General features: G+C 40.5%; 14 protein-coding genes and 1 long non-coding RNA gene across 48 annotated transcripts; 8 read left to right on the plus strand and 7 right to left on the minus strand.

Moving 5' to 3' along the window:
* Positions 1-33,910: 33,910 nt before the first annotated feature.
* On the minus strand, positions 33,911-45,570 carry LOC135312589 (uncharacterized). Its single transcript, XR_010372194.1, has 3 exons — positions 45,066-45,570; positions 39,300-39,440; positions 33,911-35,981 (listed from the first exon to the last, which is right to left on the minus strand). It is a non-coding gene; the product is annotated as an uncharacterized LOC135312589 (long non-coding RNA).
* A 61,284-nt stretch (positions 45,571-106,854) lies between these two features.
* IFNGR1 (interferon gamma receptor 1) lies at positions 106,855-133,314 on the plus strand. 2 transcript variants are annotated; one of them, XR_010372195.1, is made up of 8 exons: positions 107,023-107,221; positions 117,448-117,562; positions 117,976-118,148; positions 119,619-119,779; positions 120,481-120,658; positions 121,734-121,849; positions 128,302-129,903; positions 130,615-133,314. XR_010372195.1 is itself a non-coding variant. In XM_064447185.1 (7 exons), exons 1-7 carry the CDS (start codon positions 107,143-107,145, stop codon positions 128,794-128,796), a joined length of 1,317 nt encoding a protein of 438 aa, XP_064303255.1. In that variant the 5' UTR covers positions 106,855-107,142; the 3' UTR covers positions 128,797-133,314. The 2 variants fall into 2 exon arrangements, 1 of the variants encoding a protein (XP_064303255.1); XM_064447185.1 differs by having other exon boundaries at positions 106,855-107,221; positions 128,302-133,314.
* Positions 133,315-139,815: 6,501 nt separating this feature from the next.
* On the plus strand, positions 139,816-145,900 carry IL22RA2 (interleukin 22 receptor subunit alpha 2). The gene is made up of 5 exons (XM_064448552.1): positions 139,816-139,861; positions 142,716-142,866; positions 143,683-143,861; positions 145,138-145,307; positions 145,745-145,900. Exons 1-5 carry the CDS (start codon positions 139,816-139,818, stop codon positions 145,898-145,900), a joined length of 702 nt encoding a protein of 233 aa, XP_064304622.1.
* Positions 145,901-173,468: 27,568 nt separating this feature from the next.
* On the plus strand, positions 173,469-200,691 carry IL20RA (interleukin 20 receptor subunit alpha). Of its 3 annotated transcripts, none has more exons than XM_064447186.1 (7): positions 173,469-173,664; positions 188,300-188,429; positions 190,300-190,478; positions 191,159-191,334; positions 192,946-193,090; positions 193,628-193,767; positions 198,334-200,691. In XM_064447186.1, the coding sequence occupies exons 1-7, from the start codon at positions 173,580-173,582 to the stop codon at positions 199,270-199,272; spliced, it is 1,794 nt and encodes a 597-aa protein (XP_064303256.1). In that variant the 5' UTR covers positions 173,469-173,579; the 3' UTR covers positions 199,273-200,691. The 3 variants fall into 3 exon arrangements, with proteins under 3 accessions (XP_064303256.1, XP_064303258.1, XP_064303257.1); XM_064447188.1 differs by having other exon boundaries at positions 173,579-173,664; positions 188,331-188,415; XM_064447187.1 differs by having other exon boundaries at positions 173,585-173,664; positions 188,331-188,429.
* Positions 200,692-230,530: 29,839 nt separating this feature from the next.
* On the minus strand, positions 230,531-235,854 carry SLC35D3 (solute carrier family 35 member D3). The gene is made up of 2 exons (XM_064447189.1): positions 235,381-235,854; positions 230,531-234,127 (listed from the first exon to the last, which is right to left on the minus strand). Exons 1-2 carry the CDS (start codon positions 235,814-235,816, stop codon positions 233,298-233,300), a joined length of 1,266 nt encoding a protein of 421 aa, XP_064303259.1. The 5' UTR covers positions 235,817-235,854; the 3' UTR covers positions 230,531-233,297.
* A 5,021-nt stretch (positions 235,855-240,875) lies between these two features.
* Positions 240,876-295,363, minus strand: PEX7 (peroxisomal biogenesis factor 7). Of its 3 annotated transcripts, none has more exons than XR_010372196.1 (11): positions 295,168-295,363; positions 294,166-294,223; positions 293,044-293,194; positions 289,093-289,170; positions 288,679-288,787; positions 269,441-269,547; positions 268,931-269,044; positions 264,932-264,987; positions 254,830-254,929; positions 252,313-252,375; positions 240,876-243,518 (listed from the first exon to the last, which is right to left on the minus strand). XR_010372196.1 is itself a non-coding variant. In XM_064447191.1 (10 exons), the coding sequence occupies exons 1-10, from the start codon at positions 295,295-295,297 to the stop codon at positions 243,450-243,452; spliced, it is 972 nt and encodes a 323-aa protein (XP_064303261.1). In that variant the 5' UTR covers positions 295,298-295,363; the 3' UTR covers positions 240,876-243,449. The 3 variants fall into 3 exon arrangements, 1 of the variants encoding a protein (XP_064303261.1); XR_010372197.1 differs by lacking the exon at positions 240,876-243,518 and adding an exon at positions 247,590-251,306; XM_064447191.1 differs by lacking the exon at positions 252,313-252,375.
* A 7,722-nt stretch (positions 295,364-303,085) lies between these two features.
* MAP3K5 (mitogen-activated protein kinase kinase kinase 5) lies at positions 303,086-413,870 on the plus strand. Of its 2 annotated transcripts, XM_064447192.1 has the most exons (30): positions 303,089-303,971; positions 339,234-339,373; positions 342,128-342,151; positions 351,232-351,425; positions 351,690-351,858; positions 352,828-352,934; positions 356,322-356,492; positions 361,514-361,626; positions 367,984-368,143; positions 370,271-370,424; positions 373,294-373,401; positions 378,750-378,799; positions 384,170-384,265; positions 385,628-385,709; positions 387,650-387,783; positions 392,168-392,295; positions 393,103-393,239; positions 393,871-393,976; positions 394,960-395,117; positions 395,613-395,790; positions 396,586-396,606; positions 397,705-397,882; positions 397,983-398,151; positions 401,093-401,278; positions 404,662-404,767; positions 407,219-407,459; positions 410,271-410,383; positions 411,249-411,361; positions 412,233-412,309; positions 413,134-413,870. In XM_064447192.1, the coding sequence occupies exons 1-30, from the start codon at positions 303,557-303,559 to the stop codon at positions 413,192-413,194; spliced, it is 4,089 nt and encodes a 1,362-aa protein (XP_064303262.1). In that variant the 5' UTR covers positions 303,089-303,556; the 3' UTR covers positions 413,195-413,870. The 2 variants fall into 2 exon arrangements, with proteins under 2 accessions (XP_064303263.1, XP_064303262.1); XM_064447193.1 differs by lacking the exons at positions 410,271-410,383; positions 411,249-411,361; positions 412,233-412,309; positions 413,134-413,870 and adding an exon at positions 407,643-410,245 and having other exon boundaries at positions 303,086-303,971.
* LOC135312590 (actin nucleation-promoting factor WASL-like) lies at positions 351,419-417,224 on the minus strand. Of its 4 annotated transcripts, XM_064447213.1 has the most exons (6): positions 416,712-417,224; positions 415,982-416,064; positions 397,381-397,501; positions 365,984-366,041; positions 365,496-365,599; positions 351,419-351,522 (listed from the first exon to the last, which is right to left on the minus strand). In XM_064447213.1, the coding sequence occupies exons 1-2, from the start codon at positions 417,127-417,129 to the stop codon at positions 416,036-416,038; spliced, it is 447 nt and encodes a 148-aa protein (XP_064303283.1). In that variant the 5' UTR covers positions 417,130-417,224; the 3' UTR covers positions 351,419-351,522; positions 365,496-365,599; positions 365,984-366,041; positions 397,381-397,501; positions 415,982-416,035. The 4 variants fall into 4 exon arrangements, with proteins under 4 accessions (XP_064303283.1, XP_064303284.1, XP_064303285.1 ...); XM_064447215.1 differs by lacking the exons at positions 351,419-351,522; positions 365,984-366,041 and adding an exon at positions 361,706-362,496; XM_064447214.1 differs by lacking the exons at positions 365,496-365,599; positions 365,984-366,041.
* MAP7 (microtubule associated protein 7) lies at positions 416,730-538,771 on the plus strand. 6 transcript variants are annotated; one of them, XM_064447206.1, is made up of 19 exons: positions 416,731-416,813; positions 455,196-455,294; positions 485,817-485,885; positions 491,429-491,506; positions 501,587-501,750; positions 502,576-502,687; positions 506,101-506,211; positions 511,607-511,720; positions 515,116-515,240; positions 517,981-518,096; positions 518,501-518,781; positions 522,394-522,577; positions 525,108-525,303; positions 526,838-526,939; positions 527,224-527,274; positions 527,364-527,421; positions 529,924-530,062; positions 537,056-537,282; positions 537,964-538,771. In XM_064447206.1, exons 2-19 carry the CDS (start codon positions 455,282-455,284, stop codon positions 537,972-537,974), a joined length of 2,151 nt encoding a protein of 716 aa, XP_064303276.1. In that variant the 5' UTR covers positions 416,731-416,813; positions 455,196-455,281; the 3' UTR covers positions 537,975-538,771. The 6 variants fall into 6 exon arrangements, with proteins under 6 accessions (XP_064303274.1, XP_064303276.1, XP_064303275.1 ...); XM_064447204.1 differs by lacking the exon at positions 455,196-455,294 and having other exon boundaries at positions 416,730-416,813; XM_064447205.1 differs by lacking the exon at positions 455,196-455,294 and having other exon boundaries at positions 416,733-416,813; positions 485,820-485,885.
* A 44-nt stretch (positions 538,772-538,815) lies between these two features.
* LOC104050637 (uncharacterized) lies at positions 538,816-576,339 on the minus strand. 4 transcript variants are annotated; one of them, XM_064447210.1, is made up of 15 exons: positions 571,025-576,339; positions 569,362-570,345; positions 566,098-566,217; positions 565,016-565,135; positions 563,764-563,883; positions 557,965-558,087; positions 556,798-556,880; positions 555,458-555,583; positions 554,552-554,597; positions 553,241-553,374; positions 547,880-548,008; positions 546,071-546,185; positions 545,116-545,250; positions 543,740-543,865; positions 538,816-542,916 (listed from the first exon to the last, which is right to left on the minus strand). In XM_064447210.1, the coding sequence occupies exons 2-15, from the start codon at positions 569,585-569,587 to the stop codon at positions 542,795-542,797; spliced, it is 1,725 nt and encodes a 574-aa protein (XP_064303280.1). In that variant the 5' UTR covers positions 569,588-570,345; positions 571,025-576,339; the 3' UTR covers positions 538,816-542,794. The 4 variants fall into 4 exon arrangements, with proteins under 4 accessions (XP_064303280.1, XP_064303281.1, XP_064303279.1 ...); XM_064447211.1 differs by having other exon boundaries at positions 543,740-543,842; positions 569,362-576,339; XM_064447209.1 differs by having other exon boundaries at positions 569,362-576,339.
* A 7-nt stretch (positions 576,340-576,346) lies between these two features.
* On the plus strand, positions 576,347-601,675 carry BCLAF1 (BCL2 associated transcription factor 1). 8 transcript variants are annotated; one of them, XM_064447195.1, is made up of 14 exons: positions 576,383-576,487; positions 581,930-582,068; positions 583,122-583,195; positions 585,243-585,366; positions 586,244-587,149; positions 588,617-589,288; positions 589,402-589,571; positions 592,214-592,319; positions 593,258-593,342; positions 594,041-594,216; positions 595,365-595,545; positions 599,101-599,247; positions 600,956-601,165; positions 601,304-601,675. In XM_064447195.1, the coding sequence occupies exons 4-14, from the start codon at positions 585,263-585,265 to the stop codon at positions 601,307-601,309; spliced, it is 2,763 nt and encodes a 920-aa protein (XP_064303265.1). In that variant the 5' UTR covers positions 576,383-576,487; positions 581,930-582,068; positions 583,122-583,195; positions 585,243-585,262; the 3' UTR covers positions 601,310-601,675. The 8 variants fall into 8 exon arrangements, 7 of the variants coding, with proteins under 7 accessions (XP_064303269.1, XP_064303264.1, XP_064303271.1 ...); XM_064447196.1 differs by lacking the exon at positions 576,383-576,487 and adding an exon at positions 576,778-576,960; XM_064447194.1 differs by lacking the exon at positions 581,930-582,068 and having other exon boundaries at positions 576,352-576,487.
* Positions 601,676-604,220: 2,545 nt separating this feature from the next.
* Positions 604,221-640,688, plus strand: MTFR2 (mitochondrial fission regulator 2). Of its 4 annotated transcripts, none has more exons than XM_064447222.1 (10): positions 604,221-604,469; positions 605,078-605,209; positions 605,599-605,703; positions 605,961-606,085; positions 606,295-606,330; positions 608,207-608,424; positions 609,543-609,843; positions 612,129-612,315; positions 613,292-613,425; positions 640,603-640,688. In XM_064447222.1, exons 1-9 carry the CDS (start codon positions 604,407-604,409, stop codon positions 613,388-613,390), a joined length of 1,266 nt encoding a protein of 421 aa, XP_064303292.1. In that variant the 5' UTR covers positions 604,221-604,406; the 3' UTR covers positions 613,391-613,425; positions 640,603-640,688. The 4 variants fall into 4 exon arrangements, with proteins under 4 accessions (XP_064303292.1, XP_064303293.1, XP_064303291.1 ...); XM_064447223.1 differs by lacking the exon at positions 640,603-640,688 and adding an exon at positions 625,963-626,403; XM_064447221.1 differs by lacking the exon at positions 640,603-640,688 and having other exon boundaries at positions 613,292-614,105.
* Positions 636,666-812,994, minus strand: PDE7B (phosphodiesterase 7B). 3 transcript variants are annotated; one of them, XM_064447219.1, is made up of 14 exons: positions 812,812-812,994; positions 812,574-812,688; positions 753,648-753,708; positions 674,177-674,260; positions 661,426-661,577; positions 660,095-660,158; positions 658,660-658,755; positions 656,871-656,971; positions 655,224-655,355; positions 649,156-649,247; positions 647,935-648,079; positions 645,832-645,928; positions 641,661-641,741; positions 636,666-641,145 (listed from the first exon to the last, which is right to left on the minus strand). In XM_064447219.1, the coding sequence occupies exons 2-14, from the start codon at positions 812,592-812,594 to the stop codon at positions 640,928-640,930; spliced, it is 1,344 nt and encodes a 447-aa protein (XP_064303289.1). In that variant the 5' UTR covers positions 812,595-812,688; positions 812,812-812,994; the 3' UTR covers positions 636,666-640,927. The 3 variants fall into 3 exon arrangements, with proteins under 3 accessions (XP_064303289.1, XP_064303287.1, XP_064303290.1); XM_064447217.1 differs by lacking the exons at positions 753,648-753,708; positions 812,574-812,688; positions 812,812-812,994 and adding an exon at positions 719,822-720,604; XM_064447220.1 differs by lacking the exons at positions 674,177-674,260; positions 753,648-753,708; positions 812,574-812,688; positions 812,812-812,994 and adding an exon at positions 672,526-672,637.
* Positions 812,995-980,177: 167,183 nt separating this feature from the next.
* Positions 980,178-1,079,170, plus strand: AHI1 (Abelson helper integration site 1). Of its 2 annotated transcripts, none has more exons than XM_064447225.1 (25): positions 980,178-980,259; positions 985,012-985,083; positions 985,912-986,033; positions 992,713-993,323; positions 993,871-994,034; positions 995,102-995,312; positions 996,018-996,210; positions 997,787-997,879; positions 999,370-999,555; positions 1,000,983-1,001,135; positions 1,003,341-1,003,473; positions 1,004,406-1,004,529; positions 1,006,835-1,007,064; positions 1,008,488-1,008,591; positions 1,009,204-1,009,322; positions 1,012,172-1,012,302; positions 1,013,590-1,013,730; positions 1,015,735-1,015,937; positions 1,031,908-1,032,025; positions 1,053,788-1,053,846; positions 1,058,401-1,058,466; positions 1,060,796-1,060,958; positions 1,062,385-1,062,485; positions 1,073,905-1,073,984; positions 1,077,981-1,079,170. In XM_064447225.1, exons 2-25 carry the CDS (start codon positions 985,074-985,076, stop codon positions 1,078,204-1,078,206), a joined length of 3,741 nt encoding a protein of 1,246 aa, XP_064303295.1. In that variant the 5' UTR covers positions 980,178-980,259; positions 985,012-985,073; the 3' UTR covers positions 1,078,207-1,079,170. The 2 variants fall into 2 exon arrangements, with proteins under 2 accessions (XP_064303295.1, XP_064303296.1); XM_064447226.1 differs by having other exon boundaries at positions 1,062,388-1,062,485.
* A 27,350-nt stretch (positions 1,079,171-1,106,520) lies between these two features.
* On the minus strand, positions 1,106,521-1,135,089 carry MYB (MYB proto-oncogene, transcription factor). 4 transcript variants are annotated; one of them, XM_064447228.1, is made up of 16 exons: positions 1,134,933-1,135,089; positions 1,130,920-1,131,037; positions 1,129,234-1,129,305; positions 1,128,485-1,128,577; positions 1,127,852-1,128,072; positions 1,126,126-1,126,360; positions 1,125,207-1,125,287; positions 1,124,702-1,124,806; positions 1,123,120-1,123,377; positions 1,121,694-1,122,059; positions 1,119,964-1,120,106; positions 1,119,450-1,119,564; positions 1,119,238-1,119,363; positions 1,118,453-1,118,563; positions 1,117,706-1,117,813; positions 1,106,521-1,107,964 (listed from the first exon to the last, which is right to left on the minus strand). In XM_064447228.1, the coding sequence occupies exons 1-16, from the start codon at positions 1,134,953-1,134,955 to the stop codon at positions 1,107,848-1,107,850; spliced, it is 2,292 nt and encodes a 763-aa protein (XP_064303298.1). In that variant the 5' UTR covers positions 1,134,956-1,135,089; the 3' UTR covers positions 1,106,521-1,107,847. The 4 variants fall into 4 exon arrangements, with proteins under 4 accessions (XP_064303298.1, XP_064303300.1, XP_064303299.1 ...); XM_064447230.1 differs by lacking the exon at positions 1,121,694-1,122,059; XM_064447229.1 differs by lacking the exons at positions 1,121,694-1,122,059; positions 1,134,933-1,135,089 and adding an exon at positions 1,131,547-1,132,524.
* Between the last annotated feature and the right edge of the window lie 18,344 nt (positions 1,135,090-1,153,433).

Below are 1,153,433 nucleotides of genomic sequence, written 5' to 3' on the forward strand. Positions count from 1 at the left end.
TCCTTCCCTCCAACTATAGCAGATGGTGTTTCATAGTTGGTCACAAATGGCTGTCAGTGAGCGTTTGTCTGCCTGCCAGTAACCTGTAGTTTGGGGACTCCCTCGGAGAGTGTACCAGCACTGACTCTGCTGATAGCAGCATCTGAGAAAATGATCCGTCCTTTCTTGTCAGGCACAGAATTAGCCATCTCACTTTCAAACTGTTGACAAGGGGGATATGAAAGAACTAAGGGCTGTGCCGGCCCAGATGATGTTTCTTCAGCTCTGGTTGGAGGCAGCTAGAGCTGACTACAGAGGAGAAGCTGCCTTTACTGCAGCAAATATTGACCTCTGGTGAAAGATGGAGATACAAGCACGGCCTCCTCCTGATGTCAGGATTTTGCATGGCATTTCCACCACCACCTTTCCCAAGCTCAGTTTAGATTTCTTTTGGCCAGCGCTAGCAACAAGGAGGAGATGACCTTTAGTGACCTTGCCCTGTAGCAGGAAGAAACGTTCGACCGGCTGCAGGTCCCAGCGCACCAGTCAGGTTTGCTGCTGGCTCCATGTGTGTGGGGACAAGGCAGCCAGTCAGCCCAGCGTCCACCGTGACTGCAGCCTTGCCCCGACAACGGGGAACAGGAGGGACAGGAGAAAGAGGAGACAACAGTGACAGAGACCAAATACCCTATCCCTATCACTTGAGACAGAAAACAGCTTTGGAAGCTTTGCAGCGGCTTGTAACAGCAGCCATTACCTTGCTGGTGCGCACTCGCATTTCAAGCACACACAGCTACAACCCCAAATGATTTACTTCAAGAGAAATCTTAAAGATGGGTCCATGGAGCCGAGCCAAAATCTCTCCATAGCAGCTATCTTAGGGTCTTCTGCATGTAGAGCAATTTCTATTAAAAAACCCATGTAGGATCTGAGCTGGTAAGCTCAGCTGGCCTTGCTTTCCACCTGGCTTAGTCAGGGAAGGGGTGCCCTCCAGGTACATCATCTGCCTGGCGGAGGGGATGCACGTTGCTCATGACTGGGTAGCACCACCATCAGAGGGGTCTGGCCACTGCAGGCATTCCCAGGTCTCCAGCTTTCACATACGTCAGAAAGCTGATGTATGTATCAATCCTGTGAAGCAAGAATCCTACATTGGTCAGGGGAAAACCAGATTGTATTAGTACAAGTTACTGCAGATAGTAATTTTGCTGCTCCAGTTCTGTCCTGCTAGAAGAGATTTAGAGGAAATCTGGATTCAGAATTTCCCTTTCACAAAGAGTTTCTAACATTCCAAAATTGCTTTTCATCCTAAATGTACCCTCTGTGAGAGAAAGGTTGATTAAATAAATATTTAAGTCCTGCAAAAGAGAAACTATAACTGCTTTGGAAAACATCAGAATGATTCATCTGAAATGAATATCTTAAAAAGGGCTGAACTGCTTAGCTTCAACTTCCTTACTTTTGTCACTGAACTAATGTTAAAAATAAAAAGTACTAGATAAGGTAATAGTTAAAAGTCAAAACAAAGAGCTTGGACTTTGTTGAAATAAAGCCTTTCAGTCTTCTAAACATGAAATATTGTGGTAATTTGATTTCATTAAGATTGGTACTTTGCCACAAATCCGCTTCTTCCAGTGCAAACTTTATTTCAAATGAACGTTTTGAGGTACTTTCTGGAATATTTGTAAACAAAACCTAACTCACACAATAACTACACAACGTTAATGACACCTACCCAGAACAAAAAAGATAAAATTTTGCTTAGTTGGAATCAGGCTTGTAATGAAATTTCAACTACTTCAACAAAAGAGATTTTTTTTAGAGACTACTGAAGGTGGAATCTTCAAGCAAAGCTGAAAATCAAGTCTCCCATTATGGTCCTGTTGCATAAAATCTATAACTATATAGCAATTTTCTGTCTGAGTAGGACAACACAAAAAATCTAAAGTTAAGTACCTGTATGAATATTCTTGCCACATTTCAGTTGGGAAACTTTATAGAATCTGGCTAAGAATGGTTGACTGCTGCCTTGCATGGGTACGCCTAAGGCCAGCTCAGCTTACTCTGCTACCTGGTAGGCCATTAAGCCCTGTATTTGGTTTGCCCAGTTACGTTATCGTCTTTGTGTGTGTACCAGTCATAAGAATGTGAAGTTCATATCCTTGACCACCTAGGGACAGATTATCAGTTACTTAATGACAGACATGCTTTATAGCTACAACTTCTTTTTTTAGGACCAAAGTGGAAGGCATTACACAGCAAGTAGTAGTTCCTCAGACAGCCCTGCTTCAGGCGAAGATCCAAAAAGAAAAGTCTGTTGAAATCCCCCCTAGAGCCTAGCAACTTCCTAACAGGGGGCGTTGCCTTTTGGGAAATTCCATGGGGACAGAACTTGCTTTGTGGCTGTTTTCAGAACTGCCACTAACATTTTCTATTTCCCCCTCTGGAGGAAGGGAGGGTAAATTAAATGAGTGTCTGAAAGGCTGGAGAATGTGAGTGGCCAGGTGAGTTTACATCCTCCCATACTGCCACTTTCTGCTCCTGTGTGCAAAGCATTCATGCTTAGGGAAAAGTGCTCCCCTGAAGCAGTATCCTCACTCTTTATGTTACCTTGTTGATTTGACTAAGACCATTGGTGTCCGGAGATAACTAGTGGCCGCTTCAGATCTTGTTTAGTCAGAAAAAGAATTGAGCCACTTCAGAGCAGCGTAGTCCATGGTGTGGCCCATCACTGGGCCATCTTCAACAGCGACTGCCATGGTCAACAGGGTTGGTTCCTCTAGCTGAGCAGGAGGTATACACAGAGTTTGGATATCACTGATTTGATCAAGAGAGCTGCCCTGCACCAGGAAGACGACATAACTGTTGAGGCAGTCTACAATGCTCTCATGTGCTACAGGGAGCTCTGCTACCACACACAGTGAATCATGCACTAGTCCAGGACTCTGAAGGCAGGGATGGATCTGTGGGCTTACACGCATCAGGAAGTCCAGTAGTACCGCATCTGAGCATCTGGCTCATTTCGGGCACCTGAGCATTTGAGCATCTGCCTCAAATTGGCAGTGGTGGATGTACAGGATGAAGAAGCGTAAGGCTGCCTCATGGATTTGGTTGGGACAAGAAGATGAGGAAACAGCTAGAGTCAGTTGGGGACACTGTAGTGCATTTCTAAGTTTACCTACCACTCCATAAGCCAAATATTTTAAACTTAGTTTCCTAGCAAGCTAGTATCTACTCTTCTTGAACATGATATTTTTTCCCTGCATTTCTCTTTCTCTCACTTACTTTACTGAGTTCACTATCTTTAGTCAAACTGGAAAAAGTTGTGGGTTTGGTGTTTTTTTTTTTCATGGGAATTTCATTAGCTTTTTGATAAAGTTGTCAAGGAAAAATACTGGTACTCTGCCATATGGAAGCATTTATTCACTACCAAGTATGTAAATTAGATTACATCCTTGATGGCAGCTGTGTTAATTAGCATATCTTGGTCTCCTGCTTGCTAGAACTGGACCCAAAGTTTGCTTTTTTTTTTTTCTTTGTCCCAAGCTACTCTTGGGGCCTTCACAAAACATGTTAAGCTGACCAGATCTGCCACAGATCCCCACAAGAGTCCCTCTGGGGATTAGAAACTCTTCACAGCATTCGCCCTCTGCTAGGGTCTCTCTGGCTGAAGAACTCTGAGGGGCTGAGGAGATTAATGGAAACCCCTTTGGGGACTAAGGAGATCTGCTTCACAACATGGCTTTAAATGTTGACTGGACTCATTACGAGGCACAGAAGCTCTGCAAGAGCCCTCAAGTTAATTAGGGAACTTGCCAAGGCCTGTCAGACACTTGGTGATCGGCATTGGATCCTTCAGACTTTTGGCAACGCTTCGGAGACAGCGACATGCCAGTGAAAGGCTCTGGCTGTGCTAAGTAACCATGAGTGCATTCCCCCAGTTTCCACCATTTCTTGAAAACAGCAAAAGCAACAGTGCAGTTTGTGAGCTTCACAGCAAACCAGGTCTGATGTCTCTTGCCCTCCCTAAAACTTGACCCAAACCCCCCAAAAGTCATCAAGTGGTCAAAATACCCTATTTTTCCAACCTCTTTGTCTCACATTTAATGGGATGGTTTATATTGGTTAAAGTAGCAGGCTTGTGCACCCTGACCTGACACACTTGGAAAGTTTTAGAAAGCAATAATGGTATTTGAATATCCATCTTGAAAATCCTTGGAGTGAAAATTGGTACTTTAGAGCATGGAATAGTGATAATTTACTTCTTGAAAATCCATTAGTCTCAACCTAACACATTGTCAATTGTTTACCAGACAGGGCCTATAGATATTTCTGGGATGGCAGGTATTCACCTTCCTGTAGTGTCATGTTTTCATAAAAAAATATAGATATCGTTATCAGCAAGACAAAATAAACTTAGAAGACTCCAAAGGATGGGGTTGACAGCAGCACTAGTTCTTGTAAAGAATGACACTTTGCAGAGGAGGCATGAATCAAAAATACCAACTGATTGTCATCTTTAGTCATGACACTGTTTACAAAAATGAGGATGCTAATGTTATTATTGCAGCTAAATTTTAACCAACTCCCATATATTCAGCCAGGTTTGGCCTTCTATACAGCAAAGAAAAGTTGCCAATGTTGTTGATAGTGTTAGGTTTAAGGAGCATGTCCCATTATTTGCAGATGTGTTGCCCTCTGCTTTCATCAGCTCAGTTATAGGATGCTGACTAATGATGCTGTGAGCTTTTCATTTGATGTCTCTTCTTTCACTGCAATCTGATACATATGTCTAGCCTCATAATGTAATTGAACAAATATCCTCCCATCCACAGCCTCATTGTACCTTTCATCTGTCCAACCAAGAGCAGCAGTAGGGGAGAAACTTGAAGGAAGTTTAGGAGATCATCAGCCTCATTCTGCAAACATTTCTATGGAAAAGATTCCTGCAGGCATACAGCCCTCAGCAAACACAATGCTCAGCCAGAGTATAAGGGCACTGAGAAAGAAATGTAGCTCGCTCCTTTCCAGTCTCCACTCAAGACAGTATGACTTGGATTAGGATGTAAGTGATAAAAGTGCTTTCCAGCACTTCTGTTTTGCATTTTCTGAATATAGTCATTATTATTGTATGAGTATTTGACCATTATAAAACATGTTCTGGTGCTTTCAATTAATTTTAAAGTGTGTTTCTGGGATATTTTGGGTGATTTGGTATTTTCATGGAAATGTTGTTCTTCGTGTCCTACATTTCACTAAGCTGAAGACAATACTTGTGGGGGCTTTTGCACATGTCTAAGCACACACCTGCAAAAATGAAACTTCACATGTGACCTCAGTATGACACCCCTGATCTTTTCCTTATTTGACAACAGCATAAGGATCAAGACAACAGCCCCAGACTGCTTCTTCTGTTACATATGTGCACACCTGTTGGCTGACCATGCCACAAATGCCTACACATTTCAGTATCTACAACTTGGCTGGCTCAGGATGTTCCTTCTCCATTCACAATAGCAAACATGTTTTAGTAAGATACTTAAGCACAGAGCGTGCTCAGCTTCAGTAGACCAAGGTGTCACTCAATGTGTCGACAGGTTAGGAAGTTGTAAGCAGCAGGTGTTCTTCCCTTGCTGCATGGATCCACCCACAGCCTTGCATTTGTACAGCATTCATGCCAAAGGATTGTGGTCCATGATTCTGGCTCCACAGTACTGCTCTAAAATTGCTCTTACTGTTGATTGATGATGGTGAAGATGATTCTTATGCTACTGTTAATTCTTCAGGGAACTGGAAGTCTTGCTTCAGATGTATGCACAGGGCAGGTCACAGTAGAGGGAGTGAAACATCCATTTTTTAACCTAAAACTTATGTTTCAAACTCAATTCCCCACCACTGTAAGAACCTAAATATTCTTTCCTTCTGAGAAGATACTTTTGCAGCTTCCTCCTTGGTGGCCAGACTCCTTGAACACCCCTGTCTAACCACTCTTCCCTAACTGGTTGTAATTCTTGAGGTGATAGGTACAACTCTCTCATACTCACTGCATGTTTAATTAATACAGTGTCTATGCAGAATGATTCATTAGATTGGTATAAAATTTGTGGTAACACCGAGGAGTGTAAGTATTGATAGTTAATGGCATCACAGAACAGAAGTTAAGGAGTATGGAGAAATCCTAACATACAGCAGAAACAATTACTTCCCTAATTTATTGGTGTAGATGCTGGGGACTGATGAGTTTAAGTCTTAATTAAAAGATTAACTATGACATGTTCACCATATCATTTCTTCAGCTTTCTGCCTTGGGCCCATTTACACACTCAGCTAAATAGTTGCTTAATATCATTGCAGTTCAGGACAGTATTTATGCCTGCATTTAACTTCAAGTATATACCAAAGTACTCTTCTAAATTAGGTTTTCAATTTCTATTCCAAACCATTTTTTTCCCTTGAGTTATTGCTCAAAAATAGTTTTCTTTCTTTAAAGATCTGTACAAATAGGAATTAAAAAAAAAAAAAAAGGATTTCGTGGGTCTTTTTTCCTTCTGTATTAAAAAAAAGTCTCATTTTATTAGCACTGAAAGCCAGATGTTCTTTGCTGTTTTTAAGTACCCTGAGTTGTATCTGTTCACTGAAGTTTAATGCTGGGAAGAGCAGTCAAGTAATTCACAGGGTTTGATCTTGGTGTTAATTTTTTGCATTAACCATAAAACAGTTTGTTGCCTTGAAAATAACTATTTGTACGGTGGTTAGAAGCAATAAAGGGAAAGACATTCTGCAAAGCATTTTGAGGAGTTTTTCACCTATAAACCACTCTCACATAGGCATCTGGGGATTCCTAAAATAAACTTCTTTGAATTATACTACTAAGTGAAACTCAGTTAAAAATAGTGGTACATTGCTTTTCAAGTCTATGCTCTTTTACAGATTTTCATATTGCAACCTACCATTTAAAATTGTTTTCCAAATGCCAGTGCCAGTCAACGGATCCTTGGGAGTTCTGGGCAGCATAATGACAACAGCAATGCTTGTCTACCTGTATTTTGTCTGACAGCGTTTACCACAGGGCAGAACCCAGATCAGAGGTTGCAAAGGCATTTTCTATATACTGCTGTGAGAAAACCAGACCCAAAGATGACTGTTACTGGCTGTTGAGTTAATCACTTAATTTTTTTTTCCTCTTGCCATGTAAGCAATATTAGCAGCTCAGGAAAATTAATTTGAGGAGAGTAGACCTCCTGAAATAATTCCAAGTTGCATCCCACACTTTCTTTAAAACAGAGAAATAGGAAATTGCAATTCTGCTGAAAAATATTAGAAGTCAAACCCTTCCACACTCGAACACACAAAAAGCATGTGAAGGGTGGGGCAGGGTTTGTATGCCGATAAGGTGCAAAAATTGATTTTTGTTCAGGTAAAAATTGTCACTGTGAAATTACGAAAGCTTTCTTTCAATCAGAAGTGTGACCAGTAGTAATACTGTGACCGATATGTTCTAAGAAAAGTTCTAACAGAAGCCAGCCATAACAAAATCTCAAATCTAGAAGGTTTAAAATTTTTGCTGGAAATATTTTCTACAACACTCATGCTAATATGCATGTAAGTATATATATGTGTGTAGTCAGGCATGTGCATGGGAATGCACTCGGTTTCCATGCAGATGGGCATCAAATTTTGTGGTGAAACAACCCATCTGTTGGAGATGAGGCGATACTACTTCATCTCTGGCCATTGCTTGGTCTCTGCCCATGACTGTCTGCTTCTCCCCAGGGATTTGCCAGTGCTGCCTTGAGCAAAACCACAATAGTGGCTTTGAGAGGGATCTTTTTGGTCCATGTCATTTCAGGTGAATCCTGCGGCTGAAAATGGGTTATATTCTCTGAAAGGTGCAGTTAGTCAGGACCTCGCGGACTTGCAAAGGGTTCATCTTTGAATATCTGCGGTCCTTTTTCTCTCTTAAATGACGGTGCACTGGGCAGGTCCTTCTGGTTAAAGTCCATCCCCCATTGTGTACACGTTATTTCACTGTGTGATTGGGTGTTGCCTCTTGTAACAACCGGAGACCTGCTGAAGAGTAGAGCAGGTTGTGCTGCTATGGGGAGCATAACCTATGGGGAGCATGAAGCAGCATGCTGGTGCAGGACACATATCCCACCTCAACAGAGTTGGCTGGCTGCTGCTGGAAAGTTTCTGAGATTAAAAAAAAATCATTGCAAAGGTGCTTGGGAAGCATAGCAAGCATGAGCCTGACTCTTTCTGGTTTCCCTTAAAGGTAGCAGCCCTCAGCTCCAGGGAGGCAGCATCGTTTTTGTCGGTCAGGAAGCATCTTCCCCAGCAAAGATTTGGGTGAGCAGCGTGTGTGTGGGTAGAGTGTGCTGTGGGAGACTACCGCGGGCTGATATGAGAGATGATATCAGAGATTAGTTAACCGTATGGGCTGAGTCCCCAGGGAGGTGTGTGAAATGAATCAGATTAAACAAAATTGATAATGTGAATACTTAATCAAACAGACAAAGGTAGTCTGCACAGCTAATTAGGGGCAAATAGAGCGTCCCTCTTGTACCTCATTTAACTGACAAATTGTGCAGACAGTTTTAATGGGAGTCTGTTTAGCAAAGAGAAGGCTGTACAGTTGACAGCTTGGCAAAATGTGGTTTCTGTAACACCACATGATGCTTATGGAAATTAGCCTGGTGCAGCTGAGCTCCGAGTAGGTGAGAGCTGCCCAAACTCTAGTGAAATGGTAAAATAGACTTTTTGTAGGCCTCTGCTCCTGTCTTCTTAAAGGGACCTAGCTGCTTTTCTACAAGCTGCCAAGGAACATTTCTGAATAAAATAATGGATCGTTATGATACCCGAAAGGACAAGTCTTGTAGCCAAGAAGGCAGACAAAAAATTCAGACTACGTCACCTCAGCTTATTGCAATTTTCTTCTTGGATTCTTTGTAAAAACAAAGTCACTTTCACAGCTTCTCAGGAGGTATGTAAATACGAATTACTGTCAGTGTTTTACATACGAAGAAAACAACAGTGCAAAGCGATCAGTTGAGTCCTGCAATATAGGTGAACTCCAGGGTCAGGCCAAAGACTGAGTCGTCGGCCAATCCTGGGACCACAGCCCATCTTCTGGTGCAGGAGGTCTCTGCTGCACTGTGGAGTGACTTTCTTAACAAATACAGGTCTCCAGTCTCCTAAGCCCTGAATAATACAGACATCAAGCTTTTCTACATTTTCAGATAACCCATTCCCCTGCATTCATCTCCCACCCTTCTCCAAAATAACCACATCCATTCATTGCCTCTCCTTGTGTGTCCCTGAGGTCCACAGGCCTAGCCCTCTTCCAGAGGAAGAGGAAGATGTTTGGATATGTTATAAAGTTTAATGAGAGACTATAAACATGAGTTGGAGACCAAGCCCTTTAGGAAAGTGAGACAAGTGGCCAGCCCTGGTTAGTTCTCAGTGGCCTTCACCAGATCATTCGTGAGCAGTTGCTGTTTCACTGATGTAGGAAAGCACAGTGCCTTGCTGGTAAAGGCAGCACAGCTATAAATATGTCTTAAATTTGTGAAACTGTATTCAGCCTTCTTCTCTAGTTTTGCATCTGCATCTGTTTATAGGTCATAATTTCTAGCATGATAAATGGGAGAGACTTGGCAAGAGGTTTAACCAGCGATTTTGAGGAAATCTCTTTTTGTTGGTTCTGCTCGAAAGACTGCTCTGCCTTGCACTGAGTGTCTTCAGGAGCAAGGGGAGGAGACCTGCTATCCCTGTAAGACCACCTAAGGATAATACAAGTTTTCCTGGGAGTCGTTGTCTGGGTCATGGTACCCTGTGTGGTTAAGCCTCTCTTTAGTTTCACTGGCCTCTAAACATCACAAGAGTCTGTTGAATGTATGTGAGCACATTCATGGGTGTGCACATTTGTGTGCACATACATACTATGTTCACTCAGACAAGCTACACATTTGGATCATAAAATCAACATACTGTAAAGCTTAGAGAGTGAGAAGTCTGCGGCTGTAATTCAGTGACTTTCCACTTGGTGTTGGCCATTTCGCTTAGCTCTTCTGCACCTCAGTTTCTGCAACTACAAAACAGGATTACTCTTGCTACCTCAGAGAGAGCACTGTTAGAAAGAAATGCCACCTTTGCCACGTTCCTTGGTGGTGAAGCACAGGATCTGGCACAGGTCAAATTCTTAGCTAATGAAAACTGGATAGCACAGTCAAAATCGTGTTGAAAGTGTCCAGGAAGAGAGTGCAAAGCTCAGGGAATTTGTGGCTTCTACTTTTGTGACTTATTTGGGAAACACATTAGCTTCATTCCCTTCTAGCTGAGTGGTGCTTATCACCTCAGCATTGCAAGGACTTCAGCAGAAGAAAAATTGAGTGCTGTCATCTCCACAACAGCGTGGAGTGTTGTCACATTTGACATCTGACTTATGCTTAAATATCACCCACTGTTGAAAGGCATGAGTTTATGACAGAACATAAAGATGGTAAACGCATGCCCTGAACTGAACATTTCAGGAGTGAAGTGTATTATATGTGTAATAAAGCTGCAAAGATGAGGCACTGCTTGGAGCTGAATTCAGCTAAATTCGCTTCTGGAGCTCTCTTTGTGGAGCTCTGTCCTTGCAAGGAAATTCCTTAATATAGAAATTATAGAGAAACTAACTAAAAGGTGGGAAAGAATGGAAATTATTTCATCAAACTAATATTACATCCCAGTTAAAAAACTTAAAATTTGATCCCTGTATAGTTGTGGATTATTTTGGCCCATTTGTGCTACGTGTTTTCTTTCATATCTTCTCAAGGAACTTTTATAATATGTAAAGCCGTCTGATTCACTTATTGAATAGTTTAATGTTTTGGGGCAGAAGACTGTGTAAACCAGCAATTCCAGTTCTGGTCCCTAGCGACTTACTCATCTTAGCCTACCCCCACTAATGTGAAATGGGGGTAATGGAAATTTCCTACAGTAATACGAGGTTTTGAGTGTGGCAGTTGGCATTTGTAGAAAAAAAAGAAAGAAAGAAAGAAAGAAGGAAAGGATGAATAAGAGAATGAAGGAATGAATAGGCAAAGGAACAAAAGGGAAAGAAATAGAAAAATCATGGGGAAGCTTCTGTCTGAAGGCCCCAAATCCCTCTCCTACACCTCTGAGGAACAGCCTTTCTGTCAGGTGGACACAATCTAGCTATCACAGTGACTGAAAAACCCTTAGGGAAGCAGGAGGATTTCTTTTTTTAACCTCCTCTCCAACTTGTTAAAGCATGGGTAGTCCCACCAGCTCCCTCACAAAACGCTTGCCTGAGCAAAAGTTTTTTCCAGAGCATTTCATGAGTCTCACATAATTGAAATAGGAGGGGTTTTGAGCTTGCTTCAATAGAGCAGTTTGAGTTAATTGATAAACCTTCCCTTTTTATTATCAGTGCTACCCTTCTGTCTGAAAGGCAGGGAGATTTCCTTATGGGATTTGAGCAAATATTGGAAATTGCAGAGGCAAATTAGCAGGGGCCACAAACCAGAAGTGACAGCTCAAGGAGGCTGGTGGAGGGAGTGGAGCAATCCCTCACCAGTAGCAATTGGCCAGACTTATCATATGGACTAATCACAACAGAGCTGGTAAAATAATGGGCACCAGATGTTAGTGCTTTGTAGACGTTGGCTCTCTGGAGACCAGCTCCGCCAAGCGAGCTCCCCAGGAGCAGGAGCATGGCTCTCTCATCTATTAGTAGGACAGGGGGCTGCTGGTCAGTGCCTATTCCATGTATCTAATTGGTGACGCTACAGGACCTTTCCCCAGCTTAAGGAATATTTGCATTCATGAGGAGCATTTCCATGGCTTGTATGCATTGGATTCATGGCACTGTTTTTTAAAGAGAGATTCTCATGAGCGAGTGAGAATATGCCCTCCCAGTCTTCTACAGATGCAAAGATTTTGCTGGCACAGTGGGTAGGATGGAATGGAGTGGGAATATGTTTCCCCCTGGAGCTTTGCAGAGAAAGCCCTAAACTGCTCCCCAGAGCTCAAGAGCTGCAAATCCAGACAGGGAGCAAAGTAGACTCCTCTCTCACTCTTAGGTGCCGTGCTCCCACACCAGGTCTGGCCATGATCTAGCCTGATAGGATTAGCCTACGCCTCTCTAATTGTTTGTACTAAGCTTGCTTGACAAAACAGAGATTTGCAGCTAAGCCTCTGCTAACACTGCTGCCACCAACGCTGCTGTCAGCTGCAGCACACTGTGCTGCGCCATGGTTCGGAGGGACAACACAGGTGAGGATTAGGTTTTGGGCAGAGGATCAAACCTGGCTAGGTAGTTAACCTGGTGGGTGAGCAAAGAGGGTGGGGACCTTGCCTAAAACAGAAGTGGCACAGAAGACAGCCACAGAGTTAAATATAACTGCTGCTTCAAGTAGGATTAATGTATCTGTGAGTTGTGTTTGCCATGGTTTGTTCTAAGGGAGCCACATCTGCAGCGAGGGCCCCATCACTGCCAGTGCCGGGCACAAAGCATGGAGCTCCTCCTCCCCTGTCTCCAGCATTGCCAAACAGCTCTGCTCTTTCACCCCTCCTTTTCCCCTTACCCTGAGGTGGGCCGATGCTGACTGACTGTGGTTTCAGTCTCACAGATGGGAGCTGTCTCTCCTACATGACCTGTCCATCTCCCAGGACAAGCTTTCTAGGCTTCTTCACAGGCAAAGACCCATCTCTGCAGAGGGAGTATAAGGTAGATAGCCCTCTAGGATGCTGAGCAAATAACAGAAGTTGTTTCCCACAGTTTAACAATCTTCAGCCAAAGCCTCTTACAGGTCCTGACCACTGTGCCAAAATCAGAGGTGCAGGCAGCCCTGTCTCTGCTTACCCATGTCCTCCTTGGCTGAGAAGAAAGGTGCTCTGATGAGGAAGACCTGTAATCATAACTTATATACTCATAACTTACATAATAATTACAGAATTATAGGAACAACCTTAGATATTTTTAATAGAAATATACACCATGTGGTTCAAGAGACTTCAATACATTTGTGTCATCAGGGTGAGTAACACGACAGGGCTTTTGGGTTGGAGAGGGCTTGTGTGTGGCTGGATGGAGTGGAGGTGCCACTGTTCCATTCCTACAGAAAGGACTTGTCATCTCATTTTGCTGAAAGCAAGAGTTCGAGGGTAATGCTCAGAGTTTATCAAGGAGCTTTCAAGGGTGAGTCATGACTGTTAATTCTTCTGGACTTCCAAGTGGGATTACAGAGCTTCTTTCTGTGCTTATTCAATGCTCCTTGGCATTGGCAGGCTTTGCCAGACCTTCAGCTGTTCTGGGCACCTCTCTTTTGGGCACCACGAAGGCACTTTGGTTTCAGAAAACACTAATTGCTTCCTCTCTGAAAGCAAAGGGAACTTCACGTTTTGTTTTCTAAGGAGGCCAGATCAGGCTGGGCACTGGAAACTATCCTTTACTTATGAAATCCCAGCCTTTGGGTTTTAAAGGGAATGGCAGCCCAAAAAGAGCTACTGTCCTGAAAGGGACACTGATGATAGAAATTATTGGTCATGTACTCTGCTCATTCATAGCTGGCAAGGACATGGCATCTCATGAAAATCAGATTTGTTAGCACAGTCATTAGAACCAAATGAATTTGGGTATGCAGCTCACTGTTCCTGAATAATGTGCTTACTTTTTACTGTCACCCTTCACACTAAACTACATTAACTTATCTTTTTTCTTCTGCATTAAGATTTCGGTGGTATTTATTTATAAAAATAAGATATTTTTCCCAGGAAATTTTTTAGCAATTTTTGTGTGTATGAGAGAGCTTAGAAAAGCTGAATTGGTGTAGACAGAAGAACTGACAGTTCCCATTTAAATGCCAAATATCTCTCCTTAACTTCAATTCGCATCTAAAACAAAAAAACCCTGCAAGACACAGACATTCCTTGCAGTCATTAAGGCTATTCCTGTGGTTCCCCCAAGAGCTGTAGGGTTTTTTCTTTTGACACTTGAGATCAAGTGATCAATCACCAAATACTTCCCCCTGAATCTGGATTAGCAATCAGTTGCCATTCTCTGGCATATGCCAGGAACATCTTCCCCTCCCCTCTACAGGATGCCTTTCAACTTGAAACAGCAGCTTAGCTTTTGTGATAGCAATCACCAGCCCAATGATGTCTGGTGGATGTTGGCAGGAATAACCCAACGAGAGAGGTGAGAAGGGAAAAAGTCAGAGGGTTTCTGTCCACTCCCAATAGTGGCAGGAATGTCCCCTTTTCCTGACGAGCAGCCTTTCAAGCCTTGGCAGTGCCATTACCAATTCTATGGCTGCATTTCCCTGCATTTGGGGCCATCTGTCTTTACTCCTTCCATTCTGAAGTCAGAAAAGAAAATTATTTTCACATTAGCAACTCATTAAATGGCCCCAAACTTGTAGCACAGTCACTGCTGGAGCCAACCCCATTGTTTTTACACTTCCAAATACCTACTTGGAGGCATTGTTCAGAGAGCGGGGGCTGGCTTGCAGGACCTTCTGTCATGCACATGGGCAAGTGGGTGGGGTGGAGCCCTGTCACCCTCATCCATCATTCTCCATCAATGTCACTACCACCTGCAGAGACATTACCCCCAGTCAGTCACTCACTCGGTCATTTATTTCTGTCCATCAACATGAGCAGAAGGAGAGGATATGAGTAGTCACCATCAAAGCTGATAAGATTTCTGAGGCTTAAGACAGTGGAGATATTGAAGACCGTTCGATGACTTAGGGAAGTTACATTTTGGGCTTAGTTTCTCAGCACAAAGAAGCCCTCAGGAGGTCAGGTACAGTGTGGATACTCACTGTGCAAATGCTCAAGGCTATTGCTGATTAATCCATGCAAAATACAGTGCCTTTGGCTAAGGAAAGACAGAAAAGCTGTTGTTTCAGCAAAGCTGTGTTTCAGCAGAGTCACATCACCCACTTTTGTGTTTCTTTAGCTCATTCTGAGAGAGGAAACAGAGGTTTCTTTTGAAGGTTTGGCTCAAACTCATATCAAGGTCTCTTCCAAAACCCCTCAGCTTCCCCTCCCTGAAGTGAATTACTGCCTCACTAACTGAAAAGGCCTGACCATCGGGCATGGGGGAGTGGGATCCCCAGGAAATCCTGCATGCAGTGCTGCCCCACCAGCCCCTCAGCAGGCAGCCCTGCTGGAGAGGGCGGTTGCTACCTTGATGGCCCTGCACTGGCAAAAGTACCCTGAAGAGCAGCAATGGGGGAGTTGTTTGCATGGGCCAGGACATGAAGAAGCAAATATATTTCTGTGCTGCTTTGGTAAGCCTATGCTAACATCCAAACAACTTTTAAAACTTCAGCCTCTGAACTGGCTGCTGAAATCATCTTGGGAACCCCCTCGAGCTCCCTCAGCCTGCCCAGCAGCTTGAAGCAGATGGTGGACATGGTACCCTCTATCTGCAAGTTTTCCGAAGTGGTTGTGTTAACTGCAGCTTTCCTGAGAGCTGACATGGGCCTTGGAAGATGCAGCTGCATTTTAGAGGCTGAGCAAAACATTTCCTGCATTGCATATGAAAAGCCTTCTGGGAATCAGAGGGTATTAATCAATTTTAAATGTACCATTCCTTGCCTTTAAAAATCAGAGCTCCTCGCACATTGTCAAAGCCTCCCCGAGCCCTTTCTGTCCCCGGAGTCGATCACTGTGAAATGAGGACATGTCGCAGCATAGCTTATTAGGGGAACTGGGGTGTTTCCGTTTGTTTGGATTTGTACAGAAAAGGGTTTTTCATGGGGGCTGTGCTTTGACAGTCTCGTCCTCCCCCAGGCTGGTTAGCATTTAGCAAGGAGCGGCTGACAAAGCTCCTGGGCCACGGAGATCCACAAGGTGCTTGCAGCTGGCACAGATACCTCATTAGAAATTCATTTTTTCCTGTCATAATAACAAAGTGCAGAGCAGCGGTGGCAACATAGTTTCGTATGGGAAAGCACACAAAAGGGGACAGCTGAAAGAAGCTGTGCTTTTCTCCTGTATTTCCAGCCCGACAGAAGCATCTTCAAAGGGAGCAGCCTTGCCCGTCCGCCGCACCCTCTTGGCCTGAATCGCTTGAATGGCATTATATACACCTACTGCAGCCTGGGGCCAGCCAGCCTCCGGGAAACCCATTCACCCGGCCCGCTCCTTCTCCCGGCGTTTTGTTGTTTCCTACCCCGTGGAAGCAGTGGGCAAACAAAAATGACACCCCCGGCTTGTGAGCGTCAGCTCCCTCGCAGGCATCTCTGAAACCGTGTTTCCGGGCAAGCAGAGCCAACTGGGTTGTTTTGGGGAGGGTGGAAAGCGTCCAGAAGCAGAGGATGATTGCAGTCTAATTCCCCTCTGTTTATTTGTACTGTGAAAGTGAAGTAGATTTCGGAGGGCAGAGGTGAGAGCAGAGCGGCATTGCTACTGTGAATGTCACCGCTGGGATAATGCACAGATGAGTGCTAGTAAGGAGCCTAAAACAGTCAGTCACTGCGGAGATGGCGGGTGGCAATGAGTGACCCTTATCATGCACAAGCACCTTGATCTACCTAGCCAAAGTTAATGAAAGAGGTGGGTGGGTTTCTGAAGGTCAGAAGATTTAAACTTCTTAAAAACAGGAGACCTGACAAAGATCACGTTTCAAAATTTTGGGTTTATTTTTCTCCCCCCCTTTTTCTTTCCTGTCTTTCCTTAATTTTGTTGTTTTTTTTTTTTTCTTTTCTTTACATCATCACATGTATTAGAAGAAATGAGGGGGATGGAGGAGAGAGACAGAAGGCAAACAAGCAATGTGGGAATAGGAAATGTCTAAGACCCAAAAACTGAAAGTTCTCAAACTAAGTATTTATAACTTAGAAACTTCCCTCTCATACACAGACCAAAACTGTATGTACCAATTCCCATTTTCAGATAAGGGTTTTTCTTCTAAAAAAAAAAAAAAAAAGAAAGGCAAAAAACAAAAAAGAATCCTGATACAGAGATTTAGTCTGACATGTATCAGATATTAAACACCAGCACCTCACAGTCACACTACTCCTCCGTAATGCGGCACCAAGGACCTTTGGCAGAAGTACAGCAGATGAACTTGTTTTAATCACTCAGCCTGGAAAGGAAGCTGGCAGGAGAGTCCACGAGGCAGACCACCAATGCAAATGCAGTACTCACAGTTTTCTGCCAGAGAAGTCTGAATCCCTACTTTGCTGTACATGCCAGCCCAGAACCACCAGCATCAGAAATCCCAGGCAGTGGGAGTGTGAAGGGCACTGCAGACCATAAGATAAAGGCCACTTGCCAAAGCTTTAACACATCCCAGGAATACTGTCATCCATGCAAGAATAGCGTAGAAACACCTTTTCTATTCAAGAAACCAACCGCCAGAATAAACCATGGGGCATTTTTGCTATAGACACTGGCAATAAAGTTATGTTCAGCAAATGGTATTCACTGTAGCTTGGATAAATGTTCAAAAGTGTCCAAATGCACTAAGTGTAATTTTAGGCACTCTGAGAACCATTATCTAGTCCTCCAGAGAGCTCTGGCTTTCTCCACTGCCTATATGGGTAGGGACTAGGATGACTATCTTAACTGCAGGCTATTATAAACTTAGCCTCTTCCATCCCTCAACATCACATTTCAGAAGTAATTTAGTCAAGGGTACCGAGCATGCTTCTAAAAAGAGTCACTTATGGCACAACTAGTAATCAACAAGCACAAAGATATTTGGGATATTCTGAAATGAAAGAAAGTTCCTGGGGAGGGCAGGAGTGAGGGTACCGGCCTGAATGTGATGGTGAAACTCAGCGAGGCACAAATCAAAGGCGTCCACCACCTTGGCCTGCGACAGGAATTTAAGAAATGTGGAGGTGGTGTAGAGGAGGGTATCTATCAGGCTGAGCAGGATGCGCACTGAAGGGGGAATGCTGACCTTAATTAACTTGAGCTATGCAGAGGTTTGGTCTGTGCTCTCGGTACATCACTGCAGCCCCATTTGTTCTTTGTCCATCAGGGGACTGCCAAAGGGTCCCTTGTTCTGTTTAGCTGGTGTATATCTCAGGGTGGGGGTGAATTACTGACTGGGGGATATGCATACTGCCTTCCATTTGCAACAAGAATATAGACTAGACAAGAGAAAATGAGATTCATCTGGTAAACTCTAGGTGGAATAATTTTTCTGAGACATTGAATATCTGGGCAATTGCTTTGACTCCCCAGCTTGAAACTGAACTCTAGGTTGTTTACATGCAGCAGACATAGAATATACCCTTATGAGGGCTACAGGTGAAATCTATACTAAATAAAATACACCATCACTGTGTTTTCGGGCTCCAAGGTTAAGTGGCACAATGAGGCTGATGTCCATATGACTAAACTGTCTTTTGCCCCAAACTGCGTGACCTAGTCCACAGCACCCTCCAGGTGCAATGTGCACTTCATACTATCCTCCAAACGGAGACATCGCCTGACTCAAACATAGCCTTGCTGAGGCAGGTACTAACTGCTACCCAGTGGGGGCGACTATGGGCTGGTGCCTGAGCCCACACTTTGACCACAGTTACTAGTTTAGACCTGGCCACCCAGTCTCTGATACAGATAGCATACAGAGGAGAAAAACAAAGGGTACCTTTGTAGAAGCATGAAGGGATAATGACAGATGGATGACCAAGAGAAGTCTTTCTCCTTGTAAAGCACTGTATTAGATCTATAGATGATTCTGCTGCATTCTCCTTTCAGAGATATGCCAAGAATTGCGAGATGGCAAATCGTTCAGTTAAGCTAAAACAAAAATGAGCTCAGGGTTAATATTGGAAAACACAGATCTAGCATGATAACCTTCTCATGAAGGGATTACAGTGACCATGAAAGTTACTTTGTCAGATTGTCAGAAGCGCAGAGGAGCTGGAGCATGAATTGAGCAATAATCCATGTATGAGACCACTTGGCTGCAATGGGAGACACTGATTCAGAGCAGGGATTTAAGCCTCTGTTGACTCCAGTCCCTGACAGGACACTGAGCAGTGAAGTGCTGGATGTTTGAGAGGAATGCCCACTTTTTCCAAGCAAGAGTCGGAAGTGGTGGCCTGCTAGAAGTAGGAGAAATCTCAAAAAGCCTGTATTTCCACAATGGAAAACTGTTACCTGCTAATTCATAGCACCCCTGCAGAAATTCAGAGGTATCGAGTAAAGTCTAAGGTACCTAACACTGGCTTGGATCAAGACCTGCTTCACAGATGAGTGTAAAATTTCCCAAACCAACATGACACAAAATAAAATCCTGCTAGTCCCCAGTATGCCTTAGGAAGGAAGAGTTTCCTCTCATTGCTGGTCTGCATCCCTCCAGCTGATCTGTGCTCTTGCATGCCCTCTCACTGAGGAGGCAGATCCAGTGGTTCCGAATGGGGTAGGAGATCCTTGCTTTGCTCCTACATGCCAAGTACATTGTGCTAAAACTTTACTGAACAGGTTGCACTGGTTATCTGTCAAGTCCATTTGCATCCTAATAACATGTAAATTCAATAATCTGCAGCAATCAATAATGGCTTAGGGATATCACGTCTTACACTAAATGTGGCCACCCAGCCCTATGTGCTTGTTAACTCTTGCAGTGTCTAGGACACAATGGGTAGTGTATGCTTGTCTGGTGGTGCCTGCGTCACATGGGGAGAGCAGCAAGCAGAGACCATGGGGAGGGACCACGTGGGCATGTAGATAGTCATGTCCAGGGGCTGCAGTTCCTAATGGATGTCCAATAAGAGGCATTATGATCTTGTCAGAGGTTTGACTGGTTTATCCTGCTCTCTATGCTAGATGACTCTATTTTTGTGGTTAACTGCTAATATTCCTTTCTGCTGCTTCTTTCCTGCACAGCACTAGACTTGCATGGGGAAAAGGGAAAAAGAAAGAGGTACAAATTGACACAGGCAGAGCTCAAGAGCATTATGCCTCCTGTGGCTAGAGAAGATGTCAAAGTCAGGGAAGGTGCTTTTCCCGTCCTCAGTCCAGGGGCGTGAGTACTCAGCTCACTTGGCATCTCTGACAACCATTGTAAGGTAAACTTTTAAGTAGATTTGGAGACCTGCAGATGGAGGTCACTGACCTGCATAGTACACCTAAGGTAGAACATAAGGATTGTAAAATTCAGCCTTAAGGTAAAAATACATCTGTAACTTAATGGACAACAAGCACAAATCAGTCATGCCTATGAAAGCCTGCCACGCTCTTGCATTTCTTTCCTCCTTCCCCAGCCATCACTTCCCTCTTCGGCAAAGGCACCTGAGAATGTAGGCAACTCATTGCCTGGCGCCCGAAGTGTGAGCGAGCCTGGTGGGTGCTGTTTGCACAAAGTCCCACTCTGTGCTCCATTTCTGGCAGCACAGCCCTGCCGTGCACAAATAAAAGAGTATCAGAAAGCAAGCTGGACTCTTGCCTAGTTGAAATCTGAATTGGCTTAGTCAGCTCAGGAGTGGGAAGAGGCTTTCGGCAACGTTCAAAGGTTTCTGGAGTCTGCAGTGGACTCGGGCACCACTGAATGGAGTGAAGGAGATGGACTAGGAGTGAGACTTGTGGTCCCGTCCCTGGCACCCCCCATCACCAGCAACCATGATGTGTTTATGCCTCCAGGGAAAAGAGCAAATGACCTTACAGTAACCAGCTGTGGGATCATGTGGCCCTTTGACATAGCGGGCTGCCTTTTAATCCTGGCTAATTGCAAGTGGGCGTCAGCCCTGAAGCAAATAAGGTTTATCGGTTTCGTTCCTAACTGACTCCTGGCCTATTTAATTCACAGTGATGTCAAACAAAAAATTCCTCTTGATAAAAACAAGGCAGGATCAGGCCCAGAGGAAGCAGGAATCTGTTGCCTGAATTGCACCACATTCCTCTTCAGCCCCTCTCCGTGCCTGTTTTGGTAATGTTTTGGAAGGGGTAGTCCTTGTCCTGCTGCTGTCAGCTAGGGGGGTTGTTTGTTTTCTTCAGTATTTTAATTTTGTACATTATTATTAATTAATTTTTGTGGCCTTGAGTGTAACCGTTTTAAAAGTAGCAGACCCCGAAATTCATTAAATGTGTGAAATGATGAGAGAAAAAGTGTGAAATTGTAACAGTCTGTTTGGGGTTGATTAATAGAAATTTCTCCTGACAATCCCTGGGCCCTTCTGGGGGTCACTGGAACGGAGCAGCTGTAAAGACAGCAGGAGCAATTTAGAAGCTGCCTGATGGGGGCCATGCAGATTTCGGAACAAGTGGGGAGAGTCCCATGCCCTTGTTCAGGCCAGTGGGAGACGATTGGCCACCACGGTGTCATGTTAACATGCAGATTAACTCAAGAAGTGCTCCCACCAGCCTCGAAAGGGTTATTTTACTGTAAGGAAGGTTATTGTTCTTATTACTATTTTGAGTCCTCCAGCAATGTCACCTATAAAGCTGTTCCTGCTGCATTGCTTCATCTTGCTGTCTGCGCTTCTGGTAAACAGCAACGTGCTAGCAAGGAAAAAGCCCTGCAGTGGAAAGTATATATGTGGCAGTGAGGCCAGGGGAAGACTGCTTCAGTTTCTGTCCTCCTCGGTGGCTGAAGAGTCACCAGCCAGGGTCCGAGCTGGGGCTGGATGCAGTGCTCAGGCTGCTGCTGGGTGAAGTCCTCAGTGGCGAAGGCAGCCAGCACTGAGGACCAGGGAGGTCGGACGCCCACGCCCATGAGGAGGAATATTTCCCTGGCTCCCACCAGGCACCCCAACCTGAACTGCTGACTTTTTTCTTTTTTTTTTTTTTTTTAGCAGCTCTATATAGCCAAATGCTTTCACTCTAAGAAAGATACAAAAGAAAACATCAAAGTAAATGTCCCCACACTGACATAAGGCTAGAATAATGGTGACCTAGTAGCTAAAGACTGGGACGAATACTGAAAGTAATTCACTCGCCTCCATAACAATGGGGCAAGTGTGACAATGATATATACCAGGAGGCGAGGAGAGCCACTTTTGTTGGGTAGCGATACCCCACAAACCCAATTGTAGGGAGATCAGTACTGTCATAGGACAATCATCAAAGACCATCAGCTCATCATATTTTCATACCATAAGCAGCTCAAGGCGCCGGGGCTGCCTCTCCGGCAAAAAGCCCCGCGCAGAAATTTGAAGGGTGTGAAATCGACATGATTAATAATTATAGTTATTAGCACATGTACCAGCTGCTCATGTATGGCTTAGCCTGTGATTTATGGGGCCATAAATGCCCATATCTGCTTCTGACACGGAAAGGAGAAGGGCACGCAGTCATGGGCAGAAAGCATCGTCCCTGGTGCCAGGAGCTTTCCTCCCCCTGCCCCCAACAAAATTGAAACAACAAAAATGGGCCAAAAAGTCACCCCTGCTCCACAGCAATGGAAGGAGCCCTTTTGTTCACATGTCTGCCTTAACGGCGGCTGAAACCTGTCTGCTCAATGTCCCCAAAGCCTTTGAAGTTTGGATCCCAGCTAACAAGGGCTAGAGTTTTCCCTCCCCCATGCAACTTCACACTGTTGCCAGGCTGCAAACAATCACCATACATATTACAGATGAAACCACGAGGACCAACAACAGAAGAAGCAAAAACTAATTGTGTAGGTGCCAGAAGTTAAAGCTTTTGTTTCCAAATGTAATTTGATTCCCCTCTCTCCCACCTCCCCCCCAGCCCCACCATCCATTTACAACATGGTTCATCATAGAAAATCATTTTACTTTGACGAAATCTGAGAAAATGGTTTGAAATGGCCACAAGCATAATATCACTACCCTCCCCCAGTAGATATGACAGTGCACTAACTCTTCCAAGGTTATTCTTAACTTCTGAAGACTTACAATAACATTTTTTCCCCCACCAGAACAAGAAAACCTGGTTAGTGCTGCAGAGAAGAATCACAAGCTGCCCCTGCCTGTAAATGTGCAGAAATGACACAAAGAGAGCTGCAGACCTATTTTTCCATAATGTTCATAGCGATGGACTAGCCGTGTCTTGCTCTTGAGCAGAAGCCGAAGTCAATGCCCCATCCTAGGGGTGTTATTTCCAGCCTGCATTGAAGTCAGTCCCCTCCTCTGGATCAGGTGGTAGCAGAGTGCATGGCAGACAGACTCAATGTGTCCCCACTACCTCTTGTGAAATCTTGTGAGCGACGCTGTCTCATGAAGCCTGCTGATCTCACGAAGCCTGCTGATCTCGCGCTGACCTGGCGGGTTAGGAGCTTCAGTGAGATGAAGGATTTCCTGAATGATGAAGGTGACTACAACTAAGAAATGCACATTTCAGGGGCTAAAATGGTCTCAAGACACTGGAACAGCCTCCCACAAACACTGGAGGTGGGATGCGAGAAGGGAGAGAAAGGGGATTATGCCACCATATTTTCTATCTCTTCCATTCTACAAAATGGAGACAAGATGGTGTAGTAGGATAATGGCAAATGCACTGGGATATCAAAAAGATTACTGAATTATTCTGTTTTTAAATGGACTCCATGTAGTTCCTGTAGTTCAAGGTGGAGGAAAGACCAATGTTAATAAAATTATTTAATATAACTAATTTATTCAGTGAATCTATAGAATAGAATTTATTTCTATTTCTTTTCCTTGGAGAAATTGAGTACTTAGGGCCAAAAAATTAGTCTGTGTTCATGTAAAAGGTTTTGCTAAAAAATGGGGATTTTCTAGGGAAAGAAAATATTTTTCATAAAAGTTTAGTCAAAAACAGTGGTTTTCCGTTGAAAACCTGTTTTAGTGGGAAAAATCAACCAGTCTTTAAATGAAGTTAGTTGACATGCTCATAGCATTCTCACCTATTATACACTTTTCCTTCAGTATTGAAATGCACCCTCCAAAGAGCTTGTGAGTTTTTTCCTCTATATATTTGCTGTCCCCTGTGCGTGCTAAGGGAGGCCTGATTTTGAAGTGCAAGCTACCAGTGCTAATTTGGATACCTAATGTTGTCCGTTTCCCTATTTATTGCTGACCTGTATGCTAAAAAAGGGGATTTTTGTTTCTTAAGTTTTAAGTGTCCCTCCATGACATTGGACAATGACCAGGCTATAGCCAAACATGAGCTGTGCTCGGCTCAGACACAGTCATTTTGTTGAGTACAAGAATAACAGGGTGAAATATGAGGGCCTGGGGGCAGGGGTCAGACTAAACCATTTAATGCTTCTTTTTCATCTTCCATTGCATGAATCTGGGGCCCTCCCCCAGTGAGACCACAGATGTGGGTGCTGCATCAGGTGGAGCTGCCAGGCTGGGTTCAGATGGAGCATCTCCAGTGTCTACAGTGGGCTGTTTCTGTTTGCCGAGCTCACCAGTAAAGCCAGCAAGAGGGTGGCTGGTGCACACCACCGGCAATGCCAGGCTCCAGCACAGCTGCATGCAGTGGGCCCACTGGTTTTGGTGTCTTCAGAGAGAAGCAGCATTTTCTCTGTGGACTCAAAACACCTACAGGTGGTTCTGATCTGATGTGATTTGTTGATTGATTTTTACTCATCCTATTCTCCTAAAATAACCCTAAAAACCCCCTTTCCACAAAGTTCTCTTGTGTGTGTATGTGCATGAGTATGTTTAAAACAAAAAGCTGTGAAGACATAAGGCAGATTCTCAAATGCTTCGTGTAAACCATCTCACTTGTGTTTTGGCAAAGAGATCAGTGCCAGGGATCCTTTATACTGTCACCTTGGACATCCAGGGTAGATGCGGGTCACAGATTCTTACATTTTCATATTACATGAGTGCATTGCAAGCAGCAATCAGATTTTGTTATCCAGATATGGGTATATCTACCCATAAACATGGGTACCTCTATGTGTAGTTTTACCTTTACATTTTAAGTATCAAAAATTTCTTAAATATCAGATTATACTGGTATATTCCATCCCATCAGCCAGTCTTATTATATGGGGTGACAGAAGTCATCAGCAAATATGAGTTTACTGACTTTTTTATGAAGGAGTTTTTGTGTAGAAGCATCTAAATATATGTATAAACATCTGTGTGCATCCACATCTGCATTATATGTGTGTATATGTAACACATACAATTTCTCCACTGAAAAGCTGAGAGAACTAAATACAGTGACCAAGAAATATCCTATTCAGGTAAGGTAAGGTAAGCTAACTTACATATTCACACAGAAACCATGAGTTCTGAACTACAGGTGGTTTTGTTATTTGTTATATTCAGGATGTAACCCAGAGGGAGTTATTCAGAAATGGTTAACTGTTGGTTGTATTCAATCAATTAATTAAAATGTCACAAAGGCTTTTTTCCGTTACATTCATTTGTATATGGCCTGTTTAGATTTAACTCTCAAGCAATATAAAAGTATGTATTACTTCACTGAAGCAACACTGATTTTCATAGCTGAGATTCAAATAGATGGAAAAAATTTTGTTCTTGTGCGAAGTAAGTTATTTTACAACACACTGATAATATCTATTACAGGGCCAAGGGAAGGAAAGTGCCTCATTGCAGTGACGAAGAACAAGATCTCTTTCACTTTCTAACAAACAAGTTAAGAAATAATCCAAGGTCTTACAATAGGCCTGTGCTAAATGGGGAGAGCCACCAATGTAGCAGGATAATGAAGGACAGCTTGCGAAATAGTTTTGGCTTCTGGTTATTTTGCCTGATTCATAACAGTGCTGCATCAGACAAACTGGAGGATATTTTCTGGAGGTATGATTTTAGGTAGTGGTCAGGAAAAAATGAGGAAGTACGTGACTAGCTTAGCAAAAACATCCTGAGTAAAGGAAGGGGATTGGGTGACAGAATGGCCAAGGAAGTCCATGAGGTAATTGTCAAGTAGAAACTGTATATGCTTATATGTAAATATGTATGTGCACAGCATGTGTGTGTGTATGCATATTTGAGTATGTGCCGATCTGTGTGAGCGCATGCAAATGATCTCCCTCATTCAATAAGCTCTTAGGTTACCTTTAAGATGAATGGATGAAAAGTCAACCCTACATGACTTTAGAATATTTCCCCTCTTGACTGTCTTATCTTGAGCCTTTGCTGTGCCCCGTCCAGATGGCTGCACTGTGGAAGCTGTCCCCTCTCACCCCTCGATTCTCCCTCTTCCAAGCATACATGTTCTCAAATTGTTCATTTTTTTTTCTCCTGGACTCATCAGGAGTCCAAAAGGAGATCAGGAAATGAAGCACTTGTTTTAAGGTGGGCCTGACAGGATTCAGAATTTGTAGAGGAAAAGAAATTTAGTAACTGCTTTTAATAAAGATTTTAATTATTAGAAGATAAAGTCAGTAAAAGTTCAGAACAGTGGCCAATGGGACCCTGGTTGCTTATGTGAAGGGATATTACAGAAAATGTATTGCATTTAAAGAAACTGGGGAGAGCCATAGCCATTGCTTCCAGAGAAAGGGCTGGAGAATCACAGGTCCTGGCCTGGCAGGGGGATATGGTTAGATGTAGCTGTAGGCAGAAAAAGTCTAAACATCAACTCTGGAAACCAGAACTCTACAAGGAGCGTTTATAGCAATTCAACACCAATCATAACTATTTAACTAGTTCAATAATATGTTACCCAGCTAGTCTGCAATTTTCCTAAAGAACAGTTATGCAGAAATGGGCATCTGCTCAGATCACCCCATTCAAAACAAACCATTTGCATAATAAATATTTGCAGAGGAGCAAGTGGGTGGGGTTTAGGCAAGTGCACAGATGAACATAAAAATCAGATATGGCTAGAAAGAAGCTAGGCCTAATTACCAGAGGAAAACAAAACAAAACAAAGCCCCCGTATTTCTTCAACTACTTTAAAAATTCAGTGCAAATTTCTCTAATATGTCCATTTGCCTCTTTCCAGGGTCATAATTTTCTTCCTGTTCCTCACTGACTAATAAAGATGAACTTGCAGGCTTGTTCCAGTGCCCTGTACTATTTCATTTGCAAGTGAATAGTTTAAGAATATACATGTGTGCTTCTGTGGGTATGCAGGTAGGTGAGGGTGGATGGCAAAATGCCAGGGTCTACAGCCCAAATAAAGTCTGCCTCACAGTGACACTTTGGTTAAAAAATAGCTACAGCTTTTTTAATATCAGAAGTTCACCCAGACATTGCTCTTGCACTGAGTCCCAGCATGCATTGTGGGAAATTCAGTGGCACTTTCTACCTCCCATGGTCTCCTTCCAGCTGTAATTTGTCCATCACTAATGTGACCAATGTTATTAAGTTACATCCCCCAATGGAAGTTTCAGTTTCTACCCTGTTTCCATAGAGTTAGTGGTAGAGTGTCAATGGATGAAAATTAGTTAAAAATGGTTTGACTAGACTCACTTGTTGATTGTGGATAGCTCAGAAAGGCCTGTGAAAGGGAGAGAATTGAGAGGAGAATGTTAAAATGAGCAAAGAGAGGTCTAGAAAAGAGGCAAAACCCCCAAACAACCAAAAAAAAAAAACCAAAAAAAACCCACCCATCTTTCCTGGATCTCAAGACAAAGAAATTAAGTTGGAAGGATGCAAGAGAGAAAAGGAGGACGAGTAGCATGGCAGCCTAGCCAGGAAAAATCATTGTAGCGAGATCCTTGGCATGTTCCCAGCATGAGGAAACTTGATGAACATTTAATCCAAGCACATTCTTCATGGGGCTTCTGCCTCTCTTAGCAGCACAGAAACTCATCTGCAGTGAGGAAGGTAGAAGAGCAAGGTCTCCCTGTGTGACCTCTGCATGACAATATGTAATGGTGACATATTAAATATGACTAATATTTTCTTCAGAACTGAGTTTACAAAAATACATGATCAGCTGTGGTCAGCAAACAAGACCATAATGTGGTGTCTATCACAGCACAAACAGTGTATTAATGGAGCCATTAATCACCATCAAAACTGTATTAGGAGTGAAGATAGCCAAAGAGAGCTTAACTGACAGCAAGTGGCCATAAACCTGTCCAAAAACTAATTTGATTACCATCATACCAGCATCTGTGCCACTTATGAGGGTTCATTTTTTTGATGAAATTAAGTAGACAAGTCGTTCATGCGTATAATAGACATCTAAATCATGGTAAACATGTTGCTGGCAAGAGAAGTAGTTAAAGAAAGTGGGAGATTGCTTTGCAGGTGAAATTTCAGGCAAAATACACTGCCAGTGTCACAACAGTTGGTTAGAAAACCATTGTCAAACTCATCTTGCCAAGCTATGAGTGAGAAATGTTTTGGATCCACATTCAACAGAATAAACACTGCTGAAACTCAGGGAATGTCCGGAGCCTCTAGCTATTTACAAGAAGGACGGCTTTTGCCAATATAAACTCTTGCTCTTTATCGGCAATAAATATTCCCTACAAACAATCTGTTTTATTCATAGACAGTTGGACCCATTATGTTTTGGTCTTGACAGACGGGACAGTAGGATGCTGCATTTAAATGACACAGACTGTATAGGAATGTATTTCCAGATGATGACTGAGCCTGGAGCTTCCACATAAATCAGGGGAGGGAAATTATTCTGTAAGAAATATGCTCAGATTTCAGCCTCATAAATACAGAGAGAAACCAAATTTTCAGGGCTTCTTAACTTTTATGTGAGCATTTTAATGATCATTTTAGGCAGCTACCAAGAAATTAATGTTTACTATTAGCAATGTTATGCACATGAGAAGTTTCTCAGGAGAGTAAAAGATAAGGTTGTCCCCCTATATGTAACTAAGAGGCTCAAGTCTGAAAAGATCTCCATTTTGGAGGTCAGGGATAATTGGATTTTCTGTCAGAACAAAACTGCTCTATTGCCAAAATGAATATAGACTAAAAATCAGTTTTCCCACTTGCTTTACCATGCAGCCGATATAGGTAAGGGTGAATGTGTAGCTGCATGCAGAGCCACCACTGGAAGAAAGGGATGAGAGCTCGTAGCTCAAACAAGAAAGTATGTGAGAGCCAGGTGGATGTGTGAAAACATGCCTGCTTTAACTTGCCACCTTTAAATAGACTTAGCACGGCTGGCGATCTTAGGCCACTTCAAATGTGTCCCACGTAGGTGCTGTACATATGCTGAATGCATAATATAATTGAATATGGAACAGGAAGGGGATCAGTCCCCAGAGAGGGAGATTGTTTCTTCAAACTAGACGTTAATGATGGAGTGAGTGACATTTATCTCCGGTCCTTTTATGAATCACTGAGACGCAAACAGTGAACACCTTGCCTTTGCTGTGAGCTATGCCTCAAGCCATGGGAAACTGCCTGCCATTCACAAGCCAATGCCTTGTAGGCAGCTCCATCTTACCTGAGTTCGCAGATGGGCCATTCCCCAGGTGGGTCTGGCAAAACACTTCTCATTAATCATTGCTTAAAGCCCTCTCAGTGGGAAGACCTCAGGTTAGACATCATTTGGAAACAAATTGGGTGAAAAATAGCTCTGACAATAAGAAGCCCACACAGAATTCCCCTGTGAGAGCTTCAGCAGTGTGAAAACAGACTCTTCCAGGACACTAAATGATCTGTCAGTTAGCAAATGACATTATAATCCAGTTTTATGCCACAGACAAATCAAAGCCTTTGCTGCACTTCCTCATTTTTCCCTGTTTTCCCCCCTTTACCTACTTTAAAGAGACTGAATATTTGAGTTAGGGGAGGAAAGAAAAGGATCTGCTGCAGCATTTACAAAACATACCCTTTATTTTCAGTAAGGTGAAATAGCATCAGATTTTCCATGTTAAGTGACACACAGGAAACAAAATATCTCAGAAAGAAGCCAGGGGGGTTTGGTCTGTTGCTCAGAAAAGAGAGGCTGAGATTTCTGTTTCTGCTTTGCCCCCTGACTGTGCTCCTAGTCCCCTTTGACTATCCTTTTCACTTTTATGGATAGAGATTCTGATTCTGCACATACCTGATCCTGGAGGTAATGGACGTAGTGCCATGCTTAAACAAAAGCTGTGCTTACACACCTGAATGTTTGAATCAGGGCTGTAATACCAGTGACACACTTGCTCACCTTATAGAACTCCTACCTGTACAGCACCCTGGAGGCTTGAAGAACTGTTTACAGTGATACTAATCTCAGAGAAAAATTAAAGCAGAGGTGAAACAGTTGAAGGAAGTAATCTTGCTTTGCCCAGAACACATTCACCAGGCATAACTGTCCTGAAAGAGAAAGAAGTGGACCCCAAATCCAAACCCACTTCCCAGACAGATAGCCAAGTTGCAAACACTTACAAGAGATAAACGTAAGTCTTGCAGTGTTGTCTTGCTGCCTCTCTTCTCCTTCTTCCACCATTAACAGCAGAAACCCACCCACAATCTACCAGACACGTCACAAGTGACCAGCAGGCTGCCCAAGCTCTCCACTCCTGCCGGTGCCAGCCAAAGGGTGCAGTTGTCTACAGCCCTTCCTGGCATTGGGGCTTCCTCTTCTGCTCCTGTTTAGGTGCATGCACTGAAGTCCTGTTGGACTAATTTTTAAAATAAAGCTTTAAAATGAAGCATAGACTCAAGCGCTTTTCTGAATAGAGGCTACAGTAACTATTTCAAAGCAAAATCCTTGTGCCCTCAAACAGTGGTCCTGGACAGCCTGGTTATTCCATGTTAAAAGACATCATTCATTTCCAAGTGCTGACAATTCATGCCAGTGGTACTACTGGGTTCCCAGAGGCATTAGGAGTTGACCAACTCAAGTAAACTTAAAAACTAAGTTTTCTCCTCTGTCTCCAGCATTACTTCTTTTCTCAAGTACACCCAAAGGTTAAATTGACCCAGGGCATGGACAACATAAAAAGGGAGATGGCAAGTGTGCAGCATTACTCACCCAAACTGAGTAAAGGAGCAAAGTGTAATGTGAGGCAAGTCAGACATCCTTCACTGAAAGATGTGGAGTCAGCTACCATGCATGGGCATGGACACAGGCAAACCCCACTGCCACAAGGGGCTGAAGCATAAATGGAAGTTGTTAGTATTCAGGTTTTGCGTCTTGATAGTGCCTCATACTGGCTTGTCTATGTGAACACCTGCTTGCATATTACACTAGAAAGGGTTAAGAGCTAGTTTTTTAATGGGTTCCAGCTCTGACAACCAGTGTCCTTGCATGTTGTAAGAAGGTTTCTTTGAAGTCTCTCCATCCACAGTCCTAACACAACAGGTCTTGGAGTTTGGTAACAGATGTTTACAGCAGTCTGAATCCAGACAGACCACTGTCAATTGGAGATCATCACCACATGGCAGAGATAACAAATATTTTAAGACTCAGGGCTTGTGCAACAACCTGTTAAGGTTTGATCCCTTGCTTTTGCCTTCCCACTGAAATGTCCCTAAGGTATTTAAGAGTCCTTGCTCTCATGCTTTTGCTCAGAGACATTTCTGTCAGCTTTTTGTTGGGAGTGAGTCAGTGGCTTCTGCCACAGGTCTGTCAATACTTATCATCCCTTTAGCCTGCCTCAGCTTTCTTAGCCAGAGGTTCAACACAGACCTCAAAGATTGGTTGGCGCCAAATACTGAGTGCATTTTTCTTTCCATGTGGTTCATCCAGAACATGGATGAAGGATTCAGTGTGGTCCATGCTGGAGCTTACCCCTGAGGCCTATCTGTTGGTACCCTCTGCCCAGAGCACACCAGTGTCCCCCAGCATGAATATTCGCTAGGAAGTGAGAACATCAATTATTTAGCAAACACACAGCCCATCTGCCCCATTTCTTCCTGCTGTAGGCACCACCTTGCACCACGAACAGCCTCACTGAGATCAAGCTTAAAATTGACAGGGTTTCTGTGGCATATTGCTGTCAAATTTCCAATAATGTCCTCAAGATGTGAAAAAAGGGACACTGATCCAGCACTTGTCCCAACTCAATATTTGCACCTCTCTGCTGGCCTCTAGAAATGACAGGGATGCAGCCAGCCTCACTCATCACACAGAATTAGTGAGCATGTGAGTGTCTTCGCATGGCAGCCCTGCACAGCAGTCAGCAAGTAAGAAGATTTATTGCTTTATTTGACACTCTGTTATTCACTAACTGAGCATGACACATCTGGGACTAGGAACCATCTATTTGACATCAATGAGCCTTTTTTGCATTGATTGAGTTTATCCAGTTCATGCCCAGAATACAACCTGGGTAAGGAAAGACTCCCAAAATGGGCTGGAATGGGAGCTGCTGTTTTTATTTTTTGTTTTCAGGAGAATGAATATGATGGGCAAATAACCTCATATGTCACAGAGCAAGAAGAGGTGATGTCAGTCACTTCAGCACCATCCTTCTTGTCATGAGGCAACATAATGATGAGAAACCATTTCTTTAATGCTGATAGACTGGTGGGGAAGCACAGATCAAAATGCCATAAATAATAACAGTGATGTCTGGGGTCTGAGTAAAATTAAATTACTTTGCCTGGCCCATAGATGAGACCATGCAGAACATGCATTGCTCCACTCAGGACATGATTTTCCGTGTGTGCTCTGCGGAGCTGGGAACAACGATTGCCCATGATTGTGTTTTCCCTTCCCTAACTGGTGGGGCAAGCCAACCTGCATGCACAGGACCTCAGTTTGCTCTGAACTAGAGGTAAAATACGGAAAATCAGGAAAATGTTATCAGTCTTACACAGAGCTTATATCAAACTCTGAATGCACTTTGGTTGCAGAGGCATCTTGGACTATCACTGGACTAAGGAAGAGAGCGACCTTTTATGTGTCAGTGCAACACTGACAAACGAACCCCTCACTTCTTGGGCGTTAAATCAGAAGCCTTCCTAAACACTACAAACACTCCTGTGAATCCCAAAGGGAGAGCTCATGCTTCCTAAAAGGAACATTCTAATTTTTCTCTTGTAATTAGTCCCAAGCCTGTAATTAAACTGCACCCTATGCTGATGAGTTACAAGAACTTTTTGTTGCTGCTATTTTGCAGATTTTAAAAGGGAATTTGCCCAGCAGGTGAATTTAACCTAGAGTTTCAGCTCTTTTTAGCCACTCCATCATGAAGAAGAACATTGCCCCTCCTTTATATGTAGATGTTGATATGGCAATGCACATCCAAGTTATTCTGCAGTGGAGCTATAGGCAGGAAAGGGAGAGAAAGTGAGCTGTTAACAGTAAAATATGTCAGTAATCAATCTCCTGTTTTAAATCTACCAATGCTGCTTTTTGTTTTAGAGCGCACTTAGCACTCATCAAAGCCATCAGGATGGCAGCACTGTCAGGCAGAGCTGGCCTGTGATGGTGCTTCAGGGACTGAAGGAGCTGAGATGCACGGGCGACCAACTCAGCATCTGAAAAAGCCAGCAATGTCCTCCTCTGTCATCTGTATGTTTTTCATTGAGGACCCAATCTCACCTCTTCATAAACCAGTTCTTCCCTCCAGCAGACCTGCCCCCTGTCAGCAGCTTGCAGAAATAACACCAGGGGTTTCTAAAACCCAAATCCTCAAATCCCAGCCATGGTTCAAAGTCATGCTGTCTCTGTAAGGCAGGTCTTACTGAGCTACTTGCTTGGGCTTTGCCACTCTGGAAATACCATGCCAGATCACACACCAGCTCCATCTAGTCTGTTATTGGTTGTGGTTGGCATTTCCTACTTTTCCTTTATCATTTATCCTTCTAAAACAGGCAATCCCAGGCTTCTTTATCTCCTTGTCATTTATTTTGTTATAAAAACAGGTTCCAGTGTTGGTCTTGATACTATTCCTGTCATTTTTTCATTGTATCTTAATTCTTTGACTGCAGCTGCACATTGATATTTGTCCTCTAATACGTATAATTTTTCCTTTAATAAGCTTTTCTTGGCACCACAGCTCTTTTGCCAGCATGGTATGTGTTGTTTTGCATGGGTGTTTAGTTTGAAATTATCTACAAAGGAAAATCATAGAAGAAGAATCATTGGGTTTACCTAAAATACTTCATCTACAGAAATATGACTAAGTTTCCATTTTAGATTTGTTTTTTCTAGTTATGAGGCATAATATGGCACAACATAGCATTTCAAGGCAAATCTTTATTTTTTTTAAAGAAAATCTATTCAAATACAAGGTATTTTATTTCCCAATCATTCAAATGGAACAATGGCAGACCTTTTCTTTCTCCAGATTTTTTCCACGTTTAGTTGATCACATTTTGTGAGACATTTTAGTTTGCGGGGAACTATTTAGTCCCAGCACCACTATTTCTCCAACTAGCTTTACAACGTGAAACATAATGCGCGTAACCTTGGAAAAGACTATCGTTAGCTTGTGTCACAATGACAAAATGTCATTTATTCTTTGTTTCCTGTCTCTCAGCAATATTTTTCATTCCTAATTCTCAGATTCTTTCATAACATTTTATGCCAGGCCATATGGAAAGTCTGACTATATTAGATCAAGGAGCTCTCCATTATTTTTTATGATGTTGACACATTCAAATGATGATATGAGCTGGACCATTTTTGTATCTGTGAATTGCCATCTCATAAAAACTGAAACATTCTGAGAAGGTTTCAATGAGCTTCTTCCATAAGCAGTTAGATTTCCAATAAAGCTTCTCATACGTACTACTTTGTATTTAAGGTCCGTGGATTTCATTTCAGTGGAACACACTGCCCCTTATGCATATTGAATATCTGTGCACTGGACCACTCCCAGGCTGGGATCCTCTAGTTCTTGTACTTTGGGAAAGCTATGAAGATCCATTTTATTCCATGGAGTTCCACATCTGTTTCCAAAGACAATATAAAAGTTCTCATAAGCATGAATCCACCATTGCAAATGTCAAAATCCTCCACATCGTTTCCACCAGTTTACCAGATGCAGATATAAGATATTTTACCGCAGCCATTTCCTAGGTCCAACACCTTCTGCTCTATGGCTTTCAGATTAGTGACTGTTTTAAATGTTTTTCATATGTCTTACTTAAGTTCCACTTTACTTATTGACCCACCCATCTTCTGGAAAGAATTGTTACACCAGCAACATCTAGAACACTGAGTCCTTATGCCACAGTATTTGGGGGTCCCTCATTTATGAACTGAATCTGGTGAACAACCTTTTTTTTAATGATGAGCTGTCTCTGTTACTTCTACCAAGATCCCAGTCTCTGAGATTTCTCATCTTTGCCACTAGAAAACAGCAGACCCAGGGAAGGCCTTGCTGTGATAACTTCAGCACTGAAGTTTGTTGGAAAGACAGCTTTTTTACCAGTTTGGGTCGTCAAGGCAGTCAGTAAGGGCTGAGATATTTCTGAGTTTAGGCTATTTCCAGAAGTCTGAGAAGCATGATAAACTAAATCCCAAATCCAAATCAGAAAGAGGGCATGAGGGGGTCTCTGAAGAGAAAGGAGTTGCAGCTTGGAAGGACACAGATATCCCACGGCAGGGAGCCTGGACACCAAATGAAGGTATCGAGAGCATACGGAGGCTGTTTTGAGATACAGAAACCTGAACAGGACAAACACTGAGATTACTGAGGAGCACAATAAGCTCTCATTGAAGGATTCAAAGTGGAGATAAGAAAAAGGCATTCATGACACGGAGGAACACCTCCCCTGTGTTGAGAGAAACATGGTTTCTGGAGGAAGTTTAAATGTTAGCAAACTCTGACACATATAAGCACATACAACAATGTCACATGTACAATATGCCCCACCCCCAAAGCATGTTTTTTTTAGAGCACAAATGTAAAAGAAGAAGGATTTGTATGGAGGAAACAGATGAGATGACCCTTCTCCATCTTCTAGCTAGAAGAGACTATTTACCCCTAATGTTTTTGTCTGGTTGCACCTGTGATGGGGTGGGCTCTGTTCTACTTTCATTAAGTGCAGAGCAAGTTGTTTCTTGAGGAATTATAGGAGAATTCTCACCTTTTTATACCTCACAACCAAATTCAAGTCACCAAGGATACTACTACTGGTCTTCACAGTCTGTTTCTGTTACCCTTCATGGCCAGTGGAACAAAAACCAAAGCAAGACTGGCACAGCTCTGTGGCTGAGAAGAGGCATTCAGGTGGCATTGTGATGCCTCCGCTGCTTTCATGCTTCTGTTTGTCAGTTCGCGTCAGGAAGCCCAGCAGGACTGGAGCCTGGTAAGTCACCACAGAAATAAAGGTCAAAGAGAATGGGTGTCTTAGGGAAAGGAGATTACTTTTTCTCAGAATGCTTTGCTGTAGTCAACAGAAAGACAGGACTCCCATGAGCTCTGAGGCAGACATCAGGTTAGTAGAAGCTGTAAATCAGCAAAATTGGTGAAATTCTGGGTTTGGACTAAGTCCAGCACAGGCTGAAAGTTGTGCTAGGTGTGTAGCCAAGCTCTGGGGGTTTTTTAAGCCCCTCAGTTAATTTTCACTGCTTCAGTTCATCTTCAAGTTTGCCGACCTTCAGAGGATTCCTACCAGCTGCTTCTTAAACAAAACCAGCATAACTGAGAACACATAAAATGCTTACCACCTCTCACAGTCACATAAAGTTCTTAATGTAGCATCACACCATCAATGTGAGGAGAGTAAAAACCAGAGCTTCACTTTAAGGAACTTCAGAGTTGTAACAGATTAAAAATTAATCTTTATCCATGCAAGCTAAAATAAAGATGTAAATAAATGGAACTATGGTGTTCACTGCCATTCAGCTGATTGCTTGAAACAGGAAGGAACAAACTTGTTTGGAAAATCTGATGAGCATCCCTAGTCCTCTTCCACCAGTCATGGAAGCAGGGGAAACTATTTCAACACAAGACTTAGTCAATTGCTTAGCATATTTTCTTGATTCAGTAGTTTCATTTAGAAATATTGTAAATAAAAGGTTACAACCAAAGGGGCAAGAACGCCCACTTTTAAGACGCTTTTGCATTGTATGATCAAAGTAGGGTTCATAACGTCTAGTGCAAATCAATACAGAGAGTCCAGGTCACCTCTATGCAGAACCTCAAATGCAAATTAGATAAAACATTTCATGGAGCAGAATATACCCTGCAACTTAAGGAAACCCTGGAAAGCCTAATGAAATACTAACAAAACAGCCTCATAAGTATCCCATTAGCACACAACCAGATGCAGAGAGGGTTGTTGATGGGAATCACACTGTGCGAAAGCCATGCAAAAAGTGTATTTATTTGGCGGAGGAGAATGTATCTGGCCCTCTATCAATAAATGTCTGAATGTCTGAGCCTTCTGTGCTCACGCCTGAGACCTCCCTCTCTTACGGTACTCTCTCAAATCTTACCATCAATCTGTCACAACAAAACTAAGTGATCCATTTTTGAGTTCAGGAAGGGATTAAATCAAATTTTAGTTCATACTGATCAAAACCTTAAAGCTGCACTGCTGCTGTCGTTAGGGTGATCCTGGGGTATGTACATCCATATAGACATGCTCACGAGCTAAGGGATTATAAATAGGAAGCCCATGAAAGCAATTTTAGGAGGTAGAAGAGTCTCAGGAGATAAAATTTGAGGAGAGGCGTTTCTTTTTCTTTGGAAAGAAAAGTCATTTCAGCAAAATTAGCTATTCCTATGCTCTCCAGAGATGCTCTCCACATTTCTGTTTTCTTTTCAGATACAGAAAAGGCTTTTGGAAGGCTCATATGTAAGTGGCAGTCACTACGAGTAAAGCAATCATTCCTGTATTAGCTACCAAGCAAAAATATTTTAGGTTATGGCTGGTATGAAGCAAGGCTCACAAAACTACCAGTGGGAGACAAAAGACTCACAGCTGTCCAAGGAACAGATCCTTAAGGTTCCTGTGCTTTATGTATGCTCCTTTAATTCCTTTTAAATTGCATGCATTTATGCTAAAAGTCTTCTACAGACTGTTTTCACTGGACCAAATGTCTGACTCTGGACATGCTACAAACAGTGATTTCAAGAGAGAGCTCAGAGTGTTAACATTATTAGGAATTAACCTTTCTTTTTTCATGATGTTACATGATTAAAACACCAAACTAACTTCAATGCCAGAAATGTGTTAACTGCTGCTTTGTGCCTCCGGCTGTGCTGAGCCCAAATGCACTATGTAGGGTGTAAAGCTCTCCTTTGAGAATAATGATTAAGGGGGAGTTTTAAAGATACTTTTTTTCTTTCCTACCACAGCATGGAAAGTGACAGGCAGCAAACAGCTAGGCAGAAGGGTTAAGTTAGGGTGCCGCTGGGCAGGGAAGGGTGGAAGTATTTGCATAGAATAGCATCTGGAATCTATATGTCCTCAAATACTTTGAGGGGGGAAGCAGTTTTCCACATTCATTACAGCCTGGTAAGGAAGAGGAGAAAAGAAACAAGGGGGATAGAAAAAGGAACAGGGGACTCCTTTTGTATCTGTGTCCAATATGGTTTCTTTTGATTTTTCATTCTCCATAGTCAAGAGCTCCCCATGGGTTCTCATCTGTTACCCAGGCTTTGCCATACCTGCCTGCCTGTGTGAAAATGGCTCAGCTGCCGGCGCTGGATGAGGCTAACAGATCACATCTATCTCTCTGGCATCTACTGAGCACACAGGGCTACAAGGATCAAGCCCTGGACAAGAGCACAAAAGCAGGTCTGTATAGAAGCAGCCAACCTTCTGCATCGTCCGTGGCTCATTGTGTGGACACTGGAGGTCAAAACTCGCCCGCATTCCTGCTTTCCCCACAGGGCTGTATCTGTATGTGTGTGTGTGTGTTTGTGCATGCTCCTCTGTGTCAGAGTGTGAGCAAAAGGCAGTGCAAGGATACACCACAGTGTTGTTTTGATTCCTCATTTTGGGCAGTAATTCATAAGATGAAAGACATTTCAAAAGCACTGGGAATGTGCATATGTGTATTACGTATAGAGACAGATAGATAGATGGAGAGAGATGGAAAAAGAGAGATACACCCTTGCTAGCTTAAAATACAGTGATTCTGGATGGCAAGCGCAGATTAAATGGGCTTTCACATTCTGATAGGTAGGTAGTAAGAGCTGTCTGGCTTTCTGAACTTGCATTCAGAAAGGGAAGGGGAAGAATGAAATTGAAAATGTAAATAAATAGATGTCTGCTGGTTGAACAAGGGTCTCCTGTCAGTAAAAGGGACAGGATGAAAAAATTCTGAGAAACTGGAGGAGAAATCCAAAGTAAGCTCAGAAACCAGATTACTGATGACAAGGATCAGAGAATGCATATTTAAAAGGGAAAGGGAAAACTTTCCGTTCTGTAGAATAGTACCAGAAGAGGGAAAAATAACAGCAAAACATGAGAATATCTATTTTGATGGTTCCCCTTTTATACAAGTTCAGATGAGTTCAGTAAAACAATGCATTTCCATTGACCAGTCAACAATTCCCCTGAGAGTTCACAAGTCATTCATTTGTAATATTTTCCAAACATGAGCAAATCAGCTAAACCGGAAAAATGAGAGAGAATGAATGCCTGTCATTTAAGGGCTGGAATTTATACCTGTAAGTTTTCATGCTACAACACGGGCATCAGGGTTTCCCTCTTCACTCTGGGCAGCTTCTGCTTTCCTTCCAGGGGAGACTTCACGTTTCCTATTCCATCTGGGTTCCTGATTGGAGTATTTTCCTGCAGTCTCTGTTTCTGCAAGAGATCCTTTTCTAGTCATCAGTGAGAAATGCACCAAGTAGTCCAAAGAGTTTGCTTTCTTCGCCTGGTATACTTTTAAACTATCTTTGATAACATCGTATCAGCAAAGAACCTCAGAGCTCTTATCATTTTTTTCCTTCCTTCCTTCCTTCCTTCCTTCCTTCCTTCCTTCCTTCCTTCCTTCCTTCCTTCCTTCCTTCCTTCCTTCCTTCCTTCCTTCCTTCCTTCCTTCCTTCCTTCCTTCCTTCCTTCCTTCCTTCCTTCCTTCCTTCCTTCCTTCCTTCCTTCCTTCCTTCCTTCCTTCCTTCCTTCCTTCCTTCCTTCCTTCCTTCCTTCCTTCCTTCCTTCCTTCCTTCCTTCCTTCCTTCCTTCCTTCCTTCCTTCCTTCCTTCCTTCCTTCCTTCCTTCCTTCCTTCCTTCCTTCCTTCCTTCCTTCCTTCCTTCCTTCCTTCCTTCCTTCCTTCCTTCCTTCCTTCCTTCCTTCCTTCCTTCCTTCCTTCCTTCCTTCCTTCCTTCCTTCCTTCCTTCCTTCCTTCCTTCCTTCCTTCCTTCCTTCCTTCCTTCCTTCCTTCCTTCCTTCCTTCCTTCCTTCCTTCCTTCCTTCCTCCCTCCCTCCCTCCCTCCCTCCCTCCCTCCCTCCCTCCCTCCCTCCCTCCCTCCCTCCCTCCCTCCCTCCCTCCCTTCCTCCCTCCCTCCCTCCCTCCCTCCCTCCCTCCCTCCCTTCCTTCTTTCCTTCCTCCCTCCCTTCCTTCTTTCCTCCCTCCCTCCCTTCTCTCTCTCCTTCTCTCTCTCTCTCCCTCCCTCTCTGCAACCCCTCCTTTTCCCTTCTTTTCCCACTGTCTCTATAGAGCTTTTCAGTCTCTGTAAACGAGCAACCGAAGAAAGATTTGCTGTCCCATTCGTTCCGCACTGCCCCCATAAAAAGCAAATATTTTCAGGTTGACTGAAAGTTTAACTTTGTTATTTTTTTTATTTTTAAAGAAAATCCAGCGTGACATGGCACGCGTTGGTGCCCTTGCCACTTAACAAATTACTTGTTTTTTTGACCTAAGTTAAATGCTGTGCAAATTTCCCTTGTCCATGTTTCCATTGTGTGCAGACTTCACTGATAAAGAATAAAGAGCTAACTTGTTGGGACTTTTTAGCCAGAGCTTCCTTCATTCACAACAGATTTTTTTCTACTATGTCTTTAATGACACAAAAGCCTGGATCCTCAGCTGATGTAAATTGGCCATTGCAGAATTGCCCTCCGCAAAGCCCCTCCGCAAAGCCGTGCTGCTTTACGCCAGCTGTCGGTGGCCTGGGACATTCAGGCAGGGCTCCAAGGTGCGGCAGGGTCTTCTTGCCTGGTACTTTGTTTCCCATCCCAGGGGACAAATGTGTTTTACCAAAGTAAATCACCACCAAATCCTTCCCCACAAGCCACCAAAATGCCAGTTGTGCAGGTATTGATGAAAAACCCAAAGCTTTCATTGTCTTTGCAAACACTGCTTCTTCACTGATTCAGCCTCTTTCACTGGTGAAGCCCAAGGGCTTGTGTCCCCACAGGCAGCTAGCAGCTGAGCCCAGCAAAGATGCTCCGAGGGCCGGAGCATTGGTGGGTGCAGGCTGCCATCCCTACCCGTGCTGCAGGCACCTGGTGGACAGGACGGTCACAAATAGCCTCGGCACGCTGCCTCATAGGTGACTGGCTTCAGGACAGGAGCTCTACCGGAGCCCTGCAAAAACTGAGTGTGCCCTTCTTGGTGCAGCTCTCTCCCTCCACCACAATAACTTAATTGCTGTACTTAAACCATCCGTCCACTCAGCCCTGAAGGCTGAACTGGCTGTGCAGGGGCTCACCCCCTCCCATCAACCCTCTTTTATTTTCTCTAACATGCCATTTAATTTTCAAAAGAGACAAATACTGTATAGCTATAAATCTTGGCTCTCTCCCTCCCCGACCCGCAGGCCCTCTTGCCTTGCATGCCACTCTACCTCTGCCAGTGATTTAGGGTGTCGGGTCAGGCCGCCCCACCACTGCTGGCAGGTGGTCCCACACAGGGAGTAGAGCTGGGCAGCCCAAGGTGAGGTAAAGTCTCCTTCTGTGACGTAGCGGCGGCGTTTCATTGCTGGCCCCTTGGAGACTCCTATGACAGCCTTCCCCGTGACAGATTGCTGGCCCAACAATGAACCCTTTGTGCCCTCCCATTACTCCTGCAACCTCAGCTTCCACCAAAACAGCATCCTCCTCACATTTTTCCTTCCTTGGGAGAAAGCAAAATGCAAAATAAATATGCACTGCTCATCTTTCTTCAGAACTGGATTCCTTCAGCTGGGAAAGCCTGGGACTTTATCAGACATTTTTGGTACTGCTGCATCACAGCAATGTCTCTGCAAAGTTGTTTTGGAGTGGATAAATCAACCTGCTTTGCTTTTTTCCTCATCCTCATGTATGACTTCCTTTCCAGAGACATGTGAAATAATTGTTGCTGTAGAACAGAAACTGCTTTGACATTCTGGTTTGGTCAGAACATCAGCAGCTGAAACAGAATCTTATTTAGCAATGCATCACTGCTTGTTTTTACCAAAAGAGATAAGGGTTTTCCCAGGAGCACCTTCAAAGCATGGGCATACAGCAGTGATATTAGCCATGTGAGAAGTTCCCTCACCATTCTAAATTAAAATTACTTTTGTACATGTCAGGCAAGAAATTATATTTATAGCATTTAAATTCTGCACCCAGTAATATCAGCTTTGGGCATCTCGAGGGAGTCTGTAGTTGCTGGAAGCAAAATGTCACAGGAGCGAGCACACGGCAAGAGGCTCACCTCGGCAGTAACCCCAGGGTCACTTCTGCTGCCCTCTCCCCCAGGTATATGTGCTGTACCCCTTGCCATTGTTTTCCTTCCCTGGGCCCTTTCTTGTGTCAGTTGGGGATGTCAGGAGTCTGCACTGGGAGAGGGAATGGGTTATGGAGGAGGCTGTCCCAGAAAGGTGCTGGGAGCAGTGGTTAGGGCTGGCTGGAACCTGAATGCATGGCTCAGGGAAGGGAAAAAAGTTTTGGTGGTGTTTTTGTGATTTTTTTCACTCCTGTTTCAATCAACTGTGGTTGCTCTGAACTCAGTTGTATAAAGACATAGCCACTTTATTATCCCAGGTAATTGGATTAGCATTTGGGGTAACAATCAGCGCCCTCTTTTCTGTAACCAGTTAACAACGTTCAAAGGGGTGGGAGATGGAGTTAACAAAGGACGAGACAGCAGACGGAGTACATCTGTGCCCTGGCCACTGAGGAGGCAGCACAAGGAACCTTGGTTTGCTCCTACTTGTCTTTTTCCTCTGGTTGCTGCTGCCTTTCTCCATGCATTATCCCACACTCCCCCTTACTGAACAGCAAGAGGAGCCGTGGGGAGTAGTGTGTGTGTATACAGGTCTATCTGCATGTGTGTGCATGTGTGAATAAGTTTGCTAAGCTCAGACTTGAGAGATAGCCTTCCTGGGAGGTTTGCAGGGTGCAATACTCTTGGAGAAGGCTCTGCATTTTCACCAGGATAAGCCACACAGAAGCCCTCCTCTCCCCCGGCTTATCCCTACCTGGTTTTCCACTCATACAGTGAAGGCCAGGCTCATACATGGGGATACCAGGGCTCTGGCCCCAGTAGCTACAGGGATGTGCCTATGCCAGCTCCTGCCCCGCTGCTTCAGGCTCAGTCAGGCACTACCAGGATTTCATATGGCAACTGGGTTTCAGGACTGACATCACTAGCTTTATGTTCATCTTTAAAATGGCCAAGACATTGACCAGGTGCCTTTCCCTCACCTCAGAAGTGGCTTTTCAGTCCTGCCGTGTTAGCAGAGCTGCTGGAGGGGAGTGAAGCTAACTATGAATAAGTGAATGGCTACAGCGAGGCTTTTTCAGGAGGATTTCAGGAGCTCTACTATGAAATTGCACCTGCCTGCTCTGTGACACCTTCATTCACACACTGAGTTTCCCTGCATGCAAAAACAGCACATTTTCTCCTTGATTAGCCTCTACTTTTCCTTATGACTCTGCAAGGCACAATGATGAACAGCTATGGAAACTTTTCTCACTTGCAGATTTCCGAAGAATCCACCTATTTTAAAGCACGGATTTATTTTGTTCAGGCAATTGCTTTTATCCTAAAAGATATTAAAATCTTTTTTAAATCTGTAATTTTAAACAGTATCAGTTTTAACACAGTCTCTACTTAGCTAGTAAGGACAGGAAATAAATAATTACTATAGACAAGTTAGAAATGAGCCTACTTGTCATCTTCCCTGAAGTCATTTTACATGTTGCACTGTGAAATCTGTAATGATCACTGACCAGCCACACTTGGGATCCACATTTTTGTCTCATCCCACACTTGTCACTCATGTTGACAAATAGTCTTATGTATAGGATTAGCACGCACTTAACTTTAGGAGAAGAGTGGCAATCAGATCACCAATCAGATCACAAATTGCTAAAAATATCAGATTGTCTCCCGGAAGAGGATATGCTGTGCATTAGCAGAAAGAAAGCTGCATATAATGGTAAAAGCCTTAAGGTGCCAGGGGAAGGTAGAGCCTCGACAAGACAAGCTTCCTAACCAGGCAATGTTTTGATGGGATATGCATGGTGGTATCACTGTAACACTTAAGGAAACATTCATTACAGTACTTGTGGTTTTTATTCCTTCAAAGCCAACAGAAGGAAAATAAGGCACTTGTTTAAAACCAAACCAACAACAAACAGGCCAAGGAAAACAGCCCTTCACAGGGCAGCCACTCTGGGTGCTGTGTTGAGCTGGAAACAGCCTAAAGCCCCTGGCACAGGCTTCTCTTTGCAACTCAAGCAACCTGCAAAAGGACATTTTCCAAAACCACAAGTCTCAGTTTCTGCCACCTAAGTTTGTTTCCATCCTGGATTGTGTGGAAAAGACTGACAACTTGTACTGGTGCATCCAGACAGGGAGTGAAGCTCTTTAAGTACAGGTTGAAGTCACTTAAACCCACTGAACTGACCTATGCCTAATGACAAAGCACTGTCACATTCAGAGATGTGCCCGCAAAGCCAGTCAGGGTAAGGGAAAAGCCCTGAAACATGGACATGGTGGCAAGCACTGACCTGACAGCATCCCTCTCCTGGGCTGCCTGGGCTTGGTGCTGGTGCCAGGGGAGGCCTCTTGCCTCTCTTGTTAAATGATTCAGGAGTTCATACCTGCGCGACAGCACCACTGGCAGCTCTGCAGCAGCATGCCGGCAGTTCACCTCCAGAGTATGCCCCGAAAGATGGGTAATCTTTCGTTGACCCCACCAATTTTCAGTACTCTGCCCCACTCTTCTTAACCAAAATCACTTCAAAGACCCAAACCAGATTGATTCACATGTGAACACTACCCAAACTGTCTTCTGAGGGGGCAAATACTTGTCTTATGTTCCTTTGAACCCACTGTTGCCCGTTTACTTGTATTTACTTTGCATGGCCTACGGCTGAACCATGGAAATTAGAAAACAAACTCCTATTCAGCAAGGCATGTCAAAGGTGACCGCTATGCCAGAGTCGACTGTGGGACAAACATTCCCCTGATCGGAGGCCTCTTCTGCAGCGCTGCTGTCTCCACAGTTACATACCTGTCTGCAGAAGCCTTTAGTTTATCTTGTCTATGCTGGAAGTCCTAGATGATGCCATCAATCTGAGAGATGAGAGGGATGCTCCTTTGACACTCGCACAATGGCCGTGGTGCAAGAGAAAGAAAATCAGCTCCCCTGCGAACTGCCTGCCTTTGAACCGCGCGGGGCGAGTCAGAGCGGTCGCCATCTTCACGTCCAGGTCTTGTGAACCGAGAGGCAGAGCAGGAGAGGGCACCTCGCGCCTCTGCAGGGGCGCAGGGGGCTGCGGGCACCACAAGGAACCGTGAAAACACAAGCTGGCCCCTGTTTTTCCATCGGTGTGAGCCAGTGAGGCTGGCTGGAGCAGAAGGTGCAAAACTCCCATGGGTGCATGGAGATGATGGAGTTTAAAATCTATGTCTCTAAAACTGCATGTTTCCAGAGGCTGGTTAGGGACCCACACTCACTGTCAAGAGCAACTGAGTGGCAGCAATGGTGAGCAGGGACCTAAGTGGGAGCTCACAGCCCTCTGGACTCTGCCCTCAAGCCCAGCAGAAACAGGGGCAGGCACCTCAGCAGCTCTGCAGATGGTTAAACAGCCAGCTCTGCTCCCCCAGTGATGAAATCTGTAAACTGCCTAATGGCCTTGGGAAACAAATGCTGTGCTTTGTTATAATGGTTCCATCTAGATCTCATTTACCAGAGCTCCAAGACAGAAAAATAATCCAAATACACTTTATCACAGAGCGCTCTAACCCACTTCCAAAGCCCTTAGTTGTGTCTCTTTAGTGAACAAGTAATTTTTGAGACTTGCTGGCAAGACCAAAAGAACACAGCAGTATAGCTTGTCAGCAAAACAGGATTTCCTGGGACTTTCTTACTCTTTTAAGGCCCTTGGAGGAACTTTAAAAGTATTACAGGGCCATAAAAGGGAACTGGATGATTTTCCAGCTAGCAGGCTACTGCTGAGTCAGTGCAGGAGAGTCGAAGGTTGTGATGCTATATGGTATAATGCAATCCCCAAACATCTGAGCCATTGCATCTCAGTGCACCTCAAGCCAATATACTGCATTTGTGCGTCCTCACCACAGCGCTGATGAAAGCTCTCATCTGCTCCAGCTTGCTAATTCCCCCAGCTCACTGTGGCTTGGCTGCCCTGTGCCCTGGAAAAGTGCAGTTCAATAAACCTCACCCAAATCAGTCAAATACCTTTCACTGCTGCAGGACTGTTACAAAAACAGGATGCCTGGTGACCATATGGTCACTCTGTAGTATCCTCACGGAGCATGGTATAGCATCCAGCACCTCAGTCCAGTGAAGTTAATATGAGACTGTGGAGTAAAATGCTAACCAGGAATCAAAAGGCTATCACCAACTACTTTGTACTAATACAGTTCAAAGAGCAATCTGAATAGTAGGACATATTTACATGAAAAAATGCACAAAGCAGATTTGATAGCCCAGTTTGCCTGTTATAGAGGAGTATATTTGGCTGAGGATAAGAATTCCCCCATCTTTGGCTATAATATATAGGTGAGTCCTCATACCAGGAAACTACATATTGAATGCAAAAAGCTTTTAAGAACAGCATCAAATATGTTTGAAATATGTGTAAAGCCAAACACCCTGTGACACAGAGAAGCTGAGGTGTAGATACACTAAATTTGCATCAAGTTCACTAATGCTGAGGCTTTTATGCCCTAGAATCTAAAGCATATCAAAGACCATGGAAGAAATAGTAGCAGGACACAGCACCTTTCCAGCTCTGCTATTGACCCATCTTTATATTGTTTTATGTGTGGAGAGAGAACAAATGGGAGAAAGAAAGAAAGGAAGGGAGAAAGATCAAATGGTAAAATATGAGGAGAGCTTTCAGAAAGAGTAGGTCTTTTTGATTCAGTTTTCTTTTTCTTTTCCCTCTGGAATAGGACAGAGTTGGTACCACAATAACTCTGCAGGCTTCCCTCTGCAGACCAGCCCTGATTTTAGGGAAGTGCTTGACATTCTCCCTTGTGCAAAAACCCAAAGAGCAAACACTTGCCTAGCACTGGTGTGCTTTGCTTTGAGCAAAATATGTTAGCCCCTCTTTGGTCCTACAGCCAGCCTTTGCACTGATGGCCTTAGGATGTTAGAGGTTGGCATGAAATCAGACAGGGAACAAATTCTACTGGGCTTCAGAGCTGCATGTGTCCACTTACTGCTACACTGTGTTCGCTAGAAGTCTTTCCAGGGTACAGGAGCCCAGCCTAGGTCTCGGGTTTCTGCATATCAAGCACATGTATTTGGAATTACAGCCATGAATTCCGTAATTGGTGGATCTCTGGGATTTCTACACAAAAGTGAGAACATCAAAATTTCCAGCCGAATTCGCTTTATGAATTAGGAGCCAGCCCTCCTTGCTCTGATAGTTTCAGGTAGCACTCCTTCCTCTGGACGCTGCCACACAGCCCAGTCATAATTCTAAGTTGGGATGAAATAGTGAGAAAAGGGACCAGGGTCCCAAGCGAGACTGACAGCTTTTGTTGATGTTTTTACCTGCCTGCCAACAGGCTGAGAGGTAAATGGCTAACTTGAGACAGGCAGCCCCGAGATAGGTTTGTAGCAGGCACTTGACCTCTGGTCTCCAGCCTGACATGACAGCTGACAAGGCTTGATGCAGTACAACACTGCATTGCTTCCTTACATTTTGAGGCTGAAAGGAGGCAGAACTGTTGGTTTCCCCCCTCCCCTGCTATTTCCCCATTTCTGGTAGTTTAAGCCTCTTGCTTCACTGCTGCTCTGCCACCAGGAGCATGAAGAATGAAAGGCCAGGATGAAAACCTAGCTGTAACTCTGGTGCTGGGGCTGTCCTTGCTGGCTTGTGGGCATAGCCCCCTTCCTGATAGCAGCCTGTGGTGCAGCAGCCAGGTCCCTCTTCCCTAGACCTCCAAATAATTTCCTGCATCTGAGCCTTGCAAAGCAGCGTTCGGCCACACACAATAAACTCTCGCATCCCCCTCCCTCTGGGGGTCCCAGGGTGATAGCACGGTGCTTCAAAACTGTGGGAGGCTGCCTGTCAGTTACCGGGAACGCTCAGCCCTCGTACGTGCTTCAGCATTTTAGAAATCGTAGGGTTTCATCGCTGCGCTGTGTTTAGCTTAGGGAGCGCAAATAAGTTCCCCGAGACCCATCGTGTGGTTAGTGCGAGCCAATGAGCAGGCTCACGGAGGGCACCACTTGCCAAAAGAGCAGATGTGTCCGAAGCCTGTACCAGTTAATTTCGTGACCTACTGAAATCACTGAGAGATTTATACTGCTAATTACTGACTTTGTTTCTGGTTTAATCATCCTTTCCTTCACCTTTCTGTAAAGCTGAGAAAGGAAAAAATGCTGATAAACATCTCATCTTCAGCAGGATATTGTTTCAGATATAAGCACATGAATTAAAATACGTTTGGGTTTTTTGGAAAAAAACATTTACAAAGAAAATTTTTTAACTAAAGCTTTTAATTCAGCAGTGAGGCATATCTTTACTTCATTTCCCAGCCAGAATCCTTCATGCAGTGAAAGCAAAATGATTTAGAAACACTTTTTCTGTTCTAGACGTGAACAAATGAGCTGCAATAGACTGAAATGTCTCATAAATGCCCAGGAAAATGAATGACAGGGATAAGAGGCTGCCAAAATGTTACAAAATACACTAAGACCTTGGTTCTGCAAAGTTTTACTCCCCTTCATAAATACATTTAGCGCATATTTTCACTGAACCTGGTATGACTACATACATGCATAAAATCACAATGTGCAGGCAGTCTCAGAGAGTGTGTTAACCTAATCCTATTCTCTGTCTAAATAGCTCTTTCTGTGATTTGCTCTGGCTTTATGTGCTTCACTCCACCATGCACTTCTGATGCTGGGTTCACATATTTTCCATTGGTACTGGCGCTAGGCACACCGTGCAAATGCATACGCCAAAGGGCCTGACAAGGAACCCTGGATTAATAGACTGGACAGAAAATCTGTGTGTTTATTTTTGCATAACAGATCCAGCTTTGAAACTTGTTCTTCCTAAAGCCTTGGGCAAATTACTCAAACCTCTCTCCACCCCTCAGGAGGGGCAGCAGTTCTTACAGAGTTGCTCAGCAGCCTGGTAATGCCAACAAGCTGCCACGACCATCACAGAACAAAGCCCCTCAATGCTTATGTTCAGGAGAGGTTTGGCTGCTGGAAAGAATATGTAGTGGGCCAAAGTCAGTATTTTGACCTTCTCACTGCAAACGCTGCAGCTCAGAGAGCAAGTGAGGACACGAAAGGCAATGTGGCACATCCCTCTGCGTGTTTTACTTCAGCAGCTGCATCACTTAGTGCCTTGAGTATTTTAATGCCTCCAGGCTCCGAGGCAGCACTGCTTTCTAAGGGTTAGGCTAAGGAAGGCAGGACTGGAACCTCCAGTTTTGGTTTCTTCCTGACCGATACCAGGTGCTTTACCTCCTGCTCCAATCAGTTTTCTTCTCACTGATTCCCTGGGCTTGCTTGCACCTGGGGTTTGGAAAAACTAAGAACTCTATGAGGAAAGTTGGGCTTAAGCACTTAAAGGCCTCTGTTGCTCCTTCCTGCATATTCAAACCCTCTCTAGCTGATGGCCAGGCCGAAGTACTGAAGCAGTCAGTCTCGGCTGCCTCTCAGACCAGGAGCAGCGGAGCTGTTCACAGCTCCCACGATCTCCTCCCGCAGCGTCCCTGCAGTTAACCGAGGTGCAGAGCACTCAGGCCCCCAAATCAAACCAAACCAGCACCGCTGACATCAGCGCGCGGCGCAACCGGTTGTTTCCCCAATCCAGGAAAATTTGTTGTCAGGGACTTAACTCTGTATGAAAGGAATGTTGTTTCATTTCAGAACCAGAGATTTCCGACAAGACAGAGCATGAGCTTTCTGAAAGGCGAGAGCTTTTTGTTTTTTTCTCACAAACATGCTCAGACATAGCTTTCCTTTCAGCTAATTAAGCTGTTTTAAAGCAAACTGGTCAAACAGTGACATCGTGGTGGGGAGCCTTGGAATCAATTGCATGATATAGAAGGCAGGACATTTAAAGGGTGACTTCTGCCATTGTTTCCCCTGGCTGAATCTTTTCTACTTGGTCAATGCTGCCAGAGTGACCCCATACAATTGGGAGAATTCAAAGCCACTGACCTCAAGAGATGCCATTAAGAAGGCAACTGCAGAATAAGATTTCATGGTTGGGAGCCAAATTTACCTTCTCCTTCCATGTCTTGATGCTTACAATATTTTATATGTATGTTTTCTTCCTGTCATTAGCATATTGCTAAACCAGCTAAATAAAAAGAGAAAGAAGACATAAGGCAGCATTGGCAATAACTGCATCTTGGCTGCATGGGAGAGCTGCACCATTTAAGGTGAAAGCTAGAGCTACAAACAAATCATCTTATGGCATTACTGTGGTTCCTTCAGCTTCGTGACAGTGAGTGATTGGTAGGAGTAAGATTCACTTTGCTAGCACAGAAGATGGACTCTGCCTGGCATATATTTTGTTAAACAGAGTATGACATCCATTGTTTTTCCAAGCTGCTGGATATAAAATCGGTGAGTTTCAACATCTGCCAAATGACCATACAGTTTCCCATGTGCAAAGAATAGACAAATTTGAAACATTCTATTAATAACCAGAAGCGCTGGCAAAAATGGGTTCCTCACTGTTTTCTTTCTGAGGGCGACAGGGAGGCCATTCAGTCAGGCAGCCGACACACAAAGAAACCTTGGGAAACCTGCAAAGGGGGGAGCCGCTGCTGCTACCCCGCGCAAAGCCACTTTAAATACAGCGGCCACAGCTAGAGAAAGTTTCCCGAGCCACCGGAGAGATATTCCATCCAGCTGTTTTCAGCACACCCAAGGAAGCTGGGGCTGTGCCAAGGTTCACAGCACTGGGCCCCCTTTCCACAGACACATCGCGTAGTGAGTTTGCCCCTGTGTGCTCAGCACACACAGATGAAATGGAGGTGGTGCACAACCATGTTGTAACACGTGATGAACATTCCCTACATGTCCATTTCTGCTCCTCAGGAACCCACCCAAAGCCCAGCCAGCCCTCCTGGACACACCCTGTGCCGTTGTACCCTCCTGCATGTACCCCTTGTTGCAGTGTGGAGATCCTGTGTCCCCTTGGGCAGAAGGTCTCCTGCAGGATCAGAGGGATCCAGCACCTCACCATGCTGCATGAGGAGAGCAGTGCCCCTGCCTGCGCTGGAGGATCTCAGGCCAGGGTTGTCCCAGGGCTCCCCATACAGCTATACAGGGCACCTCTGTGGAAGTGGGGCTGTCTTGCACCTGCATTCCATGCCATGTGTGCACATTATTTCAGAGGTTACAAGGGGACTTTCTGTTAAACAGGATCATGGCAGCTAAATGTCCTCAGGTTATGTTGTGGGACAACATGGTCCACATGGGAATGTCATGCAGTGGTTTGCTCCAAAGCCTGGCTGTCTCTGGCACAGACGGTGTCAGCTCTGGACCATGGCTGCTCCCAGCTGGGTGGTGGGGCACATGTCTCTGCCCAGAGAGCCCTCTGAGTCCGGGCATTGCTAGGTCGAGTCAGCCCAGCATGTCCAAATAACAGGGCTACAACCATGGCAGCAGAAGGGTCAGAGGGTGATGGAGGCTGCAGCTTTGCTGGGGGTCGGTGCCCCCATGCACCCCACAGTCAACAGCTTTCCTGGAAAGACATCGCAGCTGGCTTTAAGCCATTAGGATGGGCAGAGGAGCCCATCCATGGGAGCGCATCAGCCTTGATTCACCCCTTTCCCCATGTGTGCACACATGTGTGCTGGCATGTGTGGGCACCCTGCCCCTCTCCCCGGCACCGAGCCCCACTGGCCCCCCGCTCCCCTTCCTGTGATGTCGCATGTTCAACATGATGACTTGCTCTATAGAAGCCATGTGTTGTCATAATGTAACATCATTAAACAAAGTGTTTAGAGCAGTTTTCACAGAGCCAGAACATGAACAACAAAACCCGCCAATTACAGTGTCATTTTGTGTAGTTGTTAAGGTTTCAAATGTCTCCAACTTTCTCTGGTAGGCCATATTGAGCATGTCACAGCGAACATCTGAGATAACGATTTGCTAGGCAATGTGCAATTCTCGCCTTTTTTTTTTTAATATCCAAGAAGAAAGAGTTCTTTATAATAATTTGGCTCAAATGTCTACACACATTGCTCCAGCGTCTGTAGCAGCATGTGTTTCTAGGATTGTTCTGGAAGAGAAAATGCAGAAACAGCAGGGAGCAGAAGATAAACAGGCAATTCGTGACTCATTAAAACAAGCATTGGTAGCCAACATTGTGGAGTGTGTGAAGGCCCCAGATCCAACTCGCCTATAAACTTTTTTTACCAGCTGGACTTAGCATCTGTCAGAGTTTGGAAGGAGAGATAATCTGGTACAAATGATTTCAGTGTGTCGCATTTATTAACCTGCCACCTTACATAACGCTGCTGATTGGGAACTGGGGGACTGGCTTGAGCAGTGACACAGCTTATTGTCCAAACGGTACGACTTCGCTATTAAAGATGCCGTCTTTCCTCCCTCTTTTTAAATTATAATGAAGACAATGAAGCAACTGCAAAAGAGATAATGAAGCGAACTTAAAAAGCAGCACAGTTTCGAGAAACATACGTGCCAAGACAATGTCCTCAGCAGATCTTTTTTGCTTGGCTTTTTTTTCCCCCCCCAGTCCCCAATTCACATGCTCAGAAAACTTTTTAGCCTGCTTGTCACAGGAACCGGGATACACACTTCTGAATAAAACAAACACCGCATCTCACTCCCCAAGTTACCGCCCGCTGAGTGTGATGTTATTTACTGCCTGAACAGCTCCAGGAGTCGAAAACATCACGGATGTCATGGCAGGCTCAACATCCCACATAAAAACGAACATGACTTTTTTCAGAGCATTTTAGAGAATTTCAAATATGTTCTCCCTTTTTAACGCTGTTTCTCTCATTAAGGGCCTGATCCTTCTCTAATGAATGTAGATGGGAAAATTCCTTTTGATTCCAAAAGGAAAAAGGCTGATTCCTGATGCTCTGCAGGAACTGCTGGCTTGGCAAGAAGAAAAAATCCATCAAAAAACCCCCATACATTTATCCTAGTTTGGGGTTCAGCTCTTCCCAGCTCACTGAACACTTACTAGGGACTACTTGACAAATAGAAAACCGCAAAGTGGTATTTTGCTTCTTTTCCAGATCAGATGCCATGAATTTCAAATTAATAGAGATGTTTACTCGCTAATACAAAATTTACATGTATTAGCTTATAAAATATGAATATGCCAGTTTCTTGTTGCAAAATACAGTGTTGCCATTTAAAAAACAAAAACTGCAGAGACTTTGGGAGACAAAAAACAACACTCAGGCTTAGGAATACCTCACATTTCATTTTGGTTAGCCTATTATTTGTAGTTTTGAAACTTTATTGGTCCCCGATCTAATCTTTTCTGAGTATGAAAACATTAACATATGGTTTAACACAGCACAGGGCTGGAAAGTCCATATCCCAAATGCACATTGTATGCAGGGTGACATTCACACTAAATATCATCCCACAGGGTCTGTACTCCATTTTACCTGGGATTGGAGAGCCATGAAATCTCTGGAAAAGTTGTTCATGAGTCTGAACCAAATGGCGCGCAGTGTACTGAGATACTAGCAGCGTGTGCTGCTGCCAAAGGTTGTGGCTCAAATGTCTCTCTAAGTAACATTAAAAATCTGCTGCTTCATGCCTATGAATTTCAATATTTATAGCATTCAATAAAATGGTCCACTGTCAGAGAGAGATGTGCCACTGTGCACTCTCTGAGCAGATGGGCTGCAATATGGCACATTTACATGGACCAGCTGTGGAGTGCAGAAATGAATGCTGGTCAGAGGCAGGCTGGAGGCGCCACATCTGGAATGCAAACAGACCCGCCTCCGCAGCCGCCGGGACGTTTCCTGAGCAGGACGAGCTCTGATTTAGGGCCGCTCACCAGTGTACCTTAAACTGCATCAAGAGTCCTCATTAACACAAGAGACTCTGGTGAGGTTTAGGGCCTGGAGCTTCTCTGCTGGGCATCTGTTAGAGCCCGGGGATGGCACTCTGTAGCCTGGCGTAGAGGCACCCCGGGGAGACATTCTCTCCTGTACCATGTTACGGGCTAAATTTAACTTCTTTTTTTTTTGTTGTTGTTTTTAAATTCTCTCCTGTAAGGTACTGTACACTGAACGCCTTCCGATGCAAGCAGCAAACAAGCTTCTCCCATCTATCCCCCTCTCTCCCAGCCCCCCTGGGCAAGCAGAGAGTCTGCTAACACTCTGAAACTTAACTGATTTTTTTTTTAGCAGAAAACAGTGAATACTCTAGAACCACATAAAAAGAATAAAGCACACCTCCGCTTTGTTTCTGCAGCAAAACAGGATTTTTGAACTTTTAGATCAGAATTTCTGTAAAAAAGGCTGGTGGGAATTCCTATATAAATCATTTTACACTGTGCTTGGGCAAAATCCTGGAGCCTCTGAAGTCAATGGCAGAATTCCCACTGATCTCCAGTACAGTCAGGATTTTGCTCAATTAGAATAAATAGACATAAAGTGGGTATAAAAAATAATTTACTCACATATTAAGGCCCCTCTGTGCTTTCACAGTGATCCAATGTGTCCTTAGTGTATATAAAAATCATATGTTTAAATCAAAAGGACAGTGCAAACCTATATCCTTGATTCAGCATGGAAATAATCAAAACCAAATTAATATATCTGATATTGCAAATCAGACCTTCCAATTTGTCCAGCTCAACATATTTCATCACCACATTTTACTTTTATGGAAGTGTTAAGTGTGTTTGGCGGGGTGGGAAATACAGGTGTGAGAGAGAAATTACTTTTTGAAATCCAATAGGCTTTGGCATTTCAGCCTTCCCAGAGCTAATACCAGAGACACTGTGCCAGCTGAAGTGCAGTGCTGCTCAGTTACTAGCCTGCTGCAGAGCAGCTCCCCCGCTTACCTGGCTTTGGAGTATAGATGAGTTTCACATGTCCCAGAGGAGAAGAATTGGTACTTTTCTCCTTGGGAGTTTTCTACCCCTCCTCTCCCCCTCCTTTTACCTCCCACCCTCTCACCCCTGCCGTTCACAGGTTTTTAGAGTATTTTTAAAGGCTTGGCTGGTTTTAATGAATAGGCACACAAAGGGGGGAAATAGACTGCCCAGTTTATGATCGCTTCTGTCATCTTGCTGGAGGAAGGCATGACAAGAGCTAACGTGAATATGGCTTTAAAAAGAGCATTGCTATGTATCTATCCTATTCTTTTTCATCATTCCTGGGTATCTGTGACACTTTGAAGCCCAAATATCCTGAGGAAATCCATTGCCAACACATACACAGCAAGGATTCCGTAGCATAGAGTGTCAATGTACATTTAAAAATTACAGTGAAAATAGATACATGGACTTTGTGCCTAATTGTGCTCTCAGGGAAGTTAATGGCAGTGACTCCTTCGACTGCTGGGGGCTGCAGCTTGGAACCATTCTTTGTTCTTTGATTAATAATTCAGAGTACATCTGAATTCACACATCCAGCATACTCCAAAGCTGTGCAGGGCACAGCATATTGCACGTCAGCAATAATACCCCAAACCTGGTTGGGGCTGAATAGCTCTGTCCTCATGGGGCAGGTCTCAGGGACTCTCCCTCTGCCAGAGGACAAAACACACATAATATTGTGAGGTGGAGGGCATTGCCTGAGAAGGAGGGGATTAGGATGCCAACCCAGGAGAGGAGAGCCCCTGCTCAGCCACTTAGTGAAAGCTAAGCTGGGGGAACATGGGGATGCATGGGGATTTAATGCACACACATATATTCAAGCCATCGAGGATGTGTGGACAGGCACAGAAATCAGGCAAAAGCCCTGAGCATCTCTTCCAGAGACCTCAGCAACAGGGGAACCTGGGGCTGAGAAGAGGCTCAGCCTTGTAGCTAGCTGATGGTGTAGGCATAGCCCTGGTTTCTCTGCCTGTGAACCAGAAAGAAAAGTCCTACCCCACCACAGGGGAATTGTGAGGAAAGATATGTGGCAAGTGGTGAGGTGCCTCAGGACCGTGGCCACAGGGCCCTGTTTGCACCAAAAATACCTGGAGGGCTTGATGCCTTTTGGGACTGATGGCTGCCTACTAATCAAGGAAAGCTTAGGTAATTGCTTTCCGAAGAAAGGCTCACAGCATCTGTGTTATTGTAGCCTCTCAGATCTGTTAGGGCAATTTCAATCCAGATTTACAGGCATCCTCTTCCTCCTCCGCCAGGCAAAATGGTGGGACCCACCTGAGGGGGAGGAGAGCCCTCAGGCCAAGCAAGCATGGCTGAGCAGCTCCCAGCTGGCGAGAAATAAGTTACAGCGCTTGGAGTCACTATCTGTCTCTTGCTGCCTCAGCTCGAAGGCGACAGACAGAGCCGTTACCATCACAAATCACTCTGATGCTGGATGTCCATCAGGCAAGCACCGTTCCAGTGCAGGGCTGTCTGGCGCAACATGTGCCTGTCATGGACTGCTGCACATGCAAGTTTTCCCATCTTGTAGGAGATATTCTGACCATACCCTTCCTGACAAGAAACAAGTCTATTTATGGCTAGCTTCTTTTCATAAATAACCTAGCCCCTTACTACACTGCACACACATGTGTATTTGGTGTCTAGTGTTATTTATTATCCTGCTTTTTAATTTTCTTTTCCTCCCACTGCAGAAGCAGCTTAGGGAATTCCTAACTTTACTGTAATTGCTGTAAGGAGTTTTACAAGGACTCAGACCTCAAGGTCTATTTGACCTCAACTATTTTCTGCCAATGGTGGCATTTGATTGCTCAGTAACGCACTATATAATCCTGGGTGACTGCACGGTAAAGTGAGATTTTCTACTCTGATCAAATTATATGCAGTGGAAAAAGGCAGGTGTTAGGGAGTTACTGAAATATCTCAGGTGCTCTTGTGCATCCCCAAGACTTGCTGAGTCCCAGCTTTGGGCTAAATTTAGAGCAGCCTGTGGGCTAATCTAACTTACACACTTCTGGCAGTGGTCACTGGAGGGGCTCCTGCCAGCCAACGATGGGCTGGGTGAGATGAAATCATGGGCTATATCCAGCCACAGACTGTACGTTCCCTACCTGACAGAGGATTAAGTACCCCTTTCAAATAAAAAATAGTCTAGATTTTACCATGCAGAAATATCTCCTAATGCTTTACACCCCCACACCCCCCAGTGCAGAACTAACACAGCCCAGGGAAAGGAGGTGGGATTGTGTGCAGCCAACAGAGCTGCTCAGCAAGGGTGACTTGGAGGGACTTTTTTTGTGGTACTGGTGGAAATCTATCAGCAACTGTGAAGTCAGCATGGCTTTCACATTCCTTCTTAGCTTGCAAAGGAAAACGAACATTTTATTTTTTTTTATAAGCTGTGTACATCTCACGTGGTAATCAATGCAAGACAAGTGCAGAACTCCCTCCCTTCACGCCAAGCCCTTTCTGATGGCAAAGAAAGGAGGTATCATGGTGCACCTCAGCATCCGCTGCATGTGGGGGAACATCACAAAAAATGGTTGCAGATGATTAAAACAGATTTGTTGCGCTGGTGTCTGCAATCCCACTTTGCTGCAAACATTAGGGATCAAGTTGCTGCTTGACAAAGCAAAATTATCACGATATATAGCTTGACTAGAGATGCCAAGGAAGGCCAGCATGTGCTGGCCAGCAGCACTCCAGCATGACCAAAGAAGCAGCAGTGAAGCTTGGTCCATATGTTTGTCCTGCTCTTGCTGCTGAGCAGAATCCTGCTGCACCGGTTTCAGAGCTTTGAAGGCCAGAAGGGACCATTATATCACGCAGTCACCAGCCCTGGCTGGGGCTGCCCAGGCAACAGATGGCTGAAATGTAAGTGAAGCTCATGACGAGAAAAAATTTCTGCTTTATAATAATTTTCCAGGAAAAAAAAAAAGGGCAACCCAAACCCAGGAAATCCTAAAACTCTGTATAGAGCTTTAACAGTGAGAGGAAAAAAAACCACAATCCTGCAGAATTTTGTTCTGGAAGCATCAGAACATGATGTTTTTAAAACAAATCAAGCTCCCTTGGGCTCTTAGCAGCTACCAGACTGTTTCATCCCCGCTTTTAACAGTGGGAAGCTTTTCAGACATAGGATAGTGTAGCACTGGCAGCAGGGGGTACTCGAGTGGGTCGGGACTGTGCTGAAGACTCAGACTATGCTGCTGCTAAGCCACATATCCTCAGAGGAGCTGTGGATTGCCATCGCTCACAGAGCTGTGCAGCACAACATGTCCTCTCCAGGAGGTGAAACTGATGTTTAAGCTAGCAGGGAGGCAGCTGGCAGGGGGAAATCACCCAGGACTGGGGGCCAAAGCAGTCCCAGGCACTCCAGGTTACCTGCCTTTCAGGCAAGGTGGCTTCCCAGCATTGTGAGTGGAACATCTCAAGGCCCTCAGGAACATGCTAAGCCCCAGCCATCGCTCCGCTCCATCCGTGCTGCTCAGCAGGGCAGCCAGCCTTTGCTGCCCCATGCCCCACGCAGGCACAGAGACCCTATGTGCAAACGTTGGAAAGGTACCTGTGTCATGGTTTTTTGCTTTTGGCCTTCCAATTCTCATCCCCATCCTACAGGGCAGCTGCGCGGTGTTTAGTTGCCAACTGGGGCTGAACCACCACAACTTGCCAAGTCATAGTTAACACCCAAGTTCAACTCTTGCAAGAGATGTCTCTCTGTAGCACTCATGAGCACTGCAGCCCCCAGAGGCACGGCGGAGGTGGCCCACCCAGGGCAGCAGACCTGGCGTCGAGCCGAGCCTGCATCCCTTGAACTGCTTTGGCAGCAGTCTGGCTGCAGGCTGCATGGCATCCAGGATCTCACCTTGCAATGACGCAGACCTCTGCGCCCACATCTCAGTGAGGCAGCCCTCAACCCTCTCCTTCCTCTGCAGCGTCAGGATATTGCTTCCCCTGAAATCGGGGGCCAGAGTGAGGCATCAACAATGGTCTGAAGCAGTTTTCATTTTGCAGTTGGCTGCATAATCTGAATAGAGCTGGAGAGTGCTGTGGGGACAATGAGGGAAAACTCATTTCTAAAAAGATATGGCAGTGTCGGGTAGAAAACCTGTCCGGGTAGCAGTCTGCTGGGAGGTGGGGGCACGTGGCACTCCCTGCTACCTAACACGTTAAGCCTGCCGTAAGCAAGGTACACGGCTTTGAAACTTAAATAAAAGTCTAGTTAAAGGGCTTCCTAAGGGCAACTGGGCCCCCAGGTTTCTGCAGTGACTCTTCATCTCTTAGTACCTCTACTCTTCACTTCCACATTTGGGTCCTCCCTCTTGACTTCCAGGACAACAAATCTGCTGTGTAACAGCAAATCCCCCCGGTGCTCACAAACCTTCCTGCAGGTAACTCCCTTCGAAGGAGGTGAGGAGCAGACCGGAGCCCCTGCGCTGTAGTGCTTCACATGCCATCAGCAGGGTTCTCTGTACCAGTCTCTGGATTTATCTTAGAGTTGGAAATGAATAACATAACACAGTAAATAGTCACTTGGGAAAATCCAAACAGCCCATCATTCATGTGCTAAATTTTTGCCTAGCATCTATCGTGCTACTACTTACTGTCCAGAAAGACTTTGCATAGCAGTAAAACTGTCTCCCTCTGGTAAAATGAGAAAGGGGGTAGAAGGCATAGAGAATATTTGCATTTAACTTCATCTCATGAAGACAGAACATTAAAATGCTATTTGGCAACTTAGTCATAGAGAAGAATAGTAGAGCCATAGGCCTTTTTTCTTTTTTTTTTAAAGATGTAACTCTTTTAAGAGTCCCCTTAAGAGCGCTCAGTAGGGTGTGTCAATATTGCTCCCCATGGAAATCATATGGTTTGCCTATGCAGACAGTGAATTGTTTTGTGGCTGTGAAATATTGTGTGTTGCCCTGTGAGCAGTGGAGCCAGTGGCTCGAGGAACCGTTGTTGAGACTGACAGTTACATTGTGCCACTGAATAGTGAAACGGCAGAATCAAAAACTCAAGTGGACCCAGACAGAATGTCCTGACCTTTAAGTAAAAGGCTGATTGGATATGGTGGGAGCTCCCCTTCATCTTCCACCATAATCCATTACACCTTTCTTGGCAAACCCTCGTAATTCATGGAGCTGTGCAGATACATTTCCCATAGAATTTTTTTACATGCTTATCATTAAATTTATCTCTTATAACTTACTTGCTTTTGTATAGTCCAGTTGCAATGTGAAGTGTCAGCTCCCTATGTTGAAGCATTCATAGCGTCCTGCCTAAGAAGTAATTCTGTGCCTTGCAGTGTGAAAGCCCAGCAATAATAAATTTGTAGGAACCCAGGCAGAAGGAAAGTTTCTGCAGCAGAAATAAATACACCCAAAGATACTATATAATGACCTGCAGTGGAAAAATAACAGACCCCAGCCACATGAAAGCTGTGAACTTCAGTATATTAGGTGTCATATTTCAAATTTGTCTGAAATAAACTGTAAAATATTTGAGGCAGACACATTTTATGTGTCTGTAATGTGCCATGCACAGTACCTTATAAGGAAGAAAGAAAATAATAGATAGTGACATTATTAATGCGTGCTGCTAACTCTACTTTAGAGAGGATCAAAGTTACATAAACAACAGAGAAAAAAATCGTGTTTTAATTTCAGAATTGTTTTTTACCAGTTTGAGTAGTTTACTTAAATAATTGCTGTATGTGTGGATAATGAAATACAGCAGCGTGGAAAGACACTGATTAATTTTTAATAGAACATTACTAGCATGTGTGGAAAAATGAGTTTCCTTCTTTAAAAACATCGCCTTGATCCTAGAAGTCAGAACTAGTATGGTTTGTACTAAGCGCTCTTTTTACTCGTGAGAGAGTAAAAGTTATCCTCTATATCCCCATGTCCAACTGCATTTTTTCCTTAGAAACACATGATCTTGTGGACATACAGTTTCCCTTAAGTGTTTTAAGGACTGACTGTCCCTTTTTTGCTCTTTAAAATAAGTTAATGACCTTTATTTTTGTGGGTTTGAGTGTGAAATCTTTCATGCAGCCCACCTTGCCAGTTTGAAAGACAGTGTTTGTATTAAAGTCCCACATATCAATTTCATTTATCATACATCTGAAGACATATTCCTCTGTATGAGGCCATATATACAGACATGTTATTTGCCTGGATGCAATCATCTCCTCCGTGGATTATCCTGTTATATGCACACATTCCTCTTGCCTGATGGTATGCGCTTTACCCACTTGCTTTGAATGAAACTGTACGACAGCTCCCGACATGTCTGAATGTGGCACTGGCATTTCTTGCATCCCTCTTCTGCGAGAGGCGAGAATCTTCAAACTCAATTAGCATTTTAAAGAATAGATTCAGTTTTGTGGTCCATTAAAGTCAGCTAAATTGATGCACTGCATGTCTTTATTTCAAAAATAAAGCTGAACAATTAAAGCCCATGTCTCTTTGCTCAGCTTTTGATTCCTCACAAAGCTTTCCCACTTGCTGCCTTTGGATGTAATGTTAACAAAGTCAGTTAACATCAAGAGCAGCGCTAACAGGCATAGCACAATTCCTTGTTTTTGCTCAATCAGTCTGTGTTCAAACTATCAGTTTGATTTATTTGTCCACGCTGACCCTTATTCACCACTTAATTATCCTCGTATAATGTTTCAAGAGCCTCCTGACACAAGGAGAAAGACAATTGCCGATGTTCTGTGGAACAACTGTTGACCTGATGGCCAAAATGATGACTGCGGGTCGAAGGTTGGTCTCCTTTTGAAGAACCCACTCCATTCTTGAGGGCTTTGGCCAGAGCCGCTTAGCCCGGGTGCCACTGGCACCGAGCAGCCTGCTGGCCCCTGGTCCTTGCAGTGCGCCTGGGGTCAGCCCCGCCAGCCTGGCCGAGCACGGCCAGCTGACAGCTTATCTGTCAAATGAACTGGGGTTTTAGACGGGCAGTCGGTGGGCTCGTTCAGATCCCCTCCACCCCTGCTCTGCTCCAGCTTCAGCACACAATTTAACTGGATCTGATCCCAACATTGAATTGCCAAAACTGAGATCAGAACCATGTCCTCTAGCAAAAGCAGATGCTGTAAGTATGACAATATCTGAGCAAGGGGCTGGCCCTTATTCTTACAGCAAATGACATTAGCTTAAGGTTCCCGATGTGTATGCCCAGCCCCATGCCAGAGAGAGTGCACAATGACTTCCATTCATCCGGAAAGCGTCCTTTCTGCCGCTCCGGCTTGCAAACACTGAATGACATTCCTATTCGTTTCCCATTCAAAAGCAAATAATCAACTAATAGGTTAATTTTGACAGGACACTGGCATCTCATGGGGCCAGAGGGCATGATCCACATTTTCAGGGAAGCTGAAACAGTGCTCAGGAGCTGAGGAAAGAAGGGGCTGAAGTGGCACGGTGTGAGACTCCCAGCGTTAGCTGAGCAACGTGTGCAGGAATTTCAGTTGTCGGCTGTCAGGGGCTGTGCAGGCTGAAAGTCTGGCCCTTTTTCTAAAAGCAGTAGTGATCCCAAGTGTAGGCAGTCAAAGCATGTTTAGTTCAGTTTTTTTTTTCAGATAACTGACCTTCCCTGAGCATGTGGGGTTTATAGTTCAGCAAATTTACACCATTTCAGACCACCGCTTGAATTTTACCACTGAAAGATGTGCTCAGCTGTAAAGGTCTAGCATCCTCACCAGCACCAGGTAAAATGTGATTAATCAGCTCCATGATACCTGTGCCAGGAGGACCTTTCAGCAACAGAGAGGCAGTGGGTCAAGTGCTCTGTCATCCCTCCCCTAGTTCTATGGTGTCATCACTGAAAGACTGTGTGAACATATTTATTTCTGGCTCACTGATCCCTGGCCATCTGTACAGCCTCAAGGAGGACTGTCAGGCACCATCACTGGGGGCAGACTTCGGGCTGCGCTAGGTGGGACCAGCACCGTCCACAGCCAGCCCGGGAGCGGAGAAGCATGCAGCCTAACTCGGGACCTCCCCACTCGCTTACCATTGTTTATAGACCCCAGCCACCACCAAGCATCTGAGTCACAGCGAGGGTGAAACCACAAAGAAATAACATGGTAGTCTGGACATCAGGCCGCAGCGTTGCATTCGCCAGCTCACGAGAGTCTGGGGCATGATGCAATTGGTGTTTGGCCTGCCGCTTTCTTTCAAAACTCTTGTTTGAGCAGAAGTGTTCACACATTAGTATTATTGTCATCTGAAAGGCTTTTATGCTTAGTTTTCAGGCAACAACATTTTATGTTTTCATTTTCAGTGAAAACTCAAAAGCTGTCAAAGAAATATTTTGGCAGGACAGAGAAAAATCGTTTTCATTGGTCTTTTCCAGGAGAGAAATAAATAAAGAATTCCCCAGCTGTCCTTGTTAAATCACAGACATCTAATTGTGAAGGCAGGATGCCGTCAGCTCTTCGCTGGTTCTTCTCTTGATGTCCCTGGGAAGTAACTCTCAGTAATCCCCAGTACTTGTACGTCCAAAATCCTGTACGAGCAGGGACTGCTCCTGTACTAACACTGCCCACGTATTTAATCCCTCCAGACAGCAGAAGAGGAATGGTTAGTTGCCATATCCCCCACGTCAAAGAGGTAGATTGGAGCAGAAGTTGAAGTGTTCAGGCTCACAGAGCTCTAGATGGCTCATTTGAAGACCTTCATGTTGCTGCTGGAGAATGAGGGGTTTTAAGTGACTTGCTCCTCAAAGCCTTGTGTGCAGCACGTGGTGGCTGCCGGCTGCCGGCTACTTCTCATGGCAGGGACCACCAGCCCTTCTCCACCTGCTTCCCACGGGTGAGCAGCAAAGGCTAGGTGCAGACCCCCGTCTCAGGTTGCTTCAGAAACAGCCGAACACCACACAGCACAGTTGTTCATCTAGGTCTCCCTGTTGGCTCTGGACGAGGAGCAGGGCAGGAGAGCTGGGCGGGGGCACAGGGCAGCACTGGGCACAGGCAGGCACAGGCTGGGAGCGCGGGCAGGGCTCGGCCATGGTATGTTGTGCTTTCTGCTCCCTGCTCGGCCGTGAGCATGGGGCCACCAGCAGACCATGCCCAACATGCCCCCGTTTCCCTGCTCAGCTGTGCCTCCAAGGAGGAGCTTGCCACCCCCCCGTGCCGCAGCTGTGCTGGCATGAGACTCAGCACCAACCCGTTTCAACATGATAAGCCTGGGTCTGAAACCTGCAACTTTTATCAGTGCTAGGAAGAACAAATTATAGATGTTTCATAGTACCTAGGAGAGGGCCAAGAGTTTCCCTGAGCATCTTTCATTTTGAAAAGAGCATCTAATCACTTAGGGGTAGAATAGCAGGACAGGGAAAGTCTCAAACCTTGTCTGAAAGATGGAAAATTTATGGCTGCAAAGGGCAGCGTATATCAAAGAGCTTTTGGCCAAGGCTCACCAATAAAGCAATTCACCTACTGGGTGATGTGAGGACAGAGCAAGATGAAAGTAAAGTTCGATCATTTCTTCCCATCGCAACAAAAAGGTTGATAAAGAATATACTTGATATCAAACAGAGCTTCCTGCTGTCTCTAGTTACCTGGGAGTTTGGAGCCTGCAGTTTGAATAATGTTTCCTCCATAATAGGGTTGACAGCAGAAGTGTGGAGAGACTGATGGGCCTTCATGCAGGCTCAGCTTTTGTAGTTCAGGCTCATTCTTTATTCTCAGAGTGGAGCAGATAATAAATGTGTAAATAAATAGTTACCAATCTTCTGGCACGGTAAAATAACTAGTTGCTTTCTTGTGCTGCAAAAGAATTCAATCATACCGATAGTAAAACCGCATCACTTGCAATGGTTCACGCACTTTGCAAATAGCTTGGAAAGTCATTTGCATCATTTGAGACAGAATGTGAGTAATGCTAAATGTGTCTGCCAATGGGCCTGAAACAAAACAGCCACCACTGAAATTTGGTAAAGTTAAGTGCTTATAAAAATAAAAATTTTGGACTTTGTTTCTCCATTTTTTTAATAACAACAAGCCCATGTTAAATTCTGACTCAGTCTAATGTTATTAGCATGTTTCTTTGTTTAATATGAGCTCTGAGGAAATGATAACAGAACTGAATTTATATTGAAAGATATGGTCCTTTTTTATAAAAATACTGGGATTTCCACTTAACTGCGATGGCTGTTGGGCTCTGGGTTTATCACACTGAGTTCATACCCCTGGGAGAGGTTTTTGTCCCTTAGTTTCACAGCAAAGCAGAGCCACAGTGAAATATTTTAAATGTTTCTAACTGGTGTGGGTTGTTTTTTTCAGTAAGTTATACAGAATTTAAGCCAATTATTTTAATGGCAGGTATAAAATAAAACAAATGCTTTGGATATGTCTGGGAAAAATAAGTATTTCAACAATTATTTTTCCACTAGAATATGAACAGAAAGTGTGCTGTTCATAATTTATCTGCTACAGCCCAGCCCCGTCTTTAAGCAGGCTGCCACGCACCGCTCTGGTACACCGGGGCAGGTCAGGGCTTTACTAATGAAAAGATGCCATCAGTGAGTGCATTATGATTTTCAGAGAACTGTTAGATGAGATAGTCTGGGTAGTTTTAAGGAGATGCCCAGGAAGATGAGAGGGAACACACTCTGTGAAATTATCCTAAATTAAAGCATAATCTCCAGGGAAGGCCCTTAGAGGTGACTGGAAGTGCTATTATTCCCCTCGGCTTGGTGCTTCAGAGGCACTTCTTTTTTCTTTTTTCCCTTCTGTGAGGAACTTGTTCTCAGGCAGCTTGAAATGAGAGCTGGCTGAATTTTTCCCTTCTGGAAAAGTAATTCAAATGAGAACTGATTCTTAGACATAAAGTTACTGCAAAAGAATCTCTTTTTCAGTATATTTTTTAATGGAAGACAATGCAAACTGTTAAAAGGGAAATAATTTCTATAAGATTTTCCCTTTTTTTGGTCAACGGATTTTTTTTTATCCACAGTCAACATGTTTTCCTGAAACTGCTTTTTTGAAAACTGAGGCATTTACTGTTTCAGTTTTAGTTCTGCGGTGACAACAAATACATAAAACACTGTATATTTTGACAGAAAGAAGAAACGGGGAAAAAAAAAAAGGAAAATACCCGACGTTTTCCACTCATTTTCTTCTGTGCTGGCTAATATCTATCTTAACTCGTTTGTAAAATATAAGCCAAGACAATATGGGTCCAAATTTTCAAAAATGTGAATGCTTCTTGGTCTTTCAAGGGCAGTAGCCTGTGCAAAGCCAGTACTCTGAGGACGCAATGCAGAATTTGTCTCTACAATTTCAGGTGGCAATTCAGCATTAGCAGCATCCTTGTCATCAAATAGCTGAAGTCCATGCTTAAAGCTAAATACAGCTTAAATGTAATGCTAAATAGCTGTATTGACACTTCATTAATTAGTAAATTAATGCCTTTAGCAAATAGCCTGTCTGCACACTCGGTGTCTGTTTCCTCCACAGATCTCTCCAGGCAATATTAGCGGCTAGAGGAGTAAATACAATTACAATGGGTGCAGATTTGACTGCCTGTGTCAGTACTGATTTAGATGATGAGGTAAAAATCTTCTAAAGGTGTCGATGAGTTAATGCTACCCTTCTGTGCCGTACTGTCATAAGCTGCCATTACACTGGTCTTACAAAAGAGCAAAGAGCTTGTGTTTAAGCTACTGTTTTTATTAAAACACACCTCCCTCTGACACCGTGGCCACCAAATCCCTGACTTCCAAAGCAGAGGCTGACGTTAGGTCTTTGTCTCGGCAAGTGCATTCAAGTGCAGCAGCCACTGCGTGCACAGCTCTTCGCTTGCATGGGAACAGCTGCAGCAGAGGGCTGTCGTAGGATCGCACCTTTTTGCAAGTGAGACTTTCACCGAGGGGTTTATAATGTCCATGTTATAAATAAAATTTTAAAACAGAAAAGTGAAAGTGGATAAAACTCTAGTGACTAAATTTTTGCGTTGTTTGGAGCAGAGAAGAGGGAAGAAACCCCCATGCTGGCATAAAAAGAAAGTCTCTTGCAAATCCAAACTGCGAATCCTGATAATAGCTGCAGTAAGACACTAGGATTTACTGGAAAATCTGCTTATAAGCAAACAGCGCTATGATTATTATGGAGACAGGATCACACCCTGTTTGCAGAGGGATTCCCTGTCTCACATAACACATGACTGCGTGCTCAGTCTGCTTCTCTTATCTTCAAAGACTGCCCAAAACCAGAGGTTTGGGTTGCAACAATAGAGTCTTCCCATCAGTTTCCTACACGTTCCTATCCATGGAGCCTGAGAGAGGCAGCCAGATTTGGACTGTTTTAAGTCTGAGGCTCAGATCCAGGACTCCTCTTCACTGTTACGGCCGGTCATTTTCCCCATATCACGATTCCTTCTAAAGAAGTTTCTCCCAGGCTTTGGCTGGTTTCAAAAAGAATTCTTTGACCATAAAAAATAGAAGTTTCACCATAAAAATCACTGTTAAGCACCCCCCAGCTCAGCAGTTGGGAAACCAAGGCTCGCAGGCACAGCATCCCTACAACAGAGAAGAGCTATTTTAGGGATTTGTTCCAAATTCCACTTAATATAGATGTGCTGGCACAACCTTGTGCTGACAGGTGAATGCTGGTGGAAGAGCCTGCAATTAGAGCAGCGGAGCTCTGCTTCCCCTGGGAGGGCCACAGCCGGCCCTGAGGCTCCAGCAGAGACCTGGGCAGGATCCAGCAGCCTTTTCTTGTTCGGCTCTCTACCAGAAAACCTGCCAAGCACGAGCCACTCTCAGGGTCTGCTTCCTAAATCTGCCAGACAGGTTGGTAGCTCCTTCTTTGATTCTGCAAGGCAGCAAGACAATCCTTCACAGAGGTGGGCATTCGGGTGGACAGACTCAGTTTGAGATCTAGTGATGAGAAGTACTAGACCGGATTATCGTGATTATTTTTTGCTGGTCGTGTGATTGTAACGAGGTGGCTCCCCCTTCAGCAGGCTGCTGCCAGGTTGCAGTCTGAAAAGATCCCTCACCCCTGCACTGGCTCAATGCACACCCTGGGCAACGTGGCAGCTCCCCTGGGGCTGCGCCTCTGCTCACATGGGGGTTCTGCTGGCCAGGGGGGCGCGCGGCGCCGTAGGGACAGTTCAGGCAGTGATGCTACCCCAGGTGTGAGGGCTTAGGGGTCTGGCTTTTGTGGGCAAGTAGCTCAGCCCTGCTGCCAGGGCTACCTGGCCAGGGCTTGCCAGCAGGACCGGGCACAGCAGGCGCTTCCCACCAGCTTGGGCGGCCAGCCGAACAGAGTGCCGCGCTACGGTGCCTGCCCGCCTGCCCGCCAGCCTGTCTCAGAGCAAGGGCACTATAACTAAACACAAGATTTAGGGCCGCATGGTATCAGAGCCTCAGTTATTACAAACCTGCATATTTCTTGATTATTGACAATATTTGAAGGATGTTTATGCTGTTTAATCATTGAGCAAGGAAAAAATGCATTAGAGTCAAAACAAAGACAGCTAATGGTTTCCAAGCCTTTACTAATACTTTATATATTTTAACTGGAAGTGACAGGATAAAAATTATTATTTAACAACCCTAACTCCATCACATATCCTAAAACATATGCTTTATACATACTTTTTTACATATTATTTTCATGCTCGCTGCAGCATGAATACTCTGTAAAAATCATATTCTTGTAATTAGAGAACATCATGACTGCTCCAGAGATATGAAAGATGAACTGCCTTATATAGCCTATGAAATATATTTTTCTGCATACTGCTTTAGAGGAACTAAGCAGTTAAAACATGTGAGCTGCTGCCTGCCTTTCCAAAAGTGCACAAAATCAGTTTATTGTCAACACATGTCAATATATTTACTTGCACTGAGGAAATGGCTTCTGTTGATTGTTTTCAACCAGGCTGATGCCTGTATGCCAGATTTGCAAATCAAATATTACCACTACTGTGTTTCTGGCACAAGAAATCAGAGCTATAACTGCAGTACTGAAAAACGTCTGTCTCCCACAGTCACCTGACAGCATTTGCAGACAGGGATATGAGATCGCAGCTTTTTTCTGGAGAAGCAACGGTGAAACTCAGGCTCATCTCCACTGAAGCCATTTCAGGAGGCTGAGGGGCAGCGCTAGAGAAAGCACTCCCAGCTGACTCAGCCTTTTAGCTATAAATTGTCCGTGGATGCTTTTATGTTTAGCTTTTGGCAATAAGGAAAGAAGCGGTAAGAAAGCACCAAACTCAGCAGAGCTTCCAAGTTATTTACAAGTACTATCTGCTGGTTTAAGGAAATTGCACATTGTTGCAAATGTAGACAGCACATACTCCTACCAGGTCAAGTATCATGGACTCGACTCATGGACTGGAGCAACGCTGGTTGAAAGGGATCCCTGGAGGTCATGTTGTCCAGTCCCCCACTCAGAGCAGGACCACCACCAGCACTGGATCAGCTCAGCTGTGGCAGTTGTGTGCTCATCAGCGGATGAGATTTAAGTCTAAATATAGCTCATCTGTAAGGCTCCAACCCACCTGTGTCTTCAGTAATGTTTCCATTTGCCTTGTTTTCATGACATGCAATCCACCAGCATGCAGTTTGGAAGACGAGCAATAACAGTGGCAGGCAGGGGCAACACTGAAGCTTAACTACCTGGAAGCAGTGGGATCCAGCATTTAATATGGGAAGCACAGGTCTCTCTATTACTTGCCCACTGGCAAATCCCAGGAGAATTAACCTTCCAGAAAATCAAAACTTCTCACCTTAAGCTTGAAGTCCAACGGAAGCTCCAAAAGATGTTTCACTTACAGCCACCTGTTTCAGATTTTCCCATGAGTGAAGAGAAGGTTCATGTTTCCTCTGCCATTATCACTCCCATCTCAAACACTCTCTAACTTGCAATTATTTCACCTTAAAACATGGTGCAGCACAGAACATCTTAATTCCATACACATCCATGCATGTTGTATGTAAGCACCAGGAGCAGCGTGTGCAAAGCAGAGTGGAGCAAATACAAATAATTTTGTGTATGTTATATGAAACTCGGTACAAATACTTTGTTTCTTTATGTCTACAGCATTATACATGATGTTCAAAGGCATTCAGCTTTTAACGATCCCAAACAGTTTCAACCCTTTCGATTTTGATGGGACTTTTCCCTGGGAGGACGTTCCGTATTCAGGACTGGAGCTTGTTACAGCAACAGAGTCTGGAAAACAGCATGTGGAATCAGTCAGTACCAGTGTCTAGAAGAAGAATAGGCTCAGCCTTGAATGTTCATGTTGGATATTGTCTGAAAAGTTGCCCGTCATGTTACTGCTTGGAAGCTCTGGCAGTCGGGGATGACACGCTCCGGCTTCCCTATTAGCCCCCCTGTGCCGCTGGGACAAAGGGAACTGCAGGCTCCCAGCCAAGCACATACATTTGCAAACTGCCGCCAGTCAGTTCCCAAGGCCAGGGGCTGGATGCCATTGACAAAGAGATGTGAACCGCAGGCGTAGCCTCCTCCACTCTCCCTGCCGAGCGAGTGGCGCTTCTCATGGAGATCTATAGGGCCTGCTCTCTCCCCCTCACAGCCCGCAAAGGGCTGGCCAGGACTCGCTTCTGATTTTTCAGGTTTTTAACCAGCCCCTTCCACCTGGCATGGGAGCCACTGGAGCATCGTACACTCCTTGCCAGGATCCTCTTCAGCCATAGATCTGTGCAGGGACATTTGTCTGCCAGCACACACAACGTTGCATTCTTTAATCCACAGCGTGAGAGATCAGACCTTGATAACCCCTCTGGAGACTTGGTCTGAGGTTGTGGGTAGATGTGAAGAGCAGAGCACAGCAATGGATATCTCAGGAAAAGATCACAGAGCCATGTGAAAGGCAGACACCTGAGTAACGGCCCAGCTTACTTTTGCTCACTTGACTTTCACTTTGCTGCTTTCCTCCGGTAATGGCCTGTAGGGCTGAAGGGATACGGACAGGAAATCCTCTGTGAACTGTAGCTTCCACTGGGAGATTCCCAGCGTCCATCCTCATCTTCCTGTCATGCTGCTATCCCAAACCATCACAAATCCAAACAGAGGGTTTCAGTTTGGTTTGGTTTTGTTTTGTTTTGTTTTGTTTTTCCAGTGAAATTAGCCCTGAAACTGCCCTGAGCTGATACAGGTCACATTTCAGTTTGTAATGAGTTTAATTACCTGGGCCTTAGCCTAGCCTGCATGGTAAAGCAAACCCTGCCTTTCCCGGGGACATCCAGCCAATACCTCCATCTTTGGAGAGAAGCTGATGGGTGTCCAGCACACAGCACCAGTCCTGCGAAGGGCAGCCACAATCTCACCGTACTTCCCACTCTAGGTTCAGGTGCCCAGTGCAAGCATGGAAAATGACCTGGCAAATGTTGCTACTGGGCCACATGAAAGCAAGATCCAGAGAAAAATGTACATCTCCAAATAGCCTGTGAGACAATGTGTGCAATTCCTGCCCATCCTCTCCTTAGATGAGGCCAGGGCACATGGGAAGGGTGATGTCTTGCATTCAGAGAGTGACCAGTGCACAGGAAACCCTTTTCTCTGGCACTTTGCTGGCAGCACATGCTCTCCCCACCTTCTTCACCCTTTATTCCCACCTCTTCATTTTTCCCATCACTGTGCCTGGGCCCTTCTTCTCTCTAAGGTGCTCCAAAGGCATGATGGGGACACTCATTCTCAGTCCAGCACCAGCACTAATTCCCGGGTGGCTTTTCACTAGCAATTTGCCTGTTAGCTGGGACACGAGTGCTAGGACCTGCCACGTGTGCTCGGTCTTCCCATGCGGGACATGCCACTGAAGCAGAGGAGCCATGACACTGTACCTAACATTGACTGGAGACAGAAAGGGGGTTCCTAATTGGAGGCTGAAAATACTAACCCTGCTTGGAGGTTGTGTTATTCACAGCAGAATTCCATCCTCACCCTGTGACCTTGGCCTGACAGGGCTTTATGTGTGTTAAGTGCGTTTTTTTCTACAGCTAGTTTTGATCACACCTAGCTGAAACAGCAGGAAAAACCATCCCAGACCACAGCTATTCCCAAGCCAAGAACTCTTCTAGGCTGCAGTTCTTGCCATGAATGCCTCCAGCACACTTGCAGCACTCTTGCCTTCCCCTATCTGGTTATGAAAAGGTGGGCGGCAACACTCCTCCCTCCCTGGTTGTCCATCAGGCCAGCCCTGCCTATGCAGCTCACTCTCAATGTACACAGATGATGATCAGTTTGTTGCAGCAGCAATGGATCTTTTTTTTTTTTTTTTTTTTTTTACTTGCTGCAGAAATGGAGTGTCACACTCAAAGCCTTCAAAACTCCCAGGCACAAGGACTGAGGACTCCGCTGGCTTGGGGACATTACATATACCTACAAGATGAAGCAATGTCAGCAATTAAATCCCATGAGGGAAAAATCTGGAAGTTCATTATTGTACGTTTACCTAAGAGAATACGTATATAAAATACATATGAAACAGGCTAATCTTTTTCCAGCAGAATTTCATTCTTCCCATCATGCATCAACCTGAGGACTTGAGCAAGCTTTGAAAAGCACACTGGATCCCAGTGATCCACCAGGCTGAAGGATCAGTGAACTGCTGTGACCTCCTCATATATACCCGACAGATTTTTGCAGAGCAGAGATACAGGCCTCTTGTCATCACCACTCTCAGTTTACTCTCACATTCACGTCTTTAGGCTGGGGCAGAGCAGTGACAGAAATGGAGCAGTTTTCCCTTCATTTGCAAACCCCACTCCCAAGCACTCAGTAGTCAGACTGTGGACACATAGCAAACATTATGTTTTTGCCGTCCTCTTCCTTTTTCCCTCTGCCTAACACTTTTTCCTCTTCAGCAGTAATTTGGACTGTGCAACCTTCTGCTTACAGTAAATATCAAAAGCATTTTTATCATGTGTCTAGCTTTTAGCTAGATTGAGGTCTCCACAATCCCAGTTTAAAGCTGAAACTTAACTCAAAGCAGTGAGAATGGCGTTACTTTTCAACTGGACCCACATCAAACCATAAAAAGCAGCAAAAATGTTCATTGCATTAGGCATTGCATTCAGAGCCCAGAAGAATTAATACCGTTGTCATAACCAGGAGAAAAATCCCACGAGGCTGAATATGCACACGCACATGTGAATGCAACACATGCGCAAACCCAGATTTTTATGAGCAGTGCCGTCAGCAGGGAGATTGTTTATAGTTGCCAGTAATTTATAGCTTTTAAATGTAATGTTGGAATGCAAATAACTTTCCCTATCCTCTTCCCTTAGTGATCTGGTCATGAATAAGGCTGAAAGGAGCCAGAGCAGGAGACACAAATGGGGAGGATGAGGAGACAGGGAGTGACTCAGCCTGCCCTTGCTTTCTCCCGGCCCCTGGACGTGTCACCCCCGGCCATGGGATCTGCTCCCCGCTCAGCGTGAGGACTCGCTCAGTGCACAGCTATGTGGGACATGATACTTAAGAACTGATGTCCCAGGCAATGAAAAAGGAATAATGCTCAGCCTGCCCTGTAGCAAAAAAAAAAAAAAAAAGTATGAAATGGTATTAAGCAAAAACCCCAAGCTTTCTGGGGCTTTTGACAGGAAGCCAAGGTTTTTCCTTTCCCTGCAGGATAAATGGCCATCCTAATGCTCCCCTCTTCTCTTTCTCCTACTTTTTCAGATCAGTAGGGAAGGATAAGATATTGAAAACTGTCTTTCCATGCCTACAGTGCCATTCAACATCTAAACTGCCAAAGTCAGCTTTATCACTGCTTAATGATGCTACAATTCATTGGCACTATTGGGGACGTGCTTTCTCTTCATGCACTTACAGTTTGACTAAAAGCACTTCCCAAGGGTGCTCTCCCAGGCAGCTGCCTTCGTCCAGCCTGCCCAAAAGACCAGACTGAAAACAATTGCTTTGGTTGCTGGTCTCTGCCAGGTTTGATTGCGAAGGCTTACAGGAGGATATATAAAATAGGAAGGTCAGCATGTTACTGTAGTGTTCATACTCACAGTGCTAATAAAAAAGGTTATCTGCAGAGCTTTTAACCTCCCTTCTCTGCAGTTTGCACTGTTTTTCTTTCCCCCCTTCTTTCCCCAATAACAGAACTATTTATTAATATCTATGATAAGTTACAGTTTGGACTCCATAAAATGTTTCTGGGATCTGCAGGTGAAAAGGCAAGGGCTAGCCTGTTAGATATTTATGAATAAACACTGAGAACTGCAAAATATCTGCCTCACCTCTCACACTGGTGAATAACAGAAAGCAATGAAAGAGTTTATGGTGCCAGGCAGATGTGAACGAAGCTGTCGGACTGATCCCAAGCAGAGACAGGAATAGCTCAAGAGCAAACATTTGAGTCCTTAGTGTCTTAGAGAAATAATGAAGAACCCTAGGCCACTAATTGTTAGAAAAAAAAAACAAACCAAAAACCAAAAACCAAAACAAACCATAATGGGTGTTTCCAAATGCTTAAAAAATGAGCAATATTATGAGCTTCATTTAAAGTCCATGAAAATGCTGGGTTTTTGGTGGGCAGAAGTCAGGGGTCATTTTTTTCAGCTTCTTTTCACCACCTTTGCAGACAAGAAAAACCCATCTCATTTTGAAGGGCAGCTGAGGCTTTGCCGTGCTCCCATGGTTGCAGAGTGAGGGTTTTGAAGAGAAGTGTTAACATGACAGCAACTGGCAGCTCTGGGAAAGACTGCGGAGGGAGTGAGTGGCAGCCGGGTGGGGAAGGGCACAGGGAAAGGCTGTTGGGAGACTGAAGAGGGACACAGACTTCATGATCATCATGTGAGTTTGCAATCTCGATGGCAGCCACGTATTTGTAATGCACATCAATGCATACATATATAAGGTAGAAGAATCAATCTCATGCTAGAGCTCGCAAGAGTGACCCTTGGTCTTGAGCTGTGGTTTTGTCACATGGCAATATAAACATTTTGTCCCTTAATTTATTTTTATGTAGAGATAACAAGTCCAGGGGTTCTAGCACTTTTATCAATTTAAGCTACCAAGGATAAACTATTTCTATTGATGCTTCTATTACTTTAGATAGATGAGTAAAAATTAATTTTACTGGTTTTGTTTAACTGAAAATCTCTGCAGGAGTCTTCTTTTTCAGATAAGGTTATCAAGATCATTATCATTATTGTAATTTAAAAACCTGGAAAGCAAATAAAGCAGACACTAAAAACCCCCAACATCCAATGGGTTAGTTTTAATCTGAAAACTGTATATACTTTCCTACCAGCTAAAAATTTCAATCTGTCTGTTAGAGGTAATTTTAAATTTTCTCATGTTTTCTCATTTTCTTTCTTTTTTTTTTTTCCACAGGAGACCCTAAATATGTGAGGAACTATTTTTAAAGTTAAACAGTCAAAGCAAACACATGTCTTTTGGGAGAAATTCTCCCTGACATTGCTCTGTCAGAAGTGTGACTATTCCCACCACTGCCAGGTGGTTGGGACAACACCACTGTTGTCTCTGCGTTCACAGGTTACAGCGGTTGCTTAGTCCCTGGGAGACCAATCTCCAAATCTTCACTTGGTAAACTTAATCCAGTCCTATTGGGGTGAATGGGATTTTTGTCCCTGGCTCCATCGGGTGCAGGATTACACCTTTAGACTGAGTCTTTACCTTACTGAGGTCTCAGGAAGCAGTATCTCTCTTTTTCGGCAAGACAGTTTGCTTTCTGAAGGGCCTTTGGCGCAGTACTAGGCGGTATAAAACTGGATTCTCGGCCCAATGCAAGTATAACAATAACAACGCTGAGGGGCTAAGGCACAAGGACATATTCCCTGGCAAAATGGGGTTTTGCTCTGTTCCTCGATGGGCTCGGGCAACTTTCATTCCGCCATCCTAAAGCCCAGCCTGTCCTTTCTGAGCAGCTCAACATGGAGAAGCACCATGAGACTTCACATGCAAATGAGCCTATCCGCAATATTTTACAAACTGGGGAGGAAGGAAACAATGCAATTCCTGCTTCGTGCATTGTACACCACGAAGCAATAACCAGAGCAGATGTTCTAGCAATGCCATGACAATGTTGGCCTCCTCAGGACACATCTGTCCTCTGCAGAATTCAAGACACGCTTGCTCCTCCAAGTCCCACGGAGGTGCTCTGGGCTTGGGGGACCCTGTCAAGAGGCCACGTTGGATGGCCATGAGTCCTTGCACCCACTCCAGGGTCAGCTCTCCTCTCCCCTCCCCTCCCCGTGGCAATGCCGAGCAGTCTGAAAGTGGCCAGGGAGGACCAGCTGGGAGCCAGTAGCATGTCTCCATGAGCACCCACAGACCTGCCCTTTCCTGGGGCACCCTGGGCTGCATTTCAGTCTCCTCCATTCTCATATGGCCATGAAAAGCCAAAATCAGTGTCCTCACCCTTTTGGGACACTTCTCAACGCTTAATTAATCAATTCTCCTTCTGCTTCCAGGGAGGGCTCACCTGAGATGCTCCTCTCCTTGCAGAGAAGAGATAGCAGCCGCATTACTGCAGAGCAGCTCAGGGGTCGCTCCAGAGGTGCCCTGGGGAAATGTCTTGTGCGGGTGTTGCACATTTAGCTTTAACAGCTCCTGAAAGTTTCTGCCAGGGAGTGGAACACAAGGAATTGGTTGCCCTTTGTTAAATTATTATGACCTCAGACGTCCCCTAAAATCTACTAGCAATTTTCAGGTCAAATTAATGTCTGGTTTAACCCAGGAAATATCACCGAAACAGGAGCAAAACATAATTACCTGGGATTTGGAGCGGTTTCACTGCCACCTACTAGACTCCAGGCTTTTCGCTGAAGATTCCTTCATGGCACACTAGGTATCAGCAGCATAGAGTAAAATTTACCTGACCTAGCTCTTTGCCTTCCAGGTCACAGAGTGCTTCTGACGATGTTAAAGACAAGTTTTTATGTATTTACAGTACTCACAAATTCATTAATTCCTTAAAGTTGTGTTTTATTGAACATCAAGTACTTTCTATCTAGCCAATAAAAAAAATTAGTGCAACAATTACCTTGAAAAATGCTTTGATATTGTTCATTTGGATGATTTTAAGCTGTCACCACTTGCTAAAAAGAGCCAAATGACCACATTTATAGTATAAACAATCCTAAATTACAGTTAATATAGCTTCTGCAACAGCACTTCTCAGAAAAGTGACTGCACATTTATGGAAGTTCATTGAAGGGTTTATCTTCATTTTAAAAATGCTCAGATTGGAAATGTCTGCATTTGCTTGGACCCGTATTTCCTGGGAATATTTCAGATTCTTCAACTACTCTGCATTCCGAGTACAAATACTATATACCTCCTCCATATATGTAACACATCAGAAGAGGGTTTGCTGTAGAAATAGATAGAGTGTAAACGGGCTGCATTGAGCAGAGAGGATGAAGGTAAATAAACCAAACGAAAAGTGTCATTTGCCACCGTGGAAACTCTAAGTGTGCATTTGTTCATTTTTAGTTATACAGATACTAGAAATTATGCCGTTCAGCAGAGACAAACTAGGCTTCAGATGGAAAGCATAATTCAGGTCAAGTAAGTAGCTGAAGGAAAAAATTCATATAATGAAATATTGCCATTTGCAATCTTAAAACTCAGGTCTATGGGAGCTGGATTGAGATCCTACCCAGGCAGGAGTAAAACATAGCATTTTTTCCTGAACAGTTATGTGGGAAAGGTTTTCAGATTTCTCCAGAAGCTGTGGAGGTCTTCTGGAGGCACAGTGCCGCAGGCTATTTTACACTTGGACCACTGCAAAAGACCAGTGTCCTATTGGGTGGTAAGCAAGCACATTTTTAGAAATATTCAAAATAGAATCATCTGGTTTCTTTCAGCATATTCTGCTGACAAGATCAGTGTTACGACGATCATTAAAACTTCAGTGTTGAAAACAATTTCAAATAACTGAATCACTCCTAAACATAAAATAATGTTCATCTGAAAAGTAAATATATGTGAAGATATAAATATGTGATGAATATTGTTTAAAAGTATTTTGGGTTTTGGTGAGTTAAATGAATTTTTTTAATTATTATTTTATACTTGTCATCAGTCTTACACAGAAATACAATATGTTGTCTATTCAGAATTACAAAGGTTGACGTGTATTTTTTAAGTTAGTTTCAAATTATCCCTCACTATTAACAGGCTAATGGCAGTAGCTTCCTTCTTATTCAGCGTTTTACACCACCTCCGCTCTTCCAACAAATGCTATTAAGTACCAGTTCCCACAGCCGCTCTGGAATTGCCCGGAGAATTACAGCCTGGGACCCAGCCTGCTCAGCATCGGTTCTGCATTCTGGTTTGATCCTTTGCTAAACAAACTCAGTATGCATTTGTCTGGTGGCTTAGGATATTGTTTGGAAGCAAATATCTCACTCTCGAAATAAGAATGCTCGAAACAAAAAGAGACGTAGCAACTAGGGCAGCAGCGGTACTGTAAACATCTCCTTCGAGACTTTGGCATGGTCAAAATACCTGGATTGTAAATGATAATGTGGAGGAGGGACAGGGGATAGCAGAGTATTTTGTGACAGGCACAACTATGTTGTTCCTGCCCAGGGAAAATCATCCCGTCTCTGAAATACACAGAAGATTCCTTTACAAAACTGAAGCGGATTCACGTCCATCCAAGTCATTATTAGTCACTAAAACTGTAAGGTAATAATTTAATGGACTTTTAATACTGCTGCTTACAACCAGAATGCTTTTTTACCTCTCTGCCAACATTGTAAATCACTTATTTTAATGTTATATAGTATGTCATCTTATTAATTAGCATGCTAAAAATACTTTGTATCAATTGGGACTAGTATACAAAATGCTTTGTGTTTTAATCTCTCCTAACCATTGCGGTATTTGTGAGACTTTCTGTATACCAGTAGTAGAAAAAAAAACAGGTGGAAGTCTTAAAATTCTTCAAATAAAATACACCATGCCCTGTTTATAGCTTACAACCTGAGGCCAATACTTTCCTCAATAGCTGCGCTCTGTCCATCCCCATCCCCTTGTGCGATCTTCACTCGACACTGAGAGCGCTGCCGCTTCCCCAGCTGCGTTTCCCTTTCCCCGGAAGCCGCCGGCCCCGCGGAAGCACACCGCCGCGGGTGCGTGCCAGCGCGTGAGCGACCCCCGCGCGCCTCACGTGAGCACATACGTCATAAGCGCACAGGCAGATACGGAGGAACTTTTCTTGTTTTTCTAACAAATTAGCACTTTGCTTTCACACCACTTCGCGAAGCATAAAGATGTTCCTCAAATATCTGGCGAAATACACTGCGGTGATATCTGCTTTCGTAACCATATTTAAACGCGAGCGCGTCACCTAACGTAAACGTGAAGTGAAGGGTCAGCTACTTATCAGCAACGCGGACAAGACAGGGCTGGGCCGGGCTGGGCCCCCGGCCCCACCCCGGCCACGCCCCGACCCCGCCCAGGCCCCGCCCCGGCCCCGCCCATGCCCCGCCCCGGCCCCGCCCATGCCCCGCCCCGGCCCCGCCCGGCCGCTGTGTTACAGCGACCCCAAGCGGATTTGCAGAGCTATTGCCGTGCCCGAGGAACGCTTGTTTGGGGGCAGCTTGGTGAGACCGAGCGAAACTTCTCCGTTCACTGCCTCCTTAGGCTCGGGCATGACTTTATCCGGTGAGGAATGGCACTGGTTTTATTGACCACACTCATCTGAAGAAAGATGTTTATGTGCATGTCTGCGTCAGAACCTTTAGATACAGGAGATATATATAGAAAGAGGCATAAAAGGTCTGAAATCTACTCCTGTGAACTTTTAAGCACATCGTTCTCTGTTGCTGGGTGTTCATGCCGGCCACACCAGGACTGGCCATGGGAGGAGGTAGGTGCAGGTTTGCCCAGCTCTAGGGTGAGTGAAATCCCCAAAATACTCTATGGCCTCTGCTGCAACTAACTGCAAATTGTGTAAGAATTTGCCCCTGCAATTCGTCTAGACACTTCCTTTCTTAAAGGAACAGCCCAGGCGCCATCCCTATAGATGTTACTGTGGTATCTCAGGCATTTTACCTGGATAATTTTTGCTCCAGGATCTTACATGAATGACACCTTTACAGAAGATGCCCACATTTTAAAGCAGAAGGGAACGCCTCTCACAGCCACCTCTGAAGGTAAATTTAGGTACTTCTCCATATCACTTGTTGAAGAAGTTTGTCATCATAAACAAGCAGTGAGCCACCTACAGAACTTCAAAAGATTTGCTGTGCTTAAAAAGGCTTCTTTGACCACCATTAATACAGTATCTATAGACAGACTGAATTTTTGGAAGTGCTTATTACCATTTGTGCAGCATGCTTATACTTGCATACCCTCCTACCCCTGGAGAAGGGTATTACCCACTTAGCAAACACTGCCTCTGTCAACATCTGTTATTGAAACTCCACATGTTTGCGTTAGGCAGCTGTGTGCCACCCCCTCAAAGCCCAGCACCCACCTCTAGCTCTGCAAAATAGTTTTCTAGGGACAACTTACTACATCTGGCAGCAGGATATCCCACTAGGGCTGAAGGCAGCACCACCAGCGATGAGCTAGCTGCTCCTGCCCAGCCTGGGGAGCTGGGGAAGCTCTGACAGCAGAGGCAGTGGTTCCCTGGGGGTCTCTGCCCACCCACCAAAAGTCTTTCTGAGGTGCTCAGGTCATACCTTAAGCAGAACTAAGCAGTGCATTGGTTTTCTCTGTCTTTTGCCCTCATGTGAAATAGGTGTGAATGCTTCAAAAGCCTAGAAGCATTCTGATACGGTATCACTTTATATGCCCTCTGCATAGGTGTGAAATACACCCCATACAAGCATCCTGTTATGCTCAGAATAACAGCTGTGCTACACAGTCCCGATTTCTTCAGGTTTTTGCTTATAAACGTGTTTCAGGAAGAATTTCAGGCACAGCCAACGTCCACCTCCAGATCTCCCAAGGTAAGAGCCAGACCACGTCTCCAGTACATTATTGGCTCCTAATAAAAAGTCCAAATCATTCCACGGAGCCCAGCTTGAGTAATTTAAAAAAGAAAACAACTCGCAGAGACACTACTGCTCCATAGCGAGGAGCCATTATTAGGCGAATCCTCAGGGGCAAACTTGGTTGCGGTTGGTCAGTCATTTAAATATTCCTATTCAGCTGCCTCCATGCTGTCCAGGACATGAAGCAAATGAAGCCTGGCTGTTACCCAGATGATCTTCGATGTTGTGACCAGATGGAACTTCACTTACAACATGTGTAGGTGCCTGCTGGACAATAAACAGGCTTTCGCTGTCTTTTGCTCTGATGAACTCAAGGGGGTTACTGGCAGGTTAAAACAATCACAGCCCCCAAAAGATTTATTTTTTTTTTAATTTATGCCAGATGAGCAGAACAACACCAACAACACCAACAAAAGGTTAAATGGATGTTTATTTTTTGTATTAGCACTGTTTCCTGGTTTTGCCACTTAACTCAGCAAAGAAAAACAGCTGTATTGTTGCCTATAACACTTGTGTGTGTTTATTTCTTTCCCTTGAAATTGTTGTGATAGTTGTAAACACAGTTGACAGATAAAACAAAAATTATTTATAGCTTCATTTCCATTCAGGTGATGGTGGGGGGTATGCATGCATATGCATGAGTGACTCCCCCCATGTGTACGTCTGCATGACTGGCCATCCTCCCTTCCAATAACTTTTGAATGAATTGAACAATTTTATTTTAATACCATCTGAAATATCATGAAAATAAAAAGCCAGAGACAGAAGAAAGAGTGAGAGTCTAGCTCCTGCTGAAAGGAAAGCTGCAGTGCAGGCTCCACCTTTGCTACCCATCACATATTGGAGAAAAGGGAAACACACGCACACACAGAGACATACACATTCTGACTGTTCCAGTGCAGGAAAAGACTTATTAGGTACCAGAGAAGATGCAGATCTATGGCCAGCCAGGCTACAATGGCCTGACTGCACTGTTTCTCAGACCATGGACATGTGAAACCCGGTTGTGGAACAGAAGGACTGGGAAAAGGCCAAAGCTTATGCAAAAATTCTCAGTTTCTTCTCTGTACCCTCATCTTTTGTATTTGTTAATGAAACCTCTGGCTGTCTTAACAACAGAATAGCTAGGATCAAACAGCCTTTAAACAAAATTTCCTCATTCATGACAAAGGATGCAAAAGCTGATCCCAACACCCACACTTTAAACAAAACGTTAAAGGAAAGTTGTTTGTTTGCCCCTCAATCCAATGTAATCCCCAGTTCCAGAAGCCGGACACTGATGGGTTGTATGAGCACCCCAATCTGCTCCTGGAGAAATTCAGCTTGTTTAGTTGAAACCACTGTTGAATCTTGCACTAACATGCTATTTTATGATGTAGGGTACACCCATCATACCTGTTCTAGCAGCTCAGCAGTGTGGGGAGCAACATCCAGATGAGAAGTCGTAATGAACAGCTGGCAATTTTTCAAATGCTTCAGCTAGCTCTCCAACAATTTTGTAACAATGTCCCTGCAAGAACAGAAATCTCTGCTTCTTTCACAGGAGAGAAGATCAGGCACCGCTCAGTATGAATCATCATCCTGGTTTTGGCTGAGATAGAGTAAATTTTCCTCCTAGCAGCTGGAACAGTGCTGTGTTTTGGATTTAGGATGAGAGTAATGTTGATAACACACTGATGTTTCAGTTGGTGCTAAGTGGTGCTTACACTAGTCAGGAACTTTTCAGCTCCCCATGCTCTGCCAGGTGCACAAGATGCTGGGAGGGGACACAGCCGGGACAGGTGACCCCAACTGGCCAAAGGGATATTCCACACCATATGACGTCATGCTCAGTGTTTAAACTGGGGGGAGTTGGCTGGGGGGCAGCGATCACTGCTTGGGGACGGGCTGGGCATTGGTCAGTGGGTGGTGAGCAATTGCATCACTTGTTTTTCCTGCATTTTGCCTCTTCTTCCCTCTCCCTCCCTCTCTCCCTCCCCCACTGTTTTAATTTTCATTACTATGTTGATTATTATTATTAAATTATTCAATTATTCAATTGTTCTTATCTCAAGCCATGAGGTTTTATACTTTTTCCCTTCCGATTCTGCCCCCCATCCCACTGGCGGTGGGGATGAGCGAGCAGCTGTGTGGTGTTTAGCTGCCTGACGGCTTAAACCACAACAATGATGTTATTCTGCTGTAGTTCTACATAAAGGGTATGTTGCATTCTGGAAATCCCACATTTGTGCCAGAACGATAAGAAACGAATCACAGTAGTCAGAGCACAGGAACTTGGTAGCCTATGCCTTTTAGTTAAGCTACTCTGATGTTAAATGTGTTGGGTGCCTGCATTAATTTTAGTTCCATGATTTCCCGCTGTTGAACAATACTTATTCTGCTTGTGTTAATTCTTCTGCTCTTTCTCAAAAAAAGATTCTTATTCTCAAGAGCTATCATGTGTTTTTGCAGTTGAGGAAAAACAACTTTCAAAGAGTGACCGGTACATTAAAATTTTCATTTCCTAGAGCCAGAAGGAGAAGCACAGGTCACAGGATACCACAGAAAAGGAGGTGTGCTGTTGTGAGGGGCTGTGCTGGGGTTTCCTAAGGAAAGCAGCTGTGATTGATGCCTGATCATGAAGAAGGGGGGAAAGGATACAGGGGGAAGAGGTATGCAGAGGTGAAATTACCTGTCTCGTGGCTGTGGTGCCATTCCCTCTCTACTGGACATGGTTTTGCAGCACCAGACACTTGAGTCAATGGAAGTTAGGACTGGGCAGTGAGTGGTAAAGCTATTGTGCGTGGCTGTGATAAGCACCATATCCACAGCCCACTCAAGGCAGACCTGCTTTCCGAAGCAATTTCTGACGAGCCTCCAGCACCATCTCATGCCCTCCTAGTCCTGGGTGAGCAAAACTCCACTTTCAGTTTTGTGGGGTAGGAGTTGATGGTAAGGAAGGGTGATGGGAGAGGTCAGGAGGGCTTTGGGGAGCAGATGGGAAACAGTGTGAACTTTAGAGGACTAAGCTTGTAGGCCAGGAGGAGGCATGGAGGTTTCAGTGGGCTGTGGATAAAGATACCTCCTTGTTCCTCCTTGTCGCTCACAAACCCCTCATCCTCCTAATTTGTCTGATCTCAGACTTTCTTTCCTGCCCTATCTCTATAATGATATGGGTTATTCATATTAAAAATTACAGTCGTTGCTTCAAAACTGATCACCCATGAGATAATCAACACCTGAGAAGGTAATCTTCAAGACAAGCTATAATATCCCAAAGACCTGGACCAATACACTGGACGAATTGACTTAAATGGACTTTGAACAGAGAACACTGAGCTGAAGGCTAGTGAAATGTTTCTACTCCTGGTTCTGACCCTGGGTTTGCCAAGAAGCCCAAGACTCCAGCTAAGGTCTGGCAAAGAAAGGGGAGTGTGCACAGATACTATTGCTCCTGATGTCCTCTCCACTTTTTTCTCACACCAGGTATCATCTCCAAAACAAGATCTTGCCTCCTGCCTGCCATCTCTTATTTGTTACCCAGGGCTTGCTTCTGCCGAAGTATTTTCCAACTTTCCTCTGTCTCTTGCTTGGCTGTTCTATTTAAGCTGCCTACTTAAAGAACATAATGCTGACTAAAGTGGTTTACGGCAGAACGAGAAACTGACTGACTAAGTTAATGAATCTTAAATGTTAGCAGGACTGTAAGTCACCATGCATTCATTACTACTCAGACAAGTTTAGCTACAATAATAATTTTGAAACCTTTTTGTTGCAGATATAGCAGATTAGTATGACTAAACAAGTGCACTGCAGAGTGCAGTCAGCATCAGGAAAACAAGATCACAAGTCAGCGTAATTTCTCAGTTGCTAGATATTAGAAAATACTAACTGAAATAGTCCTATAAAATTAGGTACTAGAAAATGACAACTGGCTAAGCAATTGAACAGCAAATTACTTTGTGTAGTTAAAATACAGGGGAAGTTCGTGTTTCTGGACTGCAAGTATTGCATCACTCATTAGCTCCAGCTACTGATGTAGATAATTTCAAAGCACGCAAATGCATTATTCGAATACTACATGCAGGAAAAAATATACAACTGTGGGTTGAATCATACCTCACTGACTATGCCTGTGCTGCATTTGGTAACAACATTGGAAGGAAGGTTGAGTTTCATGATAAAGGTGCTACAAACCAGTTGTAAATGCTGCTGCATTTCAGCATGAGTGTGTTCAGGCTGTGCGGCTATCTATGGTGCTTTGCACTTCATTGCAACAGGTCTTTCTTAACCAACACTGTTTAGTACCGTTGCTAGGCTGTAACTGTCCTGTCCATGCCACAGAACGCTGTATGTTGGAGGCCACAATGCTCCTAGAGCCTGCGCCAGACTGGCAGGGAGCCTTGCCTGCAAGCTGCCTCCTCTGTGCCTGCAGGCAGAGACCTGGGCCCTTGGAGGGGGTGGGCAAAGCAACCCCTTGCTTTCTCACTCAGCCCACGAAGCACCAGGGAGCCTCTCCAGCCTAAGAATCCTCTAGTTCATGGCCCTCTAGAGGGTCGCCACCTGATTTTGGGTAAGGGTGCAACCATGTAGCCTGTAATAGGGTATTGCCATTGCTAGTAAAAGGGCATTTTTCTAAATGTTCTAATTCGCCGTGTGTCTATAGCTAATATTTTTAATTTTTATTTATCTTCGTCTGGTACTGCTGTGGTTTTATAAATCTAACATAACATGTGATGTAGCGAAATACAGACTTGGTATAGTAACAGAGGCCTGAGCAGTGGAGACATAGGGTGTGGTATAGAGGAGTACAGCCATGGGATTATAACAGACTGGGCACAAGCCCGGCACTGGAGACCCCACAGTTAGAAACAATTCACCAGTGGTCAGTTAAATGCAGATCTGGACAAAACCGGTTTTAGGGCAGCAAAGAGAGCAAAGAAATAGTACCTAACATACATAAAAGGCATGAGATATGGTACATTCAGATGTAACATGGATTTGTAGGCCAGCAGAGAAAGAGCAAGGTTTAAAAGGATGTTAGCAAGCATATAAAGAGGACTTAAAGTGGATCCTAAAGTGAGGAAATAAAAAAACCCATCATCATGACCATCATATTCCTCCAGCGAAGGACTCCAGATGCTGACAACTTGCCTTAACACCCACCCCACCACCATCAGAGTGAAACCACCAATCCTAGGAGCCAGAGGAGCAGGGGCAGGGTGAGCAAGACATCAGGAAAAGGGGTAGAAAGTAGTATAATGGTTTTAACTGTGTTATCATTGATACTTTTTCTGCAAGAACATATTCTTTCTCTTTCTGTGATAGTAACTAATAATACTTGGATTAGACTGCTGAGATTTTATTTATACAAATTATTAGCTTTATACAGAAGGTGAGTTTCCCTTCCACCCGTAAACAAGATTTTGTGCAAAACAAGGGAGCCCAGCATGCTTTGGTGGGACCAGGACATTTTGTCATGTATGATAGATTAGCAGCCATGCACAGGAGATGAGAGGCACTTTTGGCACCCAGCACTGGCAACGAGTACCCCACCAGCAGTGATAGGACACATCCTTTAGAACAGTGACCCCCTGGACAGTCACCCCTGAAGGTTGATCACACCCAGCTCCTCTCACTCCGTGAGAAGAGATTTGGAGTGCAAAATCCTGTCAGAGCAGCTGTGTTAGGAGCGAGCTGGGCCATCACCTTCCCTTCAACACAGTTCCCCCAGCTGTGCAAGGGCTGCAAATGACATTCATAGCCCCTCAGATAACTGTGCTAGCAGAAAAAGGGATCTCTAGCCTGCCTTGACCTAACACCGGGTCCAATTTATGGACTTACTATCAACAGCCGTAAGTAAGTACACAGTTCCTGCTCATGCTGTGATTCCAGGGCACCTGAGTAGGGAAAGGGCTGGTGTCAACTTCTGCAGACAGGCATGTCAGCAGCCTCAGGGTAACAGTCTTTGTCATATACAAAAACCCCTCATAATCTGCTGCCTGAGTCATTCCAACCTGCCCAAATAACTCTGGGCCCCACAGCCAAGCTTGTCAGGTGTTAAACTCCTGCTAGGGAGTGACACAGCATAAGTTTGGTTGCCTAACAGCAAAACAGTATCCTAAGGGATAGGCATGATACTAGCATTTCAAATGCCATTAGTGTTTTCCACTGTTTCTGCAGAGCTAGCATGAGTTCAAAGTCTCCGAGGCTACCCTCCCACAGTCCTGGGCAATGAAGCACAGCTCCCACAGCAGAAAAAGAGTACAAAAGGTACACTTATACAGGGTGAAATCAGGTCGCATCATGGCAGTAATCTAATCCTGACTAGCATCTTCAAACATATCTCCATTGCCTTAGCATCCTCCCTTGCCTCAAGCGGCAACTGCAATTTCTCTAAAAACAAATGGAAAAGAAACACACACAAAAACCAAACAACAAACAGGAAGATTATCTCCAGCTCCTTAAAGCCCAAGTTAAAACCAAAACAAACAAGTAATGATACATTATTGCAAATAAACGTGATTTTGTCAGGAAATAACTTGCTCCGTCATCAGTTTTCCTTCCTACTAGAGGCCATTAGCGTTCAGAGTTCAGCAGCTTGGGTGAAGAAGAAGCAGCACAACATGGTCAGCACTACCCGGGGCAAGACAGGTTTTTAATGAAATCTCTAAGGGTTCTTTTGTCTTTTGCATGTCCTTTAGTGTGTGATGTCAGCTTATTTAGGAACAGAGGTTCTCTTCTATTTTTGCAGTTCCGCAGATAATACAGAAAAAGGATTTCAAAACTCTTTCAGGGAAGTGGTAGTTGAAATGTTTTGTGTCGTGTAGCACTCTTGCACAACGTGAGCCTTTTGCATTCTGTTACCAGCCACAGTTGGTAATTTTTGCAGACTTTTATGTACTCTTGGACAATTAAATATCCAAAGAGACCATCATGATCACCTGGTCTGTCTTTGGGCACTGGGCAAGCACTTACTAGTTTCTGTATTACACTTCTTAGTTTCTCCAGTAATCCTAGAAATTTTGTTAAGCTATTCCATATTTTCTGGAGAGGTGCTTGCTCTTGATTTAATATCAAGTGCTAAAAATCCCATTAGTTCCCTGTATAATTTTTTCTGATGGGACATATTGTTAAAAAATATATAGATACTTTTTTTGCATTACATCTGTTTATAGCTTTTCCCCTATATTGATGATCTATCTTCTATCAGAAACTCCTTCTACACCCAGGGAGACCCCAATTTGCCTTCTGCCAAGTAAACTGTACTAACCAACTTGGTTTGGTTTCTCTTTATCGGGAAGAATTTCCAGATCTTAAATTATTCTCTTCTGGATGATCTGCAATTTTTAAGCAATCCAGGCACCATAAATAGTCACTACATTGAAGTACCTATCCCAATTATTTTATCTATGGTTTTAACATAGTACGGCTTCTACACTTGTCTGTTGTTCTTCTGCTTACACATTCCAGAGTTATATTAGCTCCCTGACATACAGCTTCCTATTGGGAGCTCTTAAGAAGTAGCATCCTAAATAAAACCGATGTCCATCCGGTCCTTATCCTCACAGCGGCAGTTAGGATAGGGTGTATAGATGCTTAGAATAGAGTATGTGCACTCAGTGAGGTACAGGGCACATATACAGAGATCCTCTCCTTGATAACACAACCTAGTATCTGGTGAAGTGCCTCACCAGCAAACTCTACAAAGCTCTTCACATCAATCCATTACCGGCACCATGTGACACTAAACAGCTAGAATGTGCGACATCCATGCTTTTTTTTCCCCCAGAAGCAACTTGATATACACATTGCCAACTCTACTTTATTTGAAGGAGAAGCAAGAAAATATTTTATATTGTTACTTTAAACAGTATGCTGGACATCTTCCTCGCAAACATGCTGTCCTTCTGAAGTCAGGGTTTGACAGAGAGGAAGTGCTTTTTTGGTACTTTTTTTCCTAAATTTGAAAAATTTTTTTTTTGCCTAGAAAATAAAGGTCTAAAGACATTTGGGTACAATTTTGCTGGAAGAAGTACAAAGACCTCAATTAAATAAAAATCCCCACCACAAGCATATTCCCCAAACAATAAGTTCAATGATAACACTTGTAGATTTTCCTAAATGCAGGCTGCATCAGTCTGTTCCCATATGAAGTTTCATTTTGACTTTGGATGGAACAGATGTAACTAAATTTAGAGAGAAGCTAGCAAGGCAAGAAGTCAGACCTGCAAAGCTCATTTTCATCTGTAAGTGCTCACTGGCAGGATGGAAGACCTATGAATTTACCCACTGACTGTTTACTGCTTTCTTATAGAATTATCTTTATGTATGTTAATAATATTCTGACTTACACATAACAGAAAGTGATATGAAATAAAAATAAAATAGGCTTGCTGTAATTTCAGCCAAACATACATTTACCTTTGGAAGACCATATAGAGGATCTTATTAGTCTTCCAGTCCCTGTTTTGAGAATAGATACTCTTTCTTGAGAATGTTTATATGCCATTAATGACACTGTACACAGTCAACTTAAATGTGATGTAAGCCTTTTGTGTTAGATTTAGCAGCCCTTCAGGGCTTAACTTGCAAATTTTACAATGTTAAAAATGCACATTAGTGAAGTAGCTACATCCATTTCTCCCTGCGTGTGTGCTTTTAATGCTGACTTCAAGGGCACGTAGCTGTAGACACAAATGTAATTCAGTGGTTTTTTCACTGCCTTTCAAACACAGATGTGTTTTCTTCCATAGTTATTGTATGACATATGTGCTAACAATAGCACCAATTAGTTCCTCTCATTAGAAAGAGGGAAAACTGAGGACGTGCTAGAAGATGTCACTTGTAAAAAATTATTTGACAGGGCCAGCAGCAGGACCAGAAGTGGATCCCTGGCTCCTAAGTCTTAGGCCAGTGCTTTGTTTTTTTCCCTTTTTTTGCTACCTCCTTTACTCTCTAAATCAAGCTATTTCTTTTCTACTCAGATGTATTATCAATGCTACAACACTAGAACTCCAGCTTTTAATACTCCCCCAACCCTACATGAATATCACATCCAGTACAAATAGCTCTCCAGTTCAATCTGACAGATGCCTCTGGGGGCACAGGATGGTAATGGAGAAAACCACATAATGATGCACTCAGAGCACAGTCACTTTCAACACCAGCAGATTTCACAGCAGGGCTTACGAGTTCTTCTCAATACTAAAGGGAATAGACCTCTGTAACACTCATAGTCTTTCATGCTAATGCAGGAGGACGGGGGGGTTAATTGTGGGGTCTGAGTGCTGAGAAGGAAGACTGTTTCTGTTTCCCTGTGCACTTGTATCTGGTTCTCACACCTTGCATGTGGCCGGTTAGCAGAATGATCTCGAACAAATGGCTGTGGCAGCAAAGCAGCCAAACCCAAAGTCACAGGTGGGGGAAAGATGCTTCAGCCGTACAGTTTCACACACCAGCTATGTCTCCCCAACCCTGACATTCCTTAACACAGGTGCATCTAAACAACTACAACAGAAGATTAAAAACAAACATGCTCCAGATGTCACTACCTGAGCCCCTTTGGATGTAAGGAAATAAAAATGGGAGTACTGTGTTTGTCATGATTGCTGAGCTAGAGGCTCCAGTCTCACTCCCGAAGGCCTTTCCAAGTGTACCTTCACACGAGTCAGGCCTCAGGCAACTCCCACAGGCTTACTGTAGCCACTAATGAATTATAAAAGAGGGGCTTAAATTCTCCTTTCCCTTACAACAAGACATACCATGTCAAAGCAATGGGCTTTAGGAGCAGAAGGGGAAAAACACAGAGACTGGATGTGGCAGAAGCTGCTGTGCAAGCTGGCAGCTGTGGAGGAGCTGGAGGAAAGCTGGCAGGGTAGCAGGGCGGTGCTGCGCAGATGAGTTGCCTGTACCACAACGGGAAGAAGATCAAGTCAGATGCAATGATAGCTAAGGAGAAAACGCCATTGTAATCCTTGATAAATCTGTGCCTGTCCTGGGACGTGATCCCAAAGCCTCTGACTTTGAAGGCCCGAGAGTCACCAGCCACCCCTTCACTTTGCAGTCAGACTCACCTAGGGATTTCCACATAAACCCTTGACACAGCTGTCCAGAGGGACTTGCTATCCATTTCTCCAGATTAAAACACTATTTTTTCACCTAAAATTATAAAGCATGCAAGACTGAAGCATGAAACCAACGAAGAGATCTACAGGTCTTCTCCCTTAGATTTTCTTACCACACTGACATTCCTCATCTCTAGGGAAAAAAACACAAACAGAGAAACACAAAAAAAACAACCAACCAACCAAAAGCCCCTTTACTGCCTGCAGCATTATCTCTCTTTTTACAGGTCATACCAGCAAATTAGCTTTTTTCACTGATACTTTTGGGCAGCTCTTGAAATCCCATAAAAATTTCTGTTCTGCACTCTTGCCTCTAGAAGGGTGAAGTGGTTATTCAATACACTGACAGTGGTTTTTATCTTAATTCTTCTGAAACTTTGCACCTGAGGCTGGCTTGGGCATTATTGTATTAGTACTCCTTGTTGGTTCTCTAGCAGTCTTTTTACAGCTTCCTCCAATTTAATTCCATTCTCTCTGAAGATGGTGCATAAGCCTAGCAGCCACCATTGTGAATTAACAGGAAATCTGACTCATTCGTCAAGCTTGTAAGGAAAAGGATGCAGATGTTTTGCCCAGTCATCACAACAGCCATGCAGAGAGACATATGTGAAAATGCAGAGGCCCCCTTTTCCCAGCCACCCAGTTCTGTTTATCCCTCCAGGGACATTCATGTATAAAGGCCTTTGTTATGGTCAGGTTGTGGGGAGCATTTTAGCTGCAAACCAACTCACTCAGGCATGTGTTCAAACAGAAAAAGAAGAGCAGTTACTATGTTTATGTTCATTTTCCGCTGCAAATGCATGCTAGTCTGTACGCTGCCTTTAATCATTAAATTCCTCTTGTTTGCATCCCTTTTCCAACGACAGGTCTTAGGGCATCAATCATAACCACTCATTTAAATGCAGGAGCAATTTAATCATCTACTTTATGATAGATGATTAAATCTAATCATCTACTTTCTATGCTTTGAAACATAACAGTAGCTAGCATTTGATTTTCAGCAGAAAGATTAATATCTTGAAGTGTCAGCACAAAGAATAACATTCAGCTTCTTGACTCCATTTTGCCAGCCAAGTCACTGATCTTTCAGAATAGCAGAAAACTGGACAGGCAAGTGCTTGTCTCATTTCTGTCCCTTGAAGAAAAAATATCTACTTCCTTTTTGGTCAAAAACATTCAAAGACTTGGCAATGAGCACAGTCATCTGGGACTACACCCCTGCCTTTAAAAAAGTGAGTAATTATTTCTGGCTCCTTTTTAGATCCACTCCACATTTCTGTAACCTATGGCTTTATTCATGTGTTACCAGCCAAAGCTAATACCTTCCCAGCCACAGCAGGCACAACAACAAATGCTGCATGCTCCCCTCTTCAAAACTTGGGTGGATATAGTGCATTGACAGCACATCGAGGCAGCACATGGTGAAACAACACAGCCCATGGCAAAACACTTCAGCACATGGCAGGCTGCCAAAAAATAAATCGGAAAAAGCCAGATGCATTTTTGGCCTCCACCCAGAAGCTAAAAAAGTTAACAGAAAGTAGAGTTTTGCAGACTAAAATTCCTGATAAACTTCAGCCTTGGCCCAACGTATCTGCAGGAAACTGAAAAGGAGTCTCCTCTGGGGGACATTTATGTCGTGGTTTAACATCTGAATGGGGTTTCATTACATGTCTTAAAATTTATTAAATTTTGCATTAAGAGAAAAAGGAGGAAATGGAAAAAAGCATTTTTTTCTTCAAACCGTATTATTGGTGTTTGACACCAATGTGAAAACAAAGACTTCATCCTTGATCTGTAAAGTACAAGCAAGTTCACATTTACTTTATAGTAACAAGATCCACTGTGTGTGAAGGGCTATCTTGGGTCTTCATTGTTTATATCATATCTGCTGTTATTCCTTTTGATCCTAACTTGTGGAAACTTACAGTGATTTTGGTTTCCTTTATGAGCAAAAATGAAGATGGAGTCATGGTTTCTTTTCTAACAGAATCTGAATGTTTTAAGAAACAAACAAGAATAATAAATGTTTTTTCTAATATCTTCAAGTTTTCCCCAATGCAGTGTTCTTCCTAAAATGTTCTTTGTTTTGTTCCTTATAAATTCTCTCTCCTGATCATAGTTTGGGTTTTTTCTACTTTTCCTTCCTGTTCTCCACATGCTTCCAAGTATTGTTTCTGCAGAGTTATCTGCTCGTAGCCGCATGTCCCTTGCTACCACATGCAGAAAGCTCAGTGTTTTGAATTGCATAGTGGCCTGCATTTGAGCAGTAGCTCCTGCTGTTTCATCTATAAAAAGCGTGCATGCCCTCAATGCAGGGCTGCAGTCATGTCCACTGGCTGCAGTGAAGTTTCAGTCTCGGTAATTAGGACACCTTGTCTCTAGGTAACTAGAATACCTTGTCTCTCAGTTCTGCCCATCTTCCCTCTGAAGTACCAAAGCATGACATTCTGTGCGGCCCCCAAAAAATTGAAGGGAAAAGAAATAATGACAGATTGCAAATAACGATGTAGAGAGGCCAAAACCCAAAAGAGCATCCAAGCATAGAGATCCTGCCACAGCTAGCCTTTCATTATGCATATTCCTGAGTGAAACTTTTGTTGTTGACCGAGGGGCTCCAATCCAGACAGAAACAGGGCATCTACGCTGGAGGATCTGGGGGGATGGCACTCCCCATTCCCCATTCCCCACACTGAGCTGCATCCAGCCAGGGGGAGAGGCAGCCTGGCTGTGAATGTCAGTGATGAGGCTCCTTTGGGAAAAAGGGAGTCCTGGGCACTGGTTCTTACTGGTAGCAGCGTTACACTTATTATCCAGTTGCTTGCAGACCAGGTGGCAGTGTGGCAGTATGGTAGCAACCTAGTTGGCCACCCCTTTTGGCCAGTGATGATCAATGCTATGCCTTGTGTCTTTTAGGTATCTGGAAACAACATACCCAAAAGGATGCCCTTCAAACTGTCTTGTTCTCCACTCAGTTTGCTACAAATTGCAGACCCTGCCCGAACATTGTCAGCCTCCTTCAGCAGACCAAAATACACCTGTCCAAAGGTAGCCACGTGCCTATATGCCTTCATTAATAAATCCAGGCTGTTCTGGATATCTTTATTTGCATATGGTATCTCAGAAAAGCGAAATTCTCCACAGCTTAACCACACTTCCAGGTTATGCCTCCTCTTCTTTTTTCTTATTTCAGATTCATTTCTGGTTCCTGTTAAAGTCTCGTCCCAGACTGGATAAGCCAGATAGTTTTCTGAGGTTAAACTCTTCTGGATCTCTCCAGCCAACAGCTTGAGCCTCCCTCTTCATTTTCAGCACTCTTTATCTGCACCATGAAGTGGAGTGGAACTGAACAAACCTCACCAGAGGAATCAGATTAATTCTCTCTGTGTTAACAAACCTTTGTATTAATTAAGTATGGGGAAACTGGCCCACCTTTCCTGGGAAACAGGGTGTTCACAGCCAAGAGTCCATGAGAAACTGATCAAATTTTCTGTTGGGCAGCCTTAACTAATGTCTTTGGCTGGCCCAATTTCCTGTAAATACAGGTGGCACCTGCAGTGCTTTCTCCTTCTCTTATCTTTTTCTCCATTTGCCCCCTCTGTAAGTCCTTGCTACAGCAAGCAGTCATTAATCCAAGTTGTTAAAAAGATACAAGGCCCTTGCCTTTCCTGTGTAAGCTCAGCACACGTAGAATTATGCTGAAGAGTGGCTCAAAGTTATGACACAAAGAATATATATTTCTACCACTTATTTGAAATACAAGACAATTGATGGGGAAAATAAAAGCATAGTGAGAAATTGTTACCTTTCACCGAGCTGGACCTAAAGCTTTTCTATGACACTACTTGACTCCTCAGCCCACGCTGGTTTTCCTTCGGTTTGTACTCAAAAAATAGTAATTGTGAAGATCACTCCAGAATAACAACAACAAAGTTTAGTTTGGAAGTGGAAAATGTAATTAATTCCTATCTCCTGGAGTTCTCCCAATGTGTACTCTGATCCTTGTAAAAGGGTAAGTGGGAGCAGAGTGCTTCTTTAAAGGCATCTGGTCAAGGACCTTCTTCAGTGAAGAAAAGGGATAATAAAAGAAGGATGAAGCCATAAACAAAACATACAGTGACACAAACATGGCAAATGGTAAGGGAGGCAGTGATGGGATCCAAACCTGGTCAGTCACACCAATTGATAAGGGCACCTGAGAGCGTGGGAAGTTTTATTCCAGCGAGGTTATCTGATTGGGGACCTTGTCAATTGGGAAACTAAGGGGAAAGGATGGGAACCAGAAATAAATAGACAGGCACACAGACCTGGCAGATAAATGAAAAAACTCAGCCACGCTAATTGATGGGCTATCACGAAACTACTGGCACCACTTCCAGGAAGATCAGCCTAGACTTTGCAATGGCTAGGAGTGCAAGCCAGGGGAGACCTGGGCAGGGAGGGGTGTGGGAACAGGCAGAGCTGTACAAACCCCTGGGGGACACACAGGGGAACGGGAGCAGGAAGGAACAAAGAGAGGTGTAGGCAAAAAAGGGTATAGAGGGGACTGATTGGATGTAAAATGGGTCCAGTCAGTGCATTTGGCTGAGCCCTGAGCATGATTACAAGAGTCTGTCCTTCACAAGGGTGAGGGAGGCAAGTGAGAGGCTCTGCAAGAGGCTGGAGGAAGGACATGGGTCACAGCGGGGTGCCTGGTACCAGCTGCTGGGGGCGAGGGTCTGTATCTCCCCCAAGCCAGGTATGCATGGGGTGTGCATTTGCGCTTAGCAACAAACTTCAAGTTGGACCAGCTGGCAAGTAAGGGGGCCTCAGATCTGGGGTATCAGGCAAGCAGGGGGTCAGTGCTGTTATGCCTGGGGGCACTTGTGAACATGGGATGTCTGTGGGATGAATGTGTGAGGGCTTGGGTGCTTGCAGTGAGCCTTAAGCTGGACCAACCAGCAAGTGGGATGCCAGTGGGGTGGGTAACGGGGGCTGGGATGCAGGCAGGGGTGCTGGGTGGGCAGGGGGGTCATGCTGGTGCTCAGGGGATCCACAAATGCAGGTGTGCTTATGAACCCAGAGGGTGTGATGTGTGTGCCTGCAGTAGTGACCTTCTGTCTTTGTCAGACCAAGAGGGGGGACTTAGCTGTCTGTATTTTATATGAGCCCTACACGTGCATGCTTTTGAAGGCAGCGCATTATCTAGAGGAGATGGCCGCATTCTAAACATCCCTTAACACCTTGCTTCCCTTCCAGACAGCAGGAGGAATTAGCGGTTTGTGCATCTGAGTTGCAATTTTCCCACGTTCATCTTCCCTTTGTATTCAGCAGATGGTTATAGAGAGTAGAAAATAACTACCCTAATTAAGATTATCAGGCCAAGAATGATTGCTTTTCTACTACCTGTTCTGTATGTTTGTGGACTTCCGTGTGTTTTTACAGATGTATGTACCCATATATTGAATGCTTGTACTGAAACAAAGCTCAAAGATGCATTTCTTATCTAAGATACTTGAAGGGTTTGTTGTTTTTTTTTTCTTCCTGATTGACTTCCATAAAACTAAATGCCTTGGATGAGAACAAAGAGCTGTACGTGATTTCCTGATATGATTGTGGGTAGTTCTGTTTCCAGTGTATTCACAGTGTACATTCAAAGATCTGCCCGAACGACAGGATTTTGCTTTGGGAACTGGATGGTTAGGGAACCAATGTGTGAAACAGTCCATGTATGTTGTCAGCTGCTCTTCCACATGGTTTGCAAGTCCATTGTTCTAAGGAACAGGCGGACCTAATTTATCAACACATGGCTCCGTGGCTGGTGTCACCAAAGCAACTTTGGGGTTTTTTGACAATGGGATGGCCTACACAGCACAAAGATTGCTGGCATCAAATGGGAGCCACCGTTCTCAAAGGGTAAAGAGGGTCTTTGCTCAGGAGCTTGTGGCACTCATTGACAGGGCTTTAAACTAGAGGCAAAGGGGGAGGGGAACATATCAGTCTTGTCTGTGACAAGCTGTGTAATGATACACAAGGGTTAGAGGAACAAGCTGCTAGTATGAGCCCTCAATCTGTTGCCCAGAGGCCCGCGGGGGACACTGCAGCATAGTCGAAGCCTTGCGGAGATGAGCTGGGGGCCCCTGAGGTAGTAGGAGCCAACAAGGAAACTCCTGTGAAACACACCAAGGGAATCAAGGGGTGTTCCACTAAGACGGAGACACAGCCCACAGCCTGGATGAAACACCTCTACACTAATGAACACAGCATGGGGAAGAAACAGGAGGAGTTGGAAACTACTGTGCTGTTAGAAAGGTATGACCTGATTGCCATTACTGAAACTTGGTGGGATTAATCCCTTGACTGGAATGTGGCTATCAATGGCTACAGGCTGTTCAGAAGGGACAGTCGAGGAAAGAGAGGCATTGCTCTCTACATCAAGAAATCAACACAGTGTGAAGAGCTGTCACTGAACAATAACCATGTGCAGGTCTAAAGCTTATGGGTAAGAACCAGAGACAACAAAGGGAACCTTGTGGTTGGTGTCTGCTACAGGCCGCCTGATCAAGGGGAGCCTGCTGATAAAGCCTTCTTCCTCCAGCTCCAGGAGGCTTCACACTCGCAGGCTCTTGTCCTGCTGGAGGACTTCAAGCACCCCAGCACCTGCTGGAAAAGTAGCATGGCAAGCTGTAGGCAATCCAGGAGATTCCTAGAGTGTGTTGAGAATAACTTCTTGAGCCAGGTAATAGCCCTACTCAAGGAGATGCAATACTAGACCTGATGGTCACCAATGCAAGTGAGCTTATTGGTGACATCAAGATTGGAGGCAGCCTGCGGTGCAGTGATCATGCATTGGTGGAGTTCACACTCCTGAGGAACATGGGAAAAATGAGGAGTATAGCCAGGACCCCAAATTTTAGGAAAGCTGAATTCCAGCTCTTCAAGAAGTTAGTCAGCAGGACCCCCTGGGAAACGGTCCTCAGGGACAAGGGAGCAGACCAGACCTGGCAGATCTTTAAGGATGCATTCCATACAGCGCAAGAGCTCTTAGTTCCCAGGTGTAAGAAATCAGGCAAGGAAGGCAAGAGTCCATCATGGCTGAGTCGAGACATGCTGGTCAAACGAAGAGCAAGAGGGAACTGCACAGGCAATGGAAGCAGGGACAGGTATCCTGGGAAGAGTATAGGGATGCTGCCTGGTTGTGTAGGCATCGGGTCAGGAGGGCCAAGGCATGGCTGGAGCTGAATTTGTCAAGGGTTGTAAAGAACAACAAGAAAGGCTTCTACAGGTACGTCAGTCAGAAAACGAATGTTAAAGAAAGCATACCCACGTGATGAACAAGAATGGAGGCCTGGTATCAACAGACAAGGAGAAGGCTGAGGTACTCAACAACTTTTATGCCTCAGTCTTCACTGGTAACCTCTCTCCTCACCCCTCCCAAGCCGATGGGCTGCAGGATGGAGACCAGGGGGATAAAGCCCCTCGCACTGTAAGGGAAGATCAGGTTTGTGACAGCTTGAGGAACCTGGTTATACACAAGTCTATGGGACGTGATGAGATGCATCCCAGAGTCCTGAGGGAATTGGCTGATGTAGTCGCTAAGCCACTCTCCATGATATTTAAAAAGTCATGGCAGACAGGTGAAGTCTCCAGGGACTGGAAAAAGGCAAACATTGTGCCCATCTTTAAAAAGAGTAGAAAGAAGGACCCAGGGGACTACCGCCCTGTCAGTCTCACCTTGTGCCTGGGAAGATCATGGAACAGATCCTTCTGGAAGCTATGCCAAGGCACATGGAGAACAGGGATGGTGATTCAAGGCAGCCAGCATGGCTTCACCAAGGGCAAGTCCTGCCTGACCAACCTAGTGGCCTTCTATGATGGAGTGACTACATCAGTGGACAAGGGAAGAGCTACAGATGTCATCTATCTGGACTTCTGTAAGGCCTTTGACACAGTGCCTCACAACATCCTCCTTTCTAAACTGGAGAGATAGGATTTGATGGGTAGAAATGTTTGGTGGATAAGGAACTGGCTGGCTGGTCGCATCCAGAGGGTAGTGGTCAATGGCTCAATGTCCAGATGGAGACCAGTGATGAGTGGTGACCCTCAGGGGTCTGTATTGGGACCAGTACTGTTTAATATCTTCATCAGTGACACAGACAGTGGGATCGAATGCAACCTCAGCAAGTCTGGAGATGATGCCAAGCCAAGTGGTGCAGTTGACACACCAGAAGGATGGGGTGTCATCCAAAGAGACCTGGACAAGCTGGAGAGGTGAGCCTGTGAGAACTTCATGAGGTTTAACAAGGCTAAGCGCAAGGTCCTGCACATGAGTTGGGCCAACCCCCAATATCAATACAGGCTGCGGGATAAAGGGATTGAGAACAGCCCTGCAGAGAAGAACTTGGGTGTACCAGTGGATGAAAAGCTGGACATGAGCCAACAACGTGCGCCTGCAGCCCAGGTGGCCAACCGTATCCTGGGCTGCATCGAAAGAAGTGTGGCCAGCAGGTCAAGGGAGGTGATTCTGCCCCTCTACTCCACACTGGTTGGATCGCATCTGGAATGCTGCGCCCAGCTCTGGAGCCCCCAACACCAGAAGGACGTGGAACTGTTGAAGCAGGTCCAGAGGAGGCCACAAAAATGATCCAAGGGCTGGAGCACCTCTCCTACGAGGACAGGCTGAGAGAGTTGGGGTTGTTCATCCTGGAGAAAAGGTGGGTCCGGGGAGACCTTATTGCTGTCTTTCAGTACTTAAAGGGGGACTATAGGAAAGACAGGGGCAACCTCTTTAGTGAGGCCTGTTGTAACAGGACAAGGGGTAATGGTTTTAAAATAAAGGAGGGTAGATTTAGACTGGATATAAGGAAAATAATTTTTTACAATGAGGGTGGTGAAACACTGGCACAGGTTGCCCAGAGAGGTGGCAGCTGCCCCATCCCTGGAAACATTCAGATTGGACAGGGCTCTGAGCAACCTGATCTAGTTGAAGATGTCCCTGCTCACTGCAGGGGGTTTGGACTAGATGGCCTCTAAAGGTCCTTTCAAACCTAAACCGTTCTATGATTATATTATTCTATGATCTATAGAATTTGTTCTACCAAATAAAATACATTGGAATACAAACATTATGGTTTTGCTGATCACACCCTGGTGTTGTTGAATGGGCAGTACACATAGAGCCCTCCGTGATCTCTGTCTCCCACTGTCTTTCCTGGAAAACTGATTATTAGCTCTGCAGCTAAACATCAGTAGTTTAAAGAAAACATACTAAAACACTCTACCTGTATATTCTGGGCAAACCATTCCTGTATGCTCCTGACAGCTTTATACTTTCGAGCAAGTAATTTTATCTGATTTTGTGTTTACACATCATTTCAGAGGTCCTCCCTGTTTCCTTGTATATGGGTGATTTTGAACTCCTTGGCTGTATATGGTCCTCCTCCCAGTAACAGAAAACCTCAAGTTTCATGCTGTTTCTCAGGGAAAACATAAAGAACTGTAGAAAAGTTTATTTTCAGCAAAAGTTCAGGAAAACAGAATCACACAAACTACTAAATGGTTGGTTAGCTGCCTGTTTGTTGCCTAACATTATGTTATACTTTCGTTCTACAGTATGCTAAGTTTGTTATGGATCAGTCTCATGTACTAGGAAAGTGAATTCATTTTATCTTACAAAATCTAAACATTCTTGACATTTTTGGTTTTAACAATTAATTTCTTAGACTGAAGTTGATACAGTGGATGTATGCATTCATTTACTAATCTTACTATGTGCCAGATCTTTGAACTGCCTAGTCTGTGTGTAGCTCTGCTGCTCATTTTGTTTCAATGAGATTACAGATGAAACCCACGGCCAGCAGAAATCAGAAATATTCCTTATGAAAGTGCTTTTTTTTCCTTTCCCCAGCTCTTATTCTTCTTTTGGCAGTACTATTTCAAAGTATTATCAGGTTTTTCCTCTTATGGGGATATGGTTTGATTTATGTCCTACAAAAACCTTTAAAAAAAAGGTTGAGAAGATATCAATAATATACGTTACAAGAAAATATGTGCTAAAATAAAATATTCACAGCAGCTAAAATTTTTGTGTATTCTTTACTTCACTAGTAATCCATATTACCAGAGTACTTTTCACTGCTATAGCAGGTAGTCTTGCTAAGTAATGCCTCTTTTAAATGATCACATCCTTTACTAAAATTAACCATATTTGTGTTCCCATTAATCTTACCAGGAAACTGTTCCAAGCTCTAACGTTGTGAAAATTAGAAACCTTCTTAAAATTTTCAGCCTTAATTCAGGCAGGACCATTTTCTACATTGTGATTTTGTGTAAACTTTTGGTTTAAAAACCTGAGACTGCTTAAACAGTTAACATATTTACAAAGAAGTCCCCCTGTCAGCCTTTTCTTTTACCAGACTAGACAAGGCAAGCATTTTTAGCCTTTTTCCAGAAGAGAGGATACCCGCTTTCAAGTGCTGATCAGAACAGCTCCTTTCAGCACCTGTTCCTGGCTGTATTTGTCCTCTTGGGATAGAGGTGAGCAGTCCAGTGCAGTGCTGCAGAGGGCATCTGCTTCCTCAAATTATGGAATTGATATTTCCCTCTCTCTGCTGGATTGAACACACTTCCAATTGATCAGCCTGACAACTGATTTAAAAAAAAATCTGATACTGTTGCCCACAGTCTTGTTAATTAGCACGCAGCTCAGTAATAGCAAGTTTCCCAACACAATAAATTATTGTGTAGAATAAAGACCAAGCGTTTGTTCTGGCCTCAGCTCATGTTCCAGCTACCTGGCTCACTGCTAATTTATCAAACGTTCTGTAGTTCTTCTTAAACGGCAGAAGCATAAACCAAACAAATTATATCTAACAAAGGGTTAAGGTAACAAAGGATTGTTGACAAATTTGGCAAGATGGGTGCAAATGTAAAACATTTTTTAAAAATAATTGAAAACCAGTCTCTGTCATCCGGGATTCCTCTAAGATATCTCTCAGCAACACAAGTCCATGGACAAGCCCAACAGTATCCTGGCTCAGGAATACTCACTTTCCTGGTGCGATCCTGAACTGAGCCTACCCCATCTCAACTCTATCTAAAGGTAACAGCATAACATTGTGTACAAACAAGTATCTGGAAATCCTCAGCTTCCTCTTCCTGTTGCTAATCAACTCTAGGAGATCTATTGCAATGGTTGTTCCTCTTTGCAAAAGTGTGTGAAGATTTTTCCACAAACTTAGCAAGTTTGTGAAAAAGAAAGAAAAGCTTGGCTGGTATCAGTACACACACTGGCTTTTTAATATGTCGATTTTCCTATTTGACTCCGCCTCCTTTATCTGGTACTCATTTCCATTACAGTTTCTTCATACTCCTCCCTTTCCAAGTAATAGAACTTGCTTCAGGGAACTCGTATTCACATAACAAAATTTCCTGTGAGCAGCAGAATTAATGAAGCCTGGTTTCCTATGGATTTATGTTGCTGATTCCCAAGTCCCATCCTCGCATCATGTCCCCTACAGTATATTCACTGGGCAAAACCAGCACCTTAGATGGCCAATATGAGTTATACACACGCCACTTGGCTCAGCAGCCCATGTACACTGCACTACCAGTCAGATATCATGTTCTTGTGGCTGTCGCCAAAGAGAATATATTGCATACCTTCCTCTCACTGTGAAATGTTTCTTAGGTTACTTTAAAACTGAAGGGCCTCCAATGAAGTAGGAGTATTGCAACAATGTTTATTTATATTATAAACAAATATCATGAGCATACGCAAATTTCAGTTAGAATACACCCAGTCATGAGGATTAAAAAACACCTTAAAGTTAGGTTCTTACTTTTTTTTGTTCATAAAATATCTTACTCTGTATTATGTGTATTGCTGAAAGTATCTGTGCCCATTCTCAGACCTCCTCATTATTTATAATTCCATTCTGTTTTTCAATAGTCCCTACATAGAGTTATAAGAAATTATATTTAATTTGGATTTAATAAATTAATTCTTATCCTGATTATACATGATGGTCCTGCTATGAATTTTTAGTCCCTGGGTACCATGCAGAATTGCAGTATCTCCTGTTATGATACTTTGTTCATACTATGAAAATGCCTTTTAGAAGTTCATAACATTCAACAAATCAGGCAATTTCCATTCTTCAGTTTGTCCCCAGTAATCTGTCAAACAACAGTGTGATCTGTATAAGACTGATTTGCATAATAGAATAATTATCTGTCTTTAAAGGCACTATATGCAGTATCTCTAAAACATAGCTAATATCTGGCAATTATTTTGCATGGGACTTTCCACATCAGACAGAGACATTGGATTACAGCAAGAGTACAAAGGACCCAACATTTTTTCTTCTGGTGCCAGTCTGTTTTATGAGGTGGGGGTCTTCATCAGAAGACATTTTTGTACCGAGATTAACAGCACTCTTTTCCAGTAAATTACAGAAGATATGACCTTCCTGCTCTACACTTTAACCCTTATGATGTCTAGGCGACATGTAAATATACAGAAGTCCACAACGGCATTGCTCAGAACTTTTGACTGCACCGTGATTTTGTTTATCATGCTTGTCCTTCCCATGCTCAGGGAAGGATGTGCTTAGATATCCCTTATACCTCTTAACCAAGAGAGTTGATTAGTCTCATTTCTGTAAGAGTGCTATTTCTGCCAAGCAAGACTGTTAGCCTTTTACTCAGACCTGTATCTGGGGATGGGACCAGCAACTACACTAACACACAGGAAGGCTTACACTATAACTTCATGTATAAAGCACAAAAGACTACAGTATTAGGAGAAAACAAAACAAAACAAAGAAACCCACCTCCCAAATGCAGTAACTGTCCCAAGCTTTCTCTTTTCCTAAGGGCCTCAGAATGTTCAAACATACCTAAGAAAGTGAGAAGCTCCTGGTTTTCCTTCTTTTACCTCATTCAGAGCTCCAACTAAACTTAGGCCCTCTCCTTTTACTGATGAAGGTTAATGACTCTCCTTTCTATCCCAAACCATCAGGGTGCCTCTCCCTGTCTGAGAGCAGACCGGCTGTCATCCAGAAGCTAGTCTGCATTACTGTCCATTAGGCTAGTTTTGTCTCAGGGTGCATATCAGATCCCACATGCATTAGACAAACACAAGTAACAGAGCATGAGAGGTCATCTGTCAATGCAGCAGCTACAGCAGAGCAGCTGTTACACTGCAAACACTGCAGCCTTTTGGGGGGGAGGGGGTGTGTCTGATTATTTTTGCCTTTTGAAGGTGAACACAGCTAGAGCTTTTAACCACTGGGGAAAAGCTCTGGTTAGAGATAACTTCTTTGTGTCTGTGATTTCTCTTTGTGATAGCTTTTAAAGAAAAGGTGGCACTACCTTTGAAACATGCTTTTCCTAAGAGTATTCTTATACAGCCTCACACAGGGTCCAGATTTGTTCCCACACTGATACTGTATCTAGCTTAGTTTTTCAAAGGACGTTGGGTAGTATTTCAAAGCCAAAACGCTGAAAGTCCAGAACGTAGCCTGGTTTGTGAGAAAGCATTTAAGTAACTGCAATGACTGCCACGATGAATCAGAGGAACAGGCATTTCAGACTAAGTGAGGTGAAGATCCCGTGCCTACTTCTGCAAGGACATCAAAACCCCAAGGAGCACTATTGCACATGTGCGCATTGTCACAGTAACTCTGTGACAAAATTAAGCGATAGCTAAAAACCAGCCAACCAACCAAGGGAGCAAAAGGCTGTGGAAACTCGTCTCATGATGTGAGAAGGTTGTTTATCTTGTCAAGACCTTTCTCACAAAGAGGCATGTGACCACCACTTGGGCTGAGCACGAAGAGGAGTGCAAAGGAGGAAGTTACAAGACGCTTTACATGGCAATGGACTTTTTTTTTTTCTCTTTTCCTGTGTGTAACAATTTAAGACAAGGAAAAATTTTAGTAAGTTTGTAATGTTTTGTTGGGGATGGACTCCGCTGGCCGCACAGTGAGAGCAGCCCCTGCCAGGAGCTGTGTACAGGGGTTCTGGTGACACAGGGTGTGCCATGACAGCTCTGATAACCAGAATTACATTTCCTTAATTCCTCTGTAGGGAGCTGACTTAATTTTTATTCATTGTTTTTCACTTTTCATAATGTTCTGTCAAGTCTGTCCATTACTGTCACAAAAAAACCCAGCCTTATTAAGCTCTGTTGATGTGATACCTACCTTAAGCACACTGTCAGCCCTTGATATGACTGTCAGAATACCTAACCTCTATCCAGGGCTCAATCATAGAATCATTTAACTTATAAAAGACTATTAAGATCGAGTCCAACCACTACCCTAACACTATCAAGTCCACCATTAAGCCATGTCCCTAAGCGCCACGTCTATATGTCTTTTGAATACCTCCAGGGATGGTGACTCAACCACCGCTCTGGGCAGCCTGCTCCAATCCCTGACAACCCTTCAGTGAATAATTTTTTCTGAATATCCAAACCTGCCCTGGCGCAATTTAAGGCCATTTCCTCTTGTCCTGTTGTCATGTGCTAAAAAATGTGTTATGTGCTGGAAAACATCATGCAAGCATGCAACCATTCAGGAAGCTAAAATCCACATGCCAGTGGGCAGCCAATATTTCAATCAAGACAGTTAAGCACTGTTGGTTGTGAAGCTCGTTACTGCACTTGCATTAAGCACAAAGGTCAGCCTGTGTGTGTGGCATTGCTACATAATGTGAGCGTATTTTAACAGTCCATTTTTTTCAGCTTTAGTGCAGCTGGGAGGAGATGTTGGCTCTCTAAGCCGTGCTGACCCTACATCCCACAGCACCACCTCATTACCTGCAGGGACACCATCATTTCTGAGGCCGTACCAGTGAGGTGTTTTCTTCGGCACCCAGTGCTGGCTTGCGATCTCTCCTCACTACTTGTTCCCTCCCGCGCAGCAAATTGTGCTGTCTCCTCAGTTTTGCAAAAGCAGATGGCAAGAAAAATAATTCCTCCACACCTTTCTCCAGGAAGTCAGACAAAGCTTGGGATAGGAAATAAAGGCAAGGGAGCAGCTGTAGTTACTTTCTCCAAGAGGCGTGAGAAAGAGGAAGCATAATGACTCTGGCAAGTATCTCTGTTTCCTTCTTTTCTGTGCCTTTGAAAGCCTGGGAGGAAAGAAGTGTGGGTGTCAGGGATCCTTCAAGCTGTCTCCATTTTAGGTCTAGAGAAAGTGTTATTTGCAGAATCTCTGACAGGAGCTTAAAAAGCTTCGACATCCTCCTTACAGCTGGGGAGGTGTGTAACAGAAGACGTTTCTTCTGTGTCCTCCTCATCTGGCCCAGGGTGGCCTTGGGGTTGAACGGCTAAGGTGCAGAATTATCTGGCATTGGGACACTGGATGAGGGACACAGGATCAGGAGGGTGGGAAAAGCTGCAATCTCTTGGCAGCAATTAATTTAATTTTTTGAAGCACATATAAATTTAGGTTATTTGCAGGAAAGAATAGAATCTCCCGGCATAAATCAGGATTCCTCTGCGTGTATGAATTGAAAGCACTGTTTCTGAAAAACTCCACTGGGTGAATGCTTTGTGTTTTAAGAAAGGGGGAGACAACCTAAGACCCGACGTGACGAGGAGGAGGAGAATGCTTTTTCAGCGGCTGGGGCCAACAGGTGTGACACAACACCGGCACTTAAAACACGCAATTAACAAAGCCGGGCATCGCGGAGACCGACACGACCACCACAGCCAGGACGGCCGCCGCCAGGCCGCAGGCCGCCCCGCCCGCGGCGCCCCTCAGGCCGCCCCGCCCCGGCCCCGGCGAGGTGCGGCGCGGCGCTGCCCGGCAGTCACAGGGCCCCGCCGCCGCCCGCCCCCGCACCGCCCGCCCCTTCCCGGCCGTGCCGGCGGGGAGCGCAGCGCGCAGGCGCCGCCGCGGAGCCCAGCCGAGCCGAGGGAGAACGGGCCGGGCGGCCCCCAGCCACCGCCGCCTCGGGCGCCATGTGGGTGCTGCTGGCCCTCCTGGCGCTGGCGGCGCCCCGCCGGAGCGCGGCCTCCCCCGGGGAGCAGCCGTCCGCAGGTAACGGGCCCCGGGGTGGGGCGGGACGGGACGGTGTGGGCCGGGCGGCAGCGCGGGCCCGGAGCCCTTCGTGACCGAGCGCCGCCGTGGGGCCCCCATTCCCCGCCTCCCTGGCGCGGGGAAGCGGCGGTGCCCGCCCTGTCGTGCCTGGCCGTGCCTGGCCTTGCCGGCCCGAGAGCGAGCGGCCGGGCGGCGGCGGGGAGCGGAGTCCCGCTTTGTTCGGCTTCAGCGACCCCCGTCGCCGGGGACTGGGCCGCGTTGTCCCACCAGGGCGAGCCGATACCGGCTGAGCTCTCTCTTTGGGGCGAGGTTAAGCTTTGCCGTGGAAACGACGTAACGGCATGGAGGTCAGTTCTGGTAACACAGCACCGTCCCTGCGTATTGAAACCTCTCCTCTGCCTCGATGTTGTTGCAGGCTTAGCCTCTGACTTTGTGGTGCCCGTAACAAATGGTTGCAGGCCCCTAGGGTAAGGCGGCTGGTAGCAGCTCTCACTTCAGGTGTTCGTGCCCTTTGTCACGTAAAGCAAGAGTAGGTGCGCGTAGCACAGGCCTGCCTCACCGTGCTTTATAAATGTATGCCTGTCCAAAAAAGTGGAGAGGCTGGGAATTTCACAGCAAAGATAGGGAGTGCGAGACCTGGGAGTCCGAACAAGGCATCAGGATCGCTGCCTTGACCACAGGTGTGGGGACACCTTTCAGCCGAGCGCTGAGGGCGAGGAAGGGTGGCCTGCCAGCAACGAGCGGAGTTTTGTCTTCGTTTGGGCAGAGTCGTTGCAAGTGAATGATGAAAGAAATAATCAGTCTGGTTTAAAAGTGTCACTTCAAACTGGAACTGGAGATTTCTGCCTGATAGCTCAGGTCAAAAGAGAATATGCATTTAATTTTTAGCACTATTGAGAGCTGTACACAGGGCGTTGCGTGTCAAGCCCTTCCATGAAGGGCGTAAAATAGGAAGCACGCCTACACATTAGATAAATGAGCAGTAGTCTCCTGAGTTTTACCCACAAAGCAAGGTCCATTTACCTAAAATGCTGCTTGCAGTGGGTCGCAGAAATGCTGATTATGTCCCCAGGCTTCTTGGATTCTGCAGATGGGACTTCATGCAGTTTAGATCCATGCCCAGGTGGAGTGACTGAACTTGGTTGCCCCTGAGGGTGGTCCACACCGTATGGAACTTTGGAAGACTGCTTAGGTTCACCTGCTGGGGACTAGGAGCAGTAAAAATAGTAATCTGCCTGCTGACTTCTCCCTTGGTAGTTTACACCCTGAGTATCCAGTTTGGTGGCTGATTGTCAACCAGTAAACCTTGCAGGGAACTTCGCCCCCCCCCCCCCCCTTTAGCAGTAAGGATGTTTGATATATTAAATACTGTCTTTTGAGGTCTGACTTCACCTGTTTTGAGGCTGTGCTTTTATTGCTAATAGAATGCGTTACTTTTACATTGCATTAAGCAATTTTAAGGTAAAAACACAATACTAGTAAATCACTTCTTGTAAAACAAATCTGCCATAATCCAGCCTAGTCCAGCACAACAGCTACCTTGGTGTAAGACTACAGAAAAACGCTGTGATGTAGCTGATGTATGGCAGGCTGCCTAGAAGCGAAAAGCTCGTTTTTCTGTATGCAAGTGCAGCAAACCCTCAGATGAAAGGAGCAGAATATACTTCTGAGTTAGGTTTTGAAAACAAGTAGAGTTTTCCTGCTGTCTGGCACTCAGGTTGGCCACAGGCCCTATAACCATACCCTTCAGAGACTTCATTGTTTAAGCAAAAACTTAGGTTTTTAGTGAACAAAAACATGATAAAGGGAATTCTAATAGATATTGCTGTGTATTAGCTGAATGAAAAATGCTGGTGTTATCTGTAACGATGAACTAATGCCATGTTCTTACTTCATTGTTACATTGATGCAAGCAGGCATGCTGGCTTACAGTGGAAGGATGAAAGTAGAAGGGGAATTCTAAAGCATGTTTATGATTCTTTTCTTTGGCAGGATAGAGTGATTTTTTTTTTTTCTCAAGTTCTTAAGAAAATAGGGCTTTCAGTGTGCCAGTAGTGTAATACATACCTCAAGGGCTGAGTGTGTAATGGGAAAATGCCCAGCCATCTTCATCTTCTGTTGTAGGGCACAGTTTTCCTTAGAAAAGACAGACAATGGCAGATGCCTGAATAGCTGAATATCAGTTTCCCACAGCTGGGTGCTTAACATGTCTGCATAGATAGGTCTATGACTCATCAATGGAGCTGGGCACCTGGTAGAAATGCTCAGTCTGCATTTAAGTATCCTGAAAGAGGAGGTCCCTGGTGAAGATTACAGTAGAAGTAGAAGATTTGGAGACTGTGATAGCAGTTCATGTGCTTCTTGCATATTGAAAGCCAGATTACCAAGGCAATGTGCATACTTCATTTTTGCTGACTTCCTGTTGTGTGTGATGATCTTGGTGGTCTTGATTTGTTCTTTTATGGTTCAGATTTTTAGCAGTGACAGCAGTTCTGTCCAGCTGCAAACAAAAACAAATTAGATGATAGAAAGTTCTGTATTTACATGTCTATTATAATGACTTCTTAGCTATAACAAAAGGGAAGAATAGTAATAAAAGATAACACAATATTTAGCTTCTACTGTTACAGCAGTATTTAAAATGTCCATCTTGTGTGACTTACTGCGGGTGTTTTAAGATGGTGATCTAGGTCTGTCTCTCCTCTCAGTACAGCATACCACCTTGTGGAGATTTTTATCATCAGCAACAGTTTTAAGAGCTCTGTGGAACAGTATTGAACCTCTGAGCCTGGAGGAAATAAACCTGTTGTAAATAGAAGCTGTAAAATGCACTAAACACTGTGTATAGTGTTTATTCCTGATTCCTGTGAAATAATTTAAGTACATTTTACTAGATATTTAAAAACTAGTAGCTTTAAATTTTACTCCGTCTTCATACTCCCTTCATTTGTAAATTGAATGTGGTTCCCTTTTTGTACTTGAGATCTTTTGAGAACTTCTGACAATCCATGTATGCTATGTGGCTGCTGCCACTTAGAAGAAGGCTGGGCAGGTACCAGGAACAAAATTCTTCAGCACCTTGCTGCTTGGTGTTTGCCAGTCTGTTGAGCTTCCCACCAAAGCCCCAGTCTACAGGCAGTCTTCCCTCCAGCAGTCTGACAAGAGCAGGAACTGGGCTGTTTAGTGCCTGGCGTGTCAGAATTGCATAGTAGAGATGGATGCATGCCAAACCAGGTGTGCTACCCTGAAAGGGAATGCGGCAGTGGACAGAGCCCCCTGTGTCCCCATGGCATGTGCTTGGTGCTCTTGCAGCCTGTGCTGAGCAACGTCCTCTGCCTGCTGAAATTCTGTCCTGCAGTTCTGGGCAGTGCTCCTAGCGCTCTTCTAGACCCCAGATGGCTGTACTCTTCATTAATATAGGCCAATTTTGTTTGATTCAGAACAGTTTGAAGTAAGGCTCTAATTGATCAAAGATGTCTGTTCTGTAAAGAAATACAGCTTTCAGAAACAGGCTAAAGCATTTTTGCATGCTATTTTTTGCCGTTAGCCCAGACTTGCTACTCTGAATCCATTTTCCAGGCTACAAGCTGCCTTTATTACACCTTTTGGGTTTCTTCCATTGTGTTTTCCTGCAGAACCCTGCAGAAGCATTCTTGGGTAGTGCAGGTTCATCTGATCTTGTTTCCCTTCTCCTTCAGTGGTGGTGAAAGCTAAGGGGAATCACTTTTTTATGCTTGTGAAGTCCCCAAAGCTGCTACCCTTCCTGGATGCAGTTGAAGTAGATAAATGAGCTCAGATGGAGCACAGGACTGGCATAGGGAAGGCACACCGTTTTCCCACTCGGGCCCAGAAGGGACTGATTTGTTAGGATTGTATCTGTCTGTCTTTTAATAGGCTAGATGATGTTACCCACTTGGCATGAATCCACAGCAAAGTTCAAACTATTGTCCTTCTTGGCCTATTGGCTTAAAACTGTTTTCCTATGATGTACACTTGGGTTATAAGGATTTGTTTGTTTTCATGGAAATCCAAATAAAGGAGCAGACTTAAAAGATGTCTTTACTTGTTTTCTCAGTTTGTCTTTTTAAGCTTTCAATCTGTGCTTTCAGTCTGTGTTTCAGTGCCTAAATGGTGTTTAATAGGCACACGTAACTTGAGTGATCTCTGGTTCTTTAAGTCGCTCTTGTCTCAGATAGCTGTACAGTACATTGTAGCCTGATGACTCCACAATGTAATCTGCATTATTGCACTTACAGTTAAATTCTGCTTGCATGACCAGTGGTGACAAATGCCTCTGTGTATACAGTAATGTTGGCCTAGTGGCCTCTGCCAGAATGACAGAAGGAACTTTGGTGTTGCACAACATATAAACATCAGTTTAAAAGCTGTCTCATTTTTGTGTCTCTGAAATGTCCCGTTCTCCAGTTCATTGATTTAATTTTTGCTGTTGGTTGATGCATTGCTGAGGTTCAGCGAACAGGTGGGATATCTTCATACACAATAAAAAAAAGTCCTTCTGTATATGCTTTAAAAATAGATTTTATTGAATATATGGCTGCTTCAAAATTCTATTTTGTGAGTGCTTTCCATAGGTAGTATTATTCAGGAGCATTTATATAGTGAACCAGACAGTTTACTTTCAAGCTGATGTAGAAGCCTTTCTCAGTTTGCACGTGTCTGACCCTGCTGAGGTTTGTGAAAGACGTGCGGTGTGATGGTTTTGTCTTGGGGAACTGCATGTACAGAACAAGACAAGTTAGACTTGTCTTGCAGATACAAGAAAGCATTTTCTGGTTTGATAGATGCTTTTGAAGCAGAACTATAACATATATTGTGTGCAACTAGTGGATTAGTTCTGTCAGTTATCTATCTTAGTCTTAGAAGGTGCAACTAGGTACGCTTGTTCCTGTCACTTTGGAAAAAAACCCAACTAAACAAACAAAAAACACCAACCCACCCCTTATTTCTTAGCAGCCTGAAACCGAGCAGCTGATATTTGCAGTAAAACAAAAGTCTTTTGATGGCATTTGGTTTTTAATTTCCTCCCACATGTATTTCCTTCCTGTCCGCTATGCAAGTTTGCTGAAGATATAATTGTCTCCAAAACTTAAATGCATTAGTTAAGATAATTGCACATTGAAAGGATATTTGATTATATACAGAATCATTAAGGTTGGAAAAGAGCTCTAGGATCATCAGGTCCAACCATCAACCCATGTCTCCTGAACCACACCCTGAAGTGCCTTGTCTTTACATTTTTTTGAACGCCTCCAGGGATGGCAACTCCACCACCTCTCTGGGCAGCCTGTGCCAATGCCTGACTACTCCTTCAGTGAAGAAATTTCCCTTAATATCCAATCTAAACATCCCCTGGCCTGACTTGAGGCCTCTTCCTGTTGTCCTATCTCTTGTTACTTAGGAGAAGGGACCAACACCCACCTCACTACAACCTCCTTTCAGGTAGTTGTAGAGAGCGATAAGGTCTCCCCTCAGCCCCCTCTTCTCCAGGCTAAACAGCCCCAGTTCCCTCAACCTCTCTTCACAAGACCTGCTCTCCAGACCCTTCACCAGCTTCGCTGCCCTTCTCTGGACACGCTTCAGCAACTCAGTGGCCTTCTTGTAGTGAGGGGCCCAAAACTGAATACAGTATTCAAGGTGCGGCCTCACCAGTGCCGAGTACAGGGGCACGATCACTTCCCTCCTCCTGCTGGCCACACTATTCCTGATACAAGCCAGGATGCTGTTGGCCTTCTTGGCTGCTGGCTTATGATAGTCACACCTTCTGAGGTCTTTGCCACCAATATGGCTGCAATAGTTAGTCTGGATTGTTTGTATATGAATAAATATTAACATTTCTGAGTTATGTGTGTTGGTTATAACCTGATACAGGTAGGACTTTGCTGAGATAAACTGTGTGGTTGCACTCCCATGTCTGTTCTCTATTAGGAGCTCAACTTCTTAATCACCCTGTGATCACGCCTGTGTTTGTTTTTACCCTCCCCTTACTCCTACCTTTGCTTTCCAACATTCCAGTTCTTTATCTCCTGAAAATCCAGGCATGCTTAATTTCTTTTAGTACTCTTTAAAAAAAAAAATGTAAATCTGACAGAGTTACATTTGCCTTTTATTCCTTTATTCTCTGAACACAGAGCTGTTCTCTGAAGTTCCTCTTATGTTGTTCCAGAATGCATGTAATCCAATTTCTGCGTTTCTGTAAAAAAAAAAAATAATTGTTCTTGCTGACATGGCTGTTGTCTTTCTGTCAGCCAGTATTGATGTATTACTATGTATCCATTAGACCCCTTGAGAGACCAGATGGCTGGTGCCTGTAGAGAATGAGGGAAGTGGTACAAGGGGTAATAAGGTGTCATCCCTTCTGAAAAGAGAGGGGGATAATTCTTGGCCTGTGAAACATAGGGAGGTTAATGAGGTGAGAAGAGGTGTGCTATAAACCTATTCCTTTAGTGGCTTTTGTTTGTAAGTAGGGTGATGACTTTTAGCTTCTCAGCTCATGCTGAAAGGTATCCTTTAGGTCTGTCTTGAGGATATAGAGTGAAAGATCAGACGGGGAGATAGTGCTTGACTAACTTGATCACTGAAAGCAAAGTTCTTAAAGGTGAGGATGAAAAGGATAAGCTGATTGTATGTGTAAACTCCTGTAAGCGATCAAGGCCAACCTGTAGTGCCATCAGAAGTCTTGATATGTTAGTGGTGACATTCCTGGTGGCTGGTAAGGTGGTTTATATGGTGGTATAGTTTGTGAAGAAAGTTGTCTTTTCATGAGGAAAGCTCATTTTCTACTAGTTCATTGTAGTCTTGCAGCTGAAGCATGTTAAAAATCATCCCTGGATGGAAGAGCCAAGAATTAGGTTGAGTAGTCTTTCATGGAGCTGCGGAGGAGTGACTTGGTAGATTCTTTTTAGTTCTAGTTGGTTGCACAGCATTTGGAAGTACTTCAGAGTACTACATTCCTGTGCCACTCCCCTCCCAGTTTATACTTGTGCCCAGTATTACTCCATCCCAAGTGCAGAACATGGCATTTGGACTTGTTAAATTTATCCTGTTAATCATTGCCCAATGCTACAATCTGTCTAGATCCCTCTGCAAGGCCTCTTGTGCCTTCAGAGAGTCAACAGCATTTCCCAGTTTAGGATCATCATAAAATTTGCTTAATGGTGCTAATGCATCTAGATCACTGGTAAAAACATTGAATAGAACAGGCCTTAGAACTGAGCCCTGAGGAACACCACTGGTGACCAGTTGCCACCCAGATGTAGCCCCATTGACTACAAGCTTTTGAGCCTTGCTGTGAGCCAGTTCTGCTCCTCTCAGAGTTGGACAATATGTCCAGAAGAATGCTCTGAGGGGTTTTGTCAACCGGAAAAGGAAAGGTAAAGAAAACGTACCCTGCCTTATGAACAAGAATAGAGATGTAGTATCAACAGACAAGTTGAAGGCTGAGGTACTCAGCAACTTTTATGCCTCAGTCTTCACTGGTAACCTCTCTCCTCACCTCTCCCAAGCCGATGGGCTGCAGGATGGAGACCAGGGGGATAAAGCTTCTCGCACTGTAAGGGAAGATCAGGTTCATGACCGCTTGAGGAACCTGGATATACACAATATATACTACGTGCATTCTGGAACAACATAAGAGGAACTTCAGAGAACAGCTCTGTGTTCAGAGAATAAAGGAATAAAAGGCAAATGTAACTCTGTCAGATTTACATTTTTTTTTTTAAAGAGTACTAAAAGAAATTAAGCATGCCTGGATTTTCAGGAGATAAAGAACTGGAATGTTGGAAAGCAAAGGTAGGAGTAAGGGGAGGGTAAAAACAAACACAGGCGTGATCACAGGGTGATTAAGAAGTTGAGCTCCTAATAGAGAACAGACATGGGAGTGCAACCACACAGTTTATCTCAGCAAAGTCCTACCTGTATCAGGTTATAACCAACACACATAACTCAGAAATGTTAATATTTATTCATATACAAACAATCCAGACTAACTATTGCAGCCATATTGGTGGCAAAGACCTCAGAAGGTGTGACTATCATAAGCCAGCAGCCAAGAAGGCCAACAGCATCCTGGCTTGTATCAGGAATAGTGTGGCCAGCAGGAGGAGGGAAGTGATCGTGCCCCTGTACTCAGCACTGGTGAGGCCGCACCTTGAATACTGTATTCAGTTTTGGGCCCCTCACTACAAGAAGGCCACTGAGTTGCTGAAGCGTGTCCAGAGAAGGGCAGCGAAGCTGGTGAAGGGTCTGGAGAGCAGGTCTTGTGAAGAGAGGTTGAGGGAACTGGGGCTGTTTAGCCTGGAGAAGAGGGGGCTGAGGGGAGACCTTATCGCTCTCTACAACTACCTGAAAGGAGGTTGTAGTGAGGTGGGTGTTGGTCCCTTCTCCTAAGTAACAAGAGATAGGACAACAGGAAGAGGCCTCAAGTCAGGCCAGGGGATGTTTAGATTGGATATTAAGGGAAATTTCTTCACTGAAGGAGTAGTCAGGCATTGGCACAGGCTGCCCAGAGAGGTGGTGGAGTTGCCATCCCTGGAGGCGTTCAGAAAAACAGATAGACATGGCACTTTGAGACATGGTTTAGGAGGCATGATGGTGTTGGGTTGATGGTTGGACCTGATGATCCTAGAGCTCTTTTCCAACCTTAATGATTCTATAATTGCATAATTAAAAGCCATGTAGCTTTTACTGGTAGTTCAAATATGTTCTGGGATTTAATTTTCCACTCTTTTGTTAAGCATAGTTTTATTTGTATAATAGTACATAAAAGTAAAATTCTGTAAGACTTATTACACTGTGCCTTAAAACTAAGTACTTGAAGTAATATTGTGTTTTGACACCTCTTCTGTCAGCTTGTCACCTTTTTATTTTCTTGTGGTTTAGAATGTGATGATTGGGTTCCTTTTTTCCAATAACTGAAATACCCCTTTTGTACATATTAAAACATAACTAAACCACAGCACCAGTTGCAGAGTGATGTATGCAACGTGTATCAAATCTTTGTGGTTAATAGCATATCTCAGCCTCTGTATTACTTTCTGTGGAGTGTTATCTTTGTGGTCTTGTTCTCAAGATGTGAAAATTGTTTACTTTCCCTCAGAGTATCACAGAGTGAATTTGGAGTACTTGCTTTGTGAACAAGCAGCAGTGTAGAGCAGGTCAAATATGAGTTTCCTGTCAATGTTTCACAGAAGCTATATTAAGAGAATGTTAAGGATGCCAAAACAGGCATTGAGAAGCTAAGAAGTAACAGTTAAAATCAGCTGACTGACCTTCCTTTTTTCCTCCTCCTGAATGCCATGCAAGAGTCTTCAGTAGTTACAAGATCATGTAGTTTTCCTTCCCCTGGAGCTACTCCCTGATATCACTGTCAATGTTGGTGCTTAGAACAGAAGCTTGCTGTGTGAGGAAACTATCAATGCTGCTTTTTATTTTTGTATTGCTTACTACATTACCTCTGATATTTTTTACTAAATGTACTTCAAATGCTTTCCTGTATATGGAACTACATTACAGCTTCAGTTTTCAAATCCCTTGCAAATGTTAATAGTTTGTTATCATCACAGCTTTCTAAAAATACTGCTAGAGTGGTAAAAATGGCATTGTCTCAAATTCACGCTGAATCCAAGCTTTCCTCAGCAGGCCTGTTGTCTTCTGGCAAGGCTGAGCCAAGAGACAATAGGATGCAGTAGGACTCCCTTGGAGCACAGACCCTCATGCTGCAGCTTTGGTATCCTCTCTCCCCTCTTCTGCCTTCTCCATCCCCGAATCCCAATTCAGTTTCTGAAGAGCAAGAGAAATCTACAGGAGCTGGGCTAATCTCCTCTAACTTCAGTAAATTCATACTATCTGTCTTGCTGGTATATCTGTATAATACCAACATAGGGGTATAATCATCACAGCTTATGAGCCTGATATGGGCTATCTGATGGACTTGCTTTCAGTGGGCATGGGTTATCTGAGGTTCTGGGTTGCAGAGAGGAAGAAAGCTGTCTCTGTAGGAGAGAATAATAAATCAGCTTTCAGGGCTCATATCTGTTTGTACTGGTGACAAACTAGTCTATTTGGGGGGAAGTATTTGCAATTGTTCTGTCTAATTTTTCCAGTCACTTCTAGCATGTTACCTTTTGCAAATAATTTAAAATCTATCTGGCTGTTCTTAGGTTTGACTAGGTCTGTTTATCAAAGTGCAATTGTTCTGTTTTTTCTAGTGCCTTCACCAACGCATGTTGTAGTAACATCCAAAAATTTCGAAACTTTCTTGAGGTGGAAGTACCCACCTATGCCTGAAACTTCTCGTTTTATTGTGGAAATCAAACCTTACACGTAAGTTCTTATTCTTTTGTCATTTCTTGTACCTGATATTCTCTAGAAGCATATAAAAGCAATCCGTCCATGGTAAACACTTTTTTTTTTCTATGTGGTGAAGTCATGTAGGGTGAAGGTTGCCTAAGTAAATTAAGGTAAAGTTTGTCAAACAACAAGATGGTTGAGGTTGGCAGGGACCTCTGGAGGTCATCTGGTCCAACCCCCCTGCTCAGGTAGGGTCACCTAGACCTGGTTGCCCAGGACCATGTCCAGATGGCTTTTAAATACCTCTAGGGATGAAGACTCCACAACCTCCCTGGGCAAGCCCTTCCAGTGGTCAGTCACCCTCACAGATATTTTGTCACAGGCAGTGTACTGTACAATATTGTGCAATCGAAATTGTGTTAACTATTACTTGATCTGTTTTACAGATTAGGTTATTATAAGATCATCTCAACTTGTGTGAACACTTCAGCTTATTTTTGTGATGTCTCAAGGGAAATAAACGATCCTTTTTCCTCTCACTGGCTTCGAGTTAAAGCTGTTGTTGGGTCACAACAGTCTGAGTATGTTGAGACAAAGGAGTTTATTTTGCAAAAGCATGGTAAGTTCCATCATAAGCTAAACCCTGTAATTTAAAAAGTTAATTATCCTTTTTGCTGTATTACTGTGTCTCATTTGGGAATACCATAAAGTCAGGAGGCCAGGATGAAATGAAGCATGATGGTTGTTCAGTAGTTCTGTAGTTCTGCTTCTGTAGGGACTGTCTAGCCCAGTCACTGTGGTATCTGCATATTTTTTTCAAAACTTCTAAAGGCAAGAAGAAATGATGCTGATGGTGTACTCTGTGCTTCCTTCCCACATTCTGCCTGGTGCCCCAAATACCAGTTTAGGTTAGGAAACAGCCACTTGGAGCTGTGGACCTTCAGGCATCATTGAAGCAGTATTCGGGTGGCTGGTGATGCCTTGCTTGACACTAATCCCATGTACTGACAGCTTCAGGTATCTAGATACTATCTGGAAGGTGTGGGAGTCCCCTGTAGCCAGATAACTAGCAGTGACTCATTCTTCATGTAAATCCTTTGGGCTACTTTGGGAAGAAATCAGCGTTTTTTCACATCAGTATTGTAACAGTAAATTGTGTGTCTAGACCCCAGGCCAGCCTGTCCAAAACTGTGGGGCAGGCCCCAGCATTGCATGGGCAGTGCAAAGCAGACACAAGAGAGTGAGGAAAGACTGAGAGACTTCCTTTAGGACTTGCTTCCTTCTCAACGTGTAACTTTCAGGCATGACATTACCCATGAGATTCTCCCTGGCTTGGGCTGTGCTATAGATAGAGCTGGATTTCAGCATTGTTGGAGCTGAGGAAGTAGAGTCTCTGTTTTATGCTATGATTCCCTCCCCACTCACCATTCCCATGACCTGAAATCAGTGACAGGTTTCTAGTGTTTTTTCAAAGCAACAGAGGTCGTGGTAACAATACTGAGTTTGATAGTTTGCAGAAAATTGATAGCCATGTATGGAGGAGAGAGACAAAATTCTTTTCCCATTGAAAAAGAAACTCATAATATTCAGTCAGATCATTAGACATGAAAAATTCACATAGGCCACTGCCATGGGAAATCAGGCTTCTGAAGTACTGTTGCTCAGGATGAGATTTGTTTAGGTTTTCAGATAGCCTTTGTTTCAGTACAGTATTGTTTTTAGCTGAGCATGATTTATGGTGGGATCTAGTCAGCAGTATTTTGTGTTCTGTTCTCATTCACATATATATGTTTAATTGCTTTGTTAGTTTTTTCTGTTGTCAGCAAGCTGAATTTTTATGGCCTTACATGTATAGGAAAGTTGGATTGCTTAGCAGTGGAATTCTGCACAGATTATCTCAGTTTCTGTTTTAGAAGCAGATTCATGAATGTATCCAAACACCTCTGTTGCTTCTAAGTTGTACAATATTAACAGCATTCAAATAAATGTGTGATTCTTCTCAAATCTCTGAATTTTGGAAAGCTTACTATAAACAGCATATTTTATGTTAAAAGCTTTGGCCTAATAGCAAAGGTGCAATGTGTTACAGGAAAAATAGGACCTCCAGAACTGAATCTCTTAAGGCAAGGTGATAAAATTGTGGTTGATATTTACCATCCTGCATTCCCATCTGTGGAGCTTTTTCCTGGGATTGAAGGCACTTTTTCAGATTCCATGTACTTGGTGACTTTTTGGGACACTAAAAATAAGGTAAGTTCCAAAATGAAAACTTCAAATTAAAAATACTTATTTGCCTTGAACGCATGAACAAGGGGTTCACTCCTATGACACACAGAGCCAACAGGTACCAAGAAAACAGTTGAACATAACACAGGACTACTGAAGCCCTAAAATGTCAAGTGAGTTGCGGTGAGATATATGACTGGAAGGTCTGAACTTCAGTTGTCCAAATCGACGTCTTACAACAAAAATAAGGTTGCATTAGCTGAACACAAGATAGTTACTTGATCCCACGCTATTGTTTCCACATACATGCTAAAACATTGGTTATTTTACTTGTGCCCCTTTCATTCAAGATTACATTTCAAGATATCGATACCACTTTATTTGGCAATCATGGAGGGTGAATGTGAGGGAAATGATAGTAGGTATTTTTGTTTACAGTTACCTTTTCACATGCATCCAAAAAACAAGTTTTGTAAGTGAATTAGGAATGTGAACCTAGACTCTGAACAGCACAAATTTTAGCTGAAAGCACTACGGTCTGATCGAATATGACATCTTAAGGTAACTTGTAAGCTGATAGCTGAAGTTCACACAGCTTTTGCAAGGCATATAGACAATGTAGGAGTCACATCTAGTAGTGTTTTCACATTTTTGGAAGTGTTGGAAAGTACTGTAATATTGTTGTACTGAGTCAAATGATGTAATGTGACTTTCATTTTTTGCAGAGTAAAGAAGAGTTCCATGAAGAAAACTGTACACAGTATAAATGTAGCCTCAACATCCCAATTCCTGCTGAAGGTTCCACTTACTGTGTTTCAGCACAGGGAAGGTTGTATGACGGTCTGATGATCGGTGCCCCATCAGAAGAAAGATGCGTTCGTGTTCCACTCAAGCAGACACTGAGTAAGAGGATTCTAAAACAGTAGTAAGAACATACTGAGTCTGACCAGAGGTCTGCTCTAGCTAAGTATTCGAGCTCTGATGTAGCTATGGGATGACTTGGATGCCTATGGGAGAATATGAAAAAAAGGGAAAACACAGTCATTATGTTCCAAATACACTTTCCCGGTTCTAAAGATCATGTATTATTTCCAAGTAACCCTGAATTTTTTTTTGGGGTACTTTTCCTGTTTCACTGGTGTTATAGAACCAGTTTCCATTGCACCTGAACATTGGTGTAATTAACATGACAGATGAATCATTCACCAAGTTATATTGTTTTCAGAAGCATTGACTCTGTTCTAACAAATGGCATTTTGCTCAGTCTCATCACTGAGGAAAATGTATATAGACTTTCTTGAGTTAGAAGCAACTATAAACTTGTGATCATAAAATTGAGGTATTGACATCTTCTAATTAAAGGGGACAAAGGCAGCCAGTGACCCAACTCCTTATCTCTCATAATCTTTTACAGAATTTTTAATGTTACTTCATTATGGCCCAAAACCTCACTAGAGAAAAGAGATAAAATTGATCGGAGCAGTTGTGCTCTTTCTTTTACACAGAGGAAGAGTGGTATGATTGAGGGGGAGGACAACCAGAGGAATGAGACTACTGGAATCTTACTAGCAATAGTTAACAGTTCTATGTTTTGGAAGATTTCACACTTTAGCTTTATTGTACATAGACTATGTATAATTATTATGTCAGTTAATATGCTATCATGTTGAAAACATACATATCTGTTCATTTCCATCTGTCATCTGTAAGGAACAAAAAATGAGTTATAAAATTTGTTTACCTCTACAAAAACACTATTGTGTTTATATAAATCGAATATTTTCTGTCATTTTAATTTTTAACTGATATAATGCTTTATAAATTGTTTTCTTGAGTGAAAGATGATGATAAATTGACAAATTCACACATTACAGCTAAGCATTCTGAGCTATTGCAGTTTCTGAAATTATTCTAATTAAAAAATCACTGCTGTATATTTTTCCAAACTTCTAAGAGATTTTGCTCTTTAACTTCTTAGGCACACAAGATATCATCATTCTGTCTGCTGTTATTCTGAGCATGAGCCTAATTTTGACAGTATGTTGCGGCTGCAAGAAACTAAGGAAGAAGAACATAAAGCTGCCTAAGTCTTTGGTAAGTTTCAGGCTTCTTACCTGCATCAGATTTGTAATATCCAGCTAGGTAACTTTTATAACTATGGCATTTTTATGGCCTTTTCCCCTGTCCCCTGCCCATGGTCTCATAGATGTTTAGGATTTATACCAGTTTTAATATTCTGACAGCCTCTGCAACCAGATGCCTTGTATTTGTTTTACAGCTAGACTTCAGTCTCTTTTTAACTGAAATAGCAGTAGTTGGTCTAGTTTGAGAACTTAGTTATTAAAAACTCTGTGTGTGTACATAGACAGGCTTGTATTCCTTCTAGTAGCAGAGACACAGAATCACTGAGGTTAGGAGAGACTTTCTGAGACTGTCTAGTCCAACCCTTTTGCTCAAGCAGCATCAGTGAGAGCAGACTGCACAGGACTTTGTCCAGTTGGGTTTCGAATACCTCCAAGGAAGGGGACTACGCAACCACCCTGGGCAACCTATTCCAGTGTTTAACCACCCTTACAGTAAAAATTGCTTTCTTACATTCAGATAAAATTCCATGTGATTCAGTTTATGCCCATTTCCTCTTGTCGTGTGCCTGGACACCTGTGAGATTCCTTCATTACATGACAATATTGTGATACTGTTAAGTGCTACAATGTTGTTAACATGATGGCACAGTAAGGGGAACTGGGAAGTAATAGTGCTGTAGGAAGAGGGAAATCTGTTCTCACACTGAGCAGTCACAGGGCAGAGATCAGCAGCTGCTCTACCTTAACAGCTCCATGTAGCTGTCCTTAGGGAACAGAGTGGATGTTCCTTAAAGAGGAGCAGCAGCACTCCTTGCTTTCACATCAGGCAAGAGCGGAGTATCTGGCAAGTACTGTTGTAATGTCCTCCTGATGTCTCATTAGTCCAAGCAACTGATCAATCAGCAGCATTTGAAAGAGCTTTCAAGAACTGCCATGTGAGGCTGTTAAATGGTAATCATATCAAGAGTGTATCTTCTCACTGGATGCAGGAAGTCTCATAAGATTTCTAGAGAAAAGAGGCAACGATTTCAGTTCTATGTTCTTCAATTTCATGACCCTTTAAAGTGACCCCTGCATAGTGCAGTGGTAGCTTAATGTCCAAGATACCCCTGGAGCCTACTTTCTTTGGAATAGAATATTAGGAAGCAAGATTGGTCTGGCTAAATGGAGATATCTGAGCCAGTGATGCTAGCTAGGTCTTTTTGTAGCAAGCAGTAATCTAGTCCATCAACATGTGCAGCACAAGAGGATTCATCTCATTATAAAATAATATGCACTTCTGGTCAGACAAAACACTCTCAAAAATGCCTGTTTCTTGCCATTAGCTGTGACGGAGCCATGTGACTAGTTCAGAGAGAGCTATTCACACTGTAAACTTTAAAAAAAAAATCAGATGGGAGAAGCCTGGCAGAATCTGCAGCTAGACCCCAATATCAAAACGTACTGTAAAAAAAGTGAGACACTGGAGATTTTTTTTTGTCTTCACACCAGTATGTAGCTGACTGAATACATAACATTATGTCCTACATACACACACTTTGTGAAGACCATTCATTACAGCAAAAGACAGCTCCCCCAGAATGACAGTGCTATGCTCAATGGATCCATAGTTACTCTGGCTTCCCAATAGCACTGGGAATAGCATCTAAGGGATCAGGAAAAAGAATATCACAGAGAGAACGTGTGCTTCTTAACTCCTGTGAGCTTTCTGATGGCGTGCTCCAAGTTCATACTTTAGCTCACCTTGTAAGAACTTATTTGTGTGCCTATATTCTCAATTTACTGGGCTATATGTTATTTTCTGCTATATTTTATGCTGTATGTTATTTAGGTTCCCATGTACCACAGCCTGGTTCACATTCCACATCATCCTTTGCTGCTAATGAGCTGAATGAAACCTCTAACTATAAAGATCATTACCTGGGTGGTCAAGCACTGAGACAAGTTCCCCAGGGAAGTGGTCATGACTCTGAGCCTGTCAATGTTCAAGAGCATTTGGACCATGCTCTTAGATGTATGGTTTAACTTCTAGGTTGCCCTGAGTGGAGTCAGGAGATGGACTCTATGGTCCTTGTGGGTCCCTTCCAGCTCAGGATATTCTGTGATTCTGTCCATTTCCATTGAATTCTCTAGTGACAAATATAAATTGCAGAGCTCTTGAAGATAGTTTCAGTGCAGGTGATATGAATATTGTGGGGCTGTAAAATGAATAACTAGTAATTTAGGATTAATTATTGATTATTTTTACAATTAATAACTTAAAGTAATGATTAAGTAATGTAAATAGTATGAACAGTAAGTTTAATGGTAGCAAGTTATCTCTGTAGACTTCTTGGAGGTGGGAGCTTGTCACTGACCTTTGAATGTATACTAGACTTTTCTTTGTATACAGATTATGACCATTGCGCTTTACCTCAGCTTGTCTGAAATCAAAACGTCTAGGGAGTTCTTCCATGTGTTAAAAGGCTAGGCAAGATGTCCTACCTTTGGACTGCTGCCTTCCAGTGATCTGCTTCCAGGCGGCATTAAGTAGATGCTAAAACATCATTTGACTGACTTTCAGCAAGTTGGAATTCTCCAACAGAAGGAAAAATAAGAAAGAGTAACCATCAAGCACCTGCATTTCCCGAGAGTCTTATATACCCAAAGAAAGAAAAAAAATCCATTGTCATTTACATCTCAAGAACTTTTATGCTGTGTTTGACTCCCAAGAATAACATGTCAGTCATGTACAGGTTCTCCTTCCACAGTACAACTGTCTTTCAATATGGGCATTGAATTATTACCTTCATTAGAGAAAATGTTAATTTCAATGTTTTAAACATCCTTTTTCATATTAGGATCCCCACAAAAAAGTAGGATTACAAGACAATTTTTGTAAGAAATCCTACTATTCACAAGAAGTATTTCAGGAGGCCATCTCCTTCTACCCACCGTCTTTAGTCATTCCAATTTGTCCTATACTGGATTTTTGTTTTAAGATTTGTAATAAGGGCTTATCCACTTTAAAAGGAGCGTGGCCTTAATTTACTGATATGCTGTGGGCATCTCCCTCTGCTTTAACTTCACTGTCTCTTTTTTCAGTGCCTCTTTTCTTTAAATGGTGGCAAATATTTTAGTAGGCAGAAACCACCCACTCTATAAGATAAAGACTTATTGAAAAGCATCAACTTTCATTTTTAGCTCATACTTAAGTCAAATTTTCTGCTATCTGCTGATGCTTTTCCTGAGCCTGACAGGAACGACAAGGCTGTGTTCTATCTATATATTTGTAGAACACTTATGGATATTTATGAAACAGTAATTTTCTTTGTGACTCTGGCTTTTTTTGGTTATACAACATACATTTTTTGATTGGAGAAATTGTAGTTGTTCCTGTAAATTTTGACTGGTATTTGTCAAAAATAATTGTCATCTTACAAGAGAGATGCTGCTTCAGAGACCTTTTCTGAGGATTTTTCTATAGGGCAGTAACATAGTCTCCTATCTATACATTTACCCAGCATTAATTTGTTGTGGAACCATGCAAAGGCCATGCAGGTTTTGTCAAGGTCCTCATAAGATTTGAAATGGACTTCCCAAATTCGTCTCCAGAAAATGTGCACCTGAAAATTACTGGAAGTTCATAGGTAGACAGGCCCATAGAAAAGAAAGATAAGAAAGAAATTGTTGATTACCTTAACTGCTACAGATTCCTTGGGATATGTTATTTATATGTATCCTTGACCCTGGCTTCCACTGGTGTATCTCCCTAGTCTGTTGAGACAGTGAAAGACCTGAAAGCTCAGGTGCTCTCATTGGAGACAGGAAGATATCTGAGCACCTGCACATGGCAGGAAGTACTGCTGACATCCAGCTTAAACTCACTGGCTCTCCATTTGCTAGTATTAGATAATGTGCATGGAATTAAAATATTAACTTACCTATGGTAAATAATTTTCTTCAAAGAGCAACCATATCTTAATTACCCTTGTTTCTTGATGCTTTGAATGGTATTCCAGTTAGTGTGGTAAGTTGTGATTCTTCTCTTTGAAGCTAGAAATAACTGCATCAATAACTAAATTGTCTTGTAGTCATGACTCAGTGACTCTTAAAGAACCTTTGGTACCAGGAAACCCGCAAGGGTTTTTTCCTTCTGATGGCTTTCTTCTTTCATGGATGGGAATAGGAGTGTTTGTACACCATCTTGCTTTGGTCAAAAACTCACCAAGAGAAAAACGGGTTTTCTTTTTGAGGAAAAAAGTCTTGGATGTAGTTGTATGGAGAGTACTTATTTTATCTTCAGGGTCTACCTCTAAGCATTGTCGGCTGGCACGGTGAAATGCAGAACCTGTGTAGAGTACAAGGCGTTCCCTTAACACGTTTTAGGACTATGATTTTTAGAGCCATGTGAAAATCCTAAAAGGACAGAAACAAGAACTCCTTGGTTTTTGGTTTTAACTTTAGTACAGCATGTACTGGCATGGGGAGAGATGGGAAGCTGTAAATGCAGCTTTCAGCCATAGTTTCTGTAGCATTTTGGTGTCGTTCACATTCCTCAAGTATTCCAGTTTACACAGAGAATTATCTTCTCTTGTCACTTACTGTGTGACTATTGAGTCAGATTATTGCTATCCCAAAAAAACCCTACATATGCTCGTCTTTTTGAGGTCAGTGTCAGTGGAGCATAAGTATCCAATATTTTCTCATGTATCTGTAGAAACAGATTTTCAAAAGGTGCATTAATCCTACCAGCTGTTCATATCACTTTCAGTATCTACGTGTTATTTATTGTATTCTGGTTTCTGCAACTATGTTTTAAGCATCTGCTTCTTATGAACAGGTGGTTTCCATACATGCTCATGGAAATTACTCTGAATATTAATTATATATTATTCTGACTGTTTCTGCATAACAGAAAATTAACATCCAGAGAGAATGATGGCTGAATGGCAGCTCGGTTGTAGTGTGGTATATTCTCAGTGTCAGGAGCCACCTTAATGTATTTCTTTACTAGTTTTCCAGTGACAGCCCTTGATTCCGAAGGGGTTCTCGCCTCACCTTGATGGTGTTAACACAGCTGTTTGCAAAACCCACTTAGATTACAAATAACTGCTCTCCGGGGAGTGTTTGTTTGCTTTGTGGTGGTGTTGGTTGGTTGGGGTTTTTTGTGTTGTTTTTAAACTCCAGTAGTTTCATTGATCCAGCATAAACCACAGAACCATCAACAGATAACAGGGCAATCGAGGGAATAGGTATGGGGCTGCAGTGAGAGATAAAGGCAAGTTCTAATGAAGCCAGCACACTGAAGGTATGAACGTAAAGATACAGCCTCACAACCTTCTGATCAGGGAAGATTCTTGAAAAGCACAGTCAGATTTGATCATCTGGTTTTGATGGCGCTCTCAGTCCTTACACTAATACAGACTGGGAGATCCTTTTTGGCTATTAGTAGCTTTTCTTAGACGTTATTTTCCTCCCCTTTTTTTCTTCCTGCCTACTTCCCTTTCTTCCAGATTTGCCTCAACCTGTATTTTCAGTCAGATTATTTTTTTACAAAGTATCTCAAAAAACCAGTGATTGCGTACATTTTAAGAAATTAGCTTATCTATAGTACTTGATAGTCTGTGACACACATGAAGTGAATTATGAAATTTGGAAAAGGACGCTATTAATTGAGTAACCCTTTCTCCCTGTGCTTTCTGTTACCTTTAGGGAACACCATCGTACAGCTGAAAATTTACCCTATTTTGTTTTCCATACCCATTCTTGAAAACACCTTTTGAAAAAAAAAGAATCTAAACAGCCTGAAGGCATGTCATAATCATTTGAAACAAGCTGGAGCCTGGCCATTGAAAGAATTAATATGCTTTTCCTGTAGAGGGATTTCAAAGACAAACATTAAGGCTTCTTGCAGCATTGAGGGAGAGCTTAGTGACACAGGAGAAATAACTAGGAAGGCTTCAGCTTAGATGTGACTCCTGGGTATGCATAGAGGTTCTCATGTCACTTTAAAGATCTCTTCCCAAAGTTCGCTTCCCTCCCAGTTAAGACAGTAGCCACAAAATTTTACAGTCATTGCAAGTTACACTCATTAGTGATAATGTATGAAAGGTTTCCCCAGCTAGTTGGAGTATTACAGCCTCTTCTTCCTTCGCTGTTTTCTTCTACATTGCAAACTTCAAATGACTTAAAGTACAGTGGGTAGCATGAAATGGATTTGGTCTTTGCAAACGTGTTTGCATATAGAAAGCATTTTTGAAAGCTTGCATAACAGTGTTAATGAAATAGTTGAAGTCATAGACAGAGGCTAATGACCTTGCCAGATTCTAATTTTGCTAATTTCTGTTGGGACTGGTTGTAATGGTTTGTATTTTGTATCTTTTGTTTTTACATCTAAACTTTGACAGATGATAAAGCCAATAGGTTAGTAGATTATATGGAACTAAAAGTGATTTTATTTTTTTTTTCCCCCCATTTAAGGTCAGTGTGATAAGAAACCTGAACACAGACAACATTGTAGAATCAAAATCGGAGGCAAAATACACATCTATAGTAAGCATCATGCCGGGCCAGTCAGCATCACCAGCAAATGCTGAAGTAACCTCGCTGGAGGTAGAGCCAAAAGAAGACATTGCTAGTCCTGAGAATTCCAGTGAAGGAGCATCTTTGGTTCCTCCCCCGGTGGCACCAGCCAAAGCAGAAGAGGTGTCTGTGCAGGAAAGCACAGAGGAGGTATCTTCTGGTGATGAACAGAACTGCAAAGTAAAAGAGAGTTATTCCATTTCAGACAGTGGCCAAATGGATATATGCAGTAATTCTTCAGGTCCAGAGGTTTCTGCTACAGAAATACAACAAACAGTCATTCAAAGCAGCGGTCTCAAGTTTTCTGGTTATGACAAGCCTCATGTGCCATTAGATATGTTGATAGACGTTGGTGAAGAACAGCCTGTGATTGCTTACAGACTGACTGACTAACCAGGACAGCTGAAGCGTCTAACTACAACTCAGGAAGAACCGCATTACTGAAGATTATGGGAAGTCTGGGTTATATTATGAGCATCTATGAGTTGTACTTGTTCTGATCCAACCAGAGTAACCAGTACACAACTTCGTCCCATTTCAGGATCCCACTGTACTGAAAGTAGTGCCTGAGAACAGCATAAGAAGTAGAGGGAAATTTGATAGCAATCGCTTCTAGAAGTGCTTGCGTATGTGACATAACTCACCATTTCCTATTTGAAACAGCACTCTGGTTTTTTTATCAGTACTCTATGGAGAACAGACTTCATAAAGGAGTATAAAACAGCAGCTGTATCATTATTTTCTGTTTCAAATCCTTTTCAAAATTAATTCGATGACCATAGTATTTGTCATCCTTCACTTAGTTATGATAGAGATGTGCAAGAAATATTCAAGAATGTTTGCCTTTTTTGGAGGTATTCTTTGCTTGTCTTTTTCTCTTGAAGAGTATTTTTGTATTAAATAAAATCCTACTATTTCTTTTAAGTAAGAATATGCCTATAACCCTTTCCTGTATATCTTAAGAATTTTATTTCATTGCCAAGAACCAATTACTTATAGTCTTTTCTGCAACTAAAATTATGTACTTCCAGGACTGTTACTTTGTACATTCAGTGAGTTAAATGATAGACTTTCTTCTTTGTAACAAGTCCTGTGACTAAAAAAAAAGCTATTTTTAAAAAGCTGTTATTTGTGTATAGCTGCATGGCTTGGATCACGTAGATACGTTGTTAAACTATGTCGCATTCTAAATAACTCCTGTATTAGCATGTTGGTTGATTGTCATTGGAAAGAAGAAAATGTGAGTAATGGATGGTTGCACAAATTCTTTAGAAAACGTTTTCAAAATTTTAAAGCCTGCGTTTGTCCAGAGCATTTTTATCCTAATTCTTAGAACTATATGATTTTTTTAAATAGAATCAACAGTACTTTCTTCCAAGTATATTTTGTAGCAGGTTGAAAATGACTACCATTTTTCCCCCTTTCTATGGCATAACTCAGGAACTACACCAAATTACCTCCCTCTAAAAACACCTCTCAAGACAATGGAAAAGTAGTGTGGTAAGTTGTAGTTCGTTAATTATTGTCATCTGACAGCCCTCTGAATTTGTAGTATGAGATTGTAATTTTGAAAACTGAAGGATGAGTAGTTTATTTTTTATATTTAAAAACTTTAAGTCTGATGCCTGTGATCCAGTTATTTCCCTGTAGTCAAGATTTGATGGGTATTTTCTGTTTGTTGGAAATGTTTACAAGAGTTCTTAATGAAGCTTAGTTCAGAAAAAAATGGTGTTTTACAGACACAAGGTGTTGTATTTGTACAAAATATAAGTCTTTGTTTTAAAAGATTTTTTTTTTTAGAATCATTGGAAATATTTGCATGTTATAGCAGATGGTTTTAAAGGAAAACCAGTATCATAGTACTCTGCCCTTAAGTTTCTTAGTGGCATGAGTATTCCTAAGATAAAGTTAGTTTATACAGCAGTTTCTGGACTGGTTCTGTTCCTGCAGATGCCAGACATTATCCACAGTGGTGCATAATAAATTCCCAAAGATTTAAAGACAAGAGCTACTTTTCCCTTCTGTACTCACAGAAACCTGTTAGCAGGGTTTTGATAGTTTTAGGAAAAGCCAAATCAAACAGGAATTTTGTAGTTATGGTGTAATGGAAAGCCCAACTAGAAAGATTTCACTACGTGTTAGCATTATGTTCAAATGTAGTAAGACCCCCTAGAAACTTTTTCAATGTCATGTTCTGGGTTGATTTCCTAGAATGCTGGTGGCTTATTGCTGAGGATCCTCTGGTGTGTAGATATCTCCATTGCAGAAGTGCAGAGATGAATTCACTTGGTGTTACAAGAAGGCTTTGAAAATTGGAATTAACTTGCACTTGAAACTTCAACTAACCTGACTTTTCAGTTAATAATATGGTTCACCACTGAAACATGCTTCTAGCAGTCTGTCTACTAAGGAGCTGAGCAGCTGCATCTTGCACAGACCTTGAACTTGATATGACTTTCAGGCTTTGTAGGTTCCTTCGTAATGTGAACTCCAGTAAGTACCTGGGGACTTCATAAATGTCAGGTAAATGTTTAACTTAAACTTGGCTCAGATGGGAGAAAGAGGATGTTAGAAACTGTGAGGTTAGCTTTCTTTTGGGGGGGAAGAAGTTCCTGATCAGAAATTTGCTGAGTAGCTCTCTTCTTTGCAAGAAGATTAAATACTCTGGGCAGTAGCAACTGGTACCTTGTTTTCCTTCCATCAGTTTTGTCACAAAAAGTGTTGCTGTTCCCCAAGACAATCAGGAATTAGCCATGGTAGTCATTCCATTTGGTATATCTGCCTCAGAACTATTCTGTCAGAAGTATGTAATTTGTTGGAAGTCTTAGATTTACATTTGTACTGGTGGATGTTGAAACCCTTCATGCTGCTAGGAAAGTCATTAACTAAGACTCAGCCTCTTAAATTAATAAGAGATCAGTAAGTGGTTTTTGTTCTGGAAGGTTTTCCTTTGCTGCCTTACTTGGAAGAGGAATTATATTTTTTGCCTGTGTGAGGGCAGATAGATGCATTTTTAAAACCAGGTGGCTGTCTCAGATTCTTTTCTCTTCCCCCCTGCAATACTACTACATTGTATGTTGTCCTGAATCTTTCAAGTCGCATGGAGCCCAATGTGAGTAAAAGGAACCATCCAGGTGCTAGGATGTAATTAAGGACAAGGATGTCAAGATCGATCAGAAGTGACACAGAAATATATTGTGAGCATATGGGGAAAAATCTGGCACGGTGGTTAGTTACATGTAATGGAAAGGCACCGTTATTCTGTAAGCTGAAAATCAAACATAGGAGTGTGAGTGCTTTGTGCCATACAACATGTGTGTGTATATGCTCACAGCTGACTTCTTGTAACTATCCCAAGGTTAAATGTATGTTTAATGAAAATGTATGAACGGTAATTACAAAAGTAAATCACAAATACACTGAACTATCACCCTCCCTGCAGATGTGTCTTCTGTGTGCTGTGTACTTAACAAGAAGCCAGTAGCACAGGGATAGTTTAGATGTTTAAATTGCTCAAGCCAAGTTGGAAGTTTTATAATTGTGAAAGAAAGAACTCTAAGGGTGTGTAAAGCACCAGATACTTTTATTAGCTGTGACTAGCTGAAAATTTGAGTCCACAGTGAGACGAAAATGTGCTCCTTAGGACAGTAAGCTCTATTTCCCCCAGTCTTGTTTCCAGCAGTTGCCCTGGTTTTAGGTGCTCTCAACACCACTACTAGCAAGTGCATGATGGTATTTCTGCTAGGATACAGTTCAGCAGCCTGCAGCGTGAGGACTTCTTGGGGCAGGGAACATCGAAATGCCTTACTAGCTGCAGCTAGTTAGCCTTGCTTTTGCAGTTCTGTAGTATCATGTATCTGAGCCATATGGTTTGGAAGCTGTCAGGTAGTATTTATCTATGCATTTTCACTTAACTACTAAGTGAGTTTAATAGTTAATCATCTTACGGTGCAGAAGTAGTTTGCTTAAGTTTCTGGGTGGCCATGCGTAGCACCTTGACACAGGATATCAGTGCCTAACATTTACAGGTTCAAAATCATTTAGTATTCATGCAGTTACAGACATACCAGCTGTCCAGTATGACACATGTAGAAAGTTTCACCACTTCAAGCTGCTAGAGCTGCCCTTGTGGTGGCTGCTCAGCACTCCTCCCTTCCTGTCTCCTAAAGATGACTGGGGGGTTGATGGAATATAAGACTCCAAAACATTATATTCTGTGTAAGAGAAATTGCATCACAAAACTTTGCCTTAATACATGACAACATTTCTAAGAACTTCTTTAGTTGTCACTTTTGCATGTAGCTTGCTTTTTGTTGTCAGATCTGCAATTAACAGAAGTATTGTGGCAATGATGCATGCTGGCACAGAAGCATCAAATGTCCAGCTTTTATGCTTTTTCCACAAAAATCAGTAATGCAGTTTAAAAAAATCCTTCTTGTGCTGGTTTTGGCTGGGAAAGAGTTAATTTTCTTTATAGCAGCTAGCGTGGGGCTGTGTTTTGGTTTTGTGCTGGAAACAGTGTTGATAATACAGAGATGTTTTCGTTACTGCTGAGCAGTGCTTACACAGAGCCAAGGCCTTTTCTGCCTCTCACCCCACCCCACCAGCGAGCAGGCTGGGGGTGCACAAGAAGCTGGGAGGGGGCACAGCTGGGACAGCTGACCAAAGGGATATCCCACACCATATGGCGTCATGCTCAGCACATAAAGCTGGAAAAAGTAGGAGGAAGGGAGGGATGTTCAGAGTGATGGCGTTTGTCTTCCCAATTAACCATGATGTGTGATGGAGCCCTGCTTTCCTGGAGATGGCTGAACTCCTGCCTGTCGATGGGAAGCAGTGAACGAATTCCTTGTTCTTGCTTTGCTTGTGTGCGCGGCTTTTACTTTATCTATTAAACTGTATTTATCTCAACCCACGAGTTTTCTCACTTTTACTTTTTTCTCTCCCCCATCCCACCAGGGGGAGTGAGCGAGCAGCTGTGTGGTGCTCAGTTACAGGCTGGTGGGGTTTAACCAAAATACTTGTCAAATAAACTGACGTCTGTGCGAACAAGACATCTTGTAGTGTCCCAGTTGCTTAGAACAGACATGCATATTTGTGTGTAGTCCTTCAATAGTTAAGATTACAGGAAAAGAAGCTTCCATGAGAAGAGCTGTTTTTCTCAAGGCTAGAAATAACTGGTGGCTCTGAAGTGGTGCCATGTAAACAGTTTAGTATTAATAAATAAGAGCTATTGTACTTGGTTCGAATTAATAGTTTCAGCATGTCTTAAAACCCCAAAACTACAAAGCAAACACAAAGCATCTTTCATCTTATTTTGTAAGTAACCTGCATAGATTTCTTTAGTGTGGCTTTTAAAAGCCAGTCCTTTAACTATGAAGCCTTTGTTTATTAATACACTTTCTATATTCTCTAAATGGATGCAATCATTGGGCTGGGTGGGACCTCCGGAGGTCTGGGGTTCATTATTCTCCCCCAAACTGCATCGTTCCTCCTACGCATTTGTCTAAAGACTCCACAATCCCATTGGGCAATTTATTCGAGGAGTTCTTTACCCCCAGGAACTGATTTCTAATGTCTAATGCAAGTCTTCCTGACTTCAGAACCTTAATTATTCGCAATGGGCCTGCTGAGCATACTTTGGCTCTTGCCCGAAATTCGTAACTAAAGTACTTGTAAATATTGTAAATTTTAATCTTTATATTGAATTAAAAGTTTCAGAAGGCAAATGTGAGTGCTTGCCTTTTTCTTACTGTTAGCTTTGTATGGAAGACTGAATCTGCTTTTAAAGCTTGCACAGTTCACGTTATGTTTATAGTGTATGCTTGAGCATTATTGAAAATGAACAAAAAACATGGTGGGAGATATATGTAGTGTGTGCGTGTGTAATTATATGTAGCCAGTTACTGTATTCTCCTTACCAGATGTATTAACATGTAGGAGAATTTGTTTTAAACTAAGGTTATTTTTCATTTGTCAAGATCTTCTTTGGGTGACATACCACTCACTCCAGGCAGCGGGGGAAGTCTGACTTTGACGACATGATTTGCGTCCATTTGTTCTGAAAGAGGTGTCTCTGCTGTACTCCAGTAGTTGATCTTGGAGAGGGATGAGGGCTGACACACAGGAGCTCTTCAAAGACTGATTCTGGCTACATCATTGGCTTTGCAGTTTCCTTTTTGCCCTTTGATGCTATTGACGTAGCCTGCAATAACTTCAGTCCAGTTCTATTGCTTCAGCCTGGGGACTCTCCTTATGTTCTTTTTAAAATGATGGACAAGGATTAGTCACACCATTTGAATGGATTCATTGCTACGGAGCAAGGAAAGCTGGGCTTCCTTGAGGCTCCTACTGATTATATGAAGTTTAAACAACCATAAAAATCTCATTTATGTGATGTTTACTTCTTAACAGTGAGCACATGCATTCTTATATATCTTGGAAATCAACTATTTGTCTTTATGTGTCATGCTAATTTACCCAAAAGAATGTAGACTACTGTTAGAAGAATTTTTCCCAGAATCGCAGAAGGGTAGGGGTTGGAAGGCACCTCTGGAGATCATCTTGTCCAACCCCCTGCTTGAGCAGGCACACCCAGAGCAGGGGGCACAGGACCATGTCCAGGTGGGTTCTGAATGTCTCCAGGGAAGGAGACTCCACACCCTCCCTGGGCAGCCTGTGCCGCTGCTCTGTCACCCGCACAGGAAAGAGGCTTTTTCTCATGTTTAAGTGGAACTTCCTGTGTTTCAATTTGTGCCCGTTGCCCCTTGTCTTGTTATTGGGCACTATTGAGAAAAGAGTATAGTCTCATCGTCCTGACACCCACTCTTCAGATATTTACAGGTATTGATGAAAAGCCCCCTCAGTCTTCTCCAGACTGAACAAACCCAGGTCTCTCAGCCTTTCCTCACAAGGGAGGTGCTCTCTGCTGGACTTGATCAAGCAGTTCCTTGTCCTTCTTAAACTGGGGGGCCCAAAACTGGACACAGTACTCAAAATGTGGTCTCACCAGGACAGAGTGGAGGGGGAGAATAACCTCCCTCGACCTGCTGGCCACACTCCTTTTAATGCAGCCCAGGATACCAGTGGCCTTCTTGGCCACAAGGGCACGTTGCTGACTCATGGTCACCTTGCTGTCCACCGGCACTCCCAGGTCCTTCTCAGCGGAGCCACTTTCCAGCAGGCCACTCCCCAGCCTGTACTGGTGCCTGGGGTTGTTCCTCCCCAGGTGCAGGACCTTGCACTGGCTTTTGTTGAATTTGTCTGTCAAATCTAGAATGTGCAATGTAAAAACATTTTCTACTCCTGATCAACATGTTTACTCCTTCCAAGTGACTTCTTATGGTTGAGTAGTGTCACCTCTGGGCTGATTCCAGTAAGAGCAGTCATACCTTAAGAATGTGGATTCTTTTAGAAATGGCTGTGCAGACTGAGCAGAGTCAGAACAAATGGAGGAACTTGAATCTATAACATGTCCGCATTAATTACTACATTTAAATTTATTATACAGACTCTGAGTTTTAGTAATGGATTAGGGTTTTTATTAACCTGTTATGAATTAATTACAGTTAAATAGTTTTCCTGAGGCTTTGGGGTTTTTTATCTCATTTGAACACAGCTCTCACCCTCGTGTTTTCTAACTTGCCCATTTGTGCAATTGGACAATGACAGGGTCATCTGAGCTGATCAGGCTCAAAACTAATTTTTCATCTATTTGAGGGCCAAGAAGTTTTCTTTTCTACTGTCCAGCCACAGCTTAAAAGAGGAAATGCATTACATCACATGCAGAGAAAACAAAGAGCAGACAAACCACGTGGCTCTGCCAGCCAGCTTGCCACGTGTTCTGCAAGATTAATCCTGCAGTTGTCGAATACTTGCAACGTGTGCAGTAGAGCAGTAAGCAGCAATGTAAAATCTCCTCTGGCCTTTTCCTATGCCGACACCTCTTGAGTAGCATGGACTCAAAAAGGTTGCTTAAACAACTTATGCCCCTTCAAAAACACCCTTCCACAAAAAGCGTGTAGAATCCTTTCAGACTGAAAATACAGAATGAAAAGAATAAAAATCTAATACGCTTTTTTTTTTTTCCCTGGGTATGACTGTTTTGTGTTACATTTTGGGGTTTTGAGTGTTTGGGGGTTGTTTTTTGCAAGTTAATTATAGGAAGGGTGGAGGGCATATGCAGTGCCATCCCAGAAGACAGGAACTGTATGTAGTGTTGTGTACTTTCTACTACCAGATTTGGTAGAGTTGAGGCCTATAACTACAGCCGTCATGATTATGCCCTGCTGCGAAGACGATTAAATGCAAGACAAATTATAACAGATGAGGTAGGGTTGCAAAATCTTGCCTGAATGGTTAGAGGATGGTGTTGGCACCTGGATCAAGGCAAAGAGGCAGAGAGCACCTTTGCTATTCCTCCATCCCTTTTCCATGCGGGTTCCTCCCAGGAAGCAGCCTGGCCTTGTATCAGGCATTAGTGTAGTACCTGTTGCTTCCCCCAAATCTGAATAGAAATTAGAACAAAACACTGTGGATTTGGGTGATTAATTACTGAGTGACTTTATCAACTGCTTCCAGGGTGTGCAGCAAAACTAGCATTTTATCTGAGAAATGCCAAATTTCATTTATTGTAAGAAAAAGAATGTGGAACAAAGATTTTTGGCAAACAAGCTTTGCTTGTTATGATACACAGGGAGATCTAAATTTTCTGGTTAAATGGCCACATTACAGTAAACTTGAAACTAACACCTCTGAGAAGTGTGAAAACCAGTTATGCTGAGCATGGAGGATTCTGTCCTGAAAAGCTCAGCACGCTGATTCCTGAGTGGCAGGAGACTGTATCCACACAAGATCTCAGACATTGTAATTAAAAAAAAAAAAAAAAGCTTGTAAAATGATGGCATGTTTACAAATTCAATGGTCATTTGGAGACGGTGGTGGTGGTGATTGTTGTTAAAATAGTGTCTTTTTCTGGAGTTCTCACCCTTGGATGATACAGAGAGGATACTGAGAATTTGAAAGACAATCACAGAACTGAGCCACCGGCTTGAAAGTGTGATGCTTACAAACTTCCACTTGCAGAAGAAATGAGTGAAAGGCAGGTTTCTTTTTTCTTTCTTTTTTTTTCCCTTGAGCCAGGGAAATCCCTGGAGCTTGCATCTTTCTAGGTTTTATTGTCCAAAGTAGCTACCAGAACCATTTGCTCCTTCTACAGCCCAAGCCTGGATCACAGATCTGGAGGCAGGCATCAGAGTTCCTTCCATCTCTTCCCCCAGTGCACATCTGCCAACCTCTCGTCCTTCTCGTACTGCGTGGTGAGTCAGCCTGGTGCGGTCTGTGGTCTGGACAGGGCTTCGGTGGTCAGGCACAGAAAGAGACTTCCAACCACTGCCTACAAGAAAAAGGAACACACAAGTCATATCCTGCCCACACTAGTAATATTTCAGGCATTGCCTCAGCTGCTCCTGGTTGCGGTGTGTCGGAGAGAGCGAGCATTGGCGCTACCAGGCTTTGAGCCTTACTTTCTTTACTTTATTAGGTGGACCAAGAAAGCAAGAGGAATGTTTGTGCTGTACCTTTCTAGGCTTATCTGTGGTTTCTGCTGGCTAAGTGATTACCTGGCGCCTTTCCTATACAATTAACATTACCTAAGCAAAACCAACAAACTATGGAGTATTAATTCCATGTGCCCCTAAGCTGGTGGGTTTTTGTCTGTAGGTGATTTGGTGAGGGACCCAGAACCTAAAGAAAAAGAGGTAATTTCTCAATGGGCTTAAACAAGCCATTTTGGGGTTTGGTATTACCTCGGTTCCTACTGAACGTTACTGTTGGTTACTAACTTCCTGGTGCAACTCAGTGCCTTACACATGGTTAAACAACTATTGTATGTGCAAATAATGATTTGCTATGCAGCGAGCCTTCAGCAGATCATCTTTAATGCCTCGCTATTGAGGTGCAGCTGTGGCATTGGGAATTTCAAACTGTAATCTTTAAAATCTTGACCCAAGCCCTTTAAGAGTGAGAGCTGAACAGTTTGTACCTGCGGGCAGAAAGCAGCGAAGGCACGCACTGCGCGGTGAGGTGCGCCTTGCTTCCTCAGAAACTTCTCTATAAGAACCCATGTGATGCAACGCCTCTTCCCTGAAGGGCAGGGGGAAAAAGTCCCTCCTGTCTGACTGTGGGTGACTGTGGGGTTTTTCTTGGGTTTTATTTTCCTTTTTTTTTTTTTTTTTTTGTATTTGTGTAGTGATTCATTTTCCCAGTCCCTCCTGAGCTGGTGAAGGGCCATCCTGCCACACATGGCACACCCAAAAAGGCTGAAGGAGTGGGGTCCCTTCAGCCGGGAGAGATAATGGCTGGGGAGGGGATCTAATGACAGTTGCCAGCTATATAAACACTTGCAGAAAAGGCAGGCTTTTCTCCGAGGCCTCCAATCAGAACACAAAAAGCAGCTGTCATAAGTTGCAACGGGGGAATCCTACTGAGATATATGGGGGAAAAACTCACATGGGAAGTGGTTAAGTGTGGGATAACACTGCCATTAGCCCTGCACTGAGCACTAAGCTGGTTCAGATGCCCTCCAAAGCCTCCTCCCAAGGCAAGTTTTTCTGTGAGTCTGTGCTGGCAGCTTAGAAGGGTTCTGAAGTTCTGAACTAAAACAGTTGAAATGAAAAAGTTCTCATGCCCACAGTTTTATGTTAGTTCACAGAAACATCAGTACTGCTGTATCACAAAGGTTTAGATCACAAAGATGCTTCAGTATGAGCTAGTAGCATAACTACTTATGTGGACTCTGCTGGGGAAAGTAATACGTTTTCCTTTTCCATTTCTTCATAAAGCATTGTTCAGCATATTTGTAAACAATATTTTTTTAGAAGTTCTCATTTGTATTTTAAGTAGCATTGCAGTGCACATCATCCTATAGTATTCCTCAACTCTTCACTTTTTAAATGTACCATACATGTGTTCTATGAAACTCAGGATGTGTATGTATCTACCTGTCTGTACAGGTGTGTGTGGGTAGCTGGTACTTGTTTGACTGTAGCTGTTTTCACACAAAGCACTGAAGAAGCATGACTGAAGTTGATGAGTAGGACAATATTACAGATGCTAATAACCCCAGGATTACCAGTGGCTGTTCCAATAATCACAAAAATTGTGTGAAGAGTTACCAGTTACTTCAGACTGCCAAGCCCAATCGCAGATAAAGCGCTATCAGAGTGCAGAATGCAGAAAACCCCGAGTATTTTCATGGGATAGGCATTTTTTCCCTGTTTCATCACGTGGCAGAGCAGCCTTTTCTGAGCAAAACCCACCGGCGCCGGGCAGGCTGGCCCTCAGCTCTGCATTCATAGGAGGAACCGCTATCAAAAGAGATTTTGGCAAAGCTCCATGCTCCAGCTCCTGGCAATGGGCTGTTACACAGGATACGGGAAGGTGTGTTGGTACAATTCAAGTAAGCAAATACACAATCTATGACTAAACTTTGATGACATTTCTGTCTGGTGATTGGTTTAAAAAAGTTCCCTATTCTTGCACTTGAGCTCATACAACATGATGAAATACTAACTGCATTTGGTGTGGGGAACTACTTAAAGGTCATTGGATTTTGAAAACTGAAAATTGGTGTTAGTGAAACTGGTAGATAAAAAATTCACAGCTGGTGATGGCAGGGTGGCCTTTCCACCTTCTGCCTTCATTCTGGTTTTTTTTCCTCTGCATTTCTTCTCAGTTCTTTAATTCCCTTAATTGCATTAACTAGTTAATTATTCAAAGCTATACAACTAGCATTTTAATATATCTGCTGCAGGTTTGGTCCTTGGATAGTGAGGTATAGATGATCAGGTGAACTGAGAGCCTATGCCCATTAATCTGAGCGAGGCTGGCTTCTTGATTAGATGATGTTCAGTTTGCTGAGTATAACTGGTTGCCTTTAAATAAAAAAAAAAGCCTTTATTTGAACCAGAGCTTGCACTTTTCTGACCTGACAGGTGTTTTTCTTCCACCTTTTCCCAAAGTAAAGATGACTGTTAGGCAGACAGGTAGCCTTCACATCCATTATTTCTTTGGTGGGCATCATTACTTAGTGCTGTGCTACGTCATACAAAATTTGGGTTTTCTCTATTTGTCAATGTGAGCTTGCAAAAGGAGAATGCATCCTGGCTTTTGCCCAGATGCACCGGTGCATGAGTGGCAAAGTACACGTGGATGTCAGCACCGGGGAGCTTTCGGGGAGGGAGGAGCGAGGGTCAAGGCTGGGCAGGAGGGCCAGCAGGCTCCCAGCTGCCTCCGGCGGCACCGCATCCGTTGCCAGCAACCGACTCAGCTGAGCTTTCCACATATCCCAGGAGCACAAAACCTGGCTCCCACTGGGCAGGCGCACACATGGCATTAAAGTATTTACTAACACAAAGCGAGATCGCTTTCTCCGGGGTTCCCCGGCATCCCCAGCCCTGGGGTCAGGCTCACAGGGATGCGCACATTGGAAAGGCAGGACTCGGAGGACAGTGGTGACAAATGTCAATATTTGTGCAGGCAGCATCGTGGCACACCCGCACCAGTCTGGGCATATGATTCCTGGCAGTCTGAAAGTCCAACATAGAGTGGCACTTTGGCCCAATGGGCTGGGCTTGCCTTCCCGTCCCTGCCTAGAGGCTGGCAGTGCTGCAGCTGCCCCAGCCCCTGAGCATCTCTGCAGAGCCAGCGTGGTGTGGACGTGCTGCCCAACAGCACGGCTGACAGCAGGTTCATGGCCCCTCGATCCTCCAATGATATAATCCTAAATGACATCCTGCCGTGAACATACCTGCAAACTACATCCGCTTGTATTTGACCCGAAGACAGGCCACCAAATCAGATGACATCCCGTGGGTAGGTCTTTTACCTGTTTGCAGCAAAATTTCTTGTGTTCTTCAGCTCCGAGAGACTAGCAAGCTGATAAATAAATAAATAAATAAATAAAATTAATAAAATAAAAATCTTAGCGTGGCAAGCACGCAAGCTTGTGTGACAAATTTATGGGATAAAGCAATATTACCAGACATCATTTGGGAATTAGTGCCTAAAAAAGAAAGGACTTTTTCATGCTGGGTTGCTTCGTAATTAGTTCCAAACTTCAGAGTGACCACAGCTGCCAAGTAAGAAAAATTGCTTGTGTTTAATTTAGAGCAACTCTCGTGTTTTTCAGCCAGATTAAACCAAAGCCAAACTGGGGATTTTGGAAACTGTTAAAAATAAGGGGAACTCTGGAGTGTTTAACAATTACTTCCTTATAAGACATGCCCAAGAGGAAGAGAGATGCTCTTCTGTCATGGAACTGCTCTCCTAAGCATGAAGGGGATCACGCTTTCCTCCCTCTGCTTACTGATGCACCTGCTTCAGGATGAGATAACTAGTAAGTAAAGGCTTTCTGCTCTTTTCCTTTGTCGGGAGAGGGGTGCTGGCTCTGTTACTGAATCTCTGAATGAGTCAAGAAATCTCTGGGTCTTTTGGTGGGTTTCAAAAGTCCAGTCACTTCCAAATCAGTCTGTTATTTTTCTTTTCAAGATTCTGAAATGCAGATAAAACAAGCATGTTGCCCACTAAATTTACTCCTGGCTGTACTACTAGTTTCAGTTCAACTAGTACAAGTCTTATCTGATTCTGTGATATGCCAGGGATAAAGCTGCAGCCATCTGGGTCACAAAACCCAGAAAAATGTTAGGATTTGGATGCTTCAGAGATAATAGATGATTCTGCCATCAGTAACCATCGCAGTTTGAAAACAGATTATCTTGAAAATTGTCAGGCAGTTTTTTTCTGGTAGCGCAGACTGGAAAAGCGGTGAATGTCAGGTTATTTTTTATTAGGCAAGAGCTCATAAACATGGCTGTGTCAACAGCTGAAACAGCTATAATCACTGCAGGTTAAAGCTGAGATTTGGAAGAAAGAGCACTCGCCTTTAACTGCTGATGGGGCTGCTTACTGCAGGCTCTGTGAATTGATCCAAAGGGTTTGTTTCCTGGGATGTGCATCAGGCATGTTTCACAGCAGTAAACTCACTAAGGAAAAATGAAACAAACAAACAAACAAACAAAAAAAACCCCAAACATAAAAGTGTTCCTTTAATAATACTAAATGTGTTTGTTCTGTAACTGCTAGATCTGAGCACTGTGACTTGCAAAACTGTGGACATGAGATCCAGGAGATTTAATTTCCCTGCAGTCTACTAGTCATGAAACAAAATGAGCTGCAGCAATACTCCCCGATTTCAATACAGAGGAGCATGTCTGTGACAAACACATTATGTTATCACTCCTTATTATTTGCAGCAATTTTAGTTTTGGAAAACCGAGAACTGCAAGATTTGATTAAGCCACAGAAGGTAGAGTTTCATTCGTTAAACTTCAACACCACTTTGCATTGGCAGCCTGGGAGGGCCAGCGAGGCAAGAGACACGGTCTACTTTGTGCAGTATAAAGTGTAAGTACCAGGGAAACTCCAGCCTCCCACTGGACTGGGGCCCATTCCTTTGGCACGTCAAAAGGATTTCTCAGGTGACACGGGATTCCCCATTCCCGGGGAACAGCCACGTCCTGCTTGGCTGCCAGCTCTCGGTTGTTGCTGCGCTTACCAACAGCCCGTAAGGTGCAGCTGAACAGCCCGAGTGAGGCAGGGAACAAACATCTCCGGCAATATGCTCTGCACCATAGCATTGCAGAAAAATGTAGTTTGCAGGGGACCTCTGGAGGTCACCAGGTCCAACCATCTGCCTGAAGCGGGTCTAGCTATGTCAGCTACTTCTGCAATAGGGCATTTAAGGTATTTCCGTGGCCCACCTTGCCCACGACAGCGCCGCTGGGTGCCTCGCACAGCAAATAAGGCAGCGCTATGGACCGGTCCTCAGAGGCAGTACAGTCCCATCCCTGGCAGACCTGGTGAGCACCTGAAATCACTATTGCCTTTGAGAAATTAGCTGATGGAAACTGGCATTCTGCACATCATTGAACACCCTGGCTAAGCCAAAGCTCTCCTGCCTCTCTAAGGGGAAAGTCTGTGGTGGCTTCCTACAGGGCTGATCACCCATGTCTCTGCTTTAGGTTTCTTTCAAAAAAGACAGAAAACTGTAGCTCCCAAACACCCATGAAATCAATCTTCCCAGTCATCAAATCGAAGGGAGCTAATTTCCACAGCAGAACGCTTGTCAATACCGCTGAGTTAAAACAGACGGTTAAAAATCTATACAGACCCAGCTGGCGCTAGCTAAAGCTTACATCCTTCCTTCTCTTTTTTCCATAGGTATGGGCAGAGCACGTGGCAAAACAAAGATGACTGCTGGGGGATTCAAAACCATGTCTGTGACCTAACGAATGAGACCTCTGACATCCAAGAGCCTTACTATGGCAGAGTGAAAGCCGCATCAGCTGGAGTCTATTCCAACTGGAGCCTCAGCTGTAGATTCACTCCCTGGCGAGAAAGTAAGTGCAAACATATGGGTCTCTCTGAGAAAGGAATTGGATTTTCTGTGGCGTGGAATACATAATTTCTGCTCACAATTTGCAAACATGAGTAATCCTTTCCTAGCTATGAAGCCGTACCAAAAGAAGTTGTGAGTCAATAGCTCTCAGATGAAGTAGTGTGATGAAATAATTTTCCCCATACTTGAAAGCCAACCAACTATAGATAAGCAGCCACTCATCAGTAATTAGGGGATCAGAAGTGCCAGGCTCCTTTTAACTCAACCTCTTCCTCAAGGCATGGAACTACAAAAATCATTTTCAACAGTTTTTGGAGCTGCTGCAAGGACTGGACACAAAGTGGAAAAGAAGGAAACAGTCTCTGCTTGGGGGGGGAAAGGGAGGTGAGAGCCAAGAGCTGTGTGGCCACCGTTCTTCTCACATTTATGTGTTTCCTGACTGCAGTGTATTTAGAAAGGACACACTCAAAGCTTTTAGTTATTACAATTGTTATAATGCCAGAGGATGTTAGAAATTGGAGGACTGTCAAAACAGTGCAGTACCAGTGTACCTACCAGTACGATCCCCATGAATTAACTAGTTTTCCCTGGTCAATGCAAATTTAAATGTGAATGTCAATGTAGGTCACTTCACAGCCCTGAAGTGCAAACTACCTTGAGCCCCCTGCACAGATGAAACCACAAGCTCTGACATAAAGCAGTACCTTGCAGCAGCAACAGTCCATCTTGCCCTGTGCCACCTCCTCCTCCTGGAGAGATGCACAGGGCAGCTGCTGGCCTGTCTCCCCACATCTGGGACTACATACACAGGTATGCCAGCACTAGCTTGAACCCTTAGCTGTTTCTAACTAAGCAGATTGAAAAAAAAAAATTGAAAGGAAAAATTGAAGCTGCATCCTTGGCATAACTGAAATGGTTCAAATAACTATTTTATGTAGTCAATGTAGTAGTTATGTAGGGCGGGGGGGGAGGATCTGGGCAAAGACTCTAAAGCATTTTGCTTGACCAGCCTGCAGTCAGCAACATGCAGCTCTGAGAGATTTCAAAAAGTTTGGCTTAAAGATAGGTTTACCAACACAGGAAACGTCATCCCCAAAATGTCCCAAGCAATAACCCCCAAAAAGTAAGAATTTACAAAGCAGCACATTAAGAGTGAATACAGCATAATATATTTTTGGTAACAGGAACATTAGATTGTTGAATGGATTCCAATTGCATTATGTGAAACATTATTTATAAGCTATGATTGTGTTCATAGCTTTGGTTTTTTTCCTTAGCTATGATAGGACCTCCAACTGTGACTGTGGTTCATAGCAACAAGTCCGTAATACTAAAGCTCCAGGCTCCACATTCTCCTTATAAAAGGAGGAGAGGCAGCAAGATACCCATGACTAATTATTATGATCTGCTATATCAAGTCTTCATAATTAACAACTTGCTAAATGAGGTAAGTGCATATTCAAACACGAACCTTTTACCGTCAAAAATCCAGGAAAGTATGGGCACACCATTCTAGTTTTACAGTTGAAACAGTCTTCTGGGATTGTGAGAACATCAACGACTGTGCAAGTATTTGAAAACAAAGAAGGCTTATTTTTCAGGAGTTGAATGGGATTGAATTGAGTTGTAATTCCTCCCTTTACTCTTTTCCATCAACTTAGTATTTCATACTCTAAGACCTAGATTAAAAAACTGGGACAGGAGGGTAATCTTGGGGGGGTGGTGGTGTTGTCTTTAAAAATCATAAATAAATTATTAATGCTATTCACTTTGTGCAAGTCCACATGCTGCTCTGCATCCTCTGTTCTTATCAAACTTCACTCACAGACACATTTGCTAGGGTAATGTGCTTGACTGGCTGTTTTTACTCCACTCTGTCTGAAGCAACACAGAGTCCTGGTGTATGAAGGAAAAGACAAGGTTATTAAAATAGAAGATTTGAGGCCTGGAGTCAGCTACTGCATCACGGCTAAAACATACGTGCCAATGCTGGACCGTAGCAGTGTCTACAGCAGCAGGCAGTGCACTGTGCTGCAGTGACAGGGCTGGCAGCTCTGCAACAGGTAAGCCACCAGCTGAAACTGAGATGACTCTGGAAGTCAAGAGCTATCCCCTCACCAAAGGCAGATACTCTCCAACAGGAGACAAAAAAGGTGTGACATACAAACTGCCATCCCATATGGCAACATTAACCAGAGTTCTTACATCATCTCAGCTAGTTTCACGCCATGTAAGAATGATATGTCCAAGGAGATTAGAGGAATGTCATGGATAATTCTTTGCATGCTGGCATAGACCTCAGAAACATCTCCCTCTTCCCTTTCTTTAAACAGTTATACATAGTATTGCTTTAAGCAGTTTTTATTGCTATCAAGTAATAATTAACTAGGAAAATGAATGACCTCCAACTTTATAAATGTGCAATTCTGCTGCAAGCTTTGCAATTATGGCCAGGAATTTATCTGATGTATTTAATTCAAATAAGCCTGTCCCCTTTTCATGGCCATTCTTCAGAAGTAATGTATTTTAAAAAAAAATAAATTCAATTATCAAATTTCATGAGTTTCCATGGGCCAAAATGCAAGAGTTACCTCAATTAGCTGATCTGAAAAATCTGTTTGTTTACTTACCTCAATCACTGGTCTATCTTCCCGTATCATGTGCCCAGCAGAGAGATTTACCATCAATCTTGCCTTGCAGGTACCAAGGCACAGAGTGTAAAAAGACCTAAGCCAAAGCTGACTTCAGCGTCACTGGCCTTAGCAAGCTCAGATTTGAACTGTCCTTCTGTTCTTGGTTCAGTACCCTAACTACAAAAGATTTTCTTTCTTCTGCTTCACAATATGATGCATAATGTTGATCTCTCCTGGGTCTTGGTCAGTGGGTTTAGGCTAAGGAGAGAGCTAGTTTCTAGGTGTTTTTCCTGCATTTTTGCTGGCTTTCCCAGTACTGTAAAAGGCTGGAAGCTCAGGGTAGAGCTGGACTTCTGAACAACCTGCAGAGGTACAGGAGGGATGCAGGCAAATGGCATGTGTTGCATTTTCAGTTAAATTGAATACTATCCAGCTTAAATGTGCAGTCTAGCAGCAATTCTCTTTCTCTTCCCAGTTACAGTGATCATGGCGGAAGATGCCTCCCATCACAGGTCCAGCTCTAAATCAACATATGTGGTCTATGTCTGCAATGCATACTTGGATACTTCCTAAATTAACTTTTGCTGCATTAAATGATTCGATTAATCACAATCATTTTATGCTACACAAAGGCCAAGGATCCTCTGCATGTCCTATATTACAGTTTACGATGGTATATATTTACATTTACAAAGGAAACAGTCTTGTAATATCTATATAAAAAAAGCCCACGCAAAATGCACTTGTGAAAATATCCGTAAGACTGTTTCCAGGGTTTTATCATTTTAAGCTATGGGATTAAAATACAATTTATAAAATATAAATTTCAGATATTTTATTTCTTCTAGAACAAAGGTTTGCAACAGAAGATGAAAAAAGTGTCCTTTCTTTAAAATAAGAACTGTACAGTACAGGAGTATACCCCACACTCACAATGTCTTCCTCGTGCCCTCAACATAGTGTTTCTGGTAGTGAAACCAGTATGTGATTAGGCAGGAGCTCATTTAAACTGAAACAGAAAAGATCCTCACTTTCAGTTAGTGACAGACAGTTCAAGGGAAGAGACCTCTAATTCAACCATTTCACAGTAAATGATGAACAAATGCTGACCATCACCTGTGACTTCTAATGATTTTACTCCTACTAGTATATATCATCTCACAAGGGAAAAGATTTCTTGGGGAAGGCCTGGGTAGATATCCACTAAGCCATGGCAGGATGGAGAGGTGAAGTGGCTTTTCCAGATCTCCAAGGTCTGTAAGTAGTGAGAATCTTAATACTTAACTGCATTCTCCTATTGCAAATTGAATGAGAGGAGGTGAGGGTGTACCAGACACAGGAGGCCAAAGCAAGCCCCGGGAAAAATGGAGCTCCCTAATCACTATCCACTTTTCCCTTAATTCATGAGCACAAAGGTGGGTCGCTTCAGTTTAAGTAACAGACCTTGAGTTCACTTAAGCCACATCCAAAGCATTTTTCATGGTCTGTCACTAACGCCTCACCTGGAGGCAGCACCGCCCAGAGCTGCACCAGGGCACTGGGCATAGGCATTTGGGAGGAGGCTGTGCTTAAGTAAGTGAATGCTGGTTGCTCTTGCCTTTACCAAAATGAAAGAGGGCATTACATATTAAATATTTCCACCATCTGATTCTAACACATGACATATTTGAATGACTAGATTGGCAGGCATCTAGCCGTGTTCACATACCTAGTCCATAAAACCGGGTTTCTTTCACCATACTTTTTGGTCTTTTTGCTCCTTTCCCATTTCTTCCAAATGTTTATGTTGTTATATCCCACAGATTCTTAGGTAAGGTTTTTCAGGAAGCGTGGCTTATTAAATCTCTGTGGCGTACCTAGCACTACGACAAGTCTCAGATCCAGCACTGCCCTGCTGCCTCTCTTGCACTGGGAAGAACCACAATAAAGCCATCCAGGCAAACTATTAAGAAATAGCCTGCTTATATTTCAGCAGTGGTGACTTCATCCACTTGTAATCCAAGTTCTTTCTCAAATTCGCTTCTTTCCTTAGGGCAGATCATGTTGATGCTGTTACACAAGATAAAGCTTTATTAAGGTAACAATCTACTAAGCCTAGTCAGGGAACAGACTCTGACAATGCCAGATACTGTACCTATGTCAGATGCAGAGGATGAAACTGTTTAGTGCTCTCAGATCTTAAAGTAGACACTCAAAAAGGAAAAAAAAGAGAAGCAGCAGCAGCAGCAGAGCCATAGCAGTACCTGAAGCATTCTATGGAGACATTGGAAACCTGAAGTTTTTCAATTTTATAAAATTTTAAAAAATGTGCAGCACATATACTGGAAAAAACAATGAAAGGTCTGAAGAAGTCTTGCGCTGTTATGTTTGCTAACCAGATTTCACTTCCTCAGCAGCAATGCAGGCTTACGGAAAGCAGCGCAAGAGTTGCAGGAACAACCCACTCCCATTCTGATGGTACCAGGATTTAGTATTGCAAACCCCATGATGGTCTGCAGAAGCCAGTTTTCTCTTTCCATTTGAAATGCAAGTTTCCTTTCAGCTCTGCTCTGACATGTAATTTTACTGGGGAGGGGTCTGGTAAAATGACTGGGACTGTATGTTTTTCTTCACAACCAGCAGTAGTGGCATGTTCCCAAGACATGCTCGACGGGGCTCACAGGACGGGCATCCCGCAGGGAGAGGTACTTTGCTGTAGCATAGACTGGCTGGATGATCTGCACCCGCAGCTTCTAGATAGCCTTGGCAATGCTGTAGTTTTTAAAAACCACTTCATTGTGCCTTAGCCTGTGTGCTGCACTGCTGTTTATGTCTCCATGAGGAGGGAATGAAGAGTGCTCTAAACTACAGCTGGGGCTTTCCTGCAGGCAAGTCAATTTGGAAATACCTGGAAAAGGGAGCTCTAGCCCTCCCTCCCCTCCTCCTCATGGACACAAGGAGACCATCTGCTGTGGGTCCACCTCTCCAGAGCTGCCCGGGCTGGCATACAGCTCCACGGTGGTTAGCACACATGCACACTACTCAGTGCAGGACACTTTTATGTCATTGGCTTGACTCCTTCTGGCCATAAGTTTGCAAGACATGGCTGAAAACATCCTGCTCTTAGGTTTTTAATCACTTACAGAGCAGGCATTTTCTAACAAAGTGCCAAATGCTAGCTTCGATTTCAGGAAAGAAACAAATGCTGGCTTCTAGGGCTATGGCATAGGGTGGGGAAAAACAAGCAGTGTAAAAAAAGCAGGACTTGTGCAACCTATTCTGTAAGCCCTTGCCTTCCGTGTCACTGGGGGATGTCTGCAGTCATGGGCACGGCCTGTCACAATGGCCTCGTCTAGCCAAGTCTTTGTGTCACAGCTGAGGATCCCATCAATGAGAAAGGTATTATGTCTTTCAGAGTTTGCAGTTACTGATCTTCCTGTGAAGCGGAGACCACACCACAAGAGCCTACCCTTCTTTCTTTCATGACCATGGCTGAACATTATCTTATCTGTCAGATGAAGTAAGACCTTATCTCCCACTATAAATGGCTTTAACTTCCCATTCTACTGGCATGCAGAAGAGTACTCAACTAGCAGAAATTCAAGAACAGGGCTCTGGATAAGCTGATAGAGCAACAGCGATGGACCAGATGCTCCAGTCTTATAAATTAGGAGAAGATTATGCATAGCCAGCTGTATCATATAAATGCTCAGTTTTATATGATGCCATGATCCTCGGTGTTTATCATATGGTCTAGCATCTGGCCAGTCCTGTTCATACCTCCCATAGATCTGCTCTAATCAGATGTGGACTTGGGTTTTATTTACTTGCATGACTTGATCTCAACCAAGAACCGCTCTTGGGGCCCAGGGGTGGGGTGCTGTTGTGAAATGACATTGGCTTTTGCCACAGATCTAGCAGATGTTATCAAGTATTCCAAACTGCAGGGAATTAATCGTAAATAGGTGGGGCTTTTCTGTGGAGTTTCTATGGATTTCAATGTTTACTACAAAGATCAAATATACTAATCTGTAAAATCTGTCTGATCAGAAAAAAAGAATAAAGAAGAAAATAAAACCTGAACTCCTGAGAGTTAGTTTCATGCAAAGGATGCAGGACACAAAACAAGGTTACTTCTGCAGAGGAGCAGAGGGAAAGAAATTACACCGGTGTTCATCATCAGGAAAGTTTGTCTCCTTTGCAACTTGCTTTCAGAATCTTTTATATAGTGCTTCCAAGAAAAAAAAAAACTTTAAAATTTAATTCCCTAAATGATGAAATCACTGGCTGTTTTATTGCAAGTCTTACGCATTGAGTCTGAAGAAGGCCCAGCTCAAGCAGTCATTGCTGCCAGAATTTTGGCTTGAGATGGGGAAGTTCAAGCCCTGATGCTTACAAGGAAAGTTCAAAAAGGCAATTCCTGAAAATGCTCCATCATCTGCAGTAAATACAGAAGACCCATTAATGACTTTAATTATTGTGCTCTTTTCTACAGTAGTGGGTTCCTGATGCTGATTTACCTAAATATCCTCAATACTGAAAAAATTCAGCCCAATGGTGTCACACTCTGAGGACTACGCTCTTCAGATATGTCCTTATTTTTAAACACAGGAACAAGGTAACAATGAAGAGCCATTGTGCTAATTGCTATACCTAGAAAAGAGCAATTGGAAAATTGTCCTTAAATTCATTTATTTCAGGAAATGGCATTCTGACACATCCTTTTTTTCTTTTTTTTTTCTTTTTTTTTTTTTGGCCTTCTTTGGGGGTAAGTAATCATACAAATCATACCAATTTCCAAGAAACAGCCATAAGTTCTTGTTTTTCATTTTGTAACAACAGACAAGTATTTTTTAACATTTGTTGTTATGGGACGCTGGGTTTGTTTAATATCTGACAAGCACATGATTGTTATAGGACTGGGCTGAGCTCTTATTTCTGCGCTAAATTATCACTACAACTTCTTATATCGTGAAGAATAAAGCGCCTAAAAGATATCAGCAGGAAGAAAAACAATAGGGTTATCTTCATCAAATAAAACTTTCAAATCAAACACTTTCAGAGGGTCTGTGAAGTCACTAATCATGCCCTGAGTGGAATGAGAATCAGAGAGACAAACCTGGGGAAGAAACTGCTGGGAAAGGCTGATTTAAGCTCTGAAGAATCTGAGGCAAAGACTGTGCAGCATCAGACCAGAAAGGTGTACTTCAACAAGTTTAAAAAAGAGGAGCAAAGTGATTTGGCCAGCAACACAGTATAGCTGCTGGCACAGACAGTTTCTGCCTTGGAAAATAAATGGTATATTTCTGAGGAGTAAAACTATTCTAGACATGTCCATAGCCAAGGAGAAGATACACCTATAAAGACACAACGTTTACATATTCTGCTCAGAGACCATTTCAGCTATTTCAGCAGCAATCTTAGAGGGCAAACAGCCTTTACTTACCCAGAGGATTTCAAAAGCTGGAGAGAGAAATTTGTCATTGGAAGAAGCAGCACCAATTCCTGGAAAGTCTGTCTTTCCTGCTGTTCAAGAAACAAGCATAGACACCCAGCGAGACTCAATCACCTCAACGTAGGTGCCTCAACATTTAAGATACATCTGAGTTTCCAGAACATTCGCACGTGGCTGGCAGATACAGCCTGGGATCTGCATGAGACCATCACCTCCCTGGCATGGCAGCTGAAATCATGAGGGGGCATCCCACAGACATGCACTAGACATCTATGCCTGGGTGACTGAAGGTCTGCCCCAGTTACTGAAATGCTACTGTAATATACTAATGAGAGAGTTACTGGGTATAAGCTGGACGCTGAAGTCATGTGTATATGATTTGTAGGGTTACATTAATAAATCTGAAGAGAAAACCTGGTTATGGCAATTAAACAGATGAGAAAATTTGGTGTGTACATGGTACTTGCAGGGTGCCTTGGGCACGTTAGCCTTTCTAATGCCAAGGGCCTTCACTTTGCAGTTCAATAAGTATTTTTACATTTTAATCATCTTGTGGAAAATGGAGTAGGAAAGGCAAAACTCTGAAAAGTGAATGTGAAGAGACTGCAGAAATGGAATGAGATCCCAGTTTGGTACCGCTTTTTGGCAAGTTCATTCTGAATACCTTCTTGAAGCTGATTCTTGCACCTGCTGAAACATTGCTCCGCTCTGATAAATATCATGAAAAATTATGCCAAAAGTACAGAAAAGGATTAAATAAGTAAAATCCTTTCAGCTGCAGAACAAGATGTATCATAATGCCATCCCTGAGCCCACAAGGCTACCATCTCTTGCCAGTTTGCTCCTTAATGGTATTTGCCACCAAAAGATAGATTTCTAGAAAGAACAGGAGGTACAATGACATAAAGTGTAAGGTACTTTGAGTCCTCAAGTTTTGAAACAGAAGAAGATGGGATCAAGCAGAAGCAATGGGAAGAGCTGAGCAGGACATCCCTGAGACAAGGAAGTCCAACGGGGAGACACAGGGCATAATCTATTATTGTATATGTTCCAGGCATGTGCCTCTTTGCTCTGCAAGCTGTGCTACGACCTCGGAAAAGAAGCAGAGCCACGAACAAGCAAGACCTACTGCAGCTGTGCACTCCATTAGTGGGTGTAAACACAGTTCCTGTGATGCATTGGAGTAAAGTTGGCCAAAATGGCTTAGACTGGGAAAGATTTTTTCCTTAATTTTTATACTTCCTGTATATTAAAGACAGCTGAAAGCACCAACTCATATTACAAGCAGCCATCTAAAGGAACGTTTACCATGACTGACCATCCCAACAAAAAGTGTTCAGCTACTTCCAGGTGACGTAGGAAAAGTAACATTTAGAGCTGGGCCATCAATGTGATCAAAGGAAAGAGTAGCTCATTGGTGAACCCAGCACTTGGTGAGCCGTGGTCAGAAACATGACCTCTCAAGGTTCAGTGGTACCCAGTCATGTGATGGGATAAGGTGAGGAAATGAGCCAAACAGGGGAGGGCGAATTGAATAGCAGAGAAGCTTTGGTTGATTTTCCATAAGACCTTGTGCTGCATGTGAACAGCATCAATGAAAACACTTCCAGACATATTTCTAATGAATTTCTAAATATTTCTAATGAAGAACTGGGATTTTACTGAAAGAAAAAAACCACTTGTTAAAAAATCGTCTTAGTAAAATATCTTTCAAACATTGTGTTTTTCAACTGAAAAAATAAAACAAGTTTCTTTTCTCCATGGCCAAAACCCCATGTCCTTTGGCTGTAAGGTTTCCAAGGTCATGTTTAAATTTCCCAGAGTAAGACAGGAATGAAAATGTTCTTGACAGCTCTGATCAATCTTTATATAACATATCCAGTCAGAGCTCATAGTCCAGTCAGGGAACCATGGGAATGCTTTCAGTAAGGTGCTATTTCTCTGAAAGCAGAATAATTCAATAACCTTTCCTGGAACACAGCATACACCCATGATCTGAGGCAGGAGGTAAGAAAGAGAACATTGCTCTGCACAACCTTCAGTCCTAAGAGGGACACTCACATCAGAAGCTGAGGTTGCTCCTATCACCCTCTGCTTCTTATTAATGACACCCCTGTGACTTTACTAACAGAGACTGACATATCAGCATTACATTGACTTGAAACGAAAGAATCTCCCCCACCACGGGTCAGGCCTCGTCCCTGCTGCAAGGCTCTGCTCGTCTTCACTTCATGCAAATTTCACAGATTACACCTCACAACACCTCATTTCCTTGCTGCGCTGGCTAGAACAGAAGAAAACAACAGAAACACCACCCAAGAAACATCTGCTATATAATCATGGAGGTCCAGAGAGCTTACTGAGGTTTACATGTAGCAAACTGAGTATTAACTCCCCACTCTGCATTTCACTTTAGCTGGTGAATAGTGCAGAACAGGGCGTACCTACATAAACAATCAAGATTAAAATAATCTGTTTAATATTTATAATCCAAATGCCACTGCTAGTATTTCAAACTGCTAGTTTTTAAAGACTTGAGCAAGCTGAAGACTGAAGTGGGCCAAAAGAAGGGACTGGGAGACATTACACCCACGTTACCCAGTTGGCAACCTGCAAGCAGGCACAACAGAACACAGAAACTAGCTGCTTGTATTAATGAACATGCTGTACCAAAAGTAATATTTCTTAAGTAGAAATGAGTTTTGAGGCACGTATCGAGACCTTCTGCAGATTATGTCCCTACCGGCCTTAAAGCATTTTAGTTAGCTGGAGAACAACATGGATAAGCTCATCAAAAGAAGGTCAGACAGTCCAGTGAGTGCAAGACCTAGGGCATCCTGGGGATACAGAGTACACAGAATTACCCAGAGCTGTTTACAGTTTCCTAATGGCAAATAGGAGAAAAGAGTGAGAGGGTCACTCTTCCCTCTTGGCTGTCTTGTGTTGGCTGTCATTGCTCAGGGGGCTGCATACTTAACCCTCATGAGCATTTTACTTATTGGCAAAACCTGCTTCTAGGTAAGGACCAAGGAAGTACCAGTCAGTGGTACTGGACATAATGGGTGTGGATGACCGTAAGTTTGGGGTGGTATCGCAACTACTGCAGAGAGGCTGTTGAGCACAAGTATAAACAGACTTTTCGCTTGCTATAGGCTGTGCCAAAATCTGAAACAGCTTTCACAATCCAATGGCTAACTTCACACAATGACACAAGCCATCTGCATTCACTTGCTTAGAGCATCTGAGCCATGGTCTGCGTAAAAACACCAGATGTGAATATTTCGCTGCCATAGAAAAATGAGAGTTGCTTGGTAAAGAGAATCCCAATTTCAAAAAGACAAGGAAAACAAAAAAATCAAACAGCAGCCATAGTTACAATTTCTTTGTATATGCTAAGTTTATCTAGCTTGGCATGAGCTGTGCCTGGAAAAGTGTATTTCAGAACTGAGGCTTTAATGAATGTTTGCATTCACATTATTTGTTTAAAGAAAAGCATAAAAAAACTGAGAATGAAACAAATTCAAGTAGGGGATTTTGCTCCTGAAACAGGTCTGCTTTTATTTTCTCTGAAGAGATACATTTCTACTCAGTGCACACAACTGTTTCTCCAGAGAAGGAAAAAAACAAAGCTGAAAAGAACAGCAGCAAAATCCCAAATCCCAAGGCAACATTTTCTAGATAAACAAGGGAACTACAAAGAGAACAGTCTGGCTGAGCCATATATGGGATTATACTGACTTATTGTGGCAAGACAGTAGTAATGCAATGCCTTAATCACTTCTGTGACCATAAGCTACTCTGCTACTCTCCTCCCTCCGGTTGAGGAGCAGAGAGAAGTCTGGGGTCCTCAGTCCCAGACTGGGGACAGGGACAAGGAACCTGAGAAAATATATAAACAAGACCTCATCACTGGATACTTCCAATGCCTCCAGCCATGGTATCTAGAAGAACCGAGTCATTTCCACGTCTCAGCATAGTGAAAAACCTCATCTAGTTACATAGAGGCAGAGCAGATTGCCTCTCTGTCTCTGAACCCAGAGCTGAAAACTCAACACCCCACACAGCTGCAGCTGTGCATTTGGAGGCCTCTAACCTCTGAGCTTTCAGCCAACCAGAAAGCTTCTTGTTTTCCAAAACATTATTCCTGAATGACTCAGTTGAATAATCTTTCCCATGTCACTGATGCTTTGGAAAACAGTTCCGCCACAAACATTTCCCTCTGAAGCACGTTTTCAGAGGAAAAAACATGCAGACAAAATAATTCCCAGAACTGTGGCAATGAATAAGGTGTCTGGACTGAGAGTCCCCTCAGCCATGGTGACAGGCAGTCAGACAGGACCTCCCCAGCCTGCCGAGCTCAGAATCGCAGTTTTAACAATTTCAGCCATTTCAGAAAATATATTGTGAACATGGTCACTGTGTAACTCCCTTTCCCAATGTCATTTGGTCACCAGGTGGAACCCCTCCTTTGTTGTCTCAGCAAATGCCCTAGGCCATTCATAATAAAATATCATCAGGTCCCTCTAATGACTTCTGGTACTAGCTTTTCCTCTACCATGGACTTAGAAAGCCTTTCAGTCCATGTACTTGCAAGAATCAGACTTAATGCCGGAGAGCTACAACTCATCCTAACCAGAGAATAGTTGTGGCAGGGGTGTAAAGGGTGACATGAACCAAGGTTGATCAACCACAGTTCCACCACGCCATCAGTTGCATAAGCTGGAAGAGTTCTGCAGTTAATTGGTGCACCTTTTTTTTCTGGGCTATGAGAAAAGTTTGAAACATGGAGCGTCTTTGTATGACCACAAAGACCACAGTCATTTAAACAGCAAGGCAGCTAGCAGAGCTCATATTTCCTAGGTAAGAGGAAACCAGTTCCTGTGAAGAACACAGTATTCAGAAACTATCAACCTCAAGGGAGTTAGTAGTCCAAATACCCCTAGTTTCAGAGTGCCTGAAAACCTTTAATGTATTTATCTTTGCAGTATCCATGTGAAATAGGGAAGGGCTCTAATCTGGTCTATGAAGATATTCAGAGGTGTTCGTAAAGATATACAGGCACCCAATCACCTTTGAACTAAGTGGTTTGCTAAGATTACACAGAAAGATTATGGGCAGTGCAGGGAATTGGACCTTGTTTTCTCTGCTCTGAGGACCTCAAATACTGGATTGCTGTGACACTACCTATCACTCAAAAATAATTATCAAAGTAATACATGAATGCCAAATTTGAACATAATTCTTCCTTTGCAATAAAGATAATGGTGGAGTTTATATCACAAGTCAACAGGCTCAGTGGTTAAAGGTCAGCCTGAATCATAAGTGCCAAGTCATTTTAAGAGGAAATATCCATTCTGGCATACTGCCTTTCAAAAGACACAGGAAGTTACAGAATGGCTGGCTCAGCAGCAGAAATAAAGCTCCCTTTTCTAAGTCCATCCTAGAATGACTGAAAACACATCCCTCTTTTTTTTTTTTTTTTGCTACTTGGAAGAAAACACCAAAAAAGCAGCAAGACATTTTCACTTGACAAAGAAGTGCCTTCTCTGCTTCAGCAGAAAATGCCCACTCATTAACTTCTCGGGCCAGCAAAAAAGTGGACGCTCAAGCTACACTTGAGATGTTTTAACCACCACTATGTCCTGACTTTTTAACTTCTGCTGTCATTAAAAAAAAGATTCCTATTAATGTTACTATTATGTATGAAGGAAATTGATGAAGCAGCAGCAGTTTGGACTCTGCTGAACTTTATGATGAGGTGAGTTTAGTTTTGTTATTCACCGTTACCTCGCACAGTACTTGACTCCTCAGGCACAGAGGAGCATACGGCTACAGAAGAGCTGGGACTACTTCTGTAAGAAACCTGCAGTCTACAGAAATGAACCAGCAATGCCTGTTCTGCCTACTGAGGAAATGTTTTCTGGAAGTGAGCCACATGTGGCATTATTACCTGTAGTAAAAGAAATAGTTTTTCTATGGCTACGGGCACCTGATGAAGTTGTTTCACATCCCTACCACTGCCTTGTCCATAATTCTCCTTTCTGTCCTGACATAAATGTCAGTTGTCAGAATATGTACAGATACAAATACCAAAAGGCTTGAAGCTTACTCACAAGAAAAATAAAAAGCATTACCTGTAAAACACTCAAAGTAAACCTAAGGGGAGAGGGTTTAAATCAGTATTTCTTCAACATACTTGCAACTTTCTTGGCCGGAGACAAAAAATTTGAAAAAAGCTATTTCACAGCCCAGTGCTTCTGGTTCTCACAGATTACTGTGCTCCCTTGCACTAGTAATTATTTTGGTATTTTATGTTACTGCAGAGACTAGAGAAAGCCACCCCACCCCAGGCAACATACGGCTGCCTGATTAGCACAGCCCAATTTCACCCTCCTGCTCTGTGCACGTCACTGCCCACATCCCGGAGGAGTGCACTGAACCACTCTGTGAGTGGGTTGCCCCTGCCTGGGGGAACCCAGCAGGGACTGGGGCAGCCCACCTGGCACATGCCTCATCACCAGTAGCCTGATTTTGGTGACAACCATCTTTACCTCCCAAGTAGCTGTACAGCAGTCAGCAGTGCCGCAGCTCCTCTCAGGCTGTGCTAAAGGCTGGACCTGTAGGGGAGCAGCAGCATCCCTCCATCATCCATGGACTCCTGGTCCTGCAAACAGCAGGGGTGAGGTGAAAGCCCTACACTGCCACCTTTCCCTTTCAACAGCTTGCTGCAGGGACAGCTTCAGGCTCCGTTCAAGCTCTCCAGCATGTCAGGAAGGCAAGGGCAGGGCAAGAAAAAAGCAATCAGGGAGTACCAACAGGCCAGATTATGACAAGGGAGGCAAGACACAGAAAAATTCCAGCGTGGGAGTATGGCAATAAGAAAGAGATGGCAACAGCAGTAAGACTTCTCCCCAGCAAGTCAGGCACTTCACCTGAGATTGTGCACTGTGCTAGGCATGATGCCCAGAAATTAAACATTACAATGCTGAATGCTGCAATGCTGAATGTTGCAATGCATGAATCCTATTTGTCTTCCTTCCCCATGGAGCCCTGGCAAAAGTGCAGGAGATTTTTTCAGATAAAGGCTTACACAAGCCTTTTGCTGACTAGCAACCTCTGCAGGAAACAGACAGGAGGAGAATAGGTGTACCCAAAAGAGACAACCAGCCCTCCCATCACCCTAAAGCAGATCACATAAGAGCATCTTGCCATTTGCAATGAATGCATGTAAGTGTTAGCTTGAAAAACATATCACTTGGATGCTTGAAAATGAGAACCTGCTTTGAAAACTCTATAAGCATTTCAAATCTGGCCATTAAATACAGCATCCATGATCTTTTCAAAGAAACCTGAAAAGGCAGAAAGCCTCGCTTTCTTCTTGAACTTCTGCATCTCCTCAGAAGGGGGAGTGCAGCGGACATCCCTGCTGCCTGGCCAACTGCAAACCGCAGGCAGACAGTGTGACAGTCCTCTGGTTTCTTGACACTCACACCTTGTCTATATGAGGAAGTCTCTGTGGGTGACCTGTGAATTTTGAACCTGTCAAGTTTCCCCATATAGCAAAGTCTACACTCTGACTTTTTTTTTCCAGTTTTATTTACGTGACAAACTTAGGTCCTCAACTCCCTGCCCTGCTACGCTGACATTAACAGACCACAAAGCAGATGCAGAAGCTGAAAATCTGATTTCCCAAGGGTGAAACCTCTTACACTATGAGTACACATGCCAGCGACAGAAGATAACTGGTAGAAACTTGGATGCTTATGGTGCTCACTGCTATTTAAACAATTTGGTTTTACACTATTACTAAAACTGTTAAAAACTTTTCCACAGCAGCAAAACCAGAGCAGTACGGACATGACTTGACCATAGTACAGAAATAGTACCTATTGCTGAAGGTTTCTTGAGGTGAGATTTGTGAAGTGACAAGCAAGTGACAGTATACCTGCTGTGTGATGATAACAAAGCTCAGGGGACCATATAAAGGCAATAATAAAAAAACTCCAGGAGGGCAGGGTTAGACATGAATAAGCCAGTTTTTAAAAGAGAAACCTCTATCTAATGTATGCCCAAAAGTTTTTTATAGGGTTTAGTGAGCAACCACACAACGCAGGCAGCCAAATAGCTGTCGGGATACTTGATTACCTCTGAAATAGGCGGTCTTGGCAGCCCAGTCAGCCTCCAGCTTTAGTCCTCCTGTAAATTCCCCACTTTGCCATGTGATTTGCTGGAAGGAGGTGTCACCACAGCTGGAAACAAGTTTATGTCTGTACTCAGTTCCTTTAAAGTCAGCCTGTCACTCCAACCTCTTGTGCTACTGCTGCTTGTCAGTAACACGCAGTAAGAAAGGACGAAGTAAAAAGTATCACAATGATGAGATTTCCATGAGATTGCGAATGAGAGGTGTAAGTCAGCTCAAACTCACTTGCTACCTTTACTGTTATTTGAGAGAACATCACAGCGTCAACCAAGCAGAAAACTCCTCGGGTATTTTCTTACATTTTAGCATGGTCCCAACAGTACAATGCAACAGCACTGTAATTTCTCTCTGTAGGCAGATGTCAAGACTACATACAAAGCATTGTAATGATCAGTGTAGGGTGTCTCTAAGGTATGCGTTAAAGCTCCTGGACCAAAAAGTCCAGGATTTTATAGAGATGAACCACATTATTGACACATATTTTCAGGGTGGGATCATCAAAATTACGGGAAATTAAGATCATGCTTAGCTGATGGGTACTTTTGGGGTTGATCTAATTATGTGTCACCCATCTAGCTTTGCCTACATCTAGCTGTTTTCCCTTGAGGGAAGCCCTATCAAGCTGAGTCCTCCAACATATGTTTTCAAGTGTTGAAATGCATCCTATAAGGTAAGTTCAAATAGAATGTAGTTGAAGTTGTACCATTGAGCAGCCTCTTTCAGAGCAAACATCATACAGGAGACTAGAAGTTTCATTTAATTCCAACATTTCATTCCAATTTTAATAGGACTCCACTGAAAATGTGCACCCAAGGCAGGATGCAGTTACCTGAAGCAGGGCAGCAATTACATTTTAGATGCTGAGGGTATCCTGCCTGGCCTCCAGCAGCCACTGCAAAAGAGACTTCATGTCTCCCTATAACACGTCTCGTATCTACCTGTTCTTGTGCATGTCCTGGATACTCTAGGGCATGGTAACCTGAGTATCTAATATTAACAACTATCAGAGTGCTGCATATTAATACCCCTGTCCTCTTAGGTGGTGATGTATTTTCCTCCTGCGAGTTCTTGGCTGAGGTACAGCAAACTGCACACCTGAAACACATATCCTCATTCAAATAAACTAAAGACTGCAGTCAACACTGCAGTCAAAATGAGTGCAAGTTCTGTATCAGTGTTTAGGTGTCCACTCTTACTTCAAACAAGCTATTTCAGATGCTATTCACAGCATGGTAATGGAAATGCCCCAAAAAGCTAACCATGTGAGTGTTGCAGCCCATACAGAGCTCCATATTCCCATAGGCACATTGCTATAGGTATCTCAGATACCTAGGATATAGGTCTAGGGGCCACCATGGGATAGCATAACCCTGGTCACAATGAGTACATAGCCCCGGTCATGCGGTGTGGAGTAAGCCGCTGCACTGAGGACATGCACGCGTCATGTCCCTGACTATGTTTCTGAGGCCTGTGCACTCTATACTGCTGTCCCACTGCGGCTGCAGTGCCACCCAGCCTCACAGACAACCTGTTCTCATGGGTCTGGTCCAGGAAATCCTTTCCCCTCCTGCACAAACCATCCCTGCTATGTACAGAGATTTTTGCTTACTTGAAGCAGCCATGGTAGGCCACTGCAGAAGCCAGGACACCAGACTTAAAAGGTTAATGATCTATCCATTATGCTAAACCCTATGCAGCAGCACTAATTCTTCCTATTCAATCATTCTTTTCCCAAGAGCTCGGGACAATATAAGAGACATGGAAGTATCGCTGATTTATTGCTTTTATGCAAAAGGTCAGACTAAGGAAGACCAGCCACTGGAGTCTGTCACCCTATAAACTTAGTATCTGACTAGCCATTGGTTCACTTTGACATGGAGAAATTACTATAAAAACAACACTTGGAGACTTTGAATAACTTGTACTTCACTTACCTGTTTTTTTGCCAAAGCAAATGAGAAAATAGGTTTTATTACCTTCCAGCATCACATACTCACTCTGAAATGAAAGCTAAGACTTTCTGATTTACCATGTCAGCTACAACTATATCACATCTTCATATGGGGTAATGGATGAAAGTTAACATGGAAAACAACCCTACAGTAAGACTGTAGCCAGCATTTCTGTTATTGAGTCAGAATACTCAGAGTGAAATAAGTTAAGTAAGTAGTAAAATTTTTTTCCTGTGAAATAAACAGGCAGGTGTCTCAGTTTTCAGCTGAAAACTACAGTTCAGGACTACTGAGAACATCTACATCCCTATGCACACACCAGTACAAAAATGTGCTTATATGTGGTATATTTGCCTGCGTATGTACAAACATATATGCATATAACATAGATATGTATTTATTACACATGAGCACATATATTCTCTGCAAGCTGAGAGATACAAAAGACCCTAAGCCACCACTTCTGAGCTTCTCTCTGTAGGAGAGTTACCTTCTGACAGCAAGATAAATGAAGGGGCAGCTGTGTTCATTCTTTAGCGCTCATGCTTGTTTAGCACCATGATTAATGATGAGTGCTATACTTAGTCTAATTTATCTCTTGCAAGCCTTTACATGCTGTTCAGAACCCAATGCAGAGTTTATGTGCAGATGCACCCACACAATAAAACGATTCCATATTGAAAATGACTTTAGTTTAATTTCAAAGTGAGTCCCCAAGGACCTCATTGCTAGGCATGCGGTATCTCAGTCTGCCTTGACTTTAAGCTCACGTTACAGGTTCACTGGCAGTCCGCAAGAGAGTTACAACATTGCAGTAAAAAGATGCAAGATGTGGTAGATATTGTGAGAAAACAGTGACATCCAGTTGCTACTTAGGTAATTTTTTTAGTTCATTTGGACATTTCGGAAAGAAAAGGAAAGAAGCGGGGGTACCAATAGAGAAAAAAACCTTGTGTACTAGAAGCCCATCCTACAAAGACATATCTATTGGAGGAAGGTAAGAGACTCTAACCTTTACTCTAAGACTCCTCCTGGCCGAGAAAGTGATTCTATCCCAGAAAAAAGTACATGTGGAGGAAACATCATGGCATGAGCCATCTAAAGAAAAAGCAAATGTTGTGTCCTTATAAAAGAGTTTTAACTACATTTCCACTTTCAGCTGAATAAATATTTTATGGGATGAAAGTACTTGATAAATGGCATAACGGGGGATCATCAGGAGGAGTGTCAACACCTCTCTGTGGACTGGTTTATTGCAAACCTTTGCACTGAAAAAGAGCCATGTGAGTGAACTCCACATGAACTGACCACCAAACAGCTGCAGAAGCTTAGAAATAGCCTGTGGTGGCAGAGTGGGTAACAGGAAAAAACCACTTTGTTATAAAGTCAAATGCACACAGTTAGGCAGATGTGAACTCAACAACATCCACTGGTTTTCAGTAAGTCTTCAGTAAGTTTTCAGTAAGTTTTCAGTAAGCAAAAATGAAAAGCAAAGGAAAGGGTAGTTCTTCACATCATAACAGCAAAGAAGAGAAGTCAGCTTAGACCACAAATCCATGCTCTCTGTGTATGTAATTCTTGCTTTTCAGTGAGATGAATGTTGCCATCTATTTGGCAGGACACTATTGAGGCCTGCAAAGGGTTTGCACATCCTCATCAGTTGGCTAACTGGACATTAATTTTGGTACTAATCTTACTCAGAGCTGAAATTTCAACTTTGACTGTGTATTTCCTCTTTGCTTAGTATTCCATTTTAAATGTAAGCTGATGCCTTTTGAGTAAAACTTCTCTAAATAACACTGCTCTAGTGCAATGAATACAGATATTCTTCTATTCATTTTTAAATCACAGCTAGTACAGTAAGCAAACACAAATAGAATTTATCTTCAAACTCTGACATTTTTATAGAAAATTAAATTTAGCACTTATTTTTCTAATGCTAAGATGGCCTGAGGTGTTCTATATTAGATTGATATTGATAAATATAATGCGGAAGTTGCAGTTTCCTGCAGAGAGTGAACTGTTGACACTTTAAAGAATAGATTTAACAGAATTTACAATGACTCAAGTATTCATGCTATCAAGCATTTTTGTGGTCATATCGATTTCTTTACCATTGCATGTAAACCAAGTAGCAATAATGCTTGTTTCCTTCAGAAGTTAACTGCCTGAGCTACAGCTAAAGCTTTCAAAATTATACCATACGGCTTCTTCATAGGCTATTTGTTTCTTCTTGCAATTTCCTACAGCAACAAAATACTTGTAAAAACTTGACTTCGAGGGTTAACAGTCTGATACTGGAGTTAAGCAGAGAAGAGAAAATCAACAGAAACTTTATTCAGAAGCTATGAGATTTGCTCGTTTTCTGAACAACTATAATGGAAGCAAAATTTCTGCTTAGGCTATTTCTGTTACTACTATAAATGCAAATTCATCCTCTAACCTCTGAAAAATAAGACTGTGATTCATATACCTAATTTCTAATCGGTAGCCCCATTAGACTCTTGCAGTGTTAAAATTCCCCATATATTCATTCATTATTTCATTAATTATCATTGTCATTCAGCATACATTCGCTGTGTTGCTGCTTTTGTGAGCTTTAAAATCACACTCCACTTCCATGGGTTTCAAGGGACTTGCTTGCATCATAGTGACAATTATTGCATGCAGTGGCAGTTAAATACAGACCATAATTAATCTATTAATTTATTCTAATTTCCTTGTTTGTGCACAGCAAGATGTATATTAACGTTGCCAATATCTTTGCACATAAGCAGTTGTCTTTAAGAAGTAGTGTGTCATGTCCTGTTCCTAAGAAACATGGTCACGGGTGTCATGGCTGTCCTGTGACATCCAGCAGCAGGTGTCACAAGGGATTTCACCAGATGAAAGATGGCAAACCACCTTCTTAAACTGGATCCAAAGCATTATTGGAATATTAGAGGCACAGCCTTATTGCAGTCGGGGAATTCGATGGTTAAGAAAAATAATCATGAAAGAAAAATCTAAAGAATTATTTTATTAAAACTCTAGACCAATTAACACTCATCCAGTTATTTTAAATGCCCTACCCTCCTATTACCTCCAGACACAGCAAATGCAGGCTGGACTTGGGCAGTAATCTCAGAAAGTCTACATTGCAGGAGAAGTAGCCATCAGGGTACATCTCTTCGTGTCACACTTTGCAGGAACCAGTATAAACCACATTGTTACCTGTTCTTTTACATCCTCCAGATGATGCTGAGACACTTCAGAGTCTCACTAGTTCTTTTTTGCTGCAGCAATGCAGGAAACCCTCCTCTTGGTAACCCTGTTCCAGCCAAGGACCATACTCCAACATCCTTTTTAACCTTTCCTTTTACTGTGGTGCTCAAGAATGACCTACCCCGCTTTCCTCTGCACATGTTCATTAGGACTTACTTCCAACTACAGCTATCCACAGGCCAGCCAAACCTCCCACATGGCAACCATGGAGCAGTGTAGGTTCAGGAAAACAAGTCAGAAAAACAGGTCAGCCTGACTTGTACAGGATGACGAGGCACTTGAAGCTGTCCAGTTGTATCCCTGCCTTTGCTGACAGGTGACGCCCAAACACACATTTCTTACCCAAGACTATAGGGAACATGTGCTCAGGAGGAGCTGGGGCAACAAAGCCTGTTCAAACCACAGCAAACCTGGGAGGCTGGACCATGCCAAGGCAGGAGGTTTGATTACACAGGTTAGCAGTGGACTTGGTAGTGTTAGGTTAATGGGTGGACACAATGATCTTAAGGGTTTTTTCCAACCTAAATGATTCTACGATCTAACTCTTTCAACCAGTGCTTCTGATTCTGTGACAGTTGGTGCAGAGTTCAATTAAACATGGAAATGGTGGCAATAACCACCTTTACCACTTGATCCTGGAAGGACTGTATCCACTTAAGACATGGGGGACTTAAATTCCTTTACTCAGGAAGGAATGTCTGTGCAGGTGCCAAAGGCTCTCAGCAGGACGCGTATGTTTCAATGGTCAATGGTTTCAATGGTTTTATTGACCATTATCCTGGAGGGTCTGGTCTTACTGCACCTGCAGAGTAGAGATGCACAGCTCACACCTAACCCTGAGGGAGGCCAGACTCACGGTGCAGAGGCACTGAGCACCTGTGGCAAACCCATCAGCCGACATCCAAGGGCCCTCTCCAGCTGCTGTGAACCTCAGTTTGGGTACTCACCATGCTGCCACTCACTCAGAGGGGATGGAGGGACCCTGGGGGAAGTCCACCCTCCTGAACTGCTCAGTGTCGCAGTGCCAAAGGTCTTCTGCCTCTACTGAGTCTCAGGTACCCTCAAACTTTTGCCACAAACCAGCAAACCCCACTGACTCAAGTAAGGTACTGTGCGGCAGCCAGCCATGGCACCCGCTTTATCAGACAGCACCCAGCTGCCCTTCAGTGCCAACAACCATATTTCAGGTGCGTGCTGCAGCTCAAAGCAGCTGATGGGAATTACTTTGTCATATTAGCCCTGCATGCTCCTGCTCCACTTGGAAGCACTTTTTCCTGCCATTAGGACAAAGCCCTGCCTTTAGGCATCTCTCCTTCCTTAACAAAACTACGCTACAGCGCCACCGCTCCCTCTTACATACTTGCCATCTCTTTCAGGAGTTCAATACAAGAGAAGCCATTCATTATTTATATGGAACGAAGCCTTCTCCATTCATTTGAATGAGAGTTTCAACCGTCTCTTATGATTTATTAAGTATTTGCAAAGTTTTTCTTTTTGTTCGTTATATTATCATAACACATCAGTATCACTTTGAATGGGATGGTTTCCACTCTGCTCCCAAGGGGATGTAGCAGAGCAATATAACATCTGCGTTGATTATGTTATGGTGAAACCTTCAAATGCGTGGCTTCTTTATTCATGTTTCTTGAGTATGCCTATATTTTTGCACTTGTAATTCCTAGATGACAGCGCTGCCTGGGCTCACCAGGCCAAGTTAGGCCACAGTCTGAAAGGTGAACCCCACCGCAAAGCACACTTTAAATACAATTCTGAACGTGTCATGCCTGCTTGTGTGATGGCCATTCAGTCTACATGTCTGCAGTGAACCCTGCCCTGTGCGTAGTGGCTCCAGTCTTATTGCATATGTGATGAAGAGCTCTGACAATATAACTTATCCAGATTCAGGCTTCTCCAGTCCTTAAGACATGACTGACTCAGGCATCTACATTAATAATTATGTGTGGCTTCCTAGCCACCTGAGCAAAGGCACCAATCACAGTAAGATCATCCGAAGTGAATTGGACGCCTCCATTTTAGGAAAACACCTAAAATAGGTGTTGTTGTCAAAACATGTACACTTGAACAGGTGACTGAAAAACAGGCTTTTTAAAGCTCATGCATGTTAGCCATCCAAATATGGTAACGACCCAAGCAACCAGCCTTTAAAAACCTGCAGCTGCTCAAAATTCAATTGTGAACATAGACTTAGCCCCCAAATACAGATGTCTGACCTAAACCCAGCTGAGATTGCATCATTCTTCTACTTCTCAAGCCAGGAATTATACATATAGCAGCATGGGACAAAGCTGAGGCACCAGTCTTCAGTTTCTAGGCCAAGTGCCATAGTATGAAGGGCGGGTTGGACTCTGAGGACCCAGGCAGGAATACATCTCCCTCCTCTTTTGGATGTTTCCAAGACTCATTTCTGTTCTACAAGGCTGTATCTTAAGGTTACAAATATTTCTGATAAACAAATCTGATGTGCAGGACAGGCACATTTTTTAGCGTACCATGATCCTGGTTTTCTGAAGGTTTGTGAGAGACCTCCTGGGAGTCATCCCAGATCCTTTCTACTTTGCACAGCAGGATTTCTCCTGCTACATCACTGTACTGCTTAATTATCCAGCAAATTAATAATGAGAAGGGGGTGAAAGAAGTAAAATGCCTTGACCAGCTCAGTAAGGCCTATGCATACAAATGACTTACTGAATCATTATTTTCTTCTGCTAAACCCTCCTCAAGAGACAGCCGAGTGATAACAATACATCCAGGCTGCTCCTGATCCCACTTAATCCTCAGGTGCAACCTTCTGATATTCCAGGGGCTGTTTTCTGAGGACAGGATGAATGAAGTCTCTTAAGGAAGTCAGTTGCTTTCCTCTTGAGGAAGCATTAACAGATCTCCACCAGCAGAGGATCTTAACTCAGAGGCAAACTTCATATTGGATGCTGTTGGGCTCAGACACTTCTCAGAGCTCTTTGTGCTTCAGTGAGTGCCCTGGGTCTAGCTCCCTCAGGGGAGTGATGTTATGATTATTACTTCTCTGTCTAGGTTAGATTTTTTCTGTCTCAGTCAACTCACCTTCGGTTTGATTTTACAAAACAGGAGCAGTGCTCTTGGCTGTGGTCTGTGCTTGGGCTTGCTGCCTGGACTATGCAAATCAGGATTTGTAAATACACCATTCAAAATAGCTCTGCAGCTGTGACTTTGGAGGGTGGAAGAATGATTTTCACTTCCTTTATTATAATGGTTTAACTTTACGAGTTTTGGTAATATCAGTAGACGGAGTCAAATCAAGACCACATGCTGTATCCTCCCACAATTAACACCTGATGTAATACGATGGTGAATCATAATTAGTCCTCTTAGTTGAATCAGAGACCGGGAACAACTCTGGTAAAGGTATTAACAAGCGTAGTCACTGGAAGACTTACCATGCTTTCCTGCTTTGTTAGTCCTTACAATAAAAAAATCTATTTTTATAGATATTATTGACAACATAGTAGATTCAGTAGTCTGAGGCATTTTGCTGAAGAAGACCATTTACTTTGGTATTTACTTGTCGATAAAACCCAGAGCAGAGTGTTTATCTATGTCTGCACTGACCTGCAACAGTCAAGAAGGTCTCCTGAGGAAGAGTCACCTCAGTTCAGCCATGATGGGGAGGGAGACGAGTATCAGCTGCAGGTGGGACCACCTCATCTGGCACAGATAGTACTGCCACTCTGGCTGCTGTGGAAGGGGACAGGGGTGGACAAGGAGGTGTATCTCCATTTCCACCCTTTTCACTTGAGGGAGCCTGGGTGCAAAACATACACACACGCGCTGGATCTTGGATATCAGAAATTCTTCCTTGGTCAAGTTTGTATTTATTAGCCACAGCTTGTAAGAGGCAGGAGGCAAAGCATTTGTGAAAGATCCACAGTTTAATAACCTTTAGGGTTTAGAGTATGTACTAATCTCATCCACCTGAACTTGTGCTTTAGGTAGTGCTCTGTAAAGGTGGATTTCTAATTACAGCTGTGCGTAAGAATGATTTTTGATTGATACTGATTTGTTTTACTTATAAGTTTAAGATTACAAAGAGCAAAGAAAGATGCAACAAGCAATTTTTAAAGATGTTTCTGTTCACTGTGAGCAACAGCAGGACGGTCTGAGATGTTTCTTTTTCCAAAGTTCTGGAGAAGAACACTGCTTAAAGGAGATCTGTTGATCTCCTACCCAAGTTCTTAGGGAAAGACAAACATCTGATCCTTTTGTTTCAGCCTATGACTGAAAATAATTGTGCTATTTTGTACAATCTTTTCTAGTAAATGACAAAAATATCTTAGGAAACAAGATGATGAAGAATCCCTTTCACAAGAGGTACTTTATGGGGGAAGATGAATAACTGTTGTTACACCGAAACTAGTAGCATGAGGAATAAGCTATAAACTCTGTCTGGAGGAACATGAGTCATCAATTAAAACTCTCTTCAGTAACACTCAGAACAAATTTTTTGCCCTTCTCGGCTTTCTTTTTGAAAGCTCTGACAGATTCACATATCAGGGAAGGGAAAAATGCAAATTAATTTATTGTTGCATACGTATATATTTCTTTTATTCCCAAAATGTGACTGAATTTCGTAATCAAAAGGAAGAATCACAAATGAATGAGGTTTGTTTGTATTTTCCTTCAGATACTGTCTTGTCACAATTTTTTTTAAATAACAGCATGGAGGGTAGCAAAGCTAGCAGTCAAGCAGTCTTCCTGTTGATAGGGACAGCATGCACTTATTTCCCATCTATCTTCTACTGACCTGAACAGCAAGACCATCGCCTCTTGATCGCACTGGCAAAACCCCAGTAGCCTGTGCCCGAGTTTTAACCTGGCTGGCAGAATAAAGATTTACAGCACAGTACTGATGATTATGCAAAGGAGACTGCAAACATGAAAGGCATAAAACTGTACATTATCAGAACAAAAGCATCCCAATCTAACCCTGCATCAATTGGTTAAACCCAAAAAAATTTACTCACAGCTGTAAGGTGGCTGGCATTCAGGATATACAAGGCACACAGGTCTGTTCCTATAGCAAGCACAAAACACAAACAACATCTTTCTCAGTTCTGCATCTGGATTTCAAAACATAAGTCTGATAGCATCTTTCAATATTTTCAAGCACTTTTTCTTTTAAGTTCCACTGAAGAATACTAAGCTGCAACTGTTCTATCGAATGAATGCAAAGGCAAAAATTTCCTGAAATGTTTTCTGAGTAACAGCATAAGTTTGTCTTTTCCATGTATAATTTTAAAATTTGCCAGGGCAGCTGCCCTTCATGTTTAATTACAATCATTTAAGTATCTCCATAGAAAGATTGATTTTGCAAGGCTGGATTTGATCTTGGCCACATCTCTGAACTTTCCAGTTCCTTCCTAATGCTCACGTTGTTCTTTATCAATACACTCGTCGATGTCTGATCCTATCTACACTGAAACGGGTCTTTTGTTTACACTCCTGAGTTAAACTATCTGCAGTGTAAAGCGTAGGCTCTTGTTTTCTGAGGCAATCTCTACTTGCTGGTGGGAGGAAAAGTCACAGAAAAGTTTTCATCTTCACTGCTCAGCAGGCACAGATTCTGGGGGGATGCATGAGCAACCTGATGTTCTAGACTAAAATAATTTTTTTTTTGTCCAAACAAGTTTTTTTATTGCTTGCGGACAATACACATGATCTGTAGTAATAACTATGCAGGCCATCTACCTCACTTTCCGTCCATTAACGCACCCAATAATAGTCACCACCGAAGTGTAGTCAATATAGCACCATATCTGACATAAACACAAGGCCAGATGCTGGGTGCCTCACTCAGGCAAATTTCCAGTGGAAGCCAACAGCAGCTTAGACTGAGGAAGGAGCGTAGGATTACAGATAGTGTTGAAGCCAAAAGCTGCGTGTATTCATGTACGCGCACATACACGTGCACTGTTCCGTAAAACAAACGTATTTCTTAGAAACATGAGCAATACTCAGAGTGAGAGGGAGATTGCTGAAAAGCACAACTGTGACTTCATTTCAGTTGCATCTCTCCTAATCAAGGGAAGGGAAGCGAAAAGGAAAAAAAATAAAAGGACCCTTGCAGTCCCAGACCGATGCATTTGACCTGGTTAACACCTTCAACCCTGTCACACTCAGCATCTCCTCCCTCCTGCTGGGTTTCTGGGGCTAAGCAGGTCAGGTGAAGAAGCAAAGGAGGACCCTAAGCCTGCCAGCAAGTTCCGCAGAGAAGCAAGCTGCTCCTTAACACCTGCCACACGGAATTTTATTAGCAGAGATTATAATCTCTTTCCCATGCTTGTTTGACAAAGGAGGGAGCTAATTCTGACACTATCTCATAGCCCCAACAGCTAAAAAGTAATATAAATCAACATATCTAGGATTGGAGTTTTTTGCTAAATGAATTAGTGCATAATCCTAAATGGACTTCTGACTCTGTTGTATAAATAACTTCACTTCTTGAACAATTACAATACAGAAGAAAAATTATTCGACCAACTCAGTCTTTTAGCCACTCTGGCTAGAAGTTAAATTCTGCTCTTAACCATTCTCTTCTACCATTGATCTGGAGTAAATCTACAGAAGTGAAGGACTAATCCAAAGTTGCTGTGATGTAAATGAGAGAGACTCTATCCTGCTAAGATTAGTTAGAATTTTCTATCACTAATTTGCTACATATATCCTTTATTTTACAGGAAAAAAAGAAAATGAGTTGGAGAAGAAAAAGGCCAAATCAAAATAGAAACAAAGCTCCACTGTCATGGGTAGTAGAGGCAGTCAGAGGTGACAGCAGGGTGTATGGGCAGAGCAAACTCTGGCAGGAAGCAGAGTTTTCTTCCTTGAAGAAAAAAAAAAAACATAGAAAAGGAGACACTGAGATTGAGGGGCTAGTTTCACTCTTTATAACACTGACAGACGTTACTGCTTGTGACAAGGTTTCCAGTCTAGAAGCCAGGCTGAAGTCTTCCTCAGGCTGGAAGCCAAGTCAGCTGGGACATTTCCAAGAACAAGGGTAGGAGAATAAAAAGCCACTAGAAGGCCGCCTCCTCCACCCACTTCTGCTTAAAATGCCAACAGTGTTTATCCACAAGAGTTCAAGAATTTTCAGCTGAATGTGGAAAAACTTCCAGTTAGAAAAAGCAGCATGATCTTCCATCAAAGTGCCTTTTTGGTACCCATGCTGACCATCAGTTCAAAGTGGATTGACGTGCAGCAGTTCAGTAGCAGCTCTTGTTTGTAGAAAAGCCTGAGGGAAATTGCAGGGAGGTGGCTGGCAACGAAAGGGCTGAGAAACTGAAAACTGGCAAATGGGTGCCAGGATGGGGGGGTAAAATGGAAGGGAGCAAAAAACCGGGGAGGACGGTGGTAGGTCAGTTGGCAAGAAAGGAGCTGGCAGGGGTCCATCTGAGGGAAGGAGAAGGGCCGCTGTCACGGCACTTTCAACTGCTAGAGCCTCCCCAGGTAGTCCGTCTGCAGCGCCCCACGAGCACAGGATGCTCCCTTTCAGGTTCACAGAATGGAAGGGACCTCTGGAGATCATCTCGTCCAACCCCCTGCTTGAGCAGGCACACCCAGAGCAGGGGGCACAGGAACGTATCCAGGCAGGTTTTGAATGTCTCCAGGGAAGGAGACTCCACAGCCTCCCTGGGCAGCCTGTGCCGCTGCTCTGGCACCCTCACCTCCTTCTGCTCTCACTGCCAGTTGCGCTGAGCAGCTCCACATATACTCAGCGGGGGCTCTGTTCCCGACAAACACGTGTTATTTCTCATAATCCCAGAGCCACTGAGGTGGGTCCAACCAGGGTCGGGTGGAGCGGGACGCTCAGCTCCGTGACCAGTTGGATTTTGAATATCTCCAGGGACGGAGACTCCGTAGCCTCTTCCCACGTTCAAACACACTGTTTAATGCAAAGGAATGGGAAAATCAGACATCTGAACACCCAAAGGTGTAGCACGTCGGCCTTCAGCTTCCTCTGCAAAACAAAAGGGGGTACAACCGCATCGCATCGCGCCGCCCCCCGCCCGCCTCCACGGCCCCCCGCGAGACCCCCTCTGCCCCGCGCAGTGCTGCCGGCCCGACTCCTCCTCCTCCTCCGACTCCTCCACTCCTCATCCCTCCCCTCCGCGCCCCGTCCCGCCCGCCGGCGCTCGGCTCCTTCCACCTGCGCGGCGGCGGCGGGGCGCCGGGAGATGTGAGCCCCATGGGGGGCGGCCGGCCGCGGCGGGGGGCGGCCTGGCTGCTGGTGCTGCCGCTGCTCCTGCCGCCGCCCCCCGCAGCCCACACAGGTAGGTGGCGGCCCCGCCCGCCCCCGCGGCGCGTTGTCGGCCCCGTGGCGGATGCGCATCCCCCCCCCGGGCCGGGGCTGGGGGCCGGGGCCGGGGCCGGGACCCCCGCGCCGCCGGGCCCCCGCGGGGCCGGCAACGCGCTCGGTTACCCTGGCGCGCCGGGCGGCCCCGGCAGGCGGGCTCGTCCCGCCGAGCCGAGCCGTGCTGAGCCGAGCCGAGCTGAGCCGAGCCGAGCTCCCTGTGCCTGCAGGCGGCCCGGGGGGCGGCTTGTGCCGCCGCCGGTGGGGCCAGGGCCGGGGCGCGGTGTGCCGTTCGTGTTAGACAGCAGTGCCTTTATTTCATGTTCGTGTTTCTGGCCTCCAGTACTTAAGTGGAAGAAGGGACTGGATATTTCTGTAATGTTGCTTCGTCTTTTTCTTTTCTCCATAGTTACGCTGGAATTAGGTTTTGCAAGCCGTACCTCAGTCTGCCTTCAGCTGGAAGTTGATAGTGTGCTCTTGAAGTAGCCCTTGTTGTATGCGTCGGGGTAATTCCCCAAATATCTTAGGTGTTCGTGTCTTCATTTGTGCTTGACAGTCGCCAAACCCAGAGGTCCTACCAGAGCAGTCAAGAGATGGATTAACACAAAAGGCAGGACGGGTTTTTGGCAGAGATGTTCAGCTCATGTGCCAGTTACCTGAGCGGCTCCCATTCCCTTCTCCCACCTGTAGACCAGAGCACTCCTCCGGTGGCAGCCACGCATCCAAACACAAGGAGACAGAGGGAGCAGAAAAGGTGGGAGCAGCAGCAGTTTAGGGCACAAGCCATAATGGTACCAAGTAGGAACGAGCTTGTAAACCGTAGCTGCTGACTGCGTGTGCGTGGTGGGTCCCCTGCTGCTGTTAAAGGCATCACATGCGACTTTTTTTTTTTATATCCCTTGAGTATAAAAGTGGGTCAGGTGTTGCACAGATCAGTAGATTTTCAGAGAAACCTACTCTTGTCTTCATGCTCTTGTTCTCTGCTGCAGGTGTTGCCTCCAAAATGAAATACGTAAGGCCAGAGTCTGCTCCCATTTAAATCCACAGCAAAACTTCCAGATCCTGTGGGAGCTGGGTGGTAGTAAGGACTGTCCTTCATATCCTGAATGCTCTTGAGTAGCGCTAAGTACCGTGTCTCAGTTAAATCTTTTGACTAACTACTCCACTATGCATCAGTGATTTCAAGTGGCTTTCAGAGGCACCAATGCCAGCTTCCTTTTAGGTAACTGACCATGTTAGTTTCATCTTATGTAAGACCACTGATTATCAGTGCAAGCGTTTTGGAGAATCTGTATAACTGGCATTCAGTCGCCTTTTTTTTAAAAAAAAATTTATTAAACTGGTTTTGTTTCTAAAGAAGGTTTAGTAACATATTGAGGGGGTTATGTTGGTTTTGCCTAATGGCTGTTCAGGGGAGAAGGGAATCTGCACATTCCTGAGGTTTTAGCTGGACGTGATTTCAGTTTTTTGTTGACAGCAATACCAGCGTGGGGGGGAGAGCTGTGCCTTTCACTAAAAGCTTAGAGCTTCCATTTTCACCTCTTCAGCATGAGACAGTAGAAATTGTTTTAAGTCAGCCTATCGGTATTCTGCTAATAATGGGAAAAATTCTGTGAGGTGCAGAACTGTCATAGCAGTGCTCCTGCTCTTCCTCCGAAGTGAAGTGATATGTAGAGGAGTCTGTCTGGGTACTTTCTTCCAACAGAAGTGCCTTGGGTTGCTGGTTGTCCTGAAAATACTGCAGGTATCCTGAGGGCTTGATCTGGTGCTGGAATATGAACAGACTCTACAGGAGCCCAAGCGCCACAGAAGGCAGTTTTACAGCTGGACTTCACAGACTCGAGCTCTTGCATCTTACAGGATCTGTGCTGTGTCCGTCCCTTTGGGCTGTCTTGTTGAGCTCGAGATTTAAGCTTCATATCATTTAAAGCAGTTGTAGTAGGACCTCTGCAAAACACCTTTTGTTTTCACTGTGTTGTGTTAGTGGGTACGATATTTTTCTTACAGGCTATCTGAGCATTACCTGGTTTTGCACAGGACAAAAACTTTACTTGCTGCTGAACTCCAGTGGGATTTGCATAAATTGGTGTTTCACTCACTGTTTAGATATCTGTACTCTAGAACAAATTAAAAAGCTTGGTAAATGCAAAATGGAAAAGCAAGTGGGGAAAAAATGGAAAATCCATTGTTTAATCAACAGGATCAAGAAATGAAGCGTGTTGTTCTTTACCACATGAAAGAGTTTAGCAATTTTTGCATGCAACTTCTAAGCATAGGAAGGAACATCCTGAATTTTGGAAGTAGTAGAATCTCAACTTATTAACTTACCAAGGTCCATCTTAAATCCTTCCCCATACTCCTAGTGGAGATTTTCTTTATTCTGAAATTAGAGAAACCTTTATGTTTGTAGCCTGTAAAGTCCAGTCTCTGTCTTGTAGATCTATATAGGAAAAAGAGAATGCAACAGATTTTACAGTATATATTATACTGAGGAAAGGAAAATGAGCTTGAATGCTGTCCTGCAAAAATAGGAGCTTTCTGATATATTTAAGGCGTGCTTACTATTTTTGTTCAGGCAAGGCATGTGATTTTGAAGCAAATCTCTCAGTCATTTCACTTATTGTGTTTTTGTCTGTATTGTGGCAAGTCTTGGAACTGGATTTCTTCTGGATGAAGCTGTCTTGGAAGATGTGCTCTATCAGCATATCTAATGCACGTAGAGCTAGTCCAATGTGAAAAAGAAGAAAACCTGAAATGTGCATAGTGTAGGCAAGCTTTTCTCAATACCGACATTTTCTTGTAACAGACCTGCCCATACTGGGTTGCGTTACTCACTAACGTAGACATAGCCTCAGATCCCACTAGATTTGGTATGTGGCTATACCAACTATGTTTCTTATGATGGAACCTTGAAAGCTTCCTCCTTTTAATGTTCTCTAATAGTTGGATAAGTTGCTTGGTCTGATTGACACACCTGATTTAACTTACTTGTCTTTCATCTTCCATTTTTGCTAATAAATAGATCTACATTTTGAGAAGTCACTTCAGGCCTCCCTTTACGCGAATTTCAGTATATTTTCTTTCACAGTTACTAGAGCGCTGAAATGTACAAAACAACCCTTTTGATCAAGATGTTTTTCTGGGAAACAGAAAATAAAAGGATAAAAGTGGTCACGGTATGGGCTTTGAAGTTAAGCCATCGAGCTGGAGTTCAGGGACCGAACTGATGCCCAGACTTATTTTATCATGTTAGAACCATCCAGAAGGCAGGCAGTATTCCAGTGCTAATAACCCCATGTGCTTTCCTTCTTGCATACCCACAGTGAATCCTTGAGAAGGCTTCCTGATGTCAGCATACACGCAGTGCTTTAAAAACTTAAAGTCCCTGTGCTGCTCCTAGATCCAAGAGGAGGGGAGAGACTACTGTTTGCGATTCACTCCCCCCAAAAACTGGGAGAGCAGAAGCTACTTGCCCAGCTTGTTTTGACAGAAACAAAGCCTGAATAATGGCATTTATTTGTTTGTTTGTTTATTTATTAATACAAGGTCTTTGATCACCAGCCATAATTGTGAAGGACCAAGTGAAATGCTTGGCTCTGAGTTGAACAGTGCTGAGGTATTGACACAAGGTGATTTAAGGTACATTTTGGATCTGAGAAGAGGCTGATCTGTTGCATTGATGCAGCCAGTAGGCATTAGCTAAAGTATTAAATAGTGTACTGAAATGCCAGATTATTTCATGTATAAGGCATGCAGTGTGCACGTAATCAATAGGCTAATCGCCCTGTGGATATACTCTGTGATGTCTGTGACCTGGGAAGTTTATAGGTTGCACTTGAAGTGATGGCTGTACATTACCCAAACGCAGTAAGAACTCACAGAAAATGGATGTCTTTGGTTAGCTAAATGTTTCAAAGAAGAAAAAAATATGTTCATGCCACAGTAGACAAGAGAAAAGCAGTTAGGAAAAATATTGTAAAATATGATGATTTTTGAACCCTCAGAAAACTTGACAATTTTGTGTATGGAGTATTTTGTATTACCTAGTATATGTCTATATACTCAGCAGGATTGAGCTGCATTTGTGGTGGTGATAATCTGTATGTTTACTGGAGAGGGCATTAAGCTTCAGTAATAAGAGTGGAAGTATATGGGAGGACTGAGCTTGTGTTTTTATTGTGCTGTTTCCTGGCTCTGCCAGCATGAAGGAGAAAAGAATAAATGTAACATAGTAATAAATAAAAAGGAATATTGGCATAAGGAGAGCTACAGTATATGAAGAAGGAGTGTCATGTTCATATAGTCGAAAGGCTCATCCTTATTTTCTTATCTCCAACTTCCAATCTCATGCCAGGCTGTTTCAGCTGATGCTGCGATCTGAGCCCGCTTGGTTGGCTTTGCTTATGATTTCCACAACTTGGCAAATTCTTATTGCCTGTTAATTAGGAATGGAAATGGTTAAAAGAGGTAGTTCATTCTCTATAGAGAAGCTCCGAATGCCATGGGATTTGTGGTTAAAGTCCACAGCTTAGACGGGCGTTGCAGTTCGCCATGCAAACACTCAGGTTCACCGGTCTAGTTTATAATCTTACCATTCCATGGCTGTTGTTCTCTAGTGGCCTTTATAGCCTTAATTCCAAGAGAAGCAAGTGGTTAGGATTACTCAAGTAATTTGTGCATGGTTCCAGTTTGTTTATTTTTATAGTTGTGGCTTGCACAGATGGATTTCTGCATGTTGATTTCTCTCCAAGAAGTGGTGTTGATTATCTATAACTACAGGATTAATAGCTAAGAGAGAGAAAAATCGGCCTTTATGAGGCAAACAAGAGCTCCCATATTTTAAGAAGCTTAGTTTTGTAAGAGCCTGAACTCTGGAAGCCAGGCCCATCTTTAGTCAAAAATGAAGTTTTATTAGAGAGCTGTGTTTAAAAGGTGTACAGATCTGTTTGTTCTCTATGCTTGGGGTACCAGTAACTTGCAGATTTTATCTGCTACTTGTCCTATCTTGAAAAAAAAGTACAGTAAAACTAGATAAATCAGAAAGAAATTGAAACAAGTTGTAGGACAGGAGGTATGGGACAGTTTACATATGAGGAGATTAAGTAACCTACATCCCTTTCTCATGGAAAACAGATGACTTCTTGTGTCTGCCTGGCTACTGCAAGGGTATTGTAAGGTCAAAGGGACAGGAGGAAGACTGTAGTTACTTCTTCCCTCTTTGTACTCCAGCACCTTGAGTTAAATTTCACCTGATAGCTTAGCTGTTTTTCAACCTTCCATTTTGCACTCCAAATTCTGTGATGGGAACAGGAATGTGTCCAAAGAGAAGTAAGAGAAGACAACTGTTGCTTCACTAAGTGCGAGGAGCTTACATGCTGTTACCAAGATGTATATGTTTGAGATTAATCACACTCCGTGCATAAAAACACACACAGCTCTTAGATGAAAGGGGTTAATTTATTTCCTACTGGTTTCTTAAAGTCTGGAGGGAGCAGTTGAACTAGGATTTATTATTGCGTCTGCTTTGCGCAAGACTTCACTTCTCTTGGCTTTCCCTGTCTTTTCTGAAAGTACATCAATAACCTGCCCTTAGCGGGGTACAGTAGTCAAAATAGTGAAGTACAGGATGTGGCTCAGAAACACTGAAAACTGGCTGAGGCACGCCTAATTGCTGACAGGGCTTTTTCCCCCACTGTAAGAACGTAGCAGACAGACAGAAATAGACCTGTTCAGTTCTCTGAGTCTGAATCAACTTGCAGTAGCTCAAACATGGCTGAGAGCTAGCTTCTCCATCAGCCCAGGCGATGGTCAGGCTCCTCCTGACCTCATCAAAGTGTGTTGGCTGTTCCCTTGAACGTTGGCGAGACTGCGCTGTCCTTTGGATCCAGTTGTGTGTGTTACCACCTTTAACACCACTTCTGAGGCAGTCTTTCATAACGTACATGTAAAAGACGTAGATGATTATGATTAATAACTTCCTCTGTACTGCAAAATCACTTTAAATCTATAGGTGGGTAACTGAGTCTGAAATTCATGACTGGTGGTTTTAACAAAAAATGCTTATTGAGTACAGGAAAGATAGTAAAAATACTACTATATCTATAATTAGATACTGACTTGTTCACATCTGAAATTACCGTGGGACACTGAACAGTCATATGGTGCCTCAAAACACACCAGCCTGCACCTGACAGGAGACCAACAGAAATGGGTGGGTACCCCAGGAAACCTTCATTTCTTGTGAGTTCTCTATAGGCAGCTGCTTCTGAAAGGCGCTTACACCCTTGATCATCATAAATGTGGGGCACAAGAGGCAAAAATAATTCTGAGTGCTTCAAGTAGCAGAGATGCTCAGCAGGCTGCCTCACATCTGTTGGGGTATCACCAGCCAGTCTCCAGCACCATGCAAGAGATTAAACCTAGGACCACGCTGGCTGTTCCACAGGGTGAACTTGAAATTGCATCTTGCCATTTGCAAGAACTGGCTGGGGACTAGAAGTAGGCCGTTTATGATCATTCGAACAGGGGTGGCTGTGTGACTCCATCAGCCCGACTGCCTGAGAGAGATGAGGCATTGCAAGCTTGTTAGGAGTGCTGGTCCTTCCTCTCAGACCTTGATGCAGAAGGTGGTGTTTGACTTGCGGCTTTTGAGGATTGCCTTTCCCTCAGAAATGAAGGAAGCGCTCATCCTCTGTTGGCACTACACTCAATTTCCTGCCTAAGGGATAATGTGGATTCAGAAGAGGGGATTTCGCTAATTAAATTAATCTGGACTCCAAGAAAAGCAAAATCCCTTCTCTAGGCAAGCCATCAGTAGGTCAGAGAGCAAGGAGCAACACCTGTTAGGCAATAAAGATAATGCTGTCGGCTCTAATTGGACTGTTGTTGCCTAATAGATATTAGCCAGCACTAAATGATGAAAGCAAAACCTAATTTGTAATCAGTTTATGTATAAAAAGAATAGATATTTTATGTAAGGATGGATTAGGAGTATTCCAAAATGTGGGGTATCAGGATTCGGCTGTCTAGCATAATTTTTACAGTATTTCAAGCAGAAAGCTTACTTAACCCTTGAGTATTTTGAAAAACAAATGTCAGAGATATTCTAATTAAGCTTTCATTTTCTTGGCTTTTGGGTTGTGGTTGATCTAAGTAGTAATAAATTAGTAATGCTAAACATGTTCTAGGGAGAAAAGAAAACCCTCAAAACTAAATGCTGGACAGTTGGGATATTTTTAATATTTTATGTAATTTAAAAACATCTGTTTTAGAAAGCAGCTATTGTGTCATTAAATTGTGTCAACAGTGGGCTTTTAAAATCAATTTAGTTTTTTTGGAATGCAAAAACTTTTTTCAACTTAACAAAAACTCACTGACTTTGGTAATTAAAAAAAAAAAAAGAACCAACCAACCAACCACAAACACCTCTGATGGATTATGACTGCGAAAGCCTTGAAGGGGTTGTAAATAATTTTAGACAAGCACACCTTGAATTTCACTCACCTTGTTTCAGGCCAGTATTGATCGCTCAGAATTAATAGAAAACATACCTACAGTAACTTTCTCTTGTTGGAGTGCGTCAAGGAAAGGTTTTGCAGCAGAGCATATTTAGGTAGTTTGAGCTCTACTATTGCACTTGCGAGCCTTCAATACAGTGGGAAGAAAACTGAGTTTATTTCATTTCAAGTTAGCAAAAAGGAAGGGATGTCAGCTGCCACGGCCCCCTCCAGCTGTCTCCTAGCAAGCCTTCAATGGCCTGGGAAGACTTTCTGCTTTCTGAAGCTGGGTCTTTCTGGACTGAGTCTGAAATGTTCTTTGACCAACGTTCTCTGTAGGAGCGTTTTTGTAAGTTAGGGTATTGTTTGGATAAATAAACACAAGGCTTCACACGGAGGAGGAGAGTGTGTCAGGGCAAGCTGCAGCTTCAATCCCCCTTCTGCATCTCTGCATTCTTTGGGCTGTATTTCCACTCACGCTCTTTTTCCCCAGATAACCTCCAGGGGTTCACTGGTTTCCAATGGCAGCCTGCCTATTTCTTCAAAAACAAATCCCCCATGCCCCAGTCTCATCCTTCACTCACATTTCCCCATCTCTTCTCTCATGCTTTTCTGCCTGCTCCACCACCTGGTTTACATTTAGTCTTATGACTCTCTTCCTGTCCTCGTCTTTCTCTCCCCTTGCCCTTTCTGAACAGGGAGCAATGGGCTCCTGTTCTGGGAGGGCAAGAGTGTGCTTTGTGGTTAGCTCTTGAGCGCTGTTATGACTCGAACAGGAAATCACCTCCGTGCTCCTCCCCACATTCCCACCAGCGCTGCTCGAGTCAAAGGGTTTTGCTAGCGTGGCTTCGTACCCAGCGGTCCCAGAGCCCCAGCAACCCACCAGGAGAATGGCAGCTAAGCTGTAATGATGACTCCTCCTCATTATCCAGCCTGTTGAGTTTGAGTCTAAAAGAACCAACACAGAGAAAAACTTTCAAGCCCGCTTAATGTAGAAAAAGTTAACTCATTTGTTTAAATGATTGCTAAGATAACTAATAGCAGGTAATGACATTTGCTAATGTGTATTCCTGGCTTTGCTGGATTTCCCTTCCTTTCTGTAACTTCTGATCTCCAATTTTGGCTTGGTTCCCGTTTACTGCTTAGTGTACTCCCTTGCATTCCTGCATGGCCAGTGCTAGCTTGCTTGAGGCTGCTTATGTGCCAGAAGAGACAGCCCCAATCCTCTGCTAGCGAGTGCCACCAAACATGATGCTAAATGGACATTTGTTCTGACCGAGTATGACCAAATTTATGTTATGCTTAGGCATGCATTTGAGGGAATATTTTTAACTGAGAACAGCATAACCGTTGAAACAGATGAGCTGGAGGAAGAAAAGAGCAAAAGTTCCTTTAAAAAAATGAAGAGCAGCAGTATAGAAGGAGCAAGTAAGATTTTGCAGGAGTTTGGTGGAAGTGACCCAAAGCTGAATGGAAAGACTAAAGAAAGGACAGTGGCTTACAGCATTGCCAGAAGCGAATGTTTGGTGTCCTAGGTTGCACCTAAATTGCTTGACGCTTCACTGGTGGGTCTAAGCTCCCAGCAGGAAAAGGTGAACTGGGGACTCAGCCTGTTTGAGAGGCTGCCCTCTGACTGAGGTGTGTGAGTGTGGATTAGATCCGTGGCCTTGAAATGGCACCTGCAAATGGTGAGGGATAGGGAGTGTCTGCAATGTTGCCTGTAAATTGAGTGCCTAGCACAGAGTCACTTCCATCGAGGCGCTCCTAAGAACTACTTTCATGTAAGAAAATAAAACAGTAATTGAAGCCAAAGCCTCTGTCATTGTCAGAAAAGGAGTTCCTCTTTTAAATTATTAGATGACTGTAGGGGAGGAGTCACTGGGTTTTACTGCTGTGGCTATTGGGAAAAGCTGTGTTGCAGTAAGGCTCACCTTTCTGCCTTAATGCTTTCCACGTCACCCACTGTCTTAAATTATATCTTACAGTTGTCTAGAGAAACCCTGTGACCTTCTTTGTTATTTTATTTTATTGGATAATTGGGTGCTTGCGCCCTTGTAGCCATGCCACAGTAAAATACAGCAGATAATTGCTCTGCCTGAGAGCGGTGCAGTCAACAGCAGTACTTACACAGGGGGCATTTCTGTGCCAACAGGTTAGCTTTCAGTGGGTCCTCTGCCTTCTCCCCACCCCAGAACTATAGCCAGCGTACATTATAAATATAGATTATTTTTTTTTTTGTATTTGTGTATTTTTTCGCTTTGCAGCTGCTAGGTTACCTAACAAGTAAAAAGTTAACAAATCTGTTCATAGCGAGAGGGCAGAGGTAGCTGCAGCTGTATTTGTTCTGTGGCATTGAGATTAAACACAGTTGTTTGTCACTGAGTTAGGCAGTGGTGCCTCCTAGCAAATAAAAAGCAGGTACACTGCACGGGTAACAGTTGTAACATGGAAATTACGTGTTTCTATTTGTATATACGTATGTGTGCGCATGAGTGGGTAGATAGATATGGAAAACTAAGTTTTGAATATTACCGACTTAAGCAAGGCACATGCCTGGCAGGGAGCTCTATGCGGTTAAAACTGACCACGTTTTTAAACCCAGCAGACACTTTCACAAAGAGAAGATGAGGCACCTGCCATGAAGTTTTTTACTCATGTGACTAATCTCAGTGGCGTCAGTGGGGTTTTTCGCTCACATGTGAAGGTGTTTTGAAGCTAAGTCATGTCTTTTGGGGAGAGTCTTGCAATAGCTTATTCTAAGATCAGGACTTGGCTTTTTTCTTGTGGTGGTAAATATTGCAGGCCTATATTATTACTTTCCTTCCAGTCCAGGTATGCAGAGTCATGAAGGTGTAAAGAGTGATATTTCTTAAGGTTTGATTTACAGCGTTTCCAAAGACAGTAATAAGGGCCCCAGGTTTTTCTATGCAAGAAATAAATCAAGTGACTTGGTTATACTGGGAAGTGATGACAGGCATTGCAGACTACCAATGAGACAAACTAAACCAAGCAAAGCAACATGTCCGACTGATTTCTGCTCTCACGTAGGCCGGTAAAAACTGAAAATACCCCATGTAACACCCATGCCATTAATCCCAGTAAATGGAAATAAAATCAGAATATAACTAGGTATATTGTGTTCTAAGACAAGATACTGAAATAAACAGCTGATGGACATACTTGACCCTTCTCTGACTGATAACCGTGGAACATGCGAGCTCTGTATATGATCTGTTTTCTACGCGTGCCTCCTGATAATACTGAGCATCAAATAGACATGAAGGAGTTTGTTTTTAACTCTTTCTGAAGAAATAGGAGAGTATGGTAATTTTGTTCTTGTTTTACAGATGCAGGATTAAGGAACAGAAAAACTTGCTTGACTTGTTGTAAGGGCAAACAGTAGCATTTAATAAAGGGCCGAGACCAGAAATAGAAACCCAATCTCTGCTTTTGCAGCAAATGGAAAGTTAACGGTCTCAGTCCCTCTGCCTTCCAAATCCCACTGAGCTAGGGGCAGGTGGGAGCATGCCAGCAGTATTGCAATGCTTTAGATCTTGTAAAGATATAGTCTGTGGGTTCTGCGTGCTGAGATTGGCTCATCTGCTGCAGTCAGTGTTTCTGTTTTGAAACTTCATTTACCACAGCAGAAACCACACTGGGAGGAGGGAAATTTAAAAAAAAAAAATATTGACAAAACCCCACCTTTACATGTTACTAGTTTAAAAATATTTTCATGTAAGATAAATGCATGACTTTTAGTACTCTAAAATGTGCTTAAGGTTTATAAATGTTTTTATGCAAGGGTGGACAAATGTCAAAAGGTACAGGGAAACAAAAACTATTCAGAAAACCAATGGAAGTCATTTCCCTTCTCTGTGATGAGCTGGCTGCCTCCAGCCAGTTCAATCTAGTGACTATGGATTAGCCAGATAAGCAATACACATTTTTAAAACTTTTGAAGAAAAAAGGTGTGAAAAGTGAGCTGTTAGGGATGTTTTTACCCATCCTGTACCTGATTCAGCAGTACCCTTGCCAAATTTGTTACTACATAATACGAAGCCAGGTTTATCAGATAGTGTAAGAAGGCCTATCAAAATGGGGCTGGCAGTGACCTTAAGAGATCACTCAGTCCATCCCACTACCCCTAGGCAGAGTCAGCTAAATTAGTGTCATATCTGGCAGATGTTTTTGCCCTTTGAAACATCCAGCAGCCCTCCCAGGTGACCCATCTTCACATGCCTCGCCTCTTCCCACAAGGGGTCACTCCCAATGCCTCCTTTCTTGTTGAAACTGAAGTCCTTCCCTTTTCCTCCTTGTTCGTGGTGGACATGGAGGATAGATTATCCTTCTTGTGTAAAGACTTAGAGTGTTCCCCGCCACCCTTCCTTGGACAAGGTGCATCTTTGATAAGTTTAATTGCTGAGGAAGCAGAGATCAAGGCTGACGGTCTTGTCTGCCAATTCCACTGGAGGGAGGGAGATGCACCCAGTCTGCTCCATCCTAAACAGAGAGATGACCCAACCTATGGAAGAGTTTATCTTCCTCTGCTCTTTGTGACCACTTCAAAGTAGATGCCTCCCTCAGAGCCCAAGTTACCAGAGACAGATCTCCTCCTCATCTGCTGCTGTTTAAGGGCTAGAATTTTTTACATCTTTCCCCTGGAGGTTTTTGGACCGTGCAGTATATACTGTATTCTCCTCCAGAACATTTTATTCTTAAATCTCTCCTTGTTGGGCTTTTTAGTTTTACCTTGTTTTTTAATGAAAAGCCTTTTATGGCTTTTATTCCCAGCAATCTAAGAAAATACCTACATTGTATTTCCTCCTACTTGGGAATTGCAGCAGAAAGTTTGTTTGTGCCTCAATCCCTCCCTCCTTTTTTACATGGAGTGCCTCGTTGCGTTTCTCAGGGCTTGGGCAGGGTTGTGTGACTTCTGGGGTTTTTTTTGTTCTGGGGTTTTTTTTTGGGGTGGTATTTCGGTTTTGTTTTGGTTTGGGTGTTTTTTTTTTCTCTCTCTCTCGTTCCCGGTTGCTTATTATGCAGTTGATGGATTTCCCAAAGTCTCATTTACTTTAATGCTGGGATCTGGTACAAAGAATGAAACTTGATGCATGGATGATTTCTCATAGTCCATGTAATGCTGTTTTTGGCTTGTTCTTAGTAGCATGCACATGAGTGCTTTAAGACCTTCTCCATTTTACTGAACAGATGTAGGAAATTTTAAGAAATTCTTCACTTTCTTGGGTGGCTTCATCTTTACATTTGGATTAGTTTCACCTAAAGCAGTTGCAGCGGATGTTTATTTTGGGGGAAATCAAAACCTTTTGTTTTCTAGGTTCTGTCTCTCCCACTTGGAAGAAAATGTTAGAGTAAAGCTGATTCCTGGAGGTTTCTTTCTGCTGCTTTCACATCCCCTGGCATCCTGAAACTTTTTTTATTTCATTATTACTGAGTCTATAGTTTGAGCTCTTACAAGATGACTGTCACTGGGCATTTCTGTGTCCAAGTGTTCAAGGAAATGGCACTTTCTTTGTAAATAAATAAGCTTGCCCTAAGGACGATACCTGACGAAACTTGTTCTCTGACAACAAAAAATGTGAAAGTTACTGAACGCTAGCTAACTGCTAGAAATAAAAGAAAACAACATTAGAAATACCCTCCATAAACAGCTTTATGATCTGAATATACAGGTGCAGGCGTATACTGGAGTTTGTTTGGAACATGAACATACAGCTAGAGGCTTGGAAAATGCAGAATTTCCACTGTGACAGTTTAAAGTAATTGATCTCTACAGAATTGCGAGGAGATTGTTTTAATAAATGTATGGAAGATAAAAGCTTTTACTGTTTGGCTCAAAGACATCTAGAAGTCAGCAAGTTAATCAGGAAAGTGGTGATGACTTACAAAAGCAACCATACGTTGCATATACAGGAGGATGAACACTATCACTCTAGTAATAGTGAAATATGCTGCAAAAAACCCTTAAGGTCTGCTTGAGGAAGTAACAAAGGTCAAGGACTACTAATTCAGACAGATTCCCACCAGTTGTGTTAATATGCTTTATTTCCCCCTTTCTTTGTCTCTTTTTTCTTATCCTAAGAACTAGAATTGCTTCTCTGGAGGAAGAGCTTAAAGGGTTTTGAAAAGTCCTGAAGAACACAGATTCATTTTTTTCTCTTCCCCATTATGGTCTCGTGGCCACTCGCAACAAGAAGTTCCTTCCCAGCAGCTGCAGCTTCAGGGCTGGTCTCGGGGTTGCTCCCATGGGCACAGCTCTCATGGCAGGAGGTGCTGGGGACTGAGTCACAACTTGGAGCTTGGGGTTCTGCCCCCGGGCCCACGGGCCTCCGTTTTGCAAGCAATTTAGCGATGTGAGCATCTCCATTAAATTTATTGGATTAGGGGTGTGTTTTAGGAAGACATGAAACTGGGTTCTTAAGAGCCCCAGATTTCCTTGCTCATTCATTTCAAAAGCTGATGCAGTGAACAGCTGTTTAGATGAGTGACCTAACAGTAGGTGTTCACTTTTGACTTTCTGGAGAATCAGCATGGTTGATTAAATGATGCTGTGGCTGTTGTGATCATCCAGCCTGATTCTCCAGTGTAAAGTCATACTTCTGTTTGTAATGCTGTGTGTTCAGTATAGTCCACGTGTCTTTTTAAAAATACCTGGTTTGATTTTTAAAAGTCCACTCAGCTACAAGAAGAATTCTGCTGAAGCGCCAAGGATATTTTTCCAGTGTCCAGTGTTTAATTGTTCTGATATTCAAATACCCTTACAATTTTAAAATGTGTGTCTCTTCTAGGCCTAATTTTTCTAGCTGTAGCTTCTGCTCCTTGGATATTTCCATGCCAATGTCTGTCATAAATGGCAAAGCCATTTTTGCTGGAGAAAAAACACATTCATACAGATGAAATTTTGGACTGCCTAGCTAGGGACACTTTTGAAAGAAAAGCTGAATTTCCATGGCCAAAAACCTTGTGCTTTTAATGATAAGAAAGGCAGTATGTAGCATTTTGTGGCTTACTTAAAAGTAACTGTCTCTTTTGGTTAACTTGGAAGCATATGTATTTGCAGATTCTTAGTGTATGTTGTTCCTTTCTTATTTTCTTTCTCAGGAGAGTTGTGTTGTTCTTTGCCTAACCCTAGGAATGTCCATTTTGAATCTATAAACATGAAGAATGTCCTTCACTGGTCAGCACCAGAAGGCACAGGAGATGGAGTACTCTACAAGGTGAAGTATTCAGTGTAAGTTGGCTTGTTTATTTTATGCCCCACTGACTTTTATTTTAGCATTTTAAATAATAATTTAGAAAATCTTTATGCAAGATAGGGCTGGTAAAAAGTAAAGAAAGGAAAACTAAAATGAGGGTTAGGCTTAAGCAATAGGGTTTTTAATTTTTACTTCTGGTACTGCTTATTTCAGATCCAGTTAAAAAAATGTATAAGGAGACTTTCTTCCTATTAAGGAAGTGTAGGATGCAACATGGAAGCTTTTAGGGTCATTCCTGAGGAATGAGACAGAAGAACAAAGGAGGACTGTGCTGTGGATTGGCATCTGTACACATTAGCCTTCTGTACACATTTAAACAGGTCTTGAAATGTAGTATTTAATAGACTGTTAACAGCACCCAGTGTTTTGTTGGTCTTTTCTAACAGATCCAACTCCCACAGATTTCTTCTGATCCCACAAGCCTTTCTAGGAGAAAATCCACTGAAGTTATCAAGTATTGAGAAAAACAAGTAATGTGATTGGAATCAGGCCCTTCTGTTTTCAAGGTCTGCACCTTTGTAGGGTATCAGGAGGTTGAGTGAGGACTATAATCCATTTCCTTTATTCCCACCGAGAGATCACTGGGTCATTCTGCAGGACAGTGCTGGAAGTTTAGCTTATAAATAGGCCTAGCATTGTAGTCATGGATGATGTAATGCTCCCAGTCTTTACCTCTAATATGAACGCTTCCCTCAGTCTAGTAATTTTTTCATGACACTAAACCAAATTGAGATCTCCAGAAGTTGCCCGTAACTTGTACTGGCTACTAAAAAAAGCAGGAAGTTGCTTCTACAGTCAGAGACTGCAACCTCTTTTGCCCAGATCTTGCTCGTTGTGCTAACAGAGGAGCAACATAGTCCATCTGCTAGAAGAGGGGACAGTGCTCAGTAATTATGGAATGAATGATAATTGCGTAGAACGTAAAATGCTCAGAAAGCACTGGTTACCCTGACTCTGCAGGGTCAGCTCGTCCACAGGAGAGTGTGTAGTCATAGCCATCTCTCACACTGAAGACAAAAATATTCATATGTACTTCTGCCTGCTGAGAGAGCAAGGTCTTGAGCTAGGTGGAAAATGCTGGTGAGTGATACTGTCCTGCAGTCATGCAGAAGCTGCCACATGCCCTTGCTGATTAGCAACCAAAGGGGAATTCTTTTCAGCATAATGTGAATTTGAGGAGCAGGAGCTTCTGAGCAAATCCAGGCAGGAATTTTCCATGGAAACCTTGGTTTCTTCTACTAGTGTGTAAGACTTCGTCAATACTGAGGCATTGTTGGTGGCACGTATATGCCCCTTTTCCAACTAGAAGGGTTTTGAAGTTCATTGTATTCCAATGGAATCTTTCTTTTAAACAAGAAATAGAAGTAAAAGTCAGTGATGAGTACTTTTCTGTCCACTCATCTTGGCGACCCTGAGCATCATCTGTTTCCATACACCAGTGTGAGCCACTGACCATTTTGATGGAACTCTTTGTCTCTATATGAGTAGTTATTCTGACTCTGTTATCCTGTGGTTAGAATTTAAACTAAAGCTGTGGAGGCTGAAGTTGAAGGATCTCTGGTCCATGTAAGCAAAACTGGACTTAGATTGATATCAGTAATATGCCAGTTAGTTCCATGTGGCCTCTTCTGGATACAGCCTACTCTCATTTATTTTTCATTAAAAACTTGTGGAAATCTTGTGTTTTATCTCAGTTGAAGTTGGGAATTCCTTGAAATTGCAGATTTCTGCAAAACAAGCAAACTTCTATCAGTTGCAATACCAGTTTCTGTGCTATATTATCAGGTGACTAATATCATGGCAATAGCTTTTGTACAGCTCCTTTCTTTTTCTTTTTCAATGTAGATATGGTGTTGGCAAATGGATTAGAAAGGCAGAATGCAGGAATATCAACAGAACATGGTGTGACCTCTCTGGTGAGACCTCTGACTACGAAGAACAATACTATGCAAGCGTTAAAGCCTTCCTAAATGGGATGTGCTCTGACTGGATGGAGACCACACGATTCAACCCTCTTACAGACAGTAAGGAAAGCTAATCACACAGCCAGATGTTCAATGGCCTTCATTAATATTGTGTGCTAGGACTGCATGTGCTGTCATAGCATATGGTATTCTGATTTTAACATGGGGTTAGATTTCTTTTTTCTTTTTTGCAGTTGTTTCACATTTATGCTTTTGGCAGCAGTAATTGAAATAATCATATTAGAATTTGGATGTATGTGTGTTATATATACAGTCTTATATATACCGAATACTCTTCTGCTATGGTAAAGCTTTACTTAAGGCAAATGAAAGCTGTGGCACATCCACAGTATAAAGAACTCTGGTTTTGAAAATGCTCTATTAAACCAAGCAGCAATCATACTCTAGAGCACAATATCTCTTATCTGTGACAGATAATCTGAGAACATACTGGTAATTTAGCTTGTTTTAGCAAATTGAGTTTCAAGGTTGTTTATCCTGCAAAGTCACCGGAATTCCTAGGCAAAATTCCAAGTCAGTGTTCACCTTCTCACTGTAAAGATCCTCTTAGTTATCTGATAAAATAATTTTCTACCACTACAAATTAATTGCTTAAAGCCCTACTTAGGCTCCCCAAAACACTACGAAAGTTTAATATCATCCACTTCAAGAAAGTACATGGTCAAATCAGTGTGGCTCTGCTGCGTTTGACTGCCTTTTGTAAATGTTCATTTTTCCAGCTAAAATTGATCCACCCATGGTAAGTGTATCTTCTACTGAGAAATCTATTTCAATCATTCTGACTGCCCCTGAGAAGTGGAAGAGAAGTCCTGAGGGAGAATCCATATCTCTGCTTCAAGTGTATCCTGGCCTGCAATACAACGTGTCTGTCCTCAACAAAAAAACAAAGAAGCGGGTAAGCTTTGACAAGACTGTAGAACTGCACCAGTTAAATCTGTGCTCTGTGCTTCCTGAAATGTGCTTTGCCCATAACAGCAAGAATCAAAATAAAATTCACAGCCTTAGAAATTGTAGGATCATTCAGGTTGGAAGGGAGCTCAGGAGATCTCTAGTCTAAAGTCCTGTTCAGAGGAGGATTGGCTGTGAGCTCAGGCCAGGTTGCTTAGGGTTTGTCAAGCTGCATCCTGAAAACCTCCAAGGATGGAGACTGCACAACCTGTTCCACGGCTCAACTGTCCTCTCAGGAGGTAAAAGGTGTTTCTTTATATCCAATCTGAACCACTTATGTCCATTGTCTCTCATCCTCCCACCATTCAGCACTGTGAAGAGCCTGGCTCCGTCTTCTTGATGGGTCGTCCTGGGGGCTGCTGTTAGGTCCTCCTGAAGCCATTTCTTCTTTCCCAGGTGGAACAAACTCCAGTTCGTCAGCCTCTCCTCACAGGGCAGTGGTCCAGCTCCAGCCATCTTGAAGATCCTCTACTAAATCCACTCCAGTTTGTCAGTGTTTTCTGTATCAGGGGAACAAAACTGGACGCAGTATTCTAGGTGTAGTCTGATGAGCTCTGAGTGGAGGGGGTAACCCCTCCTCTCCATCTGCTGCCTCTTCTCCTATTAACACATCCAAGGATGCTGTGTGCTTCCTTTTCTGCAAGAGCATGCTGCTGGCTCACGTTCATCTTGCTGCCTGTCCCCAGTCCTCTTCGGCAGAGCTGCTCCCCAGCCAGTCAGTCTACTGCCAACGCTCACAGTACATCGTGACAAAGGGCATCCTTGCCACCACATCTGAACATCTTCATTCATCTGTCTCTGCAGATTTACATTTCATTAGCAAAGTTCCCAGCATAAACAGAGTAAATGAGGAAGAGTTCAGTGATCAGTTACAAAAACAGTTATTCTTTTCCCATGTTCCAGGCACAATCTCTCTCTGGCAGATCTCTGAATTTCCTGAAAAGAGACAGAAACTTCACACCAAAAAAGGTCACCTTCTGTCAAAGGGGATATTAAAATGCCAAGATTAGCCATTAGAAGGATACAAATGGGGGTTTTGTTTTGGAGGTTTTTTGTTTGTTTGCGTGGGTTTTTTTAATAAAGATGTCTGACATAGGATTACCTTGAACTCAGATCTATATAACACCCATTATTCTAAGGCTCCTATATTTACAGAACATCCCAATTTGAAAGATTTTGTGGAACCGCACTGTGTGCCTTTCATTGGCCTGTGTCAGGACAGGGCTGGAGTGATCCTTTAGCTCTATTGCAAAATCAGTATGAGAATGTGGGCTAGTGGTGGCACACAGTCCTGCTTCCTATAAAGCATGAAATTGTTCAGTAGTGGTAGAAGAATGGTTAAATGGAAGATAAAAATAATCAGAGAGGACATGACCTAATAAATAACTTGAGTCTTGATTGCAGCTGGGGAAGAAAGGATGCAGCAGGCAATTCTTAGAGTATCATTATCCTTTCCTGAAAATTTGTGTGCTAATGACACATTTTAATATATATTATCTTTACTTTTCTGTAAGTGAGGGGGTAAAGGGGGAAAAAAACCACTATTTTTGTCTTCCAGTGGTGGTTCTCCGTCAGCAACAACACCTTGGTCGTGCCTTGGTTAGAATCTGGAACAGCTTATTGTGTCAGTGCACAGATATATGTCACCACACCACTTCTGCATAGTGGGTTCTCCAAAGAATATTGCGTTGCTACTTTGAAAGGTATGTGTAAACTGGCAAACTACAAAAAGAAGATGCAAGTTAGAAAAAATCATAGTGATTGAGTTTGGTTTTTATATATCCGTTCTGAGAATGAAAAGCTAGCATGGCTTCTCCCTTGTCTGTGCATTTGTACTGATGAAAAAATCTTTGCCTACAAAAAAACATATCCAGGATATACTGACTGGAAGGTACGACAGTACCTCTGAAGAAAAGGATCTTCATTCTTTGGGTCTTAGTGAATGGAGAATATTATATTTTTCTCCTTGAATGAGGTTTGGGAGTGGCAGAGCTGAGTCAGTCTGAAGATAGCAACAGAAGAGCCTGAGGGGTTGTTACATCTTTTTAGAATTTAATTTATAATTTAGATAATAATAAAAATTTGCCCTGTAGCTCAAATGTGACTTTTTAAAATATCCTGTAAATTCCTTGTCTAAACATTTGCATCCAAGTCCAAAAAGCAATGTGATGAACGCACATTGCTATCTGAATACATCAAAAAGTTGCTCAGTACAATAAAAACTTCTGTTTTGTTAACAGATAAAACAGCAGATGAGACTATAACAATCGTGTTTGGATATGTTCTGCCTATCATGCTGGCTGTCTTTTTTATTTCAATGACATGCTATTGTGTGCACAGGTATATTCACGTCAGCAAACAGAAACATCCAACAAACCTGGTAAGTGTTCTTTGTTGCTGGATGATGCTCCCAACCTTGGCATTCACAGCAGAGCTGTGCATCTTCCAGGGCTCCGAGTCGGCTGGGAGGAAACCGTGGCTAGCTGTGAATAAAAGCTCTAGTTGCCACTCAGACCAAGAAGAGAATGTCACATTGAGGGTTGTTAAATGCAAGAAAAACAGAGTAATAAGTCAGCAACTGTGTCTAAAAAGACAACAAGATCTGAAAAGATGACCAGAGCTAACGAGGACCAGAACAGAGCTGGTCGTTTGGGAAGAGTCATTGCCATAACCAAGGTCTGAGGTGTGCTGATGCAAGTTCTGTTAGGAAGTCAGCACTCCCTAAATGGAAGAAGCACAGTAGAGATTCAGTGAATAAAAGTTACTAATTGGTTGAAATCAGAAACAAGACGAGAAGATAGTTAAGCAGTCCAGAAACCCCATGATGTTTTCTTGGACTATTACTGGGTATTACATTTTACCATTTCATTGTGATTGTGAAGGATTTAGCACATGTGCATCATACAGATAATTTGATCTGGATTTCAAGAATACTTTCAAATACTGCACTGTTTCCTAACACCCAGAAATGTACCATCAAATGCATTCTGTTATTCAGACAGCCTAAATACACTTCCTGTGTAAAAATGTTTGCAAGTTTCTTAGAGCTGTGAAGTTTGTTAATTTTCAGAAATAACACACAAAGTTAAAGAAACACTATTGATTTCCAGCTCATGAGCCCAGCAGAGCTTTCTCACAGCTACCTCTAAACAAGTTGTTCAACCATAAACATGCAATTACAATAATGAATGAGCACATGGATGTTAATCCAGTCTGTGTGATGAGGGAGGTATGAAGGAGTTGGTTTCAACAAGCTGATCTTTCAGAAGAAATCTAAAGCAGCGCAGAGGTGATAGGAGAAATGTTCACAGAGGGACTGAATGCTTTATGAAGGGTTCAGAAGTAGAGCAGCTACTGCTGCAGTGTGTTCAGGTGTGCACGGAGACACCTCCTGTACCTGACAAGGCAGCAGATTTGTAACAGAATCGGGGAATCACAGAGTGGTTTGGGTTGGAAGGGACCTTCAAAGGTCATCTAGTCCAACTACCTTGCCATGGGCAGGGACATCTGTCCCTAGATCAGGTTGCTCAAACCCCATCCGATGTGTCTTTGATCACTTGCAATGATGGGGCACCCACAACTTCTCTGGACAACCTGTTCAGGTGCCTCACCACCCTCACAGTAAAGAGTTTCTTCCTTATGTCCAATTTAAATCTACCCTCTTTCAGTTTAAAACCTTTGTCCCTTGTCACTACAGGCCCTGGTAGAAAGTCTTCCTCTGTCTGTCTTGTTCTTTATCCTGGGCTGCAGGGCATGGTAGGGGTAGATAGCTCGGTCTCCCTTGAAGACCTAGCAGGACAGAGCTCTTTACAGTCAGAGAACATAAAGGGCTACTTAGTGAAAAATTCCCACTCAACAGCAGACTAAACTCCAACTCCAGGATTCTCTTCTTTTATAAATGGATTATTTATATGTTGGGGTTTTTAAAATGTCCATTGTACTTTTTTATTACTACCTTGAAAGCTTCAATTTTATTTCTCCAGCTCTGGGTTCAGTTTATGTTAGGGTAACAAAAAAATATAGAGTTGGTATTTTAATGATGCTCACTGCTTTTCCCAACCTACAGATTTTTCCACATGGGCACGCTGTGTGGTCAGGGGAAGGTGGAATAAGCAGTTTGATTTGGTCCAGCGCTTCTGACCTGGGGGAGCTTTCAGACTACCTGGTACATAGATTAGTGGTCTTAGTCTTCCATGCAAGCTAGAAAACACTGAAGTGCAGCTTCTGGTTGTTTTTGTATTGCACTTTCCTTTAATGACTGCTCATACAGTATTTATTTCTTTTAGAAATATTACTCATTTCATAAAGATTCCTATTGTTTAATTAGGTGATTTATCATAAAGTCACAAAAGCAGCCTGTGACAGACTGCACAATGAAGGCTCCATACACTGCACTTCAATCCTATGTATAGCTTCCTCTCTGAAAGGAAACCTGATATTACTTAATTCTCTGTAAGCTGTAACTTAACATGGTACCTGAGTCTGTACTTGTGGGATGTGGTTTTGACTGTGCTTCCTCTTCACTGGTTAAAAAAGAGTGGAATAGATTCTGATGTTTTCTCTAAAGTCACTTGTGTTTTTGCTGGTGGAAACAAAACCAGAATTTGACAGAATTGTTCTAACCATTTTTTTGACATGGGGAAGATGAGAAAAGGGAAACCAGAGCTAGTCACTATATAGTTTTACTTTGGATAGAATTAAAAAAGTGGACGCTATTAGCGCTTCTGGAGGTTTATATGATGAACTTCCTTCTTCCCTAAATTGACATATGGAATACTAATAAAGTCTAGCCTAGCCTCATATTTTAAAGGTCTGTAACGGAATAATAGAATAAACTATTTCAGTGGAAAGGGACCTACAATGACCATCTAGTCCAACTGCCTGACCACTTTAGGGCTGACTAAGTTAAAGCATGTTGTTAAGGGCAATGCCCAAATGCCTCTTAACCACTAACAGCCTTGGGGCCTTGACGACCTCTCTAGGAAGCCTGTTCCAGTGTTTGACCACCCTCTTGGTAAACAAATGTTTCCTAATGTCCAGTCTAAACCTCCCCTGGTGCAGCTTTGAACTATTACCTCACATCCTATCACTGGCTACCAGGGAAAAGAGATCAGCACCTCCCTCTCCGTGTGCCCTCCTCAGGAAGCTGTGGAGGGCAATGAGGTCACCCCTCAGCCTCCTTTTCTCCAAACCAGACAAGCCCAAAGTCCTTAGCTGTACTTCATAGGACATCCCTTCCAGCCCTTTCACCAGCTTTGTTGCCCTCCTCTGGGTGCACCTTCACATGCTTCTTAAATTGCTGGGCCCAGAACTGCCCAGAGTATTCAAGGTGAGGCAGCACTGATGCGGGATAATCCCAATTTTGACCGACTGGCTGTGCTGTGTTTGATCCGCCCCAGGATAAGGTTTGTCCTCTTGGCTGCCAGGGCACACTGCTGACTCATATTGAGCCTGCTGTCAACCGGCACCCGCAGATCCCTTTCTGCAGGGCTGCTCTCCAGGCACTTCTCTCCCAGTTTATACTTGCACTTGGTGTTGTGCTGTCCTAGGTACAGAATCGAGCATTTTGACTTGTTAAATAATCGTTGCCCAATGCTCCAATCCATCTAGACCCCTCTGTAAGGCCTCTTGTGCCTCAAGAGAGTCAGCAGCACCTTGTGGTTTGGTATCACCAGCAAACTTGCTAATGGTACATTCAACTCCTGCATGCAGATTGTTGATAAATATATTGAACAGGACTGGCCCTAAAATTGAGCCCTGAGGAACACCACTGGTGACCAGTTGCCACCCAGATGTAGCCCCATTCACCCTTCAAGCCCTGCCCTTCAACCAGTTCTTCAACAACTGCACCAGCGCATCCCTATTAGTCAGGTGACTGTCTTCAGCATGTATCAGTCCAATATTTTCTTTAGACCTCCTCGTGCTATTAACATACTTTAAAAAGCCCTTCTTGTTATCTGAAACAACACTAGCCAGCTTCAACTCTGCATATATGAACCATGACTCTAATCTTCCTGCGAAGCCTGACCTTGCTTCCAGAGATCATACAATTTCTTTTTTCTCTTAAGCTCCACAAGAAATTCCCTGTTCAGCCAAACCCACTTGCTTAGGATTGCCTGTGCTTCTAAAAGGTGGTTCTTAAAGACTGTCCAGCACTTGTGGACCCCTAAGCCCTCAAAAGCAGATTCCCAGGGTACTCTGCTAAATAGTTCCCTGAATAGCTTAAAGTTTGCTCTCCTGAAGTCCAGGGTAGCAACTCTGCTGTCCTTTTTTCTCATTACACTGAAAATTTTAAACTCATCCATTTCATGATCATTGTGGCCAAGACAGCTACCTACCATCACATCCCCCACGAGTCCTTCTCTATTCACAAATAGCAAGTCTAGGAGGGCATCTTTCCTAGTTGGCTCACTGAGTACCTGTGACAAGAAGTTATATCCTACAAACTTCAAGTATTTCTAAGGCCTGCTTGTCACAGCAGTATGATATTCCCCGTTGATGTCTGGGAAGTTGAAACCTCCCATAAGGAGCCTGAAATTTCTCCTAATTGCCTATAGAATAGCTCATCAGTGCTTACTTCCTGGCTGGGCGATTGGTAGTAGACACCCACTATAGCATATCCTTTGTTTTCCATCTTCCTAGTCCTTACCCAGAGGCTCTCCACCACATCACCACTAACTGTACGGGCTGTACAATCAAATCTCTCCGTTACGTACAGTGCAACATCTCCACCTTGCCTGCCCTGCTTCTCCTTCCTGAACAGCCTGTAGCCCTCCATCCCAGCACTCCAGCCGTGGGACTAATTTCACCAAGTCTCACTAATACCAATGACATCCCAGCTCTGGGAGCTGACCAACACTTCCAGTTCATCCTGTTTGTTTCTCATCCCGCTTGCAAGCAGCAAGGTGGTATTTTTATTATACTTAAAATATTTTTTGCTTTCCAGGTATGGCACTACACTGACAAATGCAAGGAAAGGGTTTTCATACCATGTGAAAAAATAGTTGTCAACCTTATCACCATTAACATGGATGAGTACAAGCCGTCTCACGAGTCCAATCATCTACCAGAAGGGAAACGTCCCTGTTATTATACTGTTTACAATGGCACAGAAGGAAAGGATTTGCCTTCAAAAGAAATGCTGGAAACAAAACATTTGCTTGATGTTTCACACAAAGAGATTTTGCACAAAGAGGATATTTTAGCAGAAGGAGACCAAACTGGGAGCTGGCCATCTTATGGCCAGACTGGAACAAAGAATACTTTGAGACAGAAAAATGCAGGGACTGTAGAGTATGAACATGATGTAAGGGCTGAAGATTTCAGTTCAGGTCAGAAAACAGAAGATCTCAGTTTGAAAGAGAAGACCTCTGCCCCTGGGGGACAACTGGGTGAGCCACAGATTGTTCTGGGGGACTTGGTTAATAAGAAAACAGGACAGTCGTATTGCCCCCAGCTAGAGGTGAGGGCAGCAGACCCTTGTTTGGGTCCGAAAATAGAGGAACTTAATTTGAAGATGGTTGATGCAGCAGGTGAGTTGCCAGGTGAGACCCGTATCAACTTGGTGGACTTGGATACTGAAAAATCTGGGCAGACATCCTGTCCTCAGCTGGAAAAAATAGCCCAGGGCCTCACAGAAAAAGAGGGTGAACAGACCATATTAGTAGATTGGGATCCTCACACTGGAAGACTCTATATTCCTACCTTGTCCAGTGTTGAAAATCAAGTGTGTGAAGGAGTATTTAAGTGTGATTATCCTGACAAAGAGGGAATTCTGTCCATACTGTATGAGAAAGAAGTATCTGATGAATCATCAGAGGACCAAGAGATGTACCTCCTGCAATTCAAGGAACAATGGGGACTGCATGTAGAAATGGAAGACTGAACAGTAATTTTCTAAAATATTCTAAAATGCAAAATCTTGTTTCCTTTGCCAAAGAGAGTGATGGTTTCAGCGGAGAAAACACATCTTATTGTATTGAAGTTTTTGGAACCATCACAGCTGAACAACATATTCATGATATGTTATTTGTAACAGTTTCCAGACATGATGTAAACGGTTTCAGCTCCCATCTTAAACCCCTCAGGTAAAAAATTATGGTTATGAGAGTCTTTACTTTGAAAATGTATATATATTTTTACAGAAGATGCTGTTAGGATTTTCACATTGTAATTCCTACCCAAACAAATTAACAGCTTTTAAAAGCAGTTATTTTTAGCAAATAAAAAGCAATAATATGACATTTTGCTGGGCTATTTCATGTATCTTGACATTGACACAATGTAGTCTTTCTAGGTCCCGTCCCCGTCCCATCCCCCTTCTTTTCCCCCGCTTTATATGTAATGGTTTGAGCTGACTTTTGTGGACATTAAGGGCATTCCAGCAGTAAATATTTTGTTTCTGTTTTATAAACATTCTTCTACTTGATGAAGCTCTTCTGTATTTCTCTTGAAAGACTGGTCTGAGGTCCCGTCCATACTGCGTCATGCAGATACGCAGCCAGCAACAATTCTTTTAGAAGGTGTGCCTGCAGGCTCAACAGACCTAAGGGAGAAGAAAGCAAGCATTACTCTTATTTTAAACTGGGGGAAAATGTGGCACAGAGGGGTTCAGTGAAACGCCTATAATCTTACTGGACAGACCGTGTCTCACAGCCTTAGACAGAGTACGGCGCCTGTATGACTCATGCCCTGCAAGTGTTTGTTCCTCTCCGACGACTTTAACGTCAGGCTGGCGTGACTAGCTCAGACGGAGAAGTCTGCCCCAGACACACCGCTGCTTCTGCAGGCACATCCCGCTTGCCATGGCAGACCCAGAAAATGTACCTGTGGGCTTTCTTATCTGATGTCCTGACCAGGACTTCTGATGCAAGTTCACTTTTTCTCCATGTCATGTGATATTTATTTAGGATAGTAAAGTTACAGGATATTCTAGAAATTACTTACTAGGGCAGGTAAAACTTTTTGAAGTCTTTCTGACGCTTTTCTACTTAATGGACTTTTTTTTTGAACACCCAAAAAGAAAAAAACCAAGCCAACCACACATTAATGATTTGTTTGGTTTTGAAGAGGAGAAGCAAAAAACAGAGAAAAAACTTTTCGGTGATGTTTAAAATTTGTACCTCCAAACTAGGTACATGGGTAGGTGTATTTTTGAAGGAAGACGCTTACCAATATCTTTTCTCTCAGGTAATGTTTTTGTTGCATGACCTTGGCATTGACTGTAACTATTCATCCTCTGAAATATTTCAGTTGTAGTCATAGACTTTAAAACCAGAAATGATGGTAAAATATTTCATGCTGATGACTCCTTATCTGATGTAAAAAACATCCTCGACTGTTTATATTAAAGATGTAGATCATGTAGCACTGTTATCCCTAAATACTTATATTAATACATTTGTGCATCAGGAGGTTCACAGTGGAGGGTTATAGCTCAGTGAGAAAGAAGAAAATAGTTGGAGGCAGTCACCTGAACATATGTGAAAAGGGTAAAATTTCTGCTATTATAGACCAGCATCATTTAAGCCACACAAAATAATTCCCAGTATTTCCTGAAGTTTTCTTAACTAGTCTTTTTGCACATAGTCTCTTAATTGTCTTTTGTGATGTGGGAGCTCTAACCCATTGGTAGGAAATAATTATTTACTTTTTTTCCTTTAGTCCATTGAATTTTATCCAGTTACCGCCGCCCTAAGATCAATCACTCATCTTTAGTGTCTGCCTTCCATATGGAGGATGAGGATGCTCCAGCTCCCTCAATAGTTTTTGGTCCAGCTGCCAAACAACCTTCCTTGAAGAGGAAGGTATCCCTTATGTTTGGTTTTTATTTCCTCTGGCCTTATTTGCCAGCTGCTGGTGTCTGCTGCTGCTTGTTTTGTTAGATAAACAAGCCCTGCCCCAACAGTTACTACATGCAAGGACACTTACATACCGTAATAAAGTCATTGCTGATTAAAATTTGAAAACTTAGTAACTAAACCATAGAATCTCACTTCATTTGGTTCTTTGGTCATTGTAATCTTCTTTCTCTGCATCTTAGCCCATTTTTTTAACCTTTCATTTACACTTAAGTTGTATAGCGTTTTTTTCCTCTCTTGTACTTGAAAAGACATTGCCTCCCTGGTTAATATTACTTGTGGTCAGGGCACAAGACACTGAGATTCTTGCAATCACAGATGCATTTTCATGATAAATTTATCCTTTGAAATAGTAGTTAAGTTTTTGGACCAAAATATTTGTAATAGAAGTCTGCAGCACTTTCAGTGTTGCTTGCTTTTGATCTGAATTTGCATTAAATTCAGAAGTGATACTAGATTATGCAAACAGTCCTTCTTCATAGTTATAGGATACACTTTCAAAGTGTTCTCAGGATAATCATAGCAAAAAAAAAGCTGGGGGAAAAAAAGTAAATGAAGCTAAGAAACTTCCTTTTATATGCAGATGATTTTCTCAGGGTAGCTAGTCAAGTTCTGGAATTGATGAGGCAGAAAAAATGGTGCCCATTTCTACCAATATAATTCCAGTAAATTGTTGATTGATTTTTTTAATATCCTCAGAGTTAGTCCTATTTTGCCTTAAAATCTTCTAATTATATGAAACAAATGAACCTGATTAGACATGCTACCATCAGCAAGCCAAACAGTCAGAAAGGAGCAAAATACTTCCATGTAAAACTGTAATTCTACCTACAAGATTTCAGACAAGAGGCAACTATTAATTACATGGAAGATTCAAGCAATAAGAGAGCTGATATGTGCCTAGTCTTTATTACACTTCACAAAACTTTGGTTAGCCACATTTAGTAGCAGCCAAAAAGCAAGGTCATATATCTATAAGCAAGGACTATACTCAAACATAAGGCTACTTGCACCCTTGAAATCAATGATTTTGAAAATTATGTGAGAGATTAATAGAACTAAGTAGCGGTATGTTGAGGACAAAGTTCTTGACTACAGTGGCAATGAAAATAGAATTTCACCTCTGTCTGCAGGGCTGATGTGACCACTACTGGAAAGACTGCATCCAGTTTACAAAATAAGCTAAGCCTTGAAGACAGAAGGAAAATACTACTATAAAAGACTAAGGCAATGCTGTTTCAGGCATGAAAAACAGGAAGCCTAGCTATCAAAATGAGATCTAATGGTGATGAAACTGATAGCTAGGTGTGGGCACACACAGTTTTGGAAAAGGAACTATAAATTCTAAGTGTGGTTTTGCTGCCTACAACCTAGAGAGAATGACAGGGTTCTTGAAGGAGAGGCTGAAACAGGCAGCTGAGTGCAGGACACCTGTGGTCTGACTTACAGCGGCCCTGGAAAAACTACTGCAGAACTCACTAGAACAAGCAGATGGAGAAGTCCAAGTATGTCAGGCAAAAATGCAGTATGAACTGTGTGTCTGGCATGATAAGGACTGCAGCCAGAGTGCCCGCCCAGTCCATGAAGTTAGTCAGGTGAGGAATTCATGATGACTGCCTAATACATGATGCAGGATAACCTGTAATGTGAAGCATAGGGAAATGATCAAATTGTTAGAAGGAAAACGAAACTGCGGAGCCATTGGATGCAAGTAGCTGGATTGCCTGGACGTCTCAGGGCTCTCTGATCACCCCACTAGAGAACAACTAAAGGAGCATGGGTGGCTGGACGCAGCTGAGATTAGGATCTTCTCTGCAAAAGTGGGATCAGAAAGAGTTCTTGGAGTGGCCCAGTGTGGGTAGAGGGTAAGCAGGTGCATTTTGGAGATGCCAGCAGTGCATTAGCATCTGTGATGGTCCACTCATTTGCAACACACCAGTAGCACACTGGTTAGAAGGAGAGGTGGGCTCTGGAAAGAGTAGCTAACGCTGTTAATCAGATAGCACAGGTTTTCCTACAGATACTAAGGTAGGTCCAGCAAGAGCTCTGAAAAGCCTCTCAGGGTCTAGCAAACACACAATATGAAAACATCCTGAGCAGGGAAATACTTCAAATTACATTATTAACAAATGACTGCATAGAAACTGATTTCAAATTAAATTTGAAGTTAAGCTTATGCTTTAGCACTTCTCTAAAGAGAAATCCTGAATTTAGGAACGACAAAATCTACCAATGTTTTTCAGAAGAGAGTTAAGACCTCCATAAGGTCTAACCTGCAAATATAGGCTTAACCTGACATAATGACTGGAATGTGAAGCAAGCAAAACATAAAATAGAAAGATAGCATGGTTTGAACATTTTAAAACAAGGGCAATTGACTATTTACTGTGAAAATTCTCCAATGCCTGCAGGTCTTTCAAACAAGTGTGTCTGTGTCTGTCGTCAACAGTAATGCTAACAGATGGGTGACATTTCTTGCTTGGAATATGCTGAATGGTATAATGATGCTTATAAGCTGTCAAGTCTTAAAGATGATTAATCCTTTTTTCCCGCCTTCAAATAAGAAATGTTGGCTCATCCGTACAGTGGAGTTAAAAACCAGTTATTCCAAGCACGAAATTTTTAAACAATTGCAGTTTCTATATCTGACATGATTCATCCTTGCAAAGTCAAAGATTCAACCCTGCTTAGCTGTCTCCCATTGTCCATTCAAAATACCAATGTTCTCCATAAAAGGAAGACACAGCAACAAGTCAAGATCTTTCTGCTTTGGTTTTGCATATAGGTTTCAAGCTTCATCAGCCCAGGATCACATAGCAGTAAGTGTAGGAAGTAATTTTCATGTTTAGTGTCACCTAGAAACCATAAAGATTTTTGGTAAGTTGTACCAGCAATAACACGAAGCTGGTCTCCTTAATGTCTCACTCTCTTTTCCCTTTCTGGTACAAAAAAAAAAAAAAAAAAAGAGAGAACAAAAAGTACAGACTTCTGTTTTTTAAAACCTCGGAATCAGTTTAGCTGAGACAGATTTTCCTGCACTAAGTTAGGTTTTAAGAAGATGACTGGCTCCTTAGCACCACATAGCTATGAAAACCCTCACTCACTGAGAGAAGACACACATTCCAGTAGCACTTCTTCAGCTACCAACTTTTGCATCCATTCTGCTGGACAAGCAATATCCTGCATTATGGCAATGTTTTTCGATCACACTGTTCCTGCTCTGAATGCATGTTGCTTGCCGCTGCTCTTTACAACACTGTAAGGTATCTGCAGCTGAGAAACCTGCAGAAAGGAAATAGTCCTAATTCTGTATCACTTGCAAGATAGCCTCCTAGATCTTCCTCTGCCTTACTCATTACCTTGTCAAAGCTACAAGGAGCTATCCTTTTTAATTATTAGTATTAGTAGCATAGTAGTATTAGCACCAGCAACCTGTGCCATAAACATGCATCATCAGCTCTACCTTCCAAAAACTGACATTAAGAAACAATGTCTTCCAGCTGCCCAAAGTAAGTTGGCATGCTGGTGGCAGTGTGGCCCAGCATCAGGGCAGAAGGTTGCTTTGGGTTTCTAAATTCCCAAGGAGCATGTCATTGCAGGCAGCTGGGAGTGGAGGAAAGTGTTCGCCAGGACCCTGTACTGAAATCAGCAGGGAACGCTAAAAAAATACCCAGACACCTTCAGTGTGACAGAAATTGAAAGATTTAAGCATTTTTGACTGTTACAGATTAGGAAAGTTAGCACTTCAATACATTACTTGTGTATTTTAATTTGGGACATGATTTTTGTTTCTGTTCATATTTCAGACCCTCCAAGCATTTTACAGTCATTAAATACACAGAAAGAGGAGTTGATGTTCCAGTTTTACAGACAGGGAAACTGATACATGGAAAGGCTAAAATGGCTCAAAAACCATCATACACTAAGTGTGGAATGCAGGGCAGGAGAGGACAACACACAGATCCCCCTTCCCCAGTGCCACGCACTAACCACTAAGGTCACAGTTCCCCTCACCAGTATGTCACCATAGTGCAGGTTACTCTGAGTTGTTGGAAGTGTAAGAGCTATACACATGCACAGTTTGGCTTGAGTTTAAAAAGTGACATTTTAAGATTAAAATTTAGTATGTGAACCAGCAGCAGAATCCAGAGATGACCAACAAGAAGATCAGAGGTCTGGCAAACCCAGCCCCCAGGGCAAAGTCAGCCGTGCCATGCAGCCGTCTTAATGTGGCATTAATCTCTGCTGCGCTGAGTGGGGTGAGCTCCCCATTGCCCTGGTGCTGGCCCATTCCTTATATCCAGTCTAAATCTACCTTCTTTTAGTTTAAAACCATTACCCCTTGTCCTCTCACAACAGGCCCTGCTCAAAAGTCTCTCCCCATCTTTCCTACAGTCCCTCTTTAAGTACTGAAAGGCGGCAATAAGGTCTCCCCGGAGCCATCTTTTCTCCAGGATGAACAACCCCAACTCTCTCAGCCTGTCCTCGTAGGAGAGGTGTTCCAGCCCTCGGGTCATTTTTGTGGCCTCCTCTGGACCTGCTCCAACAGCTACATGTCCTTCCTGTGTTGGAGGCTCCAGAGCTGGACGCAGCACTCCAGATGCGATCCAACCAGTGCAGAGTAGAGGGGCAGAATCACCTCCCTTGACCTGCTGGCCACAATTCTTTTGATGCAGCCCAGGATACAGTTAGCCTTCTAGGCTGCAGGCACACACATTGCCAGCTCATGTCCAGCTTTTCATCCACTGGTACACCCAAGTCCTTCTCCACAGGGCTGTTCTCAACCCCTTCATCCCCCAGCCTGTATCAACACTGAGCATTGCCCCAACCCATGTGTAGGACCTTGCACCTTGTTGAACCTCATGACATTCACATGGGCCTACCTCTTGAGCTTGTCCAGGTCCCTCTGGATGGCATCCTGTCCATCAGGTATGTCAACTGCACCGCTCAGCTTAGTGTCATCTGCAAACTTGCTGAGGGCGCACTCAATCCAACTATGTAATTGATTAAGATATTAAGCAGAACTGGTCCCAGTACAGACCCCTGAGGGACACCACTTGCTATTAATCTCCATGTGGAGATTGAGCCATTGACCACTACTCTCTGGATGCGACCATCCAACCAATTCCTCACCTACCAAACAGTTCATCCATCAAATCCATATCTCTCCAGTTTAGAGAGAAGGATGTTGTGGGGGACTGTGTCAAAGGCCTTACAGAAGTCCAGATAGACGACATCTGTAGCTCTTCCCTTGTCCACTGATGTAGTCACTCATCATATTCTATTGCTCATCAGGGTTATGCTTCCTTTTCTGGCTGGTATACCTGTAGAAGCCCTTATTATTCTTTGCATCCCTTGCCAAGTTTAGCTCCAGCCGTGCCTTGGCCCTCCTGACCCCATGCATACACAACCGGGCAGCATCCCTATACTCTTCCCGGGATACCTGTCCCTGCTTCCATTGCCTGTGCCCTCTTGCCCTTTAGTTTGACCAGCAGGTCTCAACTCAGCCATGCCGGTCTCTTGCCTTCCTTTCCTGATCTCTTACACCTGGGTATCGAGAGCTCTTCTGCTCTACGGAAAGCGTCCTTAAAGATCTGCCATTTTCCTGGGCCTCACATTTTTAAGCTGTAGCCAAAAAGTAGCCTGAGAGTAGGGCAGCAGTTATCAGTTAGAAAGGGACAGTCAGCAATTGTTCAGGCATAACCAGCAAAATCAGTGTCAGGTAGCGCAACTCATCGCAGTAAAGATGGTGTGTGTTGCCAAAGAGCAAAGGAAAATAGTAAAAGCTGTTTAAGGGTTGTTTTCTGTTCTACTGAGTCAGGAATTTAATCACGATGGAGATGAGCAGAGAAGCCCTGTTGGCAAATTGCCAGCTTCCTGCTCAACACCACATGAAAAAGAAAAAAGAGGGGGCTGCATTGCTTCTGCCAGAGATGGAGAGTCTGAAAAGCAGGGTGGTCAGCACCCAAGATCCTCAGTGATTGCATTGAGCACTGGACAATTCTGCCAGGGACTGGAGCATTTGGAAGAGAAACTCCAACTTCTCCCATGAAAGGCGGCTCAGTCCTATGTTTGACAGAAGATGCAGTGAAGGCAGAAAATGGGAACTGAAGATTTTGTTCTGAATGCCTGGAGCACTTTCTAACACCAGATAATTTCCTGACATTTCTGTGGCATTCAGCAATGCAGAATCTCCCATTACTAGGTCTCTTCTTAACACCTGTGATTGTTTTGAAGTCCATCCTGTAAAAGCAAAACCATCCTACCTGTCATCTGTAGTTTGTGCAGTGATCACATCATGTTACTACCGGCTCCCTTAAAACCTAGCATTTTAATACCCGACACAGATGAAAAATGCATCTTCAAGGCTCCTGTCTGATCCCAAGCCAAATATTCCAGTAAATGGCAATAATCAAAATCCATTAAGTGGATGGACCTGTTGTGGCTTGTTTTCCCTAGCTTTTTACTGTTACATTTTTCATTAGTAAGAAGGCAGATCTGTTCCTCATAACTTCATTAGCATTTATCAGAAAGCTCTCTGCTATAGTGAGGCCATCAGAGTTCCCGGGAAATACATACAAAGACCAAAACAAGCAACCTCATTGAGACTAGGTTTGTAAATTTGCTTATCTTCTAACTTCTGGTCACTGTGACACAGGACAGATGGCTAGATTTCTTTCAGGTTGATTTGATTACTACTTGTTTTTGCCTTTTCTACAAGAGACCACATGAGACTCCACACTGAGCTAGCTGGGAAGGACCTCATCCTAACATCTCACCAAGGTAATCTTGTTACTCCACGATCCAGTACCCTCTCCAGGGCTCCTACTAGTAAAGAACCATCAAAAGCCAGTGTACACAGTTGAAATTCAGATAAACTAAGCACCTGAACTAGGCAGTCTGAATTTTATCTATCAAAAATAGAAATCTCATAGCAGAAAGCATGGTAGAAATACCAGCACAGACAAGTAGCTTCAGTCAGGGATGGAAAACGGTTAGCAGTTCAGATCCAGGACAGGGATTTAGCATTTAATCCTCAGGCTTGCAACACATTTCGCTAGGACTTCAGGCAAACCAAATTATTTCTTCCTGTTTTACTCCATGTTTATTATTTAGAAAGCTCTGCAAACCTCTCTCTGCTTTGGTCTGCCTACTGCAATACATGTAGGGACTCAGTTTCTGCCTCAGGCAGTTTTCGTTTAGCTGGAGCAGAACTTAAGGAAACAGGAGGGTTTTGGCTGCCAAGACACATTGCGATTTCTTATAACAAACACCAGGAGCTACAGGGAAAATCCTTTGATTCATTTTCTGAACCACAAAAGCTGCTTGGCAGAAATGTGTCATGCTACTGAGTGAGGGGGGAGGCAGGGCAGTGCCTAAAAGCCTGGCTCCAGGTCTGTGAATGCCTCAAGATGAGGAGACATCCCCACCTTTCCAAAGCCCTCACTTTCTCAGAGGGAGGGAGGATGTCCAAGCACTTTGTATGTTAAAGAAACCAAGGATGCTTTCGTCTTCCCACATGCTAGCTGCTGAGCAGTGCCAGCACACCCACGGAAGTTGCCTGTTGAATAAAAAGCTCTTCACAAGCAGAATAGGAAGTTAAAATCATTAAATGGATGGACTAAATCCACTGCAGCTTTCTGACATTTTAAAGCTGTTGCCAGCAGTGCAGGAGTAAAGAGCCAGACACTCATCAGCTACCGAGTTTCAAGGACTGAGAATTTGGTCACACTGACTTATGCTGAACCCTGCTGTTCACTCCCTTTTTCACAGCTACTCCACTTCTGTGTTTTCTGGTCAGGTTGTAAGAGCTTCGAAGCACGGTTCAGACCCTCCTCCTCTGCATCTTTTCAGTAATATACAAAGGACAAAAATGGCAGGTTCAACATGAACCTTCTGGTGTGTAATGAGCACATCTACAGAGCCAAAAACTTGCAGTGCATGAAATCCACGTGCTATTTCAAGTGGATGTCTCCCAGATTAATACATTACCATACAGTAATGTTAGAAGGCTAAACCAAACAGGCTGCTCTAAAGGAGCATGAGTGTGATATATAACTGAGGCTACTGCGTAAAGCATAAACCTGGAAGTGTCTTGGCTCTGTAACTAACCACAAATGAGCACACACTGTGCACAGACTCTCTTTCATCCATACATTTGCATTCATTTCCAAATGAGACCTCGTTGGGAAGGCTAGCTCATGATTTTGCATCTAATCTCAAGGAGTCCTTATAATCTTGTCTGATTTCCATTCATCAAAATTAGTGCCTTTAGCTAAATAGTTTTAGCTGATTCAACTAGCTGAGTAGTTTTATCTATGAAGCGTCCAACATTGCCAGGAATTTTCCTCTACAGGAAACATCTTGTCAGCACAGCTGAGGCAAACCTCAGACACATTCATCCAGCTGTAAATCCAGAAGTTCACCCACCTGCAAGCAGGCCAGCAGAAACTTGAGACTGAAGACAGACATCCATATTCAGTGAGGAGAATCATCTTTTGGCAGGTGGGGGTGAAGAGAAGCATACGAGCACCTGCTGGTTTGGCCACAGTACTGAGCCAGGGGCCTCTGGTCACACTGCCACATGCAGAACAAGGGCAGGCTTGGATCTCAGAGGAGGTGAACGTAAAGGAAAGATTTGTTTCTTAACTGCTCTGTGTTTCAGTATTTCAAAAGCAGAAAGCAGAGCACCCAAGACATGCTCTGTGTCATTTTCCTAAATATATTTATTTCTATGTGTTTTTTTCTTTTCCTTTTATTTTCTTCTCTCTGCCATCTGAGGTTTTGTGCTTATGAGACCTCATTGTGGGTTAACCCCAGCCAGCAGCTCAGCCCCACCGAGCTGCACGCTCAGCACCCTCACAGTGCAATGGGGGGAGAATCAGAAGGGTAAAAGTGAGAAAACTTGTGAGCTGAGATAAAGACAGTTCAATAGAGAAAAAAAAAGCCACACACGCAAGCAAAGCAAAATAAGGAACCCACTCATACTTCCCACCAGCAGCTGGGTGTTCAGCCATCTCCAGGACAGCAGGGCTCCATCACGCTTAACAGTTACTTGGGAAGACAAACACCATAACCATGAATGTTCCTCCTCCTTTCCCTGAGCTTTTATTGCGGAGCACGATGTCATGTGGTAGGGAACATCCCTTTGGTCAGTTGAGGTCAGCTGTCCCAGGCGTGTCCCCTCCCAATCTCTTCTGCACCCCCAACCTAATTGCTGGGGGGGCAGAGTGAAACAGAGAAGGCCTTGACACTGGTCAGCAAGAACTAAAACATCCCTGTGTTATCAACCCTGTTTTGGTCACAAATCCAAACCACAGCACCATCCCAGCTGCTATGAAGAAAATTAACCCCATCCCAGCCAAAACCAGAACAGACCTGCTAGAAACATTTCCAACACAGCTCGAAGCATGATTGCAGACCCAGGACAGACAGCTCACCTGCCCTACCTACACCCTTTTTGCAAGACCAGCTAGCCCAGCACCTTGCTACAACAATACTTTTAATGGTCCTAGTCACCAGTCATGTGTTTGGCACTGGTATCTCTGAAATGCATTTTGCTTCACAACTATAAATTCAGAACTAGCAGGGCTATGTCTGCAGTTGCAGAACAGGTAACACAAAGGGACTCAAAGAAGGGCTTCTCCGCACACAGGTTTTTATACTTTTCCCTATTCTGCTAGTCGGTCTAGTAAAGACTCAGCCACAAACCTTGCCCACAGCGTAAAGGTAAATCATGTCACCCAGGACTTCTTGAAGAGGTCTTTTTATGAGGAAGCCTGCTATGTGTGACACAGCACACGAAGAGGTGCAGATCGAGGGTTCTGCAAAGTTTCAGGACTCCGTTACTGCCATATTAGCAGTTTTATAGGAAAGCCTGAAAACCTCAGAAAGACACACTTTAATACACACCTGGACTCAAACGCCTTCAAGCCCTGGCATACGTGACCACACAAACTCCTTGCAACCCTTCTTCCCTCTCCTCTTTCGTCCCTAGGTGAGAAGCTGCCTCCAGGTTTGTCAGCACCTTCCCCACCCCACCGTCATTCAAGGGAAGTTTTAAACCAGCACAATTGGCAGCTGGACTTGCCTGTCTAAACCCACAAGTAAATCAACTGTCCTTGGGATCCACACCCCTGCAAGCCAGGCTGTTAACAAGCTTTTAGGTGGGGCGACAGCTTTTGCCATTGCAGTACCTGGTGCATGCCGGTTATTTCAAAGAGGGTCAGTGCACCGAAACCCGAGGGGCTCCGGGAGCCCGTTGTCCCCTCCGCGCCTCAGCCGTGACACTCGGAAACGGCTGTTGGGTGGCTCCCGCCCTCCCGCGCTTGCGGAGCTCACGCAGGTGGGTGGGAAATGACCAGGAGCTTCCATTGTGGTTTTGGTTGAAGGCACCTACAAAAGTTCCAATATACGTTCTGCTTAAGCACTTGGTGCCTGGCTGGAGAATGTTATCCTTGATCAAATTTTGAAAAGTTACAGTGATACGTTAGCACGTACCCAAAATTTCTTTATATTTAGCTTGTTCAGGATGCCTTGGCAGAGACAACCACAGCCTCCAGTGCCTGTCTAAAACATTTGCCGCCGACAACTCTTTGGCTCGAGCAGCCTTTGTCTTTGAACTTAAACCGTTAAGTTCCCTTATTCCTTTACATTTTTTAAGACGACCGCTCCACCCCGACACACAGATTTCCTCCCGCGCCCCCGGATCACGCCTTTTTATCCCCCGGGGAGGCGGGTTGTTGGCGTGGGCAACCCCCGGGGCTGCCCCTCCCCCTCCCGCTCCCGCCCCGCCCCGCCCCGCCCCCACCCCGAGGCCGCGCGGCGGGGCCCGGTGGCGCCTGGCGCCATCTCGCGGTCGCGGCGGGGCGGGACCCTGTGCTCCTGCAGGGCAACCCTTGGGGGGGGGGTGTGTGTGTGTCTGTGTGTGTGTGTGTCTGTGTCTGTGTGTGTGTCTGTGTCTGTGTGTGTGTGTCTGTGTGTCTGTGTGTCTGTGTCTGTGTGTCTGTGTCTGTGTCTGTGTGTGTGTCTGTGTGTGTCTGTGTGTCTGTGTGTGTGTGTGTCTGTGTGTGTGTCTGTGTCTGTGTGTGTGTCTGTGTGTGTGTCTGTGTGTCTGTGTGTGTGTGTGTGTGTGTCTGTGTGTGTCTGTGTGTGTGTCTGTGTGTGTCTGTGTGTGTGTCTGTGTGTGTGTCTGTGTGTGTGTGTGTGTGTGTGTGTGTGTGTGTCTGTGTGTGTGTGTCTGTGTCTGTGTCTGTGTGTGTGTGTGTCTGTGTGTGTGTGTGTCTGTGTGTCTGTGTGTGTCTGTGTGTGTGTGTGTGTGTCTGTGTGTGTGTCTCTGTGTGTGTCTGTGTGTGTGTCTGTGTGTGTGTGTGTGTGTCTGTGTGTCTGTGTGTCTGTGTCTGTGTGTGTGTGTGTCTCTGTGTGTCTGTGTGTCTGTGTGTCTGTGTCTGTGTGTGTGTGTGTGTCTGTGTGTGTGTGTGTGTCTGTGTGTTTGTGTGTGTGTCTGTGTGTGTCTGTGTGTGTGTGTGTGTGTAACATATTTTCTCCTCCCCCCCTCCCCGCAACTCCTCACTTCTGTGTTTCTTGTGTATTTTTTAACACTTCCGCACTTTAAGAGTTCTTCAAGCCACGCAGGAACAAAATGCACCTGCAACGGGTGAGCCTGTCCTCATGCATGCATTGCAGGACTTACCGAATCTTTCAATTGCTTTATTCTCCTGAAGTCGTGTTAGCCTCCGTATCCCCACCTGTATCCAGTAGGGACATCAGGGGGCCGATTTCACACGACACACACAACCGTATTTGAGGTGAAATACAGCCATCACCACGCATCTGCACGGAGTGCAGTAACGAAAGGCAGCTGCTAGGCCAGGATGAACCCGCGGCCATTTTACCAGGCAGGTTCTAGCATCCTGATATGGTTTGGGGCTAATCATCTGGGATTAAGATTCCTTAAATTCTGGAACTATCTCTAAAGACTACCTGTAGTTAGGACTTCCTTTTTACACCACCTTAGAGAAACACACATGTCGCTTGGGTCTACCCCTAAGCCAGTGAAAACAGCTCCAGCATCTGCTTAGAAAGTATACAGCTCAAGCCAGCTCTGCTGTGTATCCTCCAGGTAAAATAGAGACTCTCCCTGATGGGTATTCTAATTGCATGAGTGTGCCGAGGTTTGAAATAGCCCTAGAAGCGTTATCTTTCTCTTTATTCTTCTCAGAGACAGGAATCTGTGACAAACGTCCTCACATTGGCAAGATTTTGAAAGGGTAAGTATATTAAATGCACCTCCTTTACCAGCCACCATCTCTGCCCTAAACTGTATGCAATAATCACCGACAGGCTGGCTGAAGAACACACGGAAGGGCAGGAGAAGCCCACAAGGCCCATGTGCATAGGTTTGGGAGAGCAGCTCCCAGGAGAGAACATACTGAAACCCTCTATTTGTCAGGTTCCTTCCTGTTTTCACAGTTATCGCTGGCTGCCACTTTCCAGATAGCAGACATTTATGCTGAGATTTTTAATAATTCCAAATGCAGTGAGTTCTCACAATTTTTTCATTATTTCTGAGATTTGTATTTCTCATTTTTCTAAGAAAAAGTGAATGCAAATCAAAATCTAATGAAGAGTTTAAGTTCAAGAACTGATGCCAGAGTAGACTCCAAACTCTGATTTGGTGTCCAAAGTTGCTATTTAAAGAATAGGGACAGTTAGGCGTCTGATGGGGAGCCAGAGCAATCAATGTTCAAGGCAGAGAGACCATTTTAAGTCACCAAGCAAAGTTGCCTAACATGAAGGTGCAAGGTGAAATCTCATGACTTTCTGGGATGTCAGCACCTTGTGCTAGGTGTAAAGGAAAGAAGCTCCTACACTTGGTATCCTGAGCCCTGAAATACCTTCTGAAAATAGGTATTCAAAGTAAGAAGACTCAGTCTTTTCTTAAGCAGGATCATTAGGTGGTAATGGTATCACCAGTATATTTGAAAGATTGGATTGTTCTCCCAGGAGGTGGGTTGCAGAACTTAAGCTCTTCCTCTGCCCAGGGAGGGATCCAAACCCATACAAATCTGAACACCCCACACACCAGGACCTTTTGGGGCTATATAGCAATTCAAGGAGGAAGAATTTCCATCTTTCTTGAAGAACACAAGAGGAAGCAACTGTGTCATTTCTTGTTAGCAATGGGAAGTAATGTATTCTTGTCTCTGCTCTCAGTACTGGTTATCTATTTTATTCATAAATGTAAATGTTACCTACAAAAGAAAGAATGGTGACTCCTCTGGATGTCCTGTAGGAGAACAGAGCGGCTAGCACACAATTTGTGGGGACACCAGACTTGTCAGTGTATGTGAGACATTCTCAGACCAGACAAATTGATAAAGTTGTTAGGCAAATTTAGTCAGGGAAAAAAAAAACACTTGTGGATCCCAGTCAGGTTCAGACATAACTGAAGTTTATCTCCTGCCAAGACTCAGATGTGGCCAAAATCGAACCTATCTATCTTTATCGCCTTTTAAATACCCCAGTTCCACACACTCCATACCTCCAGCCATTGAAGGAATATTTTCAAAAAAGTAATTTTTTCTTTCAACACTGGAATTGGAACCACACAAGACTGAGAAGTTCCACAGCAAAAGTTGTCTCAGGAAAGAGCAGGATTCATAGTAACTATGTAAGAAAAAAATCCCATACTATTACAGTTTGAGAATGTAGAAAGACTTGAACAACCAGGCATAAACTCAGGGATAACCCAAGGATAAATCAATGAAGGGAATTATATTTAAGACTGGACCAAAATGATCCTAGATATCCTTAGCAGTTAGAGGTTCATGTTTATAAACCAGGGAACAGAGACTCAACAAAGTCCCTGAGAGGCTAATCACAATCACCATTCTGCAGATCAAAAATACTTAGAAAAGAATAACATTTCAATAAGATCAAATAATAGTGCAGACTAAGTCAAATTTTGCTTCCAGTTATTCATATTTTAGGTTACATATGGGTGAAGTTCCCATTCTTGGCTGTGGTCTATAACTAATGTGTTCCAGGCAAATTCTGGACCATCTCCTTGTTTCCTGCATGGTCACATACAGGCAAAAGTCCTCAAAATGAGTGGGAACATTTTGTTACCATTAAACTGAAAAAAAATGGATGCTGACAGCAATCCTCAGTGTCCTCCACTCTTGCAATGAGGAGACCGTATTACCAAACCAGGAGGCTGTGAAGCTAGGGAAGTGGCGACGCCTCACATACGGTGATGGGTAGGATACACCTTCTACAATGAGTGTTTTCCCCTCTGCTAGAGCAATGCCACAACAATGCATTTGGGACCTGGAAAAGTGTTCACTTTGCACTAGCATTTGGGCACATAGCCACAATACAGTTCTCTTAGTTTCTGTGCTGGTGCATCAGCAAGAGCAAATTATAGTGCTTGCATCTTTTTCCTCATAGAGCTGCTAGGAAATGGGGGCTCTGTTCGTTGAAGGACAAGCTACAAGCAAGTGCCCTGGAAGATCAAGCTGATACTGCCCAGGCTCCCTGGAACTATTTCAGATCACTGTAATCAACCTGATCTTACTTTGAATCAATGGCTCAAGATTCACAAATTTTCAGAAAGTACGAACACCATAAGTAGACTGAGGATGTGGGCATGGTAGCAATCCTGCAGCAATAATAATACCAGTAATTTGTATTTTGCTTTGAGTTTACTTTCTTTTTAAAATGTATTTAAATAAAAGCAATCCCTTTTTCAGAGAAACCCAAATAATCAAGAGATCTGTCAAGACTTCTCAACTGGTTTTCTTTTTGAAGATAAATAGCATGCTTTTTTGTTCATACGCTGAATCCTCTGCTACGTAGCTTCAGCCCGTCAGAGACACTGACAGTCTATAAAAAACAACCCAAGGGGCAGGAGGCCAGCTTTCATCATTTGTAGCTAATACACTGTGCAACACAGAGAGACTGGGGAGAACAATTCTACACAGGAAGTCAGAAGTACTACATTACTTACAATTACCCGTCTTCAAAGGAAAGAAAGGCTTTGGTGATATAAAAAAATAATAGTGGTGCTGTAGTTATGCCATATTTGCTGCATCCTGTGTGAATTAGTTTCATTCAAGTATGAACTGTGTTGGTGGCTTTCTAATTTACATTATGCCTCTGAACGGTTTTCTGTAGCTCCTTTTGAGAACTTGGGGGTTTAGACAAACTGAATATTGTTCTCTCTTTCATGTAGATCATCCGGATCCAGTCAATGACTCAGTTTTTTATAGCCCTTTTAAAATTTCATTTTATTTTTAGAGTGCAGAATTACGTTTTTATTTGTTGGAGCCTATTCTTTTGCAGAGACACATTGTTTGAGAGATCACAAGTGGCTTCACATAAACACTCAGGAAGGATCAGAGACTGGAAAAGCCGTAGAGGCCGTAGGAAAATGTAAGGCTGGAGCACAGCGCTGTAATGCAATGCAAAGTATTACAGCAAATATCAGATTAAGTGGAAGAGGTACTTGCTGTTCAACATATTTCAAGCCTTTGCCATGCTTATTACTTTGGGAAGGGATGGGGTGAGCCAGGAGCTACATTTGCTGCACAGCACAGCAGTGACAGCATGAGCCAAAGAAGAGAATTTGCTGTGCTAGGCCATGACAGAGCAATGCTGCTGCGTTCCCGGGCACAGAGCAACCATCTGCCTCCTCCCACAAAATGCAAGCCCTCCTGTGAGGGCTCCAGCTCCAAACTTCAAATTCCCAAACCCTTCCACTCTAAAGACAGGGAAACAGTAGCCTGAAGCCTGACCCCACTGAGGGTTTTTCTCTCTCATGGGCAGCCCCAGACTGAAGACCACATAGGGAGTCCCTGGGGAAGACATACTTGGTTTTCCCCATTCTTTTGTGACTTTCCGACAGTCACTACCCCGTCACTCTCCACTTACACCATATGGTGCTCACATCCATTTCCACTTGCTTCTGGAGGCTACGTTGTCTCCTGCTGTAGAAGCAGTTGTCTGTGACAAGGACAGCAGGTACACTGTCACAGATATTTGGGTAGCTACTTCTATAGGTCCCATAGCATGTTCTCTGTTATGAGGAATAGTAGATACCTGTTTGTTTGGGGTTTTTTTAACAAACAAACAAAGAACCCTACACTATGGTGGCACAGAAATCTGCCTCACCAAGGCTTTTGGGGTCAGGCATGTGTGTGAGTTGAGCAGCTCAGGAGTGGTGCAGCTCTGTTCACATGGTGCTACACCCATGTAAATCAGTCCAAGAGTAATCCCATGCTGTCACACAGAGCTACCTCAGATGTCTCTGCGCCTGAGGCAATCTCTACTTTAGATAATCTTCCCAGGAACAATAAGGAGTTGTTGAGAATAGCTCATACGCTTATCCCCAGAGCGAAGCAACCCAGGTGTGTCACAACCCATTTTACAGAGGAGGAACAAGAACTTCAAAGCCCTGCAGAAGGCTTTGGGAGCAACAGTGCCCAGTTTTGAGGCTCCCTGTTGCCTGGTGGAGTCCTCTGCCCCTGAGGAGGGATGCAGGCCTGCAGGTGGCTTGGGGCAGGGACAGGTGCCAAAGTGTGGGAGTTGGAGGCTAATGCTGCCAGCCAGGACCTGCTAACATAGGAAATGCTAATCAGGGCAGTGCATTTGAAGATCAGAGCTTCAGATTTCAGTATTGAAAGGTATTTCAGGTCATTTGCTTACCTGGTGCCCGTGGTAGTTTGTCAATAACTTGAAGTTTGCCATTTGGTAATTTTTGCATAGCTAATGAGGACTAACCTGTGTCCTCTACATCCTGTAACTGCTCACTCTTTGTTATGTTACCTCAGAAATATAATCTCCAAAATGTAGTTAGTGGAGAGCCTCCAAAACATGAAGGATTCATAGTACAGAAGTATGGCATAGACTAATACTAGTGAAATGCATTAAACATCTTTCTTCACAGTACAAAATTCAGCAGGAATTTTTCAGATGACCACTCATTATTGGTCTGTTTGGCCCCATTGAAGCCATCTGTGAAACTCCCATTAACCAAACAAGAAGCATGTAAGAAAAAGCTGTTTACCACTCACAGTATACTTATCTCCTAAAGTACGTGATGCTCGTACATGCCCAAGTCTATGTGATCAGTAACTCAACAGGCAGGAATATTTCTCTGACGCAAGAAACAGTGTTTAAAAAAACCCCACACTTTACTCTGTCTTACTTGGGTTTACAGTCAGAGGCAGAATTTTTTTTCTTCTAATGAAGAGTGAAAAGCATTTTCAGAGGTAGCAGAAACATTTTCCATCTGAAATATATACGCCCAGCTTACTGCTACAGAACACCGGATAGTACGATCCCAAGTGACAGCTCAGCTGAGCCTTTCACTGCAAACAATACACTGCGGGCTCAGAGGACTTTCCTGTAAAGAGGGAAAGAGCATCTGGGCAGCTGCTCTATAGCAGGACTTGCTGCACCTTCTTTATCTTACTTCTACACCTGTGAGCTCTCTTCATTAGTTCATCTTCCTCTCTTCAGATACAAGCTATTCTGAATTGTTACGGAATATTGCATAATGTATTTTACTAATAAGAGATTACCCACACATGGAAATCCATATTAGATGAGGCAATGCTACCTATCTGCCCTGACAGGTTTGTGAACTGTGAGCAATTTTATTACGCACTTGATGCAGTTTTATCTTCTAGTGGCACACACAACTGCAGAGGATCACTCAACATTTTATTTTGATTGCAAAGTCTTTGGGCAGAGACCTTCTCTTGTATAAGCAGAGCCTAACACAGGGACCTGGTTTTGTCTGCATCCTCCAGATACTTCTGGGATGCAAATTCTAAATATTATTAGTCCACAAGACTGAACTATTCTTGAGTCTTTGACTGCATAACGTTGGTATAATCTACTTGGTGTTGTGTCAGTTGCTTTACAAAATTAAACCTTTGTGCATTTACTGCAAAAGCACAAGGAAAAAATAAAAGCTACATGCCCAAGGAGAAAGACATACACACACATCCAGGTGTTTACAGAAATACTACTCAGCTGCTGCCTGTCTCTGAAGTCCATAGTGATTGAATCTACTGCTACTGGCCAAACACAAAACCACTTCAGTCAGACCACCAACCACCTATAGCACTTCAAGTCCTACTACCAGTTTCCACCTCTACATCCAACCATTGCCAGTAAGACCCAGACCAGGTCCTCCTGTCACCTTGCTTCTTGGTGAGCACTGTAGTAGCATATATACTTTGGGCGGACACAGGGAGAGGAAGAGCTGAACCAGCTGAGATCCTTGGCTCCAGGAAAGAGAACAGAACAGAGAGTCCCAGTTGGAACAGGTACCTACTCAACTGCTCAAACAACCTACAATTCTGCACCAAACGAACGTGTGTTGGCATGATCTTGGGTGGGCTCTGGTCTCCTTGCTGCAGCAGTTAGAAAATTATCATGGTGATTGTGACCATTTCAGCTCTCTCTGAGGCACAGGATACAGCTTTTGAGCTCTGAGCTGTCTGGCGCAGCTAGAAAGTGCAAGGTTCAGTTCCTGACATCAAGCCTTAGGTGCAACACATGACTGTCCCCATCCGGCTTTTTGCAGCCCTGTTGGATACCCATAGCTCAGGAAAGCCTGCATCTCATCTCCTCAGCACATATATATACCTTTGGCCCCGGGTGGGGCTGGTCACCTTAATGTAGGGGTGGAAAGCTCCACAGGGGGAAGAGCAATTAAAATTAGGTTTTACCATCTATGGCCACATGTCTTTGTACTACCATTTGTTTTGTGCCTTTGGAAAGTTCAGCCCTGCATGTGTTCAGCTTTTAGTGCTTTAACAGGTCTTCCAGCCATGTGAATCAAATTGTCATTGAATCCAGTCATTTCAAATCAGACCAAGTGTTAGCCTTCAAATTAAAATGTTAAACATAAAAATCAATGGCAGTATTTTACTATTGCACTCTTGGGATTGTTTTAGAGATGCAGTTACAGATTTCAGTCAGCCATGGCTGACTGCAGAGCCCAGGAGTATCTTTCAATGTAGAGTCATGCCTCTGCTTACCTTCTGCACACACACGGCTGTTGCTCATCTGGATGACGCACTCCTGGGCTGAGCACACAGAGCACAAATTTGATGCCTGAACATTCAGCTGCAGACCATGGCACATACATGTTTTCTGCTACTGAGTCACCAAACAGGCCTCACCAGCTAATAAATTTCTGAAAATGAAGTACTTGCAGATTGGCACTGGGCTGTGTGTGTCATACTGGAGACCAAACTGTCCTTGAGTCATCAAGTGTAGGCTCATTGCTAGGAAAAAGCAGAGCAGAAAGACAATGAAAGAAGTTTTGATTCAGTACAGCCTTAAGCCTGGCTAGATCAAGGTTCTTCTCAGTTGACTTAATCCTTCAAAAGTCTAGGCATTGGGACTTATAGAGTAGTGGATGCATCTGGCTCTGGGCTGTACTGTCATTAAAAGGTCATATATGCAAAATTTGCTATAGGATTTTGCTGTTTTAAAACTGTCCTCTGCTGCCACATGTAAGATCCAGCTACATCCATCCTCCAGATCATGATTTTGAGCAACTTTTGAGTACTCCTTGTGTCACAAAGCACATCTCTTCTATCCTGAAATGCAAAGAGCTGGTGCCTGCAAAAAACAAATGGTGGATACAACAAAGGGGAAGCATATAAGACCATTACCTCCTACAGCTGCAGGCTACTGCTCAGTGTTGCACAGCAAATCATCAGCCCAATTCCAGTTAAGGGTTTTGTAGACATGATGGGTGCAAATAGTAAAATGGAGGTTTTGTTGACTATTGATGCAGCTCCATGTTGTGTTTGTGAACTGGGGATTTTCTAGTAGCTCCTTGAGGGGGTTGGAGCAGGAACCTCATTCACTTACAGGGTATTCTCTTAGGAACATGGCGTAAGTGGGCACTGACATTCATAATAATACTATATCTCTGTTTGTGATTACTGTGGTTTTTAATAGCTGAGAAGCTGAGAGATTCCAGCAGGGCATGCACTTGAAAGCAGTCAGTGCTGGTGAACTTTTTTCACCAGAACTCAATGGCTTTTGCACAGATCTTTCTTTACTTCTAACTACGCTGATTCACTCTTTTGGCACAGCAGAGGATAAAACCCAAGTCAGAGAGTGCACCAAAGAAATTAACAGCAGGTAAGCACCGTTGTTAAAATAAGGATCAGGGCCAGGAGGGAGTTAGTAAATTGCTGAAGAACAGGTTTTCTAAGGACTTTGAAGATGGAGGATATCGGAAACCCTTACAAGTTTTCTTTCCAGAGAAGGTGTTAGAGAAAACATACAAATGACCGTACTGGATCAAACCAAAGGTCCATCTTCCCTAACATCCCGTCCTCAGCAGCACCATAAGCAGGTGCCCGGTCTGAGAACAGGAGGCTGTGAATGGTACATCCTCTGGATACTCTCCCAGAGTCAACATATTTCCATCTCAAAGGATTTATTGATCTCTGTGCGGTTTTCTGTATTTATTAACCCTCTGTGGAGTTCTCTTCCATGTACCTATATCGTAAAGTAAACTTCTAGCTTCCACTACAACCTTTGGCAGCAAGTGCCACGAGTCTACTGCCTCCTGTGTGCAGGGCATTTCTATTTGTTTTGAACCCAGAGCTACTGCACAGTCCTCACATTATATCACCTAATTCTACTTAAAAAAAAATCCACAGTGAAAATTATAGTTATACCTGAAGGCAATGAGACCGAAGAAAACTCAGGGCCAAATGTGGATGAGTCCAGTCTGCCCTTGATGGCACTGAATAGTCATTTAACATGGACATAATCACTCTGCACCACTTGCAGTGTAGATATGGCCAGAAGGGCCAACTGTGCAAGACAGGCCCAAAATTAGTGTGAAATGCAGCAGAACAGTAAAGAATAGAAGAATGTAACTTTTAGCTAAATTAAACATTAACCATTTCAGATCTTCAACTAACAGTCATTTTAATGTGAGATGCTCCTACTTAAAGCCAGTTAATTGTAATTAATGTTAATTAACGCTCTGCGTTTAGCCTGTTATCTTTCCCATGTCCTGTTCTTCACTTTGAAGGTACCAAACCACCAAGTCAAAATTAATTCAACCAATTAACAGTTCTGTACCACTGGACTTTCTTAGCAGGGGTCAGACAAGTAAAAGAAGAAGCCCTTAAAGTCACCCCATGGATTGCGTATTCAGTGGTTTTAGCCCCCTGCTGTTTCAGAGTTAACAGTGACATGCGGTCACCCAAAGGACCATTTGGACAACCGAAGCAAATGCTATTGGCTGAGCTGGGCCTGCTGAGCTTGCTGGTTGCTAATGCAGAACAGCTTTACTGATCTAAGGTCTAACGGGAATTGTAGATTTCTGTAATTTCTGCAATCACAAACATTTCTAGAATTACAGAAATGTGATCATCGTCTTCCTCCTGCCAATGCAGGACAGCTCCTTGCTGCATCCTTCTACCCGTGTGTGTTTTATTTGTTGTTGATCACCATGCAGGAGCGGTAACAGACAGAACAGTTAAATGTGTAGCTAGATGGTGTGTCAGATAATGCGGAAAGCTGAGCAGTTCAGGGTTGACTGCAGCTCAGGGTCTAATGCTCATATTTCTTCTACACTGTGCAGGAATTCACAAGGTTATATCTAGCACAGCAGAGATAGATACACCAGGATGTCTAGGCATAGCTGCAGTACAAATAGAGAAGTTAAATTTAGTCCATAAGCAATTGCTTATTTTAGTAAATATTTAATAAAAAATGAATTAAAACTTAGAAATGTTGGGTTTTTTTTAAAGTTACAGTTCTTCTCTCCCCACCACTCAGTGAAGGTTTCAGTCCCCAGCCCTGTACACTATTTATTCAGGACCAGCCACAAGGAAGCCTGTGACTGAGATGGGGAGCCTGTCAATAGGCAGTTGGAAGGAGAAGGACAGTTATCGCCTCAAGTGGATCTGCCATTGACAGCGGAAGTTTTTAGCCCCCACTGAGTTCATCGGCTCCTCATTTCCTGCATCAGACGTTCCTTCCCCTGAATTTTGCCAAGTAGCAGATCCACAACTTGCAGACTGCATCTGAACTCAAGAGGCAGGTTAGAATTCAGCATAGAATTTGTGGCTGGATACAGGGAGTAGGGCGAAAACCTTAACTAATGATAAAATGGCAGCAAACTGTGTAGCATCAAGAGAAAAAATAGTCAGTAAAAAGGTCTCCATTCAACATTCCTAAATGCAGGTAGACAACAATTCCCACAGGAAACTCCTCCACAGCAAGGGAAATTGTAACAAGGCAAAAATCCTGAGCAACACCTCAGCAGCCCCTGTGACAGGTGTATCAAATCACACTCCCCTTGCAGGAGCTTTTTTTATGCTCCTCTCTGCTGCCACAGCAGAGAACTCTGCAGCTTTATGTGCATCATTTCCTGACCGGGAGGGATGCTTACAGCTCATGGGGGACCTATTTGTCCTGAACCAACTTCTTCCCAATCAATTTCATTGTCATTATGGGACCATGCCAGTGTAGCAGAAGAGAACAGACTCTTCACTGTTTTTGAAGCACATCGATCTCACCAAATCTACAGAATTAACCCACAGTACAAATCAATGGATGAAACCCCCAAATACTCATGCCTCCTCTTGTAAAAGCAAGTGACAGCACAGTTTCAGAGGGAGTGCAATTCTGTCCACAGCTGAACAGAGCCCAGCAATGAAAGACCTGGCTATAGTCCACATCTAAAGGACTTTATTTAAACATACACACCAGTCCTGGAACACAGCGACTCCTGTCACAACTGGTGTAAGAAAAAAGCCGGCTTTGGTGGATCATCTAATCTTTACCTCACATATCAAACAGACCAAAAGAGAACAGAGAGGTTCACCCAAATTCTCACAAGTCTTTAAGAAAGCAAATTAGCAGAAACAAAGATGACTAAATTAGCCTGAAAGCTGTGGTCCAAAAAAAAATCAACACTTCTGGCCTTCATTTTTTTTCCTGGCAATACTGCAATGTGAATGCCAGCTTAGGCACTGTCACAGAAAATATGTGGGTGGGGAGCAATTTGCCCCTAAAGAAAAGGGCAGCAAACAGGACCACCAACTAGAAATTGTTGTGAAATTTTAGATTTCAGCTGGACGCACTAAGGGATCTTCGGACAGAAAGAGGCTCCAGTCAGCTGTAGGCTCTTAAAAGTGCTGTGGTGCACTGGGATGCCAATAGCTCAGATCAAGGTAGGTCCTGCTGAAGCACCCCATGGGTTCCCTGCACCTACATTTGGATCAGATAGTGATGCTGGATTTAAAATAATCCAAATTATCTGTGTCCATGTCATTAGTACTCAAATGTTTATTCATTATTCTGACTGAAAAATGCAGAGCAACAGCACTGTAAACCTTTGGAAACGTGTCTGTGGGACTCTTGTCTTTCCTCCTTTCTTGACAGCTTATAATACTCTTATATTATTACTCAATCTTAGCATTTTAGTTAAAATGAGAGCAGTTTTCTGCATGAATCTGCAGAACTGATCTTGTGTGTCTCTACTGACAGCCACCCACAGCCAGACTTCATGTGCCCTGATGCTGGAAATGCACTTGCCTAAATTAGATGTCCCATCGCAGCAGAGTGTACTGATAGCAGGGGCATATCAGTGCTGCCTGCACCCTGGGAATCAGCTGGCTACTCCTTATCATGCAGGAGATTGACTTTATGGCTTTTTTTATTCTAAGGCTCAACTGTAAAGATACCAGATTTGTTTGTCAAGTCAGCTCAAGAATAATGCTAAACCCCTGACATTCTCAAATGGCTTTGAAGGTTTGCTGTAGCAAAGCCGCTTTACAGAGTTCATTCTTTATTACAGTCCTTACCTTTACATCTTAGGTTTCCTAGCCACTTCGAAGGCAATGAAAATAAGGCAGCCAACAACCTAATCCATTCCATACATTGAATTATTTTGCAAGCTCAGCCAACACTGTATTGCCTGCAGGAACCTGCTTCTTAAATAAATCTTTTCTTCTAAAAAAAAGCTATTAGCAGATTTGCATTTTTCCTTTTGGAAATATAGAGGGAGCTGAGAATGGGGACAAAGAAAAAGTAAAAGAACCATTTCTGCTCTGGTAATAGCCTGCCTGGAACGCACAGGTAAAATCTGTACAGTTCCCCCCCTCACCACGATGCTACCAGATGCCTGAGCTGACCTGTCACCCTGCATGGGGAGGGGCCTGGGCAAGCTGCTGTGTGCCAGCTCCCTCTGAGGTGCTTTGGGAAAGGGGCAAACCCCTGCATTAGTGGCAAAAGCTGCTCTCGGAAGCCTCTGCGGTTACAGCTGTGCTTGTTCGAGGGTGCGGGTGCAGCCCCAGTGGCTGGTGGCCCTTCCCCGGTGGCATGACTGACCCAACCCAATGGCACACGCTGAGCTGGCAAAAACTCCCTTCTCCTGCAGCAGGTGCTTTTACCATCGGTTGTCTTGCCACAGAAATGTGAATAAACAGATTTGGGGCATAGGGGGTGTTTGTTTGACTTTGCCTTGCTGGAATTATAAGCATTAGCTCCTCAAGGACACAACTCTGCTTGGTGGGACAGAGAAGTAACCCCAAAACCTTCTAACCCTCTCCTCCGGTTGGGGAGGTAAAACACCAGCCACTACTGATCCCCTAGTGTTGTAGCAAAATGCTTTCATTTAGGTTTGTGTTCTACTGAATGAAGGCTCAATCGAGGCACAAAATAAACATATGCTTTAATGTATGTAAAAAGGCAGGAACTACTGAATGAGAGCACCTGTGATGGCAACTGGGAAGATGTTGCAGTGACTGCTCTATATTGCCACCTAGGAATCCGCATTCACACAGCAGCCTCAGTCTTCAAAGTTCACCAATTTACATGTCAGCACGTTGGATCTATACAATGCACCAAGATGAGCCGCACCAAGAAATAATCTCCAGTTTCAACTCATGCTTTAAATGCAAGGATGCAGCAAAGCCTCCTTGGCTCTGAAGGCCCTACTCGCCGTGCTTGTTTGTGATGAGTATAAATGCAGAAGAAGCTCAATCACAGAATGGCATGTCCTTGTCTTTATCCAGGAGAGTGGGATCTGCTGATTTTGTCTGCTGTAGCTGTAGCTGCTTTGATTTCCCTGAAGAGGACTCACAGGGTGTGTGCCAGGCCCAGGACTACATTGTGGCCGACCTGAGAGCCACAGGGGGACAGGCAGAGGTGAAGTTTGCAGAAAGAGACTAAAAAATCAATGGTGCCAAATCAACACCAAAGCTCAGTCAAGACCAAAATTTGCAAGTTTTGAGGAATGGCACTGAAGTAGATAAACCTGGGGAAGGTCTAAAGCTTGGACAGCAAATAATACAAAATCCTCCTGCAAAACCTTCTGTCAAAAAGCCAGTTCTAGCTGTCATTTTCATCTTCCATGTCTTAAAGGAAAACATGATAAACCAGAGGGAACAAATTTAATGTGACACATACACACGGAACCAAGACTGCTCTTCAGTAGCTAGCTATTGCTTAGTATCTTTCCTGAACAGTAGCGTTGAATATTTGGAGCAGCTGATTCTATAGAAGACCCTTATGAGTATACAGGTGTACTTAATCACCATTAAGTAGATCCTCCAAACGGCAAAAGAAACTGCACTGATTGTGTTGGATGACAGAGCTAGATGCAGCATGATTAGCCCTGTTTTGATCAAGCCACTGCAAAATTCAAGTGGTTCAGCTGAGTTCAGCATCCAGAAGGCACCCCAGGAGACAACCAGATATTACAGGCCATTCTGCTCATGCTTAACTGTTGTTAATTTTAAAAACCCAACAAAAGAGATGAGCAATTTTGAAAGTCCAACCCTGCCTCAGGAATCCCTGAAATGTGCTTCTGGCTTGGCAGTGGTGATTCTTTGGAGAGGAGCTCCTCACAGACACCTGCACCCCAACTTCCCCAAGTTAAGCAGTTTACTCCATGATGCCAAGCAAATGCATCCCAGGCTCTTTTGGTTTAGAAAATATTGCAAATCCCAGGGCCAAAGCAGTGTGACTGTGCACCGTCAGTTGTGGTGTGTTGTGTGTGCATCAGCCTTCTGGTGTTCAGCGAATATCCACACCCAGTGGTCTGTCAGCCACTATGCTTGAAGAAATGCAACCTTTTTTCCTGTAAAATTGTGATGTGGACATATTTAGCCGCTTTTCATATGTTTGTAATAATGTATGTTGTTGGACCTTTTCTGTGCCACTGAATATTCACTCGCTCAAGAAGGTGCATTGACAGGGGGAACCTCTGTCTCCTTCAGAGCCCAGGCTGGCTAGTGGTGTGATAATTAGAAGGGAAAACCCATATTTTACATTTTAACCATATTATATAACCATAATTATAAAAACCATAGCATATTTAATGTTTTAACCGTACACTGTTTGGAATTGGACAGACCATAAGGACACATTTGCAGAGATACTCTGAAGACCGAAAATTCACTTAAGAGAATTAAAGCCAATTCAATCACAAGGAGTTAATGGTGATATACACAGCACCCTGTAGCTGTTTTTATTTATTGATGATACTCAATATTTACAGCAGCTGGTAAACCTGAGTGGTTTGCTATCATGACCAGTTCCAGCTCATTATTCTCTTTCATTTGACTCCCTCCCATGTCAGGTTAGAAACAGCCTGTGACCTTAGCAGTTATCGCTCTTTTCAGAGAAATCCTGAATTCTGTTAAAAGAATTGTTGAAATCTGTCTTGTTTTCTCAGGAGCAAAATCAATAGCACCTGACAAAAAAAAGGTGTAATTTTGAGAAGAGAATTTGACATTGCTTTTATTTAATAAAGGACAAACTTATCAATGAAATTAATGTGCCCAGAGCAGAATTTCTTACATCTGTCCAGTAAGAAAAAATCACAGTACCACAAAGAGCAGATCCACCCATCTTCCCCCAGCCAGGTCATTCACTCTGCACTTCATGTGTATCACTCTTCCAGGGCCCCATATTCAGGTGCATTCACTGCACATTCACTGCACTGTTTGGTCCTGTTTTTCTGATGCTGTCGCTATTTCTTTCCATGTAACAACAGTGACAAATTGAAATCTGGTGGAGGGGCTGGCTTCCAGCTCCCCAGGGATGTGAGTGTAGGAGAGGGATATGAACTGAAACACCTTGCTTTTCTGCAAACTCTCAACATTTTCCCCATCTGTCCTAATTTGTAACTCTTGTGTTTTCCCCATCCATTCTAATCTCAGTCCCATGTACCTCTTCGAGCAGTGGTTTCATGCTCTCTACTTGGGCTTTCATCTCAGGCACAGTCTCTCCTATTCAGACATGAAGCCTAGCACTGAAGTGTGTCTGGCTTTCTTAGTCTCCATCTATAATAAAAAAGAGCCTGGCTCAACAGTGGTAATGACGGCAACCCCTTTTCAGGTTAAAGATTTATTACTCAAAATGCTCTTACTGTGCAGAGCAGCAGTGCAGGAAGAACCTTACTCCTTCTGGTTTTACATGTGTAAAAAATACCCACGCTGGTGTGCATGACCAGCAGATTTCGGTACTGGCTGGCTGGCAGAGCGAGGGCCCTCACTCCTGCATCTATCCTGTGCACAGCCCAGCTCCGCAGGATACTGGTACGCAGCCCTGAGCCAGCTCCACAAGAAGCTGGTACGCAGCCATGGCTGAGCTATATAGGGAGCTGATAAGCAGGGAGCTGTTGTGCAGAAACATGCACAAAGGTAACAAGAAGCAATCTGGACATACAAGATCCTGCTGGTCCATCCCCTCCCTCCCCTTCTAGAAAAAAAATAAAAATATCATAGCATGGCAGAAGTCTCTGTGCTGAGTACTCCACCACCAGCAGAGGTTTTCAGGCTGGACACTGGAAGCAAGATTTGGGAAATACAGCGGGAACAAGGGAAGAGAAAGGAGGGCATGTGCACACTCATCAATTCTCGACAGGCATGAGGTTGAAGTGAAAAGCTCCCTGATGACCTCCAATAAGTTACTGAAGCATGAATATAGCAGCTAATTGAGAGGCAGAGTTGACTGCCTCCACCACACTTAGAGGCTTCAGGTTAAAAAAACACAGAAGAAACCTCAAAGTAGTATGTGAAACTGTATGGAACACAGGCAGAGGGGGCAAGGAGATGGGAATCTGTGGTGTTAAACCTTAACCACGACAAGCAGCAAAATGTTCAACGCTTAATTTGCAGCCCAGAGCTGACGGGCTTGCACCTTTCTGCCTACTGAAGCCTTTGCCTGCAGCAAACAGATATAATCAAATTACGGGAGGCTGTTAAGCACTGGCAATAAACTACCCCCAGACATACGCAGGGCTGTAGTGTGTTGCTTAATAAACTGTAAAATTTCTTTTCACTCTCACCTGCTTTTTTGTAGGTTGCTGTTCATTTTCCTCCTGGAAGTGATGGCAAATGCAGGATCAGTTTGCCAGTGACGTCTGCAAATTTTTTAATTACCCTTAGAAATTTTAACTGTCCCTGCATCCAAATAATCTGGCCTCTCTTTAATTTCTTTCAGAAAATAATGTATTTTAGAAAATATAGCCAGTCTGGCTTTCGTTGTCCTGTTGCATGTGTATTTGTGTGTGTGTATATAGTAGTGCTAGAGCAGGTGTTACTCGATGATGTGTTGACACTGAAATTAATGTTTATTCTCAAAGCAGTCATTGTGCATCAGGTTCATTTGTTATCCTGGAACAAGGACAGTTTCTTTCTCTAAACCGTCCTGCAGGCACATTTGTGTGGAGCTCTAAGATGAATTCTGCAATAATCACCAGCCCCAGTGTCTGGCATAACCCAGTTTCAGCCACAGGCACATTACATACCTCTCATCCAAAGCAAACAACTAAAAATTAATGCTTAAGTCATCTCCTAGGGTTGCCATGTGACATAGCTGGTAATACAAATACTTAACACTGTAAGATAAAATCTATATTAAATCCTTTAATAATGCAATGATTTCATAATATAACTATTAAAAATGAGCATCATCTTATTATTATTTATTCCAAAGTTACAGCAGTTACACTAGTGACACTAAATCATCTTAAATATATATCCAAAGAAATCACTGCTGAGAGCCACAGAAACTTCAAGCTGTACAGAGGACTCAGCCACTTCAGATTCCTGTGTTCCTTTGTCTGTCCTCAGTCCCTCTGTCCATGACAGTATTTATAGTGTGTGGTCACATGTTGAGGAAACTTGGACGGTACAAAGGCGCAAGAATAACTATAAATGAACCAAAAATAAGCACCCCGGAGTAGCAACAATAAGAAAACCAGAAGGCTTTTGGAAAGCAGTGCATTTTATTCCCACATCTCATTCTGCAGTCTTCCGCTGATGCTATTAAAATACCTCAGCACGAGGCAGTAGTTTTATTTTATTGTGCGACTGTCTCTCTTACTGAAAAAGTGGATTGCGTTTGCCAAATTCCCGTTCTAATTTAGGGAATTTACAGGTATAAACAGAATACAATATAATCACATTTCGACTATACATGCAAATGTACCACACCATAACAGCAGCTTTTTTAACAGTCAAAACTGTTCGAATTTTTGCAAGTTTCTACTAATATTTCAAAAACAGTAAGCGGCAAAACATTGAACTCCCCCAGGAAAAAGTCCTGCAACAAGAATCCAGGGAGAAAGCTTTCCGCAGCATGTGCCAAACATGGAGTGTACGCTATGGGATCTAAGACTGGCATCCAGATGGTAAAAAGATTCACATTTCTTGTGGACAGAAAACTCCGAGCACAGTGAGGACCGATTGGAAATATGGGTTTCTTTTCAGCCATCTGTATGATTACAATGCAGTTCAATATCGTAATGAGTTCTGTAATACAGCAACTATAACTCATAGGCGCAAACTTCTTTAGTCTAGGAATCATTTGTAAAACTAGCAAAACTCCCGTTTATGTTAGCCTCTGAACAACAAATAGTGCTTTTATTTAAAAAAATGCCACGTGGAGCTTGAACAGAAAGTAAATGCATTTTGGCATACAGCCAGCATCTCTCAAATCTTAAACACAAGCTATACATGCCGTGTGATGTACAGATCTCCGTGCCCCATCCACCAGCTCAGCAATGACAGGCTTTTACCCTGAATGTCTTTATAACCATCTCTTTCAAAATTCACGGGTGATGCCAGGTCACCCAATTTCTGCACTCACTCAGAAAACATGCAATGTTTCTGCCTGCATTTATTGACAAGAATCTAAAGCTCCCCCAGAGATCAGTTTTGCAAATATTCCCTGCTGGGTAAATTGCTCATTTCAGATTTCACTGCTGAACGTGCTGTGAGGCTAATGCTGCCTGCTTGGCTTGAGAAGGCATTGGGCTAGGCACTGATTAATTAGGGCTGTGGGAATAATTGATTTTCAGTTCAGTGGCTTAATAAATAACAACAACAGCAATATTAATAACAATAATAACAACAACAACAAACTTGGCTCATTTTTTCAGGAGATGATAAGAACTTGTTTCAGCCTGTGGTCAAGATGGCCTGATGGTTGGGGCACCCTTTTGGGATGAAGAAGACTCAGAGTCAAACCTCGTCTCTGCCTAGTTCTCAGCAAAGGTTTGACCTGAAGACTCCCATCTCCCAAAAGGGTATCCCCAGGCTAAGAAATACTCAACTGCTTGTTTCCCCAGTCTTTCACGTTAAATGTATGTGGTACAAAATATTAGCATGTTCAGTAGAGGCCCCACTGGAGCGCCTGCTCCCAGCTTCCCACAGGAGCATGGGAAGGGCCAGGATGGAGAGGCAGCATTGCCCTCACAGCCCACAGGGACAGTCTGGGCACAGGGGAGCAGCTCCCACCAAAGCCACGGACGTCTCGGTGCCAAGCACACGGAGCATCCTGGCCCGTGAGTGCTCAGCCATGCGATCAGCAGGAGCTCACTGCAGCTCCCTGCCTGCCTGCCCACGCTCCTCCACGGGACACCACAGCACAGGGGAACAGCAAGGGCTGATATGCATGAAGCCATAACCCAACAGGTGGCCAGAAGACAGCAAAACTGTCCTGCAAAGGCAATCCTGGGAACTCCAGCAGAGGTGGTGTCCCCAGTTCTATCAGCCTGTACTTCTGAGAGACTGAGATGGAGAGGACACCTGGGTTCCGGGCCAGGTTCTGATTCACCCGACTTTAGGGAACAAGGAGGGGGTAGCACAAGGCACACACTGTCTCCCGATTTTTTTAATAGCCCTCCCAAATGAAATCACTACGGTCCAACATTTCCAATCCCTTTTATTTGTGTCAGACTAATATTCCCAATGCCACAGGTAGTTAAAGCTCATAGAAAAACATCCTTCTTTTGCCGACCACAGCTTCTCAAAAGTTCAGATCTGTTTCTGCTCTCATGTACACCACCATAAGACAGAAGTATTTCTGCTGAAGACACAAACCGCCCAATGTAAACCAGGTCCAAGGCCCAGCCTGGCCACAGAATCAGGGAGAGTTTCAATTCTTCAGTTAAGAGGGTGTTTTTACACCAATATAATCAAAGTGGCACAACCCCTGGCTCTGTTGCAATTGTATTGACACAGAGGAGCACATAAAAGTACAGTTAATAGGAGCTTATATATTGCAGGAATATATTTATATTGAGTACCTATAATTGGATGGATACAGATATGGAAGCACACCGACAGAGCCTCCAACTGGTGTTAAAATCACAAGGCTCTAGACGCAAGCTAAGCTACAGGCTACCGCCGTGTCACTGGCACTGCCGACTAACTTACTGGTACTGGTGTCCCCCATGGCCCAGGCTGCTGGGCAAGCACCCCGTGACTTGCCGTTACCCAACTCTCTCTGCATCCACAGCAGAGGACTCGGTACCTTTAGCTGTGGTGGGTCTAAACTGATGTACTGAAAGCAGCTGAAAGCAAGCCCAAAGCATGAGCAAACTCTAACCTTTTGCTTTTTGACAATGAGGTAAAGTCACCCTACATGATTTGGATTTGTCAGCATTGATGTGGAAATGTATGCTCTGCCTTTCCCCTTGTACAGAGAAGCAGGTGTCTGTCCTCACGCAATAGGTTTTCAAACCTGGTTTTTAAGGGTTTGGTAGCTCTTCATTTTCTATCAAATAATCCTTCTTTATATAATTAGCACCCCTCACCAACCTCCACACTCCAAGATAGGCATCCTTCAGCGAGCTCCTGTTCTCTTTTTGCGTGCCAGTGGCTTTTCCCTGGATCGCTGGTCCCTTGGCAGGTTTCTCAGTGCTGTCCTTCTCTTCCTCTCCACTCTGGCTGGCCCCCGTGGCTGATCCTTCCACTGCTGCTTCCTCAGCCCTCTTCTCCTGGGAAATCGCCTCCATCGCAAACAGTGCTTGGTCCCCAGCCTGTCTTTTCCCTTCCTCTTCTCTCGCTTCTTTCTCCAGGTCCTCGTAATTGCTCTGCCGTCTGGTCTCAATGTACTTGGCCACGCAGTAAGTGATAGACCCCAAGGTATTGACCACAACACCGGCTATAAATAACTTTGTGGGCTCCACATCATTGAATGCCACCATGCCCACCGTAATGGTTGCTATGCTCTTCACCACCCCTACGAAGCTGGTGGTCACAGCCGAGTTAATGTAAGTGCAGTGAAGGGTGGTAAAGTTCATGGCACAGCTAATCAGGATGCAAGCAATAAAGATGCATACCATGGCAGGGTCCTTCCACCCTGGGAATGACCAGACATTGATGGAATCCATGCTGGCAAAGGAGCAGATGATGAGAAAAGGGGTGGCTGAAACAGCGATGGCATACTGAGCTGTCAGGGGTCCATATTCACTGTCTACACTGGTCTTCTGAATGAGCACCAGGTAGGCGGCATGTATCAGCACGGCCAGCACGCCTGTCACATAGCCCATAGCATCCCCGGTCAGGTCACCAGCTCCTGTCGGGAGAATCAGAGAGAAACAAGCATGGTTTTTGCATGCGAGACATAAAGAGAGCACCTTTTGGGGTTGGGGGATGTTTAAGAAACAGGTACCAGTGCCCTTCCCATAACTCCTAGGATTTGTTGTGCTTTTCCCAAGGCTGGACACACTTACCTCCCAACAGATACATCTTGTGTGTACGTGCACGTGCGCGCACTGTAAACCTACTGAATGTCATCCACTCTCCCCCTAAATCCCGCAGCCAAAATCAGATCGCATTCTCCCTATTTTGAAGACACTACCAGAGATCTGCAGCTGAAATTGCACATACGCACAGCAACGCTGGGCATCCTCCCGCCGGTGCGGGCACATATCAGCTCCGGCTGGCTGGGCTGCCTGCCCTCCAGTCTCCCGGCCCTCCTTCAGCCCTCCTGTTCTCCCAGCAAGGCCAAGCTGTGCGGGGCTCTCACAGGGAGAGCCCCCCTGCTGAGCCCCCAGTCAAGCTGCTTTGCAGATTGAGCGACTCGCTATACGTGTGTGCTCTGTTCCCTGGGACAGGCCCAACCCAGGAGCGTTGCCCGGCCACACAGAGCCAGCTTTGCCTCCCACCCCACCTGCCCCTCAGCTGGAAATCAACACAGGTAGGGCCCCTGGCCCCACAGGGTTGCAGCTGACCCAAAAGTTTGCACCTAACCCCTGCAAGATTGCACTTCCCCCATTTGGGCTGGAGTTGCCCCCAGGGGGTTGCATTTGCCCCCGGAAGATTACACCTACCCCTGTAAGGTTGCACCCACCCCCCGTAAGACCCCACCTCCCTCTGTAGGGTTGCACCTTCCCTAACAGGGTTGCAATAAGGTTGCGCTTACTCCCGTACGGTTGCACCTACGCCCATAGGTTTACACCGACCCCTACGGGGCAGCACCGACCCCCGTGAGGATGCTCCGCTCTCCGTAAGGTCGCACCGAGCCCCGTGAGATTCCACCCGGCACGGCGGGGCTGCATCCGCCCCCGCAAGGTCCCACCTGCCCCCGTAAAGCTGCCCCTGCCCCCCGTACGGTTGCGCCTGCCGCAGCGGGGCTGCAGCGGCCGCCCACCCGCGGTTGCAGGCCCCCCGTACCCTCGCACCTTTCCCCCCGGTCCGCCGCCGCCCCGAAGCCCAGCCGGAGCGGCGGGGGCCGCCGGTGCCGAGGAGGCGCCGCCGTCGGGGCGCCCCGTCCCGTCCCGCCCCGCCCCGTCCCTCCGGTGCGGTGGCGGTGGCGGTGCCACTCACCGGCCAGCGCGGCGCCGCAGGTGGTGATGAGGACGGCGACGAGGACGCCGGGCGAGGGCATGCCGTCGCGGAGCACCAGGGCGCCGGTGAGGAGGGTGACGAGGGGCAGGCAGCGCTTGAAGACGACGTACATGGGGAGGCTGAGGCCGCGCAGCGACCAGAGGGTGAGGGTGGACTGCAGCGTGGCCAGGGCGGCCACGGCGGCGAAGGGGCGCGCCAGGCGGGGCCCGAAGGGCGGCAGCGCCGCCAGCCCCCGCCGCCGCAGCGCCTCCAGCCCCAGCGCCGCCGCCGCGCTGCTCAGGCACTGCAGCAGCGTCAGGAAGGCGAAGTGGTAGCGGGCCAGCAGGAACTTCAGCAGGATGTTCAGCGAGCCCGAGCACAGCCCGTGCGCCACCGCCACCGCGACGCCCCGCGCCCGGCCCCGCCACCGGCCCATCCTCCCCGCGCACGGCCCCGCCGCCGGGGCCCGCGGCACTGCCCGGCCACCCGCCGGGGCGGCGGCGGCGGCGGCGGGGGCGGACGGCGACGGGCACGGCGATGGGCAGAGGCAGGGGGCGGGCGGAGGCAGGGCGCGCTCCCGGCAGGGCGGCCGCCACCCCGACGTGTGGGTAACCCCCCCCCCCGCGCCGCCCCCGACGTGTCCCCCCTCCTCCCCTGCCCCGCCTGTCCCCTCCCCGCCGCCGCCCCCGGTGTGTCCCCGCGCCATCCCCAGCGCGTCTCCGCCGCCGCTTTCGGTGTTCAGTCGTGTGTCGTGTCCCACCCCCAAGTTCGCCGTCCGCCCGGTGTCCCCCCAGCTTCGCCCCGCGGCGTCCCCCGGAGCACGCCCCGGCTCGGGGGGGGTGGGGTGGGGTGGGAAGCCCCCCCAAACCCGGCGGGGCGCGGGCGGTGGCTTTCAGCCAGGGCGGCAAACGCTGTAGGGAAGCCCACGTCTCCCGGGGCGGGGAGGCCAGTGCGAGCCCCCCCGCGCGTGCACAAGCACGGTGGTACCGCTTTTCTCTCCCCAAAAGCGTACGTACTCCCAGGAGAGAGCCCCCACCTTCCCTCCGGCGGCACCCCGCCTCCAGCCCCCCGCTTCCTCGCCCTGGGGTGCCGCCCCCACCCCCACCCCGGCTCGCCCTGGCTCGCCCTGGCTCGCCCCCCCGCTCGCCAAAGGGAGCCCCTTCTCGGGCGGAGAGACGGGAACCTGTTTCCAGCATGGGGACTTCCCTTGAAAAGTCACTAAAAATTGGTAACCACCCCAAGTCTTTGACAGTGATATTTTAAAGTCTGGTGAAGTTCATGTAAGCTCATCCTTTCTCCTGACTTGCCAGATGAAGGTTTTAATAGGAGGCTGCAACAGATCACCTCGACTCGAAGGAGAAGCAAAAGCAGTTCCTTGCAGGTAACTAGTCCTTTCCTGCCCCCTGCAGTGTCAGGCAACGTAAGGGGTTAAAAACTATACTTTTATTCAGAGCTGCCTTATAGTCTTAAGCTTTCATTTAACGTCATACACATTAGGTCTCTCTCATGAGCAGTTAAGACTACCTTTCACCCATCAATATGAGATTAGCAACGTTATTCTTTATTTTAAACAAAACCAGCCTCTCCCTCTCTCCACGGGAATGGTATTAGAAAAAAACAGCTTTGGGGAAAATGGCACACTTGACTCCCAAAGCTTGTTTTTGGAAGACTTCCCATAAAAAGAGAGGACCAGAACATGACAAGCACCCCCAGTTCTGGTGGGCTTGTACGGAATTCAGCACACGCACAGCACGCATTTCAGCAGTAGAAAAAAGGCACAAGTATTTCTCTGTGCGATTTCTGCAGAAAAATGTTACGTTTCAGTCTTGGCTCAGTCCATAGGCCTCACTAGACATCCCCAGCTTCCAAAGCCAGCTATACTTCCCAGTCATCACACTGGAAACTCTTATTAGAAAGTACAGCTCGGTGTTTGGGTCAGACCTCTAGCACTCGCAGAAAAGGAGTGCTGAAGCCAAGAGCTCTCAGCAAGGGCCAGGCAGGCGTTAGGACTGCCAGGCAAGCGAGCGCGCATGAAATGACCCCGCTAGTGAGGAAGCGCGGCAGGAAAACCTGGGCTCGTCATCCGACCCAAGAGAAGCTGTGTGTGCCCGGGATTACCGCTGCAGTAAGGGGCCCTCCGTGGTCGTGGGGATCAGTTGCACCAACTGATGTGTTATAAACTCCCTGGGTTATAGCTAGCAGTGGAGCTGGTACAGGCAGCGCAAGGAGGCAGGGCAAGGTTTATAAAATGGAACAACAGAGGTACACATTAAGGTATGACTATTTGAAGATGAGAATCCGTAATTAAGGTATGACTATTTGAAGATGAGAATCTGTAATGAAGGAGAGGAACCATGGGTCCCGCTGAAATTAAACAACAGAGGTAAACCAGAGGAAGAATACTATTATCCTCTAAGCAAAGAGTATAGGAACTTCTTTTCAGTCATTGGGGTAAATGTGAATGGAGACAGAAGCGATGTTTGGAAAGCTAACCTGCAGTCTGCCTCCAGAAGCCGGGAGCTGAGTGCAAGCCCGTGTTGCACTCCAGCGCCGTCGGCCGTGCTTGTCCAGGAGGCCAGCAGCCGCTGCCGACTCTGCCCGTGACTGGTGCAGACGTAGCAGTCCTTCCCCCTACTTTTTGAAACACGTTCCTGGTTAAATATTCTTTCTCACCAGAGGCTGCCTCCAGCTTGCCTGCCTTTTACTTTTCAATCTTCAATTTATTAATGTATTTATCAAGCTACTGTTCTTGCTCCCTTTCTTGCCTTGCCTTTTCTTTTCTTCCTTCCTTTCCCCGTTCCCACTACAGAGCCTGGCATTAATGCAAGAACAAGGCTGACTTCTTGAGGACCAGTATAATACTCACCTGACTTCAAACTGCAGCTCCGCTTTTCCTCCTTCACCTCTTTTCTTCATCTTTACAGAATCTATAGCATTTTCCTGATATCTACTATTTTAAATTGGCTTTTCCTCTTTTGTCCCCAAGTGTTCCCTAATTATTTGCCACAACAGTTTATTTTCCATTTTGTTCTCTCTCTTTTTCTCACCAAGGCAGTAGTATTTTAATATTCTTTTTAAATGCAAATCTTTAGTTTTAATAATATTTGAGTACTTACATTTCTATTGATGAAAAGCTCCACTGACTGAAATATTAAAACACTGAAAATACCCAGGACTCTGTGTGTATTCCTCCTTAAAAGGTGCGAGAGAAATACCTATCTGAATTTCTCAGGTTACCTCACTCACAAAAGCCACAGATGCGATCAGGGTACTTGGAAGTTTAATCTTTGCTAACTCAGGGTGGGAAGAAAGCATGCACCAAACCCCAGAATTTTTCAGGCAAAATGACGTGCCAGTTGTGGTCACCACCCTGGTGTCACGGGGCGCCCCACCTCGGCGGCCTTCCCCCACTTCAGCAGCTGCACCGCAGCATAACATGTAAACTCACAGTTAAGCGGCCTGAAATATTAAGGCATAAAAATGTTGAAACTCTTATTTAAACTTACTGGAAACCGAGTCTGGCTTCAAAACCCACTGAAGAACTGTGCCAATGCATTTATACCAGCCTCCATTTGGACTCATCCCAAGCCCACACAGAGCACAATTTAAAGGAACGTGTGGATCGCTGTGACAGGGTTTGCACATGGGAGGAAAAAAAAGCTCCTTCTGCCAAATAAGTGCAGATGGAAAAAAGTCTAATCGTGCTTTCTGGAAATACTGTTGTAATTGGGAGTCCACTTAAGTGCAACCTCTGGAAGAAACAATTTTGTCCCCTCACCAGTAAAATAATCACTAGCGAAGAGAGTCTCTGACATTGCAGAGGATCAGGCTGCAAGTCTGCACCGGGGGCTAAATACTTCCCTGATTGAAAGAGAAAAACAAGCATATAAGGAGGAACGGAATGGAATGGGACAGGACTATTTCAGTGGGAAGGGACCTGCAATGACCACCCAGTCCAACTGCCTGGCCACTTCAGGGCTGACCAAAAGTTAAAGCCTGTTGTCAAGGGCAATGTCCAAATGCCTCTTAACCACTAACAGCCTTGGGGCATCGACCACCTCTCTAGGAAGCCCGTTCCAGTGTCTGACCACCCTCTCGGTAAAGAAATGCTTCCTAATGTCCAGTCTAAACCTCCCCTGGTGCAGCTCCGAACCATTCCTACGTGTCCTATCGCTAGATATGAGGGATAAGAAATCAGCACCTCCCTCTCCACGTCCCCTCCTGAGGAAGCTGCAGCGAGCAGTAAGGTTGCCCCTCAGTCCTTGGCTGCTCCTCATACGACATGCCTTCCAGCCCTTTCATCAGCTTTGTTGCCCTCCTCCGGGCGCATTCAAGGACCTTCACATCCTTCCTAAATTCTGGGTCCCTGAACTGCACACAGTACTCCAGGTGAGGCGGCACCAAGGCTAAATTTGGGAGCTCAAAATGTCTGTGTCCCAATGACTGTATCCTAACTCTTGGGAGTGACCTGTGTTGCGAGGCCAGCTTCTCTTGCAACATTTCTCATGGTGCTCCTAATTTTAGTCTTGCCAAAACACAGCAAGGAGGTGGTGGAGGGGAAGGTGCTGTCCCTTGCCAAACCAACCCTTTCTCAGCATGGATTCAGGCCAGGCCAGTACTAGTCTCCCCCTCTACACTCAGAGGAGACAAGTTCTCCTGCATTTCACTGTGAGGGGATTGTATAAAACAACACAGGGACGTTATCTGAGGTAACACTGCAGTGAAGCTACTTCCCTCACGCTAGCTCTTCTTGTGTCCAGAGAGAGCAGTGGGTGCTCTGTTCGTAAGTTGACTCCGTTACAAAATTTTGACCTAGCAGTGGGGCAGAGATCATAGTAATGAACAGCTCTGCGGTTCCTTACAGTAATGAGATTATTATGATGCCTTAAGGTACAACGACATAGGTGAGAAAAAAAAATGTGGAGCAAACTGGTGTCAAAATTCCTAAGGGCATAACTTTTTAAATGGTTTCTTGGATGAAAATGATAAATATCTATATAAAATAATTAATGGACAGTTTGCTTTAATTGGGGTCCAATGCAACCATGAGGTATATAGGCAGTGTTGTGCGAGTTGCAACCATGCTCCTTCACATGACCCTGAGCACATTCAAGACTGAACAGTGCTACTGAAAGGCTTGGTACACCCATGCCTCTGCAGCAGAGTTTGAGGCCAGCACTGTATTTGACTAAAAGAAAGCGATCACTTGTCTCTGACATGTAGTCTGCACAAGCATACGCAAAGAATCATTTAAAATAGCTTTTCTTTATCAAAATGCAGAGCATTTCAAAAACACAGAGCTAGGCAAAGTTGCATGAAGTATGGTCTCTAAAAGCACAGAGGAAAAATGTGACTGTCACGCTGTATTCACACAAGACATAAACCATGATTACAATACTCTTTACTTACAAGATACTCTCAGTATCTTTCAGTGCATTTACTTTTTGATCAATGTTTCTTAATTGGGGAAGCGAATACAAGAGTGTAGCCAAAGATACTGTGTGCAGTTAATTTAATAGCATTGTAGAACAGCAAATCCACCCCTTTAGAGCACGATTATCAATACGTTTCTTGAACCAAGGAAAAACTTATGGGCTCCCATAAAACAAAATCTTCCACGGGAGCAAGTTTAAAAGTAGAACATGTTACATCTTTAAGACTGCTGTCATTAAAGGCCTGTTTCAGATCAGAAGCTAGCATTATGGTCATAAAATAAAAAGTATTTATTTAAAATAATTACAGCAAACAGTCCCTGAGAATTAAGAATCAGCAACAACTACTGCCAGACTGGTTTCTTCTGTTACAGTGCAAATCTGTTACAGCACATTCTCTCCATGCAAAGACCACGCAGAAAGATTAAAGGCCACAGTTTTTATTTACTATGTGCATCTTCTGGATGCGCTTGTTTTTCAAGAAAATTAAATCTGGATGCAGCAACCCTCAGCACTGAAGCTAAGCAGGATGTGAGGGGAAAGGCGGCAGTTAAGAAGGTTGAATCCATGTGTTGAGTGTGCAGGTTCAGAATTCCATTTTTTACCTCCCCTGTGCTAGGTTTTCTGAATTTGCCCTTCCAACTGACAGGCTATGGCAGCATTCTGGAACATCCCCCCCCCCCCCGAAACAGGCATATAAGATATATACCCAGCACCAAAATGTTCCACTCGCTCATACAAGTAACATGTAGGCTAAGCAGAAAAGGGAGATAAAGCAAAAGAGTGGATTAACTATTAAGGTTGAAATACTCAATTTTAATGCCTAAAATCAGTTTTTATGGCCCCATGGCATTACTGAAAGCTGTACGCAGCACAACTTTATTGTTGCATCACTCCTCAGCACACAGAATTAAAGTGCAGCAAACATTTGGAATTTGGTGCAACACACTGTTACAAGAAAAAGAAAATCTACTTTTGTTATTAATTCAGCTCAAGATGGCGGCATTTTGGGTCAGTTTGCACTGACCCAGACACACATAAGATCCTAGTAGGATCCAAATTCTCATGTTGTAGAAGAGGTTTCCTTCTTTCTTGCCCTAACACCAAATCAACATATGCTTATCTCCCCATAGCTACCTGCAAGTTCCCTGGCTCTTTCTCCAAGATAGCGCAATCATTCCTTCCTTGCAACTCACAAGTCTTGGCTCCAGTGAATCCTTTTGTTAATTTCTTCAAAGCATCCAGCGGATCTGGCAGTGTCTGCTATTGCCTGATGTATGAGTGGTGCAACCCAGAAGTGTTGTTAATAGGAGACTATGAAAACCTGACCAAAGATCTGCAGACTTGACCTGCAGAGTCTTTTGATGGTACGGATTGATGATATGGGGTAACAGCAGAAGTGAGACAGCTTTAAGAAGGTAATTAACAACAACGACAACAAAGGCTAGCAGGAAACCGGGAGAGAAGTCTAACATATACCAGTGAGAACTGCAGGATTATCACAGTTGGATCCTGAAAGAGCATTCAAAAGAGACTGGAGAAGCATAAAAATTGGATGCCCGTACTTGCCCCAGAAAAACTCAGATGAAAATACCAGCATGTGGGCTGAGGAGTCAAAGTGGGCATGCAAAGCGCTCAACATACCTATAACATGTTGGGCATATAAGTAAGCATAATAGCTTGGCCACACTAGCTCTTCTATGCTTATGCCACGCAGTTAATCTGCATGTATGTACATTCAACTGGTCTGGACATCAGCTCTCACTTTGGCCGGGCTGTCAGAGGCCCAGAAACACTGAATATATGGCCACATTCCTCTTTCTTCTCTTGGAAAAGCTTTCTAAGTGAAAATAGAAGATAAGTCAAATAAAAAAGATGGTTGTCCTATCTCTAAATCTTGAGGTTTGAGATCCAACTAGTGTTGTATGTATTTAATTTTTCCCTAAATATTTTCTCTATCATCAGAGTATCTTTCTGCATGACTTCATCAACTGTTTTACTCATGGAGATCTAAGGGGAAAATGCATGAATATAACCTCTACCGTCTTTGTGAAGCGACAATCAAAAAGGTCAAGTGAATCAGCTGGCTGTAAGCTATGACATTTACTGTCTATCAAGAGTATTTGTCATATTGCACAAGAATATAATGCAACATGAGCCACAGCAAAACATAAACATAAATGCATCCGAATGATACAAACCTCAGTTGACATTACAGTACTTTACAGCAAAAAGCCACTTTTTTCTTTTCTATAGTGACGTTATCTCAAAATACACTGCCAGTTACTTTTATTCTTTATAAGGACTGAAAAAAATCAGGCCTCTTCTCTCATCATTAGCTAGACAGATCAAAAATTGTGCTGGTGATTCTACTGTAAAGACACCAGCTTGTATCTGCTACATCCACTCTTCAGCCATTCAGTAGCTGTTGGAACGTTTTGCTGGCTCAAGTACAGTTGTACAGTAAACCAAGCCCTAAAAATCTCCACGTGTTTAAGTGTGCAACACTCCATTCAAGCAGAGTTTTACTTAAAAGGAGACACTAAGATTAGTGACACAGTTGACACTTTAGCACAAGTCTGGTTGTGGGGGAAGAGAGAAAGGCTCCTGGTATGTCAGATCCTCCTCACTTTCTCTCTAGACAGGAACTGCCAGACACGATGGAGTGTAGATCTTGATTAGCTCATCCCAAGCACAGTCCACCACCTACAAAGTAAACCAAAATCTATTTAGATCCTTCATAAGTGTCATTTTTACAAAAAATCAGAAGAAACTTAGAAGAAATGAATGCATATTGTGGAGTTAATGCTGGTTGGTGCTCTGATTTACAATGCTTCAAAATTATATAACAATGCAGTTGGTTTAGATTTGTTTTTTAAAACTTTGTCTTAACTTTACTGAGGTGCATGAAAATTCACAATCTCCTATTTTTCATACTCCCCATGAGGAAAGCAGGGAAAGCTTTGGGTTTCAACTGATTGTTCCAAATAGGCTAAATAACATAACTGAGAATGAAATGAAGGAAGGACACACAGAAGTTCAGACCTTGTGGTATTTCTTCTCTTTACAGGGTCTCAGGGCCCTTTGACCACAATATCTAAACACTTCATGAACAAATCTGAACAACTGTCTTATACTTGCAGGTAGGGAAAATTGTGGTAGATATTTTCCTAATGGAGAGCTGAGGAATGGAAAAACAAAGAAGTTGACCAAAATGACGCAGGAAGTTTCTTGAAGAATTAAGCCAGAACTTCAGTCTCACACTGATAAGCTATGAGATCACTGTATTGTCTTTTGTTGAGGAGATGTATATTTAATGAGCATTGAGAACTGGGGGGGGGGTCATGGTGTTGCTTCAAGCACTACCTAGACCCCATCTGATGAGACATGATGCCACTTGTGCCAATGGTATCTTGTAAACACAGCAACTGATTCCAGTATAACTGAAACTTTTCTGAATTGCAAGCCCCAAGCTCTATTCTCAGTGCAGGTTTGAACCTAAAATCACTAAACCAGAAGATTAACCTAATTCTACAGCATTAAAAGATTTTAATAAATTACAAGATTCCACAGAAGACGACTACAGAATGCATTAGGTTTGAAAATTATTTGATAATGCACTTCAGAGTCTTTAACAAAGTAAAAGGGTTAACCACACTGACAATTACTCAAGTAGATGATCTATAATATATATTCACAAAATACTGTGGGAGACAAGACCTAAGGCAAAGGGAAGAAGAAAGAAGAGAGCTGAATAGAAAAAGCTGACGAGCACCACAAATGTATGCCAGTAAATCTGGCTGAATCCATCTTGCATTATCTTTACAATGTCCTTTCCAGTTGGGATCACAAAGGATACAGTATTGGATCCTCTGCACAACACGCTTCCTTCTGCTGCAGGCTGCAATTCCTGTTCTCTTCTAGAGCCAGAATGAACAGCTGCACACTAAAATTTGGAAATCCAACTTCAATATTTGATTTTGGACTATAATTAGCCCATTTGTGTTTACTATATTGCAGTATTATTCATTTTTATTGCTTCCTTAGCTGGTTCTGCTTAGTTATTTGAAGTGCTTTCCACATACATTTAAACGGATCAAAAAATCTCTTGACGACGTGCCTGTCTATTCATACAACATAATAGGGCTTTGTGTAATACAATGTTCTGCTGCATTGCAGTCCCCCAAATCATACCAAAAAGAAAATTTGAGTTCTCCACTAAATGCTATGTAGAAACTGGCAATCACATAAAACACAGGGTTTTTTTAATAGCCTCCACAGCTCTGGATCAATATCTGTATTTCTGTAGGGAACACTTTCTACTTTCATAAAGCAACAAGAAACAGAGATAACATTTGGAAAAAATCCCATGGGAATTCCCACCTGTTATCAATGTAATTAGCATCCTTGAAGTAGCCTCTGAACAAATATAGTTATAGAACCATTTAATCTAGCAACACTAAAAATAAACGGGATATTAAAAGGAAGTTTGAAAAGGATCACTTGCAGTAATTTGCCCAACTCATTGACTTAATGATAGCACATGAAAGATGAAAACACAACCAGCAAACAAAAGCAGTATAAAAGCTACAGCAAATAACAGCGTATCAAGTTCTCCTGTGCAGCAGGAAGTCTATAATGGAATACTGATATCAGAAGCCTTGATGAAAATACACATGCAAAGAACAGCAAACAGGTATGTACGGCAAACTGGAACACTACAGCATTACAAAATGCAATAGCATTTCCATTTCTCCATACTTTCTTCAAACTATGGCCAAGACTGTAAGAGAAAGGGGACAACTGTAAGCTAACAGTGCGGCAGCCAGCATTAACTGATGGGCCGCTGCTATGTGCCCCTTTGTATAGATTATGTGCCCCTTATAGATTATCACTGCCTCAGATACAAATGACTAAAATGAAACCTGGGATAAAGACAAGTGCCTGTTCATGCAGCTACTGCATCAGTTTACAAACTGTCTCCTTTAATTTTGCCTTTTTTCTTATGATCTGACTTATGCAATGGTCTTATGACCACTGTATGCCTTTCCCCAGAAGAGGAGAACATAGGGTGTTGAATATAAGTGCTTAGAAATGCCAGTTCTCATGTGACATATGAACATTTTTAATACAGACTTCAAAGCACTTTAGCTATTTAATAAACTACATGCTACTTAATTTAAATATTAAAATAACAACAGGAATTGGGATGAGGGCTGATCCCGCACACTACAGTAAACAAATACGGCATAAAAAAAGCCATAAGTTCCTAGAGTTTATATTTTGCTCAATGAGATGATGTTGCTAACAGGCAGAGAAAATCCTCCTCTGGTAGGATGAAGGATAAAGGAAAACTGAGAACGGACTCACACATTATGAGCGTACCTGATAAAAGTCCTCGCCATTAGAACATGAAAGCAGGGAGGTTTGTCTTTCTGTGAAAATATCTACTGTCCTGAGGACAAATTTTATTCTCAGATTGAAACAAATCTCACCAATTTCATTATTTAGAGCGTGCATGATTTGCATTTTTTTTAAAGCTGACATGCAAACAGTAGAATACAGTTTATTTCAGTTGCAAAGGACTGTATAAATTATAATATCCTTATACTACTGAACATTTTGGGCACCCATATGCCATGCAATGTTCATTATCATTTATGAATACTAAATTGCTCTTGTAACTACAGAATAGAAGTTGCTATAGTAGAAATTTAACTATCAGAAATTGCACGGAAAAGGAGAATAACTAGAGCTTAATTGTAAAACAAGAATATTCTATCTAACACTGACTGGTAAATTATATCAAGAAATAACACAAACAGAAAAAGCATTCTAAACCTGGTAATTTTAATTATAACTAAAAGGTATATGGGACAAAGGCAGTCTAGCAAAATGCCATTTACTACTTGCCTCTAATGCATTTATTTCAGTAGGAAAATTGCCGTACTAGCATATATGCTAGGGGTACTGTACTGTTATTACTGCAGTATAAACATCATGCCAAGTTATCTGCCAGTAGAGATTTAAGCAAGTCTATTTGAAGCACATAAAATAGGCATCACTGTATTTCCCCTTCAAGTAAAGCCAAAGAGCAAGCAAACAAATGAAAAACTGCAGTCATCACAGGAAGCTGATCACTTGACTAGAAATTCGTAGTTTAACTCAAAGGAAACAGCTATCCTGTATTTTACTGAAGTGTTTATTCTTGTCCCAGAGTATAACAACATTTCCCACCAATTGATTTAATATTGACATCCATCCATTTTTCAAAGCCATTTCCATTGACTCACTAACTGATTTACTCCTCTGACAGGCCCTCTGTTTCCTATTCATCACAATCATCTTGCTTTGCAATAGACTTAGACCTTTTCCAGCACCCGAGGGCAATCCATTCAGTCTAGTACAATTACCTGCATGACATTCTGCCTCTTGACTCTTCAGAGGAAGCAAAAAACCGAGAGAGATCTTGCAAGTTAATAGCTAACTTTTTTCAATATTCGAAGGTGTAATAAACCCCCAAGCCCTAACCAAGACTAAATACATTCAAAAGAACAGGACCCCTTCATGAAGGGGTTTAATCAGAAGAAAGTACAGACCTCTCCAGATTAGTATTTCTGGAAGTATCTTGGTGCCACTCAGCTTCCAGAGTGCTCATAATAAGTCACGGGATAATACGCAAATGTGTCTGAGAGTGACCCATTTCTCTTCTCAGTTTTTCTCCATCCCATCCCATTTTCAAATAAAACTAGTAAGACCTGTCTTTCTTCTGTAGAAGAGACAGTGGAAAAAGTACTCAGTTTTTCACTTCCATTAATGTTGTGTCTCCCTTCCCCTTTTAGTTTCCTATCTTCTGTGTCTTTTCATACAGAATTTAATGGTCTATTTATATCATCATTATGTATTTTTGAGGGGTCCTGAGCATCCTCTGTAAGCATGTGGGATGGAGATTTAGTGGAGATAAGGCAAGCTATCAGGTTTGCTACTCACCAAATTAATGATCACAGGTGATCATAAAAACTGGTTGGTTAAGTGCATAATGGATCATGCATGAGTTTAAATGCATTCAATACCTATTCTGTACTAGAAAATCCGAACCACTAGTGTGGCCTTTTGTTTGGTCAACCGTTGTCAGAGTGAACTGCACACGACGCCTACCTTTACATGAGAGTGAAAGTGATGGAAGGTTGTAATTTAAAACATTTTCAATGTGCAGTAATACCAATAATTTTTCAATTTCCTTTTGAAAAAAACCCCCACACATTGATTTAGTTATTATTTCCAGTAAAGAGAGAATAAAACAAGCCCTGGACCAGAAGTTCTTATAAAGATCTAGGTTCAAACTACAGTTATCAGAAACAGATGTTCCAAATACTGCTTAAGAAATCCATTTCTTTCTTAAGGAGAGAAAAGATAAAAGACATGAGAGGCATTATTTTTCAGATTGCAAAGATATGTCACAAAGAACTGATCTAAAAAACAGGGAGCTGCCTCAACGTTTATTTGTTGCCCTGACACAGGCAACAGGAAAATGACTTGGTAGTTGTACTACACATTTCTAAATGCAAGTCCTCTGAGTGTGCGTTTCATCAGTAAGACATAAAGGAAAACTAGATGGGAGTTGCAGGTTAGAGAGAAATAAAATCAGAATCTGCACAGAATTTGTAGCAGTTCTTCTGTACTCTACACATAACGGGAAACAGATCTTCCCACTCTTTCAAGCACTGTTTTTAATCAATGAAGTAAATTTTAAGTTCTGTAGAAGATACATTGGAACTGCAAAATGCCTTTTCTGTGCTGACACTAACCTTGGCGACCCCAAATGCAGTGAATTTACATGCAGTGAAACTATGTTTTCTAACGACCCTATCCAATCTTCAGACTCATCCTTCAGGTCAGAGTTAAGGTAAGTTGTTTCCTTGTGGGATATAATCACAGATAAGCATAAGCCAAACAATGTTTTGGTAACAGCTGCAAAATCCTGTTGCCTTCCATTGAGTTTCACTAGCGCAATTCACAGGGACTTCTCAAACAGATCTATTGATCATGCAGAAAAGAAAAAATCCACTATATTGACTAAAAGATGAGGATCACAGAAGTAGCAAGTTTTTGTAAGCCGCTGAATCAAATACAATGCACATACAACACATTTACTGAGAAACTGCTGCCTCCCACCTCTTCCCAGTACTTCAGAATCAAAATTAAAGTGCATTTTCCTCTCTGTACACTTGCAGCTTTTACAGAACTGTGATGCCTGACAGCAACCTTTCAGACACCTTAGGATGAGACTTCTGCTGATAATGGCAAAGAGTGACCATTACTCATGAATGTGACTTAGGCAGTGAAAGTTTAATTTTAATGGTTTGGGAAAGACATAAAATAAACACTAGTAGGAAATGTCACCTCCCTTTCCCCACTCCAAACTCTGTAAAAGGAGTTCAAATTGATCAAATGTAACCAGCTGCGAATGTTAAACCTTTCCATGCAAAAATCCACTCTGAAATTAAGTAAAAGAACAGATGCTGTAGGATCTTTTAATCTCAAAGGATCACTAACTGCATAACTTTAGTAGCATCCTGGAGAAGGACCATAAGGAGAGATTAAAATGAAGTACATGTAGTGATATAACTATAGCAGTGTGATAGCCACAACAGCTGGGTGGAAGCTATCAGTTCCTTGGCAATTAAGTGTAAAAGGTAAGAGCTAATGATCAAAAGAAAAAAGGCAGAAAGAGAGTCTCTGTTTTTTCTGTACACTTCCACAAGATGTAACTCTACTTTTATACGAAACAGTCAACATTTCTGGGCCTGTTGAAGGTGTACAATTAATTTAAATGAACAACAAAATACATAGCAAAATAGCCTCACTAAGGACATCATCTGCATTTATCTTTGGCTATACTGGTTAGGCCAACTTCAGCAGCCCTGCTCCTGCCTGTTCTCCTGCCTGCTGTGTTGGCATAGCTAACGCAGCACATTGCATAAGCTGCACATAGAGAACAGGTAGCAGAACAAACCTGTACACCGAAACTTGACAGATGATCAAGAATTTATCTATAAAGCTGGAAGAATTTAGAACTAGATTTCAATTATCTTCAGGGGATGCCGCTCAAGTGCATACATTTTGGCTATGACCTCCCTCCAACTGGTAAGATATTACAGCTTTTAAAATTTTAGTGATGCTCATGCCATAAGAGGAGACATGATACCATCAGTACAGCAACGTTTCATGGGATCACCAGATCGATGCTACAAAGCAGGCACGCCTGTTCAGATCTAACTGCCTCTGGCCAGTTGGAAGGAAGGAGCAGAATGTGATATGGCACGACACGCTGGTGATAACCCACAGCATTAGGGAGAAGAAAGTGGAGGTTCAGGGGAGCTGGATCACAAGGACAGTGTAACACAGAGCACAACACTAGTTTAACGGGCACTGCACTGGTATTATCACTGTCTCCATATTAATAGGTATCATGTGTGTGTATCGCTGTATCACCCCTCACCATCTCCAAATGCAATACAGAAGGATTGTGGCCAGGCCTCTTCTTGCATCAATACATCCCTGAGCTCCAGGTGCTTTGGAGAAATAAGAGAAACCAGTTTTATGTGAACTAATCGACTGTGGGAGAATATTTACACAAGGAGGTGCAGCCACACAGAGGGCTAGAGAAAACAAGTTTGCCTCCCAAACTATGTTGATGCAAACAGCTGTTTAGACAGCTAGCTGCCCATTTGTAGTATAATTACCATCCAAACACACACAACCACAGTAAAAGAAAATAATAAATGATCACTATTTGTCTTGTACATAAGTTATTCTAAAACCTAGAATTTGACATGCATTCAGATAACAGATGATTTTGGACTAGAGAATTGACATTTGATTTATCCTCATTTGTTGCAGAACAATTATAATTTCCAAAGGAAGCACCTCAGTATTGTATATCGTTGAAGTCTTGTTCTGATTTGGCATGTCACAGATGATACGTGAAGAGCACAGCAGACAAGTGTTCTAAGTCACGGACACCACTTGCCATCACTTCCGTTGAAAATCACGTATCCTTGCAATTTAGGAATTTCATTGTTCATAGTGTAGAAGTACAGAGAAATTGAAAGATTCCTCTCCTGTTCCCTGTTAGATGCTTAATCCTGTTCTCAGCAGCAAGACAGAAAGCCTGGCTCAGTAGAAAGCATTAATGTATACTTTCCACTGGCTGCCTTACAGAGGTCAGAACAGATGTGAGGTGTAGGTTGAGAATGGTTTCCAGACAAAATTAAGAGCTTCAGTTCTTCTTACCTCTGTGTTAAGCAAAATACAGCTTTATAACTACATCAGAAAAGGGCTGGGTAATTTTTGTCCACAATTTAAAGACACTCATGGTACATATGTATTTTCTATTCTTTATATACTTATTGAAATAATTGCAGAATCAAGGCAAGAAGTCGTGAACGTTCACAGTATCTGTACTTTTTAGCTGTGTCATTGATGGATTGCCTAAAAGACATTAAAAATTAATTCATGATTGCCATATCACATTCAACCTACAACAGAAGAAAAAGGCTGCATTTAAATAAAGCTGTACAAATAATACCGAAATAAGTTGCGTTCATTCTTACATGCTGTAGGTAAGCAAAATGCCAGTAAGAGATACACTTAAAGGAGTATTATATTTTAATTCATCAGAACATTCCACACATTCAGGGAAGTAAGTACCAGGACAGAAATAAGAAATCCGATGAGCTACAGAGTACGATTTCAATATGTGGACTAACATTATCAGCCCTTAGCGAGGAATAGTATGTAGGTGATCACCATTTTCATATTCTCTACATACATTCTATGCCTATCCAGTGTATATAGAAAGGAGCAAGCTTTAACTGTTTCTCTAATCCCCAAACTTTGGAAAGAAAGACCATGTCTGGTTCAAAAGACTGCATACTCTTAATACTGCTGACATGGTAAACAGATTTGTTCAGTTCTTAAATTTAAAAGACTTTTGGTGCTTAGGGTCTTGTCACTGTTCTTGTGTGTGCTACTTTGGTTGAAAGCTGGAGTTGGGAGTATTTTCTCCTAGACAACCTGCCTTGCAAGCTCTCACAATCAGCACTTGCAGTTTAACAGAGGAATACACTGAATATCACGAGGATCATTTCTGTTAATGCTCTGCACTGTAAAAATCACATTTTTCTGTGCACCTGAAGGGTTGTTAGTTGTCTGAAATTGCTATGAACCTGATGTAAACATTATGGTCGAAAAAACACCCAAACCAAACAACAGCTGATTTTACTGAAATGCAAAGCTTTCAACAAATGCTTGCTCTACATAGAGGCAGATACCCCAAAATAGATATCAGAATCTTAATTAAGCACAAAGGAGTTTTCTGTTTCATCTAATACTTACCTTCACAACCTCAGACCCATTCCCTATGGCCAGATCGCTCTCCCATATGCCACCTCCGCTTTGTAGGATACTGTACAAGAACCACCTTCCCTGCACATACCTACTCTCTGCCTGTGGATTCTCTTCAAAGCTCAATCAGATCCTCAGGAATGTCTTGTCATTCCTAGATCAGATACGTAATCACAGTATCTATTTTGAACACACTTTGAGAAGGACAGACTGGTTTTCCCTTGATATTGTAAAGGATACTTAAAAAATGCTGAAGTTCACTGGGCAAAGCCAAAGAAAATATCATCTGGCTAGACAAGAAAAATATCATTAAGAACAAAAGCAAAGGTTAATGACCAGAATGGTACTTAATTTGACTACAAATGAATAGTTTGTCCATTATGAATAAAATACTCTGCATGCATGAAGGAGAGAAGCAGTTCAAACCTCAAGTTGTAACTCCTTATAAAGCACACAGTGAAAATCACAAATTATACAAATGCATGAAGAACAAGAATGAATGGGGCTCATTATCAGGTTTTGATAGAGAGCAGACATGAAGGCAACCTACATATTAGGAACAGCAGCATAAAATTTAAATAAATAATCTTCATTGGATTGACGCAGAAGCCAGGGAAAGGCTGCAAGTACTCATACTGGAAGCAACTATTCAGTAAGTGTTCATTCTTTATCTGGTAGTTATAATTTAATTCTATGGCAGATTTTTAAACTTCTTTTAAAACTGAATGTTTACATTTTGCATTGCTGTGATATCTAACCCTCACAATACATTAAATGAACTCAATAGAAAAAACCCAAAGGAATATTAAAGCTGTTGCAGATGCCAAGCTTCTGTCTGGAAAGCACATTGGTGTGCAGCGTATATGGATACATACCTCAGATTTACAGATTTTGTGCACTGTCCTACATCGGACTTGTAGAACTTCTGACTGGAAAAAAAAATACCTGGATGCACGAATGCCCTAATGAAGATGGGTACGTACACCATCATCTTCCTTTTTCCAACATCCAAGTGCACGTGCAGCTGCTTGCTTTCAATTAATTATCTATCATCAATGTGTATTTACTTGGCCTTGTTCCAAGAAGGCTATTCCATAGATGGCAGTTACAAAAGAAAGAACATCCACATAGCAGAAACTCCAAGTCTGACAGATAAATCAGACAAAAAGAAGTCATATCTAGCCAGACAGTCAGAAACACCATCCACCAAGACCCATTCTGTAACACACAGGGCTCTTTGCAACAGGCTTTTAAGCAAGATGTAATCACATCCTCAATACAAAACGAAGAAAAATCTTCTCGCCTCATTCAGATCCATGGCAAAACCCACACCAGCTTCATGGAAAGCTGAACTGGCTCAGAGCATGCAGTGACGTAGCACTGTAAGGCCGTAAAATACTACGCTATGCTTGCTGCTCCCTCCGGACCCAATTCAGCCAGAATTGTAGCTATGGTCTCACGTGGGATGTTTTAATTCCTAGCAACTGTCCTTTAAGCTATTCTTGCCCTGCCCTGATAAAGAATAACCTGAAAGTTGAGAATTTTTTTTCAGCCTTACAAATTCCCCTGCGGTTCGCAGCATGGCCTCATGAACAGTTACTGCAGCACGTCTGAGGCAACAGAATTAAGGGAACAAGCAACCAGGCAGGAAACTCTTCAAGCTAGCATTTGGTTAGAATGGTTCCACATGCATTCAGCTAAGTATTATGCCAAACTTACACCCTTCTCCTGTGTCCTTTTACCAGTAGCAGAAATTACGATGGTTTTATTTGCTTTGTCCAATCAGAATTTCAACGCAGATGTTACAAGTCATTTTTAGCTGGGGTAAAAAATTAATTTCACTGCAAATTAGAGAGGAATCTAGATGCAAATGATATCTGTGGCATATTAAATAGCGCATTAGTTACAGTTAACTCAGTGACAGTAATTTCTGTGTGAAAACTATAGGCTTTTTCTTTTTAAAGCAAATAAATAGCTTTAGTTTTTCTGGCTTTCTTGCCTGAAAAAACAGTTCCTACTACAAACAACAACCCTCTGTTCAGAAAACAGAAATTATTGCAGCCACAGAAGCAGAGGAGAATCCTACCACAACCAGTACATAAATAAGTGCCCCTGATAAAATCTGTTCCACTCACTCACATCAACAGCTGAGGGTTTTACAATTCTAACTATGTATTAAGCCTCTTCTAGTACTCCAATATTATCACAAACCAGGTCTAGGTATCATGTGTGACACTACCAATGTTCAACTTGACATTTTAAGTAGATGAAGCAAGCTCTGTAGCTCAGCTTGGCATTCTAGGCCCTCTGTATCACTCTTCCTTCTGAAAGAAAACGACCTCATTTTCCCTGAGCTCACCATGGCTTTCAGCTATCTGATTTACCAATTCCGTCTGTCCTGCCCTCCTCTCCTACCCAATGCAAGTAACTGCTTTATAAATAAAAAGGGACCTGAAGTGAAGTTTATTTAATAAGCACTCAGCCAGACACGCTTCCAGAAGCTTTCTGCAATCTGGTGGTTCTTATTTAGGATCTGAGTCCTGCAGTCCAGCCATGACCACAGTGGTTACGACAGGCAAGTGGAAAGTAAACTCATCCCAGCTCTTACCTGACCACGGTTGTGAAGACTTAAATCCAGTCCACAAGTAAATTCAGTATGATGCTCGACTGTTTCCAGCAAAGGGTTAGGCTTGGAGAAGTCCCAGAATCTACAGAGGGAGGGAAGGGGGGGGTGGGGAACAAACCAAAAAACCAAACAAACCACAATTAAAGTAATTGAAAGGCCATTTCAAAAATATAATGCAAGATATTGACAAATCTGTTGCTGCCAGGGTATTCATAAAAGCAAACTCATCCACTTAGGAAACACAACAAATCATATTCCTGCAAAGCCATCTGCTGATTTGCATAAATTAAACCCCACTGGGCAAAACGTCTTTGTCTCCTGTTGCAGAAACTGAGATCAAAGCTGGCACCAAAGAGCAGCCGTTGAGACGCTATTAAAACAGAATAAAATGTAGGCTAGAATACTCTTCTTGTATTTCTTGATGGCTGGAGATTTTTATCCCTGAAAGACATTAACACAACTTATGATTTTTCTCAGTTTTTGGTATTGTTCAGTATGGGGTCTTTATTTACGGAAAATTACACATTCATTTAGAGATATTGGTCATTTTCAGTCTCCAATTTGAGATTGCGTTCCTGTAAAACAATTTAATATTACAATTTAATAATGAATTTGTACTACAAAGATCAGTTGCATTACATGGTTAATTCCACTAATTCATATTTCAAAAAGCAATTTTTCTTTCCAGCCTCGGTTGATATAAATGCTTAGAAAACAGATTTCTGAAGTGCTCTACTTCTCCCAGCTACTGCCCCTTTAGATGGAAAGTCCATCAATGCAGTTAACAGCATGGATAGAGGTATAAAAGAAGATGGGATGAAAGCATAGGTACAAGAAATCTCAGTCATGAAAAAAGGATTCAGGAATAGAACTTTCACGTAATAGCACACAGACAAGACACCATAAGATGGCACAAAAAAAAGATTTTTCTTTTTTGCACTGAATATACTGCTTAGAAAAGTCCATAGGCTGCAAAGCACAGCACATCTTGTGGGCTGGCAGCTGTAATCAAATTCTCTACAGCTCAAATTTTCTCACAGTGGTCAGTCGTATGCTTTATTTTTCCTGTAACAACCACACAGATGTCTCTGCCTTGCTCCTATTGGGGAAGGTGACAATACTTAATAAGAACAGGTCACTATCAGACCAACTACACTAAAAGCACTGTATGTTCAAACCAGTTCAGGTAAAATAGCAAACACTGGAGCCAGCAGGGTGAGTTTGTCTAATGCGCAGATGTTATTTCCTTCATAAATGAGCACAGTGGTATCAGCACAATGGCTATGCCATAGCAACAACACTCTTAACTTTGTCCTAGTACCTGAGATCTAAAATAAACAGCTTATTTTGCAGGAGAGAGGAGCAAAAGCCTATCTCAGCATTTTCATCCTCCCACATTTGTTCATAAGAAGGTAAGGAAACAAATCTTCTTGTTTCTAAGTAATAGTGGTAGCATTCTTTACCACATGAACTCTCTTTGAAAGACAGATGCTCATAATGGAAAACTAAGATTAAAGGCGACAACTTCAGATATACATGAACAAAAACTTGGAAAAGACTTTCTGATCATTTTTAAAATAGTAGGACAATCTGGTGTTTGTTGTATGGAGTCACGTTTGCAAAAAGTCAGAAGCAGTACAGAGTTTAAGAGTACTGCAACTTAGTTCAAGCTCCACAGACTGTCTGGGACCTTTGGGTTTTTTTTACATAAAAATAATTACTAGTGAAAGTCCAAAATAATGTACAGTCTCAGGAATGAGCACCATTGATAAGTTAATGACGGCTCTCTTAACAACTCTGCAGTCCAAAGTGAAAAACACTATCTATAGCCCAGTTTCCGAAAGTAGGATGGTGACAATAATATTTTGCTCGGAGTTAACTTCCATTGTGTTCTGAAGACTTAAAGTGCAGTGCAGGTTTTCTAAGACATGTTTACCCCAGCAGGATAGCTATACAGCAGAATGAAGATACATTCACAGCACAAATAGGTGTACTTGCATTACTTTAATTGTAGGTGTATCTACATGATTGGCAGCATGAACTTCAACAGTGGGCCAGACAACCACATACGCTTTTAGGGTCCATTGCAGGTTTGTGCAGCCTGTATGATGAGAGGTGTGCCACTTCGATGGAACTGCCATTTTTACCCATATTGTGTACATTAAAACTAGCACTCATAACTGCAGTCACATCTGCACTAACTGTAGACACCCTGCAACCTATATAAGTACATTAACTTTTTATTCACTGGAACCAATGAAAGTATGAGAAAAAAGGTATTTCTTTATAGGGTCTTAAAACATGTACTTCACATGCAATTCATAAGCTACACATACATTGCAAGTGGACTGCTTATTCTGAACAAGCCATTATGTGAAGAGAAAAAGCCTGTCATCCTATGGATTTTATACTTTGTACCAGCCACAGCAGTATCACAGAGATCTATCTTGCTACATACATCTCCTATGCTCCCCTACCAACACTTTTACCAACCCCCAATATAGTTTCTCCTACCTATCTCCTACCATGTCCTTCTCTCCACTCTACCCTTACCTCCTGCCCCTGCACCTTCACCACTGGCTGGGAAAAAAAAAAAAAGGCAGCAAGTATCATTTCAGATTCCACTGTCTGTACAAGGTAGTGCAATGCATATGTTGTGGCAGCCTGTTGCTGCACACTGAGGAGCGAGCATATCAGCAAGCAGATTAGACAGGTGGTGAATTCATGCTACATCTTTCACCTTCCTTAAGGTAATACTTTGAATTTCTGTCTCTTCTATGCTCATGAGTTTCCATTAAATTTGTAAAAGCCTAGTAAATTTAGACTACAACGTTCCTGTCAAATCTAATGAAGTTTTCAATAGGTTCAAAACTTAGTTCAGGAAATAATTCAGGGAAAACGCAGATGGAACCACAAAGAACACAACTCCTCAAGTCCATTCCTTCTGGGGAACAAACCCAAATATTTATGATAAATATTTATGCATGGAAGCTTTACCACTGCTCTTAGGTTTCAAATAGAAGATGCCTTCATACATTGTTTTTTTAGTTGGGTGTAAACCAGCTATTTAGAGGCTGCTTTCCCTAAAACCCCACTCAATGACTAATGCCATCATGCATGTGCAGCCACAGCAGGCAGAAGTCACAGTACATTATGGATGTATATAACCAAGAAGTTTTCAAAAGCAACCCAGAACTCAGTGATAGTTTACTGCACACAATTCATTCTCCTGCTCCTGTTCTCTAACCTCTGTGCAAAGATAAGATACCTGTAAAAGTTCTTCCTACAAACTAGAAAAACTTCTGTCTGAGCAAACATGAAGCTACTTTTGGTCACAGGCCAATCAGGGCAATGTTGTTACTTCAGGAATTAACTGGGAACATCTAACTATTTTCACAATAATAACCTTAAGGGATTATTCGTCACAGTTCCAGTAAAGTATCAACACTATGAAGCAGCTCAGGTATAGAAGTAAGCCTTCATTCAAAGTATTATCTTTCATAAGCATCAAAGAAAAGAGGAAGAACTGCTTAAGAGCAAAATCAAATGGAAGAAGATCCAGAAAAGCAATTCTGAAATAGGTTTTGCTTCTCAGTTTGCTCCAGTAGCATAGTTCTTCCCTTAAGAACTCAACTTACATGTTTTATTTAGAAGTAGTTCTTACTGATTTTCTAACTTTGTAGTTTACTTCCTCTGTAGTGTATGGGAAAACAAAGCACACCACTTACACATTTATGACCCTACTCTAAAAGAACTGCATATGCACCACTGTATTTTCTTATTACACACGTGATTTGATGTCCTGACAATGAAACCCCATACAAACATTTTTCTATAAGATAAAATGGTAGACTGCAAGTTATGTTTGTTTCAATTCTTCTGCCACAATATAACAGAATAACTTTTAAGAACTAGTTACTAGCCATCATAATATCCCTTCTGGTTTTGAAGATCTTCAGATTTGCAAAACTTACCAGTAACTTTAATATTTTCCTCCAAACAATGACTCGAGAATAACTCTCATCATCATGGTGTGCTTAAAGCCAACCTGAGAACGTATTTGTATCATCATTCTATTGAAGAATAGAAACCAAAGATCCTAAGCCAGAAACAAGAGTGCCCTGAAAAACAGGGCATGCTCACAAAATGAAGATATTTCTTGTCACTGGAAAGTTGAATCTGATTTAAGAAATGCAAGTGAGAAACCCAGTTTAGGCAAGTACATGCCTTCTCTTGTACTTTCAGCTTAAATCAATACAAGGTGCGGTCCAAGGCACAGCATCAGGTGCTACTCTAATCTTGAAGGATGAAGATAGGAGCCTGTACAGGTTGGTTGGCATAACGAGAGTAACAACTTCATTGCTGCTGATACACAGTAATTTACATGCAGTTATGAGCATGAAGTTATCTGGCTTACGCTTTGTTCTCTGATTTCTCCCCAAAACATGAATTAACTAAAAGGGCATGCAAACCCCTAACTTAGGGACATATATGGTCTCATCAGAGCTTCTAGATATTCCCCATCCTTTAGTATCATAATTATAGACTGGAGCTTCAGTTCTCTTTGACACGTGCCCCACTCTACATCAAGCACTGGGAAAGGTTGGTTGACTAAAAACCTCTGTCAGAAGCCTGAGAAATACAGAAGTGGTTGTCACTAACATACAGATAATACTGTAGGTATGTGTGGTCTCTCTCAATACTTGTTTCCTCATCTGTCCACAAAAAAAACGCTCTAACTTTGCCTTTCAGACAGACAGAATACATTTTGTAGAAAACAGAAGTATTTGTATGACAAACAGAAATAATAGATAGCTTCACAACTAAAAAGTAAGAAGGTGTTATTTAGAAGAAAAAACATGTGCTTTCCTTAAGAAAAAAATATGCAGATGCTGCCATAGTCAAATATTCCAGCACAAATACTTGGAAGTTTTTCATTACAAATATTTAACGCTTATACAGACCTGTTTGAGAGAAATGAAAAAGAAAATACAAATATCCCTTTGTTGTACTCTTCAAGAACATTTTAGTGCTATTCATAGCACCAGAAAATTTGTCTTCATAGATAAAAGATATGAATCTATTTATGAGGTTGAACCTTTTGATAAGTAGCTCCTGCAGCCAACACTTTCCTGGTTTTAAAAGAAATTCCATCTCATAATACTTATTTCAAAGAAAACTAGCATGTGCAGGCAGGAAAATGCCAGTGAATTTAAAAAATACAAGAACCTGGGCATTCATTTAGATGTCAAAATATTTACCATGAAATTGTAATTGTTGTGTTAATCCAAAAAGGAGACATGTAAGAGAACAGATATGCTTTACACTGGTGTATGAGTGGTGTCGACTAACTCTATAGCTGCAACAGTTAAATCATAATTGAAAAGTACAATCAGTTTTGAATTTTGTTAGTTTCATCAGATGTAATGCCCAAAGCTCTGGCTACCGCTAGCAACTCTGCTACCAAGGAGACTTTTTATAATGATGCAGGAGCTATCATCAACTGAGACATTCAAATTAACAGGTTCTTCTCCTGCAGAGTTTTCAGTTTCACACTGGAAACCACCAGTGACAAGCATTTTAATCAGCAGGAAAACATTTTCCATTTGAAGGAAAAAAAAGAGAAAGCAAATGAGCAAACACCCATCTTTTCACCTTGAAGAATGAAAAAAGAAACAGAACAGATAACAAGAATAATTAACTGAAGTGAAAACCAGTTTCTTTTATGAACAGCATTATTCCAGAAGTTCTCAAGATTTCTTTGTGATCCAAGCTAATGAACTTGTACATAGTGATGGACAGCTGGAGATAGTGGTTTACCTTAAAGTGTCTTGCAGAGATGATGCAGTATAGCACAACTTTCAACAAAAATGGCCTTTTTGCCTCAGAGGCAAGCTTCTGTGAATGTATTTCACAATCTGGCCTGATACCAGCTTAATGAAGTTCTAAAATTTATCAGATCTTCAGTTTAGATTTTGGTGACCACTGTCTGTGCCTAATGCACCAAGATTTTTTTTTTTTATACTGAAGAGAGTCCAAAAATATAACACAGCGATTCCAGTAAGAGATGACACTGATGTTCTTTCAAACTGAATTTTGATAAAGATAAGGTTTAAGAACATGCATGCAGACCTAAATAAGTCCTGGAAATGTTACAGTACTTTGCGCATTTCCTAGCATTTTAACAATTCATCTGTGTTAAAACTGCTCTTTAATTAATGCACATTTTTCCTGAACTCTTCCAAAGAGTAAGGAAATGATACAGAAATAATTTGTCTCAATGAAGCATTTATTAGACAGGAGTTAAACCCAAATCATTATACCCAAGAATGTAAAAACTCAAGCTCAAATCAACACCTTCTTTTTCTTAGTCCCTAGTATGAAGTTGGCCTGTGAACTAGTTTTCAGTAGCTTGACTATAGTGCACACATGCAAGCATTATACCATTTGCAAAGGATGAAGCTAAGCATCGTTAACTTTGCTTTCAACCTACTATTTTTTGCTTTTAGGTAGCCAGTTGTGATTATGTGCCAAACTAGCTATTCTACCTGAAACAAACAAAAACCCTGCCTCTTAGATGGCAGTTTGGTAATCTTATCTAAGATTTGCATTTGGTTAAACTATAAAGCTTCAGTAACATTTAAGATTACAGAGCTTAACAGTAAGCTATGCTGTATCCAGTTATCTATTATATGTTAATACTTACAATTCTGAGCTTCAAACAGAAACGCTAAAGAAAATAAAAGAACAATATCATAACTAAGCTGCTATTAAAATAACACTGCTGTATCAACGAATCTGTTTTTAAAGGACTGCCATACCATACTGTTCTATGAATTACTATCAAATGTGGCTAAAATGCCACAGGCCTCGAGTAGATTCAACAAGATCCAAAATTAATACTAGGTAATGGAATCCCTACTTTTCTTTCACTTTTTATATATTTATCAAGTATTACTGTTCTTAAATTGCAATGTCTGTGTATGTCTGTGTATGTCTGTGTATGTCTGTATATGTCTGTATATGTCTGTATATGTCTGTATATGTCTGTGTATGTCTGTGTATGTCTGTGTATGTCTGTGTATGTCTGTGTATGTCTGTGTATGTCTGTGTATGTCTGTGTATGGGCATGTACACATGTACACAAGTGTATGGTGCATCCAGTCAAACTCTGAACATTTCTAAATTAACTCTATTTCTTACTGTGAGCTGCATTCCTTTCTGTAAATGACAGCACAGAATATGTAGTAGAGGTACAACATAGTCTTCATATTATATTCTTTAAACAAAATGTTCCCAAAGTGTTGTGGTAACAAGTTTCTTCCATTATACAGAATATTTTGCTTATGACACCCTTTCCAAAGACTTTCACTTGGCCTTCTCTGTTGTTTGTACGTTCATACCAAACCCAGCAACTAGTAGTTTTAGAAAACTGCTGAAAACATGTATTTCATCTCTTCAACCCTGTCCCTGGTCACAAGTAGTAATTGTTTGGACAGAAAAATAATGCCTAGAGTGATGTTCTGTGAAAAGGTCTCCAAGCTCTGCATTTACAGACACCTCGGTATATATGCTAGGAGCTCCCCTCATCTTTACTGACAGTTTCCACATATGATAATGTCAGAGCTGAAATTACACTAGATTTCAGTACTGCATGAAGTGCATTAGTGCCAAACCTGAAGGATATATAGCTGGTGTCAAAAACAGGAAGAGCATGACAACACAATCAAGTCACTTCAATGCATCAGCATGCTGATTATTAGTCTTATTGCTCAGGCAAGGCCACTGGAAGAAATCAATTACCATTTTTATTTTAGACCTAGAAGCCTTTTGAAAAACGATACACTGCAAACCAGGTGGGACTGCATCAGTAAAGGATGTTAAGTAACATCCCATAAATAGCCTTCCATGGACTACTGTGCAGTATTCTATGAGAAGTGCATTTTAAACATAAACAAAATCAAGCACTTTATATAAGACAGAATGTGAGTATAGCAGTCTTGAAAGTTATACACATATGGACAACACAGCACTTAACACTGTCAGGCTCCTAACACCAACCACACATCAGTGGGTATCACTGGCAAGGCACTATGCCTTATTACAGTAAGTAAAAGAATAATGACATAAACTTAGGAGAAGTTCTCAAGCACTTAAGCCTTTTACTGAAATAATGACATGCCTATGGGGGACAGGAGTATTACAAAAGCTTACCATCCAGTTCTAATCTACAAGAGAAAGGCACAATTTTTGAAAGGAACCAACCCATGCAGGGACTGAAAATATAAGGGAGTGACTGGACTACTAAACTCACAGATTTATCATTATCACCACCTTGCCTTCAATCTTGATTATCCTTGATGGTATGCAGTCTGCTCATCTCCTCCTGCAGCTCTTTCACCTCAGTACCTCAAAGAGAACACAACTCTGGCAGGTGAGGCCACCATTACCCTCAGCCCCAGGAAGAGGCACCAGGCACTCCCTGCAGCCTAAAACCTGGAAGGCAACACCCTCTCTACTGTTACCGATGTTGAGGGCTCACATGTGCCACAGACAACTGCTCCAGCAACTGTCCCCTAGTGGAACATCACCATTGTCACTGTACAGTCTCAAGCAGTGCCTCACCATCTATAGCAGAGCTTCAGAGGCCCTTTGTACCCCTGCATGTTTCTGTTAGCTTTGTTCTGGGAGCTGTGACCAAGAGCTTGGGTGAAACCACAGTATTCCAGCTATACCGTTCTTCCAGTAAGCTTTTTGAAAATATACTAAATTCCTACACTAACTTCATGGTGCAACTTTATATGCTGTTATGGCACAAGACTATATAGAGATTTATGATTTAGAAACATGGACAGACACTGAGAGTTAGCAAGATTTCCCTTAGGAAACAGAACCTTTGTATGTCTGGTGTCAGACCCCAGTCACAGTTTAACCCCAGTCGGCAACTAATTACCATCCAGCCACTTGCTCACTCCCCAACCCCCTGGTGGGATGGAGAACAGAATCGGAAAAAAGTAAAACCAAGGAGTTGACATAAGAACAGTTTAATAGGACAGCAGGGGAAAAGAAAATTAATAATGATAATAATAACAACAACAACAACGCAGCAAGTGATGCACAATGCAATTGCTCACCACCAGCTGACCAATGCCCAGCCCGTCCCAAGCAGCAATCACTGCCCCCTGGCCAACTGCCCCCAGTTTATATGCTGAGCATGATGTCATATGGTGTGGAATATCCCTTTGGCCAGTTATGGTCAGCTGTCCCAGCCGTGTCCCCTCCCGGCTTCTTGTGCACCTGGCAGAATGTGGGAAGCTGAAAGTGTCTCTGACTAGTGTAAGCACTGCTTAGCAACAACTGAAACATCAGTGTGTTACTAACATTATTCTCATACTAAATCCAAAATGCAGCACTGTTCCAGATACTAGGAAGAAAATTAACTCTATCCCAGCTGAAACTGGGACAACCACTTAGGACACAACCAGAAGTGACATTAATTGGGATGATTTGGGTGAATGCGATAACTTTGCGGTCACTTGTGGAGGCAAGAGGGCTTCTCCCATTTGTACATTTACTGCCTACTATATTCCGTCCATGTTATAAAATTAAAACATAGATCAAAGAATGTGATTGAAATATTCAGGAATGTATTTCATAGTGTATTGACTTATACTACCGTGTAGCTTAGAGAGGTCCTAATATGAAGTCAAACTTCTTTAGAAACTTTGTTCATAAAAAGCTTAAATAAAAATATGTCACAGAAACATATGAAGTCACACACCTACGTTCATTTTAGAGGTTACCACCTTCTTATCAGACACTATCACAGCTGGATGCAACTACATTCAGCAGAATGATGTGAAAAGGATTACAGAAAGCATCTGTCAGAGCAGATACCATTCAGAAGAGTCACTGAGCCTGCCTTTAAGTGAAGAACCCATGTATTTTCAACATAGCTTATAAAAAAATACCCGATAGCAATACTAACTGCACTTCAGTATGCCCACTCTAGAACTGTCTTCTTCTGCAAGCCACATTAAAATAGATTATCTTTCCATTTCTATCCAATAAAAGAATACTGTACCTCACAGTAAAATCATAGGAGCAAGAGGCCAATAAGGTTGCATGGAATGGTGAAAACTGCAAGAAAACAAAACAGAACAACTTTAAAAGTAAAAACATTGTGAATATATACAGACTTACCATAAGCAGAAAGTTACGGAAGTTTAACTATTTAAACTTTTTGGTAGGTACCACATCACGCTGCAACAAACCAGACTACATCAACACGTCTCCCACCATGCTCCTAATTACGAAGAATGCTCTACAGGATCCTGGTTTGGTTTGATTTCATTACAGCAGTGCCAAACAACCCTGCTGTAAATTTAAGAAGTTTTAGGACAGTCATACAAACAGTCATTAAATTCTGCTTTTGGCTGACAAGCTGAGTATCATCTCATTATATAAAGCAAGTTTTAGAAAAGCTATGTAACCAGTTTATTATTTTCAGAAAGAGAAAATTTGTGCCATACTGCAGAGAACATAAGATATATTACTGTCACCAATTCCATGTCCTAAAATTTTGAAATGATTTATAGAAATGGGAAAATTGGAGATAAGTTGGAAAACTGAAAGCAGTATAATGTCACTTCATAATTTCTCCCTCTCCTGTAGGGCGTTTTATTTGACACGCTCCTCTACAGACACTTGAAGACAGGTGTAAGAACTGCAGCAATAAGGATGCAGTTAGGCGAATATCGTCCACATCAGCTCCAGCTTTCTGGCAGCCCTCAGTTTCCAACTACTTTAAGGTCTGTATTTCTCAATACGAAATACATAAGTCTGACATACCTTCAGTTTGAAATGCAGGTCCTGCATATCATGGTTCATAGGTAAGATTCTGCCTGCAACACTTCCAGTATTATTCACAGCTACTACAGTCAAAATTTAAGCCTGGACTACTGCCACAACTGCCCAAGGTGCCAAGAGAGCAGTGTATGTTGGAGCCCGCTGAACTCTGCTGACAAAGCTCTCTTCACTATAGCATGCACATCCTTCAATTCTGCTTGAACTTTAACCTGCCCAGATTCCCTACAATTTTTCTGCAGGAAAAAATAATCACAGCAAACCATCTTTTTCTTCTGCACCTCAGAAATATGACTAATAAAGGGGAAGAAGTCTGATGGGCAGCAAAAACTAATGGCACATTTCCCACATGCCCCCTTTGCATCTTTGTCCAGTTTCAGATGAGGCAAAAACATCTTGTCAAAGCTGAAAAAGCTTTGTCATTAACCTAGAAACTCCCAGAAACTTATCTTAAGCAAACTCTATCAAAATACTTATGTGGCAGAGTGCTACACATAAAAGCTGAAATGATTTGCGTAATGTCTTTCTGTTACAAAGATAATGTTTTAAAATTCTGTTCCACTTAATCATAAGATATTACAATTTTATCATCTGAAGAGTTGTATATAGACAGAAAAGACCTACATATCATCCTGCCTGACCTTCGATATTTCACAGATCATTCATCCAAGTATCTTTTTAGGTAAACTCAAAAACCATAACTACATTTCAGTATAAGAGATTGAGCCCAGCTAAGAATGAGACAGCCAAATGCACCGTCAAAATCTCCTGAAAAGGGCTCCAGGCAACCTCAGTGTGCTGATAATGCCCTGTACTGCAGTGAAAGACCACAGGAAAGCTGCAGGAATCCTGACAGTATCATGTTGAATAGAATTCCTTGCAAGCCTCAGATCTGACAGTCAGCACAACCCTGAACAAGTGAACAAAATACAAAAGGCAGACAACTGAAGAGTGTGATTTCATAGTTGGTTTAAGCTAATTTAAGAGTGCACTGCTACCAAGACTCAAGGCCTTCCCTTTCCTTTCCACTTCAGGCTGCATGCTCCTGCCCCCTTCTATTGTGTCAGGGCTTGCAATAATGCGATTGAGCGACAAATTGAGAGAGCTTAGTGATCCAGACAGAAACTAGTCACTTTTAGGGACAGGATTTTCAGTCAAAGCAATCAGCTGAGCCAGCTTGCTGCAGAGCTTTATAATTGCTAAGTGTCAGCACAATGTAGAGGAGGGGACATCAGTACAGACAGCTGCCTCTGTTCAGGTAGCACCTTGGTCTCTCTCTCTCCACTTAGTGTGACTGGTGAGTTATACCACACAAGTGTACATACACTGCACCAACTCTCAAGTGCTGGCCCACATTCTCATATCTGATGCCCACAGGGACCACATCTATCTTGAAATGGAAGCTATAAAAGCATGCTAAGATGGAACAGAAGTCATATACTCTCACATACCTCCCCTTTGCACATATATGCATATACAGCATCCTCACCATCTCCTTAAAACCACTTAGTGAACTGATCTCAAAGGCTGGCCAACTCCTAATAATAATTTCAAGGCATTTTAAGAAAAAAGGGAGCATGATGGGCCATAGAAAGGGAACTCAGATGAGACATTATAAGAACATAAAAAGATACCCTACCTGGTCAGGCCAACAAGCTTAGAGCCCAGTGCTCTATGTTTACATAGCATCTTCTGTATTTTAGTTTCTACCAATTGCCTCTGGTCCTCTCACTAGGTACCACTGAGAAGAGTCAGGCTTCGTCTTCTCTATTTCCCGCAATTGTTCATACACAGTGGTAAGATCCTCTCTAAGCCTTCTCTTCTCCATACTAAACAAATCCCAGCTCTCCCAGCCTCCCCTGGTAGGACTCTTTTAATCTTCTTTATGGCTCTTTGCTGGATTTACTCCACTATGTCCATGTCTCCCTTGCATCAGGAAGCCCAGAACTGGACCCAGCATTCCACATGCGGTCTCACTGGTGTGTTAAGTAACAGGGAAGGATCACTTCCCTCAACCTGCTGGCAACATTCTTCCTAACGCAGCCTAGGATGACAGAGAGTAAACTAGAGATGCTACCCCTGTCTAGCTCTTCTAGTATCTGTTTATCGACCAGCTGCTATCCATGAACCCAATGACACTGCCTGCCTATGCAACCTCTTGTAGAGCAAGCTAATTCAAGAGGTCTGCCATCTGATGTGTAAAAGTAGTACTTCGATCTGTTTGTAAACTCATCTTATACTAGTTTCATCAACTGTCCTTTAGTTCTATTATCACAGGTTATGGTGAGTAAGAAGTCTGCATTCACTTTCTCCATTTTATCATAGAGTCAATGTGCTATGAATCCCTTACTGGCAGAGCTGTTTTTAAAAGATCCCACTAACTGTGAGAGAGTAAGAATATTACAGCCTGTATTGATTGATCCTGTATTGATTCATCTGTCTTAATGGCTGTCAAATTGGAGTTGCAAAAAGATATTGTTTAAAAAACAAGAAAACACAAACTAAAATGCTACTGCTAAATGTCAATATTCACATAAGGCAAGGTATAGAACTTGTTGTGAATGTGGGTTTTTTTGTGTATACAGAGAAAGTGTTAATATGCATGTTTATGCATGAAAGGCTACAGATGACTATACTATTCTTCTGCTATGAAGAACATTTCACAGAGCCAGATTAGAGCATGGTCGTGCAGGAATTAAATTAGAAGAGAAGAGTGGAGAGCCACCACCAGTGGGGATAGCAGGCAAGGGTAGCTGGGATAAGGAGGAGCAGGAGCTTCTTGGGATGTCTGGTTACAAACAGGATTTGTGATATGGAACCACTTCCTTTTGCATGGAAATAAAAAGGCACAGCACCATTTAAAAAACGAATAAGGGAAGGTATTTCCTCTATCACAAATTACCCATATAACTTAGCTGAAGTAAACCTCCCAACCTTCAATCAAGCTCTCGAATGCTCCTTATGGAAGTACATTGACTTTGAAGGTGTCATTTACTTGGAAGTCCCAGCAATCTGCTAAACATCAATATGTTTTACACAGCTGAACTGAAGGTTTCCAAGAACAGTCACAGTTTCCAAGAGCATCATATTTATACCATCTAAAATATTCAATACCTGTTGCTTTCTTCCCAGTTATTAGATAATATAAAATATTGCTGTTTTCCAGAAAAATTTGTGTAACAGTTCAGTAGTCAATGGGGAATAAAGAACAACTTACTTTTACTCTTCTGATAGCATAGGTATGACCAAGCAAGACGAACACTGGTTGCCGGATGTTCCGCAAATCCCAGCCTTTCAAGCTACAGTCAACTGCTCCAGTTACCAGCAAGTTCTGATTTGATAAAACACAGATGTATCACTACAACTTAATTATTAAATTGGAATGATGCATATGTTGGCTACAAAAGTTAGATAAATCAAACACCACAGTTGAAAAAATGATAAATGAGGTCTTCAGTGTGTAAATTCAAGAGAACATAGAAATCAAACTGTTTCTCCACTATGGACTATTCTGCCCACTACACAAAAGAATAAGCAAAACCTCTGATCTACTTTGGCCATCTATCTGTTGGAACAATGCTCTTCTGAAGATGCAGTAGTGAATGAGAGCAACAAAGCAACGGGCATGGTTTTATAAAGAGAAGATGCACTAATGTTGCAGTAGAAAAACCTGCTATTTAATGAGAGTGGTTCAATTAGGAAAACACTTGGATGAACAGGTTTATACCTCATCATATTTGCACCAGTCACAGCTCAAGATCTCAGCCTGGTGGGCTGGTATCACAAGTTTGACTCCTGGGGCTTTCACATCCCAAACTCTTAAAGTCTGGTCACCTGAAACAAAGAGAAATTGATTTAACATTGCTGAATCAGTTATGGGATATGGTTTATCCAGTAGTACTTAGCAGACAACTGTTTCTTAGCTGTATGGAACACAAACTATTATATGAGGACACTCATGCCAAATAAAGCAAGCACATTATAGACACAGAGGTCAGGTTGATGCACAAAAGGAATCAGAACTTATTATTGCTCTTTCTTTAGGAAAAAAAAAATCTTAAATTTATTACTAACACTGTCATTAATTTTTTTAATCTGATCTGATTAAAAGGAGATGGGGTAAAATACTTAAATAACATTTAATTAAAGTATGAGCTTAAGGTCCATTTAAAAATGGACTTAGAAGACCAGGATCATGAAAAAAACTTTCTCTGCAAGCCAGCTGAGAAAAAGTACCTAGACACATGCTTTTGGCATGCACAGAAGAGAACAGTATTTAAAATGCAACTGATTCCAGATTTTTTCAATGAAAGAAAAATTTAAGATGCATCACCTGTACTTCTCATGTAAAACCTGCACAGTTACTCTCATTTATTGAAATATTGGCAGTTAAAGTCATTCTACTGTAACTGTTACACATATTAAAGGCAACATCTGCTTTAACCTTGGAGCACATACACACACATGTACATGTGCAGGCAGACACACACAGAGGTCTTCAGAGAGTAATGGAGTCCAGTTTGACTTAAGAGCTGTGAATCACCTGAGCCTCCCTCTTTACCTCCAGCATTAAATTGTCTTCTACCCCTAGAGTTCTTTAGCATTTGTGTATACCCTTCTTACAAGTTCAGTTCCTAACGGCTTACAAAGACACGGAAAACTGCGTCAGCTGACAAGACAACCATGCTTTTCAATGTTTTTAATTGTGATTCTCTCATTAACCCTGAATGTTTGTATCAGCAAAAATGGATTCTCCAGCTTGTTTGTTTACAGAGAGAGAAAATTAATTAGAACTCATGATTATGTCTGTGTTCGTTCAAGAGACAAATGAAATCACTAGAAGCTGTATCCAAACACCCATGATTTCTACACAAAGCGTGTATCAATACTACCTAAATTAAAAAACCACTGTTTTACCTTGCTGCTGAAGAAATTACTAATGTTTCTTTACCAGAAACACTTCTGGAAATCCTCAAATTGGCTATCATCAATAATTATGACTTTTATGCTGTTCAGATACAAGCATTTTGATGGTTTTAGTGCCCAGTTGGTCACTGGCCTTAAAATATACAGCTGGGCACAGAAAATCATCGCTTTTCAAGAAACTGGCTACAGTTCAAACAAAACCATCCCTAGAGCTACAACAATAGTCCTGTTGCATGAACTACCAGGCCCTGTAGACTTGGGAAAAAGACATAAAACATTTGGGAAATCTGAATACGAAAACGAAGCTAGAGAGAGCTTGGTTCTACTACATGACACAAGACTGGCCTTATGACTGTGGTACTACACAGATCACGGGAAGCTTTGCCCTAATGGTTGGTTGGCTTTTCCTCAGGCTCCATGACTGTGAGAGACAGTGTACTCTTGGTGGAGTACCCCTGTAAGGTGGGACAACAAATGATTTCTCATGGTTTTCACTCCCCTTGCCTACTTTAATACAGTCAAGAGCAAGACTGCTGCTCAGTATAACACTCCTGACAAAGACACCCTGCAGTCAGCTGAAGCCCCAAACATCACTACAGTGCTCATAAAAAGAGGGCAACATATGGAGAGGAAGAAACATGACCAGCAGGGTCCTGGCAAAAAAAAGATAGTATGCCCATCCGCCCACCATTAGTCTTGCTAATCTGCTTGCCTGCAGAGCACAGATTTCACTGTGAGTCTTAAGTCTTTCAGAGATATTATAATGGACTTCTTAAAAAGCTTTTACTTTAATTTCATCAGATAACATAGATTTGAAGGGGAAACATATTTCACTACAGACAGGATCCTTTTTCCCAAGCAAATAAATATATAAATCCAGGTGAACTAGAACAAACTGCAGAGATGGGCCACAGTAGCATTATGAGGGCCAAAAACATTTGGAAAAGTAAGTTACTCAGCCAATAACAATTTTGACACTAAATGTACAATTGCCCCAATCATTTCTTTTTTAATAGAAAATGCTGATGCGTGGGAAATGAGTTATTTTCTTTTTTTTTTTCCTTTGAAAATGCTAGACTTAGCTGTTATTAATTCTGGCTGGCACTATTTGTGAAATGCTTTTAATGGAGTAACAAAACATGCAAGTGAACCTTTCTGTGAATAGAACAGACTGAATTAAAGCCAAAGGCAAATCCAATTTTTCCATTTAAGCTGTAAGTTGAAGATTCAGATTAATAAAAAAAAAAACACCTGATAAATTCTGACATATTACACCTTTAACAAACTTTTTTTACCTCAAACATTTTTCAATTACCTAAAAAAAAATTTAATTTCAACAAAAATTACTGTTAAAAATTTTGTAATTTCCATTTCCATGATTCCTTCAAATCTGCATTACAAAGAATGCATTTCTTCCATAGGGTAAAGCATAAGTAGAATAACAACAATAAAAAGCACAAGTAAAGCACACCTAGTACATCATATTCACACTAACTGCCTCTTCCAGTTGGCATCCAAAGTAAGCAACCAACATTTCCCCCACAAAATATTTCTATTTCTGTAGGAAGCAATTTCTCTATGGTAACAGATTTTTGCTGGTCTGTTAGATAATTATGATTCCAGATTTGTTTGTATATTGTACTTGCTTTCTTTCATTTTAATGAATATTTGTGAAATCTTGGACGAATCAATAGAACTCTATTCAATCAAGAATAGAATAGAACACAATATATACTCATCTATTCAAAAATTTTGAAAGAGATTCTAATCTACAAGTACATCACCCCCGTACATAGGATAAAGACTGCTAATGTGAATGACAACGTATGATAGTGAAAAGATAGAGTTTTTCAATATTTAAATTTCATGTAGGTTTTATACTGGCTTTTAACTCACAGATGTATTTTACCCAAATCCATAAATCATAATCTTCTAAGTCCTGTGACAACAATCAGCTAAGCAATCATTGCCAGACAGCGCAGAGGTACAACATTAACTATAAAAAACACCTAGGTCTTTGGGAGATTAATAAAACCCCAGAAAAACTTAAACACTATCTGAAGGCAAAAAGGATTCTAACCAGGACAATGGTTTTCAAGAACCAAAGTACTGTTAGCTTAAAGTTTTTTAAAAAGTCAGATTCATCTATTTAAATAAGTTCTAAAGCAAGAAATCTGATCTTCTGACACTGTTCTCTCATCAAGAGAAAAAAAACCACAAATAATATATCTTTAATTTCCTGTAGGAAAACAATACAGCTGAAAAGACACAAGCATTGGCATATATGGTGTAACATCAAAGAAACCTCGATTGAGGTAAGCACTTCTGCAGTGCCATTGAATGATTATAAGTTAACATTACTTGCTTATACTTGCTTACTTGTATGTATTGTTTAAATACTAAACAAGATTTAATAATTCAGCTAGAATCAATAGAAAAATCTGTGGGAGAATAAAGAGCAAACCCAAATCTCATGAGTCTTAAAACCAATCTTTTTAGGCATGTTAAAATGATCATGCTGTCCGTTTCTATCATAGATAGTACAAGTGAACCTAGAACAGGATTAACAAAGGTCAGGAGATTCCACACAAAGAGACAGAAATAGAGTGACACAAAGAGCAGCTTTATTTAAATCATCCAATAGGACTCCACTGAATGCACAAAATCTATTTCCATGTAGCACAACCTAGATATCAACATAATTACCAGTGGAAACGTACTTTCCAAATGGTAATTTTTCTATCTGATACAAAATGCTGTAAAGCTAAAAACCAAAAGAGCTTTAAGTTACTTCAGAGAAGACCTCAGAGTCTTTCTCTGAAAAGACTAAATTATTAAAAAAAAAAAACAAATCAGAGAAAACTTTTATTTCAGTGTTTTCCAAGATGACTAAACACAAATCTTGGGACAAAATTTTTATTTCAAAATCGACCTAACTTATGACTTATTATTAAACCATTCTTCTGCAAAGGGCAATATTTGCTAGGTACCTAACTCTAACCCAAATGACCCAACACATGTTAATTTACTGTAAAAAAACCTGTTATTGCATTTTTCTTCTCAACACTAAACTATCATTTTACAATATGAGATTCTTGTATAAAATATAACCTTGAGGTGTTTTATGTTCCAGCACATGCTGCATACAATACTTTACTGTGGTTAGCACATACTATAAATTGAGGGCCAAACTAATTTCCTGAGATATTTTTCAGATTGCACATTAGAGGTTGATTTAGTAAAGCTTACCGAGCACGACTCAGATGAACTTGGATGAATTCAATACCATGCTGGTATGTCTTGAAGCAATAGATTGCAAATTAAAACACCCACCCCACTTCATTACATAGATTTGACACAACAAAGTAAACAAGTAAATTATATTTAAATAGCTTCTAGCACAAACAGCAGCTTACCTGAACTGTGACAAAACACAGTAACTCTGCAGTCAGTTTGCTCTTTTAGATGCTTGATTTGTACAAGGTACCATGCAGTAAATTGAAGCCTCTTATTCTTTTATCCTTCAAGGATTTGGATTCCAAAAATGACCAAGTTTTGAAAAGCCTTGAACCTGGTTCATGACGGCATTTCTTCTATCACATTCAACAAGCAAATAACCAGGACAGAACTCGTAAGAAGCAAAGAGTAGACCCACACCATACACAAACTAATGGAATATAAACCTCTAGCAGGGTTTTGGAACTCATGATAAACCGCTGCCATAGCAGAACAAAAGATTATTTCCTTCATTTTTTTAGGAACCTGAACAAACACAAACATCTTTGGAATTACTTGTTTGCAAGCCCCACTCGACAGCTCCATGTTTGCCCTGTGCTACTTCCAAACCAGGACTGTGAGTTAAAGCTTCAGAAAACTGAAGTCACAGGCCTGTGAGAAACTGAACTAAGGTATTGTTTATTAAGACTTGTGTTAAGCTCAATGTAAAGCATGCGAAGAATACCTCCCAGGCGTGCTTATGCAAGATAACCATCAGAGATAAGACAAGCAACCCCATATCACCAGGAAGCAGGAAACGACCCCCTAACAACAACTGAAGCATGCGAAAAGTACCTCCACTATCTCATTGAACATGGAAGTAAAGATGTATAAAGAGAGACTGTTTGAACTGCTCAGTACGGCAGTTGGCGGAGCGCAGACTCCCCTGCCGTCCAGCGCTGTATTTGCTCATATTCTACTTGCTACAATTAATAAAATTCTAATTGGATTATGATCCATTGTGGTCTCAATTTATGACAATTTTGGTGCCGTGACTCGGATAAGGAACGGTGAGCTTCTGTCCTCCGGGGAGGCGCCCCGCGGCAATCCGCGGCCCCGCGACCGACAGCTTACCTCAACCTTACCAACGAACCTAAATTCTAGAATGATGAGCAAAGGAGAAACCGGTAAAATCCCATAAAAATTCTGTGCACGGGAGTCCGGACGAAGACGCAGGGCGCGTAAGTATATGGCGAATTTGTTCGCGGGTTTACCGTTCGGGCGGGATTGGGTTTCCTGGAATATAACAAGTGAGAGGTTCGCTATATTGAACCAGGCGAGTGCGGACCCTTAAGTACTGCGTTTCCCATCTCCCGCGAGGGACTGGGCCAGGAACAAGGGGAACGAGTGAGTGCACGCTTGTGGATATTCCAGAAGATGGGGGCGAAGGGCAGCAAGCCTTCGACTCCCATGGGAAAGGTACCCACTGTACCTAAGAATACCCCTCTGGCATATATCCTAGACAATTGGAGATATTTCCCTGGAACCCTAGGGAAAGATAAACAGAAAATGATAAAATATTGTACTAGGATATGGGGAGGGAAGAAGATTTCTAAAGATGTCGTTTGGCCAGTCTATGGGTCAGAAGAGGATTGGGTCAGACAACAATTAAACCTCTGGGTTAACAATAAAAAACCCCTTAACCCAGAAGAGAGTCAGTATGCGGAAGTGTGGCTAGAAAGACCGAGAGCTAGACTTTATCCACTGAATGAAGTAAAAACTGAACAAAAGAAAAAGAAGGAAGAGTTAGACGAAACCCTTCTAACCCCCCCTCCCTATATTTCTCCTCCTGCTCCCGCAGCCCCTTCAGAGGTCCCCAGAGCACCCACTCCCCCACCAGAATCGGAACAAGGGTCTCCCCCTCCTCCTAGACGCGTAACTAGGAGTCAAAAAGGGGCAGCTCAGATGTATCCTTTAAGGGAAATGCCCATGGGGGGACCCCAACCTGTGATTGGATATATTTTTGTGCCCCTAAGTTCGGCTGACCTACGAGATTTTAAAAGAACCGAGATGGGAAACCTAATTGAAGACCCACTCGGAGTGGCAGAAAGATTAGATCAATTTTTGGGACCAAACCTTTATACTTGAGATGAGATGCAATCTATCCTTGGTCAATTATTTACTACCGAGGAAAGAGATATGATTAGACGAGCAGGAATGAGACTGTGGAATGCTCAGCATGCCCAGGGACCCCAAGCAAATATTAAATGGCCACTCCAAAGACCTAATTGGGATAATCAGGATCCGGTGCATAGAACTCATATGCAGGACCTGAGAACTATAGTAATTCAAGGGATTAGAGAAGCAGTACCCCGTGGCCAGAATATCAATAAAGCATTTAATGAAATACAAAAGAAAGATGAGAGCCCTACTGAGTGGCTGGAACGACTGAGGAAAGCCCTTCAGCTGTATTCTGGGGTAAATCCAGACGACCCTTTAGGGCAAGCGCTCCTCAAAACTCAGTTTGTGGCAAAATCATGGGAGGATATCAGAAAGAAGATTGAAAAGTTAGAGGACTGGCAGAATAGAGGGTTGGATGAATTATTGAGGGAAGCTCAGAAAGTCTACGTAAAGCGGGAAGAAGAGAGCAGCAAGCGACAAGTAAAAATGATGGTAGCAGCAGTCAGAGAGGATCGCAAAGGGCGGACTGGTGAACACAGATCTGCTGGAACGAAACAAGGGAACGTGGTAGTAAAGAAGGAACAGAGATGTTGTTTTTACTGTGGAAAGAAGGGACATATAAAGACGAATTGCAGAGAAAGGATCAGGGATGAGGAAATATTAAAAACGGAATAGCAGAGTCAGGGGCTCTATATCTTAGGGGACCGGAGTCATCATGAGCCCTTGATAAAATTAAAAATAGGTCCCCATAAACAAGAGTTCACCTTTTTAGTAGACACTGGGGCTGAGAAATCGACTATTAGGCAAATACCTGAGGGATGTAAAGTTTCCCCTGAAAAAGTACAAGTAATTGGGGCAAAAGGAGAATTTAAGACAATAGAATCGGGCCCCCTGAGTGCCAGCTGGTCGGCTCAAGCCTGTGAGCTGTACGCATTGTGGAAAGCCTTAGTGTCACTGAAGGGAAAGGATGGAACTATATATACAGACTCACGCTATGCGTTCGGAGTAGTACATACCTTTGGGAAAATATGGGAGGAGAGAGGATTTGTTAACTCACAGGGAAAAGAACTGATACACCCAGAATTAATTCGGCGAGTTCTGGGGGCATTGAAAATACCAAATAAAATAGCAGTTGTACATATAAAGGGACACCAGCGAGGCACGAGTTATCAAGTTAGAGGAAATAATGCAGCTGATACAGAAGCAAAACGAGTAGCAGGCAATTATAGTACGATTTTGACTATGCAACAAGTACCTGTTAGTAATAATTTGAGTTTTGAGTCTGCAGAAAAGGAAAAACTAGAACAAATGGGAGCTAAGGAACAAGATGAAACAGCTGTCCGGACTGCTGAGCGTGGATGGACTCATGCTAGTCGCATTAAAGGCCCAGTGACAAGACCCCACTGGAAAGTAATCAGTACTCCAGGTGACACCAAGATAACTCTGAAAAGATAACGTAATGATAAGAACTTTAGTTGATTATTTTGCCGCATTACCTTTTGGTATAAAGTGTATATTGCTGTTTATATTTGCTATAATTATCTTTTTTTAATCTATTATATATGGAAGCGTACAAAGTGTGTTGAAGGAAATTGCTAAACTTATGTAGTAACACAATATTGAATATAGAGGAAAAGCTAATAAGCACTTTAGATATACAAATTAGATGCAATCATTTGAACTGCGATTGTTATCCATTTGCTCGTTGCAAGTGTAAGGTATGCCAGGATAAATGGTGGACACACTGTGAATATGGATACCCTCCGATAGGAGTTTGCACACAGTGTTGGAAAACCCAAAGAACTCTCACTGAGTGGAAATTAAAAACAATTAGAGTCGGAACAAGAAATTATTCGAGGATCCCATGAATGGTGGAAAGTTTTGCCAAAGGAATAAACCCTTAGTATTATTGTTACCATTCCAACGAATCAATCCCCTTTGTGGTTGAAATTTTGGCTACAAAGTGCAGAAGGGAAGTACTAGCTGTGTTTTGCTTAGTCCCATTAGTTAAAGCTGCAAAGTGGGAGGCCTATATAAACAGGCAGAAAGCCTGAAACAGCTGTTCTCCTGAAGATTTCCCTTGCTGCCAAGAAGATGGTACACCCCGTGGCTCGAAGCAACCGAGTCGACGGGCGAGGCAGAGGAGGAACAAACTGTGGAGAAAAGAACCAGAACAATGAGACGCAAAAGCAGCTATGGTCGAACTTCCCCAAGACTGGTAAAAGTGTACTTAAATTGGAAAAATTGACAGACACCCTTTTTCCTGGTATATCGTTAGTTTTATTATCGATAATAGCCCAAACTCCGGAAAAGGTTAGATCAACGTAAAAAAGATCGTGAAGCGGGCAAGTTATGGTATGAAAGCTGGTTTAATGTTTCACCTTGGCTAACCACTTTGTTGTCTGCTTTAGCAGGACCGCTTATTATGTTGATTCTGGGACTTATATTTGGACCTTGTATATTACGCTGTATTTTACATTTTATTAAAGAACGGTTTGACCCAGCTAAATTGCTTATTTTGACTACAAGGTCTGAAGCAAAATATAAGAGTGTATCTATTAATGAAGATGACGATTGTTGTGAATGCATTATGCCACATAAGAACTATGATTGTAATTGTGAGATATTACCTTGTGAGTGTTATGATAAATGTCGGAATTGTGGAAGAAGATTTGCCTGCAGTGCCGAAAATGAAAGTAGTGTCTAATAAACAATAATAGGATAAAAAGAAAAAGGGGGGATTGTGAGAAACTGAACTAAGGTATTGTTTATTAAGACTTGTGTTAAGCTCAATGTAAAGCATGCGAAGAATACCTCCCAGGCGTGCTTATGCAAGATAACCATCAGATGTCCAAACTTATCGACAGAGATAAGACAAGCAACCCCATATCACCAGGAAGCAGGAAACGACCCCCTAACAACAACTGAAGCATGCGAAAAGTACCTCCACTATCTCATTGAACATGGAAGTAAAGATGTATAAAGAGAGACTGTTTGAACTGCTCAGTACGGCAGTTGGCGGAGCGCAGACTCCCCTGCCGTCCAGCGCTGTATTTGCTCATATTCTACTTGCTACAATTAATAAAATTCTAATTGGATTATGATCCATTGTGGTCTCAATTTATGACAGGCCTGACAACCCCAAGTTTGGTCGAGGAACTTACACATGGAAAACACCTCTTTACTGAGGAGCTGCACTCAAGGCTATTCCTTTCCAACTAATTCAGTAACCATCCTCTTAGTAGATGTAAACCTTCCTCAGAGCATTATTTCATGCAAAATAATGTGTTCATTTTTAGTTTTCTTTCACAATTTGGATGCCAAACACAGAAAGGTGTGCCAAGACTACTTGCCAGCCTGATTTACAGAACAACAGCTTGACAACCCCTTAACTACACACATTGGTCACTAAGAAACCAGTAGGCAAGAAGACAAACTTTTTAAAAGGCAACTCACTATGTCAGGACTGGCAATAAAACAGAATATGAGATAAACAATGTTTTTTAATTTTAACCTTAAAGCCTAACATTGAATGCAAGGGCTTACAAAGACTGGAGGCTGGCTTTACAAGTTCATTTGTAAACGAGCAAAGCTACAGTTCCCCAACACTTCTGTCAACATAACAAAAACTTCCCAGAAGCGATCACACTTTGTTGTGGTATGAGAAAATAATTCACCCTGGGCTTTCAGTCTGAAAAATAAGCCTTTGAGCAAAGAATACAATTAACTGATCTAAATACTGATGAATACAGACATTATCTTGCAGATTTAAGAAACACTTCTTTCTCTTATTCGTGATTTGTTTAAGAGGTTACGAAAACTATGTGTCTGCCCTGATTAGTAAACTTAAGGAGTGTAGCAACGATTTAAAAATGAACGCACCATTAAAACTGAGGTTCCAGTTTTATCTAAGATAAAAGCTAGCAGTCCTTCTAAATCTGGGCTTTGTCAAATCCAAAACATTCATATTTTCATTTGCCAGCATCATATCTGTATTGGAGAATACTACAGTTATGCAGACAAGGATAAAATGGTACTAATTAAATACTCCCCACTGGTAAGATTAAAGAGCAATAAAAACAGTTGATACTATGAAGGATATTTTCTTTATAAACTACAGGATGGAGCAAGGCCTATTGCTCTGCAGTTATGGAGAATCTTTTAGCAGAACTGATTTACATTTGACTATGTACTAATGTTGTGTGCATTTGGCACCTTCTTTATGTGCTTCTCACCAACTTGCTCTCTGCATTACAAAAAAAAAAAAAAGCCCCCTGGGCAAATGACACAATGACTCATTAAACCCTTTTAGCCATGAAGATGCTGTTAAACATTTATGTCACTTCTTTAATGACATTTTCCACATCACTGTTTTTTCAGTGTAAGGCAGACATTTTCCAGGGCTCTGGTTTGGTGCCACATGTAAGCCTGAGCATCCTGCTTATCTTATCAGCTCAGACATTGTTAATGGCATCACAACAGCAGTTATTTACATATACAGAATTAACAGTTTGTTTTGTTACTATTACTTCCAAATTTCAATCAAAAAGACATAGACCATTTACTTGCTTTTTAAGCGTACAAATGATTGTACATGAAGACAACAGCATTGTAAAGTACCTCACACATCCCTGCAAATGTTAAATGGATGTGTATTAGATGCTGAATAAAAACTAATTTAACGGAAGCATCAGACATATTTATCTTCTGTAATTCAATTGCATTTTACTGTCCACTGCAGACAAACTTAGTTTTCCTGTATGTATTCAGATGGGAGACTTAATGAAGTAAAATAATCACACTTAATATCAAATTCTTTTTCAACTGCTTTATATTGCAGTCTTAGGTTTCTAGGTTTTTTAACTCCTTTTCTTTTTCTAGTCTCATAATAGTTTGAGAAAAAGCCTCATATTCCAAAAGCAAAGATTTAACCTTATTAGCTTCAGGCAAAAGTTGTCTAGGCTCATAATGGTCCTTCTGAGCTGCTATTTTACTGGGGCTTGCAGTTGTGAACGCTGAAAACAGAAAACGAAACACAAACTAATTAGTTAAATGGAAATTAACTCCTGCTGGCGTCTATGTGGATTCAAGTAAAGGCAGAAAAGGGGTAGGGGTGAGGCACGCACAAGGTTCCTAAACCTCCTTTCCTCTTGCTTATTTTCTGTAAAATTAAAAAGCAAAACAAAATTTAAAAGTGCATTGCTTTACTTAGATTTAGTTAAATCAGAATCATTACAAGACCAACATTTGTTCCAATCTATGGTTTACAACACAGCTAATTCATTTTACTAACACATGCAAAATTGAAGGTGCTGCAACATGAAACAGTTCATTTCTGGTCTGAGGTGCTAAGACTTTATCCTATAAAGATATGAATAAATATGTAGTTGTGAGTAAGTATCTGTGAGATGAGATGAGAGAAATGGGACAGGAGGGTGACAAGAGAGAACCACATGCACACTACAATCCTAAAGCAACGCAGCCTCCTTCAAAAAGGGAATGTTTCAATATGTGAGAAACTGAACTAAGGTATTGTTTATTAAGACTTATGTTAAGCTCAATGTAAAGCATGCGAAGAATACCTCCCAGGCGTGCTTATGCAAGATAACCATCAGAGATAAGACAAGCAACCCCATATCACCAGGAAGCAGGAAACGACCCCCTAACAACAACTGAAGCATGCGAAAAGTACCTCCACTATCTCATTGAACATGGAAGTAAAGATGTATAAAGAGAGACTGTTTGAACTGCTCAGTACGGCAGTTGGCGGAGCGCAGACTCCCCTGCCGTCCAGCGCTGTATTTGCTCATATTCTACTTGCTACAATTAATAAAATTCTAATTGGATTATGATCCATTGTGGTCTCAATTTATGACAATTTGGTGCCGTGACTCGGATAAGGAACGGTGAGCTTCTGTCCTCCGGGGAGGCGCCCCGCGGCAATCCGCGGCCCCGCGACCGACAGCTTACCTCAACCTTACCGACGAACCTAAATTCTAGAATGATGAGCAAAGGAGAAACCGGTAAAATCCCATAAAAATTCTGTGCACGGGAGTCCGGACGAAGACGCAGGGCGCGTAAGTATATGGCGAATTTGTTCGCGGGTTTACCGTTCGGGCGGGATTGGGTTTCCTGGAATATAACGAGTGAGAGGTTCGCTATATTGAACCAGGCGAGTGCGGACCCTTAAGTACTGCGTTTCCCATCTCCCGCGAGGGACTGGGCCAGGAACAAGGGGAACGAGTGAGTGCACGCTTGTGGATATTCCAGAAGATGGGGGCGAAGGGCAGCAAGCCTTCGACTCCCATGGGAAAGGTACCCACTGTACCTAAGAATACCCCTCTGGCATATATCCTAGACAATTGGAGATATTTCCCTGGAACCCTAGGGAAAGATAAACAGAAAATGATAAAATATTGTACTAGGATATGGGGAGGGAAGAAGATTTCTAAAGATGTCGTTTGGCCAGTCTATGGGTCAGAAGAGGATTGGGTCAGACAACAATTAAACCTCTGGGTTAACAATAAAAAACCCCTTAACCCAGAAGAGAGTCAGTATGCGGAAGTGTGGCTAGAAAGACCGAGAGCTAGACTTTATCCACTGAATGAAGTAAAAACTGAACAAAAGAAAAAGAAGGAAGAGTTAGACGAAACCCTTCTAACCCCCCCTCCCTATATTTCTCCTCCTGCTCCCGCAGCCCCTTCAGAGGTCCCCAGAGCGCCCACTCCCCCACCAGAATCGGAACAAGGGTCTCCCCCTCCTCCTAGACGCGTAACTAGGAGTCAAAAAGGGGCAGCTCAGATGTATCCTTTAAGGGAAATGCCCATGGGGGGACCCCAACCTGTGATTGGATATATTTTTGTGCCCCTAAGTTCGGCTGACCTACGAGATTTTAAAAGAACCGAGATGGGAAACCTAATTGAAGACCCACTCGGAGTGGCAGAAAGATTAGATCAATTTTTGGGACCAAACCTTTATACTTGAGATGAGATGCAATCTATCCTTGGTCAATTATTTACTACCGAGGAAAGAGATATGATTAGACGAGCAGGAATGAGACTGTGGAATGCTCAGCATGCCCAGGGACCCCAAGCAGATATTAAATGGCCACTCCAAAGACCTAATTGGGATAATCAGGATCCGGTGCATAGAACTCATATGCAGGACCTGAGAACTATAGTAATTCAAGGGATTAGAGAAGCAGTACCCCGTGGCCAGAATATCAATAAAGCATTTAATGAAATACAAAAGAAAGATGAGAGCCCTACTGAGTGGCTGGAACGACTGAGGAAAGCCCTTCAGCTGTACTCTGGGGTAAATCCAGACGACCCTTTAGGGCAAGCGCTCCTCAAAACTCAGTTTGTGGCAAAATCATGGGAAGATATCAGAAAGAAGATTGAAAAGTTAGAGGACTGGCAGAATAGAGGGTTGGATGAATTATTGAGGGAAGCTCAGAAAGTCTACGTAAGGCGGGAAGAAGAGAGCAGCAAGCGACAAGTAAAAATGATGGTAGCAGCAGTCAGAGAGGATCGCAAAGGGCGGACTGGTGAACACAGATCTGCTGGAACGAAACAAGGGAACGTGGTAGTAAAGAAGGAACAGAGATGTTGTTTTTACTGTGGAAAGAAGGGACATATAAAGACGAATTGCAGAGAAAGGATCAGGGATGAGGAAATATTAAAAACGGAATAGGAGAGTCAGGGGCTCTATATCTTAGGGGACCGGAGTCATCATGAGCCCTTGATAAAATTAAAAATAGGTCCCCATAAACAAGAGTTCACCTTTTTAGTAGACACTGGGGCTGAGAAATCGACTATTAGGCAAATACCTGAGGGATGTAAAGTTTCCCCTGAAAAAGTACAAGTAATTGGGGCAAAAGGAGAATTTAAGACAATAGAATCGGGCCCCCTGAGTGCCAGCTGGTCGGCTCAAGCCTGTGAGCTGTACACATTGTGGAAAGCCTTAGTGTCACTGAAGGGAAAGGATGGAACTATATATACAGACTCACGCTATGCGTTCGGAGTAGTACATACCTTTGGGAAAATATGGGAGGAGAGAGGATTTGTTAACTCACAGGGAAAAGAACTGATACACCCAGAATTAATTCGGCGAGTTCTGGGGGCATTGAAAATACCAAATAAAATAGCAGTTGTACATATAAAGGGACACCAGCGAGGCACGAGTTATCAAGTTAGAGGAAATAATGCAGCTGATACAGAAGCAAAACGAGTAGCAGGCAATTATAGTACGATTTTGACTATGCAACAAGTACCTGTTAGTAATAATTTGAGTTTTGAGTCTGCAGAAAAGGAAAAACTAGAACAAATGGGAGCTAAGGAACAAGATGAAACAGCTGTCCGGACTGCTGAGCGTGGATGGACTCATGCTAGTCGCATTAAAGGCCCAGTGACGAGACCCCACTGGAAAGTAATCAGTACTCCAGGTGACACCAAGATAACTCTGAAAAGATAACGTAATGATAAGAACTTTAGTTGATTATTTTGCCGCATTACCTTTTGGTATAAAGTGTATATTGCTGTTTATATTTGCTATAATTATCTTTTTTTAATCTATTATATATGGAAGCGTACAAAGTGTGTTGAAGGAAATTGCTAAACTTATGTAGTAACACAATATTGAATATAGAGGAAAAGCTAATAAGCACTTTAGATATACAAATTAGATGCAATCATTTGAACTGCGATTGTTATCCATTTGCTCGTTGCAAGTGTAAGGTATGCCAGGATAAATGGTGGACACACTGTGAATATGGATACCCTCCGATAGGAGTTTGCACACAGTGTTGGAAAACCCAAAGAACTCTCACTGAGTGGAAATTAAAAACAATTAGAGTCGGAACAAGAAATTATTCGAGGATCCCATGAATGGTGGAAAGTTTTGCCAAAGGAATAAACCCTTAGTATTATTGTTACCATTCCAACGAATCAATCCCCTTTGTGGTTGAAATTTTGGCTACAAAGTGCAGAAGGGAAGTACTAGCTGTGTCTTGCTTAGTCCCATTAGTTAAAGCTGCAAAGTGGGAGGCCTATATAAACAGGCAGAAAGCCTGAAACAGCTGTTCTCCTGAAGATTTCCCTTGCTGCCAAGAAGATGGTACACCCCGTGGCTCGAAGCAACCGAGTCGACGGGCGAGGCAGAGGAGGAACAAACTGTGGAGAAAAGAACCAGAACAATGAGACGCAAAAGCAGCTATGGTCGAACTTCCCCAAGACTGGTAAAAGTGTACTTAAATTGGAAAAATTGACAGACACCCTTTTTCCTGGTATATCGTTAGTTTTATTATTGATAATAGCCCAAACTCCGGAAAAGGTTAGATCAACGTAAAAAAGATCGTGAAGCGGGCAAGTTATGGTATGAAAGCTGGTTTAATGTTTCACCTTGGCTAACCACTTTGTTGCCTGCTTTAGCAGGACCGCTTATTATGTTGATTCTGGGACTTATATTTGGACCTTGTATATTACGCTGTATTTTACATTTTATTAAAGAACGATTTGACCCAGCTAAATTGCTTATTTTGACTACAAGGTCTGAAGCAAAATATAAGAGTGTATCTATTAATGAAGATGACAATTGTTGTGAATGCATTATGCCACATAAGAACTATGATTGTAATTGTGAGATATTACCTTGTGAGTGTTATGATAAATGTCGGAATTGTGGAAGAAGATTTGCCTGCAGTGCCGAAAATGAAAGTAGTGTCTAATAAACAATAATAGGATAAAAAGAAAAAGGGGGGATTGTGAGAAACTGAACTAAGGTATTGTTTATTAAGACTTATGTTAAGCTCAATGTAAAGCATGCGAAGAATACCTCCCAGGTGTGCTTATGCAAGATAACCATCAGAGATAAGACAAGCAACCCCATATCACCAGGAAGCAGGAAACGACCCCCTAACAACAACTGAAGCATGCGAAAAGTACCTCCACTATCTCATTGAACATGGAAGTAAAGATGTATAAAGAGAGACTGTTTGAACTGCTCAGTACGGCAGTTGGCGGAGCGCAGACTCCCCTGCCGTCCAGCGCTGTATTTGCTCATATTCTACTTGCTACAATTAATAAAATTCTAATTGGATTATGATCCATTGTGGTCTCAATTTATGACAAATACACTTCAACAACACCCTTCAAAAAGCTATCGTTTTAAAAAGTTAAAAAAGACAAGGGAGATGAAAGGAAGTACAAAAAGTTTCCCTCCAAACACATTTTCAGTTACTAATTCTCAAAACAACAAAAAGTTGCAAAAGAAGAGACCACAAAACTTCAGGTCAACCCTTCCAGCAAGTGTATCAAAGGAAGGAACAGTTCTAAATTCAACACAGTACTATCTTCTTGAGACTGCAATTTGTTCTCCAGCTTCAACTTCAGCTCTATAGAAGATCAGTCATCAGTGAAATTACGCTTTCTGTACCATAATTTTCTGTCATCCTTATACAGTGTGAGGATCATAGCAAGTTCCAGCCTCCTGAACAGTTCCACTTGACTTTCATCACATATCTTGACTGACAGAGTAGAATGCCATTAAATGCTAAATAGCGAAGTAAACTCTCTAAACATAAACTGCCTGATATGCCTTTCTTACAATAAGGAAATGGCACTTATACCCAGAGCTTAGAGGGTCATGAGTACTTCTACTACCCACAGTCCTGCTGACCAAAGAAAAAACTCCCGATCTGTATTTTCTGTAGTAAAGTAATCTAATCAAACCACAGTGTAAGCTAAAACCAAAAGCAAACAAAGAAACCTTTTCCACATTGGCATTTCATGACTTCTATGCAAGATCTTTGTGGTTGGACGTAATTTCATTTAGAAGCACACCAGATGTTTTATTTTGAAAACCATAAGAAAGTTCACCATCATTCTGAAGACTTTACTTTCTCTTACCTGATGATTTTACACCTAACATTAAACTGTAAGTTTTTTACTTCACACCTAAGTAGTACTTACAGAAGAAAAATAGTGTCTTTTGTGCATGTTGGTTTTCCTAGAAAATACTATGGAGTCATCAATCAGTGAAAACTGACTGCAGTTAGCTTCAGGCTCCAGCAGTATATGGTAGTGCCTTTCAAGAGTCCAAGTAAATTTCACAAAAGAATAGGAACTCTTTAGTGTTTTAGTCAAAACTTCCAACAGCTGCACCCACTGAGTCACTCAAAGAACAGATCAATTGTATGCTGCTGTACCCAATTTAAGTACCACCACATACAGCATCTATCAGTGTTTCCCAAAATTGCTCAAGTGGCAATGTATTAGAAGAGAGTTTGGCTTCATAGCCTAGAGAATCAAATTTGAAATAACTAGCTGGATCAGTAAAGCCCTTTTGTTCATCTAGAATGTCAGAAATTTTGTATGAGTAAGAATACCATGGAGGAGAGGCTTCTGAGAAGGACTTTAATGAGATCATAACATCCCCTAGAATTTTCAAAAAACACTAAGCACTGTTTTCTCCACTTAGCTCTGACCAAATGGTACTTAGCTAGCATTTTGTAGTATATAGGTGCATTTCAGTAGAACTGTTCATACAGTGTACATGGCTCAATCCTGTAAGTTTCTGCACATCCTATTAGATAGGTACCTCACTAAGTATTAAGGAAATTGGAAATATCTGTGCACCAGCATCTGGCTTCCAAGCACTACCACATTAGAACAAATACATGTAACTTGTTAGTCTTTCTTGTTCAACTCTGCAAGCAGAGCCAGGTGGAAATTGCCAGACTGAAATTTTATGAGCACCACGTGCACTTTTTCATCAAACTTCCCACAGAATAGGGAAGACAAGTATCTGTGTGTACTCACTGTCTCTATTTAACTTCAGTAACTGGAAAACATATTTTGCTTGCTTACCTTCTCGATATAAGAGCTGAAGTACAGAAGTCCAACAGACTTGAAATCAGAGAAATTTAAGCCACTGGAGTTAATCTACCAATATTTGTATGAAGGCAGTGTCTTACTGTTCCTCTATTTCCCAAGCAAACTCCACGACTTGCAGCACCCCTTGCCCAGTTAGCCAGCAATTAGGCTCCAGGTCTCACTCCAGAGCTCTTCCTGTGCCTCTGGCGCAGGAGCAGTGCTTGGAAAACACTGCAACCTCACCAGTCTCTTTGCCTCTAGGCACATCCAACTCAATTACAATTGTATTGACCAGCAAGATTCACAGCATTGGCCAAAGCAGAAAAGTAAAATTGATGATTAGCCTTCCCAAAGAACAAGGAGATGAGATCTCCACCAGTACTTAATACAGTTCAACAGGAACTGACTATGTTTCTCACAGGGCTAACAGTCTACTGACACTGAGATACTTTCAACAAAAATGTAAGCCGGAACACAAAACACAGCATATAACATGATTTAGTGGTGCATAGAGCTACGTAAAATAACATTAAAAAATTGCCACAAGGTCACTGAAGTGACTGCTAGAAAACTGCTGATCCCTGTTTAAATGGCCAAGAGGATGATTTACAGATCATAACAGGACCTACAAATCCACCTGCAGCAATATGTTTATCTTTCCTTCTTCCATTTTTGACACACACTACCACCTGCTGGACAAAGTGCTGCACTAATCCAATAACATAGAAGGGTTTTTTGTCGTGAGAACAAACTCCTTTACCATCATGTTTACCTGAGGCAGATGCAAAACAACCTGGGATGTGTGGAGACCATATAGTGCTGTAAATGACCCCTTCGTGGCCTTTAAAAGTGCATAATGACTTCCCCACAGCTGGATCCCACTGAATAAAGTAAAAAGAAAACTGTTGAGGTACACATTCAGTAAGAAAGGAAAGGGTTTCATACATAAAAAGGCTTTATACATACAGAAAGGACTACATGCACTTTTTTACTATGTATCATGAAGAGCATTTTTATACTTAAACTGACATCAACTGAGGGATAAACCAACATCTCACTTAAAACAGAATTTCAGCCTCAGTGTAAAAATAAAGCAGAAAAGTGATTCAATGCTGTTTCTTAACACAAAGAACTATCAAATCCAAAACAAATCACATTTTTCACCGTCAGCAGAAAACCAACGTACCAGCTTGGCTGTTTGATCCCATGAACCAGACACCACTAGCTGCTCTCCTCTAGTTTGGCTCCAGTCAACACTATATGCCTATAAATGATATAACAGCCTAATTTAGAAAAAGCGTTAGAACAGAAGTTTGAGACTGTAGTTAGCTGAAGTTTCATGAAATAGACTTGGATTTGCAGGTTGTATCATAATCATCTAAAAAAACCCCACACCAGTTAAGCACCACAAAGCTGCCAACAATGCCATTTACCTGAACAAAAGTTAAATTTAACATCTCAGTCTGGTATTAAAGGTACATATAGACTCAGAAAAGAATCCAAAAAAGTAAAGAGGGGCCAAAATGGAGGGGGCGGGGGGCAAGTTGTAACCGTTTCTTTTCCTATGTGATGGAAGGTGTGTCCTGTTGTGTCTGGTTTTACCTCACACAAAATGGCTCAATAAGCTGCAGTGGGACTTGAACCATTTCAGTGCTAATTATTAGTGCTAAATATTAGCTGAAACAGTTTATTTGCTTCACCTCCTGATCCAATCACACCTTCCATGACACTTCTCAGAACCGTGGCCACTACTTACCAGTAGTAGGTGGCACTGCTCTCAACAGTCAGGCTACTAACCACGGAGAATTTGTACTCTAGCTGGGACAATCTAGTTCTAGCACAGCACTGGATCTAATCTGCAAGTCAACATACTAGATTCTGTGTTTGTCTCAGATAGATGGAATTGTGCATTAAGTGACAGCAACCCTGTTCCAAAGGTGAAAAAGTTTGGACCTGTGTCACCAGACAAAAAAGCAGAAAAGCTGGACTGGAAAAAAATTCAGCAAAAGCCAAAGTCTTCTATGGGAAATGTCCTGTATGAGAAAGGAAATCAAGGTATCATTTAGCTACTTCTGAGCATTTTCCTTCCTAAGAAATATTTCAATCTATGCCAGATCCAGCTTAAATGAACTAGTTTTCATCTATTTGCTTATCTCCCATAAGTGGAAGGCAACCACTGCCCACTGAAAAACAAAGTGTATTATCTGCAACTTTCCTTTTTTATTTTACAACATCCTGCTTCCCATATACTGAAAGGCATATTGCTCTGGCACCATTTTGTGCTAGCTCCCTTCCTTGAAGAGCTTATAATCCAAACGTGCAAGACACTCAGAAAAGTACTTCACAAAAGCCAAATAACAAACTGAGAGGTAATTCTTTTGTCTGTTTTTCCAAACCATGTCTTCACCTCTTGGTTTTTCTACTTGTCAGCTAACTACCAGTACTACAGCTCATTAAAACACCCTCCCCTTTCAACCTGACTCCTCCTATTAAAATAATAACAACACAAGTACCTGCTCATAGTTTAAGAATAGAAGACATCATGTTTCTCCAAAGTGGCTCCTGATCTCCCTACATTTGCCTCTCTCCGTCCCCCTGATTCTGTGTGATGGCCTGCGTTCAGCCCCTAAGCTGTTGCTGTTTGGAAATGCCCCATAATCTATCACTCTTTCATCCAACAGCCCTATGATGTCAGCTCAGTTGAAGTGTTTGGCTCTCATATTCACACCCACGATTTTCCAGAAAGAAATAAATCTCTGAGAAATAGACACCTGTGTCACACAATTCATCTAGCCCCACATATTTGAGGTACAATCAGATCTATTGCACAGATAAGGCAAAGCGCACATACAGCTTACAGCTCACTCGCAAGCTATCAGCACATAGATCTGTTGAACACATGTTGTGACAGACCTGTGTACATATGGCAGACATGGTTAGGACTGCCCAGCACCCTGCAGCCACATCGAGGCAATGGGACCTGGGAAAATTCCCCTTCAGGCAAGAATTACAAACAGAACAGACAACACGGCCAGAAAAAGCAAGATCTGTTTTCCATTTGGCATGTGACAGGCCCAGGTAATGGTAAGAGAATGAAAAGAAAAAGGTGTGGAGAACAAGAAAGGTTCATTTTTATTCTTCTTTCCTTTTCATGCTGTCATCCAACATAAATTTACAGATACTTCAATAGAAGCAGCATTGAGCAACTGGGAAAGACTAACAACACAGCATAAAACTTAGTTGTTAATCTTTTAGAGCTTTATCTTCAATCATAAAATACATTAATACTAGCTTATGCCTAAACAGCAGCAAGATACGCCTCTGGCAAAATGAAAATATGATGAAAAAAATATGTAAAAACATAAAACATAGTTCAAAAAAATGTTCAGGATCTCTTTACAACACAAATTTATTTAAAGCATTCTATTGCCTCACATTCCAGTGAGCATTTGTCAAAACCAAAGCAAATCCGACTAATTTATTGACGAGATTCAGCAGTTGTTAGTGCTGGAATAAAACTCATGTCCTTTGATAATAAAGATGCAGTTTTAAATGAAAAACGCACATTCTTTTTGAGGAGGGACAATGACCTCATTTAGAAAAGAAACATATCCCTGTCAATCTCGCATTAAAAATATTATAAAACACAGTGACAAAATTTTCATTAGAAATGTCAGACAGGGATTAACGATTCAGAAGGTAGTCAATCATTTTAAAGAGCACTGCCTGACAGTGTTTACCACAAACTATTAGGTATATTCCCTCTGAAATCTATCCCCTTAATGCACACTTATAAAGAATCAATACAAACCTTTCATATCTCAAATAAACACTCAGCCTGTTTCCTATACTGTCCTTCTAACTCATGGTTGAATGCGTCCACCTCCCCATGCTACCTGCTAAACTAAGACTTGGACACAGAAATGTTTACTTCACAAACAACAGATGGTGTAGCAGAACCAAAATAAACTTACAGAGAGAATTTCAAAAAGAAAATGATAGAGACCGGAAAAAAACCCTTGGTATTATGCCTTGTCTACATGTTTCTGTTACTATCATGAGCCTTTGGACTGTGTTATAAAATCCTGGTCACAACTACAAACGCATCTCTCAAAATTTGTTATTTACATAATATATGTATGAAACCAAAGTAGCAAATTACAAAGAAATAAGGTACAGAAGAGAGACTGTCACGTAACTGCAGTCACTCAGCTTTTAGCTTTGTGCTTCATACCTGAAAAAATCTTGAGGTCTTTGTGAATACAAAACTTGATTTCCTCCACCATTTTTATTGGCTATAAATCCTCTAGGTTATGTTATCCAGATTTTTGTCATTTAGATAAAGCTTCAGCAATCCAGGCTAAAACTGATTGCATGTAAGTTCAAAAGACTTGACAGAAGTGAGTGGAGTTAGAAGGAAAGCTTTTAAAAAAGGGTAGAAAAATCACTTGGAGGAAGATAAATATACTAAAAGCATAAACGCCCTTAGAAATATGAAAATACATGTATGAACATGAATATAACATTTTCTCTATGCATACTGCACTGCATAAAGAAATGGAGATTTTAAGAAAATCATATGCAACTGTATCAAACCAAGGCGAAAAAGATACATGCTGTCCTAATATTTGACTACTGTTATTTGAGTAGGATCTCACAGATGCTAGGATGGAAAAGGATACATTCCTGTGTCCTTCAGGAAACCATTCCCGGGTACAACAGAAGTCCTAAGGATCTGCATAATGTGTATCACTCTACATCCTCAAGGGTAACACTGCTATATACATCAGCTGTCTGATTTACACCTATCTAATAATGCTCTCTAAAAATCACAGAATGACTGCAGTACTTTCATACAACACAATGATTACTTAGCCTATAAGAAACCACAAAAGCTATTTCTGAATATATTAATGTAATTAAGCGGTACCTACTACAGTGTATGAATGTACATACGAATATGTACAATAGGTAATTTACTTTATATTCAAAATAAGTTACACATTCAAACCACGGACCCAAACAAAGTTAAAATATAGACAACAAAACCCACTTTTGATTACAAGTCCACAAATAAATCTTCTAATAATTCAGACATTAGATCATCCATTACATTTTTCAAGTTTGCCTGGTTTACCTCCTGAGCGTGCTCTTTATAGACTTGCAGCGGACCTCTGGTTTTAGCTGTGTCCCAGATTTGCAGAGATCCATCTCCACTAGAAGTGATCAACACATGTTCATTATTCTCACTCCAGGTCACATCAAACAGGCCATCATTCCAGTCAAAACTAAATTGGAACAATGAAGATATTTGTCTGTGAGAATGCACGACACAGAAGTCTGGACTAGTTACATGCAAAGACAGTATTTCTTTAAATCATCCTCTTTACCATTCTAAACAGCATTTTTATATATTTTCAGTTTCCAGTAAACCTCCTTAAAGTAACTTACTTGTTACAATGTCAACTTTTACAACTGTATGCCAGAATAGGTTGATTAAATTAAAGCATAAATGAGCCAAGGACCTTCCACACACAGAGGATGAAATCTCATTTCAGTCTTAAAACTGTTATGCAAACAGAAGCAGAGATACCACATCTCTGTCTGATCTACGGTTGCTCCAGAATGTTGCTACAGAGGTAGGAGCCCTTGGTCTGTAACAACTGTGGTAAACAAAGAAATAAAACTGTTTGTGTTGGGAGAGCTCTATCCAATTCACAGCACCATTAGGAAGCTGAGTCACAACGAAAAACCAAGAGAAAGACTGTCATGAACATATTAAAGATCTCTATACTCTGATCTCTATACTCTGTACCCTGAGAATACTGGACCTCCTAGGAAGGACCTCCATGACCCTACACAGCTTCCTGCTCTACTTCCAGTATAAGTCAATCATAAGGGCGTAAATTTAGGTGGCAATGCACTGTTCCTAAAAAGCTGAAACTTGTCATTTCAAGCTAGGGCGGACAGGCTGCTTTTAATTTACATTGTCAGTTTTCTATAAAAAGGTTTACACTGTGGAAAGGATGCAATCAGATTACTTCCTATAACAAAATCTATGCACTGTAAATATATTGTTTGTATGTAAATACAAATACCTTCATCTGTACATGAATACAAAAACATGTATTCAGTAGATACTATATCATGGATACAAAACTTTTTGTCGCTGACAACAACCCAAAATATTTGGGTTGTATACTCACAGATACATAAACGGTTCTTCCTCTTGCAAAAATATAACATAAATATACGTTACCTCCTGAGCAGAACAATCCCAGCTTCATTTTGTTCCAGCACTGCCAGAGTTCCACAACCTAAACCGGCAGAATAAAACAAAACATCACAACTAGGTCCCCCATGCCAAAGGAAACTTCTGTAGTTCGGAGGTAGCTCCAGTGTGCAAATACAAAGGGCATCTGAACTTTAAAAGGCCAAACAATTAGTTGCATAAAGTTCATCTCGTGTTCTCTAGAACAGTAATTCATTTACATCAGCTTGGTTCTGGTGGGGTTTTTTTACTCCAGTGTACCCGTAGGTGAGGTTGGAAAAGACAGCTTGCTTATAAAGCACAGAAGTGCATTCTCCCCATGAGCCTCATGTTATAGACATACCAGCACGGGGTTCTTTTTTTCTTTTTGATAACACATCAGACGCACCACTCCCCCCCCCCATCTAGTAATACAAACACAGTTCACCAGAAATTGAACAAATAAATCATTACTGAGAAAACACAGATGGGTACTGCTTTCCCATATGATTGGGATATTGTCAAAGTAATTCCACAGTTAGGAACTTTATTTAAAACGAATGCTGTCAGGGGCGATACTCCCACTGGAAGAATGGTCCCAACGCGGAGAAGAGCTCAGCTTGCCCCTTCAGCCGGACCCTACAGCCGCCAGGGCCAGTCAGGACACGGCGTGACTGAGACTAAAACAGTTAGAATTTTAAGGAGAAAATATTTTCAGACATTTCATTCACGTTGTGTACGTCGCTACTACTGCTCTCATCCTCGACCCCACCAAGTCCATCAGTACTCCTCTCACGGGGCCCTCAGGGGGAAGCACCGGGCTTGCCACCGGCGCCCAGGCGAACCCAGCCCACTTAGAGAAAACCCCAGCAAAGCCAAAGCAACGGAAAGCGAAACGGCGGCGCGCTTTCAGCGGCAGGGAGTGCCGTCCCGGGCACCCAGCCGCGAGCGAGTCCCCGCCAGGAGCCGCCACCGGCAACGTACGTTAACAGTTACCCCCCCGCCCCGCACCTGCGATGCCGTAGTACTGCGCGGCGGCGCAGGCCACGCGCCCCGGCCAGTAGGGCGAGAACTCCGCCGCGTAGCCGTGCAGCCCGGGCAGCCGCAAGGTACTGCCGCCACCGCCGCCCGCCGTCCCCATGGCCCCGGCCGAGGCGCGGAGGAGCCGCCGCGCCGCCGCCCCACGCAAGGGAGCCGCCGGAAGCGCGCCGCCCGCCGGGCGCTGCTGAAGCTGCGCCGTCGCCATCTTTGGCGATGGCAGAGGGCGGCGCGGGAGGCTGGCGGCTGGGGGCGCAGCGCCAGCGGGCCCGGCGGTGGAGGGCACCGCGGCCGCGTCCTCTGGGCTGCAGGGGAGCCACTGCTGGTCCCGGGGGTGCCGGGGGGCGCCCCGCTTTGCGCGTTCGGCAGGGGTGGTGGCTGCGGCCTCGGGCCTCTGTGGCTTATGCCCCCGGTGAGGCCTTGTCCTCTGCCCTCCTCGGGGGAGCTGCGAGCAGAGGAGGGCCTGCTCAGAAACTGATTGCTGGGTGCTGTTAGGCATTCACGCGCACCCCAGCCAGATTTGTAATTAAAGGTCGTCTGGCCCAGACCAGGCCTCTGACCGCTCGCTGCCTGTTTCTCATGACAGGCAATTCTGAAAAATTACCCTCTAGTGAGGAGATCTCTTCCAAACTTCAAAGACATACATCAGCTCATTGTGTGTGCGTTGGCTTGAATCACAGAATCACAGAACAGTAGGAGTTGGAAGGGACTGCTAGAGATCATCTTGTCCAACCCCACTGCTTGAGCAGGCACACCCAGAGCAGGGGGCACAGGAATACATCCAGGTGGGTTTTGAATGTCTCCAGGGAAGGAGACTCCACAGCCTCCCTGGGCAGCCTGTGCCACTGCTCTGGCACCCTCACAGGAAAGAAGCTTTTTCTCATGTTTTAAGTGGAACTTCCTGTGTTCCAACTTGTGCCCGTTGCCCCTTGTCCTGTTGTTGGGCACCACTGAAAAGAGTTGGCCCCATCCTCTTGACACCCACCTGTCAGATATTTGTAAGTATAGATAAAGTCCCCCCTTAGTCTTCTCCAGGCTGAACAGCACCAGGTCTCTCAGCCCTTACTCATAAGGGAGATGCTCCAGCCCCCTGATCATCTTGGTAGCTCTCCACTGGACTTGCTCAAGCAGTTCCCTGTCCTTCTTAAACTAGGGGGCCCAGAACTGTACACAGTACTCAAAATGTGGCCTCACTTGGGCAGAGTAGGCGGGGACAATAAACATGAGATGTTTCAATCGTAGTGTAAGTATGCACGTTACCTGTCGGTTTTCCTTTTAAAAAGCCCTTCTAAGCTATTTCATTCCCTAATTTCTTGAATAGCTCTGCATATTTTATTATTCTTCTTGTGATGCAGTTATGCTTTATGGAAGTCCTTTTATGAACAAACTCAACTTTTCTCACACCCGTGACAACTTCTGTTCACATCAGTGGGAATTTTGACTTTGAAAGGAAGGAGCAGGGGAGCGATTCAGGCTTAGAAAATAAATATTTTGGCAGAGCAGCAGCTGCAGCTCTTGTTATATTCTATCCTGTGTGTGATGCCTGGGACTTTAAAATCCAGACACAGAGATTATTCCAGTTGGACACAGACTACTGTCATTAGTTATAATGACCCATCTATGTGTGTAGAGATAAAATTACAAAAATATTATTTTTCATATTAGGAAGGTACAGTAAAGACAAATTAGATTATTTAGTCAAGGTTACAACATGGAACTTGGAGGATAGTTACTTACTCCTGCTACTCAGCCTTATATTTAAAACTAAACCTTGACTACAAAATCTATTGTAAAGCCTAAAGCCCCACAAATGTCTAATTGCTTAAACTGGCACTTGAATGCAGATCACTGAATTAGGCAGTTCTACTAATTCTTTGATCTCGTGGTAAAAATGAAAACAAACATGGTTATCAAACAGCTTCCAGGACTTCAGAATAAAATCAATCCAAATTCAGTGCAAGTGAAGCTCAATTCAATGTATCCTTTGATTATCACAGCAGCTCCCAAAGCCTCACAACTGGCAACATATAAGCATGATTTATTGACAGATGTAACAGGAAATCAGGTTCTCCAACCCTGTGGCAAAGGAATACCTTACTGAATGGGCTGCTCAGGCCACATTCCACCGATTTTAGCCTTTGTGGAATCTTTTTAAATCAATGTATCTTTTCAAAATGCAAGTTTTCTGAGCAAGTATTTTTAAAGTAATTGCCCTTTGCGACTGGGATGTCAATAACAATATTTGAAAAGGTACACAGCCACCGCTGCAGTGCAGTAAGTAAATTTGGACACAGCCCTTTGCGAGGTGTTGTTTGGGAGTCCAGTGCTTGATGGCATAAAGTCCAGATACTCTATAGACAATTTATCACTGATATATCTGAGTATTGGAAAGATTTCATCAAGTGCATTTTCAAATCTAGTTGATCTTTTGTAATGAATGAAATTCCTCAAAAAGGTTATGCAAACAGGAAGCAGTTCTTATCAGTGGCCCAGCTTTGTTTTGAAGAAAGATTAAAATAATTTTCGTAGATATAAAGATCAAGAAGTGGCTAAAAGGTTACAAGGAAGTCCTGAGAGAAGGACTAGTTCCCCAAACTTTTTTTTTCCCCCACAGAAAAGTTTGTGAGTTCAGGTTTTGAAGATCCTTAGAAGCAGGCAGCAAAACAATATGGCAAGCTAAAGTATTTGCACAGATTTCAAGTTAGAATAACAACTAAAGAAATGAAAGCTGTTTTACAAGCAAAGAGAGAAGGGCCCAAAATCCAAAACTGCTAAACATGACTGTATTTCCTCCTCAGCCCCTGGGCAGCCGCGGAAGTTCAAGAAACATGAAGGACCACCGATCACAGTGGCATCTTCTATGCAGCTGTTCAAGCCGAATGGTAACCAGCCAGCCGTTCCCACCGACAGCCGCCAAACAGCAGTGCAGCGGTAGGTGGCAGCCGTGTCCCACGTAAAAACTGAGAGCCCTCAGTTCTAGGAAAAAAATTCCCCAAATACACTGAGGGTTTTTTTTTTTCCCCTAACCCAACATCACTTCGATGAATCAAAAAAACGAAAGTTGCTTAGTATGTAACTTGTAGGCTGTATTTATGCTGCAGCCACTTTTGTGAGCTCAGCTCACAATAATACCCCTCGTTAGTGTTAGCTGAGATGCTTACAGCAGTATCTTTGCATCAAGTTTGCCACCCTTCCAGTCCACTGAGCTCTGTTCTGTTAGAAACGCATGTCCATCGTTTCCTCAGCTTGCTAGATGACAGCTAAGGTGCGAGTTTAGCTGGTAACCATCACTGCTGTATACACAAATTCTTACAAAATCCTTGCGGGTCAGCAGAAACAGTTATCAGGAAGGGTTGAGTCCAAGTATTTAAAGAAGTTATGAAAAGAGCTTTTCTACCAGAGCAAGTAGATTGTGAGCTATTCCCCCATGTGCAAGGACAGGTAGCTTAAAACACTGAAAATACTCGGGGACTGCAGTAAACTTTTTTCTGTCTTTTAGTTATTGAGCCATTCATTAGGCTTCATGCTATCAGATTTTCTTCTACAACAGTGAACACTTATTGACTAATAGAAACACGGAGATGCTCCCAGCTGAAATTCCCATACAGTCATAAAGCTGTGTGAGTTGAAGATTTAAGAAAAGCATTTAGTGTCCCAAGGTTCCTGATAAGATTCTAAAACTGGCAAGAGTGACAATAAGTGAAAGTAACCAACGGGATTGCAGGAACGAATGCAAAGGGAAAAGGCTCCCCTCATATGGGGAAAGTGAGGGTTGTGGAAGTTGGAAGGAAGAGGCAGTTAGCATGGATAATTTCTGGAAGTTTAAAAGAACAAGAGAAGTGAGAGGAGGGAAAGACGCTGGAGCAGAGGAAGATTTAGACGAGGAGATTTGAAGTGTGAGAGCAGTTGTGGGGGAAAAGGGTATGAAGCAAGAACAGTGCACATTCATCACTATGCTCACAGGACAAGGGCTCCAAGGACAGTGCTGACTGATGAAATATCCATCCCCAACGATGTATCCACATTGCTCCATCAGTTTTTGCTGACTGCCATTTATGGCATAATTTTGTAAGCGGATTCCTCATGTTCCATGATCAGCTGCATCCCTACATGGTGGCCACCAGTCTCTATTTGCCTGCCCCTTTGTGCTTAAATATCACTTCTAATGTTCAATGTAATCATAGATTTACCACTTTTTAAAGATTTAAAATTTTTAAATTTTAAGGATTGGCAACTGCCTGCCTCATAACATGTACATCCTCTATCGAACATAAAGGCTCCTTCTGATTGTCTACAGTGATACATTTAGTCTAACTTTTTAGGACGATTTTTAGAAACAAGATTTTTATTTCTGTTTAATAATTTCTACTGCTTGTGAGAGGTCTGGTCTAAAGCTTACAGATATTGCTTTAGTCTATGTACTTTCAATAAGTCATTCAGATTTTCCTATCTGCAAATTTCATTGCATTGGTTTTTTTTTACACCCGTAACTGAAGCATACTGGACTGTCCTCCTGCAAACTTCTTTGTCCTGCTTATTGGTGAAGAGTTTACAGTGTATCTCCAATCTCTCATTCCTATATATTATCCTGTAATTAAATGAGTGCTTTAAGGTATGGATGAAATTTAGGATCCATTTTAAACCCAATATCTGTAGCGATGTATTTTAGTCCATTCTGTCAATTCCATCAGCACTACCATAAACAAAATCCAAAATGCAGATTGGTCTAGAATAATTTTTGTCCCTCTACCAGACACTGATGGCCATAATAACATGAAAAATAAAATTTGGACAGAGTTATGTTAAATGCACATATGTTTTAAATTTCATCTCTATAAATCAGGATACGTTGGAACTACCTTTTTTGGTCTTGCATGTTGTTTACACTAGTTTGAGTGGCTAAATCAAGCCTGTGGCATCTGTCATATGTTGTTTGTCACTCATCAAAAATTGCATTTATATTTGCAACTAAAAGTTGGCTAATGCTTGGATGTTATAATTATGGTGAAACCTAGAGGCCAATGACATATAGCTGTAAAAACATATAACGAAGAGAGGGTCGTTACTTCAACAAATTTACAGCTAACTGCTTGTTACAAGTTTTTGTTGTCAGAAAAAACAGAGCCAGAACAGGGCGATACTGAATCATGATTATATGCAAACCATCTGGTGCTAAAGATGTAATTTTATAGCGCTTGAGAAAAAAGTGAACAAGGCAAGTGTACTTTGTATAACAAATGGGGTGTTATTTTGGTTTGTAAAAAATCCTTTGAATTATCATCTCCTAATCAAACATTAAAACATGAGAGCTGCTAAATGTCTGATCACTCAAAGAGTTAACAGACAAAAAGATATGTTTTTACTTTATAAAAATGTGGGCAATTTGTGTTTGTTATTGTCCCAGTTTCAGCTGGGATAGAGTTAATTTTCTTCCTAGTATCTGGAACAGTGCTGCCTTTTGGATTTAGTATGAGAATAATATTGATAACACACTGATGTTTCAGTTGTTGCTAAGCAGTGCTTACACTAGTCAGAGACACTTTCAGCTTCCCACATTCTGCCAGGTGCACAAGAAGCCGGGAGGGGACACGGCTGGGACAGCTGACCATAACTGGCCAAAGGGATATTCCACACCATATGACATCATGCTCAGCATATAAACTGGGGGCAGTTGGCCAGGGTGCAGCGATTGCTGCTTGGGACGGGCTGGGCATTGGTCAGCTGGTGGTGAGCAATTGCACTGTGCATCACCTGCTTCATATATTCGTTTATCATTATTATTAGTAGTATTATTTCCTCTTTCTCTGCCGCCCTATTAAACCATCTCAGACCCTGGGTTTTAATTTTTTTTTCTGATTGTCTCCCCCATCCCACTGGGGGCGGGAGGGAAGCTGAGCAAGTGGCTGTGTGGTGCTTAGTTGTCGCCTGGGTTAAACCACGACAGATATTCAACGGCATTTTAATTTTTTTTTCCTGGTTTAGGGCCCAGCCTCACTCCTAGCCAAATCAATAGAAAAACTAACTAATTTGGAATAGACATGGTGTTAATAACAAAGCAAGCCTCAGGAGTCAGCAATGCTAAGTGGAATAGCATGCTGCTTCCGTCTCCCTTCAGCCTGAGACTTCCTCCTGCACTTGACAAACACGGCCTGTTCTCGAGAACAACAGAGACATATTGTTCTTGCTTCCTGTAAGGTGATGTAACTGCAGCGCTGAATGGATTAACACTGATTCTGCATTTTATGTAAAATGACATTATTTAGAAAAACACTGATTGTTATTCAGACTGTAGCATGAAACAATAACCTACTGTATCTGGCAGATTAGCAAATATTAACTTTTCCCTGTAAATTAGTCTTTAGTTTGCTCGTCACCTTCCCACCCCATTTACCTGTTTCTTATCAGCAGAAGCAAATGCCAGGCATATCTCATCGAAAAAGGGGACAGCTCAACGTAAAAGCAAACAGACCTACTGAAGGTACTGCAATGACTAATTTTTCTAATTATTCCAGAATTGATCCTCTGTCTACAGAAGTCACGGAGAACAGCGATACAGGAGCAGGCTTCATGCCAACCAGTTGTTTGGTCTTAATGAGATCAATTTCAACAGGATGGACCTATTGATATGATATATAAACATAACTATAAATACATAGAGTACTGTTTTTCCTTCTTTTCTCCTGTACCTATTTAGTAGAAAACCCCACTAAAAAAAATTTAAATACATCATCCAATTTCACAGTATTTCCATTCAAAAACAGACTGCAGAAGTCTCAACATCATTTCCTTTTCAAATCCATTTTGAATTCCTTAGAGGTTCACTCTTGGCCTGCAAATAATCTGAATGTTTGGGGTGTTCTCCCTCCATATTATGTATTTTTTCACATGTCGAAGTATGTGAAAAAATCTTCCTTGACTGGGTGGCCTACCATACAAAGCTAGCACAGCTTTTGGCCACATGCTAGTTATTCCAACTAGTGTGCTTTTCCATGAAGCAGCATTGTTTATTAATTATAAAATTCTCGACTGTTCTTGACAAGCAGATTCCAGGTGAATATAAGAAACCGACATATTTAATCAACATACAAGGGTAGTTTACTGGTTTCCAGGCACAGCACTTGAAAAGCCTGAGGCTGATACTAGTGAAAGCAGCCACAAACCCTCCCGTGAACTTGAAACCGTTTGGGAACACGGAGGGAGGTTTAGATGGGTGTAACAGTAGAAAAGAAGGGCCAGCGATTATTAAATCCTGGCACTGCTCTCAACCCCGCGCGAACACCCAAAGCCCGTACTCATGACAAGCTAGTTAGGGCACGTGTATAATTAAAAAAAAAAAAAAAAAGGCAGTAAATGGCAAAAATCCCTTTAACAGGACGAGGCTTAATGCCGAGCCGTTAGGCACGACCCAGCTTCGTGCAAACGCAGGCTCATTTAGGTCAGGCGAAAGGACGTCTGAAGACCCCAGGGGGACTTACAGGGCCCGCGGGTGAGTTTCCACGTTGGGGAGGCGCAGCCGTGGCCCCCTCGTTTAACCGGCGGGGGGAATACTAAAAATCCCAAAGCTCCGCGGGAGGCAGCGGGAAAGGCCACCCTCGGTCCCCCGGGGGCCGCCGCTAGCGGCGGCTTGGCGGGAGCACCGTCCCCTCACAGGGCGGCCCGGGGCGCGGGGGCTGCCGGGAGGGGGCTCCCCACCGGCCGGAAAAGCCCTGTGGGGGCCACAGCCGGCCCCGAGGGGAAAGGAAGACTCCTCGTGGGGACGCGGCGTGGCTCAGCCATCCCCAGACCTCCCACGCGGGACGCGAGGGGGCCGGGATGCCGGGGGGGGGGGGGGGGGGGCGGGGTGTGTTATTTCTGTCCGGAGGCGGGGCCGGAGGGCGGTGCCCGGCGCTGGGGCCGCCTCAGCCCGCGCTGCCCGTGGCTTCGCAGCTGTCGCTCGGCTGAAGCGGGGGCGCCGGAGAGCGATCCTACAGGTGGTTCCTCCCCGCGGCCGAGTAATTTCGCCCGCGGAGCCGAGCGGCCGGAGGAAGAGCGAGGTCCTGAGGGCAGCTGGAGAAGGACGCCGGGCTGCCTGGGGTGGGCTCGCCGGGTGGGCTCGCAGGTGTGGGGGAGAAGGGAGCGGCGCGCCATGGTACCGGCGGCGGGCACCGCAGGAGGCTGCGCTCGTCTTCCCGCTTTCGGCAGCCTTCGCTAGCGCCCGAGGGGGAGCTCCTCGCTTCAGCCCGGCCGCTTCTCCCCTCCAGGAGCTCGGTGGGGCCGTTCCGGGGCGGGCGGCGCAGCATGGCATCCGCCTAACCCCGGCCAGCGCACCATAGTCCGGGACGCGCCGCGGCGCGGCGGCGGCGGCGGCTGCTCCTCCGCCGGGATGAGCGACGGCAGCGAGGGGATCATCAGCTTGCCCGTGCCCAGCCCTCCCGGCGGCGGCGGCGGAACCCCCTGCGAGGAGGCGCTCGGCAGGCGGGCGCAAGGGGCCGACGGCGGCGGCCGCAGCCTCCTGCCCGACTTGGCCGCGCCGCCACCCGGCACCCTCTGGGCTGAGGACGGCGCCGCCGGCGGCGGGGGCCCGGGCATCTCGGCGCGGGCCAAGGGTGGCGGCAGGCGGACCGCCGTCACCTACGTGATCAACGAGGCGAGCCAGGGGCCGCTGCTGGCGGCGGAGAGCGGCGCCCTGCAGAGCCTGCGAGAGGCGTGCGAGGCGGTGGGGGCCGCGCTGGAGACCCTGCACTTCGGCAAGCTCGACTTCGGCGAGACGGCGGTGCTGGACCGCTTCTACAACGCAGGTGAGAACCGACCTGCCGGGGCTGATGGCCGCCGCGGGGGGAACGCCTCGGCCCGGGCTGGCCGTCACCCCGCCGGCCCGGGCCGCCCTGGCTTCACCGCGGGGCGGCGGGAGCAGGCGCGGCCCTCACCGGCTCCGGGGGCTGCTCCCCCCCCCCAACCCGGGGTGTCCCCGCTGCTGCCCGCGGGTGTCGGTGACACCCTCCGGGCGGTCGCGGCGATTACCGGGAGAGGCAAAAGTGCGTCAGAGCCTCTTTTTTTGTTGTTGTTATGTGTCGTCCCCCCCGCTCCCCGCTAACGTGATTTGGAGAAGAAACTCTGTGAGCAAGTGTGCTGTGAATCAGCCCTTGTGATTTTTTTTTTTTTTTAACCTGTGGGTTAAACGTGACCTGGCTGTTTTCTCCCAGTCTCCCAACAGAGCGCAGGGATGCAAGTTTTTACTAAGAGGCTGAGCTCTGGCTGAGACAGGCAGGAGCTGGCAGGCCCCGGGAGCTTTGAAAAGTAGATTTGGCCCCGGCCGCGAAGCCCGGTGGTTTCTTTGTGCTGACACAGTATCTGGGACGCTCCGTCTGTTTGTGCTCCAGATATTGGTTGCATAAAAAATTTATGGTGGATGGGCTTGAACAAAGAGCTACGTGCACCGATGCAGTTAGTTGGTGTGAATGCCCTGTGCTGCATCTTCTCACCCCGGTTCACCAGCTTTCCTGGCGATAAAGTTGTAACGCCTTCATTCGAAGGTCTGGTGACCCGAGGCTGTGTGTTATGATTTACCTGGCCTCATTTTTAAAAATAATGAGAAAAAGCTTTCCCCTGTGGTTTTTTTTATTTTATTGACAGATTCATGGTATGAACGTAGAATAAACAAGCCTGCTTACTAGACTTGGAAAGACTTCATACAACTAAAATGATAGTACTGAATTAATGTGTTTTTGCCTTAAAAAAATCAGAGGCAGGAGATTGACCTAACCTGCAATATTTTAGCTTATTGCGTGGCATGGTCTTTGCATATGTGAAACACATACAAAAAAGAAGCATTTAAAAAGTTTTGGCTGATACTGTAGTTTCCCTCTCTCCTGGGGAGGCAGGAAGGGTGAGAGAAAAAAAACCTGGTGGGATTGTAGCCAGCTTCCACAAAAGACTCTTTAGCACAGACATGCATATGCACGTCATCTCTTTACAACTCTGCAAGTTTTTCCTCATGGACTGCTGCGTTCGGTTCAGTGAAGTGGGCGATTCTGAAGCGTGCAGTTGCAGCTTATCCCTTGTGCCTCTTGCAGAGCTGTGTCATTAGAGGTAACATTCTCAGAAGTCAGAGGAGCTGTCCTTGCAGGTGGAGATAGGGAGGCCATAGAGCTTCATTATAGATCCTTTATTCTTCACACATAGGTAAGAGGGACTTCAGATTTCAAGCACCCTGACACCTCTTCTTTCCAGGGTGGGTGAAACCTGAGAGTCTCTTCTGGTTCTGTTGTGAAAGCTGTCGCATAGCGAGGCTCACAGAGTTGAATTATCTGTCGTTTTGTGCCTCTTATGTTGGTTAATTTTTAGACTCTGAGATGTGCAATAGGTGGGGTCTCAGTAGTTCACAGAGGCTTTTCTTGTAATGGGAGATTTGACTTGAGGGCCCCTTTTAAATCTGGCAGTAGGCGTCTGGCATATAGTGCTACATAACTGCACACTTATGTAATGTAATTTGCTTACCTCAAAGTCTTTTGAGCAAACTGTAAATGTGAAAACATTACTTTTTCTTTCGGTACCGTTTGGCTGTTGGAATTTAGTAAAAGTATTGCAAAACAGGAAAAGTACTTTGCCATTCTGCTTTAGTAGCAAAGCCAATAAACATGTAAAGAACCAGGAGAGAAGCACCCAGCTCCTGGACTGAAGAGAGCAGGATGTAAAAGTTTGCGTCTGCTCCGCATGCACTCTGTGCTGTCTGAGCTGCCGAGTCATAAACCAGCTGCAATCCCAAGACTATGTTGTCCTGCTAACTCTAAGGCTGAACTTAGGTCTAGAAGGATCTTTGAGTTTCCATGCTTGTTTCTTTATTCCTGTTGCATCTTACACACTCTCTCTCTATAAATTTTTAAGAACTAATTGTTCTCCAGAAACTTGAAGCTAGCTAAAAAACGGCTCTCAGATTAGGAACTGAACAGTGTTTAAGTATAGAAGCTGTATAAGCTGAAGAATGCAAGTGGGGAGAACTGTAGGGAACAAAACCAAAACGGTCATGGGGGATGTAACTATTGCACAGCTTCCCCCCCCCCCCCCCCCCCCAACTACTTTAACAGGGTGGTCCTGGGGGGGAGCATTTGTAAATGACCTAAACCCCTGCCCTATTCCCCTTCTTGTCCTCTCTCTCACTGTGTGCTTTCAGTGATTAAAGATGCTATTAGTGAGTGATATTGATTAAAAAAATGTATACACAGTACATTATTTAAATAATACAGCGTATGAAAATAGTACAGCATGACTGAATGTCAAATAAGAATTTAGCAGTGAAAGCACTTTCAAATTAAGTAATGGTTAATTGGCCTTATTCAAGGTATGAAGTCTTACTGGACCCAGTGTAAAGGCCAACTAAGTTACGAGATTAAGAAGTGATGTGATTTCATGAAAGTTTGGTAAACCAAGCTTATAACTGTGTTTGAATGACAAACCAATAACCGTCAACTCTTGTAATGCATATAACCGACTGTGATGGGGGAAGAAATACAGTATAATGTATCTGTCCATCATCAGTCCTTCCCCTTTTAGTATCTTGTTTCTGCTTTGTATAACATGGTCTGAACTCTTGGTGATCTCTGTTGTAGGTTCACTTCATGCCTTTCACTGCTTCAAAGAGAACTTCAAGGAGTATTAAATAAAATCTAATCTCAGATGTAAATACTCATCATCCGCTCTAAATGTAGATTAGCCTATTAATAATCTTCTTCTGCCAGCTTCGGTCAACGGATGGTCCTTAAATGCTGAGACGTAATTAGCAATGCATATGGCTAGTGAGTAGGTCTCAGCTATATATAATTGAACCATTCAAGCACTGAATATTAAGAATGAGCCTATTCTAGCATTTCTGCTTGCACAGTTTAAATTCTGCTTGATTTCAGCAGAAAAATTGCTTCTTGAGAAGTAAGTGGCAAATCAGCCCTAGAAACTGTTGGAAAAGTGTCGGACAAAAATAGAGATTTCAACATTTATTACATTTTCCTCCACTTAGGACAGTGAGGAAAGGAAAATCTAGTCCAGTTTCTTGCAAACCTCAATGTATCTGGGTTTGATCAGCTTTTTTTCCTTCATGAAGAGGATACTTGGAATTTTTCTTCCCCCTTCATCCCCCCCCCCCCCAGTTTTATTAAGCTGCTGCAGATGAATTGCAGGTCTCTCTTAAATTCAGGTTAATTTCTAAACAGTTCAGGAATGTTTAAAGAGCCAAGCGATTAGATGTGTGCCAGAAATAGCAGGAAAACCTTTTGACAATGCAATAGGTGGTCATGGTGTTTTAAAAGTTACTATAACCATTGATATTTTTAATTAAATGGTATTTTCTCTACATTATAATGACCAGATCTGCATATCCTGTTCATTTTTTTAATTTCTCAGTTCTTTTTGAAAACTGAGCCATAAATGAGTATAGAGTACTTAAGAGTTTGTTTTGATTAGGTAAACATTCTTTTTCTTTTTTCCTTTTTCCCCTCTTTTTTTAGGCAGTTGAAATTAGGATGATTTGCTTTCTGTGCAGATCTCTGCACAGTCATTTTGTGTTACACAAAAGCATCAAGGACTAGGTGACCAGAGTGTTTTCATAGTATCATAGAATGTCCTGAGTTGGAAGGGATCCACAAGGATCAAGTCCAACTCCTGTCCCTGCACAGGACAACCCCAACTTTACACCATATCTCTGAGGGCGTTGTCCAAGTGCTTCTTGAACAGCATCAGGCTTGGTGCTGTGACTGCCTCCCTGGGGAGCCTGTTCCAGTGCTCCACTAACCTCTGGGTGAAGAACCTTCTCCTAATATCTAACCTAAACCTCCCCTGGCCCATCTTCCTGCCATTCCCTCGGGTCCTATCACTGGTCACCAGAGAGAAGAGATCAGCAACTGCCCCTCCCACTTCCCTTGTGAGGAAGCTGCAGACTGTGATGAGGTCTCCCCTCAGTCTCCTTCAGGCTGAACAAACCAAGTGACCTTAGCCGTTCCTCATACAGTTTCTCTAAACCCTTCACCAACTTCCTGTCCCTTCTCTGGACATTTTCTAGCAGCTTTGTACCCTTAATGTACTGTGGCACCCAAAACCGCACACAGTACTCGAGGTGAGGCCACGCCAGCGCAGAGCAGAGCGGGACAATCACTTCCCTCGCCTGGCTGCAATGCAGTGCTTGGTGCACCCCAGGACTTAGTTGACTCTCTTGGCTGCCAGGGCACGCTGTTGGCTCATGTTCAGCTTGCTGTCGGCCAGAACCCCAGATCCCTCCCTGCAGAGCTGCTCTCCAGCCTCTTGTTCCCCAGTCTGTATGTACATCCAGGGTTGCCGTGCCCCCAGGTGTAAAATCCGGTACTTGCCCTTGTTAAACCTCATACGGTTGGTGATTGCCCAGCTCTGCAGTCTGTCTAGCTCTGTTTTAGAAAAAGAAAAAAAGGTAGAAGTATCATAAAAGGAAAAAAGCATAAATTGGTAGGCTGGGTCAGCTCTTCATGGGAGGGAGGTGCTCTAAGTCAAGCTAATTTCTTCACCCAGGCTTTCAGGATTAGGCAGATTTTTGTCGATTAAAGAAATACCTCATTTGACTTGTCATCTGATATTTACTTCTAAATTGTATTGATTTTAAAGGGCAGGGTAAGTTAGGGGTGAGTGTTCAGTTGACTAGCAAGACAAGTGGTGTACCAGTGTCAAAACCGGGAAAAACTAATAGAGGTTTTTGGAATGACCTGTAGAGTACTGTACTGTAGAGGTGGAAGCTGTGCTCTTTCTCCATGAAGAGGTTAGTAATCTCATACTTTTGGGGAGATATATCTTAAGGAGTTAGAGAGGAACCTTACTGGAATTCTGTCTTATTCTGGAGTACCTTGCACCATCTTTTGGAGAAACTTGTGTTGACTTGTAGTGCACTGATGGAGGGATCATTTGTTTAGTACCTTCAGGAGTGTGTTCCTCCTGCTTGTCTGCCTTGCAAGGTTAGGCCACAGAATTAAGCTGCAAAATTATTTTTTTGAAGAATAGTAATTTGTCAGAAGCACACTATCAAGCATTCTGACTTTTGTGTACAAGCTCAGAGGGACCAATGGAAGATAAGAAAGATCATGCAGGTGGTGACTGAGGAGGATCTGGGTTCTCTAATCTGTACACTCTTTTGTTTTAGGATGGTTCTTAAGCTAAACAGCTTGAATGATGTGCTTGTCATACAAATCTCTCCTTGTAACTTTAATGTTGCATTATACTAGGGAATTTGCTTTTCTTCAGCTTCTTATGCACAAGTTTTATGAATCAATAGGCCTTATAATATTTCATACTAACACTGTTGTGTGGGGCTATTGAGGGAATTCCCAATAACAGAAATGATTGACTGAAGTAGAGTTCATTAAATAACAGATAATAGAATGGGTTTAGCCTCTTATCATTGCTTTTAGAATTCAGCATCATTGCTTTTAGAATTCATGCGGGCTTGGGCTAGAAGTTGTCAGTGTCAGCTGCCTGGGCTTAGAAACGTATTGTGCAATGTGCTTGGGGAGAATCTTGGCATACAAAATGACAAAGTCTTCAGAGAGCCAGTACAGTCGCTTGTGTGAAAGTGAACTTTGCTTGGAAGATGTTCTACACCTAAATTATTTCTGCAGACTTTACAGAGCCTTTGTGGATTGTGCATTTATAAATATTTACAGGCACACAGAAATGCACTGAAGCAGTACCGGGGTTCAGTTGCATTCTTGAAGTTTCTTCCTGTTTTTCTCTAAATATGCTGAATTCGATGATACTGCTTTTTTTTCGTGATTTATGCTTTTATATAAATTTCCTGGAAGTTCTGTGATTGTGACATACTAATGCAGACTCTTGTCTTAAACCCAGATGAGGTGATGTTCTTTTCAAAACTGATGTTCTTGATACTGGCAGTTGATGTAAATGTTTTCCCCAGTAGAAAAAGGCTTCCTACCATACTATCTGTGTGTGGGAGTAAAAAACCACTACCAGAGGTAGAGTAACTGCAATCTTTATTCTACGCCACAGTGTCTCTCGGAACGATTAGGTTTTCTTACCACCTTTTTCTCTGTACTTTCTGATTATTACTCTTATTTCACTAACAGAGTTTTGTCAGACACTTGAAATACTGCATATGCTTTCTTACATTATGCAGCACTTGCATCCATCGCTTATTTTACTTTTTATACCCTGACACCCCGCGTTGCCCCAGGTGCTGCTGAATCACTGGTGCTGTTTCTATAGCGTCATGACTTGAGAATCCCTCTTCCAAATGATAGTTCTTGTTATGTAGCAGAAGAAATTATCCTGATGCATTATTCTTGTCCAGTTTCAGTGTCAAGGGCAACTACTTAAAAAAAAGTCTAGTTTCAGTGTCGGTGGAACTCATGTTGAAAGAACTTTCAGCATTTCAGCAGCACTGTGTTGCAAGTGATGAGTTGGAGCAAGAAATGCAGAGTAATTTAATAATGCAGATGGTATGCAGAATAGAGTTGATGATTATAGCCATACCAGGCTATACAGACATACCAGGGCTGTGATGTATTATGAGTACAGAATCTTTGTGTCTGAATGCACAGTGTATATTGTAACATTGAAATAGGGTGGGTTATAAAGCTCCTTTTGACACTAGATATTGATTCTGGACTCTACTAGGAGTCAGCATTAGAAACTGCAAACAAATGCATGGCACATCTTCAACATAAAATAATATTTCATTCTGAAGCACCTGAATGTGATCTACAACTACAACAAAAATGATGATGATGAGCCTGGAAAAAAAAATGCTGATATAAAGTTTCTTTTGTCTGTTCATACTTAGTGCTAGTGGATAACTTCTGAATTTATCATGAAATTACAGGGTTTGAAACAACATATTCACAAATATTTCCATTGCTGGACCAGCTGTAAATTTTTAAAACAGATTCCAATATTGCTACTGTATGCTTAACTTCCATCAGGCTACTTGTCAGTTGGTGACTAGAAGACAAACATCCCATCAATTTCTGTATGAAGTAGGCAGAGCAAGCAAATATATGGAGGGCATGTATGGAGTGGATATATGTGTGCTGTGAGGCCTGGGTTCTCTTTCAAACTTAGTCACTGGCCTGTCATAGCTGTTCGGTGCTCTGCTGTACAGCAGGAGCTTCCTGGGGCCTCTTCTGGGGCTTGCAGAGCATCTAGCGTGGGTGCCCTGGGCAGAGAAGCCCTGATGCCAGTGTGAATTTCCAGCCATTCTATAATGTAAATAATATTAAGGGTATGCTCTTGCAGCGCTTATTTACTAAATCTCCCAGTGATATCAGTGAGACACCTGGATAGACAGTCCACATCCAGGCTTTTATTGGATTATAGAAGTTACAGGCTTTTGAAATGCTACCTTCTCTGTTAAGCGCATCAGAGTGTTAGAGCTAGTTTTCAAATACCGTGTGATGCATAGTGTTTGAAGTGGTGGGGGAAATGCAGGTTATGAAATTTTTAGGGTCTCTTAAACTACAGGAAATATGTAAAACTCATTGTGAGGCATCCTTATGAACAGACATCATGAAACTGTATTCCTCAGTGGAGAAAAGGCTAAATGGGGCTTGATAAATGCTTTTTGAAGAGTAATGCAAAAGAGAGCCTGTGACTGATTTTTCTCCAGTTTGCATTTCTGTAGCTCTGAACAGGATGTGCCATTCAGAAATGACTCCTGAATTTACTGCAGCCATGATAAGAATTTGACTTCTTTTCTTAGTTGCTTTTTAAAGTAAAGAAGCATGATACAAAAAGCTGTAAATGTAGCAAGTGACAACAGAATGAAACAAATTGTGTTAAAGCCTAAAGGATCAAGTGAAAAGTAGCAAAGGCCTTAATGCATCATTTAGCACCATTATCTTCAGTAAATTTTTCCTGTCAGTTATGGTCTTAAATAAAATCCAGGTAAGCAAGTGAACGTTTGTTGTAGGACCGTTCATTTTCTTTTGACCCTCAGTAGATAAAAGCTGAGTTTTAAGTGTATTCTGTAGTGCTGGTCTCTTAAAACTTTTCCTTTTTTTCCCCCAGCCCCTTGGAACGGTCACTGGTCAGGACTACTGTATTTGCACGCATAGGTAGCCTGCAAGTTGTATTTGTAAGTTATACTCAAAGAAACTAAAAAAGCCTCAGTGGCTCAACAATGATAGGGATTTTGCGCATTTGTCGTTAATAAAATGGAAGTTATTGCTGGGATTCCCATCTTTCATTGTAGGCTCCCCGCTCTAGCATGTCCCTGAACATCTAGTTTCCGCATTAGTCTCCTACTGCTTATTTTGTATGGCTTCTCTGGGGGTTTACATTCAACAGTACAGACATACTCGGAAATACAGCATTTGTTAAGACATATGAAGCAGTCAGTGAAGTCATCTTGTACAGCAGAACGTGTGTGTGACAGATGACAGCAAAATCTGTTTTGACAATTGGGGAATTTTCTGGTAATCACTGATGGGTAGATTTCTGTAAGAAGTTTGTAATTGTTTGCATTCCAAGAGAAAATGAACCTCAGGCTGAGCTTGACACACAAGCACAGGCTGCTTCTTTTTAGTCTCAGAAGAAACAAAATAATATAGACCAAATTTATTCCCTGACTGGTGCAGATGTGATCCTTCTTTCAGTTATGAAGAGCTGCTGATCAGCTACTAACAACAGCATGCCAGAGTTGGATTCTCTTCTAAATCATGTCTGCCTTTATTCAAACCTTTGGGATGCGTACTTAAATGGCACTTAAAGATTTCCCACAGACTGACTCATTTGAAGTCAGTGGGAATCAGTACTCTTTCAGATCCCACAAGAAACTTATGTTTTCATTTAGGAACTAGATACCCTTGTAAGAATTTGGCTCTGCATTTTTCTCTTACTGTAATAAAGTAAATTAGTTGCTCTGGGACTTGCTTGTGGATGGCATCTCTGGATGTCTCTTGCAGAGGGTGCGCTCTGGGTGAGTAAGCAGCTGGTGCTTTCACTGGTGAAGACAGCTTTTCAGTGATGTCTTCACAGAATAGTTATCTGCAGCTCTTGCAGAGAGTTTTACCTGATCTTCTTCCCCTTTACACGATATCTGTCTGATGTATACTGCTGCTTTTAGTACAGTCTTTCTGGCTTACTAAGAACTGTAGACTGAAACCAGCAGTCTGTGAAGTGTGAAGGTGCAGGTTAATTAATTATCAAGAGTTGAAAGTCCTCCAGCACCTTCCCGTGGACTTACGTGCTTCCAAAGGAAGTGTGTTCTGCAGCGTGCAAGTGTGCCCAGGTCAGTCGTCTGACCATAGCACAGAAAGCCCTGGGTGTGAACAAGGAAGACTCAGTGATGCACCAAGACAGGAATTCTTGTACCGCTGTAGGAATTCATTTATGGTTCTGAAGTGGGGCCCCTCGTGCTTGGGATAAATTTTTCCAGCTACATTGACAGAGTAGTGAAGTGCTTGTCACCACAGAGGCACACCCGTAAGATTAAAAGCTCCTACTTCCACTGCTCCACCTTCAATAAGATTTTTACAGCTACACATGCTTCGAAAAGCATGACAGTACTGCTTCTTCCCTCTGGAAAAATATACCTGAAGAAAAACATGCTACATGTATGCCATGATCTTGTGTTCTATTGGTTTGTTACTGCCTCTCAGTGCAGTATCAAAGATAAGGTTTCTCAGCCTTTTCTCCAGGAACCTGATGGGTGATTCATGTGAAAGTGGATTGACATTAATCTGAACATATGTGTGCTGACCAAAGGTTCTGCTTCCACGTGCTGGCAATGACACGGCATGCTGGTGAAAGCCAGGTTTTTAGTTGGGTGCTGCATCTTGTCTTCACTCGCTCCTTGCAGTTTGTGCCATCAGTGGAAGTGACGTGTGGCACCTGTGGAGAGGGGCAGAAGCTATTTGCCTCCAGAATGTAACCTTGTCTTCCAGATCACAGTTGGAAATGAGAAGTTTTTGCCAGGCAGTTGGTGTGAAGAACTGGGAATCCTTCCAAGCCTCCTTAGGAGTGGAATTTGGTCAGTTCCGAACACTGTTACCATTCCTGGGTCAGGTGCAATTGCAAAAGGCTCAGTGACACTGTCCCAATCACTGTCACCCGAAAAGAGGTGGCTGTTACCTGTGTAAATAAACTGAAGTCCTTTTTTATTTATGCTCTCTGTTTTCTTGAGGTCAGTTTCAATTTTTGTTTTCTGCAGAGCTGAACTCCACTGGTACTTCATATAATAACTAATATACTTCATATGATACTTGGAGTCCTTTAACATGTAGTCTCTTACAAGGGTTTTCAGTGACCTTGCAAATCATGCAAACTGCTGTGCAGAAACTCTTTTCTTTTCTTATGATGATGAAACTTATTTCAGGAGGCATACTTCCCCAATCACTTCATTCAGTGTTTGTATATTATTTACATTTCAAGATAGTGAAGCCCATATGACTCTACCTTCCACAACTGTGTTTTACGAGTGAATGTTAATTAGGAGAGGAACAGAACTTCTTAAAGATTTGTTGTTTGTTGTTTTTTTTTTTTATTTTGAGACTGTATAACTCAATCTTGGTGGTTCCAGTTTAATTTTATTTCTGTTGGAGTGTTTTATTCCTTTTATGTTGTTCAGGGTTGTCACTGAATTTGGGGATTTTTCTGATTTATTAACCAGGAGTAACAACTCTGCTTCATATGTGAAACACTCACTATACCCATAGGAGAGATTGCAGCCCAAACAAGAAAAAACGTGGCGCTTCCAAAATATCCTGTACAAAACAGGATTTATTATTTTTTTGAAAGGGTGCCAGTAGAGGGGGGGAAAAGCATGATCCCTACTGCTGCAGCTCTAAAGGGGTGAGGGGAAAAAAGGCATTATCTTTGTTGCGGGATGAGGGCTGATGCATCCAATCCTGTTATCTTTGAGGAAGTGCTGTGATCTTGCAGCACTGCCTGCTTCTGGCCTGTTCCTGAGGGATGATGTTCTTTCCTACCCCTATATCAGAGTGAGCAGAGGACTGATTTGTTTGTTTTTTGGTGGTGTTTTTTTTTTTTCTTCTACTTGCTCTCACAGACCAAGGGCAGCACGTGGATACCCTGACTTATTACAGCCATAGAAGGCTATCTCTGGTGGTGAAGTCTGAACTTCGTGTGGCGTTGCTGAGGCCAGGTCTGTAGCTGGAGAGGAAAGTAATTCCTCAACCTCTCAGCGTGAGGGAGGAAGCTCTCTGGCCTGGGCTAGAGCTGGGGATGGGTGGTATATGCTGGATTCGGGACAAGCCTTCTCCTAGGCTGGATCCTATTTGGGCAGCACTGTCCAGGGTCAAGACTGCACAATGCAGTCCTGCCCAGCTGTGCTAGCAGCCTTTTGCTGGACCAGTCTTAAGGTGTATGGCAGAAATATCTGTTTGCAGATGAGTTTAAGTGTCTCACAGGCTGGATTTAGGTGCCACTCGAAGAGCTTGTATTGAAGCCTTACTTGATGCACTTATTTCTTTGAGACTTAATAACAAGCTTGTGGAGGTCATTAAGTGTGAAGTGTTTTTAACTTGGTTTAAATACCTCAACACACTTGGATGTATTTCACAATTTTGAGGAAAATGGAGAAAGTGTTAAAAGTATGCATTCTAAAAATGTTCCACAAAAGAAGCAAGAAAATAAGGATTCTTGCCAGTAATTCTGTTACCAGAACCCATGATCTCCCTTTTCCAGCTGATGCAAGAAGGCTAAAATGCAACGAGTGCTAGGAAAATGGACTAATCTAAAGGAAGAGCTTCTGTAGCAAACCCTGCCAGATGGGTGTGTAACTGGAAAACGTCCAGTCCCTTTTGTTGCTTAACTGCTTGCATTTTGGTTATTTTTCTGCAGTGTCCTAGAAGTGTCTCTGCTTTGAATGGTTAGTGTGTTGACAACCTGGTATTTTGTCTCTGTTTCTTCTCTGTTCAAGTACTGTAATAGTAGCTCCAGTGGAAAAAATTCCCTGGTAGGCAGAGTTCCCAAGCCTTAGCAGGTTTCAGTTTATGCTGTGGTTGGTTGCAAACTGGCAGGTGCCTGTCTTCAGGATTTAATTCGATTCATAAGAAATTATTTATTCCTTACCCATTATGAATTGAAGCTATTGATTTAGAGCTAGTGCCATAGTAATTTCTAGCCATACTTCTGCATAGAACTGTCTTCCAACACTAAAAAGCCTAGCTGACATGGCATATTTTAAAATAATCTTTAATGCTGATAAATAAATAAGTACAAGTAATGTGACAGTTACTGGAATATGCACATCAATATCAGAAAAGAGAATTATCCTCCTGCTAAGAGTATACTGCTGCTTCCCTCTAGCTGGAGTGCTAAGTAGGGTAAGAAGATCAGAAAACCCATTTCTATATGCACTTTCTCTCAATAAGTAGGACTGCTGGAAGAGTCCAGTATGTTGTGTCCCTTTGAGGTGCAGTCCCATGGCAGCTTAAGAGGGTGAAAGACTGAACTAACACACTTCTTGGTGCTGCTTTCAGTGTCCAGAGAGTTATGTGATGGGGTAGGTCAGACGGCTAGCTCACCCCTTTATTTCTTTCTGGTTAGCTTTCTCTTGAGTAAGTTCTCTGAGCTGAGCACGTGTTCCAGAGGACAGACCAAAAGGAGGACTGCAGCAACCTGAGTTGAGATTGCCTAAAGGTGTGGTTTCATGTTATTCTTGATCCTCTCTCGTTGTGGGTTGCCTCATATCCTTTCCTCTTTCAGTAAGGGTGGCTAAGGAGTGGATTTTATGTTGACTGTGCCAGCTGTTTGTGCTCTCAGCCCAATGTTTTTCAGAAACTTTCAGTTTATGGGAAGGTTTGAAAACATTTTTGGGTGTTGCTCTGGATTGGAACAAAAACTTCAGGATGTCTCATCAGCTGAAAGCTCAAAGATTCTGCCACTTAAAATTTGTGTCTGCGTCTCTGCTAGTAAATGAGAGCATTCATGGATATCGGAGTTCAGTTGCCTGTGCTGCTAAGTCGTTATCATTTCTGGCATGCTTTTGGCCTGGGCCAGCTAGTACAGTCTCGGTAGCATTCCCAGCGGTCAGTCTGAAGGCAGCAACCTGAGGTCAGGAGAATTTGAGATGGATGTAAGCCATTCCAGGCCACTTGGTCCTCATGTATAAGTGAGGTCTGGGGCACAGTTAGTCAATCAGTGTTGCTTTACTGGTTTCCTAGTTTAGGTGTAATAAGTGTGCCTCTTTGAAGAGATTTGAAGCCTGTGTTAACAGCTGAGGATGTGCAGAGTTGCAGTGGCATGTCTGTTCAGGGAGGTGGGTTAAAGATACTGCATCTGTGAATGCACAATTCTAGCAGCTATCTTGGCTTCCAAATTCAGTCTTTCTTGGATCCTTAGACTGAATTAAGGGAAGTGTGTAGCTATTGCAAGTCTTAGGCCTCAAGAGTCATCAAGCAAATAATCTACTAGTACATGCTGTCAATGGAAAAGGAATCTTTCCAAAAAACACCTTATAGAACTAGATTGCAAGTACAGGGTTTGTGTGTCTTTTTCAGCACGGATCATCAGTTTCTCTGTATCTGCATGTAACATGCAAAAAGTCAGGACTGAATATTATGTAAAAATTTTGTTTTCCACTTTAGTACACTTGGACTTTCAGTCCAACTGTAAGGCATAACTGACAGAGCCCCTCTTAGTTCCTGTTCTGATCAGGAACTAAAAAAAAAATCACTAAAGAATATTTTTTAGTGATTAATATCAGCATAATAACTGCTCTGCATTACTGCAGTTATACTGAAAAGCCTGCAGTGTGGAAAATGAAGGTGGATTGCGAAAGAAACAAATGAAGTTTCAGAAGTTTAATTTGGACTTGTGCTATTGTAAAGGATTTGTTCAATGCTGGCAAAATAAGTTTCATGGTTTAGTGTGCTGGCCTTTGTATCCAGGTACTTTTGGACAAATCTCAGTATTCCTCAAAGTGGAAGAGTTGTTACTTTGCTCAAAATGAATGTGTGAGTAGGTGGTGGCAGTTGCCACTCTTTTTTTTTTTTTTTGCAGTGTCTCAAATGTTTCTTAACCCTAAATGGTTCTCTTTCTTCTCTTTAGAAGTTGAAGAAGAGACTGAAGCATGAGAACTCATATGTTAATACTGTAAAAATGCAAACTGAGATGTATTTCTTGCCAGCTGTGTTGGTTAATTTGTGTAAAGCTGAATATCTATTTTGTTGGCAATTATTCAAAGATTTGCATCTGTGTAGCTTTCCTATTCACATCAGTAATTGTTGTAAGAAAAAATAATTCTATTTTTAGCATAAATGACTGGTATCTTACCATTTCATCACTTCAGCTTGAATGGAGCTTGAAGCCTATGTTGAATCTTGCGTTTAGATCTTGCATACTGAGTTATTTTAGTTAATTGGTGCCAGGCCACTTGGAATACTAACTGAATTCCAGAAATTATTTGGGATGAAAACATTTTTACCTGTACCTAGAATACAGCAGGAATAGAAATATAAGACTAAATAAATCACCTGTCAAATATGCAAAGGGTCATTCATACCATTTTGGCTCTACTGACCTATGCCAGTCATCAGACTTTCTCCTGGACCACTGATTTAGCCAGTTGGAATTGATGAATTCATAAGCTGCTTCTAATATAATTTCCTTGGTTCAGTTATGGGCTAGCTACTGTGTGTTTGCTGTCTGCTGTGATTCAAGAAATTTCGGTGATGGATTAGTTTGTAGTCACTGTTAAAGATAACAAAAAATGTTTTTATAAATACATCAGTGACAAAAGGAGGGCCAAGGAGAATCTCGCTCCTTTGTTGGATGTGGAAGGTAACCTTGCCATGAAAGATGAAGAGGAGGCTGAGGTACTTAATGCTTTCTTTGCCTCAGTCTTTAATAGACTGGTCATCCTCAGGGTTGTCAGGGCCCTGTGCTGGGAGATGGAGATAGTATGCAAAATGAAGTCCCAGTTGTTGAAGAGGTGGCAGTCACTGACCTGCTTCTTCACCTGGATCTTCACAAGTCCCCGGGGCTGGATGGGATCCACCTGAGGATACTGAGGGAGCTGGCAGAGGAGCTCGCCAAGCCACTCTCCATCATTTGTCAGCAGTCCTGGTCAACTGGGGAGGTCCCAGATGACTGGAAAGTAGTGAATGTGACACCCCTCTACAAGAAGGGTTAGAAGGAGGATCCGGGGAACTACAGGCCTGTCAGCCTGACCTCAGTGCTGGGAAAGGTCATGGAGCAGATCGTCTTGACTGACATTATGCAGCACATGTGGGACACCCAGGGGATCGGGCTCAGCCAGCATGGGTTTATGAAAGGGAGGTCCTGCCTCACTAACCTGGTCTACTTCTATGATAAGGTGACCCGCTTAAAGGATGAGGGGAAGGCTGTAGACATTGTCTACCTGGACTTTAGTAAGGCCTTTGACACTGTCTCCCACAGCATTCTCCTGGAGAAGCTGGCTGCTCACTGCTTGGACAAGTGCACTCTGCGCTGGGTTAAAAACTGGCTGGACGGCCAAGCCTAGAGAGTGGTGGTGAATGGAGTCAAATCCAGTTGGCAGCCAGTCACGAGTGGTGTTCCCCAGGGCTCAGTGTCGGGGCCAGTCCTGTTCAATGTCTTCATTGATGATCTGGATGAGGGGTATGAGTGCACCCTCAGTAAGTTTGCAGATGACACCAAGCTGGGTGGAAGTGTCGATCTGCTGGAGGGCAGGAAGGCTCTGCAGAGGGACCTGGACAGGCTGGATCGTTGGGCCGGAGCCAATAGTATGAGATTCAACAAGGCCAAGTGCCGGGTCCTGCATTTCGATCACAACAACCCCATGCAACGCTGTAGGCTTGGGGAGGAGTAGCTGGAGAGCTGCCTGGAGGAAAAGGACCTGGGGGTGTTGGTTGACAACCAGCTGAACATGAGCCGGTAGTGTGCCCAGGTGGCCAAGAAGGCCAACAGCATCCTGGCTTATATCAGGAATAGTGTGGCCAGCAGAAGCAGGGCAGTGATCGTGCCCCTGTACTCGGCACTGGTGAGGCCGCACCTCGAGTACTGTGTGCAGTTTTGGGCCCCTCACTGCAAGAAAGACATTGAGGTGCTGGAGTGTCTCCAGAGAAGGGCAATGAAGCTGGTGAAGGGTCTAGAGAACAAGTCTTATAAGGAGCAGCTGAGGGAGCTGGGGTTGTTTAGCCTGGAGAAGAGGAGGCTGAGGGGGAGACCTTATCGCTCTCTACAACTACCTGAAAGGAGGTTGTAGCGAGGCGGGGGTCGGACTCTTCTCCCTAGTAACAAGCGATAGGATGAGAGGAAATGGCCTCAAGCTGTGCCAGGGGAAGTTTAGGTCGGACATTAGGAAAAACTTCTTCACCGAAAGGGTTTCAGGCATTGGAACAGGCTGCCCAGGGAGGTTGTGGAGTCTCCATCCCTGGAGGTATTTAAAAGAAGGGTAGATTTGGTGCTTGAGGATATGGTTTCGTGGTGGACTTGGCAGTGATAGGTTAGCGGTTGGACTCAATGATCTTAGGGGTCTTTTCCAACCTTAACGATTCTATGATTCTATTTTTTCAAGTAAAATATTTGTTTCTGTTCTTTTGGTCCTTGATCTTACTCAAAAATATGATGCTATGCCAGACACTTAATGTATAACCTCGTTTGTACCTATGGTGCTAGTTCTGTTTCAAAAACTGCTACTGGAACAATATTTTTTTCTTCTAAACATGGAGTTCAGTGCTGTGCTAGCTTGGCAAATGTGCTTATATAAACACCTCAGAATCAAATGCAACACTTGGATCAATCTAAGTGTTTTATCTTCAAGTTGCTTCTACCAGCTACAGTGCTGGCCATTCCTGTTTGTGGGTAATATGTCTACTTGTGTATTTCATCTATAGATCCTAAAGCACTTTATAGAGGGAACAAATAGCAAGCTCATAATTTTAAGTGTAGTGAAACCAGAAGGATAGAGAGTATAGTGGCTTGCCTGAGGTTTGGCAGTAGCCTGTAGCTAAAGCTGAGGAGAGAACTCGGGTTTCCTGAGTATTTGAGCTGCCAGCTAGACCAGATGTGCTGCTACTGTGATCATTGGTGATTTAGATATGACTCGTTTCTGTTAAGAAGACAAGAACATCTATGATCTTTAACATCAAATCAGAAGAAAAGTGTTAAACTCTTACACAGTGGCTGGATATTAGATTCTGCTGCAGTAATTCCAAATCAGAGCTGGAAGAAAATAAAAGAAGCTTTTGGTACTGGAATCATATGCAAAGATGGCTTGCCTTTGGAAGCAAAGTTTGAGCATTTGTGTATTCATATAGTGAGTGACAAGCAACAGTAAGTCAAGGCTATTCTTTTTGCTGTAAAACTAAATTGAATGAGAATTAAATCATAGCTATTGCAGGCCACCTGGAGTTTCCATTGACAAAGCCAAATGTGGACCTGCTTATCAGACCTGCTTAATCTCATTTTGCAGCAATTAGCAGCCATCATGTCAAGTGTTAAGAATTTAACTCAGATGAGTCATATCCGTTTTCTGTTGTGGGATGCAATAGTGCAGTTACTTGGGAGGCTGGGCAGTCGGTGTTGCCTTAGCGGCATATGGTATGGTGGTATAAACAGTATTAAGTGTGTAGTATTTTTGGTATTGGTTTGCAAATCTGTAGTTGCTTCTCAGGAAATTTGAGTGTGAAAATCCAGGAGCTTAAATACTAAGTAACTTATGTGCATACATGCAGTTATTTTGGTAGAGCAAGTAGCGTAACGTTTTGTCAATAAGAATAAAGCATATATTTCCTCCTCTTCCCTTTACTGATGCCCTGACTCTTACCCTGACAGTCTTGAAACATGAGGGGTAGCTATGCGATCTGGGGATCTGTGCTTTGACTGGCTAAAGCAGAGTCATATCTCAAATTCTGAAATTAATTTCAAACTTGATCTGTGTAAAAGGGAGATGAACTTACGCTGAATAAAGCAGCCTGGATGAATCTGTGTCTGTCTGAACTTAAAGATGTTCTGGTTCTAATAAAGCTGCTGTGCTACCAGTTCCAATCATCCAGTGATTGTGCACTGCCTAGATTAAGAAGCTGGGTCAGAATCACAACTTGCAGGAAAAACTGAAACTAGTATACTTCAGCTTCGAGTATGTCTTCTGAATTGATTTAAATTTTGTAAGTCTAACGTTCTCAATTTCAGGTCGTCCAGTTTTTCCTGGATATGGGCTACATTTTATTTTATCCAAAACTTTTGTAATTATTGTCCTCAGGAACTGGTGAGAGATGTGGTTTACAAAAGAACAGCCGTTCCAAACTTTCTTGTAGCTAGCTACACTTGCACTGTAATCAAACTTGTATATCTGCAACTGTATACAAGCCTGCGACTTAAGCAAAGTCTGCTGCAGGTAAACTTCTTGTCCTTGTTAGCTTCTAACAAGGCCCTTTAAATTTTTAAAAGGATTTGAGGCTTTTCTGTTGCAGGGCAAGTTGACCTAAGTCCATGCCTTGGAGCATTTTGCAAAGCGGAGCACTGGTTCCAGCTAGACCTTTTGTGAGTTGTTGCGGTAGAAGTAATAGTGCTGCGTGCCACGTTAGTGACACGTCAGGTTCTGATAGAGGGTTGGTTCTTTTTAATTTCTGGATACTCCAAACTGTAGCCTCATCTTTAAATTTCCTAATTTATTTTCTGTGTGAAGTAGATACTTCTATGCAGTGTTTTTGGTGGAGCCCAGGGAATCTTTCACATGAAGTTTAATCAGGTTTGTGGTGTTTATTCTGCACTTTCCTTCTGTTGACTGAAGTAAATTGATTTGTGTGGCTGAGTGCTGCAAGTACTATGGAGGACTTGGATTTTTCTCTGCTAAATTGCAAGGAGGGCTGCGTGCAAAGCTTGTGCTTATGACTTATAGATCAATAAGGTCTGACAAACCCTGGGAGGGTTGTCCTACCTGCTTTCAAATCATGTTTGACTTGTGAAGCCTTAGTATTAGTGTTATGTGGAAAAAGCAACTTAACTCTAATTCTGTAGCTTACTTTTTGTCAATGAAAGAAAGTGGTGGTGGTTTCTCTCTTTTTTTTAAAAATATTTTTATTTTTAAAAGGAAGAGCTTGAAATGAATAAGGTGTTTGAGGTATGGGAATAGACTGGTATATCTTTCTGTTTTTCAAGGATTTCTTTGAAATGAGACATAAATAGGCTTTATAAGGTACAGATGAGTAGGAAAAATTAGAAATCATGTTTTGAATTTAACAATATTTAAGACATTGCATGTAGACAATAAATCATAATGAATTCATGCTCTAGAGACAGTGAATTTATTGTTGTGCCAGTAGGGAAAGAAGAGACATTTTGCACTGTTCACAGGATTCCAGGTAGCAGCAATTGATAAACTAGTGTTTATATGGGTTTACTTTGAGAAATATTGGTCAGTGTGGTCACTAGAACAAATTTAAAAGCAAATTAGTAGACGGAGACATAGAAGGACTTAATGCTGCTGGGCATGCTTATTTTCTAATCTAGTAGGAAACCTAACAGAGGTTAGAGCTATTGTGAATAAGTGTCTGAAGACCTCATGGGAGTAATAAACACATAAAAATGCCAGGAGTTACTACAAAGGAAATAGAGGAAAAACTAGAAAGGTCACTTGCTGTATAAATGTGTGATGTGTCATATCTTTATTACTGCATGTATCTCTGTTCACCTCAATTCAAAAATTGGATTTGTAGCTTGGTGGAAGACACAGACAAGGGAAAAAGGGATTATGAGAAGCATTCGTGGAGTTGTTTCCATGCAGACGGAGAATGAATAGATACGGCCTCTTCAGAAGGTGACATAACTTAAAATCAGGAATGGGAAGGAAAGAATGATTAAGGAACAATTACTTATTTTTAATTTTTAGCTGTCTAACTCTTACCTGCAAGTGACTGTAGAAGAAGCTAAAGGAAGTACTTTTCCATACAAGGGCATAGTTAAATTCATGAGGGATGGCAGCTCCTGGCAGCGGTAGAGATAAGATACTGGACTAGATGGAAATTTAGGTCTGCCTTAATGCTGCTACTCTTAAGACCAAGCTGACACAGTTTGTCACAGAGAGATGATGTAAATTCTCTAACTAATTTGCTAGACAAATTAAATTATAAATATTTTCCAGAAGTAGATGCAAATAATGGCAATTGACAAGGCTGATCTGTTTAACACCAGGTGGGGGCAGATCGTCAGCTAATATAACCTGATTCACAGAAGCCCACTGGTTTATGCTGGGTGAGGACCTGGCATCAGTCTGGTATCTGAAATAGCAGGAAGACTGTCCATAAGTGTACTGCTAGATTGGTTTTGGGATATGTTTTCTGTGCGCTGTTGCACAGCCACCTCGATGGCCTCCTTAGCTTCATCACAGTGGACCTCCAGGAGCTCTCCTGTCACAATGCTTTTTTTTCTCGCAATAGCTCTGCGTCTTTAATTTGTGAGTCACCTTCAAAGTGAAGCCAGGGAATTCAGTGTTTAAGCTTATGATGGGCCCTGACGCCATCCACCCGAGGGTGTTGAGAGCTGGCTGACATCATCGCAAGGCCACTCTCCATAATCTTCAAGAAGTTGTGGAGAACCGGGGATGTCCCAGAGGACTGGAGGAAGGCAAATGTTACCCCCATCTACAAAAAAGGCTCAAGGGAGGATCCAGATAATTATAGGCCCATCAGCCTTACTTCAATCCCTGGGAAAGCTATGGAATGAATCCTTCTGGGGGCCATCACAAGTCAAATGAAGCATGTGATTGGGAAAAGCCAACATGGCTTCACTAAGGGCAGATCATGCTTGACAAATCTGGTGGTCTTCTGTGACAAAGTGACCCGCCTGGCTGACATGGGCGGGTGGTGGCCATTGTCTACTTGGACTTCTCCAAGGCTTTTGATACAGTTCCCACAGCCTCCTCCTGGAGAAATTGATGTGTTATGGCCTAGACAAGTGGTCTGTGCAGTGGGTAGGGAATTGGCTGACAGGCTGCACCCAAAGGGTGGTGGTAAATAGCCCTTTTTCAAAGTGGCAACCTGTCACAAGTGGGGTCCCCCAGGGATTGACATTGGGCCCAATGTTATTCAGCATCTTTATAAGTGATCTGGATAATGGGATCAAGTGTAGCCTGGTGAAGTTTGCAGATGACACCAAATTGAGCGGGGAAGTAGACACTCCCGAAGGGAGAGCTGCTCTGCAGGGAGATCTGGATAGGCTGGAAGAGTGGGCCAGCATGAACCTTATGAAGTTCAACAAGGACAAGTGTAAGGTCTTGCACCTGGGAAAACATAATCCGGGAGTGCAGCACAGACTGGGATCCACCTGGCTGGAGAGCAGCTCTGTGGAAAGGGACCTGGGGCTCCTGGTGGACAGGAAGCTCAATATGAGCGAACAGTGTGCTGCTGCAGCCAAGAAGGCCAACAGGGTGGTGGGTTGCTTCAAAAAGGCTGTCACCAGTAGAGATAAAGTAGTCATTATCCCACCCTATTCAGCGCTTGTCAGGCCACACCTGGAGTACTGTGTACAGTTCTGGTCCCTGCCATACAAAAAGGATGTGGACAGGCTGGAAGGGGTCCAGAGAAGGGCTACCAAGATGAGCAAAGGACTGGGAAGCCTGCTGTATGAGGATAGGCTGGGAGAGCTGGGTTTGTTCAGCCTTGAGAAAAAGAGGCTCAGAGGGGATCTCATCACCACGTACCAGTACTTCAGGGGTAGCTACAAAGAGGATGGAGACTCCCTTTTTACAAGGAGTCACATGGAGAGGACAAAGAGGAATGGACACAAGTTGCTCTTGGGGAGATTCCGATTGGACACCAGAGGGAAGTTTTTCACAGTGAGGACAGTCACCCACTGGAATAATCTCCCCAGGGAAGTGGTTGACTTGGCCACATTGGACACTTTCACGAGTCGTCTGGACAGGGTGCTGGGCCATCTTGCCTAGACTCTGCTCTTCCTAGAAAGGTTGGACTAGATGATCCCTGAGGTCCCTTCCAACCTGTGATTCTGTGATGTTTTTTGAAGAATGAATTCCAGCAACCTGGAATTGAGACCTGTAGAGCAGAATCAGGAGGAGGGGGACTAGGATCCACTGATGAGTTATCTGAGAGGACCTCCCTAGGATGTGCTGAGACCTTGTAGGTACTTGAGGCTACCTGGCTTCCAGTGAAATGAAACTCCTCTTACTTGATTTCCTCTTGGTGACTAGGCTTTGTAATGATGGGGATATTCCTAGGGATGCTTTAGCACACACTTTTCAGAGTCCAGTTTCTAACTACTATGTCTTTCTCTTTGTGGTTGAAGTGGTGCCTGTAGATATGTTGGGGGTGGATAAAAGCAGGGAAAAAGGATTTCTGTTGATGTAGCTGTTGTTAGTAAAGGATACAAATTAATCATGGCTCTTTGAGTGGCAATGAATCTCTGGATATTTTGCCCCTAGGCAATCTTCTGCCAGTGGGAAGGGGGTGGTTTATTTTAAAAATCTCTTAGCAGTAACTTAATACCTTTGTCCTTCAGTAACTCCCTTTGACTTAAGTAGAAGAAAGTTTGGTCAATATTGGAGTACTTTTGAGGGCTGCATCCTGCATTACACCTCCTAGAGAGTAACTGTCCTGTCACTCAGACACATGAGGAAGGTTTTGTAGAAGGTGCCTCTAAGAACTTCTTTTGGTTGGGCTGTGTGTGTGTTCTGCAACACTTAATTTGTGCAAAAACACTGAAAGTACATAGAGACATCTAGAATGTGTTGGAGTGAAAGGAACACTTCCCATGGGACATTTTGTTTTACTCTTGAGCAATTTGCTTTCTGTACTGAAACGAATTACAGTGTGGTTGATCACAGTCTGAGCAAATTTTCCATTATGTCTTTTCATTTCAAAGAAATTTGAATGGGAAGTTCTCTACCTGTTTTCATCCGTCCGATCCAGATAGGAGCACTTTCTTGTAAAGAGGAAATAAAATGAGATCTCAGGCTGCTGGAGGTGTGTGTTTGTCTGCTTCTTTATTGTAAATATTAATGTCTACATTTAAGAAAGCTCCTCTGATTTATAGTCAAAATGTACTTGATCAGACCTGTGTACACAGACTATTTGCAATACCTGTAGTGTAGATATTGGCATAAAAGCATTCATGTTTTGCTCGATTTAAGCATCATTAAATTGTTACGAATGCATTTTTAAACATGAAGAGAACTGACAAAGTTAGCTTTCTAATCGTGTGAAGTCAGAAGCAGCAGTGCGGTGTCGTTTTTGTTAAATGAGAATAGTGTGATTTGCAAATACAAAAAGAGCAATGCCAATCCTAGAAGAATTGTAAGGTTGGCAGAAAGTCCATGGAGCTGATAATCCACTTTGAACTCCAGGGATCAGGTATTGATGTCCCCACCCTGCCATGAGGAATCGAAACTGTTATTGGAAACTTCCAGTAGCAAGAAGTCTTCAACCTCCCCTAAACCCTGTGTGGACACAGTTGCCTTTAAAGATAGAATGTTTTTCTCCAAAATCTCTTCTAAAACTCCATTACTTTGGAAGCAAATGTAATCTAAGAGATGTTTAAAGAAAACCCTATGATGTTATTCTGTGTTTTAAATTAAAATAAATTTTTATTTAGTCCTAGTGTTGTTCTACTGTTCACAAATGCAGGGAAATTTAATTGCTCTTCTGCTTGGCAGCAACTTTTTATGCAGTGAGGAGTAATCATATGACGTGTCCAGCAATAACTTTTTTTCCTCCTAGATAAACTCTAGTGTGTTCAGTCATTCCTCCTTAATCATGTGTCTTTGCATCTCTTCTCACTCATGTGTTGTTCCTTTCTTCTGGATACTTGTCAGTTTGACTTTCTTCCTTCAGTTATGCCCCAGATTGTGCACAGTATTTCATTTGATGCCTCATGAGTGCCAGGTAGAGGAGGATAATGGTGTCTTGTGTTTTTCATATGAAACTCTCTTTCACACAGTACAGAATGTGGGGGTGTTTTGCAGTAGCCTACAGTGCTGGCTCATTTGTTCTGTGACTGCTAGTATGTGCAAAATATTTTTCTCCTTCTTTCCTGTATGCTGTCTAGACAACTTTACATTTTGTTTCAGCACCTCTAAGCACAGGGGATAATAAGTACTCACAATTACTGAACGTTGTTAGTCTTACTTCAGAAAAAGTTCCCCTCCTGTCCTTCAGGGTGCTTCCCAAATGGGTGCCATGGACAAATTCTAGCCATGTTGACATGCAAGTCAGGAATGCGAGTCTGAATTTGCACAGTTCCTTGTGATACTGTGCTGCAGTTTGACAGTGAATCATGGGTAAGCACTCTCATCCTACAAGGGAAGATTGTGTGGTTTTTACAGAGCTTGGACTTCATTTTAACGTGTTCAAGAGCAAACTGCAAAAAGTAGGAGTGAGCAGTTTAAATTCCTGAGTCCTGGATCCAGCCTTAAGTTTAAACAACACAGCATATTGCCAGATTAATAGTTATGACCAGATACTTCAGATGAGATTTACCATATGAGTTTTTTTAACAGAGTATGAATTGTTATGGTTCTTTGCAGCAGAGCTAATAAGAATGTACTCCTAACTGGATCAAGCTTAATGAATAGAGACTTGTCGTCTTTTTAAGAGATGATGGTGTTTTCTGTCAGAAAACATGACACCTGAGACACCTAAGCCCTTGGGCATTAAGTTTTCTCAGTGTCTTCAAGTTACTGGGAAAACATGGGACACAGCAGTGAAAACCCTACAATGTAGAGATTTTTATGGAAAAGGTAGTGAGAACCAGGGAGAGGGTAGATTATTTTGTACCTTTGGTCATGATGAGACTTGTGGTCTAAAATTCTCAAATACTGTATTATTTATGAGAGAGACTTTCTTCTAGCATAGAAATATTTTCTTGACTAAGTCAAGACATTTAACAAATGTTTACTTCTCTTAAAATACTTCTGCTTCCAAATTTTCAGAAGCCTGGAAAGATCCCCATTTTTGTACAGGCATTCCAGCTGCTGTTCATCATGTTCTTGAAATACTATTTATTTTTCAGTGTGTGCTCACTGCTCATGAATCTTCTATGTTTAAACCATTTTTGGTATCGCTGGATTGGGAAATGTTAACTCCCATGGCTTGAAAATAATGTTGTAAGAAATAATTATACATCTTTGGATTAGAAACACTTCTGGATTTTTTTTTCGCCCAACAGCTTAATGGGCATGGCTCTGGCCTTCAGAAGGGTTTACACACTCTGCCTCAATCTGCTTTAGCCTTTTAGTTTGGCTTGGTGCAGATCACATTTGTACTAGAACCTGTGTAAAAGTGAGCAAGCTTCTTAACAAGAAATGGAAAGGAGTAACTAAAAAGAGGAAGAGCTTTCAGATAGGATGAAGACATTGTAAGGAAAAATGCTTCCAGAAAATACTTGCTACTTATTAAATTAAATTTTAAAGTAATCTGCGGAAGGTGGCATTGCCAAGAGGATGAAGGAGTAGAATGATTCCCTTTGAAAGGAGAACTTTTGTCCAGATGAGGAAACAAGTTAAAAACACATGCTTATGTTTATTTTGCCATAGTTCCTTAGTAAGATGGTTTCCAAAAGAGTTTGAGCAATACTTGCTGAAGACATTACCAAAAAAGCATTCTTGAATGCTTCAGTAGGGAACAAGGTAGGGATCCTATGCAGTCAAGATGGAAAAGGAGGACTTGAGAAAGATGCAGCTTTCCTGCTATGATCTTATGACTTTCTTTAAAGGGATAAGGCTGAGGACCTGCCTCAGATTTAAATTGCCAGGAGAAGAGATCTTAAAATAAGCTGATAAAATGAACAGTGGACATCTCACATGAACTATGGGATGATGACTCAAAAGTTCTCAAGGAGCTCCAACTGAAACAAGCCAAGCTGTTAATTATGGCGTGTGACTTTCGACTTCCTTTGGCAGCATAGGAGAGAGATATGATAATATAATACCAATAGGATAAATGGGCTGAAAATATAAATAAGAATACATTGCGTAGACAGATGGATAAAAACTGGCAATAGAGAAAAGCTGACATGGCTTTTTTGTAAAGGTAAATCCCACTTCTTTTGCAAGCCTGTACTTAAGGGTGATGTATTTAAGACGGTATATTGGGATGTCAAAAAGATTTTCACGGGATGCCTTACTGAAGACTCTTAAAGAGACAAAATGACTGGAGATGGTGACTTTATCCCTTCAGATGAATGGGTTCTTAAAGGAATGGAACAAAATGAGTTTTGCAATGAAGCAAGGTTGCCAGTAGAAAAATGGGCTGGTGAAAGGATAGCTCTGTACTTTTTTGAATTGGGCTTTTCAGAGGTTTCATGGCTGACCTGGAAACTTCCTCATGGTGAATAGTGTGATGGTAATGTTTGCTGATGTACAGGCTTGTCAAAACTATAAAGAATTTACTGTAAAGAATTGCAGAAAGTCTTATGGTACCAGGCAAATGGGCAAGGTAAAGGACAGCTGAAGTTCAGTGGTGATGAATGCAAAGTAACATTACATGAAGTAAAGCAGCTCTAATTTAGTGCTTAATATTGTATGAAAAATTAGTTGTTGCTGTTCAGCTTTCCAGTTAGCTCAAGGATTTTCTGAAAATGTCTCTGGATTGCTGACAGAGAAAGGTCAGTCTTTGTTTGCCCCATTCTTAAAATGCAACATTGACTGCTGGCTTCTGGTGGAGAGGAGATACTGAGCTAAACAGAGCTTTGATCTGATCCCTTTAACTGCTGCGGTGAAACCCAGAGTTGGTTTTTGAAGCTTGGAAGTGGATCTGCATAGACATTCTTGTCACAGTGAGCTGCTCAAAGAAGCCAAATATGTAACCATGTTATAAATGAAAAATAGTCAGATAGAATAAAAAATAGAATACTTCTTAGGTGGAGAAAACTTCAGGTCACTAAGGCAGAAATAAACAGAGCTTAATAAACTGAAATATGAAGACCTTTTGATCAACTTTCCACCTCAAGGACAGGATGGGCAGAAGGGTTGTTGTTTCCAGCCTTGATTTTAATGACCTCTGCACCTTTGGAACTGTAGCAAACTCTCTACGGTTCCTTTACACTTAAGGAAATCTTTCCATCACCTCTGAGGCCTGGCTGTTTGCTTTTTTGTAGGACTCTTTTTCTCTGAGCTCTTCTGTTGGCACACTTGTGGTCCCACAGGTACTTTCTTCTTGGGTAGTCTGTCACTTCTCCAGAGAATGAATAATCCTTCATTTTGCTCCTTCAGAACTCCTTCGTCTCATGTCTTAAAGGCACATAACTTGAAAACACAAACCAAAATAATCACACAGATACCATCCCATCTCTTATTTATTTGTTTGGGGTTTTTTTGTCTGCTTAAGATCCTGTCCAGGCCAAAGAAGTGCTTGGTCTTCATGGGGGTGTGTGTGTGGGGTGTGTGTAAATTGCAGTGATGAAGAACCTGTGGAAAAAACTTCGAAATGTAGAAGTACTGAGTTACTACAGCTTACCTTGCTGTCCTTGACATTTTCAGCTGTTGTGTTTGTAGATTGCTTAAAAACACATTAATATTTGGTGCAGGTCCTAACACTTACTAGCCCTGCAATGTGCTCAAGCCTTCAGCTGAGCCGTATTAGTTACCTCTTTGAGGTCCGAGTATTTTACTCTGATGCAAAGTTGGAATTGAGATAATATTTAGTATTTGGTGTTCTTGGCACCAGGGAGCCTGTTTCACTGGGATTGATACAGATGCAGTGAGCCTGAATGTATTGAGGTTATTTTTAAATAAATGGCTCTTTGTTTGCTTGTCATCTTTTATTCTTGCCTAATCCTGAGTTCCTCCCACATGCATCAAGCTGAGAGTGGGTTTTTTCAATTGCTGGGGGTTGAAATCATGTGATAACATCAGTCCTTTGTCTTGGGCCAAGAGAGAGCAGATTTTTTTTGAATCTCAAGCTTTCTTTTTTTTTCTCCTTCAGCAGAAAACCTTTCTATATTGTTCCAGTTGTCTACAGATCACTGATAGTAATTTAGATTTTGCTGTGTAGTTTGCTGTGTTAATTCCTACACACTCCCCTTTTTAGGTTTGTCATTTTCATCTTTCCCCTTTCTAATTCCTTTTTCAAAATCTGTATGTACTTTCTTTGTGTTACCAGTTAGTTGTCAGCTTCTGCTGTTTTATTGTGGTGAGTACCCTCTGCTTTGGTCCCCTCAGCCTTGGATTATAGAAGCAAGAGGTTCTTTTCCCTTCACATCCTTGAAGCGTAGCGTGGTCAACAAGGCTGGGGTTTCACTTGGGGACTCTTAGTCTAGAATACTGTGGGATCGGTTGGTTTTTTCCTGCCTCCTTGTCTGGATGGTTCTGCTTGGTGAAATTTTGCACTTGCTTTCATGAGAATGATCTGAGCCGATTGGCTACAAAAGTTGGCGGGAATCAATTCACACAGGGTTTTCTAAGAAGTGCATTGATGCATTGTGGGAGAGAGTGCAAGTTTTGCAGTGCTCCTATGTGACAGCCGAGCAAACACCACAGATCGGTTAAACATTTGGGGAGGTGCTCTGGAGCATTGTGATTTGTGGGTTAGGAACTTTCTTGTGATTTCTGGTTTAAATTTATACAGGGACATCTTATAGTTGCTCTTGTGCCACACTGTCATCCTTTAGCTTAAGTAGTTCTTCTTTCTTACCATACGTATCAAGAAATTGGCAACTATCAATGTTTTTAAAAAGAACCTTTCCTCTTTTTAAGCAATTAGCTAATTTACTTTTGTTATAGAGCAGATTCCCAGAGATCTAAATTGAGTCACATACACAGTCTCTCAGTATGGGTATAGGTGCTTAATTTGTATCTGTAATGAGGTGGATTAGAGAGGGGGTGTGTTTATTTTCTGTATTGTGCCTTAAAAAACTTCTTCCTGTGATGACGTTTTATCTAGGGTTCCTGAAAAAGTGGATGTTGCATCCCTGTCTGCATGGAGGATAAGATTTCCTTACCCACTGGAACAATCTTAAGCAGAAGTGACTCTCAATCTTAAGCAGAAGCAGGGAGATATTTTGTTGCATCCCTGCAGATATTGTGGTGTCTGGTGGCTTCTTTGTATAGGACCTAGTGATCGTGCAGATGGAAAGTGAGATCATCTAACTGATCCAGGAGGCAACTGATCCTGCGCACTCACCCCACCCTTCCAAGTCAACAGATAAGCTTACTCAGTTGTCTCATGGGGTATTAACCAGGCTAGATCTGATACAAACACGTGGGGGCGGATCAGGGCCACCCCTCACAGTAACAGCTAGCTGTTAGAAGAGTTTATCTGAAGGGAAATCATACTTTCTGCTTGCGAGTCCAGGTGTAGAAGTTCACTTTTAAATTCAAGAGAAGTTTAACTCTTTTTAAACTTGGTTTAACTCTTCACGGAGCAGTGGGCTTAATACCAGTCTGAGGGTAGCATCATGCTGTTGTATTTGAAGGTAACTTCTTGTTTTTCAGGTAAGTATTAAGTGCTCTAGTTATTTCTAGGTCTACTTTGTGCTACACAGCATCCAGGAAGAAACACCCACCAGACTGCTGGGCTTGCATGTACTGGGAACGTGTGCTCAGTAATTCCCCTTTGAGCAGGTTGCAGGACAGACTCTAGTTTGTACCTGAACAATGCAGGACCTCTACCTCCATTTCATAAAAATGACACGACTTGATCCAGGATTACTACAAGGATCCTGATAATGCTTTACACATGTCTCTGCCTTAGTGTTTTGGTGTGTACTTTGCATGTCAGTTGGAACTTCTACAAATGCCATGCTTTTCCTCTAATATACGGCATATTTAACTCATCGGTATGGTCATTACTTGCTTTTCCTTCCCTGTATCCAAGCCTCAGGCACCTTTATGAAGTTCTTTTTCTGGCTAGCCTCTCCCAACAGACTAGCTCAGCTGGATGGGTTTCCTGGGAGGTCAGCCATTCCCCTGTGTTTAGGTGTTCTCACCCCAGTGGCTCACATCAATTGTTTCCGGACTTGGAGATGTATGAGGCACTCTTGACAGGAAATGTCTGATTCCAGTGGTGCTGACAAGTCAGTGATGTGGTGGTTTGCATGGTTGAACCAGAAATACCAAGCTGTACTGATGTGATGCTGGGATTTCCAAAGCAGGTTTCCTACCTTATGCAGGCAGTCTCTGGATAAGGAGGAAGATATCTGAGCCAGGCATAGAGAACCATGAAGAAGCTGAAGTAGCTAAGGATGTTGTTTGCTTGTTTCCGAAAGCTGACCCAATAGCAACTGTCCTTATGGCTTGTCGAAACCATTGTTTTAATGCTGAAGGAGAGCTACTGCAGTCTGACAGATGTCTAGTGTTCAGACTTGCACTGGAATAAATTTTTCACAAGTTCTTTTCTTCTTATATCTCTGTCAGGAGAGTATCTCACTGTGTCTTTTAACCCCCAAGTGGAAAAGAACCCTAAATACTGGTCTGTCTCAGAAGCTGCTGTTATCAGCTTTTTTTGCCCTCATTAATTGTGGGACAATCAATGTAAGGTGGTAGCCATGTGTTTAATTTCAATTAATCCAAATATAACAGCAAACATAAACATTTATTAGTTTTATAGCTGCTCTGTTTGTATTCATTATTTTTCCTGGCATCACTGTAGTAAGGAAGTAGTATCAAAAAGTAGGGTGTCCAGGTATCATATCTCAGAGAATTTGTTCAAATATTCTTTTTGCCCTTTTATATTTTAAACAGTAAGTAGGAGATTAACTTTGACCACTGCATTTCATTTATTGCTTTCTTGGTGGCTAAGGGCATTGGTAATAGCCAAGAGCAAAGGGCTTTATATCTGCTAATGGACAGTTATCCTTCTGGACCATGATATAGTGTACCATCTTAAGTTTTTACCATTTCTTGAGAGGTTAATTAGTAGAGGTTTTATATGTGAAGTTCTCAGTCTTTGCACAGATAGCTTAAAAAGAGCAAAGTGGATTTATACTGCAGGTAAGAATTGTTGGTAACACAGTGGTAATACATGCCAAGCTTCACAGAAACGTGTCCTTTTCCACTGCTGCTCAGGCATGAAGGGTCAAGTCAGCTGCCTCCAATTCCATCACATGAGTCTGGTTTCCCAGGATAATAAGAAGCTGAATCTCAGTGTAGGTGGTATTTTGTTGTCTCAAATGTGTTGACTGTGTTTCGATCTATTGTTGGTATAGATGTTAGTTAACTTAATAACACAGGGTGTGACTGCTCTGTGGTTGTTGCTATGTCTGCAGCTCAGCGTGTAGGTAGGCAGCATCACGACAGGCAGCTTGGTTGTTGTCAGTAGGCAGGTGGAGCTCGGGATGGTTTAGGAAGGACGTCAAAAGCTTACTTAACTGCCTTCTGCTGCATTTATGCTGCTTCTGCTACCTAGGCCAGAGCTACGCTCCAGGATCACACTTATGATACACTTCAGTCATATCTGTGTAGGCATGCCAGTTTTTTGAGATGGGAAAGCAAGCTATGGCTAGGGCTTACTTTATTGTTCGTGACACAATTTATTCTAAGATTTATTGTAAGACCTTTTAGCCATAATGTCAAAGATGGCTAGCAAAGGTGAAGACCATATTATTCCTGTTTTCTTTAAATAGTATCAGTGATCTGTAACCAGGTCCGCTTTCACAAGGTAGAGAAAGCAAAATTTAATCTTGTGCCCAAGACCAAAGTAAGGGAGAAAACTTACTCTTTCCCACAACCCAATGGGTTTCAGGAATTGCAGTTCTCCCACTTCCCTGTGTCTTGCCCCTGTTTTGCACAGTGTGCATCCATACCCACCCTGCTCATTAGCCTGCTGGAGCCTGAACAGACTTTCTTTGCGGCAGCACAGAAGTAGTACAAGTGCATTTGCAGTGAATTGTCAGTCCCTGGTCTTCAGAGTGCTTTATCCTGAGTGCTTGGGTGTTGAGAGGGCTCTACTTTGATTCCTGCACTTCATTTAGTGTTTTACTTGCCTTGAAACTGAGACTGCAAATACTTCGATAAGTGGGTTTTATTCCAGTGGAACTGTAGAGATAATTCTTCCACGTTCATTGAAATGCCATTTTGCCACTTGTGAAATTGTATTTTCCAGTCAATGGAAAAAGTACCTTTCATTGCAGCAGGCTATTAGATTAATTTCATCTGCGGGAAATAAGAGCAAGATCCTGGTAAATGGGATTCTGGCAGCTTATGTATTGATGGCCAAATAGTTCTGTTGGGCTTAGCTAAATCCTGGCTTTTCTGAATCAGTGAGAATTTTGATATATGTTTACTTGAGTTGGATTTGTCTTGAAAACCATCAGTCTTGCTCAGCTTTGCTGAACTTCTCACCATACGTTATGTAACTGAATACAATATTTAGCTGCATTATGGTGCACTTGACAGGACATTTCAGGTGCTTTATAGGAATCGTTACTGCTACTTTTTTTTTTTGAGCTTCCATTTGCTGTTTTGTATTCGACTTCTAAACTTCTGACCAGTGCTTCATACACCAATCCCTCCTTTGGTCAAAGGGGTTTCTTCCGTGATGTTGTGAAAGATGATAGTCAGAAATGGGTCTGTCAGAAGAGTTGGTTTAGGGTATAAGGTTTTTTATTGGATAGACACCTGGTCCCAAAAATGCACATACTTTTTGTGGCTTGTTGGAACTGGAAGTAAAAACTGAGCTGTTAGCCTTGGAAACTGTGATACCAGCCCTGAGGGCTAGCAACGCCTGTTCTAAGGAAGATACTCCTTTAATAAATGAGATTATGCAGAAGGCATGGATTGCACAGAAGTCTTAAAATGTAGAGGAAAGAGATCCTATTTAGTTACATAAGAAATATAAATACCACAATAGAGTTTATACAAGTATCTTAGAGTAATTTTTCATACAAACATTTCCTTACTCATATGATCCTTCCCTCCTCTGTTAAGTAACTTAAGGCGTTTGGTTGGTTTTTTGTATTGCTGTGAAAGGGGTAGGACAGGACCCAGAACATTTGTTTTTTTTTTGAGTATGATCCTGAGTTGGATCTGTTCTAACAATTATGTTAAATGGATTTGGCCAGCTGATCTTGAAGGTAACATGCACAGACATGCATCCCCCACTTTTTTTTTTTAAAGGGTTATTCTTTCCTTCTTCATGGTCCTGGGAACTTGCCATTTTAACACAAGATTTCTCAAGTATTTTCTCTATCACTTTTTGCTTTTTTAAGTAATACTTCTCTCAATCTTAGTTTTGCAATTCTAGTGAAAGCACATTATCTTGCAAGATTTGAGAACTAAGTCATGGCAAATTGCGCAAATTTTCCTCCTGCTCAATGTAACAGAAGCATACCATAGACTTAAGAGTTGCTCAAGATTAGACTTTTATATGAATAAGAGTGAGTAAAAATAGAGCTTGTATTATGGCAACTTCTTAAACAAAATAAACAGGCCCTTATTTTCACCCAAACAAAATATAGTAGCAATATTGTCACTCTTGTTTGGCTTTTGTGATGTCTCTGTTTCCTAAAATTAATGAAAGTTAGCATATGTATGATCTTAGCAATGCACTGCCTTTTTTACTTCAATAAAATGTATTTGATAGAATCCATACTGCAGATATTCATGTAAAATTGGACAGAGGGAGATTCTTAGAACACAAATTATGAAACTTCTAGGGAACATAATTTATATTTTTATACCATGTTAGTCTTCTCTCTTTTAATCTTGTTTCTTGAAGATCCTAAGCTTGTATGGGCAAATGTTGTCTGTTTATCCCTCTGTATCTATCCTTTCTTCAGTGTTTTAATAATTTCTAAGCCTGTAGGCCAGACACAATAAAGTGTGACTGAAGAGTAAATGTCTCAAAGATGATCTTTTCAGCAAGGTGGAGACACTCTTGCTGCCTTCCCAGTTGAGAGCATGGCCACAAGGCTTATCTTTTATTTAATATCTTCATTACAGTTTTGATGATCTAAGGAAATAGGCATGGTGAAAGTTTGGTTAGAGGCGGAATCTCTTATTAGATCAATTAGACTGGAGGAATTTGAGGCTATGTAAGCTTCTTGCGTACAGAGCCTCTATTGCTCTCTGTCTTTTCTGTCATAAAAGCATCCACAGGAAGGGGAAGGCAGGGAGAGACACTGGAAACCAGGCTGCTTTTTTTGTTTTGCTTTTAGCAGAACTACCTTTCTCTGGTGGTTTTTTTTTTAGCCCTCTCTCTCCCCCTGAAAGAAAAGAAAAAAATGTAATTGGCTGAAAAAGCAGACAGGTGTTTGCAGGAGAGGTGGAGAGGAGTCACCTTTCTTATTCGGCTCTCTTGAGCCCACAAGACTTTTGCAGTGGAAATATGCTGCCTGTTATAACAGAAGCCATAACTATTTCCGCTGACACTTTGTAATTGTCTCTTGTTTTACTTTTACATTGGTGTGAACCTGGGCAAGTGAAACCCACGTTTTAAGAGAAATTATGGACTACATTCGTTGCTCTGTAAGCATTTAAGCATGTGCTTAATCTTATTCATGCAGGTAAAATTTATTATGAACAGAATTCTCTGCGCAATAAAGTTCTTACTTATATGTGGGTTTCTATGGTTTTACATACTCGTTTCCTTTTCTTCTGCTGTACCTTGTCCTTTTCCCTCCCTCTGTAATCTTTCTATATGAATCAAAATAGATCTGAATGGTAACTTATATTGGAACTTTACTTTTGCCTTTCTTGCAATTTATAGCTGTTTTCTTCCAAAGTTCTAATACAGAATCTATACAGTATGCTCTGCAGTCAAGTACATATATTGCATGAATTTTTATTGTAACTTGCCCAGAGGATGGAAATACACTTAAAATGTATTTTTTTCTGTCCTTAACCCGCCCTGCCCCAAGGTCATCAATCATCATGTGTAGATTAACCAGATTTTATTCTCCAAGGCACCAAATGAACTGTTTGCCTTTTCTTAGTTAGTAATGTTTTACCCCTTTATACCTGAGGAAATAAAGGTCTCATTTGGGGGGGAGAAAACTAAACCACATCCTGCTGACTAGTTAGAATTCAGACAGAACAACTAAAATGGGGAAATCCTTCTAGATATCTTATTTCCTACTTAGAATGAGGTTGTCTTATCAAAATAAATTGTGTGAAGAGACATGTTGTAGAAGTGTTTGACTGTCAGAAATGTGTGGCGTTGACAATTTTTTATTTCTTTCTGCAGATATTGCTGTCGTAGAGATGAGTGATGCCTTCCGTCAGCCTTCCCTGTTCTACCACCTGGGAGTCAGGGAGAGCTTCAGCATGGCTAACAACATTATCCTCTACTGTGATACAAACGCAGAGTCTCTGCAGTCACTGAAGGTAGCTTTGAATGGAAAAATGGGGTGTGTTGGGGGGAAGGCACAGTTGGCCCAGCTCTTGAAAAGGGTTCTTTCTTTCTGTAGGAAATACAGATGCCACTTGTGATTCACAAAAGAAGAGCAAAAATATTCTGAGGCCTGGAAAACATGGCCACAGTGAAATGCTGGAAAAACTCACTTTAGTTTTCCTAAGAGAAAGACTTAGGTGACTTTATCACAGACTTAAATAAACGGCTTTTCATGGAAATAGAAGGTTAAAATACATGGTTTTCTCATTCAAGGGCATTACTAGTGTTTGGTGTAAATTGTTACAGTAATAACGATCAGGTGAGAATGGTAGTGTGTAGGGGACAGCAAAATAATCCTGAAGCTTTATAGCTCCTGTGTAAAGTGGCAGTTTTCTGGCCAAAGCTGATAGGGCCCCAGATGGCCTCTGGTGTGTCTTGCTGAGTTACAGCTGTTTGCATCAGGTACCTGCAGGATTGCTGTGCTGGAGGTTACCAGCGGCATAGCAGGCTTAGTAAAAACAGAACTTGTGCCTGGTCCTCAGGGCCACAGTTCAGAGTAAGGTAGGCTGGTTTAAGGCAAGATGGTGGTTTAAGATAATCTATGGGGCTGTGAACTGTGTCAGCCAAGGAGTTGATCCTCGCTTCCTCCTGCTAACTCTGCTAAAGGTTTAGTAACTTGCATGGGATGGGGGAGGGCGGACAACTTGGATGGCAGTGTTTTCAAACACTTTCTCTCCCTCAGATTCATTGGCTCTGATCAGGAGGTGTTTTTGTGCTGTTGCACTTCCATTCTAGGGGTTGCTGAAAAGAAGCATTTTAGTTAGAGTCGGACTGCAGTCTGGGTGCTGCCGCCCTTTGTGAAGGGTTTGCTTCCACTACTTCTGGCTAGCGCAGGATATTTGGTTTTGATTCTGTCCCATTGTTTGCAGCTTGGCCCTCTACTGGGACGCACATACCTTGACAAACTCACTTTCTTCCCTCCAGATTTTCTCAGCCAGCTGGGCTGGTTGCAATCCAATTATTTCCTTTCTTTTTGCAACACAAAGAGTATACAGATAAAAGCCCTAAAAATGAAACTGCTAATGACAAAAGACCTCTCTGTGGATTGAATTCAATTATGCAAGTACAGTGATCTACAGTATAAGTAGAGCAGAATTTCATTATACTGGGTAAGGAGCCAAATTCCCAACTCCCATTGAAAATGACTTGGAGCAAGGCACCAGGCTTCCTTGGGCACTTGGGAGGATTTTTTACTAGTTTGGGAGTTGGACTTTACAAATCGGTCATGTGCAGGGTTCCCACCGATGTCAGTGGAAGCCCAGTTCTGCAAAGGGAGACTTGGATGTCCCAGTTGCCACAGGTACAGTGCCTGCTGAAAGATTCTCTTTGCTTTTCTTTAGCTTTGAGCTGGGCCCATGTTTCTGCTTTTGATTGTTTGCAGAAAAGTCATCAGAGAGCAAGACTTTTTCCATGTTATTTAGTGACTGCCTGAAAAAAGAAGTTGTGGATGTGTCTGGGCATGTTTTGAGGCCATTTTTGTTCCTGTATTTGTTACAGCCAGCAGATAGAGTAGAAGCAATGCAGGAGCGTGTGTGCAGTTTTAATGTTGCATAGCAGGTGGTGAATTCAAAAACTGCAAATGATCACGGAAGTACAGGAAACAAAAACTGCAGCACATGATTTTAACTGGGGTACCAAGCAATGTAGGTAAGCTTTTGCTGATGGAATATTCCTCTATAAGGACATTCAGGTCAGGTTGGATGGGGCTTCGAGCAACCTGTTGTAGTGAAAGATGTCCCTGCTCATGCTGGGGCATTTGACTACGTGACCTTTAAAGGTCCCTTCCACCCCAAACCTACATGTATAGGTTTGTATATTTATGTATATAAACATTTATGGCCCACACTTCAAAAGCTAGCAACAGTTCTATGTGAAACATGCCCCCTCACCCGGGGGAAGAGCAGTTCTATGGAAGCCTGACTTATGGCAATAAGGAAAATACGAGGCACCTTGGTTTGGTGCTGTGTTTGCTTTTCATGCTGTCGTGTAGGTTAAACCACTCTGGTCCTAACTGTTTGATAAATCTGGCAGGGTTATTGGTTGCTGGGATCAGAACTTGCTGACAAATCTTCCTGAAAGCAAGGTCACTGTCCACAAGTGGTTCACGCTTGGGCTGTACCACCCAGATTAGTGTGCAAGAATCCATGTATGCTCTGGCTTCTTGGTCTATGAAACTTGAAATTTAAAATGTGATGGTACATTCTTTGCATCAGACTTACTAGACTAATGTGAATTTCCACCAGTTTTGGAGTATTGTAGAACCTCATAGAAATACTGCTTTTGCTAGTCTTCAGTTTCTTCTGCTGGCAGCAAAATGTTACCTACTGTAATGAACTTCTCAAATATGAGTAGATGTGTATTAATAGTCAACTTTTGGATATCATCCCTCTTGGAAAATTTATACAGGGAGGGGAATGTACGTGCGTGCACGTACGTATAAGTTTATACAGATGGACGCACTACATGTGCTCCTGCGTATATATAGGAGGTGCGATCTGCTTGGTTCCATAGTTGTTTTGTCTCTCCTGGGACAATACTTGATTTATATTGATTTGACAGGCATATGACAGGAAAAGGCTGATGTTTTCTATGCGTGAAAATGTTAATATTAGCAAGTCATACTAATCAGATATATCTTTCCTAGTAGTTACTCAGTGATATAAAATTTTTTTCTTTTTTTGTTCCAGGAAATTATTTGCCAGAAGAATAATGTAAGTATGGCTTCCGGGTGCCAGTTGAATTCTAAGCATGCCAAACTTCTGTTACATTTTGTTTATTCAAGTGGAAAACATAAGATAACTTAACAGTCTCCTACTGTATTTTATAGAGTTAGATGTAGAATTCTGGAAATCCTAGCAGCAAATCTGTGTATATCTCTTTGTTGCTAGGTTCTGGGCTCCTTTCTTACCTTGCCTCCATCTATCAGTGGTATTTTCCTTGCTTGACTTGACTGTCATATTTTTTACACACAGTTTATATGTATCATTTTGGTTTTTTGGGTTTTTTCTGTTGCCTTTTTCTGTACAGTGTTCTTTAGTGTTTTTAAAAAATACTCTATTGAAAAGGAGAGTTATTTGGAAACTGATGCTCATTTTAGAAACATGTGGCTACAGCTATGAAAATATCTATTTATGAAGAGAGAGAGTGTGCGTGTTTATTTCTGGAAGTTGTGCCTTGGAGCCTGTTAGTCCTAGTGCAGTGCAGGTCCTGGTAGTCTGTGACTGCAAGTCATTAAACTGGAGGTTTCTGCACCTTGGCATCCCTCTGGTTTCTGAGGTTGGCCTTGCCAATCCCCCTTCCCTTTTTCACTCACAGTTTCAAGGGAGGCAGACCTGTGACTGTGAGAGCACGGCTTTCTCAATGTGGTTTGTGCCAGAGCAGTAGGGCCAGTCATGTCAGAATATATTTTCTGGCACGTTGAGTTGTTCTTGGCTTCATTTCAGGACTTGCTGGTAGCCGTATATGCTAAGGTATAATTTCATCACAGTTAGTCAGTGGTGTGCAGATATCTTGAGGTGCTATGTGTGTGCTGTAGAATTCCATATATTTGAATAAACTTCTCTAAGGGGTATATGAAGTATTTAATTTTAGAAATTGGTCACGTTTTACTTCCCACAGTATTAAAAATGCCATAAAACCTGCAGTATTCCTTGTTTTACTTTCTTATTTAACAGCGAAATTTGTGGATTAAGTACTGACTTCTGCCAGTAACAAACACAATTCTTTGAAAAGGATGCAGTTATCTACTATAGCTGATAGTTTCTAAAGGCGGCTTAAAAAGCAGTGCAAGTTTTGGCCCTAACACTACATTTTAAGTTACATAGTAGGGTTTTTTATTTAAAGATAAAATAAACAACAAAAAAAAAAACCAACCACCAAACAAAGAGGGTTCCATATAGAGTTTCTGTAAAACTCTTAACCAAAAAGTGCTTTTTGGAGACCCACAGAATGCTGTGAATGACATGTTAGATGAAAAATCTCTTACCTTTCTGTAATGAAAGTGGGGTAAATGATCAGTTAGGCCTTTACACAAAACAAAAGAGAACAGTAGGCCTTTCTTGTAAATGGATGTATTGCATTCTGTATTTTTGTTCTGGTGGCCCAGGATCCAGGGAAAATGATGTGTGACTAATGTAATATCCCTGGGAGGACGGGGGAGGAGCTCTGTTAGCAGGAAACCAGCAGATGACTTGCACAGTAGAATAAAGGGGAGATCTTGTCGTCTTGTCCTATTTTTAAATGACAGTCCCTCAAGCTCAAGGAGAGGTGTGATAACTTGGCCTTCATCTGTTTGAGAAGGGATTGTTCTGTTTATCATTTAAATTTGGATAGGTGGCTGTGAAACTGTCGTTTATCACTTTTAGAAATGTTTCAGTGTATGCCACACAAAGAATGTGTTCTTTGAGAGTCTCGGATGTTTTCAAGCACACCCACATAACATCTTTTTTGGGAGGAAGTATTTTCCCAGGGATTAGAACGGGGAAGTCAGTAAAACTGGCGTAGCAGCTCTGCAACTGATTTTTTTTTTTCTTCTATTTCCCTTGTTTTTTGGCATATTATCAGCCAAATTACCTGGAAGTAGACTTTCCACGTTGGTGCACGCCTAACTATTGAATATAATTCCCGCTTCATAAAAATAATGTTTATTCATAATTGTAAGACTCTCGGATAAACAGGTATGACAAAGGTGTGGTTCTTGAAAGGTTGTAACTGTGATGCCCACTCTTACCAAAAATAGTCATATGAATGATTGTGTGAGGTTGCAAATATGAAAAAATGAAATTCACATATGAATAAGCCTGGAGTTTAGTCCTGCTGTTCTAGAACATGTTTTTTAATAGCATGCAAACATCAGCCATAACAGGACAATGGTATCCCTGGCACCAGGGGATTAAAAAGGCTGCAAAACAAGTGCGTGTGTGTGGGTGTATCTATCTATCTATATATCTCTGTCTAACTGAAATGCCTCATGTTTGCTTTTCCTGAACCTTGTATCCCTAAAACTAGTGGGAGAAAAAAAAATCCATTACTGACTGTTTTGTTCTTTGTTCTGACTGGATTTTTGTGCTTCCTAATAATAGTCAATACATGTTGCATAGCTAGGATAAGCTGCCTGGAGCCTGTCAAGGCAGAGCAGTGAAAGATAACATGGGCTTGTTTCCTGTTATATGTGGTTTTACAGCTATTTAGTTGGACCTTTTCCAAATGTTGCAGTAATACCAGAACCATATATTTTTACAGGGAGCAATACTTTGACAGGAGGCAGTTACTTTGATATTTGAAAGCTTAAGTTTAGTTTTTGCTGTTATCTGATTTTTGAGGTCAACCAAGCAGCACAGGCATTCTAGAAATTACTTGTGAAGAGTTTCAGTCGCAAGGAGATGTTGGTGTAAAGGTTACAGTACATGGCTGTATTTTGCTTGGTTTAGCTCACCAATTTTTATTTCAGCCTAGTTCTGTCCAATTTGAATCTTACCAGCTTTAGAGAAGAGCTGTCATAAATGGCCATTTAGTAATATTTATTTTTAATTGCACTTCTTGCTGAATCTGTGGAAGCTTAATGTGCATGCATTATGCATATGGTTTGCAACCAATTGCAGTAGGTAGCACCTCAACAAAGTGCTCACTTTTCAGTTCAGGCTGCTTGCTTGCACCAGGTTGGATAGGTAGCCTTGGAGCTGCCCCAGGTGTGAGACCGCAGTTACAGCTGCTGGCCTGATTGGAAGGGCGATTGGGTGGCAGTGGGAACTGTTCTGCTGGGCAGCTGGCTCCCAGGCAATAGAGATGAAGCAACAGGGTTAATGTTATATAGCTGGGAACTCTCATTAGTGTCTTCATTTTCTGACACTTGGGGGATCAGAGATTGTAATTTTTACTGGTTTTCCACAGCCCTTCCTAACTGTCTCCTGGTTAAGGTGTAGCGCGGGAGACAGTTTGGTGTAGTGCTCCTGGGGTGGGAGAATGAGTGACCGTGGATGAGGCATGCCAGACTTATCTACAAGCTGGGAGCCTCTGTACTGCTAGAAGACTGCAGATCTCATAGGACGTCTTTTGCTATTGGTCACTTTCGCTGTGGAAATGGAATATTTTTAATACTCCTTACCCAGCTGACAAATTATTTGGGGGCAGTTTGATTTTTTGGTATCTGAGTATGTAAAAGTGCAATGTAATAACCTTTAAATATTTTGTTGATAATGACAACAGTGGTATTTATTATTATTTATGATATATCACTACGTCTTCTTTTTTTGGAATTTGTTGACTAATGTATTTGGCGTGTACTTTCCTTGGAGAAAGTTAGAACTTTTCTTCCTATGTGAATATGATGGCCATATAGAGTGTATGCTGATTTCTTAATGAGCATTTAGGATGTGACATGGTTGCAATAGAATGTTATTGCTGGTAATATAAAGGAAGAATATAATCCCAGAGAAAATGGGAAGTACTTAAGAGTAGACCCAGTCTCTGTGCTTCAGTTAATTTGAGGTGCGAGGCTTGCTTATGTTCCTTTTCAAATTAATAGCGAAGCTGTCGTTCCATTCATGTGGGTGGGATTTGTAGTGAACCCAAACTGAGTCTGTATTCACTAAAACATCAGCACATGTTGATTTACTGTGTGTTTGGGGGATGGAGGGAATAGATTTAATAACTTGGTTTAGGATTTTGCCATCAGCTACGTGTAACACCGTGTGCAGTCAGAGAATTGTCTTCAAGAAAAATCTCATCAGAAGAATTGAAATAAGAACAGATATTTCTCAAAAGAACTAGTAGGAGAGATGCAAAAAAGCTGTTCTTAAAGGAGAATCAACAGGAGGAACAGTTCCTACTGTATTAAAAAAAGGCTATTTCTATTACCTCAGCTGATTTTATTATTTATTTTTAAAAAAAATTTATTGGATGCTGACCTGAAACTTAGGCAAGTAGATGGGATTCTGCTAGATTCTCCCATCTGTGAGTAAACCATTATGGTTTTGTTTTGGGGGATTTTTGTTTTCTTTGACGCTTGTCTTTGAAGGCAGCTTTCTTCTGCTTGTGGATATTTGACTGTTCAGTGATTCCAACAGAGCAGTATTAATAAAGAGCCTCAGAGAACTGAGAGGACTGCACGCCATTGATTCCCTGGGATTTTGCAGATTTTCTGTCTCTTTTTTGAAGTAGAATTAAAGATCTGAGAATTAATTGGGCAGAACTCAAATGCTCATTTTTATAGCACCGTGTCTTCTTTAACTGTACAAACTTCAGAGAAAAATCTTCTGTCCTATGTCAGATGGATTTGTGGGGGAGAAAACAGTGGTTACCTTATTGCATGATGTTCTTTCTGATAAGACATGGTCTCCAAATTGAATTTCCAAAAGGCTGCCCCTTTCATGAGCAACAGTTCTGTATTAGAGAGGGATATTGGAAGAAGGGCTGTTTCGTATTCTTACTGTGATCATTAAAATATAACTGTATGCTCTGCATTTTAATATAGCAACTATTTCTATTTAAGAGATAATAAATTTCTTTTCAGAACCTGAGAAAGGATATCAAACAAGGAGGAAGTGGTTAATGTTCTAGTGACCAGTAGGTCTAGCTAGGAGCAGCATAGTCTTAAATTCCATTAACAGTAGAACTATTAAGAAAATCTTATGGGTGTATATAACCTGATATTACACACACTCTGGAGTTGTTTAATTTTGCAGAGTTGTTTAATTTTTATGTTAGAAAATATAAACAAATTAAAACATTTGCAAAAATGAATTACCGATTTTGTCACTTTGTGGTAAGCATTTATGAACGTGTAGCTGGCTCCAGCCAGTACTTCTGTCTTCTGATTAGTCTGACCAATTAGGTGAAATGAGCTATGACACAGATAGTCTTTCAGAAGGTGGCCTGATGTTGCCAGGTACTGAGTGTGCTGGCCCAAAGCCTTCAAAGATATGTATGTTCATATCTCCTAGATATAACCTGCTCAGCTGATCTGAGAGCTCAGGCCAAGTTTACTTATCTAAAGTCCTGAGTTCTTGTGCATCAGGCTGAGCCATAGTAACTATCTGTGTGCACACTCACGGCCTGTCCCAGCCCCTGATGGTTTCAGTAAAGCCTTTCAGTTTACAGCTCAGGTGACCTGCAATCACTTCGTAACTTTCATTAGTGTAATTTGAGCTTTTGAACCTTAAATAATGAGGGACCTATAAAGAAAGAGGGTTGGAAAATGAAGCTTCTAGCCCCTGTTTTTGATTGGAGGAGGTTCGACCCACTTTTGAAGCTCCTTTATGCTACTCATGGTTTTTAAAGGATGTTGACATAACTGAGAATATTGCAATTGGGTTTAAGGTATTACTCCTTCAGATACTGCCCATTTTTCTTGAATGGCTTGATCCTCTTACTTTCATTGTACATGGTATGGCGAGTCAGAGGAATGGATCTAAGGAAACACAATTTATCTTGGTTGCTCAGCAAACTTAGATCTAGAGTGAAGTTAATTAGAGTTCGGAGAGAATATCAGAGTTGGGATGGAGTGTTACAGGGCAGGTTTTAGTAGGATAAGTGGAATATGTTTAAACTTCCAAGTCGGGTAATGGGCACTAAGTGAAAATGCAAAGCAGTGTGTGAGCAGATAGGAAATGTGTGCCAGAAAGACCACCTGATCCTTTCTGACTTAACTTGGTGTGGCTTATGTTTTGACAAAGAAAAGTGAGAAAGGAAGTAAAAGTGGCTGAGACAGAGGTTGCATAGCCTGGGAATGAAGAAAGAAGCAAGTCACACACTCTGCTTCAGGGGAGAAGGTTTAGAGCTGTCTGACACTGGAGCAGCTCCTCAGCTGCTGCCTCTGCGGCCTGGTCCTCTCAGGCTCCCATCCCAGTCCTGCCCCAAATGCAGTCAGGGTTGGGCACTTTGTAGTTACAATTTGTGTCGGTGACAAAACATGTTTCCCCTTAGTGGGAGACCACAGACTGTATTATACAAGAGCAGTCCTGCCATCGTTGTTATCTTATCTTTCTTCCACTACCACCTTTAGTAAACAAAATAACTTGATTTTATTTGGTGTGTGTGTTTTTTTTTTTTTGCCACAGCTATTGCATGCCTGCCTTTGTCAGGTTCAGCTGTTAAGTATCTAATGTACTCTACAGCTGGGAAAGTGAAATTTACATCAATTTCTTGTATTTTTTACCTTTACTGCATGTGGGTGTTTTCTGTTTTTTAACAGCCTATTTCCTAAGGAAATGAAACTTTTTTTCATCCTCCACCCTCTTTCTGTATCTGCCTGTTTTGTCTGTCTGATGACTTTCAGCCAGATTTGAGGGGTTTCTGAGCTACAGAGCTCCCCACAAAACATAACCGTCTAGGTTGAGTTAACAACGAAATTAATGCCCTGGCTGAGGGAAGGACCACTGTGTTCCCATACTACTTGCCACCAAAGATCAAGGTGAGCTCCTGCCTTAAGACAGTTCCCTGGGAGCCCTCTGAACAACTGTGAATTGATTTTATTTTCTTCTGTTTTCTTCTCACATAGTGGTTTCTTCTGCCTTTTACTGTTAAGTTCTTCCTTATCCACTGCTTCCAAAGACTACTGCATGTCATATACAGCAGGCTCTATAATACAGCTAGCTTTCTTTTTCCCCCCTTTTCCCTTTTACATGCAGGAAAAATGCATGTAAACTAATTTGTGCTGGCTTTTTCCACTGAACTAGATACTTACTTACTACAGAAGGTGCACTTGGGATCAGTTTATAAGAGCTCTTGCTCAGTAATGGGCTCAAGCACTTGTCCTCTGAAGGAAGAGTAATTTTCCTGCCTGTAGGATTATTTATGAAGACGCTAGTACTGTCTCTGTAGGTGGCCTGACCAGTATGCCAGGATAAACTTTGGGTTCTGAGAATTTCAAAAGCTGGAAACATGCTTTTTCAGAGTTGATTTTTTTTTAAGACCTGGGCTTTGGAAACAGTGTGCCAGAGGTCTGAGAAGGCCTTCCTGCAAGCAGTCTTGAATTTATTTTTAATGCACTGAATAAACATTAGGAAGTGAAATGCTTGCTCCAGGATATCTGTAGCTACTTCACCCTTTCTCTTGGCCCTGACTTCCCGAACTTTTTCTCCATTATTTAAAAAAGGAGAGTTGCAGAATAGTCTGCTGATGCTTAACAGTGGCTCCTGTGCCAGTCACTGCCCACCCTTGTCCTGTAATTGCTGAAACCAGTTCCAGCAAATTCATTACTTCCTCCCTGCTTTTGACTGCGGGGCTTATTAGGTTTTAGCAGGGTCAAAGGTTTATCCATTCACTCCTGAAAGTGTGTGGTGGCCTTATGTGCTAGCATATTCTTGAGCAGAAGTTTCCATTCAGCTCTCCATTGTAAAGATGAGCAGTTTGAGTTCTAGCAGCACACTCCTTAATTGCTTATTAAAAATACTGCCATACACTTCCCCCATTCTCAAGTTTCCTTTGGAACTGCTACACTTGTGCACTGAAAAATGTGTCCTAGCTATTTGGCTGTAATAGTTTGCAGTTGTTGGGGGAGGCAGACTAAATTCATCCTTGTGCAAGTCTGTGTATGCAGTAATCTCCAACCAAGTTCTGGGTTAGTTGAGCTCAATGGACCTTGTGTAAATGCCTGCATCAATTTTAAATTTCAGAGTTTGTCAAGATCCCTCAGAAGTGGGGATGGGATTGCCTTTACAGTGAGGTTTTATAGTTTCATACACAATAGGTGTGATTAAAAAAAAAAAAGTAATTGCTGTACTTTTCATAGCCAGTCTGATCTGTACACAAACATATGTTTACTGACATATTTGTGCACCTACATTTATACAGACTAGAGTACCTCAATCCTTCTGTGTTTTTAAAATCTAATAATGCATGTTAAAATGCATGTTTTAAGAAGCTTTTCATGCTGCGCTGCTGGCCACTTCAGTAGTGGAGTCTGAGCTTTGAGAGCCAAATGGGACGACAACTCCTGATTTTAATGGTGTGCTGTCTCATAGTTGAGGCCCTTCAGAACCATAATATTGAGCAAGCTTTCTATATGTGTAAATCTGTACTCGTACACACACCACAGGCACCACACATCTTGCCACCCTCTTTCCTGGAAGATAAACTTTAATTTATTTTTTTTTAAGCAAAGTATCTGTCATACTTTGGTATATAGAAATCAATACAGTTTGCCAATGCTAAGACATTCCATAAGTGATTATTCTGAAATATGCATGGTTTTAAGTCCCACTGGCCAGGAGGGTTTGTTACTTAGAAGGGAATTTCATTTGTCTTTGTTATGCTGAAATATTTGAGTCATTTTGCAGTTCATGTGAGGATTAGCTTTCTCTACGGTTTTCCTGTTGTGAGGCAACTAGCTTGTCGAACTATACTGATTTACAGAGACCGCTCTCTTCTGAACATCAGTCAGCTTGAAAAGAGTCTATGTCAGCTTCACCTGAGTCCGTCTGCTGCTTCAGGATGACTAGGGTGTGGAGAATTCTGAGGAGAATTGTTTCATTATTGAGCCAATGTTCTGGCTATTTTAAGGTCAATATGATGCTTCTAAAAAGACTCGTCTTACGGGACAAAGTTCAGAAATCTGAAAGAGTATTTTTAAGGTGGAATTATATTTGAGATGAAATGTAAGAAATGAGAACTCGTGTAATCCTAGATTTCATAGGTAAAACCTTGGTCTTGCTGAAGTAAACAGCAGATCTCCCTTTGACTTTAACAAGTGAAATTCTGCAGGCAGTATATGTAGTTGTTTTATGCTTAGGCTTGTCAAACGGTAACTGCCCTAAATATTGCCTAATAACTGCCATAAATTGTTTCCCTACAGATGTGCACTGGTAACTACATATTTGTTCCTTATATGATAACTCCACATAACAAGGTGTACTGCTGTGATAGCAGTTTTATGAAGGGACTAACAGAACTGATGCAGCCCAGTTTTGAGTCGCTGCTTGGGCCTATATGCTTACCTCTGGTGGATCGGTTTATTCAGCTCTTGAAGGTGGCACAGGCCAGTTCAAGGTGAGTTGTCTTTTGTACCCCTCTGTAAAACTGATGTATTCCTGTGGGCAATGTAAATGTCAGACTCTTGCTTCAGGGTGACGTGATGTTTTGCCTTCTGTTGAGACAAATGGATAATTATTGATAGAACAGTGTCAGCGGACAGATTTGGTCAAGCTAAATTATTAAACATTTCACATATACATTGTGGGAGAGCTGCAGGGCCAGAAAAACAAATGCAGGGGATCTGTCCCAAATTGCTGATGTGAAGTTGTTCCTCTCCAGCCAGTATTTCCGGGAATCCATCCTGAATGACATCAGGAAGGCTCGTACCCTCTACACGGGCAAAGAGCTTGCCGCAGAGCTGGCAAGGATTCGGCAGCGAGTGGATAATGTTGAAGTCTTGTCTGCTGACATTGTAATAAACTTGCTGCTGTCCTACAGAGACATCCAGGTATGAATCCTCTGCTCTAAGATCACCTAAAACAGAGTAAATCGAAGTACATTCTCGGTGAAATTTTTATTGCATTTTGCACAGGTTTGCGAATTAACTATATGAATAATGCACACTAGTAAAATCTTTTACAGTATCTTCACTGATGCTTTTTACTTTGTTTTTAGTTACACTGTTTGTAGTCTACCTTTACATAGCAGAAAAGTGTTGTTATTTTATAACAGCACCTAAAAAGTACACAAAATAAAATAACTCTTCTCTATCTCAACATTACTTTGTGATGAACAGCCCCTAGTGTGTCCTACTTAAAGGCTATGGTAGCGTTCTGCTATTGATCTGTATATGTATTCCTTGTCACCATGCTTGTAATGTTTCTCATGGAAACACGACATGTTATATGCATTTCAGCTTCTAGAATGGCGCTAATATTGCTTACATTGTTATACGTAACTTCAGCTGTTGCTTCGTAAACATTTTGAAGTGGTTTGTTTTTGGTTTTGTTTGTGGTTTTTTTTCTTTTAAGTATGTCAGGGAGTAAGTTACTTTAAAAACTGATATTGAAAGATTCTTTTATTTTGGTTTTGTGGCTCATGCCTACTTCAGAGTTTTGGGATGCTTTAATTCAGATGCAGTTAGCATTGTAATGTCTGTATGTTATGAACTCTGGTATGTGCTCAGCCCCTGAAGCTAACTTTAATCATAAAACAAATGTACTAAAATCTCCACAGGTCCACACTGAGAGCGTACAGGAGACCAAATTGTGTTTCCCTGCCAAATACTGCACATATTCACATGTCTGATGTGTGCCAGGCTATTTACAGTTTGAGACTGAAGAAACTGAAATCCGTAAAACTTACAATGAATTGAAAATACTTCTTAATATGAAATAAGAGGTGCTTAGTTCAAAGAGGAGTTTATATAGGTATATGTCAGTACAGCCACCTAAAACTTATTCCCTCCTTTTGGAAGGATTATGATTCCATTGTGAAACTGGTGAAAACTTTAGAAAAACTGCCTACTTTTGACTTGGCTTCCCACCACCATGTGAGGCTGCATTATGCATTTGCGCTGAACAGGTAAGAATCTACCCTTCCTTCTGCTGTTGAACAGTAAATCAGAACTACAAACTTCACGCTGGCTTGGTAACCCCAGGGGAAGTTCCCTACTGGAGTCTTCGCATGCAGGTCTCGGGTTTTCACCAAAGCAAATTCGGGGACTCTGAGCTTCATGATCAATCTAAGCTTTCTACTTCTCTCGTACTGTCAAATGCAGTTCCTTTTCCTTTAGTGTGAGTGTTTGATTTGTGTTTCCATAGGTTTGCATCACTTTTTCATTTCAGTACCTAGATCAGAGCAAGTAAATACCTGGCAGTATTCTACTTCTGTAAAATACACTTTTAACATTGTTGTATGAGTGACAGTGCTGCAGCATTTGTGCTAACTTAGACATCATCTCATTCAAGTCTGAGTTCTGGTAGTGTCAGGAGACAGGAGGAGAATTTAAATAAAATTTCCATCAGATGATTTTTATTAATTATGATGATAAACTGATTTTCATGTTCTCTAATAACATGCACAAAATGTGCCACATGGAGCAGCACGCACTTCTTTCTTGGGTTAAATGAGAGCCAAACCTAGATTTATTTTTTTTTTTTCCTAGGATACTGGCAATTGGGCAAGGCACTATAAGGGGACTTTTTCAGAGGAAATTAGAGATTTTCTGCTCCCTTGCTGTTACCACAATGACAGTTTTGCTACCGATGCTTAGAGGAATACAGGAAATGTCTACAGATCTTTCCCTTTCTTCTTCTCACAGATTTGAATATTGTAACTCAGGTTCACTGAGGAGACTCAAAACTGCATATCATGTCAAAGTGATATCAAAATATGTCACAATTAGTTGAAAAAAGAAACCTGTTTTTGAAACAGAAAGTAAAACAAAATCAAAAAACAGATATCTGGCATTGTTTTGTCTGAATAAGATGTCCAGATCTTTTCTTTTTCCTTTATACCAGGTTTATGGAAGTATAAATATTGTGCCTTTTTTGTTCATGCTTTGCTGTGTAGGGAGCTCTGCTGATTAAATAATCCAGCATGTGTCTGCTGCTTCTACACAGCCTTCACAAGCGTCACTAGGTGTACCTTGGAGTTTTAACAAGCTATATAGATCTCACCATTTGTTGTTTTCATAGGTGTCTTTGTTTTAGAACTTGACTAGTTCACTGGGGCACTAAAACCTGCAAAACTGCAGTATAATCTTTTCAGGCAGATCCTTATACTTCATTGGTTCTCTGGGACGTCTTGCAGACAGAAGGGCCTCTTTTTATAGATGTGACTGTCAGATGTAGCCTTTGAGGGTATCTGTCATACAAAAGGTCTAAACAGTACCTCCAAAGGAGTTGAGATCAGATTTTCCTCTCCCTCCCTTCTCCAGATTGTACATTCAATGGCAATCCATGACAGTCATGAAAATGTTCATGCTTTGGTGTATGCCAAGGAGGAATTACTTGGGCTAATTGTAGTTTTCTTCTTATTGGGACTATAGAGGATGTTTCCTGAGCTAAGGCAGGTCTGGAATACTCTGTGCCTCTGAACACTTTCTGTGGAAGAAGCTGTCCCTCTTGCTTCTAATCCAGGTCATGGAGTCAGGTCGTGGAGCGGCTCAAGTAGTCAGGATTAGTCTGACCTGAATCAAGAAAGTGTACGAGGGCATTGACGGTAGAAAAATAAGCAGAAAGAAAAGTATAGGGACCTCTGTCTCTGGAGACCAGCAAAGTGTAAATGGCTCATATTACAAAACGTAGTTGTGCCTTGCTGGTTTTGTTCAGCTAGCCATTGGTTTGGTCTGGGTTAGTGATAGTTGATCCAAGATGTGGAAGAATTATCCACCTGAAACTCCATTCTGAAGATTGCCCTTCTAGAATGAAAGTCAGATGAAAAATATAAAGAAGCTGCAGATTTAACCTTGTTGCTTTACTTGAGTGGTCAATATGAGAAAACAGAAGGAAGCAGACCTTCAACAACTTGACAAGTGATCGGTTGGCAGGGGAGCTAAAATGACACAGACCTGAAGGAGACTGTTACTCAGTCAGGAGAATCTGATTTCTCTCTCTGGGGCCTGGGATTGGGAGCACTTGTCCATCTCAAATGAGTACACCAGCCTTGCTGTGGCACTGCAGAGGTATTTGGGGAGCCTACTGAATCTCTGTAGTCTGAGGGGACTTTTCCTACTTTGTTAGAATTTGACTGGTTGGAAGGTTGGGAAGAGACGGCACTGGGTTTTATCTGTCTCATCAGGCTCTACTGATGTCTCAGGTTGGCCCAGCACACAGACTTGCACTTTTTTTTGCTCAAGAAAGCAGTTTATACCGTCTGCTCAGACAAGTGCTCTTGCTCTGTTTTCTTAATTATTTTTGTTATGATGCAAGTACTCATTCATCCTGTTATCCATTCTGCTTGATTTAAACTTCTTCCACAGCAGCCCCTTCTGGAGCTGCACACATGAGCTCAGAGCTCACGAGCTCAGTTATCACTTAGAGTACACACACTCTCATCTCTCAGGTTTGACATTGATGCTGCCTCCACAGATGCATCAAAACTCTGATATGTTCTTGTAGAGTAGAAAGAAACAAATCTATTGCTGAACCTCTGATCAAGTAACATCTGCTTTAAGATGGCTGTAGCTTTTGACATGGGGTTTTTCTTCTGTCTTTGGAGTAGCCTTCTCTTGCAAGCTTCTTCAGCGCAAAGCTTGCAAGGCAGATACAAAACCACTTTTATATATCTCCCACAACTAAAATTGTAGCCACTCAAATATTACAAGCAATTTCCTCAAAATAATATAATACTCACCCCAATCATCAAAGAACAGGTTGTTGTTTGGTTTTTTTTGCTGGGAAAGGAGTGGTTTGCTTGTTCAGTACACAAATATGTAAAAAATTCTAAACTCTTGATACTGAATGATATATGTTTCCAAACTGTGAGTCACCAGGAAGTGTCTGATGCTTGCAATTGTGTGGTTTATTTGTCTGAAGTACTTTTGTTAATATTACCTTATTGGCTTCGCTTCCTAACCTTATGTATCGTGGGAATTCAGTCTGGTTTGTGCTTTTTGGGTTTTCTGCTTCACACTCAAAATGTATATTTTTTAAAAAACAAATACAAGATGGAATCTTTTTTCCTTTAAAGAATGAATTCATAATTGATCTTGAGGCTCTTGTTGCTGTTGTCAGTGCTTTGCTGATGCTTCATGAGAGAGAAAAAATGTTTGGGGGCTTTTATAAAGGCCCCAATATTAAGAAAAAGGGAAAAAAAGGAAGATGGGGAGGGGGGAAAAAAATATAAATAACATATTGTGTCTAGAAGCACACTTTACACTAAATCATATGTATTCAAACATGGTCATGAAAAAGTGTTTCTTGTTTATTGATTTTTTTTTTTAAATAAATTTTTATTTTTTTATAGGCGAAATCTGCCTGGAGACAGACAGAAAGCTCTAGAAATTATGATTCCCCTGGTAGAACAGGAAGACCAAGTAGCTTCAGATATGTACTGCCTGGTTGGTCGAATTTACAAGGACATGTTTTTGGAATCTGGGTTCATAGATACAGAAAGCAGGGACAAAGGCACATTCTGGTAAGTACTGTTTTCCTGGTCTATGTCCGTTTGTTAGCTTTGGGAAAACATTCCCTGAAGAAGAATGTATTTCAACTGTTTCACTCTAAGTACTTGTCATCCTTAAGGGATATACTGAATCCTCTAATCTTCTTCGCTTATTTGTTAAGAGTGAGAGGCTTATGTCGTTCACAGATATGGTCCCATGAAGTTCTTGAAGTGCCTCAGAGGGTTGGAAGTGTGGGTAGCTCTCACCAGAGGGTATTTTCCTCCTTTTTGCCAAATGTTGAGTCTCCTGTTTACTAAACTTTTTTTAGGAATTTGGGCCAGACAATCAGCTGTGAATCAGCTGGCATATCTGCAATCTAACAGATACTAGCTAGGTAGACTTAAAGGTGCTGAGGTTTAACTCTGTACTGATGCTTTGGATGTACCATTCTGCCATGTGGTGGGGTTTTTTTGGGGGGTTGGGTTGGTGGTTTTTTTTTTTGGCTTTCATGCTCACAAGCAATATTGCAGAATCATGGAATGGTTTGATTTGGAAGGGACTTTTAAAAAGGTCATCTCTGACTCTTTCAAACTCATGCTGGCAAAAGTTTTATCACACTATCATCACCATATAGTATATACATATTGCAGTGGACTGCAGTACCATCAATAGTCAAAGAAGCACAGAATAGCCTAGACAAATTCTCATTTTAATTTTAGAGGCAAGTATCATGCTTTTTATTGCTTCTGAAATGCACTAAAACGTTATTATGTGGAATAGGTTAAAAAATGGAGGCACTGGACACCATCCTAGATTTCTGTCAGGATGAGCTCCTTTTTCTCCATTATGATTCAGATAAGGAAACACACAATCTGTGTTTATGTATCATGCACATCAGATCCTAGCTGTGGTCTTGTGCTTATCAGCTGCCCGTTGAAGTAAGTGCTTAGAAAGGAAAGCTTTCTTCTCCCTTCGTCACTTATCACTTGTTTTCAATAAACTTCAGTCTAGAACTGTCTTTGGTAAAAGATAAGATATAATTGTTTACCATTTATGGCCTCAGAATACAAGTACAGTTTATAATTGCTGGTCATGCTTTACAGTTTTGCAATGCTTACTGGATTTTTAAAAAGATGTTGAAATAACAGGAATGCAGCATATTGTCATCATCCTCCCTTCATAACTTCGGATTAAAAAAAAATTTTATTTCCTCTAAGGCAAAGCCCATAAAAAACTTCCAAAATTCTGTTTAAAAACAATATTTTGCTAGTGTCATGACCTAATGTAAAAAGACGACTCTACTCCTGTGTACAAACACTAAGCCTTATCACAGGCTAAACAGCAAAAGTAATTTCTATTTATTCTAGTCTACATTTTGCTTTTTTCCTCATTCATAACAGTGCCTTATGAACAGATACTTTTTGAGATTTTTCAAACCTAATGGAACGAAGAACAATTATATGTATAAAGGTGGTAACTATTTCTAGCATATTTCATGTAACCACTTTAATACACTTTTGATAGATGCATCTTTAGCAATCATGATATTCATAATTATGATGAGCAGATAGTTTGGGGAAGGACAGCAGGCTGGCAGCTCCTGCAGCAGGGTAGGAGGTTGACAAGCCAGCCCCTAAATAATCCCTGAGGTCTCTGGCAGGTGAGACCCAATAAGGTCTGCTCCGTGCACCTGCTGCCATAGAACAAGGTGATCTCTGTTGAGTCAAGCTGGAGTTTGGCCGGTAGCGGTACCGGATGTGCCGGTTGCTTTTGGTTTGTAATTCATGCTGGATATTGATTTGAATGCTGGTGTTAATCATACAGCAGGTGTGACGTGGCTGAAGGGTTGACTCATAGCTCAGTGGAAGGCTCTTGGGAAGGAGCAGACCTACTCTAGTGCTGCAGCAGGCCACAGTGGGGGAAACTGTACAGGAACGGTGCCTCCCTGATAGTGTTACTTTATGTTGAGATAAAGGTTATCATCTCAGTCTTAAAGAAATGAGGATGTAGAAGCATGGTGAATTGCATAAAATAGTGAGAAATTGGCTGTAGAACCAAAGCATTGGTTTTGCAACAACTAGTGATGTCAAGGTACTTCGGTCTATTAAAAAAAAAAAAAAGACAGGTAGTGTGCTTACCTGACAATTAAAAAGCAGAATAAAAGACATCTTTCATGTAAATATGAAAGAACAGATGAAAGATTAATTATTAACTGTCACTTTTGTGTTGCAGACTGACAGTGTAAATCAGATTTACCAAAGCTATCAAGTCTTTATTCAGATCTTTTCACTGCTACCTCCCTAGCCCGGTGTCTGCACCGCAACATTTTCCCAAATGTCAACTTTCAGTTTCTTGATGGCATTTATAATTGCATCAGCTAAGCCAGCCTCTACTTTATAGGCAGGCTTTTAAACCTTACCGCCTTTCTGCGATACTGCGAGGGTTCCTCCATTGATATTTGGGGCATGACAATGTACAGCAGTTGCACCAGTTGAATTTAAATCAGTTCAGTCAAAATATCTGACCTGTGAATTGTTTGGGAAACTGTAAATATTTTCATTTGTTCAAAACTAATTATTACAGGTTATTTCTTTCGGGTTTTTTGGCTGAATTTTTTGCTGTCCAGGCTACATGGATATAAGGCAGGTTTAAGAATGTCTGCAGAGGACTGCACCAATACAAAATTACACTTCTGGTTGTAACAATTTAGGAGAGGTAAACAGGACTACAGAGGTCCAAGATACTGGTGTTTCTTGGTGTGAGTAGCATGTGAAGATGGCTAGAAAAATGAATTTCTGCTGTGGGGAAGGGAGTTTTGGAAGCAATTTGGAAAGAAAAGGTAGAACCTGGAAACAAAAATTCCCAGGATGTCCCTACTCATCTCCTGGGTGTAGGTGGCAAGGTCCCTGGCAGCGGGGGGACTGCAGGGGTGGCCAGTGATGAATCCATTGGACCTGGTGGGAACTGGCTGTGTCTTACATAGGGCAGCTCCTTTTCTCTTGCCAGAGGCCAAAACTGAGCACATCAGCAATACTGGCGGCTCCTCTGTGGTAACATATTTAAGAAAGGGTTTTTTTCCAATGCTTCAGCAAGCAGTAACTATTTGGCAAACTTAAGTCATCTCCACCTCCTTTGCCTGTATGACTAACATTGTTGACAGCACAAATGTGCCCACCTGTTGATATGCATGAGATGCGCTTATGTTACCTTTAATTTAGAAGTTTTTTATGTATCTGCCTAAAACTAGAGAAATCTTGATAGTTGTGCCAGAAGTTAGACATCTTGGGGCAAAAACCAAAAAGTAAAATTACAGTCTCTTGTATTGGAACAAAAATACTTATTTTCAAGGTGTTTTTTTTTCTTCTTCTGTCAATCTTTTCCTCCTTTTCCTGATACTGCATGAGGATTACAGCATGAAAGATCTCTAGGGCAAAAAAGGGAGTCCAGTTCCCAACATTGCTGTGTTTTCAAACAGATTACACCATCCAGTGGGTCTCTTCTAGCTGTATATGCTTAGACTTAGTGAGAGTGTTGTACTGTTTGGTTGGTGGGGTTTTATGGGGTTTGGTTTTTTTTGTTTTGGGTTGGTGGTTTGTTTTGGTTTTTTTTTTTCTGAAGTAAGAGAAAATGCTCTGTATGTACTTCCTTCCATGTTTTCTTGTAACTCACAATACAAGAGGAAAGGCAGATGATGAAAGAGAAGAACTAATGGAGTCTTCTCTGCTCATCATGCTTTTTTTGAGGACTAGACTCTTGTCTAATGGTTAAGTTCTTTGGATGTGGGTGACTAGAGTATAGAAAAAATACATGTGTAGCAGACTGAAGAGGAGCCTGTCTTGCAGTTTTGGAAAGCAGAACTTATGTTAAAGTATATAAAGTCCTGAGTCATTACAGCAGGAAAAAACACAAACAAACAAAAACTTAAAACCACCTGTATTTTTGGCCTGCTAGCATCAAAATGCCTTAGCTTTGCTTACATGTCAAAGCATGGTCTAGAAGACAGATCATTAGTTTTTGCATAGATTATTTTCCTTTCCTTCCTTATGGATTCATCTCACAACCTGCTTATTTTTTTATATATAATCCATTTGTTTGGATTTTTCCCATCATTTTGGAAGTAATTTTGAACACAATTTCTTCCACTGTAGGGGAGTTGTGTTGACTGAGTCTCTTCTGCTCCTTCTCCTATGTAACTCACACAAATAGTCTTGTTTTCCTCCCCCTTAGAGGGGTGTGTGTGATAAACATATACATGCAACCAAACATGTTCTTATTCTGTAGAACAATCTTAAAGCACTGTAGATCTGCTGTTGCTGTTGTCATCACAATTTGCATTGCTAGTATGAGCAGAGTTTGTGCTATATTTTTGTGAAGCCCCTTGACTACTTTTAAGACAAGATTTAGGCGAGGTGAATACCAGTTGGTCTAACTATTCGTTTTGCTCCTTCACTTCCTCTTGAGGAGAATAAAATCTGGTATAGTCCTTTTTTTAATGTGAATAGATTCCTAAGGACAACGTCAATGAAACACCTAGTAAAGAATAAAATTTGGAGTAGCTGAAATTGTAGCTAAATGCAAAGTGTGCTCTTGTATCGCTTTTGTGCTTATGCAATTTGATATGCTTGTCTGTCACTGTAGCAGATCCACAATAGAATATAAGGTTTCAAGTCAGTGAAAATTCATCTATTTAAGAGTAAATGAATGATCTTATTAAAAAATGTAACAGTGAAACAGGTCTCTTACAAGCTGATAGTGTTCTTTCTTTAATCTCAAAGAAAATTGGAAATCTAGTAAGATACTATAACTTCATTGGGATGGATGAGTAGGGTCTGTGCTTGTTGTTTGAGGAGAAAGGAAATGGGAGGAGGATGTATAAATAATGAACTCTTAAAAATAACCACAAAGCATGTGTGGAAAGCAGTAAAATATTTTTGCTTCTATGGGTTTTTGCTGTGTAAACAGAAGATAAGCACTTAAAGTACCTAAAAGTATAATTATGTCCCTATTAGATCAAGTTATTTAGAAAGTAAACTTGTATGTTTGTTTTTTCTAGGTTCAAGAAGGCGTTTGAATCGGAGCCAACGTTACAATCGGGAATTAATTATGCAGTACTCCTCCTGGCAGCTGGACATTGCTTTGATACTTCTTTTGAGCTGCGGAAAGTTGGTAATTATAGCTTGCAAGTTCACAGTGAAATTGCATTCTAGTTGGAAGTATGACACCACCTGCTGTCATAGAGGAAAAATCTGATGGTTGTATATGGACACTTTGATAGTGAGCATGTGAATATTTAAGTTGGTCTCCGCCACCACCCCTGATCCTGCCTGACTGTGGGTGAGCACTGTCATGAAGACCTGGTTCCAGTTTCAAGGTCTTAGTGAAAAAACCGACAGCATTTCTTTCCAATGGCATCGTTTGTGTGAAACAGGAATGCCTGAAGGGGGAATCCAGTTCCAGCTAGCATTCTTTAAAACACACAAACAAAAACCCTTGTAGAGCTGTAGGGAATATGGACAAGTCCATTCTGAGTGGGGAAGATGCTCTTGAGTTTGGAATGGGCTGGGAGAAGAATGTTTCCCTTCTGATGCTTTCTTTGAGTTTTCCTGAATGTCTGTATTTATAGAATCATAGAGTCAGAGTGATTTGGGTTGGAAGGGACCTTTTAAAGACCATCTAGTTCAAGCCCCCTGCCATGGGCAGGGACATCTTTCACTAGATCAGGTTGCTCAACCTGACTTTGAACACTTCCAGTGATGGGGCATTCACAACTTCCCTGGGCGCCTTGCTCCAATGTCTCACCACCCTCATTGTAAAAAAATTTCTTGCTTAAGAAGGAAAAATTAAGGTGTCCATTTTGCTTCTGATTTTGTTGGATTTGAGGAAAGTGCAGAGTCAAGATTAGTCAGTAATAGTTTCAGGGAAGGTATGGGAGAAAGCACTGAATGTGTAGTAACATATCCTTTACAGCTGGCATTCTTCTCCATGAATTCCTGTAATTCTTGACTTATTGTAAAGTCTTTTTCATCCTTCTGTCTCCTGAGAAGGTTGTCAAGTGAGAAAGAAATAATGTTCTTCACTCCACAGAATGGATCTGTAATCAGCCACTGCTCTAGTTTAGAAGTTAGGTGTGCACTGTATGTCCTGAAGTAATTTTCTAGATAGAGAAGTTCTTTGAGTGTGAAGTTCAGAGTGAGGTTACTTCCACATAGATAATGGATGTGAAATTGAAAATCTCTGGTGTGAATAAAGGTGTTTGGATGTGATAGGCCACGTAGAGTTGCTCCAACTACTGTGTTTCCCCTTCTGTTAGTGGGTGAGATTTTGCTTTTTGGGTTGGATAGAATACTTCTGTCTCCTACACTGAAATTTGAATTCTTGTGCCAATGTAGGAGGTAAAAATAAGTCTGGCTTCCTACATAGCATTTGCAAATATTCACTCAGCTGGCCTAATTTTAAATTAGATAGTTTAGTGAAGCTGGGCTATATTTATTGTGTAGTCTAATTTGAATCCTTCCATTTTAAAGAAAGTTCTAGATTGCACCTGGGCTACAGCCAACTAGAGTTGGACAAATTAGTTGTTCTGATGAAATATGCTTGTTATTTGTAGGGATCAGATATTTGGTATCATTCTCATAAGTTTCTCCAGTCTTTTCCCTGTTTGCATGGAGAATGTTAGAGATTGTTTCCTTATTACTTGACGTTCCATCCTCAGCTGATGAATGATTTAGTGGAGAAATACACAGTAGCCATTTGGTGGAAGGTTTGGGGTTTTTTGAGCTGTTGGTGTGCCTCTCTTATGTAACAATTTATTTGGTGTCTGCTGAAAACCCTTTATATAGCAATGCCTTCTTTTATCTACTAGCATCTATCTTATTTTGTTATGGGAAAAATTACCAAAATACTTCAAGCCACAGACTGACTTAGCTATTTTGAAACAAGTTTTCAAATACATATATAATATAGACCCTATGTGTGTCATTGTTCATCGATATCTTGTTAAGAATGTGGTCACTGTTCATGGAATCATAGAATACCAGCTTGGAAGGGACCTCAAGGATCATCTGGTCCAACCTTTCTTAGCAAAAGCACGGTCTAGACAAGGCGGCCCACCATCCTGTCTAGCTGAATTTTAAGTGTCCCACGTTGGGGAATCCACCAGTTCCCTGGGGAGTTTATTCCAATGGTTGATTATTCTCATTGTGAAAAATTTCTCCTTGTGTCCAGCTGGAATCTCCCCAGAAGTAACTTGTACTCATTATCCCTGTCTTTTCCATGTGACCCCTTGTAAAAAAGGGAGTCTCCATCTTCCTGTAGCCATGTCTCCCCTAAGCTGCCTTTTCTCAAGGCTGGACAAACCCAGTTCTGTCAGCCTTTCCTCATAGGGCAGGCTTCCCGGTCCTTTGAGCATCTTGGTGGTCCCTCTCTGGACCCCCTCCAGCCTCTACACATCTTTTTTGTATAGTGGAGACCAGAACTGTACACAGTACTCCAGGTGTGGCCTGACAAGCACTGAGTGAGTGGGATAATGACTTCTTTCTCTCTGCTGGATGCCCTTTTTGATGCAACCCAGCACCCTGTTGTTGGCCTTCTTGGCCACAGCAGCACACTGTTCACTCATGTTGAGCTTTCTGTCTGCCAGGACCCCTAGGTCCCTTTCCACAGAGCTGCTCCCCAGCTGGGTAGAGATCCCAGCTTGTGCTGCATGCCTGGATTATGTTTCGCCACATGCAAGACCTTGCATTTGTCTTTCTATAATGAGGTTTGTCAGCTGGCTTGAGTTGTGCTAGATTCTGAGGATATCTTAGTATTTTCTTTGTCTTGAGCTAAGGTTAATGTTTTTAAAAAAATTAAGCAAAAGCACAGAGGCTATGTAGGAAAATGTTTTGATTTTATTTTTCCTGTCCCAAGAATCTTACATGTGTGTCATGCTTTTGATGTCACCTCTTGTTTAGATCTGTGTGTACAAGGCCAATTGTTAGTAGTAGTTAAATTTGCCTGGTAGTGCTTTCAGTTTGGTGTCTGCCTGCAGCATTATCTCTAGCATATAGAAATTAGAGGAAGTCTCTCTTCTGGTGGGAGCTGAGGAGAGAGGTGAGAGCAAGCTGGTTGAAGTTCAGTCCAGGTTATATGGAAATGGTATTGGTAGGTTGGGAAAGGCTAAGGAAGGATATGGTCCCTTACAGCCTCATGCACCCTCTGAAGTGTTGTTATTAGAAGGTGCATATCTGATTATGCTGTCAATAATGTAATAACTCCAGTAAAACTAGGTCTGGTATCCAAGAGAATTTATACTGATCTGCATCAGATCAGAAAATTTCCCTTTTAAAAGTTCCTTTTAAAATTTCCCTTTTAAAAGTCAGATAATAGTTCACAACTAAATGATCACTTGAAGCATTAATGAAAATCATCCTTCGAATTCCTGAATATTATTGCTTTAACTGTACAAAATTGCAGAACTTGGAGACCAAAACAGAAATGCAGTGCTTTGCATTGACAGTAATGATCTCTGCAGCCTGTGCAACTTTGACGCACAAAGGATCCTGTAATACGAATTGTTCAGTCAATATTTGAGCAAGGAAGGCAGTTTGTTTATAAAACAGTTTGTTTATAGTAACATTTAACTGGTAATATCTATTTACTATCTTATTTTCTTCAAGCTGTGGGTATATTCTTGGCATTATAAAAACAATGCCTTTTCTGGTGTTAATGGTTCCTCTCTTTTGGCTTATTTATTTTTTAAGGCAAAATGTTTTTGATAAAATATACTGGAAATCAGCTGCTGCTTTTTTTATTCCCCCTGTCAATGCCAAGTTTATCATTGAAGGAGAGAATGTCTGGACTCTGTCTGGATTTTCTTACACTCTCAAGAAACTTCTAAAGACGGTGAAATCAAAATAAAGAAATTATACAAGGAGACCACAAACTCAGAGTGAAATTCATGAAGATATTCACTTTGCATGTTTGCATAGAAAGGATTTTGTTCCCCCACTCCCCAAAAACCAAACCTAGTAGAAAACAAAACAAAACAAACCCACCTCTATAAACTAGACTTAGAGTCTTTTGAACATATTGCTAGTATCTCCACGCTGCAACTGCATTTTTCCAACTTGCCTTTCAGGGGTAAGTCTGTAGATGAGCTCTGTAGAGCAAGGTCAGGAAACATGAGTTTTAGCATGGAGTACCTCATCTTTCTCAGAAGAACCTGATGAGAGGCTGATGTTGTCTTCCCTAACGTAATAGGATCCACTTCACAGAATACTTAGGTAAAACTTCCAGTTCATCCAGGCTACATAACAGTAATGATTCCCAAACCTGGTGTCCTCAGATGTCATTGCTGCTACACATCCATCCTTTTTCCCACCATCTTCCTATAGCTCTCCCTCATTTGGTGAGCTGGGACTCAAAATCCTTGCTATCACCAGTCTTGCCCTCCTAACAAACACTTCTCCCTGCCACACCAGTAATCCCAGTCCCTCCCCATGTGAGTTGTACTTTCCATCAAAACCACGCACTCAGTTTGTACCTTGCTTTGGCTCTGCTGCCATGTCTGGAGCACTTGGAGGGTTGTGGTGCGTGGCTTCCTGTGGGCGCAATGAAGCATGGCGGAGTATATAAGCCTGTGAATCAGACACTAGTGCTGCTGCGTGCTGTCACAAATAGCTTGTGATAGCTTGTCAGTGGCCACAGTAACTGAGCGCTATCGCCCAGTACTCGGCAAAGGCCCTCCCCACGGCTAAATTGCTCCCTTTCCCCTTCCTCCCAGTGAAGGTATACCCATCTGAAATGATTCATGTATCCCTGTGATGCCAACTCCTTACTTCCCTTGTGATGAGGTCACATTCAAAGCCCGTGGAAGTTGGTATGTGTCTGTCTGCTCTTGTATGTTGCTGTCAGGTGCATGCAAGCAAATGTTTTAGACATTCTAGCAGAGCCCTCCAGCCTTTGAGGGTACTGCTGAGTAGTGTTACTCTAGGGTCCTGGGGCAGACTTACTTTTTCCATTTACTGTGTTGAGTGGATAGCGTGTAGGTTTTGTTGTCTAGAACCCAACTGAAACTCAGTACATTTAACAGAAACTTCCCCTTCCTATCCTACACCAACAAGTGTAGGTGTATGTCCTCAAGTGGTCTCTTGGCGACGTGCGTGTGTATAGCACCCTGGCTTAAAGCCTTGCAGAGCTGATATACGTAGAGGTGGTCACCGCTGCACATTGTGGAGTTGATAGAGGTGATGTACGTTGAGTCATGTTTCAGGTACATCTGAGATATTTTGTAAAATCTGTTGCTTTTTTTTTTTCTCTTCAGGAATAACTAAACAAGATTCTTTCCCAAGAAATGAACAAATAATGTTTTTATATTATTTGTTCTGTATGTGACTCAAGCACAACAAGTTCTTGTTAGCAAGAGACCACAAATTGTGAAATACAGATGTGAAATAGGCTGTAGACCACTTGAATAAAATTTCACATTTTAAAAACATTTATTGTCTGATGTTAATAACAAAAATGTGAACAACACGAGAATACATGGTGAATTTTGTGGAATGAAATGTAGCTAATGTAATGATATCCATTTTGATAAGATTTATTGCTGCTTTCAGCATGGAGTTTAGTGTGCTAGCTACTTACAGGAGGTTAATGGAAAAATGAAGATCAACAGTTGGATTGAAATTTCTTGTGAATGCTCAGCCTTAACAAGGATGACAGAAGGTGATGTGGGAGGGAGACTCATAGTGAAGTAGTGTGGGAAAAGTGATTAAAAGGCTACTGGCGGTCAAGAGGCTTGTCTTGTAAGCTGGAAATGGTTTTATTTGCTGGGGATGGTGTAGCATATCTCATGTTAGCTGTAACTATGTAGCAGCCAATATGAACTAAAAATCGTCCTGAAGGCAAGAGGGAAACTGGCAGTTCTCAGAAAACTTAGCAAGTCAAAATAAAACCTGAGGCTCTCCATAGTCTTGAGTTGCTGAGGGACTTATGAATATTAATAGATGTCTTTCATTGGGGTAGGACTTGCGGCAATTAAAAGAACATCACTGCTGGAAGAAGCCCAGTGGATCATCTGTTCCTTCTGCATGGGACCTTGTCTATAAAGGTAAGTTTGGGGCTTGGGGCTTGTAAGTCAGAAAAAACAAAGCAGAAAAAAACATAATAGGTGCCTTATTCAGCATCTGTTAAGTTTTTACAGCTATGTTGTGTAGTCTAAGGCCCCAATTTACCTTTACAGATGAGGTCCATGCAAGAACATAGGTAATCTGACTGTGGCCTTGTCCTGACAGTGATGTCTTAAAGTTCCTTTCTTGAGAAGTCTTTAGGAAGAGGGGGAGGGGAAAAAAAAAAATCTCCTGCTGCTTAGGGTGTTTGGAAGGCATGTGACGTTAACTGGTAAGTATGGTTTCCATCTTACTTCATTGAAATGGAGGAGGCTACAGTAATTTAAGCAATTCATACATTTCAAATCAGGGAAATAGTTATTTTAAAACTGCATTAATACATTCCTGTGACCTATTATTCCTTTTACTACAGGAGTAAAGATCAGCAGCCTGCTTGGTAAAAAGGGGAGCTTGGAGAAACTGCAGAGCTATTGGGAAGTGGGATCTTTCTTGGGGGCCAGTATGTTGGCTAATGACCATACAAGAGTGATCCAGGCTTCTGAAAAGCTGTTTAAGCTAAAGGCACCAGCATGGTAAGGTGATAAACGAGATTATGTACATTGCTATGTATAATACTTGGGGGTCCTTCAGCTTTCACTTCTGGCATCATATTTACTGACAGGAGATTGGTTTTGGTTTTTAACAGATTTTGCTGTCTGTGTATTCTTTCACTGCACTTTCACCCAGACAAGGGCCTCTCTTCCCTGTTTGCCCTTATTCAGGAGTAGATTTGATATGGGTCTTTCAATGCGATGTCTGAGAAGGGCGGATTCACCATTGGCTCCAGGCTCTTCTGAGGGCAAGGGGGAAAGGAGATGCTTGTAGGCACTGTACATAAGCGGTTATGTTGCTGAAGAGAAGTGGTAGTGGCATGCGGGTTTAGTCATAACTGCCTGAGAGTTTTTGGGAATACAGACAGCCAGTCTGAAGAGGAATGGATATACTTTGGAATGCTCTGATTATTGCACATATCAGCTGTTTTAGGAACTTGAGCATGAATGAGCTGTATGGTGCAAGTTGCATCTCATTATGATTTATAAGAATGCAGATTAAAGTCCAAATAACAGAAAAGTTATAAATCTAGAGGTAGAGACAACCCTGTAGACTCAACATCTGTTATGCAAAGGCCAAGAGATGTGTGCTCTGACGACAGGCTCCCAGCACCTGTTCTGCTTTGGATATAGGCAGCAAATAAGGACCAGCTACCTCCTCATCAAGGGCTAGGATCATGTTAGCTGGGGAGAATCAAAATTCCTGTCTGACTAAAAAAGTTGTCACTCTGCCAATTGAGGGAGTGTATATGTTGCAGCCTATTGTCTTTTTATAAAGGCTGGAAAGTCTGTCTCCAAGAAGCTGATCAAAGGGGAAAGTATGTATGTGTGCTACAGTATGGAAATGCTGAACTTCTGTATTGACATAACATAGGAAACTGTCAAAATTGAGAACTTTTTCTGACCAGATATCTTAAAAATGGTGTTTACAGTGTACTTGTCTGCAAGGTTTTCCATTTTTACTATGTGCATGTTTCACTGAGAAGCTGGTTGCACTCTCTAGAAGTCTCCTGGTAGACTTTTCTGGAGTTTGAGTGTCTGCTTGTCAGGATTTTATGAGCCAGTGCCCTTGGGGTTTAACTCTGTGGATTAAACCCTGAAAATACAGCATGCTTATTTGTGCTTCAGGAAGGATTTCTCCTGTGAGCAATTCCTTCCCAGTCCGTTGACTGCTGTTCAGCAGAGCCCACTTGGTGCAAAGCGGAGTAGATATGGTACCTTGAGCCAGATATCTCCATGGCCTAAGAAGGGTGACTGGGAAATGCACAGCTATGGAACTGTTTGCAAAAGGCCCTCTGAGTTTACATTATACCTTCCTGAAATAAGCCTGGAAGACTATTCATGGAAACTTGGTCAATTCTGATAATGTGGTAGCTGTGATAAATCCTCTTTAGGCATGTATATCTAATTGCAGTAGTATTCATAAAAACTGTGTAAGATTTTCTTACAAATTTTTTCAAAAATGCAAAGAGAAGGCCATGTTATGAGGAGCCCCATAAACCAGCCCCAGCAAGTAGAACAGTAGAGAGGAGGATTAACTGAATTCAGTGGAGACATTCAGCACTGCCGTTGTCCTTCCCAAGCAATGCCAGAAGGCTGCTCCATGTACCTATTGTTGTCTTTATAGGATCATCAATTCCAGAAGCATTATGTTTTACAAATATGTGTTAAACAGCTGCCAATGCAGATACAATGCAGAAGACAGAACAGTGTAGGAAGTTAAACTAGTGGGCTTTTAGCCTGAGTTTTTATTTGAGGTTGGTCATTAGTGAAGCAAGTTTGACATGGGCTCAGTTTGGTCCGTGAGTGGAGGATTTACTACTTCATGAAGCTTTCCTGGTTTAGAATAGGAGACAGTATATGGGATCAGGAATATGTGCAGGAAGGAGTGTCGCAGAACTCGTACTTGAGGTTACTAACAGAGCAGCTACATTTCCAGTTCTAAATGGGGAATTGCTATTATTAAAAGCAATTCTAAAGAACCAAAACTTTACTGGCTGCCTTGCCATTGCAGTGGTGAACGCTTCAGTTATGATTAAAGGTAGAGATATTATTATTATTGACAAACTGTATGAAGTTTGCTACCTATGTATGCTTGGATGATCACAGGTACCTGAAGTCTATTGTAGAGACTATTTTGATATATCAGCATTTTAAGAAACTGACTCCAGAACAACATATGGCCAAACAGGAGCTTGTGGACTTCTGGATGGACTTCCTTGTTGAAGCCACAAAAACAGATGTGTCTGTAGTTCGATTTCCAGTGAGTAGTTGTTTTGTTGTTGTTTTGGGTTTGTTTTTTTGTTGTGTTGTGGTTTTTTTGTTGGGTTTTTTAAATAAATTGTGACATGTAGAAAATGAACACATAACACAGCTTGTTTTTAGGTTGCCAAGCAATAAACTGCTTGTCCAGAAGAAATGTATTTGACCTGCATATTAGACTGGTTTTAATTGATTGCACATGGCTACAGCGGGATTGCACGGTGTGTTCCTTATGAAAGTAATGAGGAAAAAAGTCAAGATAAAACTTTGCTCTTTAGTGTTTGCTACCAGTGGGTATACTTCTAAAGCAAACCTTTGCGGTGTATACCAGGTGATACTATAATAACTATATTATGTTTTGAAGAAAAGATATTTAATCTCAGTCTCTTTCTAGCTCAGCAGGCTTTGCATACCCTGCTGCCAATTAAGTCTGCACTCTGTTAGAGATTAAAAATCAGCCCAAGCAGTCAGAAATCTAATATTCCAGCTACTAGACAATGTATTTCAACACATTGCACTATAAGTGTGTCTATATATGTACACACTTCTGATTTCTTCCACAAACACTTTGCTGAAAATTTTTATTAGATACGCTGGTGTTGTACGATGTCCTGAAAGTATACTGCAAAAAGAAATTTGTTCCCTGTCCGTGTTAACTATATATGTGTGGAAAATAATGTCTTGGGTATCCCTTTTAGCTAACAATTAGCAAATACAGCTTTTTGTTTTAAATAACAATTGCTGTTGCCTTTCAGATACTTGAAGGGCATACTGGTTGTTTTGTACCGTTCTTCTGGCTTCAGTGTGTGTATGGGATAATAAAGCATATGGAAGACACTAGTGAACAGCAACAGTCTGAGGCAGTAAAGTGAAAGCAACATGAGACTCTTTAGGGAGTCTGATCCTCCTCTGAGGAGAATGGGTGGAGAGTTTTGCAGGGAAGCAAAAAATATTTTGAATCCTCTGGTTTTTGTGAAAGACAAGGCCATGTTCTTTTTAGGCTGTTGATGATGAAATAGATCAGTTAGATACTTAAAATAGGCTCTGACTTATAAAATTGTCAAAGCCAAATGGTTTAGGTTTTTGTTAAGAGACGAACCAAAACCAATCATTGCAATTAGTATGAGCTGAAAGATAGGCCCAGTGACCACATAGTTTGATTGTGTCGTACAGGAAACTATTCTGGTGTTGCAGACAGACATACCTGATCTCTCATAATACAAAAATTCTATTTGTGCCTATTCAGAAGGAAAATCACACCATTCAACAAGTAAACAAAATGAAACATAGCAACTCTTTTCCCTGCCTTCTCATGGATTCTGGCAAATAACTTATTCTAAGAAGTTTTGCAGATTTCCTTACTGTGAATTGTTCTCAGAGCTTGAACTTAAGGACTTCACTGTCCATCGGTATTAGCTTACCTGTCAGTTACTCTTACCTGGCAACATCAATGTCATCATCCTCTTTTCATCCTTTAGAGGAAGAAATGACACAGCTTGTGGGTAACTTCCTATAGGCTAAAGACCCCAATTTGTGAAATGGTCTAAACCAGATTTTAGAAATTATAAGTGTCTGGAGATGGCAAGCGGCACACTAGATCGCCCACTGGTCATCATTTGGATAGTTAAAAGCCTAGGTACTTCTCAAAATTTGGCCTTGCTCTTCTGCCAGTGTACCTGTGTGCTCATGGACTCTGTAGGAGGTGACATGGCTTAGGTTTGACTCTAAGCCGTGGCTCTTTCCAAGACTTTCTGCTTAGGGCTTTATGTAATTTTTTAAAAATGGATGTAGACCAAATTGCCCCAGTCAATCGTTATTTCCTAAAGCAATTTCTGAACTCCAAAAATTTTCAAATGAGAAATTCTGTATCTTAGGTATTTTGTAGGTGATGTTTGCTTGGAGCTTTTATGCGAGGGGGAAGGGCAGAAGGAAGGAAGATGGTTATCAGTTTGTTAACCATCTTTAACTTAGTCCTATTTTTATAAGTGTCTTTCAGCTAAAGACTCAGGGCTAGGTATCTTCCTATGCACGCTGCAGTAGAAGGGAGTAGCTTTTTCCTGAATTAATAACAACACTTTACATTCTGAAGAATGAGAATACCTTCAACACAGGCAATATCGATTTGGTGTGTTAGACATAAGATTTTAACCATTGAAAATCTAAAATAAAACAATAGTTCTAATGAAAAAACACACTACTTCAAATAGCCAAACTTCGACTTTTTCCTTTAAAGCATGCTGGAAGCTTTAAAGGTCTGGCAGTAGTTCTGGCAGAATGTTATTAAACTGTCAGTTTAATGCTGCATTGCATCCCATATCTTTTACATGATGATTCTGGTTTCTGTTTCACTTATTCCAGGAAATTTTCAGTAATCTTTAGCTGTCGCTAAAGCTTGTTGCTTTTGAGAAAGTCATTTGATCTGGTGGCTACAGTTCACAGTGGTCTAAATCAAAAGCAGTTTAGTCTAGTTGTAGGTTGATGTGTTTTTCTGATTTACCCAAATGCGCTTCTACCAAAAGATGATAAAGGTATACCAGAAATCCTGTCCCTGTGGGAGATGGATGTTCTTGAATGGTGTTGTAAGAGAATGAATTGTGATGGGAAGATTTCAAATCTGATAGTTGTCAGAGAAGTCATTTGGAAAATTGTTATGTGTTACCAATTGACACATAATAGCCTTACATAAACTGAATTAAAATTGGCCTTTTTGTTAAGTTACTGTCAGCTCAGTACCTAAAATTTTACCTTTCTTTGTTTCCCCTGTTTTTCCTGGTCTTGTATAACTACATAAATAGTTTTAATAGATTTCAATACTTTCAAAAGTTCTACATATTTTGTACTAACTCTTAAAATTATTTTTTTTCTACAAGGTTTTAATATTAGAACCAACAAAAATCTATCAGCCCTCATATCTCTCCATCAACAGTGAAGCTGAGGAGAAGACCGTATCTATCTGGCATGTGCTCCCTGATGACAAGGTATACTGTGGTGTTGTGTGTAGTTGTAACTTCTTTTCACAATTTAAAATTATGCATGGTACATAAGGCATATTACACGTAAACAGTTGCGTCTAATGATGGATTCTGTAAAGGAGAAAAGTATTTTATTAACACATGGGAAGATGCTGTGGACATATGTTGCCATGCATTTTTTATTTTTTTAATATCCCATTCTTAATTTTCCTCATTAAGTTTGCCCCGTTGTTCAATGGATCTTTTGTCTACATCATTTTTTGAAGTAACTTGCATCTTTGTTTAGGTTGTTTTAAACCCGTGTATGATAGACAAGAAGTCTGTTGCTTGAGACTTCATAAGTGATTTATAATCTACTGTCATCATACAAACAATGTACCATAAAATTACTCTTACAAACAGAACTATCTTCTTCCTGTACTTGCAGTATTGCTTATCAGCTGTGGTAAATACCCCTTTTAATACAAAAGTAGTAGAGGCTGGTGACTTAAAATGGAGTGGAATCAATCAAAAGCCGAAGAAGTATTTGGCAAAAGGATAGAAGGTCTAGAAATTGAAAAACCTGGAAGTCCATATGTCAAGGTGTGAGATAGCCAGACGTGTTTGGAAAGGAGCTCAGAAAATCTGGAGATGCGAGTGGAGAGGAAAACCTAGAATGGTTATTGCATTCTGGGATGCTTAGGAAGCAAAATATTGGTAAGAGTGAAGGCACAGAAGGACATTGCAGAACCTCAGAGAAGAAGGGTGGGAGCACGGAAACATGGGGGGGAGTGTATGGAGTGAAAGGAGGCTGAGTCAGCTGGAAGCACAACACTGGAGATCGTGCAGTTTGTAAGAACTAGTACTGTTCATTCTTCCGTGGCAGCATTTTGTCTGCCTGCAGGATAGGACAGTGAAGACCTATTTTTCAGGTAATCCATCCTTCAGCTTTCATACTTTTATTCTGCACAGAAAAATGTTTCTTCTTTAACAGACTATGTGAGGCTGTACTGCTTAGAATTTTTGTTGTGAGTTCATGAGAAAATGTAAATGGACGAGTGGCTGAAATAGCATGTTTAGAGCACAAACTGAAATGTTTGCCTAGACCAATGAATTTCTGTTTATTTGTGGCTTGTTCTGACTGATGTTTCTCCAAGTTGGCTCAGCCTCAGCAAATAATATAAAAAAATAGATCTGTTTAATTCTTGGACAAAACAAAAATTTACCACACATTAAATAATGATTTTTCAGTGTAACAGAGTAAACCTTGCTATTGTAAAATATCTGTTCTCAAAGTATTTCTGTATTCAGAACTTAGTCTATTTAGAAACTACTTGTATTTGCATTTTTTGTTTGGTTTTTTGTATGCCTTTTTTAGTGTGTATGTAGTTCACCTCCAAACAATGCTTTCCATCCTGTTAAGTGGCTTATCTATATAGTATATCTGTAGAATAAGAAGAAACATAGCCCAGAAAATTCTTTCCAGTCCTATTGAGTCCCGTTTGCCGCCATTGCAGACACTCTTGTCATATAATGTTTCTCATAAAGTGATCAAGCTCCTTCTGAATACTAGCGTAGGTTTAACAGATGACTGTTTGTGCTGGAAAGTGGTTTGAGAATGCCCCTGCACCTCTAGAAGAGCCTGGATTGGAATAATGCTGGTGAAGTAGAAGAGCGTTACTCTAAGTCTTCTAGTTTTCAGTCTGAATTTGTTTGCTGTCATTTCATACTGATTTGTTCTTTTCCTAATGCAGTATTTATGTTAAGTGGTTCCTTTCTCTCTGATATTTACTTCACGGTATTGTTAGGGAGAATCCTAATATCTCTTAGTGGTGTTGGTGTTTTTTCATTGGGTGTTTTTTTGTTTTGTTTTGGATTTCATTTTTGGGGTGTTTTCATGGTGGTTGGTTTGTTTTTGTGGTGATGGGGTTTTTTGGTTGTGTGGGTCTTTTTGTTTTGTTGTTTTTTGGGGTTTTTTTGCGGCAAAACAAGTAGGCTTGGTGTACTGGCCATGCATGGCATCTCATTGCCATGTCTAATTATGTTCCAGTTTGAGGTGACTTGACTTGAGCTTGTGCGCTCATATTCCATGAAATACCATGTATGGTGCATTCAGGTATCTTTTAGCTGGGGTATTTTACTTGATACTTTCAGCAATGGCCTTTGTCATAGCTCTGTTACTTGTCATCCTGTGAATGGGAGAAGGATTTCGATGTATTAGTCTTTACCCGTTTGGTGTCCAGTAGGTATAGCTGTTTTGGCTTACCAGAGTTTGTAATGTTTGCTTTGTAGCATTTTTGGTTACTGTGATTCTGTTATTCCAGTTTTAAAGTTTCTTTATAATGTGTTATACCCCCTCACACCCACACCCCACTTGCGTGAATGTGTGTCTGTATTTTCTGCAGATTAGTGTCGTCTTGCTGCCCTAGTGTTAATTAATAGCATTAGACAACGTCAGTTTTAAATGCACTCCCTAGTACTTTTGCTCTGGCCAAAATCCTTACCGTGGTGAGCTTATTCAGTAGCCTGGGATCTGATTGATACTCAGTGTAGTATCCTTGCCCTGCGAGCCGTAATACCCATCAAAAGAAAGCAGTGGGAAATTTGGTTGTTACCCCTTCAGCTGTACAATTATAGTCTGTTGTTACAAGTTTGTCCAAGTCCTTAGAATCTATTGGAGACCTTACAGGGAGAAAAGGGACTATAGAAAAATCTGGAGATACCAGCTTTCTTCTCAGTTGAATATAACCAGTATAACGTTTGTCTTTGATAAGAGATTTTGTAAAGGGAATTGATGTATTATCTGTCCAGCCCACTGCAAAGACGACAACTCTTACTTTGATCCTTACTAGGGTGCAAACAGGCATTTTAGGGGCTGATTAACAAGCAAAGACCACCTGTCCCTACTCCAAGGGCAGGTTAGACAGCTGGATTTGGAAACTGCTTCAACTATCCAATTTCAGTCTACCTACCATAGGTGTGTCAGAGCTTTACCAGCTCATGCTTCAGATTTCAATGGTTTTACTTAGTTTACATAACTCAATCAGTGCTCTAAGAATAAGAATTGTGAGTTATGAAATGTATGAACTTCCTTTCATGCACGAAGAAACTTTTCCGTGGTGTGGGTTTTTTTTTGCAGTGTATCTTAATATTTATGCCTTTAATAATACCAAGTTTAACACTAACAAATGCCCATAAAAATCAGATAGCATTATATTTTGTAGAATGCACGTTACCTTTGCCTTGCAGTTCCCTAATTTTAGCAGCCCTTTCCACGTGGGGTTAGAGGAATGCAGCAGTGCTCTTGCAAGTTTGAAACAGAACAGCCTGTCTTTGTTTCACATTGGCTTCTGAATCCATTTTGAGTTTTGTTTTAAGTGGTTGGTGGTTTTTTGCCTAACTAAAGAACAGATGCTGAATTTGGATAGCATGCCTGATATGTTTACTCCAGTGTATTCAAAACTTGGCAAGATCATGAGGGACATAACTTTTATATTATTTCATTGCCTGAGAACATCCTGTGGTAAATGAAAGATGTATGAATCTGTGAGAGACTAGTTGCATGTAGATGACAGGTAAAACTCACAATACTTAAGGCTTCTTGTTATGTTTCTTGAGCATTTCTGTCTGTTGGGATGTATATTTTAACTTATTTAGAGTTTAGATTATTCCCAATAGTGGGAATTGGACAAGTACCAATAACTAAGCTCTGAAGAAAGTTTCCAAGCATGGAAAATTGGAAAATGGCAGAGTTTGTATATGCAGGGAGGAATAAAAGACAGTGCAGATACACCTTCCTCATTAGCGGAGGCAATGAGTTGATCTTTCCTCGTGCAACAAAACCAGGCAACTCAAATAGTAGTTTCACAAGCACTTCATACTAGCATCACTTGGTACCTCCACTTCAAGATGCAGTCCCACCTTTTCTTAATATCAGGCTATTCTCTTGTCCCTGTACCCCACTGGAGAAATCCTTCTGCTCATGTAATGTTAAAGAGATACTGGAGTTACAGCTTTGTACTTCACAATTTTAGCAGTGTGAAGTTTGTGCTTCAAGAAGGATGTTTGCTTGTGGTTTTGCTATGTTGTGTTAGGCATTTTATATTAGCATCACAACCTTTAATGTGATTTAAGCAGGAAGGAAAGAATTACAGAGGAGGAGAAAATTTATGTAGGAAGACTTAAAGAAAGCTCTTATAGCTGGGAGAATAAGAGCTCTATCACTTTGCTGAACATCATGCAACTATTTTGGCAACGCATCTGTTCTGTATATTTCACTATTCATGAAATGGTTTGCAAGCTACACATTTTCATGTTTTCTTTTGAAATACATTTGATTTTGTTTGTGTTTGACACTGCCCTTATGCTATAAACTACCTCTGGGCAAGAAATGTGTCTGTGCCTTTTAATCACTCAGGTCACTAAAATGCCAAACAAAATTGAGCTCTGGAGAGCAGAGTTTCTTCAAATATGTTGCTTATTGTGGTGGGATCCCAAGGTTGCCAGGACTTGGAGGTGGTGTAGTTCCACCTTTTCCTGAAAGGAGAATGTTTTCATGAGAAGATACAAAAGGCTCCTGTTTTCTACAGTCAAGTTTTATTAGAATATAAACATAGAGGACTATGACTGTCTACAGAGAGAGCTCGGTTCTCCTGAATGTGACAGATGTAAATTTTAAAGATGTGAAAATAAGTGAGGCCTGGCCCTTTGTGTTTTCATAGGGTGGCTTCTTTCTTCCAGCCTTGTTTGTTACTCAGGCGGCTCTTAGGAGTTTTTGGTACATTCTTACTGCTCCCTTCTAGATTCTTAGGGAAATAGTCTCCTTTTTGTTTCTTCGGCCACTTGGCCTTCAGACTTGCTACTTCCCTGGGCAATTCCTTGTACTTTCCAAGAATTTCCCACTTTGCTCTCCAGCGTCAGACTTCCTGCTTATTGCACACTCTGCCTGGTCTTCCCACACGCTGGGGCACTGAGCATGCAGAGCAGGCTCTTGTTCTTCTCCAGGGGTGGATTTTTTTTCCCCTTACTTTCCAGAGAGTCGCATGTGAGTTCACCAGTTCAGCACCCAGACCAGGCTATACTGGTGGCCCTTCTGATCTGCTGTTTCAAATAGTTTGTAAAATAGTATATTGTGTTTGCAGAATAAACAGTGAAGAAACCAAACAACCCAAACCTCCTAGCTAGAACTTCTGTCCCTTTGGTTTTGGGTGGAAAAAAAAAATGCCCTGAAGAATAACTGTTAAAAGGTAATAGGCTGTTATAATTCACGTGTTTCTTGTTCCATCTCTTGAGTTTCAGGCCAGAAGGTATGCCTACTGGCACTTCATTTATAAAAAGGAATATTTTATTTATTTATGTTCTTTTGATTGTTACAGAAAGGTATCCACGAGTGGAACTTCAGTGCTGCTTCAATCAGGGGAGTAAGGTAAGTTTGTTTTGGTTTTTTTTTTTCTTCCTTTCATGTTTTGAGAAGAAAAGAGCAATTGAATGAGTATTGTATTAAGCTATTGCTGTGGACTTTGGAGTAACAGACACAGAATTGGCACAGAATATTGCAGGTCCTTTCACAGGTGCCCTCCTCTAAGTGAAGCCCCAAGAGTCTTATTCCGGATTCAGAAATGACAGCTTTCAGGGGTCATTATGTAAAAATCTGCAAACATAGCCTGTTAAATAAAAACACCCAATATTTTCTAAAAGTTGGTAGTCATTTTATGCCAATTAAGATTGAATTAAAATAACTGCCAATGTTTCATGTCATCTTACCTAAGTTCTGTCACAGCCAGGAGATGCTTGGTGCACAGTACGTAAACAAGGAGGTAACACATGGATGCAGAGCGTCAGGATATGGGATACAGACAAGATCAGGGTCTCTTGTAGTATCCTAATTGCTTACCTGTAGTTGGGTTTTGGTGTGAGTATGTATGTTTGGAGTTATTTTGTTTCTGTGTCTGTTTATGGGTATGGCAGCAAAACTTTCAGAGAGGAGTCTCTCAACGTAGAGTGGCAGCGAGGTGGTTAAACTGCAGAGTGAAAACTTGAAGATTGTTTGAGAGAACAGAAAAGGGAGTCAATAGAAGAAGAAGGAGGGGAGAAAAACCAACCCAAAAATAAAACAAACAAAAAAAACCCCAACCCCAAACCTCCCTAAGATTCATGTAGATTAGGTTAACATGGATTAATCAGTCATAGGATCAGGAATGACACATGCAGGACTGGCTTGACTGGATTAGAAGAAAATGATGCTGTATGTTTAAAGCTACCTTTCTTTTCAGCACACTTCTCTCTTTGGGATGGGGCTTCTGTTACAATGACAAAGGAAGACACTTTGTCATCTCTTTGCTTGATTTCAGCAGAATGTTTTCTGTGTACTAGGGACACTTCTCCTAAGAAGAATTGTTTACTGGAGGGGGGGTTTAGTCCAGATTGTGTGCCATATTGTCAGTAGAGAACAGCCCAGTCTAAGCTAGTGGGTCTCTTCCACTAACCCAGGTTGATTGTGCTGTGCATCCTGTTTGGCAGGGTCCAGCCCTGCCATTACTATCTTCTGATAGTAAGAAAGTAGCGTTCTACAACTGTTGTGACCTCTTCAGATGAATTCTTTGTCTCAGTCTCTTTTTTCTTTTTTTTTCTCCTAAGATTTATCTATACTTTGGCCTCCTGCAACTTTCCGCTTTGGTGCTTGCTTTTAGTGTAATTTAAAAAAAAGTAGTCCAGAAATCTTATATTTTTTTAAATAGTCATTGCTCTGTTCTAATAATAACTGTTCCATACACACAAAGCTGTTGCTGTTGCTATGTCTGCAGTACATTTTTGCACAGATGGATGATTCTTTTTCCTTCCAAAAAGTAACTTAAAAAAAAACAACCAAACTATCAATAGGCACAGAAATTCAGTCCTGTGGGATTCGGCTTATTTTGGGCAAAAATTGCAATGATACGCTTAGTTCAGTCTGGTTTGGGTTTTGGTTACAGTATGTTTTTGTGTGCTTCTAAAAAAAGGAAGAAGAAAGTATTTATTGTCCTCTTTTTAAAATTCCCTTCGCCCTTATTAAGCCATGCTGTGGTCAGTACTGTTTCTGGTGAACCCTCATGTATTTGTTGTTTAAACTGTCAATTGTCATTTAATTTGTCAATTAAATTTCCAATCTGTTCATCTGGACAGATGTCCAAAACAACTTGGAAGACTTTACAGCGAGCCAAGAGTTGCTGTGAATTCTTAGAAAGGATCTGTGGCTGCCTCCATGAGGAGCTGCAGGGGGAAATCTTTATCTTATGCAAGTATACAACTGAATAAGCCCTTTTTTTCCTTCCAAATATATGCATGTTTCTGATCACTTAATTTTTCAGGGTTTTTTTCCCTAGTTTTATGAAGGCAGGTATTCTTTGGAGTGGGACAGCCTTTAGAAGCAGGCCTGGTTCTAATCTATTTTAGTACCCAGACTATTTTTGGCTGCCTTGACACTCCTATACTTAAAGCAGTCTGGGAAGGGGGAGTTCCCAGCTTTATGAGGATTCTCAGCCTTTCTGGACTAGTAAGAGCCAGCGTTAGAGGTGCAGCCTTAATGTACAAGGCAGGTCTTTGTACACCTTAGAGGCTTTTTCAACAAAGGTCTCCATAAATATTTACTGCACTATGTAAGGAGACAGCAGGTCTGAAGAGAATTCTAGCATTGAAATGGCTAATGTTTTCGGTAAATACTTCAAGGAAGTGAGTGAGGGATCACTGTGTGCTATGTATCACCAGTGTAATCAACATCATCTTTCATGAGTAATAGAGTTTGGCTCCCCAGAATTGCAAAGGCGCTTGGAAAGTATATAGAATGCTCTGAGCAGCACAATGCTAAATCACACTCTCTGTGCAGGGAGTCATAGTAATTGGGTTTAGCTTAACAAACTCATTGATTAGCAGTTTGTGTGCCGAGGTAAATAATTCTGCTGTTGTCATACGCCTTCTTGACCTCTTAAATGCAAATTCTTATTACTGAATCAGGCCAGCAAGTACTGTTAATCTTAAAGGCTTCATCAGAGCTTTTGGAACATGGCTGCTACCCCAAGGTGCTTTGCATCTTAGGTCATCCAGAAAAGTCCCTAGTGTTGTGTAGAGCTGACATCATATGATCAAGAAGATACCACCTTCATTTTTCCAATTTAAATATTAAAGTATCAGACTGAAGTTGCTAGACACAAGTTGGCTTTTCCTCAGCGTTCGGGACAAGCCCTGGATTATGAAATAACTGCTGCTTGTGGTGTTTCCGTGGGAGAGTGCCTCAGAGGTCCTGCCAATGAATGTAGTGTTAGAAACAGTGGAAAAGTTGGATTCAGATCTTTATCCAGTTTTCTTCATAACTTAAGAATTGACAACAAGGATGTTAATCTTCCATCCCAAGTTCTTGGAGCTTGGAATCTCATCAGACTACTTAATTATGACAGTAGGAGGTGCCTGTACTGCTACACTTCTAGAAAACAGACAAGTTCCACAGAGCTGCATTTCTGTGGTTGCTGCCAGTCCTCAACTGTTTTATCTGCTGCTTCATCTTGGAAATATTCATAAGCAGTAGATACAGCGTTTGCAGTATTTCTCATTGACTAAGGGGAGTTCTAGATGCACACAAGCTGGGCACAAGGCCACGCTGCAACATGCTTCCCTGTTTGTCTTCAGAGTTTTACAAATTCAGCCCCAATTCTGCTGTCGTAGAAGTTGATGGGTACTATGTGTGCTCAGGAGCTGTCAGAATGAGGCATTTCCTGAGCAAATTATCATGTCTCTTTTTATAACTTGGTATTTTTCAGTCTTCCTTCTTTTACTTTAACAACTCTCTTTCAGGGAGGAAAGCAACATATAAGCAATGTAAATGCTCACTTAAAAGCCTTAAATATTTATTAATTTGCCTGCCCTCTGTGTACACTTCACATTCTTACCCTTTTATTCACTGCTGTGTTAGTCAGTGGCTTCTGTGCATGTCAGGTTTAAACTGACAGTTTAATCAGTAAAATGTTAAAACTCACATGGACCTTGAAATGAATGAGTAGTTTTGTTAATATCAGTTACTCCATATCTGGAGAGTTTACCTATATGCTTGGAAAACTTTAAATTCAAGTTAGCTCATAAACTGGGGACAGTGTCTATCTTCCCAGATGGGTACATTACTCAGCACTTATTAATTTTTCCTAAGATAAAAATAAATGACTCGCTGCACCCAAAGACAAATATTCTTACAATGAAGCTCACTTTTGTCATAAGTAAATTCATGAAAGGCAGGCCCTCCAGCTTGCCTAAAGAGCCACTTGTTTATCAAATGATTCCTCATGTCAAGTCTGACCCTCCCCTGGCGCAGCTCTGAACCATTCCCAGGTGTCCTGTCCCTGGATCCCAGGGAGAAGAGATCAGCACCACCTCCTTCATGTCCCCTCCTCAGAAAGCTGCAGAGAGCAATGAGAGGTCACCCTTTTTCTCTAAACAAGACAAACCCAGAGCCTTCAGCTGCTCCTCACAGGACATGCCTTCCAGCCCCATCACCAGCTTTCATGCCCTCCTCTGGACGTGTTGAAGGACCTTCACATCCTTCCCAAATTTCTACATTTCTACAAAGAGGAATCATAAAAAGAAGCAAGGATCAGACAACCTTAGGTGCCCATTAAAGGTTGAAAATTACAAGTATTTCCTGATGTTTAGAGAAAAACCGCTAGGTTAAGCAAATCACCAATCCTTTGGTACAACACAGAATATCATTTTATTTCATTGTGCTAGAAATTAATTAAAAGCATGATGGCTATCTTGATCCAGCTAAAATGGTTTGGTCTTACTAGGACTGTGGATTTTGTCCAGTATCTTAAGAATGTTAATAAGGAGGCATAATTTGTCTTGGTTTCTCAAATACTGTATTCCCTAGTAACACCTCTAGCCATCCTTTTTTTCCCCTTTTCTAATCTAGTAACAATCAGTTATACTGCATCAGCTTGACACCTGGCACTCAGCGTGTAACACAGTTACAGAAAGAGCTATTTCAAACAATGCTTAATATTTTCTATAAGGAGCACAGTAAAGACATTCATATAAAACGATTCCGGTGAATTAATATCTTTGCAAGAGCTGCAGCCTACATGGGGTAGAGAACTGTGTACCAGAGTTTGCACCTCTTCTGCTGAGACATCTATGCAGCCATAAGAACATGGCCTACATACTTCTTCATTGTCATTGTTCTGCTGTTATAGCAGATAAAACCAAAACTGAAGAAAGGTGTGGGTGGGCTAGGGTGAGGTCAAGTCATTCACCTCATTTTTTTGATGCTGACTTAATTCTAAAATATTTTTCTGACATATTATCAATATACCAATTCCCAAGCAACCAATCAGAAATTTTTTGTGTTCAGGATTGAGCTGCGGCTGATTTCTAAAGCAGGAAGCACTCATGATTTGAGTCCAAAGTCCAGCTTTCTAACGTGGTCCTGAAAAAGGATATTTCATCCTGGCTGCGGGAGTGGAAATTAGGGGCCTTACCTAAATGTGCTGAAGACAAAAATTACTTGGGTCAATGGAAGTAATCCTATTAACTTCCTTGCTCCTACTCTTTCTTGGGCAATGTGTGGACTAGGGGGCACCCTGAACAATACCAAATAGCAGAACGTAAACTTTGGAGGATACAGGAGTGTAGTTTTACAATAAGGAAAAAATATGGCTTCTGAGGTTTAATCTGGTGGTTTTCCATATTAAGTGGGTTGGTGTGTATGGTTTGACATAGCCAGTAGAAGACCAAATGCATCTTTCCAATAACATGCTCTGCTTGGCTGTTCTTTCAGCATTTCGAAGTTTGAAGAACGGTGCTGTTTCCTGTACGTGCGGCACAACTCAGATGACTTTCAAATCTATTTCTGCACAGAACTTCATTGCAGAAGGTGTGTCACTGTTTTTATTTCAGAAAAAAAAAGAGCCTGTAATGAGGTAGCTGGTGTCTGCATGCACAACAGGGACACTGACTGTTTGAGAACCGTGGTGAAAGCTGACCTGAGCATTCTCAGTGATCACCATCTTTCATGCAAAAGCTTAGTGCTACAGTATGCTGGAGATGTATGAAGTTTGAAGGGTCAAAGTGCAAGCTCAGACAAACACTGGAAACAAATATGATTACAAATTTTTTCTTTACATGCTTTGTGGGATTGTTTTTCCAATACTTGCTGTATTGAGGTTTACTATAAACATTTGTTGCACCCAATCTAACAAAGCATCTTAAACTTAAAATGGACTTTCTCGGGTGGGAACATTTGGGGTAACAACAAAGTCTGGTTAAGATTTCTCTTGTAGTATAACTAAAATTTTATTTATGATTATGAAGAAGCACACTTGATTTCCTTTACATTACTTATGTAAACACGATGCTAAGATTGTACCAGTATCCCTACAGGAAACTTGGCAAGGGTTTGTTGCACAAAACTAGAGGTGCCTCAGATTCTCTGAGCTGTGTTTCTGCTCCATAAGCTTGGGATCTGTGGTCTTTGAATTGATCCAGAAGGCATTTCCAGAGGAAATTTCATGGGTTTTGTGCTAAAAAGGCTGCAACTTTACAAAAAATCACAGCAGTACTCCATATTAATGGCTGTGGCCATCTCCAAGCCCAATCCCTATGTTGTCTTCTCATCCATTCTAGTTCACGCAGGTTCTTTTACAATGTTCATTCCCCTTCATATCTGGGTGCTGCTTAGAAGATGAGCATAGAAGAGATACCTTAGCATGATATTGTATTTGTATTATTTCAGAGGGGTAGAAATCATGTGTAATAGTGTATTTTTTTTAATGGGAAGTTGTAAAATAGGCCCCCTTTTCATTCAAGCAAAAACTTGAAACTAACCTTCCTGCACTACAAAAACTCCTCCAAATGTAGGCAAGACTTCTAGGCAGTCCTCATGATGCTTCGCTGCTTTCATTGGACATAAAGAAATTGTGGTGTAGGATAAGAATTTTGCCTGACACGTAAATGTTGAAATATTCATTCCATTAGTAATTTCAGGCATCATGGATGTCTTGTACATATGAAAGGAGTACATAAAAGAAGTGGGAAAATGACAGATTTGAACCGTTAATTCTTCATGTAAACAAAAATATTTTTTTCCTCTTTGCCAACAAACTAACTTTTACACTGAGTTTGTACTTACTATGCTGAAGTCCTATTTTGGCTCATTTATTACTTGAGAGAAGTGGTCGCTTTGTCTGCATACTGTCTCAAGTGTGCATTTACCTTTCTTCCCCACTCACCTCAACAGGTTTTTTGACATGGTGAACAGTATCACTGAAGAAATAGGGAAGACTACAGAGGAAGGGGAATGTGACGGAGACTCTCTAGAGGTATTTTTACTTTTTTTTTTGCTTTTCTCCCACAATACTAAGAATTTTGGGCTTCTTGTGTACCATTTCACTGAATTGAGTAAATTTTCATCCCTTCTCTGAAGTTAGAGAAGTTATTGTTTACAAAATTTTATCCTTTATTGTTCATAAAGTAATGATTCTTTTTAATGATCCCCATGTAGTTTTTATAACCAGCATAGCTAAATCTCTCATATTTCAGTGAGCATACTTGTTAGGAGAAGGTACTCAACTATGGAATTTTCCAGTTGTGCTTATTACAGAGTAGCTCTTGTAACAGTTACTTCAGAGTGTAATCATAGTTGGGCAGCATTAGCATCTGGTTAAATTTTAAGGACTGTTTGTCTGTTTCATGCATCACTGGAATCACGTGCACTTACATTATTGGCAGGTTGTCTGCACAACAAGTAAGGATATACTTGTAGTAGGGGAAAGCTTGTCCTTGCTGATTATCGTCTGTAGGCAAGCACGGCAAAGAACAGCAAACTCAAATCAGATGGTAATGTTGGTGCTGCTGGAAGCTGTGTATACCCTTAGCCCAGTAACTCGCACTGAAGCTTAGGATGCCCTACTTCTGCTGCCACACAATAGCTAAGTTATAGCTTGCTGGGGTATCCTGCTACCCGCTGTATTCTCACCTTGGTTTTCTATCTGAACATACATGTAGTTAAAAAGTGAGTATGGGGCCACTGGGTGCAATGCAGTACTTAAGATGTTTAGGCTTTCTTTTAGGTGGCAGGGAACAGGATAGAATACCTAAGCCCATGTCCTATCATATGAACATCTGGTCTCCTGAAGCTCTAGGGACATCCAGAAGTAACTGAGAGAGTCGTTACTGGATAATGAGCATAGGCCTCTGTCCCAGTTTTGATGTTGGCATTTTATAATACATCTGCAGTCACAAACAGAAACCACTAGAGTGACTTATGGGATAGAAAAACACCCTATAATGAGAACCTTAGGGTGCCTCATTTGTTTATTTTAGTAAAAAGAAAAGCAGTGGGTGACTTGATTACAGTGGGCAAACATTTTTACAGGGAAAATTACTGTGTGCTAATGGTCTCTTTAATCTATTGAAGAATTAAATGAAATACAGTGACACCAAAGAAATTTTAATTAAGAGGCATGACTTCACCATGAGAGTAATTAATTGTTGAAACAAAATACTAAAAGAAGTAGTGGATTCTTTTATTAAAAAGATGGCAGTCTTTATTTGGAGGAAAAGAAAATACTTTATCTAGGCATGAGCTACTGGGCTTAGCATGGGAGTGAGCACGTGAAATTACATGTCTGTGTTACACAAGAGGACAGATCAGATAATCTGTCTAATGACTGTTTCTGGACTGGCCTTTAAACCCTTTGAAATTCAAATTCAGTTGAAACCGTGCTTAATATGCTGCAATCCTGACTAACCTCCATTGGCACACTCTGCTGGCTGACCTGGTACTGCCAAAATCGAGGTTGTGCTAGTTTTGGAAGATGTGGTCAGGTCAGGAGAGTATCTGTAACAAATTAAGTGTATCCTGCCTTGCTTTCTATGTCTCTGTGGGAGCCAAAGTTCTCTGTTTGGTGCAGAGTGCCCTCTGTCGTCTTCCCTTGTTTTTACAGCACCTGCCAGCAGAATTGCAGATGCTGTTGAGTAAGACATGCAGGTGTAACCACACTGAACAGGTGAAGGCTAGCTTAGCTTTATGCACTTACCTGAAATGGCTATCTTAGGAGCCAGTGTTTCCTGTACAGTCAGTGGAGGAATATAAGCATGTCTGCACAGTATCCAAATTGTCTTCTTGAAGTGTTTTTCTTTCCTTCTCCATAGTCTGCAGAAAGCAACTAGCATCCTAGATGCCGTAGTTATGAGCACAGTGTCAGATGAAATATATCTTATCCCTCTGTTTCACTTCATGTTGTTGTTTGCTTTGCAGTATGATTATGAATATGATGAAAATGGTGAGCGAGTCATTCTGGGGAAAGGAACTTATGGCATTGTATATGCAGGACGAGATTTGAGCAATCAAGTCAGAATTGCTATTAAAGAAATCCCAGAGAGAGACAGCAGGTATGGTAACTGTGGCTGATGCCAAATTTTGTGCATTACATAATTTCATCAGTGATGTGATCAACCATTTTGCTGATCAAGGAGTACCTCTTCTAGAAAGCTGCCAATAAATTATCTCTCCGTGGTATGTAATGGTGTTCCCTGTCCTTGTAACTAGACATTTCCAAGTTGCAGAATAGATTATGATCACAGCTGCGAATTTTACTGATTTTGGAACTAGTAGTTTATAATACTTTTTCTTTCCAAAAGAAATATTGCTGAGGTGCAGAATCTCACTCAAACACCTAGTGATAAGCCCTATCTACGTAGAGATGCTCAGGCATGTCCCTATAAAAGAACTATTGAAATGCACAATTTGCAGGGTCTTTGAAAATTCTGAGCCTGAATTGTTGATCAAGACATTTTCCTGTCCTGTTTGTGCCTCACGTATTATGAAGCCCCTTAATATTAGAATAGATCATGTGGAATGATCTTTTTGTCCGCATTTTTTTTAATGTGAGTCTCTTTATATACGTATTGCCCTCTCATTTATAAGAATTGCCATGTAAAGACAAGATACTTGATGTCCTTAGTACTTGTTTGTCTGGAGGCTTGCAGTGTATCCTATTTTGAATACACAGATTTCTATAAATACTGTGATAAGAGTGATAGCAAGCCTAAAGATAAGATTTTTTCAAAGGAAACTGACTGTATTAAACTGTCAGGTTACCCTTATTCTTGAATTCTACATTAGCCTTTGGTTTTTGTAGTCAAGTGTTGTACAAGCTGCTTCTTAACAGGTGACTTGAGTGCCTGGGTCTTCAAAGTGCCCCTCAGACAGACTGTAAAGTATTATCAAAGCCTGTAACTCAGGCATACGTTCAGGAAAGCTATGAAAAATAGGAAATGAAGTCATTGCCATGGATGGTAAAAGAAAGAGAAATCCCTCCATTCCCTATTGTTAAAGAAATAATTTTTATGAAGGAAGCTTTTCTGATAAAAACAGAATGCTGTTTGGTAGCAGGAGGAATCACATACTAAAAGAATGTAGGTGAAATATCGAGTGTACCAATTGGTGAATTTTTGTCCATCGTTTCAGTTAGGAAATGGAATCCATATTTCCAAGTTTCTGGTCGTCTTTTGCTCATTTGACTTTTTTGGATAACTACTATGATCCAAGGGATAGCTTGTCCTTCAGCAGGGTTTCCTATATTTTGACATGCTACATCCTTCTTTCTGCAGCATTCAATCTATAAACGATATCAGGAAGGAAGCTGGTTTTACCTGTCCCTACCTAGCAGTTGTCTTAAAGAATGCGCTAGCATTCAAAACTGTAAATACAAGAGGTTATTCGAACCCACCACAGTCGCTGTTATTCTTCTCACTTTTGACTAGAATGTATCTCCCGGGGGGTAAAACCACCGTTTGTAGAAAAGGAGCATTATTCTCTACAACCTATCCAGCATCAAGTACTGCTGTTTAAATTGTATTGGAGCCTAGAGGTTGGCAGGACACTGTGTGATAACTCTTAGAAAGCTTTCTTTGTGTAATTTACAGACTGGAAGGTCAGTAATGCCACCTGCTGTCCTAGCTCAGTTTCTTTTTCATGGGTCTCTTGTGGACCTCCCCTTTTTGGTTATTCTGTCCTCACATAGTTGTTCTTTCTGGGTTTTTTTTTTTTTTTTTTTTTTTTAATCCTTCTAAATCTTTTTGAATCCATGTATATGTTGGCTGTTCAATGTGGATATGTGTGTGGTCTAATAATTTTTCCATACTTGTAATATTTTAAAGATACTGGAATTAGAATATGGAAAGGGGAATCCTTCCATCCTCTGTATTGTTTTATGTAATGAGGCCATACTTTCTGAGAAATTATAATACATCTTTAAGTTAAATTTACAATAACAATAACAATCTCTTGACTAAAGAGTAAAGTTGCAAGTTTTGTACGTGCTAAGAAGAAATTGTTTGTGATAACTGTTGTTTGATAAAAAGATAGCCTTAACAGAGCAGTAACTACTTTAAGGGGAAAAAAAAAAGGCAGATTTTTCTTCTCCAGTACACATTTTAAAAGAATTTTCAACAGAAAAGCTTTCAGGTTCAATGTGTACGGCATACTGGAAAAGAGATTAGATGAAAGACTAAAAGTTTCTTAATAGACTTTAAGAAATGTTTACAGGCTTCCAGGACAAATTTCAAGTATTATCCTTTTAATTGCAAATTAAGAAAAATTTATTAATTAATTTCGGTTTAGTTATAACCTGATCTTTTAGCACTTTGAAAGAAATCTGTAGAAAGAATAGGATTAATCTCTAAAGTTAATTCTTACCATTATCAAAGTAAAAATTACTATCTTTTGGATTTGTAAGAAGTGTTAAGTTCTCAGTCAGAGCATGGCCAGAAATGCAAGGATTTCTGTGCAAAAAGCAGTGAGTCTTCGATAATGCTATATGCTAAATCTAAGCTACTGAATAATTTACTTAATTGTCAGGAAATGTTAGAATATGGAGACAGATTCTGAAAGAAAATGAAACTTTCCTGCAATGCTGTTGTACTCAAATGCATTTCCAGTACTATAAAACAGTACCAGTGGCCATATCAACTTTCCAAGTTAAAGTAAAATCATGTTAGGTAGATAATAAGATATAGCCTTCTAGGATTTAGAATTTTTCTTTCTTCATACCATTTAAAGTATTGTAATGACTAAGTTCTAAAATAATAAATGCTTCATCCCACTGGAGAATTTTCTTATGGCTTTATTTTATTTGCTAAATTATTCTAGTTGCTCAAGACTCAATTAACTGTGCAGTTTGAAAGTGCAGGGGGAAGAATTTTAATGGTCTTGCTGTTGCTGCTCTGAATGAATATCCCATTAATAGAACTCAGGAATATAATCTCTGATTTTGCCTTTCTGAATGACTAACAGTGCAGTCAGAATCTTTATAGTCATGTGTGGAGAGGCAAGCCAAAACCTCAAATTAGTTTTTAGTAAATACACTCGGAGTTGTATAATCGCACTTTTCATTAACCAAATACTTTCCTTGTTTTGTATAACAGTTGTTTTCCAGAGGCATTTTCAGATGCCCACTTTTTTTCTTTTCCCTCCCTTTCTTTAGTTCAGCATCCATTTGGAGCTTGATGATGCTGTTAGGGTGAGCTGATAACTACCTGCTCCAAAAGGGCGTGGAGCTCACAGGCACCTTCCCCATAACAACCTCAGTTGCATTAGTGCTTTGCATTCCTGGCACTGGCATTCTGCTGGCTCCAGGGAGAGATGGACTTGAGGCAGCAGGAAGCTATCCCTCCTTCCAATAAATAAATAAGTTTTCTGCCAGTTCATTAGGGATTCAGAATGTACCAGTGTTGGTGTGAAGCCTGTGCTGAGACCAACCTGCTGAAGGTGAAGGTGGCAGTAAAACTATTCCTTTTGGTGGCAAGAAGCTGCAAGGTTGAGTTTGCAGTTACGTTGTTTAGCATTCCCTGAGTATAAACGTCTGAATGTCTTCCACTTGCTCAAGAGTCTGCAGCTCCTTCTTGCATTTGGACTGACGGGACCTCTGTGTCCTTCATCTATTTCAGCTACCCTGAAAGTCTGACTGCACCTGTTAGTGCTTTAGTAGCCACCAGACTCTCGGCATATGGCCTACGTTTTGCCAGACAATACAGAGTCTGGCAGATGACCTCCTTCTTCCAACCATGGGTGAGCCGGAACAACGTTAGGGCAAGGAGCACATCAGCTGCTGAGCTCTGGTGGTGTTCCACACTGGAGAAGGATCTGGACTCCAGAAACCGTCTTGGCAAAAAGAGTGCTGAAAAGCTTCCATCTCTGAAGAATATTTTTCCTTGGACTAAATTTGGTTTGAAATAGTTTTGATCAGTTGTTCTGAATATCTCCCCATGAAATGATTCCTGGTTTTTTTACTCTGATAGATATCCACTTTTGCTTTCAGATGAGACTCCTGCTTTAAAATTTAAATGGTGATTTGCTTTCATTATTGAGGTGATTTTAATTACACACTAACTTTATGGTTTACTAGTTCACTTTTGGCACTAGTCTGAATCCAGCTGCTTGCCCAGCTGTTTACTCTCTTTTTGAGTTAGGCTGGAGAGGAGTTCATTTTCCACAAATTTATTTTTACTCAGTCTATCTGTGTACTTCTATAACACTTTGTGTGTGTGTATGTATACACAATATTACATATATTTTGTTATGTGTATTCATATATAATTACAGACTTTTTTAGTATGTGGTGGTCACAACCACTGTTGTTTAAATGCATCTAACACATCATTTTCAGTGTAAACGTGTTTCATGGGATCTGAAATAGAACTTCAGCTACTACAGTAAACACAAGACTCTCTTCCTGAAGGTCAATATTGAATGAACTGTGTCTTTTCTTTCCAGGTATTCCCAACCTCTGCATGAAGAAATAGCTTTACACAAGCATCTGAAACATAAAAACATTGTCCAGTATTTAGGTTCTCTTAGTGAGAATGGCTTTATTAAGATATTCATGGAACAGGTGCCAGGTGGTAAGTTATGGGGGAGGCTCATTTTGGTTGGTTGGTTTGTTTTTTAATATTTTAAAAGTATAGAACCCTATAATACTGCAATGAGATGTATTTCCTGCAAATGTAATATTCTCTAATATCACTTTCCTAAATTAATGGGGAAAACTGTGTCTTCAAAATGCTTAAGTCCTCTCATTCAGTATTTAGATGGGATGTACTGCAGATACAGCTCACGTGACTGCTGTGGCAGGCAAGCTCCTTTTACCTACAGCTCAGAGATGATCTGTGGTCATCCAACTAGAAAGACTGTAGCTAGTCTCAGGTGGCTGAGCCCTCCTCAGGTGCCTGACACAAGAGAAAGGCGACTGGTGATTGTTGCTTCTGCTTGATACCAAAGAACTCACAAAAAATCCCACTTCTTGATCTTAGCTTTTTGAGAAACTGTGGAGTTGGTGTATATACCAAGACATGCCTATGCACATCCACTCTTTTTCACTCTTTTAAGATGTGTTTTTGGGGCAACTTCTCTCCAGGCACAGGAGAGGGGAAAACACATTGATTAAATGGGTTCTGATCTGCCTGCTTGAGGAAGCATGTGTTTTTCTGCTGCAGCTGAGGCCAGTGGAGATACTGAGACTCTTTTTAATTACTCAGGCTGGTGGTGATGCAAGTAAGCATTTGCCTGGAGAGGTGTTTGGTTATAGAAGCAGTACCTACAATTGGTTTGGGATTTATGTTTGTTGTTACTTTTTTTTTTTTGCTTTGTGGGGGGAGAAGGCAGATTTTAATTAGATTTTTACTCTTACTTTTTGCTCTCCAAAATTACAGGCAGCCTTTCTGCTCTTCTACGATCAAAATGGGGACCATTAAAAAATAATGAGCAGACAATTGGCTTTTACACCAAGCAGATTCTTGAAGGATTAAAATACCTCCATGATAATCAAATAGTGCATCGAGATATAAAGGTAAGAATTTGCAGAGAATGAAGCCTGATAGTGTTATGTAACTGCATAACCACTTATTTGTCCTGTAATTTAAAAAACTTCTGGGGGAAGTTCTTCCTTGTCACATACCCGCTCTGCTATTCTGAACTGTGCGTTAGGTAGGTGAACTGCTGTTGATTTGAATTCGCACCAACAAAATATGGTTTGGGTTTTTTTTATTTTGGAAGAATTAACATATAGCCACTTAAGGTGAGATAAAGTGGATATTTTTATTTCTGTTTTCAATTAAATGATTGCACTTTCATAAAAACTTATTAGAAGTGAAGATTGTGGATGGGATATTAGCAGGTTCTTTTCTGAGGAGATTGCAGATGAAGTTCCCTTTTAAAAAAAAAAAAGCAAGCACCTTTTTGCCTTTTAGTGTTCTTTAGCTGAATTCCTGTAGTGTTCCTGTAGTAGGGGGAGTTTGCTTTGCGATGAAGTTTCTGATAATGGGATTACATAAGGCAGGAGCACTATTGATTCCTTGTTCATCTTCCCTCTTAGGCAGTAACTGTTACTTAAGAGTGCATTGTAGAAACAGGCTATGCAAGAAGTCTTAAATGAAGAGTCGGCAGTGGAAAATAATTGTTCTGAATGCTCTGTTCCTCAGGGTGATAACGTGCTTATCAACACGTACAGTGGAGTGTTAAAGATTTCAGACTTTGGAACATCAAAGAGGCTTGCAGGAATCAACCCATGTACTGAAACTTTCACTGGTATGTTCCCAGAGGGGAGACTCTTTCTTCACTTGAACTGTGCTTGTAGGGTCAGAATCCACAGCTGCTGAACTTTCATTGACTTCAAATCAATATAAAAGGTTGCTGCCAGAATAACATTTTGTATACCCAATCTTCAGCTATGCACTGTACTTGTATGCACTGTTCAAATACATGCTGTTTGGAGGCTCCACTTGAGACATGAAAGTCCTCTATAACAGAAGAGCTGTGTCTTTCCTATGTTGTATTTGAGCCTGTCTCTTCTGTGTGCATGGCTTTTTCATCTTGCTGTTCAAAGGCTACTCCCCCTACCTGCCCCACACCCCTTGTGAATGGCTTGGACATCCTAGCTTAATCTCCAGAACTGCTTATCTACAGAGCCTGTCATTAACTTGATCATCATTCTGCTTGATAATTTTAGATGTTAAATTTTGCAGTGGCACTGCATTAAATAATTATGCAAAATGAGAAGTGACTTTTACTTTAATTCCATGCTCTGCTCTTCCATTTCTGCTTTAAATGGAAAAGAATGCAGAATGATGTGTCAGGTTGAGTCCCTTACTTCAGAAAAAATGTTCATGTCACCTGCAGGTTTAAGTTCAGATTTCAGGTTTCACTTCCTTTTTCTCTGTGGATGCAATTCAGAGTGATCTTCCTTATTTTAGTCTTGATCTATAATGCACTAAATGAAAATCATGTCTGATCCAAAGCTCATTGAAACCTCTTAATAATTGTCATTGACTTTGAAAAGAGATACCATCAGATCAGTAGATGTCAGATGCTTTTAGCACAAGTAGTATTCTGAATAGTATTTTCAGTTTTATGTAGAATGCATATGGAAATTTTTGAATTTTGAGTATTAAAGTATTTTTTTAAATCTCCTGATATTGCTTACTCCTCAGTTATTTTGTTCTTCTTGCTCTTTAGCTATCTATTTGCATCGTTAGTGCACCTAAGTAAAAATATGAGTATGTCTTAAACAGGTACCCTTCAGTATATGGCACCAGAAATCATAGACAAAGGGCCACGTGGCTATGGGAAGGCTGCAGACATCTGGTCTTTGGGATGCACAATCATTGAGATGGCTACAGGAAAGCCCCCGTTTTATGAACTGGGAGAACCACAAGCAGCTATGTTTAAGGTCAGACAGTTTACTTGTACAACTCGGAGCGTATTTGTAAACACAGGAAATCTTATGACTGTTGTAGAGATGCTAGAATCAGAGATTGCAGGAAGAGAAGATAAAGGAAATACTTGGTTAGTGAGAATGTTAAGAAGAATGAGATGATTCAACCGAGTGGGAGTGCTGTGTAGTTTTGAACAGAGTAATGGAGCAATAGCAGCTATTCAGCAGCCTGGGTGTTTAAGGAAAAAAGAGAGACACAAATGAAGCTTCTTTTCTTCTTTGTGAGAGCCTCTACTTGCAGTTGTGGGGCTTTTAAATACAGCTGTTTATAGAGCCTGTAATATATTTTGGTTTTTATTTTTTCTCTGAATTAATAAACTAGTTACAGAAGGATAATATCAATACTTAAGAACAATATACCACTTTTACTATCTAAACACTTTTTTGATGCTATTTAGCATTTGGGAAAAGAACAGTGTAGGCCATTGTTTCTCCCTTTATGTGTCTCAGGTGGGAATGTTTAAAATACACCCAGAGATTCCCGAATCCATGTCTGCAGAAGCCAAGGCTTTCATATTGCGTTGCTTTGAACCAGATCCTGACAAACGAGCTTTTGCTCATGAGCTACTCATAGATGAATTCTTGAAGGTTTCAAGCAAAAAAAGAAAGTCCCCATCAAAACTCTCAGGTAAGCGTTGCCAAACTCAATATGGAATTTTTCTCTTGTCAATGATACTGTTTCCTGAAACTGCTAATTTAATCTTTAAGATGAACACAGCAGCTCTCCATCCCAGGTGAACATTCAGTTGTAACCTTCTGTTCTATCAGCTTGCTGCAGGAACACTGTTGTAGCAGAATTCTGTTATGTTGTCACAGAAGTGATTTATATAAATATTTTTAATAAGGTTCCTGAAAGTCTGTTTAAGGTTTTGTGCAGCTTTTGTGTTTTGTTTTCTTTTTTTTAAATTTGCATATGTTTTCATTCAAAGAATGTTTGCAGGGAATATACTTGGTGTAAGGTTAGAACAAGCTATTGAGCCTCAGGGGAGTTTTCTACATGAGCAAAATAATCTTTGTCCCGTAGCAAATGTGCGTGCACTGCATTATTTTCGGTTCACATACTCATTTCCTGTAGTGTTCTAAATTATGGAAGGTAACAAAGGATTTTTGAGAGTGTGAACGACATTCTGTGCGTGCGCATGTATACATATGAAAATACATTTGTATATTTTTAGTATGATACCTAAAAGGAATGAAAATACCAGGTAAAGGACATGACATTGGATGAGCACTTTTAACATAGTTTCCACCCCGCCCAGGCTAAAATTAACTTTAAATTGCAATAAACTACACTTTTAGAGATTGGAGACAGAGTCTGGATATCCCATAAAAATAGGAAGAGAGTTATCCCTTAGACTGTGCTTACTTTCTCAGTTAATTCCAGCAGATTTAACTTCCTTTTTTCTTTGCTTTTCTCCCACAGTTCTTTCAGCTAACACAAATGGTGAGTTTTGGCATACTTCTCTAAGAAAACATGCCTGTGTAGGTACAACGGGTATTATTTATTCTAGTATAATTTGTCACACTAAAATGCTGCAAAGAGAAGTGGGCACAATTATGAAAATAAGTGACCTTTCTCTGTTAGGAACCTCTAATTCATTGTGCACATTTAAACTACTATTTGTAATCCTGCAAATGCCTTAATTGTCTAGGCTTAATTGTCTAGGCTGGTGTGTAATACATGCTTGAAGAGCTGTGTTGCTACAGGGCCATTTAGTGGAAATCTGAACAGGAAACCAAATGGCTCTTTTATAGTAGCAATAAGGCCAAGGTTTGTGGAGGAAGATAACATAGACTTTTATTAGGCTAAATTCTATAATTGAAAAAAGTGGAATGCGTTTGAGGCCCCTTGTCAGGCCTGGCCACAGGACAGTCATCTCTGTCAGGAAGTGAACTTGGGGGGTGGGGACAGGAAACCAATCACACACAGTTACTCTGAGGCTGAGTTGCTATCAAAGGACCTATTGAAATGTCCAAATGTGAAATAGGTATCAAAAGTTTCTTGCAGCAGTAATGTGTGCTCTGGATTTAAAAACAAAAGTTCTGACTTGACATGCATGTTTATCAAAGACTATGAACTAATTAAACTTTTACAAAACAATCTGATAAAGAAATGTATGTGTTATAGTATATATACTTACATGTATTGTATATATAAACATGTATATTTATACACACACACAAAATTAAGAACTTGAAAGGTGCTTGGATGACTTACCCTGTAGAAATGTTTTGCTGCTGTTGGAAGTGCGTAGTGATGATGAGATGCACTTTCAATGCAGTGGTGAAGTTCTGTAAGTGATCTTGCAAAGAGTGTAGAATTTCCATATCTCAGGAAGCTTTTGAATAAAAACATAATGGAAAGATAACTCTTATTCCAGAAGAATAAGCTTTAGGAGTTTTTTGTCAATTTTGTTTGAATATTTTATATTGGTGTGTGGGAAGACTGGAGTCTTTCTTTCCTCTGAAAGAATAACCTTTTCACTTCAGAACTGTGATGGCACTGTTAAACACTAACTTCTGAATATTCCTATATGAATAGAGTATCTTCGGAGTATATCCTTACCTGTCCCTGTTCTGGTGGAAGATACAAGTAGCAGCAGTGAATATGGTTCTGTCTCACCTGATACAGAATTAAAAATTGATCCGTTCTCTTTCAAAACAAGAGCCAAATCCTGTGGAGAAAAAGATGGGAAGGGAATCCGGTCCCTTTTTCTGAGGTAAAGAGCTATCTGGCATCTATGTTACACGGTAGATTAGGAATGCGTGCGTTGAGGTGGTTTTTATAGAGTTTCTTTCCACTGAGTGTCTTTCATTCAGCATCCCAGATGAAAATTTTGAGGATCACAGTGCACCTCCTTCACCTGAAGAGAAAGATTCTGGGTTTTTCTTGCTAAAGAAGGATAGTGAAAGGAGAGCCACCCTGCACAGGATATTAACTGAGGACCAAGAGAAGGTGGTGAGGAACTTGATGGAAGCTTTGGCTCAGGTAAAGTAACTTCGGAAGGCAGCAAACATTTTATGCAGTTTGAAGACTTCTGTGCAAATACACGCAACTTTTGGAATTACACATATTAAAGCAATTAAAAAATAAAGTTTTATTAAACTAGGAAGCATACACCATGTAAGCTTTCGTGGTTTGTTGTTTCATTTGAGCTATTAAAAATAGGCTTTAAAATTGTTTATGCTGCGTTACATATGTCTTTTCTGTTGTTTGTAAATACTATGGGTATACCTGGATATTAGTGCTGGCCAGACAACAGAAAATAATGTCTTAATGATATTATATTTTGCCAGTGATTTTCAAATGGGACTAACTGAGGCTGTCAGGTCAACTCATGTATGATAGATCGTCCCCAGGAGATGAATACTTTGCCACGCTTCTAGAGTTCTGTCTGCTGGCTGACTAGCTCAACAGAGGGTGGTTTAGGTCTTTTGGTCTGCTCTGGCCTTATGTTAGGTTATTGCATAGAAAAAATGGGACTGACTCTTAGACCATTGCCTTCTAGCCAACGGCCATAAAAGGGAAAAGAGGGAGCTAGGGAGCAAGTAAACTGCAGCTATTCGTCACAGCAGTTGGGAGCACATATGGAGGGGAGGGAAGATGGGGTAACAGTGGGAGCTACAGCAAACAGCAAAATAATTGCAGAATGACCTTTTGGCACTCCTTTGTGGGGATGATTCACGATGATGTATCAGTTCAGGATGACCCTGAATAAATTATAGGTCATGACCACACTGCTAAATGTTGCAACACTGTAACTGGATGACACCATTTTTTGGACTTGTTTGTAATGTGTTAGTAGTTAATTGACTCACTTCATTCTCAAGGTTAAGTATTGCTGATCTAAAACATAGTTGTATAAAATGTGACAACTCATCTTCTAAAGATAGTACTGTTTAGAAACTGATGCAAGCCAATATTCTTATTCTTATGCATGTACTACAGTTAATGTAATTGGAAGTTGCTGCCATACCAATAAAAAGAGCTTCTAATTCTTTGTGGGGGTAGGGAAGAACCCACAGTTGTCATGGTAACTATAGAAAGTGTTAAAATAGGAGGCAATAAGAGCGATGCCTGTTATCTGTGCTTTGCTAGAGTGTTGCTATAACAGACATAGTTGTTAGAGCACATGTATGAAAGGAATAATTAGTGATTGTGAGATGCTGAAACTCAAATCACAAGATCCAGAGAGGGTACTTGTTGTTCTATGCCTTCCTCAGCTGGAGCTGGAACAGTGCAAGTTAGGAGCAGAGATACAGAGTTGTAGAGCCAAAGAGTTCAAAGCACACATGCATGGGACTATCTGTTCTTTAAGGGTACACAGAACTCTGACTCTCAAACACCGTTTTCTCCATTGAGGGGTGGATCCTGGTCAAAGAGTAGGAAGATTACTCAAACCACCAGAAAGTGGTAGGAACTGCGATTAAAGGGAAGATGAGTTGAATTCTTATGTCCTGCTTAAATGCAAGTTAGCAATAGATAGAAGCCTGACTTGCTTATTAGGCCTCGTCAGGATTTAGGCTTTGATAGTGCTTTTTTCTTCACATAAGCTTTTCATAAGGACAATTTCAGCAAAGTCCTTGGGTGTGAGGATTAGGGGAGGAGAACGATCCTCCCAAAATAGGTCACCGTTCCTTATTAGGGAGGCATACTGGTTGCCCTGTCCTTGATGGACTCCCCATGCCTTGATGGACTTGGATCTTCTAGTCCAGGGCTACAGCGTATTGTGTGTCCACCTATCTGCCCTAATGGCTTTTTAATTGTTTACACAAAAAGGAGATCAGATACTGCAGGACAAGAATGAGGGATCCACTTTAGTATAGGCAATCATCAGGTGAATTCTCCAAATTAAAGTGGATGGGGATCAGAGGCTAGGATCTTTCATCTCAGAGATGGGTGCTTTAGTCAGTGGAATGTTTGACTGCTCTAGAGCTTTTTTAAGCCTTTTTTTTGCCCTCTCAAATAATCAAATTATTTCATCTTGATCAGAATTATTTAAGTGTAGTTAAAACCTCAATGTTATTGGCAAACAGTTCTTGATGTCTGGCTAGCTGTAATGTTCATGGCATAAAACTGGCAAATATGACAGATCCAAACACTGTATGTCCTTCTGTTACAGAAATCAATGCGAGATATCTGTAGTCTATGTAAATAATTACTTAACTTCCTTCGGAATAAGCATCTAATACTTCGTCTTGACCAACTAGTATAGTTTTCTATCTCTGGCTTAATTTTAAGATCTGGAAATTGAAACTTGTATTCAGTTGATGTAACTTTAAAGAGTAAATACAGTTCTCTATGACGTGCTAGTTACTTATGCTGGTCATTCTGATGGACACTTCTGAGCTTTTAAAAATAGACATATTTATAATACTGTATTTATAATAGAAAGGTGACAGATTTATAGACTATATCTAAGAATAGGTAAGTGTAGAAGTTCTATAATGGAAATTATGTAGGAAAGAATCAGTCTCTTTCTGAGCCTTCTGTGTAACTTTAATCCCTTCTTTTAAGTGCTACTGTGGGAGTTTGCATGTTGACTCTCAGGCACTCTGAAATTAGAGGCACTGCAAAGTACATCTTCGGCAATTAAGAGTAATTTATAGTATTCAGTGCACAGTATATTTATGCATATCTTTTCACTTCTGTACAATGAGACATACAGACTATAATGTGCGCATGTACTTCAGCAGCTGATACAAAACAAAGTCAGCTACTTGCTTGTCAAGTAATCTGCACTGGCAGGGAGCTCAGGAGTAGAACTCTGTGTTGCTGTTGTTATGCTCCTACCATTATTTGACCTTAACTGTAGCAGTAGAGTTTCTGAAAATCCGTATTGCCAACTGACATTATTGGCTAAAGTCCCTCTGAGTATACATTTCAAAAGATGGCTATCAAAACTATTTATTTTTCTCTCTTCTACCAGGGAGCCGAAGAACCCAAGCTAAAATGGGAACATATCACGACGCTAGTTTCCAGCCTCAGAGAGTTTGTACGGTCCACTGATCGTAAAATCATTGCAACCACTCTTTCAAAACTGAAACTGGAGTTAGACTTTGACAGCCATGGTATCAGTCAAGTACAGCTCGTGCTGTTTGGTTTTCAAGATGCTGTAAGTTGTCATTTTTACAAAGAACTTTGTGCACCAAAACTGCCAAAAAAAACCCCTAGAAGCCAGAAGCAAACAGAACTTCATTGACATTCCATCCAGAGTTACTGAGCCAATAATATTTGAGGGCTTTGAACTTGTAATAACAAAAAGCCAGCCCACAGCCATGACTTGGTTTGATTGCCATGTGATCCTTTGGCAGGACACAGCCCCTGAACACAACTGTTGAGATTTTGCTGATTAAAGATCTAGAAGGTTCAGCATAGCTGTGTAAACATTATGTCATAATACTAAAGCAGGAAAGCCTTTTTTTAAAAATCTCACTTTGGAGGGTTTTCTGGTAAATAAGACCAACACTGAATGTCAGGCTTATCCTACATAATTCAAGATCTCTTGAACTTGACTTCTCTTACAAACTAAGGTACGAAACCACTCGATACCCCCAGTAGTAGTCTATCTACCTTATAATATTGTACTGAGTTCTTAGTCTAGTATTTCTAGTCAGCAGCAGATTTCTGTCAAACTAGACATTTTCACTTCAATTTATAATCAGGATAAGAAGGAAGAAAAATAGGTAACTCTTCTGTCAATAATTAATGCAAAATTTATTATTTCCTACAGTGAGCAACCAGATACACATGGATAGTCTTTAAATAGCTAATTTACTGAAAGCAAATGTTTTTTCTTCTTAAGCTGTGTATTTAAATGTTAGTTCATAAGCAATTAGGCTTAATGATTAAGATGAATAACCAACATGGAAGGGTGCAGCTGTACTGGGCATCACTTGTCCAGACTGTAGTAAAAATAATTCATGTAGTAAAAATTACATGACAATCCAAGTAGGCTTTTGAGGTGGACAATTCTATTAGCATTTAAACCTGGGGCACTCTGACAACTAAAAGCTGTCAGGAAGGATAGCATAGCATGTAAACTGTTCGCTGCGTAGACTACACTGACAAGAATTACATGTTGTTTAGGTAATACGTGACATGACTCTGTAAAAGAAGGGTTTCCACAAATGAAAGTTTTCTCTTTGAGTCTTCACTTTGAGTACACTTCAGCTCTCCATTCTACTTAGCCTCATACTACTACTGTTTTGATACTTGGAAGAAAAAAAAACCTGAACATATAAGGTCAAGAAAAAAAATAGGGGTGTGGGGGAAAGTACAAATATCTGAGTTGTTTTTCTGATGGCTATGTTGCTGGGCATCAGTTGTTCAGTGGTAATTGACCGAGTCATGTTCTTTTCAGTAAAAATTTTACTCTTTTCTGTTAACTTCATCATTACAAGTTGCTGGTCTTTAACTGATAAATGTCTCTCTCATTACTACCTCTCTATTATTCAACTAAGACAACCCTCAGAAAGTTCAAAGAAAAACTTGCTTTTATGTGCCCAGTATTAATTTTTTTGTACATACATTAGATTTCTATTAGAACACTGAAATCCGGATCAGTGTCAAGACCTCGGATACTGCAGAGACGGAGATATTTCTAAAACAAGGGAACTACTTTCCCTTGTTCTCAGGTCTTAATAAGGTAATCTCAGGTAACAAGGTTTAACAATCACAATATCCTCACTGAAGCAACCAAGAAAAAGTAGGTTTGTGCTGTAATCTAAATAGCTAAGTCACATTACTGTGGATTGTTCTGTTCTTGACAGATACACGGTGCTTCTTCAGTACTTAAATAGGCCGCACTTAGCTGAACACATGTCAGTGTCTTGGTAGGAATCAGTATGGGAAGGTGCAAAGTGCTTGCAAACAGGAGTCATGCTGTCTTGGAGGGCCATCCGTGGGCAGGCCCTTGGCGCCCTTTGGCAGCTGCTGCCCAGGTGTCAGGCACAGGGCAGGTTCCCCTGGCACTCCTGACAGCTCTCCAAGTTTAGGTACAGTGTCCAGGTGCCATCTTGTGGCCATTGGCAACGGAACTGAGGTACTGTGGTGGGTTGACCCTGGCTGGCAAGTACAGGAAGGCCCCCGCCCAGTTGCTGGTTCACTCTCTCCCAGCAGGATGAGAGAGGGGAATTAGAAGAGCAAAAAGTGAGAGAACTTGTGGGTCAAGATAAAGACTCTTAAATAAGTGAAGAGGTTAAAAAGAAAAAAACAAACCCCACAAACATTGCAAAAGCAATCACTCGCCACCAGTAGACTAATGCCCAGCCAGTCCTTGAGCAATGGTTCCTTTGGAAAAACTACCCACCTAGTTTCACTGCTGAGCATGATATTACATGGAAGGGAATATCTCTTCTGCCTGTTCAAGTCAGCTGTCCTGTCTGTGTCCCCATCCAGCCTCTCTCTAGTCCTCCCACAGCCTACTCGCTGGTGGGGCAGTGTAAGAAACAAAGAAGGCCTTGACACTGTGTAAGCTTTGCTCAGCAATAGCTAAAACGTGGGTATGTTAGCAAGGCTGTTTTAGTCTCCAGTCTGAAACACGGCACCATACAGGCTACTGTGAAGAAAATTAACTCCATCCCACCCAAACCCAGTACAGGTACCTACATAAATTACTGCCTGTTGCTTTGGGGCAGTGATAATATGATTAATAACATTTTTTTAAGTCTTGCATATCTTCTGAAGGCATCATTGGTGTAACTTCAGTCTGTTTTGTGCTATTGCCACTTACTGTGGCGAGGTGTTTTGTTGTAGCACTGTCACCCCACCTGCTTCTCTGTCATTTGGAGTAGGCAAACAATTCCCCCGAGGGGTACATTCTTGCAAGTGGCATGGAACCATGGCACCAGGGAACATGGCTAAAAGTGGTTTGAAAGCAGGCCTGCAGGGAATTAGGAACAACCCAGTGTAGAATTTATCTCACTGTGTGAAGTAAAAAGTGGAAGGAAAGAGAAAATGGCACAGCACAGAAATTAATTCCCCTGACTATGTAAACTAATGTTAATTAACTATTTTCTGAATCAAGAAGGAGCAGCATTTCATTAGTTCTTTGATATTTCCTACAATTGTACTTTAAAATAGGTAAGTACTGCTCAGAGCAAGCAGTAAAAATGATGCCAAAAAACCCTTAAGATTAATTAGCTTAAGTTACAAGTATTTCATAATATAGTCCTTGGTATTTGTCCTGCTCGCGTTCTTTAAGTTTCTCTCCATGCCCACGAAGGTTAAATAAATGTCAGTATCAAAGTCATCAAAAATCACCTAACACAGGAACTACTATATGATTAAAAAATACAGAATATTGTATGATTTGTAATAAAATGGTGGAAGTTGGCAAAGTTGCTATTTTTTTCATTTATTGACAATATGAAATAGTTTTAATCACCTGCTTTGATACAGCATCTGTAAGTTCAAACACTTTATATAATGCTGACATACATTATAGTTTTAAGTTGGAGGGGTATATAATATCTGAACTGACTTCTCTGTTGCTAGGTCAATAAAGTTCTCCGAAATCATAACATCAAGCCACACTGGATGTTTGCATTGGACAGCATAATCAGAAAAGCTGTGCAGACTGCTATTACTATTCTGGTCCCAGGTGAGTCATTTCTTAACACTCAGCAAATATTTATTGGCTGATGTCTTTAAACATGCTTTAGAGCTGTGATTATGATGCTTCGCTTAAGATTTTGAAACCAGCAGTGGCCTTTTTCCTGTTCACTGTCTGTTTTGCAACTCAAAAACCTAATCAGCGTATTGGCTAAGCTATTTTGGAAAGCACCTTTCCAAGATGCATCACCTAAACAATTCTGCAAGAGAGTCAACTGTAGTAGGCTAAGGTGCTCTGCGCCCTAATTTTTGAGGTGCACAATGCTGCCTCTTGAAATCCAAAGAAAGACCACTTGCCAGCACACGCTGATTTTTTGGAAGGTATTTTACGAAGTGCAGATTAATGATACGGTTTTAGGAGCACTCAAAAGTCTCTCTGTCCCTCTGGCTCCTGGTCAAAAGCTGTCTAAAGCAAAAAAAAAAATTAAATCTGCAGTGCCTGCAGTTTGAATATTATATTTTGAATGTTGTGGAAGTAGAATGCATGGCTTAACTAAGGGAAGGAGTCTGTATAGAAGAAACGAAGAAACTGTAGCCTATTCTGTTATCGCTCTACCTATTTCCAGAGTTAGTTTCTCTGCTGCTTCTTAACTTCCAAGCTCATGATTCCACCATTCCCTACACTGGAATTAATGGTGAAATTTTCAAATATATGATTCAATGCTTTAAGTCTGAAGTCAGAATACTTAACCCACTGCAGAAAACAGGAACATAAGTCTTAAATTATCAACAAGGGGATCTGAAAATTCCAACAGAAGTTACAGCTCTTCCTGTTCTCCTTGGTATTTTCCGGATCCCCAGCACAACCAGCAAGTCATAAATAGGGTTTTTGTGTTACTTGAGAGTCATAAGGAAAGTCTGTCTTTTGATTAGAATGCTGAACACCTTTAACAGGCATGTACTTGATTGCTGTATAATAGGAATACTGTAGAATTCCTCCTTAATAGACTTTCCTTCCCCATACAGCTCAGTATGAGCGTTAATTGTACATGGTCAAGCTTAAACAAAAGCCTCTGTGCCCTAGTAGCTTTCAGGCAGTGATCATTTGCTTCTTCCCTAATGGCCTTACCCTACTTCTAACTGCTTCCCCTTGCCTCTGTCTGACTTGGGGTTGGCTTTTTTCCCCTCCCTTCCCCCCCCACCCCCCCACTCCCCGTTGAATGATATGAAGATTTATCCCTGGCCTTAATACTTCTAAAAGTTATGGGATGTTTTAGGAGTGGTACAAAGCAGATGCTGTATAGTTATACTGCCTGGTGGTGAACAATGGTAAAGTGAACTTCCATTCTTATTAATGTGATGCAGAAGTTCAAAGCAAATTCAGACATATTTGCCTAGCAATAAATGTGCTGCCCTTAATTTAGGGGAAGCACAGCTCTGCTGATCTCAGTATGTTCAGCCTTGAAAAAGGTATGTAGCATTGAAATGAAGAGATGAAGTGGCTCAAGGAACTAATATCCCTTTTGTAAAGAAGAGAAATGTATTTGTTCTTCAGCAGAAAGGCCAAAAACCTGCAAAAACCAAGTGTGATTCAGGGGGAAAAAAGTATGTTTTGTTGAGGAGACTAAAGGGAGTGCTCAGCAATAAGAAGCCACAATTGAAGGAAGGAAGGTAGATTTATATTAAATGGTTAGAATTAACAAACAGATGTTGTTGTTGCAATAATAGGGTTTGTGGGCATGTAAGATCTTGTGTACGTATATTGCGTACCTGGTAAGCTCTGGTATGTAGTTTAAATGGGGAATAACAGAAACCAGAGTATGCGTATAGGTTTGTGTCTGACATTTTATGCATGTATATCATTACAAAATAGGCAGTGCTCTCTCTGATGAGTAGAAGGGAAGTGTGCTACTTTTAGTTGTCAGGAAAAAAGGGGTCTGTTTTTTTTCCTCTCTGTATCTTTGGATACAATTTTTTGGTGAACACAGTATTCTTATTATGAAAGAATGCTAAATATGCCAGAATAGCAAAAAGAAGAATAGATGGATGTAAGAGAAATAACGGTTATTTGTTTAACAAAACATTACAGGTGAGACATAAGAAATTACAAACCACTGAGAATGGAATAAAGCAAAAGAAAGTACTTCTGCTGCACATAGTACTTCGGCACAATTTGATGCAAAATGCTAGCCAAATCTGGAATCCTGTTCATCCAGATCTTTATTTTTTAGAACTTTTGACAATTTGATAGGCTGAATAATAATCAGCAAAGCTAAGATGCTGTGGTAGTCTGAGTGATCTTAAAGTCCTAGAATATGAGGTTTCTTCCAACCTGGGATTCTGTGATTATTGTGGGATTCTGTGTGATCTGCTATCTTGCTACAGAAATTTCAGGTTCGGTTTAACCAAAGCTGTAAATATTCACTTAGGTCTGCTTTTGTTTTAATGTTTAGCATCTTTAATGTTTTTTCTTTTGCTTATATTTTAATGTTACTAATAGAATTGAGGCCACATTTTAGTCTTGCATCTGAAAGTGATACAGCGGATCAAGACGATATAGAAGTTGAAGATCAAGATGAACAGCCTCAAAATCAAACTATCCAACAGCCTTGCATCGTCATGGAAGATGCAGTAGCTACCTCAGGTGTAAGCACACTCAGCTCTACGGTATCCCATGACTCCCAGGCTGTTCACAGGTCACTGAGTGTCCAGCTGGGCAGGCTAAAATTAGAGACAAACAGGTAAGTTTGGATATCAAGAGACACTAGCCTACTTGTGACAGTATGTATTGTCTTGCTTTTAAAATATATGTGCTAGAATAGTAGTGACAGTATCAAAATTCCATAGTACTGCAAATTGTTTATATAAATGATGGTCATTGTTTAGCTGTGACTGATCACTTACACTACTTTTATTCATTGCAGAACAATAGTGATGCAAGTGAAGGTCAGTCTTGACTTCAGGTGCCCTTTCCAGGAAGGTCTGAAAAAACTGAGCTTGCAGCCAAGCTTCTGCTTTATCTCTCCTTCGTATGCTGTGTATGGCTGATGAATGGGGTTATGTTTTGTTTCCATCAAGGCAGAACTTGCTGTTCTTTTCTACAGTTATTCCTGGGGAATGAACTCAAGCTAGTTGACAGCTACACAAGAACTCCACAAGGAAACTGCTTCAGACCTTAGTGCACAGAATTCACTGCAGCAGGATCTGTGCTTACCAACAAGCATTACCTTTTTGTTCAATAAATTTTGTTCATCAAATTTTGTTCATCAGAGAAAGATGGGAAAAATAGGTGTGGTGTTTAAAAGAAGAAATAAGCCAGAAAATTAGACAATGGATTTTTTTTCAGAAATATACGTATTCCACTTTAAACTTGAGAAGTGGTTGTTCTGGGTGTTTTTGTTTGTTTAAGAAATGTCAGAGACAAATTTCTCTACATTATTTTATCCAAATAATTTTCTAAGTAATTTTGTTTTCATTAAAATATACCAGATAGTCTGTTTAAAGCAGGTATTTTAGCTGTTGCAGCATCCAATTTATGACATTGGATTTCTTACTAACCTCATAAATTTTGAAAATGACCTTGATAGCGAAGTCTTTAATAAGACAGTTGTTACACTGCTAGAACATTCTTTGTAATGTTCCAATTTTAATTTAAATGTTAAATTGCACTTTACTTTTAAACGTGTCCAAGAATTTTGCCATAACTAGAATAATTCATTAGACTGTAAGTTTTTAATAAAGTATCAGTATTTTTGAGTTCTTATGTTACAATTTATTTTTTTGCTTGTGTTGACCACTGAGAAATATTTTGATTGCCTTATTGATACACTTCAATAAAGACATAAATAATTTAGATTGGCTTACTTCCCAAGTTTATGTTGGGGAGTAGCATCAGAAGTGATACATTTGTAGGGGTACTGTTTTCTAGCATGTTGTTTTTGTAAATTTCTCAAATGCAAAGCCTTTGGCCCAATAATCACATGCCATTCATGCAGAAATTTTGACGTAAATACTATGGACAGTTGTTTAAATATTAATTAAAGCTTTATTTGCATAAGCAGCAAGCAGTTATCAAGAGAAAATAGTTGATTTTATTGATCCTAAGGCCTTTTTCAACCAGAATTGATAGAGGAGGAATAAATTAACTGAAAGGTGACTGCACACTTATCTGGACAGAATATCAGTCTGCACTGAGATTAACCAAGCTGTGGGTGTGCATAGAAACACAAACCAGTTCTGTTCACGTGCAGGGTGGACTTGTTAAGAATTGTTAGCTCAGGTGTGGAAGCACTCAAATGTGACTGTGCTGCTGGTAAGCCTGCGTGCAAGCTAAAAGTAGGGCTAGATGTTTTCATAAAGCAATCATATGAGATGCAGTTTACTTCTGTGCAAAGACAAGGTGCTTTCTCTAGTTAAGTTCCAGAATGTCCCTATCTTTCAGTGTCCCAGAAAAAAAATTGCACTGCTCAACAGGTATAAATACAACTTTAAAAAAAAAATCGTATGAAAATGGAACAGTTATTGCATAGTTCTCAGGCTGACAAAGGCTTCAAGGAAGGGAGGATGGAATGCTGCAATTCTTCAAAGGCAGAACTTCCTAAGACTTAGAAGTCAGTGATAGGCTTATGAGTGTGTTCTCTATGTCCAGTTTCTCTGACCAAGTTCCTGAATACATATTATTCACAAGTCCTCCTTTTTACTAAAACACTTTTCCAAAATAACAAATTCCAGCAGTTTCACATACTAATTTTCCATTGTATTGATTATTTTCCTTTGATCAGTTCGCAAGGTGCTGACCACTGAATGTCTCTGGGTTTCTCTGGGTTTGTGTTATCAAGGAAGTCAAACATAGGTTCCAATTTGTTTCTGCTTGATATTCTCAAAAGTAATTGCCTAGGAAAGGACACCAGGTATTTTGCCTCTTTTTCTCACTGTTCATATAGCATAAGAGGGTAGGCACAAAGTACCTGGTGTGTGCGGAAGGGATAGCCCTTGTGTGGATGAGAATATATTTTTTCCCCATTTAAGAAATGCAACCATAGGGTTTTTTGCCACATTTTCATCACAGCTCCGCCCTTCCTATACCTTTGAAAATGTCTGCAGAGAGGGGCAAACTGGCATTTTTCCTTACAAAGGGTTATGTCACAGAAGTTTAGCCCTTGGTTTATGAAACACACTGATATTTGTTCTTCTCAGTTACACGCTTTTGTTTAATACGGAATGCTAGCTGTAGAAATTTCACTGAAATTTTGTACCATACCCCCTGTTTAGTGGATGGATGTTTACATGGAGGCTGGTGCGTTTGGGGATTTTATGGTTTTTTTTGTTTTAGTTTTTGGTTTGGTTTGGTTTTTTATGTATTTATTAAAAGAGCTATGTCTTGATATATGTCATAATAAATCTATAGTGAGAGGATATTCCCATGAAAGCTGAAGGAGTCTGGCCTTGTCTCTCTCAAGAAGGCTTCCAGTTTAAGTGTAGCAAGATCTTTGCTCTCCTGAAAATTTGAAATTACTTAAGAAAATGTGTGCTTCCTTCCTGTTACTTAACAGGTTGTTGGAGGAGTTGGTTCAAAAGGAGAGAGAATTTCAAGTTCTCTTACATCAAGCTATAGAAGAAAAAGATCAAGAGATCAGAAACCTACAGCTTAGGTCACAGCCGATAGGTAAGTGAGAAGAAGTTTCATACTGGTTACAGATGAAGGCAGCAGCAGCTAAACTTTTTATTGAGCTAGTCTCAGCAAAGATGCTTTATGATGCTGCTTCTGGTAGGGTTTGCTTTGAAGTAAGAATGTATGTTGTGGAAACGAATTACTGAATTTGTTAATCACAGTACAAGAAATGGTATAATTTAAATATTTTTGATTGTGATTATATGGAAGCATACAACGCTCATATCCTACAGAATAAATATTATTTCTAAAGAGGATATAGCCTGTTTAGGTATGTGTGCTTTGATTACAGGCTGTTCCAATTATTACACTGAATTTTCAGGAGGATCTAATCAGTGCAATGTAAATACAACTTAAAGCTTACTGAGAGAGGCTGAGTTTGATATGCATCTGCCCTGAAGAAGGTGGAAGTGCTAATGCAGTTTGAAATTTCCATGTAATGTGCTTCAGAGAAGTGCCGCTTTCCAAAAGCAGCTGATCCTCAGTCTAAGGCATTGCCTACGCACCAATTTTGCGTTTCACTGAACAGTTCAGTTAAATCGATGTTAGTGTGGAAAGTTACAGTGAAATTGATGTGCCTTGTACTACTGTAGCCATTTAATGAAGAGGCCAGAAATTGTATCTGTCAACATTCACACTGCTTTAATGTGCCCCTAACCAAGTACTGTAGTTGGTGTATAACTCTCTATAAGCTGTAATTAAGCATGTGCTTTGGGAATTGACATTTACCTTTATTTATGGGGATACTGGTATTCTAAGCTTGAAGGGAAAGCTCACTGAAGAAAGTGCTTCAGCAGTCAAAAATGACAAGAGGTTGCTTTAGCAACACAAAACCTTTTCCCAAAAATGCTTTATCTAGATATTCCTGGATTGTCTGTCTGTCACCGTCATTCCACTGGTACAGGGACTGAAGACCCTGATCTCATAAACTGGCTGAGTGTTCAAGGAGCTGATGAAGCCACGATAAACAAGGTAGCAATGATTCTGTTCCCTCTGACACAGTTGCAGTATGGTTTTGTGACTTGATGCAAGAAGATACCAAACCTTTATCATTACTTTAGCACGTTTTGAGGGGACAGGAAAAAGATGTGAATATGAAGGCTTTCATAAAAATACAGTATTGTTAATAATTCCTATATCTGATTAGGAATAAAGGAATAATATGTCCCTGGTATAAGACAATATTGCTTTGGTTCATAATTTTTCAGTGTCTCTACATTGCAGCAGTTCCTGCTGATTATACCCTGCATACAGGGTACATGTTCACCCTTAGCTAACCGTGTTGAAGTGAAATCTCCTGAAGTAGATCAGTCTGCTCTGCAGCAAATTTATATAATTTTAGAGGTGTTGAGCATCTCAGAATTTCACCTGACTTGGGAAAACCTGCATATAGTTATCACTCCTACAGAGCAGATCAAAGGTTCCTCGAAATTCAAGTGCATAAAATTTTAGATGCCACTTTTGAAAAGGTAGGTCTTAACTGCTGTTTTCAACTTCCTCGTGGGTGAGATGTGGTGTTAATTATGCTCTATTTTGCTTTCATTGAAGTCTGTGACTCTGAAATATCAGTGATAGCAATAGAAATGCCAGAAAACCATTACACCAAGTTGTGCCTGGTATGCCAAGGTAGAGTATAGGGTATAAAAATTAAGTAGTTTAACTGTATTTCTAGAAGCAGTGTGGATTTTGGCCCAATTTTAGGTTTCTTCTAAACTTAAACTTCTGGCTTTTGAGGGCAGATGGTATATAAAGTTATATAGTAGAATATATAATATATAGTAAAGTTATATGGTAGAAAGTTAGATTATATTTCTAACAGTGTTCATTTAAACGTCTTTTGTAGTTCTTGGCTGAAGACTATACATTAATGGATGTTCTCTGCTATGTTACACGAGATGATCTGAAATGTTTGAGACTGAGGTAATGCTTCACACTTAAATGAACTCTGAGCAGGAGTGGGTTTTGTTACAAGACAAAATAAGTTATACTAAGCCCTATTTATTGGATTGTGCAGTATTAATTTAAAATAAGCAACACTTTCCAGTATGTCTTCTTATACTGATGCATTCCTGATAAATAGCTGATACTGTTTAAATTTTAAAATAAACTTTTCTATTAAAGGAAAGCAAAGGGAAAATTTAAGTAAAGTTTTTATCTTCTACCTGGAGACACTGGATATCCCATTAGAGCCTTGCTTTTATTTTAAAAGGTGGAGATAGGAAAACCTTCTGTAGCTTATAATTGTCATCAAACTTTAGAAATACTACTTATGGTCTGCAACTAATACTAGATTTCACCTAATCATGCCAGGTGCGTGGGTCACCACAGAACTAAAGTTAAGTAGAAACAATAGATGTTATCAAACACTATGTGTGTGCCCAGTCAGTTTTAAAATAACTACATAAAACTTTTAAAATTAAAATGGCAGGTTAAGAATTTCTCATAATTGACATTTTCATAACATTGGAAGTCTGCTAGGGGTTATGCAGGGCCTTTTGGACCAGAAGTCTGAATTCCAGAAAGCAGGCATCTGAAACGTGGAAAGATTGCCCGTGTACTGTAATCAGAAAAGGACTCTGTTCTCTATTTGGGTATTGCGTGCTGAATTTCACCTTTGATCAGCCTTCCCACTGAACTGCATTGGTCAAAAACAGAGCAAGAAAATCAGAAGGCACCTAAACTGGAATGCTTTCAGGCTAGAGAGTATTTTTGTACCTGAGCATCTTTATGATTTTTCATTGCAGAGGAGGAATGCTATGCACACTCTGGAAGGCCATCACTGACTTTCGAGAGAAACACGCCTGACACAGATTTTTTTTCTTCGCTTCTCTGCAGAGAGGAAAAGATTTCCTTTCAGCACAGAGCAGGTGTGCTGTCAGAAGGACCGTTGCACTTTAATCCAGTACTTGTTTACCAATGTTAAAAACACTGCAGCTTCCTGACTGCTTTTAATCCTGTAATCCATAAGGAATCTGTAAACAACCTGCAACCTTATTTTACTTTAAATGTTTTTACATACAAGTTTTTCAAAAATTTAAAAAAAAAAAACAACAACAAAAAAAACAGTATAAACTCATGAAATATTGTAGTTAAAGTAACTAGATGTTAATTTCATGAAAAACTGATGGAAGATTTCATGTGACTACATCACTGGAACAAAACCAAAATGTGACAACTTCTCATGTTTCTTTTTCTTTGTAATATATCTCAATAATCTATAGTAGAACTTCATAATTTCAAACATAAATAGATATTTTTCTTTTAGTGTGCAAGGCCTGAAGGTAATTGTTTTTACCTACTGCCCTACATCATTTAATATTGTTTATTTTTGGTAATTTAAGTTCTATGGTGCATTTGTTTTAGAGTTGTTTATGTACTACTGAACTGTACCAGTTGCATACACCTGAATCACAGTAATGTTAGCTTGTTCTAAAGCTATCTCTGACATACACAGTTGAAAATAAAAAGAACCTAACACTTACTTTTTCCTATATTTTTGGACTTCTGAAATAATAAAGGTGTAGAACTGGAAAATATTGGAATAAAAAAGGAAAAAAAATCATACTGAGTATCAAGGGAACCTTTCTGACACATGTTGAAGTTACTGTGCTTTGAGTTTGATAATCATAGCTTTGAATCTTTTCCTGGTTTTCCTGTTCAGTCTAATTCCTGTACTGACAGGCCAGTAGCCAAGCCATCTGCTCCAGGGCCAAACAAAATTCTTCTTCGGGTGATCTGCTTGACTTGAGAAATGAATGGCCTGTCGTCGTGGCCTGTTGTCGTCTTCTACTTCTGTTTATGCAATATGTCTTTTATCATATATGAAGGAGAAAGGATGGTGGATATTCCCTGTCCATCCATTCTCATTGTCACCCCAGCATTCTAGCACTGGGTATCATCGACTTTTTAGGGGGCAGCTGCAAAAAATTCTGTTGTAAGACTTGCCTGGACAGAGGCTGCTTCTTTCTTCGTGAGCCTTGGTAATCAGTCAACAGTTTATGCCTTGAATTTTTCAGGTCTAGCAAGTAAATATTTTTTCTAAACATAAACATGTTGTCCTAACATGTATGTAGTAATTTGCTGACTAAAACCCAACAACTACATATTTTTAAAAAAGGCTCAACAAAGAACAGTAGATTAAATAACTCTGGAGTTTTTTAAATTTTATTTTTTAAAAAACTCCAAAGATGGTTCCAATGCTACTTGGGCACAGATAGATTCAACTCATTCCAAAAGCATAACTGCCTTTCAGGAGAAAGAGCTGATGTCTAACAATTTTTACTGCTCTTACAGCAGAAAACAGTACCATTTCAAGGTAGTTCTAAGCACTGGAAAAAGACCAGCGGTAGAGGTGGACTTGCAAAACACAGAGCAACTAAAAAAACCTCTACCCATGGAAAAGTGACCCTAGGACAAAGAACTCCCCAAATTTGATTTTTGTGTGAAACATGATCCTATATCAGTCCATGATTACAGTTTGAAAACCTCTGATTTCATGCAACATGAACAGACTAGAATGTAGTTGCGTTGCTTTATTTGTGTGTTGAAACTTTGAAAGCATGCAGCCTGTTCTCTATTATCTATGACTCAGGGTGCTCAGTAATGAGGGAGTGTGATCGAGGAATCATTTTAATGTCTCCATGAGACCTAGCCTTGGCACCAGCTGGGAATTAATTCCTATAGTTCATTGCTGGCCTCACCTGACCCAAGGTGGCTTCTGCAGAGCTGCTCAGCAATCAGTTCTGTGTTCTCCACTGTAAGACTAGGTAAGTCTGATGTGTACCTAAGTTGGGCCGTGTACGCTTAACACTACTTGAAAGATCATGAATTGGTCTGAATGCGGTTCCCTGAACAGCATAGCTTATCTATCTGTGTACTAGATCTGCGCACAAAAGCTTATGTAATGTCCCTGTTTTAGGCTACTTCATATAGATTGTGCTAGATGTGTTACTTTTTATATCCTTGGACAGAACATGAAGAAACATTTTGGGACAGAATGCATCAGACAGGTCAGCCTGGACTCCTCAGCCTGGCTCCCTGAATATGCTGGTGGATGCCTACATGGACCACAAGCGAGGCATTTAAGATTATGGTGTAAGGACACATTATATTTTAGTGGAGGATTTTGCCGAGGGCAACCTTTTAACTATAGGGCATACCACTCCCTCTGAGTCTGGATGGTCTCTTGGTCCTTGACTAATGCTGTTGCAATCCAGGGCTCAGGCTGACCAAGAGATACCTTTCCACCCCTGCTTAATGAACAAGGCAGAACGCAGAAATGAAAACCTGACCAAGGCCATGCTGGTTTTGGAGTGTCTTGCACCTTTCAGCATAGAGCCCAGCCTGTTCTTGTAGCACACATATTCTGCCTGTAAACTACAGGGCATGTTTATCACACAAGCCCCAGTTCCTTCTGTTCTAGAGCACATATGGCTCCTGGTGCAACAAAACATCCATCCTCCCTTCCCCTGGAAGAAGACCTTAATGCCCTGAATGTAGCTGTTTGCGAAAGGAGGACGTTCTGCATGGTGGTGGAAGTTTGTTCCATGCAGCGTGCCAGTTGGAGGGAGGTGCAGCTCTCCATCCTCTTACCTGTGTGCATGCCACAGCTGTTTACCATGAGTTGCCTGATTAATTCATCCTCCTTCAACTGTAGTTCTGATGACTGGTATTACCTGCAAGCAGATGCAAAATAAAATTATGTTTTAATTCAGACTCAGCACACTTTTAAGAGAAACACATGATCACCAGAAATCAGCTTAGGGCAAGTTTAGGCAAACTGAAGGGAAGAGTAACAAGACCACGACCTTTACAGAAAGGACTGACGCATGGACAACTCTTTAAAGAACCACATTTTGGAAGCCAGGCGTTGCAGGAAGCTTAGGGTATATACCCAGCTGTGTTAAACGTGTGCTGCAATAACGAGACGACAGCAGTACGGTTCCTGCCCAGACAACGCAGCACACCGCCTGGGCTTGGGAGGTGGCCACCGCCACCCCCCCACCTGCTGTCGAGACACCTGCGGGGCACAGCCCACCATCCCAAAAACCTGCTGTTTCTCTCCGCGCCGGTACCGAATGCGCTGTGCCAATGCGGCGGGAGCCCCGACTCCTCCGAGGAGAACGAGCACACCTGGGGAAACGCCGGTGCGTGGGTAGAGCGGGGTTGCGGCGGGAGCCGGCTGCGCCCCCGCCCCGGAGGGCGGCGGGGTCTGCTGCCCGTGAGGGGCGGCCGTTACCCGCCCGCGGGCGCCGGGCCCGCCCTCACCTGCTCCCGGGCTGAGGCCGCCGCCGCCGGCGGAGGGGGGACGTGGCGCTCTCACCTGCCCGGGGCCGCGGATCCGCGGGGCGGAGCAGCCGCGTTCGGCGAGGAGGAGACATGGCGGAGGCCTCGGGCAGGAGCGGCGGGTACCGGCGCCCCGCAGGTGAGGTGCTGCCGGCGGTTGGGGTCGGGGTTGGTGCGGGGAGCGGTGCGGTGCGGCCCGGCTCCTGCGCGCCCGGATGGCCGCGGGCGGCCGTGAGGAGCGGGAGCGTAGCGGGGCCCGGCACTGGCCTCCCTCGCTCGCAACAGGTGCGGGGCCGCCAGTACCCGCCGTGCGCCGGGCTGCGGGGGGCTTCCCTCCTTTCCCCCGGGGGTCGCCCGCCGCGAACCGCCGCCTGCGGACCCGGCCCGAGCGCCAGCCGGCGGGGCGGCCACACGCAGGGGCGCTGCGGCCCGGCCCGGCCCGTCACGGCGGGCATAGTCGCGCCGGTGGGGGCGGCGCGCCCGGTCACTGCCCCGCCGTAACGGCGAGACTCCCGGGTAGGGACGCGGTGGGGGCACAGCCCCTCTCTCCCCCGCGCCCCAGCCTTTGGGCCCCGGTGTGCCGCGGTGCGCCTTCACCGCGACGGGGCGGCCGCGGGGGTGCTGAGCCCCGCGGGGGGGAGGCCCGGCCCGGGCGGCGGGGAAGGGGCCCGCGGGGGCGCGGAGGGGGAGGCCGGGGCGTGCGGGGCAGCGAGTGTGAGCGGGAGCCGAGGTCGCGGCGAGCTCCCGCACTTGGGGTGAATGCCCGCGACGCCCGGCTAACAGGGAGGAGGTGAGCCCCGGCGGCGGGGAAGGGGCGGCCCGGTGGGGTCGCGGCTCGGTGGCGGTGGGCGGCTGCCGGAGCCGGGCCTGGGGCCTGCGCCCCGCCGGAGGGCGGTCGGCGGCGACCTGGGCGCTGGGCTGTGCCTCAAAGGCGGGCAAGTGACGGGCTTCTGCAAGCCCGTGCTTCCTACGGGGAAAGCAGGGAGGTGTTCCGACATCTCTGAGGAAGGATGCACGCTTCAGGAGGGTTTAAAACGCTTTTATTTTGTCCTAAGGGCGAGGAGGGTGCAGGGAGGAGATTTTGGCTTATGCAAGCGGATCGACTGCTGTATCGCTGCTGTAGGCACGGATGCTGTTTGCTTTTGCAGGCAGTGGAGGGGTTGCCTTTCTGGCATGTTCACTGGGAGTGCTGCTTGCTGGACTGTGAAGTCTGACTCCAGCTTTTCAGACCTCTCCTTTTTATCTTTTTTTCCTCCTTCCATAGTACTATTCCACTCGCCCTTTGCCAGCCCTTCACTCCTCTAACATACATCCAAGTTTATCTCTGAATCACAGAGTGACATTTTTCATCAAAATAACATACGAATAGGCCATATGGCTGTTGGCTAATTAACCGTTTCCACAGTATAATATTTTTTAGCACATATTTTATGTAACGTGGGCATGCAGTCACAAGCAACAACTGTGGGCAGACCCATCCAAATGCTGTCTTTATTAATGTTAGCAGTATAGTGCTTTTGCTCAGAAATCCTTTTTACAAGTTACTCCCAGATATTGCTCTAAAGCTCAGCTTCAGAAAGGATGTGCATCTGTTATCCTATGTGTTTCAGAGTCTGCAACCACATTAACCTCACTTTCCACAGGAAGAACTGGCTGTCAATGTATTTTTAGCCGTGTGTTTTAGCCAATCTAATTTAAAAGCCATGTTTAACAAACTGTCTTCAAGTTATCAACCTTAGTTTGTTGATGTGATTTAAAAAAAACCAACAACCCTGTATTATCAGTCTTGTTATAATTGTTCATCAAAACTGGAGATGAGCTGCCACGTGGTATGTGTTTTACATATATATATAGTTTTAAAAGGACTTAGGTACCAATTTATTCTGAGTTTGCTTTGTAGCTGCATCTCATGTCACTGTGTTTAACTCACATTAGGACATATTTGTAGACAGGAGGTGTATCTGCTTGTGTGAGTTGTTGAGTATTTTGAGTTTAAATTGCTTTGTGCTGTCAAAGTTCATTGAAAACTTCCTCAAGTGTGAAATGAAAGTTAAACTTTTTCTGTGAAGCTGTTTGTTGTCTGTTGAGGTTCTTTGGGGTTTCTGTGTTTCTGCACAGGCTGCTTTCCAGGTGTTCACAAACAGGAACACCCTCATAGCACGTCAGGGAGCTGCTCTGTGGCAGATGCGTGTGCCCAGGGAGGGCGGTGTGGATGGCTTTGGCTGCGGTCTGCTCTGCAAGCAGAACACCTGTGTCTTGATTTGGCTCCTCAGGAAGGTCAACCTCCCATCCTGGTTTGGTGAAATTACCTACCGGTTGACGCATTGCTCCTGTTTAAAAAACAAAACAAACTAGATAAGTAGCTGCATGTGTGTTTGTGGTGTGTGTTCAGGTTTTTTTCCCCTTTCCCCTCCTGTGGCTACATATACAGCCTTTCAGAGCTGATCCTGGGGAAAGCTTTAACAACACCATGAGGACTTTGCAGAGCAATGTTACAAGTGGATCCCTTTTTTGTTGGGTAGATGGTCTGCTGCACTTAACTAGCTTTTTTTGGGTGAATGGCTTAACTATCAGGGTGATGGTTTTTTTTTACTCTGCCATTCATAAATGCATGCATGGCAAAATGAGTGCAGTGCTAAGGGGGTATGCTAACTTACACCAGTTAGAATTTTTTTAATCATAGCTCTTTGAGCATCTTTCAGTGCTAAAGAGCTTTTCAGTGATTTCCAAGATGAGAGGGGCCCTCTTGTGGGGAATACCAACCAGAGAAGCTTCTAAGTTACCTCATTTTATGGCTGCCCGCCCATAAGCATAGGCAGGTCTCTGCCTGGGAGGCTTCCCCACCTGCGCTCTGGGCCACCTCTGTGCACAGGTAACAATTTGCCTAGGGGATGGGGGGCCAGAGGGAGCAATGTGCTTGGGTCGTTGCAAAAACAACTTTAATGATTTTGCATACTCTCCTAGTTAGTGTTCTTTTTCTAAGTGAATTCAATATTATTCTGTTCTTGCAGCAAAGCAAGTCTGCACTTTAAATGGTGTCGGTGCTAGCTGGCTTGTTACAGCCAAACACTGAGGTGTTCTCTCTGTAACAACTGGGGACATGTTTCATCCAGTGCTTGTTAGCCCTGGTATTTTCTCCATTCGATTCCACATCGAATAAATCAAGTTTTAGCTTATTGTGTTGTGTTTTGTTTTTTTCTTTAAACAAATGGGTGCGTTACAGAGTAAGCACAAAGGTACGGCAGGAATACGGTAGGTGGCGGCTTAGAACGCCGTTCGGTTCCCCACGGCTCCCTCCCAGCTGCGTTGGAGTGTTTGGACGGAGGGGATGTGCGTTGCATTTTCACACGCCGTGTCTGTCTCTGCCCGGCGAGGAGGGGTCCCGTTCCCTCCCCGGGGAGCAGCCGGGCACAGGGCGCCTGCCTTCCCCTGGCGGTGTGGGGGCCGGGGGGCGCCCGGCTGCCGGCACTAGGGCACCGGCCTGGCTCTCCTCTCTGTCCCCACACGGCCTGAGAGCTACCCGTGCTTCAGCCGTTGCCCTTTGCTCTGACTTCAGCCTTAAACCACCTATACCGGGGAGCGAGACCTCGTGGAGGTTTGAAGTAAAATGTTATATTACTGTGATAGCATAAGCTTACCAACGCTAAAAGTGTAGGAAGTGTGTATGTTGTTAGAGTACTCTAATTTCCATCCCCAATTATTTAAACGTTAGCCCTATTGTGGATATTTTCTCTCTTTTAATATGTATATTGAGGATCTGTAATTCTTCTGTTGCCACCCTTCTCTGATTAAAACCTATTCAAACTTTGAAATTCTCTACCAGACCTTACAATTACTTAGTTGGTCCTACAGTAATAATTCCCTTAGTACTGTAGCTCTGAATGCAGAGACTCTGCTTTATCAGTAGCTTGTAGAATTAAAACAATACAACTAAATTAAATTTAGGAGTGTGGATGAACAAGTTAAAATCCTTATAGAAGCCATCCCTCAGCTTTAGAAAGCTGGTAAAGTACTGTCTCTTAGTATCTTTATTTGGCCAAGTAATGTTTGTGCAAGGATTACATGCTGTGGAAGAGTTTGAACAAGCCTTTTTATATGCATATTGTGTAAGGTGAGTCAGGCTGGCTTTCTCCACCCACCTACTCCCAGCACTGCTAGTGTAAAATAAGGGGCGGGTATGGGGAAAAAAAAAAAAAAAAAAAAAAAAAAAACCCAAACAACTCAACAAACACAAAACCAGCCAAACAACAAAAATAAAAACCCAAACAAAACCCAAAACCAAACACTGCCACAAAAAACCTCTGGGTTCACAAAAATATCAGGCCTGTTAAATGATGCTGAAGCAGCTGCCTTATGTGCTCCTTCCTCTACTAGTCTAGCTAAAGCAGTAAGCATTGCCATTTTACTTGGGCTTGATATGAAAAATGGATGTTCTTTCATATGTGCTATTTCAAACTCTAAAAATTTTAAATTTGCAGTAATCTGAGATGGCTACCATTTTATTTGTATGATGGCTGGTTTATTACTGTCAGAGATAAACAAGTTTAATACTTTACTGCTGAAAAACATTTGTGGTAGTAAAGGTAATTAAATATGATCAGTGCAATAATTGCGTCGATTATGTAAATACTGTATAATCTTGCAACAACATTTTTTCTTTTCTACTTGAGAAAATGTGCGTAAGTCTAGACCCACAATACAAGCCACAGCGTGCTGCTAGTGTTGTTGTAACTCTCTACACACCCACCTTTCCTCCACCCCAGGAAGAAGATCACCTGTATGTGACTTCTGTTAAACATGTATAATATGCATGTAGCCTGTTATCCACAGTTCCTAGCAGGTATTTGTTCCTAGCACTGTATTTGTTTAAGGTGAAAAAGACTATGAGAAGATGATGCATTTGTTAAACTGGTCCAGATTTAATTCTGCAGCTGTTCCTGAGCCATGGAGTCATGCTGTATTTGCTTTCATTAAAATCAATCTTCTCTTCCATCAAAATAAGTAGAAGGTATATTTATACCCTTTGTGGCTTTGGAGAAAATCTGAAAATACGTATCCCAGGAGGTCTGTTGGAGTTCAAGGAAAGGAGCCCTAAGTTGCCTGTTAAGATGACATATGGAGGGTAGGCTCCCTCACTGTCCAAATGGGTGGAGTTAGCAATCCTGACTCCTGTTGACTTTGAGATTCTTCAGAGATATAAGTGATGGCATGATTTGGGCTCCAGACTGATAGTCACTGTGAGACTAGATTATTGGGGCGGGGGGTGTGTGTGTGTGTGGAATAATGCATTGATGCCTTGATGCCTCCAAGTATTTCTCATGTCTGTGTCTGATACCCTAATGGGTTCTCCCCTTAAAGTTAATGGAATCTAAAGGTACAGGCTCCTTGGTCACTTTCTAAGCAACGTGTTGGGAAGTAAGATGTTAGGAGAGCACTGGTAATTAACACAGCACAAAGTAGTTCACAGGGTTCCATCCATCTGGTACTGTCAGTAATACAGCAGTGGAGAAAATTTTAATTTGGTCTTGGCATATTGCCTTTTCTTTGAAGTACATTCACGTTTCTACCAAAAAGCTTAGTATGTACATAAGTGCTCTTAATTTTGAGTGCTTTAGAAGTGCTTGGTTCTCTTGAGGCATATCCAAGCTAGGTGTTTAAAAAATAATCTCTTTTTACAGAGAGAAGCTGTAGCAGTGCTGCCCAGGCTGTTAATTAGTAGGGTAATTAGCATTGATGACTTCTGTCTTCTACTGAATTCTTGTTTCCTACTGGCCTGCAAAGAGCCCATTCCTTGTGGCCTTTCCTTATTTAACTGAGCATTGGCTGAAGTTTCACGTTATGTTCTGCTATAGGGCCTCAATCAATATTGTTCTGTTTATATATAAATAAAAAGTATTGGCTAAGAATGATCTAATATGTTTTTATTCATCGTGGTACACATTGTGCAATTTTTTTATTAGTCATACTATGTAAACCCATTTAATTAAAAAATGTAATAAGACTAGTTAATGTACATCTCATATTTGATTGTTTTATTGGTGTGTATGTGTTCAAAGTATTTGTGGATGGTGAGATTCCTGCCTCAATGTTCACAGTCTTTTGCTGTGATGAGTGAATTTGAGTCAGAACAGGGCAGGGCTCCCAGCCGTCTCCGCGATTTTCCTGCGCATGGGAATGCACACAGGTTCAGTTTTAATCGATGGGAGTAAAACTTGTTAATGCTTACCTTCTCTTCAGTCACTTCTGAGGAGTTCTTAACACCCCTTGGTCCATTGTGTGGCACTGCTCACGTCAGGGGGACAGCTGAAACCTGGAAGAGGTCACCTCCAAGAGAAGCCTTCTGTGCTGGAGCACATGTGCAGAGGTGTGTTTCCTGGTGGAACTGCCTCCTGCTCGGGGGTCTTGTAGGCATCGTGGCTGCTGGCTCAGCTGCCTCCTTGTGATTCACCAGGACTGTGGTGGGTAGGGACAAGGTGGGGACTGGAGAAACAAGTCTCCCACATGATATGGGAGGATTGCCATGGCTGCTCTTAGCACCTACACTTCTGCGGCTGAAGAATATGTTGTCTTACTGTGTTGATCAAAGTAGTGTCTACAATGTGCCCAGTCTTTACAGCACATATGATGGGTCCCATAAACAGATGGATAAGCTAAAGGAGCCAAAGTAGTCAGGATAGTTGATAGGAAAATAAAGACCTGGTGTCTGCTTTTTGTTTCCAGACTTAGCTTATTTAAAATTTGTTGTTTCTTAGGCAGATATGGATAATAATTCTGAATTCAATTTATTGGAAAGGGAGATACTAAGATATGAAACTAGAATAAAGACATGTTTGTTCAAATTCTGGGAGGGAAAGGTGAAAAGAGCTGAACCTGCTCTTATAAGTTTGCTTTCTGAAGAATCTTAATAATTCACTGCTGCTCCCCTCTGTTTCCCTAGCACATATTTAAGTGGATGTTTGCTTAGAAAGGCTGAACGGTGCTGCTCTTTCTTGAGTTGAAGCACCTAATTGGATCAATGGATGAATGAGGAGTAAGTTCGTGAAACTATGGTTTTATGGCCTCGACTTCTAGAAGTGAGTTGATTCATTACTTATTTAAAGCTATTCAGAGTGCATCTATACACTTGACAAGAGGATTCTCATTAGATGGAAAGATGAAGGTTTCCCTTCTTATTCTCTAGCATTTTATATTCAATCTTACTGATTAATGCAGGAGGCCTTTCTTCCTTCCAAGAAGGTGGAAAGAAGAAATTGATCATTATATCAGATGTTTACACAGTAAATACTGAAGTTGTTTTAAAAAATTAATGTGCTGCTATAAAAATAATCTGCCAGTCCTATATTACTTTGTATAGAAAAGTGAGGCCTTAGAGATATCATGGAATCACGGAATGGTGGGGGTTGGAAGGGACATCTGGAGATCATCTTGTCCCTGCTTGGGCAGCTGCACCTAGAGCAGGGGGCACAGGACTGCCTCCAGGCAGGTTTTGAATGTCTCCAGGGAAGGAGACTCCACAGCCTCCCTGGGGAGCCTGTGCCACTGCTCTGTCACCCTCACAGGAAAGAGGCTTTTTCTCATGTTTAAGTGGAACTTCCTGTGTTCCAACTTGTGCCCGTTGCCCCTTGTCCTGTTGTTGGGCACCACTGAAAAGAGTCTGGTCCCATCCTCTTGACACCCACCCTTTCAGTATTTATAAGTATTTGTAAGCATTTATAAGACCCCCCCTCAGTCTTCTCCAGGCTAAACAAACCCAAGTCATTCAGCCTTTCCTGGTGAGGGAGATGCTCCAGTCCCCTGATCATCTTCGTAGCTCTCCGCTGGACTTGCTCGAGCAGTTCCCTGCCCTTATTACACTGGGGACCCCAAAACTGGACACAGTACTTTGAAGAGAGACCTAGAAAATTCTGTAGAGATGTTGTTATTCTCTGACCATTTTTGACAATAAGGGGTAGAAGAAGGAGCGAATGCAAGAGCAGCAGTGGTAAAAACTTAGGTGTGCATGATGTTTTGAGACAGCGGTTGGCTTAATGGAAGCAAGTATTTCTTCTGATGCAGTGGCTATTTCCAACTTAATTTTTTTTTTTAATTTAAAAACAGGGGTGAAGAAATCCCGTCTGGTTTGGGTTTTTTTAAGGCTATTTTGCTCTGTCCTAGATTTACATGGCATTGAAAAGAAGATTTCCAGTCCTTTGACGCTGAGTAAATAGCTGTTTTCTCACAGGAGAGAGAAAAAAAAAAAGGCTCTACTTGTTCAGTTCTTTTGGCCTGATTTAAAACCTAGTGAAGTAAAAAGTAAATGCAAAGAGATGAGTCTCCTGAAGGAAATTAGGGAGAGACTAAGTTTGGAGTTTAGTTAGTATCCTTGTATTCCAACGTTGTCTTGTGAGGAGTAGGGAGTTAGACTTGATGATCCTTATTGGGTCCCTTCCAACTTGAGGTGTCCTATGATCTAGCACTGCCTGTATTAGTATTTTTAAATGAATTCTTAAAAAAAGCTTTTGACATAGATGATTAAAGTTGAAAATGTGCATACAAACTGTGATTGTGTGGTTTGAGTAGGTACGTTGGAATTTTTGGGTGCAGAACAGGATGGGAGCTTTTAACTGTGCCATGACTTTTCTGCTCTTTCTTCTCAAGAAAGAAACATTTGGAACCTAGTTCCCAGTGAAACCGTATTGTTTTATGCCGGGAAAATGTGTCTGTGAATGTAAAATGCCATATCCTTTCTTGATACTACTCTATAAGGTAGATACCTACCTTGTCCTGAACCTTACAGTGCTAAGAAATCAGAAAGAATGAAATATTGGCAATTGGGAAAGGAGCCTATGGTAAAATAACGTGTTGGCTTGATCTAATTCTTGACATAAAATGCACTTAACTTGAGGGGAATCTTTCCTTTTATGTTAAAAGCTCTTGGATCAGCATCCAAGAGCAGAAGTGTTTCATTTGCTTTACAAATAGCATCACCCAGACATGTCACAACTTTGTGGCTGTGTTTTGGGGGTTTTTGGTTTGGGGTTTTTTGGTTGTGTGTTTTTTTGTCCCCTACAAGAAAAAAATCTTCAGCTGTTAGCAGTTTTGGATAAAACTGAAGAACAGGATAAGGAAAGGATTGTGGTTAATGCTCTGTAAGTGCTAAAGCATATACATGACTTCTCTGTTCAGCTCATGGTTTTCACAGTCCAAACTTTTCCTCTCTTTTTTGCTTCAGTAGTTAAACAGTTGCTGAGTAGCACTTATAAAAATAAAGTCATACAATGTATTTGAAAAGAGAAAAGTATTTTATAAGAATCAACAAGTTCTTTCAGAAGAAGAATTCTTCAGAACATTTTCTTCCATCTTATAACTGGAGAAACTGAGGCTAGAGGTTATAACTTACCTCAGGGTTCAGAGCATTTAAGTGTCAGAAAGAAGAGCAGTGGTGAGTAGGTGGCCCTGGCTTCTGAAATTATCTTGATGCATCTGTGCCTTGATCTTTTTTTTTTTTTAATCTCTCTGGCTGGCAGTGAGTAGGAAGGGGAGGCCAGAGTCTGGAAATTAACTAGTGGTCTACTCAATGGATGGTCATATCTGGGTTTCACGGTAATGGCAGACAGTATATTTTTGTATGTGTTAAGATTGAGAGCTTTTTAGAGCTGGAAGTGTTGAGGGGTTGGTTGGGGTTTTTTTTTTGCTTTTTGGTGTTTTTCTTTTTTGGAGGGGGGGGTGGAGTGTGGGGGAAGTTCCTCTGTCAAACCCTGTCAGTGATTGCTTACTCTTTGGGTATGGTGTTCTTCTGAAACAGTATTTTAGCTGCTCTTATGCTAAGAAAATAGCAGGAGGAAGGCATGAAACTCCTATAAAATATAGCTTAATGAACATACAATGGGTGTCTCATGGAGTGGGATGAAAAACCCCTATGTTGTGATTGAGCAGTGTCTTATGAGTGCTTCTGTTTGCAGGGTTTTTCATAGGCAATTTATCTATAAATTTCTTTTGCCTCTTTTGCAATAGCATATGATCTTGAAATCAGTTGGCTTCATTTTCTATAATGTAACCTGACATGCCCAATGATACAAGATGGCTTCCAGGTAGTGTTACATCAAGGGGGTTTTGGTTTTATTGGGGTTTTTTTGTTTGCTTATTTTTTATTGAAAACATATGCAGTCCTAGTTATCACAGCCTGCCAAATCTTGTGAAAGATACAAATTGTCTTCACAAGGTTTTCCCTTTCTGATAGTTAGCTAACTTGTGTTGAATACTGCCTTTTGACTTCCCTCTGCCCTATGAAAGAGCAGAAAGGTACACTTCAGTAATTTCAGACTGGCAGACTGCTTCACAAGGCAGTGGGTGTAGAACATGAACTTACCATGTGCAACTCATTCTCTAAATCACAGTAATGAGCTTCATGTAGTGTTTGGATAGTTTACAGGGACTGAAACAATCCTGGGAATGAAAGAAGATAGCAAATCTAGAGTTTAGCCATTGAAAACTATCAGATTACCCATAGAGACTGCACATAGGTGTCATGGTGACTGGCTTCAACTTGCTCTTCATTTCAAAGGTAGAGATATCACGCTTTGATATCTGGTGTTAAAGCAGAAACATCAATTAGCATGTTGTTATAAATATTTATATTTCCCAGATCACAATATAATTATCCTAATAGTCTTTGTTCAAACTGCTGTTTAACTGTTGCATATCAGATAATGTATTGTGCAGGTAATTATACCTATAGAATCCAGTGGGTGAAAGTGGGTGTGTTTTAAGTGTAGTGGTTTAGCTGACAATGAGTTTCAAAGTGTTGTAAAAAGGAGAAACCAAAAGTTACCCAGTGTCCTCAAGATACACAGTTGTCTCTTGAGAAAGTCTCACCCCATCAGTAAGAGCTCAGTTGCGATTGTGTTGGTACACAGTATGACTAATGGGGGGTGGGGGGTGGGGAATCCCTAATCAGGGCTGTGTAATCAGTTATTTTTGTTAAAGAATTTAATAGCCTTGCTACTAAAGTTATCCACCACTCTTCTGTCAAGGGAGCATTGCTTTCATCTCAGTTTTCATATAGAAGCTCTCACATAGCTGAGACAAGGCTGAAATAAGCAAAGCTTTCCTGCTAGGGATACCTCAGGATTTTCTTTTTTCCGTCCTAAAGGAATGGAGGGAGGAAGGGGATTTGTCAGTACAGTCTGGCTTTATGCAGCATTGGTACCTTTTTATGCGTGTTTAGTGGTGTTGTTAGGAAGTTGGTTTTTTTTTTACAAAAAAACCCCAAGTACCTAAACTCACACACCCTCTCCTATTGTAATAGGTGTCTTTTATTTGTAATAGGTTGCAGGTAGCTAGGGTGCCATTTTATTAGGCATTTGGAAACATGTTGTGGGCTGCCATAGCTTTTAACCAAGGGGGCCTTGAAATAAAATCATGCTGCATAAGCTGAATGTGCTGTTGATCGTTTTCCTCTGTCAGAATGCACCTCTGCATTAGTAAGTAAACAGAAAGAAATGTGCTCCAGTGCCTCAGTTGCCTATGTGTCAGCCCAAATCCATCTTCACCGGCCCCTGAAGCATTAAACTTAGTCATTACTACATTTTGTACTTGGAGCAAGTCACTCTCACAGGTGCAGACCAAGGAAGGCATTCTCAATCTTGTAGCTGTTCTCCATGACTCCTCAGATAATAGAGAAATAGAGATGCTGAAACAGTTATACCTGTAAGCTTGAAAGCCCCTTTGGAAGCACCTCCAGTCAGGTGTATTTTTGTGTTAGATACTTCTTGTATGTTTTAACATGCTTATTTAAGTAGTTTAGCAATTAAAGGTGATTGAGCAGAATGTTTAAAAGGGCAGGAATCCTTTCTTAGTGACTTAAAACAATGAAAGGGAGTGGGGTGATATTTAACTAAGCTGCTATGTAACTGTTGTTTTCTGTTACTTTGTTCTGTTGGCAATGGTCTTGGGCATGTATGAAAAGTATTCATGGTACTAACTACTGTCCTCTTTTTGTGGCTACATATGTACTGTTACGTAGTATTTGTGGTAGGCATTAAACGGATGGGATTTGAGGAATGGAGCTCTTTCTTTCACGTGACGAACTAGTAGCCTGTATAAACCCTAGAAGGCAAATTGCTGAGCTGAAGAACAGCTTGTGTTAGAGCTTTTTTATTACTCTTCTCTGTTCACGCCCTTTAGTACAAAGCGTCTTTAACTGTAGACAAATGTCAATTGTGTATAGCTTCCGTGTACGCCCAGAGAGTCCAAGGTGTAGGCAAGTAGCAGGATGTAGCCAGGAGGAAATACGTACCAGAGGTGGGCTGTGGGCTTGGTTCAGAACTGGTGCCCTCCTGCAGAATACTTGTGTTCTGGTTGGGTGTTTGGTACCCATGCTGGAGAAGAAGGAAGAATGGTCCAGCTGAGCCTTCAGGTGGTGCTGTGTTTGACTGCACCCACTGGGTTCCTGGCTGATGAGCCTGAGGTGTGTGAGACCAGAGCTGTCCTGCCAGCTGAGCACCATCCAGGACTCCTCTGTAAAGAGTATCCCAGGCCACTGTGATACATACCATCGCGTCTGTCATAAACTGTGTCCCTTCTTCACAGTTGTTACCCATGTTGTTGAGGTGATAATATACATCTGTTTTCAATATGAGTCACTTGTCAACTCGTGTATGTGCACCTTGCGGTGGGTGATCATGTTACATCAAGTTTCTCTTAAAAAGAAGTCTGAAGTGCAGAAAAATCCTATAATTTTAACACTATAGGGATGTTCTAGCTTGCAGTTTTTCTTGAGTAGTGTTTTGAAGTGGTGAGCACACATTGAACTGAAGAGATGAAAGTAGATGAAGATTAAGGTCTCACAGGTAAAACATCCAGCATGTTGCATAGTGGCACTTGGAGACGTGAAGGATGAAATATGCAGATTGCAAAAGTTGTGAGCAAGTGCTGCCATAAACGGCTAAAGAAAAGCCAGAATGCCAGCATATGAAGGAAATCCAATTAATTAAAACCACCCAGGCTTTATATATTTTGTTCATTTTGCAAAGTGAATGTTAATGGTTGGTGCTGTAAAACTAATGGTGTGGTACAGAATATTCACGCCAAAAGTGTTATTGTTGCCCTATGTTGTCTGTACAAGCTAGAAATCCTGATTTTTGAGTTTTTCACATGTGGAAAAGAATGTTCCAACACCTGCCTGTAATTGTGGGTGTATGCATTCCTAATGCAAAAGGTATGCACTGCATAGGAAAGTAAGTTCGGGGGCGGGGGACGGGGACCCAACATATGCATATATGGAAGAAGACTCGCCCTCATTGTTTTAGTTTAGATTCAGCTAAAATTTCTAAGTGTGAATAAACAGAGCAGCTGGCAAAATGCAAGTTTGTGCCTGGAGCCTTCCAGGCTGCGTTTCACTCAGTGCTCATCTGCTTGTGCAAGCACAGTTCCATCCTCCCGCCGCCCTGCGAGGAGGAAGGAGCAGCCCCTGCTACCGAGGTGCTTCCAGCTCTCCGCAAGCGTGTAGGAGACAGCGTTCCCGAGGCCAGCTTGCTGCAGCTGAGGAGACAACACTCATAGACCCCCTTTGATTAGGATGTGTCAGTGTTGTCAGGGCAACTGTTAACAGCAGCGTATCATATTTTCTCCTCTTGCGTTGTGTGTTGAATATTTTAGTGTGCTGTAGCTGGGAGAGGATTGCAGGGAAAAAGGTGCTGCAGCAAGGAACCCGGAGCTGTGAGCTGGGATCTGATTTTGAACGGGTTAAGAGAGTGACGAGCAGCATCCAAACCAATGTGCCTTTAATTAGGGCTTTTCTTGAAGGTGGGGAAAGACTGCAAACGTTTCGCTGCCCAGTGGACATTGGTATTTGTCAGCTGTTTGCATACTGCTTATCCAGAGGGGATCTATTACAGGTGCTCAAATGAACAGGCAGTGTTGCAGCTAGCTGCTAAGCAGGGGCTGCAGTTTCTTACTTTTTTTTAATAAGCAAGAGGCAGCAGCAACATGCCTGGCTCAACTACTGCCCTCCGACAAGAAAGATTGAAGAAGACAAGTGCCAGGCCAAATCCACTGGGTTTATTCACCATTAACGAAGAGGATGAGCAGCAAAAGAATGGGAATTCCAAAAGACTGAAAGGTATGTCGCGGTTCTGCAGCACGATCAGGGCTGTGCGTGGAATGCGCTGCACAGCAGGCACAATGTTTTATTAGCTCTTCTGTGTGCTATGGAGAGTCTGTAAGTGGCTGGTGCAGTTTGGCAATGCATATTGGCACCCACAAATGCACTGTGTGTGATAGGTGTCTGTATCTAAATCCCCTGGATTGTTATGCAATCAACTGCTTGGGATATGAAGAAGAAAAAAATACTTTTTAGTTCTTAACCCCATTTTTTCCAGTAGGTATAAGGGTGCTACATCAGAAATACAGCAGTGAATTTCTGTGTTTTATTTGATTTCTGTGCACAGTCTGGATAAATACCTGTTTTAAAAAAAAGTGATCGTAGGCTTGGAGAATGGAATACCAGCCTGTTATAGAAGACAGCTTTGCCAAAGGCAATGTAAAATTAGCTATACTTCCATTCCGGTGCATAAGGGTCAGTGTGCCTTTTGCAGAGTAGAAAAATACACATTGTTCAAATATGCGGACTTTGATAAGTCAGACTTTGATAAGACCAAAAAAAAACCCCGCAAACAAATTGTAACTGCTACAGAAAAATACTTAGTGCTTAATGTAGGTGAGTAGTGGTGGCAGAGGGATGCTGATGGCTGTTGATTTAGAAGAAAGGTCTGTCAAGCCTGTGTAGGCACTGTCTATCTTGTATCATGTAACTAATGTTTTCCACATGGATCCTAGTGTTTAAATTCTGTTGGTCTCGGAGGGATCTTTCACCTTACAATTGTGACTGGAATTTTAAGTTTGATCATTAGAATTTTCATTCTTTTTTTGTCATCAAGTGATTCCATTTATATAAGTACTCCTTTTTGTAGTCTTATTTGGGCAGAAAAATTGTACCGGATTTTTTGTTTACAAAACAAATGTTTGTAGCCTCAAGACTTTGTTTCAAATTTCAGATGTTACTGTTCTACCATGTAACAGGAGAGGTTAGCAAGCATTTAAATAGCAAATTTATAGTATGTATATTTATTGGAGCCAAATCATTTGCAGCTAACTGGTTATTTTCTTTTTCATGAAGGAAAAGGGTGGCTTTGTAGCTGTTAGAAAAAAATTCAGAACCCAGGATTTTTTGGGGTTTGCTGTATGTACTTTTTTTTCTCAGAATAGTAAAGAATGTAACACATCTGAGCACCATGATAGAATATATATCACTAGTCATTGTTAATGTGCCTAATGTGTTAGGGTGTTGTGTATATAGTTACTTGCTTTTCTGGGTATTTGAAACTGTTAGTATAAAATGGGGATACAAACTCTACTGTGAGGTTATTGAATTTTTAATGTTTTAAGAAGCATATTACTTTCCTTTATTACCCACTGGGTGACTTCCAGAGTCAACAGTCCACAAAGCTAAGAATCAATAGTTTTCCTGTTTTTGTTCAATGCACTGATAGTTTCCCAGGGTAAAAGTTTTGTTGACTTAGTGTTTTCTGCTTGCAGCAGTTACACAGATGTGCTTATCCTTTGCCTCTCTTATTGTAACTGAGGTTCCAGTTTTGATTATTCCTTTTTTCTCTTGCTGTGGTGAAATGTAAGTAGACAAACATGAATGGGAGCACAAACTAACAAGTGTATGTGGTTTTAATATAATAAATTTGTCACTTACCTTGAATGCTCCTAGTGAGAAATAGCATAGGAGGCTGTACAAAATGTTTTGGAAGTATACTCGTATACTTAAGTATACTTAAAATGGCTCACAGTGTCTCTAGAACACCATTCACATGCTGATGGACAGAGTTATTTACCTTTCTGTTCATTTGAATGCATTGTCAGTGGTTAGGTGGGTTAGAGCTGGAATTCCTGATCATGGGGAATATGTGTATTCAGCGTGGTGGTCTCCCTTCCCTACCCAGTACCAAGCAAGGTTACTCCAGCGTGGCTGTGAGCAGAAGCATGAGATGTGTGATGGACCCATGTGAGGCTTTCTCAAGCCTTTAGAGTTTGTTGTTCTGCTGCTATTTTACAGTGCTTGCTTCATCTTCAGGTTTGTTTTTTTACCTGTCCTGTTTGCTCAGCAAGCATCTGCAGCTGCTGACACTTTTCTGTTTTTCCTTTCCTCCTGCTCTAGCCCATGCTAAGGCAAGTGTCATCTGTATGGGAGGGGGGTCTATGTGTCATCTTCACCTGCAGTTTCTATAACCATGCTGGACCTGTCTTTGTACAGCAGTTCAAAACCCAAGGGTTCTTTAATGGTTCTGGTACTCTAAAGTAATAAACCAGCTTGTTCCTCCATTAAGGATATTCGAATGTCATCACAAGTTTTAAAATAATAGTAATTTTGGTAGTTCAGGTCTTCTCAGAATACTATGGCTTACTAAGCATTAGAGTTTGTAGCAGAATTGTTTTTGTCATCTGGGCAAATGATGATGTGCGTGGAATGCGCTGCACAGCAGGCACAATGTTTTATTAGCTCTTCTGTGTGCTATGGAGAGTCTGTAAGTGGCTGGTGCAGTTTGGCAATGCATATTGGCACCCACAAATGCACTGTGTGTGATAGGTGTCTGTATCTAAATCCCCTGGATTGTTATGCAATCAACAGGGATCATGAAGTGGCTAACATTTGTGAGATTTTTCTGTGAATTGATTTTTTGATATCAGCAATTTCTTTTCTTGTCTTTGGCTGTCTGTATGGTAATCTGAGAATTCTGGTAGGCAATGAGTGTATTCCTCCAATGTAAACAAATAATGAACTGGAACCTTTGTCAAGGATTTCTTTAATCTGGCAGTGATCTTTGTAGCCATGTGCTCCTGATACTTCCTTTCCTTTTATATGAATTGTGTTCATTGCTTCTTCACCAAATACTATCACTTCCTTTCCTCCTCTCCACCCTTCCCCCACCCTCCTCCCTTCCTCCCTTACAGCTAAATGCATGTTTTAGGAGGATGGAATGGGGCAGCAGTTGACTTCTGGATTCTGAATAAAGTCACTACTTGCCTCTGTATATCAATTCCCTAACTGGTAGTTAGAAAAGTAGGAGAATTTATTTGTTCAGTCTATGCCTGAGAATTTTCTGCAAGCCTGGATGTGAATTTCGTATGAGCCTGTGTCTGTTAAGATGTTTTTAATAATCTGTTAGGTTTGACAGGAATGCTGGCTGAAATTGCTGGTCACAATTGGGTGGGTGTATTGGCAGGGTGGGGGTATACCCTTGGTATTTTTAGTAGGGAACTAATCGTTCTTCTGCTCAATGTGTTCCTTGGAAGTCCTCAAAACTGTTGGTGGATTTCACAGATAATGCTCATACCAGGTAATGAGTCTCATCTCATAGACATTCATATGGTTTGGTTCCTTGTTTTGGATTTGGTGTTTTTCCATTTGTTCTAATGGGTTTGACAGTTTCCTTTAGCTTGGGAGGAATGGGGGGGGGGGGGTGGGTTTTGGTTTTGGGGGGTTTTGCTCAAGTTTTATTGCTTTCATCATTTTGCCAAAATAGTAGTTCAACCAAACAAGCTTGAAACTTAAATTAGTGAGCTCAAGTGCATGAATGAGTGGAGATCTACAAAGTGACACTTTAGGAAATGCAAATGTAGTGTCTCAGCCTGATTCTTTAAAGAGGTGTGTTCATCGTTGAATGATAATGGCAGTAAAATTCATGTCTTGTTTGTAAAATGAGAGCACTGAGAATTGGCACAGGTATCTAAGCTATGTGGTAGTTACACATCCTTGTGACTATCCAGAAGGTTTCCAGGTAATAAATCCTAGTTACTGTTTGCTGGTTGAGGTCTGAATGTGAATCAAGGATGACCTTCCTACTGGGATCAGCACCTACCAAAAAAAAGCAATCTGGCTAGCATACCTGGTTTTGTTCTGTTAAGCAGCCTTAGAAATCAGTTCACAGTAAAGTAATAGACAAGTGTTTCCAAAGGGACATTTTTGACAGCTTGATATTGGCACTTGCATTTTCAATTGCTAGAACTATCCTTCTGAATGCAGTCTTGGCATTCAGAGCACACTTTTCACCCAGTGTTAATTATTTCATAAACACTGTTTCCTGAAAGATCTGGATATATGGCTGCAAAAGCTTCACTTTTGCGGCCATTCTAAGTCTCCATATGAAACAATGTGCTTTTTAAAATCTATTTCCCTTTCAAAATTTAGGATGTGTAGTCGTGCATGAAATATATGCCATGTGTCTTATTTAGGCTACATATTTACATCCCAAGTGTGCTACTGTGGCAAGGACTGTGTTACAAGCTCTTTGGGACAAGGCTTGCATTTTTGTTACGTGTGTGTATAGCACCTGCTATTGCAGGGTCTAGAGGTCCAGCTGTTGCATCGTAGAACAGTGCAAACAAATATTACTTAGAATTGCCTTTTTTACTATTAAGTCTCTATTCTCCTCCCTGTTATAACATACAAGAATTTTGCTACATAGTTCACTCTTCAAATACAATTTGTAGAGGTTTGCAGAGGCTTATTTTGCACTTCAATTGCGTTTTGGTTCAGTCACCAGCTTTCCAGCAGTTCTACAATTATATCCATGAAGAAACCAGACAAAACAGGCACAGAACCACACGCTCAACAGCTTCAATGTTCCCTTAAAGCTTGTTTTGTAAATCAAATATTGTTTCTGTGACTGAAGATAGTGTGTGAATATGCTTCTTTTATATAAATCACAAAGATGTCCTGGTAGCTTAGTGTTTAATTAAAGGTCCATCCTGCTTGTGTGAACTTTGCCCTCCCCATTCTTTGAATTCATGCACAAGAAATTAATTTCCCTCCTCTGCCCTGTTGATTGTGTGCATTTTGGATGTAGTCTTAACTCTTACTCAATTGTATGACATTTTTAAGTGATGCTTCCTCTCCTTCCTCTTGGAGGGGGGAACACCTCAGACTATTGATAATGTTGTGTTTCTAAAATTATCCTTTGAAGAGCATAGAAAGTAATGCTCATATTTTTGGCTATACATTTGAATAATTAATAACTAAAATGGCTACTTTGAGATTTATGGCAAATGAATGAGAAGACTACCAATGGAATCCTTCACCTGCCTGCTTATTTAAAACTGATCAAGGGAGTCTGCTGAATGAGTGTTGCTGCTAACACAAGGCTAGACATATGTGCTTTAGGTCTCTGAACAGCAACACTGATTCTTTGTCAACTTGAAAACAAACAAGAGAAGGCCTTTTTCCAGTCCTTTGGTGCATGGCAGTGATGTCTCTGCTTACCGGCAGATTTTGCTGCTGTTGTGTATGGGAAATGTTTTTGGTAATGCGCATTTGGGATGTAAGCTTTGTTCATCCAGAGGGATGAGGGCTATCTAACATGGCTGTTTATGTGCTTAGTCTCAGTGTTCTGTATTCATTGGGGAAATATATATTCCTTGTTAAACTCAGATTGGCAAGCTTTTAATTCCATTGTTTTGTTGCTTTGTGTCTATACCCAAACACATACTTAAGATACCTGAAAAGGAAATGTGGCATCTTCAGGGGCATTAAACTGATAGTCCTGGAAACTGAAACTGTATACCTACAAAACAGGTACGGCATGGGGTGTGGAAGTGTAATCTTATCCCACGCTGGGTAGTCTGTGCCTCAGGCTGGATCTAGAATGACAGCTTGGTCTTTGGCTTCCACCACACTTTAAACCAGCAAAACTGCCTGGGATGGTGGTTCTCCCAGTGGGGCCTCTTAGCACTAGCCAGTAGGCTGACCTGCAGTTTGGTTGGGACAGAACAGTGAGCAGCTCTTAAAGGCTGGTGAACTGGCTTACCGAAATCAAGTGTTGGAGGTTTTCATGACAGTTGGTAGCCTTATCTTGCCCATCTGCTTTTGAGACAAAGTTAGGGGAAGGAGTGGGTGGAAGGAATGAAAGGCACCAATTCTCATTACAATGCTGGTTGTGTAAAGAGGCAGGGCTGAGGACCTGGACAATGTGGTTTGTCATCCTGTACCTTCCAGTGAGTTCTGCTAATGTTTCTCTATGCTTTTTCTTTCTGCTAGCCAAGGCCAGATGAAGGGTACAAAAGTATCTGTGATTTTTTTCTGGACGTTTATTTAAAAACAACTCTAAGTATCTGGGAGGTATATTCTTTAAAAAAAAACAACAACCAAAACCTGTATTCATTATCTAATTTGCAGCTGTTGGGAGTGCAGAAGGAAGTTGCATTTCTTTAGGAAGCTACTACAAAGCTGTCTTCTTTGTAGGATTTCACTGTTCATAGCTGTAGGTGCTGGGTAGCATGAACCAAGTTATTTGTAATCAAGACAAACAGATCCTAATGACAAGTAGTTTATTTGCAATAAAGCGAAGAGACTGTGCTGGAAGTCTCAGGGATAACAGGGAATATGTCTGCAGACCAACGGACCAAATCTGATTTGTTCAGTCCATCTGGCCTTCAGAGTGAAAGTCCCAGGTTTGAGGACTTGGCTTGTGTTGTAACACAGTCTGTTCATTGAAGTGTGTGCTGGGATTACTGAGAGCTTATCTATGCTGGGTAAGAATCATTTTACACTTCTAGCTTCGCTCTATAAGAAGCAGCATCCACTCCTGATTCTGGATGACTGTATACATGTCTTTTTGTCAACTGGTTTTGGGGAGGAGTGGGGGGTGGAAAACAGCCTGTGATCTATTCATGTGCTCAGGGAACGTGCTTGATATTGAGTATTTGGATGGCAGAAGTCAAAAAAAGTACAACAAAATCTTTAAAGTTTAAGGGATTTATTAAAAGGAATTCAGGTTAACTTTTCATGTGAACTGAGGATAATCCTAATTAGGGAAAAGATTGAATTTTGTAATTGATTTTTAATTGATTTTTAATTTTGTAATTGATTTTGTAAGATTTGAATTTTGTAAGCAAACAAAAAGTTATTTAAACCAAGATATTAATGATAATGTATTGATCAGAGCTGTCCATACAAGAACAAGGTGCAGTATTTGGTTACTGCACTTGCAGGACAGAATGCTTGTTGAAGTTGCAAAAAGTTGCAAAAAGACTGGAGGTCAATTTAATTTAGATAATTCTCAAGAAAGCTTTATATAATAAACACCACTCATGAAATATTGATAGCAAACAGTGGAGTTTCTTCTTTATTCACTGTTACCACTGTAAAAGCAATGGCTTTAAAAACCTTGAACTGGGAATACGATTCCAACTGTAGGGAAAATATGTGTAAAAGGAGCGTAGGATTATGGTAATCTCTTAAGACAGAGGGAGAAACCTGGAAAGTGGTAGATTTGTCCAAGTATGATTGAATTCTCTGAGGCCTTGTTGCAGTCTTCTGTTTTTTCCTGAAAACATGCAAATAGTACACTGTTGTGGTTTAGCCCCAGTCAGCAACCAAGCACCACGCAGCCGCTCGCTCACTCCCCCCTATTGGGATGGGGGAGAGAATCGGAAGAGTAAAAGTGAGGTAACTCATGGTTTGAGATAGAGACAGTTTAATAGGTAAACCAAAAGCTGCGTGCTGAAGCAAAACAAAGCAAGGAATTAATTCACTACTTCCCATGGGCAGGCAGGTGTTCAGCCATCTCCAGGAAAGCAGGGCTCCATCACACGTAATGGTTACTTGGGGAGACAAACGCCATTACTCCAAATGTCCCCCCATTCCTCCTCCTTCCCCCAGCTTTATACACTGAGCATGACGTCATATGGTATGGAATATCCCGTTGGTCAGTTTGGGTCAGCTGTCCTGGCTGTGTCCCCTCCCAGCTTCTCGTGCACCCGGCAGAGCATGGGGAGCTGAAAAAGTCCTTGACCAGTGTAAGTGCTACTTAGCAACAACTAAAACATCTCCACATTATCACCGCTGTTTCCAGCATAAATCCAAAACATAGTCTCATACTAGCTACTACGAAGAAATTTAACTCTACCCCAGCTGAAACCAGGACATACACTTTCAAGGGGGTTATACAGAAACATGCCATTGAAATAAGATGACAGCAAGACGAAATGGACCTCTATGTCCTATCTGTACCACATTACACATGTCTGGGTAGTACCATGTTTTATTTTGCAGCGGACAAATGAGGCAATAGCTAAGCACGTATTTTTAAAAGAGTTATGTTGCAGTTAGATTCCCTGATGTTTTTGTGATTGTGTTGTTAAGAGTCTTGGCACTCTTGCTGCTGTTTACAAGATTGCTCAGAAACTGCTGTACCCGTTCACTCGTTCAAAGTCGCTTTTGTATCCAGGTACATAGAATTCTCGCTTTGTTTTTAAGAGAAAACCTTTTGGTGGTTGTATTGAATCCCAGAGAAATTAATGAGCACTGGCCTAGTGTTGCTTCTGGCCACGAGCAAGTGATGATGGAGCTCTGCTCATTACTGGGCTCAGCTGAATCAGTGGTAATATGTCATTTTTCTTCCTGTACAAACTCACATGTGCACATTCTTTGCTTACTCAGCTACTCAGAGTATGTTTTGTGCTTCCCCCGCCCTTTGTTAAATTCAATCTGTACTTTAAAACTGGAGAACCTGTTTTTCTCGTATTTGAGAATTAAGAGTTCTAAGTGAAAGAATCTCAAGAGTTTTGTATTATTATCAAAAGTCTCTTCAGAATTGATTTGTGTTTTTTAAGCCACATTATGGAATCATTTAACCTAGTCTACCCAACCTCAGGCCACAACTGCAAAGTGCCAGGAGAACAAATGCCATAATGATTGATGGAATTTGCTCTATTTTAATGAACTACCTTTGCTCACTGAAGGTGCATCTTAGTGTACTGTTTTTGCAGCCAAGCACTGATTGGAGCTCATACCTATGAGTTTCACCTGCACTGAGTTGAAGCATGATACGAGTTAGGTGCTGATGTCTGTGGGTCAGATCTCTATAATGAAGGTGAGGGAGGCTATGGGCAGTGTTCAATAATCAAATAAAAATGCAGATGAAACAACAGAAATGAAATTAGGAAGTACTCTAAAACTTGGGCTTTCACATCCTGTTGCTTGAGGCAAAGTATTTTCCTCTTTAAGAGGAGTGGAATCACATTTACCAAATTCTACACAAAACTCCCATCTCATTTATAGGTTTGAGTATGGCAGCCATTGAATATCCAAATTGTCCCAAACCCCATTTTAGTGTTCTGTTTGGTATAGATGTAGCATAACTGCTTAGTCATTTTCAAGGAAGGAACTACTAGGGATAGCAAGCAGATTGTTTAAATTTTCTTCCTATACTGGCAGCTTTAGAGGAGAAGCACTTGAATGTTAGCTTCACTCTCTCCTTTAAATGATTGACTTGCTGATAATAGCTAGAATAAACAACGTTCTAGTAGGCAGATAACTGCAGCTTAACCTGGATGCAGGTTTCTCCAGAAAGTAAAATTTGTGTCCCTGTACTAGAGGGAGAGGTAAGGTGTTTGGGGCAGGCTGTGCTGGTGGAAAGCTGAACTGCTGTGTCAGTACTGACACAGATCTTCAGCTGCTCTGTGTGCGTGTTTGTGCTGGGGAACTGTCGAGTTATTTTGAACTAGAATAACACCTTCTGTAGCTTCAATGGGATGATGGTACAAGATTTCCTCTGTCTACTGTTTGTTAGATTAAAAATCCATGGAAGCTTTTTTTTCTCCTGGGCAATTGATTATCTTCTAGTTTCTGTTGAAGCCTAGTTTTGCTTTTTAGCTCTGTAGAGGCAACACAGTTTTTCTCAGGGATTAGTGATGCTTCTGTAGATTTGAGTTCATCTAATTTATAGAGTTTATCTGTGCAGAGGTCAACAAGAGGAAACTGGGTTTGGAATCAATAGTTTGAGCAAATCACACACAGGCATCTGCTGAGACTGGTGGGAAGCAAAATGTGGGAAGTAACAGATTCCAAATCATAGACATCTTCCAGTTGATGTCCTTTACTTAGGAATAACAATTTGGTTAGCTGAAGCATTCTTCCTTTTCTGGTACTAGCATCTGTACAGCTGGCTTCAGGGGAACCAGGAGTTTCCTGGTAGAAGTCATAGTTGTGGATTTACAACTGGTCCTTCATCTTAGTAAGTGGTTTTCAGTAGTGCATGTTGGAGGCCAGATTTACAGTCACCTTGGAAAAGAAAGCAGACAGTCACTTTTGCTTAGGAGTTGAGAGTTATCAAAAAACCTCAACAACCCAGGAGAAGATACTCAAGGTACTGGAAGTTGCAGAAGGACTTAATGTACTTACACACTGAATTTGTAGTTTGATTGTTGCTGGCCACCTGCTCTCCAGCCTTCTCTCATTTAATACTGCTACAGTCTGAACCTCCAGTCATGCCTATTGATTGGCCTAGTGCTTTGCATGGAGGTTGATTTTTTTTTTTTTTTTTCTTTTTTGAGTCAACTTTCTTCTGGGTCTTCCTCTCACATCTGAAGCAGACATAGCGCCAACTGCCCACAATGGTGTTTTTCCTCAATCTGGCATGCCAAGTACAACTGCTCACAGATCTCTTCTGTGATCTGCTGCTGGGTTTGGGGTTTTGGTTGTGGGTTTTGGGTTTTTTGGGTGTGGTTTTTTTGTGTTTTGTTTTCTGGGGAGGAGGGGTGTTGGTTGTTTTTGTTGTTGGTTTTGGGTTTTTTCTTTAGCATGGGAGGGTTGTAAAGCAAGGCTGGTGCTACTGTCCGCTTCTGCAGCCAGGAAAAAATCTGGCTGGTGGAGTTCTGTCTTCAGAAGAGCCTTGTCACAGCCTAGTGCCGTAGCCACCTCCTGTTGCATGGTACGTCATGCTAGAAATGTGCCCTCTTTCCTTATCAAGATCTGGGATGCCTCCTGAAGGATCTGAGGATAATGGATGACAAAGAAAACATTAAGAATAATTTTGTCTGTTTGTGCTGGGAGGCACTGAGGAAAAGGAGTGAGGAATTAACATCCTTTCAAAAATAATATTTCTGCAGGATGTCTGAATTGTAAGTGAGTTAATGGGAATATGATTGTAGTGGTGATGTTCTGGGCAGAGACAATGTGACCAGTTGAAAATCCAGTGGAAGATTTTGGACCTAAAATCTCACAACATCCTAAAACATACTGTTAAGTATGCTGAAGAGACTCACATTTTCCGTTCTTAAATTCCAGATCTTCTTCAGCTTTATTTTAAACTTCCGTACAGGCAAGGTTCATTGTAGAAGCGCTGACAGAACTTGAATTATACTGTTCTATCATAGTAAAAAGCTATCTTGTTTCTCAATTCTGCTTCAGAGAGCTTTTCAGAAAGCTGTTTTGGAAATGCAGGTTTATCCAGTTACCCGCCCTTGACATGAGAAATCATCCTTTTATGCAGCCAATTCTAGCTTTGTTTTTTTTTTCCTTTTTCGGTTTCCTCATCACCTGTGTACTGACTAATGCACTGATGAAAATTACAACACTAGATTTTGGCTTGTATGCTAAGACACTATGAATGACATCAAATGTGTCTGAACTGTTTTTGAAGACAGGTGTGATGTCAGTGGAGTTAGCACTTGTTTATACTTCTGAGTGTAGCAGTGGCAGTATGGTGGAAAACAAACTGCTGAACCTTCTTGAATCTCATTTCTTCTCAATTGTAACAGCTATTTCCTTGAGGAATGTGCATCCCATCTGGAACATGCATCCTCACATGCTCTAGACAATGCTACTTTCACATTTTGTGTGCATTCCCTTTCACTGGAAAAACCAAAGCATGTTTACCTCACTCTTTCTCCCCTGCAGCAAAGGAAGAAAAAGAGTTTGTTTCTCAAAAACAAACAAACCAAAAAACCTTCTCCAGCCATCTAGCTATGTTAAACTGCTGTGTTTAGTTGCAGTCTGAACTGCAAAATAAGAGGGTAAAGGGGTAAAGAAAAAGCAGATGGCAGTCGCCATCTGTAAACCAGAAAAGGACAGCAACAACCAGCTGCTGAGTGAGGGTATCAGCAGTAAAATCAGGCTGCAGACCAAGCAGCTTGTGCTTGTCGTTGTGTCTGAGTTATTGGGGTCTTGGTATGGTCTTACACTTCCCATCTGTCTTTTATGAAATATTCCGTAATGTATTTATTTTGTCGCAGGATTTTTATTTACCAGATTATTCTCAAGTTTAAGAAACACAACTGTCAACTAGTCTGTGTTCAGGGAGTTTTTGTGAGCCTCACTGTTCCTGTGAATTACCTGGATTGCTGCTGTAAAGGATGTCTTAGAAGCTCAGTGTCACTGAAGACTCTATGCAGAGTAGCTTGGCTTTTTATTGCAATATGTTTAAGGTAAACCTTTCTAATCAATAACTGATGCAGAGCATAGGAAAGCAGTATAGTGAAGACCGTGATGCTTATGGATGCCTCCTGATGCCTCCTTTTTCGGCTAGACTTTTGTGTAATCACCATCCTTAGAGATTTCACTTGTTTGTGGCAGCTGTGTGATGAGCAACATTCCAAAGCTGAAATATTTAAGGTGACAGTATGATGATTTGATATTCCTCTCCTGAGGAATGAAGACAGCATCTCCATTATTACAATGTGTTGGAGTTCTGGGGTCAAGCTCCTGACCCCAAGGTTTTTGGAGGCAATTTATGCTCATCTTAGCTCTGCAAACAGGCCCTGCTGTTGCTTGACTGTAAAGAGGGTTCAGTGTGTCTTGCTGCTACCTGCAGTTCCCTTTAATACTCAGTGAAGATTTAGCTTAAATATTGAGAAAGTGCTGTTCTTTGGTCTTTTTCTTCATATTCCAGGCTTTGATTGTGGAACTTTCTTAAACTTCTCTTTGGATTTCTTTTCAAAAATATCTAGATAATTGCCAGCAGCAAGTCTTATCGCTCATATAGTCCCAGATGGTGAGGCTGTAGCTTTTTGCATAAATGAAGGCAAGAAGGTTCTGCTGATGAAATGTGGAAGTCTGCAGGCCAGTTTTTAGTGGAGTTCTGAGACAGAGGTACTTTAAGATGTCTTTGACGTCTTTTGTTTGTGTATGGGGTTTTTTTTAAGTATGGGAAACAACAGTATGGCCTTGTAAACTTGACCTGGTAAGTTACCAAAAGTTTTAAGAGTGTCTGTTGGAGAGGTTACCCTCATTTGTTTGTTACCCTTCACTCTTGCTTGCCATTGTTGTGTCTTAGGAGTATGGTCTGGCATGTTGCAGCCAGTGAGTCACACAGGCAGACACCTGCACTTAAAACCATGTAAGCAAACATAGTGTTAAAACCAAACAGGCTAGGGAGTGACCTGATAAGATGGTTTACTTTTGTATTTGTGATGTTGGTAACATCTGATTTATCAGCCCTTAAAAAGAGCCAAGATATTTCCTATAATGATGCTGTGGAATAGTTGAAGTGGGTTGGTAGAATTACTGCATACTAATAAATAGGATGTTCTGTGGACTAAGCAGGATCCAATGGGTGTAATTCAAAGTTAGATTTTGAAAATTTCTCCTTGGTTACAACGCCTTTTGTAATGCCTGTCTTTGTGGTGGTCCATTTACTTATTTTTGAAAGCCTTTGCCCTTTCCCATTCTCAACCAGTTCTCTGCCACAACATATCCAACCTGACCTGCTCACTTTGGTGGACTGAAGTAGTGTGGAATTACACAGAGACAGGAGGCTGGGCGCGAGTGAGAGAGAAGTCAAGAGGAGGCATAAATACGGAGGCATGTTCTTTACTTGAGGAAGGCTTGTTTTTAGTTTTAAGGCAAGTGTCTTCTGAGACTGGTTATTGGAAAACCAGTTATTGATTAACAGTCTTTCTGAGACCTGTGTTGCAAAAACTGCCTTTCCACATGAAAATTGTTATGACTTAAGAGAATAACTGGTGATAAGTACCATGTCTAATAACCTTTACAGGAACAATCTCTGTTTCCCTCTCCTGGGAGGAGAAACTTGTTTTTTTGTAGGACATCCTGACAATAGTGATTGTAATGAGAGCTTTCCCATCTGACTCAAATATTTCAGGCTGTGTAGGGATTACTGAATATTACTCTGGAAAAACAGCCAGCCAGTGAGGCTCTAATTACTCGTGACTGAGCAACAGTACACCTACTTCCTGTTCTCTGAACAGTGTTTTCTCCTGTTTCTCTTGTCCTGACTTATTTGATTGATCTCTTGCTTGGATATTCTTTAAATTTAAACAGCATCAGTTATACACTCCAAGAGTTTCATATGTAGTATAACATATATATGTTTGACATATATGTCAATGAATTTTTACAAAATGAAAATAAATTACTTTGCATGTAAACCTTTTGAGAAGACTTTGCTACTTGCAAGTATTAAAAGATGTTGTGAAATCACTGTCTGCAGATGCTTAAACTTTAACTTCCTGTTGCATTCTTGGATCTTTAAATGAGAAAATCCAATGAGATCTGGCTTTCCTGTTGTATAACACACTGCTGTGCAATTCTAAATGCTGAAGCCACCTTCCAAATACCTTTGTGCTGCTGTAAAGTAGTGCAGTGCTGGATTATGTTTTATACTTTACTTTTTAAAGGGGGAAAAATAAAATGAGGAAAATAAGAAGGGGTATGTTGGTGTCCTGCATGCTTTCAAGATTAACTGTGACTTTCTGCTGAAAGAGAAGTTCATTTGTGTTGGACACAACTCACTGCTGAGTAAGTGGAACATTGAGACTTATGTTAATTGACACTGGGACTTTTTCTGCAGTTTCCCCCGTGCTGTACTGTGTGACCTGATTGGGAAGGGCTAGCATGGGTTCTAGCTGGTCAGAGCTGCTCAGGCATTGATGTTTGCAGAGTAAGGCTGTTTTAATGGGCCATTTACATAGTATGTTGGTTGTGGTCCACTGAGCTCTGCCTTTCATGCGCCAGTAGAACCAAAAGCTGTGTGTAGTGAGGTGCCGCTGGCCAAGCAGATGGCAATGGAGATTGCTTGCCAGGATGATTTGCTGAGCAGGTCTGCTGCCAATGTGTTGCATTGCCTATTCATGGACTTGATGAGATGCAAGTACATCAGTTGTTACACTCTTCACTCTATGAAACAGTTTGAATTTCTTTTGGTAAGTGTTGTAGATACAGTGCTGCCCAGTCAGCCTAGGACATCACAAATAACAGATTACAAATTTTAAAGTATTTCCATTCCCTGTCTCACCCAGGTAAGGTGTAAGGTATTATAACATTATAGTGTGGTTTGCAATTTTGGTGAGGTATAGGGGCTAAACTGTTTTCATCAGCAATGTTTAAGTGTTCCCACTGTCTGTGGGTACCTCTTGGGAGACATCTTAATGTAAGCTGATTCCCAAAGCTTTCTACAAGCAAGGTTTACTACTGCACCAGTGTTTCTAATCCCAGCCTCTGTGGCAAAGTAGAAAGCAGTGCTGTAGTGAAGTGCTTAGGGTGGAAGTTGACTTTTTTGATATGAAGAGAAGCCTGTCTCCCTGCATCTGTCCTTATGCAAGTAGAGTACTACCCTTCACCCCCATGCAATAATAGAGGTGCATTGCAAGGCATCATTGACAAATATTGCAGTGCTTGAAATCTGATTATTTGAGATCAAAAATAAGTAAGTATTGCTAAGGTATTCCCCCACTGCCAAGTAAACAAAGTAGGAACACTTTATCTATGGGGGAAATGGGGGTTGTCTTATCTTTTTGTTTCAGGGCCGTTACCTCTAAACAAATACAGATGTATGCAGATTACTAATGCCAGCTGGAGTGCGGGAGGAGGTTACGTTATAGATTGCATCACAGGCTTTGGCAGAGTGAAACACAAAGCTTGCAGACAGTGACTCTAGATCCTGCTCTTGCTCTAAGTCAAGTACTTTCCTTCCAAGAGAGTAGGAAAAACCCTGCTAGACTCTTGCCTGCAGTAGTTAACTCTACAAATAGATGAACACTGAATTTTGTGGTCTGCTGTCATAAATGGAAAGCTGTCCCATTGTAACAGTAGGAGCCCACCTAATAAAGGACTTGGGTGCCTCAGTTTATCAGCACTGAAAAGCTACACTTTGCATGTGCTGCTTTCCCATAGTCTTTAAAACTTCTTCCAAAGGTCTTTTAATGAAGCCCTCTCTGAACAGGACTCAAACTGAGAATTTAAAAAGTGTATGAGGAAATAACAAGGCTTACTGACCTTGAAGTATTTAGAATAGTGTATGGGATAGTTGTAACTGAATGGTATGTTCTTTTCAGAGCTGCAGATGTTTTGCACAACTTTAATCCTGTCCTACATCGTTGTAACTCATGGGTAGTGTAGACCTAAGTAATATAAGAAGAGGTGCTATGTGTAGGGAATGTTAAGTCTGTTTGGCAAGAAGATTCACAGTAAGACTTGTACAAAACCATTGAAAATGTTACGCCAACTTTGTCCATGTTGTAATTCTTCTGAAGTGAATTGAAAAAGTAGTGAATTTGACCTCCTGTTTCCAGGCTTAGAGCACTTATCTTTTTCTCCTGGTAATGGACTGAAAGCAATTATTGCTCTGTTACAGATACCTCTGGCTTTACTGAACTGAACAGCATTTTGCAAGTAAACAATTAGTGGTCTGTTTCTTGCTATAACCATACAGTATCCATCTCAAAGAATGAGACAGCTTCCAAGGACAGGTATAGCTGTAGTAGCTGAAGCTGCTTTGAAATTGGTGCAAGTTTCTTATCAGCCTTTGAATCCCAGATCTGTTGATCATCTGAATTAATGATGGGTCTGTACGTTCTGCTGTCACATTCAGTTGTATCTCAAAATAGAAGAACTATAAAAAGTTCTATAATTTTGCACTGGAGTAACTACTTTTAAAAAAGCCTTTCTTGCATAATACTAATTCCCAATTTTCCAACTTGCACGAAGGCAGTTTGGAGCAGGGCACTTGTAAATTGGTCTGAATCATCCTTCCCCTCAGTCCGGGCTGAGGCATGCTGGCAGGACTGCAGGCGGTGCTGCTCCTGCACAGCCTGGCATCACTTGTATGGAAAAACAAAGGGCTTCAGTCCTGAAGCACTCAGCCTGCTACTCATCAGAGAACAAGGCTCCATAGGATTTAAAGTGAAGATAGGTTAAGAGTGTCTGGCAAAGGAAAGAAAGGCATTATGAAGAAATTATTTCTACTTTAACTGTATTTTTTTAATTCCTGAAATCTTGCTTTTTCATACTTCATGTTCATTTCTTGAAATGGTTACTTACCTGGGCTTCCCAGAAGATTGCACTGTAGGTTTACTTGGAGTAGTGTCTATTTGTGTGCCATCCTGCTCTTCTGGCTTTCCTTGTGCTTCAGAGTTTCCCAAAGATCAAAGATGCATTTACAAGAACTGGAGGGACACCATGCTGGGCTAGGACCAAATTCCTTGGGTTTGTTTTTATGCTATTGGCAGTAAACATCTAGATTGTTTTGCAGCTATGCTATAAAATTGATGCACTGCCTAAGCTGCAGGGACCTTGCACTGGATTTGACTCTACTGCATTTATTTTATTGGAAACAATGCATCATGAGTTGCTGAGACAGAGGTGTTAAAATGATGGACTGTGAATGCCATCCAGTATGTATAAAGTCAGCACTTTAAAACCTAAAAGCTAGAAGTGACTGTACTGATGCAGTTAGCCTGTGCCTTAGATAGTATCAAAAAAAGTTTAGTACGCTCAGTTCTTTCATGTGTAGTCTCTGAAGTCTGAATATTTAATAGTGAACTGGTCCCAAAAGTTATTGGTTAGCTCTGGAGGCTCAGGAGGCTTTTTTTGGGATTGTGTTTGTCATCTTTTTTGTGGCAAGTACTTTAACTTGTGCAAATGAGGCTGCTGCTTTAAGACTAGGCTTTGGCTGCAGCTTACTGCCTGAAATAACACTTTGGGCTGTAATGAGGCTACCTACTCTCACTGTTGAATGAAATACTGAACTGCTGCATGGTTGTTCAGGCTCTATTCACTGTTCCATTAATTGCTGTGTTTGATAGTGTGGCTCTGTTTTCTAAATCTTCATCAGATTCTCAGTTCAGAGCTCTTTCCTCAAAGAGCTGCCAAACATACAGCTTAGCTAAATGCAGAAGGGGCTATTCTTTCTACAGTATTTTGTTTCCTTAGGAGAAAGGGGAATAGCTTAGGGGAAAGGTGCACCAGCACGCAAGGTGCTGTTCCTGACAGTTCTCACAGAAAAGATGTGTAGGTGGTGTGTAGTCTCATCTAGGTACAGGTGTGCTTATAACAAAAGCAGGTGGATAGTGTTTCAGAAGGGCACATGTACACCATGGATGCTGTACAGTAGTTACACGTACAATGTTTTGTGATGCGACACTAAAGCACTTTTTTTGAAAATGTGTGCATTTCCTCAGGAAAACGGCCTACCCCTTGAACTGTTAGCTGAAGTTCCTGTGTCTTTCCAGTAATAACATCTTAGTGAAACCAGCTGTAATGCAGCCTGCATTTGTAGGAACTTCAAATTGATGGTAATAAATACAAATATTTTAACACAACTGCAAATTATGGCACTTTAAGCTTCTATCCCTGTATTCATTCTTATTAATGAAGCCTACATACGCTGCTGCTTAATTCTAACTTCTTGTAACTCAAATTTTTGCTAAACATTGGAAGCAGTGGCTCTCCTGACAGCCTCCTACTGAGGACTGTATCAGGCATCATTGCTTAGGTACGTAAATATGTGGAATAATTCTTAAGTTCTCTCTTCCTCTAGCACACTGAGTAGGAGGGAAGCAAATTTCACTCAAGTGTATTCCCTCATAACCATATTATTAATCAAATTCGTTTTTTTCTTTTTTTAAAAAAATCTGGATTCTGTGGATATAGGCCTAACTGAAACCCAAATGAGGCCTAACTGGAATCCAAATGTGTACAATTATATAACACTTTAATGTAGAAATGCTTGAAACCAGACTAACATCCTAAGGCTCATAAGAGCATAGTTGAAGCAAGTTTCTTTGCTTAAAACTGTGTAATCAAATGTGTAATCATGGGTTAAAAAAAGATTATTTTGCACATTTGAATCATGTTATTGGGCCCAGAGGGCTTTCTTCAGCATCTAATGAAACTTCTTGGACTACCTGGATCATGTACAGGCCTTGTTCCTGGCAAATAGCTCATGAGGACTCGAAGAAAGATGTGGTGTTCCTCTTCCTGGAATGGGAACTGCAGAGCACTTCTGGTATGTGTCAGCTGCCAGACAATTACCCTGCTGTTCCTCTCTTCTGGCTATATTTTGCCTTACACAGGTTGTTCCAGGACAGCTATGGAAGCTATTTAACTTTCAAAGAGAGCAGGAGGGATCTTTACATTGTTAAGCCATCACACTTAGCTGTTGTCAGCAAATACTCTTTGGAGTTTGGGGAGTGTTTTCAACATGAGAGATCTCGGAGTACCAATGCTGTTAGTTAATTGTTCTCTTTGGTGTTTATATACTAGCTTGCTCTTGAGTGTGAGGGCATTGCCCTGTGCATGCAGTTGCAGGCCTACATGATACAGGGAAAGGAGACTTTTACCAAAGCATTAAAAAAAAAATTAAGATTCATAAAGCCTCTTTTCTTTTTTTTTTTTAATTAAAGAAACAGAAAATAAGCTTTTTTAGGGAATAGGATAAAGGAAGTAGAGAGCTCACACAGTGAGCCAGGAGCAAAACCAACAGTACAGTCAAGGATCCCTGACTTCCATTTATTCTTATGCCACAGTGAATATTGACTTCTAGAGAAAAAAAATGTAGGTTGTGTTATTTCTGCTGGGGGGAGGGGGCGAGGGGTGAAGGACACAACTACTTGTTCAGATTTTCAAAAGCATTTTCTCTTAATGTACTGAAAGAGTTTCATGAGGACGCTGACTCTACAGTTGGAAGCATGTGCCTTGTCAGGAGAGTGTTCAGTCCCATAAATGTAATTGCCTCCTGGTTACAAAAAAACAAATGAAAAATATGTTTGTTTTGATGTGCAAAGAATGGGAAAGAAATTTAATAACTCTGTACAAGTATGATAAAGAACTGATGGACTAATTATGGAGACATTTATAGCACAGAAAAAAGAGGGACACTTTTGCAGTTGAGTCCGTGGGATTATACAGTTCTCACAAATGTGAGCATTATAGACTCAGAGGCTGGGGGACCAAGTTCCTAAATACTCAGCTATATATAGTAGCTATATATATGTACATGTCAGTGTCTTCTGATTTAGTACTAAAGACAGGAGAATGATGAAAACTTAACATGGACAAGCAGTTTCCTACATTTACAGTGTTTTTAAGATATTGTTTGTAGATCCTTTTTATACTCCTTTAAAAGGAGATGGAATGAAAGTCTTTAAGACTTGGAAAAACTGTTGTAGCAGTGTATTTCTCTTTTAATATTTAAATTTAGGGTCATATTCCCTGACAGTGGTCAATGTAATGAAAGCCCCAGTGAAGCAGATGTAGTCCAGGGAATATAAATGATGATGAAATCTCCTGCAAAACTGTGTTTTTACTGCTGTTCAATGATACTGACTGAATTATACTTTCTTCAGGAAATTTTAGTATTAAGTGCCACCCTGCTTAAGCTTTCCTCCTAAGGATAGACAGAAGAGTATATCCTTGAATTTTTCAGGGGTTCTTTGGTCTTCTGGCACTTGCATTTTTCCCCAAGCCCTCTCCCTCTTGTGAAGACAGGTTAGAGCAGAAACAGCTTGCTGCATTTATATATGTGATCCCCTACACATACAAGAGCCTTGTCAGAAATGCAGAATGACAGGAGCACAAGTCTTGCCTGCCACTTGAATGATTTCCCTTTCTTTTCTGTTCTGTTCAATGCTTTCTGTGCTGAACCTTCATCAAAATAGGTCTAGAAAGTCAAGCATCAAGCTGTAACAGTAGTTTGCTCACCACTAAATACTGTACTGCTATCATGTTACTCATTTTATAAGGACTGTGATGATGTAGGGTAATGTTCACACTTTAAAGGCTGATGACTGAAGTTTAACATGTAGGACTCCAAGACTGTCTTAGAGGGCTAAAGAGAAGTCTCCATCCCTTCTAATCCCCATCACATTGATCTCAGGGAGGGAAGAAGGGTGTATGCTTGATTGATAAGAACAAGCTGATAGTAAGTGTGCTTTTGTTTTTAAATGCTGGGTGGTCCATAGGCCATGTAACAAGGTCCACCTGCAGAATCAAGCTAGTTAGGGGTGCAGGGTGTGGGTGGAGATTGCTTTTGTTTTCCTACTGCTCATCTGGCTAAAGGTGGAGCCTTGCCTGCCAGCGTAGGGCAATCCTCTGCTAATCTGGGGAAATCCATTTTGTCTCAGTCAGTTGATATAGGCAATGATGTCTTTGCTCAGACTGGGCTTTCTTCTTCAGAGGTTACTTAGAGGATAGCATTAGAAAGACAGACCACTGTCCTAACAACTGCAGAGATAAAAATGCCTTAGCTCTGGTGCGCTCAGTATTTTACTGAGTAACATACACTTGTCATTGTTCCAGTACATCAAAAATCTGTTGCAAGGAAAGGGCCAAAGTTTAGGAAGATGACTCTTGGATGTCACTAGCATGTTAGTTCATTTAACACCTTACATTACCTACTTCTACCTACTTTATCATGGACAAGTGTGTTTTGTTTGTTATTGCAGTGCTGTAACATTCTTCCCATTTGGTTCAAGATGCTGCCTTCTAACATGCTGAATGGAGTGTTAGGATGGTGGAGAAAGATAAATTGTGAATTAGCCTGCAATTTGACAATGGATTTGAGGGGGCCTGTCTGTTGTGCTGAGCTGTGATCAATCTTTGATCCTTCTGAACATTTAGCACAGTGATCTTTACTTGTTTAGCTCTTTCAGCTTATAGTATTTTACATGATCTAGACAAAATGTCAGCTGTTAGCTTTTCCTAATCTCTGCAGAAGGAGAAGTATAGGAAGAAATCACATTTAAAAAATCGAGAAACTGAATAGGGAAAACATCTGGCAAAGTTTGGGACCGTACTCTTGTAAAGTGAACTCTGTAAAATATTTCATGGTTTAGAGAAAAAAAAACCACACCTTTTTTCCTTACCTGGCCTTTTCATAGAAAGTCTGTACCAAGTATTTTAATACACCCTTTTCCTGTTATGTTTTGCCTATTACACATGTATTCCAGCTCTGTATGGAAATAGCTTTCAGGTGACTCTACCGTTTAAACTCAGCTAAATCGTGTTTATTAAAAATTAACTTCAAGGATGGAAATTAATCTTACCCCCTCTTTTCTGCCCTGGCCTGTTGTGAAGGTTAGTGCCTAACCCTTCCTTCCAGCAGGGTTGCTCAATCTTCATGGCCTAAATGTATCTAGGGCATTCTGCAGCAGCTCTAGCACACTGTGTGGCTATTTTTGGTGATGTAGCTTTTGTCTGGCAGTGCTAGAGAAGGATGGCATATGCTCAGTGTATACATGCTGTGCATGTGACCAATTTAAGGGAGAGTGATGTGATTTGATTTAAAAAAAAGTATATGTATTTATCAGTATTAAAAGCTCTGTATAATGTTATAACCCATACAAATTTAATATGCTTGACTGCATGGGTTTTCATTTTTCTTTTTTTATGTAATTGTATGCTTAGTGGACTGTGCATTAGAAAGTGAATTACAAGTTAATTTACCCTGCATGTCAGAATAGCTTTTACCTCCTCAGGCTGTGTGATCTGAACTGTGATGTGAATGTATCAGGATGCACAAATGCTGCTTTTTATTTTTAGAACAGTTGTGGGGGGAGGGTTAGTTTAACCTCTTGTCTCCTTAGGTTATTAATTCTGGTTTACAGTCAGTATTAATGGAGTGGTTTTGGATGTGTTCTGAATGAGCTTGCGTTTGTTTCTGTTTGTATGTTTTCCATTCTTTGTGCTGTACCTCCAGGGGACCTCTTGCAGAGCAAGTTACCTGCTCATCATCTGAATGAGGATGATTGAATTAACGATAATTAATCTCTGGTATTCATAATCAAAGATAATTAATGCTTACACTCTGTTTTGAGTTTGCAACTAGAACTACACAATGTTTAGCAGTCTACCTCCCTGATATTCTATAAAATCTAGTTGCTTCAGGCTCATAGTTTCACAGGAAGAGCTCTAGAGCCTTAGTTACTGTTTCTGCTATAGGCTAGACAAGTCCCCCACCAAAAATTTGGGCCCAGTTGTACCAGTTGTGGGGCTGGAGGAGAATGTTTGCATCAGAATCAATAATCTGAATAAAGGAGATGCTAAACAGAGCTGAGAATAGAAATGTGTTCATCTAAAGGTATAGATCTAAGTTGTGAGAGGCTAAGTGGGGTTAGTGCCTCTGGGGTTATCATTGCTATGGTTATATGGGAAGGCTCTGGCAGGACCAGATGCTCAGTCCCTCTCTCCCAGGCTCCCTGGCTGTATCACAAGACTGCTTTTCATGTTGCAGCCCAGGTTTGACAGTGGTGACAGGATAGAGCTTTGACTTCTGTGGGTCTTTTTAAGGTCATGTGGAGTGGGTGGGAGCTGCCCTTGTGCCACACGAGTAGAACAGTTGTTATGGCTTAACAAATGATTATTGTAGAACCAGAGTGTTTATAAGTTGTTGGTGTTGAAATGGGAGGTCTAACAGTAGTGTGATCTTGTTGGTGTGACAAATCTGACTTTAATTATCTTGTAACAATTTATAACAAGGGAATTTCAGAGGAGAATTATGTTTGGTCATATTACATAGATGTATTTTATATCTTACAGTGCAAAGTAAAACATGACATAGAAAATGTGACACTAGCACAGGTATTTCTTGAAGTCTGGATTGAATGTTCTATTAGCTTTTTTTTTTTAATGGAGGATGGGGGAAGTAATATAGTGTTGTTGTTAAGCTGCTAGTAACTGATTTGCCATAATATTGGGCAAAGCGCTGACATTAATGACTGTACTGTGCTTGTTGAAATGGCTCATTTGTTATCAAGCCAATAGAAACCTTTCAAGAATTACCTGATGTCCAAGAAATGGTAAAATGCTGAATAGCATACCCAATACTAAAATCTTGGAAACACCTAAGAAGACAATCATCTTATGTAGATGTGCTAAAACTAAGGTCCTGTCTCAATATAGTTTTTGTCTTGAAATGCATGTTGGGTTTTTTATGATTACTGTAACCTTTTTGAGAAAGTGTGTGTGTGGGGTGTGTGCACAAATTTTAAACCCTTGAAGGATTGTCCAAGGCGAGGATGGAGGTTCCACTGTCCTGCTTCTCAGCTTTATTTGGAGGCAGGTTGGAGCTGACTGACCAAAGCTTCCCTCCCAGGCAGTGTTTTGAAATAGGAAGTGGGGCAGTGTGGTAGACAGCTGCCAGCACCAATAACTGGTGGCTTGAGCTGCTTAGCAGAGGCTAAGCCCAAATCTATTGACGCAGAGCACGGGGAACTGCTCAGCAGGCTTCTCCCCCCTCCTTATCCTTGCATATAATCTCATGATGCTGTGGATGTGACAAACTCCATTTTGATCAGGTCTTGGGCCAAATATTGGTGAGAGTGGTTCAGGTTTGACCTCAAAAGGGTATTTTTGATGGCACGCGGTTTTAGGGCTTTCTGAAGCTGTACCATTTCCTTCCATGATGCTGCCTTCTTTCTACTCTGGGTTTGCATAATTGCTAGCCTGAATTTTTAAATGCAGGATGGGAGACTGAAGTCATGCATATGGGGTGATATGGACTCACAGTAGATTTCTGCGGTGCAAATGAGTGTACGGTACTGAATATAATGGATGAAACAGGTAAGCACCTCAGTCTTCATATTTCCAGAAATAACCCCTTTAAATGGCTTCCCTGTTAAAATTTGTAAATGGAAAACACTATTATCTCTAGCTGTGGGATATATGTAGTGTTCTTCCTTTGTACTTTCACTTTGTAATTAATTATAAGAAGTCTAATGTGATGCAGGGGGTTGCGGAAGAGTAATCTGAGTACACTGATCTTTTGGGTTGATTTTTTTAAGGTATATTATCAAATAGAAGGCTTTATCTTTCTTGGGTATCTGCTGTTTATAACTAAGTAATTCACTACTGATTGTTTTCCAAAACACCAGACTTCTTATTTAAGTTGACTTCTTGGTTGTAAGTAGCCATGCTCTTGATATATAGTGTAGTTATTTACTTGCTTACAACATTATTCAAACTAATTAGTTTTAACTTCAAATCTGCAAGACTGATGGAAACCGAGGATGATAACAGGCAGAACAGGAAGGGGCCTGTTAGTCTGTAATGAAATCTTTCACATAAGCTAGGGACTGCAGTTGCTAAAACAGCTGCCACTTTTGGGATTGGGATGTTGTGTTGTAGCAATTTCGGTATCAGAATGCTTCCTTTCCTTTATCCGCCCTAGGCCAGACAACTGGAGAAAGATGTTCTGCAGCATGGAAGTTCTGCGTGAGGAGTTATTCCCTGAATGGGGAATTAGCAGAGCTTTTTGTAACTGTTAATCTCTTTAGTTATTCAAGCTTGTACATGCAGAGCATGAAAACAAGAGTTTTATTTTGTGTTTTTCCTTCTACCTCCACTTAGTTTATTTTCTGGTAACTAAACCCAGCAAAATTAAAAAAAAAAATCTGATCAAGGTGCTTTTTTGCTGTCTCACTTTGTCATTCAGTATGCCTGTTGTCCTCTTTAGTGGTTGACTGTAAACTTTGGGTTATGCCGTATGGGTGTCCTTTTTGTTTGCTATGAACTGCCTCTGAACTAATAAATGAATTGTTTTTTTCCTTTGCTATAAGTGCTACTTAACATACCTGGAAGTAGCCTGATATTGAATAGTACCTTGGTGCTATTGTGCTTTCTATGTGCAGCACCCTCACCTGACCCTTATTTCCCCTTATGGTGTGGGCAGCTCGTGGTCTCTGTATGGAAGATGGAGAAAAGCCACACCTCTATATTCCAGGTGCCAGCCGCAGCAGGTTTTTGGGTTTGTTTTGTTATTTTCACAATTAGTATATGGCACGTTGGGCTCTAGAGCAAACATGGAGGGATGGAAGCCAGCATATATCCTGCAAACTGAGGGGTCAATGCCTCCAGATGTTGCCTTATGTTGTGGTGCCTGCCCTAGCACACAGCAGTGATTGATAGGTGTTTGCCCATCATATGGTCCAATTCCAGAGGCCACAGCCCCAGCACAGGCCGCGTGTGCACTGCACTCATTGCATGATTAGAGGTCCTAGTAAATGGTGCCTGATTTGATGCCTGCAACTTTCATTTGCTTAAATGGTGGTGGTCATACTGGGATTGTGCTGAAAGTGGATTGAGCAGAAAGTTTTTTGATCTCCAAATCACGTTGTGAAGTTATGACAATAAATTATCTGGGGTTTTTGAATGTATTAGTTAAGGGGGTTAAGTGAAACTTAGTGTTCCTGGAAGTAAAGGATTGCTAGAACTATCTACTATACATGCACACTTAACTGTTTACCCTGATGATTACAAGAATTTATCCCATTTTTATTCTTGAGCTTAGATTGCAGGCTTTTTCTTTTGGGAGTGTGGAGGATTTAGGGAGGGGAAAGAAGGGGATGCTGAGCTGTGTATTAATTGTGAGGGGAACAAGCAGTGGAAGTAAGCTGAGACCACCTACCTCACTTTAATTTCAAACCTAAATGGGAACTTCAGTTGTGAGACTTTTACTTTAATCTGTTGTATTGTTGCCAAAAATCTTCGGAAATTGAATTAATGTGAATTATTAATATTGGTTGCAAAAGCAGTGGAATTCTGCAGCTATCAGATAATGTTGCAAAGTAGAAATGGAAGTATAATGTAATAAGAAAAACATTATTAGTGGATGTGAACAGGCACAGCATTTTGTTATAGGGCCTTGATTGAATGAATTGATGGAAAACAAGGTAAACCTTTAGACTGTTAATAACTTCTGTTGATATGATTTCTTTAATTGGTTATTTTTTAAAATAAGCAAATATAATGATAGAATTAACAAGTGAAACAGGAAATTCCTCTTTTTCAGGGCTATTTTAGTATAAAGGAAACATATATAGCTGGTATCCAATTCTTCAGTACATATAATGAGAAAATACTACAAAGTGAGGTTTTTAGACTTCTGCTATCATCCAGTGCTGTCATGTACTTGTAAGCAGTGTTAGAAAAATCAAAGCTGCTACAGTTCTTAAAATGAATGTACAGTGACCAGCATTTGTTAATGGGAATCAAAAGCGGAGGTAAAGGATGCATAAGAGGGTGCAAGGGGAGGGAGAGGAGGCTTAGAGTAGCTTTTGCGTATAGAAATGTGTCTGTGAACGTATCTCCCAAGTACTTGTCTTCCCCGCTGCCCTGGCCAAGTTGCAAAGCAGCTCATATTAACAGAAAGATGGCATTGAAATAGGAGCAACTCAAGGTGCCATTCCTATGAAATAGAAGGTTTGGCTGTTTATCATGACTTTTCAAAACTAGGGGTTGTGTAATGAAGTGTAACTTCACCTGTGTCCTTCCTGCTTGTGGTTAGGGAGGTGTGATATTGCTAGGATGAGAAGCCCATCATATATCTCCAATAACTGAACAACCCATTTGATCAAATGGGAATTATAATGTTTCTTTCCTTTGCTCTCTTTTGGCTATAAAAAGGCGTACAGATTCCTTGGTCAAAAAGCAAAAAAAGAGTATTATGGTTTTGTTGGGTGGTTTTTGTGGTTTTTTTTTTTTTTTTTTTTTGTTTTGGATATCTTAACATGTCAAGAAGGCATCAGTAGGCACAGAGATTTACAGGACGTGTAGATTTGACTTTCAAGCTTAGGTGATATTTTTAATGCAAGGTAGCTGAAAAAGCATTTGAAGTGACTCTGCTATTTTTAATGTGTCTAGCACTTTAAAAAAATCCATATAATCCTCTTGAAACAGATGGTTACAGTGAGTTAAAATCCCATGCTTGGATTTGGGCTTTTACCTGGTGCTGAAACCAATGTCATGACCCAGGGATACATCACTGGATTTGGAGGTGAAAGCCTATTTCAGAGGGGTGTGTGGGGTTTTTTTGGTTATGGTGGTTTTCTTGGGGGTGGTTTTTGTTTTGTTTTGTTTTAAAGGCTTCAGGGAACTGTGGAGTCCCTCTGGATGTTGAGTTGTCTGTTAGTTTTATTTCTTTTAGTTTAATTTCTTCTAGTTTATGCATTGTATCATATCTTTTTCTAGGCTATATTGGAATATGGAAGTTGGTGTTAACTGTTCCCAAACTGTTCTGTGAGGGAAGAAAGATAGGAAGCTAAGTTCTTTACCTTCAAATCCTATAGCTACTTGAATTGCCTAACTGAAGGCAGGATTCCAACTGAAGTTTATGAGGCACAGGGCTGAGGTGAGGACAATGTCTGTATTAGTCTTACCTAGAACTAAAGCATGCTGCTTTTTTTTCAGGATAGCTGGTTTTTTTTAATCTATGGAACTACAGTAGTGTTTCTAGAGGTGGTGACAAAACACTGGTGTTTTTGTCCAGATAACTGGAAATAATTTAATATACCTTGTGATTAATGGAAGAAAGGCATGCTATTTCTGTGTGCTTGTTTCCTGAACTTATTTTAATGGTAAGGGAGGCAAATGAATGGAAGGTTAAAGTGTTGAGACACGTTTAAGTTTTTACAGTTTCAGTAGCTAAAACTCATCCCTGCTGAATTCCAGCAGTTAACCAGAGATTAATTTGAGCCAATTAGAGGCAGAAGTAACAGTCTTTCCTCAGGTTAAACATCTCATTTGCACCAAAATGTATTTAAACTTAACAAATACAAAATCCTATTCTGAGTCTTCTGCTATCTAGTTAGAAAATATGTGCATTTCAAGGGATATATTCTGTTCAGCAGTGACAGAAGAGCACAGCCAAATCATAGCCTTGGTGGATACTGCCCAGCTACTCTGAGGATACACATGCATCATTGTTTTTCTCTGCCATCAGTTCTCCACAGGAGTACTCAAGCATTTGTGCCCACCTTCTCACTCAATTTTGTAACCAACTGCAGCACTCAAGGGGCTGAAATTATGTGAGTATTGATAGATAGGGAAATCTTAAGTAGCTTGGTAGCAGGTAAAGAGAAGACCTGAACTGTGGGGTGGTGAAGCCTGTTTTTTTTAGACAAAATTTTAGTGTGGCTTCTTGAGATGCATTCCAAACTTCCTTATGCTCCCCTGGTTATCCTAACTTAGCATAGGTCCTTCCTAGCTAGTTGAAGGACAAAAATGTATTCTAGAATATGGAAGATTTTCAAGAGATGTCAGAAAGATTCTTCACTGAAAGCTGAAGAAGTCCTTGAAACTGGTAGTTCACAGTACCTGGTGTTTCTAAGGCTCTTATTGCAAAGCCTGCTTTATTGTTCTTAGTTTATTGCTCTAATGCCTGCACATAGCAATTGGAAAAGACAACAAGCATATAAATAACTAGTTTATTGATGACACATTAAAATCTGGTCATCTTAGTGAGACCATACGCATACAAAAATTGTTTTAGTATTTTGGGAGTGTTTCTGCTTCCTGATAAAATTTAGAGTAACTCTGGGCAATTCTTAAGAGGGCATGTAGGAGGTGAGAACTGATTTTGAAGATGCAGTCACTCAAGAAGCTGAGTTCCTCTGGACTTCAGTGACAGGTTGCTGTTAGGCATGTTGGCACATGGTAGATTTAATCTTTAAAAAGCTGGCGATGTGACAGTTGGATTTTTCACTGCACTCATTTTACTGAGAGTGCTTTTTGGCTTGGTGACATGCCCCTATTCTCAATTTCTTAATGCTGCTTCAGCCAGACTACTGCAATGAACTGCAGAGCAAGCAAAGAGAGCATTAAGAGGGATTTTGGGACAGGGAGCAGGAGGTTTGAATGTGTTACATCCATTAGGAATGTCCTGAACAAGAAGTATTGCTGCTGGGCCTGTCAGATGAGTAGTTCAGAAACTAGGTTATTGTGAAATAACTTGGTGCTGTTGCAGCTACTGATTATCTGTGTGCTTTTAGCTGAGGAAGATAGAGTGTATTTCTGCTGAAGCATGCTGTTGGTTTGTGCCACGATAAATACAGCTTCCTTGCTGCTTCAATTTGTGCAAAGGCAGAGGGGTACTGCTAGTCTTACGAGGACAGATTTGGAGGGGGCACTCTAGCAACTTTGTCCAAGTCTTTCCCTCAGCTGTACAAAATGCAAATGTAGCTCTTCATCCTGCAGACTTTTAATAGCCTGAATGCATACATGGAAGCAAAGATGATATTCCATAGAACTACAGCAGATCAAAATGATACACCTAAACATAATCCGTAAACGAGGCTGTGTGAAACCCCAAGTGGTTAATGAGTCTTAGGCTCTTTCTGCACTTTCTGCAGTTTTCACCTGCTGGCCAAGTGAGACCTGGTCTCCCAATTCTCGCAGCCAGTGTTAGCAAGCTCTTTTTGCTTAATGAAGCTGCGCCCCTAGGCTCCCAGGGGCTTGCAAATTTGTGCATGATACAGAGCATTCTGTGTGCTAGTGTGACCTCGCTGAGTTTGTCAGCCTGGAGCAAGTGCTGTACCCGTGATTTATGAGGCCCGTTCATCTATCCTGGAGAAAAACTTTTTACCTATTCTGTCCAGTGAAATATGTATAATTACAGTAATAGAAGCATCTATAAAATAAAAACAAGGCAGGGAAATAGGGGTTATCTTTATCAGTATCTTTGCTCGCTGCTCCAGCCTTGCAGGTGCCTGATAGAAGGGCCATAGAGCCTCTCAGGGCTAGTGTAGTGTAGGGTGTGTATTAGTATCAGTGTCTGCCCATTTTTTGTTACAGACAGATACTCCTGTCTCCTGGGTGCGGAGAAGGATGTGGAAAGGGAGAGGACAGGAAACAGCACTAAAAAATTTGACCTCTTTTCCTCTTCCTAAGCTTGATCTCTGCTTTCTGCTTATTTTTCCCTTAGAAAGGCTTTCCCGCACCATGTGGTAAATGGGCCCGGGGCTCCGCATGCTAATGCAGAGGAATTGTGTTATTTCCTTTCCCTTCTCCAGCTCTCTTAATTAACGTTTACATTGCTTAATCTACACAGCTCTGCCTGCATGCCTCCTCTTGTTATAGCCTCTGAAATAAGTGATTTAAGAATTCCATAATTATATACCTTGAAAACTCATATAACTATCTTGCTAAATTCAAAGATCTGTTACTTGCTCTCTAGTTAGTTTTGTGGAAAGACAGAATATGATATTGACGGCAAAACTAGGAACGGATTCAGTGCTAGCTTTTGGGGCTTTGGGGACTCTGTCAGAGATTGCTGGAGCCGAAGCCTCTTCACAGTAGATTTTCTCTACCTTGTGGAAACAAGGAGGAATACTTTTGAGTAGGAGAATGAAATAGTTCTTTCTTAATGGTTTAAATTTTTAATTTTTCTGATTTAACTTGGTATTATGTTATTCTGTTCTCATTGGGTTTCATCTTCAGCTAGGCCACAATCAGCATATCATGAAGTGCTTCTGGAAAACATACACTGTAGGTTTGCCAACAGCTCAATACTAAACAAACACAGCAATAATGTAACAAAGTCATGTCATAGAAAGTATTGAAATGATAGAAATACGATTAAAATGTAATCTCAGATTAAACCACTTTGGGTTGGTTGCTGCTATCTCTGGCCTCATACCTGGCAGTGTACTAACAACATCAGGGGCAGTTAATAAGAGAAGGTGCAGTTGGACATCTTTTCTCCACAAACAAAAGTGTAAAGACAAGTACAATGTTGCAGATGGTTTTACTAAGACCAGGAAAAAAGACCAATCAAAGCAATCAGAAAACCCCCAACCACAGATGAGAGAGCTGCCAACTGTTATGTAAACGTAGAGAAATCCTTAGAAATCTGTACTAAGATGTCTACATTTTTAATATGCCATTAAGCAGTTAGCCTTGGGGAGGGAGGCCCGCATAAGGCTTTTTCTCCATCTTTGGAGTTAGTTCAGCAACTGCTTCTCAGCTGGTCCATTTAAGCCTAAGCGCATGTGGTGAAAATAACTCTTTCTTGGTTTGTATGTGGTTCATTGAACAAGGTGGCTGCTTAAAAACAGGAGTGTTTAGTATTCTATGACATGTCACCCTTTACTTTTACCCCAACTGACCCTTCAACTCTGCAGAAGGGAACACATACAGCAATTAATCAGCCCACACTTATTACTTCAGGTCACTTACATGGCTTAGACAAAAGGAGGGAAAGGAATATAAATGCAAATATTTTCAACCATTTGCTTTTAAGGGTGGGATGGAGCATGACAACCTGAGCTGCCTGCTGTGTTACAGTGAGTTTTGGTGGTGTGTTGCCTTTTGGTGGTGGTGAATTAAATGCAGTTGGCTGGTGCCACCTCTTAGCAGGAACAGCCAGAGTCACCTCTGGCTGTTGCAGCTGCAGGGGAAGGGGCTGTTGTGTCTTCATGGTAGGATTAGGGGTATCCTGAGGTAGGGGGTGGGATGCAATATCTTGGGCACTTCTTTGTATCCAGAATGTTGTGTAGTAGGAATTGTTAATAGTTAATGATCCGTGGAACACAATGAGCTTCAGATCTCACTAGGTATGCAACGTATCTGTGAAAAACAATATAGGATACTTTTGAAAGTAGTTTTATGAATAACTATGAAAAAATGTATGTTACACTGTAGTTGATTATTTCCCTGGTGTTTCATGTGCTTAGAAAACTGAGCTCTCATAAGACTTGTTTTAAAAGTTTTTCTGAGGAAAAATGGTAACTGGTCCTGTGGTAGCACTTAGATACTAGCGAATTTGGGATGTATTCAAGGCTTTTAGGATGATATTGAAATTGGAGAGGCATTTTGTTTCCATTCAACTACTGTAGTTCCTTCTGATTTGTAACTAGCTCAGAGGAGGCTATAGTTGTTATCTGTTCCTTCTGTCTCTGTGATTTACCTTACCTTTCCTGTTTCGTCAGATAGGCCTAGAATAAGAGTCTGTTCTGTAGCAGTTACAGGTTCCCCAGTTAGTTGAGATCCAGCTCTGATGAAGAGTCTGAATGTGCTTGAATTTATGCATAATGGCCTCTTACCTTCAAGAAGGGCCACAGACCTAAGTGTATGTACAGGAGGAAGTGCTTGCAGGGTAGGAGCTTTGACTGACGCTACTATGCAGAGAATATATGCAAATATATATATATGCAAATATATAAGCTATTTAGCTTCCTACTGAATATGTCATATAGCCTGACTCAGAGTAGCACTGCGTGATGCGTGGACTACTTTGAGTACAATGTCCTTCTCCCAGGTGACTTAGTCTCTTAATCATTACAATAATCCCAGATTAGATGTTGAGGAAGAACAACAGTTTCCAAAGCCAGTCAGTGTTCATTAGCTCCTGACCAGATGACTCACTAGCATGTCTTTAAGAGATTTCCTTGGAACATCCGTAGAAGATTATTGTTCTAGCACAGATCTGAAAGCATCACAGACAAATTCATGTCATCTAAATATAACATTAATTCTTCCAAGGGGAAGATCATGTAAACCCCTAGAATGATTTTCATTTTTATATTACCAGAGTTATCTTCTTAAATAATCATATTTGCCGGCACATTTAACTTGTCATACTACCTAAATTTGTTCCAAATAGGGAATTAAGAAGTGATCTGTTCCTCTTCACTAGCTTATATTCTTTGGAGGTAGTATGATATTGTTTTGCCCCTAAAAATATCTTGTTCTATTCCAGTATACACTGAGCAGAACTATGGGGAGAAGAATGAAACAACACACATCCTGCAAGTGGAAACCAATTGCATAAATTTAGCAAAGCCTAATTGCATAGGTCTAGCTTTCTACCAAAATTAAAAGAATCTTACTAATTTCTGATCAACCAGGGAAAAAGACGGACTGCCTTAATTTGTGTTATTATTTCACATTATTTATAAACAGAAATCAGGGAGACTTATATTCAGGAAAAAAGTCTCAAAATTAACTCCCAACTCAGGGTCAAATCTTACTGGTTTGTGAGACTTACTGTCATCAAAATAAAGTCAAATGTAGACAAATTAAAGTTTTTTATGTAGGGTGAAAATTAGTCTATTTTCTCACTACAACCTTGAATGAAGTTAGTATTATTTACTTATAGTTGCTTCCTTCTCTGGATATAGAGCAATAGCAGGAGGTTTAACTTGTATAACTAAATTTAGACTGCTCTTAATTTACAGAAGGTTAGGTGGAGATGATAGCTAGAACTACCTACTGCTAATTATGCAGGTATGAGTATCAGTTCACTGTGCCATTAATTACTGTTAATTACATATCCATTGAAAATACGTGGGTCTGAGGTTGTATTTTGTTAGTCATTTTTGGAACTTCAAAAATGAAGGGTAAATCAGCCCTTTCTCTATGGCTTAGCATGGTGGCACTGATGTGGCCCTATCTGGAATCAGGTGCTGTTTTTCAAGGTGGTGCAGGAAGTGCCAAGCAAAGACCTCCATGCCCAAAGATCTGACAGTTTTTAATCTGTGTGAATGTTCAACAGTTGGCAAAAGATTGTGTTTCTCTCAATAAATAATTTTAAAAGTAGTCTGCTGGAGAGCTGTGGTGGCTAGGATACTTCATGTTCTTTACAGGCAGCATAATTCCAGTCCAAAACAGTCTGTATTGTGTGACAGCACTGAAAAGAATTATAATTCAAGCAAGGAAGGCCTTTACTTTGTCTTACTGTGATGGCTACAACCAGTTCCTCAATCACTTATTTACTGCAACCTCACTGAAGACAAGAAGCCTGTTCTTAATGTTAACAATTGATATTCAGCCTTGTAGTGACGTTAGACCAAGAAGTCAGAAGACCTTGCATATCTGTTACTTTATCTTTTTCATACTCTATTTCAGGGCCTATAAAGTAGAAAAAATAAAACTGATCCCTTCCTAACCTACTCCAAAAGAAAGGTATTTAAATGGAGTGATACCAGTTTTCCCACTCATCTGTCATGATCCAGGCTTGTGAAGCTGCATATGGACGGCGGAGTAAACACACAGCACGTGAGGGTGTCCATCCTGGGCTTGTTGCCCTACGCTGTGCATAGCCTGACTTGTCAGCTGAAGAGCCCTGAGAGGCATTTCAGGCCTCAATTTACTGGGTGAAAAGAGAAAAAAATGGGTGGTCAGGTAAAGAGGAGGTGGTGTGCTCTGTGTAAGGGAATGCCTTGAATGATTAGAGCTTTGCCTGGGGCAGGTCACGAGCCAGTAGAGATTTTGTGGGTAAGGAGCACAGATGATGCCATAGTCAACGTCTGCTGCAGCACTGATTCAGAAGGGAGAGCTGGTGCTGATGCCTTTAGGCAGCTGGGAAGAGCCTCATGGTCACAGGCTGTAGTACTCATGGGTGTCTCTTAACCACTTTTCTGGGAGGACAATGCAGCTGGGTGCTAGAAACCAGGAGATGAGTTTGGTACATTCCAGAACAATACCTGATGCAGGTCATCAGTGAACTGACATGGGGACATGCTCTGCTGGACCTGCTACTCCCAGATAAGAACCGATGGATGATGTAAAGGTTGAGGGCACCTTTAAACTGGTGTCATGCAAACCTGGTTTTGCAGAGTGCTTGTTTCTAGTTGCATCAGCTTTTGTCATTGCTGTTCTATTAAAAGCAAGAGAAATGCATGTTGGAAGTTAAAAAGTGCTGACAAGTTTGTTCTGGTCTTTTTTTTTTTTTTTTAATTGCAAAGCTGGCACAGCAGTAGGTAAGCATTAATGAAAGTAAGTTAGCTGGCACTTCAGTCTCTGGAACTAATATTTTAAAGTGTCTTGGACAGAAACAGAGTGCATCTTGTTATTGCGTCGTCTGTTGTATAGCTGTGATATGAATCCTGATTGCTCAGAGCATGGACAATGATGATCTGGAGTTACCTGGCTGTGCTGATCAAGGGGCTGTGGAGCGAGGTGATCTCTCTTACACAGCAACACCCTGTATGACTCTTTCAAAGTGATGACCTTTGAAACATCCCCTGGGTGAATGAAGGCAAACCAGCAAGGTGGATGCGCATTATGTTATTTTAGTCACTTTCTATAGAGCTCTAATCTTTTTGTAGCCTGGAACCTCACTAGTGGTTGAGCTACTGACTGCTCAGACCTGTGGAAAACATGCTGTCATAGATGAAATGAGTTTATCAAGAAGGGGATGTCCTGAGATAAAGTGGCAACATACGATTTCTGCTCTGGAAAAAGTGTTTAGTTGCAGCACAAGATGCAAGTTGTGCAACTATGTCTTGTCATGTTGCAACGCACAATAGCGTCTGGTTGGATAGTGCAACAGATATGCATACAGGAATAAGGGTTTGAAAGATAGGCCAGGTACAGGACATGAGCAACAACATCCTGACGGTCATCTGGATCAACAGGAAAACAGGGACTCTGTAAGTAGGTTTATGGAGCATGGTTGTGAGGAACTAATGCTCTGTGCTCAAGTGAAACTCAAGCATAGCAAATTATCCTAGCTTTGGTTCACTGTGAAGACTGGCAGAACGATGGAAAGCACTAATACTCTGGTCTGGAGCTGTTTGCAATTGGTGAGGGTCCGTTAATTATAAAAGCCTTGTCTGAGATGCTGGTGAGAGTTTGCTAGTGTTTAATTTCAGCAAGTTCATAATTTTGAGTCTGTATTATAGGCCTTTGTGATGAAAAATATTTTTATGAAGCAGGCTTGATAAGTGTCTCCCCGCAAAATGGCAATCCAAAGGGCAAGGCTCAAAGAATAGCCTTGTAGATAAGGCCATTTGCATTCATAAAATAATTTCCACCAGTGCAATACAGGGAGCCCAGGATGCAGTTAGTACCTGGACTGATGCCAGCCAAGTTTTGTGTTTCCAAACCCTGTGTCTGTCTCCCATGTCGGTAAAAACTTCATAGTATTTAGTCAAGCCAAGAAATTGACTGTTTGGGAATACTGAAGGCAATTTGTTGAGAACCATTGCTTTGTTGGTATGGAGCCAGTTCCATTCAGTGGTTGCACACAAGAAAACTTAATGACTCTGGCAACCAGCCTCTCAACCACTGTCTCCATGAGCAAAGGGAAGAGAAGGAAGACAGCACTTGAGTGACTTACCTGAAGGTGAAGCAGTCTTGAACACTTCTCCATCCCCACCTCCCCTACTAAGGGCAAAGAAGGGAAGCCCAATCCCCCTGTCTGAAGCTACTGAACCTGTTACCACTGGCTACCAGGCATCAGCGCAGGCTGCCTGCGCTTTCAGAAATATGGCTCTAACATGGTGAATGATGCATTGCCGTGTGGAGTCAGATACTATGATCTCAGCATTATGTTGCTCATCATTGTCTCTTTGGTTTTGCACCATTTATGTAATGTATATATTTTTATATTATGCTTTTTCTTCTGTGCTGAAGTGGAATATTTGATGCACATTACAGAGCAATAGATTGGATTTTGAAGTATTGCAGTGACATAGTTAAGTCACTTGCAACAAATACTTTTATTTGACAGTCTGGTTTTTCTCTCTTTTTGTTGACCAAATAAAAGAATCTGGACAAAGAACATGTTCTATAAAAAGTTAAAGGTATACATAGTACGCTATCATTTAGTCTAGTGATTCTTGTAAAACTTTTAATCTTTAAAGGCAGGGACTGACCTACTATGTAAAATATGTTAACATGTCCTCATTGCTTCTGAGGGCAAATTCAAACACTCTTAATGAAATCAAATGTTTAGCTTTGCTATCACAGAGAGTAGTTGTTTCTCTTTTGTTGGTACCAGTCTGTCGTGGCTAGGCTGCTGCAATGATGTATGTGACTTAGAGATCCAAATTCTTTGTTTTCTCTATCCACAAAAAAGAGGAAGCCACTGTGAATTAGAGGTGTAATTCCATGAAGCATTTCAGTGATGTTGTTATAAAACCAAGATGTTTTGCATAATAAAATAACCCTAAGTGAGAATTTAATCCTTTCATGCTTGATTTGAGTTTTACAAGGCAGATGGCAAATAATTAAGGTTGCATAACATTTCCCATTAAAAGAGCCTTGTTTCAGTTACTGTAACTTTCCTAGATTTAAATGGTTTGGCCTCTGTTTTTCTTTTGCCAGGTTCTCTCCCTTCTGTTTTATTTTGGTCATCCTCAGTGAATACTGAGGATGAATACCAATTGCTGAAGAATGAGATATAAGCAAGTAATGGGGACTTTTGCCTCTTGAAAAAACCTTAATTGTAGTCTTGAAGGGATGGCTTGAGGCCACCATGCTTTAAAGGAATGATTTGAAACTGGGAGCAGTATGAATTTGGTTTTAGAGCTATTCAGTTTTACACCCTCCTCCTGTCCCTATGAAAAGCCATCAAATTAGCCACATAAAAAGTCAGAGTTAGCTTTTGCCCGATAGGGGTGCATTCAGCAGTTGACTGCTATATTTCTGTCCAGGTTTTTTGGCTGAACTGAGGCAGAAGCCTTCCCTCTCTGATGCTTTGGGCTCATCAGTGTTTGCATTATTCACCATCCCCATGGAACTGAGAGAGCACGCTCCTCCCGGGAGCTCCCAGCGCTGAGCAGGACTTTCTTTCTCTTGGCTGCTTCCAGTCTTTGCAGATTGCTCTGGCACCAGGCACACCAACTACAAGCATAGAGGCTTGCTCTTCTCCAGTGCTGCCCAGGTACCTGCTGCTGGGTGCAGAAAAGGTGATCTGATGCCACTAGAGAGAGGTGGGGAGGAGGAGGAAGCGTTTGGGTTGGAAGGCAGCTAGCCAGAAAACTTACAAGGGTGAAAAGTAGAAAGGTGGGAGAAGAGTTGGGGGTAGCAGGTTCAGGAACAAGAGAAGGAGGTTGAGGCAGTGCCTGAGGAGGTGTGGAGGGGGATGCAAGATCAGGAAAAGAGCAAAGGATGCCCTTTGATAGGGAAAGGGGAGCAGGAGTGCAGCTAGTGGAAAAGAATGGAAATATTGGCAAAACATGTTGTTCTCCCCATCTAGTGGCAGGGTGGCAAGTCTGCCAAATCAGTTTCTGTTATCTCAGTGTGTAATATAGCATAGGTATTTCCTGAACTGATTTGATAATGGAGGTGGGGGGGGAGGGGACCAGTGATACCTATTTTTTAGGTTTGTATGTTTCCAATTTTAGGTGACTGATATATGTCAGTACACAATGCAAGCTTCTTGCTAACATTTAAGGTTCCAAGTTTAAGCACTGAAAAGCTAGGAAACCTCAGAATGAAACTTGCCTATGCACCTTGGTTTAATGTAACTTATGCATGTACATACTGTCAAGTAATTAAGCATGTGCTTGTGCTCTTGGAAGTTAATAGCCTTCTCATCAGTAAGGCTAAACTGTGAATGAAGTCAGTCTTTGATCTGTCTAAGCAGTACTGCATAGCTAAAGTTGTGGAGATACACATTAATAGAAACTTCATTGCAACTTTTTTTTAGGTCAGTGTCTAAAAACCTAGGATTTGAAATGGTTTGTAGTCCAGTTACTAGAAACACTAGCCCAAACACAAAGATTTGTGCAAGTCTTCATAACAAGAATGAGGCGTTTGTTGCAAAATACTGAACACTTAAGAGTTTTGGTTTAAAATAGCTTCTGGGTTTGTTTTTTATTCTTGAATACTTAAAACTTTAATTGCCGCATGATGCATGCTTAGATGTTTTACATTACCTATTCTGTCATATCCTTATAAAACAATAAAAAATGAGATCTGAAGAACAAAGCAACAAGTTTAACACTTACCCTATTCTTTGTTCTCTGTGTTAGACATAATCCATCAGCACCAAGATGGAATTTCCGCGGGTAACTGAGGCACCAGATACAATGCCCATAATACTTTCAAACACCCTCTTTGATTTGGTGGATAGACAGGCTACCTATATATATATATAGATAGATAGATAGATATCAGACTAAAAGCAATGGGATGAGGTAAAGTGAGATTTTTGTTGCTTCTCTTAAAGTAGACTAAGAAATGGTAGTTTTTATTTTCTGAGCAACCTATTCTTGCATATGTTATTTCTCTAGAAGGCTTAATTTCTAGGGGTTGTTAATACCTGAATATGGCTGGGTCCTCTCAGACTGGTTTTGAAATCAGGAAACATGCTTAAAATGAAAGCTAGTCAGTCAGAGACGAAAGGTTTCATGAAGAATGGAGGGGGGGAAAAAATGAAATTTATGTCTCCGAAGGCTAAGAGCTGCAAATTATGGCAGTCAGGCAATGCAATCAACAAGAACAGCTAACAAGCAAGTGCTTGGAAAGCCAGTGACGCCAATGTTTAAAGAACTAAAAGAAAACCTGCGTGGACTTAGTGATTTATGCTTTTTATGATGTATAAAGAGCTAGCAAAGTACTGGACTCAGGGCAAATGTTTGTGCTGTCAGTAGAATAGTCTGTGGCTGTGTCTAACAGAAATCAACAGCCCATGGAGATCCTATAGAGAAACAGTGTTTGATTTTTTTGAAAAAGCCTATTATGCACATGGTGGAGGGGTGGGAGTATATGAAGGTAAGCTCCACTTTTTAGTAGTGTGACACTCAGCCTAAGATCCCAGAAAGAACCTGAGGAAAAATCACTTTGGTTTTGCTAGTGTACCTGAAGTGATAAATTATTCTTATAACATGAAGGCCAAAGAGCTCTAGTAACCATTTCATGTGTTCATATTAAAGAGACTTTAAATGTTAGTGTTATTTAAAGATTGTATGCGAGTACCTTCCTGTTAAAATATATAACTTTGCCTTTCTAAACACATATTTATTTATATAGTTTTTCCAAAGACATGGAGCTCACAATCAATCAAGGTTGTTTGTGCAGCCTCAGTTCTGCATATGCAGTAATTTAATTATTTATTAGTCTGCTGCCCTTATGCCAAGCAATACCTTACACCTAGGAAGTCCTGTTCCCTGGCAGCTGGATATCAGTAAAGATCGGAATAAAGATTACAGTAAAGAACTAGTCCCTGAGTTGAAAATAGAATTTTCCAGTTTCTTATGATGATCACTTTGAAAGACAAGTTTTCCATTAAACGGTGTCTTGAGAATTTAGTTGAGCTCTTGGCTGGTAGTAGCTATATTTGTCTTGTACCTCCTTAAATATGACACTGTACTCCTGGCACAGTTCTCATTTTTGACAGTGATTGACATGATTAAGGATAAGTCATGCAACAGAAATATATTTTCTTAAGTCAGTGTCTCAGCTTTGTTCCCTGCCCAGCAATGGTAGGAAACATTCCTTTTTACTTCACTGTTTCTGAATGTGTTTTGTACCACATTAAATGCTTGTTTTATTTAGCTTACAATAATAGGGTATATCTTTTACATAAAGAACAGGAGAAGAATTAGAAAATGGAGTGTTGCACTTGCTCACATTAGTTACAGCATCCCTTCTAGCAAGGTATAGGCAGGCTAGCAGAAAACTGCCTGTTTTCCTCAGGCAAGTGTACTCTTGATTAGAGTAATGGCTTGAATGCATGCATCCAGGAACTTAACTGCTAAATAACAGCATGCAATCTTTGTAGTTTTAACTGTTTCAGATATAATTGTCTGCACAGAGTACATTATATAAACAAACTGCAGCTTCTGTGAATCTTCCCTGCTGTCTTTAGTTGAGAGGTGGTTGTTGCTATAGTGACTGGCAGGCATTATTCATGTTTTATTTTTCTAAGGCTGGAAGGAGGACTCTAATGTCTCTGCAAAATTTGTGATCTGTAGAGGTTTGCCCAGGAAACTCTGCAGCAGTGAAATTGTTACCTGTGTTACTTATCTTAGTCCCATTAAGATGTAGGTGGTCCAGAATTTACCTCTTGGGAAGAGAAATCCCAGCAGAAGACCCAGGCATAAATCTAAGTGGCCTAATGTGGTGTTGTATTAAGATAATTAGGTACCAGAAGCAGCAGTGTAGTTATCTCAGCGTAATGCTTAACCTGGCTTTTCAGCCAAGATGAGATCTTGTGTGGGAACCTAGTGTTGACAAGGCCCTCCTACTTTCACCACCTGATTTAGCCCAGGGTGCTGAGTCAGGAGACGAAACCCACATGGCAATCAACTTTTTTCTTTAGTAAACAAGGTCATGGTACTTCATTATTTAAGAATCTGCATATTGCAGAAATCTCTGCAGCTTCTATAGCCAATTATAGTCAATCTTTCCCCATGCTCCTTTGCATGGAGCACTAAATGCCTTAGACGCTTAGTGTTAAACAATATTACTACTACTTTTTTTTTTCTCCACATCCTCCCTTCTTGCATGTTGAACATCCTTTTTTTTACTGGTTTTTTGGTGTAAAAGAATTGATAAGATCTCACTAAAGGCAGTTGTTAGGGCTTGTGGAGAGCGGTTTCTTTGGGAGTCAAACACTTTCAATCTCAAGTCACTTGTCTGTTTTTGCAAATATATTTCTGTTATTGCTGACTGTAAAATGAAAATAACCACTAAATCAAAAGGTTAGGTTGAAATTATCTTGTTTTTCTTCTTGCAGTGGGGCCCTGTTTGTTCTCTCCAAAATGAGGTAATTCAACAGAGTTTTTCCTGAAACCCTTTTATTTCATAGAAGCAAAAGGATGAGACTGAAGATGGCTTTAAGCAATTATGGGATGGAGGCCAGCAATCCACTTAGTTCAGCAGATAGAGTGATTCTGAGTTTATAGTAGTTGAAAGCAGAGGAGAGAAGCTTTTGGGTAATGGAAATCTCTTAAGCTTTATTGTAGGTGTCTTTTTAACAGGGGTGGGAAGTGAGGGAATTGTCCTTTATGCGGCAGGCCAGTAATAACTTGGAATCCGGTGAGAGCTGCTGAATGGCTAGTAGAAGCTCTGTGGAAAGTAAATGTTTGGGGGTACCCAGAAGGTCAGGGAGCTGGTGGATGTGTTCTAGACATAATGCAGTGGGAGAGCTGTATTACTGTAGGTCTTACTTGCATGGTTGTGGAAGGTGACAATGCAGAGTAGCTTCACTAGAAAGAAGGCTTTGAAACGGAATAGTGCTGATTTTGAACTGACTTTCTTCTGCTTACACAGTTCCTATCACTTCATTTTTTGCAGTGTTTTATGCCTCTTTAAAACACTTGCAGCCCTTTTTGACCAGGGGCGGGACGGGGGAGATGCTAGAAGCGTGCATACTCTGAATGCTAGGCAGCAGTTATGCGCACAGCAGACGGAGGTCATTAAAGCAGAAAAATAAGCTGCTGAAATCTGTATTTTATGTATAATGTCCAAAAGCCAGTACCTATCTGAATTTGCTCCCTATAGAAAAAAGCCGTTCTAAAACCTCACTTTGCTTCCATGGTCTAAACCTCACCTGTCAAGAGCAAAGATCAGCAGACTGAGATGTCAGTGAAGATAACAAGTGTTTGTTCTTACACAGGGCACACTCAGCCTGCACTTGAATATGGTATGTGTATGTGAGGATGTCCCCATATGGCAAGAGGATCACTCTATTACTGTAGAAAGGGATTAATTACTGTGAGACAAAAACAGCTGTGCCTTGCTCTTGAATGATAAGTATGTTGCTACAACCTGCTCTGGATCTTAAACGTGAAGTCCCTGGGATGGTAGCTATGAACCTCGGTGCACACGGCATTAAGTCCTGTCAGGCTAGTGCAGCCTGAACAAATTTGGGAAGAGTTGAAAGCATAGGGGCAAGCATGGGTGTGCACTGGGTTCAGCAGGGATGTGATGGCTTGTGTACGTCAGTGGGCTGGCAAGAAGAAAGCACTGTGTTGGTCTGGGAGCTTGTGGAAGTCTCTTAAATTAATCGGATAGTGTTTATTTTGTGACATTCATTGTAGTTAAAACTATATATTGCATCAAAAGAATATTTTACTTAATGTTATTTTTTACTTTTGGAGAGAGAAGTCATTACCTTCTCTTGTTGCAAAGCTGAGACCAAAGAGACTGCATTGTTTATAAAAGTGTTCAGATCTTAATATCAAATTGCTTAACAGAGCAATAAATAGCAAAGTGTCTGTTTTCCCCCTCTTTCCACCCCCATATTCACTTTACTGCAGGTGCTATCTGTGTTTTTGTAGAATGCAAAGGCTGCAATATGCTTTGGTCATTGTGCTCTCTGAGCAAGGATATCAAATAATGAATACTCAAATTGCTCTCCCCAGTTCAAGTAATCTGACCTTGGGATCAGTGTGATATTGAAAGCAGGCCAGTCTGTGCCTAGTTCTCCAGTTCTCAGTGGTAGGTGTAAGCTTCACTGTGACTTCGAAATACTCAAAGGAATTACATCATAGTTTGGAGCAAGCTTTCTAGTTGAAGTCCAGAAAAGTGTTTTAATCTGGAAAAATGTATAGGTGCTCCTTTTCTTAATCTCTGAGGTGACCTTCCATGCTCAACTATTACAACAATACACTGACACAGATCCTGGATGTGAGGATCTGTCTGACACCCTGGTAGCAAATGCTGCCTGAAGCAGTCAGAAATCTGGTACTCTTGCACCTTGGCTGAAAGTGTTTTGCCCTTGAGCAACAGGGTCACAAATAAATCACTGCAGGTAGCATGTTGCCCAGTTTTGGTCTTTAAAGAGCACATGGCTTAAGACAGGCTGCACACCACACGACGCTGGGTGTCTGGAACTGTGGTTGCCCTGCATACCCTGAGGTGGTGGCATTTCAGCTTTTATTTTAGTGATGTGTAATTAAAAATCTTCCATTTGTATGCCTCATCGGTATCTGGCCAAGCTTGCCAGCCTTCTGGTCAGCCACACAACCAGCTTCACAACACAGGCTTTTTCAGGAGGCAACAGGGATCTTTTTTCCAGGGGTCCTTTTTTATCCTTTAATATCATTGTTTAATATTGCAGTAAGACGATGCAATATAATTATCTGGAGTGTCAGCTTTTTGTAAACGCTGTTACAGTTACTGTGTTCCTTTTATTACCTTTAAGAGAGTAAGCAGCATAAGAGCTCTCCCTACAAAGGCACTCAGTTTGGTATGTTCTCCTACATTATTTAATATTTTAGGATGCAGTGCTTTTCAAAGCCAACATAGTCAGCCAAAAGTAATCTTTTATAATACGCATCTCCCGATAGAGCAGTTACACAATTTTGATTTTAAAAATGTGTCCCTTTCCCCGTAGTTATTTGCGTCATCCAGTTTTATGTTTGTGGATTGTTTCCAAAGACATCTATTGATGATTCTGTTTTGAGTGTTTTACAGTTTAGTGCTGAATTAGCTGTGACAGTTTTAAATCATCTGTTTTTCTTCCTAGTCTACAATATGTTGAAAAAAAAAAGCAACTCTTATACTATTCCATGAGTAATAAACACCACTACTTATGAGTTCTCATTTCTGCTTAGCTCAGCCAGGACACCAGAGATTAAGAACATGAGTAACAGTGCTTTGTATGGCAACTCTGATGGTAGACTACTGTGATAAGTGCCAGAGCAAAAAGAACTGGGATGGTCACTGCAGATTGGTGTCTTTATTTTTTTATATTTGCAAACCAGACCCCTGAGTTCCACAGTGTTGGAAGTATGAAAAGATGTATGTCAGCCTCAGGCTTCTAAGAATTGGAAGTATTTTAATGTAAAATTAATTCGTAGGTGCGTTTAAGGCATGAACTTTGCTTTGCTTTACTGTGTGAGTTGAGATGAAATATAGATATTCTGTCACTCTTCTGAGTCAAACCTCTACTTGCAAATGTACTACATAAGTACTGATGTTTAGACTTTAAAAGAATAGGCATTTTCCATTTGCTAACAGTGGAAATTTCGAAAAACTTATATCCGAAATTGTGAAGAGTTGTATTACCTGCACTAAAAATAGCAAGCTGCTCTATAGTCTGCAAGTACCCTTTGCTTCACCCTAGTTTCCTCAACAGATCCTTTGACCTACTTCCCTTAACAAGAGAATTTAAGTGGTAATGCCTAACCAAAATTAGGCACATCTCTTTATTCTTTCAAAATGGAACTCTAGATCTTAGTATTAAATCACTGGAATGCGTCAGATCTACACCTTTTCAAGAATTCACACGCGTAGCAGTTCTTGCTGCATCACTGCTATAGTAATGGGAAAACCTTGTAAATCCTTTTTTAAAATAACTTTATTAGCGTTGCTAATTAGAAAGTTTTGTTACAAAAGGATTTTGACTGGAGCTCTAATGGTATAAACATACCCATTCTGCTAAGAGTTTCCTGAAGCATTTAAATTAAGAAGTCTAAGAGTGTTTGGTTTGGATGTGTTTCTATTTTTCTTCTGAAGTGTTAGCTCTAGGGAAATCTTTCCAGTGTCTCTCTATGAACCATCTGCACCTGGGCTTTTAAGAGGGCTTGGCTTTTTTTGGGGGGTGGAGTGGAGGGGGCTTGACAGTAAGTGTGCAGAGCATAGATTTTTTTTATCCTGATGCTTTGGTTCTGTTCCTATCTGCTTGCTGTTCCCCAAAGCATTAACCTGAAAGAAAGCCAGCACATCATCAGCGCCTTGGTTCTCTCCTTCCCTAAAAAGCTCACATCTCTTGTGACCAAGCTGCTGCAAAATGCAAGTTAACATCACACAGGTCCTCCTTCTTACCAGAATCTTCTCATTCTCTCCTTGTCCCTCCTGCAACCTATCGCTCAGTTCTCCCATCCCCAGATATTTCCCTTGCTTTCCCATTCAGTTGTGCTAAAAAGGTCTTGATTTCTGAGCTCACCCCCAGCACTGCTCTGAGCTCCCTGCTGAACCCATCTCTCAGTCTTCCTGGAGGCACCAAGAAGCTCTTTGTCTGTAGTGACTGAGAGCAGGGGTTTCTTACTCAGGGAGCGTCTGTGGCTACCAGGACAGCACTTCTGCTGCATAGGAAGGGATTTGCAGCATGATTTTTAAAGGGTGAAGTTTGCTTCAGAATGGTCTAAGAGCTGACTGCTGGCAGGCTACTTGTTCATTGGAGGCCAGCAGCAACCCACAAGCCACCATTACTTCTTGCAGGGAAGGGAAGTTTCAAGTTATTGTTGTAGAGAAGGAGAAAAGGAGATGTTTGTGAATGAAATGCAGATGCTTAATTTCCTGTGTTCCTGCACCGTCCAAGTGTCAGAGCATCATCTCAGACACAGCTGTTCTGACCAGTTATGTACAAATGAATTTGTGATGAGAAAAGGAGATGGTGTGGTTTTGTGTTCAAGCTTTTGTTTGGAGGTCTTTGCTTAATCCACCTCCATGCTTCTCAGCAGGGTCGTATTGTAGCATGTGTTAGTTGAAAGGAAGCATTTTCTTGCTATCTTGTTTTGAAGGACTTTACTTCGATAACTGTTAAGTATATGTGCATGAGAACTTACAAAAGCAAAGCTAGCGCTAGTAGCAGTGTAATTTTGGTACACCCAAAGCACTGTTTTATAATAATAATCTTATGGAAAAGCACATCAGGTCCTGAACAAGACTAGGGGTCCAGAGCATGCTCACACAGGGGATACATGAAAGCAACGACTAGCCTTCACTCAGTGTTCAGCTGAGACACAGCTGGTAAAGCAGCATATGGAAGTTGGTCTGTCCAAGGTCAGTCCAGCTTCCAGTACAGTGCAGCAATACCAGAAAAACATTGTCTCCAGCTATGCTGGAACAGATTGCCAGGCCACTTCTCCCCAAGCTCTTCTCAGGGGGTAGCTTCAGGGTTGTTATTAAATGGATTTTGTGAAAACTATAGTCTTCAACAAGTGTGCATGTGGGTGTTTTTTTTAAATGTATTTTTAAAGACTTATTGCCTCCCCCATTTCTGAAGAGGAGAGCAGATCTTAGCTTTGTCCTGACTTACTCTGAAGATTTTAATATTAGGCATCCTGCTGCTGGCTTTTCACCTTTTTATCTTATCAGCTGAGCTGCATGCATCTTGGTAATTTTTGGCCAGCCATAGGACTTTAAGACCTATTTATCTCTGGAGAGTTTACTGTCCTTTGCTCCCAAGGTTCCAATTTTAACAAGTGAAAGATAAATATGGAGTACAACTATGGAATAAATGCAGTACTTAACTCTAGAGCAATAAATGGTGCTAAAATATTATTTAGTGTACTGTTTGTGTAAGTATATGTACGGACACTACTGATAATACAAACAATAAGAAATGCTAAAGATTTGCACTATATATTGTACTGTAAATATGGAGAGTAGCCTTTACATGTGTACAAAGTACCAAAGTCTTATTCATAATCAGTGGATGTAAGAAGAGGCAAAAGTCACAAGCAGTGGGAAGGCTTTTATTCATGTGGAACTTCTGTTTTTCCTGTATCCAGCCCCTGGATCATCGCTCACATTAATTTGTTAGTAGGACAAACACTCCAGTTTTGCCATTAGAGAGAATTTAACACCTGCACTTACTCTTTAGTCTTAAAGTTCAGTGCTGCTGTTTTAGAATAGTACAGCCAATTGCTGAATGCTCAGACTCTTATTCCAAGTCAGGTATTCAGGATTTTGGTCTTAATGTGGTTCTGCATTTAAGCTAAAACTTTGTCAGCTCTGACCAGTATCTGTTCTTTCAACACAGTCCACCCAGCACAGCAATACTTCTGATTTATTGATGTGCTAGGCAGCTGCTGTTTCCAATGGCTAGGTAAAACTGCCTAGAGTAGCCTCAACTTCTTCATTCTTGCTTATAGAGTCCTAGGAGGCTCTGTTCTCTGCTTAATTCTGAATAGTCCAAACTATGCATTTTTACATTGTGCTTATCAGGTGTAAGATGCTCATAAAATAAGCATGTGAACTAAAGAGTGGGTTTTTTGGGTTTTTTTGGAGCAATGTTCCTAAGGAAGTAATTGGAATTAGTGGCATTGGATGCTAAAGAGTAAAGAATGTAGCAGGCCTCAATTAACTCTGTTCTGAATTTCCCAGTTTAATGCTGGATTTCCTTTGCTACACACTGGCAACACTTCGACTGAGGCACTCCTTTGTTCCAGTTGCTACTTCTGATGCCTTTGCGCAATGATCTCCCAACGCGTACCCCTTGGCACTCCTTGAAGGTTAGGTAGCTGTTTGGTCTAACTGGGGCTTTATCCAACAAGTGGCAGGGACAGAAAAGTTAGATTATTTTTTTTTTCCCCTCTTTTTCCTTTAGTCCCTCCTCCTCTGTTCCAGCTATTTCTTTTTCCCCTGGCTGTTTTCAACACTTCTGTCTCTCACTTGTGGAATTAGAGCAAGAAACTGGAAGGTGGTATCTCCTCTTCACTGCTCAGTGCACCCTTTACCCAGAAGCATATCCGAACTGTCAGGCAGACATAGCTGTCTGCATGCATGCCTCAGGCTTACCTGTGCTCTCATCCATGGTTGTGCAGCCCTTGTACGGTTCCCCTTTTCAGCTGTTTGCTAGGGTACAGTTCTGCTGGGGCTGCTGTGCATGTCCTGACCCTGACACAGGTCTGAGCACCATCTTTTGCTTGTGGTACCCAAGTGTCTTTTTCCACTGCATTTCATCTGTTGAAGATTCCACTTCTGTTAGTGGAGACCCAGTAGTACAGCTCCCTCTGTCCTATGCCTGATGTCCTTCCTCACCTGAACAGAGCTTAACATTTTTCCAGGTCTCCAGCCTTGCTGTGGGGGTTGTGATTTGCCATTCACCTCACTGGGGGTAGCTGGTTCCTATTGTGCAAACACGTATTTGATTTGTCTCGGTCTGAAGAGCGAATCCTTGTAATGGGCACAGCTCTTCTGGGATTGTTTGTTTTAAGAGCCTGTCAAAAGGCTGGTGTGACACTGAGCTGGGAAGTGTTTCATTGGTATTCTGTGGTTTTTAACAGCGTCTGGTGGAATGTTCCTCCTGCTTTCAGGGCGCCCTCCCAGGGGCTGTGCTTCTGTCAGGCTTTTCCCATTGGGTGTGCTGTCTTGCTTAGTCTCCCAGGCCAGTCTCCTTTGACCAGAGCTTGCCTGGCAGGTAAAGAATTACTAAAAGCTTATAGTTTTCCTCCTTTTTCAAGGTTTCCTATGAGACTCGCCCTCAGTTTTGCATCTTTTAACTCAGAATTTCTCTTAGCGCTTGTTCTGCTTCCCACTGCTAGTAATTCCTATTTCTGCTCACGCAGACCTTCTCTGGAGAAGCTGAGGGCAGCTGCCTTCTCTACTTCGAGGAATACGTTAGAAAAAATACCTTTAATAACCTTACAGTCTATCTGACAGATGCTGATCATGGAACAGCTTTTTTTAAGTACTACTTGCTCTTATAAAATGGTCTTTTTCCTCTTTTAGAAAGTAGGCTTTGGTACAGGTACTTGGGTCAGGGAATCTTAGCCACTGTGGGAAGTGACTGAGTGTAATTACAATGGCTATATGAGAAATGGGGTAAATTGGCATCCTATATGAAATTGCTCATCAGTCCTAGAGCTTGGCCATTCTTACCAGGTAATAGAAGCATCAATTAAACCTGTCTGAATGTGAACATATAGACATACCAGAACTGATCACAGTTCTGTAAATAGAATTAATTTCCATCACAAAACTGCTTTTCTAGGAGTAACCTGCCAGTTTTGCATTTGCCTTCATTCAGGGTAAAACTAAAATCTGAACATACAGAGATCCTCCCTAGCACTGGTCAGCCTTATGCATCCCTTTCAGCTCTGCCTCTGAATGTTTAAATAACGAGATCTGTGCAGCAACTGTTTTTACTTCAGAGCTTAGTGTTTACAAATGTGCATGTATTTAGTAGTAGTACATCTTTTTTTTTTTTTCCCCCCTTCCAGATAGAGAAACTGAGGGCTAGTTTTCTGTTTCATACTATGCCATACAGTAATAGCAGAGCTGAGAGAGAGGAGCTAAGTATGTCTTGCTTCCCACTCAGGGACGTCTTATAGACCATGCTACATCCTTAAAAGACCAAAATATAATAATGTAGTGAACATATTAGGGTGGCAGCAGAATCCTTCATGTTGCTCTGGTGATGTTGGCCTCCAGTTTATTTTGCAGATATAACTACTTCTAAATTCACAAGTATATGACCTAAAGTAATAAAGTTTAACATGGGACATTACTACTACAAAATGAAGGTATGATATGGTAACTTAGTTTGGATTCTTTCTATTGTTTTCTGTAATTCAGTTAGGTACTTGGTATCAAATATATCCTTAGGTATTTAGGCAACACAAAATCAATTTTAACTGAGGTATTTAACTTGTATTGCCAGAGGAACGTATTGTTCAGTGTTGTTTCACACTTGATTTTAGTCCCCAAAAGCAGCCTTAAAATGGAAGTTCTATACTGGTTTATCCTTTTTTAAGCAGTTATCGGTAGCACATAATCATCTGATAGGCATACATTTTTATTATGTCTGGGCTTTTATTGCTTAGTTAAATTTACCTTAACACATTTGGAGTTAAGCATTTCATGCAGGCCTGTGTAACTAACACTAGAGGAGAGGCATGTGGCGAAAGGAGGGAGGGAAAACTCATTGAAAATTGAGGGGAGAAAGTATTTGACTTTAAGAAATCCATATTTCTGGCATCTGGAGCAGATAATTCCACACGTTTGAAGTAGCTCTATCAAAGCTTATCTCATGGCAAACTGGAGTTTTGCTAACCTGTAGTAAGCTGCTGCAGGTTTTTACATCAGTGACTTTGGATGACATGTTAGATAATGTTGAGCATAGTTGTAATTATATATTAGTAGGGATATTGCTTTAGCCAATAAAAGGACTAAGTTAGAGCATTGACCTGGTGTAAGGACTGCTCTGATCACCATCAGTTGCTACCCAGTCACTGAGCACTTTAACAGGAATAGCTGAAGATGGATAATCCAGTTCAATTTTAAAATTACTTTAAAATATATACTTTCACCTTTAAAAAATGGGGCGGGGTGTGTGTGTGTAGCCACTTCCAAGCACAATAATAGTGTTGCACTGATGTGTTCAGAAAAAAACCAAGGTTTTGATTCTGCCAGTGCTTCAATCAGTGGATGATTTCTATGCGGTCTCTGAAATCCACACACTCGATAGGTAGGTAAAGTCACATACTTTTAAGCCGTTGTGGCACTGCCTTTCATCTGATTTTTCTTATCTGAAAGTGTTATCCAAGAGGACAGATGTTAGATAACACCTGACCTGGGGAGGAAGGCCAAAGAGAAAAGTTTAATAACTGACCAGAGCCTCCTGGTTTGGAGAGTTCATTTGTGGATGGCTGTTGGAAGACTGTTCACTGAAACAGGTCCTTGCAAAGTGTTGTGGCTCTTTACAGCTTTTCCCATTAATGGAAGGCTGGGGTGGAGTTTTACCCCTATGATTTCCCTTCAGTTGGGATGGATTGGCAGTGCAGTTCTTGTGTGGCTCTGAGCAAATCACTTAGCGTTTTAGTTCAACATCAAAAACGCCAGACGGAAGGACAAAAAAAACCAATCCAAACAAAATAAAACAAACAAAAAACCTGAAAAAAAACCCTACACCACCAAACACCTGAGGAACCACATACCAGAAAATACTTGATGGGGTGAAATAAAAGACAGAGTTGGACTCCTTCATGGCACACAGTCACAAGACAGGAGATGATGGGCACAAAACAAACTCGGGAAATACTGTTCAGACATAAGGAAAACTTGTTTACTATGAAGGGTAGTCAGACTAGCAGAGGTTGCTTAGAGCAGTTGTGGAGTCTCCATCCTTAGAGATATTAAAAATCCAGCTGGGCATGGCCTACTCAACGCAGCCCCACTTTGAGCTGTCTTCAGCCTTTCAGGTTTCCAGAATGCTTCACAGAAAAATATCCTCTTATTTCTAATGCTTCTTTATGTAACTTTTATTCCTTCCATGTAAAGATAGTGGTTTAAGATAAGAAGCAGAGCAAGTATTAGGTAGTTGAATGATGTCTCTCCTGGCATGTGTTAGGATACAGAGTCTTGCTGGAATCAGTGTTGTCAATATTTAGGTTTGGATTGTAGATGTTTAGTTGTCTGATTAATCTGTTTGTATCTTAGAGCAAGAGGTATTTTATGTGGGAGTGCACATACGGTAGTTACTAAATACTTGAGCCAATTCTTATTTGATATCCAGCATCATCAAAATTCATGATTGTGCCATCTGTTCTTTTCATCATCACTTGTCATATGATTGGGGGTATGGATGTGTACTCAAACTGTGTCACAAAACATTCCAACGAAATGTCAGACAAGAGGAAATATGGAACCAAAAAATATTCCTCTGTGTATCTAGGCTCTGTTACAAGTGTATTATCTGGATGGCTTTTAAACCATTCTTTTGAGGTTAATGAAGTACTGCATAATTCCATGGTGCAATGTTTGAAGAAAATAATGTGTGTGCACTGTATGAAAGATGCAAAGAAACTTGTGCTGAAGCTATTAGAACATCAGTGCTCTCAATAATGCTCAGAAACAATATCTTTTACTATTTTATAACAGTTTCCCCTTCTATATGATGCTCGAGGCCAGGCTGATGGGAATCATGATATAGGTTCTCCATGTATTACAGCAGGACGACTTCTGAGAATGTTTTAAATAGCTGATTCAGGCAGGAGGAAAGTCTGTTTTACCTCTCCCCAAGTTAAGATAGTGCATTTAAACTATATGTTACTACTTACTCTGGTGAATAAACCACTTCTTTTTTTCAGGCTTAGTACAACCCATGTGGAATGCTGAGAGGAAAAAGTATGGGTTTTGATAATGGTAGATCCTACAAAGCTTGGAGGTGCACGTGTTCAGTGTTGCTCAGACTATCTTGCCAAAGATCAGGGCATTTATCTATACATGAAACTAATCCTTTGTATGAGGCCTTTAAAATGGTAAAATACTAAAATTTTTTTGTTGGGCTGCCTTTAAGGTGCGACAATACTTACTGTGATTTGGAATCAGTATTTGTTTGGTTCAACAGTAGTTACTTCTATTGATCACAAGAGACTTAAGCTGGTTGTCAGAGAGGGGAGTGTCCTGACAATTATTTAAAATTTCACACTTTTTTTCTTGTGAGATGATGGGATTTTTTTTTCTTTTTTGAAAACTGCTTTTGGCAAACCATTGACTTGAAGAATGAACATTTGATCAATGCTATCCTTCAAGTGCCACCCCTCCACCCCACACCCCACCCCACCCCTCCCTGGCAAAAAAGGTGCAGTAAGTATCACATGGGTTCCTCCTGCTACCTTTTATCCTTTATGTTCATCTTGAACCATGATTCTGGAAGAAGGTAAAGGGGAAACAGACTTTCGTCAGGCTATGTAGGGAATGAATTCACTGAGGCCTGAGTGTATATTGTTAAAGCTGACAAGCATAGGAAATTGCTTGGACCTTTCTGAAAAAAACTTTTAAAATTATGTTTTCTAAAGTGGATCTAACACAGTAATGTCTGTTTACCTTTAAAAGCTAGAATAATCAGTTTTTTCCAACTTTCATTTCTAGTGATATTTTAATTTCAATTAATTGGATTTTCTTTTTCCACCCCTAAGCTTTATTGATATAGCTGCTTTTTGTCCTTGCTTGCCAATACTTTCAAGCTGTTTGTGGAAGAGTTCTTAGAATTCTGACCGTCTTTAGACTCTTGCCAGATTGCAGTGTTCTGGTCTCAAACACTCCTATAGTGGAGCTGCTGGACACGAAGATGAGTTGTAAGCTGAGAAAATCCAGCATCTACTTTCCTGGCTTGGCTTTTAATTAAATAGATGCTGAGCCAAGGATATAGCTGTGATTTGAAGTGTGATAATGAATCTTCTGGTTTTTCTTTTTAAACGGTTGTTGAAAGGGCGTTCAGAGTTACAGAAGTATGTTTCTAGACTGACAGGGCCTGATCAAAAGTCTTTTGAAAGTAATGGGAATCTCTTCTCTGTTAGGTTTCATTCAGGTCACAAATCGTCCCGGTTTCAGTTCTGGATAATGAATGTGTTAGTAATTTGTAGAGACACTATGAATTCTTTACTAGTATCTTGTACCATAGCTTTAGAAACCTAGGATTTACAAGTCATCTTTAGCAACGCAGTTTCCTCATTACATCCAAACATTGCAATGTGTTTGAATGTTTGCTTCTTCAAAGTTACTCTGCAGTTTCATTCTGTTATTCTTATCAGTGTGATTAATCCAGCTTCCTCCAAGGGGAATTAAAAGGCAAAAAATTAAAGGCTGCTGTTCTTTGGAAGTAGTGGTTTCCAAAGCATCACTGAGAAGGAAGAGGAAAAATTGGCTGCATGTATAGCAGTAGCATAGCATGGAGAAAAAGCATACACCTTATTAAAAATAATATTATTAAAATGGAAACTTCTTGTGGCTCTTTCCTCAACTTGAATGGGGAACTTGTATTGTGGCTTCGATGTTTTTTGTGTAACCTTCAGGGTTTTTTTTTTTAAGCAAAATGCTGTAGAATATTAAAATGGTCTTTTAGAACGATCTTGTTTTAAAGGGAATTCAGCAATATTTAAGTTGCATTATAGAGTGGTTTGACTGTTGTTTAGTAATATGGTTAATTAATTTCTTTCCTTTTCTTTCTTATTTTAGCAGCTGAAAGTTCTAAAATACAAGACAAGAAAGTCGCTTCGGGACAAAGCAACACCGGAACTAAACCAGGTATGCCAGCCATTCCATGCTTCACGTAATTTTTGTTTGCTTCAATGGTATGAAAACTAGGAACGTCTAAAACCTTTTATGCTTCTATACCTCTTGTACTGTTTCAGTCAAAACTGGTATTGGTATTTAGATAGGTTGGAGTCTCTGACTGTTTGCAAAGAAGCAAAAGTGAAAAAAATCTACTTTTAGTGCTGTTTAAGAACGAGGGTTGGGAAGAGAGATAAGGCAACAGAAGCCACTATACTTGTATCTATGCTTGCATGAAAATTATCTGCTGTAGCCAAGGATTTATATCTTTATGTAAATATGCTTCTGTGAAAACATTTCTTGACTTGTCTCAAAGCATGCCATATTCTGTAATATAATCTATGCAGTGGGCAGGTGTTTGTTGTTACTTCACCATACCTGACTGGTACATCGTGCGGATTTAATTCACTGTTCGCTTACAGAGTTGAAACTCTACGTACTAAAATGCTTAATGTAATCCGTGATGCCATGAGATTGTTACACTTGCATGATTAGACCAAGATAAAGAGCAGTGCTTAAATATCAGAATTCTGCCTGTGTTGCAATTCAGGTACCCAAGCTTAAAATACGAAATTAATTATGAACTTGTATAAATGCCTAAGAAAGCATAGGTGCTTATGTTGCAGAGGTCTAGGCACACTGTAAGCACCCATGTTTCAGCTCCTTGACAGCCTGCCAGCTCAGTGGCTGTTTTGTACTGACAGGTTCTTCTCTATCCCCAAACCAGGTACCTCTTGGCCTACCTCCCCAGAGAGAAGCAATCTCAGTGCTGTCTGTGTTCAGATCACACTTTGCGTGCTCTGCCACGCGGCTCTGGGTGCAGCGCGAAGTGCAGGGTTCATGGCTGCTCTCAACCAGAGAGGCAATGGGAAAAAGAGGAGAGAATGGGAATAACATTACCCCCTTCCACAGCAAAAACAGAACTCTTGGGGTTGGGACAGTGTTCAATATCCACTTTATCCTGCAGTAGTTTAATCCCAGTTTTTTGTTTCTCAGGAGGGTGTCCTAGCGGCTCCTATGTTATCTTCATATACACATATACTGATGTGTAGAAGGAACATAAGATTCCTGGGGCGGGAGAGGGAGGGCACAGATATGTGTGTGTGCGGAGTTTAGCTCTGCACCAAGCCAGTGAGCATCTGTGTTGAAGAGAGAATTCCTGAGAGTTGGTGGTTCTGGTTTTTGTTTTTTTCAGGGTAGTGGTGGTTGTCATTTTTTCTTTAGACTGCATATTAATTTGGTTTTTAAGCAAAACACTGACACAAAAGAGTTTGCAGTCAGAGTGACAGCTGTCACTATAAACAATGTTGTCATTGTCTGGAAGATGTCTACAGGCTGAACAAATATTAGGAGTCCAAGGCAACACTGAATGTGTGCATGGCAGTGCAAAGATTGCTAGGCAAATGGAAGAGAGTTTGAGGTCCAAGCAGTGCATCTTTTCAGATAGTGCTGTGCCTTACATTTCTTTCTCTTGGCAGCATCCCCATGAACTAACATGTAAACTGGCTGTTGTCTTCCACTTGGTATCCCTTTTAGTTTCTTTTAGTACAAGAAATTACACCGTAGGAGTCAAGGGCAGAAGGGAAGCAGCTGTTTGTGAGAAGAGATTGAGAGGATTACAGATGCAAATGAAGAATAGTAGTAGTCTTGACTTCTGAAGTCATGCTGAGCCACAGAAACTGGCTACATATATTACGTGGATATGACAATTACTAATTTAGCAAAACTACAACTGAACTTCTACAAATGTCAGCCGTGCATGAGTTCAGTGAGTATTAATTATATAGAAGAGTTGAAAAGTTTGCATTTTCCTTATACTGATATAATTAGGTACCAAAACCAACTGACACTTCAGTGCTAAAATTGTGCAAAATACCATTCATGGCTTCTAAGCTCTTTTAAATGAGCTAGTAAATTCTTAAAATAACTTTGAACTAATAGTAAGTGTTGCAAGTTTATTGTAGCTGTACGCTTCTACGGGAGAACTTATCTTGGGCCGCATATCTCCGGGACACAGGGCTCTACCCACCCTGGGGACAGCGATGCACAGACATCAATATGATGGATACAAAATGTCTGTTTATTTAGCTGCGTCACACGCTTATATAGCTCTTGCGCTTCCTGTTCCTGCCACTCCTATGGGGAGGAGTCTATCTTTCTGTCACATCCCGTAATCTTCCGGTCACCGATCCCTGTCTATTCCCCTACAGTTTATGAAAAATATTGTTTTCATATGTAGTTTAGAGGCTTTGTTTTCAGCAACAGGTGCAAAATTAACTTCCCCTTTATAGAGCTGTGGCTTATTTAATCTCCAAACATCCCATTTGGGCATAATATTAAGCATTTGTACATTATGTAAGTGCTGTGAAATAGGTTGCTAAGCATGAGTTCACATGCATTGCATCACAACCAGAACGCAAATTCTACAGCAGTATGTGGGTCTTCCTGGAGTGTTCTCTGTATCAATTATTTCCATAAGAATTGAAGAATTCTAGTAGGATTTGGTGCAAATTACATTATTCCCATCTCCTCATGGAGCAACTTAGAGCTATTGCCTAATGATGAATATGAGCAAGAAAGAGTACAAAGTACCTTTGTGTATTCATCCTGGTATTTCTACTGAATAAGAAGAAATGCGAGTCCCCCAGGTATTTGCCTGGCGGGTTGTTAATAAGCAACACGAGAGAGAAAATGGGGAGCAGGCCCAGTGAACTTTCTTGTTTTGCCACAATTTGAAGTTACTGAAGCTATGTACTGAGGGTGTCAGCAGATCAGCTGGATTCAGAATGCAACTGTTGGAAATTGGGCTTGTAGCCAAACTATGAGGGATCATTTTCAAGGCTTAGAAAAGACATTTTAATTAACAGTGTGAGATTTGCACCAGTAACTTATGCTGCAGCTTCTAGCAGAGCAAAGGCAATGCTGGTTTGCTACAAAGATGTTCTCCCCATCTTTGTGCCAATATTGATTTAATCCTTTGTGCTCCCAGATGTACGCAGAATAGCTTGTTACTGAAGACACAAACTCTGCATAGCCTGCAACTTAATGTGATTTCTTTAGGATTGTTCTAACATCTTGGGGTGTTGGGAGAGGGGCTGTGTGTGTGAACACTATCAGGTGTGTGATATAGAAAAAATAATTGGATATGTTCAAAAAGAATGGCAGAGAGCAGCTTTAAAAATTTATTTTATTCCTTCCATTGCTTATAATTAGGAATTCTTATGGGAGACCTTTTCGGTTTGCCTGTCCATGTAACCCTCCTGCCTCTTTGAAGAACTGCTGCTTCTCCCCGATAGGGAAATCCTTCCTCTCAAGAAAGCAGAAAAAACCTGGAAGGAGAATAGTACATTCAGAAAGCAGGAGGATTTTACATTATTCCCCAGAGTCTTATCCTTCTCTGTCAACTCGATGTTACATTGATTTTGCTGACAGCCCTTGAAGGGAATACTTGTTTTCTAGGGGAATTTGTATTGGGTGTGCATTATTTCACTAGCACTAATTACTCATGCTACAGAAATTCATGTTTTGTGAATCTCATGTGCCAGCCACAAGAGAAGGAATATTATTACCCTTTTGACCTGTGTATGCATGCTGAAGAGACTGCATGCAAGTCGGCACACTTCCTAATATCAGCCCGATGTTAAGTTACACCATACATTGGACAAATCAATGGCATGGCTAGGCATAGTTTCATACATAGCAGCACTGTGTGCTATTCAACCAACATTAAAGGTTTGATCTCTAACTGGGTGATGGATTACCTTTTGTCTTTGCTGGTGACGTGTTCACTTGTTGCACCTTTCATTGAGGCTACTATGTTTGAATGTCCTTCCTACCAACTATGCAGTGGGTTTTCTCCTTGCAGCTCTTACTTTGAATCACTGTTAACACCATTAACTGGGGCTGTAGTCTCTGACTGTTGTTGAGATGATATTTTTTTCACTGATGAGAATTCAAGAATAATTAAACTGAAGCTAGTTGTCAGTGAATTTGATTCATTGAATCATGGATGAAGAAAGCATGAAATCTTTCATCCAAGAAATCCTGTAATCCTGATGCAGAAACTTCTGTTATAGTATAAACTGCGCATTACTGATTTTTTTGTCTAATTCAAATAACTATTCAAAATCTGCCTAGAATCCTTACTTCAGGGATTTATTTTTGCAAATATCTTCAACCTCATTTTTATGATCCATTGTATTGTTTTGCCAGGAAATTTTTTTTCATGGATATGCAGTCTGTACACAATGGGCTGACTTTATATGTTTTTACAAATTGCTTACTTGTGTATTCACACTGAATAGTGAAAAGGATCTGTTGTCTTGTTTTTATGTGCATTTCTGTGGTAACAGTATCCTTATCTTGAAATAGTTAAAAACTGAGTTCTCGTTAATACTAGAAGAAATCAGACCATTTCTGTGTACCTAGAAATCTTGTTGATTTTTCTGTGGGTTTTTTTTGTTTACTTGTGTTTTATTCAAAGCAGACATTTCAGTGCTAGTGAAAAACAGATAAAATGAACAGCTTTCCAGGTTTAACAGAACAGGCTAAGGATGAGTAGGAAATTAGTTTTGGCAGCATGCTGAGATGAATTGGTAGCTTGGATTTTGTTCCTTTTTTGTCTGGAACAGTTCCGCTGCTGAGGCTGGAAGTAGGATGCTGGCTGTTTAGCATTTTCTTGTTTTCCAGAGAACTCACTGAGCAAATTATATTTTTCCAAGCAAGCCTGAATTTTTATAGTCAAGCCTGGGCTCTGACACAGGTTTTTCGTACTATTCTTAGTCTTATTGCTTGTGATCCAAGTGGCCAGTTGCAGATATTTTGAAAGAAATCATGTACCTAACATATAATCTACAAGGATAGTTGAGGATCCTGTCATCTTGCTTTACTAGTATTATACCAGTCCATGCATGTGGTGCACTAACATGTTCAACAGAGCTTTTAACACATGCACACAAACACCTGTGGAGATTAATACCATGCTGTCTTCAGAAGCTCAATCAGAACTGCTACAGTGTTTTGATCCAGCCTGTTTTGCTTGGGTACTGAGCTTCTTCAGTCTCGAAACAGGGCTTATTGGGGCTTTTGAGGCAGTACTGGTGGGACAAGGGTGCTGCGTTATAATAGAATTTCTTGTGGATGCATTTTGGAGAGAGGTTATGGAATAATAGGCAGTATCTTGTCATAATGCTCTATAACTATTCAAGTGTTTAAGGCTTGGAAGCAAACAAACAAAAGATGACTTCCTGGGTTTTCACAGGCAGTAGTCTTCCTTGGAATTCAGAGCTACAACTTAGCCCATCCTTTGGGAGTGTCTTACCTCTTGATAATTAGAATACATTCATGTTTTTTAAATTGTTTTAGCTTTTTTCGTAAGATGGATTTCTGGAAACATGATCTATTTTGAAAGTAGAATTAGTGGAGTTGTTCAATGGTCATTCCCCCCAAAGCTTGTTTATGGTACTATTTGATCTTATGCTACATGCCTAATATTTTCCCCGTCCCTCCATTTACAGATCATCCAACAATACTAAAGGTTGATGACAGGCAACGGCTTGCTAGAGAACGGAGAGAAGAACGAGAAAAACAGCTAGGTAAGGCCTATTCCATATTGATTTTCTGTTTTGCGGGGGGCAGGGTGGGCAGTTTATGGGCTATCATCTGCATCAGTGTTTTTGACAGTTTGCTCTTAACTCAATCAGTTTGCTGGATGCTCCTAAGTATGGAATAATGCCATTCTAAATACACTATTATATCTTTAAAGTACATCTTTTAATTCATGCACGTCTTGGGATATATCATTGCTATACCCGTCACATACCTATTACTTACCTTTGTGAATTTGAATGAAAAATGGGTTGATTTCTGAAATCATGCAAGGAAACTTCACTTACATAAACGGAATTTTCAAGTTTTAAATTTTTTCACCAATTAAGTTTAGACCTCTTAATATGTTGAATGCATGCATTATTGCCTTAAAATAGATTTGTAGTATATGTTGCCAATGTATGGTTTGAATTTTCCTACATAAACTTGGATTTTTGTCAGGTAAACCTTTAGTAGGTGTCAAATAGATATGCTCGATAGCTTATAAAATGTTACCTGTGCATAAGCATGCATAGCACTATTCAAGTGACTAGGAAAGGTGAAGGTTACTTAACAAGAGGCTAGTGATGGGCAGTATACTGAGTGTAGTGCTGGGAGAATTATAGAATTATGTGAAGCCAGACTCAAGGCTTTCTGAGAACTACTTCTATGTTTGGCTGCCACAACATTCTGTGGCAATTGGGAGGTTGGGGAGCCACGAGTATTTCCTCTTATTTTTTACATGTTTATCCTGATTTCTTTGGATGCTGTGTTGTTCTCATGGCTTGAGAAACAGAAGTTCTTTATTTCCATTTTCTAGCTTCTGTAAGTTCATAGAACTATATCATAACTCCAGCCAGAGTTATGCTGCTTTTTCTAACCTGGAGAGCCATGATTTAGTGCCATCTAGGTCTTAATAGCATTAATATACTTCCTTCTTCACAGAACCTTATGACATTGTGCTAGCTGTGCATGAATCACTGGGGTTGTTTTGGAGGGGAAAAAGAAAACTTTGGTTTAGGCTTGCTGAAGGGGATAACATGACAGGATGTTTGCTAATCCTTAAAAAGCTGCTCCTGGAATTGAGGTTGATTGTATGCATAGGCTTAGTTTCTTCAGGTTCCAGAGTAAATGGAGGTATTGAGCCATTTTAATTTATTTGTTATAGATGACACTTCCATGTCTTGAATTTATTCTTTTTTTAGGTTTGATCCTTGTGCAGTAATATCTCTGCACTTGAATAAAGTGTTATGTTTCCTTTAAGTTTTCCTGAACTCTGACTTTCCTAGCTATTGATAAATCAATATCTGTTACTGGAAGGATGTGAATTCTGTTGAGAAATGCATCATTTTTTGTGACGTATTTTAAAAGCAACTTCAAACTGTAGGGTTTTTTTAGTTGACATGGAATTCTTCATTCCTAAATGGGAGAGTTTTGCGTGTCCCCATGATGTATGAATGTTTTATGTGTTCTTGTATGAAGAATTGTTTTGAACTAACAAGAAAACTGGAAGTCACATGGTACTTATTTGTCCTCTAACGTTGATTGAGGAGCTGTCTCTTGAGATTTGTCCTCCAGTACAGCAAAGCAATAATTTTTACAATGGCATGTAAGCCTCTTTTCTTTTAGTGCAGAACCTAGATAATCAGTCACTCATGTCATGTGAACCATAGCAAAGAAATGCCTAAGCTGTCTATCTTAAACACCAAGTTGTATAATGTCATTACATAAATGTGTCTCACTGAAAATTAGAGTTTGATTTTTGTTAATACTGGGACATCAGCCATGCAACAGTAAAGCAACTGAAGGAAGGAATGAATTTTTTTATATCTATATATATAGAATTGAGTTGGCTTTAAACTTAATTCCTCTCACTTTGATTCAGGGTATCTATCAAGTTTAGCAAAGGCTTCTTTCTAAGCAGAAGGTGAGAATTTCAGTCATACTTCAAGTGAAATTATTCTCTGCTGCCAAAAGAAAAGATAGTGTTGTTTGGTTCTGTAAGTGTAGAGCTGCTAGTAGTCTGTAAGAACTACATTTTGCACATTCAGCAACTTGAACTGCAGGAGATCACATTATCTTTTCATGAAAATTAAGCTGTTTGACCCTTCTCTTGATCATGTGGAGTACCAGTTTAATGAGGGTTATGTTCCTTTATTGGGCAATATCCTGATGTTACAGAAGGGTTGATTTGAGACCTGTTTTTTTCACCCATTTACTCTCAAGTTTTAATTTTTTTTTTTCCAAGTTCCGCTCTGCTGGGATAGATGTGCCTTTCACTGTGGTATAATGGGTCAGTATGTGCTCTGCACTCTTGAGGATTTGTAGTCTTATTTTACTTACGCTTGGGTGTCTACCTCTTCTTTTTTTTTTGAATGAGAGTTTAAGGAGTAGAAAAGACGTGTGCTGTCGTTTCAGTTGTCTGGATACATATACCATATGTGTGGTGGGACTGTTGATATCTGTTGTTTCTCAAGCAACATGTTATGCTACCTAATTGAAAAGAATAAAAAGGCTTCTACAAAAATGCCCCTTACACCTCAGTATATTCATTTCTAATTTTGGAACTTTCTTTAAAAAAAACCACAGAAGGCACACAGGGATGTGTATGCTATTTCAGCTAATCACCCCATCAAGAAGGGAAGGATTTTTTTTTTGTTCCTTCAGTGTAGGAAAGGCTTTTGAAACGCCACCCCAACGCTTCTGAAAGAATAATTCTTTGGCTTTTTTCTGTGCAACTAATGTTGTCCATGACTAATAAGTTGTATTGGTTTTTTTGATATTTAGCTTTATTCTTTTAGACTTCCCTTTTCATATGGGCAGAAATAAAGGAATTGCTTAGAAGCTGTGCTTCATGCTTTTTATTCCCCTGATCAGTTGGCAATGTGTGTATTACTTGTTGATATGCGCATTCAAGCCTTTAAAGGATTATTAGTGTAATCTTTATTTAATTCTCTAAATAATGCTTCCAATGTGTCAGTTGCTCTTTAGTAATCATGTTTTCATTTTGTGCTGTTTCTGTTAGCACATTTACCACAGTGCCTATGCATGAAATTTAATATCTGTCCTTTAAAATACAAATATCAGATCCCTCTGTGCGAGACCAACCCTCTTGGGATTCCCATCTTGCACAAGCCAAGAGAGGCGGTGGTAGGTGAGAGTGACAGCTGTCAAATGGGGCTGTTCTTAGAGGGCAGAGTGAAGGGAGCTGTCATACACACTTCTGGCTCCAGCTTGGCACTATGGTTCCTTCTTTCCATGTGTCAGCCTGACTGGCTGTGTTTGGCAATGGAGGCTGAATTGTTTGTCAAGGTAAACATGGTAGATGGCCTGGTCAAACTGGAAAAGTTTAATAGAAGCTACAGTTTCTTCAGTAGGGAAGCTTCATCCTTAACTCTGCCATATTGGTTGTACCTGTACTGGCAAACTAACCGTGCTGAAGAGCACTCCCTGCTGCTGAAACTCAATTGTTCTTGCTTAAACTGTTATGATGGATCCTGGCAGGGTTTTGGCTCCAGCCCTCGTCTCCTTGCTGATTCCCAGACAAGGTTTGGCAATTGGCAGGGGAATCCCATGGGCTTTTCCTCATGTGTTGATTTAGTACTATCATCATTTTGGAGGGTAGAAATTTAGTAGTGCAGGTGAAAGTTGTTCCACACCAATTGGTCTCTGGGTACATTCTGTTTATTAGCATAGACCTGGTTCTCCATAATTGGAAAGAAAACTCAAAATGTGTTTTCAACGGGGAAAGTTACTGGGATTTTAAAATTGGTTTCATTCTGAAAGCCTTAAATAGTGGCCTAGCAAAAAGGAAAGGTTGGGGATTTCTTGGTTTTACTTTGCAGTATCTCCACCCCTGATTCTTGAGAAAACTATTTTAAGTCTTACATCTGTGCATGTTTTATCTACACTAATCCTGCTTGAAGACTGACCTTTTTTATCACAATTATGATCCTGACAAGGACACATGGCTCGTTTACTTTCTGGCATTGGGAACAAAAGACAGTAATCCTGCCATCTGATTTAACTCTTCATTTAAGGAAATGTGTTATTAATCTTAGTTTTTAGAATATGTCTGAATTTCAGGTTGGCTAAATCCATTAAATTCTTAAAACTTACAATGCACAAGCATTAAAATAGTATTTTAAAGATCACATTATGATATGTATCGCTCTCCCATTTGAAAGTGATCATTGGCAAAATATTCCATTAATAAAAATTAAAATTTATTTCTGTAAGTGAATTCCTTCTGGCTTATTCTCTTCTCTGGCAGCTGGGGACAGAACTTTATCCAACATTTCCATGGTTAGAAGCCCCACAGAAACTAGTAATCAGTGACCCTAGCATATGAATCCTTTTGGGATGCTCTCAGAGGACATGAGTGTCAAAGGGGTTTATAAGACAAGGAAACAATTTTTAAGGAAGATTCGTTCAAAAAAATTCTGTGCAGAATGTCCCTCAGAGAATGGTTACTGGGGAAAGGCTGGCTTAGAGAATCTAACATTAACTTTGGCTTTAATTACAGCTCTGAAGTTCACCTTTTAATTCATTCAGTCAGCCATTTCTGTGGCCTGATGGAATGTCCCTGTTTTTAGGTACAGTTAAAGCATCACTGATCCATTTTTCTGCTAATGCAGCAAGGACGTGATCACAGTCTCAGACAGTGTGGAGCTGGCAGTGGGGAAAGGTGAAACAACGGTCAGAGGAGAAAGGTATTGCTGAGGTCAGTGCTGTAAAGTCAGAAAAGATAAAGGCTGGAAAGATTGACAAAGACTTACAAGATCTTTACTCAGGTAAGCTGTCCGTCCAAGATGGATGCAAAAGGCAGACCGAGGAAGGGCAGTCCTAGGCTGCCCTTCCTCTACATAGCCAGTAAACCAGAAGAAAAAGGACTAAAGTGAAGAGGCAGCAGAAGGGACAGCAAAAGAGGAGGGGACCTCCCCTTCACATGGATACACAGAAAAGAGAAGCTTTGATATTTAATGCATGCTTCCCCTTCCCTCGCAGCCTGAAACCACTGCAAAGAATGGCACTGTCTGTACATGACTGGGGAAAGAAACTACAGAATGATTTCCACAAAAGAAGCATGCGTGGTTTACAGTTAACATTAGTTAATTCTAGTGTAAAATTAGTTGGATCAAGCCTTACATGTCTCTTAATACTGGAATGTTTCTTTCTTGATTGACTTTGTTTTCTTTTGCTCTGTTATTCACTTCAGAGGTGACAGAAATATAGCCTTAATTATGTTACTTTGTAATCTAATCCAGCATTACCAGTTTGCAAACAAGCAGAGGGTATTAACAGCATGTCAAGGGCTCAATTTCTAAATCTTGTTGTTACGCTCTAATTTTGTTGCCTTGTATCACGTGACTGTGTTCAAATGTATAGATTGTACTAAGTAATGAAATAGAACAAGGATCAGGTGGTGACTTTTCTTTGTATCTTCCAGCTTTTTATGCAAATGTTCCTATGCCATTTAAACTTTCAGCATATAGGTACTACTTGAATGATGACCAAGCTTTCTTTGAAAGGTTCTTGCATGTTGTCAGACCATGTGTGATATTACAAGAGAGAGCAGTATCATGATGTTGTTAAGGCTCAGCCCCAAGAAAAAAAGCGTTTTCATTGGACTGTACCCATACCGGAGTCCAACATTGGCTCAGCACTGGGCAGAGCTCTTAGCGTAGCTTCTGGAGGAGCCATCCTAAAAGTGGGTATCTTCCCCTTCTGCATCCTGCCACTCGGCTGCTTTTCCGAGCTCATTAGGCCTTTTAGAGGTATCTTCTGTTTCCTGTAGGCTCATCTGCCGATTCCTTCTATCAGCAAGGCATTTGATGTATGTGTGTCTATGAAACACAGCTGCTTGTGCTTGTAGAAACATACCCATGTGTCCAGAATAGGGCTTGATAGCCCTAATTTGTACCCTAGAATAGGGGTTTTTTTAAATCCTTGAGTAAACTTCAATTTCTTACCCTAGACTACACTATGTTCCTTTCTGTCTGGGGTAGCAGGAAACAAAGTTTCTGCAAATTCATAAACAGGGACATGAGAATGAAATAAAAAGATGTTATTTTAAAGTTTTTCTTTTCATTTTCCTGAATATATCTTCATATATCTAAGGGCACTGACTTATGTCACTGTACATAGCTACCTTGTAGATGGCAAAAACTGACTCCTTAAGTTCATGCAAGAATGTCAGTAGTGCATACAGGAAGCAGTGAAAACAAAGGAAATATTCCCCTTTCATTCTCTAATAAGAGAAAGTGTAGGAATTAATACTTTTTTAAAATAAAATTTAAAAGAAGGAAAGATTATTTGTGGAAATAATGTGTGGAAAAAGTTAAATTCATGAGAATAGATATTACACTTGTTATTAGAAAACAGATGTAAGTCATGCTTTTATATACTAGTTAAAGTACTTGGTCCAAGCATAAAATTAGTAGCTTCCTCATGTTAACAGATGGATGTATATTTTCTGCTGCCTTTTGCCTGTAACTTAAAAGTTAAAGAAAGACACAGCTTTTGTATTTGTTTGAAATCAGATCTTTTTTTTTGTTATAATTTGTTCCAGCCTAACACTTTCATTTGCCTTGGCAATCCATCACTGATGTGTGTTTCTGCTATTGAGCTGTCTTACCTTATCAAAAAGTATGATTTTTATCATCCCTTCTTTGAGGAGCAGAAGGTTGAAGGTTAGTGTTATATCCGGAGGTTTAGCATTCTGATTGTCTTCCCAGCAGTGAAAGTGTATGTGGAAGTTAACTTTTTACATGCCAAAACATAAAAATTTTTTCAGCCTTTCTCTTCCTGAATTTAGTCTTGAAAGTTCAAATGTACTGTCCTCATTACTTTTTCTAAACACGAAAGCCGAGGCTTTCATAAATCCGAATACAGAGAAGCCATATTCTGTAACCTTCTCTAGGTGTAGTTTAGGTTTGAATTAGTCTGGTGTCATAGTCTGGTATCAACAAGGTAAAATCAGCTTCTCTGCATGTATTGCATTGCAGAATTTGACAACAGGCCAAACTTTTGAGCAGTGCCTCACTTCAGGAGAGCTCAGGCAGGCTGTGCTGCCCCACAGTCCCATTTCTGCCCCGAGGCTTCCTCAGAACCCCCTAAACCCACTCGGCAGCATGTCTGCTTACCCATCTGCCCAGACTGACCGATCTCCACCAGGACCAGCTGCAGGTAAGAGTGTTGAAAGAAAAAAGGCATGGAAGAACCTTGTTTTGACCAGACTGTTTCCTTGTTCCATCTGATCTCAGTCCCATGAGCAGCACTGTCAGCGTGGGGAGAAACGAGTACAAGCTCAGGGCCTAGAGGAGGGTAAATGCTACTGCTCTTGGTGTCAGCCAACACTGGATGCTCATGAAACATCACAAAAATGGGTAAAAGTTAATATAATTTTAAAATGTGTGTGTTTTGAATAGGGAGATATGAAGCAGTCCTATCCTGTAATAAGTGTTAACTTCCTCTGAAATCCTCATCAATGATTCAGGAGAAAGGAGGAGTTAACATAAAACGTTTGCAGTGCAGAATTTGAAAATTAATGATACTTTATTCTTTTTCCCTTTAAGTGTAACTTTAGAAATGTATTTTGCCAGTTTTTAGATGCTATTAAGGAGAGTAAGTGGTGTTTTCTTTAAAAGTAGTTCGTTGAAATTAACTGGGTTGCTGCTTTTAGAGAATGTTATCCTCATTTGCTGAAGAAAGCAAGATAAATGCACATGGAATAAGTGGAAAGAACAACACAGTTTACTGATGTGGCTGCCTATTCTTGGGCTGACCCTATTCTGCAATCCAACTGTGCAGAAGCTAATAGGAAGAGCAAGCTTTTGCAAAAATCACTACCTTTCTGGTGACAGGCTGGCAGTGGTTCTGCCCAAGGCATTGGACTGTTAAGCAGAGGGTAAAGACGAAAAGAGGTGATGGTACCTCAGAGGTAATGTCTTACACTTCAGTTGTTCAGTACGTAACCCAAGTTGCTGGAAAAACTGGGCTCAGACAGAGCTCAGTCTGAGGGCTCAGACAGGGCCCTTTGCTCAGTCTTCTCTGGATTTGGACAATAGAAAGACAGCATCATGAGGGGTCATGTCATGTAGTTCTGGGAGGAGGGTAGACCATAGTGGGAGCCATCTCTGTCCATCCGTTCTCTTGGTGAGCTATTGGCTCCCAGGAAAGAGCAGCAGATGCATGTGTCTGGTTTACAAATTAGTCTTGCATTTGAACACCAATTTTGTCTCTATTTTGTTATGTTGAAAGGCTTTAATATAGAAAAAGGAGTATTTGCAGATTTCAGTTGGCCTTGGAAGCTGCTTATTCCAGCGTATTATGATACTTTCTGCCTTAGTCTGCCATTCACATTTCTATAAATCTTATGTTTGAATTTGTAGGTGCCACTTTTCACCCCTGTTGTTAGTAATTATCTAAGCAACGGTGCTATTCCTTGCTCTTGTGATTATTCTAGCTAGGATTGTTAAATCTCCTGCAAACATCCTGCTGAACTTTCACCCATCTTGCCAAGAGGGTGTCTTATGGTTGCTTGTAGCTGCTGAACAAACACATCTCTGCTACTTTGTATACCACCGCAAAGCTAACCATGCTGTCTGCTCTTTTCAAAGTATTTGACATCTGAAATGGTAGAGAGCTGTTATCTTAAGGGAGATACTCTACATATGAACTGGTCTACTCAGGATAGAGATTTTTCATGAGACTGTGTATGCAAGTACATAAAGCTTAGAGCACAGCCTAAGCTCTTCATTAGGTGAGGTGGGGTTTGTTTGAGTAGGCAGGAAAGTGCAGAAGAACAGTTCGGTGAAGGTGAGCCCTAACGTTATAAGAAGCGATTGCAATGTCTGCTCTGAACACCTAGTAGTATTTATTTGGGTTTTTTGGTTTTGGTGTGTGGTTCTGTCAACACAAATACCTCTGCTAACTGAAGCCTGGAGTTGCTGTTCTAGAGTATGTGGATATAACAATAGGCTCTCTTTCTTTTCTTTCTTTTTTCCTCAGATTGAATTTTTAAAAATACTGTCTCAGACTTAGGTAGAGAAATTATGTTGCTGGCCTTGAAAATTGAGAGTATTTTTGGCACTTTGCTGTCCTGGTTCCCTGTTGCTGCTGTATTACCAACGAGCTCCTTCTGTGTATAGTTTTCTAATGTGATTCTCGGTGATGTTTGTCTCGGGACATTCATGTGCATCTCTTCCTGCACTCCCATCTGTCAGTTCATGAAGATCCAGAGGTCTCAAATGCCCAGGATTTTTACAAAGCAAGTAACAGGTTTTTTGTTTTGAACACAAAAATTTCTGGCACCTGAAGCTTTCAAGACAAGCAATGGGGAGAGGTCCAGAGTATCATATGGAAATGGTTTCATGTGGACTTTCACTTTCATGTTTGAGGCCATGTTCCAGACAGTACCTTCCTGAAAACTCTGATGCCAGTGGGGACCAAAATCTGTCTCCTGTAGTGCTTCTTGTCTTGTCTTGATTGGCACTTCTGAAATGTGTTGTTCAGAGCTCTGCAGCAGTAGAGTTATATGACAAAGTTCACCTCTAGACTGACTACTTTGGTGGGTAACTTGTTTCCTTCTGGTCAGCTGTTGGTACGGCCAACAGTCCAGCTGCTAGACTTGTCATCCCAGCCACCTCTATCATAAGAGGTCTGTATTGATCAGAAAAGGTATATAGTGGTGATAGTGATAGTTTTAACCTTTCCTTTTACAGGAAAAGATTACAGAGAATTGTCATGGTTTGTACAACAGAAGTGTATTCACATATATCTGACTTAAGTATTTAGGTATTTTAAGCTAACAAAAAAAATCCTTTCTTCCACATAGAAACTATATGCTCAAATAATTTAACTGTTTCTGGTGGTAATTCATAGTAAGTAAATTGAGGTGAAATGAAATGAATGTGTGACCAGGGTACATGATGTTTTAATGCATGAGGAGAAATTAGGATATTTTGTGTGTCATCTTAAGAAAATTAGTTCAAAAGTTTTCCCCTTTAGCTTGGTTATTAAAATCGTATTAAACCCTTCATCACATATAGTGTGCTGATTCTTTTTATTTCTTATTTCTCTCACAGCTGCAAGAGAATCCATCTGGTTAGAAAGAGAAGAGAGAGCCCGGCAACATTATGAAAAACACCTAGAGGAACGCAGAAAGAAGCTAGAAGAGCAGAGATTAAAGGAAGAGAGAAGGCGAGCTGCTGTAGAGGAAAAGCGAAGACAGAGAATAGAAGAAGATAAGGTAAGAATAAATGTCATGAAAACACTTTTCAGTTTGCTTTTACTATAAGATATGGTACTACCAAACTTCAAGTTGATTGAAAGAATGCAGCATAAGCCACAGTCAGTATGAAAGAGTGTGCATAAGAGGATTTTAAGCCTTGCACAGATACTGCTTCTTGAAGTGCCCTTTATGAATCAAATGCAGATAAGCTGAGCACGTCTGAGGTAGTGTATGGCACTGGACAAACTCATGCAGAAAAATAAAAACTGGGTTAGTTTTGTATGATTACCTGCTAATTCTTAGTCATTCAGTATAGGGGTAGCTAAATATTAATTGCCCTAACAAAACCTTTAAGAAAGTGAGTGTGTAATGAAATATGGTCTTGGCTGATTTGTCTCAGTTAAGCTGGGAACTACTTGCCGTGTGATCCTACATAAGTCAGCTCATCCTTGTGTGGTTTTTTTTTTGTTTCTTCTCTCTCCCACTGTTCTAGTATTTAGTAGGTGGGAGATACAAGGTCGGAAGTAGCCCTAGGTTGTTTTTATGTAGTGGCGGCTATAACAGGGCCACTGTTTTTTCTCTGCACTTCTGCAGGTCTCAAACAGATCTTACCTTTTCAAAATTACAGTTAAATATCTTAACGTATTTATGACTTAATTATTGCCTAATCCTGTTCTAGAGTTAGGATGGTTCATCTGAGTGTGTGTCTTGGCAGCACACAAACTTGAACACAACTCCAAGATGCCTGCTAAGTTTTGTCCATGTAGAGGGTAGCAGGGCTTGATGAAAAGATTAAGTTAAAAACCCACTAGTATCCAAATGTATTATCCTGTTGTACTTAAGGAACGACATGAAGCTGTTGTACGTCGCACAATTGAAAGAAGCCAGAAGCCAAAACAAAAGCAAAACAGGTGGTCCTGGGGAGGAGCACTACATAACCGCATTAATAACACAGGTAAAGAGGGAGGCTTGGTTTGCTAGCCAGTTTCCCCGCCCTGCCAGTTAACTGGAATTTACTTTGCTTCTGTTAAAAGCAAGGATGGTTCAGTGTTCACTGGTTTAAAATATTTGCTCTTGATCTTACTATTGCTAGCAATGGCATGTTTCTGACATTCTTGTGTAGCAAAAAGATGACAAGGAGAAATCTGAACAGAAGTCAAAATTTGTTTCAGGAGTTGACTAATTCTGTAACTTTGTCTCGCTACAGCTTCTTGCTTCTGCTGCTTTGCTGTTGTTTGCGTCTGTGCGTGTGGGTGTGCTTGTGCTGTGTCAGTCTTGTGATATGAGCTACTGTGTGCAAATGCTAAATATCATGGCTCAAAAAATAGGTCTGGTGGAAATGACCAAATACTGAGATTAAAACAGACACAAGAAATAAATTGTTCTTTGTAATAAGCTATCTGTACCTTGTACAGATATTTTGGGATATAGAAGTCCCTTTTTTTCCCCCTAGAAAAACTTAAAGATGGGAAAATTAAGTGAATTTTAGCTATATGCTTTTTTCCTAAATTATCTTCTTTAACATAATCTGCTGATCATTAATGTGTATATGCCCTGTTAAATATGACTCAAACCCAAAAAAGAGAACTTGTCCTTTATTTATTTCACCAGAAAGTGGTACTTAGAATTCTTCTCTTCCTACTCTAATGTATACATTTTAATGTGTCCAGCCTTTCATCAACGAGGATAAAACATTGAGAAAAGAATGTTCTGGAATCATTGTCATATATAAGTTCAATAAACAGTTATTTTTCATAAAAGGTTACTTTTTTGCTTAACTCTGTATAACTTATTTGATTTTTATTTTCTTTATTGTGAAAAACCATTGTCTTGCATTCTGTTTCTAGGTTATTTTTTTGAATCATCATTCACCTTTCTCGATTTAGCAGGCCTGGAGCACCACTTCAGATCTCTGGGTGGTGCTAGAAAACCTGGTACATAATTGCTGTGGTTTGTTGATTCGTTTACCCATAGCTAGTTCTCAGGAAATGAGATCATCAGTAACTAAACCACCCTCATGTAGTTGCAATGCATGCTTAACATCATGCTGATAGACTAGAGCTGTTGTTAGTACCAGATTTTTTCATTATTTATTTTTACTCTGGAGAGTTACTACTGGCTGACTCTAAAGATTTGGCACAATTCACTGAAATAAAGCATAATATTCCATCTACTGGAATTCAAGGAGACACAATTTGAATATTTTGGTCTTTTCTAAAACCCTCTTGGCATACTACACACATGCAGGATTTACATTTATTTTGCACACAAACACAGACATATAACCAGTTGCATTGGCTGATGTATCGCTCGTGGATATTTTAATTATTTTTTTTTAGAACAAAGAAACCAACAATCTCCTAGGCAATGGATTGCATTTGGCCTGTTCTGCATTTATAGGATTCATATTGCCAACACATACACACCAATCCTATGCTGACTTTCATTCATTTAAATAATGTTCATAGACACAAGAGAAATGCTGGCAAGCCAAATACAAGAGGTGATTTTTTTCATGTTGTCAATTGTCATCTTCAGAAAGCTACATTATGCTAAATGTAGGAAATTTTGCAGTACTGATATAGTATGCATTTTGTCAGCTATAGGTAAGATAGTTCAAAATCCTCATCCCATTCCCACAAATATTTTTCTGACAAAGATCTGTGACACATGAAGCCTAAGTAGCCTGTCTCCAGTACTGACTCACACACAGTTCTCTGCAACATACCCCATGGATCAATGTGGGATAATCTTGCCAGCCTACAGCAGTCTTGTTCTTAGCTCTATAATGCTTAGATTTCTCCTTTTAAAGCCCATTGCTGAGTTTTATCCCCTTTCCAGTACTCAATCTGCTGATTTTTATACCCTCACTGAGTCATTCTAACATGAGACAAAGTGAGCAGATAATCACACGGGGTAGGGGAGAATCTTTCTTCACACCAGCTATTTATAGTGAGTCCTATATAGTTCGTAGATCTGGGGAGGGTAAAGGTGTTTTTTCGTGCACTGTATTTCTATGAAAACTTTTTGTACACAGTGAGTATACTTTAATCTATTAGGTCAGAACAGGTAAATACAATGTTCATGTACTTGTCATAAATAAACAATTGCAGAAAATATTTCAGCAACATCCTCCTTAATGTTGTCAGTGTCTGAGTCTGTATCTGCTTCCAAAACAGTACGTGGACATATTTTTGCACACACAGAATATGAATCAGCAGAGCATTTAGACATATGCTGAAGCCTCGTTGCACTTCAGCATGGTTGAATGCTTTGCTGAGTGCTGTGGTTCAGTACATGCTAAAATGTAAGCAAAAGCAGAACTGATTTTCCCAGCATCTTCCAAATGTGAGGCTTCCAAATGGAAATTTGCAGTGGAGGACATGTAGTTGATGCATGTACCTTTTTCTTGAGAGAAAGCATATAGCTAGCTTGCTTAGCTCATTCCTTCTCTTCTGCCATTGCTAGCAACCTTCGTGTGACACGCACGTGCGCAAAGTGTGTGCAATATGTATTGCTGAAATAGCCATCACCCCCTCAGTAGGGTGCAGATGCTGACACTGCAGCAGCTGTGCAGGCAAATGATGTAATACTGCTCTAAAATGTAGAGAACCTAAAAGCAAAATAAAATCTTTTCGTATTCTATAGCAAGCATGTGCATTACAAGTAGTCTCTAGCCTTCCCCAGAGACTCATTTTCTTTATCTGCTAAGCTGTGTGCTGGTTTGGATTGACTAACTACAACTTCATTCACAGCAGGTAGAAAATGACTCTGTGGTGGGAAGTCATACACTTATAGCACTTATACATAACTGGAATTTTTTAACTAAAACTTTTAATTCCTTTTGTGTTTACCCTTGAGCAGTAGTCTTCCCTTAATCTTTCGGTGTTGTATTGTCATGATACTGACCTTTGGCCTAGTAACAGTGCCCTGTCACATGTCACCTTTTATTCAGGTGCTAAGAGGTTTTTTATAAATTACCTCAAATTTCCAAGCATGTTGGTACTCCGTTGAAACTTTTTATTGTAAGTCATGAGCAAAGTTTTTCTGAGAATATTGAAAGGAACAAGGAAACAGCATCTTTTCTCCTAGTATTCACTAGGATCTACTAGATGCTCCATTAAGTCCTTGGATTGCATCCTGATTGAACAGTAATCAATGAATGGAATATTTTAGACTTAAAATAAATGGTTTTGTGCCCAGTCTTTGAGTCACCTGTACAACGTCTACTGAGAAGTTCATTCTATTTTGGAAGTTCGTGTGGTAGAGCAGGAGTGACCTAGTCATGTTTTCCTCCTCCCACTAGTGAGCTAGGAACTTGCACTACTGCATGTGGCTGTCAATTAGCATTATCTCCATTTGTTTTAGATCCAGACAGGCGGTCTGTTTCAACAATGAACCTTTCGAAACATGTTGATCCAGTCATTAACAAGCGGCTCTCCTCCTCATCTGCAACATTACTAAATTCTCCAGACAGAGGTACAGTTTCAAAGAGGAAAAAAAACCAAACAAACGAAAAAAAACAGCAAGAATGTTCTATATTGATGTATTACTTTGCTCATGAAACAAGCTTCTGAAGTCATTTTCTGTACTTCATCTAAGTGGGAGTGAAAAGACTTCAAATGTGAAAAGTAAATGGTTGAACATTTTTTCCTGTGAGAAGAATATATATTTCTTGTTTTTTTTAAAATGAGAACTTTCCTAAACAATCTTACTTTAGCAAGTGATAAAAGCAGTGCTTCTGTCAGGTTTTTAGTAAATGAGAGACAACTATTGAAAGAGCACATTGCTCCATAGTGCATGCAGTCATGTGTAACCTTTTATTTGCGTTAGGCCATCTTGTCATTATTTTGTGTTCCTACTTTGGTGGTAGTTCTTGAATATCTAAGAACACGTTGCATGAAGCTTCCAAGTAGTTATTTTATTATAATTTGCAATTATTTTTATTGAAGAGGTATGAGTATTTTTCATATGGTCTGTTTATTGACTTTTTGTGTCCAGTTACTTTTCAAAGATTGCTTTATTTTGGTGTTATGTTTTTGAAGTTTACAGCTCTGCATAAGAGAGAAACAAGCTCTTAAAATTAATGTAGCTGAATTGCTGCCTCTGTTCTGAGGATTTATGAGAATGAAGCATTGAGCATGAGAGTTTTATAAAAGAATGTCTCTTGTATAACTTGTGCAAAAAGCTTTACAGAAAAGTACTTGGAAGGGATTTTTTTTTTGTCTTCTACTGAGAATGAGAAGTTCTGTCCCCTTTCAATCCATATAAATGTATGTTTTCAAAAACATTTTTTGAATGGAAGTTTGGTTGTGTTGCAGAACTGATTGGTAGATGTCATTATTTGTGTGTCTTAACTAAATGCTGGTTTATGTGCATGCTTGTACGTGTGTATCTGGTAGATTTGATGAGTCATGTTAATCCTAGTGGGCTAACCTAGTTGTAGAGTCTGGTAATACAGCGCTATATTAGGAAATTATTTATTCCAAAACTCAATTTAGAGCAAAAAATTATTGAAGAAACATGGTCAGTTTTAATTTTATTAGCTTTTTGGGTATATATACATTTTGCCAGGGAATGCTTCTTTGAGAAAGGATTGTGGGGGAGCAGGGAGGAAACAGCAGCACACATTAAATATGAGGGGTAGTCTTTTATGGACTGTAACTCATTGCACAATAGTTTCTGCCACCCATTTTGAGTTCAGGAGAAGTTAGACTGAAGAGTAGGTAGTCTAGCAGTGGGGAAAGGGAAGGAATATGGAAGTGGCAGCCTATGTCAAAAACTTTAAATGTTGAGACATTCTTTGCTCGGCAAGTTAATTTAGAACAGCACAGAACTCTTCAGAAGTCTGTTATGTCTTTCTGACTCTGAGACAGAAAGCAAATCCAAACACTGTAAGTGTCCTCTTTCTTGTGCAGAGTCATACACCTAAATCTAGTTGAGCATGTATCTGGAGAAGTGCCACTTGTCTCTCCAGTAGCCTCAACATCTTAAGGCAAATGCTTAAAGGAAGGCTGTGACTGTCTGCTCCCCATTTCACCTTACAGAGGGCACCCAATCACACTTTGTCAGTAATGCTTACTCCTACCTGCAAAACAGCAAGCTGGAGATGAGGATAATAAGCTTACCCTAAGTGGCTTATTGCTGTCATCAAGAACACATCTTCTGTTAAGCAGCACCTTGTTGTTACCTTTTGAAGAATCAGATTTTTTTTTGTCTAGCAAAAGATAAAAATTTTCATTAACTAATTGCCTAAAAGACTGGTTAATTCCTTTTCAAGTATAGTATTGCTATATAGCTCTTTATCACAATTTTACAACTGAGCAGCTAGAACAGGCTTCTCATTATGCTTTTATGTTAGTGGTACAGGTCTGAGTAGTTGAAACTTTAACAAAACATGAACACATTCAAGTGAAGAGAGCTGCTGTTGACAAATACTTTTTTGGTAATTTTGCTCTTTAAGGGAGGCTGTGCAAGTGGATAATACTTTAGATGAGGTATGAGTTACACACTTCCTTAATTTTGATAAGCAAAACTTGCACCATAGTTGTGTTCCTCCTCCTCTCTGCAGTGGATTTTCTTTCAAACAGATGATGGTCTTGAACACTGCATCATCTTTGTCTGCCACCTTTAGAGAAGAAATTCAGGGGCTCCAGTATTGTTACCTTTTGAAAGAGAATCTAAGCATAGAGTATTCTTAACCCACCTGCCATGTTTGTGGTTCTGTATGAGCAAACACAACTGCTATCAATGAGAGTCTGCTTTGTGGTGCTCATCAGGAGACCTGTTAAACCCCTGCCTCCCATCTGTTCCTAGAACTAATCTGATGTTGCCGTTTGCTTACTTGCCACTTTATCCTGCTGCTGCTAAGACAACTTTCCAGTGTTCAGTTTGTATATCCTGAAGACAAATACAGGTGATTGTAATCAATTCACTGTTATCAGCTCCCTGGGACTTTGTGTTTTTCAGTTACAAGTTAGGCTATAAAGATCATCTTTAACCTGTTTAGACTAACCTGCTTGTAGCTGGGGGTAGGGATACTTGCACCAGCAACCCTATCACGAATGTGCTTCCTGTGTGGAAACAAGGAGCAAACACCCCTAAGAGTGATAGCCTAACACACAGCATGAGAAAAAAAAAAACATCATTTCCCCTTGTCTCTTAGATGGTTTGAAGAACTAAGTCTTGAAAACATCACCCTAAGGCATTAAAAACAAAAAGAGCAAGAAAAAAAACACCCTGACCTCATTGTTTTAAAGTCGGTCTTATTTTGTGATGCCCTTTTTTTGTATGGTTGCTTCGGTGTGAATTGGACACCAAAGTTAACTTGTTCAATGCATTTAGGTGTTAATACTGTACTTGGAACCCAGTGAGCAAAATTTTATTCTGCTGTTGTAGGTTAATGGAGATGCTAATGACTGTTAGAAAGTGTCAAATATGCTTTCAAGGAGCTGTGTGTTTGGAAAAGTCAGTATGTGATGACCTTGATCCACAAAGCCAAGTTGTATATTTAAATGAACTCTGATCTAAACCTATTTTAGAGATTTAGGAAGTCTTCACTCCAAGCTCCTGGCTAAAACTATTTTGATACCTCTGAATCATGCCTTTTGCTTATAGTGAGAAGTGAGTTTTTGTTGGTTTCTTTTAGCTCACTGTTGGCGCATATCAGCTAGCTCACTCCCAAACACTGCCTCAGTGTTGTTAGTTGGATGCTGTGAGCACACGATTGCTTCCAGTAGGTGATGTGGATATAAGCTCCCCTGTGTTAGGGAGCAAAGAGAAGAGAGAATTAAACCATACTCACTTTAAGGGCAAATGACATGGGATAGGTGAGACATGGCAATTTAGTGTTCCAAGCCATCAGTCTCTTAGCTGTGTCCTCTTAAGACTTCTTCATCTCGGGGCCTAACATGTAAGGTCTGTGGCTGGCCCACAGGGCCACGTTTCATTATGATATTTACTTATCAGCTGTTTGCAGCTTGTACAGATAAACTCCAAGAAACTAATAGTATATGTATTACTGATTTATTGGCTTTCTGAAGCTGTATAATCTTTGTGTTAAACTACGGTAGAAGAGTTTCTCCAGACTCATCCATACTCATGCCTGTGAACCTCATCTAGTAAAGCATGAGATGACAAAGAAGGTTCTGCTGTCTTGCGACTGTAGCTTTAAACAGTGATCATACTGAGCATGGTGCCTGGAGAAGAAAGGAAGCAAAGATTTTACCATTATTGCATCCAGTTTAATGGTAGTTCTGTGGTTTTATTTTTCCCTCCCCCCCCTCTTTTCTTCCTCATTGTTAAATCACATTCTTAATGATAATGTGTGTGCTGTAATGGAGGTCTCTGTAGGGTATTTTGTGTCCCTGTATAATCTGTACCAATGCAAAATGGAACTATTAATCACAAAGAGCTCTGGCAGTAGTACATTGTGTAAGGACACTTATCCAGAGAGCCTGCTGTGTTTGAGAGTCCTATATTTCTATAGTAATGCCCCTTATTGAGTTAGCAAAATTTAGCAGAGCAATTTGAGAAGTGAAAAACAGCACTGAGGGCAGATTAGGCAATTAGATTTTCGTAACATGAGATTGAGATTGGGCCCTCTTTTCATGGGGCTCAGCATGGAGTAGATTAAAGACAGATTCAGAGTTCATGGCTATTAAAAGTGATGGATCTCTACCTTTAAAAATGCAAATTAATCTCAAGTTTATTACAGCCAGTCACTTCAATGACTGCTTTAGAGACCAAACCTCATAAATTCAAGATTCAGTTCTGTTGCTGTGAACACCAAACTAAGGGCAATGAATGCTGAGATGTAAGGAGACCCGATTTCACTTGCAACACCAAGATTATTGCTATGGTCTAAGCTTATTATAATGAACTACTATGGGAACCAGTTGAAGTTTTTGTTTTGTGATGCTCATTATAATACAGTTTGTTGCATCAAAGAAACATCTAGTTCAATATAAAAAATAACTTATAGGGCTCTTCTGCATGATCAGTGTTTAAATAGTATTAAAGAAAGTAAAGAAATTTTACAAGGCAAAAGGAAGATATCGACAATATAAGTTGCATTAGGTGGTATTGGGAAAAGCAAGGCAAGGGAGTCATTGCAGCAGGTCAATGTATAGAGTGTTTTCAAAACAGACTAAGCACTCAAAGTTGTGTCTTGTTACTGTTCTAAACTGAAAATTATCATTAACAGGATTTTTTTTGACAGAATTAATGATCAAATGTACTTACTGTATTCTGTGGCTTTGTGTATTACTGAGACAGCTGTAGCTGCTGAGCTTGGTATCTGCAGCTGAGGCACATTGCAACTTTTTGCAATGCTTTGACAAAACCTCTTTCTTTGACACAATTCTCTGTAGAGTAGTAAGCAACCTTTGGGTTTTTTTTTTTTTAGCTGGGCTGGCAGATTCTGGAAGATGTTTTAGTAACTGGTCTTTTTTTATAGCTAGAAGACTATATACCTTATGTATAGAAAGCGCTTGGGACGCACTCACTCTGTCAAAGTCTGTATTTAGGAGTGGCAACTGCTCTCCTAGTGCAGTAGTTATCCTATCATTCCTAATAGGAAAGGTGGCATATGTGCAAAGTATGGATGTTAGTTTGATAGCAATTTGCCATAATGCCACAGGCAGTTACACAAATTGAATGTTCAGGTGTATGTGAGCCTGTAGTAATTCCTCTACTAAAATGGGGTAAGAATAAAATGCAAAACACTGTATGATTGTATGCTTTTGATCTCTGAATGACAGTGTCAAGATTTTCATGTTATGTAGTAATGAGGAGATAATACTAATACTTCTGCAACATGTAGTTATTTGTGAAGCTTTTGATCTAACACCTTGCTTGTATGGTGCACATTCAGCTCGCCGTCTACAGCTCAGTCCATGGGAGAGCAGCATCGTTAGCAGGCTTCTGACGCCCACTCACTCATTCCTGGCCAGAAGTAAAAGCACAGCTGCACTGACTGGAGATGCAGGTAAACCCATAAGAACAGAGGCTTCATGTCTTGGCCACTTATTTTTCCATATTTTCTGGAAAAATATTGATTTGAGTGTATGGTATCATCCCAGAAGGAGCTTGAATGTCCATGACTACATTGCGTGACAGCACGAAAGCTTGTTTGTACACTTCTTTGTTATGCCTCTTTCTCCAACCTCCAACCTCTTTCTTAATTCCTTTTGCTTCATCACAATGCAATAGATGAAACAACACACAGGGCAACAAAGCCATGCTGTCCGTGGCTGTTTAAGGAAACACCCTCAATGCTGTAAAGAGCTGATTCAGCACACCCACTGCTAAGGCTATGAGCTGCTTGCTGTAAAAAATAGTTTCACTCTGTACCAGGGCACTTCCCAAATCGAACACGTTAGACTTGCAGAAGGATAAGCCCTGGCTGCAGTGGATTTAATAGGACATGAAGTTAAAGGTACAGGTTTAGTGAGGCTACAGTAACTGTCGAGTTCTCTGCCAACCCCAGAACAGCTCTGATGTCTGCTAAAGTGAAAATTACATGCAGAAGTGGGAAAATACTGCTAGGTGGTACCTTAAAGCCCAGGCAAAACTGTGTTCTGAAGACAACCAGGCCATACTTGCTTATCATGTGCTTTAGGCAGGTGACAGCTGCTGCTTCTTTTACCATAGAATGTTTTACGATCATGCACTGGGGACTTTACCATTACAGTAGTGTGTTGCTGTACATGCTGAATACTTAAGTGTAGGCAGGTCTTTCCTGTTTGATATGGACAGGATTTTTATTCTAATTAAAGGACATCGATGGTAAGAAGGAAGAGAGATCTGCTAAGCTTACTTTTAAAGAAGCTTTCGCTTAAGAACTCTTATAACTGATTAGGGCTGCAGTACATTTGCACAAGGGTAGTGCTGTAGGAGCAAAAATGTGGATGATATTCTGCAATCAGTGGAATTAACAAGTACAAAATTCCGTTTCACTCTTCACAAACAACAGCTTGTAAAAGGAATACTTAATGTCATCTACCAAGCAGGATACTGGAAATTCAGCTCCTTGTTAGGGAATAGTTGAGATAGCAGCAACTTAATTTTGTAAGTGGTTACTTTACTGGAGCAAGCACGAAGATTTCTTTTGTGACTGCTGTTCTTTATGCTGCACAAGAAGCTCTAAACTGAGTGGAATATTGAGAAAGATTGCAAATAGCAGGAATGTCTGATTTGTCAGTCATCATTCTGAGGTAATTCCCCTGAAATGCCTTCTCTGTGCTAACTGGAACTGTACCACCCAGAAGAATAATCCATCTGCTCATTGTTTTCCAGGTATTGTTCTCTAGGAGCAATAACTGCAGTCCCTTCATGCAGGACACTTCCTGGAGATTAATGATCAGGTGGTGATAATGGCTCACAGCTGTGCTCTGAGCACTCAGCTCATCCCAGCCTGTCATTATTCCCTAGAAAATTACCCTGCCCTTTTGCTGTGAAGATAAATTACAATGCAAAATATCAAAATCAAATTAAGTATGGATTCACGTCCTCAAATTTTAAGTGAGCTATTAGGGACATCCAGCACAAGAGTATGTCAGGATCATTTTAAAATAAACCTCCAAAACCAAGATGTGTTTTTTAAAATAACTCTTCAAAAGCTGGTTGGAATAGATGTAATTCTGTTGGTACAGGGTTCACTGGAAGGGCTTCCCTAAAGCGTTGTTTGGCAACACCGCAAATGAAAATGAACTGCTTGTCTTTTAATAATTATGATGTCATCCTTGGTGATAACTTCAGATAATCAATGTGCAGCAAGAGAATTGATTCACAGAGGGTGGGAACGGTGTAAATTATAAGCTATTTAAAATATATGTTGTGCCACTACCTCCAATTTGGTTTAGATACTCAACCAAAAAAAAAAAAATCCCCACAAACAAAACCCCATTTTCTGTTTCTTGATTTTTTTTTAAGTCAGTCATCTTACAATACCTCATAAAACATAAATCTCTGGAAATGATAAGGCAAGCATGAGTGCCCTTCTGTGTCACTTACGTGAGACTCTCTTTATTCATAATGTTAATCTCAGTGTAGGAGAATTTGCAGCATTAGTACTGTTAAGTCTATGAGCTCTTCCTGTAATAGCAGCTGTACTGTTATAAGACTAGAAGAATTAACTGTATGTAGAACTGTGTTCTTTCAAGTGTGCTCAGAGAGGGATCTACAGGCAAGAAATGTTGGGGGTTTTCACCAAGGAAACTGGTGATGTAATTCTCTTTTCCTTTAATTTTAAAAAAAAAGAAGTATAGGGAAGATACTATATAGAAGCTCTGCTTTTCCTTCAAGTAACAGGCTGAAAAATAATTATGCTGAGACTGTATTAAATTATCAGGAAAGACAAATAGGAGCAGACAAATAAAACTCTGCAGTAATTGCAGTTTTCCCCAGTGTTCTCCTTCAGTTAAATCAGGAGAAAGTCCAAGAATACTCTGCTGCAAAAAGTTCCCCATGGTACATTTTGCAGTGCTAAAATTCTCTTTGAATATGTGATCGGAACACCGTATACCTGATAACCTGCCACTGCCAGGAGATCTTTTGGTAACAGTCTTTGTCCTTGTGCAAACCAAGGGAAAATGCCATCCTGGTTACTCCTTCAGGTATTATTTTCCAAGTTGATTGTTGTTTTTAACCTGCTTTTTGTAATGTGTAAAATAGTTTGCTGTCAAGAATGTATTTGAGTCAGCTGTTATTCTAGCATTATCAAGAAATATTAGAAGTTCTTAAGTGGCTGGGCTTCAAATATTCTTGAAAGAGGGATTTTTAAAAACACATAACTTGCTAAAAATTGTAGACAGCAGTTTCATTGATTATGTAAGGGGAAACTGTTTTGTGGTGTTAATATTTTGATCTTTGTGTGCATGCCTCCTTTTATTTTTCCTCCACTTCCAAGGCCAATTAATAGGCATTCTGATTTTAGTTTGTTTTCTATTCTGAATGTAATTGAAACTCATGTCAATGCACATACTAAACTTGTCAGTCAGACCAGTCATTGTCCACTGCTTTTTCAGAACCACCAGTTGTATAAAAACTTAGCAGAAAAGCATTGCTACTTTCTGCTATGCAGTTATGTGGCATACTACTTAATTTATTTAAAAGAAATTATTAGCCTACAAACAGAAAAGTACATGAGTGCCTACTGAAATTGTATCATTATCGTATGTGTGGCCAAGGTAGTGTATCAAATGATGGCTCTGACTTGAGAATTAAGTAATTCCTCTATGTACTAATACCTTCTTTCTTTTCTTTCTCGGTTGTTTCTGTTCCTGCTGGCTTTCCTCTGTCAATTCTTCAATGCTGCTCTATAATTAAAATTAATAAATAACAAAACCAACACCGTAGTTATCCCCATTTGTCCCCGTTCAGCATCTTGCAGCCCCATCAGTCCTCTGTCCTACAAGACCATGAACTGTAGGAATCCAGGAGACAGAGCAAAACTTTATGCCTCTACTGATGCTGTTGGACGTAGGAGAGCAACGCATCTTGCAGGGGTAAGTGTGCCAGCTGGATGTGAGCTAGTGTCTTGTGCCATGACCACCTGGTTGCATTGCATGTTAGAACAGCAATAGTTGCAAGGATACTTGACTAAGTCTGATCCTCCCCTCTGTGCTGTCCCCACCCCCTCCAGTTTGTTTCATAGTCGGCTGGATTTTAACTGAAATACACTGCATTATGTAGTGACGTAGCCTGATTATGCACCAATGAACGCACACGGAAAAAAACCCATGTTTGCAGAGTGGCTGCCTTAGCTTCTCATGATGCACAGAGGCAGTCAGAGAGTGAGCCCTTTTCTCAAGGGGATTCTTTGCCTTTGAAGGCCCAAGCTGGTGTTGCAGCTTTTTCCTCAGTGGTGAATCTTTTTTTCCTAGCAACTTATTTTCACAAAGCCTGTAGAACTTCGTATCTTCTGAGGCCTCTATCCCAGAAGCTCAGCTGAATTTGCTAAAGAGGCGGGAAGGCATGCACTCACACAAGTCCATATACATAAGTGTGCAGAGCACTGGCACTTCAGCATTACTTTCTTAGGAGACCAGGCTAGTAAACTTTTCCTCACTGAGAAGGAAGAGGTTGGTTTAGAAGCATGGTTTGTAAGCGAGGCTTCACACAAATCACCTACTCATTCTGAATGATTTGGTATCAGCACTGTGACTGATCTGAGCTTTCAGGGAAAATCAGAAGCGTGTGATACAGGCAGACCGAATTCATGTTGACTGTGCTCCAAGCCAACAGGATGCAGTCAGCTCTATTTCAGATATATTTGCTGAACCTGAGCAGTTATATTTTTTCCTTCTACTCTACAGCCTGAGTTTGTTTAGAGTGTGAGAAGAGTGAAGTCATCTCTGCATGTAAGGGGTGCTTGTATTTTCAGTTGGCCTGATGGGCAAAATACCAAGAGGCAGTGTTGCTATTGATATTCTTGTTGGAAGCAGTGTTAATGAAAGTCATGTGAGTCGTAGCATGTACTTAATCTTTCAGGCAGATGTTAGTATATTGAAGTTTAAGTTAAGGCACAGCATTGGGGTGTATTTATAGAGAAATCTTACAGAATGTGCATAGTGCATTGCAATCTCCAGGGCTGTTGGTTTAGCACCTCTTGGGTCTTTCTCATTGTATTTTGGGGTTTGTTTGGGATTGTTTGGGGCTTTTTGGGTTGTGTTTGGTTTGGGGATTTTTAGGTGGATTTTATTGCTGTTTTGGTTTGGTTTTTTAATTAAAAAGAAAAGGTGACACATTCTTGGGGAGGAGACAATGTAAAAATGTTGTTAATATACAAAATGAGTTAAGAGCTATTTTCAGTAGCCTGTATGGTGTGCAGAAACTTTTATACTTCTGTAAACTTTTGTAGGAATTCTGGTGGGTTTACTTTACTGATATTAAGAAAAATTTTCTGATGCTCTGTTGTCGAGACTAACAAAGTAGATCCAGTACAGAGAGTTACTGCTAGCGAGCCAAAATTCTTCATTGTAATGCATTTCTTCTGGCTGTGTGATGCTTTGATAACTCAGGTGATTATCATATTCATCAGTAGATATTGGGTAAATTATACTGCCAAAGAGCTGGCTAATTACTCTTGAGTAATGATTTCAGGATCAATACCATCAAGTGCTAATATTAAATAATGTAATTTTAACCATAATGACCCAGAAAAACCCCTCCTGGATTTTTGGAGATAGATCAAGGGTTTATACGCTCATGAAGTTGTTTCCAGTTTTTCTTTTCCAGTTGTTAACCTGGTTTTCAGTTCAGCAGATGAGTATTGCTGAGCTCTTAGCTAGTGAGGTTCTAAAGCAGTGTGGTACACTGTGGTACATATGCTGCAGGGGTTGTGCTTAAACCCCAGTCAAGGTGGTGAGTAGCAGCCCTCTGCATCGTGTTGGCTGAGTGGCAGCTTGCCGTACTCTCCACTATTCCCATTCTTCAGACTCCCAGCATCTAAGCTCATTATTCCAAAAACCTGTAGTTTTTAATCTATAGTTAAATGGAAGGACTATCTAGATGCCTAAATTCTGATATACTCCTTTAAACCAATAGTTAATACAAATCAGAGCTATAATAGAAATATTTTTTAAAAATAACATCCTGAGATGGGAAATAAAGAAGGAAAAAGAGGAAATCACAACCATGTATAAGGATCAATGGCGTAAAAATTATGTGCTGTGGAATCATCCAAGAGAAAAAGAATAGGATAACTTGTACCACATTTGAGGGCTTTGAGGGCATCTGTGGCGTTCGTGTATAAGCATGAAAGCAAAAAGCTTGTGCTATATAGGGACTGTGACTAAGTGTGAGCATAGGGGAGTGGGGGGGGAGTGGGTGAGCTTTTTGCTTTCTTCAAATGAAATCCAGGGTTTATGGGGAGTAGTGGAAGGGACTGTGTGGCAATCAGCAAAGATCCTTGAAAGGTAATTACCTTAAAGGTAACTTTTTTTGCCTGTGTAAAAATAAGCCTCTGCAGATTAGCCCATTACATCTTAAGACAGTAGAGAGCATAATTAAGAAAGATTCTTGTTGTCAAATACATATTTACTGACAAAGATGGTGGCAGATTACAGGAGCTATATTAATGAACTTGTTAAATGGGCAGTAGAAACTACTGACTCAGCACTGCTTTTTCTCAGCGCCCCCCCCCCCCCCCCCCCCCAACTCCTCATCCTTAACTGAGCTTGCTTTGCTTTCTTTAGCCGTGTGAACTCTGGCTTGACTTTTGTCTTTTTGTTTGCTGAATTATAGACTGACAAAAAAGAAAAGGAGAGAGACCATTTGTCATCCAGCTTCTCAGCCAGCTTTAAAGGAGGTCATTTTTCTACCAACCCCAAAGCTAGATCACCAGCTCCCTCTCCAGTTTGGTAAGCCAAGTACAAGTTTAGCTGGAGGTTGAGCTATAGGCAGCTCTGTTCTATTAATTAAATGTGAAGTGGTGCAAACTTATTCGGTGATGTAGATGTTTTCTCTCTGCAACAAAAGAAGGTCCTGCTTTTAGAAAAATATTACTACTGCTTTGAAGAAGGGGAAGAGGGAGGAAGTTATCTGGTTTCTTCCCTCTTGGCTGGGCTCATTGCAACTCTCCAGATGTGTGAGCAAAGAAAAGCATTTTGCATGAAAGCTAATTGGTTGCTCCAGCAGTCCTGCGTGATAGCAGAGAAACAGAGAAGTTGTTTTATTTTTAGCTATTATAATTGTAGAGGTGGTATGTAGGTGGTGTCCAGCAGAGCATGTCTGATAGTGATTGTCACTCTTTGTGATTACACAGGCATGCATCAAAGTCTTTGCCTTTTTTGCCTGGTACACCCAAGCAGATAACTTCCCCACCTGGTTCCTCCAAAGTTTCCTCCACTCAGCCACGTCCTCCTTCTCCTGGCAACATCCGGCCAGTGAAAAAAGAGGTCAAACCAGAGACTAAGAAGAGAAGACCAGAAAAGGAGGCTGAAAAGGCCAATGAGGAGAGGACAGAAGAAAGTAAAGGAACTTCAGTAGGTGCTGGAGAATCCACAAGTCAGGAAGAGCTCACTGTCCAGGCAGAGCTCACTCAAGGTAAGGAAAGATCCTCCTTTGGGTGAAGGAATGTCTGAGAGTCTCTTATGCTCTTCCCTTCCTTTCTCTGAAACAATGTTGCTTTCAGTACTTTTCTATTAAGTGTTAACCTAAATTCTTCAGAACGTTAGTGCAGATGTATGTTCATTGAGGAAAGTGTAGAAGCCCTCCTGCTTGTAACAGTGAAAACAACATGCAGACCTGCCGTGCACAGTGTGGCTTCGTAGCCCTCTTCTCTGCCCTTTTGCACTGTGATTTTGTCACTCACATCATAACACAGCTTCTTTTCAAACTGTTGAAGTAGAATAATAATGACCTGAAGACTTAATGGTACAGGAAGCCATCGCATAAGGTAGTGTGAACAGTGAGAATGTCCAGCTCTGCTGGACACTCAGTACAGTGTGCTGATAACACTACCAGCTTACCTATAATATTGCAATAATACCACATCATGGGAGAGATTAGTAGGATATAATAGAATGCAGAGGAGAACCAAGGAGAAGAGTAAAGAGGAATAGGCAGAAAAATAGTTACCCAACAAACAAAAAACCCCACACCCAAACCACACCAACCCCAGAAAGCAGCAGGGCAGAAACAGATGTACACACAAAATAAAATAATTATTGTAAAGTGTAGGAGGGGCAAAAGGTAAATCTGAAAATGAAAACTGTAGGTTTGTTCTAGCAGATATTTTAGTCCATTGTAAATATGGCGTAAGCTGGCTGTCTCATCGGATGGGATAGAACAGCCATTGTGACCACTGCCATTCCCAGGATGGGTTGCTTGGGATTCTGAATTTAAAATTCCTAAATTCCCCTGTGATTGTACTTGAAAAAAACCCTTTTAAGCATTAATAATCCTGCATGGAACTGCAGGATGTGTACCTGGGGGTTGTTCTTCTGTGAGAAGACCTGATGTGAATTGATTTCTTTTGTTCATAAGTTCTGTAACAGTAGTTCCAGTCTGATACCCAGGTCTTACCACACAAGATGCAACCCCCCAAAAAGCTAGTGATTTACAATAATAAATGGATGCATCTGTTGTCTATGGGCATGTAAAGAATATATAATTGCCATGTTAGCATGGGCTTTCACTGCTTTTCTGGTAACCTTTTGCCTGCTTCCTTTTATGGAGAAAGCTTCCTTTTTAAAGGATTTCAGGGTTACCACTGAGATAACTTTGCAAGTGCTTGCAAGCCATAGTTCCCTGGTACAGGATGCAGACCAGAGAAACATCGTCACGCTTGTTTGACAGTTTAGCTCAGAAGGAAGAGAGGCTCAACTTTGCAGAGTCTGTCAATATTTGAGTTTGTGACAAGGTCACCTAGTACAGAAACAAGTTATGTGTGATAAAGATATTCAAAAGCGAAGTAGTTTGTATTCACAGCAAAGTAGTGGAGAGGGGCAGAAGAGAAGGGTACTACGGTCAAAGTAGTGAGCAGCACTTCAAAATGGTTGTCTTTGGTCCTAACCATCACTTCCTCTGTCTTTGGCAAAAGATTAAGACCTCAGGCTAAGCATTTCACATTTGAGGTTAGAGGACTGACTTTGTACAGCAGATGGAGGCTCAAACTGCCAAAACTTAGCCACTGGTTGAACGCATGCATCTAGAGAGGAGCAAGTGCAGCATTTGGAGCTAGAGGGACATTGCTGATATCTGCTAGGTCTGTGTTGCAGGTCAACATAACTGATTTCTGCCAGTTGACTGAACTGGCCTTTAACCTGTCTGGCTCAGCTACCTGCTAGCTGCGTAGTCACAGGAGCCAGGAGCTCAGCAGGTAAGGACCACTGGTGGAGCTATTCAAGCCCTTGAAGGCAAATCTCATGTGACTTGACTAATATAAATGAAATTTTAAAGGTGTTTTGGGAGTGCCTGTGCAAGCTGTTGTCATCTTTTTCTGACGGCAGGGCAGGTGTGCATTAAACAGGCTACTTGCTCTACTGCCAGCTTCAGCACCTGAGGCAAGAAGTTAGCCCCAAGCAGCACAAAGCTGTGCTCCCTTCAGGAGTGACAGCCCTGCCTTGGTCCATGTTAGTAAAATAAAAAGGGCCAAGGTGCAGGAACTCCTGTCATTGATACTATTTGATTATTATAAAGGCTCTCTGGTATATTTCTGATCCAGGTTATAATTGCAGCCCCATATTTTCTTACCTTCTGTCCCTAAGGCTACTAAGAGCATAGCTCTAAAGGGCTCCCAAGCTATAGAGTGATCAAATTACTTATCTTTATATATTTGACCATCCCAGAATTTTCTGAGTTCCCAGCTACATATTGGAGGTTAGCCCAGGTCTGGACGGTTCCCTAGGGGTGGACTGAATATCTGGTTTGATAATGTGAGAGAATAGGGCTGTGGCTGAGGCTAAACTGTGCCAGCTCACCTCAGGCTAGAGAACAGGCCCTGGCACTCTTAAAATTACTGGTATGCATGTATCATTTGAATTCGAGGCAAAAGCCCTGAAGCAGTTACAGAAAGACCTGTGTAACTTTTACTTGAAGAAGAAGAGAGCAGAGGGGTCAGCAGATGTGAGCATTCAGCACAGAGAAGGCAGCTGAATTTGTTTCTTTATATGATGAGGCATAGGAAGGGAAGAAACCCCTCTTGGAAGTTGTTAGACAGGTGACAAAAATGCTGTAACATCCCAAAGGCTGGTTAGAAATGCATATTTAGAACCATGTGCTGGCTGTACCTGATGACTTATTTTACATGTATCTTCCCAGGATCAGAATCTAATTCCATTGACAGTTCAAAGTCTTCCCTATCCGTGTTTGTCTGCATTGCCAGATGTGATTACTCTGAATGCTTCCTTCAGTTAGCTTCTTTATTGGTAGTGGTCCCTGGCCTCTGAAGAAGTGCAGTTGGAGGTGCTCTGTATCTGTGCTAGAGAATGCCAGGCAAGCTCACAGAAATGTGAACTAGTATTTTACTTGAGAAAGGCCTGTAAAACCTTCTTTACCAGGTGGCCAAAGCTGATCCTGGGTAAGGAATTTATATGAAGACACTATTAAGGTTTGAACACAAGCCATAGTTCACCAATAGTGGCATAGCTTATTAAGAAGCTGTGTTCTGGTCCCATGAGTTGACTCAGGTTGGACTAACTGTAAAATTGATGATGGTTTGTGTCCTGCCCTTATTGTAGATCACTTCAGACAGTTGATGTTTGAGATGACCAAGTCATGAAGAATGATTGGCCTATCACTAAAAAGTCTGGCTCTGCTCTCAGATGTAGACTATCAGACAGAAGAAAATATAATACCACAATGTTTCATTTGTGCTCTCCGAAGAGAACTGGGCAAATGCAGGAGACGTGTGATGGTAGGAACTTGCTGAGTCAGCATAACTCCCGTTGAGCACCCATCAGCATTAGTTCTTACAGAAAAGATGGTTTAACCTTTCAACTGGAGCTGCTTTCACATATCCTGCAAAAAGAAAATTCCCTTGAGGAATATGAACCCCTAGCATGTAGAAATTTCTTACTTCTCTGAATCATTTATAAAACCATTTAAGCTTGAGAATACTTTACAGAGTATTTGAAACTATTTTCAGTTTCTTTCAAGAATGTCATCATGGCTGCTGTGTCTCTACAAACTAGTTTTCCTTCCCATCTGTTTCAGCAGCCAGCCCATCCCTACCTCCTGCTCTGCCAGCTCTTTCTCCGCCCCCAGCTCCCACAAAGACCTCCGCAGGTACAACTGACCCTGAAGAAGCAACAAGGCTGCTGACTGAGAAGAGGCGCCTTGCCCGTGAGCAGCGGGAACGGGAGGAGCAAGAAAGGAGGGAAAGAGAAGAGCTTGAAAGGTGATTCTAGAACTCTGCAGTGGAGAAGATAGGTTTTTTTAGCAGCCTCCTAGCAGCTTCTTGTATGTGTTCTGCTGTTATATTGTGATATATGAAGCACAGTACTGAAGTGCAGGAGGCACGAGTTCCTCCCCAAAAATGAATTTTTCCTGTTGGATTTTTTGTGTAGGTGCAATATATACCTAAGCAAATCTGTAACATTAAAACTTATCCCACATATTGCTTTAAAATTGGACAAGAAGAGTGAGCAGATCCTTGCTGTAGTGATTCATTGTTTCCTCAGAGGTTAACAAAGCTGTATGTGTTTCTTCCAGCTAGGGAAGTCTGCACAGCTGTTTTCAACCTAGTGACTGGGACAATGTCACTTACTTTGAATTGTAAGTTCTCTACCATGGGTGATGTTTAGGTGTCCAACAGCTGTGACTTAAAGCTCTTTATTTTCTCCCTTAAAATCAAGACCACCAACAGTTTTGGAGGGCAATTGATGTTGCGTCTCATTCTTTAATCAAAATGAGTAGCCCATCTGCATGCTTATGACTGTGGCTAGAACACAAGGTGAGCACCTTTTTAGAGGGATGCCATGCCTCTGGAATTTGTTGGAGGTCTTTAACAACATTGCTAAACATAGGAACAAGGCAGAGCCAGTTAGAATTGCCTGGCTTTCCAACAGGCTCACAACATGGTCCCTCTCGAGAAAGGTTTTAAAGAAAATAAGCTGCTGTGGCATAAGACTAATGTGAATACATACTAAGACTGCAAGATTAAAAACAAAAGGTTAAAAAGAATAAATCACAGTGAAATGAGTTTTCAGTCTCTTTCAGTGCCTTCATAAATTAACTTGAAAGGAGTTGTGGCCAGTGAGATAAAGCAGTTGTGAAGAGTTTCAGGTGTACCTTATATTCCTGAGATACAAACTGAAAGCTGAATTGCGATACTGCTCAGCACAAAGGAATGAATATAAGGAAATAATTCTAACTTAACTCATGTGGTGGTGGCAGTCCTTGGTCTAAGAGATCTTTTTTGGAGTTGAGTATATGAAAGTATCAGGTGAATCATTTGCCCAGCAGAGAAGGAGCTGGGGATGGTGGTTGACAGCCGGCTGAACATGAGCCAGCAGTGTGCCCAGGTGGCCAAGAAGGCCAACAGCATCCCAGCTTGTATCAGGAATAGTGTGGCCAGCAGGAGGAGGGGAGTGACCGTGCCCCAGTACTCGGCACTGGTGAGGCCGCACCTCGAGTACTGTGTGCAGTTTTGGGCCCCTCACCCTCAGTACAAGAAGGACATTGAGTTGCTGGAGTGTGTCCAGAGAAGGGCAACGAAGCTGGTGAAGGGTCTGGAGAGCAGGTCTTGAGAGGCTGAGGGAGCTGGGGTTGTTTAGCCTGGAGAAGAGGAGGCTGACGGAAGACTTTATCACTCTATACAGCTACCTGAAAGGAGGTTGTAGCGAGGCGGGGGTCGGTCTAGTCTCCCGAGTCACTAGTGATAGAATAGGAGGAAATGGCTTCAAGCTGCATCAGGGGAGTTCTTGGCTGGATATTAGGAAAAATTTCTTTACTGAAAGAGTGGTCATGCATTGGCACAGGCTGCCCAGAGAGGTGGTAGAGTCGCCATCCCTGGAGGTGTTCAAAAAACATGTAGATGTGGCACTTCGGTTGATGGTTGGACTTGATGATCCTAGAGGTCTTTTCCAACCTTAATGATTCTATGACTCTAAAATAAATGAGCTGTTACGACTTACTAGAAATGAAGAACAAAATGAAAATGACATTCTGAACTATCCAAGGTGTATCTACTTCTTGAATGTGGAGTTTTGTATTTTTTGAGATAGTAAATTTAGTAAAGCTAAGAAAATAAATGCAGACAGTCATCAAGGAAGATCACAAGTATAGAACAGCTCCAATATCCACTCAACAGGTGAGGATTCTTCAAGTTGGGAAGGCCATCTGCCCTCTATTTCTGAGTGGAGATATGATAAGCTAAAAAATCCTGAATAATTTGGGTAACATCAAAGTTGAAGGGGAAAAGTTATTCACCCCCATAATACAGTGATGAGGAGGCTTTAAGTGAGGTTAGGAGGTAACATTCAAAAATGAGTAGAATTAAATACTTTTTTTTTTAATTCAGGGGTCATTGCTGTGGGATAAGGTGGGTGCCAAAGACATATACTATTTCAAAATATGATCAGCTGGAATTACAGAAAGCAGTGTTTTGCAAGATCCATTAAAGTCAATGATACTGTTTCTGATTCAGAAAGTACCAGAGTCATAGATCAGTGGACACAAAGCAAATGCTGGAGAAGTATTGGTATTGCCTTGCGAAGTTTTTATGTCCCAGAGGGCTTCACCTCTGGTCCCTGCTGGAAGCAGAACACGCAGTTTGGCATGTGTGTTAATGCTTTTCTGAATGAGAGAGCAGTGCAGCCTTTATCCAGCTGTTCTGCAGTGCTGGTGTCGTGGGTCAGGAATCTGGTGGTTTAGGATTTTCCCTCCTTTTTTAACTTATTTTTCTTACGCCTGTTCCATGATTAAAGGCAAAAGAAGGGGGAGCTGTCCCAGAGGATAGCTGAAGAAAGAGCTCGCCGAGAAGAGGAAGAAGCTCGCAGACAGGAAGCGGAAAAAACCCAAAAGGATGCCGAGGAGGAGCGGGAAAAGGAAGAACGGCTGCGCCGACAGGCAGAAGAGAGAGAACAGAAGGAGAAGGAAGAGATGGAGCGCATTCAGAAACAAGTATGCTTCCGTGCTGGAATTTCTGTGCCAGTCTGGTTGGCAGCAAAGTGGATGAAGCAACGCGTCTTATGCAGCACCTAGATGAGAGGGATATCTAAAGTTTAAGTGCTGTATATAAAGTGGATAGGGTTCTGTCAGAGTCCGTTCCATGGAGTGGTTCGAAGAGTAAAGATATTTCTTCTTAACAAAAGCATGTGGTAGGGAGTTGGGTTTTGTTTGGGGATTTTTTCCTCCTGTGGAATTTGTTTATTTAGAAAAAATCCTTTCCTATTCCTGATAAATTGTGATTGAAAAAAATGAATAGAGTTGTATTGGGGGATTTTAATGAATGGTGTTACACCAGAGAACTCTTTGTCCCCACAGTTATAGAAAGTCTAGATGCCAAGATAACTAACTATTCAGAGTGTTGGAGACATAGCGCTACTGAGTTCTAACCCTACGCTCAATATTGCTTTTGTGTGGGGCTAGTGGGAGGGGGTAGGTTTTGACCACTTTATTCAAGCCAAGGAGAACCTTTACCTACTGCAGTCCTTCTGAAATCAGAGCAGCTACTCAAAAGACATAAGAGTAAATAAATCAAAATACAATTTTTCAAGTGCTCCCATTTTTAATGGACATAATGTTGGTTTACCAGCTTCAGAAGAGGCTGTGGAAAGCATTTTGGATAGGACTGTTCTCATGCCTGCTCTTACTTTGTGCATGGGCTTTCTTGCCCCCAAACTTCAACACTTCAATCTGCCTCATAGACATTAGTTTATTCTTCTGGTATATAATTAAATGTATGCTTCTGAAAATAAATGTTTCAAGGATTGTGTTCGTGAGTACACCTTAGAAACTGCAGTTTTCTTTTTCAGAAGATGTACGCTGCTTTCTTTGAAATGCTAAACCAAAGTACATCCCTAGTTTAGTGCTCGGAGATAATGCATGGGCAAGTGTTTTAAGGATGTTACAGCCTTAACAAATGAACTGTTGCAGTAGTTTCATCCTACAGCACACTCACTGTCAGGGAGCAAGGCACCTCTATAGTATATTCAGTATATACAGACAAGTTTTACGTTTAATCAAAAAAGCGTGAATGGAAAGCTTGTGCAAATGTTCCTGTGGCTGTTTGTCCTTGCTCTCGTTGAGTGGTGACTCTGGCCAAGTAAAACATCGTACTGCTTTTATTTGACTCTCAACATCAGCCACCACTCAAAACGTGAATCTCTTGAATACTTTCCTGGCTGCTGTTTTAATGCTGAAGGTTAGGAAATGTATCCTCACTTGTCATCTGGTGCGCTTTCATGCACACGCCCCAGCAAAGGCACAGAACCAAATGTGATGTCCATTGTTTAGTTAAGTATCTCTTAATGCTATGCAAAACACAGAAATAAATCAAGAAATGCACAATTCAGTCTGAAAAGATTGTTGGTGACTTGTAAACCCCAAAAGTGTCTTTTCAAGGTGTTGTAAATATGCATAGTTAAGGGGATATCAGCATAAATCTGACCTTAAGTAGTAAACTATTCCTTACTTCTTTTTCTTTTACCGTCAGAAAGAAGAGGAAGCTCGCCAACGGGAAGAGGCAGAGCGGATTCGCTTAGAACGTGAAAAGCATTTCCAAAGAGAGGAGCAAGAGCGGTTGGAACGGAAGAAGGTAACTCAGTACATGCAGAGAAACTGTAATTCATTTTGCCTTAGCAGTTTGCTTCCACGGCAGCTGTAGGAAGTTATCCATGATATAAACGTGCCCTCAGAAAAGCCACGGTGCTCATCTGCGTAGCCTGATGTGAAGGTGAAGGGAGTATTGCCAACAGTAATAAATCATCTTTTTGCAACAAACAGATGCAACTGATAAATGACAAGCAGTTGTGGTTTGGGAGAGATATTTTTAAATTAATGCCAGCAAACATTATTTTACCCCTTTACATTTCATTGTAGAGACTTGAGGAGATCATGAAGAGAACTAGGCGTGTAGAAGCTGTAGATAAGGTCAGTGCTGCTACTTAACATGTGTGAACATTGGGCATCTTTCACGTCTTTAGTGCCATTTTTAACTTAAAACTGTGCTTCCTTTGTAGAAACCCAACGACCAGCAAAATGGACATATATCAAAGGCAAATATGACTGGAGAAGCAGGTATTGTTTTTAACTGTGCCCTGAGCACAACCAGTGAATAAATGCCTACCAAGCCCAATGGTTCGAGATGCAGTTCTGAAACTTAGCACACTAATTGCAGTGAAGAAAACCATGAGAGAAGCGTAACTGAAGTCTTAGCAAACATTATTTATTTAGCCTTTCCATATAGGTAATTAGTTATTACTAAATGCGTCAGCTGTTTTAGCAACTTGTTCACATTGGTGTTTAATGAGAGTTGCTTATCAAGTTTCATTATTTATGAACTGAAAAGAAACAAATTCTTTTCTGATTTTGGTCACAAAAGAAGCCAGTTCTGTAGTTTCTTTTGCACAGTATTACAGATGTGGTTGTTACAGACTTAATCCATTTTCTTAAAGGGTTATTTCATCTCAGTCATTAAAACAATCTGTTCATTATCCAAACATCTCCCAGTGATTTCTCTTGTCCACACCTGCTGCCTTATTCACTTGGTCTTAATTTCTTTCTCTTTCAAATTCAGCCCCTACAAAAGGTTAGGGTCTCCCTGTCACACCCACACTTTCAGTCTTCCCTTCTATTCTGTTCCCCCTATCTTTTTTTTCCTCCTGTTCATTTTAGGTAGTTTTATATAAGATTTTAATACTTACAATGAAGGAAGCAAAATAAAATGTAGCTCAGATTCAACCATCACCAAATATGAATTAGCAGTATTTAAAGATACTGAAGTCAAGCTATCAAATAGCTTATCCTAGTGTAGCATAAAACATTAAATTACATTAATAATTGTTTCTCATGTGTTTGAGTTGAGAAACACAGAAGGACAAATAACAGCACTGGCTGTGTGTACTTTTTTTTATGTTAAAAATGAATGCTATAATTAGCACTGCCAGGAAACCTTTTGGCACATACTTCATTACGTGTGTTTGAAAGTTATTTGTTTACATATTATCTTAGGAGAGGAAAAAAATTTGGGAACTGTTAACACAGAATGCATCTGGATGCCATCTTTTGCTGCAGGCATTGTTGAAGGTGCTATAAACCACTTAATTCTTGAAACTATAAATGGCTCTATAACCTGTGGCTAGTGTTTTTGTGCTGGAGGTAGAAGTAGTCAGTTTCCTAAGGCACATGAGAATTTGGACCTCCATTTCCCCAGGCCCAAGGAGAGGCTGAAGTTCTTGAGTCATTGGATAAAGGGAAAACTGCCCACACCTTCAGGGCTGCTCTGCTGTTTGGCTTTGCTTTATCTAGATGTGCTATTGAGTTAAAGGTATGAATGAATGGATGTATTTCAGCTAACTCTAATTTTACATATTATGCTCTAACAGACTTCTGACTACACACAAATGGTGTTTTTTCTTCTTTTTTTTTTTTCTCCACTTTTACTGTTTGGCAAAATATGAGGCTTTTGTGAGAATGGCCAAAACACACAATGAAAATCTATCACCTTTTTGTCATTTGAAACAAATGACAAAAGGCCTCTGCTTCAAAATAGGCGATAACTGTGTCTTTCCAAATCAGAACTTTCTTCTGCTTTTCTCTTCTAAATGTTAAAGCCAGTGTATTTTCCTTTTGTTTTACTTGTAGAAGCACTAAAACCTGTGTTGCTAATACTGTTTGTGTAAAAACTTGCCAAAGATCAGACATTTGGTGTAAAAGGCTTCAGCCCAAGCATTTAGGGCATAGCACAGCAAGGGCAGCTGAAGGTGGGTCTCCTCAGATGAGGTTTTGAGTAGGAGAGATAAATGTGTCCAAGCCTATGAATACTAAATTGTCCTTATGATTATCATAACAGATGCTAGTACGGGTGGGGTGCAATTGCTTCCTTTTACTGAGCTACAGCTCAGTGAATTACACTCCTGAAATAGTGAAGCTGTAGGTAAAATGCAGAAGGCTGTAGTTGTACTTTAAAAGAACATCCTGAAGCAGGCCAATAACAGGTATCATATGGCTTTTGGATGAGGCACAAGGATACTCTTAGGTTGCTCTCTACAGCATTTTATAGCAGTGATTTGGTACTTGCTGAGAGAAGTATCCTTTTTTCCCCTCTTGATTTCCTTTTGGGTTACAGTCAGCGATCAATATGGGAACTAAGAAATACCAGTGTATGGAATTGTTGATGTCCCAGTGTTCTCTTATGCCATTCTTTGTTGCTGCTTGAAAAGTGGCAGCATAACATTCTGTCAGATACCCGCCTGTTTTGACCACTGGCTTATGTGTTGGAATTGAGTATATCATTGTAAAATGTTTATTCTTTTCTGCAAAGTCATAGCTTTGAAATCTGTGGCATTTACTTCAGACCTGAAACAGGGTCAAGTTTTGTGTGCCCAAAAATTTGACAAACGAGGCGGGGTGGGGGAGGGATGGGTTGGGAAGTCCTTTTTTTTTTTTTAAAAAAAAAAAAAAAAACCAAAAAAAACAACCAGTAGCTTGCCTTGAATGTGCTGTCTTTTGTAGGAAATGTTTTAATCTAGTCTGCAGGTAGATGATGTTGCTTGATTTGAAAATCTGTTTTCTCTCTAGTCATAACCAGTCCTGCATCTTCCTTGGAACGCGCAGGACCACCTCAGCTTCAGCAAGCGGCGCAATCTCCGCAAGACGGGAAGCCCGTCACCTGCACACGTGTGATTGTTGCACATCAACTCCCCGTAAATATGGACAGGTAAGAACATTGCTAAGTGTTGGAGGGTGTTTAGGGGACGAGGGTTGCTAGAGTAATAATTTATTTTCAGATCCATGTATTCGTTAACTAAATAAGAGGCAGCTGTTCAATCTGCCTTGTTTCCTGTTTACCTTCAGAAAAGAACTTTGTCACCTTTCACTTAGCAGTAACCCATTTTTGCCAACTGATAGGGAAGAAATTTCTAAAAATACAGCACATTCTTTGCAGTCTCGAATGATGTGGTGGTTGCCAGCAATTACTACATAAATTGAAACTCAATGGAAAGGGCAAATTTCCTCTGTTCCTTTCCATGAATTAAGCTTCATAAAAACCACTCTGGATTTGCAGTGCTAGTTTTCTTGATTGGAATAATGAACAGTGTGCTTTCAGCCTAGATGTTTCAATTTCTAAGCTGCTTGAAGTATTAGCAAGTTTTGCTTACTAAGCAAAAGTCTCTCATGTGAGATACAGAACTACTCATTTTGGCTTTGCATTTAAAAAATAAAACCCCTTTGTCCTCTATAGGGAGAATCTGGGGAGGTGGGTAATTAACATTGGGAACTCATTGTAGCCATGAAGCAAGTCACTCAGACTTTGAGAAATTGTTGAAATGCTTGAAATCTTGGTGTTGAATCAAGTGAAATCTCTTACATAAGCATGAGCTGTCAGTTATTTCCATTTTAGTAATGCAGAAAGCCAAATAAACCCTTAGTCCTTTCATGTTTTATGCAGGCAGTCTCAGAATATGCATGGAAAAGCTTGAACGTGGGAAGCCATCACGCAGTCTGCAATGGGCGGTATGCTTCAGGGTGTGATTGGCACTAATTGAGGGGAGAAATTTCCCCTCTCTCAGTCCCACCATATGCCTGGGGGATCTTAGCCTGCTGTCATGCTGACAAGGAGGCTCCTGCTGAGAGAAGTTCTGTCAGTGACACTGAGCCCTGCGCTGCATTGGATGAGCTGCGCAGAGCTGCTTCATAATTGTCTCGAGCAGATATTAAATGTTAATCGCTCCCAGCCTTATATGCACCTTGATGCTTGTAATATGAAATGTGCCACGCTAATGAATGCTGTCATGTATCATTATAATCCGTATGGAAGGAACCTCAGAATGGCCAAAGTGAAGAATGAATACATGCAATTGAAGAACAGTGACAAAAGTAGGAAGCGTGTATAAGGCTGCGGAAGGGGAGACTGGTGTGCCAGGTTAGGGTGTGGAGGGACTGTACTTCAGAGGTACATCCACACTGACTGGGAAGGAAAAGGCTGAAGCGCTTGGCAGCATCTCTGTATAAGCTTAGCCCTGGTAGCCTGAAAAAACTGTTGTAAGGAATACATAGCAGCAAAGACCTTATCACGTGGTAAAAGCCACGGGTGCCAACACCACTGCTGCTGCATCTCATGTGCTGCGGTTGCCTGGCATCTAGATATACCTGATATTGTAGCACACATGACAGCAACAGCTGGGGAAGGTCTTTTGTGTGAGCACCTCATTCCAGTCCCAGGACAGATTTGGCTTTTGTCTGGAAAAGACTTGAGCATGTTTTTAACGGCAAGATAGCTCAGATATCTGACCAGAGCTTAAAAAGGCTTTGCCGGGGGGACTTGTGGCATGTGCTTGTATGGGCAAGGCGAGGAGTCCTCTTAAGGCCTAGAGCAACAGTCAGTCTTGTTCTCTTCCTACAGTGTCGGAAGTGTGGGAAGCTTCACTGGGTCTAGAACAGAAGCAGCATGTCGGTGGGTCTGTTTTGTACAGCACTGGGGTCTAGCCTGAATGCATGTCTTCGAACAGGACTGGTGGCTAGTGTTCAGTGATCAAACCCAGAATACCTGTATTTGGGGTCACTCCCCAGACACTGCAGGTGCTCTGTGCCTTGCACCAGTAATGTTGAAGGAAGGTGCCCTTGAAAGCTTCTAGAGGTTGTTGTGAAGATAAGGAGCTGTACTCTGGGAAGTTGCCTGACTGCTTACTGTGCTGAACCTTCATCCCTGTTCCTCCCCATGATGCCATCCACCCTGTGTTGGCCCTGGGACTGGGATTCAGTTGGAAATGGCATGTTTGCCTCTGTGGTCATGAGTACAATGAAACTGAGAAAAATTAAAAGAATTCTGGTGGAGTGAAAGCAATTTGATTTCAGTACTTCACCATTCTCTGCTGCTTTTGATCAGCAATGCAGGTCTTGTTGTACTGAAACTTCATTAGCTTTCCAAGACAATTGATCTTGATAAACCCTAATGAAAATGCATTGATCTGCTGCATTATTTACCATATATCTATTGTCAACAATTATTAGTTTTATTAATAAACAGTTATTGCAGATGATAGATTGGCGCAATTATCTATCCCACCTCATAGTTTATCAAAATTGTTATTGGTATTCCTTCTCCTGTGTGTGAAACAAATGAACATTCATCAATTTTTCTTAGGCTTAAAGCTTCTTCACTTTGCATTGTGAAAGAAAAAAACCAGATATATTTGCTTGTGAATTGAGCTGTTTTACCATGTTAGCACTCAGTGTTTTCAAATAGATCTTACATGAATTCTTGGTTCATAGGAACAATTTATTTTTTCACGGTTGTCTGAGTTAAAGTGACGTCTCTGAACATGAACATGATTTTTGTGATATGTAGTTCTAAGCGGTGCTACAGGATTTCTGATTTTGCCACCTATGCTTGCTCAGAGTATCTTCTCCGCAAATAAATTGGGTTAAACAATTTAATGCTGTAATGCTGATGAAGAATAGTGAATTATTATGGGGGGGGCAAGGAGTGACCTTACATCTGACCTGTACGTCTGTGGTGAGAGGACTCACAATTGAACTTAAACAGAGACATTTTTCATCCAGGTGTACTATAATGGAAAGGGCAACACTAAATGTTGTTTTTTTTAAAATGGTGCATACCTTGGAAATATTTTAGTTAATAAAGTGTCTGGAATTAGCAAGAAAACTGGTAGTTCATGGATGCTACAATATTAGTGGCATGTTAACCTCTGGCTAGATTCTGTTGGTTTTTTTTTTTCCCCAACCAATGGAAAAATGAATTTAAAACAGTCATTTGAAAATAAGATGTGTGTTAAAGTATTTTCAAACTTTTTGTAAATTATAAAAGATTCCAACAAGATAATTTTCTGGATTCTAATTTTTCGTTGCTTTACTGAACAGCAGAATCCTGGAAGCAACAGAACGGTAGGAGTTGGAGTTGGATAACCAGTACAGCTGCCTAATCCATCTCCCACTTGCAGATTATTGCTTGTTCTCTGCTTTTTAAGTCTTTACCCAAGCTGGATCCTGTCTGCTACATCTCAGAAAGCTCTTTCAGTGCAGTGGTTTATGTTGACATTATTTTCCTCATTATATTTATTCTTACCCAGTAATTCCTTTTTTTTCTTTGTGCTGCTTTCTATAAATGCCTGCGGTAGGCCGCAGTGACAGCAGGTCACCTCATCTGTGTGTCTCCCTCCCGTATAGAGGGAGCTGGGTACATTAGACAACCAGTTTTTAGAAATAGTTAGACAAGGTGATTGTGTTAGTATCTTGTCCCTGGAAAAGAACGTTACTGAGTTCAAATTCTCACCTAGTGTTCATTGCTCTGTTGGTAGGATAGCAGACTTGAAACTTGCTTTTGCACCCACTTCCCTTCTTTATGCCTCCAGCTCCTCATTGCTGGCTGATTTCAGTGCTGTTGTCTCACCGGATTAAAAATAAACACTGCTTTACTTAAATCATCCAAAAGTCTGGGGTCCATTTTGCTGTTATTGTCTGAGACATCTCTGCTAAAGTCATATCAATAAAAGAGATGACTGACACTGTCTTTCAGATCAGGAATACCAGATGTGGAAGTATTTTAGCATGTTCCAAAAGCCTGTAAATCAGTTTGGGGTGGTTTTGGTTTGGGTTTTTTTTCTGGTGGTTTTTTTTTGGTGGTGTTGGGTTTGGTTTTGGTATTTTTTCTTTCCTTCTTATTTGGTGTGGATTTCAGATGGGCAATCAGAAAGACAGATATACTAAATTCTGCAATTCTGGTCTTTTTTTCTTCTTTACTCCCTTCAAATTCTTTACATATAGATTAGGACTACACAGAGCTTTGGCTAAAATCATCTACATCAGACCTAATTTTCAGTAGTTTTTGACTTCTTGATGTTCCAGTTCCTTTAATTAAATTAGCTGGTCTTCTCTCAACTTCCCCTAGTCTATCTTGTTAATATTGATGTGTCCGGTTCAAAATGTGAAGACGTACAGAAGCTTGGGGGCTTTTTTTAGCTGCTTTGAAGCTGTCCTTCAGATGCTTGCAAGACTGCTACATTTGGAAATGCATTCTGAATAACTTGGGCAACTTTATTTTTTTATTACATAGGTGTCTCACTACAGGCACGCTTATGGAATGTGTTACAATGCCAAAATTATCCAGTTCTTAGAAACGTACCTGCGCTATTGTGTGCCTGAAAAGGGTATCTCCAGTCTTGTGCTGGACACCAAGACATCGCTAAGAATGTACCATGAGACAGTAAAAACAGCTGTAGCAGGTCAAAAATCTACTACTTTTTGTGTTCTTTGCTTTAATGGCCTGTAGCAGTCACTTAAGGAGAGAGTGTAAAGGGGGAAAAAAAAGTAAGTATCTGGAGATCTAAGCATTGTGGCCCAAATGCAGCCATGGGCTCAAGTAGTCCCTGAGCTGCTAATTACCAGGGTATATCGATCTCCTAGGCATTCGTCTAAGCTCCTTTTGAGCTTGTAGCCTCTAAGATGTCCAGTGGAATTAATTCCACAGCTCTGTTCTTCCCTTTGTTTCTTCTAAGCTTGCTCCCCTAGTAATCTGGTAGAGCAAATAACATAAAATATAGAAGTTTTTATAGCATAAAATATAGAAGATTCATAGTCATAGTTCCCTCTTCTGTACTGCCTTTGTTATTGTATAGACTCCCCTGTCTGAAAAGACATCTTTCAAGTCTGTGAATCCTGGTCTAACTCAGTATATAACGCTGGCAGTGCAGCGACAAATGAATATGAAGAATTATTTATCTACGAAGTCAGCTGATCAATCAGATGGAAACGTTGATACCTGTTTGCAGAAGCAAGTGTCTACTTCATTGTACCAATGCTTGTTGAAGAACTATGCCATTAAATTTATCTGAACGAGCAGTTGTTCTCTTCCTCTCTCTTTCTTACCCCATCCATCAAACTTGCTGTGTTATCCTAGCTCTGGTAAGGTTATTGCTAGTAGATGGGGATGGAATAAGTAATAGGATACCTTATAGTGAATAATAACCTAATAACTATACATTATAGAACAGGTTTTATTAGTCCTAAAGCATTTCACAGATTCTGCTCCTCATCTTACAGTTGTGGATCTCTGGCACAAAAGAGTGATGTGACTTGTGACCTCTGCCAGGCAGCCAGCAGGATTTCTGTCTCTGCTCTCAAACTCAGAGCAGTGAAGCACACTTTTCACATTAAAATTTTCTCAGCGTATCCACAGATTAAAAAAAGGGGAATGCCTTTCTGAAAAAGAACCAGTGATCGTTTGAAAAACTGGGAAAGGCTTGATATGAAAACCAGTATGTTGTTCTTGCAGGAAATCTAGGCTTTGGATAAAGTGTTGCTGCTTTCAAAAGAGCCATAATTATTTTCTGTCTCTTGGAAAGTATGGTAAAACAATTCTGTAGTTGTTTGTGAAGAGTTGGATACCCAAAGAAGCCAGCAAATGAAAATAAACCATATGCCAATTACAAGCAGGTTTTAGGGGTTTTTTGTTGTTGCTGTTTTGGGGATTTTTTTTGTTAAGACTGGTGAATGAACTGTCAGGAGAAAATTAGCCTGTGAAGCCGAGCCACCTGCTCAGAAATGGCTGAGGAGATTGATAGCCTAGTTTAAGTCTAGGAAAACTGCATCTGAGCCTTTGTGGCTGAAGCATTTCCAAACCACCTGAACAGTCGTGATGTGGTCCGAACCCAAGGTTGCCAGGATGTAACTGTTGAAGGCTGTAGGAAGCACCTGTGAAAGAGCACATGATTTTTGAGTGTCATTTTGAGTATTTGCTCTTTCTCAAGGAGCTTATGGTCTTGTTACTCTCATCCTGTTCACTGAAGTAGCACCTTGCTGTCTTGCCAGAGGGAAGAAACTGTGTGCTGTCTGCAGAGACAGCAGGATTTGACAATATGGGGCCTGATAAAAGGGTTGGGAGGGGAGGGGCGAGACTCTGAGACAGGATCAGGTATCTTCTCAGGAGAGTATGTGTAATTGGAGAGTGTGCCTGTGCTCCTACCGCTCCTGACTGGGGGAGACGTACCAGAGCTAACTCAGAAGACATCTCTGTCAAGTAGGAGATAGAAAAAGAAAGTGCAGATTGACATGTGGGATGCTGAGAGGTGTTTTCGTTTGGCTTGGGCATGATCAGTGGGAGGGGTGCAGTCAGGTAGTGCCTTGGAAATAAGCCTGAAGGACTTATAGGGGAGGAGGGACTGAAAGGAGAGCTGTGTTGGTAAGGGAGTTTTTTCGCTGGCTGAGTAGCAGGTAGAAGAGGCTGCTGCAAAACCGGAGGCAAGAGGGATCCAAGGAATAACAAAAATGAGTGATCTTATCTAAGGGTAATTACGTTGATTTGCAGTAAGCAGAAGGGTGTGGCAAAGGTTACGAAAGCTGAAAAAGATGTTAGAGGCTGTAAATGGCATTAGGTGCGTGGCTCAAGATGGCAGCAGTGGTGCTGCAAGGGTTTTCGTACCTCATCGCATTTCAGTCACTTCTCAGAACTGCACTGTCCACGAATGCTGCATGGTTCTGGGTAACTACTCTCCTGTGTACTTGAGGGAAGGCATATCTTGTACTTGCCTTCAGAACAGTTTTTCTGCTGTGGTAGAAGCAGAAATTTTTTTTCAGTGGCTAAAAGAGTGCTCCGGGTTAGTGCAGACTCTTCCATTGGTAATATTGCTTTGATGAGGGCTCAAATTCTGTTTTAGATGAAGTGCATGAGGAAATACCTATGTTTCTCTTTCAGCAATCTCAGTCCAGAGGAAAATGCAAATGAAAATGGAATGTCTATGCAGAGTGATAACTTTGAAGAGATCATAAACCTGCCCATTGGTTCTAAACCATCCCGGCTGGATGCCATGAACAATGATGGAAGCAATCGTCCTGAAATTCCTTTGAATCCAATCCTAGCCTTTGAAGATAAGGGGACTCTCTTGCCTCAGGTAGATAGTGTTCAAACGCATCAAACAGCAGGTACGTTCACCTTGGTTCATTAACATTTGTAATGTGTTGTAATTGACAGAGGACCTAGAGCTCTTAATTGATGTCAGTTCATTAATTTAACCATTTTTAAACCCCATATTATTTGGGGAAAGGAGGATATCTCCTCTTTGTAAAGCTGTGCATGCCACGCACATACAGACGCTGTGCAAATTATGGCGAGGCCTTACCTTTTGGCTGGGGGGGGCTCAGCTACACTGCACTTCCTGCCATTTGAGGTTGCTTGAAAATGCTTGCCCCGTGCTTTGAGAGAATGGGTAGCAGTGAGAGCTGCTGTTCCTAGCCTGTGATCAGCAATCACGTTCCACTTCTGCAAGCGTAATATCTGATACACACGTGCAGAAGGGGAGCCGGTACCTACCTTCTGTGTGAAATTCTGGATGCGCTTCCCTCGTCAAGTTCGTGCTGACGTGAACGTTGAAGGATGGTTTGCAGCACACTAGGTTTTTTTGAATTACATGACAACTTTTTAAGGACGTTAGGTAAACAAATACTAACATAACAAACTAAATTGGACTACCATCTTCTCTTTTTCTGACTAGAAAACCTTAGGGAAATCACCTTACGATAAAAAAATTGCATAAATGCATAGCATTTTGAAGTAAGCATTGTCATTCTTTGCTGACCTGCCGCTTTTGATACCTTCTGTTGTAGAAGTGATCTGATTGTTTCTTCTGAAGAGCCAAAGGTGATATGAGCATCTCTGCAGTCAGTGGAGTTTCTCCCCTGCTATGAAGGAGTGTTTTATTTTTTCTCTCCGGTTTTTTAAAGATTTCTTGAATATCTTTTTTGGAAGGACTTTAGTAAAACCAGCAGAAGAAATGATGGGAATAGACTTGGATCACCTTTCTAATAGCTTTCATCACTAGGAAAATCATGCTTCACGTGCATTACTTAATATGGCTTTTTCCAACAAGCTTTTTTCTGTTAGCGAATGGATATTTCTGCATTCCTTAAGACACAAGACACTGGAATCTGAAAGCAATGGGCTGATTTGGGTGGTGGGACTGATTCTTTTTTTAAAAAGGTGGGTGTTGGTTTAAAAAGCGTAACTATAAAATTGGCAAAGAATCTTTTACACTTTGTGGTCCTAATACTTGAAAAATAAATACCTCATTGCTCTACAAGTAGAGTTAATGGGGTGTTTTATTTAAACCTGTTGGTTTGAATATTATTGCAGAGAACTCTAATTATGGGGGCAAAGTATAGGCTTCTGTATCAGGTTCTTGTAAATGTAATTCCTACAGGGACATTCTGTAAATTGAGATGTCACTATGATCTTCTCACACTTTCTCTAAAAACACAAAACAAGGCAGGTTTTAAAATGTGAACATTTGAAAGCGTTATTTTTTCATGGACAAGAGGAAAACCTATTGTTCTCCTAGATAATGTATTTATGAATTTTGTTCAGTACAGAAATAAATCATTTAATTGAATAAATTAGAAAAATGTGGTAAAACAATACTGCAAGCTTGATTTTTTGTTACATCCATGTTCACAATACCATAAAAGTGTACACATACATGCACACGTGTGCAGACACACACAAGGAAATACCTTGTTCCGAGTCCTGTAAATTGCTGGTGTCCCCAGTGATGGAAGACTTTGCCTTACGAGACTACTGAAGACTGAAACCTGAAATATTTGATTTTTTTGGATGACGAAGCAGGCTTGTTTGGGGACTTCTTTGGTTTTGCTCGTTTCAGAGCAAATGGAAAATGGTCGTTTGTGCTTTTTATGTAGCGTATGATTTTTATAAAGCAGTACAGTTTGAGCGATAAAAGCAGCAACGCAGGTTGCTTTCTCTTTATTTTGATGCCGATTTCTACTGTCATTGTTCCATCCCTCGCTTTTGGTTGCTGTTGGGCAGAACTGTAATATTCTGCACCTTTTTGTGCTTTGATAACCAACACTGTTACAGGTAGAGCTCACTCTAGGTATTGCAGTTTGAAGCACCAACCAGGGCTTGAAGCATTGCTCGCTGAAGTCGGCGAAGACATCCTGGGCGAGGGGAAGCGGAGGTTTATCGGTTCCAGTTCGTGCTACCGCAGAATGTACCATTAAGACGCTGCACCCGCCCTGAGTGAGCGCTGAGCTCGGCCTGTGGGAAGCTGTGCAGGGAGTCTGTGCCAGTGGAAGAAATCCTGTGAGACAAGAGCTGAAGAATTTTTGAAGAAGTTGCTGTCTGGTGCTGCCAAGTGTTCATCTTACACAGGAGGTGGGATAAAAGCAATGGAAATGCAATGCAAGATACTTCATCTGCCAGAATATGTATGGAAGGGGAAAACCAGCTGTTCAGTCAGAATGCTTTCCATAGTAGCTTGTGACACAGTAAAATTAATTGGGTTCCTTTCTTGCTTTCCTTAGTTTTCCATGTACATAGCCACAGTATTTTGAAGTAATCAAAATATGTAGTTTTTCTTGAAACCTATATATAGCATGTAAGTACCAAATAAAACTTGTTTGAAATATTTATTTCTATTTATATTTTCATTTTCTTGCATAGTTGAAGCAGGACTCAATCTGTGAAGGAAAACTCTTCTTACTACTCCTGGTCTACTTCAAACTTTTCTTCAGGTTTCTGAAAATCTCGTTACTAGAAAAATCAGTAGTGTCGCAGCTAGAAATGGAGCAAAAACGTAGTAAGGTTTAGCTTCAATTTTAAGTCTGAGGATTCATTTATTAGGGTCAGGTTTAAGTTATGTCGATCTTGATCTATTTGGGCTCTGGTATAAATTATGCTGATCTGTTTTTTGTGAGATTTCAGAACACTTGCTTCACTCTGCAGCACAGATGAAGAGCCTGCTTCATTTCTCATGTGTCTTGGTTTTCTGGTTTGTGTGTTGATTTGTTGTTTGTTTTGGGGTGGTGGTTGGTTTTTTTTTTTGTGGGGGTGGCGGTGGTGTTGTTTGGTTTTGGTTTTTTGTTTTAAACAGGACTGCAGTAAAAGCTCTTTCTAATTATATTCATGCCAGCTTTGGTCCAAATGAGAGAGAGAGAATTTCCTCCTTTTCAAGGGCCCAACATAGAAACTAAAAGCTAGGGAACTGGGAGTAGAACTAGAGGTAGGAATTTAAAAAGAAAAATAAAATAAAAAAAAAATTGAAATTTTAAGTCTTTGGTTAAGCCCTTTTCTTTAAATGCAGGGAAAAAGAGTTTCTCTTCTGTTGAATGTTGTTCTTGAGAATAAAATATGTTATCAAATGAAGGCCAGCTCCTTTGCCCACTATGGCAACTATTTTCATTGTACCATCAAAGGCCATGCTTAACTATCCAGTGAGGTCGAACCAGCAATTGTAGAAGTCGCAGCCAGCTATTCTGAAGGTTTGGAGTAGTCACCTGTCACAGCAGCTGGACTGTGTGTTTTGGAAAGACTCAGCTCCTTGCTCACATCTTTACAGCTCAACAGAAATGCTTACAGGGATGACATTCAGTGCGCCTAGTTCAGTGCATCACAACTACTGAGTTATTCACCATTAGCTCTGCTTGGTTCACATGTCTCTTACCTCCTCGTTCCTGATGAAGAATGCTTCATTATTTTCTTTCTTGCTAAGACCTTGAAATAATGTTTGCAATTAAATACCTAAAAATGCAGATACAGGACAGATTCTAATGTCATTACTTAATATTTCATTGATTATTTTTTTTTCTTTTTGGAAAACGATTTAAAGTCACTCAAGGAGGTGCCCTGAAGTTTGAAATTTTCTGATTTTGTTCCTAGCTGTGTCATTCAGCTCTCTGCAGTCCTCCGTTTTAATAAGCCCAGCTGCCCACAGCTGAGCACATGGCTCCTTCACATAAGATTTCAAAAGAAAACTCATGTCACACGTGAATATTGGAAGTGCCATACTGCTTCACCTGAAGTCTGTCTGCCCTGTTCTTTAACAGGTCTTTTTACTGTGCTGCAGAGAGGCTTCTGAGGGCGGTGTTGCATAGGTTTTATTTGTTATGTTTTGTTTTCAAACAGTACTACTGGAGACAACTTGCAGTTATTAAAAGGAATCATTAACAGAAATGCCTCCCCCAAGCACCAAAACCAAGCTTAGAAATTTGGGCCACAGTAAAATGTAATGTTGAGCTCCTAGTTGACAGAATGATTTTTTTTTTATTATTATTATTTTTAATGTCACTTTTATTCCATGTTTGTCGCCAGTAGCAGCTCTAAAGCTCTACTTGCATATAAGGGTTATACCATGGTCAGATGTACCTCAAAAGACAGGCAACTCTTCTGAAAGGTTTTCTTAAGAAACACTGCTGTCTGGGAGCAGATGTTTGCCCTAAGAGTGGTTCCAAACTTCCAGTATTCCAGCCAGTTCAACGTGAAGCTCCAGGAGGATTCTTGTATTTAAAAACAAGTGTATTGATCAAAGGTGGAATTGGATTACTAATAGATGATGATGATGATTGTTATGAGATTACTATTATCTTACAGATTAAAACCTACCATAAAAAACTAGTCCCCCATAATTACAAGGCTCTGTGCTACATTTTTTTTCCTGAAAAATACTGTTTTGAGCTGCTAAAAGGTCTGCGAGATAGACTTCTCTGGAGGAGGGGGAAGAGAAGGTTGTTCAGTATCCTGTATGCATGTAAGAAAAGTAGTTGAATTTAAACGTATTACTACTTTTTTGTTATTTAACTCCTTTTAAACTGAAATATAAAATAAAAATATAAGATCAATTCCTAATTTTGCCAAATATGTTCACTTTTTCCCTGTTGCCAAGTACCTTTGGAAATAATTTACCATTTGCAGAACATAGATTTCTGTATTCAAACACGCCTCACCCAAATCCTCCATGGTAGCTCTATATTCTGAACATGCTCTGTGCAACATTTACCTGCCTCAATGTGCCTTTGCTCTTCTGCTGGAGAGCAGTGCCTACAGTGTAGGTAAGGATCAGCCTTAAGGCTTGCCATGTTCTTGTTTCTTCCAAATTTCTTGCACTTTGTCCCTCAGCAGTTACTTCCTCTAGTGACCTGTTAGTAGTTTGCTACCTTTACATTATGTGTTAATTCAATTATTTTCTAAAGTCAAGTCCCTGGAGTGTGCTCTGAAATAAGGGACATGGAACAGAAACAAAATAAAGATGAATGCAGAATAACCTGCGTACTTGAGAGATGCCTCTTCGGTAGCACTGGCCAGTTACATGAATAAAACCTCCTGAATACAGCGCTGGATTTTTGGAGGGGGTTGGTGAGGAAACTAAAAACAAACCATGGAAGATTACTCAAGTGTAACAGGTGTTTTCCAAACCATTGGCAGGAATGTAGCTGTAGTCCTCAAACACACTTAAGCAGCCAGCCAAAGTGTTCCAGGGATTGTCTTTTGACCTGCTCCGACTCTTGTTATCGGAACATCTCTATTGTTGATGAAACTGCAAGTAGCAGGAGAACTTTAACTACAGGAACCCATGAAAAGAGTTGTTGCTCTGAAAGTTCACGCTCTTGGATCTGCTAAGTTTTCATAAGCCATCTGGCTTAAATATTAACTGTCTTCGTGGCAAATAGCTGCCCTAAGTAGCTCTTGAGTTTCTTCTGTTTGTTGACGGACTTGCTCAAGGAGTTTGGACATTTGGCTTTTTGTGAACGCTAATGAAAATTCTGGATCTGAAGAGGAAAAAACAAGTGTTAGGCAACCTGCTGGTTTTCCCTGTATTTTGATGCAGATGCTTAGGAAGCTTCTATTTCAGGTTAGATACAGTTGGTGTTCTTATTACAGTGTAAAGTATAGAGAAGGCAGAACAACATTCTTCTACCACACAAAGCAGATACAGATTCAGTTTTCACCCCTTTGACCTTTCAGGAGTGTTCGCTGCTAAATTCTCCTGATCCAGATGTCTAAAGCTCAGCTGCCAAATTCAGCCTTATGCAACAGGTGCAGATCATGACACAGCAGGGTCTTGGCTCTGGATCTGCATATGTGAAGATAAATGCTATATACATTTATTACAGTATTATAACTCTCATCTGTACTGAACTTCTGCCCAAAACCCCAAAAATGGGAAAAAATACAGGAACATAATTTAAAGTATGAAAAAGATGTGAGACTTCCCAGCTTTAATACCAGCTAATCATGCAATTTGTTTGCTTGCTTTATGAAAGTAAATTAAATTCATATTTGAAAAGTTTTTAGGTTGCATCTAGTGCCAAACATTCTTATATTGGATGAAAACATCTGTACCTGAAGTCCTGTTCCCCTGCTGATCAGAAAGCCTTTAGTTTTAGAGCAAACAAACAAAAAAACCCTGCCTTTATCGTAAGATGCACTTAGTTACTTAAAAACAGGTAAGGTAACAGCTACCCTTGAGATCATTCTGTTTACTTAAGCGAGCAGAGTTAGTCCCCAGAGGAAGTTGCCCAGCACTGTCATTTCTGTTACAAAGCAGTGCCTGGCAGCACCCTGGGCCTCGGCCCAGCAGGAAGGACGTACCTGCTCGCAGTCTGCAGAATGTAGAGACGCCCAGCTGCTGAAAGCGGATCTCTCGGTGGGTAAGGAAATTCTTGAGGTAGGCCTGAATCTCTCTGATGTGACGCTTCAACAAAAGCATAATTTTTTCTGCATAAATGGGAGAACCACTGGAGATCAATAGGAGCCTTTAAAACACTTTGAAAACTGATTCTTGTAACAACATTTAAAATCATTAATGACTCATCCAACTTCAGCTATAACCAATGTTACTGCAGAGAACAGCAAAGGACTTCCATACTACAGCCTCTAACAGTATCGCTGATACTTCAGGTAAATGAAATGCGGAGTGGGCGGCTGTGCTGGGAAGCTGGTCCTTGTGCGAGGTGCGTGCTGATTTACGGACTGATCAGCCTGTCACACTAAGCCATCTGTGAAGCGATTTTGCTTTTGGACTCTGTTCACCCCTTGAGAGTCTGCTCTGTTGCAAATCCTCAATGGTAGGATTGGAACAGGTTGGTGTTTTCCCTTATTAGAGAATCGGAGAACTTCAGTTTCTCTCACATCTAAGGATTAAAATTTAACCATGCTTCTCTAGAGAATGTGGCAAGAATCATCTGAATGCTTTTTTGTTGTAATTCTTAAAGGCTCTCAGCTGTGTGGGACAAGTATATTAGGTATAAAGCTATTTGTTTTCTACAGGTAAAAATAATGCTCTTTTCTTTCACTTTCACTAAAATGTTAAAAAATACAGGCTACATTCTTAAAAGCCGCTTTGCTTCACTGCTTCTGCTAATCTAGTCTAGAATTACAATGGCAGTGTTTGGTTCAGTAAGAGGCTTTCCTTTTACTAGTCAGGGAGCAGAGCTGATCTAAAATTCTGGAACGCAACCATCCCCTTGTAGTTGTTTCTAGCAACCTCTGCCCCTATCCGCGGGGCGTGCCGTTCCGCTGTATGTACTGAGGAGGGTCAAACAGAAAGATGGAACAATGCCTCTTCTCTAAAACTTTCTCAACTTTCCCCTGGTCAGGAGTGTTTTACGCTATCCCACTTTCCTACTCAAGTTGTTTTTAAGGATCTCGGAACTGGCTACAGACTAGCCCTGCGGAATGGTAGTGCTTGAAGAAGGCAACAAAGACCTGAATCAGATCATTATCTATGGTCCATTTTTATCCCTTAGCTCGCTCATGCACTCAAGCACTGGTTTATGTATATTTCGAGGGTGACTGTAGGCGCTTTTATATTAATAAATTTGCAGAGACCAGATGGAGGACGCTATAGGAACGTTGAAGGTTGTTCAGTGCCCGACAGTTAACCAACTCCTTTGGGAAAAGGCTCATTTCACTCCAGGCAGCCACAAATATCTTTGAAAGCACAGTTAATGCTGCGTGACAGTTACCGTGACCTATCATGTGCTGGATGATGGAGGCAGCTTGAAAGGATGCCTCAGTGTGTTCCAGTTGGCCAGCCAGTCTCACCAAGCACTTTGTCAAGGCATCATCCATCCATTGGACCATGTGTACTGTGGCTCCTTCTGGAAGAGAGAAAGATAAGAGAGTAGTCTGTAAACAGAAAAAACACTGCCTAAATAGGAAAGCCTTTACACAGCTGGAGAAGCAAAATAAGTGCTGAACTTGTGCAGTAAGTATGTTTAGATTGTAAAAAAGGGTCGCGTCCTGAGGTTATGCTCTCAGTCAGGCAGGGCCATGGACTTGATTCAGAGAAGGGCTGATGGGTTTGTGTTCTGAATTAATCACTTTGTGTACGAGATCTACTCTTGCCTAGTGGGCTCAGTCTGCCCAGCAGACATGTCACTGTGACTTGTCACCAGTTGCACAGTGGTTACAAGAGATGCAGGAGATGAAATGTTTGACAGTGCTGGGACAGGCTGGGAAGATTTACATTGATCCTCTGTGCTATGGGGAGTACTGTGCCTTCCACAGGGGGTAATTTGGGATCTCTCATAAAATCTGCGTGCAGTAAACTGAAGGAGAAAAAGCCACTTTACATTTTAGTCTTTTTCTCCTCTTATATTAGTTTCTGCTCTCCTGAAATGAGTTCAGCTGGAGAAACTGGGCAACAATACAAATAAAAGTAGACAGGACGTGAACAGCACTGAATTTTGAGTAAAAAATTCTAAGCAGTTCAACAGAAAAAAGGGCAAACAGCGGAGCCCATGTCTCAGGCCAGTGAGTCAGATCTTGCTGCTCTTGAAGCTTACAGCAGAAATCCCAGTGAATTTAAAGGGAAAGGCCTGGGCTGTATGCCCACCCGTGCTTCATCTCCCATTCGGATTAAGAAAGGATATGTGCACTTCTCAGATTAAGCCATTTATGGTGGGGTCACTTCCCTACCTTGCTTTGCCAGCTCTGCAAGGCAAGATGTCACATACTGAAGAGAGTCTTCTTGAATGTCAGTGGAAAGCATGGTTTGGAGGAGACCTTCAACACACGGGCTCTCAATGATTCTCTACGACAAGAGAGAAATTCATGTTTAGCACTTCAGTTTTGTTTTAGTGGTGTCCGAGGAGTTCAGACGTACTGAATAACTCTTAGCAATACTGAGGGCTAAAACATGAATAATGGAAATGTCTCCTCCCAGATCTACCACAACCAGGTGACAAACACCTTGGACTGTTCAGAGATTGCCTGATTTTAGACATTGCCCAGTGCTTGCTCTGCCTGTGGGATGTTCTCATGATCACAGATCAGTCTGAGCTCGAAGAATTTCCTGACCTATTGCTGCTGTACCAGGCTGTATGTTAGTAGTAAGCTGTCATTTGCTCAAGTCTTGCTGCAGAGGCGAATAAGCCGAGTGCTCCAGGGCAAAGCATTGGGAAACGTGGAAGTTTATCAGTTTCTTTTATCTGCCTTCCCCCGGGCTTTGAAAACTTTCTGGTGATGAAATGCTCTGATCTGCAGAAGTATGAGATGACCTCTCACTAGCAAAGGTGAATTCTGTTTCTGGAATGTTATGAATTAAACATTTCTGTGCATCCTGTATCTTTTAGGTTGAATCTGCTATGCCAAAAGTGGTGTCGGGCAGCATGTATATAATGGGATACATGTTTTGGAGACTGAGCTGAAAACAGGAGACTTAGCCTGTGCTGATCTGGATTAAAAGCACATGAGACCAAGGAATGAGTCCGGAATGAGTCACCTGGAGGTGACTCATTACTTGTGAACTTGAACCACAAAGTAATCAGCTCTCTGGGGGTCCTGATAATGGAAGCTGCTCACACCTCTGTAAGGGAGCTCAGGTGTCTATCAGCAAAAGGGAATATCTCTTTGTCGTGTGCTCATTTTATGTTGCAGCTTTTTAACTTGCTGCTTAGGGGTTGAAGCTGGATTCAAGACTGCTGCCTTTCAAGCTCCCACGCTCTGTTCATGTCCTGCTGGCATAAAACCACTTTTTTTTTTTTCTTGTGCTAAGGACTCTCATGTGTTTTAGGGATGGTTCCTTAGAATTGACCCTGGAAACCTGGAACTCCCACTCATGTCTGTGGATTCATTTGTGCAGTGAGAGCTAAATACATTGTAAGGCACATTATAAAGCTTTATGAAGGTGAACCAGGTCCCTGCTGGTAACAGAATAAAGTCATAGAATTTAAGTGACAAATGGGGTAATTTTTTTAAAGCAAACTTTGAAAGAACGGGCCATTTTAACTCTTACTGTGGGCCTCGAGTTTGAGGGAATCTATTTCCCTGCAAAAATTTATTTCACAACTATCAGAAAGTCATGTAACTCTTATCTTAGTATAAGTGAAAAAAAGTATTGGAAACAGTTTTTCTTTTGGCTAGTTTATAACTAGCCTCCAATTTTCCTGGATGGTTACTTTAATTAGTATGAAATGTCTTTGCTAGAAGTGTGTTTTATACCCATGATGCAGTCATTCAAATTAGGTAACCATATCACTCATAGGAAAAGTTAGACATTTCTTATTTTCATTTCCATTTTTGTATTGAAAAATATTAAAAAAACCCAACTTTTATTATGGCACATCAGGTCCTTTTATTCATACACACAATTTTTATGTAAAGTGTCCTTGGTGTATGTTTCATTACAAAAAAACCAAAACAACTTTCCATGGGTAATACTGATTTCATATAAACATAACTGCAGCCTCCCAGGGTATAGTTCAGTGAAAAATATTGGGTACCTACCAGTCTGTTTTTGGAGAGGCTCAAGTTTTTGATGATACAAGCAGTATGGCCAACAATCACAGGGTCTGTTCTATGCGCTGACAGTAGCATCCCCAGGCTCTGTAGCAGCTCGGCACACGCCAGAGTGTCCTGAGAGGACAAACCAGTATCTCAGTTACATCCAGCACAGGCGACACAGTGCATCTTTGCAGCAAACCATAAGATCTCAGCTCTGAAAGAAGCACATTACTTAGCTCATTTAAACCAACGGTGTAGCAGCTGGGTCCAGTGTTTTTTCTCTCAAAACATGGTTTAGTGACTCGCACTGATCTACAGAGCACTTGCTATAGAAAGCTGGAGTCTTTAAGGTCCAGTAGTTTATTTTTGTTTGCATCAAACACTTCCCAGAGGTTGTTGGTAGTCAGGGTATATTGGGTTTGTGTGGCAAGGTTTTGGTGGCTAGAGGGGTGGCTTCTGTGAGAAGCTCCTAGAAGCTTCCCCCACGTCCAGTAGAGCCAATGCTAACCAGCTCCAAGACAGACCTGCTGCTGGCCAAGTTCAAGCCGATCAGCAATGGTGGTGGTACCTCTGGGATAACATACTAAAGAAGGGGAACAAAAACCTGCACAACCGCAGCCGGAGAGAGGAGTGAGAATATGTGAGAGGAACAACCCTGCAGCCATCAGGGTCAGTGAAGGAGGGGGAGGAGGGGCTCCAGGCACTGGAGCAGCCCGTGGTGAGGCAGGCTGTCCCCCTGCAGCCCATGGAGGTTAACAGTGGAGCGGATATCCACCTGCAACCCACGGAGACACCATGCTGGAGCAGGTGGATGCCCAAAGGAGGCTGTGACCCTGTGGGAAGCCCATCCTGGAGCAGGCTCCTGGCAGGACCTGTGGCCCTATGGAGAGAGGAGCCCAGGCTGGAGCAGGTTTGCTGGCAGGACTTGTGACCCCATGGAGACCCACACTGGAACAGTCTGTTCCTCAAGGGCTGCTCCCCATGGAAAGGACCCACGCTGGAGCAGTTTGTGGAGGACTGTCTCCCATGGCAGGGACCCCACGCTGGAGCAGGGGAAGAGCGTGAGGAGTCCTCCCTATGAGGAGGAAGGAGCAGCAGAAACGTGATGAACTGACCACAACCCCCATTCCCCATCCCACTGCGCTGCTCGAGGGGAGGAGGTAGAGAAATCTGGAGTGAAGTTGAGCCTGGGAAGAAGGGAGGGGTGGAGGGAAGATATTTTAAAATTTAGTTTTTGTTTCTCATTATCCTACTCTGATTTGGTTGGTAATAAATTAGAGCTAATTTCCCCATGTCGAGTCTGTTTTGCCATGACGGGAATTGGTGAGCAGTCTCCCTGTCCTCATCTCGACCCATGAGCCTTTCTTTCTATTTTCTCTCCCATGTCCAGCTGAGGAGGGGGAGTGATAGAGCAGCTTTGGTGGGCACCTGCCTTCCAGCCAGGGTCAACCCACCACACAGGGGAAGGACATGTGAACCTGACTGGAAGAAGTGGTCAGGACAGGTGTGAAAGGCAAAAATATGTGGTGAAGTAGCAGCAGCAATGAGTGCCTGAGTACCTGAGCAATTTACCTCGCCTACAACAACGTTTAGATCAGTTTGTGATCAGGCGACACTTTAGTAACAGGTTCTGAAGAGCATCTTCTGAGTTTATACCTATGTTTCTCTGCTCTCTAATAGATATTTTAGAGGGACTTATACTGAGATCCTATCTCCCTGAATGTAGTCTTACTCCCATTACCACTAATAGTAATTGAAATGTATCTTCTGAGTTTGGATTACTGCCCAGGTAGTTTCCTCAATAACAGTATAGATTGCGAGGACGCTGCTGTTTATAAGAGAAACATGATCTCAGCAGGCTTTGGGTTAGATCTACAGTTAAAAGCAGAAGAGTTCCTTTTTGGGAGCATTTTTTCTTTCAGTATCCCTTAGGAATTTGAGTTCTTTATGCAGTTCTTATGTTTGTTAGTAATGAACTATATTATTTGCACTACTTAGAAATTGAGACCCGTTAGCAAGTGTGTTCAACATGAAACAAATCATCGGTCCTATATACAGATGAGAAAAATCGCATAATTCTGAAACCTGTGAAATGTCAGGACCACTGAAGCAGCGTTGAAAGGCAGATGTCTTTAAAGATTACTTTAACTTGCATCTTTATTTAAATTGGGTTAAACTGCAAAAGTGCATCTTATTTTATTTTAATATCAGCTGACATCTTCACTTAAGCTCATTTTAAGCACTGTCACAACCAGCAATCTTAAAGCCTGATAAGAGATGGAAAGGGCAGTGCTATGCCTAAACTCAGGGCATTTAAAGAATCTCATATGCACATATGGCTATAAATTACCATGAGTTTTATTTTTCCTTCTCTTCAAAGGCAGAGATAATATAATTTTAGATAATCCAATTAAATTACCATTGATGACTGTTTTCTGTGCTTTTGGACCAAATGCCCTCTTTTCTATGTAATTCCATCAACTACAGTACCCTTATTTGATTTGCTACAGCCTGAGAGGAGGAAATTGTCCACAGACAATAAATGAACTTTCTAATATGTAATGACTTCCCTGCCAAGCTCTTCTGTTTATTTAGGACCTACATTAGCAAGTGAGAGTACTTTAAATTTTGCTGAGCCTCTTTTTGGCTGGCATAAGACTGGGATCCAAACTTTATTTTCTGCTCAATCCTGCACAGTGCAAGAGAATCATGAGAAAACTCTGAGTGAAAATGGATTGGGTGGTTCAGATAGATATTGATCTAACTTCTCCCAGGATCAAAAAAAAATAAAAAAAACAAGGGAAAACATTCCAGCAGCAACTGTGCTTACAATTGCAATGCTGCGCTTACACCCCGCCCTTACCCAGGGATTTCCTGACAAGATAAATATTATCCCGTGTTTACCAGGTAGCAAGATGGGAAGGCAAAGTTATTTTGTACGTGGAGTGGAAAGCCAGTGGTATCGTGTGGAGTAGACAGACCCCTGCCACACTGACTTCCAGGTCTTTGCTCAAAGGAATGTGATTTAAAAGGCTGTTTTCTCACAAAATCCGACTTCTCCTTGAGTGTTTCAGGGTTGGGCTGTCCTTAGGAGAACTGAATAGAATTCCCTCTGCAAAAGGGAAGTTTTCCAGCACTTGCTGGGAATTGCTGTCAACAGCCTGGCCAGGGGATTGCAAAAAAAAAAAAGTTTTAAGCGGGGAGAGGAGCTTCTGTGAAGCATTCCCTGGGGGTTTGCTTCATGGTAACGAAAGGGCAGATGAATTCTGCCCTATTGTATCCTGGGTAGTGGTTGTAATAATTCAAGCATCACTTGACTTAGTTGTAAAGGTTAGCTTTGTTCAGTGGTTTGTTTTTCAACAGCTGTTCCCATGGAGAAGTTCCTCTTTCACTCACTGAGAATTCAGCCTGGGTTAGAGAAAGAAAACTTGAAAAGATTTGAAAAACAAGCCAGAAAAGGCATAGAGGTGGGGAGGCAGGATATGAGTAAAGAGAGGTCAGCCTCTTCTCAGAGTGCCCAGGCTCGCTCGCACAAAGCAGCAATGTTCAGTCGTCAGGGACAGCCATGTTTGCTCACTAAAACAAATTTCGAGATGTAGATACTTCTCGCTGGAGAATAAACCCTCGAGGGTGATGCTTTGCTTTCCAGCCTCCCTTTTCCCTGTGAAGGATGGGCTGTTTTCACTACTGGTGTAATAACTATGAGCTCCTCACGCTTTTGTCTGTTCCCACTGACACTGTGCTGTGCCCTTTGTATGTAGGGGTTTGAAGCACTGGTAAAGACAAGGTTCAGGATCAGGGAGGAAAGGAGCTGCAGGTACTCTTTTCTGGGAGAACAAAAAGGGTAAATGGTGTTTGGGGGCAAGAAAAGCAAATATGAGTGAGGACAATATTCCAGTATAATGCCTTATACCGAGCAATGGTTCTACCGTGTAAATAGCCTCCAGCTAACTTAATGTATTTCAGTTGTAAGCTTGTTGAGAGCAAATTGTTTTGATTGCTTGTCAAACTGCCTCATTCAATGAGGAGGTTTGGTGCTAATGCAGCCAGCACAAAACCTGTGAAGCCACAGTGCCTTTGATAAGCCCTGTGCTCTAGTTGCTGCTTCCCAGGCACTGAGCTTACTCATTCTTTCAGTCATGTCCCAGACTTACGGGAGGTGCAGCTTTATTCGTACTGTGCTGTGTCTGTGCAACAAGGTGTCAGGCACCAGGCTTCCAGTACCAGGAGGACATTTCGAATCAGACTGAGTGTATTTCAGCTATGAGACGCACCTAAGCCCAGCTGTGGTTACTCAGATTGTCTGTCACTACTGCCTAAAGCAATGTAGCAGGAAAGGTTCTCACATTTTTTTGCTTTATCTACCCAAACGCTGACCTTCTTAAGAGGTTATTGTTGGCTTACAACACCTATCAAAAAACCTTTCATATCCATGTTCCTAAGGATGCCTTCAATTACTGTAATGGAAAAGCACATTTAAAAAAATAATAATTTGTTGATCACTACCTACTGGTTTTATGTGGAGGATGAGTACAGCAGGAGTGTCTGTTTTGTTTATTTGCTGCAGTTTATTTCTAGTCAGAGTTCTTCATGTATGTGCATAGTGTTGCACTCTTAAGGGCGGTGGTTATTCTGAACACGGACAAAAGAACTGTTCTGTAACTAAGGACATGAGAAGACACAGGAAAGGCCTGATGAATTAGCTAGATAGACAGGATTTCAAATGTTATTAGCCCCCGTTGCTGTCCTGATCCTAATTCAAAAGGTGTTAAATTTATGCAAATGTACTTTTGAATAACTGTCCATATAGGGAAGTATTTTTGCACTTCATTTTGCACTGATGCATTTTAAGTGCATACCCTAAATTAGTTTGCTTTTCAATGTGTAGGAAAGGTCTGTAGCCAAGGAATAACTTCCTCAGCTGGTTGCAGTCTCTCATGGTGCTACGTGTGTGTCCTGCACCTTGTTATACCCACCTGGAGATCTACAGTCTGGGGACTGAGGGGACTGTAGGGAGTTGCAGGGAGCACAGGGTAGTATCCACTCATCTGAAGACTGTGACACCCATCTCCACCTCTACCCTCCCCTTGTCCCATCACAGGTAACCTGCTTAACAGCAGGATCGTTTGGGTCCCACTCACCACAACAGATAGATAGGCTCCTTGGTAGTCGTGACAGTGCAGATGCAGCAGACAAAACCTCATCAATTTGTGTGGGAGGTTAGAAGGGTTGGGAAGTCTCGCAGAGCCTATCAGTCATTCTCCAAATGCATTTTGTATGCAGTTTTGCCATAACAAAGCCTTACCCCAGGTGGTGGCCACAAATACTCCTTCCCCTCTGGTCTCAGGAAATGACTTCCCCTACCTGGTTGTGCGGGTGCTGGGACAGTACCCAGAGCAGAGCGATGGAGGCATGACGCACACCCTCACTGCCAGATGCCAGGAGAGAGTGCAGCTTGGGCAGGATGTCCTCAGCAACAATCTCGGCCTGGATGTCTGCTGGTTTGGGAAAATGACCAAGGTCAGGGAGCTTCAGAGCACTGCAGGGAGGCGTTCAGGCCCTAACTCATAAATGTTTGATGGTGCCTCAGTGATGAAATTAGGGGGGATCTCCCCATTTCTGAGGAATGGGACAATGCACGATGTTTGGTTATATAAACAAAGCCTCATTTGTTCTGGCTTCTTTTGCCAAAGGATTAATACAGGCTTGCGAGCAGAATGCAGGTTTGGGCACCCTTCAGTTTGTGTCTGAACCGCAGCAAGAAGAAATGAGGGGCATTTTCTGAGTCCTCCATTGACATAAGGCCTGGTAGGAAGGTGGCAGCTTCTGCTGCACAGACAGCAAGACAGACCTCCCCAAGCACCATCGATCTTGCAGAGTTATGGTTAGCCAGGGTACAGATCAGCCATCCTGGCTGAATCCTTATATCCCATTTGTCCCTGGAACTTCAGCAAGTGCTTTTGGGCACTACTGGCACTGCCAGAGCAGCCAGCAGATGGAGCGGCAGTCCTAAAAAGCCAGGCAGACGAGGGGGTTTCAACTACACCAAGGAACACCATACAAGTTTGTTCACTCCCACCTCCACTATAATTGTGATTGCTTGAAAATTAACCACCTCTACATTTTCTAGATGAACAACTCTACCTTGAACCATTGAGCTCTAGCGCTGAGCATGCCAGTCCTCTGCTTTCCTCTCCCAAGTATGACATAGAAATGGATATTGGGCATTTAATAGGATAGGATATTTTTAAGAGGATGACAAATGCTTGGGAGAAAATTGCATTTAATGATAGATAGATTCACGCCTTGGGAGAAGGCAGGTCCCCACTCAAGCAGTAATTTCAGGAGACATTCTGTTCTAATCAGATTTTACGCTTAGGAAACATGGAAGGGAGACAAACTTAAAAAGTTGCAAAGGCTGTCTCCATTCAACCTCTGCCGTCTCTCTCACTTTGTCCAGATACTTCCCCTTGCTACCTGGGAGCTCTGAAGCAGGTTGAGTTAGTCTGTGCACTGCACCTCCCTCTTCCCTTAACACCCTGTTAAAATGTAGAAAAGAGGTTATCTCTTTGCTTTTAATATGAAAGGTTCCCAACCCACAGTGCTCACTCCGAAAGGCAGAGAGAGAAAGAAAAACAAATAGTGTGGTTTGTTTATCTCCAAGATGTTGCTTACCACTAGTAGCCAAATTTCTTAGGCAAACACATGCCTGGCTTGAAACCTGTTTGTGCCAAAGAGAGAAGATAAAAAAAAGAGCAGTTTTAGTAATGCATGTTCTTGCCTAAATAAACATGGCAACACTAGCAAGCTATTACATTATCTTCAGAGCAAAAATTTTGGGACACTTTTTGTTGTCAAAGTTTTGATGAATTTTTTTTCAACCTCCTCTAGTATCAGTCATCCTGTTGATGAGAAAGAGCCAATGGGGTTCACATGTTGGCTTATTTTAGGAATGGCAGATAAGTTATATGAAAATGAAAGGAGTGAGTTTGTCTCATTTGCTTTGCCCTTTTATTCACCTCCCTCCTACACAGAATTTAAGGTTCCACCCTTTATATCCTGAACTGTGGCTTACTGAAATTTCTTTGGTGTAGCTCCCAACAAAGCAAAATTTTTGAGATGTTATTCTCTGAAGCCGTATAGGCAAAGTTATGGATACCAAAACATAAAAAACCAAAGTAGCATAATAGATGCTCCAGATACTTGCTGCCGCAGACACAGTGATCAAACATAGTTGAGAGGCTGGGCAAAGCACTTTACACACGTAGTTTGAATTTTAAAGAATACAGGCCACTCTAGTCCGATGTAAGTGTCCAGGGCTGTGGAACAACTTTAATGATTTCCCTTCTCTTTCTCCATATGCTGACCTTGTAGAACTTATGTATATACCTATATATACACCTATATATGTGTATGTGTATATATATACCTTCTAATATATGTCTTTTCTCATGGGAAAGATGCTGCATAGGCACCTGTACGGTGGATGAGCAGAACTGTGCAAGACTGAAAGTGGAAACCCAAGTTTGTAACTCTATGCTGATGCTAAGCCTTTACACAAGGAGAAAGCTACAGCTTTACCTTGTCCACAGAAGAGGACAGGAGAGAGATGAGTATCCGCAGCAGGAATCTGTTGCTGGGTCTCAGCACGGCTTCGTGGTGCTGAACGTTGGCTGCTAAGTTGCTTAGGGCAGCACAGCTGTAATACTGCAGAGACCCAGAAAAAAGTAGAAAGAGAGGAGGTCACAGTGATGCCGTGTTGAAGAGAATAAAAATAAATTGGAGAAATGCTCAGATTTAGAGATGATGCTTTTTCATCTTAAGGGTGTTTCATTGGGTAGATGTGGTAACCGCCTAAGTGGGCTTCCTCCAGGAAAAGCAATACAATCTGCTGTAGGTACAACAGCAGTCATGCTGGGGCGCTGCATGTTGTACAAACCCGTTAGGACCCTGGGTGTTTGGGAATGTACTGTGCTGCTGCAGCAACACTGCTGCTGGCACCTAAGTTAGGTTGTCTGCATCCACTGTATTATATACTTACACTGATGTACTCAAGCTGGGCATAGTCATTGCCCTAGCATGCCAAAAGATCGTTTTCAAAGGATTTAAACATTAACACTACAGAGAATTATATATGTAAGAGTATGTATTACTAGGGAGGTCTAATCAGAAACAGGTTGAACTGCAGAGAAGGAAATTTTAAGATGAATCTCAGAGAAAGCTGATAATGTTGAAACAGTTTGCAGAAAGCTACTCCAGAGGCTCCATCGCTTCAGACATTTAAAGAAATCTGAATAGAGATAACAAAACCACTGGAAGAAACAATCCTGTAGTAGTCAGAGGACTGGATGAATGAACTAGCGGATTCTAAGGTTTACAACCTTAAAATTTACATAGTTTTTAATCAGCATACTTTTGAATCAAGGTTATGCGTGCAGAACCACAAAGAGGTGTGTGTAGTAGGCATAAAATAGGAAGATTTCCCAGACATTTACAATAAGAAGCAAAGATTTTTTTCAAGTTAAGCCTTCTCAGAACACTTAGTAAAATTGGTTAGAGTGGAAGATCAAAGTCAGGATGAAAAAAAAAAAAAAACCAGAGGAAGAGGCCTATCTGCAACTTGCCTGATATCTGAAAGACACAAGAAAGTAACCGCACAACAACAGTGTGCATGCATTATTGTGTGCTGGCAGATGCACTTCTGCATCATAAACATTCTCCTGTGGAGCTAGACAAATTGAATGTTTTGAATGTACATTATCTGACTGAGCTGAGTTTCACCAAGATGCTCTCACACGTTTCCCCACTTCTCTAGAGAAACCTTCTCTCTTCTCTGCCTTTTCATTTCTATATCCAGTGGTTTGTGCTTTCTTTACAGTCACATCATCACTGTTTAAAAATCTGACCCGTTTGAGCCATACCTGCACTTCTGAGTCAGGAGATTCAAGCAGCAAGGCAAGAACTGGTAGGGCTCCTTCCTTGCATAGGACCTGTTGGATTTTCTCTGCCATTAAAAAAAAAAAACACACAACACAAAAAACAAACAAAAGTGCTGTTAGTGTGTCTTTCCCCTTCCCTCCCTCTCGTCTGGAGGCACCATTCAAAAGGGATATGGACAATCATTGGATTCTAGAGAGTGGTGAAGTTGTCCAAATATATGCCAATCAGTGTGACTGGAGAGTATATAATTTAGAGCTTGTGCAATATAGCAGTATGCAGACATTTTAGCAAAACGACTAGCAGGCTGTCTGATCGATTAAGCCTTTGCTGGTTTTATGCTAAAGACTGTTCCAAGAATCTGAATTGCTGGAGAAGCTGAAAAACCTCAGGTATGATATTCACCATGATTTCTGAGTTTAAAAAACAAATTATTTTAAAAATTTTGAATAACAACAGTTTTGTCATAGCCAACTGTAGAAGTTCTTACCAAGCATTCCCTTCCACCAGGCAGAGATAAGAAACATTACTCACGACTGTAGCATTTAGCTGTGTGGGATAACGGTATCATGTAGACAGGTGAGATTCAGTACTGGTTTGTTTCAGAGTTAATGCACAGTAATGCGCATATTATTGCAGAGGACCAAATACAGCTTTTGCTAAAGCTGTAGGAAGATATCCCAGGAGCCTTTAACATCTGGGACATGACAGTTATATTTTGCGTCTTACAACATCAATTTAGGGCTACCAGTCAAACATTCCTAGAGCTTGACCTTGTTGGATAAGCTTCTGAGACTGCTTCAAAGTACCACCAAATGTGCTGCTAACTTTTTATACAAAGTTATTTCTTTAACAAAGGAGTACTTTTTTCTATTTCTTTGACTGATGATTTAAGTGCTTGTACATTAGCCACTTGGGTTGAAAATCAAGCCTTTCTGTTTTGGTTCTAGGCGAAAAAAGGGTCTATATTAGCTAAAGAGAGGCCAAACTTAAATTATCAGCCTATGGTATCAAAATGAATGCCATATGCAAAGGGAATGATTTGTTGCTCAGATACGCTTTTATTCTTGTCTTAACCCTTTTGAATTATTTTTCTATCAGTGAGCAATTTTCTTTCAGCAATTTTAGAGAAACCTTTAGTCAGTAAGTACCTGATTGTGTGAGGTTAAAAATAGCACCAACAGCGTTTTGTTGGACTCTGGGATCATAGGAATTGGCAAGAGACAGTAGGGGTGTAACTCCTCGAGCAGCGCCAATAGCCTCTCGGTTGGACTCTGGAGAAAAGAATTAGAGAAAGAAAGAAGACATTGCCATCTTACTATGAGCCAGGAGCAGGACAACTAGCAGGACTAGATTTCTTTGGTGTTCACTTCTCTGATTCTTTGGTATAGATCAAAATTTCTCTGCATGCTTAAAGGAACCTGTTAAAAACTCCGAGACCTCAATGGGAAAGAAGCTAACTCATGACTTCTGGATTAGCCATAGATCACAGCTGTTTCAACACTTTTGTTCTGTGAGTGGGATGATTAAAATGAAAGGACCGTAAGCACCCTTAAACAGGTTGGCAAGATGTCATACTTGTCTTGTATCCCTGGTACGTATGATCAAGCTCTTCACAGTGTACCAACCAAAAACTACATAATTAACTGCAGGTAAGACTGAATTAACTAAGCAGGGTATATTCAGGGCCAATTTCTCCCTTTGATTGTGCCTGTGTCACTTCTTTGACAGCTACAAACAATGCAGAGGTTTCTAAAGACAGAATTTGACTTAACTACTGGAATTTGAAAAGATGCTTCTTCTCTGAAGTGGTGATGCTTCCTTGCATGGCAGTGTATTAAGTTGTACAGCTGTATTCAACATCCTGGAGTATAAGGACAATTCAAAAAAGATCTGCAGAGTCCCTTGAGACTCTTGGATGAAAAAACGGGTAAAAATAGCTATAACAACTAATACTATAAAATCAACTATAGACTATAAAATACTAAGTAACATATAGACTGTGTATATAAGTATACGACATATAAAGTTACATTATGCTGTGAAATATAATACAATTCAGAAAAAAAAACCCCTACTTTTAGTCCTACTCCTTTTGTTTTGGACTTATTGAAGGTAGCCTCAGCTGCACCATATAGAAGAATCCTTCCATTACGCTCTTCCCTACCCCTTTACCATGTGGCCATCAAAACCTTTGCAACAAATAACCTGCTGCCACACTGAGACAGCCATGGCTCTGTCCCCTTTACTGTCTTATTTATAGCTCTACAATATCTGTATTTGTATCTTATAAGCATTCTAGTGGCATAATTTTGAAAAAATAAGGTGTTGGCAGTGGTGTTCTTTGAAGTTGATGAGATTTAAATGGGAATTAAACCGATGAAGAATTCTCTTAATATCACAGTATTCTGCAGATTATTTTATAGAAGGAAAAACAAAGTCCATTATCTACATCTTCTGTTGTTTATATGAGCTAAACTGCCACTGAACACCACATGAGTTTTAGCTGATATTGCTTCATTTACATACATTTCTTGACAGTCTGAACAATGGCCAGTCTCTGGAAGTTTGCTGAGAGACACATGAAGCAGAAGAAAGCAAGAAATATGAAAGTATTTGGATGAGATCAACTCTTCAGGTGCCAACTGACTTAGAGAAGCAAGACAACAAAGCCATTCTTTCTATACCTGAGCCTCTCTATACTAGGGAGCTGACACACACAGGTAATACACGATATTAATTCAAGTATAGTTCAGCCAGTATCGGTTTAGTATTCCAGGACAAGTCATTTTCTGCCTTCATATGAGTATTTTATATTCAAGGAAACAGCTGTTATTCTGGAAAAATAATACTTTCATTTTTAGCAAAATAATTGTTCAGGGAAGAGTCATGTATTTAAAAATAGCTTTTCCACATGGAAAGCTATTATTTTGGTGAAATATTCTGGTCAATTTTGTAGACAAGCCTTTCTCCAATCTAATCTGCCTGCATATTGTTCTTTTGTTTCCCCCAGTGGAAGCAGAAATTCTTTTGCGTGGCTCCAACTGATGGAAACCAGTCTAGTGTGATGCAAACTAATTAGCTGAGTAAAGAAAAGAGATAAAAAGACCGAGAATTCAGATATTGCTGCTTCCTTCATTCTTTCACAAAATACACTCCGTGAATGTTTGTGAATGTGGAAGAGAACCTCACATTTGGGCAAAGGGATTACAAACATTTGGACAAAGCTTGGGCAAATTCTTTCTTTCACTTTCTATTTTAGGGCAGGGAAGGAGAATCCTGCATCCTGTTGTGAGAGAGCTTCTCAGGGGTGTTTCCAGTCTGAAGATCTGAAGGAAGCACTGGGCATGACAGAGTATGAGCTATTGGGTGCTTCAGATGTTTTTCTTCCTTAAAGAAACATAGCTTGCTTGATTTGGAAAGGCTTCACATCCATGACAGCTCAAACAGTTTTTCTGCCTGAGGGCTTCAAGGTTGTGGCCAACACTGGAAGCCTGCTGAGGAGCTCTTACAGCCTGCTTCAGAGGGTGGAGGCACATGGAGACCCAGGCACCCCACTCCTGCCTGGGAAGAACTGTAGTGCCCGCTCTTATCATGGGAGAGCAGAGAGACTACAACAGCTACCCACACGCTGGAAACCTCTGTGACCAAAATATTTTTTTTTATTTTCCCTTCAGTCATTCACTAGCTGACAAGTTCTCGCCTGCAGTCTTTGTTACTGCCTATTATTGTAGGTTTGCTGGATTTATTTTTACATATGTCATTTTCCCTTATCCTTCTCACCATTCTCATTCTAGTTTTGGTCAGATAATGTGGCTGAACCTTATCTCTCTTGTCAACTTATGACAGAATGGACGGAGGTATCTATCTCACCAAGATATGTAACTGTACTATCATCTCCATAAGAGACGTGGTAGGCTAGATTATGTTTCTCTCCTGGAGCACCAGTTTAGCTAAGTAACGCAGTCCCTCCACTGATGCCACTGCAACCACTGATGCCACTGCAACCACCGATGCCCCTTAGAGTGCTTTTAGAAGGGAACCACATATTCAGATGCTACTTTAAAGTGAGGAAATCAATAACATCTACTTAAGCTGGGTTTGAATAACTCACCTTGAAACCCACATTTGTAAATTCTTTCCTTCCACTCTCTGTCATTTGTGGTTGAAAATTCTCCTGTCATACAACTTTGAATGTGCTCTACAGTCAGTGCATCCTCCTTGTTTAGCTTAATGCAGATGTTCAGGCCTCCCTAAACCCTTGCTGTGAATGTTTAGTTCTGTTCCTATGTACTCTGGCTTCTTATCCCAGAACTAATTACTTTCACTCCCAGATTGAAAAGCTGCAGATAATTGCAAATATGCATGTGTCCTTTTGCTGTGTGGGCAAATGCTGGTGTTGGAACAAACTGACCTTCAAATACTTTTCATCTGAATAGGTCTGTGTGCTTTTTTTTTTTTAATTTTTGGCTACCTACTGTAGTATGTAGGTACCAGACAACCAAGCTTATGTATAACATGCAGTCAAATTTCTAAACAGCTTCACTCTGTACACAGTCTTGCATATTCACTGCAGCAGAATTAAGATACCTTACCATTCTTGGATTTAGAATTTGAGTCACCTTAAAGCTATTTAAGGACTTCCTAATTTGGTTGTGCTTCCATACTTATCTTTTTTAAACCACTCTGATGCATGAATGGCTTACTTGAAGGACATGACTGGACAGAATACTTTTCTCAAGCAGACCCTTTAAGATCTCAGAGTCCATGAGTTAAAATTAAAATAAACTCTAAAGAATTGCCTCTTGCTTTAGTCTCACTGCTGTAGTAGCTTAATTTAGTCTGAAAAAGAAATACATTGATCCAATCCATCTAAATCCTAAACAAACTGGGACAGAGATCCTCAACACTGATCAAATCCCAGGCAGCGACCCAGCCTCTGCACTTGCAGGACTGCCTACCTCTGTGTTCACCAGATGCCTTCCTATCTAGTTTGAAAGCTCCTTGAGTGCTTAATTTGAACTACTTTTGCTCAGAAGTATGCTGGCACTTAAGGGAGTGTACAGAGGTATTAGTTGACCACCCTCAACAGAGAATGAAGGTGGATTGGATCTGGAGTGTCTGAGGATTTCCTGTACTTTGGGTTAAAGACAGAGACATCTAGAAGGGCCAGAGGTGCCTTCAGGACTAAGGAATGTCCTTAGGTGGCCAAAGAAGTCACTTGCTTTGTGGGCTGCTTAAAAGAGGTGAAGGAATATCTCTCTGTAGCTCTTCAGAGGCATAACTTCACTGACTGTACATAAAGAAAGTCCTTCTAGTGACAGGTACCTAAAATTTTAGTGATGCCATGCCTGATTTAAAAATATAAATGAGGCAATTTGTGTTCCACACAAAGTAATGTAATATACAGAGTTCTTAACCTGACCATAATAAAACACTTAAAAATAAGTTTCAAAGGGAAAAGTGTTTAAAAACCTGCAAATTAAAAAAAAAAAACAAGGATAAAATGCAAATCAGCACTTTCATGTAGTTGGATTCTGCCTGTAAAGTCTCCCTTTGCAACGTAAATACTTAAATGAGAAAGTAACACTTTCACCATGCTTCTTTCAGCCTTTAGGAGACCTGATTGCAACTTTGCATGCTGGAAAGGGAAGCTGCTGGAATAAACACTAAAGGAATGGAAACAAATGTTATTCATGGCTTTTATACAAGCCTTTATACAATTTGTACAGTAGAATTACAGTTTCCAAAAGGTAGAATAAGCCAGACTAACCTGATAACCTTTCTTTTGGTAACTGTGGTTGAGCTTATCTATCTGGATGCCAGGAAAATATCTATATCATGACATGAAATAGGGATAGTTACTCAAGAGAATTTGGTGACAAACACAAGTAGTACATGATGGATAAGGAACTGACTTAAAGCAAGCTGGTAGCAAGTTTTGCTGAATGGGAATGACCACCTGGAAGGAGGCTACAAGTGGAATTCCACAAGGACTGGTCTGTAGTTGGTTTTGAACCAGAAAGTTAATACAAAGGTGCGAGTGCAGCATTGTCAATGCAGTGGAGGTCTGAACTATCTTACAAATAACAGACAAGTTAGAAAACTGAAGCAACAGAAACAGAATGAAGCTTTATAGTACAAATTGCAGGGACATGCACTTGGAAACATTTGCTGCAGACCCTTAATTAATTGGTGTCTGCTGGAAATAGCAGCAGAAGAGGAAAAAGACTAAGTGATTAAGTCAGCTGCAAGATGACACCACCACCATGATGCAATCACAAAAAAATCAAGTGTTATCACGAGATGTACCACAAAACGTATTTCACTGGATGCCACAATAAAAACACAGGTGAGACCCCAGCTGAAATACTGCACATTTCTGATGACCTCTCCTTCAGAAGAGACAAATTCAAAATGGAACTCCTGCAGCATTTATGTACATCTTGGGTCTGCAGCAATGCCTGAGGTCTGTGGTATCACGAAGCAGCAGATGCAATTGCTATGATCCATTTCTGGAACATATCATTTACACCCAGAAGAGCTATGAAGATGAATGGAGAGCCTCGCTTACAAGAGGAGTCTTAAATGAGCTTGGCTTTTCAATCTAGTAAAATGAAGGAGCCTCATCAACATAAACATCAGAGAAGCAGGACTACTGAAGCAAAAGCCAATGTAGACACTAATTAAGATAAGCTGGCCATGAATATATTTAGGTTGGAAATCAGAATAAGGTTTGTAATTATAACAGAATGAAAGTCAGAAACACTGAGGAAAAGAACTTAACTGGAATCTCAAGAGGTTGAATTTATGATGTGGGAATACCAAAATTTGCTGCTGCATCTTATGACTCCTACACCAAGCGCAAATACATTGTTTCACCTTGAAATACAAGGTAAGAGTTGAATGAATTCACTGCAGAGGATAAAGGGAAAATCCAGCACACTCACCTGAAACAGCCAAAGTCATGGTGCAAGCACAGGAATTACACTGGACAGTGGGATCTTCTGACTCAAGCAGATCCAGAATTGGTTCGAGTAAACCCATTTGGACAACTAATTCTTTGTCAACTATTCATAAATTCCATAAAAAATGGACAAACAGAAAAGCAAACAGTTAATGCCTTTGTGAAAAGAATATATCTTCCTTTGACAGCTTTGGGGTCTATATAATGATTATGTAAAATAGACCTAAGATGAAAACAGCCTGAAAGGCACTCACAGTCCCTAGCTTGGTTTGCTTGATTCTCCTCTTCAGACTCATGAAAGAGTGCAAGAGATGTTCAGAGGTTCTAGTTCAGAAGGTCCAAAATATTTCTGCTAGAAATTCTGTTTTCAAACATAAGGTTCATTTTGAAAGTGCAAATGAAGATTTCCAATAGGTTCACAATTTACTCAGCCTCTTTGCCCCCAACATTTTCTTCTAAGTTTACCCTTTAAATATTATTTTTTTATTTGTAAATAGTGACTTAATACTATTTGCAGCAAGCTCCTTAAAAAAAGAAAAGAAAAAAGCTAGCTTCATCGAAGACGACCCTGTCTTCTGCTATTATGGGACAGCATGATGGAATAACTGTTGTGGCCCAGGTGCCAGGGAGCGCAGTAGTACATGCAACAAGGATTCTGTTGATGAGGTGTGGGGTGTTCATGCCCTGTCTATCAATATAGATTTTATTGGGAAGTTTTTAATCTGCAGCTCCCAGATCCTATCTCAATTATATTTGCCCTATTAGCTACAGAAGAAAGAGAATTCTATTAAACATTTTAATTTTTTTTTAAACTGCAAGCAATTTAAGACCAAGGTCCAGTTAATAAATAACAAGAAAATGAGCACTGTCTTATAGGCAGAGTTTATTTTTAAGAGCTGTATCTGTTGCTTGAATTGGTAAGCTGCAGGCTCTTGATCCAAGAATGAGAATACTATAGCTGTTCCCACACTAGTCCAGGAATAATTTATCAGCCTTTTCATAGAGATGCAAGATCTCTTGCCACATGATATAATCTAGCTGGAGGGATCTGATATATCCTGGTGCCACCAGATGCGGCTTGAGGACAGAAACAGATTCACACCTGACCTATCAGGAACACAAAAAAGAAATTTGGATATATGTAGGCCTGGGTGTATAGATGTGCCCTCCTTCTGTCTGGGTCTGGCTGAAGAGATACTTTTTCATCTGAAGAGGATGTGTTTTTAATTACTCACTATTTCCTTCCAGTAAGAAATTGACAAGGGACAAAGAAGACATCTGCTGTACTTCCAGGTCAGCAGACCGTAGTAAGGCGTAGAAGGGTTCCAGATGCTCCACAGGCAGGGGAACATTCACTGCGGTAATGAGAGGAAACATTCAGGAGTCTCATCATTCACTACAGTCACATTTTTCTCCTGTTGGTCTTAAGCCTCGGGTGCTACCATACATAGGCTGAGCAGTATTCCCCTTCATTTAAATTCATTTAAATTCCATTGCTACTAGCAAAACAGGGCAAGTTTCCTGAAAAGGTTCTGAATAATCAAGTACTACTTGAACATCATGGGGAAGGATGCAATATGCCTCTCTACCAAACAAGTCATTCTGCCTCATAGCAGGTCCTTGTGTTGTGGCTATCTGCACTTCTTAGCCAGCAAAAACCACATGGGATAAAGCTATCAAGCTGAGTGCCAGAATAGTCTCCTTGAAGTAAATTTAAAACAAACAAATAAAAAATAAATCACAGCCTGCTTGTTGCTGATATTTCTACCTTTTTGCAGGACCCATACTCTTGCTGGAATTTTATTTGGGATATCTGGGCTGACTTCTAACCGTTTACAAATTATCTCAGGAGCCAGGTGCTCCCACAGAATAGTTGGGACAAAGACGAACGTTTCCTTCATAAATTTCCACTATAATCTGGCCTCTAGAGCTTCGTCCTCTTCCAAAAATTATATAATATAAAACCTTAAATGATCACTATGTCCATTTACTTCCACCATACTTTGACTGTGTTGCTCTCAGGAGATTCAGTATACGCCGGCCCTAACTACTTTGGGTTCTGCTGAGTTTTACAGAAGTATTACAGTTATATAAATTACAGTCTTTTATAATCATGAGAGGTATCTCCTTATAGCAAAACCCAAAATGACTCTCCCTACACAGCAATAACAGCATTTCCATCTTCCTTAGCAAACAACATAGCATGAAAGAAAAAAAAAAAAGAACTGATTAATGAATCAAAGGTAGTTTCACAGTTGGATATAATACTTTTATTTATAACTATGTGAAAATTTTCTAATGCACTCAGATAACTTACTGTGCTGACTCATATGCAAGTAATAGAGGGCAGCAGACTGCTGTAAACCTGGGTTTTCTGAAAAGGCTAAGGTCCTCAAGGCTTCCAGAGGGTCCTTTCCAAGTGGTGATATTTCAAAACCTGAAGATGTACAATGACAGCACAGACTGAATTACACCTGACAAGGGTTAGTTTACAAAAAGAAATTAAAATTTACAACCAACCAAACACATAACGATTTTTTGTATTTCAACAACTCCACAGAGCCCATCTATCCTTATTCAAGTTTCCATGAGCAGAAGCAATAAATGAATCTGGAATAACCTGTCCTTGGCAATGCCTCTTGTGAAGCTCACAAAGCTAGTGATTGGAAGCAAGATAAATTATAACCTTTAGAGACTTTTATGCTACCCAATATAATTGCAGGTGTTCTTGTTCTCCACAAAAATCTTTACCTCTTCTTGAATCATAGAAGATCTTTGTTAAAATAACTACTGAACATGGTGTTCTTAGTTATGAGCTATAGAAAGAGCATATATTTCTCATTTACTACGTTTTAAGTTTACTCTGTTTCCTGCCCTGGGTATTACAATAAAGGATTTTAGGGAATAACAACACGGATTGCAAATGGGCTTGCCTCAGGCTCAAATTTTCAGCATGAGTCTACCTGTTCTCGAGTATGATAGTTCCCCTATGAATAAACCAGATGTTCAGCAATAGCCATCAAGCAATAGCAATCATGCATGACTTCGGTAAGTCACTGTATAATGCTCTTACAATGTGTGGAATGGAGCAGCAGAGAGGAAAAAAAAGGCCATTGAACCAATGCTCAATTGTATAAACTGTTGAAAAGGTAACGTAGTATAAATTGACTGGTGGAGCACACAATTATAAAATATATTTTCAGACAGTAGATTAAAGCAGTGCATTGAAGATTGAAATATCTCTATGAACAAGACCTTGCTACTTTACCTCCCATGGGATAAAGAGATCTGAGGGATGTGAGGGGTATGAGCTTTCATGCCTCTGCAAAACTCAGCCAATATCTCAAGCCTTTAGAAGCTGCTGACATGTCAAGAGTAGCAAACTCCTACCTTCAGGATTATGTAAGTGGGCTTCACAGAAGAACTCCTTCATATAAAGATCAATTTTGTTTAATAATTAACAATACACACAAAGGGAAGGACTAGCCAGCACGTGCAAGGCTTTAGAGAAAAACCCAAAAATCTCTTCATGTTGTTTAAATCTGCTCCTTACACACTGTCTGAATCTCCCACATATCTGTGCATTTTTGTTTGGGAGAGTAATAAAGCAAAAGCCACTCAAAATCTTCACCTGTGTATAATATCAAGCATTTGCTGCCCTAACTAACAGCTGAGTAGGGTGACCAACCATGAAGTCTCCCCTTGCACCCAAACTATTCAAATATTGACTCCTTGAATATTATAATTTGTCCAGAACTGAGGATGGGTTTGTTCCGTCTTAGAATGAAATACACAGGAGAGCACTAAAGAGGGATGTGTCTCGGTTCTCTTTGTAAGGCTTCCCAGCCTCCATCTGTATTGGCAGCAGGATTTGGTCACTCAGAGAATTAACCTTAGTTCTTCTTCTTAGTGCTGTGTATCTCCTACCACGGACAAGGGACCTCCCTGAGAGCACACATATTGCCATCTGTGCACTACTGCCACAGAAGCTCTGGGCTCCCTGCTGATGCATCCCACCTCCTGAGGATTCAAGATGGACCAGCCTTTTGAAGGTCCAGCTCAGAGAGAAAAGGATCTCTCAAAAAAACATACACTTATTCTTTTCAGGAAGCACCAGCGAGTGCTACAAAGGGCCATTCCAGCTTCACCATTTCTTCCAGACCACCCCTTCCTTGCACCTGACCCATCATCTAAGCTGAGATACTGCTAAGACAGCCTGTTACACAGTCAGGAGCATGCTAGCCTTTGGAAAAAAAAGTTCAGACCTGGAAGATCCCCACTGTACACCAAGCTGAAGGGTCTAGTCCTATTCTGCATATGGATTTCAGGATTTAGCCAGTGCTTAATGTGCAACAATTAGCAAACCCTACTGGCAGCACGGGACCCCCCACATTCATAGGGTAATGACACCAGCTAATACTAGCTGAGGCTAATTCACGCATGTTCCCAACAACCAGCGTCACGGCAATTATTCCAAAGGTTGTTCCATGACATTTCAAACGGCATTAACTGTGTCACACCAAGGAAAAGTGTCTCTCCTGGTCCCCTTCACAAGATGGTTTTATATCCCCAAAAAGGCAAGTAAAGAAGCAGTAGTTTGTATTTCACACCCTTCACACAAATGAAAGTAGAAGGTTACGGAATTTTGTGTAGTAGTTTTAGCCCAAGGTTGTTAAACTTAAAGCAATATACCCAATTAGCTGTGAGACAAAGCAAAACCAAACAAGGAACAGCCCCTGCCCAAGCTTGAGACAAGGAATGACTTTAGGTTGGACAACTGACAAAACACACTCATCCAAGGTGGTATTCTGTGATGCAGAAGTGAAGTAAAAAAAGCTTTGACATTGCTGTATCCTAAGACAGGATAGGGAGGACATCACAAGCAGATAAACAGGGGAATTAGGGAGTTAGCCTATAAGCAGAGGAGATACATGAAGATTTATGGACTTACTTTGATTCAAGCAGAATCCTATGACTGTGCTCAAGCCTTGTGTCTAAACTGTTTGCACAAAAGCACTTAGGCAGGAGATCAGTTGTTTGGAATTTGAGGAAGTCCTGGGAGCCCAACGATGCTTGTCCCAGGGTGACTTAAACCTTCACCACATATAGTGCAGGCACCCCCAGCACAAGCCCAGGTGTCCTCCAGCCAGCAACATGGATGTGCACAGCTCAGCCAGGACCACACTGTGATTTGCCGGCTCACAGCTCAGTACTCACGTAGCATCCAGTGTCGGTACAGCCTGTTTCCAGTTTTGTGACCTCAGTGACTGACTTTTAAAAATTAACTTCAATTACTAGAAGGGCTCATTTCTATGAAAAATATTTACATGGGTTATGTATTAACAGTGGTGGCAGAACAAGACAGTTGACTGACCATTTCTACCTAGATCCAACTGTTATTCCACTTGAGCCGTTGGTATCCTGTACAAAAAGAAAATGCTTTGTAGCTCTGGCCTTTCCTACATCACCAAGCTGCTTCCTGCCATTCCACAGCAGTTCAGCCAGCAACCTGTTTTCAACTCACAAAATGAATCTCCTTGTTCTATCCCAAGCCTTTAGGAAAAAACCCAAGCCCTCTCACCTCTTTCAATATGCTGCAGGAACTCCTGTGCTGTCACCCTCTCATGAGGCTGCAGGATGGGCTTGTAGAGCTGTCTGGCTTTAGAGCTGTTTTGTTTTAAGCAGGAGCATTTGCTAATCAGAGTTAAGCATTCCTTGATGCTATGCACCAAGTCGGAGGACATCCTCTGAACAAAGGCCACGAAGTCCCGCAGCAGCTGCATGCATCTCCCACACAGTTGACCCATTCTTGTTCCAACAGCAGCACAACGCAAGAGGAAAGGGAAGGCGAAGGAAAGAAACGTTTCTTCTCAACTTGTCCACGTTTTGCACTAACTCGCTGCCTCAGAGTTTGTCCTGTCTTACAGCTGTTAACACTACACCGTGTGCAGCTGCTGTAAAGCACACAAGCTTCTGCATCCAAAGAACTACATTGCACAACAAGGCTGGTTTCTGCAGGTCTCCCGGAGTCCACAAAATATTATTTAAAAGGCTGGATTGGAGCCACCTTCAAACACCCTCCCTTTGCTTGAAGAAAAATAAAACGATGACCTAAACACATTTCGTGGAGAACAAACAGAGTTTAACTCCTCGAGCATCCGTCAAAGCCTTCATGAGGCTAGAAAAGATTTGGGATAATGGAAAAGGCAACCTCAGTTTTTGTAAGGCAGCTTTCCACATGAAAGGTAAGCACCACCTCGTCTGCATGTGTACAAGCTGCAGCTGCCAATGGGAGAGGAGGATCAAAAAAAAAAGGGGAGCACGCGAACAGGTTTTTCCAGTTTTCGCTGAAGCACAGACCAGAACAAAGGCCCTGTTGGGCAAACAGCTCATAACTCAGTCAACTGAGACTTTGCAAATCAGCAAGAATAGAAAACTGAAAACAAAAAAAATACAGTGACCAAATGTACTTAGAACGATGTTTTCCTCCTGTCAAGCAACTCCTGCAGACTGGGCTGGATAAGCTGGCAATGGGAGGATGCAAAAATCATCTGCAGTTTTCAGGCTGAAAAAGGAAACAAAAGGAAAAAAGAGCAGTTCTCCTTTCGCTCCATCCTTTTGCTTAATTCACCAGTCTGGTGCATGTGCCTACCCTTGCTTGAACAGTTTTACAAATGACCTTGGTCTAATTAATGTAGCATGAAGTGACATTTGTAATATTCTTGAGGTTTTCAGTAAAATCTGGTGTGATTCAAGATAACCTTCTTTATGAAACCAGTAGGTACTGGTCTGCTGTGTGTTGATCACTTTTATTAACTTCTCTTTATCCATGGATCTGATGGATTTATTCTAACCATTGCATTTGATACATTTATTGTTAAGTTTTAGCCTCATTGTCCTTTAATAGATCTTAAGTTTCTACATAAATTATGTTGGAAAATCAACCCTTTGTTCTGCACCCGTCTCCAAACTGATGAACAGGCTCACCCAAATCTCACTGGTCTGTCCAGCTACTGCTATTTCTTCTCTTACTTACAAATGATGTAATTTTCGCACTGATAAACCCGCCTACACTCATAAGCCAAAAGGTATGAGACCTCTCTTACACAATGCAATCCATTACAAAGAATCAAGACTCTTTCTGGCTACTTCCTTGACCAGCTCTGCAAGCTCACCGAGTTCTGATCTCTGTCTGGATTCTTAATATTATCAAAAGTGAAGCTCATATGCCTGTATTTTCTTACTGTGTCTTCTGGATCCTTTCAGTAGGGATCTTCTAAAACATAGAGAACCCATGTGATTGTGATTGTCAGGTCCTGCTTCTGCCACCACTTGCTCTTCGCCTTTTACTCAGGATCTTCCACCCTTCACCTTCCATCCTAAAAGCAGTGAGGTGGCATATCCCTGGGAAGCCATCACATGCGCCTTCTGTCTTGCTCTGTCCTGTCTACAGAACTGTAAGGTCTAATTGTGAGATATTTTTTAAGGTAATTTGAACTGTACTGCACGAAGATGAGAAAAAAAACAGGACTGATTCAATTAGACAGTTGTTAGTAATGACTGTATTTCTGTAACATATACTTACTAAGCATTTCAAAATGTATTACAAACTTTAAAACAGCTTTCCAATGTATCTGTAAGGAAGATATTCCCAAAACAGTTTAAAAACAAGCTTCAGAGGTACTGAGCTCTTGTAACTCCATTTGAAATAAATGGGAGTTAAATAAATGGACCACACCTGAAAATTAGGCTATAATTTGCCTAAAGGCATAAAACTCTGGTGTCCCAATACTTAGTTTGATGATTCAGTCAGGAAACCGTGCTTCTTTGATTTGAAACCACTACCTGAAAGCCAGTGTAGAAGGATGGTTTGTGGGTGTTGAAACCTCCTCTGAATTAAATCAGTTCCTTTGTAAAGTGTTAAAAAGCACCTCTCCAAACCATTTCCATTCAGTCCTCTGCAAAGGAGACTTCCAAGTAGTTACCTTACTGTATGAAGACTATTTGGAATTCTGAATAAAATGCACTTGGAATTTTAAATCTAATTTGCCAAGTAACAGATGAATGCTAAATGATATTTTCAGCAGAAAGCTTTCACTAGTCCAGCATTTTATCTGCTGTGTACTGATAGAGTTAGAACTGTTATGACTAAAACTTGTTGCTTTGGGGGAGTCAGAAAGGCTTCAAGACAAGAAGCACCTAAGCAAATTTACGATGACAACATTTGACCTTAGAAGAAGCAGACGTACAGAACCATAAAGATAAGGAACTGCAGAGCAAAACACTAAACCAGAACAGACCATCCCTCAAGGACAGTATATACATGATCTCAGAACTGAGTTTGCATGAAAGCAAAACTTAACTAGCGGACGCAGTGAGGAAGGGTATATCCTTCATCCAGAGACCCCTGACGAGCACCCGGAGACACCAACAGGCAAGCGCAAAGGGCATTTGCACATGATAATGAGTTATTGGAAAACAATGGATATGTATATCTTTTATTGGAAAACTAATGAATATGCATGTAGAGCTTGTATAAATTATGCAACTAACCCTGTGTGGGCTCGCACATTAGGAGGAGTGATCCCCTGTGCTTCCAGTGCTGCAGTAAAGAATACCCGCGGAATACCCAACATTCAGACTGTTGAGTCCTGATTTTGGCTTTTCACAGCATCAGTAGTTTCTCTGCAACGGACAGAAAATATTGCTTTTGGGAACAGTCCCTTAAGCATGTGACACTTGCAGCAGGTTTGCTTTGTTTTGAATTAAGAACAGAAAATCTAAAAAAATAATTAGTCTGCAATAAATTCATCCACCATTTCACTCATCCAGCATGCCATTCCTTGAACAGCTTCTTGTAATAGAAATTACTTTATCTAGTTCACAATGGTACATAACTTTTGATTGCTCAAAAGTTGACTGGTACCAGAGAGAGGTACACAAACAGTCTTTATACTCCTCTTCCATACATTACCTAGGGCCTCTTCATTCTAACAGGCCCAAAAAACCCTCAGGCTCTGACATGCATATTGGAAAAAGCAGAGGTCAACAGCTTTATTTGAGCTATGGTAATAAATGCTTCCCTCCTAAAGAAAATTGTAGCTTCAAGGTCTGGATTTCAGAAGTACTGTTATCACGCTGATTTTAATCAGTGGAAAAAATTACTGGGGAGTATAGGACAGAGGCAGGGATTGAGAAAGCATAGAGTCTTATTTGACTTGTGTGCCAGTCAAATAAGAAAATAGATACTTAAAGGAATGCTTAAAAAGCATCAAATTGAAAGAATATACTTATATTACTCAAGAAACCAAAACTTTAAGAATTTGAATTAAATTTGCATTTTATGATTTTTTCTCATGTAATTTTTTATTGCAACTTTTGCCTTACATACCTTTCTTTCACTCTTCTCTCACCCTTCTATTCAGGGGTGAGCAAAACACTGTACAGTTTAGAAAGCTGTAAGATGATGGCCATGCATTACTGCTTCATTAGCAACAGATTTGATTTAAAAGGCGATAGCTCCCCTAATGTCTAGCACACCTTTACTGTCCCCATACCTGCAGTTAAGGCCTCCTCCCTCCTACTAATTCACTGTGACTCCTCTTTAAACTGGATCTATGAAATTTTGTGGCTTAAAGATAACAACAAAAAACAATCAACAACCCAAAGGTATTAAGTTCTTAAACTGGATCTACCACTGACAGATTAGTAAAATAAAATCATGAATGAGAAAAAAAAATGGTTGAGGAAGCAGAATAGTTCTAAACCCTGAGTTTGATGTGTGTAACTTACATTACTACTAAGCTCTTCAGAAAATATATATCTTTTAAATACGTGTGTGTGTGTGTGTGTGTGTGTGTGTGTGTGTGTATCTATGTATATATCCACCATTAAGATTTCGGGAGGAATTCAGGCTGAACAGAAACAGACTACGCTCATTTAAGCAGGGAGGAAGCCAGATGCGAGGGCTTGATAGATCCAGATTTGTGCAAAACTGCCAGAGGTTACTTCACTGCATAGTTAGTCAGAGCTTTGGACTCATTGCAATTTCTGTAGAGTGTAAAGGAAGTTGCTCTCACTGAATCAAACTCCTAGGCTGAGGTATTTATTTGCTCATCCTCACTCAGAGGGAGAGTGCCATCTACTGAAGCATCCTCTTTACACAGCTCCCTTGAGCCTTGTCCCACTCATGGACTGGCAAAGTTTACCCAAGGGGGGCCTGTAAAACTGAGCAAGATTTTAACAGGACAAGAAGCTTCTTTAGCTGTGAAACTCTACTGTAAAGTAACAGCTGCATGTAAAGGACCAGGCCAAAGATGGTAAGTAACACCACTGACTTGTGCAAGCCCATGCTCCTGTTTTATGAGGAGACTGAAAACAAGCTCACTCCAGATTTCTTAATTTTTAATAAACGTTTGGAATTGAGGTTACATTATCATTTTGTAACACTTAAGAGCGGCATCCCTGATGGGACAATCCAACTTCACTCCTGACTATTAACCATGGGCCTTCCTACTCATTTTCCCTTTCTACATTAGTGCTCAGAAGATGTGCAAGTACTCGGCTGACTCACTAAATAGTGAGGACATCCGCTAACAGTCAGCAAGTGTGTGCCTTGGACCAGTGATGACACAGTATTATCATGCTGCTTTGTCTACATGGAACTTCCTGTTGCCTCGAAACTCGTATTTTATGTAGATTTTTTGGACTGTTGCTGTATTCAAATAAAGTGGCACTTCGTGTCATGCCAGAGCTACTATCTCCTATGATAACACTAGACATATAAATTAAAAATGTTTTGGCAAATTTTTTGCTTTGTAGCAAAAGACAGTGCCTCTAAAACATCAAAGGTAGGTCAGAGATGCCTATGTACCTTAGAAGCTTGAACAACAACAACAACAAAAAAAAAACAAACTGAAATTTTACGAGGTAAATTACCATGCAAAGGCAGGGAATCAGGTATTTGAAGAAGTATACCAGCCTACAGGACAGAGGTGAAGGGAGACCTGTCAGGTCATAGACAATACCTTAGAAAACCAGTGCTTTGATATGTTTCAGGGACAGGTGCATGTCCGACGTCTTTACTAACAAGGGACTCCACCAAAGCATCATATAGCTTATAGCTCATAGCTCAGATGTCAAATTCTGGATAAAACAAGGAGCAAACAAAACTTGAAACGACTTGCACTATTTGCCATTAGGGAAATATCATTGAAGTTATTAAAACATAATGCATATTTTCACATCATAGGTTTTTTCTTTTGTTTTGCTTTTTCTCCCAGGCCCCCAGTATGCTGTCTTAAATACAATGGAGAACTGAAAGAGTAGAAGTGACCACTTTCTCTGTCCCAATAAGATATATCCCACATATCTCAGAAGGTGGAGGAGAGCTCTCCGTTGCTGAAGGGAAGCACCATGAGCATCCCACAGGTCTTCAGAACTATGAAGAAACGGTGTGTGTGCGTGCTTGCAGCCAAACTGCAACAATTCTAGAAACCTTACTGGCCCTAGCAAGCTGGCTTCCTCCCACAAGTGCATTATTAAGCAGCCTCCAGATTCATAATGTCTTATTGTTGGTTACAGCAAAAGCTGCAGCACATGAGCTACAGGTTACCCCTGCATAAAGGAAAAACCTTAGAAGGAGAGAGGGAATTGCGTGTCTCACTAGGCCAGGCTGCTCATCAGTTAACCACAACTGGTCAGAACTAAAAACTTGCACCATGTTTATGTTTCAGCACCAGCCACTCATTGGCTGCTGCCTTCATACAAGGCAACGTTTAAAGAACTTGGTAGCCAAAAAAAAAATTATACACTGTATCAATTAAAACATCACCATGGGTTAGGCATCTAAGCAGTGCATTACTTTCCCTGTGCAGCAAACAGGAAACCAGCATTTCGGGATTATGTCTGCTTCCCATCTTCCATGCCTTTTTTCCTGTATCAGTTGGTTTTGGCAGCCTCCCAGTCATCGTCCCCTGAATTTAAAAACTCAGCTAAAATTGTGCATATGCCTCTTTACATGCTCTTTTTTAAATTTATAGTGTTTTTTTCCTTGCCTCAGAAATAACCTGCAATAGCCTTTAAAAAAAATAAATCAGCTGTGTAAGAAGCTTATATTTTAGGACCTACTTGGCCAACACACGTCTTTGCGCATCGGTCAACACCGTTCACCCACATCCCACCGCTGCACGTTTTTGGCGGTGCAGAAACCCCTCGGGCTCGCTTTTCCCAAACGCTGCGCCGCTGTGTTGCAACCAAGCGATACGCGTACATCTGTGTGCGCGCCCCCCCGGGTCACTCGTGGGGGAACGACAGGATAAAAGGCGACATCTTTTAGAGCCGCGGGAGGGGCCGCGAGCTGCAGGCGGCGGGGCGCGGAGCCCACCACCCGTGGGAAAGGGCGCGGGGACGCGGGACAGGGCCACGCCGCGGCCAGGGCCAGAGGCCCGGGGTCGGCCAGCACCGCCGCCATCTTCCTTGGGGACGGCTACCCACAACCAAGATGGCGCGCGGGCTGTGAGGGGTGCTGGCCTCTCCCCGCCCAGGGCGGAAGTGACGCAGCGGCGGCGGCGGCCGCCCCCCCCGCTCTCGATGGTGGTTTTTTCCTTTTTTCCCTGTGGGCCCCGCGTCTCTTCCTCCGGCCGGACGGGAAATGGCCGCCGCGCTGCCATAGGGGAGCGGGGCCGCCGGCAGGTCCGCCCAGCCAGGTGAGGAAGGGGCGGAGGGGAAGGCAGGGGAGGGGAGGAGGGCCGCGGGACGTTTTGTGGGACGGTGGCGTTGCGTAGCGGCGGCCCCGGGGCAGGGGAGGGAAGATGGCGTGGGGAGCCTGAGGGGGAGCAGCCCCTCCCCCCCGCGCGCCTCCTTGCCGCGGCGCTCGCGTCGTCCCCCCCCCCCCCCCCGCCTCCCCTCCCCCCGCGGTGGCCGCGCGCCGCGCCGCGCTGTCCCGCCCTTCTCCGCCGCGTGACCTGGGCGCTCCGCAGCCATTATTCCCCGCGCCCGCCGCGCCAGGCCCCGGGGCGACGGGCCCCGCCGCTCCGCCGGGGAGGGGCCGCGCAGCGCCGGGCCGGGCCAGGCCGCCGTCACCGCCCTGACGCGGGCAGCTGCCGCCGCTTCCTGCAGGCGTCGGGCCGAGCCGGCGTCGCTCCTCCCTGGGCCTGGAACGGCGCCGTGGGGAGCGGAGGTAGGGCGGGAAGGGGCGGCGGGAGGCGGCCGCGGGGCGGCCTTGAGAGGGTTCGCGGCTTCTGGAAGCCCGGGGGGTGGTGGTATGGGCGGCCTGCCCGCCCCGTTGGGCCTCCGCCCCGGCCGAGCGGGATTTGCAGCCTTTCCGCCCTTCCTGTGGGGGACAGGCCTGAGAGAACCGCCGCGCAGCGCTGCTTACGGGAACACAAAACCTCCCCGTTATCCTCCCGGGTGTGACTCTGAGGAGGAAAACGGCGCTGGGGTAAAGGGATGCTTCCCGGTATTGGATCAGCCTTTACGCTCCTCGGAGGAACTTCCCTTCGGGCATGACTGCGGTTCAAGTGCTTGCGCCTTAAACGCTCCCCGCCTGCTCGCCGCCCTGCGCGGTAACTGCCCTGTTCAGAAAGCCCCGCAAAAGCCGGCGAGGGGCTGGGATGGGTTTGCGGCGCCTTGCTGAAAGGGGCTGTTACGTTCCCGGTGTGGGTCATACTGTAGTATACAACTTTCGCAGGATCCTGTCCTTTATTTCTCGTTTGCTTTGTAAACCCCCTTCTTTTCGTCTTTAATTTTCTCGTGAAAATCAGATTCCCATTTTGTGTGTCGTGGTGGTCCTTTACTACGTCAGTGCAGCTTGTCACTTGTTTGTCTCCGAGATCAAGTTTTACCTTAACAGTAGCAGTTAAATTTTACTACAGAAGGACCCGGGGGCATGCAAAACAAAAGGAGTTCTTGGCACTGCAAGTAGTCACTGCTTGAGTAATGGTTGGTTTAATATAAATATATAAAAACATCCCTTAGAATAATTGTTCTCAGAGTGGGAAGGATTGATGAAAGAGCGTGGGGTTCCAGGAAAATGCTGTCTAGCTGTTGTCTTTCTGCTCCTTCCTCCTCTTTCTCCTCTCTGATAGTCTCATTGCTTTAGACAACAGTGGGGGGAAATATGAAGGGGTAAAGGCACTGCCTCCAAGGTGCACTCCAAGCATGCAGCTTCTTGTGGCAGGGAGAGTAGGAATTGCTTCCTCCCACTCGTCCCTTTTGATGTTGAGTGGCAGGCTGTGCTGAATAGCAGGAAGAGGTTTAATGTGTTACATATATCAGTACTTGGGGCGTGACTGCCTCTCTCCTGAGCACTGGCACCATGGCTTGAGCAAGGCTTTAGTGGGCCTGGCTGTAAGGAGCAACTCCTCAGGTGAAGGCTGTGGCTGAGGGAATCCATCTTGGGCAAAATAGGGGTGTGTGTGTACCGTTGGTAACGGTCTGTTGCCATTGGGGATGCAGAAATCTTGGAGTGGTTGTACCGATTTAGAAAGGGTCAGCAGGGAGCTGTTGTTTGGAGCTAGGGTGCAGGTATTTGGATGGATTAGATCCAGGCTGGTTGTCTAGGAGGGATGGTGGTGTAGGGGTTTGAGGAATGCCAGAGAATATTTGGGGTTTGTTTACGAGTAGTGGAGATGGGTTAAGGAAGCTACTGAAGAAAGTAAGCTTTTGGGTTACGACTGTATTCAGTTTATCTGTTTATTGTGCTGGCATTGGCCTCCACGCAGCCTTGTGGTAAATGGGATCTGGGAGGTGATGTGGCTGAGAAGCCAGCTTTGTCCTTTCATCCAGAGTAGTTTTCTTCTGGATCAGTTCACTGGTCCATTTCACCAAACACCTATGTGACTATCAGTCCGGGAACAAATGAGGGAGGAAAGATAGCCTTTTCTGCAGGAGCATGCTCAGAGGTTATTGCAAAGAGGTTGTGGAAATCACTATGTAAGGGCATATGAAAACACAGTGTTTAAAACACAAACAAACAAAAAAATGGCCATCCAAAACAACATGTATCCAAAAGTGTGCTAATTCCTTTTTGTGTCTCGACAAAATTCTTGGAAATAGTCACTTTGACTTCTGTGTTTTAATTAGAGGAGAAACATGCTTTTGTTTGCCAATAGTATTACATAAAAGAACAGTTACCAATCATAGGATGGTTTTGCAGAGCTGATTTTCTTGTTACTAGGATGCTGGTTTTTGACTTTCTAGAAAACAGTGTAAAATATTTGCAAATTAAGAAATGAATGAATTAGGAGAAAAAGGCCTTTGTATGTTTAGTGTTCTGGTTGACTTTTTGTGCTGTGATTCTTACAGGGGTCTGTTTTGTCTTTGTAACTGTGTGGTTACTATGTATGTAATAGTGTATAGCAAGCATATAAAACTGGGAAAATACGCTTCCCAGCTCTTATTTGTATGTTCCAAGATAGTTTGGGCAAATTTGTTATGGTATTTTAGTATTTGTAGGATTCTAGGCCTCGATGATCTGAGTGATGTGGGTTTCTAGTCACTAATGAAATGCATTCTAATCTTATTTGTGATGTGCCACTGTTAAGTTTGTGGGCATTAAAAAAAAAAAAGTGGGGAGTAAAGAATGGTAAGAAAGCATGGCAGATGTACAAGCACTGAATAGATGCCTTACACTCCTGTCTCAATAAGACTGACTTTCTTCAGTTCAGTGTGTGTATTATGAGATGATATTACACATTATGTGGTATTTCTTGAAGGCTATCCTATCCCCTTTTGTTTTGTCCTGGTTGTATAATCCTCATTTCTTTTGCAGCCTGAATTTCTGAATGAAAATGCAATGAATGAAAATTACTTCAAGATTTTGACTTAAATCTTCCTGACAGCTTTCAAGTAATGCTTAAGCAAGAGACATGTAGACTACTAAATAACTATAAATGGATAGTTAAAATATTGAAGCTAAGAGGAAGCAGCGTTTTGCTAGCTTAAGTGGGGATAACTGTCCTAAAACATCTTCAAAACTCCCATGTGGTGTAGAACTTCTAAAATGGCTTAACAGATACGTTGCATCTGCAGGCTCTGTACTCTGACAGAACTTTAAAGTCAGAGGTGTGGTAAGGACTCTTAAATGTTTAAAAGGAATTGGAAACAATTTTCATTGTCCTTCGTTTCTCTTCTAAACATAGCAAATGCTAACAGTGACATTTACTTCCTCATTATTGTGTTGCTTGCGGTGGGATGAGCCTGATTCTGTCATGTATCTTGGTTTTGCTTGGTGGTCACGCTTGCTGGCTGAGACTGATTTAAGGCACCCAAAGATCCTGCTGTTAGGTGTTAAGAAACTTTTCTTCACTCCCTCTTTGGTCATGAATGTGACTTAGTATCTGACAGGTAGTGGACTATCCATTTTTTAAAAATGTCTAGGTTTCTGTGCTAAGGTTTGGTTGTTTGGAGGTGGGGTTTTTGTGGTCTTTTTATTTATTTATTTTAAAGCTGCTTGCAAGTACTGTTAAAAAGCTTAACTTCCAAGTTTGTTGCTGATGGGTTTGCCAAGCTGGTTTCAGGGAAGCTTTGAGATTGTGGTGCTGCCAAAAGAAGCAGTCCTGTCTGGCTGCTATTGCTACTTCCATGTGTTGGCCCAAATGTTTGTGGGGCTGTCATGAACTGTATCGGAAAAATAATCTGTATTGAAACTAATCCAGGTGGTCCATACGTTTTCTGATCTAATTCGCTATGTGGCTGCAGAAATACTTGTGCTGGTGTAAGGGAGAAGGTCTTCAGGAATGTGAGGAAACAAAGGATAGGAGAGATGGAACTGTTTCTTTAAACTAGTGGTACCGACTTATTCTGGTTTGAAGTACTGTGGAGCTACAGCAGCTTCTTTTTGTAATATCCAGATTTGCGAACACAGGAGCAAAAAGGTTGAGAGCCAAGCATCCCTTCTCCCATATTTAGGGCAGAAAGCAAGGGAAAAAGAAGCTTGAGCTGCAAAAAGCATGTGGATTACAGCCCTGGTGTTTCAGGTGTAGACCATGTTCCTAGCAGTCATGGTCGTCTTTAAAATGCTCGGTATTAGTGATGACATCTTGTGTCACGTTCTTAATATGTGCCTTTGGCAGGCTCTGGGTCTCTCTGAGACTGGTCCAGAGATAAGCTTCATGCACTGAAGCTAGAGGGGCAGCTAGCCTTCTGATTTAGGGACTGATGATGTTGTGTGGCAATATATGATGTTTAGCCCTTTACCACTCTTAGTTGACATGGTGTAGCTGCTACAGACTGACAATGAGCACGAGAATATACAGGAAGAGGCTGTGGGTGATTTTGTTTGATAGTGTGAAACAATATTTTGTAGTTGCGATGTTTTAAGAGGAATGTGTGCTTTTTCTGCAAAAGTGTGAAGCATGTAGAAGCTTACTGTTATAAAGGAGCTGTTTTCCTGCATGTTTCTATATCTACCGCTATTGTCTCTGTATTAGCTTTAATAGAGGTTAATACAGTTTTAGATTCTTGCATATTGTGAGAATATTTATATGGACAAACCTTTATTTAAAAAAACCCTATGTAGTCTTTTCACTTTTGTTCTTAAGTATGAGCGTTGTTTGGAAAAGGGGGGTTTTGTGTGTCAAGCTTTTACCTATTACAATTAAATGGAAACAAAAGCTGCAAACAGTTCAGATTTTTTTACTCAGTATTTAAGATTTTCTATTCAAAACTCTGAAAATGTTACATCCATACTCTTCTTGGGAAAAAAAAATTAGGGAGAAGGGTAGCAAATACATTTTTAGCTGGATGTGGTATATCCAGTGGCTGTTTAAAAAAAGAAAAAACAGAAGTGTGGCTACCTCTCACCTTTGCCAGTTGCTAGAAAAGGTTCTTAAAACTGTATGGAACTGTTTGCCAGAGTTTGAGCTACAGTAATTTAAGATCCTGTCTTCTGCCTAGATGTCTTAAAGGTAAAGTAACGATCTTGCTCTATATCCCAGGATCTAAAGACTTGTCTAAATTAGGATTTTGGATTTCAAGTAACACCAACAGATTGTTTTTAAAAGTCAGAAGTAGAGGTGATTTAAGAATTGATTTAAAATCTTGGACTGAGCTTCAACCATTTAGCTGAAGTTTGTATTACTGTTTCTGTACTAGATTTCTGAATGCCTTAACCTTTGCTAGCTAATACCATCTCACCTTTTGTCTAGACAAGATCTGAAATGGTCCGATAAACTACTGTGCTCCTTCAGAGACTCATGCTTGCTGATGATGAGAAGTAAAAACTTAATCTTATTAAAGCATATGTTTTGTAAAAATTGGAAATATCTTGGTCACTACTAGTGAATGGTAAGTGGGCTTTTGAAAGCAGTGTTTATGAACACAAGTGCTACATATTGTTTTTTAGATGAAGAAAACATCTGTGAACAAGTGCGAAAGTGTCATTTAGGAGCAGTGGATGTTGTACAGCTTTGGCTTCAATGAATAAATTGCTGAGATGCAGAATTTCTGGGAGATCCATCCTATCTGTATTGAATTGGGACAAAGTTTGGAGTTACTTGAGTGGAATTGCATGGTTTGCTTAATGCTGAGTCAGAGTACAAATGTATACATAGTCTTAAGGCTTTGAGGCAATTAAAAGCTAAGTGAAAAGTTTGTATACTTCAGACTGGTTTCATTACTGCAATTATGCTTTGTTTCTGTATAGCTGTAAAAGCTTATTTTTGAAGGAGAAGATGCTGGTTATTTAGGTAAACTTCTGAATGTATGCATTTTAAACAAGGTATAACAGAGTAATACTTGTGTAAACGTTGCAAAAGAAACCTAAAGATAAAGCTTTCACGGTTGTCCTAAGTCCTCGTCCCTTTTTGCCTTTTTTTTTTCCTCCCCAAAAGAGATAGCTCCAGTGAAGTGCAAAGCTGTATGTTCAGAGTGGTCTAACAGTTTGCCACTGTCCTTTTTGTCCCCTCCTCCTGGCTGTATGCTGTTCTTTCCCCCATAATCCAGCTCTGGCACTTGTTTGGCCCTTCATTAAGCCAGTTCGATACCCTAGCCGTATGAAAGTCATTTCTGGGTATCAAGAGCCTGCTGAATGGAGGACCTGAAGAGTGTCAGGGCTGTTGTGAAGTTGAGGCTAGTGCGTTATACTGCCCTGTAAGCAAGGCTGACAGAGGAGTGATCACGTATTGAAAGGAGTAGGATTTGCCCCTTGGCAGTGGCTAGCTCTTGAGCTGCTCCAGTCTTAACATGCAGCTTCACTGAGTCCAAGAGTAAATTTGCCATTTCTTATATGTTGTCTTTTTGTGATAAACAGATTAATGTTCAAACCCATTTAAGCAAAAAGTATTACCTGCCCTTTAGTAAACATTCACTTCTTTGACAGTTTCTTTTTCTGTTCTATAGGGATCAGTATTGCTGAAAGCACAAATAGAGAGTTTTGAAATAATTACTTCATTGGCACCAACTAAAGGTTTGAGGTAAGACTAACTTAATTCTATTTTTAAATGTTCTGATTGAACCCAACCATTTAAAGTGGGAATTGATTTTGTTTTCCTAAAATATGTGCTTGCAATAAGAAACTAAAGTATATAAAACTTCCTGAAATTAGAGTCTTTCCATAAAGGTCAGCTATCATACAGTATATACGTACTTGTGCATATAATGCAAATATATAAATGTTATTGTTGAATACAGGAAAAATAAAACTGATTTCCTTTAAAGCTGAGATTCGATTGTATTATAAACTTATGCATCTGAAGTTTGTTCTGAAAATTACTTGTAGTAGCAAAAAACCACAGCTTTATTTCTATCACTTTTGGAAAATTGGTATGCTTCATGTCTTACAATAGTTAAATTTATGTTGCCTGTGAGTAGATGAGCATAAGAGATTATAAGCCATTTTCTGTGAATTTAATTGCACACAATGACTTAGAAACCATCTTCAGAGTATAGGTTATATAAACTAGCTTTTTAATGGAAGAGGCCAATAAAAGACAGTATTCAACATACTGTTCTTCAAGGTAAATAATTTTTTCTTAGTTAAATGGAAAGCTAGTTCAGGTTAAAATTAATTTTTTGCTGGGTTAGTTTCAGGTGAGGTTACATCTCTTTGGGGCCATACAAACTCTTGTGCACTCCGTGGTGTGGAAAGTCATATGGGGCAGGAGGGGCTAGCGGATAGGGGAAATGTTGGCCTGTCTCTTCTTTTGGATTCACTTATATGTGTCTGAAATCTGAAATTTTGTTAACTTTAAATTAAGCTGGAATGCTGTTTATTTGTCTTTACATAATTGAAATATCACCCAGGTAACAAGAAAGATTATATAAAGTACCTTGTGACAGAAAGTGATTGTTGTGTTGAGCTTGTATTTTCAGTGCAGTAATTTTAGGCTTTCATGCTTGTTAGCAATGCAAAAGCTGAATGTTTGGTTTTTCCATTTTTCTTTTAATATTAAACTGATGATTATAGATATTGATCACACAAAGGCCTGAAAATGTGTAGTTACTTGTCCACAGTTTATATTCAGGTTATCTAATGTGACTTTTTTTTAAAGCTGGGCAATTTCAAAAGAAAATGGTAATGGGTCCAAGTTTTTATTAATTAAATTGGGGATTTTTAGCCACTGATCTGAAAAGAAAAGGAAAAGGTGTGTATTTTATGGTTAGCAGTAATTAATTCTAAGTATTTATTATGACTGTACATAAGAAATGATAGTTTATTATGAGTTCATTTTCTTTTAGGACTCATTGCTTTATAATCCATTATAGTTTTCATAGCTTTGAGCTGAGAAATGTTGAATTCTGTTGGAAGCCATATTAGTTGTTAAAATATTTAAGCTGGCCATGCATTTTACATGTAGTTTAAAAGGCAAAGTTAACCTAAAAAGATGCAGGTGGGCATATTGACCAGTGGAAAATCGGATCAGAGTGATTAGCTTTAGTACATGTGGTTAAGAGAAATAATACCCCTGGCTCAAACTAACAACTGCTGGACAGAATACTTCAGAGCTTTTTCTTTGCTTATGTAAAAGGTGCATTGTAGGGGACTATAAAGTCCTTCCAGAGAAGGATCAGTGCCTTGGAAATGCAAGGGAACTGTAAATCACACAGATAGCAAGAATTTTGTTTAAAATATATTAAAATGTGTAGTTACCCAGACTCACATTGTTTCTTGCCTTAATATGCAGAAATGTTTTTTTCTGTTGATTCTCTCTCCTTCTATAGGATCAGTTTGCAATTAAATCTGGAAAACGTTTTACAGCTATACTTTCTCTTTTCAGACAAACTGCGTGCACTGTTAAATCCTTTAAAATGTTGTTGAGCTTTTAATTTACTAATAAATGTACTCATATTCTCTTCAAAGTTTTTGTTTAGGAAATGCTGTTCCTCTTTCTAATATTCTCATTTTAGCATACAAAAAATTTGTTCATTTGTGTGATTTATGTGGGCTCTAAATAGTTGCCTCCTTTTTTATTTATTTATTTATTCTCTCCACCTCCCCTCACTGCTTTTCATTTTGGCCAGGAGTATATCTACTGGGAAAAATGGGTCGATCTAACTCTAGATCACATTCTTCAAGATCAAAGTCCAGATCTCAGTCCAGCTCTAGGTCAAGATCCAGATCACATTCTAGAAAAAAGAGATACAGGTAAATTGATATCTTATTGCATGAAAGGTTGGTTTATATATTAGTTTCTGTCTGGAAATTATTTTTCACCTGCATGATGCTGTGGCAAAAGTGAACCTGGGATCTTACATCATTTTAGGTAGTAGGTAAATTCTGCTTTGAATGTAATTTCTCTTACTTTGATTGCTTAATACTTGGCTATTTTTCTATTTTCCTGTATCTCAAGATGATATCAGAATGCTAATGGTTCTTCATGATTTGTGGCTTGTTTGATTCTCCCCTCCCCCTTCACATGACATTTTCTTTGTCCAATCTTTTCCGCTGTGATTTGTTCTGTATTTCTTATGTAGCTTTTCAGATCTGGAGTAACTTAAGGCTTCAGCAAATAAGCTTTGCTATATTTTGTCTTCTCAGTTACCTCCAGCCTTTTCCTCATCTAGTGGACATTACCATCTCCCATAAAATAAGTGGCTGAATTGAATGTTTACTGCCTCATCAGCTGCTGTCTGCAGTCTGACATATTAAACTAGGGGTCATGCAACTTCATGTTCTAGGCTGTGAACCTGGTGTGTGGTGGCTGAGGAACCGAAAGCCATGCTCCAGAGTGGTGATAATCCCTAATCAAATGACAGGGCACGCCACTGAGGCTGGTAATGTCTTAATCATGTGATGCTGAAGTCTAAATTTCACAGTCCTTAGGAGTATAGATGTGTTTATTATAATCCTTTAAGACAGAAGTAATAAATATGGATAGATTGTAGACATTACTGTAAGACTGTTAGTCTTTGTTTACCATTCTGACTGCATTTGAGAAATCTAGCATTTAGTGTCAAGGCACGATTTTTTTTTTTTTTAATTCTCCAGTTGTCAAGTGTTAATGTTTACTTTTTAATTTTAGTTCTAGGTCTCGGTCAAGGACATATTCACGATCTCGCAGCAGGGATCGTGTTTATTCTAGAGATTATCGCAGAGATTACAGAAATAATAGAGGAATGAGACGTCCCTATGGTTACAGAGGAAGAGGTAGAGGGTATTATCAAGGAGGAGGTGGTAGATACCATCGTGGAGGTTATAGGCCTGTCTGGAACCGAAGACACTCCCGAAGCCCTAGGCGTGGCCGTTCACGTTCCAGAAGTCCAAAACGAAGGTCTGTGTCTTCCCAGAGGTCCCGGAGCAGATCTCGTCGATCTTACAGATCTTCCAGGTCCCCAAGGTCCTCTTCATCTCGTTCTTCATCCCCATACAGCAAATCACCTGTCTCTTCCAAAAGACGTGCGTCTCTGGAAAAGCAGGCAAAGAAAACTGAAGGGGCTCCTTTGCAAGACAGCCCTTTGAAAAATAAATCACAAGATGAACAGAAAGATACATTTGAACATGACCCATCAGAGTCTCTTGACGATTTTAACAAATCATCAGCAGCTTCTGGCGACATTTGGCCTGGCCTTTCAGCGTATGATAACAGTCCAAGGTCACCCCATAGTCCTTCTATTGCCACCCCACCTAGTCAGAGTTCATCTTGCTCTGATGCCCCTTTGCTTAGTACAGCCCACTCAGCAAAGGACACACCTCAACATTCCCATTCCATTCAGCATAGTCCGGAGAGGTCTGGCTCTGGTTCTCTTGGAAATGGTTCTAGCCGTTATAGTCCTTCTCAGAATAGCCCATTGCATCACATCCCTTCGAGGAGAAGCCCTGCAAAGACAATCCCATCACAGAGCGCTCCCCGTGAGGAGGCTCGAGTGCGGTCATTTTATCCTGAGGGTGGCGAACAGGAAACTGCAAAAGGTGGAAAGTTTATGAAAAGGTAAGACTTAAATTACAAGCGTAATATTACCTCTTAAAATGCTGTCTGTTACAGAGTTTAGACAAGATCATCACTGTGCCTTGAAAAAAGCAATATGGAATACTATGGAGTAAATATTACTAACTTTAGTCTGGCTGGAATGGAGCTTGAAACATATACCTTTTCCTTTTAAGATGCTTCGTGTTCTTGGCCTTTGGCTAGTGGAGTAGGGACATGTATCCTTGAGGAAATATTTGGTTTGTGCTTTTCCTTTGTGGTGTATTTTCTTATAGTCCATTTACTGTTAAGAAAAATCTTAATTGGAATAGTGCATCAGACTTGCTTGTGCGATAGTGAATTCTGTTCAAGTATTTTACAATTTTAATGCTTCATGTAGTTCAAAATGCAGATCTTTTGGAAGCCTAAAAATGCAGATGATGTACAATGATTTCTTTGTTAACATAAACAGCATCCATTGCTAATTGTGTGGTGCAATATGACAACTTTGATGCCTTGACTTGCATTACGTATGAAAGAGGGTAGGTCTTGGTAGTATTGGAACATAATTCTGTTGACGTGAAGGACAACATATTTAAAGCTGAATGTGTATTTTCCAGTTAACGTAAAATTCTTAAATTTGCTTTTAAAATGTTTGATACAGTAGTAATTTCTAAAAGTTGTAAAAACCTTACTGACATTAGACAGTTCCTTTCTAATGTGACTTGTACTTCAGTGGGTTTCTTATAAAATGAATTATAGAGCAAAGCTGTGACTACGCTATATAGGTTTGATTGTGGGCTTTTAAATGAATTTGTCCAGTCAGTGATCTATTATGTAAAAATACACTGCTTAGGAGATCAAAAACACAACTTCCCCTGGGTTAGATGTATTGGAGTTGGTGAACATTATTAGGACCTATGTGAAAATGGTGTATAGGTAAGGCAGTGGCTGAAATAATTGATTGGTGTGTTCCTCTGTTTAGGAGAGCTGCCTTCTAAAAGTTCCCTGCTTGCACACAATATAGCGGATGCATTAAGCTTGTGTCAGATTTTGAAATTCCCTTAGAAATGTGCAGGATCTTGACATTCATTCACTTTGCCTTTAACTTTTCCACTAAAAGTAGTACAAAAATGGTTTGCAGTCTGAGTTATCAAATTTCATTTGAATTTGTTGGAAAAAATGATTTGTGTAAGAGAATGTGAAGCTGGGTACCAATTAAGACAGAACAAACCACTAGCTTTTTTTGTAAACTCAAGCAGAGAATTTCCAGGTGTTCTACAGAAAGGCATTATAATCTTCAGATGCCTCCAGTAGTACATAAATGACAGCGGGTACAGCGTTAATGGTGTGCGAAGTGTTGCATGCTAAAGTTGAATTGCTCAGAGGAATGTATTTTCTTCTTGGTGTGGGATTGACACAAAAGAGGAATGCAAGTGAACCGGAATGAATGCAATCCAGAGTTACCAGTCTCTTCTTTGCTATCCACAGGTACACAGATGAAGAGTCTAGAGTATACCTGCTTGATAGGGGTAATACCAGGGAGAAGGAGGCCCAGAAGGAGAGAGGATCAGAAAAAGGGAGGACAGAGGGAGAAAGGGAATGGGAGGAACAGGAAACTTTAGATTTTTTCGTTGATAAAGAGACTGGGAAAGAAAAGTTTAATGACTCTGAAGGGGAGGACACAGAGGAGACAGAGGATTACAGACAGTTCAGAAAGTCTGTCCTGGCAGATCAGGGTAAAAATTTTCCTACTGCATCTCACCGGAATGCTGAGGAGGAAGGAACCAAATACAAATCTAAGATACAAATCAAGGGCAATAGAGAGAGCGATGGATTTAGAGATGAGAAAAGTTATAAGCTTAAAGAGACTGGCTATGTAGTGGAAAGGCCTAGTGCAACAAAAGATAAGCACAAGGAAGAAGACAAGAGTTCTGAGAGACTAATGATGAAGAAAGAAACTCAGTCACCTGAGCAGGTAAAGTCTGAAAAGCTCAAAGAACTCTTTGATTACAGTCCCCCTCTACACAAGAATCTGGATGCGAGAGAAAAATCCACCTTCAGAGAGGAGAGCCCACTTAGGATCAAAATGATAGCCAGTGACTCCCATCGTCCTGAAGTTAAACTCAAAATGGCACCGGTACCGCTTGATGATTCCAATAGGTAAATTATTTCACTTTACAGTGTGGTTCTCCACCTGCCTGCAGTGTCATTCATCTTTATTTAAACTAGTGGTTTCTTTTTGTGTGTCTTCTTTTGTCCTTGATGCGTTTTAGACCTGCTTCCTTGACTAAAGACAGGCTGCTTGCTAGCACACTTGTCCATTCCGTCAAGAAGGAGCAAGAGTTCCGATCCATCTTTGACCACATTAAGTTGCCACAGGCCAGCAAAAGCACGTCAGAGTCATTTATTCAGCACATTGTGTCCTTGGTTCATCATGTCAAAGGTATGTATTCATTTTATCGTACCAAATACATGTCTGACAACTTCATTTAAGCATGTTTGCTATCTCTAGTACAGGAAGATTTCAGCCCTCTTTTAATGTTAATTTAGTCAAACTTTCATCCTCTTGAGGTACATCTAAAAAATAATAGCCGCAGAAGCTAGTATTAAAAAAAGCAAACCCAAGCAATGTAGAGCATAATAGCAGTTATACTATGTTTCTGGATGAATTTTTGCAGTATAGTTTAAACATACTACATTGGTCAGTCTTTTCTTATTTAGTTTTATTTGAATGGCTTTAACATAAAATTTTATATTAAGTGGTGCAATGTGGGTTGACAGGTCTTTTTCATTGTGAATACAATGGCTTTTCTTCTGGAGCACCCCAGAACTCATTTCCAGGTTCTTATTAGAAGGGACTTTTTGTCTCAAAATAATCCTAAAATACACTGCGATATTGCATTTTATTCCTATTTGACAGTATTGTAGTGCTGGAGCCAGGAATTTCACTTACAGGAACTTGGCAGTGGCTAAATAAACCTCCAGTAAATGAATTATATGTTAATTATTCTCTGACTTTAACACTAGTGGCTGTTGCTTACTATACACACAAAAAAAAACCCCCAACCAACCAAGCAACAACCATTCCCCACTCCCTGCCCTGAAACCACCAAAAACCAAACCCAAACCATCAAAGTGGATGTAATTCATTTAGGTCACATATCCTCTCAAAGTTTTCTGATGGAAAAAATAGATAGTCTCACTGGATGTTAAGGAATTATCTGGAGAGTTCTTTAAATGCCTTTTTTCCATAGCATTTACTTTATTTCACTGGGCTGTTGTCTTCCTGTGTTCAGTGTACTGAGATAATATGGAAGAATTTGCTGGTGAAAATAATTTTGCCATATCATCATATGGGGGGAATTAGGTGACCAGTTTCAGCATATCTATCTAAGCATTGTTTTTTAAGATGCTTTAGCTTCTAAAATAGCACATAACTTCTAGCATGTAAATCTTTGCAAAGTTTCCCTTAAAAGTCTCGTTTTGTTGGCAAAATTCAGATTACTAAGGCCAAATGATTTCTTGTGCTTTGAATTACTTATGAAGAAGAAAGTAAGTCAACAATAATAGATTATGATCATATATTAGATTTTTAAAAAAACTTATTGGGACACCTGTTTTAGAGTATAATGAACTTTGTTGTGAAAGTATCTATTTTATTGATATGTAAAGAGAGTTAAGGCTCAGTCCAATGAGAGCTTGTGTAAGTTTTTGCTTATGTGGTACTTACGTAGGCTGCAGGTGAAGTAATATTCCTGAAGCTCTCACATGTTGATCACAGAATAGAACATTTTTCTGTAAGCTTTTGTATGTTAAACAAATACCTGGTAAATGTGACCAGATAGGCTGTTAAGTTATTAGAATATGTGCAGTTATGGTTGTTTTTGAAAGCAGAAACTCTTAAGTTTCAAATTTACTGTGGTCTATGATCAGATTTTAGTAACTCTTTTGACAAATGGAAGTTATGTTCATTATTGGTGTGATGCGACCAGTCTGAACAGCTCTTTATTAATGTAGAGCTGAAAATGCCCAGTGATGTTTTCTTTTTCATTGTAACTAGGTCCTGGAATGTGTTTTGAAATGGCAAAATCCATGTTACAAAAGTAAAATAGCTGTTGAAAGATACAGATGCCAAACAGGCAAAGTTGAACCTTCTGTCTTCCTGGCAAAAATGGCATAAAAACAGAGTTGCTAGCTCAAATTCCTGTGTTTGATGGAATTATGATTGAGGCACTACCCTTGTAGTGGCCGTTTCAAGTTTTAATGGTTGGTTATGAGACAAATACTGGATGCCGGGCGGTAAGTTGATACAGATGTATGTTGACCTGTTAAGCAGATAGCTTGCTTCATATGTAACATTTCATAGCTCATGACTTTATGTATTTCTATATTACATTTAAACACATTTGTTGAGCTGGTTTAAAAACTGAGTTTTGCTGTTGCTAATTTAACTGTCTCTGAAGGAAAGAGAAAATTTGTCAGAGAAGTTGTCAAATTTGCCAAGATGCCAGATGCTTAAATGAATTTATTTACATATAGGTGTGTTAATTGTCTTGGATCGTTTGTCATCACAACTTCAAATCAGAAAAGTGTATTCCTTTAAGAAATTACTTCTTAGGCCATTCATGTAGTTATTGAAGCATATGCTACTTAAAAGTTTTCACTGAATTAACTCTTATTTTAAGTTAAAGATGAGATGAATAGTAAAATGTACTTATTGAAGTATTCATGACTCAAAGTAACTTCATTTTCTCTTATGGGCAAAGTATAAAATCACTGTTAAGAAATTGCTCTTTTTCATGAGAGGAAAATGTCATTGAGAATGAGCAAGTCTAATCAGTAAATCATGTTGCATTAGAAGTAATACAGTCATGGCATAGATATAAGCAGACTTGCAGTGATGCTGTGCACTGTTATTTTTACATTCTGTAACCCAAACAAACTAGGGAAAACACATTTGCTTGTCCTGATAGATTGATTGAAAATACTGTGTTTTTGCCTGCTACTTGCCTTTCTGTCAGGAGCAAAATACCTGTCATTTGAATTAAACTAATGAAACAGTGTTTTTTCTATTGTAACCAACAGAGCAATACTTCAAGTCAGCTGGAATGACCCTAAATGAGAGGTTCACTGCATATCAAAAAGCTACTGAAGAGCACTGCACCCGGCAAAAGAGCCCAGAAATACATAGGTATATGTTAACTGCATATGTAGATGCTTTGTGTTTCAAATAATGTCAGCTAGTATTTCTTTTGGGAAGCTGAAATATTTTTTTTTCTAATCTGTATGGAGTAATTGGTCTATTTCTGTGTAAATACAAAATACCAAAAAACCCCACCCAAACCCCCTTCTGTAAAAGAGAACTCATCTGAGCCAAGTCTGGCTTCACCTGTGGTTTTGTGACACAAGTCTTCTCTACCTCTGTATCTCATTTGGGATATATTTACTTTTCTCACATGCAGTGCTCAAATATTGAGGGCCGTATATCTTGAAGATGAAAAGAAGCCCTGTACATGTATCTTTATTCTTCAGTGTGAAATGTTCCATCTCATACTACTTTAGTTTTTGTGTGTGTTAATTTATATCAGGTTTTTGAGAAATCTGAGAGCCTGAAAGGTAAGAAGGTAGGCATGCAGATGTAGCTTCTGATCATGGGCTGTAATTTTTTGATGCAGTGTACTATATTTGTGTTACATGTGAGGATATATTATCTACATATTCAGTATCAAACTTTAAGTTTTTGTTAACTACTAAGTATTTTTTACTTCACAGCAAGCTATCACAGTGTTGATGACTTCTTGGGGGGATGGATTTTCAACTGGCTGCATATACTGATCTTTTGAAATAACTCATTAAACATTTTTTGTATCTTCAAAGCTGTACTTAAAATGTGAAAAATCAAATTGCCTATTTTCTCTATTTGTGTTTTTAGCATACTTCACACAGAACAGAACCATGGTTTTTAATTTTTAGTCTGCTGCTGTATTCTGATGGTGGGGCTTTTTATGCAAAAAGCTTGTTCTACTGTAAAAATGCCTTGTTTCTCAGATTTCTGTTGAAAAGAAATGTCTGAGGCCATTAGGAGTCACATATGCATATGGCAAGACACTGCTTTTATTTTACGTTTAGGAGGATTGACATCTCTCCAAGTACCCTGAGGAAGCATACCCGTTTAGCAGGTGAAGAGAGAGTCTTTAAAGAAGAAAGTCAAAAAGTAGGTTCTACATAAACATTCTGTCTGTATTTTTTAAACTTAGTTTATTGTCTTTCCCTGAAACCTGAACTTCAACTTCGTGTTTATGTCTAAAACTATAAACATAATTTGTATTTATCATGTCTGGAGTACTTGCATTTAGAACATATTTTTTTTCTTTTGAGTAAAACATGTTACCAAGAAACCAGTTTATGTAGCATGATTTTGCTATGTGGCATGTAAGGTCAAGTCTCCTCCTTCCTTCTTGGACATTTCTTGACCAATATTGTGGCACTAAGCTGCACAAGGACAAAGAATAGAAGGGGGAGGGAAACTACTGAGGTAGTCGGTGAGTAGTATGGTTGAATTGCCAAGGTGCTTGTGCTCTGTTAAAAACAATTCACCAGAAGAAATGAACACTATAACATCCTCGCAAACCATGTATTACGGTCGGTGTGAATCAAAAAATAGATATCCCATTGGCTTGATGGGAACGCTATTTTGCAACTGAAATTCTTAGCTGTTCTCTTTTTAGATCTAGCCATTGCATGTAAAGGGCCCTCACTTAAAGTCAATTTGTGTGCTGAAGAGTTTGTTGAAAAATAGGTAAATTCTATCTCACTTTTTTGAAAATCAATGCACAATTTGCCTTTGTGTTCAAATTCTCTTCTGGATGTTTTATTTCAGAATTTTGTTCCAAAATATTTATTTGTTTGCAGGGAGATAAAAAATTAAGGTGCGATTCTGCTGACCTTCGGCATGACATTGACCGACGTAGAAAAGAGCGAAGTAAAGAGCGAGGAGACTCAAAGGGTTCCAGGGAATCAAGTGGGTCAAGAAAGCAGGAGAAAACTCCAAAAGATTACAAGGATTACAAATCTTACAAAGACGACAGGTAAATATTTGAAGTCCCTATATAGGTTTTTAGCTTCTAATTAGCCTTTTGTAATTGTAAGCTTAATTGCTTTCAATTTTCAATGTATAATGGAACATTTAAATTTAAACAATTAAAATTATTTGTTTTACAGCAAATATATATTATCTGTCTTTTACACGGCTTATGGTGGATGAGGACAAAAACTTTGGAATAGCAAGCTAACACTGAAAAAAAAAATGACAAATTAATCTGTCCTATTATCCAGGCTACATCAGGAGGTTGGACTTCAATGCAGTACATTTCTATAAACAGTTTGTGTAAGAACTTTGGTTCGTTATGCTTGATTCCGCACTTTTTCAACTCATAACACCCAGAGTATGAGAATCTTACTGATACCTAGGCTTTAACATGGGTGAGAAGGGGAATTTTTATTTTTGTCTAAAGCCAGTGGGCTGCTTTTAAGAAAAAAATGTTAGCATATCTCAGTGGATACTGTGTAGCAGTGGTAAGAGTTACTTCAGGTATGACCTTCCTTTAAATAGAATAACAAAATCTTGTAAATCGGGTCAAATTAGTTCCACTATGGGGTTACTAAAAGTCTTGCTGTAGGATTTTTTTTTTCCCTGCTTTGTACTGGATATACAATGAATTTTTATGTATGCTTCCTGTTTCCTATTTACTTTCTGACTTTGGTATCCACGTTATCTTCCACTGGCTAATTCCATACAGCCATCTACGTAGGGAAGCCCACACCATATCTTCTCAACAGTGTGCAAACTGAACTATGTAGTTACTGTAAAACTTTGCCTTGAGAGTTTTCTTGCCTTCAATTTCTGTTCTTCTGCCTCAGAAGAAAGGCAGATCTTAAAAGTAACAGAATCTCTTCATGGCTTCAAAACCTAGAAAAACTGTATTTGCAGTTTGCAGACTGCTACTTTCCAACTCACTAGCAATAATATATATTTAGCACATTTAAATGTGTAAGAGGAGGATGGAAAGTGGAACTATACGTCACCTTAACACCTGAAATATGTAACATGTATGTGACTTTATAACCAGAAGGGGGATAGTTTTTCATAAAATATAAAGAGAGCCCTTTTAGAATAGATGTTACAGACTATCTGGTACTTTTAAAATAGCACACAGTGTATCTTTTTATTTTTCAGTAAACAAAAAAGAGATCAAGACCGTGCTCGGTCCTCCCCATCTTCCTCCCCATCTTCTTCCTCATCCAGTTCTCGAGAAGAAAAGGATTGCAAGAAAGAAAGAGATGAAGAGTTCAAAACTCACCATGAACAGAAAGAATACTCTGGTTTTGCAGGAGTCAACAGGCCAAGGGGCACCTTTGTAAGTTGCTTTCTTAGTCTTCCCCCAAATTATGAACACTTCTCCAGTAGTAATAGCATAAAAAATAAAATGGAAGCGTTGAAGTGATTAACGTTAGGGTAGACTTCTTTAAGAGAAGTGATTCTTGAATTTTTTTGGTGATGTACCAAACCTGAAAAGTGGGTTTTTCTCCAGCACTGCCCGATAGCAGTAAATTGGTGTGTAAATATGCATTAACGTGCCATTAGAGACCCAAGCGTGAGGGTGGGAAAAACTATTTATTGTTTATTCCTTGCTCTTTTGTAATTACGTTGTTTCCTAACAGGATCTGAAAATTCACCTTTCTGTATAGATTAGATCTTTTGATCTGTTACCTATTTTAACTCCCTGCAGGTTCTGCTTTTCCCTGTCATATTCATTTTGGTTATGCCTTCCTTTGTGTGTGATGCCTGCAACTTGTTAAATAGAAAATAGCACATAATTAAAAATATACGTCAACCTTGAAACAGCTGTATTGAGGAGAGGAGATGGTATACTTGTTACTTTTTGTTTCTTTGGCTTGGACTAGCCACAGTGAGCATGAAAGCTCATTAATTTATTTCTGGAATGTGTTAGCATTGTGATTTGGAAAGTGACATATTGACCACCATAGCCTTCAGAAAAATTTTGAAGTTAAAAATTTCATGTTAATGTAATTACTGATATTTGCTTGGGAAATGTGGTAGCATCAGGAAAGATTAGGAATCAGTAAAGGAGGCCTTGAAATGATAAGGAACACTTTAAAAAACCCAAACCACAAAAAAACCCCAAAACCAAAACAAAGCACAAAAAAGCAAATTCTGTGTTTGGGTGGGAAAAATGCCAAATAAACGTACATAATAATTCCTTCATGCAGCCTAAAATTAGGACTAATTAATGCTAAAAGGCATTGTTTGGTATAAATGTACGTTGAATTGTTTATACTAGTGTAAAACAAGGTTTGGACGACACACGAGGGTGTCTGGAATGCATGTGGGGTGTGCAGCCCTTGAGTTAAGATTTGAGTCTTCCATCTAAAAAACTTGGAGCTACTTAGAAGAAAATTCAATGTTCAAAACTTGGAACACTAAAAAAGTATCATTTCCTCCTTTCTTGTTGCTCTTTTGTATTATACTAAAGAACAGCTATGTGACATAAATGTATAAACCCTTGGATGGTGTCAGCATCAAATATGACAATATGAGCACAATTTCTAGCTGTATTAAGGCAGTAGTGCTGAGTTAAACACAAGTAGATCTCAAAGCCCCCTCTCATTTCAAAGAGAAACAGTTGAAGAAAACTCGTAATTGGTGGAAGCCTTACTGCTTCATAAAACCAGATTGTACATATCATGAAAGAGATGCTACTTTACATGAAATTTAAGTAGATGTGAATTGGAAGTTTAATAGACTTCTAATTTAACTACTGGTGACTGCCAGCTCTGGCTATGCAATAAAAACTGGTTAATGTTCCCTAATGACACACGTGGACACACAGAGGCTTAACGAACAAACTCTGTCTGAACAGGAGAATTTAAACAGGCCAACCTGTTGACTCATGTCTTCTCTGCAGGGATGCAGCTTGGATAGTATTGAAACATACAGACTGGGTAGTGTAGGAATGTCATAATTCAGGCTAATAGCGGCTGCTTTCCAGTGAACATTGCCCTGCTTGTAGAGTAAATAAAATGTTTTTATTCTTCCCCAAAGCAGGAAGCCTTGATACACTGGGAGAGCATAGTTTGCTGGATGGGGGGAGGCTTTAATATAAGCTAAGCTGTCAGTTTCATTTGAAATGAGGAATGATTCTTCGCTAACACTTGCTGATAGACTAAAATATTTAATTCTAGGCTTCTTGTACATAAACATAATGAACAGTTTTGAAGTAGCAACACAGAAATACAGATAAATAGAATCTTTTAATTACACTATCATTAGTAACCAGCTCCTAAAGAATTCTGTGTGTTACAGTTCTGATCAAAAGGAGTTTTCTCTTCTTATAGGAAATGTACTCTGTCCTTTTTGTGATGGTCTTTGCAGTAAGTAAGCCTGTGAAGATAGCACCATAGTGGATTTCACTTCTCATATTTCTTTGCCTTAAAGATGACCTGGGGCAGAGGGAAAGTGTTAATACAGTGTTGAGGAAAGCTCGAGATATTTTCCTTAAAGGGAATCTGATCATAGGATCCAATGCAAGGAAACTGCTGATATCTCTCTCTTTTTAATCCTGTCATCATTTTCATCATTTTGTCCCTGAATAATTCCCCCCTCCCCGTGATACTGGGTGTTTTTGTGCCCTAATTTTCTAAAGGTGTCAAAGCTATTGGAAATCATGTAGTATTTCCTTTCTTGTACAGTTCTATTCAGGTGAGTCTGTCACTTTCCAAGTGATTCTCCAAGAAATCTTTTCCTGTTTAAATTTCCCTGTAGTGTATTAGATAGGTCTTGTGAGCCTTATAGTGATTGTTTTCCATTTGATTTCAAAGTAGTCCTAAAAATGTCCAGCATAAATTCTGCATTAGAAGTGTTGGAGCTCTGTGGAATTAAGTGAATATAATACTCCTCTTTCCAGTTAGATAATTATAGCTCTTTTTGGTCTGTGTTTATGGAACATATTAGTTTTTAACAAATGAAATTTAAATTTCCAGTCACAACTTCATACAGTTACACTGAAGACCCAGTTCTGTGTTTTTAACTAGGCTGTTTTTGGAAATTGTGTTCTGTAGTAACTGCAGGTTTTAGCAGTCTACCTTCCCAACCTAACCTTTCTTCTCCCCTTGAATGGAGGATATAGACCCTTGTTTAATGTTTTCTACAAGCTAAAAATTTAGGTGCTGAGGGAACTGTATGTATTACTACTTAGTGTATTCTGAGTTAAGTATTTTCTTTATTGCTGTGAGACTCTTCAGCCCAACATTTTTAAATCCTGTTAATCCGTTATAAAGAATATTCAAGTTACTTATTTTCACTTCAAGCATTGCTACTCTGTACGGTACATATTGTTGGATTTTCTGAGTTAAGAATTTACTCACTTAAAGTTTAATTTGGCCTAAAGTACATTTCTGAATCTGAACTGAAAATGTTTGAGTAACACAAATTGATATACTTAATTGAAAATTTAATTGTATGTATTCTAGAATCACTTTCTCATAACCAGTATGACTGACTCCATAAATGACCTTTCTATTTCCCCTGAGAGTTTTCTCCTTCTTTCAGTCTAGTTTTTTCTGTTTGTTTTTGTCTGTAAACAGCTTCAGAAGCTTCTTCTGACCTTTTGTTGCAACACACTGGTTTACCAGGAGTCAAAGGAAATTTCTTTTTGGTGGTTGTGGGTGAATTTATGCCAAGAACTCAAATGTATTTCAATTAAGTTTAATAGCATTATTGCTTCAAAGTGAATGATTGAATATATTACTTAAGGTAATATGTGAATTTTGAAATGGTTTTACACTTGCAGATACTGTAATTAAGCATGGAAAGAGCATTTTCAGTAATAGAGAAATTGAACTCTTCTTTGTGGTTTTATGTAAATGGATTAAATGACATTTTGGTTAATCAGTTTCGAATTAGGGGCAGAGGAAGAGCCAGAGGAGTCTTTGCTGGAACAAATACTGGTCCCAGCAACTCAAATACTACTTTTCAGAAGAGACCGAAGGAAGAGGAATGGGATCCTGAATATACCCCAAAAAGCAAGAAATACTTCTTGGTGGGTGTGGAGAACTCGATACTTTATGCATGCTTTTGTTTTTTCAAATTTTCTACAAGTGTAGAAGTAGCATGCATGTAGAGACAGGGACTTCAGTGATGTAATCATGAGAGTATCAGGGTGGTTGTAGTTACTGGTTCTGCTTCTCTTGCGTCTTTCCGCAGCAGGCTGGCAGTAGCTGAGGCTTGACAGGGAATTTTCATCTGCAAAACTTTGATCAGTGAGTGGGAAGAAGGCAGACTCAGAGTAAAATTATTAAAAACAAATTTTAAACCAAAAAAGCTTGTGCTGTGTTTTCCTGGATTTAGTCTGTCTGGCATTCGAGCTTTGTCTTAAGATTTGTCTGAAAGTCTGCAAAAGTGGAAGATCAGGAAAAGCTGACAGTATTTGTGGGTGTATGTAGGCTGACTCTGGTATTAGCAGTCCTTGTGTTCTTAGTTGAGTAGGGTGATGGTCAAAGTCACCTTAGTTTTGATGCCTTTTTCCCATCTGGATCATGAAAGGAGAGCTGTTGATTTAACCACCCAGTAACTAGTGTAGTGTACTGACTGTGTAGCGTCTGTTCGGGTTGATTTCCTTAACAATGTAGACTCCTAAGGGTATAGTTTCACCATTGAAAAGTGTGAAGTAGTGAAGCTTAGACATTCCCCTGTAGCGTTATAGTTTGTCACAAGTAAGTTAACAGGTGATCCAAGAAATAATGCAGTCACATGGATGTTTGTACAAGTTCTCCTTAGTCTCCCCACATATATATAAATTTTTCTGACCTATGAAACAGAAAGAGATGTGATAATCTACTCATTAAGAAATTCCATGTTAGCTAGAACAAATAACTATAGCTATTAAACTTTTTTCTCATGTCTAAAAATGTTTTTAATTTAAAAAGCCACTCTTTAACTCTTCTTATAATATGTAATTGCTAACAAACTGCTTTATATAGGTGTGGTATGTGTTTAATAGTTCAGATTTCTTTCCAAATCACAAATAAAAAAAGTCAATGTTGAAGCAAGTGTACCTCACTCTTCTAAATATAAACCTTTTCTATATTAAATAATTATAGTGTTCATGCAGTACACAGAATGATTGTCAGAAGATTTAACCAAACTATGTAAGGCTATATTTGGTAGCAAGATAGCAAACTTTTGAGTTGCTCTGGTTAATAAGCTCAACTGTTGTTTGTTAATGGCAGGTTTAAACTTCATTTGCCCTGTGTTGTGCAGGTGAAGCAGGGTTTCTGAAAGCTGCCTTCAATTACCTTTGCTTAATATGTATAAAGAACTCTATCTCTGCATTAAAGTAAAAATTTAACAAAAAAAAAAAAATATCCTAGCACATTACTAGAGCTTCTTCCTTTATAATCACAGGTTGTTTTTTTCCCTCAAAACTAGTGAGTAATTCTTTCTTCTGACTGAAGATGAGTGACAGATAACTAACCTGTTACTCACAAACATTTGAGTAGACCCACAGCTAATAAGAGCTCTTAAAACCAGTTTTATTGTTGTGGTTTTAGTTATGGCATCATGAATTGTAAGGATGTGCTTCATAATGTATTCCATAGATTGTGATCTGAACTGTTAAAAAGTTCTCTTTTTTTTTTTGTGGTGTGTTTTTTTTCTATCCATAGTATAAATTTGGTATAGAGTACCAACATTTAAGGGGTACATTGAAGAGATGTTCTAACCTTATTCTTTGTCTGGTATTATTGTAGCATGATGACAGAGATGATGGTGTGGATTATTGGGCCAAAAGAGGAAGAGGCCGTGGTACTTTCCAGCGTGGCAGAGGGCGTTTTAACTTCAAAAAGTCAGGTAGCAGTCCGAAGTGGACACATGACAAATACCAAGGGGATGGGATTGTGGAAGATGAAGAAGAAACAATTGAGAATAATGAAGAAAAGGACAGACGCAAAGAGGAAAAGGTAAACAGTTTAGTAAATTGTGGATTAGACAGTTTATCTGGCAGTATCTGAAGTAATTGGGTGCGGGGGATCACTTTAAAAGGTTTCGGAGTTTGGTTATTAACAGTTTACAAGAAGACTGTTTTCTTTTTTCCACAGGAATAACCCTGGAAGAAAGTTGTAGCTGGAAGAGCAGCTGTTGCACCACCCACACAACATTTTTAATATGTTTTTTTGTTGTCAAATGAATGTAAGCATTTTACTTAAATTTTACTGTTGGAAAGTAGTTTAGAGGGATTGTTTTTGTTTTAAGCCTTTAGAAAAAAATCTTGATATAGTAAACTATGTTAATGATCGTACAGGTAGAAAGTAAAATATTTGTAACAACTTTTAAGAAATTTTACTGTTTGTTATATGCAGTGTAATTCTGCTTTGTCCAAATATATGGTCAAGTACAACTCTACAAGTTTTGATTCTCCCCTATGTCTGTGTTTTATTCTGAAGTAAACTTACAGCTCTGCACACCTGAAATCTTGGAGCAGCATTTTTTATAAACTGATTACTACTTCTGTGTTGCCTTTTTATAAGAAGTGTATTTAAGGGTAGTTATTCAGTCATAGTGTAAGTACAAACAGTTGTGCAAAATGCTGATTATACATGAGTTCACAGGAACCCCATTCACATACTGTGTCAGTGACAAACCTGGATTTTTACTCCACCTTGCTAGAGAGTGCAGCACGCATTTTATCCGTGAGAGTGAAATTGTCACTCTTTGGTAGCCTGAGAAATACATATGTATATAAATACTCAAAGGCGTTTCAAGTGTATTGTTTCCCTTCTGGAATATGAGTTTTAGAAACCGGTTTCCAACTTGCTGCTGTGAGAAACTTCTAAACAGATCTGAAATCGGGAGTTCCCTCCCCATCTCTGTAGTTAGTGCAGAACTACCTACAGCCAGCTTAATTCCTGTAGCTTGTGTCTAGAACAGATCAGTCATGTATTACAGATACCTAGTGATTTGCTTTGTCATTAAAACACGCTTCTCTTGTCAAGGGTAACTTAGTACAGTTTTTAAGGTTTTATAAACCTAGGGTTTAAATACACTGCAAGAAAAATGTGCTGTCCATAAGCATGAAGTACCAGTGGTATTTTCAGGGCCACTAGTGATCATAGTTTCAGCTTTCTGTTGATAGCTTAATTATCAGTAGAACGCTTCAGTTAAGAAACCGGTGGCAGTATCGGTCTGGCTGCCTTTTTTATCAATTTTGGTTCCAGTTGTTAAAACTGCCTCTGTCGTCTTTATGTGGACTTGCCTCTCCAGGTACGTAATATGGCAAGAGTAAGTCTTGAAATCTTCTATTACATTTACAGCCTTAAGTGAAATTGCGGGTGGGGAGAAACAAGACAAAAAACCACAAAAATCCCTTAAAAAAATAGAGCAAGGTATGTTAAAACCTGAATCATAAAAGATATATCAGATATAGTAGACACTTCTATAAAGGGTGAATTCCATTACAGTGCCCTGGAAGTACATTTCTTTAGTATTCCAATTTACATGATGTATAAATTTGAAGCTAAACTCAATGGTAAAAGTGAAGTTAGCAAAAGGTGTGAGAAATGAGTCTTTCTTTTGACAGTGCTTTCTAAATAGTTGTGCTTCTAGTATTTTTGTAGCCAAAGTGCAGAAGTTAGCCTACAATTGGGTTGGGGTTGGGGGTTTTTTTGGTTTTTTTTTTTTGGTGTTTTTTTGGTTTTTTTTTTTTGTTTTGTTTTTACAAAAATAAATGCATGAACTCAGTTTAGTGGTAGGTACACTTTTAACCTATGCTACTGTTAAGGATATGACAGGAAGGTAATTGAATTACCTGAACAAGGACATTCTGATACAACAAGGCTGCATAGGGGTGTTTTTCTTTCTCCGACTGCTATAGATACGGTAAATCTTAATGTTACATGGAGTTAAAAGTGTAGTTGTTCTTAGTTTGGCCCTTAGAATGGCATCATGTCTTTAAAAATAATGGGGGGAAGCTTTGGTAGAGATGTTTGTATTAAATATGTATAATGTATGCCCTCTTACTGTGGCGGCACTGTTAGGGAGCGGTTAACAATCTGCCGTATCCAAATTAAATGCTAAAAGGCAGAATTTTTTTAAATCCAAAACTACTGCTTCAGCACTCACTAGTCCTTCAACATGAATAGTGGATTTTCACTGTTGTGATAAAACATGTTTTGATGTTTTCATCTGGTGCTACTGAAGTAGTTGTACGACTGCTGTGAATGGAAGTTCGGTGCACTTGGAGTTTCTCAGAAGGCGAAGACCATCATTGATGTATTTGCAGGAAAAAGAAAATATCCAGGCATTCTGCTGCTATAAAGTGTTTAACTATGTTTCGAGTTCAGTAATTCATTCTGACCCATCGCTCTCCAGCAGCGAAGCAGTCTCTGACTGAACCCACTTCACGGGTGCATGGTGCATGTGTGAAGTTTGAAGTTACTGCCGCACTGCAGAGGGAATCAGGCATTCATTTCACTCGGCAAAACCAACAACAGAAACCCCGGAGTCCAGCTCATTCAGTTTATCTGTTTGGAATTGAATCTCCCACCACCTTCCCCCCCAGAAACACTCCTTCCCCTAGCGGGCCGGCTCCATCGCGCCTTCAGTCGCGCCCTGTCGCGTTGGCGCCGTGCTGCTGCGGATGGGGCTCCGCTCTGCTCTTGCACGTGCCGAAGATCCGTTTCCTACGAGCGATGTAACTTTGCACCGTTCCGGCAACGGGAGCCTCCCCGCTGCGCCATCCGCGCCCTGCCCTTCCCCTGGAACCGCCCGGCGGTCAGTCTTTGCTGCGGGGGAGCTGCCGCCCGCCAGCCCGGGAGGCCGAGTCCCGTGGCCGCCCTCCCCCCGCCCGGCCGCCGCTGCTGCTGCTGCGGCGGCGGCATTCAAACGTGCCCCCCTCCCGACACTCCCCGCGGGCGCGGCCCCGCCCTCGCCTTGATTGGCCCTGCGCTGAGTACTGGCTGCTTCTTATTGGCCTGCTTGTCTTTCTGCCCGCCCCCACCCCGCCCGGCCTAGCTGGGCTGCAGGGGGTCTTCTGCGCCCGGTGGCGCGCGCAGGCTCCCCGCCCGCTCCTGCGGGAGGGAGGGGGCACCGGGTGCCTCGGGCGAGGCGGGAGCGCCGCGGGCGTCGGCCGCCGCCCGGTGCCGCGTCCCTGCCCGTAGCGGGGCGGCGACCGTTCCTTTCCGCCCTGCGGCGTGCGCGGCCGCCATGGCGCTGGTGCTGGATCTCCTCAGGCGGGTGCTGGAGTACTTCGGCTGGCCGCCCGACCAGGTGGGACCCGGGCCGGGCCGGGCCGGTGGGGAGGCTGTCTCCTGCCGGGGCTGCCTGCCTGTAGCCGTGGTCGGGGAGGAGGGACCGTCGCTGCCCGCGGCGGGGCGGGCTTTGCTCCGTGCCCGCGGCGGGGTTTGTCGGTGAGGGAAGGCTCGGTGGGTATAACCGGGCGTGCTGCCCGCGCGTGGGGTTTCGATGGGCCGCTGTTCCCATACAGCTGCTCAAGGGCCTTCCCCCCACCCCCCCGGCGCTGAACGGGGGTGGGGACGGACCCCCCCCAGTAACTTTCAGCTGGTAATGTTTTACTATTTCAAATGAAAGGCTGCATAACGATTCCCGAGCAGCTGTTAATCCTGTGTTCTCGGAGGCCTGGGAAGGGTGTTGTGTGGGAAACTGGGAAGGCTAACTGCTGCGGTGACCTTGGAGCGTGGGTCTGTGGGCAGCTCCTCCGCCGTGGGCGTCAGCAGCGAGGCACAGCTGCGACTCGTAGTTCTGAGAGTCTTGCTTTATTTACGTGAAACTAATGAAGTGTTTCTAGGAGTACCAGTTCGAGCTAGCCTGGTTATTTTCTGGTTTTATTGTCGGGACTTCTTGGGGTTTTTTGACAGGCCATATTTTTAGAAGCTCACGTGTTTGGCCGCAGTATCAGTCGTACAATCAGAACGTGCCTTCCTTCAGCAATCTCATCGAGAAGGCGTTTCCAGCAGTTATACACAATCATAAGGAAGTATCAGATCAAGGTACGTTAAACTTATCTAACTTCTTTAATATTTTGTTTCCCCCCAAGATTTATATACATACTTACAGTTACTCAGATGTGCACTTTTGCTTTTGTCAGTAGCTCAAAATATTACTAGCTACAGGATGCAGCTGCTACATTCTTTGTTGGCCTTTGTGCTGCCCTAAAATATACTGGGTACAGGCTGTATCTTGGCAGTGTTTTGGAACTAGCCTGTTAAAACCAGTGTAGGCTTTGGACTTTCAGCTTGAGAACAGCGTTGACAAGTTGGGTTAACCTAACTGTGGTATATTTAATTACAAATAACATTAAATTTTTTAACAGCTTTGATTGTAAGAATTTGAGGGCTTTGGTTTTGATTCTCAGGTTAAAAGGTATTCTGATTTTTAGGTCATATCTGTTTGCCAAAGAAAGGAATATGGATCTACTCGAAGTGTTGTCCGTAGACTTGGGACAATTCTTTCATTAGAGCCATACCCAAGGCCTTATTTTCAAGTAAGTTTTATATATTTATATATTGTTATATATATGCTTCAACTGTTTAAGTTTTCTAGTTTCTTAAAGTAGTAGTCGCTTTCCTGTTCTTTTTGTAACTTATGTACTTGTGTAACTTATGTTGCGTCCCTTACGCTCACTGTTTTCAACATGCTTACAGCACTGTTTAAAAATTTCTTTTGCTGAGGTGGAACTTCTGGTATGTGCTGAATCTGATTTCTCTTCATACATTTTTTTTCTTGTTCATTTGTTTTTAGCTTGTTCAAGATCCAAGTCCATTGGGTGATGATGAGCAAAGCACAGCTCCAAATCCTGTAGCTCCATCGCTTGCTGATGTCCTGTGGGTGGCAAACAATGAGGAAAAAGCATTTACTAGACTTCGGTAAGTAGAAGTAGTATGTATGCATAAAAAGGAGTAATAAAAATAACTTAAGTTTTCTTTCTTTGTGGCAAGTGGTTTTGTGTGTTTGGTGGTTGGGTTTTTTTGGTTGGTGTTTGGTCATGGGTTTTTTGTGCTTTGTTCTGCCCCCACCCCACCAGCCTTTTCAGTATTCCAGCTAAACCGACCCTGGAAACTTTTTGGTTTTTTAGGGGGACAGCTCCTGCTTACCTCAAAATTCTTACTAGGTAAAGTATTCTTATATGAAAGATTTCTGAAATTTGAGTCCTTTCATTTCTCTTCCTAATAGCATATCAGGTGCACTACTGGTATTTTAATTAATTTTAACTCACAAAGCACTTTGAGAGAGGGATTTAAAGGGAAACTTGCATATTGCAACATAGAAGATGATTATTCTTATCTGTATCATTTTAGTTTACAAGCATTTTGATAAATGTTATAAAGGGGAAAACAAGAAAAAATATTTAAATGTCTCCTTTTGACATCGATTACTACAGTGGTACGTGTGTAAACCTTGATGGTTGCTTTCATGGAAAGAAAAACATAACTATTTTAAAAATTTGCTGTGAATATAGTTTATATAATTTTTCCTAGCTTTTACAGAGGGTTAAAGGAAAATATTTGTACAATTATGAATTATTACAAGTAGTGTGAAACGACAAATTGTCCAGGAATTTGCAGGCACAAATAGTATACCAGTCCATCCTGTCCTGTCCGTGTCGTCCCCCTCCCTGTTTTCCCCGCCCCCCCGCCCCAAAAAAAAACAACAAACCCCACAAACAAAAAGTTGGCTTACTGTTCCTCTAAAGAATCTGTTCAAAATCAGAGGATGAGTCAGAGCCAGAACGAAGATTAAAGTTTGGACACTTCTATTGTACTACATCTGTATCGGACAGTGTAATTCTGCAACATGTGTTTGTCTGTGATCTTTGTGCTGCTTGCTGGTAATGAAATGACAAGAAACTGATGAAATGACACATTTTTTTATTAGAGAAGTTTTGGTAAATTTGTTTCATCTTATGATTCCTGATACGTTACTGTTGAATTATGGAAGGGTGTTTTTTGCAGCAGCTCTAAAATACTGGAGGAGTAAGAATGTTAAAAGGAACTGTGGCCTGTGTTGTCTTGCTTACGCCTTTCCTTAACTGGTCTGATTCAGATCCATGCAAGTTCGTTCTTTTGTTGTTTTCATTCTTTCCTCCTCCTCTCCTGGCTCTGTGGGATGTTTTTCAAGAACAAGTATTCTAACTGATATCTTTTCCTTCTGAGCAAGTGTGAAAAGCAAGGGTTTTTGGCAAATCAGAATGCAATGCTGCAGGTCTGTTTTGAAGTGAAAGGATGATTAATATAAGGGAAACGGTCTGGTTTTGTTTCAAACAAAACTTAGTACATCTTAAGGAAATTAAATTTACTTTATTTATTCCTTTGTTTCATAATGGGGTTCTGGTAGTTTGGGTTTACACTCATTCTATATCTTAAGGTTATTTCTGCAGCCACAGACTTGAAACAACTTTTAAAATTAAAACCTGAGACTTGTAGCACAATTTCCTAATTCAATCTGTGTTCAGTGTAGCTTACAGAAGATGAGGTTCTTATTCTGTGTGTATTTAAAATTCATTATTATTTTCCAGTATATTTTCTGAAAGATTGCAAATTCTTTGCTGCTTGCAGCGTTCATCTTGCAGTTTGATAAACGACTAAAATGTGTGAAGCCTAATTAAGAGACTGTTATTACTTGACTCTTCTTGCCTTACATACCTACTGTTTCAGGTAGGGAGGAGGGAGAGACACTTTTATGGTGTTAGTCAAATAGTTATTGAATAACAACAGATCAATCCTACATCATGACCTTATGATGTATAATCTACCCCTGAGTAAACTATTTTTTATTATGACTTTTCAAGGATCTGCATCATACTTGAGCAAAGGAAGACGTAAAATATTTTTAAGGTTATGAGTAGTTAAAACTTCAAAGTTTTCTTAAATAGTTTGCAAATTTGTGTCTTGCTGAATGGCGATAACTTGCGTGAACAGACAATGAGTAAGTTTTGAGATTTCCACTGCTGGCTGAGCCTTTTGAAACTGTCTTTTGTTGCTTTCTAGGACTGAATTACGAAGGAAAGAAAAAAGTACAGATTATCATGACCTACAGCCATCTATAGATTCAGTACAAAGTGTTTCAAAAAACAGTACACGGAAAGACAGTCTTGTTAATCAAGCAGCACTCCAGAAAATTTCTGCACTTGAGGACGAGCTAACCTTTCTTCGTGCTCAGATTGCTGCGATTGTTTCAGCGCAGACACTGGGAAGCATTCCGCCACGTAAGCCCTTTGGTTTGCTGCAAACCAGATTTTCCTTTTTTTGCTGCAGTATTCCTGTTCACAGTTTGCCATGTCTAATGTTGATAGAGAACATCTCTAGCTGAAGTTACACCAACAAAATTTACAGAATATAGTATTCTGTTTTCAGTATTTCATGCCACCCCCCACTTTTTCATGGCCTGTTTGCCAACTTTGAATACTCATTTTCGTGTTTGTGAAGGAGCTTAGTAACAACACTATCCATAGGATGCCAATTACTGCTTTAAAAAGTTACAGACTATTAATTATTGCTTTTGATTTTTGTACCGTTTCTGACAAATTATCAAAATAATGGATTTAAAATAGGTATTCTAAGGAAGTCAGGTTTGGACTTTAACAAAAACAAATGCCACAACAGATGTGTCCAATAGCCACTATAATATCAAAGACTGAAGTTCATATTGGAGACCAGCTATCTTGTGATTTTTTTTTTTTATTCCCTCTTCCTTCCCCCCCACCCCCCAAAAAAAACAAAAGAGAAGTTTTGAGGTCTTGACAGACTGCCTTACGCTGTGATTGTTGAAACATTTGAACTGGTGTTAGGGAGTTACATTTGTGTGCATTGTGCCAAGTGAACTTAAACAGTAGTTCAGGCACCTCTGTGCTTCATTTACATGTTCTGTTGGCTCTTTCTTTGCCTCTTCTTCATTGCACTCAGTATTGTAGTCTGTTTTAAGTGTTTTGTGGTTATCTTTGCTTTTGCTTTGTGTGGGATATTCTAGCATTCAGACTGTTGAGGGCTGTATGTAGTAGCAGGCTGCTCTGCTGTTGCAGTGCTCCTTTGCTGATTTATCTGGTGCTTGGACTGAAGACGCAGTGGAGAAAATCAGGGAAGCACAAGACACCTCAGATGCATTATTTCATGTGTTCTGAATCTGTGCCTTTGAAATAGAAAATGTTTTTTCTTTTAAATATAATTCTTGTGTGGGATAATGTGTGAGGTGTGTAAAAGTGCATTAAGAGGGCTCTCTTGTCTTGACTTAAAACTGAATCATCCTAGATGTTGCCTAATATTGTTAATTGTGAAGGTACGCTGACTAAAAATAAAATCACTACTTTTCTTTTATAACTACATACAGGAGCCTTTAAAACATTTAGCACTCCAGATGGATTTTACCCAGTGCCAGCTATGACTTCTACGCCATTGTCCGTCTCTCACAATCACTTTGTGATTCCTTCACCTCCTCCACTTCCTTCTGGTGTACCACCTGGTGTTGATGCTAGTAATTCAGCAATTGAACTTATAAAACAACGTCGTGCTGCAAGAAGCAGTGGTTCAACTACAGCTGATAGCGCTGATCACCAGAGGACAAAGAACGTTCCTAGTATGATGGATGTTTTGAAAGACCTAAACAAAGTTCAGTTGCGAGCTGTTGAGAGGTAGGTGTAATTGAATGTGTGTCTGAGTAATCCAAGACTACGTAAGCATCACAACACTTAAGTAGCACCAGAGAACACCAGTGTGAAACATAAGTTTGTCAGCAGTAGCTGCTCATTAAATGAAGTTGGCAACTTCAGAGTTCACAGCTTGGAATGTAAGATACTTGTGATGTGGCTTTTAGATGCATTTAAAACTGGTCTCCTGCTTCAGTATACAAAGCTCAGGTTGGGGTGCCCTCTGGAGATGGCTTACAAAGTTTCCTACACAGTCACAGAAAGTTGATCTGAACAAATAAACTTTTTGGATTCACTGTGGAAAAGACAAATCCTTGGGGAAACGTTGGAAAACTACTCTTAACATAACCAAAGTATTCTGGTCCTAGCTTTGAAGTGTTAAAGAAAATATATACTCTATTTTTTACTGAAAATGTTTCGTAAATTTGTATTTCAGTAGTGCAGTTGGATTATAAATATTTTTGATGGTCTACTGTTCTGATGTTAAGCACAGTCAACATTTTACAAAAATGCGTTACTGAAGACTGTAGTACCTCTTAGGGTCAGTGTTGCTCTGCTCTGCTAGGTGTAATAGGGGTTGTCAGATGTCTTTTCTGAACTTCTGGAGTTGAAAAAGTATATAAGAACGGCTGAGTCTATAATGAATATTTGGCACTCTTAACGTGGGAAGAACATCACTTACCAAACTCATTGCATTCTTGTTTCAGCATTTTCTTAACTGTGAGCTTTATCCCTGAAAACTAGCACGAGTCTTGGGCAAATTATCTATATGCAACTCTAAAGCATATTTTTGATGATACTTTTGATGACATTTTCACAGTAAATAAAGAAAATATCAAGTGCACTTAGGTAAACTTGTTGTTTCCTTATGTATACTTTCTTCCATGTAATTCCGTGTATGGTGAATGAAGAAAGTGAAATGTTCAGGTTGACAGTTTTAACATCATTGTGTTGAGCAGGGGCATAATTAGTAGGAAGTAACAGGTGTGCTTCCAAAATGCCTTCTGGATTTAGGCATCTACCTGTACTCTGAAGGTAGAACTTAACGGAATAAGGAATTTATGTTGTTAGAGGGAGTAACGATGGTCAAAATTGCTGTAATCTTTCAGGCAGCAGTCTGACAGTAGTTTAATGTGTGCACTGGAAAGGGAAGACCTCTCTTCTCGGAAGTTGAGAGCCTGAAGATTTCAGTTTCTACCATTAGCTTACACATTGGGCAAGTGCTCTAACAGCTTGATTTTGTAGGAAGGGTGAACTCGGTCCTCTCAGGCTTCATGTTAAATTGTATATACTGTAACTGCCAGACTTTGAGCTCAGTGCTGTCAGTGTGCATTAATAGGTACAATTCATTGTCGTGGGGCTAGCACTTTACTAGCAGAAGCGTGACTATATCTAGATTTCCCCCTGCCGCTGCCCCTACCCCCAATGGTTAGGAAGCCTTTCTGATGAGTTATTTTCTTGGCGGGTCACTGATTTCCACATTTATGTTAAGTTTTGGTGTGCAGGTGCTGTTTTGATCTTATATCTCTGCTGTCTTTTGACTCTGATTTTTTTCTAAATTGAATTATAAACTCTACTTTTTAATTTTTGCTTATAAAATTTTCATATTTGGATGGTCAGATACTTGCTTGGAGGGAAAAACTCTTTGAAGCCTTTGTGCCAAATCTGATGATGATTTTTGTTGATAATGAAACTTGAGTTCCAGTCTGGTTTATAAATGGGGCTTCATGGTCACCTGTCTGCATATTTGACTTAAACAAAGTGGTTGTTTTCTTTAAATATAATTACTCTGAGGGTGTTTTAAAGTTTATTCTTTCTCGTGAGACCACAGAAAGGCACACTGTTCCAAACTTAAAATTAATGAAGTTTAAATCAAGTTACATTCACAGTGGTTATGAAATATGTTAGTGAGGGATTCCCAGTAACATGCCATAACAAAACTTACAAATGAGACCTGGTATGAAAGCGACATGTTTTGCCTTTTGTTTCCCCCTCATTGTTGTTCTCGTTATTTGTCTTCGTGTTTATTTACTGCTGTTTTTCTTTATGGAACAGCATCAAGTTGTATTTTCAGGCTAAGAATCTGGCTGACAAGTTGTTGGGTGTACTTGTATTAGCCCTGTTTGAATTGCTGTGAAATAACATTAGCAGCCTTCTTTGTGTAATCGGGGACTTACAGGGTAGGGTGTATACAAAAGTTGCATCTCTAGATTTTGGGTCACTCAGCACAGGATTAACGGTAGGAGTCAGTAGTTTTTTTCTTTTTGTAGGTCGCCTGGAGGTACTCCTCTTTCTAGACCCAGAAAGAGGCAAAGTGCAGATTGGGATCCAGTTGCTCTACTAACTCAAGCACTAAAGCAGAAATTTGCACATAAAAATTATGAAGATGATGATTCCGTGGACAAAGAAAATCGATCTTTTGATAGCTCCCCATTTTCTAGTCCAGAGATCCCACTGGTATGTTTTTATATATGAATGGGTTTTTATATTCTTGAAGTGACTGCCATTTTCGTGGAGAGTTGCAGGGTTTTTGTGAGTCTGCAACTTCTCTACGATGTTTTTAAGCTATCAGCCTAGGCAGTTGCTTTTTTTCAACTTAAGTCTCTCTGCTTAGCAATTCTATCTTTATATCTTAAGAGTGAGGTAAAGATTTGGACTGTGACATTTGCTAGCCTAATGGAGGGGAATAATACAAAACATAGAAATCTAGACATTCTTTGAAGGCTGCTGCTTATATGTGTGGTTACCTGCTTGGCAGGTAACTAAGGTGTGTGTTTCTGTTTCCAGCTAAAGTGTTGTTTGGGGGTGGTGTTTTGGTTTGTTGTGTGTTTTTTGTTTTTGGTTTGTTTGTTGTTTTTTACATTTCAGTTGCCACAAGGATTTTGCAAACGAATTGTAGCATATATTTTACAGACTGTAGTGAGTCAACAACTCTGGTGTAATCTTAATAAATTTCCCTGTTGACTTCTTTCTTTTTCCCAAAGATAAAATTAGAAACTTGTTAAAAACAGCCAGCTTGTATGTTGGATGCTGCAGACCACTGAGTTGCGTAGCTGACATACCTGATTCTGGATACAAAGATCAAGGTTAGATCCTGGAACAGGTTGTTTATGGAATAGCTTTTGTTCCATGATCTAATAACTGAATTGTAAAGTCCTAGAAGAGAGACTGCTTAAGGCCAGCATGTACAGAACGATGGGCTTTTTCTGGTTGAAGCAGAATAATCTCATAAGCCTGTAATCAAGCCTCTAATTGTTTATCCTTGAGTGTTTTGAAGAATAAATGTGCTTAAAGCAAATGCACAGGCTTACTATTTTATTCTTCCTATGTTAAGAGAAGCGCAACAACTCTTCCAAACTGTCTTTACTGTAAACATCTTTTCATTCAGTTGTCTTGGGTATAATTTTGTTTAATTCCATCCTTGCCCCCCCAGGTTGGACGCTGCAGTCTGAAGCCAAATGCAAAATCTAGCCTCATAAGAACTGATGAAATTAAGCAGGTATCAACGTGGAAAGCGAGAGCACATATTTAACTGATGGAGACTTCTGAGGAAACTTCATAGTGTGTGTAAGTGGTGGGTCTACTTTGAAACTGCTGTAAGGTGCTGTAATGTTTTCCAGAACATGTCTTTCCTATGCTGTTGAAGTTTGGGTTGTAGGGTTTGTAAAACTGCCTCTTCCTTTAGCTTCCCAGCAGCCAAACTTGTGAACGTGATGCTCACAACCAAAAAAAAGGTGTTTATTACTATGAAGCACTGTGTTTGAAACCTGGGAAATGCAAGAAATAAGCGTGTGAAAGAAAAATAATTACTGGTGTGGCAGCTGAGGTGTGCACTCTGTTTGCACTTCAGTGTAAAAGTAGTGTAAACTTCTTGTTGCTGTGTTATATATAACTGACTGTATATAATTAATGGTAGCTAATACTGTTTCATTAGAATGGTATAGTTACCTCCGTTTTCTTTGCAGTTTGCTGATGCAACTCCATATGCCATGTGCAAACAGTATTCTAACTTATTTGGGGTCAGTAGGTAAACTTTTAGGTTTGTGAAAATTTGTGCTGGAGGAAGTAAACTGCAAGTCGTCCGTTAAATGCCTATAATATGGGGGAGTTGTGTTCTGAGATAAAAAGACTTTGTAGAGAGATAAATTCCATATGTAAATAAACATTAACTCCCTCCTTGGCTTCTCCATATGAAGTCTGTTTTGTTCACAAGAGTTTATAAAATAAAATTTTCTTTACTTCACAGATGAGCGTGGTAGTGACATTTTGTGTTGCAAACTAACCTTTTTTTGTATCTTAAGAGCTGACCTTATTAGACAACTTCTTAAATTGTATTATCTAAAATGAATTAAAATAGAGCTTACATTTCTCCTGCCAGAGTACTGGATGACAGAGTCCCTTATTTACAAATTTATTACGATCCGCTGCTTACAATAGCTGCCTTCACTTGATCTCTTGTGTATTGATGCTGATCTATAAAACCAAAATCCTATTGTTTAGACTGTGGAATGTGTCCCTTGTATATCCTGTGTGTCTTCTATTTCCTTGCCTGCTTCCACAGAGTAGGCTGGCAGCTGGATTCCTTCTTACTGCTGAGTCTTATTTGCACAGTTGTAAGAAATTCTGTGCAAATCCCACTCACCTGTTTTAACTTTAGAAGTTATCTTTTTGACAAACTGGAGCTTAAGTGACTTGTTATTTTATGCTTCTAAAATTGTCTTTGAGAATTTTTTTCTGAACTTAATCATTGAACTTTATCGTGTTCTCCCATTTCTCAGTCTGTAACAGTTTGACCTTCCCTTTCTTTCCACTTCCAAAATACGCATTCGATGCATTCTCTACCTAAACTTGACAGCTGCTGTGCAATCCATACAGAATAGCCAGCTTGGCCCTCTACGTAGCAGTCTTACCCTCTTCTGTCAAAGCTCCCTATTGTCTTTTGTCTGCTGCTCTGGTCTCTGAAGCACTATGGCAGCAATGAGCAACAGTGAAAGAAGCCCATGCAGTACCTGCAGAAGAGAGTATGTAGGCAGGTGAGCCCTGGGGAGCATAAAGCCTGTGAATCAGCTCCCTTTTGCTCAGTGTCTGCAGTGTGGTGAGGTGGAGAAGGTTACCTCCTGTGTTATATCGGCATTTGCAGATCCAGGGGATCTTGGGGTTTGTGGCCTTTCTCTTGTGACTGACAAACGTGAAGGTGGAATTCTTGCTGTGAGAGACTGAATTAATCTGCAAAGCCCTGAATACAAATGTCTTCTCTCTCTGCTCCTTCCTGTATGTGACTGGCAGTTTCTTCTCTTCAGGAAGAACTATTGTTTTGGACTCTTTTTGTATGTGTTTTTCTGTTCTCTCTGGAGTTCATCATTTAACTACAAGTTTGGCCTACAGGGGCATTTTGCAGTGGTAATTTTGTATTGAAAGTATCTTCATTTTGGAAGAGAATTCTCTCAGAAATTTATTAGTACCTCTTAAACCAAGCATCTAGTGTTAGACACCAGAAGCATCTGCGAATTTTAGTGAGCTGTGTGACCCTTCAGGTTGTTGGGTACTATCTCTGATTTTTTGGGTCAATCTGATGTGAATTGTGCGGTAATCTAGTTTGTATAGCTGATCCACTTCCTTAGGGAAAAGAATAAGACGTGGACCATATGACTTCTTTTTAACTATGTACCACCTACGTGTTATGAGAACAGATTCTTTGTTTTATGTAGTTTCAAATACAAATTAAGTTAGGCATTGAGCCCTGGTATACTTTGAAGTCTGTGGGTGGCATCTGGTAACATCTGACAGTTTTCAGTACTAAGAGGTTGCAAAACTTTGTGATATTTAGTAATGAGAGGGTTAGCACCCATTGCAGAGATTTTTCTCCCTTTCAGAACTGATGGAAACGTGGCTTTGTCATCTTGTTTTCTTTGACTAAAACATCTGTATCAACAACTTGGAAGCAACTTGAGATTCTCTAAGGTTATCCATGCCCACCTAGAATCCATGCCCTGTTTCCTTACAAATAACCTTGTTTACAGAAGGTCCCTGACTGAATTGCTCAATGATAATGCAACTCTTAGAGATGCAGTAGCAATATGGTGGGGGAGGAGGAGACTCGGGAACACGAACGCTCTGTTGGTCTGTGTTGCAAATGCAGGTTTGTGGATATGGCCGACTACACCAAACTGTCACAAACACAACCTTGTTTATCCTGCTGATTATGCCAAATTGTCGGGAATATGACTGTTACACAGCTTAAGTTAGCAATTCAAGATTTATTAGTATTTTTGAGATAGATCACAGTATTAGGCTGTGTAACTCTTAACATCAGTTTGGAATTTTTTACAATTGACATAGCAACTTAGTGAACCTTGCCCTTCTCGAATCTTTATTACTTACATAGAATTGCACAAAGGAAAATTGAGGTATACTCGAGCTAGAATGATTAAAAGGGATTGTGGAGGCAGGGGATAAGGAAGACCCTCCCCTTGAGTCACAAGGGTAGGAATAGACCCTCTTGCTTTCTGAACTCCTTTCAGAGAGAAGTCTACGTGTGGCTAGGTCCAGTCTTAGTCTCAGACTTGGTCAATGGTTTATGTGAGTAGGAATGAGATATATGTAATAGTCAGATTGCACCCCCACCCCCCAAGGTTAACCTGTCAATAAAATTTCCCTTTTCGTGAGTTTCATAAATTACTCACTTTTATGTGCTGGCACTCATCAGTGCAAGGCCAGCAAACCTTGCAAAATCAGGCCTTTGAGTCCTCGCGAAATTGTCAGCAGGCGATCCTGCAGGCCTTGTGAAATCTACCGTAAAAGGCGTCCCAGCCCAGGGGGAAATACAGGGTCAATACAGGACCTGCTGCGGTCCTGGAGAGCTCAAAGGGTCTCCCCTCTTGGATCACTAGTTATGGGGTTGAGATGATTGGCTTTGGTCAATACTTTACATTATGGCCATAATTCTGGTACACAAGTCAGGAAGCAGATGGCCCAGGTGTGGGCAGAGACTGTCTTGTGCCCAAGTCGTTATGACCAAGATGACAGTAATATAGGGCTTACGCTGACATCTCAGGGTGGTCCTGATGTACCGTTCAGACAGGAGACAGATTGCCTTAGTTGTTATGACTAAGATAACAACACAATAGGGCTTGTGCTGGGATCGCAGAGGGGCTGCACAGCCACAGCCTGCTGGAACAATCTTGTGGAATGTTGTGCCTTCTTATTCTTGTCACTGAAGAAGTCTGGAAAACTTATTCTCCTACCCCTCCTGATGAATTTTTGGGCAGGATGTCTTCCTTCAGGAGTTGCTGGAGAGGTCTCTGGAATGAAAGGTGGTTTTGTTTTTTGCACTAGAAAGACTATGAAATATGTATTGTATATCTAGTTTTTCAATTGATAAAATTGAACAAGAATAAATGTTTCAAATATTTTGGGTAAATAGGGCTAGAATGAAAAGCACAATGTAGTTGCTTAAAAGCCTTTTAAGGATTTTTCCCTAGGAGATCCTAAGAGATTTGAGTTCTCTACCATTGCAAGGACTAATAAATATAAGGACCTGAACTGTCAGAATATCGCTGTTTGCTGACAAACTCCTGTAATATACCAGACCTGTCCAGCTACTCACTACTTGTAAGGGACAATTAATATATAATCTGTCATGTCTCTCTCTGTGTAGGTGCAGAGTTTGAGACCCGTCTGGCTGTACGTGTAGGTACAGGTACAGAGACTGAGAAAGGCACAGCAGAGAATATGCAACAGAATTCACTGCCTCGGTCTGTTCTTCTTTTCAGGAACTAATTACGTTGTTCTTTAGTCCTATCTAAATAGTAAAGTTATATATGGGGCTCTTGCAGGAGCCTAACTGACAAAGGGAACCTGCTAAACAAGTTAGCCTTTGAGTTACTGGTCAGAAGCCTTAGGGAAAGTAAGTCCTGCAGGCAAGACTATCAAAGCAACTGGTGTCCCGGTGTCAGTAAGGTTTGCAGCCAGATTTCGCTTCTGCTTTATCTGAGATCTGTTTGCCAGTGATAGTAGGTAGCCGGCAGACATTCATGATACCGATTCCTGTACCAGGTTCTCAGAACAGGTCCCCGTGTGACCTACCAATATGTTTTTCACAATGAGTGACTTCAGCTACATCTGTATTACCTTCTAGCTTTATCTGAATAATCAATTAATTGTGTATGATACTTCAGAGCATTGTTGTTGCCTGCCTGTGTGAAATTTGAGTAGTTTGCAGATTCTATTCCAATGCTTAACATACTGCTGTGACTTGGCTGAAACACACATAGGAAAAATGAAGCCTTCCTGAAGTTTTCTAGTGGTCAAAATGGGCAGTATCAGCCCACTGTAATGAGAGAAACAATTGAAAATTTGATATTCATACTGCCCTCAGTCAATGGCATGATTTGATTTAATAACTTTCAGTTGTTTTAAGATACAAGTCATTATTATTCTAAGTGAGAAAATGCAGCTTTTTTTTCTGTACAGCATTGTCGTCAACATTAGTAACAAGTTTGAGTCATAACAGTTCTAACTCTATCAATCCCTCCTTTTCTGTTTGAGGACTTGTAGCTTACCCGCTACAGTCCTTGCTATAAGAATTGACTAAGTCTCAAGCAGAGACTATTATAGAAGCATTTTATGTTTGTTTGCAAATTTCATAATTCATCCTTTTCAAGGGCCCAGGTAAAATATTTCCCTGTTTCCACTTGGTGTCTAATCTTATTTCTTTTCCAATTGCTGTATGTCTCCGCTGAATTTCAACAACACCAGAGAAAATATCTGAGACACAAAAAAACCCATTCTTAGAATCATTAGCATGACCAATCCAATGAATAATTTTTTTAACCGTCTTAAATTAGGAAGCCAAGAAGTCAATTTACCCCACAAATCTCAAAACCCTGATGAAGTGTCATCTAGAGATATGTCATGGAATATTTATGTTTTTTCCCAAAGTGCATTCAGATATGCTTCCATGTGCTTATCTTTATTGATATATGCACAGCAGCTGGTATTAACGATAATGCATACGCCCCCTTCTTTCGCAGTCAATAAATCTAATGCCATTTGATTTTTGCAACACAACTTTACTAAGGGATGCCACCTCCATCTGCAAATTTTTTATAGTTTTGAATCTTGATTGCAGTGAAGGTGGTCAGCAACACCTGGTAAGGTCAATTCACTTCTCTCCCAGCAGATGACCTGAAAAATTCTTAACATAAACCCAATCTCCAGGGCTAAATGGGTGGATTGGATGATCTAATCCTTTGGCCCTGGTTCCCAAATTAATCTTTTCCAATTGTTTTCCTAAGGATATAACATAATTTCCTAAGTAATGATCTCCTAACTGGTTCAAATCCTCTCCTTGGTACTTAGCCTGATATGGTCTTCCATATAATATCTCAAAAGGGCTCAAATTTCTTTAGCCCTATGTTTTACACATATTCGGAGTAGCGCAATAGGTAGCGCTTGGTACCAATAGAGGCTTGCTTCCTGGCATGTCTTTGCTATTTGTTGTTTTATCATGTGATTAATTTTTTCTACTTGTCCACTGGCTTGTGGTCCGTAAGGTGTATGTAATTGCCAATTGATTCCCAATAGCTTGCTAACTTGCTGTACTACTGCACAAAAATGTGTATCCCTGACTGATGAAATTAACATAGGTACCCCAGACTGGGGTATTATTTCATGTAATAGTACCTTAGTCACTTCCCTCACTTTATTTGTTCTACAAGAAAATGCTTCTGGCCATCCGGAAAAGATGTCTGTGAGTACCACCAATAGGTATCTCTACCCTCTTTTTCTTGGAAGTTCTGAGAAATCAATTTGCCAGTGGTCCCCCGGTACATTTCCTTTCCCAATATTCCCCAATTGTACCTGGTTGCCTGTATTAGGATTATTTTTCAAACATATTTTGAATTAAGGTTGGACTAGATGATCCCTGAGGTCCCTTCCAACCTGTGATTCTGTGGTATTTCACATTGCTGAGTCACCTGCTAGATTGTGGTATATACATTTCTCCCTATTAATTTCCTGAATATTCAAGACCACAGCTGCCACAGCTCACAGGCACCCTGCCCACCCCTTGCTTACTTCATCAAGCTGTTTAGAAAAATAGGCCACAGCTCTTCTGTTGGGACCTAGCCGTTGAGCTAGGACTCCCAGACCTACACCTCGTCTTTCATGGGAAAACAGCTAGAAGGTTTAGTCACATCAGGTAGGCCCAGGGCCGGGGCCTTCATTAGTTGCTTTTTAAGTGTCTTGAATGCATTTTGAGCTTCTTTGGACCAGACCAATTGAGTGGGGTTGTTCCTCAAAAGTTCATAGAAAGGTTTTACTATTATTCCATAATCATAAATCCATAACCAGCACCAACCTGTCATTCCCCAAAAGATCCCGAGTTCTTTTACGATCTGAGGGAGGGGGGTTCTGTAGATAGCTTCTTTTCGTTCTGTTCCTAATTCCTTTTGTCCTCCAGATAATTAATATCCAAGGTAGGTTACTTGTTGCCTCACCGTCTGAGCTTTCTGTTGAGAGACTTGATACCCATTTAGTCCCCAAAAGTTCAACAAACTGATAGTCCATTGTATACAATCAGGTTTTGTTTCAGTTGCTGTTAATAAGTCGTCCGCATACTCTAAAAGGACTCCTTCCCTGGTGGGAGGATCCCATGTTTCAAGTTCTTGTGCTAATTGATTTCCAAAGATTGTTGGACTATTTTTAAAACCTTGGGGTAACACTGTCCAAGTAAGCTGGGTTGTCCTACCAGTGGTAGGGCTTTCCCATCCAAATGCAAATAAATTTTTACTTTCTTTGGCTAAAGGGAAACAGAAGAACGCGTCTTTTAAATCTAATACTGTAAACCATACTTGATTATCCCATAATTTAGTAAGTAAGGTATAAGGATTAGCTACCACAGGGTGCAGGTTCTTAATAATTTTGTTCACTTCTCTTAAATCTTGTACTACCCGATAAGTTCCATCCATCTTTTTTTACTGGTAATATGGGGTATTCTGATTCACATTCTATTGATAGCCTGTGCTGTCAAAAGTTATTAATTGGTCCTTCTACTCCCTTTCATACTTCTAACTTCATTTTTCCAGGGTCCTTCCTCCCGACAATACACAACTGATTCTTCCCAGTCCCCCTCTATTTCCAAAGGGCCTTCCCCTTGTCCTCTAAGTCCTCCTCTGTTTACCATTCCTCTCTGTTCCAAGGCTGCCACCGTAGCTCTTGCCATCACTTTCGTCAATTTTCCTTATCCACATTCTCCTGATTCCTAAAAACTCTCCATGCTTCCTCAGGTAATTTCTCTAAGTTTCTTATTTCTGGTTCCTTTAGTTTCTGTAGCTTCCTTCTTATATCTGTAGGTGATTGCCCCAAAAATAGAGAAACAAGTTGTTGTTGTTGTTGACCCACATCCGAGGAGGGATCTAGGGTAGTGTATTTTTGCATGGCATTTCTCAGTTGATCTAAAAATTTAGTAGGGGTCTCTTTCTGCCCCTGTTTGATAGTACATAATGCTGACCAATTTACAGCTTTTGCATTTTCTAGTCCCAATTTTATCCAGTCTTGGTATCTTTTTAATGATCTATAATCACGCCCGTCATTGGAGTGCCAATGTAGGTCAGTCAGGTGAATGTAATCGTCCACATTCCCTTGTAAGGTTCCCCCAGTATTTTGGGCCTGCACATGAGTTCATGCTGGTTTTAATACTAATTCTTTTTCTGTTTCCATCATTTCCCCCAAAATCAAATCTACATCTGTCCCATCAGGGTCCTGTTTTGTTTTTTTTTTTAATTATTATTATTCAAATGGTTTTGCCACTTGAGAGGGGTTGTCCCACTATCCCATAGCTACCTCTTTCCAGGCATCTAAATCAATAGTGGAGAAGGGTACTTTTACTCTAGCCGGTCCTCCTGCCCCCATTACCTCTCATAATGGAGTCAGGAGTTGTGGAGCTTTCTCTGTTCTATTCCTGGTCTGTGCTGTAACAGGAGTAAAAGCACTTATTGCTCCTTCTTCCTCGCTGTTATCATCCATTTCAGATAACAATGATGGATGAGGGGCAGACAGATGAAGGGGTGAAGGGGGCAATCCCAAATCCTCAGGTTGATCCTCTGTCTCCTCCCTTTTCTTTCTGGGGTTTGTTATTTTCAAATATCTCTGCCCAATACTACGTGCTGAACAGCATCTCCTTATTTTCTCCTGCTCCTTCTTTTCACTTCTCTCTTTTTTTTCTAAAGATAAAACCAGGGGATCTTCTGGTAGAATATTAATACCACAATCTCTCTGCCACTCCAGATGATTCCTCAAAATGGAAAACATATCTACATACGTAACCTCATCCCACGTTCTTTCTTTCCTTAAAAAAACCTGTCAGCTGCAATACAGTGTTCTCTTATTCACATTCTCACCCGGCAGTTCCCCTGTATCTTTCCAGTGTGCTAGGGTACATCCTAGGGGGCTTTTCTTTGGAATTTTGCTGGTCTGATTCCCCCCCATTCCATTTTGTATTTATGAGGCACACAGGATGTCAGTGTGTACGTAGATAGCACAATATTGATCCATAATAAAGTTAACCATCGCTTTGTTCCAGTCATACTCCTTGCAGGCTGGCGGAACCAAGGGTCAGAACTCCACGCTCGCTTTGCAGCTACGCTGTGTCTCAGTCGCTCATTCATTCAGTCACACCGGAGTTAACTCAGCTCATTCATACTTAGTTATCAATTTTACAGCGCCTGATGGGTATATCCAAATTCAATGCCAACAAGCCAGTATCCAACTTCAGTATCAATAATCATACCACCGGAGTACAAAACTTATGCAGGTTACATAAGTGTACCAATACCAAAAGTATGTTACTGCAGAAGTACGAAGCCTAACCCGCGCCCGTACCCACGTACTAAATAACAGTACACTACCCACAATGAGCGTGCGCCACCAGGTGTATCCCTCAGGCACTAGTAGCCTGGGTACACAGCGCTCTGCGTAGGACGTCTCCTACGGCTTATGAGAACCCCAAATGACTGGTCCCAAATTCCAAAACAGAGAACCAGAAATAAAGAACACCTTTATTCCTTTAGATGGTCCTTGTCTGTTCCTACAGTGATCTGACTGAGGCGAGGAGTCCCTCTGGGAAATCCCGGGGGCACCCTAAGGAGTCCTGTTCTCAGCGGGTCCTGCAGCTGGGCAGAGAGGGTCCCACCTGGGATGCCAAACTGATGCCGTGAAAAGCCAAAATCAGGACTCAACAGCCTGAATGACTGTTACGCAGGTATTCTTTACTGCAGCACTGGAAGCACAGGGGATCACTCCTCCTAATGTGCGAGCCCGCACAGGGTTAGTTGCATAATTCATACAAGCTCTACATGCATATTCATTAGTTTTCCAATAAAAGATATACATATCCATTGTTTTCCAATAACTCATTATCATGTGCAAATGCCCTTTGCGCTTGCCTGTTGGTGTCTCCGGGTGCTCGTCAGGGGTCTCTGGATGAAGGATATACCCTTCCTCACTGCGTCCGCTAGTTAAGTTTTGCTTTCGCGCAAACTCAGTTCTGAGATCACGTATATACTGTCCTTGAGGGATGGTCTGTTCTGGTTTAGTGTTTTGCTCTGCAGTTCCTTATCTTTATGGTTCTGTACATCTGCTTCTTCTAAGGTCAAATGTTGTCATCGTAAATTTGCTTTGGCACTTCTTGTCTTGAAGCCTTTCTGACACAAGTCAACAAGTTTTAGTCATAACAGTTCTAACTCTATCAGTATGAATATTTTTTTCTCTCTCAGGCATGTATCTTCACCATTCTTAACATATTTGGCATTGAGAACGTATTGCTATGTAAAAGATCTGTCTTATGTATAGTTTCACTGTCATTTGTAAAGAACAAATTGATAATTCTTTTATTTGTTTAGACATTGTGATGATATAATCCCATTTCTTTTATAGATATAGCATGCTGAAGAAAAACATACATTTATTACTAACTTATTTTAAACTCACAATTAGAATAAGTTACCCAATACAGAGGAGCAGCTAGCCTCAGGTGGAACGTCTTGGTGTTTGTGCTGTTTTTTGAAAAGAACTGATGAAAGCAGCAGTTCCTTTAGGAATTTGATGTGGCTTTGAAGGCTTGTTGCTTCTCTTGGAGTTTTAATGACAAACCTCTAGAATTTGAAAACTGTCAGTGACCAAAACTAGAAAACCAAGCACATTTTTACATATACGTATTTATTTTAGCTTGCTTTACCTTCTTTATTTTTCAGTGCTAGTGCCTGCCATCTTACAAACTTTTGCTCATGTGTCAGCCCACAGGCCATTTTTCTCCCTTTTATCTTGTTTGGGAGAATTTTTTCCAGATACGGAAAATGATTCTTGAAACTTCTTTGAAGTGTAAGTCTAGGGATTAATTACCAAATTCCTTCAAAGTACCTGTAAAGTAAACTTTCATAATTGACTTTGTATAGTCTAAACGGTAGTTAAAAGATTTGCAAGGCAGTTAATAACTATTAGGGCACTAACTCCTGCTAAAATGCTTGCTTTTGTGATTTTTGTTTGAGGTTTTAAAATACTGAACTGATTTCTGTCTCTGGAGGTTTTTTGAAAGGACATACTCTTCTTTGTCATTTTAATTTTACAGCTTATACTTTTGTTTCTTTTCCATGCAAAACTGTCTTGAAAATCTTTGTTCGTGGATGAAATCTACACAAGGTGGATATGTGCTTTTTATTTGGTTATATATTTGCAGTATATGTAATTTATGTAATTTAGTATAACTAGTGAAGCTATTTTAGCGTTTCTTCAATAAAGGTACTATTTTTTTTTTCCTTTCTTGATTTCCTGCTTGTATGCGGCATCATATATTTTGTACAATCTATGTATTGCAGTTTGTCCTGGTTTTGGCTGGGATAAAATTCGTTTTCCTCCTAGCAGCTGGAACAATGCTGTGTTTTGGATGTAGTATGAGAATAATGTTGATAACACACTGATGTTTAAGCTGTTTCAAAGCCGTGCTTACACTAGTCAGGGACTTTTCAGCTCCCCATGCTCTGCCGGGTGCACAAGAGGCTGGGAGGGGGCACAGCCGGGACAGCTGACCCCAACTGGCCAAAGGGATATCCCACACCGTATAATGTCATGCTCAGTGTTTAAACTGGGGGGAGTTGGCTGGGGGCAGCGATTGCTGGGCTTTGGTCCGCAGGTGGTGAGCAATTGTGTCGTGCATCACTTACTCTGTACATTGTTATTATTGTTGTTGTTGTTACTGCTACTATTTTACTTTATTTCAATTGTTAAGCTGTTCTTACCTCAACCCACAAGTTTTCTCACTTTTCCTCTTCCGATTCTCTCCCCATCCCACCGGGACGGGGCTGTGAGCAAGCGGCTGCTTGGTGCTTAGTTGCTGGCTGGGGTTAAACCACAGCACAGTTCTATTCCATTCAGTTATTTCACCACCTCTCCTGTCTCAATATTTCTTCCTGCATTGGCGTAGTCAGACTCTCTTGGTCACTATCTCCTTCCAGATTTTCTCTTTTCAACGTGTAAGGGTTATTAATAGAGAATATTAATCCTCAGGGGATAAAAGAATTAGTTTAAAAAGAAGAAGAGATAAGTAATTACAAGAAAGCACATTTGAACCCCTTGGTTCATCAGCAAGTGCGCTGGCCTTGATTAACATGTGTAGTTCTGCCTCCGAGAAACCAGAAGTACATGAATTCCATAGAGGTAGACATGGGAGCTTCCTTCAGAGAAACTCAGTGTACTTTAAATTGTCCAATTTAATTTCAAAGATTTGGATGGGAAGCATGTAGCTTAACTAGGAGGAAGAGGATACCTGTTGTAAATCACCAATGTATAAAGAGGGAATTTTTTCATTATTTTTAAAAATACTTTGTTGAAATACAAAGCTGAAGTTACTATAAACATTATAGCAAAAAAAAAAAAAGGCAGGTATTGGATAGTAAGTGTAGAAGAAATTATATAAGAGAAGAATTTTATAAAGTCATCAAAAATAATGCCTGTGTTGTGTGAAAGAATAACTTGAGTTCTGTAAAAAACAAGATGTGGTTTAATGCTTGTATCTGTTTGTATAAATAATTCTGCTTTTATTTCTTGCAGTTGGACAAATGTGAAAGGCATAATGTGGAAGGCTCTTTGACAAGTTTTTTCCTCTCTTGCTGTTTGTAAATGTTGCAGTGGTTTATAACAATGTGCATCATGCTCCATAGTTACGCCTTGAAACATTTCGTTTAGGAGCCCAATGTCTAACTGCTGTGATAGTCTTAACAAGATCTAAAATTATGTTGTGTGTAAAGGCCTAAGAAGACAGCTGTCCTTCAACTTGGAAATATTTTGTCAATTTCAGTATTATTTGCCTAGATTACTTACAAATTCTTGTACTTCAGAATTATTTTCTTTCTTTTTTAATACCAGTCACTGACAGAAGTAATTTCTATTTATCGTCAGCTTTCAGTGTACTTTTTGTATCTCTGATTATTCGGCAAAGCAATGTCCATCTGTGGGTGTGTGGTAATAAAATAACTATCTTCTGTAAGATAACTGGTATTGGCTCAAACAGCTGTGTTATTTCATTTATATTAAGACATCTGAAAATTAAGTTACAAATAAATGATCTTGGCTGGTGTTTAACAGAACTAGATAGAAATTACTGAAAATCACTTAATAGTGAATATGAATCCTAATTCATTCAGATGTATATGGAAGCACCTACAATAGGTATTTGAACTTGCCGTCCTAGCAAAAAATGGTGATTCTAAAAGCTGTGTTGCTAAAGGCATCTTTTTCTTTAAATTCAAATGTCATGTTTTGTACTAGGGGATTGAAATAGTAGTTTCATTTGCAACATCATAACTTTACTCTGTTTTATCTAGCTATAATTTAGCTGTTTAGCTGTGAGACATTTTTGATTGTGCTAGACATTGGTTTCCATAGTATTCTTTATTTAGAGAATTAGTTCTAATAACTAATTATAATAACAAAAAGGCCCTTCTTTTGATATTCATTATTTTCCCCAGTAATCCTGTCAGCAGGATCTCTCCTTCTGCAACTGGAATTTGAATTTTTTTTTTTCATGTTGAAAGAAAAATAAGATGGTGCTTTTGTTCCAGCTATGTTTCCAGTCCTTTTTACATTCTAATTTCTGCTAACATTTTCATTCAGGCTATTTGCGTGGAAGGCTGAAGGAGGCTTTAAAAGCAGATTATTTATGTATGTGAGCAAGAGTGTCCAGACTCTCATTTTGATTGTTATTGGGATGGAAGTATTCATACCTTTTGTTTAAGGCTAATTTAGGCATTTAATCTGAATGGGTCAGAGAACCAAAAGCAGGAGCCTAAATTCCCTCTTTAGGTAACAGAGAGGTAGCAGCACAGTGTGCAGGGGTGGAGTTGGCAATGTTTGCAATAAACCCCTGATGAGCAAAAAATGTCTTAGAATAAAATATGGTTGAAAATTTTGAAAATAATTTACGTAAATAGTTGATATAGTCTGCAGGTGAACTGCATGTGTTTAACCACAAGAGAGCAGTGTTATACCAGGCCTATGTTGCAAGTCTTTAAAAGTAATTCTGCTTTGTCAGCGATAGGTCTAAGAGCAAAATTTTAATCCCTTTATATTTTTGTCTTTTCAGTGGTATTCACTAAATTGTAGAGTTACATGCTTCTAACCTACCAGTGTTATGGTGAACGATATTTATGTGTATTTGGATTAGTAAAAACTCAACACCAGGCTAGTTTATTCTCTTATTCTCAAAATAAATCTGCTACTTCATTTTCTAGGAGAATAGACAGAAGATTTTATGTGGTGAGTTAGAGAAGAGCTTCATCTGGCAGTACTCTTTTCCTGAAGAATTATCCTCTCATTTCCCACGTTAAATGGGTTCTGGAGAAAATTTCTGTTTGTGGTGCAGTACATGCGTAATGAGCATTGCCATGGAATCACAGGGATTTGTGTAAATAACTTTCAGGTTATACAAGTGAAAATATGCTGCTACTTACTGATTAAAAGTCAAAATGGCTATCTGGCATAAAAATTCACATTCTTCTTTCAGATGAAAGATTATACTCTGCCCCTGTAAGCGTACACATTCTTTGCTCATCACATGTAAACAATGGCTTGAACGAGTTTAGGTGAATTCATAAAGCTGAATAAGTGTATGTTTGCATGGTTGGGCCAAGTTCAACCTTCAGTAATGTTTCTGCATTGTGATCGACTTCATTAAAGTTGCTAGAGTGGAACTAAAGGCAGTATCTAGCTACATACTTTTAAATAAGGAGTATCTTCACCTTGAACTGTGAGAACGTGTATATTTAAGATCTCTATTCTTGCCATCTGTGCTTCCTCTTTAGTACTCTGCATTTTACTTAATGGGGAAAATTAAAGTAGATTGATTGTTCCCACTTCTCTGTTTTACTTTTTAGTTCTTATGCTGTAGCACAGCAGCTGTATTTGCTGGGAGGCAGTTGCCACTGAGCAACAGCTGCTGATATAAAGGAGGAGTAGGAAGAAATTCAAAGTAAGCTTAGTTTTAGTTTCTTCATGTGTTATTATTGCCTGACGTTTGTTTGATGCGTTGTCACTTTCTAGTTTACAGGTTGAAAGTATCTGTCTTGGTTTTTTTCGTAGTGAGAGCTGTAGGAATCTGTGTTAAGAGTTCCAAAATAGCGGTGTGGATCAGTGAGGCTGGTTGTGTGTTCTACTACTGAAGTGAGGTTTTTTTTGTTCTTCAGAATATTGCTCTTTTTTAAAGTGTATTCTGTTGTTTCTTACTTAATTTTGTCTGGCTGGTATTCTAGTCATCTTCTTCCATTATGCTTTTTCTAGTAAGTGTATTGCTTGACTTATATACCATGTTTGACTGTCATCTACTGGGGCGGGCTTGATAAGCCAGGCTGTTTTTGTTATGCTCTTTCCTTGCTTGTGAGGAAGTGTTTCTGAATAGAGGTCAAGCTCAATGTTCTTGTTTTTAATTTGTTAAGTTAGGAGCTGCCGTACCAGCATGTACAGTGGGAAAGTAATCTGAAAATCAGTATTTTGTGATAGTAAAAATAGCTAGTTTGAAGTTGTACTTTATTTGACTCAGGTGAAATGTGGGCTTTATCAACAACCCCTGTTCCTTATCTGCCCAGTTGATCACTCAAATGTTTTTCATCTGGTTGTGTTTGCTTCTTATGTCTTCTATTCCTCTGATACACACTGTCTGCATATATATGAATTATACTAGGGTTTTACTTTCTGCCAGGTTGGGTTTTTTTTGTTTGTTTTCCAAAACTTCTAGCCTTTTCTTTAAGATTTGAAGAGCATACTTTGTATTTAGTATGTTAGAACAATGAGGCTGCTAGAGAGACTGACCTCTACCAAATAACCTGCTCTATGACCTAGTTCATCACTGAGTTAGAATTCTGAGGTCACAAATAAAACAAAGAAATATTAAGATAAGGTGAGCAAAATAAACAGAATTTGGGAGATCCTGCTTCATGCTTTGTAAGCTCTTGGTGCTGTTGCTAGGAGAAGCACATGTTAACAGTTCTCTAAGATAGTAGTTGCCTGGGGAGCCCACAGAAACTTGTGCTATTTCTACACATCTGTACAAACTTACAGACAGTCTTTTTGTTCCCTTACTCCCCTTTTCCTCCCCTCTAGCGTAATAAAAGCCATGGAGAAGGGTTGTTGCATCCCGATCATAGGACTAAGTCCTTTCCTGTTCTCCAGCATACAGGTCTCCCTTACAGTAAAGAGCCAGTAGCTTTGAAGAAAATGTTATGTGGCCAGACCTTGACTGAGCACAATAATTGTGAATAGTTGACCTGATAAGGGTTGAGGATCATGTATATCACACCTGGTCATGGTCACTTTCATTTGGAAGTTACTGCTGTTCCATTGCTTAAACAAGAATCAAAGTCTCACAAATTGCATAGATTTTAGGAAAAGTGGAAAGTGTTTACTTCAAAAAAAAGCAGGTTCACTAATTACTACTAAAGTAATTCTCTAAAGGAGGAGGAAGTTAAACCCTGCTTGCTAGAAAAAAAGTTTTACACTGAGGATAGTTAAGCAATTTGAATCTGCAAATTCTAAAGAAGCTGTCTAAAGGACATATCTGGACATTTATGTTCACTTTGAATAAACCTCAGAGTAATACAGAAATTCAGAAAATTATTGTGGCATCTAAGTTTTCTTTTTAAGAAAAGTGGGGTCAACCAGGTGACTATAGGACAATTAGCATGTATCAATTCTAGGCAAAAAATCCGTATGATAGGATCCTATTGCAGATTTGGAAGTACTTAGGTAATAGGAGTGATCTCATGTGACTTAATTGGAAAATAGAACTTTAAATCATCTTTGACAAAAATAGCTGTAATAGAGTAGTGTAAATTAAAATATAACATTCATATTATCAACAAAGTAGATGTTAAATGGATGTAGAACTGATTAACTGGCAGATAATGGTAATCAATGAAAGGAAGTATTTCTACTAGGGTTATAGAGAATGGTTCTAGGTTAATGCAGTTTCATATTTTTAGTAATGAAATAAGTGATAAAATTTGTGGATAATTAAAAACAGAAATTACATTGAGAGAAACAATGAAGATGGGAATGATGGCACAGAGCCATAATGATAATGCCATAGTAAGTTAGGTCTTCAGAAAGAAAGAATGTTCTAGTGCAGGTAGTTGGAAAACTATAAAGGAGTTTTGTTCAAATTTATAGGTTTTGCTACTGTACTACTTCAGAAACAGAAGACCTGTTTGCAGTGACTTGATTTGTCTGTGAATGCATGAAGAGAAAAAAAGAAAAAGCTACTAAAAGCCTCTTTCTCTGACAGAGAGAAACATAATACTAACCAGTAGCAGGAAGTGAAAACTAGAATAATTTAAATGAGTGTTTCAATAATGAGCATGACATCCACAGTGGGAACTGTTGACTCTTCTTTATTTCTTCTCTGTACTAGAATGCAAAGGTAGTTCCACAGTGAACCAACCATGGAGTGAAACAAAGGAACAAAACCAACAACCCCCCACCCCCTAGCTTCTGATAGCTAGGTGATCAAGGCTTATTAGATGTAAAAGCTCAGGTGTCAGGCATATGAATCAGGTGAAGTTTCTAAGAGATTTTTCTTGGCTGAGTCACCTTTTGACAATGGTGCCTTCCTTCTCTCCCCCTTATATTATTTTCTGCAGAGAAGTTTTGAAGTATGTTTATTTTCTAATGTATTTATCATAGGTTGTATTACAAAGAGATCGGCTCTTACTAAAGATACTTATTTTATGTTTCAAAAGTACTTTTAGTTTCACAGAGGGAGGGAGGACCCTGTGCTACTCTTGAAGGTGCAAACTCCTTGCTGATATTCAGAGCTTTAGGAGGACTCCATACTATCATGGATCTCAGTAAAATTTAAGATGTGCTATGCCAGCTGAAAAATGACATCTGCATTATTATATAAGATGTCGCTGAGAGCAGTATAACACCCACAGGCAGAACTCAAAGCTGTCAAGTAACTCAGAAGTGATGATGTGAACTCTCCCTTTAACGACACTGAGGTACTAGAAAGAAATATCTGCAGTTGCATTGGTAAAGGAGTAAACCCTTTCCTCAAAAACCCAAGCAAAATGTACAGGTTTTTTTAAGGTACTTGGGGTGATCAATTAACTTTCCACAAAACCAAGGAAGTTTAGCTACTTTACCATTAAAGTAACTGCTGTCCTTTCAAATCTAGCTCTGCAGGATCTGTGGTGGTTTTATTCTTGAGCTTTGAAGTAATATGTATCTGTTATTAAATTATTTCTATTGTGAAGACTTGTGGTTGGAGCAGTATTGGTGTCCCCTGTGGGGTCCTGATCTATAGCTAGAGCGCTTCAAAGTGTATCCACAGTGCAAATAAATAAATTCCACCTTTATCTAGCATTTCACATACAATGTGACTGTTGAGCTGTATTAGTCAAAATGCCAGATCATTTTGTTAGCGGTTTATATTTCAAAGCCTGCAAACATGTAGGCCTAAGTAGCGGAACTTTTCAGAAGAAAATGCAGGCTGTTGGTAACATGAAGTTATGTTGCGATATGTTTAGGTCTTGGGCAGATGGAGCATTTGGCAAACAACAACTGAGGTCCACACACTTTTCCTACAGTCCTTCCTAAGCAAAGATTAACAGTAATATTTTAAACTATGAATCCTTAAAATTGGGAAACTGAAATGTATACAATAATCTCATTTTTAAAAAAATTAGGTTTCATACTGTTGTAAAATGTGCTTAATAGAAAGTGTGACAGGAATTGAAGCTGACCTAAGCCTCAGGAAAATGTTTCTCTTGAAATCAAAAATCCAGATTTTATGACAATATAACCTCCATAGTTTTAACTAGGGACAACTCAGAAGTGACCAAGGAAGACCGAAAATAAAAACGGGGTTGTGCCCTTGCATGTAAGTCCTAGCTTCCACTTAACTCAGCATCTTTCTGAGTTGCAGCGAAGTCTCTTAGGCCCCACTCACGACTAGGTGACAGCAAAGCCTCACCAGAACTGTATTTACTTGCTGTGTTCTCCAAGTGAGCTATGAGCTTCTTGCTATGGCTCTCCTACATGAAATACCCTGCAGACTGACCTTTCTCTCTTCCAGCCCAATCCAGAGCATCCTGGAGAAGGAAGAATTCCCTCTTTCTTTTGGGGTGAGGGGGAAGTCACTCTGCTCTTTAAAAGAACATAGCATGCGATTGGGGACATAATAAACACCACACTTTCCCAAAGCAAATTATTTTTTGTCTTGCTTGTGACTAGTTGTTGTCTTCAAGAAGCTGACTGTAAGTAGGTGTGCATGGGGGGGCAAGAGATCTAAGAAGGTAAAAAATGGGGGCTTGATAATCAGTTTTAATCATCTCCAGATGGGACTCCTGACAGGCAGCACAGAAGAATTGTAAGTATCGAGTGCAAAAGGAAGTTGCCTATACAGCTTCTTATCCAGGTTTCTTCACTTTAGTTCACTAATACTTTCAGGTAGTATAATTTATGTGTGCATTATCTTTGTATCTACAATGAAGGTAAATGTAGGAAGTGTATTTGCTATGTTAAAACTTTTGTACACGCCTTTCACCCAAAAGCATTCAATGTGGCAATGTCACTTAGCTGCTTTGAGTAGCTGAAGTACCCATTCAACATCACCGCTGACTTATTTAATTTATGTTTCTTAGTTTGTTTAATATCTCTCTTTACATAGACAGTCTTCAGGTAGCAGCATTGTTGAGGAAGGTTCCCCTTTAATGTGGGAGTCAGGCCAGTTAGCATACACATGTATGTGCATCTTGATTAGGCCTTAGTGCTGATAAAAGGTACTTCAAAGCACATACTGCAAATGGCCACTCCTTAATGTTTCTTGCAGAAAGGGTAGAACTAGTGGTGTTGACTTTTTTGATATATTGAGGGGAAATGTGTTGTGCATAGGTACCGTAGAGGGCAGCGGCAATGTCCTGAAGTACTTGTCATATGCATGGAACCTCACCCCAGCAAAACAGTACATTTTAAATTACTTTAATTCCACTCATGTTTTGGTCTCTCAGTTGATTATACTAAAATATATAGAGAGATTATTTTTTCCTCCTCCCTCTAAAGATTGAATTGAAATGCATTTATCCAATGCAAAACATGAAAGATACAAAAGAGTGGTCTTTGGGACAATATTTTATCTTTCTTGTTGAATCTGTCTCTGAATCTACCATATATTTCAGTACTTCCAATTTTCTTTGGGTTTTGATTGCCTGAAGTGATGAGCCCTGAGTTTGTCTCCAGGTGTTGGTAGGTCCTGCTATAGAAATGACACCAGGCATCAAATACATGTGTAGGTGTAGCTCTAGATTTTTCTTTTTGGTAGCTATATTTCTTTCATAAATATGCTTATGTATGAGCTAAGCTCATAGGAAACATCTGCTGCACATACGAATGAAGACTCCAAATTTGGAATATAATAGCTGCTGACCTGGATGAGTAGGTCATGAAATCATCATTCTAAACTAAAAGCTGATTTAAGTCTTAAAGTATGTTTTCTCCAAGACCATTATTTTAGTAATATTTATTTGTAACCATTAATTTTCTTTTTGTTCATGTAAATGCTCAGTCATCTTTTAAGTTTTGCATTGTGGTTAAAGGTTAATGTATTCTTGTGGCAGCAGTTTCCACATGTATTGCTGTACTTTGTTTTACCTGTGGAAAACAGAAGCTCTCAATCTGCCCAAATGTTCTTTTATTTTTTCTTTAATAGGTGGTACTAATGAAGCTACAGTCTTTTTTTCCCCTGTCTCTCCTTTCTGGAGGTTCTCTGTGATTCAAATTGGTTTCTGCCACCCTTCTTTGTACTTCCCACTCTTGTACTTGCGAATTCTGGAGAGGGGTAATTAGTATGAAATGATGGCATAGAATTTATCTCTGGGTGGTAGGAGAGGCGGAGATAATAGTACAACTCCTCTTTATCCCTGTTTGTATGAATTATAATACTCTATTTTAGTTACAGATTCTTAGGACACCCAGGTCCCCTTCCTAATCTAGTACAATATATTTAGAACCCTGCAGGGTGTAGAACTCAACTCTTCTCTCTAAAGTGTATTACCATAAAATTATCTGACATGAAATTCATCTGCTGCTGTGATACTCGCATCCTTGTGTGTTTAGGTCTACATGGCCCTGTGTAGACACCCAAGGTAGCTTTTAGGAAGTGGTGCTGCTGGTAGCAGAATTCTATTGTCATGGGTGGACCAGCTGCATGTTTAGTAAAACTCTTCCTGAGACCTGAACTAGCCCAGGATACAGTGAGGTGATCCATTGGTTTTAGTGGCAGAGCCAATATAAGCCCTTTCTTCCCTATTCTGTTGTTCAGTTTCTGTCAGTCCCTAAAGAGCTGTTTGAGACTGTACTGTACACAACATCACTGAAAGGTCAAGAGGTGCAGGAGTGGGAACACCACAAGCCTGCCTTGTTTCTAAAACTAGTGTATTCTGTAACTACGCCCATGTTAGCTCGGGGAGGATCGGATTGTGTTGGACATTGGAGAGACCCTGCCTTCCTCACCTTTAGGGAAAAGGAGCGTCTGTCACCTAAATACTTGTTCGTCACATGCATATTTTATTGCCTCTTTTCTTAATGAATAGTTTTATTTCCCAGATTCTCCGCCTGAGCTTTAAAATCACAGTTAAGTCTTTGGCCAGGTCAAAAAAAAATCCATATTATTAATTTTTCTTTTGCTGTGAAGTTCAGCGATCCATTTCAACATGCTAGTCTCCTTTATTTGTTTTGAAGTATTAAACATCAGCATCTGTACAGACAGTGCCTGTGCAGAGTAGGAAAATGTATTGACTTAGCTGTTCTTGAAAATAACACTGCTAAATCCATTGTGGAAAATTGTGAGTGGTTTTCCAATGCTACCTATGTAAAACTTCTCCTGGAGAAACCATCACAACTCCATCCATGTATAGGACAGATCCCTATGGGGATTCCGTCTAGAATCTATTCTGCAATTCAGCTTGCATTCAGGGCACGCATGAAAACACTTCTTGTTATGATTCTGGAGTGTGGGTTTTTTTATTTTAAGAAAGTGAATTTAAAATATTGGCTAAATAACACTGAAATATAATCTATTTCCATGTCCTATATTCAGTCCAATTGTAGCATTTGCTCTGCACAAACTATGTGAGTGTTGTTACTGAAGACTTTGAGGTACAAATAAATTCTGGCTTTAGAAGTGTATAAAGTCAAGAAGAGTCCCTGCAGTGGCAAAAGTCCATCAACGATGACAGGTATTTCTCACTTAGAAATATTTATCAGTGTAGAATGTCAGTATTTCCCATATTTTCAATTAAACTTCACAAGCCTCTGTCATATTGCACATATGTATAACATTGTCTGCAACTGAGAAATTAGAAAAACGGAGATTAAAACTGACCAGTGACACTAAGAAGAACTAGTTACTGGAGCCAAAACAATAGTAAAAGACAACTCCCTCCTCTTTAAATACTTAAACAGGGAAACAATTTCCCTGGGGTTTGAAAATGCTTCTACTATATGCTTAGGAGAAAGATATGGAAATACTTTCCTTGCTGGTATCTCCATTTAAATTCCTACAGCAACACTAAGGGTAAATTTAGAGAAAAGTTCACAGAAACAGTGCAGTAGGAAAGTGATTACTTTGTTGGTAGGAAGGAGAGGCAGTGGGAGGATGGATGCAGCAGGGCTTTTGCTGTCTTGTCAAACCAGAATGTCTTCTGACAAACTGAGGAGATGCTTTCAATCAACTGGCTCTACCAAAGAACTTTGGACACTTCAGTCTTTTTTTTTTTTTTTTAATTTTTTTTATTAGTTGTCATTCTTTGACATGATGAATACTTACAGCAGTATGTTAAAAAAGATACAGTTAAGTCTCTTGGCATCACTGCATAGCAGTCACAGCATTTTCACACAATCTAGTGCTTCCTCTCAGAATGATGCATATGGCATATATACGCACATATGGGGGCTGATTCTTGGTCCCAGTGAAGTCGGTGGGACCAGTGTTTGGCCCATAGAGTTGTATAAGATATGTGAATATGTATATATAAAATGCTTTACAATAAACATGACATATACAATCTTGAATTCAAAGATAAGCAGAATATATTTTACATCCAAGTCAAACTTATGCTCTGCACTTAAAGTTTATGTACCTAAAATATTGGATGGATTATAGAAACAAATAATAAAATAACAGTTTGCACCGATCAACGTAATTTGGATACATATTCATGGCATGGAGCTTGCCTTGGGGTTTTGTTTGTGTTTTGGGGTGGCTCTTTTTTTTGATTTGCAGGATTTTAATTCAAATCTAAGTATTGACTTCTGTGGGCCATGAGCAGGGGATGGTGGCATCAGGAGGGCAATGGGAGTACTTTATGGAAAACTCAGCTGAGTGACTTAAAATATAAGGCTATAAATGATGGCTGGTACCCTGACTGATGCCTGAAAATAAAGTTATAACTACTTGAGTGTTCCTCCTTTCTGAGGAGAGTCCATTTGGAAGGGCTAGTATGCGTTCTGTCTCTGTTTTGTTGGAAACTTTTAATAGAAATTTCAACCACAGATTGGAAAAGCTGGTGAGACAGCTCTGCAGTGTGAAAATGGGCTTATCTCATTTACTGCGGTAGCAGCCTTCTCACCAATCCTTTGGGGAGACTTTGATTTTCTTCCTAAAAACCAATAGGTTATACAAAAATAATTGACCCATGTCGTAGATTAGATTAGAACTGCAGACCATGTGGGTTTTTTGCTCCATAGGGTCTACTTAATCTCAGCTACTCCTTTCTCTGTTTCTATATGTCAAAGGCACGCATTTTCAATAGTCCTTTTTTACACCTTTTGGCTGGTGGCTGGAACGTTGGCCTTTAAAAACCCAAAGGTAGGTAAAAAATCTTTACTTAATGGAAATGCATATGTATGCATTATTTTAACCAGTCTAAAAGTTTCACTTATCACCACTTTCTTTTATTATTGTTGTTATTTATAGAGAATTTGCCTTTTTGAAGGTATGAAATCTGCATTTAAAGAAACTAGGTTTTAATCAATTGAAGGTTTTAATCAAATGAATTGTATTTTGGGGGCATAAAAGCATTTTAAGCTCCTGCTTGTAGCAGTTTTCTGCTTCTTTCCTTATATGAAAAACCTAACTCAGTTTTAAAACTTCAGAAGCTTTCAGCTGCACTGGCCCAATAAGAATGAAAAATAATTTACAAGGGCTTTCTGTAAAGTGGCTAATAGGGCTAACAAGACAAAAATCTGCATTATCTGCAAAGATGTTTTTCTGTTCTGTGCATCTAGCATTCTGTTGGCATCCTGGGGAGAAGTCCCAGTGCAGACAGAAATGTCTTCCAAACTAGGTAATACCAAACATGTAGCACTGGTGCTGCTGGATGGGCTGTATCGGGTATGGGTGGCTGCTTCTATGGGAAATCAAATGGTAGCAGTTTGCATTACAGACCCCAGTGAATCTGGCTTCCGGGTATCTGCTGCCAGAGCCTAACTTTTCAGTGAGCTTTTGTCTAGAGGACCTGAGGCAAACCAGGCCAGACCCAGCCTTGTGTAACGGTTTTGCCCATGAGTACAGAAGCATTTCTGGAGCCACCCTGAACCTTTTTCAAGCATTGTTTCTTTAGACAAGGTGATTGAAATCTAGCAAGTGTGTTCAGTGCACCAAAAACCACCACAACCTGTTCATTTTAAGAGCAGCTTTTCAAAGTTGGGAAGTTTTAACTTGGTAAGAGCAGACTTGTAAGGGACGCTGTAGGCTCTAATCACAGAAAAGATCTTGGTTTTATTGTAGCTATAGCAGAATTTGATTTGTACCTAAGCTTTCCTGTTGGACCTATTTTCTGAAAGCTCCTCAGAAACAGTTCAACAATGTATCTGTCAGGAGCTTTTTATGCTGCTAGACACCAGGTTTGTTTAAGTAAACTTCAGAACATTTTTAAAAAATTCTTTGAACTAGATGGAAAATGGCTTTGATTTCTTAGTAAAAAGACAAAACAAGGGAAATTACATCCTTTTGTATGTACTTAAGTGCTTCAAGGCAGCACATTACAGAGCTCATGTAATGTGCTAATAATTGTCCTAAATCCGTCAGGAGAAGGAAAGATACACCTAAAGAGCTGCAAAGTGGTGATGCTTCCACTCCCACCATCAGGTGGTTAAAAAGATGTTTATGTCCTGTAGTTAGAAATAATTTTATTCTGCTACAACTCTCTCTCTTTGCTTTGTTATGGTACTTCTAATACATGAGTCCCACTTAGAAGAGGGAGGAAGAATGTTTTATACTGCTTATAGCTTACAGAACAGTAGAGGAGAAGAAAACCACCATTCTCAGGATGCTTTGTGTTCTCATAGGGATTTCCACCTTCCTGCTTCACCGGGTTTCAGTCTCTTTCTCTGAGGATACATATCCAATTAATTAGTAGAGTAAAACATCCTTTACTAAAACTTATGCTTTTTCTTTTCATTTAAATGTATTAGTCACCTGATCAGCATGAACAATTTGTCTGATCAAATCAATATTCCCTGTAATTAAGAAAAATTCTATTTTATCTCCCCTTGCGCTTTTGTGAGTAAATGTTCTCCTTCTGAAACACCAACTTAAATTGCTCTTTCTTTGCTGGCCTCTCCAAGGCATTCATGCCCAAACATGATTATATGGCCAGAGCTGCTAGCTCTTTTGGAAAACAGCTGTATAGGTTTGATGTACTGGGGGTTTGCAACAGCACTGTACTTCACCCAAATGCAGTTAATTTTTCTGAGGGCAGCAGGGAAGGGGACAATCACTTTGGTGCAATGCAGTAGTGTCCGGGAATACAATCTCATCGAAATGATGGAACCTTAAGTAAAGTTTTATAAAGACTATCCAAACTGAGGTTGTTTATGGCATAGATAAGGCCATGCATCTTTCACAAACACGACACCATAGAAAATCCCTCAGCCACTATGGCAGTTAAGAGGATTTTTCTTAACAGTCTGACTATAATGCTTTTTTTTTTTTTTCCTTCATTGAATGAGACTGATCTAAAAGTCAGTTAAAGGTTTTTGTTGGTGGGGTTTTTTTTCAATTAAAAGAAAAAAACAAATGCATTTCGATGCTGGCTAAGGAGGGAATGTGGGGAAAAAATCAGCTACACTGCAACATCACTCGAGAAAACAACTGGATTCCAGAACTATTAGAATGTCGTGCTCTGTAGATCACTAAGCTATTTAATAAAAAATTCACACTCTCGAATAAATGGTAGTCATTGAACTGTCAAATTATGTGGTGTTGCTGTGGGTTTTAGGCTTTTTTGAACTTAAACTTCAGGCTCTGTGAAGCATTTGCCTAGACCGAATGTGCAAGGTGCCATGGATTAACAACACGGACCCATATGGAATGTGTTTGAAGTTTTCAAGAAGTTATCCTGCCAGACTTCATTCCTTAGTGACCCTTGATACACCTTGGATAGTGGAAAGGCAGTTCATAATCATATCTTGTGATCACATGATTTTGGCAGCTATCAGAAGATGAAGGATGCTAAAAGTTAAGGCTTTTATCCACAAACAATGGTGTATATTAATAAACTCTATACCATATTTACAAATGCTTTCTCTTGTATTAAAACTAACAGTATTCTGTTCACAGTGCCAATGTTTTTACAGGTAGCAATCCCACAGTACTCCAGTATTTTGGCATGGGAATCAGTAGCGCTTTGTATTTACAGAAAATGTACACATATGAATATAAACATGTTACTTGAAACAGTACTCAAAAGATAGATCTGTTCATGTTTCAAAGGTTTAGACTGTACAACACCTTCCCTTTTGTTTGCGAGGGAATACTCTTCCTTGCAATGAGAAGATGCCCGTCTTTTATCCAAAGTGGCATAAAAATGATTACCAAAATGAGCCTTGTTACACTGGAGTTGTGTATACGGACAGTAATTCAGTCCAAGGTTTACAGATCTGTTGTTTACTGCACAGAATACAAAAGTTAAAAAGGTTTTTAATTACTAAAATAATAACCAGACTCTCTTTGCCCTCTGTGAGCACTGTCTTACTCAGCCAGTGTCCTCTGGATGCTGAAGATGCTGGTGGTTTAATGTGCAGCCCAGCTGCCAGCCTGGAAAGCATATGGCGCTCTGGGCCTATATACATATGTCACAGTATGACTTGTGGTAAATGAATATACAACCAAGAGTGCCTCTGTCTCCCCTGTTCTCTCAGTAATCCTCCCTGCGTCACGGCAGCCGTAACCGGCCTGACTTCAGTACTGCTGACTGGGACTCTGCATTCAGGCAGTTCATGATCAGAAGTGATGAATGGCATCGGGCATGCGCAGAATGAAGAGAGGGGAGAGGAGCATGAAGGAGATCTGGAAAGGAACCCAGCAGAACCACGGGCTTGCTCGTGAGGACCCTTACAGCTTCTGCTTTGCCATTTCTTCCCTTTCCATGGTCTTGACAAGAGGCTCCTAGCTCCCCGGCATTTTGTTTGCTGCTGTGATCAAGAAAGAGATAGCAGTGCTATAAGGAAAAGTGCAAAGCTGCCACTAAGGAGTCTCTTCTTCATTTAAAGTCTGTTCTTGGCTGCCAGTCACTTGACCTGAGTGGTCATTGCTCCTACTACTGCTGTGTTGCTTGTGGAGCAAACTCCTCCACTTGGCCTTGTTCCTCCTGAGATGGTTTAGCATATTTCCAGATAGGGGGGTATCGCCTGTAAACTGGGCCCACCTCTCAAAGAGTGGCTCTACGATGTACGTCATGAACCCTGGGGAAACACACAAAGGACAGCAGGTGAGGAACAAATCCATTCTACGAGTGCATTACCCCATAGAGTGCTTCCAGAGAATCCAGCAATATAAGTGGCAAAAACCCTGATGCGAAGTAACAATAACACCTCAAGCAGCCATCAGCTCCTTTTGAAATGCACAGCTTTTGACCAGCACATATGACAAGACGTGGCTCTATCTGCGTGTGTAACAGTGAAACCTGTGAGAGAGAGCATCCTTCTCTGTATAATCACGTGTTGGCTGTGGTTTTTCTCCACAGATACTAGAATGACCCTTTTTTCCCCATGCAATGATTCCTTTGCCTTTGTATTATCTTGCTTGGATAGGTTTGTTTTTGAACATTTTGATTTAGAATGTGAATTGTGACTCTTATGGTACCTCCAGTTCTTACTGTTAAAACAACTAGATTGGGGGCAGGGGTGGAAGAGTTTCTCTTTGAGCTTGTGCCATACTGAGATAAACATGGAGAGAAGAGAATGAAACTAATACTTACCGATCTGTATGCTTGGTATTGTATCCTTCTGCTGATTGCACAGGGGGCTTATTTCCAGTTCAAATTTTTGTTCCAGGTCACCTGCAAAAAACAAAAAAAAAACACCAAAAAAAAAAAAAAGAAAATAATTTGCTGCCACTTATATCTCTTCTCCATACCTATGTCAGACTCTTACAGTGACTGCAACTGTGTGGATCTGAGCAGCTAGAATCTTGCACCAATGACGATCATTTAAATGTCTAAATACCTCAGTTTTTTGGACTTTGTTTTAGGTATCAGAGAAACTGAGTATGCATATGAAGAAAAATCTCTCTAAGGAAAGGTGACTTTCAAATGAACATTAAATCTGAGCACTCTGATTTAAGGTCTGAGGACCTTAATTTTTAAAATAGATTCTCTCACATAAAAGGTTTTTAGATATTCTAGTTCATTTACTCAGCATTCAAATGTCTTCCTACGAGAAGAATGCAGAATATATACTTTAGAAGAAATGCATCTCCATTACTACTGCAGTGTGAGCTGATACTGTTTGCTTGTGGAAGTTGCTGTTGAAGGGCAGCATGATGGAGCCCGGCAGTCCGCAGCTGTGTCTGGCTGTGCTAATGAACTAATAAGGGCCTGAGCATGGGCTCCGGCAACATATGTTCATGTGTCAAGAGCTATGGAATTAATGTCATAAATATGGTGACGAAATTAAAAATTGGTCCTATAATTGCGGTGTAGCTGGGTATCAGGGCCATGCCGGTGCTGCTGCACTGAACTCACACCACTAATGCCCTGGGCGGTCCAGGAAGTTCCCAGAGTCATCTGCACAGGACTGACTCGAGACAGCAGACAGACCTGAAATGAAGGGGTTGACCAAACTCCTAGCCACCTCCATAGCACGGTATTTGACTAATTGGAGCAGGAGGTCTCCAGGTGTGAATCTGGACTGCCCTGAAGACTCCTTCAAGGCAGCTCCTGCTGTGACTGGCCCCAGGGTCTGATTCAAATTGTTGAAGAACACCCTGAGTGGGGGATCGGCTTGCCCCAGATGCCACCTCAGACTGCTACTGCTGCAGAATTGACCAAACTGGGCATTGAGAAGATGTTTATAAACAGTCAGTAAAAACTATTCCTGCAGATGGAGAAATGGTCACATGAGACAGTCTCCTGTACATAGGTACGACAGGAGATGTTTTTTATGTAGCTGAAGGTAACAAATAGCAACGATCGTGTGTATGCTGGAGTGGTCATAGGGGACCACAGGCCAGCTGGATATAATACTTCAGCAGAAAAACAGCTCAGGGAGTCTCATTTGCCTGTTGCCACCCAGACAGCAACCACCTGTCCTGCTGGAGAGACTGCATTTCCCCATGCAATCAGTACACCATGCAGAGATTGCTGTAAAGGAGATAAGTGGGTTTTTTTGGTTTGGTCTTTATTTTTTTTTTTAAACAAACACTCTGTCTGTGAGTGCAACACGCTCATCCTCTGCGATTTTTAGCCTTCTCTGAGCTGCTGCCAGGGTAAAGTCTTGGTTACTGCATGAAGTACAGACCCTTTCCTACCTACAGTATGGGAGGGAAGGGAGACTAGCTGTGTGCAAGCTAAAGCTGCACGCGTGCCCTCAGGCAATAATACTTTGTCCATATTTGATTTACTAATAAGGATGCAGTGATGGTGGTTACAAGAAACATTCCCATAAATAAGACTGACCTGCTAGATCAGACAAAACGTTGTATTCAACCCAAAAATAATAATTTTGCTTTAAATCCACTCTTTTAAAAAAAGTTATTTTCTCTCCACTAACAGAATGTTTTGACTTAAAGGCTATTGTGCCACTCGGGCTCTATAGCCCCATATAAAACACTGTGTGCATTTTTAAGCCTTGTTATTCTTCTCTCTGCAGCATACAATGGCTTCTTAAATGGGAGGGGAATATTTTCAGTTTTAATTAGATATTTACAAAATACCAGGGAATTTTTTTTAGTGCCACAAACAATCAAAAGGAACAATTCAGAAAGACTGAGACAAAAATAACAGTTTGTCATTCTTCCAAATGTGTGATTTGTCTGTCCTCTTCTTCCCCTCTACCCCCTCCATAAATCTTTGACCGAAAAACCAGTGATGTCCCCTCTGCAGGTGTTCTGGGTTCAAAATGGTTGACCTGCCTGGCTTGAAGTGTTTTAACATCGTATCTTTGACAAGTCATTGAATTGACAAAAATAAGATTCTCCTTTGCCTGGTAAGAACTGAAAGGATGGTCACTTTTCATATGTTTCAAGTTGCTACAAAAGTAACTGCATGAATTAATTGCTGAGAACTTTCACGCTGGGGAAAACCCTCCAAGCAATTTTAAAACCTCACCAGAGAAACTGATCATTAATGTTACTTAAACATTAGCCATTTTCTTGAACCTTGTTTCTTGCTAGTTCCAGTTCTAGAAAAACAAAGAGAGTTGCATTATTTACCTTGTGTTTCTATTTGACTTTTAAAATGCCCATTTGAGAACAAGTTGAAGTATTTTTCTAGGAAAGGTGCAGCTTAGGAGCTGCTGTAGGCATCAGGTGCTCCCTGAAATGTACCTGAGTTGTATATTTTATTTGGTAATAGCTGTAGTGTAGATGCACCAGATGACTGGAAGATCAAGATCTGAGTCAATTAAAATGGCATTAGAAATGTTTGTTACAAAAATGTTCAAACTTGGTATGCATTCCAGAGGAAGATTAAATAAGGCACAAATTGTGGTATTATCTGCCTCATCTATAGTTAAAAATCAAAACATGAGAGATGTGGTTTTCAAATGCTAAACAAAAAGTAGCTGCAAGCCCCAGCATTGTGTGTAAAGGGGTAGAGAGGTCTACAGTAACATTTGGAAGTGATAACGGTATCTAAATACATGCTATTTAATATTGGGTTTTTTATCACCAGAATTATACAGTTAACATGGACAATCAGACCACAGTTCCTGTATATTCTTGCAAAAGAAATGCTCTTTTTCTCCCTGTTATAATTCTAATGGGTCTCATATGCTCCAGTGTCCCTTTTCAGAGGTATATTTCAGATGTTATACTAATAAATCTTGAGTCTTGGGGAAAAAGCTTACCTTTATGAGAGTTGAGAGTGCTGTCTTTCTGAGCACGGTCCCTCAATACACTAGACGTGAGGTATCGCACAACTGGGGCCCTGTCCTCATGAGTTGGATATTGATTATGCCTTGACTGTACATCCGACTAAATAAACCTGTATCTGACAAGTTGCTTATATCACTTCAAAAGCATCGAAGTTAACGACATTTCAGCAGCTTAAACTGACATTGGCTGAAAATTAACTTGCTGACCTATTTGTCCTTGTTAGGGACTGACTGTACCAGGTACCAGCTTGAATGTGGCTTAATTCTGCAGTGCAAAATTTTGAACAAATTGAGAACTTCATTGTGTGCTCTTCCAGTGTTTGTACCACTTGCCGTCAGCCCTCAGGATGCTCCAAACAAAGAATCTAGCAGTGATTAAACTCTGCTGCACCCTGTGTTGTAGCACAGCATGACCTTGCCTATGCAGATAGAGCCAAATGGTGTAATTACTGCGTTTCAAAAAAAACCCTGCCTGACTGCACACTCTGCAGGGGTTTGAAAACATTTGCAATAGGTCCTAGCCGAGCTTTGTCTTGCCTGCTTTGGCCCTTTCAACAGCATGCTGGGAAGCGTGTTTGAACCCTTTCTCTGCATTTGTAGGCAGAAGAATGTGTCATATTTGGGAAACAGCGAGGATAAGGCTCCCATTGGAGTTGTAATGGGAGCGTGAAAAGTGAGATAAAACACAGTGGACAGTGGTAAGATTTTGGTGCGATGTAGCTCTGGTGCCATTCCAGCTCACAAGAGCTAATGGTGACTGCAGGGTTCTCAGAGAAGAATCCAGCCATGGGCTCTCCAGCCAAATTCAAGTGCCGAGGCACAGCAGAGCCCTCCCTTCTGCCTGACGCTGCTACAGGAGCAGTGAGGGCAAAGCAATACTTGCTGCTCTTCTAACCCCTTCCCACTTCTCAAATGATGCAGAGTATCTCTTCAACAGCTCGTTCTCAAGGGAGACTTCAAGGCAACCTGGGTAGGCTGAATGCTACCTCTGTCTTGCCACACAAAAAGCCCGGAAGGCAGAGGCGAAAGGGGACCGCCGCGCGCGAAGGGACTGACCTTGCCGGTAAAACTCTTCACAGACCCGTTCGCTCCACTGTTTGCTCAGATCCCAGAGCCGGCAAGGGTTGCAAATGTCAGCACACTTGAGTGCAATCTGAAAGCAAAGAAGAAAAGCAGCGGTGAGAAAAGAAATTATTGTCTACCAGTGCTTCAGCAGCAAATCTGCAGCCATGAAACTCCCAGGCCTCACCAGCGATGTTGGGAAGGGTTAAGATCACCTTTCAGAGGCTCAGCCTCACCCAAATATGCCTTTTGAGGAAAGATAATTTATTTAAGCTGCAAACAAAACTTTCATTCTGTCCTCTGCTTTACCATAGTGAGAACAAGAGGTGGGCCAAATTCCAAGGCTGCAAAGTCTTTTGGATATTCCTTGCAAGGAGTAAGCCAACAAAAGCCTCAGGCTGGCTCCTGCTGACTGCCTGGCTCTGCATCCGTGGCTGATGACAAGGAAGGGAAGAGCCAAGCTGGTGTAAGACTGGGCACCATTTCTCTGTGGTCTCAGTGAGTGACCTTGCATCTCACTTCAATTACACTTCATCTTAATGTCTGCATATTTTTGTTTACAAAGCTAAGCACAGGGCTCTCCACATTGCCCCTGGCTTGGTTTCACTTTAGTTAACTAGTACTTTTAAGTGCTTTGCAGGGGAATGAGTACAGGAGGGCAAGAGGTTTTTAAAATCAAGTAATTGCTTCAGAAAAGTAAACCATGTAATAGTCTGTCTGTCTTACTGCCTTGGAACAAGATGTCATGTGCCTCATTTCTTCACAGATTGAACACAGTCAGTTAGCCTGACAGAGGTCAGAAATCATTCTGGCACCCAGGAGGAAACCAGAAATATTTCCTGTACAAGTTCAGACCTGTGAACTGGAGGAGGGAAGTCTCCAAGTCGCTCTTCTCTCTAGATTAAATTCATTAGCCTTAATGTTACTGTCTATTACAAGGACCTTTCAAACATTCTTTAGCTTATCCTGATCAATCAAGACTTCTTGAATTTTTCTTTTCTTCTTCCACAGCTAATCCACCAGATAAATAAATCTCCCCATGTCTGTGCCCTGGTTCCTATCTTCAAGAAAGCGCACAAGAAACTTTTTGCCATCGTTGAGATCTGTAATCCCTCTGCATTTGGCATTTGCACAACTTTCTTGCCTAATCTGTCCAGAAATACGATAAGCCCATCACCCTGCCCTGCATGGTCCATGCAGGAATCTGACAGAAGACCATATTTGATTAAGAATAGGCAAGCAGATTACAACAGTTCCCACGCTGGTGGAGGGGGAAGAATTAAGAGATCAGCACTTCTTTCCTTGCAACTGTCACCTTTCCTGTAACCTTGACAAAGTGATAACATGTAGATGTTTGTTTTATTGATGATAACAATTACTTAAACTCCTTTATGTATTTAAGAGTGCAATTGATTTAATTTCTCCAGAGAAACATGTATATGCAGCAACTTTAATCACAATAATGCTTTAATAGGTAGAGGTTTATTCTGAAGAGCCTGTTAATGACTGCAGTTTAGCTGGAAGAACCAGTCTGAATCTATTTGATTTTTAAATAAAACATGGTTTCTTCATTAGCCGGGCAGATCCACTAGAGAAGCACCTGCTGCCATGGCAACAGCTGTCTCTGCAGAGGCAGTTTCTGAACGTCCATCACAGGAATGGGACTTGGGCACCTACGTCAGGCTGTCTTTGAAAGAACACCAACGAGGGGGCTCTCCTGCATGGTGCCAGGAAATAACACTGGCAAAGCGGCGTTTGCCAGAAGAGAAAATATAATCGAAGCACTACCCAGCAAGAGATGCAGTGGTCTGGAAATAAAATAATTAATAGCTTATCTTAATTTCTCAGCACTTGGCACTCTCCTGTATCTGTTGCATTCACAGCTTTTTAACTCAAGGAAATTACATAAGGAAATACTGGAGGCACCTTATGCTTGCCTGACATACCAGGTGGCTGAAGCAAAGTGGTTACGGCGATAGGTAAGGAGACCCTGATGTCCAGACACACTATCATATGCTATTCTAACATACACTAGGAAATACTGTGTCTTGAAAAATGAATAATATACAATAGTGGAAAAATAATTTTTTAAGTTACCTGAAGCATAAAATGTCTGTCTTGTGCATCTTCCAGTCTCAAATCCTGATTGTCAAGGTGAGATTTCAGACGGATCAAAAACTCATTCTGCCTGTTGATGTCTGTTGCCAAGATCAGAGAGCCCAGCTGCTGCTCAATGTCCTGTCTGCAATAAGGAAAATAAGCCCCTTCAATCATGGAACCATCGTACATCAACTGCTCGAAACAACCTGCTATGGATCATAGCTAGCATAAGGCTTCCTCTTTCCCTATGGATCCAGTCTGATCTGTTTGCTCAGTCTCTGCTGGGATTTGCAGGGCACAAGTGTTCTAGCTGCCTAAATGGGATCAAGAGGAATAGATAAATACTTGTTGGCGTAGGTTCTTCTGAAAGCTTCTGGAAAGTGCTAGAAAAGTAAAAAAAAACAACCCAAAACAACAGCGTCATGCATCTAGAGAAATTCTCACATCTTACTTCAGCTGCTCAGAGCTGGGTGCTGAATACAGCAACTTTAAAGCTGCAGTTGAAGTTGTAAAGGACTGAAGTCCTTTGAAGTAGGACTGAAGTTGTTGGTCTGATGCAAAGGATTTCTGGAGGGATATGGCACTTATTGCTTCCAGATAACTTGTTTATATTCTTGGTAAGGTCACCTGTGATTAAAACTTAGTATTCCAGGCTATTCATTGGCTCAATCTCCATTCCTTTGGTGGGAGTAACACTGCACAAAAGCAGCAGGTAAAAAGTTAGTATCAGCTTGGCCAAGGTGCTCATGTTGCTGGTTTTTTTTTTTGTTTTTTTTTTTTTTCCTTCACCCAAAAAGGCAGTGAAGATTGAACCACACCTCCTCAGTCAGGTGCAAAGTCCTCAGCAGTCTCAATGCTACTCCACCAACTCCTTCACTTTTCTCCCCATTTCATGCTTTTAAATCAGTAAATCTTTCCAGATTTGGTTGGTGCTATATAAAACAAAAAATGCCAACAATAGATCTGAAAATGCCCATTCCTGCCGGGACTCCCAATGGTCCTGGTGCTGACAGTGGCCGTTCCTGTGCTGCAGAAGTGGCAAAGTCTTAGAAAATACTTCTGCTGTATAACTTTGTCTGATGATTGCATACTGGCACTGAGAGAGGGCAGGAAGTTCAGCCTATTCTGAAGCCTGGGCCTCTGCCAATCTCCTCTTAAGAAGAGTGATGGAAGCAATGGACTAGTTTCAGTGATGCATTTCCTCCAGCGGACACTTACGTCACCTCCTTGGGCAGATGGGCGAGGAGCCGTGACTCTCGAAGCATGCCTATCGTAGATCGCCAGTGATGATTTTCTAGCACAGAAACATTCTAGGAAGTAATAAAAGGAATAAAAGGAATAAATTCAAGGATTAGGCAGGCATCCATAGTACAGATACAGCTTTGCCATACCACATGATGCCTAGAGCCGGATGAAAATGCTGCAACATGAGACTAAATGTGTGCTTTTTAGCCACCTTTTGGATTTGAGGAATTGACCTGGATTTCTAGAGTTAAGGATGTTGTGCTTCTAGCTTTCCTAGCTAAGGTCAGCCCTAGAGTCCTGTTGTTTTACAGTTTTTGAGTCCTGCTGTGAACAGAGGAGCTAATCTCATCTGAGTGGGAGGTAGCTTGCATTCTAACAGATTTATGAGCAAATGAATTCAAGCATGAGTGCAAAATCATATTTTTACCTCCTACTAATCCCAGGTTGACTTAGCTTCTACAGTTTGAATGCAGAGCAGACATGGAAAAGAAAACTAAACTGCCAAATTTTCCTTGGAGTCAGGGAATTGGAAGCTGCCTGCAGCTGCTCAGTGAAAGCAAGAGGAGTATCAGTGTCAGGAGCATCTGCAGCCTTCAGCAACTTAGTCTGCAACAAATTCTGAGTCTTTTTTGCTTGTTTGCTTCCAAATAAGTGGAACCAAAGTTAGATTGGAAAGAATTCCTAGGGAACAGAAACCCAGCTTTCTAGGTTGTCTGTAAATTACAACAAATTGGGTTTCTTGTGTCTGATGACTTTATATTACTATCCTAACATAAAATGCATCTGCCACTCATTTTGTTCAGAGTACTTTCTACCACTGAATGCCTCAGAAATGTCACTTGTTCAGAAACCTCTAACACAATTCTTCTAATTCATAAAGCATCTGCTTGCTGCAGAGCAGCAGCCCAGCAGATCACCTCTCCAGTGAATGGCACAGTCCTCAGTTATCCACAACAACACACACAATGTTAATAAGACGACTGTCACCTAGCAATAGAGCCACTCTTGAGGGAGTTATGGCATCTGATCCCTGTTTTGGGCAGTTTATGGCTTTTGCAGTAGATAAGCACTGGATTAAAAAAAAACCCTGAACACAACTGAAACTTTTGGGCAGGTAGCAGAGCAGGAGTCCACCTCGTCACTGCCAGCTGGGAAACTAGAGGCAGAATCCCTCTCTTTGGCCTCTGTTAATCTCTGGCTCCCTTCTGCACAGTCCCACAGCTCCGAGGTGTAGCGACATTGGTGCTGCCTTTCCTGTTGGATGTGATGCACAGCTTCCACTTTTCCAAGAGGGACTGAACAGTATTTTCTCCTTAATGCTTCCCCATCCTGTCATCCTGTCCCTATCGTATGTAATCCTGTCCTATCTAATGACTGTTGAAACACTAAACATTGCCAGTAACCAAGATCCAATTTCCATTGAATCAAATGCAAAATTAGTGCTCAAAATTAGTGCAAAGGTGAGAGTGCAAACTGGACTGATTTTCTATTACACTACTTTCTGCAGTATGTTCTGTTGTTTTTGAATTCACACAATCACTGATATGTTGCTTTGGTATTTCTTCAGGGGCTTTTTTTTTTGTTTAGGGTTTTTGTTTTGTTTTGTTTCCCTAATAGCAATCACAGATACTGGGGGAAAAAAACAAAGCAAAACCAACCCCAAAACTTTCCAGCCATGGAAAGCCTGAGTTCTTTTCCTGGGAAGAGCTGACAGGCTCAGAATTTGGGATCAGCTATGCAGTTGCTAAATTACTTTTGACAGCAATTCTGTTCATTGGCCAACTTAAATATCCCTCTTCTCCTTTTGCCTAAATACACGAGGGTGGACTTTTGCAACCCTATAGTCTGACCAAGAAAAATAAGGGAATGTAATAGGATTACAATAAATTTTTTTGCTTCTTTCACCTCTCCAGTCTCAGAGCTGAACCCTGGTCCCAACAGTCACAAGTCTAAAGGCTGCCATCCTCCTACTCTAAGGTAAATTAGACAAACCCTGCCTGACTGTCACCTTTGACTTTTGGGAAGGCTTACACTCGTTTAAGACAGTGCCTTTGTGCACAGTTCCTGCAGCTCTGGTCTGACTGCACCCTTGAAACATCCCAGCTGGGAAAGCCCCCCTCAGAGACTGACTTGCTGGGAGGAGCTGCTTCAGTGGTACCCACCTCAACCAGAGCATTACACTCCATGGATGCAGTTGCTCTTTGGCCACGCTGAAGGCCAGCCCGAAGAGGACTGTGTGTGTAGGTATCCAAGAACTTTCTTGCATCCAACTAATAGTTACTCAAAGGAAAAAGCAAACTCAGCTATCCATCCCAGACCATTTCCACTCCTGTAAGTTTCTGCTCTTTGCCTGCTGCTATAGGGAGAATTTAAACTAAAGCCGCTATGCTATCCAGTTTCCCACACTTAAAGCACATGGAGGAGGGAAAAAGAAAGGTCAAATTAACAAGCGACAACTGAGCGTGAAGTCAGATGACTCCCCCGTTAAATGCAAGCAGCCAGATGCCCTGAAGCTGCTGCCAACAATTAGCAGAGTCAGCTATTTCACCTAGGAACACTCTACTGCCTTTTTAAGACTAATTGCCAGCAACTATCTGATTGCCTAGGCTGGTGGCAAGATAACTCATGCAGGGGAAAGTCTACGTGCTGCCTTGCAGACTGAGGTTCTCAGCTTGGATCTCCAGAGGCCTTGCTTCCCCTAACTTTTTATTTCTTAAAAAACTGAGTAGCACAGGTTTGTTTTAAAGGCTGCATGCTAGGAAGCGTCCGTCACATCTACTGCCTAAAACCAGTGGGTTGCTGTAACACAGCCTTCAGGACCATGAGGAAAAAAGCCTGGTTTTTCAGTTAGACTATTACAAAATCTCCAATCTGTGACTTTCCCTGAGCCATTCAAACCACCATACCTGACATATGCATTTAGAAAAGAATAAAAACTTGAAGAGAGGAAGACTTGCTATTAACCAGGTGCAGAGAAAATGTCAATTTTAATTCAGAGTGGAAGGCCATCTAAATTTCTTTCAGTCTGGTCATCCATTCTTAGTCATTGAACAATTGGTTTAACTACACAGTGTTAAATACCTGAAAATGATACTTCAATTAAGAATGGTCCTTTTAAGGAAGACTGCAAAATAGAGCTGCCATAACTGATGCCCAAAACATATTTTCCTATTTCCAGTTTATACACATCTACATTAAAGTAGATTTCTGAAACTTGTTTTGTACTACAGATTTGTACATAATCATTGCAGACTTCTGAACTATTACCCTTCATTTAAGGACCAAAGATAGAGCTCAACTCTCTATTACTGAAGTTATAAAATAACATTTTATTTATATCAATGCTATTTGTTTTCTTAGGAAATTCGTAAATAGCTTTGAGTAAAATATAGTTTCTTTTTAAAAAAAAGCAGTATGTCTTTTTCTGGTATTAGGTTTGATGTGGAGTTTTGGTTAAATACAAGGCAGGATTGTATCAGGCTGAGCAACCTGAATTGTATGCTGCTTTCAGTCAAAAGAAGCAGAAATAATGTTGGATAAGCTAGATGTATCAACCGGAATTTGAGTTATTTGTGACTTTTAAGGCTACGGAGACCTAAGACAATGACTGTCAAGCAAGCATAAAACTTTCCTTTTTCATTTTAATGAAAATATTTTAATGGCCAATGGAAGTTAGAAGCAAAGTCTGCATCACATGACAAGGAATGCTGTTGTGCTCCTCACAGGAGGCTAAGTGACCTCCAGGTCCCTACTGTCACCTTGTACCCTCTCAACTGTCTTTGTAATGCTAGAGACTTGAATGAGGCACTTTTATTTTTGCGGAAAATTATGCTGCCTCACATGCAATAGACTCTTGTGGAAATTATCCTATAGATTACAAAAAATTAGCCTGGCATCATAGAATATGGATTTAATTTGGAAATGAATATTGAAAGTTCTGGACTCCTGGACTGATGACACCTATCTTCCTGAAACATGATTCTGCTCATATGTGCCCTTCAGAAGCTGTCAAACAATTTGCATCTTTGTCAAATACTGACCAACCTCATTTTGCAAACCCTTTTTTTCCAGATGATTCAAATGTAAAGGTCTGATTTAAATTTACAAACAATCAAGAGCAAAGAGATGCGAAAAACAGATAACCCTAAGTCTCGGTTACAACTGGCTCAGTGATAGATGCCGGCCAACTATGCTAAAACTTACTTTTGTTTGATTATTTTTCTGATTAGTCCCAGCAGTTCTGTGGCTCTACTGTTTAAAAACCAGAAACCCTAGAACTTTTTTGTTTCAGTTTCAAGCACATGTTACAGTACTAATCTTGAGAAGAATATAATTTATTGTTTTAAAGGCTATTCACTGAATCTAAATTTTTGAATAAAAATGTTTTCAGCAAAACTTTTTTCCAGCATTGTTATTTTTATTGGCATTCACATACTGTATACTACTACAATCTTCGGAAACAATCTGGGATCAATTTCAGATAATCTAAGTAAAACTTGCCAGTGAGCATCCCTAAACAGGATACTTAAAAATCACATTTACTGTTGAAAGATTACATTTGCTGTTTTGTCACTGCCTTTTCTAACCAACATTTGCAAGTATATTCAAGCCCAGTTCGCTGAGCAGAAACCATCTCTCCAAGATAGTCGTATTTTATTTTAGCTACATTTCTTTCAGATTAGCCTGAATTTTCAACCTAGTTATATATTACTGTTTCCCACTATTTGTTTGAGAAGGAGTTGTTTATACCTTTTCATAGGGCCAGGGTTTTTGTGGAATGACTTTACCCACTCCTCTTCAAAGGATCATTAACATAACCTTCCCGAAGTCCCCTGGCTTTTCTCCCTCCCCACTCGGCTGGCCTGACATTTAGAAAAGACTGGAGCAAAATGTGGCAGACACGTATAGGTATGGCAACTCTCAATTTGCTAAGTATGTGTAGAAAGGTACATAGCTATCAGTGAGTCTTCTTCAGTTAGATGAATTTTTAACTTGGGATATTCTGTTCCTTATACCTGAAGTTGACGCTTCCAAAGGATACAAAACAACACCGTCTCCATTTATTAGCTATGAATTATGGTTATTGCAACCAAAATTATTTATGGCATTGCTCCAGTGTGTATATGTAAGTATAATGTAAAGAGTAGAGATGTGCATATATAATCATGTATACATGCATGCAAAGATTATACATATAGGACAGTTGTAGATAAAATCCAGAGCTACAGTGATTGCCATGGGCCAAAACTACAAATATATTCAAAAAGGACCACAAAAATCAGGGCAGATAGGTTCATTAGCAGTTATTGAACAAGAGGGTCTGTGTTTTTGTTTCAGGAAATCTTCTACTACCGCTTGCCAGAGCTGGAAGTATGTATACCAGGTGAAGGACAACTCTGTACTTATCCCAGGCTTATATTTCTCACTGAGATCTTTTGCTGGCTGCTCTTAGAAACAGGATACTGTTCTAGATAGCCTGTGGTGTCACCTATGGTGGCTGTTTTAACTTCTTTCTTTGTATCTCTAGGCATGCTTGGGTAAATATCTACAACTTTTCCCTTGGTTTCCTCTACCTTCTTTTTTTTTTTTTTTAATTGCAGTATTCATTAAGTGTTTACTTTTACTAGAGCCACATGAAGCAAAGGCTTCTTTTAATGCTATGCCAATTTAGAACATGCCTGCTGCTTGCTTGCTTACTGACAGAAGATGAAGTACAAATTGTCTTTCCATTATTTTAAATCTCCTATCCACAGTTCCTTACCCCAGATGATCTACAGCAGTAAAACCCCAGGCAACTGGGTTGAGGCTTAAATGTCCTCAACAAAATGTGACATTTCCACCTTCTTTCTCATGTGTATCAGCTTTGCTGTAAGAAGAGGCACCCAGTGAGGAGCTTAACTGAAACTGTCCAGACTCTAAAGTGCAAGCTGATTTGATCAACATCCCCCCACTGCCAGATTTCGGCCTGAAAGTTCACTGCAGATTGCTTAGACCTTCCTTGACACCATTTTACATATTATTAACTTGATGAGCAGTTTTACCTGGTACAGGCTGGCAAGGTGATGTTTAGTTTTGATCAGAAAGGGCTGGTTGACCCCTGGATGATCCACGTCATGAGCTGCAGCAGCTAGCAGTCCGAGCATGATGTCCGATGGGGTGAGGAAGTTGGCAAGCTGAATCACACATGTTAATCACACCAAGAATGTGAACGGTAAATGCTTTTTTTTTTCTTTTGGCAAATAAAGGAATCAGCTAACATCATGGCATTGCTCAGTTTTTTAGGACAGTACACAAATGTCAAATATAAAATAGATTTTGTGAACAATGTTAAGGTGACTGTTGAACAAACATCTATGAAGATATCAGACTACATACTCATATGTTATTACAGTTTGTACTTATCTCTTTATTGTATATGGCAATATAAGTGCTTCAGCTTAGCCTAAAAGATTCAGTTTTAAAAACTAAATAACTACACTAGAAGGTTGGCATACGTTAGCATTCATGATAAGGGCTCTGCCTCGCACAATATTTAGTAATACCAACAATACATCAGGATTCCTTTTTCTAGCACAACACTGTGCTGTAAAATGCAGAGTTTGTAAACTTTTGAAATTTCAAACTTGGCTGTTAGACATCTCAGTTCAACTATAGTTATTTCATTAGAGAACATAATTTACCTTTCTAACTTCAGACATCCAAATTTGAAAACCTGCCCAGATTTTTTTTCTACTGTACAGCTTATCATTCAGAAGCAAATTTTATTATCAATGGGCAAAAAAATTGAAGTCTTAGCATTTTCTGTCCTGAGCGTGAGGTAGTTATTACCGGCCCGATGAGTCTGTACAGAACACAGGGTCTACCAGCTGAAAGAAGCATTCTGTGATGAGAAATGAAGAGCAGTATGGTATAGTTTCTGGATAATGGCCGTCCTCTGCACTTTTTGACAGCAGGGACTCGCAGCTCTTGCAGGAAATGGAAATACAGGAAGTCTGGGGCCTGCTCTTGCCTTCCTCACCTACCTCACCTCACCATTACTAACTATATTCTGGTCTAACAATTTGCTAATTCTAGCAGAACTTCCCTTCATTTAAGTCAAGCCAGGAAAGGGTAGTTATATTCTCCACTGTGGCTCAGCATTACAGTATTAGATTGCCTTCCAGTAACACACAGAGCAACATCACACCCTCACGCTGTGAGGGCTTGCTGCAGCAGTCAAAAGCTGCTGTTCACTCATGCAGAGGACACCCTTGCAACAGACCCAGTCAAAGGGAACGCCTTCCCCTTTTTTGGTGTTGCACTGCCAAATTTGGTGTTTTGAAATATCAACGTGTGAGGGGCTTGTACCCTGAATGGACTGAGGCACAGGCATGCGCTGCCTCCTACTGACTTTGCCGGGAGGACTGCAGCCACCTAGAGGCGGCTGGTACACACGGTCACCATAAAACATGCTGGAACTCATACGACAGCACTTCGATATGTTGCCTGCCTGATGACAAGTGACTCCAGTAGCTTGTTTAAATGCTTGTAATCTGTGGTTGACTCTGCTCCTGCCTCGTTGCTGACTTCAAGTGCGCAACCATTTTCTGCTATCTAAAAATATTTTTTTGGTTCTTTTTAAATCCTGGGGGAAAAAAAAAGTTTGAGAATTATCTGAAAGCAACATCAGTGTGAAAGGTCATCATTACCTTGGGCTCCCTCAGATAGCAGTGCATAGCTTGTGTGACATCAGCAGCATGGACAGCATTGTGGTACGGGTTTTGGCTATGGTAATCTTCTTGAACCATAACTGGGAACCAAAACAGAAAATAAAGGTCCTTTTGTCTCTGAATGCCATGGCCACAAGTGGGAACTGGATTTAAAATACAATTTGAGGTTTTACAGTCAGCTGCCTAAGGGGTTTCTTCAAAAAACTGTAGCTTACTTAGACTGGTGCTCTTATTGGGATACCTTTAGAGAAAAAAATGCATGAAAGGATTTGTGAGGCCCAAGGGGATATACCGGGTCTAGTTCATAAATCAACTCTTTCTTGCCTTACTGAAGGCTCTCATTCAGGAGTAAAATAAATAAGGAAGAGAGGCAAATTTATCCACAACGGAGTGTAATCATTTATGCTGCTGTCATAGGGGAGTAATGTCATTAAGGCAGTACCACCTATTTTACAGCGGCAGGGGGTGAGGCCCTGATATGCTGGCATCATTTGTTATTTGAGTGACTAGCAATGGTCAAAGGCATTCCTACGCCCTCCAGACAGAGAATCAAAAGATAAAGCATTGGGGCATTCAGAGCAAAATCTGCTGTGATAATTTTAGTCATGTCTATGCGTCCACTTTAAAATAACAGTCCCTCTTGTTTGAGTGTGCAGTGCTGGAACTGGTCCAGCTGGAAGACTGAGCGACAGCCTTTTAACCCTCAGCTTTCACTCACACAGAACATCATCAAGGTATGTGCTTCACATTCATCTGTTCCTTGAAGCAGTGCCTGCACCATTAGGTGGTCTTGGGGCAATAGCATGTGAACAGTGGAAGCTGCACATGATCTTGCCCAAAGCGCTCTCCTAGACACTATCAAATTAATCAAACAGAAAGGTAACAGGCAAATTTCCCATGGCACTCATCTCCACCGTGGGGACGGCCAAAGAAAATCCTAGCCTGCAGTTTGTTTCCAGCTCCACAAGCATTTCAAGTTACAGTGGGTAATCCTTTAAACCCTGAATACCCCTAGCTCTAATTATCTGAGCATCCTCTTCAAGCCACCCAGAGTAGTCAGAAATGGCAGGGACATTTTGTCTGCCTCCACACTGGAGGAATGCTTTCCAGAAACAAAAATTACGCAGCTTAAAGAAAAGACCCTGTCTTTGAAATGTCATCTGACAGCCTAACAAACCAACATTCAGCTGCATTCAAAACGTGATGCAAAGAGTAACTGATTTTGGCCAATTTCTGCTTTTGGTTCACTGACAGCATGGGGCTAATATTTCTGCTGGCAGTAACAGCAGCAGGGGCTTTCATCAACACTATTCAGTGCAGACAGCTTGATATAATTTGTTAAATTTTGCACATAAGCTTTTAACTGCCCTGGGTCTCAGTGGTCTATTAGTCACTAAAATAATGACACTGCACCACAATTGTACTGCACTAGGTTCTGCAATGTCTGTCTGTCTGTGTGGGCCTACTCAGCCAGCCACATCTCTGCTTGGCACACTTCTTTTTTTAAATCACCAGTGCAATTGTAGTACTGGGATGCTTCAGCCCAATGCAGGGCCTTTCAGAGTCCCTCCATTGACTTACTAGGTACTGAGGCAAGCACCGAGTGCCTGTAAATTGGACACTAACACGTATCACAGAAATGTTTTACTGAAATATTTGCAACAACGTCATGATTTTACAGAGATACACAGATCAAGCCAGTGCCTTCTTTGATGCCCTATGTAAGCTGCAAACTGCATTTAAAGATGGCTTTGAGGTGAGCACTTACCTAAAAACCTGTGTAATGTAACCATATCTAACTGGAAATGGTGAATAAGTCCATGCACATTGAAGAGGTGACAAAGCAGTGTTACGAGACTGTTTCCTAAAAGCAGAACAGAACAACTCTTAAGATTCCCTTAATGTGTAGTTACAAACCAAGCAAGACTAAAAATCTTGGTAATTTCCTAAGTATTAGTCAGCATCTATCACCTTAGCGCCTATCATATGAGCTCAGATGACACTCATATACTCAAAAGTAGCTTATATAAGTTACTGCTATATATAATCAAGATTTGATGGTATGGCTGTACCAGTGGAGTGCCATTCTCGTGTCTAGATGACATGAAGTCACATTTGCTATTTCAATGTGACACAGAAGGTGAATTGACATGGTTTTAACTACAAATCTTTTGACAGGCTTGTTTGAGAATGACATCCTCTTCATAAACCAAGTCTACCTCCAGAGATGACAGAAAGGAGAATAGCTATTCTGCCACTTCAGTTTGCCATACTGTACTAATTATTTAATTACTGAGAAATCAGCAGTTTGCAATTAAATTTATTATTTTACACATGGCTACCACTGCATCTCATAACGATCAACTATAAATACACACAGTATTTTGAAAATTTGCACTGCATAATTCAAATCTATGTACAAAGAGGACATGGAAACTTATTTCTGAGCAGGGGCACAGAAAGGTAATTTAGAAGAATTATGCTTTTGCTTCCCTTGCCATTTTCAGTCCTTTCCACTCTACGCTGCCAGTCACTCAGCTGAATTACCCTCTAAACCAACTCCCTCCTACACCTTCTGCCCCAGCCAAACCTAATTAGATTGGGGGTGAGGAATGAGGGACCTCATTCCTATGAGCAATACAGAAAGGAGAAAGGTGTGATTATGACTCTCTTCAGCAGCTACCTGATCAAGAGCTATTGCCTAGACATTGGGGTATGTGTGGTGTTACAGGCATATATTTAGACAAACATTTCACAGATTTTTTACTTTCTTAATGAATTTCCTAATTTTTGCTGCTGAACAGAAGCAAGGGTATCTTCAGTTAAAGGTATTTCTTGTTGATAGAAATTGACTGATTATGGAAGCCTGGACCTATCAACCAATGTATCAAATAGGTATATGTAAAGTAACTTTGGAACTTCCCAGGTAAAGGAAACTGAAACATCTATTTGAAAAGGTGACCATAACAAATGTAGGAGATTAGATGAATACCAAACCACACTTTAAACATTGTCCTATAGTTGTGAACGTTCTGTGAAAAGCCTGAAAATGTTGGAAGGATATGATTTTAGGACAAGTTAACTGTGTCCAATTTCTCTTCAGTAATCTGAACTGGAAATGTTTAGCAATTAATTAATTAGGGATTTTTAGAATAGTCATACATGAGAGATATTAAAATAAAAACTTTTTAAAAATGACTTACCATTTGTCAAGCGGTCAAACAAGAAAATGTCAAAATCCCACATTCCCACCTTGGATAGCATATGCTAGAAAAAACAAATATGGAAAGGCAAATGACTGGTATGTCAAACTGTAAAGCAGATTTAAATTATTGTTGCACATTAATCAATCACAGGATTGGTTGCTGCAGCTTTAAAGTTTTGTTTGGAAAGCTAATGAGATATACTTGAAATATCAGACATCAGGAAGCAAATTTAGCTACACTGCATAAAATATCCTTTGCAGTTTTAACTGAGGAGGTTTTGAACCTGACGATAAAAGTACCTTTTAAATGGAGCTCAAAACATGGAATAATATAAAACAAAATATTATTAAAATATTCCCTTTTACTATACATCTTTTTTATTGTTCTTTCATGTCCCAAAATCAATTCAGTACAAATTCTTTTAGGTTTTTATTACGGTAAAACACAGTCTTAGCTCTCACGGTGAATATGAATTACATTTTGCTAAACAAACCAATACACAGCAATATCTTTTATAAACTTAGATACAGTGCTTCTGTAAAGCCCACTCAGCCATGCAGAAGAATCCATCATTACCATCAAATACAGTGTTTTTACAGCTACATCAGTTCAGTCAAGAGACTGTCTGGACTAACTGTATGACCTACAATGGCACATGTGCGAATGAACTGTGTTGACTCCCATTGCTTAGTCTATATGCAGACCAGTTCTGGATTCTCAATTACTTTCTAACACCTGGCACATAATCTTCTCTTGCAGAGAATAAAAATTGCCTAGGCGCATAATCCCAATGCCATCAGTTGTGCAAGTTTTGTTAGAAAATGTCACTCAAAGCAAGTATAAGAGCCGCAAAATAAGAGAATTATACTTTGATTCTTGTGAAGCTCTTTGCAGTGAATGTTCCCTGTATCGTAGCCTTTGCCTTTATGGAGAGCTATTGTGGGTTGCCTAATAGCTGCTCCATACCAGCTGAGAGGCAGCTGTCTTTTTTCAAGCGGATGAACTAAATCCTGTGTCAAGGCTGCACTTACTTAAATCAGCAACTCACCCAGGGATCCTTCATCCTTTAATAAATCCAGATTATAATTTCAGTTGACAGAATCTGAAAATGCTGAATAAATTCAGACATTTTCATGTTGCTTTGAGACTAAGCCTTTAAAGCTGTAACCATAAAAGAGGAATGGACAGTCTGTTTGCTGTGAGGCAGGCAAGTAACGTGGGTCATTTAAGAAACATCAACCATACATATGTTTATCTGAACACTGAAGCAAAACTGATGCTCTCTGGAATATTGTTAAATAAAATGGAGATCTGGAGACCCGTCTTACCCTTGCTTGCCCAAGGTAGTCCTCATCCAGTAGGTACAGAGAGGCTTGCGGTACAATTCCACGCAGTAACCGGGATGCATGGAAATACCTCTGGAAACTTAACAGTCTTTTCACTTTTTTCTTGGTGCCGATTTCCCCTGAGAGTGTAGTATCTATAAAAAGCAATCAGTACAGAAACCATGAAACCCAAGATTAAGGTTGACATTCTCAATTATTTAATAAGATAAATAGCAAAAACTTTAAAACAGTGGTACAAGAAATCATAATGTTCACGGTTCTTGCCAATCCACATGAAGGAGCAGTATTCAAATCCCTATCCTCCAGCATAACGCATTTGTTTATTTCAGAAAGGAAATACATTCCAGAAAAAGAGTACTAACAAAGGGCTTGGAAGATCTGAGTTCAGTACACTGACTGCCACAGACTTCAATGTGATCCAGGCTAAGTCACTGGAGGGGGGTGATACATCACCTCCCTGTAGATGTCTAGGGGGAGACTAAATGACTAGGCAGAGTTAGGTACAGGAAAGTTGCTCTTGCTCTTCCGTGCCTCTGTTCCCTACTTATACAACTGAAAATAGCATTACCTTGCTACCTCACAGGAGTGTCACTGGAATATATTAAAATTGCACAGCACTGGCATACAAGGAGATTTTGGATATAAAACCAAAAAAGTGACACCAAAAGAGTCCTCAAAATACAGTTTGAATGCACAAATGTATGACCAACTTTTGGAAAATGAGAGACGAGAGAAAGAAGAATAGGGTGATACCCTATTGTATTGTCTGCTGTCTTTCCAATATATTAAGGCAAAATATAAATGAAGAAAATATTTTAGCTCTACAATTAAGAAAGCAAGTTTATTCAGGCAATACATGCATTTCTGGTTACACAACAGAACATGTTCTTTTCACTCAGTACCAGAATAAGTCTAATTCCCAAATGCTGTACTAGGAGGTTTTCATAAAGGGCTAAATGTGACATAAAAACCAAGGCAGTTTTTATGCAGTGATTAAATCAGTAATTAGAGCAATTAAATTACCTTCTTGTTAGTAAGACTAAGCAGGCTTCCTAAAACTGGTAATGACTGGTAATTTCATCTGAACTTTTAACAGAACCTTGTGTACAGTTGTGATGTTTTCGTTTTGCAGTCTGGTGTAAGTTTTGGAAGACGGGAGGACAGAAACTGGAGAGTTGTTCGAAGGCAGTAAGATTCAACACAGTTTTATTCATAAGAGAACCTTGTAAGAAACTGAAGATTAAGCACTCCTTCTGGAGAACAGTAATGATTGCTTGAGATAAGAAGCTGCATAGCAATTCACTGGTTTTCAGGTTTAAATAAGAGCTCAGGAAAAATATCCATGGACTGAAGATGACTCTCTCTACTCTGCTACTTCTTTTTATGCAAAAATGCTGAGCGTTTGTTCTGCTGTGAAATTAAACTATGAATTTGTATGCTGGTTTTATGAGCATTATTATTCTGAGAGTTTTTTCAGAGAAAACGCTAATGGGGTTTTTTGGATCATAGGTGGTTCAGTATTTGATTTCTCCAACAGCAGATGTGTGAGCACCTTCTGTAGCAAGCTTCTTAAGTAATCCAACAGCTATTGATCGACACAATGTCAGAAATAACAACAAAACCCCCATGCTTACATAGTGAGTATCAATAATTAATATATTTTCTCAGACCTGTAAATCTCAAACTTCTTGTCAGCAGCCCAAGGACCCCAACAAGTTTTAACAGTATAAAAGCACGAAATAATTTTATTGCAACTTGACAAACCATGTGTTTTCAAGAATGCAAACGGTACAATGTCACTACTGTACCAGCCTGAAGGTTAGATTTTCATTTATGATGTGACAGCACCTGCCTTAATTCTCTCACACATTTTAAAAGCTGGAACAATTTCGTGGCCTGTTGAAGGAGTGACTAACATAGGTGCTAACAGTTACCCAGTCACAGCGACATGTGGAGGAACTGGTAGACTTGTTTTTGCATTTCTTTTCATTTATATAGTGCTGCTAAAAAGTGGCTGGCATTCAGTTTAATTCCTGGATAACAAAACACTCTCAAAATTAATTCACTTTTTAAACTTCTGTCAGCTGTTTCTCAACTTTCTAACTTTCCTAACTCCATCTTTGCCCCAAACTGCCACTGCTTTCAGGTAACAAGTTTAAATTTTCATGTACGGAAAACTTCCATTTTGTACGTTAAAAATGAGTTGTTGCTCCAACTAATTTTTATCTAAGTTAATATCTGTTTTTTCAGTTGAAGACAGATGACTGAAAATACTGCCTACGTTCCCCTAAACTGTCTTTAAAACTCATATGTAGAGTTGCTGTGAAATACCTGAAGGTGAAGGTTTGGCCCAAGTCCCAACAAGCAGCTGAACGTCCAATTATCAAGAAGTAGTTATTTTGTCCTTTGGATTACCAGATTATTTCAGTAGCACAAACAATACTTACCAATCCACAAACACATCAGGTTGAAATAAATAATTTCTTATTGTGAAACACATTTTCTGAATTGAACCATCAAACTTGCAGCCATTGCTTTGTCACATTGCTCTATATGGTTGTCACAGGTCTCAACTGAAATTTAGTCATCAGTAGACAGCGACTCTGAAACATCACTTGCTGCTTCAGGTGAGCACTGTATTACAATACATTATGCTAAAAAGATTACCCACAATAATCTGTTGCCCTGTGTTTTCATTCATAAGGGAAGGAGTTCATAATACTGATAAAGAACAGTAGGATATGTATTTTCAAAATTGGGCTCTTGACAGAACAGCCCAAATCCCCCACTGCAGTCTATCCACATACAAACTCTGGGTATCATGTTAAAATCACATCCTTTAGGTAATAATTGATTTATCTATGAATCACGGGACTTGTCAGATGACCGCTGAGACCCTTAAAGATTACTATGCTATCAGCAATAATGTACCTTATTATGAGTGTCTTGCATAAAACTGGACAAAGACTATGCCTCTTTCCAAGAACAACACACCCCAAACTATTATAATCTCATCAGCGTTTTCTTTCCCCTCTCAAGATCAGCATCAAACAAAACAGAAAAGCACAGCCATATGAAACTGAGAGGAAAAGGACAATTAAGAAAGAAGAGCAAAAACTGAAGCAGCTGAGAGTAAATGCTGAAATTCTGTCCTCAGCTCAGCGGTCATACCTGAACCTCCCAGCAGTGAAGAGCCATTCCTAGCATACGGGATCCACCCGCTGACACAAAATCAAGATGCAGTTTTATGATGAAATTAAGGGTTTATGTGAACGACTTACAGTAATATGCAGAACACACCACTTCTTTATTGACAACTGTAAATTTCAATTTAAACTGTAAATATAAAATCTCAGTGTGACACCTGATGTAAGTCATATAATGACTCTGAAACAAAGAGTTATTGATAGCTATTTCTAATTAGGTTAAATTGAATTACAAGTAAATGAATCAAAAATATTGTTGCAGGTATCACTGACTTCAATCGTGGAACTATGGGTACTAAAACATATGTTGCATTATCTAGTTAAAGAATACAAGCTGCAAGGCTCACATGGGAAGGATTTAGTAATTATGTGCAATTTTGAAATGAATGTGAAAGACGAACAAGAAAACTTCCCTTGAGAACTGTGTTTATCTTTAATCATCGTGGCAACTTCTGAATGTTTTATTTACCCAAAAAAAGCATCATCTGTATCTCTTAAAAGATGCACATTCTCGTACCCTGTGGAGTTACTGCCTTGCACAGAGGTTGGAGAAGCCCTTCTTTATATAGTGAACAAAGTTATTGTATGAATTACATACACGTATTGTATTAATTACATACACATTTACAGAAGCGCCTGTATAATCATTCCTCACAAAGCGTAACTTCTACCTTCAAAAACACAGGTGGCCTGAGCTCACAGCATATCTCCTGACGTGTTTCAGCTGGCAGCAAAAGTTGTTGCATTTTTCCTTGGGTAATTTGATAGCCGCACCATGTATACAGGCTATCAGACCATGGATGATGCCTGGCAACTGCACGTGGCCCTCAAGAGGTTAAAAAGCTACAGGAATCAATGGTTGCCTTCTCCCTCCTAACAAAGTTCGTCCAGTTACCCAGATCTCCTCGCCTTAACATGATCTATGGCCCACTACACCCCAACCTCTGTTATTTCAGAGAAAGAGGTTTTCTGCAGTAGGAATTGCTATCAGTTTTCCTTCAGATTTCTTTCACACTGCTGCGCTAGCCTGTGCCCACAGGCAGCGTGAATATAAAAATGACGGAGGTTATGTTAACAATGGTTGAGCTAACATGCAGAAATGATCACATAAATCAAATTTGGACAAGGATGTACTTAAGTCTGCACCAGACATTCATTGGATTGTTATTGTTCTTTCAATGTAAACAAACTCTGTTATGCAATCAAATAAGGCCTGTGAGTTTCCCTTCACAGTATTGCCTTTTTTTATTTTATTGCACCTCAGTGTACAATAAAAACAGGTCACTCAGCAGCATGAGTGGATAACAGCAGGTTTATTAATTTTAAAAAGCCAACTGATTAAGAGACAGAAAATGTTTTTCCTCTTCTTTCCAAAGGGATGCCGAATAAAGCCGACATAGATAAATCAGGATATCAAGCACCTGCCTTTGACGCATTATAAACTCAAGTTTACAATACCCTTTCCCCTCTTCCGAGGATGCAAAGACATTCTGTACTCAGCCACTGCCTTACAACTGAAGGGTCAAGCAGGATTGGTAAAAAAAAGTGCTGGAATATCTGGAAGATAAGGCAGAGAGGATCAGACCAGCAATTTACCATCCAGACAGTTTGCAAACAGCGAGGACTCCGGGAAACAATTTCTCTCTGGTCCTATATGTTATGGAGACAATTTACTGCACTTGTTCACGGTTTGACAGGTGATTAGAATGCTTTTATCTGAGTGCTCAAGAGAGATGTAATTGACTTACGAGGAATAATCGGTGTTTGTCCATTTTTTTGTGTGTCAAATCATGCCAGGCATTTAGATCACCTTTACTGAAGTCTTATTTGGCATAATCTTTCTATGAGTTGATTGCAAAATTTTTCTTATAGGGAAGAGCGCGTAGGACTGATGATAGAAAAATCAAAAAAGTTGTTATAAACATTTTGTTTTCACTTGCTTCTGTAATGTATTAAAAATTATTTGCTCCTTGACTTTTGATAAAACTCAATTGTAGAGGTTAAGTGCTGTTAGCTGCTATTGTTCACATGGGTTACAACTGCATTATTTCTCTTTGAGTGGGTAAACATTTTCTTCAATTAGGAAGAGGCTGTGAGAAAGAGGGGGACTCTGAACACGTCAGAGAAAAGCAGAAAATTAGAAGTAAAACAAAAGATCTTTCACATTTTCCGCTTTGAGACAAGATTCCATTCTTCAACCACCTGCACAAGTGCACAAAATTAATGCAGAGCCCTGTTTACAGAAAAGGTGCTCGTATGCTTTTTTGGCTAATGTAGTCAATGAAAAGTGAGAGGTTCTGGGATACCAACCTTCTAGGTCACCTTGCTATGGGGTTTCCTCCCCTCTGAACATCACACTTGAGGTGATGGTGGCTTGTAACAACTCAGTTTTCAAATCATAAAGTTCCTGCGCAATTGTTGGCATCCTGAAGAACACTAGTCATGCAGTTTCCCTCCTATCCCAAAATATATTACTTTTGATACTTTTTGAAAGAAACTACAGAACTTGAGAACTCTGCAGATTATCCCACTTATATACCGAATTATCCCATTACATCAAGTTCTGGAGAAACTAGTGTTTCAAAGGCCAGTTAGGTAACAGAATATTAGCCTTAACAACAGGAAGAGGAATAGATTAACTCCAAATTTAAGATTAATTTATATGTGTTTCTCTTTACAATTTGCAGCCTTTATTGGGGTCATCAATCATCTTTATGCAAACAAACATCTCGGCATCTTTTATTAAGCCTTCTACAAGTTCTCAGGAAATGGCATGTTGTGTTCCATTTCACCACAAAGTTGTTATCAGTTCAATATGAACCTTCTCTTTGCCACTTCAATCTTCGTACAGTAGCACGACCTTTTTTTCCTAAAACTGCAAATGTTCTATAGCTGATTATAGTTTCTCCAACAGGAAAAGGTACATCCCCTCCCCCTTCACTCCCCTTGAGAAAAAGCAACATAACCTGTAATAACAGCAAACCCAACTTTCATTTATCATCTTAATGATCCCTTCTCCTTGTTCTTTCTTTTCCTCTGGTCATTTGGAAAGTATCCTCAGTGTTATCTTCAGTACACCCTTTCCCTTTTCTAATCAGGGGAAAGAAGGTGGGGTGGCAGATGGATCATGAATCATTTGGAAACTTTTAAAGGGACATTCTCAGTTGAACTGAATCCCAAATCTGTATCAAAAAAATTAAGTTACAAACCTGTATAATCAGGTCAGTGTTCACTAGGACTTCTTGTGTGAAGCACATCTAGTTTTGTCTTTGCTCTGCTTGCTCTTATGAGGTCTCCTGAAGCATTCATAACCCAAACTATTGCATGTGGTTAGCATATGAGGGTACATGCACCAATCTGTTTTACATTCTGGCTTTCATTTACTACAAATGTAGCATAAAAACTAAACAAGGAGAATGAATGGCAAGAAGTAGAATATGTTTTTCAACCTAACCTGTTATTAAATTTTCCAGGTAACAGCCCTCCCCCCAAAAAAAGCCCCAACAAAACCCAACACCCTGAACAAGAAAAAATAATCCTGCTGCTATTTGATGAAAAGGGGGAAGGAGGGAACCAAACTGGCTTCCAATGACAGAAAGAACTTCTGAATATAGTGAAATGTTACTAGAAAACAGAAAAAATCTTTGTGCTGAGACATTATTAAGAAAATCCCAGTTCCTCTTTCTTGAATAGGAAACTGAAAGCAAGGCCATAGGCCACTTCTGGAAATGTTCTTCCCATTCAAACCAGACACAAGCTAAACAGATTAAGAAGCCTGTGTGCCTTCAGGATCTTTTGGACGTGCTTATCCACGAGGAACTAAGGGAGGTATTATGTAGGAATGATGTAGACCTCCTAAGATCTCTCCCTTTCTAATTTAATAACCATCTGGAACTTTGGACTCATCTCCATGGGCTGGGTTGGGATCCGAGTAATCCAATCAGCCCTTGAAACTTCTTCATAAGACTTTTAGTGTCCTAATTTAACCTGGGTCAGAAATATCTAAAAAGGCATCTCTCACTCCCACTTCTTTTTCCAGCCAAAGGCAACAAAACAAGACAGTTAACCAAACTCTTTTTAACCTCACTCATTTGGGTTCAGGTTACTTGATGGTTCAGTTTTGGGTTGGTGGCTGCGGTTTATTTTTATTTTCCCTGGAGATGGGCCCTACCTGAAAGCCCTGGAGTTGTTCAAAATCCAAAACCAAAAATGAATGTAAATTTTGCAAATGGACCCTTCTGTAGACAGGCAGAAACCACAGATTCAAACATCCACAGACTTGGGTTCTTTGAGATGGAGACTTTTTCATGAGTTCATGTATTCCCTTACTGAACCTGACAACACTTTTCATTTCTGTAGTACCTAATTCGTTACATGCCTGTAAAGCATCACTTTATTCGCAAAAAACCTGAAAACCAGAGGATTTTGCTTGACTCAAATCAGACAGGAAATCAAGGACAGGGACTGAATAGTACCTAATATCACTGTTTATCATCATATGGTACTAAAAGTACATCTTCTATACTGACTTAATTTGCTAAGCTAAGCTTAAAGCAGGTGGCATTCTTTTGGACTCAACTTCTGCCTGCAAGACAATACCAAGATCCCAGGTAATACCTTTGGAGTGTCTACAGACATGTTTTGACCTTTTAGATATTCTCAGATCCCACTCTATGTTCCTGTTGTGCAAGGTGTCAGGAAACACAAATCTCTCTGGGTAACACTGTTTTGGTACAGAGAGTCCACTTGGCATACTACATTCTCTCCCATTCCTGGTTATCCCTCCTAGATCGATATATAGAGAAGTGAATTCTATCAGACACTGTGGATGGCTTACGGAAAACAAGTGGGTCCAGGATAACAAAAGCAATGGTATGACCAATGCTGTGACAAAAACAGAGTGTCCATAATGGAGAATTTTCCAGGAAAAGTTAAAAATGCAAGCAGAAACAATTTTAATTTTATTCCTCCTTGATAGATATATTTAAATGTAGTCAACTAGAGGCTAATAATTTTGTCATTTGGAAGCAAAAATTCAATGCAGAGAAAAGCTTAGCATAAACAAGATGGGAAATGGAGAACCACTGTTTAAGTCTTAAGAATGCCATTGTTCTCTGACTTAAAGCTGGGCAAGCAAATTTGTAAATAAGAAGTTACTCATCTCAGATGTAAACTATGTTATTTTGGTACTCAATTTCATTGGGCAATAAAACAAAGTATCTAGTATAATTGGAGCAGGGTGAGGTCCTCTTGGTTATTGCTGCATGCCTACCTACAATTGTAGATTTGCCACAAGAAATTCCCTCAAACTTTTGGTTAATGCAGTGAAGAAATGTACCATCACAGTCACCAGCACAACTCATCATGGGATAATGAAATCTGTTTTAATCAATGCATATCAGTCACTGGAGGGATCTGGTTCAATGACTCAGTGAGCAACTCTGTTAATCAGAGAAAAAAATTATTGCTGCCTTACCCTATGGTCCTTTATTTCTCAAATCCAAACTATGCTTTGCTTAAAGGAAAATTGGATCAAGTTAATTTTCACTGCTGAAGTGTTTCAAATTCTAAGTTATTACACTGCACATATTCAGTTTAACTCCTCTTCTGTCCCATGAACACAAGAAGGTTCATTTAATTCACAGAAATGCAGAAGTGCCAATAAACTGCCGTCATTAATTTCAACCTGCATTAGACTCAGTTACAAGCTAGAGCTACCGAGTTCAGAGTCAAACTTTCCTAAAATTTGTGAGGTTTGGTTTGGAATCAATCTTACCTAATTCATACAGTATATTCAGCTGCTTGATGGCACCTAGGAATTGCCTATTCCATCCCATTACTCCTTCTGGAAAATAAGTTTTTAATGCTGCGTTTTCTTCTTCTGCTGCTCCCAGTTTAAGGAATGCCTTATTTGCAGGAAGAGAAAACCCTCTCTCCACTTTTCCTATAAACCTATAGCGCTGTGCAAAACTTCTATATTTTAGTTTAGGAGTTTGTAAAGTCTGAATATTTGTTCATAAGCACTGTAGTGAATGTGGAGCCTCAAGTCTGCCATGTCCAGCTTACTTTCTTCTGGGGTATATCTGCATCCATCAGGAGCAGGATGGAAAAAGGGGTGCTTGGCTTGCCTCCTGGGGGTCCTCACCCCAGGCTGGCTAACAAGTGTCGGCTGCTGCAGCTTCCCTGGGGAGAGGAGCTGCTACGTAGCTTCCCCTCAAGCTTGTGGCTCAATACCGTGAACACAAATAAATATCTGGTTGGTCATGCAGGTCTCCACAAGTTGCAGGGACTGACTCAAGAGGCTGAGGCAAACATACACTCCTCACAATGCAGAACCAAGGAGCTCTTTGTGACACAGGGATATTTTACATTCAATTTTGTGTTCCAGAGTAATTTTAAGAGTCCCCAAACCTGCCAGAGCAACTACGCCTTAAGGAAAGTTTGCAACTAGGCAGAGAAAAGACAGGGAGATGCTAAAGCCTTGCATCTCCTACAGGCAGGATCCTGCAAAATCCTCACGGTCCTGACAGCCTGGCACTGACAAGGTGAAATAACACTCGCTAAGTTTCTATATATTGCAGAGAGGCACCGGAGGAATGTGTAGATGGCATCACAGACGTTAGCTCAAACAGCAAGAAGCCAACATTAATCCAGTTGGCTTTGACTAGGGCTACAGAAGATCCCATTTTCAGAGTGCAGGAAGTTTTCCTATCCAAAAAGACTTAACGGTGTCTTGAATTACACAGCGACTTTACTGCAGGACTCCAGAAAAAACAAAAGATACGGTCTACTCAGTGTTAACCCTTAACAGCCATAGGAGGGAAAAATGCACTAGTTTGGCTGAATCTGTATGTTAATAAAGTTACATTTAAGTAATCTTTAGTCTGATTAAATAGGAATGCCACGACTTTTTTTTTTAATGTCAGCTTTCAAAATGAACGTCAACTCTGTTCAAGAATGAGCTTCAGTGTTTTCCCTTACTTTAAAACAAGGTGGTACTGTTATTTGGAATAGCATTTCAGATGGTCGAGGGAACTATCACTATTTAAACTCAGTTTGTCTGAATTAGTGAGAAACTGGACTAGTATTTATGATGCATTTCTTTATAACTTCTGAGGATATTTACCATAAAATTTCTCTGCCTCTCTCCCCCCCTTACTGTAACAGCTTTCAGTATACGGTTGCTGCCTGTCAGTTATTGGCCCCAAACACATGTAACACGGTGCCAAAATTTTACTGCAAGTATTAGTTAGGCACATTTAAAGGAAGTTTGCAGTAGTGACATTTATATATGTTTCTTTTAGATAGGATGTGCAGCACCATGAGTTTTGGAGCTTATATGGTATGCACAGCAGAAACAGATTTCACAGCTAGAAGTATATTAACAAATAATATAAAAGCCTCTTTGATTTCTGGAAAAACACACATCTGTGTGCTCTGATACCAAGCACCTTCATTTACCTGTAGGTCACCGAGTGAGCTAGGCTCAGTGCATTTGCCATCTACAAAATTAGTAGTCAAGTGCCTAGGAATCTCACTTAATTTTGCACTGAAAAATTAAGCCAACAGCAGTCCCTAGGCAGAAAGCAGTAAATACATAAAAAACTGGAAACAGTGGGAAACCCAGAATCAGGATCACTGCTTTTCCTTACACAGAGACCATGATGACTCCTTTCAGATTAAGGAAAAATAGTAAAAAGACTAAGTCAGAAGGCCCCAGGACAGAGAACACAGGAACATAGAAAGCCCAGGTGCCCCACCTCCATGGGACCAGAGGTGCATGCAGAGAGAGGCATCGTTTTTAAGTTCAGCAGTTACAGTAGTGGGGTTATGTCAAGTGGCCTGCTCCTTGTATGATCAAAGGCTGAGTATTCACCAGTACAACTCTTGCCATGGATCTCTCCATAGGCAGCCCACAGACAGCACCAGCATTTCCCAGAAGCTGGCAGGATCTGAAGGATGGCAGGATTCATCTACAGGGGATACAAGTGAAAGCCCAATCGCCAGAAAAAAAAGCTGAAAAGTTTTTGGTTTCTTTAACCAGGAGAGGAAAGAACATATGAGCAGAATTTTAAATAACGTCTATATATTGAAATTAAGAAGGAAATAATTTTAGTCACACTCGAATGTGAATATATGTTCACTTCTACTTCATGAATGAAAAGAAGTTGTTTATTTTCTCTCAGTCTTTATAAGGGCATCAGCAGTAATATCTCCAGCTAGCCTAACCAGGTTTTTCTTCACATTGTTCGTTGGCAAGCCAGGACTAAATTACCCTCAGAGATCTGCTCAACCAGTATGTTTGAGCTCTCTTTGTCCTGGGAAAACTGCTGGACTCATCTTACCCCTTATGTCTTTCTACCTCAGCCATAGAGAGCGCTCCAATGGACTTGTGACCTAGAAAATACCTTTTATCAGCAAGACTGAAAGCAAGCACTCTGCCAGGCGGCAGTAACTTTGCCAGCTTGGGCGAATGCAACTGACCAGAGCCCAAGTCCTCCCCTTCCTATTAGCCCCTTCTCTCCTGACTCCGAGCCAGACCTCGCCCTTTGTGGCTGGGCTTCTTCCCCCGCTCGTTGCTGCCTACCTCCCTTCCTCGTCCCCAGGCACTCGGGAAAGCAGTAACAAAAAGGAGTCATAAAACTTCAGTTTGATAATTGCTTTTTCATGAAAGGCATAATTGCTAGAAGCTTGAAAGTGTCATCACTAAACAAACTGTGAGAGTTTCAGTCTGTTTTGATCAAGACAGTGAATAACTTTTGTTTCAAAGGTTACATGGGGTGGTCTGTGCAGTACACACACTGGAGTTAATACAGCATCCAGACTGAATGCTACAGGCCCCAAGACTAAGTGTCCTCTGTTTTTTATTTTATTTTTTTTTTTTTTTACACACTGGCTAATGGGTCTGCATCAGCACAGAGAATCCATCAGGTGAAAAAAACCCAGGATCTTGATGGGTTTTTTTCCTTTTAGATTTGCCTTTATTTACAACAGTGGCAAAATAACTTCAATCAAAATGAGGTTAAGATTATTTTTAACAGATGTTCACTGCTGGCCTGACCCAAAATCCATTGACGTCAATGAGAAGACTCCATGGGGCTTTGGATTGGGTTCTAATTGTTGGAAAAATTAATGTTATTGTAAACCACTGGTCAGTGCTGTCACATGCTCCCCTTCTGTGCCAATTCTATATGACCGGATAACAGTATCACATAAATCTGTTCCAACTGTTGGCTAAGAGGCTAAAGGACGCAGAGGTTTATCTATTTAATTCTGAAGCACCCCCAGCACACCCCATGGCACTACTGTATTTACTTGACAGACTCAGCATTATGGGCAGTATTCATACAATCAAAACATTCCACTATCAAACACTGTGTGGGAATAACAGAATTATTAATGCTGACTGACTGAAGACAGCTGAGCTATAGATATGTGTGAAATGAGATACCTTAGCTGGTATACTTTCAATACAGATTTTAATTTTTTTTTTTTAAATACAGACCTGAAGGAAGGGTTGCACTTACTGTTAAGAAGACGGAAGTCTATAAACGGGTAGGAGCCACGGCGCTCGGAGAGAACCCCTGTCTGACCTCTCACCCGTGCATCTCCTGCAAAACACAAAATCCCCAGAGACATTAGAAGGGGCAGCTGCCTTCCTCTGCTGTTTACATCTAGATCTATTTTCTATTCAAAAGTGATGATGTTACACTCCTCCAGTGGGAAAACTAAGGTCCAAAAAATCATCTCCCATGACATCCCTGGGTTATTGGGTAAAGCAGTACAGCTGATCCTCTTATGAGAACAAAGGCACAAACCCCCCCGTGTTTATTCTATTGAACAGCTTCCTGCCCAGTAAGTAGGCTCTCACTGCTTCAGGAGTATTGTAGAGGTCCAGTTTTTTGCCCAGACAAACTCAGCTGGATTCTGACCATCATGGTATCACACACAAAGGTCTCAACCCTGGACTAGGCTCACAGTCCAACTGTCCTCCGATGCTGTGGGACTGGTCTCAAAATCATGAGTTGATTAAAAAAAACCCAAACAAAATATAAAGATTTTAAAAAGTTGTTTGGTTTGGTTGGTTGGGGTTTTTTTTTATTTTACTTACTGCTCTTTGAGTAAGTCAGCCTTCTCCTCAAACACCAAAGTTACTTTAATTAAGCAAAACCTGATGTTCTCAGATAAGCATTACTCCAGAGCGTTAGAATATAAATTTAAATATCATAATGTGACAACACAATACTAAAAATTAGTATCGCTGTGGAATCCACATTGATCAGTACCTGACTTACCACGTAACATTGATGAAAGAGATAAAACTCATTTAAGAAGAAAAATGCTGTTCGTGATGAGTAAGAGTTACAAAAACTCACCTAAGTAGAGAGGAAGCAGATGTAATTTTTACATTTCCATAGCTTTAAGTATCTTGTACTGTAATTTAATAATTTCTTTACAGGCAAATAACAAGACCAAAATATATAAAAAAAAATCTTAAATAAGACAAAACTTGGAGATTTTAGAGGTTCAGGTTAGAGTATTCAGGTCCTTCACAATACCAATTCTTCCTCTACAGAAACACAGGCCATAGTGCTGAAAGCCTACCCACTGCACTTCCTCAGACAGCTCACGCTGTAGGCCTCTCAAAGTTTGCAATAAAATTATGAATTATTAGTTAGTTTGAATTGTGCTTCCTCTGGGATATGAATATAGCATCTGACTAATCTAAACAAAAATAATTTAAGAATTTGGCTGCTAGTGCTAGCTTCTACTTGTGTTTAAAACCAAGAAAACATCTTGCAGCATAAAAGAAGAACCTAGTTAGATGCTGTTATTTTTTGCTATCTAATGTTCACTTAAAATGTGCTTACAATTATGTTTAAGGGAAGAAAGCCAAGTAGAACTATTAAATTAAATATTCGAGGTGGAGAAAAACTTCCATGCCCTCTAGGGGTCCTTAGAGGTACGAAAGACACAGGAGCATGGGCTCAAATTAAGAATATTTCAAACACAGTCACTTTTGATTATAAATATAAATCTATTTTCTCTCATCCTTACTTTCGCTTTGCTTTTTGTTTCCAGAGACATAACACGTGTTCCCGGTACTCCACTCCCGCTTGCCAACCGCTGGCTCTAAGGAACCAGCCCAAAACAACTCGAGCTGTTGTTGACCCCACTTACCCCTCCTGATAGCAGGGGCAGGAGGTGCAAACCTCTGCCTGCTCTTCAGCTGTTGCACTTCAAAGGTATGGTAATAGCGTGGGTATACCTTCATCAGCAGTTTAAAATCAGGTGTAAGTTGTGGCAACGGTGGTGTATAAACCTATTCCCCTGCAATCCTTCTGTTAAAGGGCAGAAGGGCGGAGCAAATAGGTAAAGTCTGTGAAACGCTGAAGCAAGATTCATCCGTACCCATGAGTCAGAGCTCGTAAGGCAGCACCTTGACTTAAAAGCATTGCTCTCCGCCACAGGTAGACCCATCAGATTGGCTGATTCGTGCAGAAAGAGTAAGAATGGCAAGCATATGGTACACATTATATAAACTTCAAAAAATCAGACAGGCTTGAGCCTGTCACTAATACAAGCATCAGCAAATTAAGAACGGGTGTAAATTCAGAGCATGCCTTGATCAAGGCTTTTGTTTTTCTGTACACACTAATGAATTAACAGGAAACCACAAATAATCCCCTGCACTAACACACTGATAAACATGTCACTCGTGACTAAATCAACAGATAATTTGAAAAAAAAAAGAGAGAAATTTGAACTCAAAAAATTTGAAAAAACCCAAGACATACGATACTGGAGACCCAGAAAGACTGATTTTTTTCCGGACAAGAAAGAATAAATCTATCAGATCAAGAGAGGAACCACAGTACTAGACAATATCAAATCATACAATTAGTTATGGCTGGAATTGCCATCTTAATCTGATCTTAATAGTATAAACCTGAATTTTGATGAGGAGAATGCTAACGGTAGGTAGATGACTCAAACACAGAAGAAAACACAACATGGGCTTACCAAAAGTAGACTCTACAAGACAACACCTGATACTGAATTACTTCAAATAAAGGTAAGAAGAAACAAAGTACACTGAAAGGAAACTTTTGCTTGGGATCAATTACTGCAAGATCTTTACAAGATTATATTGGGAACGCTCTTAAATTTTTTTTATTGATGATCTTGGCATAGAATTAGGAGAGCACTAGTGAGACGTGATGATAACACAAAGCTGGGAGATACCAGGTATTTACAGCTAGAGCTTTTTTAAACAAACTTCACTGCTACTGTCACCTTCACTGCCGCAACTGCTCTATGGCCCAGCTACCTGCAAATTCCACTTTCATTTTACTGGTAATCCAGCTTCCTCTCATGGTGCTGCTGACGTCTGCTACAGAACTAAAGACTAGCCAACTCAGACATGTATGTATGCTATTCAGGCAAGGCAACTCCAGTAAAGAGAGGGAAAGCAAGGGAGGTATTGATGCCGTTAAATACTGTCTCTGAGAAAGCGGAATTCCTCCTGGATGAAGTGCAGGGAAGGATCTCTAGGGAGATGATCATAGCACTAACGAGCCATTTCATAAAAGGAAAATCACCCTGGAGTAATGCCCAAAGTGGGTTAGCAGAAGAATGGGAAAAGAACTTCTACGTGATCAGAAGAATATCATTCTGAAGGAGATGAAAACAACCAAGCAGCTGATGGCACTGAAAAAGTACCCAAAATAGTTGAGGACTATGCATGATGATTGATAAACTTACTACCAGTTCTATGTTCTTCAAATTAAGAAAATGTGAATGAGTTTTATTTGACCAGCAAAACCGAGGACCTGAAGTCATGGAAAATTATTGAGGATTTGGATTGTCTATTTGTGTAATTTTACATTTTTTACAGATAATAAAAGTTTGGCCTGTCTCTAGCGCTATAGAAATCTATATGCAGAAAAAATCTGCATCCCCACTGACTTAATAAAAGCCACTAAAATCCTTATATTCAAGGATTATTAACTTTACCCTCAAGGAAGGCAAGTTTCTGATGAGTCAAAGATGTTATCAAGTAGCTCCACCTCATGAATCTGTTATTTCAAAATACTTCACCAGGTGCCACCTAGCCTCTTTCTACATCATTAGAGAAAGACTAGTTAGGAAGTGGTGGTGGGCTAAATCAACCACACCTGCCTTCCTCTATTTTTTCTTGGCTCACTTATTTGGAAAACATTTATATTCTTCCCTACTACTTTTAATTACCTCTAAGTACACTCAACAGATATACTAAAAATTGCACCAGATGTACACCACATCACACGATTTTTCATTTCTGAGAGACAAGGGCCGTTAATGGCCGCACACTAGACTTTTCTGCTTTGACAGAGGACTTTGAGGGCGACTTTTAAAAGTCCACCAGACCTTTACATCTCTTTGCTCTCCACCTTAAAATCAAGTTAAACAATTGTTCTGACAATTTATGCAATTAGCAGTTTTAGATAAATAATCCTTTTCAGAGCAAAAGGAAGGATTCTGTGGAAACAGGGCAGGAAATTTTGACAGCTCATTGTGTTCCCAAGTGAAACAAACAGGGTGAAGGGAAACAGCAAGGGTACAGGTTCTCCTTGGCTGCACTGGGCTGAAGATGCAAGGCTGGAACATTCGCAGCCACAAATACAAAGGGCTGCAACCGCACCACAGCCAAGTTGCCACAAGAGCTTCCAGCGAGGATATCTCCCAGGGGACGCTGCGCTCTTGATACTTTGTCTTTTGTTAAAACAGACGAGAAAACAAACCAAACAATCCAAAGCAACCTACATTAGGTAACGGGAGCCTGTGCAGCGCACGCTGCGACTGACACACATGACAGTTTAGAGTCACGGCAAAATCGGATACGGGGCAAGAATGACGGTACTACTGCGGCCATAGCATTAGCATGATTTCAAGATGGGCAGAAGGGTAAGTAAAAAATGCGGCAGCTCTTAGCTGCCTGTCACATCTGGAGGAAAGAGCCATCTGCACAGAGGAAAACAACTTCTCCAAGTCTTGCCTGAAATGATGTGGGATTCAATTTCACTGAGCAAGCACAACAAATAAGGAGAGAAAACAGGGCCATAGCTGTGACAAAAACAACAGAGGAGCTTCATGCAGCAGAAGTTAGGACTAGCCACCAAATTATTGATTTTATTTAGTACACAGCGCGGTGTGGTAAGTCAGGAATACCACAGCAAATTCACAAGAGGTTACAAGTATTTATTCTAGTCAAGCTTTTCTAAAATTTTCGTCCAAATATTTCTTGAGCTGACTGTTTTAGAACACATATGCAGCGGCCGAGCACTTTCCATGGAAAAGCAAGTGGCAGTAGTAAGGCCTCTCGTGGACTCCATGGAGTCCCTGGCTCCTTCACTGTTTCAGTTCTGAAAAGGCTTGGGATTTCTGAGATCGAAGGAAAATGAGTTGTTGATGTTTTAGGCATCATTCTGGTTTTGGTGGAAAGCTTTCTAAAAGACAGAAGTGTTGCAGTGTAGAAGTAGCAAACTCATATGAAAACTTAGGTTAAAAACAAGTAGCAGAATTACTGGAATTATTTTTTATTTGATGACATCTAATGCTTGTTCATAGTGATCTGTGCTGCTTTGGATTATTTTCATTCTGCTGTATTAGTGTTATAAAGGTTACCATAAATTCTTGTCTGCAGAGAGCATTTTAGGCACATTTCCTCACGTGCATAAGATCTTCAGTGAACAAGAACATTTCCTCTGAATGGACACAGCGAGAGTGATGTTAGAGGTTACACAGACAGGACGACTCTCCTTTCCAGCAGGAGAAACTGGGGCAGCCACCTCACTTCATCCATTTCTAAGTACTGAATTTTTAAGCATGTAAATAGTTCAAAACATGAGGTTTTCTGTGCCATATGATGCATGGTAATAGTCCTAATGAGCTCATAAGTAGTGAGGTCTTCCAATGCGTTCTGGAGTTTCATTTCAGAATGCTCTGCAAAGGAAGATAACTGTTGGTACTCCCTTTTTACAAAAAGGGGATAAAATGATGGTGTAGAAACCATCATTTCGTTATGTAGATGTTGTTTACACAGAAAATAACATACTTCCCCTGCAATGATCCTACCCCATAAATGAATTTTTTTTTTGTAACCAGACAATTACTCCAATTCTAGCTACTCAGAAGTCCATCTCCAGACCAGCAACAGTTGCAGATGGAACATTCCACTCATCCTCTGTTTTCTTACAAAACTGCATTTTGGAGTGAATGGTGGTTCTTATGCTCAACATAAACTAGTGACACTGCCTGACTGTACTTGCCAACTGTAATTTCTGCCCTCCTTTACTGACCAAAACCCATACAACTGCTGTATCTTAATCTCTTAGACAATATTATCACCAACGCTTGTGCCAATCAGTAAAATGCCATAAACAGAAGATGACAATCTGTTCATAAAACCCCCCTCAATGCTAAAAATCTCCTGGTAAGTTCAATTTTGCACTGATGCTTCGCCTACCTGGATATACAGCCAGAGGAAGACCCTAGGGAGCTACAGGCATGCCTTTAACAGCTGGTCCATGCTGACGAATGTCTAAAGTAAACATTTTACAGACACTCTTGAAATCCTCCCTTAAACCATATCAGATCACAACAGTAACTCCGGAGAAAGGATTCTGAACTGAAATATGTTAAGGAAAAGCTCTTAAAACACGCAGACTTTGGAGAAAGTGCTTGCAGACAACTGAAATCCAACAGGATGAGAAAACTGCCATAGAGAACCACGCAACAGCAGACATCAGGAATTCAGATACTGAAGCAGTACCCATACTACCTTCTTCACAGACCTGTTTGTTCTTGCACGAGCAAACGCAGAGCCTGCAAAACTAGGTCACTACCTCTGACTGAAAAAATGGTCAGAGTCGATTAGGATAGACAATCCTTCATGTTCAAAGGATGGTAGCTTTCCAAAATGTCAATACCTTATATTGCACTGGAAATGCTTTCAGTTGTTTCTGAGTTTGATAATGGGCTATGAATTATTGTCTTAAGGTCAGATGCATTTCACGTACTCATAGGTGTAGGTCAGTGGAGAGGTGTAGGTGCCTACACCCAGTGACTAACACTTTAAGAGACTGAATTACCTTTCAGAGTTGCATGTTTTTGACTTTGTCTGCAGGTCGAGCCTAAGACACCTCTGTTCCTAAATTAGGTGCCATGGTAATGAGCACAGCATACCGAGCAAGAATCCGAGACCTTGCCCATGAGGATCATATTCAGACAGCTGAGTCCACATCAAACCTCTTATCTGTAAGCATGCTTTTCACTGTGGTTATCCCTGTGACTGTTGCTATTTATTTTGTAATCAATATAATAGACGCACACAGTTGCAGTTCACACCAATGTGGGCACACCCTCTGCACGTACTGTGCGCGTTCGCACAGTGTAGTATTATCCCACACCGCAGTTAAACAAAAATTAGCAGTTGTTATGCAATAGCAATTGGAGTACTGTTCTCAATAAAAAGAAATAACTAGCTCCTTGATGCTCCTGTGTGATAATTACTCAACCATCAGTATTTTCTAGCCAAAAACACAAAAGTTTATACAAAACTTTATATAAAAGTTTACATGAAGTGCTAAACCACAAGGCAAAGACAGAAAGGGAGCATAAGAACACAGGCAAATTACACAGACTGCTTATTCACATACAAACTTTTCATTTTGGAGACATGAGAAATTCAGATATAGGAGTTTGCTGGCATGAGTTTTGCAAAATTCAGCCAATGGCTTTCATATGCAGAACAGATAGACAAGTGTTGGTATCTAGCAGAAAAGAATACAGAGTTATTGAACTAAAAGCAGGAGACAGGTCTTAGAAAGAAGAATTCAAGGGAAAAGCACAGAGACTTGTATAAATACAGCATGATAAGTGCAGAAGACAGAAGTCATCTACCACTACCTCCATACCTGAAAGGAACAGTTTAGACAACCATCTTGACTTTGGTAAATAATTTGCTTGAACTATATTGTAACCAGCTAGCCCCCTACTATCTAGGGGGCTGAAATCACTAGTAAAAGATGAAAATGAAAGCCTGGAAGAACATGCAGCTAGGAGGAGATGTGATTCTGCTTTTTTTTTTTTTGAGTGATTCGTTTATAATTCCATTCTTGCCTGTAGTTTATAGTACTCACAAGTAGTAGTGTATGACTGATGGCATCTTTGAGAGTCTCACTGCTGCTGTGGTCCTGAATGGCAGCACTTTGGCTGACCTTGGGCTTATCATACTGCTGCCACTCAGCCCGGTTCAGGGTAGTAAAAGAGGTCCCAGAGCACTTTGCTGGATCAGGAAATCAGACTTGTAGTGCACAGGATCCTCTTAGTAAATTGGATATTACCATTTCTAGTGCTAAGAACCACGGGTCTACATTTTGAAGTTTTTATATTGCAGTATTGTTGGGGCTTTAGTCATTTCTGTCTCCAAGTACTGATCACTGACTTTCCAGGGAAAGCAGCTAGTAATATAGATAGGGCACTGAACTGTCGTGATAACTCTTGTCATCCTAAATGGTTAGATAGCTTGCAAATTACTCTGCATTAGAGGATGTGAGCTATGTTAGCAGAATCAGCGGAATTGCTATCATTGCTATTGCTCTAGAACCCTGCTGGGAAGTGGCAAAACTTACTGGTTTTCTCATATATGAAACTGAATCTAAAATAATACCTTAAAAACTAAAGGATATATCCTGAAATGTTAAGAGCTGTAATAGAAGTAATAACAACAGCTACAGCCTGTTCTTAGCAACAGGTAGTAGGTTGCATTACCATGGCAACACTGAAGATAATATCTTACCTTCATGCTACTCCCATCCCTCTCCAAAGAAATTACAGCATAAAAACCTCCACATTATTATTTACTTAAATGGTACTTTTTGGATTCTAGTCTTCTGCTAGACTCCCATGTTAAAATAAACATGTATTTAGTAACAAACTTCTGAGACTTGTATGCTTCCAATTCCATTTACACAAATTCCAAAATAGGTTAAGTAGTTTATTAATATAATGACTTTCATTCTGTGTAAGAGAAAAAACACAAAGAATCTGTTTTGTCCATGCCAAAAAGAGGTACAGAGTTCAGATCTCTATGCAGAGTGCATTAGGTCAAGCTGCTTCTATTGCCAGTGACCAAAAGATGTGGTTTTCTTCACCCAAAGTTACACCCAGACCCTAAGTTATCCAAACTATAAATTATATTTTCTTAACTGTAATAACGTTCTAGATATAGCTGCTCTTTCAGAGACCTCTTTGCATTTGCCTAGGTATTGCAACTTCAGACAGTTCTCTCAAACATCTACATCTTCTGCTATTACATAGTTTTCTGATTTGAGCATTATCAATGCTTTCGATGCTTCCACTGTGAGAACACAACCGACTCCTTGAATTTGCCAGTCAGGGCTTTAAGGTTGAAAAATAGATTATTTTTCTGCAGAAAGTTGAGGTAGTTATTAAGCATTTATTCAACCAACTTTGCTCTACTGTTCTGCATTCTCATTTCTCACCTACCTATAATATTTGTTCAGTGATCTTTTTAATTAACTGATTTTAATTTTTTTTTTGATTCTACAATTTCCTCAAGAACCACTTTTTGCAAGTATATGCATTTTATGGGTTGCACTGACAAGTAACCTGAGCCACAGGGCATCATTCCTATTTTCTGTTCAGGCACTATTATGTAGGCAACCTGAAACTCCTTGATACTACGATCCCCATTTATCTAACATAGCCAATGATTAAAATTTTATATATTATATATAATTAATTTATGTAAAATAACAATTGATAGAATTACCTAAGTATTAATAGAAAAATGCTGATAATTCGTAAGTGGAATAGAACAAATGGAGCTTGCTTTCAGAAATGTTCAATCATTTGAGATTAACATTTTTATTTCTGAAAGAGGACTCCTGGAATTAAAATCTGGGATGGCCACCATAAGCCCTGAGCTCTTTTCCTGGATTCCTAGGGGGCAAATAGGAGTTTTCTTTCCATGCCTCAGTTTTACACTCCTGTCTTTTGTCCTGTGCAGACAGCAAGCTCTCTAATGCGGGGCCTCAGTGGCTCAACAGCATCTTCTACCTGCAATCCTGGTCATGGTTTCTACACTGCCATAACGCAAACACTAATGATCTCTGCTTTTTGTACTAGCAACAGTTAGGTTAGACCATGCTTTGACTCACTGGTAATTCAACCTCCCCTCTACTCGCTGCCTTCTCCTGAGGCTGGCGCGCTGTGCGGCTCCGTACCAGCAAGCGCAGCAGTATCGGCCACTTACTCCTCCCAATGGGGCTGCCCCAGGAGTCCTCACAGCTGGGAGAGCGCAATGGAAGTGGGAGGGAGGAGAAGGAAGCACTGAGCGTTGGCTCAGCAGCACAAGAAGGTGCCTGCAATATCTTGCAGGAGAAAACTTTACTTGCCACCTGACGCTTTGCTCTGATTAAGAGCTTTATCTACACAGGACACTGCAGGAACAAATGTTTGAGATTAATGAATGATTTGACTTTTGCTTGTACATCATATATTGCAATAAATTATTTTTTGTATTCAGAAGCAACACCTATGGCAAAAAAGCTGGGAACCTTCTTTCCTATTGTTTCTCTGTGGAATATACAAATACCTCCATAACTCAGTGAATTATTGAACAATAAGTCAAGAGAACTTTGTACAAAATAAGCACAGGTAACCTTACTATTACTTGCTTATTCAAGATGAGTATTTCCTGAGATAGCCCACATTTTATCATGTAATATTTCTTAATCAGAAAATATTATTGTGTTAAAAACCCCTTTTTCTTAAAGAATGTTTTTCTGTTTAGAGAAAAATAAAAATTACATATGTAGATAATATAAATATTTGGAGTGGAACCTTTTTCATTTTGATGCTAGACACAGGAATAAAGCTCTGTGAAGTGGAAGCTGTGCTTCAATGTTCTGCAGCTTGGAAAATGTTTTTTTTCTTCTTTTATTTTTTCATTGTATTTTACAAACAATTGATTGGATTGTAAAAATAAACCAAACAAAGGCAAACCACCAAAACTGGAACCCCAACCTGGCTCGAATTTAGCAAATATGCTACCTCCTGCACCTGAACAGATCACCAATCTGGACTGTCTGTGCTACGTACTATGCATTTAAAAATCAAAACTTTAGAAACAGGTGGCACAAGAGAAAGTTCTGGATCAACCTCACATTACTCAAACACTAGCCTGTGGCCTGTGCCCCATTCTCTGCCAATGTTCAGTTGCATTAAATATTTACTGTCTTAAGTACAATTAAATAGCAGTTTATGTTCTTTATTCTTTACACATTCTTAAGAGAGATGAGCATGAGCTGGCTCAAAGAAAAGTAATTAGCTATGTATTTCATATTAGCTACATATACTACATAATTATAAAACTGTTGATAAACAGATCTAATCAGAAGCTTGCCACTGGCAAAGACTGGTATTTCCCCAGAACGTGGTTTCGTGTTTCCCTCAGCTGAGATAGCTGAGCACTGACTGGGATGCCAAGCACCGGCAGGAGCAGCTGGCGCTTGGGCTTCTTCCCCAGCAGATGTGCTGGCAACCATGGCTTCGCTGAGCCCATCAAATGTGCAAGCTGCTGCCAGGTAGCCTCTGCCCAACTTATTCTGGTGAATATGGGTTTCTATCCCAGCTCCTTATTCCAGAAACTGCAGAACCTTAAAACTGAAAGGAAGAGTGACTAGCAAGATATGTGAAGAGGGTTAAAACATAGCTCACGGTAACCAGAGCCCCATTCAATGATCCTTTACATCACCACCTTCTTCCCTCATCCCATAATTATGTACACCTAGTCTTGATTTTGGTTTGCAACTGAAGTTAGGAATGGCAATGTTGCATAAGGGACCTGCACCAAACACTACCCTTTAAGAGGAAAGGCCAGGTGTACCTGAAGGGAGGGGAACCCTGTCTTGCCCTGGAAACAGAAACTGATCACGCCTAGCCCCTCACTAAGGAGGATGGACAGAGCAGGGGAGGGAAAATATTTTCCTCTTTCCTCCTACTCTGTACATCCTTCCACAAGAAGTGAGGAAAAAACTGGTTTTCACACAGCAAAATACTTGCTGCTCAACCTTTGCATTATGTTTGTTTAATAATCTTCCAAAAGCACCATAAATGGACAGAAACATGAACCAATACTGTAAAAATCATATAACTAATCAATCTGCTACCTGGCCTAACCCAGAAGCCTAGAGTCATGACCCACTATGCCTAGAGGCCAGGTCTGCACTTTGGGCCCACTGCTGGTGTAAACTTTGCCAAACCTTTATCTCTACCATGTCAGTGCTGAGAAGGCTACCGGCAGGCACCCCCTGCCCAAGGGAGCCAGCGAGGCAGCTTCCTTGGGACGCTGGCAGTCCAAAGAGTGCTGGCATCACACCCCTTCTGGAGGCCAAGAGACCCCATAAGAAGTGCTTATTTAATGTCTTCCAATTACTTCATCATTTAAGAAGTGTCACTAGTAAGTGTATTTAATTGTGCTATCTACATGACTTTTTATTTTAAGTAAAATTCCTGTGTGTTTTCTCACTTTTTTTAAAAGATTAAAAAAAACAACAAAACCAAACCAGCAACAAGAATATTATGAATATTTCAGACAATTTTACATGAGAAATGCCTATTTATCTCACTGACAGTGTATGCTGCAACACTGCCTTTCTCCACAACTAGGGCTGAAAACAGAAGCTGAGGCTTTTGCCCCCTGCGTTTTAACATGTTCTTAGGGAATTCAAATAATTGCTGAAGTCTTTCAGAAAGAGGAGAAAAGTGCAATCTAAGACTTCTAATACAACAAACAAACAGACTTTTTTGGGTGGAGGCAAAAAACACTGGAGATGTTTTTATAAATCCCAAAGGAATAATAAACTGTACAAACAATAATTTAGTTTTGTCTTGAAATTTACCTTTAAATTACAGCTTAGCAACCCAAGAGTTCTGTCTTAGATATTCATTGAACAGAGCCTTTTCTGAGCAATCCAGCTTCTTGGGCTCCTCCTCAAATAGTATTTTAAAGGAGAAAGAACAAGACCACTTCAGTATTTGCTTTTCACAGACCCCTGTAAATTCCAACAGAGAATAACTCTGGCAGAGACTTTTTTGGCATGTGCGTGAGAAGGCATATAAAAAGTACTTCTCGACTCATCAGACTCTTGTGCAATTCGTACTAAGCACAGATTTTTTTCTTTCACCCCCTGGGAACTGCAAGACATAACACAGAAAAAGCAGTAAGACTATTGTCTTTTTCTTCAAAACAGATCAACTGGAAAAAAACATTGAGTATATCTTAAAGTAACATCCAGAAAAAGTTCTATTTTTCCTAGACTCTACCTTAACAGTATGTTCAGCAGCTAACGTTTACCACAGAAAAATAAAGAGCTGTGTGAAAAATAATCTTAACTAGTTAGACTTATAAATGATATCTAATACCAAAATTCTGCAAATTAGCTTTTGAATTTATTACAGAAAAGCAATTCAGAAACTCTACTATAAAATTCACAAGGACCTTCTCTCCCCAGGTATTTAGGTTTCACCTAACCAGTGAAACACCTAAACAATTGAAAATTTTGAAAAAGTTAAATTTTAATTTGGTTCTACATTGAAGAGGAAGTCCACAAAGATTTGTAAGAATCAGCTCATCATTATCATATTACTGAAGAATGTCATAAAATTCTGTCTATAGTTGTAAAAACTGACTAATGTTTTGGACCAGGCACTAATACCAGATGTATATTACTGGGAAAAATGCTGTACTCTGTTAGTTCCCACAGAATTGTAGCAAGGTAATGTACACGGTATTTGTGGGTATTCAAACACAGATCCTATGTCAACTACATGGAGAAAAAAATTGATTAAAATTCTACCAGCAGACAGAAGTGTGCCTAAAATCCTAATGAAGGACATATATTCCAGTTCACCTTAAAGTAATCTTCCTGGTTTATTCCTCCCCCAAACTTAATGGCTGAGTAATTCTCTCTACAGAATGCAACAGGATCCATTGCAGCATGAAGGGATTGTTATGGAGAAACATAAATCACTTCTTCCAGCACCATCTTATTTGTGTGGTAGGTATACCGCAGCTGTGAGCTCATACTTCAGGTTTGTTGTTTCAGTATGAGATGTTCCTGTTCTCTCTGTTTTTATGAAATAAAGCTCAGCAAACGGTTTTTTCCTAGATCTAGGAAGAAATTTTTTTCCTAGATCTCAGGTATCAAGGACTGGTGCATTCAGTCCTTGTGTTGGCTCCTGCAGTTGCTCCGAGATCTGCTGGCCCACCTCCAGGTGTCTCAGCAGCCTTGGACACAGATGGCTGCTGGGCAGAGAGATCTCACACGCACAAGGGCTGCTGGAAGTGGCTACAAGTGGTTACTCCCCACAAGGGAGTTGAACAGCCTGTACTGCTTCTTCACCTGAAAAGACAAATCTCACTTACCTGAACTGACTTTTCGTTTGTATATAGAATGGGAAGAGATTTCAACTCTGTGGAAACTGGAATGGGGTTCTGGAGGCGACCCAGTTGCCTTCCCATTGCCTGATCTTCTCTGTGACCTCATTCTCCTACCTCAGTAACTGACATCAACACTGGGACTCCTGGAAAAGTAAATGTGTTGGTCTAGGGTGGTGTTGGGAGTAACAAGAAAAAGGGACGGGTTGCCCTGATCCTTCCAATGAAGGAGCAGCCCAGCCAGTGGTCCCCCAGGCCCCTCACACAGGGGCAGCAGTCACTGTTCCCAATCTTTCTTTTTCAGAAGCTGAGCAGCTGCAGCTGCATTCAGATTCTGCAGAGTCTGCAGATGCTACAGGAACCACTGGGGTCAGTGAAAGAACAAAAGTTGTTGGGGGTGGTGAGGAGTGGAAACAACCTCAGGCAAACAGGGTCCTATCATAATTATAAAGACACACCATTCTGTTTGCATATTACTGAGGAGTCTTGCCATTCCATATCAGAAACTGAGTTGGAAATTACAACCTGAAAAAAATCACATATAGCCAAGACCTTGATCCAGCAACCACAGAACTCCAACTCCTGAAAACAAGCAGTAACACCCTGCATTCCTAGGGCAGCCATGTCAGGCTGCATGGACAATTCAGCAGAGATCAAGACACTTTTCAAAAAATAGATCCAAAATTCACTTATTATCGTTTTCCCATCAGGTAAAAACCTGGAGTGGAACAGACAGAAATCGCAAGAAATTGAGGTTAATATTTGCTTTCTAAAATGGAATATATGTAACGGTTGTTAGTAAGAAGTAAGCCTTGTATCTATCCTCAACATACTAACACACACAAAGGAAAAATACAATGTTACACACTAATATCTACTGGAATTCAGACAATTCTGGCTACAGAATGTTTGTACTTCAGATATGGATGCCCCCCCCGCCTTTTTTTTTTCATCAATCTAATCTGATGAGATAAGTGATGGAGAAACTGAACTATATTCTAGCATATCGCAGGTTTTGGTAGGGTAGGAAATTACTGCTTTGAACAATACCTTGTCTAGCAGTTGAAAAAGGTAGGATATAGCTTTTCTTTTTCTATAAAATTAGTTTCCCAGAGAAAACCATAGGTAGCTAAACCAGTACGGAGGCTGTTATCTGAGTTTCTTCCACAACTACAAGGTACTGGAAAAAGAAGCACCTTTGCCAACAACCTCTGTAGCACTACTTACCATCATCAGAAGCTGTGCATGATTATAAAGGGAAATAGTAGCCATAGAGTACAAATATTTTCTTTACACTACATTTAGGAGAGGGTTGAGGGAGTGGTGGGAGACCAAAAGCAACTATTCTACATCTTTGCCAACAGTTTAGTTCAAACTTCTTTATTTTTTTCTCCAAGATTTTACATGCTAAGGCTTACCATATTTTCTGCTAAATCAAATAGATTTTAGCTCCCATGAAAGCCTATGTCATCTCTCAATAGTGAAGCACATAGTGTTAGGAGAACTCTTCTATAAATATTAACATTACATACAGTAAAAATAAGCATACTGAAAAACCCCTCCTACACCATAGGGTATCTTCAAATACCCTCAGAAGATTTCATATCCTACTCTTTGCAGGGCAATATATTCCCTGACCAAAACAGGCTTACATATTAGATAGATTCTGAGAAAAAATTCTTTAAAACTCTTAATTCTCTAATCTTAACAAAAGTAATAAATAGGACAGGTGGTAGAAATATGTTCATTTTACTGACAGCTATTCCGCACATCTGAGAAAGCTTCAACTCTCCCATTCTTCAAAGGCTTTTATTATTTTATACAGTATAATAAACTTCCAATAAGACCTTGTGTTTTTCTGTCACGTAGGTATGAATTCTTACCCTACTTAATGACTTTGAGGGTTTTTTCCCCTCCCAGTGTAATTTTTTCAAAAAACAGGCTCTTAACTTTTCATATGCATCATAATTACATTCATAGCCAAAAACTGTGAACAATATGTGTTTGCTATTCTATTGCTTTTAAGAGGAAAAGTGGGTTTGTATAAACAACCCTACATCATCTGCCTGGCAAGCTATCTGCTCCATCTGTGAGCAGCCCTTTAGTTTGGAAGTTCCTGTCTAATTACTGCAGACAGATGTTCTCCTGCTGTAGCTGTAGACACCACGGAGGCTCCTGCCACGCTAATTAACCAGCTTAAAGATGTTCCTTTCCCCAGTTCAAAAGCTTAAAACCCCTTATACACAGCAGAAACGCAAGGTCTCACCACCAAAGCCATGTTTTCCTAAACGCAGTGTTTCTAAATATCCCCCACAGCTGCTTGGTGGCATTTTCTTTGTCAGGAGACCCCCAGATAACTTACCTGTTATTATTCTGCGTTGTACAGCTCATAGTATTATCTGAAATTTGTTGTTCTACCATGAATCCGTACCATCTGGGTATACATACCTAACATGTTACTAGTCTGTCAATACAGGGGGAGCGAGAACTAGTCAATTTGCATGAATGAAATATGTATAGATGACAAGAAGTCTCTTATTTTCTTTAATAGTATTGCAAATACTTTTCCTCCCTTCCAAGAGGAAGGAGTTTCTCCTCCTTAAGAGCACTGATTAAACAAGCTTTGTAATGAGTTTGCTAACTTTTCTGTATGCTACTCTGTGTAGCTATCAGTCACCTCAATTGATCAAGGGCTAGACTTGTAACCTGCCTACTGTGTTTTCCCTCCAACACAGACTGCTCAGGAAACATTTCTCCCAATATTTGGGGCAGAGGGGACTGCACACAGCAGCACTCCTCATGGTCTCAGACATCTCCTTCAAACCACTCTATAAATGCATGCCTTATAATGGCACAATAATACATCTGACTGTCTTTGAGTCATATAAAAAAGGGCTTTTCATCCCTTTAACAGTTACTGAATAATTTTTATTGGCTGATCTCTCCTACCATAATTTACTAAGCCTCTACACTTACATTCTCTTTGTTTTCACGACATAAAGCCACTCCTCTCATAAACATAAACCCAGCCAATGGTTTTATAAACCTGTTGAACATCACCAACTATAGTACGAAGTTCACTGATGAGAACTGCCTTTATTTCTCTGACATAAGAGGGAATCAACACCCAGGTTACTTTTCCAGTCTCTAACAGGGCCTCGTCTTCTTTCACCTCTCCTTTATGTTTTTGCCTTAAAATGTAGCACAGGCCCAGTCAGCTCCCACTTTTGTTAACCATTTAGTTGTACATCCCACTCACCTGATCCTTCCCTCTTTTCTTTTTTCCCCTTCTTTCCCTAATGTAGGAACTAAACCCAGCTTGGTGACAAAGATTAACCTCTCCTCACCCAAGCAGTGATCTCTTTTTTAGAAGGCTTTGGGCAACTACTCTGAGACGCCAGTATCCTACTATACTTGCCAGAGACAACTTTTCACTAAAGTAGCCTGGGATGGTGCCTGAAACACTCTTATGTCCTCCCACACAAGTTGGAAGATTCTAGCTCTCTCCTGAATTAAAGAAGAGGTTGCCCATTGAGGCTGTGCAGTCTCCACCTTCAGAGGTTCCTAAGACCTGGCTGGGTAACATCCCAAGCAACTGGGTCTGAACTCACAGCTGAGCCTGCTTGGAGCAGCAGGTTGGACTGGAGACCTGCAAAAGGCCCTTCCACCTGTATGGTTCTGGGGATTTTAACTCAATGTTGTGACTGGGCTTTTTTGAGAGCAGAGGATGGCAGAGTTGCAGGCAGCTCTGTGCAATTCTTTTACCACTGCTGCTGTTCCTTCCTCTGGAAAGGAAAAAAATGTCTTGCTTTAAACATTTAACAGGATCTTCTGTCTCCACTTTGGCAGATTTTTAAGTTACTTTCTTTCATGAATCTGTATAACCACCATATTCTCTGAGAGTTCTGCTCCCAACATTCATGCACATTCTCCAGGTCATTGACCCCACTAATCCTTCTTTCTACATCACATTTAATCCCACCAAATCTCATTTCTGCTGAAGATTTTGAGAGAGTTCATTTCTGAGATTAACCTATCGAGACTATCTCTGGTAGTGATGTCAATTTATTTTTCATCTTTGCTTTAGTAGGAAGCAGAACAACATCTTGAACCCTACAAACCTTGCCTGATGTAAGTTAATGTTCTCTCTGAATCCCTTTTGGGGAAGCTGCTTTTCAAACTGTCCCCTCCTCCAGTTGTCGTTCCACGCAGACAGGCAGCACTGGTGGCTCAGCAGGTTGCGGACAGCCCAGGTGCAGCGCTATGCACCGTCTGGTCCAGTGGAGGTCAGGGTCCAGGCAGCCATTCGTGACCTGTTGTAGATTTTGTCTGCCTCAAAAAATTCAACACCCCTCTTCTCCCCCACCGTTCCTTTTTTTCCTTGATGATGCTTCCTTCTATGTTCTGGGTTCAGAGAGTACCAAAAAAATGCCACTTTAATATTGATCCAGATGGATCAGGAATGCAATAGGCCGGAAATCCTGTGTGTAAATGTTAACCTCTGTTGAGAGCCACTGAACGGTTAGGCTGCCAAATTCCTGACGAGAATATGGTTGTTATTAAAACCCTATCTTCTCATCTACAAGACCTTACCGAAGTTCTGTAATTGCTGGTTTTGGGGACACGTTTCACACCACAATTTAGCCTCATGTTCTTTGAGCCAATAAATGTTTTTTTTGGCCCTGCGAGGCATTAGGGCTTCAACAAAATGCAGGTGGGTGGGTGGTGGTGTTCCCAGTCTCATCCCCGCCACTCTCTAATTGTTCAGATTTTATTTATGTTTTGATTTTGTAGTAGCTTTCCCACAGCCTCTTGCATGCACTGATTAAACTGCTGAGGCACTTGCAAAATCTTGCTATACAGGATGCATATATCTTGTTTCCCAGATATTTCTCACCTAGATGTGTCTAAAGAGCAACTAGTCACCAGTGGGACAAAGTTTTGAGCAACAGTTTCCCTAACCAACACAATTACTGAAATCCACTAAATGTGTTTGCAGAAATAGTTCAAATCTAGTGAGAAAAGTTCCTTCTACTCCTCATCTCAGTTGCATGACATACAGTTATGACAAAGTTACATACTTTGTAACTGGAGCTATTCAGCTAGTCAGATTTATATCAGTAATTTAAAAGACTTTGAAAAATAAAACATTCTCAGGTTCCACTTGGTCATTTGGCATCTTTTAGACAACATGCCATCATAAGGCATTACACCATGCTTTTATCTGTGAAGTCTCCCATGCGTTAAGTGATTTTCAGACTGCAATTGCTTCAGGGCACATGATCTTTTTTTTTTAACCCCCACACTTGAAAATACATGCTTTAAAACCCTGACATAGATAATATGTGTGATGTATCTCATAGCAAGACCAGTAAAGATGAGTGCACTAGTCTCATCATAGGCTAGAAGTCAGAGACAATTCAAGGTAGCAGCTGGAGAGAATGATACTGAACTAACATATGTTTTACTTAGCTTGGCCAAGTCATCTCTACTCTTCTCTCTATTACCAGAAAGTTCCTGCCCCTGAACTGCCTCCAGTGTTTTACTGCTGCAAAGATTTGTGTGTCAGCCATGATGAAAACTGACTCACCTGAAAAAACAACCCAAAAGCTGCCTGGTACAAATTTGGTTCTCTCAGCCATATCAGCTTCCCAATTATCACTTAGCATCAGCTCAGCAATGAGAACCAGTGAAGTGAAAATTGCCACTGGAAACATTTACATGGCAATTCTGCCCAGGAGTAAAACCCAAGTACTCTGTCCTTAGGTTTGTTTTTTTTTAAACCACAGGATACATCACACACATTAACTATTCCAATGACAAACTATTAATGCACAACAATGACCCAGGACTTCTCTAAGGTCTATACTGGCAAAGGAACAAGTGGCAAAGTTGGCCATGAATTAAAACAGACTGGTGTAGCATTTGAGCAGCCAGGTGCCTGAACAACCCCACAATGGGAAGACAAGCAGAGCACAAAGAAAAAATATATAGAAGTATACTGACATATTTTAAAGTTTTTTAAGATGAGTTGTCTCCCACAGCAGTGAATTGATGAGCTAGTCAAAATTATTTCAGTGTAAATACTTTATCACAGGAAACAAAGGTTTAAACACTTTCAAGAACATGCCCCTTTCCCAAAATTTTCTTTTACAGTGCAGTTCTGAGATGAAAGACTTTGACAAAATTGATTGAAGTCAGGAAAATAAACTGTCCTCTCACTCTTGTTTACACTTTTATTCACTGGGAAAGCAGATGTTTGGGGATAAAATGAAAGAAAACATATATACCCTGACCCTGTTATGTCTTCAAGAAACACTGAAGATTTTCTATGTGACTAGTGATTAGGATCACAAAATGCGCATTTTTTTCAACTAGTATTGTTAGGGGTTGGTTTCCTTCAAAAAGCCTTCTACAAATGGTCAGATGGATCCTGGCCAGTCCAAAATACAGGAAGAACACTGGCCTTTTCCAGTTAATGCAAGCAAGGCGTGAATATAATCTAGGCTCACTTCATTCTCATGTAGCTGTTAAATATAAAATCCATTTCACAGATGGGAAACTGATGCTGGAAACTGAAACTGACTTCTAAGAATCCAAGGTTTGTAAATCATCAAGTCCAAACTCCTTCATATCAAACATTGCTCAACCTTTACCCAACTATTAATTAAAAGATTTAGTTTAAGCTAAGATGTTTTGGTCTCCAAGAGACTTCTGCACTTCAGGATGTAGGTGGAGAACAGGGTGGCACCTCAGGTTTTCAGTACCCATCATCCCTACAACAGGCAGACAAGTGATGTGCCCAGGTGATTGCAACAGACGAACAAATGAAAACCATCATGGTCCCCAAATGTGACTTGTTTTAATGCAAATTAATATTTAAATTGAAAAAGGTCCTGTATTTATACTTAGGTTGCTAAATGATCCTACAACATAGCTCTGAGTTTCCATGACACAAAATGTCACTACAGTGTACAGCACAAGGTGCAGGGCTAGACCCAAGTTTTGGGATTCTCCTAATGCAGCCCAATGGAGGGGCAGCTCCGGGTTCTGGGCTCTGGTCCACAAATGTGCAGACTAAGTGTCATGTCCTAGTGCCACTTTCTTTTTCGACTTGGATGCAATAAAAGGTGACTCTAATTGCATCTATCAGGTCAATGCACACTGCCCTACAGTAATTTTTCACAATCTGTAAGGCAGAGGCAGGAGACAAGTGACATTAACTAAAAACCACTCATAACTAAGGGAAGTGCTCATACAGAGAACTGAAAAATCAGATACAAGTTAATAGAATAGCCAGAAGCAGGACGCATTATGTCCTTGAAGCAAAGGAGCATTCAAATAGCATCTATTCCATCTTCATAAGCTATGGATAATTATCTCTCACTAGAGTTTTGGACCTCAAATTACTAAATGTCATTAAACCTTCTCAGACCTCAGTACAAATACCACTGTAGAAATAGGATGTCTTTCCTCTATGGGAGTCCTGAGGAGATCACATTGCTAAACAGAAAAGGAGTCATGTTGAAAAAGAACTCGCACGTTCACTGAGGCAAGACAACAGACAGCAGTCACGATATACAGCAGGTTACCAAACAACTGAGTGAAATGAAAATGGTATCATACGCATACCCCCAAAATATGTAGCAGACAAATGCTGCAGTACAGATGGCTGCTCTAAAAGACATAAATGCAAACAAAACACCCCACTGCCTAGAACACGATGTTCTTGAGCGTGTCACGGCTAGTGTGACATCTTTAAAAATATCTCATTTGTTAGGTACGAAAGATGATATGTAATTACTTCTTCACAGCTCTACAGTAGGTCCAACATCCTTCCTCCTTTGTGTGAAAAATCTATTACAGTCAACTCTGAGCCTCCATAATTGTTCTCCATTAGAAATGATTTACATGATATTACAGCTGTCACTGAATGTCAAGGTAATTTCCCTGTTTTCTTTCTTTGAATCCTTTTAGAAATTCTAGTTTAAAAGAGTACCTACTGTAAACATGTTCTAACAGAGGAGACTGCTAACAAGAAAAAAAATCCTAAGGGACATGAGACAGTAATTTTGAAATATCTTGTCATTGTAGAATTGACATTAATCAGTTCTAGCTATGAAGACTTTGTATTTCTTTTTGCACCCAAGGAAACATAGTGAAGAATTCAATTTTCTTATCTGACAATGGCACAAGGACAGGGTGGAACAATCTGTCACTCCACTTGGAAAGTCAGTAATGTGATGTTTTTAATTCATGTGGCTTCAGTGCTTCTCAAAAACCCCAAAGTTTATTTTCATAAAAGGCACTTCTGAGGATTACATGCCAAAACTGGCTTTACATTCTGCAGACCTGAAAATTTCCAGAAAGAGAATAGGCCATGAGTTGCCTCCAATTTCCAGCTGCAAGCCTGGAGAAGAAGCAGCTGCTGGAAGTGTAGGCTGCCTCCCACACCAGTCCTGCTCTGGAAGGAGCAAGGTACGCTGGTCCATAATATGGTAAACTGGCAGAGCAGCAAGGAGCTAAAATGTCCTGGCTGTACACATGCCTGTGGGACACCAGACCCCAAAAAAGATGTAGCATAAGCATCCTCTCATCAAATGAGCTGTTCTAGATTATATGGGATAGACCTGAACTTGGTACAAGAACCCAGGCTGCAGGTACAGCTTCTCAGTGGGTGCGACTGTGGTGTTGATTATGGTGGTGTTTGCAGCAGATTTCTTGAGTGTCTTCTCAAACCCTAGAGACCCAAGTTATGTCCTACATTTCTTACTGACAAGTGTAGGCAAAGACAGCACTGCCTTCTAATCAGGAAGATAAAGATTCTGAAACACATATGACAATGCTTTATAATGCCGTTCAGATATGGAAACTGAACAGATTGGAAAATCGTAAGAGGCAAGAAGAATGTATTGGCTGACACAATTGGACCACTGCTTTAAAAAATGTTCCTAAAGCAGATTTAGGCCTTGGCTGATTTTTGAAGTATGGGTGGCTCTTTAATTTACACTTAATAAAGATTATTCAGGAACTACTTATGAAAGCATAAGTGAACTTAAAAAGGAGTAAGATCCATTGGAAATCTGCCCTGGGGAGATTTGGTTTCATTTTGAATAATCCATCTTTCTTCCAAACACAAGTCCTATTGATTATCACTATGGAGGAAATCTGCTTTCCTTTAAAAAAGTAATTAAGAATAAGTTGGTTCGCATTCACTTCTCTGTTGCCAAGTCTCCGTGTCATAAAACAACCACTACCATTTACGCTACTGGGTGAACTTCTCAGGGAGATTAGTAGGGAGTTTTGAAGGCTCTGCTGGCCCAGAGGATGATGCTGTTATTCCTGAGGATCACACTGGGGATCGGGACAGAATCACGCAGAGGGAGCTAAATGGAGCAGCTGCAGCCACCACTGGCCATGCTGTGACTGAACAGAGCAATTTGCTCCTAACAGCTCCATGCTGTCCATAATGACCTATCAGAGTAGCACAACCTCCTTGGAAAAAAGATAAAAATTCTGTCAAGTAGTAATTTTTCAAATAAAATTAAAGAAACAGTTCTTGGAGGCTTCCAACTACATCACACATTGTTTGTCCCTAACAACCAAAGTAAGTGGGGGAAATACTGTGATACTATTCTGTGCTGAGGAGACCAAGAGAAAAGCAGAAGGCTAGTACTGTTTTAAACAGTAATTCATTACAGATTAAAACAAAACAACAGCCCCCCCTCCCCCCAAAATTAAAAACTATAAACCTCCAACATATTAGATATTTTTCCTTAATGCTTTAGCACACAGAAGGAGAATACCATTCATCCAGAATCAGGAAACTGTCCAAAATCATGGTCAACAGTTACACACTGTAGGAAAGACATCAAAATCATGTTTTAATTGCTAATGATTACTCCATGAGAAGTTAAGGGACAGACAGAGATAACTCAGGTGAGGGGAAATTTCCTTTTGTTCTTTCTTTTCCTTTTTTCTATTCTTACTTTTTAACATCACACCAAAGAAAGGACAATTGCACAGGTCAGGAGATAAGAGCACTGGCCAAACAGCAAACCTCCAGGTCATATGGACTTCACCAAAAATTGTTTCGGCAAAAATTTTAAAAAAGAACTTCAGAGGCTTTTAGGCAGAAGTGATGCAAGACATTTAAGGACCATCTAGGCAAAGTAGCCGTGTAGTGGGTTTGGTCCCACTGAGTATTGGTTCCTGCAGTACTGACTTCTCCAGCACTCAGGCAGGAGAAGGATGAATGAGGGAGGACTGTTTCCTTCCCCTGCAATTGCAATGGGAAGGGATTGGGGTAAGCAGCAAGAGCTGTATTTGCTTGCCCTCTGCCTGGTTTGTTTATGCTTTTGGAGCCGCTGGGTGCTGGCAGCACGACAGGCAGGCAGGCTGACGGCCAGGCCTGCCATGTATGTTGAGTCTGTGGGTATGACAGCACTCTTGGCTGCTCCTACTCTGGCAATGTAAGAAATAAAGGCAGCTTTGGGAAGACAGTGGACTTAGAAGCTAAGATGTAGGTTTCTCTTGTGCATCTGATTCATCCCTTGTACTGGCACTGAGGTGAGAGGTCCCAGGGACCCATAACCAGCCTTCCAATAAAATCTCTGGGGAGGTCAATTTGGGGAACAGAGAAACTTCCATCCATAGCCCCTACATCCCTTTGAGCTCTCCCAGCCTGTTTCTCCACATACCGACCTGGTTCTCCCAGAGCTTCCACCCCTCTGCATGGACTGGCAAGTCCCACCAGCCTTTCTCAGCCTTCCCTGTCCTGAATTTCTTTTACTGGCACAAAAATACTTAGGTCTGCTGCCACCAAAGGTTAAGGACAAAATACACGCTCCTGTCTTTACTCCTGGAGCAGTCAAATCCAGTTTGCTTTCTCAACTGAGAAACCTTGAGCTGGCTCTTGATCAGACCACCACAAACTAACCTCACTGGAGTGTAGCAGAACCTAAAGGCTGATGGAAATTTATTTCCCTACTTCAGATACTTTAGTGTAAACATTTGTATACAAGCTACGTGTCTCAGCTCCCATTACAGTCAAAGCCATAACTTTGGTTTTGCAGCCTAGAGAAGCATTCACTTGACTTGATTTCCACTGGCTACAGCAGAAACATATGTACAGCAGGAACTTGTACACATAACTTCGTAACTTCAATACCTTGAAGCATCTTGGAGCTGAATCACTGACCCCTAGTGACCAAGAACAAAATTCTCTAGAAGGACAACTCCAATACAAGCTGTACAAGAAAGGAGATAAATACATTAAATGCTGGGGGTAATTTAGAATAATGTGTAAAATTCTATTAGATTAACCTTAATTTTTGTTGTAGGGATGTGGTGAAATATTTTCAAATGCTATCTGACACAAAACTAATTGGATTTAAAGGCTATTAGTTCAACAGTACCAAGGGAAAAAAAAGACATCTAAATAGTTTTTCAGTAGAAACCCATTTTCTGGATATTACCCAAGAACACTTTAGCTTTCACTATGCTCTCTCGTTGTAAATTCATACTTTCCCAGTCTTAACTCAGGAAAACCATAACATACTAAAACATTTGCTTTTCATAGCAGGCTATGTTTAAACTTGACTAATTAAACTAAACCCCTAGCAAACAACTACTAACAGTACACAACTAGGCTTTGTGAAGTCAAAACTCAGAAACCAGTCATGACCACAGTAATTATTTAATAATTGTGGTCAAATTCATTGAGCTACATAGTATGGTGCCCATATCTGAATATTTACTAACTTATAGCTTACCACAGTTCATTAACTACCATGTCATACATTCTGGAGTAGCATTATGTGAGATGCTTTCAGGCTGTACAAATCCGTTGCAAGACAGGAAAACATCCTTTTTCAGCTTGCCTAAATCTACAAATCTTTGCTATCTTAAACTAGTGAATACTAACTTAAAGGCTCCTGTTGCCTTTCCAAATTCAGTCCCACAATGTAAATGTAAAAATGACCACTCTTGTGAAGCGTCTAATACTCCTACTTCAGTACACCCGCACAGCAGCTATATGCGTCAAGAGAAAATGAAGATTTTCAACAAAAAGGGAGTAAAAAAAAGAACCTTCAAAATGTGTCTGTGGAAAGCGCAATGTAAGTCAATATGCTAGTTTACAGCTAACTGAGGAATGCTATGATCACCTAGATGATGTTCAGTGCCTTTTCATACATAGATGAAGTTTCTGCATGCGTAACGGAATTAGTGCTAGAATGAACAGCTTTCATTGCTGGAGATACGGTTTTGCTTTAATTCCTTGCCTTTAGGTGGAGCAGCCTAATGGAAAGACAACCATTTTGGTCTCAGCAAAGAGTCACAAGGAAAGTGAAATTACATTTTGGCTGGATTGGAAATACTGAGGGAATAGTCCGTCTCATGGTATTTTTGTTCAGTTTCCAATAGATTTGAGGTAAAGAACTTTAATGGGCTATGATAAAATCAAACAAACCTACCATCTTCAAGTCAGGAGCAACATTACTTTAAGACATTTCTCTATGAACACACATATTAACATCTATGGCTATGACTATTCCACACATATAAGGTAGACTGCTAAGACAGACCACTTATTTTGGTCCAAATCTACTCAAGGATCATGTAAACAGGCCTTGTATGACTCACAGCCTTCATGTCCTCAAAATAATATTGAGATAAGACTTCTTTTCAGGCTTTTGTGTAAACATACATTTGAACTAGCGTGAGCCAAACCCAGAAACTGTAGGGGAAACAAGTAAAGCACTAGAAAAAACAAAAAGCAAAGAAAACTTTCTTCCAGGTCTCAGAAGACACTTCTCAGCGTATGGTTCACCTGTCTTTTGGGGTCCCCCCCTGCAATTTCTAAGAAGTGGGTCTAAAATAAGAAACACTAGAATAGAATATATTTTAGCCATGCGTGCGCCTGCAACAGGAAACTGCATTTCGGTACAAATTTTGCAAAGGCACCTCTTGTGACAGCAAACAATTTCATTTCTCTGCTTGTCTAGATTTTTCTGAAACTCTGTGACAGAAAGGGCAGGTTTTAAAAAGCACTGACATACTGACATGTTGTCTCCAGTTAATTACAATCACTAGCATCTCTGCTATTTGTAATTTTGAGTAGATAAATTTCTATGGAAATAGTAAGCAAAATAAACAAAAGTACTTTAACTCATGAGGTTTTTTGCTACATATTTCATTCTTTATAGTAGATCAGGATGAGAAAAAATAAGCCAGAACTGTAAGGGAGGAAAGCTTAAGTCGTTACATGGCTATTTTCTGTGATCCTCACCTTCACACTCACAAGAACTCTATGGAGAGGATGATGATATTCCATCACTGCTGCAAACAGAGACAGGTGCATGCTGTGCTCTTCTGCAGAGACCTTTTTACTCTTCCTGCTCTTGTTTTCAATCTAAAGCAAATTCTGCACTTAGTAAATACCTATGACCACTCATCATTATTTTCTGATCGTTGTGGCTCAGTGACAAAACCTCACATTAGAAGAAGGAATTTTTTCTCTCATCAGGATGTTTTTCTACCTTTGGCCTCCTTCATTTCCCTCGTTTACCTGCCTGTCTTTTCAAGAGAGATATGTGAAGTTAAAAATATACATCACCAGAAGTATACTTCTTTCTGCAATCTATTTGGCACTGCCAGCCACTGCTGTGCACCAACTCCGCACCCCAGCATTAGCAGCAGAGTGGAGCCCATGGGGTACCGCATGAGAAGGCAGGAGGCTTCTCTCACCCATTAAGTTGTGTAAACATGTGTTTACTGTGCAGGTGACAAAGTTTTTGACAGCTCAGGGATGATTAAAATCTCCAAGAACCTGGAATGTATATCTGCTTAAGCAGAAGGAAAAAGGCGGGTAAATAAAGCAAATTCACGCTTACCATTTAGCAACAGCTTTTCTCTCTTCATGATTTCAGTTTTTGTAATCTTCCTGTCAAAAGTTGTTTATTTCATACACAGGCACTGCTGAACAAAACCCTGGTAATCTCTCCTTGCCGCCTCCTCCTGTGCTTCAAATATAACAAAAGGTAATTTTCTTTCCTTATTCTTGTATAATTGATTAACGTGAAGGACGTGTACTTTTCATTTAAAGCCTTCTTTACACAAGCCTGAAATACCATGTCTTAGATATAAGCATTAGATATTTAGTAGATATAAACAAAAGTACTGTCAAACCTGACACTCGAAACAAAAAATTCTCCTTTCCCCGACACCTCTGTTCTCCAAGCTACAGTATTATTTGCTGTACTGAGCTTCTGACCACAAGAGACTGTTCTCATTGGTAAATACAGTGTAAGTTTCCAGCTCTATTAGCATCCAGCACATCTGCTTGCCTAAAAACTTCCCTTCTGCTGTATTTCATTAAACACAGATTCATGCAGTGAGGTGAAGCAGATCTGAAAATATCATGCTCATGCTCTCAGGCTGGGTACGTCACCCAGAGCATGATGAGATGTTACAATTGCACTTTCAGAATTTCAGGAAAGAAATAAGAGATAACTGGATAGGACTGTCTCTGACATGCGCCCAGCCACTCTTTGGTGATGCTCTGAAAGTGGCTTTCTCCAGCTTTTCCTTTGTAAGAGTTGCTACCCGCGTCCAGTCATGATAAGTTGCTAGACACTTAGGAGACAATCAAAATCAGCTTGCTTGGACTGACATTTTGAAAATTCAAAGCCATGAAAAGGATTCAAAGCTCAGAACAATCCAATGGTTAGACAGAACAGAAGTAGAGAATGCAGCCTAATGCTTTTCTGTGCCAGCCCTAGTTTGATTCCATTCTGCCCTAAAAACACCTCCAGGCCCAAACCCAGTACAGCCCCAGATCTGCAGGATGGACAGGCCTGAAATGCTTATGAACTCACCAGCCAGTCTGAATTTTGTCCATCCAAGTGTATTTCTCTAAATAAAAAAAATACATTTTTTTTTTATCTTGCCCCAGTCCCTATAGGGTAAGTCAGATTTACAAGAGGGTGTTATAATGAAGAATCTGGACCCTGAGCTACTAAATTTCATAACTTTTCCATTTGCACATCTGTGCATAAGTATCACTCACTGCTGCTCCCAACAACTTACTCTTGTGTTCAGTGACAAAATACATAACCTTGAAAAGCCTTACCAACCCTGCATTTCAAAGGCATTTCATAATTGTTTACCTCTTGGCCTGAACAGTAGTACTGTATGTACAAGGCCCCCTTGAACTTGTGTAACTCAAAACTGCTTAGAAACTTTTCCTCAACTGATTCTAATTTCTTCAGGAAAAAAGAAGCAAACAATAATTATAACATATTCAAACAAAGGATTTTTGTTAGGGCTTTTTGTTAAAAATAAAAAATTCCTTTTTCTTTTACCCCAGAAAAGCAGTTTTCATTCCTACTTATTTCAAAGGAATGCCTGCAATTTTGCGGTATTATGCAAACCCCAATTAGCAGTCCACAAGGTGTTTTGAAAAACAGTGCCTAATGTGTTACAGACACATTTAGTGGCCAACTTCCAACAGCTTGAAAAAACGCCTTTTTTGAAAGAAAGTTTGGGAATTAAGTCACTTCAATTTTACTGGGAAATGCTGATAGAAATAATTCTCCCAACAGTTAATAAAACATTTTTTTTATTAGTTGTTGGTTTATGTTCTCTTACAGGAACAGAGCAGGATATTTGTGGTAGTTGAGCAATTTGGTTTCCTTCAGTCTTTCCTTAAAATCCAGTTCTACAACTACTTACTGCTGAGCAAGTGGTTAGTCTTATGAATTGTAGTTGTTACTTGAGAACAGTTCCAAACACATATATTGATTGCATTTCTTTATTTAGATTTTCTTTTCAGTTTTCTGGAACCTAATAACTGTGGGATTTTTTTCACCTGTACAGTGCCTAGCCTAATAGGGCATGGGTATATAGGTTGTACAATAGGGCAACCTCCAAGATCGTGTTTTACGACAGTATGACCAGTAAAGGATGGGGAGTACTGTTTATTTTGGGAGTTATCCTGAGCTATCAAGACTATCACTGAACAGAATGCCCTGCCTGACACAGCTTACCCACGCTTCAGAAATAAGACCCCCACAGATTTAAAATACCCAAAGCAGCACTGACATACACAAGTGACACTGAAGTTACTGCTCATTCGCAGTGCTGAGGTTTTATTCCTCCCTTCCTCACCAGAACTGCGGAAATGTTTTATGAACACAAAAGTCAGAAGGAAGCTAAAGGACATTATACACATGTACATTTCAAATGCTCATGACTATATTACGCTGTGTATTTTATTTTCCTTAATTTCTCTTCCCTGCAGAGGAAAAAAAAACCCTCATACTGTTGTTAGTAATCCTTTATGAGTGATCGCACCTTAGCCAACTCCAGTAAGCCAACTTCAATGCTCGAGTAGTTCTTTATTTCTATCATGCCTAGGAACAGAAGCTAGATCTTCAAAAGTTTAAACCCTGGTTTTTTTTTTTTTTGGCTCAGGTTCCACACACAGTTTCTAAAACTCCTATCCTTTCTCACTGACACATAAAAGTTCCTGGTCTCTCCTTTTTCCAGTTTCTAATCACGCCTCAGCTCCTCTCTCCCATTCATTTGCTAGCACGAAGTGGAGCAGACTGGAGCTTACTGGAAAGAAGGGAGAAAGCTTTAGTAAAGCCACACTTGAAAGATTTTAATTATCATCAGGATAAACATGAAGGGAAGAAGTATCTTAAACTATGATAATTTTTTCTGATCTCATAGAATAATGTGCATCATAAATTACAGAGCAGCAGTCTAGAGATATTGTGATGAGTTCAATTGCACATACTTACTAATCTGTGGGGATAAGTACCATTTAATTCCTTCAACAGCATGTCAAAACTGATTTTTGTGTTGGTTTACCTGAGAAGTCAGCTATGCTGGCCAACTGCCATTTTACTCTTCCTTGGTTTAAAATTTGGAAAAGAAAAATATGTATTTTTTTAAAAATGAAAGCTATAAATCAGTAAATTAAATGTTTCTGAGGACGGATCAGAGCTTCAGCTGTGTGATTCTTACCACGGTGGCTCTACTTCATGATTTACTGGGCCTCAAGCAGCCAAAATGGGGTCAGATGGTGAAAAACTTTCCCTTCTGGTTCACTTGCCAGTCTGGGAAATTGAGAAGGGTTGAGTCAGTTACAGAATATGGGGCCCAATCTGTTCTGTTACAACAACCATACTGGTAGCTGGCCTTGCTAACAGGCCACTGCTTTCAACAACACCAAGTCTTCCAGGCAGTCACCAACCTTCAAGTATAAAGAAGACGAAGTGATGGTACTCAAAATGTATATTGGTTTATGAAGTAACTGCCATGCTGCTGAAGGTACCATCCCTCCAGCTTTGTTGTGTTAGAGGAGCATGCAAACACCCCTAGCCTCCCTCAATGCAAAATAAGCTATTTAACCTCACTAATGAACTTGTGAGGCAAGTAATTTGAACCCGCTGCCATGGTTTCCAGACTTACCATCTGTACCCACATTCTGCAGGCTGGGTTTAGAGATGAACTCTATAGGACGCTATGAGACAAACTCTTTTCACCTCACTAGTAGTCACAATAATCTCTATACTGGAGATCAGCACTGATGGCAAAGTAAATCCAGAATGAGAAGAGGGTTTGGCCCTAGTCTTACCTGTTAATTAACATGAAGGCTCTCTAAGTCCATGCAGTTTCAAAGCTAGCAACTCAAAGACAAGTTGATAAGCTTTTGCTTGTTGAATTACAGCAATAAGAAAAGCTGCTACACTCAGCCTAAATAAAGTGCATTTAGGGCTTGGGCTCTATGTCAAGTTCTTATTAGCTCCTGGAAAAGTGCCACAGCAGCTCAAAATCTCTCCTTCCTGAAGTTGCTTAACTCTGCTGTACAAAGAGGTCAGCATCTGTATGGAAAGAAGACCGCCCCTTTTCATTCCACATTTGTGGCCCTGCTTAGCTCAGTACAACTATATGCTCAATATGCTGGGCAGCCTGAGCCAGAGACACAGGTCTGCTTTCAATCTCCACATCTTCCTGCAGCCCAGGAAACACAACCCCCTGCCACACAGCAAGAAGGTACCACCAGACCACCGCTGATCCGCTGCACAGCTCACCTGTGACGTGTCAACACTGTTAGCCCTGAGCAACTTCTGAGCGCCTCATGCATAATTCATGCTTCCTCAAAGTGGTTTCTGTGTGTATTTTGACGGCTGACACTCCAAGCTCATTTCTGATCTGTTGCACACCGGAATCTAAGAGCTCTGAATGCTAGCTGACTTCCCCCAGAAGGCATTAAGTTACACACAGAGTCTTTGTTCTCCACCCCCCCACCCCCCCAAAAAAAAAAAAGCCCTAGCACCTTTCCTGTAAACCAGTTCAAGTCTTCAGCAGCTAAAAAGGAAATAGAAGAAAGTCAGTTCCCTCCCCCATCCTGCATCTTATAACAGACTCATATAGAAAACTCATTGCAGTGGTCAGCCATCCTCCTCCCACCCCTCCTAGGTATCTTTTCAAGCAGTGGAGACTGACATCTCTTGTGGTAACAGCTTGCAGGTTGCATTTTCAGAGCCTGTCACTGGTGATTTAGGATAATCACAATCTGCGGCTCCACCAGCTTTACTTCTTGCCTCTCTCAGCTGGTCATGCTTTCAGGTGTGGCTTTCCTCTCAAATCAAGCAGGAAGATGCACCACTCAAGGCATGAGAGCAGGAGCTGGCAGGCAGCTCTTTTTTTTTTCCCCTGTAATTTCCCCCATGTTTCTTAATTTGTGGAAACAACCTGTAAACAGAGACAGCAAAATTAAATATTTGCCCAGCTTTTCCCTGATTCTGTTCTAACTTCTGTGTTTGCAGGTTTTATATTTGATAACAGAGGGAGAGGAGTAACAGAAAAAAGAGTTTTAATTATTTCACCTCCTTTTCCTCTCCAGAAAAACAAGTACTCCTATCCCCAAAGGACAGAATGCCACCTCGTTTGTGCACTGCTGCCTCCAGCTCACTGGCCATGTTCCACCAGCCTGTTTCTGTAAGAGGTTTCTCCACAGATGTCTATTCACCCATATCAAGCCTTAAAGAAAGCATTTTCTTATTTCATCCTCAAGGATGACAGCCTGCAGTGGAGCTGATACACACCCTTGCTTTCAAAGAAGTTTTTGATTTATCCAGCACTCAAGTAAAATTGGCTACTTAGATTTGTGATGTCCTATAGCACTACATAAGTAATGTCTAAGAAGCTATTCTTTCCTCATTTTAGTGTGGCTTATCTTTGCTTTCTCCTTAGCCGGTCCAGTTAAATTGCTGTTTTCTCCCTTTAAAATATTTTAAAACAGTCATCCAACTGTCCTGATTTCCCATGGATTAGTTGCACTGCCCCCCCAACCATCTGTCTGGCATTCATATTTTTACATGCTTTTCTTTTTACTATCATGCTGCTTCATATTATTTGATCTCTGCTCCTTCCACTTCTGCCTCTGTGTGTGGCTCAGACAGTCCTGTGTTATTTTATCAGCCTCCGACTGCAAGAGCAATGTGGGACAGATGCAGAGTTTTGCTGTTGTTTTTCCTACTTGTGCTCGCTCACAAGAAGCTCAGGCCCTTCTCTTGATAAAAAGATGTTTCTGGGAACAGGAGCAGAACTTTTGAGCAACAATATTAAAGCCAAGCAAGCTTCTACTGGCAGCACCTTACCAGCTCACCTGGGAAAGCTGCTGATTCCTACAAGCCATATGGTTTTGGTGGTTGCAATGTTCGAGATCCAGAACATAATGAGGTTTTCATAGAAAATTAAGTTTTGGTACCTACTCTATCCTTCTGGATAAAGGTGAAAGAGAAGCTTCCCCAGGGCACAGAATGTACACCTTCTGGCTGAGACACATCATTTCAACAGTTGCTGGTTGGTAGCATGCGTGCCTTTGTGTGGTGACAATCATCCCCGTAGCTTCATCTACCCTAACTAAAAGAAGGTGTGGGGTGGTATCTGGGGGAAAACAGGAGTTCTATTGACTTCAGCTAGGGATTAGGTATTTATGAGGCATTTCACAAGCAATTCATACAGTGACAGTGAAAGCTGTATTTGTAGGGGAAATTAAGTGTCTGCAGACTCCAACAGGACACAGTCAGTCTTCTTACCATGTGCTGTCCTTTGGTAAAGCAAAGGAGCAGTAAATAAAATTCTGCCTGTACCAAGGAGGAAGGGGAATGGGGGATAGGGGATGCCAATCTTCTGTTGAAAGAAGCATCAGTGAAAATCTGTGGTGCAGAGGTGGAGGCTGCTGGAGGGGAAGATGTAAAAGGCTATCTGAAATAGAGACGAGGCAAACAAGACTGCAGGCGTGGGAGTCAGTTAAGTTGAAGACAGAGGTGTGCATTGCAACAGAAGAGAATTAATTTGTAGTGAGGTAGTCAGTCTGGTCATAGTTATTTGGAAAGATGCTCAAAGGCATGGCGGCTGAGGAGTACGCCAGGACAGGCTTTGCAGTAGGAGAGGAGAACAAATGACTGTTAAGAGAAAAGGAGAACTTGACAGCGATGGTGAAGAAGAAATCCTGTATCAAACTGGTGCTCTGTCTTTCTAACATGGAGGAGAACCGGACCAGGAGACTAGATCTTCTAGCTGTCTTACATTTTCTCACCCTCATCTCTTCATATTATCTAGAGTCAGCATGAAAATGGAAGTCACTAAGTCTATATGGGAGAACAGAGGAAGAAAAACAGTTCAGCAGATGACCAGAAAAACAGATTCTCAATTATGATCTAAGCTTCAGTAGCTCTGCCTCTACTTTGTAGCGTTGCTCTTAACTCATGCTGTTAACAAGGTCACTTGCAAAACATTTTTCTGTCTGTATGACAAGACAGCTAAGTATAGAGTGCTTTCCCCTTCTAGTCATTTGATCCTATTCAAAACATATAATCTCCCAGGTCTCCAGTCTGTGCAAAGCCAGACATCAGCACATTTTTGGCTACAGGGCACCTACAAAAAGATTAGTGACAGTCTTGTGAGGCTTGTGTTGCAGATTCTGCCAGGGGGCCACCATTTAAACAAGGTACCTTGTATTTTCATTATGAGAATTCCAGCCCATTATTAGCAAAGTTAGTTTAACTTTTAGTCTGCTTTGCCAGCTACTACGTACATATTTAATGATGTGCACTGCTGGCAATGGGGGAAGGGAAGATCTATTCTATTGCTGTTCCACTGGGAAATTAAATGAGCTTGCCGAGTCTGCCTAGTCAGAGGTTATAATTTTATTCAGGATTCCATCTCTTTAATGTAATTATGATCTAATAGCTACGCACCTTCAGTAGATGATCATATTTTACAGATCCCATCTTACAACTTAGAAAACCAGAACACTGGATTCTGTAGGTAACTTAAGCATTTATTTTACATTAATCAGGCAGCTTCTTAGACACTTAAAGTCAGACTTGTACCTTAATGAACCAGAGCATCAGGCCTAGTTATTAGCAAAGATCTGAGCATCCACATCCTACCAAGGACCTGTGAAATCTTGTCAAAGATCATACATTTCTCATGAGTACACCAAGTGGGTAAGCCATGCAGACCACCCAGTGAGCACACCCCATTCTAGTTAAGACAGGAAAATCCCTTCCTCCCGATTCTCTTTTTTCCCCTCAGGCAAAATACAGTCTTTAAGGACACTTCTGTCTTAAGCTACTTAATATTACTTGCTGCACTTTACCTTGCATGCATTATGTTATCTGCACTCGCCAGTTAAGCCCTAGCACCCCTTTCACTTCTACCGTGGGTAAGTTAACTGAGGAAGAAACAGAAGATATCATACTGAAACCTTCTGATTACTCATGAAGCTGAGCTAGTGTGGTCCTGTAACAGCTTCTCTACCCTCATGCCTGCAGCATGTCTTCAACATGAGCCCCCACACTGCCATAACTTGAGCTGCTACCCATGCTATTTTTTTGTCACTTTGGCTGAGATGCATGAAGCTAGGAAAAGCTGATAGTTCACAACTCAGGAGATACTCCTTAAAAAACAAAAAGTCTCCAAGAGTCAATGCACAACTACTTCAAGCCCAGCTTATCTGTGTCACCGTGACCTTGATCCACAGCTGCAATTATGGTTTCCAATAAAAGAGCAGGACTACTTTACAGAAAAAAGGTGGGGAAAAAGCTGTGCCAGTGCTGATGCACAGCTGTGATCGTTGCCTTATTCATGACTGACAAGGGAAGTCCGGATGAAACTTAAGTGAGACATGCTAGTGCTCTGAACAGCACTAAAGAAACTCCTTCCAGCCCCTATCCTTTGCTAGACTCCTGTTAGTTGCCTGCTGTTCCTTGTTGCTCTGCTTTCTTGCGAGCTTTCAGCTTGCTGACTCTAAGCAGGATGTTCAAGCTGACCTTGCTTGGAAGTGTATGCTGACGCTGTCTCACCTTGCTCCTCTGCCATTTTAGGGCTGTAGTTCTCAGCTGTGCAGTAAATTCTTCTCTGCTTAGTCTTTTTTCCAGTGGTCAGGGAAAGCAACACACCTCTTTTACACACACTGAACTGGAGTTCAAGAAAGGCCCTGAGCTATTGCCAGTACTAATTTATTCAGTTAGGTTTAGTTCCCAAATGAGAGTATGCTCACTTGTGCTTCCAGGAAGAAGAGAAAGCAAGTGTAATAGCTGTGCGGCATGTATAAAGTTCCGAATCTCTCACACGTGGTTTTCTGTTTCTCGCTGTTAATGTGCTTTAACATCATCTGAATTGTTGAAGTAATCTGCAAGCAAGGAGTACAGAATTTTTCCCTCCCTGCCCCCTTCTTTTAATGAGACAAACCTGCATGCACAATCCAAGCGGGATCAAATAATTCTTTTCGGCATTTCACAGGACCCAGTCTCTCTCACCCTTTTATTCTCCCAGTTCCATTCGGAATTAGAAATGCAATTGCCGAATTACTGTGGAGGCAGCTGTTCCTGCAGTATATCCACTCAGGCTGGAAGCAGGAAGTACGAAATCTTCCATGAAAGCCTGTAATTACCAGATTTCCAGCTTAAGTTTTGCACGCACAAACTGTTTGGAAGATGTTTGGATAAGCAAAGTTTGGAAGGCACAGCTATTTGGATAAGCACCTGGGTGCTTCATTGAACCAGGTCTCCTGATGGTCAAGATACATGCATAGATAATCCCCCAAGGACTAACTGCTGCTAACCTTAACTAACTGAAAGCTTGTTCAGAGAAGCACTTTTTATTTGACAAGGAAGAACTTAGAACAGCTATTAAAAACAGACTAGTGGACTGTGTATTTAAGGTGTTTTCTGCACCTGTCAAAGTTTTGATAGCTTAAGAAGTGTTCTGTGCCTGCATTTTCCAATTGTTCTGTATGATTTTTAATTGAATACCCACCTGGCACATCTGTGCAGCACACTAGGTTTTGACTGCTTTGGAACATAGCTCCACCAAGGTTAAAACTAATTCCTTCTACTTAAACGAACCTACTTTACAATTTAACTTTCAAGAGCAGTGTTCAAACACTCCTGTGAGTACTTAGTTTAGAGTTATTCAGGCTGATCTGTAATTCCAGCAGATGAAAACAAACCTTCAATCTCAAGGCAGTGCTTAAGCAACAGGGAATGAAGCAATGCCTGCCACAGCACAGTGCATTCTGAAAACCCTCCAGGATACTGGTTCATTTCTAACTGCACCTGCAACAGGGCATCTGTTAAGTAAGCCTTAGAGTTAATACTTTGCCCTCATCTTAGGTCAGGGATAGCAGAGGAACACTAAGATAACAATATTTGAAGGGCATTACCTCCATGCAAGCAGGAGCTGGCTACAGAGGAAAGGATTTCATGCTCTCCCAAGGGAAGCAGAGCTTTACACGCTCCGCTTTCAGAAGGGATCAGAGCTGGGGAAGTTCACAGCAATTTTTCCAAATGGTCTCCTGTGTATGAAGACACACTTCAGAGCACACCTTCCACAGGGTTTCACCTGGAAGTACCACTGAACATCCTGGTTCAGAACAAAGCCCATTCATGTCCATGGAAAGGCTCTCCCTGGCTTCAGTGCAATCTGAACTGGGTCCTTGGCTCCCCAGACTGGAGGAGTACTCTTTGTACACGCCTTAGTCCATGCCATGGTCAGCTTTGCAGCATCAGGAACTTTCACAGGACGATGCCTCTTCCTAGCAGGTGACAGGTTAAGACAAGGAACTTTTATGATCTTATGGTGACTAGAGGAGGGGAGAGAGAAAACCACAGTTGGCTGTTCACAGAAGAAATGGAAGAATGCTTTATCCAGGAGGTTAATAAGAGGGATTTATTCCTTCTCTCATACAGAGTTTGTTTGTAGCCATAACAATGACAGCAGAAATTTTCTGTCATGAGCTGAGGAAAAAGTGAAAGGCTGAGATATTTCGTCTTGCGTTTGCAAGTCTACACCAAGAACCAGTGAAGTACTTAAGTTACTGTAATTTATCCCATAATTAAGCAGGCTAAAATGCTCTTTTGAACAAAGTTAGGATGACTTACAAAAAGGTTTTAACAAATGTCAAAGCATGTTTCAAGCTCTAAGTCTCAAGAAGGTTTCTTTTAAGTATTTGCGCTTTTCAGTCCAGACCAAGGGAAGACAGGAGGACTAGCATGTTTTACAGCATCATGGCCAGAACCGGGTGCATAACTTCTGTGAAGAAACAGCCTGAGGTCTCTTGAGTTTTTTCAGTCAACCTAAAGAAGCTGACACCGGGGAGTTCCTGCAGTACGACTCTGATTCACACAAGTTTGCCCATTCGCAAAGATGCCCCTTGGAAATGTGACAGCAGTTAAGCAGCGTGTGAGCAATCATAAGCAACATGGTTTAGCATATTCTGAATGCAGAGCTCTGGGGAGGGGGTCAGAATAATGGAGAACATGGTGACACAGGCACCCTTTTCTTTGTGTTGCCTGGAAAGCCAAACTCACACTTCATAAAGCAGGATTACAGAAAGCTGTCTGGGATGCATGTCTCCAGCAAACAGTTTTAAGAAGTATAACAGACCACAAGCTGTAAGTCTATTATGAAGAAGCGCTAAAATAGTAAACACATTGCATACAATGCTCTACTGCTTTAGAAGCACTGGAAGATAGATGCAGTATCAAGCCTCCCACAGTGCATCTTAAACATTTCTCTCACAACATTTAAGCAATATGGAAAATTATCACCATGAGGAAGGCATCGCTAATATCACTACTGTTTTCTATTGGTAGCTGTTTATCAGTTTAATTCTTCACAGAGTATAAAGCACTTCACAGTCAATTTACCAAAGATTAAAGAAAACTATCAGCTTTAACCTTAATGAAACAAACAAGCATACAAAAAAAAAAATCAAAAAGCCTGTTTGTATTATAGTGGAGTAGCTTTTCCTTTAGGAACACTATTTTTATATATAAAGCCACATCTTCGGCTCTTGCTTTTTAGAAAAGCTTCACTGAAAGCAACAGATCTCACCACCATTTTACAACTCACCAGAATTTGCTCTATTTGTGTTTATAGTTTTTAGCTGACTGCTGATTCGTCTCTGACTTGACATATCAATAAAATCTCTTGTCATTTTTCTAGCACACCAGCAGCACTACCTTCTGTGTGCTGGCCAACACCCAAGCTGGGCAATTACTTTTTATCTGCTAACTTTATCCTGAAGTCTTAACTCCATATTGTAATCTTTTTCTTTCTGTTGTGACTGCACATAGTTGAACAGCTGCTGGAAGAGCTTCTCCAAGTATTTCTGCAAACAAATTTTGTTTTCCAACATTCACAGTAAAGCAAACAAAAAATGTGCCAGCAAGGCTGAACTGAAAGACCACTCAGAAATTGTTGAGATCTTCAGATAATTTATTCCCTAATGTTTATCCCTGGTCTACCTCTTATTTCCACATATCCCCAAACCCTAACAAATCCACAACAGAAAATTTACATAAGAATGAAATAGGAGAGAGTGGTTAAACGCTAAAAAGTAGAGTTGAGTGAAAATTTTTATCCCCAGAATAAACAGAGAGTTTGGTTGACGAACACATCAGCTCATTTTGACATGTCCAAACCCAAACACTTAGTATCGGTTCAACTTCTTGTTCTACACTACATTTTTAAGATACTTCTAAAGAGTTAGGTACTAAAAAAGGACCAGAATTCAAACAGTGACCACAATTTAATGTCTAAAAATGTTTTTTTGGATCTTTGAAGCCAATTTGCTAGTAAAGTATTTCGGAAAAAATATAACTCCAAATCACATGTATTACTAACCTGTGTTCAGCCAGTAAACTGGAGAGTTATGTTTGAACAACACTACCTACAGACGTGGTTTGAATTCTAAGTCTTTTATCACTTGGTCTACATACACTAGAGAAGTGGTACTGAATACAATCTAATTTCACTGTTCTTAATGAGACCATCACACACGGTTCCACTGATTTAACCAGCTCTTCACAAGAATATAGAAAAGCATATTTCCTATTCTCAGGGGCTGAAGTTTCCACACAACAGTCAGGGAGCAATCAAGGTTGCCACAGGTAGCCTTGATTCTATCAAATTCACATTCTTTGTCCCCTACTAAGTGTAATGGATTTAACAAGTCTCAACATAAACCTTAAAAGAAAAGAAGAGAAAGGAAGACCTAACTTCAGAACAATATAGCAAGCTGCCCTTCTGCCTGCTGTGCATCTCTCAGTAGGACAGAAATGAAGCTGTTTTCTGTCTAAGGAATAACACAAGAGACTGGTCAGATGCTAAGATAATGCCATTTGAGAGCTCCTGTGTTTTATTTATTGCTGGGATCTGTGTCTGTGGCACCTACATGCTCAACATCAACTATACAAAATGATGAGCTTTCTAAGCTGTTAGCCAAACCCCTACTTGGTCTTCAGTAATTCAGAGATTCAGATTTTAAACATTTTGTGATTATTAATTATTGCAGAGGGACCACAAAAGCAAGCATTAGTTTCAAGATGTCACAACTAAATATGATTCAAGAAGCACACACTGGAACAGGTTGCCCAGAGATGTTGTGGGTGCCCCATCACTGGAAATGTTCAAAGTCAGGCTGGATGGGGCTTTGAGCAACCTGATCTGGTGAAAGATGTCCCTGGCTTATGGCGGGGGGTTGGACTAGAGGACCTTTAAAGGTCCCTTCTGACCCACATCATTCTGTGATTCTGTACCTGATGATGGAAAGGGGAAGCATGATGTTTATTTTAACATGTGCAGCAAAGCTACTGCACAGCGTTATAAAAGGTGTTTATTGCAAAAGAAAAATGAAGCAGAAGGCATGTTTCATTGGATATCATGGAAGAACAGGGTCTTTGAGAGGTCTTGTGAATAACTTCAGGGAAGACCTTCAACCACTGAAGAAGCACACAGATGATTTAAGTCTGACTCCTCTAACATGTATATCACAAGACTGCTCAGCACGCTGCTGTAAGGTTCAGAAGAGCAAGGTCAGTTTGGACGATGGCAAGAAGTTTAATAAATTACTGAGTTGGAAAGGAGACGGTTGAGGAGAAGTAAATGGGCACACCAATAATTGGTGGAAATTTTCCCAGCAGCAAACTGTAACAGGAGTGATGTGTGGTGCTGCTTGTTTTTCCTCCTCGTGGCAAAGGGACTCATCAGTTAACAATGAGTGTGATGCACGCATGAATCAGAACCTACATTTCTGAGAAAACATCTACAGACAGAGATAGGTGGAAAAAAACATTCAGAGTTATTTCAAAAACCCACAAAGATCAGTGTCTCAAAGGACCTCGATGATTCTAAGTACCACTGCACCTTCTCTGAAAGTCTTGCATGTCTGCACATGTGCAAGACTCAAACAGTACAGAAAGTCTCACTGGAGTTATCTGGGATGATGACTGTAAATTTAAGAGGTTGCTAATGCTCATAAGGAAGACTCTTGGAGGCAGACCTATCCCTGCCCCCTGAAAAGGTTTCTTTAATCTGCAAAGCTGCTGCTGAAGTCTGGGAGAGGGTGGTAAGAAAGTTACGGTCACAAACAGAATATAGTTCCCTCCTAGAGTTCAACATGGTTTCGGTTAAGAATTATCTGAATAATTCAATTGTAATAATATCAACACATGCTGTTGTTTTATTCAAGTAAAAAGCATTGGCTTGCAAATAATCTGTTTGAAACACTGTGAGGAATGACACTGAATTATAACCTTTTCCCACCCAATGCTTTTCAAATTAATTATGTTCCATTATTGCACTTTTTTTACTATCACATGGCCAGTTTGAGTATGTGAAATGGCTTCTGGCACAGCCAGAGAGAGTCTTCACCAAACCACAGTTTGTGCTGATTTGGTCAGCGATTGAAACGGGGAAAAAAGAGTTACTAAGCAACAGCAGGCCAGGAGCAGGAGAAAGGTCTGCAGTCTTAACTGATACTAACTTTAAAAAGCAGTGCAGCAATAAAAGAGGGCTCAAGATGCGAACATTACTACTTTGGAAGGAAAGCAAGATCACTAGAAACTCCAGGCAGGCAGTCTCTATGAGAACTGGGTTATTCGTTCAACCCAACTATATGCTGCATGACGTACTGCAAAGACTTTTTCTGCGGAGAGATTGAGTAGCTCATTCTCAGTACTGAACAAGAAGATGAAAGACCCAGATACGGCCTTTTATTTGAGAGCCCAGGACACACAGACAGCTTTTCTCTGCAGCAGCTCTCTATTGCTACCTCAGGAAAGAGGAATGCGGTATGAGTTACGGCTATATGGGTCCCCAAGACATTGCCATCCACAGAACTGACCTCATGTCCAGATATAGCTCTCCTTCCCTCTCACTACCTAAGGTTAAGAGGGTTGTTCCTTTCTAGAAAGCCAGCCCAAAGCCAAGTGCAATCACTCAGGCTAGGACAAGAGAATTTGCTTAGCTAAATCTCTATTAACATCATCAAGCAAGGCAGAAATCCTGGCAGTTTCCTTCCAGCATCCATATCTATTTCCTCCTCTTCTACTGTAAGCAAAGTAGTTTCACAAAGATGTGATAACAGAACATGAGTTATCACATGAACACTTACAAATTTAAATTAAAAAGCCCTTGATGTGGAAAATGCTGTGAACTCTACTACTGAACAATCAACCTTTATTTGCCTAGCTAGCAGTACCTTGAGCAGAAGTTATTTGCTTTAGCTTCACCTGAAGAAAACCTGATTTCCTACTGAAGTACTGCCTTTTCCTAAGATGTAAGTTACATAGTTGTTGGGGGTTTTTTTTTGAAGGAGACAAACGCGCAGAAGACACCACTCAAACACGAAGCTGAGTCTTCCGTACTACTGATCGTTGGTCCAAATGATTATCTTTTCTTCCCATTTCTGCATTCTTTGATTCTGCACTTATTTAAGTATACTAGATTTCAGCATTGACTGGTTTTCCCACATACTCCAATATACTTGAAGTGACTAAAATGAAACCACAAGAGGGAAAACTACTAGGATGACTGTTGCTGAGGAGGAAAAACCAGCAACCCAGGTCTGGTTCACTCAAACTGTCTGATGATTTGTATTTGAAGTGCTGAGAGTTAAAGTCATCTTCTGCTCTGATTTGTACTGGTGCAAGTCAGCTGAGCTTATGAAACAGGATCTGGCACCACGCAGAGGACGGTCCCTTCACAGGATACAAGTAATAGCCACTTGAGTAAATGCAAGTTACTCATATCCTGCTAGTGGACTAATCTGTCTCTGTACATTCATGCACATTTTTAGTTGCCTCCAGGAATCTGAAGGCGAATCTCATTTGTTACCTAATGAAACTAATTTCACCAGATACAACACAAGCATACTGAAAAACCACTATTACTCATACATGAGGTGTAACCAATGCAGCATTTCTTAAGTTCTGTTTGATTAGGGGCCATTTCTGAACACTCACCATTCACCACACAAACCTCAATCTCCCTAGTTGGCTACGGTACATTCCCAGCTGATTTGCTACAAGTCTTAAAGAACAATTTGGCCTCCCCCTTCTTTATCCACAGCATACTTGTTTATTATTCATTTACACTGAACTGACTCCCAAAGAGTGAGGTGGCAGGTTGTACGTTTTCCTTGGAGCCTGAGAACTTATCTTCCCTTTTTAAAAACAGAAGGGAACCATGAATTTCTTAGTTTAACTGCAAATATCTGAAATAATGGGCATACAATGACCAACCAGCCAACCTTGGTGGCCATCCAAAAGTAAGGCACGTATACTCACTTACTATTCAAGTTTATACATACAGTTACACACAGAGAATACATACATACAGACACACGCACTTTGAAATACCTGCAATGAGGTTATGCTACATAAGAAATTAAATTATTCTGGTAAAAAATACAGTAAATTATAGGTCTCGGTAAAGGGTACAGCAAAGGAAGATGAATGCATAATCTCTGAAGACTGAATGCACCAGAAGGGTTTAGTGACCAGGTTGCAGAGATGAAATAATCCAGTGCTCTAAAGGAACGAGCCACACAGTTTCAGTAAGTTTATTAAGTCACAGTAGTACGATGACAGGAGAATAAAAAAAATACCAACTGATGCTGGACAATCGCAGGTTTATGAGCCTGACTCCAACAGAAGTCAAGATGTTCTGAAGGAGGCAAGAGGTTGCCTCCAACAGAAAGCAACAGGTTTTGAACCATAAGTGATGTGGAGCATGGGATCAGATGCAGTATCAACTCATCAGAGGTAAGCAGTACTGTGCTAACACAGCAACTCATTTCTATATAATGAAAATGCAAGAAGTCTAACCTGGACTTCAGTAAAGCATCTGACACTGCGCCATATGGCTCCATGACTGTTAGTGAGTTAGGAAAAAAACCTGACATACAAGATTTGTAAAGTTAATAAAAAAGGACGTGCTCTTTAGCCAGTAATATACCAAGTTCCAAGAGAAAGTAGTGGGATAGGGCAGAACGGGTCTCGAGTTTTTTAATACCGGCAGCTACCAACACGCACAAGCCGGGAAGCACGGGAAGATCATGTGAAATGCGCCAAGCACGCTCAAAGCTGAGGCTGAAGTTTGGCGGCGTGAGAGGAGAGGCCGTGCGCCTGGAAAGCCACAGCACAAACAAGCGGGGAAGCCCTCGGCGCTGGGGCGGCGGGAGGAGGGGGGGGTCGCAGTCGCCCCCGCTCCGGCAGCGGCCGAACCGCCCGGCGGCCCCGGGGCGCCCCGCACCGCCCCCCCCCCCAATCCCCCCCGGGGGCCGCCGCTGCGGAGCTCCCTGCGGGCCGGGGAAGAGGCTCCCCCGCGCCGGCACCAAGCCCAGCGGCCCTGGCTGAGGTCAAGCCTCAAAGCCGCGGAGCTGCTCGCTCTAGTTTTTCGCTGAGCTTTTCTCACCCCGCTTAGAAAAGCGGGTAAGAGATTGCACGGGAGAGCGCCATCAGCAAATGGACCTGGCTTCCCGATCCGGCGCAAACTCCGCGGTGCGTGCGTGTGGCTGCGTGCGTGCGTGTCCGTGTGCGTGTGCCCGCGGGGCAGAGGGCGAGAGCTACCAAAAGCACGGTTTTAAGCCCGGACGGGCGCCCGTCGGGCAGCGCTCCCCGACCCCGCGCCTCCCAGCCCGCCCCGCTCCGCCGGCACCAGCCCCGGGCCCCAGCGGCGCTGCCCCACGACGGGACGGGACGGCTCCGGCCGCGGCTCCCCGCCACCCCCGGCCCCCAGCCGCGTCTGCCCCCCGGCTCCCCCGAGCAGCGGGACCGGGGAAACCTACCTGCCGAGCCGCCCAGGGCATCCTCGGTCTCCAAAACCCCTCTGTGCTTCGCCCCGCGGAGCTCGCCCTTCGATTTCCAAACGAGTTTTACCATCTTGATCATCTCGGGCAAGTCCCAGGCCAGGGTCCCCTGCTGATAACCGGGCAGGCTGCCCATGGGAAAGGGCATCGGCTCTTCCCCCGTCCTCCTCCGCCTGCCCGGCTCTGCCGCGGGGAAGAAGCGCTCCAGCACCGGCATCCTGCCCCGCGCCCCCCGCCGGGGAGCCGCAGCCACCCCCCGGCCCGAGCAGCCGCGCTGGGCATCCAGAGCGGGGCGGGGGGGCCCGGCCGCCCGCCGCCCGCCGCCGCCGCCCCGCGCAAGGGGCGCCCCCCGGCCCCGGTCCCCCGGCCTGGGCCCCGCGCTGCGGGCGCGGAAGGAAGGAGCGCGGGGCTCCGGCCGCCGGGCTCGCCGCCCTCTGCGCGCCCTCAGCCCGCCGCCAGGCGCCGGCAGCCGGGGCGAAGCGGCTGGCGGGCAGGCGCGGAGCCGCCGCTCATACCGGCGCGGCGCAGCGCCGAACCCCGGGGGCGGGGGCTCGGGCCGCCGCCGCCGCTGCTGCTGCTGCTGCTGGTGGTGGTGCTGCCGGCGGCGGGCAGGGGCTGGCGCAGGCCGGGAGCGGCGGTCGGGGCAGCCGGGGCTGGGCGGGCAGAGCCACCCCTCACGCCCCTCCGTGCGCTACGGAGGAGGGGAGGGAGGAGGCGGTTTGACTTTTTTTTATCCGCGCCGTGATGCCATGGGGGAGCCCCCAGCCCCCGCCTTCCTCCTCGCCCTCGCCGGGCTGGCTACGGAGCCGGTGGGGGTTTTGGCCTCTTAGTCAAAGCCGGCGGTAACCTCGGCTGCCCGTCGGCCGGGCGGGGAGGCGGTGATTCACGTCCCGCCGCCCGCCGCGAGGGCCGGGAGCGGGGCAGGAGCCCGCCGGCGGCGTGCGGTGCCCCCGCCCGCTCCCCTTTCGGACGCCAACCCGAGGGAAAGTACCCAAAACGAGCACGGAGAAGGGCAGTGAAGGTGCCGGCGCTTGACGGGTGGTGGGCGAGGAACGAGTTGCTGAGATTAGGGGTTTTGGGGAGGGTGCGGGGTCTGCCCTGCGTCCTCATCGCTTTGGCTTGCAAAGCTCCACCTGAACGGGTTCACGTCAGGACACTGCGTGGTGGCAGCGATCACTCACAGGCTCCGACGAGAAGACAATTATTCATCGCTAATCGTCAAAAACAAGGCACAGCCGCCCGGCCAAGCGCTCCGCCTCATGCAGAAACGAGGCGGCGTGCGGGGCTCTGCCGCCCCCGGCAGCGCTCGGGGCCCGGCCAGCACCCCCCGGAGCACCCCCCGGAGCTGCAGCCGTCCCTTCCCTGGGATCCCTCACCGGGCGGGCCTTGCCCTTTTCCGAATTTTTATTGTGCCTGTGTACGATGTACCCCTTTTAGCCTGCTGCTGGTACCGGCTGTCCTTCAGCCCTTAGTTTACCGAGCGTGCAGCAAAGGGGTGGGGAGGGTGCGCTCCTACACCAGCACTTAGTTTTTGATAACGTTGCAGAAGACTTATTTAATAGGATTTTAATAGGCATTTTAACATTTTCTAGCAGGCATAGTTAATACGTTGGTTGCATTCAGGTTACATTCAATGCTCTGCCTTTTCTCCAGATGGAAAAATAAACAAGCAAACAAGCAGGATCTTCCTTCACAGAGGAAGAGGAACCAAGAGAATGGACTGAAAGTTAACAAACACCCTTACATGTAGAAAACAGGGTGCACAAGTCTTTCCTCCTCCTGCCAACACCAGCAGGGGCAGCGTGCTGTTTCCCCTGTTCTACGATCCTTTCTGCCAGGTTTATCTTAATGTTCCCACCTCAAACTGATGACTATAATGCTTGTCAAAAAGTAGCCCTATTTTGACTGCAGGGTCTACTGCCATACTATTAGCCCGCTACGCTTTCAGGTGGCTCTGTCTTGAAAATCGTGAAGTGCTTCCAAAGTATTATACTATTGCTGTTGTACTGTGATTTTGCAGAGTCCTTAGCATCCAGATATCCCGATGCTTGGAACAAAGGGTTTAAGAATAAAGAAAAGAAATAGGTGATGTGGAGTACAGTACCACAAGCATTAACACATTCATGCAATGTATGGTTATAATTTTGTGAAAAGGCAGATTTTATTGTTTTTAAATTCATATGGCTTCTTGTGATATTTTAGGTTTTTCATATTAGTGTGTTGTGCGATTACTTTTTAAAGCAGTGTTGTTCCTGTTAGAGAGGGATAAACTGGGCAACTGAAGTTCAAAAGGCTTAAAAGACATAGACTTGCCTACTGGGTGAGTTAAACCTTACACCCCAACTGCTTTGCTTTGGTTTTGAGCTACAAGGAGTTGCAGTAACTTTTTTTTTTTTTTCAGATATTGTTTTTGCCCTTTGTTTACCTCTGCACTTCCTGCTCCCCGCTGGGGCAAAGAGCAGAAGTGCCAGTGGTGTGAAAGACAGGCTATCCTTGCGGTCCTTCCAGCTTCACTGGATGCAAAAAAGTACCAGATATCTTGGAAAAGAACATATTCACAGATGCCCAGCCCAATTTTTAGATGAACATCTGAAGATTTAAGTGCTCAGCAGAACTTAGCCACCAAGCCTCTTGATAGCAGCAATAGCAATCTTCTGTGTTTTCAAAGTCGGTGCTACTTTTTTATATCCTTCAAACCGTGAGACATTTTGTGCCAGGTGGGTCACTTGGATGTGTACCTGCCTTGTGGACAGGATCAGGCAGTCAGAATCGAAGCATTAATTGTATTTGTTTTCACTTACAGTTCTACAGGTGCAAAGCAGGAGGCTGGTCAAAAAGTAAACGGAAACTGTGATCTGTTGTTCTTACTGTTTTAGTGTTTCAAGAAGCTATGTAATAAATGTAACAGACAGTATGTATTTTGTCTGGGAAAATTAGTGTCAGGACAGCCTGGAGTTTCTTTTTTTTCTTGCTTTCTGGCCAGTTTAAGGATCAGCAGTTGTGAATGAAAAAAATAAATTGTGTAAAAGATGTTGCCTGGCATTGATGGGCATGTCTGTAAATTAATACATCTTAGTCTTACTAAACTTGTGCTTCACAGTTGTACTACAATTCAGTGATTACTTATCCTTAATTCATCCAAGATTTTGCTGTTACTGATTGACTTCCCTTTTGTCTTTTTTATTATAAGAATGGAGCCAGATAAAAGCGGTTCACGGGAAAGCCTGGAAGACATATATTTGATTGTGAGGTTTTCAGCCTCAAAAGTCAGCTGTAGCATCACTCTGAGACACTTTTAAGAGGCAAAAATACTCATATTTTGCAAGTTCTCTGCTTTTCTGACTCCGGTTGTGCTGTGACGATTTACCCAACTTGACGATGTGACCTCAACATAACGCTTTTCATTGCGCTTGAGAAAAGCCATCAGAATTAAAACATAACATACTCCTACACAGCAATGTACCCAGCCATTTGTGACTGCATTTTAAACAGTCCCTGAGGAAGCTCGGCTCACCTAAAGCTTCTCTTTTGCATTCTCACTTCCAGCCAGACTTGAAGGAAATCTTTCAACAGAGATGGACGGCTTTATTGCTACTAACTGCATTTCTCTCCAACTCCGAGTCAAAGAAGCTTAAGCGATTACAAGAGAAATATAAATGTATTAGCCCTGGCCCTCGTTCATCCTGAGAAGCGAAGCCAATGAAAAGGCGAACGGAGTCAGATCTGAAACCCTGACAAGGCAGTGCGTATTTTCACAGGTAGACTCGAGAACTGGAAAAGACTTGAGGAAAGAGTACTGTGGTGGGAGAAAAGGGAAGGGAGTAAGCTGACAGATTAATGGCTGGTGTTTCATAATTGGTGTCTCTTAAAAAGTTTTACTTGTTTGCTTATTCACTCCAAAGTTATGTACTAAGAGCAGCAGCAGCAGAATTGCATGCCAGATGGTAGAGGAAGTGCCTCGTGTATCTTTCCAGTCTATTGAAGCCTGCAGGGCCGTCGTTAACCCACTGCTCTGGTTTTCATTGCAAGTCCCTTTCTTCCCCCTTTTTCTTTTCCTTCCTTCAAAGAAAAAGGAGGGAGGGGGAAAGAGGAAAATAAAAAAAAGAAAAGCCATGGCTTAAACTGGCAATAGCACCATCCTTTTGGCTTTGAGTTACCCTGTCCTGTGCCAAATATACTGTCTCCAGCAGCTCTCCCACAACAAATCAGTCCAGACACACAAAAGCTGTAAAAAAAGAATGGTGAAGAAAGATCCTTGATTCTCCCGTTCCACCCCCCCAGCCTTTTCCTTTTGCTTCCCTCCCCACGCTTCATTCCCCAGCAATGACCTCCTGCTTGCCAGTACTGTAAGTGATATTGGGACCTCCAGCCTGCAACTTTGCTGACAGCTTCCCTAGAGTACGGGCATCTTTGCCTTTCTGTAGTAAGAGAGCATTGTAAAGGAGAAGTTATATTCTATTATTCCTCACTTCTATCTGATAGTTGATGTTTGAAAAAAAAGGGCTCATAAGTTACTAGAGTGGCAGATTCATTTCTATTGGAAACTTTGTCTATTCTTTCAGCTAACCCACACCATTGCACTGTGTCACAATTTACTAAGAGTATGTTCCCAAACAGACACCTGAAACCATTTGGTATTGTCTGTTTATACAGTACATTATTAAAAAAAATTGGAAAAACACTACCAAATTTTTTAAGACTACCCAATTTTTCAGCAATTTTTCAGTACTGCAAATGTAGAGACCTGTTTCAAAGACTATTGGATACTGATTTTTAGAAAGTGTAAATCACATGTCTTTAGACAGCACTTATTAGCGGAATCATCTTAAATCAGTAGTCACTTATGAAAAGTATGCCTTTGCCTCTGTCCTAGGGGTCGCGGAGCCATGCAGCGACAATAGGCGAGGCCATTGCCTAGGGTCAGAACCCAAGTGATGACACCATCACTGCGATCAGGTTTTAGAAGGCTTCAGGGGTGTGATGTCAGTTTTAAGATAAAAGAGAAGATTGCAAATGCTGGGGTACAGTCCTTACACATTAAAAAAAAGAAAAGGTGCTGCACGTTTGCAGGACAGCACAAAAGGGGTGACAGAGAAAACAAGAATATGAGTGAGTAACTTTTAGAAGGGACAAGGGAACAGAGTGCCAGAGAGGCTTGGAGAATATGACAGAAGAAACATAAGCAGGCAGAGTTATGCAGAGCTTGCAAGAATTTTTCTAATGACCTCCTGGAAGGTTTCTTTCATTGCTTAAAAAATCTTGGTATAATTTTCTTATTCTTTGCCTCACATTTGTCTCATTCCAGATGTCTATTATTTTAAATTTTATTCTTACTAATTAGAACAATTAATCTTATTTATCTCTACCATTGCCATTACTTTATTACATATGAATAATTTTGTATTTATTTGGGGACAGTTACTATGTCTTTGCTCTAGACTGGACATATTAAATTCTATAAACTCTAGCTCAGAACTTTTTTCCCAACCCTGACATTATTTTAATATTTTTTACTATGAATTCTCAACCATTTACTAACTTTTTTTGGATGCATACTCAAGGTACACAGTTGGAGATTTTTTTATCTGCTACCGTCTCACTGTCAAGAGCAGTGAAATGAATTTCTAAGGGAATGGTAGGATGCACTATAGGTTATTGCCTGAGCTGTGCACAGCATCACTGCTTTAGCGTCTCACCTACTGGGAAATGTTGAAGACAGGCAGTGGTGTTCTATGGGTTCACAGTAATCTTTTGGTGGTTGTCGTCAGTCAGTCAGGCTCCTTGGAAAAAGGTTCTGGAAATGGAGGAGTGAGGGTTGCTTGAGTTCTGTAGGGCAAGGAGCCAATTCCTTTTTCATTCTTAGCATATGTGAGATAGCACATTTTTATGATTAGCAATCCGTACTACTAACTAAGCAAAAATGCTTGTGGTAAAGGAATAAACAGAAGTCCATAACTAATTGGAAACAGTGAGGTTGTGTAATTTTTCCATTGCCTGCTTTGGAAAATTAGAAGTTCAGCATACTGAGTCTGATGCTTAAAATTTCCCACAGTACACAGTGGAATTCTATGTGGCTTTAAAGGAAATAACAGATAACAGGTAATAGAGTCATCTCACCTTAACAAACCATAATAAGAAAACACTAATGATAAGCTGAAGAAGAAGTAAGAAGGGAATTGCCAGCACTGTATTTAAGTGTGTTGCTAAATGTATCTGATGGACTCCAATGGTTTATATCCTCCCTCAATTCTTACATGCAAGTGAGATTTACCTGAACCTAGGTAAAGTAAAAAGATTTAGGAAAAACCCATTGCCACCCCACAAGGCAGCTGTTATGCAGTGATCAGTGCAACGGTTTTACAACGAATGCTTAATAATGAACTAGGGTAATAGAGTGGGAGGTTAAGAACACTGCATCTAATTGAAAATGTAGGTAGAAGTCAGGTACGCAGAAAATAATAGCCTATTATACGAGACAGTGGAAATACTAGTCATCATCTTTATGTAATAACCCTATGAAAAGAATAACTGCAGCATCCTGCAGGATTCCTTTTTGTGAATAGGTAAAAAAAGACCAAGTAGAAAAAGGGACTCACCAGATAAGACATGCATATTCCTTAAATACGTAACTAATGTTAAGTAACTGGATAGTCTCAATGAATTCAAAAGGATTACTGCTGTCTAAAGCTGAGAATGTGTATACGTATTTTCTCAGTAGGGACATAAGTATCTAAAAATTATGGTAGTAGTTTTAAAGATGAGAGATGCGCCACATATGAAATGTTTCGTCTTTTACCTGTAACCTTAATGAGACAGAATTAGCAGCTGTATAGCCTATGGTGTCCTTGCCCCTTATAGTACATGGCAAAGACTTGCAACTGTGATTTTGTCTTTTCCTGCCTTTTGAAATTATAAAAATAAAGTAAGTAGCTGAAAAATATGCATTAAGTGAAATCTAGTTTAAATTTTTGTGAAAGAAAGCATAGTACAGCAAGAATAAATGGGACATAAATATAATGATAAATATAGAGGAATAATAGGGCTTGCTCCTTCACTTGTAAATGAGATATCACAAGATCTGATACTTTATTTTTCCTTTTAGCTTTCAAAATGGAGAGGAAATCATATTTGACTAGGAAAAGAAGCACTATTTAAAATAAAATTAATACATATTTCTTAATATTTTAAACTTCTTAGATATTTGATGGCTGCACATATTAATATTGCAGAGTATCTACTCCTTGTTGTTCTTCTGTTTTTTTCTAGCAACTTTAATAACTAATGGTGAATTTATCTCTGTGCATAATCCCATTTAGAGCCTATAATAAGCATTAGGATGCCATAGGTTAGGGATAGGCCTTGTGCAGACTGGTCCCAAATATATTCCTGTTTGCAGTGCGAGAGTAAAGTAATACAGCTGAATTGGATTTTGCCCGATGCCATGCACATTCTGATTGTGGACTTGTCACTAGCAGTGGCTAAATAAGCTCGATACTGTGGTCAGGTTGAATACCTAGGCCAGTAAATTATAGCAGAACAAATACAGATGTGTGTCTCAGACGAAATATCTATGGTACTCAAGTACTATTTCTACATTTATGCTTATGTTGTAATCACGTTTTGTCTGCCTTTATTCTGTCTGCACATCAGCTTTCCGATGATCTGCATACCCCAAAGCTGAGGTTACTGTCACAGAAGTACTACGGCTTCATTTCCCTCTTTGTATCTTGTACGGCAGCAGGGAGTGGAGTTTGCTGTGGGGATGGACAGGAGATACAGCTGGGAAGTCGTGGGAAAGGTCTAACAATGATGCACACACTTCCTAGTGATAAACTAAGCTCCCTCTGACCTAGTTTCTCATGACTGCAAAATCAGGCCATATTTACTGTAATTAAGCTCTTTGCGTTTCTTACAGATGCATTTGTGTAAATGTAGCTCCACCAGTGTCAGCAGCTTTGGAGCTCTGCTGTCACCCCTGTGCTGGCATTTCATTACCATGCTATCAAGCCCCATTGATAATCACGCAAACACATGCCAGTTCTTTTTCTTCACTGCAGCTTCCACTCAAAATGTAGTCTTGATGATAATGCCGCAGAAAGAAAAAACCTCTGATAGCCCAGGAGGAAAAGCTATGTATAACTGGTTAAAGCCATCCACTGGATCTGCAGATGGAGGGGAGGCTTTCTGCAAAAGCTGTTTCTCTCAGACTTATTTGGGCAGGCTGCTCTCAGTAATGCAGTTCCAGCTGCAGTATGCTTTCCAAGATATGCTGACCATATGTAAAACCGTAAATGTTTTCCAATGTTTCCTAAGATATCTGCTATGCTTTTTTGTTTTTTTTTTTCAATCCAGGCAATCACACATCATTTTGCAGTGTTCTGCACAGCTCTGATGATAGCAGTGTTCATTTAGATATGTGATACTTGTAAGACCATTAAAAAAAAGATCCCTAATTGATCAAAAGCTTAGCAAAAGAGGAAAGCATTCAGGTATTTTGATAAGATGGTCATGCAAATACTGCACTGTACACAGATTTTTTCCCGGACCTTAGCCACACAGCAAAATTTGAGCTTTCGTCATGGTATTGACATTCTTAAACATCTCTCTCCATCAGTAGCAATGTGATTTCAGAAGTTTTCAGGTGGGATAGTCAGGACAAAATTTCTGGCTCCCTTTCACTATCTGTTCAATACTTTCCATCCCAGGGACTGTATTTGTCTGTGCTTGATCTGCAGTATCATATGCCAAGTCAACTACAAGACATCACGGGTTACTTAATCTCACAATTTTAAGACACGTGGGTTACTCTCTCTAGCTTGCCTTTTGCTGACAGAGTTCCTCTAGAAATGACAGCAAAAGCCCCCTTTTCAGCCACCTTTGGGTGGATGAGAGAGAAAGCTAAACATAAGAGTGATTGCTCCCACAAACATTTTCTGCCACCTGCAGTTGCAGTCTGAAGATGCTTAATTCAGAAACCAAGCTCAGATCCTTAGAATGACAGGCACCGTCTTCTCTCTATAAGCACAGGCTCAGCAAAGTGTCATCCTTTATTTGAAGTCTGCAAAGGTCCAATCACGCTTCAGAGAAGCTGACTGAGGGAGATCGCTGTGTGTCTCTGTCAGCCAAGGAAAGAAAATTTTGGTGCTCAAGGGAGCACCGAACTGCCAGGGACAACTGTGCTCCCCAGTTGTGTATTGACTTTCCATAGAGCTCTGTTTGTGATCTTGGGTGCTTTGAAAGGTGGAGATGTTAGAGAGTGTTTGCTGCCGTGTCCTAAAATCAGAGTTTAAAAAGAAGTCTGAATAATGGTCTAGTCCATCTTCTTGCTAATGCTGGCTTGTTTTTAATGGACTATTATGCATATACTAAATAAGAAAATGGTTTCTATTATTTTTATCAGGAACTTCTTATGCACTTCAACAGAACCCATTACATAGTTTTTGCTGTTATTTTTAAAGTATAATATCAATGTTCAAGTAATACCAGATGAAACTGGTTTCAGCTACCATTAACTTTGGCTTTTCAGCAAGGGGAAGAAATCCAGTATTTCCAGCTTCAGCTGGAACATTGGCACAGGAAAAAATTTAGTGGGGCTAGCGTGCAAGGAAGTGATGTAACTTTTACCAGATTGTGTGACTGCGTGGAAAAAAAAATCAAACATCAGTTGGCCTATCACCCTATTAAACCACTAGTTTCCTATGCCAGTGAATTGGAAAATGAACTGCATCTCCTTTGCTGACATTTGCCATCTACATCAGCTGTTTTTTTAACTGCTAAACCTCAGGTTTCCAACTACGCCATCACATGCGCTTGTGTAAGTCCAATAGGAAACACTTATTTAAGTCTCATTTTTGCATGAATGTAAACTTCCTTTTCTAGTCACAGTGTAAACAGAAGTGCATGCTCGTCTAGGACCGCCTGCTGGTTCCTTGCTATTTTATTTTAAAAAACGTGGTTCCTTAGTTCAGAGTACCATTGCTAACATAATAAAAATAATGTTAACAGTAGCAAGTTGGAAAGCAGGATTTGTTTTATGAAAATGTCAGACTTTGTTTTTGTTAGAAATTAGAAGCTAAAACCAAATGTCCGTCAGGCAGAATTTAAAAATTTGCAGTAAATTACTTCTGAGAGAATTTTTTTTTTCCTTCTGATGTAGCAAGAATTCTGTTGAGATAACTTCAAAACATTGCATTAGAATACCAGATCCTATAACCTGATATTTGAATAACATTTAACCTGGTATTTGAATAACATTTGAATAAACATGTTAGAATATTAAAGTCTAAATAAATTAACAAAACAATAGCGAAGGAAAATTACCAGAAAAGGTCAGAATGTAATGCTGGTTGTTTTCTTAACAAAATGAGAAATGAGGAGCAACTTTCCTTCACTGAAAAAAAATTAATAAAATTTTTTTTTTTTCAGAAAAAAATCTATAACGCTGCCTTTATTGAGGCAAAATTACTCCACTGAAAAAAATTCAGCTTACTGTAGCTATCTTATGGAATATTTTCTATCTGAAAGTGTGTGGAAGCAAGAGCAAGCACTGGGCAATGGGGGTGCAAGAATGAGGATGCATTTGAGTAAGGAGCTCAATGGCTTGCAGGTGTCTTGGGTATGTCACAGGAGAAATAGGAAGGCCCGATAGCATCTCTGTAGCACTCTGACGTACATTTGAACCAACAGGGGTAAAAAAACAGCCTTAGCAACTCTGCAATTAATGTCCTTTCCTGTGGCTAGGACCAATGGGACACGATATACCGTGGTAAGAAGAACTGGCAGAAATTTCCCTGTTAAACCAACGTTAAACTCTGAAGAGATAAACAGGAGGGAAGGAATGAATGGTAAAAGAGAACTATATACATTCAGTGATTGGTAGCTATTTACTACAGTTAATTATGTTTATTTTGTAAAAAAGATAATGAAAGGAGCAGACATTTATTAAGCAGGTGATAACTGGTCCAGAGAAGATGAAAAATACTAACTTCCTCTATTATATATTTAAATCTTAAAGGCAAAAAGAAGTTTTATTTAACATGTACATCAATTTTAGGTTATTTTTATCATTCCCCTGCAGCATAAAGCCAAATATAACTTTCCTAATTGGTTTTTTATAATTACTAAATGCCAATATACCTCAGTGTGTATGTGGGAGTACAAATCAGTTTGGGTTAGATCAATTTCGTAACAGATGTCTGTGTGTCGGAGTCTTGTTTCAGTAGATGTTACACAGACAGGTCCTAATTATCATTCAAAGGTCAGTGTAAGAAACTCGGAGGCTTTCACAACGCTGACTTTAGATACCCAACTTGGCCCCAAATTTAAATAAAGGATGAGACAGTCACCAAGGGTACAATTCAAAGTACCCAAATTAGCCTTCTACTCTGAATCACCGTACCACGGAGCCTGTGCCTTCCCTTCGTCTCAAAGGGAAGCCATGGGAAAACAGCTAGATAATTTAACCAGCCAAGTTTTGTGCTGATATTTGGGTAGGTTGCTTGCACCCTAAATTACAACAATGCACAGTGGAATAGCATTTGGCACAGACCAAACACCCTAAATAACAATTGCTGTTTAACAATTGTTCAGTAGAATTCATCACATCTTTGGCAGAAATTCAATCAACCAAACTTTTCTTCTTTTGTTTTGAGGTTCAAAATTTTCCATTGCTTTCTAAATAAATAAATATTGGAGTCAGCTGTGCGCCTCAGTTTCTGTTGAGATCAGAAGTGGAAGGATGAGAACAGTGCGCAAAGTGGTGCTCTTCAGTTGTTTCCAGGGAGGAGAATCTCATGAGAAAATTCTGATCTTTGGTTTTCCGTCCGAATTCCAACATGCTAAGATAAATTGAAACAAACATTCAGAATTTTAAGTAGTTTTTGTAATAAAATGGACACACCAAAACTTTTGAGGTTTGCCTGTTACAACTTAAACATATCATCAGTCTTGCTTGAAAAGTATAGATCTTTGCAAAATCAGATCTGGAAGCTGGAGAAAACAGCAATGGTAGTGGCTGTACGAATATTCATAATTTAAGAGAATAACCGAAACAGTCTTGTTTTCAGCAGTTTTTACAATATCTGTTCTTATTTATGGGGTTTCACTGTATTACTGGTATTCTCTTCCTTTCCCTCTCATTTATACAGTCCTTATGGGAAAATAAAGGAAAACGAGCTGTGCTTTTGTAATGGTCTTACATCTCTACAGATGTCAGCTCAAGAGTATCCAAAAGATCTGTCACACATTACACATACTCTTAAAAAGTAATGTACTTCTTTTCTAAGCAGACACAAATTCAGCTCCCTGGTTTATCACAATGCCTGTGTGATTCTAAGAAATTAGTTTTAATCACTTTGGCTATATCTCATGAGTTCCTTCTTGTTCCATAGTTGGCGATGTGAGACAACTCAGGGCTGAGATAAGACTACTTCTCCTTTCTATTTTGCCCCTTGATTTCTCTGGGAAGAAGTCCAGGGGTGTAAGCTGCAAAAGCAGCATGCTGCACTGGATAATGTTGGTTGATTAGGAAACCAGAACTAAGTGGCTTGTAGCATCTTACACCTGCCACATTCTATAAGCTGTAACTGTTTTCTTACAGGTAATATGCGAATAGCGTTACCTTTCTTCAAAGGAAGAAAGCAAACATAAATGTTAGGAATAATGAACCTTTAGCATACTGTAGTAACAGAGACCTTATAGCTCTTCTTAGATACTTTTAAATATGTTTAAGTATCTGTCTCAAACATAGTTATTCTGGACTATCAAGATTTATACCTATCTGGTCACCCTCAGGGTTCAAATGCAATTGACAAGACAGTACAAATGACAAATGCATGTTGAAATGTAACACTGTTAGCCAGGTTCAGAAATGGTGGTGTTTTTTTCAGGGAGTTCATCACTTTGCAATGCCTATGAGTCATGCCAGGTAGCACTGGCAGCCCTGTATGACCTTGCAAAGCGCTGTCTCCCCAGCTAACATCCAGGCCTGGGCATCTCGGTGTGCAGGACATGAGAGGGTCTTTCCCCTGGGCCAGGTGAGGGCAGGGATGGAGTACTTGCAACCACCCCTGAAGTCCTCAGCAGGTGCAATGTTCAAGAGGTGTTGGATATGTCCAGCTATCTTATTGTCCAGTCCACTTATTATCTGACAAAAAGTGTCTTGCATCTGTAGTTGCTTTTACTCTGAAGAAGCATTTAAAATATATTTTTTGTCCATCCAAATTTGAACGTGTTTTTTTCTTTTATTATTTGTGTTGTCTTGCCAATAACATCTGGGATATTAGGTGAGGGTCAGTTGCAAATTATGGTGATATAAGCTCTGCTGTTCACCCATGGCTGAAGGGTGAACACTACTGAAAAGGGTTGGATATAAATGCTATTTGTATCACTGTAACTTGAGTATATTATGAGGGAAAATTTAAAATAGTGTTGGCCAAAGCAACATTTTTGTCAGAAAAGTGAGATGAGGATCAATTCTAAGAATCATCTTCCATAGCCACAAGTAACAAAGGCCTTAGTTACTTTATCCCCTGTATTGTTTGGGACAAGTAATTTCCCTTAATTTAACACAGGGAACAGTTCTTACCTAAGTCATCTTTTATTTCAGCCCTGCCACAACTGATGGATCAACTGAATGGTTACAGCTGGCAGCCACAGCCCACACTTGCAGCCTGGCCCATGTCGGGCAAAGCCGTGGGCCCGGCTGGAGGCTGAGATGCTCTGGAAGCGAGATGTGCTCAGAAGTTTCCCTGCCTGGCCTATCACCAGCACCGTGTGCTGCAGCAATGAAATCAGCTGCAACAGATCCTTGCATTCCCACCTAAATACTGAAAAAGTACTGTTGATGTTGAGGCAAGCCAGTTTGCTCTGCATTGTAAGTGATGAGATGTGCATCTCTGAGAGAAGCTATCGCTTAAATGCCTTTCAACATGAGCTAAAATGTATGAAAAGCTGCAAAACAATATGACAAGGTGGCAAAAATTCCTATGTGTGGCCTGGGGTTGGAAGAAGATCTTCCCATACCATCTGAAAGTAATGGTGTCTCATCCCTAAGCAGAACTGATGTGCAGTAATAGAATTTGGAAAGTTGTCTTTCTGAATATCTGTAAGCAATTTCCATGCATTTCTTTCACATATGCTATTTTCCAAGTTACAGAAGATACTTGTTTCATTTTGTTGTTAAATTTTTCTGAAAATTTACATAAAACTCCTCCAATTGTGCTACACTAAAAAGCATTTAAATGTATTAAAGACCTTTTGATTATGAATCAGTATATTTTAAAACCCAGAAGTGGCATGTTTCTAAGAGGACTGCTGATTTGGGTGTCCTGATTCCAGACAATCCAGTGAGAAGCATTGAAAATTAATTGATTTTCAGGAACTAATGAATAAGTATCATCTGACTAAGAAGGATCTCTTTTTAATATGTTGCACGTTGGTACCATAAAATCATAGCCTGAGGTTTTAAGTTATGATGGAAAAGATATAATAGCTGAGGAAAAGGCATCATCGTTCCTTAAAGAGCCAAATTTCATTCTTAAATATGTGGTATCATGTTTCTTGGCTGGACTAATTCCTCCCATGTCATGGAATATTATCTGCATTCACGGAGCATGTCTGATTTAGTGATTTTTCTTTATTATACCATCTAAAATGCCTTTTACATACACAATACAGTACATTACATTTGCTTAGTACTGCACAGGGAGCATTTTATGTTTTCTAGAAAATACCCACTCCCACTAATGCTTATGTACATGGAGTAGGTATGTGTGCAGACATAGAAAGACAAGGCAAACACACACCCACACATGCATATGTGGGACATTGAGAATTAAAACCATAAATATCAGGCAATGTACAACTCCCTCTCTACACCTCTGGCCGAATTACCTGTGATAATTTTTAAAAAATAAAGATTGGACGCCAGTTGCAATCAAGTGTTTTTAAATTACCTTAATTATTCTATAATCAGAACTGGCTGTTTTTAAACATGACTCCTCAGTAGAAGGGCATCAGAAGGTTTTGAGCAGACAAGGGGTAAGTGTCTTGGATGCCTGATTCTTCATACATGTGAGCCCTCTCAAAGTGTTATTTCCCTCTCTCATTACCCTCTCTTATTATTATTCCTCGTCAAAGAGGAATAATGGAAACTCTTGAGCTAGCCATCCTCCGGTCCTTTCTACTTAACCAACAGAAATAGCTCATTTGATTCGTGTGAGGTATTTACATTGCCATACTATGAGCTGAAATGAGCTTTCAAAATGCCTGTGCCTTTCTGTTGACTGACAGGAAGCCTCAGATATAGACATTCTTACTGTGGACATATAAAGGTTCAAAAGGGGTAAGGAGAAAACACACTGCTCCCCTGGTGATGCTACGTGTTATCTGTGTAGAGAATTTACCACTCTCTGTATTGTGCAATATAAATTACTTGATTAGAGCTGAGATCCCTCATTTGTACTCTTCAACCACTTCTTCCAATGCCTTTCTATTACTTCTATTGCCTCCTGCCTTCTTTCTTTTTTCCAAGATGAAACTCCTCTTAAGCAGTAATTTAATGGAGTAAGAGAATATAGTTAAAGGTTTCAGAATGAGGAGATTTTTTATTATAAAGTTCCATAATTTCTTTTGTAAATTTATTTAATACATTGGATCTATGCATGAAAAAATATGCATGAAAATATGTTGGATCTATGCATAAAACATGACTAAACAAGCCTAGGATCTATATGAGTCTCGATATTTTGGCTCAGTACCAGTCTCATACAAACTTTTCCCACTTCACTTACCAAAACAAATCTAGAACTTGATCCAGGGTTATCTACTTCCATGTGCATCCTATGATGGGAAAAGAGCTTACAAACATCAACAGCTATTCCATAATGACAAGACAATGAAATTCAAAACCTCCAAAGAACTCTGGTAGAATTTTTCTTTTTTCCTATATAAGTCTAAGGAATTACATCAAAGCTCATTTAGATAGCCTAAGTTTCAGGGGACAATTAATGACAGAAACAGTAATTACAGGAAAGGCTACCTCAAAGAGCCCGAGTTCCACATCAGTAGTGAACAGTTACTGATGGATCAAGGAGATAAGGCTACCTTTACGGAAAAACGGGAAAGGGTCTAAAAACAGATATTCCTGTTAACAATGGGAAAATATCTGGAGAAAAGCCAAAGCCTCATTTATTTGTGCAGCCTTTAGGGAAGAAAGTATTGTAATGTATGGTTGCCATGTGCTAGGAATATGAAAAAGCGAATGAGCAACCAAGAGGCTGTTCACACAAAAATCTGTCTTTAAAGGTAGCATATAGGATTGTAGGATTTGTATACAGTGATGGTTTTGTAATGCTTATGGAGATCGTTTGCGGATGTTTATAATGAGAAACACAAAAGTGTGCGTTAGCATATGAAAAAAGAGAGTGAGCACGGTAGGGAATCTGACTTCCTATCACATGATTGAGCAAAGCATTGAAGGAGAAGAGGTATATCCATTTTCTGGTGCCCGGAGATGTGAGCGAGAGGCTGCTGGGATCTGCAGCTGGCCCGAGCCAGAGGAATTACTTTGTTTGGTATAACTTTGTGAGCTTTCATGTGTTTGTTTCCCTGGGGGCAGGAGCTAAAACCTGTTGTGATGTGATAGTCCTTAACTTCCTGGAAACAGGAGATAGCCCACCAGATGACTAATTGCCTCAGCACACTGGGGCGGCCAAGCCAGCTACTTCCTAGAATCTCCTGGGTCAGTCAATGGGCGATGTGATAAAAACTTCCACTACAGTTCCAAGGGGAAAGTTAGGACTGCTGGGACCCAGCTCTAACACAGTTTCAGCAGAGGGATGGCTGAGCAGCCAAAGACCAGAAGCAGGGACAAGAGCTAGGTGAGGATAGCAGAAGCAGACTGCCTAGGTCTTGTGATGTTTCCCATCATTTAGGCAGCCCTGGGTCAGCTAACAGTGGCAAATTCAGGCACAGTTAACGATGGCCCCACCTGTACACCAGCTGGAATTTTTATTGCATTTGTAGGGTGAAATAGGCTAATGTGTAGGCAGAACTTGATGGCAATAGCGGGTATTCGCTACAGCTGCTTTCTGCCGGCTGGAGCTAGAACTAGACCTCCCCTTCTGCTGGGGGATATACGTGTTCCTCGCTTTTGTCAACTGATAACTTCCTGGACTTCTGAATTAGGAGAGTCTAACTTTTACATTCCCATAGCAATCAAATTCAAGGAGTGCCAGGTCTGTAATTTAACAATAACCATGAAGCCAATAAACCACAGCTTTGTTTAAGTAAGACCTGGTTAGGTCACATCTCTTAAAAGTAAATGAATAGGAAAGATTAAAGAGGATTCAACAGCAAATTATTATCTTTGACCACATATTATCAACTAGATGGCCTTATGCCTTTAAATCTGCGATAATTATGGTTTTCTCCAACAATATCCAATTACATGACAAATAACCTTGGCGTCTAAGGCAGGAACCTCTGATATGCGTCACGCCTTACCTCAAGAAGACTGTTTATCAGAGTTATCAGTGCTGGCTGCTGAAAAATCAGCCTGCTATTGTTACATTCCCATTCAGAGCACGCTGTCTTCCAAAACATCTGAGCAGACCTGACAGGCTGATGGCTGGGAGTACTTTGACATACTCTACCCGAGGGAACTCCTGGGGGGAATAAACCAACTGCATTCCTTGCACCTCCTCCTTTAATAGTGTGGGGTAATGTAGCTGGAGAATGCAGGGGCAGTCTCTCTTGTGGGAGACAAAGCAGCAAATACATATAGGAAATCTTCAGTGCATATTTCTGATTTGCACTCATTTCATTCCAGGTTCTTGTTAATGCCAGTAGTTGCAAAGTACAAAGACAGAAATGTCTTGCATTGGGAAAAATACATCTTTTATATACTGGGATCAATCACTGTCAAACACAGTGGAGCATTACATTTCTGATGAGCCTTAGATCCCATAAGCAATAAAGACTGGAAATTGTTATTAGAACAACAGGTGTTATCATTAAAATTCTTCCTAAGAATAGATTAGAAGGTAACATGGATGAAGTTTGTACAGTAACATCTTGTACTGTGTTAGAATAAGAACAGTCTCTATAAAGCAGAAAAACAAGGCATGAATTTCATTACAGAATTGTTTGGGCTATTCTTTAATAGCCATAGCTATTTGATATATTATGTATTTAGCAACTTAGCTATATAATGTGCTAATTATCTGGGGATTTGCATTTAGCATATTTAAGTCTGCTTTAAATTTTGGGTTATTGGTTTAAAAACATCTGCTGTTAGAAAGAAAAATTATCTTCCCAGCCCTTTTGCCAGAAAAAGAGAAGCTTTTGACTCACGGCAAGTAAAACTTTTATTAATAATTAAAGAATGTTCATGATTAGAAGCAGCCTACAGCTGCTATGCATGGATATTACAGATGAGCCCTATCAGTCTCTGTTTCTTACTGAATATGAGAACATGGCATAGGTCATCAAGATGTTAAGGACTAGATCCAAAAAATGTTCCTGAAACAGGATTTAGGAATTCTAGATAGGATTTTGTGCTTAAATCCAAGGGCAAGACCCTGAAAACTCCCACTTAGCTTTTGTTTAACATTGAATATGCTTCAACAGTGTGCCTGGTGCAAATTTCTTGCTTTGCTTGCTTGCTTTTTACCCTTAAAACCCATTCGGCATCTGAAAGATCTGAGTGTGAGAATGCTCAAAAGCACCTCAGATTGGGGCAGAGCTCAGAAGCCATTGCTGCTTTCACGTTTCCATCCTATTTGCATCCAGGTATGAAGCATTCATCTGCTGGAGTCCCCTTGTGCTCAGTCAGGTGGCGTTCTCAGCATTTGCCAGGTACAGGATGTGGCTCATCGCAAGCGCTAGTGGTGACCATTACAAAATAGGACCGGGAGAAAAAGAGGTGCTTTTTCTTTACATAACAATAAAACTGTGCATGGAGTTTGTATAGGGTTTAGCATTTATGTGGGTTATCTACAAAATCGGGGCAGGGGTTGGGGGGGAAGATTAAATTTCATTGGCTGTTGTGGGGAATGCTTCTTCCCCAGCTTGTAGCTCCCAGGAGAACACCTTGCCTGCAGTGTCAGGTGTGCTGAGCAGGAACAGCCTGTCCATGCGAAAAAGAATCCAAGGTTCGTTGTGTATGTGTCTGCAAGAGTGAAATGGCTTTGTAATGTAATGGTTATGACATGCACCTAGGATGAGAGAGAACAGGGATCTTGTCTATGCTTCACAGTCTGCTCTTGGATTTTGCTACATGGCTTTCATGGGGACTCCTGGTTCAGAGACCACAGTGTAGGAACGCTTCTTCAGTAGTGTGGGATTTTAATTGGAGTAGATTATGCTGTAATTTTAAAATTTAATTTATTCTTGGCTTTTAAAGCCAGTCTTCTTTTATTTAAGATTTTTTTTTTAAATTTAAGCTAGCTTTACAGTAGCTCTCTGTGGCTTAACAGTTGGTCAGGTGCTTGTGAGCCAAATCAAATGCAGGGGTGAGAGTCCTCAAGTCAACAGGGACTGTTTGTCATTAGTTTGTTCATATTCTTTTTCTAATTGGCTGATAAGCTATATCCAGATGCTTTCAAAGCCCCACTGGGACTGGAGTGGCTGTTTCAATACTTAATAACTGTAGAAGACAGAACCTGCCAATTCCCTGTTCCAGTGTTGCTACTTTATTTAGTGGATATGTATCTGAGTTCCCCCTTTGAATTGACATTTGAACTTCTCAGGCACTCTGAGACTCAGACACAAATTGCTGTGATATTTTGCCTAGGAGAAATTACAAGTTAACTTGCCGCAAAGCCTTGCATTACACGCCAGCTAACATTTTAGGGTAGCTTTACGAAGACAGGGAAAATGTAGACAAAAAACTGTTCTACCAAGACAGATGCACTCATTTTAATGGCCTAGCTTTGGGAAGCTTGATTAGAAACAGCTTTTTTTTTTCTTTTTGTTATAGTCAAAGGGTAACTGGCAAGTGTTTGTGCACAAGCACTCATGGAAGCAAGCAGCCTGGAACCTGGGAGCAGGTGTTGCATTGACCAACCTGAAACGGAGGGAGGATGACTAAAAACCTCCTTCATTTTCATCCCTTGCCCAATTAAATCCAACTTAGAGCAATGTGTTGCTACACATTTCGCCAACAATTAAAGGAAGTAAAAGACTGACTTATTTTACAACTGAAGAAGACCTTTCTTAGAGTACTATAATAACTGCTCTTACAAAAGAGATGCCACAGGATCACCAGTGAGCAGAGGGTGTTAAGAGCAGAGTTTTATATCTTGTCAAGCACACAGCTCCTCCATCAGCAGGACACTCTCCCAAGCTACACAATAGCACTGATCTACAGGTGACAGAGGCAGTTTCTACATCAGCTCCATCACTCCCGTTATGTCATCCATGTTCATGTGTTAACCCAGCTCCATCTTAACTTTATGTCAGATAAGTTACTATCACAAAGCAGGGTCACTGCATTTGGGTAGAGATCTTACTCACTAGCTCTAGGTGAATAAGCTCAATCAAGAAACATGGTAGAAAACTGGACTTTTGGCTACAAAATATTTTAATCAAGAAGTTTCTAAGTTCCACAGGGATTGTTTGTATTTGTCAAAGCAATTTAGTGCTCATTTTCTCCCACAAACAAAATTTCAGTCTCCATCTGGAAATACTGGATTCAGAGAAGCTGTAGGAATTCCTCAGGTGAGCCTTAGCATGCCTGTCTTGTTATCCCATTTTCCTCTGTGACTGAGGTTACTCAGCCAAGCTGAACCTGCTGTGAGGTGTTGTCAGGGACTCCTGTCATATGGTGGAGTATCTCAGTGAGAGACACAGTGATGCATATCCCACATAAAAGACTGAAGTGTACAGACCTTCAATGACCATACCTGTAAAATGCTGCAGAAGGTTTTCAGAATCTAAAGTTTGTTACCAGCCAAAGGATTTCCACTAAAAATTATTGGATTTAGATCCCAAGTTTTCATCTTTTACTGAAATGTAATTGCAGGATCTAATTTCAGGAAGACAACTTTTGTCAAATGTTTCTGAAAAAACTCTTCCTCCAGCCAGCTTAGATGCGTACTTGTTATCAAAGGCAGACAAGTTTCTGAGTAGAAGGGAAGCAGGCATAGCAGCAGGAGAAGTAAAGACAAGAGCTGGATGATGGGCCCTGGCTTTGTGGACCTGTACTTCTGGTGTAGCTCCTACCCAGGGAGTTAAATAATATGAGATCCTGAGGCACATCTTGTTACTCTTGAGGCAGCTTCAGCAAGAATACAAAAAACAGATGGACAAAGGTACTCGGAGCTTAGTAATCCCTGTAGATGCTCTTTCCATGTTGAGGAAGAAGCTTTCTGGCAGGACAGTGCTGGAGGCATTTATGCTGTTCCCTCTTCAGAGCTTGTTTTGCAGAGGAAGGGCTTGAGGCTGCACAGCTGCCAGCCTAAAGCCTTTCTAGACTTACTACTGGAAATTCACTTAAAATTAAATATCAGCGATGCCCTCCCCCCCCACCCCCAACACAGATTAAGAACAAAAAATACCAAGTAGGAAATGTTCAGGGTGAAGAGAGAATTGTGGTGCTTCTGATTAAAATCAAAATCAAACTCTTCCCCATCCCATGATTTCGGAAAGCTTTCCAGCACACATCTGCCTCCAGTTTCCTCTTTGTTTATTCAGTCATCAATTATCAAGAGACTTTTTGTTTTGTCTCAATGAGCTGCACAATTTGAAGCAACTATAGTATCTATCATAGTTCTGCCTAAACGAAACACAGATTCCTTCATGGCACAGAGAAACTGGGTTGGATTAAAATAAAAATATCCAAAACCAACAAAATTTTCTCTCTAAGCTGTTCTGAGGGTTATTATAATGTCATTTTTTCCCCGTGAAACAAATAATACACAAACTTCAAAAGCCCTGAGTGTTGTTCTCAAACAACAGAAAATAAATGAGATTAGACATTGTGATTTATGATGCTTCCATTCCTTCTTTTTAAGAAAAGGGAAGTATGTTAATAATTAAAGTCACATGAACTCGGATTCTTTTGGCTCCTAAAATATTATGACATGCACTTGCCTAAAGAGCCCTCTAGGACAAATGTACAATGACAGAAGTTGTACTTGTGCCTTGGAAGTGGTAGCTCCCCGGACATATTATTACCTCTGATTAAACCAGTGGATTAATGCCTGTTGTTATGCTCTCTGCTGATAGCAAGAAATTACAATGGAGCATCTGCCATTCATCTTCCCTTTCCACAGAGCTCTGTCAGTGACTGCTATTGTTGTTACATCATGTAGCTACTAACCAGGGACTCGAATAATTTATGCTACCCTGTAGTTTACTTTCACATCCTCACAACTCCTTCCATAGCAGCAGTGCTGTGGTGATTTTAATTGAATATTCACAGAATGGCTGGGTGCATTGGCAAGTGTATTTGAGGTTTTTAAAGCAAAGCAAAATAATACCAGTTTAACAATGATTTTGTTGTATGGCAGATACTGACCCAAGTCTGTGAATATAAAATGCTGGAAACCAATACGTAAAGAAATTAGGTTCCCTTAGAAAATCTTTGCAGGGCAGTTAGAGCTGAGGGAGGTAAAATTTCTGTCTTTTTCTTAGACAAGCAATGACCTGTCTCTTGACAAATGCCTGTTTCAATGATCAAAGTGCCAGAGCACATTCTGGGACTTGACAAAGTGCCCAGTCATGTACCTTAACTATAAATTTGTCTTCTTACTTTTGTATGAACCTGAAATACAGCTCATGGAGTGAAAACACACATACTTCTAAGTTGATGTTCAAGATGTCATACAGTATTTAGCAACAAAAACAACAATAAGACAAAAGGACTTATATCTGTATGGGTTATCTTCACATACTGTTATCTAACTTGCTGAAAGGCACAGAAAAAACCGATCTTTTTCTCTTCTGTCAGCATGGTAATATGTTTCTTGTTATGATAATGTTATAAAATTCTGATGTCAGTTAATTACACTATTTTCAGATGGAGAAAGGCCACTAGTCCTTTCTTTCTTCTAAGAAATGACTACTAACAAAGTGTATGATGCCAGTATTTCTGAGTTCTTTCCATTAGATCTCTCTGTTATAAAACGAAAAGATATCACAAGATAAATTTGTCTCCTATATGCATGAATAAAATGTGAGGATCTCAATATTTTATGTCAGCAAACAAAGCTCTGAAATATTAATAATTTGAATTAAGTGCTAAATTAAATTTGCTCTGTATTAATCTATAAACTCAGTGTGAAATCCTGAGCTACAGTTAAAAGGCATTTCACTGTAAGTTTCAAAAAGGATAGCATTTCACATCAGACTAAATCACATTTGCTGTTTCCCATAAACCTGTCCTCCTTTCAGAATACAAGACAAACGCCTGATAAAGTTTTGGGTCGCATGCACAAATTGACGGCATGTGTACTAGAAGTAGGCAAACAATATCGAGGAAAACACACGCTTACAACCTGTCATAAATTACAATTTATCTACATCCTGTGCATCCTCAGTTAAACCTTAACTGAGCTGAATGGTCCTGAAGGCAATGTGTGGGTACAGAAATCTGTGTGCTCGAGCAGCTGTTGGGTTGAAGCCAGAACTGGTGTTGACTCTCTGGCAAGGTTCACAGAAGCAGGTAGCACCAGAACAGCAGATTGGTTGAGTTAAACAGCCACAGCTGAGGCCCCAGTGCCTGCACTCTATATGCTTTGGAGGATTTGGTTTGGACTACTTCTAATCTATTTCCATGGACTAAATGTCTAGTAGCAGCTAGAACACACTAGAGGTGCTCCCAGAGTACATGGCTTGCTCTGTTTCATGGGAAAGTAATCCAGTTTGTCTATTCTGAGACTGCTCCGTAATGCAAACTAAAGTTTGCTGTAACTTGGGACAGCATCTCAAAAACACACTCCTGATCTGACCTAAGAGAGTAATGTAGGCATACTCTTTACAAGGAGAGACTACAGACTACCCTCCTTAAATTTTTTCCATGGGATGAAATGTGTATTTAAAATGTTATGAAAATCAAAACAATTTTTCACATATTAATAGCTGAATTTAGTCTTCATATCCAAACATTTCATGATATAGTCAAATTTTCTACCCACAGGACAGTGTGATCATCAGGACAATGTAGATCCCTTAAGCATGTGAAAAATCTTTTATTATGCTCTCAATTTACTTTATTCAACTAAAATTCAGGAGCTATTCAGATGTCAGAAAAGGTTCTGCAGCTGTGTCACAAGACGCACAAGAGAAAATTTAAGACTTCACAAAGGCAACGAGGAAAAGAATTCAGTTAATAAAAACAATTTGCTATCTACATTACTACAAATATGCTGAAAACTTAGAAATTGCTTTTATATTAAAAAACAATAAGTTATCTTACAGATTAGGTTGATTAGCCTGGTTTTCTATTATCCCCCATACTTCAAAGTTTAGAGCTTTGAACACCATGAAAAACAATGCCTGTACTGCAGGAGTAAGATTAATCTTCTCCAACTGCTCACATCCACACTTCAGCTTCCTTAGCAGTCAAGAGGGAGAAACAGGCACTCTCTGAGCAGGGTTCCTGGGACCAGTTTTAGAAGTCTGTTTTGCAATGAGCTGAGTCCTAAGGTACCTATTTCTCATTCTTTTCTGCTACAAAAGGGAAGATTAGATGATGGCTGTAGACTTTTAAAAAAATGTTTTTACAGATCTTTACAGACATTCTGTCATCGCATCCCAACTATCTTCAGCATTATTTCATTTGCAGAGTGAGAGGAATGCCCTATAATGGAAATCCAGAAATACAGCGATCTCTTGACATGGCTATTTAAGATTCAGAAATTCCGTTTCTTGTTGCTAAATCCAGTTCCTGTAATTTACTACCAATGTTCATAGTCACACTCCATGATTTCATAAGCCCAGACCCTCAAGCATTTGGATCAGATCAGGGCTTGAGCATGCACAGTGCTAGACACTGTGACTGACCCTGGCACAGGAACATATTCCAGCCTACGCATTTTTTGGCTTCAGTGAGAATATGTAAATATGTGCTTAAGTAGCCTGATGATCAAGGATGATCTAAGAGATCAACTTAATGCTTTAAGAAGTATGAGACATACAAGAAAACAACAGGTTATCATTAGAAATGATAATGTATTAACAAAAAAAAAAAAAAAAAAAAAAAAAAGAAAAAGGAAGATAAAGCTAACAAGGAAAGCTAGCTACCCAGCTAGGAAGGCCAAAGAAGAGCAGGTGTTTGATTTTGTGGGTTTTTCTTTTTCATACTAAAGGTGAAAAAAATACTACAAATAATACAGTCCCAATTGTAAGAATGGTAAAATTATTAATAACATTTCAGAACAGCAAAAAATTTTAGCTCCAGAATACAATGAGATAAACTTTTCAACACAGAGCAGAGAAGAATATAGGAAAATGCATTCTTAAGCTGAGAAGTTTATGAACATTTACAGCCAGGAACTCAGTGCTTGAAAGCACAGGAATTCCATGGCTTTCTCAGACATAAATCACTCTTACTAAGCATAGCTACAGAGTAATCTATAGGAAATTGCAGAGACTGTGAAATTGCAAGGTATCACCAAGCAATAATTAAAGAAGCAAAGATTAATTGCTAGAGATGAGCTTAAACCACAAAATATAGATTTGAACCATTTAAATCTAAGTTGGAAATGTTACATCTGGAGATTTTATTGAACTTATGCTATCATGAAGGGATGGCTGGCTGGAAAACTGCGGATAAGTGTTTTCTTCTCCAATTCGGTCCCATTAATAGATCCAATAATTGCTCCTTTGCGCCCCCCCCCCCCCCCCCCCCCCCCAGTTTTTGAGAGCACGTTATTACAGCAGTATGGTTAGTCACAGCAATTTTCTGTACAGCAAGTACTTTGGGTGAACACATCCCACTCATAACAGTTTGGACAAAGAAGATGGGAAATTACATAAATGCAGTCCATGTTTAGGCATGAGGTTAGGCACGAGGAAAAATCAAACTGTGAGGAAGCAGACTGAATAGGCACTTGAAATCTTTTTTTCCAACAGGGGATCAGCAATAACTCATGTGACAAATACCATGAAATAAGATATGAGATCATCTTCAGTAAATCAATGAAGCAACTGTTTCTCTGCTTTATATAAGAAGTGCCTAGTTAAAAAAAAAAAAAAAAGGAAAGGTCTGGGAAACAAAACTCAGGATTCTCCTTGTCCTTGTGTGTGCTCCCCCAGATGGGGTGTAAGTCATAGGGCTATTTGTTTTCCTCCTGGAGCCACACCCAGGATTTTTCCTTGTGCAGGGCCAATAGGTGGAACAGAGAGCACCTAACCCCAACCTGTGTTGCTTTTAGTTTGGTAGATAAGATAAAAGTGGGTGCTGTGGGTTTTAACTGTTGAAGGGTGATGAAAGCCCAGATTTCAAAGTTTAAACTTGCACTAGATTATTACATAAATGGGCAGCAGAATGCAATTCTTCTGTTGGCAGCATGCTTTGGACAAAAAAGGAGGTACTTCTTGTCTTTGCACTTCACTAATTTGCTATCATTTGTAGCCATGCTTTGAGTGCAACTGCTGGATAGGACTTAAAACCTGTATTTTTTCTAAACGTGGTATGTGGTGAGATTCTCAGCCAAGACAAAAAAGCCTTTTTGATAGAAAGAGGAGCTGAAGAGTCAGGGGTTTGGGGTATTTTTTGTTGGGTAAGGCCAGGCCTTTTTAATCATCTCTTGAGCTTTCGTGTCTCAGATCCCGTGGTCCTGATGAATGGCTTTTGTAGTTGTGGGCAATACAGTAACTCTTCCTTCTAGAGAAAGCCATCATAGTGAGTTTCCATCACATAGATGGTGTCAAATCCTCATTATTGTTTTCCCTCCAAGTTCCCTGACAGCCCCATTTCTTTCCTGAACCAAGCTCAGACATAGGATAATACTATATATGGTTCAAATTAATGTTTAAGTGATAGAAAAAAGAAACCATCCAGAATTTACGTTTAGAAAAGCATTTTATATGCCTGCTCAAAATGCCAAGGCCAGTTTTTTGTCTTCTTCAGCACCATTCTGAAAGGTAGGGTACTGCAAGACAAGTGGTTTCAGTCTGACCTGATTTACAGGACAGAACAGGATAAACAGGTGGTCACTGTCACTCAGCTACCAGGCTATATAATTACCTAAAATAGTAATTAAATAAAAATTACTGCAAGAATAAGATGCTATTAGAGAACTGCTCTTTAAAATATACTAAAAGCATCAGCATTTTCAATTTAACTATTTTATAGTTTCTTAACCAAATTAATCAAATAATCATGAAACTAGAAGGTGGATTTGATATTTACATTCTTTGCAGTTTTGGGCACAAATTTCATGATAGTAAAGACAAAGAGTCCCTACTTGTTTAGCATGAAACCATAAAACAGTGATGAAGTGGCACAATGATGGCATGTGTACACTGTAAACTCCGTGACAAAGGAGTCTCTGTTGTGGCCTCATGCCCACCGGTTTGCTACTTTCTGTCTCCAAGCTACGCTCAAATGTAGGCAGCCTGACGTCTCAGCTGGGGCCTTCCAGATAAAGCACGGGGAGATGCCCCAAGTCTTTAGCCTTCTCTGTACCATTGCGGCAAACAAAGCATGAGCGTTCTTGGAGAAAGCAGATGAGATTTAGAAAGTATTACATTTCAGGAAGAGACAGTCAACTGTGGGAGGAGGTCTTCAGTGACATGAAGGAGGAATAAGCCTCTATTCTGATGGTGGTAAGGTCACAGAAATACCACTTTTAAAAATGTGTTTACAAATTGCAATAGCAGGAATTACAACTTATTTTAAAATTGTGTTAATATACTGGAATGGTATTTTAGGAAAACAAAGAAAATGTATTAGAAGTTATTTGAAAATCTCTACATTTTGTCTACCCAATTAGGTGGAACAACTATGGTTCTAGAAATCGTACCTACATCATACTGTTCTCATCAGAATAAATTGTTGGTAGAGAGACTTTCATTGGTAGTTACAGTATGAAATATACGTGAAAAGCTTATAGTGTGGGCTTATATGTTTAGATTTGAATTTATCTACATTAACAAGATCTCAAAAAGAGACATAGTGTTTATCTTTCTGTATGCATTCACACCATTGCTTTATAGTGGAAAAAACCTGCTTCCTTTCATCCTGTGTTGCAAGTGCTCATGTAATAGAAGCCTATCTTTTTGTAGCAGACATCCTACGCCTCCGCGCTCCCACCGCTATAAAGTTCTGAGTAACTCTGACAGACAGCATAGCGATGAGTGTAGGTTTCTTGTTAGTCGCTGAGATTTTAGGCCTTTTTTCCATAAACATATTGCTGAATTCTACAAAGGTTAATTCATGTGCTTATTTTCATGTCATTTGCACAGATAGGATACTTAGTCTGTGTAAGGTCAAGTGCACGTGTAAGTCTTCAAATGACTGGGATATAAATAGTCCGTATATTTGGCTATTTAGAACACCATTGCTCATGCATGCCTATCAGTTTCAGTAGAAGTTTTGTGTGTGCAAGAGGTATAGGGGTCACATTTCAAATGATGTCAGTGAGGGCTCCAGAAAGCTTTGCAAAGCTTGACCAGGGCAGAACCATTTGACTAGCTGCCTCATTTCTTTTTCTCCCTCCAGTTCAGGGCAAATTGACACATTTAACTATTCTTCAATATTTATTTTTCCCACTAGGTTCTATGTTTATTTACCAAATAAAGATTCTCAAAGTAAATTTTAGTAGATTTTTTTTTTCTTTCCCAGTGAAGGTGAGTTCAATGCTTATGCAAGGCAGAGGCCAGCCAGCCAGAGCCTTGCCAGTACCCCTCAGTCCTGGCTTTCAACACAGTTGTTATTCCAGTAATGTCTCTCTCTCTCTCAACCTGCAGCTGCCAACTCTGTTCAAATGTGTGATGGTTTTCTGCTGTGGGCAAAGAGCCACCAAGACTGAAGCTGGATCCGTGAAACTCATTTCATGGCCAAATGTCGATTCCTTTAACCATAGCCCTCCATAGGTAATAAATGGTGGAAGTATGCCACAAAGCAGATTTCTTTTTGGGGGAGGGAGGTAGGTAGGTACCTCTCTGTGCTGGAATATGAAAAAGTTTTTTGCCCCAAAGCAACAAAGTTATGATCTAGTAGTCTGGGGAAGAAAAAACCAATGCCATTCCCCACTTTTTTTTTTTTTTTGATTGCTTTTTTCTTGGATGAATTTTAAATGGCTATTTGTGAGGAAACTACATTTATTCCAAACAAGGATTCATCTGTCTGCTTCTGCAAGGATTAAGTCTACACCAAAAGGGAAACAAAACTCACCCACATTATTCCTGTCTGCGTGGAATTTATAATAACGAAAAGAAAGCACCTCAGCCATTTGCCGTGGGGCGTCTGGAAGGCTTGTGTTTTCATCTTACTAACTAGCTCCTTAAGGAGGGCAATTCACATTTCCCCTGGAAAAACCTCTGCAGACAGTAGAGTTGGCCAGCAAGAGATGTGACCTCTTCAAAATCTACCCAGTATTTCAGTAAGGAGTAAAGACCAAATCCGGTGGTGGAAGACTGGTTATTAGAGTAACAAACCAGATAATTAGCTTTTATCATCCATCCCCCTTACTCTACTGTCATCAGTAAGGTTGAACAGATTAAAACTGATGGTTTGATTTAATTTTGTATGTGTTATGATGAGTTCAGCTGCCTACTTTCTTTACAGCAAATACAAGGATAACTGTATCTATTCTGTATAAACCAGTATTTTTTATACACTCAAGTTTCTTTTCTAGTTGGCAGACCTTCCTTCTGTACTAATCCTAGAGCCTGATATGGGAACATTATTCTTTCCAGGATAAAACTGTAAAACTCAGAACTCTGCCACGTAGAGGTTACTGAGTTAGCTTTGGATGAGCTAGTTAAGATATGAGAACCAGGTAAGTTGCCTTAACTTAGGACTCTTCCAAGTTAGTATGCAATTCTTCCCAGCAGAGTTAATTAACTTAGGCATCCAACCAGCAATTTTCACAGCAAACTAACCCAATTATCTCTGCATGATACGACATTGTGTCATGTCTGAGCCCAGAATTTGTCTGTCTACATATGGGAAAAATTAACCACAGGTTATGCCATTGAAAATAGCAGTGAGTGCTCTAGGGAGAGGGATAGTTCCCTTCTGCCCTTCATAATATGAATATCCGGACTAATAACCACATACTGAGTGCCCTGCTATATGGTCAATTTTTGTGCCAACTATCATTTTTTTAAGACAAAATCATTATAAGTAAAAGGCATGAGGAGCCCAGGGTTCTAACTTCCAGAACGTGCATAAAGCAAAAGCTTTTTAACATCCAGTTCAGCATAATCTAGTAATTTTGTCATGGTTGAGTGCCCTCACTAACTTGATAACAGCTCCAATTTAAGCAGAACAGTGCAGATTTTCTACATTGCACTGGAAGTGCTGATGAGCTGCCTGTGGCTCCGGAGGGACTTGGAGATTCAAGGGAAACCTCTGACAACACACTTTTATTGACAGCGTGGTATTTTTATGACCTGCATTACTGTAGTGCCTCAGCTTCTCATTCTAGTTATAAATTTATTCTTGTTGTTCCAAAGAAGGGAGGAAGCGCTTCTCTTCCCATTTTGCAAAGGACAATAGACATGCAGGGCTGTTTAAAGCCTTAGCCAATGCCAGGCTCACGAAATCTGTGATAGATTTAGGATCTGAACACTGGTCTTCAAAAGGCTAAGGTGGGCCACTGACCAGCTTCCGTGACAGTTACAAAAGTTGTATTTCTTTAACTAGTATAACATATAGAAGTGTATAGAAACAAGCACAATATAAAGCATAAGAGGGAGAGCATAATTTTCTGTAAGAACTTTAGTACACGTAATTACACTGATAATAAACATATCCTGGGCAGAGCATATAGTTATTATCTATTATAACCTGAGGAAGTACTGCTAAGTGACCATTTAATTTAGGTGTTCGAGTTATTTTTCACACTTGGAGTATAAATATCCGTCATTCCAATGCTGAAAGACGAAGCATGAAACTGATTCCTTGGCTCTTAACCTGAGGTTGAGTGATATCTAGTCAATCCATTGAAAAGTTACCTGCTTTCACTATAGCCATTGTAAGCATTTAGGCATTACTTTATTTCCTGCTTTCCAGCAGGAAGATAGAAATAGAATAAGATTTCACTGCAAGCCTCTCTTCCTTAACCTTTGTAGAAAAAGAACTGAATCCACATAATCCATGTTGCCTCAAGAAATGTGGACTCACAGTAGCAAGCCTAGGGATACTCATAAAAACCTTTAAATTTGAAGCTAACCCAGAACCAGTAGTATAACCTAGATACAGACCTTTCCTGACAAAACCAGCTGTTACTATTTTAGAGTGCTGCTTGATAATGTACAGTTCCACGAATGGACTGGCCTTGTGTCAAAGATCCCTGAAGAAATACAATCAGTACTCCAGAATCCTGTGTTTCTTTTCTTACTAAGTAATTATCCTCTTGCACTTGCTTGGACTTGCCCTCTAGATTTCTCTCAGCACTGTGTCACTGTTAGAGCAAATGGCAGCACAACTGTTTCGGCACATTTCAAAGACCATGCAGTCAAGAAAGATGTCCCTCTCTGAAGGCATGTTGTGCTTTGTTCACTAGTTACACCCACAGATGTTATAATGTCAGCTTTGCATTGATCAATGACAACCTTTTTGTTTTATTCTCTTGGAAATTCAATTCCCTTGTAAAATCTGAAATTGGACACTATGTGATGCATTCAGCAAAAAGTCTTAGACCTTTTATGTTGCACGATTTCTAGCTCCTGCTTATCTGTGCATTTCAGTGTGAGAGGGCAGGTACCTGAATGGACACCCTCTGGCTTTACAGCACTACCAGAACCACACACATTTCTGTGATAAATCAAGACAGTGGAGATTGTCTACAGTAGTTCCCCTCAGAGCAACCATATAATGCTAGTTTCTTCTTCCCATACCTATAACGGAGCCAGTTCTGGGATATTCACTTGCACTTAGAAAAACCTCAGCTTTGTACATGAGTTGGGATACTTTGCAGTGAAATGTAATATCCTATATTATGTATGACACTGCAGTCCTTAATTTGTTAGAGACACTGAAGAACAATAATAGCGGGCAAAATATTTTTAAATACAGGAGATGTAACCTCTGAGAGCCAGTCACACCTTTAGCATGACCCCTTGGAATCGCTTTTACATTCTTAGCAGTTTCCTTACAGAGCACAGCACATGTTCTCATTCTTGCACATGCATATACTACCAGACATAGATAAGAATACATGTAATGGAAACAAGATCTTGTTCTGCTCACTGCTCCTAAAGAATCATTTGCATTAAGGATGAAGCCAAACTCCCAGTTTTGGACTGACTTGTTATAAAAATGCCAAACCAAATGATGAAACAACCTGTGTGGAATACTTTCATCTTCAGGTCTTTTTTTTGTTCTCAACTACACCCTCCCCCCTGCTTTTTTTTTTTTCCTAATGGATAATAACATTACATGGATATAACTTCCGTAGAACTACAGTATTATGAATTCAGTGGTATTTAAATTGTAGATTATAATTGGCATAATAAAAGATCACAAGTGTATCTTTTCTGTCAGCTTGTTCCATTAAGAACCTCTAAGCATGGATCACTGATGTAACAGATCATTATGGCCCATTGTGTCAGTTCATCTGTTGGGATCTGTGCACTATAAGCATGACAGATTTCCTCTGCAGCAATTATAGTCTATTGTGACAATAGGATTTAATGAATATAAACAACAAACCACATAATCTGTTATTACAGAACACAGCTATGCACCCAGATGGGAATTAAGTTCCTAGACATTGCCAGTTGCAGTTTTAAAAATTGTGACTATTTCAGTCTTCGTGTTACTAGATGCAGTGCTCTAATTTACAGCACACATTTATCTCAACTCTGGCAGGTGAAAGGTCTTCAGCATTTAAAGCCTAATGCCGCAAATGGTCTATGATTTCATTTTTTTCTGAGTAAACATCATCTTTTAGGTTTTTAGACACTTACTCCCTGTCTTTCACTGTGATACTAATAGTGCTGTTAATGTTTCAGTACTAGCATTGAAGATGAAACAAGCAAAAACAATAAAACTGATCACAGAAATTAATGAAACATAGCAGAACATTCCTGTATTGTTTCCAAAGAATAGACACTTCTGCTTAATACTAATTTTTACAAATGATGGGCAAAGTGCTACGCTGGTGTGAATCTGTAAAATCACAATGATTGAAATTTTGCTGATTGATGCAGCTGAAGGTCTGACCTAGAGGCATTTGATATATATTTGTGAAATTATTCCTTTTTTCAAAGCACATAAATGCTTCTTTACATTAAAGGTGACCAGTCTGCAAAAGTTCACATTTTTCCTAGGCTAATTTAAAAAATCTGGCTTGATTACAGAGATTTTCAGCTTTCATATATGAATTCCGGTCTTGAGTACCTTAGAGATTACAATTATAATGTTGGTGCAGCTATATTTTCATCTGTGCAGATGGGCACTACTGGAATATACACACACGCGCACACACACACACACACACACACGTTGTTTAAGTAATTGAAAATTCACCATAAAGAATAAATTAATGACTACATGTGGATGAGCTATCTAAATGCTGTTGTGAATCACTGCAGCCATTATCATGTACTTTTGAGAAGAAATCCCCAATTAAACATACTTCCACATATTTGTATCAAAAGGGAAAAAGACTCTTACCCTTACCTAGCATGCGAACACATTTGGCATTCTGGTCAGGACTATCAAATGAGATTTCTCCGCACCTCTGAAAAAAACAAAACAAAACAAAGGATATATTTAGTTAAAGACTCTGTGAGAGTATCTCTGTCCTTGTCCTCTGGTACCTCTGTTTATGTCTGGCACTAGAGATGTTCAGAGACACATTGTTAAAAACATCAAAATCAAAAGATTTTCGAAGTAGCCAAAGTGTGAGGAAGAATGGGCATTGCTAACATGCAAAGGTCGTTCGACAGTGATTTCCAAGCTGTTCACCAACAAAAACTTAAGGTAACGCCTGATCCACGTTACTGGTTGTTCGCATCAGACCCAATTATACAGGAGGCCTCATTTACCACTGGTAGACGTTGCAGCCACCTCCAGTATACTGATTTAGTTGTCACATAGATGCACCCTAAACAGGATCTGCAAAGCAATCCAACTGAAAACAAAACAAACAGCAATGCTGAGTCAATAATATATATTTCTGTAAAATAAACTTGTTTTATAAGCTGCACAACTCTTAAAATATTTGTTAAGGAAAACTGCCACTTTTCAAAATTTGAACTCTCCATAGCACCTGTGAAAAAAATTGCTGTTTGTAAAGTGCAATTAATTTATGTCTCTATGCTAACATGTCTTGTTAATGGAAAATAATATTCACATGTACAGATATATTGTGAAGGCTGATGTTCTGTCCCTAGGCAAACCCAGCGAAGGAACATCATTGGAGTTAGGATCAGAATGTAAAAGTGTTGGGTTGTTTTCAAAGACAAAACATAATTTTTGAGTCCTTTATGCAGACGGGCATGTCAGTTTAGCTGCCAGGAGAAACATAATTAGTGTGGCTCATGGGTCTGATCCAGCTCTGATTAAAGTCAGTCAGCGTACAGATCCCACTCACTTCGGTAGTGGTTGCTTCAGGTGCTAGAAAAAAGATTCTGTTTTGTATCACTACACTCAAAGCTCATGGTAAGGGCTTAAGGATAGCCTCATATTTTATAGGTAAAAGTGGTCCGAACTTCCTTATCTACATATTTATGGTTTTGGTATCTATGACCAAATGGGTATAAAAGCACACTGGTCCAATTTTGGAAAAATCACTGAGAGCTATCCATTTCCCTTCCTCTTCCTTGCTTTCTCTTTCTTATGGTTTTCCCTTTTCAGCATCTATGGCTCTCTCTCTTATGTGAGACAAAGTGGTTAGTACTGTCTTTTGTCTTTGTTTTTTTTATTATTAATAAAAGTGACATTTGCAGCAAATATTAAAACCCACAAAGTACCATGTAAGTAAAAAACCCCAGAGCTTGAAAGAAGATGAAACACAGCAACAGTTTCATTAATGAACAACACATTTGGAACTCACTATCTTTAAAAGAGCCTTCACCTCCCTCACACTGAAATAAACACAAACAAACAAACAAAAACCCATCTCCCACACAGAGTCTTTTCATATATCAGTACATCTAAAAAGAGCAAACAAGCGCATGTATTAACCTTCCTAGGTGGGAGCACATACTACTGAAAGATTGCAAAAGAAAAACAACACCTAGCATTTCAAAGTTAATTTTATGAATGCTCTTATACCAGCTCCCTGTCAGGAGACACAGAAATTCGCTATTTATTCTTCTAGGAAGAATGTTAAGATATGGGCATCCTTTCACAGAAATCTCCCAGCTTCTTCTTCATGACCGTAAGTATACTTAGACAAACATAGTTGTAAGAAAGCACGTCAAAATTAGCTGCCTGCCTCACCCCCGAATTTATGCAGCTCTTTGAAAACCTTTGGTTATTTTTGATCTAGTCCTTCAGACTTATTGTATGTTCCAGACATATTTATATAAACATCACATTTCTGGCTGCAAATGATGTCTCACAATATCTAACAATACTCACCCGTCCTAGTGTTATGAAATTGAGAAAACGGCTAATGTTCCCCAGAAACTGCTAACATCTCACAGGATCCATTATGATGATGGATGGACTTTGAAAACTTTTCAGATAACTGTATACAAGTTCATAGCCTTATCTGAATTCCTTTAGCCCCTGCAACCCACAGAACTGTCTGAAAATCATGCTACAACACTCAGCCTAGGAGATTTTTCACTACTACCTCTGCAGCTGGAAATAGCAGAAAAAGCTTCTGCAGCAGTTTAATTTCTGATGCCAGAAACAGCTCATAGGTACACATCAATGGGATGAAAAATAAGCTGCTACCAAACTGCTCAGAGCATCTGAAAAAGACTTAGTTGGATCCTGGATGGGTAAAGTGGCACAGAAATGCAGCAGGGACTTATTTTCGCTCATCCAAAAAAGAGAGTTTGGGCATTTTTGCTATTAGCGAATGTTTTCCATGAACAAGAAGTAAGGAAAGACTTCAGGATTTAATCTTTAGGATTAAACTGAAACTTTGCCACCACTGCTATGAACCCCTGCCAGGGTTGGGTAAGCTTCTCCTGTCCTTTTCCTGGCCTGGCTTACTTCCCTTTCTGGTTTGGGTTTGTTCCGCCTGCTTGTGTATCAGGGCTGGTACTGAGAGATGACGCCAAGATTCTCTCCAGTCCCAATCATTTCCAAATTAGTCTCAAAGCAGCTGCTCATTCTCTCCTGAAAGTTTCTAAGTTGGCTACAGAGTCAGTAGTGGATCCATCAGAGAGCAGGAATAGGAATTTGGCATCAGCTGCTGGTTATTCTTTTTAATTTCAACCAGTCAGAAAGCAGAGATAGGAGGAAGAATAACCCTGGACATATCTGCTGTACATATGCAGACCTATTGCACATGTGTAGATCACTGTATATGTCTGTTGGGGAAGCTGAGAGAGAAATATGACATCTCTTTAAAGACTGGCTAAACAGCCTCTTGTAGCTGCTGCTTGTAAGCTGCACAAGCCGTATTCATAGGAGTCAGGTCTGGAAGATGATATCAGTTTTCTGATCCCATTTTAGCAAAGTAAGACTATCAATGGTGAGCTGTAAAGACCAAGCATATTATCCAGTTAGGAAGAACAATGAACTCAAACAGAAGAGCTGCCTCTGAACTTCATATCTTGAAATCTCTGATGAGATGGATTCATAGTCCTGGCCTATATCTGAAGCTCATTAAAGTTCTAAGATCTGACTCTCTAAAAATATAATAAATCATATTCTTGGATCTAAATGATCCCTGAGGTTGGGATATTTTAAATCTCAGTTTGGGCTTCATGGTTAGGACTACTACAGCACTGGTAGGAGTGGCTCTGTTGTATGTAGTCCTGGATGTTGGGCTGGCGAGTTTCCAGAGGCAGCCCTGCTGAAAATAGTACCATTGGTTTTGACTTCCTCTGAAGTGGGAGAGGATTTTTTTTCTGAAAATCTTAAAGCACTGTTGTGTTTGGAAGTGGTCAGATTTAACAAAGAAGTGAGTAAATGGAAGTAAAATTCACCCCTCCAAATCTTCATTATACCTTCATATCTCTTGAATCACTGAATTCTGGACTAGACTGTGGTTTTTCTTCTCTTTCTGGAGAAGAAGTATAGTTACTTTCAGTAAATAATATTTTCAATAATATAGATGGTTTTCCACATAGGATTGCAGCCTGCAATTCATTATGCATGTGAGAAAGTATTTGTATTTCTATAAGAAAAAAATTAATAAATTATCTACTCCTTTTTTCTGAGATCAGATGCATGCCGTGATGTTGAGTCTGTTACACAAGCTAAAATGTAGTAAACTAGAATGGCACTTACAAGTCCCCCATTGAAAAAGAGACTGAATCATGGAGCAGATGAATGTGGAGCTTAAAAAAACAAAGAGAAAAAAAAGAGACATTTGCTGTTAGAGAATAGAGAAGAAAGGACGTGATATTCAGAAGAAATATGACATGAACTCAGGTTCTTTGGTGAGATAAGTAACTTGGAGAGCTTGAAGCCAGCCTGGTTGGCTATGATGGCCCAGTACCACCTGTCAGAAAAGGGAAATACCATATTTATCAGACACCATCCTCCATAGCAAAAGACTCTGCTGGAGGAGGGTGCTCTCAGGCAAGAGGACCACTTTGCAAGATACTGTGAGGCGTACACAGGAAAATAGGAAGCCTTCTGCAAGGAATCCTGTGCCAAAACAGCGTAAATAAAACTGCAGAAATGTAGGGCACAACTGGCAGAAAAATGTTCATGCAGAGAGTGGATGGAAAATCTACTCTAGTCAGTTGTACTAATGCAGTAATGCATCTCATATTACTTCTCCAGTATTACGTGATCATTCATAGGTTGGGTTTCCATTTCCAGCATGCCTGGGCTTACACCACCTGCATTGAGGATTCGAGATATGTAGCGATAAACAGGGTGTATATACCCCAGACAGAATATGCCCTTCATTTTGGTTTTTTTAATGTTGTAGAGAAAACTTTGTCTATGAAAAAAATATTTTTGAAGTCATTCTGTTCAGCTTCTATCTGTATGGTAAATGAAAGCATTACATATTTTAAGGAGAGATGCAAATCAAGTAGTTGAGATAAATAGGACTAAATTCTTACCTATGACAAAATTCAGCAACTAAAGATCTGAAAGTGTTTGTCAGGAGCATTGCAGTAAGTGGCATGTTAATTATCTACATATAATTAACATGTAACTATTTAAATAATTATAGAGTGTACAGTGTTTTAACAATAAAATAAGAGTTCTTCTGGCATGAAATTTGAACATGCACAATTTTGACCTTTTTAAGCTGCAGACAACCAAGTTTTGAAAAGCCACATTAGTCAGTTAAAAGGTTATTGGAATAGGAGCCATATTTATAGGCAGCTTCGTTCTGTTCTGTTCCATGTGTCCTGAGTATGGTGTTCAACGCATATGTCTCTTCCAACATTGTAGTAATCAATGAGGCACTTGATGTACATGATCAGCCAAACACAACAACAAATATTGGATTATTTTCTTCTTGCAGGACATGACAGGGATTATTATACCTCCAAATAGAGGAGATGTGTTAATTGCACATTGATTGTATGCCAAATATTTTTCTTTTTTTAAAGTAGCCTTCAGTTAATATGCTTCGCTCTTACCAATAGTAGAAAGAAGTGGATTCTACATAACATTGTTTGGTAGAAAAGGTTTTTCTTTCCTTCCCCCCCCCTCCAGAGTACTGCATATAATATCTCGTTCCTTTAGAAATCAGAGTTAAAAGATATACTTGCAGACACAACTGATTAAAAGAATATAAGGCAGAGCAAACAGCTTTTATGCTTCTATGAAAAAATAGATAATCTCAGAGGCAAAAAAATGCTACTGGCATTCATATTTCTGTTTTCCTATTATGTTTCTTTCTCCATCACCTTTAAAAAGTACTTGAATAAAGTCCTCTAGTATGTAAAAGCATCATTCTAATTGCCTAAAGATTTACAGATGTAGAATCTGTTAGCATGAAAAGCAACACTACTTAGTAAGTCTTAGCAATCTTTTATAAAAACAACTGGCCACTCATATAAATAGCTGAAAATTAAGGGCAGTATTTCACAAGGAATCAGACCACATGCTCTTCATCTTCAGGCTGCCTGGGAGAGATTTAAGGTGGATTCATCCCGAATGCTGATGAAATATCAGAGTGTAGGAACTGTAGGATTTCCAATGCCTTGTTATACTTGCGGTATTTCCAGTTCTGTCTCTCCTCTCTGACAGGGACAAAATGAAGTACAGGAACTACCAGACCAGACTGGCATATGTAATCTGTCCTGCCTGCAGCCTTTTCACAAGCACCTCCCCCGAAATGAAAGCCTTGTAATCATATCCGAGAGTGATTAAATCAAAGTTTATGTAAAACAAGGAAGTTCCCTACCAATACTCTGTGTAATCTTGAGATGCACTTAAATGTCAAATACATCTGAATTTTGCCGAATCTTTACCCATGGCCTTTGTTGGCCAAGGAAATTAAGCCATTGTTTTAACTGGTTTAGAGGCAAAAGCTTCTTTTGTCTATATCACACCTTATTTTATATTTAATAGGCCCACATTTGTTCAATTTTCTCTGGAGTGAATGATTGCTAAAAGCTCACCCTATTCATATGACCTTGAATTGCCAAGCCTGAATTCTTCAAGAACTTTACTTAGCCTTTCTGCCATGAAAATATGTGTATAATGAATAGTTTGCAAATTGCATATCTAAGCAATCCCACTGGTAGCAAATACCGGTAGAATCTTTCAGCTAATGAAATTGCCCAAGATCTATAAAATTTGTGATTGTTTACGTATTACCTCCCTGGGCCTTATTAACAGTTCCTGTAATGATTATAGATAAAATCTTATACTTACCTGAATATTTACACCTACATTTGGCAAGTTAAGTGTTCCACTAAATTGGTCTGCAAAATGTACATAGGTATGTATTATGTGTATGCCCACCCATTTATAAATGTGGTGTAGACAATTGCCTTTAAAATACTATTGACAGCCAGAATGCTACATTTGTTGCTCTCCAAATTACTACTGTACATTGCAACTATTATATTGCAGCTATACCATATTTCATGGGTAAAGCTTCCAGTTTCCCTGTTTAGTATCAGAATTGAGGCATACTTAAACTGAAAATTCAGGTTCTATTAACATCTGGATGATTTTCTGCGGAGTAGAATAGCTATGTCTGGGCAGACTTGTTTTGAGAGTTCCTCCCCTTCCAAGCTTTCCCAGTGAAAGAGAAGGTTTCTCTTCCCTCCAGGAAGTTAAAACACATTGCTCAAATAACCTTTTAAATGGCATCCAGCAGCACCTTGGCAAAGCACTTCATTCTGGAATTTACCATGCTGTAGACCCTCAGCTAGTCTGAACAGAAGACACAGCAAAATAAGCAATTACAACTACATTGAGCAATAATTCCCAACCAACCATTGTTGCCAGTAGTCAGCAACTTGTTTGTGGGCTAAATAGCCTGAGGTGAACCTTTAGGCTGTTCATTTTCTCACAAACCTGTGATTTACTATGGTTAAGAGTGGTTTGAAATGGATTAATGTTGCTGGAAAATGGATATAGCAGTTTAACTGCTTTGTTTTCTTCTTCAGTTAAGGAAAAAAAAAATTAACAGTGTGTGACTTCATTAGGGAGGCGCCAGTAGCCCTGACCCCCCTGAGAATCTGTCAGTGTTTCAATATGGCATCCCTACTTTTAAGTGTTTATAACATGGGCACTGGCAGCCAAATCTAGAATTACTAAGCAATAAAAATGTTGGGTTTTAATAAGCAATAAGTCACAATCGAGTGTGCATTAACAGGCGAGGCACAACTTGTAGGCATGTTCTGAGGGGGTGCCGTCATCCAAGAAATGTTTAAGAGCAGACTAATTTTTTACCCTCATGGGATGAATCTGTATTACAGTTCATTTTCTAGTTTACATTTTAAAGAATGTAAAACATCTGTAGATTACGTAATGGGTCCTCCCACCACAAAAACAGTTCTAAGTAGGAGGGAAGGCGGGAGGAAAATATCAATACTAGGGAAAAGGCAAATTCATTGTCTCTATTGTTTCTGTGATGTGAAACATCAAAGCTCTCTGCATTTAAACATTTTTGGGGCCACATAATTGTCTTTCCTCCTCCTCTGAGTTGCAGAGCTGGGCTGTTCTCCTATCTGCTTTCTGTCGTCAGTGCCATTTTAACTTTCACTTTCTATTGAAATACCTAATGGCAGGAAAACATAGGATTAATTTGTGAAAATTTAGGTCTCAACTTCAACCACATGTTTTTCTCACATATTTCCCACTGTTCTACTGGATCAAAGGAAGGGTCAAAGCCTCAGAAGTGCCAACTGACACACCACTCTTTCCAAGAAGCAAATCAAAGGTCTGTGGGAGAATGAATCTCCTGAAGAGTCTCCTCAGGCTGTTCAGAGCAATGTGGGATGAATTTTGGCACCTGCTTATTTGTGCGTGCTCACTGCATACTCTGCGCTTTGCATACAAAAGCACAGTCTCAGGAAGGGCAGGAAGACTGAGTGATGGTAAGCCGACACAGGCATGGGGTTCCTCCTGCCTAATAACACTGTCTCCCTGACCACTTCCTGAGTGGTACCAAGCACTGGTGACCACCTGCTTCTTAAGAGCTGGGCGTTCTTGGTTCCCTAAAACATTGGCATGCACCAAGGCAGTCCTGTTTCATCCTTTCCGGGACTCCATTTTTAAGGAATGGGAGTTGGTGAGAGCAACACATGCCAAAAGCATACTGACAACTAGGTAATGTGTTCTCGTGTCCACTGTTTTCACTCACCTTCTGGCACAGATGCAGACTTGGGTAACAGAACTAGCACTGGGCCAACAGACCAAGTAGAAGAGAGCTAGAAGTCATCAAACAAACCTCAAAACATGCATGTGGAAGGTCTGGTCAAGCAGACAGCTTCAGCAGAAGTGCAAATAGAGCACTTAGGGGCAGAAGGCAGGAAACTACTTTTCCCTAGCTCCTCAATTGTGCACCACATGCTGCTTGGGTCGGAAGGCAGTGGGTCCCATGGGTAGCTATAGGATGACTGCAAAATTGGTCATCCCATTAAAAGTGATCTTTTCCCTTTCTCTTTTCTCACTCTCTTTCTCTCCTTGCTCTTTCCCTAAGGTAACTTTGTGTTTCGTGTCTGCCATCCATGAGGGACTCTGCAAATAAAACTGTATGAAAAAAAGATCCTTTCTGCAACACTATGTCATCACACCATGTCCTAGGAAACCTGGGCCCAACTGCTGTGCAAAGAGGGAACATCCACAGAACGGCATCAGGCCTTGTTTTCTTTAGCTGTGTAAATGATTTCAATGTGTCATGGTATGAAATCCTCACTTCAGACTGTATCTCCTGAGCTTATCACCAACCACATACAGCTTTACTCCCAAATTTGATTCTGGTTATCCTTCTCAAATATTTTGAGCTCTCCAGCCTCATACTTATTTTTAAACTCTTTTGCCACTCTAAGCAATCTTAATATATAAGCAGTATCTTCAATTGTGCTGTACCAATGGCCTGACACAAAATTTTGTGGGCATCTGTCCAGCATGTTACCAAGCACACATACTGTAGAAGTGGGCATCTATAGCGGTATCTTAGATTGTTAATACATGCTTCTACAGTCATAACTACCAATTATAAGTACTTTTATATTAGCGCTGTTTAGAAAATGAAATCAAACCAGAAAACTAAGAAACCTTAGCACTGCAAAAATTGCTTTCAGAACTTCAAGTACAGCCAGGATACATCACGTTTTTACATGCAGAACATATGGAGCTAAGAAACAGCATGTGTTGTTTTGACAGGAAAAATTCACATTTCAAAAATTGTCATATTAGACATTGGGGAAGAGCATCTTCTGCATTAAAAGAAAGTGTCATTGATACTAACTAGTCTTTTTGACAACTTTCAAAGTGGGATTAACAACATATCTGGAGCCATACAAATGCCATTATTGTCAGGAAACATTTTGATGCTACTGTAATAGTCACTATGAACATATTTCAGATACAGGGAAATCCATGTTTTTTGGACATACTGGTTACAGTTTCCAAGGTTGCAGTCTTTTGGAGCAATGGTAAAAAGACTAATTTTCTCCATGAAAATAATTCCCAGAAGCAGAGACTTTCTTTTAGAGTCTTTTTTCAATTTTAATTTTCTTTTTAATGTGTGAAAGTGTCAGTTCAAAACAGGTGTATTGTTGGCAAGTGCTGCACAAATCTACTCTTTCATCTTCTCTCACTTCTCAACAGATTCTGGCTGTAATCTCTTAGCCAAGACTACATCTATGCCTATCCTTGAGATGGTGAAAGAAAGGGACACAGCTCCTGCATGTTTCTTTTACTTGTGGTAAAACTCATCGTAGGAGTTTACACAACGAATGAATTGCCCAGGTAGCTTCCTTCTCCTCTTGCAGGCCCAAGGCCTTCCCAAGTGTTGTGCATCTTGATTCCCCATACAAAAAATGTAAAAGCATTTCATTCTAAAGAGGCTTATTTTAGACTGCAGAAACAACTGGAATAAAAAACAGCAAAAAGACTCCATGGGAACAAAATGTCCTCTAGGTCTGCACTCAAAGTCTTCTTGAGCTGTCAATCACCAGTCTACAGAAAATAAAGCCATTGTAGTTTCATAGCTATCTGCGACTGTCATAATCCTGTTTTGCAAACAGGTATTCAAACAAGTCTGGAATGCTATTGTAGAGTTCAATTCCATGTGTAATCCAAAAAAGATCCTGAGCATATCAGAGGGTAAAAGACCTCTTAAGTCACCCTACTGCAAACACTTTACCTGCCACATTTTGTTTTCTTAATAAGTTTTCATCACTAAGGAATATTAATAACTAAAATAACATATAATAACAACTAAAATAACATAAATAACTATGATATACTGTAAAGCACATAATTTAAGAAATGTCCTTCTTTTGTATGTAGCAAATGTCAAGTATTTTGCACAAATGGCAAGGCCATGTCTCCTGTTACTCACTGTTCAACTACATACTGCTTTTCTGGGGGGAAACTGAGAACTGTACTGCATCTGTAGAAATAAAAAATGTTAACCTGTTAATGCCTTGTTGTCATGGGAATAATCTTACATTGCCTTTTGGCCTGTTTTTATTCATATCTTCTACTCTTGGCTGCCAAAGTCAACATGATGAACACATTACTGGTGCTGTTTATACCATATATCCCTTACCCCTCTGTACAGAACCAGACAATGCCTTTGATTTTTAGTGTTAACAAATTTGATTCTGAGTAATAAGAATGGCATCATTTCTATTCAGTGGCTGTTACCAACCTTATCACCATACGTCTGAATTTGTTGCAGTAGGCGTATTAAGTAATGTGACTAATATCTGCCATATATAGTTCGTTCTTTATCTGGTCCCCCAGGGGGCAAAATGGGTGTACCATGTAGCATTTTCTTTTCAAAAGGTTTTATTTTTGGATGTGTTTGTTTTTGTCTTGTGCTATTTAAGTGTGACTCTTATTATGTATTTATGTTAAAGATGGGATTGAAAAATAACTCCTAAGATCTCTTGTTTCTGAATTTTTTCTTGAATTCACAATTTTTACATTATAGGCTTCAAGAAAAATTATTCTCCCTGTATATTTTCAGGCAATTGCTAAGATACTGAATGTATTACCTAGTTATTTCTTTAAATTAAGTCTCTGTTTTGGTAGAACATCTGTTTTATAAAACTCTCAAATGATGAATATCTACATCATATTTAAAACTGTGGTGGACTTTTTTGAATGTTACTTGGGGGAACTGATCTCTAGATTTTTAAGTTCGTAAAGGAAGAAAGATGGAAATTTCTAGAGATTGATTTAGCCCACCTGATTATAAGAAAGCCTGGATGCCTAACTCTTCATCAATTAAAGTTAGAAGGATTTAGCTGACTCTAAGCATAAACATCTGCTGTACATTTGGAGCCTAAAATCAGTGTTAATCCTGAATATTAGAGGCTGGATTTGCACAACAGAAAGAATGTTCTCCCAGTTGCCACACAATGGCAAGGTAGCTGTCAGGTTAGCAGAAATGAAGGAATTGCGAATGGTCGCACCAGGACTGTGGGATATCCAGAACGTTGGTTATAGAGGGAGGCCAGCACAGACAGCTCTAGGTTCATTGCATCCTTGTGAAGGAATTGAAAAGATGTTTTTAATACTGCTTTGGTCATAGTTATTAGGATTAATTGACCACTTGGGAAGAGTACAAGGTTAATAGCACAGCACAGCTGTGAGGCTCACAAACAATTAAAGGAAAATATGCCATTTTCTTCACAGTAAACAGAACATCTTTTCTGAAGCTATGGGTAAATCCTGTTATTTCCTCTTAGCTTTAAAGACATGATAAAGCAGTAGGGAAAAGAATGTTTCCAGTTTTCCTATTTTATTTTGTTGTATACCTGTGTACCTTTGTGTAGAACATATAATGCTTATAACGAAGTATAAAAATGCAGTTGTAAATTGTTGGGGGATGAGATTGCAGACTGAATGATACTTTGTGGGAAGCAGTGTACATTTACAAGTTGTGCAGTGCAGTGATGGAGAGAAAGCAGAAGCACTTTCCTTGCCAGAATCTGAAAGCACTTCTTATAAAAAATTGTCTTTTAAAAACATTAATACATGATTATGGTGTCTATAGTATTTACATATGGCACTTGTCATTCTTCACAAATGAGTCATGGTTTCCTATATATTGCAATATACCTGAGCCACATGACTCTGATAAAACTGCACATATTACAAGTGATACATCCCTATCATTTTACAAAGAAAGAACAAGAGTTTTTTATAGCTGCAGTTAGAAACTTTGTTTAAACTTATTTTCCTAGCATTTAAAAAAATTCTTTTGAAACAGAATTTATATAATACATAAATGATGAAGTTATATCTAATTATCTTAGCTGACTTTGTTTTGAATCTAAAAGGTACTGTTCATTTTATGTCACACGATACTTATTAATAACGCAGGTGAAAATACTGTTCAGTGCAAACAAGTTTTTCAGTGGAAATGTGCTGGGTTCCAATTAAAAGAGGTTTTGAAGTACCTCCTGTTTTTATGAAAGCACATGAAATTTAAATTTGGATCTAAAGTCTCATTGCTCAGACATCTGTGTTATAGATGCAGATGCATTTCTATTATTTGAATGCTGGCAATGAAATGCTAACCTGCTGACTGAAGTGGCTGCAGCAGGTCTCATGCTGAGACTGACACGAACGATGTAATGAGTTTTTAACAGGTCTCTGCACATGGAAAACATTTGGTGTCTTTAATTTTTTTTTCCTACTTCCTTCCATTTTTACTTTAGTTATTCTTTACAATGTTATTTAACATTACCCTTGAGGCAGGCTGTTTTACAGTTAGATACTGTACAGATGGGAGATGGAGGAAAGGACTGATTACACAAACTTGCTAAAGGTCGCCAACCCACTGAAAGAGTAGGGAGTAACATTCCAGTTGCCTCTAATTCTATGTACTATTTCTTACATTTACAGTATGACTCCATTTATCTTGTTGAGTAATGGATGAGTAAATACAGGAACTAATAGTGCAGACTGATGAGTGCTCTCACCTCATAAAGTCAGCTAAGCAACTTAGGCCAGAAAAATCAGCTTAGAGGGGGGATATTTTGAAAACAAGTGTCACATTAGATCAGAAATACTGTAAGGGTTTTATTTCCGAAAGGCACCTTGGTGGCTTAAAAGCATAGTTATTAAATCAGCCCTGTGTTTGTTCACCATTTGTTTTTTCTTATGAACCTGCATGTAAGTACAGCACATAGAGGTAATGTGTTGGTGAGCGAATGAGAGGCTCTGCTTGTCTCTGATCTGCAGAGGGAGTAAAGACCCTGGCTGGTACAACAGTGATTCTTCAGCTAAAGCTGATCACCACTACCCCCACTCGTCCTTCCCTATCTGGAACCCACTGGATGAATCTCTGGGGTATCAGCAGGCGTCACACATTGACAGCAACAGGAACTGTGAGGACACATCTAAAGGAGAGGGCAAGCATTGCCAGCTCTGCCTATCACATGGTCTGTTCTGTGTTTAGTATTGACACATTATTCTTGCATGAAGCTAATTGGAGTTGGACAGAAATGTGAATGAGGATAAAGACAAAAACTGCCTTATCAAGACTTCTAGGGGAAACATAGAAGGGTTTATCCTAATGAAATATCTGTTTCAGAATAATCAGACTTGGTAAAAAATCATAAAACTGAAACCAAAGGATTCTAACTTTGAAAACAATCACCAAACAAAAACTCCTTAAGTTAAAAAATCTCTAAGTGTACAGTAATGGATGTACAGGGCGTACAGTAATCCAAGAGAAGGATAACAAAGTTATTGTGTGGGTTTTTAAATGTTTTTCTTGTGTTCAGAACTGACTGGAGCCTCCTTCGTCAGTACATTGGGAAACATCCATTACAGTATTAGATTCTATAAATGAAAAAAAAAGAAAAAAAGGCTGCCAGAAATCTAACTCCTGTAACGTAAGAAGCTGGCTCTCTGAGTAGCAGAGTTTCTAGCCATTGTTAAATTAATCTACAGATGACAAGCAGCTCTCTTTGGCTACTGGATATCATGCTTCAGCTGAACTAGGAGGTATACTGACACTGGGCTAATGCTGCTTGAAATTTCAGCTTCCACAAATGGTATTGCACCAGGGACTGATGTGGACAACACTCAGTATCCCCCGTGGGCAGATAAATCAGGTGGCAGCCATCAACCCAGATTCCAAGCTGACTCAAGAGCAGAAAGGCAGCTTTCCTCTCCGTGCCTAACCCCTAAACCACCATCACTGGATAAAACTACTGTCCTGTATTGTTTTAACCACACACAAGTTAAATAACAGGTCCTGCTCATCACTGAATGTCCACCAAAAATTAAAACCATCACACATTAGTGGCATTCTGGACATTACTGTGATGACATAACCCCTCGTTCAAGGCTGCCTATTCAACTCTACTAGAGACTCGTTGTTTAGCTACTACTGAACTGCTCTGGTGGTGCTCACTAACAACAGCATCTTTAACTATGACATGGGCCAGCCCAGTATTTTGAAGTATATTGGTTTTCCCACAGTTATATTGATTTATGAGAGAAAGCTCTGTCCTAAGTCCACCTCCCTTCTCAACATGGAGATTTGACATTGCTTGATCACACATTTATTTTTATCTAGGGACTATATAGAAGGGATTAAAAAAGCCTATTGTAGGAACACAGAAGCCTGGAAAAAGATTAAAAATTAGTCTTTCCCATGGAAAGGATGTTAATCCAGTATCAAAAAGTGTTTAGGCTGTGATATCTTTGGAAGCTTGCGGATGTCACCTTACAATGGTGTGATAACTATGACGGGTCTGACTGGAACCAAACAAAGCTGAAATTCAATGTCATCCTGCTTATCCTTTACACGCTATATCACACTAAAGCAGGGAATTTCAAAACAGTAAATCTCTATAATCCCAATGGGAAATCAAGGATGGAGAATTTCCTGTCCTTTGATATTTAAAGTCAGAAATGCTGATGTTTTCTTTCAACTTACTTTTATTGGTTTTGCATAATACTTGAAACAATACATAAAATAAATATTTTACAATTTTTTTCCTGAACATTTTCACAAAACAAACACAAAATACCACAACCTTGTCTACTCTGTTGACCTTCGCCACAAGTGTCCAGGACATGAGTGTCTCCACCCACTAGCCAGCTACATAAAGGATTAATATTTTTAAGGGAAAATCAGGAGTTTGTAAGAACTGCTTGAGAACCTAGAAGAAGAAAGGATGGGGTAAGTATGCTGTTAGGAGGGTCTTCAACAATCTTCACCAGAAACACAGGACACAGTGAAAACTCAAGGTTTCTTTCATAAGGAACAGCAGTTAGCTCTTCTGTAGTCAAAGGAGTCCTAGTCAGACCCTCTGTAGCTTGACCAGGCACAGTGCAATAGTCACAAAAGTGTATCTCTAAGGCTTTTTCTAACCATCTTTGAAAACTTCGTCTAATCATAGTTTTGAATCCTGGCAACCTGTATCTTACATCTTACATCTGGGGGACCTGTTATCTGTCACTCAGAAAAAAGAACTGAACTATCTTACTGTTGTGGTTTAACCCGGCAAGCAGCTAAACACCACACAGCCATTCACTCAGTCCCCCATGGTGGGATGGGGGAGAGAATTGGAAAAAAGGTAGAACTCGTGGGTTGACATAAAGACAATTTAATAGGACAGAAAAGGAATGGAACATAATAATGATAAAATAATATATAAAACAAGTGATACAAAATTATATTGTTCACCATCCTTTGACATATGCCCAGCCAGTTCTCAAGCAGTAACCACAATCCCCCTGTCTAACCTCCCCAGTTTTTTTATTCAGCATGATGTCATATGGTATGGAATATCCCTTTGGCCACAGCTGTCCTGGCTGTGTCCCCTCCCAGCCTCTTGTGCACCTCCAGCCTCTTTGCTGACAGGGCAGTATGAGAAGCTGAAAAGTCCTTGACTTAGTGTAAGCACTGCTCAGCAACAATTAAAACACCATTGTGTTATCAACATTATTGTCATCCTAAACTCAAAACACAGCACTGTTCCAGCTGCTAGGAGGAAAATTAACTCTACCCCAGCTGAAACCAGAACACTTACTTCACCTTCTTTGAGAAAACTAACAAGGAACACCAATAGCCTTCATAGTAAAACACTGTTACTTTCAAAGTCTGCCAGAAACACTCTTTATCCCATGCAACATTGCAACAAAGCAGCTTTAATCCCAGAGAAGAGAGATCGTCAAAAAACCTTCAAAGAAACGCTTCCCATTGACCAGTCCACATCACCGGACTATGCTTCCAGAACACTTAAATTACTGGATATGTTGACCTTCTTCCTAAACAGAAAGGGTTAACATATTTTCAAACCTCATTACACCTCATTCAGAATGAAATGAAAATGTTTTGTCCAGTATACAGGATGCACACGAACAAGTGCAAATTTACACATGATCACATGAACAAGCTACAGCCTCAGTTCTTCAGTTCATAATGTGCAACCATCCTTCTGAAGAGCAAAGCAAGTGATTGATAGCACCAGATCTGCAGTACATCAGAAGTGGAGAACAGCAGATCAGATCAGTCTTTGGAGACAAATTTAGAATAAATATAAGGATCTGAAACAGGAATTTAAATTCATGCTTTTGTGAAAAGTACTTTCAAATCTCTCATAATCACAAATAATTAATACTTTGCTGTATAGTCTTTTTACATCAGTTTTTAGAAGCTGATTGGTACTTTCATCAGAGGCAAAGTGTTATCTAGAAAATCGTTCTTCGCACAGATTTTACTAAGACATCATTATTTTCCAAAATTTCCAGTTGGGACATAAAGGCTTTGTCTATACTAGCAAATTAAAGATATCAGAGAATGTTCTTTATGGCCAACTGGCACAGAATGGTTCACATCATCCATCATAGTAAATTCTGTTAGTCTCCAAAACAGTGGCTGCAAGCAAAATGCTACTGGCTCCCTGGCCAGTGCAAACTACTCAAAGCTTGCCATGAATTCTTTGGAAAAGTCCTAGTCAGCCCTGGCCAACGCTGCACCCAATTATTGCTAACGATTTAATGACATAGTTGACAAATCCTAGGACTTTTTCTAGCACTACTTTATTTTTAGTATGGGCATAGCCAAAGAGTGGGGTTTATCTCACCCAACTGTAGGTGACTGCGGCTGAGTAGTTACTGCAGTCTCGCTTTATCAGAGTCAGTGGGGGTTTTGTTTGTTTGCAGTGCGTACTTCAGGGGTCCATTTAAGGATGAAATGGAGCACCCTACAAGTGTTTATTTCTTTCTGTGGGTTAAAAGCAGCCTACAGTGAAAACCTGAGGGAGACCAAGCCCACCTGAAGATTATACTGCTGCATAATCAAACCCCATGGATTAGCACAGTCCTCACAACTGTTAAAATCATGAACTAATAAGCAATACCTGAAACCGTCTGAAATACTGTGAGACTGCTTCTCCCTGTAAGCCTGGCAAGAAAACCAAGTTCTGATCCTCCCTTTCCCTGTTTGCAGTGTGAGGTTTGTGTGTTTAATTACCTCACAGAGATGTTGTGAGGCCCACCTACATAATGTTTGCAAAGTAATGTTTGTAGAGCACTGTATGGTACATGAAAAATAGGAAGGCTTGCCAGGCACTGAGGAGGAGACAGAACAGGCAATCAAGCTCTGGATTCCTACATTTTTGTTCACTCCTCTGGCAGCTTTTGCACCGCGGCTGCAGACATTTGGAAAGCTCAGCCTTGCAATTAATTAATTATTTTCTCGGTATAAACTGTATTGAGGGTCCCTGTATAAGGCTACTGTTTACAGATAGCTTACAAGTTGCTGCTGTTTTCTACTGCATGTTAAGTCCTGGCATAGCTACTGCATTTGTACACAGAGTGGCACAGATTTTCCGGTCACTGCTGACTCTGGACAGTTTTAGCTCCCAAGGAAACTGCTTAGGAAATGTGTGTGAAAACAGCACTATTAAGGGAAATAATACCTATGTGATTGTAACAATCCTTACCGGTGACTACTGTAGTGATATTTATGCACATGTGCAGAGGAATTCACTGGGGGCTCACAGCAATCAGGGAAAGCCAGAGCATCTAGCATGAATGGAGGCTGTTTAAGCAGGGCACAATATTGCTACTGTTACAGACAGCTGGGAGGAAGTCTTAGAGGGGCATCATGGTCCACTGACCGCACACTTCTGTCTGACAGCTTTGAAAGAGCCCAGAAAGAAAAATCTATGCTTATTAAGCAGCAGCAAACCCTACTCCTTGCTGGGGAACAGTGAGAGCTGCGAGACAAAAATTCAGTTGCCTTAACCATTCCCTCCAGAAAACAAAAATATCCTACAATTTAAAACTCCTTTTAATCTTTGTGTTGACTCAAATGCATTAAAAGAGTTGGAATTGCAGAAAGCTGGTCTCAGGCTTTTGAATCCTGAGAGTCTAAACAGGCAGACACGTAGTTATATCTCTGTGGATCTCCCATTTAGGCCACTTGGCTCAATGAGCTAGCCTGTTGCTGGCATTTGAGCACTTGCAAAATGATATCAGCACAGGACCATAAGACTGGTCCAAATCCAATTTGAAAGTAGGCAGTCCAGAAGGTGTGAGCTCTCCTCACGCATTTCATTAATACTCATGCTAGGCAGCCTTCTCTGTTATTTCTTATTACACATGTTGTTATGATATAACTTCTGTGCTTTAAAACCAGTAAGCATGGCCAGGTGACTCTCCAGGAGATGGCTGACTCCTGTTGTTTAACTCCACTGTACCATTTCCATTGGCAGAGACTCGTGAAAGTCAAAGTGGTTTTAGCTGGTGGGAGAGAGTAGTACCTCCTAGCCAAGTTTCAAGGTGGAAATCCGTGTATAATAACACTCAGGGTTATAGCAAGAGCCAAGAGGGAGGAAGCCTCCTTGAGTTGCCAAGTGCTTCAAAGGAGAATGGTTTGTGACTCCTTTGAGAGTTTAGGATGGTGCCAGCTGTTGATGGTAGCTAATCAGGCACAAAAGAGAGGCCAAATTCACACTGGATTTGACACCCCTGAATCAACAGAATTGCACCAATATGAATTTAGTTTGACTTTCTTTGAATACTGTCTATAAAAGTTGAGGCAAACTCTAGAACGCATTTCATTTATCCAGCTTGCTGTCTCCTTATCTGTTATTAGTTGATAGTGTTAAGCATCTCATCCGTCACGTACATCCCTCTTCTACACTGAAAAACCATCAAGACTGCTTTAATACTCATTACTTTTACTGGCTGTAGATCTCACAGCTTTTAAAGTTAAGATGGTGGACTGTTCATAAACACCTTTGTGCAATTACTGAAAAATGCAAAAGTGTCTATGTTACTATATCATGTTTATCGTTTGAATGAACTGTCCATAATGAAGGCATATATATTAGTGTGATAGAATGAACATGATGTGAGAGGAAGGCATAAATAGTATAAATAAAGATAAAACATTTGTGAAATATTTGAAATTGTGAAAAAATAGAATTATAGAATGGTTTGGGTTGGAAGGGACCTTTAGAGGTCATCTAGTCTTCAGCAGTAGGCTGGCTAACTTGGTGAGGCGGGCTTTAAACTGAAGGGCTTGGGGGGTGGGATCCATTATGGAAATGCTCACACCAGCACATCCAACAGGGGAGTAAGTCAGGCCAAGCAGTGTAGTGACAAATGTTCCTCAGCTGTCTCCCAAGATGTGAAACAGAAGAGTAATCACCTCAAGTGTATGTATATGAATGCACACAGCCTAGGAAACAAACAGGAGGAACTGGAGCTCCGTGCCCACTCAGAAGGTTATGGCATCATAGGAGTAACTGAAACATGGTGGGACAACTCAAATGACTGGGGGATCGCAATGGATGGTTATAGGCCCTTTCGTAAAGACAGGCAGGGTAGAAGAGGTGGAGGAGTTGCACTCTGCATTAAGGAAAACCTCAAATGTATCGAAGTCAACTATGGTGATTGTGACTGCTCTATCAAATGTCTCTGGGTTAAAGTCAAAGGGGACGTCTCCAAGCATGACTTCACAGTGGGCATCTGCTACTGACCTCCTAACCACGATGACAATGCCAATGAAGTGATACTTGGGGTACTAAAGCAAGCTTCTGGCTGACAGAACCTGTTTCTTATGGGTGACTTCAGCTACCCAGACATCTGCTGGAAGAACAATATAACAGCTCAGATGTCATCCACCAAGCTCCTGGAATACGTAGAGGACTGTTCTCTCATACAACTGTTAGATGTGCCAACCAGGAATGAGGCACTGTTGGACTTGCTACTCACAAACCAAGAAACCTGCTTTGTAATATCTCTGTTAGTGATAGTCTTGGCTGCAGTGATCACAATATTGTGGAGTTTGGGATCCTGATGAGAATGCTGAAGGTCAGTACTAAGACAAGGGTTCTAGATCTTAGAAGAGCAAACTTCATCTCGCTCAGAGCTCAGTTGGGAGGGATTCCATGGGATGCTTCCGTGGAAGATAAAGGAGCTAGAGAGTGCTGGGAGTTCTTCAAGAACTCTCTTGGAAGCACAAAACCAGTTTATCCCCTATAAAGGAAAGGGAAGTAGGTGGAGCAAGAGGTCCCCTTGGCTCAAACGTGAACTCCTGGGTCTACTCAAAACCAAAAGAAAAGCATACCAGAGATGGAAAAGTGGAGGATTATCAGTTGAGAGCTACAAGGGCATTGCCAGAGTGTGCAGAGATGCAGTTAGAAAAGCAAAAGCCCAGCTTGAATTGAAACTGGCTGTAGATGTCAAAAATAACAAGAAAGGGTTCTTCAGGTATGTCAACCACAAGCAGAAACAGAAGGAAAATATAGGCCCAATGTTAAACAGAATAGGAGAGTCAATCACCAACAATGCTGAAAAGGCAGAGGTCCTCAACACTATATTCACATCTGTCTTTACTAGCACTGTTGTGTCCCAGGCTTTGGAAACGAAATTTCTGGTTGATCCAAACATAGACCCACCATCAGTGAAGGAAGAGATAGTACGTGAGTTATTACAGGAGCTTGACCCCTACAAATCAATGATGTCATCCCCCCAAGGGTGCTGAGAGAGCTGGCAGACGTCATTGCGAGGTCACTTTCCATAACTTTCGAGAAGTCTTGGAGAACGGGGGATGTCCCAGAGGACTGGAGGAAGGCAAATGTTACCCCTCTCTACAAGAAGGGTTCAAGAGAGGATCTGGGTAATTATAGGCCCATCAGTCTTACTTCAATCCCTGGGAAAGTTATGGAATGAATCCTCCTGGGGGCCATCACAAGTCAAATGAAGTACATGATTGGGAAAAGCCAACATAGATTCTCTAAGGGCAGATCGTGCTTGACAAACCTGGTGGCCTTCTACAACAAAGTGACTTGCCTGGTTGACATGGGGCGGGTGGTGGACATTATCTACCTGGACTTCTCCAAGGCTTTTGATACAGTTCCCCACAGCCTCCTCCTGGAGAAATTGATGTGTTATGGCCTAGACAAGTGGTCTGTGCGGTGGGTGGGGAATTGGCTGACAGGCTGCACCCAAAGGGTGATGGTAAATAGCCCTTTTTCAAAGTGGCAACCTGTCACAAGTGGGGTCCCCCAGGGATTGATATTGGGCCCCATGTTATTCAACATCTTTATAAGTGATCTGGATAATAGGATCAAGTGTAGCCTGGTGAAGTTTGCAGATGACACCAAACTGAGTGGGGAAGTAGACACTCCAGAAGGGAGAGCTGCTCTGCAGGGAGATCTGGATAGGCTAGAGGAGTGGGCCAGCATGAACCCTGTGAAGTTCAACAAGGACAAGAGTAAGGTCTTGCACCTGGGAAAATGTAATCCAGGAGTGCAGTACAGACTGGGATCCACCTGGCTGGAGAGCAGCTCTGTCAAAAGGGACCTGGGGGTCCTGGTGGTCAGGAAGCTCAACATGAGCGAACAGTGTGCTGCTGCAGCCAAGAAGGCCAACAGGATGCTGGGTTGCATCAAAAAGGGTGTCACCAGTAGAGATAAAGAAGTCATTATCCCACTCTACTCAGCGCTTGTCAGGCCACAGCTGGAGCACCGTGTACAGTTCTGGTCCCCGCCATAAAAAAAAGATATGGACAGGCTGGAGGGGGTCCAGAGAAGGGCCATCAAGATGATCAAGGGACTGGGAAGCCTGCCATATGAGGATAGGCTGGGAGAACTGGGTTTGTTCAGCCTTGAGAAAAGGAGGCTCAGAGGGGATCTCATCACCATGTACCAGTACTTAAGGGGCAGCTACAAAGAAGATGGAGACACCCTTTTTACAAGGAGTCACATGGAGAGGACAAGGGGAAGGGACACAAGTTGCTTTTGGGGAGATTCTGATTGGACACAAGAGGAAAATTTTCACAGTGAGGACAGTCACCCATTGGAATAACCTCCCCAGGGAAGTGGTTGACTTGGCCACACTGGACACTTTCAAGAGTCGTCTGGACAGGGTGCTGGGCCATCTTGTCTAGACTGTGCTCTTCCCAGGAAGGTTGGACTAGATGATCCCTGAGGTCCCTTCCAACCTGTGATTCTGTGATTCTGTGATAGTTGAGCCCCACTGTAGTGAGCAAGGGCATCTTTAATTAGATCAGGTCCCCGTCCAACCTGGCTTAGAATGTTTCTAGGGGTGGGGCCTCCACTACGTCTAGCTTGTTCCCAGAAAACATAAATTCTTAAAAATTATAAGATACTCAATTTCTATTTTCAAAACTGATTTTTGAGTTAAGAATAAGACAAGTATTATGAAGAATACATTTAGCATAAAGGAAACTGCTGGGTAGACCATTGAAAAAAGTAGTAAACTAGAGCAGTGATGGTGGTATAATGTTTTGCACTGCTTATACAAAAATATGGTTATTTAGTTTCTCAACAGAGGCAGGATCAACTAACAAGTAAAAGGGGTTGCACTATGCACCCTGGACATAGGTATGTACACGAGCCTTGGAAAAGGGTGATGTTCAAGAGACATTTTTATTGTTACTTATCCTATTTGCTATCTGGAACTGATGTTGTCTCAGTTTACATAATTGGCTCAGTTTATGTAAGCCTCAAAAAAACTGTTTGAAGAGACTCAGCCCTTTTTACTAGCATATTGAAATGCTTTCAGATATTTTTTTGCTAGAAGTCCATGCTGTGGGAAGAATCAGATGCAAAATTATTATATAGGATAAAGAGAAGGCAGAAGTAGTCATTACAGCTATGGGCAGCGCAGGCATTTTAACAGCTAATTAGCAACTTTTAAGCAGCCACATTTGGGGAAATGGCTTAAAGAAGAGTTTGGTGGGGCAGACAGATACATAATTTAGAGAGAAATAAACAAGAGGCCACTAGAATATAAAAGCCCTAAATGTTTGTTTATTATTAATGGGAAGGAACAGTTGCACAATACATGGGCACTCAGTGCCTATAAGCAACACAATCCATATGGAATAAGTTTGTAAAAACCAATTGTAGAGTAATAGTGAATGCTGATATTTTGAAGCATTTAGCAGCTGACCCTGTTGGTCAGATCAACTGTGTTATTCTCTGGAAAGATGCTGTAAGGAACTTCCTTCAATAAAACTAAAATGTTACTGCTAAAACATTATTTTACTTGCATTTCCCATACTCTATATGTGTTACTGGGTAAAGCATGTGAGAATATGTTTGCATGGCAGATGCTCCACAAAATAAAGCTGTACTGTACTTTTGTTTGCCACTAACAACATCTTGGAAGTTGGGAGATATGCCAATAACCATGAGGCAGTTATGTTGTTGGGATAAACCACAAAGACTTTGCAAGCTTCTGCTATGTAATTTTTCTGCAACTGTAGTTAACAATTTCATTCCCATAGTAGTGTTTGCTCCTTCTTACCACAGCAGTTGACCTCATTTATTGATCAAAAGAAATGAACATAAATAAGTTACAATTCAGTGAAAGTTCTGGTGTTCCAAGCAAGCTGTGGGGAAGGAACAAGCTGCATTTGGTCACCAGTGAGATTTCACAAAAACCAAGACCTAGGTAGGACTGGTGCTTCCCACTCAGCTCCTATTCTTTTCCCTATGAAAATCACTGGACCCTTTAAATTTTTTCTCAGCTGGATGCAAACTTATGCTGTGCTCCTTTCAAACACTGTTCAGCATCAAAGCCTAACAATGGAGAAGTAGTTACATGGGCCATTTATGATAATGTTCTTTAGACAAACTCTCGGCCTGTGACTACTGGCACCACAGACTTGTTTATTATAACATAAAGTTTGACAGAAATCCCATATCTCATCAGACTCTTGCTGATGGAAGTTTCTTGCTGTGGCTTTCTGAAGTGGTTTCAAAAAACATGCATGGTTTTCTTAGCAAAAGGCAGCGAAACAGATGCTTACCTCAAGGACATATTGTATTCTTGAACAGGTAAATTTTATCAACTTATTAAATAAGTAGGTAAAGGCTTTCTTTTTCCCCACAGAAATGTCAGTTGCTCAGGTGTTATGTGTTTATATGTGTCCATAAAAAATGATTCAGGTAAAAGTGAACATATTGCAGAGGACAAGAAAGAAGCAACCTAATTTGCTTCATTATAAAGGGATTATAAAGAGGGGGAAGAAAGACAGAGGGAAGACACAGATGCTTAGAATCAGATTCAACTTAAATAAGTTGTACACAATAGGAACAAATGCAGGTCAAGAACCGAGAGGTAATCTTGGAAGAACAAGAGCACATAGCCCTTATAACGCATTCCCCCTTAAGCATTTACTTGGAACCCATACCTAAAACGTAAGCAAAATAGCTGTAAAAACGTTTAGCAAAATCTTTCATACAAGTTTTGTGGCTATTTTGCATAGATGACAAAAGATAATCACTGTTACACGTCCCAGCCCTGCCAGCAGACCATACAAGTTCCAATTTAGGCTGGATTTTTTGTTTCTTCTCTAAAAGCTGAGATAAAAGTATGCAATACATCTTTGCTAAAATAATGTCCAAAAGTATGTAATGCCATTAAAGTCTGTGTAATACATATGCATGATGGAGTGGCATTAAGACAACCTTAAACCTTATTATTGTTTTAAGGAAATGTCATTGTTTTCAAGCTTGTCAAGTTTGTCATTGACACCAAGCTTGAATCTTTGCCTTTATGACTTACATGTTTCTTAACCTCATTTAAAAAAACATCTCATGACACATGGAAGTTTAAAAAAAATATGGTAACAGGAAGAATGTAAAAAAGATATATATGGAAGTGTAGGTGTGTATGTAGCTTCTGGACTCAGTTGATGGCAACGTTAATTGGAGCTGTGGTGCTGCAATAATTGAGAAATAATCAGAACACATAAGAGCAAAGGCAGTACAATGTATATGTCTAAATCTAAGAGCAGGAAGCTCTCCTAATTATCAATTCTGTCCTCATGTCTACACACTTGGGATGAAACTTATTTCTCCCAGAAATGTTCTCAGTCTTAATTAATTATTGATATACAAACACCACAAATCTTAGATGAAAAATACTTTGTAGATTCAAAAAGCCTTATTGACTTCATTATAAGAGGGCTCTCATCACTGATGGTTTACGCAGCAGTATATAGAAGAATTGCACACCATTGGATCAAACAAAAAGACAGTAAATGCGATGTGATTAGAGAAGTGACTAGCCTCTAGATGTAAATTTACCAGTTGTAAATCTTACGGCTGCTTTTTTGTTGTTGTTGTTTAGGCTGTTATGTACTATTGCTACTGTCTGGACTATTTTACAGTGAGCTCTTCACAAGGAGTCAAATCTCTATCCACATAGTGTGCTGTGGTCAATCATTTTTCTTCTGCATATGAGTTTATGCCTGCTACCGTTTATCTGTCTTTTACTTACAGATGAAGAAAAAACAGATGAAGACATTGAGTCTCAATCCAGACCCTGTTTTTTCTGTCTGAACTGAAGCACAAATAGACTTCAAGATTCAAAATCAAAATGAAACTTTGAAAAAAAACATAAGGTGTGGCAAAAGGACTAACTTTATTGAAGTCACAGCTGTATTTCTGAAAACATTTTAGTTTGTATTTTAGTGTACTACTCATCTCATGATATTTGAATTAATCAGGAAGAATTTTTCCTTGAGAGATAGACTGTCCAAAGAAGGCATGATTTTGTTGAATCACAAACCATTCACCCCTGTCCTCCAAAGTGCACCTCAGTGAGGTATTTGTTATCATCTGTGAAAATAAACTGATCTCCTCAGCTGTGATGGTGTCATCACCAATCTCCAAACGGTTTTACACTGCAGTATGAGGCCCATGACACCACTCCAGAACCCTCCAAAGTATGTCTGGGCTGTATATTTCTCTGCCTTGTTTATAACTTATAAGAACAAATTGTACTATGGGTGCAACAGCTTCAGATCATGACCACACTGATTATTAGTCAAAGTTATAAGATAAACAATTAATTTACTTTATCACAGTGAAGGTAAAGCACTTGTGTTATCTTTAAACAATCTACACCAGATAAAATAACATGCACTGTACATCTGATACTTGTGTTCTATCTCTAGCAGAGCCTCCAGATTCCTTCTTGCAAGATCTCACCCGTCTAGGAGAACCAGAGATTTCCTTATCTGGCTGGCCAAGCTGCCAGAGTGATGCTTTGTAAAAGAACTCATCAGGATATTGCACGGCATGTGGCTGGGATTTAATTACCACAGCATACCTTATCTGCCACACCTTCTCTTTAAAATAGCAGTCCTAATCTTAACTTGTGGTCCTCCAATTATACCTTCCCATTGTCCCTAATAAAACTCTCTTTACTTGGTGTAGATGGAGGCATTGAAAACTGTCAATCAAATTTAAAGAAAATCCTATTCATTCAATTAAAGACACAGTGATACCTGACAATCCAATTTTCAGAACAACATCCCCCCTGAATATTCAGTAAAAAACATACCAAGATTTTATCCACCTGGCATTTGCAAGCTAAATCATTCTTCAACCTTGTGCCTTAACAGAGACAACTTGCATAATTTACATCCATTTTAAATATGAATAGATGTATACACTACAATGTTAACATTTTCTAAACTCAGGTAATATCAAAAGTTTACAGACCCCAACTGTACAATAAATAGGGCAAACTTCCAAGTGGGATATTATGTCTATCAGTATCAGGTAGTCCCATTACTTGTCACCATTTCATTTTTGGTGAAAGAATAAATTATTATTCTGCTCTTTGTCATGAAGATCTGTGATCGCTACAACATGACAGAGGCAGAAAGGTGATCTAAAGGACTAAGTTTCGCCCCTACAACCTTTTCAGAAGACTTTTGCTAGGAAGTTGGTTCCATGGCCTTAGAAAGGGGACTGTTACCAGTCTTGCCTGACAAGAACTACTCTCACAGAGGCTGTCCTTCATGTTTTCTAATGTTAGTGTTTTCTTGTTGTCAGAGGAACACTTTTGGTTTGTTATAAATTGGCCAATGTTGCTTTTTTAGCTCTAAAGCGTTTCTATAGTAAATATTTGCAAAAGAACGTATAAAGTCTGCCAGAAGAATTATCCAACATTTCAACATATCCACTTCCCACCTAAATGTATTACAGCTTGGACATACCCCATCTTTTTTCAAGCAGAAGCAATCATAGCATATGATTTCAAATCTTATCTGTCCTTTTTTCTTGGTTATGAACCCTGACATAGATTATTTTCTCCTTCTAATAGCAGAAATAGTATGCTAGTGAGCCGGTGTTTCATGTTAAAGAAAGAAAATGGGGAGGGCTTGGTAAGCGTATAGAACTTACATTTTATACATGGGAGCTGACTGTTTACCATAACATGCAATCTTAATAGAAAAATAAAATATCGATGAAGAATCTTATTAACTTGTACATAGGCAGGTTAAATGAAAACTTGTAAAGCTTCATGCAGAAAGAGCTCTGTCTGTGCAGAAGACAACCACTAAGTATAAAACTTTGCTAAAGAGTTACTAAGCATTTCTTTCAGGCATCCTAATAGGCAAGTGTCAAAATATAGCAGAAGTTCTCAAGCAGCATAACTGGCATGGTAAAAAAAGTGAACCGTGCAATTACTTCTGAAATGTGTAAACTGAGAAATAGTAAAACCCTGTTTCTTTTCTATTTAACATCAGATTGTTTGCTACAAGACATGCTCCAGCCTACCTTCCATTTTAAACGTCTGATGCAATAGACTTTCCCTCTTTGTGATGGATGTTCTGACAGAGTTGGTGATAACCAAGATACATGTATTCTAGGCTCTTCTGATGTTAACATTTTTCAGCCAAGTAAGACTGCCCATTTTTCTCACTATTCCACCACAGATATGCTGGATGGAAGTAGGTCCGTGTGAAATATTTCTTAGAGATGAAGTATCCGAAAGTAGATGCCTTCCCGCTATGACAATGACAGTAAAATCTTGTTCGGGTATACCAAAACAATGCTGTTGAGTATAGCTATCTATCAGAGGCATAAAATGGTGCTTATCCTATTCATATAACATTTACTCTATGTGATGGAACCACAGTAAGGAAAATACTTCATAGCACCAGATCTCTGCTGAATCCCTGAAGTCAGGGGAAATTATCTCTGTGCAGAAACCCACTGTTTACAGCAGCTGAGAAAAGTAGGGTAAAAGCAGGAAGAAGTGCTCTGCAGTCAAAAGACCTGTCAGTCAAACAGAATTCCAAGGAAGGGGTCTGTAGGTGCTGTTACCAGATATTCAAGGACAGGTTAGCTAGGCATGAAAGAAAATCATCCAGACTGTAACAGGCCAAGTGATTCAAGAGCTTTCATGTAACTACTGTGGTTTAAGTGTTCGTGTGAAAATAATTCTGCTGCATATATCAACAGATGGAGACCTTTCTCTAATTAAAAACACTGGAATTTAAAAACTACAAGTCAGTGGCGGAAAAGTCAATGCAAAGTATATTCTACAAAACACAATAGGGGGAAAAAACCCAAAAAAAGGAAACAATTGGAGCTCTTGTGTGAAACAGCAGTATTCTTTGGTGTCACTATTCCTTTGTTAATTGGGAAAATAGCAAAATGACCCCACTTAACTTCACTCCAGAAAAGAGTGGAAACACAATCCAGCTGACAGCTATCCAGCCAGGACTATAAACAAAGAAATCTAATTTTTATTATCCCATTTGCATACTATATTCAGACATGTATTTGCCCATGTCTATATTACACGTACACAACACCTTTTGTATAGATACACAACATCCCATTGTAAATTTGAATATGACAATATATGGCAAATCTATAAAGTAATACAAAAAACGTACAGAAACTTCAAAGTAATACAACTGAGATAAAAACACAATCAATGGTGCTCTTAATTTAATATGTAAATAACTGTGATTACTGAAGCCTGTAGGATTTTTTTGATATTATGGAAATTTTATCATAAAGTGCCACACTAAGTTTTCATAGTTAAGCAACTGTAACAAAGTGGTACTGGTTTCTATTTTGGATCTTTGACTTTCTGGTTCTGCTACAGTAGCACAAAGTGTTATGCTTGGTTTCATCACCGTACAAATCTACTGAATTGTTAAAAATCATAATGATTAAATAAAATGTAATATTTAAAAGTTAATTTGTAAACAGTAAAACAACCTGTGTTAGCAACCTAACATCCAGACCTTGTCAAACTGTGAAGATTTTTCCATCTATTCCACCAACAAATTATAAATGAAGATTATATAAATGTGTTAAAATCATTCCTTCCCCCTCAAACAAAAGTTTTGAAATTATTTTTTCTTGAAGAAAATAATTTCATATCAAAATGTGTTTTGCATTTTTTGATCTATCACCTGTCTATTTTCTTACATGTTACTTATTGAGAAAAGATTTTTTAAGAAGTGCCATTAGTATTTCTTTCACAAATTTAAACAAGCAGAAAAACTCATTCCCATCTTCTTTCAAACAGAACTGTGCACGTGCGACCATTATTTCGATAATTTATCTTGTTTTATCACACTTTGCTTTTTTCTCCTGTATTTTTCCAGATAGCAAAGTGGCAAGTGGGAGAGATTACGAAAAAGAAGTAAAGTCTTGAAAATTTAAAAACGTCTTTACAGGGAATGGATTTTTTTTGCAAAATAGAATACTTTTTTTGGTGAATGAGTCTTCTGCAAAAAACATCATTGGCCAGAATCATGATTTTGAAAGACATTGGAAAACATCAGCCAGTCTTAATAACATCTCTTTACATTTGTCTCCTTTTCTTATTTAGAAATAATACCTATATGATATTTTGCACAAACATTTTATTTAGCTGGTCTCTTATTTGTGAATCTGGTGACCAAAGAGTTAATGAGTTTTTGGAAGGCATGGTGGTAGGCTATGCTGGAGGGGACTGATCAGCTCAGAACCGCTTCAAGCAGCTGCAGCTCCATGAAGTTCCAAGGAATTGCAACCACTTACGCCAGATCTAAATATATCTGCGTCCAAAGAGTTCCTATTAACTAAAATAATCAGACTTCAAACAAAGGTGGGAGTTTGCCATGATTTCTGTATCTGGACAGCTCAATTACAGCACTCCTCTGAGCTTTCCTTGGGAAGAACCAAAACTAGTTTGGTCCCCACCTGTGACAGAAAACGTTTTAATTTTTAGTTTTCTGATGAAGGAGAAAAAAAAACCCTCAGTCAAAGAAAACAGGCTCTTTCCAGTAAAATCTTTCATCAAAATATAACAGTGAGCAGTTTTGCTGTGTGAAAATTATATATTTCTATTGAAAGCTCCTCCAAGTTGTTTTTTTTTTGTGTGTGTTAACTTTAGTTAACTATTTAGCTATAGAAATAAACATGAACATTTAGATCATTTAGTGACTATCTATAACATGTCATTATATGAAGTCCTGCAAACTAGCAGCTGATCACTTGGTCTGCTTCTAGACTGAGCAGTGGCTATGCTATGCACGGGCCACAGATAGGATCCTTTGCCTTTTTCTGCTTCTGTCCACCTTCATGTAGACCACACAAAAATAACAAAAATAAGGTGATTTTTTTAAAAGAGTTTGCCTTTTGTTAAAAAAACAGTCATGGAAAATTATTGAAATAATGCCATGTATGTGAAATGTTGACCCAAGCACATACATAAATAGTCATAGGATATTATCATATTCTTCTGGACAGCCTCTATTAAAAAACTGAAGGCAGGAAAGGCTTTAGGAAAGGAAAGCAAGAGTTGTTCCCGACATGTACCCTCAGACACTGGGTTTAGCTAAGGGCTGAACACAACGGTACCAGGGCTGCTCTGGACAGGGGTTTAGGGCAAAGCTAATGGGGCAAGTGTGTTTGGGGGTCCCTGAAGCTTACAGTTGTTCTGCATGGCAGTTTGTCCCTGCCTATCTTTGCATCTGAAGGTACAGCAGTATCTGAATGAGGTTCTTTCCATGATTAACAAAAATAAACCCAAATGGGATCAGGTTAGAGATTCTTCTGCTTTATAACTTATTTTAACAAGGACCTGCAACAGATATTGAGATAAAGACCATAAGAAACAGAGAACAGGGAAAGTAAACCTCCCCTGGTAAGTAGCTGTCCTGTTTCTGGAATTCAGCAATACTGGGATTTCCTGATCAGGTTGCAGCTGGGCCATCTTGTTTAGCAGAATTTAATAGATCTATTGAGCATGATTTTGCCTCATCCCTCTTTGAACTCATTTATACTTTTGGCCTCCTCAACATCCTGCGGAAATGAGTTCCACGATTTAATTACGCGTTGTGTGAAAAAGTACTTCCCTTTTGCTTAACTCTGCTGCCTGATGTTGTCATTTTGTGTTCCTGAGTTCCCATGTTATGGAAAATAGTGAATTTCCATACCTTTTGAAACTTCTAGATCTCTGTTGAATCTTTCCCTTTTTCGCTTATCACTCCTCTTCCCCTCCATTGCTTTTTCTGAACTGGAATCTGAATCCATTTATGCAGTAATGGTCAATGAACCCTACTGCAACCAGAAAAGGTTGGCTGCCTTCTGGCTAGACTGGCTGCTTGACCTTGTCATGGCAGTAAGAAACGTGGCCAGGATGGATATGTTGTTTAACAAGCTTTTCTCTGAGGTATTATAATGCCAACATCCATCACCTTTCTCTCCACAAAGGAAGGTTCATATAGAAGAGGTGTCACATTTCAATACTGGAGTGCAGTTTGGTCCCTGGGAACTATTTCAGCTTTATTTTTACTCTACAATTTAGGGGGGAAATGGAGCATTATCTTTCCCTCTCTTTCTTTAACATGTTACCAAATTCTAAGATAGGAAAGACAACCTCTAAAAAAAGAAGGCCAGATCCCATCCTCAGATATACTTTAACAATATCTTCTGATGTCCACAAAGTTACAAACTCCTACTGAATGCCTAATTTGGTGTCTGGGGGAAGGAGAGTCTCTTCCCTTTTTATTCTAGGGAAAAGAAGTCTTCCTGGTAAGTCACTATTTTAGCTTTGACTGTTTGGAATTACCATGGCAGTTCATTTATATTGGCTTGAAATTATTTTCTGTGAGCAATATCTGTCTCTGGATTTACATGACATTTCTGGCATCAGCTACACAAGTGCACCATAAAACCAGTTTATTTACAGAACTTTTACCCCCCCTGTCAACACACAGCTTCAACAGAACGGAAGACAGACAAATACGGCCTATTTGTGAGTCTCTTGAGAGAAATGAATTAATCACTAAGCCCGATATGAAAAGGTACAACTGACGTCTTAAGCACTTTCTCTGCTACAGTCCATGTTTCATTTATATTACTGATGTCTCTGAAACATGTGTTGTCAGGAAAGAGGGTGAAATTGTCAACAAGTACAAATCTTGAAGCTATTTCTTTCTGGTTGCAAAAAAGACTGGGCTAATTATCAACTGTTTCTGTCATCAACTTTAAAGAAACCTACACTAAAGTAGATACGGATGCGGAAACTAAATGTTTTCCTGGAACTAATTGTAGCACTGCTTGGGGTTGAGAGACAGGCTGCTGTAAGCCAAGCTTTAGGAACTTTCTGCTGTGATAATAAACATGGAGAAACCTGGAAGAGCAGCAGATGAAACTCCCTACCTTCTGCTTTAAGGACATAACACCAGCTTGTTACACTGCAAAATATATGGACACAACAGCTCACTGACATAGAATGAAGCATACAGAAGAAGAAGAGAAAGAAGAAAATGCTGAGATCGTGAAAGAAAATTTAGTACAAGAAGTGAAGATATGAAAGAAATGTGAAAAAGAATTAGTGTGAAGGGGAAATGCTGCCAAAAAAAATGTAAGGAGCCATGTCAAAAGCTTAGGCACAATATCTGTTGAAATTGGCTGTATTTGAGAATATCAGTCTAAGAGAGAGGAAAAACCCAATGCAGCAGCAAGAACACATATCAACTATAACAAAGCAGATAAGGTTGGTATTTGCCATAGAAAATAGGAAACAGGAATGTGGGTAAATTTGAGGCTGCTGCAGAATCATCATAAATTCTACATGAAAGGAAGTAGAAGAGGAGGTAGTTCTTAGAAGAGAATTGGAAAAGAGGAATCAGAAAAGAGGAACTCCTGTATTTCTCAGATAATCTGATTGGCAGTCACCTGTAGCTGCTGGAAAGTAGAAGACGATGATGAGTCAGGGAAGAAACACAACAAACCTAAGGCAATCTGCAGTGCAGCCATACAAATACTGGCCTTGAAAACAACAGGACAGAGATGAATGAAAGGGAAAGGCAACTCTGCAAGAAAACTTAGAGAGTGGGGGTGATTACCCTTACAATTATCATAAACTGCTGTTAAACACATACCCAGATTTTGTGTTTAATTCCTCTGTTGCTAAGTGCTTCAACTAGAGTACCTCAGGATTATTTAGGGAAACATAATTTATCTTTTATCTTTCTTTTGTAATTTGTCATCACGAGAATTTAGCTTCAGAAATATGTCCACTAGTTACACAAAATTTTGTCCACTTAAAATAGTTTAATTAATTAACAGTTTAATTGTGTGGAAATTCTAATTTTAATATATCTGAAGATTTAGCATAGCCACTGTTGAACATCAGTTTCAGTCATAAAATTCATGGTGCAATTCCTTAAATTCAGTGGATGTGAATGTTCATGCTATGTGGAATTAATTGTTTGTCCCTGATGGGAAAAAAAAAAGAGGCAATAGAAATAACTCCAAAGTTCCAGCTTAATCACTGGAAAAATCAGATAAATTTCAGACATCCAAAGACACTTCTCATACTTAAACCAGAATGAAAATAATTCCTTAGTGTAAATTAGAATTGTTTAAATTCTGTAGACAGTGGAGGTAATATGTGTATATGAAAAAAGATCAAAATGAATACCTAGGAATTTAGTCTTGCTAAAATAATTTGAAGTTTTGTCAACTTCAAAGCAAATTTTGGCAAAGGATAAATTCATACCCTTCTATGCTACTCTCACGATTTAAATTGGCCTTAGACTGTAGCCTTGGAGTAGCAAAATACCAGTAGGAATCAGATCAACACATCAAGAGCAAAGTCTCTGGTCATTCACAGATGGCAAAAGATTTATTTCAACCCACATCAGTAAGCGAGGACTCAATATTTGTGTACATGTGAGTGACAACTAAATGCACTGCCTGAGTCAGAAAATGCTAGCTTCACCTTATCACCAGCATCTGTCCCCTGTATACTGCACATCAACACACACTCTGTTACACACCATACAACATCGCTTCAGACTCGCTCAGCTGTGCCTCAGTCCGTTAGTTCTTATGAAGACCTTAGGCACTAGGCTAGAGGTTTGAGATGTAAACCGGATAAGAAGACAAAACAGAAATACAGCACTGGCTATCACACTTTACACTTCAGACTACCTTCTCAAACAGCCCCCTTAAGGATTCCAACACATGCTGAACAGAAGGGATGAAAAGACGGACCTTGAATTACTTTATGTTATTTATGTCTCTTACAGAAGAAAAAATCCCCCTATGACTCTCTGAAGATATTTTGGCAAGAAGAAACATTCCTTCCTAATAGAGAAACAGGTCATAATCAAAGACATTTAGAGCTTCTGTCAAATCAGTTTAGGGAATGAGACTCAGTTTTCATCATTGCTATAACCTTATCCGCTAATGCAATCAATGCCATTTCAGTTCTAAATATGAGTTCAGAACTTCTGCATGCTGCAAGAAGTTGACATTTCAGCTACCCATTCACTTGCTATCGTCTTTGCTGCTTCATTCAATGACAGATCATTTCTAAATGGTGGAGTGGCAAAATTACATTGAACAAAGAGGCTCTTCAGATCCTTCATGCTACTGTATTTCCCACCACATGTTATTTCAGTCTTAAAGTAAATGAGGATTATGCTACATTATAATACTTTCTCATGTGAAATGACTGAGTGGCATGTAGGACATGATTTCCTTTTAGTTAGAGCCTGACTGTTCTCCTGAAACAGTGCATTAGGATCTCAGTGGATAAATGGAGAAGAGCAGGGTAATTAAATATTCTGTTGTTGTTAATTTTATTTTTTTTTTTTGGCAAGGAGAGACTTGTATTTCTGATACGATGTTGCGAAGACCTCCAAGCTTTTAGCCAAAAAATGTTGAGTACCTATTAATGGCCAAAGAATGTTGAGTACCTACTAACGGCACAGGCAGCTGAGGTCACTGTGAAGGGTGGTACAGATGCTCTGCCTTTGAGTAAACACACTCCTGCCCAGTTAATGACAGTCAGCAACAGTATGGCTAAGGTTGTGCTGGCAGAACAAAATGTCTCTCAGCTGTAGCAAGCGTTACAGCCTAAGATGTTCGGAAACAAAAGAAATTCTCCAACACCTCTTCTGATTAACTTTGCCTTCCAATTAAGAGTACGGTGACATATCCTTAGTAACACATCCTTTTCATAGGAATTTGTTTCCAGTTCTCTGGTTGATTTCCAATGAAAAGATGTCTTTGTCCCCAGTTGAACATTGAAAAATTCATGTGTTCCCAGATTATTCCACCTTGTTCTGTGTTATTTCTTTCCCTTAAAAGAGCAGGAACTTTTCTTGTTTCTGCAGAGCTATGTCACCTCATTAGTAAGTCTCTCTGTGTCACTTAGAGGTGCGGTTAAACTGCAGTACCCAACTTTCCATCCCTGTGTCTGAGCACCCTGCCTCTTCACTCTGTCACAAACAATGAAGGTGACAACGTTTCCTTCAACAGACAAGAGCAAAGTACCTTTAATGTATATTTAAGGTTGCCAGTCACATTGATTGACATAGTGGGCTGCCAGAAGCATTAATTTATACCTTTAAGAAGGTGTACATTTCATTCTGTTTGTTAAGTCTGCAGTGGGACAAGTACCACTGAACATGAATAATTTATGCTTGCCAGGATCCTGCGAATCAATACTAACTTTCTCTGATCTGCTACTTTGAACAGGGTGAGTTCATAAAGCTGTACTCAGTCTTAATCCACAATGGACATTGTTTAGAGGCTACTTAAAACAGCCATGCAGCATTAATAAAATCAAGAAGGAAATGTTTTCCTTGGAATTTGAAGAAGCATTGCCTGCCACTCATTCTAAAGGGTTTCTTTCCTTCTTCAGAATTGTCATACTGGAAGATCTTTAGGGAACATCCTACTAGCCCTGAAACTGTTGTAACAAAATATTATTAACAGAGTTCTCCAAGAAGCATTGCAGACCGCATGTACTTTGTCCCATTGCTACAACAAAAATTTGTAAAGAAAAACCTGTCATATTTGAGGAAGAGAACAATTTCTTTAGTTGAAATAAAAGCACAGTAGTCTGTAAGACATGATTTTGCACTGGATTTGTAAGTACACTAGAGTAATGAGTACCATAACTAGAAAGAGTGAAAAGTCCAACCATTCTCTAGAGTCATTATGTGCTTAGATAGCAGCAATGGATGAAGTAATTAAATAAAAGAGAATTAGACTGGAGCCATTCTTGGAAAAAAATACTTGGCTAATGACTTTGATGAGATGATGTCAATATACTTTTTCAAAGTGTTTCCAGCTTAAAAAATCAGGTACTATTAATAAATCCTATTCCCTTGAGAAATTTCTAGACCAGTTCTTCAGACAGCAAAGGCAGCAAACAAGATCCCATACTTCTGAGTTCATAACAAAACTTAGCTACAAGTATTTTCAGATTCTACTTTTTTGCTACAACTTTTTATTATAATAGATAAGCATTTGTACTCACTCATAGCATCCAATTCCGCATATGCTGTCTCTTTCCTAATTAATGGATACCACTGGGCAACGTATGAAGAAGATAATCTTTTGAAGAGAATCATGTAGTCCCAATGATTTCAGTAAAACTCTACCTGGATTTGCTGGAATGGTTCTTTTTGCAGGATTCCCTCTTCCATTTGCAACATGCATGATCAAAGTATGGGAGCTGTATTATCTTTACCCCTTTAAACTAAACAGTACACACTTTCTGTACAGTAAGATCTTAGATTCTAATTTATTCCCACACATTAAAGGGAAAAAATAAGTATTGTGTGCAAACACTGTGTGTGTATGTATGTGTGGGAGGTATTTTGCAATGTAGATGCAGCTGTTGCTTTGTGAGCTGCAGCTAGTAAAACTAGAATTATGAGCTGAAGGTGTCCACTTTCAGGTTCCCCTTGTGGAATTACGAGGCCCCCTTACATTTTTTGATCCTGCTATCAACAAATATCTTTGAAGCCTTCCAAAAATTGCTTTTTTTTTTTTTGTCTGGAGGTGATTTCCATGCAAGATGAGAAGCTATTCTTTTGGCTGTATTGGAAACCTGGATACTGCTGTCTTGCTGAATTGCAACCATAACAGATAGAAACACTCTTTCTTAAGTTTGGGTTGTTTCTTTTTTTGGTGGTTCCCACCCCCCCACCCCCCTTTAAAAATGCAGGAATCTGCCCTCCTTCCTCTGTTAAAAAAATATTAAGGCTGTACTACCAAGCATTTAAAAGAAAAAAACCCCAACGGTCAATTTACTTCAGTTAAACCAAAAATAACCTCCATGCACGCTCTCCAGTGAGTCTGTATTCTGAGAAAAATCTAACTTCACAACCTCCTGTCTTTTTCCTACTGGACTTATGCCTGATTTATCAGGTAAGTGATGGTGCTGAGAATTAGCCGTCATTCGGTCCCCGCTGCTCCCACAGCATTCCTGGGTTACGCTTCCTAATTTAGGGACAGATTGTTACTTTGTCTCATAAAGATGCAAATAGGCACCAACAGGGATTTCAGGATGAGATATACATTAGCTTTACAAATGCCTCAAACATATTTTTTAAAGTTGGTTATGAATTTATATTTGTCACTTTTTCAGGGCCCAAATTGAGATGATGGGCCCTCATTTAAGAAATCTAAATATTTTCTTCTAGAGTAGAAGTCAATGGGGTTGTTTTTTAACAGATACATTTCTAAATAATACAAGTAATTTGGAAATTTAAGTCCCAGGCAATTAAAATTGGGAAAATCAGACTAGAGGATGCTCGTATTTAGGGAACATGATTATTTGTCATCTGTGAAGATTATGCCTCTTGAAACATAGAAGGATTCAGCTTTGATTCAGACTTTACAAATGACGTGCTACTGATTAGCTGATCTGTTTACCTTGAACCTAATTGTCTCGGGAAGCTACAAGCCAGGTTAGGTGAGTAAAAACTCTCTACTTACATAGCTAAGAAGTGGGAGAGGAAGTAGGAGAACAAATATTTCACAGTAAAAACCAGGAAGACAAAGGCAAACAAAATATGATGGTAACAATACTGAACAACAAATTGAAATATCAGAGAAAATATGGGAGAATGCTTTCATAAAACCCCAAAAGAAGACAAATGATTAAATGTTACAGCTATTAAAAGCATGAAGGAGATGGAGGCATGGACAGCTGACACGTACTGATTGCCTTGTAGAATTATTCATTATACAGAGCAAGAATCAACAGTACAAGCTTGCATTTGAATGTGTCTGGGCATATATCAGGGTAACAACCCTGCTGTTAGCATTAAGTAGCTAGTAAATGTATATAAAATATACATATTTTCAAACAGAAACAAAGAAATACAAGAGGTTGAAATAATTAACTCTGGCAAAATGTGAGACCATGAACCCTTACCAGAAAAAGTTCTTGTACCTATTTAAGGCAAGGCGTATAAACATACCTGCAAAACTTGAAACACTGCCAAGCACTTATACAGCAAAAGAGATCCTTCCTTCTGCCCTTTTGCAAGTCTTATGTCAAATAAACAGTGATACTGAAACATGACCAAAGGTAGAATGTACAACAAAGCCAGTAAGACCTTATGGGCCCAAACAATACGTAAAGGGCCCATTTGTTTTTGTGTGGGCACTGTTTACACTTCTTACACGGAAATATTAAAACGTTACGTGGCAACCATCGGTGTTAATATAGCCACACGTGACAAATGAAATGGGTGTGCCTAGCATAAAATCTTATTACCAGGCTGTGCAAATATGGTAAATGACAATATTTGCATGTCATTTACGAATAACAGCTCTTAGTAAGAAGCAATATAAACTCTGAGCAGGCACTGCTTCCCTACCAGGAACCTGTGAGAAATGCTCAGACAAGAGTCTTAATTCAAAGTTTACTGAAGTCAAAGAGAGACTTTCCTTGTATTTTAATGGCCTTTGGATCTGATCTTAAATTACAAATAACATTGCAGCTGAGAATAAGAATCTTACTCTAACGAAATAAGAACAGTTCATAGAATAATGCACTAAAAATTATTAACTTGAAAATCACAAAATGCATTTTCTTATCATGGAATTATTTAGTCTATATTGTAGCATTACTGTATTCTTCTTCTGTCTCTGGCAAACAAAGAAGATACCGCTATACTGTATGTTCATCACAGCAGATTTGTCTATGTCAATGAACTAACCAGGAGCCAAATAAGAGTTTACAAGCGTTGGATAATTAAAGATTCTTCAAGATGACAAACACAGCTGTGCAAAGACTACAAATGTGATATGTATGACTTAAAAGCTTTTTACAGCTCTAGTATTAAAAGCCTGGCTCATTAACAACTAGTAAGTCTATCACTGCTAGTGTCAAGTCTGACATCAAATATTCACAGAATTCTCTTCTCCCAACCTAGCATGACTACAGGCCTGCTGCTACTGTGTTATTACAACAACTAATATTTGCACTAGAAAAATGAAGAAAAAAAATTCTGTCATACAGATGTACTGAGAGGGTTGATAAACACATTTAGAGCATTTTGAGTTTGTCAAACTGAAACACTTCACAAAATCAGCAGCCAACTAATCTGTTGACTATTTCAGAAAACACTATTTACACATAACCTTGTATAAACAACACAGCCTTGCGATTTATGAATTATTTTATGACTAGAATATGCAGTCACAGTTGGAAGGTTCAAAAATTCTATTGCTAGAAACACACGGTAAAACTTTGGACAGAAAATGTAAGCAAGCCATATTACTTTGTAACAAAATCTTGATTGTTGCTGATGTTAAGGTGATGAGGTTCCAACTTATGCCTGTGTTAAATTAAATTTTCATCAGACTATATAGACACAAACAACTTATGAATTGAAACATACTCATTCACTTCCACTATATTGAATGCTGAACCAATTTCGGTTGCTGGATGGAAAAGTGTTTACAGCTTCTGATCAGCTGCATCCCCTAACAGTGTTACAAACAAAAAATAGTCCTTAAGTTCAACAACAAACCCAAGAAAATTATTACCAGCAGGTGGCCAATACTTGGCAAATACAATTAATCTATATCTTGTAATGAAGTTTAAGTAGTAAGTTGAGCAGTCAGTTCATCACTTAGATGTGTGATTTCCTTCAGATGTTGCATGTAGGTATTTTTTCAGTGGATAGCTACCCAAAATGGCTATGCCACACAACAGAAGTGTCAGAACACCACATTTTGACAATTTCCACGGACATATTTGTAGTTCTGCATCCAGACTCTCAATTTCTTATGCTGGTAAGAAGTTTCTTGGCTGACTAGTCACGCTAAAATCAAACAAAGAGATTCCTAACAATGGGAATAAACACAGTATAGCTATCAGCTTGGACAAGAGAAACTGTCAAAATAGAAAAATAATTTTCACTTGAGAACAGAACAAATCCCACTCGATACATTGAGATAATAGATGTAGAGCTCCACATTACTGGAGTGTAAAATAATCTTTCTGAAGGATTCCTTGCCCTTTCTTGATCAAGATAAATCACATGGGTGATTGTATTAATCAAACTGGGCAGATTGGGACATGTCAGGAGATTTAGTAAGTTCTGCAGAGTTTTGGTTCCTATTGTTGTGCTAGTTCCTCATGGTTATTGTGATATTCTGGCTCTGTTGTAGTCCACAGGGGATTTATTACAGAACTCATTACATTAATTTGATACACTTTAATTAAAATATTAATTAAAGATAACTGTAACAAGGGACCTGGAATATGTTGTGTGGGATCAGTTACACAGAATGACATGTTGCTTCTCATCTTCAAATGTAGACTTTTAAGCAGGGCTGCCGCACAAAAGTAGGCTTTCTACTTTATCTGTTGATGGAGACAACATACTGGGTTTTCCAAGGTTGTTCCTAAACTGAGAACTATTTGGGCTTTTTGCCTTACTTATAGTAAATTTCAATTTATATTGGTTAAGAGTCCTAGAAGTTTTCAGGGATATAAATCTCTGAACTACACGTTATGATTCATTATTAGATACAGAGAACTTGCAGCAGTAGGCTATTAGAACAGATCACATGCAGCTTATGCTTTTCTATCTCTCTTTTATATAACCCTGTCCCTCTAATGCAAGCTATTAATCAATGGCTTCAGAAATATTCTCCCTTGCAAATAGATCTAGCAAACACAGGCAGCAGACATGCTCGAAAAAATTAGAAGTTGTAGAGGTAAATTATGTGCAAATTACAATGTGGCTTCCCTGTGGATTTCACTGTCTTTGGAAGAGATACAAGTAGCAATGCCTGGGCATGTGCACACACATACATACAGATAAACAAAGTCAGGCCTTCAAATTACCTGTAGTAGAAATTATTTGGAACATCATAAGAAATGAAGTTCCTATTCATCTTCTAAAAAGCGTAAATACTGAATGAAAGCATATATTAGATTTGAAACATTTACTATCATGTTCCTTTTGAACTTTAATAGTATACTAATGGATGTGCCAGAAAAATATCAAAGCACAGACAACCTAGAATGCCCACTAGCAGAAGAGCACCTTATTGAATGTGAATTAATGGACAAGATGCACTGAAACAGAGTTTGATCTGACTGGTAAAAGCAGCAGCAGTCATATCACAGAATATCTTCAAAATATACTGAAACATAATGGAACAAAGTTTAAATTATCTGCATTGTTTTGCTAAAGAACTAAAGAGATGGATTTCTACATTTCCCTGAAATAATTTGTCAGCTTGGCCCTCCCTCTTACAGAAAACTTCTTAATAGAGGTATGTTCCTCCTGTCCTCTTCCTAAATGTATTATTGGCATTTACATTTACGGCTGGTGCCTCCTGGCTGTCCTGTCATATCTGTGGGGCTTGGCACTCTACTGATCTCATGTGTGTCATGTCTACTGCTCAGAGTCACAGATGGTTGAGGTTGGAAGTGACCTCTGGAGGTTGCCTGCTCCATAGCCTGGCTCTGTCTTCTTAGCACCCTCCATCAGCTATTTATACACAGCGATAAGATCTTTGCCAAGCCTCCTCTTCTCCAGGCTGAACAGTCCCAGCTCTCTCAGCCTCCCCCTGCATGACAAATCCTCCAAGTCCTTATTAATCTTTGTGGGACTTCACTGGACTCACTCCAGCAACTCCATGTCTTTCTCATCCTCGGGAGCCCAGAACTGTATGCAGTGTTCCAGATGTGGCTTCACAGCATGCATTGTTAATAAAATATTAACCTCTAATGATCTTAGTAGAAGTCATCATTATGGATTGTGAATTAAGAAGGCCTACAAAGTTTTTTTTTAAATCAAATCAAGACTGATTCAAAGATAGGCTCACAACTTAATCTAACTCAGCAAGCCTGCACCAAAAAAAGTAGATTCTAATGTAGGTACAGTTTCAAATCCTCAGAGATCAATGATTTCAGTTACATTTTTTGCTAGAAAGTAAATATAAAGGATGACATCAAAATCACTTTTAAAAGTCTGACATCTAAAAAAGTTCCACCCTTCATTAGCTCATTTTAACATACAAAAATTGAGACATCAACTTATGCAACAGTTAACCAATGCAAATACCTAATCTTATTTTTGTATGCTTACATTGCTTCTCCTCTTTCGTTTGATACACTCGACTGTTGTTTCAAATTAAATGACCAAACTGGTGTCTTTCTCTGTTTTTGTGGCACCTTGATCACACAGCATCTAGCACAATGGAGATGGCAGAGGGAAACAGGCATAACTATAATGCAAGTAAATACACAGAGAGTAAAAACATAGGAAAAAATGTTCAATGAAAACAAATATTCTCTTGTCTTTCATGCAGGTCTGTCTTTAGTTTTGTATTTTAAAGGAAAGCCAGACTATTTTATGACATTGTGAAACAATTTAGAGATCATCTTTGACAAAATTTGGCGTAAAAAAAGGAAAACATGTTTTGTCACTATAGAAAGGTTCACTGGTCTACAAAAGTGTTGATCAGATTATTTCTCTTATTTGACTTCTACTGATGAATATAGGAGTAGAATCAGTTTATCTGACAAGTAGTTCTATACATCAGAATTAAGCTGTCCAGTGGAGAAATAACTTCGCATTAAGAGAAGCCATACCAGATGAGGAAAGCATCAAATCAGATATCTAATTGCCAGGAGTAGGTAATTTTGACTTATTCACACAAATATGTAAAACACCTATTTATGTCTTGATGCCATACATGTTGGTGCTGGTGATGGAAAAGTTCTTCCTGACCCTGGGGAGCACAGGTTCATACTTTCAAATGTGAATATACTACCCTTACCTTTTGCAAACATCCTAAACGTATTACAGCTTCTTTCTCACTCATTTCCAAACATGCCTTCAGATGATATTTACTGGGAATTTATACCCTTTTCTGCTAGTTCTCAAGTCCATCCTTTACTTAAAAAACACTATAGTAAAAAAAAAGTAATTTGTTCACAGTAAGGAACTTCCTTACCTTAAAGATAATGAAGGACAACAAAAATGCTCTCTGCAGAACCCAGACGCTACAGGGAAGCATTGTGGCTTTGAAATAGATGGCTACTGTGGACTGGTCTTGTAGCAAGCTGCTGCTAACTGCCACGTGACCATTTGACATTTGTATTCAAATTAAGAGAAACAGTGTTCCTGAATAGCTATGGGAAATGCTAATTGGACATTATTATGATGTACACAGAAAAGCAAAAGTAGCGAGGTACTATGGATACATCTGATTTGGAATCTGTTTGTACTTGAAAATCAGCGCTTTAGGTTCCCTGCATGTTGTACTAGAGAAGGATGTTATGGATTGGTGATTTTTTTCTTGTGGTATTGAACCTATGCCTAGCGATACTCGTTTTTAAAAGATTTCTGCTCAGTTCATTCATGTAAAGATTCCTGTTTGCATTCTAAATTATTTTTCTACTGTAAGTAACAAATCCATTTATAAATATTTAATAAGAACCTCTCTAAGTAGGTCTGGAAGCCTAGCTAATCACAGTATTGACTTGAATATATCTTTTTTTTAAATGACAGTATTTTTATATTAAGGTACTTGCTTTAAATCTTTACTTCTTACAGATACTTTCATACAATTTTTAGAAAACCTTATATTTTAGGGAACCAACTCCTTTCCAGGTATGGTTGAGAAAAGAAAGCAGCGTAATTTTTTTCCTCATTTAAAACAGAGAAAATTGAGATTGTTATCTGTGATTTTCTATGTATTAGTATTAAGGACCTATATCGAAGGAACAAGTACGAGTCAAAGACTACTGAGTTTGTACTAAGAGGAATCACTGGCACTGTCTGACTTAATGGCACCACTTCAGTTTTTCTGTATTCACCCCTGGCATTTGTTTTATCGATTCCTTTCTCCATCCTCATTTTAGTGAATGTTAATCTGTGAGTTTACTCAGCAAACAATGTTCTTCAACAGACCACCCTAACTCACTAGTACAGGACCTGCCCCATCAGGAAGAAACACCCCTCTCAATAATATTAGGTAGACACCACTAATGAAGGGCAGTGATATACCCTGATATATCAGAAGACCTCAGCCCCCCCTATCATGGGCAGAACAGTCCCCAGGGATAGCCAGCAAGAGCTAACAAAGGCCACGAACAGCACCACTTGGCATGCCCGGTGACTTGTTACCTACACTGCGAGGCACAGCCAGGCAGATTTCTCATCAAGTAATGGTCTGAGGGCAGGCAAATCAGGGAGCACACATGATTCACAAACAGCCTTCAGAAGTCTGTGGAAGACACAGCTAAACACGTCTGTAGACTAAACTCCCAGCAGGCAGAAGTACAATTAGAACTTCGCTATACAAATAAAATTGTGGAAACGGAGTTGCCCTCCTTTTATATTTTTAAGTAACAGATAAATATGTATATTCATTCTGTGTTATTTGTTGCTTCTTGGCAGGATATTTCTATTTGTAAAGAATTTTCTGTGAAGTTTTGCTGTGCAAAAAAAGCTGCTGCTTGTCTGCTTTTGCAACAGACAGCGAGAGTAACTTCCAGGCTAAAATCAGTCTTTTACAATATTAGAACAGCAAAGGCCTGGAAAAGTCGGAGAACACAATCTTATTGAGCGTTTGGTTTGTTTCCTAGGAGTTAAGCTATTCTGTGTCAAATTTCATCTTTTATCAAGACTTCCTACATCATAGGGTGATATTACAAGAATAACACACAGGTAATATTTCAATGTGTCTGGTGTGAATGGAGGTACAAGAACAGAGAAAATAAAGAATGAGACAGGCCACAAAGCCTAGAGGCCTCATGCATTGTTTGTTGTCAAACACTAATAGTCTAGTTTGATGTTTCTAAGAGTGATGTAAAACATAGGTTAACCTTTGCCCATTCCTTACTCTGGAATTCCCAGGTACCAAATGCCACCGAGGCAGAGCAGCTTCCCTAGGACAGCTGCCAGCACTGTGAGTACAGCTTGCTGAAAATAACTTGGTGCCAAGAAGATGCAAAAGGCAATCAATTAAAGGGAAAGATGCCATCGGAAGATTTAGCACAAGCACAAAAAGGCTAGAGCAACAGTGAGAGAGGAATATGCGTGTTTCAAGGGAGAGCTAAGCAACCATTGCAAAGCAACCACCACAGTTTCTAGAAGTTATTCTATTAGTTACAATAATTTCAGCTGCCTGTAGGCTGGAATCTAGACAGAGGTGTAGCCTGATTTGCTGATGTGTTAGTGACAAGAAGATGAGATAACTTTGCCAAACTCATTTATTTATGAACAAATGCTTGTTGGGAGATATGGTGAAGGCTACGTAACTGCAGCATTAACCTTGTTATATCAGAATAAAAGATAACACAGGAAGACATTAAGAATAAGGCAGATCCCAGAAAGACTTGAACTGTTAGATGGTTTCACTCTTCAAAATAAAATGCAGTGGAGATGAGTTGCCAGAATGTTAGCATAGGATTTACGTAAAACACATAATCCAGCAAGGCCAGATTGATAAAACAGGAGAGCAGGATTTTTCTTGTTATCAGATTCAGATATAAACTGAATACAAAAACTGGAAACAATACTACTTTCTTTATGTAACACTCCTCCATATATCAAAGATTACCACACAGCCAAGCAGACTTCTCCTTGCATGTATAAGAAGGGATTTTGGTTTGTATCTACTAAGTTTTCTGTACTGTGCAGTTTTTCAGGACCCCTTGACAGGTTAAACATCCAGTCATAAATCTGATCTTTCATCTTCTGAGTTTCTGTTAGATCCTAACTTTATTTCCACCCCTGTATTTAATAACTCACGAACAATTCATAATTAGAATTTTTTAATGCTGTTATAAGATTTAGAAGGATATACAAATATTTCAAATCCCCAGATATATTCTGTCAGTTTTCCAAAGCAACCATTAAATAAGTATTTAATAGAATTTCTAAAAATGTTATAATAATTGAGTAATCAATTGCTGGTCCTCTGAACTGGTATTGTCAAGACCTGCAGAGACTTTGGCATTTGCTCTGTATTCAAACACTCCTATATGCAAAGATATTCCCATGATTAAATACATTGTTAGAGATCTAAGACATTCAGAGTATTTAAAACTCCATTCTCCATATGAAAAAAAAAATATATGGCCATATTATTGTTGTTGTGGAATACATTTTTGGCAGGTAGTGCCATCATATTTTTCTTTAACATGTTAAGTAAAATTGCCATAATAAATCCTCAAAGAATGTGTGAATGGTGCAGATATTTGCACGTAATAAGATGCTACAGGCTGAACCAGTGAGGTTAATAAATGTTCTGAAGTAAATAAATAATGATACTCATTGCTTCTTGGTTCTAAAAGTCAAACCTTTAAGTTTCCAATACTTTTCTCAGATTTTTTCCTATTTTATCTCTCATCATAAAAGATGAATACTTCCCAGTACACAATAAATAGGATTGTAGTTCTTGTATATGTGATTTGTTGTCTCAATTATTCTCTTTTAGCCATGTGATGATTTTTTTGAAAAATTGGAAGAAATGTATCTTGCAGTTGGAAAGGGAAGTGTTGAGGAATAATTATCCTCAGTTTCTTGGCAGCTCATTTTGAAATTTCACAGAGATGTCTTCTATAGACACAACCTTTGTCCTGATGCTGGAAACAGTCTTTATGTCACAAGAATCGTGCAGTCAAACGTCGTAAAGAAATCAGTGTAAAGCCGGACTCAAGCCCCTGAGTACCATGACACTGAACAGATTAAGTATTTCTATGGCCAGCCAGTGTAGAAATATTCAAAGTCAAAAGATCAAGACTTGGTGGAAACAAGGAGAAACAGTAATGAAATTGACTTACTATTAGCAATTTTATTGTCAGTATTGGGTGCAGGAAGGTGCATTATTACAGATGTTTAAGATAGCAAGATACAGTGCGATTTTCCCCTGTCCTTCTCGGTATCCACCCCTTGTCCTTTCTTCCTTCTCCACCCTTTCACTCACTATCTACCCACGCTTTGCCTGCACAATGTGAAGCAGAGCCAGGGCTTTTGGGTCAGAGATGACAAATGCTCTGAGGGAGATTCTGGTCGCACGCAGCCTTGGATGTGGCAAGTGATGCTGAGGAAAGGTGCACTGTTAGCAGAGCTTTGGGATCAGTCAGTTTAGCAGTCTCTGCTGTGGGGGTGCCTATAGTTCCAGGGTATGTAAGTTTTCCACTCTGCCTGCTAAAATGAGTCTGTGCTTTGGTTCACGGGAGCCGGGTACAGTTTGCACTCAGTGTGCTTAGGGTAGGTGAACTGAACCCTTAATCTTTACAGTTTAAAAAAAAAAGAAATCAAATAGATGCTTGAAGTTATTCTATCAGTGTAGGAAGAACTCGAGATCGCTAGGATACAGAGTCATTTTCCATAACAAATTATTCACTTATGAAATAGCAAATTTCCATAGTAGAATAGAAGACTCTGTTAACATAAACTGCTTATACAAATGTTTGGTTGTTCTGCAGTCAAATAACTAGATTCATACACAGAGAATAGAAGACCTAAATATTATATATAAACACTAAATAATTCCTGAGGTAGTAAAAAATAGTTTTATGAGTTAGAAAATCTGGAGTGACAAAAGCTTGAATCTCCAACTCTTAAAAGATATTTATGTACAGATAGAGAAGCCATTTCCAAAAACCAGCCTTTAATACAGTTGTGCTTCCTGAGTTTTTATCTGTGGGGAGTAGAGGTGTCTTACTTAAATGAGTCTTACTGATCTGACTAACTTGGTACATGCAACATTTTCATACTCTGCTGATACTGCCACGCACTTTGCAACACAGGCAACAGCCTTAAATAATCTCTTAGCTCAATACAATTTTTCCTAGGCTAGCATTTCATTTGGTATGACTCTGAACATGATATCATGTTCCTGTCCGGGATCCAAAGTCTCTGAGACCATCTCTGCTTGCCTTTCTACCTTTCACTTTGTTATCAATCATAATCAGAAATTTTTCTGATGTTTCGTGATAGCCGAGGGTGTACCTTCCCCTTTTGCCTTAGGGACATCCTGTAAGGATCTGCTCAGAGTTCAGAAGGACAGTGTAGTTGTAATGGTCCACAATCAGAAGGTAAAAGATTCTCTTTCCTTTGATACTTCAATTTTTAAAAATGGTTAGGTATAGTATTCTTTATCCTTAAATGTAGTAATAAGTAAATTTTCTGGTCTTTGGTTTTCTACTCTCCAAAGACAAAAAGGAGAATTTCAAAAAAGTGAGAAAAGAAAAAAAATGGGAAGTTTTTAGAAGTAGCAAGCAGCTGCTGTGAATGTAATATTAAATATGGACAGGAGTGGAAATACTGCATTGAGCGAAAGGTCAAGAGTTTAAGGAAAAAGAAAACACACATGCTTATGAGTTAGAGAAAATTATTTTGTATGTCTGAACAGTAGTGGATGTAAAAGATTTCCAATGAGTTCGTCTTCCAGCCCAGAGGGACTGCAGGAACACTGCCTGAGGTTCATGGGCAAGACGGAGAGGAACATCAGTTAGTAAACCACCTGTGTGCTCAGCAGGTACTTGACTGTGAAAGGCAGCGAGGGCAATATAAGGGATCAGCTGAAAATTGCACCACTGCTGGTGATTTTGGTAGAAACATCTAGTGGTGGACTGACTCTTCATAAAAGCTTTCCTGATCTTCTTGTCACTGAAATCTACAGCCATCATATATGTCAGAACCACCCTATTATTCTCTACAGTGCCGATTATTTGTTGCCAGCACAGACAAATCTGTATTGTGTCAAATGTGGGGGTAGAATACGTTGAATCTCGTCTCCCACCAGGAACCACAAGGGCAACTGTGTTGACAGTATTATTCATATATGACTTTTTAATGTAAATTAGCTGAAACAATTTTTTCTCTCTGCTGCACTCAAGTGGCACTTCTCTGCAGAATTCAGTGCTATCATAATCGAGATGCCAGTTTGCCACAAAGGCTGACTTACAATGGTGACTTTTATAAATTAATTATTGTCTCGTATATTTGCAACATGGACAAGAACTCCCTGGTTTGTTCAAAGGCATTAGATTTGCTTATGTTGAACTTAATAAAGTGTAAAACAGTTTAGGTAATGAAGAAGTTGTTAACAGCAGATTGTGACTAATTTTCTGTCTGCTACTAGGAAAAACAGCATTACTTCCCATGCCAGAACCTATAAATCAGTGTGGTGAAAAGGTAAGTTTTAGACAAGCATTCTCAGGAGAAAATGAGGGTAACAGAGAGCCAAAAAGAAGAAATGCCCCTTTAATTTAATCTTTCAAAAATGGCTCTTGAAATTGAGAAAGTAGCTCAGAGGCTTTTGAAGGTCTCCTAAAATCAGAGTTGAAGGTCAACTGTCAAAGTACTGTCAACAGATGACAATTAAAGGGTGGCTACATAGCACTGAGACCTCTGTGCTAATTCTTTTCTATATTTTAAACATCTGGACCTTTTAAGACTTTTTTAGAGAATGGTTTGCTTATTTGCAAATTAATGCTCATCAGCTATCATAAAAAGGTGCAATGCCAAACACAGACATTAAAAGCTTTTTGCTTTATTCTTTCATGAAATGTGAAATAGTTTCTACTGATATTTAGAAAACAACAGAATTCAGCTCAGGCTTGTTCACATTAGTAGCAAACATGATTAAAAATCAAAAAAGGATTAGCCAAGTGATGCTTTGTGGGTTTTTAAACTAAACTGTGAATACCAATTTAAAAATTCTGATGTAGTGAGACCAAGCGGCAGTCATGTATTAGGTGGTCCAGATGAACATGAGGCTGTCCCCCAAGAGGCTTTCTGACCAGCTGACATTATAATCCTCCCTTTCTCATATTATTGGATTTAGAATAATATTTGCTATGGTATTTAAGTGAAAAATAAAAACCCAAACAGAATTCCACACTCTTTTACTCTGCTAGAGAAGCCCTAAAGGGCTAAATTTGGGGGAAGGATGAGGAGAAGAATAATACATCTGTGGTGCATGTGTAAGCCTCTTTTTAAAGCAAGTGTGTTTCACAGATGACAAATTGTAACCACTACAAGGAAATCTTAACATGAAGAAATAATCTCTTCAGCACTATATAAGTATCACATAAATAAAGCATGGAGTGTTCTTTTTTTCCCCTCTTATTTTCAAAATAAGAAACAAAAGTAGTACTAGGTCTACTGGAAAAAGGGTGAAAAGAGGATTGCTGAAAGATTTGGAAATTCAAAGCTCCAGTGACCTTTGGGCTTTCAAGTCAGGCACTGTAAAATAAAAAGATCTAAGCAGACTTTACAAAATGGTCACTGAATTGGAACCAGGTTTTCAGGCACCTCTGCCCACTAGCAGGCACCCAAAGCAAGCAAAGTCTCTGTGCCCCTCAGTCCTCACAAGCAAGGTGGGAATTCTGTAGTAGTGGTGAGATTTTTTTCCCCTCAAAATACATCCAGGCTTTCCTCTTAAAATCAACAATTTCTTGGAACAAAAGCTGTTTGGGAGGAGGTGCCTATTCAGAGAAAATGCCCATTAGAAAGGTTTCTCAGGTTCAGGACAGAACTCCAGGAGCTGCAGGTGGAGATCTGCCTGAAACAACCTTCATGTGCCATTTCAGCAGGGAGAAGCTCTGGTTTCATGCTGGGGCTCAGCGTGGGGCAGTGGGTTGTGGGCTTTGTCTGCCAGGCGCCGTGAACACAGAGTTCAACCCTTGGGGGACACTGCAGTGGTAACCCACCCTAAGAAAGCCAACACAAGCAGAGAGGGAACTTGAATGTTTTTCTCCCATACCCTCTTGAGAGCACTAACCACAGGCTGTTGGCTACTTCTGTTCAGGGTAGAATGGGAAAACATTTCCCAGGCAAGCTCTTGTGCACAGCAATTTTTCAGATCTGGCCATTTCATTTAGAGACTAAAGTGAATTTGAGCTTTTTTGAAAGCTTGACCAATTCTATCAGCTTCGATGATGATATATAGCATGAACTTCATTCAAAATCCTCATGTTGCACTGGTTTTTGTTACCATACTATTACAGAGGTTATAATTTAGTAGTGGGTATTATTGTTATATAGTTTCGTAGTTCAAAGAGACAGGATGTTACAGCCTTACTGCAAGAAAAATTTCTTGTGATACAGTGCAGTACATGTTGGTCCCTAGACAAAATTTCTATTTCCCTGTTATTCCTCAGCTTTTAAAATTATTACTTACATAGCTGTGTCATTGAAGCAGGTCATGGGCTGTACTGAAAACGAACGAGATCAGCCCCTGTGTGTTAAAAATATATACACTTTTGCAGATGCTAGCACATGAGCTAAAAAATAACCCTGAGCTTGTGATTTCAAATAAAATCTGGTAAATGATAAGTGAGGTTTAGGGGGTGATGGAAGGGAAAGAATGCATTGCAGCTTCTGTGGAGCCATCAAAAGCAGCCTGATGGTAGTGCAATGCTGAGGAAACTGTGGAAAACTGGTATGAAACAGGTATGAAGAGAGGCTAATGAGTCTAAAATCTGATCTAACAGGTGGAGAGGAGTGCTTGTAAGACCGGAAAGCTCCTCGGGTCTGATCTTTTACAGATATAAATTGATGGAGTCTATTAATCTCAGTGGAACCATACCATTTTACACTCTCACACACTGATCCAATTTGAGTCTTTTTATCTTTCAGTCGTTCTGCTTTTTAAAGCACTCCTACAAAAACAAAGCAACTGTGCACCTGAGGAATTTGCTTGGTGAAGAAATACATTCCAATTTTATCTTTCTAGCTGGCACTTACAGTTTGTTGAAGAAAATGAAGGTTTTGTTAATAACAGAATTTTAGAATTTGAAAAATATACTTTCAGGACAGTAGTTGTCTCTCTACAGTATATTATTTTCCACTTTATTTAGTATTGTAAGGGCATTTTCAAGAGGATTTTTTCAATAACAGTGTCCTCAGATCTGCTAAAGCAGAAAACAACTCACTGTCCTCCAAAGCCTTGAACAGGCAAAGCTCCCTCTTCTTTGCTGATGTGTGCAAGTTCTCCTTTATTAATCAGGTCTAATTATTGTTTTCCTGGCTGTCTTACAGTCTTCTAATGACTGTATTGATTAAACTGGAGATACACTGCCTAATTAAATTTATGATGGCCATTCTGATGCCAGTTGAACATTGTTATTAATAGACACTCAGATATTATGGCAGTATGCAAACCAGAAATGCCTATGAATAAGTAATACAGAGCCAAGTCATATCCAAACATTTGAAACAGAAAGGGGGAGTAGCCTGTTTCAACATGGTTGTTAGTTAACATAAAGCCAGAAGTGTGCTTTCTCCATGAAGACCTCGTGCATCTGCTTTCATCTCTCTCTGGATGTCTATGTAAGGTCCTCTCCTTCCAGCAGCCTGGTACACAGCAAGTTGTCATTCTGTCTAACCTTCTCAGAGGTTTAAAACCAAGGGTAAGTGGTAAATTGAGGGAAAGGCAAAACCAAACATCAGATGTTGCCCATATTTAGTGTACTTCAGTGTGCAGCTGCATACGTAAGTGAAGCTTACAGCACTGCTACACCCTCAGTTCCTTGTGGAAACTGGTGCTTTTCTACAGAAATATTAAGCAGATGTTGTCCTCTCCAGCTGTCTAAGCAGAGATCCCAGTTCTCGTTCTATACCAGGATCATCTTACATAAAGGGGAAAATAGCAATACCTTTTGGATGACAGCTGAATTATTGGGAAAGTACTACGGCATTTCTTGTCAATATGTATTCGTTTCTAAAGCACAGCAATGACCTGGGAATCGTCATCTTTCCAAGGGATGAGTCCTTGCACACTAACGGTAGCTCTGCCACCCCATATTAGGACAAGCCCCAGGGCTTAGCCAGTCTCACAAGCACTGTAGGAAGTGTGCCATGAGAAAAAGGTTGAGCAGGGGGAAAGAAAGGGAATAAGAACATGAGAGTACAGACCGTTTCTTTCAGAAGGAGTAAAAGGCAAATCCCAAAGGGAGCAGAAGTGATAACATGGTAGCCCAACATCATCCTCCAGATCTCTAGCTGAAGTTGAGGTTTCTTAATTTCACTTTTACAGATGTATATTTCTCTGAGCCATCTCTGAATTGCTGCATATTCAGTCAAAACATGCCTACTTCCCACTTTATTCTTGGAAAGGTAATGATTGTCCTTTTCAAAACTTCTTTCCTACATACAGATGGGTTAGTATCATAGGCTCTGCTACAAACAACCTTGCAGAAAATTGTATACAGGGCCTGACAGCAGTTGCCCCACAGACAAGTGTGTTTTTATGCCTCTGTGACTATTAGCTAAACTTAGTTTGACAGGATATTCGGTGCTCTACTTTTAAAAACTTTATGCTGCCAGCATTAACACACGCCATAGTGAGATATTATTTGGTGAGTTTTCTCATACCAGAAATTTTTGTGGGAAACTAGTATAAACCTACCAGCTACAGAAAAAAAAATACCCCTGCAACTACCTTCTTCTAAATATTTGTTTCTTATTTTTAAAATAACCTACTCAAAGAGATATAAATCTTTCTGGTTTTGTCTGCATGCAACTCTTCTTTAGCTAAACTATAAGAAATCTTTCTCTCTGCGTGACCAGGAGAATCCTAACTGCTCATGCCCACCTATTAAGAGGAAGAGGTCACCAGCTATGTTTATCCATTCAGGCAACCTGGATGTCTTATTTGGCTGGACAGTAAGCTAGCAGAAGCATATCATATACCACCATAAGACTATGTGGCTTTAATAAGTAGCTAAACAGAGTTCTCATCCATCCTTACTCACAGATCCCACTGGGAGGAAGAATGAAATAAGAAAATCAAACTCAATAGGGCCCTTTCATTAGTTTAATTTCTATAGTTCAACACTGTTTACATAGTAAAATGTTAGCTATAGATTTTTCACTTTCTAAGAACAGAACAAATGAAAAATGTATCTCAAAATTACAGCGTTGATGGACTGCAGATACCTTACTATTAAATGTGTGCAAAAGAAATGTTTAACATTTGATCGTTGATTTCTGAGAACTGCCTCTACCCCAAGCTTTTCACTCACAGTTTTGCCACTGAAGTCTGGCTTCTGGAACTGCTCTCTCTTCTATCTGATCTGGCTCTGATTTGTTAATTTTCCACTTTAAAACTGGAGGTTTTAAAACAGATAGCTATCACTAGTCCAGATCTGAGCACTGTGAACCGTAGCAATGTATCTCCTGAATCCTACAGTCTGTTACAGAAAAGCAGAAATGGTAAGTTCAGAGGTTCAAATATTGTTTTCTAATGCAATTTTCTTGAATTGTACTGTAGTAAGAAAAATAGTACAAATAGAATTAAAAAGTGCTCTAAACTATTTTCAGAAGACACAGAAGAATTCTTTTTGCTAGAAAATCTTTCCAAAGTTGACTTTGCATTTTAAATTTCTATAAATTAATTAAATAAATTGTCTTAAATACAACAAATACATTCTCTCTAGTGTTTACACAAAACTAAATTTCAGACCTGCCTAAATTGATGCTAAAGAGTTGACCAGAGAAATAAAAAGCATCAAAACTTCTGAACTGCTTTTGAACACTGCTGTACATCTGTATCTGAGTCCCCCCAGGGTATAAACTTTAAATAACATCGGTTCCACATCCTGAAGCTTGTGACTGAAAAGTGCAATTTTCGCACAAGATTTAAAGCCAGTGTTTCACTGAAAGTGTAAAAACTGATGTCCCTCCAAGGGTAAGCCTACTTTCTGGCTGAAGAACAAGAAAAATAAATGCATTAATTCCAATATAGGGAGCCCCATCTTCCACCCATGTGGGAGGAGGAATACTGAGACATCATTTCATTACAAAACACTCAATTTTTTTTCTGGCAGCTGGTAGGACCCCAGCTGTCCCTTTCACTTTCACCCTGTGACAAACACATGGAGCGCTGTAATAATTTCAAGCATGAAAATGGGGAAAAGATGAAGAAAAGCGAGTTGCTAAGAATGCTCATTTACATGGGGCGTCTGCCTGACTGCCCCAAAAGATTTGTTTTTCTGTTAGCCCAAATGCATCAAGAGCTTTTGGCCATATATTTAGCCTGATTACTGGACAGAGTAGGTCTTAAACGTTTCTTATGATTAAATAAAGAGGTGTCAGGTTTTAGTCTATTGACAGTAACGGCTTGGTTAGTAGGTGGCATTTCTGCTTCATACAGGTCCTATAATGGAAATTGCCAGTACGGAGAAGTTATTTCCCTATGAGACTGAAAAAGTACAAGAAAATCATATATACATCATAAAATATAAATTTTTGGACTGTTTCTCATTAAAATATCCTTTACCTATTGGTAGAAGAACCATGGGGTGAGTGAAAAGGGATTGTGTATGATTGAATGCCTCAATTATACTTGATAATTTCAATGAAGGCACTGGAAAATGTCTGCTTCAATGACCTACCTAGAGGTCTGGTAAGGGCAAGCAGAGGGCTGGATTTGAGAAGGGAAAAGCACATAAGCAGGAGGAAGGGGAGGAAACAGCTGTTGCTATAATGGTATATTTATGTACTAGTTTACAGGATTAAACATAATTTTAAAAAGTGATCTGCAATACATTGGATCAGACTCAGCGAGTATGCCTTGTTCTGCTGGAATCCCTAGAACTTCACTGGTGACAAGTCTTGTCTGCCCTACAGAAATAAACTCAGAATGAGCAGCCATTCATATCACTTGAAACTTCTGCAATACAGACTTTTTTTTTTTTGAGACAATGTGACTGCAAATTTCAGTAAGCATTTCATCCTCTGCAGAGAGGCCAACCTTAAATTGTATTTTGTTCTTGATGCTCAATTGAGAATGTTCAGAGAAAGCATTGCAGATAAACTTTTCTTAATAAAGTAGAAAAACTGTCATTTCTTCAGCTGAAGTCCACTTACCATATTTACTATTAGTATCACCAGCAGTAGTTGCTACGAAACAGAGGTGCAGCAGAATGTAGATTACACAGCTTAAAAACTACACTTCTCTAAAAAAATGTTTATCAAAAGTGAATAATTTAATTGTAGGAAATTATTATAAACAAATGTCTTCTAGATTACCTTTTGGAAATGTGGATATCTTCATGTAGTTACAGGGGTGTTCCTTACAGAACAGGCTGTAGACCCTATAGACTGAGGGTTCCCCTTAGTCAAAGTTACTAATTAATAATCTAACAAATACTATATTAACCTTTCTAAACTTGGCGCTAGAGAATCAGTGCTTTAGTTTTTGAAACAGCTGGCAGCTCACGTAGTAAGACTTTTAGGAAGGCTGGGGAGAACAGAACGGCAAGGAGATTACAGAATCAGTTCAGCTAACAAAGCTGGACTTTGGATTGTTGGATGGTATAAAAAAATATCCTCAAGTATCTCAAAAGAGATGGGGCACTAAAGAGTTTATCTGTGACAAGCCTCTTTGTTTCTGCAGTCACCAGTGGAGATACAGCAAAGGAAATGGAGGAGCTGCAGTTATGCATTTGCGATACACAAAGTCCTTGTTTTCCCACTAGGCACTGCAGAATAGCAATTGTCCATTCACAGCACATCTCACATCCTCTGCATTTCAGAGCTAATATTTTTGCAGTCCGTAAGCTAGCATGCTTCAGCCTAGTGTAGTCAATGTTTGTAACCCTTTGAGGTGCATTGCATGAGGGGGGTGTGCTCATGTTCTGTTCTTTTTTATATGAATTGTTTTTTCAGGTATGATTTTTAAAGTTAAACTAAATTTTCAAATTGCAGAGGCTTTATATCTACAGCAACCCCTAAAACAGAGCTGTAAAAACTCTCATTTCACAAATTGGGAAAATATGAAGATTGCCAGTCATTGAGCATACCTGTATATTAATCCAATTAACAACTGAAATCGGCTGTGCTGGCTGAAATTATTTTTAAGACCACTCATACACAATACATACACGAGCTCTGACAAGTGGCTCCTCCTCTTGTATTTTAGAATCACACTCCTGAAAACAATGTTAGTTTTATGCTAGCAGTTGCTTTCGTTTCCTGCAGCACACACTGTCCACTGTAATACTGGAATAGGCATTCAGGGCAGATCACTAACTCGAATATGATTTGAACCTATATGCCATCAAACAGACATCAGGCTACATTACTTCAACTTCCAGGCAAATTTCGACTTTTCTCTGTTTAAGTAGCAAAAGCTATCTGAAAACTGGCGTTGATATAAGATGATCAGGTCCCTCCCTTCCCACTGAGGATCTACTTATAAGTCAAAGTGCAGGCTGCTTCTTAATTTTGAACTTCTGAACCCAAATCAAGTAAAGCAATCTTAGCATGTAGTAAAAAAAAAAAAAATAAATGATGTGGTACGTGTACTCCTAAAAATGAAGCTGATATTATTTTCAGCTTGATCTGTTTATTTCCAACTCCTTCTCTCTCTGCTGTAACTCTCAGACAAACTCGCAGCCCCCTCAGGATAAGAACGAGTTTCTGCTTTCTTCTCCCTTCATCTAAGCCAGCCAAGTCCCAGGTCTCCTCTCCTGCCATAGAGCAGTAGGAAAACATATAGAAAAAGCAATCACACTTTCCTCAGTGGGGTCAGAAAGGACTACAACAACAGATTCTTTCTGCAATCTTCTTTTTGCCATCAAATGGTTAAATCAACATAAGTTAAAATTTTCATCTAGTTTGAATAAAGAGAAAAAGGGAGGAAATTCAAAAACCGGTTGCTGTAGTAACAATCACCAGTAAAAATCTTTTCCACTAAATAATAGTATTATCTCCCTCTCCCCCTCACAATTTTAGTTCCCCTTCAAAAATAATCATGTTGCCTCTTTTAGATTTGCTGTACATACCTCAACCATTAAACAAGACATTTAACCATAGTGGCAGTTCTGTGACCTTTGAATGCCGTGAAATCTCTAAGCGGTGCAGCTTGTTCATGAAGACTTGTACTGCAGAATCCAGTAACTGCATCCAGGATTAGGAATAGAATTAAGTAACAACAGCAAACAAAAATAAAAATAAAATTAAAAAGAAAAAAAAAAGAAAAGAAAACCTCCCCAAGTCCCCCAACCCAGCCAATAAAACCACCTTAAGAAGCAAAAAGACTCGGGAAGAGAGTGCACTTTTCTGCCAGTGTAAGGGCTGGGGTAGAGCTGAGCTTGCTGCAGTCTGCCTGCCTGTGTTAGCGAGCCGAAGGCCGTGCAGGGCTGGGAGGTGCTGTCAACTGCCACAGGCGCGGGAGAGCAGACCAATCCGCGCCGGCACTGTCAGCTCAGTGGAGTGAAGCCTTTTCTGTTTATGTTTCCTCATTTCAGGAGTGACGTCAAAGGGTTTAGTTTTTCCTCTGCATGTGCTATTAATTTTAAATGAGTACTATGGGAAGAATGTGGCAGTGATTTAGGCAGGCTACCCTACTCGAAAGAAACCAGAGTCATGATTTATCTGTCCTGGATTTAGCTTAGAAGTATTTTATAATAAGAGGTACCAGAAAGATCCAAAATACCATCACAAAATGGGGAAAGGCTGTAAAAATGCTTATATATTTTGAAGTGTTCTTAAATATACCCAATATGTTTCCTAGTGAGAGCTGTTACCTGTATGGGTTGTGGTGCAAAACCAGACCTGATTCTGCCCTTGCCCTGAAGTAAATCAGGAACTGCTTCTCTAAATTCAGTGGTGTCACGCCAGTGTAAACCTGGTGAAAGAGATAACACTGAGACTACTGTACACATCACTTTATCAGTCAGCACTAGCCATACTGCAAATTGGCAAACTTATTTCATTACTGTGTCAGTCACTGATGCGGTCACTCTTAAGGTCTGCTGCTCTGGACAGACACCCGTTCCACCAGCAGATCACAGCCCAGCCATGCTCGCCTACAAGCTCTGCTGTGGACCACCACGCAGGCTCTTATTTCATACCAAAGTCCATGTCAAAACGCAAGAGGCAATGGTAAAGCCTCTTTGCTTTCCGTAGCGCTGCATCTTTGTCAACAGAGAAGCTATCCAGCTGAAGCTTCAAAAAACAAGTGACGTACATCACGGTCAATTAGCATGGGCAGCAGAGGCCACAACAGCACAACGTAATTGATAGGAGGTCAGATGTCAATGATAAGTGTTTAGTTATCATCATAATTTTCATTTTACTGATTTGCTTTTCTAGGGATTCCTTTCAAAGAGATTGTTTCATGTGGCAGAGTTAATTCCTAAAAATGTCTTAACAGTCTAATATTTAATTTAAAAACACATATATGTGTTTTGAAAGTGGATAGGCTGACAGCTCTTGAAAAAGAAATTTATCAATGATCCACAGAACAGGTACAAAAATAGTAGAAGTAATAGGAGCTTCTCCATGACCACCAACTGATGCTACTGAAATTTACTCTGGAGAGGCCAAAATATTTAATGATATTTTTCCCACTGAAAAGTCTGCCTGTGCTATCACTGCTAATGTAATCAGCTTCAGCAACAAATGCAAACGGATATGGTGCTGTCAATGCTGGAATAATGTATTTAAAAGTATTAAATATGTTAGAGATTTGCAAAATCAATTAGAGCTCATTAAGTTCATCCAACTGTACTTAGAGAACTGTGTGAAGCAATCTGGAATGCATAAATAGGAATATTATTTGCAGTACACAGAAAATAATCATGTTCGTGTTCACTCAGCATTGGTGAGGGGGTAGCTGAGTATTGCACTTTGGGAATTGCACTTCAGGGACCAGTTTCGGGAATCAGTTGAAAACAATATGGGTTCCAGTGAGAATGATCTGGAGTCTGTGAAGAAAGGCTGAGATTGTCATTGTTTAGTCCAAAAAAAGACAGCTGATAAGAATTACTAACCATATAAAGGTTACATTTATCTAAAAAAAAACAAGCTTCAATGCTAGAGTTTGTTCTTTGGCCTGGAGACATTAAACTCTTTTAAAGCCTTTAAACACTTTTACAGCCTTCATGACAACATAGTTGCACCTGAGCTGGTAATATGACTCAGACTGTGTTTGGGAAGTGATTTGGGCAATGCCCAAAATCTGTGAGGGCCCGTTCTAGGAACGTGACATTGTAGATAATCAAGGTCTACCGTCTGGGGATGTGTTCTGCTCTGTTTATTTTACCACTACAGATATAGGCAATTTGCAAAGAAGGGGGGAATAAATTTTTCTTCATATTTGTGGTTATTAGGATAAGTAAATTGCAGCAGAAGAAAGTTGTCTGAAGTTGCAAAAACTAAAGGTAGGAGTAGGAGAGCAAAGTACTGAAATAGATAGGCTGTGATAGTCCGCAGTGTCCTATTACTGGCTATTTTTAAAAGTATGGTTAGGCAACCATCATTCATGAGCAGTTTTGATATAGGTGATCCTACTCTGGAGTAGAGAGGTAAGAGTAGGGGGGTTCTGAATGTCTATTCTGACCCCATTTTTTCCATTTTCTGCATTTTATCATCAATCTTCTTAATAATATTAAATTGTGTTTCATGAATTAGGGTCCTTGTATATTCAAGTTCTGCACGAAGTCTTAGATACGTATCATCTCTCTTCTAAAAAAGCTAGAGGTTACTTCAGCCTTCGGGAATCGTGTGGCCCTCTGACAATAAGTGGTCACTGTGGTTTTTGATGCTTCTTGGGTGAAAAGATGGAGAGGCCTAGAAGCACTTATGTTTGCAGTTTCTACCTAGACAAAGATAATCTTAAATGAGTGCGTGCATGTAAGGATGGGAAAGAGAATGCATGGCTGTGCACAGTGTTACAAGGAGGACCTTGGTTTCCTCAGCACAACCATGTGCTTGCATGATGGGATGGGAAGGACTGCTGATAAGAAATGGGCTCCATCTAACAAAGAAAGAAGGAAAAATTTTAGCATAGATTTTCTAATCTGATCAGATGAGTGCTAAAATATCCTGTCAGGCTGGTTACATGAGTGTCCAAATAAACATGCCCCACCATGACCTGGACAAAAAAAGCTGAAAAATTGAGAACTTTTCACTGGAGAAAAAAGAAAGCAAGCCAACTGATGCTCAGCATAGATGTCTCTATACTGATGTAAAACATACAGAAAATTATAGAAGGAGGTGGATAACTTAATGCAAGATCAAAATTACAACTTAACTGACATAACAGAAACTTGGTAAGGTACAGTCATGTGTATATGTGACCGGAATACTAATACCGAAGAGCACAGCTTGTTCAGGAACAACAGGAGGGAAAAAGGTGAAGGAGATTATGCCACATATCTCACTTAGATGTTCAGAATGCAGCAGAAAACATGTATTGAAAGTCTGAATGATAATACAAAGGAAAAGCATATAGGCGTTGTTGGGGGATCTGCTGCAGATCCAGGCAGATCAAGTGGATAACTCCTTTTGTTAGCAATGAGCAGGATTGTCTGAAGCACAGAACTTGGCCATAATGGGAGATTTTAATTATGCAGCTCTTGGAAAAAGAGCTGAGCTGGACTCAAGACACCTTCGTTCATTCTCTCCAGAATAAGCATTTAGAGTATATTTGGGAATCCCTCAAATTTATGAGTCTGCCTTTTTGAGCAGTCCTACTTGACTAAGTTCATTTGACTTCCTTTTATAGTCCTGGCTTAGCACTGGAGGCACCTTAATATTTCTGTTCAGCTATTCTCCCTTCTCAACATAGGTGGCACACCAAGACATGCTATCTCCTACCATGGGATGGCATTCCATTTCTCAAATCTTCAACCCTTCCACTGTGGTCTTTGGAAAGGAACGTGGATATTAGAGAGACTGTTAAACTGCCTTGCCCAAACCACACTCCTTATTCACAGGCATACTCTCTGAAACTTAAGAAAAAAATTCATCTGGGAGCCAGTAAAAATTGGTTTTGGACATGACAGAATGGCAGGCACTGTGCATGGACAGGCAAAAAGATGCCTTTTTCCTAAGATACCTTCAATTTTCTTCCTACCTCTTTATTTCTACCCTGGCCATCTTTAGGAAGGGCTCTAGCATGGGACAGCATATTGCTTTTCATATTGATGTTAAAGACATCTGGGTCAGTATAGCAGTTTTAGAGTGTGGGAATGAGAATTGGAAAAAGATGCATCCTTTGTAAGTTGCTGCCACTGCTAAATGAGTTCATGCTTGACTCTTCCTTTCCACATTCCTCAGCTGCCCCTGAAATTGCTCTGAAATGCAAGATTGTAGATGTTACAGTAATTCCCAAAAGTATTGCTGCTTTTCCTTAGGGCATGAACATGTAAGTCTGAGGATGCTGAAGACTCTGTCATGAAATTTGTCCTTTGCTAAGTCTGTTGCAGCTTGCTTTGTTGGGGGACAAAGCAGGTAAAGAATTGGCGCAGAGGCACAGTCTTCTGTAGTCAACAAAACGAAAGAGGGAGTGGACAATCACAGTCAAATCAGCATAGTGTCAAGGAAGTTTATGCTTGTCTCACCCCTGGATGACTGATATACTACTCCTGAAAGTGAGTTTATATGTTACAGTGCATATATTGCCGTTGGAAAACTTATTAAGACAGGTTTCTCCAGGCTGAATCATGTGAAATCTCTGGATAGTGACTAGATGTAAATAAACTGGCACAGGACATACACAAATGAATGCCCTCAGTTAGACATTCATCTTGTTACAGATACAATGAACAGATGGAAGCAACCTTAGAGCACCGTCTGTGGATCAGACTCTCTTGTGGTTCTTTTCTTCACGTGGGATCTGTGCAACATTTTCACTGTATATACAGACAGCCTTTGTGAACTGTCAGAAGATGCTCTCAGCTGGTGATTAGCTGAGGTTCAGGGCTGCCTGGAATGACCCAAGGCCAGGATGCAGAGGGCAGTATGACTCAGACAATCATGGAGATAGGTAAGGGCATGATGTTACTCAGAGTGAGGTGGTCCCAAAAGGAGGACACAGATTGCTGATATGACTGTAGGTCTATAGTCATTTATCTGAGCCAAAAAGCTGGTGTGCTGGTGTACGATTAGACTCTGGGATTGTCTTCATCTGACAAAGTGCTGCCATAACAAGGTTACGCTCCTCCTGAGAAAGGTGTCTGCAAAGGGTACACTCTCCAGCTCCCACAAACTCATTCATGCGTTGTTCTGTCTGGCTTTCTTGCCTTGACCCTACCTACCTATTGTCAGACATCTTTTCCAATATGATCTAGAAATTCAGCTGTTTCTGGCACATAACTTTCCTCTAACTGTCCCCTATGCCCTATCAGAGTTCCCAATCTCCTTTCCATTCAGCGTCTGCTCTAATCTGAAATGTTGATTTAAAAAAAAAGGTCTTTCTGTATATTACTCTGTTTCTTTTAGCTTTCTCTCTTCCTGAGCAGTGCAAAGCCAAGGACATATACAAAGGAGAAAGATCCCTCTCTTACAATATTTGTTACAACTCAAATACAGTTCAGGAATCTCAGCTTGGAAAAAAGTTGTGATTTGAGCCCAGCTATAATAGTGGATTCCCAGGAAATTTGGGCTGACCTTAGACATTTACCTGGCAAGGAAGAACACGAGGGCATTTGCGCAGAGGGTCAGGACTGTAGATTTGTGAACAGCCTCCTATATCACAGGGCAGAAACAGAAAACTAGGCATGTACAGAGCTTTAGATGCCTGCAGCAGTAGTGTACTGAAGGAAAAGAAAATTTACACAGTAGGAGAGGTAAAGAGTGCTTTCTGATCTGGGGAATGAAAGTTCCTAAGTAACAACAGATTAATTAGGTATGAATATCTATGTATTACTGGTAATACATTTTCTATCAAGGCCAGGGAGAAAGCACCTAGACAGAAGGCTACTTGTGTGTTTATAAATATTTAATACATCACATTACTGGTCTATAAATTTATATTAACCAGTAAATTAAAATCTATAAAAAAAGAGTAAAGTTCCAGAACTTTAACTTGGTTTGGTTTAACCTAGGAACATTTGGAATTGTATAATGTGACTAGATATTTAGAAAATATCTCTACTTACTTCTATATACTTATCAACAGATATCAGTGATCAGAAAGATCCCTAATAAAATGGATTTTTTTTTCCTCACAAGAGCTCAGAAATAATTTCTCATCTATGGGTTAGGTAGTTCACAAAACCAGCATTGGATAAGCTCAACAAACATTATATGGGATGATGAAAGCATCAGGAAGAGAGTTTCAAATGCTCATTAACGTGGGGCACTGGTATAGAATATAGTGTGGACCTTGGTTTTCAGCAGACATGACTCCTGAATTAATGTAAAAAGTAACTCCTTACATGAATCCATGAACTAATTTAGGGTCAAAGCATAGTCTGGTTTCTGTTTTACAGTGTTTACATGAGTTTCAAAGAGTGTCACTTAGATTACTAGTGAAAGAACAACAGCATGGCTTGCTCTAAGAGTCAGGCTTCCTGGCCAGTAGTGCACAGAGCAGTGGTAAATCCCCCAGAGTCAGAGTAGAGCCATATTGGCAGAAGCGTACTTTGTGCTGCTAATGCAATTGCTGTGTATAGGCACAAAGGACTTCACTATCTGGAACGAAGAAGCTGACATGCAGTTCCCAGGCATGGAAAAAGAAGGGTGAGAAAACATCATTGTGAATGACTCATATTTGTTTTAGAGATCAGACCATATGTAAAAACATTTGTTTGCTTCCTAATATGACATTTGATTTCAAACCCAGAAAAATTCGGAACGGAAAGGTGAAAAGTTTAGTGTTTTCCCTTACCTGAAAGATGACAAACTTTCTCTTATTTTGGCCAGTGCTGAGTACTTTTGTCTTCATTCTGATCACTCACAGGTGGGTGGCACAACCTCCCTCTAAAATCCAAACGTGTTCAGAGAAAATTATCGGTCTGAAAAAGCAGTAAAATCAACAAATCCAAAACTTTATCTTTTTAGCACTACTGTTGCTTCTCCAAATTCATCCAGCCCTAATTTGTACCAGCAATTCTTTTTTTTTTTGTTTGTTTCTCTGTTTCTTTTCAGCCAGTGGATTCTTTTTATGGGGCTCCTGGTGTTTAAGACAGCTGAAAAAGAAGAGATAAACCAAAAGCAATATTTATCTATGCCACAAAGGAAGTTGAAACAGCAGAAAAACAAACCAGATGCAATTCTGCATTGAGGGGTTAAAAGCAGTGTCAGAAACATTAGTATGTCAACCAGTGAAACTGTAGAAGTGAAAAAGTATTGCAAAAAAAGAAAATTTCCTTGTTTGTTCAACTGAGTATCTTATATTCCTTGAGGAACAAGTAAGGAGAAGTAGGAAAAATAATAAGGTAGTTTCCAATTCAAAACGTCTTTTTCCAATAATTAAATATTTGTATTGCATCACTCTTTTACACAGATAAACACACAAGTAAATGTTTTCTTGAAAAATACTGAGGAAAATTATATACAATTCCTAGATTTTCATTTCAACATACATAAACTACAAAGACCTTAATTCCTGCTTTTTCTTTGTTTCCCCCCACCTTCTATAAAATTTAAGTGCAGAAGGACTTGACTTGCTTAAGAAAATCTTGAAGCAAAAGTTGGAATTAGGTTGTAGAGTGGATTTTGTAGAATAAAGTGAATTTTAACAATTTTGCCACTTAGGCATTTCACTATGTTTTCAGAATTTGAAGATTTTTTTTTCTTGTTTCCATTGTATTTGAAAATGGAAATGAAACTGAGGCCAACATTTTGGAAGACTTTTATTTAATCTATCAAAGGGAATGTTAGCTTTCTCATGAAGCTAGTAATAATTTACTTTCTTATCCTATTGAATTGAAATGTGGTAGTGTGAGCCAAAGATAAAAAGGACATTGAGATGTGCAAATGAATATTAGGGAAAATAATTTGGTTTTTCTCAGCAGCTAGTACTTGCACATGAATGATGATTTGGCCAGTCAGTTGTATAGCTGTCCACCTGTTTTATTCCTCCTCACTTCCTTGCTCCACAGCCTGCATCACCCCTGTATTTTGGGATTCCCATAGAGTCTGCAAACATTAAATGGTCTCTCTTTGCCCAACCTGTGTTCTCCACAAAGTTGTACGTATTTCATATGTTATGTCTTTAATATACAGAACTGAACACAAATCCTTCCTCTGTTTTATGTGCTTATCAGAAAAAGTGAAAGAAGAGTACATGCCTGGTGTAAAATGCCATTGCCTTGGCTGGTTTCCCTCCCAGGCACTGTGACTACACAGACTGAGTAGTAATCCTAACTCACTGAAGTCTTCAAGCATCTGATTATTTTGTTTCATTACTTGAAATTAGCCAGTGTAGTGGTAAATGTAGTATAGTCAGATGAAAACCACTCCCAAGCCAAGTAAAAGGGACAAATTATCTTACATACATGCAAGAGTCATAAATTCTCAGCAGATCTAAGAGCTCAATGTTAATCTCTTCCAGGCTGCAAGGTCTGTGTCTCAAGTTTTCACCTTTTTTTTTTTTTACCTATCTTGTTTAAATCGTCTCAGTGCTATGCTGTCTGCAATGCAAGTCAAAACATAACTTCTTTCTACAGAAGAGGAAGGACATTGTTGGGGTCACAAAATTCCATTTCCTTAGCATCTTACACAAAAACTTCCCTAATTACTCTACCATCATATACATGTAAAACAGTCTGCAAAGTTAAAGCATATATAGCAATGTACAATCAATAAAATTTACGCAGTAATAGATTGGTTGCTTTAAAGGAACAGTAATGATTTGCAGTGATTTTCTATGCAGTTTGAACCATTAAAGGAATAATAATTATTTTCGAAGAAGGAAGTTGAAACTGCTATGGATTCATTCAAATACTAAAGGTGCGAATGCTGCATAATGCAGGTAAGAGTCATGAAAACAGTAGAAATGTACTGAAGATACATAATGGATAAAACCTCTGTTTGATTGAAGTCAATGTGAGTTCACCATTCACTTTAATGGCTTATACCTGCTATACTTTATGATATGCTTAGGAAGAATATATTCAGTGTTAACAATGTAGAGGTAGTTCATGCTAATCTTCATGTTTCCTTTACATAGATTCAGAATCTTGATAAAGAAGCAAAATAGTTATGTAAGACACAAAACATACACGCCCAGCTTCTCTTGTGAAGGCAGACCCGTTAAGGACAAATACAGGTTGCTTTGGTCTTGTGCCAAGCATCTGTAATTTTGTAAATTACAGAATACGGTAACATTTTGAGACAGCTTGCCTTGGCAGCATTGACAGAGGACAAACCATCGATTTTCTGTCAGCTGTCTTCCTCCTTTTTCAGTCCTCTAATTCCAGGCATCTCTGATCCTCATCTTCACAGACCTTAACCAAGAACATAGCTTCCCCCAGCTTTGTAGGCAATAGGTGAGGTTGGGTGATGGAAGTCATTCCCTTAGCTCCTCAGCCTACCTATCAGCTGGAGGCTGCCTCCCTTGCACTGATGTGCTTTTTGGAGCTCCTTCAAGTCCAATTCAGTTGCTCTTGATGTGACAACAGTGACCCCTGGGAGAAGCATCTCCTCCAGCAATCTGATTAATAAACTGTGTTGATTTGAAACTCAGGATATATAAGAACCTAGGTTACTGCAAATTACGGGGAACTGCATATAATATCACATATAGAAATAGTTGTTTTAATGTGTCAATGGTCTTTTGTAGGCACAGGTTATCTTACCTGATGCTTAGACTTAATTTATGTTTAATGCTATCTTATTTATACATACATTCCAGACTTGCAAACACATGTAAATGACTTGAAAATCTGGTTCCTTTTCTGTAAAATCTTTTTTTTCTAATTTTCTAAGAAAATTTTCCAAGAAAATTTTCCATAAAATGCTATAAATCTTAGGATCCATCTTTTCAATTATCTCATGTAGAAATGTTATCAGTGGATAATTCTGGTAGGAAATTGGAGAAGTAAACTCCAATAATTTAAAGGCCTTATATAGCATTAGATGTAAGAAATAACAAGTATTCTTTCTTTGGGACTATATGTGGTGCCTTAGGCATTCAGTATAAACTTCTGATGACACAAATGTGGTCCCAAGTAGGATAGACTAACAATTACAACAGTAACACACTGATGTGACAATATTAGTATTTCTGTTAAGTAGCATCAGAGGCATTTTTTAGCACAGCAATAATTACAAAGTTACTGTGTCATCCAGCCACTGAGCTACATTAAAGATAGGACATAGCTACAAAGGCCACCTAGATTTTGGAGTAAAGGGCTCTCCTTTAGAGCAATTTAGGCTGAATTTTTTAATCACATCAAACAGGTCCTCCATTAATGCCCCCTGTTACTGCACACACACTTTTGTTTTATGGGCAGAACTCTTTTCCTGTGACCTCTGCAGATCCAGCCTGCAAACCAGGCACTTGGTGTCCCTGCTTTGCACTCTTAAAATATGTAATCCCCTTCCCAGATGCTTGCAATGCTGAGGTATGTACAGTGTAGCTCTTTTTGATTTCTGTCTCTCATGGTCCTTCTGTCTGAATTTCATTTTCAGAGTCATGGGATTCACTAAACACATGGAAGTATGTTTTTCTGACTGTTATCCAGGAGTAACTATTAAGAATCAAGGTCAAGCCAAGATAGGGGATTGAATCCATCTCCCAAAGGTCAATAAATATGTATTAAAATAGTAGCTAAATAAAGACTATTAAACATCATTTCTGTTCTGTGCAATTGTCAGGTATGGCTATATATCCTGTGCTTCTACAGTTTGGTTTGCATCTGAAATTCCAAGTTATTGTCTAGTGAAGAGAAAACACACAACTGAAATGCTAGGAATTGCAGCTGTCATGCTTAAAGAACCCCAGCCACTCACACTGAAGTGCAATTGCCCTTTATCTAAGATATTTTTCGAAGTGATATTTTTCTGTGATTACTAAGATCACTCAGTACCACGAAACAAACCAATCCCTAATAAGGGCAAGCCTGACATGAATGGAAACTACTCAAGAACAAAAATGAGCAGATAAGAAAGAAAATTTTGCCAACAACAAGCATTGAGGAGAAAAAACATATTTTTACAGGGTCCTAAATCTTTCCAGTGTGCTTAACTTTAAATCCTAAAGGCAAAATGTTTCACCCATGAGATAGATACATAAACAGGCTAAACATGACCCACATTAAGGGCAAAAGCAAGCATGTGGCCTGCACTGACACACAGAAGGACATGAACTCAGTGATGCTCAGAGATTAACTCAGCTACACAATGAGGAGCAGGAGAGATTTGATAGCCGATGCCTTGTTAAAACAACAGCAGCGTTACAGACGACTCTCACACAATGAGATATCCAGTTGTCTGATGCGGATTGTGAAACACATTTTGGTCTAATCAATCTGGATGATCTCTTAACATGAACAGTGATTTTTATTTCTGAATAAATTTCTGAAGTCCCAATTTAGATTTCCCTATGTACACACAAAATCCTCTCTGGACTGCTCTGTGTACTCACAAACACATACATCCATGTATTTCTTACTCTTGTTCAAAATGTCAGTATTTACCATCATAAAATCCAAGTGATCTTTACATATTGCAAAGAGAGGACAATGTGTTAGGCATGGATGAAAGTATCTATTCCTTTTTACATTGGATAGTCACTGCGGAAACATTGCTTTGTGAAAGTATCCTTGTTCATTTTTCAGTGAGCTACACCATCGTGTCCCTGGAATTTCAAGGTCAGAGGATAGCAGGGTATTTTCTCACAAAGTTAGCACACATCTAAAGAGAATTAGTTCAAAATTAAACTTCCATTTAAAATATTTGACATTGACTGAAGGAGCAATTATTTAAAACAAGACACATCTTTATTTGCACCTTCTGTTTTCACTGCTGTCTTGCTTAGATTAATTTGTAATTACCAGATAAACATTGATAGAGGCAATAAGCAATTGCAATTATTAGTCAAACTAGTATTAAGGAGCAAAAGTGGTACTGGATGAAACACTGACATTAGAGAAGACAACTGAAGATTGGGCTGATATAAAAAATAAGAATTCTGACTCAGGGCCTTACATTTCAGTCACAATGTGAAACAAAACCAGACATTTCGTGTTTAATATTCATTGGGACTGAAAAATTCTGAGAAAGATTTTCCACTGTGACTGGGTGAGGAAGCACTAGAAATCTCCTGAGAAAGCATCTTCTGCCCAGACATGAAAAGCCTGAGAGACTTGCCTTGCTGAACTTGGACACAGCGTTATACATAATGAGCATATGTCCAAGAAACAATGCTGAATTCTGAGGTTTGTTGCATGTCATTCATCTCTACCCACGAAAGAGCTATAGGAGCAAAAGAACCTGGCCAGGCTTTGCCTCCATCCTTGTATAAGAAGTTGTGCTCATGTATTGTACTTGAACTTTTTAGTTGCATTGCATAGAATGAACCTCTTATGTAGTTGCTCTTCTGGGAGAATAAAAGTGTCTTTGCTTATTCTAGTAAATGGACAAAGGAGAGGAGCAATAATAGCAAGCAGTAGGCAGAGGAAGCGAAATCTGGCTCCTGTGTTGGATTCAGCCTAGGACTTGAATTTGTCCACCGCATGACTACCGGAAGATCCCACCTTGTTGGCTCACTGTGCTGCTTTTCCCCTACTCCTACCGTATTCATACCACTGCTTGGTTCTCTTTCTTTGGATGCTATGGTGATTTCCCTGGCTTCCCATGCATTGTAGAGCAACCGGTGGGACACCTCCCAAGCCCTCAGGGGCCTGCTGATCACACTTGTCTGCATCACCTTGTAATTGCCTTTCCATCTTCAGGTCCAGAGCTCTATAGGAAATGGATTTGGGTGGAAAGGAGTTCTAGGACAAATAGCAAAGTATTGTGGGAAGAAGTGGATAGTTAGGTCCCCCTGATCTGTGTATAGATCTGAAATTAGAGCTATCCTCTGCTATCTCAAATATAAATAATTCCTGGAGGTCTCTCAAGGACCAGAGGCAAGGTTTCCAAATAATCCATTTGCCAAACACAGTGCTTGCTGTTTCCTTCTCCAACAGACACATAAGTTTTTCTGGTTCTCCTTGATTCCCAGTCTAAAGAGGCATTTACAGGTCCCCACGGTTTGGAAAGGGAATGCTGTGATGTGTGCTAGGCCATGGCAGCACAGACGGATTCAGACTGCCCACAATGGTTTTGCCCATGTTTTGTGCTGCTGATGAGTGAGCCAGCTTAGAGATGGAAATCAGAGAAATGTGTCCAGGTAGACAAGATCTATATGAAACACCTGAAGTGGGACTTCAGGACTTACTCTGGTAAGTCATAAAGCTACTTAGATCTTTGAACAGCACTGTAGAGCTGCTTATAGAGTGAATAGCTGTTTTTCTGTGTGATGCCATCAGCCACATCTCGGCAGGAGCCGCTGCCTTCCAGAGAGGCAGGATTCAGCTGGGGAATCAGTGGCTCCTTTGAACTACTTTCAGACAATGCATCCACATCAGTGTAGAAAACCGCTTTCCAGAAAGAACTGCTGGACCCACCAACACCTACACTTGGTGTGTACTAGTAATGGCAAAAGGCTAGAACTGAGTTAGAATTTTTTGTATATAGACTAATTGTACTAAAATACTGAAAAATAGCTTTAAAACAAAAGCATGTCCCATTAGTACTACCAACAATGTGAAACTGTTTGTTGTCTCAAAAAGAGGGTCACATGTTTTACTTTTGTTTGCTCAGCACCTGTCACTGTAAACTCCTGGTCTGTGACTCACAAAACACCACCAGTAACAAGCAGAAGTCTCTTATTGTGCTTCCCTACTGTATTCTCTTATTGCACTATGAGCCTTCTGGGAGGATGAAGATTTCTTTGACAATTAGTAGTTAGAAAGCATTTGAAAGTGTAATAAGCATGCACATTCAATGCTGTTAATTCTTTTGCTGTTGAATATTTTACTGAATATACCTATTAAGCAAAGAAAAGGTGCTCATGAAATTAAGTGTCTGCAAAACACAGAGAAATTCCTTATACATCAGCTCAACAAAAGTGGGAACCACTTTGATGGTAAGACACACTTCACATTGGGTGATGTGCTCAGTTCAGCTGAGTCACTTCCATCAATCAGGTCAACTGTAAGTTCAGGGCCATTGGAGAAAGCTACTGATTTATTTGGAGATGTGTACAAGTATTACTTGGGAAGAGAGGAAGTATTTAAGCTTTTGCTAGTATAACACATTTTACAAATCTGAAACTCACTAAAGTGGTTATTGGTCTGGAAAAACAGAACAGGATGATGATTACTAAAGACACTCATTGCAGTAATTAAGAGTGAACATCGTTCAGAGAACAGGATATGAGACACACTGACTTCTCTGGATGGAGGACAGGGGTACAGAAAGAGATGGGAAAAAATGTTGAAGGGGAGTGCAAAGGAAGGAAATGTGAGACAGAGTGTAAAGAAGGCAAGTCCATATCATTTATGTCAAAACTGTCTTAAATAGGCACAGCCAGGAAGAAATTTCAGACTTTTTCCATTCTGATGGTACTGAAATAATTTATGTATGAAGTTGGTAAAGGATCTTACGATCTCTTGGTTTTAGAGTAAACCACAGATATTTGAGATCAAACACATAGGACTTGATCATGAAGAAGATGACAGAATGGGAAACTGATGGGAACAAAATGGAATGAACAGATCTGATTTTGTCACTACAAATCCCTCTGAATGGATATACACATTATACCCCTCAGACCTTCCAGGGAATTTGCATCAGCCTGGCTATAAATGAGCGTACTCAGCAGTTAGAGGAATCTTCCTTGATGTGCTCCAACAAAACCTTACTCAATCCTCCCCCTAGTTTCAGAAGGAATCCTTTTCTTTTTCAGTTCTCCCAAACAGGCCTGAAAGTCTCCTTCCTTCTGTAGCTCCTCAGCAGTTCCTGATCAGCAGAGCACAGCAGAAGCTCAGTACAGCACTGAGCCCAAGGTATCGAGGTTCTCCTCAACGCACCTGCTGCTGCATCCATCTGGAAATTTTGAGAGAGGCCAGGGAAGGCCTCTGCCTAGAAACTTCCAACAGGAGTGGATATGTATTTTGGTACATCCTGGAAACAATATTCGCTATATTCATATGTAGCGATGATTTGCTGCTGGCATATATATTAAAGAAACTTCCTTGAAGTTTTCTTCATGAAATTGTTTCCTTCCCCGAACTGCGAGAGCAAAATCAGAGCTGTGTGGGCAAAGTCATGATTTAATAGGCAATTTCTCAAGCATGCAGTCACAAGCATGACTTTTATTTGACTTATTCAATTCAGTCTCAGGAAAATAAAAAGCAAGAGATCTTTTTTTTATAATTTTTTTTTTAATTTTCCAGTTAGACTTTTGTTAGAAGAGATTTCTTCAGGTGTAATTTTACAGTGTAAATGAGGCTTAAGCAACAGTTATTTTCTTTAATGTTGCTCTGTAAAGATTTGATTGATTGATCCAGCCTTCCTCATAGCTAAGTGACAAGCGAAGGAAATCAGTGACATCCATTATAAAGAGCCAAAGGCTGTCACACTAACCATAGTTTTGTTAGATGTAAAGCTAGAGCCATTAAAATTACATGCAGAAGCTAGGTAAAAAGTGTGTGTAGGAGTTATAATGATGTCCTAATAATCCCTCGGTGTAAGAACATGTCTTAGGGAACTACTGGCTCAGAAATAGAATATGCATGCACACAGAAATGAATATATTCTTACTGTCTTCTGTGTGAGCACTAAGATCTCAGAGAGAGGTAAGTTCCTGCTGGTTTTCTTGTGGTAACGTCAGTTCCTTTTATCTGTGTGCACCTAGGAAATTATTTGTAGATTATCTCTACCGTTCTGCATCCTAGTGCTTACTGCACTGCTTACCACATGTTCCTTTTCCTTGTAACTCATCAACAGACCATTCTTGGAGAAAAGCTTATGAAAAAAAGTGTACAAATTCAGCCCTGAATATAGTTCTGAATCACTTGAGAAAATCTACTACTGTGCAACCGATCAGTCATGTATATTTAAAAGATTGAATATTTCACCTGAATTCTTCTTTACCTATCCATAAATACACATTAAAATAAACTGTTTCAATTGATTCTGAATATATACTATTCCCAAACACCAAAAGTTAGTAATTTGTTAGCATCGTTTGCCACAACAGGAAACACCTGATTTGCTGTAATTAGGCAAGGCAGCAATACATGCCATCACTTAGCAAGCTGAACAGCAATTGACTTTCATGACTGTTTGCCAATCTTCAGGCATTAATAGGAAGCCAAGATCATTTCTTTTGACGTAATCTCTGTACAGTAAATAGGGCACTTGTGCAAATTTGATGGCCTTCATTAAAGCTTGCAGAGCAAGAGAAAAGGAAAAGATGGTGCAGTGTAATGGAGTGTAGCCTTGGGACATCGTATGCTGTGATAGTAGAGAGTTGCCAGGGGAAACTGCAAGATGCAGATTCCAAACATGTTTTGTAAGGGAAGAACACAGATAGTGGAATGGGTGTCCTTTCTCTCTCCCTTTTCTATATGTGACTCCAGTACTTTCATGAAGCTCATATCAAGTGCTCATATTACCCTTTATATACTATTAAGTCTTGAAAGATTGTCCGGTTTTAAATTGAGTTTTGTATAAATGCTTAGCAGAAGTTTGTTAGTACCAAGCTAGCACATGATTTGCCTGACAGCAGGCCAATTTTCAAAAGCAATGTACCCAACTTCATGGGTGCCATGACTCACCCTTGGCAGCCTCTAGACAGAGCAAGGAGTACAGACAGCCAACCTTCCTTCCTCTTGGTTTGGTTTTTTTTTCCCCGACACTATCTGATTAGATCAGCTCTTTTTCTCCAAGAAATGCAATCAAATTTCTAAGATGGACTTGCTAACTAATATACACTCTAAACTCAATAATTTACAGTAAAGGTAGGATTTTCAAGCTAGCTAGAAACAGATCATTTTCACGGTGCTTTGTACCCAAATCAGGTAGCTTTCTCAACAAAAGTAAATATCACGTTAGGAATGCAGCTGAAAGCTCTAAGCAGATCAATCAACAAAGTCAGATAATAATCACAGCTTTTCTTTCTGTCCCTTCTGTATGACGTATCTGACTTGATCTAATTGCACAGGTGCAAAACAAATTCTTCCCTTGTACAGGTGAGCAAATCAGAGAGTACAGGACAATCTTCACAGGGTTCTCGTAAACCTTATACCTAGGTCAGCCATCGTGGCAGTTAGTGGTATTATCCAAGCATGAAACCTGCTTTCTGTGAGCATCCCAGGTAGTCATTTTCAAGAAAGCAGCAATGAAGGAGGAAGACCATAGATGAGAATTTAAATAATATTTTTTTCAAATGAGGCAGTAGGAAGCTTGAGGCTTTTGCATATAACTCTCTCTCTGAACATAATGCCATACGTATCATGCACTGGGCATGGCAGACTGGCAATGTCTAAGCGCTGGCCAATAGTTAATATGTGTAACTAAGCCAAACACTCAGTAAAACCTCTGAAATAAAAAAGAAAAAGAGAAAAATCCCACTCAGTCTCCTCAAGACAAAGTGAATAAATCCTTCCATTTATATCTAATGCACTGGCTGCCCCATACAGCAATCACCCCTGGATTACCAAAACGGAGTCTAGAATTTTTTATGCAAGTGTTTTTGATTTAGAGTTGGATTTGTGAATATCCTCGCAGCATCAGAGGAATCCTTCCTTGTAATTAGCAACTCTGAACACGGAGAATACAGCTGCAAACCTTGTGATTTTCTCCTGCCTCTGAGGAAAATCACGAGAGAAATTTTTCCTTTCTTTATCTCACAGCCTAAGCCATCTAGTCAGCCTGCAGTTCATGAGGTTATGGATCCTGATGATGAGACACGGTCTTATGTAGCAATTAGATTTATCAGATGCTGAACTGAGCTGATCTTTAAAATGAGAAATGGTTAATCCATTTTCATCACGTTAGCAAAGCTCCTAGTGAAAAACAGCATATTAGAGGGATAACTACAAAAAGAATGGAATCTTAATGCCAAAAGTGCCAGTTTCAACTTTGTTATAGAAAGAAAGCCAGTTCAGCTAGGAACTTAGGGGTGTTCATAGATCATCCCTAAATTTGAGGTGTTCTGGGGTGTTTTGAGTATCATGGTCCTGTTTTAAATAAGCCTATGCTCTTTTCCCCAGCACACGTCATATCTAGCTTTTATTCTGAGCTATTCAGAGATGCTTGTATCTAAATATTATCTTTCTTACTGTCTTTGCATTTTACAGAGTGGAAAATAGGCGCAGTGCTGCAGTGATTTATCCAAAAGAGTGAACGAGGTGAGACATACAGATGAGCATTCTGTCCAGGAAATAATTTTTTTTTTTGCAACATGCAGGCACAAAGCGATACGTTTCACAAAGAAAGAAATACTGAAATCAGAAATCAATCTGTCTACGAAATACTGATACAAAACCAGACCACCATTATTTAAAAAACCAGATTAACTTGTGAAAATGAACAACCCCCCCAAAACATCTGAATACCAGGCCTACCCCTAAATATGGTATAAATGCTTTACTAAATTTGAATCTGTGGGGAGACTGAGGAAAAACTATTTCAAATGAAGTAAAAATAAATTTATCAAATTTTGACCATTTCACCAATAACAGTAGAAGATGAATAGAAATACAAACTATTGGTAGTTATTGAGGTATCATATACTGTTCAAAACCCTCTGGTTTATTCAGATAGTCTGAGACACATTTGATCTCTTGAATTGTCTTGTTATAGTGTTTTACTCAAAGGCTTTTGGCCTTTAACTGAAATAAAAGGCTCATGAATTGAAAAGAATTCAGAATAGTTCTACAAAAATTATTTCAGGTCTGGACATCATGGCTCAAAAATCCAAGTCTTCCCTATGTCAACTAACTGGGTTAAGATGCAATTTATTCTTGATTGGTAAGTACCTCCACAGGAAAGACATTTCTGAAAGTAAATGCCTGAACTGCTTAAGAGAAAATTAAATTCAGTGGTTATCTGGATTCAGCTTCCCATCTAGATGTGGGATAGGTAGCTAGGTACACATAAGGTTCTTTATCATCTGAAGTCTTCAGCTAGGTATTAGATGGGTTTTCTCAAAGAAATGCCATAAGTCTGGCAGAAGTGATGGAAGAGTGCTACTTCAACTTCTGTTGCCCTGTTGTGTAGCAGTTCTTTAGTAGATCGTGAGCAGGGTGCTAAAAGGTAGCTCTGTGATGGAGAAACCATCTTTACATTCAACATGTAAAGATACTGGTTTGAGATTAAGGCCCCATGGCTACTAGTGTGCTTGTAGATCGAGCAAGTCCAGAGCCCATTCCTTGGTGCAGGCAGCAAGCACAGCATCTGCTGATAGCAACACTCTTCTGCCCTCTTTGCCCTGTTAAATACCAGAACAAGGTAGTACACTTGCTTCATGGAAACAAGCTGTGGTCTGTGCTGTCACCTTAACTGTGTCTGTGTATTGTCAATGACAGCAGTAGCTGTTGTGGGTCAAATCATGCTGGGGAGCAGAGATATTCCTTGGCTTGAGCCCTGCCCCTGCTAAAATTATTATAACAGCTGTAGCCCTGCATTCTGTAACAATACAAGAAATAATATCAATCAGTGAAAAATACTTTTAAACAAAAACTTCTCTTGTGGCTGATAGGAGCAAGACATGATGATTTTAATGTAACGAGAGTTAGAATAGTCTACTCCATGCTGTATATCATGCTCATCTCCTTTCTCCTAACAGAGAAGCTCCTGAAAGAGTTTCTTCTTTATCTCTCTGTCGGTTTCACTTGGGAAGGCCTTTTTAACTCTAAGTGACATTTGATCCTATATTGGCCTTTATAGGACACAATGCCAACTCCAAACTGTAATTTGAGGAAGAAAATATTTATTTCCCTCTTTAGAATTAAACATTTAATATATCTCCAGTGAGATGTTTTTCTGAACAATATCTCTATGGACTAAACTGAAGAGCGAGGAACGAGGTTTGTGCCTATTCTGAAGTGAATATAGGATTGGTCTTCTTATTGCAGGGTTAGTATTTGCTGGTCTTGCATTATTTAAGATTTCTTTAGGTGGGTCTTAACACTATCTGGGAGAACATCAGTGATGTTCTTCCTCATGGCCTTCCAAATTTCTCAAGTTCTTATAGGTATGCTGGCTCGCTGTCTGGATATACTTTGGGATATACATACTTTCTGTGTCCCATATTACTAGAATTTTGGACAGAGGAAAACTGTGACTTTTTTCTTACACACAAATGTGATTAAAATGAGGCTCATTGGGCAATACTAGTAACCTCAAACGGGGATGGCCGGTCATTATTCATCAGAAAAGCAACAATGGAGAAGTTCCAGGGAAGAGGAACTAACGAGGCTTTGTTCTTAAAAAACAACACCCCCCAAAGAAAACCCCACACCACAAAGCAAAACAATAACAAACAAAAGGAAGAAGTCTTGGCTTCCTGTTGGCATTTTTGATTATGAGGCTTGTTAGTGGCCTATACTGGCCCCGAGCCATGCTGTGACACAAGGTCAGACAAGATGCATCCTGGCTGGACACTGATTAGTAGGATTCCAGTTCTGAATAATGTTCAGTCTGCACAAAAAAATAACCTTGGGCAGTCAGAAAGCCCATCAATGTTCAAGTGTTTTAGCTTGCAAGTTAACCTTGTTTTCAGCCAGGTATCATTTTCTGAAGAAACAGAAACATCAAGAGCTGTGGTAACTGTTCTCTGTACCATCAGAATTAATTTTTAATTTTTTTCCCATATATTATAAATGGGCATATGCCCTGAAAAAAATTCTCTTGTTGATAGCACATGAAACTCTTAGCATGTACTAATGTTTGGCATTTAAACAACAGTTTTACAAATATCCAAGCATCTTCAGATGAACATGCTATTTATTGAAAAGACCACATACCCGTATAATTTTGGGAGCAACTATATCACATTCAGCTATGAGACAATCAAGCCAAAAAGCAGTTTGAAAAACAGCTTGCAAAAGACATACAGTTATAAAAATTACTTTTTGTAAACCTTCCTAAAGTGTTTACAGAAAACGAAGCCATAGCAAAAAAAGCTTAAGTAAATTTCTTCTCCAGGGTTTACTATGGAGGAGCTCCAGAGAGTTGCTGTTCTGCAGGGTTTCTGTATGGCAGACACATCAGATTATCTGACACAAATTGGAAACTCATTAAAGGAGATTACAGAACAAGCTATTAATATTTATTTTGTCAAATCACAAGACCCAGGTGACACTGCTTGAGAATTTTAACCTCAAGAAACAGCTGCAACTAACTGTGACGAGTAACCTCCTGCTTAGAAGTGCTTCATGTCTGATGACTGAATCATAGAATCATGTTAGAAGGGACCTTTAGAGGCCATCTAGTCCAACCCCTCTGCAGTGAGCAGGGACATCTTCAACCAGATCAAGTTGCTCAGAGCCCCGTCCAACCTGACCTGGAATGTTTCCAGGGATGGGACCTCCACAACCTCTCTGGGCAGCACATTCCAGCACTTCACCACCCTAATTGTAAAAATTTTTTTCCTTATACCCAGCCTAAATCTACCCTTCTTTAGTTTAAAACCATTACCCCTTGTCCTGTTACAACAGGCCTCGTTAAAGAGTTGGCCCCCATCTTTCCTATAGTCCCCCTTTAAGTACTGAAAGGCCACAATAAGGTCTCCCAGGAGCCTTCTCTTCTCCAGGCTGAACAACCCCAACCCTCTCAGCCTGTCCTCGTAGGAGAGGTGCTCCAGCCCTTGGGTCATTTTTGTGAGACTCCTCTGGACCTGCTCCAACAGGTCCATGTCCTTCTTGTGCTGAGGACTCCAGAGCTGGACGCAGCACTCCAGGTGGCGTCTCACCAGAGCAGAGTAGAGGGGCAGAATCACATCCCTTGACCTGCTGGCCATGCTGCTTTTGGTGCAGCCCAGGATACGGTTGGCCTTCTGGGCTGCAGGCACACATTGTTGGCTCATGTCCAGCATTTCATCCACCAGTATGCCCAACTTCTCTGCAGGCCTGCTCCCAATCCCTTCATCCCTCAGCCTGTATTGTTATTGTGGGTTGCCCTGACCCAGGTGCAGGACCTTGCACTTGGCCTTGTTGAACCTCATGAGGTTCACACAGGCACCCCTCTCAAGCTTGTCTAGGTCTCTTTGGATGACATCCCATCTCTCTGGCATGTCAAATGCACCGCTCAGCTTGGTGTCATCTGCAAACTTGCTGAGGGTGCACTCAATCTCACTATGTCATTGATGAAAATATTAGAGAGCACTGGTCCTAGTATGGACCCCTGATGGACACCACTTGTCAGCAGTCTTCGTTTGGACATCAAACCACTGACCACTACCCTCTGGATGTGACCATCCAACCAATTCCTCATCCACCGAACAGTCTACCCATCAAATCCGTATCTCCCTAATTTAGAAAGAAGGATTCTGTGGGGGACCACGTGGAAGACTTTACTAAAGTCCAGATACATGACACCTGTTGCTTTTCCCTTGTCCATTGATGCATTCACTCCATCATAGAAAGCCATTAGGTTGGTGGCTGGAAGGTTGGTAGGTTGGTAGACTGGAAGATAAGCAGCCTGGCAGACATTTAATGAAGTGCTTTTAGGGGTGGTTTGGGGAAGTTTACAAATTTATAAGTTTATATCTGTGTTGGGTAAGTCAATAGACATTATTTTAAAGATGTAAGTAACTTGGCACTTGAAGGAATATGATATATATGCTACTGGGTATTGTCTTTTGTTTTTGTTTTCTTAACAAAAAAGATTTTGACTAGGCAAAAAGTATGCTGCTTCTCAAGTGATGGAGAACTTTAATGTCTCCTAATATCTACAGACCCATGGCGCACAGATTGGTCACTGTTTCTCCTGCATCCGTCAATGGGCTACTTTTTGCTATATTTCAAAATACTAATTTAGATGGATGGTCCTTTGGTCTAACCTAGAACAGCTGTTCTTAGTTAAAAAAAAAAGTTTTCCTTATGTCTGCTATTTGCATAATAAATGAAACAAAAGGTATCATCTTAAATTAAACCAGATTGTTTTGCTTAACTTTGGGTACTTTAGTGTATTGTCAAATATCTAGTAAATCACAAAATAGGCAGAATAGTATTCTCAATTCTGACTTCAACCTAGGTGCTTTATATGTTAATTAAATAACTGGAACATAAACAGATTACTTAGCACGAAGACTGAGAATAGTATTTTAGTATGGGGACTAGTAGGAATGTAAAACTTCATAGAAGAGGACGTGCAAGGAACTGTTGGATTGCTTTGTATGGCTTAATGCAGCTTTAAATTATATTAATCTGCTAATTTTTCACAAACAATTTTTAAAATAAAATTTCTGTAGGTTGATTTTTATATTATGCTTTTGTGTAGCAAGAGTTACTACTTGTGCAGCATGAAGTTATTACTTATCTGCTTAATTCTTTGTTTTGAATATTTCTATTCAGATATCAACATTCCAGGCATGCGGTCTCATAGCAGAAATAACAAGGGTACTTTCTCACTGCACAATACCATTTCTCCCCCTAAACCCTCCCCCTGTACTCCCATTATATCATAATGCTAGATACTGTTTTTTCTCAAGGGAAAGTAAAATTCTACCGCTGTTGCTTCTTTTAATAACTGTTTAAGTTCCAGAAACTTTCTGTCAAGTGCTTTATAACACCTTATCAAACAACAAGCCTACCTTATTCTTCTTACACTCTTTACAGACAAAAGAAATTTTTTCCATTATTTACTACCGTAAACAAATTGTGAGTGATAAATGATATAATATGTTGGCAATACATATTATGTTAATTGTTTTGAAAGATACCCTATGAGACGTAATAGCTCTAATATGCTGTTTGATGCCACGTATGTCGCTTCAGCAACAGAGTTAGGTTTAAACAAAATTTATGGGCTATATTCTTATCTTTTTTAAAGTTTTGCACCAAAAAAGTAATTATTTTTTCTAATCTGACTGCCTAATCATCCATACTGTTTAAGACTACAGACTCTCAGCAACAGTACAGTACTACCCTATTTTTAGAGCATTTTTCCCTCACTTTGTATTAGCTTCAAATGTATTCTGACGAATATTTCAGAATAACTCTAGTTAGTTTCAAACACCACATCTTCGATAATAAGTTCATCATACTTTTTTGTGGGTCAGTCTCTCTAGGTAATGTTTTCCAACATAACCAGAAGGGGTATCCCAGCACTGGTTTAATCTTTCTGTTCAGTCTGGCAGCTACGCTATAAATATTGTCAATAGTGTTAAGTCATTCTGATGGAGAAACAGCTTTGTGAACTGAAAATTAACTTGCTTACTTAAGAGCAGAACCAGCAATACTAAGACAAGCTTATGAGCTGAGCAAATGTCTTTGATTACATCTGAACATTCCTCCATTGCCTGTCTACCAGATAAAATCTCAATATAAGTAACTTGGCTGGGCATCAGAGCTCTGCATGAGCGCTGCTTTGCTTCCTGGAGGAGAGGTAAGGATTTAGTGTTCCTGTTGTTTTGTTTTGGCAGATAGGATTGCTTTTCATCTCTTCCTGAACTGTAGCTGAAAATGATGACTTTTGGATTAGTTGCTAAACTGTAATAGATAGAAATCAAGTTCATAAGATGGCTGGTTAACAATTTGCAGATGATCTGCTGGCATCTATGAATATATTTCTGCATCAGCAAAATGTATAGATAGCCTTCATTTGGTGCTTGTTTTGGGTTTGGTTATTTTTTTTCTGACAGACTTTCCTCAACTTGCAGTGTTTCCCCAGTACCCCATGTAAGGAGTAAGGAAGGTTATTTGGCAAAGGCGAGAATGATTGTATATACAAGCTTCTTCATTGTCCTCTATTGTTCTTAGCTTTTGCTAATAAAGAAAAAGTTTGTACCTCTTGGGTTTTCAAATGAAATACTTCCAGTGTGATCCAAGTGTGTCCAACATAATTAATTTCTTGAATATGCAGAGATACTGAAAAAGAAACCAGGGTCTGAGGCGTGAACAGCCCCATTCATTGCAAGACTGTTACCTCATGTAAATAGTATTTTAAAATATCAGTGCTCTCTACTTTGTTACAGAAAGCATGTAAGAACAGGCGGGAAGTACAATATGAAGACTTATGCAATGCTCTCTGAGAACTGCTCATTTCAGAGAGGCTTTTAACAACACACAGTAAAGTAGAATTCTTGAATTTTTTCTTTATTTTTGAGTTATTCTAAAGAAGTAAGACCCAGCTTTCAAAATGTACTAAGTATTGCTGATGTCTTGTCTATTTTCCATAGACAGCCAAAGCAGACTGGGCACAAGTTGCCTATGCCACCTTCTCAGGAGCTGGGGCAGTGAGGGTGCCAGTCACCATGGGAGGTGCTGTGCCCACTCCCAGCTCTGCAAAGGGAACTCGGTGACTTTCCAGCTTCTGTGTCACCTGAACGGAGCAGCCAGGCCTGCCTGGCTGGCTGACAATACTGCACCAACCACCCCTTCCCATCCTCTTGGGTAAGGGCTGTGATAGACGTAGTGCTGCAAAGCTGACATATGAATAACATAGGGGATTGCTGAGCAGTCTGAGATCTGGAACTGGCTCAGCCAGGCGAAAAGAAGAGGGAGTCCATCACTGTCCTGCCAGCTTAATTCTCCACCTCAGTTTCTTTTCCTGTCCAATACCTTTCAGAGCCAAATTGAGCCTTAGTGCAGATGAGTCTAGAACAACTACATGCTCACTATCTTTGGAGAACTACAGGATTATTTCCCTTAGTTATGTGCGCTGTGACATGTCAATAAATTCAAGGCTATAGACATGCACTGAAAGCAAACTGGGAATTTTGCAGCCCCTCCTGTTTAAGCAACTCAGAACAAAGGAATGTATTTCATCTCTTTGTATTTGAGCTCCTCTACCCTTCATAAACTTGGGCCTTTCTGACTAGGGAGCTGCATTTTAAAGTCCTTAACTGGTAGCTCTTCAAATAACATCTGGCAGTCTGGGGCGGGTGTTATATTTTTGTTCTGAATAAATCTGTAATGTAATTATTAACATTAGGGTTGTTACTTATTACCAGTATTTATAATTTGATGGTCCTTAAATTCTCTAATGGGACTTCTACATCATAGCTTTATTTTATCTGTATAATTTCAACGGGTCTTGTTTGCATAAAGACAAACATCTATAACAGAATATGGATGTTAATTACCCAAACAAAAAGCAAACCAAAACCAAAACAACAACAAAAAAAAAAAACCAAAATAACAAAAAACCCCCAAACCAACAAAAAACACCTAACCTTTCAGGTTAATCTATAATTTGGTTTATACAAAAAATGAAAACTGTTCTTACATCATAAGTACTGGTACACAGATGTTCACTCCTTACGATCTCTACAGATCAGCCACGCACACGTTGTGACAGAACCACAGCCAATCCTTGCACCCTTACTGTGGTTTGGGCGGCTTCTTTCACATTTGTCTCAGCAATGGTTACAGGCTGTTACTTTAGAAGCTGCCATTCCCTTGGGTAATGCAAGCCAGCTACCTGAGCAGGGTGATAAAGATCTCTGTAGCCAAAATAAACAACAGAGTGAGCTAAAGCAAGGCTCTGGCTTGGCTGAATGGTGAGGGATGAAAAAGGCAAATCCAGCCCAATGGAGCCAACTGCACATATAAGAAAAAGAAAATACATAATGTGATACATAAAGTTACTGCAACTGCCAAGCAGTAATGCTGGAACAGTCTTATTCCTTCACAAACACAAACTTAATGCAAAGCCAGGCACCACACAAACTCAGCCTTAATGCAAAGCCAGGCACCCTGCAAAGTCTGGCTTAGATGTGGCATGATTTACCTTTGGCTTCACCACCATCACTGGCTAAACATCAGTATTTGCTGCATTCTGTGTTGTGCAATGAGTAAATCTTTTTGTGCATTATGCCATGTACAGCACAGTCAAGTCCATGTCACCGTGGAATACAGAAACAGCTGTACTGATGTACTTGCACACAGGCATCTTAAAACTGGTTTTACTTTTGTATTTCCTACTATGTATTGTGATTTCTTTTACTGCTAAAAGACAGTTGCAGCCTTTTGCTTTCATTGAAAAAGGATGATTTGCAAATTTTCCAAGATCATATTTGTTCTTGCCTAGCTTGTACTTCCTGGAATTGCCTTCTGGAGTTTCTTCTTTTTATGCTGTGGTCTGAGAAAAAAATAGCTCTTCAATAAGTTGAACCCACTGACAGTGAAGGACCATTATGAGGAGGGTTTTCTGCTTCAGCCCCATCTCTTTAACTTATTTAATCATATCTCTTTAAAACCACATTATATATTTATCAGCCTGTAATACTATTGCAGGGAAGTTCATAAGGACTAAGAGACAAGGCCATTTTTGGATATTTTCAGTATGTATATTTAGCTGCCATCTTAAGCAGTGCCTCCTTTCTCTGAAACAGAAAAACCCAGGGATGAGCAACATTAGGGCTGGACCAAACTATTCTGCCAGCACTCCTTGTGTGCATTAACTAAAATATGGTCATTGCTTTTTCCTCCCCTATACAGAGCTGTATGGCTTTAGATGTATGTTTTGGACACATCTGACATACATCTGACTGGAAGGGTGCCTGATGTACTGTTATAGATGTATAATCAAAAGCAGAAACTCCAGGCCACATATCTGTGGTGACTGGTGATTTTGACATAAGGTCCTTTTGCTCTTTAAATTCATGCATGGTTTTTGAATCAGATTTTTTTTAAATCACTGTATGAAAGAGACGGTGTTTACAACTCCATTTTAACACACACCTATTAGTCAGTTTTAATGCATTTAAAATGTAAAACATTAATTTTATAAAATCATAAATTTTTAGCAGAAAATACTATTCTACATCAGGTCTCATGTTTCACAGACACCAAAGTGTGTTCAATCAACAGCATTACCTTTATGAGCTAAACTTAACAGCTCATTAAAAGACATAATTTTACAAGTCCTATTGTCCAAATACTCTTTTTATAAATTTTTATATTATTTATATAATTTATAATTTTTATATCATTTATATAAGCCTCTTTTAATTGAATTTTGTATCAGCTTTTCCTCTGTTTTTCCCAGGATTAATGTTAGACTGCCAGACCTATTAATGCCTGAATTAGTTTTTTCACTCCTCTAAATGCTGACTTCATTCTTCTTCCTGCCTTGTTGAGGTTCTGTAGTGTTCCAAGAGAAGTTCTAGATCCTCTGTGTTGGTGTCAGCAAGGACCTCTTGCAGCCTGTGACCAGCCTTTTCTGATTGTTCGCTGCTCTGTTGGGACACTAACAGAGACACCTGGAAATTACCATCAGCAACAGTAGTGAAAAAATTGGGTATTTCCATTCCATCAGCAGTGAGAAGTGATGTAAAATGTTCATGCTCCCTTCCCTGCTGGTGAAAATAATGGTTTCTTCCTCAATGCTTCTTTTTTTTCCTCTGCTGCCATAGATATCAGCTCCCATAAGCACAGAAATGAGTCACTGCCCCTGTCCTTAGCTCTTTATTCTAACACTGGGAACAGAAGTTGCTCTGGGTATTCTAGGAACCAAGTATTGGTCCACACATCAAAATATTTAGTAAACACTTCAGGGAAGGAAACACTGCTGTTCTTGGAATCACAGAATCACAGAATGGTAGGGGTTGGAAGGGACCTCTGGAGATCATCTCATCCAATCCCCTGCTTGATCATGTATACCTAGAGCAGGGGGCACAGGACCATGTTCAGGTGGGTTTTGAATATTTCCAGGGAAGGAGACTCCACAGCCTCTCTGGGCAGCCTGTGCCGCTGCTCTGCCACCCTCACAGGAAAGAAGTTTTTCCTCATATTCAGGTGGAACTTCCTGTGTTCCAGCTTGTGCCCGTTGCCCCTTGTACTGCTGTTGGGCACCATTGAAAAATGAGTCTGGCCCCATCCTTTTGACACCCACTCTTTAGATATTTATAAGCATTGATAACATCCCCCCTCAGTCTTTGCTTCTCCAGGCTAAACAAACCCAGGTCTCTCAGCCTTTCCTCATAAAACAGACACTCTAGTCACCTGATCATCTTCCTAGCTCTCCGCTGGACTCTCTCCAGTAGTTCCCTGTCTTTCTTGAACTGGGGAGCCCAGAAGTGGATGTGGTACTCCAGGTGTGGCCTCACTAGGGCAGAGTAGACGGGCAGGATAACGTCCCTCGACCTGCTGGCCACACTCCTTTTAATGCAGCCCAGGATACTGTTGGCCTTCTTGGCCACAAGGGCATGTTGCTGGCTCATGGTCACTTGCTGTCCACCGGCACTCCCAGGTCCTTCTCAGCAGAGCCATTTTCCAGCAGGTCATTCCCCAACCTGCACTGGTGCCTGGGGTTGTTCCTCCCCAGGTGCAGGACCTTGCACTGGCTTTTGTTGAATTTCAGGAGGTTCCCCTCAGCCCAGCTCTCCAGCCTGTCCATGTTTCGCTGAATGGCAGCACACCCTTCTGGTGTGTCAGCCACTCCTCCCAGTTTTGCATCACCAGCAAACTTGCTGAGGGTACACTCTGTCCCTTTGTCCAGGTCACTGATGAATATGTTGAACAGGGCTGGACCCAGTACAAACCCCTGGGGAGCACCGCTAGTTACAGGCCTCCAGTCAGGCTCTGTGCTATTGATCACAACTTTCTGAGCTCTGCTGTTCAGCCAGTGCTCAGTCCACCTCACTGTCCTCTCATCTAACCCACACTTCCTAAGCTTACCTGTGAGGATGTTATGGGAGTCAAAAGCTTTGCTGAAGTCGAGGTAGACAACCTCCACCACTCTCTCTTTACCGACACAGCCAGTCACACCATCATAGAAGGCTATCAGGTTGGTCAAGCATGATCTTCCCTTGGTGAATCCATGTTGACTACTTCTGATAACCTTTTCCTCTACATGCCTGGAGATGACCTCCAGGATGAACTGTTCTAGGAAATCAGAAGGTACTATGAAAGTGATATTTTTGCAGTGTAACATGCAAACATTTTTTTGTCTCTGGGGTAAAACTAGACAGAAAAAAAAAATGTGTGTACTGGATAAATTTGTTGTTTATTGTCTCTCTTCAGGCTTATTCTCACAGTGCCATTAATAATCATAGTACTTCAAATACAAAGAAGAGATTAATTTAATGCTCCACTCCTATGTACTGTCCATTTTTGAAGGGTCTCAGATCCTGAAATGTCCTATTAGCTCTAAGCACTGACTGTCAGAATATCTGTGTGAACCATGCACTATGACGAGATGCTTAATAAATGAATAGTAAAAACAGATTACCTCAAATATTGGAGGAAGAGATTGCAGTTCATTTTGGTTGCAGTAATCATTTATTGTGGCTGGAGAAGCACAAATTCTACAGAAACTGCTGCAATTTTGCTTTCATGTTTGAATTAATGCTACTCCCTTCTGTCTATAGAGAGTCCAATTTTTTGTTTGTTTTTGGTGAGTGAACCTTGCTTTCTTTAACTCTCTCCCTTGTGTTTAACTAGTTATCCAATGAATATAATTCTGGCTTCTAACTAAGTGTCCAAAGAACATGGATGAAGGATTTTATTGTCATTGTAATTGAAAATTATAAGGGTACATTGCCAAAACTATTAAAAAGGCAGTATGACAAAAAAGTGCGAGCGTCGGTTTGCAGTGGGAATGCCAACAGGCTACACAATTACCAAAGGTTGATATGCCACTATGTTTACAATGTACACCAAACCAAGTGTAACAGTAATGATTAGGAATGCATGTGGAATCACAGAGTGCCTGTATAACTGGTTTATGAACTATAAATGCTGGGCTTTGTAAATAAAGTCCCATTAATGAAATGTCAAGAGGTGATAGGATTATATTGTCAAATATATGAAATCCTGATTAGTTTTGACACAACACCAGATTAAATGAGCATATAATGGCAGAACCTATACTGGAAGGACTGCAGATTGAAGTTAAATGACAGAAATATATACAATAGTTGTTTTTTTGCCTGTTCTACGTGCTGTGAGATTTTTATTCCCCTTACCATTTGAATTCTTTATATGAGTGTAAAGGCTGGATACTTTTTAAAGGCTGGAGAAGGAATACACATATGCTGATGATGCTGAAATTTACTGGTTAATAATCTAATTAGATTGAGGCTTTTGTAACAGAGCAGTCTTGAAACAAGGCAAGATTGTTATTAATAATATACTCTGGCTAGTCACGCTGGTATTATTTAGAGTCTCATGCTCACATAATCACTCTTCAAACTCACTACGTTTCTGCTTTTGTGAAATCATACTTCACATTTTTGATATAATTGTTTGTCTCTGTTGTAATTAATGTCAAGATAACTTTTGTAAGTACAGACCAAATATTACTTGTTACTCATTGGGATCCTGCTTAAAGTGGAGTAACGTCTCTTCTGATCAAAGCAGCAAGATTGAGACCAACAACAAATGACAGATTTATCCTTTTCTTACAAGATCAAGTACTAAATACATTTATTTCTAGATGCTACATAATCAGGTTGCAGAGACAGACACTTTCAGCAGTTACAAGAAAGGATTAGACAAATTTTTGGACAACAGGTCTGTGAACAATATCAGGAAGAGGCAAAGTTGTGCCCTCTAACATCCCTAACACAAGAACTGAGGGTAACGGTGGAGTAGAAGGGGAGTGGATGGCTGAAACCAGCCAGGCTCAGGTGTTCTCCCTAGGCAGCATCTCCTACTGCCATTAGAGTATTAGGATGGATGGATCATTGATCTGACCCAGTAGGCCAACTGTTACATTCTTATTTATTTAAACTCCAATAAGGATGCTTGAAATGGATACGGGATGTTAAAAATAAACTAGCATAAAAATAAGTCAAAAGTGATTTTGTTCACAGAGAAGATAAAGCAAAATTTCTTACAGTGAACACTCAATTGTGTGTCTATGATTATTATAATAATCATATATAATATCAACTATATATACAACAACATATATATATCAAAATATAAACGACTATGATTATTATAAGGGCAGATAAACAGTATACAGGGGCAGAATAATTAGAAATACGTAAATGTGAAGGAGAAAATACAATAAAATTTTGAGAAGAAAAAAGCAACTTGCCACATAGAGCAGAGACAGAAACATGAAATATAACTGTCAAGAATAGTAACCAACAGTACGTTAGAAATTAATACAGAAATGAACAACAAGGACAGTATGGCTTCAGATTTCTGTGCTTCTAACAATCATAAGTGAACAGATGATCTAGATCAATTGACAGATAATGTGAATCTGGTCTTATTAAAAATCTCCAGCTTGACTTCACATGTTAGGTACTGGAGTCAAAGATATAATAAAGTGCCTGAATTCAATGTGCCAATAGATAGAAGTGTTGAGTTTCTTATTTTCCAATAACTTCAGTAGTATTAATACTCAACATTCCTTTAAAATAATCACGCATGCAAAGTCAAATGATTTAACACACCAGGCTACTTAAGCACTGCTTCATTGTAAGTATCCGAGTAATTCCACACAGTTTAGTTCATTCAGTTGCATTTAAAGTTAGTAATATTCCACCCATTAATTTTGCTTTAAGTATAGTTCTGGATAGTTCAATAAACAGAGTGGTAAGGATTAGTGAAAGAGGATTTGAAGAACAGTGATTATTTATGAACTTGGAAGTTTTTTACAATGAAAGACTGAATGAACTAGATATAGATCCAAGTTCTGTTCTCAGTTATATTGCTGTAAATCCAGAAAAATTCTACTGATGTCACTGGGCTCTGGGGTGAGACAGACAGAAAAGCATGTGTTCTGGTACAAAAAGCTAAAAGAAGACTTAGGTTAACAGAGGATATAGCTGGACAAAGTCACTGAATGTTTTTCCCTAAAAAGCAAGCAAATGCTTTTCTCTCCTTCCAAGTTTGTTCTAATACAAAATGCTAGTCAAATTACAAATCCAGCCAGCAAATTTCCAAACAAGAAAACACGTGTGCATGTGTCTACAGCCCATCTCCACCCTTTGGAAAGAAATCATATAGGTTTTACACGCAAAGGATGAATGCAAATGCCGTCCCTCCCCTGAAATGTCATGGCACACGTAGCAGGATAAGAAGGGAAGCTGTGCAGTACTCGATGCATCTCCTCAATCCTATCAGCCTTCCTGACATTTGCATGCGTCAAGTTAGCCTGCTCTTGGGTAAGAATTTAGACTACACATAAAGTTAGTGAAGTTATCCTGGCTTCATATTGCTGCAATCAAAAGCTTTCTAGACTTGGAGAAAACTCTGAAGTCTGCTACGACAAGAACTTAGGAACTATAGGCAGAGACATCAAAGAAGATATAGGACTTAAGGCAGATAATAAGGCTAAGTGCCAAATCTTTGGAAGCATTTTTTAATAAAAGCAACAGGAGGGCATAGAAACTGTCAACAAGTGGAATTGTTCAGAGATAAAAGGAGAGAATGAAGCTTACATTTAAAGAAAAACGGGTGTTTGCTGAATGTCATGATAAACCTCTTTTATTTTATGCTGGAGCACTCTCTATACATCCAGTTCATAGTATGTCATTGCACCCTTAAGAGAAGTGGAATGTAGAAAGCACTAAAAACCATGAGTATTAAGGGAATTCTGCAGTGAAAATGGGAATAAACTGGTTAACCTAATAAAACACCAAAATTTTAAATTATGTGTGTTCACAATTTATAGCAAATTATATTTATCACATTTAATCAATCACAAATTCTCCAGTCACTTTCTTTGTCCTTAACTAATAGTAGTAACTTAATAAGAGAAGTAGATCAAAGCCCTCAAAAGCAGTATTATTCTTTTCAAATTCCCTCATTAAGATGATTTCTTGCCAGATATTTTCCCCAATGAAAAGTATTTATACTGCCACTATTGCTGACAGTTCAGACAGGTGAAAAAGACTTTCCAGACTTAACAGGTTTGGCCTAGACATTATGAGTTTCAAGATTTTTTCAGGTGCCTGCAGCAAAATGCAAGCTATACCATTAAAAACTTGTTACGCCTGACTCACAGCTTGTGCAGCCAAACTTGTGCACAGGCAAGATGCTTCACTCTGAATGTCACAGTGGCTCCAGAGGCACTTTTGGCTTGAACCAGTAAGAGAATATTTTCAAGCTCCAAGTGTCATTTCTGCACCACAGGCTTGGCAGAAGCTGGGCTCGCTGTGGTGATGCCTACAGAGCTGGAGAGAAGAGGACTGGTGCTAACCTTGTTTTGGTCTAGACTGATCTGATAGATCTGCCTCAAGTTAACTTGAGAAGATTTTAATTTCACATAGTTGTCAGTCTATTTCTCTCAAACGGATTTTTAGACAGTGAGTAAGCCTTGGTGCAGTATTTTTCATCCATTGAAGAAGCTTTGCAGATGAAATATGGTCTGTAGCTTCACCTTCTGTTCCTAGCATGTGATTTAAAATAATTATTTTAACATTTAATTTGCATATTTTAATAAGCAATGACTAATTAACTTGTAACATCAGAGACTTTCCAAACACTTTTTATTTAAGAATACTGGTGGGCTGATTATAACTTCCTCGCTCATCTGTTACTATATTGCACTAATAATGACTTACCTTCTTGCTTATTTGACTATAATCAATGTTATGCTGAAGCCAAATCACCAAAGGACATTTTGAGTTATCTTCTCTTTTCCCAAACTTCTTAAAGAAGTTATGTCTTCTTGACGTAATGTCAAACCAGTATGTTAAGTATATTGCAATTTTAGCTGGGAGGACCTACTGTTTGATTATCAAAGTAGACATTAGGATCAGATCTGACAGTGGGTTGAGGAGCTAAAATGACGTTTTAAGCATCTGAAGACATAGAACCATAGAATCATAGAATATCTTGAGTTGGAAGGGACCCATAAGGATCACTGAGACCAACTCACTGCTCCTTATAGGACTACTTAAAATAAACCATATGACTAAAGGTATTGCTCAAAGGAGCAAGTCAGAAAAAAATGCTTTAGGTGCTAAGGATTTCAAGCAATAATCTGTGGTAGATAAAAAAAACTTGGGCATCTCTCTTCCCTAGTTTCCCAAAGAGTTCAGTTTGCTATGTTCAGGGCATGCCTCAGTGTGGCACTGAACTGAGTTAAAAATGTGATGACTGTGATGGTCTTTCACATACTAGAGGAGGGACGAGGATCCCAGGACTCTTTCCTTGCCAGCCGTGTGCTTGGACTGCAAGACTGGTGCCAGGCTTCGACACTGGCCGCTTCCCTGCCAGACCCATTGTTTTTGCATTCTGGCTGCACTACTGTGCAATTCAGAAGGAGTAGCAAGCTACCCCATAGCCTGGGTGTGAAGGTGTCTCCTGGCAAGTAGGATCTGTGAGTAAGGACCACAAAGACTGAGATCCAGGCAGAATTTAGCTCTCTCACTGCTCTAACTGCTGCTTACTACTCAGAAATCGGACTGCTTCTGTTTGCACCAAGAATTGGACTGCCGTTGTCATACAAGCAACCATTTCAACTGGTGTCACTGAAACCTAATACTCAGAATATAGATAACCAGTGGTGTCACAGATAGATTATATCTAAAGATTTTTTTTCCATAATTTAAGAAAATGCAAGTATATGAACCATATCTACCATTGAAAAAAAATTAATATTTAATATTTTGATGTATTCTGTGGTTCTCCAAGTTTGGTTAGCAAACTTACCAAGCATGAAGTTTCCTGTATCCACCTAATGAAGACCACTGATTTAGACATTCAGAGGCATATCTGTACCTTCAGAGACCTCTTCCACTGTGTGTAAACCTTTCATTTTGTGGACAGGTGGGCAGAACACCTCCTGGCAATTATCTGCCACTCAGTCATCTTGTTTAGGATCCTGACTATTTAGACATCCTCCTGACAGAGCACTGGAAAATACAGGGATTATGCTTCATCAGGTAGCCACATCTTTTGGTTTTTCACCTGGAAGTCTGTTATGGCACAGATATCACTGGGCCTTTTTGACTTTGCTAATAAGTGGAGACACAACGCTCAAAGACAAAACTAGCTCCTGATGCTAGGGAGCAAGGACACAGTGACTCCTGCCTTTAGATGAAGTATTTGTTTCTGCAGAGGGAGTGAAATCCCATCTCGGCTGTCCTGAAACCACATGGTGGAAAGGAGCAGAACTGTCATCATTCACAGCATTCAAGTGGACTGAGCTTGACTCCAAAGCAGAACTTGACATCCCACTCTTCAGTATAAGCCATTTTTCTATCCTTGGCCTTACACTGCTGATAGGAGAGCCCTGATTTAGATTAAGTGTTAGTTAAGGCCTATCACTTTGGTAATTTTTCTTACATTGCTAAAAAAAAAGGGTTCTCACTTTGGCTTATGATTCAAATGGGAACCTTTGTAATACAAAAAGAGATATTTTTTTTCTAGCTCTGATAACTAATGCTTAGCTGTGTTAATCCTATAATTACACTAATACATCATAAAACAGCTAAGCATTCCTCAGGGTTTGGCTGGGGTTTTGAAAGACAGTCTCAGGTTAGATCTTTCTTTACATTGAGATTTTGTTGTTGTTAACGAAAGATAGTTAAGCAAGCAAAAAAGACTACAAAGCCACAGCTCCAGATTGCCTTTTAGAGGACCCAGTCCTATATATTATTAACAGCAACTGAAATTTTTGGAAAAATAAGGACTTTTAGCATGTTCTTAATTTTCATTAAAGGTAAAAATATTACAGCTACCGTCGCTGTGCTATACCATCAAACCATAAAAATCCAGTGAATCATGATGTCAATAAACTGGCAGAATGGTACAAAACCCCCTAGTGAATATTTTATGAATAACACTAAAAGCCTGACCTCAGTCAAATCAGTGAGAGTTTTACCATTCAATGTGACAAGGTTTCACTGAAACAGAATATTTTGCTGTTATTTATTTAGTATTTATTATTTATTTATAGCGTAGTGCTATTCAGAGACTTGGGAGTTTATTCATAGAAGAGTTGTAAGTCCCAAAACTAATTCAAAAGTTTACACAAATGAGCATTGGTTGCGTTTTGTCTTGTTATTCATTATTTATTAAGGCTTTTTTGTAGCAATGCCATGTATCTACTCAGAGGACAAAAACAATAATGTGACTCAGTGAGTGATACCATATTTCATGTAAGTGAGCACAGGAAAAGCTATCCAAAAGCTGAAATTTGTTTGCATAAATTATTTGGTGAATAATTCTGACTAACAAGAACATTAAAACAAAATCCGGATCACTGCCGAAGATGGCAAAGAAAAAAGCAGCCAAGAACAAGACAAATTAGCCCATGCAGAGCACTGTAGCGCCACAGCTGAGCTGCCACTGGTCTTCAAGCTCTGTCACATCAAGCTAGCCTGGGTACTTCTGCAAGTTGCTGCTGTCTTGTCTAAATAAACCATTTACAATAAATGATTCAAACAATTCTAAATGTCAGAACAAGTCAGCTTAATGATAGATACTGACTCCAGTGGTTTCCAAGTGTCTGTCACTCCTTACTATGCACTTTATACTTATTATTTTTTAATTAACATGTTTTTTTCATAGTAATAACAGAGAGACAAAAAGTGTTTTACAAATGTTTGAGAACATAGAAAAAGAACAACTAAACAAGAATGTGTGAGTTGTTCCTTCTCTGTGGTACTCTTGTTTGAAAGATGCAAAGAAATATCAGGTTTAATTTGCTGCTAGCAATTTCTCTGTTTTTCTTTTCTCATCCTGGCTAGGTTTCCCTATGGCTGAATGGTAGTAGTATAAACTAGCTTCAGAAAGAAGTACCATAGTTTTGAGCTGTGTGATGTCCTGCTGGATTTTTTTACGTGTAATTGCTGTTCAACCAAATAAATCAAATACAGTCTAATGAATCCAAATACATTTGAAATATTCAGCCTGATTTTCATATTATTGGAGAAGCACTGCCATTTGGTTCTTCTGACTGAACTTAATTTAAAAGAGGAAGTAACATCTGCAGAAAATGAAGGTTCTTGCTGGGTGCTACAGAGAGTGCCACCCCCCCTTGATTTCTGCCACTGGTTATCACCAGATGTTTAACAGAAAGCAAATGCAGAAAATAGAAATCTTTATATCAACATCTAGAACCATGTGAAGTAGAGATAGAAACTAAACCCTGTGGATGTCGTTTCCTTAAATAGAATACGAAGCCAGAACATACTAGCCTTTTTCTCTTACATTACTTAACTTTTCCTTCCATGGAATGTAAGCTTAACACAGCCTTAGGTCAGGATAAAAATATTAAGGACTACATATTCTGTTGGGTGTCTGCTTCCACTTGAGAAGGCCTCTTTGCCAGGAACAAATGCTGACAATTCGATCTGCTTTGGGATCCACTCAAGCCTCTGCTTGCCCAGCTTTTGCTCTGAATTGTAACGTTATGGATGACCAATTTATACCACAAAAGGGGTGATTTATGTTTGAGCTGTAGTTTTTAGTTGTGGGGTTTTAATTTTTTGTTTTGTTTTGTTTTGCTACAAAGTCGTAGTAGCTTTTGCCAAACAAGGTTTTGAATGAGAAAGTTTTGTGTGTTCCTGAAATAACAGGGCTTTTTTCCTTAAATTACCCTAAATGGTGCAATGTTTGACTTACTCCATTTGGGATTTAGTTGATGCTGAGTGAACTTGCTGATCTACTACAAAACATATTGTAAAAACTCAGCAAGCAGCCTGGCTCTACAACGCTTCTTTTCCCTTATAATGAGATTATAAAAGTATTTCTCTCACAGGGACTTCATAAAAATCAACACATCAAAGAACGGGGTAATGTAAATTACAGTAGAGAGGAGACAGACAACAGCTTGGACAAAAAGTAGAGGAGAAAAAAGCTGTTCCTGTGATAGCGCCAAAGGGCCTCAGTGAATTATATTCAGAAGTAGGTTGAAATTAATTTCCTTGTTTAAAAGCTTCACTGAGGATTTCTGTAGCTTGCAGTGCTGGTTGTCAATAGTTTCAAGTGGCCATGTCCACCCAAACTGCAAGAAGGTTTTAGTCATGCAAACATATTTTTTTATTTTTGCAGTCTAAAATGTAGTCCATACCTCCATATACGTATTCTTGTAAAATAACAGAAAGGTTCATATGTACTTCCGGATTTTGTAAAAGTAAACTTTTGAAAATCTTGAAATCATTATAAAATGTTTCCAAGATTTGTGTTTGTTTTTTCAAATGCCAGTGAGGGTCTGCATACACTATAGAAATATATTTATACAATGTAATGAAATGGAGGAAAAAACCTTAATCCAAACCCATCGAAAGTTACACATTTTTCTATGGCAAATTTGTTCAGCTGCTGTCAATAAGGTCATTATTTAACTATATTCTAGATGGAGACAGTTTATCTTATGAAAAGGTTTTATTTTATTTTTTAAAGGACATAGTTCAACTTTGGCTTGGCTTTTGCAGTGGAGTACAGCAAATCCTTTTTCTGCAAACAAAATGTTCTAATTTACTGCCCTTGATAAGATCCCCAGGCCCGCTAAAATTGCTGAAAGTGTTAGAGGTGTAAACTATGCCAAAAACTATACTAGAATAAATATTGCATATATTTTCAATTTGTGGGTGAATGTAATGCAAAACAATTTTGGTTGTTAGGCACATTGCAAGCAGGCTCTGTGCAGGCTTCCCACACACATTGCTACCAAAGCACTTCAGTCCTGACAGTTAACACCGTATGATATTCCACTCTTGAATTACCTTATGAGCAGCAACTGCCAACTTGGTCTGCAAGTTTTGGAATATTTGAAGCTTATAGACCTAATGACTTGTTGGTTTTTTGTTTTGTGTTCCTTAGCACCATGCTTTTTACACAAATGCTATTAATATCTTCTCACTGTGAAGGATTTCTACTGCACGCCTAACTTCGCCTCCTAGAAAGTCAATTTGCCTCAACTTATTTTCATTTGAAGCCATAGGCCACCTTCTTTCTAAATGAAGCTACTGGATTTTTTTCTCCAGCTTCTATTAATAAAACAACCTTGTGCTTATTGAGAAAGTGAATTTTTAAATTGTTCTTCAGTCTCTTTCTAAAATTTCTTAGTTGACTCACTTTACTAGAAAAGATACACTCAGTACTTTGAAATGGGAATGGCCCAAAAAGTGTCTCAGATGAACAAAAACTATTCTTACTCCAGCAGTACTGGAAAGAAAAAGCAGCAGGTTGTGGGGAGAGAAAGGACAGCACGCCTGGTTTTATGCGTTAACTTAAATTTATATTGGCTTGTTCTGTATTACACACTAGACATTTTCCAGTTTTGTTCCACAGTGGCCAGATGAAGAAATCTTAGAGGATGGAGAAAACAGGCAAAGTGAGGATAGCTTTGGAAAGACACTGAAGACCAATAAACACTTCCTTGGTTTTATTCAACCTTGCCCTCTATCATTTGTACTAGGAGAGCTCAGCATTGCATGTGGCTTTGGAGCATTTGTCATAGCAACCAAACAAATTTGTACATGCCTAACAAGACAAAGTGTTGTCCAGTCATACTTCCTGCAGCCTCTCACTGTCAAAAAAGATTTGTAATAAAGACAGCTATGACTACAGTCTATCCACACATATTTCAGAGAGAAACTTAAATAAAACTATTAGTGCATACACGTAGAAATACTTGACTTGCTTTAGAAATGTAATATGTACACCTGTAGGATTAGAGAAAGCCATTGAATTAATTGTGTCAGAAAGTCTACCTACCACCTACACACCAGTAAAATCAAAACTAAAGAAAAACATATCCAGCTGAAGCAGCGTAGTGAATCCTAATTTTATTCAACCGCCACAGTATTTCGTATGATCCTAGGATATTTATATTTAATTTGGAATCAAATCAAGCTCACCAGGGATTAAGGGTGTTTTCAGAAACAAATCCTGCTGCAAGGTACTTGCAAGGGCATGCTGATTTTTAGATGGGCATTCAAAGAAAATCTAAGTACACAATCCTCTTTAAAATGTAATGGCTATAGAATTCATCTGTTTAGTTCATCTGCTATAGGTGTAGCTTTTCCTCCCTCCTTTGGCTGATCTCACTGTGAGAGCCTCTCCATTTTCCAGCCTTTAACCTCTCCTGGGGCTGGAATAGTGCAGTTCTCATACAGCTTAAGGTAAGACCGCAGCACTTGTCCACCACGCTTAACTAGCAAAACTGCTGGGTTCTGCTCTTTCCATCCGGTTTTGGGAGATATGAAAGAGATGACAGTCTTATTGTTCAATGTTGCTCAAATATGGTTAATTTCTAAAATTAAAACCAAAGTATTTACAGGAAGACAATAAACTAATGGCATGCTGGTATTATTCCATCTACAAACACCTTGCTTAAATTTATTTGTTAGATTTCTCTGAGCAGTTCCTCAGTAAGAGAGATTATATTCACCCAGCCAAAGTTCTGGTCTGGTTTATTTTCAGGTTTTGCCTCTGTTTGTCCAAACCGGTTGATCAGGCTCGCTGGGACACTGAGCCCAACAGCTATGTCATTATCATTAATGGCACACGTATGTTTGCTGAGGTGTGACTGATCTTGAATACATCTTCCTTCCTTGTTTTTATGTTTATTTGCAAAATAAACACCTCATTAACCCAGTCAACTTTGCTGCTTTGTTCAGAGCCTCACCTCAGAGCTGCTCTTTGCTCCTCTGTGATGCCCTCCATCCTTAAGACCCATTCCTCCTCATCTTTCAATCCCTTTACTAACCGATGCTAGTCCTGTCTTCAGCTTGATTATGTTTGGTCACTGTTTCAATGGACATATTTTAATGTAAGAAATTTCTGCATGTGGATGCACTCAGATATTTGCCACCAGCATCATTCACCTCTGCTGCCTCTTCAAAGCAGCAAGAGAAATGAAGTGAAATGGCAGAGATGCTTCTCCCTTTCTTGAATACCCCTGTACTCATTGCAAGTCTGTGAAATTTCATTTCTACCCTGCCTCATTCTTGTCCTTTCTCCAATCACAAATACTGATGGGAGGTGCAGAAAAACTGTGCCACTCACACATTCACCACAAGTAGATACAGTAAGATAAGAGTTCAATTATCTGGAGAAAATAATCCTGATGCCCCTTGTTCAAGTCACCAAAGGGAAGCAGCAGGCATCTTAGCTGAGCAGACAGTGCTGCCTTAAATGGCCATCAGAAAAGGAAGAGGGGACTGGGAGAATATTGATTATGTGGCAATTTAGGAGGAAGGAGGACTGATGCACTGCTCATGTTGACATAGTTCAGCAATCTTTTCTACAGTGTGACAGCCATGCTAATCCTCTGTGAGAGTCTGACGAGCTTATACACCGCAGCCTGGCTTCCCACGCAAAAAAAACCCTGCATAAAATTCCTGTGTGAATTAATGTTTTACAGAGTTTCTGTTTTGGGGGTGCATCACACCTAGCCATCCTTCCATAGGAAAATAAGATAATATTCAAAGATGATAACTTGCCAAAGGGAACAGAACAAAGTATTCCTGTGCCAATTCCCATGTTAGGCTATCAAGATACAGCAGTGTGTCATATGTGTAGGGAAGAAATTAGAAGTGCTGTTTAAGTGTAAGAGTTTTTTTTTCATCCACCACTCAGGGAAAAGAGCTTTCACACAGGAAAAAAAAAAAAAACCAAACCCAAACTTTTCTGTGCTGATCTGATGGTATGATCTGATGGCAAGAGAATCCCACCTGTTCTTGGAATGGAGTGAAAAAGCAATGTAATTCAACTGCAGACTGTTAATGAACAGGAGAATTGTTGAAAAAGAGAGTGAAGCGCTACAGGAATCCTGTTATAATTACAGGATAACTCCTTTACTCATTATTAAGCATTTTGATTTAGGAGAATGTATGAAACATGATTTAGGTGCAACAAGATTCAGTATGTAAATTCCTCAGGGCAAAGATCATGTGGGGTTTTTTTGGTATTTACACATATCCCAACCCCCACTGGAGTTTCTGGGCACTAGTATAATACAAATATTAATGTTGCTAGTATTACTGCTATGGTAGTAAATGCTACAAAAACATTTGTAAGAAACAGAAAACTGACAAAAATCTTCTGTAAAGAAAAAGAAAATTTTTAAATGTCTGTAAATTACTGAGATTACAGCATTTGGCAGTTTACGGTTCCTCTCTCCTTTGCACCATTGCCAAATTAACCTTAGACTGGCAGGTAAGGGCGCTAACAAAAATTTTGACCCTGTTAACATGAGAGCTGCATCATCTATTTTTTTTATGAACAGAGGTTAAATGATGGCTAGTAGAGATCTATTCAGCTCAAGCTAACACACTACACCTGCCATAGATGGCACAGTCACCTCACAATTCCCAGTGCATTCCTGATGTCTCCCCCTTAGCCTTGCCTGCAGCCTTGGGAGTGTGTGTAGAATAGGTGCCCCAGCTTTGGGACTCTATGGATATCTGCTCTTTAGCATGGCATCCTTCCACCTCTTGGGTTTCCAGCATCTCCAAGTGGTTCAGCATTGCAGCCTGTCATTTATCACTCATGCCACAATTGATGGAGCAGAGTTCCAACCAGTAACAAAATTGGGGTAACTTTCTGTCTCTCCAAAGTGGAGTTTCAGTTATGCCGACAGTGGTCTCATCGTTCAAACCAGGCTGAGCCTGGACACAAATGTCAGCACCCACTTCTCTATTAGGGGACATTTCCTATGCCAAGTCTGGAGTCACATCCCTTTTTATGATGAACTTCCCTTCCCTGTCCCTATCTATGCCCTAGCAAGTCTTCTCACCAAGTGGTAGACCTAAACTCTAACAGCTTCTCTCCTGTATGTTGCATTGTGTTATATTCTTCCCTGTTCTCTCCCTTCTGGACCAGTTACCCCCACCAAGTATCAAGTGACACCATTCCCTCCAGGCATTATTTTCCCTCCTCTGTGTTGCATCTGGTGTCTATCCCATTCCTCACGCTGTACTTTTCAATGTGCACCAAACTTTTTTCTGATTAAAAATATGCCAAATTTCCCCTCCTCCAGTCTCTCTCCCTTTTTTTCCCTTTCAAATAACCCAGCTACTTGACGATCCCCTGGCTGGTATGCTGACATGAAACTTGCATGTCATGCTGACATGCTGCTATCTTGTAGAGGAGAAATGAAGCTACATCTTAATAGTTAGAAATTAAAATGCACATTTTATTCCCTTCCCCCTCCATATTTCCTTGCCAGCTTCCAACCTGATTGCTAGCTTGGTTTTTTTGTCCTTGCACACAGCATTCTGCTGAAAGCTTCTCTGTACCTTTTTGGATGCAGAAAGCTGTAATGTTCCATCCACTGCATTGCAGCTGTGATTGAGAAATAGTCTGTAAAATACAGTGGGACTCCCAGAAGATCTGAGGCACTATTATAAATACATTTAATTTTAATAACTTATGATAATGTTTGTTTAGGAGTCATATATGACTTTAAAGAGTGGTATTATTTCTCCCCATAAGGACGGTACTCTCCTCCTTTATTTGAAGAAGGTCACTATTTTTTTATTTAATTTCAATTTGATTTTCATGAAAACAGCTAGCTGCTTATTCCTTAGCGACCACTTTCTTCCTGAAGAAAATGTTGTGTAACAATATGCTTTATGCCTGAAAGGCAAAGCTTGTTTTCAGTCTGAGCCCAAGTGAGAGAAGTGCCCACCTTAGAATGGTCCTCTGCTTTCCTGGGAAGTCCAGTCTGTGAGCCATCACGACACGTGGTGTAGTGGAGATCGCAAAAATATCTTCTTGGTAACAACTACCCTAAAGCAATTCTCAGGGGACCTGAAGAGTAAAGCCCAGGCCATTGCAACAGGTTGAGAGGTAGATATAGATAAATACTGTAATAAATATGTCACACTCTCAGATTTTCTCCAAAATATGGGCTACACTCACAAGAACCACCAAAGCAACTACCTAACTTAACAGTGTTGCCAACAGAAAAGATTTTCACATTTCATACATTCCATATACTTCCAAATTATTTTTCTAACAATGTGAATATTATCCTAACAACTAATTGAGACAGCCACTATATGTTATTTTAAAATGGATTTTCTTAATGGCTTTTCAGTAGTTTAAAATGAAGGAGCCACTTTACACAGAGGAACAGCACTAGACAGGTGTCTTGCTGGAAGGGGAGGGAGGAGAGACAGGAAGGGAAGGGAAGGAGGTTAAGGAGGCAGAGGGAGGGACGGAAGGAGGGAGGAAATGAAACTCCCTCTATTTCTGTCCCTACCCACCTCCACTGAAGCAGAAAGTGATGTAATACTTCTTTCTTTTTTTTTTTTTTTTTTAAAAAAAAGACTTGCAATAAATTTTGCTTCCAAAAACTCATATACCTGGTATATAGAGGACAGTGTTATCAGGACAATAGAATTCATGTCATACTCTTCTTTCTATATTGTCTATTTGAAAAACTAGCTCTGCCAAGAACTAGTTTATTATGTGAAGAAAGTGCTCACTTTATTTTCTGGCTATACACAATTCATTGTTTTCCTGTGGGTGATGACAGGTCTCCTCCCTGTTACAGTTGAGATCTGGCAAACAGCCATTTGATGCTGTTAGAAAAAAATTTTTTAAGACAAGTAAAGGAAGTGTAAGCCTGATTTAGAAACTCCTTTAAAAGGTGAAAGGCAGAAAGATGTCTGTTTACAGGTTAGTGGAGGACAACAAATTCAAGGTTAAGTGAAGAGTATTTCAACATTCACTTTTTTCCTATTTATCCTAATAATTTTGGACGTGTGTTTGTACATGCCTGTTGTGAAAAGATTTCTAAATGCAAAGCGTAGTTTGGGCTTTCATCTCCTGGGACTTACAGTCCCTGCCTGTAAGAACACGATAGTTATAAATGCGTATATCATAGCAGTAGTTTATGTTCATTTGATATGGTATATTTTACATTAATTCGATACTTAGATACATTTGCATCTATGTAAAAGCTTCTAGGGAAGACTAAGTATTACATTTCTTGCTCTATATTATGTTTCATAATCTTTAACACTACATTCCTTCTCATTAGATCATGAGCCCTTCCTCAAAACTTCTTGAAAAAATCAGTAAACAGTTACTGAGGGACCATGGTAATGGTAATTCAGTTGTGACTCAAAATCAGAAGGCCATTTAGTCTCCTACATCTGTCCAAAACTGAGAATTGTCCATGAGGTAAGATGTCTATATAGAAAAAAATAAAAGTGAGCCTTATTATTTGTTTTGAGTTAGTATTATAAAAAATGCTCCTTAAGTGCTAGGGTGTTCTGTAATTAACACATACAGCAGGATTCTAGGTCTTACTGCCTTTGGTACAAAAGCTGATGAAGGATTCACAGATAAATTGGCAATACTTTGCAGAAGATTTACCAAACATTCTTCATTAGGAAATATCTATTAATTGAATTCAGTAGCTTCCTCCTTGAAAGAGGTAATGGTGACACCACCTTGAGAGATGCTGATAAACCTGCCTTTAACAGTTGTTTTCATATTGAAAGATTGCAGTGGTTGGAATAACAGCAGTGAAACTACAACAGGCTTCCCTTACATTGTATTCGGATGGTGAAGCCAACATTCAACTCTGATTTGAAACAGATTTCTCAGAATACCTGGATTCCTTGCCAGGTATCTATCATCTTAACCACACCCAATACAGTAAATTAGAAAAAATAAATTGTATTTGATCTTTTGATTATCCTCCTCTTGAAGAAGGATTCTGGTCTGGGTGGCTTGACACCCCTTTTCTGACAGTTGTCTGTTGGGCCATATTCTGCACGTGTGCTACTTAAAAATACAGTATACATCAATGAAGCAAAACCAAAACACCTGGGATCTGAGAAAGTCAAAAGTGTGGTGATTTAGATTGTGCAAGCAAACGAATAAAGCAGGTATATGTATTTTTTTTCCAGAAAATATTTGCTTCTATAAATTCATGTGTATAAAAACCCCATTCATACTATCTACTACATGTAACTGGAGCTGTAAATCTTATGGGAAAAGATGTTGTTTGACAAAAGAAAACAATATTGCAATTCTGATCTTTTGCAAGGAAGCTGGCATAAAAATGAAACAGCCATGCTCCCTTGTCCCGCCTTCTTTTCCCCTGTCTTGACCACAAAATTGTTGTATAAACAAATTATGACACCTACAGCTGAACAAAAATACAGTTAAACTCCGTACCCAGATAATAAAGACCTCAAGAGACTTTTTTTTTTTAAACAGAAGTAGTGCTTTGGGTAATATTTGCACGTCCAGAAACCGAGAAGAAAACTTGTCCAAACACTTGCCCTTAGTTGTTCTATCATTTACCATTCCGAATGTATTCTAACCAAGAGGACAGGAAAAATCGCTTCCTTGCATTCCATCCTGATTATATCTAAACTCTAAAGAGAGACTCTAAACTCTCCTCCATTAGTCTACATAATCTGTGCCCGTACGTATCTCAGCCTCTTTAACTCTAACTTTAGTAATACAGTATGCAGTCTGGCTTTTTAACAGTTTGTTTGTCATAATCTCTCCATCTTTAAGTGTTTGAACTGAAATTTTCCCAGCTGAGTGTCATCACTGGGTTGAGTTTTTAAGTAATAAAATTATGTTGGAAACCAAAATGTCTCCTTCCTGTATTTAAAACTTCTTACAACAGCTTTGCCCAGAATCTTTTTGGCCTCCGCCCTTTGAAATGAAGATGGTAGATTACTTCTCTTTGTGTCTGTTTATTCCTCAAGAAAGAGCACTTCAACTGGACAAGCTGTAAACATCTGAAAAAAATGCAGTTCATGTATGTTTTCAAATAGGCTTGACAGAGCTCTTCAGCTTAAACTTCTTAAACTTCTGCCTGCATTGACCATACTCAAGGCAACACAGACTTTTCCTGAATTTCTGCAGACTGTTGTAGGACCAGACTCTAGGACTGAGATCAAGGAAAACAGCTGCATTCTTAGCCTCTTCCCCTTGCTGAGGTCCAGGCTGGATGGAAGTAAAATCAACCACTTTGGAGGAGAAGTAAAAAAAGGAATCATGTGATCCTCTAATTAAAGTTTTACTATAGATCATATGCAGAAGTAAGCCAAATTACGGGAAATCTCTACTTCAGTGTTGTTCCCTATATTTGAGCATCTTTTCTGAAATCTTATGTTATTCTGACATTTTTGGAACAGACGTTATTAAAAAAAATTATTCTCATTCTTCATTCGCCTACAAGCAAAATTCTTACTGCTTTCAGTGTGGAAGTGTTATGGGGTAAGGCCTTCTTCTGTTGATTGGTGAATGATTCTTACATATGAGCAACTTAAAAGTAAAATACACATTTAAGTTCATACCAACTCAAACCATCTACAAGTTATTTCTTAGCACAGAAAGCCAGGCTACTTATGGCCTCTTTTCTGTGACTCTGTATATATCCCTACAGGCAATATACGAGGATCGGTGGCAAGTCAAGACCTAGAATGCACTGATAAAAGTTTGCCTCACCCTTTTATTTCCCACTATAACCCCAGTGCTAATCTCTGTATTCACTGCTGTTTGCTCTTAGCCTTCCCATTTTTGCCCTACAAATTGGCAGCATCAATTTTTGTTCTCCCTTTACCTGAAAGTATCAGTATTGTTCTACACTATACTATAAGCTTTAATAAATGCTCAAAATACTTGAAATTTTCACAGTGCTAATTTCCTTCATATGAAACAAATCCACAATCTCACATCAAGACCATTAGTAGGCTGAACTTTTGGTCCTATCCAAAGTCACAGCTCTATTCAGACATATTATGGATAATTTATTTTGAAACTACTCTCTTCAATTTCAACTACAGAAACTTAACATAAAGCACTGACACCAAGGAACAATTTCTCAGTGTTTTCTATCACAAATACAGACAGCAAAGTTTGCCAAAAATAATTTCAAATGTGTTTTAATGCAAATAAAGTGGTTGAAGCGTGACTTTCCAATTGAACCTCTTTTAGGAACATCAGCTGTAGCATACTTTCACAAAACAAGCATCAAAAAAAATCAGCTCTGAAAAAAGTCTTCAGCAAAATAAATTTGCAATTCAGTTATCAATATCTGGTAACAAAATACATGATGAGAGCACATCAGAAAAACACTGAATATGGTCAGATGTTGAGTTAACTATTTATCCTGATGAATTATAAAATTGTCAGTGTCTTCTGTGTTATTTTTAGAACCTTGATTTAATACAGAGGAAGAGAGTGTGAGAGGGAAGAATTTGGTGCAGGATAAAAGACAGTTTTATACTCAACTGAGCATTTAATGCTAATAAATATGCCATATTAACGCCATAATAAAAACTAGGATGTAATGCTTTCCCATGCAAAAAGCAGCAGAACAGCTTTCCATGGCTACTGCTCTTTGCCTTTCACACCCGCCTCATCTACCAACTGGATCTATCTTGAAGGAGAGACCTTAAATTCCTGCAAGCAGACTGTAAGGCACATGCAGTAGCAGCAGTGTGCTGACATTTGCTAAGCACCAGCGTCCCTCAAGTGACTGGGAGCGAAGCCATTGACGTCACTGAACAACAGGCAAAATATTTCCTCCTCCTCCATAGTCCTGAACTGTAAACACCCAGCTTGCACACAGCAAGCTGAACATTTGGAGAGAGGCGGAGAAGGAGAATGTGAAAAACTCTCAAGTGATGCTGCTGAAAACAAGCAGCTGTTCCTGCATAACCAGTCTCTCCCTATTCCTTCCATTTTGCTGTGAAGATTGCTGGTGTCCCCTTAGTGTAGGTCACATGGTATAGAAGATAAAGCTAAAATAAACTATAAATAAAACTGCATCTACTGAACTCACAATGAATTTTTAGAAGTAAAATGCCTAATATCCATTACAAGAAAAAAGCAGTCTCCCTCTTTCTCCCTCTTTCTGCCTCCATTAGGGATAACTACAGTATTGTAACAGTCATCCATGTATTTTAGGCAAGGTGTGGTGGACTGAATGTAAGTGAATTTCCATCTCAGTCACCCTCCCTCCAAGCACATACATTATTGCAAGCCAAAGAGAAAAAAATATTCAGAATTATAACTACAAAATCCCACAGATCAGTCTATGCTCTAGAGTCACCATGAAGACTGATTTAACTTCTTAAGTTGGAGTGTTATGCTTATGGCATAGGCAGAAAACAAAAAAGGCAGAGTTAATCCTGAAAACGGAAACCTAACCACAGCTTCTAGTGACTGTATCTAAAAAATAGTGATGCATGGATTCCTTAGGATTTATCTGTTGCTGAATGGAATTTTTTATACCAGTATAAACAATTAGACAGTGCTGGCAAACAGTGAAAGCAGGGAACCTAATTCACCTCTTTTTTCTGCAGCCTTTTGGAAGCAGCTGCAATCGTGCAAGTAGTAAATATATTCTGTTTCCAGAGCATCCCTGGGAATATCCCTGGAGTGGAGGCAAAGGAGACTACTAGAAACAGGGAGTAGTGTGTGGCTGAACAGAACTCAGAAATGCTGTACCTCTAAAAAGGCTCAAGGAAACCACTGATTCAGGGAGCCTGAAAGCTGCTGTAAGCTACCTCGGGGAATACAGTGGCTTATTTGGTCTGTCAGTGTAAGCTAGAGAAATGAATCTAACTTGAAGTCCTCAGCCTCAGATTCTAAAGCCAGCATTTGGAGAAACCCTAAGAAAGAGCTCCATAAAGAGACAAATCTTTGTTTTAAAGGCTTGTCTGAAAACATCAGCTTGATGCGCCTGGAAAGAACCTCAGAGTGCCAAAGAAAATACTTGTGTCACTTGATTGCTAACTGAAGAGCCATCTCCACGGAAGTAAAAGTGATCCAGGCAACCATAGCTTCATCTTCCGCTTGCTTCATTTAGTTTTTGCTCACTTTGTCCACAGAAGGTGGTGAATAAGCTCCCTTGCATCATATTTGTTCTCAGAAATAAAGACCGAAGAATCACCGCCATTACCAGGGTCTGCAGAGGGCAGCACGTAAGAGCCAGGGAGAGACACCTTTTTTTTCCTGTCCAGTGCTGCTCTCTGTTGAATAAAGCTCTAGGTGCCACATCTCATTTACAGCATATATTGACTTATGATTCCAAAGTCGTGAACAAACAACTAATTTTTTTCCAAACAGACCACAACTAATTACTCACTATCCGCCATTTGATACGCAGGAAAAGTAGGTGGGCAAATAACCTAGTTTGCTATACAATTAGTCTTCTAGGCCACAATGCACTAAAGATGTTGCTTCGTGTTCAGCTGTTCTGCCTGTGCTGAATTAGCTCCACTGTTTGAAGCATCCGGCTGAAGGAGAACAAACCTCATCACCTTTTCAGTGTGTGCAGCAACAGCACACATGATTGATTGAACTTCTGGGGTTTGACACCTGTTGTGCACACGTTTCACCCCGTTAGTCGATGTGCCAGCACTGAACCTCTGCACCCTACTTGTGCTTTCTCCACAGCAAACAATGGCTGAAATGCAGCTTCTCATCTCCCCAGGGAAGGGGCATGTCACAAAATAACACTTTGCTGCATTTTCGGTTTCTTCTTTCTTTGTCATTTTTGTCATTTTGCTGAGGTAGGAGCAAAATCAAAATGTGTGTGGAAAAAAATAACCAGATTAAGTGAATAAATGGTTGCCTGGCATGACCAGACATAGTCAGATAAGTATGCATAAAACTAGCATAAAATGCTATATCTGTGATCTGAACCTCAGTCTTGCTTTACTTATACCTGAACAACCATTTACAATGCAAAGCAGTGCGCTTTCTTCATTCATGTACATCCTGTTGAAGACTGGGAAAGCCAAATATGCTGACGTAAATTTGGAAACCTGTGCTGTACTGGACGTGCGCTGTCAGAGAACAAGTGCCAAAGCCAAGGCAGAAATGCAAATGGAGACCTGAGTATAGTCTATGCTGCACAGCTGAGAAGATCTCAGATCTTGGTGTATGCCCTAGTTGTATCCTGGTCCCACAGCGGTACGATAGTGAGGTGTTCGGCAACTGTCTTTAGCAGTATTGTTTCCTACAGGAGGAAAACTCAGGCATACAGTTTTGAATAGAACCAAGACCCTAGGACAACCTGTAGAAATATTTGCCACTCAGTCTAATGTCTATCTTGGCATCTTCCTTGAGCAGTGCTACTGCTGAGAGCCAAGTGCAAACTAAGAGAGAGCTACATACTCTTTGGGGAATAGCCTGAAAGAACGGCCTGAAATGTTAAGTACATTTACTTCATTCATAGTAATGCACTTTTTAAGCATACCTTTAGGCAAACATTTGTGCATTTAAGTTTTACTAGTACAAATATTCACAGAAAATAGATCTTCCCTTGGTTGCTTGCCCACACGATTTGAATACCATTGAATGAATACCATTTGTTACATTCATACTCTTGGTAACTCCCAAGGTTTTCCACCTTTTCCCTTTTACACAGCTGAAAGCATATATTTCTCAGTAGATGTTGTGTATAGGGCACACAAACATTTCAAGTTACTCCCTGAACAAGCGTGTTGAAGGAATAAGGGTTGGGTGAAGGAGTGGCAAAAAGAAAAGCAAAGGAAAACTTCCCTCACTGAAGAAATCACGCTTTTTGAATTTTGATAATTCAGTCTGTGTATAGCTGAACAGCTTCTACACAAATTCACATTGAGGCAGAGCCTGAGGAAAGAAAATGTGTTGAAAGTACTGGAAAAGTGTGCACTGTAATGAAGTCTTCTACAATTCAGTGAATTTGCATAAAATTAAAAGAAAATGGAACACAATATTTCCTCTGGTTCCCATCTGAGCTAAAATGGTAGAAAGTGTAATAGCTTGAGAAGAATGTAAGCAGCATTTTTCCTTCCATTAATTGGACCTATGACAATCAGAAAAAGCAAAGGTAAAGCTAAATTACATGTGTATAATTTTAAACATAAGCAGACTCTTTAGCTTATGCACATAGTGTCGGAAAAGACTTTAGTAAATAGCATCACTGTGCTCCCAGACAACAACTGCAGAGCTATTGCATGGCTAAATTTGAGAGGCTTAATGTAGCTTTACATGACAATCTATAGAAATCTGTTCTATAGATCTTGCTTTAGGATCTACCACCTTATAGGCATGTCAATCACATTGAATTAAGACTTCTCTTTCTTTAATGAGTCCTTCAGCAGTCATGAGACAGAAGTTTACTAAAAAGCAGGTTTCTATGTGTCCACAAGTTCTTGGCATCCACAGGTTAATTATCTAAAGTACCCTTATTAGGATTTAGAAACCTAAACTTGAGACTCTGATAGTGAATTTTGGCAGAATAGGTACAACCAGAGGTCTAGACTGAAGTGCAGTATGTGAAGCAGGTACTGCTACTTAAAGTAACTGGAGAAAAAATTACCCTCTTCACAGGACACAGTTTTGACATGGAAACAAAAACATTCTCTGAATAGCTTCTTGAGCTTCCCTGGTTATCACCTTGAATTCATGTTGCTGCTGACACACAAGAGTTTGATGATTGGGCAGTATTTCCAGTAATTACATAACAGCTAGATATTTATTCCCAGCAAGAGTACCTGTGTTGTAAACATAAAGTTGACATAGCAGGTAAAAAACCTTATATACTATCAGAAGTGATGGAAATTAAATCAACAATGATAAAAATCAAAGATAGAATGATGTTATATACTACTTGGCTGCAATATTTTAAAAATACTACTGATAGACTTGCCCCAAGAATTAGTGCCTTGGTTCAGAAAAACCTCAAGAGCTGTAAAATTAAAGCAGTGTGATTTCTACTACTTGGAATAATTGAACTGGGAAAAGTGTCTTGGTGCTGGTGGCCCAGTTTTTAAGAAAGTCCAATGGCAATGTGAGTGAACACACACCTAATAAAAGGTATTCAGAAAACCATAGTGAACTGTAAAAGAAAAGCTGCATTCAGTCTTTCATTGAGGACCTAAGTTAGCTTTTATCCAGTACCTACTGAACTGTAGAAACTTGATTATACCTCTGTTGAAGTCAGTACAGCTTTGACAAGTTAAGGAAATTAAGCACAGGTAGTCTATTGTTCTCGCCCTGACTAATTGCATGTGTAAAATTAGACATTCATTAAAGAACACTTAATTGAAGTACAGAACTGCAGTGGGAAGAGGATTAGTTCCTACAAAACTGTCATTATTCACTGCTCTGCATATAAGCAAAGCTTCTTTTCTGGCTCTGTGTCCTATGTGGTGGGTCAGAGAAGATAAACTTTTAGGGCGAGCACAGTGGCTTCAGCTCACGGAAGCTTACAATATGGCTACAGTGGTTTTTTTGTACCAGAGTAAATCAGTGTAATTCTCTTTATTATGAATTATCTGTCACACATCTACCAAGCAAACTTTGTAGGAAACCTTATGCAGCCTGGAAAAGTTTGCTATTTTAAAAATTTTCCTAATATGTAACAAAAAGAAATAAAATTAAATGAAAGTAAACCCCAAGAAATTTCATGTTGTACACAAATCAAACACTGATAAAGGCAAGGTCATAGCAGCTGTGTTGAGACTTGGCTTACCCCCAAGGTTGCCCTGACATTCCTCATGTTATTTATAATTCTGGAAGTTAAGAGCAGATTTATTTACTTAATAGGAGGCTCAATCTTTTGCTCCAGAATTACCTTAGTAGAAAGGCTGATATACATCAAAGGCTGATGTTTATGGATAGCTGAAAGTATAAGGCAAGGAAAACAAAACAGACTGAAAACTCACCAAGAGTTTCGAGATGTACCAGTAAAGAACAACATACTTCTTTTGGCTAGATATTCACTGTAGATTTAGACGAAGAATATGATTTCATCCAACATTTTTGTGGTTAATTTGCAGCCAGGATGTTTATATAAAGTAAATAGCTGGAATTGGAAATTTGATTCTTTGCTTACCGGTAATATCTCAAATCTGAAATGCGTTTCATGAGTTTAGCTCAGAACCTGGCTTATACACAACTAGAATTTTACATTCACACCTAGAACTCACTTAGTACCTTTCTCCTGACCCTGATTATTCATTGCATCCATCTCTTTTGCACAAATGCAAAGGAAATATAAAAAGGTTATAAAATATGAAAATATCAAACGCATGCACATGCTTTTAAAAAAGTGCAAAAGACAACCAGGCAAAAACATGAAAAAGGGTTTCGTGTTGGTTAACTCTAATTAATGGACATTAAATCAGGCACCTGTAATCTAGAAGAGAGACCAGAAACTGAGGATTCAATCAGCTGTTACATTTATTTTCTTTTCAAGTAGTCCCATCAAATACTGCTTTACTTAAATGCAGCTCTCAACTGCACTGAAATTCTACTGTTCTTTTGCTTTAAATGAAGGCAGCTTTAAAAGAAGGAGCATTTTCATTTAACAGATTTCTAGAGGAAGCTCTAAGAGAACAGAAGCTCAGCCTGCATGAGAGTAAGCAGCATGTTCATTTAGCATTTGCCTCTGGCTTTAGGTATATTCCACCAAAGCTGCCGAGCTTCAGACACTGAGCATCAAACTCTCAGAGTGGATATTCTACAGGAAAATGCAATGAAAAAAGCTAATTCATAGCTATCAATAACGGCTTTGAGTCTTACTTATTCACAACCATGCTATTGCAGTCTCAAGCCATGTGACTTCCAACCTGCCACAGGGTCTCACAATTTTGAGAGCATTTTCAGCTTTGTAGACTTCAGAAATACGAAATGGAACATCATATCTCACAATAAGTATTTAAAGACATGCCTCCTCCATGTGTCTGCATAGTTTTTTATTAGAAACAATACCGTGGCTAGGACCTATTCTTTTGACAGCAAATACTAACCTAATTTTTCCCTCAAGAGAAAAAATATTTGTCAAGAAGATGCCATTTAAACTGGGCCATGCAAAAATGAGACTTTTTATGATTAAGAATACATTTTTTTCTAGTTCAGAAATTTGCATTTTATTAATTCTTAAGCGCTGGAGTATTTTTCATAATGGCATACCATTGTTAACCAAAAAGTCTCCTCTGTATTTCTTGGAATAAAGCCAAAGCAAAATCACATTATGCCTGAAGGGCAATGCAAATAATAACTCTTGCTTATCGTCTATTTAATTTCAATTTTTTTAATGAATATTTGAATTTTTTTCTCCTAAATTACATTAAAATACTGTTTTATAGATGTACACCTACCATTCCACCGCCCTCTGCCGGAAGGAATATATCCTATAGCCTATTTATGAAAAAGTAGACAGTGTTTGAATAGGGGCTGGTGTTTCTGGACCCAAAAACTGGATGTTGCTCCCCTGGTGAAGCCTGCAAGCAGTTGGCTGGTTCATGTTGTGTGTACCCACAGGCAGATGTTTGATCGTTATCTGTCTCCAGCACAAATAAACATTCCATTCAAAAAACTTAAAAACACCGAATTAAGAAAAGATGAAGACTGCACAGTTAAGTACCCAAAAGTCAGGAAATGCCAGAGGTAAAGTTTCCCATGGAAATGTGTCTCTAATCCCATGTGCATATGCATTTACAGTGCAGATTTTAATTATATGGAGGAAAACCTAATTATTTTTCTACATGATTTAGGGGTGCTCTCAAATTCAGGTAGTTTTCAGTATGGTTAGCCATAGATAAGGATTTGCCTGAACCTATTCTCTGTATTAAACCCCCCAAAATAATATCAGGTGTTTTTCTGCTTTTTGTTATTGAAACCAGCCCATTCTGTAAACATAGATGCAAGTCAAATTAATTCATAAACAGACTGAACACGCAAAGTCAGTTTGAATTGTTTGGATACTCTGATCATTAGTTAATAAGTTATTTTGTAGAATAATATGTTTAGCCACCACTTAATACCAAGACATATAACTATTCATAACTAGTATTTTGCATAAGCAAAGGACAATTAAATCAGGACTTGCCTCACTCTGTAACCACATAACTGCCTGAAGTGAATGAAGGATGAGTTACAATCACTTGTACAAACACAAAGCATTAAATGAAAGCGAGCAGGTCTCACTAATGCACTATCATTGTCAAAAAAAAAAAATCAATAAAGCAATGCTGATTAAACATTTATTTTGCTGCATTTCAAAATTTCTCCATGCTTTTGACTGGTGCAGCTTCTCACTGGAAACGGAATTACTTTGAGGTCAAGAGGCTGGTAAAAGAGACTGGGGAACAAACAGTGTACAGAAAGGAAAGTCTTCCTATATTTCTTATGTCTGGTTTTTATTTTGCTTGCAGTGACAGATCTGGAAACCACTTCTGAATTCATTCTGATGAACAGAGGGGAAAATAAGAATCAAAGATCTTACTTGTTTCAATCTGAGTTATTCTCACTAATTAAGATTTATTTACAGATTAACAATTAAAAATGATATGTGTGCTGCTAGGCTCAAGGTAGTACATATCCTGTAAGCGACACAGCTATAAAACCTATTTGTAACATCATTTATGTTTATTTCATCTACAGTTTTGCTGTAAGACAACTGAAGTTAGTCACAAGCTACACACAAGAAATAATTTTGTTTAAAATCATACCCAGCATACAATCCAGTCATTCAAGTTTTCATCAGAAACCAGTATTGTTGTTCATGTGCAGCTGCTTTTTGTCAGACTAAATTTTATTTTACAGAACGTTACAGTAACATGAGTAAACCCCTCCTGGCAGGACTTTCTTACAGGCTGGAGAAGCCCTTCTCCTATATTACCTGGAGGCAGCACAATGTTCAGCAAGTCCCTTGGATCCAAATGGATGTGGTGGGAAAATCTAATTAAATGGATTTTTTTTCTGGGGCCAGTGGTTTTGCATAGCTCTGGAGCAGAAATGCTAATAAAGCAGTGACAGACCCAGCCATGTTTTGCTGCTGAGGAGTCAGAGTACAGAGAGTACAAACAGAACATGCTCCCAGACCTCAGCCGGGGAGACGTGTGTGACCTGGCGTTACCAGCACAGTCGGGCGGTGTAACTTCTCCCCTTGAAGCCTTCAGTCACAGACCTTTAAGGTTCATTCCTATAATTTAAACCCATGAAGGAAAACAAAACCATCCTGACTTCCTTTGGGGAAATTTGAGGGAAATTTGTGATTTGGGTACGTCTGTTTGACACACGCTTACCCGTTCTCCCAGGTTCCAGAGCTTTCCAGCAAGCGAGCCACGGACCTATTCCCAGCTTGTTCAAGCAGGAAAATCTCCTGGTACAGAAACATATTTTTCTTTCCCTTCAGTTGAACCTTTGCCCATCTTCACATAGCGGGCCTCACTTTAATAGGGAGATTATTCCCTGTATATTTAAATACATAGGAAAAAGGAAATTGTCTAGAAGTACAGAGTGATCTCATTGCTGTATCACTTTTCCCACCAGCCCATTTTGGAGGCAAAGGCAGGATCCTGGGGCTTGCAGCTCAAAGCCACCCAACCTAAGAGACTGATCTTCCTTGCATTCCCTCTCTCAGTTCTCAGCAGAGTGCAAATGATTCAGTAAGCCTGTAAATGTTTTGAGTAACGTAATATTTGAATGATAATGTATGCAACGTTGCCTTAATTAGTGATTTCCTCATCAGTTTGGTGACATCAGGGAATGCAGTCGAGTGCAGTGACAAGTGATGAAATGGAACAATCTTGGTCTTAAATGTAAATTCAGTTACTGTTACCCGTGTGTACAGAACTAGCGTGAAAATTAAGTTTAAAAACAAGAAAAAAACCCAAAGAAAACCTCAAGCTAACTAGAAGGGACTGGGGAAGGACCAATTTAAAGGGAGATTTTCATTTCCAGAAACAATTTAAGTCTTCAATGGCTAAAGCCAGGCATGATAGTATTAGGTAACCATTAGTTTTATAATAGCACCCTCACAAGCACTGACAGGTATAATAATAAATACAATTTCTCACATTTCTGTCTTACAATACAAGAAAATGAATTAATTTCTAGAAGCTTTGGGAAAGACATAGGATTATTATTGCATACATTCTGGCATCCTTACGTGAATAGGTTATTAAGGGGAGCTATGTTAAGGAAATGAGTTTCAGTATTAAAATGTTTTGTTCTACAGTCATAAGGCATGGGATAGGGAGGAGGAAGGGAATAAATTGTTCAGTCTTCTGGCATGAAAATTCTCTTTTTCGTAGAAGAACCTGTTGCTTCATTGTTTACGTATTTCAATGAACTATAGCTTTTATGAGACTGGTTGCAAAAGAAGGATCTCCCTCAACAGTAGCTTGAACTTGTCTAAGGGAAGTTCTGAATCCTAAACCAAAAATTGTCCAGTTGACTTGGAAGCTTGTACATGCAGCAGAACACCAGGCTGGTGAGCTCTTTGCAGTCTGTGTTGCTAAGGAGACCAGGAGCTGTTTTTGGAGAGCAGTGTTAAGTACAGTTACATAACAAGGAGTTGCAGGTTCCAGTGCTGCAAGCGGACAGATTTCTCCAGCAACATGTGTTGGATATATTTGAGAGGGTTGCTTTTTCACCCCCAAATATATTGGGGACAAAAAAATGGAGAAATAGTTGAGACAAGTTTAAGGGCATTTTTCATCCATTTATATTTATTTATTCTTGCTCTCATGCTATTTGGGTGATCGATAGTACTAGAGAAGTTGAATGATTCTGAAGATAAGAACAGACTTAATAAGTCAGGCCCATACAAAATACTGCCTGAAGGTTGTACACTGCTCCAGACTCATTTGTGTGGCCAGCCATCAGCTGACAGGCAAAAAACAGCTGTCCAGTGAGGATTCATAGCTCTGATCCATGAATATGCCTCCTTCCTCACCGAGCAAGTAGAGATGGGGCTGACTGGGACAGAATAGTTGCAACCTAGTGCCGACTAGCTGAACTGTTTTCTTGCCTATCCTTAATTTTCAGGTACATTGGGTGACCACAGGTGTTCAAGGTAAAATAATTTCTCTACTGCATTCTGTCTCTCTTGCCCTGGTTTAGTTTTATCTAGCTTCCTCCATTTCAGCTGTACATTATGACAGGCTATTGAAAAGGCTATACTTCTCACATTTGGTTGAAAGGAGATGTAGAATTTTCTAGTTTATATTAACTGATTTCCTATTCAATAAAAAAAGAAACAACCCTAGTATACTAATAAATTCTATTTAATTTAATAATTTCAACACAATTTAATAAGAGAATGACATTGAAACAGATTTTTCTTTTTTGTTTGGCATTTCACGTGGAAACATATAGACATGTTTGTATATTGGAAAAGAGCACACTTTTACCAATGTTGTCTCATCAGTTTTGTAGTTAAATTGAGACCTTTGCTAAAACACTTACTGAAGGGAAGTTAATCTGAAAAAATCAGTCTTGTATGTAGTTCCAAGTATTACTGGCATTGTGGGATTATAAAACTGTTGCTCTAAAAGCTTTTGTGAGCACTAATTTAATATTGGAACATACTAGTAGTCATATTAAAATATCCATTACAAAATAGGTGTGAATAGTTCAATTTATTTACTTCTTTACAAAGATACATATGATTCTGCCTAAATATGGGAGACACAAATTTCTTACAACTGGCTACTAAATTTAAATATTAAATATTAAAATTAATAACAATAGCTGCACACAATTTCCTGCTTTCCATGTTGGTTGGGAGAAAAAAACATTATTTTCTCCTCCCTAAAATCCAAATCTATAAACAAAAGAAATCATGGTCCTTCTATCAAGATTTTGCAGTTGCAGAATAAGATACTTCCAACTATGTTAATTTTTGTTGTATTATCTTGGTATTTAAACACCCTAATGAAAGCAGGAACCAGATACTGTAGAAGCATATGCAGAGTGACAGAATCTGAATCAAAGAATTTACAGACTAGGGGAGAGTATCACAGACAAAGACTGGAGGAACAATTTCCCTAGTATCTTATTTGTCCAATGGCAGGAATAGGAATTCCTTAGGCTTTACAATCCCCAAGTGATTTAAAATCGTTAGAGAATATTATTAAAGAAAAACTGTTCAGGTGTATATTGCTAGTTCTATGTTCAAGGAGTCACTCATATCAGAAAACAGGTTTAGCCCAACCTATATAAAATAAGCTCATATGACTCATAGCACCTTGTTCAAGACCAGTGGTGCTGTAGGGAATCTAAATGGAAGGGCTTTTATTTCATAGTAAGGTCTGCCCATTGTGAAACCTGAGAAAAAAGTATTCAGATATGAGAATTGGTGTCCTGCTGTGTTGAAAGGCACAAACCAATCTTTCTCAGAACAGGTGAAGTAATAGTGGACCAAACTCAACTTCTATATAATGCAATAAACTCTTAAATCCAAGTTGTTACTAAAAAGACTTACATAGGAGCACTTTGCTCCTAGAGTGTTGTGGTTACAAACGATATATTGTTTCCAGTTTATTGGATAAATCCAGTGCATTTTTCCTGTTATGTTAAAGAGGTTGCATGGGTGGCAACCAAGAAGAGGGTTGTATGTTTACCTTACTCTGGCACCTGTACTCTGAGTCAGATTGAAATTTCTGGAAAGGATAAGGAAGGGGGGAATCAGTCCTTTCCTCAGGAGGAAGCTCAGTGAGAGAAACCGTAAGCAGCATGAGTACAAGCTGGGATATTCCTGGAAGAATGCTTGCCTGCAGTGTGGCGCTGACTCAAAGCTGAGCTCTGGAGGAAACAGAACAGAGAACCATTCCTTAGAATGCCGTGAAATTCAACAAAAGCAAGGGTAAAATCCTACACCTGGGGAGGAACAACCCCAGGCACCAGTACAGGTTGGGGAATGACCTGCTGGAAAGTGGCTCTGCTGAGAAGGACCTGGGAGTGCTGGTGGACAGCAAGGTGACCATGAGCCAACACTGTGCCCTTGTGGCCAAGAAGGCCAACAGTATCCTGGGCTGCATTAAAAGGAGTGTGGCCAGCAGGTCGAGGGAGGTTATCCTGCCCGTCTACTCTGCCCTAGTGAGGCCACACCTGGAGTACTGCATCCACTTCTGGGCTCCCCAGTTCAAGAAAGACAGGGAACTACTGGAGAGAGTCCAGCGGAGAGCTAGGAAGATGATCAGGTGACTAGAGTGTCTGTTTTATGAGGAAAGGCTGAGAGACCTGGGTTTGTTTAGCCTGGAGAAGAGAAGACTGAGGGGGGATGTTATCAATGCTTATAAATATCTAAAGAGTGGGTGTCAAAAGGATGGGGCCAGACTCATTTTTCAATGGTGCCCAACAGCAGTACAAGGGGCAACGGGCACAAGCTGGAACACAGGAAGTTCCACCTGAATATGAGGAAAAACTTCTTTCCTGTGAGGGTGACAGAGCAGCGGCACAGGCTGCCCAGAGAGGCTGTGGAGTCTCCTTCCCTGGAAATATTCAAAACCCACCTGAACATGGTCCTGTGCCCCCTGCTCTAGGTATACATGATCAAGCAGGGGATTGGATGAGATGATCTCCAGAGGTCCCTTCCAACCCCTACCATTCTGTGATTCTGTGATTCTGTGCTTCTATGTTTACTTCAACCCACAAAGTCACTGCCAGCTGCTAACCTTGGTAGGGTTTGGCAGAAGGACACTTCTGTAAGAAACATTAGTTGGGATTGATTTTTACATGCTTCCTTCATCCAATAGGTCTGATGTTCCCTACTTTCTGAGCCACCTTCTTCAACAGTGTTTGCTTTTGTGCTAATGTCAGAAGTAGCGTTAGAGTTTGGAATCTTTCTCAGCTTACATAAAAGTGTGACAAGAAGATAGCAGAGTGGTTCTGCTTCAAGATTTTGGCAAATTCAGCGTGCAGAGAACAGAGAGACATAAGTACCAAGTAGCCCCAGGCTTGAATATCAGGACCCAGATATCCACTATGTTCTGCTAATGCATTTGTTATTAAGCTCCTCTTCACCTGACAAGGATTATAGGATTAGAAGAATAGGAAATGATGACACTAAGCAGTTCAAAGGGCAGCTGAATCAAACGGCAGGCATCAGAGACTCCACCGAAGGCTGCCTATCATTGAAAGGCTTGAAATCTGAAATTCTTACAACTAACTTATCTGTACGGTGCTCAAAACAATTTTTGTCATATTCTATGTCACAATAACAATGCTGTAATGGCTGATGGGACCTTGGAAAGACTTCCTGAAAATAGCATATTTTCCACTAGCATTTCTGGGTTGCCCAATATTTAGTATCTGTGCATGATCAAGCCATCAGGTTTACAAGCATTCCATTCTGATGGATCATTAGCCTAAATTTTAAAAGATGCCAGATTTACATTTGTTTCCTTGTGGAAAAAGGTAAAAGAGAAAACACTGATTATTTTTTATTAACTCTTTTCTATTTTCACCAACTAGTAATTTTTTTGTTCCAATCAGGCCATAGACAAAACTATTAAATTAAGGATTTTCAGTATGATTTGCTGAAATTAAATTAATCTGCATGTGTCAACTGAGAGACAAAATTAGACATTAGGTCTGCATTATGAAGTGAATTTAAAAATCCCGTGCAGCAGGCATTAATGAACATGCACAACACTTTCACAGATTTCCGAATCTTCAAGTTGACCTTTAACTTCTGGTCTTCAAGTTGACTTTTAATTTGGTGGTCATAGCAATCAGGTCACTTGTGCCCTCAGTCTAGCAAAATGTTTCATCCTAATAAGAGTATAGGAACAAATCCTAATCAGAGTAGTAATGCATTCATAGCTTTGTGTTCTACTAAGTTCTATCTTGAAGGACCATAGAACCTAAGAAGAGATTAAAACTCATGACTCAGCTCATTTGCATTCCTGATGACAGATCTTAGGAAGAATGGTAGTGAGATGACACGGGAGTTGTGAAGGAAAACAAACCATTCAGCAATTAAAAAACAAGACCAGGACTTTCTACCAGGGCATTTTTTCAGAAAAACAACTATATAATCTTTCTAGCAAATCATCATCTGATTCTAAAATTTGTTTCTGTTTTCCAAAACCACGAGGTTTAGCAGTTTTGTTTTTTCTTTTGGAACTAATGAAGATTTGGGGTGAGGTTTTCAACAGCGTCTAAGTTATTTAATTTTTAAAATTAGCATGTTGATGATCTGAGGTGTACATGCAGCTATAAATGATCTTTCTTCCACTAAACCCTAATACTTGCTCATAACACTTTCAAACTAGTCCTTATACCTAGCAAAAGACATATCTCAGCTTCTAGGAGGGAAGGCGGCTGTTGACTGCGACTGCACAGTTTCTAGTGACTCTCCAGACAAGGCCTTTTATTTGAATCTCCTTTATCCAGATTCAGTCTTTCCATCAGACAAGCTTAAAAGTGAAAACAAAAGTTTACTCAAGGAAAACAAAAGCTTAAGTTCTTGATTTCAAAGTGGAAAAGCTACAAAAGTGAAGGAAACCAACAAAATATAATTATAAAACATACTTGGCGGTATTATACCTTGTGCCTTGAGGGATGATGTCAAACATTCTTACTGAAGGAACAGCTTCAGCTTGTAACACTTTATGCCCATCCATGCTACTGCTTGTCATATGGATTAGCACTAGTTTGAAGATCTGAACATTTCCCAGACTGCTAGAGTTCTTTGAAGACTTTTGTGATTGATTCTCTCTTCACTCAGAACAGAGTCTTGCCCCTCCTTCTCTTCCCTGGAATTCTTATCGCGTAGGAATCACTTCTGGATCTACACAATAATGACTGTGTTGACTCCACTCCTCCCACTCTCTCTTTCAGAAGAAGCTATAACCAGAGTTTTAGCTTTAGGTAATTGATGAGTATATGAAGTGCATGGGATCACCCACAGCATTAATGCATATGGATGAGTATTGAAGGAGAAAGAAAAGTTACTTCCAATGACTGTGGTTCTTCTGCATTCTTCTTCTGCACTCTGACCAAGCCTCTCCTGCAGGTGCTCCTGTGGTCAAAGGGAACTGCCCTATTATCTACCTGGCAAACAGGAGAGGGAATATGAGTGCCCTCCCAGCTCTGTGAGGACAAAAAGTATGTGCTGTTTTAGCAAAAGATATTTTTCCCTTGCTACAAAACTTTTCTCTCTTGTATTTTTATTTCATCATACATGCAACAACACTAATATAGCTTGCAGTTTCTAGACAGCTTCGCTGTACAGGCACTGTAGATGTTGCAAATGCAATTGATGTTGCAATTGTTGCTTAAACTCTGGCGGTGCACATCTTTATCTCCTATGGAGAGAAACTACTTCAGTGGTCTTATAACTATTCCTATCATAACATATAATCCATCTGGGCAATCTCTTCATAGAGGTGGCTATTGCCGTTTAATTTCCTGGCAGTTGAAACACATTTGAGCCTTGCTAGTGACTATTAGGGACCAAAGATTTCAATGCTTCCAACTTAACATACTGAAGGTGCGAGAGTATTTTCAATGTTAGTTTAGAAGACCTGACCCCCTCAGAGCTGCGGGCATCAGTCTCCTCCAGCATTGACAGTAAAGATGGATTAGTAGTCAGTGTAAGCGCCAATGCCTCTTGACTCTTTGAAAGCCTTTGACTACCTGGATTCAAAAAGAAGCCTCTGTCTAGCCACGAAACACTTACACAGGTACAATTTGCTCTCTGCTTGTGCCCAGGAATTAAAAGAACAGCAACTTATATCTGTTCAAAACATAACCATAGGTGTATATGGCAAAAATATGCTTGCTGAAAGATGGTCAGACTATGAAACTACCTGCAGAAAATGGCAAGGTTGTCATAGAATATGAAGGTAAAATATTAGTTAACTGGAGTGGAAATTCCAAGGTAACACAGGGAGAAAGGGCACAAAAGATACCATGTGGTCAAGCTGAGAGCAACCTTCATATTGTTTTACAGAGCTGGAGAAATTAATACAAAACAGAACAAAACAAAGGAACTCTCCCCCAAAAGCTGTGAATAAAATAATATACAAAGAATTTTGGTTTGGCAAAAATGTTTAATTTCACTGGTTAAGTGTTCTTGTTTAGCTGAGTAGCTGAGACAATCTAAAAGACATGGGCATGTGGAGGAAGAACAGCTTCCAGGTGTATCTAAGGCAAAACAGAGTCTGACTTAAGCATCTGCAACATAAAAACACATCATAATATGAATATGCCCGTAGACAACACTCAAAAGAGAGTGCTTTACTTTGCATGTTTCAGCTGAGGAGGCTTATGGAACATTTCCAATTTGACTGACAAAATATGTCCATCTAAGCCTAACTTTCAGCACGACTTAGACTTTTAAGTCTGTTTTAAAAATGAAATTTATACTTAAAAAAGAGTCTTAGTAACTATTTCTTAATGCAAATGTTGCTGGCTATGGTCCTCCTCCAATAGGATTTAAAGCTTTGCTAATTCAGATCTCCAGCAGTAATTCCTTCCCACTCGGCAGACATTACCAGACAAGTAAATCCATTCTTCTTCTGAAAATTCAAAGCAAAGAGAAGGTTGAAGGCAGCCCATGGCACTGATCAAAAAACACAGATTAAGTAGCTGAATGAGAAAAAGAGGAGGCATTTGGCAACATTTTTTCTTTCACAATAACCCACACAGAAATTTGATTTCATTTCTACACCAAACATTCAGATGTTTTAAAATCTAGGTTATTCAAAACTAGAAACAGATCTTGAAACAAGTTTTTCAGTCATTCTGCGCCAATATTTAATAGGACAAATGCTGAAAGGCAAAGCTGGAAGACCTCCAAGTTCCAGGTAAGAGAGAAAAAAGCAAAACCTCTTTTGTTTAGAGGTTTCCATTGCGATCGCCCTTCTCTTTTTCTAAAATGTCATTTTCTTTGATAGTATACATTTGAAGCCCAGAAATGGGGGGGGGGGGGGGATGGATGGACTACGACAACAATGACGATGATGACACGACACCAAAACAAAAAACAAATAAAGGAATAAAACAGCAGGAGAGGACCCAAATGCTGGAAGGTCTTCAGACATGCAAGTCTAGCATCCCTGAGAAGCCAAACAATAACTCCAGAGAGTACATGCATATCCTGGTCTTGCTTGCCTATAGATGCTTGCATTTGCATGTTGGTCTATGAGAGCCAGATGCTGCTCAGTGTAGGACACTGGACTGGATGACCGCTTGATGTCCTTTCCAGCTTTATTTTTTCATGGTTCCATGATTACAGAGTGACTATGACAGAAAGTTTTACTTTGAACTGTTTACAGGAATTCAGCTATAATTAAATGCTCCCATTACAGGCCTGGAGATCTGAAAAAGTTTAACTAAAAACCCATCATTGGATCTTGAGGAAATGAAGTGGAGAACAAACTGGTCCACACCATGTTTTTCTGACAAATGCATGATGTCATATCATTTCAGTGTGAGGTTATGTCATTAACCTCTGCTGTCAGGTAGAGCTGAGCTGGATGTTAGTATTTCAAAAGCTTCACGTCTAACATATTTTTCTAGTATCTCAAGCTCACTAGAAATCTTGTAAGGATTTTTTTTTTCAATTTGGCAAATTTATCATAAGCAAGACACTTCATGTAAAGAAAAGAATCCTCACAGAAGAAAAATAAAATGATTACTCCTTTTCAGAAGTCTTTTAAAGTTCTCTTGTTTTATTTTTAGCAGCCTTTATACAAAACCACACAAACTGAAATCAGAAAAATTCAGTTTTATCTAAAGGAAATGGCAAAATCAAATATTTTTTACCGTTTTCCTTCAGAGAAAGTTCTGAATTTCACTCACTTCAGCCTGTTTTGTAATGGAAAATACTGAACTTGGGACAAGTCTGCTAAAAAACTGGTTTGCTCCCAATTCACGTAAAGCTCTCGTTTTATCTGCATAATACATACATTTCTCTTTAAAACGTTAATAACAGTGTAGTCTATTTGATTTATTAATTCTCCCAAGAGCGAATTAGTAGTTTTTTGCCACATTCAAAATGAAACCAAACTCTTTTTGCCTAAGAAAATCTTCCCAGTATTTTTTAAAGTTATAAAGAAAATCTATCATTCCTTCAAACTCCACTTTTCACTGTAGTCTTATCTCCATTTGCAAAAGCTAATATAACAGTCATGAAATAACTTACATATGTAGCAATGAAGTCAGACCTGAGAAATATCAACAGCAGATGAGTGGGCTGTGGCTGACTATATATTCAAAATACAGATTTTATTGTGGAGAAGAAGTAAAAGTGTTTGTAGTGTACAACATATGGGTGTTGAAATATGAACAAAGGATATATACATTGCTGCTTGGTTTGATTTCCTCTTTTTTTTGACTTATACCACCCTGTCCTCCTGCTCCCCATCCAAACATACACATGTTCTGTGCTAAAGAACTTGAAAGTGTTTTTTAAGTGTTACTATTGGTGCTGTTTGGTTCACCTGCACACACAACTCATTAGCTTTTATTCACCAGTACAAAAATGACATTGGGGTGCTGGAAAGTGTCCAGAGAAGGGCAACAAAGCTGGTGAAGGGTCTGGAGCACAAGTCATAAGAGGAGCGGCTGAGGGAACTAGGGTTGTTTACCCTGATTCTGTGGTGGAGTCGCCATCCCTGGAGGTGTTCAAAAAACGTGTAGATACAGCACTTCAGGACATGGTTTAGGAGGCATGGTAGCGTTGGGATGACGGTTATACTTGGTGATCCTAGAGGTCTTTTCCAACCTTAATGATTCTATGATCAGCAACACAACCATCCATATCTGTTCTTCTGCATCCTTTAAAATATCAGGCTCTGCAGGCCCAGATGTGTAAGTACATCTACAGAAAAGTATCCCCATATTGCAGTTTGGTTTACCCAAAACGTAATCTGTAACTCTGGACTAAACTTATTATATCAGTGTGGTTAATCAGAGTTCTTCCACAGCGATTTGGCAACAAAATAACAAAATACTGAAACTCAGCGATCATCTAGTCCAATCTTTCTAGGAACAGCACAGTCTAGACAAGATGGCCCAGCACCCTGTCCAGCCGAATCTTCCAGCAACACAACCTGTGAGACAATTCAGAGTCGATTTGGATAGGAGTCTGGCCAAAAGAAAGGGATTAGCACTTCTTAGAATAATCACATAGACTGGCAACTCATCCTGTCTTTTTTGTTCTACGTGCCTGCAAAACTTGGCAAAATGAGGTCTAAGTCGAGGCCAAAAATTCATAGGTATTACAGTAACCCAAAGTATAAACATTTTAAATTCCTGAATCATTCTGCAGCAAAATACAACTGAAAGTAATTGAATATCTCTCTGATGTCTTCAAATCATACCTGAGTGTACTGGAGTTAGAGACTGAAACTGTATGGCGTATGCAAGAAGTCAAACAAGATGGCTTAATGGTGCTAGCTGGTTTAAAAATTTGTTAAATGCAAGTCAGCAGTAAAAGATACCTATGGTCTACATTTTATCAGAAATGTGTTGGCTGCTATAATGTGATGACATGAAAACGAGCTTTGTTCAGAACCTGGAAAATGCTCGTATGCTTTGTTAGAGTCTTCTCATAAGCCAGTGATTATATGCAAAACCTAAATTCCTACCTCTAAAAAGCTGTACACTTCTCCATCACCCTAACAAAATTAATTACAGGCATATGTCTCTTTGTTTTGGAATGGTATACATTTTGTCCTGGACTTAACACTACTTTTTAGATGTGATTATTTGTTCACTTGAAACCAATGAGAACTGCACAAGCACAACAAAAGGGAAAGTGAGGGCTACAGGAATATGCATTAACACCAAATACCTGCAAACCCAGGAAGTCCACAGCAATTTCCTCTTGAGAATATCATTAATGGTGACTCCATCTCTCCTTCAGTCAAAATGGCTGCTCTGCTGATACCAAAGCAAGTGTGACTGACAGTTTGCTTCCAGCTCTAGTGAGCTGCGGTGGGAGTGAGCACTGCATTCTAGCTTGGCTGGTCCGGTGCAGCATCTGAAGAGAGTGGTAAACCAAAGCACTGTCAGATAGCATCAGTTCTGTACTCTGCTGCCTTTCAGGAATTTAATAACTGAGTTAAGGAAAAATTGTCATGGTTTAGAGAGAGTCAAAGTAATGAAGGGATGTAGTATGCATTGCTGAGACCACAAAAGCTCAGGGAAAACAGCTGGTGAAATAAAGGAGATGGGCTGAGAGGGTACGACTCTTCTGTCTAAGAAAATAAGTGTGTGCATTTGGTTTGGGAAACAAGGAAGCTTTCACAGAATCAACTATCAAACTCACCCAATTCAAATCTCTTCTTCACTGAGGAATCCTGACCTTTCATTTGCTGATTTACTTCCACAGATAACCAGAAACTGAGTCCTTATCTGCAGCTTCAGGGTTTTCCCCTAAGAATTCTTGGTCAGAAAGCAATAAGACTTTGCAGCAAAATGTGGGACCATGTTTCTAAGTGCCCCATTGCAGTAGCTCACCTCAAGGAATTCAACTATATAACCTGATTTAAGGACTGTTTCAGGGTAAATCACACAGCTCAAAAATAACCATAGGCTTAGCTGTGAATAGTGATTAACAACATCCCAGTGTCATTTGGCACTGCCCTTACCACATTCCCATTGCAGTTTCAGTGATTTACAGAATATGTGTCTCTACGATTACACAGTAAACTATAAAACACTTTCTTACAGCTGTTTTTCTATTTTGATAATGCATCAAATGTTTCTGAAGCCTCAGATAGGTTTATTTAAACTGCTTTTTTCCTGCTTTTTCTTTTTCCTGCCAAAAGTAATGTCAGTTCATTTCAGATAGTGATGAAGGATAGTAAAAATCATAACAATGGAAATAATGCTAGAAGAATGTCCTTGTGAAGTACAAGTGGCTACCCAACAGCACAGGCAATGCAGTCAGGTGTTCTTCCAGTGAGAAAGAAACCTTTGTTATTGATATTTCCTTTCCAGCTCAGAGAAGTCTGCCTCAGCTGGATTATCAAAAAAAAAAAAAAAAAGAGGAAAGTGAAGTGGGCTAGGTAGTTTGGCAAAAACTAAAAAGAACGCGTGCATGCACATACTGTTTGTGCACGTGTGTGAGCAGGCACGTGCGTGCAAGTACATGGGTGGATGTGTTTTTTCCACCGCATTGTGAAAGTGGAGTGAAAGGGCACTGCCCACGCTCCCCTCCCAGGACTTGACCCGGTGGTGATGGCCTTGCATTCCTCAGCTGAGAAGTGCGTCTGTTTGCTTGAGCTGAACCAGATGAAAGGCAGCACTACCAGGCTCTTGCTTTGCCTCAGGCCCTTGCTTTTGAAGGAGCCAACCCTGCTGTTTCTCTTTGGGACTCATTCCTGGTTTGAGAAGACTTGGCTAAAAGGAAAACCTTCCACTTTTCAGTTGCCTTTGTAGCTTAGGAAGGAGAGAACATGTATTTTTCATTTGCAACTTCATTTATTTTAAATATAGCAATAGTTCAAATTCTGTGCTTGAAAATCACATTTAAATCCCCCAAGCCAAATCAATGCTTTCATAAACTTTTGCATAAGACAGCTTCTTACAATTTCATGAACAAGTAAGAAAATGTTTTAGCTCTACTGTTGGTTTAGTGTTTCAGCGGCTGGGTTATTAGAGAGTGGCATTAGGCAGTTGTATTTCTGGTGTTATCACTGAGCAGCTGGTTGGGCAAGTCCTTTCACTTCATTGCCCATCCACCTTCCAAGAAGTACGCATTTCTGTCCGAAGTTATACTGTGGATTGGGCAGGGTGCACGCTTTCTCTCTTACATCTACATTTTGTACTGTGTTCAGCACGGTTATAGTTAAAACGTATCAATAATTTTGTACTAAATGATGGTATCATTTCTCTGAAGAGGCTATCACTGAAATATTGAACATACTAATATCTTTCGTGATATGATCACCCTCTCATGAAGAAGCCCATTTAGTGGAAGTCTTTTGTGCATGAGGTATGAGGCTCTCACAACGGTCTCCCACGAATACTCTCCCAACCAGATCTGTATGTTACCATAATGCTGTGCAGTTCTGAAGCATCTCTGGAGCATTGTGACTTACATCTGCTAGAAACAGTTGGCCAAGCAACCTTTAACCAGATGAATTTTAGTATTTTAGTCCATGGCAGGAAGAAGCCAAGGGACAGTAATGCAGCAGGGAGATGTGCAGCCCTCCCCCTACCACTTGTTTTGGTACATTCATTACATGATCTAATGATGCCCTGATGCACTTTGTATGTTTTGCCACATAGAGCTGCCAACACACATCATACGAAAAGACAATTATGGGAGATATTAACAGAGGTCTCCACATCAGAAGAGTGTACCACCATAGTATTTTTTTTAAATGTATTTTTCTTATAAGAGCTGATTGCAAAAACTTTAAAAAGAAAAACTCCACACAACTTTTTGCTTCTCAACGTGGAAATATTCCATTGGAACATCTCTATTTTTCACATGTATGCACATAAACAAAGCTTTTGCTTTTAGCCTGTATTTTACTCATCACAACCTCCCTTCATTCTAAAGTCAATCCTCCTGCTTCTGAGACCAGCTGGATCTTTTTTTTTTTTTCATTGGAAGAAATCAAGGCTGAGTCAAATGGTTTCAGTGGGTTTTTGTACTTTTCTAGTGTTGTCTGGAAGCAATTTTCTCAAGCGTTGTAATTTATTTGTCATCTTCCTCAAAATCCCCACGCAAGAAAGAATGAGAGCCTTTCTTTGGAATTAAAAACAAACAGAGGAAACCTTGACATTTGATTTTTATACATATCTTTCATATCCTGAGTGTAATAGATATTTTAAGTACTGATGGCTGGGATCTTAAGGAAAAGAAGTCATGAGTGTAGTTATGTCTTCTGGAGAACAGAAGTGATACTTGGTGTCTCCAGGGATTCAGTCATGCATTACCTAATGAAATGCAAGCAACTACATGTTTATATGTTGTAAAATCTAACATATAAAAGGATAGTACCTTTAACCTGATCTTTAAAGGTTGCTTCTCTATACTCATACCAACAAAACAACTCTATAAGAAAAGTAAAATCCAACAACATTGTCCTCTCTTACAAATACCATTTTCTTCTGGTTTGATTTTTTTCACAGTCTGGGTAAAGAAGTTAATGATCTCTTGAGCACACTAGAAGATTAAATTTTGGTAATATAAGACCAAACGAGAGACAGAAAAAGCTAGATTCAAAGCTGAAGGTCCCTAAAAGAAAAAATCCTTATCTTTGGTTGTTCTTTTACTATTTTACTCATTTCTTCTTCTAATTTCTTGATCCAGCTGAAATGCTTCCACTGAACAGAGCTGTGGCAGAACAATATAGAGAATAAAGCTGTTTCTGAAACATGTAGGTTCCAAATAATTCTTGCAAAATAATCTCTATCTTCAAATGTATCTGGAAACTTCCATGGACGTTTGTGAGAATTCAGGTTGGCCTGTATGCTGCCAAAACACACTGTTTGTCAGGTGTCACATTCTGTACTAGCTATGGTTTCTGGATTGATTTAAAGTTCAATCCCTCTTAATACATGTAAACAGTCTAATCTCAAAATGGAAAAAGCCCTGGTCTGGCTTCAAAGCAGACCAAAGCTGTTTGCAAACCAAAGATGGGGAATAGCTTTCCTCAGCAACACTGGAATGTGATTATTTTACAGCAGCGTGGTATCAACACCGCAGTGTTTGGTAAACGTGAGTTATGAAAACCAGAAACCATAAGAGGAAAAAATATAGTCTCTGCATATATATAATTACCTCCTATAGGTTACCTCAGGCTTACTGGACTGAATGTTAGTCAATTAGTTAATATCCATGCACAATTCATTTTCAAGGACAGACACAATCACCCTCAAGTATTACAAACAAATGGTGGCATTGAGCTAATTTCTTGCTACTGTAAATCCAATTCCAGACAAATCCTAGATAAAACAATAATAATGGTCTTCAGCTAGTTCATTAGTCTTTCTCAGTGAAAATATACAAAAGCAACAAGCTGTGTGTTTCCTCCTTAAAACCATGTGCATTCTCAAGTTTTCCTCCGTTACCCAAGCATGGATATTCTTGTCTCTCACTAAAAAGTCATTTTTATCACTGAAACTTAGGTGGAATGATAATGTTGAATTTATATATCTGACAACATAAAAGCCTGTCAATCTCTTGGTGTTCCATTTCATACAGTCCTTTTCATGAAGGAATCAAAAAGTGGCTAAGATGCCTACCTACACTACTCCTACTGGGATCCTCTTTTAGAGTCTTGTACCTTTGGTGGTTAGAAGCATTATTCTAGTCTCCTGCCTAAGTTTATTTATGACAAGTTTAATAGTTATTGTCTTTTTCTGGTATAAATGCACCTCCTCAGTGCATTTATAGAGAACAACTATTATTTCTTCTCAGCCTTCACTTTGCTAGGGTAAACAAACCATGCTCTTTTTCTCATTTAGTATAACAGTCTCTCCATTTCCTTGATTGCCACTACAGGCCTCCTTTAGGTCTGTATTTCATTTCAACAAATGCACCTAAAAAATAGGCAAGTAGAACTGCATACAATTTTCTGCATTAAGGCTTTCATGAGCTACCTGATCTTTTCTAGAAAATACATCTCTGGATATGTCTTTGTATTGTGTTTGCCTTTTCTTCACAGGCAGAAGTAGGAAACTTGTGCTCATTTTCCAATTAACCAACCTATGCTGATTTTTCTCTCCCTTCTTATTAACAGGTACTGAATATCCACCTTACCGTGGACATTCTCATTACTAACAAGATTAGTACTTTCTACTACTAAATTTCATTTCATTCTAAATTAATCTAATTCTTCCTCAATGGTTCCTCAAAACCCCTGCATTTATAAAAAAGACTAAGTTTATAGAGAAACTGAATTAGAGACATTGAGAGACTTGACATCAAAGATAGTATTAGAAACTTGCTGTTTCTCCTACTTGGATCATACTGGTTTTGTATTTTTCATATATTCACATGTTTAAATTACTTGGGCTGACAGAGAATATTCTTCATGAAGCTGGACATGATGGGAAATTGTGGTCTCATTTGTCTAGTTCCTACATTAAAATACAGAATTATCCACAATTTATTCCTTCCTTTCTACTCCCATGTAAATATGTGTATAACCCAAAACCCATGGAAGTCAAATAGCTTTAAGTAACAAAGTAGTTACTGAGAATTCCTGCAAGACATCCTATGACATTACTCTCTAATGTGTTACTGCACTTGTGGCTGCAAGATCTGAAAAGAGTGTTGATCAGCATGTTGGTATATCTTAGCAAGAAGAGTGATTCCAGGAATTAAAGTTTGAAGAAAAGGAACTCTTTTAATGTCCCTATTTTCACTTTTTTTTTTCTTTCCCACTTTTATGATTACTAGATATTGCAGAAATGCTTTTGTTCATACATTTGAACATGAAATATATAGCACAAACCACATTGGATGAGGAATTTATATCAACATCTTGCACTGGTGACTCTGATATTGCTTTCTGTAAGTGAAGGTATTCTCATTCTGAACAGAAAATCATGTCTGCCTACAATTCATGATTCATTGGTGCTATTCTCTAAAATAATCTTGCCAAACACAGGTTGATAGCAAATCTTGCATCCTTTTTCTGAAAGCTCAATGTTACTTTGACAGGTTTTTTTCTGTTGTTTAGATGAAGGGACAGCAGAACCCAGTGGTTACATGTAGAAGCCTCTACTTCACTACAGACCTTTTAATGTCATGGCATACTACACACGTCTGTCAGCATTTACTATGCCAGGTGTGGAGATCCAAAAAAAATTTTTTTTCAGTACAAGCCACTGTGCATGTTAGACTTCCTCAAGGGAATGTGGATAATGTCGAACACGTAAGATATTTCTTCTCTCTAGCTTATATTTTTAGTAAGCGTAAATCTATGTCTAATTTGCAAGAGGGCCACTTTTTCCTGTGCCACCAACAGGAGATGTCTCCTGGTTATTCATTCTGCATGTGTGACAGATCAAGCTCCTGCAATATTGCTATTTGAGCCCTCTAGAAAGTATTTCTTGTCCCTATCATGGATTCCTAATTCTTAGAAAAATCCTCACATATGCTTTTCATATGTTTTTTCTTGTAGAGCATGTGGAATTGCATGTGAGCCTTTAATAAAATTCCAGAAAGTACTAAGAACTCCTTCTTAAATTTGTTGCATTTTCCTGTGAACACCCTTGGGACCAAAAAAAAAATTTAAATGGTAGTAAGATGAAACGTTATCTCCTTAGAAAGTTTTTTAGTTGTACATAAATGTGCATTTTGGTTTTTTGTTACTTTTAAGGGCACATGCTTGAGTCTTGCTGAAAAACTGTAAAATACTTAGCTATCTGTATAAAAAAATTGTCTTTTTGTAGATGGAGGAAATATTTTACAAAGCAACTTAAATAATTTTTGTTCACATAAAGTTTAGCATTTCTAGCACTTTCTCCTATAGAACAAGAACTTTCCAGAAGCATGAATTTGGGACAGTTGAGTCTCCATATAAATAAGACATCTTAACCTGATAAAATCTGTATTTTGTCCTTGTTCTACTGAATCTATTCCAGTTTGCTATTTATCTATATATTTAGTTCAAATAATCCCTTAATGGAAAACTGCTGTACCTTTGGTCCCTAAGTTTTAACCATTTAGCTTCTACAACCTGTTGCTTTACTCTCATTGATAAATCAGTGTTTCATATATGCAGTTGGCTCATTCCTCAGTGTAAAATTTAAAATTAATGATTCCTGATTGTTTAGGCTGATAACATAGTCATTTTCTGCTTCTCTGTTGGCCATTGGCCACCAGAAAAGTTCCTGTGGTAGGCAGACTAGTTTTGGCCTGCAGAAAATACATACAGCTGTATCTTGTGGACTATTTAATTACTGTTTGTTTTTTTTTTTTAATGTTTCCTATATGAAGAGTCAAATGATACTTAAACCTTCTCTAGTTGTCCTCTACACTTCTAGAGAACTTTATATCTGCCTTACACTCTATGCAGTCGAGAGGTGACCTGAAGGCAGGGACTTCAAGTCAAAGACACAACCAAGGCTATGTCTTATTCACTGTTTGACTTTTAAGGAACCAGTGTTGTTTAGCATGAGCCTCCACAAGACAACCATATCTGATTAGCTTCTGCTGGAGCCTCAAAAGATGCAAGTCCCCACATAGCCCTTTCTCATGCCTGTCAGTGGAAGGATTCACAACAGACTCCAGTGTGGGCTGCAGCGGATCCTATCATGTGGTCTCTGGTTTATGTTTTCTCATTGCACATGAAAACAGACAGGAGACATATCAATCATTCTTTTTCTTTCTGCTTCCTCCATAGGTTAATTAATAATTGTGATAAAAAGGAGAAAGACAACTCACCTTTTAGTACTTTACAAGAAGAAGTTGCAAGGAAGACCAGGCTCCTACTTTCACAGTGAATGATCACTTGAAAGTACATGACTCTAATGAGGAGAGAAAGTAAGCAGTAACAAGGAAGCAAGAAAGCTTGCAAGAATAGCACTGTTATTTTGAAAAAGAAACATGCCTATATTAGTCAGAGAAGACATCACTTATGAGCAATCATACGTAATGTCTTCGTATAATTTGTTTATTCACAAAATGTTTCCTCATGCACAAACTGTCAGGAACTACAATGAAATTTCAGCTAAAGAGCTACCATTCTTCAAACAAGAAGCAATTGTGTATGGTTTTGTTCCTCTTCATCACTCTTCCTAATCTGCTCTAGAACTGCTCCAGATCCTGAGTTTTAAACCTGACAAACACTTTATCCTTAGGCTCTCTGTGGGAGAAGATAAATTATTTTTTTAAAAAGTAAGTCTTCTTTTGTTTCGTTTCTCTGTCATATGGAGTTATCTCATGAATTTAATAATGAGACAAAAGAAAAATCTTCTATCAAGACACAGTTCTTACCGCTATGAACATTCATATATTTATATATATTATATATATATATATATATATATATATATATATATATATATATATATATATATTCAAACATGCATCCTAGTAAAGATGAACTCTCTAAGGTTTAAACATTCTAGAGAAAAGATTATGTGCAAATACAGTAGACAAAAATCAAGAGGCAAGTTCTTAGATATGTAACTGTTTTTTTCACATATAATATATTGTTTTTATCTACAAGTACCTAAGCTTGAGTCATTTTTCTATGGTACAAAGTTCTTGTACAGAGAAATTCAAAACACCACCTCTATTTTATCACATTCCACAACAAAAAATAACAAAGTGTTAAACTAACACAGCTCCCTGAAATCAGATCATGGTAGGAGGTCTTGAGATTTTAGCAGCTTTCTAGCCTGTAAGACGCTGTGCCAGAAATTCTAGATCTAGGTCTGCTGTGACCTGAAATTTAATTGTATAACTGTAGCAAAAGCACTTCTCACTCATTCAGCCAACCTTCTCACTCTAAGCTTCTTCTGCAGTAAACAAGATAACAGTCATATATTACTGATATGAAAGTGTTCTGGTTTTGGTAGTGGCCCTTCCCATAACAACTGAAGGACTATATTAATTCTGAGCCATTTCAGAAGTTTAGTTCTCCTCCAGGAGTCTACATTGTAGTAGATCCCCCTCGGAAAAATTTTTCCAAGTTTCAGAAATCTTTCATGATAGAACCTTGTTAAAATGCACACCAAATTATAAAACAAACAATTAATGTAGCAAAATATTTCCTCTATATTATTTTCAATAAAGATTATATGCCAGGACACTATATAGTATACTGTATAGTATTGACAATGAAGTGAGGTCTTCACACCAAACTGTGTCAACAAACAATGAAAGGACAGAAATGGTCAACAGGGAGAGAAAAAATAAAATTAACTTGAATAATCAGTTTCCATATGTCACACAGCCTCCCTCTGGAAAATTATTCCAATTTTTAAAGGCTGTTTTAAAAAGTCAGTCTCCCCAGCATACTGGAATTATACAGTTCAATTAGAACTGAACATGTCCATCTCTGTCTCCAGCATTTTTTATCTGTGTTATCTCAAATGTTAAGATAACTGTTGATAGTTTGATTTTTCTATTTTAAGGTGAGGAAACTGAGCCACAGAACAGTTAAAACTTCTTCCCAGGTTCACAAGAGTCAGTGCTGAAGGTGGAGATGCAGTCTGTTTCCAAGAGCCAGGTTCTACCCCCCATAATGCTGCCTTGTTACCAAAGGCTGGTTGTTGATAAGGTTTGTTCAACATTATTTGAAAGATCTAGATAGACAAAGTAAGTATTGTAACAATAGCTCTCAAATCAATGGGGAAAAAAACAAATTGCTTGCCTAACAGAGGTGCATATTTTGACCATCTTCAGGAAATGAATACTGGCCCTGACCAGATATTTTTCTGTCAGATACTCTTGTTAGAATGTTGTAATGACAAATAGCCTATGAGGAGTAAAAATATAAACACAGTGGGGGTGGAAAGGGAATCCTGATGGTGAGGAGAACAAAAAGAAATTGCTGCAAGATTAACAGCATAACAAGATGGGAAGAAAAATGATCATTGAATTACTTTTAAGTTCTGTGAACTTTGAAGCCACACCTCCCTTCAGACCCTTCTCAGGCAAGATTGTGTAGGGGACAAACTCCTCTTCAAAACTGTCACCACCCTAGCTTGTAAGAATACTCACCTAGAACTGTAGCAAAACCCACAACTTTTATTGTCATAGCAGAGTAACAAAAGTGTGGCAGAGGAGTGAAGGCTGTTAAGAAAGGAGTGAAGAAACTGCAGTTGTAGAAATTTTAGCAAGGGAAAACTATCCAGATTGAGGAAACCATTGAATAAAAAATAAACAATAAACTTTAATATAAAGTTAACTGCACTCTTCTCTCTTGGTTGTATCTTGCGATGTAAGAATATAGTGGACACTGGCATTCCCTGAAAGGAATATACTCCATTAACCTCACAAGGAAGTGAAAAGGACTATTTGTAGACTCGTCTATGTGAGGGAATTCCTGCACAGTGAGTTAGTTTGTGAATTTACAGCACATAGCATTAATTTCTCAGTTGAAGAGACTTAGATTTTGATTCTTCTTAACTTAATTTATTATTAGGATTCTCATCTGGCCCAACAAGGTTACATTTATTCACCTTCAGAACAGGCAGAAGTGTCCTTTGGAAAAGCTCATTGCTATCTGTTGATTATGAAAGGAACCTAGCTTAGACTAGGTGACTAATGTTCAGATATTTCTCATAAAGTGAGATTGATCTCCAACATTACTACTCATTAATGGTAAGATAGTTTTCTCCTGATTACAGAGTAAGCTTTCAAGAAGAATGAACAAAAATAGCAAAAGCACTGTAAATCCCATCCAAATTTACTGAACTTACTGTGTAGTACTATCCCATTGTAAATATATTCAAATATGCTAATTTTAGACATGAAAAAATTATTTAGACTTCAATATCCAACCTTTGCCTTCATTGCCCCACTCAAAAAATATAATCGTTAAATTTCAGGTTCTAAATTAGAACATTATTTCATCTCTTCACCTCTTTGTATTTATAAAAGATAAATAATATTGCAACTCATGCAAAAGGCAAAACAATCTATGACTTCACTGTTATAAATTCCCATCTCTCTACATTCCATGGCAAAGGAATCTAGTATATTCCAATGATGATGATGAAGAATCTAAATTAAGACTTCACTTCATCTCTTGGTCTCTTTATTATTTATAAAAGCTACAGAAAATTGCAACTCATACATAGAGCAAAACACTGTGTAATTAATTAAGGAAAAGTATTTAGCAGCTGAAATGTGACAACGATAATGTGTTATAATTTTACTGTTATAATTTCCAATCTCTTTACATTCTACGGCAAAGGAATCTAATATATTCCTCTGCTGATGTGTTGGTACTTATACTTCTGCTTCTGTTTGATACCTATACTTCTGCTGATGCGTTGGTACCTATAGAGTTTGCAAAGCAAAATCTATTACTGCACAGTCCATCTGCTCCTGTGGTCCCTCTGATTCAGTATCTTTCACATGCTTGTTACAAGTTCTTTGTTTATCGACTAATTAGCTTTGATTGGTTCAGTGAATTATATGTCAGTTTCATGAAGAATTTTACCCTGTTCAGTATGCTTGGCACCCATTATATTATGTTTTCTTTATTCTACTGAATATGATACCATTTGGTAAATTTATTCAGTGTATTATGTCAACTCAATTATATGTTTAATCTATTTCTTTGTGAGTTATATCCTTCTTGGAACATGTCATATAAAAGCTCAGTGTTTTCCCACTTACTGCTTGCATAACTCGCAATATGTTACACATCCTACAGCACGTTAATCTGTAGCTTGCCACTTTCTTTCTCTACTGTGAATACATTTTATCAGCTTTCCATCTAAAAGGAAACTAAATAGCTTTTTGATGAAGAAGTCATTGTGCATTTTTAAAAACAGCTGTGAAGTCTGAATTAAAAGTTTCTAGTCTTTTTTGTTTTCAAAGAAGCAACTTATTAATGTGGCTCTAGTGCCAAGAGTTCTTTCTTTTAATGTTGTATTTACTGAATAAAAGAAGTAGAGGACTGGGATAGTAAGATTGTAAACGTGTAAAATTCAGGAGCCCGAAGGGGTACTGTCACTCTGAGGTCAGCAGCCGTTCCACTGAGATTGCTCAAGAGCTGGAAGTCTCAAACACCTCTTAGGTTTGTCTATCATACAGAATAACTTCCTTGCAAAAATCTTGCAATGCTAGTTTAATATTTACTGCCCTTGTCCTGAAATACCTGTGCTTCCTGGATTGGTATTGAAGAGTGCCTTCAGGGAGGAAGATTAGCAGATTAACCAGTAATCTTGATTTTCCTCGGGCTGTTCAGATTTCTGAAGAAGGAAGATATTCTTTCCAGACAGCAGCGTTTATGGAAATAAGGTAAATCATGATCCTATATGTGAGATTACACAGAGGTTATTACTGCTGATAAACAGATCTGTGATAATTGCCTGGAGAGAGTTACCTTGTTTGCTTAAGCATGGTGTCCATGCCAAATGCAGCAGGAATTTTCTATTTTTTTATATATAGACTGACACTAAAAAGCACTAATTAATTGTCATAACAGAACAGATCGAGTTACTTATAAATTTAGCCAGAACTGATGACCTTATTGATAGGCACATGATTTTAAGTTTTCCGTTTCTTTTGTCATCTATTTGAAAAAAAAGAAAAAAAAAAAGAAAAAAAAGAAAAAAAAGAAAAAAAGAGGTTTAGGTCTTTCTTTCAGCATTGTTGAAGAAATATGATTTTTATTCCCTTACTAAATTCTTGCAAATGTTTAATTGATGAATTCTACCATCTCCAAACTTCAGAGCATGAACATAAAATTTGGCAGATGCCTCTTCCAGGAGCCAGGTAGTCATATGTTGCTTCCATCATCAAAATTATCCAAACTGTAATTCAGTCAAATGTCTTAGCCACAAAATGCTCAGTAAAACACTTCTAGACTTCAGAGGGAAAAGATATCTACGGATTGTCTCAGGATTTGGGCTGATCCTGCAGTTGCTCTTTCTAGCTAATGAAGAACACTGTGGAGTTAGGTGCTAGTCTCTTTCCTACTAGTGTCCAGGCTTCAGGAGGAACAAAAAACCAAAAGCCTGTAGAGAGATGAGGAAGAAGCAGGAAAAGGGGAATGACTGAAAATCGTGGGATAGTAAGGGAAAGTAGTGACGAAAGGCAAAGCAAATATATACAAAAAGCCTCCAAGCCATTTGAATGCATCACCTACAGACCACGCAATGAACTGCAGCATTCATGAACCACAACTCTGTTTAGGAATGCGATACAATGATTTGTAGATGTGTCCATATATGTTTCCTTTAGCCTGCCAACTTCTCTTTCTCTCTTGCCCCCTACTATCTACTGCCATTTTAGGGACCTGCTTTTTTTTTTTTTTTAATATGGTAGCCAGTTACCTGTAACACACATATATAAAATGGAACTTAAAAAGTCTCAGTAATATATTATATCCATGTAATTTCACAGTTGTGAGTAACAACTTGTTTGTACTGCATGTGCAGTGCTGACAACTCACTGCTGACACACACACATGCACACGCACTCACACACAGAGGTATACATATATGTCATGGTTTAGCCCCAGTCAGCAACTAAGCACCACACAGCCACTCGCTCTCTCCAGCTGGTGGGATGGTGGGGAGAGAATCAGAAAAAAAGAAAAGAATCAGAAAAGTGAGAAAACTCATGGGCTGAGATAAAGACCGTTTAATAGGTAAAGCAAAAGCTGCACTCGCAAGCAAAGTAAAACAAGGAATTCGTTCACTGCTTCCCACGGGCAGGCAGGTGTTCAGCCATCTCCAGGAAAGCAGGGCTCCATCACACCTAACTGTACATATGAGGGCAGGGGCTTTGGGATGTATTGTAGGTCACACTGATGGCAGCTCAGAAAGGCAAATGGGGGCTATAGCATCCTCAGTTTTCCAGTCCATCTGTATGTGCTTGGGGAAAGATAGTGGGCTTTAAAGGGTGTCTTTTAATGCTGTATAATTCCAGAGCTGGCTTTACATGGGAGCCTCTGCTGTGGAGGGTTCCCGTGTTTTACATCTGACCTTAGAGCAGCTTAGCTGAGGCGTGCAGAGGTTCTAACAAGTGAAACATAGAAGAGAGAAGTTGTAGCACAGCAAACTTGATTAGGAGAACAAGGATACTAGGGCTGTGAGTGAGGTCAGAAAGTGGCCTTCAGAAGAGATGTAAAAATGTAGCTATTTAATACACTGTGATGGTGTTTATTCCTGCTCCTTGTAAAGAAAGGATGGCCTTAGATTCAGGATTGCCTTATCACAATCCTGGACAAACCCCACAGTTTCTAAATTTCTGTAAAGACTATAGAATATTACCCAAATATATGGAAGGTAGAGATAGTAGTAGATGTTGATAATCCATCAGACAAAATGTGTAAATCCCTGCTACAGTGTGAGAAGTCTCCTTAGGCAATCACAAAAACTTTCAAAAAGATGCTGACTAACTTCTGCATGTTCATTTTGGAGATGTGGCTCTTCAGTTCCTACAGGAACCAGGAGAGGTGGTAGCTTTCCTCTAGAGTGAGGAAGTTAATCCTGAATCAGCTCTCCAGGATAATTACAAGAAGAGCCTGGATTAGGCAGGCAGTTTTCACTGGTATGTGTTGTAGTTCTATACACTGTGAATTCAGAGATATAATAAAGTTAGATTTAGGTTTTGTAACAAGGGTCCAGCTGCTTTTTTGGAGGAGGCAATTTCCATTGTCATGAGCTGATACAAGTGGAGCTTTGTCTTTGTAAGCCCTGCTCAAAGGGTGGTGGAAACTCCATGAGCCCAAAGTATGTGACCCTGAATTCAATAGGTGCTCTGTTGGTGGGAGGGCTTGCTGCATTGGACTCTGGCCATCGCAGTCCATCTGTGGGTGTCATCATTAATTGCTAACCTTAATAAAACCAAAAATATATTCTCGCTCTCCTTTTCTTAGAAACCCAAATACAAGACCGACTGACTTTCATAAAGTGATTTGGCAATACACATTCCCTAGTTTATCCCATCAGATTGGACTACAGCTGTGTGGGACAGGCTGTACTTCCTCAAGGGCACTCTTTTAAATGAGCCAACAATATCAAAACCTCATGGGCAATGTGAGCCAGGCCTGCACATGCTTTTACACTTCATGTCCATTTAACCAGCAATTGCTGCAGTGTCTCCCATTAAAAATGATAAATATAAAGCCTCTTCTGATTTTTTTCATTTTTTTGTAGAAACTTTGATTTCATTAACTTCATGTCAGGGCACTCCCTGAGTGTGCTAAGGGGCCTTCCTGGCCCTGACAAGCTGCATGGAGGACTCCACCCCACCCAGGCCTGTGGTCCAAGGAGTCCCATTTCAGGTCAGCCCTGGACCTTCGGTCCTACTGCCACTGTGGTATAGGACCACCCTCCAGCTCAGCCATGGACCCTGTCAGTCTGGTCTCTGACCTGTGGACTGGCCTCGGACCTGTTTTGTTGCTATTGACCTGCCCAGTGATCCCAGGGCTGTGTCCTACCTAGTCTACCCTCACCAGACCTGGACATGACCAGTGGGACTGACTGTCCAGTTTGACCTTGGACTTGCTCCACCACCATGAACAGGCCTGATGAGTGGCAGTGCCAGCTGAATCTGGCCCGGGTGTCTTGCTCAGGCACCGTGGGGCTGGTGAGGCCCTGTAGCTGCTGGCCATCTTACTGTGCTCACTCCTGCCTCCCCATCCCCTAGGCAGCCCTGGCCCTCACTGCGTGGTGGCATTTCACTGAAGAACTCTTCTAGATAACTTTAGAGTTGTTTGTTGTTTTTTTTAATCTAGATAAAAAGAGCATCATAACTGCAAGCCAGAATCTCAAAAGTTAAGAACTAGTAGTGTCAAGTTTGCTAGAATGGGGTCCCCTTGAGAAAAGCAGATTGTCTTCCATGGGCACACATTGCAGGGCAGAGGGGGTATTAGCAGTGGGTCTGAACTAGCATAAGTACCCAAAGCAGTGTAGCTGTGATGGCATGAGGTGACCTAGCAGGTTAATTTACCTTGCTGAAGGATAATATGAAAATAGCTTAACTGACTTGCTGAAACAGTATAGTGGGAAATTTGAGATTAAAATGACAGAATTCACTTTTTCAAGGTAGCATTGATTCATTCCAGCTGCTTTTTCTTCTTGCACTTACTAATTTATTTTGTGTTCTCTCCTGTAGCAATGAATACAAGGGAGATACTTTGTACAACTTATTAAGGGCACACGTCCTTTTTATTCCCAATGGACAACTCGTGTTCTAATACTATATAGCAATGCCAATAAACTTTTATTCATACCCACAGAAACACCAAAAGCCATCTAACTTCTGAGAGCTATACTTTGTGACCTATATTACAAGAACATTAATATAATGCAAGAATCCAAATGTGAGTACATACTCAACAGTGTTTGAAATAGTCATATACAGGCATACATATTGTTGTGGTTTAACCCCAGCTGGTGACTAGGCCCCACACAGCTGCTAGCTCACTCCGCCCAGTGGGATGGTGGGGAGAGAATCAGAAAAAAAAAAAAGAATCAGAAAAGTGAGAAAACTCATTGGTTGAGATAGAGACAGTTTAATAAGCAAAAGCCGTGCACACAAGCAAAGCAAGACAAGGAATTCATTCACTACTTCCCATGGGCAGGCAGGTGTTCAGCCGTCTCCAGGAAAGCTGGGCTCCGTCACGCATAATGGTGACTTGAGAAGACAAACACCATCACTCCAAACATAGCCCCTTTCCTTCTTCTTCACCCAGCTTTATATGCTGAGCATGACGCTATATGGTGTGGGATATCCCTTTGGTCAGTTGGGGTCACCTGTCCCAGCTGTGCCCCCTCCCAGCTCCTTGTGCACCCCCAGCCTGCTCGCTGCTGGGGTTGGGTGAGAGGCAGAAAAGGCCTGACTTTGTGTAAGCACTGCTCAGCAATAACAAAAACATCTCTGTATTATCAACACTGATTTATCACAAATCCAAAACATAGCATCATACTAGATCCTCTGAAGAAAATTAGCTCTATCCCAGTCAAAATCAGCACAGAAATATATTTACAAAATAAGTGCAATTTTTTTTCAGGTCCTAATTTCTGAAAAGCAGCTTCCCAAAGGGATTATGAATGGGTACTAAACATAGACAATAACTCAAAGTAGACATGCCATTATTTTACCTCATTTCACCTCAGTTTATGGAGTGTACAGTTTGCATACAACTGCTCTGCTACAAACTGTGTTGTTTTCATTGAATGTATTATGCAAATGGGTACAAATGAGCAGAAAGCCAATGCTGACCCATCCAGTCTTATGAGAATTTTGAAATCTGCACTTTATATCTACCATCTGTGTGCAGGTAGCTCAACTCAGCACTATTTACCTGTTAATGGCTAGCCCTCCCCTTCAGTTGATCACACTCCAGGGAAATATACAGGAAACAAACCATAACAGACAGTTCTGCTCCCAGTGGACTGTATGGGCCAGGGCAATTCTTGCCCTGTAATTGTGCAGCTATGCAGAACTTAAGTCGCAATTTGTAGTGCAAACACTGCTCTAACACAGCCTTCAGTTAATGGCAAAGTAAATGGTGGCAGAGTCTGACAGTTTGTGTACAAAATACTCTTATGGAGGACTGCAGAAATAAAGTTCCTCAACTGACTCAAAGAATTGGGGAATTTTACAGACTTGCACCTTCATGAGGCCTAAGAAAGGATACTCCAAAGGGCTCAAATGAAGTATCTTGTGGGATAACAGATTGCTGTCTGAAAGTATGTAGCGGACACTAACCGGGAAAATCTGCTAACTTCAGGTTAGCACCTGTTTTTCTAAATTGCCACTAATTGTAGAAGCTTCTGGGAGAAAAGAAGGTAGGGCAGGAAGGGCACAAAATCTAAATTCCAACTATCAAGGAAGTTTTCACACCAAACACAGGTTGTGGTGACATTTTTTGCTAAAATGGTGGACAAAAGATTAAAACAAACAATCCAGCAGAGAAACCAGAATGCTACAAAAAAGTTGGTAATGATTCACTGACACTGGTTCTGCAATAAATCCCATTACAAGCTTTATTCATGTTTGTGCCCCTTGTTTTTATGTTATCCATGGATATCAAAGTCAGGATGAAGTGGTTTAAACATTCATTGAAAACAAAATGTTACATTAAATGTGCTAATATTGACAGCTGTTGGGTTTTACAAACACATAGCACAATATTTTTTGCAACTTAACCTGTTTGAAAGTGAAAATTAATACATATGACATCTGACATTAGCAATGAAACAACATACTGAAACAAATACCAAATGCTCACATAAAATTTATAGTTGAATCATATCAGAGAATGTTTGAAAAATTCTGAAAAGCAATTGAGGAAAGCGGGATATGTTTTGGTTATCCTTTGAAGAGAAAAAGAAGCAACATTCAAATTATTAAAAATGTATTATTCACTTGTGTTTAATTTCAACGCTAACAGCCTAGCCAATTTATTAGACCTGAAATCTTTAAGAAAACATTTTAAACATACTCTATAGCTCTATTGAAACTAATAGCATTTTTGATAGAACAAATATTTTTGCCCAGGATCATACTGCATGCACCAACTTTTCACAAGGTTTATCCAAGCAATCAGTGCCTAGAACAAATAGCAAATTTCTCTGAGAACATTTCAAATGATGCCGCATACCGTCTAGCAGCTGCTGTACTAGTAATACCATAAAATAAATACCAACATCAAATGTGATCTTCTTTCGCAGATTTGAAAGCATTCTGCAGTGAAAGACAAGCGCTGGTTGCCAGATTTGCCCCTGCTCATGTCTATATACACTTCAGTGGTGGCTTATCTTGTCATTGCAGGAGACAGAGCAAACAGCAGGTGGAGGGAGCCAGCGCTGCAAGCAACCAGGCTCTCGAATTCTGCTTAGCAATTTCAGGCATCGATATGAACTGAATGCTTGAGCCACCCTCACCCAGCTTGACTGTTGGAGCGCTGACTGGGAAAGGCATGTGAACTGTAAAGCTTGGCTATTTTTCTCAGCTATCCAAGGAAACTACATGTCTTTCCCTATTAGCTTGGCCTCTCACATATCCCTGCACCATCATGGCTACTGCAATGCTGATACCATGTCAACTTTGATTGTACTAATAAAGGATGCTAACTTTGCCTCTTGAGTTCTGCTAATGTAAAAACCTGGTGGGATGGATGTCATTAATTTCAAAGTAAATTGGTCAGTGCTGAAGGTAGCAAAAGTAGCAAGTATTAACAATCTAGTTTGATGATCAAAGCTTCTTCTCAGACAGTTTTAGGGCAACCACAATATTCTTATTAAATTGTAATCTTCATACCATTTATATATTCATTTTCATAATAAGTCAGTGTGTCTCTCTTAAACATACTTACCAGTTTGTTCGTCTTTTATTCACCTGAAAAATCTTTCTCCCTCTTCCCTGAAAAGTTATTCTCATCAACTTCTTGTACAGGAGGTGGCCACCACATAGAGGTGGTTCCTCCTATACAGCCATAATGTCTCCTGTAAAGTGCATCCCTGGATTGGTTTCCTTAGACTGATCAGGACTACTCTCAGCTGTATCCTGCCCCCTTGGTGGAGACAGCCTCTTAGTCATCCCCTTCATCGTTCACTGCAGGCCGCTCTCCCTTTCCCATTCCCCTTCCCATCCCTGTGGTTTATCTTTCCTGAAGGTTAAAGCATTCTCCAGAGATTTAGTCAGACAGTGGTAATGAAGACCAGTCTTAAGAAATTAGGTCAGATATCTGTAACTTTCAGGATTAGCATCCCAGATGCCATCATGTGAGTTCATGCATAGGTACACAGCAGTTGATGATCTGCAAATCAGTATTGGGTTTCCTGGTATTAATATTCTCTTCTTGTTCCCTAGTGTCCCAGGAATGCTTGTCCACGGATAGTCCTCCTCTGAACCCCCGTGCCCTTGAGCAATTTGATAATCAGGGAGGAGGATAAGCAGTACGTTCCCAGCAGCTTCCTCGGGTTTCTGGAGGGCAAGGGTTGGCAACTGTCTGTGAAGGCTCAGACTCATTCTGAAACTGCCCTGAATTTAGAGGGTTGATCACAGGATATGATCACTGGCATGACACATTCAGGGAAGAACTTGCCAAAAGGTTATGTGGTTAGTCCCTTTATGGAAGAAGTGTTGCTTAGAAAGACCTCACAAATGAGATGTATAAACCCAGTTCATGAGTAGAATAAATCCAGCTCAGGGACCTGGCAGCCTTTTCCTGTTCCTACCTTTCCAAACACTAGGGTATGAAGCCACGGCTACTGTCAAACCCAGTCAGCAGAACAATCCACTCTCTGAATGCCCCTAACAATCTTTCCTGTTCGTCCAATCACTTTCACATCCTTTTAAAAGCCTTTTCTTACTTCCTTCAAACGCCCCTATCAATGTGTTTATGTTCCCATAGCACTTTCATTAAACCTGCTGTTGTCCCAGTGCAATGTCTCCTAACAGCTAATCTAATTCCAGTTGCTCTGAGTAAATAATTTTTCTACTGTGTCTGCCTCTTGGCTTATTCCCTACCTGGCTAACAAGAACGTTAAGAGCTGAATAAATAGAAGCCCTGTGGCTTTTGTATTGATGGATGAGCCTTTGTTCTCATTCCTAAGTGAATCTCACTTTCAATTTGTGTGTACGGCTGCATTGGGTCTGTAAACTATAAGGAATGGGTCCTCAGGTGTCTAGGCTTTGGATTAGGAATCTGCTGAGTAAGAACAACTGAAACATGAACACAGATGGCGAAGGGGACTTGACATGTATACAGCACATATACAAGAGAGGTAACTTCAACAGCTGTCATAAATATTTTTCAGTGCCAAAGTCCAGATACATACAGACTTCAGATGTTTAGGGGCAGGAGAGTCGAGGGTGAGGAGCAAGACAAAGGAAGATGAATCTGTGAGACTTAGTGTTTGGTTCCAGGTACACTTCTTCTGATAATGAAGCTATATTAAGAGGCTATCTACTGCTATTACCCCAGCCTGTTTGCTCCTTCTTTCACATCGCAACTCATCACTACTGAGATAGTAGTGATACACAGCTTGTTTTGGTGTCAACCCATAAAATGTATCATGGAAATGGCCAGAACAAACAAAAAACAATTTCAACCACTTGTTCCCTTCTGCCACCTTTAGCTGTGTAGATCTTGTCTTGCCATGTAACTCAGGAGAGATGACCTTGTTGGCCAGGTTTTGCAGTTCCTGTCAGCCAGCTCAGTTCCACCACCTGGTACTAGACTGAAAAGACAGTCTTGTGGGGGTGATAATCAGTCTTTACCATGTTTCTGTCCCTGCTAAACAACTTTGGCACTATTTTCACCAGTACCCTCTTCACTAAAAGGAATGGAAGAAAGAAGTTTTCTTTCTAAACATCCTAACTCAACAGACTTAGTAACAATCCAGTGCTGCATATATGATTCAGACGGAGATGGCAAAATCAAAATGAAAAACATTGTATTAGTAATGCACGGCTGGCCATTGGCATGATGTGCCAGCAGTATAAATGCAAAGTACAAAGGACAGAGGTTTGTTAAATTAAGCAATCCTTAAACTACATGAACCATGTATCCATTTTGGCTAACCACAGAGAAACAAGGGTCTATTCTGAGAAAAGGCAGGAAAGACGCTCAGCATGTACTCAGCAAACAACTATTTTCCTAGTATATATAAACTGACGGATTTGCTTTTCCTTCCGTATAGAAAAAGAATTCCTACTGATATCATATATGTTTATATCAAGCACAGACTAGCCTAATTTTGTGTATTCTCTATATCAAATCTTCCTCACTTTTAATGACACTGCACTACTAAAGAACTCTGAAAGTAACCTTAATTACTTTTTTTTTTAGTTTTTCAGGTAATATGCTTGTTATTATTTGTGAAAACAAAACTTCAACTGAAGAAAAAAATCAGACTGCCCTTTCTTCCTTCCTCTTCTTCCTCCAGATGAAAAATCAAATACTGAATTACGCAGATGAAAGCTTAAGCCAACAATTTCAACACCATGAAAACAACAGCCATCACAGTTAGCACGGTTGTGAGGTATGCTATCCGAAATACCAAAGGTTGAACTAAGAATTAGCACTTTCCCCTTAGAAGAGACTCCTCTGTTGTCAGATTTGGAAGCCCTCAAACAATGCCCCATGACTTCAAAAGGATTACCTGAAAAACAGAGTAGCTGTCAAAAGGACAACAGATTCTGACTACAGAGCCTAAGCAGGGCACTATGAAGCATTTTGATCTCTTGCTATCCTTGAGGTATTTGTGCTGGGAGTAGACTTCCTTAGTGCCCTGGAGGACAAACCAGCATATTTCCCAAATGTTATACTAATACAAACATTTTTGAGGAAAAATAAATAATTGAAATGAAACAAATTATGTGAAAAGCTGGTCCTATTGAAATCACTGGGAAAAAATATCCAGTGATTTGAACCAGAGTTTCACTCTCTTATTATGTATTTAGCCTAGTATTTAACTCACCCTAAATTGACTCTCCTCCTTCTACTGCCCAGACCTACAGTATTATCCTAGTTGGGAGGGAGCTGCCCACTATTAACATAGTTCTTAGTTGCTTTGAAGCTGAATTATCTGAGACCGTTTGAGATGCATCATAACTATTTTTTTGAGCTTGGTTCTTTGTAAGAGCCCTTTTTGAGCCTCTTTTGTTTTAATTGTCTGCATTCCAGTGGTGAGCAATGCAAAACTGAACAAGGGAAGAAACTCAAGAAGCACTGACATTTTCTTTGGGCACTTTTACAGTTTCCACTACCTTAAAGATTACACCTAATATTTTAGATGCCCGTTGCTCCCCCTCCAATATATACAATAAGAATCACACCCCTGGAACACTCCATCTGTTTTCTTATTAGGGCAATATTCCCTTTTAATTTTGTAGTCACATCACCACCCTCCTTCCACCTTCCCAGCTGGACACCAGGTTGCTGTCCCAACACAGTGAAGGAAGAGGTCTCTGCTCCTACTTTCCCTCCTTATTTCTCTTACACAGAAATGCTGGTGCCAACACCCTCTCCCTCCACATGCAGCCATAATTTTCCAGATAGGCTGGCAGCACAGAAGCCAGCCCTCAGTCTTACAGGGAGATGTGTGACTGCACCTTTGGCTGTCTGGTCATGCCCTCAGCTCCCATTCCTTGTCTGTCTCTGCATCAAAGATGACACAAAGACTTAGTCAAAAAGGATTCCACAAACTAAGACATTGTAGGAGAAAAGGAAGCTGCCAAGACATTCAGGATGAGTAGTCTTGGGGGATGATAACCTCTTCCAAGTTAGCACTTTCCACACCCAAGTCCCAGTGCTTGCAGTCTCCAGGCCAACTCTAGAGATGGCTAGAGGCAGCATCCACTATGATTCACAGCCTGCTTTCAGTCCCTATTGTGTAAAAGGAAGGATGGACATTGTACTGGTGTGAGCACAGTGGTTCCCTTCTCTCTGCCAGGACATTCATTCTTGCGTTTTACTTTGAAAGTGCTCTCTCTGTTTGAGGACCGTTTCTTTAGGATGCTCTAGGTCAACACTGTGTGACCAGCATTGTTTCCTGAACTGGTCTTTTCCTTGTCTCTCTGAAACGCCTCACAGTACACAATGAGAATTCACACTTGCAGAGTGGAAATCCGCAGTTGTTCAGCCAGCGTCTTCATACTGGTGCAGCTGCAAACTGAGGAAGGATACTCTGCACTGCCTCGGATGAATGTTTGGTTATAACATCCAGCCAATAAGGTAAGACAGTATATGAAAACACTAAAGCACTACCCTGACTGACACTAGTTAGTGAAGATACAACAGCATTTTTTATATGCAATTTTTAATGGAATTACAATCTGGATGAATTATTAACAAAATCTTAGGGATACATGCTGCTATTCTGCATTTTTGAGCAGTTAATGTGTCCTATCCCACGTTTCAGTAGTCGCAGACAATGGTGGTGAATAGTAGTATCTGAACAATACCTTGCTTTTTAAGGCTGAGAAAAATGTGGACTGTAATATCTTATGCTAGATAACTTGAAAACATTGAAATAATACAGTCCTTATCCTGAAGCCCTTTTATGAAAAACAAAAAACAGAGAAAGGGAAAAGAACAAAATAAGAGAGAGAATGTTAGATTTCTTGCAAAATTCAGGTTAGTTCAGCCATCTCTGGCTTTACAAAACTTTTTCAATGGGGTTATTTTAGAAGGGGATAAGTTTGAAAAACATAAGGAAAGGAGAGCCAGGAAAGGCGGGAGCAGTGGATAAGCAGGTGCAGGAGCTGGAACAAGCAGTCAGGCATCAGAGAAGACAGGCACTGTCAGACGAGTGCTCCAGAAAGGAGTATTTTTTGCAGCTGCTTGGCCACACTGAATTGCTGGTAGGTTCCAACTGCATTTTTTTACCATGAAAAATCTACCTGTTTGTGCAGCACTGAGGAAATGCCATACAGGCCTTGATGCCTCTAGTGCAAATGCCCCCTCCCTCTCCACCCCGCAACCCCCAGCCTTAGTACAGTAGCAACCATATAAACAGTTTTTATTCTGCAGATGTTTCTCATTCTGCAGATCAGTCTCCAAATCAAACAGGAAGTAAATATGTGGATACAGAAATTCACTATAGTAAGCGCAGTTCTCCTGTGCTCTGCATCATATTTTTATTACACTAAGAAATGCAGAAGTAGTGTAAATTACTATCATTCTGATTCAGTGATATTCAACATTTGCTAAGCAGAAGGATTCATACTAACATTTGCAAAAATCTTCAGGCTAAAGGCACAATAAAATCTTATATTTATATTTATTAACTACAATGTACATATTTACCACTAAGTATTTAATTTACAGCTTGGTACAATACTTCAGTTCCCAAGACTTTAAGAGACTCCTTTTACCTGGTCTCCTATGATAAGGTGACCCGCTTAGTGGATGAGGGGAAGGCTGTGGACGTTGTCTACTTGTAAGGCCTTTGACACTGTCTCCCACAGCATTATCCTGGAGAAGCTGGCTGCTCCCGGCTTGGACAAGTGCACTCTGTGCTGGGTTAAAAACTGGCTGGATGGCGGAGCCCAGAGAGTGGTGGTGAATGGAGTCAAATCCAGTTGGCAGCCAGTCACGAGTGGTGTTCCCCAGGGCTCAGTGTTGGAGCCGTTCCTGCTCAATATCTTCATTGATGATCTGGATGAGGGGTATGAGTGCACCCTCAGTAAGTTTGCGGATGACACCAAGCTGGGTGGAAGTGTCGATCCGCTGGATGGCAGGAAGGCCCTATAGGGGGACCTGGACAGGCTGGATCGTTGGGCCAGAACCAATGGTAAGAGATTCAACAAGGCCAAGTGCCTGGTCCTCCACTTGGCTCACAACAACCCCATGCAACGCTACAGGCTTGGGGAGGCGTGGCTGGAGAGCTGCCTGGAGGAAAAGGATCTGGGGGTGTTGGCTGACAGCCGGCTGAACATGAGCCAGCAGTGTGCCCAGGTGGCCAAGAAGGCCAACAGCATCCTGGCTTGTATCAGGAATAGTGTGGCCAGCAGGAGCAGGGAAGTGATTGTGCCCCTGTACTTAGCACTGGTGAGGCCGCACCTCGAGTACTGTGTGCAGTTTTGGGCCCCTCACTACAAGAAAGACATTGAGGTGCTGGAGCGTGTCCAAAGAAGGGCAACAAAGCTGGTGAAGGGTCTGGAGAACAAGCCTTATGAGGAGCAGCTGGGGGAGCTGGGGTTGTTTAGCCTGGAGAAGAGGAGGCTGAGGGGAAACCTTATCGCTCTCCACAACTACCTGAAAGGAGGTTGTTGCGAGGTGGGGGTCGGACTCTTCTCCCTAGTAACAAGCGATAGGACGAGAGGAAATGGCCTCAAGCTGCACCAGGGGAAGTTTAGGTTGGATATTAGGAAAAATTTCTTCACCGAAAGGGTTGTCAGGCATTGGATCAGGCTGCCCAGGGAGGTTGTGGAGTCTCCATCCCTGGAGGTATTTAAAAGAAGGGTAGACGTGGTGCTTGAGGATATGGTTTAGTGGTAGACTTGGAATTAGTAGGTTAGCAGTTGGACTCGATGATCTTACGGGTCTTTTCCAACCTTAACGATTCTATGATCCTATGACTCAGTGCAGGTGTAAAACGTTGGACCTGTGCAAGAAGGTTTCAAGGCCTCCAGAACAGAAGGCGATTGTGCACTGTTGGTAGGCAAGAGCCCTTTTTCTTTTACATCAAGTGACATAAACCAAACATTAAATATTAGACACTTGCACTGCTAGTGCAAAACAAGTAACAAAGAGACACCATATTTTGCACCTCTATCACATTCATAACCAAAACATGTCACTTTCTGTATTTGGCCTGATCTTTCTTTTGCTGCTCTCAGTCTTAATGCTAGAATGTTGTCCAAGGCATACTTTCATTCAAAAAAGAAATATTGCTAGTTTTATTCACCACTGAATGAGATCTCTTCTTTGTTAGGTTAATCTTTGTTGTCCTGCTGACTTTGGTGGTTCTCTTTTACATTAAAAAAATATGAATCGGTGTGGAGCTGGCATACATAGCTAGCTGCTTAACCTAAACTTTGCTTCCAAACTGTGGTGTGGGGAATGGAATATGAAAGAAATAATTACCCAGAACATACAATCAAGCCTGGGAATCATGCCATGAAGTATCATTTAGGTCAAGAGTCCAGCAGGATGTCTTGGATGTGCGTGGATAATAAGAACATCCAAAATAAGCATTTCTGAAAGCCTGCAGGATTTTGTGGAGGGAATAAGGCTTCAAGGCAGATATCAGCATCTAACTCACATGGGTTAAGAAGAACGTTTCTGTGGCCAGTTGATTCTCTAACTTTCTGAAGCAGCTGATAGAGGTCCCTCTCAGAGACAGCACAGTGAACTACTGGCTTTTGGCACAATTGTATACGCTACTCTCAGATTTCTTGCTGCAAAGGGGAGATCCGTTTTCAAATGTCCCAAAACCCAAAGTAAACATTTCTGATGGTATTGAAGCTAGGAAAACTATTTCTAAAGGGCTACTTGGTGAATGTCAGTATTTCTTTTTGGAAATTGACTGATCTTTGTTTTCCCCTGCTATATCACATGAAAAAAAACTCCTAAAAATCATGAGATGTTTTCCCATGTAAACAATTTCATTCCTTTCAGAGGAATGTTATATGATGACAGTGTATGTGAAATGGTTTCTGTGATGATGTGGTGAGTGAGATCATGAGGCACTGTCTGCATTAGGGTTGAATGTAGTCTACTCAAATTTTTTGGGGATCCCTGTGATGGAATATTGATGGAAAGCGAAACCACAAACATTGAGCAAACAGTTAGGACTTTCCCAACCACCTGACACCATCAGGACCTAAAGTTTAGTATACAAAGGATACAAACTCCTTATTGTTACTAACACTAATTTAGCTGATACTGGCTTTAAATTGTTTAAGAATGGCACAATTTGGGTAGTATGCTCATTTTTCTACCGTTTTTAGCAAACTATCTTGGGATGCAAATAAATTCCATGCTGATGGTCCACAATAAAACATCAGAAATCCTTGCCTCTATTTCCACACTTCAAGGACCCTTTCTGTCCAGCACTTTGTGGGGAGAAGTGACACAGGAAATTACAATATTGAGCCACAACAGCTGATTTTTCAACACTTTTTTTGCAGAGGCAGACAATGTTCCTTCAGAGTTAAGAAAATCTTTTACTTGGGCTGCTTTTGTTTGTTTTGCTAACAAAGGAAATGGACTAGTGTTTAAACTTCAGTATCTTTGTTTCATTTCTCAAAAAAAAAGTAATGTAACTATGGTATATGTACAGATGGCCATCCTACAGGGGAAAAAAACCAAAAATGACAAAAACAAGCAAAAATTAATCCTGTGCAGTACTTCTGAGATACCAATTGTGCTAACTAAGGCAAAACAAAAATTGGTATGGATCCTGTCTTAAAGAAATTGAGCCAATGTGAACATCCTGTGAACTTTGAAGGAGCAGTTCATTTACATCTGGATACTCTGGTTTAATTGAAATAGCACATGCTGGGGTCCCTGAGCAAACGGTAATTTCCCATGTCCATGAGTTTCTCAAATACAAAAAAAAAAGCTAATAAAATTTTGCGCAACAAAAATACTGTGATTTTATTTCAAATGATAAAATTCTGCTCCTAATACAATGGTGCAGCTTCCCTTCCACCAGAGTAACTTAGACCAGAACCTGGGTGGGGTTGTTTTTTTTTTTTAATAATAGTTTTGTTTATTCTCTTTTTTGTCTTTTTTTTTTTTTAAACTTTGGAATGAAAAATTATTTCAGTGTTTTTGGAAACATTTTGGAATGAACCATTCAAAAGGTGTTCAATGCCTGAGAAATCTGATGTTAGGCAATAGCTGCAGAACTGTGACATTTAACATGGGCAATACTAAGCTAAAACTCAGTGATTTAAACTCAGCACTGACCAGTTCCACTAATCTCACTGGAATTTAACCCTTCGTGTTGGAGAAAGGGATGTCTGGTCTGAAAAACCCACCTCCAGAGATATGGATCTGTTCCAGATCATTAGGATCTCTTCTTATTAGTGAACTTCAGTGACAGCAGGCACTTTTGATTGCTATGCCTATGCTTTCTACTTCCCCATCATCTGGCCAACTCAACAAGCTAAGCATTTGAGCAGGAAAGGTTCAGTTCACCATATACTTCCAAGACTCATATAGAACATATAGGTCATCAAAGCATACGGTAGTGCTGGGCTTCTTACAGAGAACTAGAAGACCAAAGCACAGGCTCTGTTTTAGCACCTACATTTACTCACCATTACCTGTTACAGAGCTGCTGCCTAGGTTACTGTATCTGTAGACAACTGGGAAGGAAAATGAATGCATTTGATTAATACCTTGGGAACTGTAAAATAATGGGTTTCATACATACTCTAAAGCCAAAACTAATAGTAAAACCTATTTAGATTCCCTGACACTTTTTGTTTAATGGCCCTTTTTCAGGTACTTGTTGCATTGCCAAGCTTCAATCATTTGGGATAAAATTTTCCATCTTAGGTGTCTCCATTGGACCAGTTTTAAATTTTTTTTTGTTTGTTTGTTTTGGGAATATTACAGAAAAAATATCTCAGCTGCTTTCAAGGACAAGGCTATGGAAAAATAAGTTTTACCCATGTGAACTAACTCCAGTGACCTTAAACTGAGTGTTCCAAGTTTCAGATTAAAACCTGGGATGGAGAAAGGGAGGGAGGGGTAAGCACACTTTGTATCAAGGATATGCCTTTTGCCAACCCTCTGAAATCTGACCCTAGCTGATTAAATTTCATACTGTTGGGGGGTGGGGAAGGAAGTTCACACATGTTCAATAGATTAACATTTTAACAGTTTAACTCCCCAAAGATTTCATCCCCAAGGGACTGAACATGATGTTCTTATGACTTGTGATCTGAGTGCTCAGTATGAGCACCTAAACTGAGGTCAGCAAACACTTGTTTGGGTCTCCCAGTGATACCTATGACTTAGGGAGTTAAAAGTAGAGAGGAAAAGAACTTGGGGAGAGGAAAGGGAGGAAATTGTGATGGAAGTAAGTCACGGAGTACTACTGAGTGGGATGGAAATAGCAGATGGGATAGATAGGATGTGAAAGCAAGGCACAGAGCAGCACGATAAGGATTGCCAGTGTAATCATAACTGATGAAGTAAAGACAGGCTTAGTCAGGGAGCTTGTGAGATTTGAGATGAAACTAACTGCCATGTTAAATTTTAACATTTCATAGCCTCGTCCCATAATTTTCTTTTTTTAATATATCTTCATTGTATATAATTGCTTGTAGAGATGCAACAATATTACATACAGCTCTGTTTCACTCTCCTTCATCCTAAACCTCAGTTTAATTATCTGCTGAAGCAAATGTTGATAAGAAATTAAATAGGTTCCAGTTAACTTCTAAGAGAAATCTCTCTCTCTCAGAAACTACAAATAATGTTACTTTGTAAACAAATGTCCAAACACTCAGAATCATTGTAAACTATTTTATTTCCGTCATCGTAATTGAGAAAGTATTGTGAATAATATAAATTAAATTTAAACCTGAGCACTTCAGGTTTGTATGCTTTGTAAGCCTTGTAAGCCATTTCAGGCCAAGAAGCCTAGGGCAGCACAGTTCAAATGGATTCAGGTTCACACAGTGAATTCACCAAGAAATACCCCATACCTCAGTAAAAAGGATCTCCATACTCCTGATTTAAAATCTCCATGGCTACTTGGTTCTCAGTTACCCATCACAGAGAAGTCTGTTACAAAATCGGTACAGGTGTTCAGACTGGCACCAGCTCAGAGGACAAAGGTATCTATCAGTCAGTCCAGTGTCAATCATCCCTTCTGTTCTCAGAGACATCTTTAAATCCTATCTTTCTAATAGTTTCTCTTTTCTGATCTTGACCTCAGCAAGATTGGTTTTTGTAGACTAACTGAGTATGACCTGCTAAGCAATTTGTCCATGATCCTATCTTCCCACACACAGCTTCAGAAACTGCTATGGGACTTGTTCAGTGATTGCCTCATCAAATGGTGCGCAGTATAATTTCAGTGTTTCACAATACTGATACCAAAAAAGTATGATACCACATATATTTTGATATTATTAAGTGTTGTTAATAAAGTGATTGCAAGAATTTCAGAAGAATGTAGGTGCCTTCCTTCTCTTATTAATGTCCCTGACCTCCTGAATATCTTGTGGAGGCCTAGGACATGTCCCTGAATGACATCATACCATTATGCATACTGAAGAGTTAAGTGGTATTGGACCATGCCTTCCACTCCGAGTCCTCCCTAGGGTATAGCAATTATGTGGTGTCTTATCCCTTTAGAATATTGCTTATCATTGCTTATGCCCTACTGGTGGATGTTTCTAATTTTCTTTTCTACTAAGTTGTCCCGCTCCCTGTATTTTGCACAAATCCAAAACATTGCCACTAGAATCCAAATTTCTTCCCCACTAGTTACATCTTGTATTGTTAAACACTGCAGTGCAAAACATCTGGGTCATATAACTTTCTCCCACATCTTGTCCTCTCCCAAACTCTCTCCTGTTATTACTGCCAATGTCCTAGCAGATAAACTGCTGCTGTGTTGAGAGCCGAAGCACTGGAGAAAAAGGATCAGGCATACTGAAACAAGATATTTTCTGCTGGAACTAGATAGTTGTATCTTGAGTAGAGCTGGTAAAACTGTATTTTATCTCCTACAGGCAATTCTTATGAAACCTATGGCAGAATTTCAAATACTGAAAAATTTCAAATGAAAAAAAAGATTTATTTCAGTTTCAAATAATACTTAATGGGACCTGAAGTTTGCATGCCTCATGCCTTCATTTCTGTCTAAGGGATGGACTCAGGTGTTGGGCCAGTTATCCCACCATGTCTTGCTGTGTCCCCTTCTGGAGAGGTCAAAGAATCAGATGTTAAACAGAAAAAATCTTTGCAAGTAAAAGTACTAATAACCTAGTTCAATAAACTGTATTTGTTTATTAAATAGAGATTTATTTTTCTTCCACAGGTGCAACAAATAAGACAACTGGAGGACAAGGAAAACCAAATAATCCTGCATTTCAGTATTTTCAAATTGAAACTCAGTAACATTTGAATAAAATATGAAACCAGTGAATAACTAGTTACACAGTCTTGTGACCGCTCTCTTCTTTCCTTGCTATGTCTGCAAAACCATGGTTATCCTACATCAGAGAATCCACGTCAGGCATCAGTGCTGGCTACCAAAGTGGATGACTGTATGATTGCCATTTGCAAAATAGGGTAGTGTCCAGGGGGTGAGTGGAGGTGGCATCTGGTGCAGTGGCACGAGAAAAAATAAACATTATATTAAGATAAACTGCTTGTTACAGAAAAATAATGGCTATGGCAGTGTTTAGGTGATCTAGATTTTAAAAGAGTGAGTGCAATGATTTTGTGTGTGATATCTTTTTTTTTAGGAGAAAGACAGTAAAAACACTAAGCCCCTAAAATTTCTAGTTTAAAAAGTACTCATAGTACCAACTTAGCTGTTTCTTTTTTCTGGGAAAAGGAAAAATGTATCTGTAAGATAAGTTGTCATTGGTATTCTGTATGCTTTATTGACTGTACTGTTGAGAAGAATAACAGTCAAGCCAAAGATAATGGTGAAAAAAACCCCCAAACCCCTAGCATTTAAAAGGAATGAACTGAAGTTAACAGCCAATGCAGAGCACTGAAGCAGATCACCTACGTGAAGACTGCCAAAAATCAATCTACTTCTACTGCTCTTTCAAAATACGTAAACCAAGATGTAATCCAAAAAAACTCCATGTTTATGTCTTTCAGATATCCAGATACTGACATTGCTACAAGTCTCCAATAAATTCTGTAGTACAGTGTCAGCAAAATCCATAAAATTGGGGCTAACACAGAAAATAAAAATGAAACAATGGAAAGAGAGATACATTTATCATTTGCTTGACAGATGAATCCATAGTTTATAATCTCACCTCCTTAAGAAAATTTGCATTCAAAGCTCTTGCTGTCAATTTAGTGTGGGTTTTTTAATTATTATTTTGTTTTCAGATCTGCCTCTATTGGTGATGAGTAACTCCACTTGGAAATTGTTTATATATAAAATAGAATGTTTTCATGCCATTGACACAGACAGTGGTTCCAAGGCTGGCAAACTCATAGGAAAATGAAAGTACCTGAGTGCATGTCCCACAGTCAGAGAGAGAATCACCACACAACTGAAAACTGTGGGATGTTCTTCCAATGCAGGATGCAGACCAGTAAAGCACCTATATGGATGTGATCACGTGGATTTGGCTTGATACAACTCTTTGCTAAGCTACCTGGACTAACAGAAAAGCTTCTTCTGACAATATAAAGTGCCTGAGGAAGTATTTAAAGAGTAGGAATGGGTCTTGTTGAATGCATCACCTCCAAGTTCATTTAAACAGATCTGCTGCTTGTATACTCAGTACAGAGAGTCATTCCACATTCCTACACTTTCTGGTCAAAAGCTTTACATCCTGCAAGCCAGCACAGTATAAATTATTTTTAGGGTACTATGATGATTTATACCAAATGGCATAGGGTCCAAGACCAGTCAAAAAATAGAGAAAACTAGACAGATTTAAGATGCAGGAAACAGGTTTCAAGCAGTGTCTGGAGGCACGACATATAATTCAGAGGAGAATCATTCCAGAAGAGGAAGGCTGTCAACTTGTCTGGCACATTTCGTAAGCATTAAATTATCTGAAACAATCAGTAAAAGCCTTGCTTTCTGAGGTGATATGTGAGTGATATAACCCTGACTGATCTAAGTCCAGAAATGTATCATATGATACATTTAAGAAAGAAAGAGGAAACAAGAATCAAGAACCTTTAAACCCTCTAATCCTCTTTGTTTTGGGGTTATGTATATGGGTTTATTCATACAATTAATTATATACAGGAACAGTGATTGCTTTCAAGCAGAACGACACAAAGCTGCTCTCTGAGAGGTCACCAAATCCTATCTCACTTTGTACATTTGCTTTTACTGGCTGACATGCCCTCCATGCCACCTCCAGCACCAGGAAGCAGATGGGACTTCCTTTCCATCCGGCCGCTGAGCAGGAAACATTTTACTCTTCAACAGCCACAGACAGACAGCCAAGAGCCGCGCTGGAAGAGAACGACAGGGGCTGACAGGCTCTCAGGCACCACAGCGACGTCTGACTGGTGGGCCATCATGATTGCATTGCGCTCTCCCGTCCTACCCAAAACTGAGCATTCTTGAAAAATTAGAAATGTTTACCTCAGGTACAAATGCTGGAAATAGGACTAATTAGTCTGGAAATCTATCTTGAGAAAAATCACTTGCTCACATTATGAAGATACCAGCTATGCCAAGAGCATACTTGCTCTAGACTACATGCTTCTCCCTTTTGTCCTACAGTATTTTTTGATGCAAGTATATACTGCATTTGCATTGTGGACCATTCCTACTTACATGCGAAATTTGACTTTTCTATCTGGCACATCAATACAAGGGAGGGGTTTCTCATCAAGGTACAAAATAAACTCATGTCATTAATGTATACATCTGTAATGTATTCAAATTTAGAACGACCTACTGTGGGTTCTGCAATATGGGATATTTCTGGAGTCCAACATGAGATTGCATTATCCAGAGTTTCCACCTTTCTGCAATTAATTCTAAGCAGGTCTATAAATAATAATACAACTCCCCCATAATATTAATACTAATATCAAGTAAACATAGTCACGGCATAGTTCACAGAATAGTTGAGATTGGAAGGTACCAACAGAGATCATGTAGTACAACCCCACTACTCAAAGCAAGAACAACTACAGCAGTTGCTCAGAGGCATGTCCAGATGGGTTTTGAATATCTCCAAAGATGGAGACTCCACAGCGACTCTGGGCAACCTCCTTCAGTGTTTGAACACCCTCACTGTAAAAAAGTTTTTTCTTATGTTTAAATGGAATTTCTTATGTTTCAACTTGTGCCCATTGCCTTTTGTGCATTCACTGGATACCACTGAAATAACAATAATAAATATAAATAATGCTAATAATAATAAGATCAAAAGGGATAAAGAAACAAACCATGAGTCAAACAAAATGGGAGATGTTATAGCTAATGAAATTTATGTCACTCTTAGATTAAGGACAGAAGAGATTATTAGACCATTTCATGTCATTCTATAAATCACAGGCTATGAATTATCATCTGTTGATTTCTTTAGTGACTGTTAATTTTACATTGTTGAAAACAACATCTGATCTTGATAGCACAGAAGGCAAAAATAGTTGCATATTGAATTAGGAATTAGAAAATATTTATTTTTTGCAGTCTAAATTTCCTCCTCTTTGCTCTATATGGTTTCAATTTCATTTAAACAGGTCCACCTGGTTTAGGTACTTAATCTATTTATTCATGCATTTATTTGCTAGTATATGTTCTCAGTTTTGTTTTTTAAATTTCCAGACCCTGCATTGGATATTACAAGTGAGATGACCGTCCTGCACCAGCATCCAGCTTAGCCAGTTCTTTGTCACGGTCGTTGGATGTCTGAGTACGGTATGGAGATCCTGCTAAAATTCTGTTTTAAAACTGGACTGATTTTTCCACTTCTGACTCTGCTAACTTCTTTGACATTGACACTGTCTGCCTTTACACTTCTTTGTGACAGGTTCTGCTTTAGTTTCAGCCTTCATGACTGTTGCTGAGATCATACATAATTTGTTTTGCCTCTAGGTAGCTAGTCTCTTAGTTTTTTGTAGACCAAGAAACAAGTGGCTGCCTATTCTCCCCCAGAATGGATAGTTATGATTTGTGTGTATAATGAAGCAGTCTTTGTAAATTAAGCATTTAATTTTCTCTACAGTCAGGACTCACTTTTCAGCATCACTGGAAGCAATTCTGTTAGCCTAAGCCTAGTTAGCATGTGATTTAAGCTAACTGGATCTCACCATGTATCTTCTAGGAAGGCTATGATTAGTTTGTGCCTGTGCATGATTTCTTCTGTATTTCCACACCATTGATTTACGCTTCTGCATTATGTGGCTTAGTGACCACATTGAGTTTATGATAAATTTTTCAGTCTGAAAAGTGTTCTCAGAACATTAAAATCAGCTATGCTGTACCACGATCCTATCTCTTTACATTTTTTAATCTTTGCATCTTTTTATTGCTGAAAAAAAAAAATTCCACACACATAAATAGCAGCAGCAACTCATCAGTATAATGCAAGCCACAGCAGAATACAATAATGGGCTTTAGAGCAGGCTTTTTTCTTAATTTCAAAAAAATACCTTGAATCAACTTACTGCCCAGGTAGGAACTGAATGAAAGTACGGGGAAATAAATAGCCTCTATTTAGTCATATCACAACTATTTATGCCCTTCCATGTTGCTCAAACATTCCCAACAGAGCTGACGGCCCTTAACAAAAACAGAACAATCGGGGATTAGCACCAATTAATTCCCTGGCATTTGGAAAAATTAAATCGTATCACAACTACTGAGGAGGCAAGTAGTTATAACTGACATTCAGTTCTATCATTGTACGAAGCACTCAGAAGCTAGTCAAGTTTCCAGAAATTTTTACAGCATTGAGCTGAGCTCTTAATTTCTAGTGTTATAAGATTCAGTCACATCTGAAGAAGCAGAGGTTTTCACATGAAATATAAGTTGAAACTTCATCAGTCAACATTTTAATGTATGCGTGGTAGATGTGCTTTAAAGTAAATGAAACTGCTGCATGGCAGTTCTATCTCAAATACGAATATGAAGGCAAGTGCCTAAATTTACACCCTAATCAGGGTGACAGTTGATATCATCATACTTAACACAAGATGAAAGTTTTAGTTTACAGATGATTTGGTCATTGATGAGCTGAGGAAGATCAATGTTAGGTCTTGCGAGGGCTAATTCTGGGAAGGGAGGGCTACACAAGACTTTAAATGGCCTATGGTTTCATAGCCCAGTCTTCTTAAGGAAGAATGCAAAATATAGAGGAAAATTGTTGGGCAATGTTTATATTTTCTGCTGACTATGATGGGACTTGGTGCTGCTTGGCGCAGTATGATGTAAGGTTAAGAAAATTACAAATTTCCTGAAGGACCAGTGATCATCATTACTTATAATCTTCTTATTTAGGTGAGAATCACTTCTGTTTCCATTGACAAGAAAAGTTGATGGTTGATTATGAACAATTTATATTCCATTATATTCTAGTGGAAGTACATGTAACATTAGGAGATTGGAAAATAGTCTTCAGGTCACTTAACTGTCTTTTAGTATTCACTATAATGAAGATTTAATTTTACATGAGTTAGTCCAGAATGCAGAGCAGTTATAGCAGATCTCTATTTCTGTCTCTTTAGTGAAGACATTTTATATGATGATTCTGTTTTTTAAGTGACACTATGTCTAAAACGTTTCCAGTTTAATTAATTACTCTATGTTACCAACAACTCACAACAAAATTAAGCATTCTGGAATTGCATCTTGTTTGTCTTTTATAGAAGCACCATGCCATCAAGTATATATACCAATAAAAAGCCAAAGCCTCTTGAGTGATTTAATTAGCTGTCTCCTCATTCACAGTTCAGTATCCTTCCTGGTAAAACTGTTTTTAAATTGCCTAAAAATGAACACACAAATTATATTTTAAAAAATAATTTAGTTTGTGTACGTGTTCTATATATATATATGTGTTGTGTTCATGTATGTACTGTTGTCTTCCTTGGCCTCTATCTACCTGTTTCTTTTGATGTAGTTACTGTCTATCCTGATCATTTAAAATATTCATCAGGAAGTAGGCTTCACGGACAATGAATAATATAGTCAATATTTTTGAAACAAAACGTTGTTATTATTCTACATTAATGAATTTCGTGCCATTTTTGAAGCAACCATTCAATATTATCTAGAAATTACACAACACTTAGGGCATATTGTAGGTATTATACAACACTTAGTGTAGAGGGTGTTACAGAAAATCATTGAGCTGAACCATTGATTGTAGGTCTAGCTGGAGTACTACTGACAGATATAGCTAAGACAGATTAAGTATTTCCACTTAAAATTCATTCTGTCAATCACTTATAACTCTCTTTGAAAATCTAAGTTCTTGAGCTGAGGTTATCCATACATGATTTCTCATTGTAGAAATACTTGAAAGTTTGAGAACAAATGGTTCAACTTTTTCTCTTCTCATAGACAAGCAGCTAGATACACATAGAGTAATTCTTTTGATTTTAAGAACAAAAGCCCTGTGGCTGAAGACTGGAAAATTAAACTTGGCATACAGGTGTACCTTTGAATATTCAAGAGAACACTTTTTCCATTTCACCTAGCTGCAAGTTTTTGAAAATTGATGTGACACTTCATGACAAATATTACAATAATAATCATACTCTTAACAAATTTGCAACATGAATAGATTGTTCATTGTGCAAATTCCAGTATGTATATTCATGTGAAGAATAAATTAGCCATGTGGTCAAAAGTAGATTAATAATTTCTACTAAATGATGTACATTTCGTCACAAGCTTAAGTTCAGACACAAATTACTCCCTCTTTTTCAGAAATCAACATTCATTACAATAAGGCGTAATCTCATTGGAAAGCCCTCCTCTGAATCTCTGCAAACGTTTTAGATTTCATTTCAGTCAGCCTTTGGGTGCCACCGAAAGAGATCCCTGCTCTGTGTTGAATATTTACTGTAAGAAGCAATAATAAAACATATAATACTGGATATGCTACATTACTTCTGCTTTTAGGCATAGATTAGTACTACATAAATTTCAGTTCTGTGATCATGTGTATCTGATTCTACACAATGCTTGTCAGTCTAGGGAGATACACAGCCAAGGTCAGCAAGGCTTCCTTTCAGGGGTTCCTGACTGCAGGCTGTAAAACTCTGTACAACAGACACAGACAAAACTCTGTATGTGTGTAAGGACACAGGCAAACAAAAATTTACCCAAATAGCAGGGCTGCAGAGTTACATCAGGTGACATAAGCGATAGTACACAAAACAAATCAGTGCTAAAGAGCTCTCTGCAAACCCCTATATCTACCCTGGTATATCTGACTTTGCTTAAAATTTTGGAAATATTACATGATACCATACTAGTTGCTGTGGACATCTTAATTTCAGCATTTTTGTGCCTAGGGTATTAACCATGACTTCATAAAGTTCTTTCAGGACAATTTTTCTATGTTTAGTTGTGCATCAAAAAAAGGATAAGATACCAAAAAGTTTACAAGTTACATCACAAAACAGCTTCCCTTCTGCTTCTTGCCACACAAACACCATATTTAAGGAAATGTGAAACAATAAAGCTGAAAAAAAGACTTTCGTCAATTGGATTAGCAATTTTGACCAAATGATAAGTATGCATCTGAGGGTGAAAACATGGGTTGTTTCTTATAGATGGTGCATACATTGAGAAGAAAAAACAGACTAGAGGGTTTCAGAGCTACTACTTTAGTGTCCAAGTACTATTTATAGAGATTGTTGTCCTCTTTATATGTTAACATTTGGGCAGTGTGAAATAACCAAGCCAAACTACTGGAAATAACACAAGTGGGACATGACTGCTGTCTGTTTAATTCACTGCACTCATATCCAATCTGAACTTGCAAATGGAAAAGCTAGAATGGGTTACTGTGAGCTTCTCCATTCTGCATAAGGTCATTAAATTAAAAACATGTCTTATTTTATGTTCTAGCACTCTTCACTCAGAAGTTAAAGCCTCAGCCTCAGATACATTTCAAATCAGATAAAAGCCCAAGCCTCAATATTAGTGATCTCTATGAATTCTACTACTAAGGTATATGATTGGGCGTCTTACCTAGCCAATTGACAGGCTATGGAACTCCGTAGTTACAGGACAGAGTAACATATTTAACTAAATTTTCAGGGTTTAGACCTACAAAAACATCTTCAAAATTTTCATGACATAAAAGGTCATTTATACATGTTGATCAGCACAGAAGTACAAAGAAACACATAATATTTCCATAGATAGCAATAGGTCCATTTCTCTCTTAAATCTCCCCTTTTTATATTACGCAATGAACATTCAGCTTGATATGGAAATATAAAATCATGATTTTAATGTAACTGGTTTTTAATAAACAGGATGGCAACTTTGAGCTCATCCTTGATATTCTTTATGAGTTTTTCTGAGCATTGGCCAAATTATCTATCATTAGTAGTTATTAAAATAAAAGACCAATTTCTTTAATTGCTGCAAATTGCAGTGTTGCATATATAACTGCTGTGAATTACTCATCGTCCCAGTCTTGTCTTGATTCTATGAACAATCTTAATGACATCTATGGGAGGCCAGTTAACAGAGATGAAATCTATTTAACAGGAACCTAATTAACACAGTTTAACTATTCACTGTGATCCATACTTGGTATGACTGTCAAAATGAAGCAGCCCATTCAGTAATCTTCATTTCAAAGTGATTTTGTGAGTAGCAATAACTTTCTTTGCTATTTTGGAAAGTGTCCTTTTCCTTCCAGTATTATTTTCTTAAGTAGTAAACAATAAACCTACCTCTGTCTGTGAGGCTTTCTGGTTTGGCATCCTGAATGCCTTGAAGTGAACTCCTTGGGGGAGTCAAGGTGACCTTTCAAGACAGTACATTTGAGGATCAGGCATAATCCTTCTGCAGGCCAAATTAAGATCATTATTATGTAAAAACACAGCTGGCTTGATAAAGGAAACCATGTAGTTTTGTCAGACCACAACATTCAGCAGCATGCTTGAGATCTCTCATCCTGTTGCTTCAACCTTATCACCCTAGAAAGAAAAAGAAAACAAATATAAAAGAATGGAACTCAACATCAGCAAAATAAACAAACACCTTTCACATAGCAAGGCTCTTAACAGAGATGCCAAGATACATAGATGTAAAACCTTCCATTCTTGCACTGGAAACAGAGGTAAAAATACTCTCCTTACTATCTTTGCAAAAGACGAAAAGCTTTTGAACCTGGGGAGGAATTTTGTGGTTTGTTCTTTGTTTTCTATAACCAGTTTAACCACTTCTTGTCTGTGAGAACATGCAAGTCTTCTGAAGACTGATTCTACCAAAAATTATTCTTGAATCAATAAACTGCTGAAACACCTGTTAAAGTGTTTTCCTCTCCAAGACAGCATAGGCTTCAGTGTTATCCAGAGAAAGGTTTACTAAACTGAAGCCCAAAAGAAGCATAATTTGTTTCCACATAAGATCTACATACGTATATGAACTCCACTGATATTCCAGACAGATAAAATCCTTATATCTGGCATTAATTTAATGCTGCCATATAGAAACTGTCTGCATTCAAATGGGTGGGGTTTTTTTTTTGTATTCACAATAACGTTTTTTCTCTTTCAGTACACTATGGCCAATAATGAAATATTGAAATTACTGCTTAATAGGTGTTTCGTTATTTTAGATACCAAAACATCCTATAACATTGTGCCTGGGTTATTCCATTTAAACCACTTGAAACATGCTTAATTCACGATCTACCAGTATATACTCCAAAATTCCAAGTTTAAAGCTAATAAGTAAAAGGCTAGTTACAGTTAGAAGTTGCAGTTATTTTCTGTTAACCCAGCAGCTACATGTTTAGGATACCCTGGTAGCACCTATCTATATTTTGATAATGAACAGCAATTTATCTCTAGCAATGCTACCTGAAAACTGGACCGCAATGTTTTGAAATTACTGTGGTAGGAAGGTAGAAAGTCAGAAGATCACAGATTTTATATAAAAGTATTTTCTATTGAAATATGAATATATCTATGCTGATTTCATAGTCAACATTTAAACACAGACATGGTTCAAAATCATCCTGGGTAAAGCTCTAAAAAGTAATTTCTCCTCCATTTTCTGAAGCCATATCAGGACCTCATATGACCTGTGCTCCATTCACAGTACTGTGGTAGATATCTTCCCAAAACTGGGCATTCTAGCATGACAACTTATCTATGTATAGTAATGGCAAATCAAATTTCAGAAGACCATAGGAGCAACATCAATCACAAGCTGAAGAACACAGAAGAATATGGAAATTGTGCAACCATCACTGTTTCCAGAAAAAGGAAACGTAGGAAACTAACATGATTAAATGTGAGAGAAATGTTTAGTGTAATAGATATGCGAGCACAACAAAAAACTATCCGTGATAATAATGTGGTCTGACATAGCTGCAGCAAAATAGCTAAAAACTACCAAGATGATATTGAAGGTCTCAATCCCCAGGTATAGTGTATCTCAAACTGAATAAACTGACTGACTCACAACATCATCTGCCTTCAATACTATTTCCTAAGTAAATGAACTTATGGAATATGTATATAATAGGAGTAGTTAAATAATGTAATGAATATAATAGGAGTTGATGAATATAAGAAATATAATAGGAGTAGTTAAGCACATGAAAAAAGGCTTCCTCTCTAGAGGAAACAAACCTCCAATATGGCTTGTCATCCAGTCAATCAAGGCAAAGCCCAAATAGTGTAAACAAAAGTACTGAAGAGATATGATCGTCACATGCCCACAACTGAAGATTATTACAGGCATGGTAAAAATAATCTTTTCCAATGTCATAGACAAGTAGTGGCAAATACTAGTGGATGAGGAAATAATTCTTCATCTCATTTCAGTAGACAGATAAAGATTCTAGAAACCCACAGTGGAAGAGTAACACTGTTGTTGCTGTTATGTGACTACTAATTTAGTGACATTAATGTCAACTAGTGTGGCTACTTGTTTCTGATGGTTAGACACATCCTAATGGGATTTTCAGAGATACTTTTCACTTTCAACACTTTCAACACTTTCAAGTATGGGAACACAAAGATCTCATTTCTGCCGTTAGAGGCAAGGAACTGAATCTCAACTAAAAAAAAAAAAATAAAAAAAGAAACTATAGGATGGTACTTGTAACCCCCTCACAGAAAGCAGCAAACAAAATGCAAGGCAGTCCAGAATACCTACAGACCTACAGGTCCTAATCAACGAAGAGCCTATGAGAATTTGTAAACTCCCAGGGCTTTTCAGAAAAAAAAAAACGGCAATGGTGTTTACATATGTTAAATGGTTAAGCATTACACTCAAGGAAAAAGAGATCATTAGTGATTCACGATCACTGAGATTACTGAGAGCCACACACCAGAACTCGGGCACTCTGATCCTATTACCAAAACTTCACAGATGCAGTTTAGACAAGTCACTGATGTGCACAGCTGAATTTTAAGCTAAGGCAGTCTTTGAGCATGAAAATATGGCAAGTTAACATGATCCTCAACTCATTTGGAAGCATCAGCAAAGCTAGTTACAAGCCCATTTTAACAGCAGAACTGGAAAGGATCCAAAAGCAATTATACACTGACAGAAATGGATAGCTGCATAGCCTCTGTTGAGACGGTCAGAAAATACTGGAGATGTCGCACAGGCCTCGCAAGAATGCTGAAATTATGAGATGAGATAAGCATATGCACTGCCAGAAGCAAAATGACTCAAGACCCAGAGCACTGAGAACAAAATTTTCTCTGAAGTAGAAGCCTGTAGCCAGAATATAAAGAAGTGATAAACTGCACCAAAATTGTAACTGAGACCTGCAAGTAGGTGAGCAGCTGTTATATATGTGCAGACATATATCTATCTACAAAGAGAGTGAAAATTTGCTGCATATTTTTACAAATCTTTCAGCAAAGTAGGGATGGACTACTCATCAAAGCTAAACAAAACTACGGTTTCGTGGCAGAACACCGTTCACACTTGTGGATGCTAGCCAAGGTAAAAGATACTGCTGCAGTGCGCATTATAGCAAAACCAATGAAATATTTCAATAAACACAGCCATTATCTGATTTCAGATGATAGAATCTGAGAGAAGATAGACCATTTTCTATTCACTATGTTGCCACTTGGCAAGACACTACTGTCCCCAGATAAATCGGTTATTTGGGTGCAAGGCTTTTTTGTATGGTTTTGACTCAATCCTTTTTAATCAAAATGGAGTCAGAACTGACCCATTCCTGCAAAAAGTTTTAATCATAACTAGTTAGTATTTATGACGAAACATCCTCTAGTCAAACTATTTTCAACTGGTTCTGTACAATGACTAAGCTGTGTATATATTCTGCCTTATAAATGCATCTACCTCTACTGGCAGTGGTAATAACAGAGAAAAGGAGGCACCTGAAGGTTGAAGCCTATTCTGGCAGGCAAGCTAATGACTGCCTAGACAAACTAACTCTTGTCAAGCTAGACACAACCACAGAATTTCCTGAATATAAACCAAACACCTGCCATCAGGCTTTATAACTCCTACTGATAGGTATCAAATCTGAGTTAGCCTCCAAAAAGAGGAGCTTGCCTTTTCTTACATAGTTTGATGACACAGACTGATTTGGGCCCTTACAGTATCTTACAAGGCTGTCTGATGGAACAGTACCCTTCATGACTGTATTGTAGCCAATCAAATGGGGATGGATGTTGTGACATGGCACCGGAATGTGATGCTCATGTCCTAGATATTTCAGATGGGGATAAGCATGAAATGGAGCGTAGGAGAGAATCATTAAGATGGACTTGTCAGTACTGAACTGCTATGCTACCGAACTATGACTGGTAATCAACAGCATGTTTGGAGTGCAATATGTGATGTTAGCAAAGCCTGTGATGCCTGCTCAGAACAATCGGGATTCAGTGAGACTGAGCCCATTGACAACACCCTCCAAAACCTCCAGCCGTTGCCTGAGTCTCAAAGGGTCCTACTATGCAGCCACAGGAGTGCATCTCCTGTCAGATGGTGTCCAGCTGACCTTCCAAAGAATATCAGAGTCTTCCCCTCCAGAGGGCTAGATTAGTCTTTCATGTCTCCTGCTTTACCTCTAGGTCTTCCTGGCACTCACTAATCATAATGTGTTACAACATACTGCTTCACAATACTAGCACAGGCAGGATTTTCCTTCAGATGGTGATAGAGCTAAAAGAAGCAGATTTGTTGATTCAAAGAGTAGTACCCAGAAATAGGTCTGAAATTGATTTGGAAAGAGGCAATACACTATGTGTGAGTCTCTTTGCGAAGAAGAGAATAGCATCGAGCAGTACTGTTGTTTGAATTAATTTACCTGTTTTACCTTCTAGATAAAAAGGGAAACAGTCATGAGGATCTGTACTAAAAAAGCATAAGAAAAAGGGTATTTCAGCAGCAAACATGCAAAAAAGTAGGCTTAATGGAAGACTAAATACAGAGAGACTACATGACTTATAGTTAAAAGAACTATCACATTAATGGGGTTGTCACCTGTAGGGAGTCATGAAAGGCTAAAAAGAGACTCATAAGACATGGAAAATATAATTTTGAAGATTATGATATAATGAAGTTATTTAGAAATCTTGGCCCTTCACTCCTCCACACACCCTTCAAGGTCAAGCATTCCCCATGAGCCCCTCAAAACACAAACACAAGTTAGAGAACTGTGTTTTAATTCAAATATCTGCTTTAGAAGGATGAGTAAAAAATGTAGAGTCTCAAAGCTTTTTACTATTTGAAAAAGAGGTGATTAGCCTGTAAAGGTAGAGAAAAGATGGATTAAGCATCCCATGCTACAGATAAAACATAGATTCCCCTTCCACTCACTAGGGCTTTGTGGTCCTTGTGACTAAGATATGGATAGAACATGTATAAACACATCTCACAAGATCTAGATTATGTAAGGCTGCAAGCTAAAGAAGATAAATAATTTTTTGGTTTTTTTCCTTCAGACTCTTGCTTACCTGAAAGAGGCAGCCTTTTTAAAGTCAGTGACACATATGAAATGAAAGTGATAGGAATGATTGACACTGGAGCAACAAAGCCACTCCTCAAACTACTCATTCACTCATCAGTACAACTTTATAAAAAGTTTTAACTACAAATATTGCCTCAATAAATTAAAAGCCCTCAGTGCCCCAGCAGCTTGCAGTAAAGAGAATGGACAGCTTTCATTGAGCTCTTTCATGTTGAATTGCTTAAGTTTGAGATGATCAGTGGAACTAACAAGTTAGAAAAGTGAGAAAGGCTAAGGCAGATGCCAAACAAAACATGACACAAAACCCTAGTGCTATACAACTTCTATTACCATAAAGTATCAGAACAGAGAGTGTAAAAAAGAAAATCACATTGTAGAAAACGTGTGTAGCTTTTTAAAAATAAAAGCCATACATTTATGTTTTCTTATTTTGTTTGCTCCAATAATCTATTCTTCAGTATTAAGCTACACATGCGGCACATTACAAAGATAATATTCCAAAAAGCATTATCCCAGAAGAATACTCAAATACAGCAGCAGTTGTAGTAATTTCTTCAGAGCTAAGAATGCCAGCAGTGAGTGACCTCATTCAAAAGTGTCGATTATTCTGGAGTTAGCTTTCAGAGGTGTGACTTCGAATTAGTACCCCTGTGTCAGATGTTGCCGGAGAAACAAAGGAAGATGTGATTTGGCCTACTAAGTCTCAATAGTGGCAGCTATTTGACATAAGGCTGAGGATGCCCCTACAGAGTCTCTGATACAGTACTTAAAAAAGAATAACTGATATTATCATTCACTCTAAAAATTTCTAGACTGTGGCAAACTATATACCAGAGTTTTATATGGAAAAAATTATTCAGAAAATAACATGCCCTAAGGATATATCATCTAAGTTTAAAGAATTACCATTCCACTGGCCAACAGAGGAAAATGTTTTAGTCACTTTGTTTCAATGAATAATGTTATGGGAGGTTTCTTTTTAAGCTATAAAGTAAAATGTCAAAGAGATATCGCAAAAAATCCTTTCAGAAACGATCCTGGCTGGTCTAGGAGCTATTGGTTTGTTGTAAAAACAGATATATAAATAAAGTGTACAGCAAAACACTACTTCTAGCTCCTGATGACTGTTAATTATTGTATGCTAAGATCCTACTGATATTTTTATTTCTGCTGTAAGCATACGCAGTATTAAAAGTTGCTTAAATTACTCTACAAATTAAAATATTTCCACAGCTTTGACTTATGTGCAGATCAGAAGAGCAAGCTGACACAGAGAGGTCACGCGTAATGCAAGATGCTTCATTATGTTTCAGGTCTATATATTTTCTAAGTCCTAAGGAAAACAAGCAGCTCCTAGCATACAGGAAAAAGTAAGTACTGTGGAAGAAATTTCCACATCAGACAGTAAATATGTCTGATACAATTTTATATTTTTTCTTTCTAGACTATAAGAAAGAGAGCATTCACAGACCAAAAGTGCAAAGAATTGCTGAAAAGATCCTAGGATTGTATCTAAAACGTTGAGACACTGAGATGTGGTCTGATCAGCCGTATTGCCCTTAGACACCTGTAAATGATAATCCCATTCAGTCCATTGTTAACCTATAAAACTCTTTAATCAACTTTCCTGAGAAACAACATACCAGGAGGACTTTGCTGGAAAGTCAATAGCACAGTGTGACCTTAAAATAGGAGTGCATCAGCTGCTGACTAGATTAATCAACTGGTAACCAGCCCAGCACCTGTTAGGGTTTTTTATGATCCACTGGCCACATACATGTTTCTGTTAACCCTGCCTTTTTTCCTGCTGCCTCCCAGATATGATATCACACAGCACTCAGCACTTATTTTCTCCATCAGGGAGGTCATTTGATGGTCAATATGCTCTGAAATAAAGCAAAGGAAGATTTACTGATACTGCCAGATGAAATGCTTGGCTAATCTTCAGGATATCTTTCAGGTGATGGGTATTTCCCCATCAAAAGTAATATAAATGTCAATACCATAAACTGTAGAAGTGACAGCCACATGGAATACAAATGAAATCCAGCTTTTAAAAGGAAATACTCTGTAGCCTAAAAACCACTGCTCCAGTGCAGCAGAAATCTAATTATGTGGACTGACTGATCACTATTAATGCTTAAAGTTTCTTATAGAAGACCTTATTGTAATTTTTAAAATTTAAATTATTATTTATATTAGTGTTTAGTCTATCATCCTAGCAGCCAGTATTCATAGCCTTAAAGTTCAGTGTTTAAAGGTGATTGCTCAGTGCAAAGGAGTTTTAATCAAAGGCCCAGATGCATTTTAGTTTAGAAGTGGCAAGACAGTAAAATTTGTGTGTTATATAAGGTTTGCTCAGTGATACAGCAATTGCAAAAGGATTAAAAGTATATCTCTACCATGCGATAGAGCCCTGTCAATGCTGGTGCTAACATGATCTAAAACATCCACATGACATAGAACCAGGCAGAGCTAAGGTCCTGAAACAATCTGGTAGTGGTAAATTATGGTCCAGAAATAGTGCATTCATGAGAAAGTAGAGGCATTTCTGCGCCATGCTCCACTGTGCTGTATAGATATGCTCCTAAATCTGACAAGGCCTCAGAATTAAATTGCCTTACTTCTATTCTTAATGTTCTGTGCGCTTGAAATTCGACTGCTACAAAAGTCAAAGTCACATTTGTCTTTAGAATGACCTATTTGAGGCCTCTGCCCCCAAGATTATTTACCATTAATTTATAAAACAAAATGCTCTTTATTAACGAAATAATCTCTGAATCCCACACAACAAATTCAGAAATAAGTTTTGCAGCTAGTCCTAGAATTGAATAGATCAAAGCTCAGTTAGATAAACCTGAAGATGACAGTGATAAGTAAATTGCTGATGTGAAGACAGTGAATGTAGAAAGGCCTTCTGTTAAATGAGAGTACATTTAAGTACTTCCATTTATTATAACTACTATTTTATACTACAGGGGAAGGATGGTCTCTGAAGTTGCCAGAAGCTAAGCCATTTAAACTTTTTTTGGGCAAAAGTATTTGAAATATAAACACATCAGAAATGTTAGAAGTTAACGTTAACGGGGCACAGATTTAAGACAATTACTTGAGTAAAGAAAAATGTTGCCTTCGAAGTGAAAGCAAAATTGGCAAGTGAACCTATTCTTAAGTTATGGTAATCTATTATTTACTATGGAAGGGATGAAGTCATATGCTGTCATTGTACGCAGCTGCTATTGATAAAACACATTTTCTGTGTGACTTAGCAAGCCAACCATCACGCTCTACATTAGTAAAGTTTCTACTTCACCTTCAGATGTAATATAAACCTTGGTGCTGCAATAACAGGGAGGATCATGTCAAGCCGGGCAAAAGCCTGTGCCTAAAATGATGGATAGCAGCTTCTTTCTTATGAACAGACTACAAAAAAACAATAAGAGCTATGATCGCTGTTTGCAGATTGTTACCTGAAAGCAGGAGAAAGTCCCAGGTAACCTCTTAATTGCAAACAACGTCATGGGTGTAAATTATAACCTCCATTACATCTCTGGATACTTCCCACAGCCTGTAAACATTGTTGCTTTCCCCTCAGGAAGAGAACTAAAGAGCAATTTTATTATACCCCAGAAAATATAGGAATATAAACAAATCTAAAAGCGTAAGTATAAAGTTGGTTTACAGGAAAAGGAGACTCTTCCTTATTCTAGGGTAGACCTTGGCCCTTCAAGTAATACAAAGGGAATCTTCAAGTAATGTGAAGGGCATAAATGCAAGTGAAGAAGGTACTGGCTTTAAATCCTTGTTGCTTTCCAAACTCCTTTCTTACCAGCATGTAAACTCGTATTTATTTTGTCCATTCACAGTAACGACAAATCACTGCTATCTGTGTTAGCTGGCTGGGTAGCTTACGTTATTAGTGAATCGACTAATGATAATTGAGGTACCTACTGATCTGAAACTAAACTGGTTGAGTTTGGCCTATATCTTTTCAGGTGTTACACTGGACTGCAAACTACCAGTATTAGACAATTATCGTTTCCAGTTACTGTATTACACTTCACATACATCACTAAACTGTTACTGAAGTCACTTGACACGGTTCTAAAACAGTCAACTTCCAGATTTAAGGCTTCAAAAGGACCAGATTTGTCTCTAGTTGCACAGATTTTAGCATTTCATTGTAAGTCTCATTTTCACTTGGGCTTTGAGTCATCCTGTCTGAGCATAAGAGATCCTAAATATGAACTCCTGGGTTGAAACTTGGTCTGATTAATGAATTTAATACATGCTAAGCCCACACATGGTATTATTTCCTAACAAAGAGTATTCATTACAAAAAAGCTGAGGCTACTAAATACAATCAAAGCATTTATTTGTAAAACCATATAAAGAAAACAACAAACTAAAAAAGCAAAGACAAAATTATTTACACATTTCCACAGAGACTACTCAGCAAAATGCTGTTTTGGTGCTTAAATGTTACACTGAAGAGTGTTTAGAAGAAACCTCACATCTAAAAACCCCTGTGCTTGTTAATTCTTTCCACATAAAAAGCTATTTTATGCTGTTTGACATCTTAAAGTACTTTTAAGAAAGAGATTAGGTTCAGCTTGGTTTTACATTAGCATGGGCATAGATGCTAAAAGCAATTAGCAAGAAGGCACTAAGACTTCCTTGGTAACACAAAGGTTTATTGCTTCAGAGATTAAGATTCTGTTCTTTTCTCTTTCACTGACTTCTTTTGAGATGCTGAAGCTCAGTTATTAACCTTTCAAACTTTCCATACAGTTTCATTTCCTGAACAATTACATGCTCATTATATGTAAAGAAAATACATAAAAATTAAACAGCTCTTTTGTCCTCAGGACTTCTCCACCTTTAAGTTCAGATTCTGATTCTGTTAATTTTAATGTACTCTTCTTTTGGTATTAACTTTAATGGGACTTCAGCTGGGGGATTTCTTCAGTTTCTCACTATTGGCTGAATTCCGCCTTCAGAATACATAAAAGTCCTTTTGAAACTGACAGTTTACCAAAGCATGACATTTACCTGGAGTGGTAGAAAGCTGTGTGTTGGAGAGGTAAGATCAAGCTAGTATTTGTATGACTTCTCATTACAGAGACATTACTCTTCTCTACACCCATTCCTACTCCATACTAGTTACAGCTTAAATCCTATTCTAAGAGTGAATGAACTAAATCCTACTGTAAAGATGAATTTAATCTGTCCTTAAGACATCAATTCATCTATTCAATACTCAGAACACTGAAAATTTTCAGAAGGGCCTATGAAGAAGGTGATTGTCAAGGACAAGCACAGCAGGAGTTTTAAGAATTTTAAAACATCAGAAAACAGTTCAAAACCCAACTTTCTATCAGTTAGGGAATGAGAAGGAAAAAAAATGTACATGTTCATTGCTGATTTTCTTTACCTTTTTTCTGTATGAATACATCCCTTGAAACAATTCATACTATTTTCCAATAGTATGGTATTTTCTAAGTATGGTATAATTTAACCTAAGGCCTATAGGTGTTGGAAAAAATTGGACCTGTTGCTCAAAACCAACAATGTTTTGCAAGAATGGCATCTTTAGCATTGCAGGAAATCCTGCAATTTAACGGCAAATAAGCCCTAACTATAATTACAAGATCAGTATTTTCAGTTTTAAAATTACTTTTAAAATCAGATTTCATTGAAAGCAAAAAAGGCTCTGACTCAGAAAAACATGCATATTTTCTATTCTGTGAAAAATAAATAAATTGTATCCAAAACTACAACTTTAATATTTGATGTCTCTTTTTTCAAAGTAAATATGCTTTATACAATGGGAGACAGATGTTTCTATATTGTTGTATAATTTAGTTTATTATTCAGATGTTTGATGTAACTGTGCTATATTTAACTACTGATCATTAAAAGAAAGGAAACTTGATGTAGTGTATTTTAACAACTAGGTTTTAACAAACAGGTTTGAAGACGATAAAACCCTCATGACTTTGTATGTGAGTACACTGAGACAGATAAAAGTAATTAGAAATACATCCTGCTTTACACAGATAAATCATGGATTAAAAAATGGAAAGCAAAATGGGTTAAAACAAGACTGCAAAAGCAAAACAAAACAAAAAATGCGTGCAGTGAAACAGAAAGGGGTTCTATTTCATAGCATCTCCCAAGATTTATTAATTAGATTTTTTTAATTCTATTTTTGCCAGGAATCTGCTGAACAATCAACATAATCTATTTTCTAAGAATGCAGCCTACAACTAAATGTCCAAGACTTCGGTTGATGAAACACAGAGGAATCATAGCTTATGATTAATTTTGCTAGTCATGGAAAATACTTTTCAGGAGGAGGGGAGAGCTGATACTTTCCAAGCCTTTTTTTCCATGAAAGATTTCCCACTCTCATCTTCCCACCCTCTTCCTGAGGCGCTTTTCTGCAAGAGGATTGAGGAACACATTTGGGATCCCTGCTCAAATTCCCCAATGGACCCAACCTCGTAACAAAGAGGCCAACCTCTTGGAATCGCTTCTAAAAAGGTTTTCAGAAGTTCATTACATAAGTTACCGTCTATCTCACATTACTCTAACCCCGTGACACAAATGTCAGCATGCTGATGAATAGGTCACCTCCAACCCTTTCCTGCATCATATGCCTGTGCAAGAAGGCCCTTATACAATCATGCACTGTAAAGGTTTCTGCTACAGCTGAAGCAACCACAAGACTAACTTGTGTATTTATAGTGTTTCTAATTACATGTGTATTAAGTAGCAGTGGCACTTAAGATGTGCTTTAGAATAACTTCCTTTTCCACTGACAGTGGATTTTTCCAAGCTGGCTCCAATTATCTCAAGGAGGTGGGCTTGACATACTAACATACCACTCACACATACGCTTAGGACAGACTTGGGATGGTCATGTCACTCTGCCTAGAGACTAGCAACTTTAGAAGAGATGTTCAGATACCAGTTGAGGTAACCTAGAGAAGTCACGATCATTTGCAATGTAAATTCAACATGACTGCCTGTCTTATCCTCTTTTTCCTAGTTGTTCCACTGTAAGATAGCTACAGTACTTTGCTCACTATTACTACCACTGCTAGTAGTCCTCCCATCTTTCAAAATACAATTTTGTCATTCACTTATATGGTTCCATACAGACTCACTGTCACAAAATTCTGTGGATCATTACAGTTCTTGGTTTTTCAAACATCACCTTACAAACGAGAAAGATTTTTGATATAACCATTGCAATCAAGAGATCAAGGGAACAAATGCCATTTCAAATTACAGTAGCAGGAGATTAAAAAACAATCTCCTTTGTAGAGGTAATAGTTACAAGGCCTGAGGTACTACTTTTTCTTTATCAGAAATTACATAGAATAAACCAGCAATTGCATAAAGTGTGTCAAATTCTGTCATGTTAGATAATTATTATATCCATTGATTGAAATGGGATTTTAAAATCCCACTTTATTTGATTGATAATTCAAGATTTAATCCTCTGAACCCACTATTCTTTCATATATGTTTTAGAAATAGTGGCACTGTTGTTGCCATTTTACTCTTCCAGAACGAAATCATGAGAAGCTAATTTTTCTTTGAAAAACTGGTGATGGAAAGGAAAGAAAGCAAAGAAGAAAAGTGCAACCTTCCATTTCATAGTCAGCAATAGCAAAAATAATTTAGTTCATATTTAACTATTTAGTAACTGTACCTTTAAATATTACAGTGACCTTGTTTGAACAGAGGATTCCCTTCATAGTACTGAAATGGAAAAATGTGTATTTAAGTTTTGAACCCTAAGGAAGAATCTCAGTGTTTTCTTAAGGAAACACTTTTTGATGGCATCATTCTTCATGTTGTTACATTATTTCAGATAGACCTGCTCCCACTGTACAAAAGACTCATCAGCATCTGGTAAAGTTATTTTCCTATTTTTGTGGAAACAGGCCAAGATATGCAGTAACAGCTAGTAACTCAGTAGTAATGAAGTAACCATTTCCTGGAAATTTAGAAGTTTAAAAATATTTTTAAAATAAATATCTAAAAAGCAACATTACAATGTAGAAACCAGAGTTCATTGCCTTAGTCCTTTAAAAGAAAAGATTAAAAGTGTGTGTACTAAAGGAAATGTTATTATGCAGCATATATTATTTAGTGGATACAGAGTCATACTGCCTACTTGCCCCTGCTTTGCTAGTCCATATGGCTACATCTAAACAGCAAAGCAAGCAAACGTCTGGATCCGTGATCATTTACAGGCCTGCCTTGCACAGTTTTTAGTGCGAACAACCCAGCAAACTTGGGGTTATTTCAGGGAACACCCCCAAAGTAGGGAAATGAGGCTCACACCACCCCTTCATTAGGACCTCGGCATACAAACTGAGGTGCCGTGCCATGCCATGACCCGCTGCCTCTCTGGATTTCTGCTGTGCGGCAGAGATGCCACATTGCGGTAGGATCCCTCCTCAAAGGGCCACAACGTCATCTGCTGCGGGGGGCAAAGGGAACGGCTGGGCAACCTGAAGCAAGGCTGCTTCTGGGGTTACACGCATACCTGCAGCTGAACAGGGTCAGTGTGAGCACACACGCTTGCTGACCACCGTAATAGCAGCACAGATATAGTTTATATCAGTGTAAAGTGTAGAGAAGATATCACAAGCAGATGCAACCAAAACGTAAGCAGGGAAAGTGGGAAAATCTTTTTTTACTTCTTAGTCATTATGTCAACCAAAAGCTAATGAGAGATATGGGAACAGAAACCAGATTTCCTATATCCCTGCCCCATGCTAGACCTCCTCCCTGCTCCTCTCTTTTTTTTTCATCTTGTTGTGGGTGGATTTGTTGATTCAGAAATACCTTCAGCACTACTGCAGAACAAGTGAGGCTAACAGACTACACTGAAGTGTTTTGTTTGAACTCTAGACCTTATTCTGGCACATCTTCCTTTTATTGTATTGCTGTCTCTATACTTACCATAAAAAGAATGAAAATGTATACTAACCATTTTAATTGGCTTACAGGGCTCGTGATGACTTTGACAACTGATGTATGTTTCATAACTACATGTCAGTCATTTAGTAATGTTTTGGTCAACATTTCTCCACATTTCATTCCAGGAAATCCTTCTATTCAATCCCAGTCTCCAGAGGTGGATAAACTGGGTGTGGGTACAGCTTGCTGATTTTACCAAGGAGTTGCTTATGCTGCAAACTGATGATTTGGGAGAAAAACTCTTCTAAGACTACTGAAAATATCACTCATGTTTTGCTTTTAGCTTCACCAGTGACTTGATGTTCTGGCTTCTCTCTCTGAGTTGGTCTTTTTCTCTCTTACCCTCTCTCTACACACATACATAAATGCAGGAACACCACTACCCACATTTTGAGCATTCCATCATCTTATCTATCCTGAATTCTGCCTTCAACACTCCTATATTGTCTCCAGGAATCATATTTGTCTTCACTCTGCTAATGCCCTAAGATTAGTACCTACCTGGCACTATCTCCCATGAAGGCCAGTTTCTCTCTCTGGACATATACACAGAGGAGGGATGAAGAGCTGACAGGATGCAAAAACCAAACCCTTGTGCGCTGTAGATTTTAAGGATAGCTGATGCAGTCTAGACAGATGTTGCAATCCTTCTCACCAGTGCCAACCCTACGTTCAGATTGAAGAACACTGGGGGATCATTTCAGGGGATCATTGTGAGATTTCTTATCACAAAACTCATGGTAAAGAATACTAGAAATGAAGCAATAATCTATCTATGCATATATCCCAGTGTATATAATGCTCAAATACATTCTCTATGTTAGAATTCTTGATCAAGGGTGAGAAAACTTTAAGACAAAGTAAGATCTTGTAAAAATTTTCACCTTGAATTTAACATGGACAGTGTTTTACAAATTTCAAGCCAAAAAAAAAGGGATTTATGTTGTTCGGTTTGCTGTTTTCTCTTCATCCATCTGCACTTAGAGTTCTAGCCAGGAACAGAAAACATAGGATCAGAAAGAATAAAAGAAAGTAGAAAAGTTTTCATTTTTCCACAGGTTATGGCATATTTTTTCATCACAGAGGATCCCCATTTCTCTCCCATTTCAGGAAATGACTGATTTACAAACATTCACCATGGGATTGGTGGGAACATGGAGCACAGGGAGTAATACTTCTGTTTAAAAAGCAAAACCTTTTTTGTACTCTGTACAGAGTAAGCGATGTTCTGCTGACACAGGAAGAGAAACAAACTACCTAACCTCCTGCCATAGTCTGTACTGATTAAAGTTTGCTTCCAAGGTTCATGTCCATGTAACTCTTAAGATATTTTTAAAAAAGATCAGTGTTTTCTTTATTAAAATTTTTTGTAACTCAGAAATATTAAATGTCCTTTGTGTTGCTGGATGGTTGCCAGATACAAAATCTTTAATCCTGCTGAAAACGTCAGGTAATGATGTCTTGAGAGGAATTGTGGCAATAAGAATTATGCTTAACTGAGGGCAACCCAGGAGAATTTTCTGCAAAGGCAGATATTTGCAAGTTTCATTTTCATTGAAAAACTTTGAATAAAGGAATGGCAGTCAAAGAGTTTAGTAAAAAGAAATCATGTGTAATGGAGCGACTAATACAGGTTGTCCTTGCATATGGCCTACCTGTTGCATCTTTCTAGGTCCTAACTGAGACACTTCACTAAAATAGGTTATATTACGCAGTTTAAAGAAGAGCCCAAATACAGGGTTACTGAGGTTAGAGCTAGAAGCCTACAAAGGTTTACCAGGTAATCCACAATGTTATTATCTGTTTTAGAGCACATGGATTCACATGAGAAAACTTACAGAGAAGCTTATATGTTAGCTTAATTAGATAGCTGGTTACGGTTTCATGTGGCTCAAACCTGTTGAGAAATCCCCCTCTAAAAGCGTCACATTCCTGTAGCGCTGCAACAATGGAAACCATCTTAAAATCACTAAGACTGAAAGTACTGGTCAGCGGTGTACTCATGATATGTTGATATAGCAATTTAACCTACAGCACATGTATTCTCACTAATAAACTTGAAGTGATGAAGATGTAGATACCTAGTTCTGCAGGAACATACAGACATCTTTGATTTCAAACTGTAACTTAATATGTGTGCACAGATCTCAGGATTTTCCTAAGTCCTTGCAGTATTCCATCCTAAATGGAAAGAACAGAGGTGGAACAGAAAGACTGAAGAAAAAAAGCAAAGCAGCAAGTCAAAATGGCTTTGTGGGCCAGATGCAACAGAAAACTTATGTCCCTAGCGTGTACCTAAGATTTAGAAGGTGATTATTTAAATCTGATTCTCAAACCCAGACACACTCTACTCTTCATGCTTTCCATTAGAGTCTTCTCTGTTCTTCTGAGGATGATGAGAGTTTTCCAAATCTCAATGAAGTGGACAACTCAATGCCTGGATTGATTCCAGGATCCAGAAAACATATATTTCTGCTAAAATATGTGAGGTGACCAGTCTGATAGGTATTCCCAAACCACTCATAAAACACACCTGGAACACTGGAGTCCCTACAAATGTGGTAGCAAAGCTGCTTTCTATTCAAACAGGGGACCTGGAGAACATGCTTTCTGTATTATACCGTATAAGCTAGAACACTCATCATATTGCCTTCTCTCCAGGACCACCCCAACTACCACCTGAGACCACTTTAGTATTTTACTATATAATTCTTCCCTGTGAAATGTAAGAGTGATGCTCAGAACAGGCATTAGAGACCATGAGGTTTTGCTCCTAGAGAAATGCATTACATAGTAAATTACAAAACATTCCGGATTCCTCATAGATTTTCTTTCTGACTCAGTGATTTTTTAATTTTTCCTGCACACTGTCAATAAATGCCATGAAAAATTTTCTCATTTACTATTCTTTAGTCTCTGATTAAGATTTTATTACAGGTGGTGAAAGCTGTCAGTACAAAAGCCTTTAAGCAGAGAAAACCACTGACCAAAACTTCGTACTTCCTGTATAAGTGCTTGAAGAAGTAACCTATACTGCAAAAGATGGGCACCACCAGCTGTGCCTCTGGCCATGTCTTACAAGAATGAGCCCTGCCCAGGTGTTTTTTAAAGTAAGAACTTAGAGCTGTGCTCCAAGTTTTGCATCTGTGCAGAACAAAGAGATCCTTTTTAAAGCCCAGAGCAGATCATCTCTGGGCTCCAGAAAGGGGAAACATTCAAGATGTGTATTTACCCTCCACAGTTCCTTTTCCGGCATTCCCACCACTTTGTTAGTCTTAGGCAGCTGCCCGTTGATTTTAGGCAGTTGCATTCTCAAAGTACTGCAAGTTTTGAATCTCATTTCATTGCACTCCATTCCCAGAAACACTGCAGAAAGAACCGTGATGCTGATTCAGTGTTCTGAGGAATGGACTGAAAAAAAGATCAGGTAACAGACAGGTCTAACCTGGGCCAGTGCAGATTCTATATTCAAGGGTGGGACCACCTCCAGATAGTGAAGGACCTTCAACTTCTCACTAGTCATTTCCTGTAAACTTACTTACTGCATTGAATTAGCTTCTTCAAGCCAAAGAAGTTTTAACATTGAGGCAACCAAGAGTAGCTTTGCTCGGTTTGTCAAACTTTTGCTATCTGATGACTGAACTGTGATTAGGAAGTGTCTGTTTCACCCAAATTTGAAAAGGTTCCAAGTACCAACTGTAAGTAGAAAAAAAAATCTTCCAATCTTGTAAAACTAGTAAAAAAACCTAGAAATTTGAGGACATGTATGTATCACTTATGTTTTCTTTAGGAATACATTTCGAGGGGAGTTTCCAAAATTTCTCAAATTATTGGCAGTGGTAAGAGTTTGCTTCTGTTACTGATTTATTCACAGGAAATAGCTTTAGAATATAGCAGCACGCCACAGATAGGATAATTAGGTACTGTGTTTTGGGGACGCACAGTAGGCTTTCCTCTAATACATCAAAAGAGGAATACTTTAAACAAAACATTTCAGAAGCCTTCTATATCTCTTAACATCCGGAATAATAAACTGTCTTTCTACCTTTGCATAACCTTCACTCCCCAGTATCTGCAGGAAATCCACAAGAGAAACCTCACTTACGCACATATTCACCACAGCAAAATCATGTGGTCAGCAAGGTGAAAATAACAGCTGAAGCCTGATGCAGCTGGGATATATCTGAAATATAAAAAGACAAAGCCACCTACTCCTCGGCATTATTTTTTACATATATAGAGTTATATTTTATTGTATTATATTATAAATATGAATAAAACCTATACACAAAACCACACAATTGAAATATACAAATATTTAAAAATACAAAAAATTTACAAATATTTTAATGTGAATTTTTAGAATTGTTAAAATATAAAAATGTGTATGGATATGTACTGGAAGGACACAAATACACACTTAAGTCATTCTATGTTATTATAATCCTCTATGTCAATAGAAATCTTCTGTGTTGGTTCTAACTTGTTCAACTTGGAACCACCAAGTTGATGTTTGACTTTTGGGGTTTAAAATCTACATATATATCAATTTATATCCACAACTGCACATTTTAGAAAAGGACTCACTAAACAGCTTTCAGGAAAATAAACGAGATCATATTTTAGTTTAATGCATATCTCATTAAAAGATATTTTAGACAAATATTTTTAGTCTTACAAAGAAGTGCTAATTACGGTTAATTTGTTGAGTGCCACTGCACAATACCTATGTCTTTACATTGCAAAATACTTACGTCAGAGCTTTATAGCAGAGAGCTTTACAAAAAGCATGTAGTTAACTTCAAAAAATGGCACATTAGTCATTAATTCTGAACAAAAATATATGACAAGACGAGGGAGGAGTGAACTGCTGCTGTCCAAACACAAGCCAAATATGAACCCCTTCTGGGGTTTGAAAAGGTTACACTAAATTTGCTTGTTTGTTTTCTTTCAGTTTTATGCACTGTGGCACTTCCTAGGTTCAGGCAGAAGCACAAATATCATACAGTGCTAAGAGAAAAGCTCTTCCTCTGCTACTGTATTTCTGGTCTGATGAGAAACAGGAAATACCAGCAGTCTCATGAGAGTGCCTGCTCTCTGAAGATCTCCAGCTCAGATGGGGATCATTACACAAACCATTCTGAGCCTGAAAACCTTTTGAAATCAGCCTATTTCTAAGAGGGACACAAAAAATCCTAGCAGAATGCAGTAGCTTCATCACTTGAAGACACACATAAATATGAAGTGAAACAATGCTGTTTATCTGAAATGGCTACACCAAGAATTAGCTATGGATAAACATTAAATGGAAGCCTTTCCAACTCTATATACAGATCCCTACGCATAAAACATGCTTTAACAAACACATAAACATTTTCAAACAGGGGCTCATGCCCACTTTGCGATAGCTTAAAGGGACTGGATTTTTACAGGCTGCATCATCACCTTTTCTGATAAGCATAATCCTTCAAGTTTTATCATTAAGTGTACAAAACCTCAGCCACTCTGAACTGTAGTTTTAAAATCTTTGATTAAAAGTTTTAAAACTCAAAAACTCAAAAGGTATTCAATTTTGATTAACAACAAAAGAACACATAAGCAGAGTGGCTATGCAGGTGCCAAAAGTAATGCTGACAACAGCCAACAGCAGATGCTTAGCGAAAGCGTGTAAGACAGACAGACAGAGTCATCCTTTCTCTAGGAGGGATTTTGGCAATCTGGTGAGGGACCTTCTGAGACAGAAGGCATAATTGGGCCATTATGTTTACTGGTAATATGAATCCATCCTATGTATATTTTTAAACTTCATTTTGAAAACAATCATATTTTTGGCTTCAAGATCTTGGGGCGATGAATCCAACAACTTAACTACACATCGTGTGAAAAAGTGCTTCCTTTGGTTTGCTTTTAGAGTTCCTGTATTACAAAGTGCATCTATTAATCTATTAACTATTAACTATTAATCTATTAATCTATTAACTCCCTCTGTTCCATACCCTTGACCAGTATTTTTGTACATCACATCCTAATATTTACTTTCTCAAATGAGGTAAGCAAAACTGCACTTAATGTTCAAGACGTGAGCATATCCTGGACTGACTTAGTTTGTTTATTTTGCTCTCTGTTCCTTTCCTCATTCTTTTCATGTTTTTGGCTGGTAATATGTGAGCTGACGTTTTGAGAGGCCTGCCCAAGGAGTCCAAGATGTCTTTCCTTAAAAGTGACAGCTCATTTGAAGTCCATTGCTTTGCAGACATGATTAAGGGGTTTTTGCCACCTTGTACATTATCGATACTAAAACTAAAGCATCATCTTTTTACCCACTTACTAAGGATTACAAAGTCCTTTGGCAACTAGCCCTAGTTTTGGCCATCCTGAACGATTTTTGATTATTGGAAAAAGTCTTTACATCCTTGTTCCACCAGTTCTTTTCAGTCTCTTTATGAATAGCTGAACAACACATTTCTCAGCACATACCCTCATGAGACTCCAATGGAAACCTCCCACCACCATGAAAATTTAGTCATCTTTTAACTCATATTTTATCCTTGAAATGATATTTTTATTTTTCTCCTGAAGAAGTTTGGCCTCTTCACAAAATATTGTAAAGGACTTCATGAAAAGTTTTTGGAAATCCAAGTAAGCTTGACTCACTAGACCACTCTCATCCACATGCTATTTACTCTTTCTAAGAACTGCAATATACCAGTGAGTGTGGTTTCCCTCTACAAAAGCCATGTTAACTTTTCATCTATGTATTTGGCTATTAGTTTGATTAATTATTATAATTTATAAAGATTTGGCTGGTAATCGAGTCAGACTTATTGTCTGTAGGTTGCCAGAACACCTATGGACTTCTAAAGTTTGATTTCACATTTACCTCCCTCACCTCCCCAGATACAGTGACTGCTACAAAAGGCATATTACACAAATTTCTTAGTTCAGTATTTTCATAGCTAAGCTCTTTTAAAACTTCAGGGCGGCTCTGGTAATCTGATTATTCTTATTTGTCATTCTACAAAACATTTTAATTTCTTTTAAAATACAGTGATGCATTGGCCTAAAATAATGAAGGCATATATCCTGCAGGTTTCCTAAGTTATCCTACAGATACCTGTACTATTCTACAGAACTGCATCTTCCCGTGGCTTCTTGACAGCATCCATGCTAGGGACTGGATTTAGTATGGGTAGCTTAGTAAAACTGTCTTCTAAGACTGTAAAATGTGAACATGAAATCTCTCAGAAAAGCAGCTAGGCCAGGTCTTAAGAGAACTATGTATCTTTAAGAAAAACACTAAGCTGAGCTTGAATCACTGACTCAAGAAGCTAGCACAGGCAATGGAGAACGGCAGTGAAGTGGCAAGTAGCTTCTAAAGGCAAAAGTTTCTATCCTGCCCAGATCCCACTGAAAGTGAAAGAACCACTAAGGATAGACAGCACCACCAGATTAATACAGTTTTAAAGGCAGCTCCTTAAAATTCTTAAAAGCTTTGCCATTGTGGCTAATGTTCAAACAATTTGATACAATATTTTTCAGTCATAAGGAGGTTTTGGAGGAGGAACATAGAACATAGGAACAGAGCAGAGAAGGTGGTCAGACAAGGAGCTTTGATTACTATCCTATTTGCACTAGTGCTCAGTACATCTGCTACACATTCAGAGTTAAAGATTATAGCAAAGTGCAAAAGTTATATCTCTTCTTTCTAAATCTCACCTAGTTCGTTTTTTTTTATAGTCTCATTTTATACTGTCTTGAATCCTCATTATTTCTGGACCCTTCTGCTTTGTGGGAATCCATTCCACATATTAAATTTCAATTCTGTGATTATTTTTAATCTATTTTAAATGTACTACTTTAAAATGCCATTAGCAGATCCTGGGGTATGTATCATAAGAGAAGATATACAAATGTATACCTATCTTACTTACCACTTCTACCTAAAATGTCTTAAATCTAATGAGTTTGCGTGCTAAATTTCAATCAATCATATATTTCATGCCACTTTAATTTCACTCCACTCATATTTTTTTAGCTCTGGTCAGAACGAGATGTCAATACAGCAGAAATGTTGTTCTACAGCAACTTGTATTCCCCAGAAATACTAATGAGTATGGATAGTATAGATTACAACAAAGCCTCTAAACAGTTCTACCTCAAGGTTTTAGGGTCCACAGTTTCAGATATTTTAGACCAGATTTAGAAAAGTGTGGGATCTGGATGATGATTTTCAAATTAGATTTCTGAAACATTAACCTGTTTCCATGTAGCACCTTTCCCTTCACTCTACTCTCCCACCTGTCCATTTCCTTCAACTCTCTTGTTGCCCTGGTTTCAGCTGGGGTAGAGTTAATTTTCTTCATAGTAGCTAGTATGGGACTATATTTTGCATTTGTGCTAAAAACAGTGTTGATAATGTGGAGATGTTTTAGTTGTTGCAAAGCAGCGCTTACACTGGTCAAGGACTTTTTCAGCTCCCCGTGCTCTGCCAGGTGCACGAGAAACTGGGAGGGGGCAGAGCTGGGACAGCTGACCCAAACTGACCAACGGGATATTCCATACCATATGACGTCATGCTCAGCATATAAAGCTGGGGGAAGAAGAAGGAATGGGGTGATGTTTGGAGTGATGGTGTTTGTCTTCCCAAGTAACCATTACACAGGATGGAGCCCTGCTTTCCTGGAGATGGCTGAACACCTGCCTGCCCATGGGAAGCAGTGAATGAATTCCTTGTTTTGCTTTGCTTGCATGCACAGCTTTTGCTTTACCTATTAAACTGTCTCTATCTCAACCAACAAGTTTTCTTACTTTTGCTTTTCTGATTCTCTCCCCCAACCCAGCAGGGTGGAGCGAGCGAGCGGCTGCGTGGTGCTTAGTTGCTGACTGGGGCCAAACCACGACACTTGTCCATGTTCACATTTGACATAGTTTTCACTCTACAATTGTGCATTCAGATTTTTATAATATATTTTTCTTCTGTCGCTTTATAAATGTCCTAGACAAAAATACAGGTGTAAAGACCTTTTTCTAACACTGTTACAGACTGCCATTTTAACAGCATCATCTGTCTCCTTAATAATGTCCCTGGTGCAAGACCACAGCAGAGCACATCGCAGCCTGTAACAAATCCTGTCAGGCAGTCCTGATAAGGTCTTTTCAGCTAGAGCCTATTCAGACTGTATTTAGACACAGTCACACTAGGCCTGCATATTGTCAATCTTCCCCTGGCCCCTGTAGACTGTGGACCTGCAGGCAGGCTTCCCCTGCCTGCTCTAGAATATTTCCTGTCTGTAATTATTCTGTATCTCCCCCAGGCCGGTTTTCCTAGGCCTTCCAGATAAGGGCTGACTGACTGTATACCCATCCTCCCTTCACCCTCTGAGGACTCTGGTGCTACCATTCATCCTTCAAGAACTTGTGAGATTAAGGCATTATCTGCATGCATCTCCTTGTTGTAGATGACTTTTAAATAAATTCTGGGCATTCTTTCAGGTAAGGTCATAGGACTCTCAGGAGACAAAAAACCCAGTTGAAACCCATCCCGAATTCTGCCAAGGGCTTCTCCTCAAAGTCATGGGATCTGCCTTCCATGCAGCACGCTTTCCTCTTTTTTGTCTGGCTCTACAATGAGTCCCTATCATAATAAAAAAAATAATATACCTGTTTTTCTAGCTCTCCTAAGCTTCCTGTCCAAGAGCTTCACTGGATAAGTCAATACAAGGTGTGACAGGCTTCTGCAAGTATGGCCTTAAGCATGACATGCCTTGCAGCCCGCCCACCTTCTATTTACACCGCTGCTTGCAGATGGTCTATTGGTTGTGACAGTTAATACAGAGAGGTATCTAACAGCCTATTGTACCTCCACTGAATTTAGAATTCCATTTGAAGGTCTGCTGTCCTTAATGACCAAACATACTGTCTTGAGGGCAACTGTTGGAAGACAGTGTAGATAGAACCTTTTAGCCTCCCCTCTAACCATCTGCTGGAGCTTGCCAGCAGTGCAGTTTTTAAGACTCAGCATTAGACTGTCATTTCTTTGTCTTCCTTTCTTGGGGATTTCCACATTCAAACCACCATCCCCAGCAGAGCTGTTGGAGAAAACTGACTTCATGAAGGATGTGGCTATCCCATTGTAAGTCAGGACAACTCAAGCTTTTTCATCACTGTAGGCAAAATTGAACATATAGAAGGCAGAGCAACTGGGGGCTCCAGGCCCCACCCCATCACCACTCTGTTAGTCCACTACCAACACAAGGAGTGGAGATAGGGACCATGCAGAATGGGACTGAGCATGCACACTGCAGGGCTACCAGCACCCATTAACGTGGATTTTGCTTGAGCTGGTCAGTGAGAATCTTGCCTATGTGAACTGCTCTGCTGCTATCATTACCAGATAAAAATAACACAGTTTCAGAGTTGAACAGCAACCAGAGCCCAAGAAGATGAGAATTCCTCTCGGTCTTTTATTGAAGGACATGATTTAGCCACTCCTCTTGTTTTATCTCTGCAGACAGCAACTTTAGTTTGACCATGCTTACACTCAGCCAGAGTTTCAATGTCCCCCCACCTGCAGCTGGGGGATCAAAGCCCAACGATGCTGCACTGGCTACATCTGACACAGGAGATTGGCAGCATCTGGCAGACTCCACACACATGGAAATGTTCCCTTACACAGAGATTCATGAATGGTAGTTCCCCAAATTGCAACAGCATTTCTTACAACAGATAAAATGTAAAATCCAGAGCTAAAAGCAACAAGACAGTGAGGATAATGTTATTTATTATTGTATACAGTACATATATGGTAATATACTGTGTATTATTAATACTGCAATGCACTGAGCAGAAGGCAGAATATGTGCTTAGGCAGAAAAAAAGGTAGGTTTTGGAACTTAAATACATAATCTTTAAATCCAAATTTAAATACCAGAAACCTTTTCCTAAAACTGCAGCCCTAGAATTTAGGTTTTTGTGTTTAAGTTGATAACAAAACAATAAAAGTTGGATGGCAAACAAAAGATGTCAGTCTCACTCTACAGACCCTCTCAGCACTCTACGTTTGCCTCTAAAATACCTATTCATCATCTTCCATATTACATTGAAATCAAGGGATGATAATGACAGAAGACTAGAAAAATGCAGGCAATATTATCTTTAATTTATTTGGTGTATAAAAGATTATCAGAAAAAAAGACATATGAACTGCAGTTTCCTTATCTTTCATATATCAACCCACTTTCTGTCAGAAGGTTAAATTTTGTGGAAAGTGCATTAAAAGCAATTTTGCAAAAGGTCATAACTGCAACAACAGCTAGCATTTCCTAACTAACCATGGTGACTCCAGTAAATTATAATATCCAGTAGATGACACCTCTCTATTAATAGCTACAAAAAATGTCCTCTCTTCATAACATGTGTATGCCACATATGGAAGTAATTTCCTGTTACTGTACTATCTGGACTATGAAAAAGAAGACATTCACTTCCAGGAGGCCTGACTGACAAGTTTTCTTGTATTTTCCAGCAGTCCTGGACACATGATATGAAAGCTCTGAGGAACAGAGCTTTTACATCCTATTTAATATCCCTTTAATAGGAACAGATTTGTAGCATGATGAGACATATTAGCATAGTCATATATGCATTTCCCTCTCAGGATACAAACATTATTTTCCACTGCAACTACATATGTAACAGCCAACATTTTTATTCTTCAAAAGAACTTTTAATTAATACTAGCCAGTTAATATATATACAGTTTTTAAGTTTTTTACATACAGTTATTCTAGTTTGCAAACAAAGATTAACTCTGGGCCCACTGCTGAACGAGGTGGTTGCCCTGGTGACACAGGATGCAAAGAAGGCAGAGTTATTGAATGCCTCCTTTGCTTCAGCTTTCACTGCTAAGGCTGGTCCTCAGGCATCCCAGCCCCAGAGGTGAGAGAGAAAATCTGGAGAAAGGAGGACTTCCCCTTGGCTGAGGGGTTAGAAATCATTTAGGCAACGTGTATCCTCACAAATCTATGGACTCTGATGGGATGCACCCACAAGTGCTGAGGGAGCTGGCGGGTGCTCTCGCTAAGCCACTCACCACCATCTCTGAAAGGTGCCCGAGGACTGGAGGAAAGCAAATGTCACTCCAGTCTTCAAAAAGGGCAACAAAGAGGACCTGGGCAACTATAGGCCAGTCATTCTCACCCCCATCCCTGGAAAGGTGATGGAACAGTTCATTCTGGAGGTCATCTCCAGGCATGCAGAGGAAAAGAAGGTTATCAGAAGTAGGCAACATGGATTCACCAAGGGAAGATCATGCTTGACCAACCTGATAGCCTTCAGTGATAGTGTGACTGGCTGGGTCGATGAACGGAGAGCAGTGAATGCTGTTTACCTTGAATTCAGCAAAGATTTTGACACTGTCTCCCATAACATCCTCACAGCTAAGCTTAGGGAGTGTGGGTTTAGATGAGCAGACAGTGAGGTGGATTGAGAACAGCAGAGCTCAGAGGGTCATGATCAATGGGGGAGAGTGGTTGGAGGCCTGTAACTAGCGGTGTTCCCCAGGGGTTTGTGCTGGGTCCAGTCCTGTTCAACATATTCATCAGTGACCTGGACGAAGGGACAGAGTGTACCCTCAGCAAGTTTGCTGGTGATGCAAAACTGGGAGGAGTGGCTGATACACCAGAAGGCTGTGCTGCCATTTAGTGAGACCTGGACAGGCTGGAGAGCTGGGCTGAGGGGAACCTCATGAAATTCAACAAGAGCAAGGGTAAAGCCCTGCACCTGGGGAGGAAAAGCCTCATACACCAGTACAGGCTGGGGCTTGGCCTGCTGGAAAGCAGCTCTGCTGAGAAGGACCTGGGAGTGCCAGTGGACAGCAAGGTGACCATGAGCCAACACTGTGCCCTTGTGGCCAAGAAGGCCAACGGTATCCTGGGCTGCATTAAAAGGAGTGTGGCCAGCAGGTCGAGGGACGTTATCCTCCCCCTCTACTCTGCTCTAGTGAGGCCACATCTCAAGTACTGCATCCAGTTCTGGGCTCCCCAGTTCAAGAAAGACAGGAAACTACTGGAGAGAGTCCAGCAGAGAGCTAGGAAGATGATCAGAGGACTGGAGCATCTATCTCATGAGGAAAGGCTGAGAGACCTGGGTTTTGTTTAGCCTGGAGGAGCAAAGACTGAGGGGGGATCTTATCAATGCTTATAAATACCTAAATGGTGGGTGTCAAGAGGATGGGGCCAGGCTCTCTGCAGTGGTGCCCAACAGCAGTACAAGGGGCAATGGGCACAAGTTGGAACATAGAAAATTCCACCTGAATATGAGGAAAAACTTCTTTCCTGTGAGGGTGACAGAGCAGTGGCACAGGCTGCCCAGAGAGGTTCCATGAAGACACTCAAAACCTGCCTGGACGCAGTCCTGTGCCCCCTGCTCTAGGTGTGCCTGCTCAAGCATGGGTGTTGTATGAGATGATCTCCAGAGGTCCCTTCAACTCCCACCATTCTGTGATTCTGTAATTCTGTCAATTAAACTGATGTCATTTAAAGCAGAGTGTCAGCCAGAAATAGACTGGGGAGTCTTGATATATCTTATGCTGCTGTAACTTTAAATACTGTCAGCCTTTAGGACCAGGTTGTGTCTGCTGTTTTGCTTGTGCCATACTCTTTAAAAGAAACCAAAGCCTGGAGATTAATAAAATAAAGTAAGATTGGAGTTTTCTGCTTTCAGACATAAATAGGCAAAAGAAAAACCACAGGATGGAACTTAGTACAAGTCATAAGCTGGTTGGAAACAGTGTTATAATCACATTTAATAATGATTTATTTATACAGAATGAGGTACTTGAATGACTAGAAAAACACACAGCAGAATAAACAGTAACTATTCTGAGAAAAGAGAGGAGGTGGATAGTTTTGACCAAGTCTCCACTGCACTCCTGTTGGCCTGGATGTATCTGTCAAGTGAGTGGTTTGCAATGCTACAGATGCACCAGGCAACAGTCTCACTACAGATGCAGTTACATGGAGAAACCTGGACCTGGGCTGGAAGATCTTACTTGCCTGGAAGGAGGAGGAAAGCAGGACAGGGCCACAGGTGGAACAAAGCAGTTATGCTACTCTAAGCTGCATTCACACTTGGTTCTGCCCAGTATAAATCTGGATGAGATGATGCTTGTGCTTAGAAGGAGTGTGAACTAAATAATAACAATAAAGTACTACATATACCTATAAAAGAAGGATACAGTTTGGAAATAAGGAAACTGAGAAAGAGATTTCTAGCTGTAAAGAAAGTGATTATATGCATTTCATCACCTAAGAGTAAAGAGCTCAAGAAAAAATTACGGGACTTCAATACAACACTACGGTCTCTTCTGTGAATATTCTTATGGATTATTAAATGGCATATAAGTAGGAAAAGAGGTCATCAAGGTACTTTTAAAAATCAAGGAACATACTAAGTCTAGGACACAGTCTGTCTATGAAACTAATTACAAGCAGGCTGTATCACATCCTCTGTCATAAACTTGCACGTTACAGAGCTAAATTTAGGTTAAATATGAAGTTGGAGGCAAATGCAAAAGCATTTCAGTTGCTGAGCAATGTTTCCCTTTATTAACAAAAAAAATAAAAAAAAGAAAAAATAACAGAAAATAAGATAAAAGGAGAAGAGGAGAAGAGAAGAGAGGAGAGAAGAATAAAAAAAGAAACATCTCTGGAGTTTCACTCCTAGCTTAGTTTCTGGTTTGTGTCAACTTGTTTATATCAGCTGCTGATTTGCGTCACTGGCTTGGCTTTGTGGTTGTATCTGGGGCCTGATGGACACCCTGGTGCATTAAGAAATTCACCACAACAGTACAGCATGTTAAGATCAGATAGCACAACCTAACGTTGTTTTCTTAAGCACGCACACCACACACAACCCTACTAAAAAATTACTGGAGGCAGCTAAGAGACACTGACTATCAGTTTGATGCAAACCAGGTTTAAATCCAGAAAATGAGGAAAATGTCCATGTAGCACCAAAAAACTGCATGCCAAGTATTTTTAAGGGTACCAAAAAGTTGTACATGTATTTTTAAAAGGGTTTGTATTTCTAGGAATCAAGATACCTTACATTTCTTCATTTCCTCTAAGGTTTTTTAGTACAAGCATCTTGAACCACTGCATATTCACTGTGTTATGCAGGGAAACTACCTTTTAAGCTTTGTACCCGTGATTAGACGACACATGTTCACACATACAGAACTGCCTAATGAAAATACCTATGCAATTGAGCACTTCAGAAATGAGTAAAAGGTAGTGCATGATGCCTTCTTGTTATACCAGATGTATTTAGCTGAAAATGCTGAGCAGGGACTACCGCAATTCTGAGGGCAGACTACAGCAAAGCTAATAACCTTTTAATTCAGCTGATGTTCTGCTTCACATTTTGTTGTCCAAGCTTCCACAACCAAGACTTAGAATTCTTCCTAGTTTCTTCCTAGTTTTTTGATAGTTCATAGAAGGTCTAATGAATAAACAAAGAGAATACATGTCTATAATATTAAAAGATATGTTCATAAGAGAAAATAAAATTATTTCAAAACCATGTTTGCTTTACACAAACTTCCTTTAAGAAACACTGAAAGTAGTTCCAAGAGCCTCAAAATACTCCATGAAGATATTCCTGAAATAAAACAAGGAATTTCTGTTTAAAACTTACAAATTCGATCAAATCTGTGTTAAGATATTAAAATGCCTTTCAAGATAAACATTACAGTTGAAATGTTTTTATCAATCTCTTTTACTTCTCCTTTTCTTTCTGAGAATTTCAAAATATTTGGCTGTTGCCCAATTTGAAACGAAGTCAGATTTTGAAATCTCAAATTCTTGAGTAAAGCAGACTGATTATCCCCTAGGTTGTTCTGCTAATATGCCATTTTTCAGATGGAGGAGCTGAAGTTCTGCAGATTAAACAATGTGTCCAGGAAGGCCCACCAAAGCAAAAAACCTTACAAAGAACAATAATCCAATTTGTAAGCAGTGACTCCAGGAATATTCCAGGAAAAAGCACATCCCAGTCTGTATAGTCTACAACTAGTTTTTGGAAGTATATGGTTCATTCCAGCAGAACGTGGTAACAGCTTAGCTGCATCTTTTTCTTGTCTTGGTCCTCACAAGGAGAAACAGAAATGGTGCTGTTGCTTGCACAGAAAATGGAAGGGATGGCCACAAGAGCTGCTATAGCAGCTTTATACTTACCAGAAGATTCTACAATGCAGCAGTAACTCTTTTAGCAGCGAGTACAATTTCATGGGTGTGTGAGGGGTGTGTGTGGGGGTGTGTGTGTGCAGTATTGCCACTGTGAAGTAAAGAAGCTGACCTCAGTATCTGCCAAACATGCAATGCTCATTCTCATCTTAAGGACCTTCCTTCTTTTCCCCCCTCTCCTATGTGCTATTATTAACACAAAGCATCATATAGCATCCCAATTGCATGATTGGAAGGTATTAACCTACAGCCATCATACTTGATGGATACCAAGAGCTTCAAGAGGAGCTGGAACATGTGGTGTCAAAGAGAAACGTATCACCTGGCAGCCTGGTTTGCTGAGTTTGACCTGCATTTTGAAGTAAACAGCAGATTCTGTGCGCTGTTGTTATGATTCACTTTTTCAGAAGTATAATAAAAAGCAAATATTAGACACAATTTTCATTGTGTTTCTTTTTAGGTTTGGGTTTGATTTTTTTTTAATTAGAAATTCCTGTTAAACCACAGTTGAGAGAAGCAAAGGAGTTTTGATTTCATTCACCACCTTTTGTAAACATTTCCACATCTCTGTCTATATCAGGACTCCTCAGCTGTGGAACTGGGAGCTTCTGAAAACATTGTGAAGTGTTAACACAGCCAGTGGAGTCTGCCACACCAGCTGGAAGAGGCACAGTGAGGATCTGGTGAGTATGAGTGAGCCAGAAAGCTGAGCTGGAGTAGCTTTGTGGTTTCAGGGCTGTGGCATAGACCTTGGGCTTTAAGGTATTCTGGCCCTGCTGGCTCCAGCATAGGATCGAAGGACGCAGCTACAAAGGAAGAATGAGGAGCAGTTTACCCATGGGGCGGAGCGTGAAGACTGTACTCCTTGTACGCCCAACTCCATCACGGAGAGGATGGGAAGAAGAACACAGAAGGGATGAGCAGTGGTCTCTGGTGGTAACGTCACTGGATCTGTGCACCAGAGAGCACCATCACCTCGTCCACGTGGGAGCTACTTCCTTTGGGAACTCTTCTGCTCTCCACCACCAAAATAAGTCAGGAGTTTCACCTTCCCCATATTCTCATGTCTCTTTTGCTCCTCATTCAGCCATCCCAGAGAGTTTCCCTGGCTCCCAAATTAGGTCCTTTCAGGCCTCCTTAAAAATAGCAGAAGGGCCCTGAAGCATGCCATTATGACAGTCAGAGAAACTTGGAAAGGAGAGTCTGCAAAAATATTTACTATGTCAACTCCCTTCTCCTGTCTTCATAGGAACTGAACTAAGTGACCAAGGGGGAAATTTGAAACCAAAGCTTCTAACTGAACCCACAATTAAATAGAAAATCAACATGCCCTGAAATGACAACTGAAAAGCACAAGTCTTCACTGTCTTTATAGCTTTACAACAATTTTTTCCAATTTGTTTAAGTATGTACTAATTGGATAAGAAGCACAGGAAGATGACTCTCTGGTGCTTTGCTGACAGCTTAAACTACTTCTATTTAGTTCAGAGGTTTGACTAACTGCTTATTGTCAATTCTGACTGTTAATCTCTTACTTTGATGTAACGAAGTCGGAAAATAAGAAGTTAAGTCAGTCCTTTAGACCAACAATCCTCTCCAGCTAAGATCATAAGAACATGCAATTTTAGCTGTAATGCCTACATTTTATTTCTTCAGTCATTTCAGTATTGGGAGATGATTATTTTATTGTAGAAAGAGGTGTGTATGATCTTAAAAAATAAAATAGACAAGTAACCCCTTTTGAAATAAACAGCTGTGAACTGGAAAGTGTACAAAATGTTGTCTGAGTCTTTTCACTTAGTTTTTCACACTCCTACTTAATTTTATGTAACTAACATGATAAGAATGATACCAGGGGTGAGGCAGAATTTGTACAGTTAGATAATGTGATAGACATGGTATCGCACTGCAACTATTCCTTTTAAAAATGCTGTGCTTAGTTACAGATTTATATACCAATAAATAGACACATTTGTTCCCAAGGTTTTTTTTTTCCCTCAGTGCTATTCATAAGGTGTGCAGACAACCTGACCTTCCCAGCATGCCGCACCAGTTGGTCTGAAAGGAAGAGAGCCATCCCATGCCCGCTGTGCTTCTCAACTACAGAACTAGAAATCTTCCAAATAATCCCAGGGAGAGGGGTAGAAGGCTGGTTATGAATGTACATAGAGACAAAGTATCTTAAAAAAAAACACCTGGAGATGGCTGTCTTCCTCTCATGAGTACTTGTTTGCAAGTATTTTCACGTTGTGTGACTCTATGAAAGACACCTAAAAAAAATATCACTGAGCTCAAGAATGATCCCGGACTTGGAAGCTGATAGAATATTTTCTGAAGACAAACCTCAGGGACAGAGATACTTTGCAGAGAGGTCAGTGATGGTCACTTCAAGTCTAACAGAAAAGGCCTTGATGGTTACAGGCATACTAAAATATAATTAACTTTTTAATGTTGATATACCTATTCCATCTATATGCCACTACTGTGAAGAGGGGAGGTACTTTTTAAACATCCTGGCCTGTCAACGTAAAAAGTTGAAAGTTTGCTTATCAACAAAGTTATAAAGGGAAAGCTTGGTCATTATAGGCTGTAGCTTAGAAAATAATTACATATTAATCTGTGATTAATCTTCTGACTCAACTGAAATTGAAGATGACCTCAGGAAGAAACTCAGAATGGGTCTGAGCTGTGCCTTTGTCCTGAAAAATACATCAATAGAGATCTGCCTGAAGGACAGCATTTCTTACTGAGGCCTTGGGAAGCTGTCTTCAGCAATAGATGAAAGAAGGATTAAGTAACTTCCCTTACAGCAAGGTCTCTCTCCTCATACTGAAGCTTCATGGTATCACATTAGGCCTGTCCAAAGGTTGAAGACAAGAGACACTTCCAAACATCACTTCAAATAACAGGACATGGTCTGCAGTGTTCGATTAAGTTTGAAGCGCTGAGGAGGGCAGCCTTTGCCAACAGCAAAATAACGTCTTGGTGAAATTTGTGCAGCTGCATCCTGATAAACAGTGCCAGCTGATAAAGCGCTTTATGCCAGATATGGCAAAAAGAGCTAAGTCTTTCAATATGCGTAACTACACCAACACCAACAGGAAGAATCAAGAATATCAGACTGATGCCAACATGTGCATTGCTAATCCTGACTTCTTTAGTGATGTTTCTGTAACGTAAATCATGTTCACGCAAGAGTACTTCCGGTTCAGGAAGTATGGTTTCTGTGGAGCTTTGCTCTACCACAACAGAGATAGTTACAGCTATATATATAGGAGAAAGTCATTCTTGGCCCAAGAACTACTTGGCACCAGTGAAAGCTGCTCTGATGATACCTGAAAGCCCACTTCAGTGGTTGCAGGTACATGGATTGTCCATTAGAGGGAATATTAGGTATTGTTCAGAAGAGACTCCTGAGGCTAAATGTTAGGAGAATCAGATAACTTCAAAAGAAACTAACACAACTTTCACCCAAAACAATGAATGATTCAGATTTAAATGATCAGATTTAAAAATTTTAGAAGAGTAAAAAATATGAAGTATTTGCCCCTTCACTCTGAAGAGTGGAAAGTGGGGAAGAGCTTCATGGGCACACCTTATCAAACAAAAAGTTCTCCCGTGGCAAATGTTTGGCCATACGTACAGGGATAGTGTGAATGTAGATGAGAGAGGGAGAATATTAAGGGAAATATGGTTTTGCTAAACAGTCCGATAAAGACCTGGCTTTAAGCTGTTGCAAATCAGAGATAATACAGTTTTGTGAGAAATATGTAAACAGGTCAGTATGACACTCACTGTATGCATGGATAACTCATTTTAAGACAGAGTGAAAAGCTGTAATGTAGTTATTGCTCAACTTAGTTGTTTAACTGGTGCCAGTATCACAGAATGAAAACACAGTTTAATAAATTACAATATCCAACTGCTGGCTTGGAGACCACTTCAGGTCAAAGATTTGGTCTGCTTTCTCCCTACAGTTTAACAAAACACAGGTTTGAGGAGCAGAAGAGCAGAATTCTTTTCCTCAGTCTGCCAAGTGACCTTCAATAAATCAGTGTGTCAAAATTTCCCAACAAATTAAATAAAGCACAATACTTGTGATTCTTAGCAAAATACTTTCAAAGCGACTGATCACAGTTCCAGAAACTGTTCAGGTGCCATTACTTGTATATGTTTATTTGAACGCACCACTTGGCATGTTAATATTATTAACCCCATTATTTCTGTGTAAACACATACACGCTTTTACCCAATTTCTTAATTTAATTTAAGTTACCACAGTTGTCCTTCTGGTAATGTTTTGAAACTGCTGCATGATGCAGAGTAGGGCTACTCTCCCCATCACTATATTTCAAGCAATCTATATTCCTCAATTTAATCTGCATTTAAAATAGTTTCCCTCACACAGAGATAAGGGGTCCAAGACAGAAATACTGGCACAGCTAGAACAGGCCATTTAAGATGCTATTCCTTCCACCCATCCCTCTCACATCTCCACTGGAGGACTAGCAGACTTAGTAAATTGGAACAGGCATGCACTTTTCAACTACTGCTGTGCACAATCCATCCACTCAGAGCATATTCCCCCTCCCTGCTGTTAAAGCCAAGGCTCCAGACTGAAGCTGAACAGCTAATACCTTCATGTCTTGTTCTGTTAACTCTGCAAGAAGATGTTTGGGGAAAGCTAAGGCACAACATGTAAATACTCTGGTGTTCATCAGTGAATTGACTGGATCATTTTCTAAATTCACTGGATCATAGGATATTCATATTATGACAGGATAACTCAGGCTGGAATGGACCTCAGGAAATTTCTATTCCAATCTCCTGCTCAAAGCAGGATCAGCTGTGAAATCAGACAAGGTTTCTCAATATCTTTCCTAAAATGGAGGGGCTTGAAACTGGACACAGCCTTCTAGATGTCATCTCACAAGTAGGGATCTCATGAGGACTGAGCGAAGGAGGATAGTTCCTTCTCTTGTTAGTATAGCTCAGGAAGCTGTTGGTTTTCTCTACTGCCAGGGCTTGCTGCTGGCTCATGTTCAGCTTGCTGTCTGACAAGACTCCCATGCGATTTTTTGCAGAGCCCTTTCACCATCTCTGTCTAGCAGCTCCTACTGTTTAAAGAGGGTCTTATGCTCATACAAGCCAAATTTCTGTCAACGACATCAGCTGTGCAACCAGACATTGACCTGCAGAATCTGTCTGCACCTCCCCAAGCCTTTCCTCTGCGCTGGCAGGAGTCAATACCACCTAGGCCTCCATCCCTTTCACCCTCATTCCCAAAGCCATCCAGTGACTCCTGATATGCTCAGGGCTCCTGCCCCCAACATATTAAAGCTGCCAATGTAATTAAGCAGCAAGAGAAATAGTACAAGGGCCGGACAAGTCTTGGCAGTTTCTTTGCAACATGCTGGATCCAAGCCCCCAGCAAGCAACAGGCCTCCCTAGACAGCAAGTCAGATCATCAAATTTGGCCTTATGTACCCCCAGAGGTGAGTCCCCCACTACTATCACTCATGACTTCTTCTCGGTGCTAATGCATGGCTCATCAGGTAGCTCTGTTGCTTCCCCAGGGATGTCTTTCCCTCTCCTGCTTGCTACCAGCACACTGAAACAGTTCTGCAACTGCACATCCTCCTCTTGCCAGGAGTCACAAGCTTCCTGCTTTTCCCAGCCTGGGACTCTCCATTTGCCCCACAACTGACTATGGATGGTCTCTGGCTGCCCTCCTTCTGTGCAGTTACAGGTTCAGGCTTTTGCCTCTTGCAGGATCTCTATGAAGATGCTACCAACATCTTTTTTGTGTTCCCTGATGCTGTGCAGTTTGTCCTCTTGCTCCCACAGCTCCTTGTATTGGCAAAATATCTCCTCATCTAGTGCACACCTTCTGCAGGCAAGGACGCTCTTTGCTCCTGCACCAGCCTCTGAGAGACCCACAGGGTACTCTGCAGCCTCAGATGTGGAGAGCTTATCCGTCACCAGATCTGTGACTTGAGTAGAGGCCTCTGCTGTGCCAGCGGTAGTTGCTCCATTTGGTGTTGGGAACTGTGCCCTGTGGTGCAACACTACTGTTGATTAGTCCCACATGGCTTTCAGCAGATTTCTGGCCCCCTTCCATGTGCCTTTCTGAGAAAACTGCTGCTTCTGAAAGCTGTGCCCTGGGACCTATGCTCTGGGACTGCTAACACTAGCTGAATGGGTACTTGACGCTCCCTATCAGGATCAGCCTTCCCCAGCAGTAGAAGCTGGATCTGAGAATGCCAGGAAAGAACCTCCCAGAAGATCTAGAACCACAGCCCAGAGCTGCTCAGCAAGCGGCAAGCACTGGCAGAGAACAGGAGCCTGAGAAACACCCCAGCTCCTTGGCACGTGCCCAGTCCCATGAATTGCCAGTCTGAGTGCCGAGTCCCTCTTCAAGCTCCTAGTCACTGCATTCCCTAAGGGAAACTGCTGCTCCAGTATTAGGCTGGCTCCACTGCAGGGTTTCTTCTCATGAGCCTAGAAGCCCACCTGGACATCTCCCAACACCAATTCAGTGTGCTTGAGAACAAAATCCCACTGCCTGTTCTGCCCTCACAGCAGCTAGAAGCCCGGCACAGGCAACGGCTGCTGCAGGACAAGACTCTCCCCTCACCCCCACTGGTTGTGTCCCTTGCAAGACCACAAACCTGCCAGAGAGCACTGGTCACTCGTGGAGGCCATCACCGCTCACCCATGTCACCTCCACAGCAACTGGAAACCCACCACAGGCATCTTCTGCACCTCACCAAGATCTCTCCCTGCAACAATCTCTTCTCATGAGACCATGAGGCTGCTCAAATGCCCGCCGAGCAGGGCTCACTTAGCTTATGACTGTGGCTGCCGCCGCTGCCTCCTGCCACCAGCATTGCCCACGTAACATCTGAAAGTCAGTGGGACTCCTGAAGAAGCCATCACTTGATTTTTAAGACAGATTCACATTTTCTACTTTCTAACAGAAGTTGGTTTTAAAGACACTACATGGTTTTGTTAGCATCTCAGGCATTTCATTCTTAAATTCCTCAGACCCCTTGGGTGGAGAGTATAAGGGTCTAGATATTGCTTATCTTTAATAATTATTTTATTCCAGTACTTAATTTTGCGTGCTTCATTCACTGAAAAAATGCTTTATCTTACTTAAAAGTGTACAGAAAGTCCCTTAATATGTCTTTTTTTTTCCCTTCTCTGGACTTAAAAAAATCTCAGCCACCCACACAAGAAACTATGTTATAAAAGCAGATAAGTTACACGTATAAGGTCACGCCGTGTCCTTCAATATGCACATACTGCTCCCACTGAAATGAAAAGGTTGCGTACACACTGAAGGGTAGGCTTTAGGTTAAAAGACTGATATCCTGTTTAGACTAAGACAGATATCGTCAGAAGTGACAAGGTAAAAATGTGACCAAATATTTTTCTTGTATCTTTTTACAGTGTCCACGTAATTCTCTGGGCAGGAGGGTCAAAACAAAATAAAACTCAACATTTCAAAGCTCTACATAGGCAAATAAAATAAAATAAAATAAAATAAAATAAAATAAAATAAAATAAAATAAAATAAAATAAAATAAAATAAAATAAAATAAAATAAAATAAAATAAAATAAAATAAAAGCCAATGTTCGTAAGATGTAACAAACTGCTATGAGATGCAGAAAATACTGCTAAGAAAAATATTTCTAATCCAGAATGTCAAATAGACTCTCCCAGACGACAATGAGGAAAAAAGACTTTAAATACAAGAAGAATGTGCTCTAAAATAAAGTAGAATAATAAACTGAAATTTAATAATACAGCAAATAAACACTAAGATTAAAAAGACGGCCTGTGAAAGTTTATGAAAAGACTTTGAAGGAGGAACAGTATTTGACAGGGGCACGTGCTGTCCGCATTGCTATGGACAGAATTTGTACATATCTATCAGACACAATGTGGTTCATTGTATATAGCAGAATTCATAAATAATGAGGAAAGCTCCACAAAAATGAGGAGCAGTGATTTACCATTGCTGTTCCTTCAGCCCTCTGACTTCACTGGTAGGCATTCCCTTATCCAGTTTACATGGGACTGAAGATCTGTGTGAGGAGACTGAACTCATGTTCTTTGCCTACCACCAGGAGGCAGGTCCCGAGTCACGAATTTCCCATGACAGGTAAAACTATTGCCAGCACGTCCTTTCAGGTTTCAGAATTAATGGAAAGATTTGAAATCCTTCAAGTAGTGTAAAAAGCAGTTTCATAAAACGGGGCGGGGGGTGTGTGTGTCTCCCAGACAACAGAAACAGTGAGTATCTGCTACCTACTGCCTGCCACTAAAGGATTAAAAACTTGATTTCAAACATCCAAAAGTTCTGAAAACACCATTCTGACATACAGCATCCAAAACAAAGTACGTGGGATTTTCCATGCGGTTTTAGTTCTTCACAAATGGATACATTCTTGACATTTTGTCCTGATGTGGGATGAAAAATATTTCCAAATCTTGAAAATTTTCACGGAACTGAAATTAGGTTTGCCAGCTTGCACTAGTTAGCACAATAGCCACTTCAAAGGAAAATGCAACTATTTGATGTAAGTATGGACGAGAACACATATTTTAGAACACAAAGGGCTAAAGTAAACTTAAGCTGTTGTTTTTAACAACAAACAAATATTTATGTAGTTGCAGGGAGTGAGTCCGAGAGGCCCGGACACTGTGTGCATGTACTGAGCTCAGAAGCACATCGGGATATGCAGTGCTTGGAACCGCTCCCACTTGCAGGTTCATCGCACCAGGGAAAGAAGGAAGGAAGGAAGGAACGAGCACTGTGAAGGTCTCTAATGTCTTACATCTCCAAAGACACTATCATGCAAAGCTAAAACCTTTACCCCACAGCTTACAAAAGGTTTCTGGAAACTGAGCAAGTGGGTTAAAAAAATGTTGTTTTTCTACGGAAGCTGAGCTACTTGTTGAGTTTAGGGAGATTCTTGGGGCAATGCTGCACACAACTGCTGGAAATGTTTCTACTTAACAGTGTCAGCTCTTTTGGGCACTGTTACCCTGTCAGCACCACAGCAGTTATACACTTTGTCTTCTGCAGTGCACCTTGATCAAGCTAGCTCACATGCTAAGCCACAGCTTTGGCTCAGAAGAATGAGACAATGCCTTTGTCAGGACCCTGGGTGCCCTAACAGGACTTAATGGCCTCAATCAGCCTCACCTGGGTACCCTGCCCTTACTCTCTGCCCATCAGCTCAGGAGCCCCATTTAAGCTCAGGCTGTGCCAGGTGATTTGGGCTGTCTCTGGCTAACTCCCTTCCTTCTTCCTTCCCCGAAGTTGTCTGAGAGTAAGTGGTTTTTAACTGCACAGTCCTGCTATATTTTGTGTATTTGCTGTTGTGGTTGCTTATTAAGTCAACCTGCAAGAAGTCACTGTAAAACTAGAAAATGGCACTGTTGTAATGCATGACCCTTCATCAGCCTTTTAGGATGATTTTGTCAAGACACAAGTTATGTGTGTAACAGTACATTTGTGCTGATAAAGGTCAGTAGATTAACAGGCATAAATTGAGTAATGGAGCACCATGAGATTTCAGTGCAACCCACCAAGTTTTCCTACTTTGTGATCTGTAAAGCTTCTTAGTAAGTCAGCATATTAGCATTAGTATTATAAGAGGTCATTTGATACTGCTACTATGTCTCATTATTAAAGACACATTACAAAATATTAATGACCAGATTTTTCATTCACTTGGTGAAACTGCTTCTGCATATAGCACTACTTAGGAGATGACAATAACTTATTAAAAACAAAACAAACAAAATAGTCACTATTTTAAAAATTATTTGATCTACCTGGAATCCTGAGAATGTAGTAGAACAGCTTTTCTGCAGGGGACAAAGTATGAGGCAAAATACTTTATGCTGTCAATTTCCCCCCCAAAATCATTGGAAATAAGGGGTACTATTACTTAAAAATCCTAATTCAAGTATCAGTGTACCTGTTTCAGCTCCTAAATTATAAGTGTATAATCATTATGGATAGGAAGTCATGACTAATCTCATGGTTCTGAAGGTCTACTCGCAAGTATCAGTCGGCACAAAAGATGACCTTCAATTTTTCTTCTGCCTCAGTTATTTTCACCATTAGCAACTTAGAGTAAGTTGTATAACTTCAAGCTATAAAACCTAGTTCTGTGTGTACATAGCTAAAATTTAGCTTGTCAAATTTGAGAATGAAATTTTGCAGAAAAGCATCTTAATAACTTATGAAAACAAAACGGGGTAAGTATCAACAGCATGCATCCTTTGCTGTGTCTCTTTACTTTAAATGGGCAGTACTACAGTTCAGTTAACAAAAACATACTCCAGGTAACCTATGGTGGCATGAAATAATTTTGCTTTATTGGCAGTATTTGAAATGAGAGTTCTACTGTATTTTGGAGATGCTAAGAGTTAGTCTAACTTTGCTCAACAAAATCAGTATACAGTTCCTTGAGAACAACAAATCCCAAACACTACATGAAATTTCCTCTAAAAGTCAGATTTAGGACATAGCTGAAGACATTCTTCCCAGTGAAGCTCAGGACTGAAAAGCTAGGCTTGCTGTTAGATCCTGGAAGGCTGGCCAGGAGGCTGGAGCTGGCAAGGGGGCTTTGGCTCACAATTCATCTGGCAAGGCATGTGTGTTGGCCTGCAGTTAAGTCCAGGGTTCAGATCTGATTTTGTCAGGTTTTGAATTAAGGACAGTAGGGGTTGAAGACCTATGTCCATCCTGGAAATTACAAGGACTCTGCTGCTGACGCAAGCAGCAGCAATGGAAGATTCACAGCAGATTATGGCAGTCACTGGGCTGTATTTAGCTAAAATGCGTGTTATGTTTAGGATTTAAGACAGCAGAGCTGTAAGAGCTCGCTCTGCTGCTGCTGCACTGTGTGAGGTTAAGAGAAGTAGTGTCAGAGCTAACAGTGGAAAGGGTGAGTGGGGCCAACTCAGCATTGCATCAGAGTCCCTTGGCAATGATTATAACTTGTTTCAATTAGGTTTAAGGTTATGGTTTGGTAGAGTACGGGCTGGAAGTTAGTTTTAATGATGGATCCTTTACAGTCTAGGCTAAGATCTGATGCTGGGAAAATTTTCTTTTTTTGCAAAACCTGAGAGTAGGTCTTTGTCTTTCAGTCAGTAGGGCTACCAAGTTGTCCAAATATGAAGACCATGGGAGTAAATTTATCACTAGTGCATCTTAGGAGGCAGAGAACCTGTTTATGAAGTTTTTGTAAAATCAAACAATAGATGAACTTGCACCTGCTTAATTTACTATTCAAGATGTATAGTGGAACTCAAAGATGTAAGCAGCTGAACAGTTTTATGATAGGCAATTACACAGCAATAATAATAGTATTGTCAACTAGTAAGTACTATGCCTACAAGTGTCTCAGGCAACGAAGTCTACTGAAATACTTAAAACCAGATGATTTCTTGATATTTAAAGAAGTACATGCTTTCATTACATCAGCACGGTAATAAAGTCCTTTGCGTTTCAATTTGTTGCAAATTGGTAGCTCAGAAATGATTTCTACTATTAAAGAAAAAAAAAGGAAATTTATGACATTTTTTTTGCCATTTGAGTAACAAAGGCCTCAAAGGTGGAATACGATTTCCTCTTTAATGATCCACCACATATTTAATTTGAATATCCAGCTAAATGGCAAAAGTATTAATAGTGAATTTACTAAAGTGTACCAAAAGTCAGTGTGCTTCACAATGTAAAGTGAGAATTCCTGCATGGGATTAAAACTTTTTGAATAAAGCTATACAAAGTACCCCAGAGGGATTGCAAATTTAAAATATTATTTGTACTACAGTCAGTTAGTTTAGTGTGAAATAACTAAGTCTACAAAAAGTTAAAAAACATCAGCAGTTTCTCGTAAGTCATGACCTTGCATGTAACCTCTTAAAAAAAGTGCAAGGTGACAAAACTGATATGATAAATTTAATGAGTAGCTGCAGCAGACAAGACAGGACTGGACTGATTCATCACTGCTCATTAGTCTTTAGTATCAGTTAAGACACAGTCCCACCTCATATTCAAAGTGTGCAGAAACAAACTCATTATGGTTATTTTTAAGCTAAAAATATTTGATCTGTGTGTTAAATATGCAACCCTTTCCCCAAGTTGCTAGGTCTCCTTGGCTTGCCCCAGAAAGAAAAAGAGGAAAAAACCAACCAACCAACCAAAAACCAGCCTCAAAACAACCAAAAAACCCCCAAACACAAACCCAACCCAAACCCCAGAAAAAATACACGGAACATCAGCCAGCTTTCATCACCTTGTAAAATCTCTGCTAGCTTCTCCCTACAGTATTTTCCGTTTTCTCTTTTTCTGTACGGTATAGTGTAAAAGCCCATTATAAGACACTTTAAAAGTAAGAACAAATTTTCACTTTAACTTTTATTCATCTCTTCTATTTAATGCAGTTGGAAACCAGTAAGTGGAATTTAATATAGTAAGCATGAGAAGACAGGAAACCATTTAACTCAGGAACTTACCTAACTGACCAACACACTTTTGTTCAGAAAATAATAATGTAGCACTCAGGAGAAGGGTTGCCATTAAAACAAAAGGTGGATGCATACGAAGAAATGTCTTAAATTTGTAAAAAAGGTGGTAACCCTTTTTGTTTGACTGCTACACTTGGAAGTTGGAAATATTTTTTTTAAACAAAAATCCATTGTATTTTTATTATTGATCATACAGACTTCTAGGTATAGAAGAAAAGCAATGATGTTTTCTTAAGTTAGACTATTGCCTACTCCTTTTGAAAAGGAGCATTACTTTTAAGATTTTTAGCTTCCTTTCAGAGTATAACATTCAGATAGAATCTGTTTTCTTTAAAATAAAGAGTGGTGGGGTTTTTTTTTGTCTGTTCCCCCGCCCTCCCCCCCCCCCGAAGCATCATGCATTTCAGTACTGGATAGATCTGTACAAAGTTGTCATAAAGTCAAAATAAATCTTTTGGCCTCATTCCCTTGGGAAAAGGAATGTGTAGAAGATCCAAAATGAGAACAAAGCTCTACAAACAGTAAATTTAAATTTAAGCATATCTTACTCAGTTTCTGTTCAAAACTGTAGCAGTTCTGAACAGAAACCACATAAGAAATAATTGGCTTTGCATCCTCCTCACCCAAGAGGAAACTTGGTATCTTTATGGTTTAATATTTTTGGAACATGTAGCTTAGTTTATGTCCCTGTGGTTGTGTTACGCGTCAAATCTGAAAGGCAAGGCTTCTGCAAAACAATGGAAAGGGACCGAGTTAAAAGCCTTTGTGTGATCCTCATGTGTGGAGGGACAGTGAACTACCAGCAAAATGTTCTTTCTCTCCTCTGAAGGATATCCTAAGGAGATGTTATAAGGGTTCAGGTGAAAACTTCCTTCACCTCCCCAACACCAGGTGCATGCTGAAACTAGGACCAACTGAAAATTGTTCTTCCTCCTGTTAGTTCATTCTTAGATTTCTCCATTCCTCAGCAAGGTCCTGAGGTTCTCATAAACCATTTTCACACAGCAACAGCACCCACTCAGCTCATTTCTAGACCTTTCCTAGCCTCAGAGGAATGAATGAATACCCTGACTTCTCCTTTCAGCAAGCAGCCACTCCTTCCCTGTTTGACAAAGAAAGTTTGTGTTCTCCAGTCCCTACAATGCCTTCCTTCCCAAGAAGTGAGCATATTATTTCTATCAAATAAGCCATCTCAAGCTCTTTTGTACATGTTATCCAGATACATAAATGGTCCTTAACCTGATCAGTTCACCATAATCATTCTTTTCACTGAGAACATTTTTGAAAGCTTACAGACAGCAGAAGTGGTCTGATATTACAAGAGAAAAAATTCTTTTTTTTTCTTTTTTAATAAAGAACACTTATCGTGTTCTGATTTTTGGGATGTGTCTTTTGATTAGTTTTTTTCCCCTCAGTTCCCTTGTCCCTGAAGAATGCATGCCAGTAATAGTTCATTAACTTGCCAGCTTTGTGCAGAGTATGAACAGGACAGTCTAAGAGAATCCCTGAATATCAGATCCTCTCCCCCTAGGGATAGACTTTTACTCATACTCATTAAGAGGCTTCTTTCCCCAAATCCGGCACCCAAGCAGCCAGCCAGCGATCAAGCCATTTCAGTGCACTTGAGATGTTTCCACCCGATGCTTCAGGACTTCCCAACCTCGTTAACGGCACGACACTCCAAGAGGAGCCACGACATGCTAATGCTCCCACCCATGGGAGAATGGAACATCTACTATTTGCCACCATGAAATCAGACTTAGGATCAGAAAAGATGTAGGAGAAAAGTAAAAACAGGTTTATTTCGATACCTTACAGAATACTTTATTAAGAATACACTAGTACATTTGGAGAAAAATACAAAGAGAAATTACAAGAATAGAGAGTGTCCTTCGGATGCTCTGTTCGGACTGACTCTGCTCTGCCTAGATGGCAAAACTAAGACTTCGAACTAGCAGAAAATTGTTGCAGTGGTGAAAATTGTGACCCAGTTCTTGGAAGAGCTGCACCCCCAGGTACAGCCTTCCTGAGTAAGAACTACTGTTTGGAGTAGGAGTAAGGAAACCCCTGAATGTAAATGTACTCTTGCATATTTTCTGTAACCTTTAATCATGGTAGTTATTTTAATAGAGATAACAAATTTCAACTTCTCAGCTACAAAAATGCAGTTTGCCTCAAAAGCAGCCTGTTGCTGGATAGTTCTAGAGAGATTTAATACTTCATTCATCAAGAAAGAAACACATTATTATACTGGCTTTTCTGTGTAAATTGAGTGTGACAGGTAATTTTTCAGGACTTGTGCACAAAATCTCATTTCACTACACAATTTTTCTGTAATATATACATTTGAAGACTAGTATAATTAAGAATGTACTTTTCTATCAGCTCTTTGTAACAACTACACATGATCATGAATGAGAAAATGATAGAGGTAACGATGTGCTTGTATTATGTGCATCTGAATCGCAGCTAGTCTTATTTCAAACATGACACTATAGCAAAGAAGAAAATTCCAGCTTCTGCTACAAGAGTTCACAGTTCGGTATAGGTCAAACCCCTGAGCCCCAAACCAAACTTGCCCCCAAGTTTGCTCTGTTCTTCTGTCTCACCTCTGCTTCCTTGAAACTATCAACTTAGAGCACTTCCAACTGCTACACCAAGGGGAAAAAGAAAGCTGGAAAAAATCATTCTACCAGGCACTTGTTAAGAAGAAAAGCAGAACTGCCTCAAGCAGCTGGCCTTTCTACTTCTCCCTTTCTGGCTTTAAGACCAGTCCAGACTCCAGGAGTGGTAAGGAGAAAGGATGGCCTGTCTCCCGAGGAAGCACTGCCTCCACAGAGCTAAGGATGCTCTTTCAAGCAGCTCAGGAAGACAGTGGAACAGGCACCACAGCTTTAGCTGAAACCCACCGATTCATGAAGACATTGCTACAGTTGGCAGTGCAGATAACAGCAGGTTAAGCTATCATCCCCTCTCTCCCCTTGGACCAGCGTAAGGTTTGTACAATGAGGCACAAAGCCTATGAAACACCTGACTAAATGTAAGAATATTACCAATAAAAGCACTCTGACACAAGGGAACAACATATTAATGCCTCCGTCATCCAAGTTACCTTATATCACAGCTGAGTAAAATAGGGGGGAAAAAAGCATAAGAAAAACAGAAACTCTTTAAAGTCTTTTAGTTGAAGAGATTAATATGTAAAGATACAACCAAAGCAAAGTTTAAAATAACATGGTGTTTTTCAGTGAAGAAACCCCCCTTTATTTCTAATATAATTTTTTACATCTGTGTTGCTAAAAAAAAAAAGCAGTGCATTTATTAAAAAATAAGTCCATTTTTTTAATCAGAGAGAGACTTAAGTCTGAAGCACGCGAATGGTGCCAGTTCCAACTGCTTGAGAGATAAGTTCCACAGCACATGTGGATCACCAGAACAACGGTACACACTAGGGGACAATTTAGTCCTCCTCTATGTCTGAGAAACATGGTGATATTTTGAGTATGCACTGATCACTTTCATTAAACTGCAAAGGGGACTGTGAAATTGAAGTGTCTTACCTTTAGCCTTTTAGGGGTAACAGCTAATTCACCAAAGATACCAAACTCAACACATTTTTCTATTTTTACATAAGTGATCTGACAAATTTTCTTTTTCAGGATGCATCTAAAAGAAATGAGGCTAACTCTTACTCCACAAACAGGGCTTTGTGTAATCACAGTGCAGTTGTTACAAGATGGAGAAGTACGTATTTGGAGTTCTTTTCCCAGCAATTCTTTTCAGACTGTCTATCAAATATTACCAATGAGAATAGTATTCAGCTACCTTGAAAATACTGCAGCATTCAGACTTTTTTTTTGTGTAAGAGGAATACATGTTTTCTGAGTTTAATATTACAATTAAATTAAGTCTACAATTGTGATTCAGCTATATGTAAAAACTGGTGCTTTTTAAGAAGTGAACATATAGAAGACAACTTTTATAAAACAAACAAGAAAGTCTCTCCATTGACTTGAACCAGCAGAAATTGATCTAAATTATAATTTGCCTCTAACAGGGATGTTGTGTTGAAGTGTATGAAAAGAATTTCCATATCAGCAACCTACAATTATAATTCACAGATATGTGGCTTCACATCAGAGGTTGTGGTGAAGTGTTTGTTTTTATTCTGTGAAATATGGACTTCTACCAAACACAGTGTTGCACATTAATATAAACTTGGAATAAAATAATCAAAAAGGGCATTCTTGTTGGTGCCAAAAAAATGAAATAAAACAGAAAAAATCTGAACAATTTTTCTTTGATAGACTACTCTTAAATTTCATATTTAAGAGCTGAAAGGACCATTAAATCATGTGATCATCCTATGGAGTTAAGAGGCCATTAGATTTTATCCAGGTATCTGTACATAAGTCTTAAAGACTTCGAGAATGGAAACGTTTTACTAGAAGATTAAGCTATATGTCCCATGCAAAGACAAGTGTTTGGCTCTCCGCAGTGACAGATGCTGGCTAAGCCAAGATAAATGGTATCAGCAGGAAAACCATACCAGTAACTGCTGAAAGAAGCAAAAGTTTGCAGAAGTTATTGCCCACCCAAGACAGAGAAAAAACTCCTTCTCAGTTCCAAGGGTAAGGATTAGTATGAGCCTGGTAAATACCTCAGCCTTTTAAGTACATCAGCACAGGCACTTACATCACCTCAGCTTTCTTTCTAATAAATGGAATTAGCTCTACCTCGTAACTCTTCTATGGCTCTGTTCTAGTGATCCTTCTTTGGACAAACTCTAGAAACTTCCAAAGCTGGCCAAGAGTAAATACAAAAGAGTAGGGGAAGAATTAAAAGTATTAATTAAAAGAATTAAAAGTATTGGATGGAAACTACATAACAATCAGCTTAGCAGCAGTTCCTATTAAAAAAAAAAAATCATGGAATGAATAATCAAACCACTACAGGACTGAAGTAACATCATATTTGTGTTGAAAATAAATTGTGTCAGATCACAGAGTGTCTTTCTGTGAGAGGGTAGCAAGCTTTGTACATAAGGAAGAGACAACAGATGTCATACATCCACCTTTTATAAAGTTTCTGACAGTCTCGCATAACACTTGCATAAACAAGTTACAGCTACCTAGTCTAGAGGAAACAAGCACATAGATGGTGTAAACGGGTGGAAAACCTATTTAGAAGTAGCTATCATTAACTCACTATCACTACAGAAGGCTGTATCAACGTGACATCTGCAGGTGTCTGCCCTGGGTCTGATACTATTTGATGCATTAGTTATTGAACTGGGTGCTATAATAAAGAGGAAGCTTTTTAAACTGGCAGTTACACCAGTGTGTGAGGAACTGTTCGTGTTTCGCACAAGAGGGCTATAATTCAACGTGATCTTGACAAACAGGAAAGAAATCTGAAAAAGACCACAATTCAGTAAAGACGTACACACAGCAGTAAGCCTGCATACAGGCTGGGGAATGTTTAGCTGGCATCTCTGCTGAAAAGGACCTGAAACTACAGGGTTCACAACGTGTATGTGAGTCAACAGTATCAGTGGCCTTGGAAAAAGCATACATGACTATCATCCAAGAGATTGGTGAGGCAGTTATGTTACCTTTTTCAACACAGCTAAGCCCTTACCTGCAATACCGTGTTTGATTCAGGCACCTTTTAAAAGAGATTTGGACAAATTCCAGAATCTAACAAAGAGCAACAGGCATGGCTGAAGGTCTCTAAAACACCATCTATGAGGAAAGACTGAAGGCACTGAGATTGGTCAGGCTGGAGAGAAGACTGATGGGAAAAAATTGTTAACTCTTCAAATTCTGAAGAGCGTTTCCCTTGACTGATGCAAAGAGGAAGGCAATAATCTACCCCCTTTGCAGGAAACAGGAGTAACAGGCCTAAATGGCAGAATAAGGGGCATTATTAGTGATAGAGATGTGATTGTCCCGCTCTACTTGGTGCTTATCAGGCCACACCTGCAGTACTTACACAGTTCTGGTTGCCACAATTCAATGAAAGATGTGGACAGCCTGGAGAGGGTCCAAAGAAGGGCTACAAAGATGATCAAAGGGCAGGAGAACCTGCCCGATGAGGAAAGACTGAATGAGCTAGGTTTTTTTCTCCCTGGAGAAAAGAAGGTTCTGGGGGTCCTCATCTGGAAGATTTTTAAGAACAGTCTGCAATTATATGGGTATAGTTTACCTTGCCTTAAAAAGGACAAATGGACTGCAAGTCACTTCAGAGTCCTCTATTCTATGATTCTAAGGCAAGTATTTCAAATAGACTTTTCCTTCCACAGGTCACTTGATTAGTACCAGTTGCTGTAACTTCTAAAAGTATTAAGCAGAATTAATTCAATGAGCTAGCCTGGGATAAGCAGGCTCTATCAGGTCATAGAAAAATTTAAGTTCACGCAGTGCAAACAAAAGGTTAGAGGTATGAAACATCAAAATTACACAGTAATGCAAAGTACACTAAAAAGCATAGTGAGAAATGAAAGTAATTTAATATCCATTCACTAGTAACTGGACTTATATATGGTATACAGGAGTGAGGATTCAAGTGTTCTCCAGCTTTATGCAATAACACAGAGAAGAAGTGGGCTACATTGTGGAAATGGAAAAACAACCATTTAGACAAGAGAAGGTGATTCAATAAGAAGTATAAGAAAGCTTCAGAGAGTTGGAGTAATACAAAAAGTCTTTCATCCTGCAAGGATCTGCAGGCCTGAGTCAGAGAAATCATTACGAGACATGTAAAAGTAGAATAATTCAACCAAGAGGTATATTGCTGAAATGGAGAATGATGGACAATTACTGTATCTGACAGGTAGAACCTGAATACATATATGACCTTAGGAAAAGAATGCTAACAATATAATGACCATAGGCAAGAAACAGTTTGCAAAATCATAAAAACACCTAGCAAGAAATCTTGCCCATCAAAATACCAAAGAGATGAGAACAGTAAAAGTATCTAGTAAGCATTTCAGGAGTAAATGAATTAACATTGATATTGTTATTTTCCAATACACTGGTATTATGCAAAGTAGGTTTTCCATTTGACTGATTCACGTACATGTGTCTGATATCTTTGCCCCTGATGTGGTTAGGTTGCAATGTCCTTGTTTTACAAGGCTTTTTTTGCAGTGACAGGAAACCAGTGGCAAAGCACATGGGTATTAAGCTCTATGTCCTGAAGCAAAAGACTTAGCTCTATTCTCTTGCAGCAAGAAGAAAGAGTAACTGCCTTTAGATCTCCTAGCTTAACAGAAAGAGGATACAGAAAGACCATAAGAAGCAGCTGTATCAGGCAAGAAAATGGTACAAACACTGAAAAAGGAAACAATACCATGTTAAGTACAAATACTGACTGCGTTCCAAGAGTAGACAGAGAAAGCCTGAGAGAAAACCAGAGTGTAGAAGGAAAAGAGGGAGGATCAAGGACAATTCCTAGATTCTGGTCTCAGAAACAAAAGTTAAGAATGGATTTAATAATTGTATGCTGAAATCAGAAACTGGGAGAAGAAAAACTGTTTGCCAATAACTTCTTTCTAAGCAAAGTCATGCCTGTACTCAGGAGGTAACAGAATCAAGACAGGCATGTAAGTAGGTGTTAGAAAATGCAGAAATGATAAAACATACATAGAAACAATGGCTAAAATAGATACTCATTATGCACTGCAACAGGTAAAGATATATAAAAAAGAAACGGCAAGAGGTGATTCTTGAAGATCTCTAGAGATGAGGAGAGAAGGCTGTAGAGCTTAGCCAACATTGAAAATTGAACAGGTAGAAAAGTATCTTCAGTCAATTCCTGGTTTCTTGCTCAAGAGAAGAGGCAGAAATGGGAGAACAGAGACTTAGATCTTGTCTACTTTGAGCATCTGAATTGCAGGATTCTTTTTAAGCTACAAGCATCTTTACAAGTAATTTGTGTTCTTGCTTTGCACATTACTTAAGGAGGAGCGTTTTATGAAAAATGTGTTCTGTTCATTCTGCTCTAAATCATCAAACCATTTGGATATTTAATCAGTAATTTTCTTCACTAAATTTCATTTTGAGTACATTTTACTCAGAAATGAATCTGAAATGTCAACTTACCCTGACTTCTAAAGCTTCTTTATAAACCTCCTGTGTAACTTTGACAGAATGGTGCATTTAAGTAAGACAAATTAAAGCTGAAGTTTTTATTTTTGCTGGACAGATACCAAATCTGACTATACTACAGTACCAGCATATCACCCTAACAAAGGCGGAATTACCCAGTAAGTCAGTGCCCATCACTGTAGAAACAAACTGCACGTTACGTTGAATGCAGAACTTCAGTACAAAACGATGAGGCTTCTCCTATTACCTGGTCCCAGACTGTTTCACAACAAAGTGAAACCTAGTCAAAACTTACCCCCTCTTTCCTGGAGTTTGAATAAATTTTAAAAGTCACTGCAAGATATCTCACTTTTGAGTGCATTTTAGACACACTCAAGCTCAAGCTGCTCTCTACAAAGAACAGCTCCTTCATATGCATTGGCCAATTGCAACAGTCAACTGGATCACCTAGAGTCCACCTGGAAAGGCAGATTCTTGTATTTCAGTGCAAGTCCAAAATTCCATTATCCCTTTGCTAACAACAAAAGTATGAAAAATGTTAATGGCTTTGATATAAAAATATAAAGTTCAGAAAACAGTAATGTTATTGATAAATATGGCTTGCAAAATTGCCACAAAGGCAAACAAGTTCACGTTGTTTCCTTTACCTCTCAGATACCTACAGTGAAACCCTAGCAAGGCTCCACAACAGACTGATTAGAAACAAATAACAATGAGGTGCACAGCAGTGTATTTGCAATGGAACTGCTAAAGTATTTCCCAAGTTAAAAAAAGGCAATTCTTTTGCTGACAAGAAGAGTGATTCTCACTCAGGAAACGACTGGAAGCATGGAACGGGATGAATCTTAATAAAATACCAAAGGAGAAAATATCCCAGTGAGATAAACAGCAATGATTAAAAAGGTAAGCTTGAAAGCTTTGAAATAGAGTTATGAGAACCCTCCAAAGGACTATGAACTAAAATCTCCAAACTGACCAGCTAAAAAAATAAAACCCTTTGGAAGAAAGGATATCAGATGAAACAAATCAACAATTACATTTTAAAGAATAAATTTATTTTCTTAAAAAAAAAAGATTGTGGCAAGTAGTCCACAAATAAAAGACTATTAATCATAGGACACAATAAGGAAATTCAGGAGAGCCAAGCTCTCATCATTGTTCTTTGTTACAGCATACTGTATAGCTAATAAACAGCACAAAAGGAAAACAATGTAATTAAAATGTATGCGAAGATACACTAACCATACAAGGGGAACAACAGTATTTTGGAAAGTTAAAAAGCAACAACGCAAATTCGAACTCCAATATCCAATGTTTCCAGAATGCTTCAGAAAAATCAGACTTAATGACATGTGCTGTAACACTGCCATCCTGTGGCAACGTACCTGCAGCATTCTGTGAACATCACAGTCTTGACGATAACCTGCTTTCAGAAAGACCAGAATGCATTCTTGCTCTGAAAACACGAAAACATTAGTAGGGATTTAGCTATACCTCAGGAGATGTTGCTGAAAAAACACTAACCCTACTGAAACCGTAATCAAAATTTTGCTTCAGAGGGTTCATGATCTCACTGTCTGGAAAGACAGTTTGAACATATTGCTTCTGAAACCTAGTTTTCTGGCAGTTAAACAAAATGCGTTTATCTTCTCCTCACGTTATAAAAATATAAGACATTATTATAAATAAATAATCTAGTATGTTGAACATATTGATACATAATCTGAGATATGAGGGAGTGTTGATGTAAGCCTCCTATTAACATTAGCCCATGTAAAATGAAAAATAAAGTTACTCATTAAAAATTTAGGAATCTTGTATTTCCTATTAATACTAGACCCTAGGTTTGTTCTACTTCATAGTTCTAGCCTTCCTCCAAGTCTCTGCATTAACATGACAACTAAGGCTTGAATTTCTTAAAACATTTCAAAGTCTTACACAAGAAACACCTTCAAATAGAAAAAAGTAGATTCCTTTAGACGCTTTGCTGCATTTTAATATAAGAATTTTTTGCTCTTGGCCTACAAGTAAAAAGTGTAGTAAACTGTGAAATAAGTCTTCTGCATTACGGAATTTTAGCTTTGGGAGAACTGTGACCCACAACAAGGCGATAAGCAGAAGAAAAAAATTCCACGGCAATAACTGTTTCTCTACTCAGAAAAACACTTCCATTTAAGACAGTAACTATGGCTCAACAAAGTCAATGAGGTTAAAGGACATTCTTAAACACATGGAAAAGTTCTGTTCTGAGAAAGGACTGAGTACATTTCATGCTTATGTATCCCCCTGAACTAAAGGCGCTAACTTTAGGAATAGGGGGTGAGTCAAGGATTGAACTAACATTGAAATCTTTTAATCTCAAAGAGTTGAAGCTGTCTGAAAAAGGCCACAGAGATGTTTGCCACCAAATAAGCATGTAGACATTTATACTGCCAGTATCTGCATACTTAGGGAACAACAGCTTTGCAAAAGAGTTAGACCTTATGACTTGCTTTCAAAGCACTATAAATTTGGCATGCAAGATACAATAATGTCAGGATGCAGATCATCTTGCACAATTGGTCTCTAAGTTTATTAAAGAAGTTGGTGACTGACTTTAAAGCCATTTTTGTGACATTTCTTTTTCTTATCAGTATCATTAAAATTCTTTTATGAGTTGCCCCACAAATTACTCAACCTTCAACTTGAGTCAAACAATCAGATCGTTTGCTCAGAATACCCAATAACAGAAACTGAATTATATATTTGACTATCAAGAGAAAATGACCCACTGATCCGTTAAACAATTAAGTTCTGCCAACATATCACTGCATCTTTAGAGCCGAGTTGTCCAACCCCAAATGCCGCTTCTGTTTTGTACACTCAAGTGACACCTAGAGGTTGTCCCCTGCACGTGATAGATTTTACCCTTTTGGCTCTGACAAGAACCTTGATTCATTCTTCTTCATTCTGGAGTTCTTGCAAGCTTTTCAGAATACATTGGATATCAGCAAACTTTCGACCTGTACACAACGACATGTCATCATTGTGCTTGTCCCTTTCTACTTCCCACACATCGCAAATGGAAGATAAGTAATGGGAAGCCTTCTGTATACAAGCCCCTGCAACTGAAAAATCAGGCGAACACAGTGAGCACAAGCTTTTCAATCCATTGAAAAACTCCACACATCCATATCACTGTTCTCTCTTTATCAAAAGCCTTGTCTTCCTCCTCCCAGCAGAACAGGAATTGCACACTTGTGTATGCTTTTTGGCAGGATGTGTTGTGTTTGGAATACACTTTCTTTTCTTTGGTCTGTTCCACGGGCCATCAAAGTACAGACAAAACTCATCCTATTACTTTTGGGGCTGTCAAAGTTCCCAGGATGCTGCTCCTGACTTCCATTCCCTTTGCAATAATGAGTGAAGTCTGAATCTTAAAAAAAAAAATTTACTGCCAGGAAATGGAACAAAGGATATTCATGACACTGATGTTGGAATAGATATTGCAACATTTCTAGCTGTAATGAAAATGTGATTAGTGACCTTAAAAACTGCATATCAGCAGATTGTGTTATGCACTATGCAAAGTTTGTGGAAAGAACTATAAGACATAGGACCTCATAAGAAGAAACATGGGGAAAAAAACTTCTTTAGATCAGCGTGTCAAATTTTGGCTTACAATAGCTTTGTATCTGGACTATTCTTAACTTCAGAATAGTGATTTTTAACTATCCTGAGCTGAAGGTACCAAATTTAACACAGAATTCTAGTCTTGGTTTTATCACAGAATCTATTATTTATGACTAAGAGCTGCAGTGTTTCCTTCTGCCTATTCCCCAAAAAAAGTCCAACTAAAGAAGCCAGCTGAAGAGGTGATATGGAATTCTCCTCTGACATGGAAAATGGGCCTGACCAGTACTTGCTTATAGAACTCAGACTGCAAAAATACCATGGGTCTTTCATAGGTGTTAATGGCCACAGAACTCTTTAAGTCATCCTCATGAAACAAGTATTCCTGCAAATCTTACACAAGTTTGTACTAGGAATAGGAAAACTTGTGGATGACTATAGCCAGGTTTATTTAGAAGGCCTTGTAGCCCACTACTGCTGCTGACAGGTCAGATCTTAGACACTATCAAATCTGCTTTCTATGTCAATGATTCAAAATGACTGGTTTTGAATTAACCATAACTAAGCCTCCCTGCTGCCATATGCCACCCACTCCACCAGGCTCAGCCTTCATCCAAGCCCTGCGGGACTTGCATTATCTTACCTTTTAACAGATTTGAAGAGTAAGATCTTTGTTTAGCCTTGCTGTCAGAAAAGCTATCTGAGAATAGCCCCAATGCTTACCCTTCTAAGAATTACAACCCTACATACTCTGGGGTTTTACATGGTGGGCACCAACCCACCATCTTAGTCCCATGAGCCACAGAAGATTCTCATTTAACCCCAATCCTAATCCTCACAGGAAGCATAATTTCAAGACTGACAGCACACTTCAGAATCTACCATAGAAGATTAATCACTTTTCATTTCAACCTGCCTCACTTTCCACAAGCCTGCTTGATTGCCATATCCAGCAACATATTCTAAAGCTCCGGCTGTCCCAACTATTAGAATAATTTTAATCATAACCTAAAAGCTTCACTACAGTGAAGGGAACTCCATCTCCCATTTAATTAACTATGGGTTTGCCCCAGAAAGCCTTCTTCCTAAATTACTGGCATACAGGGTCCAGCAATACCATTAGATTTAGTCCCTTGCATCTCAACCTTACACTAACTGCAACATCAATGAAAACAAGCAACTCACAGCTGCCAAAAATCCTGCCTCAAATTCCCCTTGATTCAGCTGTTATCTGCCCTGGTCTCTGAGGATACAGGACTACCTCTTCAGTCCTTACTCTTGAAGAGCCTAAGTCTAATTCTAGGCTCTTCCCTCATCTGTAAGCAAGTGATTCTATTGTATGGTAGATTTACTACCATATACCCTCAAACCCTGTCACTACAGACCCCACCATGGGGTGGGGGTGGGGTGGGGGGGCAGTATAATAATTCTATTTTTTTTCTTCCTAATATGACAATGATTGTTAGAGGACTAAACATGCTGATCCACAAAAATGTCCCCTAGAGATGAACATATCAAACAGCCAGGATGAAGACTCTACTGGTATCACACTGCAGCTTTTCTGCTGCATGCTAAACAACTCACGGAGATAACATAAGGCTAGTCAAACAGAGATAACATATCACAATAACCATAAACCATTCTCTCAGGGAACCATTCTGTCATTTTCTCTACATTGAAAGTCAGGCCTAGAATTTGGATTAGAGTACAAAAAAGTCTATGGCATTTTTTTTTCCTGAATCCTGCTAGGCTACAGACATAGTGTGTGCTACAATCAGGAATGGTGTTCCTGTTAACAATTCAATCAAAATCCATTATAGTTGTCCCATCTATACTGAAAATCTGGATAAACCTTCAATCCTTTGCTGCAACTTGCAGGGACCAATGAATCCTGTTCAATGTTAAGGCCAACTTTGAAGTGAGATCAGGTCATCCGAGGTCATTATTTAATTCAGTTTTGGGTACTACTGAGGACGGAGATATGCAAGAATGGGGATATACTAAGGATAAAAAGCAGCAAAAGAAACACCAAAGATCTGTCTTTTTTCACTTAACTGTGTTATGCCAAGGCAATTCAGGACACCTGCCTTATAAAAAAACCCAAATATCCCTACCTATCAGTTGAGTGAGCATAAGCATTTTGGAAAGCAGAGGACAGGTAAGTACCAGAAAGAGATAATAACATCTGTTGCTAATAATACTTGAGAAACAAGGAAACTAGGTTTCAGCAAGTATATTTTTGTGGAAGCCAGTGTAACTCTTAACAGAATTTGAGGGACACTACACTTAGCAACTGTGAACATCATCATGGTACCACAAGCATTAGCTCACCTCTAGGTTGTACAAATAGCATACGGTCAACTTAAGGCAAATTTTATCCACCTTCACTTCTGAAAAGATATGGCCACATTCATCCAAAGCCTGCATTAATTTCTTCAGCCTTCTAGTGTTTGAAGTAACTTTGACATCTACAATTTTTAATTTTTCACAGAGAAGCAATGAACAAATAGTTTTTCCATTACAGTAATCGTTATTATTGCTAGAGGAAAAACCACCACTGCTTAAATTAACTACTAAATCAGACAGGAAATAAAAGTTTCCAAGTATCTGCATAGCTTCAGGGCATCCATTTATGCTGTGATTTGCAAATAGCTCACATCTATTCCAAACATTTGATAGGTGACCTGCTGACTCCGAGGCCATTACTTTAAGACTTAACTGTCCTTGCTATTGACAGCTATCCTGTGCTTTTTGACAGCTTTCACAGAATCACAGAATGGTAGGGATTGGAAGGCACCTCTGGAGATCATCTCGCCCAACCCCGCTACTTGGGCAGGCACACCTAGAGCAGGGGGCACAGGAACGCGTCCAGGAAGGTTTTGAATGCCTCCAGGGAAGGAGACTCCACAGCCTCTTTGGGCAGCCTGTGCCACTGCTCTGTCACCCTCTGTCAGCTTTTAAAACGGATGATAAAGCATCCCTGAAAGGCTCTCCTATTTCTAAAGTTTTTCAGTTTCTCCTCTAACCGCCAAACCCAGCCCAGCTCCCACCGCCTCAGGGAGCCCCAACGGGGAACAGCCGCCTGACACCCTTCCGCGCACACACGCCCTGAGGGGAGCGCGGGCCGCGCATGCGCGCCAGCACGGCCCATACCCGCCGCTCCAGCCCGTCCGCCCGCCCGCCCGCTTGATCCCCGTCAGGCTGGCCCACTGCGCAGGCGCAGCGCGGCCGCTGAGACTTCCCGGCGGGAAAACACACGACGGTGCGCTGCCTAAAGCGTCCCGGCGTGACGCGCGAGCTCTGCGGCTTCTTCGTTCCCGCCCTGCTCTCCCGCGCGCATGCGCTAATGCCCGCTGTTTCCTTGGCAGCAGTGATTGTTTTCGGCAAAACCACCGGGGCGGCGCTGCGGAGGGGGAGCGTGGGCCGGAGGGGGGGGGGGGAGGGAGACTGCCGCCACTGGCGGTGGGAGGCAGGGCGGCCGCTGCTACGGAAGCGGACGGGGCCGACGTGAGTGATGCCCTGGCGGTGCGGTGGGAAGCGGGGCGGCATCAGGCAGGGCCCGGGCGGCGGGTGGGGAGGCCCCGCGCGGCCGGGGTCTCGCCGGGCGCTGCCGCCGCTCGTCCCAGCGCGCGGCTCCAGAGGCGGGCAGGCTGTGGCCCGGCCCGCCTCCCCGCCGCTCTTCCCTCCCCCGGCTCCCCTTCCCGCCTGCCGGCACTCCCCTCTCCCGCCAGCGGCCCCTCCCTCTGCCCGGGGCTGGGGGCTCGGCCGGGGGCTTGGCAGCCGTTAGGGAGCGCGCCGCGGGGCGGCCGTTGGCGCGCGCGGCAGGGGCGACGGCGCGCGCGGGCGGTGTGAGGCGGCCGGGGACCGGCCTGTGGCGGGGCCGGGGGCGGCTGGCGGCCAGCCCTGCCTTCCTCCCTGCCCTGCCTTCCTCCCTGCCCTGCCTTCCTCCCTGCCCTGCCCTGCCCTGCCCTGCTGTGCCCGGGCGGCGCGGGGAAGAGCGGGAGCTGGGCCCCGCAGCTAGCGCCGCCGCTGAGGCCCCGGGGCGGCAGGGCCAGGCTGCACGGGCGGCCTAGAGGGACCGGCGTGCCTGTCGTCTTCTGGTGCCGGTGCAGCGTGGTGGAACGCAGCAAAGCTGCGCCAAGACTTAAACCCTTGAGTATTTATTTTTCCCTCTCGCCTTACAAGCTCTGTAGTTTACTCAGGTGAGGTTGCATGGTCAGTTCATCCCCACGTGAAAATGCAGTACTGCTCCATACGTGACGTATTAAGGCCTAAGGCTGTGATGCACATCTTTCACATCAGGAATGTGGATCTGGACATTAAACGCCATTAATCCCATCGGTTAATTCAGTTATGGTGCATGCTAGGAACATCCCTTTGTACTGTTGTTTGCCGTTACTCCTCTGCACAAAGCAAAATGCCACTTCGGAAGCTAAAATACTTAGGGTGATGAGAAGCCATTTTCAATAATTACGATCTAAGGCAGAGACTTAAAATGTAGTAAATTATAAAAGTCAGCTCTATTATCTTACACAGAACTGAAGTCCATAGTTTTGCCACCAGGGCAGACAAAGACTGTTTTCAACCTCCTCCTGACCAACAGAAGGTGCCAAATCTTGTGGGGGAAAAAACAGCATTTACTCTGAAGCTAAAGCTTTCTGATATGTTACGATTAGAAAACTCAGATGGGTTGCACAAGCTTTTTAGACATCCTTTTAAATTAGTGTGAACACAAAATTTTTACAGGCACATCCAAACTGGTAGAAAGCTACTGCGCTTCTAGTAGTGTTTCTTTGATATACAGGTGCGTAAGTATTTACGTGGTAGTAACAAAGCTGTCTGTCATTTTTCTGCACCTAAATACTGAATAAAACAAGATTGGTTTTCGATGTCACATTTATCATAAGATGAACAGATTCAACTCAGTGTTATTTTGCTGCATAATTCTGAGTTACAGCTTTTTCAGGTCTTGAAGTAGTGATACCTATAGATAGCTGAATTAGAAACCTCCTAGTTAGCCCCAAGATTTCCCACTATGATGACTGATCTCATCTAAAAGATGAGAAGTCAACAAGGGCTGGGGTTTTCCAGACTGGTTCCCAGCCAGACTTGTTTTCAGCCACTGAAGATTACATTCACTTTTTGCAATAAAAGAAAAATGAGGGGTTTAGTTCGTGAAAATCCTGAAGTGTGCAATTATATTTTGTCAACTCAGTTTTCTAAATGGTCCTAATCAGGTAGGAAATTTGTCACTTCCCACTGTGTAGTACAGATTCTGTATGTTCCACTCTGTTATAGTATAGGTTTGATGTTGGGGTGTGTGTGTGTGTGTGTTAAATAACTTTTTTTAGTGATAATAGAAGTGTAAATAGTGGGCTTTGTGGCATGTTTTGCATAGAGAATTCCTATATTATGGATGCAGAATACAGCAACTCAGTGGGTATTGTGAACAGAGCAACAATTTAATGTAGAATCACATCTATAAATACAGATGTTATATTAGAGGAGAGCAAATGATATGTTCTTCAGGAAGTTTGGTAGTAATTCTTGGAACCTTGGGCTTCATGATTTTGTTTTCCTGGTTATTCCTGATGGCTGGAATATGCTGCTGTTCCAAGTATTTTTGTCATTCCTGGATTGCTTTATATTAACTAACATGGAAAAGATCAAATCTGATCAGGCAAAAATGCATCTTAAAGATTAGTCTTAATAATAATTTAGTTTATTCAGGTTGGGGCTCTGTGGTTGCTGAATTTTGATGCCAGATTAAATCTCTCCTATTTTAAAGTGAGATTATACTAAGTAAAGAGCCTTGTTCTTACCCTTGTTGATTAATGATCTATATTTACACAAGTCTAGTAGTTGCTTTAATGCACCATGTCAAAGGTCATGTAACTCTAAATTGGAAATATGTATAAAATAATAGCACTAGCATTAGAGGACTTTATCTCTTAATTTTATTGCCACAAGAGGATAGATTTTTACTGAATAGATAGAGGTAAATAGAAAATTATGCCCTCACTGGTGAATTTGGTAAATCTATACATTATACAGAGAGTGCTGATAGACATGAGGTGAGCCTAGCCTTTGGAAAGGTGTTTATTCCATTATAAGCAAAAGTATCTGCAAAATTAATTTACCGATAGTCTTTCTGTGGTTTTATTTATTTAACCTTTGACCATAAAATTATTTCCACACTTGGAACAGGTGTGCACTTTGCTGTTGTGTTCTATATTGTCTTTCATATTTTTTTTGTTTTAAATTTAAGAGCCCTTCAGCATTTCATTTGTTGTTTGTAATTAGTTTTTCTGAGGAGTGGTTGAAATCACTGAACTAATCATAAGAGGGTTTTCCACTTTCCTGCAATCCCTGGTGAATGATTTCAGTGCTAGAATCCGCTGTATTTTATAAATATAGTTTTCCACTCTTTCAAATTATAAGTATTTTCTAGCCAACTGTGAATCGACTACTTGAAAAGCAGTACTTAATAAGTGGAGTACTTATTTTAAAATGGCCTTTTGGTATAACTAAGTATAAATTGCAAAAGCAGATTTGTTTTTCAATAATATCTTGTGTTTTAATTTCTTGTAAGAAGTGTTATTTTTAACTCTTACTGTTTTATTTGTGACAGTAAAGTTTACTTTACAAGCTGAAACGTGTTTTAGTTAGTGAAAATATTGATACCTTGTCAGTGACATGATGAAGCATCTTACAGAAGAAAACATTTTTTTCTTCCTATGAAGTCCCTTCTGGTCATCCTTGCTCATTTCAAACACCCTTAGATTGTTGGATTCTTAGTATAAATGCTTTGCTTGATATATGAAACAAACTAATGACACCTGGCAACTGACCAAATAGTGCTTCTATAATCCTAAACCAACCCTAACACTTTGCCTTTTTTGTTTTGGGTTTTTTTGTGTTTTGTTTTGTTTTTTTTTTCTTACTTGAGTTGCATTTGGCTAGCCAGCAGACCAAACTAGTGTAAGTAACAAATGTGAAATGACCTGAAAGTATGTAGCCTGTGGCGTCAGGGAAGAAGCAAGTAACACTGTGAAAGATGAGAGGGATCTGAGGGTACGGTAGTGCAGGTGCCTGGGGATGTAAGCATAGCCTCAGCTTTTTTCCTGTACTGGTAAGGTATGTGTGCCCAGCAGTGATTTCTAGTGTTGAGGCCAAGTGGTATATTTGGCTCACCTCAATACTATTAAACTCAGCCCCAGATCACAGCGGCCGCATGCAATCTGCCTATTAGTAATAATCCATTTTAACTCCTAAACTGTACCCAGGAATTGCTTGGGTGGGTGTTGGGTGGTTTGGACCAAAATGGAGCTGAGAATGATGCAACAGTATAGTCTGGCACTATTTAATGCTACGTCTTAATTTATGTGGATAGATGTAGCGTGGGTGTTCAGTGAATGTGAGCGAATGGTGTCTAACAGAAGGTGTTACCTAGTGAGAACTTGGAGCTGTTGCCCAGTGGGCTACCGTGGAGATAGGTACGATACTTGCATGGAAGGCTAAAGGGAACAACACATTAGTAGAAAGCTAGGTTTCATTAGTTCTACTGTTTACAAAACAGCTTTTTGTATTAAAGTTTTTTGTAAAACATTCTGAATTTTCTTGATGAAAAGATAAAGCCATGTAATATTTTTATTTGCCTTCAAGCTTTGTTTGGGTTGTTCGCCTTTCTCCACAACCAGGAAGGCCTAACATTTTTTCCTTTAGAGAAATTATTTCATGTAATTGCTTGTCTGCTTTATGTAAAATAAAAATGCTTTGTGTAAACATAAATATTTAGAGATTTGTAATTAAGTTAGATTTGCTGACAGATATTAATCTTTGCATTGAAAGCTATCAGCTGGCTACAGTGTGACTTCCTTGGTAAAGCTGTCAGGATAGGAACCTGATTAGAAAGGCTTCAGTATAAATGGCTTCGTGAGTCATTATTATTTAAATAAACTACGTTCTTTTAGAAGACTGGAGGACTACGGTACTGAAGTATTTGGCTATTGCCCAGAAATATATAGCTAATTAAACTGCTGTAGTGTTACTTGTTATTTGAGAGTAAATAAAAGCCATCAGACAGATGCTGAGATTTGGTGGCAGAGAACTTCTAATAATTTAGACAAATAGTCTAGAAATAAATATTTCCCTGAAAGACCTGTACTCATCCTTGAAATTAATTAGCATGCATTCAATTGTTAGCTTAAAGTCTATGGACCAGTTGTGTTAATTAAAGTTGTTCATTACTTTAAATAGAATGGTGAATTCTAAGGAAGAAGCAGCGGGTGTGTTGAGCCTCTTCTGACTGAGGACTGAAAATGCCAGCAGGTAAGAATACTTTGTGTTTGATTTCTGATACTATTCTATAGTCAGAACTAGATGTGAATGGTTGAGTCCACGTGTGTAGCTGATTTCGAGAATGTTGTGTGGGGTTTTTCTTTCTTTTTTTAATTTGGGGGCTATTGTAAAAATTGTAATTACAATGGTAAATATGCTGTAGCTGAGGATTCAGCCATCTTTTTCAGAGGTGAACCAGATTGCATTTTCAATTCTTTAGCCTCAAATTAAGTATCACCTCAGGAGTGCTAGAACATCTACTGCTTCAAGAGTTGAAATGTTGCTGATAGCAGTATCATAATTGACAGAAAGGCAGGGACTCTCACCTCCAGCTGATGTTGGATCCATGCATGCTCCTGCCTCTTACAGATCTCTCTCAGGTGGTGCTCCTCTGGGTTCCAGACTCAGTAAGAACCTAGAGCTGCTGCTTCTCCTGGAGACACATATCACCTCTGTTATCAGTGTACTACTGTTCATGAACAGCTAGGGCAATAATCTGTCCTCTGCTTTGCTTTGGCTAGCCCAGGTTTTGTCCTGATCCTGATGTATGTGATCTTCAAAATGTGCCCTTTTCAGGAAACAGACTTCAGCAACAAGTAATAGGCTGGTGTGTTTGTATGGTGTTGCTGAGTTATCCTTGTGTGGTTTATGTTGTCAGTAGAAATTCTTAACAGCAAGCAAATTTTTTTGGCAAACTTTCCCTGCTAAAATAATTCTAATCCTTTGCAACTTTAAAGCATGATTATGTGCTTGCATGTGTATCATCAAGCAATAGCGATTACTGAACTAGTGAATCATGCTCTAGATTTCTTTTCGCAGTTGAAAGTGAGGCAAAGGCAAAAACCAAAGTCCGCTTTGAGGAAATCTTCAGACATCATGCTGGCCTAACGGACACGAAAAAATCAAAGAAAAATAAGTTTCATTCTGAAGAGAATATTGTGGTGAGTTTGAACACATGCAAGCTTTGTTTGGTTGCCTTCCTTAATGGAAAAAGATCAGGAAAATGTATTGTAGAAAGGTGATTGTAAGCATTTTGAAAAAATAAAGTATAAATTATATTTCTGCATGTATCCTTTGGTCTTGATGTGTTTTTTTCACCACAAATCAAAATGTGTTTGTTGTTTGTGTACCAGCAATGCATCCTTGTAATTTGGAGGTATGCCAAAATTATATGGAATATAATAATGGTAAAAAGAAAGCGTTACGTGCAGGCATGCACACATGTAAAGTCTGCCAGTACTTTTTTCCATTCATGTTTTTCAGAAAAGTTTTAAGATTTTCAAATTCAGTATGGACTTTAGTGGGAGTTTGAGTGATGGGCTAGTGGAACTGTGCCTGTAAAAGTATTTCATTTTGAGAGTACTACATCTGTGTAATACAGGTACATCGGTGTAATACATCAGTGAATTGAGAACTGATGAGAATTTATAACAATATTAGGGATAATAATTAATTTTATTTCCTAAAAATTACTGGTACAAGAATAAGAATTTACAAACAATATTAAACAACATTTGAAACTTCTTTTTTTTTTTTCCAATTTGACCACAGTAATTAGTATATATCTGCATGTGCTGAGGTTTGTGTCTGAGTGGTCCCATATTTACATGTCTGTCTAGGCACTACACACGTATAAAGGCTTGTTTTAATGATTCTGGCCTTAGCTTGTCACTTGCATATTAGGAATGATTCCATCACCCTGACCTTACGGTTAGGTGACGTTTGTGGCGTATCTCTCAGAGCCTCAGAGATTCCTCTGAGTTAGGTTCATATTGTAGCTTTTTTCCTGAACAGAAGAATAAATGGTTAATATGTGTCCTATATATACTGATTATTGACTTACAATATGTGGATTTTCAAAAGTAAGCAATTTGCTTAAAAGACAAATGTTCTGGTTTGTTTGGGGTTTTTTGGGGGGTTTTTTTTCCTTTCCTCCTGTTAGGTTTTATATTTTCAGTCTTTTTTATAGTTGCATCCATACCAGATGCTGGAAGCAAATGTTAATTCCTTAATACTCATTTAAGACAAAAGAGTGGTATTTTATATGATATCAGAATGTTACCTTGTATTTATTACATCTATTTGGGATAGTTATATTAAACTTAGCGTTGTTATGCTGAAACATAGTTTTGTGTTTAGATAGACAATTTAAAGTTGATATTTGTGTAGGGTTTTTTTGCATTCCTTGAAGTTCATGTAATTAAGTCAATAGTCTATACAAAGAATCAACGTGGTGTCCAAAATAGAGCACAGAAGAATTAGAGGGTGTTTTTCCCCTTTTTTGCTGGCACATTTGTAAATACAAGACTAAATTCTTCCCTGGTTACGTTTACTTTTTTTATGAAATGTGAGTGTCTCAGTCTCTGTATGTACTTTGTAAGTATGATAGAAGTATTTTTTAGCACATAATTGCATGTTCATGTGCAACTATATATTACTGAAAAATGCTTCGTTTGCTTTGGTTTTAAAATTGGTTTCCATTCCAGAAGTCTCTGATATAAAACACTAGTGTTTTGGAGTTACCTAGAAACACTTCAAATGACAGTGAACTGAATCAAAAGTTAGTGGTGTATACATACAAATTAAGAAGCATTTTTAGGATCAGTGTGGAAGCCTAACTTCATGGTTTTGTCAAAGCCCAAGATTTTTACCAATGAAAGCACTAAAACTAAGACCTTGAGGAGAATGCATATTGAAACCTAATACTGTCTATTTTGAATATTTCCTTAAAGTGTGGTGAAGTTGCAAGAGCTCAGGTTGATACTTTCCTTGCTGGTTGCATGTGAGTAGAAATGTCTGTAAAAGCTGCAGTAAATAACCAAATATTTTTTTTTTTTAAGAAATAAATGTGTGTGGGAGGGGAAGAGGAGGTAGATGGAGGACGTTGTCTGGTTTTGTTCCAGTTTTCTTCACTTTATATAATGTAATTGTGAAAAGTTTCACATGTCTTGAAATAACATGAAATTTATCAGTGATGGTTGTGTGTCACGCACTTGCCATAAATGGTCTCCCAGGTTTGATCAGAAACAGGTCATGGTTGAGATCATATTTCCACTGGAAATGTTGCAGTCTGCTTCTTTTTTGTCTTTACTGAATCTAGCCTTTCTTAGATTAGTAAAACCTTTTCCATCAGTCTACTCTTTCCTTGAAACTTGAGTTTTGGTGCTGCAGGATGTTGCTGTGATTTTAAATGACAGAAGTGAGGGTAATGAGATTGCCTGCCCACTTGCCTGCTCCACTCTGAGTGCCCAGTGGTGCAGTGGGTATGAGGCTTGAAGGCATGGCTGAAAAAATCCAAGCAACTGGGACTTGGTCAGAAAGTGAATTTCCTAGTATCCCTTCCAGGGCTAATAGTCACCATTTTTTTTTTTTGTTTACTAATTGTGTCTCCTATTACAAGTTGTCAGAATAAGGCAAGCCTCAGACCAGGAATGCCCAGACTATTTTCCCCAGATAGATTAATCTGTCTAAAGTCAGCATGAAAATGATTGAGTTTATTTGGTTCAATCTAAATTTCATGGTAGAAAAGAGGATGCTTAACTCTGAAAATGTCAGTGAAATTCCTACCAGGTGAAAAGCAAGGTCCCTTTATGGAGGCAAGAATTTCTTCCCTAGATGGTAGTCTGACCAGTTTACAATATTGGGATGGGCATGCTTTGATAACAAAGGTTTTGTATTCAAGGCAGGACTGCAACAGATTTACCCATTTGAAGCTTTTTACTTCCTACCTCTCTGAGTCTGCTCTTTCCCTTTCTTCATAAGGCCCTGGATGATGGGTTGGAGTCTGGAGTTTCATGAGGGCACAGGTAGTAGGAGTTTATCTCCAGGCTTGAAAATCCTTGTATTCTTTTGGGTAAGATGGATGTTGTACAGGTTTCTTCTGACTAAGTCAGTACTTTAGCCTTCTGTCTTAGATGTAAAAGACAATCTGCAGAGCTTTGAGGTTGTAGAATTTTCCCAGGGTCTGTTTCATAGCCCATTTTTTTCCAAAAGCTGACAGGCACTGAAAAATTGTTGAGATTTCTACTGGGTTCTAGCCCTTTGCTTCATATATTTAAAATAGGAGAACTGCTAATAGTTGACTATATACTTGACCTACACATTTTCTCAATGTTTGCTATTAAAATTTGGTGAAACTTCTCCAGTCCCATCCTGTCTGTAAATTAAAGGTCTTCTAGCTTTAAGCATCCACATTTTGAAGTCTTACATGAGCAATGGCAGTAAAATTGGTTCCCCAGTGCATTAAAACATCCCAGCCAATTAAGCGAGCATCACAAGTATATTCATTACCAATTCACTTGTCAGCAACCAGTATATATCAGCCCCTCAGTGGGCTGGCTGATTTTTCATGGTGTGCCTGTATTACAGGAAGTTCAGGTACCTCTGTAAATCTGGTTATCCGAGTTTCCAGATACTTTGACCAAAACCCACTTAATGTGTTTCCAGGTTCCATTCATGCATACTTGAAAAGCCGTTTTCAAAAGGAGTAAGATTGTTAGGCGTTGTCCCTGCTGTCAGCTCTGGAACACAAGTTGCAAGTGGCATTGGACCTGGGATTGGCTCATTGTGGTATGAGTCTTGTGTGCTAGCCCACCTGCGTGCATCTTGTCCCATCGCTCCTCCTATCAGGCCAGTAATGCAAGTAGGTCTGTTCTCAGGGAAGAGTGCTTCCTCTGCCCTGGTGTCGCAATGTGGCCATGGAGCTGTTTTGAAAAAAAAACAACTCATTTTATCAGTGCTTTTAGCTGAGGAGGTCAGGTTCAGGTCAGTAACCCTCTGGAGTTAATCCAGAGACAGGCCGATCCTCTGAGCTGCTTTTCCAGCCTAACTGCTTTTTCTAACTCAGTTCAAGTGCGTTTATGTATATATGATTGCTCTTAGTTGATCTTTGTCCTTCTTTTCAGACAGAGAATCTATATCAGTATCCCTGCCTCTGCCTGAGACCTAACCTCATGGGTTTTATGAACCTCTTGGCTTTTACTTTATAATTTTGTGACTCCCTCCCATCTTTTGTCTGTTTAATTACATCATGTAATTACAACATGTGAAAAAAAAGTGGCCTGAATTAAGATCATACAGGCTATGTACCTGAGGAATTTGTGTTTGAACTGTTGAAGCAGCTTTGTGCTGCCTGCAGTATCTGTTAATGTTCCTGGAATTTCCTGTAGTTTGAGGTTGTGGTTTATTTCGTTATGAGGATATTCTGTATTTTTTTTCCCTAGGAGTAAATTTGCTATAATTAAGTGACTGTGTGCTGCTACTATTCATGACACATGTTTTGTGGACATATGTTTTTGTTTGTGAGCATAATAAGTAACAAGTTCTAGTAAATATTTCAAGCAAACTTTTGCAACAGCTGAGTTTCTTTGAGGAAAAGATTCTGGGATGTCAGAGTTATTTTAGAAACTCCTGGTCAGGTCAGAGATGAGGGCTTTTTGCTTAGTATTTCTCAGAGAATTCTACTTCTTGGGCTTAATGGATTAATGTTCTATCAAACACAAAAATCAACATTACATTAGCTGTTGGTCACGGTCGTGTCTTAATTACCCATGTGTTTTAACCTTCATTCCTTATACTCTGGAGTTAAAGCTATTCATAGAAATGCAGATAAGGAAGCGGACAATCTAAGAGAAAGCCTTATTTTGGTTTTCTAGTTTAATCAAAGCTTGTCGCTTTAAGGTTGTTTTGTTTTCTGGTTTGGTTTTTTTTTTTATTTCCCTTACTCTATTCTGTGTTTCAAGTTATTTATATGAAATCTTCCACATCCTCTTAAATGATTGACTTATGAATAAAGAGGATGTTACTGGTCTATCTAAGCAAGTAAAAGATGAAGATACAAAGACAGGTTTTTTCACAATTTGATACAGAGATAATTTAAACTATTTTTAGGCATGGGATGCTAAAAATAAAGATACCTTCTGCAAAGATATATGAATGGCTTTTGATTTTTCTGATGTATTAGATAAGTATACTTGCATGAAATTCTAGACACTTTCTTTTTTGACTCATACTTTGTTAGGGCAGTGTTGTTTAATATGTAGCATTAGTAAGTCTAGTGCATTTGTTATTACGCATGTACTTCAAACTTTCCTTTTGCTCCCTTCTTCTTCAATACTTATATACTTTCCTTGTTTTCCATGTTCTCTCTTCAAATGTCAGATATGAATAAAACAATATAGTGATGAAGGTTTGCAGGCTTACATATTTGAGAGCATACAATATGGAGGGAGATGACTTGCACATTGAGTGTTGAATTCTTTGTAGTCGTGGAAGAGTATTCTCACAGGCGGGATTTTTAGGGTAGAGTCCATCCTCAAAAGCATAATTGCCATTGCAATTTCATTCTCTGTTTTTTCTTCTTAGAAGCTTGTACATTTTGGTGATCGCTTATTACACATATTGTCCCTTTTTAAAAATGTTTGAGGCAAACATGGTTCTGTAACTGGGAGAAGTATCCGAGCTAGAAGGGGAAGATGTCTCTGTTTATTGAGGGAGGAAGATGGTCTTAGCAAAGACAAGATTATATACAGATACTTATATTTTCTCAAACTTTTTTTTTGTTTTAAAGTTTTAGAGTTTTTGTGTTTTAAAGTCCTTTGAAGTGTTTCATGTGGAGACTCCAACAGGTTTCATGTAAGACAACAGAGTAAATGAACCTCAGTGACTTTATAGAAGTTCCACCAAGGAACACAGATCTGTGTGTCAAGCTCCTTGCAGAATTAGGCCTTAAGTTACTTGCTGTGTTGTTTGGAGCATAGAATCATAGAATAGTTTGGGTTGGAAGGGAACTTCAAAGGTCATCTAGTCCAACCTCCCTGCAGTGAGCAGGGACATCTTCAACTAGATCCAGGTTGCTTAGAGCCCCCTCCAGCCTGACCTTGAATGTTTCCAGGAATGGGGCATTATAGCTTTCACTAACGAGGAACAGAAACCTGAAGGAGGGAGGAAAGTTTACAATGTGTCTTCTAAAAAAACACCAGGAATTTGCAGGAGTGCACAAACAAGTGCATTAGCTGAAATTTATCTTATCTGTTTTTACTAGACTGGTTTTTAGATCAACTCTTTGTCCTTCTACTAAGAATAATGTGGGATATTTTTTTTTCAACTTTATACCTTTTAAAAAAGTCTTAATGGAAATCTGTTTTTCAGTTTTTAGCACTTTTTAATATAATTTCATTGTCAAACTTTGGCAAGCAACTTTTGGTAAAAGAGACTACAAACAACTGAGCCTGAAGCCTGTCTCTGTCTTGCATTTTAAGTGGATGAAAATACTTGATTTTGTGCTGCATGTAATCTTCAAGTCTTCTACAGTCTAAAGCATTGGCATCTGTTTATGGAGTAGACTAGTTGATTTCTTTTTTTACTGGGTATACAGAAAAGCAATTTAAAAACATAGTGAAACAAAATTGAGGATGAAGTGCCCAAACACAAAATGGTTTTTTTTTCAGTGTGAAATTTCTGTTGCCTTTCAATCTGTCACTTGTTAAAAGATCTGGATATTTTGCTGTTTAAAATTATTTCATTTTACTTTGTGTAATGTTGCTAAAGAAATAACATGAAGTACTATGTTTATCCTTAGAATGTGATTTTTAGTATGTTTTATGTTCTTTTGATTTATAGCTTGACACCTTTAGAAGTAATATTGATCTAGCTAAGGAAAGTGTGAATGATGAAGCAATTATAAACAACACATATAACCCTGAAGAAGAAAGTCCCCGATTTACAAAAAATAAACTGAGAGAGAAAGCCTCAATTGCAGAGAAAATAAACAATGATATTGTTAGTGGAGAGGAGAACAAGCAACCACAGTCTAACAAGAAGAAAAAGAAATCACTGTTACAAGAACAATTTAATGAGGAAGAAAATTTATGTGAAGGTAAATTGGAGAGTTTTGAGAAAAAGATTAATGATTTTCCAAAGAAGAAAACAAAAAGTAAATCACAAACAGATGTACCTCATCAAGAAGGTAGTAGAAAGATTAAAAATTCCTTGACTGAAGTGAGAAATGTAACTGAATTAGAAGAGGAAGAAGAGCTAATTCGAGCCTATCAGCTGCATGTGGCTGAGGATGAGGCAAATGCAATTAAAAAGAAAATAAGAATGAAACTTAAAGAACAGATGTCTGAATTTACCTCCAGCGTTCAAAGCCATGAAGTTGTATTGAACAATGAAGTGGGCAAAAAGAAGAAAAAGAAGAAAGAAATAGCAGGTTTAAGTGAAGCTGAAACAAGGTACCATGATAAGTTGTATACCGTGTGTCTGTGAATCTTAAATGAAATGTTTCATTTTGTTTTAAGATAGACAGAAGCTTTCTGATAAACTCTATATGTTTTCTAAGTGATGAACTGGGTGAATCTGTTTTCAAAAAGTATTTGGTAATATTTTCATAATGCTGTCAAGAATTAAACAGAATCTATGACTTTTTAAAAAAATACCCTCTATTACTAATTGATGTTTATTTTCTGTGGAGCTCGGTCTTACCTAACTTAAGATAATTTAGTACATGATTTTTAGTGATGAGTGATGGCCCTGATCCAGCAGAAGAGTATTAACTTAGCTCTGTTCACATGAATGGTTCTGCAATTATCTGGAAATTAGGGGGAAATGAAAAAGGCAAGACACTAATGTTGGGGGTGTGCGTGTTGCATTTTAAAGATGCACCGATGATGAGTTGCAGAACTGAAGAGGAAATTTCAAGTGGATTAATAATGGTAATGAGCAATTGTATCCATATATGCAGTAGAATGCCGTTGCTGACAGTAATCCATTACATTGCAGTGCAATGTCCCTTTCTGAGCTACAGCATCATCCAGCAGAAGATGGCGATGGCAATGAAAATCAGTCATTGGAAAGACTAGTTACATCAGAAGGACAGAAACTGGAGGAAAGCGTGGAAAAACAGAAACCTAAAGCAAAGAAGGTTAAAAAGAAAACCAGAAAAGGTCTGCCAACAAAATGTCAGAATGATGTGCTGCTTTGCTGCTTTATCCAAGTCTTCTTTTCTTTTTTTTTTTTGTGCTGCTACAGAAATATTTGTCCATGATAGTAACACAGAAATGATTGAGCTGTTGAAGTTACTTAAGTTTGTTTAGTTACTTTATTGTATTTTTGTTCTTTCAGCTCTGAGACTATGTTAAGAACTTAATTTGATATATCAGTCTCAAGTCCTGAGAATTCATTTACTGTAAATAGTTTTTAAATTGATAAATAGTTAAGAAGTGGGGGGTTTTCAAGCATAATATAATAATACATATACCACCTTTACAGTGTATTACTTAGGTGCATATTCTAATTGTCTTTTTATTATTTTATCATTTTTATTTACTTTAAGCCATAAATGATCTATTGCCACTGTTTTAACCTGATGCTCAATTCAAACATAAGAAATACTTTTTCACGCAACACACAGTCCAATTGGAGAATTCATTTCCTCAAACATTGTGGAGGCCAAAATAGGAAATAAGTTTAAAACTGGATATTACAGAAATTGATGAGGAGTCGGTCTTTTGATATTTATTAAATATGGTGGTCTCACTGTAACTTGTAAATGAGAAAGTTCTGAAACCAGTGTTTGGTAAATTCAGGGAGAATGCATGTGGATAAAGCATCAGTTTTTGCTTATCTTGTTTTTTGCATATTCCTTAAAAAAACCAAACAACAACAACAAACAAAAAAAAATCCCCTACCATAGGCTGTAGTCCAGAGCAGGAAATTGAACTGTATGGATTTTAAGTCATTGTGGCATAGAAGAATCTGTGTCAATCAAGAGGAAGACCTCTGACTTTATTTTAAAATGTTTGTTAATATGAATAGCTTATATAGTCATATGTATGTTCATACATGTTGAAAATGCTGCAAATTTGATAATTTTTTTTTTAACCTATTACATAAAGAAGATGTTAAATATTAATTTACGACTGATTGCTAAGACAATACAGAGAATTTTCACTCCTTTAAACTGTTATTAGTGGAACATAGTAACTTCTAATATGCTTTGTTCCTTTGTTAGAAGGAAACACAGAAGTTGCTGCAGAAAATGATGAAGAAATGAATTCAGATACTTCAGTGCAGTCTAAATTTGGTTTTGATGATGATCTTGTGTTGGGAGTTTATATCCATCGATCTGATCGACTTAAAACTGATCTCCTGGTTTCTCATCCCATGGTTAAAATCCATGTTGTTGATCAGAGGAGTGGCTTATATGTCAAGAAGGATCATAGGTAACTTTTATTAAACTGTTTCTATTATCAGTGATTATTAGAAATCATAGATTCTTCCCTAGAAAATTAAATATGAAAATAATGCTGAACTTTAAGCTTTGCAAGGTCATTCATTAGTTTCTATATCTATGATAATGCATATATATACCTACAGTAAATTAGAGTGGTATTTTTCTTTTCTTTTTGGCACTTTAAATGCTCTGCACTGCTGTATTGCTTTTGAGGTCCCCATATTTACAGCACAGTTCATTCTGTATTCTTTCCAGAGAGAATTAGATTAGATTAGATTAGAATAAGTAAGCAAAGCTATTGTAGCGTAAGTGCCTGCCTTTTCTTTTATAAAAAAGAGCTTTTAAAATCCTGAAATGAAGTTTAGTTCTTCATATTTCTAATAGCTGTCATGCATAATTTTCCTGAAAACCAAATTTTAACAGTGTTTAAGCAGTAGACTTTGCCATGATCATTATGTATAAAGTTGGTAATAGTAACTTGATTGTTAGGATTTTGAACTTCAGCCTGAGGCAATTCTATATACATTGCAAATTGTCCTAAGTTTTGGGTCGGTTTAGAATTTTTTTTTTCTAAAATCAAACAAATGGTATCTTGTATGTTTCTTTGCTTTCAGTAACTGAAAATATTGTTTTGTTTGAGTTGGGTTTTTAAAGGCACTATAACAATTGTAACTGTTTGGAAATTTTCAAACAGCAAGAGGAAAGTTTCTTCTTATTATGAACAAGAACAAATAGAGCATGTTCTTCCTATTATGACACAACCATATGACTTCAGACAGTCTAAATCAGCAATTCCAGAATGGGAAGAGCAAGTCATATTTAATGAGCGTTTTAGTTACTTTATTCAAAATACTGAAGAAAGCCCCCGGGTAATCCTGTTTTTTGAGGTAAGCTTAAATATTTTATGTCAAATTTATGCACATTACAATTTTCTCTTTCTTTCTTCAACAGTATATATTTGACTCTTTCAGTTGTTTTATTTCAGTTATATGGGGTGTTAAGGTACAAAATTAAGTGGAGATATCAAAAAGCGGTATTGGTGATTGCTAATATTAATAAACATTTTTTTATAGCAAAACCCCCACTGTTTTGATAATAATAATGAGGACAAAGCTTTCTTATTAAATCAACTGTCAAACTTCTGGGAAAGGCTGGTAAGATTGCTGGTAAGATTGTTCCAGCTCAGGAGGGAAGGCACCACATATAAAGAATATAACTTTTTCCTTTTTCATATTCTTAAAATCTGAAAAGAAGCTTAAGTACCAGAAACTCAAAGATGGGAGTTTGTCTGCTTGTAGCAACACCTCTTTTCCCTTGAACCGATGAGCAATCTATTGCATTGTTCACCAGTAATATTTTAGACATCTACTACTTCTCTCCCATTCTTCACAAAGCAATTATAAATTTGGGAGAAACTATAAGGTATGTATTCAACATGATTTTGAGCTTAAGTATTTCAATATTTGTAAGGAGATATTCTGTAGCATTAACCTGAAAATGGGAACCTAATACAATCAGTATTTTTTCATTCCTTGTTTTTTATATTTCAAATCGATTGTATATACAATATCATCATATTCTTCTTTATGTTCTGTGATACTCATAAACAAACACATTTATAGAATTAAGAATTAAGAATTAAGAGTACTTAGTTGCTTAGTACAAAAGTAATTACAGTTGTACGTAAAGAGTCTTCATGGATACCATGTTAATGTTGGGACCAAAAGTATGACTACATTGACAACATGCTGTTTGTCTTCAGCATGGTTTATGAAATATCAGTTTGAAGAAAGCATGATTCGTAGTTTTTCTGAATACCAGAAAAACCTCCAGGAGTGGCTAGATATGAGAAGATTCTGGTTGCTGACCACAAAAACGAAGAATCTCATGAACATCATTGGAAATATTCAAAGTCAGGTTGGACAGGGCTTTGAGCAACCTGATCTAGTAAGAGATGTTCCTGCCCATGGCAGAGGTGTTAGACTAAAGGGTCTTTGAAGGTCCCTTCCTGATCATTCTGTGACTGATTCTATGACATAAGTGATAAAGCTAGGAAAGGAAACCTAACTTTTCGATTGCGGTTTTCCAGCTAGATTAACATACAGCTCATTTCGGCTGTCAGATCTGTGATCTGTTTGATTTGTGACCTATATAGGATTCAGGAAAATTATACACGAACATTTTTCTCTTTTTATTGAGAGAGAAGGGAAGCAAGAATAGTTTTTTAAGACCAGACATGTTCTTTTTTAAAGCAGTTCCTAAGTAGTCATCAGGTAAATGCATAAGAACCTGTTATTTCTAATTGCATACTTGTGTGGAAGAAGTACTGTTTTTGTAATTGCTTAAAATTGAAAGCCTCTTAATTTGGTGAATCGCATTTAGCATATTTTCAGCAGTATTTTTTAATTACCATGAAGTATATATTAAATAGAAATATGTTTATATTCCTATCAATACTTTCAGATCCTTGATTTTCTAAGTATGGGTGAAGTGAGAGCCAACTCTGTACAAACTCAGGAATGTGGTTTCCGAAAAATTTGTTGGGCATTTCTAAAGGTACTGTAAATATTTAAATGAAGAAACAACATTTATAAATCTTTTTATTCTGTTATCTAAAGCACAGTAATCATACTAAGTGTGAAAACGTTTTTTAATATTTCCAGGTAACAGAGATGGAAAAAACAAATCCTTGCTTGCTTGGCTGTTCTGTCCTTTCCCTCTACCTTTGCCCCATAAAATTCACAGTAACAAGCTTGTCAGTAAAGAATATGTATTTTTCAAGAAAGTATAGAATGTGTAAGAATTATTTTTGTTCATAAAGTACAGAAGGAGGTTTTCTTTGAGGGTTTTCTGTGTGTTCATGAGATTGTCTCTGCAAAGGAAATGACAAATCCACTAATTTCTGTACCTCAGCTGTTCTGTATTCTAGTGGCATTTTCAGTTGGCCAGTCTTTGAAAAGACTCCCTAGCCTAATTATAAAATGCCTGTCATTTTTAGTTGCAGAGTTTGAAATGATGCAGCAATGAGATACAGGTAGTTTAGCCCTCACATCATGTACCTTTCTACCCTGTTCGGAGAGACTTGAATGTGCCAGTTAGGCCTTTGAGAGCTGACAAGCTTTAATTTGCTTGAGGATTGTTCATTTACACCTACGCCTGTGGATGGTAGATCTGATCTTGACAGCCATTGAGCAGTCCACAACATGAGGAATACAGGAGAAGATAATGGACTGCAAGTTTAGGGAAAGGGAGAGAGACCTCCATATCATTCCACAGAGTCTCTTCTCACCACTGCCCAAGGTGAATCTACTGGAATCAGAGGTCTTGTATCCCGTGCCTGGGTGTATAGCTGGTGGGGACTGTGCGTCCAAGCATCCAGTATAGCCTACTTCTGAACAAAGGGAAGGCCGAATTTCCAACTCACAAATACAAATAAAACTGTGGCCTGTTCTTCATTCCTGCTGCATCTCCCTGCATTATCCTTTCACCTGTATCAGTCTAAGTAGAAATGTCGTGATAAACAGTGGTCACTGTTAATGGCATTAGGTACACTTGTTCTTTAGTTCAGTAGAGAGAAACCTATTTCCTCTGAAGTTGGAAAGGTTACTGCTTTGCTGTATCTTCTGCTCTGAGTCAAAGCCTTGTCAGTGCCCTTTGCTGCAGCATTCAAAGGGGGCAGGTTTGGAAGAGGCTCTTTGTAGATTGGCAGTCCTTTCAGATTTGGGTGATTCCAGCAAGTAGTAATTGGAAAAAAAGGAAAAAAAGTGGTACTGCAGAGGTTTTCCCACATGCGGGATATCACTGTTGTGCATATGAAACATGATTCAAAACTAGGCTGCCATCTAAGCTTTAATCTTAGTAATTTGATCATGGGGGTGTTTAATATATGCTTACTTCATTACCACTTTTAGGGATAGTATATTTCTCCCGTGGGAAGTGGATTTTGGAGTTTATCCTGTAGTTGTTTGAGATACTAGAAATAATCAATGACTCTTACTTTTATGTTAACGTAACACATTTTTCTCTCTTTTTAATCGCCCTTCCAGCTTGTAGGTGCAAATGGAGTTCGAAACATTGATGGAAAACTCCGCCTGCAATTATATTACCCACCTCCAAGGACCAAGTCACATTCGAATGTTGTTGAGATTTATGACTGGTGGGCAAAATGTCCTAGAAATCGTTATCCATCAACTTTATATGTAACCATAAGAGGCATAAAACTGCCAGATCATGTAAGTAAAATATTTAATTGGATGTAAAAATATACAGACTTTTCTGTATGAACTAGTAACTAGCTAGAGCACGTGTGGTGTTCGTATGCATGCATATAAAAGCTCTACATACATACATTATATAAAACAGCTACTATATAAGTAACCATAACAAGAACTTCGCATCCTAAGATACATGTTCCAAACTCAGTCCTCATAGCAGTCTTTGAAAAATAGGCATACCTTCCCATCTGCAACTTTGCATATTTTGCTGTTGACAGAAAACTTTCAGAGTACTTTCTTGAAGATTGATGTTCCTTCTCATTAGGAGAAATGCAATTCTAAGTCACTGGACTCATGCAGGTGTGTAAATTCTGTAAGTGAGGGAAGATGTAAGTCACTTAACTCTGATTCCCTGCACCCTCAAGCTATAATGAGTAATTATTTTTTTTTTCAAATGAAAATTCCTTTAAAGACAGTCTTACATTGGTATTTGCTGAGATGTGCGTTCAAGGGAAAGACAGCATGGGCTGGTAGATATGAAAATAGATATGTCAGATAAAACAGAGCATCTTGCATGGAAGTAGACATCTATGTGTGGACAACTGATTTAAGCTCCTGAATTAGTTTCTACTTTCATAGTTGGTGTCCAGCCTCCCTTTTTAGTCACAAGAACCTGAAGTGGACAGCTAGCAAATGTCAGCCTGGAAGAAAACAGTAATTTTGCCTGGTCTTCAGATGTGTTTCTGAAGAGACTTGTCTTAGTGAAACTGATCAGAACTGCAGCGCTGCTGCTTAATGGCCTCTGTGCCCCTCAGCGATGGGGCTGTGATGCTGCTTAACAGCATGAAGGCTTCCTGTGTGTTCAAGCTTGATGTAACTTGTAGGTAAGGTTTAGTAAGTGCACTTGTAGAAGTTTGGAAAGTATATGTGCTTTACCTACAACAAAAATCACAAATGTGATCAGTCCTCTTTTTTTCTTTGCAACACTTGAACATAGTTTGTTCAATACACGATGCTGGTAGTATCTTTTGGTATCATGAATGGATTTTGTTGCAAAACATCTGAAGGTGGTAGATTAGCATCGCTGGAACTTTTTACATGCTGAAGTGCCTTTTTTTTTTTTATACAACACCTTCACAACGTAGTAGAGTTACAAATTTTCACTGAACTGAATAGTTAATAAAAATAGCAAAGTATCAGTTATTTGAAAAATCTTTGACACCATCTGACTGACACAACTTTGGAAGCTCAGCTTGCTTTCCGACTTGCTGGTTACTGTAATGAAATTTTTGCTACGCAGTTTTCATGTACTAAGCTTTTTCCAATCTCTATTTTTCAGATGTAGAAATGCAATGCATTTGAAAAAATTTGAATCTTTTCAGATATTAGACTGTTCGTTTTAAAAATGTTTTTTTCCCCTCATACTTAGTTTTGTTTGCCTTAAGGTTGCTCCTTCTTTCCGCTCTATGATAGCTGTTCAGCAGGAACAAAGCAGTGCAACACTGCGTGAGCTCCAGAGAGAGGGATCTAAAAAATCATGTGAACCCTTTCCAGAGGAGAAAAAGGAGCCGTTTAAATGGACAAGATTGCCTGGACAGGTGAAGTGTTTTTATTTGCTTTTTAAAGAAAAATAATGTAAAGATTTACTATCTTTTTATGATTTTATTTTTATTATATATATTTTATGAAGCAAGTCATTCATTAAAGCAAATTTAAAAAATTACTAAAAATATAAAAAATAAGGAACTCTCAGAAATAGTAGAGGATGCTTAGCTTCTTACCAAATATGGTTGATTTAACCATTTTTTCCCAGAACAGTTAGGTATTTTTATGTCCAGAATTCTCTAGGAATTTGAAAGAGTAGGGCTATTCAGGTAGTGGAAGTAAGACAGGAAACTAGTTCTCAGAATTCAGCTTGACTGAAAATATTGTCTTCGGTTTTTTGGTTTTTTGTTTTTATTCCCTCAGTTAAAGATATTTTTGCAGTATAACAGAATTATGAAGGAACTTTCATTGAAAAACCTTATTGTTCTTGCTGACTTCATCTTAACTCCTAGATCACTGAAGCTAATGGAAATTAGCAATCGTAAAAAGGGAATATTTTTGCAACTAGATAGAATGTCAATGAAACAATTTCACATTTTTCTGTAGAGTGGTGTTAGTGTGAATTCATGGTTCTATAAAGATTTGAATAATAAAAGGTTCCTTGACAAAGAACGTTGGTTTTGATTCCACACTGTAGTCCTTATACATATCATTTCAAGAGGAACACTTAAATACGGATGGACTTAATTTTATTTCCCAGTAAAGTATGCTAATAATAATAATAAAATAGTAAAGAATACACAAGTCTGTTCTTAAAATGGAAATGTTCTTAGAAAAAATGACAGGATACCTAAAAGGTGTGTTTATGCTAATGTTCATTACTTTTCAGAAAGTTTCCATTCTGAAAATAAGTGTGTAATCAAAGCCAACAGAAATATGATCCTAAGAATATTTGCCTGCCATGATACAGATAAAATTTGGCAGCTTATTTATTCTTAGACTAGGCCATGTCCATATCAAAGAAATTTAGGAGCGATGATGTATTTTGTGATGTGCTGTCTCGTGAAAAAGTTTCAGTACAGTTAGTATGATGTGGCATGTCTGTTTGCCTAAGAATATTAAAGTAGATGTGCTTGTTTAAAAATAAATAATCACTCAAGAGTATTATTTCCTTTTCATACATTTCAATTATTGTTTTACCGTTAAGGCTAAGTTTTATCTTTTTAAAGAACCACAATGTATTTGTATCTGTTTCCATAAATATAGACAGATGGATGATGTTATTTTTGCAAAATGTTTTATAGCATTATGAATTATTCAATACATGAATGAAATATGAATTTTTATATGTGAATCACAGTTACACGATCTGTAAATAAAATAAGTTTGTTCTGAACTGTATTGATTCAATACTGTAATGTTTTATTTTAGAGGTTAAAAAGCATAAGAAGGCTTAATTGGATATATAGTTTCTAACAAGATGTGTTTACCTTTGTTCTGAAGTGAACAGTATATATTCAATTATTTCATAAGTAGATCTGTTTGTACACTTTTACATGCATATGAATCTGTTAATACTAATTTTTGCATTCATAAAGGTAAATCAGGCTTATGTTAAATAATCACATAACTACTCTGGATATTTTAGTTACCCTTAAACTTTGAATTTAGTTCCAGAGAAAAAGCCCTTGGGTGAAAAAGAGTAAATATTTGGGGAGAGAGGAAGGGGGACTATAATACCTGCGCAATTTTTTAATGTTTACTCTCCAGTGACGTTTAAAAAAAATCAGGGATTAAAATACGGATGAGGAATGCTAAAGGTGATTTGGTAGACCAAAGGTTTGAGTGCCTGTAGTTAGTCTTCTGAGTTCATGCTGCAGTCGTTAAGTTATGAAAAGTTTGGCTTAAACTCCTTAAACAAGCTTGACTTATAGTGTAACTCTACAGTTTATATTATTAAGTCATCATTAAGCACATCTTAATCTTAAGGAAATTATTTCAGTTGTAAATGTTCTTAGGTTTTTAAAACTTGATAGTTGTCTGTAATAATGGGGTAGAAATGAATATAGAAACTAGATGTGGCCTAAGTTATGCAGCAGAACTGTCTTTGTTCATAAGGCTGAATTGTTCTTTTAAATTCCCTTAAGATGTTAGTAGCTTTTTAAAACTTGTGCATGACAGGAACTAAGAATGTGTTTTAAGCATTGGGTAGTTAATATTCATAACTGCGTAATCCCAATTCTTACATGAAAAGCTAGGTTTGCCGCATACCGAACAAGCATCTGTTTTCACTGCGAGGTGGAGATATGGGCTGTTTCTGTATTCGTTTCTCTCATGATGGAAAAACACTGGCAGCAGCATGTGCAGGAAGGAATGGCTATCCCATTGTTTGTAAGTTTAAAATACGTTTTGGGTCTTTTTCTTAAAACTCATGTAGTTTGAAAATAAAGGGCAAAAGATCCATTTTAAATATTTTTAGAGGTTCTGTTTTATAATTGTGTTATGTGAATTGTTCTGTGCATTAAAGAGCACCGATGAAAATGCTCTACCTGTGTTAACATGGCTGGAATTGGCTTTTCATACATGGTAATGTATGTACAGTTTAACAGTATGAAGTCACACTATTTCTGTGCAGAGGTCTACCTGAAATACTAAATCAGTCTGCGTAAGGAACATATTTTCTGATAACAAGGTTTTAAGTGAAATAGCTTTTCCAGCCCCCACCACATGCTTTTTGTGTAAGTTTTTCTGCTAACCTATCATGGAAGTTGGATACATGGAATACTGTCATCTCCAGGCAGACCACTGGAGGCTGCTGTCTTCCACAGTCCAGTTCAGCTGGAACTCAAACTTGGGGCTGCTTCTTCACAGTAGCCTCAACTGCATAATTCTAAAGCCCTGCATAAGAAAGTTGAGATCTAGAGAGAAGATTATTTTAAGTATACACTGTTCAAATGCAAGGAACAGTAAGTCTAGATTCCTTTATTACACAGCCCCATAAAAAGATCTCTATGTTAATCTATTTCAAAGATTGTTCAGGTAGCTGTCAAAATTTTTTAAAAAAATTATAATCCTAATTTGGTTCTAATAATTTAAAGCAAGTAGGCTGTTTCATGAGCCACTAGATGGAAGTATATGGTTGCTGTCATTGTATATCTAGCAGCTAATTGATCTTCTTCTCTGAAAATGAGAAGAAAATTAGTTGACTTATGGTAGCAGAAACTCAGCCCAGATTAGACTAAACTTTGCACATAATGCACAGCTGCATATAATTGATTATAAATAATTACAGAATTTTTATTTTTCTATTTAAACTTCACTAGTGTATGAAATTCCTTCTGGACGGTTCCTGAGAGAATTTTATGGTCATCTTAACATAGTGTATGATCTTTGTTGGTCAAAAGACAATCAATACCTTCTTACTTCATCCTCTGATGGCACTGTCAGGTCAGTATGATGATGTTCTGGCAGATAGCACCAGAAGCACGAAAGAAAGTGGTCCAGTTTCATTTCTTACTAAACACTGTGCTATAACTTTTTAATGAAAGATTTGATTGCAGTGTGCCTTACCCTATAAATTATAAAAATTACGATGGAGTTAAACACTATGCTGTATTTACTATATTAGTTTCTAATGTATATGTATTTGAGACTAAAGCTTTTCCAGAAACTGTAGCGTCTAAATCTACAGGGCAGAAAAAATTAGCAAAAGACTTCATATTTCCAGAAGTCACTGAGGCATTTGGAATATTCTGTCCTTGGTGAAATTGCCATATTATGAATGCAGTATTAAGTTTGCAAATTTGAACATAAGGCAGGAAACTGAAAATTTAAGATTCAAGTTATGTGTATAAATTGGCCACACTGTGTGTTTATATATATATGTAATGTTTTTGACACATAGTTAAATAATTCAACTTAAATTGCTTTAAATGTAATTTTGTTAGTATTTCTAAAACTGAATGTGTAACATTTTCCTCTACAATTTAAAAGTGTACTTCAATGCACTGTTAATGTTAAAATACTAATCTGTTCAAGGTTTAAAAGCAAAACCCTCAAAACTGTAGAAAAACATGAAAGTATGGCTGTGACACTGCATAATTTTATTACGAGCTACTTCATAGATTTTCATAGGGCCTTTTTTTTTAGCTCTTCAGATCCTTATCTCTTGTTTCTGTTATGCAACTCAGTAATGCTACAGGCAGTTGCATAATTAAAATGCCAGAAGAATTGTTTAATGATATATGTGTGAAACTGTTTTGCTCTTTTTTGCTGTTTGTATGTAGGAATAAGAAGAATATTTTGAGAGCTTAGGCCATGTTTTTATTTTTATTTGGAAGCAGATTAAATAATAGATTTTTATGTTGAAGTCAGTATAAATTTCAGTCATGTTACCTATAAGAAGGCCCAGCTGTTCCTCAATTCTTGAATTTGTGGCAGCAAGCTGAAACTGTAGTGGTCTGTCTCCTTTTCTGTGTACTATGCATAGTCACTGTACGAGTTGTTAGTTCCTGTATTTATTGTCCGTTGCCTTAAGCTCCTTAAAAAGTCTCAGTTTAGGCAAAGAGTTTCTTCTTCTTCCCTTTCATATTGAGAGCATTTTGCCATGGTAGAATTGAAGTATGGGGACCAAAAGGCACCCTATTGCTTTGAAGACATTATCAGTTTATTACCTGGATCATCTCTCAGACTGAGTTCTAAGGCCACTTGAAGGGAAATTTGGGAACTTAAGTGAATCCTTCTTTATGTAGTGTTCTGTATGTTACCCTTGAGCCTTCCCAGTCTTTAGGCCCACATTACTTGTGAGCAATAAATTAACTTTTATGTTGTTAGAGCAAAACCATTCTAAAAGATAGGTAGACTCTTTGTGACCTTTGCACATTAATAAGTTGCAAGTTAATCGCTGTACTCTAAAGGGGTTGCAATTCTGTAATGAACTTACCTCAGAGTAAGTTCAGAATTCTTCAGTAGCCACCAGAAGTAGTCACCCCACCTGGAAGGGTGGCACTTGAACAACTAAATTCCATATTGTAATGGAGCGCTCTCTATAATGCGCTGCCCACCTGTATTTCATGATCCAGGTACCCTTCCATTCTTTATGGACTCATCTTTGGGGAAGGCTCAATAATAAAATGTATAGCATCAAACAAAAAACAGTTCCTAAGAAAAATCTGATCTGACGGCTATGGGTGGTGAAGGATAGGAAGTAGATGAATAGTAAGAACTGAATTTATGTGAAGAAAACATCCTTGAGATTGTAATCACTGTGTGGTAGGTAATTGTTCTTTTAAAACTTTCTGGGGTTTTATTTATAGTCAGTGGTCTTAAATGTTTCTTTATGGGTTTTTTTTGTTCTACTTAAAAAAAAAAAAAGTGTGATACCCCTAGAAGGTCTTAATTTGCTTATAACTCCTGAAAGAAAGAAACCAATCTATTTCATGGAATTCTTTATATTTTAAAATGAGCAAAATGTCCATTCAATTAGTAAGTAGTCGTGAATTTACTTTGAAGACAGAGTACTATGTAAAGTACTAAAGGTATCTTAAATAAATATCTTTAAAAAAAGGTACCTTAAAGTAAAGGTACCATATTAAAGTATTAAATATTGGTGGAAGAAATTGGTAGGATAAACAGGCGATGTTAAGTGTTTGCAAGCATTTGCCTATAGAACCACTAGGACAAAGTATGCCATCAGTTATAACTGTATGTGATTGCTTTATACAGTAGATATCCTAACATCCTTTCCTTTTAGAATGTGGAAAATAGAAATGCAGGCAGCATCTGCAGTGAGAGTTTTCCCTCATCCTTCATTTGTTTACACTGCAAAGTACCACCCAACTGCTGACTTGTTGGTCGTGACAGGATGTTATGACTCGGTGATTAGAATCTGGAATGCAAATGTGAGAGAAATCCATGGGCAACTGCTACAGGAGCTTAATGGTCACAGAAGTTTCATCAACACACTTTGTTTTGATGCAGAAGGTATGTACTTAGTCTTACGTTTTCAAATAGTCATCTTTTCAGTTGAAGGCCAACTTAAGTGTTACTAGTTTGCTTTATTTCGTGGAGGCAATGTGAAATGCTGGAATAAAATAGAGTAGTTTTAGCGGTGTTTGCAATTAATATGTTAGCATGATGGCTTATTTGGACAAACACAAAGGGACACATAGTCCCTGATACAAATTGAGAGTAATCAGAAACAGTAAGTGTAGCAAGGACAGGCAAATAAATTTGTAGTGATGAGGCAATGATGACTAGGCAGGTTTTGGTCATGGTGTCCCTATAACTAGCTATTGTTAGTAAGCTAATGTTTTGTATGTATTGCAGCAAAAATTTGCAGAATATAAAGCATGAGCTTTATATGAGCTACTGCTCATAGGAGACAAGTGGATCAGGATGCAGGTGAAAAGCCTAGCCATTAGTGTAGAGAGGTAAGCTGGAGAAAAGGCAGGTTTAGTTAAAGAAGTAGGTGGAAGAATTATGTACTAACTTAAAAGGAGAAGTAGTAAATCTGAAACCAGCTTCTAGAGAACTCTCAGAACAGAACTTCAGAACAGGGGATTGCATGATCATAGCAGTAGCAAAGACAGCTCCACCATATTGTCATTCAAATTTATCAACTCAGTACAAAGATAAAGAAAATGAGGGTAGCAGTAGTTAGATTCCGAGAATTTTAATGCTGGACTGAAGAATTGGGAAGGTGATGAACTTTTCAACATTGACAGAGAATGTGGAAAACTGAGAGAAAAGGACAGAGATTTGACCACTGTGAATAATGCTTTCATCTGTGAATCTACCAGTTAACAAGTGAGAGACATGTACTAACATGCACTAGTGGAGGGTGGGAAGAATTGAAGGTGGGTGAATGAATAAGATACTTGGAAGTGTTTGACTGTTTCTGGTATTAGTAACACCATTGGTAATTTGGTGGTTCATTTTTGGAGGCATTGAGTGGTGTACGTACTATGAGGAGAAAAGAGTTGCATTTTGATAAAGAATAAGTATTTGTGCTTAATTTAAGACAACTGTTGGAAAACAATATTTGTTCTTGTTTAAAATGATCTCAGTAATGTATAGATAAGCATTAGGCTATCGTGAAGCTCATTGAGCTATAAATGCTCTTTTTTTGCTGGTTCTAGAATATGAGTAAAAATGAAACTTAAAAGAATATTCAGCACCTCAGTATCCAACTTACGTGCTAAATCCAAATTTATGATATCAAATTAAGTCATGCAGTATGAGCAAAATGTATTTGCCATAAGTATATCATAGCAAAAGAGAGGAAAGAATTGGTGTTCTCCTGTTCAAAAAAAAAATATTAAAAAGTTGTTTGTTGTTCATACATCGTTTTCTGTTTTTGTTCTTTTGTGTGTTGATGTTCTACTTATAAGATGTTATTTCACAGGGCTCCACATGTTCTCAGGAGATAGTTCAGGACTGATAATAGTTTGGGATGCATCTGTCAAAAGTAGTTCTCAAAACGTGTTTCAACACTGGAGGATTAATAAGGTATACAGGTTTCTTAAACTTGCATGGTAATTTTTGTTTGAACTGTTCCAAATCTAGTAATATGACTTGAATTCAAATTTTTTTACACATTAACTTTTGTTTAACTGAAAAGGTGTATTTTCTTTAAACAACAGTACAAAAGCTGATAGAACATGCTGTGATTCACTGACTTAAAATTTTCAAATTGTTTTGCAAGTTCAATTTTTTTGTATAAAAACATGAAAATGCTTGAGGTTTAATAACATTGTATTAACAGATAAATGCTAATGCATTACGTTCATTTTCTAGAGACAACAATAAAATAGACCACAGGCTTTACAAATCACCTTTGTTCATACCTTAGAGGCCTAATGTTCAGTCAGCATTTCTATCATCAACTGTCTTTCAGAAGTTCAGAGTCACACTGGAATCTGCCTTGTGGTTGTGAAAAGCTGACTGCCTAGGATGAAATGCCTTAATATAGGAACAAACTTTTTCCTTAACCAAATAGAATGCACTGGGCAGAAAGAGAGTAATGCAAGAGAAAAATGAATAATAATGTGTTAAAACTTGAATTTTAAAACATAAAGTTGGTTTGGGGTTTTTTTAACTTTCTTTTCCTTCTTTCTGTAGGAAATAAAAGAAAATGATATTAAAGGAACACCAATAAATCATTTGGAGGTGCATCCAAATGGAAGGCGTTTATTAATCCACACCAAAGACAGTACTCTGAGAATCATGGATCTCAGAATGTAGGTACATTTTTGGTGACAAGTGTGTATTTCGTTTTTGTTTTAATATTTGCTTGGGGAAATAAACTGCCATAAAACTATTAAATGTATAGTTTTGGAGAAGAAAGATGTCCTCATAATCAAGGATAGCAATATTAGGGTTAGGAAATGGTTTCAAAACACCGCATTATTACAGACTTTTTGTGTGATATTGGGTAAGTCTTTTTAGAATAGAATATCCAAAAATTACTAGATTACTTGGGAGCTTAAGGTGGCATGAAGGAAAAGATATTAGTCTCCTAAAGGTTGAATTCACTTTTAAAAATGCAATCTGGGCATGCAGATAACTTTGAAATGATAACATTTCTTTGCTTTAGCTTCTCATTGTTAAGACTCTGAGAAGAGTAATTTGATGATAAAATGGAATGAAGATTGTCATCATAAATACCGAAATATGCAGTGATGTATATATTATGGTATATTAGGCAGGTGGTGAGATATTTTTTACCTAGTTTTTGATGATTTTCTCATTTTAAGTTGTGAACATGATTCTTTAATAATAAGCTGCAATAAAAAACAAGGGCATCACAGAATCACTTGAGTTGTTGATGTTGGAGATTGGCCAGTCCAACCCCAATAATCAAAACATGAGGGCATGTTACTCAGTTGGGTTTTGACTCTCCAATCTCAAAGATATTCTACAACTTCTGTGAGCACACGTTCTAGTATTCACCCTCAAAGTAAAAGAAGTGGTTTTTTCTTAATTTTAAACAAAATTTCCTATATTTCAGTTTTTGTCCATTCCCTCTTGTCATTTCACTGGGTGAAACGGAGAGGAATCTTAGTCCTATCAGTTAGAGACGTTGATAAGATGCACCTAAACATTCTTTTCTGGAAAGTCATGTTGAAGATATGAACACTTTTTATAAATGATCATCCTTAATTTCATGGGTTGCCTTCCTTGCCATCACCATGCAGAAAATCAGATGTCCGTGGTGTTCTACATGAAACAGGATAAACTATCCACTCAATTGGAGCATGAAATGGTGGATTAACAGAGGGAACCCATCGTTTTTGAAGCAGATAGTGTTCTTCTAACACTACCATGCATTAAAAGTGCAGAGTTTTAATTTGAGAGAGAAAAATGGACATGCATATTAATCTTTAAGAAGGGGTTAATATGGTATGCAATTTCACAATTATTAAGCCAGTTTATCCATAGGTCACGCCATCTCCTCCTATCTCCCACACTTCTGGCCATGTATTCCTAGCATTTCTTTTTATCAGCTCTAGGGATCTTTTGATGCAGGGTAAGTCAGGTCAGTGAACTGATCCGACTAAAAATCAACCTACAAATACAAATGATTAATTTTCATTTTTTTCAACTATCTGATCTAACTCATCTGATAGCTGCCCAAACACTAGAGAAGTGAGGGAGAGCCTGGGAAAATAAGGGTGGAGAGGACAGCAGCAGGACTGCTGCTTTGACTGCAGCCCATAGTTACATTGGCTTAAGTCTATCAATAAACCACAGGGTTAGATACCCAGCAGTGATAATTTTACATGTCAGCATTAACTGTTCATTCCCTGCATGAGAAAAGAGGGGGTGGAGGTCACAGATCAACACAATTCACTTAGATTGACATCTAGTTGTTCTTAACTTTCCTCTGTCAACTTGCTTTTGTGATATGTTTGGATAATGCTGTTGTCCTGTCACTCAGGTATGTGATCAGGGATTTGCTTTTGGTTCAGACCTCTCCTTAGGGTTTCATATGCAGGTTAGCTTTACATCTTGCAGAGCTCTTCTGCATGACAACTCAGAGATACTATCTTTCTTATTCATGTAGCTAAAACTTTTATTTGGGCTAATATGGTCTTGCGCTGTGATCATTAAAGCATCCTTTTCTCTTGCTTGCCAAATAGAATTATATCTAAGGTATATTAATTTAGAATATTATGAAAAATAATTTTCCTGTCATATTAACTGCATTGCACTTCTCCTAATATACCTCCATCATGTCTGCTGTAACATGTTTTAAAAATTACTGTCTGCTGTCTTTGAGGGCCATTGTGGTCTATTGCCATTCTTCTTGCCTTGAATTCTCCACCATAGTGTTACTGTTGTCTTAGTCTCTATTTTGAACTTTCATATCTCTTTCCAAGCTGTACCTCATTTTTGAGATAGCGTCTTAAAACCTGGTTTATGCTTCTCTAAATCCTTTTGCAGTTTCTCTCTTCCTTGATGCCTACAAACTGTTTGATGGTAGTTCATTAGAAGGTCATTATTACTATGCTGGCCGGTAGTGTTTCACTGAAAAAAAAGATTAGGATACCTAAGTAGCACAATAATATTAAAAATATTAATGTTAATAGGAAGTCAATATTGATGTCTGGAATTTGTTGATTCTACTGCTGGTTTTCCAACAAAGGAGACATCAGTCTGAAGAGCTAAATAGAGCTGCTGGATAAACTTAAGCACTACTGGGATGTAATCAAGCTCAGGAAGCATAACGAAAACTTTTCTGGCAGAGCTTGGAGTAATAGTGCCAATTTCCCCATTCTTTGCAAAGCCCAGGAACAAGAAAATGCAAATTACTACATCTGTATTCATTCTCTAGATCTGAGTATTTCCATTTTCTACTAAAAGACAAGGATGTACACTTTCATCTATAATTTCAGGTGCATTATGAAAGCCAGGGAAAAGAAAGGTTAAACTCTGCACTCTGGAGAAGGTGTGTGCTTGCATATCTATTTGGGATGCAAGGTATACTGATTTTATTGAGGAATAGAGAGGGGGACTGATACTTTCAGAATAGACAATCTAATTTTTTCTGTATCTGCTACATTTGCAAACTATTCTTTGTCTTTAGCTTGGCTACAAAGAAATACATAGGTGCCACAAATTACAGAGAAAAGATTCACAGCACCTTAACACCATGTGGCACATTCCTGTTTTCTGGAAGTGAAGATGGAAAGGCTTATGTTTGGAATCCAGAAACAGGTAACTAATTATTTTATGGTCTTAAGCCAGGTTGTCAAAACTGAGGGGGAAAGGGTTTTGTAAGCTTTATTGAAACACTTTTGATATGGAATAAAACTTCATTAAGATGTTCTTAAATCCTGAAGCCTTAGCTCCACCTTTTAAATAGCTATTATTAATCTCTGAGATTTAATTCTCTAGAGGAAATTAATAGGCAAAGCTAGAGTTTGTAATATCCAGCAGGAAAGGGCACCTTAAGCTCAGCTTTTTGTGTACTGCAGTCCTTCACGTGTGGAGTTAAAGCGGAATGCACAAAAATGTTTTAAGTTAAATTAGTAGTTTTGTTGCATTAGGCTTCTGTTGAGAGCAACTTCATCTGCCTCCCAGTAGTGATTGGAGACTCTGAATATATTTAGCCTTTGAAATATAAGGTTACTCTGTGAATTATTTCCCAAACGGAATAGTTTCAAAATAGCTACCAAAATCTCTCTGGAAAAGTGTTAAGCAAATGTAAGACAGAGAATTTGTCATCTTTGGTATACAGTGAAGTAAAAGGGACAAAAATAACAGTAGAAGATAGCAGGATACACTTCTTGGTTTTGATGACATTATGTTCTGTCTCCAATTATGATCTAAATATTTTTAGAAAGGAAAAAGTAAATATTTTAAAACTTGCAGCTAACCAACAGTTCTGTTTTGAATTTCTTTCCACCTTTGCAACTATATTAGCTTACATCTATGCCACTGCATGATTTGTCTGAAAACTTTAAAGCAGAATAAAAGTAAGAGGAGGGATAAATTTTGTCAGTAATATGTTTTCACTAGGCATTGACTCTTGCTTACACACTGTACTTGCATTCATAATGCCATCAGCTGAAGACCCAATTTTATTTATTTTTTAAATAATTTTGTTCTCAACTTTCATTCCTATTCTCAGTATTATGTAATTGAAATCCACAACTAAGATAGCTATCTCTGGCTAAACGCAAGCACAAACAAATACTGTGGAACACCACCTTTCCAGAACTCGCTTATCAGAACAAGAGAAGTCAGCTAACCTGATGCATCCTGTGGGATTTCCTGCAGCTGTTGCAACAGCACTAACTTTTCTGACTTAGTCAATAATTTAAAAGCATGCAGTATTTCGTGTCTTGTGCCAAATACTACTTTTCAATAAGGAAATGGATTGAAGAATATTTATTTACAATGGCAATCACTGTAATGTAGTAATGCAAGCTTTAACCAATTGTTATTTTGCTGTATCGAATATGTTTCCATAGTGTTAATAAACTTTTTTCACTTCTGTAGGAGATCAGGTGGCCATATATTCTGAACTCCCCTTCACATCTCCACTTCGTGATGTTGCCTTTCATCCACATGAACACATGGTGTCATTTTGTGCCTTTGGTCAAAACCACCCAATACTTGTATATGTCTATGATTATAAAGGTACAATACAAATTTTCTTTATACACACCTGTAAATAATTTATTTTCAGAAGTCGTTTGCTAGTATTTGTCCTTCTTTTGAAGGGAAAAGGGTCATTCAATGATAATACGTATCTTTACCCTGGGAGACATGAAAACCCAACTGAATGTGACCCTGCCTTCATCACCAGAGGTCCCTTGCAACCCCAAGTTTAGATGTGTTATTGCATGTCATCTTGTGTGATACTTACAGCACTTTATCATATATAGGCAACATCATGTAAATATTTAAAAGCCCCTTTTCAGTATCAAGGTGGATTATGGATCAAGAAAGTACTACTGTTCTGAAAATTAATGACTAGCTTAACAGAAATCTCACTGTTTTGTGCTGGCTATGTTACAAAGTAATGTTAAGGGGCTGTATAGAAATTAATTAATGACAGTGTATAGGTTGTTTTAATAAACGGTGTTTTGGCTGTGGTGTGATTATGAGACATGTTTATTCCCCATGTTATATTAAAGACAAAGTGATTAAATGCTAGCTTTGAATTTTTGATATACAAAATAAAATTTGGACTGTCCTTTGCAGGCTTTTCTGATGTTGTGTTTGTGGTTAGCTTTAGCAGTGTCATTGTTTCAATTAAGGGCATAGTTTCAGATGTCATGTTGGATCTAGACAGTAGGTAATGTTGATATGAATTCTGCAATAAATTTTTGCATATCTGTAACAGATTTTTGTTTAAATTATGTTTGCAGTGAACGCAAATTTATAAAGCTAATCCTGTCTTTATTTGCTTTTTAAACAACATGTACTAACAAGATTACTCATATCAAATCTCACAGTTTAGGTTATTTGTCTGTTGAACTGGTTGACTTTTACAGGAAAATAAAGTGGAATGACTTCACAATCAATATTCAGTGCTAGACTTCAACCCAGTAAGATAACCTGCATTCTAGAGAGCAATGGAAAATTTTTCGGGTGAAGGATTTCTTTAAAATGTTTTGACTGTTCAGCAAACAGTGAACCTTTAAAAGGCTAATAGGGTAGATTTATATATATGTATGTGTGTGTGTGTATATATATATGTAGAGATCACACAGATATCACACTGGTAGTTATTTGTATCATCTCACTGCTTAACTAAGTCACTGCTGACCGTAAGATTTTGCATAGTTGTGGTCTTTTCTATGTTGTCTGTTACTAACTTTGTTCCTTTTTTGGTTAAAAGCACACACTTGGCTTTCAGGAGATAGTCTTACTGCCTTAGTGTTGAAAGAGTTAATCATACAGTAATACTAATTTTAGTCACTGACACAGTTTTTAAGACTCCAACAGTGTGCATTTTACATACACCAACAGTTTTATGATATCCTGAACAAAACTCTCATGAATAATTCTTTTAACCTTTGTTGGCTTGAGGCCATAGTACAAAACATCACAAAAGTCAAACAATTTGTTTAAATGACAGTGAGCACAACTTTCATGAAAAATATCGTATTCTAGAGTAGACTACCTCCTAAGAATGCCTCCTGTGCCTGTATATATGTCTAGCAACTTCTGAAATTTAACTCAAGTATAATAAGCTCACTTGAACTAGGCTGTAAATAAATGTGAAATTTACCTAGTAAAATAGCTGACTTGAATTCAGTGCAAGCTATATAACTTTCTTGCCTTTGAAAACATTCCTTTCTCTTCCCCCCCACCCCTTAATATTTCTGCATGGAGATCACTATTGTTTATAAACAATACAAAAATATCAGTTCTGTGTGAATGGTTACTGAACACAGATGACAAGGGAGACATTGTGATCAGGAAGAGTTGGGAGAAGTGGGGTAGCATGGGGAAAATTTCATGTCATTTTCAGGTTTTCCCTGTAATTCTATTAGTACAGATTCTGATGGTGTTTCACTGAAGACATGGCTGGCAAAATGACAGTGATGTTCTCTTTTTTTTTTTTTTTTTTTTTTTTTTCCTTATGGCAGTGTAAGGTTTTACCTGATATATTAATATTGGTTATTTCTACAGTTGCACAACAGGAAGCTGAGCTCATAAAAGATGTCAGTTCATCACTTACCACAGCTGCGCCAAGAGGGCCACAGTTCTTTAGCAGTTCTTCTGAAATTCCTGTACAAAAAAGTTCAGTGATGTCTCCAGCAGATCAGTTTGTCAGTGTTGCAAGAGCATCAATGAGAACGCAGAAGGTGAAACAAAAACTTGATTCTGTTATGGTAAGTCAAATTTAATTAATTTCCAGAAGTATATCGTCTTCTCAGCTAAAGTTCATATTCTGGGACTGGTATATGTAACAAAACATATATATGTAGTCTTGGGGTCTGTTCTTCAGAAATGGATCATCTCTTGCTGATATTAATACACCTGTAAGTAGCTGTGTACAAGAGATTAATTGCATAAACCTAAGTTATTTTCATTTTAAAAGTACTGATTACAAGGGGTGTTTTCTGTTGATGCCCATTGCCATTCATGTGATTTACTCCATAGGTCATTATGGCTGAGCTTTAGAAAATTCTTTTTTTTTTCTATTCACCTTTAGAACTGTGTGTGATATAAATGGCAGGGGTTTTGTAGTGGGGGTGCTGCCCAGCAGACCTGTGTGGGAGGAGATCATGGACTGCCCTGTGCTGAGCACAGCTGTTTCCAGCCAGCTCCACAAAGGGACAATACAGACCCACTGCACAATTGAAATTGGAATCAAACAGAAGAGCATATGGTACCTCTGTGAAACATATTTAATAAAGGGTGTTAGCTACTAGGGACAGGAGGCACCAGAGTGGAGGAGGAAACACAAAGAAAAATACGTCAGGAGGCACAAGTGGAGATACAGGAGGAGGGATATGAGGAGCCACAGAAGGAGGCACAAAGGTGATGCAGGAGATGCAAAACAGTGCACAGATGGAGATACAGGGGGAGATAATGGAGTAGGTATGGAGGGAAATCCAGATGTGTGAGGACACCAAAAGAAAACACAGGAGGAGGTACACCTCTGAAGAGACTGCAACCTATGGAGGAATCCATGCTGGACAGGTGCACTCTCCGAGCGGATTTCAGCTGGTGGAGGATCGCACTAAAGCAGTTGAAATGAATAAGAAACAAGGAGAGGCAAAAAGATCAAGCCACTATGCACTAACTCCACTCTGCTGCACCACCCATCACCTTACCAAAGGAATTGAGTGTAACATGATGGCAAAAGCAAGGAGACTGGGGACTAAGAAGGAGGAGAGAGAGGTGCCTGAAGCAAAGATAAGACAAAAAAGAGGGAGGAAAAGTGTTCTCTTTGGGTGTGTGTTTGACTGTTCGTCTTGTTTCTCAATACCTGAATCAGTAATTAAAGCTTTTGTAACTGGCAATAAATTTAATTAAGTTAAATTCCCCAACCTAAGACAATTCTGCATGCAAAAAGAATGCAGAATATTCCTGAATAGTGCTGTGCAGTTTGCATACATTACTGTTTGCACTTATTTTTTGTCTTAGTACTTTTGAGTGCATATAGATATTTTTTTTTTTAATGTAGTTTTAGGCTTTTTCTGCATTAATAAGTAGTGAAGCACAAAAGAAGCAGATGAATAGGTGAAAGCAGTTGTTACTGAGGATGCTGTAGCTACTCTCACCATGCTTTAGGGGTTTTGTTTTGGATTAGATCTAGACTGGTTCCCTGGCCTGGACCATCCCCATTAGGCCTGTGCTTTGAAACTTGTCTGGAAGAAAGCTATACCACACTGTAGTTCACATGGATAATGGTAGCATGTTGCTGCTACGATTACGTGTGGCTTCACACAAGGAAGCAAGTCTTGTTTCTGTTTTCTGGTTATTTTGTTCCTGCTCATCTGCAGGTGAGCCCTCGTGCCTTCAAGTTATTTATCAGTCAGAGGCACAATATGGAGAGAATGGAGCATGTGATCTTGCGTCTGGGAAGACATTCCAGAAGTAATTATTTTTACTCTTCTGGATATCTTGTTATCTGAGGAAGAAGACAGGGATAATGAATTTCTGGGAGTCTTTATCATTGCAACTGTTTAGTCCCTGATTAGCAAGGGATTCTGGGCTGTGGGAGGCAGATCTGTTTTAGCAGAACCACATACTGCTTCCATGGAACCATGTAGCTAGGTGAAATAGATATGCTTACAACTGTGTTTGATGGGATAACTTTCAGCTACTGGAGTTTCGTAACCCTGGAATCTCATTAGTCAATGACTAGTTTGGGGTGAGTAAGCCCACTGTGAGCAGTTATGATCAAGGCTTTGGACAGCATCCTCCAAACCCATGGACCATATATATGGGAGAGGTCAGAGAAGGTCATCTGAGACTTCTCACTGTGTGGGTTTCCAAACAGTTCAGGATGGCGGTTGAAAGAGTCCGCATCCAGTCTGGTGTCTGTCACCAAGCACTGATGATGGTAAAAACTGAGAGCACTTTCTTGCAGGGCTTTATGAACAACTGAGGTATTGGGAGGAGATTTCTTTCCATTGAAAGGGCTCTTGATACTCATCTCTTCAGCAATCCACCATGAGGCTCAGGGGCCTGTGATACCTCCTTTTCAAGCAGGGATATGATAATTTCTTTAATGTGAGTGCAGTATTGCCTGCCTGCATTATCAGAGATTCTGGACAGCCCTGGATTATTTATATCAACAGTAAAACTTGAAATGTCTACTATTTGTAATTGGGAAATACATTTTCAGATGTGTATGCATTTAGGTGTGCACAACTCCCTTTTTCATGTGAAAAATGATGTATGTGTAAGCGTAGGCTTTGCTGGAAGGCTTGTTAGAATGTGTACTCACATAAATGCTTTGCTAAAGCGTTTGTCAAAGTAGGGCTCATAAAAGTTGCCACTCAGCCACATATGTGAGAATGTGCTAATATGTCTGGGTATAGACAAACGAAACAGATAAAGGAGTCTTTATTAAGGCACATGTAGGGTGGCTGCCCTGTGATAGGGATGGAATATGAAAATCCAAATGAGAACGCAGGTGTTATCTTGTATGTATTTGTCTGACAGGAAAAATAAAAGGGAACTGGAAACTATGTAGGCTTTTTACTGGTCTTTTGGTCACATTTACATGCCAGTGCCTTGTCACAGACATGTAGGGATTACTATGTTGGGACAGGCATGTTGGCAGCATACCTTGTAGACATTAAACCTGGCCTGAGGTCATTCCTGGGGTCACGTTTTATGGTCATGGATATAAAATTAACTTGTAAGTGTAAAGTTTGGAGGTCTAGAACTTAAATATATGATTTGAAAATGTAATGTGAATACCTTTAAAATTTGGTTTGAGCTAGATAAAAATAGAGAATATTCTGATCCTATATGAGATTGGGGTTTTTTGTGTTGTGACCAGTGCCTCTTTCCAGGTCCCTTTAGAACCATTTTTTTCTTTTTCTTTTTTGTTCTTTGCTACACAAACAGGAACTTTAATGACTGATAGAGGAAGATTTCTTTTTTTTCTCCTCCTCTGCAACATTACCATTCTTGTTAGCCCAGAAAATGCATAATTAGAACCAAGAGTTGAATACTGGGCTAAAGCTTTAGTAATTCACAAAAACTAGGACATTTTCTTACAAAAGGTAAATATGAATTTCTTTATGAAACCAGAATGCAGAATTAGCTTCTTTACCACATAGAGAAGTTACCATATAGTGAATCTTGGCAGCAATTATTATTTATTTCTGCCTCAAGGAACTAATGCTAATGTATGTTTCTATTCACAGAAGTTTTTGACCCATCTCTGTCATTGAAAGGACTCATAAGTGCTTTTCATTCATTGTTACTATTTATGTATTTAAAATTTCACTTCCATCTAGCAATCAAAATACCTGCTTATAGTTTTGCATAACAAGGGAGTGATATATGTTATGAAGATATGGGGAGAAGGGCTTCTTTTAAAAGTATAATATCCTAGCTCTGAAATTGTGATTTTTCAGATGTCAAAACTTTCATGCTATAATCTGAAGGAGAAAAAAAACCTTTGTAGTGCTGAAGGACAGCATATCTATATACTCTGTATTACTAGTCCTGGAATCAGTTGTATGTTGGCTACCTCATTTCTAAATATGTGAATACTTCTAAATTAATTAAAAGTATATTTGGCTTTTCCAGTCTTTACTTTCTGCTGTATTTCTGAAGAATGTTATTAAAAGGCTATCAAAGTGGTAACCAAAATTCTGATACTCAGTGGGTTTTAAGTGCAATATTAAACAAGTAGACTGGAAATGTATTCTTCCCTATATACAGAACTACTTCAACCATTTATCTTTTTGATTTTTTTCTTTTTTTTGTCCTTTGAGTATATTTATTACTATGCCAGAATACATTAAGGGAGTAGGTACTATAAGAGAATCCAGAGGCTTATACCTTGGATTGCATCAAATGTACTGAACTTTCATCATTAAGCTATATGACTATAAAGTATGGTCTTATGATGCTTTGATATAGTCTCCATCAAATACTATACTGTGTAGTCATTCCAGATGGTCTCTTTTTAGAATTTAGTTGAGATGCAAAATATATGTTGTTGTGTGAAAACAAAACAGAATTTAAAGCCACTGCTTTTCAGGAAAAAAAAAGCAACTGTTGTAGTGAACACATAAACATGGTACTGATACTATCTAAGCCATCAAGTGGAAGAGGCTGGAAACTTGTCCCTTTGTCAGCAAGGAAGACCTAGAGGCAGAGCTGGATGGCAAAGTGGTGTGTGGTTTTTATGCTACTATTGTCAGTCTTGTAAGAATCTGTCCTCCAGGTCATCTTGGTTTTGGTAGGTTCTGAAATACCATGCTTGGCTTCTGAGTTTTAGTGCAGATTGGGAGGAAAAAGAGACCTGTAGTAACTTACTACAGGTTCTACCTGAAGGTGGAAAACCAGAGGCCATAATATATTAAGTACTGAGGACTCTTGTTAATACATTGTTAATTCTGTGGATGTTTTTGGCCAAGTACAAGATGATGCTGCAATGTCTCTGCAGGCTGAAATATCTTTTTCACTGGATCGTGAAAATTTTTATCTATAAACTGATGGAGGAGGTACTGATATTCTGTAATCTTATCTATCATGTATAAGAAATTTGCAGTATTTTTAAAGCCTGTTTTTCACTGAGTCAGTTCACAGAATTGTCTTATGTTTCTCTTAAATTTTTCCCAAAGAAAACTTGCAAATGAATAGGAAGCCAATTATTTTTTTTTACTGTGTATGCCACAGCTTGGGGGGGAGCAGTTAATATTATTTCTCATTAAAAACAAAACTGTAGCTGAATGGTTTTTAGGAAACCATAAGTAAGATCCATTCCAAAATTCATATGAGGAGGTTGCTTGTGTGTTTTTTACTTAGGAAATTCAGGATGAGCCTGTATATTCAACACTAATTAGTTCTGGACACCACTTCTGAAAAAGACTACAGTAAAATGAGAAGTTCAAACAAGAGTAATGCAAATGCCAAAAGACCTTGCATGTAATGAGATAAAATTGACTTTGCACAACTTTGCAGGTTGTGCAGGTAGAGATGGGTGAGAGGAAAGCTGTGACAGAAATATAGGAAATCATAATCACTATTGGGGAAAAAAATTGTTTCTCACATCTGAAGTGGGGATGTGCACTGAAGTTACATACACAGAATGGTGTGAAGGCCAGAAGTGTACATGAGGTCACAGAGATTTTGGGCAAATTTGTGAAGGAGAGATTCAGCAAAAGCTATTGGCCCAATGAACCAGTGTTACTGCCAGCTGATGCTTACAAAGTTCAGAAACTGTTGAGTGATGAAAATGGAAGGGCCCATAGGAGAAAAATTGCTCTAAACTTATGCACCTTATCTGCTACAGTTTACTGTTGAAAAATGTGAGGATGGATCTCTGATCTAACCCAGCATAATTATGTTATGGCAATATATACAGTATATATAAAAGTTATACTGACAAGTGTGTGGCATTAGCATCTTATTAATGATTGCATTGTGTGGTAATTCTCCACAATAGTTATTAATATTCCTTTCATTACATCAGATTAGTGAATAATTTTGAAAATCCATTAAAGTTAAGTTGAATTTTAAAAAGTATATTAAGGTTACTTCTCTTCCAGTTTTGCTCATATAGCAATTTCAAGTCAGATCCATATGGCCCACTGCATGATAGGTTTGGGTTTTAGTTTATTAATAATCCTATTAGTGGAGAACATGGTCCTTTAACATAGGCAGTCATTTTTCTGATGACCTATGCAATACATTCCACTGGAGTGGGGCTTTAAACTTAAAGAGGTGCTTTTGAATAGTGCTGTATACTTTTCCCTATTCATCTTCCAGTATTCCTCTTCAGAATGCTAGGAAATGCTTTTCTTACTCTAGGAAATTCTGTTGGAATACTACTTTAAACATAGCTACTCCCAGGGGCAGACTTAAAGGATGTGTTTTATAAGACATAGTGGAACAACTTTTGGATCTGAAGTCCTATAACCCTGTGCATTTCATTTACTGGATACAACATTTTCTTATGAACCTTTTTTACATTTGCCAGTTGAATCATTGTGATTGAATGAAGTGACTTGATATGAAATTACTGAAGTATTACTAGAAGCTTTAGATAGGTAAAATACTCAATAGCATGTGAAAGTTTTGCCAGAATTTTACTTTGCATGTCTTTAGAAAATTGTTTGCTCTAAAATAAGGTTTTGCAAATGGTAATTAGTTTTCCTTGTCAATTCATTCAATTTGCCACTTTTAATTATGTTGCCTGTGTTAGAAACAGTTGAACAAATAGCATTTGTTTTCTGTGGTTTGGTTTTTTTTTCTTCTGTGAAAATCTTACGAAGCAGATCAGATTCTTAAAATATGTAATGTTTTCCTATGTTAGAATATTCTTTGCTTAGTATGAAATTTTTTCTAGGCATTCCTCATTTCTAGCAAACACCAGATGAATTTTAAACCAACACTGTCAAAATGGATGTAGAAGAAAGGAAACTATTGTCTGTATTTTGTAGATGAAGGAACTTTTGGCACAGATGTGACATGAGTAGTTTCACAAACTCTATTGTCATACTGGTCTGTATGGATTTACCGCAATTAGGTAAAATATGTTGCCTTTACTTATTAAATAAATGTCATTGACTGGGTAGTTACCTTAGGAATAGGTAGAGCATTATAAATATGCCTTCCAGTTTGGAAGAAATGCAGCTTGAGCCTCCTCCAGAGTAAGATGTGGTACCAAACTCTGATATATTCTGCTAGAGTGGTAGCTAACATGGAGCATAAAGATTCTGAAATGGCTCTTTATGGTAAGGCTGTACTTTCGAATATCTGGTCATGGGAATATTTATTGAATTCCCTGAATATGCAGTTTAGTTATATTAAAGACATTTTCATCTCTCCAAGCTTCTATTTAGCATTAGGCAGTAGATGTAAGGTATTTCTATTTCAAACTATCTCTACTATTTCTTCATACTTTTAATTATAAAAGTTAATGAGGAATTGTGTGCATCTTTTCTTGGATACACAGATTCCTATTATCGTAGGGAGTTGTTACAAATTTTACTGTGAATTCGGAATTTAAACGTGCATACTCTCAAGTTTTTATTCAAGTGAAGTAAGTGACCTGTATGAATTCAGTTAAAGTATGAGGGCAATAATACTTACACAGCAATGGCCTTTCACCTGTGCTGTAAGAACAGGATGTCTGTCTTTAATTATTGCATAATATTTGCTGACATTAATTTGAATAGAGGTCTAAAGTAGCAATAATAGGCTGCAGTCAGCAGTGACAAAAGATTGTGTTGCACTACTGACCCTTTCCAGCATTGTATTTCTCTCAGTGGCTTAAGTTTTATATAAAAGGTATGTCAGACATGAGAAATAAATTACATTCATTTTTTAGCATAAAACTATGTCCATCATAATATTAGAGGGTAAAATAAGATGATTTTAGAAGAGCAAACGTCAGTGTGCTCAGGGCTCAGTTGGGAGGGATTCGATGGGAAGCTTCCATGGAATACAAAGGAGCTAGTGAGAGCTGGGAATTCTTCAAGAACTCTCTATTGGAAGCACAAAGCCTATTTATCCCCTACAAAGGAAAGGGAAGTAAGCGGAGCAAGAGGCCCCCATGGCTCTACCATGACCTCCTGGGTCCATTCAAATCCAAAAGGGAAGCACACCAGAAATGGAGTGGAGGGTTATCCACTGAGAACTACAAGGGCATAGCCAGAGAGTGCAGAGACGCAGTCAGAAAAGCAAAAGCCCAATTTGAATTGAAACTGGCTATAGACATAAAAAATAACAAGAAAGGGTTCTTCAGACATGTCAACCATAAGGAGAAAAAGAAGGAAAACATAGGCCCACTGTTAAACAGAAAAGGAGAATCAATCAGCAATGGTGCAGAAAAGGCAGAGGTCCTCAACACCTTCTTCACCTCGGTCTTTACCAGCACTGTAGGGTCCCAGGCTTTGGGAACAAAATTGCAAATTGAACCAAACACCGACCCACCATCGGTGAAGGAAGAGTTAGTATATGAATTACTACAGGAGCTTGACCCCCACAAATCAATGGGCCCTGACGCCATCCACCTGAGGGTGTTGAGAGAGCTGGCTGACATCATCACAAGGCCGCTCTCCATAATATTTGAGAAGGCATGGAGAACGGGGGATGTCCCAGAGGACTGGAGGAAGGCAAATGTTACCCCTATCTACAAGAACGGCTTGAGAGAGAATCCGGGTAACTATAGGCCCATCAGCCTTACTTCAGTCCCTGGGAAAGTTATGGAACACATCCTGGGGGCCATCACAAGTAAATTGAAGCACGTGATTGGGAAAAACCAACATGCCTTCACTAAGGGCAGATCGTGCTTGACAAACCTGGTGGCCTTCTATGACAAAGTGACACCTGGTTGACATGGGGTGGGTGGTGGACATTGTTTACCTGGACTTCTCCAAGGTCTTTGATATGGTCCCCCACAGTCTTCTCCTGGAGAAATTGATGTGTTATGGCCTAGACAAGTGGTCTGTGGGGTGGGTGGGGAACTGGCTGACAGGCCACACCCAAAGGGTGGTGGTAAATAGCTCTTTCTTAAACTGGCAACCTGTCACAAGTGGAGTCCCCCAGGGATCGATATTTGGCCCAATGTTACTCAACATCTTTATAAGTGATCTGGATAATGGGATCAAGTGTAGCCTGATGAAGTTTGCAGATGACACCAAACTGAGTGGGGAAGTAGACACTCCAGAAGGGAGAGCTGCTCTGCAGGAAGATCTGGATAGGCTAGAGGAGTGGGCCGGCAAGAACCTCATGAAGTTCAACAAGGAGAAGTGTAAGATCATGCACCTGGGAAAACATAATCCGGGAGTGCAGCACAGACTGGGATCCACCTGGCTGGAGAGCAGCTCTGTGGAAAGGGACCTGGGGGTCCTGGTGGACAGGAAGCTCAACATGAGTGAACAATGTGCTGCTGCAGCCAAGAAGGCCAACAGGATGCTAGGTTGCATCAAAAAGGGCATTGCCAGCAGAGAGAAAGAAGTCACTATCCCACTCTACTCAGCGCTTGTCAGGCCACAGCTGGAGCACTGTGTACAGTTCTGGTCCCCTCTATACAAAAAGGATGTAGCCAGGCTGGAGGGGGTCCAGAGAAGGGCCACCAAGATGATCAAGGGACTGGGAAGCCTGCCATACGAGGATAGGCTGGGAGAGCTGGGTTTGCTCAGCCTTGAGAAAAGGAGGCTCAGAGGGGATCTTATCACCATGTACCATTACTAAGGGGTAGTTACAAAGAAGATGGAGACTCCCTTTTTACAAGGAGTCACGTGGAGAGGACAAAGGGGAATGGACACAAATTGCTCTTGGGGAGATTCCGACTGGACACCAGAGGGAAGTTTTTCACAGTGAGGACAGTCACCCATTGGAATAACCTCCCCAGGGAAGTGGTTGACTCGGCCACATTGGACACTTTCAAGAGTTGTCTGGACAGGGTGCTGGGCCATCTTGTTTAGACTCTGCTCTTCCCAGAAAGGTTGAACTAGATGATCCCTGAGGTCCCTTCCAACCTGTGATTCTGTGATGTGAAGATGGTGTTATGCATTTTTAATGTATGTGGATTTTACTGATCGATCCTTTAATTTTATTTCCAGTTTTACTATCTTCATTTTCTCACCATAAATGTTTGTACAGTGTTAAAGAAAAGTTACTCACTGTTTTCTCCCTGCTGAACAAAGTAAACAGGGACATCTGAGTAATACTATGTTTATTCAAATCATATTTTAGAGCAGAGAAAGCTAGATTCACTCATCCTGGTAAAAGACAGCAAATTATATCTCCTTGTGCCAGCTGGCTGATTGTTGCTAAGGTGTGGAGAAAGCAGCTTTTATTAAGAACTTTTTATGGAAGAAAATACCATCAATGTGCACTGAGTCAATTAATTTAATAACATTGTTGACAATTTCTTTTGTTAATGATCATTGGGTTTGTGATAGAGTTTTTTGCAACATGGGTGCAGAAAGGAACGTTGATTGTGGCTCAAATACTGAGATACTGTAAATTGAGAGTTAAAGAGGATATAAGATTATTTAAAAATTCTTAGAGGTTTAAAGTTTCACAGATTTATTTTTTGTTAGCTGAGGAAAGGAATTTGTTTTTCATTCAAACAAAAGATATAGAAAATAACGTTATATCTTTTGCATCCAAAAGTGCTGCTTATTCTGGGGAAATTGGTCAGTTGGGTTTTTTTTTTTACCTTTCTCTCTATGGATACATTACAGTTAATGATAATGAAATTATAATGAAACTTTCACAGAAATATCTCTTTTCTACCATTTCTGTGGGGGAAACAAAACTAAATTTTAAAAACCTACCAGAAAAGGATTTTATGTATGATGGGAAAAGCCTAGAGTCTAACCAAATATTTGGGAAGGGATGGGGGAGGGGGGAGGTTTCAAATGTCTGAGTGGTTACATGATTACCTGAAACTGTATATGGTATTTAGAGTTATGTCCTAATGTCTTCTGCCAGCAGGTACAGAGGAGTAGGTTTCCATATGTATTTCATAAGCTGTGAGTCAGAAGAATTTCTGGTGTCTATTTTCCTTAGTAGGAAGAGAAAGAAAATCGTAGGACAAGTATCTTTGGGTTTGTTTTGTATGCGACACAGGTTACATCCATTTTTCATTTACACACAAAAAGAAAAAGACATTTTTAAAATGTAACTACTACAGTCAGGTTGTTTGTATTTGCCTCCCCCCCACCCCGTCATGTGTTCTTTGATGGCAAGAATCATAACCAGCCTCTAGAAGAGGTCACAGTTTGCATAGTCATCCACTTGGCTCTTACTAAGCAAGACAAATCTACTTTTTACTGTTATTGGCGATGGCGTTGGCCAATTCTGCAAAAAAGTGCATACTGAGGTATGTTCTTAAGCTGAAATGCCAATTTTATCCAGTCCAGGAAAAGTCATACTCTCAGTGCTTGATGGCTGAGTGAATTTACACAACCTGTGTATAACTAAGCCTGTATTTAACTGTTTTGTGTCTTGTGAAAAGAATTTGGTTTTCCTTGTGACTAGAAGGAAGAACCTTAGTATTCCAAATATTTATAGTAATCTTAATTTCTTCTTAACAATGTTTTTTTTAAAAAACATTTTGTGGTAAGCCTGTAATTGAAATCCCAGAACTCTGGCAGAACTAAGGAATTAAATATATATAATTACTGTGTGATGAGACATTTCATTTGTAGGCAATGGTTATATCTAAACTGTAGGATCAAGCACCTTATAGCTTCAATTTTCATATGTATGCCCTGGTCAGTTCTGGGCTTCTGTGGGGAAAAACGATGGAGCAGCCAAGTTACAAGGGAACTGTACTGGCCTCTAGATGAGTTCCTGATCTGGATAATCAGAGTAAGAGGTCTGTAGGGAGGATGAGGGGAACACTAGCTAGCATCAGACAAACAATGTTTGTATGTTTTGGTTTTGCCTATGTGTAACGGGATGATACCTTATTTTAGCTGTCTTCACTTTTCCTGTTTAGAAGTTTTTTAAGAGCAGAATAGATTAGTCTCTTAAGTGTTTGCAGTACACCTATCGCATGTCCAAAGAAGGGCAATGAAGTTTGTGAAGGGTCTAGAGAAAAAGTCTTATGAGGAGCGGCTGAGGGAGCTGGGGTTGTTTAGCCTGGAGAAGAGGAGGCTGAGAGGAGACCTAATCGCTCTCCACAACTACCTGAAAGGAGGTTGTAGCGAGGTGGGGGTCAGTGTCTTCTCCCTAGTAACAAGTGACAGGACGAGAGGAAATGGTCTCAAGCTGCGCCAGGGCAAGTTTAGGTTGGATATTAGGAAAAACTTCTTCACCGAAAGGGTTGTCAGGCATTGGAACAGGCTGCCCAGGGAGGTGGTGGAGTCTCCATCCCTGGAGGAATTTAAAAGAAGGGTAGACGTGGTGCTTGAGGATGTGGTTTAGTGGTGGACTTGGCAGTGGTAGGTTAGCGGTTGGACTCGGTGATCTTAAGGGTATTTTCCAACCTTAACAATTCTATGATTCTATCGCAATCGAATCCCAGCCTTCACTGGAGTCCTCCTTAGACTACTACTGTAGAAATTATTGCATTTTCACGTAGGTGTAAACTTGATTGAAACTGACATTGCAAATTTAAAAGCTGTAGTACTGTACTTGTACTTTAAGCATTATTGCTCATGTATTTTCTTCTAGCATTGAGAAAAATGGCAGAATTTGTGTTTTGTTTTTATTTAAAATTCAACTGTCAACTTTTAAATTCTTCAGGATCATGGTTTAATAATGTTTTTTAACTGTCTTTAAAAACAGTGTCCTATAGGCCTAAAGTTTCAAAAGGGAAGCCTAAAACTAAAAGAATAGGAGGGTAGTATAGAGCTAGGCAACTTGATTTGACTTGCAAGTATATATGCAAATATAGATCATATTGGCTGCAAAGGTCATAAAATTGCATTCTCAGAAAAAGAGAAATTGTTATTGTCAGCTTGTCAAGTGTTGCATTATTCTGGTCTTTGTCTCATGCAATTTACTTTTAATGTGAAAACTAGTTCCACTGAGAATGTGTATTTGCATAATTTGCATAGAGCTGCCCTAACACAAAAAAAGAAAATGCAAATCAGGTTTGTTTAAACTTGGCAAAAATTACGTAGGTATCTTTTTTTCACTGCAAAAACTACATGAGTGTTATAACTCTTAGTTTTACTCAATTCAGGGTAGTAGTAAACTGTGCCTTTGATAAAGCTGTGGTTTTTGCATGAAGCAAGCAGAGCATGTTGTGAAAAATAAGTAGATTGATGGTTGGCTATCTTAGCCAACTTTGCTCGTTGTTGTAAAGGTATTTAGCAATGCCTTCCCACAGCATGTGTTTCAAAAAAATGATTGCTTCACTCTGTTCTGTAGGTAGTCTAAGTCTGTCTGTTGTAGGAGAATTAATTATTCTTCATAGGACAGTGTACTTCAACTGGAAACAGTTCTGCTGAATCGTCAGTCCTCACTTATTAGCTGTGTGGTTCCTTCTTCTCTTATAATATTGTGGGTCTTTTTCCTCTTTGGGCCTTTTAGAGATTTAAATAATACTTAAGAGATAGTAACAGAAAGGTCATAAAAGCTAGGATTTTGTGTTTGCATTGGGCAGTCTTTTATAGCTCACCAGTGCTGAGCTTCACTGCCATTAAGGGGAGGAATGAATCACTCTTATAAGACTGCTTAAATTTAAAACTTTCTTTTGAATATTTCTTTTCTAGAAATGTCTTGTCTTGTTTTTAAGGACTTGGAGAGGAAGGAAGAGTCGTAGGATAGAACTTATTTTTCATTTTAAAAAGGCCAGTTTTCTTAAATCTTCAGGACTGTATGCTCAGTCTTCTAATGTACATGTCGACTGCATTTGATTTTGAAGTATGCTGTTTGGTATGTATAAGTAGAGAGAGTATTTGGGTAATACAGCAGGAAAATAAAGAGAAGGGAATTAAATACTGTACAGGAATAATTTACATACAGAGTTCCATATATTTTCTATAATTCATTGAAGCACAACAATCCAGGCAAGTTTATCCTGATTTTTTTTTTCCCCTCCAGGATGAACCAGGAAAGTGTCTGTTAAGTATTAGTTTTTAATAGTTTGCTCTGCCGTGTTTCGTTTGGTTTCCAAAAGCTGCTATATTCAATCTGTCTTTATTCCCAGGTAGTGTCTGAAACCCGCTTTTTGATAGCAAATTTGAAAGAGAATTCCAAAACGGTTTCATGAGACTACTTGACTGGAAAACATATGTTTGTATCACTGATGGTGTAGTGCGCACTCAGCAAGAAAATCATGCAGGGAGATCTCGTTTGGTTTACTGCAGAAAGCAGTAGAGCTAACAGTGGATAAAAGAAGATGAAACACTGGGAAGCTGAGCTTGACACATTTGCAGAACAGATTATTTTTCTGTTTTCAAGTAAACACATAAGCTGATGGCTTTCCACCATATTTGTCTGTAGCAGAGAAAACATTAGAAACTTAGTCAATTGCAAATATAAATGTAAGAAAAGCAGATTGATTTTTATTGTTGTTCAGAGTAACAGGCCCCTCCATTCCACTTACACTTCATAACTACTATTTACTAATATCCTGTTAAATTTGAACGTTGCAGTAAAATCTAACTGGTTTAATGCCTTTTTTTTAAAAAAATCATGTTCAATGGTTGATCTGATTTTCTGTCTTGCTTTTTCTTTCTGGTCAGTTTTGGAGTATAGCCTTTACAATTGTGTGCAGTTGCTGAGAGAGTACTTGACTAGTAAATGACATTTTTTATTATAAACTTCTTTCAGGAGAATTAAATCCATATTGCTACACAAAACCCAGATACGTTAGAATGGGGGTCTAGTCTAGTAATACGGAGGAGAGGATAGCAGATATCTTCTGTGGCCCAGTCAAGTTACTCAACACACTTTTTTTAGTGCTATGTTACCTTCATTCCAGGACACCTGCCAATCCCAAATATTTGGCATTATTGAAACCTGTTGAATTATTTTATATGTATTAAATGACAAAAATAGCAGTAATATAAATTATATCACCTCTGGAAATAAGCCACTGATTCACTTTAAGTGTCTTGTGTCTCCTTTCTTTAAACAGAATTTAGAAGCCAATAGATTGAAAATTTACAAAATGTCATTGTCCTATTTTGGCCCACAACTAAAGTTTAAGAGTCTGATCTGGAGTTTATTGATGCCAAAGGAAGTGTTCCACATATTGTGGGCTTTTAGTTGGATTAAGTGACCATATGCGTTTATCCTAGATTATTGTGGAATAGGCTTGACTTTTGAAAGAGTCAAGAATTATGTTGCTTTATGTAAATAACTCAAAAATTTAGCATATAAATCTATTTTGTTTGAAGAAAGTTACAAATATTTTGTTTAAGGCCTGTTCCCCCCCACCTGTATTATCAAGACAGCCAGTGAAAATACATTTAACAAACAATAAAATTCTCGATTGGATCACATAAAAACCTAAGATTGTCATAACATGTTTTTTACACAGGCTCTGGGAAATAATATGTCAAGAATAAAGTTTGGGAAAGGTTTTGGCTTTTTGATAGCTCATGTATATCAAGAAACTCCATAGCAAACCCAATCTTAACTATATTATCTTTGTTGCTATGGAAATTAGGACTGCAGATATTTTTTGTGTAGTTTACATAAAGGAAGTATCTGGTGTTTTGGTCTAAGTATGCTTTATTGATTTGCAGAAATCAGTTTTGTGTTAGGACTGGTTTGAGATTTTTTTCTCTCGTTCTAATATTGAGTAATCTCTTAGTAGATGTAGTGCAGTTTGAGTACTCAAAAATGAGAAGTTATTTTACATTTATCAGTTTATAACCATGTATAAATGTAATTTTATTTTATAAACCAAGATGCAACGAGATGCCAGTTCAAACAGTTTTGTTCCATTGTTTGCACTGCTTGAGAGCTTGTGTCCATATGTAACTATGCAATTCAATTTATAGCTGTATCAATAATTTATCCAAGTCTGTGTCTCCAAACATTCTAAAAAAAACCCAAACAAAGAAACAAAAAAACCTCATCCATTGAAATTGTTATTTATCGTCAACTTGAGTCTTAATTTTTTTCCTGGAATTTAATACTTATTTACACTAAGCAAACATTTCTGTTTTAGCTGTTGCATCAGTAAGTAACCCAGGAAATTACACTTCACTTTCTGATTTGTCTTTCCTATTACAGGCAAGCTCAAATCTCTTGCTTCCTGCACCGTCGTTGCTGTCACCACACTCCAAGCTAAGACTGCCAGGCACTCTGAGCTCTCCACTGAATCCCCAGTATTCTTTCACTGCTGAAAGTGGTAAGCTTCTTATTTATTTCTTCATTCTCTGCAGGTAATGGGTATAAACTTCCATGAGGATATTTCTTCTGCTTTTATAAATTTTGCTGAGCAGCTCTTTCAGGGACTGTCCTTGTTGTTGTATGTGATGTTTATAAAGTGCAGTGAGATACAGTCCAATAGTGACATATGTTCCCTTGTAATGCTTTTTTTCTTTAAGCTGTACACTTATTTATTAGTGCTCTAGGTTCCTAGAACAGTATGAGATTATCAGCTTTTCTTAATTTAATATTTTGATATTTTAATACTAAAGTATCTTAAACACAAGCACTGAAAAACAATAAAATCATATTTTTAAGAGCATATGTAATAATGTAAGAAAACAGTAATAAGAAAAGCAGTTTTTACTTAAGAAGTATAGTGCTCAGTAGTCTATTTGCAGTTATGTTTAATCTATTTTTAGGGTTTGTTTCTAAAAACATTTTGTATTCAAAGATTTTGAGGAAAAAGGTAAGCACTGAAATTATGCATTTTTGTGATACTTTGCTAATAGTATCTGTTGCATTGCTAATCACAATATTTAATAATAAAATTGATAATTTCATGCCTTTTTGTCTTTTTGGGGCCCCTATAAAATAAGACAGAAAATTGGAATCCTATTTTCAAAGTGGTTTTGATTGTATCCTTGAGGAGACTGAAAAGAAGTCCAGGTAGAGGGTGGAATATATCTTTAAGTAAAAACAGGCAGTAGAGATTTAAAATGTAGATAGTAAAGATAGGAATAGTCTCTATAATTATACAGAATCATCTCCTAAAGACAATTTTCTTCACAAATCAAGTTAAGATTGCTTTTTCTGAGCGGCGGGGGAAAGAGTCCTTAACATGGTCTAAAAGATTGGCGACTAGTCTCAGAATCGCTTAGTCACTAATTCACAATGCAAATGGCCATACACCCATTAACTTCTGTATTTCCTTTTTTCTATCATAACAAAAGAGCTTAGAGCCATAATAATATTCATGTATCGCACAGCAATGCTTATTGTTTCCAGAGTGTGTAAATCTTACAGAAACAGTAGAATACGTGTTCTACATATTGTGAATATTCACAATAAGTGGACTAACCCTCTAAGGAACAATAACACTTTAAGTTGTTTCAAGTGGTTATGCCTAATATTGCTCAAACCAGTGCATTTTATTGTCTTGAATTTTACTTTATGCAGAAGCACAAATAAATGTGTTGATGGAGACTTCTATGAAAAAAACATAGATCTACGTTATAGCTCTTCATTTGTGCTCCCAATGTAGTTGTTTCCCAAACTGACTAACACTTCAAGACGATCCTCAGGTACAGGACATTATTTATGCAAGGGAAGTGTAGTAAAAAAAAGATACATTTTAATGGTCTTTCAACAGTCAATGAAAGCAATGAGAAAATGAAGATTTTTAGGGGAAAAAAGACCATAAAAATGCTGGTGGACCACAACTGAAATAGATTATCCTGTAAGAAAATATTTTAAAGTCCTAAATTACTTCTCTGTCATTTTGGAGGCCTCCAAGTTCTGCTGAGATAGAGTTGTTTTCAGTGAAACATGAGAAAGATTTGCTCACCTATTTCATCTTTCACCATTGGTTGTGAAGTGTGAAGATAGGTGCTCATGTTCATAGATCTTAACTGCCAGCTTAATTTTACTTCTGAATAATAGAAAACCTGTACTTAAAAAGACCTATTCATTTATGGATTGTGCTGGAAGCACAAAACCGGGTTTTTTTGTGTTGATTTAATATACACAGTATATATGCTTTTCTGTACTTATGTTATTGGGATGTTGCATCGGTAACAAATGTCTGTAATACGGAGATCCTTCATTTTTGTCCAGCATACGGTTATGTACTCTTGAGGGAGTTGGCAGTTACTTAGTCGTCTTATTCTCACACTTCCCTGTCACATTTTGCTGTGTATTTAGTGCTTCTTAAAGCAAAATGCAGAATTCCCTACTAGCAACAGGTATAAAGCTCTGTTAGCAATCTTTTTAACCATGTAACTCGTGTATGTTGTAGTTGATGTCTTGTGATATGGACAGTGTAGTAGCCTGGATACATGCAGCACTTTCTTCCTTTTACAAGACAATTTCATTATGTAGGCCTTGTGTTAGGTAGAAGAAGTGGAAGAACGGGGTATCCGCCTTTGGGATAGTAACAGTATCGCCTATGGGCAGTAGCAGTAATACTACTACACTAGTACACTACAGTGAAACTATACACTACAGAAACACTACAGTGCTTCCTGACTTTTAAATCTTTTTGTATCCAGATATACTTGCTGAAATAGCTGTAAGTGGGTTTGTAATACTTCAAATAAAAGTATTCACTACTATGCCTTTTAAACATGGCTGTTCATTTTAACATATGGGTTCTATATACTCTCAAACATATAGTAAGTTTTGGTTTTTCTTCAAGTGCATACTTCCACATGTATATAGACTTTCATGAAGCCCCAGTCCATGTTCTGCTCTTGACCTTCCTCACTTCCCTCGAGATCAGTTATCTCATGGTCACTGAGGCCTTTGTCTCAAACCAGTTCTGCTGTATTCATTATTAGCATGCTCTGTTCAGGGATCCAGCCCTCTTAGTCAGCCTGTCCATCTGACTAAGCATCTTGATATGCATCAAAAAATTGTCCCCATTGCATTCCAGAAGTCTGAACTGCTTGTAGCCTGTGGTTTTGACTCTCTAGTATACATGGAGGTGGTTAAAAACCACCATGAGAGTCAGGGCCTGTGATTGTGAGACTTCTTGCTCTGTGTAAAGGCTTTATGCTCTTCCTCTTCTTGATCAGGCAGTCTGTAGCAGGTGCCCCCAGATGTCTGTATTTTTGGCCTCTCTTCCAATTCTGACCCATACGCTCTTGACAAACCTGTCACCTGCCCCAAATCTTTGTGCTTTGAGCCTCTCCTCCCTTCCCAATAACACTCTCCATTCTTGTCTTCTCTATTAGTCCTTCCTGAAGAGCCTGTGTCCACAGGCTCTCGCAACACTCTAGTCAAACAGTAAGAAACATAAATTCATAAATATTTTATGTGAAGGTTAAATTAATGAGATACTGAAAATATGGTTCAATGCCATTCATCATTCTAATATAACCCCTACCCTCAGCAACACTATTTTGTGAAATCAAACTGGAGTTACTTGGAAATCACTGGGGTTCATGCATCCTTTAATATTTTAGAGTGTGATAGCAAAGATGTCTGTTCTTACTTCAGTCTTCCCTCTGTTCTATAATGTTTGAGGCTTGTGTTAAGCACCCCTTTGTGATTATTAATTTTTAAAACAGGTGAACTGTGAAGTGACTTCATGTAGAGTGAAACAATCTGCTAGTGACTGGTTTTCTGTGTGCTCAGCTGCTCTAAATGCTAACTGTAAACTAATACATTTCCATATCAGATCCTTCCCCGCCTCATTAAACAGTTTGTTCAGTTATGGAGTTTTTCTATCCCTGATCTTAAGTTAGGATATCTAAGCATCACATATAAAACTTACTTTGTTCTAAATTAAATAATTAGTTGTGTAATCATCAAATAAGAGAGCTTCAGCACATTTCTCAAGCACAAAATGTTCTTTATGTGAGATGGGTAAAGACAAGATCATGGTGCCATCAGGGTGGGAAGGCATCTCTTGGTGACCATGTACCCCAACTCTCCTGCTCAAAGCAGGTTTACCTAGATCAGGGTGCTCAGGACCATGCCCAGTTGGGTTTTGAATATCTGTAAGATGGAGGCTCCACACTTCTGAACAACCTGTTACAATGTTTGACCATTCTCACAGTAAAGGTTTTCTTTTTGTTCTTAGGTTTAAATGGTATTTCGTGTATTTCAGTCTGCATTGGCACATGGATTGTTTCTTCCCGAATACAGGACTTTGCATTTCCCTTTGTTGAACTTCCTGAGGTTCTTGTTGGCCCATTTCTGCAGCCTGTCAAGGTTCCTCTGAATGGCAGCACACCCCTCTGGTTTACCAGCCACTCCTCCCGGTTTTTTATCATCTGCAAACTTGCTGAAGGTGCACTCAGTCCCATCGTTCAGGTCATTAATGGAGATGTTAAACAGCGTGGGCCCCAGTATTGACCCTTGGCATGTACCACCAGTGACTGGTCTCCAGTTAGATTTCACGTGAGTGATTACAAACTTCTGATCCCTGCAGCTCAGCCAATTCTCAGTCTGCTTGCACAGACCATACTTCATCAGTTCATCTATGAGAACGTTATGGGAGACAGTGCTGAAACTCTTGCTGAGTTCAAGGTTAACAACATCTACTGCTTTCCCATCAATCCTATAGAGTGCTGCGCAAGAGATACCGTTAAAGTTTTGTCAAGAGTGTGGTTAGAATTACTAGAAAAAAGTAATGAATTTTGACAAATGAAGTAGGTACCACAAAGAAGATACGACATGGATGAACTTGTTTCTTATGTATAAAGGACTTCATTAGAGAGATTTCTTAAAATTTAACAAAATTAGTTTAAATTTAAGAAAACATGTTGTGTGCCTTTCTCTCACAAAGATTGGGTTAAATTTGAGAGAAGGCATGGAACTCATTCTGCCATGGAGGGGTTTTTTGTGTCTGCCTCAGTAAAGTTACAGCTGTGCCAATAGCTATTTCAATCACTTGAAAAGTTTGCTATATGTGTGTCTTTCTCCAAAGCCATCCCCTTTGAGTTTTACTTTCGTAATTTGGATTCATGAAGTCTTATAGCTGGTCTTATTTTCCACTCTACTCAAATTTCTCCATGTTGTGTGTGTATATATGTCAGTTTACTTTATACTTACTTGACCATTTTTCAGTACACTTTAGGGGATCTGTCGCTAAAAGCATGTAAAGTTTAAGCTTGATGAATTATTTTTTTTTTTAAATAAGAAAATTTGTCTAAGACCTGTCTTTGGTCAGAATTGGCATTTTACCTTCCGTGTGCTGTATAGCTCTGCTTATGCTCATGCTTCAGTGCTTCAGTGCTAATTTTATCATACTCATCCTGTGGTGCTACTCTGCAGCACTGCACTGTAGCATTTTGTCTTAGCCATTCCAATCTTTTCCTTGTCATGTTCTCATCTTTGTACCTTCTTCCAGGATAACCCATTTCCTAGTTGTTATTTTTTAAACAAATAAGGAAGTAGCAAAAGCTCCAGCTTTCAATTACCCATTCTCTGAGAGACATTAAAATCCCCTCTGGTTTTGTTTGCCTTCCCTCCTTAAGACTGTGAGCGTCTTTGGACAGTGAAATCACCTTCCTGTACTCTCAGACACTGTTTTGCAGATCCATGGCATGCCATGAAAGAAATGGCCTGCATTTTTAGGCTTTATTCAACAGTGACTCTTCAGAAACTCCCACTGAGTTCAGGGCATATTTTCTAAAGTAAGTTTTAGGTTTCAAGTAATTGTAATTAGCAATGACCCTGATTGCTAACTATGTGGGAGATTGAAACTAGACTATAAATACTACACAGATCTTTTAACTAAAATTTTGACTTCAATAAAACCAGTTAATTAAACTTGCACTTAAAAATTAATTACGTATGTGCTAGAAACGTGATGGTTCTTGTATCTTTAAAAAAATCTCAAAAACAAAAAACACAATGCTTTGGCAGGGTTGAGAACAATTAGATTTTCTCTCCATTAACACAACTGACAGTCAAAGGCGTTCTCCACCTATATAAAGTGAAAGCTTCAAAGCACTCTTTCTTGCTCTCTGAAGATATTAACAAAACTGACTTTGCATTTAAGTCCTCTATTACATTTGGTAGACTACTTAAAACTTTTTTCAGTCTCAAGCAAACAGTGAAATAGGTTTCTATGTCAAAGATATAAACATTATTTATGCATCAGCTAAATGCTCTTAAAATACTGTTTGGATTCTTGTTCTTTTAGAAGCAGAAAAAGGAGGTACATCAAGTAGCAAAATTCACATATTTGTGGTGATAGTGCAGGAACACTGTCAAAAGTTACATCTTTGTGTGTATGTTGGTATCACTGATTACTTTTTTCTTTTTACAAAATTCCATACTTTCTCCCTGACTCTAACATCTGTCTACATTATTGTATACAGTATTACCACAGTCCTGCAGAACTTTAATGTTTTTACTTGTTTGTTTTGGAGGTATTTATCTTCCTTCTGAAATAAATTTTTTGCTGTTCAAGGAAGAATGTGTATAGAAAGCTAGTTCAGTGGGGCCATATTCTTTTCATCTCTTATTAAGAAAATGTTACGGGGGGAAAAAGAGTCATGCAAACTATCATTGAAAATATATCAAATGAACAATTGAAGTAAGTTTTACTATTAGAATAGCTTAGTTTTCTAATTTGAGAATTAACATAATAAAATATCCTGAAGAAACTGAAGACACATTAAAAAAGATGACAGAGTATGTATTTGAAGGTTGCATGCAAATACAGTATTTGTAGTATATCTCTGTCTATGTTTGGATCCAAACTGGTAGCATTTTCAAAGAGGACTGAAAAAACTGACTGACATACAGACGATGACTTAAGTGAAAGCATGTGATACAGCCAGCAGCATTGCTGGCTTTCCCAAACTACTGTCCTGAGGTTAGATAATACTGGCCTTGGGGAACCATTTTTGTTCAGTGGGAGTGCCAGTAGGAGCACCAGTCGGAAAAATCTGTTACTGGGATCCAATTCATGCAGGCAAATTGAGTGGCACACAGATCACTGAATACATACCTTTTTTTTTTTTTTTATCCTAACATATAAATACTGTATTTTATGAAATTTTAAAGTAGGAGTGAAATTTCTTCCTATTCATTTTTTAATAGAAATAGCTTGACTGTGTGTAAAAGACTTCTTGTGGAGAATATAAACAGAAGAAAAGCACTCTCAATTTTGTCTTGAAAGAATCTGGGTATATTCGTTCCCTGTTAAACTGTAATGTGTGTTGCCTCATTAGCTCACCCAACAGATTCATTTAGATTTGCTGTGATGGGGAAAGCAATTAAGCCTTCAGGGCTGCACAGATCAGAGCTATGGAAATGGTGTAGCAATTTGCCATAACGTCTAAGTCATTTTGAGATGTTTCTTTTTAGCCCCACATCTTCTTAAAATTGGGGCAGGAGCATATTGTGGTGAAGAGTACCAAATGCATACCTAAAATTGGTTCAGTACCACACTATTAGCTGAAAGTGGTTTGAGTGTAATACAAGCTTGCATTCCTAAATGCAGAAATAAATTAACACTTGTTATAATAACAAAAAGTTAATTGCAACTTTGCAGAATTCTCACATTTTGCTGTAATTTATAGAACTCAGTTGCTCCTAACTCTTTGATTGGATCAAGCACGTATGTTTTCTTTCTTTTGGAAACTGACCCCACCACCCCTCAGTTTGGATAACAATAACATTTGAAAACTGTTATGAGGAAGTGCAGAAAACTAGCGCTTTGTAAGTGAATAAACTTGGCTTATTTTAGTCCCTAGTTTTTTGAGTGTATTTTCTGGTTTTTTATTTTCTCCTATTAGCCAAAGATAATACTTTTACGTTCACGACAAGGCTTTATTTTAACTATAAAGCATTGCATAGTCACAGAGAAATTATGATAACTGATTAAGTTTTAGATCCCGTTACCAGATTTTCTGTTTGTTTTTCAAAAGAGCGTAAGAGAACTGAGTAGAGACAAAGTATGAGCTAAACACCACAGACCAGATCTTCAGCAAGTATGAACTGACTTAACTACACTGAAGTTAGGTAAAAATATTTTATCAAGAGCAGAACATTAGGTCTAAAATGATTTTTACATATTTGTGTGTGCTAATTTGAATGGGAACTCCCCTGGGGAAAATGATCATTCAAGATATTCATCTCTCTCACTTTTACTTAGGGGAAAAGTATAAGAGAGAAGGGATAAAGAGAATAAAACTTTAGTATTATTATTATTTACTTATAGCAGAAAGGAAGAACTTAAAAATTCAATTTAAAAATATTTTTCTTAAAGTTAATTTTCTTTTAAAACAACAGAAACATCCATCACAAGATACTTTTTTAAATGCCTCTCTGGTTCTTTCATAAGTGATTTTGCTATACCATTTACATTTTGAAGAAACTGTGTCTCAGTGCAAGTTTCTTCAGTGCAAATAGATTGCGAAGGCTTGGTTGCAACCTGCAGCCAACCTCTGCCTGTACTTCCCTGATCTTATTCATTCCGCTCAGTCACTAGAGCCATCTCTGGGATGTTCCACCTTGCAGCTGACTTTGTCAGTATATAAAAATTAAGAGTACCAGGAACACAGCTGTGCCCTCACTGTGGCTTACAGATGGCTCAGGCGATTCTGCAAGGGAAAGAGCTTCCTAAGAGCTGTGTTAGCCCTACTGTGCCACCAACATCAGAGTTTTGGCTCAAGGCACAAATACAGGACCTTGTTTTAAGGTAGAAAAGCTGAGTGTTGTTTACATTTATAAAATTGATAGTAAAAATTATTTTTTAATTTGAAAACAAAAGGTGTATAAATAGATTCATCTAACCACAAAAATGTTCCAACAGAATAGTAAAGACATAGAGACAAAACCATTAACATTAATGACAATCTAATTCTTCAATTTTGAAAGGTTGGTTATCCAGTTTCCTCTATCTGATTGATAAAATGTTATAAATGTCAGAAGAGTTTGTATTTTCTAGTTAAACTTGCTAGAATTGTTTATACTGAGATCAAAGATACACATGTTCCTTTATTATATGTTTTTTTTAATGTTTCTTCTAGGCAAGTTAATTAAAATATTTCACTAAAAATTACACTAAATACGAGCACAATAACAGGAATCTTTGAAGATTCCCAAAACTTTATCAAAAGAACACCATTTATATTTACTTGAAATTGGTGTATGTTAGGGTAATTACATCTGTGCCCTCAGGGTAAAGGAAGTACTCTCAGCCAAATTATACAAGGGTGTGGATTAAATGAAGCATTACTCTCTGTTTGGCAGCAGTGGATATGGATTGCAAAATCAGGGTGTGACGTAGTACTGTGGAAAGAGTCTGCCAAAAGTGATTTGGCCTGAGTGTGCCCTTACTTTCCCAATTATGTGGATCCTAAAACAACCAAGTCTAATTAATTCCAAAGTACAGAGGTCCTGTTAACTGTTTTCAGTCTGAGCTTGTCTGTAATTTTTGAGCTATTGAGCCTCAAGACAGCTCGTGTTGACAAAAGTGCATGCTTAAATGCAATTCCATCTGGTTTCAGAGTTGGAAACAACTGTTCTGCCCAAGGGCTGTGCAGTAAAGTACCAATTCTTGACCTGCAGAAACTTCAGGTCAGCAAGGATGCTGTATGTACAGCAATAAGCATGAGTGCATAAGATGAGGACATTTATCCCTCGTTATATTGCTCCAATCCTTCTGTTCCTGTAATTTCCGGAAGAGCTGGGAGGACTGTGCAAAAGACCCAGTAGCAGCCACGGTGCACAGGAGGGAGGCATTTCCCTCTCCCGAGAGACTGTTCATTTTACAAATGTAAACACTCAGCAAAATACAAGGTCCTGTATTTGTGTGTTGAGCCAAAACTCTGACCTTGCAGAATGCAACTGATCAGAGTGTCACTGATGTTGGCAGCAGAGTAGGGCCACAGAGCTCTGAGGAAGTTCTTTCACCTGCAGAATCACCTGAGCTTACCTGTAAGCCCTGGTGAGGACACAGCTGTGTTCTGGTACTCTTTGTTGCACAGGTTCCTTCCTCATCTTTTCCCCTCATGATTCGGGCACAGTTTCTTCAGTTTTTACTTCCTCGTCCAGAGAATAATGATCCAAATGACACACAGGCAAATTCAAAACTCTTGGAAGTTTTTCCTGCTCACTTGACCGCAAGCTTTGTTCTGGCGTGCTGGGCAGTCCTTCCACAGAGGACTCTTACTGAGACTGTATAACAGATAGTATTTGAAACTCTGTATCTCATCTGAAGATTGATTCCAGCATATCGTGTTCCCATATGCTTCTAGATATCACATCCCCTTTTCCTATCCTGTCAATATCTTCTGTTTTGAATAGAGGGCCACTGTCTCTACTTCATCTGTCTGTGCTAGCTTCTGGTGCCTCATTGATTTTTTAAATTTTATTTTATTTTATTTTATTTTCTTCCCAGGTTAGCTGAAAGGTGTTGCAGTGACCTGTGTTGATACAGGTCTTTCTGGAATCCATTCAGGGCCCGAGTGGTCAAAGGAAACAGACTGCTGCAGCTAATATGCCAAAGAATATAATACAGAAAATTGGAGGTTACTTAATAATATATGTTGAGCATCTTTTGGTGTGATAAATTGCCTAGTAGCAGAAAATGTTTTGAGAATTCTTTCTCCAAACTTCTGGTTGTCACTATCCACAAGTAGAGCATAAGAAGCAATTCCCTGAGCTTGTTTTTTTCCTAGCAAGGACTGTAACTGCTAAGATTCACTTTGTAAGGTATCATATTTTCTACTATTTTCAGGTGAAGATCATAAATAGGCTCTATTTTCCTACTCCTTGCATCTTTGAATTTTCCTTTATGGATAACCACCTTTAAGCAGAGTTCACCTCCCTAATAAAAAAGGATGGTCTTGTCCTTGAAGTGGTTTTGGTGGGGTTTTTTTTGGTGAGGTTTTTTTTTTTTAGCTATCTTAATTCAGAGGAGGTATCAGTGAGGTCTGTCACCTCTTCTACTTGTTCAGGAGAACCTGTTGTAACAGAGCTGTTGATAACTTCTGTACGGTGCACGCTGCTAATTGAAAAACTTCTCTTGTGAGCCAGCTAAAACAGAGTTTGTATTTGTCTCCTTTAAGGACTCCAAGTCACACTCTTGGAATTTTTCATTGTACAAATATAATCAGAACATGTTTTGAACTACATATTGATTAATTAGTGGTAACTTTTCACCTTTTGTGTCCAGCAGTTCAGTCTAATATATTCACCCAATTATATTTGCTTCAGATTTGACTGCTTCTGTATAAAAAACCAAACCAACAGGAAAAGAAAGATAATTGTGCTACTGTTATTTGGAAAAACTGGAGTGCAATGCCCACTTAATACACATCTATAATGTACCACATCATGGGTACCTTGATTACAGTACTTCATTGGAAAGTTGTTTTCCTTGTGCTGAAACACTTCCATTTTTTTGTCTACTCATACACGTAAAGGATCTTCAGCAATTGAAATTGTGGTTTAAATTAAGAATCCTCCTGCAAATCAGCTTTTTTTTTTTTTTTTACCAAAACAAATAATTTTCAGAGTGAGTTCCAGGAATCCCACAAAGAATGCAAGGTGTGTCCAAGGTTGCCTGTACCACCAGTTCTTGAGTTAATAATTTGGCACATGCCAATGTGCAACAACCATGTAGGAAGATTTAACAACTGTGTGCTTTTATGTGAACAAGGCTGTTAAGGCACATGCTTTGAGAGTTCCATACTTATAGAGTGTTACTAGACAGTTTTCAGTGTTTGGTATGGTTGTTTGCTCCTTTTGAAGAAAAAAATGTTGTATAGCAGTTAGCAATTTAGTCAGTTTTAAAAAAACCTAGATATCTTTCACAATGTATAGAAATGGGTTACTTTCATAACAAGCTATGGAGAAGAATTTCCTGTCCTTGAATATTGTGTTCAGTTTTGGGCCCCTCACTACAAGAAGGACATTGAGTTGCTGGAGCATGTCCAAAAAGGAGTGATGAAGCTGGTGAAGGGTCTGGAGAGCAGGTCTTGTGAGGAGAGGTTGAGGGAACTGGGTTTATTTAGGCTGAAGAAGAGGAGGCTGAGGGGAGACCTTCTCGTTCTCTACAACTACCTGAAAGGAGGTTGTAGCGAGGTGGGGGTCAGACTCTTCTCCCTAGTTACTAGCGACAGAACGAGAGGAAACGGCTTCAAGCTGCATCAGGGGAGGTTTAGATCGGATATTAGGAAAAAATTCTTTACTGCAAGAGTGGTCAGGCATTGGAACAGGCTGCCCAGAGAGGTGGCAGAGTCACCATCCCTGGAGGAATTTAGAAGACATGTAGGCGCAGCACTTCAAGGCCTGGTTTAGGAAGCATGGTAGTGTTGGGTTGATAGTTGGACTTGATGATCCTAGAGGTGTTTTCCAACATTAATGATTTCTGTGATTCTATGACTGTAACTTCTACTTGTCGGCTTGATTTCTTACTTTCTTCTAATACCAGCTGCAGTGATTTGGGTTGCTGATTGAATTTTGGAGAGAAGTCTGTTCTCTCCAGGATTTCCAGAGTTCTGGAAATGTGGTCTTAGCCCAAAGGTGGGCACAGTCCCTCTTTATGAACCTGCCTGTCTTTGTTTTCCATCTTTTACCTCTCTTCAGATCAGGTACCACTTTGTAAATGAAAGGGAGTATTGCCTCCTAATTATGTTCTTTGCAAAAAGTTTCCTTTCCTTCCTTATTTTCTGCATATCTTCCACCTAAGACCCAAGGAAAAATTTGTCTAGAACAGATTGCTTTTCAGTTCTTTGTCAAGTGATAATTCAAGCTTGCTACTGGGGTCTCCTGTACTAGAGGGTGGCCCTTAGTGGCCAAGTCATCTTTTTTACTTTCTTCATAACATTTGGCATCCACGTATTTGTATAACCAGAGTAACTTCTGCTAGAATACTTGCACAGTGGCTGAAGGCTGAGAGTACATCGATAGTGATGCATTCTAGAAATCCACTGCTGTAAAAGCAGCAGCAGGTTGCTATTGCATTCTAGAAAACTTTGCGGACCTTTTAGGTGAAGGAAACTGAAAAATCTACATCAACAAATTTGTGCCCAACAGCATCTGCAATGTGTTGCTTTAATGCTGGACTTAACTTTTTAGTCTATTTTCCTCTGTAATGGATAATACCAATATTAGTCTCGAGTGCTTTGTCACATACAAGGATGTGTATTCAGATTTTTGTTACCGAAGTTGCTACAGACCATTATCTTATTTCCATATACAATTGGAAATGAATGGAAATTAATTAGAAAGGACTTACTTATCAGTGATTAGAACATGTATGAATATGTAGAAAAAATTCTTAGAGTAGTTTGTACATAAATTGTCTGAAAACTCAAAAATGTGCATGCACATGTGTTAGGTTGGTTTCACCAAACGCATTCTCATGAAATATCTGACCAATTTAGTTTCTGAACTACAAAACGGAAAGTAAGCTTGGAGCTGTATTTTAAAGACATAGTCTTCTATTTCTGAAAATACAATGATGAGTGCATCTGCTATGAACTTTTCTTACTCTTTTTAGACCGTATTAAAATTCTTATATAATAGTTTTCTGATTTAGTATCTGCCAGTGGTCCTGCATTTTTCAGGATTAATAGTGTATGAATTGTTGGACAATGTCATGGTCATATTTTCTCAAAATTAATATTCAGTACTGGTTGAAAGTGCTAATTTAACGGAGAAAGTAGGGTAGGCACAAACTAGTGGCTATTCTGGTTGTGATAAAGACCTGAGATATCGAGCTGACTTATTTTTTCCAGCATATTGCATATGATGTTGCTGATACTATTTTTCCTTGAATGCAAATGTTAGAAAAATGCTACATATGTTCTTCAAGCAGTTAGAATTTTTTTTCTGTTTTCCTTTTTCCCCCCTTTTTTTCTGTTTCAGTGGAGTTAATTTGACATTGTAAGGCTACTGGGTAATATAGAAACTCAGTAGTTCATGCAGTAACTGGCTATTTTTTCTTAGCTAAGACAACTTTGCATTGCAAACATGGTAATTGCTGATTTTGAAAAGTATTTGTGGTTTTCTAAGCATATTTTCTTACTTACAGCTTTCCATTTGTAGAACAACAGGCTAATTTGGTTCAGGTCACTGTGGGTAACTAGCCATTGCTGAATTTCAGTTGTGGGAGGAACGATGCGAATTACTTCAGTTTCCTTCCTTGAATAATTTTCATTCTTTGTCTTTTATCCCTAGTCAAGTCTGTTTTTTAAAAACATGAGTAGACCTCCTGAGGTCAGTAGATACTTGACTCCAAGAATTACAGATAGAGTTAAATTCTATTTAACTGTATTACAGAGAAATTAACTGTATTAATAAATAGAATTTAACTGTACTACATATCTTTAGGGAACCAATAAGCATAAATCCTGCTTAAGAGCTCCCTTTTTTCAGAGTCAGGGAGGGTAAGTTAATGCAGAAGCAAAAATACTACCAAACCCAGAAGTAAAAGGGACTGCAGTTTCTGTATTTCGTGAAGTATTTTTTGATAGGGTAATACCACAAGCTTTATTAAATATAATACAAAATAAATTTCTTTTCAAATTTAATTTAGTTTGTTTGCATTTAAATAGTCCTGGTGAGCTTAGCAAAACTAATAATGACTTTCTCAGGGTATCTACAGCACTGGAAGAAAAATAACTCTTATTAATACAAAGTATGCGTCATAGTCTGCATTTTCCTTAGATGTCTCTATCTGCTATCTAGAACTTGTAAATAATATTGCCAATCTGATTTCAGAATGCTGATGATATCTGTGCAGGTTTATTGATGTTTGCTGTAGAGTCACTTTTTGTTCTCTTCATTGTGGAAAGAAACAACTGGATACTATAACCCCTGCTCATTTTCAGTTATATCTAATGCCATTATGATGTAACGTTAGAGGTTGTCATAAATTAGCACGTTCCCGATTAGCATGAATTCAATAAATGTTCTTTACTTCAAAAGAATGCTTGTGACACGTGCTACTACTTGCGTTGTTTATATATGGTACTGTAGAAACTTAATATTTGCAAGAAAAATGTAAGATGATGATTTGATAAGATTACTCAGAAATAATTAGCTGGGTGTGTAGGCTGCTAAATGTATTTGATTTTAATCTCTAATTAAAAAGTTGGATTTTTTAATTGTTTTTTGTGATGCAATAGTTTTTACTTCATTATACCTTTTGTAAATAGGGGCCAAAATCTGCCTGTTCACTGTGCCTAAATGTATTGGTATGAAACAGTGTTCTCAAAGCCAGGGATAGGCTATCCCCATAGTTCATTTTGAAGGACTGTTCAGAGATTCAGAACAAATACACATTTGTGCCATTGTACACCTTGAACCACAAATGAAAATGGTGGGTAACCCTGAATGAATATCTCTATGCATACTTTTGGCTGATGGTAGATATAATTATGTTGTGGGATCTGGCACTGCCAGAAGCATAGTGGGTTTTTTTGTGTTAGTGCTGTCTGATTCTGAGGTCTCTCATATGACTGGAACTAGTTGATGTTACAGTGAAGGTATCTCTGTGTGATCTACAGGTGTGAATTCAAGCCTTGCTCCATTCCACTGCTCCAGTGTTCACTTAGCTCTGCTGCAAGGGTGTGCTTGGTCATTTGGGCTGGAGAATCAGAGACAACCAGATGCAATAGCTAGAAATAACTGTACCAGTCCTTGGATAAGAAAGTTACTGTGTTTAAGCAACTAGACCAGCTGTCTTTCTCAGTTTAGGAAAACTGTGACTGACTCATGGTTTGAGAAGCCAGAGTTCCTCTAATACCTGATGTGGGGCACCTACTAGAAAACCACATGCTGGGTGTGAAAGAAGCTGCAGCAATATGTATGGAACTGCATGGTAGTGAATTGTGTGATCCATAGAGTTACTTTTCTAGATAACTGCTTTTAATACCAGCATTTAGTAAGCAATTGGTTAAAAAAGTAAATGTTGCATACTTTTATTGAAAGCTTATCCTTCCATGCAGACTTTTCTGTGTAGTATAGTATTTTGTATGGCAACCACAGCATGATCTATTGACAGAAGTTCCCCAATTTATTTTATTGTTTTTGTTGTTGTTGTATTTAATGGGGATGGGGAAGGGAAACAAAAGAAGTTATGCTGTTCCACCTATCAGCACAGCTCTGTTTTGGCTTAATGGGGCGTGTGTGTGTGTGAGATCTGTTTTCTTTTGTCGTTGCCACCTACATCAATCTTTCCACTAACTGGAGGAGTGACATCTGGCAGCAGTAGAGCTAAGGCTTCTCTCTCTCTCTCTCTCTCTCTCTCTCTCTCTCTCTCTCTCTCTCTCTCTCTCTCTCATTTTTTTTAAAGTGTATGTAGCATGAAAACAGCTCTCAATCCAACTGGTAAAATAAATTAACAGAAGTTTCTCTGTATAACTTACAGAAAGTAAGACAGTAAACAGAGGGATTTTGTGTGTCCTATAGATTTTGTGTTTTGGTATTAAGTGGATAGATTTAGGTTAACAAATTGGAACCCTACTTAGAAAATGAAAACAACACTGAGGAGATAGTTCAGCCTTTTCCAGATGCTCTAATAGAAGAAAAAATTGGGGAAAAGACAAGGAGAGGGCTAGTAACAGCATAGGCTCACCTGACATTGGGTAGACTTCTGTCAGTGCAGACTGCATTGCAAGAATCTTATGGGTGTTTGTAGAAGTCCTTTGCATTCAGTAGTGATGCCATCACAGCACTTTATATCTACACACTTAAACATAGCATGTGAGAACTATCTATTTTGAGACTACGCATTTTTAAGTAGCTTGCAAGACACAGGCTCTCAAGAGAATTAACCATTTCCTTTGGCATTGTATTAGTTACAGAGAGAACACTATTTTAGAAAGAATGCTAAAAATACTCTGTTCCTTGTCTCACTCTGAACTGCTTTTGAATGTAGTTTTCTTGCTCTGCCTTCAGCCAAATGTGTTCCAAAGTAGTTTTAAAAGCTATGATACGGATTAAACTTAATCGAAACAGTTTTCAATACACTTTGGTCCTATCCATTCTCCTGTTCAATTTGGAATATGTTCAAAGTCATAGGTGCCTAAGTTATGTAGAGCAGAATTTGAAGTGAGTTTTCACCGGTAGCATTGGATATTAGTAAAACATCTGTTTTACTGGTAAAACAAAAAGGCACGCATGTGTTAAGTGAGTGCATCCATTCCTTTAATTTTATTTGAACTGCATCTGAAAATGTTTGAGGTGGGTTTTGAAAGTATTTGTGATCCTAAATGAAAACAGGTTCTTATCCAATATATAAACAATCTTTTTTAATGAATTCTGTTTGATCTATTAAAGCATAATTGTTGTGAGCATAAAGCCTTTGAGGGAAGATTAATATATATTTAGATCATTACAAAATGATCTAAAATCTTTCTCTTATATTATAACTAGCTTGCAAATAAAATTACGGAAAGAACTGAATAATACTGCTCTGAAAGCTTTTATTTTAAAAAACAAAAAACACAAAACTTTCCTTTGAAGCCTAAGGTAGAGATTATACCTCATACTAAAAGATCTTTTGGTCACAAAGGTCATAACTTTTTGCATAGGTGACTGTGCTGAAAACATAATTCTGTTTACTGGGAACAACTTTAAAGCCACAGAAGATGAGTAGGAAAAGGACTGAGCTGAAATACGCATATTAATCTCCTATCTGAGTTGACTTTTTTCCAATGTTTGTTTATTTGGGTGTTTTTTAACTATGCCATGTTGCAAGAGGCCACAATATAAATTATAAGACTGTCTGCAGCAAGAAATACCATTTCCTAGAGGCATAGTTCATTTTCGTGTGTTTCAGGATTTGTTTGTGGGTTTTCAAAACATTAATAATTAGTATAAACTTGAAGTCGAACTCAATTAAAAATAGAACAATGTGGAAGTGGAATAGGTAAGGTTTTTTTTCTCTCTGTATATTCTAGAGGGGTTTATCACAGAAATGTCTGAAAATTAAGTTTTTTTCAGTTTTCTTATTTATTTGTTGGTGTTCTGTGATTTTCTGAGGATTTTCCAGGATAAACTTTTGCATGATTTAATTAACTGTACATTCCATGAGGTTGGAGTCCTTGGAGATTTATGATGCACAAATACCTTTATTAATCAACAGAATTAATTTATCAAGAACATTTCACGAAGGGAGAAAAAGCCTTCTTTTGAAAATGTAATTAAAACATAAATTCTTTAATGAATGTTGTCTCAGACTCTGTTAAAAAAGGAATTTTTCACGTAGACGTTTAATATTAGGTGATTGCAGACACTCCAGTAGGATAACAGTGGAATTATGTGATTCCCTAGAAGGACTTTTTTCCCCTGTTCTGGCTCTTTTGCTATTAATTTAAAACAAATATAATAGCAAAGATGCTGTTATTTATTAGGAAATGTTCTTAATTATTACAAGTGCTATTTTGGGGCATTGTTGCTGTTATCATATACATTTCTGTATAAGTCTAATCTGTTTGGAAGTGAACTCATCTACTTCCTGTGTATTTCAGCCCAACTATTTAAAATTTGATCAGTTCATATTAATATGCTTATCTAGAGCAGAGGGTAGTTTTGCAGTGAAAGCGTTCAGTGGAACTGGGAACTTGGTAGTGCAGGCATGTTTTGGACAGGACAACTACTTGGTTTCTGTTGTCTTCTCTTCAGTTGCAGTTATACTGGCAGAGAATATAATGCCAGAAGTGACTCAGGGGAACTAAGCATAGACTTTCAGTTCACTGTTCGAATTGTACAGGAAACTAATACAGTTTCAGACTCCCTCTCAAGGCAGGCACCTACATTATTTCTCAAAAGATACCAGTTCTTTGGCAGGCATTTACCTAAATCAGCACATGCTTGGACTGACAAAGAATTCATAGCAAGAGGATTATGTGGACCATAAAGAAGAGCTGTCCTGCTGTTATATTGTCTCAATGTGAAAATTCTGGTCATTTGAGAAAAACCAATAGCAGCTATCATTTTTAGAAATCTGACATCGCATTTAGACATTAGCTGTAGGTTCTTCTAGAAGCTATTTATTCTTCTCATGTAAAATTCCATATAAAGAGAATACTGAAGGATCAATGCAGAGTAATAGGAAATACAGTAATTCAAATGTTAATACTTTCATAGGGAAAATTAGCTTCTCAAGACATACAGGGTTTTGAAGGTGAAGACACCAAATGCTGTTAAGAAGGAAGATTGTTGGAGAGTTCAAGTAAACCCTCTAAATCAATAACAGTGCTCCTCCATTACTGATCCTGAAGCATCATTAAGATAAGATAGTCTAGGTAAACAGGGTGTTGGGTTGGTTTGGGTTTTTGTTGGGGTTTTTTTGGCGTTTTTTGGTTTTTTTTCCTTCAGGTTTTACCTTACAAGTGATTAATTTACCACCTTTATATAAGCTCAGGCTGTGAGAGTCCCAACAGGTACATGACACCAGCAGTGTCCTGGAAACTTCATTTTTGCATGAAGTGGAAATGTCCTTCTGCAATCCTGACCTCAATTTCAATTCCTCACTGTAGTAGCTGAAAAGTTTGCACAGCCTGGATCAGAGATAACCAAAGCAAGCACTGCTGAGGCTGTTAGTCACACCTGCTCAGTGTCATTTACATGCTTCATCAAGCATGGAACCACGTCAAGCCAATAGCTGTGTAAAATTGCTTTAAAAATCTACTGCATCGTTTGAGAAAGAAGGGATGGATATTCCCTTGCTTGCTGAATGGACCTTGTTTTGTGAATGAGGAATATTTGAAGAGGTTTCTTTTCTAGCATGACTGTTCTGAATGTAGGAGCTACTAAAGGAATGCTTGATAACTGAAAACAAGTAATGGATGACACTAAAGACTGGTTTGGGGTAACCAACAGGCATGATCAGTATGAACAAATAGCATTGGCTCTGTGGCGTGTACAGTATTTGGAACCAAGTGTACTGTGGTCTGTTTAGTGTTACACCTCAAGCAAAATAATACAAATTTCCTGCTTGTTTCAAAGGAAGGCTTTAGTCACAGAAAAAGCTAAATCAAAACCAGTGCCAGCTGCTAGAGTTCAGTACTGCGCTCCCTGTATCTTTGAGTTACACATCTGTCTTTCCTATGCTTGCAGCAGAACAGGTCTGCATTGCCCTTTATTCAGGCTTAATTGGGGATATCGGTCTAACCATAAAGTTGGCACCTGACAAGCAGCTAAATACAGAGACTGCACAGGAATACCCACATACATAACCATACAGTCCAGAAGTACTTGGAGGTAGTACATCTTTTCCTTAGGAGAACAAGAAAGTCAATGATATTACTGATAAAAATACAATTTGTTTTATTTTAATTAAAGTTTGAAGATTTTTTTCCAAACAAGCAATTGTTTTCATTATGTATTTTTTACAGCTTTTATCTTAGAATGGGTTTGTGTGAACTGGCATACTCTGCAATGCTCAAATTTAAAATCCTGTAGCAGAATAGTTAGCTGTCTAAAGAAAAAAAATTATCATGCAATTTATTGATCTCGAGTTTGTTGGTTTTGTTTTGGTTTTTTATTTTAATTCAAAGGGTTGATATGACATCTGTATGCAATAGTATATCCATGTGTAGTGTCATATCTGTAGCGGCTCATTTTGTAACTGTATGACTATGTAGATAACAATATTAATAGGAATAATATCCCCAGTGACTTTTGGTGCTGATGCTGAACAAATGTTATAGCAAATAGCTTATTTTTAAAAAAAAGGTAATCTTCAGGTCTACCTGTGAAGGTAGGTCTTTCAGTATGGGTTAAATTCAGAAGACAGTTTCTATTCTCGTCTCTTTCCTCTTCTGAAAATGGATGGAAGAAAGTAATAAAAATCTAAGAAGCCTTTCAAAATGAAACATTTCAGAATTTATGCAAGCTTTTTTAAATTATTAAGATCACAGAATTTCTAAATCATACACAAAATTGAAAAATCATTTATTGCACTTATTTAGGATTTCTCACAAGTACAAAATTACTCACATACAGATCTGTAGGAGCATGGTTTAACTATGATTGAGCTTGCAGGGTTTTTTATATTTACAAATATCTAAATATCTTAATGATTACATATTTATGAGTAAATCTCCTCTGAAAGTCTAAACCACTAAGCTTTAGAAAGTATACTGTAGGTGGAGTTGTGCAAGCTTCCTTGTGGAGCTGTGCCAGTACATGGGAATCTGAATCTGAAAAGTCCTCTTTATTCAGATACTGGACTCCTCAAGAGAGGCTTTTAGAGTGGCAAATGAAAATGAGTTTTCAGAACTTATGCGTCTTTGAAAACAAAACTTGTTTCAAATCTAGTGTCTTGCAGAGAAAATCCAGTGAGCTTAACTCTGCGTTGTCTGGTATCTCCGTACTTGAGAAACCGTTCTCCAATGAAGCAGTGGCATTTTTCACTGTTATGTTCAACAACTTTCAGATTTTTGTATCTTTTCTTTTTAAGATGTTTTCTTAAGTATAAAGCTGAGGAGACCAATAACAAAAAGATAAATCCATAGATGATGAAAGGATTTTCCGGAGCTTAGTAGTTGACATAATAGTTTGAAAAGAAAAGAATTTACAAGTACTTGTTCAAATGCACTGTGTAGAGAGTGAATAAAATAAACAGCAAGATGTGTTGTGATAGGAACTCAGATGATCAAAGGGAGCTACTGAATAGGCATAGTTATTCTTTCAGATAAAATAAGGAAGTAATTCCTTTGAGAGTTTTTGTGATCATTTCTGTTGGATAACTTTGTATGCATTACTCAGAAATTCAATGAAGAGAAAAGCAATACAGCCTAGATAATAGTGTCAGCTTTGAGTATGAGGTGGCATGTGGACATAGCCTGAGCTGTTTCTCCAAATCATTTGAATGGAAATATTGGATTAGTTAACCTTGTGTCAGGTTTGTTAGTTAAATAAACCCTCCAACTGTTCCTGACTGAAGGATGCATAGTTGTGACTAAAAGATGCTACTGCTTTTCATTAGAATTTTGTCAAACATATCCTGCTAACATAATGATTTTAAAATAAAATGGTTTATTCGATGGAAAAGGATAACAAGGAGAAAATTCACAGCCTTTTCTTTTCACAGGGTGTTTCAGCCCAGTAGGAAATCCTCTTAGCCGAACACTATTGGGTACACTACAGACGGTAAGGAATTCTATCTTTGCATTTTTTTTTTTAATTGATGTTTAACTATAAAATGTCATTATTCACAAGTTCTCATTGTAGAGAGTTTTTTTTTTTTTAATCCTGTCTTTATTCACAAAAGATGTATCTTCAAGAAAATATAGTATGGATTGTTCAATCAGTATTTTAATGTTCTCCATCACAGCAAGCTCTATAAATTTTTACAGGATCAACTGTTTTGGAAAATAATAAATAGCAGCTAATTTAAAATATTTTTTTCTGAGAGGGTTAAATTAAGGTTTTGAATATCTCTGTTACTTTTTCTGTTACAAATGCAGTTATATATATATATATTATCAGTGCAGGTAAACTGAGTAATTTATATCACGAAAGTAGCATATTTACAAACAATGAAATAGTTGAAGAGGTTTTGAATAATTTCAGGAGCTGGAATATTTCACATGCTTCTGAATTGATCTTTTTTCCCCTTTTTTCTTTTCTTTCTTTTTTTTTTTTTTAATCCCTGTAGGCTTTACTGCAGCAGCTGTGTTTGCATTTCTGTTTTCTGTTTGTACATTGCAGGTTTCAATAAAGTGCAGCCTGGCACAGTTTTGTTTTTTTTTCCTCTAGGCAGATTGTAGATTCCCATGCTCATTAAATATTGAAGGGCTGTAATCAAATAAGGATTGTAGTCATCTGAAGCCTAAGGAAGTAACTTTATAGTGTCTACAGACAGATTAATTAAGACCGAAGAAGACTACATTATTCTTAGCAATTAATAGTTTTAGAATAATTTTAATTTAGCTGTTAATACTATCCTTGTACTTCTGTATCCTGTAGACTAAATTTGTACAGTTAGGTGTCCCAAGCTAGGAGTGTGTTGACAACTAATTGGACCAGAGAACAAGAACAGAAATACAACAGTGTTAACAATATTCAATTATTTTATGCTATTTCCCAGCTTATTTAACGTTTCATTTTAAACTTCAATTACTGGCATAAAGAGATTGCATTACATTCTTAGGAAAGGAGAGGATTAAGTAAATTTCTAACCCTCAGGTTCATGAGGAAGAATTAAAACAATGGAGCAACTGTAAAAGCTGCGACTGATTCTGTAAATTTTTTGTGTGTTTTAAATATTATCTCACTTTTAAGCCAGTCATGGGGTTTTTGAGCACTGTAAGTTCTTTTTTTATTTTGTCTCCTTTACCAAAAATAAAAAAAACCCCAAACCAAAAAAACCCATAAACCAAAACCATCACGACCAACAACAAAAAAACCCAACAGGTAACAGTCTGAGAATTAGGCTATTACACACTGAGGCATAGATATACTGAACAGACAAGAGAAGCTTTAACACTCATTCCCTTTGTCTTTACTGGACTGTTTGCACAAGTAACACTCCCAGTTTCTCTTCCATTCTGGCAGATAACAGGTGTAGGGGAGGTGGAGTGGAAAGAAGTAGTGGCACTGTGCAGCATCCAAGAAATAGGTGTTTGTCCTTCTTCATGTCACTGAGTCTTTCACTCTAACAGGAAAGGGAGGGAAGGGTGGCTTGGGCCTTGCACACACATTGGAGTTCACCCTGGTATGTGCAGTGTCTGCCTAAGATTAGTCTTAGAAACGCTTTTTTTCCAAGTGTCGATATTAAGAGTTAATGACTAATTAGAGGTGAGACTTGATCTGTATGTTTATTCTGTTACAATGAAGAATGTGTTGACGTAGAAGGAAGAAGCAAATGAAACCATTGGTAGACTTCACATTTCTCCATATTTTTTTTTCTTTAAACTTGATATTGTGGTATTTGAAATATATTTGTTCAGGAGAAATTAAATGCAGAAATTTTTACAGAAAAGGCAGTAATAACATATCACTTGTGCTTACTCAGTGCTGCTTCTCCTGCAGGAATGAATGATATCTAATGCGCAAATCCTGTTGGCCGCTATACATCTGCATGAATAAAATCAAAACCTCTGCTGCCAAAATTGCTGAACCTGCCCAGTTAAAAAGAAGTTAAAAATAAACATTTTAATTAGTGCTATTATCCGGAATCGGTGACACCTGATACAGCAACTTAATTGATTAGTTTATTCTTACCTGAAGTGCTCTCTTTTGTATTAGTGTCTTAAAACACTTTTTGTTTCTTTTTGTGTTACAAATGTCAAGGCTAGCTAAGTGGGTTGGTCGTGGATAACCAGCGTGATATTCCATGGTCTAGAACTCTGCATCAGCTGCTGGATCTATGTATCTTCTTCTGAGGATGTTCCTTATGCTGAAAGCTCCTAACAGCTTTGACTAACCAAAATCAGTGTGACACAGCAGACTTTTTCAGCAAGCATTTTGTTCCTGTTTCTCACAGATGGTCTGCCTCCCAAAAAGACCAACTCCTCAGAATGTAACTATGGTCTCACGTCTGTTCCAATGCAAAGAAAGGGATTAACTAGTTTCCATCTTGCAGTAAAAAAGGAGGTGTTAATATTGTGTTAAGAACGATGTATTCATACACTTGAGTATGTCTGTCACCTTTTTGGAATCCTGAAAATGTGGCCTAATCTTGTGACACAACATAAAAAATTATGTTTCTGAACTGAAGGGCCAGTAATTTTTGCTGGCTGTTACTTGCCGTGTAACTGGTAGCTGGTGCTACTTGAGAAATGGCACAGCACGCCAGAGGCAGCTCTGCTGCCTTACAGTAGCTACGTTTGTGGTAGGCAGCTGTGGCAATTCCCCTCTCCTGCTGGAGGTAGGATGTGTGCAGCCTATGACATACTGAGAGTATCTCTTTAAGAGGAAACTCATTGGATTGTTGTTGCCTTAAAAGTTTAACACAGTGTCTGAGAACATTCAACATAGTCTCAGGATGACTCATGGATTTTAGCTTGTTATTTCCAAACAGCTCGCTCTCTTCAAGCTCTTCTTACACTGAGTGTTTGAGAGCGCATAAATACTTTATTAAAAAGAGAGAGAGACAGATTGAGACACAATAATGGGGCAATATGAGTACCTGAACTAGATACTTAAATAATACTGCTAATAATTCTGATGAATCATTTTTGAGCAACAGGAGGCACTCCCATCCCACAGGCTAAGCACATTGACTGCACAGTTCTCTTAACCCTGAGAATGGAAAATGAGAATTAGCTGAAACCTGTAAGGCAGTGCTAACTACCAGCAGACCACTGAACAAGCCATGTACTCTGAACTGCATCTCCACCAGCCTTTGTTAAAAATTTGTTTAGCAAATCAAGCAGTTAGATTCCCCTCCCCGCCCCCCCCCCCGCCCCCCCGTGTTCTGAATGTACATAATTATTCAGAACTCTTTAGGTGGCAGGATTAGATGTTCCGGTAGATGGTAAGAACGGAGTGCAACTGTTCACATTTATACTGTGTTCATCTCTATGTACTCTGTATGTGTCTAACTACTGTGGCAGTACTGAAACAACCTGGAGACTGGATGGAATCTCCGTGTTCAGGATAGTCAGTGATTTCTTTCCCATATGGGACAAGCCTAGCTATGTTAGGGAAAACACTGAGGGCAAGAATCTCTCTTTTAGAGAATGCCATTTAATCTTCTGAGGATTGCAGTAATGATGTCCCTTGGATCACTCTAATAAAAAATAAATTTAAAAACAAAAACCCAACAACCAGAAACTAAAATGAGTAACATGTTTTAAATATATGTTCTAAAAAAGCAGGAGAAGGGAAGGTTCATGCAAAAGGCAGTTAAAGGAGGGGCTGTAAAATACAAAAAAGGTGAAGTATTTTGGATAGACGTTCTCAGATTTAAATGTTTTTTGCAATGTGGTACAATCTGTTATGGGTGGAAATGTTTGCTTCACAAAGCTTCCACCTGATTCTTCTATTTTAATTGCTGTGTAATATTTCTATTCTGCATTGTAGTTTGTATCCTTTGACACACGCAAAATCTAGGGGAAACTGGTTTCCCTTCTGTGCAAACAGGCTATTGAAAAAAATGAAGTAACACCAGCAAAGGACTTCCATCTCTTCCTTTGTTCTAATATGTTGTTCCTCTGCTAACTTTCATAATTTTTTCTGCTTTAAATCTTCTTTCAGCTGGAGAATTCTATTATTTGACAGAAATAAGATTTTGTAGGTACAGGCACATCGTAATTTTTTCATTAATTACCTGCTATTCCTTTGACTTCACTGGAAGTCTGAAGAATAAGTGGTAAAGATAAAACAACTAGAATTTAATGGAAAGTATTGGTTATTAAGAGCAGCCTGAAATTCTCCATTATATGAAAGTTGCATACCGGGTCAGAGATAAAGTTCACTGCAACAACTTCTTAAAAATCTACTGTGGTGTTTGCAATGTAAACAAGCTTAGATGGCATAGACGTTTATCCTCTGTTTTCCACCATGTTGTCTTTAGTGTAGTGTACGTACTTGAAAAACTTATTATCTTTTTCTAAATATCTACATAGGCAATATTACTCAGTGTTGCTTAACATCACTTCTGCTTTTGCTTTTTTAAAAAGTGTTTTATTACAGATAATTCTTACTGGTTTATCAAAATACTTCATATTAAAGTTTTAAAATAATTTCTTCTTCTAGAACGATGACTGCCTGACTGCACTAGGGGTGAGAGGAGGGAGCAATTGTCCACTCAGGCAAGAGACAGTAAGTGTTCTGTATTTTGCAGTATCTTGTATACCTGTTACACTGTATCTGTGCTTTTGAGGGCACGTTCTTTTTTTTTAGCATGATCCCAAGGAATTTTTTCTTGCTACCCTATATTTTGTAATTCTTAGAAATGTGTTAACCACCATAACCACATTACTGCTGTTTTTATATCACTCTTAAAAAATAATTTTGTAAAATTTTGATGAATGTGGATTTTTTTTTTTGCTTGAACTTGGACCCAGACAGAATTTAACACATCTGAATGTTACACTAGAAGAAATTCCATTGCTTTGGGCATAACTGTGAGTGGTTTACATTCTTCTTTGGTCCTGAGGTGCACTTCCTGTATCTCCTTATGCTCATTTTCTCATCATATGTCTCCAGAGAATATAATGGCAATTTCCACATTTGTCTTAAATTGTCAGGCTTGCTCAACCAGTTGTATTACAGGCCACATTGGTATTTTAATTTTTTTGTTTCTGGGAGCCAAACAGTGGGACTTGCTTGATTGGTTTGAACTGTTTGTTGGCAGTGTTTCCACGTTACTGAATTTTTGTGATTTTTTCCAAAAACCAAAACATTTACACTGGAACTGTCTTACAAAAGTCACTGCAATAAGAAGTATTTGTTGCTCTGCCTTTCATTGTTTTTCATGCTGACAAGAAATTAGTGTTACATTCCTTTATTTTTATTTTTTTTTTTTACCCTTAAGTGACCTTATGATTTTCATAGTGCTATCACTAAGGAAGCCATTGCCACTTAACTGAAGTGGGCACTGTTAGAGCACCCCTTACTGGACATGATCGTGCACGCTTCAACTTCTGCACTGTTTATGGTGCTCTTCAGTGTGTTTTAGTTTGGTTCTACGCTAAAGTTCATATTTCTATATTGTCAACATCACCTGTAATTAACATATTAGCTTTCCTAATGCAGGGAGGAGAGTTGTTATAAAGGTTAATATTTCATTTTTTAGCTTCATTTTAACTTCAGTACCTTCAGGATTACTGAATGCACATTTAGATAAATTTCCTGTCTACTGAGAACTATGCTGATACTAATTCTTTGATGCTGACCAGCTCATAAATCACTACATAGAATTTGCAATGGTAGAATCATGTCTATCTTTTCCCATTCATAACTGATTTAATCTGTTTAGTTGATGGCATGGACATATAAAAATACAAGTGACCTTGGCTATATTTTTAAACACATAACTCATAAGTTATTTTACTCAAAATAGAAATACAAATATAAAAAAGCACTGTGCAGTTCAGCAGTCTTAGGTTTTAAATGCATGCATGAGTAATAAAAAAAGGAAGTGTTTTCTCCAAATCCCTATATTCATAGTAACTTTGCTGTCTCCTTCAATCTCCTATACCCTCCTATCCCTCCTCATGATCTCTGTTTCTGACCTCTTTACTTACAATTTTGTAGAGGGACCTGAGGTGAAGATTATACATAGGGAAGCAGTGTTCTTTGTTTAGAACAGATCATAATTTTGTTCTTCACTTACAATGAAGGAAGTGAGCAATTCCCTTATTCTTTCAGTTCACTTGTTTTTAGTCTTTTCTGCTCTGAATTCGTGACGACAGATTTTTGTTCATAGGGCATAGGAAATAAGAAATTATACTCGATATTTTTATATTCAGGGTAGAAAGCAGGCTTCTGGTGATACATTCTGTGTAGTATGCATGGTGCTTGCCACTGTTAGCACTTTTTTCCAGAGAAGTATAGATGCACTGTATTTCACTGGCAAATGGATTTATTATGTGAAATGGAATATAAATGAATTTTTGGCAGATATTTATAAAATTGTACATGCAAATCCTTATTTCTAAACAAAAAAGAAAAAGTGGAGTGATCAAAGCAAAACTTTGCACTGACATTTTTGTTCTAAATTTTTCCTTCGGTAAAACTGTCATACTGTTGAAGTATTTATTCGAACACACATGCTTCCATAAGCACACACAGAATGGGATCTGAAGGTGGTATAACAATTCTGAGAAAGTAAATGTATGAAGTGGGGTTTTTTTTCCCTTTTGCTTCACAAGTAAATTGCTTATAAAACTAACAGCTGCTGTTTTGAAGCTAATCTTAGTGAATTGAATGTTCTTAACCATTTCTACAATCCCACAGTCCTTTATCTTGCCTCTCCTGCTGCTTTCCCACCACCCCTGATCCCATTAGCAAAACTTGAGACAGCCTCAGCTTTTACCAAAGTGCAGCTTTGGTTTCAGCTGCTTTTCTGCAAGAGGAAGTGAATGTTGCGCTTTTTTCTCTGTGGCATGGTTGTGATAAAGCTGTGGTGCTCTTATCTCTCTTTTAGGTAGTGGCTCTTTATGACTACACAGCGCATCGATCAGATGAGCTAACCATCCATCGCAGTGACATTATCCAAGTGTTATACAAAGATAATGATAACTGGTGGTTTGGCAGCCTAGCAAATGGACAGCAAGGCTATTTTCCAGCTAATTATGTGGCTGGTGAAAGTAAGTTTACTGCTGTCTTCCTGGTATACTGGTGTGGGTCTGATGGTCCAAGATTTTACCATGCTGTACTGCTTATTGTTCTGAAGATCTGAATTTATGTAGTATTCAGATGGCATAATGATGACTTATTGTAATGGAGAAATTGTATAAAGTTAGCTAACCGCTCAGCAATTTGACATAACTGACTTAGGAAGGTAGTGGCACTTAGTTAAACTTATATAGTACTGGCTTAATTATCAGTCAACTGGAATGATACCTCATCTCTTCTTACATATAGCCACCTGGTTCGTGCCCCACCTTGACAATGTTTTAGGACATATCAAAGTACTTCAGAGACATCTTAGGCTTTTTGTAGGCAATCTCTGTGAGATCTAACCAGCTACTTTTGTAAAATCTCTTGAATTTTCCCCTACTCTAATGGAGAATGCTCAGTTCCCAAATAAGTGGATTTCAGTATAAAGTTTTAAAAGAACAATAATGGTTGCATCTCATATCTGAGCATTGAACTTGCTACCAGGTCCTTGTCATTAAAACAGTTTTGATTAAACTAATACAGACAAACCTAAATGAATCTGAACAAATAATATAGGAAGCATCGTACTCAATCAACTGATGTAAAGATGCTCAGTGTCCTGACAGTTGTTAGTATTCAGCTTGTGGATGTAGTGTGTGGTTGCATGCTACAAGAAATTCATTTGTCCTCCTAAACTATCAAACTATCAGTTATACTGGTGTTTAGAAATCTTTTAACCCAACATTTCTCAAGATGTTTTCCCCCATTTTCTAGTTCCTCCCTCTGTCTTTCAAGTGAAGTCTAGTATTAATGCCTCTATCCTAAAAAATACTTGGACGTAACACTGTGCTAACTTCGTGATGGTAGTTAAAGTTAGCTTAACTACTGCCCTTCCTCTTTGTCCTCCCCTTGCACATCCTGTGAATTTTCCTCTTCCTTTCTTCCTTGCAAAATAAGCCAGAGAGCAGCCTGTAGGAAGAGTCTTCAGTGATGGCCTGTTGCTTTTAAAAAAAGAGGCAGTTGTCCAACTGTGCAAAAAAACACTGGTAGATAATTTGTTTCAGTTAGTGACCATCTTATTACTGAATCAAAAGAAATGCATATGATACATTTATTAAGTATCAGCCGCATTGCTTTGTTCTTATGTAAATGTTTGACTGGTTTTTTATATAATTACCTATATAAATGACCTGTATAAAAATTACATTTAAATCTAAGTTTACTATTATAAATAAAAGTTAATGGGCAAATTTTTATAAATTCTCATACAATGTTTGGCTTCAAACATTTTTCACCTCTTTCAGTTCACATCCCTTTTTTGGCTAGATTATGTCACGGTTGTTCACATAAAGTAGATACTTTCATAATTCTTTCATGGCTCTCATAATGGTGAATTATGGATCCTGTTTTCAGAAGAATATGAAGAACAACCTTCAGGATTAGTTCCAGATTCTGCTCCTCTCCTACCTGAAGGACCAAGAGAAGCAGAGGAAGGTTCTCCAACACTACATAAGGTAATAATTTGAGAAGCAAGGATTCTGAAAATGGTGGTGGAGTATGTCTTCTGTGTGCCAGGTGGACTGTATTAACTTTTGATACTTTTTGGAAAACTTTCTTTTGTGTAGACCTTATTTCAGGCAAGCAGGTAGATTTTCAGCAGATGTCTAACGTTTGTCTCCTGTGGAACCAGCTGTTTCATTGCGTGTCAGTTAAATATTCTGCCTACTCTGGCACCACTGTAATGAGTGGCAAATCTCCCATTGACTCCAAGGTTGACAGAAGTATCTCTCACAGCTACCTGATGTAAATAACAGTTGAAGAAACAACATGGATTTGTCAAAACACGACATACTTTTGAGCACTTGACTGTCATTCTTGGCATGTGCAGGATCCACAGATTCTTCAGATTTTCTGCCATGAAATTTCCTTGTCTATCAGGTTGTGTAAGAGAAAGCTGTGATGCTTTTCTCTCTAGAATTTTTCAGTCCATGTAATAATATCCTAATTAAATATGTACAAAGTGATTATAAAGCATTATTACCAGACCAGGAGATACGCTGCATCTAAACGTGTTTACTTGTCAATGGATGTTTCCGTTTAAAAGCTGCTGACGGTTTTCTAATGTGAATGACTGCACCCATTCTGTACGTTGCTCAGGAGGGTAGACTACAGAGACTTCATAGTTTGGAGGAGCAAAGGAAAGAAAGGCTTTTGTTTTGACTATATCTGATATCTCCACTATGTTGTTGTTTATATATCGCATACTATATTGTATGCAGACACATACCTGTTTCTGTGATTTTAGTTAGCAGTCAGAATACAGTACATACAGAAGAACAAAGAAACAAGAGCCAGTTTTTAGTCAAGGAAAAAAAATCCAGGGGGTTGATTTTTATTTTATTTTCTGCAGATTTCTAGAGATACTGCTATGGGCAAAGCAGGCCAAATGACTCTCGGTTCTCTGGACAGAGACTAGAAACTTTGCATAGCTTATGTTCCCCTTCTGTGAAGTCAGACTGATGATTGTCTTAAAACATGGGATACTTTGTAAGCAAAAAAAAAAGAAAAAAAGTAATAGAAATTAATTCAATAACTTAGAATTTAAGATTTTTTTTAATTCCAAAAAGTTTGCATCCTCCTTAAGTGTGCTTTCCACAGCTATCCATTTAGTCAGATGGTACTAACATAACTACTTTAAAAGTTACTTTTGTTCAGATCTATTGCAAACAATTTAACTTTTCCATGTACTTTTCTAAAACTGAATCTAATATTTTGCATCTGATTTGCAAGACTCAAAATGTATGCTGTGTTGCTTAGGACTTTTTTCTTTTTTCAGATGATTTATCTAATCTTTGCTGCATAATATATATTGCAGTGTTCAAGGTTAAAACACTCAAAGGTACTTCTATTAACCTTTTTTTATGGCTTTTAATAGTTTTTATAGTTTTCAATAGGTGAATAGAGATAGGTAACATTCAATAAATTATTGAGTACATATTACTCACTTGGCAGTGTTGTCAAAGGCAGCTGTCTTCTTGAAGCCAACTGCTATAAATTGAGTTACTAAGTGTTTTGTTTCTAACTATACTTTAAAAACAGAAATAATCACTACACCGAGCAGCAATAATGAATCCAAAGTATCTTTTACCTCTTTGTAGCTGAGAAATTCATAGCCGAACCATTGTCTTAAGATAAGGGCGCATTACTTCCAGATACTTGTGTGAAGGCAGACTGGAACAAATATAGGAAAAATTACAACATTACTGGAGAGCATGAATCACAGAATCTCAGGTTGGAAGGGACCTCAGTGATCATCTAGTCCAACCTTTCTAGAAAGAGCAGAGTCTAAACAAGATGGCCCAGCGCCCTGTCCAGACAACTCTTGAAAGTGTCCAATGTGGCCGAGTCAACCACTTCCCTGGGGAGGTTATTCCAATGGTTGACTGCCCTCACTGTGAAAAACTTCCCTCTGGTGTCCAATCGGAATCTCCCCAAGAGCAACTTGTGTCCATTCCCCCTTAAATGAAGATTTCTTTCATCTGTTCTCTACGTTGCTGGAGGCAAAGAAGGTGTCCCAGAGGGAATATGTTGCTATACTCACCCAGTTTCGCTCATACGCAGATTAGGAAAGGGAGAAGTGCTGAGATACTTATTGTCATTAAAGACTTGACAATTTTTATCCACATCTTTTTTCTCTGTTTTAATCTAGTAAGAACCTAGTTGATTTGCTGGATAAAATGTTTATGTTCACTAAATAACGTTACTAACATTTACAACCAGTATTTATTATTCAGCTTTGTGAGAAGTAACTTTTGTTCAGTTTTGATTACTTATATTTTCCCAATTGTCTATGGTTGACATATTTTTCTAACAAGAGTTTTTGTATTACTAGTGGCACATTTTCAATAACACTCAGTTTTAGTACTATTTCATCTAAATATTTTACTTCAATTCTACTGGTACTTTGAATTAAATTGATTTTATATTTAAAAATTAGTTGGAATTCTGTAGTAGTCTGTGTAGTACATACAGATATTCAAACACGTGATGAATAAAGTGTACAGTAACAGTCCAAAACTAAGCAAATATGTTGCTTTTTATCTTGCACTGCATCCAAGGGCACTACAAAATCATAAAGAGTCCAGAGAAAAGTAATGAAATTTTTGCAAGTCCTGTAAAAATGGTATAAGAGGATGTACTTACAAGATTAAACTAGCAAAGAAGGAGCAGCGAAGAGAGTGTACAAAATAGTACATGATGTAGAGAGGTGAATTGGTTGCACTCTTCTTTCTTATTTTTTCCCCTCTGCTGTTAAATGAGATCAGGGAACATTAAGCTGGAATGGAACACACCTAATATTGGTAGAAGGAAATTTATGTTTATGCCACACTTGGTTAACCTAGTGAACCTAACTACTATAAGACACTATTAAACTTATGCACTCAGGGATTATGTTTTTTTTAATAACACATTTTAGGCTGAGGGTAATGGCTGAGATTCCAAAAGCATCTAAATGACTGGGAAATGCAAATCTGGCTAATTTTTTTAATTTATTTTCAGGTTACATAAGCACTGTATAAATCACCAAGAAGGTAGTGAGTTGAATCAGACAGAGTCAAATCTCTTTGTAAGACTTGAGATGCACTGAAGTGTAATGGTTTTACAAAAGCTGCAGAGTGCTGCGTAGAAGAAACAAATTATCATTCAGCTGATTGTCATAATGAAGGAGAGTTCTACAGCACTTTGGCTTTAGGCAATACCAGATACTTCTGAGACAAAACTGCTAGGAAGACCACTGAGGGGGCTGATCGGTTATGGCAGTTCCTGTGTTGCAGCAGTGACACAGCAACTTTTCTTCCTATTCCTTTCATTTTTTTTTCATTAGAGCTGATGAAAGCAAATGCCAACTTCTTTTACATAGGAAATATGAAAAATCATTATTTTGTAATACCCTATGATTTTTTATTTGACAGACAATTAAGCATGTGGGAGTTTTTAAAATCAAAAAATATTTATTGAATAATTAATTATCACCTAAGTTGTTACCACAAGCAGGAAAATATAACTGAATTTTTTGGTTGTGTTTTGGGTTTTGGCCACAAACATGTTTTCCCAAATACTTAGTTATATACAGGTCTGCTGTACCTATTGTTATTTCTGTTTGGTTTTTTTTTTTTTTAGGGAATACTTAAATATTGAGCTCTGTTAAGACTGCAGAAGTACAGTTACTATGAAAATGATAGCAGTTACTTAATAGATTTTGCTACCATACGAGACTAAATAGGGCACTTAAAATGTGGAATAATACTATGGTTTTAATTACTGAGAGTACCAGATAGTCTAATTAAAAACAGGTTTCCAACTGCAGATATTATAAATGCATATGTAGCTAATCTTCAGAATTTTATGATGAATGAATAAAATGGAATCATTAACTTAGGAAGAGGGTGTAGTACTCAAGATCCAATATTAATCTTTGCAAATAATAGAAGAAAGTTGTAGTTCAAAGAACCTGCTTTCAAAATGCTTTCTACCATCAGCTTTGCATTCATAGCATAATAATTTTATGCAAACCTTGTTTTCCTGCCTTATGAGTTACTTAACTCCTGAGCCACAAAATTAGGTCATAATCATCTTTAATTACAACATACATGTAAACTGCCAATAGAAATTTCATGGAGTTAAGTTCTCACTGCACTGATGAAGAATCCCAAGAGATAGAGACAGACTTGTCATCTGGCTGCTCCAGTAAATGTGCTGTTTTCAGGTTCCTTAAGCTGAAGGCAGAAATGACAGGAATTCAGATAGGGTTCTATTAGAAACCAGAATTTGGGTTTTGCAAAACTTTGGCAAATCAGAGACACCTCAAAGTCAGTAGAGTGTCTTTTGGTTTTGGGGGGGGGTTTGGCCAGAAATGTTCTGCTGTCTATAAAATCTTGTGAATAATTTTTATAATTTAAGGTGGCCTGCCATTCACTATATAAAGTGCATCTGGTTGGATTCTGAATGTTAATGACTCGATTCTACGTTATGTGAGAATAGTGGGAAGTAATAATAGACAAAAACAAAACAGTAATTTAATATGTCTATTAAATGTGTAAGAAAATATTATTTGAAAAAATATTAAGGTGTAAAATAATGATCATAAGCGTGAAAAGAAAAGGGTTACCTTCAAGAACTATATTATTATTGCACGGTTTGGATTATTTACCCAGACATCATCAAAACTTGATTCCATGTATATTTAAGCAAAATTTGGGATTATCACAGTTCACATAAATAATTCATGTTCTCACTCTTTTTACCCTGCAGTAGGTGGTTGTCAGACCTTCTGAACATTTAGCCTAGTGTGTCTGAAACTAACCTGCCAAGCAATTGATGCTTTTCCTCTGGGCTTGAGCTGTTTCGATGTGGGTGTGTTTGTGGGCTCAAAATGTATTAGATTTAAAAATTTCAAAGCACAGAAAACTTGCTCAAAAATATTTCCAAAAATACTAGCTAGAAATTTTTCTATCAGTTTCATCAAAAACTTTCATTTTACAATTTGTGCTGTTTCTGTTTTCTCTGTTAATGGTGCCTTTCTCCAGGTTACTGGGCAACGCTTCAGGGATTGATTATCTTATAAGAAGAGGAGGGACCAAAGACGTGGTAGTGTTAATGAGGGAAACATTAAAGAATTAATACAGTGGAACTCTTGCAGTGAATAGAGCTAAAGGCTTTCAACATTTCATGAAGTGTGTTCTTTTTAAAGGTTCAGAGAGGTTGGAGACCCACAAAAATGTGATACCCAATTGAATTAGATTGTGTATTATAGTGAAGTTTAAAATTCTGGGCTTCATTCATGCCTAATATGATTACAGATATCTCTTTCTAAAGGCATTGACATCTGGGCTTAAAGAAACTATGCTTTTCTAGCATCAGTCAGCAAAGCTGCTGTGTGGTCTTCCACATAAACTGTTGAATAGGTGTTATAGGATAGAGACATCTTTGCAAATACTACTTTTTAAATAGTAATTACTTTGTTCTTGAAGAAATCCTTCTTCTGAAGGAAATGTTACCATGTTACCATCCACGAGGAATAGACCATTTTCCCTTAAACATTGCCCGATATTAACGTATTTCACCTTTTCAGTTTTGTAGCTTCCTATTTTTAGATATTCTGTTTTCCCTTTAAAATGCAGTTTGTACTGTTCAAGCTGAATTAACCCCTTAAGCATGTGTGGTGCTACTTTATTTGTAAGCTGGTAGCTCTTTCTTTTTCAACTCCAAGACCACCTCTGTGGTTCCTAATGTGTTCTGTCTCAAAAAATGTTTGCACCTGGGTCTAGTATTATTTGAGTCATTGAAAGAAAAGGTATCTGGTCTATAAGCAAATGAATATCTATTGGGGGGAAAAAGAAAAGATGAAGTGACATCCATAGTCATTTGCTGTAAGTGACTGGTCTGTTTAAAGATGGGAAGAATCAGGCTGAGCCCCTTAACTGGTCAAGCAGAACTAAAAATACTGTTGAGGGATATTTATATTATTAAGGTAGTTCTCAGGAGCAAACTAACTTCTCTGTCCCCATTGTTTCTCCTCGGGCCCTCATAGCCTCTTTCCGAAGAGGAATGAACTATTTTTATGTAAATTCTAATGCAAAGCTGTAACCACAGATAAATTCCCAGAGGGCAAGGCTTCAAGACTGAAAACAGCTGTTCTAAACCATAGTGCTTCAGTTTGAAGTATCTTGTCTCCACTGTTCCTCCTCTTTCTTTTGCTGTCCCTCAAATAGTTGTTTAGTTGATTTCATTTCTGAAATACGCTATTTGTCAGTGTTGAGCCATGACTACGGTTTTCACCCACCAGCTTTCCTGCTGGTCTCTCCAAGCCCTGAACAGGTCCAGGATTTTGCAGTTTCAACGACTAGACAAGGCAAAGTCTTCTCTGCCTGTGGCTCTAGCATTCATGGATGGAGAAGCTAGTGAGTGTTGGCTTAGTCCTAAAGACTACAGTGGTTTAGCTGCGTTTTATGAGAAAGATGGAAATTCGTACCAATGTCTCTGTTGTATACAGAGCCATGGTTCTGCTGGATACTCACAGCTAAGTTAATACTGGTAGATGTAAGGGTTACTATATGGAGAATCTGATTTAGATAGGGTTGTTATTTAAAAACACTAGAGAGGGGGAAAAAGGCAATTATAAGTTAATTGCATTTTAAATAGGAAGGACGTGGCAAAAGAAAAGTATGTAAATCCACTAGCAAAGCTCCCTGCCAGTTGTTCATTTAATGGTGAAATTTGTGGAGGAGTGCAGGACAGCAGGAAAGAAATGATGAGTGCGGTATGGTATCACAGCATTTCTCCCAAACTTGACTTGATAGAACAGTTTTGACAGGAGGCATCAACATGGTTCTGGGGACTTAAGTACATTGCTATAAATCTTTTATCCATGGACTGTGTAATAGAAAACAAAATACGAACTCAGTATTGAATTTAATGTCCTAAAGACTAGTCTGAAAAAACACAGAGACATGTTCGTTCTTGCTGTCTGTGATCCACTGAATCTTTAATTAGATCAAGTTCTGTAGAAACAGCTCCTATGAGAGAGTTCTCCTGTGCAGAATAGGCTATAGAGCAAGTGCCTTTACTTTCATGGCTTGAATCAACTAAGTAGATTGCCTGCACCACTCCATTCTGTCCATCTACCTCTTAGTCTATTGGAGTACCTCTGCAGACCATCATCAGTCTTAGAGGCAACGCTGCACAGCCTAGAGGAAAGCACTGCCAAAGTTGAAGGCTTGGGATGAGACTTCCTCCCTGGTATTTCTTTTAGAAGCCCTCTGCTTTAGGTTTTGCTATGAAGTGTGTTCTCATATGTATGATTGTTTCCAGAAGTTGCACAGGGATGGTTTAGTGCTTGACTTAATGCTGTGGATTCTACAGCAGGGGTCAGGAACTGAAATGCTTTTGTGTATTTATCCTTTGGTTTGCCTTCGTTGCTTCTTATGTGGCAACATTGAGACAACATTATCAAAAAACTGAGGCCAAATGAGCTGCAAAGCAAGCAAGCAAGTCTTCTGAAAAAGGAAAGTATATATTTTGTTACAATTTTTATTTTTATGGTGGTAAACAAAGCAAAAGAAGTTTCAGAAAATCGAAGCGTCTACAGCTGATATGAACTGATGTTCTCCTCTCCTTCTGGTGGGCTATATCTTTCAAAGGATGGAGAATTTGAATATGGCAACAAAATTGAACACCATTAGTGGCACTATACAAAGCTCATTTTTTGTGCTGTGTTCAGTATTTGTTCTTGTGAACAGAAAAGTTCAAGCATAAGAATTATGTGACACATCAATCTTTTTCTTTAAAGCAGACAGAGCCCTAATAATTCGGTATTGATATTTTAGCTCTGCAATCTAGAGGAATTTAATAGCTAACGCTGTATCTGTTACTACGCTAGGTTTGCTGAATCTTAATAGACACAGTGACAATAGTGCAGAGCTGTTTGGAGTTTCCTGTGAGATCTGCCTGTGCAAAACAAGAGGTCAAGAGGTTTAGAAACAGGAAAGAAGAGATCAACAGCCTCTTCAGCCCCTCCATACTCTAGAATTCTGTGGCTTGCTCCTTACACTAGCATGTCCGTGATGCATTCTCAGTGTCTAAGTGTTACCACTACCTCCTTGGCCATATACCTCCTGCCTGTTTTCCCAGCCTCCACTCAGTCATTCACTGTGCTCCTCCTGCTGCTTCATCCCCTTGTTGCACTGGCTCCTGCACTGCCTTCATTCATCTGCCGCTGACGGCCACTTGTGCCTTCAGTACTGCTACTGCTTGCTCACATCACTGGGATGGGAAAAGTAGTTCAAGGAGTGGGCTGAGGGACAACACAGAGGTATGTGGAAGAGAAGGTGGTGGCAGAGAGATCTGCTTCAAAAAGGTCTAATATCTATTTCCTGCCTCATTACGTACTTGAAAGTTTGTAGGTAAGAAAGGTATCATACTTGAACTGTACTCTGGAGAATTGGGAGTCTGTCCCTACAGACCCTAGGAATTCTCATTAGTTGCCACGTCAGATGAACACAGCTATTCCAAGATAGTCTCTAATTGTGTGCTTTACTTCCTTGGTACCCATACTGAAACACTTTGCTCGAATAGATGAAAGCCTGTGTGATGAGCAGGTTTTTTTAAAACAGATCATAAGAACATCATTTAAGCAGTTTAATTTAGTGGATATTTGAATCTTCTAACTGTAAAACAAGATCATTTTCTGTCTTTTGGTATCTGTAAGTATTAAAAAACTTAGTCGTTTTTTTATAAGAGAAGTCAGTCTTCTGTAGTGGCACTGAAAGGAATTCTGCCAAACTGTGCTTTGGAAGGGTCCATATTTGGTTACAGTATTAGTACAATGTTGAGATTCTGTTACATTTACTCAAAAAGGAGGGTAAAACAACCTAGTTCAACATCATTTCCATAGGATCATCAGAAAAAGTTTTTGTTTTGACTGCAAGCTAAGTGAATTCATGATGGTGTATGGCAAGGAACTGCAAGGTTATAAATGTTGAAGGAAGTATTAATTACTTAGAGTCATTCCCTTTACAGCACTCCCTTGTATTTTCATATCAGTGACATTCTATTTCCTTCTTCTGTGTTTACTTTACCATTGACTTAGTCTCAAGTTTATTACGGTATTAACAAGGATTTTGTGTGTGAAGTAGGTTTTTTCTTTCTAGCTCCACCAACAGTACATTATTATATTGTAACAGGCTGACTTTTCTCTGAACTAATCCAGCAATCTGTGTTATTTCAGCAGACTAATTTAGTGACTAATGTTTGAACATGGTTGTTGTGGGCAGTGTGCTTGTATGAATTCAATAAGTCAATGGGAGCTTGACCCTGTTTCTTCTAAGTCAGCAGAAAAATAATATTAAACTAATAAAATAATAATAGGGAGCAGGACCAAGACAAAAAAGTTCAAATTTCATTCAACTACTAACATTAACTAGATTTTTTTTATTAATTCCGTTTAGAGTTTAAGACAATTATTAAACTGTTCAAGGCCTAAGTCTGAGGTTTGGGAGATATGGGTTCTGCTTCCAGTATGGTCTGTATTTGTATGTGCCAAGACAATTTTCATCTGTCTCTCACTTTACCCCAAATTAAAATTGGACAACAGTACTTGACAGGGGAATGTTAAGTTTTATTTATTAGGGCTTTGAAATCTCTTATGGATACGTTTAGTGTCTGAAAACAAAGTATTTTCATTCCGCTTTAAAATACTGAAACTAATGATTAAGTGATAAAAAGAACTGCTGTGAAGCAACCTTCTATTTTCTCTCTGTTTAAGTTAAATATGGAGGAACCATGGTACGCCTTCCCTGTGAGGTCACACAAAATAAAATGAACAATTGGCAAACTAGAAGGTCAAGAACTGTAACTTTTTTCTTCTTGTTCTTCTCTGTTGCTTCCAGAAAGCTCTTGTTGACTTTGTGGTTACTTTTTTTTGGTGCTGTACTGTTCTTAGGCACTCCAGAGCTCCTGAATGGTACTTTCTTCCTAATACTGTTCATTTTTTTAACTGGGTTCTAGAGACAGTAATGTCAGTAACTGTCTGTTTCTGGGAGCAATTCAGGCTGATAGCAGAACATTAAGCATCTTATTTACAAGCAGATAAGTAGCTCTCTGCTTGGCAGAACTGCATGGGTTGATCTTTTTGACACTAGGGATATTTGAGAAACTCAGAAACAGTGTAGTAGGTCTTGCTTTAGGCTGACTATGAATCCAAAATTCAACTAACAGTCTTAAAAAATCGTAAATGTGGGCCAAGTTTTGAGGGTTGAGTTAGTTTCAAGCCCATTTTTCTCCTTTACTCCCTGAAAATAATCTTATTTTTTGGAAAGTACCAGATCTAATCTCTCCCTCCCTTTTCTGGCCTAGGGCTCCAGTATCCTGAAAGAGACCTTTTTTCCTAGCTTTCCAAGGTCTTCATAGGAACCAGTCCCCACTCTCACAATGCCTGCCTGGATAAAATGTCTTTTTTTCTTTCATCCATGCCATACCAAATGGATGCTTACAGAACATAGCTGTCCTGTCAAACTGAACTGCTTTCCAGAGCTTTTTTCCCTCGGTTGTGGTTCTCTGGAGGCCAGAATTTCCTGGGTGGATGTATAGTGTATGTCTGCTTCCCAAAGAGCAAAATTTGAGTGAGACATAAGACCTGTCAGTTGTGTTGGCTTCTGCTCTCCATGAAACTGAATCTGCATGGGTAGTTACCAGGTATTTGTGAACAGCCTGGAAGAAGGTAGAGGAAAATAATCTGTCCCTGAAGACAGTAAACTCAGGGAGGGCACTCGCATTTCATTACGGGGATTCTTGCAGTATGAGACTTGTTAGAGTTACAAGATGTTTGTTTATATAGGGAGCGAGTTGCACAGAGACCCATTAATTACATTGGAAATCAGAGAACTTACTTAAACTCTTCCAGGTTGGTTTGGTTCGTTGGCTTTAGTCCTGAATTATAAAGTAACACGGAGTGATTTGAACTGCTTTTGACCGAAACTTGCAGGGTTAAAAAATAGATGGATTTCTCGTGTTAAAACTATGCAATAAGATGGCTTTTTAGCATTCCGTCTTTATTTGTGTAGTAGCAGAAATAACAATTCTTTACAGACCATGTGTATTTTAAGCTTACTTCAAGCAGATTCATAACCTCTTGTTTCTACAGATACCTGAAAGCTATCTTTTGTTTGCAAGTAGGTTTTTTTTTTATAAAGCAGGGTACTGTTTCCTTGTTTGTAACCACATAGGAGTTAACATTTTATGGCTGATAGACATTCTTTTTCAAATGAGGTATATTCTCTCCTTATTCAGGAAGCTGGTGGGTTTTCTATGTACATGTGTTGGCCCCATTGTCTGTCTGTCTTTTTACCTTCCTGCTTTTTTTTTTTTCTTTTACAGGTGTCACCAGTAATCAGTAAGTCAGGGGACCTAAAATTTAGCTCCGAGCGTGACACAGATAGAGGATCATCTGCAACACAGTAAGCAAGAAATACTTAAAACAATTTGCAGTGTTATTTCTACAACTGCTGCTAGGAAGATGCGAGAAATATTGCAAGGGTTATTTTGTTTCATCAAGCAAAGCAAGAAGTTAGCCTTAGGATTATCGTTCAAAAAGTGCTTCACACCTGAAATGAGCAGGAAATAACAGTCTGTATATACGTACACACACACACGTATGTGTACACACAGTCTCTCCCATGAAAAGAGCAAGGGCTTATAATGTACATGAGAATCAAAACTCAGGGATATAGGATTGCCCTGTGGCATCCCTTAGCAATGTATTAGGCTTTGTTGCTACAAACTGCAAACTATTTTTGCACCTTCTAAAAATTGCAAAAGGTTGTCACATACTGAAAAGATGCAAGCTTTTACTGTGACACTTGCATTTTTTTTAAATTGTATGTATTCGTTGTGTGAAAGCTGTAAGCAGATAAGATCTCAACATTTTGAACAAGAGCTTCCACAATATCTTTAGTTATTGCAACCATTTATACTTCAAAAAATACATCCGAAAATACTTCCTGTGTTTGTCATTACAGGTATCTGTCATCTAAGTTATTTCACTGATCATTTTCCAGACTGGTCCCCTCCCCATATGAATAATCTGTGCATACATGGTGTAGATGCAGATACATATCTCATTTTAACTTACCTTTGAATCTTAATTTTCTATCTCCAGCCATATCTAGATCTGAAAATAAATTGCGAGTGGGAAGTTTAACTCTCACATACGATGAGGAATGGGCTGTATTTGACAGAATTCAGTGTTGAATTTTAGGCATAACTATTCTGATAGGATGTACATTAAGGAAGGAAATGCCTTAAAAGCACGGTTACTGTGACGGTTGACAGAGTCTGCTAGAAGCCCCTATCAAAAATTTGGTATGACTCAACTCCATTAGTAGAACTTCAGGAAACAATTGTTTTGAGTGACCTTTCCAGGGCATCCACTGAAGAATGTGGGACTACAGATTTAAAATGTGGAATCACAAATTATTTAATCAACTTCAAGAATTTTGAGTCGTATCAAATGCGAAATACCCACTTTAATGAAAACTCAGGCTGTCCTGAGAAGAGATCACACTGAAGTGTCATGCTGAAGAACCAGAGACCCAAAACTGCTTCACTTACACTTCAGAAAGGTGAGAGAAGACACCTACATGCCTGGGTCACTGGAATGTATTCCCTGCTCCTGAGCTATAGGGAGCAGGAGCATCATGGAGATGCCAGTCTGAAGTCATGCTTAATGTCATTGCTGTCCCACCTGGGCAAAGAGCAGTGTTGCAGAGCCTCATTCACAAGCTTTTCAGGGTACTGAGCCAGTTATACCCGATCATTAGCAAAAGGTGTCATGAGGTAGTGTTTGATGCTATACCTTGTCAGGAAGATGGGCATGTCAGTACTACACAGTGCTGGATTTTCCTTCCATGTACAGGGCATTCTAGGCTTTATTACGTTTTTGCTGCATTTGTCCCCAGTGCTTGTGTTTTATCTGATGTGGAGAGGGTAGTTTTCACTACGTGTTTTAAGATCAGAATGCAAATCTGAGCAATGTCTATTCCTAATGTAAAGCTTGAATCTGAAAGTATGTACTTTGCAAGCTCTTCCATGAAATAGAACATAACAAAACATGATTCACTTGTCTTTGTAATTATAGCAGTGACTGCATGTACCAAGTTTTTTTCAGAAGAAACTACAAGTTTTTGCCTTATTTTGAGAGCTAGAAGAGAGAAGGATCTTCTGGCATTTCTGATGCCAGTAGTTTAAAAGACTGTTCCATATTTCTGTTTATAGGCTATCTATATAGTACAGATTAGATAATAGAACATCTCAGAAACATGGCTGCATATTTTTCATGAAAACTCTCACTACTTTGTACCTGAAACCATGACCTGCAGGGGCTGTTACAGAACTATAGTTTTCTTGATCACTGTAGTTGATGTTTCTTGAAATAACCTTAAAAAAAATGACACACATGCAAGTGTTGTGGTCTTAACTGGAAAAGTTTTCTATTTTAGCATCTAAAAGCAGTATCAACATGTCTTGAGGTCCACGTATTTAAATAGTTGCTCTACCTGAAACATTGTTATCTTCCTGTTTTCTGTGAAAATACACTTAATATCCATTTCACATGCTAGTATACAACAGGAATTATGCAGTAAATAAACTTTGTAAGAATCAAGTGAGAAGCGATTGCCAAGTACTTTCACTGTGGAGAAGTGAAACTGTTAGCACCTGCACAGCCCACTATACCTTTCTTTGAACCTTGAAATGAATGATTGCTGGTTTTGCCTGTTAGAACAGTATTCATTATGGCCACAATACCTGCTGTAAAAGAAACTGAATGGCAAGCTGTTATGACATGTCTGTCTTTCAGAATTTCTGGATGGGAAATACGGTTTTGCAACTGGAAAACAAATTTTATCCAAGGTGGTAGTAGATTTTTAGCGTAGCCAAGCAGTTAACTATGTCCATATAACAGATGCTAAGTGAAGTCAGGTTTTTATCTAAGTATCTCAAAGATGTGATACATCACCACATCTGATGTTTAGATAATAAAAAGATGAAAACTATTTCTCAAATTTTGAGTAGCTGTATACTGAAAATGTGCATAGTACCCTCACCCTTTGAATATTAATTATTAGATGCTATTTGTCAGATACATTATCTCCTAAGATGTATTCCCATTTGTATGGTTTTGTTGAGCTACACTAGGTAGTGCTCTCTGCATAAATTTACAAGTGATTATGCATCAGACCCAGCAGAACACTCAGTTTGGTAGATTGGTACTTATATCACTGATTAATTATGATTTTGTTCCCTGGTTTCCTGCAACAGTACTTCTCAAATCATTCCAGGAATCCGAACACAGAGGGTCTTAAACTCCAGAATGTTTTCTTTCAGGATCTTCCAGTATTAGAGCTGCAGCAATTCATGTATTCAGGAATACACAATTTAGCTTAAAAAAATTCAAACTGTAGGCAGAGAGTCATCAGTCCACTAGCAAGGCTGACGTGTAAACATTTTCCTTTACAAAGTATGATTACATTAGGACAGTATCACCAACAGCAATGCTCTTGCAGTACCCTTTTTGGGGAAATTGCACACATCTCATTGCATTCTTTAGTCTTGATTCATCCACTCACTTATGTGTTTCAGCAGCAGTCAACGTAACAGTTCTGGTCACGAACCAAGACCTCTTTGTGCTAGGCACAACACAGATTTTGAACAAAGACAGTACCTGCCCTTGAAAGCGTATGATTGAAGTATCACTACATATTTATAGTTAAGTTACAACTTCTGTCAAGAGCGGGAGTTCATGGTGTAACATCTGCATAATCCCTGGCATCACCTGCAAGACCAGCCTACTTCCCTTGTTAAAGGTGCTAATGGGGAAAGATACAGAAGCTTGACTGATGCTTTTGGCATTGTATGAAGTCTGATAAGCATGAATAGACATTAAAGTGATTTCTGATTCCATAGATCTGTCCTAGTTCAGGTAAACTAAAATGGAAAACTGATCTTATGCACTTTGCCTGCCTGTCTCGTTCTTGTTGAATAAATAAACCAGGAATCTCTCTGTAATTGCAAGTATTTTGGTGTTTGAGCTTAGGAAAGAAAAAAAAATGTGCAATGGCTTTTATGAGAGGAGGAGACTGGTAATTTGTGTTCTCTAATTACATCTGTTGACTACTGATCAAGACTACCTCCTTTTTAAGATCATGAGCAATTCTTTTCAAAGCAATGCTATGATATGTTGAAAAGTAGACTGGTGGAGTGGTCTCATGTTTTGTCTTCATGTTTTTTCTGTCTTTGTTCTGCTGCAGAATGGTAGTTTTTATAGCTGTTTCAGCATTGTACTCAAGGGGGACAGGCAGACAATTGCTCTAACACATCAGTTGGGGATGGAAAAAGCTCTAAATATGGGCTAACTTTGTGTTTCTTTTACTCTCTTTATATCCACCTTCCTCTAGAGGTGCAAAGAAAAAGAAGAAAAGGATACAGAAGACCGAGATAGAAAATCAGCACAACTTAATGCCTCTCGATACTCCTGTATCATCAGTTACAGCTAACGGTGTTGAAAACGAACCTACAGCCCATGGGGAATTGAAGAAGAAGAAAAAGGCAGTGAGAGGCTCAAACTTCAGCACAAATGGAAAGACAAATATTGCCTTTGAGCCTGAATGCTATGATGTGTAGTCATAATTTAATTCTAATTACTGGTATGATACTCGGTATACATGTTGAAAGCTGCAACTACAATCTTACTTCTAGGATTAAGAAGAAACAAAGAAGTTGAAATACTCAAAAAAGCAAAATGGCGCCAGTTGTGACTTAACAATGGCGTAAACCTGTTCTGGAAGACTTCTGCCCTGGGTTCCATGAAATCAACAGAACTTGAATGTTCAGCTCCTCACTGGACTGATAAAATCTGAAACAGGCTTTCATATTTCATGAGAACCCCACTGCCAAATACAATGTTAACCAATTTAATATCTGATTACACCTCCACTTAGCCTGAACAGGCATTTCTGTAGACGGCAGATCGATCCATTGGGAGCAGAGAATCAAGTGAAAGTGTGATCTAGAGCAACACTGGCCCAACCACTACATAAATTATTAAATTAGCATTTTTAAATGTGCTCTAAGTAAGATGGAGGATTGAGCAGAATGGTTAAATTTCAAAGGAACACTGACATTACAGCGTACCTGAAAACACAAGCTTTTTAAAATTTTTTTACTGACATCAAATATTCTTGGACTTGCATTTTGCAGCTCTGAAGTGAATGCTGAGTAACTACCTATGCAACTACACTGTCTTCAGTGGGACTACTCATGCTTACCAATGTAAACAAGTAATGCAAATTCCAGGCAGTTATATTTTTCAAATGAGGTTTTCTGCACATAATAAAGGTGCATTGCAGTTTTGTCAGAGATCCTGGCCGCTTTGGCAGCAGTCTCGCCAAATATACTTTTTTTTGTCTGAATGAAATATTTCATATCCAACTGTGCTGTTTGTTTTACTTGTAGACCTTGTTCACTTGTTAGTGTCATTAATCTATTTTTTTACTTGCGTATTATGTTGTGAACTTTTACTAATGACTTCACTAAATTATCTACAGTGCTAAATAATTTTTTATATTAAAGGAAACACTTTCTATCAGTTAGTGTTGGTATTTTTTCTGGCTGATGATGTCCAGTTTATTTTTACTCTGCTAGGAAATTCTTCCTCCTCCCCCTCTGAAGCAATAAATAACATAAAATTAGAAAGCCCTTATTTAGTAGACAGGGCACTTGATTCCATTAAAAAAAGAAGTGAGAATAACAATGTTGGGCACTGATGTGTGAAATGCACCCAGATGCGGAGGACTAGTTGCTATATATTGTAATATCTTCCCTGCACATGTTTTAAAGCCAGAAAAATCTGTAAACTTGTTTCTTTTGAGTAGAGCATGGCAACAAATACTCTTTTTGGCTATGCTGGTAGTCGTTCTTCGCTAACAGTCCTAGCTTTGCTTTGCCTAGAGCATGTGTATAGAGTTCTCCCCTAAATGGAACTTGCGTATGTGTACTGGAAACTTATTAATGTCTCTTTCCCCAGTCAGAGGTGGTGTAAAATTATCTTAGTCCTGGGACAGCCTGATTCTAGCGAGGCTCCGAGCCTCTTACCTCTCTGCTTTTGCAACATATTCCAACTCATAATCCTGTGTGATGTGGGACTTAAAGATTTTATAAAAGAAAAAAAAATCCCAATGTCTTATGTTTCTTAAAATGTCCTGGACCAGATTTAAAATAAGGGCAGAGCATGACATCAGGCTCCACGTCAGGGAGAGCTGAGCAGTAGCCAAGATCTGGGAGCTCATTGGAAAGCATTGTAAAGTGTTAATTTGGCATTGTGGACACTGAAGACAGAAATAACACTTCAGATAAACACCACAGAGAGATGGTAGTTCTAATCAAAGGCACAGCACCTCCTTTCATGCCTGCAAACTAGGGCTCCAATTATGTTCACTGCTCTGAAGCTGAATAGAGCCGCTTTGCCACACTTTCCAAATTGAGAGGAGAGGCAGCAGTAGTGTCTTCCAAGGCACAGTTCCAAATAACAATTAAGCAGAAGGAATCAGATAAGAGCCAAACATGAAAATGCAGGGAGTTGAAAATAAACTTTTCATAATGTTTTCTTGTAATTGCAATAGCTTTTGTTTTGGTTTTGTAATTTTTTTTTTTCCTCCCTACCACAAGGTTGTTTAGAGACTTTTATTGCTTTATACCACGGCACTGGTCCTAGAGTTTTCTGCATTCATGTAACAGAAAATGATCAAAAAGATCTGAAATTAAGAAAAAAGTCTAAGTAATCCTTCAGTATTAAAATTAGAACCTTCAGATAAACCTTTTAACAAATTATTGACATGGCATAATGGCAGAGACAACTGATGTTCAGAAATAGGGCCGATACATTCTTTTTATGAAAAAGTGCTTTTCTGTTCAGTGTTAGTAGATTCTTTATTCTTCAGACGTTGCTGTTGGGATTTTAAATTTACAAGAAAGGATAAAATTTTCAAACAGTTTGGATTAGGGTGATGGTATAAAAAAAAGTTTTTAAATTAAACTTTATATAATGCTTCTCGATTCTGTGTAAATGCAACCTATGTATTTTTTTTAAAACACTTTGAAAAGAACATTGTGTACATTCGCTGAAAATTATCCAAGTATTCAAAGAACTTAAATTTCAGTGGAAGAAAAGAATTCCAGAAGGATTCTGATTGCCTACTGAAGATTTTCCTCCTTTTTTTTTGTCAGTTGAAGAACTACATCAAGTATCCTAAAACACGAGTGCCCTGCAAAATTGTTCCCTGAGGGATGAATTAAAACAGAAGAGTTATAAAAGTAATTTTGAAGAGTTTTTAGAGGGTGATACGAGTTCATTGCTGGAACAAAGCAGATAAAACCTTGTTTAAAAAAAGGGTAAATATTAGATGTTTATAACTGCCTGGTGATAACAGCATAGTAGGTCTTCCATTGTTCTGGTGTTTTTAGGTTTTGTGTGTGATTACGACATGCAGTTCCCATTACGTTTTTATGATATGGCAGAGGCATTGAGAACAATGCATACATCGACAAAGTAGAAAAGAATGGGTGGCACATTTTCCCTGTGTTTCCCAATAGCCATCAGATTGCATTTAGGCTTTTTCCTTAAAATAATTTGAGGAACAGACATCATAAAACACAGTAAGTGTATTTGTAGCATCACTTAATTCAGAAGGCAGTAGGGGATGGATCACAGTCGAACAAGGGCTAATGACAACACAGAGGAACATGACAACTGAAAGTCTCTGTTGACTAGTGAACTAAATCTGCCGGCTGGGCCCGATTGTCTGATGGAGAATTGAATGTCAGGATCATTTAGGGTTAACAATGGCCCGTTACAAGCAAGAGCAGACAGCTATGAAAAATAGCCGGCATGGTAGCCATTCTGCAGAGACCGTGGACACAAGCTTGATAATGAGGCACTTCATTCACTACATCCTTCTGCTCTAATTACGAAGGTGAATAGGAAATAGTTCATTTAAGGCGGGAACGGACTAAAGCAAAACCACTTGTTTGGTAAAAACAAAGAGCGGTGGGTTTTTTTCCATGATCCATCTCTAGCACATATGAAATTAGTATGTGTGCAGTGCAACCTATTCTAGGGATGGGGAAACCAGGCGGGGATAGAAGTGTTTTCTGAATAGTGGAGGGAGGCTAGAAAGATTTCATGTGCAGGTTGGTACCGTGGGGTCTTTCCCTTAGCATTCTGTCCAATGGCTATCCAGAATGTTTTGGACAAATTAATTTACGGGTGTATACTTGCACTTGTAAGAACGCATTGTGTTAGTTGAAGGAGTTTTACTGCTTGGAGCATAAAATATGTGCGTTAGGAACAAAACTGCTGCATGTAAGGAATAGAAACGAGGGGAGGTCTGAGAGAGGGAAATAAGCAACTTGAGAAGAAAACTACTGCCTGGGCGAGACTTGCAAGAATGTGGCAATTAGAAATTGGAACTTAAGAAGAGGGAACAGAAGATAGTGAGAAGGCGTGTTAATAGCAGATCTTTGGTGGCTTCTATCATGTTTTTTAGGCTTCAGAAATTAAGATATTTAACCACTTCACTTTTTAACACATTTAAGTTTTGTGCCATTTACAAGAGGTTTTTTGGATGAACTCTTAGAACCCATGAGGAATATCCTCCTGTGCCTCCGGTAACTCGTAGCTCGGTACTGTCCTAACTCTGAGCTACAGCCCAGCAAGGTCCATATCATCTATGGCTTGCAGTGCTGTTGGGATCGGTGAAGCTTTGGTTCCCTAATTTCTGGCACGGGTCTTCAGAGTGCACCATTATAGCTGTTGTCTGTTGCAGTACGCACCTCTGCCTTGATTCAGTCTGCTCCAGCCTCTTCATCCGGCACAAAACAGCTAGAAGCAGAGGTGAGAATTTCACACCAAGCATCGAGCTGCTGTTTTGAACATGAAATACCATATGATCCTTTTCTTACACGTTGATGTGTTCTACTCACAGTGGTTTTGGCAAGAGTTTTGTCCTTTGTTCAGTCTGCTGTACGCCGGTCGCTTGCTGCCTCCCCCTTCAGAAGGGTCTGTTTTCCAGCAGTGACGTGTATATGTAGAGTCCCGGTCCTGCAAGCTGCTCAGAGTAGATGGACCCCTATACTCAAAGCTCCAGCAAAGTCAGCAAGGATTAGGCTTTCAGCAGCAACATCATGGCTGCCGTTTATACATTAGTGTACACTAACTTTAAAGACTGGAAAAATGTTTTCTAGCTTGCACTCGTAAATGAAAATGATAGCTCTGCGTTTCACCTAGAAGTCCAGCCACCTGTTTTTTTGTGAGGACTTTGTCAGGCCAAATGAATTTGCCCTACGTTTGGCCATGGCAAGCAAGTTTACAAGTCCTGCCTAATGCTCAAACGCAAATACTTGGCAGAAACTGCAGATGCCACTTTTAGCGGAAAAATGTTTCCACACCGGTAAAGCAATATCAGTAAAATCTATGCTCTGAGCAGACATCAAATTTTTGTTGCACTTATATCGCCTGCACAGGCAGGGAGTATAATAAACTAGTGTGCAGCAGCTGTAAATTTTCTGAGGATTTATCTAACCACAAATACATCGAAATGGGGAAATAGGGCTATATTAAACTGTGCAAGATGCTGCTGGAACTCAGCCATTTCTGCAACATCCTGTAATTAATTTATTATGACAGGTCTGGCAAACTGAAACACCCAATACACTTGCGACAGACTGTTATGATATAGCTGCTTGAAAACTCTGTAGTCACATAAAATGCAGGTATAGCTGGAACAGACCAAAAAAAAAAAAAAAAAAAAAGAAAGAAAGAAACAGCCCAAATTACCATTATTTCTCTGAATCTAGAATTTTTTCCCAGGCTCGCATTCACCGACACCATGGAGTGTCCGTGGCAAAGTCAGCGCAGGCAGAGGTACTAGCTGGAAAGGAAATTGTTGCAGAATATATTGGCATAGATCCTGCTCTTCTGGGAGTCAGAAGGGGAGTTAATGAAGTTCTGTGGACATGTTCAACTGAGGAACTTACTTTCATATATTTGGTGAGTCAGTGCAGGCCCCAGCCATGTGTTTTGGTGATGAAATTAGTAAGTGGAGCTGAGACACTTGCTGCTGGTTTAACTTTCTTCTTGATCAGTCCATATTTTTGTTTCTCTGCCCATGTTAAAGACACTTGGGTTTGTTTAATAATAGTGAAAGAGTTCCAGTGAGATTGTCTGTGGGTTGAAAAGACAATTAGTACAAATTTCTCACAAATCAACTCTTCAATGTCTCTTACTGCTTAGTTCTTACAAAAGCGACTAGAGTAGGTCCTCCCTACATTCAACTGCTTATCCTAAATTCGTTGCCTCGCCTCTCAGTTAAAATGAAGAAATACTGAATTTCATCTTTTTCTGGGGATACATTCAGTCTTGAATACCCTGGTATTAATCTACAGCTAAATATAGCCAACTGAGCACTGCACAACTGTATAACTTGAAGAAAAATCCTCTTTCTTCCCTCCCAAATTTTGGTAAGTAGAGCAGGTTGCTTTGCTTCCTTGCTTGCACTGCGTGTTTTATTGGGCACAATTTAAGCCTTTGTGTATCCATTGCTGCAGGTGAGCGGTGCAGAGTAAATGCAAGTAGTTGCCATCACCAAGTGTTACTCACTTGGCAGTGGTTTTTTATTATGGACTATAATTATTCCCTTAGTTCCACTTCGAAATTTTTATTTTGTCATTGCATCAACAGCTTTTTTTTTTTTTTTTCAGTGTATGTCATCAGGATTTTGACACCTTTGTATAGATGCTGTATAAAACAACTTAATTTTATGTTCTGCATTAATTTTAGCGCTTAATGGGGATATACAGGCATGGGTGTAGTAGTGACATCAGCCCCAGGCTCATTAAAATAAATGCCATCTAAAGCCAAGCTCTGGCAGCCTGCATAAGCCTGTAATAAGCTTATAGAGGGGTGGTTAATCCCCGTTGTGTTTTGGTATAATGTCATAATGAGAAAGTGACATCAGGGAAACGGCAGAAGGGGCAGTAAATGCACTCCGTGGTGTGGCTCCTACCATCCCTCCTGCTTAACCAACACCATGACCAGAGCTGATCACATCTGGGTTACAACTGAGGACGACTAAAATGGCTTCTCTGTTAACTGAGGCAAAATGCTGCAACGCAATAAATATCTTGGGGCGGCTTTCCTCGGTGACGCAGCATGGACGTGCGCAGGCAGACAGCAGGTGTGGAGCAACACAGCGCTGGCCGTCTGCTGGCTTGCTGCCCAATGGAGGGTATGGCCTTGCAGGTCCTATTCACCAAAGGAAGCGTCCTGGCATCAGAACTCCTGATTTTGACCCCAAAGCTCCTCATTTGTTGCCTGCATCCAGAGGTTTGGATCGGAAGCAGGTGGGCTGCCCCGGGGGCAGGTCAGTAGGCAGCAGGGCACGCTCATGCCTCAGAGGGGGGCACCCAGGGCATGTTCCTCAGAGCAGGGCTGCAGGTTGGTGCTGGGCAGGGCCAGGGCTCAGGCTTCCTGTCCCCAGGGACGGGCTCCACTCACCCAGCCAGCACAGGGAAGGAGGATGGAAGCTCTAGACAGCGCTTTCCACCACATGCCTGGGTGAAGCTGTAGCTACAGCTGCTTTTTTCTTACTGTTCTTTCAGTCAGGGTTCGGCTTGCTCTCATAAAGCCAAAGAAGCCCTCGATGGCAGCTCTTTGAGTTCAGCATCTCTGGAATTTTGCCCTTTATACTCTGTGGCAGCAAAATAGTGTAGTTTTTCAGATCACATTTGGAAACCTGGACACCTGGCTTTTGCTGAGCATCACTGGAGGCAGTGTTTTTGACATCAGGTTCGTAGGCCAAGGGATGCAGACTTGGCTGCCTCCAGTTAGGTCCCTGAGTCGGCTGAATTCATATTGAGAAAAGATGTCTGGCAATTACCAGGTTCTGATTTTTGGTCAGGTTCTGTGTGGAAGGACAGAGACCCGAGTAGGCATGGCCTAGGAACAATTTCCTGATTGGTTTGCACTATCATGTAGCAACAGCTTAATTCAGTTTGCTTCATCAGGAGAGCTAACTTCTTTGATAATGCTTAGCATTCGCTGGTATTTTTTCATGCCAGTGCAACAGGAGGCAATACAGGACTAGTAATGCTGATGGTCAGGTCATACCACTACCAGCAAAGATTTCTTCTGGGCCAGGAAAAACTGGGAGGTTTGGAGGAGAAAGCTGCAAGACTCAAATCCCCTTCAGCCTAGAGTGGTAAGTGCACTTAGACTGGGCCTACCGCCAAAGATGATAAACCCAATGTTTAGCTCAGGTTGCTTATTCTAGGAACAAGTTTTGTATGGAGAGGGAGGAGTGACTAGTTCAGCGGTGGTCAAACCCTGTCAAGGTTTGGTCTTTTTGTAGGTTGAGGTTGCTTCACTGAGTCATTTGAACTCTGCCAGTTTCCCACGCTAAGAGCAACACTGTAACATCTGTGAATGTTTTGGGGTATCTTTTTTTTTTTCTGGTTTTGTTCCTTTTTTGAATGTGTGGTAATACATATTGGAAACTTATCTCTGTATCATTGAAGAAACCTGTTCCTGATTCGTTTGAACTGTTCGTATCTTTTTCTGGAACACGGATGTCTTTTCCTAGAGCTAGAAGCAGCTAAGTTTAGATACCTGCTTTCTTAGGACCTGACAATGGACTGACACAGGTTCCAAATTTGAAGACGCATGTATTTGTGCCTGAAACTGTAGCTGAGCAGTGGTTAACCTCACTTGCAGAGTTCCTTTGTGACTTGGAGTTTCTTGGCATGAGTACATCTTGCAGAGTCAGGTTGGATCCTGAGAGTTGAATAAGAGTTCAGTGAGAAAGAAAAAGAGATAAAGAGAATTTGCTTGTCATTTGAAGCTGTGCAAAACCAGTAGAGAAGTGCTTGAGCGTCACACTGGTAGTCTCTTCACTGCATGGTGCAGCAGCTTGGAAAACAGGCCCTGCTATACGCGGATTTGTAAGTAGTGGCAAATGTCACACGAGATTAAGGGCTCCCGGAAGGACATGCAATTTGTGGTGCCGCTCCCATTCTCCCTCCCAGCCGCCCTCAGTTCCCCGCTGGCCTCCTGCCTCCTCTGTAAAACCCCAGCTGAAATGGAGAAATGGGATGGGTGGCAGCGTGCCAGATGCCCAGGCATCAAACGCCGCTTATCTCTCTGACAGACACCCTGCTGTCCATCCCTGGGGTGACTCACTTCTTCATGCACTCATGCCTCGTGTGACTCAAAGAGCTTATTCAATCCTGGACAAATTTGTGCAAATATTGATATAGCTGCCTTGTTTCGTACCGGCCTTTTCGAAGGCTGGCTCTTTTCTTTAGGTTGGTTGGCTAGTTATTTTCCACCATCATTATAACTTCTTTTGACTAGAAAGGTGTGAGTGGAACTGGTTTTTGCTGCTTGTGTCCTAAGGTGCTGAAGTGTCCGCTCTAGGATGAAAAGCATTTGGAAATGCTTTGGGAAGTTAAATTTAAAGCTGTGATCTGGAATCTTAGTGCTGTCTGAAAACCAAGAAAATGGTTTCTCGAAAGATGTTGAAATGATTATTTGTTTCTATTTTGTTGGGTTTAATTTACACCTGGTTTTGTGACTTTTAACTGAAAGCAGATTAATTAACTTTAATATGAAACTGTTGTCTAAATACTTAATGACCTGATTCATTAGCCTAGGTTATGCTTTATCAGTATTTAATAAAAAATACCGGCAGTGATTTTGCAATAATTTTGAAAAAAAAGAGTAATTGTGCTGTCACAGAAAACTCCAGCAATGTTGGCAGTTTTTCACAGAGAACTTCTGTGCTTATTTAAAGACCATTTTTTTTAGGAAAAAAGCTTTGTTTGAAAAACACTGATGTTGAATACTCGAATGAATTTTCTCCTTTGGCAGTATAACCGGTCTAAGTGAATAAGACTGCATATTTAGTGTGACAAATTTTTATTTTGGTAAGATTTTTTATACTGTTTCGTATTATATTTTTTATAAACAATGGGGGGAAATATGGTCTAGATGAAACTATCATGAGGAGTTGATGCATAACTAATTAAAAAAGAAAAGCTGCATTCAAAAAAGAGTTACCCAAGTTTAGTTATCATACCAGGGAGATATTGCAAGTGAGGTCCCTGAGGTCAGTTCTCTGTCACTTCTATTCACTATTTCCATTAATGAGTTGGACGATGTAGTAGTATTTATAAAACTTACGCGTGACACCAGGAGTTTGCAGGCTCTTTGCAAGACGTGATCAGAATTAAAAATTATTTTGGAAAATATAAGTAATAGTGCGAATCAGTAAAATAGCAGCCAGTAAGATCTGTGCAAAGTCAAGGGAGGAGGAACCAAAGGCAAAAATATAAAATGCTTGTTCAGTTTTATTGCAGAAAAATGTTGAAGGCGATAGGTTCGTACACAAACCAAATGCATCAACAACACATTATGTCTGTTTGAAAAAATGTCATCTGAGTGTTGATATTAGCAGGGGTGAAATGTGGGAGATCAGAAGATGATTATTTCCTTCCAAGCTATGTTGGTGAAGCTTCAGCAGGAATACTCTGCTTTCATTTTGGGCACCGCATACTGAAACCTGTAGGCAAACTGAAGAGGGTCCAGGGAACAGCAATGGGAGTGACAAGAGGTTCAGAAACCAACGAGGGATGTGCAAGGAATTGGATTTGTTAGTGTAGAAATGAGATAAGGAATGGGAGGCACAATACCAGTGCTTAACTATGTATAGGTTTTTACAGAAAGCAAGAGGTCAGGCAGCCCTGTTTGGTGTGATCCATGTCCTTGTGATTTTGTTACGAAGCAGGTCTATTTTTTTTTCTCTCTCACTTGTGAACAAGCTTTGTTTTATCTGACAGCAGTGTGACAGAGCAAAAAGAAGTATTTCTGGGACCATTTAAATTAGATGGTCATATATTTCCTTTCTTTCTCTGTGTTATGCATACTATTATTAGTTGCCTTTTTCTTCCTCTAAAATAGCATCTGTAAGACCCACTAGAACAGTGTTGGTGCTTAACAACCATTCTTTGAGAAAAAAATTACCGTGAAAGTGGTTTATTCAGTATCTCCTCTGTCATAAATCTCTAAATGGAGCAAAAATCCTGACCCTGAATCTTTCTCTAAAACTCATGAGCCCATGGCTATTCAGTTTTAATCGTGCTGTTCTGATGATTTATGGCACGGCCTTGGGTAAATTGAACCTCCACCTCAATTTCCCTGTCTTTAGCTGGAGATACTAATATCATCTCTCCTGCGGACAGCCTGAGAGCTAATCTGTGTGAGACTGCTTTGACAATGTGCAGTCCTCAAGCCCTTGCCTAGCAGAATCTTGAAAGTATAGCTGTCACGCACCTATATGACTCAGTAAGTAGTTGGCAAATAGTCCTTATTTATGGTGGGACTAAGTTTTGAGTTGTTTTTTTTTTTTAACATACTTTTGTAAACTCATGTTTTTCAGTGTTACAGCTGGGATAGGCAATTTTTATTATCTTATTTTCTGGGCTACCAATATAAAACACAAGATGAAAAAGCTCCGAAAAAGGCCTTTGTTTGTACGGGTGGATTATTCAGCTGTAGTTGGAGACTATAACTTATTACAATACACTCTCCCCTGGCAGCTATAATAGACTGTAGAGCAAGCCGCACTGGAGCTCCAAAAATCTGGGATGGGAACCCGGCCAGAAAAACTCAAAGCCTTGAAGTATGTTCCATGGCAATGAAAGAGAGGTTACTTTTCCCCTCAGGTTTCTTGCATTCATAACTGATAATTACCATCAAAACAGAGAAAGAAGATAAACGCTGGATAAGCTGGCAAGGAAAGGACCCAAGTTGCTGTCCCCCACAAACAGGAATGCCTGCCTGGCATATGGGATGGTGTGCTGATTCGATAACCAAACAGAAATGTGTTAAGAAGTAGCTGAGGAGACCGTGCTTATTTTACAGGCCGTGAAATAACAACGCCACATTGAAAGATCGGAGGGTCGTGCTGCAATTCCAGTGTTCATGTCAATTGTGAGCGCGCCCTCATTAAGGAGTGGAAGTATCCTTAGATACAAACAGGACTAATAAGGGCTTTAACCGCTTAAGCTTTTGAAAAATATACAGCCTAATACTGTGATAGGAGAGGAGGGTATTCCTGGCGGGTCCTGACCTATGCACCTTCAATTCATTAATTCACTGAGCAATATGTTTAAACTAAAATAAATATTGTAGTCCAATTGGAATTGCCTCATTGTCGGAGAACTTGGCCTTTTTTCATGTTCATTTTTCTTCTTTTGTGATCTCGGTCAGTGAATGGTTTGTAATGATCTCACATCTTTCTCAATGGGGGAATCTTTCTCTGCAACTCAGAATTAACACTATTTCTGTTCGGGAAATAATGTAGTCAGTGAATGCAACCATTTGGCAGAAAGGAGGGAAATAATAGTCAGGAAATTAACTACACCGTCTTTTGGTTGGGTTATTTTCCCCACCCTTTCCCATTCCCACATCCCTCTGAAAGCACCGGATCTACTCCAAGTATCGGTCTGACAAACCACTTTTTGCTTGCAACTAAAATGTATTCGCTCCAGCTGTATTTTAGTTTTATACTACACAGTGTACATATGGATTTTATGGCATATACGTTGAAAAATCCCACCGGCCGTTAAAATAATTTGGGGTTTGGTGGCAAACAACGGAAGCTGGACGTTTCTTCTAAAGGGGCTGCTGATGTACAGCTGAATGCACTCAGTCAACATATTTTATTGTCCATAGTGTGCTGCTCTTGGCCCTGAGAAAGCTCCTCTGCTGCACTGGAGCAGCTTTAGGGATAGCTCCCGTCCCACACTCCTTACCCAAGCTGAGCCCCTGTTAACTTTAAAATGTGGAAGTTCTGCAAGCATAAATATTTACATGCTTCATTGCTGGGCAAATCCTGCTGAAGTCAGTGGGATTTGCTGGGCTTAACCACTCTGGAATAGCCTAACAAGGGCTCTGATTCACCTCTGGGAGAGTTTTAGGAGCGGCTTTGATGGCAGCCAGATTTTAGAGGGTCTAAAAAAGAAAACAGGAGCACAAATAGGCTGGGCCTGAGTGGCACCGGCCCCATGCCCAGCTTTCTGCATGCACAGGGCTTCCTGGGTGCCCCTGAGGTGCTGGCCTTACACGCTGCCCATGGTGGCAGAGGGAAAGTGTAACTTCAGACTCTGGCTCCTCAGTTGCTGGTACCTTGTGTAGGTCATGTTGACAGCACCTATTGTTCTGAAGCATTTGAAGGGCATCCAAGTTTTGGCATCATTAGATTATTGCCATGGTACTCGGGGCTGCCGATCCTGTACAATAAAGGAGTTTTACTTTATGTTCAATCACTATGAGCTCTTATCTGCGGCTTTCATCTAGTCTCCACTAATGAAAGAACAAATCATTCCAGGGACTAAATAGATGTTTGACCATTCAAATATATGCAAAGTGATACGATTTATGAATGGGAGGAAGTAGTTTTGCGAGCCTAGAATTCCATTTGCTGTGGAATTTCAATTTAGCAGTGTGAATCCAGTTAAATCCTGAAATATTAGACTTAAGACCCTTTTACAGCCAGAGGGAAGGGTTTGTCATACTACATTACCAAATTTTACTGCTTTTCAGCTGAAGGGTCCTAATGACTGATATTTCTACATCATTCCACTTCATTAGAGGATGATTATTTATTAATACTAACTATTTACATTGCTGCAAAGAGGAAAATAACAAACTATTCTCTGTGATTTTGCTGATCAAAAAGAAGGAATGGGCTTGAACTGCAGCAAAGAAGATTCAGGTAAGACTGTGAGAAAGCACTGGGTTAAAAACAGAGGTGGCTGAAGAAACTGGGCATCTCTGCCGCTGTATACATTCAAGATGTTTAACAAGTCTATTGCAGGAATTCTTCCCAGGCTTGATGCTACCTAAAAGCATGAGGATGAACATAATGACCTCTTGAGATGCCTTCCAACTGTATTTTCTATTTTTATAGCCAACAAAATGTCCAAGACTTGCTGTTGAAATGTCTTGGCAAAGGAAGCGTTTTCCCTTTCACTGAGTCTGTGCATGACATCCTTCAAAGTGAGGGATATGGAAGGCACAACTGGCACAGCCGTCCAAGCTTAACTGCAGCACAGCCGACGATTGCCAAAGCATTGCATCACAGACCAGCTTTCCAGCAGTTCCAGCCCTGTGGCAGGCTTCCACCTCTCGGGTCTGGAGGCATCACTTTCCTTGATGCTGCTCCTGAGAAGCGGAGTGGGCGGTTTCACTGAGGGCCAGGAATGTGACTGCAGCTCAAGAATCCCCAGCTCTGGGCTGGTGAGGTGTTTTGAATTGGCTTGTTTGAAGTGAAGCTGGAAGGCCTCAGCAGCTCTGACACCAGCACTGAACTTCCGCCGTACGAGCACAACTGAGCATTCCCCCCTCTTGCAGCCTGCCTTGTCCGTTTCACCCCAGACCTATGCACTACTCTCTGTTTACCAAAACTGCCTTATTTACAGCTAGAGGGGCTTTTGGCAGATCTGAGTTTGGGTTTTGTCACAGCTGGAAAGCAGCCGCAGAGCCTCCGTCCAAACTCTCCACCCTGGAAACTGAGGCACAGAAATTATGAAAGTGGAAAGCTTAGCAGAAAAACAGAGCAAGGCTTTCTCCTCCTAACGTGGTCACACCAAAGAATGAGGGTAAAAACAAGCCCAGATGTTGCCAACTTGTTTGACCTTTCTGTCCTGCCATCACTTGGCGTTTGGTGGTGGGTAGGCAAAGCTGTCAGTGTTTGTGACAGATCAGAGGAGTGGTTAGGTCTAATTCAAGTTGCTATGGAAAAACTGATGTTGGGAGAAAAAGTAACCTGGACCAAATATACTTTCCGCAAGGGAAGAAACTTCTCTGCTAGTGAAGTTAGACATGCGCTCATCGTGTGATTGGAGAAGGAAAAAAGGCCAGGGCATTTTGAGAGGGCCATGTTGAGGTATCTGGTGACCACAGCAAGAGGCAAGGGCCTTTCCCCCTCTGTGGCCACAGTGAGCCTGGCCCTGGAGGGCTGGAGGGATTCGGATCGGCTCTGCTGTCACCAATGGGTGGCTTCCACGGAGGCTGTCAGAGAACTAAATATACCTTGGTTATTTTTATATAGCCATTTAGCTAGAGAGGACGTGAAAATGAGGTAAATATTTGGAACACACAAATAATAACGCTGGACATTTTCTTATTAATGGAGGAGGTATAAATAGCAGGAATGAGATGAAAATGAGAAGCAAAACTTAGGCTACATGTAAATGGAAAAATCCTAACATTAGGATTGTGGGATCATCTCCTCAGGGTAGTAGTGCAAGCCCGTAGTTTAGGACTTGAACAACCAGACAGAGAAGGAGCACAAGGCACTGCATTGCAGGGAACAGTCCTGCCTTTTGCACGGATCATTTGCATTTCCCCTGGCTTCTTTGAGGAAGAAAGTAAAAATCATAAGGCTCCTTGGCCACCATTTCTCCTTGAAAATCTGAAGGAATGTTTAATGTCGACGGCTCAGCCGAACTGCAGCTTTGGGAATTCTTATCTATCCTCAAATTCTTATCTTTAGTTTCTGTTGTTTATATTTCCTGACTTCCTGTCTACAGTGCTTATCCAAGTTTATTGTTCAGTTTTACTATTCCTTGTTTAACAACTGCTCCTTTGCACTCAGGAGTTGGCGGTGCTTCAGCAGTGGGTGATTTCTCTGTTTATCTTTACCACCTCATTCAGGTGTTAGAAGTAACATACTAACCTTGGAACAGTCTCAACAATCCCAAGATGCAAAGTTTCCCCATACTTTTGCTGTTTCTTTTTTACTTTTGTAGCAACCTTTTTATTTGTGGCACGATTCTGGATTAGGCATGATTATTGCATTTCTCTACTCATGTAATTTTAAGCTTAGGTGGCAGGCTGGTGAGTTTTTTGGTGTTTTTTTTTCTCTGATCCATCCTAGGCAAAAAAGGGTTAATTAGTTGCAGTAAAACACTGACAGTCACTAGGGATTGCTGTGACAGAGATGAAAAACAAGACTGCACCTGTATGCTGGCAATTTCAGATAGATTCTGGTCAACTATTTTTCTCTAGCGCTTTGTTCTGCCAGCTGCCTCAGTGCTTTGGATGCAGGTGGAAGGATGGACTTTGCTATCTATAAAAAAATTTAATGGTGAAGACCAACTTCCGCCTCACCTCCCCAGGGATCAAAGTTATTGCATTGCCACATAACGTGGCAGAGCACAAAACAGGCAACAGGCTGCGCGTGCCTAGCCACTGCAGGGAGGTCTCGACTCGAGAGAAATAGCTTGAGATTTTTCCCTCCCTCCCTTCTTTCTTTCCTTTTTTTTTTTTTTCTTTTGAAAGAGGCGATGAATGGATGGAAGGAGTCCCAAACTGAGTGACTGTACGCAGAAGGGACAAGCCGCCACTGTATAACACATACCATGCAATATCATTAGTGTAGTTCCTCGACAGAGGAGCTGTTGCAGCTCTTCCAATAATCCAATGCAAGGCAGAGGATCGCTCGGGAGCTCCAACTGTACGGCTTGATGTATGCTCACAAAAGAAGTTCTCACAGAGACCCTATAGATTTATGTCATAATATGCTAGTGTATGATGAAAATAAATAGTCCCACCTGCCCGTGAAGGTGCTTTCATTGCCTGTCATGGAGCAGCAGATAATGCACGGACTCTTTGAAGGCGCAAGATCTATTCTCCCAACAATACAATACTATTAAATTAATTTCATAACAGCAAATTCTGCTTGACACATGGGAACTTTCCGGGGTTGTTTTACACTGTGTCATACAACCAGGCTCTCCTTGACATTTTTGACTGCTATTGTGACAGAAATAAACAATAGTTTAATAGTGGTATTAAGAGCTGAGATATCTAGATGTGAGTGGAACAGAAGACTTGTAGGATAATGGTCTCCATGAAAGGACTTTAAGCAGGGGGCAAAACCCCAAAATATCCAATGGAAAAATTGAATTACAAAGCTATGCACTGTTTGTGTGGGCTTTGAAAATGCTATCACAAGCAAAAGACATCTGATTTTTTTCCCTCTTTTTTCAGTGATATGAACAGATGCTTAATTTAGGTTGTTTTCTAAGGTTGTTGTTTTACATCACTGCTCTACAAACCCACGCCTTCAAAGTGCCATAAAAAGAGGAAAAAATACAGAAGTTGCTAAATGGAGATCAGTGAGTTACAGCAGCTGAAAATAACCCGGATGCATATTGCAATGAAGTATGTGGGGGCTATGGAGGAGGTAGCTGGGGTTTTTAAAAAAATTTATTTTGAGTTGCCTATGACCTTCTAATGCAAATCTGTCTTTAAGCAGTGTATATTTATGTACATAACATGGGTAGCTGGCTACAAAATAACATTTGGGATTAAGAAAGATTAACAAAATCTCACATGTCAAGACATGCAGCACCCCAAAAAGAACGTCTTTCCCTCTTCTCCACCACTTTAGAAAGTACTTAGCTGGTTTGCAGATAGATCCTACCTGTCTCTACAGCAACAGGTACCACCACCTGCTGTGTAAGGCAGAATAGGATAATAGTTGGACCAAGGATCTTACCTGGTTTAGCATATATACAGTGTGCTCCTACGCATCCGTGCTATTTAGACTTTCTAACATGTGGTGTTCATGCCACATTTAACTTTGTGTAGGAGGGTCTTGCCAATACTCATTTTGCACCACTAGTTTCATACGTAGTCATGGGACATCACTTTGTCCCATGTGTGTCATGTAATTAATGAATGCTTTTGTAGCTGTGATTGCCTAAGGGTGCAAGCGAGATTCTGTTATCTGCTATGGAGAAAATCAAAGTCTGTACTATCTTTGCGTTAGTTCAACCATTGGTCTAAGAGCCTGTATCTGGCAGTCTAATAAAAATATTGCTCTCCCAATGAACCTTGTCTTCCACTGTTGTAAATGAGCCACTTTTCATGATAGCTGATGAGAACCTGCATGTTGCATGGTGCTTGAATGGGTGTCTGAGCTTTCTATCCACACTCTGCAGTTTTATCTTATGTTTGGCAGAATATTGATGTCATTAAGATAAATGACTCACTATTTCCCTTTGGTTTGGAGAGCTACATGAAGCAGTTACAATGCTATTCGTAGGCAGCGTTTTACATGCAGATGTATTAGTAATAGCTAACTATTGTCTTACAGACAGTTTGAATTTAATATAATGTTTACAGTCTGTACTTTTTGCCACAGGAGCTATTTGTGAATAGGCAACTGTATGCTGTTGTGAGCACCTATTTGACATAATTTCAAATTGTTCTCCAATGCAGACATGATTCAGCATAAGTGGCACGGTCTGTGTAAAACGGTGGAGCTGAAACCTGAAATACTCTACAGCAGATAGTGGTAACTGTGGAAAGTGAATGCTGATCGATTATCCAAGTGAGCAAGTTTTTACCTCAAATAGACTGAGCCTGAAAGGTGAGTGTGATTTCCTGAAGAGAATTTACTTTTCGGGTGTACGAACTTCAGATGGGCCAAGCTAGTGGAGAAGGCCTGAGCTAAATGCTGTGCTTTTTTGCTGTGCCTTTCACTTGGTAAAGGTTTTTTTTTAGCCTGTATTGAATGGGACTGTATGTGAGGGCGCGCTGGGCATGGCATCTAATGGCACGTGTTTTGCAGTGTGAAAGCAGAAATGTTCTTGATAGACAAGTGGTACTGGACATGTCTGATGATGATGAGGGGTTTGGTACTCCATTTAATGAGCGCATTAATGGATTCTGTAGTTCACCCCTTTGTGCTCTACACGTTTTGGTCTCTCATGTGAAATATTAAGATTTTTTCCAGACAGAAATCCCACGGCTACTAATGTCATCCTTGCCATACTGAAAAATTAAAAATGTCCATTCAGTCCTGGAGCCCTGCGCAAACCTATGCAAGACTTTTTGTATAATGAAATACCTAGTTAACTCATTGCAATAGAACTGTGTTCAGCAATAACCAAATCCATGGGAGTGTATGAGCAGCACAATGCTGATTTCCAAAAGTAAAAATTACAGGATGCATCCTGACATTGACTTACGATAAAGGGGCTGCCATAGTTCTTGGGATACCTAAAATAAGATCAAATGAAGATGTTATATAATTTTCTCAGCCAAAGGTTGATTTTGACTGTCAGAAGGCAGTACTGCACAACCCTTGCATTTTTTTTCTTTCAAACATACTGAGGCTCTGAGGTTTTCCTTGGTGTGGGAAATGTATGTGAACCAAAGTGACATGAAGCTGTATTTTCTTTCAGGCCCAAAGTAAGGAGTTTCTGAAGTACTGAAACAGCGTAGAAGTTTCACAGATCTCATCTCTATCTTTGCCCTATCTGCAGTTCTCTTGTAATTCTACTGAGTTATTCCAGTAGCCCTAATATGTTCAGATACAAGTATGAGGAAAGAATGCTGATCCTTATGATGAGCTAAGTGCCTAAAATATAAATAACAGTGTGGTTAGTGAAGCTTTGCCTATATTAATATGCTTATTCACTTTACCTGTGCTTAACTCAGAAGGGCATTCTGCTTATCTGTTCTTTAAAGGCATTTGCATATTTTCAATTACTTTGCTTCAATGTGAAGGGTTGGTGTAAAATGTTGCCCATCTTTTGAATAATCAAAAGGTAAATTATCATTTAAAGTATAAATTAAAAGCTCATTAAGGCTTGGGAGTACAGTACTTCAAAGTTAGGAGAGTCAGAATTGAGGTTCTCCATGCAATTAATTCACCCTCCCCTCACTCCCCATCTTTCTGTATATGCATTATAATACTAATCTTAATTACACAGTCACATTTATGTGTGTGCACACACTCATATACACATTTACATCTGGCTCCCAGCCAGTAGTTGCCACCGCTACCAACTTGCCTTTACACCCACTATGCTCTGTATCCCTCTGCACTCGTGTTGGGTAACCTGCTTCCCGTGTAGGCTCAGCAAGGTGCAGCAGGAGGTCACTTTAGAGACCAAGGCAACTGAGCTGAGCTGCTGTGCAGCACCGCACCGGCCCCCAACAAGGAGGAGCAGGGTCACTGATGGCCAGCTGCAGCCCCCAAGCCTCAAATGGGTGGTGCGTGCTGCCCAGGGGGTGTGCAAGGGGAAGAGCTGCCCAACTGGACTGAGCCTCTAGTACTCAGCTGAGACCCCACCTGGAGTACTGTGTCCAGCTCTGGAGCCCTCAATACAGGAGACACATGGACCTGTTGGAGCGGGTCCAGAGGAGGGTCACAAATATGACCCGAGGGCTGGAGCACCTCTCCTACGAGGACAGGCTGAGAGGGTTGGGGTTGTTCAGCCTGGAGAAGAGAAGGCTCCTGGGAGACCTTATTGTGGCCTTTCAGTCGTTAAAGGGGGACTATAGGAAGGATGGGGGCCAACTCTTTAGCGAGGCCTGTTGTAACAGGACAAGGGGTAATGGTTTTAAACTAAAAGAGGGTAGATTTAGACTGGATATAAGGAAAAAAATTTTTACAACGACGGTGGTGAAACACTGGCACAGGTTGCCCAGAGAGGCTGTGGAGACCCCGTCCCTGGAAACATTCAAGGTCGGGTTGGACTGGGCTCTGAGCAACCTTATCTAGGTGAAGATGTCCCTCCTCACTGCAGGGGGGTTGGACTAGATGGCCTATAAAGGTCCCTTCCAACCTGAACTGTTCTATGATCCTATGATTCTAGTCTTGTGTCAAATGAAATGCTCAGAGGGCATGACCTGGTTGAATTTATATGGATCTTCATAGGAATAAGAGCCACAAGTGACATTCCCATGTAAGATTTCAAGTCCCTGATCCACAGCATGGAGGCAGGAGAGTTTCTTAATTGAAAGTGATGCAAAACTGTCTTAACTATGTGTCATGGTTTAAGACCAAGTGGCAGTGTGGAGACTAAATGGATTTTTAATCACAGGTATATGCAATGCAAAATACAAAGTCAGTTGAAGTTCATGGACTCATGCTAGCAGCTATGCTAACTAGGCCTACCAGGGCAAGGAGAAACTAGTTTTCCTCAACCTCATTCTCAGAAAGGGCTGAACCGTTTTTGCTACAACTTTTTTTTTCTTTGATATTTCTCTTTATTTTTTTCCAGTCTAGAGTGTGTGCTCTAGTCATTCTCCTACCTGTGGTTAGTGTTATTCAAAGAAGACACACTCTAACTGAAACTCTGAGTTCCCTGCAGCTAATCCAGTACCACCTTGCTTGTCTGAGAATCCTGAAAATACTTAAAATAAACATGTTTTTCAAGGTGGACAAGGCTGCCTTTCTAAAACAAATGAGAACAAGAAGAAGAAATCTTAGCTAAGAAGAGTTTGGTTTTTCATCAGAACTTTGCATATGGGCCAACTACCCTGAAATGTGTTGATAATTTAAGTAAATATTTTTCTACTGAAGAAGATTCACCAGGTATATTTTTGGCTGAATATCAGCAATTTTGTGGTGGGGGATGATTGTGCAAGGCATGTGTGAAGATCAAAATGGTCCACCCTTCCCTGTGTGTAGAAGGAACATGTGGCTGAAATATCACATCTGGAGTCCAAGGTCTGATTTTTTTTCAAATCCAGCAGTAACTCACGCAAGCCTAAAATAACCAGGGCTCGGACTATCTGTGTTTTGTAATATTCTTAGCAGCTGATAAGTAATCTGTGTGTGCTTTTTCACACAACATTGATGAACAATTCTGAAAAATAAAGCCGTGTAATAAATTGCATCAGTCCCAACAAAAATGCAACCATTGTGCAGCTCTGAAAGACATAGATTCCCAGATACCCAAACCACCATGGGACTCCAAACGTTCACAGGATGTCCCAGAGCCCACGATTTTTTCAGTCAAACTTTCTAAATCCTCCTGAAGAAGATGCGGCGACACAAGTTGACCAAGCATGTTGTCCGATCAGCATGGACAGCTGTGGCTTTAAACAATGACAGCCATTGTTAGGTCAATTTTAAAGTAGGTCCTTAAAGTTAATGTGATTATGCAAATGTTGCCCTAACTACCATGGCTGTCTTGTATCCTTCACAAATGACTGCATTGTCACTTTTCATTATGTGCATACAGTCCTGGTGGTTTGGTGGTATCATTATATCTCTCGGAAATGGACCATGTAAAGGCCATTCACTGTTGGCACTGCATTGTGCTTTTCCCCAAGCAGACCAACCTTGACCCACAAATGAGGGTGGAAGGGATTTTCAGGCCAAAACCTGCGTGTGTTATTCACATGATTACTCCCATTGACTTGGCTGGAAACTCTTGCATCAGGCATGCAAGAATTAGATTAGAACATGGTTGTGAATTTAAGTCCAGTCCACTCTAAACTGCAGTGTATCTGGACAAATCTCTGACGGCCTAACTTCTAACATAAATGGCTTTGTGTGAAACCACTTGCATCATAAGTTCAAAAATTAATCCATTATTCACTGGGGAAAAGAGAACACCTCGGACAACTTCATTGTATGTTTTTCTCTGTGGTGTCATTATTATTATTATTATTATTATTATTATTATTATTATTACTAATTTGATTTTAATCATGAAATACCCTTTTACAGAAATCTGTGATCACAAATGAGGAAGCTGAGAGATCTCAGGATCCATGTGTTCTGGAAGGTGGCAGATTTCAGACGACTCATCAGTTGGGGGACATGACTGATTTCAGACTCTTGGTTGCATTGCTTTCAATGAAAACCAGTGACTTGCAGTTTCAGTTCTCATCACAGAAGATGTTCTCACAGCAACCTCTTGTTTGGATCGTTTTCTCTTTTTCTGAGTGGGGAGTCTGATGTTCATCTGAATTCTCTCTTTACGATTCCTGTTCTGGTGACCAAGAGTCTCCATGACCCAAGCATGCGACACAAAACCTGTGATAGATTCAGACTGCTGGTTGAGATCTGGGCTTCCTCAGTAAAACATCTTTCCTTTATTTTCAGTAAGGTAAGTAAGTGTATCTATAGAGACATACATGGATATATTTGCATGCACTTACTTAACGTACGTAAACACAAAGGGAAATCATCACCTCCCAGGGAAGTCAATGCTCCGCCTTTGCTGACTTGCGGCAGCTCTCTAACCAACAAAAACTACCTCAGGAGATGTGGGGCTGTGGAAACTGCAAGGGCAACACATTGTGTTGCTCGGTTGTGTTATTCTACATGGAGCTTCTCATAACACCCTCGTCACTGTAATACCTGAACATTGCTCGAGGACTAGGGTGACCTGCTTTTTGCCAGCCTGTGTGCGCAGCAAGTAGAAAACCAAGTCCAAACCTACCTGTGTAGCAGTCAGGCTCTCCTTCTTCCACAAAGCTCAATTCTACTGGGATGTTTGTTTTAGGGTAGGAAAGCCTGCTTTGGCATAGCAAGGCTAAAGTTGTAGCACCCTCAGCATCGGCTTCAAGAAAGTGCAGGAGCGTGTTGTGGGACATCGAGCCTTCTGGACAACTTCCTGTGCTCTAGACAAAAGCTGATTTCTGTTATTGGAAATTCTTTGAAAAAAGTCAGTTATGGGTGTTAAAGAGGAAGGAAGAAGAGCTTGTACCACTCTGACAGTTAGGAAGGCAAGCTAAGCTATCATTTAAAATTTCACATTCAATCCATTCAAGCTGTCACGTAAAAACCTAGTTGTTCCATTGATCACTTGCCAGAGAGGATGGTAACAGGTATGTTTTTGGATGGCAGACAGACAGCACAGCAAACCTCAGAAGTGGCAACTTAACAATGAGGGGGGAGGAAATCCAGCAGCTTATTTTAATCATCATGTAAGTCAGTCTGCTGCTTTGTGATGCCTGTGGCAACATCGCAGGTCAGGTGTGTGTCAGGTTGACTCCTCGCTTGTGGCAGCAGCAGGGCTTTTTTTTGAGATCCAAACAGTAGCTACACCAATGGGATGCAATGAAAGTCTGCGCTAGGAAGCAATGGTTTTTAGAGCTGTGATGGAGGGGTGACTATCACATCGGTTCTGTAGTTTATCACCGTACGAACTGCATTTGTATTTGTTATGGGTTTTCTGTTAGAGGATGTGGCCACAAATCAGAGGTTGGTGAAGGAAAAGATTATTCTAACCTCTTTGATTAGAGAGAGTTAAGGTTTGCCTGCATCGACGCTAGCTCAAGAGGTCTCTCTGTGAGTTGCTGAGCCTGGGGTGCACCGTGGGACCTTCATGGGGCAGCAGGAGAGCTCATCCCTGTCCTGGGCAGGTGGGCAGCTGTGGAGAGGGTGCCAAAGCTGAGCATAACGTGGCCCATCCTGCCCATTCCTGGTGGGCCTCCAAGCCTGGGGGCAAATCACTCCCAGTGAGAGGCTTTTGTGCATGGATGGGACTTGACTGGAGGACACAACTTGAGATACAACCAGAGCTTGCTTTCCAGTGAAGGTGAGCCTGAACCTGGAGGTAACAGGAGCACTGTTGTGAGTGCGTGGTGGCCTCTCCTGAGTGGGGGTGGCAGGAGCCCGTCAGCCGTGGGCAAGGAAATCATCCATGTCCTTAGCCCTCACAAAGTGTGGGCTTGGGCTCGCTGAGGTCATGGAGACCAGCAACTTTTTTCTATCAGTTTTCAGCAGGGTTTGGGTCAGACCGCATCAGGGGTGCGTGCCTTGGTGAGACAGAGCTAAGCCCACCAGAAGCAGCTATGGGGGCAGAGGGCATGGCCAGGAGGATGAGCACAGCCAAAAAGAAAAGAAAAGTATCATCTTTATTACTTCTTTGAAAGATATGTTAGGCCTTTGACTGCAGCAAACCATGGCTGTTTCTCTGTTTTATTCTTAGGTGCAGTGAGGCTTGGCTGGCAGGTAGGAGCTATAACCCTGTGCAGATTTCTATTTCCCAGCCGGCAGCACAGGATAGCAGCACCTTTATCTGCACAGGAAGGCTGAGCCGGCGCCTCTGAGGTCTCTGCCTTGAGCTTGTAGAAATACAGATACCGAAAACCCATCGCTTAAATAGTCAAGGCCTCCCTTCGCCTTCAGATAACTCCTATGCTGATGTATGCTGATGAGAGAGTTAATGAAACATTAGAGGCAGCGGGGAGAGATAAGCACGGGCAGGAAAGCACACCTGCAGGCACCCTTTCAAGACTCTCTTGGGACTGACTTTATCGGGAGGGCCACGGCAGGCTCGCAGCTGGGCTGGCAGGAACCGGGAGATGCAGAGGTGGTCTCTTATGGTTAGTATAGAAACCTGTTTGGGGAGAGCTTCCTGAAACTTTCTTCTTCACCGTTTGCGAGGGCTTCTCTGACAGATGTGTGCGCCGAGAGCATCTTGGAGCTGTAGCAATGAGTAGTAATTTAATCAAGTAGTAAAAGTTGTTTCCCCATGAAATGAAATTTCCTCGGGTGTGAGTTGAGCTAGGCTGTGAATGTGGATCTGTGCAGTCTGAGAAGCAGAGGCTCTCTTAAAAAAAAAAATTTAAAAAAATCAGCAATTGTTCTGATACTCAAATGGATGGGAAAAATGCCTTGTAGAAATGTTATGTATCAAGAGGGACTGTAAAAAAACCAACACCTGATCACGGACAATTTATAGGAAAACAATAGCAGTGTGAATACATCTTACAGCCCTTAACAATGAGCTGTATAACTGCTGCCAGCCTGCACACATGGCTGAACGCAGCATTTGGCCCTCTATGGTCTATCTTCATTATCTTACCCGCATCAGTCACTGAGAGCAAAAAAGTCACAAACAAGTTTATGCTGGTACCACAGTCTTCAGTGAGAACTGCTGAGACATCGAAGTCAAGTTCAAAGAAAAGAGGCAAACAAAGGGAACAAGTGCATTTGGTCAGGAAACACAGCTTCTGTCCGAATTAAGGCATTAGTCTGGTGATTGGAAGATGTGGCCAGTGTCTTTACTTGGCCGCCCAGGCAAAATGCCACCATTGCTACTGAGCAACATCTGGGCTATCAACTGAATCCACTCGTATTAGGGAACAAGGAGGCAAGCAAGATGCAGACCAGTGCCTCCAAACTGTTCTTTGCTGAACCGAAATATTTTTAACATGCTCTTTTCCATTTTTTGGATGTTTTTATTAAAAAAAACCCCACACCAACTTGAAATGATTTCTAGGATCAAGGGCTCTTTCTGTCCTTTGCCATTACCCCTGTCTCAAATCAGGGCTGAGGTAGAACTACAACTACCTGTGGCAGGAGTAAGAGGAGGTGATGATTGTGATGCTCCAATCACAACCCTACAGAAACAGTCTTTGCTTACATGCCTGACTGTGCGGGCTTGAGGGAGGGCTGGTGGCCATTGACTTAGCTGGTCTGGATCAGGATCAAGATTGCAAATACTGAGAAAAAAAAACCCCTTTTCTTCTGGCTTTTTTGAAGGATCACTCTGTGCTACAGAATGTTCATTGCTGCACTCTACGCTTTACCCTCAGCAGACTTGTTATTTTGGCTCCTAACTACAAAGTCTGGCTCTTTCATTCAAGCTGTAATGTTTTTTTCCCAAACCAGTCCAAGCTCTGGCACTTTTCAGTTTGGGCTTATAACTGTCACATAGGTCAGACCTGTGGGAGCTGAACCCCTGGGACTTTCTGCATAGAGAGCCGGAGAATTACAGGCTCTAGCTGGGAAACACCTCACGCTCTGGTATTTTCCTTTATTTTTGCCCTGGCTCCTTTGCCTCTTCATTTTTAATTAGTGGCACATGCTGAAATGATAATTTAAATTCTTTTCAGAAATGAAAAGAATTCCCACTGACAACATTATTAAGCTATAATTACAGTGAAGAAAAAAGGTTAATAGGATTTTGAGCCAAATATCTACCCTCCATTAAATGAGAACTTGACTGAACCTGTTTTCCCTTCATTTTGGTAGGTTACTCTAGGTTTAAATAGGTCCGGGAAGGCTGTACACCTGTGCAAAGGGCCACCGCAAGGCCAAATAGCCATAGCCAAGACCATTTACATGGACCTGTCTCAGGACAGGTGTCACCTGACCGATGCTCACGATGGAATTTAACAGGCAGGTAGGACTTCTCTTGGACCTCTGAAAGAAAGATTTGTATTTCAGAGGTAAGCAGAACATGGTCACATGGGGACCTTTGTGCGAGAAAGACATGTAGGAGGTGGCACTTTGTTGCAAAGGAAACTTAGCGAGTATTGGTGGGGGGAAAATAACCAGGTTCCTGGGCTACAGCATTCAAACAAAGCCTTTTCCTTCACTCATGCTGAGCGCCACATGCATGCAGAAACATATGCAAATCAGCCTTAATCTACCGAGTGTTTTGCATTTTCAATGAAATGAGAGGAAAAAGAAACATTTTCCTCTGTATTAGCTCTAAGTGTGCCCATCAATAAGACAATTATTGCAATGGTTTTGCATGTTAAAAATGGGTTTTAAAGCAACAGAAGGTATAGAGGGGAAAAAAAGCCAAACCAGTCCTATGCTGGGCACCTGCAGGGTGAGCCTCCATGTTTCCCGGCACTGCTCTGCACCGGCCGCTAGATAAAGATCTGTTTAAACTCAGCCAGGCTTGGTGCAGTTACAGCTGGAGTCCTACAAGGCAAGAGCTTTGCCTCGAAGACCTGTTGTAAGCTTGATGTTTCTTTTTCCCTTTTTTTTTTTTTCTTTTAAGCTGTAACACATTGCTTAAGCTGTGGCATGCCTCAAAGGCAGACCTTTCCCTCTTCCCAAGTTGCACACCACTGAGTCCCGCAGTCCTCCCTTACATCTTGCACAAGCGTTTTTACGGCGTGAGCCTGCAGCCTTTGCGCAGGCAAGTGCTCCCGCAGACTTCCCCTTCTCTGTAATCCATACCCAGCACCGGGGTCCTGCCTGTGGTAATTGCTCCGAAACTACCTCAGGGCTGGCTCTTCCCCAGCCCCCCAGCATTCACTGAGAGCCCAAACTGCATGCGAGGGATAGATGGGAGACACAGGCAAAACCTGGAGGGGGCTGCTGCAAGCACTAGTCCCATCTCACGTTGAAAGCCAAAAGCACATGAGAAGGGACTTTGCAGAGGGTGAAAAAGGCCTTTTTTGCTCCTCCTTTTCTGTGCACTGCATGGCGTGAGGGCCAGCAGGTGGCTTTGCCTGGGAGGACTAGGCAGGCTGCTGGGGAAGGATTAAAAAGGCCCAGAAGGCACCTTTGGGGGCTCTCAGCCCATATGTGGCTACACATGCTTGGAAATAGAAATTACTTCCTTCATGGAGCTGAAGTCTGCTCTCAAGAGCATCAGTCTGCCTTTGAAGCGCTTGCATGAACTTACATTTCAGCAAACAACTTATTTTCAAGCTACTAAATAAAATGCAATTTTTTTTCCTGGCAGGGTGCATCTTTTTTCTCTTATTTTTGTTTTGTTGGCGATTGCTTTTACTCTCTAGCATTCCTGGGGCTGGATGTCCTCAGCGCTTATGCTGCATGAGGCTCTGCAGGTTGGCCCAATAATTTGCTGTGCAGCATAACGCACTAGGTTTCAAAGTATATTCTCACCCCTGGTTTCTTAAGACAAGCATGAAAAAATCTGTTCTACAGTATAGGAACTCCAGAATATTTTGCTCTTAAACAGTTGGGTCCTGATCCGATGGTCTTAGATGAAGAAATAAATTCTCTTTTTTAAGATAAGAGCTCCCAAATGCTTTATTCTGGGAGATGGGCAGTTTTGCACAAAAGGTGCAGCAAGCCTCCCACCGGCTGAAGCTGACCTGGACTTTGGTGTCACTAGAGATGTGCCTCGAGTTTACAACACGCTAAATGCTTACTATTTTGTGCTGTGCTCCTTCCACTTCTTTAACAATCAGTGAGAACTGAGGATGTTGAGGCTACCCGCGGTGTGCAAACCTCTGTTCCTTACTTATCTAAGTGTGCTGGAAAAAACCTTCTTGGGTTGATTGTTGCCTACAACACCACCGCCAAAACATTAAAGACAAACAAGATTAGGAGACCATGCTGGTTTAAGTATAAAAAGGACACACTTTATTTATCTACAAGGCAGTACATTGTCGTATAAAAAATTAAGTGCAGATGAAGCTGCACTAAATGCTATTAAGGCAGCAAAGTCAGAGGCTGTTATAAAAAAAAAAAACCAATAAAAAAATAAAATAAAATCAGTGTTTTGCCATATCGATAAAGATTTGGTATGGCAGTACGAAGAACCATATATTTCTAAGAACCTGATTCAGTACACAAGACCCAAATTAGGGAACAATTAGCTAGACATGGAACAAAACAGACAACATGAACAAGACAGTGTTCTCCCAAACATATGAAGGTGCAATGCATGCTGTTACAAACCAATGAGAAACAAAACAACACATCCAGACAAAAAAAGAAATCTCCCAGGAACAGTGTTCAAAAATATTGCTTATAAAAAAGGGGGGAAAATATAAATGATGTAAAAAAATTAAAATAAAAAGGTCTGAAATGCTAGTGCATAGTCAATTAGCTAACATCAACATTTCTTTTCTTTCCATATAAAGCTCTACTGCTCCTTTTACACTAGCAGCATGTCTACACGCTAAGGTCTGTAGCAGCAAAACACAGTATTCATTTGGCATTTACAAAATTAAATTACTGAATAAAAATATAATTTTTCTCATAAATCTATGTTTCATACAGTAATATTTTTTAAAGCAAGCTAATTACCCCCCCCCAAACAGAAACACACAATGTATAATGGCCTAGAACCATAACAGAATGAAAGAGTATTTCAAGAGGCATGGGTGTTTGAGCATTCACAATCTTGATCAGTTTTCCCCCCTTGCACAGACTAACGTTTGTAGTAATGCTTTTCACTTCAGTATTTTACACCAATGCATTTTGTTCAGTGATTTAAAATATATCTGTTTGAGTACCTGCTCTTTTATTATAAAAAAAATAAAAAAAAGAAACAAACAAAACCCCGCCCCTGGCTAACACATCACTGAAATAACAATACTGGTGTATTAGGTCGGCTTGATCTCAAGAAGTACAAAAAAATTACCTTTATTTTAAGTCTGCACTTAAGATCATTAATTACTGATTCAAACTTAATACCTAATAATTTAGGCAAGTATCATCTGTTCAAAAAAAAAAAAAAAACCCTCTTAAGTTGGGTGAAATCCAACAAGAATATATATGCTGAGTGACTAAATGCACTTTGTGCTGCTCCCAACTGTTGTACCACAACAAAGATAGGCTCTTCTCCCATTCATGAAAAGTTTTCATGCTGAGGAACAGGAATTTCCCAGCGGAGGTGAAGTGTTCTCAAAACCATAATGCTTCTCTGTCCGTTGACCCTTTCACATCACCAGAGTCCGGGTGGGGAAGGCGGCCATGTACTTGCGCGCCTGATCCGTCAGGGCCATCTGATCCTCGATCTTCCCGCAGGACGCTGACTCCCAGGCGTTGTTCAGATGCTAAATTAGAAGCAGGCAGAGAGATTTGGGGTGAACGTCATGTGGCTTATTCATAGCCCCAGCCGAAGCCAGGCCCGCTCGCCATTAAGTGCTGCATGAACACACAGTAGGACATTGTCTCAGCTCCAGATAAATCGAAATCTTAACACAACAGGAAAAAAAACTATTGCCCCCACTTCTCAGGTAGCGACCGGAGGGGTGGGCAGACCAGACGACCTGCAGAGGGGCACACCACAAGAGCCGGGATCCAAACCTCCTCACTTCTCTCTCAGACATTGTCTTCTCAGCGAGGCCATATTTAAAGCCTTGCCTTTAATCCTTCCTTTCCGTGAAAGGTCTAAAAAGACAATCTATTTGCAGGTGGACTTTACAGTCAACAGGGCACAGACAGGTTAAAGCCCACAGTTATAATGTTCAGTGCTACCACCACACACAAATTCCTGCCAACCCTTCACTCTAGAAATACAGCTGCTCTGCCCCTTCATTCCCTAAACGGACCTGACAATCCTGGCTGCCTGACCACAGCTAACAAAGAGTCCCGTGCTCAAAGGTGCTTTCACCTGTGTGCAGCGATTAGCACGTGCCCATTAGCAGAGCTCCTCCGGCAACGGAGAAGGCTGGGGGTGGCGACTCTCAGCAGAAAGAGCGTTTTAATTATTGTGTAAGCCATTTCACTTCTTGTGGTATTTATGGAGGTTACAGACACCATTTAGTATAATGTTAAAGTGAGATAAACATATCTGCAGAGGGCTGTGCACACTGTATTTTATTTACTCACTACACATGTGAGATGTTTCTCATTGCCTTGAGCTATAAACAGTAATGAAATTTCAAAGCTCCTAGGATTTACCAGTATACACACACAGTTACACACACTTTTTTTTTTTCCTATTGAACTCTTTCACATACGCAGTGTGCCCACTTTTCCACATCAAGATACTCACTAAGCCCTGAATAAAAACTCTGTTATTATGTGGTGCTAGTTGCATGAATACCCTGCATTCTAAAAATGCACACGACTGTGCTTAATGGAAAGCTGCCTGCCAACGAGGAGATCCCGGCCCTGTTGAAGATTGAGAAGGTCTACCCCCAAGATCTACCAACAAAGACAAATCAAGAGAAACCCTTCTCTATTTCCCTGTGCTTTCAAAAATGGTCATCTTTGCAGTTCAAGATCTGCATTGCTCAACGAGATACCCAACGCCTTCCCAACATCTAGGACACTGGGTGAAGCATAATTTAGTGGACTGCAAACCATCTCCTAAGAGCAGAACTGCCCCAGCGTGCCCATGGCTCTTTATGCTGCTCCTTCTAGTTGCTAACTGTGCAAGAGGATCCTTGAATTGTGTTTAGAGAATGCTCTTCTGACTGTAAACAGTGTTATCTGAGACATATGGATAGTAAAAGGCTGGGCAACATATGAAATACAGATAATTTGTCAGAACATGCCCTTATCTGGGCACTGGTACAAACACAGGGACCGAAGTTCCCTGCCTCAGAAGGCTTATAGTCTAAAATGGACAAAATGAGTGAATAAGTAAGCAGCATGGCCAAGATGAGGGCAAGCATGTTAGTCCTCTGTGAACTGCTGGGCTTCCCTAGACATGGCTTTCTCTTCTCTGTAGACAAGTTCCAAATGTTTTCTCTCTTCCTGACGCCTTTTTGCAGGGAAAAATCCTGCTGAGCATCAGTGGGAGTTCCCCATGTGAAGGAGAACCAGGTCAGGCCTCAAATCAATAAGTTTCTGCAGCTTTTTGTGGGAAAGCCGCATCTGTGAAGTGAACAAACGTGCCGTACACCTCTTTTCTAGAGTGGTTCAACCTGGGCTGGCTGTGTACCTCGTGCTGTGGCTCAGCCTAGGGCACACACCACAGCCAAAAAGCAGGTGTGACATACTTTCTGCATGCCGCAGACGTGCATGCGACACATTACAGCTTCTTTTATGTTTTGGTTAAACAGCTTCCAGGGTAACTTTTTCAAAGGCACCTACATCAGCTGGGAACCTACAGCCTCCTGTTGATCCTCAGTGGGACTCAGGCACCTGTGAATATTTTACCCTTTTATTTTAGAGGTATTTGCATGAGGGACCAAATTCATGCCTGGTACAATGCTATCGGATTTACTTAGAAATCAGATTTGGTCTGTACACCTCAAAAGCCGTTGGTAGTTCCACGATATTCAACATTTCGAAGGACAAAAATACATGTCCCACCAATACTTCCCCGTGATCTCCCAAAGCTCAAATGAACTGTTCTAGAAAAGTGAGATCAGCGGTCCACTAAATAACTGAAAACATGTATGGAGAAGTCCATCTGTCACAGTATGTCAATTTTAAAAAAGAGAAGTAACTTCAGGCAAGGAGTGTCCCGATTTCATAAATTAGGCGTAATTGTTAGTATCTACACCGAGCTCTTTGTATTAACAGCCATGTGCTTAGAAAAGAAAAAATAATAAATCTCTATCCTGATATCTCCAACATCTCAGCAGGCTGCTACATGTCACTCATTCCACTGAAAGCCTGGTCTTCGTTTAACCTGATGTCAGCGCAGCAGAAGCCGCTGAGGCAGGCAGTAACCCTCTGCCCTCCCTCCAGCGCCCCGGGGAAGTGCTGGGCAGCAGACGCAGCAAGCGGCAGGAGGATCAGCTAGACCCCTGTCTTGAGCCTGCTCGAAACAACGTACTCAAATTTTGCCCTAGAGACAGCGCAGGAGAATCTCCCCGCAGAGTTTTGACCCTTGGATTACTTCCCTAGAAATACATTACACCATTTTTTTCCCCTCTTGTGACAAATTTATAAAAAGAAACTAACTTTGCAGTCCCACTGACGGTGGTGAGAGCTTTGCTCCAGTAGAGAAAGCAGAATTTGACCCAAATTAGTGTATTTACTGCAGCAGTATATTTACTGAGACAGCTTTCCATTTTATCCTGGGGGACTCAGATAACGTTTCAAGTGGGTATATTTAATAAACATTTTCTGTCTGAAGCCTTGGCTCTCAGCAGCCAACACAAAACAAAGCACAATGCCTTTGCCTTGCCAGCCCTGCAGCCCAGCGCCGGAGGCACGTGTGAAAGTTATCCGGACGCGAGAAGTTTTACTTCCCTTCTTGGCAGGGAGCGCTGGGTCCCAGGACCCACACAGAGCGCCTTGCCGTCCTGGGCACGCACAGCTCTGGGAGCACTTAGCGAAAAGGGAAAAGCACCGCAGTGAGGACTGACAGGGCTCTGTTACAGGCAAGTGGCAGTGCCTCGCAGAAAGCAGCGCTTGGCAAACGTACCAAAAGCAGAGAGACCTGGGCAGAAAGCTAGAGGCATGCAGCAAGACAGCACGGAAAGCAAAGCCAAAACACTCCTTTTGCAGAATGCTCATTTCATTTCCCCTATCACATTTAAAGGTCCAACTCTGCAAATCAACAGATGGAAACACAAAAGCTTTTCTAACTAGAAGCCAAAAGGCCTGCCCTAAAACCCACTGAAAGTGATGGGCATGTTTTCATTGATTCATCCCACTTAAATTCAGCCATCTAAGAGTGAGGTGTTCGTTTTGGCACCTAAATCCCTAGCCAGTGGGAAAAGAAAGGGATTTCTGCAGTACAATTCATTCCATTTGTATTTTTTTTTTATTGCCTCAAAGACTGGGAGACTACTCTCAGTTTTGCTGTCAACTAAAAGAATTTAAGCCTTTCAGCCAGTACTTCCAGCTGTATTTTTCTCTTCCACTCACAGCAGTTTTCTCTCTTTAAGTTATACAGGGAGTGGGGGGGAGAAGGTGGTGTAATACTATGAGTTCCCATAGAATAAAATTACAGACCCATGGTACAATTCCAGCTATGCCATTCTCCTTGGCTTATTTTTTTTTTTTAACCTCAGTAATCCTACCAGCACATCCTTTTCCTGGCAGCAAAACTACCTCACTTATCCTGTAATGTGCCTTCAACTGCCCTCAGGCAGATGCAAACTGTAAACAAACCGTCAAAGCTTTAACTGGGATATCCAGTTAAAGCACTTTAAATAAAAACTTGGACCATCTAGAGAAAACAGACCAGCGTAAGGAAAGAAAATACTGTGGAAAGGCGCTTCAGAACAGAACTCGTCCTTCAGCACTCCGAGTCTGGACCGCATTTCATGGGCTGTCTGCATCGCTTAAGAAAGCTCCTGCATTACAACACCTTGCCTGTCAGGAGTGGATGCCAAAACCAAACACTGATGCAGCCCTGCAGTACCCAGCTCCCAGACGGATGGAAGTGTAGTAAAAATCTTTGGGCAAAGAACTGCGTTACAAGACAGAGTTTAAATCTCCGCTACGCTGGCAGGTGTCTTCAGCAACTCCAGCAAAGTTATTGGTGTTACATATGTTTCCATTAGTTTAGCCAAGTTGTGCTGGCATTTAAAACAAAACAAAACAAAACAAAAAGCCGAAATGTTTAAAATATTTAGAAGGCTCAGACTATTAGAAGGTATCTCATTGTGTTTCTCTACTGCAAAAAGCTGCGTTTCTTGCCAGTTTTCCCTTGGATTACACGGTAGGGGCAATTCGCAGAACATGCCGCTGAAAAGAAGGCTTGCAACAGAAATGCACTACTCCTTCTGAAACAGCAAAACAATCAGCACCTTAAACAAAGCAATTTCCTAGCAGAATATGATGCGTATCGTGTAGAACAGTACAGCTTTCTATTCTGTAAGGATGCAGAACCAAGGAAAGACCTTTTACTTATCAAGACCAGGCAGTAAAGACGAATTAAAAACTCCTGTGACCGTAAATGAATTCCATTTCATTTTCTAAAGCCGAGCACTGTTTCTGCTCATGCTGCTAGTTCTCCTATGGGGCGTGGGGCAGCCTTCTCCTCAACTCTGGGGCTTCCCCGGTTGCTCAGAAATACAGCTTGCTAAATGCGTGAGAGTAAGATGGTCTGACTTTTCAGTTTTTATTAGAAGCCTGATACCAAAGCTAGAAAGAGCTATTTGGTGGCACTTTTAAGAGCTTAACCCTGAAGCCCTTACTCAGACAAAACTCCTGTTTGAGAAGTATGAGCTTTCCAAGTAAGATTAATGGAAGAGATACAGAGATACCTGCAACTCACATTAGGATATTCAGTCCCTTTCTAGTTTTGTCCTTCAGTAATTTTTTTTACTCACTGATCAGAATACATTGCTGCAAATGGCTGATAGTTCAGCTGTCACTTTTCTTCTTTCTGAGAGACCATCGCCTGCTTGGGGCGACTGTAATTCCTGATCTGTTTGCCAACCCAAGTTCTGCTGCTCCGCGATGTGATGGCTGACCTGTAACTTCAAACCTCATTTTGCTCCCTCAGCTGTGCCTGTACACATCAGCCACTGGTGAGAGCAGGGACAACACAAGGGAGGGAAATCTGCAGGGCTACCTCCCCTTGCTGTGCAAATCTTAAACCTCCTGGGGCTTCAGCACAGCGTGTTTCCCCCTCTCGCTTGATTAAACGAAGAAGAATATGAGACTTCAGTACCTCTTGCCCCAAAAAAGCCATGGAGGAAAACCAGGGAAAGTCTGCTGCTGCAGGAGAGCATGCTGCCTCGCCTATACATTTTGCCCGAAAACCAGCTGCAAATGAAATTCCACCTTTCACTTTTTAAATGGAGAAAATCAAGGCTAGTGACAGCTCATATTCTTGAAAAGGTTAACCAAGTAACTGTTTTAAAATCCTTTAAACCTAGTCTTTAAAGAAAATGGTTACATAAACCGCTGAAAGTCAGGAAATTAGAGCTCAAACGTGTCAGTCTGTGGTTAAAAAATGGAAAGTGACAGGAGCTAGGGGTTGAAGAACATTCTCTTTAGCTTGCAGGGCTTCTACCTTGTGTTGTTTCCTTTGTTACTGGGGGAAGAAGATATCAAAGCAGTGCTATTTTCTTAAAAGGTTCCATTTCATGGTCTCTTTTGATAGCCTGCAGGGTTAGGTGGATGGTCTACGATTTAGCCTACTTTTCTACCTGTTAAAATGTCTATGTTAGGATAGTCTGTATTATGTACTGCTACAGAACATAATGTGAAATAAACCGTAATTTTTACACAGGAAGGGCCAGAAACACAGTTTTCGTGTAACCCCTTGCGAGGCACTGTTCAAGCAAATGCTCGGTCCAGATCATCAGTTTGCCTCAATAAGGGCTTCTTAGGTTATCCCAAAGTCTTAACCCTTGGAAAAGTTCCTAGTGAGGCCAAAAACTCCCTACAGCGATATTGTCTGAGCGACAAAAATATAGGACACAAAAATACAGGCTGTAACTAACTCCCGCAGTGTAAAGCAGAAGTATTTGGGATCCATGCAATGGAGGGTAAGAGTAATTCCTCCCCAAGGCAATACATGGGTTTGGTCAGACATCGCCTATTCCTGCCAGTAAGAGACTATCCAATGCACAACCGTTAGATTTGCCATGCAGGATAAAAAAGCTGGCTAAACCTTCATACCTTACCAGAAAGATCCTACACACAGCTGCCTTTACATCCAATGCTTTACAGAGACTTAACCAGGGGATGAAATGAGGATGAAGCCCAAACTCATACCGGGTCTATGAGGGCTTTTTCTCCCATTGCTGTAGCGCAGCACCGATAGCACCACATTCCCAGTGCAGTCATATGCAGCTACCTGATCTCCCATGCCAAATGATGCGACATGCTGTTCCTCCTAAGCGATGGTGAATTATATCGTGCTATCCGATTATGGTCAGCAACCACTATCTACTAAGTTGCGTATGATCAGTTGGGTGTCCAAAATGCAGTAAAAAATATCCTTAAAGATTGCTTTGAACATCTGTTACTCTTGCCTTCTGTGGAATTTAACAGCAAAACAATAAGTAATCAGGCACTTTGGCGAGCTTATTGCTAGCCAAATAATCTTCGCCTTTATGTAAATACAGTGCAAATTATTGAAGCAACGAAAAATACTGTGGGCTGGTAAACGTGCTACCTCCCTCTCATGTAAGTTCAAATTTAAAAGAAAATTGAATTTTAAGAACCAAACATATTAGGAAAAAAAGTAAGTTTAGCGTTCCTTTTCTTTCTCTCTTCCCTCTCCATGCACACATCCCAAGGTGCAGAGTGTGCTATAATTCTTCCTTGGACTGAAGTCAGTGAGAATTTGCCTAAGTAAGAACAGTTGGATCAGGCCCAAAATATTAACAGCAGCAATGTAAACATATGCAGACACAATTAAATTTCACCCAGATGAATTCCCTCGTGTTTAATGTCTACCTGCATGGAATCAATGCATTTAGTCTAGTGTTTGTGTGTGTGTCAGTGTGTGTGTACATGCATGTGGGCGATATACCAATTTATAAACTAGAAAGCATAGAACGAGAACATGCTAAAACCTGAACACAAGGCAAAATCAAGCGCAAATGCTAACATTTTCAATTGCTTTGCACCCTTTAGACACGCTGTGTCCTCATCACAGACGTCCGACTCCACTGGGACGGAGGGGGAGAAGCATTAGGGCAGAGCAGCAGCAGTTTCTGGCATGAAAGCGAGCCAGACCACCTGCCCTCTCTGAGCTGTACAGGGCCACACTCCCTGCTGATGTGAGGCCAAACAAGTCTTACCAGGGATGAAGCAGATTCTCACTTTTAACCATGACACTAAGACCAATTCAGAGAGCGCAGCCATCGGCAGACAAGACTGTGCTGTTATAAAAGATCTGTATTTCATTCTGAAAAATCTGTCTGTGCAACCGTCAGAGAAACCTCTAGCTCATTCTTCATTTAGGATTACATTTCAGCTGAAACACTCAATGTTCCTTCATGGACAGAGAGAATAATTTTACCTTCATACTGGTACACCAAGAAGCTGCATACTCAGTATTCATTTTGGAGCTTTTTACAACTGTTTTTTCTTTCAGTTCAACATGCTTTAAACACTAAGATGAATTGGGAAATAATTTTTAACTTAGTTTCTACCAAAGGAGAAGTCATCTTTATCCAAACAATGAGAATACCTGACTTCTAACATGCAAAATTAAAGGCTTTTCCTGAGCAAGCGCTTAAGAATGGGATCCAGAATGGGCCACAAATTGACGCATGTAAACTTCCTGAACAAAATCAGTGTGAGTGAGGACAGAAGGTTAAACAAGCCCTTTCACTTACAGCAGCTTGTAAAGAAATTATTTTTAGATAGCAGGAAATATAACACTGTTATGCCAAAGATCAAAAGATCCTATGTTACAGGCACCTCAGACGCTTCATTTTTATTACAGGCAGAATGCAGGCAACTACCACTAACAGGACAACCTACAACATACTCTATGAACCTACCTGAAAACGTTACCCTAAGCCTATGGAGGAGCATGGAGTTTGACTGGGGGACACGGCCAGGCATCAGCATGCTGGCGAGGCAGCAGGACCAGCAGCCTCCTCCCACATGCTGGCCGGGGAGCTCCAGAGACCCCCATCAAAGCTGGAGCCCTGGGCTTCTTTGACATGAGATGGTCTGAATTCAGTCCCTAAATAACCGCCCTATCCCAGGGGCAGCGGATCTTCAAACCCTCCTCTTAGCTGTCTACCACTGTGCAGCTAAGAAACACAGTTCATGAGAAAAGAGCGAATAAGCAACAGGGAGTGAGTCTTTGGCCCCTGTGGACACACCCACGCAGAAGGGAGACACAGTCCCTGCTCTCCAAACCTGCTTTTCATCAAATGATTCTGCAGTGCAAAATACAAACCTGCTCTGTGGCAGACTGTGCCAAACAGGGACGTGAAATTTTAATATGTCGCTTTATAATGCCTGGCTAGAGATGCTTAATCAAAACCAGGTTTTCTTCATTCTTGCCTACTGCAAATAACCCCTAACGTAAATTCTGGAAAGAGGGAGGAAAGAGAGTATTAGCCATGTGGGCTATCTGTCTGAAAGTCAGGAACTATGGAGTTATAATTTCCTTTCTGACAGTGACTCAGACGGAGGAACGCGACACTTTCCCTCAATTTGCCCATTTGGAGAATGGATATAAAATCGCTTATTCATCTACCTAAGAAATACAGGGTGTGGTGGAAGGATAACTGATCATCATCTACACTGCATTTCATCCTCTGAATGACTTCTGTCCACAAGAGTTGACAAAGAGTCTGCCAATGACTTTGGTGGGCTTTGGATCAGGCCCTAATGTAACGGCTATATTTTAAAGTTCAGCAAATGTATACGTTTGTTAACAGCCGGAAAATGCATAAACATGTAAAACCAGCCTCACATCTGGCTTACATTAAAACAGTCACACGTTTAATTCAGCTCAGAGATTCCGTAAGCGTTACGAGGCCCCTTCAGACCACCGTTTACAACCACGTTTCTGGTGCGACCTCAGCCTGCGTTCAGGGAAAGGCCATCCTGGTGCTTGGCTGGGCCGGCAATACTGACTGAATCTGTGCCAGCCAGCTGGGCAGCTGGCTCTCGCCCCGAAGCCAGTGACAAGTTCTGGCCACCACCAAAACACTCAGCTCTCCTGCTCTCCTAAACAGCAGAGCCACCTACAAGAAGTCTATAGGAAAAAGCCTCTCATACCTGTTTAACACTGGAGCCAGCTGAGTTACAGTGCCCCACGCACAGGGCTTTGCCCTGTTTAGCTTCCTGGCACAGCTGTAGCCTCGGCGTCCCCACCCTCCACAGGAAAGGTGAGATCCTCAGCCACATTCATCTGAATGTTTCATTCTTCCATATTCAAAACCAGTCTCTGATAAAGCAATATATATAAGGTTTTTTATATGCAAAGGGTATTTTTGTTAAAGAATAGTTACCTGCAGAGGACTAGCTAGTGGCTTGTTCCTAGGTACTGCAAAAGTTTTGTGAAAACCACCATCCTCTTCAGACACAGGCATCTTTAAAATGGAGCTGGTAAGAAGATTCTGAACAGGAAAAGAAAAAAAAACAGTTTTTCAGTAACTCAAGAGAACAATTCAAATTTGAACATATTAAAAGCAGACTCAGCCTGACTGCAGAGGGTGCAACACTGGGCATGGTCAGAGACGGAACGCTCTGCCTGGGAGCAGACCTCAGCCTGGGGTCCCTGGGACTTGGCTTTGCAGGAGCACTGTCACGTGCAAAGGTTTTTCATCCAGTGAAGCTCCCAAGTGCAAGAATAACAATAACATTGACTAGTCCTGGGAAGCAAAGGGATCCATGCTCATGCAAGGTCTCCTTTGCACAAAACAAATCAGACTCTCTCTTTGTTTTACCAGTTTTAACGCTGTGACCTAGTCATTTCTATACCCAGGTGCAGGCGCCCTCCAAGTGCAGGCTCGATACAAAGACTGTGGGCTGCACAATGATGGCAACTTCTGCTGCCTTCTACTACAGGCATTACAGTGATCTAATGAAGAGTGGGATTTTGCTTCTTATGCTTAATACAGGAAAATGATATGGAAATAATGAATAATGAGTACTTGTGAGGAGGGTCAGACAAAATATTTTCTCTCTTGAATCTAAGATCTGAACAGGGATGTAAACCACAAAAATCATTTGGTGGTGTGAAAACTTGCACTTACTGGCACATCTTCCGTAGCAGACGTATGTGTAAAGAGCTGAGTGTTCAGGTTTTCTCCTTCCCAGTGATTCGAGCAAAAAAAATTTCCAGCTTTATCTGTTGGAGACTCCACCTGAAAGCAGGAAAGGTGCCATGATAAAAAGCAGTACCTAACTGACCAGAAGGAGACATACCTGTCAGTTCTTAATAAATTGAATAAATATTCTTCACAGCTGTGCATAATGCATGTTTACAGTCCTGTCTTTTACAGCACCCAGAAGAAAAAAGTTCAAGTTTCTCAGAAAAATCCCCACCTAAAAAAACTTTGAATGCTTGCACTCGGCGTTCTCAGTCAGTATTCAGGAGTTTAATCCCCTAGAAAGGACTGAGAATATATGTATTTTTAGAACTTTAGTGTCAAAGTAGTATAATGCAATGTCCTCAATTGTTCAGGTTTCTAAGTCACTCCATGGAGCTTGGTCCCTGTGGGGTTCTTCTATAGTTTTCACCAATATTAGAAAGATTCAATCCAAATTCCTGTCTAATTTTTTTTTCTTTTTAAGTTTCAAATGAAAACTGCATTAGAACGGCCCAAGCAAACCCCTGCTGAAAACAGCAGAAAGACTTCTATGGAAATCAATGGGAGATGAATTAGGCATGCCTAGTATACTATATAGAACCGACACTAAGATCTTGGGGCTCACATGAAAGAAAAACAGACACAGCTATTTAACAGAAAAGGTATTGGTATAAGTTTCTCAGCAAAGAGTGCTGAATTAAATTGCCTCAGGTAAGTTTGAGATTTACCTCTTGTTTGATTTTCTTCAGCAAAGGGGGTCCACTTTCATGTAGCCCAGCCACTATTGCAGATTCCTCCGACTCCTGCTTGATAACGTCCTGCAGATCTTCTACAAGATGAGTCGGAGTTTGAGGCTGAAAGGAAGAAACGTTATATCCAAGTCCCAGAACATCCCTCTGCACTAATATCAAAGCAACTTTTATCATTGTTTCCTTCTTACCAGCATCTTCAAAGGACCATATTTGATTTCCTGAGCTGCAAGTGCGTTTTTGAATGGAGTGGGTGTTCTTGGAGAGCTCTCTAATATCGACCTCTTGATTGCTGGAGTTCTGAAACTTTAAAAAGAGGGAGAAAAACTTTAAAGGAACATGCTTGGAATTATTACCTCTTTACAGAATATGTGCATACAGACAGTGGCTGCTGTAAGACTTCGACAAATATTTTCCTGCAATCCTACAATCCATTTTACTTTTCTGGCAGAACATCTATTTAAGTGTGATAAGGTGCACTGGCTTTATTTAAAACACTGTCGAGTCTATATGCATGATCGTTCTGTATTAGTAACTTACCTTCACAGTTATAAAGTGGAAGTTTTACTCCAAACTAAGAAAAATCTGAATGTGCTAGCAAACAGCTCTGCAGGAAGCACACAGTGACCCAGCGCTTCAGTTGTGTGCAAACCTGAAGAAATGGACCCTCATGAACCTGACAAGACAGCGTGGTAACAGACTTACACGTGATTTTCCTTCTGAGCTTTGAAAGTCTGGTCCCTGTGGAAAGGCGTGGTAACAGCCATCTTATGGCCACACACTGGCGTGGAAGTTAGCGCAGGGTTGTCCAGGTTCAGGTTTTCGTGACTGGATGAGGTGTTTAAGAACTGCAGGTAGGGAAAGGGAAAACCAACAGGAACATCCAGATTACATTGTTGACTTCTTAAGTTGATGTTATTGAACAAAATAAAAAGAAATTATTTCCTTCTGATTGACCTAAGTGATTCTCCCGACCCTACGATGCAGGTAGGTGTATATGGGGTACCTGACTACCTGGCAAAACAATACTCAAAGAGTTTGGCTGGAGCACTCAGGAAGCCAAAATGAGCACTTCAAGAGAGGGAAGTTATAAAGAAAATGACACTCTGCTCCAATGAGAAACACTCTCCACCACTTTAACAGCCACATCCTGAAAGCCTGGTTTGGATTTTCTGCAAATAAATTTTAATTAATATTAAGAGCAGTGTGCCCAAGGAAGAACTGGGTGAAAATGACTAAGGGATGTTTCAGGAACAAACCCACAGGAAATGGGGCTAAATTCCACAAAAGATTTATATAGGGAACCTAGGTGCTTTTAAGGCACTAAATAAACTATTTATGACAGGAAAATAAATTTCCTATCATCTCTCTCAGAACAAAGTGCTCTGTTTTCACAGCACAAAATGAAAAGTGCCACCTGTGATGGGTGCATGGAGTGTTTCGGAATGGAAATAGCTGACCGAAAAGGAGGCAGCAGTATTAGTTTGGAGAAAATTGCTTTTGCATGAGTTCTACCTACTAACCTAAAATATTGTTTCCATTTCTAGTGTCTACAAATCTGTGAGCGTAGCGGTATCCTTTATTCTGACAGCGATTCACCTTATTACCTTCTAGACTCAACTTACATTGGATTAAAATACACTTTATAAAAATATGGCATGTAATAAAATACAGATTTCACTGGATAAATGATATATGATTAAAATACCTAATAGGAAATGGGACATACGGTGGGAGATCATTACATGCAATCTTTTACTATCCTTCAGGAAATGGTGTTTATCTGACTTTAAGGACTAAAGCCAAACCAAGGCGAAACTCACACAAACAGACAAGCAAAAAAACCAAAACACTTTTAAATAGTGCTACAGCTGTGAAACAAAGTAACCATCAACAGGAATTTGGAAGGCCATTTTATAACAGGCCATTTTCCTCCTCATTCCTATTCAGCTCCACCCCACACGGCCCAGGTTGAGGATGGCAAACCGTGATTTGAATTTTCTGGTTGTTGTCAGTTTGTCTCACAACCTGAATGCTATTTAAATGCAGTTTGGGGTTTTCTAGGTCAATGAATCATACTGTAAGTGGACAGAGATGGAAAGTATTACAAATGATCAGAAATGTTAAACTCTAGTAGCTGAAGGAGTTAACAGCAAGAGCAAAGCAAGCAATTGCATTACCCTACAAAAATGATCCAAATAAAAAAGAAAACCCAAGGCCCACAGATGAATTTAAATTAAGAGAATCAACAGTTAGCTTGCTGATGATCTAAACTCAGGGGTGAAGACTAAGAGCAGCAAGAAGATTCAAACACGGAGTGAAATCAACAAGCGCAACGGTAATTAGTCATTTGTTCCAAAGGATTAGTTTCTAAATTGTTAAGGCTGGGGTGACTTTTGAGAATTAGTAACATCTGTGCAGAAGTCTTGATCTACCTGCGAGGGAGAGAAGGGCAGGCTTTTGACAGGGGAGCACTTAGGAGGAGTTGAGCTGCTGACGTCAGCTAGGACCAAGGTGCTACCGTGGCCACTGGCTAAGGGGCTGGACTGCCCTCTCCTTTTGCGAAGAAGGACCCACGGAGCCGCGCTGCCCTGTGAGGCAGATAAGGACTTTGGTGAGCCAGGAGAGCCCTGACTCGACATGGTTTTGCTCAAGTTTGTGATGGGGTGTCCTCGAGGTCTACAAGCATTGGCCCCTCTTTGCTGAAGCTGCGAGACTTTGCCTGAGGGAGCTTTGCTAGCCGAAGTGTCTGTGTCTTCAAAGAATTCAAAACTGCTGAGATCACCCCATGATGAAGGATCCTGAAACAACGTGGGAGGCACGGAGCTATAAGACAGTATATAGTGCCACCTCATGAAAATACAGCGCTAGGATATGCCCATAACCACCAACAACAATAAAGTCTTTCCCAGTTCAATTCAGCTTGACCCTGTTTATTTGAGTAGTAACACTGTGAACGCTTATTTGTGTTTTCAATATATACCTTGATCACATCAAACTGTCTAACATCCTAGTAGTGTTGCTGGCAACTGAGTCCCTAAAGAAACAATGAGTCAGACAACGTCTTCACTATCTACTCGCCCAGGGTTTTCTGCTTGGTATGAAGACAGTGCCTTTCACTACCAAAAAATGTGTGCCTTGGGCTCTAAACCAAGACTGGTCTCCTCCTAACCTGCACGCCTGCTCTGGACATGCTGAATGGGACGTGACGCTGCATGAAGCAGACACCTCCGCTGCTGAAGGAGCGTGCCACCAGCGATCGTATTTCATCGTGCCACTTCTGTTACACGTAGTATCCCAGAGACCACAATGAGAAAAGGCCCATGCCAACGTCAGTCAGCTACTTGGCATTTAAAATGGGTGTTTCCAGTTTTTCACATATGCCAGGGCAAGCTCCTTAAACTTTGAGAAGCAGCTATTGAAGCTACAACAAAAACTTTTAGAATGTGGTGCAGATACATGAGCAGCCACACATAAACCTACGCCATGTGTCACTTCAAATATAAACAAATATAATTTCATTGGTTAAAATCTTTCATGGTGACTCTCATTCTATTTTAAGGAGACTTCATATAGAGAGATTGCTTCAAGCGTCTGTTGTGCAGTTTGCTAAAAATCACACTCCCATACCAAGGTGTAGCAGGAAAGGGAGACACCCACAAAAAGCATATGCATCCACAGTCGAGGGCTTCATTTATGAGCAGCCGCGTTTTGTTATGTCAGAAGCTAAGCTTCAGATCTCGTAGCAATTAGAAGTTACTCGGAAAAAAAACAAAAGAAACACATTTAGGACTGTCCCAGTTCCTCTCCCCTCATTCCTTGACCACGTAAAAATCCACCTGAGGCAGCAAGTCTACTTACGGAGTCTATTAACTGGAGTGTTTCTGCAAATTCTAAGAGATTCTTAACATTATCCAGGATGTTGCTCTGGTGAACAATCATGCACCGTGCAGGGGATGCACTTTCCTCAGGTAAGCAACCGTGATCCACCGGTGGAGATGGAGTACAGTGGTGATGTTCCCCCAAACAGGAAACAGGTGCATTGTCACCACTGGTCCTGGTACTGTCAGCAATTGTGGTGCTGTGCCAGCCGGGGTAGTTTGATGTGTGGTTCTGTGTCTAAAGGAAGAAGAAAAAAAAAAAAGAAAAGGGGGGGGGGGGAAAAAGGCAGAAGGAACTTAGCAATGAAATTGCACAAGGTGTCAGATGCCACTGGAGGAAAGATAAAAGTAGTTGCATCATCATCTAAAAGCTTATGCCTACGAAACAATTGTCAAGATGTTTCCTTTCATCAGTGCAAGATCTCATTTTAAGTAATATTGGCATTGTATTTGTTATTCCAAAGTTACCTCATAATTTACTTCCAGGATTAGGAGCATGTATCATTACCAACACATAATCAATGCATACTGTGTTACTCCAAAAGCTCAAAAAGTGTCTACAAGTAATTTTCTGTGAGAAGCAAGAAACGGCAGGATTTCCCTACTGAGCGCTCAGCACTGTAGAAGGCTAAAGGGTTTAAGAGTTAGAGTTGCTTTTGTTTGCTTATCTCCTTTTCTTCTTCTATCCCTGTCTAATGCTACAGCTTACACCAATGCAATGAAGAGGCTGTCAAATCAACGTGGTTAGGAAAGCAGAAGAACAAATTAACAGAAGTTTCTTTCCAGTGTGATCATGCAACAGAAGAAATTGCAAAACATTAACTAAAGTTAAAAAGTGGCCAAACTAACGTATCATGCATGCAGTTGTTTTACTATTAATTTAAATATTACCCAAAAAAAAAAAGAATCTGCTGGCTATCACCTATCTTCAAAAATGATTTGGGGATTCTTGGCTTTGGTGACGGTGTTAAGTAATTACATAAGGGTTTTCACACATTAACATCCAATGGCATATACAACAAAGTGCGAGAATTCAGTAATAGCCAGCATTTGCTCCACACATGCAGTTACAAAGAATCTAACATTATTTGGAGAGGTAAAACAAACTGTCAAACATGCACCAAGTCTGAAGCTTACGAAGTATATAAAACACAGCTGAAGGAAAGAATACAACAGAGAAGAAAAATCTAATGTACAGGCACTACATTTTCATCACATGAACCATTGCACACTTTCAGAAATGCAGATCCCATTGATTTAAGATCTGTGGGATTTTTCATTTTCGTACAGTCATCATGTTTCCAATATTACATCACGTGACAGAGCCCAGCCCTGCTCCCGCTTTGCCAAGTAAAATACCTGCAAATTGTTTGCTTTTTTTTCCTCAATAAAAGAATTTACAAAGCAAATACAGATTTTATATGTGCTATGTTTCATCCTTTCAAAACGGAAATATAGAGCCTTGATTAGTATCGAAGGCAGAGGGGGAGTAAAAAGTTAAAAAGACAAGCACTGGGGTAACGCTGCTATCCCTCCATCCAAGCACACAGTGACATTCTTACTGGTAATGCCTGCTGCCCTTTCAGTTCATTCTCAGTCGACATTAGTAGCAACTCTAATTCCTTTATTCGTTTTTCTTTCTCAGGGTCTTCATCATTATAGTGTCTCTGAAATTAAGAGTTAAGGGAGAAGAAAAGATAAAGGTCTGATAGGATGTAGCAACTAAAATGCTTATGGCTTGCCGTCCTGTGGTTATAACAGCCAAATTAGACTCAAAGATGAAACAAACGTCAATTGTGTTTTCCACTACCAAAGTCCCTGCTGAATTTCAGTACAGACATTTGAAACGGAGAAAGTGAAAGCTATCACACCAGATGCCAACTACTGTGTTTTAAATCCACTTCAGAAGAAGCAATTATTAGCCATGTTAGAACTCCCCCACCTTCCCCATTTTCTCTCTTTGCCACACTTATTACATTAAAATCTTTCCTTAATGTACGGTGTCTGCATTTTGACTTATCAAAAGTTTAACAAATTGACTCTTGAAATGAGGTTCAAGTTATCTACCTGAATAGCTGCAGCAGCTGGCTGAGGAACATTGACAATATTTACATGCAGTGCTACTGGATATGGGATCTGACCAGGGACCTAGGCCAAAAAGCAAAAGACACTAAAAGTTATTATTTCTACCATATTGTCTGCCTGCATTGTGAATTTGTGTTAAACGTACTTTGCTTTTAGGTATTTCATATTTATAGTCTATGGAGACGAAATAGCAAAAAAAAAAAACCACAACCAATAATGTTTACAAGAAAAGAAAACAGTTTTTTAGGAATATGACAGCGAGCATTACAGAGGAAGAAAGAAAATTCATATATGAAATATCCACCCTTCCTGAATGAGAAAAGATGAATAATTTATAGATGCATTTGTAAGATTTTTCTAAATTGAAGTGAAAATGCAAAAGATACAATTTATTATCATCTAAAACTCTACAATTTAACTGAAGCAGCAGCCTGTTTCATTATTAATCATTAATAGAAAAGGAATCAGATTAAAAACAATACTTGTTCACTTGGTTCCGACAGGCAACCCACAAACAGAATATTGCTGAAGGGAACGTGGGAGATTTTGACATAGAACACCAGAATCAACCATATTAAACTGATTTTCAAGCAATGTAATATTCACCATGGTAAGAAACAGTACTGGGAACATGTTCACTGCTTACAAGATGTTAGAAACGCTGAACCCGATTCCACCACCTGAATGCCGGCCATCAATTTGAAATGTACATATTTTCATCACTGAACGAAGTCAAAGCCAAAGCAGTCTTCCCCTGACATCAAACACATACAAGTCGACCAAGACTGGGAGAAAACCTTTCGTGCTTCCTGAAATCGTGTATGACTAAATCGCACCCACCTATTCAACAAAGCAATACAAAACCCCCACCCTCCCCCCCCCCCCATTTTCAGGCGCTTACGTTTTGTGGCTCAGAGATGTGGTAGTAGGGGTAGTCACTGCTCAGCGGGGGCTGGCCGGCTACCGGTAGCTGTGCAGAAGGTGGGTTGTGAGCAAAGGCCATCAAGTGGTTGCTCTTCTGAAAGCCAGCGGCTGCTGAGGAGTGACAGGCTTTGGAGGACTCCTGCAGGTAGCCCTCCTGCTCAACCTTTCGGCGCATGGTGGAATTCCAGTGGTTCTTGATAGCATTATCAGTTCTGCAACAGAAATACATACGTTTCAGGAGTTTTAGAAACAGGCGTTTCGAATGCAGACAGATTGATAGGCAGGAAACTGCTGTTGGCATTTCTGTTTAAACCTTGAGCTGTTCTCTGACCTTCCCCCTGCTCCCACCTTTACAAATGTTACCCTCAACTTCTTGTTTAAGTTGTTTAAGTACTTTTTAAAGCAACCTCAAAGCAGGTCCTCAAACTGTAAGAAATTAATAACTTCAGCTTCACCTCATCCCCATGAGGTGAGGTGACAGCAGAGGCTAACACCCCTTTGAGGCTACCTTAAAGGAGTGCCAACATCATCTTCCTAAGTCTTAACATTACAGTGGAATTGTGTTGTACCTCATTGCTGGAAAGAGAGACTGTAGAGAACAGCTGTGAAAAGGCTAACTTCCAAGCAACCTTCCAACTGGCCACCTAGACAATGACAACATCATGCTATACGCACAAATTCAGTAAACAAAGCTGTTAGGATTCTTCTTAGCTGCAGAAAAAACTGAGATTCAAATTCTCACCGACATGAGTCAGAGAAAGCAAACTTAGCGAGTCTGTTAAGAGTACACTTAGAAACAGCTCCTCTATTTGAAAAACATCACCACCGCACGGCGTTGTTGAAACCGGTAGCTGTGATGTGTGGAAGCTACAAAAAAAAAATTTCCAAGGGGTAATTCCATTTCTGTTTTCTTCTAAAAGGTGAAAGGAGCCTGAACGCCCGCTTAAAGGGCTATCATGATCTTAGGCATTATATTTAGATCTTGAAGATGTTTCACCAAATAGCAGGAATAAAAATGGGAAGGGAAACCTCTCCCTGGCTTGCATTATTTGCTTGACTATACTTTATGTTGAGTCACTTTTACTACAGAGTGAATAAGACGCCGAATCTCTGAAGTTATATGCAAGCTGTGCCTAAGCCTTCAATGAGACAAGTATTTCCAGGCCCACTGTTTGAGGAAGTCAAGTTTCTCCTGTTTCATACATAGATTTTTAACAGGTCAAAATAATTTGGATGATTCAGGAGCAATTATGAATGTTGAAGCAGCCTTCTCTTAAATCATTTTGAATAAACAGATTGGATTTCATGTTGAAGGTATACCCTTAGCTGAATGTAAATTATGTTCCACTTGCAGAGCCTGATCCTTCCCCGTTAAATCAATTTAAATTTTGACAGTTATTGCAAGCACAAATAAGGTTGCACAGACATTTGGGAAACTGTTATGGTCTTGCTCTAGTTACTGGGGTTTTTTACCTACGGCAAACATTAAAAGCATGTAAAAATAACGTACTGTTCCATGCACTGACCAAACAGCACAGTTCCCCACCGAGAAAAACGCACATCGATGTCACTGGCTTCCCAGGTTTTGGTTCCAAAATTTTTTGATTTACAAAGTGCAGCCTGAGGCAACTCAAATGGACCACTCGGACCTACAGCTTTTTTTCCTTTTTTCCTATTTAAGGGCTAAAGGTATGTGTCATTACCGTCCAGGCAGCAACTTTGCAATTTCTGCCCATCTGTTTCCCAGTCTCTTGTGTGCCTGGTAAATAATTCTATCTTCCTCTTCTGTCCAGGAGGTTTTCTTCACTTCTGGATTCAAATGGTTGTGCCACCTCTCCCTGCACTGTTTTCCAATCCTTCCCTTCAAATGCTTAGCAATGACAGACCAGCGCTTTGGACCGTATTTCTGCACGAGTTCTATTACCTTCAAAGAAGGACATAAAAACTGCCTGTATTTAACGATGCATAATGAACCAATGAAATTTTTCTCTGGTGGAGCAATATTTTCAACAACATTTCTCAGGATTGCCACGGTAAAACTAACACACAGTTAAGGTTCCCCACTTCCCATTCATCCTTTTACCCAAAAGGAGGAATCTGGTAATAGTTAAAGCATTTCTAGACTGCAATTCTACATTACCGTGCTGTGAAGCAACATTAATTAATTTGTGTAGAAAACTTAAAAAGCACTACACAAATACTAAGCATTGACACCGAGAGGATCAGTCTGCCTCTGGCCGTGTAGCACTGAGACCACCAAAGCCCCGAGGATTTTTGCCCCAACACATGAAATCAGCTAGTAAGGCATTAATCAGATGGAAAGGAAAATTGGTTACCCTTTGATCCTCCTCTTTAGTCCACGGACCTTTAATAAGTTCTGGGTTTAGTACCTTCTGCCATCGGTGCTGGCACTGAACATCTGTCCGATTCTAATGAAATGTAAAATATGCAAAGTAGATCATTCTTTAGACAAGAAGAATGTAGAGTGATAACGCTCTTATCTAGGCACGCTTGTTCCCAGTGTATTTCAGCTACAACTACTAAACAATACGGAACAATATCGTAGGTCTGAGAAGAAGGTGCTCAGCTATCACTTTGCTCACTGAACTAGAGAGTATTTCCACCGTTCCTGCAGTGACGACCGTATCACCAAAACTACACAATCTGAATCTTCACCCTCTGGCACAACTGCTGTCATGCTTTCACATGCAATATTTCTACAACAGCCAACGTGTTCACAAAACAATTACCTTCTACACCACACTTCACAATTCATCAAAGCTGTTTTTTCTCTGTGCTGAGACATTTTGTTTCAGTGTCACTTCAAACGTCTACTGTGCAACACCCCTCCGACCCCCATGTTTGCTTGTTTGATTTTTTTCCAACCCTTTCTGAGATATGAAAGGAAAATTAAGGTAAGGGTTTCCACAGTATTCTAACTACATTTCTGAGGTCTCCATCTGTGGAGGTTTTATATCTCCCGCAAAAACGTAACTATAAAGCAACCACTCCCCTTTCCCTTACTTGGAAACCTCTGATAAAGAGTTGTCGCTAGAACTGGAAACAGAAACCAATATCCACCTACAGGAAGGAAATTGGCAATGACTTTCCAGTCTTCTGTGCCATTCTGCTCCACAAGCTTCTTCAGTTTCTCATCCTGAATCATTAAAAAAAAACAGACATAATTAATAATGCAATTTCTTATAATGCAAATGAAATACATTTTAAAAAATTGCCTCCTTCTAGTTTTCCATGCATCTATTTCTGCAACCTGAGTGTAAGGGGAGGTGGTCTGTAGTCTTCTCATATTTTCAACTCTATTTTTCTGCTCCTGTGGATTTTGGTAGGTTCTTTACTGGGCTGCAGGAGAAAGACTGACTTTTGCTGTACTGTTCTTTGACTCGCATTATACATTCCCACTTTACTGCTCAATGCAACATCACTGTTATTCTTGTACTGGATTTACAGGAGGGCATGGATGCTTAGATGCCAGGCATCAGAATAACAACAAAATCCAGTAACACGCAGGCACCCAGCTGCCTGGGGACCTCTGAAAATCACAGCCTTAAGCTTTATATGTCTTGCAAGTAATGGGAGTTCCAGTAATTTGCTCATTGCCTATCCGTGTACAATGAATGCGCAATAAAACTAATGGCTCCTTTTTGCTCCTGATCACTGTGAGGGAGTTTTGCATACTCGACACAGCAAGAAATTTGGCCCAGTATTTTTAATCATGAGGCCAGAAATACAGACCCTAAAGACAAAAGAAACCAATCTCATGTACTGGGAAAAATTGAGATAGTGTAAGATAAGTGAGAACTGCCCCAAGAGATAAGAGGAGGGGAACAACCCTCCCCTTCCCCGAGTAGCGCCTCCCAGTACGCTCCCAGTTCATACGACAGGAAAGCGGCCTTTGGGCTCCAGGGCCATCCCTTCTTCCCCACGCCACATCACAAACACATCTACCTCTGTAAGAGCAGACTATGATTTTTAAAAAAGATTTAAAAATGCTTGCAGGAGGTGACCTGCCACTGTTTATATATCAATATACATTGTCAGAGAGGAGAAAGTCAAAACACAGATTAAGAACTGTATTAATGTATTTCACAATAAACTCAAACCAGTTAAATGGCCACAGGATACCCACGTGGCAAAGGAGTCTGATACCACAATTTACCCGGAAAGTCAGCACAAGGGTACCGTGACTAAAACGCATTCTGACCTTCAAAACCAAAATACTCCTTGAATGCTCAATTTTGGTACTGCTGGATTTCTTTCTTCCAGCTTTTAATTTATTTCCACTCAGAATCATAATGCTGCAATTAAAGTGCAAATTGCAAATGGCACAAAAGGACTGCAGCGGTTTCTGCCACAGTCGTTTGCTGCTGTGGGACACTGAACACACGTCAGTGCTCGCATAGCAACCGTTTTCAAACAAAAAGGGGCAGCAGCAGCAAGCAAGCATTGCTGCAGGTGACTCTTAATCTGCTCCTCCAACAGGAATTACACGGAGACTCACATGCCTGTAACGCAGACCTTGCTGGACACAAAAAAAAAAAAAATGGTGTTTATACATTTTATTTAAAAGAGAAGAACAGTCCTCGAAGGTAAATAAAACACCGAGTGTAGCCAAAGGGTCAAAAACTTTGTCCTCATCCATATACACGGGACTGTCACTCAGGTTAGTTTGCAGATAAGCGACTCAGAGAAGAACGTGATCCACGCTCTCTCCGTCTTCTTACATGCAGGAGATGAATGAACTTGGATTTACCTCTTCGCGGGTCCATCTGGTTTTTCCTAAGTGACGTTTTCCAGTCTTAGGAAGCAGACCATCATAATCATGATCATACATCTCAACGTCTTCTTCATCATCATCACTACTATATATACTGCAGGAGGAAACACAGCGAGACACAGAGTGGAACATGAGGACTTGAGCTGCTTAATTACAAAGCACAAAAACCCCACTACAATCCTTACAAAGGTTACTCAGATAAAAGTTTTAAAACTTGCACAACAAGATTTTGTTCTGCATTCTGTTGTTCTAGTATTCTGAACTGGTTCTGCTGTTTTTGGTATCCACAGATACAAGCACAGGGCTGGCAACCTTCGTATTACTGTGCATGTTTAGACCTGCTCTTACTGTTAGATCAGTGGTGAATTACACATTTGGCAAGCTTTCAACCAATGAAGGTTTCAAATTAAAATACAATGTTTGGGACAATAAAGAGAACTAGAGGCTGTGTCCATTACACAAGTGCACGTTCAAAATCTTTAACTCATGCCGTACATTCTGAAAAATCCTAGCGTTTTTGTACATTTAACAGAGCAGATGGTTATATATCGTTCCCAAATAAAACAGGCTGTGTACAAATACAAAAAGGTAACCAATAATAACCTTTTGAGAATATGGTTGTGGACCCTGTATGTGAAGGCAAAAGTTCCTGTAATTAAAGTAAAGCCAGTAAGTGGTAACATTAACATGCAATTAAGCTCTGTTATAAAACGTGCCAGCCATTTGTGGGCCTGGACAGACAAGAGCTGAGACAAGCATATTTAATGTCCTGCAACCAACAAATGAATGACTGAACCCTTTTTATACTCTGCATTTCTCTAACTCAAGACTTCATTACCTCTACTCCATTTCTAAACACCTCATGCTGTTTTCGAAATACTCTGCTACTCACCTAATTCATGACTAAGGGATTTCCCCAGAGGCTATCTATGGGTAAAAAGGACTCTATTACTCTTTTCACAAACAGCAGTTGCTCTACCCAGCTAACTAAAAGAGAGTGTTTTGCAACAAGAGCTGTCCTTCTGGTGGGCAGTATTTATTTTCAACTTTTAGGATACGGGCAGCAGTTCTGACACTTCAGCCAACAGATGATAACCACAAGTGCTAGAAAGGAGACAATGTCATGCTATGAGACCAAAAACTGTGATATAGCTGATGGTATGGCATGCTGTGGTATGTTAAGGTATGACTAAGACATTAAAATAAAGTTATTTTCCAATGAAATTATCAGGCATTGTTCATCCCGTTAACCTGTTTTCAGGAAATCGCTCTTTAAATTAAGCTGCAGCGCAGCAGCACAGAGACTGCTACTCAAGGCGCAAACACCTCCAAAATGCAAGCTGTTAAACACGTATTCTTTTAAAAGTACACCGGGCTGATCACACCTCCCATCTTCGATGCTGCTTTCTGGCCTGTGGCACGTGCCATGAAATCTATGCTACACGTAGGAAGTTTTCCACAGCCTGCCGTGATGTGTGTGGCCTTCCCCGAGCCTCTGCCGGGTGGCCCCCGACTCACCCACCCGGCCCATTGCTGCCACCCTCAAGTCGCCCCCACGGGCGCCCCGGTCCTCCAGCCTGGCCGCCCCCACGGCTCCCCTCCCGTTCCCCGGCCCACGTAACCACCTCGGGGAAGCGCTGACCGGAGCTCCCGGTTCTGCGCGCCAAGGCGAGCGCGCGCACCCCTCGTTGGCAGCTGGAGCCTCCCGGGGTTCGGCGGGGCAGCACGCTTGAGCAAAGCTCACACGCTCCAGCTGCTCCTTCGCCTGCCGCCGCTCAAAGTACATTCACTTTTCTAAGCGACGCACAGAGACAGCTGTGCGACTGCCCATGTGCCAAAGGAAGTTTTGTGGCTCAATTTCCAAGTATCATTCTGAAAACGAGTTTCGCCGACGGTAAAAGAAAGCACCAGGTACGCATCCATCAGCGTGACGCCTCCCGCGCGGCGACGTGTTTCAGGCAGAGCAGAGGAACGCCGCTCCGCGACGGCAGCAGGGCATCAGCGGCGAACAGGTTAACATGATTTCAGTGAGGTGCCTATAATGTAACCGGTTTATTTAAATAACCGGGGCCTTGCTGGCACCGCCGAACGGGGCAAACCCCGCTGTACTACCTGTGCTCTCCAGCAGGAGAAAAGGCTCCTGGGATTTCGGGAAGCTCGGTAGCTCCTTTAGCCAACCCGGCCGTCAGCGCCGCTCTACAAGTTTTTATTACTCTGCAGCCCCGGCCGCAGCCCCGAAGCCCCCCTGCCCGCCCCGAGGGGCACGCCGCGGCCGGGGCGGGGGGTTGGAGCCCCCCCGGCTGCAGCGCTCGCTTTTCGCCCGGGCGGCGACTTTATGCAACGATACGGCGGGGAAAAAGGAAAAAAAAAAAAAAAAAAAAGAAAAAAGGAGTGGGGGGGAGGAATAGAGAGAGAAAAAAAGACAGGAGGTGAAGAGGAAATGACTCGCTGCTGCTTCTGCTGCTGCTGCTACCGTGATTGAAGGAATTCGGGCAGCAGCCCCGCGGGCAGAGCCCGCTCCCGCCGCAGAGCCCGCTCCCGCCGCCGCTCCCGCCGGGGCGGCCCCGCTCGGCTCCGCGCCGCCCCTGCAGCCCGCGGCGGGGCTGTGGCGGCCGGTCCCGGGGCGGCCCCGCTCCCCGCCGCGTCCCTGCGGGAGGCGCCCGCGAGGCGGCCGCCGGCGGTCCCTCTCTTTCGGGAGAGACGGGCCGGGTGATTCGTCGCCAGCCCCAGCGACACCCCCCGCTCTGACACTGAAAGTACGGCCGGGCGCTCGCCCAGCGGCCCGCTGCCTCCTCCCGCGCCGCAAAGCCCCCCTTCTCGAAAAAAAGAGCCCCCCCCCCCGCCAGTCCCCACCCCCGCCCCAACCCCCCCCCCCCCCCGCAAGCCCCCAGCCCCGCCGGACGGGGCCGGCAGCCGGGCAGGGAAAGGCAGGGCTGCGACCTTCTCCTCTGTCAGAGCGCAGCCAAAGGGGAGGGGAAGAGGGGAGGATGCCGGGCTGCAAAGAGAAAGAGAAAAAAGCCTCCACGTGTCCGACCCGCCGTCCCCGGCTAATTAGACAACAACTCCCCCCCGGTCTCCCCGCTCCGAGCGCCCGCCCGGCAGCACGGACACGGCCACGCGGCGCTGCCCCCGCGTCCCGTCCCGCCCCGTCCCGTCCAGCCCGCCGCCCCCGGGGCGCCGCCACCCCCGGCCCCTGGCGCGGCACGGCGAGGCGGGGACGGCCCTCGCCCGGCAGCGCGGCGGGCGGGCAGGGGTGACAGCTCCGGCCGAGCGCCCCGCCGCCGGACCCGCAGCCCCCGCGGCCGCCCGCCGCGCTCCGGCATGTGCCGAGCGGCGTGTGCGGGAAACAGCCCAACCCCGCAGGGCGCTGCTGCACCCGCGGGGGAGAGCCGCGCTCCCGAGGGCACAGGGGCCGCCACTGCGACAATAAGTGAAAAAAAAGTAACAAAAAAAAAAAAAAAAAAAAGGGTGGGGAGCGACGGAGGGATCCCAGCCCCCGCGCCCGCCGCCCACCTGCCGTCCCACCCCGCCGCCGGGAATGAATGAATGAATGAGACGGGACGCGCTACCTGCAGCCGCCGAGCCAGCCCGGCATCGCCCTACCGTGCGGCTGCGGGGCGCGCAGCCCCGCCGGGCTCGGTGCCGGCCCCTGCGGGCAGGGAGCTCCGCTCCCCCCGGTGCCCCCGCCGCGGCGGCCGGCAGGCGTGCGGCGCGGGCGCCCCGTCGGCGGCGGCTCTGCGGCGCGTCCCGCCGGGCTGCCCCTGCCCCGGCGCCTCCGGGGGCGGGGGGCGCTTGGCGCTGCGCTCGGGGGCCGGGGGCGGAGAGTAGCCCAGGTGCGCGGAGGACGGGGGGCTGCCCGCCCGCACGCCCGGCGCCGCGTCCGCCGGCCAAGCCCTTCTCCCGCCGCTGCCTTCCCTCTCCCCCGCCCCGCCTGACAGGCGCGGAGCGGAGCGGGGCCAGCAGCCCCCCGCCCGCAGACGGCGGGTTACCTGTGCCGGGGTCTCCGGGCCATCCTCGCACCGGCCGCTGGGGGAGGAGGACGGGGGGAGCCCGCGCCCGCCGCCGCGCCCTGCTGCCGGGCTGCGCCCAGGCGCTCCGCCGCCGCGCACGGGAGTGCCGAGGAGCCGCGGGAGGAGGAGGAGGAAACAGGTTGAGATTAAAGAGTAAACTCTGTAAACAGAAATGCCATCAAACAAAGAGCTCTTGGACACACCCCCTCCCGCCAAATCTGGCGCCCCTGCAGTGCGCAGGCGCCTGGCGCCGCGCGGCGGGCCCGTGCCGCGGCGGCGGCGGGGCGCGGGGCGGGCGGACCGGGGCCGCGCGGCCGACGGAGCCCTCCCGCCCCGCCCCGCCCCGCCGGGAGCCCCCTGCCGGGACACACGGACACACACACCCCTCCACACCCACCCCCCCCACACACACCCACCCCCCGCCGCCCCAGCCCCGCAGCCCCTCGACGGGGCGGCCGCGGCCCCCAGCCCCCGCGGCGTGAGGCTTTCACTGAGGGAGCCGTCGGGGGCCGCGGGGCGACCCTCCCCCCTGCTGTACCCGGCGGGTGGGGAGGGGGAGACCCGCCGTGGGGCGGCGCGGCCCACCCCACGGGGGGTCTCGGCGACCACCGGCGGGCCACGCAGGTGTCTCCCGCCGACGAGGGGTGGCCCTTCGCGGGTGCACCTGCTCCGCGCCCGGCGTGGCGTGCGGGCTGCAGCGGCAGCAGCCCTCGGGGGGGTGAGCGACCCCCCCACCCCCCACTGGAAATACAACGTACAAGGGACGGCGGGGGTGCGGGGGGGGGGGGGGGTGCCGGGGGGACTCCGGGGCGGGCCGGGGCAGGGAGCTGCCCGGTGCCTGACTGCGGCCGCCGCACCGCGGGGGATTTTTGCTATAGTTCCCCTTGCTGCTTCCAGGCGGTGGATGGTGCCTGCCGCCGCACCGCGGCGGGAGAGGCGGTGGGTGTCCGATGAGCTCCAGAGAACACGTTTTTTGATACAGAAATGAGTCAGGACGTGAAAAATGGCGAAACATGCAAAGTTCCCAGGCTGCGCTGCTGCTTGAAAAATCGGGGCTTTGCAGCGGTTTCGGCGCACTCGCCCTTTCCTCAAAGGGCCGCGGCTCATCAATGAGCCGCCGACGGGGCGGGCTGGGCCGGGGCGGGGCGGGGCCGCGGCGCCGCTCCCGGGGGGGCCGGGGGGACTCGGGGCCCGCTGCCCCCCGAGGCCGAGCATCCCGCGGGGCCGGGGGCCGTGCGTGGGGCGCAGCGCAGCCCCCGCCGCCGCCCCGCCGGGTCTCTTATGCCCCGTAGGCTCGGTACGTCCCGTAACGGGAATCACCGGCGCTGGCAGCGCGGGGACAGACAGGCAGCCGGGGCTGTCGCACCGAGCACTGCAGGTGAATCGCCTCTTGGGATCACACCTTGTCCCACATTAGCTGGAGGGCGCACGTCATTCCTGCTTTGCCCTACCCACGCCTCCGACAGGAGCTGCCCTCTCTCCCGGCCTCCTGTAAAATGGGTCTGCTGCACCAGGGGGACCAGCATTAGTGCAGGGTGGAGGTGGCGTCTTCACATTTTTGGAAAGCATTTCCCTGCTAGGAAGGGTGAGCTTTAATGTTAATGGCAGTGGGAGAACGGGAAAAAGAATATTTCTGAGGAACAATTCAGCTCTTGTTCTACACCTGGTCAACTTTATAAAGTGCCTACTGGCATCAGCAGGGAGCAAGGCTGCTCAGATCAATCAGATCTTTGATTTTTTTTTTTTCCTGGTAAAGATGTATTTGGGGAATGAAGGACGTCGGAAGGCCAGAGAAAATATGGGAAGACACCTCAGTGTCCACACTGCGGCTGGCCACTGTTGCCAGGTGTTGGGGACGTTAAATTTCATTCCTCAAGGAAGCAGAGTGACTGATTTAGAATCAAAGCCGATAAAAATCCACAAGAGTATCATTTGTGTGTGTGTATGTGTGTAAAAAGTTGCTTTCACTACCAGGAATGGTATTTCTACAGCTCTGTTAAGATCAAATCCTGGTTCCTCTACAGAAAGTTATTTAAAAATACAAGAGACTTCTGAATGCTGCTCTGCCGGTGAGTATTGCTCATGTACACAGGAGGCCTGAAGCTGGGCCTCTAGTCAGTGCAGCTGTAAGGCTGTCACAGGATTCACTGGATCTGCTCTTAAGGGTAGTTACTACTTATTCTGTGACTGCAAATGTGCATTTCCCTGAAACAGTGTGGTCATGTTGCCTATAGTTTCCCACAGAGGTACAAACAAAACTGTGCAAGGTTATCTCTTCCTGCTTCTGTGGGAAACATTTTCCCGTGTTGATTTTTGCAAATATTTCGGTCTCAACTGAGACAAATCCAACATCTTCCCGATTTGGATGTAAATTTGCTGAATAAATGCAAAGAATGTCTATTATTGCTCTCAAGAGAGCTGTTAATACGCACAATTTTCTTCTGAAGGTTTTGTGTAAGACTATGTTTCTTCTCCAGGAGCTCTGAATAAATACTTTTTTCCTTCCCAGAATGAAAAAAAAAAAAAACCCAAACCCTCATTTGGTTTATAAGAATAGCTAAAATTGCAAGTAAAATATACTTTTACTGTGTTCAAAATAAAGAGGGAAGTGACACCTCTGCTCCAGGTTTAAAGATCAGTCTTTCCCAAGTCTGCCTATATAAACCCCACTAAAATCAGTAAGGTGTGTGCACACACTCTGCTGGTGTTGCTTCATTCTTAATGTTTAAGATTTAGCTAAAAACCAGCCAGGACTTTACTATTTTATTTTTCCTGAGCATCTGTAGCCTGAGGCAATTTGGGGTGTGAGGGTTCTTTATAATATATCCTTGCCAAAGCCCTAAAGAAAAAGTAATCACCCTTCTGCATCTGAACTTAGAGATCATATGCCCTAGATGTGCAGTAGCAGACGACTTCTTATATTGCCCTTCCAACTTCATTAATTAGTGATGTCTCTGAGCCTATTTATAGTAATTGCATCAACCGACAGAGTAATTGTAAACAATGTAACTGCATGTTCTGCTGATCTTTTACTTTGCACGGATTATATAAGTAATAGAACAAAAGTAATTATATAAATGGTAAATACACGTTGAATTACTTGATTTCCTGCACCTCCACTACAAACATGAACCTCAAAATGGAGTTAGAAGCATGCGAAGAAAGTTTCAAGAATCCTAGTTAAACATCAAACCCCAGACGTGTTGTCTTCATCCTTAATGCTTTCCTGTTGCGATCTGCTGTTTAGCTGGCGTGACTTGGGCTGAGCTTTGCCTACGTTAGTTAACAAGGCATAACCAAATAGAAAAGGAATTGTAAAGGAAATTTAGCTGGGAGAAGAAGAGCAGTAAGCCCAAACACTGGGATTTTCCAAATGGATAGGAGGTTGCTGCATAAATTCTTTTTCGACTCTGGAAAATCCCAGCAGCAATCTCTACCTGTGTGTTGTTCCTCCTTCTGCTGGGTTTGTCACAGAATCTGCAAGGAATACTGTGAAATCAGTGTCTAACTACTTATGTGATCACACACACACCTTTTTTTTCTATCACAAGTATTACAAATAGCCTCCTTTCTTTCCCTCTGGTCCAAAGGCATCTTAGAATGCCAGAAGCATTTTTATAAATGCATGTTAGTATGTGCTTTTTTGTTTACTTTCTGCATTTCTCTCAGCTTGTGCAGTGAAAAACAACAAGTAACTTTCACTTTTTTTAGTTTCACTTTTAGACTATAGTTACTGTAAAGTTTCAAATGCAGTTGTGGTATCTTTATCATTGAAAATCAAATGTTTTTTGATATTTTGGGCAGAAATAATTTCAATAAATACTGTTAGCACATTTGAAGCGAAGTAAAAATGTATGTTTTCCTTTAATGTAGACTTCCTAACATAAGTTCCTCATAAAAGAAGATAAGGAGGTTGATTAAAAACTCTGGGGAGGCAAGGAGGAGACTGGGGCTTAATGCAGTTGTATCACATCCCAAGTCACTCAGGGGCACATATTTAGCCAGATTCCCCTATCCGGGGATATAAATCATGTCCAACAATGTGCATCAGCATTTTTGTTCCGGTAAAAGGTGTTGTGCTTGAGGGCCAGCCTGGTGGCTGCACTGCTGCCTTCCTGAGGGGTACCTGCCTCAAAGGTAGCTGGATGTGTTGCCACCCAGATTTGCATGTGCGCCAGGACTCCGAGAACAGCAAACAGGTAGGTGTGAGTGGCAGCCACCTGCCCTGATGAAAATGGACATTGCGTGGACCTGGTTAGGGCCAAAACAGATAGCAAACTGTGGGCCAGCAGGAGACGTGGGTACCTCCGCACTGTCATACCCACGTTTTCTTGCAGCTGGGCTCAAAAGCCAGAGAAAAGGTAGTGAGCTGAGGGGAAACTGTTTCAGCAACTGGAAGCAAGATCCTCCCTAGGCTATGCATCCATGTGCTTAGAGAAAGAAGGAGGTGCTCTGCTGGCTCCTGCTCCAGCTGTGTAGATGGCATAGCCTACGTCTCTGGTTTGCACATCTGGTTTTAGCACATTAAGTTCTTAGAACCCACTAGACCACTGTTACCAGAGCCCCTATACTGAAAATCTGCAGTGTGTTCTGGAACAGAGCTAGAATAAGACAGCAACATTTAAGAATTACCAGTTGACTGCATTATTTCTTTCTGTTTATTTATTTTTAAACTATTACTGGCCTTAGCCCAGGTCCGGTAGCAATAGAACCCAGTGATAAGGTTAGACTGCAACATTGAAATTTCATATGAAAGGGATTACCAGCAGAATAAAAGATCTATTTCTTTTCTGGTGTAACATCTGGATTTTCCTGATGGCAAAATCTTGGATGATCGTGTCAGTTTAAAAGGTAAGAGAAGATCAAGAGGGACTTGTGCTGCTGCTGGGAGAAAACTTCAGGTTATAGCTGTATGATATAGAATGAAAGGAAGGAGCATAACTCGATGAAATTAGTATCTTGAGCGAGGGAGCAAAGGTAAAACTTACACTCTTCAGCAGAGGCTCTTTTTTGTGGTAAATCCTCTTTGTTTATGTATGGCTTGGAAGGAGAGCAATGCCTGAGGCCTTCCAACTGCAAAAATAGCGTACTATAGGAACTGAACATATGTTGTACAAAAGCTGTTATTGCATTTGTTCTGAAACGGCACAGTATAGTAGGTGCAAAATGAGGCTCAGGGTAAGCCGCACGAGCTCCTCGGCCACCAGCAGAGCCACACGTCTAGACGGCTGCCCAAGCGCAGTGGGCCCGGTGGTGCTCTGGGTGCATTGCCCTCCATGAAAACTAGCCCCTTTCCACGTAAAAACCTACATCACCACACAGAATGATTTAATTTCTTTTTTTTTCTTTTTAAAGCACACTGCTTACAATAAGAAGCATTACTTGCATATGCAGCTCCATGTTTTCAACCTGTAGCAGGGCACCGACGGTCAAAGCATTAGAAAATTAGCAATATGGTGGAGTATTGACATTGTATATTATCAGCATACCTGGAGCAATACATCCTTTCCACCTACTCTCGTCACATGGGAGACTATGTGATTTCTTGCCTTTATTTTATTGCTAGCATCTAGTATTTCAAAGGCAATTGTGCTATTTATTTATTTATTTATTTAAAACACAATGTGATAAAAATATTAGACAAATTTGATTAATAACAGAGAGGACAAATAAATGTAAACATAGGCAAATAAGTTTATTTTCTTAAGTGATTCATTTAAGCATACTAATATGTCAAGAAATAGCAATATGCCTTTCAAAATGACAAAGTAAACCCTATTCTCAAAAGAAGTGATTTGTTCTATGTACATGGTTTACCTAGAAGGGTGTGGTTACTATAATGTATGCCCGGCTGGCAAGCAGAGAGGCTTTTGTTCTGTAGCTGCTTTTAAAAGTGTCCTCTGACAGAGGAGCACCTTTGCACTGGTTTAGCAGAGAATTCAGCCTGCTGCTTCTCTCCCGTTTTTGCTCTGGTAAATGCAGAGCGACTCCACTGATGTTTCTTGAGGTACTCTATATATACCTGGCTGTATCTGAAATCAGAGCTTAATCCATAAACCATAGTAGTGTAGTTGAGGGTAAACACGTGTGAATGAGTTTAGCCACTTACTTGTGTGATGCAGAACGTAGCAACGACCCATAGACACCAACTGCTTGTGTTTACCCTTTTTTCACTGTCAGCCACTGGGGAGGCCTGGTTCCCCCTTACAGCAGTCTTTCTCCCCTCTTGCTTTATTGACTTTGATATATTGGAAGGAAATACATCTGATTTACGCTGGTTTAAATAAAAGGGGGGACAGCCTCTTGCATTGTCAAGCCCGTTGTCTATAAAATTCATTAATTTCTCCTTGCACTGGAAAATATATAAAGGAGAGGTGTCTCCTGTGCCCTAACTCACTGGTTACAGTCTTTTCTTACAGGTTTCCTTTTATAGGTTAACCTATCATTAACCCCATCTTGTAGACTTGTCATGGACACTTACAATTCACACACAAATGCCTATTTCCCACTTGGTACATTATAATCTTATTAAAATCCAATATTTTATAGGCTTATAACCTTCCAAGCCTCTCAAACTTTCTCCTGGCATTGGACTAAGTGAATACTGTGAAGTGGAATCAATCCCTCCCTTCTTTTTTTCGTTTTCCTTCATACTTACCCTATCACTGTGGTAGCCTAATGCAAGCTAGGTGGTAAAGCTTTTCATTTCTCACTATATTTGTTTTACATCCTCAGGCCCTATGTCACTCCTTTCTGTATTAGTCAGTAGGAGGTGCCAAAAGATTGGCAAGAAAAGTAATTTTTTCAGGCCAAGACAGAATTAATCACCTCCATTTTATACCTTGCAACCCATGTTACCCACTGCTGTTCAAGAGCTAGTCAAATTATGTTTGCAGTAAGGTTGTGTATACAAATAACGCTGTGCTCCTTCCTGTCTTCCCTGTGCCCATAAGCGCTGCCATTTAATTCAGTATAAGCTACTCCTACATCACTCCATTAGTTTTGAAAGAAGTTTGCAGGATCCTAACTAGAAGCAAGACTAAGTGGTTGAATAGGGGATTCCTATCGCTTAGACAACTCTGAAGCAATCACTATGTTATTACTGAGTATTTGTGTCCAACAAACTTTGTGTATCCTGTTTGAAAACGCATCCACCAAATGCTTTTTAGCAATAACTCTTTGAATTGCCTGTAACATTGCGTCTGCATTCATTTACGTGCACTGGTTTTCCAGGGCTGGAAAAGCTTTGAGGACCTGCAAAGATATTTCCTGAGGTACCTTGAAAATGTCAATTGACAACACTCGGAAACTTGTGGTTTCAGAGCTCAACCAGATAGGAAAAGGACAGTCAAAAGTATTGAAAAGGCTTACGCTCGGCTTCCTGAGCAGAGGGCACCTCAGCGGTGGCTGGGTGCTTAGTTTTCTTTAGGGATTTGAGCCTGTATTGGGTTTACACAGCAAGGTTAGCCTGAAAATTAGCCTTGGTGGCTAATTATAAAAAGGAGTTGGTTCAGTGGACTGGTGACATAAGTGAGTAGAAACCCAGGTCTGTGGCCAGAGTGACTTGCTGACAGTACTCGGCTTTAGGAGCTCTGCTATGCAGGAACTACAAAGATAAACTGTGAAAATGAAAACAGCTTTAAAAGACAGGTGTCAAAGTGGAATTTTCTGTGCTTTCCTTTACTTCTCCCTTCAGTGAAGGCTGGTGAGTTATATAGAAAATGATACTTGGAAGACTCTTTCATACATTTCTTATTTAGATACCCGGGTCTTTTGCCGTGCACTCTCTCACACGTGTAAGAGAAGCCATTAAGTTTTGCACTCACACTTCCAGTGCTTTCATTACGTTCATTACTAATGATTGCACTTTCTCAGCACGCTAGTGTTTGTATCCCTGTTCTTTAATGTTTTATTACTTCTGTTTTGTGCTTCCCATATGTTTCCGGGGAGAATTCCCTTTCTTTTACTCGTCTTGTTTCTGCTTGCTCTTTCTGTGTATGCCAATTAATAATGAAGGCTATGCCTGAGCTTCCCCTCCCTATGGCACATGTGGTTTTCTCTAGTTCTCACTTTTTGTGAAAAGTAGGCCATCTACTGTTGCTTTCTAGAATGGATTACAGATCGCCCAGCAAATGGCCATGTTATGCATATAGCTTCAAAGGTGGACTTCACAAGTGTCTGTTCTCCTGTTTATAGGCACGTGTTATTTTGCAGGTGTATTGTGATGCAAAAATCTCCATGGCAAACTGAAATCTTATTTCTTTTTTTTCCTTCTTTTGAATAGTAACCAATAAATGTGGGTGATGTGTTCAGCTCCCATGAACTTAGAGTTTTTCATTTTGTAAAATAGAGAGTGTTCAGTGTTAAGGTTGGTTAACCTAAGAGCTTTCCCCAAAGGGACGTTTTTCATAGCTATACATCAAGCACCTTTCCCCTTTCCCATCCTCACTGAAGTTAGAGGGCAGGAGATGACCAGATAATGATTTAGACAACTATTACTGGCAGTTTTTGTCAGTTTAGCACATTTTTGTTGTATGGTGGTTGTTGGTTTGTTTTTTGGGTTCTTTTTTGCAGTGTGGTTATGAACAGAAAAGTGACTTTAAAAATTGAATCTTGGTAGTACACATATCTATTCTCCATATGTCTTCTGAGTCATATCTGGATAGTATACTGACGAAAACAAGCTCTGGTGTTGCCAGCACTGTACAACACAAAGACCCATGAAAAGGGAGCTGGCCCATCATCTGCCTGTTGTATCACCAGGTCAGCAGTTGGGTTCTGATTAATTAGTTGGTTTTGGAGATGCTACAGAAACTGAGCACCAAGAGTGCTTAACTTCGTGTTGGAGGTGAACTTGCTGTGGGGGCAATTGTTTGGACTTCAGTTTGATGGGGATATTATTGCTAGGTTAGAATCAGATGCAGCCAAAGACACGTTTTCTGTTCTGTACTTTTAGGTCAAAGTTGGATATTTCTTCCTTTTTTTTCCTGTGAAAACTGGCTGAGTGACTTGCCATGCAACATTATTATTGGAAAAATTTTCCTTTACTTAGTCACCTATTAGTCTTAAGTCTGTAATGAAATATTTACTACTTGGTTCATTAAGAATAAAGCATGAGTATAATAATTTTATTATGCTTAGCTCATTTTTTGTTCACTTGCAATCATATATGATTTCTTAGTGCCTTGCTTCTCTTTACGTTTTCACATGGAACTTAAAATGCTTTATTCCAGTTTTAGGTAAATTGAAATTTTCAGGGATATTCCCTTTTTTCACTTAGAAATACAGGTATGATTGTAGTTCCTCTGGGGAGAGATTTTTTTAAAAATACCTATTTTACATAAGCAAAATTAAAGAACAATTCCATCTTCTTTAAATTCGCCACTAACAGAAAGGCAGCCTGGCATGAGGTGTGATTGCTGTGCAAAAGAAAAGGAAAAAGAAAGTAGGTAAAAGTACCTTTAGTAGCTCTGAGAATGATAAAACAAGGTGGATCCTCAGTGCTTTGTGGGTAGAAATGTAGGACAAGTAGAGGCAACTCACTTTTCTGAAACAAGACAATTAGGGAACCAGCTAAATTGCTGGGGGGTGCATATGAATAAGTAAAGCATCCATCCTTACTGATCTATCACTTGTCAGATGTTTTAATTTGATGAGGAGGCCAATATCTGCTTATACCCCATTCTCTGCCCAAATGTAACTGGAGAGCAGGACTCAGCTCTTAGGGTGAGGTACTAGAAGTCAACAGTGTCAACACACCAGCTAAGTGCCATTATGGAGCTGTGACAAAGGACTTCTTGACAGACATGTAGGAGCTATCTGATTACATGGGAAGGGGCATTAAAATTAACCTCAGATGCCCTAAATCTCAACGTAGTAAGCTAACACAGACATACACGCACAAATTCTCTCACCTCAGAGGAGCCAGTGCCTTCTACAGGTCAAGAATGAAGCTGAAGGCATTTGCACCAGGGTAGAAGAAATCTAGTTCTGGAGGAATTTTGACAGAACCGAGAAACATTTTAATTTTTTCTAATATAAATTATGAAGTAGTCAATGACAATGTCTAAATGGTCCATCTCTAGTTTTCAGACTTAGCCAAATGAATGTCATGAGCTGACTACAGGAGCTGCTTCTCCAGGCTGCTTTAAACACGAGCATAAATCCCATACCAGTTCATACTGCACAAGTTCCTTTGACTATGCAACTGCAGGGGATAAAACCATTCAGCTGAAATAGAAGTGTATTAAACCTATTTTCACAGTACCAGAGGTTGCTTCTGTGGCAAATCCTGTGATTTTTTTTAACTTCAGATTCTTCTTGGCTTTGCAAGCAATAGAGGCAACGTTGCTGTTTCTGTTTGAATGCTCAGTTTTAGGTACTCCTGATAATACTTCAGTGTCTTTTGTAGAAAAGCCTCACATGATTTTGCTGAGACAAATTTTCCTGTGATTTTGCAGACAGTGCTCACTTTTGCCCCTCACCTAAACCCCCATCTAAATCTAAATGTTTCAGAGACAGCTGGACATTGTTGTAATATAGTCTGTACAACCTCTATCTTCTGCAAATAGGTAGGTAGGTAGGTAGATAGATAGATAGGCAGAGCTTCTTCTAGCGTCAGTCACTGAGATGGCAAGTGCTCCTCTGCAAAGTCTGTTTTCTTTAGCTGACACAACAGGAGCTGATCTGTACGTAACTGTGCCAAGGAAGGATCAGCTTGTCTGCACATTTCTTCCAGTCTCTGCCTTTGCTTGAGGATACTGAGGGCTGGTGATAATGCAGTAAAATTATATCTTGCCAAAAAAACTTTGAAACCTTGCCCTATAAACCATGGTCTTTTTTTTTTTTTTTTTTTTTTTTTTCATAATAGTTCCTCTGGAATTCCCCAGTAAGAAAACATACTCTTAACCTTCCCAGTGACATTTTAGTTGTACTTGGCAACCACACAGTTCATAAGTATTTTGGCTAATATTCTAGACCAGCTGGCTATTTCTCTCCCTCTAGTGCACAAAGATTGATATCCACTCTTCCGGTCTTCCTCAGACAAAGCTGGGTTTATCAGAAAACGCCCACCCCACCCCCCCCCGCCCATTTTTTTTACTGCCTTACTAAAGTGTCAGAATTCAGAGATACTCTGGCTTTCTTACATGCTGTAGGCTACTCTAGAAATTGTGGGTTTTTTCAGCAGTTTCTAAAAGCCTCAGGGCCATCCTGTCTTCTATTTTCAGTTTCCTCTCCAGGTTTTAGGGATTACCCTAAACCTACAAAAGAATATTCTTTTTTTGCTTGTAGCTAGCAATTCACTACTGTTTGAAAAGGCAGGGGGTGTTTTGTGACCATTTACTCTACTCTGTAAGGTTCTGGTCAGGCAAATGTAGTTTTGTTGGTTTTGACTTTCCCAAAGAGCAATGGCCTGTAGATTTCCCTGACCCTGTGGTGTCTGTGCTTTCCTCCACAGATAAATATATTGAGATTTTTGTTTCTGTAACTGGATGACAAGTTGGGCTATCCATTGTTATCAAAACTTTCTGTAGGACAAGGTCATGGAGTATTTTACCCCAACACTCTATTAGCAGAAATCATATGTAAGGAAAAAGTCACAGAAGCTTCACATTGTTTTGTACAAGGGAAGAAAGCAAGAGGACTGGTTTACGTGGGAAGTAGCAATACCAAGAATATTCTATGTTTTACAAGGAACATTTTCAGCCAATTTGGTACACTGCACAATATTTTTTTTAATGGGTGTTGGTCCTGTCATGCTGTATTCCTTTCCTTTCTGATATAGATGAGCTGTCTGCGGAGAATGACCTCAGAGTTACTGTAGACAACAGTGAAACTCACAAAAGATTCATTTGTAGAGTAAGTGTCTTCCACTGGTGTCATTTCACAGGAGAACAGCACGAAACACACCAGATGCTTCCCTTTGCATGAGGAAGATGCTCTCCACTTGCAGTTATTTCCTGCGCTCTCTGAATTAGTAATGGTGATATAGGCCCTGATTCAGGGAAACACTTGTGCACTTATGAACCTTAAGGAAACACCCAAACCTTCTTGACCTCCTTTTGGCTAAGCACATGTACTGACTACAGAAGTACAAAAGTCTCAGACCTTCCTTCCTCAATTAGCCTCTCGTGTTGGAAGGGGGAAATATTGCCAGTACCAAAAGATGAATACCAAAATTAAAAGCTTTGGCCAAATGGAGAAATCTGAAAATAAGTACTATTTGCAAGAAGGAAGTTCGGCCCAAGTCCAAGTGAAATACCATATCCTGGGGAAACATATCTGCCTGCCTGATGGCTTTGGGAGAGCAGTTACCTGAATATATTCCTGTCCTACCAGGATTTTCTTAGGTTTTTTTTGGTCTAGACATATGCTATGTTTCATCCTGCAGGATCCATTACTGTGGCACTTGGATCTTTTGGCTGGATCTTCCAGACCTTGTCGAGAAATGAGATTTGATGTTCTGCATCACTGCTACAGGGGAATTGCCTCTCCAGCTTTTCATCTTTCTTGCCTCACATTTCAAGAGACCCACATTCTTCAGACGCTCCCTTTGAAATTCTATATCATCTGTATTGGTATGACACTATAGCTCAACAGACTGCTAACCTGTACCCTTCCTGTACACTGGGTCTCAACAAACAGCCACTGTGTCCTGTCTCTGTAAACTGCCCTTTCAAGTCCAGTTCTCCCGCTGAGCTACTGAGGGCAACACTGGTTTATTTTAGTTTGGGTTGGTAATGAAGATTGTTGTATACTAGCTCTGACAACACAAACTCCAGGCCTGTTTTAAATCTCATGCTTACCATGAAGTAGGAAATCCACTTTACAGGGTCCATCAGACTTACCGACACAAGTAATAGAGCCTGAGAAGAATGGCTCTGCATGCTCATGGGTGCCTTCTGTTCAGCGCACGACTGGAAAATGACCCTTTCTCTGGCATTTCCTACGCTTTGCATTTCTAGCACATCTGTGATCAAGATCAGTCTTTAAAGTACTGCCTACTGCTTTGATCCCATATGCTTGCTATGCTTTTCTGTGTCCTGTCATTAGTTGGACACACTTTCATAATGTTTGTCTCAGATACTTTGTTAAATGGCTGACTTCTTATTTCTTAGGGTCGTCTCAGTGTTCTTTAGAGTGCCAGTGTTATATGTCTAGAAAGTCATCCATCAATCCTTTTCAGAAATAACAATTACCAGGTTGTCTCAAATTTAATTATTCTCAGAGTTACATCTTGGCAAATACTCCGCAGTCTCCCTTTGGGTGTATTACCATCTCATAAAGCTTTATTTGGACATAAAGTTATAGTTAAGTTTCCTGAGGCTTTCAAGGCTTTTATCTTTTTTTTTTTTTCTTTTTCTCCTTGATTAGAAAATCTGTGATTGGCAAACCAATGTTTTCTCCTCCTACCCTACTGCAAACTGAGGGATCTCTCACCTACCTTTAACTGTCCTTGTGTTAAAACTTGGTAGCTACCTCTGAGAATTCATTCTATTCTGGCTATTCTGTAACTTCGTCAGCATTTTAGTGCTTTGGAGTACTAAGGCCAGATGTAGGTTTTCAACTTTACCAAAGTTAAAGCTGTTTATCTTGAAATCACACTGGAAAGCAAGTTAGTGAAAACAGTGCAAGACACGGTATAAATGATATCCTTTTTGTTCAGCTTGATGTACTAACTTAGCTTTAACTATCCATTTGTGATAAAATTTATACAAATCACACATTTGAATTAATTTTACTGCATCAGTTTAACTGGAATGTAATTTTAAAACGATATAATTTTATTACAGACAAACCTCACTTGTGATATTTAAATAATACTATTCACATTCATTTAAACTCCCTAGTTGCATACACTTCTCAATGTACTGAGTTAGTAAAACCCACAAGCCAAAGTACTCGGGGAAGTTACTAGATACTTCTTAGAGATAAGAAGTAGATAACTTAAGTGTTTATTGATTAATTGCTTCATTCCTGTGTTGAGGTTTGGGCATACAAACTACAATTTTAAAAGCTCGCTTCAACTTCAGAGTGGGAAAGATGGTGGGTGAGGGTATGTAACAAATCAGGGAGAGGAGGTAAAAGAGGAAAGTGGTGTAAGAAACAGGCTGTTAGATAGCAATAGAAAAAGATATGTACATAAGTGTGTATATGTAAGTATATGCATCAGTTTAGGCAGAATTCAGACTCAGATGCAAACCTGAATTTAGTTGTTGATTCTTGAACAGGCTCCTTGCATGATATTGTATGCCTGCTTCTGTTTATAGCAGAGCCAAAAGGACTTTTCTATTTGTCTAAATGAGAGTAGGACAAAGCCCACAACATAACACATGAAGCTCAGTCCTAGCTGCGGTGACTTCAAGAGCAACGACCAGCAGCAAATCACACAGGTACAACTTCCTTAAGTGATCAAGTGTGATCCTGGAGCTGCTAAGCTCACTTGTCAGACGAAGAGCTTAAGAGGAGAGGCAATGCATGCTGCCATTGATCTGTTGCATGACCCAAAGTATGTCATCTAGCTTCAGCAGGTCCGGCTTAAGAACTGTTACAAGGGGTAATAACATTTCTGTTCCTTAGAGGACATCATTGCAAAAGCTAATCCACTAAAGTTCATGAGAGTTACTTAAATGATTGTGATATAAATCAAATGGAAAGTTACTGAAGCAAAAAAACTGTCTGAGAGATATCTTTCTTTCAGAACAATTTCTCCTGCCCCACTTCCTTCTTTCCACACAGTGGGGGTCAACAGAGGCAGAGACAGCCCTATTAATTTTTGTGATCTCTACAGATTTTTATTACATAATATTTAGGCAATTTTCTGAAATGGGAGTAGTATTTATGCCTTTTTCTAAGCCTTCAACATCTCCGGCCTGAGAAAGTTCAGCCTGGGTTTTTATATCAGATACTTAGGTCTGTTTCTTCCTGGAACACAATGCAACGTGAAGGATAATGGTATCAGTGTCACCCATACAAGTGAGACCCGATTAAATAAGGTAGGACAACTTCTTTCATCTGAATTATTCTGAAGTCTTTTTTCTTTAACACTTAATCACCGCAAATGGCTTAACTATTTGTGAGTAAAACTTCCTTGTTGATTTTTAATATTCTTATCTTTCTGTTGAGGCTCGAGAGATCTCGAAACACATGGAGGACTTCTAACAAGGGAACATCTGATATATAAAAGCAGCAAAGAAAACGAAGCAAGCAAAAATTTGCATGAAGTTAATGTTCCTTTAAAACAGCAGAGAGGAACATACTATCCCATATTTTTTTCTTATTCTTACAAAACATACTGTACAGCAATGCTCAGAGCCTCCGTTATACATGATAAAGGTAATAATATTAATGTGGGTCCTTATCTGAGAGCTGCTGAAGTCAGTTAAAGGCCTTCCATTGATTGCAGGGGATATTAGATCAGGCCCTTTCAGAACGTATTTTGGTTAACTCTTGTACAACCGTTATTTCATATAGGAGAAATGGGTTTTATCTCCCTTCTGCACTCTGGGCTTCTATCAGCAAAGTGACATCCAAGCAAGTGATCCAAACACGAGAAAAGCCCAGGCTGTCCCAATGGTGCAGTACAGAGGGTGTGGCAGTTTTGAAAGACCCTCAGCACAATGACACATGGGGGAGAAAGGCAGAGTGAGGGAAAATAAATCACAGAGCAAGACTGGAAGGTAAAGTAGTAGAGAGGTATAAAAGCAATTCTCCAGTTTTTCTACACCAAAGATAGTCCACTCATGTTAAGACGTGAGCAGGTGGGGAAGTACAGCTTCGCAGTTTTAAAATTGGTTTTTTTTTCAGTGGTAACACAAAAGAGAGTTTGAAAAAGTGAAAAACATTCCAGCAAGTTTCAGAGCAGGAAGGAGGCTATGCCAAATTATTGCTGATGTTCAGTCTTTACAGGTGTACTTTCTCCTTCACCTTGATGGGAAATCCCCTCATTTAATCTTATAAAATGTAGCAGAATGATTGTAAGCAACTTCCTACCCAGTGTCCTTTTCTTCTGGTTTTCAAGACACAGCAGGGCAACAGGAATTAAGGCCCTGCAGGTTTAGGTACATAGATGAAATGGTATCAACTCACACAGCATCACTGGCAACGGGGTTCTGGACGGATACCGTCAGCCCTATGTAGGGAAAAATTTAGCCGAGCAGGGTCCGGCTTGAGCTCTCTGTTGTGGCTTGATCTTCCTCTGAATACATTCTCTCACACTTCTCAAGAAAGCTTGCTTTGCTCTTAAAGTAAGAACCATGTTACATGGTGTTGCATTTTAGTAGGGAAGTGCTGACTATAAGTGGGATGGGCATTTGTTTTATATTATTTTAGAATAAAGATGATTCATAGGAAAAATACCTTTAAAACTGTATCCTATCATAACCTTTCTCCATTATACAAAAAGAACTAGATACTAATATCTCCAGTTGCACGTTTTATTGTCCAAAACCCAAAATGACCCAAAAAAATTGGAAAAGACAAGCATGACCTTAATGTATCACGTCCTTGTGATGTTAATTATCAGATTCCTTCAAATTATTGGAATTTTTTTAATCAGAAGATGCCATTCTGTTGTCAAAATACAAATAGTTTACAAGGTATTTAATTTTTTAAATATTTTGAATCTTACTGGCAATATCAGCTTCTATGTGTTATTTTAGTTTTCTTCTACCATTTCATTTTTGTTTCATTCATATTTTGGGTTTTTTTTTTAAACCTTTTCATTAGTGCTAATATGATGTCTGTATTCTGTTTAACATTAGAAAGAATAATAACAGTTTGTATTGTCAAACTGACATCATGAAGCAGAAACATTCCAATAGTGTTTCAATACAGTTGTTTTGATCTTTCCCCAGAAATCTCTTGGAATTTCTTTTATACAGCAAATCTCCATATTGTGACTCTTTGCCCGAAATTTGGAAATACAATTTCTTCTTACCTGGCATTAAGCTGATAATTAGCACCATTTTCTCCTCAGTTTTCGTGGGGTACATATGAAATCAGACATTCTTCTTGTCTCTTGTTTTCATTCCTCTTACTCCACTCATTCCCATCCTAATGCTACAGCCACAAAAACAACACTAGTCAGTCCTCTTCCCTGTGTACTCACCCGATTGCTTGTGACTAGAGTTGAGACATTTTTACCCTCATGTAGGAGCTCAGACTCTGGGATACTGATAAAAACCCCCTAGATAGCTGGAAACAAAACAGGGCCACATCTTACCCCATATATTTTGGTGAGAAAGATACTGTCTATTTTTTCATGATTTATTAGTATAAGGGACAAAATGGGAGATGAATAATTCAACGAGATCTTGTATTAATTTTGCGAACATAACACAAGAAAATGTATACATCATAATATTTGGTAGCAATTCACATATACATTGCTACTTGTGCACACGCAATGAAAACAGACAGCATATTCCTCTGTACTGTAACTAGAAAATGTGAACTGTTGAAGAGCTTATTATAAATGCAGAGAAAAGTATTCCATTAATTTTAACTTATTTTCATTATTATTGCTTTTCATTGTTTTTTACACCCTGTAAATAATTACAAGTGAATATTTGACTAAAGTGAACTAAACAAGTTAGACAAGCCTTGAGAAAAAAAATCTATTAATTATTTTTGATAAATTTCCATCTTTTTAGATTTTTACTGTGATGAAAGATATAATTAAAGATTTTTCACCAAAGGCCTGATCCAAAGCTTGTGAAAGGTAACAGGTTCTATCATAGTTTCATCAAAACTAATTAGCAAGGCTCCTGCATGAGGAGGAGCAATATTCTGAGCATGGTAACTTGCCTGAGTTTTGCAAATTCAAGCTTTATGTTTTGAAATTAAAATTCCTATTCATGCAAGTACAGCCTGTAAAAAGTAATGAAAGTTGGGTGGAAATCTTGAAATGCTGGTTCAATTAACTTAAAATTTTTTCACGTGAATGTACTGATTTTTGTAAAGATTTTGCAAGAAATTACCAAAATGGTCTATCATTCCAATTTTCATATTCTATACATTGATGTAATAAATTTACAGGGCATTCTATGCTTAATACTTTAGCTTTTCCTATCGTAGCATTAGCCAAAACTCAAGGCCTCAAATAAATATTGTGAATGAATCAAAACAGATATTCACAGCATATTTCATTCTGAAAAAATAAATCTAATATTTAATCTTTCCTGCTGATTTGGGATGAAACAAAGTGTTGGCATCTTAGAGTCTCGCAGAGGGTGATAGCTGTAAGTTGCACATGGGTGGCCTACTTTCTTCAGCCATGCGCGTGGCTTGTCAGCCAGTTGTCTTGCTGAAGTTGCTAAGAACTTCATTTTCTTTTGAATAAATACATATCTTTTTTAGCTTTTCCTTTTACCTCACCACTTCCCACAGCCATCTCTCATTTCCTACTGCTGCAACCATCCCTGATAGACACTGTGGGCTCTGTGCAGGTTGTTACATACCATGTGGATTTTTCTTTTG

Source organism: Phalacrocorax carbo, chromosome 3, assembly GCF_963921805.1.
Source record: "Phalacrocorax carbo chromosome 3, bPhaCar2.1, whole genome shotgun sequence".
In the NCBI taxonomy this organism is placed as follows: Eukaryota; Metazoa; Chordata; class Aves; order Suliformes; family Phalacrocoracidae; genus Phalacrocorax; species Phalacrocorax carbo.

Excerpts from the sequence above, each read along its gene's own strand:
- IFNGR1 (XM_064447185.1), top strand. The coding sequence starts at position 107,143 with ATGTGGGTGCTGCTGGCCCTCCTGGCGCTGGCGGCGCCCCGCCGGAGC. Across the intron at positions 107,222-117,447 it reads CGGGGAGCAGCCGTCCGCAG|TGCCTTCACCAACGCATGTT; the intron begins GTAACGGGCCCC and ends TGTTTTTTCTAG. Across the intron at positions 118,149-119,618 it reads GTTTATTTTGCAAAAGCATG|GAAAAATAGGACCTCCAGAA; the intron begins GTAAGTTCCATC and ends AATGTGTTACAG.
- IL22RA2 (XM_064448552.1), top strand. The coding sequence starts at position 139,816 with ATGGGCTGTTACACAGGATACGGGAAGGTGTGTTGGTACAATTCAA. Across the intron at positions 142,867-143,682 it reads TACTTTGTGCAGTATAAAGT|GTATGGGCAGAGCACGTGGC; the intron begins GTAAGTACCAGG and ends TTTTTTCCATAG. Across the intron at positions 145,308-145,744 it reads TTAACAACTTGCTAAATGAG|CAACACAGAGTCCTGGTGTA; the intron begins GTAAGTGCATAT and ends CTCTGTCTGAAG.
- IL20RA (XM_064447186.1), top strand. The coding sequence starts at position 173,580 with ATGGGGGGCGGCCGGCCGCGGCGGGGGGCGGCCTGGCTGCTGGTGCTG. Across the intron at positions 190,479-191,158 it reads ATTCAACCCTCTTACAGACA|CTAAAATTGATCCACCCATG; the intron begins GTAAGGAAAGCT and ends TCATTTTTCCAG. Across the intron at positions 193,091-193,627 it reads TTGCGTTGCTACTTTGAAAG|ATAAAACAGCAGATGAGACT; the intron begins GTATGTGTAAAC and ends TTTTGTTAACAG.
- SLC35D3 (XM_064447189.1), bottom strand. The coding sequence starts at position 235,816 with ATGGGCCGGTGGCGGGGCCGGGCGCGGGGCGTCGCGGTGGCGGTGGCG. Across the intron at positions 234,128-235,380 it reads CTGCGGCGCCGCGCTGGCCG|GAGCTGGTGACCTGACCGGG; the intron begins GTGAGTGGCACC and ends TTCTCCCGACAG.
- PEX7 (XM_064447191.1), bottom strand. The coding sequence starts at position 295,297 with ATGGGGACGGCGGGCGGCGGTGGCGGCAGTACCTTGCGGCTGCCCGGG. Across the intron at positions 293,195-294,165 it reads GGGATTGTTCTGCTCAGGAG|TTTTGACTGGAATGATGGCC; the intron begins GTAACGTATATT and ends GTTCCAATTTAG. Across the intron at positions 289,171-293,043 it reads ATAAAGAGCACGCTCAGGAG|GCATATAGTGTTGACTGGAG; the intron begins GTAAACCAGGCA and ends TATCATTTATAG.
- MAP3K5 (XM_064447192.1), top strand. The coding sequence starts at position 303,557 with ATGAGCGACGGCAGCGAGGGGATCATCAGCTTGCCCGTGCCCAGCCCT. Across the intron at positions 385,710-387,649 it reads GTGACGGAGACTCTCTAGAG|TATGATTATGAATATGATGA; the intron begins GTATTTTTACTT and ends TTTGCTTTGCAG. Across the intron at positions 395,118-395,612 it reads CACAAGCAGCTATGTTTAAG|GTGGGAATGTTTAAAATACA; the intron begins GTCAGACAGTTT and ends TATGTGTCTCAG.
- LOC135312590 (XM_064447214.1), bottom strand. The coding sequence starts at position 417,129 with ATGCCCGCCGTGACGGGCCGGGCCGGGCCGCAGCGCCCCTGCGTGTGG. Across the intron at positions 416,065-416,711 it reads GGATCCGCGGCCCCGGGCAG|GTAATACCAGTCATCAGAAC; the intron begins GTGAGAGCGCCA and ends ATCTGCTTGCAG.
- MAP7 (XM_064447207.1), top strand. The coding sequence starts at position 430,643 with ATGCCTGGCTCAACTACTGCCCTCCGACAAGAAAGATTGAAGAAGACA. Across the intron at positions 518,097-518,500 it reads CCAGCTCCCTCTCCAGTTTG|GCATGCATCAAAGTCTTTGC; the intron begins GTAAGCCAAGTA and ends GTGATTACACAG. Across the intron at positions 525,304-526,837 it reads TGGAGCGCATTCAGAAACAA|AAAGAAGAGGAAGCTCGCCA; the intron begins GTATGCTTCCGT and ends TTTTACCGTCAG.
- LOC104050637 (XM_064447210.1), bottom strand. The coding sequence starts at position 569,587 with ATGGGTCAACTGTGTGGGAGATGCATGCAGCTGCTGCGGGACTTCGTG. Across the intron at positions 563,884-565,015 it reads TTTCTTACTGGAAGGAAATA|TTGACAAAGAATTAGTTGTC; the intron begins GTGAGTAATTAA and ends ATTTATGAATAG. Across the intron at positions 558,088-563,763 it reads CATGACTTTGGCTGTTTCAG|AGTCCAACCGAGAGGCTATT; the intron begins GTGAGTGTGCTG and ends TCTTTTCTCCAG.
- BCLAF1 (XM_064447194.1), top strand. The coding sequence starts at position 585,263 with ATGGGTCGATCTAACTCTAGATCACATTCTTCAAGATCAAAGTCCAGA. Across the intron at positions 593,343-594,040 it reads TTAAAGAAGAAAGTCAAAAA|GGAGATAAAAAATTAAGGTG; the intron begins GTAGGTTCTACA and ends ATTTGTTTGCAG. Across the intron at positions 594,217-595,364 it reads AAATCTTACAAAGACGACAG|TAAACAAAAAAGAGATCAAG; the intron begins GTAAATATTTGA and ends TTTATTTTTCAG.
- MTFR2 (XM_064447222.1), top strand. The coding sequence starts at position 604,407 with ATGGCGCTGGTGCTGGATCTCCTCAGGCGGGTGCTGGAGTACTTCGGC. Across the intron at positions 605,210-605,598 it reads TAAGGAAGTATCAGATCAAG|GTCATATCTGTTTGCCAAAG; the intron begins GTACGTTAAACT and ends TCTGATTTTTAG. Across the intron at positions 608,425-609,542 it reads ACTGGGAAGCATTCCGCCAC|GAGCCTTTAAAACATTTAGC; the intron begins GTAAGCCCTTTG and ends AACTACATACAG.
- PDE7B (XM_064447217.1), bottom strand. The coding sequence starts at position 720,059 with ATGCCGGTGCTGGAGCGCTTCTTCCCCGCGGCAGAGCCGGGCAGGCGG. Across the intron at positions 645,929-647,934 it reads ACAGACATTTTATGCTTCAG|ATTGCACTCAAGTGTGCTGA; the intron begins GTAACTTAAAAA and ends CTTTGCTTTCAG. Across the intron at positions 641,146-641,660 it reads AATACCAAGCATACAGATCG|GGTTCATGACGTACATCGTA; the intron begins GTAAGTATTAGT and ends GTGTTTCCCCAG.
- AHI1 (XM_064447225.1), top strand. Across the intron at positions 1,004,530-1,006,834 it reads TCCTCTGATGGCACTGTCAG|AATGTGGAAAATAGAAATGC; the intron begins GTCAGTATGATG and ends CTTTCCTTTTAG. Across the intron at positions 1,015,938-1,031,907 it reads AAAAACTTGATTCTGTTATG|GCAAGCTCAAATCTCTTGCT; the intron begins GTAAGTCAAATT and ends TTCCTATTACAG.
- MYB (XM_064447228.1), bottom strand. The coding sequence starts at position 1,134,955 with ATGGCCCGGAGACCCCGGCACAG. Across the intron at positions 1,124,807-1,125,206 it reads CAGCTGCTGCAGCTATTCAG|AGACACTATAATGATGAAGA; the intron begins GTAGATAACTTG and ends TCTTAATTTCAG. Across the intron at positions 1,118,564-1,119,237 it reads TGAAGAAAATCAAACAAGAG|GTGGAGTCTCCAACAGATAA; the intron begins GTAAATCTCAAA and ends TCCTGCTTTCAG.